This window comes from Mastigoproctus giganteus, chromosome 13 (genome assembly GCF_048544385.1).
Source record: "Mastigoproctus giganteus isolate SK-2022 chromosome 13, ASM4854438v1, whole genome shotgun sequence".
NCBI lineage: Eukaryota > Metazoa > Arthropoda > Arachnida > Uropygi > Thelyphonidae > Mastigoproctus > Mastigoproctus giganteus.
In genome coordinates, this window is record NC_143587.1 from 61492448 (window position 1) to 62645880 (window position 1153433).

Sequence of the window (1153433 nt, forward strand, 5' to 3'; positions counted from 1 at the left end):
TACACATGCCGTCTTTCTTTGCTTCCTTTATATATTAGCAGCACTGTACTGGGACCACAGACATTAAGGGTGCATGCAGAGAGCTAATGCTGGTACATCCAAAATGAACTACTAAACACCGAGATAAAGGGGAAAAAAAAAAAGGCCAAAAAATATATATTTTTTAAAAATTTTAAATAAATTTTAAAATCTGTTTTTCTATAAACTTTATAATACAATAAATACAGAAATTAATGCAAATTTTCCTGAAGGTTTTTTTTTTTTTTTTTTACACTTTTCACTGAAAGCAAATAATTCAGTAATCATAGTTGTTCTACAAAAGTAACTTTGCAGTAAGAAATGTTTTCTTTTTCCAATGGTCCCTAAATTATAAGAGCTGCAAATTACAAAAATGGGTGCACAATGTCAAGGCAAAAAAAAAAAAGAAAAAAAAGTGATGTTATCTAGTTGTCTTTATATATTTATGCTTTAGTATTTATGTACAAAAACTTCACCTTAAAAAGTTCTGAAAGTTCTAAATTACAAAAGAAATTATTTAATGTCAATAACATTTTTGTATTTTAGGTTTTGTGTGTACAAAATATTTTATGACCAAAAAATAGGAGAAAAGAAAAGAAAAGAAAATGCAAAATCTGCACCTTTTGTTCATAGAGACACTATGCTGTTGCAATGCATTACTGTATGTGAAAACACACCAGTCTGTTGGGCTATCAGGTTGGGGAGAGTGGGGCTCAAGCTCCCCAAACAGCTAGGACAACAGCCAATTACTGAACAGCCTCGCTTCTCAACCATCATAAGATTTTTGAGAAGTGACACACACACACAGACACACACACTTTACCTTACAAAAAACATGAACAGGACAGCAAACAAAATCCCAAAGTAGTGCCAGCCAGTCACAAAGAGCATTCGTTTCTCAAAGTAGCAGTGGTAACAATATGGCAATAGCCAGACACAGACACTTTCTCCCTCCCATACAGAATAGGTTAAAGGCTATGACTAGACCTTCCAAAATGAAAGGTGGCAGGCACACAAAGTGAACAGCCTATCTTTGGTCTCTCGTGACACCACTGGATGGGGCCTGGGAAGTTACTCACCAACAATCATATATTTTCCTCGAGGCAGCAGCAATTATTCCTCTGGTCCGTGTGTGTGTGTGTGTGTTTTGTATGTGTGTGTTTGTATGTGTATATGTGGCATGCAGTAAAGTAGGCAGCAGGAATGCAGCAGCTGGGTGGTGAGCATATGGCCCAAAATACTAGACCTCAGTTCCAGATCTTCAAGAAGCTGTCCCAGGAACCAGTGGCAACTGCCATCCCATCTTCTGTTACTCCTAAACAGCTTACACGGTTATCATGGCCTGCTAGTACACCTGGAGAGAAAAACAACAAAACATAGCACTATTATATTATATGACAGAAAATAATATTTTTCACAGTAGCAACATAATTTATAATATTTACATATTTTATGCACAAATGAAAACATGTAAGCACACCAACTGAATTCTGAATGAAAACAGTTACATTCAGTGCACCAAGAAGCATCAATGCACTTCTGTTTTTAATGTAGCCAACTTATTCTCACTAGATGAATACAGTAAGTTACTTCTTACTTGATATTTCATTTCCCACTCTCAGAGCTGTAAATCAAAGAATATGAACCCCCGATATTACATGGCTATCAAATTAGCAAGAAAACCTGTCATGATCAAAAACAATTCTTAACAGGAAGAGAATTAAAATGCAGTTATATGTCAGTGAGGCTATGCCATTGGCTAAAACAAGTGTACAGAAGGTGTAGGCCTCACACAGCATTCAGCAATGAACAAAATATTTGTATCAAGTGTTATACGTAGAAGGCTTATTGAATGTAAATAAATTGAGTAGATTAATTTTGGTAATGGTTTATGGTGCAGTGCTCTGTGTCACTATTTTATAGCAGATCATTGTAATTCTATGATTCCTCTAGTGATAAAACAGTATGACTGCTACCCCTAAATATTAATCCTTACATTTAAACAGTCAACACACAAGGTGTTTTTAATTTGCATGGAACAAATATAGGAACAATATTCTATAGCTAAAAATAAGAAAAAGTTCCTATAAACATGTCTCAAAAGTATTCATTTCCGAAAAATAAAACATTAATCATAAATTACAAAACATAAATACATGTAAAATAAACCATGAACTTCATGTGACCTGGCACAAAGTAATTCAAGAGTGTGAGTTCTGGTGATTCTGGGCCAATGTATAGGGCAATTCCAATTAATCCATTAGTTATCGTACTTCATGATTAAAAAATTAGAAACATCATGGGAAAAAGTGGACTGGTTCACTTTTACGCATAACTATTTCCTCTGCTAAATTTTAAGGTGTGTCTTCCAATAGTTCTTACAACTCCTTCAGCATAAAATGTAGCTATGTCATTACGGAGAACTTGCTGATGACAAAAAATTGCCCGAAAGAGTACCACACCAAAAATTAAAGGAAATGGTATGTCAATAATGAGTACTGATAATTGTACGTGAGTTTTCTTTGGCCCACGAATGAGTGTTTTGTGAACTGAGAATTCTATTTCTTGTAAAACACAATTCACCTGACGCCATGGCTGAGAAATTGAGGATTGCACTTTGCAGAATGAGCCACTTATTATGTGCTTATTCCTATCTTGTGGCAACAATTCTCATACATATACGCAGTGAAATGGATACAACTGCTGTTTGTGTAATGTCCTCTATGTTAGTATTAGCCATATAGTGCAAGGAAGCCACAGGCTTTTGTTGATGGGCCAAAATAAATATAGACAAATACACTGGTGTTCAAAGAAAGTGCATTACCTAGGAATTTCACAGAGTGAGAGAGAGAGAGAGAGAGAGAGAATCTTTATTACCCTTTTTTGCAATGCTATGTTACATTAATGACTAGCATCACAAATAGAAATATAAACAAAAGATATTTATTAATAGTTAAGACAAAGCTAAATAATATTTGACAGGTGTTCTCAAAATATTCCAAAATGAGCATTTGCAACCTTTATACAACAGTTTTGGTAAGCACAACAATTCTGGCTGATATGTTATCAGAAGCCCTCAATTTGCTCCAGTTTATCATTTTAAATGGAAAACAAAATGAAAAGTTCACCAGATGCAAACTAATATTTAGTTGAACCGCCTCTGGCCCTGATGACAGAAGCACACCATCGAGGCATTGACAAGATCAATTTCTGAAGATAATCAACTGATAGTTCGTAGTTCCAAACACGAATTATGGCTTCCTCAAGTTCACGAAGGATCTTTGGTTTCTTTCTGGCAACTACAGATTCCACATGATGCCAACAGTTCTCCATAGGATTCAGGTCCAGGATGTTTCCTGGCCAGCTAACAGTTGTAATGGAGCGCTCTTCCAACCATTTTTTCACTTTTAATAAATGTAAACAGATTACTGTAGAACGTCTAATGCAGAAATGAAGCTAAAGTAACTACAGAAGTGCCTACTTACACTTTTCGCTCGATGACAAGGAACAGAGTCGTCCTGAAAGATACAGTTACTTGGCAGATTGAAATGGTCTTTAATGGTTGGCAGCAATTTGCCTTCCAATATAGCCAGGTATCCACTGGCATTTACGTAACCTTTTATAAACTGCAGGTGACCTACTCTGTGATACGAAATGCATCCCCATATCATTTGGCTGGTAGGGAATTTCACTGTACACACCATACAATCTGGATGATATTCTTCACCACATCTACGGCGAATCATTTGTCTCCCATCAGAGCCATGCCATTTGAATTTCTTCTCATCCGAGAAATTAACTGACTTCCACTGCTCGGGGATCCATTTGACATGCTCCTTAACACCAAATTAATCGGGCCCTTTTCATTTTTTTTGTGTGAGGAGGGGCTTCTTCTTGGGATGACGAGCTACAAGTTCATCTTTGAAGAGGTGTCGTCTGACTGTTACTGCACTTGCCACCACTTCTGTATGTTCTTCCCATTCTCTTTTCAGCTCAGATGAAGAAGCTTTACAGTTGCATAAGTCCTTCAAAACACGGTCCTGTTTTGGTGTAGACTCGTTTGTATCTGGTTCTTTTTTTCCTATCAGCAGAACCAGTATTCATGAGCTTGGAAAGAAATCTACTCACTGTCGACTGATTACAAGACACTATAAACAATATGATGGAAAGAACATCCTTCCTCACCTAAAGCAACATTAGCACTCCTTTGTGGTGCCAACTGCACGTAACTCGCCATCCTGACACAAGCAAGGAATGACTGCAACTCTTGTAGAGCATGCTTATATTGCTGAAAGTAATAGCTGATGCAATATTACGTGATCACCTATGTGTGTAAATCTTATCTGATGTAATCTGTAAGAAATACTGCCATATACTTACGTTATTCGGACAACAATTACAATTTTAACGGTGTTGCACTTCTTTGAACACCATTGTATGTGCTTCTCTCCTTATGTAAGTAATTAGCCAGTTCACCTTTGAATTTCTTCAAACTGTCAGCCTCAACCCCTTCCTACAATCTAGTCTAAACCTCTTCCCCTGTAATCCGAATTTACGCTGCCCTTTATAAACCTCAATCACATTCCGTCTAAGGTACCTAATTGCCAAGCTCTGTAGACAACAAAGTCTTTTCTCATACAGTTGCCCTTTTGCCAATATTCTTGCAGATGAAACTGATGCAACCAGAGAGGCACCTGGTACTTGTATAGAATGAAGTATCTGCTCATCGGCAAAATCTCCCTCTACTAGTATTTACTTATAATGGTTTCAGTGTACGTGTTTCTCTAGGTTGTCTCTCCACAGCAGAAAATGGTTTACGATTTGATACTTTTCTAGTTGAAAATTTTTTGGCACAGCTGCAAAAAGTATATCAAGAGTGCATTTTACCATTCTGTGATCATGTCCAACGTTTACCTTATTGAGGACGGTAACATCATTCACGATATATCTTCTGTTAGTGAGGATGAAGTCAATTTCATTAGTTGTTAATCCATTTGGACTCTTCCATGTCCACTTTCTGTTCACACTTTTCTTGAAAAAAAGTGTTCATTACTGACAATCCTTGAGATTCTGCAAATTCCACAAGCAAGTCTTTCACCTCTTTCATTTCTTTCACCAATTCCAAAATTTCCTATAGTTCCCCTTTCTGCACTGTTTCGTCCTTTTCCAACCTTAGCATTGAAGTTCCCCATAATAATAGTGTAGTGGATTTTCTGCTCATCTAAAAGACTTTTAATTTTGGTGTACATTTCTTCAACCTCTTAATCATCATGGCTCGATGTTGGTGCATAAATCATTATAACCTTTAGCTTGTACCTCTTAGAAATCTTGAGTATTATTGAGTATTATTCTTGACACCCTTGGTGATGTACTTTTGAATTCCAAAATGTTGTTTTTTAAATCTTTATGGATCAGTGTCCAAGCAACCTCTAACTTGAATGCTAGGAATAACATACTGCATTAGCATTAGCATTAGTAGAAGCATTTGATGCAAGAAAGCAAGCTTATGCAGCATCAACCAAAAAAAAAAAAAAAAGTAAAATAAATAAATAAAAAATAACCACTTCTACTTTACCCCTCTGTTCGTTCGAAATACCTGTCCAGCTGAGCCTTAAACTTATTTAGGCTATCAACTTCCACGACAAGGGATGGAAGTCTGTTCCACCTACCAACCACCCGCTGGCTAAAGGCAAGAATCCCATCAGCACTGAGCATGCTCAAACCATTCAAGGCTTTGTACACCTCTATCAGATCACCTCGCTGGTGCCTAGTCTCCAGACACTGTAATTTGCAAAATTTAAGCCTTTCGGCATAAGAGACAACCTTTGTTGCATTCACTAATCTTTTTTGCCCTTCTCTGTACTCGTTCCAACAGCTCTACATCCTTCTTAAAATGAGGCCTCCAGGCCTGTATACAGTACTCTAGGTGTGGCCTGACCATTGCCTTATACAAGGGAATAATCAGCTCCTTATCCCTGCTAGAAAAATTCCTATATATTATTGACAATACACCATGAGCTACTCTTGCAGCCCATCTGCACTGCTCAGACAACTTCATATCTGCCTGCACAACCACCCCCAGGTCCCTTTCATTCTCTACCACTGTCAGTGTAGTACCACAGAGTTGATACGTTGCTCTGGGGTTGCTGTTTCCCATATGTAGTACTTTACATTTGTCAATGTTAAACTTCATTTGCCACCTCTCAGCCCATCTGCTCATCCTTTCCAGATCCTGTTGCAGTAGCATAGTGTCAGTAGTGTCCTTGACAACCCTGCCAACCTTCATATCGTCTGCAAACCTGGACACTAAGCTTGATATACCATCATCAATATCATTTATAAATACAGAAAACAATAATGGACCCAATACTGAACCCTGAGGGACTCCACTAATAACATTAGTCCACAATGAGCAGTGTCCATTGATTACCACTCTGTCTTCTCCCCCTCAACCACCCCTTTATCCATAGCAGCAATTTGCCTCCAATGCCACACTGCTCCAATTTGTGCAGCAGTCTTCCATGTGCAACAGTATCAAAAGCCTTTCTAAGATCCAAGTACATAATATCAAAGTTATTCCCTGCATCCAGTTCTTTTGTGACTGCATCATAGTATCCAATCAAATTGGTCATCAGGCAAGACTTCTCCTTAACAAAGCCATGCTGTGTCAGAGCTATAACTGAAGTCTTGTCTAGATGATCCTGCAGTGCTTCTTTAACCAGTCCCTCCATTAATTTTCCGGGAACAGAAGTTAAACTCACAGGTCTATAATTACTTGTGTCGCCCTTTGATCCTCCTTTGTGAATTGGGGTCACATTTGCACATCTCCAGTCCATGGGTACCTCGCCTGAGTCCAAGGAAGCTCTCATAATTATGGCTAAGGGTTTGCTTACTTCCTTTGCTGCCTCCTTTAATATAACTGGATAGATCCCATCCACCCCAGGTGCCTTTTTTGTGTTTATCTTCAACAATTTCTCCTCCACTTTACTCTCAGTTATTACAAGATTCTCTAGCTTACTGCTAGAGTTGAATACACCTCTGGCATTCCCCTCGCTGAATAACTCCTCATGTGTGAATGTCGATGCAAAATATTCATTTAGTTTGTTAGCTACCTGAGCAGGATCATCAACAGTTGACCCATCGATATCAAGTGGACCAATCTGATTCATCGCCTTCCTTCTAGAGTTAACATAAGTAAAGAACTCTTTGCTGTTTTTCTTCGCATCCCTTGCCAAGGATTTCTTGTAATCTGCCTTCGCCTGCCTAACATCAACTTGTATCTATCATAGGCTTCTGTATCACATGTTAATTTGTATGTATCCCATGCCCTTTTCTTCTCTGCCACATGCCTCATTAGTTCATGTGACATCCATTTAGGCCTAAACCTTGAACAATATTTCTTAGTTGGTATGTAAAGCCCAGTAGCTTCCAAGATAAGTTCTTTGAATGCTTCCCATTCTGAATTTGCTGTTGGTAACATCATCAGTTGGTCCCACTGTATAGAATTTAAATACTGTCTCAGTCCATTGTAGTCGCCTTTACGAAAGCAATACCCCTTCCTTTTACCCCTAATGGTAGTTACCTCTTTGAGTAAATCCCACTTCAGAACACTGTGATCACTGCCACCTAGTGGTTCATTTATCTGCAGATTCTTAATGCATGAAGAATCACTACTGATAATCAAATCAAGAGTATTACTCAATCTAGTTGCCTCCCGAACATGCTGATGTAGAAAACAATCATCCAATAAATCCACAAAAGCCTTGCTAGTGTGTGAGTGACCAGCCCCCAAATTCCAGTCAATATCTGGGAAATTAAAATCCCCTATTATAAGACTCTCTGATTTACTGGCCCACTCTATTTCTCTGTACAGTTTCTTATTATACTCATCAGAGTCATTAGGCCTATAGCACACTCCTACTCTCAATTTTGATCTCCCAATGCTTATGTCACACCAAACTGACTCGACACTGCACTGTCCAGCGATGTCGACTGGCTTCACTTCCTTGGATTTTATGTGTTTCTTAACTGATAAAATAACCCCTCCTCCCTTCCTATCCTGTCTATCCTTTCTGTAGACATTGTACTCCCCAAATTCCAGTTCTGCATTCCTTATATCTGTGTGACAACCCGTCTCTGAAATCCCAACAATATCTGCCTTTGATGTTTTGAGCAATACCTCAAATTCATCAAATTTATTTACTAAACTCCTAGCATTGGTGTACACGCAAGTATACATGCACCTGCTCTTCCTCTTAGCCACCCTAACACAACCCATGTGTTTACTTGTACCCCCATGATTCCCAGCAGTCTCTGAAATATCCTGCATATTATTTTCCAGGCTGCTGCTCATTCCAATAGAAGCAGTGCAAGAATCACTTTCTCCTCTGCCAGTGGCCACTGTTAATCTATTAGTCCTTGTGTCCCCCCAATCTAGCAGTTTTCCGACCCACCTAACACTGCCTCGATAGCATCAGCAAACATTCTTGCACCCTTTCTATTTAAGTGTATCCCATCCCTGTAGAAGCAGTCTCTCCTGTTAACAAGTACAGACCAGGCTGAAAAAAATTCTACCCCGTGAGCCCTGCACAATTTTTCCAGGGCCGAATCGATCGACAGGGCTCTCATCATATACTCCCTCCTATCGTGTCTGGGCAGAATTGCAGATACTTTCAAATTCAACCCTAATTCACGGCTTTTTTTCAACAGTGACCTGTACTTGTTAAGTAATTCCGCCGGTCTCCTACTGTTAATATCATTAGTGCCAACGTGTACAACTATATCACCTTTTGTGCCCTTAAAAGATGATATCCGCTCTACAACGTCATCAACCTTTGCCCCTGGCAGACATACCCTGGTCCTGTTCCACCTATCCTTTTTACAAAGCATGTTTCCCGTTTCCCTGACAATAGAGTCACCAACAACTACTAGTTCCTTTGGGACCAGCGCAATTCTGCCTGCGCATTCTATTGGGGGTTGCCGCTGTGTTGCGCGATGACCAAGTGCAAGCTCTGGCATTGGTGTTGGCAGCTGAGAGCTTGATAGGCCCCTCACTTGTAATCCTTCGAGGGCACCCACCCTGTCCTTCAAGCTCTCATATAGGCCCATAACAACGCTGAGTTGTCGCCTGATTTCCTTACACTCCTTGCATCGCACACATACAAAGACATCCTCCATGACAGTATCATGTCCCATACCTGACTGCTCCGCAAACATCAAGCAAATAGTGCATCTTAAAAGGCTGTGATTCAGAGGGCAACTGCCCTCCTCAGTTCTCCCCTGAGCCACAGCATTCCCATTAGCTTGAGCCTTTTGCTTTGCTGCTCTGGTTTGAGTCATGATTTCGATTTACTTTCAATAAAATTTCAATTTCAGTACAAAAAAAATGTTATAACGCTATATTTATGTTTCAGTAACGAGTGTTATCTACGAAATATTTATGTTTTAGTAACGAGTGTTATCTACGAAATCCCTTTATATAACTTCCGTATCAAGTTATGTATTAATTATTTATTTTTACTAATTATTTATGTTACGTAACCTAAGTGGTTATATATATAGTTAAAAGTACAATTTAATTGCCAATGATGTTCAGACAAGATTAATAGATTTTACTAATTAATTTTCGCGTAACAATGGCAGCTATTTACGAACAGTAAACACGTGGATTTGATACCCTTTCCGATACTAAGTAATACCTACGAAATCTATCTAAGTTACTTTAAACTTAAGTACCGTAAATAGGAATATAAAGCTACTCTAGAAAATAAGTTAATATGTCAATTTAAACTAATAAAGCAGAAAATAAATCAGAAAATAACTTCTCTGTTCCAAGAGCGGCAGAAAGGCACGTCTGCACAGGCAACTCTCGTCCCCTGCCATAGAGTTCATGATATTATACAAGCAGTAATCATGGTATATCCTATGAGATGTGGGTGAACCAACCACCCAAGAGAAGGATCTTATAATGAATGTAAAAGTGAAACCAGTATGGTTTCACACGAGGAATGCAATGGAATTTCATCACTGATACATGGATAAATTGTATCTTAGGTATGAGATCAATTTCCTTGTCGTTCTTTCTAATCAAAGTTAATATAAACGTTGTGTGAAACAGCAATAAACTATGAATTAATTGGTTTTGATAATATTTTTGCCTTTAAAGACATGACAGAAGAGGTAACGTTCCTCTACCTGATAATTTTCGGCTGACATTATTGTTCAAGTTTAAGGTGCATTCAGTCAGTCCACAGAATGTTTAAAAGCCAATACCTGTACAGTCCACCTCCACTCATCAGGAACCAAAGAGAAAAATCTAAATTATTATTATTAGCCATATGGTGCAAGGAAGCTTGAGGCTTATGCTGCACCAGCCAAAAAAAAATTGAGTTACCCTGTGTGTGTGTGTGTGTGTGTGTGTGTGTGTGTGTGTGTGTGTGTGTGTGTGTGTGTGAGAGAAGTAGAAGGAAATCACCAAGAAAGAGAAGAATGATGATATCCAGCTGAGGACCCTTGGTGTGCCAAGCCCATACTCAGCAGATGTGAGCCCTTAGGGTTAAATGGTCACAACAGAATCACCCAGTCAACTGAAAGATCATGTGCAATTCACACTAGTGCTAAGTTCACCTTGCAGACAAATGACCAGAGAAAGGGTTAATTGTGTGACAACCACTCTTATACTAATAGAAAAATGCATTCCCATTCACTGCAACAGCAGTCTCTTCAAGAATGCCTTCAGAAACTGTTGTTTGCCTCCCTCTGCCATTGTATACAGAGAAGCTGTTCATCTCACATTTCTGTATCATGTACCATAACCCATTTTGTGACAGGGACTCACATCTCAATCTTTTCTAATGAGCACTCAAAAATCAAGCACAAGATACATAACATATACAACACAGTACATTAATAAGCTTACTGAAACTATAGCACTAAATAAAATTAGTATGTCTTTGTATTTACACTTATATAGGCTTTTATCACATTCAATCTGTAATTTACCACTGTAACTAGAACTTATGCAGGGTGTCTGAAAAGGTCGTGGCTGAGCATGAAGGGTTTATTTGAGGAATCTGGCAATATGTTACTTTTGAATGTAGCTCAATACATTTTTGCCACAAATGCTGAATGCATTTATTCCTACTGTGAAGAAAGTTTTCTCTTAGGCCTACAGGAATGCATTCACTGTAGCAGTGATGTCAATGTCAGTAGGAAAATGGACGTCAAGACAGGTATTTTTTTCAAATTAGGAAATAGGTGAAAGTTCGATGGTGCTAGATTTGGTGAATATGGGGGATGGTCCGAAATTTCAAAGCCATGGCAATGATGAGCAGGCACATTGTCCTGGTGGAACAAGGCTCCTTTGTTGAGTTTTCCTTGGTGTTTATCATTGATATTTTCATGCAAACACCTCACAAGGTCTGTGTATTATACTCTCCCATGACTGTCTGGCCTTTCTGAAAGTAATCTACCAGCAACACTTAAAAAACCAACGGCATCACCTCACCAGCAGAAGGAATAGACTTGGATTTCTTTGGAAGGGAAGAGCTGTGTTTCCACTGTTTGGACTGCTCCTTTTTCTCTGGCTGAAAGTGATGGATTCATGTCTCACCCGTGGTCAAAAATCTCGCAAGAAATTTGCTGGATCTGCTTTAAAACGATGCAAATGTTCACGTGACTTTGCAACTTTTGTGTGTTTTTGATTTGCTGTCAACTACTTTTGGACTCGCCATGCCGACACCTTTTTCATAGCGAGAACTGTTATGTGGTACATATTCAGATGAGATCCTCAAGATGCTGGCAATGTATCGAACTGTCACTTGACAATTACCCATTACCGCATCATGCACACTGTCAACAACTTCTGGAGTGATGAACGTTGCAGGTCTTCTATAGCATGGGTCATCTTCCGGGCTCTCCCTCCCTCATCTAAATTCTATTGCCCACTTCTTAACCCTGGAATAGGAAGGGGCATCCTCCCTCAATGTTAATAACCATATCATCATGAATTGCCTTTGATGTTAGTCCCTTTTTTACCAAATATTGGATGGCTGCACGGTGACTGCTTTTGTCCATCTTCCCCCATTCACACAACTTTGTTGACTTCAAGACCAATAATTAAAGACAGATATTGTTAAAACTACATGAAACTTGGTGGATTACTATTTGAAGTGTTATACATAAGTACCGAAATTTAACTGCACCACTAACCTTTCACACTCCGACTACAAAACTTTTCAAATGCCCCTCGTATCTTAGAATAATGCAAAAGTAACGTAACAATTTTAGCAAAGGTAGACAAACACTACTTAATCATACACATCAATAAAATGTGAAATGCTTAGTGATCATTTTAATACTTACCTGCTCGTTCAGCCTTCATAGAATCCCACACATTACAATTGAAGTCATCATAGCCAGCCAGTAGAAGACGACCGCTTTTAGAGAAGGCCACGGAGGTAATGCCACAAATAATATTATCATGTGAATACATGGCAAGCTCTTGATCTGCTCGGATATCAAACAATCTACAAGTTGCATCATCAGAGCCAGTTGCAAAAGCATAGCCATTGGGGAAGAACTAGAAGGGGGAGAAGTTAAATTTTAATAAAGAGACACAAGCATTTTCATTTAATTCTTGATAATAAAAAGACTGAAGAACATTATTACGAACACAGGAATGAGTATTTTAAACAAGGTACGCTACATGTGTTCAAATGATTTAATTTCAAAATTCATTAGATACATTTACAAACATTTTAGAGTAATTATCTGTTCCTCTTCAGTGGTTCAATGATAGATAGAAATTTAATAGAAATGGCCAATTTCTTGTGTGCTAAAGTCCATAAACAAAGAGAAAGAGAGAGAGAGAGAGAGAGAGAGAGAGAGAGAGAGAGAGAGAGAGAGATATGGCCTTATTAAATACAATTTTTTTATTGCAAAAATTTGAAAATTTAATGCTTCTTTTCTTCAATGAAATAAAACACTGCATAGCCTCTTCATCAGGTACGCCTACTCTTTTCATGAAATGAAATGCTTCTTCAGTATCAGCATCACCTGTTTGTACAATGTGATAAAGCATGTGGCTGTATGTGCACAATTCAATGCAATAATGAATAAGACTAAAGATTTAAGCAACTTTGATTGTGGCATTGTAGTCGGTACAGCATGAGTACCTCAGAAATGAGTAACTCAGAAACTGCAACTTGGCTGGGATTTCCACATCACATATGGCTGCGCCTTAAGTGTATTTAGATTGGTCCAATATCTAAATAACATCCATCCAACAGCAGTCCTGTTTTCACAAACAGCTTGTTGATGCAAGAGGATAATACAGGCTGACAAAGTCAAATAAACTAGCATAAGAGCATTGACCAATGAGTTATTTCAGAGCGAACAATTTGCCATACTACCTTGTTATGGATGGTGTTCTTGCAGCCAAGAACTGAATCGGGTTCTGCTACTATCAGAAAAACATAAGGATCAGTCATTGTGGGTTCAGTAACACCAACAATAGAGAATTGGAAAAATATCATGAATCCTGGTTCCCGATGTTTCATGCTGATGGGAGGAATACAATATTAGGAAAAAAGCACGAGTCCCTATCCCCATTTTTCCAGGTGTCAACAATGCAGACTGGTGATGGTGGTGTAATGGTGTGGAGAGTGTTTTCATGGTACACACTAGGCTGCCACAGATCTGGAAACACATTTGGCTGCCACAGATCTGGAAACTGTTTCTAACCAGTGCATCCCTCCTTGGCTGTAGTGTATCCATCTGGATATGAGTTCTTCCAACAGGATAATACACACTGCAAGGCCAGAATTATACAGAACTGTTTGTTTGTTATTTGGTTTTTAGGAGCATTAGCAACTAAGGCCATATTCCTCCAGGAATATGTGGTAGTCATTCCCTGACCTTTCCGCATCCTCCGTATTTGGTGGTGACAGGATCGAACCCCGGTCTAATCAAGAAGCGTGTGTTACGCACTGCTGCTCCTTCCCACCTGGCTCCAGAGGTGCTAATTATACAGAACTGATACCAGGAACATAACAGTGAATTCAGCCTACTTTGGTGGTTCCCAATTTGCTAGATCTCAGTCCGACCAAGCATATGTGTGATGAGGTGGAACAAACTGTTTGGGGCAGAGATGGATGTGCAACCATCTAACCTGCAACAACTGTGGGAAGCAAATAAGTCATCTCTGTAGTATACTTTTGAAAGACAGGCTGTTTCTGAGCCCTATTGACTATTTGTTAAGTGTACCTAACAAAGTGGCCACTTGGTGTATATTAGGTACTAATATTGGTCACTTCCATTTTCAAGTTTATATTACCATTAAGCATGCAAAATTTCAAAATTATACATTTGCACATATTTCTGCTTATATAATAAATAAATAAAAAAAAAAAAAAAGCAAAAAAAGCAGCAATGACTTTTGAACTGATAACATTTTGTTTCTGCACACATCTTTCATACTGCCAGTTGATTCCTCCTATCAAGTGCGTGGCAACAAACAATATCCAGATTTCTACTGGTTCAATTTTAGGAAGGCTCAACAAATCATTCTAAAAGAGACATAAATTTCATGAATATCCATCCATTAGGAGTCAGGTTACTACACGCAGATGGACAGACAAAGAAATAAAAATAATAACTGCCAGATTTCTATTGGTCACATTTTAATCAAATTTGGGAAGGCTTGATAAATCTTTCTAAAAGAGCCAAATATACAATTTTATAACAATCCATCTAATAAAAATGGAATTATTACATGCAGACAGATGGACTAGATGAAGGCAATAAATAGGTGAGCGTCAGTGTTTCTTTTTTGGGGCAGCGGACTTTCTAGTGCTCTTTAGGTCTAGCCCTAAAATGCACTAAAAAAGCGGCCCCCCTCCCAAACATTACTCCTTTTTTGGGAGCTTTTTTCCCCTATTTTGATTTTTATTTATTTTTTTTTTACAGTGTTCAATGATTTATATGCAAGTTGAAAACCCGTGCACTTAATGTGCTATGCTTACTTTTTTTGGCACCTTTGACATTTCTTTTCTTTTTTTTTTTTTTGTATACTATTAAACAAAATCTACATAAACAAGAATGAAAATTTTAAAAAAAGATTTATTAATCTAAATACACCTTAAGTACAGTAGAGTGGCAGTTATCCGGAATAACTCATGTCAGACCTCTTCCGGATAGCCAAATTTTCTGGATAATTGAACGTAAGGTAACGTTAAATAAATTTAACCTTACCTTACGATTAAATTAAATAATTAAGATTAATTAAATAAAAAAAATTATAAACCAATCTCAGAAAACAGAAACATCCATCTGGGCACTTTTATGATTTTTATACAAAACAGGAAAATTAGAAACATTTTTAAATGCTCTTGGTTTTTCCAACTTACCAATAACGAGCATGGACAATTGTGCACCCCAATAGCATTTGCACTCATAGGAACTGTAACTTGCTCTTTTCTCATCTTAAAACCTGGTGCAGCCATTTCTCTTTTAGTGACCAGGGTTTTCTCAGGAATGCTTTCCATAATAAGCCCATCTCATCAACATTGTAAACGTTTTTTTCTTGTAATTTGTTATAACCGATGCAAAATTACTTTTAAAGGACACTGCTGCCAATCGGCAGTGGTGTCCTTTAAAAGTGTCTGCAGAAAGTTTCTCACCTTGAATATCTAGTTTGCATATACTGTCTCAGTTTAAAGTTTTTCAACCAACCTGTGCTTGCCTTAAAATCTTCATTACTTCTTGAATTTTCGATTAAAATCCAATGCTTTTTCACCCAACATTGGGCCAGACACTTGTTCACCTAAACTTTGTGCTTCTGAAGAAACCACAAATAAAGTGCACACTCTAAAGCGGCATTTTCAGGTTTCAACAGTCTTTTACCTGCTAGATCCTCCTTCACTATTCATAATTGACAAAAATTCTGTTATACCACTGGAATTTTTCTTGATGTCGTAAATTGTTGAAGTCTTCACATTCAACTCTTTGGAGAGAATTCCTAATTTTTTTTCACCTTTTCTAATTCTATTAATAATTTTGGTTTTTTGTTGCAATGTTAAAACTACACATTTTCTTTTCGTTCACATTTTAATGTAAAAAATTGAGAAAAACAATAAATCACACAGTTTTGGGCCGATATTATTCTTACCAAATCTGGAGCTAAACTAATCTGAAATTCACTCATGGTTTCTGAGAAAACCCAGTAGTCTCCGTGTTATTTTTATAAAGCACATTTCTGGAGGTCACAACCATAAAACAATAAAAACAATTTGCAGTTTTCAGTTCAGCGAGCTTTTTGTTTGTACAATCTGATATAAACAGGTAGTAAACTCTATTTTTCACTCATTAGAATCAAAATTCAATTTGAAAACGTGATCACTATAACTGACACTTACTGTACTATCATAAAAAAAAAAAAAAAAAGGGAAGAAAGATCAGCCTTTCAAATTATTCTGGATAACCAACATTCTATTGTATTATAAACATGATAAATGCAATATTAACATAATAATAATGCTGTCAATTAATGAAATTTATTGATGCCATGGCAATGTTAATATTAAACTTCAAATACGAAGTTTAATATCTTTTTAAATTGTACGGCATCACCAGAACAGGTTAGTCTGGTGTACATTTAAAAATTTGAGACACTGCCTGAACAGTGTCCCACAGCCAGCAGCTCTTTCAAAGCTGATGGCTTTTCATCAGCTGGTGAGCAGCCTGTAATACTGAACCTATCTGAATTGTGAAATACGACATTTAGTATTATCAAAAATTATAATGCAATTGTCACAAATATCCAATAAAACTGAATAATTATAAAATAAAGTAGGGAGAGCTCAGATATATTGCAGAGCATAAAAATCTTCCCACAAATAATTTTAAAAAAGTAAATAAATAATTTAGGATAATTTTATACTTACAGTGACTGCATTAATGTCTGATTCATGGCCTGGGAATGTCTGTTTGCACATGCCATCTCTTATGTCCCAAAGCTGGAAAATAAATATAAAAATTAGTTTCCAATCTAAATTAGAATATAATTCAGTGTAATCCCGGTACATGCAATATGGCCCAACACAAAGCCCAAAAGATGGAAGCAAGTATCTCAGTGTGAAAGTACTTGATCGGAGTTAGGCCATTTTGCAAAATAAGCATTACAGGTGACCCCCGCTTAACGCTGATAATTCGTTCCCGAAAAACAGAGCGCTAAGTGAATCAGCGCTAAGCGAGCGCCGTATTCCCGTAATGTAACATATGTATTTGTGAGTCACGGTCTATGCCATAGGATATTTCTTAATCAATAATAAATGGTAGTGAAAAAAGACGCACAAATATCAGTCAAAATATTTAATATTAAAAATCTATACATAAAAAATATTCTCCATTACATACATATATAATTATGTGGTAAGTAACTACATTACATATCAAAATTAAACTTAAAATGCTATTAAAATCATGAATATATTAATCTGATGGCCCTGGGCTGTCGAGTTTTCGTAACCCTGGTTGATTTTGGGTTGTACTTTGGCCGTTTTCATAATAAACCAAAAGGGGTTTTACTTTAAAATTCCTGCAGCATTACCACAATAAAGTCAACTGATCCTTCGCCGCTTTGAAGTATGGCATTTTTTTTTTTTTTTAAAGATGAGCTTTCTTCAAATCAATCATATAGGCTAATCGCTTTTTCTTTAATAATATTTAACTAAATGGAATCGTCCATTGGATATTATCTTCAATAAAATTATTTAGAAGTCTCTCCATTTCAATTATAACAGCCAGCCTAGTGGCTTGCAGTGGAACAGCTGTCTTTCCTGCTGTTAAAATTAATTCATTATTTTTTATTATTGTTCTTACAGTTGAACCTGCCGGTCTTAAATTATTGCACACATCCACTTGTTGTTGAACGGAATTGATTTGCTTCAAAACGTATAATTTAATTTTCAAATCCAGATGTCGCTTTTTAATTCTTATCTGCCATTAAACTTCGAAAATGTAACTGCGTTGGTTGCATTAATTATGATTCAATGTTCGAGTAAACTGTCCATTACAGACAATGTCTAACACTGTACCAAGTGATGACTAGACTTCGGATAAATGCATTTAACGCAAATATAACAAGCAATACACTTGATCATTTTTTAAAATGTTGATCTTGGAACTACGTACCAAGTCACCATAATGCAATTAAATTAGCATGGGAGAAAATTTCACTGAACATGGGAAACTGCTATCCACTACATCAGATGAAACGTTTTCGTTATAAACATGCCAAAAATTCAATCTGTACGCTGGTAAAAGAGTGCTATAGTGAGTTGTGACAGTGTCAGAGTGAGATATGGGTTATAGTATAAGAACAGTGTTATAGCAAATCAGCATAGAGTGAACTGTGTTATTTTACTTATTTTGTAAAATCTCTAGAGAGACTCTCATCAAACCTTTAAAGATGTCAACAATTTGACAGTGCTTGTGCAAGAAATTTGCCAATAAGTAGAACAATGTTAAAAGTGAAAGCAGTATTTTGCTAGGATACTAAACTGATAATTTTACAGCTAATAATGGGTGACTTAAAAATTTCTAATTGAAACAGTATAGTGTTCAAATTTGTTCTGGTGAAGTGTGTGACTGGATTTCAAGGGTAACAGATCTGACAGAGAGGTATGAACCAAAATAAATTTCCAATATAGATGACATGGCACTTTTTTTCTTTTTATCATGCTTTGTCCACAAAAATTATTGATTTTAAAAGGGTCTCAATGCCACAGTTTTAAAAAACAAAATAGAGACCCACAAATTTATTGTGTGCAAACACACTAAGGCCACACTGCTTCAAAAAAAAAAAAAAAATAAATAAAATAAAATGATAATAATAATAAATAAACAAACAAATAAACTCAGAGTTGAATGGCATGCAAACAAAAATGCTTGGAGGAGCAATAAAATTTTTGTTCACTGGCTAGAACACTTTAATGAAATTAAGAAAATGGAAAATCAGAAAGTGTTACTTTTCTTAGAGAAATGCATCAACACCATCTAAAAAATGTTTATTATCAAATGTTCAGATGGCATTTATACCAGTTAATACTTTGAGTGCCAAAGGTATGTTCAAATTTTTATACTACATTACAGGAAACAGATTCTGAAAACATTAGTGGTGAAAATGGACTCTGCAGAAAATTTAGAGCAACTTATAAAGCAAATTAATCTCTCTCATGAAGGTGAATATATCAAAGAGGTGTCCAAATTAGTTTCAAAAGACACTATCAAAAAATGTTTTGAAAACTGTGGAATTAATATTGGAAATAAGGAAAATTACATACAAGAAATATCATCTCTTGAAAAGGAATTAGTGCATCCAGAAGAAGTGGCAAGTCTTCAAAGTAAATGTAATTTTTGAGAACAATGTACCAACACGTGATGATGACCTTTTAAACTGAGAAGAAAAATTTTGACTGCCGAGATATGGAACCAGATGGCAGCAGACAAGAGGACAAAGTAGTGATACTCTGAGTGCCCAAGATATGTTCAAAGATTAGGTAAGGAGTAAAAGTTCAATAACTGTTGATAGATTAAAGGGTTTATCAACAAAATTAGGAAATGAAGCATTGATAAATTTATTATTTCAACTAGAAGACAGTTCAAAAAAAGGAATAAAGGCAAAAAGTGCTCAATCAAAACAGATGACTTTAAAAGATTATTTTAATCAACATCTTTAAATTATTCCAATTGTGTTTCAATGTTATAAGTGCAGCCGTATAAATTAAATAGAAATTTTTGACAATATTTAATTGACTCTTTACGTATGGCTTATAATATTTAAAAAATAATCATTTCCATACATTTAACTAAAATTTTTGTAAACCTCAAAGTAAAATCAATCTGACTCACTCGGCAATGTTGAATTACTCCAAGAAAAATAATATAGCAATACCTCCCAAACGATACCTCCCCTTTCCCAAATATCCCAAATACCTCCTCTTCATTTTTATATTTTGTATTTGCATCTTGCAGGGCTTATTCACTCTGACAACATATTCTCAATTTAATTTACATTACAGTTAGGCACATCATGCTTTACAGCCACCAATGCTTGTACTTTATTATTTTTACTTTTATTTCCTCCTCTTCATTTTAATTAATTATTAATTTTAGTTGTTTGTGTAATATGGTAGCAGTGATAACAAAAAGTGGTAATATGGTAACAAAACCCCAGTTTTCTGTAAAATGCCCAGATTCTGAGAAATGCATAGTATAATATAAGTAAAAAGATAATCAAACCAATATTTATTGATCGCATGGTAACCAGAATCTTCTACTTTCTTTGCAATGGCATTTGGCACTATCTAGGAAAAGTGCAAAACATCACCAAACACCAAATGAATTATCAGATTTTCTTCACAAAAATTTTAATTAGTTGCTATATTCCTTTTCCAAAAATAAATAATAATAAAACAAAAAGATTGGGTAGTACTGGATAATGCTTATTGTGGCTAATTCTTGAAATGTACTTTCTGTGAGAATTTTTAAAGAGCCATGTCAACTGAACAAGCAACACACTACTGAAGAGTTAATAGTGGGAACTAAGGGTTTCATGGAATTAACTGACAAAGACATGTCTGCAAAAGGTGGAAAACCCTTTCATTCATCCTCTCTCTCTCTCTCTCTCTCTCTCTCTCTCTCTCTCTACCCCCTCCCCACACCTTTAACATCATTTACTATTATCCAACTGTTTAGTATACAGTTCTTAACAAGGAAGGGAGTATAGTAACTACTCAACAAGCACATCTCAATTCTCATTTTCATAATTAACAACTTGTTTGCTTTAAGAGCAGATTTTGGCTGCCCATGGCACTGCCAGAGGCAACACACAAGACTATTCCTAGCGGTGGACTATTTCACTTAATTATCACAATAAGACACTGATATAAAGTCATCACAAATGGAGACAGACAATGTCCACAATCTAAATTAATTTCAAAATGAAACCCATAAATGCATTTCAAAAACATTAAGCATGTAAATTTTCAAAATTGATAAGTTGTTTTCTTTTACCAAGACCTCCTAGTTTCAAAAATTCACTGAAACCAGAGACCCCTACAAGAGTAAACTTGGTACATCATCTCTGAAAGCTTGTCCTAATGGAAGAGTGTGAGACAAACTCTTTGGACATTAGAAACTGCAAATGAATTGCCAAAATAAGTCTTGAAATATAAAACACTTTCCCACATCATATATCAATCATTTTGTTGGCATACAGTGTATTTTTCTCTCTAAGCATTTTCATCATATGCTGCTTAAATGATTTTCACTAAAAAGTTAATGATACTAGTATCTAATCAATCTTCATACTGTTCATAAATGGGATTGAAAATTAGAGATGTGGAGGCTAGCACAGTTTCTGAAAGAACAGTGGTGGCTGAGATGGAACCTGTACCTACACGTTCATTCTGACATATAGTTCACAAAAATTTCAAAGTATCAAATATCACTTACTTTAGCAGATGCATCACAAGCTCCAGAAACAAAAGTCCTCATGTCAGGAGAAAGTGACAAAGACATAACATCACCAGTATGGCCTGTGAAAGATGTACACTGCTGTCCAGTTTCAATGTCCCAGAGGGCACTACCAAACAGCATAGAATATATTATAATTAAGCATGTATATGTATATTTTATTTTCTTAAGGAAGTCTAAAGTTACTTACTGTAAACTAAATGTATAATTGTGTATAAGTACATATAAACCAATGTACAAGCACTATGATCGAACTGTTAGGGGGGAAAAAGGGTATCACATCTCTTTATATTAACTTAAATGTACACCAGAAAAAGTCAATTTTTCACAAACAATAAAACTTTGAATGTCCATAATTCCATAAGGCATTTGGACTAAGTTGAAATCCCTAACTTTTGCTATTAGAACCAATGCCAAATTTTAACAAAATACAGAACTAGAGTGGATAGGTTGCCTTTAACTCTTAATTCAGATACAAGTATCATTTGCAATAAAATAACATTTCATTAACAAAAATAACCTAAATACACAGTCTATTAGCTGAAGGTCAAATCTTTAATCATATGAAAAGAAGCCATACATGAACAGAATAAAATAATATCTGCATTATAACACCACGGTTAAACCAGTTCTGGAATTCCAAAATGCTCTCAAAATAATAACATACGAATTGAAAATGTTCTTTACAATGGAATTTCATATCTAATCAAATGCCAAGAAGTTTTAAGATTTTGCAAAACTTTTTCAGACTGCAAAGTTTAGTAACTTCTTAACATCTTAGGGAGGAGCTAACCGAGGTGTATACAACTCTGAAGGAGATCAGTGAAATGAATGAGGAAGATATGTTCTCACTGGTAAGATAGAAGAGAACCAGGGTACACAAATGCTAGGAAATAATAGGCCGGATCTCATTAAGTTTACTTTTGGGCATCACATAGATCACTGGAATGAATTTCCTGCTCATATGGCTACTCAGTAACAGTTCAGTGAAATGCAAGGCAGAACTGGATAATCACTATTTGGAAATGAAGAAAGTATGAGTGAATGGACATTTTTATTTCACTTTTTTCCAAATTAATTCACTTTATTTTATTTTTGATATTATTATTATTATTTATTATTCTTAGATATACAGTATGTACAAAAAAAAAAAAAAAAAAAAAAAAAAAACGGTAAAATTTTGACACTTTTGGGGGACCTCATTATTACAAAATGTGAAAATTTAGGTCCCTTGAACTTTGTATTAACTAGATTCCACTGTACTACTAAAAAAAAAATTAAATTAAACAAAATAAAGAAATTCGTTGTCTTCAGATCTTGAGAGAGTACTCAGGAGTACACCAAAGAGGCTTCAGGATCCATTTTGAATCTGAGAGTATGAATAACTCATTCACTGAATATGTCACTCTGGGAATGTAAATCCTCATTACCAAGAACCATAGAGTTTTACTAGTGGAACTTGTAGAATTTACACTTCCGAAGTGCTTAAGTAAAGCCCCCCCCCCCAAAAAAAACAGAAAACATGAGAATCAGTGTCAGAAAAGGTTCAAGTATATCACAAGTCACCAAAACTAGTTATCGTGCTCCAAGAAGTAAATAAAATAAACTCCCATTATAACACTCCTGCTTTAACACACTTTTCTTCTGACCCTACAATCAATCCTGTAAAGTGTCTTGCATTTTTTAATGTCTATAGTTTTCCTGCTTCAAATGCTTTGCAGCTTATACAGGGTGTCTCAAAAATATTGGTACAAAAGTTTAGGAGATGTAGGTAACATCTAAACGAATGTGAATCGCATAGGAACCCATAACCAGAAACGTCACGGGAAAGTAGTATCAGAGGCACAAGAAGCAGAAATGACAAACGACAGTAATTAGTGGCAAACATTTATTTGACATAATATTAACAAAGGAGTACGAGATGGATGCATTTCATGATGTTACAACAGATGCTCGATGGTTCAACCACGAGACGCAATGCATGCATGACACCGACGCAGCATGGATTGGCGGATACAGTCGAACACACCTGGAGTTTCTTTGACAGTAGCAGCAGCGAAGACGAGTCTCGCTACGAGATACATTTCCATCTCCACAGACGATTCATACACAATAAATTTGAGGGCCCCCCACAGAAAGAAATCAAGGCTCGATAAATTAGGTGAGCAAGGGGGCCAAGCAATGGGTCGACCACAACCAATCCATCGACACCCAAAAAGCCTGTTCAAATGGTCACGAACACACCTTCCATAATGGGCAGGAGCCCCGTCATGTTGAAACCAAATGTTGCGTCTCACATTTGCTGGAAGATCCTCAAGTAACCCTGGTAGAACTTGTTCAAGAAAGATCCGATATTTAGCGGAGTTCATGCGGGATGGTAACAGATATGGGCCGACTAAGCAGTCACTGACCATACCTGCCCACACATTTATTGCGAAGCGATGTTGTGCCGCACGGGGCGCACACCGTGTGGGTTGTCGTGAGCCCACACATGAGCATTGTGCCGATTGAATAAGCCTTCCCGAGTGAAATAAGCCTCATCCATGAACAAAACATAGGCTGGAAAATTCAAGTCTTGAACACTTTCTTGGAGAAATCACTGCGCAAAACCCACACATGCAGGATGTGTCTTGGGGGAGCAGTAACTGAACCCTTTGGAGATGAAAGGGATGTAAGGAATCGTGCCAGACATGCTGTATACTGCAACGAGACACTCCTAAGGCAGAGGCAACAGCACATGTGCTGGTAGTAGGATTATTCTGGATGGCATTCAACACACTTTCTTCCATGGCGGGAGTTTGTGTCGAATGTGGTCTGCCCGCACTACTCCTGTTACCTCTAAATGACCCATAATCGCACAAATTTTGATGCACACGCAAAAACAAACAGTGGTCCAGTACATGTCTGTCTGGGAAGCGTTCTCTATAAATTCGTTGAGCGGCTCGTCCATTGCTCTCTGCTAATCCATACACTAGGTGCATGTCTGCCAGCTCACAGTTTGTATATCGATGTATGTTCTTCGTGTGGCGACTACTGCTTGAATGAGTAAACCAGAAATTTTTCCTCTCGTGAACTGATGAACAGCGCCGTCCACTGACTTACGGTGACATTTCTGGTTATGGGTTCCTATGCGATTCACATTCCTTTAGATGTTATCTACCTCCCCTAAACGTTTGTACCAATATTTTTGAGACACCCTGTATATCTTTTCTAAGGTCCAAAGAAGAAATAAACCCAAGCATTACCCTCTTCCTCTTGATTTTAGTTTTGAGAAAGGAATGATAGAGAATAACAGAGACTAAATTCTAGGAGTTCAATTCTTATGGTTCAATCTTTTACTTCATAGCAATCATTTCCATTGCTAGTGACATTTTATATTTGACTCACAGCCCTGAAGGCAGAAATACCACCCTTTTCAAACCCTTTTCAGCCATTTATTGTTGTATTGGCACTCCTCCTCAGCTTTTTAAAAATGAAACACTGTTCACCTGCTTTTCTTGCTGATACAGTAAGTATTCTTTGTGTGTTATGCAATGGCATCAGAAAAAAAAAAAAAAATCAGTGGATTGATTTCATTGATGACAGCATTCTTATCATTAGTCAATACTACATTTATCATGTTCATAATACTCAAGATTTAGCTTAACAAAAATCTTGATTAAAATTTTTATTCTTTATAGGTGTGCAAAAAATTACTGAAGGTGCCAAAAAAAAAAAGTGCTACATTAGGTATGTGCAGGCTTTCAAACTGCACATAAACAGCTGCTCTGTAAAAACTATTCCAAAATACTGAAAAAATCCCAAAAAGGAGGGTACCCTCCTTTTGGATTTGAATATTATGCTTTCCCACTTAATGCATTTTGGCTGCTATCCTATAAATTGCTATAATGAGTGTTTCTATAATTCTTTTTTACTGTGACACTAAAATACTGTGTATATATCTAGGTTCAAGTGTATCACAAATACCTGCTTACGCTATGCTAGCCTTCTAGTTTTCACAAAGCTAGCAGGTCGCATAGGATATCAAAGCATATTGGCATTAGCAGAGGCATATGATGCATGAAAGCAAGCTTATGCAACATCAGCAAAAAAAAAAAAAAAAAAAAACACGTTCCATTTCACCCCTCCATTCGTTTCAAATGCCTGTCCACCTAAGCCTTAAATTTATTTTGGCAATCAACTTCCACAATAAAAGATGGAAGTCTGTTCAGCCAATCAACCACCCGCTGGCTAAAGGCAAATTTCTGCACATCTAATCTACAACTGCCTTTCCTCAATTTGAATCTATGCCCCCTAAGGTTCTTAATCTGAGCAAGAGGAAGAATCCCATCAGCATTCAAGCTTGTTTGTTTGTTATTTGGTTTTTAGGAGCATTAGCAACTAAGGCCATATTGCTCCGGGATATGCGGTGGTCATTCCCTGACCTTTCCGCATCCTCCGTATTTGGTGGTGACGGGTTCGAACCCCGGTCTAATCAAGAAGCGTGTGCTACGCACTGCTGCTCCTTCCCACCTGGCTACGGAGGCACCTCATTCAAGCTTGCTTAACCCGTTCAAGGCCTTATACACCTCAATCAAACCACCTCGCAGGTGCTTACTCTCCAGGCGCTGCAATTTGCAGAACTTAAGCCTTTCTTGGCAAGAGCACCCCCTTTTCCCCCTCACCAATCTTGTTGCCCTTCTTTGTACTCGTCCTAGCAACTCTACATCCTTCCTAAAATGAGGCCTCCAGACCTGTACATAGTACTCTACGTGTGACCTGATCATTGCCTTGTACAATGGGATTATCACCTTCCTGTCCCTGATAGCAATATTTCTATATATCATTGACAAGTCTTCATGATATGCCCTGGCAGCTCGTCTGCACTGCTCAGCGAACTTCATATCTGACAGCACAATTACCCCCAGGTCTTTTTCACCTTCCACATCCCTGAGTGTAGTGCCACACAGTTGGTACGTTTCCCTTGGGTTATTGCTACCCATATGCAGTACTTTGCATTTGTCAATGTTAAACTTCAGTTGCCACTTCTCAGCCCATTTCCCCAACTTATATCAACAATGGGCCCAGCACTGAACCCTGGGGAACTCCACTAATAACATTTGTCCACGAAGAGCAGTGTCCACTGATTTACCACTTGCTGTTGTCTCCCACTCAACCATCCCCTTATTCATTGTAGCAACTTACCCTTAATGCCACACCTCTCCAATTTGTATAACAGTCTCCCATGTGCAACTGAAGACCTCAAAAAGTTTCGTTAAAACAGTTATTTGCAGGCTGGTATGACAATCAAGTGCTAATAGGAAGAATGACTATTTATTATTTGATTTTTAGGCATGTTAATGCGCATATATACATAAAGTGCCTGTTTATCTTCACATCTGCCCTTCTGTCTGTCCACATGTAATAATCCAACTCCAATGGATGGATTTTCAGAAAATTTTATATTTGGCAAAGAAATAATAATTGTTGGGCTTCTATTGGTCCAATTTTAACCCAGCAATTATTATTTCTTTGCCCACCCATCAGTTAATGTTGCATTGGCACAAAATGCAAACCTACTTCTATTTTCTAACTTCAAAATACAGGGAATCATACCAGTATGTATATCACTAAATTCTTGAAAATAATACTTGCTTTTCCTACCTGACACCGCATTTGAAGTAACTGTCACATTAAATCCCAACTGTTATAAGCTAGGCTTACACTTCTTTCCCAACAAGCAAAATAACAATAAAGAATACCAAGGACAACGAATGGACTGTACAGCATTACATGGCAAAGAGCACTTTAAATGAAAAATTTTTTATTCCTGAGTAAAAGACTGAACACTAACATAGACATCATGTTTTTTGTTCTTATATCCAGAAACAAAAGTGAATGTGCAGGGTCACCTAGTGCCTTTAAGCTCATATTCATTAAATTTGGTAAATTCATATTTGGAAAAAAATTCAGGCATCACTCTACCTTCTGTATTTGGAAATCAAATTTTTGTTTGAGAATGATCTCTTCAATACTGCAGTTTATTCTCTGCATAAGTGTTGTAAGCACAGAACTCATTTAAATGGCAACAGTGCACAAAATATAAATTTTATTTTTGTATATTTAACACATATGAAAATTAACCATACATGGAGCTTCAAAGTTATAAATTAATACTATTTGGTCTTACTGAAATTAAAGTTGTGTGGATTACTAGTCCTTTCATATGTTTTAGTGGCCAGCAGGATTTTAACTGCCTAGTTAAAATAAAGGGGTTATAGCTCACAGCAGCACAAATTTTCCTATCACAATGAGCTGCCCTGACATTGTACTACTTGAAAACAAATGTCATTGCCAAAAGGTTACTCTGCCTTTTATTTAACAGATGAGACACTGTTATGACAGCCTGTGTCAGGATTTATTAGGTGATCTCCTTTAAATAAAGGGCAGATTAACCTTTCAGCAGTTCCATTTGTTTGAAAATAGTGCAATACCATGGCAACTCATTATGAAGACAAAACTTTTTCTGCTGTTTGCAATGAGACCATTGCATTAACTCAATAGTTTAAATCCTACTGACACAAAGAACTGCAAAAGAACAAGAGAGTCCGACTGTATATAAGTGGATAAAGTTCCTGCATTACCATTGTTTGCATACAGGGCAACCTACTGTGACATCTGTCAAAGTTGATATCCAGAAAATGCATTATGTCAGCCTATGAACCAAAGGACCAAAAAATTCTTAAGTACTCTATCACCAATTATCAATCAGTCACTAATCTTGGTCCAAACAGCGAATGCAATGATGAACAAACCAACGATAGTGAAGAGAAGGGGTAGAATTTTTTTCAGCCTGGTCTGTGCTTCTTGACAGGAGAGACTGCTTCTGCAGGGATGGGGTACACTTAAATAGAAAGTGAGCAGGAACATTCACTGATGCTATCGAGGCAGTGTTAGGTGGGTAGAAAACTGCTAGCTTGGGGGGTATACACAGACTAAAAGGTTAACAATGGCTGCAGGCAGAGGCAAAAGTGATTCTTGCACTGCTTCTATTAGAATGAGCAGCAGCATGGAAAGCAAGGCAATGGAGATTTCCAGGACTGTTGGAAGTCATAGTGGAACAAATAAATACATGGGCTATGTTAGGGTAACTAAGAGTAGAAACAGGTGCATGTATACTTGCATGTACACCACTGCTAGGAGTATAGTTGATGAGCTTGAAGTGCTAGTCAAGACATCGAAGGTAAATATTGTTGGGATATCAGAGACGTGGCATCCCACAGATATAAGCAGTGCAGAATTGGAATTTAGGGAGTACAATGTGTACAGAAAGGATAGACAGGATAGGAAGGGAGGAGGGGTTATGCTGTTAGTTAAAAGAGACACAAAATCTAAGGAAGTGCATTCAATTGATGTTGTGGACAATGAAGTGTTGAATCTGTTTGGTGTGACATAAGCACTGAGAAAGGAAAAATGAGAGTAGGTGTGTGTTATAGGCCTAATGAATCTGATGAGTATAATGAGCAATTATGCAGAGAAATAGAGTGGGACAGTAAATCAGAATGTCTTGTAATGGTGGATTTTAACTTTCCAGATATCGAGTGAAACTTGTGGTTTGGTCACTCGCACACTAGCAAGAATTTTTCGGATGACTGTTTTCCACAGCAGAATGTTCCAGGAGCAACCAGAGGGAGTAATACTCTTGATCTGATTATCAGCAGAGATTATTCATGCATTAAGAATTTGCAGATAAAGGAACCACTGGGTAACAGTGATCACAATGTACTGATATGGGAATTATTTAAAGATGTAACTACCATCAAGGCTAAAGGGAGGGGCTTTTGCTTTCATAAAGGTGACTATAGGGATCTCAGACAGTTTTTAAATTCTGTACAGTGGGATCAACTGATGATGTTACCAACGTTGAAATCTAAAATGGGAAGCCTTCAGGGACTTAATCCTGGAGGCTACTACGCTTTTCATTTAAACTAAGTAAGAAATACTCTTCAAGGTTCAGGCCTAAATGGATGTCAGATGAATTAATGAAGCTCGTGGCAGAGAAGAAAAACGTATGGGATGCATATAAATTATCAGGTGACACAGAAGCTTATGGCAGATATAAGCGTGTCTGTAATCAAGTCACAAAGGAGGTTATGCAGGTGAAGGCAGATTGCGGGAAATCTTTGGCAAAGGACGCAAAGAAAAACAGCAACGAGTTCTTTACTTATGTAAACTCTAGAAGGAAAGGGATAAATCAGATTGAACCACTTAACATAGATGGGTTGACCATTGATGATCATGCTCAGGTAGCTGATAAACTGAATGGGTAATCTGCATCTACATTCACACATGAGGAGTTATTCAATGAGGGGAGTGTCAGAAGTTTATTAAACTCTAACAGGAAGCTCAAGTTATTTTGTAATAACTGACAGCAAAGTGGAGGATTCCTTGGACTCATGGAAGGTCCCCATGGACTGGAGGTGTGCAAATGTATCACCAATTCACAAAGGGGGTTCAAAAGGTGACACAAGTAACTATAGACCTGTTAGTTTAACTTGTGTTGTGGGGAAAATAATGGAGTCACTAGTTAAAGAAGCATTGCAGGATCATCTAGACAAGACTGCAGTAATAATTAAGACACAGCATGGGTTTGTTAAAGGGAGGTCTTGTCTGACCAATTTGATTGGATACTATGATGTGATCACTAAGGAACTGAATGCAAAATAATTTTGATATCATATACTTGGATTTCAGGAAAGCTTTTGATACTGTTGCACAGGGAAGACTGCTGTACAAATTGGAGAGGTAAGGAATTAAGGATAAGTTGTTACAATGGATAAAGGGAAAGTTGAGTTTGTTTGTTTGTTATTTGGAGCATTAGCAACTAAGGCCATATTGTTCTGGGGATATGCGGTGGTCATTCCCTGACCTTTCCACATACTCCGTATTTGGTAGTCACGGGCTCAAACCCCGTGTCTAATCAAGAAGCGTGTGCTACGCACTGCTGCTTCTGCCCACCTGGCTATGGAGGCACCAGGGAAGGTTGAGTGGGAGAGGACAGAGAGTGGTAATCAATGGACACTGCTCTTCATGGGCTAATGTTATTACTGGAGTCTGCGAGGGTTCGGTGTTGGGCCCACTGTTGTTTTGTGTATTCATCAATGATAATATTGATGAAGGTATATCAGGATCAATGTTCAAGTTTGCAGATGATACAAAGGTGGGCAGGGTGGTTAACGACAGTAAAGACAGTATGCTACTCCAACTGGATCTAGATGAGTTGGGCAAATAGGCTAAGCGGCAACTGAAGTTTAACAGTGACAAATGCAAAGTACTGCATAGGGGTAGCAATAACCCAAGAGAAATGTACTAAGTGTGTGATCCTACACTCAGGGAAGTGGAAAGTGAAAAATACCTGGGGGTAATTGTGCAGTCAAATATGAAGTTTGCTGAGCAGTGCAGACAGGCTGCAGGGTAGGTCATGGAGTCTTGTCAGTGATATATAGGAACTTTGCTATCAGGGACAAGGTGGTGATTATCCCATTGTACAAGGCAATGGTCAGGCCACACCTGGAGTACTGGGTACAGGTCTGGAAGCCTCATTTTAGGAAGGATGTAGAGTTGCTAGAACGAGTACAAAGAAGGGCAACAAGATTGGTGAGGGGAACAAAGGGGTGCTGTTACCAAGAAAGGCTTAAGTTCGCAAATTGCAGCACCTGGAGAGTAGTCACCTGCGAGGTGATCTGATTGAGGTGTATAAGGGCTTGAATGGGATGAGCCAGTTGAATGCTGATGGGATCCTTCCTCTTGCTCAGATTAAGAACCTTAGGGAGCATAGATTCAAATTGAGGAAAGACAGTTGCAGAACAGATGTGCGGAAATTTGCCTTTAGCCAGCGGGTGGTTGATTGGTGGAATAGACTTCCATCTTTTGTTGTGGAAGTTGATAGCCTAAATAAATTTAAGGCTGAGCTGGACAGGCATTTGGAATGAATGGAGGGGTGAAATGGGAGGTGTTTTTTTTGCTGATGTTGCATAAGCTTGCTTTCTTGCATCGTATGCCTCTACTAATGCTAATGCAATAAAGGAGACTTCCGTTATATTTCCTCTTTGATTGGTTTGCACAAAGCTACTGTCTTTACAGAGATTTTTTTTTTTTTTGTTTTGTTTTTTTGTTAGTTGTTGGCACATCGGCTTCTGTGGCCATAATGCAACCCCCAAAGTTTTTGCATTTTACTCTGATCCAAACCCTAGGTGGGATTCGAACCTGCGACCGTTGGGTTGCCAGACAGGCACTTTACCCACCTGGCTAGCCTGGTCGGCTTTACAGAGATGGAGACCTATGTTTCAATTATGGACTGTAAATGTGTTAACTACTGAGCAGGTGTGAGCCTGCATCAATTCTGATGAGTGACTCACTGTTCAACAATTCCTGCCCTGTACTGACATTGCAAATTTTATTATTCAGAATTTGAAAATTTTAATACAAATCCACCTTTCTACTTGAATTATGGATTTGTATTATCATGCAATGTTTCTTCTAAATTAATAGTAACATAGATGCCAACTTTTGACTTTCAAAAAGCTGGAGATGAGGCATTTATAAGCAGGAATACTTATTTATTTTTCATTCTATGCTTTATTTCATTATAGTTTATTGACTTGGTTTTTATTCCTGAATTTCATAGTCTAGATCTAAACTAGTTTCTTCAGTAGCCAGCAAAATTCATTTAATTTTTGGCATATTTATCTGTAGCTACATTGTGCCCTGTACATTTTTAGTTATTTTAACTCCCATTTATTAATGTCCACTGTATTGCTTGTGTCTTGTGTTTGTTTGTTTTTAGGAGCATTAGCAACTAAGGCCATATTGCTCCGGGAATATGCGGTGGTCATTCCCTGACCTTTCCGCATCCTTCGTATTTGGTGGTGATGGGCTCGAACCCCGGTCTAATCAAGAAGCGTGTGCTACGCACTGCTGCTCCTTCCCACCTGGCTACAGAGGCGCCTTGTGTCTTGTGGCCACTGCCTCTGTTACCACTTCCTTTCTTCTCTGTTATAATCTTTGCCAAATCTTTTCCTGTTACTGTAGCTGCCTATGCATTTTAAACAGCTTAGTTTACTTTGTGATATTTTACTTTCTCAGTAAAAGTCCAAGTATTGCCTGGATTTTGACTTTGCCACTGCTGGAATTAGATTTTAATTATGGTAACCCTATTCTAAGTACATATGCTATACATAAAGCTTTAAAAAAGCTAGTCTGGATTATATTAACAGTTAGTTTGTTGCACACTTAAGTTAATTACAGAAAAGTGGTGAGAATGCTTAGAGTACAGTATAAAATATTAATAAACAATGTACATTACACTTAAAAAGCTTTATGTAGGGCAAGTTAACTAGCTAATATTTACATTTTGCAAAATGAATAGTATTAAATTATATCATTAATCCAGAGTGTCAACAGAATAAAGATCAATCCTCACCATGTCATATCGCCTGAACTAGTAACAATTTGGTTGTCATCAAGAAAGCGACAACAAGAAAGATAACCCGTATGGCCAGGTAACTCTCTGCTGACTCGCACATTTCCCTCTCTTGTTTTGAGACTATAGATGGAGCAAATATTGTCTAATCCTCCACAGGCAACATAACTACCAGATGGAGCATAGGCACAAGTCATTACCCAACTGGAACGCAATGGTATGGCATGGACCTAAATTAAACAACATTCATTGTAAATTGACATAAAAACATGCAAGTTATTAAGTGACTATATTAAAAGTTTATAAGCAAATATCATGTAATAACTTCACAGAAATATTGTTTATAATTGTATTTCAGAAATGCATTTTTATACTCAACCAGCCTCTAATGTAACCTTCTAGCAGGCAAACTGGTGTACAGTACAGAGTAAAAACTTATAAATTTAAATATCTATTAGAATTTCGTCACTGTGGATTTTAGTAATCACTTTCAATCTGCTCAATTAATTAATTTTAAGCGAAAAAGTACGGCTATAAAAAAATTCTCCTTTGCACCAAGCTTGGGCAAAATGAATGTACATGGGCTCCCTTGCATTAACATTATATAGAGATGTTTTTATTCTGATTTTACCTATTTCATTACCCTGAGAATTGGCTGTAAGATAATGCAGGAAATATATACAAGGTGTGGCAATAAAGTTACCCAGACTAGTGCTGCTGCAGTCACATTTGATGAGTTTAAACATAAACAGAAGTGGTATGTTGTATTTCAAACTTTCTCCAATAGATGGTATAGATTGTCCAGTAGGCCGACAGGTTGCAAGTAACACACCGGTTTCATTAATAGCATTAATGTTCCGTGTCACGATTTTGAAATGGAGCAGCAAACAAATATTGAATTTTGCTTTAAAATGGGAAAATCTTCGACAGGAATGTATGTAATGTTAAAAACTGTTTATGGTGACGAAATGTTAAGTCATACCATACCAGTCACACCATATTTGAATGGTATAAGCAGTTTCAAAAACAGATGTGAGGATGTTTGTGACAACCCAAGAGGTGGGGGGAGTGCAGTAGCACATGCTCTTTGAGTAGACTAGGGTTCAAGCCCCCCCCCCCCCCCCCCCCCCCCCCGACCAGCATGGCAGATTATGGTCCATTTACTTCAACATGAATCATCGAGGAGGCTTCCATCCTGCACTGGATTGACAATGGCTGCAGTTTTTTTTTTTTTTTTTTAAGGAGACAATTTGTCAAATTCTGCATGAAGATTTAGGAAAGAGGAAGGTCTGTGCAAAATTTGTGCTACACAGCATCACAGATGAGTAGAAGCAACGAAGAGTGTCATCATGTGAAGACTTCATACTTGTCAAGAAGACAATCCTAATTTTTCTAGACTGAATTGTCACTGGAGATGAGTGCTGGATGTTTCAGTATGACCCAGAAATGAAGTCAGAGTGTGCAGTGTACCGCCGCAAAGGTCTAAACAGATCCATTTACAGAAGTCTAGGATCACAACAATACTGATCACATTTTTTGACAAACAAGGTGTGATTCACAAGGATTTGTACCTGAAGGGGTGAGAGTGAATGCTGCATTCTATGCACATGTGCTTCCAAGACTACTGAAGCTCACTTCCAAGGTAAGGCTGCAATTTCAAGAGGAAGGCAGCTGGTTCTTGTTGCACAACGGTAACCACCCATTCTGCACTTGTGAATATATTTCTGATGAAACATGCATTATACATATCAACCATGCACACTACTCTCCTGATCTAGCACCAGTGGACTTCTTCCTCTTTCCCAAGGTGAAAACTGCACTCAAAGGAAAGAGATTTAAAGAATGTTGAGAACATAAAGAAAAACATAACTGCAGAATGAAACATCATCTGTCTGTTAGAACAGTGTAATAGTGCATCACTTATTACATTTATTTTTATTCAAAGTAATCAGGTGGTAATTACTTCGATTAAAAATAAAACTATTTTTAAGCTCTTTCACCTTGTGTTCTTTTTATTGCACAAATCCGGGAACTTTACTGCCACACCTCATATATACATATATATATATATATATTTTTTTTTTTTTTTAATTTTTATTTATTTTTTATTTATAGCAGGACTGGGTATATTCTTATGCATTAATTATTATTATCTGGGTTGGTAAGAACAAGCAAATTGTCTTATTGCCTTACGTACCTATTGTACACACGATATTAGTCCGGAGCAATATGGCCTTAGTTGCTAATGCTCCTAAAAACCAAATAACAACAACGATATTAGTTTTTTTTTACCAAACAGAATTTGAGGTGGCAGTATTCATCATGCGAAGAATAAATGGACAGTGCATGTGTGTTTATAACCACAGACTGTTTTGAAATAGCCGACAATATTAATTAAAAGTTGTGACTGAAATATATTTTTCACTTTGTTGGTAAATAACTATGCACTGCATGGCCAAAACGAATCATATTCAGATGTTTTGAAATGAATTAGATAAAACCTTAATGGGAGTCTTGTAGGTCTTTCTTCCTCCTTCATTCCTGACTATATGATGTACTTCCAAGTTCCTTTTCAAATCAAGTGTGGAACAAGTGAGTTTTATATGCCCACCAACACTGACCACCACCCGATAATATACCAGATGTCTCTGGGCCTGTTGGCCGTGGCAGATCATAATGGCTATCATCTGACATGACTTAGACCTTTGGAGTATAATGTAATACTGTGGCTAGTGGAGGATATGTTCAGCCCTTCACTTTATTTCATAAATGTTTGAGTGGGTTTAGACACTGGGAGATGACTAGCTACAGGAGGAGACCAGTCTTCTGAATGTTCCTTGAACCATTTATTCACATTTCTGGCTCAGTACAAGTATGTTGTTCTGTTAGGAATGTCATCACTACTGAGGAACAATAAGAATAGGTATAAGGTGTGACTATTAAATAATGAGACTGCAAATGCAGCCTCTATACACCAAGTGCCACCTGTGAAACATAAGCATTACAGTGACCTTGAACCTCTCTCAAGTTTCCTGACAAGTTGCATTCCAACATGATCAATTGCTTCGCAGTGAGATGGATTTTCATTACCTTGTATTAGCATTAGTAGTAGCATATGATGCAAGAAATTAAGCTTATACAGCATTAGCAAAAAAAAAAAAAAAAAAAAAAATCCATTTCACCTATCTATTCCCTCCATGTGTTTTTGCAGTTGGATGGAAAAATGAGACACAAAAAAAAAAAAAAAAACCAACCTCAAATTTTTAACAAAACTAAAGAAAATACAAATTGAAAGTTATGAATTGTTATATCAAGTTTATGATGAAGATACTATGTCAAGAGCTTGTGTGTTTAAATGGCACAAGAGATATTTAAAAGGAAGAGACAATGAAAGATGATGAATGACCGGCCTGGTCATTCATCAGTTTCATAGATGCCGGATGGCCTATCCGGCATCTATGAAACTGATGAAAATGTGGATCAGGTAAGGACATTGATGAGAAGTGATCATTGTTTAAGCATTAGAATGGATGCATCTAAAGTCAATATGGAAAATGAAACAGTTAGACAAAGTTCAACTGAAAATTTAGGAAAGAGAAAAGTGGGTTCCAAGGTACTGGCAAAAATTTTGAATATCCAGACTTTCCAAGTACTGTAATTACTTGCAATGAAAGTTGGCTGTTCCAGTATGACCCAGAAACTAAAAGACAGTCAATGCAATGGAAGACAAAACAATACCCCAAGACACAAAAAAAAAAAAAAAAAAAACTGGAATGTCAAATTCAAAAATGAAAACCATACCTCTTGTCTTCTTTGACATTAAAGGAATTATGGCTGAATATGTTCCACTAAATAAGATTGTCAATCAAACAAGGTTGTGTGAAAAAATTCAAAGGAAAAGACCTGAATTATGGAAGAATGGTCGGATTCTCCTCGAAGACAATGCACCTGCACACGATGTGCTCTCTGTTCACAAGTTTCTAGGCAACAAATGAATCCCTGTGTGCAAACTGCACACTACTTGCCAAACCTAGCTCCTTGTGACTTTTTACTGTGCTTGGGTTGGAGGTTGAGAAGATGAGAGAAGATACTGGTTGACATTAGACTCGAACTTCTGTAGACTGTAATTTTTAGGAAATACCTATGAGGGAAGGTTGTTCCAGAAAACGGCAGTTGAATAAATAAACGAGGAAGATGAAAAGTTGTTTCTGTGAGTTTGAAGTTGAACAGTAAATGGATGTTGGCTGGTGGCAGTACATGTTCAGACTGTTTTGAAAGAGAGAGCGGGAATTATAAAAACCAATTCAGAAGAATAGTGCCCATGGAAGATTTGTAGAAAAGGTATGCAGCAGAAACAATACGTCCATGAGACAGCGAGTGGAGAGACTCTGTTAGGGATGAGTCATTAATTAATCTAACTGCTCTCTTCTGAACGGAATCAAGAAGCCTAAGAGAGGTTTTGGGGGCACCATCCCAGATGTGGGAACAATATTCCATGGTAGGGCGGATTTGCGATTTGTGAACAGCTGTTTGGAAGAAAAGTAACGCCAAGAGGAAAAGAGAAAACCAAGTTTTTTAGATACAGAGGAAGCAATATTTGTAATGTGTTTGTGCCAAGAGAGATTAGAAGTCAGGGTAATCCCCAAAAGAGATATATCAACTTGCCTAGAAATTGGAGTGTCATCAAAGATAAGCATAGGAGCAGAAGAATCCTTTTTGCAAGATATAAGACAAGACTGAGTTTTAGAAGGAATGAAATCAACTAAGTTGTCTTTGCCCCACTGGAGAATTACCAGGAGATCAGCATTTAAGGAATTGGCAGCAGATATTCAAGAAGTTGAAGCTGATTGAGCGGGGCAGGATTTTTCAAAATGGAAAGTGGAATGCAATGTGCTATCATCGGCAAAACTATGGATAGGATTTCCGGTCAATGGAAGAAGGTGACTAATATACAAGAGGAAAAGAGTAGAAGAAAGAACTGAACCTTGGGGGACACCAGCATTAGTGGAGAAGTTAGAAGACAGAGGAGCCATCTACCATCACCCTCAGTGAACGATCAGAGAGAAAACTGGATAACCAATTAGAAAAATCAGTTGGCAAACCATAAGATGGAAGCTTGTTTAGAAGACCTTTATGCCAAACATGATCGAAAGCCTTTGAGATGTCAAGAGCAACTGCTTGTGTTTCACCGAACTTTTCTATTGAATTTGTCCATAAATGAGTAACATAAGTCAGAATATCAGCAGTGGATCAACACTGATGGAATCCATACTGGCGATCATTGATCAGACGGAAGGTTTCTAGGTAGTTTAAGACTTGGCAGTTAATCGATTTCTCCATTACTTTAGAAAGAGTAGAAGTAATTGCAATGGGACGATAATTGGATGTGAGGGATTTTTCACCCTTTTTAGGAACTGGCTGGATATGAGCAAATTTCCAAGCATAAGAAAAAACACCTTTGGAATAAGAAAGTGAAAAAAGGCGGCAAAGAACAGGAGTAAGTTCAGGAGCACAGATTTTGAGAACACGTGGAGAAATACCATCAGGTCCGGGAGCTTTCTTAGCATCAAGATTCGTCAAAATCCTTCTGACGAGACCACAGGAGGCACTGAATGGAGCGTGTTGGGAATGGTGGGAGGTGTTTTACCAAGATCATTAATACACGAGTTGGAAGAAAAATGGAATGCTAGCAGGTCAGCTTTATCCTTGGCTGAAGTGACAACAGAACCAACCTGTTTTGATAGACGTGGGAGCAGAGATGGGCAAAAGTTGCGGTCAATAACTTTGGCAAGAGACCAGAATGCTTGGCTACCATTAGGACAAGAAGCAAGTTTTCTACTCTTAGCCTGTTCTAAATCTAGTTTGGACTGTTTTACAATTATTGCAAGCTTTGGAATAGGTAGAAAATGAAACTGAAGAATTGGAAACAAGCCAATTACGATATGCAATGCTCATCTCTTGAATAGCCTTAGCACATTTATTGGAAAACCAAGGTTTAGATAGAGGACGAGATTTTAAAGTGGAATGTGGAATAAAGCATTCCATTCCTACAAGAATAATTTCACTGACACAATCTGAGCAAATGTTAACATCAGAAATTTTAAAACAGTAAGAAGAAAATAAGAGAATAAATCTCGCAGGTCATCCCATTTTGCATTCTTGTAATGACAGACAATACGAGGTTGGGAATAGCCATGAGATAAAGGCTCCATTGGAGAAGAGACGATCACCAAGTTGTGATCTGAGGTGCCTAAAGGACCACTCACTTCGACCATGTACTTAGAAGGGTTGTTTGTGAGAAAAAGATCAAGCGTGTTGGCTGTATGGTTAGGATTGTCCGGTAATCTTGTAGGTAAATGAACAATCTGTGCAAGTTCATTAGTAATTTCAAAAGCTTCAGCATCTGGACCAGCTGGGTTGGTGTGACTAGAAAATGGAAGCCAGCTGGAGTTGTGAACATTAAAATCGCCGAGGAAAATTACCTCACTGTTAGGAAAGTGGGACTGGAGAAAGTCAAAGAGCTCCAAGTGATTAGTGGAGTTGGGAGAACAGTAGAGACAACAGATGAATTTGACAGAATAAGGTAGAGAGATTTTAAGCCAGAGAAGATCGAAAAGAGGAGATTCCAAATTACCAAGTCTCTGAGAGGGAATATCGGAATGAACATATGCACAAGTACTACCTTTGAGGCGAAAGGAATCATACAGCGAATAATTTGGGCAACTGAGATGAGTAGTAGTTGAATCAACCAATAACTGAGATTTTGTCAGAAAAAGTACATGGGGTTCAGCAGACTGCAAGTGGAAATGGACATCGTTGAGATAAGAATTGAGACCACGTATATTTGTGAAATGAACTAGGAAGTGCTTGAAGACATTCAGAAAAAAATTTACTCAAGTGTTAAAAGGCCTTACAAAAGATGACTTCCAAAAATGTTTCTGTGCCTGGAAGAAATATATAGAACAGCACATGCAAGCCGGAGACAATTATTTTTAAATTAATAAAATAAATAATGAAATATTTCATTATATTTATTTTATTGTAACAGTCTCATTATTTAATAACCAATAATTGCTGCATATTACAAATTCCAGGGAATTCCAACAAAATCATCCCTGCTGAAATATTCTGCAGGTGCTCTGCTGGCTTGTTTACACCATGCATGAAGGATTCACTTAATTGTTCTTTTCCACTGACCATCCATACAGTGAAAAGCTTTTCAGGGATAATTTATCAAACTAGCAAGCCTCTTGCAAAATATTGATAATTGTTGGCACTTAGTAAGTCACTGTTTCTTCAAATGTTGGCAAGAACCAGACATCATGTCATTACAGGTGCTTACTCACATCTCAATCAGTGGGAAAGCTCAAGCCACTACATTGCCAAAAAATAGGAACTGGCAGCAGTGTCTTGTATTGCATGGCCCAGTTCCTTTGCTGTCACTGTTGGTGTGAACCACAGGATCCACATGTCTTTCATCCAGTGAACTGCCATTTCATTTTCCATCATATTACTTGCAATTGTTACATGCATAACTGCCAATGTTTGAGTTGCCCCTCTATACTAGAAATTAAATTTCACTAACAATACACCTTTTATATTAAAATATAGGCACAGGATTGTTTACCAGTATAGTATGCTTTTACACATTATCTTACCTAACATTTTTCTGTTTGTGGACTTCTGTTTGGATATTCTATTAGACATCAAGTGCTTTTGATTGCTTCAAGAAACATATTGTTAGAATTTGTTCTCTTCAGAAATGTTGAGTCAAAGTTTTGTTCATAACAATGGTCCTACTATCTATAATTGCTGTCAAGAGCAATTTCAAAGCTTCACCAGAAAGCAATATGAACTCATAGCAAGGCTGAATATTCTCTCACATTCAGCATTGCTATGAGGAATTATTAAAATACCAAGCATGACTTGGGATAATTAGTTATATTTCAAAATTTCTTGTGCACTTTGTTAGTTCTCCAACCAAGGATCACTGCAAATCTATTATTTTTCCTTTCATAACTTCAGTTGTCAATTTCACACTGAAATAACTGTCAGAACTGAAGCTGAAAAACATCTACTGCTTCATCTTTATTGTTAACAACACCAAGAGGTACCAGAAACTTGTCCACAAAAAAATGCAAATTTGAAAATGATGTACTACCAACTGATGAAATTTCTGCTACCTGAGCATTTATAAGAATATCATTCTTCAACAGGAACTTGTGTGCCATGCAGACACATGCAGCCATAATTTACTTCCTCACTGAGCAAAAAACAGAATCCTCTTTTAGACTCTCCATGACCTTGGCAGTACAAATGCCCATTATTAAGTCAGAATCATCCTTCTGGTTTAGTCTGCTATGGTAATCAATTTCCAATTTCCGAAATGGAAGCGAAAGATTTGAAAACTGCTGATAAAATAAATTTTGCACTTAACTTTCTTCAGCATATTTAAGAATTATGACATCAGTAGGTATGTTGAATTGATGGGCTATGTTAGGATTTTTTAAATGTTGGCATAACATTTAAAAGAAACAAGCAATTGCTTTATTCAGACCAGAAGACAGAAACATGAACTGAATGAAGATGAGAAACAAATGAGGATGTCTACCACCAATTAATCTGTGAAAAATTAGTTTCCCAGAACAAGGCAGTCTGATCTACTAGCCACTCTATAAATGAATTAGTACAGAGGTTCATTATCTTCATTAGTCATCTGATGTAGACTACACTCATTTTTGCTTTACCAATGATAATGTCATACTATACTGACACAATATTAAGTTGAGCATCTGTATTTTAGTATCTGTACTTCTTGATAAAAAGGAAAACCCTCATTACCTGTCCATGTGCACATTGTAAAGAATTGTCAAAATCTCCACCACTTATATGTATATCCAAGAGATGCTAAAATTAAGATATTCATATGGCAGCATTTGTTCACTTCCCAAAGCTTCAGATTTATTCGGTATACTCCATATTAGCCTAAAAGCATCAAACTAGTTAGAATTCACTCTCTTTGCAACTAACACAATGCACATAATAAATAGTCCTTCAACAAAGCCACTGCAATTGATAAACAATGGCTTTGTTGAAACGATTGTTTATCAATTGCAAATAGCTTTTTTCTATTTTACTGAAATAGAGGACTATACCATTTTTGTGATAAAATGTATATTTTTATAGCAACTTGAATATGTATTGTGAATTATTTATGTATTTTATTTAAACACTGAGTAACTGTGCAATGGTATTTTTTTTTTTGCCACATCTTTTGTTATCCCTTCATGTTGTGTCTCCCACTTTATTTTCTGTTATAATCTTGGCCATATCTTTTCCCATTTCTGCAGATTCCCAGATATTTTACACAGCTTGGAGATTCACAAGAATTTTAAACAATATCATAAATTGGACATTGTCTGCTGCCAACTCTGGAAAATTGTCATTGGTACCCTGAGAACATTTGTCACATGATGCTGAAGAGTATCATCTTTATCTTTAAGACAAACACAATAAAATTCACTTCAATCTGTTCTGTATAATAATAATAATAATAATAATCATAATAAATATATTTAATAAATAATAAATAACTACCTTCTTTTTTTAAAATAGATATGTTACTATTGATACTCAATCAATCAACAATAAGGCAGTGCTGTCCTGTCTTTAGAATTGGAAGGCACCACACACATTACATATTTACCAAAAATAAGCATGCATACTTTATATGCAGGGTGTTTGATAACATGTATGCTGTATTTTCAGGAACGGAAAATAAGAAAAGAATTTGTCCAATTTTGAGTTGTTACAGAGTTTCAATGATAAAGTTTTCAGGTTCTGAATCCATCCTAAAAGGCATTGGCACACATGCAATAGGTAGGTAGGTATGTGTATGTGTGTGTGAGCCGACTGGGCTAGCTGGGTGGGTAAAGTGCCTGCCTGGCAACCCAAAGGTCGCGGGTTCGAATCCCGCCTCGGGCTTGGATCAAAGTACTGGGGAAAAAAAAAACCCTCTTGGGAGATGCATTATGGCCACAGAAGCCGATGTGCCAACAACTACCCAAAAAAAAAAAAAAAAAAAAAAAAAAAAAAAGTGCGTGTGTGTGTGTGTGTGTGAGAGAGAGAGAGAGAGAGAGAGAGAGAGAGAAGTAAAGTTTTTGAGCCATGAATGTAAATACAGAAAAAAATGAAGAATTAGAGCCCAAGTGATTATCAAAGCATAAAACTTCACTTATTCTTGTATACTTGTATTCGTTAACTCCCCTATCAACAGTACCAATATGTTATATATTTATTATGACAATTGTGTTATATATTATGATTATCATCTTTATTAAAATAATTTACACATTGTAATGCATTTCACAGTGCTTATAAACTTCCATACTGTACTCAGCTCAGGAGGTCTTTACTGAAAGTAATGTTCATAAGGTTGGATTTACCAAGGTGCAGTGTTACAGTTGCTTCAGGACATAAAGTTGTGGGACTCTAAGAGCAATGCAATTACCTAGGCACCTCACGGCCTTATTTTTAGAATCTCTAAAAAGAAGACCATATCTACTCAATCACAATTGCCAGATGATGACGAGTAGCCATGAGGTGAGACTTATTTGGCCTTTGGGGGTCATGAGTTAACCTACTGCATGATATTTGGTACAAAGGTCCAAAGAAATATTCTAAACATGTGCTGAAATTTTGAAAACATCAGTGCTACTGTTCCAGATTTATCAACATTTCTGTGTGTGTAGGGAGGGGGATGATGCTATGAAATCAGAAGCAGACCTAAAACCAACAAAATATGATGAAAATTTAGTATCTATCCAACCTTTTCTTCTAGAGTAATGCCTGAAACAAATTGTAATTTATATTTCTTTTTTTTTGGGGAAGAGGAGGCAAGGAACAGCTATGACAGAATGATAATTGGTAGAAACTTCCTAGGGACAAATGAAACATATGCTGAAAATTCGGCACCAATCTGACCTTTCCTGCTCGAGTATTGCTTGAACACTTGAAACTAATAGAGGCTCTTCTGTAGGGTGGAGGGGTTGTAAACTGGAGTTCATTCTAAAACCTTTCCAGGGACTAACAACATACACTGAAAATTTAGTGTCAATCTGATATTTTCTTGTTGCATAATCATCAAACATTTGAAATATATCTCCACTTATTTCGCATTATCACTTACAGAGATAATGCGAAATTTTATGATCCTTAAACTTTATATTTTGGGACCTAAAAGATCCAAATATAAAATTTCATTAAAAAATCCATCTACTGGGAGATGAGTTATTATATGTAGATGGGCAGATGGACATGGTGAAAAGAGTAGGTGCTTTACACATTCGTGAACATGCCTAAACAATAAACAAAACTATCCATGAAATAAACCAAAGAATGTAAGAAAACTAATGTTGTTCACTAATGTGTTGTATATATATATATTGATATATTTCATTGATAAAACGGTAACTGAAAATTTTACATGATTAAATGCCAATTTGCATTTGACTGAATAAAATTATCTGAAATAATTTCTCAAAGGGTAACAAATACCAACGATCATTCAGAACGTCTGTAGTGAGAGAATAATCATTACTAACAAAGATGTTGAAGTAAATAGCCCTTTGTAACTAAATGAATCAATCATATTGAACGAATCCTCTCAATTATGCTCATCGCTACTAATCATAATCAAATGAATTTATTACATCCTCTGAATTATGTCTGCTAGTTAGTAACTATTAATCATTTGAATGAATTGATTACAACCTCTTGATGCTGATAACTAGTTTACTGTATTTCCAGCCTACTTTAAAAATACTAAATGGTGTATACAATGTGTTAGGCACCTCCACATTTAAAATTTTTTAACATGCCCTAAGGAGTGTTAAACAAAGACTGATTATTCAAATTCTAGTTGTAACAAGGTGAGTAAGGTCTGTGAGAAATCAAATTAATAAAATGGTGAATAATGAAGAGTTTTCTATTGCACGTGGTGTTGTATCTTGTATAAAGTTATGATGTTCCTCCATGGTGTTGCTAAGTGTGAAAGATTATATATATATATTTTTTAAGATGGTTTAATTATCTGTTATTTGTATAACATGTGATTGGCATTTTTAGATTAGAAAGCAGGTTAATAAACATTCAAGAAATAAACTTATACTGCAGTAAGATTCATATATGATTGTGAAGAAATGCATTCCCAGTTTAATGCATGTTACTTGTTAATACAACAATTATTTAAAAATAATTTCTTCTACAAAAAGGCAAAATGGTGAAACATTGTTAAATGATGTTCATTTCACAAGCAGATGCTTTAAAGTTAAGCACATTGATAACTGCAATGTAGAGAAATTATTATTATATATTATCTTTATTGCGCTGGAAAAACATTGCAGACTTGTAAGCTAAAAGTAAAAGTGCTCTCTTGGCTTAGAAGTTTTACTTCTGATTTGTAAAACTAAGTTTTACAACTGATTATACTGACACCAATTACTGGTGATGCAACAGTAAGTTCATGAACTGATTGATGCACAAAATAGAACATGTGGAGAGAAATCTTTAACTAGGAAAAAAGGAATTCTGTGCAGATTCGGCATAAAGCAAAGTTTGAAACTTCGGCAGAGTGTGTGTGTGTGTGTGTGTGTGTGTGTGTGTGTGTGTGTGTGTGTGTGTGTGTGTGTGTGTGGTGTGTGTGTGTGTGTGTGTGTGTGTGTGTGTGTGTGTGTGTGTGTGTGTAGATTAATGCAAGCTATCATCATGAATTATATTAATCTTGCGCTGTCTCTAAATGAATATTAATGCAGTTATCTGCTGCTGAAAAAAGCCAGACAGATTCATTCAATGTCATTTGTTTGGAATTGTTGCCAACAGCACATAGTGAAGATCAATATAATTCATATATAAAGTAATTCACACATATCATTACACGTAATCTTCACATATAACTAAATGAAGTATAAAGATATGTAAACTTATTTATTTTGTAAAGTGTGCAGCGATATATATAAAGATTTTACTGTAAAGAGAACAAGATCTAATGCTTATAAAGAGACTTGTAGATATTCATTTTTTAAAAGGTCCTTATTCTAAGCTGACGACAGTAGGATGAAAGTTCTACTTTCAGGAAATTGCTTGCCATTGGAAATATTGTTCCATGAGAGCTTGTCTTCTTCTAAGGCAGAAATACTGGTATTGCAATGATAACTTGTTATACAGGATGTCCAAGGTTAAAAGCTCTTGTTATGTTGACAAACAATATCTAAAGAAAAAGTGAACATAAATTTTGTAAATATTCTTGTTTCAGTAAAAATACATTGTATTTATTAATGAGAATAGCCTTTCAGAATTTGGTCAGTTTTGTTTCTCTACTGAACCTGATTAATGGAAAATAAACAAGTGAGTTTCTTGTTGTAATGAAGTGCAAGTGTCTTGCAAATGTAATTTACTTTAGTAGTAATTTGACAACACCACATGCCATTAAAACTGAGATAATCATCAGCAATAAGCTAAAATAATATAAAAGATAGTTTTTTTCGAGTGTTTTATAAACAAGGAAGTTCCTTCTTTAGAGAGAGATGTAAGACAACTGAGAAAAAATACTGAATTATGAAGATCTTAAATAGTTTTAAAACTTGAAAAGTTTAATGCTAGATTATATTTAGGAATCACAGAAAAAAAATCAGCCGGTAACAGTAACTGCTAATAAATATTAACAAAACAGAGAAACCACATACTGCAAAAAATGTCCTTAATGACAAAGGTGCCAGGGGTTTGCAATGTAGAGGGAGAAATATGAAGTATGAACAAAAAGTTTGGAACCAACTTGATACCTAAAAATTGCAGAGCTCTAGTGAGTTGCCACTTGTTACAACCTAATCTGGACACAGTAATGCACGGAATCACCTATTTATCTGCATGCAGTCAGTCTGATTTAGCATGTGATGAATAGGTATTTTATGTATTTTGTTGCATTTTAAATTGAGTGATTTTTCTAAGCAGCAAATTTGCATGAAATTTTGTTTCAAATTAGAGAAAAGTGCAACAGAAACTCATGAACTGTTAAAAATGATCCTTACTCTGGCTACCCATCAACTTCGAAAACCAATAACTCAATCACTCATATTTTTTTATCTGATCAGAAGTGATCGTTTAACTATCCATGAGGTTGCAAATGAAATTGGTGTTTCTTATGCATTCAATCATTTTTAATACAATATTTGAGAATGAAGTGAGAGCAGTGAGTTTTTGCACATCGTTTTTGTCAATTCACTGCTGCTGGCACACACTGTTCTTTCAATCATTACTGCTGATGAATAGCTGGTGAATGGCTGTGATCTGGAAACAAAGGCCCAGTCCTACCAATGGAAGATGCAGGCTTTTCCAAGGCCCCAAAAAACAAAACAATCAAATGTGCTTATCATATTTTCTGACTTATAGGGCATTGTTCATTATGAATTCATCCTACATGTTGAAAGAGCAAACCAGGAATACTAAAAAATTTTATGACTGCATGATGCTGTTCAGAGAACATGACCAGAAAAGTGGGCTTCAGGGAACTGGCTGTTCATGACAACACCCTTGCACACTCAGCACTTCCCATTCAAGAATTTCTTGAAGCACATCCACCCTCCACTATCCTCGCTGGATTCAGTTCCCTGTGTGGTTTTTTTTTTTTTTTTTTTTTTGTTTGTTTGTTTCCAAAGCTTGAAGTCCCCTTGAAAGGTCAGATTTGCAATGATTGATGAATTCAGAATGCAACACAGAAACTATTAGCAATTCCAAAAGAAGCCCATCAGGAATGCTTCCAGAAGTTGCAGGCATGCTGGAATTGGAGCATGTAGTGTCAAGCAAGGGACTACTTCCAAGAAGAGCCATCTGAATAGTCAGGAAACATCATTTCCCAAATATTAGTTCGGTCTCTGAATTTTTGAACACACCTAGTATATGAGTGTGTGTGTGTGTGGAGGTATATGGGAATTCATTGATTGCAATCCCCCCAAACTGTGGTTGATTACAGACACTTGAAACATTTTAAAAACCCCTAGAAGCAAAGATAAAAGAAAACAGCACATTTTTGGGAAGGGGAAGTTAAGAAGAACAGTTTATCCATCCCTAATGTAATGTAATACAGAATAATTTCTAGTATTCAATGGGGTGCAACAATATTCATTTGTTCTCCTGTTTATAATATAGGAATAAATACTGTAAATCTTCCTCCATGAACTTTAACAAACAGGTTTTGGCAACTGACCAAGTTTAAGTTAATTTCATACTTTATCAACAGAACACAAGACTGATTGCACTGCACCTGCTTTGAAAGACAATCAACGAGAGTTGTGGAAAAGAGGGAAATTTAAATGGTGTTTTTTTTTTTTTTTCCCCCTTGTTAATTCAAGTATTACTCTATTTCTGCCCAACCTGTTTTATTGAAAAACACAATCAGTTATTCAAACCAAGCAAGCTGAGCTTGGGGGTTCCACACAGTCATAAAATATTATAGTTTATTTCTTACATATACCAAACTGGGAAAAATTTTTACATGCAAAAATTACAGTATAAAGTGCAATTTTAAACTTAATTCACACATCAAAACACAAGTAAGTTGAAAATATCAATAGATGCTATCATATGCTACACACTACCTAAACAAAATAATATAAAGAAGTTTAAATTTCAAAAAACATACACACAGCCCCATCAACTTGACTAAATGGTTCTATGTTTGTCTTTTAATGAATATAATATAAAATTACATAAACATGAATACTTGGAGAGCATAATAGTTCAGAAGTAATGTAATTAGAATTAAAAAGGGGAAAAATAGAAATATATAAATATAAAAATAGAAATTTATATATACAAATATAATAAACTGAAATAAAAAACACAAATCTCTTTTTTTTAAAGACACATGAGTATTGCAATATCAGCTTGCAATCTTTTCTTTGCTGTTAAGTTCTGCCACTGACAACAAAAGAACAGCTAGTGTTGCCTCCTGCTGTTCAAAAGGATAAAGGGTGATTCATATATTGCTTTAAACTGAGCAATGTTTCTGATGCAAATATTACATAGAAAACGATATTTATTTTCCTAGACTATACATATTTTTACTATTCATCAGATTTATATCTGAGATTTTATCTTGGATAATACAAAACCTTAATTAACCAAGACTAAAATAACAAGATGTTACTGTGTATACATCACGTGTAGTAGTTTTAAAAGTTTTAATTTTAAGATAACTTAATTTCAACTTGTTTTAAAACCAGATAAAATGTTTTCTATTTTACATGCAAAAGTAGTAACCATGCAGATTTTAACAAAGTTTAAAAACACTTCACAGTTTGCATGACATGAGCTAATATTTATGAATGTTCATTCTATCCACTATGATATTTTCCAATAACTCTTAAAAGGTGTAAATTAGTATATATTTAAGAAATGCAATGTTGTTGGCTAGTGCTGTAACTTCTTCCTACCTTATTTGTTGTGTAAGAGTCCCAGACTATAAGTTTACCATCTTGTGAGGCCGATACCAGGTGGCTGAAAGAATAAAATGCATCCAAAGTTCAGTTTAGTAAACCCCACAACATAAGAAGACATACCTTGTTAGTTGTGTAAACATCCCACACTATTAGTTTACCATCCTGTGAGGCAGATACGAGGTAGCTAGAAGAAAAGACAAGCACTGTAAAGTGGTAAATGTTTTCCATTTGACCTTAAAAAGTACGGCTCACATCAGACTACTACAAGACAACGTCCAAATAAGAGGCCAATGTACATGCACACACATACATGCCACAAGATTGGTACTACAGATGCATTTTTGCACCCAGAAATGAACACTAAAAATTGGTTGAACTACACACACACACACACACATATATTTTTTGGTCCTAAGGAAAATTAACAAAACAAACTTTTCAGTAATGCTGGTTGTGGAATGCAATGAATAACCAATGATTTTTATCTTAACCTTAAATGAAAATGTGGCTAAATGGAAGTTTAAAAACTTCGTGGAGCACTTTCCCAGAACTCAAACCCTACATGAAAGTTTTGCATTCATTTATTAATATAAAACTATTATGCAAAATTATTATCACAATGAAACTCATTACAAACGATCAACCAAACTTACTATGATAAAGGGATACTACTCTGCATAACATTTTTCTGTCTGGGGATACTGATCCATCCACTGGCAACAAAGGCCCGGGTTGTAGTCACTTTAGAAATTACATCTTTATCCATGAGTAGACCTAAAATACTAATTTCATTTTTAATTGAAGAGATCACAAAAAGAGGGGAATCAGCTATTCCTCAGAAACTCTGAGACACTGCCATATCAAGGAGTTTTGAGATTTACTGATCTCTCATCAGATGGCAACTTCATGCTAAATGGTGAGCGATGTGTTAATGAGACAGTGTTAATGAGAAGCCAAGCACGTGTGGAAGGAAAAAGGGTATCAAAATTCTAAGACAAGGATATCAAAATAATATGATAAAGGAGTGCTACTCTGAACTATTTTCCTTTACTAATTAATCAAACTTATATTTTGATGATAATTGAAGTAGCATTCACATTCTGATGCACAAGGTGTGGCAACAAAGTCTCCGGACTGGTGCAATAAAAAGAACAAAGTGAAGGGGCTCAAAAATGGTTTTACTCAAAGTAATCACTGCCTGACTAAATGCACTTAGTACACCATGCTACAAGTTTCTGAAAACAGTCAGCGAAGGCATCCAAAGAGATCATGTTCAGTTCAGCAGTTAAGTTTTTCTTTATGTACTTAACATCCTGAAATATCTCTCCTTTGAGGGTAGTTTTCGCCATGGAAAAGAGGAAGAAGTCCACTGGTGCTAGATCAGACGAGTAGGGTGGATGATTGATATGTAAAAAGGCATACTCTGTCAGAAATGTCTTCACAAGTGCAGAATGGGCAGGCATTGTTGTGCAACGAGAACCAGCTGCCTTTCTCTCGAAATTGCAGCCTCATCACCAGAAATGAGCTTCAATAGTCTTTGAAGCATCTGTGCATAGAACACAGCATCAACTCTCTCCCGTTCAGGTAAAAATTCCTTGTGAATCATTACTCTGTTTGTCAACAAACATGATAAGCATTGTCTTGATCCTGGACTTCTGTAAATGAAACTACCTGGACTTTGGTGATTTTGAAGTCTCTGGGTCATACTAAAAAAATCCAAAATTCATCTCCAGTGACAATACAGTTGAGGAAATTAGGATTGCCTTAAGACTGACAAGTCTGGATGAAGTCTTCACATGATGACACTCTTCGTTGCTTCTGCTATGAGCCATGAGGCTGTGCGGCACAAATTTCACACAGATCTTCCTTTTCAATTAATCTTCATGAATAATCTGACAAATCGTCTCCTTATCTCCTTGGATCATGAAGTAGCATTCCCATCCTGATGTATAAGGTGTGGCAACAAAGTTCTCTTGCATCATATGCCTCTACTAATGCTTATTCATATCCAACTCATCAGCCATCATTCTGAGAGTAAAATGACAATCTTTTGCCACAATTTCCCAAACTTTTGCAACTCTGTGTCCCCATTTCTAGAGGCTGACGGATGCCTACTTCTTGGGTCATCACAAACATCCTCACATCCATTTTTGAACCACTTATACCATTCAAACACACTGGTACAACCAGTGTTTCATCACCATAAACAATTTTTAATATTTCATACATATTTGTTGCAGATTTTCCTGATTAAAAGCAAACTTTGATATTCATTTGTTGCTCCATTGCAAAATATAACACAGAACATTAACACTACTAATGAAATTGGTTGTTACTTGCAACCTGTCAGCCTCCTGGACAATCTCTGTACCACCAACTGTTATCTGTTGGAGGAAGTTTGAACTACAACATACCACTTCTATTTATTTTTGAACTCATCAAACATAACTGTAACAGTAGCAGTGTGCAGGAACTTTATTGCCACACTCCATATTTGTATCCATTTTATATATTTGCACATGTGATAAAACCTATTGTGTTATGAATGAAATATAGCAGGGGTGATAACATTTGTCCAGTAGCCTCTCCTCAAGTTAACACTGCTTTAATATACAAAGTCCAGCCTTTTCTCTAATAAAGTAGCCTTACCTTGAGAAATCACCCAAAAATGATATTGGAAGTAGGAATGTTTTATACATGCATATAAATGTAAATAACATGAATATTACTAGCAACACTTTAAATTAATTTGATCCATTTTTGGGCATTAAACTCAGAAATGCAATTTTAATCACTGAAAACATCACAATATTACAATAACATTAGCATGGGAAAAACATGTCAACAGTATTTCACATTAATTCTCATGCCACCAATGGCAATGGGTGGGAATATATTCTTTGAATGTATGACATGACAGTTCAATTTTGCTATAAAAAATTTGCAGAATAGGTAGCTTTTATTCAAAACGCAAAAAATCAAATCTACTACTAAACTTGTGTGCAATCATCGATTGCTAATCGTGGAAAAAACTTGACTATAGACAGCAGTACAGGAACTCCCTGGCTTACAGAAAAAAGTTAAAAAAAAAAAAAAAAAAAGTGGGGGAGGGAGGGAAAGGGTTCGTGCAAAAATCAGTTGTAATTGGTGACTTCAAAGATACCTACCTATAGCCTGATCTCCAGTGAGAACTTTCCAAGGATGCCAGACAATAACATTGCCCATGCACATAGTTCACCACGATTTATCACACCACGTGCAACAACTTGTATGTATCTAGAATGGAAGCTTCTTGTTAAACCATTTCTTCTTTCGTCGCATTTTTACACCACGTTATTTATGCTACTGCTCTGCCTCACAGATAACCATTTCAGTTTTTTATTATAATTGCATGCTATACTTTTATAAGAGTCAGTATGGCAGGAAAGTGTGAGTGGACTTTGCAATGTTGATATTTTGAAAAAGTGGCATACAATCACATTAGAGCAAAAATGAGAAATTGTGAAAATGTATGAAGGTGGAAAATCAATAAAGACCATTTCACATGTTTTAAGGCTGGCAACACAATAGTGAAAGATAAAGAACGAATAAAAGAACATGCAAACAGTTCCATGCCTTTAAAGTCTACTGTGAGAAAAAGAAGGCATTAGTTCAAACCTTCCTATATAAATTTATGATTGTTGTTGTTATTTGGTTTTTAGGAGCATTAGCAACTAAGGCCATATTGCTCCGGGAATATATGGTGGTCCTTCCCTGACCCATCCGCATCCTCCATATTTGGTGGTGACGGGCTTGAACCCCAGTCTAATCAAGAAAGCGTGTGCTACGCACTGCTGTTCCTTCCCACCTGGCTACGGAGGCACCATATATATATAAATTTATGAGAAAGATCGAGCAACCTCCTCAACTTACATATTCTCTGACTCCAACTTCAGTGCCGTATCCATCTTTAGCACCATACTTTTACAGGCCTTCCACTTCTTCAGATATTTTAGAGCCAGAAGAGGAGTCTGATATTGACGATATGAGAGCTCTCTTCAACCTCGTCCTTCTCCATATCAGTGTCATATATACTCCCCCTCATACACACAATAGAAATAAGTTGTATGTATACATACTTTAAAAGTTTGTTTTTAAAATAATATTCTAATGCATAAGTATGTAATAGTATGTAATGTAAAGTATGTAATTATATGTAATAGTCATGGGTATGTAATTGTAATATAAAAATGTTATAAGATATAAATAAAGTGATTTTTTTTTTATTGTGGATTTATGTTTACATAAGTCAGGGAGTGCTGGTATTGTCTCTTGTGCTGTTTGTGAAAAGTACATTCTACATTTAAAAAATTCCAGATCAACAAATGTGCAACAATATTGCCAGATCAGTTGCATTTAACCAAGAATGTATCTCGAGAGAAAAGTTACTTTTCAAAGGATCTCCGTCTAGGTAGCAGCTATACCCTTTTCAAAGGATCTCCGTCTAGGTAGCAGCTATACCCTTTTTTCAATAAGTTAAGCAAATCCAGTTTTCAAACAATTATTTTTGAAAAAAATATTGCATAAATCAAGACATTCCAAACATTTACCTTAAGGAAGAATTATCTTAATGATATTTATGATAATTCTTCCTCGAGGTAGATATGTTTGGAATGTTTTGATTTACCTTGCATCTTGACATCAATGGATGTCAATGCAATTTTATCAAAATATTGGAGAAAATTTCATCTTGACATCCACTGATGAAATGACAAAGGCCATTAAATTGCACACTTGGTATGCAGAGAGCTTTCTCACTTGCTTGTAAGATTTATGAATGATCATTGCAGTTATTATGGCCAGACTGAGAATCAACCCATGGCAAAAAAAAAATCTTAATTTTTCATAGTGATGCTCTCCACATATGATAAAAGTCTGTGCATTACTTGATAAATGTATGAGCTTGTCCTGGGCTAGGATCACCCTCAAGAATTTTTTGTTACTTTATGGTAATAATCTGCCCATTTGTAACTCTTATGGGTATGATATACAGTTGTCAACATACATCTTTTCCATATGCCAGTGATATACCCTCTGCTATAAAAAACTGAATAGCATTGAACTGTGCTAGCTTGAATGCATCCACAACAGTGACGAGAGCATTCATATTTTCTCTGCTGTTGCACATACTCCTCATGCATACCGCCAATATGATCTATTGTTCAGTAAATGCATTAGCACCACTTCCTAAATTTAGGGTCATGGCATGTAATTCAAATATAGACAAGAATACCTGTGTCTTGATCAGTGGATTGTGACCTCCCACCATAAATAAATAAATAAAAAAGGGACTACTAAGAGGGGGGAACCCCCCCCCCACAGAACCAAGATTACTATGACTAGCAAGGGGTTGTTGAATGGTTGCAGATTTTGATTTGTTCTAAATGGGATTGCCAGAAGCAAAAAGTTCAGAAATACATAAGCTGGTGATGGCATTGCAGTAAAACTGGTAATCAGACTTGGCTGAATCAATTATTTATGAAGCAGCCTTTTTTTCTTTCCTAGAGAAATCAAAATTTCTTAAATTTAAATGTTTGTGCACCTGACTGACTCAGTCATGTTCTGAAAAAGGCTCATAAAAATTCCTGGCGTTCGACGAGATTCAAACTCAGGTATTTCCCATCCAAGTGTCCCAAGAACGATGATTACACTAATTGTGCTACCTTACAAGTTAGTTGCCATATAACTTGTGCATGGCAATTAAATAAAATGAGTAAAAAAAAAAAAAATTGGGTTTTTTTGGAACTTTTGCAATCATATAAAATACATTTTGTATTTTATACAAAAAACCAATTCAAACAAAGGCTTTCAGGTTCTATTTAAAAAATGGAACTAAGTACTCTCTGAAACAGAACAATAAAAAGAAATAACAATAGTTCTAGTAATGTAGAGGATGGTCCATAAGTAAGAAAAACTATTTTTAATAACTGCTGATATATGTTTAAATTATTTAAGAATAGTTTGTAAGTTTCTTTATTGTTTCAAAATAATTTGAACACAGGAAAAGTACCATAAGCCTTACAATGGAGAAGACAGACTGTAAAGCTTTGCAAAATATGAAAATGCTGCAGAAGTTGCACACAAGTTCAAAGGTGTTTTGGACATAAATCACTCACAATAAAGCAACTATATGAAGTCTGATAAAGTGTGAACAGTGCACAATCCACCAAAACCTGATAAACCTTATATCTCAAAGACATCTGCTAATTTGGAACTTGTAAGAGGATATAGAAAGAAGTAAACAAAAAAAAAAAAAAGCCCTCAGAGAAAGCCAAAGTTTGGAACTTTTTTTTTTTCTTTTCTTTTGTAGGAACCACAACAGGAAAAAGCCACCTAAAACAAGTTTATATATAATCATAAAGGAACTTATATCATCCCATGTTACTACAAATTTGAACAAGATTATCCTAGACAGAAGACTGGAATTTGTTGAATGGTTTTTGGCCACAAGTGTTAAAAACCCGGATCACAGATATCGTTGAAAATGTTCTGTGGACTGATGAAGCCACATTTAAACTAAATGGAACTGTTAATTGCATTATGTTTACTACTCTCCAAACAATACTCACTTATTCTTCAACAAGGATTTAAATGCTCCTGGCTTGATTGTGTGGGCTGGAATTTGGACAGGAGGTGTTTTTGGACCTTTTTCCCCTTTCGGAGGAACCATGACAGGAGAAAGCCCCTGAAACTGCTAAAGACAAAGCATTTAATTTCATTCCATCTCCCCTCACCTTTTCATTGTTTTGGCATGAAATTTTTACGGGCAGATGCCCTTCCTGACGCCAACCCTCACACTTGATCCGGGCTGGGGATATGCAATGGTCATTCCCTGACCTTCCGCATCCTCCGTATTTGGTGGTCACAGGCTCGAAACCTGGTCTAATCAATAAGAGTGTGCTACGCACTACTGTTCCTGTCCACCTGGCTATGGAGGCGACCAAAGATAAAGCATTTCATAAATGCAGTCTAAAATCTATTTTCAATATTATATTACTTTTCTATGCAGGATGGAGCACCAGCTCCCTAAGCAAAAACTGCAAATTCTTAGATGAAAAAATCCAGGTTGATGGATTGGACAGTGGGAATCCATTGAATGGCCACCATGCTCCCTGTATTTAACACTCAGTAATTACTTTTTGTGGGGATCCTTAAAGGATAAAGTATTTAGTAATAAACAGGTCTCTGCTGGAGCTTTGGCAGTCAATAGTTAGAGAATTTGAGAATATTTCCAAAAAACCACGTCTTGCTGTGTGTCACTCTGTACCCATAAGACTACAATTTTTCAAAGAACAAAATTGTGTCCAAACTGAACAGACAATTTTTTTTTTTTTTAAGTTTATATATGCCCTATTGTGCTAGTATAAATTAAAATATATATTTTAAAAAAAGTGTTGTTATTTACAGTCAAACATGTTTCCTTACTTACTTATGGACCACCCTGTATAGTTTAACTAAACAAAATCTATATTACAGTTAATCTGAAAAACAAATCATAATTTTTTTATAAATCCTCATATCTATCAGCTTAAAAATATCACTTAAGCCACACTTTTCTAAGAAATGACTACAAAGGTAGAAGCAATTGCTCTTTACCAACTTGTTTTATTATTATTATTTTATATATTTATTATAATAAAGAATGCATACTGTGTGCTATCAAATGTTCTACTATATATACTTTATTAAAAATTACAGTGAAATCTTGATAAACGGTTTGCTTATCCTTGTGGGAATTTTTTTAAACATTTATTTAACATTTTTGCCTGTGCAGAATCATTATATATTTATTTATTATTATTTTTCTTAGAAGCTAATGGATAGTCAGCTGGCCAAAAAGGACAAAACACTAGATTACAGTTCATATTTGATTTATAAAATAAATACACTGTGGATCCACAATGCATAAACTTGCCTTCCTAACACCTTGGCCGACTATTTTTGACACAACAGCAGGAAAGTGTCATTGTTCCTCCCCCCCTACTCTGTGTAGACCTCTGTTATAAAATGACAACAAAATGTAGGCATATTGAGAGTAAGTGTGTTGAAATGTAAGAGTTAGAGAAAATTAGAATTAAATATATGCAAAAACAATTTAAAAAAAACAAAAGCTAATTATCAGATTACTTCCTGTAAGTTAATTTTATCTTCTGTTCATATTTTAAAAAATATAAAATGAAGTTACACTCTACCATATACAGGGTGATTCACTACCAGTGCAACAAACTTGCAGGGGGGGGTGTAGGGGGCACAAAGACGAATCGGAATCACATAGAATTGCAGGGTCCAAAATGCCTTCGTCATGGGGTAGAGGACGTTGAACAGGAGGTCGCGTGAACAGCGATCCCACTGGAAGTCAACATTTGCAAACCGGTTCCCGAAGCAGTAGGATGGACGAGTATTCAAACGTTGAACTGGCTGACATGCACCTCGTGTATGGAGCTGCGGACTGTAATGGGCGTGCCGCTCTGCGATTGTACCAGGAACGTTTCCCGCACAGGCGTGCTCTTCGTCATACGATTTTCACACGTGTGCACAGGTTACGTGAGACTGGTTGTTTCACGAGAGGTATCATGAATCGAGAGCGAATGACGAGGACACCAGACAATGAGGAGATTGTCCTACGTCTTGCAGAAGGCAATTCGAGTACAAGTACTTGAGCGATAGGCCAACGATTGGTTATTTCCCAATCCACTGTATGGAGGATACTGTCAACAAACCAAATGAGTTCATACCACCTGCAATGCATCCAATCATTGGAGCCTGCGGATTATCCACTCCGGAGGACTTTTGCTACTTGGTTTCTTCAACAGAAATGGTTCGCAAATGCTGACTTCCAGCAGGATCGCTGTTCACGCGATCTCCCGTTCAACGTCCTCTACCGCATGACGAAGGCATTTTGGATCCTGCAATGCTATATGATTCCGATTCATCTTTGTGCCCCCTACACCTCCTGCAAGTTTGTCGCACTGGTAGTGAATCACCCTGTATACAAATCAAACACTGCTTTTGAATAAATCGATTAATTTCCTATTAATAAACTGCATTTTCGGATTAACTGGTATCCCACTCTGTTAAAAAGAAAAAACAAAAACCAGGTAAATCAAGATTCCACTGAAAATGCTTTTTTTTTTCTTTTTTTTTTAAATCAGATAATCATACTAAAATACTACTTTAAATTTGAATATATATATTTTTTTAATTACTAGCCATACAGTGCAAGGAAGCCTGAGGCTTATGCTGCATCAACTAAAAAAAAAAAAAAAAAATTTCCGAGTTACTCTGAGAGAGAGAGAGAGAGAGAGAGAGAGAGAGAGAGAGAGAGAGAGAGAGAGAGAGAGAGAGAGAGAGAGAGAGAGTGTGTGTGTGTGTGTGTGTGTGTGTGTGTGTGTGTGTGTGTCAGAAGTAGAAAGGAATCACCAAGAAAGAGAAAAATGATGATATTCATTCAGCTCAGGACCCCGGGTGTGCCAAGTTCATACTCACCAGATGTGAGTACCTGGGGTTAAATTAGATGAGGATCAAATAGAAAAGGAGGAAATTAAAGCAAATGTGAATAATACATATATGTTCAAAACATTACAACAAAAGAGTTAATTAAAAACCCAAACTGTTACTGCAATTATATCAAAGAATGTTAATGGTGTTTCATGTTTCTATCAGCACAATACTGTAATATTTTTAAATTGCTGCACATTAAAACAGACGGTATGTGAAAATTCATTCATTTTTAAGCTTCTTATTTTATCTGCATCAATGAACAAAACAAAAGTAAAAATAAGCAACTGCAATCATCTTCCTTAGTATGGTAGTGTCTACTTTTAACAAAACTTTATAATTACATAAATCATATAACTAACGATTTTAAAAAACACATATGATTTTGCTTTTAGCAACATTAATGATTAATATCATAAAAATCTAGTACAGTTGGATCAGAGCATTGTAGACACCAAATTTATAAGATATCCAAGGTCTCTATTATAAGATCTGGAGGAAATTATCTGTAAAATAGAACAAAATATTTCAGGACATGCTTGGATCGTGTCAGTGAAATTATTCTTGTAAGGATGAAATCCTTTATTCCACACTCCACCTTAAAATCTCATCCTTTATCTAAACTTTAGTTTTACTACAAATGTGCTAAGGCATTCATGATAAGAATGTTGCATATCACAACTGGCTTGCATCCAAATCTCTGGGTTCATTTTTTGCCTACCCCAGAGCTCACACCAATTGCAAAGCAATTATTAATCAGTCCAAACTAGATTTTGAACAGGCTAAGACTAGAAAACTTGCTTGTTGTCCAAACAGTAGTTCAGCATTCTGGTCTCTTGCTAAAGCTACCAGCTGCAACTTTTGTCCATCTCTACTCCCACCTCAGTTAAAACCTGATGGTTCTATTGTGCCACTGCAGCTAAAAATAAAGCTCATCTGCTTGCATCCTACTTTTCTTCTAACTCTTGTATTGCTGATCTTGGTAAACCACCTATCATTTCCAGAACAATCTACTTAATGTCTCCTGAGGTCTTCCATCAAAAGGATGTTAGAAGAATTCTGAACCTTGATGCCAAGAGAGCTGCAAGTCGTGACAGTATTTCTCCACTTGTTCTGAAAACATGTGCTCCTGAGCTTACCCATCTGTGTTGCCCTTTTACACTTTCTTTTCCACTGGTGTTTTTCCTTCTGCTTGTAAATTTGCTCATATCCAGACAGTTCCTAAAAAGTGTGGTATATCCCTTCCATCCAATTATCATTCCGCTGCACTTACACTCTTCCTAAAGTAATGCAAAAATCCATTAACCACCAACTCTTAAACTATCTAGAAACCTCCCATCAGATCAATGATTGACATTATAGATTCCGTCAGTTTTGATCCACTGGTGATATACCGGCTTTGCTACCCATCTATGGACAAATTCAATGGAAAAGTTTGGTGAAACTCAAGCAGTTGCTCTTGACATTTCAAAGCTTTTGATCATGTTTGGCATAGAGGTCTTCTAAATAAGCTTCATCATATGGTTTGCCAACTGTTTTTTTGTAATTGGATATCCAGTTTTCTCTCTGACCACTCACTGTGGGTGATGGTAGCTGGCTCTCTATCTTCCTTCTAGCTTCTCCACTAATGCTGGTATTCCCCAAGGTTCAGTTCTTTCTCCCTCTTTTCCTTTTGTATATTAATAACCTTCTTTTATTGACCAGAAATCCTATCCATGGTTTTGCTGATGATAGCACACTGCATTCCACCTTCCAGTTCGAGAAACCTTGCCCTCCATAAGCAGCTTGAACTTCTCAAATATTCACTACCAATTCCTTAAATGCTGATCTCCAGCTAATTGTTCAATGGGGCACAGATAACTTAGTTAATTTCAGTCCTTCTAAAACTTTCCTGTCTTATACTCCTGCTCCTATTCTTATCTTTGATGACACTGAGATTTCTAGACAAGATCACATATCTCTGTTAGGGATTATCCTGATTTCTAATTGTTCTTGGAATAAGCACATCACTAATACTGTTTCCTCTGCATCTAAAAATCTAGGTTTTCTCTTTTGCTCTTTGCCTATTACTTTTCTTCTAAACAGCTACTACCTCTGTATAAATCTCAACTCTATCCTACCATGGAATATTGTTCCCACATCCGATGTGGTGCCCCATAATTTCACTCAGGCTTCTAGACTCCATTCAAAAGAATGGCATTTAGGTTAATTAATGAACCATCGACCATCTCTTACAAAGTTTCTCCACGCTGCCTTATAGACGTTCTGTTTCTGCTGCATGCACTTTCTACAGATACTTCCATGGGCACTGTTTTTCTGAATTAACTTCTATAATCCCCCCCCCCCCAAGCCAGTCTGAATGCATGCTGCAGCCAGTCAACATCCACTTACTATCCACCTTCAAACTCAAAGAACAACTAACCTTTCTTCTTCCTCATTTATCCCTTCAACTTGCACTTTCTGGGACAACCTCTCTTCACACATATTTCCTGAAAATTACAATCTACAAAAATTCAAGTCTAATGTCAACAAATATCTTCTTTCATCTTCTCCACCTTCAACCCACACACAGTACTAAGTACCACAGTTCCAATACCTTTCATGTTTGAAGTTTTCATAAGAAAGGGCAAAGGTACTGTTTTTACCTAGCTTTGTAATACATTCTACCCCAATGGGCCACCCAGGATATAATCCCAATTCCTAAAATCAATGAGCCCCCTTCTTTTAAAACACTGTTATACCTAGTCCTTTACAAACAACTTCGTCCTGACAGGCCCATGCAGATTTGTTATACTTTAAAACATAAGTCAATCACTAGTATTCTTATCATAACTGTTAATCTTTCTAACTTGTGAAGAAAAGGCCAAGATAACATCTTGATATTCAACTAGTCTTTGACTGAGTCACTTTAACTGCCTTTGTGGACCTCTGCAACAGCTACTTCAGCATCCAAAGAGCCATTCATAACTTTATGTATCTTGTACTAATAGGCAATTTCATATTTAAACTGAGTAATCATATTCTAAGCAATGTACTTGGAATTTATCCACAAGAATTCCTCAAGCTACCATTTTGTATCCATTTGCTATCTCATTCTTGGATGTCACGTGATATTAATATCATTAGATGAAAATATAATCAAACTTTCAACTAAACCTCAAACATAAATCATAGGTAAAAAAAAACAGTCATTCCTTAAAATACACTAGCAAAATCTCCTCCACTTTTTTTTTTTTTAATTCATTTCAAAATAAAATGAAAGGGTTTATTTTGCATTCCATATTTTGCTCACACTTGACAATAACCACATACAGAAGGAACAATTTGTTTGCGGGAATCCAACAGCACCCATAACACAATGTACAATTGCTAAAATAAAAAAATCCTATCAATAACAATGGTACTACATATTAATAGCGTATACTGTCACGCAAAACAATTTCAATCAATTCATGAGAGTAAAAGACTATTCTAACATGAGAACTACAAACATACAGAGACAGATACATATTCTGAATGTCTCTAAGGAATCTTTTGCATGTGCTCGCTCTTCTCTCTGTAACATAAATATATTAATGTTTATCCTTTTTTTTTTTTTTTTTTGATAATTCAGACAGCTGAGTACAACCTTGGCACTGGCTGTTATACAGTCACGATATTTGAAAGAAATAGCACATTTTGACTTTACGTATCGTATGTTTCAGATTATTATGGCTATCAGTCAGGGTTAAAAGCTCTCCTCAGAGTCTAATTAGGTCTGCAGGTACTATACTGGTTCAAAGAAGGTGAAGCACAGATTTTAGAGGGCATTAAGTTTTGCAATGCATATGAATGATAATTTAGAATTCCTTACAGAGACTGAGACAAGTCAGGCCTCTGAATTATGTTGTAGTAGTTGCTGATCAATGTTAGGATGATTATATAGAAGATGGAAGTTTATAACTTTTGTGATTTCTAACCTCCGAAGAGAAAGATCCCATTAACCACAATGATGCCTGCTACTTCTGCAAGGTGGGCATAAAAAAAAAAAAAAAAGGCTTAGGGCTGTAGAAATGCTACAATCCTAATATGTATTAGAGTATACTATTTCCTATTATCTCAGTGCCACATGGTAATGATTTACCAATTTACCAAATACAATATAGAACTCTTGACAGTCTGAAAGAAGGGGGAAGGGGGAGAAGAAACAGAATTTATTCCAACAGCTACCACACAAGTGCTCCATTTATATTTTTATGCAATTTCTGGGGTATACCAGATGCTAATAAGTGAGTTTTCCTCAAACGGTAAGCAATGGACAAGAAAGGGAAGGACTCCTGTATAATACACTCCAAATAATGGGTCAATTGAGTGTATTTTTCTTCAAACCACGTTTCATCCATATATTCTTCGGGATGCAAGATCAGGCAAGTGATAGGTAAAAATATAATAGAGGAAAGAATGAATGTAATATGTAATTGGCACAAGAAATTTCAAGTGGCAAGGATGAGATAAATTTTGCAAATCATAATTAACAGGCATTTTCTAATTAAAAACAAAATGATAAAAATAATAATAATAAAAAACATGTCAAAACAAGATGGCTCTGTTGTCACTTCAGCCAAGGATAAAGCTGACCTGCTAGTATCCCATTTTTCTTCCAACTCATGTATTAATGATCTTGGTAAAACACCTCCCACCATTCCCAAACACGCTCCATTCATTCAATGCTTCCTGTGGTCTTCCATCAAAAGGATGTCAGAAGGATTTTGACAAATCTCGATGCTAAGAAAGCTCCCAGTCCTGATGGTATTTCTCCACTTGTTCTCAAAACCTGTGCTCCTGAACTTACTCCTGTTCTTTGCTGCCTTTTTTCACTTTCTTATTCCAAAGGTGTTTTTCCTTCTGCTTGGAAATTTGTGCATATCCAGCCAGTTCCTAAAAATGGTGAAAAGTCCCTCCCATCCAATTATCGTCCCATTGCAATTACTTCTACTCTTTCTACAGTAACGGAGAAATCAATTAACCGCCAACTCTTAAACTACCCAGAAACCTTCTGTCTGATCAACAATCACCAGTATTCACCCCAGGGGCTCACATCTGGTGAGTATGGGCTTGGTACACCCAAGGTCCTGAGTTGGATATCATCATTCTTCTTTTTCTTGGTGATTCCCTTCTACTCTCTCTCTCTCTCTTGGGATAATTCGGATTTTTTTTTTTTTTTTGGCTGGTGCAGTATAAGCCTCAGGCTTCCTTGTACCATATGGCTAATAATAATAATATTCTGGCTCCTTTATGGACAAATTCAATGGAAAAGTTTGGTGAAACACATGCAGTTGCTCTCGATATCTCAAAGACTTTCGACCGTGTTTGGCATAAAGGTCTTCTAAACAAGCTTCCATCTTATGGTTTGCCAACTGTTTTTTGTAATTGGTTATCCAGTTTTCTCTCTGATCACTCACTGAGGGTGATGGCAGATGGCTCTCTGTCTTTTAACTTCTCCACTAATGCTGGTGTTCCCCAAGGTTCAGTTCTTTCCCCCATTCTTTTCCTCTTGTATATTAATGATATTCTTCCATTGACTGGAAATCCTATCCATAGTTTTGCTGATGATAGCACATTGCATTCCACTTTCCATTTTGAAAAACCTTGCCCTGCTCAATCAGTTTCAACTTCTCGAATATCCACTACCAATTCCTTAAATGCCGATCTCCAGGTAATTCTTCAGTGGGTCAAAGACAACTTAGTTGATTTCAACCCTTCTAAAACTCAGTCTTGTCTTATATCTCACAAAAAGGATTCTTCTGCTCCTATGCTTATCTTTGGTGACACTCCGATTTCTAGGCAAAATGATATATCTCTTTTGGGTATTACCCTGACTTCTAATCTCTCTTGTTACAAGCACATTACAAATATTGCTTCCTCTGCATCTAAAACACTCGGTTTTCTCTTTCGCTCTTGTTACTTTTCTTCCAAACAGCTGTTCACACTGTACAAATTGCAAATCCGCCCTACCACGGAATACTGTTCCTGCATCTGGGTGGTGCCCCCAAAACCTTTCTCAGGCTTCTAGATTCCATTCAGATGAGGGCAATTAGTTTAATTAATGACTCCACTCTCTGTCTCATAGACATACTGTTTCTGCTGCATGCCTTTTCTACAGATACTTCCATGGGCAATGTTCTTCTGAATCGGCATCTATAATTTCCACTCACTCTTTCAAAACAGTCCGAACACGTGCTGCCACCAGCCAACATCTATTTACTGTTCACCTTAAAACTCACAGAATCAACTTTTCACCTTCCTTGTTTTTTCATTCAACTGCCGTTTTCTGGAACAACCATCTTTCATATGTATTTCCTGAAAATTACAGTCTACAGAAGTTCAAGTCTAATGTCAACAAATATCTTCTCTCGTCTTCTCAACCTTCAACCCAAGAACAGTACTTTAGGTTTTAATACCTCTCGTGTTTTGGGTTTTCATAAAAAAAAAAAAAAAAAAAAAAACAAATAAATAAATCTAGTAAATACCATAGTTTACAGTGTGATGGATGGAGGGTTACAGTTTGGATTGCTTTTATACCAAGAATAAAGGTTAGTATTTTCATCCTTATGCTTTGTTAAAGAAAAAAAATTAGTTATTTTGAGAACTTTTTAGCATGTTTTTATTGTATATTAATTTTAAATATTTGTAAAAGAATAAGAGAAGTTTACCTCTATATGATACATAGAACATTTCCGTATGATACTCTCCAAAAATTAAAATGAAAACAATAAAAAAAAAAAAAATCGAAAATCTTACATTACAGTAAGAAATTAATTTAATGAAAAAAATGCAAAACGATTTTCCTTCCTGAAACTGACAATGCTTTTTGACTGTATATCGTGATCACAGGAATGAAAATTACCGAATAGGGTTAGCATGGAACTTAAATAGGGATTATTTGTCTTCGTGCATGCACATAAAGGACCACGAGTCGGAGATTAGTTAGGCCCGACGAACATTAACAAAATTCTCATGTAATATAATTTCAATGGTTTCTGCAATTAATAGTCTCATATAATTACATTGGATACTAAGTATTTTGGCCTGTTAAATAAAATAAGTAAAATACAAAAGTGTTTTTCATTAACGGCATGAAAAGCTAATCCTCACGGTGCTGAATGAGAAGCACGAACTTAGGACACGTGTTGATTAACACGAAAATTCAGAGGAAACCGCATAGAACCCTGATAAGACAAGTCGCAATCACCACAAGAAATGTTGTATACTAGGTCATTTATTTGTGTTGCAAATGAGGAGAGGACAGAGCGATTGTTCAGTATAGTGTGTAATTTCCATATTGGTCTGGCTACAATTTTAAATTCAGTATCTTTAAAGAATCTGTTAAGTTGTTTGTGCCACTGTTCAACATATGGGACAGAAATAAAGTATTTTTTGATATACTATTGTTGATTGGTGTATTTTTTTATATTCTATCCTTAGCTTGTACCATAATTCTGTCTATTGTAGCAAGTGGGTAACTCCTGTTTAAGAATCTGCTGGTTAATATTTGTATTTCTGAGCCCAAAGCAGATTCTGTCGTTGAATATTTTTAAGCATAGAGAAATTGATTAACGATAATCGATCTTTTGTAGGTGAACAGATGAAAGCTGTTATACTGCAGAAGCACACAGGTGTTTTTAGGTTTGCGGTAGATGTTAAATTGGATTTTATTCGCGTCCAGAGTAAGCGTGAAATTTAATGACTTAGTATCCGTACTCTCCCTCTCCAATGTAAAATGTCTTGGATAATGCTACTATCGGTAATAACTAGAACATCATCTAAATACCTCCCATAGTATGTGATACGGGGTAGAAAAGGCGTCAAATGTATACGTTCAATAGTTGAGAGAGAGATCTCAGATATTAGACCACTCAGGCTTAATCCCATTGGCAAACCAAAAATATCTTTGTATACTTTGTCTCGAAAGGTGATATAGTTAGCTTCGTATAATTAATTGATATCGAGTTATTATTTAACATATCTCAAAGAATATCTAATGTGTATTCAATGTTTACATTCATATATAATGAGGTAACATCTAGTGAGAATAAATTATCATTACCACCAAGTCTACAGTCCTTAAGGTTATTAAATAGTGTATCGTAGTTCTTAATCCCAAATTGTATCGCCTGGCTAAAGGGCTTTATAATGCTATATACATGTGTGGCCAAGGATGAAAATGCCGAGTTTCTGTAGGAAACAATAGGCCGAATAGGAAAGGCGGTCTTGTGTAATTTTACCTGACTGAAAAATGCAAGAATATTGTATGTTCTGGCCTTCGATTCCTTTAACTGAGCCATAGTAATGTAGTCATTTTTTTGATACAGGGTTAACATTTTATTGTATTGATTGACCAAATTGGTAAATAGTGCCGGGTCTACTTCAAGATAAGTGGAGGTATCTGATACAACTGACTAACTTATTAATATAATCAGTTTTATTGAATATTACCACTGTATCTCCTTTGTCAGTTCTGAATAATAATGTCTTTATTTTCCCAAAGCTTACGTAAAGCTGAACTGTCACATGTATTCAATTTAGGAAGTTGCATTTCTTTTATGTTATTCACCACCTGATTAACTTGTTGAATAAATAAATCTTTTTGTGGAACATTATGAAGTCCAAATTCAATATCAATTACACACTGTTTTTTAGGTAGTTTTCAAGGTGGTAAATTGCAATTTAATCCTTTGGATAAAAGTAAAATCTGGTCCTGTGATAGTGCATATGAGGAAAGATTTGTAACCTGTTGATATGTCGGTTCATTGAACGTTGAGCGAAGGGGTCATCACACAACTCGTATGCATTTGGTTGTGAGCTTGTGACAATGTGTTAGAACTCACATGAACATGTCTTGACCCTCCCAATAATGTATTCAATTTGTTAACATGTCTGTTTTTTTATTTCTGAGGCCCGTGCTTCACGTCGCAAATCTATGGATGTCTTCAATACAGGAAACTTCGTGACAAATTAAAAATTATCTGCATCCTAACGATTGAGAAGCCTCAGAAATAAAAAAAACAAGACACGTTCATACGAGTTCTAACACATTGTTGCAAGCTTGCAACCAAATGCATACGAGTTGTGTGACTACCCCCCCACAACATATGCACAATGGTCTACACTTCAGCTAGTTCGCCAACACCCCCTGACCTGACATATCAACAGGTTACAAATCTTTCCTCATATATGCTACCTCATTTTCGATATACGGTTAACATTTTATTGTATTGATTGACCAAATTGGTAAATAGCGCCGGGTCTACTTCAAGACCACAGGACTAGATTTCACTTCTATCCAAAGGATTAAATTACAATTTACCACTTTGAAAACAGTGTGTAATTGATACTGAATTTGGATTTCGTAATGTTCCACAAAAAGATTTATTTATTCAACAAGTTAACCATGTAGTGAATAACATAAAAGAAACGTAACTTCCTAAATTGAAAGGCACCTCCCTAGCCAGGTGGGCAGGAGCAGCAGCGCGCAGCACATGCTTCTTGATTAGACTGGGGTTCGAGCCCGTGAGCCACCAAATATGGAGAATGCGGAAAGGTCAGGGAATGACCACCGCATATAAATAAAATAAATTTTCTGTTTATACTTCGGGATGACCAAACGGTCAGAGGAGTTCACAAGATAGACCGAATACAAGAAACAGCACCATATTTAGCAGTCACGGGCTTTAACCCCGGTCACTCAAGGCACGTGTACTTATGCACCCGTGCGCCTAACCACTAGGCTACGGCGGTCTTCCCCGGAGCAATATGGCCTTAGTTGCTAATGCTCCTAAAAAAAAAAAAAAAAAAACCAACCTAAATTAAATACACATGACAGTTCAGCTTTATGTGAACTTCGGGAAAATAAAGACATTATTATTCAGAGAGCTGACAAAGGAGATACAGTGGTAATATTCAAAAAACCTGATTATATTAATAAGTTAGAATCAGTTGTATCAGATACCTCCACTTCTCTTGAAGTAGACCTGGCACTATTTACCAATTTGGTTAATCAACACAATAAAATGTTAACCACGTATCAAAAAAACAACTACATTACTATGGCTCGGTTAAAGGTTTGTTTGTTTGTTCATAATAAAACAGGCCTACGTGCTCTGGATTCATAATGCGAAAATTTATTTTTATTTTGTTACAGAGAGCATTAATAAACTACAATAAATAAATTAGCTTTCGGCTGGGTGGCAGCCTTCATCGGATTAAAATACAAACGCTGGCCACGTCACCACCATATGTCACAGCCACAAACATCAACAAACAATTAACCACGTGCCTCACGCACCATCCTGGCAGTGCATCTCTATTCCAACTGCCATTCAGTATTTTAATCCGATGAAGGCTGCCACCCAGCCGAAAGCTAATTTATTTATTGTAGTTTATTAATGCTCTGTGTAACAAAATAAAAATAAATTTTCGCATTGTTTGTTTGTTATTTGGTTTTTAGGAGCATTAGCAAGTAAGGCCATATTGCTCTGGGGTTATGCGGTGGTCATTCCCTGACCTTGCCGCATCCTCCACATTTGGTGGTCATGGGCTCGAACCCTAGTCTAATCAAGAAGCGTGTGCTACGCACTGCTGCTCCTCAGTTAAAGGAATTGAAGGCCAGAACATACAATATTCCTGCACTTTTCGGTCAGGTAAAATTACACAAGACCGGCTTTACAATTCGGCCTGTTGTTTCCTACAGAAACTCGGCATTTTCATCCTTGGCCACACATGTATATAGCATTATAAAACCCTTTAGCCAGGCGATACAATTTGGGATTAAGAACTACGATACACTATTTAATAACCTTAAGGACTGTAGACTTGGCGATAATGATAATTTATTCTCACTAGATGTTACCTCGTTATATACGAATGTAAACGTTGGTTGAATACACTTTAGATATTCTTTGGGATATGTTAAATAATAACTCGATACCGATTAATTATACGAAACTTACTATTAAGGAAATTTTTCACTTAATTAAACTCTTAGTTGAAGCTAACTATATCACCTTTCGAGACAAAGTATACACACAAATTTTTGGTTTGCCAATGGGATTAAGACTAAGTGGCCTAATATCTGAGATCTATCTCTCAACGATTGAACGTATACATTCGACGCCTTTTCTACTCCATATCACATACTATGAGAGTTATTTAGATGATGTTCTAGTCACTACCGATAGTAGCACTATCCAAGACATTTTACATTTGTTTAATAATATTCATTCTAGACTCAAATTTACATTGGAGAGGGAGAATATGGATACTAAGTCATTAAATTTTCTAAATTTCACGCCTACTCAGGACGCAAACAAAATCCAATTTAACATATATCGTAAACCTACAAACACCGGTATGTGTCTGCATTATAACAGCTACCAGCCGTTCACCTACAAAAGATTGATTATCTTTAATCAATTTCTCAATGCTTATATTACATTCAACGACGGAATCTGCTTTGGGTTCAGAAATACAAATATTAACCAGCAGATTCTTAAACAGGAGTTACCCATTTGCTACAATTGACAGAATTAGGGTACAAGCTAAGGATATAATACAAAAAAATACACCAATCAACAATAGTAATATCAAAAAATACTTTATTTCTGTCCCATATGTTAAACAGTGGCACAAACACCTTAACAGATTCTTTAAAGATACTGAATTTAAAATTGTAGCCAGGCCAATATGGAAATTACACACTATACCGAACAACTGCTCAATCCTCTGTTCATTTGCAACACAAATAAATGACCTAGTATACAATATTTCTTGCGGTGATCGTGACTCGCCTTATCAGGGTTCTCCGCGGTTTCCTCTGAATTTTCGTGTTAATCAACATGCGGCCTCAGTTCATGCTTCTCGTTCAACAGTGTCAGAATTAGCCTTTTGTGCTGTTAAGGAAAAACATATTTTTTTTTATTTAACGTGGCCAAAATACTTGGTGTCCAACGTAATTATACGAGACTATTAATTGCAGAAACCGTCGAAATTAAATTACATGAGAATTCTGTTAATGTTCGTTGGCCATATCTAAACTCTGACTCGTGGTTCTTTATGCGCATGCGCAAATACAAATAATCCCTATTCAAGTTCCATGCTCGCCCCTATTCAGTAATTTTCATTCTTGTGATCACGACGTATGGCCGAAAAGCATTGTCAGCTTCAGGAAGGAAAATCGTTTTGCATTTTTTTCGTTAAATTGATTTTTAATTGTGTTCATTTGATTTTTAATTATTGTTAATTATTTCTTACTGTTCTGTAAGATTTCCAATTTTTTTAATTGTTTTCGTTTTAATTTCTGGAGAGTATCATACGGAAGTGTTCTACGTATCATATTGAAGTAAATTTCTCTCATTCTTTTACAAATATTAATATCAACGTAGAATGTATTGAGCATTATAGCTCTAGTTCATACTATTAATTTGAAATGCAAACCTTGGAATACTTGAAACTGTACTTTTAAAGTTATAATAATAATAGGTTCTAATGGATGGAGGGTCATATTTTTGCCAGATTGAGAGTTTTTTTGGTAGAAAATCTGTACAACCTCTGGCAAAGCTCAACCCTACCTCTGAATGGAATGAATCCTACATCTATGCCCCACTGGGCAGGTAATAAATATTATTAATCCACAAATGATCCAGACAATTTAAGCAGGAACAATTGAATATAGGTTTATTAGTAGATACTGTGGAAGCACGAAGATAAAACCACTGCATCAAAATAGTAGAGAGAGAAAATTAAAAATGAAGTCAATGAAAGAAAAAACTCGTTTAATTATTATAGAGTAGTTATAGAGTATATAGAGAACTATAATTATTATTATAGTTCTCTACGTAGAAGTTTATTCTAATCAATTACTCTGACTAAAGGCAAATTTCCACAAATCTGTCCTGCAACGACCCTTTACGAATTTAAACTGATGTTCTCTGTGTCATTCAAGATACCACAGCATTTAGTATAAAAATGTCAAGTGCAGCCATTATCAACCCAGTGCAGGATGGAAACCTCCTCAACAATTCATGCTGAGGGACATGGACCATAATCTGCCACGTTGGTCCAGTGCGGGTTGGCAAATCGACCATATTCAGCAGTCAGGGGTTTGAACCCCGGTCTACTCAAAGAGTGTGTACTACTGCACTCCTGCTCCTGACCACTCGGCTACGGAGGTACCTTAGTATAGTCAACCCATTTAAATCCTCAAAACTCTTCAATCAGGTCTCCTCATAGATTCTTTGTAGTTCCAAGATGTGGCAATTTACAGAAGCCTGTACTAAACAAAAATATATTTGCAAACTAATAATTTCTAATTAAAAAACAAAATCTGGAATAATCGGGATTAAAATGTATAACATACCGTGAATCTGAACCCCAGTGCATGGCATATATCTTTGCCAAATGTCCACGGAGAGTGCGCCTAGTCCGCATCTGAATCCTTCCCACAGGCTCCATGTTCGCTGTTGCCTGCACCAGCGTAATATCACACGCTGCTTTCCTTGCATCCTTTAGAAAAATATATAATATAATGATCAATTATATATTTCAAAATTAACATTTATTTCATATAAATATTATAAAATAATACTTTATATTATAAAAAATAATAATTAACCAGTGTCACCTTCCTTCTTTTCATTTACCCATTTCTTTCAAGTATTTACCAATCCTTCCTTAAATTTAGATAAACTTTCATCTCCACAAGAATAGGTAGGAGTTTATTCCAAAAGTCTTTAGTCTCAAACTCTTAAAGGAAATCTCCAACCATCAGGCCTACATTTTCCTGTTGTAATTTAAAAATTACTCCCATGTATGTCACGTAACTAAAAAATTCCCCTAGCATTTAGTTTACTCAAACCTTTCAAGGTCTTAAACATTGCAATCAGGTCCTCTCTCAGATTCTTGGTTTTCAAACACTATAGCTTACTAAATTCAAGTCTCTCTTGATAAGAATACCCCTTTGTGCCCTTAAAGAATCTAGTCACTGTTAACTGCACTTTACTCAGCAGGTCCACATCTTTCCTATATTCAAGATCCCATATTCAGGATGTGACCCTAATATCACTGCTTTATGTAATGAAATAATCACCTCTTTATCTCTGCTGACAAAGTTCCTATATAGTAAACCCCCGCTATTCGCGGGGGTTATGTTCCTGAAAAATGTCGCGAATGCCGAAAACGTGAATACTGAGTTATGGCTCCCATAGTAATAAAGGGGTTCCGTTCCAAAGTATGAAATATATAAGAAAAACTAGTCTAAAATTTTGTCTATATATGTGTTATATGTACCTTCATAATATGACTATGTACATACAGTACATAGTGAAATGCAAGCATATGGCATCGAAATGAAAATAAGAAACAATTTAATATTAAATGTAATATTTATTAGAAATTTCAAACAAATCTTTCAAACCAGCATCTTTGCTAGCTAAAAAACTTATCCTGCCAGTGCTATCACCAGTTTCGCTAAAGTGTTGATAAAGGAGATTTGCCTCTTCATGAATGATGAGTGAACTTAACGGAATTTTATTTTGAGTTCAGTCTTCTATCCACAGATTTAAAGCTTTTACCATTTTTTCTAATTTAACATCACGAGTTACAGAGCAAATTTTTGAAGCAATTAGCACGTTTTCATGGACACTACAGCAGATTTTTTCTTCCGATTTTTTCACTGATCGTACCCTTGACTCATTGATTTTATAATGTTTTGCCACTGAGGAGACACTTTCACCATTAGAAATTTTGTCTAATAACTCAATTTTATTCGCTAATGTCATCACCTTCTTTGATCTTTTCACATTTCTCTTGTTATTCATAGCCATATTTTTGTACGGGTTAGAAAGAACTTGTCCACAATAAAGTCGCTTTCTTCCATTAACACACTCGAAAAAGTCTGTTTTACACGGCAAAATGGCTGATTTATAATTTTTATAAGCATATAAATTAAAAGCAAACGACGAAACCTTCCACGACAAGCGCATAACACATACTGAACAAGGATTAGCGAGAAACATCCACGCTCGTGATTTTGTCACCCCTCTCCCCCACCCACTGAGCCCTGTTTTGACCGAGAAAGATAATTTTAGCCACCCCCATGTTTTTTTATGGCGGAAAATATTCACGGCGCTTTAAAATTCACATTTTTTTAGGTTTCATTTTATATTAAATCAGCGACCGCGAATAAGCGAAACCGCAAATACAGATACCGCGAATAGCGGGGGTTTACTATATATATATATATATATATATATATCTTATAACCTTAACGCACAGAGTATTATAGATAAAGTCCTAAACAGGCGCTAATAAAACATAGCCTTTGTTAAATTTTTGTAGGTGTTTCTTTGGCTTAGATAAATTTCGTTGGATATGTAATTATGTAAATAGTAGGCACTGCCCATGGAGTAAGTTACATATAGCTTACTCGCATTAAAAACTTGTACCTATATTTGCTCCATGGGTAGGAACTTATTCTGTAAACTTCTATTATTACTTCGAGAGAGATACTTATTTGACGGCTTTTCTATGTGTTATACTATACAGTATATTAAATAACAGCAGAGGGCGCTGTATGTAATTATACTTATTTTATCACTTAACTTAACTATTACTTTTCCTAGGGGGGGCTGCGATCGGTAGTTATATATGCTACACGCGCCAATACATGTGGTTTTCTAGTACCTTGGCCATACGGTGGTAAGCATTCTAATTTTAATCTTAAATCATTCTAACCAGGATACCTTACTATAAGGTTACATCCTATGTTAATTATTTTGCTTTTTCTTTACTGTTTAACTTTCACTTTCTTATCCCTATCTTTTCATACCTCATGAACTATTAGAGTATTCGAGGGGGATTGAGGTACTATATCTATTCTTATACCTTTTTCCGTTCGCCTTTGTTAGCTATAGCTCACACTGTTATTATTTTTGATTAGACTACCATGGCAGCATTTACTATCAACTACGCACATATGCCTAACAATAATTATAGCTCTTTCTATAATTTTAATTTAATTTAAAATTTTGGCTATCCGTCGGGCTAACAGTCATCTTGCCAGTTTACTGCTAAATTTGGTATTAATTAACAAATTTTATTACTACCATTTGGCTCTAACTTACTACAAATTTTATACTTTTGGCTCTAACTACTACAAAATTTATACATTTGGCTCTAACTTTATACTATTTTACGTATATTAGGACATAGTTATGCTGGACGATGACTACAGAAACGGATAGCTCGTTAATTATGGTTGATACATTGTAAGGGTTAGCCCTCGAAAAAGTCCCTTGCAATGTATCTTATTGCCATAACTAACATTTTAATGGTATTTTTATTTTTATATATGTTTATAATTTATGGCTTATGTCATGGCATAGATTGTTTTTTCCAGGTCACGTTGGATACCCGCCATGGTTTAGGGTTTACCTGATAAGCTAGTATATCATATTTTACCTTTAAAAAAAACTCTTACCATTATTAACTTAACTCATATATATATATATATATATATATATATACACACACACACATACCATTTCACACTAAAAAACCCCAGGAGCTGTCCAGCAGCAGCCTAATTTCAGAAAATTTCATATAAGATTGTATAGTTACTCTCAAGTCCTTTTCATTATCTATAATTTTCGGTTTGGTAGAGTTTCAAACTTTAGTTGTAAGTCTACTTAACACTCATTAATTTGCTGCACAGTGTTCTATCTGTTAAATATGTTAGTGCATGGAGAGTGTGTCAGATGATATTAATTTTTCTTTCAGGAGTCATTACTATGGGTATTGTTTGTAAATTACTTAGGAGTACGTCTGAGGGGGTCACTGTTGATGCTTGACACTAAGCATCACAGTGGCCAGAATATGGTCTCTTTACTTGACTATTTTATTTGAGTTGGAGAATGGAGGAAGATTTAATTTGAAGTGGCATTTATAGCATATATTGCAGAAATTGGGAGCATTTATCAAATCACACATTTTGGAAGTGGTCATGGTATGGCCTGAGGTTTTATTATCTGTGGTAGCTCTGAGGTTCTAAGTTGATTGGTCTTCCTTGTGGTTCTCTGTTTTGTTGGGAGAAATTGTGTTCGTGGTAGGCTTAGGTGAGTAACAGATAAAGCAAGAGAGAAATGGTGGAATGGGTTTTATAGGGAATTAAAAGTATTAGAAAAGTTAGGGAAATATGGTTTAATCTATGAGAGAGTAAGGAATGATAGCATGGAGAAAAAAGAAATCAGTCAGGGTGTATTGAAAAGTACTAAGAAAACCAGGAGTTACTCTGGTTTTCTTAGTACTTTCCACCTTTTATATATTCCACCTATCCAGGGCAGATAGGTGGAATATATAAAGGAGTTATATGGATCAACAAGTGGTAGAAAGAAGATGATTTTGATGATGTAGAAATAATAGATCAAAACAGCTTGGGGACAGTCACAAATGAGAAAGAGGTAATTTTAACATTATAGGAAATGAAAGGAAATAAAGCAGTAGGTATTGATGAAATTACAGTGGAGCTTGAAGTTACTTAGGGGAAGTGGACTTAAGGGAATTAACAGTATTATGTAGTTTAACAGAGTTGACCCCCACTTTACGATCGGTTCACTGTATGATGAAATCATTTTACAATGGACTCTCCATAAAAAAATACTGTTCACCATATGATGTGTAGTAAGGGCTGGTCATTGTGATCACGTTTGTGAATTGAATTTTAATTCTATTAAATTATGATTCTAATAAGCAAAACTAGGAGGAATATTATCCACAGGCTGTAAAAGTAAAGATATAATCACAAATCTTCTTCCATTTCCACTTTATTACCTTACCAATTAACAAAATTAAATGATACGTGAAAATCGGAAAAATATTTTTTCCAGAGGTTAGCAAAATTAAAATAAATTTGCACTTGCTTAATTAATACATACTGTAATATGTACATACTAACTAATTGATATTTTTGTTCACTGACTTTTTTTTTGTTGTAAAATTTTAAAATAGTAAAAAAGATGAGCAATCAATAACAAAGAACACATCCTGCACAAACTGCAGCTAGCATGATACGTGCAAGTGAGATACAAAGTAACAAGTTTACGAAGCTTTAAAAATAGGAATGAAGAGAAGATTTTATGAAAAGGGGAACACATTTCACCATAGTAACTTAAAAATTCGCAGAATTCCAGCTATTGGTATTATCACAAATGCAATAAGATTGCGTTTATTACCCATTTATATATTACATTGTACTAACAGAAAAGCCCAATAAACCAGAAACTTCAAATTGTTTTATGGTAGAAAACTCCAGAAATGTGCTAAAAAAATATTACAAAAGTGTTCAGAATTGATTCTTATAACTGAATATATGATAATGATGAAAGTGTAGTGCATTTTAATGATTTCAATTGGTTTTTGAAATTTGATTCCATAAAGTGGCTGATTCTACTAACCAGTGATCATGTTAACTGGTGTCTACTAATTTCATTTTACGACGGGCTTAAGAATGTCTCTGACCAGACCATGTCCTCTCAACCAATAGCAGTGTTTGTAAACATGTTGGTTGCATGTTTTGTTTTTGTATCCCTGACCATCCCTGAAGTCTATCTAGATCACTCTGAAGAAGATATTGACAACAGAAAAAAATCAATATATTGATAATATATTGATTTTTTGTGTTGTGCTTTAATCAATATATTAGTTTTAATCAATTTTCTAATTAATATATACTATTTCCATTATAAAAATTGCCTTTTAGAGAGATAAATAGCTTAGTTAAAGCAAAAAATTTCAACTTCCGAGGTCTTGGAACAAATTAACAAAAAAACCAAATGTGTTTGATATTGGGTTGACATTACGATATTTTTGCAATATGATGGTGTCTTTGGAACGGATTAATATAGTAAAGCGGGGGTTCCACTATATATGAGCAAGTGAGTAAGATTCTAGTAATGAAACCAATATAAAAGAAAGGCCATTCAGTAAAATTTAAATATTTTAGAACTGTGAGCTTGGCATTCAGCAGAGATAATGATAAGGAAATTACATAGGATAGAGAAAAATGTGGGAGTAGGACAGTTTGGTTTTCGGGGTTTGGAACAAAGGAATGCAAAAGGCATGATGAGAATGCTGACTGAATATGGAAGTGAAAAAAAAAAAAAAAAAAAAAATGGCTGCACTGAAAGTGTAGAGACAGGAAGAGGTGTGAGACGGGTGATGTTTTCTGTTCCTGACTTTATTTACAGAAATGGTTAAAGAGGCATTTGATAGAGGAAATATGATTGAGGAAGAATTGTATGGGATGAAGGTGGGGAAAAGGTTATTGAGAGTGTTGAATTTGTTAATGATATGGCAGATTTTGAGGAAGGATTTCAGAAATTGGTTAATGGGCTAAATTTTGAAATAGGAGAGGAAAGAATAGAACAGGTCAGTGTGTATAAGTACTTAGGAAGCCTAGTAGTAGAAGAAAAGAACAGTAGAGGAATAGCAATGGATAAAAAAGCTTTTGAGAAACAAAGGAGAATATGAGGGAGATTGGGAATTAGTTTGAGGATTAGGATTGGTATGATGTTTGGTATGGAGTGTGGTTTTTTACATTGAGAATAGAAGATATTATAAGAGTAGAAATTTTTAAAATGTGGGTATAAAGGAGGATTTAAAAGTTAAGATGCGCTGATAAAGTGAGAAATTATGAGGTTTTGAGATGGGTGATTAGATGATGTTTCTAATAATAGTTGAGAGGCAGTGGCCCAGAGGGAGATTGAGGAAAGCAATGATAGATGAATTGAGAGGGGATAATACATATGGGAGGTGAAGAGGAAGGCTGAGGATAAGAAGATATGGTAAAGTAGTTAAGTGTATACATGTACCTGCTCTTGGAAAAACACATGATGATAATAACTGTGTAGCTATTTAAAATCACTTACTTTATTCTCAAATTTTTGTATTTTACAACACTGGTCATTGTTCAGTTTCACTAAAACTTTTCAGTTCGAAATGTTGCATGGAGTTTATGCATCACAATTCACACAAAGATAATTCGCTACTGAACGTGAAAAAATGTTGACTGTGTGTTTAGGTGCAAACACATCAGTGGTGTGTGTGTGTGTGTGTGTGTGTGTGTAGGCAGAATATCACAGGTTCTGCCATCATGTGAACAGCATTCATTTTATCATATATACTCCACCTGCATATGATAAAATGAATGCTGTTCACTGCTGTGTTTTTAATGCTAGTTTAGTGTACCACATAATATACATTGCTTAAACGTCTACATTGTATACATGGCACCCTTTTCTGCTTTGAACTGCTATGATATAGCAGTTTTCTCATATAGGTTTTATATCTTAGTATATGTCACAAATTCTTTTTAAAGGTCTGATCATCTGTGCATATGCCTATACACATTTCCTATGATATACCAGCAGTTTGTTGGTAATTATTCTCAATATAAAAAATATCTTTTTCTGTTGTGGTTCCATGAAGTTCTGCAAAAAAAAAAGAAATTTCTACAATTTTTTCATTTTCGATAAATCAAGTAAATGTCTACGGACTCCATCCACTTGGACAGTAAATATATTAGAATTCCATGTCATCATCTTGACAATGGAATTTTCTTTATTTCTTATTCTGCCTCAGTACCAAAAGTTGTTTTTACAGTTGCTTCACACGCTGGTTGATTAATCTTATCAATTGTATGTGGTTTCATTTGTTTTGCAATTTTTTTTTGCCACTAAATAGCTAGCATCCAGGGCTTTGTCATCAACTTAACTTTTTGTAAAACTCTAGTACCTTCTGAAATAACAGAATAACCTTACTGACAGAAAACAATCTTTTAAAATAATCTGGTTTTCTTTTAGAAAGGTTATTCTGTAGACAAATGTGGTAATTTTTCTACATTTCAGTGGAGCTCTATTCACTTTGGGCAAGGGGAAAAAGTTTATAATCTTGCTGTGTAAATCTCATATCTAAGTAAGTGTTCCAGTATACTAGAGTTTTGGTGCCTTGTTTTTTGTGGTTACTTTAACATTTTTACTTCCATGTTTGTCAACAGGTGATGCTGTTTTATTCCTGATTTTTGTGATCCTCCATCATTATCAGTCACTAATTCATGATTTACGTATTTTTCCAGATCTTGAGCATTTTTCTCTACCCTGTGATAAAATTTATCCATGGCGATAGAATCCAATGGAGAATAGCAGTATACTGTAAGGGGGGGGGGGAAAGAGCACAAAATGAAAAATAGAAATATTAACAAAGAAATGAAGAAGATTCACATGCACTCACGCTTGTTACCAATGGGGCAGGAAGACAGGCACGGCACTGGACTATAAACTGAGTAGCATGTAGAATATCTGTAGTAGAATTTCTTAACATATTGCAAGAAAATTACAGTAAAATGCCAGTTAACAAAACAAGCAGTTACTAGAACTGAAAAACTAGGTGACAAGACTTTTGTCTTTCAACTCGGGCACTTTCTTTTCTTCTTTTGATGCCATCTCCTATTGGAGGTTGGCGATTACGGTGCTACACACCTCTCTGTCTTGGGCAAGATGAAAAAAGATCCTCTGCTGGTCCAGTTGCAGTTGTTTTTCAGCCATGAAAGTTTCCTCTTCTCTTCCCTTTCCGTTATTACTTGAAGCAATTTATATTTCATTTCTAAGGATGTGTCCCAGGTAGGCAGTTTTCCTTCTCTTTACTAAGCCCAACAATTCATGTTTTCTTCCTATTCTTTGAGACTTCAAGATTGGTGATTCTGTCTAACCAAACTATATTTAACATGCATCTGTAGATCCACATTTCAAAGGCCACTATTTTGTTCATGCTTGATGTTTTCAGTGTCCAAGTTTCAAGTATGGACCACACATAGCATCTAACGAATTTCAGTCTGATTGACAGATCTTAGAGCTTCGGGACACAGTACTGTTCTGTATTTTGTAAAGGCATTTCTCGCAACCTCTTTTATTTCTTCTTCCAGTAAAGAAGTAAACAGTAAACCCCCGCTATTCGGTATCTGTATTCGTGGTCGTATAAAATGAAACCTAAAAAAATGTGAATTTTAAATCGCTGTGAACATTTTCCGCCATAAAAAAACATGGGTGTGGCTAAAATCATCTTTCCTGGTCAAAACAGCGCTCAGTGGGTAGGGGGAGAGGGGTGACAAATTCGTGAGCGTCAATGTTTCTCGCTAATCCTTGTTCGGTATGTGCTATGCGCTTGTCATGGAAGGTTTCGTCATTTGCTTTTCATTTATATGCTTATAAATCAAATAAATTTATCAATTTATAAATTGATATGCTTACAAAAGTCTAAAATCTACCGTTTTGCAATGTCTTAGTTTCAGGTGGTAGATGACTTTCATCAACCGGTGAAATACCACCACTTTGCTTATTGGAGGCTTGAAGTGGTGAAACCCATGTTTAGTCTCTAGAGCAAAGTTTCCGTCATCCCCCCCCCCATACTTCTCCTTCAACCCATGCACGGTACTAAGTACTATAGGTTTTGATACCTTTCGTGTTTGGGGTTTTTATAAAAAAAAAAAAAAAAAACCCAAATGGCACGTTATTCTCGAATTAATGCAACCCAGATTAATGTAAGACCTTGAATTTTCCAGTATTCAACCTCAGCTAACATTTCTCAGCCCATTCACATAATTATTCTGTCTTGTTGAAGTAGCATACCCTGATTACAGCCATTAACTGTAATCAGGTAATGACTGCAGCCCACCTTTGTATCATTTGCAAACTTAAACATTAAACGTGAAATACTTATATCAATATCATTAATGAGTATTAGAGTCACTAAGGGACCAAAACCATGTAGAAGCTCACTATAACATTAGCCCGTGATGAGCAGTAGTAACTAATCACCATCTCCTTCCATATTAGCATTAGCAGAGGCATATGATGCAAGAAAGCAAGCTTATGCAGCATCAGCCCAAAAAAAAAAAAACCCACTTCCATTTCATCCCTCCGTTCGTTCGAAATACCTGTCCAGCTGAGCCTTAAATTTATTTAGGCTATCAACTTCCACAACAAGTGATGGAAGTCTGTTCCACCAACCAACTACCCGCTGGTTAAAGGGAAATTTCCGCACATCTGTCTTTCCTCAATCTGAATTTATGCCCTCTCAGGTGATTATTCTGAGCAAGAGAAAGAATCCCATCGGCATTGAGCATGCTCAAACCATTCAAGGTTTTATACACCTCTATCAGATCACCTCGCCAATACCTAGTCTTCAGACACCGTAATTTGCAAAACTTAGGCCTTTCTTCGTAAGAGCAACCCTTTGCTCCATTCACTAATCTTGTTGCCCTTCTCTGTACTCGTTCCAGCAGATCTACATCCTTCTTGTAATGAGGCCTCCAGACCTATATATAGTACTCAAGGTGTGGCCTGACCATTGCCTTATACAAGGGAATAATCACCTCCTTATCCCTGCTAGAAAAATTCCTGTATATCACTGACAAGACACCATGAGCTACTCTTGCAACCCGTCTGCACTGCTCAGAGAACTTCATATCTGCCTGCACAATTACCCTTAGGTCTTTTTCATTCTCTACCACTGTCAGTATAGTACCACAGAGTTGATACGTTGCTCTGGGGTTGCTGTTTCCCCATATGTAGTACTTTACATTTGTCAATGTTAAACTTCATTTGCCACCTTTCAGCCCATCTGCTCAACCTTTCCAGATTCTGTTGCAGCGGCAGCGGCAGCAGAGCATCAGTAGCGTCCTTAACAACCCTGCCAACCTTTGTATCGTCTGCAAACTTGGACATTAAGCTTGATAAACCATCATCAATATCATTAATAAATACAGAAAACAATATTGGACACAACACTGAACCCTGTGGGACTCCACTAATAACATTAGTCCACGATGAGCAGTGTCCATTGATTACCACTCTGTCTTCTCCCCCTCAACCATCCCTTCATCCATAGCAGCAGTCTTAAATGTGCAACAGTATCAAAAACCTTTCTAAGATCGAAATATATAATATCAAATTTATTCCCTGCATCCAGTTCTTTTGCGACTGCATCATAGTATCCAAACAATTTGGTCAGGCAAGACTTTCCCTTAACAAAACCATACTGTGTCCGAGCTATAACTGAAATCTTGCGTAGTTGATCCTGCAGTGCTTCTTTAATCAGTGCCTATATTAATTTTCCTGGAACAGACGTTAAACTCACAGGTCTATAATTACTTGTGCCAGCCTTTGATCCTCTTTTGTGAATTGGGGTCACATTTGCACAACTCCAGTCTATGGGTACCTCCCCTGAGTCCAAGGAAGCTCTCATAAATATGGCTAAGGGTTTGCTTACTTCCTTTGCTGCCTCCTTTAATATAACTGGATAGATCCCATCCCTCCCAGGTGCCTTTCTTGTGTTTATCTTCAACAATTTCTCCTCCACTTTACTCTCAGTTATTACAAGATTATCTAGCTTACTGCCAGAGTTTAATACACCTCTGGCATTCCCCTCGCTGAATAACTCCTCATGTGTGAATGTCGATGCAAAATATTCATTAATTTGTTAGCTACATGAGCAGGATCATCAACAGTTGAACCATCGATATCATGTGGACCAATCTGATTCATCCCCTTCCTTCTAGAGTTTACATAAGTAAAGAACTCTTTGCTGTTTTTCTTTGCATCCTTTGCCAAAGATTTCTCGTAATCTGCCTTCACCTGCTTAACCTCCTTTGTAACTTGGTTACAGACCAGCTTATATCTATCGTAGGCTTCTGTGTCACTTGTTAATTTTTATGTATCCCATGCATTTTTCTTCTCTGCCATATGTCTCATTAGTTCATCTGACATCCATTTAGGGCTAAACCTTGAACAATATTTCTTAGTTGGTATGTAAAGCCTAGTAGCTTCCAAGATAAGTTCTTTGAATACTTCCCATTTTGAATTTGCTGTTGGTAACATCATCAATTGGTCCCACTGTATAGAATTTAAATACTGTCTCAGACCATCGTAGTCGCCTTTACGAAATCAAAAACCTTTCCCTTTACCCCCGATGGTAGTTACTTCTTTGAATAAATCCCACTTCAGCACACTGTGATCACTGCCACCTAGTGGTTCCTTTACCTGCAGATTCTTAATGCATGAAGAATCTGCTACTGATAATCAGATCAAGAGTATACGGCCCTCTAGTTCCTTCCCGAACATGCTGATGTAGAAAACAATCATCCAAAAGATCCACAAAAGCCTTGCTAGTGTGTCAGTGACCAACCCACAAATTCCAGTCAATATCTGGGAAATTAAAATCCCCCATTATAAGACTCTCTGATTTACTGGCTCACTCTATTTTCCTGTACAGTTTCTTATTCTACTGATCAGAGTCATTAGGTCTATAGCACACTCCTACTCTCAATTTTGATCTCCCAATGCTTATGTCACACCAAACTGGCTCAACACTACACTGTCCAGCGATGTCGACTGGCTTCACTTCCTTGGATTTTATGCGTTTCTTAACTAATAGCATAACCCCTCCTCCCTTCCTATCCTGTCTATTCTTTCTGTACACACTGTACTCCCCAAATTCCAGTTCTGCATTCATTATATCTGTGTGACACCACGTCTCCGATATCCCAACAATATCTGCCTTTGATGTTTTGTTATTTGTTGTTATTTGGTTTTTAGGAGCATTAGCAACTAAGGCCATATTGCTCCGGGAATATGCGGTGGTCATTCCCTGACCTTTCCGCATCCTCCGTATTTGGTGGTGACAGGTTTGAACCCCGGTCTAATCAAGAAGCGTGTGCTAAGCACTGCTGCTCCTTCCCACCTGGCTATGGAGGCGCCTGTTGATGTTTTGAGCAATACCTCAAATTTATTTACCAAACTCCTAGCATTGGTGTACACGCAAGTATAGATGCACCTGTTCCTATTCTTAGCTACCCTAACACAACCCATGTGTTTACTTGTACTGCAATGACCCTCAGCAGTCTCTGAAATATCCTGAATCTTATTTTCCAGGCTGCTGCTCATTCCAATAGAAGCAGTGCAAGAATCACTTTCACCTCTGCCAGTGGCTACTGTTAATCTATTATTCTTTGTATCCTCCTCCAAGCTAGCAGTTTTTTGACCCACCTAACACTGCCTCGATAGCATCAGCAAATATTCTTGCACTCTTTCTATTTAAGTGTATCCCATCCCTATAGAAGCAGTCTCTCCTGTTAACAGTACAGACCAGGCTGAAAAAAATTTTACTCCTTGAGCCTTGCACAATCTTTCCAGGGCCGAATTGATTGACAAGGCTCTCATCATATACTCGCTCCTATCGTGTCTGGACAGAATTGCAGACACTTTCAAATTCAACCCTAATTCATAATAAAGGATATTCATAATATTCTTTATTATTAATAATGAATATAACCATCCTTAATTCACAGTAGTAATTTACCCTTAATTAAGATTCTTAGCAAAGCTTAATTATCTTAGTACTCACTTCTCGATTCGTATTGGGTAGGGTTAAATTTACATAAGGAAAGTAAAAGTTTTAAATTATATTAATAGACTAATTTAAAAACATGTCTATAGAAAGAGGGAGTGCACCAACTTTTTCTTGGTTGTCATTTATAAAATTATATGAAGAAGATTTTCATGTTGGTTTGCTAAGAATCTTAATAGATAATCAACAAAACTTCAAACTTACAGCTGTAAAATTGGTCATTTACCCTTAATGTAAAGTGACCAGATCCTTAGCATTCCAATGCGGGACATCTAGTGGGGAATTTTTCAACCCCTCTACCTAGATGCAATATATACATTTTTTAAAATTTTTTTATATATAAAAAATATTCACATACAAAATACAAATTAAATACATTGACTTCTTTGAGCTAAACTGATAAAATAAAATGTCAAACTTCTCAATCCGCCCCCCCCCCCAGAATGGCTGAAATTCAGTATATGGTATCCCTCGTGTTACACTACATAACGAACAGAAACGTGCATTTAAGATATGAACTGAGAAAAATAATAAATTGTAATTAGAAGGAAAAAAAAAAAAAAAAAAAAAAACACTTATTGGAGGGGTCATGTTTTTAATTGATTTTCATTTTTGTTTAGTGAAAAAAGGTTAAGTTTTTTCTGTGAACTAATACTAATAATAAAAATACATACTTCTTTTAACAATAAAAACAAGAGAAATCAAATAATATAATTAAATATTTTTCTGCTCAGTGAATTTTTCTTCATAATTCTTCATTTGCTATTTCTTCTCGTAAAATTCTTCACAAGAATTATCAAAATTGCACTTAACTTGTAGTATTGCTTTCAGCGTTTCTACGGTCAGCTGTGTTTTTGTTGGCGTCCACAGTTTATTTACTACCGAAAAAACTCTTTCCGTTGTACCACTGGTTCCTGGCAAACAATGCAAATGATTTGCATTATATCTGCCATTAAATATGGAAGTTACATGTCCAATCCGGGACATTTTCTGGGACAGTTTGCAATGCGGGGCAAAGACTGAAATCCGGGACTGTCCTGCATAATCCGAGATGTCTAGTCACTTTACCTTAATGCCAACATTGCTCTAATTTATACAATTGTTTATGTGGAATTATATCAAAAGTTTTACTGAAATCTAAATAAATTATCAAAGTTATTCCTTCTAGCTGGTTCTTTTCTGTTCTCATAGTAAATAATCAGATTAGTCAGGCATGATGATTTGCCCTTTACAAATTAATAATTCCATTCCTATTCAAATGATCTTGTATTACATCCTTAAGGAGGCTAAAATCAACCAACACCCTAGGCACAGAAGTCAAACTGACAGGTCTCTAGTTTTTCACACTTGAGCCATCTTTGTGAATAGGAGAGGCATTCACACATCTCCAAGATACAAAAACATCATTTATAACCCGCAAGCCCCCCAACTAGCAGTTTCCCTGAACCTTTAAGGCCATCTCAATGATATTTCAAAGTTTCTTGCAATACCTTTAGTGTTGCTAAACCCAATAACAACAACTTTTAAGGGCACAAAAGGTGATATTGTTGTACATGTTGGCACTAATAATATTAAGAGGAGGAGACCAGAGGAATTACTTAACAAGTACAGGTCACTGTTGAAAAAAAGCTGTGAATTAGGGGGTTGAATTTGAAAGTGTCTGGAATTCTGTCCAGACATGATAGGAGGGAGTATATGATGAAGGCTTTGTTGATCAATTCGGCCCAGGAGAGATTGTGCAAGGCTCAAAGGGTATAATTTTTCTCAGCCTGGTCTGTGCTTGTCAACAGGAGAGACTGCTTCTACAAGGATGGGATACACTTAAATAGAAAGGGTGCAAGAATATTTGCTGATGCTATCAAGGCAATGTTAGGTGGGTTGGAAAACTGCTAGCTTGGGGAGATACACGGACTAATAGATTAACAGTAGCCGCTGGAAGAGGTTAAAGTGATTCTTGCACTGCTTCTATTGGAATGAGCAGCAGCCTGGAAAACAAGATGCAGGGGATTTCAGAGACTGCTCGGAGTCATTGCGATACAAGGAAACACATGAGTTGTGTTAGGGTCGCTAAGAATAGGAACAGTTGCATGTATACTTGCATGTACACCAATGCTAGGAGTTTGGTAAATAAATTTGATGAATTTCAGGTGTTGGTCAAAACATTAAAGGCAGATATTGTTGGGATATCAGAGATGTGGTGTCACACAGATATAAGGAATGTAGAACTAAAATTTGGGGAGTACAATGTGCACAGGAAGGATAGACAGGATAGGAAGGGAGGAGAGTTTATGCTATTAGTTAAGAAACACATAAAATCCAAGGAACTGCAGCCAGTCAACATCGTTGGACAGTGCAGTGTCGAGTCAGTTTGGTGTGACGTAAGCACAGGGAAATCAAAATTGAGAGTAGTTATAGGCCTAATGACTCTGATGAGTATAATAAAAAAATGTACAGGAAAATAGAGTAGGCCAGTAAATCAGAGTCTTATAATAGTGGGGGGAGGAGATTTTAATTTCCCGGATATTGAATGGAATTTGTGGGTTGGTCACTCACATACTAGCAAGGCTTTTGTGGATTTATTGGATGATTGTTTTCTACATCAACATGTTTGGGAGGCAACTAGAGGGAGTAATACTCTTGATCTGATTATCAGTAGTGATTCTTCATGCATTAAGAATCTGCATATAAAGGAACCACTAGGTGGCAGTGATCACAGTGTGCAGAAGTGGGATTTACTCAAAGAGGTAACTACCATCAGGGGTAAAGGGAAGGGTTTTTGCTTTCGTAAAGGCAACTACGATGGTCTGAGACAGTATTTAAATTCTATACGGTGGGACCAATTGATGATGTTACCAGCAGCAAATTCAAAATGGGAGCATCCAAAGAATTAATCTTGGAAGCTATTAGGCTTTACATATTGTTCAAGGTTTAGGCCTAAATGGATATCGGAAGAACTAATGAGACATGTGGCAGAGAAGAAAAATGCATGGTATGCATATAAATTAATGGTTAACATGGAAGCCTACAATAGATATAAGCTGGTCTGTAACCAAGTCACAAAGGAAGTTGGCAGGCAAAGGCAGATTATGAGAAATCTTTGGCAAAGGATGGAAAGAAAAATAGCAAAGAGTTCTTTATGTATGTAAACTTTAGAAGGAAGAGGATAAATCAGATTGGTCCACTGGATATCGACGGTTCAACTGTTGATGATGCTGTTCGAGTGGCTAACAAATTAAATGAGTATTTTGCATCTACATTCACACATGAGGAGTTATTCAGGGAAGGGAATGCCAGAGGTGAACTTAACTCTGGCAGTGAGCTAGATGATTTTGTAACTGAGAGGAAATTGGAGGAAAAATTGTTGAAGATAAACATAAGAAAGGCATCTAGGGTGGATGGGATCCATTCAATTATATTAAAGGAAGTAAGCAAACCCTTGGCCATAATCATGAGGGCTTCCTTCGACTCAGAGGAGGTACCCATGGACTGGAGATGTGCAAATGTGACCCCAATTCACAAAGGAGGATCAAAGGGTGACACAAGTAATTATAGACCTGTTAGTTAACTTCTGTTCCAGGGAAATTAATGGAGGCACTGATTAAAGAACTTTTGGTCCTTGAGGTTGTCACAGACATTCTCTCAGATATGCCAGACAAGTTATACTTGCTACCTGGGAGTCTAAAATCCTGATGGAACTGATATTCGGGTGACACTCAAGTCAAGTGGACCCAATTTCGGCGAAGTCCGGACAGTCTGTGACAGCCCAATTCTCTGCTTGCACCTTCACGATGGTGGGACTGTTAGTAATCCTGGGTATAACCTTCATGCACAAGTACATGGTGGGTGACCACCCAGGTGTGAACCAACATAAGCAGGGTTCGAGGTGTGGTGCCCACACCACATGGAGGAACGTCGCCCCTCTATGTTATCAGGCAGTACTAGGTGGTAGATGACTCATCAACCGGTGAAATACCACCACTTTGCTTATTGGAGGCTTGAAGTGGTGGAACCCATGTTTAGTCTCTAGAGCTAAGTTCCGGTCAACCCTTCCCAATCTCTTCCATCATGCAGTATGATTGATGACTTTTGAGGTTATGATGAACGTCGTGGCAAGATCCAATATTCCTTACATTTCGAGGGTACAGCTCTAAAACGATGTTTGCAGGCCGGCTGCTAGTTAGTACACTGGACCGAACCTATTGGTAACTCTCTAGGAGGCTTCCAGATCAGCTAGTGTATAATCTTGCTACCTCTACTCTGCCAGATAGTGACTGGAGGGAGTCCGAGTAGTGTGTATGTGGGGGTCAATGTCGAAGCCACGTTATGTCAAGGATCTGGGTATATTCTTACCACGTGTAGGCCATATCCAAAAATTTCATTACTTCATACAGCATGTCCCACCCACTTTTTCTTACTATTGAATACACCATGAATTGTCCAACTAATAGAGCAAGCTTATCTGCGAAAAGATCTAAACCTCCCAAGCACTTCCTAATTCATTTCACAAATACATGTGGTCTCAATTCTAATCTCAACGATGTCCATTTCCACTTGCAGTCTGCCAAACCCCATGTACTTTTTCTGACAAAATCTCAGTTATTGGTTGATTCAACTACTGCTCATCTCAGTTGCCCAAATTATTCGCTGTATGATTCTTTTCGTCTCAAAGGTGGTACTTGTGCATATGTCCGTTCTGATATTCCCTATTAGAGACTTGGCAATTTGGAATCTCCTCTCTTTGATCTTCTCTGGCTTAAAATCTCTCTACCACATTGTGTCTAATTCATCTGTTGTCTCTACCGTTCTCCCAACTCCACTAATCACTTGGAGCTCTTTGACTTCCTCTCTTTGCAGCTTGACTTTCTCCAGTCCAACTTTCCTAACAGTGAGGTAATTTTCCTTGGTGATTTTAATGTTCACAACTTCAGCTGGCTTCCGTTTTCTAGACACACCGACCCAGCAGGTCATGATGCTGAGGCTTTTGCAATTACTGATGACCTTGCACAGATTGTTCATTTACCTACAAAAATGCCGGATAATCCTAACCATACACCCAACACGCTTCATCTTTTTCTCACAAACAACCCTTCTAAGTACATGGTCGAAGTGAGAGGTCCTTTAGGCACTTAGGATCACAACTTGGTCATTGCCTCTTCTCCAATGGAACCTTTATCTCATGGCTATTCCCAACCTCGTGTTCTTTGGCTTTACAAGAATGCAAAATGGGATGACCTGTGAGACTTCTTTTCTTTGGTCAGATTACTGTTTCAAAACTTCTGATGTCAACGTTTACTCAGATCGTGTCAGTGAAATTATTCTTGCAGGCATGGAATCCTTTATCCCCCACTCCACTTTAAAATCTCGTCCTTTATCTAAACCTTGGTTTTCCAATAAATGTGCTAAGGCTGTTCAAGAGAACAATGTTGCATATTGTAATTGGCTTGTTTCTAATTCTTCAGTTTCATTTTCTGCCTACACCAAAGCTCGCAACAATTGTAAAGCAGTTATTAATGAGTCCAAACTTGAGTTTGAACAGGCTAAGAAGTAGAAAACTTCCTTCTTGCCCTGATGGTAGCCGAACATTCTGGTCTCTTGCCAAAGCTATTGGCCGCAACTTTTCCCCTTTTCTCTGCTCCCACCACTGTCCAAACCAAATGGTTCTGTTGTCACCTCAGCCAAGGATAAAGCTGACCTGCTAGCATACCATTTTTCTTCCAGCTCATGTATTAATGATGTTGGTAAAACACCTCCCACCATTCCCAACATACTCCATTCAATGCCTCCTGTGGTCTTCCGTCAAAAGGATATCAGCACGATTTTGATGAATCTTGATGCTAAGAAAGCTCCGGGTCCTGATGGTATTTCTCCACTTGTTCTCAAAACCTGTGCTCCTGAACTTACTCCTATTCTTTGCCGCCTTTTTTCACTTTCTTATTCCAAAGGTGTTTTTCCTTCTGCTTGGAAATTTGCTCATATCCAGCCAGTTTCTAAAAAGGGTGACAAATCCCTCCCATCCAATTATCGTCCCATTGCAATTACTTCTACTCTTTCTAAAATAATGGAGAATTCAATTAACCGCCAACTCTTAAACTACCTAGAAACCTTCCGTCTGATCAATGATCGCCAGTATGGATTTCGTCAGTGTCGATCCACTGGTGATATTCTGGCTTATGTTACCCATTTATGGGCTAATTCAATGGAAAGGTTCAGTGAAATACAAGTAGTTGCTCTTGACATCTCAAAGGCTTTTGATCGTGTTTGGCATAAAGGTCTTCTAAACAAGCTTCCATCTTATGGTCTGCCAACTGTTTTTAGTAATTGGTTATCCAGTTTTCTCTCTGATCGTTCACTGAGGGCGATTGTAGATGGCTCTCTGTCTTCTAACTTCTCCACTAATGCCAGTGTCCCCCAAGGTTCAGTTCTTTCCCGCACTCTTTTCCTCTTGTATATTAATGACCTTCTTCCATTGACTGGAAATCCTATCCATAGTTTTGCCGATGATAGCACACTGCATTCCAATTTCCATTTTGAGAAACCTTGTCCTGCTCAATCAGCTACCAATTCCTTAAATGCCAATCTTCAGGTAATTCTCCAGTGGGCCAAAGACAACTTAGTTGATTTCAACCATTCTAAAACTCAGTCTTGTCTTATATCTCACAAAAAGGATTCTTCTGCTCCAATGCTTATCTTTAGTGACACTCCGATTTCTAGGCAAAATGATATATCTCTTTTGGGGATTACCCTGACTTCTAATCTTTCTTGGCACAAGCACATTACAAATATTGCTTTCTCTGCATCTAAAAAACTTGGTTTTCTCTTTTGCTCTCGGCGTTACTTTTCTCCCAAACAGTTGTTCACTCTGTATAAATTGAAAATCCGCCCTGCCATGGAATATTGTTCCCACATCTAGGGTGGTGCCCCCAAAACCTCTCTCAGGCTTTTTGATTCCATTCAGAAGAGGGCAGTTAGGTTAATTATTGATTCATCTCTAACAGAGTCTCTCCACTCGCTTTCTCATAGACGTACTGTTTCTGCTGCATGCCTCTTCTACAGATACTTCCATGGGCACTGTTCTTCTGAATTGGCTTCTATAATTCCCGCTCGCTCTTTCAAAACAGTCCGAACACGTGCCGTCACCAGCCAACGTCCATTTACTGTCCAACTTCAAACACACCGAACCAACTTTTCATCTTCCTCATTTATTCATTCAACTGCCGTTTTGTGTTACAACCTTCCTTCATATGTATTTTCTGAAAATTATAATCTACAGAAGTTCAAGTCCAATGTCAGCAAATATCTTCTTTCGTCTTCTCAACCTCCAACCCAAGCACGGCACTAAGTACTATAGGTTCTAATACCTCTCGTCTTTGGGTTTCACATAAAAAAAAAAAAAAAAAAAAAAGCACCGCAGGATCATCTAGACAAGACTTCATTTATAGCTCGGACACAGCATGGGTTTGTTAAGAGGAAGTCATGTCTGACAAATTTAATTAGATACTATGATGTGGTCACAAAGCAACTAGATGCAGGGAATAACTTTGATATCATATATTTGAATCTTAGAAAGGCTTTTGATACTGTAGCACATGGAAGACTGCTGCACAAATTGGAGCAGTGTGTCATTGGAGGCAAATTGCTGCTATGGATAAAGGGATGGTTGAGTGGGAGAAGACAGAGAGTGGTAATCAATGGACACTGCTCATCGTGGACTAATGTTATTAGTGGAGTCCCTCAGGGTTCAGTGTTGGGTCCATTGTTGTTTTCTGTATTTATAAATGATATTGATGATGGTATATCAGGCTTAATGTCCAAGTTTGCAGACGATATGAAAGTTGGCTGGATTGTTAATGACACTAATGACAGTACACTGTCATTAGTGTCATTAACAGGATATAGAAAAATTGAGCGGTTGAGCTGAGAGGTGGGAAATGAAGTTTATCATTGACAAATGTAAAGTACTACATATGGGAAGCAGTAACCCCAGAGTAATGTATCAACTCTGTGGTACTACACTGACAGTATTAGAGAATGAAAAGGACCTGGAGGTAATTGTGCAGGCAGATATGAAGTTTCCTGAGCAGCGCAGATGGTCTGCAAGAGTAGCTCATGGTGTCTTGTCAATGATACACCGGAATTTTTCTAGCATGTCCTGTAAACAGTACTCAAGGTGTAGCTGGAAGATGGTCAGGCTACACCTTGAGTACTGTTTACAGGTCTGGATGCCTCATTTTAAGTAGGATGTAGAGCTTTTGGAACGAGTACAGAGAAGGGCAACAAGATTAGTGAATGGAACAAAGGGCTGCTCTTACGAAGAAAGGCTTAATTTTTGCAGATTACAGTGTTTGGAGACTAGGTGTATAAAGCCGTGAATGGTTTGAGCATGCTGAATGCTGATGGGATTCTTCCTCTTACTCAGGATAATCACCTGAAAGTGCATAAATTCAAATTGAGGAAAAGACAATTGTAGGATGGATGTGCAGAAGTTGCCTTTAGCCAGTGGGTAGTTGATTGGTGGAACAGACTTCCATCTTTTGTTGTGGAAGTTGATAGCCTATATAAATTTAAGGTTGAGCTGGACAGGTATTTGGAATGAACGGAGTGGTGAAATCGGAGCATTTCTTTTCTTTTTTGGCTGATGCTGCATAAGCTTGCTTTCTTGCATCGTATGCCTCTACTAATGCTAATAGCACTACGTTTTTTTCAAATGTATTCCAATTCTACAAAATATAGAATTGGAATACTATTTGTGGGAATAACTTCCCCTCAAATGCATGACACGATGATAAAAAAAAAAATTTCCAATCTTAAATTAAATTCACAAGTGTTTCATCATATAGTCATTCCTATTTTACTTGGGTAAAATTGTGGCCACATACTGACCTAACTTTTGGCCCTATAAGTATTCAATAATTCATCAGTTCATGTGAAACTGATGATTTCAGTTCCCATATTAATAACAATTTATCATAACAAGCTAAAATGCTATTGTATGTAACAATTTTAATTTTATTTCTTTAAAATTAAGAGATTTTTTTCTAAAAAAATATGCTAATGTACAAATTAATTAAAATCACAAGATTATCCTATCCAATCCTATAAATATTTTTCATATCTTTTTTACAGCATATGAAAAAAGAAAGGAATATAGGGAATGTAGATTTGCCATCCTAATTTTTCCACAAATATTCTGCAATAAAAGGGGGTTAAAAGACTACTGTACGTACTTCAAATTCATCAAATTTATTTACTATGTTCCCAGCATTAGTAAACATACAAGTATACCTTACCTGCCAGGTCTTGAAATACTCAACATGTTGCTTTCCATACTGCTGAATGTTCTAATAGAAGCAGTGCAAGAATTACATTCATCTCTGCCTAATATTGCCTTTATATCATCAGCAAATATCCTTGCATCTCTTCTATTTAAATATCCAATCCCTGAACTTGTAACTTTTCTCAACATTGTTCTGTATTAGTTAATTAAACCTGCAGAATTCCTACTCCTAATATCACCAGTCCCAGCATGTACAACAATATCACCTTTTGTGCCCTTAGAAGATTATAGCCAATCTACATCATCCACTTTAGCTCCTCGCAGCCATACCTAGTCCTACTCTGCCTATCCTTTTTGCACAATATATTTCCCACTTCCATTGAATCACTAACCATAGCTACTTCCTGTGGGACTAAGGATCGCTGCTGCAGAGGATGTCTTTGTGTTGTTTGATGATGCAGCATGGGCAAAGCATTGAAGCTGGGCAACTGAGTGCTTGATGGATCCCTATCTTAATTCTTTGAGGGTTTCAAACCTATTCACACCGAGTTTGCACTCATGCTCTTTGCAACACATCTGCACACACAAAGACACCTATAGATATATCTTTACAAAAATAGTACAAATAACATACATAACATAATACTGATTTGTACAAGAACTGCTTTTGGAAGTTCTCCTCTGAACCAAAGCATTCCTTCTACTTTGAGTCATTTGCTTTGCTACTCTAAGGCATGATGTTAGTCTGAATTTAATTTAAAAACAGAACATGAAACTAAGGGATAGAAAAGAACAATGCTATGCTAATCCTGCTTATTTAATGGCAGTATAAACTACACTCTTTTAGATTATGTTACATACTATGTGATTTTATCATGTTATGTGGAATTAACTGATGCATGGATATTGTAAGGAACATTCAGTGGGTTCAAAGCTCTTTACTATAGGAGACCAATGTGTAATATCACTAAGACTTGCAAAAAAGAAATTCCTGCTGCACTTAACTTTAACTGCAGCAGAAATTTGCTGTATTTGTTAAGTGGTTTAGTATTTTCTTTTTCATAAGTCAAAATGTTTTGTGGGCTGAAGATGGAAAAACCTAATTGAGGCAACACCACTCTTTTTATTTGACACACTACCCAGAATTTCATAATTATTCAACACCCCATTTTGTTTGTTATTTTTATGTTGGTGATAAATACAATGGTATATGAGGTCATTTGTTTAGAGTCAAAAATATGTAGACAAGAGAGAGAGAGAGAGAGAGAGAGAGAGAGAGAGAGAGAGTGAGTGAGTTCTGTACTAAGCATAAACTTAACACAAGCCATCTTTCAAAGATGAAAGAACAATCCAGAGCTCACTGGTTGCCAAGTATAAGGCATGTGAAGAAACATAATACTTGCAATGTATTGCTCAATAATTGCATTTTAACCAATCAATTATATCAGTATATGCAGGAAAAGGAAATAAAAGTGAAAAACGCTGCTGACATGCTGCCAAAATTTGTCACCAAATTTTGGCAGCATGTCACTAGGTGGATAAATGTGCATGTTGTGTGCCATTATTAGCCACAGCAAACAAAAATTTCAACAGCAGCAGTCATAATTGGACAGCATCCTCTGACAGAAGTTACGGACAAAGGACCTGTTTCTTCATCATCTGATGCTGGAGTTGTTTTCATAAAGCAGATTTATCAACAAAGCTTGATCATTCTTTTGCAATACCATGTTGATTTTTTCTTGCTTCTATGTTTGTATCTGATTTTATTTCAGCACAGATGTTTCTATAATTTTTTTAAAAATTTCTTATGTCAGTGTTGTACAAGCTTTACTTTTAGGGCTAATTCTTCAAATGCGTTTTATCAGAATTTGAAGCAGCAAATAATCAGTAGCTATTTAATTACTGAGAATATCATTATTATAATTTTTATTATTACTTTCCTGCAAAGAAAATTATTTTATTTACTTCGTTTTGCACAAAATAATGCACACCAACTAAGAATAAAATGTAATAATAGTGCTTAAATAAGGGTACTATTACATTTATTGTTGCCCTTGCCTTTTAAAATTTGCAATAACGATGAAATATCGACAAGAACGTGAAGCTGAGTAGAAATTTGACGTATAGACGCTGCCACATTACCCGGAAACATTTTAATGACGTCACATAGCAGTCACTACTGGCGTCATTCTTACCCAGCAACGGCTACCATGACAACCGAAGTAAGGAGAGGGAACTTCAATAAACCTTTACCATTAGGCAAGGCAAATTGGCCCTACGGAACGCCTCTTGGCATTTGATACAAGGAATCACTGTTCGCTTTTAATATGGCCAAAGAAAGCATTTATTTCTACTAAATTACAATGTATGTCTATAACAAACCTTTACTTTGTTATCACTTTTCTTTCTTAAATCACGACGAACCGCATACGGCGCAAGATATAGAGCGTTTGCAAGAAATTGCAAAGTAACGAAAATTTCACTTTATGGGTAAAACACACTTTCACTAAGTTACAGTGACAGTTTATTTAGTAAAATATGATGCGAATCTCAGCATTCTTGTGAGGGCGTGGATCTTTCCTTCACAGTATAGTAATGGAGACAAAGAACTGCCACCACAACTCGAAATTCACATCAGCGATAGTCCTATTAAAATGCAATATTTAGAAAATAATAAGAGAGTACAATATATTGTGCAATGTAGCATACGAAGTACTATACCCACGGTGGTGGAGAGGCCCGAAAGCAAGTACTGTATATAGCAGGAGTAGCCAACTTAATTTGTGACGCGATTTACTTTTTTCCTTCAAAATGTGCCGCGATCTACCATCTCAAAAATTTCATCGCACAAGGTGCACAAATCGAGGGATGACTGTATATTTAAAATTGGTCGTGATCGACCGAAATTAAATCCGCGATCCACCAATCGACTCATTGGCCACCCCTGGTATATAGCATTGTTTTTAACGTGCACATCTCATAAAAGGATTTTCGCTTTGGATCGTCTTTTGTACAAAGTGGTGTTTGTTCCGATTTGTACCTATGGCGCTGGTGCCTGGTTTTGGTATACTACGAAGATTGCCATCCAAAAGAAACTCTCCTCTATCCAAAGACGTTTGCTCTTAATGATAAGTTGTACCTGTCGCACTGTCTCGACAGCTGCGCTCCAGGTTTTAAACGGTTGCCTACCTCTGGATCTCCAAATAGCTTATCGAGGTTTTTGCTATTACATTAGACATGCCAATCCAGTTGACTTTTTAGACTTCACTGTTAATATCCACTGCGATCCTAAAACCGAAAAAACTCGTTGCTGGAACCACCTGGTTCAACTCTGGCAAGATCGGTGGTCTTCTTCTTCAAAAGGTATGGTCACAAGAGAATTTATTCCATCTGTGTCCTTTGCCTTCCAAAAGTCTATTCTGAAATGGTTCAGTCCGAGTCTCTGCACTCTTTTTCTTCTAACTGGCCATGGTTCCCTTCGTGCTAAACTTGCTATGTTTAACCTGTCTGATTCACCCCTCTGTAACTGTGGCAGCCCAGAAGACTGGCAGCATGTTCTTTTCACCTGTTCATATTACTTGGATCTTCGTCAGCCTCTGTCTACTCTGTGTCAACCATTTTCCCCAGGCAATGAGTCTTCTCTCTTGGACTCCAAAGAAAAATTTCATCTTCTTCAAGATTTTGCACATAAAGCCTTTGCCAGAGGTGGACAAATCATCAGTAGTGCCCCAATTTCAGGAACTACTCCTGTTCCAGCTCTACCTCCAGTCCAGACCAGCATCTATCATCATCTCTCGATACCACCACCGTCACTACCACCATTTTTTTTTTTTTTTTAGCTCAAGTACCATCTTCATCTTGGACAATTGGTTAACAAATGACGCCGAGTGACATCACTGTCTTCTTGACTTCTATTTCCTGCTAACCTCAAGCTGGTCCTGAGGCGGGGTCTGCATCCTTACATTGGTGCAGGATGATTTTTTATTTTATTATTATTATTTTTTTTTTAAATTATTGTTAAAATGAACTTTATTTGCTCATACTTTGAATGATTTCAACGTTCAGTACGTGACACTCGAGGTTTGCTGCGGTTCGCGCTCAGTTGTGGCCCGCCTCCTCGCGGCGTAGATGGGTATCAGGACGCACCACCCTGGTGCTTGTTGCTTCCTGATAGCAAAGCGGCCAGAAATAACATAAACGGCACATTACACACATTTCTGGCCTTTCTGCAGAGTTTTTGGAACATCACAGTGTACCACGGCGGAGTTGAACTAGCGTTTGGGAGCCGCCTTACATAAGACACTATACATGTCTACATGCGCTTTGGATCGTTAGTACACACAGCGCTGCCCAAAACAGGCTATAATCATAAAGGCGTCAAATAAAAAAACTAACTAAATGTTTACTAAATATTTAAAAGCGCATAGTTTGTAAAATTAAAGAACAGGGAAAAAACAATAATAAAATAAAAAGAACGCCACCAAATCAGTTGTGAAAAGGATGCACTCACCGAGACAACAACGAGGGACCTATCCACAAAACCAATTATGTATACAAGTCTCAAAGCAAACCATTACACCGTCTTACTTCCATTCCATAAAATTTTCTGACATTATTATTATTGGTATTATTTGCGGTGGATAAGGTGCCAAATCTGATTTTGCACAATTCTCCCAAGCTTTAGTTCCCAATCGTCATCGTGTCAATAAAAATCAACATTAGTATATGCTATTAGATCTTGGAAATTCAAATCAAACATGTGCCTGAAAACGAATCGCAAGAAGAAAGGTGCTGCCTACATGACTATATCCATTTATTTTAGTAAAATCTGATGGTCGTTGTTATATATAAAGGAATCACGTAGCAGCTGAAACTCGCGCAATGAGTTGGAAGTTGTAACGGAGATTGGAAAGCTATTTATAAACATTAAATTTAAGCTTAGGTGAACTGGTGCTATCAAAAATGTCACGCCGTTTCTGAATTAGTATTCAGATATTATATTACAGGGATTTGAAATAAGAATTAAACACACCAATAATAAAAGAAAAAACTTTGATAAAAAAAAAACTGGTTGCACGGTGCACAAAAGTGCTGCTACACGAGGTGTGACTATTTAAAATAACAGACTGGTGCAATAAAATATAATTAAATATTTCGTAACCTACAAGTTATCCCCTTCAAAATAATTGTCTTGGGCTGTGCTGTTCCATACGTTTCTTCCAAGCACAAACATTTCTAGAAGTCATCTTATGTAAGCCCCTTTTAACACTTCAGCCATATTTTTTTCAATGGACTGGAAATGGGTTCCTTTAAGTATACTTTTCAGTTTACAGAAGAATAAAAAGTCACAAGGGGCTAGGTCTGGGTGTGCATGTTCACACACACAGGGATTTATTTTTTTGGCCAGAAAGCGCGATGTGTGCTGTACTGACGGGGCATCGAACCATGATCATGCTTAAATTTTCAGTTCAAGTTTGTTTCTTAGTCCATACTGAGTTCTGATGCAACTATTCCGATGCTTAAACGACGATCACTTATAATCAATGTCTTTACCTGGTCCACATTTTTATCAGTTTTCATGTATACCGACGGTCGTTCATCGTCTTTCGCATTCTCTCTTCTTTCTAAAAATCTTTTACGCCATTCACACACGCGAGCTCTTGACATAGTATCTTCCCCATAAACCTGATGCAACAACTCTAACTTTGTTGGTGTTTTCTTTATTTTTGTTAAAAATGTGAGGTTGATTCGTTGTTCGATTCTTTTGTCTGTTATTTTTCCGCCAAATTTCAAAAACACGAAGTAATGAAACCAGTCTCAATGCATAGAGAATGAGCGTTTTAGAACGTCAATCGGCAGCCAACTAAGGAAGGGTTCGAGGTCAACTGCCGTTTCTTTGGTTCAGAGGTGCCGTTTGGTGTGTAGTGGTTGCGCGCGGTCTCGTTATTTAATAGCCACACCTTGTGTTGTTCTATAAAAGAAGATGCTACCTAAATTTCCTCAACCTCCAACATTATGAAAAGCATGCAGCAAGAAATTTCATGGAAAAAATTTTAGACTTCATTCCTCCCCTACCCCAAATGTTTGAATATAAAATATAAGTCGTTTTCAGTACCATGCCTAGCTAATTTTGCACTCAGATCAATCAGTTCCTACTGCACACCCTTATTTCATGTATTACATTTTTGTGCTTCTAGCAGAAATATGCCAGGACTGAACTCTCCGTTCGATCATGCCATGATCATCTTGGTTTATGTACATTGAGTCAGCATTGTTCTCTGTAACATATAGTGGTTTCGCCACTTGTCACTCTTTTGGTGAGGTCTGAGTTCGAATCCCGCCAGACACTATTTTATATTAATGATTTACAAAACTCCCAAAGCCATTACCAATTTTTTGACGATAAATGCCAAATTTATCTTAGATAAATCTTTACCACAGGCAAGAAATGAAGGTAGAATCATTCTTGGTTCAAGGCCTTGCTAACCGAAGTTGGCTTGTTTGATTTCCAACCAAAGGAAGCTAAAGTCCTTAAAAGCCCTTGAGATCCCGTAGGTTTCAACTTGGAATTCCAAGCAGCATCGCCTCTCCAGGAGTGTTGATGAAAGTGAGAAGTAATGTTGGACATCATCTTCAAGGCCAGGGCTGTTTCATCGATATTCAAGAGTTGAATATCGATGAGACTATCCAAGTTCCTCAATGATTTATGAAACCGACTGACGTAACTCCAGCAAGATATTTCATTTTCTTACCGTTAAGTTCAAAACCAAATAAATTAGCATTAGTTAAAAAAAAAAAAAAAGGATGCTAGGCTTTTCAGGAAAAAAAAAAAAGTCTATACAATCTGTATCTTCCAACTACAGGATGGGGTTATCTTGCTTCTCGAATCTCACCACAGTTTATTCCAGTGGTCAACACGCTGGCTAGATGTAACTTTCTGAGGTACAATAGTTGTTTTCTCAAATAATTTTTATTGATGTCGAAGAATAACGCTGGACGATCGGAATAAATGTCTACAGAACGCATGACACGTGGTGATGTGACGATGAATATAAGAAACGACGGATAGGGAAGTCGATAACCCACTGTATTCCGTTACATAATATTTGGGTTCGAAGCTGTAAGTATTGAGCGCTGGGAGTGGAGATTTAAAAAGTTAAACAATGTATTATGTACTTTAGGAATTATGCTGCGAATTACCTTAGCTACAGCTAGTTTTGCTTATAGGGAAGTCCGGCACTGGCTTCTAAGAGTACTATGCTTAGATGGAATACACTTATATATATATATATATATATATATAAAATTCAATATAGTTAAGAAATCGCATTTTTCGTATGTAAGGGTCAAAACGCTAACGTATGAGCCAAGAGAGTTAAATTATTAATATATCACCAATTTATAACGTTCAATAAGGGAAATTCTGTGTTTAGACTAAGGCGCATTTAGGGCTAGAGCCTCAAGCTGCGAACAAATTTAGACTATGTATATAAAGTGCTTAGCATCATAATACACAGCCATTTCTGAATAAACAGAAAATTTTTAAGGTGGCATCGTTTTAGGTTATATCTCATATTGTGAATACCTTCACAACGAGTTGCCATGATATTGCACTACTTCGAATAAGTAACGCTTCACCTAAGGAGAAGACTAATGTTACTTATTCTCAGATAGGTACCACCACCCAGACAGCACTGTTTCAGGGCTATTTGGCCCTTCTTCAGTGAGTGGGTAGGTACCCAAGTGATGCAATGATGGTTTGGTTTTTTTTTTTTTTTTTTTTTTTTAGGAGCATTAGCAACTAAGGCCATATTGCTCCGGTGCGGTGGTCATTCCCTGACCTTTCCGCATACTCTGTATTTGGTGGTGACGGGCTCGAACCCCGGTCTAATCAAGAAGCGTGTGCTACGCACTGCTGCTCCTTCCCACCTGGCTACGGAGGCGCCGATGCAATGATGGCAAAAACAGTTATGAAGTATAACTCCACAATATGAGAGATGCCTGATGGTGTATGATGTATTTAGACTAAGGCGCATTTAATTTAGGGCTAGAGCCTCAAGCTGCGAACAAATTTAGACTATGTATATAAAGTGCTTAGCATCATAATACACAGCCATTTCTGAATAAACAGAAAATTTTTAAGGTGGCATCGTTTTAGGTTATATCTCATATTGTGAATACCTTCACAACGAGTTGCCATGATATTTCACTACTTCGAATAAGTAACGCTTCACCTAAGGAGAAGACTAGGTGAAGCGTTACTTATTCGAAGTAGTGCAATATCATGGCAACTCGTTGTGAAGGTATTCACAATATGAGATATAACCTAAAACGATGCCACCTTAAAAATTTTCTGTTTATTCAGAAATGGCTGTGTATTATGATGCTAAGCACTTTATATACATAGGGAAATTCTGTGATAACAATAAATATTTTTATTATTATTATTTGCATATACGTTTTGTTTAATTTGAACTCTTGTTACTGCTACTTATATTTTCGCTCTTCGTAATTGTAGGAACAAGTTTGACTATAGCATACGCAAGCAAGAACAAGTAGTACACGGTACTTTGTTTTATTTCCAGTTCTGATGATCAGTGTAGTCAAAATAAGTTTTTTTTTTTTTTTTTTTGTTAGTTGTTGGCGCATCAGCTTCTATGGCCATATTGCACCTCCCAAAGTTTTTGCATTTTACTGTGATCCAAGCCCGAGGCGGAAATCGCACCGCGACCTTTGGGTTGCCAGGCAGGCACTTTACATACCTGGCTAGCCCGATCGGCCAAAATATAGTTGTAATGTATAATCTTTATTGTACACAAAAGTAGGCCTGGAAATGGGCGAATATGTTGAAATGTTGTTTTCTGTGGAAAAGCAAAGGTACGTTTTAAGGTAAAGCTCCTTAGAATTCAAAAGGAACGTATTTACTAACAAAATTTGAAAAGATAAATGTCTGCATGAAGAGTAGCCTCAGCAAATGTGAACCTGATAGGAGGTATGCTTTAACTAATCCATTTTCCATGCCAGTGATCCAGGTAAAAGGAATGAACTGGAGGAGCTGAATCAATTTCGACGTGTTCATAGGTATAAGTTCGTAAAAGTGATGTTTCGTTACCGTACTGTTAAGTTAAACATCAAAGCAACTAAGGCCATGAGGTGGCAGTATTATACCTCTAAATTGCCAGTGTCCTGTGGTCGATTTGCTGCACGAAAAATCAGTTACTGGTGGGGGAGAGAATCCTTTCCTTGAAACCGCCTAACTCAGCCACGTTCGCAACGTGGCTGAGTTAAGCGGTTGAACCCAGCTGGTTGATTGGTCGTTGTAGGGTTTTAGGTGCATCAGCAACTTAGAACATTACGCCGTATCTAATGTCTGCAAATTGCATATGTTGTGTGTTCGATTTGCTGTTTGCTTAACGAGAAACCCGTGTTTCGGAAGAAAAAACCATGCTATCCTTGCCTGAGACCAATTAACTTAGCCACGTTGTGAAAAAGACCTATAAAAATTTCTTGCAACATTGACGAGATTCGAACCCAGTCCTTTTCCACTTGGCGTGGGAAGGAACGGTTTTTTTTTTTTTTTTCTCACTGTACCTACTTTATTATCTGAGGGCAGTAAAGATTATTATGGCCGGAGATATATATATATATATATATATATATATATTTTTTTTTTTTTTATTTCAGCATTTATCATTTTTTAAACTGTAATTTACTGTAACGAGTATTTTCTGTTTTTCCTCAGCTCTCGTGATAATGGACTTTCACAAATCATCTGAGTTATGTATATCGCAAGCCGTGAATATTCTTTAATTTCAGAATAACTTGCTCTTCTAAAATTTAGAGCTTTAAACCAAGTGTGCTGTCACAAGAACATGAAAATTTTCTGTATGAGCAACGAAAAAACATTGTTCTGACGCGTTTTTCTCTTGCTCTTTTCAAAACACTGATCCATATAATCGCATTGATTATTTCAAAAATTTGCACGAAGAGCATGGCACAGATTTTTGTTTAAGACATCTTTTCGAACATTTATGAGACAATTTTGGTATGTTCATTCCATTTCATTAAATTAGCTGGAGTGAAACTTGTTATCCCTGTTTCACTTCATGATCCATGCATGTGTTCTATCGGACATTTGATCTCCAAGTCATTACTTTTCGGGTGAGATCGATTTTAAAGATCCAAACGATAAGCAAGAAGTCTTTGTGAGTAGCTAACCTAAATATCCTGTACATCATTTGGTTGATTGATAACTACACTGCTTGGTCTATTTTATTCAGACATAGACTATTACAAGAGTTCGGTATCCGCACATTTAGTGGAAACGGAAGAGTTAGCATTATTTTATGGACAGAAGTAACTACATCGCAGTTTCAAGAGATATGAAGCAAGCGCATATTTAGGCCAGTGTTATGAAATATTTTTAGCGAAGTCATCTCCTCCCTTCTACTAAGTACTTCCTTCACTACTGAACCATTGCACAGCTCTGTAGTACTCATTTCTTCTGCATTACAAGAAAAATGAAAACAAACAAAAAAAAAAAAAAAATCATTTGTCGCATCAAGAATACTTGGACAGTGAACATCGACTAATTTGGCCTTTTTTTTTTTTTTTTTTTAATCATGTATTATGCGGATTTTGGTAAAATGACCGATGTGTGTACAGTGCGTCATACAACGTATTCGCGTGCTGTGGCAGGATTAACTAGTGTTTTTGCTACTCCACAAGTACGCCAACATCACCTTTTCGCACTGATGGACAAATAAGGAAATAAATTTTCTGTTTATACTCCGGAAAGACCACACGGTCAGGAGTTCACAAGGTAGATCGAACACAAGAAACAGCATCATATTTAGCAGTCACGGGCTTGAACCCCAGTCACTCACGGCTAGGGTTGCCAGATTTCTATGACTGGATTAAAGGACACAAAAAAAAAAAAAAAAAAAAAATTAATACTACCACTCAACTCTCACCCCAAAGAAGGAAAATTGAATGATTTTTTAGATTTTAGTTTAAAAATTATAGTTTTCACATTGACTATAAATATTTACAAATTTTAGTTTAACTTAGAATTTAAAATATTTAATGGTAAACCAGGGCTTTCTATGAGGAAGAATATGGATTGATATATAAGGATAACGAACGGTATGGATGATATAAAAAGCATGAATTGATCCAAATATTTTAATGCAAGTTTAGCATTAATTAACATCAAGCTAAAGTAATTTTAGCGTAGGCGAAAAAAAAAAAAAAAAAAAAAAATCCGCACTGGTTTAATAGCTAGAAATCATTCACATTGAACATATTTTGTACTACTTGTTCAGCCTTAAGAACTTCTGCATAATTTTTAATTTTTTTCAGAAAAATCTAAACAATTATCTTTAAAATTGAAGTAGATCATCAGTTCGCTTTTTATGAGTGAAACTGAACATCTATTTGCCCATTCCTCCACTTCGAGTTCATTACACTAAAAATCCTTTCTGAATTTGCCGAAGTCCCCGGCACTGAAAAAACATACGAAATGACCTTAAAAATATTTGGAAGCTTAAAATCAACACTTTTCAAAATTAAATGCCATTGACTCGAAGTATTCGAACAAGTTTTAAATTTTTCAGAGGTTGACACAGTTTCATAATTTGTTTTCAGTACTGAAACCTCATCAAATAAATCATTCATATCCAACTTTAGTTTTTCTATTAATTTAAAATATTCTGCTACTTCAACAAATGAGTCATAGTTAGGACAACCATTTTTAAAGCTTAATTTGCTGAGTTTAAAAAAAGGGGTATTTTCATTAAAATTAAATTTCTTTTCTAAATATTTCAATGCAGCATTATAAAATGCTTTGAAATCATTTATTACTGTGCTTTTAACTACAGGGTCTAATTTCTGAAAATGCTGGTGAACTCGATACCTAAAAAATTCTTGATCAAGATATGATTCTAAAGTGAATTTTTTAGATCACTCATTACATAAAAAATATCACTGGCACACGTTTCATTCTTTTCAAGCTCTTTTATTGCTTCGCAAATTATTTCGATCGCATACAGTGAGAAAAGAAAATATTGTCCCTATAATTATAGGGACAATTCTATAATTATATGGACATCTGTTGAATTTTAATTAATCTGAAGGATTTTAAAAAGCTGGTTGGAGCAGTCTTTTGGTTTGCTTACGAAATAAAAGCCCAAAGTCTTCCACGAAAGCAAAATTCGTTCTATACATGGTTGTAAAGAAAGCCACCTAGTTGGTACGTGCCTTAAAATTTCTTTAAACTCTGTTTCGGCAAACTCGTGAAATTCTTTAAGGTTATCCCTTCTTTTAGCTGAAACAGAAAACTGACCATATATTTTCAAGACAATATTTTCTATATCAATATCTAAATTACCGAAAGCATATTTAGCTAAATTATGAATAATGCGAGCATGGCAGTTTGCTTTAAGTACGTTTTCATTTAATTTCTTAATATATTGGAATATGGATTTATTACTCCCAAAATTACGATTTGCATTGTCTGCACTGAAACTAGATACCCTTTGCCAATCCAATCCTAAATTTACTCACTGATTTTTTTTTTTTTGGTACTCAAACATTCTATCTGCACTTTCATCAGCATTTTCAAAAAAATCAACTAAATAGTTTGTAGGACTATATATTTTTTGTTGAAGTACTAAATTGACAAAGGAAACATTTTCATGTTCTTTCTATTAGAAGCATCAATCTGTAAACAAAAATTAATGGTGGATCATGATGTTTTAAATCATCCAAAACAATCTGCAATATTTTTTTACCTAGAACGTTACAATCAATGGCAGCAGATTTAGTTCTTACACATATTTTTGGTGCAATTTTTGATTCATTGGAAAGTATAGAGTTCAATTTCATGCTACAAGCTAATGAGTTATTTCAGCTGCAGTAACTAAATCCTCTTCTTTCGTATTCTTTTTCACAAGAAACCTATCAAGATTTTAAGAATTGGCAGATTTTTGGGCCGGTTTATGAGCTTGTGAGTCTTTATGCTGAATAACTGCTAAGGTGCCCATATACGGTGCTGTTTCTTGTAATCTGTCTATCTTGTGAACTCCCCTGACCGCTTGGTCGTCCCGGAATATAAACAGAAAATGTATTTATTTATTTATAACCAACTTTAAATACATTTCTGTATAGTAGACATCTCGCCTCTTGAGGATCATTTGTTGAAGCTAGCCATTCGTATTCTTGTTCCCAATTTTTGTTATAAGAACAAAGCCTCTTCTTTTTTGAGGGAAATTCCATTTTTGATGGCTAAAAAATAAAATACGTTTGTATATAACATGAAATATGTAAGTGCCTATAACCGTATAAATGAAATAGATAAATGTATCTTTGTAAAATTATAGGAAAAACAGCTTAAACAAAGCCATTGAACCCCATATTACAAAAAGTGATTTTTCCGATACCTATGATTTTATTAATTATCTACCAGTCGCACGATTTTCGTGAAAATTAGATCATGGCCACACAGGTGCAAGTTTTTATGCTTTGTCAAAAAAATATAATTTCATCGAGAAGTATGAAGTTAAGTGCATGGTGTTCGTGAAACAACATATATGAGCCGGAGAAGCTAGAATAGGTTAAGATTATCTCTTTATAATTCATTTCTCAGCGGCGGATTTTGCGTCTGAGGTTTTTTTTTTTTTTTTTTTTTTTTTTTTACATATCCCCTGTTAAAGCTTTGAAATGATGTAATTTTTTTGTCGGTTTGGGGGCCCCTGAGCATGTGGGGTCCGAAGCGTACGCCTGTGCGGAAATCCGCCACTGCCATTACAAGGCACAGGCATTGAAAATGAAAATAATGGGCAAATTTTGTCCTCTCTCGTTTCAAATAAAGGATAAGGACAGTTTGGCTAAAACAAAGGACGTCTGGCAACCCTACTCACGGCACATGTACTTATGCACCTTTGCGCTGACCACTCGACTAGTGCGGCCTGAGAAACTTTTTGGGCGGGGGAACGTTTCCACGCCACACATATCACCTTCCATTCTGGGATGTAAGTAATGGTGGATAGGGCATTCATCTCCTGTAACGATTTCTGATGTTTCAGGCTGAATGAGGTACGCAATGGGCATTTGATCCTCGGTTACCTTTATCGGCATCTACCGTGCTACAACCTTTCTGTAATGCTCTCGATTTTCACTCGCGTGTTGTTTTGAAAGGCAGTATCCACGGAAGCAATTCAGCTTACATTCAATTCTGTAATTCACCATTATTTTTTTTATGTTCAGCATTATTACGTTCAGGTAATAATTAACATCATAATTATGTTCAGGTTCCGGGCGGCTGCGTGCAGCAGCCGCCCGGAAAGCACGGTACAAGGGATTTCAAGGCCTGTGGGTTATCATAGAACAAGGAAATACATGGGTTGTGTTAGGATAACCAAAAGTAAGAAGAGGTGTATGTATACTTTTATGTACACCAATGTTGGGAGCATAGTAAATAAATTTGATGAATTAAGTACTGATTGAAGTATGTTTCACGAAGTAACGCCACCGACAACCACGAATACTGTACAAAGCAAAATTAGTTATTGGAGGTTTTACGGCGCAACCGCAGCTACGCCATCAAACGCCAAACATTGGTAAAAGCAAAATCAGTAACTAGCCGCACAACGTGTAGGAGTTCAAAACAAATCTGAATGTTACGTAATTCGAGATAAGGGATGAAGGAAAAGAGAAAAAAAAAAAAAAAAAAAAGAGGTGATACCATAAACAGAGGCGCAGATTACAATAGGCGCCTCCGTAGCCAGGTACGGCATTGCGTAGCACACGCTTCTTGATTAGACCAGAGTTCGAGCCCGTCACTACTAAATACGGAGGATACGGAAAGGTCAGGGAATGACCACCGCATATCCCCGGAGCAATATGGCCTTAGTTGCTAATGTTCCTAAAAAAAAGAAGATTACAATAAACGCCGTTTTTTACATGTACTAGTACAGGTCTGATCGGGAGTTCATAAAAGTAATAACGTTATCCGTGATTACAAAATAAGCGGTGTGCACTACTTATATATCTCTTCACAAGTGATATCACATTCACACATCTAACACAACATAACAATAAACGTGACACGTGCACAGACTATCAGATAACAAAACGTGCACAGATAAGAAAACTTCATTTAAACTACATTTATGAATGTATCTTTTTTACACACAAATTATACGGAAAAAAGAAATAATTTGCCAAATTTGTATCTGTTCGACTTTAATAAAATTTGGAATGGCTCAACAAACATTAAAAAAAAAAAAAAAAAAAAAAAAATATATAAACCCATCCATTGTGAGTCGAGCTGTTACTTGCGGACAGACGAACATGGTGACGATATTAGGTGCATATATATGCGAACGCGCCTAAAGCGTGGAATTAAAATTTATTTTAATGTGTGTAGTATAAAAGATATACTAAAATAGGTGCTGCGTTTTCAGTATAAGTTGCAGAGCAAAGATGCTATAAGAGAGAAAAAAAGAAATATATATATCACTTTTAGTGTATTTGCTAATAAAAAATATATTTAACTTTACACTCTTTTTAAGCTGCTTAGCGCTTTAAGATGTAATATCCATCTTTTTTCTTGTCTTTTATATATATATAAAATAAAATAACAGTCGTATGGCAAGAAAGTAAGTAGGAATAAAAAATAAACCAGTACCTAACTATAACAACAAAGGAGGGGGAAGGATGCTACAGAAGGAAGGCATCTCATAAATAATTTAGAAAAACTGCAATTAAAAAAACACCAATATCAGTATAAATTTATAAAAACTTTCAGTGATCACTGATTTGTGAACACCAGATCTGTAATGGACTATGCTTCATAGCTTGCAGGATGAAAAGCTGAACAGCTTCGTACACTACAGAAGTGGTAATTTGAATCTGGTCGTACAAGTCAAAGCGATAAAGTAGCAGTTATGAGAAGTAGTAAAGACATCACAAATTTCAAAAGGGCATAATTATGGGCGCTTGTGAGTCGGTGCTTCCATATCGGAAACGGCATGTCGTCTTCTTTATTGCTCACGGCACACTGTGGTTAAGGTGTACAAAGAATGGTGTATCGAACGGGTCAAAGGATTACGCAAGGTGCATGTTCCTGGTGACCTAAGAGTGCAGCGCATTGTACGGGCTCAACAGCAGGTCAATGTGCGACAGTTGTTACAACGCAATACAATAATGGGGGATGCAAGAACAATATCCCAAATGACGATGCGTAGCACACTCAGACATGGAGTTCCACAGCAGACGACTCAAAAGACACCCTCTGCTCACCACTGATCATTGTCGACGGCGAATGCTGTGGTGTCAACAACACACTGGTAGGGCAACAGAGGAGAGAAAACGAGTACTGTATGCTGGTAGGATGAGTCCAAATATCTAACGCAACACGCCAGCGGACGTCTTCGTGGGTCCCGCAAGCACGAGTCCACGGACCCATCGTGCCCACTATCCAGGAAGACGGCGGTGGGTGCTTAATGCGGGCATGTTCTGCAGACAAGAATTAAGACCCCTGGTGCCAGTGGACCAACATTTCACTGATGAGGTCTACTGTCAGCTCTTAGGAGACTATGTACAGCCTGCAATGTTGCATCTTTTTCTGGACAGAAACAGGATCTTTCAAGACGATAATGCAGTGTCATCTGGCTAGCACTGTGCACGAGTGGTTCAAGGAACACAGTGAAAATATCACCCATCTTGGCTGGCCTCCAAATTCGCCTAACCTCAATCCAACTGAACACAAGTGGGATGTTTTGGAACGGGAAGTGAAGCGTATGGGCACGCAACAGTCATCTATTCCGATACTGTGGAAAGCCTTGCAGGCAGCATGGCTGCAGACCTCAACGGATGTCTTCAGATATATAGTGGAGTCAACAATGCCTAGGCGAATAGCGGCTGGCGCAACACATGATATTAGGTAGGTGATCACACTGATCACGTGTGTATATGTGGACATGTGTTTTTGTAAAGGGCGGCTCCTAGAACGTGGATTCATCTCCGCCTCGTATCTCTGTGAAGATCAGTAGCACTACAAACGGGCCAGGTGTGTGTGTGACGTAGTTTTGTGTGTATTATATGTATTATAATGTAACCATACCTTAATGGCACTTCACATTACTACCAAGTTAAAAAATGTCTACTGACAGTACGGCAAGTCCCCGCTGTTCATCGTTTATGTTCCTAGAACCACCACGAACAACGAAAATCCTGGTCTGTCACAACCTCTATACGCATTGATTTACATGACATGTATTGCATCGAAGACATGCTTCAGAGGCAAAAAAATTAATAACACACCCACACTTTTTAACTTGGTAGTAATGTGAAGTGCCATTAAAGTATGGTTACATTATAATACATATATACAATATTAACAACTATACCGAAAAAATATCCTCCACGACAGTCTTACACAGATGTGGAATTCTAGCGATTATTTTACGTTTTTGACTAACATTATTCCAAGCGATCTAAAAGGTTTCCTACAAATTAGGTGAAGACGGGCAGACTGACATGGTCTAGATCAGTGGTTCAAGAGTTTTTTTTCCCTTTTCTGGTGGCCGCAAAAATGGCCCCGAGATTTAGCTGGTGGCTGTACAATTTCAATAATACCATGTCAAATTGTAATATTTTGCTATTAAACTGCAAATATAAAAACAAATTAAAAAATATCGGATGGATGGTCAAACACCATTATGTGGTATTTAAGTTTCTAAATTTTCTTTTCATATGTAAACAAACTATACGAAGAAATAATTTATAGAATCTTTATTATTAATTACATGGGTTATATAGCAATAAACCTTGTTTTTTTGCTTTTTAAGTTTCAGGGGTAAAACTTTATATTAGGGTGCACCCTCCAAAAATGGCGGCGAGAAGAACAGGAAGAAGGCAGTGATTGGACGATGGCAACCCTACTGCTTCCCCTCTTCTCCTCGTCGTAGCACGTGATTAACCTCGGAGAGCTAACCACGTGTTTAACTCCCTAATATAAAAGTTTACCTTTAAGGGAATGAAATTATTACATCCACAATTTCTATTCAAACTGATAAAATTTACATCTAAATTTTATGTAGTCAATTTTAGAGTTATGTATCCTTCAGCTTAAAGCGGTGTCACAATCATGTCTCACGCCGTTGAATATCGCTTTTATAAAAATCCGTAAGATATTTTATTGTATATAAATTAATTTTTCTAATGTTGAAGTTTAATAAATAAAAACTTTTGATATTTATGAAAATTGTCTGGTAGCCGCACATGAGAAACTAGCCAGAGCACGAATCGGTCAGTCAGTTGACTCACCTCTTTCTCCTCACAGGAAATGATCCTTTACAGCGTACCCACTGCAAGCTGTCCGCTCACAATAAAGCACATTCTTGTTGAACGTCCACTGTACAAACATGCTTGGCAACTCTCATTCAGTTTTCTTCCGAATCTAAAAGAACCTTTGAAACTATCTCATACTGTAGGCAACGATGGTAATCCCTTACAGTTGTGTTTTCTTAAACGAATAAAATTATATGATCGCTTCTGACTATTTCCATAACAGTCACCATTGGTAACTTTCATATCACTGATAGGCACAATATGGCCTAAGCAGCCCTTACCCCAAAAATAATAACAACAACAAAACTTGAGATACACTGGTCTAGATGATCCCATAAAAGCTCTATTGGGCAACTGGGGGCCGCCACACCATAATTTGCAATACTCCCTCCTATTGTTTAGTTCCTACAAAGCCCGTGCACAGCTTAGAGCTGTACTTGAGTCATTGTCTTGTTGAAACAATTTCTTAAGCAAAGTCCAAGTCCAGTGGATACTGCATTATATTCAAGGATGTTTTTATACCTTTCTTTTCTTAAAATTCCTTCAATTCGGAACGTCAACCACTCCTTAAAAACAGAAGCAACCCTAGATCATGATGGAACCACCACCGTGCTTGACTGTGGGCACTAAACAATGTGGCACCATTCTTTCTTCAGTTGATCGTCTCGCAAACTACGCTTGGATCCGAAAATTTAAAATTCGGATTCATCCGTCCACAATTCATGTAGTGGTCTAACCACTACATGAACATGAAGTTTAACATTGACAAATGAAAAGTACTGCACATGGGAAGCAGTAACCCCAGAGAAATGTACCAACTGCGTGGTGTTTCACTCAGAGTAGTGGAGAATGAAAGCGACATGGGGGTAATCGTGCAGCCAAACATGAATTTTTCTAAGCAGTGCAGACAGGTACCAGAGGTCATGTCAATGATATACAGGAATTTTGCTAACAGGGATAAGGAAGGTGATTAGAAAGAATGTAGAGTTGCTAGAACTAATACAGGGAAGGGCAACAAGACTGGTGAGGGGGAACAAAGGGGTACTCTTACGAAGAAAGGTTAAAGTTCTGCAAATTGCAGTATCAGGAGAGTAGGCACCTGAGAGGCGATCTGATTGAGGTGTAAGGCTTTGAATGAATTGAGCAGGCTCAATGCTGATGGGATTCTTCCTCTTGATTACAAACCTGAGGGGGCACAAATTCAAATTGAGGAAAGACAGTTGTCGAATAGATGTGAGGAAATTTGCCCTTCGCCAGCAGGTAGTTGACTGTTGGAACAAACTACCATCTGTCGTTGTGGAAGTTGATAGCTTAAATAAATTCAAAGCAGAACTAGACAAACATTTGGAACGAATAGATGGGTGAAATGGGAAGGTTTTTCTTTTTCATTTTTTTTTTTTTTTTGCTGATGCTGTATAAGCTCGCTTTCTCGCATCACATGCCTCTACTAATGCTAATGAAATCCTGCTTGTTTAAGACGAAGTTTTACAGTGGACGTAGACAATTGAATTCAGGTCGGATTTCAAGTGCAGAATTCAGATTGCATTTAGAAATCAGTGTTATAGCCCTATCTTGTGCTTCCGTTGTTACGCGAGGTCGTCCTGATCGTGGTTTGCCTTTAAACTGTGCGTCTCAATGAAGCATTTTATATTTTGCCAATACGTCTCACTGAATAACTTTCTTTATACAGAGTTATAATAGCACCTCTTTTTTTTTTTTAACACTCAGTTCCTTATTTCTGAATGATGGGTTTTCGATTTTATAGGCTCCTACTCCTCAATTTATAATATTGCAAAACTAAAATCATTTACAACGTTCAGGAATCTTCTAGAACATTCAGGAGTCTTCTAGACATTTCTTAAATATTTCCTAAATATGTATTTAAGTTTTTTGATTTTTATACATAACAGTAAATATCTTAATAAAATTTGGTAAAAAAGTTGGTCCTATTATAATAAAAACTTTGAAAATGAAGGAAAATGAAACCTGATTCCAAACTTTTAGGCGGGAGCGTGTATGTATATATATATGTGTATGTGTGTGTAAAAAGCACAGATGTTTTTTAAGATCACATTTATCACTTTTAATAAAGTATTAAAATAATACTAAATAGAACCATGACTAGCGACTCAATCCCTTCCCACTCCGTGTACGTCTTGTCCTTTCTTCAATGTAATTAGTGTTCTCGAGTCCTTAACAGTTTTGTTTTGGTATACACTTCAAGTGATGTAAGCTATAAATTAAAAAAAAAAAAAAAAGTCGCCAGTTTATTTCTGCAAGGACTGAGATATTACTGTTTCATTTTTCTTACAAAGTGAACTGATTTTTATTTATTTATTATTATTATTTATTTATTTATTTATTTATTTTTTTTTTTTTTTTGTTCTCTTTGCAAATTTCTCTGCAACAGGTAATTGCATCTTCAAGTCCATGACGATGTAGTGGTTTCGCCACTTTTCACTCGTTTGTAGAGGTCTGAGTTTGAATCACGTCGATAACTGGAGGAATTTTCCAAAGTTTTCTTCTATCGGCGCTGTAGTTAGCCGATCTTAGGCGTAGGGAGGGTTTGCTCGCAAGTTATTCCGAATTTTTCAGTTCGCACAACATGCAAGTCAGTTCGTAACAGCATCTTCCAATCTCCCTTGTCACAAGCACTGTTATATGCCATAACAGGATCATTTTTAGATGGTGATTTTCATAGCCTGATTTATCATACGAAGCACTTTGTATGTTAAGACTTTTTCTGGTGCAGATTCTTCATTTGCATCACTTGTATTAGGTTCATTAATAATAATATATTAAAACATCTAAAGATATTTTAAACTTTTTTAATTATTCTTAAAAATATTTAAATAATTGAAAGTAATATTAAGGTTACAATGAAATTTATATAAAATTTTGAGAAATTCTCAATAAATGCACAAAGTACAACTGATTTAACAACAATATGACCCGTAGTAAAGAAGTCATATTGTTGTTAAATCATGCACGTGGTGCATGTGATACACGATTGGCGAAGAATTAAAGAAACGGTGAAAAGCGAAAACTTACTACTTGCACGATCTCTCGAGTTAAAAGGGCAGATCTTGCAAAACTACTGTTCAAAAATCTGCCCACTGTTTTCTTATGCACAGAAATAGGAAGTAATTCCCACAATTAAATCTTTCGAAGAACTTCGTTAAGTTTCCTCTATTTTAGGACAATTTTGAATTCAGTAGACAGTTACCTTTACACGGTAACAGTCCACAGTTTTATAATTCTTACAAAATTATATGGAATTGTCGTAATTCCATATCATTTTGTAGAATTATACAAAGGTATAATTCTACCTTTGCATTATAAGCCATAGGCTCTGGACATGTGGCCATTGCTAATACTAATTCTACAAAATTATATGTAATAATGTTATATGTAAACTGTAAGGAATTGTCTGCACAGGACAATTTCATACAATTTACACTACGAACTTTTACTTTTGTTAAAAGATAATCGTGGAAAACACTCAATTTCGGAACCTGCACAAAATAGTTTTGGATTAAACAAAAAAAAAAAAAAAAAACACTTTTTTGGATCAAAATGCAGTATACAATTTAAAACCGACTAAAAACATTTTAATTTCAAATACTTCGCAGGTATAAGTTTTTCCGAGGCATAAACACAAATGCAGAAACTGAGTACAGTACTGTATATGGTAACGTGACATGCAGTTTTACAGCAGGTAGCTGTAAAACTATTCAGCTAACCTTTCCATGCGGGTTTGAGAAAACCTTATTGTTGAGGCCTAGCCTTCTCATCGCTATTTACTTACAGAACAACACTGTAAGGAGCTACTTTCTTTAATTCCCGAAATAAACAAATAGAAAACGTAAATTATACAAAAAATGCAGTTTTAAATAAATTTTCTGTTTATACTCCGGCACGACAACCAAGTCAGTAGAGTTTACAATAAATCGTCAATACAAATATTTATCGTATTTAGCAGTCACGGGCTTGAACCCCTGTCCACTCAAGGAATGCGTGCTATGCACTCTCGCTCCTGACCACTGGGCTACGTCAGGCCTGCGTTTATATATATATATACACATATAGGCAAAAAGCAATAACTTGCTTATATTGCCCATTCATTCCACAAATCAGCGCACGGCAACAAATACACTCGTGTGCAAAACTTAAGGATCAACACTATTTCCAAAGGTTACAACCACAAAATCAAACGAAACGGCATGTGGCAATTTGCATAACTGTGGCCGTTCAGTAGAAAGCTGGTGCACATGCAAAAATTTGAATCGTGATGAGAGGGCTCACATAAACAGACAAAGGCAGAAGTTATGTGAAAATTATCGAATGGTGAGCACGATTGTTACACACGTTCGATTGGTTTCATACAGTGCTACAGACAACGAAATGGCCAGTAAACAACATCTGGTTCACTTTACCCGGGGTCGAATAATTGGGAAGCTCGAAGTGCGGCTGCAGAGTTCGGTATCGCCAATAGCATTGTCTCACTTGCGTGGCCTTCATAACGATAGATACAGCCGTTCGAAGGACCAGTGGTGGTCGTCCAAGCAAAACAACGCCCAATGTTGACCGCTATATACTCTTACAGGCCAAGAGGGACCGACACCAGTCAGCGGGATCCATTGCAAACCAGCTGCACAGGACGCAGGATATCGCGGTTTGGTTTACTGTGGCCAGGCGACTCCACAAAGGTGGACTGTTTACCCGACGGCCAGTACGCTGTGTCCCTTTAACAACTGCCCATCGGAGACACCGTTTACAGTGGTCATCGAACACAAGGACTGGATAGCAGCGCAATGGAGCAAGGTACTCTTTACTGATGAGAGTAGATTCGGTCTGAGCAGCGATTCTGGACATCAGCTAATCTGGCGAGAGGTTGGCACACGGTATCACTCCGCAAACATCACCAAAAGGGATCGATATGGCGGTCGAGGTTTTATCTTGGATGGACGGACACAACTCCAGATACTGGAAGGCGCTTTTTTTTTCTTTTTTTTTTGTTAGTTGTTGGCACATCGGCTTCTGTGGCCATATTGCACCTCCCAAGGTTTTTGCATTGGAAGGCGCTACTGTACAGAGGTAATCCTTCCCCATGTGCGTATGTTCCGAGGTACCACTGGCCCCAAGTTAAGTGTTTATGGATGACAACGCTATACCCCATAGCCAACTTTTGACAAAAGCATGTCAAAAGTTGACATGCTTTTGGAAAGTGAGACTTCGTATGGATTGGCCTGTCCGTTCCATCGAACACATATGGGATGCTCTGGAGAGATGCCTAGAGGCACGTCCACACCCACCAGAACATTTTCACTAGCTGAAGGTGGCGCTGATAGAGGAATGGACGATGTTACCGCAAGAACTTATCAACATTGTTTTAAGTATGGACAGGCGGTGCAAAGCCTGCATGGACATTAGAGGTGGTCATATCTCCTACTGAGGACTACGTCTTCCCTTTGATCCATCTTTGGCAGTGATGCATCTGTATCATGGCAGCCAGTGCTATGTTGTCATTTTTGAATAAAGTCCCCGTGTACCGTTTTGTTTCTGTTATCATTTCGGTACCTCACGAAGTTTCCTTTGGTATGCTTTTCCCATATCCAGGCCACTCCTATGAGAAACTACAGGTGAAAACCTGACTTAAGTTTTGCACACCAGTGTATAATATCCAGTGCTTACACCACAAATATGGTATAGGGACAACTTATGTAATATGTACGAAAATAATAATCGCCTAATTTATATTTAACCGATTTTAATTAAACTCGGGAAGGCTCGACAAATCCTTCTAAAAGAGCCAAATAGATTTTGGCGATTGTATTCTAATACAGTACAATGGCCTCTACGAGGGGCCATTGTATTAGGATGCTTTAGACTGGCACCGTACTCGAATCTGATCCGCACTGTTTGTACCCGCTACCCGACATGTAACCGGCAAAATAACAAACAAAAAACAGATACCCTTAAGGAATTTGCTTTAAATTGATTTTGGAAGTTTCACTGGAATATAATTTCGGATTTCGTCCGCTGGAAGTTCAACATTTTCATCGCTTAAATCTTTCATATCAAATAAATCGCCTGTCTTCCTCCTCTTTCCTTCTGTTGAATCTTTATTTCTGGTTTTTCAATGTTGTGTGGCTTACTTATAAAAAAATTATAAAAACGAATTACTTATAAAAACTGAAACCACATCCGACCGCGAACCGCAAAATTACCTGAGAGCCGTGGGTATCCGACCCGATGTAGTAGTCCAGCTCGAACATCCAAACATTTAATATAAATTGCAGTAGGGGGAAGTATCGAACTGGAATTTTTCCTAAAATCTGCCGAGGGACTAAACATTGAAAATTTGGTGTCAATTTGGCTTTTTCTTATCAAAAAATTCCTAAACATCAGAAATACCCATACTTAAAAATTTATAATAATAATTAAAATAAAAAGCCAAATTTATACAGGTCATTTTAATGAAATTCGAAATGACTCGACAAATCTAATATACCAAAATAATAATAATTTAAATGAAATCAGTTCCCTGGGAGTCGAATCGTTACATGCGTGAGGACAGATGTATACGAAGACAAGAGGTCCCAAAAATAAAGATAATAATAAAGACTATAAAGTATTTAACGGCAAAGGCCTCATGCTACGAGGTAGAATGACAATATGTAGGTTAGTGCAAATGCATCATTTTAACATAGTTATCTACCAAAGTAGTTAAATTAATTAATCGTTGTGAAGGCAGTCACAATATGAGATATAGTGTATAACCAAAACGATGCCAATTTAATTAATTTAACTACTTTGGTAGATAGCTAATGTTAAAATGATGCATTTGCACTAACCTACATATTAGATAATAATAATATAAAGTTCGCAGAACACGTCCCTCACAGATTTTGTAAGGCCGCCGCAATCGAGGTCTGAAACAAGGGTGCAAAAGCACACGCGCCTTGAGTGATCGTGGTTCAAGCTCGCATAACTGCTAAATACAGTGCCTTTTCTATCAGTTAGAGGAGTTCACATGATATAAATCTTGTGAACTCCTCAACCGTGTGGTCGTTCTGGAGTATGAACAGAATTTTTATTTTATTTATAATGAATGCTGGAAGAAATTGCAAAAGAAATAAGCATAAGTCTGATACCTTCAATTACAAAGAGACTGATAACTGATTCATTTAAAAATAATCTGTATCTCGACTTTAATTGGTGGATAACATATGCTCTGGAACGAATGAATAAAAAAGAATTGTATGATGCTCCACTAAACAGTGCACTGAGCGACGTGGACACAGAGTACATGTTTAATATGTATTTTTGAAAATAAGCAGCTGAACTTATAAAATCATAAATTCCACGAACGTAATTTATAATGATATTAAATCCATATTTCAGCTAACCTTTCTAAATTTTTAAGTCTTCCGTGAAAACCTCATGGCAATCGCTACAGGCAAGTGGGGGGGGGGGGAAGAAAGACGCTGGCAATTACAAAATGTAATGTCTGCTAAAGTCATGACGGCGACGCGGCATGACGGAGCCGAGACACTATGACGACATAACTACTATTGATTCTGGCCGAATAGCATCCCATATTGTATATGTAAAATTCAATAATTCAATTTCTTCTGCACCATACAAGTTACGCCAGGAGGCACCTGCCTGATAACCTTCCGCAACATCTGTCTTGAACAGAACGAAACAAGATATAGAATAAATAATGAAGAATATAGAAGAAAGGCAATTCTGAAGACTCATTTTCAAAATCTGATGCAGATATAAAATGCAGTTCTATACTGACTTAGGATGAAGAAAAAAGTAAATTTACAAGAAAATGTTTCAGAACCTCGCCAATTAGAACTAGCCTAAAATTCTTGTTTATCGATTTTTTTTAAATAAAATTAATTGAAATTTTATTTAAAAAAACATTTAATTTAAATTATCAAATTGAAATACTCATTACTTTTTATATCAGACAATCTAACAACCGGAGAAAATTATAGTCACCGATCTCAAATCTTTCAAATGAGAAAATCCCCGTAATTTGTTCTCTGGGCATACCAGTTTTTCATTTGCAAAAACATAAATGTTTGAAACTTTTCTCCAACCGGAAATTCTGATTCCCCCACTCCATAAAAACACTGATTACAGAACATTTTCAGCCTTTTCATCAGTTTTCGCTGTCATCGGCTAGCTAGAAGACGACAGCGAAATCTCGGTCATCCTTGCGGCAAAACTTGTTCCACAACATGATGCCGGAAGGAAAAAAAAACTTCATAAAATGAGGCTTACTGTTACTTGCAAGATTTTATATTTATGCCCTCAGGATCATCTAGACAAGAATTCAGTTATAGCTCAGACGCAGCATGGTTTTGTTAAGGGCAGGTCTTGCCTGACCAATTTGATTGGATACTATGATGTAGTCACAAAAGAACTGGATGCAGGGAATAACTTTGATATTATATATTTGGATCTTAGAAAGGCTTTTGATACTGGTGCACATGGAAGACTGCTGCACAAATTGGAGCAGTGTGGCATTGGAGGCAAATTGCTGCTATGGATAAGGGGATGGTTGAGTGGCAGAAGACAGAGAGTGGTAATCAATGGACACTGCTCAACGTGGACTAATGTTATTAGTGGAGTTCCTCAAGGTTCAGTGTTTGGGTCCGTTGTTGTTTTCGGTGTTTATGAATGATATTGATGATGGGATATCAAGTTTAATGTCCAAGTTTGCAGATGATACAAAGGTTGGCAGGGTCGTTAAGGACAATACTGACGCTATGCTGCTGCAACAGGATCTGGAAAGGTTGAACAGATGGGCTGAGAGGTGGCAAATGAGGTTTAACATCGACAAATGTAAAGTGCTGCATATGGGAAACAGTAACCCCAGAGCAACGTATCAACTCTGCGGTACTACACTGACAGTGGTGGAGAATGAAAAGGACCTGGGGGTAATTGTGCAGGCAGATATGAAGTTCTCTGAGCAGTGCAGACGAGCTGCAAGAGTAGCTCATGGTGTCTTGTCAATGATATACAGGAATTTTTCTAGCAGGGATAAGGAGGTGATTATTCACTTGTATAAGGCAATGGTAAGGCCACATCTTGAGTACTGTATACAGGTCTGGAGGCCTCATTTCAAGAAGGATGTAGAGCTGCTGGAACGGGTACAGAGAAGGGCAACAAGATTAGTAAATGGAACAAAGGGTTGCTCTTACGAAGAAAGGCTTAAGTTTTGCAAATTACAGAGTTTGGAGACTAGGCACCGGCGAGGTGATCTGATAGAGGTGTATAAGGCTTTGAATGGTTTGAGCATGCTCAATGCCAATGGGATTCTTCATCTTTCTCAGAATAATCACCTCAGAGGGCATAAATTCAAATTGAGGAAGGACGATGTCGGATAGATGTGCGGAAATTTGCCTTTGGCCAGCGGGTGGTTGGTTGGTGGAACCGACTTCCATCACTTGTTGTTGAAGTTGATAGCCTAAACAAATTTAAAGCTCAACTGGACAGGTATTTCGAACGAACGGAGGGGTGAAATGGGAGTGGGTTTTTTTTTTTTTTTTTTTGCTGATGCCGAATAAGCTTGCTTTCTTGCATCATATGTCTCTGCTAATGGTTCTTGTTTCTCTCACCAGTGAAAACGTTTTTCCTTTGTTCATTTTACTAATTCCACTCAACGCCTTACACACCTCAATCAGATACTCTAAGTTTCTGAAGACCACATCTTCTGATCAGTTTTACTAAGGCAAATGCTTCACGCTCTTCACTAATCTAGTTATTCTCTTCTTCACCTTCTCTAGAAGTTATATATCTTCTGTAGGTATAGTAAAAAAAAAAAAAGGTACATATAAGAAAATATAAATTATGCACTTCCCTCCTCATGTAGGTAACTATCCAGATGACCTATGAATTTCTTCAAACTGTCATCCTCCACTACCTACTGAGGCAACTTGTTCTAGTAGTCAACAACTCGCTGGCTAAAAGAATACTTCCTACAATCTAGTCTAAGCCTCTTCAACCTGTAATTTTTTTTAACAATAAAAATTCCACCTTCGTTCATTTCACTAAACCCTCTCAGAACTTCATAAATCTCAATTAAGCCACCTCCAAGGTGCCTGCTTGCCCATTTGCTGATATCACCATGCAAGTTCCCCATATTTGGCCCCTTTCAAGACGCTCAATGTTTTTTTTTTTTTTTTTAAATGAGGTCTCCACACTTGGACACAGTATTCCAAATGCAGTCATACATTGTGTTGTACATTCCATTAAGTTCCCGTTTTCAGACACCCATTCCCTGGACCGAAGTCCATCCATGGTTAATGTCATGAAAATGGTAATATTTATTGCTAGTCTTTATTAAAATATTTTATTAATAAAATAATAACACAACTCAACACAATTTAATTAAAAACTTTAAATCGGCCACTTAGCGTCCCATAAGAAAGATTAATCTTGAATAATCCATTTATCTTAATTATGGGAGTTCCCGTCCCTGCCACGAGGAGGCGGGCCACTATATTCCCGTATCCTTTTCCTTCTATTAAATACCATAATTACAAATTTATTAAAATACGAGAAGGGACACTTATTCATAAACACAATCCACAGACCACCTCTCTCCAGACTTCCAAGAGACATCTTTAATTCATGCCTCAAGTCAGCATATATTATGCATTCAAACATAATATGTAATGACGTCTCTGGACTACCACAATGACAAAGTCCACTGTCCACAAGCCCCAACTGATTTAACCGCTGGGCGAGTCCATGTCCAGTCAATAGAAACATTGAGTTCAAACCGAACTGTAGCCATGGTTTCTTCTTCATATCCACTATTTCTACACTCGGAAAGAACTCATAGGTCTGTCGTCCTTTTTCAGACATATCCCAATTCTCTTGCCAATTAATTAAAATTTCTTTCATAATTCTTTTCTTTTCTAATTTTACATCTAATTTTGAATAAGTCCTTGTATTATCAGGACAGGATGTCATACCTAAATATGTTCTACTTATACAAAGGGTACTAGGAAAGTTTTGCAATATGACGCAACAATGAATCACAGGAAGCTGCTTGTTGCTGCATGTTGAGACATGTTCATACGTGCATAGTAGCCGCCGTGCCAAGTCGATGGGCTCAGTTATTCATTAGTAGTGAGAGTGTAAAGTGCTTGCGATGGCATCGTGGTCACGAAATGAGATAAGGACAGTTTTGCGGTATAATTTCGTGCGTGGTTTAACCATAGACCAGTGCTTAGAAGAAATGACTCTTGCACTAGATGATGATTGTCCACATCGTACAACGATATTCAGGTGGTATAGAGAATTCCAAAGGGGAAATTTCACTCTGGAGGATTCTGAGAGGCCGGGAAGGCCACGAACATCAGTTACGGAGGAAAACGTTACTGCTATGAGGAAAATGCTTGACGAAAACAGGCGAGTGACCTAACAACAGATAGAGGATACTTTGGGCCTAAATGCACCAGCAATTCGTTCGATTCTGCAAGATCACTTGCACGTGAAGAAACTTTGTTCTCTCTGGGTGCCGCATCAACTGACTGAAGAGCAGATGACACGACGTGTGACTTGGTGCCGGGAGATGTTAAAAAAGTTTGATAAGGGACAATCTTGGTATGTGAACAACATCGTGACAGGTGACGAGACTTGGCTGTACTATTACGATCTGCCGACCAAGGCTCAAAACAAAGTTTGGGTCTTTGATGATGACGACACACCCGTAATTGTCAGAAAATCCCGATCTGTAAAGAAGAAAATGATAGCTGTATTTTTCAAATCGAGTGGAATTGTGGAACGTGTCGTTTTGGACACGCAGAAGACAGTCACAGCTAAGTGGTATACTGAACAATGCCTGCCTAAAGTCATTGGATCTGTGAAGAACCTGCGGCCAAAGTCAAGAATGGACACCTGGTACATCCATCACGATAATGCTCCAGCTCACCGCGCCAAAGCCTGCACCGAATATTTGACCACGACAGGACTGAAACTTCTCGAGCACCCTCCCTACAGTCCAGACCTTGCTCCCTGCGACTTTGCACTGTTCGCGCATGTGAAAATGAAGCTAAAAGGGAGGTGGTTTTCCAGTGATGAGGACCTTCTACGGGCTTGGGACAACGAGTCTGCCTAGTGAAACTTGGCAGAACTGGTTTAAAGATTGGTTTCGGAGGATGGAGAGGTGTATTGAATGTAGAGGAAATTACTTTGAAAAAATTAAATAAACAAAGCTGTATTGCAAAACTTTCCTAGTACCCTTTGTATTTCTTTTTGTTAGGAATAACAGATCTGCCAACAAAACCATTAACTGAACAGGAACCCTGCCCGAAACCACCTGCAAGGCCTCTGAGGAGACAGTTCGACACGCTCGAGTTATTCCTAATAATGCAAATCTTTGCGCTTGGATCAAATACTTTTGAATTATTACATTTGGTACCCTATGCACCCAAGTCCCAGAGGCGTACGTTATGATTGGAAGGAACAAACATTCATATAATAAGTTTATGGCTCTGCCCTTTATCCCCCATTCAGTACGCACCAACCTCCGGAGCTTAGCATACAGTGTCCGAATTTTTTCTTTTAGATACTTAACGTGTTCGGTAAAATACAACCGTTCTTCCATTTTAAGTCCAAGATATTTATTCACTCTCACGTAACGAACCGCATCACCCAGAAGCCTCACAGTAGGCGCCCGATTCATACTCAGTTTTCCCTTTAGTAACATTTGGACAGTCTTTTCATTAGATATTAACAACTTATGTTTTTTAGACCAGTCTACTAACTTACTTAAGGCCTCATCAGCCTTACTTTCAACCTGTGATCTGGCATTTCCAGAGACAATCATTACCAAGTCATCCGCATAGGCGATACTATCCACATCTGGTATTTCCTCATTCAAAAATTCATCGAATACCATATTCCAAGCAAAAGGGCCTATCACAGAGCCCTGGGGACAACCTCGATATATTTTCCTACTCACCTCACTAAACCTTGTTTTAACAACAACTTGCCGTTCACTAAAATAATTCTTAAATACAGAATATATTTTATTAGAACAATCTGTCCTACTAATCCTATTAAGGATACTCCCCCACCATAATCTGTCGAAGGCACCTTTAAAATCAACAAAAATACCCAGCACATATCTCATCCCACAACTCTCCACAATCTGCACCAATTTATAGGCCACATCTTCAATCGAAAGACCTTTCTTAAAACCATATTGTTTACTTGATGCAAGGCCTTTATTATTGTAACTAATCATCAATCGGTTTACACATAACCGTTCATAAATTTTTGCCATGACCGGAAACAAAGCTATGGGACGATATGAACTAGTCTCATTTAACAATTTATCCATATTTTTAATTAATAATTTAACCTGTGCCCTTCTCCAGCACGACGGGAAAGATCCCTCGTCTAAACATTTATTATACATTGTTGCATATACTTCAGGAAAATTTTCATAAGTTCTTTTTATTACAACAACTTCAATTTTATCCAGGCCCGTGACTTGCCTACTCTTGCAAGGGACACGGCATTCCCAACCTCCTCATTTGTAAAAGGTTGTTCTAATGTAAGGGAATTATACCTGCTATTTGCTTCAGCAATCTGCCTATGCGTAACATTTTCTTCTTCTGAATCATCCGGAAAGAGGTCATCCAGGATCCGGTCCACTGACCTTTCCCATGTCAATGTCTCATCTTCCGCAACTCCTATAGAACAAGAAACGTCTAGGATTTGCCGTTTATTATTAATTAATTTAAAAATAGAATTCCACGGATCATTAGATCCCTGCTCACATACATATTTTCTCCATTTCTCACACTTAGTTTTGTTGATGGCATGAACGTAGTCACGTCTGAGAACTCTATACTGTTCTTTTACAATTTCACTATCCCCAGATCTCCTAAGTCTTTGAAATTGATGCCGTTTCTTAAACACTATTTTTCTTTTCTGAGTCAACTCCATTGTCCACCAGAACACAGGCCTATTCACGCCCTTCCTTTTCTTCATACGTCTATCACAACACTTTTGTATCATTTCAGTTAAACTTTTAACCATTTCTTCCGATGATAATTGAGTCCAGTCCACCTGTATAACTTTCTGTTCAAATTCAGTGTCAAATCTGGCCCATGTCGCACTATTTATCTTAAATCTATCTATATCATAATATGTTCTTACATTATCAACACTTTCAATATTAAAGGAAATGCCATTATGGTCACTAGTAGTTAAGTTCTCGATCACCTTCCAATTTCTAATTTTATGCACGACCGAATAAGTCGCCATCGTCAAATCAATAAATGACTGCCCATGTGTCGATGAATAGGTAGGTCCATGCCCTGAAACTTTCACCACCTCTAACCCAGAGGCAGCAATCAACTCCTCTAGTATCTGACCCCTATCATCAGAGACGTTGCTACCCCATAGGGGAGAGTTAGCATTGGAGTCAATGGACACCACCATGCCACAAGAACCCAACACTCTGTATAACTTTTCTAAATAACTTATATATGGCTCTATTTCTTCAGATGATGGGTAATACACTGTTACAAAATAAAACTTACCAATATTACATATCACTTCACAACATATATATTTCTCACTCTACAGACATAGAATTTATTCTAGTTACCCATACTCTTTATTCCTAATTATAATTGCTGTTGTAGGTCTATTACCTTCATAAATAATTCTATATCCAACAGGATATCCCCTTACTTGACCATCCACAGAGTAAGGCTCCTGCAGCAAGGCTATGCCCACGTCCTCCGTTTCCATTGCTTTATGCAACTGGGCGGCGACTGCCTTAGAACGTTGTGCATTTAATTGCAAAATTTTGATATTTCTATCCATAATTGATCTTCTTTTTAAAATTTTCAGTCGCCTTAATATATTCTGGACATTCCCTACTCACCGCAACATGTACAGCCTTCACACCCTTCTTAAAACAATTTCCACAAGTAGGCTCATTACTTCGGTCTGCACAATCTCTAAATGTGTGACCTGACTTTGCACAGTGTCCACAAAGCATTTCCCTTTTACAATACTTTGCGACATGGCCAAACATTAGACACTTAAAACATTGAACAACTGCAAGAACTTCTTTAAATTTACAAGAGGACCACCGTATAAATAGACGTGTTCTATCACTTAATCTATTCCACAGTTCATTATTCACCTGGAGTATCCAGTTATTTAACTGTGTCTTTTTATTTTTATTAACTGTTAATATCTCCACACATTCTTTGAATTTCTTTTCAGTTAAACTTTCTTTAAAATTTCCTTGCCAAATTTGACTCAGAAGTTCTTCTCTTTCAATATCCAATTCAACATCAAATATGACAATCCTTGGGTAGTAAATCGGCTTCGGCACAGTAGACCTTAATCCAAGTTCTTGCAATTTAGAACACATCTTAATTTTCATTAGATCGTCCGTTGTATCTGCTTCTATAAGCACCCCACAATCTCTAATAGGTCTTATATTCCTGACCTTAACCGTCGCTAACATAGGTTTTACCTCTTTTAATATAACAACTTTTACCTCATCACTAGTTTTATATCTATCCGAGGTGGCTTTTACGATCATAACCTTTGGAACACCAACTCTTTCTTCGACACTACAGACGAGTAACTTTCATGTCGATTCACTTTCTTCTTCAACTTTTCCTTTAATAAAACATTCTCAACATGTACTTGATGTGCCTTTTTTTCGACAATATCCCACATATCCAATATTGTTTTTATCGCTTTCATTGGTACATTACTATCTGTGTCCCAAAGAAACTCTTTAAGCTGTTCTCTAGACTTGAAAATATATTCAAAATTTTCATCAGCATTAACTTTATTTATATTCTTTTTCTTAGACTTTTCCCTATCGCTTAAGCCACCACAATCTGAGGTCATTTCCACTTGCTTCCTTTTCTTTTTCTTTGATTCCTTTTGAGTATGTGAAGTACTTGGAAGAGACAACGATCTAGTCTTAATTGGTGTCCGCTGCAAAATCTTACCAAGGAAAATATTTTCTTCCATCGGTTCTTGCACCGATGCTACCAACTCACCCGACACTACCTCAGGTTCATCATCAGTGACCCGTCCAAAACCACCAACAATTCCTTATCTGTTGTATCGTCTTCATCACTAGATGAAGACATTGTATACATAAAAACAATTATTTACAATTAAAAAGTTGCACCTCAAAAATGACGAACAATTAATATTTACACAATATTATAAATGAGCAAGGAGCTTCAGATCCAGACCGAACTTAATGGAAATTAAAACGCGCGAAAATCTATCCACGTGATAAAAACTCCACCACCCAAGTTAAACGGGTGGGGTCCCAGGAGTAACTATAGTTAGCTTTAACAAGGCAACCCAATTCAACTCAACTGGTTATCTTGACAATCCGAAATCTCACAGTACTCAACTCAACTCGGTTTTAATTTAATTTCCAAGAGCACAATACTCAACTTTAACTATAAGCAAATCTGAAGGGCACAGAAATGCTCAACTTTAACTCAATTAACAATGGGATTATAACCTCCATATCTCTACAGGTCTTCATCATCATCATCAGTAATTCAGTCTTGTAACTGGTCAGTTCCTTTGATGAGCTGTCTTCACATTTGTCTCTCCTGCACTATTTGTTTTGGTTTCTCAAAATTTTGAAGTCCTGCTTCATCCAGCAACATCCCGATGAAGGTATTTTTTGGTCTTCCCCTAGGACGTTTTCCCTCCACAGCCCCCTTAATGGCATCCAGAAGTAAACGAGCATGTCGAATCACATGGCCCACCCCCATTTGAGTCTAGTTGATCTTATTCTACCTAGAATTTTTCTTTTTTCTTGGACACGTCTTAATACTTCCACATTTGACATTTTCTCAGTACATTTAATTTTTTCCATCCTGTGCCACATCTCCTCGAAGGCCTCAAGTCTCTTTTTGTTTCTCTCTTTGCAAGGATCCATGTCTGATGCATATAGTGCCACTGACCAGATATATGCCATTATTATAGTCTTCCTCATTTCCTATCACATCTTCTTCTGTGTAATCAATGACAGTTTATTCTTGACAGTTTATTGTTTTGCCACAATTCTGGTTTGAATCTTAGTTTGACATGAAATGTCCTGTGTAAATACCTGCCACAGGTAGCTCAAGTGATATACCTGTTCTATTCTTACTCCACTGATCTCAATTCGGAAGAGAATTGACTGTTTACCAATCATCATTGCTTTTGTTTTCATGACATTTACCTTCATTCCATACTTCAACACTTTATTTAGCCTTCCGATAATTTTGTAAAGCATAGCAGGGCAACCTGTTAGTATGGTCTGATTGTCTGCAAACTTAATAGCTTGTAAGCACTTTTCACCTATTTTTAACCCCTCAACTCCTAAGTGCCTCCTTTATTATCATTTCAGAAAAGGCAATGAAAAATCCAGGTGAAAGTAAGCATCACTGTCTTACTCCCTTTTTAACTTTTTCTGTCAGTTCTCCCCTAATTCATACTTCACATTCTGTCTTCCATATGTCACAGATCAGTCCAATAATCTTCTTGCATCCAATTTTCTCAAGCAATGGGAATAGTTCTCTCAGGTTTACTCTATGAAATGCATTTTCGCAAGACACACAGAGGTTTCTTTCCATATTATACATTTTCTCTCCCAACACTCAACGTTCCAATAGCATCTCTCGTCAATCTGCCTTTGCAAAAGCCACACTGTGAGTCATCCAGAAATTGTTCAATGTGACTCTCCATATGGACTTTGATCATTTTCAGCAGAATCTTGGATGCATGGGTAATAAGACTCAGTTCTAGTTCTGTAGTCTTGGCATACTGTTGGTGTAGTCTTCTTGGATATGGGGATTATGATCGATGTGCAGAATTCCTCTGGCCAACATTCATCCCTGTATATCTTCTTTATCAGTTCAAATAAGGCTTCCTTCAGATTTTCTCCACTGTATTTTAAAAGCATGTATGTTGTCAATTCCTGGTGCTTTGTTATTGCTGTGTTGAATTCATCTTTAGATATTTCCTCCATGTGTACATGCTTGAATTATCATAAAGTCCTTCAACATATCTCCGCCATCTTTCCTTTTATTCTTCAAAATTCAGTAGCCATTCCCTTTTCATCCCACATTGCTCTCGTTTGAATTCTGCTACTCTTTCTCGTTAACTCTCTGATTTTTCTATGTGCCAAATCCATCTGATCTTGTTGTTTGAAAGCATTTCAATCTCTTGACAGTTCTCTGCCCACCACTGTTCTTTTGCATTTCTACATTCCCTATCAGTTTAATTCATTCTTCAACCTAGATTAGTACCTCTGATCATTAATTTTTTTGGCCTTTCAGTCCCTCTTCGCATTCATTTTCTGCAGTAAAATTAGATCGTTCGTAGGTTCCTCAGTTCGGTAGCGATAACATTGGTCAGATCTTGAAACACATTTTTTGCACGCTCTAAATTTCTCAATGTTCCATCTCACGAATGATTTCTTTTTATTCAGGCGCTTCAATTTTAGTTCCACATTCATCTTTATGAGTGAGTTTTTTTTTTTTTTAATGAAAACCCCAAACACGAAAGGTATCAAAACCTATAGTACTTAGTACCGTGCATGGGTTGAAGGAGAAGTATGGGGGGAGGGGGATCCCGGAAACTTTGCTCTAGAGACTAAACATGGGTTTCACCACTTCAAGCCTCCAATAAGCAAAGTGGTGGTATTTCACCGGTTGATGAAAGTCATCTAGAGTGGTCTGAATCTCCATTCACCCCCAGATAGGATATTGCTTTCTTCACTTGGTTAGGGTTAGTTAAACCTCTGTTTAACTAAGATGTAATCAATATCAATTTGGTACCTTCACAAGTCGCCAGGATTCTTCCATGTATATCTTTTGTGGAGTGGTGTCTTAAACTACGTATTTTCTACCACATCTCTTTACAGTAACGTTCGATAAATCATTGATGGGCTTTCCTCGCTGCTTGTTTACACTGTACAGAAGTCTTCGTGTCTGCCCATACTTCTAGATCCCTCTCTTCCTCTACAGTTTTTAATTCAACCCAGGGCCATGCCGAGGGTGAGGCTCTTGACTCAGGTTAAAAGCTGAAAGGGGTGCCAAAAGAAAGATTAAATGATAAACGGATTGGAATAATTAAAAACATTGGCATTTGCCAATGTTTTTAATTATTCCAATCCGTTTATCATCTTGCTTTATCTTTGTCGTGCCACTGTACAGATACCGAGCTCTGCACAGCAGCGCTATTTGGGACGCTGCTATTTTTGAAATGAATGATGCATAAATAAATCTTATATATTTATAATAAATACTGCTTATGAGAATAAAAATCAATTTAAGCAGTTTTTATTTTATTTTTTGTTATTTTTTTAAAATTAAAACATGTACCAGAAAAGTATTTAAAAAAAATTTTTTTTTTAAATTATCATTATTTTTTTAAAAAATATTTTAAGGGAGGGTGCAATTTTTCATTCTTGCCTCAGGTACTAAAATGGCTCTGCATGGTCCTGATTCAACCCCACGAAGTATATAATTCATTTTGGGATTGCTATTCCTCAAGACCTTGCATTTTGCTGCATTAAAACAAAGCGGCCACTTTTCTGACTATTCTTGCAGCCTGTTCAAGTCATCATGAAGGAGTGCTGCTTGGTACTGAACATTTACAACTCTCCCAATCTTTACGTTGTCTGTAAATTTTGACATCACACCCTTTGTCCCTTCGTCAAAGTTGTTTATGAAAATCAAAAATAACAGTGGTCCAAGAAAGAACTGATCCTTGAGAGATTCCACTTCTGACATTACACCAATCCGAAGAATATTCACTGATCATAAGCCTCTGCCTTCTGTGCAGCCACTCTGAAATCCATCTTAGAATCTTTCCAGTAATCCCAATATGTTCCAGCTTATACAGTAACCTCTCGCGAGTGGCTTGAGTGAAATGCTTTGTTAAAATCCAAATAAACAATGTCCCTACATCCAACTCATGAGTAACTGAGTCAAAATAGCTTACCAGGTTAGTTTAACATTATTTTCCCCTCAACAAAATCATACCATTTCTTTCTAAATGTCCCTGGATTGCACCTTTAATCACATCTTCTAAGACTTTCCCTACCACCGAAGTCAGACTAACTGGTCTGTAGTTATACTTCACTCTTAGAACCACCTTGTATTGGCAGTACATTGGCACTTCTCTAATCCAAAGAGATCTCTTCCAAATCCAGTAATAACCTCATAATTTACCTCATCAGTTCAATATGCTCTCTGGTCTTCTCCCTCAGAATTATTGAGTATAACCATCAACTCCAGGAACCTTACTTGCCTTTATGCTCAAAATTTTTTTAAATAGTCAGTAATTTCAAAATCACTAATTTCACATCGCTCAAACTCACTTGCACAACCTCTTTTCAGCAGAAGGGTCTTTTGTAAGTAAAGACTTATGCAAAGTACCTATTCAGTTCATCAGCAAATGCTATCTTTTTCTGCTCTATTAGACTAGCCAGCTCCATATCCAGCCATTTTGGCATCCTCCTCAGCAATATTTCCTTAATGGTATTATATGCATTCATAGATTCTGTGCTCAAATGCATTTGCCCTCCCTCTGTAATCTGCCCAATTAACAGATACCATATAGTGCCTTAAACTATCATTCTCCTCTTCTGAAATTAAAACTTTTAACTGCCGCACAATCTTTCTTCATCTTCCAACTAATGATAGCATAATCACTATCTGCCAATAGTTCCTGTATTTTAAGCCCTGTGATGTCATCTGATTCAATAAATTGTTACAATTTTTTAAAAGCCTATTTAAAGAGAGCCTCTGATGGCCCTAATGAGATTTTCCTCTTTATCTTTCCAGTCCAAATCAACCCATGGGTTAATTTATTTTGCTTACTTTTTTTTGTAATCACAATAAATTTTAACCAACAAGGAAAAATTGCTTTTCTATACTTAGCTAGCAATTGATAAAACAATTGCACCCGATCATGGCAGAACTCATATTGTTTCATTAAACAAAGGTTATTCAGCAAGCACCAACTGGCCTCAGTAGCATGAAAGTGTCAACAGGAAACAAAAAAAAAAAAATAAATAAAATAAAATTATAATAACAAAAACACTGAGAAAACTATCTGTAGTCATGTGGTATGTTCCTAAAAGTTAGGAATGTGAAAATTTTTATTTTGGGCACAATAAGGAAAGTGTTAATGTCTTTTTAATCTACTGGCATTTGTGATTAACAATTTTCTTTATGAAAACAGTATAATATTAAATTACAAACGGACAAACAAATGATGGGAAATCTCTCTTTACAGCTATATTAATTTTTGCAGTCCTCATAAAGTAACGTTGAAAAAATATATTCCAATTTATTCATGGTTGTGTTGTTAAGTTTATAAAAGTTTAGGTGCAACATTCACACTAGCATTACCACTAATCTATAAGAGTTTTTTTTTTTTTTTTTTTTAAATAATGGAAAAGGAAAAAAAACCAAAAAAAAAAAAAAAAAAAACAGGGCAAGCCACTTTTGTGTTACACAAAAGTGGGTAGGGGAAAAAAGATTCATCCTTACCCACTTTTGTAAGATGAAAGAAAAAATCAGAAGTAATTTGAATACTGTGGATTGGTAGCAATACACTTGTGACTGCTATTGGGGCAGCACTGGCAGCAAAAATGACGTCAAGGTCAGGAGAGCACTTACTAATCAGTATCAAGAAGCACTTCTTCAGGATGACTTAGATGGGCTTCAGGGATAGCCAGAGCAGTGGCAGCTGTTTTGATGCTGTAAAACATTTGGAAAATAGCAACCCAAACTACTGAACTTCACAGGGTTCAGTTAAAAGGTGAATGAAGAAAGGGATTTCAGGGTAGCAACATGGGTAGTCATGAAGTTCCCCATGCAGTACATACAGGTGGCAAGAAGGGCCTATGGTGCCCTATCAATCATTTATTCAACGTTTTCTTGTAGAGATAGGATGTCATAATCCCATTGTTTTTATTTTAAATTTTTAGCTGGTGCAGCAAAACTGAGGCTTTCTTACAGGGATGATAAATGTAAGATTGCACTTGGAATACTATATCCTAGTGTGGAACTGTAAAGGAAAAAAAAAAATCAATCAAGCTTTTTGAAAGGACCATAAAGTGGACTGTGTAACAGAGGTTAGCTTCAATATGAAGAAAAACTTTCAGTATGTTGGGTCATAGAAATTGGTACTTGGCACCATTGAGGGGACTTAACTGAGATCTAAAGACTCTGAGAGGAGAAAGTAAATGAATGAGGGCAAAATTTTCCCTGATACAGTTCTAGGAAAGCCGTAATTTAAATTATGAGAGAAGAGGTTTTGTTTTAGCCAGTGAGTTGTTAATTACTGGAATAAGTTTCCTTCATGGGTGGTTGAGGCTAACAGGATAGGGAAATCCAAAGGTCAGCTGAACAGGTACCTACATAGGTACTTTATTTATTTTTATTATTTTTATTTTTTGGCTGGTGCAGAAAAAGCCTTGGAGCTTTCTTGAATTTCTCTGGGATTGCTACTATCCTCATACACCCACTTACATTACAAAAATTAACACATTCATCTAAACACACACATTTAAGACATGGATTCACTATATCTTGTAGTGAATCCATGTAGTAAATAAAAATAAATTTACAGTTTATTTTTATTTACTGGTAATATTATTTGTGTGCTGCATTAAAGCAGAGCAAGTTCTTTTTTGTTACTATACAACTATATTTTATCAACAGATAATGTCTGCAAAGTTTTGCACCAATATGAAAGTTTATTTATTTTTAAGAATTTGCAGTTTTTAAAATGAAAAATTCATCCAGATTGTGGAGCTTGTCATCACCTTGCATAGACAAGTACATATTTTTTTCCTCTCTGGAAAGATTAAAATTCTTCCAAACTGTTATACTGCACATGTGTAGGTGCAAGGCTTTTTAAATTACAGTTTTGGTGAAGACTCTTGCTTGTCTTGGATATATCTCATAATTTCATGAAATAAAGTTAGTTAATTATGTCCATTAATTAAATAACAATACATCTATATTAATTAGCACACAGATGGTTGATTGTTGGAACAAACTTCCATCTGTTGTGGAAGTGGATGGTTTAAATAAATTCAAGGAACAACTAGACAAATTATTGGAGGGGATGAACAGGTGATGTGCAAAGGCAGGTTTTTTTTTTTTTTTTGACTGAAGCTGTACAAGCATGCTTTCTTGCATATGCCACTAATAATAATAAGTGACCACCCAGGAAGAAAGCAGAAGCCAACACATGAAAAGGAGCATTGAAATGGATACATTCATCATGCAAGCATATATGAAGTAACGAAGCTAGAAACAGACATGACAATGTACAGGATGAAACTACATACCAAGTAGTTGGAACAGTTCCTGACTGTTCAGGTCATCAAACAGCAAACAGAAGACCAGAGATGAACCATAGCCAAGAATAACATAATACTTCCTGCAATCTTCAAAAAACTCAAGCAGGATGTGAGTGACCAACTACAAACAACAATGAATACAGATACAACAGAACCAGAACAGGAGGAGAAACAGAACGTATAAGAACTACAACCTGGAGTAGCCGAAGTGAAAACAGACAAGATCACGATATCCAGAAATAGAAGAGTGGAAGAAAGCCCTAGCAGAATTCGAGGGAATGGACCTCACAAAGACCCACACCATACCGAAGCAGAGAGCCAACAGACTGGCGTTACAAGTCAGAGACCACTTCAATAGGCGAATAATACTGGATTATCTCAACAACAACAACGAAGTAACACGAGACACCATCTGCACAGCCATTTATTGTGTCACTGTAGCAGCCATCAGGATGAATGGAAAGGAAATCCGAGAAAACATAAAACTCAAAGCCAAGGAACCACCAGATGCAAAAAAAAAAAAAGACAGCAGAAGATAGAAGAGATATGAGTGAAGACAGGCCCAACCGGCCCAGTACCATTGGGGTAATAGAAGAAGCTGATCAGAAAAGTGAAGGCCATGCTCAAGAATGACATCCACAGCAAACACAAGACCTATAATTAGAGGACTGAAGAATACTTTGACACCATCAAGCAGAAACTCCTGGCAGTCAGCAAGAGACTTCAATGACTAGGAGAGTGCCTAAAGGAAAACAGACAACAGAATATTTAATGAAAACCAGAGAGCCTCCTACAGGAAAATCAGACAAGAGGAGAAGGAAGGCACTGGATTCAAAACCAGAAGGGACTCAAGGCAATCTGAGATTACCTGTGGAGCAACGAAGTTGGTCATAATGGCCGTGCCCCCAATTTAGAAAGGAAGAAAACCAAGAACATACAAGAGATGACAAAATGAGAGATTTGGGAGGAAGAAGTACAACTGTCAATAAGGAAGTCCCACAACTGGTGAACCTCAGGAATAGATAATATCCACACTACTGGTACAAGATGTTCAGCTGCACACACACACAGGCACATAGTGGAGCAGTTCACCCAGATAACGCACCACCCTGACACAATTCCAGAGTCAAAGACACCACAAACTGGGCAAAGCACACACACACAAATCACATGTCTCCCAACAATGCACAAGATCCTGACCAGATTCAGAACTAAGAAGATATCAGACCACTTGGAGAGGCAGAACATCAGGGCCAAGCAGCAAATGGGGTGTAAGCATATGAGCAAAGGATTCAAGGAGCAATTGACCATTGATGCTGCAATTAAGGAACAAACATATAAGAAGCACTGCAACCTGTACAAAGCCAACATTGACTATGCAAGGCCTTCAACTCTGTGCTCCATAGCTGGCTGATAGAGATACTGAAGATCTACACGTCAACCCAAAACTGACACACTTCCTACAAGCAATCATGGCAAAATGGAGAGCCACCACCAAGGTCGAGAATATCACAACCAGACCAATATCCATTAGAAGAGGAATCTTCCAGAGAGATGCCCTGAGCCCACTGTGGTTCTGTCTAGCACTCAATCCACTCCACCATGTTCAAAATAACAGCAGGTATCGATATACTCTAAAAGAAGGGAGGTAGAACCTGAACATCCTCTCTCATCTGATGTATATGGATGATATCAAATTCCATGCCGCAACTGAGAATCAACTGTAACAGCTAATCTGGATCACTGAAGAGTTCAGCATTGCAATCAGGATGCAATTTGGCTTAGAAAAATGTTAAGAGCCATGGATTACATCAAGGACATCTAGTCAGACAAAACTATCTGCTGAAGACCAGTGAAGAGAATGAAACCATGACAGAGAGAGGGATATACAAATATCCAGGAATGACGCAGGCCCACCAGTTAGAACACAAGGAGATCAAAGCCTGCCTGACTGAGAAATACCTGAGACTGAGAAGTCTGCTGAAATTCAAGCTAAACAGAGGGAACATGGTCACAGCCATAAACACTTATGCAGTCCCAGCACTAACATACTCCTTCAGGATTGTAGATTGGACCAACATCGAGCTGGGGAAGATTACGAGATCGACCAGGATAACAATGACCAAGAACCGCCAACACTACTTGAGGTCAGCCATCAAGAGACTGACCATAGCCTGTAAAGAAGGAGGGTGGGAATTGACTGATTTCACTGAACAAGAGAAGGTGATTAAGAACCTGCAGGATTACTTCCAGGAAAACACAGCACCAATCAACAGAGCCATAAGAAAGACAGACAAATGGCCCACAACAATCAACCCCAAACAAGGAGACTACATACACACAGACAGAAGAAACAAAGACAGAAAGATGGGCAAAGAAGACACTCCATGGCAGACATTATAATGATATCCATCAAAACTACATAGATAAGATGGCTTGTAACACTTGGCTCACAAAAGGAGAGCTCTTCCCAAAGACCAAACAATTTATGCTTGCCATCCAAAATCAAGTAATCAACATCAGGAAATACATTGCCAAGGACTGCAGAGTAACAGATGGCACGTGCTGTTGATGCCCACCTGCCCCCAGAAACAATCCAGCACATCACCATAGAATGCAGGGTAATCACCCAGATGGAGTACACTCACAGACACAAACAGGTGGCCAGGATAATACATCAGAAGCTACCGCAAAAATACCAGCTGATCAAAGAAAGTTTACTGTATTACAAGTATTAGACTTAGGCCATACCAGAGACCTCTACTCACAGACTGAGACTGTGTCATAATAATGGACAAGGCAATCCCAAAAAATGCACAATTTTTTTTATAACTATCAGAAACTTAATTTTTATTAAAAATAGTAATATCCAAATGCTGAGTGCTTTTTCCATTTTCTCAAGTATTAGTGCTCGGGGACAAGCTGTCATATTTGCAGAAAGATCCTACAACAACAGCAGTTCTAATTTTCTTTATGGTCCGGATTATTGCTTCATTTAAATTTAAACTTTTTGCAACATATGATACCTTTCCCCTTTTTCAAGACGTTCCCAAATTCGGCTAAGATTTAGTACTTGGTGCACCCTCTCTACACTCGCCGACACGGCAGTGATTGACGGGTGCTGACTCCGCCCAGTGTCACGTGTTCTCATGAACATACGGAAACATCTGGCATTCGTGCCACGGCGTGCGTGTCACCCATGTTATGAATTTCGCTGTTAGAAATCTCACGTGGTGTTAATACTTGATTAGCAGATTACTTAATTTTATTGATGCGTAATTAAAAAACAAAAAAAGAAAAGTTGTTTGGTTTTGGAAAAGGCTAAATAATATGTATATCGGGGGTGTGGGGGCAGAGCCCCCAGGAAAAAAAAAAAAATAATAATCCCCTTATTTGCATATTCGATTGTTAGTGACTTACTTTTTGGTTTCCCTTGGTTGAGATGGGTGTCTGTTGTATTGGGTGATTTCTTTTCCTGCGAAATATTAGTTCGAAAATGTTCGGTTGTTTAGAAAATATAATTCGATTAATGAGGTGAGTGGTTTTCTGTCGTTTTGGCATTTCTGTTGACAGGCATTGGCAATTTTCAGTGTGAAATCGTGTAGTTATCAGTGATTATTCGATTGCTTGTGATTTACTTTTTGCTTTGCCTTCTTGCTCTTCAACTGATGATTTATTCCTGCAAAATATTAGTGCGAAAATGTTGAATCGTTTAGAAAACATAATTCGAATGATAAGGTGCATGATTTCTGTCCTTTTAGCATTTCTGTTGACGGGCATTAGCAATTTTCAGTGTTGCACGTGGTGTTAATTTTTGTTACCAATAATATGCTAATTACTTGTTTTTTGATGTTCGGCCAGAAAGGCAGGGTTGTTTGTTTGTTATTTGGTTTTTAGGAGCATTAGCAACTAAGCCCATATTGCTCCGGCATATGTGGTGGTCATTCCCTGACCTTTCCGCATCCTCCGTATTTGGTGGTGACGGGCTCGAACCCCGGTCTAATCAAGAAGCGTGTGCTACACACTGCTGTTCCTTCCCACCTGGCTATGGAGGCGCCAAAAGGCAGGAGATCGGGATCCCCTAAGCCCGTCAGTAATGTACGGGCGAGAAGAATCAGGGGTTGCACGTGGTGCGAAAAAAGCATTTGTTTACTTGCATCAGCAATTCTCGTTGTTAATGCTTGCAAAACAGTGTAGTAATGTACGGGCGAGAGGAAGCAGGGTTGCATGTCGTGTGAATTTTTGTTACTTGTTTTTTAAAAATTTGCCGTTTTTAGTTTTCTTCTTCATTTCAGCTCTGCTTTTGTGATGTCTCGTGACATATTGCAGTCCCCGAATAATGTGCATTTTTTTACTTTCTTTTTAAAAAATTGCCATTTCCTGTTCGTTCTATTTTTCTTTTCCATGTTGTTGATGTACAATAAAAATTGATTTGCTTTTCTGTTTCTATCGTGAAATTTCCTTAAAAATTACTGTTTTGTCTTTTTTTTTTCCTTTTCAGTAAAATATAGCTTAGAAAAACGTGTCTTTTTGTTTGTTTTATTTTTAATAATTGTTCATTTGCCGTTCCGTTTCTTCCGCGAAAATTACCTCCCCCCCACTTTTTTCTTCTTTTCGGCTCTATCCGACTTATTGAAATGTCACGTGACGTGATCTACAAAAAATGTGTATTTTTGTAACTTGAACTTTTAAAATTATTGCATTTATCCTGTTTTCAGCAGTCGTATTTGTTGCTGTGCCACGTGCCATCCGCATGTCACTTGACATCCGTCTGCCGAGGAGAATAGCAGGAACGCAGTGAGTGGGCGGAGTCACAATCCGTCAATCACTGCTTTCCCCCCTCTTCTCCTCGCCGCCATTTTGAAGGGTGCACCATCAACTAAATCTTTATCCAAATTTGTATCTTTGATTCTAGAGAAATCAAGTTTCTTTTGAGCAGTGCTTTTTTACTTTCCTTAGGGATAATTTAGGGGTGGAATTTAATTCACAATAAAGGAATTATTATTATTAGCCATATGGTGCAAGGAAGCCTGAGGCTTATGCTGCACCAGCCAAAAAAAAAAATAAAATAAAAATAATTTTCTGAATTACCTTGAGAGAGAGAGAAGAGAATCACCAAGAAAAAGATATCCAGCTCAGAATTTTTTTTTACAAAAAAAAAAAAAAAAAAAAGCACTGGTAATACATACCCAGAAAAATTTATACACGATCAAATAAAAAACAATAACCTTACAAAAACCTTAAAAGCCACGAACTGCAGGCTTCTAAGTTATAAATTTTTATGGTCTCAGACACGGCATGGGTTTGTTAAGGGAAAGTCTTGTCTGACAAATTTGATCGGATACTATGATGTGGTTACAAAGGAACCGGATGCAAAAAATAATTTTGATATAATATACTTGGATTTCAGGAAAACTTTTGACACTGTTGCACAAGGAAGACAACTGTATAAATTGGAGCAGTATGGCATTAAGGGCAAGTTGCTACAATGGATAAAAGGATGGTTGAGTGGGAGAAGACGGAGAGTGGTAATCAACGGATGCTGCTCTTCGTGGAGTCCCCCAGGGTTCAGTGTTGGGTTGTTTGTTTGTTATTTGGTTTTTAGGAGCATTAGCAACTAAGGCCATATTGCTTCAGGATATGCGGTGGTCATTCCCTGACCTTTCCACATCCTCCGTATTTGGTGGTGACAAGCTCAAACCCCGGTCTAATCAAGAAGCGTGTGCTACGCACTGCTGCTCCTTCCCACCTGGCTACAGAGGCACCTTCAGTGTTGGGCCCACTGTTGTTTTGTATATTTATCAATGATATTGATGAATGCATATCAGACTTAATGTCAAAGTTTGCAGATCATACAAAGGTTGGCAGGGTTGTTAATGATAGTAATGGGTCTAAACCCCATTTAGGTCTGAGCATCCAGCAGGATGAATTGGTCAGCAGCAAGGTCTGATGATGGGTATCGGCAAGATACCTGAAACATTACTCAATGTATATTAGTTTAGGTAATCTAAATAAAATATATTAAAACTCCACGTGGTATAAGAGTGGTAATTTAGATTATATTATAATTTAAATGGATAGAAACCATGTAATGTCCTTCCCTAACCAGATTAGATCTGGGGATAATTTCGCAGTCAGATATGAAGTTTTCTGAGCAATGCAGACAGGCTGCCAGAGCAGGTCATGGGGTATTTTCATTAATATACAGGAATTTTGCTAGTAGGGGAAATGAGGATTATACCCTTGTATAAGGCAATGGTCAGGCCACACCTTGAGACCTGTACCTCCAGACCTGTACTGCATACAGGTCTGGGGGCCTTATTTTAGGAAGGAAGTAGAGTTGCTTCAGCGTGTACAGAAAAGGGCAACAAGATTGGTGAGGGGAACGAAGGGGGCCTCTTAGCAAGAAAGGCTTAAGTTCTGCAAATTGCAGTAGCTGGAGACTAAGCACCTGCAAGGTGATTTTATTGAGGTGTATAAGGCCATGAATGGGCTGAGCACACTAAATTTAAATTGAAGAAAGACAGTCATAGAATAGATGTGTGGAAATTTGCTTTTAGCCAGAGGGTGGTTAATTGCTGGAACAAGCTTCCATCTGTTGTTGTGGAAGTTGATAGCGTAAATAAATTCAAGGCGGAACTGGACAAACTTTTAGAGGGAATGGATGTGTGAAACATTTTTTTTTTTTTGGCCGGTGCTATATATGCTTGCTTTCTTGCATCACATGCCTCCATTACTACTGTTTGTTTGTTATTTGGTTTTTAGGAGCATTAGCAACTAAGGCCATATTGCTCCTGGATATGCGGTGGTCATTCCCTGACCTTTCCGCTTCCTCCGTATTTGGTGGTGACGGGCTCGAACCCCGGTCTAATCAAGAAGCATGTGCTATGCACTGCTGCTCCATTACTATTACTACAAGCAAAAGTTCAATTGCACAGAACCTAACACAGGGGTTTCTCAACAAAATAAAATATGGGGATTTCCGAATAATTTTTTTTTTTGCATAATGACTAGAAAGTCAACAGTGGGGATTCACAAAAAGAATGGAAATGTTGAAAAATTACATCCAACATAACAGCAGGGTTTCCTCGCAATTCTCTAACCGTGTTAGAGCGAAACCATATTATGTGAGGATTGCCATAATTTATCAATTGTGTTGTAGAAGTAATGTATTATACAGTGGTTGCCTATACAGTAGTTTAGTTCCTGTTTTTATGGCATATGAAAGTATTTCTTCTTTTTTTTTTTTAATTCTTATTGCTTCTACCAGCCTTACAATAAAAAATAGAACACATTATCCAAAAATATAGGAAATTACACAAGATATAGAAAAGATGTAGAAAATACAGGAATGTGTACATAGGTCAAATGAACATTTGGAGACAAAAAAAAAAGTAATAAAATAAAATAATAGAAATAAATAAATAAAAGTACTGTATATTTAATACAAAAAAAAATGTATAGTTCTGTTAAAAGTTACTTTGGCAGCTCTGAAAAGCATTTTATAACCATCACTCTGCCATTTCACTTTCTCACAACATGATTGCATATCTGTTATTTTTCTTTCTCACAACACTGTGGATTTCAAATGTCATGACCTGTAATATGTGCATCCAGCTCAAAGCAATTTTTTATTTTAAGAAATACTGATAAAAAATATATTCAAATGGTGCTACTGGAGAAAAAATAAGATAAATAAAATCATGAAATAAATATTAAAAACAAATTTTAATATTACAGAAATTTAGTTAAAAAACTCCACATTAACTTTTCATCAGTCATGTATAATCTGATAGATGTTTTCTCTATTTTTTTTTAATTTGAAAATGGAATAATCTTCCATGTATTTTCTTAAATGATGGTGTGGTACAAAGTGCAAGGTGTGTTAATTATCTCTTTGCCATCTAAGATGTCACACAAAATGTTACCAGTTTTTTTTTTTTTTTTTTTATTAAATTAGAATTAGAGGGAACATTCAAATCTCATGCAGCAACTGTAATCTATGCCCCCCAACCCTGTAAGGTGGATTACATGTTAGGGCGAGTGTATGGATGAATAAGTGCTGAGCAGTACCTCTCCCCATATATTATTTAGCACATGAGACCAATCATATTTCTCTGAAATCTACTTGAGATCGAGGGGATTTCACAGCTGAAAACCCAGAAAAGTGAGGGAAATGTGGGTATAACAGAAAGTGAGTCAAACCAATGCATGTAGCACAACAAATTTCAAATTACAAGAAATAAAGATAAATTACACAAATCATATAATTAACAGACCATTTTAAATTCAACGAAAGAAGTAATTTTTTTTTATAATAATAATAAAAATAAATAAATAAATAAAATAAAATAAAAGATGCCAAGCAAGCACTTGTGCTCCATTTTATGGAAATAACTGGCCCACGGTTAAATAAAATAATTTTGAGCAGTTTTTGTCCCTGAAAAATGCTGATGACTAAATATTCCAATATCAGCAAGAGATTAAATTAGGAAGCCATTGAAAAGACAAAACACTTGACACCACATTTGTTTATATAAATTAATATTCAGTTTATTGATGGTAAATATGTTAAGCCTAGGCAGAAGAAATTAAACTAATATAAAATCCCAACTTAAATACTATACTTTAACCAATTATGGAGTGATGTTTCTGATTTCATGTGGAATACCGTTATCCAGTGAAAAAAAGAAAAGATAATTGCAAACTGAAAATCAAAGCTACTAAATCTGATAAAATTTGAAATTAGCCTCAGATAATAGCAAGTCTATAATATAGCTTTTTTTTTTTTTTTTTTGTTATTGTTGTTCATTTTTTAAACAACATGGTAGTCTTTCTTTTTGTTTTTTGTGAAAACCTCAAACATGAAAAGTATTAGGATCTGTACTTAGTACTGTGCATAGGTTTAAGGTTGAGAATATGAAAAAAGATACTTGTTGACATTAGACTTGAATTTCTGTAGATTGTTATTTTCAGGGAATACATGTGAAGGGAGGCTGTTGAAGAAAACAGAAGTTGCAGGAATAAATAAGGAAAAAGAAAAGTTGGTTTTGTGGGTTTGAAGTAAATGGATGCTGACTTGTTGTGGCATGTATTTGGACTGGTCTGGAAGAGAGTAGGAATTATAGAAGCCAGATGAGAAGAACAGTGCCCATGGAAGTATCTATAGAAAAGGCATGCATTTTCATGTGATTGTTCGAGATGGGGCATTAATTCATCTAACTGTCCTCTTTTGAATGGAGCCTAGAAGCCTGAGAGAGAGAGAGAGAGAGAGAGAGAGGGGGGGCTATGGAACACCACCCCAGATGTAGGAACAATATTCCATGGTAGGGGAGATTTGTACGGGATCAGTAGCTGTTTAGAAGAAAAGCAACAAACCCAGTTATGCAGAGGAAGCAATATATATATATGATGTGTTTAAGCCAAGAGAAAGAGATTAGAACTCAGGGTAATCCCTAATAGAGATGTGATCTTGTCTAGAAATCTGAGTGTCACTGAAGATAAGCATAGGAGCAGAAGAATCCTTTCTGCAAGATATAAGACAGGACTGAGTTTTAAAAGGGTTGAAAATAACCAAGTTATCTTTGCCATAGTGGACAATACACAGCATTTAAGGATTTGGTAGTGGATATTTGAAAAGTTAAAGCTATTTGTGCAGGGCAAGGTTTCTCAAAGTGAAGGTGGAATGCAACGTGTTATCATCAGAAAAACTATGGATAGGATTTCCAGTCAATGGAAGATCATTAATGTACATGAGGAAAAGAGTGAGAGAAAGAACTGAACCTTGGGAAACACCAGGATTAGTGAAGAAGTCAGAAGATAGAAAGCAGTCTACCATCACCCGCAGCAAGCAGTTGGAAAGAAAACTGGCTACCCAATTAAAAAAAAATAGTTGGCAAACCATAACATGGAAGCTTATTTAGAAGTCCTTTATGCCAAATATGATCAAAAGCCTTTGAAATCAAGAGCAACTGCTCGAGTTTCGCCAAACTTTTCACTGAATTTGTCCATAGATGGGTAACATAAGCTGGTATATCACCAATGGATCGACACTGATGTAATCCACAACATCGATCATCTTTAAAAAGTAGAAGTGCAATGGGATGATAACTGGATGGGAGGGATTTGTTAACCTTTTTAGGATTTGGCTAGATATAAGCACTTTTCCAAGCAGAGGGAAAAACACCAGTGGAATAAGAAAGTGAAAAAAGATGACACAAAACAGGAGTAAGCTCAGGGGTACAGGTTTTGAGAACAAGTGGAGAAATACCATCAGGACCAAGCACTAATGTTTTCAACATCATTTTCATAAACTTCTTTATTTAAATCCTCATCCCATATAATCCTCTCAATAAATTTCTTTGATGAAATGTTGTTGTTGTTATTTGGTTTTTAGGAGCATTAGCAACTAAGGCCATATTGCTCCGGGATATGCGGTGGTCATTCTCTGACCTTTCCGCATTTTCCATATTTGGTGGTGACGGGCTCGAACCCCGGTCTAATCAAGAAGCACGTGCTACGCACTGCTGCTCCTTCCCACCTGGCTACGGAGACGCTTGATGAAATGTGTAGTCATACACTAAAACAGCTGATAAAATTCCATGCCAGATTTCATATCATGATTAAAAAAAAAAGAAAGTTACTACTTGTATTACATAAGAATATTTTTTATTATCTGTGGATATTCTTTTTGTAACAATATTCATATGTTCAAATTATAAATATTTTTTATTTATTACTTTTTATTGTATTATTATTTTTTTGGGAGTTATTCATTACAAAGAAAAACTAATGAATGACTCCAAACATAAAAGGTATTAGAACCTATAGTACTTTTAATACTGTACATGGGCTGCAGGCTCGAAAGACAAAGTAGTTGATACTGCATTTGGATTTCTGTACAGTGTAACTTTAAGGAAGTACATACAGTGGAAGATTCTTCCAAATAAGAGTTATGGGAGGGATGAGGGGAAAGTTAGTTCAGAGAGTTTAGAGTTTACCCATGCATTGACTGAATTGTAGCTAACTAGCTGAAGTACATGTTCAGACTGGCTTAGAAGGAAAAGATGGGAATCAGAGATGCTAATTCAGAAGGATAGTGATAAAGATTTATCACTGGTGAAGATTTACCTTGAAATATCTATAGAAAAGGCATACAGCGATATTGATGTCTCTGCAATTGAGAATAAAATGCACCTAGGTAAGGAATAATTAACCTGTTTTTTTTTTTTTTTTTTTGGACTGTCCAGAAGTTCAAGAAAAAATTTATAGCTTTCGCCCTGGTGTATAAACAGTATGTTATGATAGGACAAATTTGTCATTTGCAAAGGGTCGGTAGTTGTTTAAGGAGAAAAATAACACTGAGTAAAGGTATGTAATCTTGTCTGTAAATGAGTATTGCTATAGATGAGTACAGTTTTTAAAAAATGAGCAGCAGACTCATTTCTGAAAGAGACATATCAAGGACAGTTTTTACAAGGAACTAAGACCCTGACAGTGAATAAAAAAAAAACTAGGAGTGGTAGTTACAGTTATAGAGAAGGGTTTGTTGAACCAAAAGATGAAACAGTGAACTATCAACTGCTGTTCTACTAAATGTACTACTAAAGTATGAAGAACGGTTTCAGTCACTGGGAGATGATGATATTTAGGAGGAAAATAGTGCTCGAAAGAACAGAACCTTGAGGAACTCAAGTGTTATCAAAAATATGACAGTTCAGGAACTAATCATAATCTCATAAAACGAGTAGTACTATCTTTCTTTTGCAGCCAGAGAAAAACTGTACTGAATGTTCCCATTTTCTATGGCCAAAAGAAAAGATGCTAAAATGGATGAAAAGAGCTGAAAAAAATTGAGAAAAACTATAATAAAACTACTACTGTGATAAGACTAGAAAAAGCTGGGTATGAAAAATCACTGGCAAAGAGGGTTAAAAAATGGGAAAAGGAATTATACTCATATATGAATACAGAAAAGACAGCCATTTATGAGTATTCTTTAGAGGGGCTGGAGCAGCAACTGGGATTCCTCAGGGATCAGTTCTTGGGCCTGCATTGTTTCTTATCTCCCTAAACATTACTAATGAGGATATACAAGGGAAACTGTCAAAGCCTGCTACTGACTTAAAAGGATGAGGTGGTTAAAAATCAGAACCAAGCTATGTTGCTTTAAAAGGAATTGGACCGACTGCAGGTATAATCTGAAAAATAACAACTAAAGTTTAATGTTACCAAATGCAAAGTATTGTACTTGAAGAACAGAAACAAGAAAGCGTATACAGAATTAAGTGGACAGAGATTAAAGGATATTCAGGATGAGAAAGACTTGGGGACTATGATACGGAAATTCATGAAAACAAGCAGCAAGAAGAGCAAAATTTAATACTGTTCTATGATTTATTGGAATTTTGAAAGTAGAGAGGAGGAGGTCATTATCTCTCTCTACAAGACAATTGTGTGACCACACTTTACTATATTGAAGTCTGGAGACTGCATCTAAAGAAAGATATATAGAACTTTTAGAGAAGGTACAAAGGGAGACTAGATTGGTGAAGAGTGCTAAGCATTATCCCTATAAGGAATGGCTCAGAAGACGTAGTCTGCAAAGCTAGGCAACTAGACACCTTGGGAGAGGGGGACTTGACTAAGGTGAGATATTAGAAAATTGAATAAGGGAGACATATTCTCACTGATAAGTGAGATAAGAACCAGAGGGCACAAATATAAAATCTTAGGAAGTAACAGTAGACCTGATCTTATGATATTTACCCTTGGGGCAGCATGTTGTAGAACGTTAGAATAAGTTTCTTACAAAAGTAGCTGAAGTGGAGAGTTTAAAAATTCTTTTAATTTAATTTGTTAAAAAGTTAGAAAATAATTATCTACATTGTGCACAACGGGAAGAATGAAAAAAAAAAAAAAAAAAAAGCAGACCATAGGATGGAAATATATTTAGAAGACTTTTATTCCAAAAAATTATCAAAAACCTTAGAAATTCTTTCTTTCTTTCTCCAAACTTTTCCAAGGAATTTGTCCAAGACATAAGCCAAGATAGCAGTGGACTGACACTGACAGAATCCATATTGGCAGTCATTAATGAGATAGAAAATTTTAGAACACTGCGTAACAGTTGGTGGTTTATGGATTTCTCAACTGCTTTTTAACAGAATTATCACCTCTTTGGGTTTAAGCTTGCCATAATTGTATTCTGGGTTTTGTTATCATTTCTGAGTCACAGAATGGTAGAGAAAAAATAAAATTAATTCCATTTTGAGGTGAGTGTGATATGTAGAGATTTACCAAGATCATTAATGGAAAAGTTAGAGGAAAAGAAAAATTCTAATAAGACAGTTTTACCTCAAGATAATACAAAAGAATCAATCATGATATAACATGTATGGACAGGTTTTACTGCCAATTAGACAAGAAACAAGTTTCCTACTGTTAGCCTTTACAAAATTGAGTATAGATTTATTAATAACATATTTACAACTGTTGCAAGCTTTAGTATAAACAGAAAATGAATCTACAGATTTAAATACAAGACAATTGTAATATGCTATATCTTGAATAGCTTCAGCTTTACTATTTATTGGAAAACTATGATTTAGATTAGGATAAGAGTTTACAGCTAAATGAAAAATAGAAGTTTTTATCTTTACAGAATAATTTTACTGACACAACCTGAGCAAATGTTAGGATCAGAAGATTTACAATAATATCCAGCCAAGGAAATCAGGAATAAAAATCGCACAGCTCATTCCATTTTGCATTCTTTAAATCCAAAGCAAAATGCCAAAACTGGCCAATGAACAGAGGATCCAATGGAGAAGAGACTGTCAGCAAGATCTAAGGTATCCAGAATACAACTGACATTAATTGTGTACAATGAGGGTTGTTGGTGAAGAGGTCAAGATTGTTAGGTGTATGATTAGGATGGTCTAGTATTTTAATAGGTAAATGAAAGTTGTGGAAGGTAATTAGTCTACCAGCTTGGTGTGCACAACAAGAAAACTGAAATCATCTGGAGTTGTGAAGATTAAAATCACCAAGGGAAATTACTTATCCTAAAAGAATAAGATAGTATGAATCAGAGCTGTACTACTCAATATGTTCTACGTTGATAATAACATTAGTAAAATAATAAGAGGAGTTTACCTCAATATAGTGCGTAGAACACTTCCGTGTGAAACCCTCCAGAAATTAAAACGGAAAAATGGAGGGTTTCACACAGAAGTGTTCTACGCACTGTATTGAGGTAAACTCCTCTTATTATTTTCCTAAAAGAATAAGTAAGAAAAAGGAAACAAGATTGAATAGAAATTCACCAGAACAATTTTATTGGGGAATGTTTCCAATGATAGTGAGGAAGGAGGTGGTTTCCTGGATTATGGGAGCTTCCCTGCTCCTTTCTTCTGAGGTTTATAATGGAATAAGAATATGAAGCATTATTAAAACTAGAAAAAAATTATCTAATTACTTCACTGCTAAAAAAGTTATATTGGAGAGGGCAGGATTGAGGGATATGTATAGTTGGGAGAACAACAAAAGCAACAAATGAACTGATAGAATGAGTAAACAGATTTTAAATCAAAGGAGATCAAAAAAAGGAGATTCCCGATTAGGACATTATGATAAGGAATATCAGAATGAAAATATGTACAAGTATCACAAATGAAACAAAGAATCATAAAACAAATAACCAAGGACAGATGAGATGAGTTGTAGCAAATTATATTTGAGATTCGATCAAAAATTAAGTGGACTTGGCAGATTATAGGTAGAAAGGTGCATCATTACATTGAAATAAGTTAGGTCATTTTTGGAGGTTTAGTTCTTTGTAAGTAAGTTTGTTCCATTAGTTTGACTATTTATATGATCTGATGTAAATGAGGTAAAAGTTGGGGGAGACAAAACTGATGAAATTTTCAGTACTGTACATACACAGCAAGATATATCCTTGACATGATGTGGCAGTGGCCCCTGAACACACAACTTGGACTCCCTTCATTCAGAGATAGGAGTAGAGGCAGGAAGATTGTACACTAGCTGATCCAGATGTCTCCAGGTTTTAAAGCTGTGACCTCAAAATATAAGGATCACTGAATCTCTTCATGATGTCCCCAAAAAACATGATATAAACCCAAAAAACATGATGTATACCACAAAAAGAGCTGGGAAGATGCCTAGAAACCAAATATGTCTTTTTCAACTTCAAGCTTACATTATGCAAGATGATAACAAACATCAAGTGAGTCATTTACCACATAAAACTGCGTAGTGTCACAGAGCATGGACATTCTTTGTATAGGGTGGATGCCACACCTGACTTGCTTTATTATTTGCAGTATAATATTTTTAGACCTTGCACATGGGGGTTATACAGTCCCATTTCTAGGGTGATACATACTTTCAAAATAACTTTAAACATACAAGAAATACTAAAAATACATACATAAAAAAAGCACAATTTAATGTGTTAAGTTTACATGATTTGGTTATTGCAATTTGTTAAACTGCAATAACTAAATCATGATTATGTCATCCATATCAATGCCTTACGAAAGATTTCGGTTGAGATTCAGTATTGGGTACAGCCAATGAGAATGAAGTGAAAGAAGGCAGCCGGCTCCACCCAGTGGGCGGAGTCAATGACGTCTAGACGATCACAACTGACACACAGTGCATGTTACCTTGTGCCGCGCCGTGTTAGTTGTGTGTGTCATCTTGTGCCGCACGTGTTAATAGTGTTTTGATGTCACGTGGTTGCGGTATAATAATCGGTCTTAATTTCATTCGTAAATTAAAGGTAAAGTTAAAAAATCCGGGGGTGTGGGGGCAGGAGCCCCCACATAGATAGAGGTCTGGGGGCTCTGTCCCCAGAAAAAAAAAAAATAAATAAATAAATTTCTGAAAAATAAAGTAATTTCAAAATGTCGACTGAGGAAAGTGACGTGGCCACTTTCCTCCTCTTCTGAGCCTTCTCACTGGCTGATTAGTAATTCCTAATTACATTCTTAATTACATTCGTAATTTTAAAAAATCACTTATCCGAATTTCAATGTGCAATAAAAAATAAAAGTAGCGTGAGAGCGACCTGAAAATCCGCTGAAACGGGGGTCTGGGGGCAGAGCCCCCAGAAAAAAACAATTTAATTAATTTTTAAATGTTGACTGATGAAAGTGACATGGCCACTTTCCTCCTCTTCTGAGCCTTCTCATTACTAATCACTGATTAGTAATTCCTAATATCCCCAATTTCTGTGGTTCCTTGTGATTTTCTTCTTGTTCAGCCACGCTGGGTGCAAGTGTGAATTGTAGTGCTTCTGCCGTATTCCTTTGTTTTAGGTATGTATTCTAATTTTTTTGTTCTGTGTTTAACCTTTTTGTTATTGCGCAATTTTCAATTTTGTGGTGTTTCTTCGTGGTTAATTGAAGTTTGCGAAATAGTCTTTTTTGCAATTCCCGGTCGAATTTTACGTTGTGCTGTATTACCTGCGGTCGAGAAAAGGGTTAGTTTTTTAAATTGTTCAGTTTATTTACCTTTCCTTTTAGCGAAATTTCGGTTTAAATTACCTTTTCCCCTTTCCTTTTTCATCTTCTTTTTAGCTGAATCAGACTTATTCAAATGTCACGTGACATTTCGCAAAACCGTAGAAACGTGTATTTTGGTATTTGTATTTTTCTGATTATCGGATTTATTCTTTGTTTTCAGCCGCCACATTCGTTGCTGTGCCACGTGCCATCTGCGTGTCACTTCGCATCCGCCGGGCGAGGAGAGGAGGGGAAACGCAGTGAGTGGGTGGAGTCACAACCCGTCAATCACTGCTTTCCCCCTTCCTCTCCTCGCCGCCATTTTTGGTGGCCGTACCCGATATTGAATCTTTACCAAGATTTCTTTCTATTGATATTGTAAGAGCACCGAGTCTTTCCTAAAGCATTACAGAGCTTAAAATATGGTAAATTATATATAGTAATTTATTATTACTAAATGAAATTCATGTGTTATAATAGTATCTATTGTTATTATTATACATAGTATATAATTTACCGTATGGATAAAAACCACCACATAACGTCCTTTCTCAACTATATTATGATCTTTAAAATGAATTTTAATTTTGATTTAAAAAAAAAAAAAAAAACAATACAACTGCAATTTTGGTACAGCATTTATTAAATTATATTCACTATTAGTTCCAACAACTTCTGGATTCAAATGGCTAATCTATGTTTTTAATGATTAAGCTCCTAAAAAAAAAAAAAAGTTTGTTGGCATTTATATCACCTTCATTTAGATTAGCATCTGTTAATTTTGCATGCAATGCAAATTACTGCAACATGATTTAAAATCTTCATCACTCATATTTGAAAATTTTATATATCATTCTTATTTGAAAAATTAACTATAAATGACAAAAATGCTTTTATTATTGATAAGAATATTTTCATTATTCTATTATCACTGGCTATTTCAATAATGAAAGTTCATTATTTCTGAAATTTTGGTACCCTTATGTCTTATGCAATCCCTGCTCATCTGAATAGTCCTGGACACACACGATTGCCAACAGTCCTGCATAAGAGTATTTGGTTGCTGCAAAAAGACTGGATATCCAGTCAAAATTTAACATCCATGAGTCACATGTGGGACCCAAATCTCATTTTCATCAGCATTTTGGATTAATTAGATATCACCATCAGAAGAATGGTGGTCCATAACACACTTTGGAAGCCAATCACTGAAATTATTATTAGTATCAATAAAGGTAAATTAATGCACAGAAGCTGGGATTATTCAGACAAGAGAGAGACTTGGTTTCCTCAACCCACCCTTGAAATACTGAAATTTTTAAATTAAATTAAAATCAAAAATAAGTATAACTCAAGTACTAAACAAAAATACTCTATCATTACAGTAAAAGAAATAAAATTGTTTCACCACATGTATTCTTATTTGAAGTTCTGGTGTGTATGTGTGAAGAGGACACAAAAATGGAATGGAATCCACATTTTGATTTCCATCCTCCTACTTCAAGAAGATATGACTACATTCCTTCAGTTATGAAATTAAATTACTTATCAATATTTCGATATTTGACAAATCAACAGAACAAAAAAAAAAAGTCTTTCTTTTCCGCACGTGTTAAAATCAATCTGATTTAAAATTATAAATGAATTATAATTTTAAATAATAAATGAATTATAAACGTTTGAGATTTTAAATGATCAATGATTAAAATGAAGTTTCCCAATAAGATGGGCACACGTACAAGCAAGTCGTTATAAAAGTATCATACTTACTCTGATTGTATTCTTTAGTGTTTCCGCTTCTTGTCGTAGGCTATCTAGTTCATTCATTCTTTACTTCTGTTAATAAACTAAACCTATTAAGAAAAACAGTAATATAGCGCTCGAGAGAACGTACATCATGATAGATATAAAAGCAAATTATCATTTAATATATAGAATTAACAATTATAAAGAGCAATATTTTACAAACGGCAAAGAGTATGTCAAACATGACCTATTTTCAAACACGGTGTGTGGATGGATAAACAGCAAAGAGGTTAATGTTTTTGAAGATTAACGTATCAACCTCACACTAATTACCCTTCAACCTACAGGAATGACTATAAGCTTTAAGTTCAATGCCTACATACGAATCATTTAAATTTTCGACGTCTCAAGAACCGGGCAACGTATAAACTTAAAAGGAGTGACAGTCGCTATCTCTTAACATGAATATTTCAACACAATTTTGTTTATCAATATTACTTATTCGTATTTATCAAACAGAGGGAGTATAGCGAGCACACAAAATACCAGTGAAATTTGAAAGAAGTTAAAAGACGGAATTACTGTAAATGATGGAACTTAATGCCGAAACCGATGGAAAACTGTAACCCGCCCAGCCGCCATGCTATATGAGGAAAACAGAGCAACGTCCTTACCTTGGATTTTGCAGCATTAAATGGACTGCAATAAGTTAAATATTCCAAAAGTATCCAAAATGAATTTAAAGTCAGAGAGAAAATATTACTCAACACCAAGATCCTATCAGAAGTACATTGTGTGTAACCAAAAATTGACTATGTGGCAACATCCACACTTAACCAAGCCCACCATTCCATACACCGGTGCTAATGGGTCGACCCAATCAATACCATTCCGACTACCTGGCATGGTAAACCGATCGCTATTCAGCCTGATGCTCTTTTAACTGAAGAGCAGCGCGAGAGCAAAGCGACCGTTCTTAGTAGATAAAAATATGTAGAATTGGCGATTTTTCTTCAAGATGGAATAATAAAATATAGTACACCGATAAAAATGAAATATACTAACTGCGATGTATATAAAATGAGCACACACACAGAACATTAATTAAAAATTAAACATCAAATAACTCAAAAGAAATTTAAAGGGTATAGATTTTCAAAATTTGGTGAAATGGCCCACGATACCATTTAGTCATAATATTCACTTTCGGATCATATTACGTAATAGGAACGACCACTATGTCTTAAAATATATTTTAAAACCATTCATGCAGTTAAATGTTGAATAATCATATTATCATCATAAAGTACTCCAGAAAAAAATCACTTTCTAATGAAGATAACCACACTGAAAAGATAAGCCAAACACAATTTCGTTACTAATGTGGTTTACTAATTACATTACAAATATTGCATATTACACTTTAAAATAAAAGTGTATAATGATTTTGGTGAAGCTCTATACAAATCATATTTCCAAGATTAATATGGTATCATTAGCAGACTTATAAATAATGGAAATTATAAGTCTGCTAATGATACCATATTAATCTTGGAAAAGCTACATAGAAAGACATTATGTAACAATGTATTTTGGAGTTAATTTAGAACTTCCATTTTGTGTAAAGGAGTGTATCACACAAACTTTAAAAGCACTGTTGGTTATTGAGGATAGTAAATAGGGAGTATTTCCCAACCCAATTCAAGCTTTGAAACCTGAAAAGTGCTAAATTTGTTATTTTATTTTTTATTTATTTTTTGTTTTTTTGGAGCATTAGCAACTAAGGCCATTATTCCTCCAGGATATGCAGTGGTCATTTGCTGACCTTTCCGCACCCTCTGTATTTGGTGGTCACGGGCTTGAACCCCAGTCTAATCAAGAAGCATGTGCTTGCACTGCTGCTCCTGCCCACCTGGCTATGGAGGCGCCAAAAGTGCTAAAGCTGCCAACTGTATGGGATTATATTACTAAAGTTTTTAATATTTTGATGTACAATTACTACACATCATCAAAATATTGATATTAATAGCTGTAGTGGTGGTGGTGGTGGTGGCAAATGATGCAAGAAAGCAAGCTTAAAACTCATCAGCAAAAAAAAAAAAAAAAAAACCCAAAAAACAACCTTTCCACATCATCTAGTTCTTCCTTGAATTTATTCCAACTACCCACTTCCACAAATAACTGAGGAAGTTTGTTCCAACAATCAAATGCCATCTGACTGAAGGAAAACTCACACATCTGTCCTGCAAACATCCTCCTTCAATTTGAATTTATGCCCCCTTATGTGTGTAGTCTGAGCAAGAGGAAGAATGCCATCAGGATTGAGCTTTCTCAATCCATTCAAAGCCTTAAACACCTCATACAGATTACCTCACGGGTGCCTAGTCTCCAGATGCAGAAATTTGCAGCGACTGGACCCTTTCTTGGTAAGATCACTCTTTTGTTGCTCCCTCACCAATCTTGTTGTCTTCTCTGAACTCGTTCCAGCAGATCTATGTCCTTCCTAAAATGACACCTCCAGACCTGTGTGCAGTACTTAAGATGCCTAACTGTTACCTTGTACAATGGGATAGTCAACTCCTTATCCCAGCTAGCAAAGTTCCTGTATATCATTGACAAAACCCCATGAGCTGTCATGCCAGCCTGTCTGCACTGCTCAGAGGACTTCATATCTAATTGCACATTCACACCCAGGTCTTTTTCATTTTCCGCTACCCTGAGTATAGTACCACACATATACAGTACCTTGCATTTGTCAGTTAAAATTCAACTGCCATTTCTCAGCCCATCTGCCTAATTTTTCTAGATTTTTGTTGTAGCATACCTTGATTACTGTCATTAGTCATCCAGAAAATCTTTGTACGATCTGCAAACTTACACATTAAGCCTGATATACCTTCATCAATATCATTAATACAGAAAACAATAATGGGCAGTACTAACCCTGAGGGATTCCACTAATAACATAAGTCTGAATGTAAAGAGCAGTGTCCTTTAATAACCACACTCCAGAGTAGTAACAGCTGGACAGACAACTTGAGTAGTTGAGACCCACTAATTTTCGTAAAATCGGACAAATGCTAATAATTTATTGTCATTTTCCCTTGTAGAGGATCTGCAATCTCATTATGGATTTAAAATAAACTTTGTGGATTTTTTGAAATGGGTAGTATAGGCTATTTTTGGAAATTTTAAAGGAATATTATATATTTTATTTTAAGGCAGAAGAATACTCTTACCTGGGGTTTTCTTCAGGGACGGCTGCATCCGGGAGAGGTGTATTTCAGAAGGTGTTGAAATTGCAATTATATGGAAGGAGTATGAAGGAAAAAGCCAGCTTTTGTCCTAAATCCTTGTATGGGGAGTAATTGTAGGCATAAAGTGAGATGATGTCCTGAAGCCTGATGGGGACTTTTCATTAATACCATCTTCAAAGGAGGGTGAATAAGTATCAAGGCTGCCTTTTATAGCCCGGGCATGTTCCATTGCCGTATTTCAAAAGCATGGTGGTGGTGGGGGAATGTTTAGTTGTCGAAAAAGGGTGAAGTAGGGTGGGGGAAAAGGAAAAATTTTCCGCCTCACCGTATTACACTTATAGTTTGGAAATTGTAGATTTTTTTTTTTGGGCGAAAAAAAGGTAGGAAAGGGAAAGAAAGGGGTTTCGCTCGGAAATCTATATAGTAGAGGTCCTGGATTTGGGGGGGGGGGGGGGTTATGTTCTGTTGTTAAAGTTGAATTTATAGGATATTTGTTTTAGGTCCCATTCTTCAGAGATTATTATTGGTCAAAGTATGTTTATTGATCTCATTGCTAGTGTCTCACTGGTTTCTAATTTAAATTTCGTGTCTTGTCAATTATTATCACATTTTCGAAGGAGGGGTAATGTCCTATGTCTAAGCGGTGAGCTACCAATGTGGAACTATTATTTTATTCCGTTCGATCTGTTTTTTCTTTGTTATTTGTGGCTACTTTTAAACTGCTTTTATGTTTTTGGATTCTTGTATGTAGCGATGTTCTCGTGCTGCCTATATATATGCAATTGCAATCCGGTGCACAGGGGATTGCATAAACCACATTTAATCGCTGTTCGAAATCTATTGTTTTTTTGTTGATAGCTGAGCTTGTTAGGTATGTCCATAGTTTCTTGGAGCTGAAACCCCTTTCTTTCCCTTTCCTACCTTTTTTTCACCAAAAAAAACATCTACAATTTCCAAATTCCCAAACTATAAGTGCAATATGGTGAGGCAGGAAATTTTTCCTTTCCCCCACCCTACTTTACCCTTTTTCGACTACTCAACCCCCCCCCCCCACGCTTTTTGGCACTGAAACGTGCCCAGGCTATAAAAGACGGCCTCGACACGTATTCACCCTCCTTTGAAGATGGTATTAATGAAAAGCCCTCATCAGGCTTCAGGACATCTCCCTTTATGCCTATAATTACTTCCCATGCAAGGATTTAGGACAAAAGCTGGCTTTTTCCTTCATCCTCCTTCCACATAATTGCAATTTCAACACCTTCTGAATTACACCTCTTTCCGGATGCAGCTGTCCCAAGGTAAGAGTATTCTTCTGCCTTAAAATAAAATATATAATATTCCTTTAAAATTTCCAAAAATAGCCAATACCAGTGGTCTCAAACTGGCAGCCCGCATCGGGCCCATAAATGTCAGCCTGAAAATTTAATATTTAGCTGTCAATACGTTTGAATTACAAAGTGTAACCAACAAAAATTTCTTGCAGGTACCAACCTTTAGATTTCAGATAGAAAATAAATATAAATTTGAATTTTTTCCTTTGCGCTATTATTATTATTGTTTATGTGTGTTTTGATAAATATTTAGTAAATGATTGGACATCTAAAGAAAATAGAAAAGAAAATTTAACCAAAAGAAAGAGTCTCATAATTTTAGCCAGGGAGAGGAGAAAAATATAAGTTTGAGAAATAAAAAGTAAGTACTGTATAGAGAAAAACATTGTAGAAAATACAATTGAACATTATTGAAATAAATTTTCAATTAAATCATGTTCGAGGCAAATTAAATTTTAAAAGTAAAATTTCCAAACTTATTATAAACTTACACGCAACACACCACACACGTCGCACCAGGTTATAAAGGGACGGTATCCATACATTAGGGGTAAGTATGGTGCAATATATATATATTCACTCTCATTTTGTTAAAAAAAAATTCCGGCCTGCATGCAATTTGAGTTTGAGACCACTGGCCTATAGTACTCTTTTCAAAAAATCCACAAAGTTTATTTTAAATCCATAATGAGATCGCAGATCCTCTACAAGGAAAAATTACAATAAATTTTTAGCATTTGTCCGATTTTATGAAAATTAGCGGGTCTTGACTACTCAAGTTGTCTGTCCAACTGTCTAATAAAGTTTCGAGACTTTAGGACCTCCACATTTTTTTACTTTATGTCATATATCCAGAGTAGTAACCTGACCTTAATGCCAAATTAATCCAATATGCATAGCAGTCTTATGTGCAACAGTATCAAAAGCTTTCCTGAAATCCAACTATATGATATCAAAATTCTTTCTGCATCCAGTTCCCTTGTTACTACATTATAGTATCCAATCAGATTGGTCAGACAAGATCACCCCTTAACAAATCCATGCTGTGACTACAGTAGAATTGCATTTCTATCTATGTAGTCCTGCATTACAGTAATAGCCATATAGTGCAAGGAAGCCACAGGGTTTTGTTGCAATGCTCAGAGGGGGGAGGAAAGAGTAGATAAGAAAATACAAATTATATGCTTCTCTCCTCACATAGTAACTATCCAGGTGACCTTTGAATTTACTCACACTGTCAGCCGAAACTAGCAATCAACGACTCACTAGCTAAAGTACTTCTTTAAGCAGTGACTCCAATAATTTCCCTGGAACAGAAGTTAAGCCAACAGGTCTGTAATTATTCATGTCTTTCTGATTTTCCTCTGTGAACTGGGGGATACATTTACACATCTCCAGTCCATAAGGACCATTCCTGGATCAGGGGATGCTCTCATAATTATGGCTAAAGGTTTGCTTACTTCTTTTGCTGCCTCCTTTAATATAACTGGATAGAATATCCAGTTATATTAAATATTTAATATAAATTCTGTACAGTGGGATCAACTGACGATGTTACCAACAGTAAATTCAAAGCGGGAAGCATTCAAGGAATTAATCGTGGATGCTACTAAAAGTTTCATACCTATGAAGAAATATTGTTCAAGGTTTAGGCCTAAATGGTTGTCAAATGAACTAATGAGACTCGTAACAGAGAAGAAAAATGCATGGGATGCATATAAATTATCAAGTGGCTCAGAAGCCTATGGCAGATATAAGTTAAACTGTAATCAGGTCACAAAGGAGGTTCGGCAGGCGAAGGCAGATTACGAGAAATCCTTGGCAAAAGATGCTAAGAAAAACAGCAAGGATTTCTTTACATATATAAACTCTAAAAGGAAGGGGATGAATCTGATTGGTCCACTTGACATCGATGGTTCGACTGTTGATGATCCTGCTCAGATAGCAAACAAACTGAATGAGTATTTTGCATCTACATTCACACGTGAGGAATTATTGAGGTTTGAAAATGGCAGAAGGTTATCAAATTGTAGCAGGATACTTAATGATTTTGTAATAACTGAGAGCAAAGTGGAAGAGAAATTGTTGAAGTTAAACGTAAGAAAAGCACCTGGGGTGGATGGGATCTATCCAGTTATATTAAAGGAGGTGGCAAAGCAACTAAGCAAACCCTTAGCCATAATTATGAGAGCATCCTTGGACTCAGGGGAGGTTCCCATGGACTGGAGATGTGCAAATGTATCCCCAATTCACAAAGGGAGATCGAAGGGTGACAAGTAATTACAGACCAGTTAGTTTAACTTCTGTTCCGGGTAAAATAATGGAGTCACTGGTTAAAGATGCATTGCAGGATCATCTAGACAAGACTGCAGCAATAATTCAGACACAGCATGGGTTTGTTAAGGGAAAGTCTTGTCTGACAAATTTGATAGGATATTATGATGTGGTTACAAAGGAACTGGACGCAAAAAATAATTTTGATATCATATATTTGGATTTCAGGAAAGCTTTTGACACTGTTGCGCATGGAAGACTATTGTACAAATTGGAGCAGAATGGTATTAAGGGTAAGTTGCTACAATGGATAAAAGGATGGTTAAGTGCGAGAAGACAGAGGGTGGTAATCAATGGGTGCTGCTCTTCTTGGACTAATGTTATTAGTGGAGTCCCACAGGGTTCGGTGTTGGGTCCACTGTTGTTTTGTATATTTATCAATGATATTGATGAAGGTATATCAGGCTTAGTGTTGAAGTTTGCAGATGATACAAAGGTTGGCAGGGTTGTTAATGACAGTAATGGCAGTGTGCTACTGCAACAGGATCTAGATAATTTGGGCAGATGGGCTAAGAAGTGGCAACTGAAGTTTAACCTTGACAAATGCAAAGTACTGCATATGGGTAGAAGTAACCCCAGAGAAACGTACCAACTGTGTGGTACTACACTTAAGGTGGTAGAAAATGAAAAAGACCTGGGAGTAATTGTGCAGGCAGATATGAAGTTTTCTGAGCAATGCAGACAGGCTGCCAGGGCAGGTCATGGGGTTTTGTCAATGATATATAGGAATTTTGCTAGCAGGGAAAAGGAGGTGATTATCCCTCTGTATAAGGCAATGGTCAGGCCATGCCTTGAGTACTGTGTACAAGTCTGGAGGCCTCTTTTTAGGAAGGATGTAGATTTACTTGAGCGTGTACAGAGAAGGGCAACAAGATTGGTGAGGGGAATGAAGGGATCCTCTTATCAAGAGAGGCTTAAGTTCTGCAAATTGCAGTGGCTGGAGACTAGGCACCTGCGCGGTGATCTGATTGAGGTGTATAAGGCCTTGAATGGGTTCAGCACGCTGAATTCTGATGGGATCCTTCCACTTGTTCAGATTACTAACCTAAGGGGGCATAAATTCAAATTAAGAAAGGACAGATGTAGAATAGATGTGTGGAAATTTGCCTTTAGCCAGCGGGTAGTTAATTGCTGGAACAAACTTCCGTCTGTCGTTGTGGAAGTTGATAGGTTGAATAAATTTAAGGAGGAACTGGACAGGCATTTGGAGGGAATGGTGTGATATTTTTTTTTTTTTTTTGGCTGATGCTGCATAAGCTCATACATTTGCTTTCTTGCATCACATGCCACTACTACTACTACTAGATCCCATCTACTCCAAGTGAATTTTTTGTTTAGCTTCCACAATTTCTCCTCCACTTCCTGTCAGTTAGCACAAATCATTCAGATTCTAGAATCTGACTCACTTCTGGCATCCTCATCCCTAAAAAATTCCTCATGTGTAAATGCAGATGCAAAGTATCCATTTGGTTTTTATCTTATGGAACATCAATACTGCAAACTTGATCTTTTTATTTTATTTGATCAGAGGCAAAAAAATAAACATTTGAAGGTTGTTCGTTTTCAAAAACTTTATACTGTTTATCTTGTGGAGCTCTGTTCGCACAGCCAAGGAGAATTTATTGCATAATAGCTGTTCCAGAAGACCTTTCTGTCATATGTTAATCTCCCCCAACTGGCAACCAATTTTTGCAGGAGGTACTTACCTTTTGACCACAATTGTCAAGGCTTAATCTATTCCCACCTTCCCAAACAAATTCCTACATATATTCCTATTTATAAATCTATATAACAATAAAGTTTTGTATATCTGACTGTAAAATACCCCATTTTAAATGCAAATATGAATATTCATATATCTGGAATATTATAAATGTTTAACTATTATTATTTTATTCGATGCTCATCTCATTTTTTTTATGTTATTGTTCCAAAAGTGGCTGCTTGCATAGCCTCAGTACTATTCCATGTATTGTACCAAGTACTCCTGTATGCAAAATATTGTTTTTACTTATGAAATACAGTCTGATTTCTCTTTAATGAACTTCCATATAGCGAATTTTTTTGATTTCCCCTTGGTCATTACATTAAAATAGTTTCCACATAACAAACTGATTTCAAGACACCTGGGTATGCATTGTTCGCACCTCTGGCCTTTAGGCAATAGAGCTGATGCTGTAGAAAGCAGAATTAAGAGCTAAAAGGATTAAAAATTAATCCCTTCAGATTTTAAGAGCTAAAACATTCTACAATTTAGTGGTGCCCATAAAGCTTATACAAACACCACATCTATTGTACTGTGGAGTCACACTGGTCAACTGCTATCTATGTGTCCCCAGCCATCAACAAAGATTAAGGCATATTCCCGACATGTATGTTGACTCTGGTCAACCTTTTTTCTACTATAAACACACTATTAGAGAATTAGGAGAGAATGATTTTCCTTTATCCCAGAAATTTATCTGTTTGTCAGAAATGAGTAATCCACACTTTCACTAAATTTCACCTGTTTCTGTTTACATGGCAGGTACAAGTTTTCCCTAAATCAGTTTTGATTTGGCTGCTGTGCAAGGAACATTACAATGTTTAAGAGGAAATCCTTGAATGTAGTAGAAAAAGTGGAAGTGTAGATCAGAGAATTAAACAAAAAAAAAAAGGGAAACTGCTTTAAAATTTGTTATCCCTGCCAGTAGTGTATCAACCATTCTGAAAAATCTATGTTTCGATTCTCAAACTGTTTGAAAAAACGGGACCCAGTTGGAAGCATGCGAAATTATGCCTGTATGCAGATGTAAATGAAGCCTATTTTAAGTGGGTGAAGTTGATTTGAGACCAAAACATGCCGATATCAGGGTCATTAATAAAAGAAAAGGCTATGGAGTTTTTCCCTGGGGCATAAAACATTCCAAGCCAGTTCTGGTTGGCTGGACAAATTTAAAAAGCGCTGTGGCTTACTCGAAAAAGCTATTTCTGGTGAAAGTGGAGTTGTATTCGAAGAAGATTGTACCCATTGGAAAGAAACAGTTTTGAAAAAATTATGGAGGACTATGAGCCCAAAGACATATTCAATATTGATGAAATGGGTCTTTTTTTAAAATGTTTGCTGACTTTTAAAGGAGATAAATGTCTACATGGTAAAAATAGTAAGGAGAAAATCAGTCTTGGTTGGCACAAATATGGCTAGTAATGAAGCTTTTGGTAATAGGCAAAAGTAAACAAACCTCATCTTTCAAAGGAGTTAGTCGACTAGGGTCTGTTGTACTCATTATTTTTCGAAAATAAATATAAATATTGAAAGGAAAAAAAAAATCTATCCTTCCTTGAAAATTGTTTCAAGCATCATCATTTGAATTTTTTTTGCAGACATCATCCTTGGAAGCCCATATATGGATATTTTGTCCATGGTCGTTAATTTAAAAATGTACACCTCCTAGTAATAACCCAAAAACTAACAGACACTGCAATTAAGTAAGCTAAAAACGAAGATATAGCAAGAAAACTTGCTAAACACCAGAATGCATATTTAATGAATATTAAATACATCAATTTGTCAACCATGATATTATGGCACAAAATTAAAAAAAAAAAAAAAAAAAAAGACTAAATGAACTTTGTTGCTGCTTCCATAAGACAACAAAAAAAAATTGATTAAAGCTAAAATTTCTAGCCATTACCATGGCTAAAAATTTTGAACATGATTAATTTTTATGCTTTTTTTAAAATTAATTAATTCTTCAAACAAATAAGATCTGCAAACGTCACAATAAGCCTGATATACCTTCATAGGCCTCATTAGCCAAGTAGTCAGGAGCAGGAGTGCAGTAGCACACGCTCTTTGAGTAGACCGGGGTTCAAGCCCCTTACTGCTAAATACAGTTTATCTGCTAATCTGCACTGGACCAGCGTGGCAGATTATGGTCCAATTCCCTCAACATGAATTGTTGAGGAGGCTTCCATCCTGCAGTGGGTTGATAATGGCTGCAGTTTACCTTTTTTTTACCTTCATCAATATCATCATAAATACAGAAAACAACACCGAAACCTGGGGAAACCCCATTAATAACATTAGTACACGAAGAGCAGTGTCCATTGATTACCACTCTATGTCTTCTCCCACTCAACCATCCCTTTATCCATAACAGAAATTTACCCCAATGCCACACTGCTGTTAATTTATATGTATCCCATACATTTTTATTCTCTGCCACATGTCTCATTAGTTCATCTGACATCCATTTAGACCTAAACCTTGAACAATATTTCTTAGTTGGTATAAGGTATAAGGTATAAGGTATGTTAGTGTCTAACGGCTCCTGGGATTTCTCCCATCTCCGCGGGTGTACATTGTATCGGGGCCAGAGATTTGAAGTGTGTGGGGGTCATGTGCTGTATATTGTGTTGTGCCCTTTGTTCCTCCGGTCTATTAGCCGCCGAGCCCCTAGTGGGACCCGACGTTACCACACCATGCCACGGGGAGGCTGACCGGGTGTAATTTCTTAGTTGGTATGAAAAGCCTAGTAGCTTCCAAGATTAATCCTTTGAATGCTTCCCATTTAGAATTTGCTGTTGGTAACATCATCAGTTGGTCCCGCTGTACAGAATTTACAAACTGTCTCAGACCGCAGTAGTCACCTTTACGAAAGCAAAAACCCTTCCCTTTACCCCTGATGGTAGTTACCTCTTTGAGTAAATCCCACTTCAGCACACTGTGATCACTGCCACCTAGGAGTTCTTTTATCTGCAGATTCTTAATACATGAAGAATCACTACTTATAATCAGATCAAGAGTATTACTACATCTAGTTGCCTCCCGAACATGCTGCTGTAGAACACAATCATCCAATATATCCACAAAAGTCTTACTAGTGTGTGTGTGGCCAACCCACAAGTTCCAGTCAAGTTCTGCAAATTGCAGTGTCTGCATACTTGTCACCTGCAAGGTCATCTGATTGAAGTGTATAAAGCCTTGAATGGGTTGAGCAGGCTCAATTCTAATGGGATTCTTCCTCTTGCTCAGATTACAAACCTGGGGGAATATAAATTCACATTGAGGAAAGACAGTTGTAGAATAGATGTACGGAAATTTGCCTTTGGACAGCTGGTGGTTGGTTGTTGGCACAAACTTTCATCCGTCGTTATGGAAGTTGATAGCTTAAATAAATTCAAGGAGGGACTGGACAAACTTTTAGAGGGAATAGATGTGTGAGATATGTGAAATTGTTTTATTTTTTGGCTGAGTCTACATAAGTTCATAACGCTTGCTTTCTCGCATCACATGCCTCTACTCCTACTACTACTAACTCAAACAGGCAATGCTCCCCCATTAGGGAAGACTGTTGTTGCCAATTCTTGGTAACTCCAGAAAACATCAAGCTGCCTTGGTGGCCGTTTCAAGGCTATTTGGCCTCTCATCAGTGAGCGGGTGGGTACCTTGGTGGTGCATTAAGTAACAACCCAGTTATGAAGTACAGTAATACCCCGACTTATGAACTCAGAGTTACGCGGTTCTTGATTTTTTCATTTGGCAACACTGCCGCCCACTATCTTCAAGGTCATTTTTCATATGCTATCGATATACGGTGCGACGGCGGAGAGTGAGAGCGAAAGATGAACAAATTCAACTTTGCTGCCGCATGAGCTGCACACATATACAAGAATTTGCATTCCAACTGTCATATTTATATGTGTGTGTGTTCGAATTTGTGCTCAACATTTGTCAGAAATTACATCGTTTGCACGAATAAAAAACTTTCCAGGCTTTAAGGTTTCCAAAGACCGATTGACAATGATGGTCGGTGGGAATGCAACTGGTGACTGCAAGTTAAAACCTCTCTTAATTTATCGCTCCAAAAACCCAAGGGTTTTAAAAAATATATCTAAAATTAGCTTACCAGTGATTTGGAAGTCAAATCATAAAGCTTGGGTGACAGCTTCCGTTTTTGAGGACTGGTTTGGTCACCACTTCATACCCGAAGTCGAACATTATTGCAAGTCTAAACAGATTCCATTTAAATTGATCCTTCTTATTAACAATGCACCCAGTCACCCTCCTGCCACCCTAATTAATTTCGACTGACATGTGAAAGTTGTGTTTTTGCCTCCAAACACAACCAGTTTGCTTCAACCAATGGACCAGGGAGTCATCAAAACATTCAAGGCCTACTACACGAGGCGTTCGTTTGCACGTCTGAATGAAGCTATGAGACAAAATAGTGAGATATCTGTTAAAGACTTGTGGAAACAATTCAATGTTTTAGATGCCGTACGAATCATTGAAAAATCTTGGGATGAAATTCACAAAAAAACATTGAATGGTGTCTGGAAAAAAATTTGCCCATTTTTTTTCAAAAACGAGATGAAAACAATGCCAGAAACTGATCATGTCGCTCATATGATAGAAGTTGTTAATCTTGCCAGGCAATTAGATTTGGAAGTCAATGGTGATGATGTCAACGAGCTGTTGGATTCACATAGTGAAGAGCTGACAATGAATTAGCTCATAGAGATGCGTGAGCAAAACGTCACTGAATTATCTGATACTTCAGACCCAATTCCACCAGAAAAGCACATGACAATTGCAAGCTTGACAGAAGCTCTCAACTCAATTGAAAAGGGCTTCAAAATTTTAGAAAACAGACTCCAACGAAGAATGCGTTATAGCTACAAAGCAAGGAATAAAAAATTATTAGCTTGCTACGAAGAAATTCTGCATGTAAAAAAGAAGGCGCTGTGTCATCAGACGAATTTGTTAGATTTTATGAAGCCATCAATGTCGATATAACTTTTTTACGTAACTCATTTATTTTTTTAATACATAATTTGTATTAATATGTATAAATAACTGCAATTTTATTAAATATTTTTCTTTTAAACTAGTGTTTTTGTTAGTCCTTGGTCCCAATTAAACAAAATTTATATGTATTTATATGCAAAGTTGTACCCAGACTTACACGAATTTGACTTAAGCGATTTTCGTTGGACCCACCTATCGCATAACTTCGGGGTATTACAGTATAACTTTAGAATATGGGAGATGCCAGATGGTATACAGCAGTATAAACCGAAAAATTTATGACTAAAGCCTCGACTTAGGGGAAAATTCACTAAATGTAACAGGTTAGTGCATTAGCATCATTAGCATTAGCAGAGGCATATGATGCAAGAAAGCAATGTCATAGACCATCAGCCAAAAAAAAAAAAAAAAAAAAAATATTTCTCATTTCACTCATCCAGTCACTCCAAATGTATCTCTAGTTCAACCTTAAATTTGTTTAAGCTATCAACTTCCACAACAACATATGGAAGTCTGTTCCAGCAATCAACTACCCACTGGCTAAAGCAAACTTCCGCACATCTATTCTACAACTGTCTTTCCTCAATTTGAATCTCTGCTCATATGATAAAAGTTGTTAATCTTGCCAGGCAATTAGATTTGGAAGTCAATGGTGATGATGTCAACGAGCTGTTGGATTCACATAATGAGGATCTGACAATGAATTAGCTCATAGAGATGCGTGAGCAAAACGTCACTGAATTATCCGTCTGTCTGAACTGTCTTTCCTCAATTTGAATCTCTGCCCCCTCAGGTTCTTAATCTCAGCAAGTGGACGTATCCCATCAGCACTGAACCCGCTCAAACCATTCAAGGCCTTATACACCTCAATCAGATCACCTCAAAGGTGCCTAGTCTCCAGATACTGTAATTTGCAAAACTTAAGCCTTTCTTTGAAGGAGCAACCCTTTGTTCCATTCACTAATCTTGCTGCCCTTCTCTGTACTCATTCTAGCAACTCTACATCCTTCCTAAAATGAGGCCTCCAGACCTGTACGCAGTACTCAAGGTGTGGTCTGACCATTGCCTTATACAAAGGTATAATCACCTCCTTGTATCTGCTAGCAAAATTCCTATATACAAATTTGTATCATTGACAAAACTCCATGACCTGCTCTGTCAGCTCGTCTGCACTACTCAGAGAACTTCATGTCCGACTGCACAATTACCTCCAGGTCTTTTTCATTCTCCAGCTCCCTGGGTGTAGTACCACACAACTGGTACATTTCTCTTCGGTTGCCAATTCTCAGCACATCTACCTAACTTTTCTAGATCCTGTTGCAGTAGCATAATGCATTTACTATCATTAACAACCATGCTGACCTTTGTATCATCTGAAAACTTGGACATTAAGCCTGATATACCTTCATCAATATCATTAACAAACACACAAAACAACAATGGGCCCAGCACTGAACCCACACTAATAACATTAGTCCACGTGGAGCAGTGTCCATTCATTACCACTCTGTGCCATCTCCCACTCAACCATCCCTTTATCCATTGCAGCAACTTGCCCTTAATGCCATACAGCTCCAATTTATACAACAGTCTTCCATGTGCAACAGTATCAAAAGCTTTCCTGAAATCCAAGTATGTAATATCAAAATTACTTTTTGCATCCAGTTCCTTTGTGACCACATCATACTATCCAATAAAATCGGTCAGACAAGACTTTCCCCTTAACAAACCCATGCTGTGTCTGAACTATTACTGCAGTTCTTGTCTAGGTGATCGTGCATCGCTTCTTTAACTAGTGATTCCATTATTTTCCCCGGAATAAAAGTTAAACTAACAGACCTATAATTATTTGCATCACCCTTTGAACCCCCTTTGTGAATTGGGGATACATTTGCACATCTCCGGTCCATGGGGACCTCCCCTGAATCTAAGGATGCTCTCATAATTATGGTCAAGGGTTTGCTTACTTCCCTCAGTTCCTTCTTCAATATAACTGGTAGATTCCATCTGCCCCAGGTGCCGTTTTTATGTTTCACTTCAACAATTTCTCCTCCACTTTGCTCTCCATTATTACAAAATCATTTAGCTCCCTGTTAGAGTTTAGTAAACTTCTGTCCTCACCTTCCTCACAGAATTCCTCATGTGTGAATGTAGATGCAAAATACTCATTCAGTTTGTCAGCTATCTGAGCAGGATCATGAACAGTCGAACCACCAATACCAAGTGGACCAATTCATACCATTCCTTCTAGAGTTTACATAAGTAAAGTAGTTTTTGTTGTTTTTCTTTGCATCCTTTGCAAAGAAACTTCGCCTGCCTGACCTCCTTTGTGACTTGATTACAGACTAGCTTATATCTACCATAGGCTTCTGTGTCACCTGGTAATTTATATGCATCCCACGATTTTTCTTCTCTGCCAAGAGCGTCATTAGTTCATCTGACATCCATTTAGGCCTAAACCTTGAACAGTATTTCTTAGTTGGTATAAAAAGCCTAGTGATTTCCAAAATTAATTCCATGAAGGCCTCCCATTTAGAATTCACTGTTTTTAACATCAACAGTTGATCCCACTGTAGTGACCTTTACAAAAACCTTTCTTTTTACCCTCGATGGTAGTTAGATCTTTAAGTAAACTCCACATCAGTAGACTGTGATCACTGTTTCCTAGTAGTTCCTTTATCTGCAAATTCCTAATGCATGCATCATCACATGGTGTAACATAAGCATTGGGAGATCAAAATTGAGAGTAGGAGTGTGCTATAGGCCTAATGACTCTAATGAGTATAATAAGAAACTGTACAGAGAAATAGAGTGGGCCAGTAAATCAGAGAGTCTTATAATGGGGGATTTTAATTTCCCAGATATTGACTGGAATTTGGGGGCTGGTCACTCACACACTAGCAAGGCTTTTGTGGATTTATTGGATGATTGTTTTCTACATCAGCATGTTCGGGAGACAACTAGAGGGAGTAATACTCTTGATTTGATTATCAGTAGTGATTCTTCATGCATTAAGAATCTGCAGATAAATTAACCACTAGGTGGCAGTGATCACAGTGTTCTCAAGTGGGAGTTACTCAAAGAGGTAACTACCATTAGGGGTAAAGGGAAGGGGTATTGCTTTCGTAAAGGCAACTACGATGGACTGAGACAGTATTTAAATTCTATACAGTGGGATCAACTGATGATGTTACCAACAGCAAATTCAAAATGGGAAGCATTCAAAGAACTTATCTTGCAAGCTACTAGGCTTTACATACCAACTAAGAAATATTGTTCAAGGTTTAGGCCTAAATGGATGTCAGATGAACTAATGAGGCATATGGCAGAGAAGAAAAATGCATGGGATACATACAAATTAACATGTGACACAGAAGCCTATGATAGATACAAGTTGATCTGTAACCAATTTACAAAGGAGGTTAGGCAGGCGAAGGCAGATTACGAGAGATCCTTGGCAAGGGATGCGAAGAAAAACAGCAAAGAGTTCTTTACTTATGTAAACTCTAGAAGGAAGGGGATGAATCAGATTGGTCCACTTGATATCGATGGGTCAACTGTTGATGACCCTGCTCAAGCAGCTAACAAACAATGAATATTTTGCATCGACATTCACACATGAGGAGTTATTTAGCGAGGGGAATGCCAGAGGTGTATTCAATTCTAGCAGTAAGATAGAGAATCTTGTAATAACTGAGAGTAAAGTGGAGGAGAAATTGTTGAAGATAAACACAAGAAAGGCACCTGGGGTGGATGGGATCTATCCAGTTATATTAAAGGAAGCAGCAAAGGAAGTAAGCAAACCCTTAGCCATAATTATGAGAGCTTCCTTGGACTCAGGAGAAGTACCCATGGATTGGAGATGTGCAAATGTGACCCCAATTCACAAGGGAGGATCAAAGGCTGACACAAGTAATTATAGAAATGCGAGTTTAACTTCTGTTCCCGGAAAATTAATGGAAGCACTTGTTAAAGAAGCACTGCAGGATCATCTAGACAAGACTTCAGTTATAGCTCGGACACAGCATGGTTTTGTTAAGGGGAAGTCTTGCCTAACCAATTTGATTAGATACTATGATGCAGTCACAAAAGAACTGGATCCAGGGAATAACTTTGATATTATATACTTGGATCTTAGAAAGGTTTTTGATATTGTTGCACATGGAAGACTGCTGCACAAATTACAGAAGTGTGGCATTAGAGGCAAATTGCTGCTATGGATAAAGGGGTGGTTGAGGGGGAGAAAACAGAGTGGTAATCAATGGACACTGCTCATCGTGGACTAATGTTATTAGTGGAGTCCCTCAGGGTTCAGTATTGGGTCCTTTATTGTTTTCTGTATTTATAAATAATATTGATGATGGCATATCAAGCTTAACGTCCAAGTTTGCAGACGATACGAAGGTTGGCAGGGTTGTCAAGGACACTACTGACACTATGCTGCTGCAACAGGATCTGGAAAGGTTGAGCAGATGGGCTGAGAGGTGGCAAATGAAGTTTAACATTGACAAATGTAAAGTACTACATATGGGAAACAGCAACCCCAGAGCAAGGTATCAACTCTGTGGTACTACACTGACAGTGGTAGAGAATGAAAGGGACCTGGGGGTGGTTGTGCAGGCAGATATGAAGTGCTCTGAACAGTACAGACGGGCTGCAAGAGTAGCTCATGGTGTATTGTCAATTATATATAGGAATTTTTCTAGCAGGGATAAGGAGGTGATTATTCCCTTGTATAAGGCAATGGTCAGGCCACACCTTGAGTACTATATATAGGTCTGGAGGCCTCATTACAAGAAGGATGTAGAGCTGCTCGAACGAGTACAGAGAAGGGCAACAAGATTAGCAAATGGAATAAAGGGTTGCTCTTACGAAGAAAGGCTAAAGTTTTGCAAATTACAGTGTCTGGAGACTAGGCACTGGCGAGGTGATCTGGATAGAGGTGTATAAAGCCTTGAATGGTTTAAGCATGCTCAATGCTGATGGGATTCTTCCTCTTGCTCAGAATAATCACCTGAGAGGGCATAAATTCAAATTGAGGAAAAAGACAGATGTAGGATAGATGTGCGGAAATTTGCCTTTAGCCAGCGGGTGGTTGGTAGGTGGAACAGACTTCCATCCCTTGTCGTGGAAGTTGATAGCCTAAATAAGTTTAAGGCTCAGCTGGACAGGTATTTCGAACGAACATGGGGGTGAAGTGGAAGTGGTTATTTTTTATTTATTTATTTGACTTTATTTTTTTTTTGGCTGATGCTGCATAAGCTTGCTTTCTTGCATCAAATGCCTCTACTAATGCTAATGCTAATCACTGTTGATAATCAGATCAAGAGTATTAATCCCTCTGGTTGCCCCTGAAACATGTTGCTGTAGAAAACAATCCTCAAATAAATTCACAAAAGTCTTGCTAACATGCAAGTGACCAAGCCACAAGTTCCAGTAAATATCTGGAAAGTTAAAATTCCCCATTACAAGATATTCTGATTTACTGGCCCATTCTATTTCTCTGCACAATTGTTAGTTTATTATTATTATTATTATTATTATTATCCATATGATGCAAGGAAGCCTGAGGCTTATGCTGCACCAGGAAAAAAAAAAAAAAAAAGTTCCCGAGTAACCCTGAGACAGAGAGAGAGAGAGAGAGAGAGAGAGAGAGAGAGAGAGAGAGAGAGAGAGAGAGAGAGAGAGAGAGTCAAAAGTAGAAGGGAATCACCAAGAAAGAGAAGAATGATGATATCCAGCTCAGGACCCTGGGTGTGCCAAGCCCATACTCACCAGTTGTACTCATCAGACTCATTGTGCAGCCATTATCAACCCAGTGGTTGATAATGTAGTAAAACAGTAATGTAATGCAGTAAAGTGCAGCCATTATCAACCCACTGCAGGATGGAAGCCTCCTCAACAATTCATGTTGAGGGAAAGGGACCATAATCTGCCACGCTGGTCCAGTGCGGGTTGGCAGATCGACCGTATTCAGCAGTCAGGGGCTTGAACCCCAGTCTACTCAAAGAGCGCATGCTACTGCACTCCCGCTCCTGCCCACTCGGCTACGGAGGCCGTGTCATTAGGCCTATAACACAGTCCTACTCTCATTTTCCCTTTCCCAGTGTTTATGGCACACCAAACAATACTTAATTGCAGTGTCTGTTAGTTTTTGGGTTATTACCCATGTCAACTGGATGTACTTTGTTAGATTTTGTTTCTTAATTAACAGCATAACCCCTTCTACCTTCTTATCCTTACTGTACATGATGTTCTCCCCGAATTCCAATTCTGCACTGCTTATATCTGTGTGAGACCATGTTTCTGATATCCCAACAATACCTGCTTTTGATGCCTTGATCAGCACTTCAAATTCATCAAATTTATTTACTATTAGCATTAGCGTTAGTAGAGGTATATGATGCAAGAAAGCAAGCTTATGCAGCATCAGCCAAAAAAAACACAAAAAACTTCCACTTCACCCCTCCGTTCGTTCGAAATACCTGTCCAGCTGAGCCTTAAATTTATTTAGGCTATCAACCTCCACAACAAGGGATGGAAATCTGTTTTACCAACCAACTACCCGGTGGCTAAAGGCAAATTTCCGCACATCTATCCTACATCTGTCTTTCCTCAATTTGAATTTATGCCCTCTCAGGTGATTATTCTGAGCAAGAGGAAGAATCCCATCAGCATTGAGCATGCTCAAACCATTCAAGGTTTTATACACCTCTATCCAGATCACCTCGCCAGTGCCTAGTCTCCAGACACTGTAATTTGCAAAACTTTAGCCTTTCTTCGTAAGAGCAACCCTTTGTTCCATTCACTAATCTTGTTGCCCTTCTCTGTACTCGTTCCAGCAGATCTACATCCTTCTTGTAATGAGGCCTCCAGACCTATATATAGTACTCAAGGTGTGGCCTGACCATTGCCTTATACAAGGGAATAATCACCTCCTTATCCCTGCTAGAAAAATTCCTGTATATCATTGACAAGACACCATGAGCTACTCTTGCAGCCCGTCTGCACTGCTCAGAGAACTTCATATCTGCCTGCACAATTACCCCCAGGTCCTTTTCATTCTCTACCACTGTCAGTGTAGTACCACAGAGTTCATACGTTGCTCTGGGGTTGCTGTTTCCCATATGTAGTACTTTACATTTGTCAATGTTAAACTTCATTTGCCACCTCTCAGCCCATCTGCTCAACCTTTCCAGATCCTGTTGCAGCAGCATAGCGTCAGTAGTGTCCTTAACAACTCTGCCAACCTTTGTATCGTCTGCAAACTTGGACATTAAGCTTGATATACCATCATCAATATTATTTATAAATACAGAAAACAATAATGGACCCAACACTGAACCCTGAGGGACTCCACTAATAACATTAGTCCACAATGAGCAGTGTCCATTGATTACCACTCTCTGTCTTCTCCCACTCAACCATCCTTTTATCCATAGCAGCAATTTGCCTCCAATGCCACACTGCTCCAATTTGTGCAGCAGTCTTCCATGTGCAACAGTATCAAAAGCCTTTCTAAGATCCAAGTATATAATATCAAAGTTATTCCCTGCATCCAGCTATTTTGGGACTGCATCATAGTATCCAATCAAATTGGTCAGGCAAGACTTCCCCTTAAAAAAACCATGCTGTGTCCAAGCTATAACTGAAGTCTTCTCTAGCTGATCCTGCAGCGCTTCTTTAACCAGTACCTCCATTAATTTTCTTGGAACATATACTTCTAACATCGGTGTACATGCAAGTATACATGCACCTGTTGTTACTCTTAGTTACCCTAACACAGCCCATGTAATTATTTGTTCCATGATGACTCCCAGAAACATGCTCTCTAGGCAGTGCAAGAATCACTTCCATCTCTACCTGCAGCTACTGTTAATCTTTTAGTCTCTGAATCCCCCCAAGCTATCAGTTTTCTGACCCGCCTAAAACTGCCTTGTTAGCATCAGCAAATATTCTTGCACCCTTTCTATTTAAGTGTATCCCCGTCCTGTAGAAACAGTCTCTCCTGTTAGCAAGCACAGACCATGCTGAAAAAAATTCTACCCCATGAGCCTTACACAATCTCTCCAGGGCTGAATTGATTGAAAAGGCTCTCATCATATACTCCCTCCTATTGTGTCTGGGTAGAATTGCAGACACTTTCAAATTCAACCCTAGTTTGCGACTTTTTTTCAACATTGACCTGTACTTGTTAAGTAAATCTAAAGATCTCATACTCTTAAGGTCAATAGTGCCAACATATACAATATCACCTTTTGTGCCCTTAAAAGATATCTGCTCTACAATTTCATCAACTTTTGCCCCTGGCAGACATACCCTGGTTCTGTTCCACCTATCCTTTTTGGTTGTCTGGTGTCAACAATAAGGAGTGAGCTCTGGTGTTGAGTTAGGTAACTGAGAGCTCGATGGGCCCCTATTATTAATTTCTTGGAGGGCATCCACCCTACACATCAAACTCTCATAGATACCCATCATAACGCTGAGTTGGCACCTAATTTCCTCACTGTCTCTGCACCTTGCACACACAAAGACATCCTCCTTGGTTAGATCATGTCCTGTTCTAGACAGGTCAGCAAACATTTCACATTTCCCGCAATATTTTAAACTGTGATGTGTTGGAGAATCGCCCCCTTCGGTTCTCCCCTGAGCCACAGCACTCTGGCTAATCTGTAAGCATTTCTTTGCAGCTCTAGTCTGGGTCATGATTCTGTTTAAGTACAATTTAATTGACAATGAAATTTAATAAGAGTAATAAATTGTAGTGATTAATTGATAATACTATACTATGCTATACTAAGCTAACAGATTTCTAATTCAGTGCTAAGTGTTTCGCTATCTAGTTTTACATTAAACCTTATGCTATCTAGTTCGGGATATAAGTTGTATCGTATAACAATGGCAGCAAGTTATGAATGATAAATCTACGGACACTAAGTATTACCTTCAAAATTGCTATCTAAATTCAAAATAAACCAAGGAGCTTGACTAGGACTATAAGTTACTTAAAGAAAATAATTTAATATAACAATTAAGTCAATAAAACGGCTAAATGTTTGCATTTAGTGAATTACTGAAATTAGTAAAATGGCACAATTTTTATCATATCTCATATTGTGAATACCATCCACCAAGGATAAGTACCAATAGTCTTCTCCACTGGTGAAGCGTTACTTATCGGGAATAGTTTTTTCTTTTTCTTTTGTTAGTTGCTGGCGCATTGTCTTCTGTGGCCATATTGGATCAGAGTAGAAAATGCAAAAACCTTGGGAGGTTTTTGCATTTTCTACTCTGATCCAAGCCTGAGGCGGGATTCGAACCCGCGACCTTCAGGTTGCCAGGCAAGCACTTTACCCACCCAGCTAGCCTGGTCGGCATTTGGAGTAGTGCAATATCAGGCAACTCAATGTGAAGGTATTCACTATGGGTTAAAAACAATGCCATTTTATCATTTTCAGTAATTCACTAAGTACAAACGTGATTTTTTTTTTTTTTTTTTTTTAAGTGCCCATACCTCTTTCCCAGTTCTGTAATTTCATTGTTTATACTTTCAAATTTGTAATTTCAATGTGTCATGTATTCTTATAATTTCGGTCAATGTTATCACCTCGAATATTCATAATATACACCCTTCTAGCTGAACCAGGCTGTTCCGGGAGTGCCTGCTTAACGGGAAATAAAAGGATGTTAATAATAATAATGCTAATGCACTAAATTACGTATTATCATACACATATTGAACAGTCTTGAAATAGCCGTCTGTGTGGTGGTATCCACTTAAAATAACTAACAATAGTCTTCTTAAATTGTAAAGCATTACTTATTCGAGGTAGTGCAATATCAGGCAACTCGTTGTGAAGGTATTCACAATATGAGATAAGATAAAAACAATGCCATTTTACAATTTTTGGTAATACACTACGTACAAACAGGATGCTAATGCACTAACCTGTTACATTTATTAAACACAAAGAGAAACTGATTTAACTGAGGTGGAGTACTTCTGTTATAATACTGGGTTTTTTTTTTGGTGGGGAGAAATTTCATCATCTTTAAGTTTATGGAAACCACTGAAACATGTTGAACAATGATTTATGTAAACCAGCATCCATGTGTAATTTTTAATTAACTGCTTGATTTCCTAAACAGATATAGTTTGGCACCTTTCTTGTGGTCTAACACTATGTGCAACAATGTGGAAGAATAGATCACAAACCCCAATAAACTCCGTTCCTCTGAAATCATGGGAGGTGAACTCTGTTTCTGACACAATGATGTTACGTCAGGAGTACAAGTTAACCCAGTGGTTTTCAACCGGGGTGCCGCAACAACATTCCAGGGGTGCCACGTAATTTGGGTTTAAGTTACTTAAACTTATTATGTTTATTAATTTATATGTTTATTTCATTATAAAAAGGTGTACAGTATCTTTTTAATTTTGTGGTGATCTATAATTGATGTTTATTCTGTACCTTTATATAAAGAATAAAATTATTATATACTGTATATATATATATAATTTGTATTATGAAATGTAATTTTTATAATAATATATATATATATATATGAGTTAAGTTAATAATGGTTAGTTTTTTTAAAAGTAAAATATGATATACTAGCTTATCAGGTAAACCATAAACCATAAAGTTACTACTTAATATTTATTATAATATTTATATTTATTATAACATTTAATATTTGCTTTGTTATACTTGGAGATATATATATATATATATACATACAGAGAGAGAATCAGATCTAACAGGCAGAAAATTGAGTAGGGGTGCCGCAAAATAAAATAAATGAGTTAGGGGTGCTGTTATTAAAAAAAGGTTGAAAACCACTGGGTTAACCCATCAACAATTTCAAAAAGGACTGTTTGGAATCCAAGAGTGTGGGGTCACTTCAAACTCACACATACATTTGAAAAATCAGCAAAAAATAATTCAAAATTGTTTGCTTTTCTGATGCCACCTTTATTTTCAATCTTTTCTGAACACAACTGTGAAAAATCCATTTTTTATATTAAAAACATCATTTTAATTAATTTTTTAAATTAAAATTCCCTTTAGACCTGTCAGCAAGCAAAATGCAAATTGAAAAACTGATGTGATTAAATGAACGTGTGCAATTTGGATGCCAGCCTGTCAATAACAGAAGTACTCACTGAATGAAACAGGAAGCACACACATCAACAGCTTGATTCCAGATGATGCTTTAATGTCATGAAGCCAAAGAGCATTACCAATTGGAGGAAAGCATGCATCAATAAGCTTGCTCTCAATAATTGTATATGACAGATGCTAATAAAGTGTATATAATTAGGTTTAACTTGATTCCTGAAGTTTTCCTAATTGAGCGAATAATAATAATAATAGACTACCATCATGACCTCCAGAATAGAAGACGAGTGGAAGGAATGGACCCCACAAAGACCTACGTGATACCGAGGCAGAGGCCCAACGGAACCTTGTGGAGAGTGAGACCACCTCAATTGGCAAATAATACTACATTACCTCGATAACAATGATGCAACACTGGAGCCATCCACACAGCCGTATACTGTGCTGCCATAGTAGGCACTAGGATTAATGGAAGCAAAACGAAAGACCAGCAGCAGAAGAACCAAAAACAGAAGGAACTGCCAGCTTGAGAAAGAAGACTTCAGCAGAAGATAGAAGAATTAAGAGTCAAGATAGCCAATTGACCAAGTGCCAATGGGGTAATTGGAGTAAGAAATTGTTTGGAAAAGTGAAGAGTATCCTCATAAGAGACAGCGTCCATGAGACCAAAAATCAGAGAATAGGAGAATACTTGGACACACTGAAGCAGAACCTCCTTGCACTCGGCAAGACTACGCTGATAGAGAACACAGGAAAGAAGGGAATGGATTGCCAGAGCAGAATAGATATTTTGCCCCAGAACGGATCTGGGGCAACATATGGAGCAGGGAAGAAAGACACAACAGCTGAGCCCCCCAAATAGAACTAGAATGGAAGAAACCAAGGATGCACAAGAGATGAGAGAGTGGGAGATTCGAGAGGAAGAAGTAAAACAGTCAATCAGGAAATCCCACAACTGGCAAACTCCAGAAATAGTTAACCTCTATTTCTGGAGTTCTACTGGTACAAGAAGCTTACTTGTACACACAAACACCAAGCAGAGCAGTTCACCCGAATGATAAGGCACCCAGAGACAATTCCAAAGTTTCTCATTCAAGGAATCACATATCTGAAGTCTAAAGATGAAAATACAAGAAACCGTGCAAAATATAGGCCAATCACTTGCCTCCCAATAAGGTACAAGATCCTGACCAGCTGCAAAACAAAGAAAATATCAGATCACTTGGAGAGCCAGAAAATAATGGCTGAATAGCAGAAAGGATGCAAAGAGCAATTAACCACAGATGCTGCAGTTATAGAGCAAGCATACAAGAAGCACCGCAACTTGTACACGGCCTACACAGATTACCAGAAGACCTTCAAATTCGTGCCTCATAGCTGGCTAATAGAGACACTGAAGATCTAAAAAGTCAATCCGATAGTGACAAACTTCCTAGGAGCAACGATGGCAAAATGGAGTACCACCATTAAGGTTGAGAACATCACAATCAGACCAATTCCCATCAGGGGAGGAATTTTTCAGGGAGATGCCCTGAGCCCACTATGGTTCTGTCTAGCACTTAACCCACTATCCACCATGCTCAACAGCAGCAAGTACAGATATAAACTCAAAGAAGGAAGGAGGAACCTGTACGCCTCACCTACCTGAATGTACATGGATGATATCAAGCTCTATGCAGCAACTGAAAAGCAACTCCAGCAACTACTCTGGATCACTGAAGAATTCAGCAGTGATATCAAGATGGAATTTAGTCTAGGCAAATGCAAGACCCATAGATTGCATCAGGGAAAATTAGTCGGCCGAAACTACCAGCTACAGACTGGTAAACAGATCGAAGCCACGACAGAGGGAGAGATCTACAAATACCTGGGGATGATGCAGGCTCAGAAGTTAGAACACAAGGAAATCAAGGCCTGCCTGACCGAAAAATATCAATAGAGACTCAGAAGTCTGCTGAGAGCAAAGCTGAATGGAGGGAACACAGTTAAAGTAAAAAACACCTATACAGTCCCAGTGCTCACATACTCCTTTGGGATCAAAGATTGGACTAACACCGAGCTGGAGGATATCATGAGAAAGACAAGGACAATGATGACCAAGAGCTGCCAACACCACCCAAAATCAGCCATGGAGAGGCTAACAATAGCTTGGAAAGAGGTAGGAATGGACCTGATAGACCTCATTGAGACAGAAAACAGTGATAGCTAACCTGAAGGATTACTTCCAGAAACACACAGCAGCACTATCAGGCCATAAGGAAGATAGACAAGCAGTATAACTCCACTCAACCTAAGCGGGGAATCCCATACCACTCAGACGGAACAAACGAAGCTAGAAAGATAGGCAAAAAGACACTCCAGGGCAGACACTACAATGACCACCATCAAGATCACATAGATAAAATTGCTTCCAATGCATGGCTCACAAGCAGGATGTTCTTCCCAGATACTGAAGGATTCATGCTCATCATCCAAGACCAGGATATCAACACCAGAAACTATAGAAGATACATTGCCAAAGAGCCCAGAGTGCCCGATGACATGTCGATGATGCCACCTGGCATCAGAAACGATCCAACACATCACCGCCGGATGCAAGGATCCCGCAGTGATGTGTTGATAATACATCACTGCGGGATAATACATCAAAAGCTAACAATGAAATACCAGTTGGTCAAAGAAAGTGTACCATACTACAAGTATGAACACCAGGCAGCACTAGAGATCCCGACCCACAGGCTGTACTGGCAATCCCGCACAACGGACTAGACATAACCCTTCTGGACAAGAAGGAAAAGGAAACCTATCTAATTGACATAGCAGTGCCCAACACTGGCAACCTCCAGAAAACTCATGAATAAAATATCATGTAGTATACGAACCTAAGGCAGGAGATCAAAGAGATGTGGCATATGCAACAAGTACGGACCATTCCGATCATTGTGTCAACCACCGGTATGGTGCCAAAGACCCTAGCAGCCATAACAGCCTTGCAGCAATAGAGCAATAGCCATAACAGCCTAGCACCAAAGACCATAACAGCCTAGCAGCAATAGGGCTCCCAGAGAACATCTACAAGGAACTCCAGAAAGTCATAAACCTAAACTTTGGCCTGTATGATAGTCAGGGAGTTCCTCGACCAATAGTAACACCAGCCATAACAACCATTGTGCATTTGGTAGCAATACCTGTCACGAGGTGGAACCCCCAATCAGAGAAATAATATGAGCAACAATAATAATAATAATAATTAAATTCCAGATTGTTGTTGTTGTTTATTTGGTTTTTAGGAGCATTAGCAACTAAGGTCATATTGCTCAGGGATATGTGGTGGTCATTCCCTGACCTTTCCGTATTTGGTGGTGACGGGCTCGAACCCCGGTCTAATCAAGAAGCGCGTGCTACGCACTGTTGCTCCTTCCCACCTGGCTGTGGAGACGTCCCTTAAATTCCAGAAATCTATAGAATTTCATTATTATTATTCAAAGAAAACATTTTCAAAAACAGCTGTTAGGAATCTCTGCTGTGGGGACAGAGTAGATGAAGAGCACAAATTGCTGATATATTGTCTAGGGTCTCACTGACCTCGGGTGACTGGCCTGGTGTTAGCAATTACTGATAGGTATCCTAGCAGTAGTTTCATTTATAGAACATCATGATACAAAAATCAGAGATAAAAGCATAGCTTATAAGTCAACCATAAAGGCTGGTTTGACCATACTGAAGAAAACAGTTAATGAATTCTTTATAAGAAAGTCCGACAGATGGTCATTTCCTCATCTCAGCATCATCACTGATATTGCTGTCTGAAATGGATTTGTAACTTGAAGAGAAAAACACAAAGCCAATATTAATCAGTTGGACCAGAAAAGGCAGTATTTTCTCCAGCTTGGAAGAAAGCACGTGTTGTTCCTAATTAGATATGCTCAGAATTTCCATTATTTGAACAAAGAAACAGCAATGGCCATTCATATCTCACTTCAAGAAGAGATGATCATTCTCAATGATGCACCTAAAAGGGACTAGCCACCAGAGTTCAGTACAAATTAATTTCATTAACTCTTGATTTACTACTGATTACAAGTGCTAACAGACGTCATGCAAGTGCTCCCGCCTATTCCCTTTGTAATTATTCAGGTATAAATTATCACTGGGGCTTAAAGGGGAACAGGTATCCTGTGTGTTATCAGACACTCAGCCTAAAACACTGATGGATCCAATATCTCTCTATTACAGAAGATTTAGGAGAAGTCCGGTTGACCTGCCTCCCTAAAATCCACTCATGCACACCTTCTCGATGGTAAGCCCTGTTACGTCACTTAGGTGGCAACGAACGTGTAGAGTGGTTCTCTTCAAGACGCCTGGTCAGCGTGAAGAGGAAAAGACCAAACCCTCCAGCACATGAAAGCACGACGAAACAAATGGCCCTCAGTCCCCAGCAGCTTTCACTCTCCCTCTTACGGCAGCGAGAGGATCAGAGTGGAAGCAGAGGGTGCTAAGAATCTCTGGGTACGACCAGGCTGCCATGCACGGAAAATGAACTTGGCCTGTTATAACGTAAGAACACTCATCGGTGAAGACAGGATATTAGAGCTGGAAAAGGAATTGGAAAATGTGAATTGGAATATCATCGGTTTGGCTGAAACAAGAAGAAGAAATGAATCACTTATAAGTTTACCAAGTGGAAATCTGCTGTACACCAATGGAAACAGTGAAAGAAGTGAAGGTGGAGTTGGGTTTCTGGTCCATAAAGATTTTAAAAACAACATTTTGGAATTCAAAAGTACATCACCAAGAGTGTCAAGACTAATACTCAAGATTTCTAAGAGATACAAGCTAAAGATTATAATGATTTATGCACCAACATCGAGCCATGATGATGAAGAGGTTGAAGAAATGTATACAGAAATGGAGAGTCTTCTAGATGAGCAGAAAACCCACTACACTATTATTATGGGAGACTTCAATGCTAAGGTTGGAAAAAGACAAAACAGCGCAGAAAGGAGAACAATAGGAAATTTTGGAATTGGTGAAAGAAATGAAAGAGGTGAAAGACTTGTGGAATTTGCAGAATCTCAAGGATTGTCAGTAATGAACACTTTTTTCAAGAAAAGGGTGAACAGAAAGTGGACATGGAAGAGTCCAAATGGATTAACTACTAATGAAATCGACTTCATCCTCACTAACAGAAGATATATTGTGAATGATGTTACTGTCCTGAATAAGGTAAATGTTGGAAGTGATCACAGAATGGTAAGATGTACACTTGATATAGATGTAGGAAAGGAAAGGAAAAAACTGACCCGAGTAAATAATACAAAGGTCTTTGAGATAACAGAAGAGGAGAAAAAGCAGTATGTACTGGAACTTAAGAACAAGTATGAGCTTCTGCAGACTGCTGAGGACCAAGATATCGACGAGGAATATTACAACTTTTTGAAAGTGATAAAGCCCAAGAAACCTATAGGGAAAAAGAAATCCAAAGAAGAAAAAATTAGTCAAGAAACACTTGTCATGATGAACCGAAGACGACAAATGAAAAGCAAGAAAAACACTGACAGGGAGAAAATTGAGTATACTGAGTTATGCAAAGCCATTAGAAAGAGACTCAGAGAGGACATAAGAAGATTTAACGCAAGAAAAGTAGAACAAGCATTAAGGGAAAACAAAGGAATTAAATCAGCAGCCATGAGCAGTAATACAGAAAGACAAATGATACTGAAACTGAAGAATAGCGAGGGTGTACTTATAAACAGCAGAGAAGGCATAATTCAAATAGCAGAAGACTACTATAGAGAATTATACAAGGAGCAGGGGAATGATGCCAGCAGTGGGGAAGATGGATTGCAAAGTAGCAACACATACGACATACCCAATATTCTTCCTGATGAGGTAGAACATGCATTGAAGAAAATGAAGAATCAGAAAGCCCCAGGGGAAGATGAAGTTACTGTAGAGTTGTTAAAATTGGGAGGAAGAGACATAACACAAAAACTGGCAAGGCTCTTCACAAAGTGCATTAGAAAAGGTGTGACACCTAAGCAGTGGAATAATGCAATCATAGTTTTGCTGCATAAGAAAGGAGATAAATCAGAAATTGGAAATTATAGACCAATTAGCTTGCTATCCCACATCTACAAGTTGTTCACAAGGGTCATTACTAACAGATTAGACAGAATACTTGATGAGAATCAACCGAAAGAGCAAGCTGGCTTTAGGACAGGATTCTCAACTATGGATCACCTTCATGTAATATCACAGCTAATGGAGAAAGCAAATGAATATAAAACACCATTATGCCTGGCATTTGTGGATTATGAAAAGGCATTTGACTCCATACAGCATAAGGCAATGTTTCGGGCACTGGAAAGACAAGGCATTGATACCCCATATATTATGATTTTGAAGAAAATATATGAGAGTGCTACCTCCTTTATTAGACTAGATAAAGACAGTAGGAAATTTAAAATTGAGAAAGGAGTTCGACAAGGAGACACAATATCTCCGAAGCTGTTTACTGCTGCCCTTGAGGAAGCTTTCAGAAGATTAGACTGGTCGCAGAAAGGAGTCAATGTGAACGGAGAGTACCTAAACCATTTACGATTTGCAGATGACATTGTGGTCATTAGCCACGATCCCAACGAATTAGAGGAAAATCTTAATCAGTTATGCACAGCTAGTAAGGATTTTGGACTAAAGATGAATATGGCTAAAACAAAAGTAATGATGAACAAGTATGCCACAGAAAGGGAAATAAAGATTGAAGGAGCAGTAATTGAAAAGGTGGAGTCATATACTTATCTGGGACAAGTTATTAGTTGTAATAATGATAAATGGCTGGAAGTCAAGAGAAGAATAAATTTTGGATGGATAGCATTCAGGAAATATAGTCACATACTGAAGAGCAATATCCCAGTTTGTCTGAAACGTAAAATAATGAACCAATGTATACTCCCCACCATGACTTATGGAAGTGAAACTTGGGCACTCACCAAAAGAATGGAAGAGAAGCTGAGAACTACACAGCGAAGAATGGAACGAATCATATTGGGAATCAGACTGTTAGATAAGAAGAGAAACACATGGATTAGGCAACAAACTCAAGTAAAGGACATTCTTATCAAAACTAAAGAACTAAAATGGGCCTGGGCAGGACACATAGCTCGAAGACATGATGACAGATGGACTAAGAAAATAACAGAATGGTATCCAAGAGGAGCTAGAAGAAAACCTGGAAGACAAAGGCGGAGATGGATAGATGAAATTCATGAGTTTGTGGGTAGTAAATGGATGGCCAGTGCTCAAAACAGAAGGAACTGGAAAGTGGCTGGAGAGGCCTTCATCCTGCAGTGGATTGAAAATGGCTGATGATGATGATGAAATTATCACTAATAACTTTAAGGTTCGAAACAGCTGTTGATAAAGAAGGGGAAAGTCCCTGTACAATGTGCACTTTATAGTTGGGCCCACTGAATTGATTATGCATATTACTCTGCAGTTTTTCATCCTACAACTTTTGTAGGATGAAAGAGATGAAGGTGAAATGAATTTATACTACCATGCAAATTAAGCATATATCGGAAGTTTTCCCTTTCCTTTCTCAAGAGTAAATTTTTAATCATAACTGAGGTCACTGATACATATGTGAAAACAGTAGCAGAAATATCCCAAAACATTGTAATAATCTATACACGGTAGCATAATGCTATTGTTTGGAATCAATTTTTTACGTTTAATGTGGTGTCGTGTTCTCTTTATTTGATAATTACTAAACTAAACAAAAACTACCGAAACCATTAACATATCTAGAAATTTCCAAGCTCTAATAATAAGCCATATACTTTGTTGGTGGTTTTCAAATTTTATTCATCACACTCACACATACAATATTCTCATATGCAAACCAGACCACCTAACTAACCATCTCTGCCTAGAAGTTGACAAAGGTCACCTAATCAACCATGAGGTCTGAAAATACAAAGGAACTCTGTTACTGCACTTCTGTATAAAGAGGTCCTAAGCATCTAGCTTGTGAGTTACTGTTACAAAATCTGCAGAGTTATCTAAAACAGTGAATTAAACCTTTTTGTTTATGTACCCCTATAATTAAAAATTGAGAGTAGGACTGTTTTATAGGCCTAATGACTCTGATGAGTATAATAAACAACTGTACAGGGAAATAGAGAGTCTTATATCAGTAAATCAGAGAGTCTTATAATGGGGAATTTAATTTTCCAGATATTGACTGGAATTTGTGGGCTGGACACTCACACACTAGCAAAGCTTTTGTGGATTTATTGTATGATTGTTTTCTACAGCAGCATGTTCAGGAGGCAACTAGAGGTAGTAATACTCTTGATCTGATTATCAGTAGTGATTCTTCATGCATTAAGCATCTGCAGATAAAGGAACCACTAGGTGGCAGTGATCACAGTGTACTGAAGTGGGATTTACTCAAAGAGGTAACTACCATCAGGGGTAAAGGGAAGGGTTTTTGTTTTCATAAACGGGACTACGGAGGTCTGAGACAGTATTTAAATCTATACAGTGGGACCAACTGATGATGTTACCAACAGCAAATTCAAAATGGAAAGCACTCAAAGAAGTAATCATGGAAGCTTCTAGCCTTTTCATACCAACTAAGAAATATTGTTCAAGCCTAAATGGATGTCAGATAAACTAATGAGACATGTGGCAGAGAATAAAAATGCATGGGAAACATACAAATTAACACATGACACAGAAGCCTATGATAGATACAAGTTGATCTGTAACCAAGTTACAAAGGAGGTTAGGCAGGCGGAAGCAGATTACGAGAAATCTTTGGCAAGGGATGCAAAGAAAAACAGAAAAGAGTTCTTTACTTATGTAAACTCTAGAAGGAAGGGAATGAATCAGATTGGTCCACTTGATATCGACGGGTCAACTGTTGATGATCCTGCTCAGGTAGCTAACAAAATGAATGAATATTTTGCATCGACATACACACATGAGGAGTTATTCAGCGAGGGGAATGCCAGAGATGTATTCAACTCTGGCAGTAAGTTAGAGAATCTTGTAATAACTGAGAGTAAAGTGGAGGAGAAATTGTTGAAGATAAATACAAGAAAGGCACCTAAGGTGGATGGGATCTATCCAGTTATATTAAAGGAGGCAGCAAAGGAAGTAAGTAAACCCTTAGCCATAATTATGAGAGCTTCCTTGGACTCAGGGGAAGTACCCGTGGACTGGAGATGTGCAAATGTGACCCCAATTCACAAAGGAGGATCAAAGGGCAACACAAGTAATTATAGACCTGTTAGTTTAACTTCTGTTCCTGGAAAATTAATGGAGGCACTGGTTAAAGAAGCACTGCAGGATCATCTAGACAAGACTTCAGTTAAAACTCAGACACAGCTTGGTTTTGTTAAGGGGAAGTCTTGCCTGACCAATTTGATTGGATAGTATGATGCATTCACAAAAGAACTGGATAAGTAATTATAGACAAGTAATTATAGACCTGTTAGTTTAACTTCTGTTCCTGGAAAATTAATGGAGGCACTGGTTAAAGAAGCACTGCAGGATCATCTAGACAAGACTTCAGTTAAAACTCAGACACAGCTTGGTTTTGTTAAGGGGAAGTCTTGCCTGACCAATTTGATTGGATAGTATGATGCATTCACAAAAGAACTGGATGCAGGGAATAACTTTGATATTATATACTTGGATCTTAGAAAGGCTTTTGATACTGATGCACATGGAAGACTGCTGCACAAATTAGAGCAGTGTGGCATTGGAGGCAAATTGCTGCTATGGATAAAGGGGTGGTTGAGGGGGAGCAGACAGAGAGTGGTAATCAATGGACACTGCTCATCGTGGACTAATGTTATTAGTGGAGACCCTCAGGGTTCAGTATTGGGTCCATTATTGTTTTCTGTATTTATAAATGATATTGATGATGGTATATCAAGCTTAATGTCCAAGTTTGCAGACGATACAAAGGTTGGCAGAGTTGTTAAGGACACTACTGATGCTATGCTGCTGCAACAGGATCTGGAAAGGTTGTGCAGATGGGCTGAGAGGTGGCAAATGAAGTTTAACATTGACAAATGTAAAGTACTACATATGGGAAACAGCAACCCCAGAGCAACGTATCAACTCTGTGGTACTACACTGACAGTGGTAGAGAATGAAAGGGACCTGGGGGTGGTTGTGCAAGCAGATATGAAGTTTTCTGAGCAGTGCAGACGGGGTGCAAGAGTAGCTCAGGGTGTATTGTCGATGATATATAGGAATTTTTCTAGCAGGGATAAGGAGGTGATTATTCCCTTGTATAAGGCAATGTCAGGCCACACCTAGAGTACTGTATACAGGTCTGGAGGCCTCATTTCAAGAAGGATGTAGAGATGCTGGAACGAGTACAGAGAAGGGCAACAAGATTAGTGAATGGAACAAAGGGTTGCTCTTACAAAGAAAGGCTTAAGTTTTGCAAATTAGTGTCTGGGAACTAGGCACCAGTGAGGTGATCTGATAGAGGTGTATAAAGCCTTGAATGGTTTGAGCATGCTCAATGCTGATGGGATTCTTCCTCTTGCCCAGAATAATTACCTGAGAGGGCATAAATTCAAATTGAGAAAAAGACAGATGTAGGACAGACGTGAGGAAATTTGCCTTTAGCCAGCGGGTGGTTGGTTGGTGGAAGAGACTTCCATCCCTTGTCATGGAAGTTGATAGCCTAAATAAGTTTAAGGCTCAGCTGGACAGGTATTTCGAACGAACAGAGGGGTGAAGTGGAAGTGGTTATTTTTTATTTATTTATTTTATTTATTTATTTTTGGCTGATGCTGTATAAGCTTGCTTTTTTGCATCAAATGCCTCTACTAATGCTAATTATTTCTTTAAATATTGACTTCATTGACTTCCCCCTTTAAACCACCACTGTGACTGAAAGATATCTGTAAGGACTTCCCCTGAATCAAAGGATACTCTCATTATTATAACTAAAAGTTTGATTACCTTTAAATGTTATTAGTGTATCCACTATTTACCCCCAGGGGCTCACATCTGGTGAGTATGGGCATGGCACACCCAGGGTCATGAGCTGGATATCATCAGTCTTCTCTTTCTTGGTGATTCCCTTCTACTTTTCTTTCTTTCTTTCTTTCTCTCTCTCTCAGGGTAATTCGGAATTCTTTTTTTGCCTGGTGCACCATAAGCCTTTAGGCTTCCTTCCAACATGTGGCTAATAATAATAAATAATAATCTGCTGCTGTTGTTGTGGCAAGGAGCAATTTGACTCTAACGGAAAAAAAAAATCAAACTTATTTGGTGAGATGCAAGTTGTATTTCTACTGTATTATACTTTATAGCTAATTGTGTAAATGTTGGTTTATTTATGGATAGTCGTAGTATCATCCATTTTAATTTGTGATCGTTTTCAGTTTTAGAATTTTTTTTTTTTTTTTTTTCAGCGTTCAGGTTTCCAGACTCACCACCATAAGGCGGCTAGAACAATGGCAAAGCTCAACATTAATGTGGTAAAAAGGGAAAGGTAAAACGTATACAGTGGAGCGTCAAAAATCTGAACATCAATAATTCAAAACGTCGATAATCCAAACAAGAGAGCATTGATTATCATTATTATTTTTTATGCTGGTGCCATAAAATAATTACAGTAAACGCCAGTTATTGTGATCACTTTTGCATGAATAGATTATTGATTCTATTAAGCAGAAATTCTAATAAGCGTAAATCGGAGGAATATTGTCCATGGGCTATAAAAATGAAAATATAAAGCACAAATTTAAGCTTTTATTGCCCTACCAATTAACAAAATTAAATGATTAAAGGAAAATCGGCAAGCAAACAAACAAACTGAATTCTGAATAGACAAACAAACTAAATGCTGAATCGACCAACTATAAATAAAATTAATGCTATCCAACCAAACTACTCTTGCTGAAAAAAGTGAGAGATCTGGTAGCAAAGAAACAAAGTTCGAAAATGGTGCAGCAAAAAATAAGTGATTATTTTCAAAGGCCTATATTTGTACATATGTGTTATTATGGCAGAAAAGTTCCATTTTTACTTATGAATTAAAACACGTAAGTAAAACTTAATGTTTTTATTTCTAGAAACTTACTAAACCTTTCATTTTTAGCCTCTTGAACAGTATTTTTGATAAGTTCGAAAATCCGAACTATGCCCTGTCCCAATTAGTGTGGATTATTGACGCTCTACTGTATTAAAGATTTTACAGGTTTATGTTCCCATTCTCATACCTTTAAAATCAAGCACTAGGTAATCACTCTAAGATCATGTGATTCACAATAAGCACCATGATGCGAAATTTTTTAGAAATCTTCAAGTACCGTGTTAATAGACTAGAAAAGAATAGCGAAAGCTTAAAAAGCGGTACTCACCTTGAAATTAATCTGCGATGGTTTACTTAGGTAGCGTGGTTAATGTTTAAGTTGAATTGTTGAATTGAAAAATTAAAAGGGAGGGAAGTAGGTAAAAGTTGACTGAGTTAAATAGGCGCAAGGAAATAGAAGTGTACACATCCAATCCTTGGTTGTCATCGAAATAAAGAGAGGAATAATTAAAAACTATGTAATCATCGGATTCTCTTACATAGTTTTTAATTATTCCTCTCTTTATTTCGATGACAACCAAGGATTGGATGTGTACACTTCTATTTCCTTGCGCCTATTTAACTCAGTCAACTTTTACCTACTTCCCTCCCTTTTAATTTTTCAATTCAACAATTCAACTTAAACATTAACCACGCTACCTAAGTAAACCATCGCAGATTAATTTCAAGGTGAGTACCGCTTTTTAAGCTTTCGCTATTCTTTTCTAGCACCATGATGCTGAAAGTCACTTTTGAATAAGAAACAATGGTGACACAATAAAGAAGGTAAAAGACTTTGCACAATTCTCAACTCTCCTATCAGAAGTAATTAATGTACCAGAACAGAAGTATACACACTGAATGTACAAATCTATGTGATATCACAAAATATAGAACATTCTTAGTCCCTATGCTGTAATCTCTTTTTGACTTTTTGGGGATGTCCTGGAGGGGGAGGGGGGGAGAGAGTGCATGCATATGTGTAAAACAGATTTATAATGTTTTTACCTACAGGAAAAGGTATCACAATGAAATCCTGGTTTAACAAACTTCTCAGGGATACATGAATCATTTCATTATGCCAAAATTTTGGTGTCATGAATATTGCTGAAATTTATTTCAAAAGAGCAATTATTGTTCAAAAAATTCTGTTGCATTTTTTTGATACACAGAAGTAGCAATTTTACTATTATGTGACTTAAATATTGACTTTAAAATCAATAATAAATGAATAAAATGACAAACCACATAGTAAAAATATTTATATATATTGTATTTATAACAAATACTGTATCATATAAAATTTTAATAACTCACACTTTTAGAAATATGGTACAGTAAATGTAATTTATTGTAGCTTTGCATGTACTAATAAGACGACTTTTATTTTTAATATTTTACATTCTGTTTGAGAATTAATAGGAAAATTCAAATGGAATCAAAAACATCAATTCACGTTGTACTAAGTTAAATTAGATTAGTACTTCTAGGGAGTTTTTCTCCCCTTTATTTTCCCCCACAAAAAAGTCGGCTGTTCTCCTTGATTTAATTGAAGACATGAAACAGAATTCTTTAGTTGCATCTTTGAAAAAAAAAAAATTTTTTTTTTACTTTATTTATTATTTTTTTAAAATTCAGTCTAACCCTCCCATATAAGTATTCACAATATGGGGATCATTCATAATTTTCACATAGCTACACAATGTATTATAGGTATAGATGACTTTGAAAGTAATTTGTTATTTGTTATTTTTTTTTGTTATTTTGGTTTTTTTTTAGGAGCATTAGCAACTAAGGCCATATTGCTCCGGGAGATGCGGTGGTCATTTCCTGACCTTTCCGCATCTTCCGTATTTGGTGGTGACGGGCTCGAACCCCGGTCTAATCAAGAAGCGTGTGCTACGCACCGCTGCTCCTTCCCACCTGGCTACGGAGGCGCCCGTAATTTGTTATACTAAATTTTTCATCAGAACTAACACAATTCACCTCAAACCCATTTTTATCCTAAATAGAACTCAAACAAGATTTACCAAGCATTATTAATAAGGAAATAGAGACCTGGAAATATTTTATTTATAATGAAATGTTTGTTAAAATAGTATTTGTTGTAATGGGATTATACTGTATTTTAATATGCTTGTCAGGTCTAAAAATCAGTCCAATATGTTCTTAATCCAGTACGATGTGGTGTTGGTGGTGGTGGGTGGATTTTTTGGCATATGCTGCATCAGTTCATATTATTTTGGTATATATCTATAGGTGTACAAATATACACACTGCATATGTATAGGGGATGACAGAAGTTTATTAAACTTTAATAGGGAGCCAAATGATTTTGTGCTAATGGACAAAAAAGTGGAAGAAAAATTGTTGAAGCTAAACATAAAAAGGAAATTGGGGTGTGGGATCTATCCAATTATATTATGAAAGGCAGCAAAATAAATAAGCAAACCCTTAGCTACAATTATGAGAGCTTCTTTGGATTTAGGGGAGGTCCCTATGGACTGGAGATGTGTAAATGTATTTCCCCAATTCACAAAAGGTAGATCAAAGGGTGACATGAGTAATTACAGACCTGTTGCTTAACTTTGCTTCTAGAGAAAACAATGAAGTCACTGGTTAAAGAAGTAATGCAGGACCATTTAGACAGGAGTGCAGTTATACTTCAGTCACATCATGGATTTGCTAAGGGTCGATCTTATCTGACCAATTTGATTGGATACTATCATGTAGTAACAAAAGAACTGGATCCAAAAAAAAAAAAATAATAATAATAATTCTGATATCACATACTTGGATTTCAGGAAAGCTGTTAATACTGATGCACATAAAAGACTGCTGTATAAACTGAGGCAGTGTGGCATCAAGAGCAAGTTACTTCTATGGATATCAGGATTGTTGAGTGGAAGACACAGAGTGGTTATCAATGGACACTGCTCTTTGTGAACTAATGTTATTAGTGGTTCCCCCCCCCCAGGGTTTGGTGCTGGGCCCATTGTTGTTTTCTATATTTATTAATGATATCGATGAAGGTATATCAGGATTAATGTCTAAGTTGACAGACGATACAAAGGTTGGTAGAGCAGTTAATGACAGTAATCAACGTATGCTATTGCAACAAGATCTAGAAAAATTAAGCAGATGGGCTGAGAAATAGCAACTGAAGTTTAACATTGACAAATGCAAGGTACTTCATATGAGTAGCAGTAATCCCAGATTAGCATACCAACCATGTGGAGCTACACTCAGGGTAGTGGAAAATGAAAAGACCTAGGATAATTGTGCAGAGGCCTCATTTTAAGAAGGATGTGGATCTGCTTGAATGGGTATAGAGAAGGAGAACAAAAGGGTGTTCTTACCAAGAACTGGCTTCAATTCTGCAAACTGCAGCATCTGGTGACCAGAAACTTGTGAGATGATCTGACAGAGGTAGCTAAGACTTTGAATGGATTGAGCAAGCCCATGCTGGTGACATCTTCCTCTTACTCAGAATATACACGAGGGAGCATAATTTCAAATGAGGAAGGATGGTTGCAGAATTGATGTATGGCAATTTGCCTTCAGCCAGCAAGCAGTTTCCTATTGGAACAAACTTCTATCTGCTGTGGTGATTACTATGGGAGTAGGTAATTTGAATAAATTCAAGGAAGAACTAGACAAACTATTGGGGGGTATAGATAGGTGATGTGTTAGGTTTTTTTTGGCTGATGATATATAAGTTTGCTGTATTTAAGGATACTTCAGTTCTTCTAAAATCCAGTACAATCTTATTTACTGTAAAAAAAAGAATCTGCTAGTTAATAATGCCACTATGCCACTGCTAGTTAATAACATGCTTTTTCTCAGAACTGCTAAGAATTCCCAACAAGAACATAAATCTTTACTTGGGATAACCGTGACTTATTAAACCTTTCTTAGCATAAACATATAACAAATATTGCTTCTTTTGCACTGAAGGAAAGGGGGATGTTAGGGTTTCTTTATAGCATCAGCCAAAATAATAAATAAATAAAAACTTACCACATCACCTGCCCATCCCCTCCAATGGTGTCTAGTTCTTCCTTAAATTTATTCAAACTACCCCAACAGATGAAAGTTAGTTCCAGAAATCAACCACTTGCTGGTTGAAGGCAAACTTCCGTGTATCCGTCTTACAACAATCCTCCCCCAATTTGAATTCATGCGCCCTCACATATATCCTAAGCAAGACTAAGAATGTCATTAGCATTGAGCTTGCTCAATCCATTCAAAGCCTTAAACAGCTCAATCAGATCACTTCACAGGTTCTTAGTTGCCAGACAATGCAATTTGCAGAACTTGGTAAGAGCACCCATTTGTTCCTCTTCACTGCATCCATTCTAAAAGATCATTACCCTTCCTAAAATGAGGCCTCCAGACCTGTATGCAGTACTTAAGATGCAGCCTAACCATTGCCTTGTACAATGGGATAATTACCTCCCTATCACTGCTAACAAAATTCTCTAAGCAGTCTGCACTGCTTAGAGAACTTTATATCTGACTGCACAATTACCTCATGTCTCTTTCATTTTCTACTACCCTGAGTGTAGTTCCACATATTTAATATATTAATCTGGGATTACTAATCTCATATGCAGTACCTTGCATTTGCCAATATTATACTTGTTGCCATTTCTCAGCCCATCTGCCTTATTTTTCTAGATTTTGTTACAGTAGCATGCCTTGATTACTATCATTACCACTCTGCCAAACTTTCTATCATCTTCAAACTTAGACATTAATCTGATATACATTCATCAATATCATTAATAAAATATAGAAAACAACAATGAGCCTAGCACTGAATCCACAAACTCCACTAATAACATCAGCCCATGAAAAGCAGTGTCCACTGATAACCACTGTCTTCTCCCACTCAACCGTTCCTTTATCTATAGCAATAATGTACCCCAGTGGTCCAAGAGCTCTGAATTGGCTAGTTAAATTTTTTAATGACATCTTGCAGAATGGTAGGTTCCCGTCTTTGTTTAAGAGAACTAAAATAGTTGCCATCCTAAAGCCTGGGAAAAGTGGATCTTGCCCTGAAGATTATCGCCCAATTGCACTTTTAAATATATGTTATAAATTAATTGAAAGAATGGTTTACAATAGAATTTCAACCACAACCTTCCAACACATACCAATTGAACAAGCCGGATTCCGACCAGGCCAAAGCTGCTGCAATCAGGTACTGGCACTTACCAGCCATATCGAGAACGGATTCCAAGATAAGAAGAAGACCATTGCAGTCTTTGTGGACTTGACATCAGCTTATGACACAGTATGGCGACAAGGAATGATTCTGAAATTTTTGAAGATTATCCCTTGTAAGCCCCTCGCGATCCTACTTAACAATATCTTATGCAACAGAGTGTTTGAAGTACACTTAAACGGCAGAGTGAGCAAGCCCTATATATTAAATGATGGTTTGCCACAAGGATCAGTTCTAGGCCCATTATTATTTAATATCTATACTGCAGATCTTCCAGCAACTGCTTCTAGGAAATTCATGTACGCAGATGACATAGCCCTGACTGCCCAGTCTACTGACTTCAATGCAGCCGAAATTGTACTTACAAAGGATCTTCATAACTTGAATAAATATTTTCACACATGGCGACTTAAACCTAATTTAAATAAAACCGAAGTTAGCTGTTTTCATCTGGATAATCATAGGGCTAACTATATGCCACAAGTGGAATATAAAGGTCAACGATTGAAACACAACCCTTGCCCAAAATATCTGGGAATTATAATGGACCGAAAACTGACGTATAAACAACACCTTTGTAATATTGCAGCAAAGATAAAAACTAGGAATAACATCTTGCATAAACTCAGTGGAACAGGCTGGGGAGCAAATGCAACGGTGCTACGAACATCAGCCCTTGCCCTAGTCTACTCAGTTGCAGAATATTGTTGCCCCGTATGGCTTAATAGTGCACACTCTGTAAAAGTTGATACCCAACTGAATGACACAATGAGGACAATATCAGGCACCATTAAATTGACACCTTTAAAATGGCTACCAGTGTTATCTAACATCTATCCCCCTCATATAAGAAGAGAAATATCCCTGCTGAAAGAATGGCAGAAATGTCAAAGAAATCCTCAATTGCTCATACATCAGGATTGCAAACCCCAGAAGCCGGAGAGATTGAAGTCTAGGAACCCCTCATGGAAGCTAGGTGAGAAACTTATCAAGTCACATTTTAATGCTGACGAGACCTGGCGCGAAGACTGGACTACTTCAAATCCCGACCACCTGGGCTTAGTCAGTGATCCGTGCAGAGCTGTTCCAGGTTTCAACTTACCAAGAAAGGAATGGACATCCCTGAACAGAATCCGAACAAATCACGGAAGATGCAAGTTTTGGCTGCATAAGTGGGGAAAAACTGAAAACCCATTCTGCGACTGTGACAACGTGCCCCAGACCATCCAGCATGTCATCTTGGAGTGCCCAAAGAGGAGATTTGAAGGCTCCATCCAAGATCTACATAGTGTTACTGATGATGCTATTAAGTGGCTGAATAAACTGGACATCACATTTTAATTCATCAAATGTTACTTATAATTTTTTTCTGTAAATATTGTTTTTAGGCTTATTGTAATTTATTTATTTTTTTTTTTGACATTGTTACAAATGTATCCTCATTTTTGCCCTACGAAATAATAATAATAATGTACCCCTAATGCCATACTGCTCCAATTTACAGAAGTCTTTTAATCTAAACAGTTGCTAACTCTGTAAAACTCACATATCTGTTTTAGCATGGAATACTGTTCCAATCTCTGGTTGGTCCCCCAGATAAGGGCTACATTCCTATGATCAAAATAGTGATAATGTTTTTTAATGCTACATGATGACTAAAGTTTAATCATTTTCTCACACAATGCTTTAGGCCCGCTCTCATAACTGCTTTAGTATCCCCTTAGAAAATCCTGGAACTGCCTCTGTTCCTAATGAATAGCAATATGCAAATATAATGAAGAAGAAATGGAATTATAATGAGGGCCATAAGTAACTGACATCGGCAAGAAATATATTATTATTAACTACATTGTATATTTCATTACAGACAAAGACATAGGGATATTCAATGTACTTTCTTTGTGTCCAAAAATGCTAGTGTGGACACTTCTCTTTGTATAAGATTATCAGGAGTCTTTGCCTATGGATTATTTTAACCATTCAGAGGCCATCCTGGTGTATTTTATACACCAAAAATAGAAAAACTTAGCAAATATAAGTATCTATTAGAATTTAGAATTACATCAGTATGAATTTTAGTATTCCTCATGTATTCACTTTCAAGGTACACTATTAATTATTATTTAGTTTGAGAAGAATAACGGTAAAAAATTCTTTATGACTCCGTGTTTGTAAAAAATATGAATTTCACTCCCACTACTGTGTTAATTTTCAATATAGCTCTGGTTTCATCTTCAATTCACTCACAGTAGATATTTTTTAAAGAAAACAAAAATACAGATGTTACTAATGATAGTATTTGTTCTTATTATCCAATAAAACGTCACAATTAGCCTAGCAGTAGTGGTAGGGCACCTGACAGGTGCCACTCCAAACTAACATTTCCATGCCAACTGTTAATTAATGATTAAAAATCCAAAAATTTTTCTAACTTCCTAAATATAATAAAACTTTTAATGCAATTGTTTCTGAAATGATTTTTTATGGTTTTTCATAGAGAAACTGGATGCGAGAACCTGTCATGTGCCCTGCCACCATTTTTGGAATTTGAATGAAGAATGAATGGCATGGTACTGGACTAACATGATGCTGTTTGTTATAAGTTTCAGGTTACATGTTTTTCCATCTCCTACTAGGCCAATAAACATCTATCATCTCATCCCTAGTTGTTTTTGAAAGATTTTTTATTGTTTTCACAGCACAAAGACCATAACATGAAACTGGTATTCTCTCAAAATTGCTGCTACTCGCTGGGAAGCAGTTTCAAATTTCATGTGTTGTGAAGGCACTAAATTTGAAATAAATATTAAATTAAACCTTAAAATGGACGTAACTAATAATAACTAATAATATTGAATATACATATATATTTTTTTAATTTTTTAATATTTATATAATTATAATAACAGATCATCATCATCAGCCATTTTCAATCCACTGCAGGATGAAGGCCTCTCCAGCAACTTTCCAGTTCCTTCTGTTTTGAGCACTGGCCATCCATTTACTACCCAAACACTCATGAATTTCATCTATCCATCTCCACCTTTGTCTTCCAGGTTTTCTTCTAGCTCCTCTTGGGTACCATTCTGTTATTTTTTTAGTCCATCTATCATCATGTCTTTGAACTATGTGTCCTACCCAAGACCATTTTAGTTCTTTAGTTTTGATATGAATGTCCTTTACTTGAGTTTGCTGCCTAATCCATGTGTTTCTCTTCTTATCTAAGAGTCTGATTCCCAATATAATTTGTTCCATTCTTCGCTGTGTAGTTCTCAGCTTCTCTTCCATTCTTTTGGTGACTGCCCAAGTTTCACTTCCATAAGTCATGGTGGGGAGTATACATTGGTTCATTATTTTATGTTTCAGACAAACTGGGATATTGCTCCTCAGTATGTGACTATATTTACTGAATGCTATCCATCCAAAATTTATTCTTCTCTTGACTTCCAGCCATTTATCATTATTACAGCTAATAACTTGTCCCAGATAAGTATATGACTCCACCTTTTCAATTACTGCTCCTTCAATCATTATTTCCCTTTCTGTGGCATACTGGTTCATCATTACTTTTGTTTTAGTTAGCCATATTCATCTTTAGTCCAAAATCCTTACAAACTGTGCATAACTGATTAAGATTTTCCTCTAATTCTTTGGGATCATCGCTTATGACCACAATGTCATTTGCAAATCGTAAATGGTTTAGGTACTCTCCGTTCACACTGACTCCTTTCTGCAACCAGTCTAATCTTCTGAAAACTTCCTCAAGGGCAGCAGTAAACAGCTTCGGAGATATTGTGTCTCCTTGTCGAACTCCTTTCTCGATTTTAAATTTACTACTGTCTTTGTCTAGTCTAATAAAGGAGGTAACACTCTCATATATTTTCTTCAAAATCATAATATATGGAGTATCTATGCCTTGTCTTTCCAGTGCCCGAAACATTGCCTTATGCTGTATAGAGTCAAATGCCTTTTCATAATCCACAAATGCCAGGCATAATGGTGTTTTATATTCATTTGCTTTCTCCATTAGTTGTGATATTACATGAAGATGATCCATAGTTGAGAATCCTGTTCTAAAGCCAGCTTGCTCTTTCGGTTGATTCTCATCAAGTATTCTTTCTAATATGTTAGTAATGACCTTGTGAACAACTTGTAGATGTGGGATAACAAGCTAATTGGTCTATAATTTCCAATTTCTGATTTATCTCCTCTCTTATGCAGCAAAACTATGATTGCATTATTCCACTGCTTAGGCGTCACACCTTTTCTAATGCACTTCGTGAAGAGCCTTGACAGTTTTTGTGTTATGTCTCTTCCTCCCAAATTTAACAACTCTACAGTAACTTCATCTTCCCCTGGGGCTTTCTGATTCTTCATTTTCTTCAATGCATGTTCTACCTCATCAGGAAGAATATCGGGTATGTTGTATGTGTTGCTACTTTGCAATCCATCTTCCCCACTGCTGGCATCATTCCCTCGCTCCTTGTATAATTCTCTATAGTAGTCTTCTGCTATTTGAATTATGCCTTCTCTGCTGTTTATAAGTACACCATCACTATTCTTCAGTTTCATTATCATTTGTCTTTCTGTATTACTGCTCATGGCTGCTGAATTAAATCCTTTGTTTTCCCTTAATGCTTGTTCTACTTTTCTTGTGTTAAATCTTATGTCCTCTCTGAGCCTCTTTCTAATGGCTTTGCATAACTCAGTATACTCAATTTTCTCCCTGTCAGTGGTTTTCTTGCTCTTCATTTGTCGTCTTCGGTTCATCATGACAAGTGTTTCTTGACTAATTTTTTCTTCTTTGGATTTCTTTTTCCCTATAGGTTTCTTGGGCTTTATCACTTTCAGAAAGTTGTAATATTCCTCGTCGATATCTTGGTCCTGAGCAGTCTGCAGAAGCTCAAACTTGTTCTTAAGTTCCAGTACATACTGCTTTTTCTCCTCCTCTGTTATCTCAAAGACCTTTGTATTATTTACTGGAGTCAGTTTTTTCTTAATAACAGATAAAAAGCAGAAATATATGCACAAGTGCAGTTTGAAATTTCATGAGCTTAGATCTTTTAAATTAGAAAATGGAAGAGAATAAGAGACTGATGCTTCTAATTTATGTCTAATACATTTTTTAATTTTTTGCAAAATTAATTTTAAAAAAAGGTGTAAAATCACATGGCTGGTTTTAACTATTTCAATATTTTTTAAAACTTACATATAATAAGCACTGTAATGTGTTAAGGAAAGATTATATATTGGCACTGTTCAAGTCAAATAAAAAAAAAAAAAAAAAAAATGGTCACCTGTCAGGTGCTCTGCTACCATTTTTGCTACAAATGGGGATGCTGCCACCACTGCCAGATTAAGATTAAATTTTTCATTTTAAGCTGGGATGAGTGAATATTTTAACTAGACTTCTACAGTGGAATGCTTAAAACTTCATAGCACTGTGTAACAGTGTTTTTAATTTCCTTTAAATCAAATTTTACATTTTAAATTATTTCATGTCTTTTTTCTTAAAAAACTAGTTAGTGAGGATAATACACCGAAGTGCATTTTGGATTTGATTTTGAATGGATTTGAATTTGGTAGACATGGGCAGTAAAAAGTTACAAAGCTAAAAGTTAAGTTAGAAGCTTTTTTTTTTTTTTTTTGATAACTTTTAACTTATTTTAACTTGTTATTATTAAATTATTTATCCAGTAAATAACAATAAATTTTAAAAAATTTGTAAAAGTAATTTCATGTTAAGTTATTTCTGAAATAAGAGCATGCATTTTTATTTTTTTTTCCTTAAGAAAAATAAATCTAATTATGAAATTGAAATTTGATATTTAGATTTAAAATGCAAGAAGAAAATGCTATCAGGTGGGTAATTCGAATTTCCTGGAATGTGAATATTTTTAAGTGGAACACAGTCTGTATAACCTCACACAGAGATTACCAAGATCCTATAATCGAATATGTAACTGATATCAGACATGCTCAACCACTGTTAGGATTTTAAATGACCTGTAACTTGCACCCAACTTCTGGTTTCTATTTCTAGGAAAGATCCTACTACTCCTTTTTAGACATACAAGTTAATTTGTAATTTAGAATTAGCACCTAAAACACTATCAACTTGCATTTTTATGGAAAGATTAATTGTTTTGAAGTTTTTTGAGATTGCAGGGTGTAATATGAAATCCAAAACTATCAGTTATTCAGGACAGCATAACAAGGCAAATTCATCCTGTACAAAAATTAATGCTGAAACTCTGGAAACTTTTAACGTGAAAATTATAAATAACATTAAATATGATATTTATTTATACATTATTTTCAAAAAACAACCAGTTTTACAAGATTTCCTGAAAGAAACGATGTTTTATCTCATCATTAACAGTAAATGCTACACATTTAGAAAATTTTATATACACAATAGAGAATAATATTGTGGTATTTTCTTGTGAACCAATAAAAATTTTTACACAAAACTCCCAAAGTTTATTCATGTGAAACTTTTAGTTATCATCCAAATACTTTTGCCAACTATTTATAATGCACATGTTGATGGGAGAGCATGGCATAATATTTCATTAGCGTTTTGTTTGTTATCAGACAAAGGAATGCACTTAAAACAAATTAATATAATTAATCAAAAGGGTACATTATTAGCTTAATATTAAGGCCACAATCTATATATAGTGCTGGGTTTGAGATGACTATTTACAATGCCATCTGTGACATTTTTTGAATGACAAATAAATATATTTGAAAATTTTTTTTTTCATTTTTGAATGACAGCAAAGCTGGAAATTATTTTGTGGATGATTTTATGTCTGTAATGTTTAATGACACAAGATAGATTCAATAAACCTTAATGAAAAATTGATCAAAAAATATACATATTTGTTATTAGAGGATTAGCTCAAATATTCTAGGCTCAGTTTCCATGTATATGGATGAAAACTATTTCCTCCAATTATCTGGTCAGAAGCAAGTTGTAGTATGGAATGGACTGCAGGGGGAAAAAAAAAACTGCAATAAAATAGCTGAACCCAAAAATAAATCTTTATGGAGTGTAATTAAAAACATTATCCAAATTTAATTGCTCCCGTTTCAGACACTGAAATTCACGAGCAACAAAAGTTCTTAGAATGAAAATGGATGAATATCTTTGTAATAAATTTATTCGATTGATTTCATCAAATGTATTTCATATCTGTACAAAATCCATAAGTAATTTTTAATGATATATATAATAAAAAGTTTTAACCTACATCCAAATAATATTTCTTAATTTAAATGTTGAAATCCTTTCCACAACCAACAATCAGAAAGATTCTAACTGGAACAGTGTGCAAATTACAGGTACGATTAAAATTCTTCCACTGAGATCAGTGAAGATGGGTTTATGAAAAGATTACATGTGCTGGTGATACAAGAGTTGAACTACTAATCAGAGAATTTTCAGCAGCAATAATCGTTAGCATTAGTAGAGGCATATGGTGCAAGAAAGCAAGCTTATGCAACATCAGCCAAAAAAAAAAACACGTTCCCATTTCACCCGTCCATTCATTCCAAGTACCTGTCCAGCTCAGCCTTATTTTTATTTAGGCTATCAACTTCCACAACAAATGATGGAAGTCTGTTCCACCAACCAACCACCCACTGGCTAAAGACAAACTTCCACACATCTATCCTACATCATGCATTAAAGCATTTTCAAAATGGAGAATCACTTTTGCAGCGGGGCTAAGGACAGCACAGTCACACAGGCTTTCTCTTTTAAATAATTTTGTTCTATATATTCTATAAGACTCTCCATTTTTTTTTTTTTTTTTTTTCAACTCCTAAAAATGATTGATTGGTGGCCATAGCACTTCTTCCAAAATGCTAGAGGTGTAGCCAACAAGTTGAGTTCCCTATTAACCATACTCCTACACATTGACTATGACTGCATGTGAGTATAGTTGAAACATGGCTTATCCACAAAATACAGATTAATCACATTACTTGTGCTGCTGGTTACAACTCTACTTGAAACACAAGACATGACAGGAAAGGTGGTGTTGCCATAATGTATCATGCAAGCTATCACATAACCAGATGGCAAACATCGGGATCGAAATTCCTCACTGCCAACGAATCTGTAGCTGACCAAACCACGTATCCTCCCAAAACACATCATTCAGATGTTCCTCCATTTTTCTTTTTATTTTGTTTTTTTAAATAATTTGTGCACTGGCTACTTTGGTCATAACGCACCATTTTATATAATTCTAGTTCATCTGTTTACTGTATATTGTCTGTAAAAACATTTACAAGCAAAAAACTCATATGTTGTTGAAGCTGAGAAAGCCAGAATAACTCATGGACACAAGAACCTCCTCCCTCCACCCCTACGCTGGCTAACTACAGGCAGGTTGAGGAGAACTTTAAGAACAGATATATTATTTGCTCTAAAAAATATTTTCTGTTGTGTGAATCCCAATAGTCAGCCATTAGACAAATACTTCCAGGAAATATGCATATACTTCATTTCATTTTTGCAAATCACTGTCACCCAGTTAGCTGACATAGGCATGAAGACTTTCAACCTAAGACCAACTTTCATTTGCATTATACAGAAACTTATATTTCTATCATAATATTACATTTTTAGTCTTGTCTTGTCTTCCTTCACGGATTAGGCGATCCGCCTGTTCCGACCTCAAGGAGGTTTGCCCATGTTTTCTTTGGTCTTCCTCTGTCTCTTTTTCCTTTTGCTCTATATGTGTAAGCTAATTTAGGGAATCTATTATCTTCTATTCTTTCTACATGTTCTTTCCATCTTTATCTATATTCCATAATAATTTTTTCATTAATTGAGTAAATCTTTAATTCTTTTCTAATATTTACATTTGGTATTTTATCTAATTTTGTACATCCTTTAGCATATCTTAAAAATTTCATTTCTGCAGCTTGTATTCTATTAATGTCTTTTTGTTTCGGTATCCATGTTTCAGGAACCGTAAAAAAGTGTTGGTATTGCCATTACTTTGTAACATTTCAATTGTGTTTCTTTCCTTGTTTTCTTAGCCAGAGTTCTTTTTATTGTTCCACATATATTTTGAAATTTCACCAATTTCTGGTTCATATCTTCTTCAACATCATATGTTATATCACATCCTAGATATTTAAAATGTTTTACTTGTTCTAATATTTTATTGTCTATAACTATTTTTGTTCTCACCATATTTTTTCCTTTAAAAGCCATTGTTCTAATTTTCATCATTGATATTTTAACTTTATATTCTTCTGTTATTTGGTTTAATTTAAATACTGTTCTTTGTAAATTATCTTCACTATTTTGAATAATTACTTGATCACCTGCAAATAACAGTGTATTAATCCTATTCTTTGTATTTAAATATATCCCTGTAATAATTTCTTCTTTCCATTTACATATCATATCCTCGATATATATGTTACACAACGTTGGTGACAAACTACATCCCTGTCTAACTCCTTGATTTATTATACTTTCTTCTCTTAATTTATTACCCGTATCTATTACTATTTTTGTTCCTTGATATAAACTATATATCAAGGAACTATATATAAAATATATATCAAACTATATATATTATTTTTGTAAGATGCTTTGGGTATCCTTTGTTACTCAATATGTCCCATAGTTTTCGTCTATTTACTCGATCAAATGCTTTTTCATAATCTATAAATGCTAAATGCGTTTCTAAATTAAACTCTTTTCATTTTTCTATTATTTGTTTTAATACAAATATATTATCTGTACATGATCTTCCTTTTCTGAATCCTGCCTATTCTTCTATTCATATTTCATCAGAGATAATTTTAATTCTATTATTTATTAGTTTGCTGTACATTTTATATACTGTATTTAATATGCTAATCCCTCTATAATTCTTTGTATCATTTCTATTTCCTTTTTTAAATATTGAAATAATTTTTGTTATCTTCCATTTCTCTGGTATTTTATATTGTTCCCAACATTTATTAAATAAATTTAATATCCTATCTTTTAAAAAACTTCCTCCATACTTGATCAGTTCTGCATTTATACCATCCATTCCCACTGCTTTCCTATTTTTTGTAGCTTTCAATGCCTTTTCCAATTCTTCCTTCATTATCAGATCTATGTCACTAACTGGGTCTAACTGTATTTCTTCTTTTTTTTTTTTTTTTTTATGAGAACCCCAAACACGAAAGGTATCAAAACCTATAGTACTTAGTACCGTGCATGGGTTGAAGGAGAAGTATGGGGAGAGGGAAGGGGGATGCCGGAAACTTTGCTCTAGAGACTAAACATGGGTTTCACCACTTCAAGCCTCCAATAAGCAAAGTGGTGGTATTCTGTTTGATATGTTGGGTCTTTCCAAAATTCTTCATTATGTTTTTTCCATTGTTCTTCCTTTATTATATTTATTCTTAAAGTGTGTATTATATTTATTCTTTCTCTGTGCTATTTAAGTGTTTCATCATTTTATATGCCAAATTTTGTCTTCCATGAACATCATGTTCTATTGTACTTATAAATCTACCCCATGACGCTGCTTTAGCCTTCCTTATTATATCTTAAGTTTTATTATGTTCTTGTTTATGTCACCCAGTTAGGGTGACATAGGCATGAAGACTTTCAACTTAAGACCAACTTTCATATGCATTATCATCATGTTAGAAATTCAGAGTTTAGTGACCTCGTGTGGAGTGACTTTGTTGCAATGTAATTGTTTCTGTTGCTTTAAGTCTTGCCTAAGTCTGTACTTGTTCAAAATACTATACACTTTACTTATTATACAGAAACTTATGTTTCTATCATAATATTACATTTTTAGTAATGCTGCTTTTTAAATTATTTGCCAAAATATATTTGCACATCTGCCATTGTCTTAACCACATGTACCTATTTGTTGGGCCAAGTGTTTGCTAACATCCATTCTTCAATTATGTGTAACTAATATCACCTATCTATAATAAACCTTGTGTGAAATAAAACTGTCGGTAACTGTTTCTGTAGTTTTGAAGCTTGTCTAGGTCTTTACTTATTCAAAATTGTGCTGTGGAAAACAGCTATTGTTACTGATACTAACATAATATTGTCATTTTTAGAAGTGTTCTTTACTGAATTGTTTTGAGATATATGTTTGCACATTTTGTTTCAAACTTTTTTTTTATTAATTAATATATGTTAATTATCACAACAGTAGCACAAAGCCTTACATTTGCACTTTACAATTTATTGTACATGTACCCTTTTTGCTGAGCCAGGTGTTTGCTAATACCCATGTGTGAACTGTCATCTACAAGAAATTACAAATGATAGTCAGAGAAGGGGAGGGGGGGGAGTAGTATGGAGTAATAAGGGATATGGCACACCCTGCACATTTCTAAATAACAGAAATGATTTCAGAGTAACCTTGATTAAACCTCAAGTAATGCTATATGCCAATGGCAAAAGTAACTAAATAACAGAACCGTATTCCAGAGATAAAAATTATTATACCAGAGTAAATTGCTTTTAGTTTAATTTGGTATATGATTTGGTTACAAAAGATGATTTTTCAGAACATCAAATTGAAAGAAAGCTGACAAAGCTAAACAAAAACAACAACAAAAAAAAAGAAGTCATAACAAAAACAAGATAACCTTATGTACTGAAACAAGCCAGGAACATTTCAAATTCTTCATAAAATGACTATCAAGACAAATAACATACATTAGCATTAGCATTAGTAGAGGCATTTGATGCAAGAAAGCAAGCTTATGCAGCATCAGCCAAAAAAAAACCCACTTCCACTTCACCCCTCTGTTCGTTCAAAATACCTGTCCAGCTGAGCCTTAAACTTATTTAGGCTATCAACCTCCACCACAAGGGATGGAAGTCTGTTCCACCAACCAACCACCCGCTGGCTAAAGGCAAATTTCCGCACGTCTATCCTACATCTGTCTTTCCTCAATTTGAATTTATGCCCTCTTTGAATTTATACACCAAGCCATAGGGAAATGTATATAATCAATGGAAATAAAGTGCTATTAATAAATGGAAATAAAAACCTCCTGTAATTCTCACAAAATTAAAAATTGTCAGTGTTAACATGTCATCATAACAGAGAATAACAGCTGGGTTACATGTAGCTGCTGATAAGAAATGCTAAATTATATAGTTGGGCAGTTGCAATATTTTCAAATATCATTTATAATAATGAGACAAAAATGATGGCATCCATTGTTCTATTATTATTATTATTATTATTTTTTTATATACATCCTGGAAAAGTTAGGTATTAAGCACTTACATAAGTACAAATTTTAGCAATGTCATGAAACATGACAAAGCTGCAAGAAAGATTTATTTTTACATATATATATATATGAGGATAGGGGAGTGTACTGGGGACAGCCACACCCATGCCTACCCATAATTCATGATAATTCATTGTTCTACAACTGAGTGGCCCACTTGTTTCTGGTTATGTAATATGAGGACTTTATTATGTTATAAATGTGAAATTTATAACATAAAACTAGGGTCCAGGTAGTCCTTGGAATGGAATTTTGCTCTGTACTATATTAAATCCTACTACTTAATAAATAGAAATCTGTAAATTGCCTTTAATGGTTTTTAAGTAATTTAATTTGTCATCAGAAAACAAATCAATATTTACTCTGATCAAATTCCAGTGAAAAATAGGGCACCTCAAGTAATAAATTCAAGTCCTACCCTTTATCATTTTTTTAAATGATTTTCAAAAAACAAAAACTATACAATTATTACTGCCTTCACTAATAATGCTCACATCTGGTGAGTATGGACTTGGAACATGCAGGGTCCTGAGCTGGATATCATCATTCTTCTCTTTCTTGGTGGTTCCTTTTTACTTCTCTCTCTCTCTCTCTCTCTCTCTCTCTCTCTCTCTCTCTCTCTCTCTCTCTCAGGAATTTTTTTTTGGCTGATGCAGCATAAGCTTCAGGCTTCCTTGCACCATATGGCTAATAATAATAATAATAATGCTGTCCTAATCATTAATACATATAAGATGATACTTATACTTTATAATAATGCATGATATAACAGCATATATTTAACACTACTGCATTTTACAAATTTTGAAAAACTCCAATGAAAGATTACTATTTCAGCTCATAGTGACTCTTCTGCCAGCATGTAACAGTCAAAGATTTCAATTGTTTCATAAATTTCACACTAAATTTATGAAAGCACTAATAAGATATCAAATGAACCTACTGTGACCGACCAGGCTAGCCAGGTGGGTAAAGTGCCTGCCTGGCAACCCAAAGCTCACGGGTTCGAATCCCGCCTCGGGCTTGGATCAGAATAAAATGCAAAAACTTTGGGAGGTGCATTATGGCTACAGAAGCCAATGTGCCAACAACTAACAAAAAAAAAACCCTACTGTGACCTTTTATTATCTTCCTTCATTTACTCTGTAAACACTCAATGTGTGAAAATCAATATTGGATGACAAATTCAAAAACAAAACATACCTAAAAGCCAGCAGAATTTTATCTACTAGGCAAGAGGGGAAGGGGAACACCCCAGGGAACCATGATACCTCAGTGAACAATGGATGGTTTCTATAACCTGTGGGTTGAGAGGCTTCCAGCATTAATTAACTTTTGTCTCTTATTTATATTCAAATGACACTATTTACTGTAAAACACGATAAATATAGTTAAATTTATCGCAAAAAAGTTCATACTTGCCCACAGTTTTGTATGAGTGGAAAAGAAGGAATACATCTATGATTCTGAATTAAGGGTAATATCGGAATAAGAAATCTTAAAGTAATCTAATGGTTGAGATTTTTAAAATGAAAATAAACCATTTCCTAGCACCCAAAAATATTTCAAGATTTTTTTTATACTTTCTTTAAAGCAATGCCATTTAATCTTTTTTGGTTCCCATATCCCTTAATACCTTTTTGATAAACCTCATACTACCCCTGATGTATTTAAAATTACACAGAAATAACATATTTTACTTATTACATAGAAGCATATTATTTATAAGAAACTATAAGAATCATAATTAATCAGAACAACAACAACAACAACAAAAGAAAAAAAAATGCTATTAATATTTCTACCTATTCCAAGAAGTAGGCTTGTTACCAGTTAACCATCACTGCTTTAGAAAATCCTAAAAATAATTCATGACCTCTTACAGACTCAATTAAACGTACAGATGTAAATAAGAAGGTCCTAAGTACATACTCATGCATTTACTCTATCAAGCAGCATTTCTTACATCCAGATATTATTCTACTTGTGCTTTTTCTATAACAAATAACATGTCTATCAACATGTCCTTCAAATTTCTACAATTAAATCATCCAGTCTCCATGACAAAATACTAGGACTGTCACATTTGGAGAAATTTGTATTCAAATATTGGAGACTGGAGGAATTCCTAAAGGGCTCTTCTATTGGAATGTAGTTTGCTAATCTCAGTGGAGTCATTGAGTTTTACAAACCTCCCACTGAACACACACACACACACACATAATTGTACATAATATGCAATAAGCCATATGTACTGGTGAACTATGTCCAAAGTGGTTGATCTTCCAAAAAATCCCCAAAACAAACTAATCTAAATCATCCTGTATACACAGAAACTTGACATTTTACAAATGTTATATCTTATCAAAAGTTAATATTTCCAATGTGCAAAAAATTTTTACTAATATATTTCATAGTATGTGTGGTGCTTATTATTATTATTTTACCCCATCTGGTGAGTATGGGCTTGGTACACCCAGGGTCCTCAGCTGGATATCATCATCATTCTCTTTCTTGGTAATTCCTTTTTACTTCTCTCTCTCTCTCTCTCTCTCTCTCTCTCTCTCTCTCTCTCAGGGTAAGTCAGGAATTTTTTTTGGCTGGTGCAGCATAAGCCTCAGGCTTCTTTGCACCATATGGATAATAATAATATGCCGTATTTTCCATAGAATAATGCACCCATGTCTGGAAGACAAATTTTGAGAAAAAATATTTTCTTCTATATACAGTAGAAACCCCCCCTTATCTGACACCATCAAGACTGGTAGTTGGTCAGTTAATCATAAAAGTATGCAGGCATATGTATCTTAAGAATTTTATTTTCACTTAAAATATAAACATGCATATGCTTTACATAAAATCTGTAGTTTTCATCTGATTAGATAATGAAATGTAACATTTTGCAGCATAGTCCCTTCACTTTTATTTATGGTTTAGTTTAGTTGTTCTCTAAACATCACACTGTTCACTGCAAAATCAGGCTTTTGTTTGACATAAGCTGTATCTAGGACATTTTTTGTGGAGAAATTTTTGATATTGGATTTGATTTTAATCTTTTCTTCATATTTAGATCCATCAGTTTCTGACAGTGTGTGTGTGATTTCTGCATTGTCCACAATTTTCATTTTCCAACAAATTAATGATAGTTTGTTGGAAAACAATGTTGAATCAACTGTTGTACATTTTCTCACTGCAAATCTTTGGAACCTTCAATTTTCCTGAAATCAGTTAAAACTGTCCATTTATCTTCTTGTAGTTCAGGACCTTTGTATTACTTTGCCACTACTAACAGCTGAGTATTAGTAGTGGCAAATGAAGAAGAAAGCAACTTATAGCACATCAGCCAAAAAAATAAATAAATAAACAAAAAAACTACCCATCTATCTCCTCCAAGAATTTGATTAATTCTTTGAATTTATTCAGACTACCCATTTCTAACAACAACAGATAGAAGTTTGTTCCAACAATCAACCACCCACTGGCTGAAGGTAAACTTCTGCACATCTATCCTGCAATCATCCTTCCTCAATTTGAATTTAATCCCTCTTGTGTAGTCTCAGCAAGAGGAAGAATGCCATCAACATTGAGCTTATTCATTAATTTTCATTAACATTGTCAACTTTGGGCCAAAATTTTCTTTAAGATTTAATAAATATTGAACATGGAATTTTGTTCCATGATAGTACTGTACCGTACACACATCTGATGCTGATCACTCAATGAGTCGATAAGAACCTATATTCAGGCCGTCTTTTTTTTTTTCTGAAACTACACTCAAAAACTTAACTATGTTGTATCTTTAGACAATCTAGAACCCCTTCATTCACAGTCAGGATCAAGAACCACATCCCAGTTGTTCCTCAAAACTGGGATGTGGAGCTTATCCAGACAGAGGATAATCTTTTTTAGATAAGTTTAATTTCTTCAAGCGTTTCTTTACAGATAGTAAAATTCCTGGAGAAAAAAAAAATAATAAAAGAAAAAAAAATCTGAAAAAAATTCCTGAAAAAAAAAAATTGTGCAAAGTCCTTCCATGCTGATATTTGTGAGTGGCGAGAGTTAACTGGTAAATATGAATAATTTATATTTTTTAAAAGCAATGAAAATCAGCAATCTGCAAGTTCCAGTTGCATTGCTACAGATGGCTACCATGATTCTCTTTGGATTTTCTGTAACTTGGTTGCAGAAGGCTCCACTTTTCTTGTCATCATTTTTGTAGGTAACATCTTATAACAGACTTGTTTCTTCCATATTATTGAGTTGTTCTCTAATTTTTCTCTGTTGATAAATAATCTTAAATCTTCTGTAAATTTTAGAACAATAAACTGAACAGTGGTTAACCACTCCCTCCTAATACTCAATACATGAATACTCTGACATTTTTCCTGATGTCCAAGCCACCTGTCACTAGCTATGAATTACAACCATACTATCTCTAATTATGGTTTATTTAAAGTGGAGTGAAAACTTAATGAGAGTGACAGCTTAAAAATAAAATAAGTAACATTAAAATAAGTCAGTAAATTTTAAAATTTATAAAATAGCACTATAAAAGCAAAATAAAAAAAAAAGTTAATGTGAAAACTGAATTGATAAAACACAATCTATCTACTAACTTTTGGAAAAAAAGCATTTTCTAAAATGTTACTATGTTTATCTCTGCTCTCCGCTCTTTGCTATTTTTTTTTAACTTTATTTCCCAAAGAAAATATTTACTTTTTGATATTAGCTACTTTTGCAGCTATATATAAAATAATCACCCTTTAATTCAATTTATGTACATATATGCCATTCACCTCAGCTATGAGTTTAAAATTTTTTCCGATACTATTTAACATATAAGATTAATTCAGACTTACAGCATATGAGTAACACAATTCATAAAACGTAAATATTTGATGGATGAATGTGTAGTTATAACAACATGATCACTTCAACAGCATTTCTGCTGACCTGCATATCTGAAATATTAGGGGGAAAAAACTAGTGCATGAAATTTAATGTTGTTGTTATTTGGTTTTTGGGAGCATTAGCAACTAAGCTAATGGCCATATTGCTCTAGGGATATGCAGTGGTCATTCCCTGACCTTTTCGCATCCTCCGTATTTGGTGGTCACGGGCTTGAACCCCGGTCTAATCAAGAAGTGTGTGCTACGCAGTGCTGCTCCTGCCCACCTGGCTACGGAGGCGCCTGAAATTTAATGTACGATGTATGAAATTTAATATGGTGTTACAGAAACAATAATAAATCTGAACAAAAAAAATATTCATATTTGTAGCTGGATTGCCTTCAAAATATATTACAAACTGTGGGAGAATTAGTCATGCAAGTTCAGGATATTGGTTGGTTGAGATGGAAATATGTACAGTAGAGCATCAGTTATCCAGAATAATTAATATCAAGACCTCTTCCGGCTAGCAAAATTTTCTGGATAATTGAATGTAAGATAAAATTAAATTATGTTATTACGTATTAAGGTAATGTAAAGAAAGGTAAAGAAAAAGACTTTAAATAGCACAAAAAAAACGAATTTATATAATTAAAATAATAATAAGTTATACATAAAAATTCACACATGTATATATATTTGGATAGGTATTTTACTGAAAATTTTATGTGGAAAAAAATTAAAGCAATTTTTTTATATAATGTTTGACCATTTTTTGTTTCATTTGTTGTGACCTATCTTTTTGCTGCTAAATCTCTCAAGTTCCTTAATAATATCAATTTGCTTATATTGCATTCTTCCTGGTTTTCTGCCCATTTCAGTGCTGTTTCTTTTCGTTGACATTTTACCGTAAAAAAAACTGAGAAAAATAATAAATCGCACAGTTTTGGGACAATATTATTCTTACCAAATCTGCAGCTAAACAAATCTGCTGCTACTCCTTCCCACCTGGCTATGGAGGCGCCAACAAATTAGAAAACAAAAACCAGCGAAACACTGACACTAAATATTAGTACTATAAGGTCTTAAGATCCTTTCCAAATCCTATCATTAGGTCTTAAGTGGGGATCAAGCAAGAAGGGAAGCCTTCACTCTCTGAACACAACTAAACTACCAAAATCCAAAATGGATTTCTTTGTAGAGTGAAGACTTTCCTTCTTTCACAGCACTTGCTTAAAAGTTGATGACAGGATTTACGAAGATTCCTAAAACATTGCTGGCAAACAATTTAATGTTTAATTGTTAGCCAGTGAATATAAATGTTATTCGCAGGCAATTGTAAATCTTATAATTATCTATAAAAGCCAAATTGCACTTTTCAATCCACGTCAGTACAAGGGTGTCTTAATAAATATAATTTTTATTATTTATCTATATATTTTAATCTTAATGGATATTCATACATTTTCGTTCCAGAACCATAGTAGTTGGGTGAGTGCCACCTAAAAATAAAAAAATAATAAAAAATCCTGCAGACTGAGAGCAGAATCTGTAACAAATGGTGATGTGTGTTATTTCTGAACTTTCTGTAGTGCTCAAAAATACAGCCTTCTGTGTGCACTGGTGGAAAGGGAGATATTTGGGTAATCACACAGGCATCTTGCTGATGTAAAGAGAGGGTCTGAGATCCCACTTTATTTGAAAGACAAGGTAGCAAATCACAATATAGAGAAGGCAACAAAGCCATGCACAGGATATATTTTTTATTAGGAAATGACAATGGCAGAAACCTAGATAACTGTATTAATGCCAACAGCAGCACTGATTTACCCACAGAGACCTACTGGAATGCTGAAAGCATGGTGCATCCCAAATGCATACTACTTCCTGGCAAATCTCTACTTCCAGTAGGATAATGCACTGTACCATTGTATCTGCATCATATTGGAGTGTTCAAAGGAGTATGATAATTGCCTCTCCCTGCATTTCTGACATACACAACCACTAGATCTCAACCCAACAGAAATAGTGACCATCCCACACATGAGAAAGCTGCCATCCACAATCAAGGGAGTGAAGTGAAGTGTTTTAGAGGCAAAAGGAAACCCTGCAATACCTGGGTGCTATATCCAAAAAATTGTCCACTGAATGTAATAGGCTGTTGTGACAAATTGTTTGCCTGCCCCAAAATTGCTGATCAAGAATGTAAAAGGAGATGGAAGTCAACAAATGGCATGAGTCAAATGGCAAATAGCAAAAGTCATGACTATAGCCATTTTTCTGCTCAAAAAGATATGACTTGTAGTCATCTGACCACATCACTATAGGTCATATCTTTTGGAGCAGACAAATAATCGCTGAAAATCGCATTTTTAGAACCATTTTAGCTTGGCATTGCTGTATAAAAAAACAAATGACCGCAGCAATAAAAACCAGTATAATCACATAAACAGATATCAAACATACTAATATAAACTGAGTAGAACTGGCGTTCAGGTATAGCCTACATAAGATACATCAACTGAGTCAGAAAGTTATAATTTGGTTTCTAATATTAACTATCGTGTTTTTTTTTGTACGTGAAGTGCAACGAAACCAGTGAAACAAAAACAAAATTTTTACTGTTGCCTGAAATAAATACTTATAGATTAATAAACATTATTACCAATTATATTAATTCATTTATTATTGGAATATAAACATAATGAAGTTACTAGCAAAAAACCATGTTGATAATAAGTGTTGAATATGTAATTTTATTCACTTTCATCTGTAAGGAATGAGATATGGAAATATGTATCCCGCTGCGTTCAGCACATACTAAAAAAAATAAGTAATTTTCATTCCATTTTTAGCGGTTAACGAAATAATAATTAACACTTACTTGAAAACTTAGGTTAATGATGCTAAAAATGCAATAAGAATTATGACTCAAAATACAAATAATCCACTAAAACGAATGCTGCGAGGACAGCCGGAAGAACTGTCACCCCGACACCGTTCCAAAGCGGAAACAGGTAAGAGCGAAGCGTGGTGATTCGTGTCGGTGGTAGTCTCAGTCAAATTAACAGAAATCAGTAACAGCCGTAAAAAGAGGTGACTTTGTCATCCAGCTACAAAAAAAATCTCTGCACAAGATCAAATAAATGGTACTCTTAATATTTAATAATTAGGACCTTTTCAAATCACAAAATGAAATGTTATCGAAACCCAAAAGATGAACTAGTACACAATCTATCAAGAAAGTTGCAGACACAAACCGATAGGTGATCGGATGAATAGTGGAATTCAATGAAGATGAGGACGTCCTTCGATATGCACACTAATGGTTCTTTGTTTTGCACTAAATGTAACCAAAATGATTTTAAATTATCATTAAATGAAATAGTAAATTAGGTTTCACACTGAAGATCGGAGACAAGACAAACTTATGAGCCAAGAACATTAGCTGCCGATTTTTTTTTTTTTATATTAAATTATCCATTGTCAGGAGAACCCTAAACTATCTGCCACCTGCTAGCTCCCTAGGCGAACCATGAAATTGGCACCCAAAACACGATGACCAGATGTACACTGCGTTTATTTACAAACTGGGAAACATTTTGTTCAGCACCTGAGTCCTGTGGCTGAGTTATTGCTTATCAACATTGTGGAGTGGATCATCTTTTTTTTTTTTTAATGAAATGTATCAAAACCTATAGTACTTAGTACCGTGCATGGGTTGGAGATAATGGACATAGTGGGTTTGTTAGCTGGTTCTACTGGTTTCCCACAAAAACGCGCTTAGTGGCACTGTGAAATTGCAGGCCTCTGCAAGGCCAGATGAGTGCAAATTATGTTGGGTACCATAAGTTATGTGTTGTTTGTGTTGTTCATCTGGCCTGTTACTGAGAGGTGCGATCATCGAGGAAGGCACCTGTCAGCATCCGTCCACGGCACGAGCCGGACCAGGAGCGGATAAGAACGTCTGACGAGGCTGCCCCCCGGCACTGCCAGGGGGAAGCCCCAATGAATATAAAAATGGAGACAGTGGAAGAAGGGGAAATCAAAGGTGAAGGTGAAAGTGGTACATCAAGAGAGATGTCCCTGAGGTGAGTAAAATTGGAAACCAAACCGTGTATGGGTTGAAGGAGATGGGGAGGGAGGGAGGGAGGGAGGGAGGGAAGGATGCCAGAAACTTAATCCCACAGACAGTGTTGCCAACTTTCCAGAAAACCTGGAGCTTCCGCAGCCAGGTGGGAAGGAGCAGCAGTGCGTAGCACACGCTTCCTGATTAGACCAGGGTTCCAACCCGTCACCACCAAATACGGCCGATGCGGAAAGATCAGGGAATGACCACCGCATATCCCGGAGCAATATGGCCTTAGTTGCTAATGCCCCTAAAACCGTACGTTTTTGGGAGCCGAATTTCCCATTCCCAAGTTTTTGTTGAATTTTTCCATCGAGAACTATTGACACAGAGAACACTGCTCCTCTTAAGATGTTAGAAGAAATATATAAACGAAAGTCAAATTTTGTGATAAAATCCCCCTCCCCGCGAAACCAATTGTTTCTGGAACCGATAAAAGTTTAATAAAGTCACTCTATATATTTGTGTAATATATTCATGTGAATTGTACACAAAAAATCTGCATTCATTCACAGGCTGATCATTTAATTCGCAGAATGCAGCGTCATCGTACAACTTCTCAAGTACTGGCGATCTGCCAGTGGATGGTGGAAGACTTGTTTCCCAGTTGCAAAATGCCCTTAGGTTAACTGCTGTTATTGAGAACCATTTTGTAAGCTGCATACTGAGATTTGGAAACTGAGCTATGACAGAAATGTCAGAGTTTACAAGAACAAGCCCTTCAAGAAAACCGCAACATTCAGATGGATCAGGCACATTAAATAAGGTTGAGAACATGTGGACACAAGAGCCATTCTAATTTATCCAGAAATAGCTTTCGAGAATACTTCTGAGAACAGTTCATCGATGGCACAATCATATACACATCGAAGGTGTATTTCGAGGAGAGAGCACCAGCAGACCTCACGGATGAAAATCAGATTAAAATTTATTAAAATATTACAATTAGCATTACATTAATAGAGGCATACGATACAAAAAAGCAAGCTTATGCAGCATCAGCCGAAAAAAAAAAAAAACCCTCCCATTTTACCCCTCTATTCGTTCCCAATGCCTGTCCAGCTCAGCCTTAAATTTATTTAGGCTATCAACTTCCACAACAAAAGATGGAAGTCTGTTCCACCAATCAAATACCCGCTGGTTAAGGCAAATTTCTGAACATCTATTCTACAACTGTCTTTCCTCAATTTGAAACTGTGTCCCCTCAGGTTCTTAATCTGAGCAAGAGGAAGAATCCGATCAGCATTCAGCTTACTCAATCCATTCAAGAACTAATACAGCTCATTCAGATCACCTCGCAGGTGCCTACTTTCCAGGCGCTTCAATTTGCAGAACTTACGCCTTTCTTGGTAAGGGCATCCCTTTGTTCCCCTCACCAAATTTGTTGTCCTTCTTTGTACTAGTTCTAGCAACTCTGCATCCTTCCTACAATGAGATCTCCAGAACTGTACACGGCACTCTAGGTGTGGCCTGTGCTGCCACTTGCTACTATTAGGTACACCCCTGCTTTGCACACAAATGGTCTGTTCCACAATGTTGCAAGTCACATGACCACAGTTATGGATATAAATACAGCAGAACAACCTTCTAGTATCAGTTATGTGAACAAACCGTACCAAGAATGGGGAAAAGGAGTGATCTAACGGACTTCGAACGTGGCATGGTAATAAGTTCAAGACGTGCTGGAAAAAGCATCTTTCAAACGGCAGTTCTCCTTAACTTTTCGTGCACAACTGTTTCAAGGGTGTATCAAAAATGGTGCAACCAACAGAACAGATCCTCTCAACGGCACTTCTCTGGAAGAAAATCGCTTGCTGATGAGAGAGGTCAGAGGATGGCTATAATTGTGCAAGCAAACAGACGGGCCACATTGTCGCACACTACGTCAGAATACAACCTTAGTGCGCAGAACAAAATATCGCAAGGAACCACTAGTCGCACTTTGTCGCGAATGGGCTGCAACGAGTCGAAGATCCTGGTGCATCATGTTGATGGAAGTCTCAGAATTTGGCAAAAAAACAACATGAATCTATGGACCCGTCATGTCTGACTACTACTGTGCAAGGTGGTCGGGGCAGTATTATGGAGTGGGGAATGTTTTTTTGCCACACGTTGGGTACATTGATACCCATAGATTCACGTCTGAATGCCACATCGTACCTAACATCGTTGCTGACCAAATGCATCCGTTCATGTTGACAGTTTATCCTCAGTCAGATTGTTATTTCCAGCAGGGTAATGCACCAGTGCAGAAAGCTCGAATCACTATGGAATGGTTCCAGGAACATGACAATGACTTTTCTTTGCTACAGTGGCTCGCGCAGTCTCAGGATCTCAGTCCTATTGAACATCTTTGGGATGAACTCGAAAGGGCTTTTGGCTGCAGGCCTACACTTCCGTCGAATCTCAAGGAACTGCGTGACACACTCATGTCTGCATGGTACTTCATTCCTTCCTGCACAACGCTTTCAGCATCTTGTTCAATCCATGCCTGGATGATTCAGGCTGTTTTGAAGGCTAAAGGAGACTCAACACACTACTAGGTAGGTGTACCTAATAAAGTGGCAGCACAGTGTATATCATTAATAAGACTCCATGACCTGCCCTGGCAGCCCCTCTGCACTGCTCAGCGAACATGCATATTTGATTGCACAATTACTCCCAAGCCTTTTTCACTTTCAACTTCCCTGAGTGTAGTACCACACAGTTGGTAAATTTCTCTTCGGTTATTGCTACTCATGCGCAGTACTTTGCATTTGTCAATGTTAAACTTCAGTTGTCACTTTTCAGCCTATTTCACCAAGTTATCTGGATCCAGTTGGAATAGCATACTGTCTTTACTGTCGTTATCGACTCTGGCAACCTTTGTATCATATGCAAACTTGGACATTAAACCTGATATACCTTCATCAATATCATCGATAAATATACAAAACAACAATGGGCCGAACAACGAACCCTGGGAAATTCCACTAATAAAATTTGTCCACTGATTACCACTCTCTGTCGTCTCCCACTCAACCATCCTTTATCCATTGTAGCAACTTACCCTTAATGCCATACTGACCAAATTGCACAGCAATCTTCCACATGCAACAGTATCAAAAGCTTTCCTGAAATCGAACTGTATGATATCAAAATTATTACTGGCTTTCAGTTATTTGTGACCACATCATATTATCCAATCATACTGGTCAGACAAGACCTCCTTTTAACAAACCCATGCTGTCTTAAATATTACTGCAGTCTTGTCTAGATGATCCTCCAATTCTTCTATATCAGTTGTCACTTTTCAGCCTATTTGACCAAGTTTAACTCTGCCAACATTTGTATCATATGCAAACTTGGACATTAAACCTGATATACCTTCATCAATATCATCGATAAATATACAAAACAATAATGGGCCGAACAACGAACCCTGGGAAATTCCACTAATAAAATTTGTCCACGAAGAGCAGTGTCCACTGATTACCACTCTCTGTCGTTTCCCACTCAACCATCCTTTATCCATTGTAGCAACTTACCCTTAATGCCATACTGATCCAATTGCACAGCAAACTTCCACATGCAACAGTATCAAAAGCTTTCCTGAAATCCAAGTGTATGATATCAAAATTATTACTGGCTTTCAGTTCTTTGTGACCACATCATATTATCCAATCATATTGGTCAGACAAGACCTCCCTTTAACAAACCCATGCTGTCTTAAATATTACTGCAGTCTTGTCTAGATGATCCTCCAATTCTTCTTTAACCAGTGATTCCATTATTTTCCCGGAACACAAGTTAAACTAACAGGTCTATAGTTTCCTGTGTCAACTTTTGAACCCCCTTTGTGAATTGGTGATACATTTGCACACCTCCAGTCCATGGGGACCTCCCCTGAGTCCAAGGAAGCTCTCATAATTATGGCTAAGGATTTGCTTACTTCCTTTGCTGTCTCCTTTAATATAACTTTAATATTACAAAATTATTTAGCTCCCTGTTAGAGGTTGATAAACTTCTGGCACACTCCTCTAATTGAATAACTCCGCATGTGTGAATGTAGATGCAAAATACTCATTCAGTTTATCAGTTACCTGAGCATGATCATCAATAGTCAACCCATCTATGTTAAGTGGCCCAATCTGATTTATCCCTTTCCTTCTAGAGTTTACATAATTAAAGAATCCTTTGCTGTGTTTCCTTCGCATTCTTTGTCACGGATTTCTTGTAATCTCCCAACGCCTGCCTAACCTCCTTTGTGACTTGATACTTTATATGCATCCCATACATTTTTCTTCTCTGCCAAAAGCCTCATTAGTTCATCTGACATCCATTTAGGCCTAAACCTTGAACAGTATTTCTTAGTTGGAATGAAAAGCCCAGTAGCCTCCAAAATTAAGTCCCTGAAAGCTTCCCATTTAGAACTGAACGTTGGTAACATCATCAGTTGATCCCACTGTACAGAATTTAAAAACTGTCTGAGACCCCTGTAGTCACCTTTACAAAAGGAAAAACCCTTCCCTTCACCCTGACGGTAGTTACCTCTTTGAGCAAATCACACATCAGCACACTGTGATCACTGCCACCTAGTGGTTCCTTTATCTGCAAATTCTTAATACACGAATAATCACTGCTGATAACCAGATCAAGAGTATAACAGTCTCTAGTTGCCTCTCGAACACGCTGCTTCAGAAAACAATCATCCAATAAATCCACAAAAGTCTGACCAGTGTGCGAGTGACTAATCCACAAGTTCCAGTCAATATCGGGGAAGTTAAAATCCCCCATTATGAGACATTCTGATTTACTAGGCCACTATATTTCTCTGTGCAATTGTTCATTGTACTCATTCGAGTTATTAGGCCTATAACACACTCCTACTCTTATTTTTGCTTTCGCAGTGCTTCTGTCACACCAAACTGACTCAACAGTGCACTGTTCATCTATATCATCTGGATGCACTTCTTTTGATTTTATGTTTTTCTTAATTAACAGCATAACACCTCCTCCTTTCCTATCCTGTCTATCCTTTCTGTACACATTGTACTCCTCAAATTCCAATTCTGCATTCCTAATATCTGTGTGAATCGACGTCTCTGATATCCCAACAATATCCGCCTTTGATGTCTTCACCAACACTTCAAATTCATCAAATTTATTTACTATACTTCTAGCATTGGTATACATGCAAGTATACATGCACGTATTCTTATTGTTAGTTACCCTAACACATCCGATATACCCACCTACTTCACGATGACTGCCATCAATCCCTGAAATCCCCAGCACCCCTCGCTCCAAGTCGCTACTTATTTTAATAGAAGTAGTGCAAGAATCACCTTCACCTCTGCCTGGAGCTACTTTTAACCTTTTAGTCTGTGAGCCCCCCCCCCCAAGCTAGCAGTTTTCCGACCCACCTAACACTGCCTCGATAGCATCAGCAAATATTCTTACACCCTTTCTATTTAAGTGTATCCCATCCCTATAGAAGCAGTCTCTCCTGTTAACAAGCACAGACCACGCTGAAAAAAATTCTACCACTTGAGCCTTGCACATTCCCTTCAGGGTCGAATTTATTGACAAGGCCCTCATCATGTACTCCCTCCTATCGTGTCGAACTGCAGACACTTTCAAATTCGGCGCCTCCGTAGCCAGGCGGGCAGGAGCAGCAGTGGGTAGCACATGCTTCTTGATTAGATCGGGGTTCGAGACCGTGACCAGCAAACACGGAGGATGTGGAAAGGTCAACGAATGACCACTGCATATTCCCAGAGCAATATGGCCTTTGTTGATAATGCTCCTGAAAAAAAAAAAAAAAAAAACCAAACTTTCAAATTCATGTTTTTGTTATAAATCATGAATAGGAATGTGTTATTCCTATTAATATGAATATATGAATGGGTGTAAGACTATTTGCTGATGCTCGATAGCATCAGCAAATATTCTTACACCCTTTCTATTTAAGTGTATCCCATACCTATAGAAGCAGTCTCTCCTGTTAACAAGCACAGATCACGCTGAAAAAAATTCTACCACTTGAGCCTTGCACATTCCCTCCAGGGCTGAATTTATTGACAAGGCCCTCATCATGTACTCCCTCCTATAGTGTCTGGGCAGAATTGCAGACACTTTCAAATTCGGCGCCTCCGTAGCCAGGCGGGCAAGAGCAGCAGTGGGTAGCACATGCTTCTTGATTAGATCGGGGTTTGAGACCGTGACCAGCAAACACGGAGGATGCGGAAAGGTCAACGAATGACCACTGCATATTCCCAGAGCAATATGGCCTTTGTTGATAATGCTCCTGAAAAAAAAAAAAAAAAACCTTTCAAATTCATGTTTTTGTTATAAATCATGAATAGGAATGTGTTATAATTATGAGTATATTAACATAGTGTCTTATGCTAAAGTGCCTAAACTGTAATACATTACATATATTAAAAAACTTATCCACTTATGCTACAGTATATGCAAAGTGGGGTAATAAAGTTTTCGAACTGGTGCAATAAAAAAAAAACACAAAGTGAAAGAGTTCAAAATGGTTTTATTTTTATTCAAAATAATCACTAACTAATTGAATGTACATATTACACTTTCCTAAAATTTTCTGAAATGGAACTGCAAAGGCATCCAAAGACATAATGTTCAGTTCGGTGTAACGTTTTTCTTTACGTCCTTAACGCCTGCAACTCTTTTCTTTCAAGGCAGTTTTCACCTTGGAAAAGAAAACAAAGTCTGCTGGTACTAGATCGGGTAAGTAGGGTGAATGAGTAATATTTAAAATGCCATGTTTCATCATAAATGTCATCATAACAAGTGCGGAATGGGCGCAGGCAATGTCGTGAAAAAATAAGCAGTGCCTTTCCCTCGAAATTTCGGTCTCATCGGGGAAATGTGCTTCAATAATCATTGAAGCACCAGTACTTTTACGCAGCACTGATTCTCTCCGCTTCAGGTACAAATTCCTTGTGAATCACACTCTGCTTTTTAAAAACATGATCAGCATCGTCTTGATCCTGGATTTCTGTAAACAAACTGTTTTGGACATTGGATGAATTTAAGTACACGGCATGTTCGGATCTCCACGTCGTACTGAAATACCCAGAACTAATTTTAAGTGAAAATACAGTCGAGGAAATTAGGGTTGTCTGGAAGAAGTCTTCGCATAATGACACTCTTAGTTGATTCTGCTTACCGTGAAGCTGTGCGGCACAAATTTTGCACGCCCTTCCTCTCGCCTAAATCTTCATGCAGAATTTGACAGTTCCTGCCCGTATTTGCTGATGCAATAAAAAAAAGTATTAGAACGGTCGGAAAACGCTAGCTTGGGAGAGGAGGTGGTACACAGACTAATAGATCAACAACAGCTGGAGGAAGAGTTAAAAGTGATGCTTGCACTGCTTCTATTGGAACGTGCAGCAGCTGGGACTGCTGCTGCTTGAAATCCCCGACACCCTGCCCGGGTGTCGGGGATTTCAAGGCCTACTGTGAGTCATTATGGAAGAAGCAAATATTTGGGCTATCTTAGGGTAACAAAGAGTAATAAGAGGTGCATGTATACTTAGAAGAAGAAGAACTGTTTATTGCATGCAGAAGGCACATGCCGCACACAATACCCTTCACGGCTACAAGCCAGGGGTTTACAGTAAAGGCTAATCCAATGTCGCATTCCTCAAGGATATTCCATAGGACTGCTTGGGCCACAGAAACACACCTTTCAAGATTTAGGTATTTGGGCGCTGTAATTGTTTTGGCTGTGACTTTCCTCCTGAGAGAAGTGATAAACAAGGATGAGAAAGGTGAAAAAAAACAAACAATATTATTACAATTATACAAGTGTAGGATTAAACATAGGAGAAGAAAATGACAAATTTACAAATGAAAATATATACAGAACAGCATGTTATCAACTGAAATTATTCTCCAGGGAGCAGTCGTTTTACAAAGCTGGAGTCATCTGGGCAGGCACAGAAAGTTGGAACAATGTAGTGATGGATCCATGGCAGCGATGGACAGGTCCTCGGGAGCAGGTTCTAATGTCCTGTGACATGGTCCTGAGAAGGAATTCGATGGAGTAAGTTCTGCCTATATTTTTTATCGACTGCGAACTTGTAGAGGTCGCCATCCAAGTATGAACTGCAGCATTTGTACGGGTAGGAACCGATCGGATAACTTTAACCGATTTGGGGTGGCCTGAAGGACTGGATTCGCCCGAAGGCTTGGTACTGGGATTTTCCACCCACAATTAGCCAAGAATTCTGCTTCCGAAATAATGCCAACCATCATTTTTATAGCTGTTTGTTATTTGGTTTTTAGGAGCATTAGCAACTAAGGCCATATTGCTCCGGGGATATGGGGTGGTCATTCCTTGACCTTTCCGCATCCTCCGTATTTGGTGGGCACGGGCTCGAACTCCGGTCTAATCAAGAAGCGTGTGCTACGCACTGCTCTTCCTGCCCACCTGGCTACGGAGGCACCAATTTTTACAGCAAAGACGAGTCTCCTCTCATGGATAATGGCAGGAAGGTGTCTGATGTTTAGAGATGCCGCCATCTGGGTGGTCCTTGGTGCATGGGGAAACCGAAATTCCCATATAGCCCACTTCAGTAGCCAAAATTCGATCGCGAAAATCCGTCTCAGATGCGTTTTGGCAGTTGAGGTCCAGACTTCTGCGCAATAAATATGACTGGATAAACGTCTTAATATATCTGCACCCAACAGCCTGATCATGGACATGCATAATTGTTGCTTAAGCATCCACCGGAGTCGACAGAAATTTATTTGTAGGTGGTCTATGTGTGGAGAGCTTCTTGTCAAAAGGAGAGCTTCTTGTCAAAAATAACGCCCAAATCGGTGTGTTGCTGAACAGCAGAAACCGCGGATCCTCTTAGATTGGGTTGAACCATCATTGGGTTCCGTTCCGGCGAGAAAGTCAACTGTTTCGACTTGTCAGGATTGATGTGATGGCCGAAACCTGAGAGGAAGGTCTCGAGGTTCTGGATTTTCTGTACGATTTAAGACATTTGTGTAGTCTGCTGTGTCACCAGGGTTGATAGCAGTGAACAGATTTATATCATCAGCGAAAGTGATAATATCAGTTCGGCCATCACGAAAGGCAGAAGAACAGCTGAGAACAAGATACTACTGAACCCCACCTTGTGGAACTCCAGCTGTAATAGTTCTGGTGTAGCGCCGATTGGCATTGCGAACAATAATAGTCCTGTTCTCAAGCACTGTCTGAATAAACCAGAGTAGTAGCCTTGCCAACGCGTGAACGGATACGGAATCAAATGCTGACTGGACGTCGATATAAGTAACGGTGAATTCCGAACCGTGCTCAAATGCATCGAGGACCTTGGTAGTGGTGGTGACTAGATTTGCAATGGTAGATCTTGACCGGGTGGCATAGTGTACAGCTTTGTACAGCAGTCTATGTGCACCAGTATCAAAAGGCTTCAATTGCAACTGCAATTGCCTGATGCACTGTGTACATCGCATGCTGCGTACATTAGTGGTCCGGGGATCACGTGTGGCTCCAAATGTTGTCAACTTTCACAGCACATTTTACTGTATATAAGTATCCAAAATGGAAAATGGTGACACTTACAGATACTCTAATATAAACCCGAAATAAAATTTATAAATTATACAGACTTTCATAAATGTTAATGGTTATGAGATCGTGTATTTTTGCAGGGGAAAAAGATTTAATATATTTTTCTGAATTTACCCGAGCACTTCTGCGTTTGATACCCCTGGTGTACATGAACTAACTTGTCGATTGGTCTCAGATCTTGGTTACCCCTCTGCCAAATTTTAACAAACAATATATCATTCCAGCGGTGGTCGATCTGTTTAGTTTGCATACACCTACAGCTGTTAACTTTTAAACATTAATTAAAGTGCACGGATTTTGAAAGTTAACATTTGTAGAATTCTTGAAATTTTCAAAATTCGCAGAGTATTAAGATTTTTAAAATAAATTAGAACCAATGGTATTGTGAGAGAGAGACTGATCAGACTTCGAACGAATTAAGCGCAATTCGTTCATACTTGTACCATGCACATCAATATAATTGAAATACTGTACTACTATAATTGTAAGAAATACCTTCACAGGTTCCCCAGTGGCGCAATTGGTTAGCGCGCGGTACTTATAAGGCAGTATCTGTGAGTGATGCCGAGGTTGTGAGTTCGAGCCTCACCTGGGGAAGTTTTCATTTTTATCTATTTACAAAATAAACCCCAAAAATAATAATAATTCAAATTTACTGTGTGTATGCACAAAATTCCACTTCACTTAGTTATTGCAGCGCTAATATTATCTGCTCTTAATTTTATCTTTTTTTCCGTTTGTGTGTATATATATATTTTAGTTTGACTGCTTAGATTAATTAAATTTTGGTGTCTATTTTCTATATATATATATATATATATCTGATAATTAAAATAAATATGATATTTAAAATAAAAACATCAGCCAGTAGTACGGCAATAATGCAGAGCGAAACGAAACGCAAAATAATATAAAATAAACAAACAGGGAAGGGAAAGTAGAGATAATAGGTCAAATGGGGCGATATGGGGCATGATGGTCAGTCTATCATTATGATCTATTATTTTGATATTTTAGTTTTTTGGTAGTTTCTTTAACCCTTTTTTGGTGATATTTCACGTCTTTTGGAACTGGTACCTTCGAGGGGGGTACCGCTAAATTATTTATAATTGGCATTATTTTAAATTTACATCTTTTTTATTAATTGGGTTTAATGACTTAATTGACTAAATTATACAGGGGATTATCGACTACCTTTTTGTCCTATTATCTCTACTTTCCCTTCCCTGTTTGTTTATTTTATATTATTTTGCGTTTCGTTTCGCTCTGCATTATTGCCGTACTACTGGCTGATGTTTTTATTTTAAATATCATATTTATTTTAATTATCAGATATAATTAGGCATCATGTGGAGGATGTGCATTTGCTGCCTCTAATGATAGCTACATAGCCATATTTATTTATTTTTATTACTTTTGCCTAACTTTTACCTCACATAATATATATATATATATTATCTTTCCATGACCGCTTCCTCTCTGGGAACGGAAATAAATATAAATAAATAATTAATTAAATCATTAATTAACATTAGGGTCGTAGTTGCGCGACCACAAGCACCAGTGAGCAAATGTTAGAGCAACTTAGCTGAAGAGCTGTTGTAGAGTAAACCAGATAAGTTCTGTGAAGACAGGCTCTACGCAAATGAGATCCTTTAGAAGTTCCAGCTCATGAATCTATGATGATTATCTGCTCCTGGACAGTTTTGACTGCCGCATTCACCTTATTTCTTTTGCCTATCTGTATTTAACTACAAACTTTGTTTTTGCTATCTTGCATTGGTAAGTTGATTCTTGTAATTTTCCTGTAATATTGACGAAAGCCTACATTACACTGCAGCAACAACAAAATTAAAAATAAATAAATAATAAGTCGCTGAAAAGAATTACGGAAAGATTATTTCTAAACGAAAAAAAAAAAAAAATGGGAGCGAAGACCTGGGTTGAGATCTGTATTCTAGAGTTAAGGTATTCCAAGCACTCGTGGGTAGCACAGTTCGTAGGATTGCCGTTATCCCCACACGGGATGGAGATGACCTGAATTCGAGTTTTTATGGGCTTTTTCAAAACTTGGCTGAGTTATTCGTTCTCAGGCGAGGGTAGCATGGTTTTTACTCCCGGACACTCGAGTTTTTCGTCCAGCAAACAGAAAATCGACCACATGACATGCAATTTACAGACAAAAAGCTTATTACCACCTGATGGCTTGGTTAGCCATGGCACTAGGCCAAAACAATCGAATACAACCCAATTTTAATGTCCTCACCAAATTCAATTAACATTTCGTTATTCCAAAATTTCATTGCTAAAAACAAATAATATATACAGAATTCACAATTTAAGCAGTCAGTTGACGTTTACGTTCTACTGATTCTGTTTTTAAAGGGAAATTTTCAAACAAGTAACGTTATGACAGCTGTCTTGCAACAGATGGCAGCACAAGCTGAGAGGAGTGATGCAGATCAGCATGTTAGCAGAGAGTAAATAAAAAAAGAATATGTTATCAGGTTTTGAAACGCACCGCACTGTTTTCAAGTACAAAGAAAAGTAGGTGCTATTTAGCGGAACTGTGGGCGTTTTGTCCACATGTTCCGCTAAATAACGCCTCTTTATCTTGTGTGCTTAAAAATAGTCAAACTCATTAAAAGAGTTTTAAAAAATACATTAAACGGAAACATCCCGGAAATATTTCAAATAATCCCTGCCATTCCGGAAATTTTTCAAATTATCCCTGCCATTCCACCCCTTCTCCCCCGACCACAATTCTCGCATTGACACACACACACACACACACACACACACACACACACACATTTTTGGTTAATTTTCATAAACGTTGATATAATATGATTGATACATTCACTGATATGTACTTATGTGCTGTGCTAATACAATGTCATGTCTTCCAGACTACAGTACAGTATTGATATTTTACTTCAAATAGCAGAGTGTGCCCACCAAACATTATTACAGTGAACGCAGGAACAAGCGTTGTATTTGTGAAAAATTCGTGATTCGCATAATAAGGAACAAAAATATAAAATTACCCTTGTTTTTTTTTTTTTTTTTTTTAGTTGTTGTTGTTGTTTTTTTTCCCAGTTTAATTGACAGCATTATTTCTGATATCCATTACCCCCACAAAGAAAGGGAGTTTCAATCCATCTAAAACAATTTTAATATATGATCTTTGTAATAGTATGAAGGTGGTTCAGTATTTATCCATATTCATCTGGAACCCTTGGCGCGTGAAGGTAGAAACCAGGAATATAAATGTTTTCTAGTTACCAAGGTGACTTTTGTAACGGATGGATACACCTCTAGAAGCGGCGCCTCCGTAGCCAGGTGGGTAGGAGCAGCAGTGCGTAGCACATGCTTCTTGATTAGACCGGGGTTCGAGCCCGTGACCACCAAATACAGAGGATGCGGAAAGGTCAGTGGAATGACCACTGCATATCCCCGGAGTAATATGGCCTTAGTTGCTAATGCTCCTAAAAACCAAACCTCTAGAAGCTGTTCCTGTAGCGGATTCAACGTGAAAGCTTCCGATATCAAATATAAGGAGGTGCAACACAATACTCATTTCTCTGCACAAGATAATTCGATGCCATGTTCTGTTGCATTTTTTATGCAATATGGCTTATATTAAAATCACAAATGTACAGGGTGCCCACAAATTACTGACCACACTACAAATATTATATAACAGGAACTACAAGAGATATCGGCAATAAGGTGTAAGGTATATTGTTGTCATGCGGCACCAGGGGTTTCCCCCATCTCCGCGTTGCTTTCTTTGTGGGTGTACCAGTTTCCTGGGAATGCCAGAGGTTTAAAAGTGTGTGGGTATCGTACCTGTGTAATGTCATGTACCGTTGTTCATCTGGTCATTTAGCCGCTGGAGCCCAGCGTTGCCCCACCTTCGCCCCGTGGAGGCAGACCAGGAAACACCAGTAGACTAAAATTTACTCTGGCAGGTCCTGCCGCTTAATTTCCTGAGATTTCGGCAGCTAGGACCTAAAAAAAAAAAAAAAAAAAAAAAAAAAACCATATGTAAAAATACACATATATGCACATATACACAACAGTGATACATAATATATACGCATCCATGCAATCGTAATTACTTTGGATGTTTGCATACAGTACGTGTTTGCAGCACGTGTGCATGCATTCATATGACAGAAGTAGGGCAGTGCGTAGGATAATTAGGCCGAGACTGGGCGAAGATTATTTCTGGGCTAGATTAAATTTAGTGTGTAGGGCGCTCGCGTCGTGTATAGATAGAATGGGAGAGGGGAGGAAGAAGGTTGGGGGGAAGGAAGAAGTATGGGGGACACAGAAGAGATTCCCCGGGTGGTCAGTGAGGCATGCCCATGCCCATGCCTCACCAGAAGGAAAGGTGGGGTAGCAGGGGAACGAGGCGACTGCGTCTCGTCCTCCTGCCAGGAAGGGGTATTAAAGGAGAGCCAAGCTAGTGCTTGGCTCAGGCCGCCAGAACAGCTGCTATTCGTCCTTCATTCAGATTTTTTGTCTATCTTCATGGTTGCTTAGTAGGTCATCTTTGGTGTTATGCACATTTTGGCTTCTAGCCATTATGTGGCTAGTGTGCATTCAGGTCCCGTCTTCTTCTGTACAAGGCTTCAGCGAACTTTGAGAAGGCAATATATTCCTGCCTCCCGTCCAGGAGGTGTTGTTCTCTATCTCTGGGCAAAAAGGTGATCCGGGTGATAAGCTGGCAGCGGAGGTCATCATAAAGCTGGCATTCATGCATGAGGTGGTGCCAGCTCTCCAGCTCTCCACAGCAGCAAGTAGGGTCATCTGTAATGCCCAGGGCTGTACGTTTAGCCTTAAAGGCACCATGTCATGTTAGCAGGAAGGTCGCGTGGAGTCCCGGCGTGAACCATGCTGGAGCCGTTGGATAGAGTTTGCCAACGTTGGGGAAGAATCGTTTGGTGACTTCTCCCTTTGGGGAATTCTCCCATCTGGTTTGCCAGGTTTGCACGAGATGATTTCTAAGTCTCTTTTTCTCAGTCAAACGGTTTGTGGTAGGATCTGCGTCGAAGCCGGCGAAGGTGCAGACTCTTCCCTTGGAGAGTTCATATAATACTCCACATTTAGCTACTTCGAGGTCTAAAGGTAGGGTTCCCGCCAGCACCTGCAGAACAGTTAGCACCCGCACCTGGGTGCTAACTGTTCTGCAGGCCAGGGTTATAGCGAGCAGCATGTCTCTATGGATAGAGTCGAGGATTCTGCGATTTACAGCCATGGTGACTTTGGGGTACCATGCCCCGGAAGCATAGGTAGCGATCGGCAGGAAGGCGGCTTTGTAAAAGAGCTGGAGGGTCTTCTTTTTCAATCCCCAGTCCCTTTTTGCGACTCTGGTAACAAGGGCTGTATAGCCCCATATCTTCTTCCGGATGTATTTCAAGTGTACCTGGAAGGAGAGAGTGAGGTCCAGTATTACTCCCAGGTATCTAAGTTCCTTGGACAGTCGTAGTGTGATACCATCAATCTTAATCTGTGGGGTCTCCTGTAATCTAGGGTACCCTTGAGGAGAATGGAGTCCGTTTTGGTTGCAGAGATCCTAAGGAAGTGGATATTGGTCCACTCTTGTAGGATTTTAAGGGCATGATTTGCCTTTCTTTCCAGCTGGATTCTGCTGTTTGCCTCTATCATCAGGATGAGGTCGTCTGCAAAGGCTTGTGAAGACGCCTCTCCAATATCGGTATTCAGGAATTCATCCACGACGATGTTCCATAACGTAGGTCCTAAAACGGAGCCTTGTGGACAGCCTCTGTTGATTTTTCTAGTGAAGAGTATTTTATATGGATGAATTTCATGAAGTTATAACAGATGCTCGAAGGTTCCACCATGAGACACGATGCATACGTGACACCGACGCAACATGAATTGGCGGAAACGGTCGAACACCCCTGGAGTTTCTTTGACAGTAGCAGCAGCGCAGACGAGTCTCGCCACGAGATCCATTTCCGTCTCCACGGGCGATTCATACACGATAGATTTGAGGGCCTCCCACAGAAAGAAATCAAAGCTCGATAAATCAGGTGAGCGTGGGGGCCAGGCAACGAGTCCACCACGGCCAATCCATCGACGCCAAAAACGCCTGCTCAAATGGTCACGAACACACCTTCCATAATGGGCAGGTACCCCGTCATGTTGAAAATAAATGTTGCGTCTCACATTTGCTGGAACATCGTCAAGTAACCCTGGTAGAACTTGTTCAAGAAAGGTCCGATATTTAGCGGAGTTCATGCGGAATGGTAACAGATATATGTTTTACAGACTGATGTAATGTTCAATCATTATTTTGATAGCATTAATCTGTTCTGATACTCTTTTTCTATTTCGCAAATTCCATATTTTTCCACATATATATATATATATATATATATATGCGGCATCGCAAAATGCTCTAGCATATTTAAGGTTGCCTTAGCGAAGAAAAATGAGCCAATCACCTGGTTGATTGGCTCATTTTCTTCGCTGAGGAAAGGGCGCACCACACATTCAATTTTGGGGAATCCTTTTCATGTTCACTAAAGACATGAGGGGTTCCGCTGTCCCAGATCCTGTAGTTGTGGCGGTTGACCTTATTGGGCAGGTGGAAGGTGGACTCGTTACTAAAGAGAACTTTGTTCAGGAATCGTCATCATTTTCAATCAGATTGTACTTATCCACAGCAAACATTCTCCGATGTGGCGGATCGTTCGGTTTCCATGCTTGTACAAGCTGGATTTTGCATGCATAAGGTTTCAGGAGGTGGTGGAGAATCTTGTGAATAGTCGATCGGGGACATTTCTGGTTCTCTGCTAGCACAACGGATGGATTTCCCTGGGCTGCGTGTAAAACTTTCACGAGCGCACTCAACATTCTCGACATTTACCGCATTCTCGACTCGCACCCTTCCTAAGCATGACACTGCCAGGTCCCTTAAACTGTTCTACCCATCGCTTAACGGACTTGCCTGAGGGTACTTCACCTTCATATTCCCTGCGGTATGGCCTTTGCACTATAACTAGAGATTTAAACTCGGAAAACCGGAATACACACACCACTTTCTGTTATAAAACGCCATTTAATGGTTATTGTGATGCGCAACTGTTATCAACATTAGCGACATCTACACGATGCTATATAAAACTCTTTGAGCGGCTCTTCCAAATGACATAAATGTTATTCATATATCAGCTCTAGTTTGCGCTTAATAATCCTTTGTAATGTAGTCAATAATTTATGGGCACCCTGTACTTTTCTTCAAACTCATCACGATGCTGTTTCGCAATATGTGCGTTAAAAAATTTCCATAGGAAGTTATCGCAGGAAGAAAAATCATGATTCCTAAACGAATAAGCAAACAGTACTTCCAAAGTTACAGTCTGTCCTGATATATTATTTCGAAATTCATCATATATTCATGGACACAAATGATATAATGATCACACGTTCCATTTTGCTGTCGCCATCCATTGAACGGGACCATGCAATCGTATGCTGTAGCCAGCCGCGTGATTGGTTTTGGAGGTTGTTATAACTGTCACGGCCTAACCATTTAATAAACGTTTTAGAAGCCTACGTTGGGCATTGAGTGTTTCACAAACACTGACTTTCTGCCCTTTTCATAGCCCCCCTTACCTCGCCATGGAGATTATTACTTTACAATTGCGGAACAAACTGGTTTCTCAACATACTCAAATATGAATTCTTGATTTACTGGCCCATCTAAGCAAAATGGAACAAAGAGATAAATAAATCACATTAACACAGAAAATGTACAAAAGGAGAGCAGGTTATAACCATATGAAAGTGGCCTAATGGCAACTGATCTAGCGTACCACAAGAACAAGCGCGCAACGACCAACGTAGTCAATGCATAAAATACATTGCCAAACTACCACCCAACCAATCTTTTACAAACGGTTTGTTATGCTAGTGGTATTTCATGACAAAATGTATATAGACATGTATACAGTGCTGTAGTCGTAAAATTAGCAGAAGGTAATACCGTATGAATGTTATAATGTTAAATATTTTAATAATACATGTACAAATTGTTTTTTCAAGTCTTTCAAAAACCAGAAGGTATACGCAATTCACCTAAAAAAAAATCCAGAGGGTATATGGCGTATACCCTCCACTACAGCCCTGCATGTATAGTAATGTAGGACGGCACCTGAACGTCAGTTCAACTCCGTCTTGGTACTTTGTGATGATTAAAGATCTCTGTAAACGGCCAGAAATGTGTCTGATGTTACGTTTGTGTAGTGTGTGTGTGTGTGTGTTAGTTAGTTGTTTCTGGCCACTTTGTCACAGGAAATCACCTGGAAAGCCTGCCCAGTGTCTGTTACACCACGAGGAGTGGGCCACAGCTAAGCATGAATCGTTGTGGCCTCTAACAGTCCCGTACTGAATGCCCAAAGCGACTTCGTGATCATTCAAAAAATTAATAATAAAATATAAAATAAATAAAATTTTAAAAAATATGATAAAAAACAAAGAAATTAAAAATAAATAAATAAAATAAGTCCTGTATCCACTGGTGGAATGCAAGACCATGGATACCAGCTATTTCATACCCAGAGCGGCCAAATATCAACCTCAAAAAATAAAATAAAATAAAATAAAGATGCAAGAAAAAAAAATTCATTGGTGGGATGTGTGACCACAGTGGCAGGTACAGTGGCGGATCTAGAAAAAAAATGACAGGAGGAGCACCATCTGTAACAGTGGGGGCACCTTTTTTGTGCACAAACAAGGCACAAAATAATACACAGAACTAAACAAATATGGCAAACATAATAGGACTGGCGGACACAGGTACACAGCTAAAGTCTGAATTACTTTGAAGTAAACATTACACACAACCAAACTGCGTGACGCCTCGAACTTGAATTGCGATCACATCAGCATCAGTGTTGTCAAATGTCGTCAGCTGAAAATAGCTGAGCCGCAGGGCTAAAGGGAATTGGTGTATATTCTCCGAAAAACGACAGGGCGGCACGTGTCCCAGTGCTCCTACCCTGAATCCGCCACTGGGCAGGTAGCCCGTGCCCATAAGACCCAACCCAGGCATTCAGCAAAATCCTGCTTCATGTACCAGGAAGGAAGAGGGGGAAAGGGAAAAAGAGGTGAGGCAGGGAGAAGAAAAAGGGAAAAAGAGAATAGTTCGAGAATAGAATAGAATAGAGAGAGAGAGAGAGAGAGAGAGAGAGAGAGAGAGAGAGAGAGAGAGAGAGAGAGAGATTAGAAGTTGGGACAATCCCCAATACAGATATGTGATGTTGCCTAGAAATCGGGGTGTCATCGAAGATAAGCATAGGAGCAGAAGAATCCGTTTTGTGAGATATAAGACAGGACAGTTTTAGAAGGAATGAAATCAACAAAGTTATCTTTGCCTCCACTGAAGAATTACCTGGAGATCAGCATTTAAGGAATTGGTAGTGGATATTCGAGAAGTTGAAGCTGTTTGAGTAGGGCAGGGTTTCTCAGACCGGAAGGTAGAATGCAATGTGCTATCATCAGCAAAACTATGGATAGGATTTCTGGTCAATGGAAGAAGGCCATTAACACCAGGATTAGTGGAAAAGTTAGAAGACAAGGAGTCATCTATAATCACCCGCGGTGAGTGGAAAGAGAGAGAACTGGATACCCAATTGCAAAAACGGTTAGCAAACCATAAGATGGGAGCTTACTTAGATGCCAAACGCAGTCTGCGTGTGTAGCACAGTGGTATCGTCACCGTTCTCACTACACCGGGTGGAAAATGCCCGGGTTCGATCCCGTCAATGACGCGAAGAACTTTAATGGGCTTTTTTCATTCTGTGGCTGAGTTAGTCGGTCTCAGGCGTAGATAGCAAGGTTTTGTCCCACAGAAACTGGTTTTTTTTTTCATCCAGCAAAACAGGCAAATCGACAAGAGAACACACGGAATTTACAGACACAAATACAGATTAATGTAATCAATTATGGATAACCCTAATATAATAATAATAAATAATATAATATGCCAAACGCGATCAAAAGCCTTTGAAATGTCATGAGCAACTGCTTGAGTTTCACCAAACTTTTCCATTGTTTTTCCATTGAATTTGTCCCAACATGGGTGACATAAGCCAGAATATCACCAGTGGATCGACACTTACGGAATCCATAGTGGCGATCATTGATCAGATGGAACGTTTCTAGACAGTTTAAGAGTTAGCAGTTAATTGATTTCTCCATTATTTTAGACAGAGGAGAAGTGCAATGAAACGACAATTGGATGGGAGGGATTTGTCACCCTTTTTAGGAACTGTCTGGATATGAGCAAATTTCCAAGCTGAAGGGAAAACACCTTTGGAATAGGCAAGGGAAAAAGGTGACACAAAACATGAGGAGTTCAAGAGCACGGGATATGAGAACAAGTGGAGAAATACCATCAGAACCTGGAGCTTTCTTAGCATCAAGATTGTTCAAAATCCTTCTGACATACTTTTGACGGAAGAGCACAGAAGGCATTGAATGGAGTGTAGTAGAAATGGTGGGAGGTGGTTTACCAAGCTCATCAATACACGAGTTGGAAAAAAATAGGATGCTAGCAGGTCAGCTTTATCTTTGGCTGAAGTGGCAATATAACAGGTTTTATTATAGAACATACACTATGCTGACACTTTATTGCATACACCCACCTAGTAGCGTGTTGAGCCTCCTTTAGCCTTCAAAACAGCCTGAATTCGTCTAGGCATTGATTGAACAAAATGCTGAAAACGTTGTGCAGGAATGGAGTACCATGCAGACATGAGTGTGTCACGCAGTTCCTTGAGATTCGACGGAGGTGTAGGCCTACAGCTCATCCCAAAAATTGTTCAACAGGATTGAGATCCAAGGGGACTGAGCGGGTCACTGCAGAAAAGAAAAGTCATTGTCATGTTCCTGGAACCGTTCCATAGTGATTCAGGCTTTGTGGACCGGCGCATTATCCTGCTGGATGTAACATCTCACTGAGTATAAACTGTCACCATTAACGGATGCACTTGGTCAGCAATGATGTGGCATTCAGACGTGAATATGTGAGTATCACTGGACCCAACGTGTGCCAAGAAAACATTCCCCACACCATAACACTGCCCCCACCACCATGAACAGTAGTTGTCAGACATGACGGGTCCATGGATTCATGTTGTTTTCGCCAAATTCTGAGCCTTCCATCAACATGATGCACCAGGAACTTCGACTCGTCAGACCAAGGAACTGTTTTCCAATCCTCGGTAGTCCAGTGATGGTGTTGCTGTGCCCACAGGAGGCATGCTCTCTTGTTCTTCACTGATAACAAAGGTACGCGATGTGGCCGTCGGCTGTTGTGCGCATTCGCGACAAAGTGCGACTAGTGGTCCGTTGCGATATTTTGTTCTGCGCACCAAGGTTGTATTCTGACGTGATGTGCGACATTGGATCCGTCTGTTTGTTTGCACAATTCTAGCCATGCTTCTCTGACCTCTCTCATTAACAAGCTATTTTCTTCCACAGGAGTGCCGTTGAGAGGATGTTTTCTGTTCGTTGCACCATTCTCGATACACCCTTGAAACTGTGGTGCGTGAAAAGTTCAGGAGAGCTGCCGTTTCAGATATGCTTTGTCCAGCACGTCTTGCACCTACTACCATGCCATGTTCGAAGTCCGTTAGATCACTCCTTTCCCCCATTCTTGCTACGGTTTGTGCGCTTAACTGATACTAGAAAGGTTGTTCTGCTGCATTTATATCCACAACTGGCCCCACAACTTGCGATATTTTCTTCTGCGCACCAAAATTAGACTTTTAACGTTGTGGGACAAACCATTTCTGTGCACAGCAGGGGTGTACCTAATAAAGTGGCAGCACAGTGTAGGTGGGAACAGAGTTTGACAAAAGTTGCGGCCAACAGCTTTGGCAAGAGACCAAAAGGCAAGACTACCATTTGGACAAGAAGCGTGTTTTCTATTTTTCGCCTGCTCGAAATCCAGTTTGGACTGATTAATAACTGCTTTACGATTGTTGTGAGCTTTGGTGGAGGCAGAAAATGAACCTGGAGATTTTGATACAAGCCAATTCCGATATGTAACATTCTTATCTTGAACAGCCTTAGCACATTTATTGGAAAACGAAGGTTTAGATCAAGGACAAAATTTTAAGGTGGAGTATGGATAAAGAATTTCATCCCTACAATTTCACTGACATGATCTGAGCAAACGCTGACATCAGAAGATTTTAAACAGCAATTTGATCAAGGAAAATAAGAGAAGAAATCTCGCAGGTCATCCAATTTTGCATTCTTCTAATGCCAAACAACACAAGGTTGAGAATGGCCAGGAGAGGAAGGCTCCATTGGAGAGGAGACCATCACCATGATGTGATCTGAGGTGCCTAAAGGACCACTCACCTCGATCGTGTACTTAAAAGGGTTGTTTTGTGAGAAAAAGATCAAGTGTATTGGCTGCGTGGTTGGGATTGTTTCATATTTTCGTAGGGAAATGAACAATTTATGCAAGGTCATTAGTAATTGTAAAAATTAGCAGCATCTCGACCAGCTGGGTCCATGTGACCAGAAAATGGAAGCCAGCTGGAGTTGTGAACATTTAAAAACCAAGGAAAATTACATCAGCTACCATCTCCCGCGATGTTGGAAGCTGACGTAATTCACATGATCAAGTCAAGTTTCAAAGAGTTACGAGTGATTAGTGGGGTCGGGAGAACGTAGAGGCAACAGATGAATTTCACAGAATATGGAAGAGAAATTTTAAGTCAGAGCAGATCGAAAAGAGGAGATTCCAAATTACTAAGTCTCCGACAGGGAATATCAGAACAGACATATGCACAAGTACCCTTTGAAGTGAAAGGAATCATACAGTAAATAATTCGGACAAATCAGATAAGCAATGGTTGAATCAACCGATAACTGGGATTCTATCAGAAAAAGTACAAAAAAAGTACATAGGGTTTGACAGATTGTAAGTGGAAATTGTCATCAATGAGAATGGAACTGAGACCACGTATATTTGTGAAATGAACCAGGAACCGTTTGGGATGTTTAGATCTTTTCACAGATAAGTGTGTTCTACTAGTTTGACAATTTATGATGTATTCAGTAGTAAGAAAAGATGGGGTGGCCATGCTGTATGAAGTAATGAAATAGTTGAATATGGTGAACACATGACATGAATATACCCAGCTCCTTGACATAACATGACCTCGACAATGCTGCCCGCATACAATTACTCGGTCTCCCTCCAGTCATTATCCGGTAGAGTAGAGGCAGCGAGATTATAAACTAGCTGATCCGGAAGCCTCCTAGAAAGTTTACCAATAGGTTAGGCCCGCTGGACTATCTAGCGGCCGGCCTGTGAACACCGTGTTAGAGCTGTACCCTCGAAAGGAAGATTGGATCTCGCCATGATGTTCACCATACCCTCAAAAAACATCAATAATGCCACATGATGGAAGAGATGGGACGGTTGCCAGAGCTCTGCTCTGGAGACTAAACATGGTGTTCACCACTTCAAGCCTCCAATGCGCAAAATGGTGGTATTTCGCCGGTTGATGAGAGTCATATACCACCTAGATTGCCTGGTAACACAAAGGGGCGGCATTCCTTTGTGTGGTATGGGCGCCACACCTCGACCCCTACTTACGTTGGTTCGCCTCCAGTGTTCTACGTGCCGTACTTCAGGAAATGCACATGGGAGTTATACCCAAGGTTACTAACAGTCCCACCATCGTGAAGGTGCAAGCAGAGGATCTGGTTGTCACAGACTGACCGCACTCTGCCGATCCTATGTCCACTTGACTTGAGTGTCACCCGAATATCAGTTCCATCAGCGTTTTAGACTCCCAGGTAGTAAACCCAGCTTGGCATACCTAAGAGAATGTCACTGATAGCCTCTGGGACCAATATACAGTATTCATTAAAGATCATCTACTTCGAAACTGTTGCTTTTGTTTTAGAAGCTAGTGTATTTGAGAAGATGTATTACACTACATATGAAAGAAATATATCTAGAGTACTGAAAGAAGCCATTATAAAGGAGACCCTGCATTTCAATTAACATATGATCAACCAAGGTGAACCGGACGTACTGATTTGTTACTAACGGTTGAAGTGCCTAGCACGAAAATAACGTGTCTTAATATGCCCCAACGGATTGCTTGATGAATATCGTAACAGGTACTACTAGTAATAAATTTATTGAAACATTAAGCACTGCCTTACACCAGAAAATATTCACTGATGCGTTTACAAAAGAAATAACAATAAAAGGTTAAAATAAAAAAAAAACAGAGATTAGTACGATTTAAAGTTTTTGAAACTTTAAATCGTATGAAGAGCACATCTCTTTATGTTTATATTTTATTAATTTCGCAGCAATTTTGATGTGAAATTTCTGAGCCGTTTTTTTTGTCCTTTGAAGCTCAATTTTAGATATAGCAGTAGTAGTTTTGTGACGTCATTTCCTGTAGGGGAGGTTTTTTGTTTTTCGCAAATTTTGGCAGAAAAAATGATCATATAAATTAATTAAGTTTTAATAAAAGTTTATTTTATTAAAACAATTAAAATATTAATTAAAAATTAGATAAACAAATTAGTTAATGTACAAGGTTCGTTACATTTCAGGCGCATTAGGAAATAGTAATAATTCCTGGTTTGTGTTAAAAAAAAAAAAAAAAAAAAAATAATTGACTTTTAAGCGCCAATCGAGAAAATTTCGTTTCCTCGCATCCACTACATTGCACGTTCATTCTTCTAACCAGCGCATGGCAACATACATAATATTAATCCAGTGATAGCCTATGTAATATTTACGAAAAATAAATAATTAATTTTTTTTCCATGGGTTTTCTGCAGCTCGCCAGTGTTGGGTACCACTATGTCAATCAGATAGGTAGCCTTTTCCTTCTTGTCCACAAGGGGATATGTCCGGTCTGTTGTGGGATTGTCTTATCTGTTATTATGGCGCGGTCCCAGTACAGATTGTGGGTTATCTTTAGTACTGCCTGGGCTTCGTACTTCCAGTACGGTACACTTTCTTTGTTTATTATCTATCTATACATTAAAAAAGATTTCCTCCTAGTGATATTTATTCGAGCCAATGGGAAAAGAGGGCGAGGCAATTACATCACTACAAATACAATTAATTATTGACAACTGCCTCCATAACGTGCACCATCCTCCTGCACGTGATTCTCTGTCTAACATTTTATGTTCCATTGTAACGTTTTTTTGTATATTAATGAATATTGTATATCTGTAAATACTGTGGTTTAGTACTTTGTAAATATTTCAAATATCTGTATAGTTTGTAAATATTTCGGACCCGCTCTTTCGGATGCAACAGTATTCCTCATGTATTATGGAACCCGAAGCAAAAGGCCTTTTCCTAAGTGATCTATGTAAGCGCAGTTAATAATTACATAGTGATGATATTGGCTGAAGTCCAGGATAGTATATTCGACAGGTACTTCGATGAAAGCGAAGAAGACGGCGATAATTGACAGGTGAAGGCAATTCCCTTTTGACTGTTTTGTGTCGTCGGGGAGGGGGGGGGGCTTGGCTTAGGTAGGGTGTTTATCCCTCCATCCCGCTGTTTTAAAATAGGAAAACGAGTTCCCGATTTAAAAACAGCAGCAAATGTGAGGAAAAACACACTAGGCATATCAACCAAAGAGGGCCAAAGAGGGCAATGGGTGGGGAAAGCATTGGCATCTGCTAATCACTGCTTTGTTCCTGTCCATTTGTCGAAATATGGGAGTCACAACTTGTCAATCACTGCTTTCTCACTGTTTTGCTTGCCGCCATGTTGGAGGGTATACACCGTTCTGGATTTTACCGTGATCTTTATTCGACCTTGAGAATGCCGCGCACTACAAATGCACAGGTAAATAATTACATAGGTCATTTCCTGATTAGATATCGACCAGTGCGTTTCTACAGGTGTGTCTTGTACGTAGAAAAGATTTGACTTACTCTACGTTTTACGTAGAAAAGGGTGCGCGAGTAGGGGGGAACCCCCTAGTTATTATTATTAAGTTTTTTTTTGTTGTTTTTTTTGTGACAGGAGATGGAACCCGATTCGGTCGTCGATTGTGATACTCCATCCGTTACAAGGTACGATGAGTTTTCTTCTGAAATGCCTCTTTGGTCACCACTGTCGTACTTGATTGTTGTTGCCTTAATGTTACGTTGCACGTCTTGATAGCCTCTTTTGGTCTCTCGCATCAACGAGCTGTTTGTGACCACAGGATTTCCGCTGGCTTGGGATTTGTTGGGTTATTGGGCCAATCTCGATGCACCTGAGACTCAGCTGAAGTCGAAAATCCTGGCAGGATTACAATTTCCGAGAATACTCAAACCGGCGGTTGTGACGCCAAATACCATGCTACGTTCTCAATCACTTAAATATTTTACCTTGCCCATTCTTGCACTCATTTCTACGTATCTATTCGCCTGCTTTATATCACGTGGTACGAACACTTGAAGCTGTTTTTGAAGGGGTTCCTCCATTTCATGGTGAAGAGTGGGCGTACCTAATAAAGTTGTCACTGGGTGTACGCAATTAATAATATAAAGATGCAAAAACTATACGTAATAAGCAAGTGTCAGAATGGACAAGAATTCAGCGTAATGACGTTTCGGTTTGTCAAACACATCACGAATATGCCTTTTAACCACCACCTTCTTTTATTATCGTGACAAGCGCTTGTAAAATTTTCCATTTTTAGTCCTGATAAGTAATTTTTAGAGTTATTTTTAATAGAACGTATATTTTTATTTTATTACTACCGTTTAATTAAAAATGTAACGAGTTTTTATCCCTACCTTTAAATTAGTATTATTTATATATTTAATTCTTAATTATTGAGTAATTAAAATAATAAATTTATTACTAAAATAAATTTAAACACTTGACGATGATATAAACTGTCAATAAATGCACCTCATCCAACCCAAAAAAAGCCTTTCAGACTAGCACCTCGTGAAAATTCATAAAACTGATTTAAATGAGAAATATATTGTCACCTAATTTTGCTAATCATTTAATTAAAAACAAGTGTCAGTCAGTGTTACTCCAGCGAAGTTCAAAAATCCACAAAATAGTTCGACTTCTTTTCAGCAAAGGACTTTGAAAGGACCATATGAAACGTAAAATGGTCTTTGGAAATTCTGGTAAATATGAATGTACTGGTGACTGATTCTAAGGGTGAAAGAAAAATGTACAGTAAACAAATATATCGTAAATTACCAAGAAACATAAAGTGGGATTCATATTTACTTTGGCGGAAATTTATGTCCTAGTGGAAAGAAAGTTGGCCAATCTTACCTGTTAACAAAGAGTTTGCTGTAGTTCTCGGAAAAGAGGAAGTTACGCTAGATAATGAGACATTTAGGTTAGAAGTAGATAGAAAAGCTATTAGAGCCATTATTACGAGAGCGTCAAACGTTTTTTTCTTTTTTTTGGCTACTGACCAAAACAATAAAATGATGGTCGCGTGCCGCATGGGTTCTTGCGGGCCGCAAGGTTAGTTCCGCACCACAAAGGCACATATTTCAAAGAATTTAATTTTTTTAGTGACTTTTTATTTACAGTTTAATTATTTTACATTTAATAATTAAATACGAAAATCCAATTATTACACAGCTTACTATTGGATAACGCGACAGACCATCAAAAAGATTTAAGTCATCCAAACGTTGAAGTAATGTTCCTACCATCTAAAAACACAACTTCTTTAATTCAGCCATTAGATCACGGCATTATATCTACCTTTAAAGCTCATTACATCAGAAAATCGTTACAATGGATTTTGGAAAAAGTTTATTACGAATCTATTGAAGTGATGGAGGCATAGAAACATTTTTTAATTGTGGACTGTATCGGAATCATAGCTTTATTGATCAAAGAAGTAAAATCTCAAAATTAATTGCGTGTTGGAAAAATGTATGGCCAGAGTAAATTTCATTCAGGAAATATGGTAGAACCGGCAGAAAACGGAATCGGTGTGATAGTAGAACTTGCTAAGTCGGTGGAAGGGCAAGGTTTTGATGACATGGCTACTGAAGACGTTAAAGGTTACTGGTAGAAAAAGGCTGGCGAAGTGGATTTGGTGGAAATGGCATCGGAGGTAAATCAAATAAATTCAGAAGTTCCAAATTTTACTCTAAACAGCATGCGGAAAGGCATAAACTTAGCGGAGCAATTAGAATCTTACTTTTTTGAATGCGGATCGTTCGACTGAAAGGAGCACAAAGTTCAAAAGGGAGCTTCAAAAATGCTTACCTCCATACCATGCAATTTACAAAAATCTATCAAGCAAAAGCAAAAAAAAACCCAGTTTACTGATTTTTAAGGAGAGCAGAAGATACACGAAATCTAGATGCTGCAGAAGAAAGTTCAGAAGGTGAAGATATTCTGCAACAGAGAAAAAGTTCTCGTTTGATTTATTAGCAGCGATGAAGAGAAAGAAAATTAAATGAATGTGCATTACCTGACATATATGTATCACAGTTTGTTATACGTTTGTTCAGTTATTACTATTTTTAATAAAAATTAAGTTTCCGATAGTTATAAAAAATGATGTATTTTTGTTAGCTTTTGGAACGTAACCCCCTTTTTTGTACTGGTTCTTAGTCCCATATAACAGGGTTTCGCACTACTCGAGATTTTATAGGCACCTAACCACAGTGTTATATGAGGGTTATCTGTATTGTCAAAAAAAAAGAGTATTTTAAAAAGTCAATGTGGAATTATAATTGGTGAGGACTCAGGGATTTAAGTGAGGACGCATAACACTTAAGTCTGCCTATGCGTTGTTGTTATAGGATTTTAGGAGCATCAGCGACTAAGGCCATAATTGTTCCATGTATACTGTCTGTAAATTGTGCGTGTTCTGTGGTCGATTTTATGTTTGCTGGAAGGAAAACCCGAATTTTCAGGAGAAAAAACCATGCTATCCTCTCCTGAGACCGACTAAGTCATCAGCCACATTTGGAAAAAGGCTCCTAAAAATTCCTCACGTCATCGACGGAACTGACGTCTTTTCCACCCAGTGTTGGGAGGACAGCAATTCTACCAATAGTGCTACCCATGAGGGCATGCTTATGTGACTGCGAACCGCGCAATATGAAAGAATGGACCGCAAGCATCTCGCCTGTAGGACACTCCTCTATCAGTAAATGGATAATCATCGTAGACGGTGTGTGTGTTAAGTGCAAAGCAATTAAAGTTATGAGGCATCGATATACTGTGTCTGTAATTGCACGCAATCTAGTTTTCAGCTTCGTTGGATGAAAACCATGTAAGCCTCTCCTGAGACCGACTAATTCAGTCATGTTATGAAAAATTTCCAGAAAAATTCGCGTCATTGTCGGGATTCGAACGCAAGCCTTCTCCAGCCGGTGTGTGGAATGATAGTGATTATAACCACTGTGCTACACGCGAGAGCAATCATCGCAGAAGAGGATGTCTAAACGAAACCACCACAAAAAGCATTCTGAAATACAGAGAACTTAAACACATTCCACTGACAAAATCAATATTAGTATTTTCTTAAGTGACAAACCATAATAAGTTATTATGTGAACATAACTTTTTATGATATAAGAAGGCTTCGAAGATCACACAGGGTTCCTTATTGAAGAATAAAACATTATGGAGACGATACGCAGTTTTCGTATCGTCTCCATACTTCATTCTTCAAAGCCTTCTTATATCATAAAAAAGTACAGACGATACGATAACTATGACAGACAACACAAACAGCATGGAAAAATATGTTAAAAACTCTCCAGAATAAATGCGAAACGGGTGTTAAACAGAGATGTACAATACTGTGCCTAGTGACCCTTCACAGCCACAAGACCAGAGGTTTTACATGAAGTAAACACAGATAATTAGTAGGGCGGAATCCAAAAAAAAAAAAAAAAATTATAAGAGCAAAATCTGATTTAAAAAATAATATAATACCAATAGGAATAAATGTAAAAAGGGAAAAATAATTAAAAGATATAGCTTAAAATTAATGACAAACCAAGCTGAGATGAACAGTTAGTCTGAAACTCAGTGGGAATTACATGGCATCGAATGAAGTCAATCTTAACTTGATGATGGTCTAGAATTGATAACGTCATGCACAACTGAAGTATCTGCACATCAGAACAGCCGGTGGGCAGCTATACATCATAAAGGAGGCGGTTGAAGGGAAACCTGATTCAGAAGCATTTTCTGTACACTCTCCACAAATATGTTGAAGTCAGCATCCAGCTCTAGGACAAGTGGAAGCATCCGAGCTGGCAAAAAACGAGTTAAAAGGCGAAGTCGACTTTTGTGAGAGCTCAACTTAGGAGCTGCTCTAAGAGTTACTGGCGGAACTCTTCAGCAACATATATCCCAGAAGGACAGTACGGAAATTTGGCTGATAATTAGTTTAACTGTAGCGACGAGCCCGCGCCTGTTGATAAGCGCTGTCTGTGCATGTAGCACAGTGGTATCGTCACGTCTTCCCCACACAGGGTGGAAAAGGCCCGGGTTCGAATCCCGTCTATTACGCGAGGAATTTTAGTGGGTTTTTCACTCCGTGGCTGAGTTAGTCGGTCTCAAGCGTAGATAGCGAGTTTTTTCACCAGAAACTGGGGTTTTCTTCTTCCAGCAAGCAGGCAAATCGACCAGAGAACACACGCAAATTTACAGACAAAATATATATATGGATAGATCTAATCATTTATAGAGGACTTAATATCATAATTTTTTTTTTTTTTTTTTGTTGATAAGTGTTAACAGGCTGTATTAGCAGTGTTGTTCTCCTTTGGCGTGTTGTTCGCCACATGTTGTACGACATTGCTTTTCCAGTCTGCAATTCAGAGTCGGGACGAGGTATTCTGCGCCTGAGGTAGTTAGAAGTGCGTCATCCCCCACTTCCCCAGCTAATTACGTATATAATATGCAGTAATAACATCATTAAATCTCATTAATCTTGTACCCCCTTCGGCCTTGCACCCAATAAGGTACCTAAGTTACCATACCCTCGCCCCGAATCTGCTGCTAGGATACAAATATTAACAAGGTAGACCCGGTCCCTCAAATAATCTCCCAGCTAAAAAGCCACATGGGTTCAAATCGGTAGAATAAGACGACCGACTATGATGTTGAAAACCCACCACTCAGTATCCTATTGTTCGAGTTTACTTAAAAAATATGTTGCATTCTTTTTGATATGTGGAGGCATGCCGTCAAGCATAAACATAATTATTAGAAGACTGTTTTAAGTGTGGTATGATCCTACAGATGTGTATGACGTATAAGGGCATAAACGCGCTGACCAGTGACAGACCATGGATCGCATGAGAATTTGTTGCTGCTCAAGTTCAACAGTTGTAGGATTCCCAGAAGAATCTCGAGTGGCAGCAGGTATCATCATAGAATATTGAAAGTCCGTCTATTCTCCATTTCCATTTCAACTATACAGTACTAGAAAGTTCTTGCAATAACCGTATGAGTTTTCGGATCACTAGCGAGGAGCTGATATGGATATTAGATCTTGACCAGATAATAATGAAGCACACTTCTCAGGAAATGCGTACTTGTCTTCAGAAACTCCAAATATTGTACTATAGGTAGGGTTGCCAGATTTCTATGACTGGATTAAAGAACATTCAAAAATAATTAATGCTACCACTCTCCAACTCTCACTCCACCCACTCCCACCCCCAAAAAAGGAAAATTGAATGATTTTTTAGTTAATAATTAAACATTTTGTTTATATTGACTATAAATATTTGCAAATTTTAGTTTAATTTAGAATTTAATTGTAAACCATGGCTTTCTATGTGGAAGGATATGGACTGATATATAAGGATAATTAACGATATGGATGATATAAAAAGCATGAATCCAAATATTTTAATATTTGGATCAATTCATGCTTTGAATTGACATCAAGCTAAAGTAATTTTAGGTAGGAAAAATAAGGCAAAAAAAAAAAAAAAGCAAAAACTTACTGGTTTAATAGCTAGAAATCATTCACATTGAACATATTTTGTATTACTTCGAACAGCCTTAAGAACTTCAGCATCATTTTTACTTTTCTCAGAAAAATCAAAACAATTATCTTTAAAATTGAAGTAGATCATTAGTTCGCTTTTTATGAGTGAAACTGAACATCTATTTCGCCCATCCCTCCGCTTCGAGTTCATTGCACTAAAAATCCTTGCTGAATTTGCCGAAGTCCTCGGGACTGAAAATACATATGAAATGACTCTGAAAATATTTTGAAAGCTTAAAATCAACACGTTTCAAAATTAAATGCCATTGACTCGAAGTACTTGCACTAGTTTTAAATTTTTCAGGAGGTTGACACAGTTTCATAATTTGTTTTCAGTACTGAAACCTCATCAAATAAATCATTCATATCAAACTTTAGTTTTTCTATTAATTTAAAATATTCTGCTACTTCAAGAAATCAGTCATAGTCAGGACAACCATTTTTAAAGCTTAATTTGCTGAGTTTCAAAACAGGGGTATTTTCATTAATATTAAATTTGTTTCCTAAATATTTCAATGCAGCATTATAAAATGCTTTGAAACCATTTATTACTGTGCTTTTAACTACAGGGTCTAATTTCTGAAAATGCTGATGAACTTAATACCCGAAAAATTCTTGATCAAGACGATTCTTCAGTGAATTTTTTAGATCATTCACTATATAAAAAATATCACTTGCATACGTTTCATTCTTTTCAAGCTCATTTATTGCTTTGCAAATTATTTCGTCCCCTACGCCTGTGCGGAAATCCGTCACTGCATTGAAAAATGAAAATAAAGGACAACTGCGTCATTTCTCGTTTAAATAAAGAACAAGGACAGTTTGGCTAAAATAAAGGACGTCTGGCAACCTTTAGCTATAGGCACCAGCCATTTCATCCCCACGCACACACACCCCCAACAACTACGCTGAAACTATGCGCTTTTGTGTTCGCCTGCTTTTGATAGCTAGGCTTACTACGCTCCCAAATTTGGCCACCATCTTCAAAGTCCCTTTGGCATCGCAGGACGTCGTCTCAGTCCTTTCTTCCGTTTTTATATTTTCAATGTTTGGGCTGCACCATTTCATTCTCGCAGGACAATTTCACCACTAGAAACGCAGGTCTTTCATCTCGAAAGAAAAAAATTACTTAAGGCATGATATTTTCCACATTATCATATCAATGACTTATGATAACATTTTCATATGCAAAAGTTACCGCCTTTTATTGCTGCAGACCTACCCAACAATACGCATAATGCATTCATTTAGGTACGTTAGCATTAATCATTGTACTTTTACTGGTGAGCGCTAGATAGAACAAAACTTCTCTCCCCACCGTAAGCCTCTTCTGCAAATTCCAAACATGTAGACTTAACATTTGAAGGCAATTCGCTAACTATTTAGATTAACAGTCTCAGAGTATGGGAACTTTAATTATGACTACCGTGTTCTATGGTATTTTTCACATAGTGGCTGAGTTAGTCGGGCGAGGACTGCATGATTCGTTTCAGCTCCGGCACCTCGATTTTTTCACCGCTCAAAACAGGTCAAACATATTAAGAAAACATATACTAGAATATATATAAAATAAATATATACCAGAATATATATATAATACATATAAAATAAATATATACAGTACTAGACTATATATAAAATACATATACATATGAAATACATATACTATACTAGAATATATACAGTTTACTGACCTGGCCGCAGCCAAGGATTTGTGGCCTTGGCTGCGCCCGGCCATAAAAGTCGTTGGCTTTGACGCTTATTCTAAATAACCACAACTTCTATGGAATATAGAATACGAAAGAGATGAAAAACAAATAAACTGATTAAAATTTGGAAGAGTAATAAAATACTGCAGGAACAAAGAAGTTTAAACTTAATAAAAGAAACATACTACCAGTAATGTTATTTGGTTCGGAAGTATAGATCGTGAAAGCATCCATCATCCATTCATCCATCTACCCATTTGCAACCGTAAAAACATAGGCTTTAGGAAAATCGGAAAAACTAGTCGGACAGAAAAGAAAACAATTGGAAAAGATCGTGAATGTGATGTGTGTTAAGTGTAAAATCAACTAAATTTATGAGGCTTCGGTATACTCTCTGTAATTGCGTGTATTCTTCGGTCTTGATGTTTGCTGGACGAAAAAAGGATTCAAATTCAGGCAATTTCCACCCGGTGTAGGACGACGGTGATTATAATCATTGTGCTATGCACGATTGTGAGAGGAAACTCATTATAAGAAGGTATTACAGATTTAATTAAAAGGAGGCAATCTCAATGGTACAGATGCGTGCAGAATGAGGTCTGAGAAAATGCCAAACACGATGGACTTGGAGAGTATCAAGTAATGGAAATGAAGACCTCAAAGAAAATTGAGAGTAACACTCAAGAATATTCGGGAATTAATATAGTTAGAGAATTGTATGCAGGAGTAAAAGTTTGTATACACAGTTGGAAGAGAAATATTAATATGTCTCTTCCAGAGGACGGATATTTAGTGAGTAGAAAGAGAAAGAAGTACTTTTCACAAGTTCAGTAAAAAAAACTAATTATATTCAATATGTAGTGAAAGCACATATTGGTTTCCTAAGTATTCCGAAGTTATCCTGACCACAAAAGAATTTAGTATTAAAGAAGTTGATACGGGAACATTAAAACCATAGATCTCGGTTAAGCAGCTTACTCGTAAGAATCTATAACCAAAGAATACGAACTCTCCACGAGCAGATGAAAGCAATTAAATTAATTGATAAAAGTGTCCAATAGATAAAATTAATAAATATAGAAATAAAATAATGTATTGCTGCTTGTCTTCAGTTAGAGTTGGATTCCAAAGATTTCTTTGGAAATCAATAAGGAGAAGGAGTTGTCTGATCTGGTACCCACATAAATTTTATCTCTGCTCAAAGCTTTAACACCTGCGGAGTGGATAATTTAATAAACGTTCAGCAATTGATACGAAACAACGAAGCTTTTATGAAGAAGAGATACAGAAAAATAACTCACCGTCAACTACTCGAAGCACAAACTCTTAAGAGCTTCGTCTCTAGAAGGAAAAAATGTCTGGATTTAGCAAATCCACTTCACAAAAATTGTATTAGGAGAGAATGAATGCAAACATGCATAAGTAACTCCAGTATTGAAAACAAAAGATGAAGTGGAACACACTTTAGTTTTGGAGAAGGAATAAGGAAATATTTGCCGGGTATTTGGTTGTAAATGTTCTTTCTAGCAGTTTTCTTTGTCCGCATTTATTTTTCGAAATTTCAACAGTTTAGCGTTATGAAGTTTTTCCCTTTTTAACAATATTTTTTGTTCGTTCTATATCTTGAGAGCTTTTCCTTTAAAACATTTTTCATGGTAAATGAATGCATATCGTCCTGTTTACTGAAGTCCACTTTATATATGTATTTGTAGTTCGCCCGATAGAGGAGTGTCATGGGTTATTCGGAATCTCTACCAAGGCAGTGAAGGCTTTGAGGTGCCGGGCTATGGGGCCTGTATTCATTAATTTAGGGTCAACGGAATACAAAGTATTCCGTTGACCATAATACAAACGATATACAAAGGACCGGAATACAAAGTATTATACAAAGTTACGGTCAATGAAATACAAAGTATTCCTTCCGTTGACCGTAACTTTGTATAATACTTTGTATTCCTTGTATTCCGTTGACCGCGTGACGTATATTTCCCTACGTGCATCTCGTTGCACGCGCGCTATTGGCTCACCATCCCTGCCATCTATGAATACTACAACAAAATCCCGTTTCCAGTAGATGCGAGCAGTCTTCAGCTATTTTCTTAAAATCAAGGGCAACACGTGAATACAGACCACCACTGAATACAGTGAAACTTCCCTTTAACGGACAGCCATGGGGAACGAAAATGTGTCCGTTAACAAGAAGTCTGAGGGAGAAAAAAAAAAAAAGAAAGAAAGAAAAATCGTTAAATATTTAATGTAAAATTAAATTAAAATATATACAGATTTTGAACAATATTTTTGTAAATAATATACAATTACATACACAAGAGATAAAGAAAAATCGTTAAACGTTTAATGTAAAATTAAATTAAATATATACAGATTTTGCACAATATTTTTGTAAATAATATACATACAATTGTGCTATGCATATTATGACTTTATCTTAAGAAAAATACATACAGTAATCACTTATTTTCTTCTGCACCTTCTTCCGGCTGATAATTTTGTTTTCAACATTTGTTTGGAGTGAAGAAACCATCGAAAGTCCTTCAGTATCTTCTTCAGCGGCGAAAAACATTTTTAAACGATTGATTTGTATGAGCGCTTCTTCTATTTTCATCGGTGGTTCGTCGTTAATATGTTCTTCGACAGAATGACCGACAGAAAAATCCTTCCATTTCTTCATCCTCATGAGGAACTTCTTGAAATATATCGATGATGATGTTGTTGATATCTAGAGCACCATCTTGTGTAGTGAGGTTTGAGTCTATATCTTTGTAGCTAGGGTCACTTGTAGTGGAAATATTGTACATTATCAATAGATGTTGAAGTTCTTGTTCTTCTTGGTGCTCCACATTGCTGTTCACAACTTCAATTTTTGCGTTTGAGAAGCCAGACTTTACAAAACAGTTCACGACAGTTTGTTTTCTAATTGCGTTTACTGAAGAGGAAATCCATTGAATCGCATATAGGATGCTGATTTTCTTTGCAAGGTCACTCGCACATGTTACATCGTTCATGTTTGCGATGAGATGTCTTAAAACACGTTTTCTGTAGTGAAGTTTAAAATTTTTTATTATCCCTTGATCCAAGGGCTGACACTCTGCAGATGTGTTTGGTGGCAGAAAAATGATTTGAATGTTGGACAATTCAATGTGCGGGTGAGATGCAGCTTTATCCATGAAAAGAATAATTTTTCTGTTTTGACGAGTCATGTTTTGGTTAAAGTGGCTTATTAATTCGCTCATGATATCTCGTGTCATCCACACTTTTTTATTAGACTTCCAGTCAACATCCAAAAGATTCAACTTTATGCCCTTGAAACAACGAGGATTTTGTGGGTTTCCTATAACAAGAGGTTGTTCAAAGTCTCCCAGCATATTTGTACACAATAGTACAGTCAAGCGTTCCTTAGAAATTTTTCCGCCCTGGCACTTTTCGTTTTTTAGACTCATTGTGTTTTCAGGAAGAGCTTTAAAAAAACAACCCTGTTTTGTCACAGTTGTAAATATCCTTAGTTTCAAAATCACGCTATAAATCTTCCAATTTGACGGTCCACTCTGTTACAACCCCAGTATCAACAGATCCACTTTCACCACTTACGGTTTTCCAAGAAATTTTATGCCGAGTTTTGAACTTGTCTAGCCATCCCACAGAAGCTTTGAACTCATTTACTCCTATAGATTTCGCAACCTCCAAAGCCTTTTCCCTAATAATAGGCCCATTAATGGGAATTTTTTTAGCACGTGCGCGACAAATTTGAAGTCCAACAGTTTTCGGGAATGATTTTTGAATCTGATCATTTACGTGTTGCCAAAATTGTTTGAGCAGTTCATTTTTTTTCTTTAGGATGTCGCCGCTTACCTGCGTCTTTCCGATTTTGAATTTTACAGCGAGATTGCGAACACTATTTTTTTGCCGATCATACGCATTAATGAGTTCTACTATCTTTTAAAGTTAAATGTTTACGAGAAGACATTGTGCACTTCACACGACACTGAACAAAACTGAAAACTGAAACTGAAAAGACGAAAGGCCGACCATATTCCCCACCTCCCTGCACACACCGAATTCATCAGAAATTTTACACGTGCCTTAAAATTCTTGAAAACGGGTTTAGAACCGCGACGTAAACCTTGATAAAATTCACAGAATCGGAAATACAAAATAAACACACGATTGAGGCAATACGTGGAAGAAACGTTCCTAGAAAAAGGGCCGTGAGCTCGCCCGCTGTCCGTTATGGGGAGATCAAATTAAGTGCTAATCTAAACGAAACAGTGCAGATTGCCTGTCCGCGTCCGTTACAGAAAATGTCCGCTAGACAGAAGCTGCAAACACGTTAAAACCAATGGAGGTGAGTTGGGGAATTTGAAAATGTCCGTGTAGAGAGATGTCCGTTAACGAGAGGTGTCCGTTAGGAGAAGTTTCACTGTAATCACTCCCTCGAGATTAGCAGAAGGGGAGAAAATTAAAATTTTCAGCAAAAACAGAAACAAAAAACCGCCTTGAAGAACCACCTAATAACTAAGAGGAGCTGTATGAAAATAATTGCCTTCTGTTTTCACAGAAGTTGTTTTGTACTAAACTTAATGCACAAAAATAGCCTTTCGCTATCACGTATCGCAAACGTTAAGTGTACGTTTCTGTAATTAGCCTGAAACCACACAGTTCAGTTGCTGTGTACTTAACAAGGGAAGGGGGGGGGGAAACCCTAGCATTTTGACAATATTTTAGATAATCAGCTTCTAAAATATTAAATATTAATGTGGTCTGCGTATTTTTAATTATATTAAAATGAAAGTTTAGTTTCAAGAATAGTTTTCTACTTCATTGTAACTGCTTTTTTGAAGCAGATATGCCTGTGCAACAGTTACCACGAGCTTTGAATATTTAATAGTAGTGTACTAGTCTAATCCTGAATACTTGCCTGCACACCAGTGATGCCCATCACTGGTGTGCATGCAAGTTAAATTAAATTCACACCTTATATATACCTGTATATATACGGTGTATAAAACCGTATATAAAACCTGTCATATTGAGATCACCCAAGACCACCCACCTTACACGCCCATGTGTAATAAGTCCATAAATTGCGTATGTTCTCTGGTCAATTTGCCTGTTTTGCGGGACAAAAAAACCAGAGTTTTCCGGCAAAAAAAAAAAAAAAAAACTTGCTGTCCATTCCTGAGACCGACTAACCCAGCTACAGAGTGAAAAATCTCATAAAAGTTCCTCTCGTCATTTATTGACGAAATAAACCAGGATTTTTTATCCGGTGTGGCAAGGACAGTGACTATAACTGTGCCAAAACTATATGAAATCCATCCCGTATAGAATATACGCCTTCAATCAGTTACATGAGAATTTTAAAAGTATTTTTGATCAGATCTACCTTCTAAAATTAGACTGTCTTTTTACTTGCAGGGTTTTTTTTTTTTTTTTTTTTGCTCTCTCCTCGATTTTTGAATCTTAAACGTGGTTAGAGGAAAACCTGATTTTATTACCACGGAAAACAAACAAAAGCTTTGAGAATAGATTTCGCTCATTTTATTGACGACACTTCTAACATTACTATATAAACAATTAAGATTTACTGTTCTTGTATATTTAACAACCCTAACACAACCCTTTAAGTTTTGTAAGCTCTCTTCCTTGGCATTACCTACCCGCTCACTTGAACGTTTCTGTCCCCCACAACATCTAGATAATATATCCAGTTGGGGTAACAGATAAGAACTCTGGAGGTATATGCATGAGTTACTTTGACCAATATTATCAGATAAACGCGCGTCAGTATTACCCACACCCCCCCCCCCTAACTAGCAGTTTCCCTGAACCTTTAAGGTGTCCTCAATAATACTGGCAAAAACCTTTGTACCACCTTTGTTTAAGTGTATCCCGTCTCTACAAAACAAATTCCTTCTACCTACAAGTGTGGGCCATGCTGATAGAAATTTCCCCCCTAAAGCCTTGCAGAGTCCTTCAAGTCTTGAGTTAATCCACAAGGCTTTTAACATATAATCCCTCCTATCGTGTCTGGGCAGAATTGCAGACACATAGACATTGTGGGCTAGCTCGCGGAATTTCCTCAGCATGGTCCTGTATTTTTCTAACAAATCGTCACGTCAGATCGTGAACGTTTAATGTCATTAGTCCCCACATGAATAATAATATTCTCCCCCCCCCTTAAAATCTGACAATCTGTTGGTGACATCATTAACAGTTGCTCCCGGCAGACATACCCTGGTTCTACTCCACCTATCCTTATTACAAAAAATATTCCACTTTTCCCTGACATAATAAAACAATGTCCTTTTTAACGAGAGTAGTTTGCACTTGGTGTTTCTGTTTTGAGGCCCGAATCGGGTGTGCATCACTTGGTAGATTGCTGGAGTCTTGAGTCCCTGAAGAGCTCCCAGATGCATTATTCTCGAGGGCAAGCACCCGTTTTTTCAGGGACTCAAATTGTTCCATCAGTGCACTAAATTGTAATTTAAGATCGGTGCACTCCTTACATTGATCACAAAGAAAATAATCCCCAGGTGAGCTATGACTAGTCACCAGGTCCCGCAACGGATTAAATCATGACTCACCTTTAATTCGCATCGGCTATTTCCGTGTGAGTCACGATACCCTGTGATGTGTTTAAGGCAGATCTTGTAACTACCATTATAAAATTAGCTAAATATCAAAGAAAATTAACTTTAAAAAATTATATCTATAATATGAAATTCGAAAAATAGCAAAGGCTTAAAAAAAAATCTATAATATTATTAAAATCAAACTATTACAGGAAAACCTAAAACAAAATAATCCAACAATATCTAAATAAATCAAATATTTAAAAGCACTAATCAACAGTAATCCAATCCACTTAACTGAGGAGCCCTGACGAAGCGCGTCCGCTCACCTCGAATGCCAACACTCAAATGATATTTCCACAACAAAAAGTCTGCTGGAGTTAGTTAGGTAGGACGATCTTGCATGTCAAGGATGTAAAAAGCAGCAGCCGATAATTAGAATTCCGTGAAAATTTATTTTGGAGCTATTTGACATTACTGGCAATATGGGGCATAGAGCCATCCTACATAAAAATTATGCTTCTATGTAAACTACACTCATTAATCTCTGAGACAACTTCGGTCAACAGTAAGCTAAGGCATCGTGTGCTCTTCATTGAGCATGTCTCAAAATGTCGATTGTTAATAGTTTCAAATAAAAAGGGACCAATAATAGCGTGTGCCGTCACCATACTGTAACTATTAATGGATGGAGAGAGTTCCTCAACGTGCACATCGTGTTTTTTTTTTTAGTTGAAATTCGACAATCTGTGCCTGTCACATATCTACCAAGGTGAAACTGAGCTTCATACGTCCACAGTATGTTAAATAACCATCTGGATCCTGCGCAACCCTGTAAATGGCCCACTGGGCAAAATCACGATGGCTTGCAGTTATAATCGACGCAGCATTTCATTTTATAAGGAAACACACGAAGGCCTACCATTAAGCTCCAGGGAATATTTATCACATGACATGTATGACGAGCACTAGATAATCTCAACAAATTTGTTCGGGATTGTTGCAGCTTATCAATTCTTTGAATCACTTCTTGTGATGCTGATGGACGACCAGTTCTAGGCTTAGGAGTTAGGTAACCTTCTTCGAAAGCCTTGCGCCTCCGTAGCCAGGTGAGAAGGAGCAGCAGTGCGTAGCATATGCTTCTTGGCTAGACCGGGGATCGAGCCCGTCACCACCAAATACGGAGGATGCGGAAAGCTCAGAGAATGACCACCGCATATTCCCGGAGCAATATGGCCTTAGTTGCTAATGCTCCTAAAAAAAAAAACCAAAAAAAAAAAAAAAAAAAAAAAAATCGAAAGCCTTACAATATTTAATGCGGTCTTCTCGAACAACGAGACCTTGATATATTTTTCTATTTTTGATAAGCTCTAAGGGCTGTAATAACACTATCGCCATTTTTGTAATAAAATTTAAATAAAAGTGCTTTATCTTTAGGCAACATTTTAAAAACAACTTGACTGGACTTATTTGCTTAAGTTAGGGATGCAGCTTCAAGCCTTATATCTTGATGACGAAGAATAAGACCACGACAAGCAAACACTCGAATTTTCCAATCCCAGAATCATTCCTTTTTCTAACAAACACAAAAGCTAATTTTCTTACTGGAATGATTAACTTAGTTCACTGGTAGCGAAAATTCGAACTAACTGTTTAAAAAAATCTCACGTAATTACCGTGAAAAAAAGTCTTTTTGATACATCCTATAGTTTTTTTAAAGCGGGAAAGGACTTTATAACCACTCTATATTTTTAAAAATAGTCCTTCTACTCCCATTAACAGAAGAAAACCTGCTAATGGGAACTAACCATCAGGATTAATGGGAACTTCAAGTTGTGCCACTTGCCACTCTACAAAGGTAAAAGGTTTGAATCCCATTAAAGAGGCGAGGAACTTTCGAAAAATTGGCCTCCTTGCACTTCATATTGGTCATCCAAGTGAGGTAGGAACACGGTTGTAATGATCTCATTTTACAGTAATACAAATAATTTCCGGCTGTGCTGACATGTAGTGTTCAGTGTATGTGTTTCCCATCCCTGTGACGAGCAGCGAAGACATTGCTGGTAAATCGATGTCCAACAAATCGATGAAGCTAAAGGCTGTTGATAATACTACATCAGGAGCGTCAATTTTTACTGTTAATGTCTTGAGCCCTTACCACTCATCAGGATAAATTAGACTCAACAGCGAGACTGGGAAGTCTCCAACTTGATTGCTTACGGTATCAGGGGGCATAAATTATCCGGTTAAGAGGCAATAAGACGTCAGGACGCCTGTGGGAGTGACATTGGTGACAAAGGTTTTCTGACATACTACCCACTACGTCAACGTTAACTTACCTTTTGCCTGAACAGTTCCGCAGAAGCCTGATCATGAACACTTAATCGGATAGTACAGTAAGTACGACACCGCGAAATGACCCTGAAAGACTGACACGAGAGAGAAAAACTAAAAGGAAACAGTTTCGAGATCATTTAAATGATCTGAAGACTCTATAAGCTAAAGGTGGTTACTGTTCTAGAGTATAAATTGAAATCTGATCGATTCCATCATCACTGTAGTTGCCAAGGTTCATACAGTTCACGCCATTTACAGACAAAATACTGACCTAATAAAGAACAGTTTGGGTTTAGTTGTTTTTCAAACAATCCAATCCAACCCAAGCCATTCTTCATAAGGTTCTGTGCGATTTTTACAACAGCAAACTGAATATAAATGCTAGAAACAACTTAGTTTTACAAGGAATAGAACGTAAAATCCTCCCAAAATTCCCGTTGCCCGTTACCCAAAGTATATACAACCTCCATTTACATTTCGGATCTGAATTCATTCTCTTACACCATTGGGACAGAGCTCCTTCACTCTTTCTTAACGTCAATGACTCATCGTTTTTATGATAATAGTTTTGACCTTGTATTTCAACATTTTATCAGTGTTTTCTTGGATTTACTGTACCTTGACAGATTGACTGTATTTGGTTTCAAAATACATCTGAAACCAAATGACAATGCGATTAACTAGGAACTAAGTTTGCTTTTACTTCTATTATTTGCAACTAAAACACAAACACATGTTCACTGACCAAAGGTTAAAAGTCTAAACTTTCATCTAAACTTCATCTTCATTACGTTATGATTGTAATGAAGATGAAGTTCATTGTTTGTTTATATACTTGAACTTCATTTTTTGTTTATATACTTGAATTTTATTGTTTGTTTATGGTTTTTTTTTTGTTTATATACACAAAATTTTAAATTACGTAGTCAAAGCAATGTTCATGATATTCTGGGGATGCACACAAGAATACCTGTCGTAGCAAGAATAGTGATTCAATATGCATTCAAGGGGAATTTATGTTTATCAAGTATCATTGAATAACTGGGTTCTGATCATGGTGAGAGTTTCCTCAATGTTGTCATCCTATAAACAACAATAGAAGACCTCAATGTATAGCTAAATATTCTGTAAAGTGACCAATTCGCAACTGTTTGTCTAAAGAGGATTTCAAGAAGTGTCAGAGATAAAAATTTATAGTTGGAGTCTCTCCGAACAAATTAAATTTGTGCACCTTATACAAGTCGCCATCTGAAGATGAAATCATGAAATTAGACTGAGTTATGTTGAACCCGATTTACTGGGCGAGCTTAGAAACTCCCAGTTCTTTGGCCCAGATCTACAAGTTTAAACATTTTCATTCCAGAATTGAAACATTATTCGCCAAACTGTTTCCATCAGCCCAGGCACGGTACTAAGTACTACAGGTTTCTAATACCTTTCGTGTTTTCGGTTTTCATAAAAAAAAATATAATTAATTATCCCAACTCCTTTAGAGATATTTATTATAGAACTTAAGTAGAGTGGAGCGAGTGGTCAGTTTTCATACCGTTACCTGCCACAACGTCATTTATTCTCAGAATTTAAACACAGCTACATATCACGTGGTACAGGATCAGACATGGCTAGTACACGAATTTTTTTGCACTGTTTATGACTGCAGCAGCCACGCGGAACGATACATACTGATAATAGTAAGCACTCCTTAGGAGAAATCTCAATGTTCACCTCTCCACTGAAATGGAAGCACCCAGTGTGTATCTCAGGGTGGAAGCTCGCTATTCGCCTGCGTCTACTATACAGGCATCACTTCTGCTCTCTGGCTAGCGGGAAGTGGGTACTACCGACCGTAACGTGCACTCTACACTCCATGCTTTGATAACAGAAACGTGAAGGTAAGCTTTTAGTAGATACCAGAGATAATAAATCTTACAGAGAATTTTTGTATTGTTGCATGTCACTAAATGTCTACGATACATGCTGCTTTTGGTGTTCAATCTGGGAAAACACTCTGTTTACTAGATAAGGTTTTCAGTTCACATGTAGTAAGCGACATGCGGCTGTTAAATGCTTATGTACATTGTGTTGTGCGGGAAAGCCCTTATACAGGCGAAGAATTATGGACACATGCTGTGTGAAAATTGTTTTTTGAACCTTTACCAAGAATAGCTGTTTTGACAAAGGTCTGTGCCTACATTTTGCAGGCACGTGTTTTTACAAAGCAGCCTTGAACTTAGGAGTTCGGCTACTATGGCATGCATTCCTGCTAGAAGGAAAGGTTCATTCTGACTGCAAGTCAATGAAACAGTAGAATTCCAGCTGTGATAAATGGGAAGGATGTCAAAAGCGACACAGCAATATTTTGATAAATGGCGTAGATCTTCCGGGTCATTCTGTTCCTCGCTCTTTCCAGGTGTCTTTAATTATGAACCAGATAACGCAAGTACTTGGACACCTGTCATAAGTTGTACAATTCGTATTTCAATGGTCATGGAGTATTATATTTCTATTCCGGGTTCAGGTTTAGTGGTATTCAATGAAAGACCTGTTTGCGTCTTTTAAAATAAATTAATGTTAAAGAGATAAAAATACATATTGGCTTCTCACCAATAATAGGAATCACACATTATTTCTCTGGCTTTTTTTCAAACTTCTGGAGACAGGAGCTTGAAAATGGTCTTGGACCAACATCAAGGAATTCTCAACAATAAAATCTAATCCATTCAATGTTTAGTGGGGGAGTTGATGATACTTGGGTGGTTTCTTTGATTAGTAAAAATCGCAAAAACTGAAAAATAGTTTTCAAAAAATTGAATTTTATTAAAAGGTAAATGATTACAATTTCTCAATGAAGTGACGAATGAAACAAAAAAAAAAAAAAATTAAACTGCTTGTGAAGGCCGCCTGAGAGCATAAGGCGGGTGTTGCCCTACATTATTCACAACTCAATCATTTTATAATTGCGTTTAATGATGCTTAGCGCTGGAAGGGGAAAAAATCACATTAAAACTCAGTTTTGCCATTAACTAGATAGTATTCATTATTTTTACGAAGTGAAGTATGGCTTACGCACGCTGTATCTCACGTTCCACTGAAGTGAATAAGCACAGAGACATTTTGAAGTTTAAATCTGAAAATTTTAAACTCAGCTGCATATAACATTAATACGAAACATGTTTCTTTAGACTGCAGGTATTTTCGCAGGTCACGCAGCATTTCGCATCTGGTGAACGTGTTATTTTCTTCCGATACTAGATGTTATTTTCTCAGTGATCTGTCCCGGGAAGCCTCTTTTGGCCAAACGGCCTGCAGAGGAAGATCTACTATAACAGTTATCAAGAAATCTCGAAAAATTACCAGACAGTACAACAGAGGAGAAACAACTACACTGTGTTCTTAGGTGTCTTGAGATTTTCCGATGAAAAGTCTAGTAAAAACATGAGTTGGGTTGTTGGAATTGTTTCTGCGTTAACGTGTTCTGTCTGTAGTTTGCATATATTCTATTGACGGTCTGCCTGTTTCTAGGAGTCCTCTAAAGAGCACAGCAGATAGCACCATGCCCTGCTCATTCATAAAGTGTGGAAAAGGCCTGGGTTCGCTTTTTGTTCGCTAACCAAAGTGGGAAAATACTCCTCATTAAAATGACAGCCCTCTTGTCGACACAGTATTCGAACCCAGTTACTCCCTACTGTTGCACAGCATGCAATAGTAGTAACTCACGCGCCCATGTGGCCCTTCGAACTGCCCGATGCGGTCAGCGATTATAGTAAATAAAAATATTAAACTCAAAAATATAACATTTACAAAAATATTCAAAAGTCAACAGTTAACTTTCTCTAAAGAAATAACTGCCTTTTTTGTGAGAAAAAAAAATAAAGCGATAAAATAGTTTAAAACAGTGAAAGGGGGAGGGGGGGCAACCTCCTTAGAAGGCGATTTTCTTTTCATGCAAATTTTATTCGAAAAAACAAAGTTGCAAATATTAGGGATCTATTAAACGGAATAAATGTTAATATAAAAAAACAGCTGATTTATATAATAATTACATTTTTTTAAAATATAAAAATAAATAAATAAATAAATAATATGGAAACATGAAAAAGAGAAAGAGTTAAATCGATAGGGTATGTAATGCTAAAATGGCGTACAACTTTTAAATTTTAAATATTTAAGATTTATAGATAAATTTGTCTTTGTGCAAATTTAACTTCTAGAAATTTTATAATTTCTAGAATTTTTTAGAAATTATCTTGATCGTGCTTTGTACGCGGTCGGTCACGAGAACCAAGAAGATCGCATGTGCGACCCGCTAGAAAAGAGGTTGTTTACTACTGACAACGATTGTCATCAATGTGGTAGCAGCAATGGCCAGCGATTAAAGATATCCTTCACATTCCTGAATGTCATGCTTGAATTTATTCATTTAATTATACAAAACCTTCATAACATAGAGGCCAATTTATAATATATGACCTAGTTCAAACATTCACGGAGCAGAAAAACTTGCAAAAATGTCACAGTGTGTCATATTTTAAAGTCTTCAAACGTCACAAGCCTGTCCAAGTTGGGATTACCCTTACCAACTGAAGAATTAAGTATCGAAAAATTTGAGCATTTGAATAGAATTTGTAGAATAACTCAATACAGTCAAGCATTAATTATTACTTGGACCAAAACCGGTATCGAATTCTTCTGGACGACGGGACGTCGATTTCTAAAAAGGCATCAATAGGCCTGCGGAGAAGTCAATCTACAGTCACGTGGTTCTGTTTATAAAGTTGTTTCTGGTAATATCTAGATTTGCCTTTTCGTCACAGAAGCTCCTGTCTCACCGGAATAGTGGCTATGCGGAAATTAATATTTTCAAGCTAAGTGGCACGTCAACTTTCCCAGTGATGACTTTATTGAGTAATTCTATGAGAAGAATGGTTCGTCTCGTTTTTAAGGCATTAAGTTCGAAATAATCGTACAACTGACATCACACCCTGGAAGTATATCATCATAACTAGAAACATCTTAACTCTGGCAAAGCTACTAACGGAGAGAATAGATGCGCCGAAAGTGGGAAATGTGATTACTCGCCCTCGGATGATACGACCGAGAATAAATGGGGAAGAATCAAATCTCAAGTGCGAATTGACTCAGTTGGACTCTCTGGGGAGATTCTTCCCAGCAAATACTGTTAAGTTATTTAATAATTTAGACATACATCCAGAGAAAATATGTACAGACAAAATGTGTAGGACAGAAATCTTTGATAATGTGTACAGGCAGGTACAATTATAATAAGAACACTAATTTAATAATTTATATAATAATATTTAGCTTTCATCGATTATTTAGTAATTAATTAAAACTACTTAATAATTAATTTATTAACCACATGCTCTGTGTTTTTTCATCTCCAACTTTTGTAAATAAGTTTATGTAAATATGCTTGTAAATACTGAAATAATGTAACCGCACCCTATAGCTACATGCTGTTTATGGGTGTCTCGAAAGAGAAATAAACAGATAATAATAATAATAATAACCTGATTGACATAGCGGTGCCGAACATTAGCAATGTCCAGAAAACCCACGAGGAAAAAATTAGGAAGTACACGAACCTGAGACATTAATCAAGGAGATGTGGCATATGCAAGAAGTATCAACCATCCCAATCGTGTCAACAACCGGTATGGTAACAAAGACTCTACATAGCAGCGGGCGCCTCCGTAGCCAGGTGGGAAGGAGCAGCAGTGCGTAGCACACGCTTCTTGATTAGACCGGGGTTCGAGCCCGTCACCACCAAATACGGAGGATGCGGAAAGGTCAGGGAATGACCACCGCATATCCAGGAGCAATATGGCCTTAGTTGCTAATGCTCCTAAAAACCAAATAACAAACAAACAATTCTACATAGCAGCCTAGCAGCAATAGGTCTCCCAGAGTCGCAATCCTGAACACCTGTAGGATAGTCAGAGATTTCCTCGACCGACAGTAACACCAGACATTACAACCACCCTGTGTACTTGGTAGCAGTACCCGTCACGGAGTGGAATCCCCCAATCAGGGAGAAATAATATACGAGCAACAACAACAATAAAATAATAATAATCATAATAATAACTGAGAGTAGCATTTTCTATGACAGAATATTGAGTAACAACTGAAAGATGCTGATGAAACGTTTCTGCGGTTTTTCGAGTTGATTGATTGTCTTGGTGTTTCAGATCTGTGAGGCCAACTCAAGTCAAGGAAGGATTAAGGTGATAAATAGAAGCCAACTGTCACATTAGGACCCATGTGTATTATGTTCATAAATTGCGTGTTCTCTGGTCAATTTGCCTGGACAAAAAACCCGGGTTTCCGGGAAGAAGGGGACTTGCTATCCATTCTCAAAATGACTATCTCAGCTACGGAACGAAAAAAAAAAAAAAAAAACCCATAGACGATCTCCGCGTCATTGAACGGTCTCGAATCCAAGCTTTTACACCCGGTATGGGAGGACAATAATTATAATCACTATTCTACCGCACAGACTAAACAGGACAGAAAATCTATGATCAACAAATAAATTAATTTCTTTCAATGAAGTGGACTGACTTTGTCAGTAATGTTTATCGAACCTATACTTGTTGGTGAATTAACCCAGATCTTTAACTTGGCCTACAACCTGGAGAGAACGTTGGTTGATTAGTATACTCAGAATTTTATTTTTGCTATCTGCTTCATAAATATTAAAGAGAGGAATATGTGGGGGTTAATAAAAGGCGCTGTCCACTGCGCAAATCTTCTATCGCTTGCTGAAGGTGTTCGGTATTATCTTCGGTAGATTCAATAAATGAGAATTTGATGTCATCGGCGGACAAGGGAAGAAACCTTAGTATACCACACTCATGGTAAAATTAGTGTAAATTAACATTTTTTTAAAATTTAACTCTGCGCTGATATTGCTGATGATTCAGAAATTCAGTGAATCTAGGATACTATGTGAAAGTTTGTTATCGAGTAGTGTGTAAGACACTGTCCAATACATGGGCCAATTCTGTTCATAATATGGCATCAGTCTACCCACCCTTATCAGCCAAAGTTCCAGAGAATTACAAGGTTGGTTATGGCAGTTTTCCACCTTATGAATCCACGATAGGATGATGCCATTATTCATGCCTCAAAACAAACAGTTAAGTATTTCGGCAAAATGGTATCTAGTATTTTGCTAACCGAGTTGCGTAGGTATATTTTTACTTTTTTTTATTTTGAAATTATGGGTAGTGGAATAATTTTAAATAGCAAGCTTCTCTACTGAGCAGTGCCTTTTATTTAGAGTAGTGCAATACCAAGGCAACTAGTGACGAAGTGCCTCCACAATATGAGATCGATATAGTTATTAGCAAATCCGGTTTGCTCGTAGCTATGTACAGAAAGAAGCTATGTTCGACATGTACAATGATTTTATATAGCTTTCATAGCTTGAGGCTTTTATCTTATAGTTAACTGTGTCTATCAGGTAAGTTGTAATGTGCATGGCTGAACGCATGCGCATTACAACAGGCAGGCTGTAATGTGTAGCTTGTATGAAAACAGATCATCTTCCCGATTTTCAGAATGTGTTACTGTTATAGCACGTTTAGCAGGAGCCAAAATTGAGAAAACAAAGGAAACCAGCGGTGTGTCGAAAGTATACAATGAGTGGAAGACAAAAGGAGAATGCAACTTTCTATAAGGAAGAAATGAGGGAGAAAGTCGGTACTGAAGACAATTGACTATTCTAAGAATGAAACTGCAGGAATTTAAAGCGAATTATGCATCAGAATAGAAGGTCTGATTCTCCAAATCTGAATCCGATTGAAAATGTCTGGGATATGTCGTAAGGGGCAATTTGGCTTCGCAGTTATATACTGACTACAATACAGAAGTTGACAAATATCCTCATGGGAAAATGGTCAAACCTGGAGCTAGAACCCCCCCACAGACACGTAGTGTAATCCACACCACGACTTGTACGGGCTATAATTTTGGCAAAAGGTAGCCCGAATAAAGGTATCTAATATTTTGGCCAGTGAGTGTATTAAAATTAAGAAAATAAAGTAGGCACAACAATGACCGTATTGAGAATATGCCATCTTCCACAAGATATATCCATAAACTCGTTATAGTTAACAACCGCAAATAATTTAACAAGTGACAACATGTCGAAGGTGCTTTTTTTCTGCCGTTTTAACACCTTCAGATATACTAGTGTCGCCTACATAACACATAAAAGCTCCTCTGTCAATAAATATCAACCTTGAATCTCCCATCCTGACTTATAGGAAACTGCTTTGTTACTAACCCATGACTGTTACAGGTAAAAATATCGCTCGTTTTATGAGACGTTAAATTTACACCACACCCTGTGGTCTGCATCGCATGTTGTAGTGAGCGAGCGACCTTTAAATATTAAAGAAAGAATACCTGTACTTCCGCTGGAGGAGAGTTAAAGGAAATGAAGTTTATCTAATATAATCTAATATAAATATGTATTTGAATTTAAAAAAAAATAATAAAAACACATGAATTCAAGAATGAACATATTTGGCGAATATTACTGCGATTCTAAACAATTTATGACGACAAACGTAAACGCAAATAGCTATAAAAGTGTACGAGTCAAGGTGAACTGCATTAGAAACATAGAAAAGCAACTTGACTATGAGAACGTTTTCCCTGTCATGAATTTTACGGTCATGAAGGTGTTTTTAATGGCTATAAAATACATTAACGAAACTTTCCGCTAACATTTCTCTTTTGAAAATATTCGATTTTCCCAAAAGTAGGAACAGAAAATGTTATTGAAGATTCTGAGTCATAATAGGTTCAAATTAGTAATGGTTAGTTGGCTGTTTGGAATATGTCTATAAACTGCAGGTATTCTATGATCAGATTGTCTGTTTTGAGGGATAAAAATAAGATTGGTTGTACAAGATTCATGTCGGTCAGTAATGCCTCCTAACACGATTAAGATAACACCGTAACTCGATATAGAAATGGCTAGACCGCGCAGCAACTGATAAGCCAATGTGACATCAGCCTTGACGTCTTCTGTGGTTTAAATGACAGTCTAAAGAGTGAGTAATCTATCGGCACAAGAAAGATATTGAAAATCTGTCGTGAGTCTAGTTGCTTGTCACATACCATGCTAATAAATCTGCATATTTTTGAAAGATTGGGTGGCATACTCCAAAACAATGTTGGAGTGCTGTGGTAAAATAAACTGAGGGGATTAATTCCGCCGATCAGTCATGTCACCCAATAAGTTAGAGAAGTTTTCGATATAACAGAATTTGAATCATATAACAATTCTGACTTCTGGAACCTTTACATATATATATATATATATATATATATATACACACTGGTGTTCAAAGAAAGTGCATCACTTAGGAATTTCACATTTCTAACCCTTTTTCGCGATGGTATGTTACATTAATGACTAGCATCACAAATAGAAATATAAACAAAAGATATTTATTAATAGTTAAGGCAAAGCTAAGTAATATTTGACAGGTGCTCTCAAAATATTCCAAAATGAAGATTTGAAAATTTTATACAACAGTTTTGGTAAACACGACAATTATAGCTGGAATGTTATCAGAAGCCCTCAGTTTGCTACAGTTTATCATTTTAAATGGAAAACAAAATGAAAAGTCCACCAGGTGCAAGCTAATATTTAGTTGACCGCCTCTGGCCCTGATGACAGCAGCACACCGTCGAGGCATTGACAAGATCAATTTCTGAAGACAATCAACTGATAGTTCGTGTTTCCAGACACGAATTATGGCTTCCTGAAGTTCACGAAGGGTCTTTGGTTTCTTTCTGGCAACTGAAGATTCCACACGATGTCAACAGTACTCTATAGAAGTCAGGCCCCGAGTGGTCAGGAGCGGAGTGCAATAGCACACGCTCTTTGAGTAGACCGAGGTTCAAGCCCTTGACTGCTAAACACGGTCGATCTACCAATCCCTACTGGACCAGCATGGCAGATTTTGGTCTATTTCCGTCAACATGACTTGTTGAGGAGGCCTCCATCCTGCAATGAACTAACAACATAGGATTAGTGATATCTACCCGATATCATTAATCCTATGTTGTTAAAAATGAAATTCTCATTTACCAGTCATTCTGACTTTTAAAAAAAATCAAATTATTATATTAGGGTTACCCGTAATTTAATACATAAACCCGTATTTGTGTCTGTAAATTGCTTGTATTCTATGGTCGATTTACCTGTTTTGCTGGATGAAAAACACCCCAGTTTCTGGGGGGGGGAACCTTTCTATCTATGCTTGGAATCGACTAACTCAGCCACGGAGTGAATAAAGCCCACTAAAGTTCCTCGCGTCATCGATTGGATTTGAACCCGGGCCTTTTCCACCCGGTGTGGGAACGGCGGTGACGATACCACTGTGCCACCCGCGCAGACAGTCATTCTGATTTGAGCAACCTATTTTCTTCCAGTGCTTCAATCAGTTTATATTTTAATCATCACCAAAAAGGCTTACTCTTTGCGTTCATTCGCCAATTCTTCGTTCTATTTAAAATTTTTCCAGGAGATGAAACCATGCAATCCTTGAGAGATTCCGTACTTAATGATTTTTAAAAATTAACTGATTATAGACAATCCAATGCAGCTTAGGTAAGGATGGCGGCACCGAATTGCACTGAGAAGACTCCATATTTACGGCAAAACAGCTAGAACCAGAATCATCGGTCAAGGTCACCTTTTTTCCACTTCTTCAAACGTCCACTGTTAGTGTTTCTGTGCCCATTGTCTGTAGCTGTTTTTTTTTTTTTTTTATCTGACAATAGTGGAACTCAGTAACGTTGTCTGCTGCTGTATTCCATCCGTGAGGGTTTGAAGCATTTTGAGTTTTGATATATATCCTGTTGCATACCTCTGTTGCTGTGTTTGCATTTGATCAATTGTGGCCCCTCTGTCATGCTGTACGATTCTTTACCGTTTCTGCAGGCTTATTACATCACACACATAGAATACACCGTGTGAAAAAGGCCTGGTTCCAATCTTGTGCAGACAGTGGGAAATTTTATGGAAATCTATAATTTTAATCTATAATATAATCTATAAAAAGAAGTCTTTTCATAAGTAAAAAATCTTTCGTTTAAAAGCAATGTGAGAAACAAAAATTAAACCAGTTAACAGAGATTAAAGTAATGTTAAAATAAATTGTAAAAACGACCACAAAAAACACGCAGTTCACAGACAAATGATGCCTCATGCCTTGGTTGTCTTGCCGTGAAATCAACCAACCATCAAAAAATACTGTGTAACTGTCTTGAGACATCGATACAATTAACACAATAGCCTCTATAAAAGATAGTGGGACGTGAACTGCATAAAATTTATTAAATAACAAGTTAGACATAAGTTAAATCTAGGAAAACAGCCTCGCACTATGAAAGCTATACAGAGTTATTTAACAAGTCAGTTAATGCAGGCAGTGCGTTACATTTCAGGCGAGTTAGCAAATAGTAATAATTCATGATTTATAACAACAACAACAACAAAAAAAAAAGAGCAAAAAGCAATGACTTTCTTGTGCGAACCGAGAAAATTTTCTTCCTATGCATCTGCCACCTTGCCCATTCATTCCTCCAACCAGTGCATGTCAACAAACAGTAGCCAGTGCTTCAGCTACAGTACGCGGTATATACGCCAGAGGTGATGATATTGCATGTGATATATAAGAAAAAAAAAATAATAATAATTGTCGGATTTCTACTGGTCAGATTTTAATGAAATTTGGGAAGCCTTGACACATCATTCTATCAGAATGAAATATAAAATTTCACGAAAATCCATTCACTGGAAGTCGAGTCATTATATGAAGAGGGGCGGGCGGACAGACAAAGAAACAGTAATTGTCATTTTTCTGTTAGTTGAATTTTGATGAAATTTCAGAGAACTCGACAGATTTTTCTAAAATAATCAAATAGAAAATTTCCTGAAAATCCATCCATTGAGAGTCGAGTTGTCAAATGCAGACAGACGGACGAACATAGTGAAGACAATTATACATATATGGTAACGGCATAAAAAAGAAAGTTAAAACTTGAACTTTATTCTGAAATATAGTAATCAGTTGTAGAATTTCTAAAAACGTGACTGAAATATTACACATAATAATATAACCTAAAAATATAATTCAAGGGAAACAATATTGCCTGAAAGAACAGTGTTTGAAAAGCTGTAAATAGTTTTATGGATGCTTTTAAAAAAACCTCTCGGTGACTATTGTGTTTAAACTCTGGATTGTCATACGAGCTTGAGCTGTTTCTATTTTAGTTGTGCAAACTGTCTAAACTCTCTTTTTAAACGAATTTCTTCGCTACAAATTTATTTCGCTGTACGACACCTGTGCGTCACGAGTGAATGCGTCTCATCAACCGTACAACAAAGAAGAATTTTCGATTTGCTTCATCGGAAACTATTTACAGTAACTGCAAGGGGGAAAAATCTGAAGATGTTTTGTACAAGTGAAGGCCACCGAAAGCTCACATAGTGCTCAAACTAGGCTGAGAGCCATTTTTACATTTGAAAGATATTTACACAGCGATAGAAATTTTCCGTGTATGATATACACGGACAGGCCAGTTTATTAGATACACCACCATCATCCAACGAATGCCCTCGTGGGTAGCACAGTTGGTATTCACTCCGTGGCAGAGCTAGTCAGGCTTTTTCCCTCAGAAACTGGAGTTTTTTCGCCCAGCAAAACAGACAAATCGACCATAGAACACACACGATTAACAGACATAAGACACACAGCACGGCAGATAAATTTAATTATTCGGGTAGCCTAATAATAGGTTTTTTTTTTTTTTTTTTTTTTTTTAGAACAGTTGGTATTATCATCGTCCTTCCCACACCGGGTGGAAGAGACATGAGTTCGAATCGCGTCAATGACGCAAACAATTTTTATGGGCCTTTTTCACAATAGGGATTAGTCAGTCGCTCTCAGGTGAAGGCAGCATGGTTTTTCTCCCAGAAACTCGGGTTTTTCGACCAGCAAACAGCAAATCGACCACAGAACACATGCAATTTACAAACATATTATATACCACACAATATGGCCTAAATTGCTGATGGACCTAGAACAACAACATCCAACGAATCGGACCACTCTGTCAGAGTCAGTGTAACGCGTACCAGACTATATAAAGTACGCAGTAAGCAATGAAGGCGACAGAAAGGGAAAAGAATCGTGCAGTCTAAAAGAGGTGGGGGGGGGGGCACAATCGGTCATCGGTCAAGTGCCAACGCAGAATATATCAAAACCCAAAATACTTCAGACCCTCATGGATGGGGTGCAGTGGGCACAGGAGAACAAACAATGGACATTTGAAGGAACGGAAAAAGGTGGCCTTGCTGATGAATTCTGGTTCCAGCTGTTCTGCCGTTAGCATGGAGTATTCGCGGTCTAATTGGGTTGCATCATCCATATCAAGCTGCTTTGGATTTTCTCCAATAAGTTAATTTTTGAAAAATTATGGGGTATCGGAATCGCGCAAGGATTGCATGGTTTCATCCCCTGGAAGAATTTTTAAACAGAACGAAAAATCGACGAATGAACTTAAAGATAGATAGAAGAAAATAAGTTAACCAAATCAGAATGACTAGTAAATGAGTATTTTGATATTTAACATATAGGATAAATAATAATATAGAGTAGAATAAGTATAGTTTTATGAATTATATGGAGTACTGAAACGACGTTTTTATAGTACAGAGCATGCATTTGCGGGAATCCGCCATAGGTGATGACATTGCATTTATTTTCTGAGTAGAATTTTATATCGTCCACATATACCCACACACTGGACACTTGAATTTTAACAAGTACACCACGTCCTTTAGTTAACATTGAGAACTGTAATAGCTCTAATGTCAACCGTACTACTAGAAGTATACCACTGCTAGAAGAATTGCATTTAAAGAAATAGTTTCCACTGTAACCCTGAAAAAAAATCCAGGGAATCAATAAGCTTTTTCCCTCTTAATGTTTCGATTTCGAGTAAAGCAATTTCGAGTAAAGCAATCCTCTTAATGTTTCGATTTCGAGTAAAGGGATCAGCATACACACTAAACCAACCCTACTGTCCTCGTCTGCAGAATTTGAGACATATTTCCAGAAGACATCAAAACTGATCACTGTTGATCTTCCCTGTGTAAAAACATGTCCTACCCAACAAGTGGGACAAAATGTTAATGTTTATACATCACTTTTCCAGGCGATCAAAATGATCTGGCTTCTAATTCTCTGTTGGACTCGAATATATGTACTGATAGAAGTTAAGGCATTAGAGTTTATGAGACTTCGCAAGGAGAAATGCGTCAATTCGTAAGAAAAGAATGAAGCTGAATGGAGTGCGCATGCTCCTGAAAATGGATTTCAATATTTCAGTAAACTAATTGCTCCAGTAACTCATGGTTAAAATATGCTGATAAATGGTTTTTCTTTTGTGAGTGTGTTCACTGAATGTAGTTCAACAGACCGTTAGTGCCAGCAACAATCCTTGACATAGTATTAACTCTTCTCATTAAATGTAGGTCAACAGAACACACTACTGGCAGCATCAATCCTAGACTTAATAACTATTAACACAGGAGTTTATACGCGAAACGTAGAGTGTGCATGCTTTTTAAAACCAAACTACAGTACTGTAGTTAAGCGATGCTTCATATCACTTAGTTTGGTTTTATGCCATGAGGCTGCACTGGCTCTAAACTTATCTCTATTCTCTCGCTTCTAATTATGCTTCTTATTCTGTAAGGGGGTGAGCATTTCATTCGTGGACTGGTCCAAAAAAAAAAAACTATTATATTTAGGCCACCCGAATAATTAAATTCATCTGCCGTGCTGTGTGTCTTATGTCTGTTAATGCGTGTGTTCTATGGTCGATTTGTCTGTTTTGCTGGACGAAAAACCCCGTTTCTGGGGGAAAAAACCTTGCTATCTATGCCTGAGACCGACTAACTGAGCCACGGAGTGAAAAAAGCCCATTAAAGTTCCTCCCGTCATCGACGGGATTCGAACCCGGGCCTTTTCCACCCGGTGTGGGGAAGACGGTGACGCTGCCACTGTGCTACCGCGCAGACCGCGGACTGGTGCAAGATCTTATCTTAATTGTCATCATCTGAATCTTCTGTGGATTTCTCCTTCTCGAAATACTCTCCCTTGAACTTTACACACTTTCGCCACCCACGTCGTACCCACGCATTAAATGCTTCTTGCAAACCATTTTTCTAAAGACTGTGAAGTGGTTCCGTTGTGGCTCTGCGGGCATCGTTGTGTCGGACGCGAAAAGCTTGCCTCTCAGAGCTTTCTTTAGATGTGGAACGAGAAAGAAATCACACGGTACTAGGTCCGATAATAAGGGGGATGAGGAAGAACCTCGACACCTATGGTAGTGATCACTGCCTGCACAATATTAGCCGTATGGGGCCTGGCATTGTCTTGATGGAGAAACCATTTCACACCAGAAAGTTCGATCACACTGGAATATGGCCTTCCTACCAAGACACTCATTACCATACGCTTCATTCATTTCTTTAACTGTTTCCAATACATTTTAGCCCCGCCTGACACCTTAACAAATCACATATCGCTGTTCAATCTGTATGTCAGAAATGATACTTGCTTCAAAACTATCGTGACACACGGCTAAAAAAACACTCTTCACGCAACACTAGCTCGACAAGTACTAGCATGAGCACACAGAGTCTGCTCAGTGGCGATTAGGGAGAGCGCCTCTAGCGGCAGTTATGGAAAGTTCACGAGGTAAACATTAAATCTTGCACCACTCCGCGAATTAAATGATCAGCCCTCGTACGTTCAGTGATTTTAAATAAATTTTCAGCTTGTGGAGCGTCCCCGCATTTATTGCCCAATACCTAGTTACAAATGCGAAACGAGGTTTGAAGTGGTGTCTTTCCCGACGTTCATGATCTCAAAAACAGTGGCTGATGATGAATCTGCTATACAATGTTTCTTTCCGATTCATATGTCTGGGCACGGAGATTGCCCTGAGAGCGTTCCCAGTTATCGTCTCGACTGTGAAGTTTGGTGAAAGCGGTCTGATCATATGGAGCTGCTTCAACTAGTTCAGACATAGTCCGTTGGTGGTAGTGCTTGAAACCATGTCATACACTGTGCTAGTACCACGGAACAGGCCTTAATAGTATCAGCACGACAACAATCCATGTCACACAGAAAGGTTATAACAGTACTGACTGAAGGACAATGACGTTGAAAAGTTGGAATGGCCAGCTAAGAAATGGGACCTGAACATAAATGAACACGTGGGACAAACTGACCTGCCGGATTAGGCTGTCACCAAAGCAACCAGCTTCCAAACCGGCTCTCCAAACCAGCTTTCTTGGAGTAAGAATGGAGGCAAATTCTGGCCGACACCGTCCGGAAGTTGGTAGAAGGTATGCCCAGGAGGGGTTCAAGTTATCATATAGGCCAACGGTGACCCTACTATGCATTAGGTTTTTGGATTAAAAGCCCTTTTTTGCTGCTGCCTGTATGCGTGTCCGAATATGTCTTAGGGTGGTAGAAAATGAAAAAGATCTGGGAGTAATTGTTCAGTCAGATATGAAGTTTTCTGAGCTATGCAGGCAGGCCGCCAGAGCAATTCATTGGGATTTTGCTAGTAATGAAATTTTGCTAGGAATTTTGCTAGTAATGAAAAGGAAGTTATTGTCCCTTTGTATAAGGCAATGGTCAGGCCACGCCTTGAGTGGAGGCACGTCTGAAGGCTGCATTTTAGGAAGGATATTGAGTTGCTTGAGTGTGTACAGAGAAGGGCAACAAGATTGGTGAAAGGGAACGAAGGATCCTCTTACCAAAAAAGCTTCAGTTATGCAAATTGCAGCGGCTGGAGAGTAGGCACCTACGAGGTGATCTGGTTGAGGTATACAAGGCCTTGAATGGGTTCAGCACGCTGTATTCTGATAGGATTCTTCCGCTTGCTCAGATTACAGACCTGAGGGGGTATAAATGCAAATTGAAGAAAAACAGTTGTAGAATAGATGTGCGGAAATTTGCCTTTAGCCAGTGGGTGGTTAATTGCTGGAAAAAAACTTCCATCTGTCGTTGTGGAAGTTGATAGCTTAAATAAATTCAAGGGGAAACTGGACAAACGTTTAGAGGAAATGGATATGTGAAATTGGTTTTTGGTGTTTTTATTATTATTATTTATTTATTTTTTTTGGCTGATGCTACATAATTTCATACGCTTGCTTTCTTGCGTAACATGCCTCCATTACTATTACTATTACTAATATCTATGGGCATATACTGTAATGTATCCAATCCTTTGGGTCAGACACCCAAGATTACACTGTGGGCCATAAGGTATTACTAAAAGAATTCATCATCATCATTATGATGATGTTATTGACGATTTTTTCTCAATTAAAACACACATTTATTGCTTAAAAAAACATTGGTTTTGAAAAATTAAAACAAACCAGTCTTCAAAATCTGCCTTCTTATGGATGCAGGATCTGTAGTTTAGCCCTGATGGACTAGTCGGTACGCGCACAGTTGCGGCCCGTCCTTCGTGACATGAATGCGTATTGGGAAGCAGCATTCCTCGTGATTGCTGATTCCTATTAGCAAAGTGGCCAGAAGCAACTAAACAACAGAACAACACATAAACACTACACAAACATAATACTATACTCATTTCTGGCCATTTTACAGAGTTTTGTATCATCACAGAGTATCATGGCAGGATTGAGCTAGTTCAGGAGTCGCCTTACCTAAGACACAACACGTCCATACATGTCCAGTCCCATGTCTTTAACATATTTTTATGGCAAATTTTCAAGGTATGTTCGAACCTCAACAGGTGTTCCATGCTGTTGTATTTTGGTTTACCTAAGCGAGCCTTTTCGGGCCTGTTTAAAATAAATCAATATATTGTGATTTCTACTGTAATAAGGTTGCTGTAATGTCTACAATATCGTCTTGTCAACCCAAGTTATAGGCCTACAATACTATTAGACTTCGATCACGTGGAAATGTTTGTAAACATCAAAACCAGGCAAGCAGATCTGATAAATACATTACTGTCCTATAAATGAAATACCTAGCATGGGGCATGTCATATATTCTCTTCGTAACCAGCGATGCATGCATGGCATATATCATCTCAACAGGAAATAAAGAAGAAAATTATAACGGGTTTTGTTAGTTAGTAGCTGAAGCAGGACTGCCCAACCCTTTTACATATGAATCCAAATATAAAAATATAGACCCTCTCGCTAACCATACCAAAACAAAAAAAAGAAGCAACTTTATATTTATAATATAGAAAGTTCTAGGAATTTTTATTGTACAGTTACTCTAATATAAAATGTTCTATCACAGCAATACAGCTAGGGCTTTACAAAATTACAATTATGACATTCTACAAGCTTAACAGTCATCATATACAGTACACCGATGAGCCAAAACATTATGACCACCTACCTAATATGATGTTGGTCCTCCGCGTGCAGCCAAAATAGCTCGTACCCGGCGAGGCATGGACGCTACAAGATTTCTAAATGTGTCTTGTGGTATCTGGTACCAACACGTAACCAGCAGATCACAAATCACAGATGCTCAATGGGATTGATGTCTGAAGAATTTGGAGGCCAGGGAAATACCTGGAAGTCTTCCTCATGTTCCGCGAACCAGTCTCGAACAATCCGGGCGTTGTAGCATAGCGCATTATCCTGCTGAAAGACGGCACCGCCAGAGAGGAAGACCGTTGCCATGAAAGGGTGTACCGAGTAAGCAATAATGTTTAGGAAAAATTATGATATTAGGGTCCCCGGTAAATGATTAATGATGTATAGGTAGGTGATAGACGTCAGAGTGCTCGGCACATGAATGACTGGATCTAGGGTGTCCCAGCAGAACATCGCCCAAAGCATGACACCGCCGCCACCGGCTTGTTTTCACCCCATGGTGCATCCAGGTATCATCACTTCCCCAGGTAAACGACACACATGTACTCGGCCGTCCACATGGTGCAACAGAAGTGATTCATCAGACCAGACAACCTTCTTCCATGCACTCAAAGTCCAGTTTCGATGCTCGCGTGCCCATTATACGCGCTGTCGCCGGTGAACCGTGGTTAGCATGGGCACTCGGAGCGGCCTGCAGCTATGCAGTCCCATTTTCATCAGGGTTCTATGTACTGTGTGTTGCGACACATTATTCTCGTCACCAGCATTCCAATTACCGGGGAGTCGCCCTTCTGTTGCCACGTACCATCTGGGAGGGCCTTCGCTCACCTCGAGCATCGATGAGCCGTGGTCGTCCAACACCTCGCCGGCGGTTCGTGAGTTTTTCCTCCTCGGACCACTTTCGGTAGGTACTAACCACGTCTGACGGTGAGCATCCCACCAGCCGTGCCATTTCGGATATGTTCTGACCCAGTCGTCTGACCACTACAATTTGCCCTTTGTCAAACTCGATTAAGTCCACTACCTTTCCCATCTGAAGAACAAGAGTAACACTGATCAACAGAGCTCAGTATCAGGTGTTTTTTATACCGTGTTCCGACCCGCGCACGCGCCTTAGTTCACCTGCAGTTGCTTCGATTTGCATAACGACTCGCTGGTCATAATGTTTTGGCTCATCGGTGTATGACGCAAGAAAGCAAGCTTATACAGTATCAGCCACAAAAAAAAAAAAAAAAAAAATCTCTCCAAATGTTTGTCTAATTCTACCTTGAATTTATTTAAGCTGTCAACTTCTACAAGGACAGATGGAAGTTTGTTCCAACAATCAACCACACGCTGGATAAAGGCAAATTGCTGCACATCTATTCTACAACTGTCTTTCCTCAATCTGAATTTATAAGAAGAAGAACTCTTTATTGAATACAAAAGAATCCCATCAGCATTGAGGTTGCTCAAACCATTCACGGCCTTATACACTTCAATCAGATCACCTCGCAGGTGCCTGGTCACCAGACAATGTAATTTGCAAATCTTAAGCCTTTCTTCGTAAGAGCAACCATTTGTTCCATTCACTAATATTGTTGCCCTTCTCTGTACTCGTTCCAGCAGCTCTACATCCTTCCTTAGTCGGTTTCAAGCGAGGGTAGCATGTTTTTTTTCTCCCTGAAACTTTGGTTTTTCGTCCAGCAAACAGAAAATTGACCATCGAACATACGCAATTTACAAACAGTATATATGAAACAATATGCTCTTAGTTGCTGGTGCACCTAAAACCCTATTACAAGAACAATATGTGAGTAGGTTGATTTATTGCCGAGTCGGTTCCAAAAGAGCTCTTATTTTCAATACGTGTTACTTCCTCGGAGATGTCATAAAGCAGGAACGTAATGTCGACTATCAGACCACTAGCGACAGTCCTACGTGCAAGGTCGGATTAAGGATGAAATAGGCTCCGGCCATATTTAAATTTGAGGCCGCTATAATATATATATATATATATATACACACACACACACACACACTTTATAAAATATTTACACTGAAAATGAGGCTCCCCTTCGGTTAGACCTCCAGCTTGACCGTAGCGTTAACGAGGCCCTGACTACGTGATCACTGGACTTGTACATGAAGCATTGATTAGAACAACTCGTTCAGCTTTAACAACGGTTTTAACATGACTAACAGTTAGAGGAAAAAGATAATTTCTGCAAGGATAGCCCTCCTGCATTTGTTATCTTCTACAAAGCGTTTCAGGTCTATATCCAGACCTTGTGCTGCGTGAAGCATTTGTGCATGGAGGAATCTGTCTGCAATATGGAGGCGATTCAGGTTTGACCTAAGGAATGTGAAGAGGCAGACTCCAATGGCATAATTCCCAGATGTTTCGGGAGCTAATATGGACTGTGATCACCTTCACTGTAGAGCACAACCTTTTCGTGTAGATTTTGGTGTGAAGCCTGGTATAGTGAATGTTATGCACTGATTCCGTGACTTTTATTTGAGGTGGAAACTAGTGTTTGAAGTTCAATCATTTTCGAAGCCAATGCTCATCTTAACACAACGTTTGCATCTGCTCTTTGAAACACCATCAACTGCAGTTTTACACCGCCACGGATGGATTTGGGTTGTCAGGGGTTTGAAGAGCAAAATTAATATGTGGGCCCTCTAGAGTCATATTCCCAAAGGGACATCCCCTCTCCAACCCATTTCTTGTGGCTACCCTTTAATGGGATTCACCAGCTATTGTCTCGTGAGCCTGTGCATAAATCCGTCCCTGTACAGCGCCTTTCTGCAGATAGGTCCAAGGAGGAATGATATTGACATTTTGTGGTCACTAATATATTAAACTTTTCCACTTCGCACCAATACGTTGTAGCAAATATGAGTCACTCAATGACACAATTAGAAAGAGTTTTTTTTTTTTTTTTTTGTCTTTTGATTTGTCGGAGAACTAGAAAGTTACTTTCCTTTTAAACAATGGTTCTTTGTTGTACTGAGTGATGAAATGTCGCTTCCTCTTCTCTCATCTTCAAGTGCGCAGACAAAAATGCGGAAATCTCATGCGTTTTCATTCACGACTGACTGAACAGATGTCTTTCCTCTCTAGGGAGGAAGGGGTATTAACTCCACTTTTCATGGAGTTTTCACTGTCTTGAAATTACAATACAATACATATATATACATTATTATTTTTCCATACCGTCCTATAAACAGCTATAAATTTTGAAGAGTGCCATAATGATTTGATCTATATGCATTACCTGTATGAAACAAGCAACACAGAGAAGTTAATTTTTAATTACGTTTTTTTTTTTTTCCCCCTCTCCCTTGGAGCCGAGAGCAGAGTCAAGGATTTCTGAATCCTTGGAAAGATTGAGCAACAGTCTCTTCATATTTTACAGACTTGTTAGAAGTTATACGTGAGGATAGAAAAAATTCTTAGAATTTCAATCTTCAAGAAGCATAAGAAGTCCGGTGATGAAGCGCGTCCTCACCCTCTCTCTACTAGTCAGCCTTGACCTAGCGTCTTGTTTATTACTGCGACCTTTCTCGTTTGGCTAGCAGGTCTTGAATGTTTTTCGAGCAACCTTGACATGATGCAGGAGCGGTAGGCGTAATGAGCGACAGAAGAGGGATTAGGAAGTAGCAGCAAGATTTCCTGTGGTCTTTCGCTGGGTATAAAAATTACTTAAAACAGCAACGCAGTATTCAAAAATGAAAATATAATAAATAGAAACTTCAAAAACTAAAATGCGCTATTATGATTTTGTGCGTCTTTTTACTGTTAATTTTATGTATTAAATTTCTGTTTCATACGTTTAAGAAGGATATAACCTTTTCGGTCAGGGAAATGTACGCACGCGACGTATAGGAAGGCTCAAGTTAGTTAGCCACATTAGAGGAAGGAGAGAGAATTAATGCTGCAAAGTGCCAGTAACTAGAAGGTTTTTTGCAACCGCTAACCTTTTTGTTTTTAGATGTGCATTTTATTCGGCACGTATAATACTTGGACAAATGCATAATTAAATTTTAGGATGATATATTTCACATCAGAGAACAGAAGCAAAAGTAAAAGAAGGCAAAAACTTTATCAGTATACTAGTGTTTCTGACCTGATAATATTTCAATATCAGTTACGGATGTTATTAATTCTTCTAAGATGTACATTATTATGGATGTCGTGCATAATACACTAATGTCCGAAAGTTAAGTAACAACCATAACACTTGAGATATCAAGAACAATATACCTGATAGAGTTCTATCAAATATTTTGTAAAAGTGTATTATTATGGATCGATTTCATTGAGTCTGAATATGTCTATTTTTAATGCATCTTAATCATAAGATCACGACTATCCATAACTGAAGAACAATCCGGTATTCCGGCTGGCCGTGTAATCTGAAGATATTCCTCGCATATAAATAAATGTGAAAGGGCGTTATAGTCCCACGAAAATAATTTTGAATCTAAAGGCACCTGCGAAAAGCCTTACAGAGAACTCAAGGGTCTTATCCCTATAGTATAGGGATAAGATCCTTGATGGTATAGGCCCTATACCATCGAACAATCAAAGTACTCCTTTTGAAGGTCAGTGTGGCCGTGTATTACGCTTCGCTAGACCATCAATCCACCAACGATATTAGTAGTTCCTTCCCCTTAACGAACTTAGAGAGAGAGAGAGTTTTCTCTAGATAACAAAGCATGTCGAGGACCAGTTTCTTTAAGATTGAATCTCGACTCATTTGTAAAGAACTCTCGTAAGTGTAGTGGCTACGATAAATGTCCTTCCAGGTCGTGGGGAGAAGGCCTAGATTCGAATCCCGTCAAGATCGGAAAAATTCTTATGGGCTTTCTCACATACAGTATACTGTCGAAATAACGGCACATTGAGATCGGATGTATACATACAGCGCAGATGTCTTGCAGCGCCGTAAAAAAAAAAAAAAAAAAAAAAGGCAAGTCACGTGATTACTGTATTTGTTTACGCTCCCCATTTTCAAAGTGAATTCTGCACTGATATCACAGATTATACCGCTGTTTTACATTTATTTGAAATTAAAAGACCCTCACTATAGCTCCCAAAGTTAATAAACCTCATACAGAGAAGGAAAGAAGAACAACATTAAAGCTTAGTGACAAACTTGATATAATCCAAACTATTACATTAGGGTCACCCGGAAAGTTAATTCATATACCCATGTGTATTTTGTCTGTAAATTGCGTGTGTCCTCTGCTTGATTTGCCCGTTTTGGTGGACGAAAAATCCCAGCTTCCGGGGGGGGGGAGAAACCTTGCTATCTAGGCCTGAGACCCACTAACTCAGCCACACAGTGAAAAAAGCCTATAAAAGTTCCTCGCGTCAAGGACGGGATTCGAACTCGAGCCTTTTCCACCCGGTGTGGGGAGGACGGTGACGGACGATAACACTGTACTACTACCCGCGCAGACTAAACTTGATATAACAAGGAAAATAGAACGGGGCGTAAGCAGAAGTGTATTAATGGCAGAATGTAACCTTGGATCTTCAACATGTTTATGTTTTTTTTATGTGCAGCTCATAAAATTGCATTCTTAATCTCTCTATTTCTTATTTGATCTCATTATTTATACATTAAATACATTAAAAATAAAACTTTCTAGATAACGGAAAAATCTAAATAACAGTCCCTTGAATCCACGGTGCCGCCGCTATTTCGAAAGTTGTAGTAGCCGACTTTTCGTCTCTCGTGCACTGTTTGCCCCGAAAATTCGTTGTTAGGGGCATTAGCATATATGAGTAAAGCGCTTATTGGTTTCACCATATCCATCCATCTGTTCGTCCGTCCGCATGTAATAAATCGACCCCTAGCGGTTAATTTTTATAAAATTTTATATTTGGTTCTTTTAGAAAGATTTGTCGAACCATCCCAAATTTCATTAAAATCGGACCAATATAAATCTTGCACTCATCCTTTCTTTCCTTTTTCCCTCCATACATCATACATATCACATAGGCTATCCATATACCATACTTTATAGCTGAAGCACTGAATATTATGTTTGCTACCGTACGCTCATTGGAGGAATGAATGGACAATACGGCGGATGCTCATAAACGAAATGTTCTCGGTTTGCGCATAAAAGTTGTTGCTTTTTGCTAGTTTTTTTTTTTGTTTTATATAAATCATGAATTATTACTGTTTACTAATGCATCTGAAATACACTGCAGTGTGTACATTAATTTTTTTTTATCCAACTGAAGAAAGCATACACGAAATTTATAAACACAATACACTCACACCTTATAGTCATAGTTTCGTTGGCGCAAAAAGAAACAATATCGGCGAAGGAAAAATTAGCCCACTGGTCTTGGCTCAAAAGACGGTGCTGTTTGTAACACGTAACGTGAACTCACTTGTTGGAGAGGGCGGGCGTGTGTGTGTGTGTGTGTGTGTGTGTGTGTGTGTGTGTGTGTGTGTGTGTGTGTGTGTGTGTGTGTGTGTGTGTGTGTGTGTGTGTGTGTGTGTGTGTACTGGTTCAGGGTGGTTCCCAGGCAAATGCCCATCTCCAGCTAAATCATTTAAAACAGAAAATCTGTAAAGTGGACCTGATAAATAAAAAGATAGCTAAGAAATAAGAAAACAAAACATATTTTTGAAAAGAGAAGTAAAGTAAAAAAAAAAAAAATTTAAGTTAAGTTAAGTTCATAATCTAAGTTAAGTTAAGTGTATAAACAAGAAATTTTGAATAGAAAAGAATAAAAGTAAATATAAGAGAAATGTTTGTGAGTGTAGTATGTTGTTTATGTCAGGTCACTTTGCCATCAGAAAGCAGCTGAACTCTTCAACTGCAATCTGATGCCCATCCCTGGCACGTGGAGCCGGACCTGGTTCTATCTTTAAAAGCTGAAGCGCCAAAGCGCAATTAAACACTCAACAGAGAGAGTGCTAGACTGTTGAGCGCTAGCTGTCCAGCCTTGGGCCGCCCAAACCCAAGAACTGAAGAACAACCGAACGAAAAAATAAATAAATAAATAAAAATAAAAAAATAAAAAATAAAATAATAAATAAATAAAAAAACCACTTAAGTGGTCCATGCCCAGGAGCCCCAGACCCGACCAAAAGCTTCCAGGTCTGAAGCTCCCAAGCCCTGATGCAATCAATGAAGATTCTGGTTGTAGACGGCCAATTCAATGTCCGTGAGGTTTCGTATGATAGATCTTTTAGGGAACACAGCATTTGCATACTCTTGTAAGGCCTGAAAGTTGTTAACTCCTTGCACCAATGTATGTACGTTATCTTCATTAAAATTAACTATCTGTTTTCCCAAAAGACACCGTTCAGCATTATAATAAGGACAAGAGAACAAAATATGCTGCCGGGTGAATCACAAACCATGGACGTCTCATATAGAGTTCCCTTTTCTGAATATGCAGAGTTTCCTTGAAAAGACAATTCTTGTGACCGCTGAGAGAGCGAAAGAGATAATATCTGGCTATTATATCGCTGTTATGGTCAAACAGCAACCATACTGGGATTCGGTTATTCTTGGGCGAACTTTACCTTATTTCATGACACCTCTACTGTCTCCCGATATCGAAATTTTGATATCTCTCTTGACATATTTCAGACTATAGCCACAGCAACTTGCGACTGCCCTGTCATCATCCTGCCAATAGCCATCCACTGCTCCGCATCTTCTAAACGACTACACTGCCTTTTTCGAAAAGAGAGCACCTACTCAAGTTGAATTATGTTGTATTTTTAACTAACTACCGTTTTAAAAGGACAGTTCTATCAATAATTCTTGAATATATAATTCACTACTTTGGAACCTGGCTCAATATCGTCTCAGTTGACCATGTGACATTAAACGCCAAAGAAAACCACTTTTAGAATCTTTAATCTGAAAGCCAATACATTAAAGAACAAACAAAGCAAAATTTTACTAGATGTCTTTGCTCTAAACTAAAATCAGATTTCACGAAAATTAATTATTTGTTTGTTTGCTTAAGAGTTTTATGGCGCATCAGCAGCATTGGCTATAATGCGCTAAGTCAACGAAAATTAATTATACTGACAGTTGTCAAAAATTTGGTCTGACAAATCTCGCCGCCTGTAGAAAACTTTAATATTCGCGTTTTATTTAAAACTATTAATTACTACATATCATGAATATAGACAGCGCTTTACCGTAACCTATTAACTTCAACTGTCCGTTTAGATTGGACAGAAAAAAGAAATTAATCGAATGCTAAATTATCCAACTACCGAACTATTAGTTCTCACACCGAATTATGATATTATCCAATCAACTGAATTTGTATTTATTTGAGAGTTTTAATTAATTTAATAAATCTTTACTAAAAGTTTTTAAATACAGATTTTAATTTTCGCTCTATTTTTATATATTTTTCGAATATTGTTAGAAAAATATAATATAAAAATATTAGTTAATGGCTCATAAGTTTAATTATAGCTCTGCATTTTTCATTATATTAAGAACATTGTGGTAACCTTAAATTTTGGACACCAGTGTATAGACCTATAGATATACAAGTCTTCTACTACAGTATTTTACAGTGAACATCGCAAACCTTGCTGGTTTTTCCTGTTTCTTTAGATGAAAGATTTTGATTGGTGGGGCATTTCTATTTTATAATGCCATCCATATACAGCATGTCAGACTACAATATCTTGCAATTCTGAAAGCATCAGCTTCCAGATCCGACTCTTTGGCCAATTAAAAATGACCTTCAAAACCTGTACTTATTACGTGTGACACAAATAAAACTGAGCTAAACTGTACAAAAAAATAGATACGTACAATGATAACCCAGTTTAATGTAATATATATTATAATTTTAATGTAATATATATAACATATTACATTAAACTGGGTTATCATTGTACGTATCTATTTTTCTCAACCATGGACCCCAGTACACCAGGCCCATTCGTTACTAAACTGTACAGACGATAGTTTTTTTTTTTTTTTTCTAAACTGTACAGACGATAGTGTTTTTTTTTTGTTTTTTTTCTAAACTGTACAGACGATAGTTTTTTTTTGTTTTTTTTTCTAAACTGTACAGACGATAGTAATCAATATATCCTATCTGTATGGGTGTCTACTGAAGAGGAAATAGAAAGAATTGTGTTAAAATGCAAATATATATCTACCAGGAATTCGCTAATGTAAAAGAATGTGGCCTTAACAAACTTCTCATTTATTAACATACCGACTGACCGTAAAAATCTACAAGTGCTGTCTTTTGAATACCAAATTAATCCTTATCTTTTTTTTGCCTCAGAAAATTCTGTCTGCTTCAGCATACCGTTCTACTAGCCTCTTTGTTAAACACTTTTAATGAGCTTAATTTGAACCAGTTGACGATGGAATCGTTACGGCCATTACTAGCCAGATAATTCTGTTTCCTCGCTTGGCTGGAACGTATTTAATCTGACAGTCATCTCGGAATTAATTTCCCTCTTGTGCCATTGCATTGGTGTGTCATTCTAGTATACATATACTCTTCGGTAAGGTATAGCAAAACAGCTACCTCATCATTGTTTTGTGATATCTCATTAACTGTGAGATGGCTGTTATGAGGATGGATAATAGAGTTATAAAGTGCATAGTGGGTGTACTGTCTGGAAGATCCGACAACCGAGTTCACGTGATGCAGAAGCTGAATTGTACGACAGACTACACGCTATAGCTGAAAGTATACGTGAAAGCATTCATTTTTAATTAATGATATTGCAAAACCTCTATAAAGGATAGCTTAACACCTTGGTTAGTGCTTCATCACACTTGCCGGCATATAGTTGTATATCTCCTGTCTGTACTCTCTTTTGCAAGTACTGTACAGAGAATAGCTCATCACATTTTACAACCGCTTAAGCCTCTTCGTTACCATAGCAACAAAATGCAAAGATAAATATTCCTTTTTGTGACTTTGTGCAAAAATTGCGTGGTTTCATTGAAATTATGATTATATGATTAATGTTTGCTCATTTAATTTTATTACTTCACGTGAGAAACTTTCTGCAAAACAATTCGTCATACTATTCGTCTTCTGCATAATTAATTTTCTCTTAATAACTACACCAAGTAAATGTAGAAAATCCGTCTAAAGTTTCTGTTAAATGACTATTTACCTAAGTGACTCAACTATCTGTGTAGGAATTGTTAATTTTCGCTTAGCTATTCCAGTTTAGGTTACGTATACCACACGTATAAGCGAAAACTACGAATATATTACTGTTGAGACCTAAACCGGTTGAAGTCCGCCCCCCCCCCCCCCCTAAGCAACCTTTATATTAGGAATCTGTTTCTGAACAGAAGGATTTGAGGAAAATGGGGGAAGTAAACGTTAGTGGATGGCGAATTTCTCCTCATGCACATACAATAAACAGAGAATGTATAAATATATGAAAAGTTTAGGACAAGATGAGCTAGGAACGCTGGAAATGTTCCAAGGCATGGTAGTAAATCATGCGGCGGAATAAATTTTCCGTGTATGTCACTCATTCGGGAGAGTACGAGTATGTAACATATTCTATTTAAACGTAAATTACTAAAGGGCTGGTTATATTACCAGATTTTTATAACATAAAAAGAGACAAAATCTTTATCAGATCTTAAATGCAGTGGTAAAAACTATAGCAGAGTGGGGTTTATAATGCCACCGTTTCCTCATTGGATTTTCGACCGTCTTCTCTTTTCCCCCGTCCTCTCGTAGTTAGGGAATAGTCGAAATTTCCAAAAATAAAAATAAATAAATAAATAATATTATTTAAATTAAAAATTAAATTTCAGAGTCCGTCCTCTAGCACTGGAATGGAACAAATTGAGCATCCCAATTTCCTTAAATTATAAATTAAGGATGATACAATCTACCATATATCCAGGTAAAAGAAATTACCTGATATAGGAACAATGGGCATCTCATATACATATAATGAACGTAGAAAAAAAAACATATGAAAATAAAATAGCTTGGAATCTCAATTTTCGTTCGTTTAAAAGACAATAAAATATTTTAAATACGTTCTCTTACTTACATCACTCCCTCCCCCAACTCAACAACCAAATAATAATAATAATATGAGGGAATGGCAATTCACTTCGTCTACACCACGACCGAACTCACAGTGACATAAATAATATTTGGGACTCGTAATTTTGCAGGGCCATAAATTAGTGCTTCGAACAAACATCGTTATTTGAAAATCTTCGCCCAGAAATTCTTTTTTACGGTCATGTCTAACACAATTTTTTTAAGGGACACGTTTAAAACAAATTTTGTTTATACAAAATTAGAATTTTTATTTTTTTATTATTGTTTTTATATATTTTATTATTATCATTTTTATATGTTTTTATTATTATTATTATTTTTTTTTTATTTTTTGTTTGATATATTTTCTTGCAAATTTGCAATTTATAAATCTATCCTCGGACTAGAGTACTGGGTAGAGAAGTACTAGCCATTCAAAATGCAGATCAAATAATGAAAAAATTTAAAATAAAGGTCAAATGAATGAATGACAATTTTCCAACTGATGTCAAAATGACTGCCGGCTGTTTTCCACTTAAGTCTAAACGTGGCAAATAAAATCTCTACTTTACAAAACCACCCACAGACATCCGGATGCATATATTACATCATGAGTTAATTCGCGACAATTTAAGTATCATTCTGTCAAAACGTACCATCACTAAACATGTCAGCTAGTTCAATATTTGAGAAGATTTTTGATGGAGAAATAATGCCAGAAACTTCTAAGGCTATTTCTTAGCTACAAATAACGGATTCACAGGAATCTAACAAGAAATTAAGTTGGGTAATATACGAATATTTTTTGTTCATTAATTTAATAATTTTTTTGCAAGTACTTTTATTTAATTCTTTTTACGTTACGCAAGAAACTTTTCACAAAACAATTCGTCATACTGCTTCTCTTAATTATTTTCGCCTAAAAGTATATTAGCGAGTAATTGAATTCAAGGTTAAGAGGAAGTCTTAAGTCAATTTATATATAATTGGCATTGTTTGTGTTGCTTTGCTTAACAAGATCGTTTCCGATTATTACTTTGTCAACTCTCCCCGTTTCTATACAGTTCTGTAGTCCAATATGAATTCGCTATTTAGTAATAATTTTTTTTTTATCTCATATATAAATAATTGTCATCGGCAATTTTAACTACTAGTATGTCATGATAGTAGGGATACCACTCTATGTGGGGGGGGGGGCTCTAGAAATGGAAAAACACCTAAGCTACAAACTCATGGGACAACACCCCTCCGATCACAGGACACTGCAGACTACGAAATATGCAAATGCGGAGTGTTCATTTTAAAAGTAAACACAAAAACGATCAAAAGAAAATACAATTTATTATCAGAATATTTAACAAAGAACAGTTTAAAAACTTTGCTGGAAATGTCCTCTATTGTTACCAGTACATAAATTCACTTATTTTTCATGTTGCGATCGATCCGACAAAGAATTTGTGTGTCGATACACTCCTAACTGCATTATCAATACTCGCTTTGAGCTGCTGTATGATTCGTGAATTGCTCTCGTAAGCTTTCTGCTTTAATAACCTCCGTAAAAAGAAATCTGGGGATGTTAAATCAGAAGACTTAGGTGGTGACAGTCCTTTTGGTATGATTCAATCCGCAAAAAACTCTTCATTTCAGTGTTTGAGCGAGGCAACCTACCATACCACGATATGGTAGGTTGCCTCGTCCAGTTGTCTATTTCATTTTCCTCTAGCAATGCAATAAACTGCATTATGATGCTCTAGTAAATATCAGAGGTGACAGATTGTACAAAAAATATGAGCCCAACGACCCTTCCTCCAATATGCCATACCAGACACCGAGTTTTTGGGCATGTAAGGGGTTTTCAGTGATCCTATTCTGATGCTATTTTTATTGCTGACGTAGCCACTAAGATGAAACTACGCTTCGTTAGTAAAATAAATTCTATCCGAAATTTAAATACCTTCGGCGAAGTAAACTTTTTACATCAGCGACAATCTTTTAAGCTACAGAAAGAAAGTTACGAAATTCCCGCCAAAATATCGATATCGAAGACCGCCACAAATAAAAATAAACGGAGTCACCATTAAACTCACTGAACAGCTAAAATACCTAGGAATTATTTTAGATAGAAACCTCACATATCTGCCTCATCTCAAATATCTGAGAAACAAGATCAGAAGATATTCAGCCATGATCTCTAGGATAACCAGAAAAGACTGGGGCCTCAAAAAAAGAACTCTCGCTTTGTATTACAAGGCAATGTTCGTACCAGTTATTACCTATGCCTCTGCAGTCTGGTTTCGTAGAACCATCCTGGCAGCAAACAGACTACCTGACTCCACCCAAAGAAGCATACTTCTGACTATAACGCGCGCATGTAGCACTATGAGCATCCCGGCGCTACAGGAACATTCCCCTTGGATTTGGAGGTAGCCAGAGCAGGGATCCTCTACTTACTCTCCAATGGCGAGGCGGTCATCTTCTTGGAACACGCAACGAATCCGGCTAGTAATTACAAGTCTGAGAAAGCCCGACTCCGTTGGCCATTACAATTTGGCCTTTGTCAAACTCGCTTAAGTCCACTGCCTTTACCATATGAAGAACAAGAGTAACACTGATTAACGGAGCTCAGTATCAGATGTTTTTTATACCGTGTCCCGACCTGTGCCCGCGCCACAGTTCACCTGCAGTTGCTTCGATTTGCATAACGTCTCGCTGGCATAATGTTTTGGTTCATCGGTGTATGTTAATATCATTAACCTTTTTGTTAAGTTTTAATGTTTCTTAATGTGTGTTTTTTTAAATATATGTTAACCTTTCTTAGGTACTGAGAAAAAAAAAGATTGTTTAATCCTTAAATTATACAAAAATCATCACTGTTCTACGTGGATTTAACAAAAAAAAAAAAAAAAAAAAAAAAAAAGTTTATTGATTTAGAAACAAAATTTTCTAACGCCAAGTGTATACGTTAAATATACTAAATTAATTACCTATTTGCTGAACCCACTTTGGGATTCTACTTTTTTTGGATCCTAGTAAAATTCTAATGAAATACCGACTGCAAGGACACAATGAGAATTAAAAATCGTCTTAGCAGGGTGTTTATGTCTTGTAGAAGTTACTTTCTTCGAGCACGATGTTTTTCAAATAATTTAGGAATTAATTTTTTTTCCCTTCACAAATTTGAGTCCTTCTCCTAGATGGGTGGCAATGATTTCCTTTTTTTAAAAATCTTTTTCTTTGATGGGGATGGTCGATTTTCTGAAGTTATGCCTCGGACTCAGAGCTAAAAGTTAATTAAGTATTGTACAATTAGCGTAAAAAGATTACACTTTTTTACACTAATAGTATAATCTTTAACATACAGTATCCGATACTAGACTCAAAGTTTCTATATTTAGTTTTAACCAAGTTATGACGTTGCATATTCCCCATAATTTAGTTTACAGTATCTTTCTAATCATGGTCGTTTTGATATTAGGAAAATATTTTTTAATAAAACTTTAATAAAGTTTAATACAATTATAGTTCTGCAACACCTTCCTGGTACATGTATGTTAGTGGATTCAGAATAAGAGATATAATTCTTATTACTATTACATAAATTCAAAGGAATTTATGTAATTAGAGAAATCAGATACGTAATGACTCACTTCCTACTCTAGTATTATCTTACATGAATAAACATGACTCATTTCCTCAACTATAATTATTTTTGAACATAATTAAGCCGTTTACATTTTGTAAACGACTTATGTTCTTCGCATATCATTCGGTAAGCAACGAAAATTTTATTTTTAAATCATGGTTTCAAAATATCACTTTGTTTAAAACACGCCTCAATTATTTTTAGGAAGTACGCGTAAATCTGATGAATGGTGATTATTTGAAAGTGAAGGTAGAGTATTAGTTAACATGAAAACGTCAGCATGCATGCTGTTAAATAAGTAGTTCAATATACAAATAATAATAAGTATAATGCAAGTTTTATAGAAAACTTGCCCCAGTGAATATTTCGGAACGTTCAATCCAAAATAATCTTATTGAATCAGATTATATCCAATATACTATTGAATTAAAGCAGATTCACCAATAACTCTGGCGAATCTGCTTTAATTTATAAAAATGTTATAGATTAAAAAGGTTTTATGGCTAAAAGCCTCAGACTATGGAAAATTCAGTAATCGAACAAGCTAGTGCATAGCATCATGTTCGTTCGTAGTAAATCACCGAAGTAGGTGAAGTGGTATGGTTTTTATTACATCTCATATTGTGAATGCCTTCACAACGAGGTGCCCTGATTTGCACTACCTCGAATAAGCAACGCTTCACTAGTAGAGAAGACTAATGCTACTTATTCTAATGAGGTATCCGACGATAATAAGTAACATTATTCTTCTCCACTGATGAAGGTAGTGTAATATCAGGGCAACTCGTTGTGAAGGCATTCACAATATGAGATATAACAAAAACAATGCCACTTCACCTACTGCGGTGATTTACTACGAACTAATGTTGCTGTGCACTAACTTGTTCGAAAATGTTATGTTAACACTGAATATTACTGAAATTATATCATGTTTTGCTCTCTTTGTTTAAAAATACAGTGAATGCCGCTTATTTTGATCACTTCTGGACTCAACTAAACTGATAACAATAACCCAGAAATAACCCATTTCTGCTCTACCGATGCAGAGCAGAAATTTGGATATTAAAAAGTTGACGTGCACAGAAAGAAAACATTAAAATCAAGAAATATACAGTATAATACTTTAATTTGACTGTCCACTAGTTCTTGTCCTTGTGGTCCTTGAGGTTGTCGGAGACATTCTCTCAGATATACCAGACAAGCTGTACTTGCTACCTGGGAGTCTAAAACGCTGATAGAACTGATATTCGGGGGACATTCAAGTCAAGTGGACCCAATATTGGCGAAGTCCGGACGGTCTGTGACAGCCAAATCCTCTGTTTGCACCTTCACGATGGCGGGACTGTTAATAATCCTGAGTATAACCCTCATGCAAGAACACTGTGGGTGACAACCCAGGTGTGAACCAACATAAGCAGGGGTCGAGGAGTGGCGCCCACACCACATGGAGGAATGCCGTCCCTCTGTGTTACCAGGCAATACTAGGTGGTAGATGACTCTCATCAACCGATGCAATACCACCACTTTGCTTATTGGAGGCTTGAAGTGCTGGAACCCATGTTCAGTCTCCACGGCTAAGTTCCGATCAACCCTTCCCCACTCTTCGATCATGCAGTGTGATTGACGACTTTTGTGGTTATGACGGACATCATGGTGAGATACAATCTTCCTTACATTTCAAGGGTACAGCTCTAAAACGGTGTTCGCAGATCGGCCGCTAGTTAGTACACCGGACCGAACATATTGGTAACTCTTTAGGAGGCTTCCAGATCACCTGGTGTATAATCTTAATACCTCTACTCTGCCAGACAGTGACTGGAGGGAGTCCGAGTAGTGTGTATGGAGGGGGGGGGGGCATTTTCAATTCCTAGTTCATTTTACAAATATACGTGGTCTCAGTTCTAATCTCAACGATGTCCATTTCCACTTGCAGTCTGCCAAACCCCATATACCTTTTCTGACAGAATCTCAGTTATCGGTTGAGTTAACTACTGCTCATCTCAGTTGCCTAAATTATTCGTTGTGTGATTCCTTTCGCCTCAAAGGTGGTACTTGTGCATATGTCCGTTCCAATATTCCCTGTCAGAGACTTGGCAATTTTGAATCTCCTCTTTTCGATCTTCTCTGGCTTAAAATCTCTCTACCTCATTCTGTCAAATTCATCTGTTGTCTCTACCGTTCTCCCAACTTCACTAATCACTTGGAGCTGTTTGACTTCCTCTCTTTGCAATTTGACTTTCTCCAGTCCAACTTTCCTAACAGTGAGGTCATTTTCCTTGGTGATTTTTAATGTTTACAACTCCAGCTGGCTTCCGTTTTCTAGTCACACCGACCCAGCTGGTCGAGATGCTGAGGTTTCTGCAATTACTAATGACCTTGCACAGATTGCTAATTTACCTACAAGGATACCGGACAATACTAACCATACAGCAAACACGCTTGATCGTTTTCTCACAAACAACCCATCTATGTACACGGTCGAAGTGAGTGGTCCTTTAGGAACCTCAGATCACAACTTGGTGATTTTCTCTTCTCAAATGGAGCCTTTATCTCATGGCTAATCCCAACATCGTGTTTTTTGATATTACAAGAATGTAAAATGGGATGATCTGCGTGATTTCTTTTCTTCCTTTCCTTGATCGGTACTGTTTCAAAACTTCTCATGTTAACGTTTGCTCAGATCGTGTCAGTGAAATTATTCTTGCAGCAATGGAATCCTTTATCCCACACTCCACTTTAAAATCTCGTCCTTTATCTAAACCTTGGTTTTTCAATATATGTGCTAAGGTAGTTCAAGAGAAGAATGTTGTATATCGTAATTGGCTTGTTTCCAATTCTTCATTTCATTTTCTGCCTACACCAAAGCTCGCAACAATTGTAAAGCAGTTATTAATCAGTCCAAACTATATTTTGAACAGGCTAAGAGTAGAAAACGTGCTTCTTGCCGAAATGGTAGCCGAGAATTCTCTTGCCAAAGCTATTGGCCGCAAATTTTGCCCATCTCTGTTCCCACCTCTGTCCAAACCAGATGGTTCTGTTGTCACTTCAGCCAAGGATAAAGCTGACCTGCTAGCATCCTATTTTTCTTCCAACTCGTGTAATGATGATCTTGGTAAACCATCTCCCACCATTCTACTACACTCCATTCAATGCCTCCTGTGCTCTTCCGTGAAAAGTATGTCAGAAGGATTTTGAACAATCTTGATGCTAAGAAAGCTCCAGGTCCTGATGGTATTTCTCCACTTGTTCTCAAAACCTGTGCTCCTGAACTTACTCCTGTTCTTTGTTGTCTTTTTTTCACATTCTTATTCCAAAGGTGTTTTTCCTTTTGCTTAGAAATTTGTTCCTATCCACCAGACAGTTCCTAAAAAGGGTGACAAATCCCTCCCATCCAATTATCGTCCCATTGAAATTACTTGTACTCTTTCTAAAGTAATGGAGAAATCAATTAACCACCAACTCTTAAACCACCTAGAAACCTTTCGTCTGTTCAAAGATCGCCAGTATGAATTCCTTCAGTGTCGATCCACTGGTAATATTCTCGCTTACGTGTCCCATTTATGGACTAATTCAATGGAAAAGTTCGGTGAAACACAAGCAGTTGCTCTTGACATCTCAAAGGCTTTCGATCGTGTTTGGCATAAAGGTCTTCTAAACAAACTTCCATCTTATGGTTTGCCAACTGTTTTTTGTAATTGGTTATCCAGTTTTCTCTGTGATCGCTCACTGAGGGTGATGGTAGATGGCTCTCTGTCTTCTAACTTCTGCATTAATGGTGGTGTCCCCCAAGGTTAAGTTCTTTCCCCCACTCTTTTCCTCTTGTATATTAATGACCTTCTTCCATTGACTAGAAATCCTATCCATAGTTTTGCCGATGATAGCACATTGCATTCCACTTTCCATTTTGAGAAACCTTGTCCTGCTCAATCAGTTTCAACTTCGAGAAAATCTGCTACCAATTCCTTAAATGCCGACCTTCAGGTAATTCTCCAGTGGGGCAAAGACAACCTAGTTGATTTCAACCCTTCTGAAACTCAGTCTTGTCTTATATCTCGCAAAAAGGATTCTTCTGCTCCTATCCTTATCTTTGGTGGCACTCCGATATCTTGGAAAGATGATATATCTCCTTTGGGGATTACCCTGACATCTAATCTGTCTTGACACAAGCACATTACAAATATTACTTCCTTTGCATCTAAAAACTTGGTTTCCTCTTTCGCTCTCGGCGTTACTTTTCTTCCAAATTACAAATCACAAAAATTCGCCCTACCATGGAATGTTGTTCCCACATCTGGGGCGGTGCCCTCAAAACCTCTCTCAAGCTTCTAGATAGATTCCACTCAGAAGAGGCCAGTTAGGTTAATTAATGACTCCTCTCTAACAGAGTTTCTCCACTCACTGTCTCATAGACGTACTGTTTCTGCTGCATGCCTTTTCTACAGATATTTCCATGGGCACTGTTCTTCTGAATTGGCTTCTATAATTCCCGCTCTCTCCTTCAAAACAGTTCTATCACGTGTCGCCGCCAGCCAACATACGCTTACTGTCCAACTTCAAACTCACAGAACCAATCTTTCATCTTCCTCGTGTATTCATTCAACTGCCGTTTTCTGGAACAACCTTCCTTCGTACGTATTTCCTGAAAATTACAGTCTGCAGAAGTTCAAATCCAATGTCAACAAATATCTTCTTTCGTCTTCTCAACCTCCAACCCAAGCACGGTACTAAGTACAGTACTATAGGTTCTAATACTTCTCGTGTTTGGGGTTTTCATAAAAAAAAAAAGTTGAAATGATGCCCTTTACACTACTATCGTAGTTTTTCCTTTAAGAGCTGTCTATGGTGTTTTTACACCGATATTTTATAGAAAAGAAATAAAGAAAATATTATAATGAAGAATTAGAAAGGGATTAATGCACTATCGTAAAATTTGTTGGAGTGCACTACTTTAACGTACAGTTCGTAGAGGGGTTGGTAACGATACCAACCCCTCTACGAACTGTACGAAGCAACAGTGGTGACTATACACGCAACATGTCGGAGTTCAAGAACAAATGGAGATGATACTCAATTTTCCACAAACATGCGTCAACTGCGATAAGTCAAAAAATGCGACAACATAATCCGAATCTCTGATGACAATAAACGTCGTTTTTATATATTTTATTATTATATATTAGTAAACAACAACTGATCAGGATTTCATAAAAGTGATAACTTTACACGATTGATAACATTATCAGTGACCACAATAAGTGCGCGAACTGTATTTGATAATATCATCGATAGAATCGATAATTTCGTCGAAAGCCATTAGCAGCTATTTTTTAAAGATGGCGATGAAAACTCAACTGGTATCTTTGGAGACTTTTAGTATATTTTGCGAGAAGAAAATCAGAATGTATTCATAAAATTTCAACTATTTGAGAATTACATACATAAAACAAAGCGCTGATTATTCATTCAATTTTCTTAAAAAAAAGGGCGGGGGGAGAATGACCATACATTTTTTTATGATCATTCTAATTTAGAGGATATGAAACTCTGATGTGAAACTAGGGGATATGAAACTCTGAAAATCTGCGGAATGCTCTTCGAACCATGTTCTAGTCACCACGGCTCTGTGTGGAGGCGCACTGTCCTGCTGGAAGAGTCTATTGCCCTGTGGTTGTACGATGACCATGAAGGGATGCAGATGGTCTGCAAGGATGGACACGTAACCTGGACTGCTCAGAGATGCGTCTAGACGTACCAGAGGTCTCAACGTGTGCCAGTTGAAGACGCCCCAGACCATTACCGACCGTCCAGCTGCCTGAACAGTTCCTTGTTTACATGACGGGTGCATAGCTTTGTGCGGTTTCCGCCAAATACGGTTTATTAGCATTTGCTGCATTTTAACAGCAAATGCTAATAAACCTATGCAGAGCATGGACAATAATGTGAGAAAAAATGAGTGATATGGAGAACAATAGAAGGGGGATAGAAGGTAACAAAAATATGTATAATAAGAAATTAATAATTACAAAACTGGCAAAATAATGATGTTGCCACACAACTTACAAAACCGAGCTCTCGTGAAGTGTCAACGGCCAGAATTGAAAGAAAAATAGCAACGTGTCTCTTCATTTCTGATGTAAAGAAGCCAAAGGGTAAAACGCATACACATAAATAAAAATGAGAATAAAATTTATTATTCACGAAATACAAATTTGTTATCGAAATAAATGAAAATGCAAATAAAATTTTGTGAACAAAATAAAAAAAAAATTACAAGGATTAAAAGGGGAGGGAGCTTTTTGAAAATAGCTTGTGAACTTTACAGTTGGCACTATGAAGACGAGAAATAAAAATCACAGGAATTTCTATTCCGGTGATTTTAATGAAAATGGAAGTGGAAATATTCCATCATGGTTTGGGCAGCTCAATACTGATGGGATACTTCCAGTTGCTGAGATTAAGAACCCGATGGAGCATAGATTCAAATTGAGCCAAGACAGTTGTACAATAAATGTGCAGAAGTTTGCCTTTAGTCAGCGGGTAGTTGATTGCTGGAATAGACTTCCATCTGTTGTTGTGGAAGTTGATAGTTAAATAAATTTGAGGCAGAACTAAACAAACATTTGGAGTGACCGGATGGGTGAAATGGGAAGGGGTTTTTTTTTTTTTTTTTTGGCTAATGCTAAATTCTGGACGGCTCCACAATTTTTTCTAAAATACTCAACATTTTTTTTATTCAAAATAAATAAACAGTTTACATCCAGGTAAGTAGCAACACACCAATTCAATTCTTGAAAGCCTATAAATTTCCACGGAATAAAATCAACCGGATTATATTTGGTGGTATCTCATATATTACTTTGGCTTTTTAAAAGGAAAGTAATATGATTTTCTATCCTTTTATAAAGAACCATATTTATTCTAATAAATACTGTTTGTTAAAATAAATAATATTTATTACTATTTATTCTAAATAAATAGTAATAAATATTACTATTACCAGATAATATACCTGTTACCAGAGGGTACCTCTCAGAATAAAAAAATTACTTTTTTCATTCTGAGAGGTACCTCTGGTAACAAGTATTACACTAAGCAGTTTAAAAACTGCTGTCCATAAAAATATGAAAGACAACCAGAAATACCTACTTCAAATCGCTAATATTTAATATTTAACAATATTATTAAGTTTGCATAGAAGTTACAAAGAAAAAGAGCAAAACTGAATTACACTTTGCAAGCTTGTATAAATTTCGGATGCGGATTTTCTTTATTTTTCATAAAAATAGTGCTAATGTGTAATTATAACAATGGAAAGATAATTTGCTCTTTGGAATAACTTTTATAAAATGACAAGCAAGTTCCCTGAGGAGAAATATTATAAATCTTTATTTGTCCTACCAAATCATTATTCCCACTACTGAAGTGTTGTGTCCTGTTGTTAATACAAAATAATTGCCATGACATCTTCAGGGATTACGAAATAGTCCATGCTATCGCTAAACAAAAGATGTTTACTCGTAGATGTCTCTCCATAAGAGTTTACGCAACCTGCGCGGAAAGCTATTAAATTCTGTCTTTTGTGCTTGGGTCATTCCACTTCATCAACTTCACACACATACACCTTGCATGATTTGCGTAGCTGTAAAATGGCAGTTTTGAAAATTCAGAAATGAAATGCAATAAGCGATGGTGACAAATAAGCTGTAAAGGGAGAGATATTGTGGGCACAGTTTCCTAAACTTTTGTAGTTTCAAATAAAATCTTATCATATTAGAAATTCTCTCTCTCTGAAAAATCATCAAGTCAATATTTCAGTATTACAGTTCTGATATTGATTCAAAAGTCCAATTGCATGTTCCATTTAATCTGATGGCAGAGTGGAAAATATCTCGCTTTATTATAAATTTGGTTGTCCCAAGTATCTAAAATATCAAATCCAATTTGCTAGCGAAGGAACGGTCAGAAGCGGAAATCCACGTTGGACCGAGAAACAGCGTAGGTGTCAGAACGCATTTTTGATGCTTGTAAGTCGTAGTACGGTGCGTTTATCGATTTACGATAATGTCCAAGATAGACAACGTTTATAATTGCGAGACATACTGCAGACATCCCGAGCCTTACTTTTTGACAAGTTGTGTAAAGCTTTTAATTTTCTTTTTTTCTTCTTTTTTTCTTTTTTTTTTTTTTGAGTGGAGAGAGTAGACAAAGTTACTTGCGTTTTTTACCACCACCTTGAGAATTTCCTGATGTTAGCATTCCCAAGTGATGATGGATTGAGACAAGAAAAGGTGCAGAGCGAAATGTTTTCATTTTTGTTAAACTATTTTAAAGCGTTTCACTGCAGATGATATAGGCCAACTTGTGTATCCTGTTAAACTATTTGTAAGCCTGCATAATGCAAAAGAATAAGCTAGTCTTCAAAACTGTCTAAATTTTGACACGAAATTTGAAGTCTTATATGTTGCTGTTATGTATAAGAGTTAAGGCTAATGTGGTGTGAATGAAGTCTTAATGTTGTTGTTGTGTAAAAGAGTTAAGGCTATGTGGTGTAAGTGCATTGTCTGTAATTAGATGTATTGTATATTGGGTCGGTTTGCCTCATTTGTTGGACGGAAAAATATAAATATTTCCAGGAAAATGTGCAATCCTCGCCCGAGACCGACTAACTTAGCCACAGTGTGGGGAGGACTATAAAAATCTGTCCTGATGAGATTTGAAACTAGGCTGTGTCCATACCAATACAAGATAGTGATCGTAAAAATTTAATCCACAGTGCTTTAAAATGACTGTAAAAGTGCATACTACACACCACAACTCATATCAAAACTACGGCTGTTGGTATAGGGTTTTAGCCACAACAGCGCGACCTAAACCATATTGCGTGCGAGCTATAGAACGCAAAATAACTCACTGCGGTAACTCTACCCTTCAATCGAAGGTATACTGCACTATTGACGTCACATATACAAGTGTGTGTCAGGGGCCGATTTTCGTGTTGTGCGAGCTATAGAACGCAAAATAACTCACTGCGGAAACTCTACCCTTCAATCGAAGGTGTAGTTAGGCAACAACCTCGACTGAAGAGGATTTTAGAAATTACTTTAGTCATAGACTGGGAATCGAACCCAGATCCCTCCAAACGAGCGTCAAGTGGCGAAACCACTTATACTGTCAAGGGAAGACCAAAGCTAAGGCAGCAGTTAGATTTGTTTCTTATCTTTTTGTACAGTTCAAGTTACAATTTTGAAGGATCAACGGATGGCTAAATGCAGGATGTCGGTAGGAAAGCTGTAAGCTGAGATCACCAGAGCTTTCAATTTTAAAACGTATCATGTGAAGAATATTAATGTTATCACGCCATCAGGAGTTAGGAGAGGTGTTTCGTAGGCAAATTCAAGGTTGGAATAGAATTACAACATTCTGGAATAACGGCTATATGGTCCTAGCAACAAGACATTATAGGAAGATAATAAAACAGAGAGAGAGAGATATCGAAACGGCCGCCAACTCTCCACGTCTCTAGACGTGGCATCTTGACTGTGCGAGGTTTTAAAAACGTATTATAGGCCTTGACTCAACTTTCATGGACCTTAAAAGTCTTCCGTGCAAGGTTCAGCTGGCAATCGAATTCCTTCAAGGTGAGAATATCCTTTCGATGGAGTGGTAAGCCATATCTCCTCAATCTGAATTCGAATGCCGGTAATAAACTCGTGATACCGGTATTACCACTTGTGGTAATACCGGTTATTACCACTTTATTACCACTTGTGGTAATAAAGCCCTTATCTATACAGGACGTCCACAAACCTTTACAAACCAAAACATTATGATAAAAAATACTTTGTATATATAACTATTGTATTTACGTTTTTTAAGTAATTAAATGACATATTGAATGGAAATTTAATAAATAAAATAGAAGCCATCATTTATTTACTTAATTTTATTATTTTTTTATTTCTCAGAAGATACTGTAAAGCAAAACCAATTAAACACAGAATATACAGGGTGATTCAGGAGGAACAGTAAATATTTTGGGACGTTACAGTATCGATTATTCTGGGTAAATAAGTTCATATAAACATGTATCCAATTCTCAATGGATACGGAGATACAGCTCTTTGAAACTGGCGCGCACAGCTCCCTGAATCAGATGTGACCAAGAAGCAATTACATAAACTGACTCTGTTGGGTGTTAGAAGTGTTGTTAAGAATGCCGCACATCTTCACACATGTTGAATATGCCGATATGGTGTTTGTCGATGGTTTTTGTGGTGGAAGTGCTACTGCTGCTTGTAGAGAATACCGTCAAGGGTTTCCTAACCGCAGAATACTGGATTCAAGAGCGTTTGCCAGTGTTTACACCAAACTGCGTGAGACTGGTACAGTTTCCAGCGCTCATATTTCTTATGAATGTGCAAACGAACAAAATATAGATTGGTATTAGTAATGGCCACATGCTGCAAGAAAGCCTATGGCTTATGCTGCACCAGCAAAAAAAAAAAAAAAAAAAAAACCGAATAAAACAATGATAAAAAAAATAATAAAATAATAACGATAATAATTAATAATAGAAAAGGAAATTAAACCTATCATTCTATGCGTTTCCCTCACCCAAAGGTACTATCCAGATGACCTTTGAATTTCACCAAACTGCCAGTCTCTACCACCCATGTAGGCAACTTATTCCAGTAATTTATAACTCGCTGGCTAAAATAAAGCTTCCTGCAGTCCAATCTAAACATCTCCCCCCATAACTTGAATTTATGTCCCCTAGTTATAGCATCATTTAAAAGATGCCTCCCAGAGCCTTAAACACCTCAATCAAATCTCCTCTAAGGTGTCTAGTTTCCAAACTCTGCAACCCACATATTCGAAGTCTTTCTTCATAAGGACGCCCTTTTGCCGATCTCACCAGGCGAGTTACCCGTCATTGCACTCTTTCAAGAAGCTCGATGTCTTTCTTTAGGTTCGATCTCCATACTTGAACACAGTATTCCAAGTGTGGTCTAACAAAAGCCTTATATAATGGGATTATCACGTCCCTATCTCTACCTGCAAAAGTTCGATAGATCATCGATAGGACACCATGGGCTTTCCTTGCAACCTGTTTATAATTCTCAGAGAATTTCATGTCTGACCGTATCGTAACACCCAGGTGCCTTTCCTCCAGTACTGGGTTTAGTTAAATTCCACCAAGTGAATAAGTTATTTTGCGATTACTATTTCCCAGGTGTAATACCTTACACTTTGTTGGATTAAAGCATTGCTACCATTTTTCTGACCATTCCCGAAGTCTATCTAGGTCTCTCTGAAGAAGCACAACTTGACAGTAATCATTAACTACTCTACCAATTTTAACATCATCTGCAAATTTAGACATCACGCCCTCTATCCCTTCATTAATGTCGTTTATGAAAATTAAAAACAACAGTGGTCCTAATACTGATCTTTGGGGAACCCCACTTCTTACATCAACCCGATCTGAGGAATAGCCATTTATCACAACCGTCTGCCTCCTGCCCTGAAGACATCCTGATATCCATCTAAGGATTTTCTCAGTGATTCCAACCTGTTCCAGCTTATAAAGCAACCGCTCATGTGGGACAGTCAAAAGCTTTGCTGAAATCTAAATAAACAATGTCGAAATTATTCCCTAAATCCAGCTTATGAGTGACCCTTTCAAAATAGCGAACCAGATTTTTTAAACATGATTTTCCCTTTACAAAACCATGCTGAGTATCCTTGAGAATTTCAATTCTATTCCAAAAATCCTGAATTCCACCCTTGATCATTGCCTCCATGATTTTCTCTATCACTGAAGTCAGACTGACAGGTCGGTAATTTCACACTTCACTCTTAGAATCACCCTTATGTATGGGAGATACATTGGCACTTTTCCAATCCAACGGAATCTGCCCAGAGTCTAGTGATGCTAGATGAAATAGATCACATACTTAAGTCGGTAGAACGTACTACTAGCACAAGAACACTACTAGACAAGAGTATGGCGAACACCAGACAAGAGTATGGCGAACATTACGTGAGCACGGCTTGTATCCATTTCACATACAGCAGGTGCAACACCTTCAACCAGGAGACGACGCCCAGCGATTGGAATTTTGTCCAGCGGTGGGTAAATGCTAATCGCCGTTTAATTCCATTAATACTCTTCAGCGATGAAGTTACTTTCACACGTGACGGTATCAACACCCGTAACTCTCATAGGTGGTCAGACGAAAATCCACATGCCCACTGTAGAAACAAATTTTCAACATCGCTTCTCTGTAAACGTGTGGTGCGGTATCATCGACAATCGGTTGATTGGGCCTGATGTGTTACAAAATCGTCTTACAGGGCCCATTTAACTAGAATTTCTGCAAAACGAACTTCCACTACTATTGGATGATGTTCCCCTGGATACAAGGATTGGTATGTACTTTCAGCATGACGGAGCTCCTGCACATTATACCCGTCTGGTGATACAATATCTAAATCGAACTTTCCCTGAACGATGGATCGACCACGGTAGTCCCGTTCATTGGCCACCAAGGTCTCCAGACCTCACTCCGATAGATTTTTGTTTGTGGTGATGAATGAAAAGCGCAGTATACAAAGAAAAGGTGAATACAAGAGACGAATGATTGCTCGTTCTCATTTTGGATACTGCTGCCCTCATAAAGGAACGCCTCAGAAGAACAACTCGTCATATTACCACAAGAGTTGCATTGAGGTTTGCGGTGAAATTTTCGAACATTTATTGTGAACTGCAAAAAATTTGTGAATTATTTGTGTTTTGTATCATTCAAGAAGTCAATAAATTCAAACAATAAGTAATTTCTCGTTCTTTAATACCTCTCATTATGGCTTTGTGCTCGCCAGTTTCAAATAGCTGTATCTCAGTATCCATTGAGAATTGGATACATGTTTATATGAACATGTGTCCCAATCATCGTTACTATAACCTCCAAAAATATTTGCTATTACTCATGAATCACCTTGTATTACTGCGCTTTTCGAATACTAAGAGTATGCGAGGTATTCTATTTTCCTCATTATCAGTTCTTTCTCTACGTTTAATATGCATAGGCACATTGCATACTATTTATGTGGCTAAGTTTGAACATGGATCATTTATAGATTTTAAGAATTTTTTTGTTACATACTTTAATTTAATAATGCAGTTCAAAACAGCTATTTGAAGCCAACTTAAATTTCAAAAACTATGAAAAATAAATGGAATCGAATAATTATTGATATCCCCCCTCCATTTCTTCCACTGCCCAAACACGTTATAGTCTGGGGAGTGGAAAAAACGGTGGGGGAAGGGGGATACGAGGTAGGTCTCTCTGCCAAGCGAGTTAAGTATTTGCCCAAATTAAGCCCTAGAGAGGGCTTAATTTTGGCAGAGACAACTCGCTTATGGAATTCTGAAATTTGCTACTAAGATGACATCAGATGACGATAACCATTACAAGATTTCATGTAGGATTTTTCACGGTATGGTAAGACTCCTTCCCATGCCTGACGAGACCACAACAAGCTTAGAAATATGTCAAGTTCATGGAAGAACCCAGATAAAAGCTTACCTTTTATCTTGTAAATGTATTAATATTTGGTTTTGCCATTTTTAAGCATTTTTCCATGTGAAAAAACATATATATCATCCTAACGCTCTAATGTATTAATTATTTGTAATATTGTGTTGTATTGTTAATGCCTCAGACTAGAGAGAGTCAAAATTTCTTATGCTCTCAAAGAAATACTCTAAAATTCTAATAAATTCTTTTATTTGCCCGTTCTTTAATTCTTTCTAATCCTCTTTATTTCTCTTTGACTTCAAAAGAAAAATCACGAATCGGTGCCACGAAGACGCCCGACTTTCGAATGACCGTGACATTCTCTGGCAACAACCAAATCGATGAAAAGCAGGAAATTATGTCAACTCTGCTGACAATACAGAACTCAACGAGTTTAGATTGTGGTATAAATCTTTCGTACTGTTTGTTGTTTCATTTATACTAGACGTTGAAACTTTCAACAGCCAAAGAGATCGCAAGACAAGCACCTCATTAAACTCTGAGTATCAATCTGCAGACATATGTATTTTATACGTGGGGAGAAAATTCATTAATGTATGAATTAAAATATCGCTAAGAGTCAGTTAAAGAACTAGAACTGGCAGACGACTGGAGTAATTGTGTTATTAAAAACTTGGCTAGAGAAATGATCCCGAATGTGGAAATTTTAATATGGAAACACACACACGCCGAGAAAAAACTTTATTCAGTATCGAATTGGACTGCATTTGTTTCGAATAACAAGAAATGTACGGTGCGGCCATGGATGGATTCTATAAGGTGTTTAGTGCGTTTTGCTCTAATTGTAACCATTCTTCCAGCAAAGTATCTCGTAGCTGAGACAAAGTTGAAGGAAGAAGTCTTGGTTGACGAATATCTTTCTCCAACATATCCCACACATTCTCAATAGGATCAAGATCAAGAGTGGGAGTTAGGGAAGATGGTGAAAATTCGTGTCATATTCTCTGAACCATTCTTGCACGATTCTGACACATTGCGCTGTTGCATTGTCATCCATAAAGTGGCCATCACCTTCGGGTGAAAAGTGTAACATTTCAGGGTGCAGTAGATCTGATACAAATTCAGGTACTTTCTTGCTGACATTCCACCTTCCATCAGTATCAACGGACCTAGTCCGTACGAACAAAACATTCCCTACACCACGATATCACCTCCACTCCAGATGCTTGGGTTGTCTTAAAAAGGAAAGCAAGGTCCATCGCATCGGGAGGTTCTCGTCACACGCTACCTATCATCAAGTACAAAACAAAGTGTATCGTGATTTGTCTGACCATATGACTTTCTTTTATTGTTTCATTGTCAAAGCTTTGCTGCCAACATGCCATTTGGCGATCTGAACTGGGTACTCTAACCCGGTTCCCTTTAAAATCCCATCCCGAGGCAGGGGAGGAAGGAGACAGGTCTCTGTCTCCTCCCCTCCCTGCCTCCCCCATACTTCCCCTGGTGGGGCTTGTCCCCACTGACCTCTTTGGGGATGCCTACTCTGTTTTCCCCCATCCTTCTACCAGTTCCCCCTCACTCTAACTAAACCGACCGAGTACACTTCTAACAATGCCGCCAAATTCAAATCAGCGTCAAAAAATTCAGCTACTTTCTCGTAAAGCTTTTTCGGATTTTCCAAATTCTAGTGTTCATTCCCCCCCCCCCACACCCATTATATATATATATATAGGTCTTGCCGAAATCCTTGTAAATTAGGTGGAGCCTGCCAGAGTACATAATTAATCTACTGGGTGCCTGACCTGCTTCCTCATGGCAAAGTGTGGGCAACGGTGGGTCCCAATAGGGGCCCAACGGCTAAATGGTCAGAGAAACAACAGAACCTCTGCACAACAAGCCACTCCTCACACACTTTTTAAATCTCTGGCCTCCACAGAGTTCTGTGTCACTTACAAAGAATACAACGCGGAGATGGGGGAAACTCCCGGTGTCGTCACACAACACACTTGTCCAAACACGACGTTCTCGGAACCACTGCAAGCGGATTTTTCTGTTTGTTTTCTTAATCAAATGGCTTTCAAATAGGCAGGCAACTGCCAATATTCAATTTCTTCAATTCCCTGAGCATGGTACGGTTGAAATAGGGCAGTTCTGAGCTAGGTTAAATTCAGATGTTACTGATGCACACTGGATGGTCTATTTTACAGTTATCCTTAAGAGTACGACGGCTTCACTCTTGAAGTACAGGAGGGTCTCGATTAACGCGATTAATTCATCCCCCCGAGCGCATCGCGCAAAACGGAAACGCATTAATCGAATATAATAACCAATAGGAAAAATTATAATTGGTCCTTGACCTTCTGGAATGTCCATAAAGAATTTTAAAAATACCTTTTAAATAACTTTGTAACTGTATACAATGTAAAAGATAATGAAAATAATTATGGAATTAAATGTTTATTGCATAAAACAGCGGTTCCCAAACTGCGCGCCGCGGAATATTTTAAATTTTCGAGGGACACACAGCGATGCTCGACATCTGTCGGACACCGCGTGAACTACTAGCTCGAGGTAGTTTCCAGTTTCAACATTTCTTATTAAGTTGTTTGGACCTAACTATTAAGCGGAACTGTTAGGTATTTCTTTTGGTCTGAGTGCGCCTTGGAAAAATTACTGAGACACTAAGAGCGCCGTGAACCGAGAAAGTTTGGGAACCTCTGACATAATGAAGAAATGACTGTTACACAATGAAGAAATGACTGTTACGGAAATATTTGAACAGTGTTGACTTTCTCTTTTCATCAATCAATTTCCGATAGCCGACAACAATCTTCTCTGGGCCCTGGCGAAATAAATATCGCAGAGAACATTAAACCTTTTGTTTGAGGTTCTATGCGATACGAAAGATTTCATCTAATTCTTTTACCGTTATCTCCTTCGCGGTAACATTTTCATCTGGCTCATTTAAAAATTTGAATTTTTATGCAAGTGTGCATTGACTTTATTAGCAGGAGACAAACAAGTAACACGTCTTCTTCCGATGGAACACACCGAGGCGGGCAGCAGGCAAACGTTTGTTTATTGACCGTACTACTCGCGGTAAGCTTAACGCACAATTCAAATCTTTTTCAACTATCGCATAAAAAAAAAAAAAAAAGATCGCGTTAACTGGAAATTTGCATCGTGTAAAGTGAAAAGTGTTATAATTTTTCAAATAGCGTTAACTGAAATTCGCGTTATGCGAGGGCTTCCTGTATTGTTTATATATGCCACATTTACTACTTTGAGGCGCGGAAAAACAGCTTACTTCCCAGTCATTAAAAACCTTTGAAGATGGATGCTTTTTACAAACCAGTTATGTTTTTTGTAGAAACCAGTTATGTTTTTCGTTTCTTGAATCTTGGCTCCTGCTAAACGTGCACCCAAGTTTAAGGCATTTTTCAATATCTTATCGATCACGCATTTCCCTCATTCTGGCTTCAAATTACCTGCTGTCGAACAGCTTGTGCAGTCTTTATACTCAATGAGGCAACACGTCATCAGTCACGTCACAGTTTTCTACGCATCTATTTGCATTTCTTCTGTCTGTAACTGTCTGAATACAAAGGTTCGTATTTTTTTTTTTTTTTTTGGCCAGTGTGTGTGTATAATGTGACCCACAATAGCCAATGGAAGGTTCTAAAGAACCCATAAGACAGATTTCTCTATGTTACTGTGAAACGAGGGAAAAAAATGCTATATTTTGTTCCTGCCTATTACAAAGCTCACCGTTGGAGCAAGACTACTTCCATCGTAATTGATACATCATCTACCCCTCGCATTATAATTACCGGAAAGTTCAGTCTTCCGAGACTAGGATATCCACTTACATTGAATGAAAAGACTTGTATAACAAGAACACTAATTAATATCAGGGAGTTGCCATTTAGACAACATTATAACTCACCTACTACGTTAATCATTGTTTAATTTCTAATTTTATAATGGACTAATTATTCCACAGCAGCAATCAATATTGTTTTAACCATAAAGAGAGTACAGTATTAAAATACTTTTAACAATAACTGTTTCATTTATGGAAAAGGCCTAAAGTTTTGTGGTTCTTGCGTTTGTTATTTTAGTTAAATTAGCAACAATTATAAAAACTTACGAAAGATAATGTAAACGGAAATAATACCTGATCTGAATTAAATTAAAAGAAAGTATTTTAACCAGTTGGTATCTTGAAATAACTGAAATACACTGGTGACCGAAAAGTGAGGAAACTCCAACTCTTATTCAATGCGTATGACACGTAAGGTACGGAATATACACTGAAAGGACAGAATTCATGGGATACCTGGTTCCTGGGCAACGCGATGTTGTCGCCCCTCTCGCTAGTGGACGAACTCACCGCTTGGCAGGTATATAGGTACATTGCATCACTGTATTCACTAACTCAACGTCAGTATGGATAAACATTTTGCCAGTATTATTGAGGATACCTTAAAGGCTCAGGGAAACTGCTAGTTAGGGGGGATGTGGGTAATACTGACACGCGTTTATCTGATAATATTGGTCAATGTAACTCTTGCACATACCTTAAGAGTTCTTATCTGTTACCCCAACTGGACGTATTATCTAGATGTTCTGGGGGCAAAGACCTTTCACGTGAGCAGGTAGTTAATATCAGGGAAGAGAGCCTAAAAAACTTCAAGGGTTGTGTTAGGGTTGTTAAATATACAAGAACAGTAAATCTTAATTGTTTATACAGTAACGTTAGCAGTGTCGTCAATAAAATGAGTGAATTCGAACTGCTGGTTAAAACAAGTAACGCGGACATAATAGGGCTTACAGAGACGTGGTGCCACCCGGAAATTGGGGATGATGAGTTTCAGTACGGCTTGTATAATGTATTTAGGAAGGATAGGTTAGATAGAAGGGGTGGTGGGGTAATGCTTCTTATCAGAAGCAGCCTGAGTGCGACGATAGCTTTCCCGGATTCAGACGTTTCACATGCTAGTATAGAGTCTGTATGGTGTGAGATAGTTGGAAACAAAGGTACAATGCGAGTAGGCGTAATCTACAGACCAGGTGATTGTGAAGACTATGACAAAAGCCTCTACATGCAAATGGAATGGGCAAGTAAGCGTCAATGCCTTATTATGGGTGATTTCAATTTGCCTCTAATTGATTGGAGTAAATGGGAAGGAAACTCGACATGGGGAACAAAATTTTTAAATCAACTAGATGACTGTTATTTGTATCAACATGTCAGGGAAAGTACTAGAGAAAAGAATATCCTAGACCTCATCATCACACATGAATCAGATGACATAACAGGGCTGACAGTAGAGGAACCAGTAGCAGGAAGTGATCACGGAGTTCTACGGTGGATGATGACGAGAGAGGTAGCAGAAGTAAAAGGCAAAGGAATGGGTTTTAATTTCAGAAAAGGAAATTACGATGCCTTAAGGTACTACATGGCCTCTATTAACTGGGTAGATATCGCGCAGAGAATGAATACAATTGAACTGTGGTACGCTTTTAAAACATTAATCACAGATGCCTTGAATGCGTATATACCATTAAAAAAATACTACACGAGAAGGGTTCCAAGTTGGATGAATAGTGAAGTTGCCACATTACTTGAGCAAAAAAAGGTGGCATGGAAACGTTACAGAATGGTCAGAAAAATGGCAGCTGTGCTTTAATCCAACAAAGTGTAAGGTATTACACCTGGGAAACAGTAATCCCAAAATAACTTATTCACTTGGTGGAGTTCAACTAAACACAGTACTGGAGGAAAGGGACTTGGGTGTTACGATACGGTCAGACATGAAATTCTCTGAGCATTGTAAACAGGTTGCAAGGAAGGCCCATGGTGTCCTATCGATGATCTATCGAACTTTTGCAAGTAGAGATAGGGACGTGATAATCCCATTATATAAGGCCTATGTTAGACCACACTTGGAATACTGTGTTCAAGTATGGAGACCGCACCTAAAGAAAGACATCGAGCTTCTTGAAAGGGTGCAAAGAAGCGTAACTCGCCTGGTGAGATCGACAAAAGGGCGTCCTTATGAAGAAAGACTTCGAATATGTGGGCTGCAGAGTTTGGAAACTAGACACCTTAGAGGAGATTTGATTGAGGTGTTTAAGGCTCTGAGAGGCATCAGTAAAATGAATGAGGACAAAATTTTCAAGATTATAAATGATGCTAGAACTAGGGGACATAAATTCAAGTTACGCGGGGAAATGTTTAGATTGGACTGCAGGAAGTTTTATTTTAGCCAGCGAGTTATAAATTACTGGAATAAGTTGCCTTCATGGGTGGTAGAGGCCGACAGTTTGGGGAAATTCAAAGGTCATCTGGATAGTACTTTCGGGTAAGGGAAGCGCATAGGATGATAGGATTAATTTCCTTTTTATTTAATTTTTAATTTCATTTTATTATTTTTATTAATTATTATTATTATTTATTTATTTAATTTTTGTTTTTATCATTGTTTTGTTCGGATTTTTTTTTTTTTTTTTCTGGCTGGTGCAGCATAAGCCATAGGCTTTCTTGCACCATACGGCCGTTACTAATACTAATACTAATACTAACATCGCGAGTTAACCGACTTTGAAAGAGAGATGATAGCGGGTGCCCGACGCATGGGTCACTCTATCGCGGAGGTAGTACAGAAATGGCACTATCCCCATTAGATAATATCAACAGTGAAGCGGGAATACGCCAATTCCCGAATAACATCTCATCGTGGACAACGCTGTAGGCGGAGGATGAAAGGTAGTGGATGAACGTGGCCGTCGACTTCTGTTTCGCATTGTTTCTGCCAACCAGAGAGCAACAGTGGCACAAATCATCGCTGACTTCAACGAGGGAAGTACCAGAAGCGTCTCTACCAAGACCATCAGGCGATCATTAGCCGCAATAGGTTATGGGAGCCGCCGACCCACCAGAGTCCCAATGCTGACACCACTACACAGGACTATACGCCCCAACTGGGCTAAAGAACATCTGCACTGGGCCTTGGATGATTGGAGACGGGTCTCCTGGTCCGATGAATCCCGTTTCCAGTTATTTTGAGCGGATGGGAGGGTGCGTATCTGGCAGAAACCGCACGAAGCTATGCATCCGTCATATCAACAAGGAACTGTTCAGGCAGGTGGACGGTCGGTAATGGTCTGGGTTCGACTGGTACACGTTAGGGACCTCTGGTACGTCTAGACGCATCTCTGAACGGTCCAGGTTACGTGTTCATCCTTGCAGACTATCTTCATTCCTTCATGGTCATCATGCACATACAGGGCAACGGACTCTTCCAGCAGGACAATGCGCCTCCCCACAGAGCGGTGGTGACTAAAACATGGTTCGAAGAACATTCCGCAGATTTTACCATCATGGAATGGCCTCCCCGTTCATCGGACATGAACCTTGTGGAGCATCTTTGGGATGCTGTGGAAAGGTGCGTTCGAGCATTGGATCCTTCACCCAAGAATGCGACATAATTTTGGACAGCGGTGCAGCAAGCAAGCATGGATGGAAATGCCTGTGGAACACTTTCGTAAACTAGTGGATTCAGTGATTCGCCGTGTGACTGCTCTTATTCAGCGAAAGGTCGCCACACCCGTTACTAGGTAGGTATCCTACGATTTCTGTCCACTCAGTGTATTTTGACAATTCTTCGGGAGAGGTATTTGTAAAAGTACGACAATGCGCCGTGTCAGAAAGAGCGGTCAATACAATAGTGTTTCAGGAGAATTATGTAGCAATAATGTTAAATTTAGATCTGGGTTGCCATTTCCAGCCCAGATCTAAATTGAATCGACCATCTTTGGGGATATTTTCGAACAAAACCGAAAGATGTCCTAACTGAGCAGAGAACTAGCCGAACCTTACAGAATAAGCAAAGCAAGGTTCCAGTATCCACATGTATATAAAAAATTATAGAAAGTAGACATCCCAGAGGGTTACGGACATTATTAAAGCTCATAAGGTTTTCAAAAATTATACTACATATAATTTTTTTTAGGCAGAAACTGTCTTATTTATTGTGCCAGTGCAATTATTCGGGTTAATTAAATCATTAGCATGTCACAATTATCATATGACCATATTCCGTTTATCGGAATAAGGTCATATTCTTGTGATTGATAAAATTGATTGAGCTTTCAAAACACATTAAAACTTTATTTTGTTAATTGTAGTACTTCAAATCTGCCTCTTAATTTTGATATTGTCATTTCATATATTTGCAGATTTATTTCTGTAGCTGCGTAATTTTAGCCATTACGTGAGTGCTCATGAACAATCTCCTTAAAACAGTCAAGTGATTTTGTTTGCGTTTGATGCAAACTCAGACGGATGAAACCATAAGAAACTTTCTTCCCTCTGAACTCCACGAGATTATTACAAAACTCACTGGCAACGTGCATGACAGTTGGCAGCAGTCTTGATATTTCCAAGTAACAGCTTTTTGCGCAACCAATTCTACACACGATTTTGCATGCGATTATAATAACTGGTTTTCTGAAGTCTTGAAATTTTCAATAAATGGATAGGCTCTAGAAATGACTGTAATGTAATCAAATACTTCTGTTGCATTAAATAAACTTGTTGCTTTATTTGGTTCTGATTGAGTAGTCTAAGTGTGCAAGTAATCGTTTACTTTGTAATTCCCAAATGTTTAGGATAATGAATGCATTAAACCGTCTGTTCTGTCCATGAATGGAAGTCGTTAATGGAAAGTATGTTAGCACTTTACTAACAGCAGCTCATAGACTAAACACAGAGCTGTAATAGTCACATCTACTTGATCTATCTATAGTCAGTTCCCGGCAAAATACGAAAAGGTTTAATACCAAATGATTATTCAATACTAATGACTCGTTGCAAAACGAATACACGCATACGCACCATTTCAAAGCTATATAAGCACCAATCATTGTTTATATGCAATACATTTAGAAAGTTCCCAAAATTATTATTACTTTTATTTATTTATATATTTTTTTAATTTCAGAAATGAGCATAAGTACTCTAGTTTCCTTTAATGCAGTGTACTTGAGCAGCAACACTTTTTTTCTCTTTTTGGAAACAATACGAGAAACCATTTTGTGCCGAAGTCTTTTCCGCATTCCTCGCAATACCTCATACTTCATGTAAGAATCTCTGAAACAACCTTTCAGCATTTTTTTTTTATCTTTTGAAAAGGGGGCATGCTGTACCGTTATTATTCCATATTTAGTGAGATTCTCTTTAACCAAAATTATGGGCGTAGGCACATTTCGTACACTACAATCCAGTCCCTTTAAGCCCATTTTTGGTCTTTACACTTCCGATCGCATTTCTCAATGGTCGAAGCATTTCAACTTTAGTCATAGTTCGTCCTTCTGCTTTAGTATGAATTCAAAGTGGATCATGTATTCACAACGCTTTTACGAATCTTGCAGAAGCGTTCATGCCATTCATACACTTCGATGTGTTTTCTCGAATCCTCACCATACGCTTACTACAAAAATATGTTATTCAACTGAAGGCTTTTTTTAATAGCACACAACTTGATCTTGGTAAAACATTATTTAAGTTATCTCTACTGAGATTTAATCAATCATACTGTAATTAAATCAAATTGTTTTATATCACGCTTAAAAAAAAGAAAAAAAATTGCATGCACGCCAGCTCTCTATTCAGCTAACTCATCCTCGAATGAGTGGCAACGCATTCGTATCCAACGATTTTCGGAAAAGAGAAAGGAAGAACGAAGGTGACACAACAACAACAGTTATTGCCACATACGGATTAGCAAACTCTGAAGAGGATGATTTCATCATCATCCTGAAAGAATCGGAGCTCTGGATGTTAACAGGCCTCAAATCCAAGTTACCATTTTTAAGAGTACCAGGGCTTGTCGCTCATAACCGTGTCGTGTATTTTTTCTGTAGAGGTGGGGTCCACGGGCTGCTTTGCATGTTGTGAGGGCTGATAAACCCGGTATTACTCACGAGATAAATCCTACTCCCACTACACTACACTTAGATTGGCTAATTATACCCTCGATCAAAGAGGACTTTAATAATTCCTTCAGCCAAGAACTGAATTCCAACTCAGACCTCTCCAAAGAACGGATTTGATTTGATTCGATTTTGGGTTTACTGGTGCAACCAAAGAATGGAGAGAGAGTCTGTGGAGTGATGAATTGTGCTACACAGTTCAGGTCAAATCAGGTCTAAAGGTCGAGTCTGAATTTAAAGAATACAACGCAATGCTCCAGCAGTGCAATTCAGAGGAGTAACGCCATGGTGTAGACCTGCTTCTTATAGCTTGGGCCAGAGCCATTGCTTGTAGTGACGACCACGGTTAATGCAACATTGTATATTGACATTTTGGTCAACCCCGGTATGGCTCCGTTCCTTACAGCAAATGTTCATACAGCAAGGGCTATAAAAATTTAGTCGAAAGTTTTTATAAAGGATCAATGCTGTCATTCAGGCCAAAGGTGAGCCCATACATTATTGATTTATCTATTAATTTCGCAGCGTTAGTGTGTGAATATTGCACTTTAAAAAGTATGATATAAGGGTGTCTGAATACTGTACTTTAGAGAGTATAATAGAGGATGTTGTTGTAGGCACATCAGCGATTTAGGCCACACTGTATCATATATATTGTCTGTAAATTGAGTCTGTTCTGTGACCAACTAACTAAGCCACGTTGTGAAAAAGGCCCATAAAAATGTCTCATGTAGTCGACGGGATTTGAACTCGGGCCTTTTCTATCGTGTGTAGGGAGGGCGGCGATTCTACCAACTGTGCTACAGCGAGAGAAATATACAGGATGATTCAGAAAGAAGTACTGTACATATTCCGGATGTTCATGGAAAACTAACGATGCATATGAATTGGAAATTCTCAAATAAAAAACGATAGATAAATTGAATTTTTTACCCCACTGTAAATGCATTTTCCGTCATTACCTCCAATACTGCTTCTCCATGGTAAAAGAATTTGTGTTATCCAATTTGCAAATGAAAATTCAGCGACTCGTATGCAGACAAGACTTTTATACACGCTACAAAAAAGATCTACCACAACGAAAGTCGTTTACAAGTAGTATTAGCAGTTTGAAAGTACTTCAGCAGTTCGGGTGTACTGCAAAGATCCGAATGGCCTCCACGCTACTGATGAAACAAGTGCAACTAGTAAGAGAAGTCTTTCAGCGAGGCAAAAGTTCACTTACAGATGTAGCCTGGGTTTAATTTGCCTCAAACAACGAATTCCAATCTGTCGTATTCAAGGGAAGTATTTACTTTTGAAAACTTATGAAACTGAATGATAAACGCAAGCGATACGAGGTTTGTTGTGATTTTCAACAGAAAAGCAAAAGGATGCCCATTGGTTTCAGTAACGAAGTTTGCTTTTCAATTGATTGGAAAAGTCAATAGCAACATTCGTGTTTGGGGAACTGAAAATCCTCATAAAATCACTGAGTATGAATGAACGCGACTCTCTAATTGCCACTTCACATCAGAAAATTTATGGCTCTTTCTTTTTTTATGGAAAAGGCAACCAGTAAAGAACATGACAAAAACATATTGAATAAACATGTTGAGTACTCAATAAACATAAAAAAAAAACATGTTCAGGCTTATGCCTAAACTTCATGAAGGTCCTGTTTTGTTTTCCAGTAAGTTAGCCCGCAAACTCACTTTCAAGCGGACTTACAAGAATATCTCAGTACCACACTGACTCAGAGTTGGTTGGAGCGAAATAGTAAAGAACATGATATGGTGCTCGGCACCCAGATCTCTTGATATAACGCCATGCGACTTCTTTTTGTGGGGACTATGTAAAGGATGTCGAATTTGTGCCACCATTACCAACGCACATCCCTTCAGGGATGTGCGTTGCAGAATCACTGAGACAGCGGCATCAATTATCAAAGACATACTCACACAGGTCGGGAAGAAATAGACTATTGAATCGATGTCTGCCAAGTGACTTGTGTGGTGTGGTTCATATTAGGGTCCATAGAAAACTTTCAGATTCTCTGTCTATCCGTGAAATGATCCAACAATAATAAATCCAATTTTCGCTTCTACGATTTTTGAAACTTTACTTCTTTTTGAATCATTCAGTATTTGCTTTACATTATAACCCATTCAATTTTCAATATATTCAAAATACATTCCTGCGTTGATAGCAATTCAGTTCTAGAATATATCTTTGCAAAGAGTAATGACATATAGGTACTCAAAGAATTGATCCTGAAACCTAAAGCTGTCTTTCAACAAGTAATGGGAAAAATGAGTCGTTTAATTTATTTATTCAACTGACATCAGTTGTGTCCTTAAAAAACAAGTTAGTCAATGTATGCAGTATGTACTATTTCAGGCATGTTAGATTTTTACTTCTTAAATAAATTGATTTTTTTCTTTTTCTGTGATGAATAGAGGAGAAAAGTAAATAATTAATTATCTTGTTACCAATTAATTAATGAATGAGTAACTAAAATATATAAAAGTAATTGTTTTCGTGTCACTGCATAAACCTCCAACTTAATATTCACTCACCATTTTATCATATTGTGATGTCACTTCATAGTCAACAACTGTAACATGTAATTAATGTTCTGTGATTTAAGAAATTAAACAATCTTAGTATAGTGGCAATCTTTCGTAATGCTATTTTATTTATTTCTTCATGTATTTTAATAATAATTGAAGTATAACACCTACTTTCTGCTATGACTATTATAATAAAAGAATAGCAATAATTCATGAGATAAGTATTTAAAAAAATTGCCATTAGGGTTATCAAAAACAATTTCATCTACGCATGTGTATTATCCAATTATCCATAAACTGCGTGTGTTCTCTGATCGCTTTCCTGGTTTCCGGAAAATAAGAAATTGCTATCTTCACTTGAGACAGAGTGAAAAAGCACATTAAAGTTCGTCGTGTTATCGAAGATATTCGAACTGCCAACTTTTCCAGCCGGTGTGGGAAGGAGGATGATTATGACTATTGTGCTACTCGCAAGGACATGATTTGTATATTTAGCAAACTGAAACGAGAGGGGAAAAAAGCAATGGCTTTCATGCGCGAACCAAGAATATTTCGTTTCTGGGCATCCGCTATATTGCATATTCATTTGTGCAATCAGCGCATGGAAACAAACATAATATCCGGTGCTGCAATGTACGGGATATGGATAGCCTGTGTGATATAAAAAAAAAAAAAAAAAAAAAGAAAGAAAGAAAGAGAGAAAAGAAAAGAAATAATGGTTGCTGAATTTTGAATCAAGAAAAATTATCGTTGGTCCGATTTTATTGAAACTGGCTTGATAAATATTTCTAAAAGAGCCAAATACAAAATTTATCCACTGGGAGTAGTTGATACATGGGAGGGACATGATGATAATAACAGCGTAAGGATTATTACTATATTTAATACCAAGTAGCCGACGGCCTCCGTAGCTAAGTGGGCAAGGAGCGGGAATGCAATAGCACACGCTCTTTGAGTAGACCGGGGTTCAAGCCCCTGACTGCTGAATACGGTCGATCTGCCAACCCGCACTGGACCAGCGTGGCAGATTATGGTCCATTTCCCTCAGCATGAATTGTTGAGGAGGCTTCCATCCTGCAGTGGGTTGACAATGGCTGCACTTTAATTTTTACTTACTTAATACCACGTGAAATTAATAATTTAGTTTATTAAGCTATTCACCTAAACTACTATACATTAAGGTGACGTTAGTAATACTAATAGAGGCATGTGATGCAAGAAAGCAAGCGTATGAGCCTATTGTAGCATCAACCAAAAAAAAAAATACAATTTCACACATCCATTCCCTCTAAAGTTCCTCCTTGAATTTATTTAAGCTATCAACTTCCACAACAAGAGATGGAAGTTTGTTCCAGCAATTAACCACCCGCTGACTAAAGGCAAATTTCTACACATCTGTTCTACAACTATCTTTCCTCAATTTGAATTTATGTTCCCTCAGGTTCGTAATCTAAGCAAGCGGAAGAATCCCATCAGAATTCAGCGAGCTCAACCCATTCAAGGCCTTATACACCTCAATCAGATCACCTCGCAGGTGCCTAGTCTCCAGCCGCTGCAATTTTCAGAACTTAAGCCTTTCTTGGTAAGAGGACTCCTTCTTCCCCTCGCCAATCTTGTTGCCCCTCTCTGTTTCAGGAGGCTTACCGATACCCATTATCAGACCGTGATGTTATTATTATTATTATCATCAGTTTATTTCTCTTAGGAGAACACCCGGTTACAGCCACAGGCTAGAGGGTGAACATACATATACAACTATGTTACAAAACATACAAATATGTTACAGTTATAAAATACATGAAATACATAATATCTGATTTATAATTATCTGGAATATAGAATAATTGAGTTATTGATTACTCGCAAAGGCTTTTACTACCGTAAACTGGTAAGAACATAATATCATAAAAATTGAAGCATACCTTCTGCTTAAACACACACACAAATGGGAGTTTCGCCATATTTACATAAACACAAATATTTACAGCCAGACAACGTACAGCATTTGAAACAACAGGAATGACAGCGATACAGTAAAATAAAAAAATTTGAAAGTTCAATTTTCCCGCAGTCGTCTTCTTCTGTGGGGATTAGAGTTGTGTAGGTAGGGCAATCCTGACATCTATTTCCTGATAAGGTCGGGTTTCCTAAAGCCCAGTGGCTTGTGTCTGGCCGAACAAGGTGCTGAAACTGTATCCTTACATCTGTATTTGCGAGTAAGAGTTTCTGAGAACTTCCTTTCTGTAGGATTTGCAAGTGCAGAGCTTTTCAGGATTGATATTTAGGTTGTTGAATAGCTGGATGGTGTTTGCTGGAAAGAATCTTCCGAGGCTATCCAACTGCGTAAATGCCGCTTTGAGTTGCGGTTCCTTATCTGCAACTCGTCTTGATTTTTCGCCGGGTATTTTTATCCACTCTCGGGCTTTCGGTGCGTCCAGTCGTCCCGTTAAAAGCTGAGCGAGGGTCATTATGTTCCTTGACGTGATTATTTGTCTCCAGGGTGTGACCTCTAAATTGGAGTATAGTATAGCTCTTGAGATGGTAAAAGGCTTAGCTGAAATTCTGTTCAGCCATCTCAAGAGCCAGTATTCGAGTCCTAGAAAGGCTTTGATACTGCATTCGGGAGCTGAAGACCAGATTTGTGCCGCGTATAGGGGAATAGGAGTAACACATCTGTTGATGTATTGCTTCATCAGACCGGGGTCTCTAATACCGGTGAGCTCCTGCCTGGTTGCCCAAAGCGCCGCGTATGTTTTGTTACGGATGTATGCGAAGTGCGGGCGGAAGGTCAGGCCTTCGTCCCACTTGAGACCAAGATCAATGTGTGACTGTGCCTTTTGGACGAGGATGCCGTTCACAAATATTGCCATTTTGTTTGGCTTTATTTTATTTGTGAAAGTCATTTGTGCCGTCTTTTTTTCGTTCAACTGCAGTCCGATACAATCAAGATACTCTTGAAGTTCTTTTATTTTAGTATTAGCCATTTGGTTGTGTTAGTCAGCTGATTTCTGATCTCCTGAAGTAATAAAAAATTTTATATCATCGGCGTATGTGATGAAGTGCTTCTTATTCTGGGCTAAGAAGGGTTCGAGGGCTATGGCAAAAAGTGTGGCAGACAATACTCCTCCTTGCGGGACACCTTTATCAACCTCATACGTTGCGCACATGTTTTCGTTTGTCACCGCAATTTGTCTGCGCCAAAGAGTGCTCTTAAATAAATGGAGGGCATTTCCTGTAATGTGAAAGTAGTCCCGCAGAATGACTATGAGAGCTGGGATGGATATGTTATCATACGCGGATGCCACATCTAAATAGACTACGTCCACCTGCTGCTTGCTGTTTAGTGCTTGCTGGATCCTTAGCAGTGTCCCCATGAGGTTGGTGATGGTCGATCTCTGCGGAAGTACTGAGTGCAGGTATTCTGGCCTGTGCTTAAAGCAATGTTCGATGATGGTGTGCAGGAATGTTGGGGGAACAAAAATAGAAAGGGTTACAAATTTGAATACAATTACCAATATTACAATTACAATTATCAATACTGTATTATGATTATAATTGCCATTATTACCATTACAATTACCAATATTATGATTTTTTTTAAATTTCAATTATAATTTGCAAATAAACAATTCTAAGTTTGGATTATTATTATTATTCCCTCTTTTTGTTCCCCCAACAGAACGGTCTGACAATGGGCATCTCTAAGATTCCTAAAATGTCACCTTAATGTATAGTAGTTTAGGCGAATAGCTTAAGAGTGGTATTAAATATAGTAATAATCTTAATGGAAAACAACACGTAACGTCCTTCCCTAACTATAATAGCGTAAGAAATTAATTGAACCACAGTTTTTCATCGATTGACTAGGAGATTAAATGCCAACTGCCATAGGAAGTGATAAATAACCTTATGTAAAATGTTTGGTTGTTTCAAAGTTGAATAAATAAAGAACACAAAAGGTTTTAATTAAAAAATTAAAGTAGCGTTTCTTAATGCGTTATATTGGTTCCGTATCTTACAAACTGTTTGAAAAGTACTAATAACTGTTGGATAACAGTTGTTGTTGTTTGGTTTTTAGGAGCATTAGCAACTAAGGCCATATTGCTCGGGGGATATGCAGTGGTCATTCCCTGACCTTTCCGCATCCTCCGTATTTGGTGGTCACGGGCTTGAACTCGGGTCTAATCCAGAAGCGTGTGCTACGCACTGCTGCTCCTGCCCACCTGGCTACGGAGGCGCACCTGGATAACAGCATCATGATCATTTGACAATCCGTTTCAGTCCATTTATCCCATCACTAACCTCTGTATACTTCACTGAGCTATGAATTGTTTTGAAGGTATACTCGGAGCGGACATTGTTTTTCCTTTGGGAATTTAATTAGATATGCTTAAGGGAAAATCCAGCTTTTATGCTTTTTAGGGGGTGGGGAGATATGGGGGTTAACAGTATAGGAAAATGAAACATTCGAAAATACCTTCATAAATTCATTTAATATAATATTACAAATGGGAATAGTTTTTATAGGTTAAGGCTTTAACCCTTAAATTCTATGGAAATGGAAATATTGAAATAAAACGTTGGACATTTTATTTTAGATTCAAATAAAAAAAAATATGATAATTTTGCCACGAATTTGATTATACGTTTATTTTATTACTTTTTTAATATTTATACAATAAGTAAAAATCCCTTTTTTGTGTGTCTTTATGCATTTACAATGCATGAAGACAAAAAAAAAAAAAAAAAACTACGCGTAATAAAATTACACAATAAATTAAAAAGATATAAAAATATAATTTCAATAACCTTATGTTATTGATGCAATGTAGATTAACATTGGTGACTCGAATCACTCATTTTCTAATAAAGGCAACGTTTTAGTATAGATTTCGATTTTAATAAGAGGTATCGTTGCAGTTTTGTTTTTTTTTTGGCACTTTTATTTGTCTTAAATTATTGGTTACACAATTACACAATAAATTAAAAAGATATAAAAATATAATTTCAATAACCTTATGTTATTGATGCAATGTAGATTAACATTGGTGACTCGAATCACTCATTTTCTAATAAAGGCAACGTTTTAGTATAGATTTCGATTTTAATAAGAGGTATCGTTGCAGTTTTTTTTTTTTTTTTGGCACTTTTATTTGTCTTAAATTATTGGTTTAATACCAGTACTATTTAAGACTGAATTTGAATATTTATACTATTTATGTATGTACAACTGTATACTATTATTTACTCCAAAAGGTTTAATCACAGCAGCAATTCATAGGGTGGGAAAGTGGAAAATATAAATTAAGCACAAAATTTATAGTTTTGTAATGAATTGAATAGAATTAGCATAGAAATACCTGACTTTAGTTAATATAAATTTCCTGCACGGCGTACAGTATGAATTTTTATAATTACATGTGAACGTGATAATTACGTCGACGTACTTCGATTTGTTGGTGTCGGGGCACGCACTTTAAGAAATTGAAATTTTGTTCCCATTAACCATGCACTAATGGAATGCCATGGATAGAATTCTGTGAAATGTGATTAATAAATAAATAAGCTGAACGAATGAAAACACATTTCAATTCATTATGAGCATCACGTGATGTCTAGGGTGATAAGTTTTGTAAGAAAGTTGCGCATTCATCTTTCATGTGATGCAAAGTAATCTTAAGTAGCTGTGTGTTGAAAATTGGCACCACCATTGACACAAGAAAAAATGTGAGTGGAAATCCAGGAGTCAAAGGTGTTCCAAGAGTCAAAAACATTAATTGCTAAGAGCATTAGTTACTTGTCATGCTGGGGATTACAGTATTCAGCAACACCCACGGCGCTGCTAAAATAAGTTCGCGATATCGAATCTATTTTCAGACCATGAAATTGTAAGATGACAACAGAATGTCAAAGCGAAAGATTCGCCTCCTACCGAAGTGAAAAATCTCTTTCTCTTCACCTTTATACGATATGTAATAGGAAGAGAGATCACAAGAACAACGCATATGACTTAAGAAAATAACTTGGCTTTTATTACTTGCAAATATCGAAAATTTCACTTAGTTATTTTTATTGCTGCATTCAAGGTTTATGCAACAATAAAATGTTCAATAAAATTCCTTCCTTTGAGGTATCCTATTTAAAGACACATTCATTTAACAAATTACTATAATTAACTTATCATAATTTTTCTTCAGCGCGGAGTCAAAATCATTAAAATCTTATCACTGATTTCATCTTTGATCTGATTTTGATTTGTTTTTTTAATTATTTATTGACGAAACGTGGAACATCAATGGCGTAACTACTACCCCTCCAGGTTCATCAATACAATGGGTGGGGGCAGAAGCAGGGGCATCCAACCTTTATTGGCTAGGAGCTAAAGCAAATAAAATGCTAAAAGTCACGGGCAGGATGGATTCTTGTGGGAATTGGGTGCAAGAACAGTTCCTACCATTAATTACGCATTTTTGAAACAGAATGTAACTTCCAATATTTCATTTTCAGAACGTAAATATGAAAATCCAACGATTAATACATATATAACACTAATAAATCATATAATAACATTTTTATTATATTAATATAATTAATATTGTTAAATACTGGGAAAGATACATAAGCCATCATTATGAAAGCAATACAGAAAAATCGAATAATAGTAAAAACGGATATTTTCCAAAATCAATGTGAAACTATATTTTGACAGGGTAGTTCTAAATTCTGATAGAACACTTTAAGGTATACATGGTAGCGGGTCAAACAATGTGAATGAATGGGCTGCACTTGACCCAAGGAATTGAACATCTCTGAGTTAGGGAGCTGCAGGACAAAATATGATCAAAATGAAGGAGCTTAGTTGTAACTGATCAGGCCCTAGGCCCTGGGGGCATTTTTGGGGGAGAGGACTGGTTTTTGTGAAGTACTTGTTTAATGAAATGAGGACAAACTATCCTGATAATCCAGGTATGAAGCGTATTTTATTTCATATTTGAAATTAAATGCATTAAAGTATACATTCATTTATAAAATATGTATACTCAGCTATATTTTTGTCAAATCTGTTTATCTGCACTGTTCTGGAAAGTGGAACTGAAATTTATGAAATATTTTAAGGAGTCCCCAAGGTATAAAAATTTGGAAACGTCTAGGCCTAGGCATTTATATGGGTTATAGGACGATAGGAGGAAACTATATATACAGGGTGTTTCAAAAATGATGGTCAATAATTAAAGGTGAAAAGTACAAAAATTCAAATTATTATTTTAGGGCTACCCGTAATCTCTCACATATACGTATTATGACTGTAAATTGCGTGTGTTTTCTGGTCGATTTGCCTGTTTTGCTGGAAGAAAACCCCCCAGTTTCTGGGAGGAAACCTTGAGACCGACTAACTCAGCCACGGAGTGAAAAAAGCCCATTAAATTTCCTCGCGTCATCGACGGGATTCGAACCCGGGCATTTTCTACGCGGTGTGGGGAAGGACGGTGACGATACCATTGCGCTACCCACGCAGACAGGTGAAAAGTACAAACTGAAATAAGCAAAAAAGTCCCAGTGAACATCGGACTGCAAATGAACCGTTTTTGAGATAATGCACATTTTCTGTTAAGATCCGCCACTGACTATGGGAGCACTAGTTTAGCAAAAAGCTGTGAATCATTTGCTAAGGGCGGTTTTATTAAACATAAGATAATACATTTTTAATTTTTTGTTTCAACACCACAGGATTTTACAGATGTTACATGTTACAGGATGTTCTTTCTAACACTCTTTCCTCAACATCAGGTGTTATGCTTCTGGGCCTACCTGCTCGTACTCCATGTGCGAAGCGCCCATGTTCTCTGAAAGCGTTGATGTACCCTGATGAATGTGCACCTGTTGGGCTGCCTTCGACGGGAAAATGCTTCTTGGTACAAACGTGCAGTCTCGAGAGCGCTGCCATTGGCTTTACCATACATGAAGTGCATGTCCACATACTCTTCGTTGCTGTAACCTCTTTCCATGTTGACTATCCTTTGACAAGTACTAGCATGCCTGCTACATCTCAGAGTATTGAGAGAGGGGGAAACGGAGAGGATGAGTATAACCTAACATAACCTAGCATAACGGAGAGAATGAGCATAACCTTAAACAAACAAGTCAGTGGTGGATACCAACTAGAAATGTGCAATATCTCGAAAACGATTCACTCAAGGACCCAAGTGAAGGACTCAAGTGTTTACTAGGCTCTTTTGCATATTGTAGTCTGTACAGTTCACCTTTAAATTACTGACCATCACTTTTGAAACACCCTGTATACCGGGTGATTATAAAATAAGTTTCTCTATTCAGGAGACCCTAGTGTCAAACGATTAGAGATAGCGCTGTGAAAATCGGCGAGTATTTCATTTAGGGTATGAGGAAGCGGTTAGTAGAAGGAAAAAAAAATAGTTAAAATTTCCGCCACCAGGGAAGAAATTGGCATGTAAACATGAGATGAAATACTTAACTTAGGATTAGATTTTAAAATCAGAACTTAGAAATCTACATAAATATTGTTCTATGTGCTTTCCTTCACTTGAGATATAATTCTGAAAACGGGGGACTGCGTGCGACGCAGTTTTGAGTAGCATCTCGTTGGGGATGTTGGCTACATGCTATTTAATGCTTGCTTTCAAATCGACAAGCGTTGTATGTCGCTACGGTAAACTCTGTCTTTCAGGTATCCCCATAGTCAGAAATCACAGGGATTGAGATCTGCTGATCGGGCTGGCCAGAACTGCGGAAAGTCTCTAGAAATGACTTCCGAATGTTAAAGGAGCAGTTCCTTCATTTGTCGACCAACGTGGGGAGGAGCACCATCTTGCATGAACACTACGGTCTCCAAGCATTGTCTTTCTTGCAGAGCGGGAATAATGTGATCTCTTAGAAGAGCGCAGTACAGTGCACTAGTTACCATATGCCTTACGGGGGGGGCATGAGGTGTAGACTCTTCAAGGAAAAGTGGTCCGATTATAAACTCTGCTGTGAATCCACTCCAACTGTAACGTATCGACTTTGTAGTGGTCCACCATGCACAGCAGATGGACGAGAATATTCAGCTGTTTTGTGCATTTACAGCCCCATGAAGAGTGAAATATGCCTCACCAGACCACAAGATCATTCGAGCCCATGTATCGTAAAGTTCTATACGAGCCAGAAATCGTAGAGCAAAGTCTATTCGTTGTTGCTGATCACAAGACTTTAGTTCTTACACTACGTGAATCTGGTACGGGACCCAGCATAAAATTATTCGAAGCACTTTACGTACAGTAGACTAAGAAAGGGTCAAGTCTCTTGACTCACCTCTGGCAGGCACTACTGACTGGTAGTGTTTCGCATTCTGACCTGGAGGCCGTTGCAACCGCCACTTCATCCACTACCTCCATTCCGATACGTGGTCGTCCCGTGCCTGGAATTACACCTAACTCCCCGGTCACTTCAAATTTCTTTATTAGTTTTCGAAGTTTAGTTTTGACTGACGTCAAAGGTCCTTTAGCAAACCTTTAAGTTTCCGATATTTACGTAGTGCTGCATTAGCGTTACTATTATTCTGGTAGAACAGTTTTACTAAAAGAGCACGTTCCTTTGTTGTAACAGCCATATGATTATTGACGGTGGAGTTGGCCTTTCTGCTTTAATCTAACAGGATGTCATTTGCGTAAGCAGCGTGTCTTGAAGTAAATGACAACTTTTACATATGTGTAGCGCCGTTTCTCCCCTGGTGGCGGAAATTCGAACTACTTTTTTTCTTCTATAAATCGCTTCCCCATACCCTAAATGTCATTTAGGGTATGGTTCCCCACCTACCGATTTTCACAGCGCTAACTCTAACCGTTTTAACACTAGGGTCTCCTGAACAGGGAAACTTATTTTATAACCACCCGGTATATATAAATATATAGAAAGAAGCTTTAATAAGATGAAATATCTGAATACCAAGAGCAATATTGCATTTGTTAATTTCCAGAAGGCTGAAGCTAATTGATCAGACCCAGCAAGCATGTAAGTTTAAACTTGTTTAAAGCATTAGGGTCAAATGAAATTTCAAATTCAGAGTCAAACTATCAAAGAAATCATTTAAATTATTCCAGGGATGAGTGATCGGCACCGATTTATATATTTTCTTTACACAGAAAGAAACACATGCCATTCTTGTTTGGATTAGTGTAGGTATTGGTTTTGGAGGTCCTAATAAACTTAAGGCAAGTCCAAAAAGGTTTATGGTTCTTATTGTTGACCGCAGAATTTTAAACAAATCTGAGATAGGATTTATATTCGCATTTTAATATAGTTTCAACTTTCTTAAAGCAGTAAATTTCAAATGACGTTGATACGTAGGATCTGCTCGCCACATTTCCTACGATTAAATTTTATTAAATTTAAATTATTTATTGTTAAGTTTATTGTTTGTTTTATTTTTATTTATTATTAAGTTTATTATTTGTTTTATTTATTTATTTTACTTATTATTAAGTTTATTATTTGTTTTATTTATTTATTTTACTTATTATTAAGTTGGCCTATTTATTAAAATAGCAGGTTTTTTTTTTTTTTTTTACGGGTTACGCGTGATATTTGAAACAAAATTACAGCGACTTTGAAGATGACATAACGTTGAACATTCCAAAGTAGTCAATGAAGGACCAAGGTATTTCAGCGTTCCGGGCAGAATGATTTTTCGGCGCCCTTTATTGAGGATATATATAATTTTGCCTCATTGTTCATTAATACTGGCGCCCTTCAAAGAAGGGCGCTCTTCTTTAAGGGGTGTCATCAGAGATAAAACCGAACAGTTGGTTTTTTATCTCTGATGAAGACAATTTTTGCAAAGTGGAGAAGGATGATGGTGCATATGAATCCTCCAGAAAACAACAACAAAAAAAAAAAAAAAAAAAAACCGCAGAAGAGGGAAATAAATTTGAACTTCAGAAGGGCACTGAAAGACAGGAAGTATTTCAGAATAGGGAACTGTGGGGGGGGGGGGGTATATAATGATGGATAGAACTGTTGCATCAAGTGGACGCAACATGATAAAAAAACACTAGGCTGATTTGAAAAGATACATACAGGCTTCCTCATGATAAATTTACTGCCATTTAAACAGTCCACGTAGTTTAGGAGAACACAAGGAAACATTTCTTTTTATTCCGTTATAGGCATCTGATATGAACTAATCACCAACTGCGATAATGAGGAAATTTTAATGGCATATCATACGAAATGAAACGTCCTTCCTTATATCTACAGATGACTGATTTTGTTGCATAGTACTGTACTTTAATATTTATTATGCCTATACTTTTCAGCGATGTCACATAGCGTTTGTTTCGCTATACAAACGTCCACACATAACTCAAACACATTAATCCTATCGATAAACCTAATTTCTTTGAAAGGTAACATGACCTATAATACAAACATATCTGCAAAAGTAATTTATTTGGATATAAAAAAGGTGGGACTATTGCATAGTTGCGCTATACAATAAAGGGCTTTATTAGTTTACATAAAGATTGAGAAATACTGGAGAATGTTATATGAGCTATCATGAAGTTGTCTGCTGGAGACAAAATGCCCAGTAAGCTATTATACACTAGAATACCCGAGGCGAATATTTCGCAAAAGCTGTTTCAGAGAAGAAGTAAAGATTAATATCGAAGTACTGTAATTACAAAAACCTTTCCCTTGGCTTCCCCGCTGCTAGCTAAGGTGTCAGTGGGACGGACTCGGATAAAAATGCAATTTGATAATTTTTTACATGTATGGATTATATTGTCCTTTAAAAAATTACAATTATTGCACAAAAATTATCTGGACCTGGAAACTGCTACGTAAAGTTATCCACGGGTAAAAACGCCAATTTTGTAGAGTCTGTCCTGAGATTTGTTGAATGTGATGACAAAAGCTAAGAAATTGTCTTCTCTTCAAAGTAAACGACAAGTTAGTTTCACTGGGAGCTAAAATCAATTCTTGGGATTTAAAAATCGGTTGGAAAATGTTTTGGATTTTTTTTTTCTTTTCTTTCTCAATTTTATTACAAAATAAAACCTATTGCAAAAGGAATCAGATCAAATGCTTGTTTAGTCTTTGAGTTATTCAAGTTCAACGAGCGTTCCAGACAGAGGAACGGAGGGACATAAGCAAATTATTATACAGATTATCAAAACCTTCATTAATATATGTTTGTTAACGATAGTGACCTCGAGTTCTGCGTCTAAACATAAGTCATACATCACTCGGAAAGTCTCAACCAGGAATCGAATTTATGACGTTAATCAGAATTTAACGAGTTAATTTTTAAATACGAAATTAAGTTTTGCGTTTGGGTAAATGATTAACCAGCTGCAAATAAGGATATTATAAGCATAACGCCTATATGACTCTGGGGGATGAACCCGAATCTCGATGTGGGCCGATTCATACCTTGGGGTATGAATCCTCATACCCCAAAGCCTTTGTCCACCAGCTATTGTAAAGTCCCTGGCATTGCTGCTGTGAAGGGTAAATTGTATATTTTGTATACAATAAAGATTATATAACTAAGAGTTACAACCAGTAGTGTAACGGATATCAAGGCTTCATATACGTTTGTATTACTTCTGTAATACAAGCTTATTTACATAAATTAAATTCAAAAAATTACGTAATCAAATCCAAAAGTAGCCTATTTTACTTCCTAACTATTCTTTAAATAAGAAAATACAAATATCCTCACAACATTGATATCTTCTTGTTACTTTACAAAATATATGTTACACCTGTTCTTCCGTATTCTTCCCGATCTCGTCGCCATATTTTCCTTAATAAAACGACAGAAGCAGAGAATGTTAAAAAGCAATACGTTATTTGTGCTATCAGAAAGACCCTGAATATGATTCAAAATCCTATAATGACTGGTGTGAAAATTTTAAAGTGGAGACATACAGTGCAGAAGAAATAAGGCTTATCTTATATTCTTCAACAAATTATTAAATGGCAAAACAAACAAGTGTTGTCTTACCGCAGGTTTCAATGCTCCTCAAAGAGGCTTAAGAAACTCCTCACTGTTTTCGATATCGTATGCCAGAACCAATTACGTTCACTACAACTACTACACAGCACTGTGTAGAACTGTGAGGCCAATTAAAACTGTATATTTTTGATCATACCAAACAGAAAAATAAAACTAAACTCAATTAAAATAAGAAAACAGGCAAATCGACCACAGAATACAAGTAATTATCTTGAATATATGGATGCCTCATAGTATTAGTTGCTTTGGCGCTTAACTCACATCACGGATACTGCTGCATATCAACCTCGACGGCTTAAATACTATAACCATAAGCAACAACCGTAATAACAACAATAACAACAACAATTATGGAATCGCAAGATTGTTCAAGCTGCAATGCCAGGAATTAATAAGAAGTGGTCGAAAGATGGGGCCTCTATTTTGCTGAAACTGTAGCACAAAAAATTCTCAGGGTTCGCAGTGCTTTACCCATAAGGGTAAAGGTAAAGCTGTGCAGCTTTACATGGGTAAAGTTAAATGGCCGATCTACTGTCGAGCAATTGCGGGACTTTAAACCTAGGGAGAGATAAACACCTATCTCTGCTAGAACGAAACGACTGAAATAGGTGGTTAAAAAAGATATCCGTAACCCAGTTGTTTCAGGCAAAAATCTGACACAAAGACTAGCGGTGTTTGAGTCGAGGCGATTAGACCACAGAGGACTGGAAAGAGGTATTATGGTTTGAGGAATCTCGATTTACACTCTTTTGGGCGAATAAGCTGTGGTAGGTGGAATGATTACGTTCCCATGGCATGAAACTGGTCTGCTGATATGTCTGAAAAGACGACCAAAGGCTGCTGCATATTTTAGAAATTTATCAACCCATGTATGTATGCCCAATGCCGGATTTAGGAAGTCTGGGATTCTGGAGCACATATATTTAGAAGCCCTAAAATAAGATCATGGGAATGGGGGGGGGGGATAATTGCAATGTTCACGGGAATCATATAGGAATTGCGCCACCGAGTCTTGGTAAATCCGGCCCGCAATTCGCCTTGGAATTCTTCATTTATTTTATTCATTTTAATTTACATTTTCCCCTGAACAGGAAAAAAGGTAAATTAAATTAACTGAAATGAATGAATTAAAATGTCTTAAAGTTACACTAGATACTTTTCGGTTACTAGATGAATCCGTGTCACTTCGAATTCAATTTGCAACTGAGACAAGTGGAGATCCTACAAGACACTGAGGTTTGGTTTCTAATATTTTGGCCGGGAAGTGTAATTTAAAATTATAAATGTGTTCAAACGTTGAAAACATTTTAAGCAATTTATTTACATCTAGTTAAACCATATTCAATCCAACAACCTTCAGAATTTAAGTTTTCATTGGGATCCGCGTCTCTCTGAGAAAGGTCCGCTTGTAACTAAGTTCACATCTGTGTTCGTCAAAAGAGATTCCAAACGTTCTAAAGGCAGAGTCAATTTTCCAGACAGACAGTGCATGTGTTGAATGAAATGTTGGGTAAGTAATTAACAAATGTCAACAGTGCTGCATCTCCGGGGGTTGTTTTCATCATCACTTCTGGAAACTTCTCTTAACTCGGACACCTTCAGTAGATCTTCATACCCCACGGGGATGCTTCATTTAAGTAGAGAAACTGAATTTATTTTTCTCCTTTGTAAAAGATTTCTTCCAGTGGATTCAAAGAGACAATATATGAATAGGTTTTATTTAAAATCTCCTTCTGTTAGGATTTATATTCTTTTGTGTTTTCCATCCAATTACTTCCGCCACCTTTGGTGAACATTTAATTTCGCCAGAGAGTAATTTCTATGTTAAGGCTGCAGTCTCGAATTACTGCATTCAAACAAACTGCCAGAAGATAATCACGGAGTGACATTTTAGTCATTTGCTTCCAACTTTTTCGAAAAAAAACTGCACAGATAGGGCGCTTTTTAATACATGTACACTGTTTGTCTATCTACGTATATCATCGCAAATACAAAATAATTATTTTAAATTTAAAATATTATATTATAATAAAATAAAAGAATTTTCTTTTCCTATCTCAATTTGGGGAGAAAATCTGCAAATATCTCGAATTCATTCTCATTTTCCAACTAATAAGTCCTGTCTTTCGTAGCAGACAGTCACATAACACAGTTTTAAAGATGGCGAATTTAAGGTATAACTACAAGCAGTATAATTAGCTTAGAATATTCAATTTTGATTAAGGACGTGCATAATATTAAGCAGTTGTTAAACGTTAGAAAATAGATCCTTCGTAGAATCAGAAGTTAATGAAAAATATTGAAACTACTTTAATACACTGAGGGACACTTTATTAGGTACGCTTACCTAATATTGAATCCTCCTTTAGCAATCAGAACGGTCTGGATTCGTCGTGGCAAAGACTGAACATAGTGTCGAAAGCGTGCCACAGGAATTCTGATCCACGTTAACTCAATTTCTTCCCCCAGTTATAAATTGAATAACTGCGAATCTCTACTTCGAAGAACTCATTCCGTCTCATTTCAGAGATGCTCAACTACTGTAGACTGAGATCTGGTGACTGGAGAGATGCTGCAGTACCAGTTTTGGTGAGTTTTCCTGAAACCAGTTCTTACAACTTTGGCGCAGTGACAAGGCGCATTAACCTGTTGGAAGAACCCATTCGCACATGGATACAATGCCGCCATGAAGGGATGTGTCTTGTCGGAAACAATTTTCAGATGACCTTTGGCATCCAAATGTTACTCCATTAATATGAAGAGCCCCAAATGTGCAACACGAAAATGGTCCCCACACCGAAACACCGCCCCCACTTTCCTGCATCGTAGACACTTGGCATGATGGATCCATGGACGCATGCTGTTTTCGTCGTATTTTGTTCCTCTTATCGGCGTGCACCAGTAGAAATCGAGATTCATCAGACAGGAAACGTTTTCCATTTCCCCATTGTTCAGTATTGGTGTTTGGAGTACATCATCATCATCAGCCATTTTCAATTCACTGCAGGATGAAGGCCTCTCCAGCAACTTTCCAGTTCCTTCTGTTTTGTGCAATGGCCATCCATTTATTACCGACGAACTAGGGAATTTCATCTGTCCACCTCCGTCGTTGTCGTACAGATTTTCTTCTAGCTCCTCTTAGGTACCATTCTATTATTTTCTGGTCCAATTGTCATCATGTCTAAGAGCTATGTGTCCTGCCCAAGAGCATTTCAGTTCTTTAGTTTTGATAAGAATGTCCTTTACTTAAGTTTGCTGCCTAATCCGCCTAATCCGTGTGTTTCTCTTCCTATCTAACAGTAAGATTTTAATATAATTCGTTCCATTCTTCGCTGTGTAGTTCTCAGCTTCTCTTCCATTCTACACTGTGTAATTCTCTTCCATTCTCTTCCATTCTTTTGGTGAGTACCCAAGTTTCACTTCCATAAGTCATAGTGGGGAGTATACATTCGTTCATCGTTTCAGACAAATTGGGATATTGCTCCTCAATATGTGACTATATTTCCTGAATGCTATCCATCCAAAATTTATTCTTCTCTTGACTTCCAGCCATTTACCATTATTACAACTAATGACTTGTTCCAGATAAGTATATGAATCCACCTTTTCAATTACTGCTCCTTCAATGATTATATCCCTTTCTGTGGCATACTTGTTCATCATTACTTTTGTTTTAGTCATATTCATCTTTAGTCCGAAATCCTTGCCAACTCTGCATAACTGATTAAAATTTTCCTCTAATTCTTTGGGATCATGGCTTATGATCACAATATCATCTGAAAATCGTAAATGGTTTAGGTATTCGCATTGACTCCTTTCTGCAATTAGTCTAAGTCTAACCTTCTGAAAGCTCCCTCAAGCGCAGCAGTAAACAACTTCGAAGATATTGTGTATTCTTGTCGAACTCCTTTCTCAATTTTAAATTTGCTACTATCTTTATCTAGTCTAATAAATGAGGTGGTGTTCTCATAAATTTTCTTCAAAATCATAATATATGGGGTATTTATGCCTTGTCTTTCCAGTACACGAAACATTGCCTTATGCAGTATGGAGTCAAATGCCTTTTCATAATCCACAAATGCCAGGCATAATGGTGTCCATAGTTGAGAATTCTGTCCTAAAGCCAGCTTGCTCTTTCAGTTGATTCGCATCAAGTATTCTTTCTAATCTGTTAGTAATGACCGTTGTGAACAACTTGTAGATGTGGGATAACAAGGTAATTAGTCTATAATTTCGAATTTCTGATTTATCTCCTTTCTTATGCAGCAAAACCATGATTGGATTATTCCACTCCTTAGGTATCACGCCCTTTCTAGTACATTTTGTGAAGAGTCTTGCCAGTTTCTGTGTCATGTCTCTTCTCCCAATTTTAACAACTCTACAGTAACTTCATCCCCCTCGGGCGGTCTGATTCTTCATTTTCTCTACCTCATCAGGAAGGATATCGGGTATGTCGTATGTGTTACTAATTTGCGATCCATCTTATCCACTGCTGGCATCATTCCCTCGCTCCTTGTATAATTCTGTATAGTAGTCTTCTGCTATTTGAATTATCCTTCTCCACTATTCTTCAGTTTCAGTATCATTTGTCTTTCTGTATCACTGCTCATGGCCGCTGATTTAAGTTCTTTGTTTTCCCTCAATGCTTGTTCTACTTTTCTTGTGTTAATTCTTCTTATGTCCACTCTGAGTCTCTTTCTAATGGCTTTGCAGAACTCAGTATACTCAATTTTCTCCCTGTCAGTGTTTTTCTTGCTCTTCATTTGTCGTCTTCGGTTCATCATGACAAGTGTTTCTTGGGCTTTATCACTTTCAGAAAGTTGTAATATTCCTCGTCGATATCTTGGTTCTGAACAGTCTGCAGAAGTTCAAATGCACATACTGCTTTTCTCCTCTTCTGTTATCTCAAAGACCTTCGTATTATTTACTCGAATCAGTTTTTCCGTTTCTTTAATTACGTCTACATCAAGTGTGCATCTTACCAGTCTATGATCACTTCCAACATTTACTTGTTCAGGACAGTAACGTAATTCACGATATATCTTCTGTTAGTGAGGATGAAGTCGATTTCATTAGTTGTTAATCAATGTGGGCTCTTCCATGTCCACTTTCTGTTCACCCTTTTCTTGAAAAAAGTGCTCATTACTGATATTCCTCGAGATTCTGCAAATTCCACAAGTCGTTCGCCTCTTTCATTTTCATTTCTTTCACCAATTCCAAAATTTCCTATAGTTCCCCTTTCTGCACTGTTTTGTCTCTTTCCGACCACAGCATTGAAGTCCCCCATAACAGTAGTAGGTTTTCTGCTCATCTAGAAAACTCTCAATTTCGGTGTACATTTCTTCAACCTCTTCATCATCATGGCTTGATGTTGGTGCATAAATTATTATAACTTTTAGTTTGTTGCTCTTAGAAATTCTGAGTAGTAGTAGTGATACCCTTGGTGATGTACTTTTGAGATCCGAAATGTTGTTTTTTTATTTCTTTATGGACCAGAAATCCAACTCCACCTTTCGCTCCTTTCACTGTTTCCATCGGTGTCCAGCAGATTTCCACTTGATAAACTTAGAAGTGATACATTTTTTCTGCTTGTTTCAACCAAACCGATGATATTCCAATGCACATTTACTTATTTTTTGGTGACAGGAGTGGAAGCTGATTCGGTGGTCGTCTGCTCACTCGTGACGAGATAAGGCGAGTTCTATGTTTTACAATGTTTCTTTGGTTGCCATTGGGTTGTTATTTGGCTGACTATCCTTTTTGTTGCCTTGCACAAGTCTTGTCAACCTCCATTGGTCTCTCGGAACAAGAAGCTATTTCCAACCACAGCATTACAGCTGGTTGGACGTTATTTGGTTATTGGCCGAATCTCGATACACCCGAGTCACAGTCGTACGTGTAAACCACAGCAAGGTCACAGTTTCTGAGACAGTCATTCTGGAGTCAACTATCATGCCATATTCAAAGCCACTTAAATCTTTTGTATTGCCCATTCCCATTTCAATTTATTAATTAGCACATTACAGGCTGTCGTGCAATTTAAAATTTTAATTAATAAATTTTTTGCATAAAATTTATTTATTTTCGTGACAACGGGGGAAAAAATTCAATACAAAACAGTAAATCTAGACAATTAAATAAAGGTCGGATTTTGAATTATTTTAAATAGAATTCACTAACAAAATAGGAAAAAAAAGTATAGCAAATATAAATCTGATAAGATGTTATACAAAAACATACTGTTACCATTCTGATAAAAAAATATATATATTACACCGGAACTGATCTATATTCCAGCTTTATGATAAACAGTGCAAATTCACTTTGCTCTTATGATAGATTTAAAATGGTTAAGATAAATATTTTTCAGTGAACAAATTCCATTTGTTGACTGTAAAATATGTTCAGAGCACTTTTTAGTTTTAGTTTTTATAATTAAATAATTACAAAATTCATTGTCACAAATCATGTAGCAAAAGCTTTCGTGTAGCAAAAGCTACACGAAATAGAAATGTCTACCCTATCGATAAAAAAAAAAAATTATTAAAAGTTATTAAAAACTGGCATGTTAGATAGAGGTCAAAGATAAAGAGGTCAAACCGATACTAGAAAAATTTCCAGTTATGTCATAATTTGCGGTGCAAATTTCTCAGTACAAGCAAGTGCGATGGGTCTTGTTCTAGTTCTGTTAAATCACATGGGCACATTACCCACATTCTCACAGTGAACTGCATACACAGAGCATCCCTATGTATTTGTCCACTTTGTATCTCACGTACGAACATACGTTGCTGTTACTGAAGAGGCGCTTCAGTAACAGGAGTGTATAAAGAGCATCTCTAACATGATTTCTAAATGATAGCCGAGTATCAATTGACTGAAAGAACAACCAGTTGGTACTTATCTACGTAAGAAAAAGAAAATCTGAATTTTAATTTTTTCCTGAAAATTTTCTAACGAAGAGTATTTTTGCACCTTGTTACTTGTTTTTTGGTGTTAAAAGTACTTTTTTCTCTTTCCAGAGAAGAAGCCTAACAAAACCAAATATTATATAGGCCTAAAAAAACCTCCCAGCTTATTAAAATTGTTATATTCATAATTAATTCCCAGGGCCGGATTATTACGACGATAACGTTCCAATAAATATCTGGAACACCGAACTGTAATCTGTATGGTTGTCGCTACGAAGTATGAATTTCAAACATGCCCCACTGGAGCACATTTGATGTTAAAGTTGAAGGCTGTTGCCAATAGGATAATGTCTTTTGACAGCTACCAGCGAGGATAAAGCTGGTGGCTGTCAAAAGACAGATGGCTAAACAGTAAGGAATATGATGCATATAAAAGTACTGAAGAACAAAGGTCTGCGGTATCCAAGAGCGATTTTGGAGGAATTTGTCATTTTTCGTTTAAATCACAGATTGAGAAACAAGGAATTTAAATGAGATAACAGATGTTCGACAACGCTGTTTCTATTCCCAGCTGGTATGCTTCCAATGACGGTTCGGAAGTCCTTCTGACTATCAGAGTCGATTTCGACTTAGAGCTTAGAAAGGTCATGTTTACTTAGATTTTATTCTCAGAGGAATCTTTCAGGTTTCAATTTCGTAAACTGCGAAATATCCAGGCTGATTTTATTTAACCGTTTAAACAATAAAACAGATTATTTATTTACACTGACTTCGCGTCAATCTGCACTTTAGCAAAAGATTCAACATTGAGAGATTAAAAAACAAATAAATGTTAGGAAACATTCAAAGTAGAAATATATCCATAAAAATAATCCAGTACAATATTTAAAAGAATAGAAGTTTTGCTGCATGTGCAGCTACAGTAAACCTCAAAAAAACAATCATTCAAACATCCGGCACTTTTTGAATATTTCTGAAAGGCAGAAATATTATCCGTCCGTCTCGATCTTGGAAAAATCTCTCTCTCTCCCGTACAAGGGCAGAGAGAAATAAGCTAGCCAGACTGAAAAAAAAAAAAAAAAAGAAGTATGGCGGGAGTCGGATTTATACATTATGTTCCTTTAATGATTTCATTTTAAAGACGAAATGCACAAGGCATAATAACATATGGGTTTAAATACTATATAATATCGGTGTAGATACACCACAGTTTACTCATAAACTAAACTACGTACGTAGTGTAAAGGCATCGTTTTTAATTGTATCTCATATTGTGGCTACCTTCACAATGAGATACCAGGTATTGCATTACTTCGAATAAGTAACGATTCTCTACTAGGCGCCTCCGTAGCCAGGTGGGAAGGAGCAGCAGTGCGTAGCACACGCTTCTTGATTAGACCCGGGTTCGAGCCCCTCACCACCAAATACGGAAGATGCGGAAAGGTCAGGGAATGACCACCGCATATCCCGGAGCAATATGGCATTAGTTGCTAATGCTTCTAAAAACCAAATAACAAACTTCTCTACTAGAGAAGCGTTACTTATTCGAAGTAATGCAATACCTGGTATCTCATTGTGAAGGTAGCCACAATATGAGATACAATTAAAAACGATGCCTTTACACTATGTACGGGATTTTTTTTTTTTTTTTTTTTGTTAGTTTTTGGCGCATCAGCTTCTGTGGCCATAATGCACCTCCCAAGGTTTTTGCATTTTACTGTGATCCAAGCCCGAGGCGGGATTCGAACCCGCGACCTTTGGTGGCCAAGCGTCCTGGCGAGGTTGAGGGAGGCTGAGGTGCCTTTTAACCTGTATAAAGTAATTGAAAGCTATTTAACTCAAAAAAGAGTGGAAATCAACGTACACTATCAAAAATTAACAAGAGAGGTGCACAGAGGATGTCCGCAGGAGGTCGGTGCTGGTGCCGCTCCTGTGGATAATGGTCCTCGATGAATTCCTGAAGAGGGGCCTGGGTTCTGTGGCAGCGCACGCCTTCGCGGACGACTTCACATTGACGGTAGAGGCGGACTCCAGGGCCCAATTGGAGAAGCTGGCAAATCAGGCACTGCAGCGGCTACAGCAATGGGCATCAAAGGACAAGCTGAACATATCGTCAGACAAAACCTCATCGATCCTCCTAAAGGGGCCTCTACAACTATGACGACCCCCAAAAATTAAAATCAACAATGTAACCATCAAATTTGTGAGCCAACTGAAGTATCTGGGCGTTATCCTAGATAAAAACCTGACGTTCCAGCCGCATCTGAAATATATAAGAAGAAAAATCAGAGGATACTCCGGACTGGTAACCAGAATCACAGGGAAAGATTGGGGACGCAAGAAAAAAACACTGATGATTTACTATAAAACAACCTTCCTGCCAGCAATCACCTACGCAGCAGCAGTGTGGTGTCCAAAAACGACACTGGTAGTCGACAAAAGAACACTAGAAATGACCCAAAGGACCATACTGCCATCAACAACGCACGCTTGCAGCACGGTAAGTAATCCAGAATTGCAGGTACTTGCTGGAGCGCTTCCTTTGGACCTGGAAGCTGTTTGGGCGTGGCTACTGTTTTTGCTGGCCAGGGGAGTGGACACTACCCACCAAGGATACACGACTGACCAGGCGGGCAACCTAAAAAACGAAAAAATTAGGCTACAGACCCACCTCCTAGACCTTTGGCAGAGAAGGTTGACGGAGATTACAAAAGGCGAAGTAACAAAAAGATTTCTACCAGACCTCCGGAAAATATACCCAAAGCAGCTGGCCTGGTACTTCCCAGATACCATATGACAACACTATTAACCGGACACGGACCCAACAAGGAGAAGCTGTTTGGCTTCGGACTCGTTGAGGACCCCAACTGCATATGTGGGGAGAGCGAAAGCTGGAGCCACATAGTCTATGATTGTCAACACTATGAAGACCTCAGAGGGCTACTAATAACAAGATTGAGATACCTCCCAAAAGGACTGGAGCACCACTTCCTGGACACTGAGGATGAATATAGGGCGCTCTCCCAGTATGCGCAAGACCTATTCACCAGGATAAAAACACTAAGAGCTATCTACAGCAACATACATAGAGATTGATAAAAACCGCCTTCAAATGTGACAGAAAACTGAAATCGCAGGGGCCAGTACTTGGACAAGGAGAGTGCTGATCACACGGAAAAGAAAAGAAAGGACGAGGCTTGCCCCATGTGTGTCGAAACCGAACAGACCAAACGCAGCGCAGAGAGCAGAGAACAGACTAAAGGCAGCACAGCTGCAAACAGCCTGATGGCAATCTGAAGAGGGCACCCTAGCCCTCTTCACCTATTATTCTCGCTTCCTTTGGGGAAGGGGACGTTCTATGTCCCCTCTCCTCCACCCCCAAACTTCTACTCTGGTGGGGCATGGGCATGCCCCACTGAACACTGGGGCTATCTACTCTATTGACCCTATATTTCTGTCTTTCCCCCCAATCTTCGATTCCCCCCCTCTCTACCATCATCATAGCGAAAGCCCCACACATCAAAAACTTAATATGATAAAATTACCTTACGCCAAAAACTCGGCCTAGCAAACCTAAGCGATATTACCCCTACGATAGCGCATATCTTTTTTTTAATTTATTATTATATTTATTATTATTATTTTTTTTTAGGTCCTAGCCGCCGAAATCCCAGGAAACTAAGCGGTAGGACCTGTCAGCCTCCACGGGGCGTAAGTGGGGCAACGTTGGGCTTCAATAGGGGTCCAACGGCTAAATAACCAGATGAACAACGGTACAGGACACTACACATGAACAATTCCCACACACTTTTAAATCTCTGGCATTTCCCAGTGAACTGGTTCACCACAATGAAAGCAACGCGGAGATGGGGGAAACCCCTGGTGCCGTATGACAACAACACACACTTACACTTACCTTTGGGTTGCCAGGCAGGCACTTTACGCTACGTACGTAGTTTAATTTATGGGTAAAGTATGGTGTATCTACACCAAAAAAAAAAAAAATATATATATATATATAAAATTTCAAAACAGCAATTTCTGTTTTATGTATTTCCCAGACTGCATGTTGTTATTAATTTGTACTGTCTGCGCGGTAGTACGGTGGTATCGTCCTCCTACAACGGTTGGAAAACAACCGGGTTCGAATCCCGTCGATGACGCGAGGAACTTTAATGGGCTTTTCTCACTCCGAGGTTGAGCTAGTTGGTCTCAGGCGTAGATAGCAAAGGTTTTTTCCTCCCAGAAACGGGGGGTTTCGCCCAGAAAAACAGGCAAATCGACCAGAAACAATACACACATGGGTACATGTAATAACTTAAACTATTACGGTGACCGTAATAGTTTTGTAACTTTGGAATTTATAAAATCATATCACACTATTTCTACTTCATATTAAAATATACTGAACGTTCCAATACCCAGATCGGAGACAGCATTCGAACCTGCGACCTATATTTCTTAGAAAAGTACGTTACTTCATCAACCATCTTATACAAGTACGTTACGTCACTGAATAACGTACTCATAAAAGAAATAAACTACTTACTACAACTGCGGGTTAACATTTTGGTGTAATGCTGGCGACTATCCTTCTGTGGAGATGATAGGGATCAGAACTATTGTGTTATCTAATAAAAATAATCCCTGAAAAATGTCCTTTCCCAAAAGTTTTCTATTGCAAGTATCTAAATTATATTTAGTATTAATATTATTAGTACTGGAAAGTGATGCAAGCAAGCAAGTTTATACAGCATCAACCAAAATAAAAATAAAAAAATTCTCATTTCACCTGTTCATCCCCTCCAATAGTTTGTCTAGTTCTTCCTTGAATTTATTCAAACTATTCATTTCCAAAACAGCGGATTGGAGCTTGTTCCATCAATCAACCACCCACTGGCTGAAGACAAACTTCCGCACATGTATTCGGCAACCGTCCTTCCTCAATTTGAATTTATGCCCCCCCCCCCCAATGTGAGTTTGGGCAAGAGGAAGAATCCCATCAGCATCGAGTTTGCTCAAGCCATTCAAAGCCTTAAACACTTCAATTAGATCACTTCGCAGTTACTTAGTCCCCCAGTTGCTACAACTTGCCGAGGTGAAGCCTTTCTTGGTAAGCGCATCCCTTTGTTTCCCTCACCAATCTCGCTGCCCTTCTCTGTACCCGTTCTAGCAGCTCCAGATCCTTTCTAAATGACACTTCCAGACCTGTACGCAGTACTCAAGATCTGGCCAGCCCATTGCCTTATATAATGATTTAATTGCCTCCTTCAGAGAACTTCATATCTGAATGCACAATGACCCTCAGGTCCTTTTCATTTTCACTACCCCAAGTGTAGGACCACACAGGTGATACAATACTCTGGGATTACTGCTACTCATATGCAGTACTTTGCATTTGTAAATGTTAAACTTCAACTGATATTTCTCAGCCCATCTGCCTACTTTTCTGTCTCGTTGCAGCAGCATGCCTTCATCACTGTTATTAACCACCCTGCAACCTTTGAATCATTTGCAAACTTCGACATTAAGCGTGATATGCCCTCATCAATATCATTAATAAATACAGAAAATAACAATGGGACAAGCACCGAACTCTGCGGACTCAACTAATAATATTAGTTCACGAAGAGCAGTCCATTGATAACTACCTTCTGTCTTCTCCCACTCAACCATCCCTTTATCGATAGCAGTAACTTGTCCTTAATTGTCACAATGCTCCAATTTGCATAACAGTCTTTTATGAGCAACACTTTCCTGAAATCCAAGTACAAATTTGTATATGATATCAAAAATATTTTTTACATCCAGTTCCTTTGTTACTGCATCATAATATCCAATCAGATTGTTAAGACAAGATTTCCCCCTAACAAACCCATGCTGTGTCTGAACTATAACTGCAGCCTCGTCTAGATAGTCCTGCATTATTTCTATAATCAGTGACTCCATTATTTTTCCTGGAACAGATGTTAAGCTAACAGGTCTGTAATTACTCATGTCACCCTTTGTGAAATAGGGATACATTCACGCATCTCCAGTCCACAGGGTCCTCCCCTGAATCCAAAGATGCTCCTATAATTATGGCCAAGAGTTTGACTACCTTACCTCCTCTGCTGCCTCCCGTAATATAATTGGACAGATCTCATCCACCACAGGTGCCTTTTTTATGTTTAACTTCAACAATTTCTCTCCCACTTTCCTCCCACTTATCAAAAAATAATTTAGCTCCCTGTTGGGGTTTGATAAACTTTTGGCATCTCCTCCCTAAAGAACTGTTCATGTTTGAATGTAGAGTCGAAATATGTATTCAGTCTGTCAGCAGCCTGGGCAAGGCCTTTAACAGTTAAATCATCGACGTCAAGCGGCCCCATGTGATTCAACTACTTTCTTCTAGTGTTAATATAAGTAAAGAAATATTTACTGCTTTTGTTGGCATTCTTTGCCAGAGAGATTTGTTCAACTTTTTAATACAGTACTTTATTTTTTAGAAAATAATTTTTGTTAGTTCTGGCATAATACTTATAGACGTATAGAGATGTATATCTTATGTAGGGCGACACCTGAACGTCAGTTCAACTTCGCCTTGGTACACTGTGATGAATACTTTAACTATGTAAAAGGTCAAAAATGTGTGTTAATGTTATGTCTGTGCAGTGTAATGTTGTTATGTTGTTTTTGGCCACTTCGTCACCAGGAGGGCGATCACCTGGAAAGCCAGCCCAGTGTCCGTTTTCACTGCGGGGAGGTGGGCCACAACTAAGTATGTATCGAAGCCTACCTTACTAACCTCGTAAGCTGGTCTGAAACGGAAAATATCCCGAACCCACTGGACGTAGTGGGCGCGAGATATTGTCCGTTGTTCATTCACATGGACGTAGTGGGTGCTAGCCATCCCCTAGTTAAGACGGCCCACGTCTGAAGTGGAATGAAAAAAAAAAAAAAAAAAAACTACTTCTTTGAATGTCTCTTTAAAATTTTATAAAATTTTTATGTATGCGCGATTAATGAGGGAAGTCGAGCATGTGCGGTCAGCCAGTTTGTGGAAAAAAAATACGTACACTTGCGTGCACTGTTAATTGAAGTGAGTTGTTTTCGTATGGCATATGCCAGGAATGCTGCAATTTTAATGAGCAAAAAAAAATCTATGCTTCTAGGAAAGATTCACTATGGTTATTGTCGTGATAAATTGCATATGCTAGGATCAGAATTTGGGGACACACAAGTGACAATTTATAAATCGCTTATCTGATGAACTTAGCTTCATCAGATGTTGTGTAACGGACATACCAAGATTCCGTTCTTGCTGTGAGCTGTGATTGGTGATCACTGTAATAGCAATAACAACCCCTTGTTTAAGCTGCTTTATAAGCGTTGTGTCAATTCTTTTTACTGCTTTATCAACCTTATAATGGAAACTCTAATAAAAGTGTTTGCTCCTGTCCAACTCTTCTCCTTATACGGAAAGATATATCCGTGTTGACATGTCCGTGTTGTCATGCAGTGTCCGGAGGCTTATGCTGTCTGTTCGAATTTCCAAAGAATTCTCTGTTTTTAGGGACTGTATAGTCAGCTATCAAGGCCTTAAGTTTAACTAAACTTGCAGGTCAGAAATACACCCGACTTTTAAGTCCTTGTAACTTGGCACCGATCCAAATTGTCTCCATCCTTCCGCCATGCTTTCGGTTAAGTATGGTCATTGAAGTTCTCTTTCTCTCTAAATGCTGCACATATTCTGTTTAAAATGGTGGTAATAAATGAAGTTAACCGGAAAAAAAAGAAGAAACTTTTCGTATGCTCTCCTCATGGATATCAATTATTTTGTTTGTGTTGTCCTTAATAATTTATAATCTTATCAACATCTTCGAACATGATCGCATGTTCAAAAGATGGCGATTCTTATCAACATCTTTTGCGAACAGCAAAAAATATAAAATATACATTTATTATTTAGAAGGAAGAATGCTCAATGGAAGGAGACATTAATAATAATAATAATAATAATAAAAACCAGATATAACAACAACCACCCTACGCATCTGGTATCAGTAACTTTCGCGGAATGAAAAAAAAAAAAAAAAAAAAAAACCAATAAGGAGAAGAAAAAAATAATAATAATACCGGATATAACAACAACCCTGTGCACGTGGTACCAGTACCCATCACAGGGCGGGAACCTCTTCATAATAAGACAGATCAATAATAAAACAGACCGATGACCTCTCTCAACAACGTACACGATCCTGGCCACATGCAGAGCCAAGAAGATATGGGCCCACTTAGAGAGCCAGAATATCGTGGGTAAACAACAGAAGGGATGCAAACAGATGAAACAGATGAACAAAGGAAGCAAGGAGCAATTTACCATCGATGCGACAGTTATGGAGCAAGCCTACAAGACGTACCACAACTTGTACATGGCCTACACTGACTACCACAAGGCCTTCTACTCTGTGCTCCACAGTTGGATGACAGGGACTCTGAATATCTACAAATTCAACCTGACAGTGACAAAGTTTCTAGAACTATGGCGAAAAGGACGACTGCCATCGAGGCCATGAATATCACGACCAAACCGATCCCTATCAGGAGAGGAATCTTCCAGGTCGAGAGTGTCGAGAGGATCATCACTAGGATTAGTTCTCAGGAGTAACTTCATATCGTCCGCATAAATGACTGTATCAAATGTGTTTAGGACGAATGGAACAACCGGTGTCATGAATACAACTGAAGAGAGAACACCACTCTGGGGGACTCCAGCAGTTATTTTATTGATCTCAATCTCTGGAGGAATGTCCTTAAGAATTACGGACATTCCGTAATTCTTAAGGACATTAAGGTAGATGGCCTGCAGTAGCGAGAGAGGGTCGCCATGAATTTTTAAATTGACCTTGAGGAGGTACACCAGAGGCATACAAATGACATTAAAATTGCACATCGATGACAACAACCTCCGCTCGATCTTCAAAAGCACGTAAGATCTGTAAATTCGTAGATGACAGATTTCGCGACACTCAACCTGCCAAGAACAGCATAGTGGCTTTGAGGAGGCGAATTCTAAAGGATTTCAATGACCATCAGAGGAAGGACGGCTTTCTCTAGCAGCTTGGGAAGAGAGGATGAGGTAGAAATTGATCTAAAGTTACTAACTTGGGTGGAAGAAAGCTTTTAGGAACAGATCTGATAGTACAACAGTTCTTAGCTGTAGGTAAAAATGTTCTTCTAGAATCCGGGTATAGATATTAAAGCGAGGTTCAAAATGAACATATTTAAACTTTTAAGGAGGAACTGAGATATTCTATCACCAAAAAGAGAATGAAGGAGAAGATGACAATGACATCTTCAGAATATTTTGCCAATGTTTCTGGTGATACTCTCCACTTTTTGATAGATAAATAAATAAACGATCTTTATTTAAGGTACTAAAAAAAAAAAAAAAAAACAGAGAGGAAAATGTCACGTGCGGTTGGAGTTATAACAAGAACACTGTTGTAACTCCAAATACCAAGACTAAACCAAACGTTCTTCAGACCGTTAGATGACCATCACTAACCTGCACTGTCTACGTCATACACGACGTTGACAGTCTTATCTTGCTTTTTCACATAATTGACAGCGCAATCCTGGTTGATATGCAGTTAGCTGAGATTTCGACGTAGACATGTGATGTTTAATCTAACTGATGGAGGATACTTCGCGTCATCCGGCAGCAAATAGATCTGTACTACTTGGCGCTGTACTCTCTGTAGACTCCACCGGTTTCTGATCTACTGGTTTCTCATTAAATGCTCTACCCTTTTCTCACCTATTTCAAATCTGGACAAATCACGGAGAATTCCAATGCTTGGTATAATTCACAAATACATTAGCAAGTACTGAGCCCTCCATGACAGTATAGTGGTTTCGCCACTTATAATACTTTTTTTTTTTTTTTTTTTGAGAGGTCAGGGGTCGTTTGAGTCCCATCATGGACTGAAAGAATTTATAAGATCTCTTCAATCGGGGTTGTAATTAGCCCATATCAAAATGGAGTAATATGGCCTAAGTTGCCGATGTGCCTAAAACCCAACAAGAAGTAAATATTTCTGCCTTATTTCATGTTATTTTACAGTTCATTATCCTTCACCACTGGTGAGGAGGGGATTAATATTTCAGTGGCCACCGAGTATATCGTATGGGACATATCTAAATACGGAACTGCCCAAATTTATACATACAACAAATGTAATAAAGTAACAACTACATTATCAAAAAAGAATCTAAAAATTAATAAAAGTTAATAATATTGGATTAAAGAATTTGCTTTTAGAAACAGTAATCCAACTTCAAAGCCCGGAATCACCTTATACATATTAGTGCAAATACTAATTAGTATTAGTTTAATCTGGCCGAACTTCTGAAATATAAATTTAGTACAGTTCAATGTAATGTTATTAAGTACTTAATAAGATACTTCCCTTTATATCCCATTAAATTTAACATCTCTTTCTGTATTATGATCCTATTGTTTATTAAGCCAAGCACTTGATGAAGAAACTGTCCACAGTTCCTCTAGATGTGGTTCATTGCGTGCAAGTACATAAATCAGAGTGACCTCGAAGCTGTTTGTTTGACAACAACAAGACATGTTTCAGCTTAGAGCCATTAAGCGATTGTGACACAAGACTTAACGAACAGCGCATGGTACTACTTCATATCCTACCAGCAGTGAAGATGCTGTGTTACGGTGATAACGCACGATAACTCTGAGGTCACATTGACAGTAGAGTCTAAGTGAAGTACAGTATGAGCACTATTCAGTAATCTTAAAAGTATTCCATCGCTTACTTGAGGGATGCAAGATGACAACAAGATGTCGTCAGAGGCTTCTGAGTAGCTGACTAAATACAGAAATGCAAATATTAACATACTTCATATTTCATAAAGGACTGAAATAAAAAAGACCATGAGGAGTAAATTGTCTCTCCTCTATGACTGGTTTTTCCAATTCGAAAAACTTGAGTTTCCGGGAGAAAATATCATTCAACTTCCCCCACCCAATCCACAAGACTACCTAACTCAACCATGTTGTGCAAAAATTCCAAATATGTATCGAATCAAGATCCGTTCATTATGGTAGAAAAAAAGAGCAGTGTTAAGCACTGGGCAGTGCTAGTCACAAAGACAGTTACCAGAGTAATGTTATTTTTGTAATACGGATGAGACATTTGTGTATTTTTTCCAAGGGTATCTTTGTGACAGGAGACATGTAGCTTCCAGAATTTGAAAGAAATATACCATTCGGCTGAACAGCAAATATATCGTTAGTATTGTCATTCTATTTACATTAAGAAAACACTATGTTAATTATCTCCGGTGAGATTGCGTTAGGGTCATATATTTTGAAGTGTCATCACTGTGAGGTGTTCATCACATGACTAGCCACATTTTCACAACATAATATCAGTCAGTATTGCCAAACATGAGACTGTCGTGCTGATTTCAAAGTTACTGTTGTTTTGTTCATCCGAATAAATTTCACTTTTGTACGAAATGTTTTATGGTGAAACTTATAGGTTGGAAGCGTTTTAAAATTTTCTCCATATACTGTAATACCATTCTCATTAAAAGATAATTTTTTTCTATACATCGTTGTCATACGATCTGCTGAGTCTAAAATTATTTTTATCACGCATTTCACACATGATATTTGATAAAAATTTCTTTCATTATCTAAGATATTTATTTATTTATTTTAAAAAATACACTTAACAGGATTGAAATCCTGCCTACAAAGTGCCAAACAGTATGCAAATATTAACATACTTCATCAATGTACACTGAATTAATTTAAAATAAGGTTCGCAAAAATTTTCAACTGAGAAACAAAAATAAAGGAGTATTTTACAGATAAGAATATAAAATAAATGACAAATGTTCAACATATGACAAATTAGAAAACAATTTTCTTTATAAAAATGCTATAAAATATGCAAATTATAAGTACAATAAATGTATACAGTAATAATTAGTTCTGTATGTTTTCAATTATAAAAATACCATAAGTATCACCGTCTGGGCACTATATTAAAATCAATTTTCACCAAAATAAAGAGATTAAGATCATAATGTGACAACTGAAATACAATTCTAGATATAACACAGAAAACTTTTTTATTTTGGGCCTAAATAAGTATATTTTTAACTGCGATCAAAACATTTGGATATGTAAAGGATCAAGTGTACATTCATCCAGTAACAGTAATAAAGAATTATTGGAACTGTTTCTTCCATAGTTAGTTCTGAACGTGATCCTGAAAGAAGTTGGATATGAGTGATTCTTGTATGAGATTTATATCTCCTAATAAAGTAGTATAATAAAGGCTAAACTATAACTTTGTACATTAGTTTTAATCCTTAGGATTTCCTTCTGATGAATCTGTATCAAGATTGCATTACGAGTGATTCTTGTTTGAACGTTTAGCATTATATCTCCTAATAAAGTAGTATTGTACGTTAGTTTTAATCCTTAGGATTTCCTTCTAATGAATCTGTATCAAGATTGTATTTAGAATAAATGCAATATTTCCAATGAATCTGAAACAGGATTCCACATCTGTATCAAGATTGCATTTAGAACTACTGTGGTAGTCCTAAATGCAATCTTGGCGTAGCAAATATTTCACTCTTCGAATCTGTATCTTTTCTAATTTATCTGATAAGCTGTAGGGATTGGTTATTCAGACTAGATTAGCATATTCGAGTGTAGGTACAATCAGTGATGTAAAGAGTGTTTCAGTGGGACTATTTTGAGGAGACTGAAGGTTTTGAGGGGAGAGGCTAAACGTTTAATGAATCTCAACTTCATATACAGGGTGTCTCAAAAATATTGGTACAAACGTTTAGGGGAGGTAGGTAACATCTAAAGGAATGTGAATCGCATAGGAACCCATGACCGGAAACGTCACAGGAAAGTAGTGGCAGAGGCACAAGAAGCAGAAATGACACAAGACAGTAATTAGTGGCAAACATTTATTTGACATAATATTAACAATGGAGTACGAGATGGATGAATTTCATGATGTTACAACAGAAACTCGAAGGTTCCACCATGAGAAGCGATGCATGCGTGACACCGATGCTGTTTGTGTTTGTTATTTGGTTTTTAGGAGCATTAGCAACTAAGGCCATATTACTCCGGGGATATGCGGTGGTCATTCCCTGACCTTTCCACATCCTCCGTATTTGGTGGTCACGGGCTCGAACCCCGGTCTAATCAAGAAGCGTGTGCTACGCCCTGCTGCTTCTGCCCACCTGGCTACGGAGGCGCCTCACACACCGATGTAGCATGGATTGGCAGACACGGTCGAACACACCTAGAGTTTCTTTGACAGTAGCAGCAGCGCAGAAGAGTCTCGCCACGAGATCCATTTCCGTCTCCACAGGCGATTCATACATGATAGATTTGAGGGCCCCCCACAGAAAGAAATCAAGGCTCGATAAATCAGGTGAGCGCGGGGGTCTAGGCAACGGGTCCACCACGGCCAATCCATCGACGCCCAAAACGCCTGTTCAAATGGTCACGAACACACCTTCCATAATGGGCAGGCACCCCGTCATGTTGAAACCAAATGTTGAGTCTCACATTTGCTGGAACATCGTCAAGTAACCCTGGTAGAAGTTGTTCAAGAAAGATCCGATATTTAGAGGAGTTCGTGCGGGATGGTAACAGGTATGGGCCGACTAAGCAGTCACCCACCATACCTGCCCACATATGTATTGCGAAACGATGTTGTCACCTAGATTGTGATCACTTCTAGCTACTGAACTTGACACTCAGGTCGCTTGAATTGTTTCATCCGTGTCTCTCTTGATACGTGATTGTCTTCCCACCCTCTCGAAGGCCCTCTTCTTCCACTTCCGCTTAGGTGGGAGAATTCCCACTCAACCTGCGGAGGATGCCTTCCCTTACATCCTCCGTCGCTCTGTCTATACCTCTTTTCCCTTTTCCTTTACCCTCTCTGGTACATCCTGTACTCCCTGTACCCTATTTTTTTTTTTTTTTTTACTTGTATCTTTCCAGGAAGCTCAGGTGACCTGGAAGAGACTAGCCAGAGAATTGTGTGGCAGCCTGGCTATCTCCTAGTGGTGTGTGCGGACAACGTGGGGTCCCACCTGGGGCCCTGCGGCCAAAAGCCAGGACACCCAACAGAACCCAGCACATGACTTCATTTACAACACAAAAATTTTTTTCTGGCTTTCACAGTGATGCTGTTTGTCTCCACAGAGTTCATATGGCGCAGATGTGGGAAACCACCGGAGGCGCCTTTTCCCCCAACACTATGCACACTATGTGCCGCATGGGGGCGCACACCGTGTGGGTTGTCGTGAGCCCACACATGAGCATCGTGCTGATTGAATAAGCCTTCCCGAGTGAAATAAGCCTCATCCGTTACCAAAACATAGGCTGGGAAATTCAAGTCTTGAACACTCTCTTGGAGAAACCACTGCGCAAAAGCCACACGTGCAGGATGATCTTGGGGGACCAGTAACTGAAACTTTTGGAGATGAAAGGGGTGTAAGGAATCGTCGTGCCAGACACGCTGTACACTGCAACGAGACACTCCTAAGGCAGAGGCAATGGCACGTGAGCTGGTAGTAGGATTATTCTGGACGGCATTCAACACATTTTCTTCCATGGCGGGAGTTCACGTCGTACGTGGTCTGCCCGCACTACTCCTGTTACCTCTAAATGGTCTATAATCGCACAAATTTTGATGCACACGCGCAAACAAACGATGATCCGGTACATGTCTGCCTGGGAAGCGTTCTCCATAAATTCGTTGAGCAGCTCGTCCATTGCCCTCTGCTAATCCATACACTAGGTGCATGTCTGCCAGCTCACAGTTCGTATATCGATGCATGCTCTTCGTGCGGCGACTACTGCTTGAATGAGTAAACCAGAAATTTTCCCTCTCGCGAACTGATGAACAGCGCCGTCTACCGACTTACGGTGACGTTTCCGGTTATGGATTCCTATGCGATTCACATTCCTTTAGATGTTACCTACCTCCGCTAAACGTTTGTACCAATATTTTTGAGACACCCTGTATATATATATGTAATAATTGTGTATACAAATAAATGAAAAAAAAAAATGGGATCCGTCTATTTAAAAATAAAACCACAAAAGAGCAATTGCCGTTCGAGGTCCATCCAATGCGCGGGAGCCATTCTAAGTATTCCCCACCCCATATAAATTCAATGAACAAAAAAATATCCCGCAAAATTCTTTTCATATTACCGTAACTCAATATTTGAGTTCTTAGCATTTATACAGCGAAAACAGATAAGTTTTGTTTTTAATATCTGCTGTAAGCATAATTCATTTTCTTTGTGCTAGCAGGATTTAAACGATTAAATTTAATTGGAAGAGGGTTCTACGTGATTGGTCATCAGTTTTATAGTAAGTAATCCTCAGAAAACTCCACTCCAGGACATAATCAGGCCTGAAGACGAGAAACAGTTTACGAAACGTAGCCAGAATTGTTTAGATGTTTGGCACTGAGGTGTTTCAATCGTTCAAATTGTAGCATTTCAATGATAAATTACTTAAAACTATCACGTAATATAATAGTGTAGTCTTAATTAATTAATTATCTCGCAATGTTAAACAGCCTAGTTAATACATAACGCACAACAGAAAAAACTTTATCTTCACAACGAGTTGCTTTGTTATTGAACTGCTTTAAAATAAATGGAATCGTCATTTATTTTTGCTATCATTAAAAAATAATAATGGTAATAAAATAAAGCTAATGTTTTATTTTATTATTTTTTTTTTATTTCTGACTAGGAATAAGCGAGACCCGAAAGAGGTTATCATAGCCGTATTCCATCTTTTAAATAAATAACAGATTAGTCATTTGTTTGAAAGTAGTGCAATATCAGAGCAACTCGTTGTAAAGTTGTTGATGTTGTTTTGGTTTTTAGGAACATCAGCAACTTAGGCCGTATTGCTCTATTGTGTACTATATCTGTACAAGTCTGTGTTCCCCACACCTGGAGGGAAAGACCTGAGTTCGAGTCTCGTCGATGACGTAAGTTTTTATTGGCCTTTTCCACAATGTGGCTGAGTTAGTCGGTCTCAGGCAAGGGTAGCATGATTTTTTCTTCCGTAAACTCAGGTTTTTCGTCCACCAAACAGAAAATCGACCTCAGAACACAAGCAATTTACAGACAATATACACAGAGCAGTATGACCTTAGTCACTGATTCTCCTAAAACCCTACTAAGACAAAAACAAGTCTGTGCCGATACTGGCCGATCTGTATGTTGTGCATGTCGAAAATCCCGGAAAAACTGATAGGCAAAACCCCCCATTCTCCTCCGGCTGCAATCGACCAACTATAGCCTCGATTCTTCAAGTAAGTATATGAAGCGATTCGAACCCAGACTTTTCTAAATGAGTGACAGTGATTTTATACTATCGCCTATTGCATTAGTTAGCCATCCAGTTTCGATTTGGTATCCGGTTACCATGCGCGATAGAACTATTTAATTAAGTAGACAGCTTAAATTCGTGCTGGCCACAAAAACATAAGACAGTCCTCCCAACTTCATATAATTTCAATAAAGCAAATAGCATTAACTATTTTACAATCTGAAGTTCTAACTTTGTATAATTAATTTTAAAAATAGCGACTTGATAAAATACTTTACAGTTTTATATATTTTTATTTTATTTCATAAAATGTTTCATCTAGATGAAATACAAATCAAACAGCGTACAGAAAAGTAAATATCAAAAATATTGGGTTGCTCGATAAATTTTTCAGTAGCAAATATTGTTAACTAATATTTTAAGCAGGACAATATGATACCTTCAATACTACATGTCTTGTTGAAAAATATATCGCCAGATACTTTTTTTTTTTTTTTTTTTTCAGTTTAAAATTTTAAGAGTAGCGATTATTTTTTGGTTCCATTATAATACAATACACACATACAAAAAAAAAAAAAAAAACACGGAAAACGCTCCTTTCTTAGCGTTTTATGCCTACGATAATCTTGGAGGACGGGGGGGGGGACACCTGAGGACCTTGCCGAATTTACAGGGGGGGGGGTACCTGGGCCAAAAAGGTTGAGAACTACTGCGTTAAACGATGCGCTGGGAATTACTCACACATCGTGAGTACAGTCTCAATCTGTCATCGTGCGCCTTTTAAGTTTTTAACGAGCCATCTGCAATGGCTCGTTAAAAAAAATAATAATAATAAAAAAACCTTTAAGAGGATATCATTTCAATTCGAACACTGAAGTCAAAACAGCTATTGAAGAATGGTTCCATCAACAGCCGAAATATTTTGAGAATAAATATATGTTTATAAGTAACGCGATAGAACAGCATGTCAAAATTGTACAGGCGATTTTTTTTCTTCTAAATTTTTCAAAAATAAAAATTTTAAAAGACTCAAATAAGCTTCAATTGAACAGCCCATGTATTTACATACATTTAATACTGCCGACGGGGCTAACCAGGTGGGTAAAGTGCCTGCCTGACAACCCAAAGATCGCGGGTTCGAATCACGCCTCGGGCTTGGATCAGGGTAAAATGCAAAAGCTTTGGGAGGTGCATTATGGCCACAGAAGCCGATGCACTAACAAAAATAAAAAAATTAATACTTTTTCGTTAAGGACGAATTTGCGAACAGTGTTTTGTTTATTATCAGCCGATGTAAATTGGAAGAAATAAGAAAATCTCTACAAAAGTATTTTTCAGAATTTGCTTCTTACACGGAAGATTTCTTAGGGTAGTTACTTAAGGTTGTTTATAGCGATTTAAATTGACAGCCGTTCTGCCTAATGTTAATTAGATGCCACCATGAGGTTGATAACAACTGTCATCCGATTGGGTCCTCCTAATGAGGTCTTTAAAGTGGTTACACGAGATTGCCTCGGCTGTAATCAGTGAGCGTCTTGGCATCTTATTACTCCGGAGTAGCCGTGTGAAGAATTAATAGGTTGCTGTTTTCTAGATGTTTGCTTTAGAGATTTTACTGAAAACAGAGAACAGAAAAATATCTATTAACTTTTGAAGAAATGGTAAAACTACCTAAGTGCGATTACAGAAATTTTCATTCGAATGTCTGCTGGAGATGATGTAATAAAATCACGTAAAACAAGTATACCAGATATATACAAGTATATGGGCAACAAAAATGTTAAAAAAAACTGGTTAAAAATGTAATATAATTGTACTTTTTTGTTGCCGCCTATGAAAGAGCAGTGCGTTTCAGCTCTCTGGATGGCAAGATGATGTATCTACTGCACTGACAAAGAGACACTGAAAAGGCCTGGTAAAAGATCCTATTGTTACTGATGAAATCTAACATCTGCTAAATTCACCTGAGACTAACATCTGCTAAATTCAAAAAGATCTGCATCTGTTAATAGCAGATATTTACGGTTTCAGTGTGAGATTTCGTTGAGCAAATAGTTTAGACCGTTATTTCTATGATGACGGAGGCTGCTTTTCCATTCATGTGGAAGCTTATTTCATGGAATAATTATCGTTCCTTTGTGAAGATGTTCGGAAAATTAATTTCTGTAACAATTATGTGGCTTGCAATTGTCCCAAATACAATGGTTTACGACCAAAAGGTTCTCCCTTTGTTAATAACTTTCACCTCTTTTCACACAAATAAATATCTCACTTTCCATTCGCTTATTACGTCCGCTTTCTTATCACGCGCAGTCACCGTACTTTCCCGAAGTGCAGTACGTTGTTTTAGTGTGGAATGCCAATCAGCTTTTACCAGTTTCTTGTGTATTGTAGCGATCCAACCATAGGTCAGAGGTCATTAGCCATCGCAAACGGAGTTCGATGATAGATGTGCTTTAAGTGTAAAAGACAAAGGCTATAAGACGTCAGTATATATTGTATATGCGATTGGGTTATTGTTCGGTCGGTTTGCTGAACAACAACAAAAAAAAAAAAAAAAAATGAAACCTTCGCCTGAGACCGACTAACTCAGTCACACTGTGAAAAAATAGCCCATAAAAATTGACAGTCACTGACTGGATCTGAATTTACCAACAAGTGTGGGAAGAGGGTTATTGTTACCACTGGGACCACAAACGGGCAGAACATTATATGATGCGATTCTAGACAATTAGAAGCGTTGGTTTTCGCCGTAAAAATCATATCGCGCAATTTACAAAAATGGAAACAGAAAAGGGGGAAACGAAACTGCCAGTTTGCAAATAACGCAAGAATGTCTACTGTTTTAATAACCAAAAAGTGAATAATCACACAGTCCTTTTGTGCGAGTTGACATGCGTGCAAAGTGTGTGTGCGTGCGATAGGGAGAACACGCACTGTTTTGCAGTAATCTTCAGATCCAATGATCTGTTAGGCACTGCGAAAGAAATTACAAATCTATGTGAAGACCAGAATACTATTAAAATAATAGCCAATAAACAAGAACTTTCGCTTGTGAGAATTTGAACATAATCCATCATGTCAAGAGAAAAATGTTTATGGATCTGCATATTAAAACCAATAAATATTCAAAAGCACCGTTTCAAACCATATGTTCTCATTTCCAGAAAGAGTCACCAAAGGGAATTTATGGTGGTGTTTTTTTTTTTTTTTTTTTTTTTTTTTTTTTGTATTGTAGGGGTACAGCACATTCCAAAACTGCGGTGGGTTTTATTAAGTAATGAGGAGGAAGCAGAAGCATGGTTGAAACCAGCTTGCCACTTCTAACTTGAATATGAATGATTACATGATGTTATCATAAAATGCATTTCCAGAAATACATCATTATCACTTCCAGTAATGATTCTACATATTTTACAGATTCTCAACCAATAACAAGTGTACTGATTTTTCAGTGTTTAAATTCACGATACCACGAAATACAGTAATATTCTTGTCTCAGTTAGATTTGGAAAAGAAAAAAATTAGTTCAAAAATTCGAATAAGTAATTCTTATATAAATATATTTATAAATGCCCCCGTTACTGTTTTTTGTTCCAATCAGATTTTTAAAAAAATATTCAAAACTAAAAATTTAAGTAAGTTGGGGTTTCAGGTTACCAGCAACTTAGGTCATAATGCACTATTGTATATTTTGTAAAACATCTGTGACCTATGTAACCGTCCCGGAACAAACACAATTAAAAATAAACAAAGCAAATAAAAAAGTCAAATTTGGTTCGGTTCTTTAAGGTAAGCATGTAAGCTTACGGCGCATATGACGTCTCCCCGCCACAACATTTCATTTTCGCCATTTAACTTTTTTGTTCAAATCTCCCACATTTCTGTAGTGTGTTTCCTGCTATTTCTTTCAGTTCTATCCGACGTACCATGTTTGAAATCCTGAATTGAGTCAAAACATAGAGAAATACCAACTGGCAATTTACTGTAAATATTACTACGTAAAAGAAATGTATATTATGGAATCCTAATTTTTTGTTTCCCTTTCGTGTATCGTAACGATAAGATAATAATAATAATTATTATAATAATTGGAAGGCACGTTCGCAGGAATATACTGTATCATAAAAAAATCCCTGGTAGGTAGGAGATCGAGAAACATGTTACGTCATGTTCGATTCGCTTATCTAGTAGTATGCAAGCTGACGTATTTACAAGATGACAGGTGGTTGACCGTGGAATCAGCATCAAAAAGCGGCCATCACACGAACAATCTTGAACGTGTTCTTTCGCGCAAGTGTAAAGGTGAATTCAAGTCAGAGGAAAGTGTGTGCGCTGTCCTGGCAGGTTTGCGCGCGGGCATAGACCAGGTAACGTTTTTCCAATTCTCTTCTGTCCAGTTATGGTATTCTAGAGCCGACTGTAACTGTACCACAGAATTCTCGTTGGCTGAATATTCTTTGATTATTGGACCAATATGAATACATTTGAAACACAGTCGTACGGGTAAACCTTAGCAGAGTTGCAGCTTCTGAGATAGCTCATACCGGGACCACCTACCATGCCACGTTCAAAGCTACATAATACGTAAATCTTTCGTCCTGTCCATTATCGCACTGAATTGCAGACAATACATTGTCCCTCCGTATCTCTGCCCACCTGCTTTATATCGTACAGTATGAACAAATGATGCTGTTACTGAAGGAGCCTTCCGTTTCATGAAAAACAGAAATGACCTGATAACGATGACTCAGTACAGAGCCGACTTTAGATCGAGGTGACAGGGACGATTTCCCCAGGCGCTTAGTGATTTGGGGGCGCCTTGAACCTCCATAATAATTTTTTAATATAAAACTGTTATATAATAAGTAGTACTCGATAGAAAAGTCGCATTGTACAATGCAAAAGATATCTGAGTCGATTCAGTGGGAATGCTGGTATTAGGCATGAAGCACAGTGCTATAAAATCAGTTAATGGACATTAAATTTATACACCGGTGTGCAAAACTTAAGGACCAACACTATTTCTAAAGGTTACAACCACAAGATCAAACGAAACAGCCTGTGGCGATTTGCATAACTGTGGCCGTTCAGTAGAAAGCTGATGCACATGCAAAAATTTGAATCGTGATGAGAGGGCTCACATAAACAGATAAAAGCAGCAGTTCAGCAGTTATGTGCAAATTACCGAATGGTGAGCACGATTGTTACAGACGTTCGATTGGTCTCATACAGTGCTACAGACAACGAAATGGCCGGCAGACAATATCTGGATGACTTTACCCGGGATCGAATAATTGAGAAACTCGAGGAAGGTCGAAGTGCGAAGAGTGTGGCTGCAGAGTTCGGTATGGCCCATAGCATCGTCTCACGTGCGTGGTCGGCCTTCAGAACGACAGGTACAGCTGATCGAAAGACCAGTGGTGGTCGTCCACGAAAAACAACACCCAATGATGACTGCTATACACTCCTACAAGCCAAGAGAGACCGACACCAGACAGAGGGATCCATTGCAAACCAGCTGCACAGGAGCACAGGACGCACGATATCGCGGTTTACTGTGGCTAGGCGACTCCACAAAGATGGACTGTTTGCCCGACGGCCAATACGCTGTGTCCCTTTAACACCTGCCCATCGGAGACACCGTTTACAGTGGTGCATCGAACACAAGGACTGGGCAGCAGCGCAATGGGGCAAAGTACTCTTTACTGATGAGATTAAATTCAGTCTCAGCAGCGATTCTGGACGTCAGCTAATCTGGCGAGAGGTTGGCATACGGTATCACACCGCAAACATCACTGAAAGGGATCGATATGGCGGTCGAGGTGTTCTCGTCTGGATAGGCGTTATCTTGGATGTACACAACTCCAGATACTGAAAGGCGGTACTGTAACCGGTGCACGCTACTGTACTGAGGTAATCCTTCCCCATGTGCGTCTGTTCCGAGGTACCACTGGCCCCGAGTTCGTGTTTATGGATGATAACGGCACACCCCATCGCACTGCTTCTGTTGATATGTTTTTTGAAAGGTATGTTCGTGTCAGACGGCACCTGGGATTTCTCCCATCTCCGCAATGTTTTTGGAAAGTGAGGACATTGTTTGTATGGATTGGCCTGCCCGTTTCCATCGATCTAAATTCCATCGAACACATATGGGAAGCTCTGGGGAGACGCCTAGCGGCACTTCCACACCCACCAGAAAATGTTCACCAGCTGAAGATGGAGTTGACAGAGGAATGGATGATGTTACCGCAAGACCTTATCAACAACATTGTTCCAAGTATACATCGACATTAGGGGTGGCCATATCTCCTACTGAGGACCACCTCCTCCCTTTATTCTATCTTTGGCAGTGATGCATCTGTATCATGGCAGCCTGTGCTAAGTTGCCATTTTTAAATAAAGTTCCTCTGTACCGTTTTGTTTCCGTTGTTGTTTCCTTCATCATTTCTGTACCTCACGAGGTTCCTTTGGTATGCTTTTCCCATATCCAGGCCACTCCTATGAGAAGCTACACGTGAAAACCTGACTGGTCCTTAAGTTTCTCACACTAGTGTAATTATGTTACTATATTGTACGACATTTTTCAAGTAAATATTGTCGGATTATATAATATCTGAAAGACTCTGTTGATTTTGGATCATCTTATAATATTCAACGTCTCTGCTTTACATTTGTAATGCAGAGACATTACAAACTCAAAAAGTAAATTTTTCGTTTTTAAAATGTGCTTTGTTTTTTTATTTTTTGGTTCTTGTTAAGTTTATAGTATAAATATTTTCAAATAATTATAATTTAGTTTAGTTAATAGACGTTATGTTTTTGTTATCAAATTCCTTTTAAGTAATTAGGCCCCAGAGTTTGTTTTCGTCTCACACCATCTCCACTGAGATCTCTCAACATATCTCTTGCCAGTTAGTTTATAATGTAGTATCTGTTTTGGGATTATTTGATTTCCCATTTTAAAATAATAAAAAAATCAGCAGAATAGAGGGGCAATATTACCGCTCGTCTCAGGTACTCTTTACCATAGAGCCGGCCCTGTGTGTCTGAGTGCACATTTCCAGCTGAATCGCTAAGGGTACTTCGCCTAATTTGAAACAACGACTATAAGGAGTACCAACACCAACAGTCTCAGCCATAGACTAAACAAGTAATACCTGAGCAATTTCGATCACCTCACCTCACAAGGAGGCTGCATTATTACATTGAAACGTTCCCGACAGGCGCTGTAATGTAGCTATGGCAATGCGCTGCGCAAGTCAACGGCCGCAGGTTAACTAAAGAAATGGAAGGGCTCCTTTTCACCAGAAGGAAACCTAATAATAAAGAAAAGATGGCTACCAGGTACCATCTTCCTGTATGTAGTTTCAACCAGGAAAAAACTTCAAAGGGAATACCAACAGGAGCGGAAAACTTTAACCATTACGCTAATCTTCCCTGGAGACATTATTGTACCTCAGAAGTAGAAACAACTTGAGGGTAAATTAGCGTCTGACTTCTCCGTGAGGCGTCTGCTGTGAAAAAGGTATTCTCTGGTTTTCTTAATTTTATAAACCAAGGAAAGGAAAGAAAATAAATAGAGAAAAAGGGGATGGCTCTAAAAGAGGAGTGTTTCTTTCTTCCTCAAACGTCAATTTAATAGTTTCTATGATCTTTCAAAAGAAGGTAGGAGTAAATAGGGAAGGTTTTAGCTTTGGTTCAGGAGAGGTTATTTCAGGTGCATAGGGGAGAAAATATAATTTAATATTCTTTGGGGAGCCCTTCTTTTTGTATTTCTGCCCAGAAGGAGCGGGAGGGAGGAAGGGACCTTAGCCGCACACTACAAGAGGCTGTATAGAAAGGAAAAAAGTAATAAACTTTATTCTCACACAAAGTTTTTGCAATACCGTTTGAATCACAGAGCAGTGATTTCTAGACTTTTTTGACGCCGACACACTATGTACGTAACAAAAACAAGTCGATACCCCACAAGGAAATTTGTAATTATTGAAATACGCAGCACGCTTTTTGTTTCTTATCTTTAAGTGGATAGTAAGTGTAGCTTCGTTTGTTTCGGGCCGAAAACTTATAAACAAGAATAAAAGATAGAATAAATATGTCAAGTACTAAGCACAAGCTTAATCAAGGTAATCTGAAATCGATTACGTCAGTTAACTTTAAAATAGAAAGAACGTGTTCACACTCGGTGTCCAAAGCCCACCAAGTGTGAAGCTCAATACGCATCAATACAATCGGTGAAAGGAAATGAGAGGGGTAAAGAATAATGATATGATGATGACAAAATTTGGCACAATAATTTGTCTAATTCTTCTTAAATATTTTATTCAAACTACTTTCACAACCCCACAGGCAAGTTTGTTCTAATAATCAATTACTCTTTGGATGAAAGCAAAATTTCGCTGATCTATTCTGCACTCATCCTTTATGAATTTAAATTTATATCCGCTTATGTGCGGTATCCGAGCAAGAGATGCCATCAGAATTTAGTTTACTAAAATTTATTTAAAGCTTTATTGCTTCAATCAGGTCTCCTCGCAAGTGCATGGTTTCCAAACTACAGGACTGAAGCCTTTCTTGATAAGCGCACCTTTTTTTCCCCCCACACCAATCTCACTGCCCTTCTGTGCACCCACCCAGCAGATGCGCTCGTGGGTAGCACAGTTGGTAGGATCGATGTCGTCCCCACAACGGGTGGAATATACCTCAGTTCGAGACCCGTCGATGATGTGAGGAATTTTTATGGGCTTTTTTCACAACGTGGCTGAGTTAGTTCTCAGGCGAGGATAGTATGGTTTTTTCTCTCGGGAACTCTCGTTTTTCGTCCAGCAAACAGAAAGACCTCAGAACACTCGCAATTTACAAACAATATGACCTTAGTCGCTAATGCTCCTAAAAATAACCTATAACAACAATGTCCAGCTGATCTACATCCTTCCTAAAATGAAGCCTGCAGACCTGTATGCAGTACTCAAGATGCGGCCTGACCATTGCCTTATACAATGGGATAATCACCTCCTTATCCCTGCCAGCAAAATTCCTGCATATCATTGACAAAAACTCATGCTATCCTGATAGCCTGTCTGCACAGCCAAAAGAACTTCAAACCTGTACAATTATGCTGAGGTAGTTTTCATTTTCCACTAACCTGTGTATAGCAATGCACAGTTGGTACGTTAATCTGGAATTACTGCTACCTATATGCATCATCTTGCATTTATCAATGTTAAATCTCAGTTTCACTTCTTAGCCTATCTCCCTAATTTCTCCAAGCCTTGTTGTTGCAGTAGCATACCCTGATTCCTGTCATTAAGCAACCCCAACCTTTCTATTATCAGCAAACTTAGACATTAAGGCTAAAGGTTTGCTTACCGCTTTTCGCTGCTTCTTTTAATATAATTAGACAAATTCTATCAGTTTCAGGTGCCTTATTCATTTTTAGTTTCAATTTCTTTTCCACTTTCTTCTCAGTTATCGAAAAATCATTTAGCTTGTCATAATTCGGCATGCTTCTCTATCCTCATCCCTAAAAACTACTCGCGTGAATGTAGATACAAAATACGTATTCTGTTTGTCAGAAATCTGAATAGGGTAATCAACAGTCACGCCATTTATATCTAGTACACCAAAGAGGTCCTTCCCTTTCGTTCTAGTGGTAGTAACAGAAGCAAAGAATTCTGTGTTCCTTTTCTTCATATTACTAGCTAAAGACCTCATAATCTGCGTTACCTTGTTTAACCCCCTTAGTGACTTGACTGCAGACTAGTTTGTGCTTATGCAGTACTCAAATAGTGTAAGTTTTTGTGTCCTACAATAAGTTATAACCATCCCATGCAGTTTCCACCCTACCACTCACTAGTTTCATCAGTTCATCTCACATCCATTTAGGTCTAAACTTTGAATAGTATCTCTTCTTTGGTCAAAAAAAAAGCCCTCAGTAGCCACCTGCGATTACTTTCCTAATCGCTTGTTATTTTGAATTTGCAGCTGGTCTCACTGAAAGTAATTTACAAACTGTCGAAGACTACTATAGTCACCTTTATCTTAAACATGGCGTAGAAAATGAGTCATCGAATAAATCCAAAAGCGTTCTGCTGCTGTGTGAGTGACCGATCCACAAGTTTCCTCAATATTTGGAAAGTTAAAATCTCCCATTCTATTTGCCTGTATAATTGTTCATTATATTCATTACAGTAATTTTGTCTATAACACTTCTATTCCCACTTTAGATAATACATATCGATCTTCATAATACAAATGCATTTTGGCCTAAGCTACGATGTTTTTTTTTAATGTTTATTAGTATGAAATAAATCTGCCCTTTTGTGTTATTGCTGTTGGTTAGTATTAAAAATTTAGGTAAGTCATATATCTAATGGTGTGAGATTATTTATGCTGAGGACCTTGTTTCTGAATTTATTAATAAAAAATGCTAATTTCATCTACTTATTGATCTATCTGGTGTCCATTACCATGAATAGGGAACTAAAAATATAACATGATTAAATCTTACTAATGTTTTAATACAGAAAATCCTCTGTCGGCTCAACTGAAAGTAATAATTTTATATGCTATGAATTCTATTTCAGCGAAACAATCATGGGATGTAAGCTGCATCTCCATTTAAAATCACGTTTTAGTTGTCGCTGAAACCATCAGGGTAAATATCATAGATTTCGTCTATGTCAGCCGGAAAAATTAAACTGAAATTGGACAAAAAGAAAAAAAAAATGTTACAGAAGTTCAGTTTACACCAGAATTTCCCAAGCTGGTATCAGCAATGTGCAGGAAATTCTTTAATTAACGTCTTAGATATCGGATAAAAGAGGGACAGATCTGTTTGGATAATCCCGTAGCAACTTCTCTAGAAGTACCGCGTATCCATTCGCTTCCAGGTGCAAAAATAAGTAAAAAACTTTAGGTAAGCTCTGTTTAGAAATGCGCAAAGCAGCAGTGAATTATCCCGTGAAACTAGGTTACTCAAATTACGAAGGATTACAATATCTTTGTCAGATTTAATTGCTGTTGACTGCAAACATTATCATCAACGTTTTAACTTGTATTTACAATTAATCCGAGTGGTCCAAGTGAGTACAGTAGTATAGGCGTTTAAGGTGACTGTGGTTCGAGCTCACATAAGCGCCAAATACGGTACTATTCCTGTAAACTACTATTTTCAACAGGAAAAATTTAACTGAAAATGCGGCACCCACCATTTTGAACAGTTTTAAATACTGCCGATATTTATTCACATAAATGAGCAAATAATCTATAACAATATAAAAGCGATGTTTCTCATTCTGTTTGTAACCTTTAATTTTGGGATAGTGGAAAAGGATGGCGCACAAACCCGCCAAGCAAATATAAAATGAATAGAAATACAGAATAAAAAATACGTAAAAGTAATTTAAGTAATATAATGTAATACATGTACTCCCTGAAAATTACAATCTACAGAAATTCAAGTCTAATGTCAACAAGTATTTTCTGTTGTTTTCCCAACCTTCATCCCAAGCACGGTACTAAGTACTGTGGGTTCTAGTACCTTTTCTTGTTTGTGAATTTCACGTGAATTTGCAAAAACTTGGTCCCTTTTACTTTAAGGCACACATTTACACTTGCAACGTTACAGCAGTAGGGGACATTACAAGACTCCTGGGTGCTTACACAGTAGACAATTTTTGATAGTTCTAAGCAGAAGGACAACTAGGGTTGAGATAAACTAGGTTCTTATTAACACTATTTCACTTTACCAGTGGTCTTGGCGCATTATAGCCGTAGAAGCTAATGCGCCAAAAAAACGAAAACCCAAACCCCCAAACTTTACCAGTGACTGATTAATCACCAGATGGATGCAAAAAAAAAAAAAAAAAATACATAAAAATAAATATAAATGTAGAATAAAATATCAAAGTTTTACTGAAACTTTGATATTTTTTGAATCATTAATAAAACGAGCAAAAAAAAAAATCATTAAGCGACGTCTATGAGATATTCGGTACAATACGTTACGAAGACAACTGGCTACTAGTAGTCCTTGTGACATAAAACAACGTATCAACCAACAACTGGCTAGGGAAGCAAAAGAGCAATACAGGGAAACTGGCTTCCCGTTAATCAAATTGGCAATAAATAATTTTATCTATTTGTCCCTTCCGTCCTAATAGAATGTGAATAAAAATTTCACTGAATATATATATATATATAACTGTCACAAATGAAAGTAAAATAAAATAAAATAAATAATAAATAAATAAATAAAAATAAAAATAAATAAATAAAAAATATAAATATAGATGGAGAAGTTATTAATCACAAAATGCCGAGCCTAGTTGAAGAGAAAAAAAAAAAAAAAAAAAAATATATATATATATATAATGATTCACTACCAGTGCGGCAAACTTGCAGGAGGTGTAGGGGACACAAAGACGAATCGGAATCACATAGCATTGCAAGGTCCGAAATGCCTTCGTCATGCGGTAGAGGACGTTGAACGGGAGGTCGCGTGAACAGCGATCCCGCTGGAAGTCAGCATTTGCGAACCGGTACCCGAGGCAGTAGGATGGACGAGTATTCAAACGTTGAACTGGCCGACATGCACCTCGCGTATGGAGCTGCGGACTGTAACGGGCGCACCGCTCTGCGCTTGTACCAGGAACGTTTCCCGCACGCACAGGCGTGCTCCTCATCATACGATTTTCGCACGTGTGCACAGAAGGTTACGTGAGACTGGTTGTTTCACGAGAGGTACCATGAATCGAGAGCGAACGACGAGGATGCCAGACAATGAGGAGAATGTCCTATGTCTTGCAGAAGGCAATCCGAGTACGAGTACTCGAGCGATAGGCCAACGATTGGGTATTTCCCAATCCACTGTATGGAGGATACTGTCAACAAACCAAATGAGTTCATACCATCTGCAACGCGTCCAATCATTGGAGCCTGCGGATTATCCACTTCGGAGGACTTTTGCTACTTAGTTTCTTCAACAGAAACGGTTCGCAAATGCTGACTTCCAGCGGGATCGCTGTTCACGCGACCTCCCGTTCAACGTCCTCTACCGCATGACGAAGGCATTTCGTACCCTGCAATGCTGTGATTCCGATTCGTCTTTGTGCCCCCTACACCTCCTGCAAGTTTGTCGCACTGGTAGTGAATCACCCTATATATATATATTTTTTTTTTTTTTTTTTTTCTACTGAGCAATAATCGTACGTCTCTAGTTTAATCAGAGGTGGCTTAATGCCCCGAGGTTAAGGGATGGCTTGCTTGTACTGCCAATTCGATAACAAGGGACTCGCTCCAGAAGAATTTCAACTAAGGGTCATCCCAGTTTAAAAAGCTTGTTAAATTTTATCAAAGAAATTTTTTAACATGAGATGATGGCATCAACCGATTCCCCATCATCTCATTGATCGCAAATTTGAGACCTTGTGTTGATGATTAGCTTGGGTGCAATTTTGAGTAGATCTGTGTTGATGAGCAACTTGCGTGCAGTTAACATTTAGAAGTTTCAAGTGAACTGTGGTAGTATAATTGTGTATTTAAACTTACTACAGAAATGCAACGTAAAAGGTGTTAGTAATTACAATAATGTTTAAGTTATTTCGTTGGTCTGATAAAAACAAATTCTTTAGTTTAATTTTATCAAACTGAAAATATATTATATATTATATATAAAAAGAAAGAATAAAATTTGTCTTAAAATTAAAAGATTATTGCAGCGTTTTTGTCTTTTCTTTGCTTTTTTTTTTATTTTTGAATAAACACGATATCATCATAATACTTGCGCAATTATTTCCAGCTTCGTCTTGCTGTCTCAGAATAGGCTACTCTGAGCATAATACACTTTTTTTAATAAATACCTTTCGAATTCCTCAGGTTTCTTAAATTTAGATTGAAGAAATAAAATTGATTGAATCTTCTCCACTGCAATTGATTAAAGAAAGTAATGCCTGCTTCTCATTTTACTCGTGCTTCAGTAATACAGACGGGTATAGACAGGAATTGATATTCAAGCTATGATTGAAAAATACAAGGAAGAAACCGCACACTTCAAATGCAGTTGTACCAGAGAAGATATTTATTTTTAACTCATCAGAAATTCTTATAGTAAACCGCACGCAGCGAGATTTATAAACAAAATTATGACTAGCCATTTGTTATGAATTTAGCGCAAAATTAAATGCTCCAGATTCCTTTCAAGTTAACCAGCAGAGAAACGAAAACTAATCAATGCATGGTGGAAAAGCGAAAAACTTCGCCCAATGCGTGATGACAGAGTTGATGGCGCCTGGAATTCATTACTGTAACTCTGAATAATACAGTTTATTGAGGAATTCAAAATGTCATACGACGATTTATTATTAAAAAAAAATTGCAAAATTTTCCGATACAGTTTTTCGATAGAACTGATTTCTTATTGAATAAATGAGATGGGCGGGTAGTTTTAGATATTCAGAATTCGCATAAATTTGAAGTTTAGGATAATTCCAAACGTTGGTGTTTCTTTTGCTACACTAAAGAAGGGATACAATTTTGATTATTATGTTGAGCAATAATTTATAAAAATCGAATGTACTTCGCATTGGAACCAGTTGAATTAACTATATTTTCTGATATCTTAATTCAATTAGAAAAATTTCCTGACATTGCATTGGACTTATTTCTCGACAGTGAAAAAAAAAGTATAGGTAGTCAATTTTTAAGGAATACACACAATTTTTACTTTTAGCGACATTCACAATTTAACTTCATAAAAATCGAATTATTTTGTATATTTATTAAAAGCCGATCCATCTTTGTTATGAATATAGAGGCCTTTCTAAGGGAAGCAACATTAGTGGGCCGTACATGAGCAGTTTTATCCTTCGAGTGGGACTGTGCCGATCCATATCTTTCTGTTAGTTTAAAACAAACAGATGCGAATTTATCTATAAAAGAAACCGATACAGGACATAAAAATTGAAGATAAAAACGCCACGCATAAAACTGTGCTTTAATGATTGAATCGGATTAACCCATAATCAAAGCCACGTAGTCCCGATGGTAATCTACGACTAACGTAGTTTTTTTTTTTTTTTTTATAAGCAGATTAAATTTAAAATGTCTAACACAGTATATTCTTCTTCTTCAAGAGGAGTGTTTCCATTTACAATGGGCTTCCTCAGCCTACAAGTTATTTTTAGGTAGGAATTTTTTCCCGCCATAAAGTGCGGTTCAAGGTGTCTTGGTCGGTTAAGCTTCGGGCTGTCATGCACTCCCGTTCTCCATCCATGTCCTCCAAGGTCTTCCTCTTCTCCTTCTTCCAGGAGGTATCCATTCCAGGATACCTTTGGATATCTGGTTTCTTGCATCCGTTTTACATGTCCATATCATGTTAAACGCTTTTCTTTGATAGTGTCAATAATATTCTTTTTCACTTTCATTTTCTTTCCTATGTCTTCATTCCGTTTTCTGTCTCTTCTAGAAATTCTTCCAGAGCGTCTCCAAAAATCCATTTCTGTGGAGAGCAATTTGTTTTCCACTCGCCTATTCAACGTCCAGGTTTCAGCCCTATGCAATAGAAGACTTTGTACAATCGTTTAAAATATAAGTTTATTTGTTTTATTTAGGATATTTCTGCTCCATCGAACAGAATTTAACATGCCGATAGCCTTTCTGCCGTTTGCAATTCTCTTATTGATCTCTGCTTGGGATGATCCATCACTTTGTAAGACTGATCCCAAATATTTGAATTTATCGACTTGTTTGATTTTAAAACTTGCAATATTTAGAATGTGTCCTGCTCTTGAAGACATTTCAGTTGCTAAAATTGATTTTTAGACCCCCCCCATTGTTTATATTCCTTAAACAATTGACGACATGCATTGTCTGCATCTTCTAAGTCTTATACTATCACCACCTGATCGTCTGCAAAAAATAAATTGTGAATATAGGTGATCTTATTAATCGGCAATCCCATTTTGTTGACCAGGATCCTAGGCAGATGTCGATATAAATTTTGAAAAGTGTTGGTGACATACAACAGCCTTGTAATAAGCCTTTTTAAGTGTGGAATTCAGGTGACAAAGCTGATCCCAATTTAATTCTGCATCTATTATTCCATTAAATTGTCTTAATAATGTTAATCAGTTGTCCTTCAATATTTGCCTCTTTCAGTGCTTCCCATAAGAGTTTTCTTGGAACACTGTCATATGCCTTTTCAATGTCAATGAAAATCACAAAGATTTCTTTTCCAATAGGATCTGTCGTACTATTGAGATATGATCTATACATGACCTCCAGGCTGAAAAACCACTTTGTTCTTCTAACACCTCGATTCGAGGTTCTAAATGGTCCCTGGTCCATTTTCCAAGAATCTTTAACAGCGGGTTCAAGACGCATATTCCTCTGTAATTTGAACAGCTTTTCCGATCGCCCTTCTTATAAATTGATGTAATATACCCTGTTGTCATTTATTTCGGTATTTATTCTCCTCTCAGTATACCATTTAACAGTTTTTATATCAGAACAGCCACTCCTCTTCCTCCATATTTCAGAAGTTCCATATAAACTCCTCCAGGTACAGGTGATTTGCCATTCCTTCCTTCTTTTACAAGAGTTCCACTTCCCTAACAGAAACTTTTAAGCCCGAGTCTTCTACACCAAAATCCTCCACCGTCTTGAACTCTTCCCAGTCTTCTTTTAAAAGTCCTTCATAGTACTTCATCCAGTCTTTCAAAGGTATTAATTGCAAACCAGCGCTGTGTTTATTCTGTTTTCTCAAGTCTTTAAGGACCTTCCACAATTCCGCTGATCGCTTGAAGCCCAATTTGCTTTTAATAGTCGCATTTTATTATTATTATTATTATTAAATCCGTTTATTATTATAGCAAGTGATTGCTTTCACCCCTTTTACACAGCCGACCGGCTAGAAGGTCATTTTTCGCTTCTACTACCAAGCGATTGGCTATTTTCTTCTTTTAAACATAAATGTTCCAATATGCATCATTCCTATCATCCAGCCATTTCTGATATGCAAGTTTCTTTTCCTCTACAGTAGCTCTTACCTTCTCTATAATACAGGTCGTTTTTGGTCCTTGGCTCTTCTTTTTGCGTAGGATTTCATGAGCTATTTTTTTAACAATATTTTTTTAAATATTCGTAGATTTCTTCAGTATTACCTTTATTACAGCATCTAATCTCTGGGTGAAGTTGTTTCTAATGCTGTCGTCCTGAAGTAGTTCAACGTTAAATTGATCCACTTCTAGCATTTCTCTTTCCCTGCACTGCTGGTTGTCCACGCTTATTTTCTTAATCCAGTTCCACTTCAGTGTTGTTTTAACAAGAAAATGGTCAAATCCACATTCGGCTCCTCTATAAACGCTGGAATCTTTCAATACATATGTCCCTGAATGTTTTGAAATAATGTAATCTCCTTGTCTCCTGCGACCAAGTATATTTATGGATATCCTTGTGTTGGAAAAATGTGTTGTTTATTATCAAGTCGAACTGTTCACAAAGATTGAATAGTCTATCTCCGTTGTTTCTCTCTCTCCAAATCTTCCAATAACTTCGCTATTTTGTTCAGTTCCTACTCTTGCATTGAAATCCCCCATTAAAAATATCTCTTTGTTCTTAGGGATTTTTTTTCTATTAGTTCTCTCAGATCCTCCCAAAATTCATCCTTCAAGGTATCAGTGGTGTCATTAGTTGGGGCATATATTCCCAAAATACATTCAATTCTCAGACAGCTTTTAAATTCTGTACAGTGGGACCAACTGATGATGTTACCAATAGCAAATTCTAAGTGGAAAGCATTCAAGGAATTAATAGTGGAAGCTATTAAATGTTTCATACCTATTAAGAAATATTGTTCAAGGTTTAGGCCTAAATGGTTGTCAAATGAACTAGTGAGACTCGTGGCAGAGAAAAAAATGCATGGGATGCATATAAATTATCAGGCGATACACAAGTCTATCATATATATAAGCTAGTCTGTAATCAAGTCACAAAGGAGGTTAGGCATGCGAAGGCAGATTACGAGAAATCTTTGGCAAAGGATGCTAAGAAAAACAGCAAGGATTTCTTTACTTATATAAACTCTAAAAGGAAAGGATGAATCTGATTGGTCCACTCGATATCGATGGGTCGACTGTTGATGATCCTGCTCAGATAGCAAACAAACTGAATGAGTATTTTTTAGCTACATTGACACACGAGGAGTTATTAAGGTTTGAAAATGCCACAAGGTTATCAAATTGTAACAGGGTGCTTAATGATTTTGTAATAACTGAGAACAAAGTGGAGGAGAAATTGTGAAGTTAAATATGAAGAAAGGCACCTGGGGTGGATGGGACCTATCCAGTTATATTAAAGGAGGCGGCAAAGGAAGTAAGCAGTCCTTTGGCCATAATTATGAGAGCATCCTTGGACTCAGGGGAGGTCCCCACGGACTGGAGATGTGCAAATGTGTCCCCAATTCACAAAGGGGAATCGAAGGTTGACACGAGTAATTACAGACCAGTTAGTTTAACTTCTGTTCGGTGTAAAATAATGGAGTCACTGGTTAAAGATGCATTGCAGGATCATCTAGACAAGACTGCAGCAATAATTCAGACACAGCATGGGTTTGTTAAGGGAAAGTCTTGCCAGACAAATTTGATAGGACATTATTATGTGGTTACAAAGGAACTGGATGTAAAAAATAATTTTAATATCATATACTTGGATTTCAGGAAAGCTTTTGACACTGTTGCGCATGGAAGACTACTGTACAAATTGGAGCAGAATGGTATTAAGGGTAAGTTGCTACAATGGATAAAAGGATGGTTGAGTGGGAGAAGACAGGGTGGTAATCAATGGGTGCTGCTCTTCGTGGACTAATGTTATTAGTGGAGTCCCACAGGGTTCGGTGTTGGGTCCACTGTTGTTTTGCATATTTATCAAAGATATTGATGAAGGTATAACAGGTTTAATGTCCAAGTTTGCAGATGATACAAAGGTTGGCAGGGTTGTTAACGACAGTAAAGATAGTATGCTACTCCAACTGGATCTAGGTAAGTTGGGCTAATGGGCTGAGAAGTGGCAACTGAAGTTTAACATTGAAAAATGCAAAGTACTGCATATGGGTAGAAGTAACCCCAGAGAAACGTACCAACTGTGTTTCTACACTTAAGGAGGTAAGAAATGAAAAAGACCTGGGAGTAATTGTGCAGTCAGATATGAAGTTTTCTGAGTAATGCAGACAGGCTGCCAGGGCAAGTCATGGGGTGTTGTAAATGATATACAGGAATTTTGTTAGCAGGGAAAAGGAGGTGATTGTCCCTCTGTATAAGGCAATGGTCAGGCCACGCCTTGAGTACTGCGTGTAAATCTGGAGGCCTCATTTTAGGAAGGATGTAGATTTGCTTGAGCGTGCACAGAGAAGGGCAACAAGATTGGTGAGGGGAATGAAGGGATCCTCTTACCAGGAGAGGATTAAGTTCTGCAAATTGCAGCAGCTAGAGACTAGGCACCTGCGAGGTGATCTGATTGAGATGTATAAGGTCTTGAATGGGTTGAGCACGCTGAATTCTGATGGGATTCTTCCACTTGTTCAGATTACAAACCTAAGGGGGCATAAATTGAAATTGATGAAGGACAGATGTAGAACAGATGTGCGGAAATTTGCCTTTAGCCAGAGGGTGGTTAATTGCTGGAACAAACTTCCATCTGTCGTTGTGGAAGTTGATAGGTTAAATAAATTTAAGGAGGAACTGGACAAATATTTAGAGGGGATTGTTTTGAATTTTTTTTTTTTTTTTTTTTTTGGCTGATACTGCATAAGCTCATACGCTTGCTTTTTTGCATCACATGCCACTATTACTATTACATATTTCTCTCCCATACATTGTCAATTCCAATGGGATCATTCTTTCATTAATAAATTTCCAGTTTTTGATGTTATGTCTCAATTTCGTTTTAACAGCAATAGAAACTCCTGCTCTTGTGCTTTCACTCTTATCGACTCCACTCAAAAAATGGTAGTATTCTCCCATTATTTCCTCTACACATCCCTTTTTCTTTGTGTCCGATAACAAAAGTATGTCTGAATTGAATTTTTGCAGTTCATCCGGAAGAAAGTTTCTTTTAGTTGAAAGAACTTGAATATTCCAGCAACCCAAAATCATTGTCCTTTTCCATTTGCCGAGTCGTTCCCGAAAGTGCGGTCCGTTTTCATTAAAACAGTATATAATTAGGTTTATCAAAATATATAGGTAAATACCCACGTCTGCAAGAAGTCGAAATCTCGGGAATAAATTAATAAAAGTTTGTAAACTAAAGCATATGAAAAATTAATTGAATTAGGGAAAACCGTTTATTCAAAAGCCAGCTGGCAGTTCAAGGAATGTTTATAACTTATTTCTTTCAATTTTAAAGTAAATATTTTTCACAGGGTTACCATGTATCCCCTGGGTTTCCTTATTGGGGCTAGCTGTTGTCTTGGGTTAACGTACGCTACCACAAAGGAAAAAAAAAATGCACAGCCATTGTTATTTCCCCCCCCCCCCTGGGCGGTGACCTTACAGGATATAAAAGAATTTTTATTTATTTAAGAAGTTTCAATGTTCATGTTTATTATTTTGTTCCGTTTTGGCATAAGTCGGGCTGGTTATCACCAGTGAAAAAAAATTATATATATATTTGATAGTTTAAAAATAATGACATACTAGGGGGTTTCGTCCCCTGCTCGATGCGCTCGCTTCTTTTGATAAAATAAAATAAAATACTTACAGAAGCTTTCGACTCTGTGTGTGTCTCTTCCTCGGCTATGAATACATAAATACGTTACTATATCTATATAATATCGGTGTAGATACACCATAAACAACTCTTAAAGAAAAACTACGATCGTAGTGGGAAAGGCATCATTTCATCTGTATCTCATATTGTGCTCATCCTGCACAACAAGTTACCATGTATTGCACTACCTCGAATAAGTAACGCTTCACTAATAGAGAAGACTATTGTCACTTATTCTCGGTGGGCATCATCACCCATACCGCACCGTTTCAAAGCTAGTTGGCGTTTCATCGGTAGGTGCGTTTCACACTACGATCGTAGTTTTTCTTTAACAGTTGTCTATGGTATATCATATATCTACACTAAAGTGACCAGACGTCCAGGATTATGCGGGACAGTCCCGGATTTCGGTCGTTTGCCCCGCATTGCAAACTGTCCCGGAAAATTCCCCGGATTGGACATGTAGCCTTCCATACTTAATAGCAAACATAATCCAAATGATTCGCATTATGTTTGCCGGGAACAAATTCTACGGTCAGTTTTTTTTTTTTTTTTTTTTTATAATACTACAAATTAATATAATACTACAAATAATGAATTTTGTAATAATACAAAATAATGAAGAATTATTAAGAAAAATTCACTCAGCGGAAAAATATACTTAATTATATTATTTCATTTCTCTTGTTTTTATTGTTAAAAGAAGTACAGTATGTATTTTTATTAATAGTATTATTTCACAGAAAAAAAAACCTTTTTTCACTAAACAAAAATGAAAGTCGATTAAAAACATGATCCGTCTAATAAGTTTTTTTTTTTTTTGTTCATGTTCTTCATGCTGTTCGTCATGTAGCGTAACACGAGGGGTACCTTTCCTGACTTAAAATATAATATTTCAAAATTTTAATATTTATTAATATCCTATGCATTATATTTATTATCCAATTTTTATTTGGTCTAAATCCAAAACATCGTTTTAAATTCAAAATGAAAACACAGCTTCTCTCTACTAGAGAAAATCACGATAAGTTAGCATTTGTCCGATTTTGCGAATATTGGCAGATCTTGACCACACAAGTTGTCTGTCCAACATGAGGGGTATCTATTAGGGCTTGCAAACCGGTTTTATAAACCGGTTAAACCCGGTTTTCATATTGAGTTGTTAAAACCGAAACCGAGCTTCTAAAACCGGATTCGAATATGTTTTTAGTTAGCCCTCGAATATAGTTTTTTGTTACGCACATTTACTTTTGTTTGTTCGTTTGTCTGGATCGTTCAACTGCTTTATGTTTTAAACATGTTTTTTTATTTTATTTTATGTTTAGGTACGAATCTCATGGGCAAGTGGCCCAAATCTAGGAGCGGTACCTTTTATCTTCCCACCTGTATCATGGCACGATGCAGGTGTACTCATTTACGACTGAGTCGGACCGATAGCGTAAAAGAAAATGCTCAACATTTCTCCGTTCCATCTATCTTGTTCGCCAGGCAAGTTATGGAACGCGCCTTATTGATGGTTACCCACTAGAAACAGATTCGCTGAATATTGCATCAAATTTCAATCGTAGAAAGTTTTTTCTTCTTTATTCCTATTAAATTTGCGATCAAATGTTCTCCAAAAAGCAGCTTCACCAAATTTAGCTTTTATGTAATTTTGAAAATACAATAGATTTAATTGGAGAAAAAAAATTGCGAGTAAATAAATAAAAAATTTCTCTCATGAAAATTTTGAAACTAGCCTCGTTTAGACCTTCATTCAGTGCTTGCGGGAGTGACTCATAGTATTGTGTTATCTTCAATATTTTTATTTAAAATTGTCGGTGATATAAATTCCTACTAATTAATATTTATTACTCTTAATATGTCTAAGATGAAATCAAATGTATGGAATTATTTTGCTCGAAAAAGCAAAGATGAAGCACAATGTTCGAAATGTTAGAAGATAATGAAGTCGTCTGGAGGATCTACATCATCTTTGATGTTGCATTTAAAGAAAATGCATCAGATTGACATTAAACAAGATAACAGTGAATCTCCCGTAAAAATGGTAAGAACTTTAAAAAAACTTTATCGTTAAAAAATCTATGGAAGAAGAGATTTCAAAATTAGTTGCTTTAGATGGATTTTCTTTTAATTCAATTGCCAAGAGTGAGTTTATACAATCAAGCCTTCACCTTCAGAGAAATAAATATGATAAATTACCACCAGTCTCAGTGAATGGCATTAAAAATATGGTTCTGAATTATTATAAAACTAAGAAAGAAGAACTCATTCAGCATTTCAAAAATTCATTGGTTTTGGGTGCACGGTATTCATTGACTCTAGACGAATATACGTCTATACAAAATAAAAGGTATATGAATATAAATGTGCATTCAAAAGACAATCATTGGTCGTTAGGTCTTATTGAGATTAATGGTTCACTTGATAGCAGAAGAACTGAGCAAATTGTGAATGGATACTTGAAGGAATTTGGTTTGAATTTGGATGAGGATATTGTTGCCTGCACCACCGATGGAGCAAATGATGATTAAGTTTGGCAAGTAAATTACGCCTAATCATCAACAATGTATAGCCCATTGTATACATCTGTCAGTTATAGATGTTCTTTATGAAAAAGCAATCAATTGTGGTGCCACAGTCTCTGAGTCTCCCAAAGACAATGAAGAAAATGAAAATAATGAAGAAAGTAGTGATGGTGAAGAAGTTGAAGAAAGACAGCAAGGCATGCTTTATCAAACCGACTTTACCGATGAGCTCATTTATTTATTCAATCCAATGGCCAATATTGCACAAACTATTAACAAAGTCGGAAAAAGTTGCAAGCTTTTTCGAAAATGGCCTACCAAAAATGACATATTACAAAATTTTGTTAAAGCAAAATTTAATAAGAAAGAATATAAACTCATATTAGATTGCAAGACTAGATGGGATAGCACATTCTATATGATTGAGAGATTTCTGAAATTGAAAAATTGCATTCCAACTGCTCTATGTGCAGTACTGTCAACTGAAGCTGTGTCTGACGATGACTGTAAAACACTTGAATTGCTATGTGAAACTTTGCGACCAGTTGAAATGATTCTGAAGGCTATAACCTCAGAAGATACAGACTTACTTAAAGCAGAGTCTTCAATAGAATTATTTGCTTTAAAGTTTCACCAAAGCCTTTTGCAGCGTTACGATGCAAGACGAAATTGCCCAACTGTAGCTTTGCTGAGCTATCTACACAACCCCAAAAAGTTTAGGAAAGAAGATTCAGGTTCAAGAACTTTTGATTTTCCAAGTAAGCAAGTTTTGAAAAAGCATGCTGAAGAGATTTATCAGAGATTATTTGCAAAACATTCCGAAGGAGTCTTAGCGTTGAATGAAGAAACTGAAAATAAACGAACTGTTCTTTTAGAAGAAAACAAAGACTCGTCTAGTTCCGATGTTGGAGATACACTCATGCGAGAGTATGATAGTGTAATAAAGAGATTAACTGAAGAGACTTCAAAATATCCGAGTGAATTGGAAATTAGCAAAGAATTTAAAATTTTGGAGGCAACTAGCAGTAGAAGTGAAAAGCTGGAGAAAGTTTATAGAGCACTACTGACCATTAAACCAACAAGTGTCCAATCTGAGAGAGTGTTTTCGATCACTGGTCTCTTTAACACAAAAATAAGGTCAAGTCTATCAGGAAAAATGATTAATATACTGTTTTTTTTTTAAGGATCATTTTCAGAAAAAAGCTGAGCAATAAATAGTAAAGTACAGTATTTATTTTTAAATACTTTACTATTTGTAAAGTATTTTACAAATACTTTAAGCTGTTTTTTTTCACATTATTTTTATTTATTATTATTATTATTATTATTATTATTATTATTATTATTATTATTATTATAGGGCTTATTATTTTTTTGTTTACTATACGAAAAGATAGTTTTTATTCAAAGGATTTAAATACAATTTGTAATTTTGTTTAATCTCAAGCTAGTTACTTTTTTGGAGCATTTTAATTTATTTTTATTTTTTTTTACTTTATGAGGTGATAGATTTTGTTTAAAAGATTTGATTATGATTTGTAAAATCTACCCAAGATAAAATAAATACCTGTGTTATAAGCTTTTAATTATTTTCTCTAAGTCTGAGAAAATCGGTTTTAAAACCGGTTTTATGAGTAAACTTCAGTTAAACTCGGTTTTGAAATTTCTCGGTTTTATGCAAGCCCTAGTATCTATACTGAATTTCAGCCTTTCTGTGAAAAAAAAAATAATAAAAAAATATAGGCTATATTTGTTTATTGTTTTTTTTAATAAGTGTGATATTTTATTTTTTAAGTTTAGTTCAAAGAAGTATATGTATTTAATTTATATATTGTATATGAATTTTTTTATAAATAAAAAAATAAATTTAAAAAAATATGAGTGTATATTGTTTCTAGGGGATTGTAAAATTCTTACCCCCCAACATCCCGCATTGTAATACTAAGGATCTGGTCACGTTACTCTTAAAATATTAGGCCTTGTTAAATAAACTATTATTAATAATAATATAATATCTACACCGATATTATATAGATATAGAATTTTGAAAACTCTTAAAATATTAGGCCTTGTTACATTTAGTTTATTTAAATAAATACGTTATATATGGAAAAAGAGAATGGTACCGCGTGGTCATGTTAGATAAACATAGCGCGTGACCACCATTAAACAGAAGTTTGTTTTACCACAGTAAAACAAGCTTCTGTTACGTATTTTTGTATTTGTTACGTATTACCACGTAACACCCGCATCTCTCTTCTCCCATTGGCTGAATAAATATCATTAGGAAGAAAATTATTTTAATGTATAGAAAGATGATACTGCATAGAACAGCGCACAGTTATTATTATTATTATTATTATTATTATTATTATCACTCATATCAAATATCAAATGTAAATGTGCGCCTTTTCACTTTTATCACCTTTATCACTCATAACAAATATAAAATGTAAATGCGTCGAGTCCTGAACAATCTTAGTAGCCTGCAAAGATTCTTTCCATCAAATGCAGCAAAACTATTTAACTATCTGCACATAGATGCCGAAAAAGACAAGAACTGGTAGGAATTAGGGATTCTCAGCTAGCGACCAAGTATATTTTAATGTGTCCTGCCAATTGCAATGTATGCCTCTCAAATCTGGTCTTCAGCTCCAGATTCACATTATAAGTCCGTCCTCGGGATCGGTTACTGGTTCTTGCGATGGCTTAACAGAGTTGCTGGCCATCCTTTTACTATCTCAAGGGCGATTCTCTACTCAAACCTTAACATCACACCCTGAATGCAGCGGACAATTAACAGGAACGTACACACTCTCGCACAAATGCTCACAGGCAGAGTGGATGCTCCAGCACTGGATAATATTCTAGTCAAACCATGTGCCACTGTTAGATGTTGCGGAGGAGTAAATCATCCCCTGCGTCCAGTCCTGAACAATTTTAGTATCCTGTAAAGATTCTTTCCATCAAATGCAGCAAAAATATTTAACTCTCTGCACGTAGATGGCGAAAAACTGTGTGAGGATGCAGCATACCGGAAAAAGATCTTCCAGAGTTCGTACAGACTTACCGAAATATGAATCGGCTGCAAAGTACCAAAGAATTGTGAGTAAAAGTGAAACTTTCTGCTTTAAGAACAATAATAATTTGGTAAGCTGTTGACTCGAAAAATATACCTTCTCTAACAGTTGTGTAAATATGTAAGTTATATATAGAATTATTAGTGAGCTGTAAATAAATGATTTATATAATGTATGTACAGAATCATTAATGTGTAAATACTGTATATATTGAACATAAAATTTGCATATGATATTTCGGGACGAGACTACGTGTTCAGTATGTAGCCCTCTGCACGTAGTATCTCGTACCCTGATATGCACTTAGCACCCTCCTGGCACTTTGCCGTCCCGGGGTGGTTTCCTTATGGGAAATAAACAGATGATAATAATAATAATAATAATAAAATACCATTATCGCTCATATCAAATATAAATATCATACAAAACTGCGCAGGTTTCGCAAAATAGCGCACATAGTTTGGGAAAGCCGAAAGTCTACATGACAGATTAACCGTGGCGGTTAATTCTTACAGTTTTTATCTTTGGATTTCTTGTGTACGTTAGCAGCGGAAGGACGGCTTCCAGCACCGCGGTCCACATCTCCGGATAAAACTGCAGCGGTTACGGACTGCAGATGAAATCGCTAGTGTGTGGCCAGCTATTAATATCGCAAATCAGACACGGAAAACACAGTCAGCAAAATAAGTGAGCCTTCCTTTTTTTGAAGACATTTTTCACTGTCTGCAATGGTATATAAAAAATATTTGGAATAATAAATAATTCGGTCAAAAATTTAAATAACAAAATATAAAAATAATTCATTGCATAATTCGTACATCGTGCAAAGAGCACAGCAGCATTATATTTTTAATTCATAAATAGTAAATAATCGTAAATTATTAACATGAAACACGTCATGGAATGATGATAAATAAGTTCAAAATTAAAGCAGCGTTGGTTTTACCCTAGCAAAACGTTTAAGCGCAACAGTTTCGCTTCATGCACCACACTACACAAACTATTATAGTACCTACTACGTTATATATACACACACACATCAGCTCTCGATCACTGCTTAACTTTTTAATGTGACCTTTCAGCCGAAATAATTGCTTACCTCAGTCATATGTTCATTATGACCAATACGAAGTCCCCCCCCCCACCTCTCTCTCTCTCTCTCTCTCTCTCTCTCTCTCTCTCTCTCTCTCTCTCTCTCTCTCTCTCTCTTGAAGAGAGAGAGAGAGAGAGAGAGAGAGAGAGAGAGAGAGAGAGAGAGAGAGAGAGAGAGAGAGTCATGAAAACATGAGGTGAAATTAGCTTCTTTTTCATTTTTCCAGTGAGAAAGGCAAGATGTTTAATAACACTTAACGTCATATCTTAAATCTTTCTCTATCTCCACATGCCTTTTGCTAGTAATAATAAAAAACTCTGAGGGAAAAGGCCTTTAAGGAATTTTGCCATTCGTCGGTAGAATTCGAACTCAAGACTTTTTTTTTTTTATGTAGCAGTGAAATTTTTGCATACCACCTTGACACTTTTTTAAACTATTTAAATTTTTATTTTGATACACTATTTCGTACCCAACAATCGCCCATTAACAGTGTATGAAACAATAACTGAGAATTTATAGACAGTACTTACGAAGCCAATTAACACACAAGTATCACAGATTTAAACAAGAGTTCAAAAACTTTTGTATTGGAATAGGTATACGTTGGATTGGAAAAGATGATCAGAGAGAAAAGAGATTAACGAAGTGAGTAATTATCACGGATTATATATATATATATATATATATATATGCTAAGTGCCTATTGTTTTAACCATGTCCGTCCGCATTTAAGAGAAGGACTCTTACAGTGGAAGGATTTTCATGAAATTTTGTAATTAGGCTTGTTAAAAATATTTGCCGAGCCACACTAAATTTCATTAAAATTGGAAAAATTATTTATTTTTTTCCATACAATTTGTGTGGAAAAAGGAAATAATTATACAGCTGTAATTATGAAGGGATGAACGAATTTAGAAAACGTACAACTATAGAGTTTTTTTAAGTGTTCTATAATTTCATAATTTTAGTAATTAATTTATAAGAAAATAACTACATTTACTTTTCATTTCTAGTAATTACAGAAAATGAAAAAAAATCATTTAATTTTTTTGATAATGTAAAATTGAACCCGCCTGAGATGCAACGCACTGCCTAAAATAATAGTATATATAGTAGTGAAAATAAAACTAATTTTCTTCTTACCAATAACTGTTTTCACATTACCTCACAACGTGAATTCAATTCACTCAACATTTTATAATACAGTAACTTCCCGATTTACGGAAATTTGACTTTATATAAGTTTTTGCCGGCCTGTATAAACTTAAGAAATCGTGGAAATATCATAATCTCAACCCAATAACACTTTTTTTTTTCTTTTTTTTTTTTGTAATTCGTTCCAAGTCTTGGAAGTTGAAAATTTCGCTGTATTACTAAGCTATTTGTCTTTCTAAAAGGTCATTTATAATGTAAATCGCACTACCCTTTCATCGTTATTATACGTTCCTGTTAAAGAATCAATTTTGAAGGCCTTTGTGATATTTTTCTAAATCAGGTTAATGGAGATCACAACCAAAAAACAATCAAAACAATATGCACTTTCCGGTTTATTGGGCTTTTCTGTTAGTGCATCTAATTATAAACGGGTAGTAAACTCGATCTTATTGCATTTGCGATAATACCGATAATTGCAATTGTGTGGGTTTTTACGCTATTATGGTGAAATGTGTTCAACTTCACTGAAATCTTCAATCATATAAAAAACAAATTTTCAGAAACTTCTCTTAATTCCTATTTACGTATTACGTTGATGAAGGGAAAGCGTCCAACAAAAAGTGCAAGTGGTAGTAGGACCAGGAAACGAAACAAAATTGATTTAGAAATGAAGATGAAAATGAATAAGTACGAAGCAGGACAAAGTTTGTCATCTATTGCAAGGGAATTATGTCTCGCTGCTTCAACTGTGAATACTATTTTAAAGGACAGTGCGCGTATAAAAGAACATGTCAAAGGATCAATGCACTTAAGATCAACAGTGATCACAAAACAGCATTCATCTGCTATATCGAAGATGGAACAGCTGTTAATAATACGGATGGAAAATCAGATTCAGAAGCGAGTGCCCCTGATTCTAATGACCATTCAAGCAAAAGCAAGAAGTATTTATAAAGATATTAAGGATACGTACGGCGAACCCCAACCAAGTCCGTGGTAAGCAACGGGTGGTTTAATAGGTTCAAGCATCGCGCTGGTTTACACAACATTAAAGTATGCAGTTGTAAGATGCAAAATCTTACAGAATAAAAATAATAATTAGTTGGTTTTTATTAATTAAGAAATAAGAATTTTGTTGCTAGTGAATAAGAAAGTAATATCGTCTGATTTCAATAATAAGGATTTTTCAGTATGAAATATAAGTTTAATGGGTAATAAGAAATAAAAGCAGAGCCATTAGCCATCAACTTCTGTTATAAGCGGAGAATAAACGTAGAAAATTACTGTAAAGCGGCATAGGTCCAAACAGCAACAGGCAAATTAAGGTTTATGCGGGGTCGAACTTAGTAGGGATAGTCAGGTTGTAAACAGGAAGTGGTTTCTTGACCAGCACATAAATTTACAAATATAGGTGGTCAGGAGATGTGATTTTCGTGGTTTTAGGACGCTACGGGGACAAAGGCGTTATATGAGAGGGGGAAAAGAGTTGTTTTTTTGGATAATCGGCAAACATGAAAGGGCACACAGTATGGCAGCAGATCTAGTATAATAGTAAAAGTGGGTGTATTGAACACGTGCTACTAGGCAGGCTGTAAAAGGATCTTCTAACAAATGAGACAAGAAGAAATCCGTAAATAAGTATAGGATTGGAAGAAGTCACTGAGAATAGGCGTGGCGGACTCTGATGTTAGATGTGGGAGGGGATGAACAAAAAAGGGGGTGAAAGGGTTGGAGAGACACACGAAGTTGAGGTTTTTGTCATGGTAGGAAATATGAGATAGGAGCACAAAAAGTTGAGATTTTAGTTAGTGTTAGTGAAATGAGTAATTCTGTCAGAGTTGAGCAAGTGCTGACCAGTTTAAGATGGAGTAGTTAGTTGAGAGAGGGTAGATAAGTTGTAAGATAGAAGAATTAGTGAGAGAGAAAGGCAGTCGAGTAAGTGGAGAGAATAAGTTAAGATGTATTAGTCAGTCAGTTAGTCAATCCGTCAGCAAGTCAGTAGCAGACAGTATTTTTGAGTGAAGGAGTGAAAGAGTTGGAGAAAAGTGCCGTGCAGAAAAATTAAAATTGTCGGACAATAAATGTAGTCCGACGTATTGTCAGTAAAGAGCAGTAGACAACTATAATAGTTGAGAAAGCAGAATACGGTGAAGTTAGTTCATTGTAGGATCTTGCACAATAATTGAGAAAGAATCAACTCCCGTGTTAATAAACAAGATGTCTGATGCCCAGGAGAAAATGGTGCTAAATCCGATCAAGTCCGGAGCCGGACAGAAGGGAAGACAAACATGTTAAAGGATGGAATGAATCACTTTCAAGGAGCAAAGGAACCCGAGTCCCAGGAAGCAAATCAGATAACTCCTGTCGAACCTTCCAAGGGTTTGTGAGATGCGTTCCAGATAGAATAGGCCTGCTGTTCACCGCGAGAAGGATGAAGGACGTGCCGCAAAGCCCCTCAAGATAACTTGAGTAAGTGGCTAGTTACATAAGTATTCTGATACACACAAAGAACTGTAGGAACACTGAAATTTGATTAGCAGGACTTTTAAAAGATACTGTGAGATAAGTACTAAAAATACCAAGTTGTGAAGAGAGATTGGAGAAGAGTCAGGAAGGATAGATATTAACAAAGGGGAAATTATTAGATATATGGTATTTTGAAAGGGAATAGAATGGGATTGACATTTGTTATTAATGATTTTAAATGATGCAGGATCAAATATATGTAGAAAGGAATAGAAAGGGATTGATATTTGTTATTAATGGTTTTAAGTGATGCATGATCAAATAAATGTAGAAAGGAATAGAAAGGGATTGATATTTGTTATTAATGGTTTTAAGTGATGCATGATCAAATAAATGTAGAAAGGAATAGAAAGGGATTGATATTTGTTATTAATGGTTTTAAATGAAGCAGGATTGAATATATGCAAAAGGGAATTGAACGGAATTGGTATTTGTTATTAATGGTTTTAACTGATGCATGATTAAGATATATATATATATATATATATATAAGAAGATGAGACTATATCATGTTGTCATGTGTTTGAGTTCAATCATTTTGGTTTTGATGTGTTTATGTAAATATGTACAATAAACTGAATTTTATATATAACCTTTGTGTGTTATTTGTTGTTCCGAGTACCAGCCTATCCGAAGGGAATTAAATACATCTAAGAGCTTTTCCCCTTGAACCTAAAATTTTCTGTGAAGTTAATAGTCAGATGTGCAAGTGGGGAGTTATTTTAAAGGGGAACTAATCAAAAGGGGATAGATAAAGCTTGCAGGCAGCGATAGTAAAAGAAGAAAATGCTGACGAAGCTCAAGATGAACCAAATGAGGATCCGAGATGTATCATCCCCAGAGAGATGGCAATGGCATTTCGTGAAATTGCATCGGCAATGGCGAGGTTTGAGAAGATGGATCCTGACAGCGAATGATTCTTAAAAGTTAACAGAGGGGTGAATGATATGCTTGCTTGCTTGCTACAAAGAAATCTACGATGAAAAGAAAAAGTCCAGTCACCATTAATATGTTCTTTCGTAAGGTCCAGCGGCCGCACCCTTCTAATTCTCCACAGCCCGCAACCTCCGCAACGGCGTACTTATCAGCTGAAGACGACGATTCTTGCAACGATGCTCGAGAGGTAAAACTTACGGACGTTATGCCTGTCTCCTCTCTTTGTAATTTTATAATTTTGAAATTTTTTTAAATTGCACGCTTTTGTAATTTTTCCTGCGCAGGAGATAAAAAATTTAATAAATACAATAAATAATTCTATTTACATGTTCGTCGAACATTTCTTTTTTTGATTCAATTAATTCAGCGAACACAGTTGCGAGTGCTGCACAAGCATGGGAAAAATTCCCCGACTTACGTAAAATCCGACTTAATTAGCGTTCCGCTAATTAAATAAGGGTTACGTAAGAGTTCCGATCGCAACCCTTACGTAAGTCGGGGAGTTCCTGTACTTTACTTATTTCCTCCTGGATTTTAAATTAAAAGTGAAATGCTACGCAGATTTTACGGACCTTCTATAATTTAATAAAATGCACAAATAGCAACCTATACTTGAGTCGTATGCAGTCAACATGTTTGTCATCTATTACGTCTAGATTTTAATAAAAATTGAAAGGAAACATTTATTTCACGTTTCTACTGTGGTTAATATAATAAGGAAATAATAATTCATGCTTTATATATTTAGTAAACCGATAACAAAAAACGAGTTCATCAAAAAGCAATAATTTCATTGTGCGAACCGAGAACATTTCTTTTCTGCACATCTGCTATATAGCCCATTCATTCCCCCAGTTAGCGCGCGGCAATAAATATAATATCTAGTGTAGCTACAATATACGGTTTATGGAGACCCTATGTAATATCTATGGGAAAAAGAAAAAAAAATAAATAACAATTGTCTTATTAATGAAATTTAGAATGGCCTGGCAAATCTTTTTAAAGGAGTCAAATATTAAATTTGACTCCTTTAAAAATATTTGCTTTAAACAGATCTGACTCCTTTAAAAAGATTTTTTTTTTTTTTTTTTTTTTTTTTCCAGACCGTACGCAGTCTAAAAATCCTATGAATACAGTTGGAAAAACAGAATCGCAAAATAAAAAACAAACTAAATTTAACAAAATATTTTTCTCGTTACAATCTATGCTTTCGGTATTTTCATCTTAATAGGTTTTCATATAATAATGACCTCGTACATAATAAGTTTCATAGAATATGCACAGAGTGTTCCCGTCTAAAATATACTAGAAGCACGAGAGCCTTATAAAAATTTTAAGGGTGTGTGAACATACACTTAAAACTACTGCCGATCTAGTTTTGATTTGGTAGTTGTTGTCGCATCGGCTTCTGTGGCCATATTGCACCTCCCAAGGTTTTTGCAGTACTTTGATCCAAGCCCGAGGCGGGAATCGAACCCGCCACCTTTGGGTTGCCGGGCAGGTACTTTACCCACTCGGCTAGCCCGGTCGGCTGCCGATCTAGTGGAAATGACTAGAAACGAAAATACCCAGCCTCTAACGTACGGAGTGAAGTAGTGGGTAGATGAGGTTAATGTACACCGTGTATCCGAACAGAACAACCCTTGTCGGCGATACTTGCTGTACTTTGCTACCAAGCGATTTAAGGAAAACATTTACATCTGTATAATTTTCTTATATTTGCATAGCGCCACTTTCAAATAGAAAAGGTATTGATTGAATACACGTATGTATTAAAGTTAGGACAAATCAACCAATTATGGGCATGCTGAAATAGTTTTTGCTAGCTCCTATTTCTTTAACAGTACGTGTAAGGTCATAGTAACCAGTTTGTTTATTTTCGTTTCTTATATTTTTATACATCAAATAAGCACAAAGGTATTTTAAAGTTGTCCAGACTTTTGATTCATACATTTCCACAAATAGTATTAATAATTTATGTATTTCCTGAGCATACTTTTGAGTGTATTCTATAACCGGTTTCCTTCTATGCAGATGAAAACTTTGGATTTCTGGGAGAAAAAAAAAAAAAAAAAACTTGAGACCAACTAATCCGGTTACGTTTGGAAGATGTCTATCAAAGTTCCACCTATTGAGAAATACTTCCTGTCGTAACTATTGCTTTAATTTCAGTCGGCGACGGGAAGCGAACTCAGCCTTTTTCACATGATGTGAGTTAGCAGAGAATTCTCTCAAATAATCTATGTTTTGGAATATACAAAGCAACTTAGAAACGTAATTTAAAAGCAAATTTAACATCGCTCTTAAGCTATTTTTGTGGGGCGCACTAAGATATACATAAAACTACCAAACATTGGTGACCATAAATTGAGATTTCATAATTTATTTAAAAAAAACAATAATAATAAACCATGGCCGTACTAAAATTGCATTACTAACAAGATTCCGATTAGCTAAGGCAAGAACTTCTAAAGTGCTTTTAGGGAAATGGCTGAATTAGTGCATTTTTGTTTTAACAGCTCAGGGTTTTTCATCCCGAAAACAAGCAAATCGACCATAGAATGCGTGATATTTACATACATGATATGCTGATGTCTCATGGCTTTTAGCGCTAACGTTTCACTAATAACAGTATTCAGAGGCAGAATGTAATGATACAGGGAGCCCGAGAAATGTTTTGAGGATATCCCCTTAACTTGTTTTAGCTAGAGAGATCTCTCATCGATCGCGAGGGTTTGCTGGTTTGAGACCAGCAAACCCTCGCGATCGGAAAACCGCGAACACTAAATCCTTAATGTAATGGGAAAAGGTGGGGAGAAGGGGTTAATGCATTCCAGAAAAGTTGTAAAATATAGAAAATATAGCAAAAAGTAGAAATAGGGAAAAATAGCAATGTAAATAATACTCATAAAAATGCGTTTACAACTCAGTAATCTAAAAAAATGATATACAAGAATTAACATATGGTAAATTTATCCCGACAACTTAAAAAAATCGACCTGAATGCACTGGTACAGACATAATACACGATAAACTATATGAAGCAGCGCTAATAGATGACATAACAGGGCTGACAGTACAAGCACCATTAGCAGGAAATGATCATGGAGTTCTACGCTGAACGATAAAGAGAAAGGTAGCAACAGTTAAGAGCAAAGGAATGGGTTATAATTTCAGGAAAGGAAATTACGACGGCTAAAGGTGCTACATGGCCTCTATTAACTGGGTGATATCTCACTGAGAGCGAATACAATTAAATTATGGTATACCTTTAAAACAATCACAGAAGCCTAGAATGCGTATATACCATTAAAAATACTCCATAAGGAGGATTCTAAGTTGGATGAATAATGAAGTATCCAGATTACTTGAGCAGAAAAATACGGCATGAAAAAGTTACAGAGCGCAATAAAAAGTACTGAAGCCTATAACAGCTACAAATTGATCTTTAATAGTGTCACAGAAAAGGTTAGGCTGGAAAAGGCAGATTATGAGAAATCGCTGGCGAAGAGAGCAAAGACTGGGGATAAGGAATTCTTCACATACACTGTATAAATGCAAAGAAGAGAAGGAAAAATCAGATCGGACCCTTATGTAATGGACGTGAGATAATATTAGATACCCCAGCTGATGAACAACAGTTACTCTGCATCGATATTTACAGAAGAAAAATCCTTTACGTCAATGAGAAATTATGGCAGTGAAGTTGAAAAATATGTAATTAATGGCACTGAAATTTCACGATTATTTAATGAAAAAACTTTCGAGCCTACATGCGAGTAAGGCTTCTGGGGTTGATGGCATATACCCTATAATTTTAAGGAAGGCAGCAAGTGAGTGCATTGAGCCATTAAGGCTAATTATGAGAGCATCACCGGACTCAGGAGAGATTCCATTAGATTGAAAAGTGCCAATGTATCTCCAATACATAAAGGCGGTTATAAGAGTGTAATGGGGAATTACCGACCAGTCAGTCTAACTTCAGTACTAGGGAAAATTACGGAGGCAGTGATCAAGGATGGAATTCAGGATCATTTAGACAGAAATGGATAATTACAAAACCATGCTGTGTAACCTGAAGGATACACAGCATGGTTTTGTAAAGGGAAAGTCATGTTTAACAAACCTGGTTAGCTATTTTGACAGGGTCACTCATGAGCTGGATTTAGGGAATAATTTCGACATTGCTTATTTAGATTTCAGCAAAGCATTTGACTCGGTTCGTCATGAGCGGTTACTTTATATGCTGGAACAAGTTGGAATCACAGGCAAAATCTTTAGATGGATAGCAGGATGGCTTCAGGGAAGAAGGAAGAAGGAAGAGGGTTGTGATAAATAGTTATTCTTCAGGTTGGGTTATAGGAAGAGTTGTTCCCCAAGGATCAATATTGAGATCACTGTTGGTTTTGATTTATTTTCGTAAATGACATCGATGAAGGAATAGGAGTCGTGTCTAAATTTGCAGATGTTGTAAACATCGGCAGAGTAGTTAATGATCACCGCCAAGGAGAGCTTCTTCAGAGTGACCTAGATTGACTTCAGGGATTGTCAGAAAAGTGGCAGCTATGCTTTAAATCCTCCATTCAGTATCGAGCCAGTCTAATTCTTTCAAGGCAGTTCTAGTCACACTAAAACCTAAAAACAACGACAGCCAGAACGTTTCTCTCGACATTGTGGCAGTATATAGCCCACCAGTTCCAGACACAAAAGTAGTTGATGAACTGCTCAATTGGCTGCTTAACCATCTCCATTCATCACTGAAGCACGTCGTCTGTGGGGATTTCAATCTCCCAAATACTCTGGGGGAGCTTCAAGAGAAGACTGAGTCAGCGTCTAGACACATTAGGTGTTAAACTGGTGAGCACACCACCCACGAGGGGCGAAAGCACATTGGACCTCGCGTTCGCGTCAGAAAATTGTGTAGCTAGCCAAAGCCCAACAAGCAACATACAGTCTGATCATAACCCCATCATTCTCTCTGTGCAAACAGAAATGTCCATCACTTCTGGCAGGAGGAAAGTCACAGCCAAAACAATTACAGCGCCAAAATACTTCAATCTTGAAAGGTGTGTTTATGCGGCCCAAGGAATCCCATGGGATGTCCTTGAGGAATGCGACCCCGAACTCGGGATTAACCTAATCACAAGATGGATGGCTACTATCTCTCTCTATGCTGCCTGCAACGAAGAAGCTAACCATTACAGAGCATTCAAGGGCCAGGTGGAGTTCAAAAGTCTCTGAAAGCTTCCACGTCAAACAGAACATGCACAAGAGTGGAAAAACTCCGGCTCACCCTCGGACAGAACTGCATTCTCCCGAGCTACGGCGCTTTTTATTAGGGAAAAGAGGAAGGCGATGAAACTTCACCTAGTGGCTATCATAAATGAGGGGAAGCCCTTCAATAGAAGCAAATCAGAGGACGCCATCGACTCTCCATCTGAGCAGTTGGCTAGACCATATAACTAGGTTCGAGGCTCAGCTAGAATCCACTGCACCGATGGAATTCTCAATCAATCCGATTTCAACAGATCGCTTAAATGCAGTTCAACTCATCAAATATCAGCTGATTGATGCCATAAATAGCTTAGCACATACAGCCACATCCGGCGCCGACGGTATTCCTCAGTTTATTCTGAAATGCCTGAATACATTTATTGTTGATCCCGTTCTGTCGTTATTTAACAAAATCCTTCATCAAAAATTCTTCCCTCCTATATGGTATGTCTATCTAGTAAGACCGCTGCCAAAAATGCGCTCTACTCCTCAGTCCTGTCACTTTCGTCCGATTTCTTCTCCATCAAGCCTATTAAAGCCCTTTGAGAAAACTCTTCTGAAAACGTTAACCGCCCAAATAATGCCACATCAGCCACCGCAGATTCACTATGCCACCCGGTCAAGATCCACCGCTACAAATCTAGTCAGCACCACTACTAAGATTCTTGAGGCATTTGAGCACGGTTCGGAAATCACGATTACTTATATTGACGTCCAGGCGGCATTTGATTCCGCATCCGTTCACGCGTTGGCAAGGCTACTAGTGGGTATTACCTCATTGGTGGAGACGTGCTCTGGTTTATTTAGACAATGCTTGAGAACAGGACTATTATTGTTCGCGATGCCAATCGGCGCAACACCAGAACTATTGCAGCTGGAGTCCCACAAGGTGAAGTCCTCTCTGGTATCTTGTTCTCAGCTGTTCTTCTGCCTTTCGTGACGAGCCGAACTGATATTATCACCTTCGCTGATGAGCTTTTTTCATCAATATTTATTCCATTAATGAATGAAATATCTGCGTTTATGGCCTACACCGACGACATTGTATGTTACATCTCAAGCTCGGCTAACACCTCACCGGACCAGGTAGCGGAATTATCGAACTCTATCCTACCTGAACAAATATCTGTAATCTTTCTGTGAATACGCTACTTATTTTGGGCTTAAAATAAACCCTGAAAAGTCTAAATATATTATCTTCTCACCAAGAGCACAAACAGACCTCAATCCAGCAGCCTCTCTGCGGCCCTCCATTGCGGGGCATGTTCTCATCGCCACTCATTCGGTAAAATTCCTAGGAGTGGTAATGGACGAAAACCTAACGTATAAGGAACAAATCCAACAACTGCGTTCAAGAGCATTACGGGCTTTCTGGGGTATGAAACTTGATCTCTGTAAAGCGCACAACAAGGAAACGGCCAGAAAATTTCTCCTCTACTACTTTAATTCTATCATCAGTTATGGTATAGAAGTTTGGTCGGCTGCTCCTATGTCCAGTCCGAAGATACTCTGGGGTCTGGAATTCTGGGTCCTAAAGTGGGCTCACCTACCCTATACAACATCAAAATCACAGCTCTGCGTAAATCTGAGATACACCCCGGCCCAGCACCTAGCATATGCGAAAAAGCTCACAATTAGTGCTCTGCTGCTCTCGACTTAATATCTGGGAAATCGTAGGCTGGAAAATCCCTGGTAGAGCCCTCAGAAACCGTCCAGTGCTCTGTTCTAACCCACAGAAGCTCTATTCTCGACCTTCAAGCGACACTTCCCGAACAGCATCATCGGCGCGCTGAACTCCGCAAACATTGATTTGGATGTGTGGTTCAGAGATTCTGCCTACAGAGAAGAAAAGCGCAAATCCATAGTGAAGTGCAGTGAGCATTCCTGCAATTGTCAGCGCAATAGTCAACTCCCAGTGAAAGTTTCCGGACTGTCACAGTGTGTTGTAGCTTGCATATAATAACTATAAAATCCATTGATTGCAATATTAGCTGTGTACATTGCACTGCCTATGTATTCTATGTATTTGCTGTGTACTCACGTAGTTTTTATGTACTGAATGTAATGTGTACAGTTAATTGTAAGATTCCTCTGGTTGCCTCTAGCGGGAATCGTGTCCTACATTTCTATTAATAAAGAATTTTATTATTATTATTATATAAAGCTGTTCACTGCTATTAATTACGGAAACACTGCTGACTACACAAGTGCCTTAATCCTACAGAAAATCCAGAACCTCGAGGCTTTCCTCTCCAGTTTCGGCCTTCCTCAGAAGTCGAAACAGTTGACTTTCTCGCTCAAACGGAACCCAACAATGGTGCAACCCAATCTAAGAGAATCCACAATTTCTGCTGTTCAGCAACACACCGATCTGGGCGTTATTTTTGACCAGAAGCTCTCCTGTCTACCACACATAGACCCTGAAAATAAAGTTCTGTCGACTCCGGTGGATGCTTAAGCAACAACTTATGCATGTCCATGACCAGGCTGTTGGGTGCAGATATATTAAGACGTCAAACAGAAGTATGATCGTCTATCCGATCATACTTTATGGAGAAGAAGTCTGGACCTCAACTGCCACAACGCATCTGAGACGGATTTTCGCGGGCGAATTTTAGCTACTGAAGTGGGCCATATGGAAATTTCGGCTCCGCCTCCCTGCAACAAGGACCACCCAAATGGCGGCAGCTCCAAACATCAGATGTCTTCCTGCCATTTTCCATGAGAGAAGAATCGTCTTTGCTGTAAAAGTGATGGTTGGCATTATTTCGTTACCAGACTTCTAGGCTAACTGCAGGTGGATAATCCCAGTACCAAGCCTTAGGGCCAGTCCAGTCCTTTAGGCCACCCCAAACCGTTTAAAGTTATCTGATCGGTTCTTACCAGTGCAAATGCTGCAGTTCATGCACTCCTTGGACGGCGACCTCTACAAGTTCGCAGTCGATAAAAAATATAGGCAGAACTTACTCTATTGACTTCCTTCTCAGGACCACGTCACATGATATTAGAACCTGCTCCCGAGGACCTATCCATCACTGTCATGGATCCATCACTACACTGTTACAACTTTCTGCGCCTGCTCAGATCACTCCATCACTGTAAAAGGACTGCTCCCTGGAGAATAATTTAACTTGATAACATGCCGTTGTGTATAATACAGTATTTTCATATGTAAATTTGTCATTTTTTCTCCAATGTTTAATCCTACACTTGTATAATTAGTAATAATATTGTTTTTTTCCCATCCTACCTCATCCTTGTTTATTACATTGTATCAGCCTTTACTGTAAACCCCTGGCTTGTAGCTGTGAAGGGTATTCTGTACGGCGTGTGCCTTTTGTATGCAATAAAGAGTTCTTCTTCTTCAAAATGCAAGGTCTTACACCTGGGGAACAGTAACCCCAAAATAACTCATACAATTGGTGGAGTTGAACTTAGGAGTTACAATACGGTCAGACATGAAGTTCTCCGAGCACTGTAGATTTGTTACAAGGTCCATGGTGTCCTATCGATGACTTATCGAGCATTTGCTAGTAGAATTATAATACCACTATATAAGGCTATTGTTAGACCATACTTGGAATACTGTGTTCAAGTGTGGAGACCGCACCAAAAAAAGGACATCGAGCTTCTTGAAAGGGTCCAAATACGGGTAAATCGCCTGATGAGATCGACCCATATGAGGAAAGACTTCGAATATATGGGTTTCACAGCTTGGAAACTAGATACCTTAGAGGATACTGGATTGAGGTGTTTAAGGCTCTGAGAGGCAAAAGCAAATTGAATGAGAACGAAATTTTCACGGTTATAAATGATTCTGGAACTAGGGTCCATAAATTCAAGTTACGGAATAAGTTACACGAGGATGACAGTTTGGGGAAATTCAAAGGTCAGGTGGATAGTTACCTAAGAGAGGAGGGAAATGCATAGGTTTTCTACTTTCTTTTCCTTTATTATTATTTTACTCCTTTTTTTTTGGATGGTGCAGCATAAATCTTGAGTTTCCTTGCACCATATGGTCATTACCAATCCTAATTATGACCAAGCAAACAATGCGTCGAAAATCCCAAAGTCAAGAACATCGTCATAATTTTATATCTTTTTACAGTGATATTTTCATAAATTTCAGAATGAGGTAAGATACGAAGTTTAAAGCTTCTGGTATTATTGTGTATATAGGTCTTGCTACGTGGAGACTACGAACAAGGGAGGGGGATGAGGATCCACCGAGAAATTCCGCTGTCCTAGTAGTCCAATCTGCTCCTGCCAATACTGTCCGTCATTGTGTTTTATTGTTAATGCAATCTTGTCCGTACTGCAGGACCTGTAAGGTGGGGATGGGGGTTACATGCTCAAGAACAATTAGTTTAACCGTTGAAGCACGTCACCCCGCAGCTACTATACTCCCCCCACCATTCCTAGGAAGAAGAAGACCAGTAGCTCTGTTTTTAGCCACGATTCACTAGATGACCTAGAATAATTCTTTTAACACACGAAGCCTTGAAAGTTCGTAACAGTCACTGGTCAGCAACTGTATGCTGAAAAAACTGATTCTTCAATAGTGGTGCACAATTTGTACCGAAGAAAGGACCAAGCAACAAATTTCTTAACATAAGCTCAGTGGGTTTATGATAAATTTGCAATTTTGGCTTTCTCGTGGTTACATGTTCAAAAACACTCAGTTCAACTGTTGATGTTTATCCCCCCTACTTCCCCCAATTAGAGAATGATCTTCTCAAAGTATCAGAAGACCGTTATATCTGTTGACTTAAAATATAATAATAGCTGAACGCGTTTTAGATTCTCGGCAGGCGCCTCCGTAGCCGCCAGGTGGGAAGGAGTAGCAGTGCGTAGCACACGCTTCTTGATTAGACCGGGGTTCGAGCCCGTCACCACCAAATACGGAGGAGGCGGAAAGGTCAGAGAATGACCACCGCATATTCCCGGAGCAATATGGCCTTAGTTGCTAATGCTCCTAAAAACCAAACAACACATCAGATTCTCGGTAGGTGCAGAGCTAGAGTATCTTTAATATCAATTAACAGCTTTAATAATTACAATTTTTTAAAGTTGAAAATAAAATAATGATTTTTTGAAATAAAAAAACTAGGTTGAAGAGACAGTAACAGACTGCAATCAGTAATGCTGAACACAGACAAAAATTAAAAAATAAAAATTTCAGAAATAAATAAACAAGAAAAACCTTACACTCCACAGGGAAGCACAGCAGCACGGTTTCCCACTTAAAATATTGCGCAACTGCTACTGGAAAAATTACCCTATTGGAAAATGGGCTAATAGAAAAAAATGTACACACCCACTAAAGAAGAAAAACCTAAAATGAAAGAAAGTTAAAGTCACTGTAGTTCCCCTAAATTTTCTTTTTAGTACTTCCCTGGTGAATGTAGGTTTCTACTTATTTATTTCTGAATTTTTATTTTTAATTTTTGCTTGTATGCAGGTGGCAGTTAACACCTCGTCAGCATTACTGGTTGCAGTTTGTAACGTTTCCTATATTCAACTAATAGAGTTGTGATCAATCACTGCATTTAATTAAATTTCACTTTTGGAATCCACCAAGGCACAGATTAAGTTGCAGTCAATCCGTATCTTCACGAGATTGGGCAGTGTTTGAACGTTTGAACACAAAGTATTAACTCTCTTTTTTTTTTTTTTTTTTTTTTTTGGCCCTCATGAGCTCAGGGTCCTGGTGCAGTCGACGCTGAAATAAGTGAGTATAATAAGCTTTTGATGCAGATAAGATTTTTAATATAATTTCATAAGGTCTAGAAGTTTATCCCTCTGGAGAAACAAGCTGTCGATTAGAAAAGTATAAACTTTTTTCGAATTCATATTCTTATACACAGATGTATTCTTGAGACATTTGTATCAAAAACGCTTATCATTTTTACGTTAATATTCTTCAATATAACCTCCTGCAACTACACGCTTGTTCCATTGTACCTATTTCTGATGAAAACATTTTTGAAAGTCTTCTTTTGTGAACATTTAGGAGGGCCGTAGTATTTGATTAGATTTCTTAAGTTGACTAAAATTCTTTTCCTTTCATTTTCTGTTTTAATTTTGGGAATAGCCGAACATCGCATAGTGCCAAATCAGACGATTAAGGTGGGAGCGGTACGACAGGAATGTTTTTGTCCATCGAAAATTGCCATGTAATACGGCGAGTGACGTATTACATGGAAACATTCGTTTCACCATTTTTCGGATCGTTTTATAGAGGATTGCGTCTCTCAACTGTTTTTTTACAACTTCTTGGTGGTAGTAGGCTGCATTAACTGTGACACCTGGCAGAGCGAATTCTGGCAGTGCCATCAATTCGCTATGAAAAATGCAATAAGCATGATCGTCCACATGTGATCTAGACTGCCGCGACTTTTTTTTTTTGGCCATGGTGGCGATGTTGTTTTCTCACTGGCAGTTTTTAACCTTGGTCTCTAGTTCAAATCCATACAACCCAAGGCTCATCACCTGTTATAATTTTTACTAAAAATGCAAGACCCCCCCCCCCAAACACACAGCGTGCTCGAACAGCTATGGTTTTTCTTCACTCACCTGATACCCATTTCTTCGGTCAAAATGGCCTGAACCGAAACAAATGCAAGAGACGGCTTCTCAGCAATTTCTCGTATGGCCAATCGTCAATGTGATCGATGTTTTGATCGTTTCGGGATGTTAATGGGCGACCGCTTCTTTCTTCATCTTCAAAATTTCCCTCACGAAACCTTTGATTGAAAAAAAAAATGCGATGACGGAAAAAAAATAAAAATGTTTTTTTTTTCTTTTTCCCCCATTACAGCATAATTTCCGTAAACTTAGCGAAGATTTAATGTGTTTCCGTGAGTAACTTTCCAAGTTTACAACAAAATTTCGTCATATTCGGTACACGACAAATAAGAAACCAAGTGTCCATTCCAAGTAACTTTCCGCTATCCTGGCGCGTAACAATTTAAACCCCAATGTGTGAATGCTCAAAAGGTGTTGTAAGACACATTCACAATCTTTTCACAACCATTACGCAATCAAGAATTATAAGTTACGAGATGTCTTCAAGGATTTTATCACTTCAATAAATTTTTCATCGTTAATTTTAATCATTCACCGAACTTTTTCATCAAACCCTTTTCCACTAAACCAGTCGTGTATCTGCGAAAAAAATATTTCCTTAACAATACCCTCCATTTTTGCATAACAATCTTGAATTGTTTTACTCGATGGTACTTTTGAATACCGTCCATTTCTGCATGCAAAGATTTTAAAAGTCTTTATGAATTTTAAAATTAAATATAAAGAAAACCTTCCATTATCCATCACTTTCTTTTCATCACATTTTCCCTATTCTCGAAACGTCTAGAGAAACACTGTCTGAATCAAGCTTGGCTTCAAGAAGGGGGTGTATAATGAAATATTCTTATCATATTCCTCCCGTCTAGATGGGATTCAAACCAAAAACTTTTCCACGTGGTGTGGAAGGACGCCAATTATAACCACTGTGCTAGCTACACGGGCGAAAATCTCCAAAAGCAAGCAAACAAACTTCGAATAAATATGCAAGTAGGATAAACTAGAGTGTTATCTATTTTGAGTTCATAAATACTAAATATTATTTTTAAAATGACTCGTATATGTACTTAACTGTAATTATGCACAACAGATTTGTATAAATTTTGGAATTTTTAATTATATTTTTTAAATGACTGAACTTTAAGAATTCCTCAAGTGTTGATTTTTTTATTTTTCTGGAATGCTTTTTTTTGTTGTTTTCGCCAAGAAATTGTAATGTTACGCTCTAGAAATTTCACTATAATCTCCCCCAGACATAGATTACAAACCGTAAATAATTTTTCGCTCCGAAGTTCTTACAGCGCGGGAGAAGAAGGCACATATTAATGTACTATGTTGCTACTTCCTCGTACCTTAAGTTCAATATTCGTTAATTTTGTCTGTGTGGTCTTCATTTTATGTATACAGTTCTGATGGCTTTCTCTTCTACCCATCCTTCAGCTGTACCGGAAGCAGGAAGTTACACTACACGAGCCCATGTACTCAGACAGTTAACAGCACTGCCGGTGTAGGGGGAAAGGAACAGTTCGCGATGTTACGCTGCATCACAGTAGAGTGAGCGAATGCTCGTTCGCTTGGCCAGAGATTAATTCCCTAAGTCGATCAAGTACGCTCCAACTGTCAGAAGAGTTGTTACCACATTTAAAGGTAAGGATTCGTGGCAATAGCATAAAGTTGTTTATACTATCGTTAATGAATAGGTTAAGGTTTTTTTTTTTTTTTTTTTGCTGATTAATTTGTTTTGGTTTGGTGAAATCATCATCATCATCAGCCATTTTCAATCCACTGCAGGATAAAGGCCTCTCCAGCAACTTTCCAGTTCCTTCTGTTTTGAGCACTGGCCATACAATTGGTGAAATGCGTTATCCCTAACATATTTTAATAAAATTTACAATGTAATATGGCATTTATTTAATATTTATTTATTTTTTCACAAACATAACTAAAACAATAAATAAGTTTATAAATATGCATTCAGAAGTGACTTATCTATTTTTTTTTTAATTTTGAATTTTATTCTGTTAAAATAATATGATGGATTGAATGTATATACAATGGTATTCAAAGAAAGTGCATCATCTTGGAATTTCACCTTTCTAACCCTTTTTTGCAATGGTATGTTACATTAATGACTAGTATCACAAATAGAAATATAAACAAAAGATATTAATAGTTAAGGCAAAGCTAAGTAATATTTGACAGGTGCTCCAAAATATTCCAAAATGAGCATTTGCAACCTTTATACAATAGTTTTAGTAAACACGACAATTATGGCTGAAATGTTATCAGAAGCCCTCAATTTGCTTCAGTTTATCATTTTAAATGGAAAAAAAAATGAAAAGTTCACCAGGTGTAAACTAATATTTAGTTGAACCGCCTCTGGCCCTGATGACAACAGCACACCGTCGAGGCATTGACAAGATGAATTTCTGAAGATAATCAACTGATAGTTCGTGGTTCCAAACACGAATTATGGCTTCCTCAAGTTCACGAAGGGTCTTTGGTTTCTTTCTGGCAACTGCAGATTCCATACGATGTCAACAGTTCTCAATAGGATTGAGAACCTGGCCAGCTAACAGTTGTAATGGGCCGTTCTTCCAACTATTGTTTCACCTGTAACAAATGTAAACATATTACTGTCGAACCTCTAATGCAGAAATGAAGCTAAAGTAACTATAGAGGTGCTTACTTACACTTTTCGCCCGATGACAAGGAGAAGAGTCGTCCTGAAAGATGCAGTTACCTGGCAGGTTGAAATGGTCTCTAATGGTTGGCAGCAATTTGCCTTCCAATATAGCCAGGTATCCATTGGCATTTACGTAACCTTTTATAAACTGCAGGTGACCTACTCCGCGATAAGAAATGCACCCCCATATCATTTGGCTGGAAGGGAATTTCACTGTAGACACCATACAGTCTGGATGGTATTCTTCACCGCGTCTACAGCGAATCGTTTTTCTCCCATCAGAGCCATGCAGGTTGAATTTTTTCTCATCCGAGAAAAAAAAAACTGACTTCCACTGCTGGGGGGTACATTTGACATGCTCCTTACACCAAATGAATCTGGCCTTTTTCATTTTTTGTGTTAGGAGGGGCTTCTTCTTAGGATGACGGACTACAAGTCCATTTTTGAAGAGGCGTCTTCTGACTGTTACTGCACTTGCTACCACTCCTGTACGTTCTTCCCATTCTCTTTTCAGCTCAGACAAAGAGGCTTTACGGTTTTAAGGCATAAGCGCTTCAAAAGGCGGTCCTGTTTTGGCGTAGAGACTCGTTTGGGTCCGGTTCCTTTTTTCCTATCAGCAGAATCAGTATTCTTGAGTTTGGAAAGAAACCAACTCACTGTCGGATGATTACAAGACACTCTATAAGCAATATGACGGGAAGAACATCCTTGTGAAGGATGTTCTTCACGTGAAGCAACAATGGCACTCTTTCTTCGTGGTGTCAACTGCACGTAACTCGAAATTCTAAGCTAATTAAAAAAATAATGAAGGCAATTTCGCTGAATGAACTCTCATGATAAAAAAAAATACATGCAAAATAAAATGAAGATATTTTGTTACTATTTAATTTGAAAACCAGAGAGAACTTATTAATCCCATTTGTTAACTTGCATAATTATACGAAATTAATTTTGAGAATCCAAGCTATTTTTATCTGAAAATCTTAAAAATAAACCTTACACAGTACTGTATTATCATAATCTGTTTAGAAAAATCCAAAAATGACAAGTATACATACGTACATAGAGGCAAGCAAATTGAATTTTTAGGGTGGTGTAGAGTACAGTTAATTGGAGCAAGTAAAATTAATTCGGTAAAAACCAGATTCGAATTGACAGATGCAGTAAATAACTATCCATGAGTTCATTTAAAAAGATTTAAACATAGTACGGTTATAGCTACAGGACATTCCACTTTAAGCAGATCTTTGTCGTTTGTGACTTCAATTACTGTCTATTCAATAATTTTAACATCCGGATAAGCGTTAACAAAGTCATGCTGCTCTCTCTCTCTTTGCAAAAACCATGGGTATATCCTCGTATTCATGGAGCTAGTTTGGTTTGCTAGTTCTCTGCCTGATTTATTTCATTTGTTGGAGAATACACGTAACTGTACTTATTATACTGTAAAATAAAATTATATGAAAGAATCGAAATTCCAAGCTAATTATAAAAATATATGAAGACAATTTCGCTGAAATGATATAAAACCGCTTATAGAAAAGGGAAAAGGATGTTAGTGGATCATTAAACCGCACGGAAAATTTTCTGAGTTTTGATATCAATTTTAATGAATGGTTCATTAACAGCCTAGAAGAATATTTGCAAAGTAATATGAAATCTAGGCAGTTGTTATTTTGTTAAAGTTCAGAGAAACCTCACTTTAAAATTTAGGAAATAATGAAACACGTGACGATAATTGCGACATCTTTCTCTGTTTTTGACTTATTCATGTGCATTTCAGAAATTCCAAAAGAGAAATGTTTGGGAACCACACACAAGAGTGTTTGAAAAGATTTTGCCTACCATATACAGGTTGTCTATAAATTATTCACCAGATTACGAAGCTCGATTAAAATTTTATTGTAACGGGTATCTTAAAATGGTTTACTGCAATTATCAAAGCAAATCGATGAGTTTTTTTCTCATGCGGTTAGCTGCCTTGATCCCAGCAAGAATTGCGACAGTACATCATTAAAATGGCGACAGTACAGAATAAAGAAATGTGCGTGTTGTGGGATAGCAAATCACCAATGACTGTAAAGGGACGTTTTCAACGAGAATTCCAGAAAGGTCCACCTACAGAACAACCAGAAAAGAGCAGGTAGGCCTAGTGTATCTGCAGATAAAGTCAGGAAGTGTCCCAAAGTCCTACAAAATCTATTCGCTGGGCAAGCTTTCAGCTGCAAATACCGCGAGCAACACTGCATTGGGTGGTTCGCAAGAGATTGAAACTTTATGCTTAAAAAGTGAAAATCGTCCAGGAAATTAAGCCACACGACAAACCATAACGACAGGTATTTGCTGTTCACACTCAACCGTACAGACGAAGATGAGCACTTCCTGGAAAATGTCGTTGCGACATTCCATCTGTCTAGTAAAGTTATCAGACAATTGTCGCGTATGGGGATCTGAAAATCCCCACTCAGTTCGTGAACATGAGCATGATAGTCCCAAAGTAAACGTGTGGTGCGCATTGTTCTTCAGCTAGGACCGAGCCATTTTGATTCCACGAATACACTGTAAACTCCCCAAATTATAATTATGAGCTCGAATGATAATGATAAGCTCGAATTGTATGTTGCACCTCAACTGGAAGTTCTGCAACCACATGTATTCTATCAGCAAGATGGGGAACTACTACACAAGAGTTTGCATGTGCGCGATTTTCATCAATAAAAAGTTTCCTAACCGATGTATCGGCCGGAATGGTCTCATTCCATGGTCGCCCCGTTACTCAGTGTCATCTATGGATTTCTTCATATGGGGCTGCGTAAAGGACAAGGTGTATGCAAAAAAGTTAACAACATCACAGAGTTAAAAGACCGGATTGAACGTGCAGTGATTTCTACTTCTCAAGGGATGAAATCGGCTACCGTCTTGACATTATACTTGCTACTAAACGTGCCCTTGGGGAGGTTTACTGAAGTGCGATTGTAATCAAAAATTGTAATTAAAGCAAATCAAAATATTTTGATTTGCTTTAAGTGCACCGTTTTACAATACCTTTTACAATAAATTTTGAATAGAGCTTTATAACCAGGTGAATCATTTATAGACACTCTGTATATTTATTCCATTATTAACAATTTATTCCATTCCAATGTAAACAAGACATTCAATTACAATCATTTATATGCATGTCTTCCATGTTTAAATTACAAGCATTTATATACATGTTTTCCATGTTTAAATTACATATAATCCAAGTTTTAGAGTAATAACTTAAATATTATTATATATGTACATTTATTTATTTTTTTGAATATTATCCTTCCTTGTTACTGAAATCCCATGAGAAATTAAATGCCAAACAGCAGGAGGAATCCTTTTCGTGCAAGACAATGCGCTCTCCAGTGACAAGGAGCTCACCATAACCATCAAAGGCAATCAACAAGTTAGGTTACGAATTGTTGTCACACCCTATTCTTCAGGGAACTTTGCATCGTGTAAATAAAAGCTAGGGAACTTTGCACCATATATTTGCCTTCTATATCCCTCCTATCGAAGAAGTATTCTGTAATCGATTTATTTCTTGTTAATTGCCTTCTGTAATAATTATCAAAGTAATAGCAATAATCAATGGTTAACGAAAAAGTTAACTCTTTCCTTCATCATGTTATCCTCTCTGATGGATAGAACCTGTCTTATTAATTTTAATACCATTTCAGTCAGCGTGGAATATTTTGATTTCTTTTAATATCGAAATAAAAAAAAAAAAAAAACGATTCATAATAACTAACGACATTATGAAATGAGCTCAACTGTGTTTCATCAGGCGCCTCCGTAGCCAGGTGGGAAGGAGCAGCAGTGCATAGCACACGCTTCTTGATTAGACCGGGGTTCGAGCCCGTCGCCACCAAATATGGAGGATGCGGAAAGGTCAGGGAATGACCACCGCATATCCCGGAGCAATATGGCCTTAGTTGCTAATGCTCCTAAAAACCAAACAACAAACAAACAAACATGTGTTTCATCCCCGAATAGAGGTGACACAGATTTGAAGGGTAAAACAAAGAGAAATAAATTTACTTAATAATAGTCATAATAGCAAATAATTAGTGAATGGTTAATAATATGCCAAGTATACGAAGCATAACTATATGGCTGTTTAATATGAATGGTAGGTGATTAAAAATCCTTGTGATCATTTTTCAGGAAGCGAAAATAGAAACAAACTAAGAGGTTTCTAAACTCCTTATTTCATTATTATTGAAATATGATTACCATCCCCATAATGATGAAAAATGAACCACACTACTGTAATAGCCGACCGGGCTAGACGGGTGGGTAAAGTGCCTGCCTGGCAACCCAAAGGTCGAGGGTTTGATTCCCGCCTCGGGCTTGGATCAAAGTATTACAAAAACCTTGGGAGGTGCATTATAGCCACAGAAGCCTATGCGCCAACAACTACCAAAAAAAAAAAAACTACTGTAATAGAAATGAGTTGAACCACCACTAGAATTATCCTTTGTATGCTGACAAGTACATAATTTGTAAGATAATAAATGTAAAAATTAATTATTGAAGCGGAAAAGCGGATTGGCTGTTGGCGCTCGAAGGATAGATCTCTCTCTCTCTCTCCCTGAAACAGTAAATCCTATAGTACGTTTCAGGTAGTAGTAGGGTTTTAGGAGCATCAGCAGCTAAGGCCATATTGCCCCGTGTATATTGTCTGTAAATTGCGAATGTTCTGCGGTCGATTTTTTGTTTGCTGGACGAAGAATCCGAGTTTTCCGTAAGAAAAACCATGCTACCCTCTCCTAAGATCGACTAACTCAGCCACGTTGTGAAAAAGACTCATAAAAATTCCTCACGTCATCGAACACCTGGTGTGAGGAGGACGGCGATTCTATCAACTTTGCTACCCACGAGCAACCAAATACATTCAAAGTCTACCTAAATTGGCCAGTTAGAGCATATTATTAGAAGCAAATTATTAGAGGATGGTAGTTTTTTTTTTCCTATACTGAGGGCAAGACAATCAGCAATCACAAATGAAGCGGTGTATGTAATATGAGACAAGAGTGGAACATTTAGTGCGCACCAATTGTCCAATGACAATGGAAACCCTCATTTCGGAAGATGTACAATGCTGAACCCGTTTTCTGCATGACAATGCCGCTATTACTGTTAGTTGGGATGTAACAGCCGACGTCTAGGTCGATATTCCGGTTAACCCCATATCACTGATAACTGCGAAAACGAAAAATGCATGGTAGGTTTAAGATAAATAAGGAACTGTGCTTTTATAATAAATATTCTTATTTAACAAGACAGGTCAAGAATACGTTAAAACATGATTACGTCAAATATTTGGGCTTCGTTGAAAGAAAAGTCTTTGAGGCAAAAGATATCAAGCCTATATTCAGTAATTTTAAGGCAAAAAAAATCAAAAAGCTATTGTGAACACGCTGGATATTTCGGAAAATCTCTCATATATGTTTGAGGCGGACTACCTTGCTAGAAAATTTGAGGAAATACAGAAGACGAAGTAATTGGGGCCGCCGTAGCCGAGTGGTCAAGTGCGTAGGTGCATAAGCACACATGCCTTGAGTGAACCGGGTTCAAGCCCGTGACTGCTGAATACGGTGCTGTTTCTTGTATTCTCTCTACCTTGGGAACTCCTCTGACCGTGTGGTCATCCCGGAGTATAAAGAGAAAATTTATTTATTTATTATTAAGTAAATTAAGATTTTCCCCTAAATTACAACGATACACAAGTGTATTTGAAATCAACCAAGCCGAATGTTGAGCACGTTCCACAGTATGAAAAAGGACCTCGCACGAGGTCCTGATGGTATTCCTACTGTTTTATGGAAAAAATGTGGAACTACACTGGTAAAGCCATTACTTCACTTAATAAAATTATTTTTTGAGAGTGAAATCTATCTCGCTCAAACTAAAAAAGATTTTTCTTACTCCTATTGATAAAAAAGGAGACCTGTTTTCACCCAACTACAGACCAGTTTGTCAACTAAATACACTCATAAAGATAACTGGATCCATTGTAATGAAGCAGCTGTTTAAATTTATGAATCTTAATCTGTCGGATTGTACTCAGATTTATCAAGGGACGATCCACCTGCAGGGATATGATTTCTTTTGTATCAGATATCCCAGACGCTAGACGAAGGAGAACAAATTGACACTATCTTTTTAGATTTAAGAAAAGCCTCTGACAAGTGCATCAGAGATTAATAGATAAATTGGGTCGTTACGAATTCAGAGGACAGGTTCTTGGCTGGATCGCAGACTACTTGGAAGGGAGAGAAATGTCGGCAACGTTTAAACGTAAAATTTCATACCCTTTTAAACCTGAAATTGGTGTCCCACAGGGTTCATCCTTGGGCCTTCTGTTATTTCTAATCTATATCAATGACCTGCCAAATATTTTAGGGGACTACCAAACCAAAATTAACATATTTCCAGAGGACATATAAATTTATAAAGCAGTTCGCAATACTAACGACTGTATCATTTTAAGTGAAGCTCTGCAATTAGAATTCAGTGGCTGAAGGAAAATAGAATGGTAGTTAATGAGAATAAGTGTGAGTTGATGAATATTGTCAATGCACACAAAAAACAAACTGAGTTGTTCTTATTGTATTAACAATAAGGATAAAAAAAAAGTCAGTACATCCAAAAATGTGGGTATTTTTATTAGTGAATCACTTTCCTTTGATTTGATCTCCATTTCTCAAACATTTTGAGGGCAGCTAGCAAAAAGTTAGGTTTTCTAAATGAGTAAGCAGAAATTTTAATAAATTGGCATTATACATCTTTCTTTACAAAATTTATGAAAGAAGAAATAAAGCCGTTTACTCCTGTTTAACAAGCTGTTAAATAGCACCAACCTAGTCTCAAAAATAAACTTCAATGCATCGACCAGAGCTTTAAGAAACTGTCCACTGCTAAAACCATCTTAAGTAAGAACAAATTATGGGTATTACAACTACTATAACAGGACTGCAAGATTAATCAACAAAACAAATTTGGAGACATTTTATGCCCCTGGACACTTCAATAAAAAACTTAAATCTCCAAACGCATCTGTTTCTGAGCTTAAAATTTATTTTAATTTCATATTCTAATATTATGTTTCTCTAATGTGAGTGAAGAAATCCAACTGTACAATTTTATTCCTGCCTGTTCATATCAGTCAGACTGATCCCTCCTTTTCTTTTAAAGGTGTAATTAATTTATGTCTTTATATATATGTATATATTTTTTTATTTTGACTTTTGCAATTACACAGTTACAAATCAGATCCAAACAGAAACTTAGATTACTTAGAAACGTATTCTAAGTTTCTGTTGTATCTGCTTTGTAACTGTGTAATCATTTTTTGTAGCTGCATCTTAAGGTATGTACGATTGCTGTTCTGTAGCTGTAATAATAAATACAAATAGGTACATGGTGCCGGGATTATCGCGATTCAACGATGGACTGAAAAAAGTGTTGTGGGAAGACTAACCACATTTCCTTTTTCAGTATGCAGAAGGTATTCTACATGTGGGGAAAATAACACTAGGCAGAAGACCTGACATACGAGTACGTAGTTCAAACAGTGCAATGCTATCGGTCTGGAAATGTTTTATTGGGAGTCTTCGAGCCCTCTGATAAAAGCAAAACAAAGTCCGACTGCTGTGGGATATCTAAGCATTGTTGCAGACAAGTGATGCCACATAGCAAAAGGCCAATGCACCAGTATTAACGGATCAGTGGGCTCGGAGACTCCCAATTACGACATTAAGGCTGATATAATTTCATCAATATCATTGGCAAATATTGAAAACAAAAATGGGCCCAGCACGGAACCCTTGAGGGCTACACTAATAACATAATTCCACGAAGAACAGCACCCATTGATAACCACTCTGTCTTCTTCCACTTAACCATCCCTTTACCATAGCAGTCACTGGCCCTTAATGCCACACTGCTCCAGTTTGTACAGCATTATTTTATGTGCCACAGTATTAAAAGCATTCCTGAAATCCACGTATATGATATCAGAATTATTTTTTGCATCCAGTTCCTTGGTCACCGCATCACAGTAACCTAACTTATTGGTTAGCAAGGCAGCCCCTTAACAAATCCATGCTGCGATTGCAGTATAATTGCATCCCTGTACAGGTAGTCCTGCATTACCTCTTTATCCAGTGATTCCATTATAGTATTTTCCTTGGAACAGATGTTAAGCTAACAGGTCTGTAATTACTCACGTCGCCTTTTGATTCTCCTTTATGAATTGGGGATACATTCTCACATCTCCAGTCCATAGGAACCTCTCCTGAATCTAAGGATGCTCTTATAATTATGGCTAAGGGTTTTCTTACCTCCTTTGCTGCCTCCCTCAATATAATTGAATAGATTCCATCCATCCCAAGTACCTTTTTTATGTCCATCTTCAACAATTTCTCCTCCACTTTCCTTTCAGTTATCACAAAGTCATTTAGCTCCTCCTTAGTTTGATAAACTTCGGGCATCGCCTTCCCTAAAGAATTCCTCATGTACGATTGTAGATGAAAAATGCCTATTCAATTTGTCCGCAACCTGAGCAGGATCATCAACAGTTAACCCATAGACATTACGTGCCCCAATGTGATTCAACCCCTTTCTTCTACTGTTAATATAAGCATAGAAGTCTTTGTTGTTTTTCTTTGCATTCTTTGCCAGGGCCTCATAATCTGCCTTCGCTTGCCTAATCTCCTTTGTGACTTGATTACAGACTAATTTATGTATAACATAGGCTTCTGTACCACCTGATAATTTATATGAATCCCATGTACTTTTCTTCTCTGCTACGTGTCTCAATAGTGCATCTGACATCCATTTAGGTCTAAGTCTTGAACAGTATTTCTTCTTTGGTATGAAAGTAGCTTCATTGATTACTTCCCTGAATACTTTCAATTTATAATTTACTGTTGGTAACAACATGAGTTGGCCCCACTGCACAGAATTCAAAAACTGTCTGAGACCACTGTAGTCACCCTTACGAAAGCAAAAGCCTTCCCTCTTACCTTGTGTGAATATGATATATGTGAATACACCCATAGCCACTATAACACGATTGTGGGAAACACAGCTGGACGTATTTCTGGATGTTTTGTAGTTTTGTGAGATCCAAGACAAGCAATGATTATTTATTATTGCATTATCTACCTAATAGCAATGGACAAAATGAGTCCCTTCGCTGATTCGATTCAGTCGATTCATTACAGAAAAGTGGCTCGTTTATTACTACGCCGAATGGCGATTTGTGTCGAAGTGACTCGATGACTTAGGTCATCGAGTCACTTCGACACAAATCTGTCGACACAAAATCACTTCGACACAAATCGCCATTTGGCGTAGTAATAATAGCTGGTGAGTGAGCAATTTAATTAACTGATATAGACTTGGTTCACTCGGCACATCAAATAATGAGCACAACTGAATGAAAATTGTCGAACTATTTGGTTGTTTTTGAAACAGTCCAAAGCAGCATTTTGTAGTCGATTGAAGTCTATAAAATAAACGTTCGACTGTTTCGGATTATAGAATGATCATTCGGTAATCCATTTCAGTCGATGCTCCGTATATTTTCAGGGTACGGGAGCGAAAAAAATTATCGTTAGGATAAAGGATATCAAGGAGGAGTTCTCGACTGCGTTGAGAAGAATGTCCTCTTTGTTCAGATTTGGAGTGCTTTTCAGTCTGGGGCCCCGATACATTACATTCACTGCACTTCTTAAGACCAGTCCTGTCACCTTTCTCTTCGCTTTGGAATGTTCTTGGAGCCTTGTGCCCCGAGCGAACGTACTCTTTGTTGTACCCATGAGAATCCAGAACTCGTTCTTTATTCCCAAGAATAAGATCGGTAAAATCCTACTTCTTTCAGGAAACCAAGTTTTTAAAGAATAGAGGGATCAGCAATACAACTGACTGTACTGAAGATGACACTTTAAATAAATTGAGAGTACAGATCATAGCATTGGTAATGATGAGGTGACGGTAGCGATTTTCTTGGATTTTGCAAAGGGATTATGAATTTGCTCACTAATATTTTGTCTTGTAAATACTTGTGAATTTCTGTTTCAGATATATGCAATAAAATATTTTCCCCAAACTTCGCCTTCTGTCACATGAGTGCGTCTACAGTCCACAAAATACTGCAATTTATCATTATCTCTTTCCCACCATGGCAGATCAGCCCTTGCCTATTACATGCATTTATTGCCCATTTAATTTCAATATATTTTTTACATTTGAATCAAGAAACACGATCACTTTGTCATCCAATGAATTCGATTGCATTTATTTGTTAGTTTATTATTATTATAATTATTATTATTATTATTTATACAATACAGGAAAAATCCCAATTTTTTGTACTCATATTTTATTGCTTTATGCATCTGTAATTAATGCATAGCAAAAATGAAAAACGATACAACGTACTGATCACCAACGGGGGCGTTTAGTTTCTCATACCGATAGCAGGACAGTACTGCACAACCCTGCGTTAGTAAACTAGTTGGGTCAACATAAAGCTCAATTATCTTATTAGAACTGCTGGAGTTCTAAATAAATATTATAAAAAACAAATATTTTATAAAAGATTTATTTCCTCTATGTATATTTATAATATGAATACCTATTATCTTACATATGAATACTTATATTTTCTTATCTACCAATGATTCTCCTGTAGTTATGATAAACAGACCGAATTAATTATGTAACTCGATACAGTATACTACTCGTAAATTTGTATATAAATTAATATATACTGTACTTCAATACATTTTATCTCATAGAAATAAAATATAATAATTGAAATAAATAAAAAAACGCCTGGGATGATTTGTCCATATTTCTTTAAAAAAGTGCTTCATGAAAGCAAGCTTCCCCCCCCCCCCCAAAAAAAACAAGTTTTCCCCGGGGTCCGTCCCACACTTTGGGAACCTCTAGTCCAGTGGTTCCCAATCTTTTGTCACTCAAGTCACACTAAGTTAAAAGACGAATATTAATGGCACACCGACATAGTGATTGCCGTTGAGTTCAATGGAATTTTTCCTAATCTCGCGGCACACCAGTTGGCAATCACTGATCTAGTCTATACTTCTTTCAAGAAACTTGGAACAGAAGTTGCCACTGTGCGAAACCTGCTGTGCACTAATTCAAAAAGCCTGTACAATTATTTTACCTCAGCAAATTTCAGGAAATATTTAATAAGGTGTGATATTTAAACAGTTGTACTTTAAACAATTCTGAATAGTCTAATATTTCTACCTGAAGATGTGCCCTAGTAGAATCAAATTCCTACTAAACCGATTTTGATTTATTCATCTGCTTTGAAGCTTGGGATGATGTAAGTAGTTGGTTCAGGAAATTTTGTTGGAAAAAAAATAAATTCTTTCGTAAAAAAACTGCTATCGCTTACTTCATTGGCTTTCCGTCTTCTAAATCAACCACATTCACTTACTTGATTTTGTTTAGGAAGACTGGATTATTTTCTTTAACTGGAAAATTGGTACTGTCCTTCATGGTTGTGAAACCTAATTGTGAGGCCAACACATCAAAGAAAGGATTTTGACACATCATGCGTGTGAGATGTGTCTTTTTAAGCATGATTTCATTTATATGAGCTTTCAGTTGGCTGAAACTTAAACTTAACTCTGTTTGCTTTTGTTGTTGATGGACTACGAAAAAAAAAATAAAAAAACGTCATGAAAATTCTACTGTTTCTTTACACTGACATTCGGCCGTACAGAATTTCTTCCTTTGAATAAAAATCTTTATTTTCTAAACTCCTACCATGAGAAAGCATAGGGCACAAAGTGTGCTCTATGCTTTCTTCGCTGGTGTCACCATGACTGCGTTTTGTGGTTTCTTTTACAATATAAAAATGGAAGGATCCATTTCTATTCCTGGCTCCAAATGCTTTTAGGCCCGTCGCACACGAACGACTGTTTATCGTACGGCATTTCTAATAAAATCGTATTATAGTTAGGAATGGAAGTTTCAGGGCGACAGTACGATAACAATATCCTACGGCCCACTGATATTTATCGCATGGATCTCTCGACATCGGACGATAAAATAGTCGCACGAACGTTAGCAAGTCACATGAAATTAGCGGGACTGTCAGAAAAACAATAAATTATAGTAAGAAGATCAACCTGCAACCCAAGACCAACCAATACTAAGCCTCCCCTTTCTTCATCCCATGATTTGAAAGAATACCAGGAATAATTGTATTCCATAATCTAATGTAATTTGCGCTGGACCATTGGAAGGATTTTATAATCCGACCTGTATTTTTGCGACCAACTGCTGGTTCCTCTTTCTAGGGAACATCTTATTACTTTTTGGATACAAAAAAAAAAAATAAAAAATAAAAAATAAAACCTGATTTTTAATTTAGAAACAGCACTCAAAAAATAAATCAGTTTGTATTTTGTCCAAATGTTACTTATTGTCTTTTTTTCAGATCGTAGGTCGTAATGCGTAGGTCGTAAATAGCATTAAATGAAATACACTGAGTGATCACTGAATTATGACCACCTACCTAATACTTCGTAGGTCCTCCTTTTGCACTCAGCATAGCAGCTATCCGACGTGGCATTGATTCAACAAGATGTCGGAAGCGTTCAGGAGGTGTAAAGCGGTCAACAATGCAGGTATGGAGGTGATTGGTGTATCCAGACGCCTGATATGCAGGCGTTTCCGTAGCCAGGTGGGAATGAGCAGCAGTGCGTAGCACACGCTTCTTGATTAGACCGGGGTTCGAGCCCGTCACCACCAAATACGGAGGATGCGGAAAGGTCAAGGAATGACCACTGCATTTTCCCGGAGCAATATGGCCTTAGTTGCTAATGCTCCTAAAAATCAAATAACAAATAACAATAACGCCTGATATGCCTTTCCATAGTGGCCCACAAGTGCTCTGTGGGATTGATATCGGTGGAGTTCGGAGGCCAGTCGATATGATGGAAGTCAGAACTGTGTTCCTCAAACCATTCCTGCACAACAAGTGCCCGATGGCTCGGCGCATTGTCATCCTGGAAGACACCATCGCCATTCTAAAACAGGTGTATCATAGCGGGGTGTACACAGTCAGCAAGCAGTTGACGATAGCGGAGACCTGTGATATGTTGTTCCACATGCACCAAGGGTTCACGTTCCTCTCAGTGAAACATGCACCACACCATACAACCGCCTCCACCGGCCTGCACTTTTGATACCATGCATGATGGATCAAGAGCCTCATGTTGTTGACGCCAAATTCGTACACGACCATCCATGGTGTGGAGTAAATAACGTGACTCTTCCGACCAGCACACCTTCTAACGTCCAATTTGCATGCTCTTTGCACCAGGCGAGTCTTTTACGCCGATGAACCTTGGTTAGGAGGGGATGCCGTAGGGGCTGTCTGCTGGTATAGCCCATACGTGCGAGCGTGCGACGCATGGTCATGTCAGATATTGTTCTGGGTTGGCCCATGTTGTATTAGGTAGTCAACTCTTAAACAGTGCTGCACCCGTTCGCCTGTACAAGTCGTAGGACCGGCGCTCACCTCTAACACCAACCTTTCGCTGACCTTTGCAGGTTTGCCGTCGGGTAGTTGTTTGACCATTTTGTCGCCAGTCCTTGTACACTTTTAACTACGGCGATTTTCGAACACCACACCAGTTCAGCCATTTGGGAAATCGAGGCACCACCTCGTCGAGCACCCACAATCTGTCCTTTATCAAAATCGATAAATCTTCCTTTTACCCATCACGCTCGGAATTTTAGAAGAAGAAGAACTCTTTATTGCATACAAAACGCACATACCGTACACAAAACCCTTCACGGCTACAAGCCAGGGGTTTACACTAAAGGCTAATACAAGGTTAAAAAGGCTAATACAATATTACAGTAAAGGCTAATACAATGTAATAAACAAGGATGAGATAGGAGGAAAAATAATATTATTACTAATTATACAAGCGTAGGATAGCAGATGAAAAATTTACATATGAACATATATACATAACAGCATGTTATCATGTTAAATTATTCTCCAGGGAGCAGTCCTTTTACAGTGCTACAGTCATCTAAGCAGGAGCAGAAAGTTGGAACAATGTAGTGAGGGATCCATGGGAGTGATGGACAGGTCCTAATGTCTGGTGACGTGGTTCTGAGAAGGAAGTCGATGGAGTAAGTTCTGCCTGTATTTTTTATCCAATGCTAACTTGTAGAGGTCGCCATCCAAGGAGTGCATGTACTGCATCATTTGCACGGGTGAGAACCGATAGGATAACTTTAACCGGTTTGGGATGGCCTGAAGGACTGGATTGGCCCGAAGGCTTGGGACTGGGATCCTCCAACCGCAGTTAGCCCAGAAATCTGGGTCCGAAATAATGCCAACCATCATTTTTACAGCAAAGACGAGTCTTCTATCATGGATAATGGCAGGAAGACGTCTGATGTTTAGAGCTGCTACCATTTGGGTGGTCCTTGGTGCAGGGGGAAGCCGAAATTTCCATATGGCCCACTTCAGTAGCCAAAATTCGCCTGCAAAAATCCGTCTCAGATGCGTTGCGGCAGTTGAGGTCCAGACTTCTGCTCCATAAAGAATGACCGGATAGACACATGTCTTAATATACCTGCACCCAACGGCCTGGTCATGGACATGCATAAATTGTTGCTTAAGCATCCACCTGAGTCGACAGAATTTTTTTTGCAGGTGGTCTATGTGTGATAAAAAGGAGAACTTCTGGTCAAAAATAACGCCCAGATCGGTGTGTTGCTGAACAGCAGAAATCGCGGATCCTCTTATATTGGGTTGCACCATTGTTGGGTTCCGTTTGAGCGAGAAAGTCAGCTGTTTCGACTTCTCAGGATTGATGTGAAGGCCGAAACCGGAGAGGAAGGCCTCGAGGTTCTGGATTTTCTGTATGATTAAGACATTTGTGTAGTCAGCAGTGTCTCCGGCGCTGATAGCAGTGACCAGCTTTATATCATCAGCGAAGGTGATAATATCAGTTCGGCTCGTCACGAAAGGCAGAAGAACAGCTGAGAACAAGTTGCCAGAGAGGATCTCACCTTGTGGGACTTCAGCTGTAATAGTTCTAGTGTAGCGCCGATTGGCATCGCGAACAATAATAGTTCTGTTCTCAAGAATTGTCTGAATGAACCAGAGCACGTCTCCGCCAATGAGGTAATACTCACGTACTAACGCGTTAGCCTTACTAACGCGTGAACGGATACGGAATCAAATGCTGCCTGGACGTCGATATACGTAACGGTAATTTCCGAACCGTGCTCAAATGCCTCGAGGATCTTGGTAGTGGTAGTGACTAGATTTGTAGCGGTGGATCTTGACCGGGTGGCATAGTGGATCTGCAGTGGCTGATGTGGCATCATTCGGGTGGTTAACGTTTTCAGAAGAGATTTCTCAAATATCTTTAATAGGCTTGATGCAGAAGAAATAGGACGGAAGTGATTGGGCTGAGAAGCAGAGCGTATTTTTGGCAGCGGTCTTACTAGATAGACATGCCATATAGGAAGGAAGAATTTTTGATGAAGGATTTTGTTGAATAACGACAGAATGGGATCAACAATAAATGTACTCAGGCATTTCAGCATAAACTGAGGAATCCCACCGGCGCAGAATGCGGCCGTAGGTGCTAAACTATTTATTGCATCAATCAGTTGATATTTGGTGAGTTGAATGAATTTAAGATGTCTGTTGAAATCGTATTGATTGGGAATTCCACTGGTGTAGTGGATTCTGGCTGAGCCGCAAACCTAGTTATGTGGTCGAGCCAACTGTTCAGATTGAGTGAGTCGATGGCGTCCTCTGATTTGCTTCGATGGAAGGGCTTCCCTTTATCTATGGTAGCCTCTAGGTGAAGTTTTATTGTCTCCCTCTTGTTCCTAATAAAAAGAGCCCTAGCTCGGGTGAATGCAGTTCTGTCTGAGGGTGAGCCGTAGTTTTTCCACCGCTTGTGCATGTTCTGTTTGACGTGGAAGCTTTCAGAGACTTTTGAACTCCACCAGGCCCTTGAATGTTCTGTGATGGTTAGCTTCTTTGTTGCAGCATAGAGAGAGATGGTGGCTATTCATCTTGTCATTAGGTCAATTCCGAGTTCAGGGTCGCATTCCTCAAGGACATCCCATGGAATTGCCTGGGCTGAATAAACACACCTTTCAGGATCGAGGTATTTGGGTGCTGTAATTGTTTTTGCTGTGACTTTCCTCCTGCCAGTAGTGATGGGCATTTCTGTTTGCACAGAGAGAATGATGGGGCTATGATCAGACTGTATGTTGCTTGTCGGGTTTTGATTAGCTACACAATTTGCTGATGCGAACGCGAGGTCCAATGTGCTTTCGCCTCTCGTGGGTGGTGTGCGCACCAGTTTAAGACGTAATATGTCTTCTAGATTCTGACTCAGTTTTCTCTTGAGGCTTCCCAGGGTATTTGGGAGATTGAAATCCCCACACACGATATGCTTCAGTGATGAATGGAGATGGTTAATCAGTGAATTGAGGAGTTCGTCAACTACTTGTGCGTCTGGAACGGGTGGGATATACACTGCGACAATGTCGAGAGAAACGTTCTGGCTGTCGTTGTTTTTAGGTTTTATTGTGACTAGAACTGCCTCGAAAGAATCGGACTGGCTCGATACTGAGTGGAGGATAGAAAATATCTGCTCATTGAACAAAATTGCTACTCCTCCTCCCCTGCGGTTTTCTCTAGACGTACACACCATCTGATATCTTGCAGGCCAAGTAGAAGAAAGTGTTTCTTCACTGAGATCAAGCCATGTTTCTGCGAAGCAGACCACGTCCATTGAACTGGACAGCAAGAGCTCCTCAACTTCATTCGATTTGTTCCTCATGGATTGCACGTTTTGAAATAGGAGTTGGAATGAAGCTGGTCTCCTGACCTTGAAGAGGGATGTACACTCTCTGGTCCGTTTGTGATGCGTTGCTGGTTTTCGATAGGTTGAAACATGACAGGGATCGTAAAATTCGGAGATAGAGATGGCGGAGATTTTGAGTTGTTTTCAATCACCGTTGAGAGTCCGTTTTCCGTAGGTATGTTAAGGGCGAAATATGGAATTACCTTTTTGCTATGGCCAATCCCATGTAGAGCAGTTCGGTTGTTAGTTGGGAATAGAGACACATCGTCTAGTCAGAGTCTGGACTGTTGTGGACACCTCTCAGGGGTATTTGAGGGTATCGCTTCTTTTCTGCTTCGTGTTTCATAAAATAGTCTGATGATGGTGTCGAGGGGCCATATGGTACACGTTCCAATCCTTTCAAACTGGCTTCTGTCACAATAGATGCGAAAAGAAGCATAAGTTGTGCTACGAGTGTTCAGTTTCCGAATCTTTAAATCCAACTGGAGTTCCTCAAACAGTACATCAGTGACGAGTTTTGCTGACGTATCCGGGGCCAAACGAGATACAAACAAACTGCTTGGGGAGAGTCGGGGTGATGAACTAACCGGTTTGAAAGGCTGAAGCTTCGAAACTAGTGCGGTGCCCGTCCAAGTGTTTTTCTTCCTATTCGAACTGTTTTGACTGGCTGTCTTGCACTTGGTAGTCTGGGCATTTTCCGGTTTGGCACCGAACACGAAGTTGGTGGCAGACCTGGTAGTGGTCCGGGTTTGTTTAGGGCTAAGTGACGAGTGACGAGTTTTACTATCTACTGAACCACTAACACCTTATCTATGCTACATAGGTCAACTAACTCCGCACTCTCGTACCTCATGTGGTCAACAGGTCGCATTCAGTTTTCATAGGGGTGGTCATAATTCAGTGATCACTCAGTGTATGTATAATATCAAAAGAAACTTCAACCAGTTTTACCAATTTCTCTGCATGAAATAATTGATGTTTTATCATCATTAACTTTATATGTTTAGAAAGTTTAATATGCGCAGTGAATAGGGGATAACAATGTCGTATTTTCGCTTGGTACTAATATAAAGTGACCAGACGTCCCGGATTTCAGTAGTTTGTCCAGCATTGCAAACTATCCCGGAAAATGTCCCGGATTGGACATGTAGCTTTCATACTTAATGGCAAACATAATGCAAAATCATTTGCATTATGTTTGCCGGGAACCAGTGGTACAACGGAAAGAGTTTTTTTCTGGTAGTAGATAAGCTGTGGGCGTCAACAAAAACACAGCTGACCGTAGAAACGCTGAAAGCAATACTAAAAGTTAAGTGCAATTTTGCTAATTCTTATGAAGACTTTTACGAAGAAATAGCAAATAAGGAAGAATTATTAAGAAAAATTCACTCAGCAGAAAAATATATTTAATTATATTATTTAATATCTCTTGTTTTTTCAATAAACAAAAATGAAAATCGATTAAAAACATGACCCCTCTAATAAGTGTTTTTTTTTTTCCTTCTAATTATTTTTATCAGTTCATATTCTTCACACAACCCTCTGTTCGTTACGTAGCGTAACATGAGGAGTGCCGTATACTGAACATCAGCCTTTCTGTGAAAAAAAAAAAATAAATAAATAATAATAATAAAATAAAATAATTAAGGAGCATTCCACCTAAATAATTTTGGGTAAAGTATTTTTACCCAAAATTATTTAAATGAAATGCTCCTTCTGATAACCGTGAGCTAATCTTTATAATTCTCCGATATAAGTAAAACCAAACTGTTTCAATTTACATCTTCCATTCTCAAGTAACTTAAAATGCCAGTGACGTCGAAAAAATATGGTTAGTCTGAAAGGACACTGAACTTTTGCAGTAGAAATTAACAACACAACACACTACGAATTTTAGCTTGTGAAATGAGAGGCGAACACTGGTTTTATGATGGGGAGGGGGCTGCCAATGCCCATATTTCTGCTGCATACAATAGTGGGCTACGAGATATCTTTTAGTTATATACTACAAGCCTCACCACGAGAAGTATAAAAGCGGCTAATGGGAGAAACCCTGGGGTCCGCAACAACTACACTTAAATATTTATACAAACTGCAAGTACGGTTTACACAAAATCGGGAAGAGCTTGTAAGCAGCTTGTTTAAATTATTAAAAAGAAGTTTTGGATCAAATGTGACCACCATAGCTGCCGCCGTAGCTGAGTAGTCAAGCCACTCGAGTGGAGGGTGCATAAGTACATGCGCTTTGGTTGACCGGAGTTCAAGCCCGTGACTGCTAATTACGGTGCTTTTTTTGTATTCTCTGTATCTTGTGAACTCCTCTGACCATGTGGTCGTCCCCGAGTATAAACAGAAAATTTATTTTGAGTTATTTTTTTATTTTTTTAGTGGAATGGAAGCTCCTTCCAAGATGGCTGGGATGATTTTTGGGTGTAGTTTTAGTGAGAAAATTGTGAATTTCTGACTTGTGTGGATTAATTAATTCTACTTCTTCCCCTAAGATTAGCTAAACACAGCCTTACTTGAAGAGGCCTTTAAGAATTCCTACATTTCCGAACCAAAATCTGTACAAAGAATGACAAGTGGAATAGTAAAAGGTATAAAACTCATGTAAAATGCTGTCTAATATCCAGAAAAGAAAGTATCCCCCGCCTCTCCCTTTCAACGCCCAAGGTTAGGTAGCTAAATTAATGAAATCGAATCGGAAGTCTCATATAACTTCAAATGATAGTATCCCAGCTAAAGGCGTATCAGAAAAGATTAGTCCGGTAGTCCCGAAACAATTTTGGTTGGATTAGATTGCACTAGTGCCTGACCTTATCACATTAGATCTGTAAACCGTGCGCAGTCCACGGACAGTTTTACTGTTTTGTGGGATGAAGAGCCTTAGTTCAGAGTCGGGACGAGGTATTTTTAAGATCGAAACAACTAATGCAAAGTGCGTTCTCCCCCCCCCTCTCCCCAGCTTACTATCACATGAACTTTCATCGTTAAACTCCGTAATTCCTGCTACACTTTAATCTGAGAACTCCCTCTTACAGGAAAAAAAACTTTCATTTGCACTCATGACTGAATAATACGGCAACTGTTTGAAAGTCTTTGTTCGTGTTGTCATCTATAGGAATAAAAACTGGTCATCTATAGGAATAAAAAGGGGGCGGAACTAATGTGAAATTTTAGAATTATAAAAATGGAGAAGGTTTATAAAACTGATTACTAATTTTTAAAATTGTGTCAGTGTGAGCAGAAAGTTGGCACAATGTAGTGAGGGATCCATGGGAGTGATGGACAGGTCCTAATGTCTGGTGACGTGGTTCTGAGAAGGAAGTCGATTAAGTAAGTTCTGCCTGTATTTTTTATCCAATGCTAACTTGTAGAGGTCGCCATCCAAGGAGTTGTAAGATCTGAAAATCTTACAAAAAATAAAATATATTTTTTTGACTTCTGAAGTTAGTTTTCCTTTTTGGATTCTTGCCGTTGGGAGAAATGTTAATAGCGTCAGTTCAATAAACAAGAATTATCCAGTAAGGATTGTAAAACTTAAAAGGTAGGAAGAACGAAAAACAGAAAAATTAGCTTTACATCCGTCAAAAACAGAAAACTGACGGAAAATACTATAGCAAGCCCAGCAGGTGGTACGGCGCAACAAGTTTATGAGGGGTCACGCACCGGAAACGCATATGGCTAAACGCACACACAAGCCTCTAAAAATAGACGCGATGGTCTCCAGTGACACATTTGTGGTTTGTCTGTAGTGCTTTTGAGACAAGCTGTGATGACACAGAAGGAGTTGTTTTGATGCATTCGGCCTACATGAAAGAGCTCAACGGATGTTAACAGGTAGGAAATAAAAAAGGAGAGGGGTATTGTGAATCACGTGCCACAAGGCTGGCTGACCTGCCAACAAATGAAAGGATAAAAATGAATATAGGAAGGAGGAGATTGGGTAGAACACTGTGGAGAGGCGTGACAGACTGGTAAGAAAAATTTGTGGATGGAGACGGACAAAAAAGGAGTGTCAGTGAGTTGGGCAGGAAGATGAGAGTGGGTCAGTGTCAGTGAGTTGGGCAGCAAGATGAGAGTGGGTGAGTGTCAGTGAGTTGGGCAGTAAGAGGAGAGTGGGTCAGTGTCAGTGAGTTGGGCAGTAAGATGAGAGGGGTTCAGTGTCAGTGAGTGGGGCAGTAAGATGAGAGTTGGAGAAGAAAAGAAAGGAATGAGTTTTTTTTAGATAGAGTAGCCGGTGGAGAAAAGTGGCTAAGTTTAATGTGTAGTCAGTATGAGGGGTAGATAAGCTTTAAGTGAACAGTTAAGTCAGTGATCTAATAAGTAGTGAGAGAAGCAGTCGAGTAAGTGGAAGATGAAGTTGAGGTGCAGAAGTCGGTCAGACAGTCAGTCAAAAGTAGACTGAGTTTTGAAGTGAGAGACGAACACGTGCCATAGAAAAGAGGGAAAATTTTTCAAGATCCTTAAAGCAGATGAGAAGGAGTCAACTCCATTATGAAGGAACGAGATTGCCTGATATTCTGAGAGCAAGTACGCTGGAGCTGATGAAATCCGAAGCCGGACAAAAAGAGTACAGCCATTCTGATCAGATGAAATTAATGCGTCCATAAAGAAATACAAAGGTACCCAGGAAGGAATCCAGCATCTTATGTCGAACGCCCCCAGTGATTGTGAGATGCGACCCAGATAGAAAGGATCCCCTACTCGCTTAGAGAAGGATGTACCGTGAAGTCTGCCAAGTTATGTCAGTAAGTGATTAGTTTGTTTAAGTACTCTCACCATCACATCGATTATAGACACTTGATAACCAATTTATCAGAACTTTTGATTGAACACATATGTATAAGTAGTACTATATTATAATGAATAAGTTAGTGAATGTTATGGACTGAAGGACATTACCCAGGGCAAGTCAATATACATATAGATAAATTTTGGAAGGGAATAGATATAAAATTTTTGATGTGATTGATACTTGTTAATATTTGGTTAAATAAGTGAATGACTAAGTATGAATTTTGGAAGGGGATAGACGGATGTCAGTAACCCCCGAATGTGCAAGTAGTTAATTGTAGAAATTTGATAGTATTGATTACCTAGATTAGAGAAGGTTGTAGGCTATAATCTGTTAGAAACCAGAGTAATGATTTATACTGAAATTAAGAGTATCGGAGCTTTATCAATTTGGAGTAGGAATTGTTTTGTAATGAAAGGAGAATGTTAATAGATTCTTTTGAAAGTTAATTGAACTCAGGAGTAAGGAAGTAGAAACATTTTGTTAGTTTAAAAGAGGAGATAGTTGTTTATGATTTATGTAAAGGAAATAGCCCTCCTTGAGTTTGCTCAATAGGCAAATTACTTTGCTCATTTACATTCTGTTATAAGAAGATGAAATTAAATCTATTTGGTCATGAGTTTAATAAATTTCTTTTGTTTGATGTATCTATGTAAAAGTGTCCAATAAACTGTATTTTTATTATACAACATTTGTGTGTCTCTTTGTTATTCTGAGAAAAAGCCTATCCAAAGGGAATTAAACTCATCAAGGAGATTTTCCCCTAGAACTTGGAAATTTTCTGTGAAGTAAAATAGTCAGATTGCGCAAGTGGGGAGTTATTATAAAGGGGAGTTGTTAAAAGGGGAAATAAGAATAATATATAAAATAACATTATCATAAATACCACTCCCCCCACAATTGGCGAAAGCAAGCCAGGATATAATTCCCAAACGGAAGGCAGTGTACCAGAATAGCAAGGAAATAAGTTAAGCCCAGTTGCTGAAACTGAGAAAAAAATTCAGCTGGCGAGCCAGAATACATATCATATCGATTTAGAATTATTGTTTAATATAAAATTGATTATTGGTTGAAAAATATTAAGGTAAATAATGGTGGAGATAAAAAGTTAAGTATTGAGTTTGATTATTTATGTATTATTGGATTGATCATCAGATAAATTTGCTAAGATAAGAAATTTATAGATTTAAAGTGTTAAACATTGAAACACGTTTAATTATGTATTAGTGAATTGATCACAGATTGAACTTGGATTGAGTAGATAAAGGTGAATATAAAGAAAGGAATATTGAAGCATTAGGAGTAATTAAGGGTATAGGAATTCATTATTAGGCTAAGAGATAAGCATTTAGGACAGATTAAACTTAAAAAGGGCAATTATATTACTGTTAATTAATTTGTCAATTAAATTAAAGATGGCTACAAGAAGGGCACATAGCAGTAGGGACAGGGAAAGAACAGAAAATAATGGAAGGGAAGAATCAGTGGAAACAAGTTCTAGCATAGTGAGTAACAATAATGGATCCCTTAGATTAAGTAAGTTCTTAAAAGTTTTTAGGGGCGAACCATCGGAAAGTGTAGACTATTTCCTGCGTAAACTGATAATGATAAAAGAAAAGGAAGGGCTAACAGAATTAGAGGTAGTCACTATGGCCGAGTTTAAATTAGAAGGCGCAGCACAGAGAAAATATTTAGAAACTACGCAGTCCACAGAAGTTGAAACTCTCGAACAATTCGAGAAAATATTAAGAAAGCTTTTCTCTGAGAAAATTACCTTCCTGGAAGGAATCAATAGGCTAAGCAACATAACACAAACCAGTCGCGAAACCGTGGAAGAATACTATAAGAAGTTTAGAACAATTAAACTAAACACCGAAGTTTCCGAAAATGAAAATGGAGCCTTCGATAAAATTCTAATGGACCAGTTTTTATCGGGAATTAGAGAAAGATATAGGCGAGAGATACTAAGGAGAAAGCCAAAATCCTTAGCAGAAGCGGCAGAACTAGCCGTCGAAGAGGAGAAACTAGATTTTCACGGTAGGGGGAACACTAGAAAGGATGTTAACATATTAGTATCCGAAGGGGAAACAAAACCCGAAAACAGTAGGGATAAGAAATTAGATGGTTTAGAGAAACAGATCGCAGGGGTGGAAGCCAAATTAAACAAGTTATTAGAAGAATTTAATACCAAGAAACAAATAAAGGAAGGGAACAAGGAACAGTTAGGCGAGAATACGAGGACCTGGGGAAGGCACAATTACTTAGAGGAAAACGGAGATGGAAGAGAAGGATGGAAAACTGGAGAGGGTGGCAAGGGTAGAATTCGTAGGTGGTGCTATAGATGCCAAAAGACAGATCACTGGACCCGTGACTGCAAGGGAGGCGAACTAGCAGAAGGATTCGAGGGGAGGAGAGAAAAACGGGGTTCTAAAAATAACTGGGGAGATTATTGGGATCGAAATAGAGACTATCGATCGAGTAGGCAAAAAAACTCAGAACAGGTAAGGGAGGAAGCGCGCACTAATTATAGAAAGGGGAGCCATTGGCAGGAATATGGTAGGGATAAGCCAGATTTAAACTAAGAAGGTCCGTCACGAAGGCCCGAGGTGGGGGACCAAACAGGCGCAGGGGAAACCATTATCCCAAAGAGGGCATCCACATAGAGTCGGTGAAGAGTGATGCAGGCTATGATAACCTTTTTTGCATAGACGGCAGCATCGGGGGAGTAGATAGCCGTATGCTCATTGACAGCGGCGCCACCAGGTCACTCATGACCTGGAATTTCTACCTAAGGTATAAGGAGGTTAAAGGTGAAGCCAACGTACGGCCCTGCGAAGAATATACCTTGAAGGGTATAGGCTTGGGCGACTGGCCGACTAAATACCTAGTAACTGAAGAGGCAGCGCTAGGCAGGGGAGGCAAAGTGGTCAGGTACAAGTTTCTAGTCGCACCTGGAATAAAAAGCACTGGATACGACGTGAGTAGATATGTTGGGGGTTCAAACACATTTACATAAAGTCTAAATGGTTTTAAACTCAATTGCATAATACCTGGAGGAATTTAAACTCAATTGCATACTATACTCCAAGTACAGGTGTGAAAATGATATTTAGTTCTCATTTCTCTCCCTAGATGGCGCCACCTGCTTACCGGGTTTTTTGTAGTTCGTATTTTTGTCCCTAGATGGCACCACGTATATTTCTCTCTTTTAATTTTTTATCATACCTGAGTCTTTTCTTGTGTGTATGTAAACCTTTTTGAAAATACATTTTATTACAGTATATCTTCTTAAGTTGTGTGTAAACCTTTTTATTGACACATTTCCTAATATCCAAAACTCAAACACCAAAGAAAATTTCAGCCTTTGATAAAAAGAAAATACATTTTCAATTCCACCCAACTGTATAATTCCAGAAGAATAACACGCATTCTTGTAGGAATATTTGTGTTAATTGTGTAATGTCCCAGCATGATGACTTCCTCCATCACTTTTTATTTACTGAAGCGATAAACATATCAAATAATGTCATCGGAATATTTGTGTTAATTGTGTAATGTCGCAGTATGAGACACTTTATTTTTAAAAGTGACAAAAAATATTTTCTTTCGCAGTGTCTTCTCATAGATTTAAACCTTTATTGATCCTTTGATAAAAAGAAAACTCATTGTCTTGTCATAGTGTTTATTAACTAAGCCACCTGAGTCTTTTTTTCTTGTGTGTGAGTAAAACTTTTATAGGTTCGTTTCCTTAGAGATTCAATATGAAGATACATTTTTTTTAATTTGAGCCTTTTTATTATTATTGTAACTCTTTATTATTGTCTTAACTTATGTGTGTTAACCGTTTTATTGACTCGTTTCCTAAAATCAAAAACTCAAACACCAAAGAAAACTTCTGCTTTTTAATGAACAATTTTTAAAAAGGTACATCTATGAACAAACAGTAACATTTTCAGATGTGTGGAAACAGTCCATACTCCTATCTTCACGCTGCGGCTCCGAGATAATAATAATCACTATCAGGATGATGACAAACCATTTAATTGACACTTTTCCTAAAATCAAAAAACTCAAACATCAAAGAAAATTTCTGCTTTTTAATGACCATTTTTAAAAAGGTACATCTATGAACAAAACAGTAACATTTCGAGAACACAAGCAATCAAAAGACACAGTTCAATGAAATGGGAATAAATGAGCATAACGTTCAATATAACGCTTCCTTAACTCTGATATCATTCCAACTACTGCCTGCAGAATATTATAAGGATTAATTTCTGGTTCTTTCTGCTGCAAAGTACATCTAGCCGTAAAGTCTGTTACAACGTTATACGGAATCAGATGTCGAACCATATACTCGTAGGCTTCTTGAAATGTGATATCACTGGTGGTGGTGAACTGTCGACGCAGTCGTAAACATTCGCGAGCTGTGTGTAGTACTTCCATCACTGATTCTTGCATCAGCGTGAATAGTTTAGCTTCGTTCCCAAGCACAGATACAAAATCGTCAACATAGAGTATTTTTTGTGAAAGAGACTCACATTCATCCAAGTCGAGATTAAAATCACACAGCTCACCATTGGTAATCGTAGCACGACCAGCTTCTGTCTCAATCTCCAAGCCATCTGTAAATGTAATAGTTTCATGTGCACGACCCCGAACTAATAGTAATACTTCAGGCCATTTTAACGCTATCTTACTCCACTGATCTACCGTTAGTTTTAGATAACTCGAAGCGCATTCCAAAACGATCGATACTTCGAAATCAAGCAGGAGAACTCGTAGAATAGTGCGTGAACTGAGGCGACGAAAAAACACATAGTTCTTCTTTGGAGCGGTACTCATCTTAGCAGTTGCTGAAAAATGGCAAATGTAACGTATAACAGTCATATATAAAGCAGTCCCAACCCAGATATGTGACTAATAATATTACTCAAGAAGAAGTGTGTCATCGGAAATTGCCCAATAAAACAACCTTCAACCCAGATATGGACTAAGAATATTACTCAAGAAGAAGTGTGTCATTGGAAATTATCTAATTAGGAGCTCTTACAGAATGACAAACTATTTTCCTTTTGACCTTAAAACCCACTTACAGGATGTCTGTAGTATTTCCGAACAAGTTTCGTTTTGACGAAATAGTAGGATCAATGACTGAGAATGTCATAAAGCTACTGGAGAGCCTTTAAAAGCGACCACAGTCACAGAATCGTTACCGAAAAAAAAAAAATGGACATGTGTGATGATAGTTCACTGGAGTGTGAAGCTGTCCGTCTTGCAGAAGTTATTGAAGCTGAAATATTGTATACGAATACTGTACTGTATACTGAGGTGAGTGACTTTCCTCCTATATTATCCCTCTTTATTTTTAAACGGGATAAAAATGCAGTTTTATAACAATGCTTAATATTCATTTTCAGAATGCAGAATTCTTTTCATTGTCTCCTCGTGTCGAGGGGAGGGCAGGAGGATCAAACGAAGGACCTGTAAGTCTTATTCAGAATCTCATATGCAGAATTACAATCCGAATTCCAAAAACGTTAAGTATTTTTTTTTTTTTTCATTTCTTTTCAGATTCAAATTGGTGGTGGTGACGAAACATACGAACGATTCTACGAAATCAGTGAAGGGCCAGAGAAGTATTCCTCTAAATATAAAACTATGTATAAAACGTACAAGTGCAAATACCGAGACTTACATTTGCTTGCAGGGGAACAATTTTTTCTTTTGTTCAAACAAATGTTTAAACTAATTATAGGACAAGTAAACAAGGGAGGAGAATTTAGCCATGTTCGTTTATGTGTAAACGCCGACTCCCTAAAAACACCGATTAATCTTCCATTTATGAAGATATCAGAACTGACAATAGATAGAATTATGGATGCGTTTTTCAGTGTAGATCAGTCGCGAAGTGACTTTCTGATAACAGACTCTCTCACAATCGATCTGGTTCTTATAAACATATCAAATAAAGGTGGTGCTGGGCCTCTTTCCTGTACCGTTCAACGTGAAACGTGACAAATGGCAGTGTAAGCTACTCCATACATCGTTAACTAGGCGGTATGGTTTCACATTTAAGAAGCGCATAGTTGGAGAGGACACCCGTACATTCCCATATGGATACTTCCGTGAAAAACACAATCAAAAATGATTCGTCGGTTATAACACTGTCACTATGTGTTCGTTTATCCACCCCTTCACATGTGTCGCGGCCGGTGGTACTCAAAGCGGTAAAACAACCTTCATTCTGTCCCTTATTAAAAACAGCAAACAGTTAATTTCACCCCCTCCGGAGAGAATAATTTACTGCTACTCTGAAGAGCAGGATCGGTTCTTACAGTTTCCGCAGGTTGAATTCGTAAAAGGCTTGAAACTGCCCGAAGTCGATAGACATGTCAGAAATCTAATCATAATCGACGATCTCCTACACGCTGCAAAAGACAGTTCCGAAATCGCTGAAATATTCATTAAAGGAAGCCATCACAGGAATACAAGTATCTGTCTTCTCTCCCAAAATTTGTTCTGTCAGGGTAGTCAATATCGGACCATCAGTCTTAACTCACACTATTTAATCGTTTTTAAAAATCCCAGAGATTCCCGACAAATATCTCACTTAGCCTCGCAAGTATTTCCAGGGCGTTCGAGTGTTCTAGTCGATATTTATAAGGAGGCCACAGAAAAACCGTTCTCATATTTATTACTGGACTTTCGACAAGATACACCAGAACAATTACGTCTGCGCTCGTGCATATTACCGGAGGACGGCCCGTCAATTACTTATGTACCTTCATGGCTAAAAGACTCCGAAAACATAGTGACTTCATCAGGTTTTTGTCTGGTGCCAGCCCCAAGCAAGCAAATACAATTTTGAGACAGACATCGCACTCTCAGGTCACTGTTTTGTGCGAACTGTGTAAGAATTTACTAAGAGGTAACATACCAATCACTCCACAAGAACTTCGTAGACTGCAGCGCAAAAAGAAGCTGTTACGTGTTCTAGCGGATAAAACAGTCCCCTTCACAAGGCGACGGAGACTTATTACCCAACAGGGAGGTGCACTGTTTCCCTTACTGGGCAGTCTGATAATTCCACTGATAACATCGCTAATAAGAAAATGAACGACTCGTTCAAAAAATATTTACTACTGGCACCACCAGAACACCAACGGATGATTTCTCTGGACGAAGAGATGTCCGAGATTCTGAAGAGACAGGACATGTCGATCGAATCCAAGGTGAAGGCCTACCTTCAAACATTGCAGGCTTTTCTGGGACTGAAGAAGAAAAGCGGGCCTCCGGAGGAGGCCCTCGTGCTCCCTCCCGCGGCGGCCGGGGAAAAGCGCGCGCCCAAACGTGCAAGGAAGAAGCCGTCGATTCTGACGTCTCCCCGTCGCTTGAGAGGAAAGAAAATACAGTGGATAAGTATGTGAGTACACAATTTTTTTTTTTTTTTAAATTTGTTTATTTAAGTGATCGATTACATCTAAAGTAGCAATGATATCATTGCCCCACAAATTTTTACAATAACATTCGTTAACAATCTGTCTCATAGTAATACCGCGACATCTATGGGTTAAAAAGAAAACACAATGCAGTCCACAAGCTATAGATTCCCGATGTTGTATTACAGTCTTGTTATGAGTCCACTTGCGACTTTGCCTTTTCAGAAACGCCACAAAATCTTCGGGCGGGGGGCGGGCAAACGTGTCGAAGTAATCGGCTTCTTCTTCTTCTCCGAGGTAAATAGCTATCCAATGGGTTCCTGGTCTGTCGGATGGATCGGTGTTGACGACTAGAAGAAACGGTTTACTAAGAATGTTCGTAGCCAGTTCGTCGCGAGCACATACACTTATGGGGTAATCTTTAACAACACTTTCCAACAAACGTGCTATTTCTTCAGTGTTCATAATCCAGAAGAACCGACCTGTCTTTTGTCAGCGAAACCACGTTCTCGAATTCACTGTACAAGACGCACGTTACGTTTTCAGGCAATGGTGATGAAAATTTCAGTTCGAGACGTACGCTCCCCCGTTTCAGAGCACTAATGTGTGCACCAATCGCGTTTTCGTCTGGCGATAAATCAAAACCGTACAATACATTACCGAGTGGATACTCGGAATATGACAAATCGTTTCCGGTGTCTTCCGTCCATTTATTTAATGAAGAGAAGAGTGACAGATACGATCTCGTATACTGTCCTGTCTTGAAGTCGGGAGTCAGAGGTATTGACGGGTACTGAATGCCATCGGCAGTCACTTGTAAGTAACACAGGTTGAAGTGAGAGAAGTTAAAAGGATTACGAGAGTACGATCCATTGAAACCTTCACTCGACACCAAACCCACAATCACGCGCGATGGAATTTGTCCTAGGAATATATTATCACGTGTGGAATCTACCATTCCTTTGGGAATAGAAAAGTATGTCACGTTCACGCGATTAATAGGGTACACGATCGGGTTCTTCTCTAAAACATTGATGTGTGCTAGTTGAATCTGAGGATTCAATTTCACTTTACGTACGAATAACGTTGCTTCCATAATGTTCAACTTGGCAGTCGACGAATCGTTGGAAAGCAAACAAAATTCGGGGGAACTTCTTACCAGTCGTAAACGGAGGGAGACGTTATTCACTATGTATTTAGATTGGTGACACAGATCGAGTCGAAGTCTTCCTAACATCTCTGCAGTTTTCGATTTTGAGAAGAATTTCAATCGTTGGTACATACCACTGTCGTCCTTCTCGAACATCTGTTTAACATCGGTGTACTGATCTTTGACGTACATCTCAGTTGTCAGTTGCGAATTCTTGGCTTCCCGTCCATAGTTAAGAAGTGTTTCCAGGTATGCACGATAAGGGTACGTATTCGATGATGGGTTAATCAGTTTGTCTTGTACAAAGAGATCGACTTGACTGAATAGAGAGTGAAAGAAATTGTTAACGACTCCTACTTTATCATTTTCTTCCAGATCTTTTCCATCGCTTCTGGTGATTCGCACCTTCAACCGCAAATAACTTTTCCCGAGGTCTAGATACTCTTCCGAAGTCCCCGGAATATAGAATTCGATCGGGCCTACACTATCTACAGATGCCAGAGGAAGGAAAGTAATATACGACGACCGTTCGACACACATATTAGTGGCAGGTTTACTGAAAAGATCCAGCTCAGACATCATAACTTCCATCGAAAATATCGCGACGTCTACGTTTACCACCTCTCTGATTACGCACCTTGTCTTTAATGGCTTGCCCGACTTCTGATACACGATTTAAAAACGAACGTTTAGGTGGAACACCTGATATAACATCATCAACGATATTTCGTCCTGCCGAGAGTACTTGTCGACCGATGAAAGCTGCTGCAGGTTTGAGTATAGGTGTGAGAAAGCGGAATGCAGTTCGGAAAATGCTTCCTAATCCGTGACCTCTCTGGATGGAGGGCCCAGCGAAGTAGGGGTTCCCCCCTGCTTGCATTGTGTAGTAATGGACGTACGCATTCATCGTTCACGGAAATGGAGTTTAATTGTAGTCTTTCCCTCACTGAACGGTACGAATTCACCGCTATCTGTACGCACTTGGATGGTTACTGTATGGAACGTGTTTAACTGGAGTGGGTAATAATCTAAATGCGAGAACTCTCCGTTATTGGAAAACGATACGACACGTAACAGTGGCGCTTTCGTATCGCCTACAACCTGATCCTCAATTAGGTTACAATAGACGAAATAGGAACTGACACCCCTATATATATCTGCCTGGTACTTAGCGTAAACTCTACCTTCTAAGTCTCTGCCTAGTTTTTCGAAACCTAGCATCTGACCGAGCCCTGTTTTTGGGAAGCGAAGGTAAACCGATGGATCGATTTCGATAGACACTATACCTATGGAGTTCACTTTTGCGTCGAGTTGGGGTGCCAGCTTCATCATGGCGTTAAGCACCTGTGGTATACTTTTGTAGCTCCCTCGTGGCAGTTTACAGACCTGAACAGCTTCTGCTTTCACACCCCGATATGTGATCGTTCTATTGGATGCTTCTTTAGGCAATGTGATTTCCTTCTTGGAAAGCCACTCGCCGACGTGATAATTTCGGAAAATATAGAACCCTCCTTGATCCTCGCTAAATGCCCTATCGAGACCTATAACCCGTGTAAAAGCTTTAGAGATTTTCACAGTACTCTCGTTCTTCACCCTTAACGTGAACTGTTCTTTCGTTCCGTCAGTTTTCACTTTCAGTTGAATGTCACTGTCGACAGAATTAATATCATCGATAAGTTTTGAGGAATTGGTATACATTTCTTTTAATACTGTCATCGCTCTGACTTCTTTTTTCTTTTTGGGGTACAGAGTGAATATGTTCCATCCATCGGAGATATTATCCCATGAAAGAGGGAAGTGTACTTCGGCAAGTGCTACTTCCCACTTGCCAGAGAGAGAAACAGCATTAGGCAGTTCCACTGTGAATTGTGACTGAGAATTTCTGGGATGTAGATCCATACTAGCGTTACTGGGAAGTGTAAGGAAAAACATCTTGTGAGCTGACCCAGCTATTGAAGCTTTGTGGGTAGCCTAACCATTTGACTAATAACTGACGTTGTCCTCTGACTGTCTTTTGTTTAAGTACCTTTTCGATGGGGTAGACGTCAGGGGGTACATTATCGTCAAAGTTAACTTTCTGTAACTGTGTTTCGTAAAACGTTCCTTCTATCTGATCACCATCACGGCCTGTCACACTGTACACAACAGGGTTACGCTTCAAAACACGTGTAATAGTAAACACTTCTCTCGTCCAATTCCCCCAGTAACCTTTGCGAAAAGGGTGAGACCCGCTGCTCAAAACAACTCTATCTCCGATTTTAAATTTCGGTTTCAGGGTTTTGGTACGGTTGTAGTAGAGTCTATTATACACTTCTTCTTCGTTAGCAAGTGTGACTTTTACAGGGGCCATACCAATAGAACGATGGGTAGTACGATTATACGTAGCCACAATATCGTCGAGTACGTGAATATATTTCTGACTTTTGGAATAAGAAATCCACTTATAAATTTTTTCTTTGAGTGTACGTATGAACCGTTCGGCAATAGCTGCCTTCTTTTCTGATCTTGTTGTATAGAAATTGATACCAAGGGAAAGGAATAACCGACGAAGAGGAGCATTAGTGAATTCTTTTCCTTGGTCGGTGTTAACGCAAAATGGTGTTTCTTCTTCGAAAATAGATTTGAATGCCTGCACCACCTCGTTGGCTTTTTTGCTTTTCAGTTTTCTGACCCAAGAATATCGCGAGAAGCAGTCCACACAAACCAGAAGGTAACGATATCCATCGTTTGAGTCGGCGAGAGCCGACAGGTCACCTAGGTCACATTGAAAAGTGTGATTAAGTCCGGGAACTTTAATTTGGTTTCTCCGAAAATTAATTCTTTGCTGTCGATGTCTCACGTAAGTAGGTTGACTAGCTAGGAATTCGCGAACAACACGTCTGGGTAATTTAGTATGTTTTTGAAGAGCATCAATAGAACTGAAACTACCTATTACTTTAGGATTATAATAGTCTGCTAACATTTCTCTATCTCCACAGGTAGGAATGGACAGTGTCGAAGACATCGCACTACTTATATTTGTCATCATCCTGATAGTGATTATTATTATCTCGGAACAGCAGCTTGAAGATTGGAGGATGGACTGCTTCCACACATCTGAAAATGTTACTGTTTGTTCATAGATGTACCTTTTTAAAAATTGTTCATTAAAAAGCAGAAGTTTTCTTTGGTGTTTGAGTTTTTGATTTAAGGAAACGAGTCAATAAAATGGTTAACACACATAAGTTAAGACAATAATAATAAAAAGGCTCTAATTAAAAAAAGTATCTTCATATTGAATCTCTAAGGAAACGAACCTATAAAAGTTTTACTCACACACAAGAAAAAAAGACTCAGGTGGATTAGTTAATAAACACTACGACAAGACAATGAGTTTTCTTTTTATCAAAGGATCAATAAAGGTTTAAATCTATGAGAAGACACTGCGAAAGAAAATATTTTTTGTCACTTTTAAAAATAAAAAGTGGCTCTTACTGCGACATTACACAATTAACACAAATATTCCGATGACATTATTTGATATGTTTATCGCTTCAGTAAATAAAAAGTGATGGAGGAAGTCATCAAAAGGTTTACACACAACTTAAGAAGATATACTGTAATAAAATGTATTTTCAAAAAAGTTTACATGCACACAAGAAAAGACTCAAGTATGATAATAAAAAAAAAAAAAAAAAAAATCTCGGTAAGCAAGTGGCGCCATCTAGGGAGAGAAATGAGAACTAACTATCACTTTCACACCTGTACTTGGAGTATAGTATGCAATTGAGTTTAAATCACTCCAGGTATTATGCAATTGAGTTTAAAACCATTTAGACTTTATGTAAATGTGTTTGAACCCCCAACATATCTACTGACGTGATAGTGGGGATCGATTTATTAAGGGAGATCGGTTGCGTTATTGACTTGAAAAATAACAGGTTATTGTTTGACAATAGGGTCAGCTCGCCGGCCCGGGGTATCACAAAGGCCACTAGGGAGGTAGAGACATGCACAGCTCAGGAAAGTAGAATCGTAGACCGGGTGAAGGGTAATGGCAACTGGCCTGTGGAGTTAAGGAGTTTGATAAGCGAGTATGAGCACTTATTCACGGAAAGGGTATCAGAGCTGGGCTCTACAAATTTGGCAGAGCATGAAGTTCATATGACCCAGGAGAACCCCATATTCACCCCTCAGTACCGAATCCCTCAAGCCCAGATTCCGAGATTAAGGGAGGAGATCTCCTTGATGGAAAGAGCAGGGATCATAGAGAGATCACAGTCTAAGTGGAACAGTCCACTACTAATCGTAAAAAAGTCCGAAGGAGGAATTAGGTTGGTGTTAGACCTTAGAAAGGTTAACCGTGTCACAAAGCCAATTGATTTTCCCATGCCGAATGTGTCAGAAATTTTAAGCAGTTTAAAGGGGGCAGTGTATTTCTCTAAACTAGATCTAAACTCGGGCTATTATCAAATACCTCTCCACCCCGAGCACAAGAAATACTTCGCCTTCCAGACACCATTTGGTAAGTATCAAATGGCCCGAATGCCCCAGGGGGCCCGAAACTCCGCTGCCTCCTTTCAGTGCGTAATGAGTACCATTTTTGCGGACCTACTTGACAGAGGGGTAATGTGTTTCATAGATGATGTGCTGGTCTATTCCTCCACGTTGGAGGAGCACAAAGTGCTGTTAGAGGATGTCTTTCAAAGGCTAACTGACGCGAACTTGTCTCTAAAAAGATCTAAGTGCCAGTTTTTGATCCCGGAGATCGAATATCTAGGGCACACCATCTCTGCTGAAGGGATAAAACCAAACCAGAAGAATGTAGAGGCCATCCAAACTTTGAAACCCCCTCGCACTGTGAAAGAAGTGAGGAGAGTGCTCGGAATGGTAAATTACTACAGGCGGTATATAAAAAACGGAGCAGAGGTAATGAGGCCTCTAACCACTTTAACAAAAAAGGGACAGAAATTTGTATGGAATGAACAGGCAGCTCAGGCCTTTGAGGCTCTTAAAAAGGCACTGACACAGCGACCGCTGCTTGCACACCCCAACCCCTCAGAACCATTTTTCTTGGTCTGTGATGCGTCTAAGGAGACTATAGCGGGGGTGTTAGAGCAGGGGGGCGATGGGGACAGACAGCCGATAGGCTATTGTAGTAGGCCCTTGAATAAACACGAGAGAAACTATGCCACCTGCGAAAAGGAAGCCCTGGCCATCACATTTGCGGTGAAGAAATTCAGATTTCTTCTGTACGGGCGTAAGGTGATAATTCTGTCCGATCACCAACCTTTAAGAATTCTGCGGGACATAAAAGACAAAAATGACCGGCTGGTCAGGTGGAGTATAGCTCTACAAGAATATGACATAGAGGTGCGGTATATACCCGATCACAGAATGTGGTGGCAGATTTTTTAAGTAGAGCCGAATACGACCATCAGGCGGGAAGACAAGGGGTACCCACCACAACCCACGTGTTAGGAATAAATCACAAGGGAGGCTGCAAAACCTCTGAAGAGGATTGGGAAAGGGATCAGGTACACAGCGCGCAAAGGGAGGACCCCGAACTAAAAATAATCATACGGAACCTGGAACTGGAGAGCAGAAAGGGGAGAGAAGGAGGAGGTGGCCACTGGAAGTTGGATAGTGAAGGCATACTCCGATATGGGATGACTGGATCAGGAGCGCAGGGAAGGTGTGGCAGGATAGTAGCCCCAAAGAAGATGATAGGGTGGATACTGGGACGGTATCATTCCCATCCCCTGGCTGGGCATATGGGATACCGTAAAACAAAGCAAAGAATTGCAATTAGGTACTTTTGGAAGGGATTGGATAGAGATGTAAGGGAGTTCTGTCGGGGTTGCCATGAGTGCCAGGTACGGAACACTTTCTCAGGGCGAGCCCCTCTTCAAGCACACCTGAGCCCTAATCAGGCCTTTGAGACAATTTCCATGGATATTGTGGGTCCCCTACCCGTCACTAAGAATGGGAACAGATATATTCTCACGGTGATTGACATGCTCACCAGATATCCCGAAGCGATCCCTTTAAGAGACCAGGCAGCTACAACCATTGCTAGAGCATACCTTGAAAATGTGGTATGTCGGTACGGGTGCAGCGACACAATTCTGACGGACCGCGGACAGAACTTCCAGTCAGAGTTAATGTTGCAAGTGTGCGAACTGCTGAAGATAAAGCGTGTATTCACAGCTCCATATAGGGCCCAGTGCAACGGAATGTGCGAGAGACTGAACAGAACTCTGAAAAAGGCTCTATCTCATTTTAGCAACAGAGTGGGAGACAACTGGGATGAACAGATTCCCTATGCCTTATTTGCTGTTAGGACAGCTGTCCACCGTAGTATCATGGAAAGGCCGACCTTCCTGCTACTGGGATTCGATCCCAAGTTCCCATGGGATCTATCTGATGACAGCCTTAGGCCGAAATATAACGATATACAAGAATTCAAGAGAGAGTTGATTGATCGGTTCGAGACCGCTAGGGGAATCGCCAAGGAAGCCAGCCTACGAAGTAGTGCTAAGAGAAGGGATGAAGTTAATAAGGGTCGAGCCCATAAGCAGATTAGGGAAGGCGACTGGGTGCTAATTAAGAATGAGGGACAGAAGAAAGGAAAATGGCTTAAACAAGCTAAGGGGCCGTTTAGAGTAATAGCAAAACTTTCCCCTGTAACCTACAAATTGAGACAGATAAGCAACCCACGTGAGGAGCGGATAGAACATGAGGATAGGCTAAAAGGATACTATTTTCAAAGGATGCCTGTGTTAAACGATTATGGCGTTGAAAGAAAGGGAAAGCGAAATATGCAGGCACAGGTGAGAGAGACTGACAATGAACGAGGGAAGGGGCAGACGCGCCTCAGGCAAACCAGTAAGGCAGAGTACCGTTTACGGAAAACCCCAAAGACGGATTATAGGAGACTTCACAAAGGTGATTTTGGCATCAGAAGGTAGTGTAAAATAAGTGGTTGTATATTAGAGAGATGTAAATAGATGTAGGCGGTTAAATTCCAGGGAAGGTGATGGAGTATAGAAAAAAAAAAAAAAAAAAAATGAAAAAAAAATTCTACACAGGTATAATTTTTTTTGGGAGAGGAGCGGCAATTGTAAGATCTGAAAATCTTACAAAAATAAAATATATTTTTTTGACTTCTGAAGTTAGTTTTCCTTTTTGGATTCTTGCCGTTGGGAGAAATGTTAATAGCGTCAGTTCAATAAACAAGAATTATCCAGTAAGGATTGTAAAACTTAAAAGGTAGGAAGAACGAAAAACAGAAAAATTAGCTTTACATCCGTCAAAAACAGAAAACTGACGGAAAATACTATAGCAAGCCCAGCAGGTGGTACGGCGCAACAAGTTTATGAGGGGTCACGCACCGGAAACGCATATGGCTAAACGCACACACAAGCCTCTAAAAATAGACGCGATGGTCTCCAGTGACACATTTGTGGTTTGTCTGTAGTGCTTTTGAGACAAGCTGTGATGACACAGAAGGAGTTGTTTTGATGCATTCGGCCTACATGAAAGAGCTCAACGGATGTTAACAGGTAGGAAATAAAAAAGGAGAGGGGTATTGTGAATCACGTGCCACAAGGCTGGCTGACCTGCCAACAAATGAAAGGATAAAAATGAATATAGGAAGGAGGAGATTGGGTAGAACACTGTGGAGAGGCGTGACAGACTGGTAAGAAAAAATTGTGGATGGAGACGGACAAAAAAGGAGTGTCAGTGAGTTGGGCAGGAAGATGAGAGTGGGTCAGTGTCAGTGAGTTGGGCAGCAAGATGAGAGTGGGTGAGTGTCAGTGAGTTGGGCAGTAAGAGGAGAGTGGGTCAGTGTCAGTGAGTTGGGCAGTAAGATGAGAGGGGTTCAGTGTCAGTGAGTGGGGCAGTAAGATGAGAGTTGGAGAAGAAAAGAAAGGAATGAGTTTTTTTTAGATAGAGTAGCCGGTGGAGAAAAGTGGCTAAGTTTAATGTGTAGTCAGTATGAGGGGTAGATAAGCTTTAAGTGAACAGTTAAGTCAGTGATCTAATAAGTAGTGAGAGAAGCAGTCGAGTAAGTGGAAGATGAAGTTGAGGTGCAGAAGTCGGTCAGACAGTCAGTCAAAAGTAGACTGAGTTTTGAAGTGAGAGACGAACACGTGCCATAGAAAAGAGGGAAAATTTTTCAAGATCCTTAAAGCAAATGAGAAGGAGTCAACTCCATTATGAAGGAACGAGATTGCCTGATATTCTGAGAGCAAGTACGCTGGAGCTGATGAAATCCGAAGCCGGACAAAAAGAGTACAGCCATTCTGATCAGATGAAATTAATGCGTCCATAAAGAAATACAAAGGTACCCAGGAAGGAATCCAGCATCTTATGTCGAACGCCCCCAGTGATTGTGAGATGCGACCCAGATAGAAAGGATCCCCTACTCGCTTAGAGAAGGATGTACCGTGAAGTCTGCCAAGTTATGTCAGTAAGTGATTAGTTTGTTTAAGTACTCTCACCATCACATCGATTATAGACACTTGATAACCAATTTATCAGAACTTTTGATTGAACACATATGTATAAGTAGTACTATATTATAATGAATAAGTTAGTGAATGTTATGGACTGAAGGACATTACCCAGGGCAAGTCAATATACATATAGATAAATTTTGGAAGGGAATAGATATAAAATTTTTGATGTGATTGATACTTGTTAATATTTGGTTAAATAAGTGAATGACTAAGTATGAATTTTGGAAGGGGATAGACGGATGTCAGTAACCCCCGAATGTGCAAGTAGTTAATTGTAGAAATTTGATAGTATTGATTACCTAGATTAGAGAAGGTTGTAGGCTATAATCTGTTAGAAACCAGAGTAATGATTTATACTGAAATTAAGAGTATCGGAGCTTTATCAATTTGGAGTAGGAATTGTTTTGTAATGAAAGGAGAATGTTAATAGATTCTTTTGAAAGTTAATTGAACTCAGGAGTAAGGAAGTAGAAACATTTTGTTAGTTTAAAAGAGGAGATAGTTGTTTATGATTTATGTAAAGGAAATAGCCCTCCTTGAGTTTGCTCAATAGGCAAATTACTTTGCTCATTTACATTCTGTTATAAGAAGATGAAATTAAATCTATTTGGTCATGAGTTTAATAAATTTCTTTTGTTTGATGTATCTATGTAAAAGTGTCCAATAAACTGTATTTTTATTATACAACATTTGTGTGTCTCTTTGTTATTCTGAGAAAAAGCCTATCCAAAGGGAATTAAACTCATCAAGGAGATTTTCCCCTAGAACTTGGAAATTTTCTGTGAAGTAAAATAGTCAGATTGCGCAAGTGGGGAGTTATTATAAAGGGGAGTTGTTAAAAGGGGAAATAAGAATAATATATAAAATAACATTATCATAAATACCACTCCCCCCACAGAGTGCATGTACTGCATCATTTGCACGGGTGAGAACCGATAGGATAACTTTAACCGGTTTGGGATGGCCTGAAGGACTGGATTGGCCCGAAGGCTTGGGACTGGGATCCTCCAACCGCAGTTAGCCCAGACGTCTGGGTCCGAAATAATGCCAACCATCATTTTTACAGCAAAGACGAGTCTTCTATCATGGATAATGGCAGGAAGACGTCTGATGTTTAGAGCTGCTACCATTTGGGTGGTCCTTGGTGCAGGGGGAAGCCGAAATTTCCATATGGCCCACTTCAGTAGCCAAAACTCGCCTGCAAAAATCCGTCTCAGATGCGTTGCGGCAGTTGAGGTCCAGACTTCTGCTCCATAAAGAATGACCGGATAGACACATGTCTTAATATACCTGCACCCAACGGCCTGGTCATGGACATGCATAAATTGTTGCTTAAGCATCCACCTGAGTCGACAGAATTCTTTTTGCAGGTGGTCTATGTGTGGTAGAAAGGAGAACTTCTGGTCAAAAATAACGCCCAGATCGGTGTGTTGCTGAACAGCAGAAATCGCGGATCCTCTTATATTGGGTTGTACCATTGTTGGGTTCCGTTTGAGCGAGAAAGTCAGCTGTTTCGACTTCTCAGGATTGATGTGAAGGCCGAAACCGGAGAGGAAGGCCTCGAGGTTCTGGATTTTCTGTATGATTAAGACATTTGTGTAGTCAGCAGTGTCTCCGGCGCTGATAGCAGTGACCAGCTTTATATCATCAGCGAAGGTGATAATATCAGTTCGGCTCGTCACGAAAGGCAGAAATTTAAATGATTTAACTGCGATTAGCAGCTTCTGCAATAACACTAAGCGTACTTGCAATCCGAGGTAATGGGATCACCAGGTGAGAGAATTCAGAATTTGCAACCTTGCACTTTAAACGACAAGCGCATAACTGTCGTTTAATAACTTATTACTTTTAATAATTTAAATGAAAATAATTTATGCAAACGCTGCAGATGTTTTTCAGCAACAAGTGGGCAATGTACAAGTGGTTGCATGTTTGAGTCTCCTAATGTAGAAATTACGATCAACTATATGCAGCAGTTTTCCCGAAAAATACCAAAATTTTACTTTTTTAGTATTATTTTCGGTTTATTTGTATTTGCTAAAGCGAAACATATATTCAGATATACGTTTCGCTTTTGACTAATGACTAATGTGAAATCAAAATAATGAAAGTTAGTGGTAACGTTAATTTCTTTGATTCAGGAGCTTTCTTGATGTGGAATTTTAACAACACAGGATGGCACATTGAACTATTATACATAACGCTTGTTACCACTTGTTCCCTACTCGTTTACTACTAATACAGTTTATCGTTTGACCTTCAGTCTATCCTCTTACTTCATTATGGAGATTTAAATCAATTTATATGCATTTATTTTATGACTATATCAATTAACAAGTTTCCCGGGCATGTTTGCATTGTGTTGTTTGCATGTGTGGTCTGTTCTTCGTAGGTAAATAGTGAAGTACAGATAATTCAAGAAAGTCTCCCTTCCCCCAAACCCTACGTACTTTGACAAATTACTTTGGTTTGGCTAACACATGTGTTTACGCAACATAAACACGCTACTCCGTCTCATGCATTTACTTCAAAATATTCATTCCTGACATATATGGTAGGCGAGATACTATTTAAAGAATTTCTGTGAACTAAGTCAAGTTGTCAGAGAGACAGAAATAAAGATTAGCAGATCTGTAAAATCAGATGGGTATGAACTAGATCATGTTTCAAACACCACTCTATTTCTTTCTCCTCATCCCCTCCTCGCTCCCCCTACTTCTTTCTTTCTTTCCATCAAAAACTTAAACTGCTGACCATGTTTCTACTTCAAATAGTCTGACCTCCCAATACACAAACTCCTTTCTCAATTATAAAAGCTTCGCTTAGTGAAAAACATGCAATTGTTTTAAATAGAATAACAAGATAACAAGTTGTCTGGGGACAATTCACGGAGTCACATGTGTGAAATCCGAAGATTTGAATTCAAGGATACTTATCTTCATTTCCGGACATGACATCATAACACTTGCTGAATTCACTTGCCTTACGCTGATTTAGCCAACAGTGGCAATCATATAATAACTGCTGTTAATGATAGTTTTATACTCAGTAATGAATAAACTTTCAGCTGTAATGTGGTTGTAGTTATGTGACGTTAATGCTATTGCAGGAATAGTCAACTACAGTATTCATTATACGCACATTAATAGTACATGATAGTGCATGATTTTATTTTTGTTTTTGCGTTTGTGGGTTTTTTTTTTTTTTTTTTTTTTGGTAGTTGTTGGCGCATAGGTTTCTGTGGCCATAATGCACCTCCCAAGGTTTTTGTAGTACTTTGATCCAAGCCCGAGGCAGGAATCGAACCCGCGACCTTTTGGTTGCCAGGCAGGCACTTTACCCACCCGGCTAGCCCGGTCGGCTGCGTTTGTGGGTGATTTTTATTTGGGTGGGAAGCATTTCAGGCATTAAGGCCTGCAGTCTGTCTATCAATTGGTGTACTAGCAGTTGTCGGTTCGCTTATTGATATCTGTTGAAAAATTAAAATGAAATATAGCTAAAGGAAAATTTTAAATGAATATAAAAGGTCAGAGGAAAAAAGGAAATTATTAATACATAATGAAATAAAGTTAGAGGAGGAGGGTAAAATTAGGAAAAAATTACATTCATTCACATGACCATCTTACATTCATTCACATCTCTCCGCTACTTCCTCAGGGGCTGGCGCACTATGGCCACAGATGCCGATGCACCTAATAAATCCCCAAAACAAACAATCCTCAGGGGCTTTGAACGGACAGACTGCCATATTAAATGAATGTAACTAAATTCATTATCATATTTGTTTTTAGTTTTAGGTATCCTAATTATAAATCATAAAATAACTGAAAATTTAATTTTAGATGGTATTAACATAGCATAGCATAGCATAGCATAACAGCCAACTTATGTATACAACAGCATAACAAGCAAATGGAATTCCTGAAAGAAACTTGCTATAGTGCTTATGATATCATCTAAAGAGATGAAGCATTGGTGGCCGAATACGATGCACAGCTTCCATCCCCATTTCATTACGCTTTCTTTATTTTATTCATTCCCTAAATCCGTCATTTCAGCTTGATAACTTTAAGCTAGCAAAGGAGACATACCGTCTGTGTCATTTTGATGTTTTTTCACATCCGAAATTTCTTTCATTTTGCGATAAATTAAGCCAGTAGAGACATATTGTCTCACCGGAATTGTAGAGTTTTTCACTTCTGAAATTTATTCGTCATTCCATGTACTTCATATATAGATGAACTTTATTTTAATTCCTTAAAAGTATTATTATTGTTTTCACATTTTAAGTTGACATCGGGAGACACCGTCACCGGTAACCTCTTCAAGCTTCATTTTCAGTTTGGGCGACGTCGTCAAGAATTCTATACGTCTCTTACTCCCAAACTCAATAAAGGATATATAGAGCTAAGAAACATACAGGTGAGAAAATTAATCAAATGTTAACCGGCAGGGAGAGCTATTAGAGTGGACGCCACGAAAGCGCTGAGATGAATGAATGGATGGATTTCGGTTTTAATGACCCAAAAACGACTTATAACGCTCCTGGACAATTGAGATGAACAAATGCAGTCATTACGCTTCTCCTTATCTTTAAAATATATGCATTCTGAAAAGTCGGTTTGCAAATTTTTTTTTGAACGAAAAGCCAGGGTTTTTACCATTGAGAACTCTTATTAACCCAGTGGAAAATATCTTCAACAGTGAAGCCATAAATACTACAAACCCATACATATAGTTAATTCCTTGACTTCCTGTACTATTAAAATATAACTAGTAGATCTTATTTCGATAAGGAAATTAACTCTGCTAGGTGAAACATACATAGACTGTATATACTCGTACATCTCGAGATAAAAATCATCATTAACATGCTGATGAATCACTAGAAATTCGCTTGATTAAAACAAATCTATTGTCATCATATTTTATTATTCATTTATTATTTTATAATAAATCTGTCAGGAATTTTACTAACCAGGAGCAATACAGATTTTTCCCTGGATAATAAAATATGCAAGCTAGCAAGAGACGGCATTATTAATATTACATATTTTACAATTACGCAAATAAAGCTATATTTTATATTTAAATATAAAGTATAAAAATTATAAAAATCACTCCTTAAATGAACAGTTATATACATCAATCATAACCAGCAGTAACCCCCTGCTATAAACATTGATTTAATCATTATTAACGTTTAACATACAGGTTTATTAAGAATTAATATAGTATAATTCCGGTTATCTGAAATTTCAAATATTCTACAAATTTTCAAACTCTTTTTGCTTTTATTTTTTTTCTCTAATTTTAATCAAATAAATTATTACATTTAATATTTAACTGTAAGAAAAAAATTATCACATGAATATAAAATCATAAACTCACTTAAAAAAAAAAAATATATATATATATATATAGAATTATGAAAAGAGCAAAGAAAATTTCATCCATCTTATTTTATATTTTGGAGGGAGGCAGTGCATACGGACTGCTAGGACAGCTCATGGGGTTTTGTTAAATGATATACAGGAATTTTGCCAGCAGGAATAAGGAGGTAATTATTCCGCTATATAAGTTAAGCCACATCTTGTGCTCTATGCAGGTCTGCAAGCCTCATTTTAGGAAATATCTGCTGGAACGGAAGCAGAGAAGAAGAAGATTATTCAGGAGAACAAAAGAGGGTTCTCTTACCATGAAAGCCTTAAGTTCTGCAAGCTGCAGACTAGCCACCTGCGATGAGGTCTGATTGAGATGTTTAAAGCTTTGAATGAATTAAGCTGATGGCATCCTTATTCTTGCTCAGACAACGCACCTAAGGAAGTATGAATTTAAATTGAGGAAAGATGAATGTACGGATATTTACTTTCAGCCATAGAAAAGCTAATTGTTGTAACAAACTTCCATCTGGTGTTGTGGAAGTGGGTAGTTTGAATACATTTAAGGAAGAATTAGACAAATTATTAAGAGGGAATAGACAGGTAATGTAGGCAGTTTCCTTTCCTTTTTTTGGCTGTGCTGCAAAGCATGTTTTCTTGGATCATTTACCACTACCAATACTAATAATACCAACAACACACTGATATGATTCATAAAAATACAGTATTTTTATACAAAATTAGGAATAACTACACACACATTGATACGAAGTTTTTATGAAACTTCACTATAGAAACCTAAAAAGTCACCATTATATAAATTATTGCAAATAAATATTAATCAAACAGTACAGTCTGTAGACTTTTTTCCCCCGAAAAGTTTTTATTCATCACATCAGTGTGGTTGGCGTTATCCAAAAATGGTATTGACAATATACACCCTGCCACTTGGTTTTTTTTTTTTTTTTTTTTTTTCCCACAGACAGACTTTTTTAGTTTTTTGATACACTTTGTTCTTTAAATTTTCATTTGTGTAGTCCCCTCAGCTTATATTTCCATAACTCTCTCTGTAATAAATAATTTGTTATTTTAAGAACAGTGCACAAAACTAGAGACAAAAATGAACTGCGCGTTAGCTGCCGGCTATTTTCGTATTGATCCAGCTTATTACTTTTTCACAGATGAGGAAACAGTTTCACCATGAAATACTAATCGAATCAAATACAAGTTGAAAATAAAGACAGGACATTATGATGAATATATATATATGGGCGGTGGACAAAATAATAGAAACACCTTATATGAAAGTAATAGTATTTGTAATGGCTGTATTTTTCAAATGTAATGTTCAAAAATTTATGAACATACAGCGATTACTTATTTATTATTTTCTTTGTTAGTTTCTTGCAGATAGTACTGTGAAAGACAGACAATAACAGGTGATGTTTATTTACAGGTGTTATAAAAAAAGGTACACGAAGAAAATGGCCGACCTATTTGAATCGCAAAGAGGTCAAATTGGGTGCACGTCTAGCAAGAACATGGGTGACTAAAACTGCTGATTTGTTTAATGCATCTAGAATAATATCGAAAGTGATGTCAGCATTCACTAAGTATGGTAAACCGAAATTTGATACGAATAATTGTGGCAGCAAATGGAAGCTGACTGAAAGAAATCACCGGACACTGAAAAGGATTGTAGCCAGGAAACATAAATACTGCATCAAAAATAACTGTAAGAAGCTAATGTGACCCTCAGCAATCCAATTTCTAGGAAAACAGCTCGACGAGAACTTTATAAAGCTAAAATGTATGGCACAGCTGCTATTGCCAAGCCACTCGTTACTAATAATAATGTTAGAAAGAGGATGCAATGGAGTACAAAAACTGGATATTTGATAATCGGAAACATCATATTTTCAGATGAATCGTCATTCACACCTTTTCAAACATCAGGAAATTTACGTTTAGTGAATGCCAAAGGAAGCGCATCATACTGACTGTGCCAACCGTCAAACATGGAGGAATATCAACAATCGTTTGGGCAGCAATATCTTTGTACTCTTTAGGTCTTACCATCACTACCATGAAGAAGCGAATTACCCCACTGATTACCTTGATATTCTGCGTGACCAGGTTAATACCATGGTGCAAACATTGTTTGCCATACACAATGCAATGTTTCAAGATGATTAATTCTCCAATACACACAGCCAGATGTGTCCAATCTTGGTTTGAAGAGTATGAGACTGAGGCTAAGCATCTCACAGGGCCGGCACAATCACCAGACTTAGTCGTTATTGGGCTACTGTGAGCATATTTGGAGAGGAGGGTGAGAAGCAGATTTCCTCCACCTCCATCATTCAGGGAGCTTGAAAAGTTCCTGCACGAAGAATGGTCCAATATTCTTTTTAAGACAGTTCAAAATTTATTTGAATCTATTCCACGTAGAATCCAAGCTGTTTTAAAAGCAAAGGATTACCCAACACCATACAAGTATTATTGCATACCTATCGCGGGAGTTTCCCTTATTTTGTCCATTCCCTTTATATACAGGGTGATTCACTACCAGTGCGACAAACTTGCAGGAGGTGTAGGGGACACAAAGACGAATCGGAATCACAATGCATTGCAGGGTCCGAAATGCCTTCGTCATGCGGTAGAGAATGTTGAACGGGAGGTCGCGTGAACAGCGATCCCGCAGGAAGTCAGCATTTGCGAACCGGTTCCCGAGGCAGCAGGATGGACGAGTATTCAAACGTTGAACTGGCCGACATGCACCTCGCGTATGGAGCTGCGGACTGTAACGGGCGCGCCGCTCTGCGTTTGTACCAGGAACGTTTCCCGCACAGGCGTGCTCCTCATCATAAGATTTTCGCACGTGTGCACAGAATGTTACGTGAGACTGGTTGTTTCACGAGAGGTACCATGAATCGAGAGCGAACGACGAGGACGCCAGACAATGAGGAGAATGTCCTACGTCTTGCAGAAGGCAATCCGAGTACGAGTACTCGAGCGATAGGCCAACGATTGGGTATTTCCCAATCCACTGTATGGAGGATACTGTCAACAAACCAAATGAGTTCATACCATCTGCAACGCGTCCAATCATTGGAACCTGCGGATTATCCACTCCGGAGGACTTTTGCTACGTGGTTTCTTCAACAGAAACGGTTCGCAAATGCTGATTTCCAGCGGGATCGCTGGAAATCAGCATTTGCGAACTGTTCAACGTCCTCTACCGCATGACGACGGCATTTCGGACCATGTAATGCTGTGTGATTCCGATTCGTCTTTGTGCCCCCTACACCTCCTGCAAGTTTGTTGCACTGGTAGTGAATCACCCTGTATATATATATAAGTATTACAAATTAAAGTAAAAAGAAAATATAGATGGAGAAGTTATTAACCACAAAATTCCAGGCCTAGATGAAGAAAATAAGAGAAAGAATGTTAAGAACCTAAAAAAAAAAAAAAAAAAAATTCAAATAGAATTAAAGGCTGAATTAATGCTGAATTAACAGGCCAATCATATGTACAAAAGCTGAAAAGGAAATGACTGAAAGTGAGAGGAATCAATTCAGCCTTAATTCTATTTGAATTTTTTATTTTATTTTAGGTTCTTAACATTCTTTCTCTCTTATTTTCTTCACCTAGGCCTGGCATCTTGTGATTAATAACTTCTCCATCTATATCTTCTTTTTCTTTTTATTTTAATTTGTAATAGTTATTTATATACTTGTATCCTGTTTTGCTTCTTGGCGCACTCAGGTACACGTACTGTTCTCTTTCTTTTTCTTTATCTTTTTCTTTCTTTTCTATTTCTTCTTTTTTCTTCTCCCTTCCTCTTCTTCGTTTTCATATATATATATATATATATACCATGTAAACTAACAGCCAGGAAAGCATTTAACCTTCGAACTGCTAATAGATGAGTCGAATGGCAAGAACTGAATGAAAACCAATTTACGTGTTTGATGAAAACGCGGCATCTTGCAGCGGAAAAATACTGGTATCTTTCAAGCAAACAGAATACTGGCAATTAATTTTAAGTTATATATGCATATACACTATATAATGTGTAAATAATAAATGCAAATTCTTATAATTTTCTCTCATTCATTCTTTTACATGCAGATAGAGTACATACAGAATCGATTGTCCTAAATACTTTTGGTCTCAGTTGCTTCGGACAATTGGAATTCTACTCTAATAAAAAATCAGTTAAGAAAAAGTCTATAAGGAAAGTCAGAACAAAAACTTTAGAGTAGTATTGTGGAAGGAGGTTTCTTGTAACCTCTATTCGTGCGTAACAGTTCACAGTATATCCGACCTTTATTCACAACATTTGTGTTCGCACAGTACATTCTTCACATACTGCTGAGGTTGGTGAGCTTGTGACGAAGGGAACCGAATAGACTACCGTCACCGACTCTTGTTTGTTTAGAGAGGATGCAGTGCTAGAGATGTCTGTTTTTTTCTATTCTGTTCGCTAGTAAATCTACACGTGTGATTACATTTATCTCCTCCATAATTAGTTTCCACGGTGTTCAGTCAAGGCTAGACACGTAAAAATGAAACTGTGTAAGGGATTTCTCCTAATACCTTATTAAGCCACTGAATAATCCAGTATTTTAAGTTTAGAAAGTTCTTCAGGTAGAACATGCAACATCAACAACCATCACCACTTAGATTTTAATGAAACCATCAGTGTATAATTGTTAAAGTTTCATTATAATCTAGCTTAGTTATCTCCGATATGTTTCCAAGCATTATTATTAAGAACTAATTTCGACAGCTGGACTTTTTCAGCTGTCAAGATTAACTCTTAATGTAAAAGCTACACCTCTAGTCTTATCAGAATTCACAGATAACAAGATCTACCTCATAGAGCACTCGTACATTATCTTAATTATTGCCTGTGGTACAGTAATCCTATGCACTGTTTTGTTTTATAATTCTTTAAGCTTCTCTAGCGTTCTGTTATTTTTTATGCCATCTGAAAAAGGTCCAAGTTCCAGTCCCATTTTCGTGGGAGGAACTTCTCTTCCCACTATGCCCAAATTATAAATATTAAAAGAAATCTTTCATATTAGGGTTATTCATAACTACCCTAACACAACCCTTTACTTGTACCGCAATGACTCCCAGCAGTCTCTGAAATATCCTGCAACTTGTTTTCCAGGCTGCTGCTCATTCCAATAGAAGCAGTGCAAGAATCACTTTCACCTCTGCCAGTGGCTACTGTTAATCTATTAGTCCTTGTTTCCCGCCAAGCTAGCAGTTTTCCGACCCACCCAACACTGCCTCGATAGCATCAGCAAATATTCTTGCACCCTTTCTATTTAAGTGTATCCCATCCCTGTAAAAGCAGTCTCTCCGGATAACAAGTACAGACCAGGCTGAAAAAAATTCTACCCCTTGAGCCTTGCACAATCTTTCCAGGGCCGAATTGATTGACAAGGCTCTCATCATAAACTCCCTCCTATAGTGTCTGGGCAGAATTGCAGACACTTTCAACTTCAACCCTAATTCCCGGCTTTTTTTTCAGCAGTGACCTGTACTTGTTAAGTAATTCTGCCGGTCTCCTACTCTTAATATCATTAGTGCCAAAGTGTACAACTATATCACCTTTTGTGCCCTTAAAAGATGATATCCGCTCTACAGCGTCATCAACCTTTGACCCTGGCAGACATACCCTGGTCCTGTTCCACCTATCCTCTTTACAAAGCATGTTCCCCGTTTCCCTGACAACAGAGTCACCAACAACTACTAGTTCCTGTGGGACCAGCGCATTCTGCCTTGTGGGTTGCCGCTGTGTTGCGTGATGACCAAGTGCAAGCTCTGGCGTTGATGGGGCAGCTGAGAGCTTGATGGGCCCCTCAATTTATATCCTTCGAGGGTATCCACCCTGTCCTTCAAGCTCTCATATAGGCCCATAACAACGCTGAGTTGTCGCCTGATTTCCTTACACTCCTTACATCTCGCACACACAAAGACATCCCCCATGGCAATATTATGTCCCGTACCCGATTGCTCCACAAACATCAAACAAGCAGTGCATTTTAAAAGGCTGTGATTCAGAGGGCAACTGCCCCTCTCAGTTCTTCCCTGAGCCACAGCACTCCCATTAGCTCGAGCCTTTTGCTTTGCTGCTCTGGTCTGACTCATGATTTCGATTTAATTTCAATAAAATTTCAATTTCAGTACAAAATTATAACCCTAAACTTGTATCCCAACGCAGTTATAACGCTATATATTTTTTTCAGTATCGAGTATTATCTACGAGTTCCGTTTATATAACTTCTATCAAGTTATGTATTAATTAATTACGTTATGTTTGTAATCTACATCGTTATATGTATTTAGTTAAAAAGTACAATTTAATTGACAATGAAGTTTAACAAGATTAATAGATTTTACTGATTAATTGACAATATTATATTATATACTATACTTTACTAAGCTTACGCTATCTAGTTCGGGATATAACGTTGTATCCAATAACAATGGTGGCAAGTTACGAACGGTAAATCTATGGACGCTTAAGTATTAATTAACTTCCAAATCTCGCTGTCTCAATTCAGAATAAACTAAGGATCCCGACTACGTCTATAAGCTACTTATAGAAAATAATTTAATATAACAATTGTTCAATAAAGCGGCTAAATATGGCTAAAAAACTTCTCGTCAGTGGAGCTGCAACTTGTAACACGTTGATTTGATACCCTTACCGATACTGAGTAATACCTACAAAATCACTATCTAAGTATCTCTTAAATTAATCACTTAAATTAAGTATCGTAAGTAGGAATATAAAGCTACTCTAGAAAATAAGTAAATATGCCAATTTAAGCTAATAAAACAGAAAAAAATTCTCTATTCCAGGAGCAGTAAAAACTTCGCCTGCACAAGGCTACTCTCGTGTTCTCTCTCGCTCTCTCTCTTATTGAGAGATTCGAACCCAGACCTTTTCCACGCGGTATGGGGAGGTTATAATAACCACTCGGTGATTATAACCACTCTGCCACCTGCGAAGACACTATAGCTGAGTTAGTCTCCGCGGGGAAAAACCCAAGAAGAAAACTGAGGTGTTTCATTACGTAAAATAATAAACAATAATCCAGTCTGGTCATCCATTCGTTGTGATCAGTTGCTGCCTCCTCAAATCCTTATTAAAGAGTAAAACTGCAGTATAACTAATTATCCGGATGGCAACTGGAAGGAGTTCAAATCCAGCACACAGCATTATGCAGCCGTTTTCGAAAGAAAATTAAAGTGCTATGAAGCTACCTGAAGCAAATGATTCTATTTACAACAGAAATTAAAAGATAATGTCTGCATTTTTCATTCTCCTTTTCAGAGTTTGCATGCAGACAGCAAAAGGGGAAAATCAATATCGCCTCCGCAGACCGTAATTTATGAATGATAAATAATCACTGACCAATCACGATTCCGACCATGTAGGAAATCGTTTTGTTCGTATGCTGATGATATTCTGTTAATTCCAAAAACGTTGGTATAGTTGGCATTCTTAACAAGATATAGATTAAAGAAAGACAGAATGGGGAATGCTTTCGCTTTTTTTGTCGAAATTAAGTAGCGCGTTCATGAACAGGTAGCACATACACACACATGGCAGGTGGCATTATAAATACAGGTTTTTCTCTTTATCAAAAAGGAACAATAATAATAAAATCTTTATTGCATTGCAATAATACGACCATTCACAGCCAATAGCCAGGGATTTTACTGAAAAACCCTGGCTATAGAATGTTAATCTTCATCAATCTTCGTCAACCAATCTTAATCTTCATCATTATTTTCCTCAACTGCGAAGCGGAACTCAATTTCCCTTCCTTTGAAAATATTACAACTAATGTGGTTCTTCATTTTGAAGAACTAGCCATTGAAAAAAAAATCCCTTTCCGTAAATGTCAGGCACCTCTTATTATCTACACGTTTGGTACGCCAAATTGACACAAAAACAAAACAGAATACTACAGAGATCTAATTACTTTTATTTACTTTATCACCTTCACAACAATAAATTTTATTTCCTTATTTCATTATACGAGGTGAATACAAAAGTTTCCGGATAATGGAATTCTGTTCCCAGATGATGACAGTATATATACTGTATGCCTTTGTAATCAGATGGCGCAAAAAATAACATCGATGAGCAAACCATGCTCATCGATATTTTTTTACGCGTCTCCAAATAAGATCGTGTTCAGTACTTTCTGTGAATTTAGTATTTTACTGCAATTACCGATTTTGAAGAACCACGAAACAATGAGTTTGTATCAAGTTCTGTTACAAAACTGGAAAAACTCCACCTAAAAAATGAACTATTAAAGATGGAATTTGGAGAGTAAATAACGAGCTGAACGCAGACTTTTGTGTGGTTTGTGGAATTCAAAAATAGACCAACTTCTGTAGAAGAAAGTTCAGGATGCCATCCAAGACCACGTCAATGAAAATGTTGCACGAAACATGTTAATTCAACAAAACAGATGGCACTCATTAGCCATGACTTAGCGGAGAAATCTAAACTGTAATTTGCCAATACATCAACACATTTTGATGAAAGACTGAACATGCTAAGGGTTGTCGCGAAATCTGTGTCACGTGTGTTGACTGATGACGATTTCTCGCTAAGGCGAGAAATCGTCATCATGTGGAGATAATTCCCTACCCTCTATATTCTTCAAATCTAACGCTTTGTGTTATTTTTTTTTTCTTTGTTTCCGAGACTAAACTATTCAAAAGGAGGGGATTTAATGCTGTTTGGAAATCCAAGAGAAATGCTCAATAAATATAGAAAACAAAGAGCAATATGACGTGATGTGAGTCATCACGGACAGTGGTGTGCACGTGATAGACAAGTTGTTTTTTATTTGGTTTTTAGGAGCATTAGCAACAAAGGCCATATTGCTCCGGGGATATGCGGTGGTCATTCCCTGACCTTTCCGCATCCTCCGTATTTGGTGGTTACGGGCTCGAACCCCGGTCTAATCAAGAAGCATGTGCTACGCACTGCTGCTTCTGCCCACCTGGCTACGGAGGCGCTTGATAGACAAGTGGCAACGAATACACGAAACGACGAACAATGATAACTTCCTGTGCAGTAATTCTAGGAGTGTTGTAAATAAATTGCATCTCTGTAATTTATCTCCTATCTCTGCTGACAACCAAATATAGGGATAAAAGCGATCAATATTGTATCCAGAGTTAAGTAAAGTCCGGATGGAAGTTGAGTCTGTGTGCTGAAAATAACTTGCGGTAAAGAGAAGGTGATAGTCCGATTAAGTTATAAACCAAACGATTCTGAACGGTATGAAAAAAAACCTCAATACGCAGCTTTAATGGGCAACCAAGTGTAATTGCTTCATCATGGACGACTTCAACCGCCTCTTACCGATTGAAAATCGAGACTGGCAATACATCATAGGGAAACAGATTTCTGAGCCATCTGGATGATTGTGATAACACTCAACCACCATTCATTACAATATGTCAGGTCCGAAACAATGACAAGGCTGGATCTGGCGGTGAGGGTTTATTCAATGGGAATGAGGGGACCCAGTGATATCTATGAAAAAATTCCCCAAACCATGATACCTACCACCACCTTTTTTCGTCCAACCATGCGTGCAGTCTGGTTGCTTCAACTCACCTACTCGCCGTCGAATACGCACCCGTCTATTGGCATGATGGAACTGGAACTCTGAATCATCAGACCAGGCGACTCTTTCCAGTTGTCAAATGTCCAAGAACAGTTCTACAGTGCCCAGAGCAGCCGGAGGTTTCGATGACGGTTGGTCAACATGTACACACGAACAGTCGTCTACTCCGTAGGACTATCCGCAAGAGTGTCCGCTGGATGGTGTGCTCGGAAATGCGCCCTAGTTGTACTCTGCCGTTAATGTAGGGACTGTGAGCCGTCTATTATTCAGGACAGCACGTCCCAACCGCCGTTCACCTCGACCGTCAACAAGTGGTAGTTTCCCCGTCAGGCACGTTGGGTAGTTTTGTGTCCCTCTTTGAACCATTCACGCCAAACCTTCACTACGGCGGTCCTCGAACAGCCGACAATACCTTTGGTTACCGAGATGCCCCGTTCAAACTCTGTCAAGTATTTCCCTTTCCCCATTGTAGAGGGTTCGTACTGACAAACTGACAAGCACTACCTATGCAATCACTATAAGTGCTGCGCCGGTCAGTGATTCACTCCTAGGTTCTGTGGGATGAGTACATTCGTGGAGACAGGGTGGTCATAATGTTTTGGCTGACGAGTGTATAAGCCCTTCGCAAGTAGGGAAAAGGACGTTATTATCCCTTTATACTTGTATAAGATGATGTCGAGACCGCATTAATAATCTTTTCATGCCTGGAAGCCACGCTCAAAAACAGAGATTCTGAAGCTTCTAGAAGGGAAACTAATCTGGTCGCCCCTCTTTGAACGGAATCAGATTAGCGAGGGGGGGGGGGATAATCGATGTCCATATGAAGAAATTAGAGGTGCAGACTGCAAACTAGGCATTTTGTGCTGGGGGACCTAATAGACATACACTCCCGCCTAAAAGATTGGAACGCAGTATGATAAACAGTTTTCATTATTTATTTTTTTTTTTTTGAAATTAGCTACGAAAATGTAAAATTTAATATAAAAAACCACACTGTAAAGTATTTTAAGTCGTTTTTTTTTATTATTAAGCATTGGAAAATTTACAGCAAAAAATACTGAAATGATTAGTACAAACAATTATACTAATTTTGCATCAAAATATCCGCCAAGAGATTTTATTACTGCCTAACACAGACGTGGCATTCTGGCGATTAATTTTATAATAGTGTCTTGGTTAACATAACGCTGTTGCCCGATTTTTAAACAGATAAAAGTTTCAGGAATGGAATTTCAAACTTTTAATAGCTCATTTTCTGCAGTTTTCTTTGCTAATCCCGTCACTAATCGTTCCCTTTCAATATTTTTTAAATCAGCTCTGAGGTCGATAAATTTTTGCCTCCAAATCAATCTGCTCTGAAAATCAATCAATTGCATCTCAAAATCATCCAGGTCGATCCACCGAAACATTTTCAGGTTCAGTTCGGCTAGTTAACACTTTCTGCAAACTTAATGAATTTTGCAGTTTCTTCCAATTCTCTGAACTTGGAAATCTTGAAGAAAACTGTTCCAACAGTTGACTCAATTTTTTTGGGACGCTCTGAATTCCGTGTGCCCAAAAAATTTGTATGCGTGCCCCTTCGGGCACGCGTGCCAAAGGTTTGCCACCCCTGGTCTAGAATCTAGATGAATCTAGATAAAGCTCTATTAGTTGGACAAACCATTACTTGCAATACTCCCTCCTTAGATATTCAGGTTTTAATAAGAGTTTTGGGACTGCTACATGCCCATGAAGTCCTGCTTGTTTAAGACGAAGTTTTACAGTGGATGATGTAGACACGGAGTTTCTCTGTTCCTACTGAACTCAGCTCGGATTTCATGTGCAGTAAGTCGTCTGCGTTTAGAAATCAGTGTTATGGTCTTATCTTGTGCTTCTGTTGTTACGCGCCATGGTCCTGATCGTGGTTTGTTGTTGTTATTTGTTATTTGGTTTTTTAGGAGCATTAGCAACTAAGGCCATATTGCTCCGGGATATGCGGTGGTCATTCCCTGACCTTTCCGCATCCTCCGTATTTGGTGGTGTCGTGGTTTGTCTTTTAAATTCCCAGTCTCCTCGAAGGCAGTTTGCACTCCCTTAAATGAAACACAGTTCTTTGCCAATATTTCTTATGGAATAACTTTCTTTATATAGAATTATAATAGTACTTCTTTTTTCAACACTCAGTTCCTTATTTCTTGCCATATTTGTCACAAAACTTACACCAAACACTCTTTCCGAATGGGAGTGTTTTAATTTTATAAGTTACAGCTCTTACTCCTCAATTTATATTATTGCAAAATACTCCAGAATCATCTACAACGTTATACCACATTCAGGAGTTACTTACACCTTTCTGGAATATTCTCGAATATCCTAGAAATTTCTTAAATATTATTTAAATTTTTGATTTTTACACATAATAGAAAATATTTCAATAAAAATTGTTAAACAAGTTTGTCCTATTTTAATAAAAACATTGAAAATCAAGAAAAACGAAACATCATTCCAAACTTTTAAGAAGGAGTGTATATATATAAGTCCCTGAAAGGAATCACTAAAATGAACGAGGGAGACATATTTTCACTAACAAAAGAGAGAAAAGCCAGGAGGCACAGATAGAAATTCTGTGGAAGAACAGAAGGTTGGTTGTCATGCAGTTTACTTTTATATAGCTTGTTGTAGATCACTAGAAGGAATTTCCTACCACGCTGGTCCATGCGGAAATTTGGTAGAGTTGAAAGCAAGACTGAATAGGCACTTTTTGCTGACGGGGAAGGTATGAATGATAGTTTTTTTTTATATTTTGCAGATACAGAAAAATCCACTTATTTGCATCAGTTAGTCCTTATTAGTAAACAACATTAATATACCCGAAGCATTCTAGGTAATTTTAAATTCTTCAGTCTAATGGCTTTCATGTTCAGCTGCTTTTCACCCCACCATTCCAAATGCTAGCAGGTTTCTAACGGTAAAAGTTAGTCCTGGTTTTCATCAGACACAAATTCGTAGCTTACCTCATTATCAAAACGTGAGTGGAGTAAGTGAGCTGAGAGTCGCTTAAATATTTAACGTTCTGAAAGCCTTCTAAAAAGAAATATAAGAAACGTAGGCAAAAATCAAATAATACAAGTGAAAAACTCAAGCAAAATAACATATTGAAGGAATGAAAACTTGTAGAAAGCGTATCACAGGGAACGCCATAATCGAGTCATGATGAATAAACTTAGAAAAACTTGTGTAAGTTCAAGGCCTGAGAAAAATATATAAAGATACCGACAACTGGCGTTTGTTTCCTTCAAAACAGCCACTCCCTTGCGTTGATACATCATTCCCAGCTTTGATTGATGAAGATCATTGAAGAAACTCTGGAAAGTGCTTTCTGACATAGTCAGTGGCTAGTGAGAGTGCAGCGGCACCGGCACCGGCACTGGCACCGGCGTTTGAGTCGACCATGGTTCGGGCTCACGTGACTATTAAATACGTTTAATGATTGTAATCATTGTTCAAATGATTAGTTGTGTAGACTGACAACTACCAGAGTAAACCTGCTTATATTCCGGTCATACAGGAGTATAAACAGATCGTCAGCTCTGTCAAAAAAGGTTTTAGTGGATTGAATATCCATGTGTAATGACCTTTAATAACAGCTCATTTAAAATGGTAAAAAAAAAAAAAAAAAACAGTCGTACGAAGAACAACAAAAAAGGTTGATGGGACCAACTATTAGTATGCAAAGAGAGCCATTTTCCAGATTCGCACTGATCCAGTAGTTTCCTTACAGTAATTCAATGCGCTTTTTTTTGTAATATTTCACCGACGCAATCAGTATTTTTAATACTACATGATGAAAAAGCGCCACTAGACTTAAAATCATTGTATATCAGGTATATCAGACTTAGTGTCGAAGTTTTCAGATGATACAATGGTTGGCAGGGTTGTTAATGACAGTAATGGCAGTGTGCTACTACAACAGGATCTAGATAATTTGAGCAGATGGGCTAAGAAGTGGCAACTGAAGTTTAACCTTGACAAATGCAAAGTACTGCATATGGGTAGAAGTAATCCCAGAGAAACGTACCAACTGTGTGGTACTACAATTAAGGTGGTGAGAAAATGAAAAAGACCTGGGAGTAATTGTGCAGTCAGATATGAAGTTTTCTGAGCAATGCAGACAGGCTGCCAGGACAGGTCATGGGGGTTTTGTCAATGATATATAGGAATTTTGCTAGCAGGGAAAAGGAGGTGATTGTCCCTCTGTATAAGGCAATGGTCAGGCCACGCCTTGCGTACTGCGTACAGGTCTGGAGGCCTCATTTTAGGAAGGATGTAGATTTGCTTGAGCGTGTACAGAGAAGGACAACAAGATTGGTGACGGGAATGAAGGGATCTCTTACCAAGAGAGGCTTAAGTTCTGCAAATTGCAGTGGCTTGAGACTAGACACTTGCGAGATGATCTGATTGAGGTGTATAAGGCCTTGAATGGGTTGAGCACCCTGAATTCTGATGGGATCCTTCCACTTGTGCAGATTATGAACCTAAGGGGACATAAATTCAAATTAAGAAAAAACATGTAGAATAGATGTGCGGAAATTTGCCTTTAGCCAGCGGGTGGTTAATTGCTGGAACAAACTTCCATCTGTCGTTGTGGAAGTTGATAGGTTAAATAAATTTAAGGAGGAACTGGACAGACATTTGGAGGGAATGGTGTGATTTTTTTTTTTTTTTTTTTGGCTGATGCTGCATAAGCTCACACACTTGCTTTCTTGCATCAAATGCCACTACTACTACTATTGTGTCACATGTCTCGCTATCAAACTGACTGGGTTGTTCTTTTCTACTGACTCCCTTCCATCGCTAAAACGACCTGTACCATCTGTTGTTTTAGTGTGAGATAGTAAGTTCTAAGAAGCTAAGCATCCGAACTTGATAAAGTTGCATCACCCAACAGATTATGAATCTCGATTATACTTTTATTAGCTTGGAGCGAAATTTAATGTTCGCTGATTGTTTTATTCTTCATCGCACATTATTATGACAAGTGAACGCATAGGCAGAAAATAATGATACCTGCCTATCTCCCAACTCCCAAAGATTGGAATAAACTAATCGAAAGGTACACGGAGATCGACAAATGAGCTTAATCCTGTAAATTATGGGCGTTATTAATATCGATGTCTACTTAATCAGAATTGAGAAAAAAAAAAACTTTGGAGTTTCTCAATTGACCTCTACTAGGTCATCAACGACGTCACACGTCCCCCCCCCCACCCCACACTCTACCCAACTTAAGAAAAAGCCTATTATCTCGTTTCGCGATATTACATGTGTAGCACTGATGAGAAGGCTATTTGAAAACAAAACAAAATATTTCTGAAATCCTTTGGAACTACAAATATTTATTCCCAAACCCTGTTGGTAGCATAGGAATAACAGACTTTGATTCTCCGCATTTCTTTATTCTGCGTATTCTTCCTATTAACCTCATCTGTCTCATTTTTATGGATTACTTCCCTATATTTTATTGCATCACTCTCTTATTTTCCCCAATCACTGTTTAATTCTCGTTGTACTGTTTCTGAATGCCACTTTTTTTTCACGATATTCTACACTTCTTTCAAATGAAGTTCTTCTCCTTACTTCATTTCCCCTGTACCTTTTCGGCGTGCTACATATCACAGAGAAATTATTGAAATTAAACATAAAAAAGATATCTGGGGTGGATGGAGTCTATCCAATTATATTAAGGGAGGCAGCGAAGGAAGTAAAGAAATCCTTAGCCATAATTAAGAGAGAGCATCCTTGGATTCCGGGAGGTGTGGGAATGTATCCCCAGTTCACAAGGAGGATCGAAGGGTGACACGAGTAATTACAAACCTGTTAGTTTAACTTCTGTTCCAGGGAAAATAATGGAGTCCCCGATAAGATAAGCAATGCAGGATCATCTAGGCAAGGCTGCAATTATACTTCAGACATTTCATCGGTTTTTTAAGAGGAAATCTCATCTGATCAATTTGATTGAATACTACGACGTGGTCACAAAGGAACTGGATGCAAAAATTATTTTTGATATCATTACCTGGATTTCAGAAATCCTTTTGACACTGTTGCACATAAAAGATTTCTGAACATATTAGAGTGGTGTAGCATTAAGGGTAAGTTCCTGCTATGGATAAAAGGATGATTGAGTGGGAGAAGATAGAAAATGGTAATCAATGGACACTATTCTTCTTGGATTAATGTTATTAGTGGAGTCCCAAGGGTTTGGTGTTGGGCCCATATCTGTTTTCTATATTTATCAATGATGTTGATGAAGGCGTATCAGGTTTAATATCCAGGTTTGCAGATAATACAAAGGTTGACAGAGTGGTTAATGACAAGAATTACGGTGTGCTACTGCAACAGGATATAGAGAGGTTAGGCATATGGGCTGAAGAATGGCAATTGAAGTTTAACATTGACAAATGCAAAGTGCTGAATATGGGTAGCGATAACCACCAGCGTAACGTACCAGCTGTGTGGTACTACGTTCAGGGTGGTAGATAATGGAGGGGACCTGGGAACCATTTGGGGTGATTGTGCAGTCGGATATGAAGTTCTCTGAACAATGCAGTCAGGTTGCCAGGACGGCTCATGGAGCTTTGCCAGTGATATATAGGAACTTTTCTAAAAGGGAGAAGGAGGTAATTATCCCTCCTTATTTCTGCACACGGTAATTATTGGGCCGTATCTTAAATACTGCATACAGTTCTAGACGCCTCGTTTTAGGATGGGTGTAAAGCTGCTTGAACGAATGCAGAGAAGGGCAACGAGATTGGTGAGGAGAACAAAGGGGTGCTCATATAAGGGGACACAAATTAAAATTGAGGAAGGGCGGTTGCAGAATGGATGTGCGGAAGTTTGCCTTAAGTTTGCCAGAGGGTGGCTGATTATTAGAGCAAGCTTGAATTATTGTTGTGAAAGTTTACAGCTTAAATAAAACCAAGGAAGAACTAGACAAACTATTGGGGGAAATGGGAAGTCTTTTTTTTTTTTTTGGGTGATGCAGTATAAGCTTGCTTTCTTGCATTATTTGCCATTACTAATGCTAATGCTAAAACATAATGCACTCGTATGGCTGCTTCCCTTGATGTTTTCCTCGATAAATTTCTCTTTGATATTACCTAATTTTTTTCTGGTGCAAGCCATAACAATGTGATAAGCACTTATGAATATTTTTCTTTCTAGTATGTAATTCAACTTATCTGGAATCTAAATTGAAGTTCTTTATTTCTGATAATAAGCATGCAATAATAGCCTCCACGCTCTCCACGAGCTATAATCCCGGTATGTTTTGCCCCTCCGCCAGCATTTTCTGTTTGGAATATCATTTCAGTAGAACAAATCCACCCCTATGACAATTCCTGGTACCTCTATCATCAGTTGGCATCTTGCCTCGAGGGATTTGTTTCCTTTCCTTCTCCAACAAGACAAACTTTACTGCTGTAACGTAAGTTCTTAAAGACCTCATTTAGGAACCAGTAAATAAATTAAAAATAAAAAAATAATGATAAAAATACTGGATGTTGCATTGCAGAAAAATTTATTTCACATCATTTAGTTTTAAGAATTACTGTATTAATTCTCATCTTAAGAATGACTGCTGGTCTAATGATGATATGAACATATATATGTCATTTTGTATATACATGTGCAGATACATAGATATATTTATATACAGCACACATATGATGTGTGTTTTATATGCACTCAGTGGACATCGAAATCCCCCTTCCTAAAAATAAACCTTTTCAAAGTAAGAAGAGACATGGGTCACTACTAAACAATACGAGGCATATTTGAAAACGTTTCTGCCTTATCATATACAGGATTTCATTATATGAAAATTCAAAAATACGATTTTTAGAGTAATATCTTAAATATATATAAGTAACTACATCATGTCCATGAAACAAGCCTTCCTGTTGACCCCTCCGAAAAAAGTTGGTTTCGGTGGGGATCCTTTCTGACAGAACTCTAATCCCCGTCCGCCAATTTTCAGGATCTCAATCGTGTCGAACATTTGTGGAACAAAGTTCAGTGGTCTCTACGATGGGTGATTCACTATAAATCATTATAACACAAATGCAAGACGCTTTGCTCGTGGTATAGCGAGATATATCTCTTGATACAGCTAGCTATACTACGAGTCATAGCGTGTATATCCAGGCCACAGCATGTTTAAGCAGTTGTCCGAAACCGGGGAGGCACATGTTCATATGCGGGTGATCATGTGGTCGACTGTATATACACTATACAGTTGTTGTTATTTGGTTTTTAGGAGCATTAGCAACTAAGGCCATATTGCTCCGGAGATATGCGGTGGTCATTCCCTGACCTTTCCGCATCCTCCGTATTTGGTGGTGACGGGCTCGAACCCCGGTCTAATCAAGAAACGTGTGCTACGCATTGCTGCTCCTTCCCACCTGGCTACGGAGGCGCCTGCATATACACTATAAGAGAAAAGTCAACGATTTACAGATCAAATTTTAGTACGGTGCAGGATCTCCTCTGGAGCATATTCTAGGTACTTTCAACCAATTTATGATACGTCAACAGAAATATTTCTCCATTCCGAAAAGTTTTTAGCTGGGCAAGTGATTCTGACTTCCAAAAAAGAGCCCACAGCACAAACCAAACGATCACCCACACACCAGGGGTGGGCCGTCCCGAGAGTTAAAGGGGTATAGAGTATAGTGTGTTCGTGTCTAACGGCACCAGGGGTTTTCCCCCATCTCCGCGTTGCTTTCATTGTATGTGTAACAGTTCACTGTAAAGGCCATAGATTTAAAAGTGTATGGATTTCGTAAGTGTAGTGTTTTGTATCGTTGTTCTTCTGGCCATTTAGCCGCTAGACCCCAGCTGGGGCCTAACGTTGTCCACACTATGCCTTCTGGAGGCAGACCAGGTACCTAGCAATTTTCACTCTAGCAGCTCTGCCACCTAATTTCTTGAGATTTCAGTGGCTAGGACCTATAAAAAAAATTGGGGGAAAACGCTGGAATTTAGGTAAGGTCGAAAGAGGTTTATGTTAATGCGGTTTAAGTTTGGACGTTGTTGAACTTTTACATTGAATGGGGTGTACGCTGACAGTCTAGACAGAGCGGGGGAAAGACAGAAGTATGGGAACGATAGAGAAGGCGACCCCAAAAAGTCAGTGGGGCAGGCCCAGGCTCCACCAGGAAAAGAAGGGGAGGATACAGAAACCCGTATCCTCCCCCGCCTAGGGAAGGGAATTTAAAGGGAACTAGGTTAGGCACCTAGTTCAAATCGCCAGATGGCGCTTAATGAAGTTTGAGTGTGTCAGTTTCCTTATCTTCTACTGTGAATTAATGGAACTTCTCTCCTAGTCGAGGCTCCAGTCAGTGATTGAAAGCTGCGTCGTGAGTTGTGGGTGGTACTGTAGAGTTTTCAAGTTTGTGTTCGTGGAAGCGCCCTACGTCGGGTGAACAATTCTTGAGAAAAGTGCGTGAAGGCAATGTAGTCTTCGGCGTTATCAAGGACGTGCTGTTCCCGGTCTTTTGGAAGAAAGTGGATTTTGGTGAGGAGAGTACATCTTAAGTCCTCATAGCGCTCACAGTCATGCATGAAGTGGCTCCAGCTTTCCGGGGAACCACTGTGCCATAGGGGTGAAAGGGATGCGCTGCACCCGGGCGCCAACATTCAAATGGCGTCAGGAAACCTGAAACTTACATATACATATGAAGAAAATTTTAAAGGGGGGCACCAAGTGGACGCCACATACACTACGAATACCCGACACACACACACAGTGAACTTTTGCGAAAAAAACACTGTCATGCTGAAAAACGGGACAATTTTAAGGTCCTGCACCATAAAATTGCATCATCATTGAAAAAAACATATCAATTATATCGTAATAAAGCTCCCGCTGCAAAATACTAGCCACAAAGCCATCCGTCCAACGTGTATGAAAACATTTTACTTTCACAATATCCTTCGCATTTACCTCACACCAGAATTCTTCCATTTGATTAAAAATGAAGTTTTCGAAATTCCTCGTTTCAAAGAATCCTTTTCCACTCTCGCAGATGCAATTTCTCCATGCATGGCACCATTGTATCCATCATTATACTTAAACTTTCCTGATTAAAAAGTTTGCAGGCAGCAGCTCGTCCACAGAACCTCGCTGACACATACAATATGCGCACTGACAACTGCTTCTGTACGTTCCCAAACATCTTGAGTGATTTATTGGAAACTCTGATTGCAATTTTTCTGAGCTGTCTTGTCCAAATGCACGGTTTTGCTAGGCGATATTCACATTTCGGTATAGCCCATTGCCTTCGAGTACGAAGTTACAGATGGACATTTTTGGATTTTGAGAAATTTCGAAATCCATCATTCCTTAATCTTACTGTACGCCATCTGACCAACATCCAATTTACTCAGCTGGTTCCTGTGCAACACGTCGGTTGTAAATGTAACCTCAACCTCCTGCAATTTCATTTGCAGTATTGTGCTACAGAACATAGCCAAAATTTGCATAAAATGTGCTTATTTGTTATTGTCCTCAATTTTCATGCTGGAGATTATATCCCCCCCCACACACATGAGATAACTTCACCTCCTTTGGTACCCGTCGGCCGCTCTTCGGAGCCTCCTAGTAAAGAGTGATGATTGCTCAGTAAAACTAGGTCTCAGAAAGCATCACTTAACAAAAATGTACTTGCTGAAGAATTCTAGTAAGAAGTTGAAACACCTGCACGACAGCAGTTTGTAGTTTAAAAAGAAACCGCTTTTTTTCTTCTTTTTTTTTTTAATTCTTTTACTGTGCGTTATGGGTCACCTGAGAAGTATCTTAAGTAAGGCACTTCCTGTAGTTCGTTCAACTGAAAGATACGCGAGGGAGGTTATGCTCCGAAAATAACGACGTCCTTTTGTGCTCACTACAACTGCTTTGGAAATGACACACGCATACACACACTCTCTCTCTCTCTCTCTCTCTCTCTCTCTCTCTCTCTCTCTCTCTCTCTCTCTCTCACACTCACACACACACACACACACACACAGCTGGCAGTGACCGTGTTTTATTGCTAATGTCAACTTTAAATAACCTTTCGTATCGAAAACAACTTCTTATTTAGATATAGCTTTTCTTTAAATTTGTCTTCAGATATACGCACGAGTATCTTCAGGAAAAGAGCAGTCTCCCCATATACAGTTTAAGAAAATCAAAATACCTATACAAAATACTTTGTATTAGGTAGTAACAAAACTTATATTTATCATGCTTTATGTACGTAATATAATATTTGTTATTACACGTATCACATACAACAAGCGTGTAACAAGTTAGTTGACATACGCACCGTTTTACATTTCATACGCGTTAGTAGTCATAATTCATGATTTATAATGAGCCGCAGGAATAAGTGAAATCGATTCTTGCACTGCTTCTATCAGAATATGTAGCAGCCTGGAAAGCAAGATATCAGAGATTAAGCCCAGCTGTGAATAATCATGGAACAAGTAAATATATGGGCTGTGTTAGGATACAAAGAGTAAGAACAGGTGCAGGTATACTTGCATTTACACTAATGCTAGAAGCATAGTAAATAAATTTGATGAATTTGAAGTACTGATTAAGTCATCAAATGCAGACGTTGCAGGGATATCGGAGACGTGGTGTCACTTAAACATAACGGATGTAGAATTTGGATATGGGGAGTAAAATGTGTATAGAAAGGAGAGACAGGGCAGGAGGGAGAGAAGGTTATTCTCCTAGTTAAGAAGCATATTAAATCTAAGGCAGAGCATCCAGTAGACATGAGTTGCCAGTGAAATGTTGAGTCAGTTTAGTGTGACAAGCATTAGAAAAATGAAAATGAGAGCAGGAGTGTGTTATAGGCCTAATGACTGTGAGGAGTATAACAAACAAATATACATAAAAACAGAGTGAGAATGAAAATCAGAATGTCTTATAATGAGAGAATTTTAACTTTCCAGACGCTAACTGGAACTTGAGGGTTGGTCACCCACAAATGAGCAAGAATTTTGTGGATTTATTGGATGACTGTTTCCCCAGCAGCATGTTACAGAAACAATACCATTGATCTGATTATCACCAGCTATTCTCCATACAGTAACAATCTGTAGGTAAATGTTTCACTGGGTGACAGTGAGCATAATATACTGATGTGAGATTTACTTAAAGACATAAATACTGTAAAGAATAAACAGAAGGGCTTTCGTAAAGGAGATTACAGTCGTCTCAGACAGTTTATAATGTGAGACCAACTAATGCTGTTTTTTTTTTTTTTTTTTATCGTATGCTGTGATTAATACACGAAGGAACCAGTTTTTTCCTGCTTTCTTTGTATATCGTGGCCGTGGGATCCAACTGGATAGTGCGGCACCATCGTGATATTCAAGCCCGAGGCAGGATTCGAACCCGCAACCTTTGGGTTGCCAGGTAGCACTTCACCCACCCGGCTAGCTCGGTCGGCACTAATGCTGTTTCTAACCGGTTCTAAATGGTAAGTATTCAGAGAAGTAATGTAGGAGCCACTATGCTTTTCATACCAACTAAGAAATACTTTTCAAGCCTCAGACCTAACATGATGTCAGATGATCTTATGAGATTTGTGACTGGGAAGAAAAATGAACCTTGCACAGACCCCTAAACTGCACTGAGATCTACTAATAACATTATTCCGCGAAGAGCACTGTCTATTAATCACCACTCTGTCTTTTCCCAGTCAACCGTCCCTTTATCCATAGAATTATTTGCCCTTAATGTACACTGTTACAATTTGTACATCAGTCTTTTATGTCCAAACGCTTTCCTGAAATTCTAGTATATGATATCAAAATTATTTTTTGCATCTAGTTCCTATTAAGAGGTGATAGAAAAGCCTATGGTAAATATAAACTAGTCTGCAATCAAGTCACAAAGGAGGTTAGGCAAACTAATGCAGATTACGAGACATCGCTGGCAAATAATTCAAAGAAAAGCAGCAAGGACTTCTTTACTTACGTTAACAGCAGAGGGAAGGGGCTGAATCACATTGGTCCACTTGCTGTCAATGGTTTCACTATTCATGTCCTACTCAGGTTATTGACAAACTGAATAATTCGGCATCTACATTAACACATGAGGAAATCCTTAGGGAAGGGGATGCCAGAAATTTATCAAACTTTAACATAGAGCTAAATGATTTTGTGATAACTGAGAGAAGAGTGGAAGAGATTGTTTGAAGATAAACATAAAAAAGGTACGTGGGGTGGATAGGATCCATTCAATTGTCCAATTATCTGTCCAATTATGGGAGACAGAAAATGAAGCAAGAAAAAAATTAGCCATAATTATGAGAGCATCTTTGGAGTCAGCGCAGGTCCCTATGGACTGGAGATGTGCAAATGTATTCCCAATTCACAAAGGGGGATCAAAAGGTGATATGAGTGATTACAGATCTGTTAGCTTAACTTCTGTTCCAGGCAAAATAATGGAGTCACTGGTTAAAGAATTAATGCAGGGCCATCTAAACAGCAATGCAGTTAGTTATACTCAATCACAGCATGGATTTGTTACGATGCGATCTTGTCTGACCAATCTGACTGGATATAATGAAGTGACAAAGGAACTGGATGCAAAAAATAATTTTGATATCATATACTAGAATTTCAAGAAAGCATTTGGGCACATAAAAGACTGATGTACAAATGGTAACAGTGTACATTAAGGGCACATAATAATATGGATAAAGGGACGGTTGACTGGGAAAAGACAGAGTGGTGATTAATAGACAGTGCTCTTCGCGGACTAATATTATTAGTAGATCTCAGTGCAGTTTAGAGGTCAGTGCAAGGTTTATTGTTGTTTTTTATATTTAATAATGATACTGATGAAGGTTTATGCTTAATGTCTTAAGTGTGCAGATGATACAGATGTTGGCAGAATGGCTAATATATGACAAGTAATCAAAGCTACTGCAACAAGATGTAGAAAAAATAGGCAGATGGGCTGAGAATTTGCAGCTCAAGTTTAACATTGACAAATTCATGGTACTTCATATGGATAGCACTAATCCCTGTATTAAAGTATCAATTTTGCGGTACTACACTTACGGCGGTGGTAAATGAAAAAGACTTGTGGGTAATTGTGCAGTCAGATAAGAAGTTCTCTGAGGAGTGCAGATAAGCTGCCAGGAAAGCTCATGGATTTTGTCAATGATATACATGTATAAGAACTTTGCTAGCAGGGATAAGGAGATTATTATCCCATTGTACAATGTATTGATTAGGCCGTATCTTGAGTACTGCATGCAGTTCTAGCCGCCTCTTTTAGGATTAATGTAGAACTGCTGGAACGGTGCAGAAAAATGCAACGAAAATGGTGAGGGGAACAAAACGGTGGTCTCACCAAGAAAAGCTTCAGTTCGGCAATTTTCAGCGTCTGAAGACTAGGCAACTGCGAGGTGATCTGATTGAGGTGTTTAAGGTTTGAATGGATTGAGCACGCTCAATGCTGATGACATTCTTCCTCTTACTCAGACTACACACAGGAGGATAAATGCAAATTGACGAAGGATGGTTGTAGGATAGATGAGCAAAAGTTTGACTTCAGTCAGCGGGTTGTTGATTATTACAACAAACCACCATTTGTTGTAGTGGGAATGGGTAGACAAACTATTGGAAGAGATGGGCAGATGATGTGGGAAGTATTTTTTTTTAGTTGGTGCTTCATAAGCTTCCTTTCTTGCATCATTTGCCACTACTAATACTAATACTATAACAAAAAAGAAACTCAAAAACAATACTCTTATGCAAGAACCGAGAATATTTCTTTTCTACACATCCGCCCATCGATTTCTCCAGTAAGCGCTTGGCAACAAACATGATATCCAGTGCTTCAGCTGTACACTAAAAGGACAGAATTCATGGAACACCTGGTTCCTTGGCAACATGACTCTGTCACCCTTCTCGCTAGTGGAAGAACCCACCGCTTGGCAGATATACAGGTACACTGCATCACTGCATTCACGTAGACGCTAATTCGATGTCAGTATGGATAAACGTTGTGAGTTAACAGACTTTGAAAGAGGGATGACAGTGGGTGCCCGACGCATGGGTCACCCTATCGCGCAGGTGGTACAGAAATTGCACTATCCCCATTCGGCAGTATTAAGAGTGTATCTGGAATACGCCATTTCTGGAATAACATCTCATCGTGGACAGCGCTGTGGGCGGAGAAAGGTGGTGGATGACCGTGACCGTCGACGTCTGTCTCACATTGTTTCAGCCAACCGGAGAGCGACAGTGACACAAATCACTGCCGACTTCAACAAGGGAGGTGCCAGAAACGTCTCCACCGAGACCATCAGACATTCATTAGCCGCAATAGGCTATGGGAGCAACCTACCCACCAGAGTCCCATTGCTAACACCACTACACAGGACTCTACGCCTCAACTCGACGAAAAAACATCGGCACCAGACCTTGGATGATTGGAGACGGGTATCCTGGTCCAATGAGTCCAGTTTCCAGTTATTTCAAGCGGACGGGAGGGTGCGTATCTGAAGGAAACCGCACGAAGCTATGCACCCGTCATATCAACAAGGAACTGTTCAAGCAGGTGGACGGTCGGTAATGGTCTGGGGCGTGTTCAACTGGCACACGTTGGGACCTCTGGTACGCCTATACGCATCCCTGAACTGTCCAGGTTACGTGTCCATCCTTGCAGGCCATCTGCATCCCTTCATGGTCATCGTGCACCCACAGGACAATGGACTCTTCCAGCAAGACAATGCGCCTCCCCACAGAGCCGTAGTGACTAAAACAGGGTTCGAAGAGACTTCCTCAGATTTTACCACCGGACATGAACCCTGTGGAGCATCTTTGGGATGCTGTGGAAAGGTCCGTTCGAACTTTGGATCCTCCACCCAAGAATGCGACGGAATTATGGACAGCGGTGCAGGAGGCATGGATGGAAATACCCGTGGAACGCTTTCGTGAACTAGTGGACTCAATGTCTCGCCGTGTGACTGCCCTTATCCGGGTGAAAGGTGGGCCTACCCGTTACTAGGTAGGTAACCCATGATTTCTGTCCACTCAGTGGAATACACTGGTGTGCAAAATTTATTGACCAGTCAGGTTTTCAACTGTAGCTTCTCATAGGAGTTGTCTAGATATGGGAAAAGCATACCAAAGGAACCTCGTGAGGTACAGAAATAAAGGAAACAACACCGACACAACAACGGAAACAAAATGGTACAGAGGGACTTTATTAAAAAATGGCAACATAGCACTGGCTGCCATGTACAGATGCATCACTGCCAAAGATGGAACAAAGGGAAGAGGTGGTCCTAAGTAGGAGATATTGCCACCCCTAATGTCGATGCAGGCTTTGCACCGCCTGTCCATAATTAGAACAATGTTGTTGATAAGTTCTTGCGGTAACATCATCCATTCCTCTGTCAGCGCCATCTTCAGCTGGTGAACTTTTTCTGGTGGGTGTGGACATGCTGCTAGGCGTTTCCCCTGAGCGCCCCATATGTGTTCGATGGGATTTAGATAGACAGAAGCGGGCAGGCCATCCATACGAACAATGTCCTCACTTTCCAAAAGCATATCACAGCTGCAGTGCGATGGGGTGTGGCGTTATCGTCCATAAACAGGAACTCGGGGCCAATGGCATCTCGGAACAGACGCACATGGGGAAGGATTACCTCGGTACAGTAGCGTGCACTGGTTACAGTACCGCCTTCCAGTATCTGGAGTTGTGTACGTCCATCCAAGATAATGCCTCTCCAGACGAGAACACTTCGACCGCCATATCAATCCCTTTCAGTGATGTTTGCGGGGTAATACCGTGTGCCAACCCTCTCGTCAGATTAGCTGACGTCCAGAATCGCTGCTGAGTCTGAATCTACTGTCATCAGTAAAGAGTAACTTAAGTAAAAATTTCGTGGTTGTAATCTTTAGAAATAGTGTTGGTCCTGAAGTTTTGCACACCAGTGTATAAGGTATATGGATAGCCTATGTGATTATGTATGAAAAAAAAAATAATAATAATAATTTCAGGCTTTATATTGATCCGATTTTAACGAAATTTGGGTGGGCTCGAAAAATCATTCTAAAAGAGCCAAATAAAACATTTCATGAAAATCTATTCACTAGGAGCCCAGTTATCACGTGCGGACAGATGGACACAATGAAGTTAATGGGCGCATTACGCATGTATACTAATACAGTATATCTAAAAAGCTTCCCAAATAAAATATCAGCAACTGAACCGTTTTAAATGTATAAATTATTAAAAAAATTTAAAATATATTAATAAGAGTATAAAAATAATTAAAAATATATAAATCAAAATATAAAAAATTAAAAATATACAAGTATTTAAATTTTTTTAAAAATAATAATAAAAAATTAACTAAGTACGACCTAGTTTAGTTAATAAAAATTTAACTAAGTTAATATTTTATTAACTAAAAATGAACTAGTAGTTTTAAAATCTTTTTACTAATAAAAATGTCTCTTGATTAATCAACTTCATTAAATAAATTAAAGGACAAAATTGAAGGCGAATATTTAGTACGAAGAGGAAGCAAGTTAAAGTTCGAGTAAAATCAAAGTTAAAACAGCACCAGATTGCAAAAAAAAAAAAAAAAAAAAAAATCCATGCCGAGAACGCAAATAGAGCAAATTTTACTTGGTTCTGTATTGCACAGAAACTGAAGAAATTTTATTTAGATACGGTGAACATTTTCAGACAAATATTGTTGGTAATATCTCTCTGATATGGAAAGAACGAGTTCCTTGTAGCATCAAATAGCGGAATCCCTCTTTAAGGAAAGGCGCCAGGTGTTTATTAAACCCAGACTTGAAAGCTCGGGTAATGATAATTTAATATGGGAAGAAGAATAAAAATACCCAGGTGAAGTGTGTGTTAAGTACCAAAGCAACTAAGGCTATGAGGCGGCAGTATATTATCTGTAAATTACGTGTATCTTGTAGTCGATTAGCTTGTTTGCTGGACGGAAAACCCAAATTCCCAGGGAGAAAAAACTATGTAATCCGCATGAGACCGACTAACTTAGCCACATTATTAAAAAAGACCTATAAAAATTCCTTGATTCACTGAGTGGATTCAAACCCGGACCTTTTCCATTCGGTATGGGAAAGACGCTATGTCCGCTATACCACCTGTGAGAGTCCAGGTTATTAAACGTCATCAGTTTTCAGTGAAATCACTTGAAACTAAATAATCAAATAACACTGATGACCTACGAGTTACAAATACCACCAGTAACTGGTAACTCAAAAAGAAAAAAAAAAAATCTTGTTTATACTCCGGCACGACCACCAGAATTTAAAATAAATCATCAACCATATTTATCTTTATTGTACAGTTCACCGGTACACGCAGGTACCACGACCATACAATACCCTTCACGGCATCATGCCAGAGCAGACAGTCGCATCCTAAAATTTTTACTTTAACATTCCACCACGAAGAGCTCTGCCGCCTGCTTATATTTCCATCGCAAGTTTCCGAAAAAAGAAATTTGTGATGGAGCTGTCGCCACAAAACTGAAGACAGTTGGATGTTATCCTTTAAGTAATCTTCACATGAGGGAAGTAAAAGCCCATTACAGAAAGATAGCGCCAGCAGCAAGGGCATAAAGCATCTAGTTTACCCTACGCGCACTTAAACAGTGTTTGAAATAAACTCCATTAAACTGAAGCCATCTACGTGTAGCTGGCGATTTTCTGTAATCATAAACTTTGGAATAATAAAATTTAGTGGTTACCGTAAAGAATGTTTTTCCAGTTAGAAATCACTTCAGCAAAACAGAACCGTTTTAGCAATGGCTCTCTCTTTATGGTTTCTTTAATGATTTTATTCTGGTAAGTTTCTTTTGATGATTTAAAATTTGTGAATGTTTGAATGTGTATATTTTATGCGCTTTTTTGAGAAGGAAAACTAAAAAACGAATGGATGCATGACCTTTAGTTCACTGTGAGATAACTTTTATGAAAATCTCTAGAGTTACTCTCTAAATTAAGTTGGTAGGACTTACCTGTTAACGTGATACTGGAGTGAAGTTTCTTGGTCCAGTTGGGGGATTACTGGAAGAGTTATGAGCCAAATACTCAGCCCACTCCTACCTCTTCCACTTCTCTCCAACCGGACCAAGAAACTCCACTCCAGTATCAGGTTAATAGGTAAGCCCTTCCAACCTAATTTAGACAGTAACTGTAGGGATTTTTCATAAACTATATTTTTTAATTAATGAATTAATTAAATAATAAGCAAAAGTGTAATATTAGGCGGCATTATATACATAATGGAGTATATCATAATACTCCAGATGTAATTAGAATACATTGCATTGTAAATAATCGAATTATCCTCTAACTTAATTCAATCAATGCATATTTTCATTATCACACTGAAAACTTGTAGTATCACTCCACAATGTTCTAACCCGCCCCCATAAGCCTGAAGACGGAAAACAGTGAATTCACGAAAATTAGCCATAAATTTGTTTGTTTGGCATTGAGGTGATTCAATTCTTTAAATTGTATCATTTCAATAATAAATTACTTAATCTACAACGTGATGTAAAAGTGTAGTACCTCTCAATTCATTAACATAATAATGAACAATCATGTAGACCTCTTCCAAGTGATTAAACACTATGTTGTTATTTTATTATTATTATTATTATTTTTGTACTTTGTTGCGGCCTCCAGGGTTTTCCCCTATATGATAATCTTTGACCACTCATCGCGATGCACTGAGATTTATTGTAAACAGCCTAAAGATGGATGGTATATACAATGTAGTATGATCGCAACCTACACTTTGTACAACCTGCATAAATTATCATACAGGTTATACAAAGGGGCCAGTAGATGTTAATTATAAATTTATTGGTTTTATTTTCATAGTAAATTTAAAACCGTACTACAGTACGCTACGTTTAGTTAATCAACAAAAAAGTATTTATATTAAGGCACTCTTCCCCAATGAATGAATACCAGTGGGTCGCATTCCAGAATACTTATAGTTTTATGCGACTTCTATTCGGCAGAAACGAATTCGATTAATAAGCTTGATATGCATAGTATACTCTCTGCTTTTCGTAACATTCATAGAGTATACCTTCTGTTAATTTTACGACTACGGCACTGCGTGCACGCCACTAGCCCCACCTCCACCGCAGGAAACTACTTTTTAATTTGTTATAACTGAATGTTTTTTATTCGATTCACTTTCAGACGACTAACAAACTACTGATACGTTCAAATAAAATTCCGTAGGGAGGAATTCTATCTAGTTTTCTGTTTACAACTATGGGTAAAGTTGTAGAGTTTACAACTCTACCACTTTACCCATTCGCATGGTTAAAACTGGATCTCATTTCTTATGTTTTAACTGTTGGCAAAAATCTTTAAAAGTTATTTTGATTTTAAGATTACTTCTTATAAAAATAAACCATCCACACACATACACTAGTGCCTAACAATCCTTTAACAGCACACATGTCGCTGGAAGAGAAAAGCCTAGTTTTCACATTCAAAAGAATGGAAATCAATAAAATAGTGATTACTGTTAAAACTGTACTGTAAAGTTAAAGAAGATATTTCAGTCGCTAAACATATCGCTGATTTATTTTCTTTCGTGGTCAGATGAGACAAAAAGATTAAAATCAATTATAAAACAATACTTAAATATTAAAATAAGTTCGTGTTTAACTACAATTCACGATTTTGTGTATATGGTGTGGTTGTTTCGGGTTTTACAGCTACTTGTTATTTCGTTTGTTTACGGTATGTTGCTTAGCAACTCATCCATGTGGCACGTGTGCAGCGACATGTCAAGTTTTTGTCTAAACCTTGACCTTTTCGTCTGGGACAGTACGTGCACTAATCTGGTCGTACTTAGGCACAATACCTAGAAGTACCATCTGTATTATGATGATGGATCCGCACGAAATGAATATCAACAGGAAATGTCGATATTTTCTTGACATTATGACAACTGTATCAGAGTTTACTTCGTATTTCAAACTACATGTATGGTGATTCTGTTTTAAAGTGGAATCTAAAAATTGGAGTTAATTATTGGAGAACTTTGTGAAGTCGCAGTTCCTACTATAGTAAGAACTGCGACTAATGCTACTACAGTACAGTTTCTGTACAGTATCATTAGTTTCTTATTAAATAAAAAAAAAAACTTATTAAAATCGCTTGTGTCTTCTTGGCATCGTATAGAGTCTATACATTTGAGAGATATGGTCATTGCAAATAATGGTTAACAAATATGAACTTTTATTACATGTAGTGAAAATATACGCAGTAATTCAATGTGCACTCCAAAATGTAGTACAGAAATCTGATTTTTTAATATATTTATTTGATAGTTTGTGTGTCGCATAGACTATAGATGAAAACACTCCTCAACTACAGTTTCACCGATGGACAAAGCGCTTTGTGTCCTCTCATTTCACAGAATAAAACCTGATACCGATGCTGAAACGTATCAGACTAAATTTAAGAAAGATCCTCGAAGCAATAAAATCTTTTACTTTTGATAGCAAAAATTTACGAGATTAGATGGGAGTACAAGGGTACACTGGTAGGCTGAGTTAGTGATGAGACTTGTAAGAGAGGAGTTTGAAAAGTTCGCGGCCAGAGTATGAAATGGTAGTGATACAGTGTTAAAAATTTCCGTACTGAATTTATAATTCTTCAAGTAGTAACATACCACGTTTAATGCAGTTTCAATAATGTCTGGTTAGGTCCCGAAGGCAACAAAGTTGTGTGAATGGGGAAAGATGGACAAAATCAGTAACCGTGCACTAATCCAATATTTGGATAAAAAGGGACTAACACCAAATACAATTCGTCAGGATATGGTTACAACATTGAGGGAGGATTTCTCTTTCTATTCCATGATTGAGAAGTGGGCAGCAGAATTTAAACTAAGGAAGGAGAAGATGGAAGATGATTCATGCTGTGGAAGAATTGCAACGTCCAACACTCCAGAAGTTGTTGACAGTGTGCTTGATCTGATGATAAGTGATCGACGAGTGACATCAATGCATCTTGGGCATGTCACTGAACATTTGTACCACAAAATAACAGGGGTTGTGAAAAAGGTGTCAGCATGATACGATATGTCCCAAAGTTATTGACAGCAGATCAAAAACGCCCTAGAGTTGTCAAGTCAAGTGAACAAATTTCCTTGCAAAATTTGTAAAGATGAATGAGATGTGGGTCCATCATTTTCAGCCTGAGATAAAGGAGCAGCCCAAACAGTAAAAATAGCTCTTCTGAAATCCAAATCAATTCCTTCTGCTGGCAAGGTGACGGCATCGTTTTTTTTTTGTGTATGCTGATAGAATGTTGCTAGTGGATTATCTTTAGAAAGGCCAGACAGTCACACAGACCTTGTGAGGGGGTTTGCGTGAAAACTTCAAAAAGACAAACTCTGAGAAAAACTCAGTAAAAAGAGTCTTATTCCACCATGACAAAGGGCCTGCTCACAAGTCTATCATTGCCATGGCTGCATTGCATGGGTGCAGCTTTGAAACTCGAACCATACCCCGTATTCACCTGATTTAGTACCATCGAGCTTTCACGCATTTCCTAATTTGAAATATCTTGCTGTCATCAATTTTCTTATTGACAGTGACGTCATTGATGCAGTGGATACATTACTGGAGGCCAAAGAGAAACTTTCTTCGCAGGTGGAATCACTGATTACAGTAGCATCGGTCTTAAAAGTCTAGAAGTTTAAGACCCTCGTGATAATCTACATAAGATAAGCCCTCGTGGGTAGCACGGTTTAGTCTCACGTGCCCTAATCCGTATACTAATCTCAGAAGCCCTTACGGTCACTTTCCCTAATAGTGACTTGCCATAATCGCACATGTCCTAATCGAGTCCCAGTGGTATTGGAGAAGGGGGGGAGTGATACTGTCAGTTTCCCTAAGCAGAAGTATATAATTGCATACCTGCAATCCCTTTCACCCTAATGACCATTTACAGCGGGTTGATGAGCAAGTGAGGTAACGTCCCCCGGTGTTTCCATCTGCGTTTGTCGATCTAAAAATTCGTTCAAATAGTAACCAAACATCGACATGACGTTTGTCCAAGCACAAACAGACGAATTAAGATTTATGCGGGGTCGAACTTAGAAGTGAAAGTTACTTCAAACAGGATACCGTCAGGCGCAAACAGGAAGTGGTTTCTTGACCAGCATTTAAGTTTCCTTAAATAAATGCTGTGGTCACTAGATGTGAGTTTCGTGTTTTTAAAATATTACAGGGTTAAGGCGTTAGATGAGAGGGGAGTTTTTTAATTTGGGATAATCGGCAAACATCAAAGGGCACACCGTATGGGAGCAGATCTGGTAGAATAGTAAAAAGGGGGAGTATTGAAACACATATTCTGGGCAGGCTGAGTAAGGGTCTTCTAACGAATGAAAGGAGAAGAAATCCGAAGTTGAGTATAAGATTGGAGGGAGTCACTGGTAACAGGCGTGGCAAACTTGGGAGTAAGATGTGGGAGGAGTAGGAACAAAAAAGAGAGTGAAGGGGTTGGAGACACACACAGAGTTGAGTTTTTTGTTGGTGTTAGTGAAAAAGTTGAGATTTTTGTCGGAGTTGGTTAGGATGAGTTAGTAAGAGACATAGTTGAGATTTTTGTCGGTGCTAGTAAGAATGAGTTAGTCAGAGACTTAGTTGAGATTTTTGTCGGTGCTAGTAAGAATGAGTTAGTCGGAGACATAAAGTGGAGGTTTTTGGAAATGAGTTAGTGAGTCAGAGTTGGAGAAGAAAAATAAAAGAAAGGGTTTTCTTTAGATGGAGTAGCCGGTGGAGAAAAGTGGCTAAGTTTTAATGTGTAGTTAGTTAGTAAGAGGGTAGGTAAGCTTTAAGATGAAAGTGAACAGTTAAGTCGTTGATTTAATAAGTTAGTGAGAGAGGCAGTCGAGTAAGTGGAAAGATGAAGTTGAGATGCTGCAGAAGTCGGTCAGACAGTTAGTCAACCAATCAAAGGTAGACTGAGTTTCGAAGTGAAGGAGTGATAAAGATGAAGAACACGTGCCGTAGAGAAAGGGGAAATTTTGCAAGATCCTTAAAGTAGATGAGAAGGAGTCAACTCCATTATCAAGGAACGAGAATTGACTGATATTCCAGAGAGCAATTATGCTGGAGCTGATGAAATCCGAAGCTGGACAAAAAAAGAGTACAGCCATTCTGATCAGATGAAAATAATGCGTTCTTAAGAAATAAAGGTACCCTAGACCCAAGAAGGAATCCAGTAACCTATGTCGAACTGCCCCAGTGATTGTGAGATGCGACCCAGATGGAAAAGATCCACTACTCGCTTAGAGAAAGATGAAGGATGTACCGTGAAGTCTGCCAAGTTATCTAAGTAAGTGATTAGTTTACTTAAGTACTCTCCCATCACACAAAAGACTGTAGATACTCCGATAGCCGAATTGGTAGAACTTTTAACAGAACACTGTGAGATATGTATAAGAATTACTCAGTTGTAAGGGTAGGTTATTGTAGGATATGTGCTGAAGGACAATAACCAGAGCATGTTAATAAATATATAGAAGTCTTTTGTTTATTTGAAGTAATTGATGCCTTGTTTATAATTGTTTGATAGGCAACGATTAATTATATTTTGGATGGGGATTAGAAGTTATCGATACCTGTTAATAATCAATTTAATAAGTAAATGAATAAGTATTAAATTTTGGAAAGGAAGAGGGAATAAGAAAAACGACGGTAGCCATCAAATGTTCAAGTAGTTATTTGTAGAAATTGGCAGTGGCATGATTACCCGTATTGAAGAAGGTTGTAAATTATAATCTGTTAGAAAAGGGGGTAACAATTTATCCAGAAATTAAGAGTATAGAAGTTTAATCTAATTTTAGAGTAAGAAATTGATTTTGTAATGGAAAGAGAATTAACAGATTTTTGAAAGTTATTTGAGCTCAGGTGTAAGGAGGAAGAAACATTATCAGTTCTTGAAAGGGGAATTTTGATTATGATATATATATATATATATATATATATATATATAAGTAGATGAGATTAGATTATCATGTCATGTGTTTGAGTTTAATCATCTTGGTTTGATGTATTTATGTAAATACGTACAATAAACTAATTTTTATATACAACTTTTGTGCATTTTTGTTGTTCTGAACACCAGCCTATCCGAAGGGAATTAAATACATCTAAAGAGTAGTTCCCCAAACCTGAAATTTTCTGAGTAGATACTAGTGGGAAGTTTATTTTAAAGGGGAACTAACCAAAAAAGGATAGATAAAATTATAATTAAAATATTGTCAAGTTAAATAGGAGACAGATAATATAAAAGAGAAGTAAAGAAAAACAAAACCCCACAGAACAACCAGTTTGTTCATAACCCACTATATATATAACCTAAACATATATATTTGTATATATATAATATATATGTTTAGGTTGTAAGCAACTTCAGAATAGTGAATCAGAAAATAAAAAAAAAGAGAGATAAGTTCCCACAATTGGCGAGCCAACCAGGGATCTTATCCATATGTATTACTGTGAACGAGCATGAATCGAACGATGGTATATGCTAGTTGATTTAGTATTTTGTATTGCTCATATGTTTTAGGTGATTATAAATGCATGGAAAAGAAAGAAGTATATGAGAGCATTATAATTATGTAGAGTAGAAGAAAGTAGTGAGTTATTGTATATTTATGATTAATTTAGTGTTTGTATTTTCCAGATGATTCTAACAGTGCAATAAACTGTTATGTTGATAATAAAAATGTCTCATCATTCAAGAGAAATACACACAGCCCTATAGACCACCACCAGGCTTATTCTGGTCAGGGGAAAATAAAAGAAAACCTCATAATCGGGAATCTTATGATACTAGGAAAGGTAAATAAAATAAAATAATTGAGCAGTAGATAGCTTGATGGATTTGGAGGATTTCGAGGTACTAGTTGTTCTTCTGGAAAAATTATAACAACTACCAATGTGGGTTCCAAAGTATAGAGTATTAGAACAGCTAAAAATTAAGAAAGACCCGGTTCCCACGGTAAAATCACCGTCCTTCCCACATTGGGTGGAAAAGACTTCAGTTCGAGTCCCGTCGATGGCGTGAGGAATTTTTATGGGCCTTTTTCACAACGTGGCTGTGTTAGTCATAGTGGACATAGTGTTTTTTTGTTATGCGGTTTCCGTGGTTTCCCACAAATCCGCGTTAAATACTCTGTTAACATAGCAAAGCCAGTCAGTGTGGGTTATGTGTGAGTAGTGTTTTGTTTGTGTTGTTTGACTGGCCTCTTCGTTACTGGGAGGCGCGATCACCAGGAAGGAGCCTCCCAGCATCCGTCCACTGGCACGAGGAGCCGGACCAGGGAGTAAAAGACATCTGACGGGCCATCCACACTCTTGCAGGAGCGAGAGTGGGGAGGGCCAAGGAAAGAGCAGAGAAGAGACAGGAAAGTGGAAGACAGACAAGATAGCGAGGATGACAGAGGATAGGCATCCTCCCAGGCGAAACAGAGCAGGAAGAGTGCTAGGTGAAGTTGTGGGAGTTCTGGAGAAAGACTGTGGGTAGGAAGAAGAGAATAGGTAAAGTTCAAATTAAAGAGTCCAGGATCATCACAATGGAGAATCACGGAGCGGCGTCGACAGGGCTGGCCGCCATTTGCAGTTTCATGTCTGGAAGTTTCCGGTGCTGGTTATCAGCTGCTGTCTAGAGGAGGTTGTCCAGGAGTAGTGTTCGGGAGTTGCAGCTGTGTTAGTCAGTCTCAGGCGAGGGTAGTATGGTTTTTTCTCCCGGAAACTCGGGTTTTTCGTCCGGCAAACGGAAAATCGACCACAGAACACACACACGCCATTTACAGACAGCACATACAGAGAAATATAGCCTTGGTTGTGCTTGCTCCTAATACCCTATTACAACAATAAACACGTAAGACATCAACAGTTAGCACAGAATTATATGTGCAACGAATAGTATGAAACAAAATCTACAAACATCTTTTCATGAAAGGTCACAGACTAAAACATTAAACACAACAGGAAACAAAGTTTTTATTTCCCTTAGGTGGAGGTCAAGTTGCGTCCACTTTAAAAAAAAAAAAAGTAATGAATGGAACCACACTCCTGGCTAAACAAAAATAATCAGAGATTTCAAAACTGAGAGTAATGATTCATCAAAAGTAATTTATTTGTTTATTCTCTTATTCTCTTGTTTCTCTCTCTCATGATGACAACTGCATTTCTATGTTCATTATGCTGACAATTCTAACAGTTCTATCAAGATATACACTGCGTTCACCAAAAAGCAACCACTACCAGATATCTACAAACCACTGTTTTTATCCGGTTATTTTATACGCTGCTGAAATTTGGGCATCTGCTTCGCCTCACTTCAAAAACCTGGTTATGTGAATAATTACCTCGAAGTGGGCCACAAATAAGAATCACCTACCCCCCTCAATTGAGAACCATTAACATGGCTGAGCAGGCTCTCAAAATTAATTGACGCCAGACGTTTCGATTCCTACCTGCCCAAGCACACCCTAAAATACAGACACTGCTGCGTCTCAGAATTAACCTACAGAAAATGGCTACCAATTACAAATACCGTCGCACTCTCCTAGAGTGGAGCGCATCTGTTCAACTGGAGCAGGCCGGGCACTAGGGGTGCGCAAGTGAAGCACTTGCCACAGGCACCGCCTAAAATAGGCACTGCGCCGTTAATAAAATATGTTTTACATTTAACATTCAATATTAAATTTCTACTTTCTCTCTACCCCAGATACAAAATATCTTTTCTTATTTACTGTACTGTTAGGTTTTCACTATGTACAATTATACAAATATACACAGCGACAGGCACAGCAATCCATTATCCCTTAATTGGGTGCGGAATTATTAATAAACTATTTTGTTAAGTGCTTCTTTTAAAGGTTCTGCAGAGTGCAGACGCTTTACTGTGGGGAGGATGCGGTAAATTTGCGAGGGCTTTTTTAGTCGTTAGTAATTTTCTCCGTGTTAACCCCGCAAACAGAAATGCTAGATGCGCTGCTGCATCTATCGTATCTTAACACGCATATAGATGCGTGTTAAGATACGATATGAATTAGGCGCCGTTACAAGGTTTTGCCTCAGGCACCGCAAAAGCCAGCCCCGTTTCAGAACTGAATTAACTCCGCCCAAGTCCAGTGGCAGATTACTAAAAGTCGAAATCAGCCATCCTCTCCAGTAAGTACCGCGCTGTGTTTTTGAGCTGCAACAACAACTGTTTCTTATCTGTTGTTTGTTTGGTTTGATTTTGATTCAATTTCCCTGTCATTGTTTTTAATTGTTCTTGTAGTAGTAGTAGAAGAGCCATGTGATGCAAGAAAGCAAGCTTACGTAGCATCAGCCAAAAGAGAAAAAAAAAACAAAAAACATTTCACACATCCATTTCCTCTAATCGTATGTCCAGTTCCTCCTTGAATTTATTTAACCTATCAGCTTCCTCAACGACAGACAGAAGTTTGTTCCACCAATCAACTGCTCGCTAGCTAAAGGCAAATTTCCGCACATCTATTCTCTCACCGTCTTTCCTCAATTTGAATTTATGCCCCCTCAGGTTCGTAATCTGAGCAACAGGAAGAATCCCATCACAATTGAGCTTGCTCAACTCATTCAAGGCCTTATACACCTCAATCAGAACACCTCGCAGGTGCCTAGTCCCCAGACGCTTCAATTTGCAGAATTTAAGTCTTTCTTGGTAAGACCACCTTTTCGTTCCCTTCACCAATCTTGTTGCTCTTCTCTGTACTCGATCAAGCAACTCTACCTCCTTCATAAAACGAGGCTTCCAGATCTGTACACAGTAATCAAGGCGTGTCCTGACCATTGCCTTATACAAAGGGATAATTACGTCCTTTTCTCTACTAGTAAAGTTCCTGTATATCATTGACAATACCCCATGACCTGCTCTAGCAGCCTGTCTGCACTGCTCAGAAAATTTCATATCTGACTGCACAAATACTCCCATTTCTTTTTCATTTTCTATCACCCTAAGTGTAGTACCGCACAATTGGTACGTTTCTCTGGGGGTTACTTCTATCCATCTGCAGTACTTTGCATTTGTCAATGTTAAACTTCAGTTGCCACTTCTCAGCCCAACTTTTCTAGATCCTGTTGCTGCAGCACACTGCCATTACTGTCATTAACAATCCTGCCAGCCTTTGTATCATCTGCATACTTGGACATTAAGCCTGACATACCTTCATCAATATCACTAATAAATATACAAAACAACTGTGGGCCCAACACCGAACCCTGGAGGAATCCACTAATAACATTAGTCCACGAAGAGCCGTGTCAATGTTTTGTGCTATGATGTTCATATTTTTTTTCTCTTTATATTTTACCTTTTTATATGCTTTTTCATTCTTTTGTAACTTATAATTCCTTATGTAACTTCTCCTTTTCCCAATTTTAATCGCATGTATCATTTTCTGCCTTAATGTAAAACTCCTGGCCATGTTGCCGTAATGAATATTATTGTTCCTAGTACGTGTACTTTTTTGTTATTATTGTTATATTATTGTTCCTAGTACTTGTACTTTTTCTTTTTTTTTTTCTATGAAAACCCCAAACACGAGATGTATTAAAAGCTATAGCACTTAGTACCGTGCATGTGCTGGAAGGTGAGAAGATGAAACAAGATACTTGTTGACATTATACTTGAACTTCTGTAAATTGTAATTTTAAGGAAATACGTAAGATGGAAGGTTGTTCCAAAAAATGGAAGTTGAAGGAATAAATGAGGAAGAAGAAAAGTTGTTTTATGAGTTTCAAGATGGACAGTAAAAGGATGTTGACTGGTTGCGGTACGTATTCGGACTGCTGTGAAAGAGAGGGTGGGAATTATAGAAGCCAATTCAAAAGAACAGTGCCCATGGACGTATTTATAGAAAAGCCATGCAGCAGAACAAGAACATCTATGAGACAGAGAGTAGAAAAACTCTGTTAGAGGTGAGTCATTAATTAACTTAACTGCCCTCATTTGCCCTCAGAGTGAACAGCTGTTTGCAAGAAAAGAAACGCTAAGAGCAAAAGAGAAAAGCCAGTTTTTTAGATGCAGAGGAAGCAATTTTTGTAATGTGCTTATGCCAAGAGAGATTAGAAGCCAGAGTAATTCCCAATAGAGATATATGATCTTACTTAGAAATAGCGTAGGAACAGAAGAATCCTTTTTGCGAGATATAAGAGAAGATTTTTTTTTAAAGGATTTAAATCAACTAAATTATCATCGCCCCACTGGAGAATTACCGGGAGATCGGCTTTTAAGGAATTGGTGGCGGATATTCGAGAAGTTGAAGCTGTTTGAGCAGGGTCAAACTGGAAGGTGGAATGCAATGTGCTATCATCAGCAAAATTATGGATAGGATTTCTGGTCAATGGAAGAAAGTAATTAATATACAAGAGGAAAAAGAGTGGGAGAAAGAACTCAACCTTGGGGAACACCAGCATTACTGGAGAAGTTAGAAGACAAGAGAGCCATCTACCATTACGTGGAGTGAGCGGTAAGAGAGAAAACTGGATATCCAATTACAAAAAAAAAAAAAAAACAGTTGGCAAACAATAAGATGAACGGTCATTTAGAAGACTTTATGCCAAACACGATCAAAAGCCTTTGAAATGTCAAGAGCAACTGCTTCAGTTTAACAAACTTTTCCACTCAATTTGTCCAAAGATGGGTAACATAAGCCAGAATACCACCAGTGGATCGACATTGACGGAATCCGTACTGGCGATCGTTGATCAGATGGAAGGTTTCTAGATAGTTAAGAGTTCGCGGTTAATTGTTTTCTCCATTACTTTGAAAAAAGAGTAGAGGTGATTGCAATGGGACGATGACTGGATGGGAGGGATTTGTCACCCTTTTTAGAAATTGGCTGGATATGAGCAAATTTCCAAGAAGAAAGAAACACATCTTTGGAATAAGAAAGTGAAAAACGGCAACAAAGAACAGGAGTAAGTTCAAGAGCACAGGTTTTGAGAACAAGTGGAGAAATACTATCAGGATCTGGCGCTTTCTTAGCATAAAGATTGTTCAAAATCCTTCTCAAATCCTTTTTACGAACGATCACACGAGGCATTGAATGAAACGTACTGGAAATAGTAGGAGTTGGTTTACCAAGATCATTAATACACGAGATGGAAGAAAAATAGGATGCTAGCAGGTCAGCTTTATGTTTGGCTGAAGTGGCGATAGAACCATCTGGTTTAGACAGAGGTGGAAACAGAGATGGTCAAAAGTTGCGGCCAATAGCTTTGGCAAGAGACCAGAATGCTCGGCTATCATTTGGATAAAAAGAAAGTTTTCTACTCTTAGCCTGTTCGAAATCTAGTTTGGACTGATTAACAACTGCTTTACAACTGTTGCGAGCTTTGGTGTAGGCAGAAACTGAACCTGGTGATCTGGATACAAGCCAATTATGATATGCGAAATTCTTCTTATGAACAGCTTTAGCACATTTATCGGAAAACCAAGGTTTAAATAAAGGACGAGGTTTTAAGGTGGAGTGTGGAATAAAGGATTTCATCCCTACAAGAATAATTTCACTGACACGATGTGTGCAAATGTTGACATCAGAAGATTTGAAACAGTAATCCGACCAAGGAAAACAAGAAAAGAAATCACGTAGATCATTTCATTTTGCATTCTTGTAATGCCAAACAACACGAGGTTGGAAATGGCTTGAGAGAAAGACCCACTGAAGAGGAGACCATCACCAAGTTGTGATCTGAGGTGCCTAGAGGACCACTCACGATGACTCACCTCGACCATGTACTTAAAAGGGTTGTTTGTGAGAAAAATATCAAGCGTGTTGGCTGTATGGTTAGGATTGTCCAATATTCTATTAGTAAATGAACAATCTGTGCGAGATCATTAATAATTGTAAAAGACTCATCATCTTCTGTTTCCTAGTCATACGGACCAGCTGGTCCGTATGACTAGGAAACAGAAGCCAGCTGGAGTTGTGAACATTAAAATCACCGAGGAAAACTACCTCACTGTTAGGAAAGTTGGACTGGAGCAAGTCAAGTTTCAAAGAGAGGAAGTCAAAGAGTTTCAAGTGATTAATGGAGTCGGGAGAGCGATAGATGCAATAGATGACTTTGGCGGAATGGGGTAGAGAGATTTTAAGCCAGAGAAGATCGAAAAAAGGAGATTCCAAATTACTAAGTCTCTGACAAGGAATATCAGAATGAACATATGCACAAGCACCACCTTTGAAGCGAAAGGAATGATACAACAAATAATCCGGACAACTGGGATGAGCAGTGGTTAAACAAATCGATAACTGAGATTCTATCAGAAAAAAATACTTAGCAGCAATAAAAATAATTTTGAAAGTATTGGGACAATAATGAATAAACCCACTTCGTTTGAAATTTTAGACTGGTTGATAGTAGAGATATTGAAGATGCAGAAGGTGGAGGTGTCATTTAATCGACATGTAATGGAAAAACGAGCTCAACGAAACTGAATATAGCAGTTATCCATATTCAATCGGCCTTCCTACCATTTGCAGGGGGAGGGGAATGTGGTAGATGAATGTGGGAACTTTTTCGTTTGTAATTTTTCCTCGCAAATTTCCAACTTTTCTCTCCGCGAAATTCGCAGTTCTCTCACAATCACCCTTTTCTGTGGAATTGACCGCCCACTCTACTATCAACCAGCCATCTATAATATTTGCGTAACCAAAAATTCGAATAAAGTGTGATTATTTATTATTGTCTCAATACTATGGTAAACACAGTGTATATCTCGAAAGAACAGCAACAGCAACACAATCAGTTAGCATAAATTTTACACATAACATCTTCACTAACAATGTATCTTTTTCTAGGAACATAAGCAAAGCCAGACAGAATTTCTTTATATGAAAGTTGTATCTTGTCAGTATAGTTGTTAAATATGCTAGGCCGCCGTTGGAATCCCATTCTGAAATCTGTTATTAGAATTTCATTAGAAAGCTTGACTTTATTAAATAATAAATTTTCTGTTTATACTCCAAAAGGCCACACAGGGTCAGAGGAGTTCACAAGATAGAGAAACTACAAGAACACCGCCATATTTAGCAATCACGCGAGCTCGAACCACCATGAACTTAAACACGTGTACAAAGGTATCCTCGCGCTTGACCACTCGGCTACTGTGGCTGTTCCGAAGTCTTTAATTAGAATTTTAGAATAGTTAAAGTTAAACATCCCAATCTGCCAGTTTTAAGTGCAAAATAGGTTATAGGCGCAAAATTTAATGTACAGAATTTTAGCACAAAATAATTTGCGGTAATAAATCTAATAAAATATTTTATAATTAGAATAAATTATAAACAATTTATTCTGCGATTAAAGGTTTCTAAATATTTAAAACATAGAATTACTTCATATTCTATATACATGAACTTCATATATTTGGAATAACTTCATTATTCCAAATGAAGTATATAATTTTAAATTACCGATTTAAAATTATATATAACATATAAGTCTAACTTTATTGTTATATTAAATGCTAATCTTTGGCTCTTGAACAATAAACAGTTTATGAATATATTACCTAATATTAACAGAGATAATGTAGTTCGCATGCATCAGTGTTAAATAGTTCATCTTATTCTTTCTACACCATCATAAACACCTTCAATATTGTTCACTTAACTCTACTTGAGTAAATCGAAAATATTTGTGCAGCTCCTCTGCCGTTTCATCAATAAATCATAAAGAAACCTAAATAGAAGCCGATCGGGATTTATTTACAAAGAAAATATATGATGACTTATGGCCTTGTCAGTCAACAAAGCAAATCTGCCTTCGCCAGCTACATAACTCAGGTATTAATACGTAATGACCAAAACCCGCTGCGGACTCTATTGTACTGCCTTTAATTAATGTCCTTACAAGACTTTCTCTTTGTTCTATGGCCTCTATTTTCATAGGGAGTGAAGTACCCATATGAGCTTACTGCATCCTCCAGCGATATTGCAGAAGTATTATTGTTAGCAAACTCTCAGCTGCAAGAGTAACTAAGAGCTTGCAACTGAAAGATTGCAATAATAATAATTCGATACATAACTGATGTACAGTATAATTTTGTATTCTTTTCGTTGGTTCTTATATAATAAAGGAGTTAAGCCTCTTATGAATTCGGAAAAATAGCCACACTTTGTTTGATCTTTATCATATGCTTAGCAACAGGTTCGAAGAATTCACGTCACGTTATTTTTCTTTCTTCTTGACATTTTCAATGATATTATCTTTCTTTAACCTCCTTCAAAGCATAGTGAAATACTTCATTGTGCACAGTTCTTCAGCATAACTATTGCTCACATAACTGCTTTCGCAGAAAACAGTTCAAGCAAGTGAATGAAAATAGAAAGTTTTCATACAGGCTATCATGACATGATCAATGGTAGTCTATATCAGTCCCTGCAATGGCTGACTGGTGACAGCTTGTCTCCACTGAGAACAACCAAGAAACTCGGTGATTTATCATTTTTACCTGCCTTAGAAGTAGTCAGCCTTTATTACTCTTGAAGTGCTGCTCATGAGTTTTCGATACGGGGAGCATTTAATTATGTCGGAGATAAATAAGTTTGCACTGCTGTCTTAATTTATTAACTTTAATAGTTAATTTGATAAGCTCTTTAAAATTCCTTATTAGTTCATTAATTAATTTTATAGCACTTTTCATGTCATTACCAACTAGAATACTTTAAGGTGAAATGAATGAATGAAGCAATTCAGGCTTCGTGTGGGAAAAGGTTTGGTTTTTATGTTGTCGCTAAAGTAAAGTGACCAGACGTCCCGGATTATGCGGGACAGTCCCGGATTTCAGTCGTTTGCCCCGCATTGCAATCAGTAATAAATACCAGTTCGTGGCTACCGGGACATCACAACTACCCTATATTATGTAGTTCCCGTCGATTCCTTACCATTGTCTAATTTGGCAATTAAAATATATACGTATACTGTTCATAATCGATTAGCAATGCTACGATGAAAAGACATTACTCGTAATCATGTTTAACGAGGATCAGTCAAATCTGTTGCATCATTATTCAATGTGAAGGAATCAGCTGTGTGCTCGATTTCGATATTAGTTTATGCCTGCAATACATATCTCAAATTTGACTTTTATGCTTCTTTATCATCTGAAGAAACAGCTAAGGGGTAATGCATTTTCTGTTTATATTCGGGGAAAAGTTCGGAATTAATAAATTCCGAACCATTGTCATCGACGTTCGGAATTAATAAATTCCGAACGTCGGATTTATCATGTTAAAAAAAAAAAAAAAACATCGATACATGATATTTCATATAAATATTTGCGCAAATTACATCGAAAAAAAATAATAAGATTCTTTATTAATAAATCGTATTACATTAGTGATTCCTTATACAGAAAGCCAAAGGATTCTTACACTACATTGTTTATACAAGTGAACAAACACAGAGATACAGAGTTAAGCAACATTGAGAAGTTACATAATATAACGAATAACGATTAAAAAAGCAATAGTAATTAAAACGAAAAAAGACTACAAGTTGAGCAGAACATAAAATGATATCGGATAACTAGGACCGGCACTTACACAATTGTCCTTTACAAATAGAAGACAGGCCAAGATGCCATCGCGATATGCCTTGTCAATAGACAGGTCGATGTCGATGTAGAGTGTCCAGAGTCGCATTTGGGAAATGTATCTTGAAATTCTGTAACCTCTGGAGCCTTGAGCACAAGGAGGAGGTTACTGCGGAGATGTCTTCCTGGCAAACGTACGATTATAAACCTAACTTTTTTGATACACACCAGCGTGTTCGTTTCGTGATCTCAGAGTTATTCTGAGAATAGTAATATAATTTTAAGATCATAAACTAACTCCGAATATTAATTACATTAATATTCTGGATTAGTTTTATGACTTTAAAATTATAGTTAGAAGATTTTTACAGTTGTCTTAAAATTATATTAATATACCAGATTATATTAATATACTTAAAATTATATTAATATACCGAGAGTTACATTAATATTCTGGTAGAGTTATTATACGAGTATTGTAATACTCGTATAATAAATACTCGTGAGAAAGCCGTGGTTCAAGCCCATAGCTGCTAACTATGATTAACAGTCGTATTCATGATTTAGTGTAAATTCCTCTGACCTAGTGGTCGTACCAGAGTATAAACGACAACTTCTTTTATGCACGACAGCTGTTTCCTATTCATAACACAATGATGTTATTAAACGTAGTCTAGACATGATTTATATTAACGTAATTCACTATCAAATTGCTCATCAAAATTCTTCTTCTTCTTCTTCTTTAATGCTGCCGAATAGCGTTTGCGACTTCGTTTTGATATTGTTCTCTGTCTAGCGCTGCGTGTAGAATTTGTGCTGTTGTCATGTGAAGCCAGGTGTTGATATTATCTAGCCATGCCATTTTCGGTCTGCCTGGGTTTTTCTTGCCTTCGATCTTTCCCTCCAGGATGAGTGGTAGTAGGTGATATTTTTGTTGGTTCCTAGCGATGTGACCTAGGTATTTGCATTTCCTGCTGATGATGGTTTTGAGCAGGTCCCGTTCCGTGTGCATGTCCTGCAGGACCTGTGCGTTGGTTATCTTGGCTGTCCACGGAATTTTCAGCATTCTTCGGTAGAGCCACATTTCGAAGGCCTGGAGCTTTTTTGTAGTGGCTGATGTTAGAGTCCAGGTTTCTACACCGTAGAGCAGTATTGGCCAGATGTAGCATTTCAATGTGCGTAATTTGAGCATGATGTTCAAGCTTCTGTCGGTGAGGAGGGTTCTCCATTTGGTGAATGCCTGCCTGGCTTGTTCAATTCTGCTTTTGATTTCGGCCTCATGGTTCAGCTGGTCATCAATGAGTACTCCGAGATACTTGAAGCGGTGTATTTGCTCTAATTTTTCGTTGTTTAGTTTGATCGTGATTTTGCTTGCAGTCCTGCTGACCTTCATCACCTTTGTTTTCTTTTTGTTGATTCGTAGCCCCCATGCTTGGCTTTCTATGTCCACTTCGTTCAAGATGGTCTGTAAATCTTGTTCTGAATCCGCTATTAGTGCTGTGTCATCGGCATATCTTAAGTTATTGATGTAGTGTCCGTTAACTTTTATGCCGATGTTCTTGTCAGCCAGTGTTTTGTTATACTGGGGGGGGGGGTTATATACTTCTTACTATTTATTATTATTATTTACTTTCGTTCGTTCGGACTTCTCTGGACAACACATCTGTATGGCGGGACACTTTCCTTCCTTAATCATTTGTTCAATGATAACCCCAGTATACTCATGTGATTGTCTAGTGGTTTTTCATATTAGGACAATGATCTCGGCCCTCGGTAACCTATTCAAGGGAATAGGAACTGCAGCTTCGATCAGGGCGTTGTGTCAATACTCAAACCCTTTCCAATTCTAGGCAGAAATTCGAGTATCCGCAATAAAAAGTTCTATATATAATCATTCGTGTGAATGGAGAATAGGCCTGAGGCATATGTTTAAAACAAAATATAGTTTAATATACTCCGCTATAGAATTGATACATGTATGAAAACTACTGCCCTAGCGGCAGTGACAAGCAAATCCTAAATCATTTGGTTACAATAATATAAACTGACTTTATAGAAGTATTTAAGAGTTCTTAGCATTTATTGATGTTTTGGAAATTAATGGGTTCTTCACATAGGTGTTCTTCGTGTGGATACTTCATCTCAGGCAAGGACTAGCATATGACATAATGGTTGTACAAACATGATGGGGTCAATACTAAAAATACTGCACTATTTAGGATAGCATGCTTAAGATACATCATTTACCTATTGTTAATTTGTGAAACTGACAATCTAAGTGATGCGCTATTTAAGATAGCGGTATTAGGACATTTTACAATTTATCAATGCTAACATAATTAATTATATTATTGAGGAGTAAGGTTTATGTATAGCTGTGGGATGACTTACCTAAATACGGATGACTCATTCTACGGGGGCGGAACTCGGTGAGGGGATTCCGTGCTTTCGCAGCCTTCCTTCGGGTTCTGCTATCTTCGCTCGCTCATTCTATATCTTCTTGCGCTGTTCTTCAAGCTTCTCTCTGTACAGTCATTCTGTAACGTAATTCCCGTTTCCAAAAACTTACTGTATTTTTCACTCTCTCTCATACAGACTAACTAACCGACTGCTTCTACCAAAAGCCACCACAAAACAACAACCTCTCGCTCATCGTCCACCAGGGTATATGCTCCTTATCGCATGAACTTTCGCCTCACACCGAGCTTGAACTAGCGTGGGACACTTTTCTCACGCGGTCAACATCAGACACACTGACCAGTATTTGTCAGGGAGAGCGAAGCTCGTATTTTCGTGGACTAGTGAACTTACTTCTACGTAGCGACTGTTATCTTCAGTTAGGAAAATAATGGCAAAGGGAATTTATAACTGAGAAAGCAACTAAGTCGAATTTTACCATTCTATATTTGACAAGAAACTGATAGCGGTTACTCATGTACGATTGGCATTTATATTTTCTGCTGAAACGGTCAAAACAACTCTTTAGCAAGAAGGGGCACAGCAAAGGGGGGGGAGGGAAATGCATGGGAAATATCTGTAAATTAATATGAAAAATGTGGGCATTTTACACTCCTCGCCACTACCGCTGAGGATTTCAGTCGGGGTACACAACTAAGACTGAAATTCTCAACGTCCCTACTGGGGCTTTGACTTTTGTCAGGGGGGGACAACATAAACATTCCTCCTCTTACAGTATGTAAAAGAAACTTAATTACTAACATATTATATGGATATAATCAAATAAAATACAAGACAAACAAAACAAAGCGTATAGCACTTAGTTCACTGTGTGGACTTAATGTATTCACACTTCTCAATGCTGTTCGCTCTCCACATGGAGGCCATTGTCTGCACCCATCTGTTGAGAAATTGTTTTTTTTTTTTTTTTTTTTTTTTTCTCACCACTAAAGTCCGTGCTTCAGTTAACAGTTTCCCTGGTTTAAATAAGTGAGCATTTTGAAGCACAACAGAAAACAGATCTGGACTTCCAGGCTGAGGTTGTCAGGCAGTAAAAGAAAAGTTCTTCTGTGGTCCATGATTCGGTGAGGTTATTCTTCAGCAGGCTGGAGACACACTAAGGGAGCTTATCCCTCCAAGGAATGTTCTGGGCACTGCTTTTGTTCATAGTCCTTACTTGTCTCACAGAGACGACATAAAACATAAACAATCATACAATTAATAACTGTCCTTAGGTCATGGACACAAAGCATCTGAAGTTAATTAAGCAAGTACATTATAATTGTATACATGTAACTAAACATCACAATAACATAGACATGAACTAATAACTAAAATGGAACACTGCAACATACATAAAAGAAATATCATATATGTAAAGCTGATAAAAATATTAAAGTTAGGTCTATAAAATATATATATGTATATATATAATTTTTCTTTTGAATATTGTAGACCTTAGCAATCTCCTTACACAGAAATGAATGGAATTACAATCTCTTCTGTCTCCACGTTTGGCCTTGTCTTTCTTGGCTGTTAACACATGGCCTTGTGGTAAACCACTTTCACTATTCAGTTCTCAGGAAGAGCTTTTCTTGCCTTCACTAGACCGATGAATTCCAGCCACTGGGTGCAAAGGTTCACTGTGCGGACTGCACAGTGGTCCGCCGGGTGGTTCCAGGGACAATGAAAGGGATTGTTTCTTGCATCAGGCAAGAATTCTGGATCGGGACAGGAGAAGACTTTAGCATCCACCACAGTCCGGAAGGGAAGGACTTTTTCCAGGCTTCGTGCCTTTCTTTCTCCTATAGCTATGATCGTTTGGTATGGCTTCGTAAGGATGCTTAACCATGATCCGAAATGCCGAGATGCAAACGCTCCTGCCTTTGGGGTTGATGCAATATACTGATGGTCCCAACTTACTAGGGCAATCTCCTCTACTTTGAGTGCACTTTCTTGGTTACTGGCAAATAGAAAATCAATGACGATCCACTTCGAGAAAGGAGGAAGTGATCCAAGGGGGTGTGTCGTTGGTGACCGGGGAAGGGCAGGTGTGCACCAGGTTGGGCGGACAAAGCGATCCACCATCCCAAGTCTATGTTTTGAAACCTGCACCTCACCTTTCCAATTTAGGAAACTTCTCGTGCCATGGTTCTCATAGTGGCAGGGAAAACGCATTTCCAGGGCTGCCTTAAGTTTCCTCCTCATGGGTTGAGACCGCCTTACTTCCTTTTGTTTCCGCTCTTGCTGGGAAAGCTGCTGCGGGGTTAGAATCAGCTCAGCTCCAGAAGACTCCTGACAAGGACTTATGGATTGATTAGGCGCTGGGATCTCCCTTTCTGTGGTGGTCACCCTCTGTATCCAACGTAAAGGTGCTAGGAGGAAGGTCAGCATTCTAGCGATGAGGCATCGTACAGACCTGTGAAACTCCACCATCGCGACTAAACAAGGACGGATAAACACGACTAGTTAGTGAAGAAAATACTTCTGTTTATGCATTCCATCCATCCTCTCTTCCATACTAAAGATTTGCTCCACTTACACATCTTTTCCTCCTTATACTTTCGAATCCCGGGTGAGGGAGTATTTGGTACCATACATGCTCCACATTTACCTTTCATTCATTCTTCCTGCTCTCACTCACAACCTCAAATGTCACTTTCTTGATTTCCTTGCATACCTCTCCGAAGACGAATTACTCAATTCATTTGCAAAATCAAACATGCCATGCATGGAAAAAAAAATAATATCCTCATCAGAAAAAAAAAATCTTTAGAAATCATTCTCTTATTTTGAAAATAGCCCCTGATTTTCCTGATTAGCACAATGTTCTATTTATCAGCGGCCTGGATTTTTGAAGGCACAAACATGAGTACACTACTTCCGCAATCTTGTTTCTGTTTTTTTTTTCATTATAGTCGATATTATCTGTGTGATTGTTCTATATTGTCCTTTTTACATTAATGCAATATCACTCACTACCCTACTTCTATAAATGATGAAGTTCTCATTAGTAGGTAAACTTCGTTCAACAGAAATTATTGATGGAATTAGAATTCTGATTAATATTGTTTTGAGGATTTCTTTCCACAGTGAAGTTTTTTTTTTTGTTTTTTTTTTTATTAAATATTATTTATATAGATATGTAATAGAAGAAGATGGATCCCAAGTCTAGATCTTGAAATTCAGAGGTTATCTCCTATTCACTTAATTTTTCTTTTTTTTTTCTTCAGGAAAACGATAAAAACAACTAGTAACTGGGTGGAACCAGCCGTTCCCAGGACAATTGCCTCACCTTGTTCCCAAAATAAAAAGACCAAATATGATTTTTTTTTCCCGTCCCGAATCCATTTTCTCGAACTTAAATTTTTGTTATGCAATGAGGGAGAGGAAACAAAAAAGAAACTAGGGGGTGCACCCATGAGGCCCTAGCCCCATCTGTATCCTTCCTCTCTGCATTATTTTATAAACTCCAGATATATTTGTGTGTGGAAAGTATTTGCTTTAATAATATTAGCTCAATGGTTATAGAATTCTGGTACTAAATCACTGGGTTTTTTTTTTTTCACGATTCATTAAAGTGATTCATGCTTCTGCTTGAGATTCATAAAGATAAATTAATTCTATTTTCCTTGTGCCATTTCATTCAATTTGCCATCCATTTATCTGGCTGCTGATAAAACACACTGCCAGAATCCAACAAAACTGATCAATTTCTTCACCTCTGTGGTCAGTTATGTACTTTGATCCTTTTCTTATCATAACTTCGCTTATCCCCTCTCTCTTTCTCTTGAAATAACACAAGTGTTTTTTTTTTCACATTAGTACAGGAAGATGATCTACTTATCTAAAATCTTGATCTCCTGATGTCATAAATTTTTTTTTTGTACTGGTAAAGTGGTATGCAAATTAAAAAGAACCCTTTTCTCAATAGTCCTACCACAGTTTAAGCAGAAATGCAAATTAAATTCCCAATCATTCCTCATTCTCTCCTCAAAAAAAAGACTTGTGCTTGCTCTTCACATCTGCTCCTATAGTTCTCAGTATTCTCTGTCCCTTTCATCTCATGCATTATTATGCAGGGGATGTGTATACAGGTGTATATCCCTTCCTCCTTCTCCGATTTAGCTATTTGATACAGATTCGGAATCGAACCTTTTGTACATTGAATGCCTTACAAGAATGCTAAAAAGATTTTTTTTTTTTTTTCCTTTTTTTTTTTTTTTTCATATCTACTCTCTTCTGTGTTTCCACCTATGCCATTTACACTTCTCAATCCTTTTTCCCGCTTCCACTCTCTGTCACCAATCTTATTATTTTTTTTTTTGAATTTTCTGGTACTGGTTCTCAAACTGTTCGTTCGGTGTACACAACTGTCTTGCCAAAGCATTCACTTTGCTAGTAACTGTAATCATGGCTTGTTTCTCCTTGAAATCGATACACTTCGCTATCCTCACTTTAGTCTCTCCAGGCATCTCTCAGAATACCTGCCAGATCAGAACTACTGCCATCGCTTGGTCGAAGGTATCTCTCAGCAAGATGTGGACCCAATATCCACTGAACTGCTCTTTCTATCCTATCTGGTGGCTCGCTTTGGCTTGTGTTTGCTTGAGTGTTGTTACTCTGATCTGGGGTGACACCTCTTTCTGCTTCAGCTACATTGCTGGGAGTGTCAACCACTGTATCTGCTCTTTCCACTGAAGCTGTCTCTGGTACTAATTCCTCAGTTTGTGATTGGGACACCACAATTTCCTTTGGTGGGGCATGAATTACTCGGTCGCGACTACGTAAATTATATCCATGGGTCTGAGTAGGTACTTGCTCAGCTCCCTCAGGTCTCACTGAATGCTCTGTCCTTGGTTGGCCCTCCTGATTTCTTGGTGGGAGGGATGACAACGGAGCCGACCGGGCTAGCCGAGTGGGTAAAGTACCTGACCGGCAACCCAAAGGTCGCGGGTTCGATTCCCGCCTCGGGCTTGGATCAAAGTACTGCAAAAACCTTGGGAGGTGCAATATGGCCACAGACGCCGATGCGCCAACAACTACCAAATCAATCAATCAATCAGGATGACAACGGGATTGATACGGGTAAGCTGGTCGGCCTGGTCAATGTTGGACGGGGAATTATAGGCGGGATAAGATCACAATCCTCCACAAAAGGTTCATCAAAGATCCATGTCTCTTTGGGCACTGATGTAGTGCTTGTTTGGTCTGGTGAATTGCTATCCTCTGATTCCTCTGACTCCTCTACTCTCAGTTCGGGAAACACTTTCCTGTCAATAACCTTTGTCAATCTGTCCACGTGCACAATTTGTTTATCTTTTGGGTTGTACAGGTGCTGTATTTCATAATTCACTAATGATGGCTGACTGATCACACGGTAGGGACCTGTGCTCAAACGCGCCAATTTCTTTGTAGTGCCCGGTTTTATCTTAGGGGTAAAAAGATAAACAAGGCTTCCTACACGGATGTTTTTGTCTACTGCAACAGATGCTCTACGATCCTCTTGCCTCTGCACTGCCTCTTCCAGGTGCTGAGAGACGATTTCATAGGATCTGCGAAGGCGTGCACACAATAGTTCTGCATAGTTCTCCAAAGATGCATATGAATGTCTCTCTTTGGAATGCCATAAGTCAGATGGCAACAGCAAATCTCTGCCATACATTAAAAAGTTTGGCGATTCCTGTGTGGAACTATGGGTTGCCGCGTGGTACGCAGCGATTGCTAGTGGGGCCATGACATCCCAGTCCGTTTGAGACTCGTTCACCACATGAGACAGGATGTTTGCCAAGGTGCGGTTTAGACGTTCGACCTTTGCATTGGCTTGGGGGTGGAAGGAACTCGTATGAAGCTGATGAATATCTAGCTTTTTACACACCTGTCGTAACAGTGATGACATGAAGTTAGTGCCCTGATCTGTTAGGATGTATTTAGGAATCCCATGTCTCGAGATCACATTGTTTATGAAAGCTGTGGCCACTTCCTCAGCCTTCTGGGTATAAAGCGGGCTTACTTCTGCGTAACGGGTAAAATTGTCTATTGCCATCAGTAAATATTTGTGCCCTTTCAAAGTCATTGGAAGGGGTCCCAAAATGTCCAAGGACACTCGGACCCAAGGTGAGTTCTCATTAGGAACTCTCATCAGGGCTGCTTTTGCCTTAGGGTTATACCCTCTACGCTCCAAACACGATGGACAAGTCTCCACATAATTCTTGACGTCGCCAAAAAGGCCTAGCCAGAAAAAGTGTTTTCTAACCTTCTCTAACGTCTTGTGTAGGGCCAGGTGGCCCCCGCTGAGAAAACTGTCGTGACAGGACTTCAACACTTCTGCTTTCAAGCTGGTTGGAACTACTAACTGTTCACAGGGCTCTGAGCGAGTAGCTCCATGGTCAGGTAAAGTGTAGTGATACAGTATCCTGTCCTCACTCAGATAGAAGGAATCTGGGACTTTGCTTGTTGCCTGTAGTGTTTCTTCTAATTGCTCAATTAACTCCTGCAAATTAGGGTCCTCTCTTTGGAGATTCCTAATCAAAGTTCTGGTTTGTTGTTGCGGCATGATCAGTGACTCTATGGTGGGATTTGCTGCTATAGGAGCAACTAATTCAGCAGTTTTGGATTTCTTAAGCCCCTTTTGTCTTTCCTCTTCCTCTAACACTGGCCTTGAAAGGAAATCGGCATTTGAGTGAAGTCGACCCGGCCTGTATATGATTTTGAAATTGTATTCTTGTAGAAGCATACTCCAGCGAGCTAATCTGGGGGATGGATTCTTTAAGTGAAGAAGATAGCTTAATGGTTGGTGGTCTGTTATTAGTGTGAAACTGGAGGCTATTAAGAATGGTCTGAACTGTGATACCGCAAAGACTATTGCCAAAGCTTCCTTTTCTGTGGTACTATACATAGTCTCTGCTTTCTTTAGTAGTCTGGAGGCGTAAGCGATTGGCTGTCTTTGATTTTCGTCAACTTGTTGCTCTAGCACAGCCGAGATTGCATAATTAGATGCGTCAGAGGACACAAAAAATGGTTTAGAAAAGTCAGGGTAAATCAATAGGGGTGGTGTGGTCAAAGCGACCTTCAGCTTGTCGAATGCCTCTTGGGCGGCACTGTTCCATAAAAAGGGGGTGTTCTTTTTTGTAAGTTGGGTTAGCGGCCTGACTATCTCTGCGTACTCTGGGACAAACTTTCTGTAAAATCCTGTCATCCCAAGAAACGATCGCACTTGCTTCATTGTTCTTGGCTCTCGACACTCTCGAACGGCCTTCACGTTCGCTGGATCGGGACGGACACCGTCCTTATCAATGAGATGACCTAAGTATTTTATTTGCTCTTTTAGGAACTCACACTTCTTTGGTTTCAGCTTCAGATCGTACTTTCTCAGGCGCTGGAAAACTTTCTCAAGCTTCGAAAGGTGTGAGGACCAAGATTTCGACACTATGATTATGTCATCTAAGTAAGCGAAAATGGAATCTCGTTGTAAATTATCCAAGACAAGCCCCATTGCTCTCACAAAACTAGATGGCGCATTTTTTAACCCAAAAGGCATGCGCCGGTATTGTAGCAGCGATTCCCCTGTAGTAAAAGCTGTCTTGTGGCGGTCCGCAGGGTGCACTTCAATCTGGTGGAATCCGGCTTCGAGGTCCAAAGAGCTGAAGTAGCGCGCGCCTCCCAGAAGTTCAAGTATCTCACTCATGGAAGGGATCGGGTATGCGTCGGAGATCGTCTTGGCGTTAAGTTTCCTAAAATCAATACATAACCTGTATCCCCCACCTCGCTTCTTCACCAGGACGATGGGCGCGGCATACGGAGAGCAGCTGGGTTCAATAATGTTTGAATCTAGAAGTTCTTGGACCTGGTTGCGAATCTCATCCTTTAGTAAAAAGGGGGTTCTATAAGCATTCTGTCTAACAGGAATGTTGTCTGTCAATTTAATTCTGTGTTGGATAACTTTTGAGTTGCCTAGTTGGGCTGGTGATTTGGCAAACACATCCCAGTATTTGCATAACAGGTCTGATAATTGGTGTCTTTGATCGGCAGTCAGGTGATCAAGCTTAAAGTCCTCTATGGTTACTGGAGAAACTTCCCTTTTGCCTCTTTCCTGGCTCTTAGGGTTAATTGATTGAGGATTCAGGTTCTCCAGACACGCAATACCCATGCCTTTTGGAAGATGCAGCGGTTCCGCTGTTAAATTGGCGACGAGCACAGATATTTTCCCACTTTCGTCTACCTGGTCTACCGAATATTTCACTGCTAAATCATCCCGGCTTAAGTTTGAATTTGGCCCTGCTAATACTAGTTGTTTGGGAGGAGCAGCAAGCTGGTCACAAGATACTGTTACCACCTGTTCTGTGCTTGCTGGGAGCACATGTTTACATGTAAGCTTAGCAACTGTGGGTGTGGAATTCACCAATTATTGCCGAATATCCTCTTCCCTCAGGCAAATCCCTAATGGAACTGATCGTATGATCCCTTTACCTAAGTCTAGGCTGAATGAAAACTTCCTTAATATGTTCAAGCCGAGGATGATATCATATTTGCCACTAAAATTTTTTGAAGTAACCAGAATTTTCTCCCTAAAAGTTGCCTTATCTAATTTAATATTAGCAGTTACTGTAGTGTGTATTGGCACAATATTTCCCGAAACTCCGGTTACAGTTAATTCTGGAGGTCTGAAATCTAACGATGTATCATTTTTAATTTTATTAAATAAATCTGCACTCATTAAAGAAACGCCAGCACCTGTGTCTAAAAGAAATCTAGTTTTAATGTTTTGTACAGAACCCAATACCACAGGTAGTTTAGTATTATCCTCCAGAATGTAAATGCCATGTTGTGTTCTGATATCTCTGACTTCTGGCTTACTAACTTTACTAAAGTTAGGGGTTGGCAAAAGGGTTTTATTACATCGCGAATCCTTCCTATTAAGTTTAGAACCCCTTTTTAGTCATAAATTTCTATCTCTATCTCGCCTGTAGCTTCCAGTATTTGTATAATTATTTTGTCTGCCCTGAAATGTTTTTGGCCGAATTTGCCCCTGAATATGCTCATTCCTATATGTTCCTCTCCTTATCCTAGAATAAGAGTCTATATTACTCCTATTATGATCATCATAATACATTCTATTGGCGACTTGATCTCGATTTTCATTAAAATTACAATATCGATTGTTAGCATAGGACGTCCTAACTTTTGGGGATGCAGTGTACACATCCGTTTCGTAATTCGTGCACGGGCGGCTGCGGAACAGTTGGGTGGGTTGATGGAAGCTGGGACGGCCGTCAAAAATGCGTCTTTCCCTTCGTTCGCGATTGTTTACCATATTTCTGGCTGCCTGCTGCCGGCCGTAGTATGGCAAGATTATGCGTCTTTCCGGGCGGTCAACGACCTCTGGTCTGAAGGTCACGTTAGCATCGGTTAGCGGATCTACTGCGCTGTCCGAGTGGAGGTAGGTAGCGCCTAATGCTGCTTGACCATGGGGAGGGGAAAATTTGCCCACCTTCATAGTTTGCATCTGCTGACTCAGGGCGGCTATTTGTGTCTCTAAATTGTTGATTGTTGCGTGATTTACTGATAATGAACTTAACGATTGTTGTAAGTCGCGTATTTGATCTTGAATGGGTTCAAGAATGTGTTTGGGATTATTTTCCTGTCGCTCCCGTTCACTCTGGGCCCTTACAGGACTATTAATAACATGTACAGGGACAGTTTTTGTGTGAGTAAGTTGGTCATTAATTTCCTCTCTTTTCGAAATCTCGATTGCCTGTGAAAAAGTTAAAGGATTGTGTGTGAGCACCATTTTTCTAATTTTTCCAGATATGCCCCTAAGGAATTGGGCCAGCATTGCCTGGTCTAAAATGTTTAATACTTCAGGTGTCTCTCCCTGAATTTTGAAAGCTGCCCTTGCCAAATTCCTCACGCGCACGCTATAACTCGCAATGGTTTCCGAAGGTTCTTGCACAGCACTGGCGAACTGCTGAAGGGAAGTGATAATTGGTTCCGTTTTTTCGAACTGAGCTAAAAAAGCATTCTTAAATATGTTGTAATTCTTTTCCCCGCGTAATTCAAAGGATTGGGCTAAAAAGTCTGCTGCCGAAGAGCGAAGTTTAGATTTCGAGACTGCCAACAGTTCTCTGTGTCCCCAGAGTGCTAATTCTCCAACACTCTCCAAAGTTTCGAAAAACAATTGGACTGAAGGGCCTTCATCATTTTTGCCAAAGAATAATGGCACAAGACTTAAAAAACCTGCGATATTTGCTGAATGCGGTCTGTCTGGTTCTGGGGTGGGTGGTGGCTGTTGTGTTTGAGGTAGGGGGGATGATGTTCCTGTTGTTTGAGGAATCTGATCCTCCATTTTTTTTAATTAAATTTACTAGGAATTGGGAAATTTAATTGCTAATTTTGGGCCCCTGTCTTCCAAAATAATGTGACTTACCTGTTGCTGAAACAAAATTATGATGTTAGTAATCACTTATTTAAAACAAGAGTGTGTTATAGCATGTAGTCATTTGTTTATTAAATCTAATTATAAAAATAGCAATAATTTATTAATTAGTGTAGATGTCCTGTGTTGTTGCAAAGGAGTAATGCCTCCTACCTATTCTCTTAGTGCACGAAATCAACAGTCTTACTACTTATCAGTAATCCCTTTAGATTCTTTCTCTTTGTGACTTCTTCTTCTGTGTAGACAGTTTTTCATCCCGCAAAATATTTAATCCTGGACACAATTGGCACAAGTGTTATACTGGGGGGGGTTATATACTTCTTGCTTGCTTATTAATTACTTACTTTCGTTCGTTCGGACTTCTCTGGACAACACATCTGTATGGCGGGACACTTTCCTTCCTTAATCATTTGTTCAATGATAACCCCAGTATACTCATGTGATTGTCTAGTGGTTTTTCATATTAGGACAATGATCTCGGCCCTCGGTAACCTATTCAAGGGAATAGGAACTGCAGCTTCGATCAGGGCGTTGTGTCAATACTCAAACCCTTTCCAATTCTAGGCAGAAATTCGAGTATCCGCAATAAAAAGTTCTATATATAATCATTCGTGTGAATGGAGAATAGGCCTGAGGCATATGTTTAAAACAAAATATAGTTTAATATACTCCGCTATAGAATTGATACATGTATGAAAACTACTGCCCTAGCGGCAGTGACAAGCAAATCCTAAATCATTTGGTTACAATAATATAAACTGACTTTATAGAAGTATTTAAGAGTTCTTAGCATTTATTGATGTTTTGGAAATTAATGGGTTCTTCACATAGGTGTTCTTCGTGTGGATACTTCATCTCAGGCAAGGACTAGCATATGACATAATGGTTGTACAAACATGATGGGGTCAATACTAAAAATACTGCACTATTTAGGATAGCATGCTTAAGATACATCATTTACCTATTGTTAATTTGTGAAACTGACAATCTAAGTGATGCGCTATTTAAGATAGCGGTATTAGGACATTTTACAATTTATCAATGCTAACATAATTAATTATATTATTGAGGAGTAAGGTTTATGTATAGCTGTGGGATGACTTACCTAAATACGGATGACTCATTCTACGGGGGCGGAACTCGGTGAGGGGATTCCGTGCTTTCGCAGCCTTCCTTCGGGTTCTGCTATCTTCGCTCGCTCATTCTATATCTTCTTGCGCTGTTCTTCAAGCTTCTCTCTGTACAGTCATTCTGTAACGTAATTCCCGTTTCCAAAAACTTACTGTATTTTTCACTCTCTCTCATACAGACTAACTAACCGACTGCTTCTACCAAAAGCCACCACAAAACAACAACCTCTCGCTCATCGTCCACCAGGGTATATGCTCCTTATCGCATGAACTTTCGCCTCACACCGAGCTTGAACTAGCGTGGGACACTTTTCTCACGCGGTCAACATCAGACACACTGACCAGTATTTGTCAGGGAGAGCGAAGCTCGTATTTTCGTGGACTAGTGAACTTACTTCTACGTAGCGACTGTTATCTTCAGTTAGGAAAATAATGGCAAAGGGAATTTATAACTGAGAAAGCAACTAAGTCGAATTTTACCATTCTATATTTGACAAGAAACTGATAGCGGTTACTCATGTACGATTGGCATTTATATTTTCTGCTGAAACGGTCAAAACAACTCTTTAGCAAGAAGGGGCACAGCAAAGGGGGGGGAGGGAAATGCATGGGAAATATCTGTAAATTAATATGAAAAATGTGGGCATTTTACAGTTTGGTCGAAGATCATTTCCGAATAGATGTTAAAAAGAATGGGAGATAATGGACAGCCTTGCCGGACGCCTTTTTTTATTGGAATTGGGTCTGTCAGGTCGTTGTCATAGCGAAGCCGGGCTGTTTGATTCCAGTAGAGAGTTGTAATAAAGTTGATATCATTGTTTTCAAGCCCAAGTTTCAAAATTCAGTTTCTTTATTCCTTTTTCTTGAAACAGATGGGGGAAAAAAAAACCAGCAAGGCTGGTATAATATTTTATTGATGCATATTAGCATATAGCTTAAATTTTCCTACGAATATGGGCGGTCAATTTAAATCGACCGTCCACGACTTGCCAAAGATTTTTCCGTAGAAACACTTTAATTCACAGTACAGTATTAAATTTCATCAACTTGCTTTCCTTCCCAAATGGCATACAACTATAATATCACCCGCAAAGAATGTTACCAAGCATGTATGGCATGTGGAGCAGACTGACAGACATTTTAAAATTTCTTATTATTCAGTGAGTCACGCATTAACACCCGAGACAGCTTTAGTGTGCAAGACCTTTCCGTCTTTCTCTTTCTGTCCAGGCGCTTCGCCATCGTCATAGCAGCAAAACAAGAGTCTCTCTCTCTCTCTCTCTCTCTCTCTCTCTCTCTCTCTCTCTCTCTCTCCTTTCAGAAAGGATGGGCCATCTGGGAAATGATTTATGTAAACAATACATCTCCTGGATGTCCAGTTGTTTTCTAAAACTGTACACACGCTCAAGTTGACTTTAAACAAAAAAAAATACAAAAAAAAAAAAAAAAAACAGCTCCAGAAACGCATAAGAATAACACAACCGGAAATCGTAATGGTAGCTATTTCAAAAGCCCATTTTCACGTTCGCTTGTTACATGTGTGGCACTTGTTACGACATAAATAATAATAATAATAATAATAAATAAATAAATAAAGGCATAAAAGGTAAAATATATATTAATAAAAACACAATTTGAACATAATCATGATTTCAAAAATTCTGTTTATTCCAATTTTAGCCTATCATTTAGATCCTGTTTTTTTCGAAATTTTGAGAACACACTTATTAAAACACAAAATGGTTTCCCAATCTTAATTAAAAAAGGTTTAGTTTTCTAAACATAAGAAATCAAGAGGGGTTAGGTTTGAAGAATACAGAAGGCAGATTTGAAGAATACAGAAGGCAGATTTGAAGAATACAGAACCACAGCCATTTTACTCTGGCCACATTTTTGATATAAAATGGGGAACAAATATCAACTGAAAAATAGTTTTTGTTGTTGTTATGGATAAAACGACTCACGATAAAAGTTTTCTCTGTGGTTCAGGTGGGGGAGAAAAAAAAGAAAGAATTGTGTCTGTAAATTGTTGGATTTTATGGTCGATTTCCAGTTTATGGTTAAAAAAAATCGATGAAAAACCAAAAAGGGGTTATAACGGTCCGTCAGAGCTGATTTGGATATATAAAGATAATTATGGAATAGCTGACATAAAAAATTTACCTATTCTAAATACTGTATAAGTTCTCCTCCCTCCCACACAAAATTCCTAGAAACACAGACGCAAAGAGCTTCTTTCTCTATTATTCTCTCACAAATAAACAAGTTATGCATAAAACACCAAATTTATATAGTAAATGTGTTGGAGTATCCTAATGGGTTGGAGTAGTCTAGAGGTATCCTAATGGGTTGGAGAATTTTTGGAGTATTCTAGAGGTATCCTAATGGGTTGGAGAATTTTTGGAGTATTCTAGAGGTATCCTAATGGGGATGTTTTTGTTTCAATCCACTACCCTTGAAACAAGATGATCGCGACTTATATATTCATAGGCTTCATCCTGGTTCGGTCTACTACTAGATGAGGGCTTTTACAGCTGACTTCACATTACTTTCTGAGGCTTCCTTGTCCACTAAAATTCTCTGTACATTTTTATTTTATCCCTACTTCTGTCTTAAGAAATAAAACAAATTTTCTGTTTATACTCCAGGACGGCCGCATAGAGTCAAAACAGGGCCATCTTTATTTCATCTAGTCCCCCGGCACTAGGAACCTTTATTTTATAATTAATATTTATAAATTCGTTTGCAGAGAGGTCTCTACCATGTAAACGCGTATACATTTTTTAAAATTTAAAATAAAATACTATTATTATTATTATTTATAATCATAATTATAATAACAGACATTAAACTTGTGTGTAACCAGGGTGGTTTTAAAAGACCTGAACATTTCATTCAGGGGCGCACACTGGGGGCGCCTGAGAAGAGGAAGATGTACAAGTATATAATTTTTTATAAATATAATTTATTATAATGGTTGAAAACATCAAAATGAAGTGCATATTTTTTGGCAAAGTAAGTGTTTCCCCAAAACTCCTACCCTTTGGACTATCGTTAGATTAGCTAGTCTGCTTAACTGTAAACTACAATATCAACTTTTGGGTGGTCCCCTGGGAACAGGCTGAGTAGGCTCATGCAAAAAGACGGCAGAATGAGCAGAGGAATTTTTACAATACAGAAAAAATACAAGAGCATTTAGCAGTCACGTGAGCTGTAACCACGTTCACTCACGCGCGTATACTTCTATGCCCTCGCTCTTGACCACTCCGCTATAGCAGCCTAGTATTTTTGTAAACTCTAATTACACAAATTGTTTCTCTTTAACGCGGAGCCAGAATTTTCCAGAATTAGCCTGTTTAACTGGCTATCCAACCTTATAATTCCAAAAATGCTTCTTTTCCACAATTTTTTTGAGCTACTCTCAACTTCTGTTCCATAAGTGTACGTTTCACTCCCATAAGTCGTGATAGGCAGAATACCCAAATGCGTTTATTTTACGAACGTGCAATGATAGAGATGTACAGTGTAATTAGTAGGATGGCATTGCATCAGATTATGAGATTAGCAAACTGGAAATAATATGCAAATGTATCTGAGACGAGGTGGTGGAGTGTCCCTTATCCTTGACTTTGTCCACGTTTGGTTACCGTGGTAATAGCCTGCTCACAAGTCCTATCAACAAACACCCTTGATTCCTTGCCCATTGTTCTTAGACTGGACCAATGGAGAAATGAAATGGAGCGAAGGGCTGCACTACGCTGAATACTCTTGTATTAACTACCGCAAAAACAAAGTTGTAAATTCCTCTTGTTTGGTGGCCATTCCAGAGAAAAAAATGAGAACTACATATATTTCAAACTAAAGCAAAATTTGTGTAAACTTATTCCATTAAATATAGCAAATATAAATAAATAAAAAGAATTATAATACAAAGAAATGATAAATTAAATATTCAAAGCATCTGGTATAAATTCTTTCTCTATCCACTTCTGGAAAACATTTCGCTATCCTCCACCAACCCCAGGCTTCCCTGGCTATGCATCACTGCTAAATATCGTCATACAACTTTTCGCATTTATGAATAACAAAAGTTTCTCTTAATTAATAAAAGCCTCTTCGGAATGTGGACAGTGTTATACATAATGAACTGCTTCAAACAGTACCTTGCAGTAATTGGGGAATATCAGTGGCCAGAAACAAGCACAGTTCACACCACGTGTGATATTGAACTATATTAATCTTGCATGACACAGTTAATTCCATTAGTGCTGCCACTTATTAGCAAAGCCGTTCTTTCTGGGAATAACCTGTGGGTAGGGAGATTAAGGACTAACACAAAAGTCTAAGTTATCGATTCTCTTCATTTCTTGATTTTCTTGTGTGGTGTACACAACTAAGCCACTCTACAATAGGATTTATAATATTTTAAAAGCCTCTTGCTTGTATTTGTAATTAATTGCTTCTTTTAGTGATAAAGAGGCTAACCTGGATGACTCTGAAGTATTATGGCTCATTACTAGCATTTGAAACCTAAATATATCAACGTAAACGAGCTATTTTAATATTCAGTAACGCGAAGCTCGCCATTTTAACAGATAATAGTAATAGTACTAGAGAGCATGTGATGCAAGAAAGCAAACGGATGAGCTTATGTAGCATCAGCCAAAAAAAAAAAAAAAAAAATTCACACAACCATTCCTTCTAAAAGTTTGTCCAGTTCCTCCTTGACTTTATTAACGACAGATGGAAGTTTGTTCCAGCAATTAATCACCCGCTGGCTAAAGGCAAATTTCCGCACATCAATTCTACAACTGTCTTTCCTCAATTTGAATTTATGTCCCCTTAGGTTCGTAATCTGAGCAAGTGGAAGAATCCCATCAGAATTCAGCGTGCTCAACCCATTCAAGCCCTTATATATCTCAATTAGATCACCTCGCAGATGCCTAGTCTCCACCCGCTGCAATTTGCAGAACTTAAGGCTTAAGCCTCTCTTAGTAAGAGGATCCCTTCATTCCCTTCACTAATCTTGTTGCCCTTCTCTGTACACGCTCAAGCAAATCTACATCCTTCCTAAAATGAGGCCTCCAGACCTGTACGCAGTACTCAAGGCGTAGCCTGATCATTGCCTTATACCAGAGGGACAATCACCTCCTTTTCCCTGCTAGCAAAATTCCTATATATCATTGACAAAATCCCATGACCTGCCCTGGCAGCCTGTCTGCATTGTTCACAAAACTTCATATCTGCCTGCACAATTACTCCCAGGTCTTTTTCATTTTCTACCACCCTAAGTGTAGTACAACACAGTTGGTACGTTCCTCTGGGGTTACTTCACCCATATGCAGTACTTTGCATTTTTCAATGTTAAACTTTAGTTGCCACTTCTCAGCGCATCTGCCCAAATGTTCTAGATCCTGTTGCAGTAGCACACTGCCATTACTGTCATTAACAACCCTGCCAACCTTCGTATCATTTTAAAACTTGGACATTAAGCCTGATATACCTTCATCAATATCATTGATAAATACAGAAAACAGCAATGGGCCCAACACCGAACCCTGTGGGACTCCACTAATAACATTAGTCCACGAAGAGCAGCACCCATTGATCATCACCCTCTGTCTTCTCCCACTCAACCATCCTTTTATCCATTGTAGCAACTTATCTTTAATACCATTCTGCTCCAATTTGTACAGTATTCCTCCATGTGCAACGGAATCAAAAGCTTTCCTGAAATCCAAGTATATGATATCAGAATTGTTTTTTGCATCTAGTTCCTTTGTAACCACATCATAATATCCTATCAAATTTGTCAGACAAGACTTTCCCTTAACAAACCCATGCTATGTCTCAATTATTGCTGCAGTCTTGTCTAGATGATCCTGCAAGGCATCTTTAACCAGTGACTCCATTATTTTACTCCGAACAGAAGCTAAACTAAGTGGTCTGTAATTACTCGTGTCACCCTTCGATCCCCCTTTGTGAATTGGGGATACATTTGCACATCTCCAGTCCGTGGAGACTTCCTCTGAATCCAAGGATACTCTCATAATTATGGCTAAGGGTTTGCTTAGTTCCTTTGTCGCCTCCTTTAATATAACTGGTTTGATCCCATCCACCCCAGGCGACTTTCTTATGTTTAATTTCAACAAAATCTCCTCCACTTTGCTTTCAGTTATTACAAAATCATTAAGCACCCTGTTACAATTTGATGAACTTCTGGCATTGTCCTTCCTTAATAACTCCTCATGTGTGAATGTAGAGGCAAAATACTCATTCAGTTTGTTTGCTATCTGAGCAGGATCATCGAACCATCGATACTAAGTGGACCGATCTGATTCATCCCCTTCCTTTTAGAGTTTATATAAGTAAAGAAATCCTTGCTGTTTTTCTTAGCATCCTTTGCCAAAGATTTCTCATAATCTGCCTTCGCTTGCCTAATCTCCTTTGTGTCTTGATTACAGACTAGCTTATATCTGCCATAGGCTTCTGTGTTGCCTGATAATTTATATGCATCCCATGCATTTTTCTTCTCTGCCACGAGTCTCATTAGTTCATTTGTCAACCATTCAGGCTTAAACCTGGAACAATATTTCTTAATAAATATTGTTCAAGATGAATAACATCCTGATAATCTTTTCTTTGTTTTATATTTTTGATGGTCATAACTCATATTTGCAAATTATGCTGGATTGTGGCCATTGATTACCACGGTCATAAGTGCCAAAATGAAATTATTACATGTTATTTCTTATAGTCGACCAGTTCAGGCTATTTATATAAAAGCACACTAACAGTAAGTTATAAAGGTGTTAAATCTTTACTGTACACCTTACCTGTACACCTTACTGGCAATCCTTTCTATACAGTCAGCAAATTTAATTAAAAACAAATCGGTACTATCAGTAGAACATTTATATTAATTTAAGACGACTATTTATCAGCGATGTTATGAAATCTGCTATCGGTTCAAAACAACTGGAGCATGTCCATGGAACCGAGTTAGGTAAAATTTTACAGAGTCTACAACAAATACTATTACATTTGTACAAGAAAAATAATTCTCTTAGGAATACTTACAGCAGCAGTGCCTTGCTAAGACATTCCGAATCCAGCGCCATTGCGATCAAAATAAAATCACTACACCAATAGCAGCTCCAATAGTAATAATTGTTGTAATAACAAGTTAATATTAGGCCTAAAATCGAGCTTTAAGGCCCAACGAGCGATGTAGGCGAATTTCAAGAAAACAACTTGATCTATTAACCAAAAATTTCAGGAAACGTTAGTGCACACTCCTTTTGCTGTTAGGATCAGTAGAACACTAGTTATTTAATCACATTAATCAACCAAACATTTATAATTGAGAATCACTGCCACAAGTGCCATATTCCGTACCAATTTGAGCGAAATATTATCAGTCAGATTTATTATGCCCTCTATTAGAAATTTATTGAAATTGAAATATTGAAATTAATAAATTAATTTGTAAAAAATAATGAAACAAAAAATAAATTTAAATATAAAATAAATAAAAATGATATTTTGTAACTTTTCTATAAGGAATTTAATTAGAAATGCTAGGATAATTTACTGCATGACCCAAAGAAATTTATTTTTTTAAAATGGAACTTTATCCTTTTCAGATTTTTGACTTAAATTCCATGAACAGTGATCAATTTAATCGCCTCATGCCGTCCGTCTTGTCATATTTCTTTTTGTGTGTGTATGGATTAGTTGCAGTGTTCATTGTATCACTCCATGCAACTGAACCTGAAGAATCCGCCAATAATGCTCTCTATAGGTTGCTGACTGCAGAGTCTAGAAAAAACACTACTACTACTAGACTTCCAAGGATCTCAATTGCTAAAGGTATGTGACAAAATCATATTAAATTTAGATTATGTCTAGCTTTAATATTTTAAAAATTCTTTTTGTGCTAAAAATGTTGAGTCTATTTTCGTAAAATTTATTTTCCAACAGAGCCGGAACGAGGTGTTTCTACGCCTTGGGTAGCTAGAGAACTCGGAAGTGTGTCCCAATCCTCACTAATTAGCATGTTATATGATCTTACGATATTAAATCACTGACTTTTGTCAATTCGGCTCAGTTGTTACGTCCTCGTGTAGGCTCTAATTTCCATTCCCATACACCCATATTTAAAAAGGAACTCTAGAATAATTGTTTTTAAAAATCTATGTAATTTTTTATTTATAATTATATTTAATTTATATAATTCAGTGCAATGAGAAATAGTGCACCAGTATTTGCATTATTTAGATTAACAAGTTGATTACAAAATCGGGCTTACCATCAGGCAAGAGTAAACTTTATGTACGTATTGTGCTAATACTAAACTTATAATAAAAACTATTAAACTTTACCAACACACATTCTAAAATATTGTTGAATACAGCTGACTTAATGAAAATAATTTATTGCGATATTAAACGCATGAGAAATTTCAAGTGGTCAATAAATAAGGTGATTATGAGCAACATTTTCTTTTTCTTGTTAGATAAAGAGAAGTCTGTTTACTTGCATTATTTAGCCATTCTTACACTAATAGTATCACTCATAAAGTTAATATCTAAAAATCCACGTCAATTCTTGCAAGACAATCAATTCGTTGTAGGATAATTCGGTGCATGAGAGTTTGGTGTACGAAACAATTCGATGAATGATATTTCGCTGTATGACAATTTGGTGAAAGACAATTGGTGGTTGCGACGATTCGGTGAGTATGACAAGTCTTTTGGTGCAAAAATAAACATTCTTTTTACTACCATCCTCTATGCTAACTAAGAGTCTTTTGGCGTTGTCATCGCTTAGTTCCTTTAGCTTCGAGAACTGTTACGGGTTCCGGTGAAAACGCCTTACTGGGACAGAGCGCTTTTCCATGTAGGGGATTCGGACTCCAATTCCAACATCTACAATCTCCAGGGAACCTTACCCGACTACCACCCTTAACCCATCCACGGTAGTAGCCTACTGTTAACTTATTTCAATGAAAACTATAGCGAGGACTGCAAATCGAAAGTCAGAGATGCGCATTGCCAAGTCGGCATCCATTAATGATCTCTATTTTTGGTCTCTGGAACAACTCCTCCCTGCCCCCATTTGCTAAAAAATGCAACTTACAGAAGTGAAAGTAAAGTGCAAACAAGGTTCTCTTTATCCCGATCTTTAACCTGTCCGTGGCACTTTTTTTTAATAGGATTTCCTAAAAAAAAAGTAGAATATGCATTAAAAAATAGAAAGTCAATAGTACGCGCCATCAAAAATATAAAATATCAAGAACGGTATTTACAGCATGGCATGTTAAAATTTGCATTTTCTGTCTTCCTTTTCCACACACCAATGGCACATTTTATAGAAGAGTTGCTACTAATTGTAGAGTATATTGATTAGATCCATATTTTTAGTTTCAGAACTAATATACATTTTAAAATTATTTATGTGACTGCAAAATCGTAAGTGCGAATATAGTTAATCGTTAACAAGTAATCTGTTAACTTTTTCGCAGCAAAATCATCCTAACAGTGAAAAGAGTTTCGCTGAAAACTCTTCCTAAATTAAATTCAAGATGGTGACGAGCGGTGTTTCTAATTTTTTTTTAACACTTTAAAGAGCTACAGATCCATTCACAGTTTGATTGCGTATGTCAAGCAGAAATATGCACAAAATTATAGTGATGATTGACTTTGAAGTCATTACATTAAACTCTGCATTTCCAGTTCTCGAGTGTTGTAACCTCTTGAAATATTTAAATAAATGATGATAGAATCTGCAATGTTTTCAAAAGATCGTAGAGTCCAGTGTGTTTCATAAGAACTGAACTCTACGACTGGGACTGTTATCAAGAAGTTCATAACAGATAAAAAGTACACGAATAATACTTTTCACATTATTACATTATTCACTTAATACGTTCACTCATAGCTTTATACAGATAAGTAAGATACCTGGACAAGTAATCCAATTGTATAAGGCCCATAAATTAGTGTTTGATGTCATTTGAAAACGTTCTCCACCCGAACCCTGCCTAAGACAAACGTACGAATACACTGAGTGGACAGAAATCATGGGACACCTACCTAGTAACGTGTAGGACCACCTTTCGCCCGGATAAGGACAGTCAAACGGCAAGGCATTGAGTCCACTTGTTCATTAAAGCGTTCCACAGGTATTTCCATCTATTCTTGCTGCACCGCTGTCCATAATTCCAGTTACAAAATAAAATCTACTGGGTACCTGACCTGCCTTCCGGGGCCACTTGCGGTAACGGTGGGTCCAAACAGGGACCCAACGGCTAAATGATCAGAAGAACAACGATACACAACACTATCCATCCTTCCACTTCCCACACACTTTTTAAATCTCTGGCCTACGCAAAGTTCTGTGCCACACAAACAGAGTATGCAATGCGGAGATGGGGGAAACTACTGGTGCCGTCAGACAACTAACACACTTTGCACTTGTCCATAATTCCATCACATTCCTGACTGGAGGACCCAAAGCTCGAACGGACCTTTCCACAGCATCCCAAAGACGCTCTACAGGGTTCATGTCTGATGAACGGGGAGGCCAGCCCATGGTGGTAAAATCTGTGGAATGCTCTAATCACCACGGCTCAGTGGGGAGACGCATTGTCCTGCTGGAAGAGTCCATTGCCCTGTGAGTGCCTGTTGGCCATGAAGTGGTGCAGATAGTCTGCAAGGATGGACACGTAACCTGGACCATTCAGAAATGCGTCTAGACGTACCAGAGGTTTCAACGTGTGCCAGTTGCACACGCCCCAGACCATTCCCGACCGTCCACCTGCCTGAACAGTTCTTTGTTGACATGACGGGTGCATAGCTTCGTGCGGTTTCCGCCAGATACGCACCCTCCAGTCCGCTCTAAATAACTGGAAACGGGTCATCCGACCAGTAGACCCGTTTCCAATCATTCAAGGTCCAGTGTCGATGTTCTTTCGCCGGGTTGAGGCGTAGAATCCTGTGTAGTGGCGTTAGCAATGGGACTCTGCTGGATCGACGGCTGCCACAACCTATTGCGGCTAATGATCGCCTGATGGTCTTGGTGGAGACGTTTCTTGCACCTCCCTCGTTGAAATCGGCGGTGATTTGTGCCACTGTCGCTCTCCGGTTGGCTGAAACAATGCGAGAAAGACGTCGACGGCTACGTTCATCTACCACCTTTCTCTGCCCACAGCGCTGTCCACGATGAGATGTTATTCAGGAATTGGCGTATTCGCGATACACTCTTGATACTGTCGTATGGGGATAGTGCAATTTCTGTACCACCTCCGCGATACCATGCGTCGGGCAACTACTATCATCTCTCTTTCAAAGTCGGTTAACTCACGACTCTTATCCATACTGACATCGAAATACCGTCTACGTGAATGCAATGTACCTATATACCTGTCAAGTGGTGGGTTCGTCCACTAGCGAAAGGGGTGACAACGTTGCGTTGCCCAGGAACCAGGTATCCCATGAATTCTGTCCTTTCAGTGTATTATGTCAACAGTTTACAAAGTTATAAATTCACCCCTCGCCTTGTATATGCATTGGAAGGTTCTGCAGTAATTCTTTAACTACAATGTTTATTACTTTAAATTTTAAAAAATATCAATTGATTATCAAGTGATGTATTTATCAATTTTGATAAAAAATATCAATACATTCTTTAAAATTTGGGAATGATTTTTGTTTAATCTTCTAAAAAAAAAATTCCTTTTTTTTTTTAAGTGATTTCTTCTATAAGGCCAAGAATTGCCAACAAATCTGGAAATGACCGAAGTTTTATCTATCGCCGTCATATTGACCAAAAAGGCACTGAAGCAGATTTACAAAATCAAATTGAAAATTCAACTATTAAAGGAACAGTTACAAATGGTACCAAAAGCAGTGAAAGTTCTAAAGGTCATGGAATTACTGTTGCGTCATGGAGATGGGATTATGTCAATACACCTTTCATTTATACAGCCTTCATCATTATAGCTGCACTTTGTAAAATAGGTAAGTTTATTAACTTTTATATTTTCCCTTTCAGGATATGCTGTATTTTTTTTAAATCAGTTCAGTTCAGTTATGTGGCAGTCAATCCAAATTTCTTGGAAATAAGTACATAGTTGTATTCTGCGAGTTTATAAGAAAATAGCAATACGTTAAAAATGTTCATACAAATACGTGTCATTACGTTACGAGCTTTTCGAGTGAGAAGAAACCAAGTACTGTATAGACAACGTTCCTTACAGTAAACGGTTAATTCTGCTCTGCTATTGCTGTGATACAAATGGAATGTTTAGGGAATTGTCACGAGGATACGTTACATCTGAATGGTTCTTCTTCATCCACTCCTCGCAGCGAAGTTTGAAAGCTGTTTTCTTGCATAATTTAAGTCATCCAACTCCATTGGCTCCAATTTAGATGACCATTTAACATGGTCATCTTAATTGGTGAGGCTGCAGTCTTTTGAATGGCTGACAATTATTTATAACCTGGATTCGGACACTTTAACCTGAACTTTAGACCATGTGAGGTTTTTAAATATATCTATTTTTGTGTCATCTTATAGGGTATTTGGCAAAAAACCCCCTATTTTTTTAGGGTAACCTGAAAATGTAATTTCAACTACCTGTGTGTATTGTGTCTATAAATTGCACGTGTTCTCTGGACGATTTGCCTGCTTTGCTGGACGAAAAACCCCTGAGTCCGACTAACTCAGCTACGGAGTGAAAAATATCCATAAAAGTTCTTCACGTCATTGACGGGATTCGAATCCTGGTCTTTTCCACCCAGTGTGGAGAGGAAGGTGACGATACCACTGTGCTACACGCGCAGACGGTAAGTGGGATCAAGTAGGGGAGGGAGTATATTGGAGTAAAATTATGTAAGTTGCCTGTGTGATAGACGGCGGGGTTGACAAAGGTTGGCTGGAACTGTCTAAATACAGTAAATAAAAAAAAAGTAATAATAATGTAACATGAAGATTATATTCGAAGCAATCCAATACAGCAGTCATCAATGAAATATCTGTGTGATATTTCAGATCTTCAAAGTCACTGTATGTTAATCACAAAAATAGGTTCACAAAATATTGTTGTTTCTTATGAGGTTCCACACAGAAGACCTTTACATCAGAAGTGACTGACCTCAAAGAAGCACGTGTGAGCCAGAAATAAGTATTTTGCAGGATGTTCCATTTGTGGATCTAATGAAGATTTTCCCTCTAATTCTCCAGATTAAGCCTGACATTTTTTGTGAAGGTGATAGGTAAGATGAATTCGACAGGTTTTTATTACTTAAGTGGGAAGTTTCCAAGACCAGTGCCGTAAAGTGAATGGAGAATCTTTGTAAGGCATCATATCAGAGAACTTTTGCAGAATGAAAGCCTTGAAAAATGCCTCGATGTATTAGAACTAAAAGCATGATAGACTTTCAGACGGCTTTGTTGAAAACTTTTGGGTACCCACAGGTATATATATATATATTTTTTTTTTTCAGAGAAAGGCTGAAATTCAGTATACGGTACCCCTCGTGTTACGCTACGTAACGAACAGAAAGTTGCGTGAAAGAAGTGAACTGAGAAAAATAATTGTAATTAGAAGGGGGAAAAAAACACTTATTGGAGGGGTCATGTTTTTAATCGATTTTCATTTTTGTTTAATGAAAAAAGGTTAAATTTTTTTTGTGAAATAATACTAATAATAAAAATACATACTTCTTTTAACAATAAAAACAAGAGAAATTAAATAATATAATTAAATATATTTTTCCGCTGAGTGAATTTTTGTTCATAATTCTTCCTTATTTGCTATTTCTTCGTAAAATTCTTCACAAGAATTAGCAAAATTGCACTTAACTTGTAGTATTGCTTTCAGCGTTTCTACTGTCAGTTGTGTTTTTGTTGACGTCAACAGCGTATTTACTTCCCAAAAAACTGTTTCCGTTGTACCATTGGTTCCCGGCAAACATAATACAAATGATTTGCATTATGTTTTCCATTAAGTATGGAGGCTACATGTCCAATCCGGGACATTTTCCGGGACAGTTTGCAAAGCAGGTCAAAGACTGAAATCCGGGACTGTCCCGCATAATCCGGGACGTCTGGTCGCTTTACATATACTGCTCATTTTACTCTTGATCTTAAAGCTGACATTGGATCCCATGAAGCTCAACTTTCTTTGTTTCTGGTCAAATATATGTAAACTAGAATAAGAGTAACAGAGAAAGAAGATATGTGTTACTATGGCAAGCTTAACCAGGGCCACCTAGAATCGATCATGTCAGTGAGCTCGAAGAGAAAGACATATTCGTGGCTTTCTGCCCGCTGAGTATGGGGTATATGACGAAATAAATGTAGCTTTTTAATGAATTAATCAATCAGTTACATAAATATTTGCATTAAGTAAAAGGAAATCAAAGTTGATATGCTACCAAACTTTGGCGACGCTAGGCACCCACTTCGTAAAGCTCTGCAGTAGCCTGCTGTCAATTACGCTGAACTCTGTTTAGCGAGTAAGCAGAAAGACTAAGCAATTGTTTTTTTATTGCCATTGTCATCCATTATGATAAATGCAGTTGCATTCATTAGCTGCTAATACCTTTTGTAGGGTTGATGAGAGGCCAGTTCATGGTTTGGAATTTCTTGAAAGTATATAAAGAATAACAAACTGGCTCAAGATAATGTGTTATTCTTTAAACACTTTACGCAAAGTTAACTGTGAGCAGTACGTGATAAGTGAGAAAGAACATCAGCTGTTAGAAAAGAAGGTGGTTTCGACATAAAAAATTGTTTCAAGGTCATTTAGTATGCCACGGTTGCTATCGATTGTGGAAAATTCCTTGTTTCAACCTTAGGGAAACGCCCATAGCAACTAGCACAATTTCTGTCGTTTCTTTCTTTCTTCCCCCTCTTTATTTTCCCACCTTTTGCTAAATGTGGAATTAAAACAGCTCTGCAACTTGTCAACTTTTTTCTTAGCAGTTATTTTTATATAATTTATTTAAATCTCAGATTCTATGCAAACTTATTTATTTTAGTGTAAATTTTTTATTTATTCTTCTCCAAAAAATGTCCAGTTCTGAGGAATAAACTATGCAGTTTGAATTACTTTCAGCCCTCATGGGCAGCACAGTGGCATAATCATTGTCCTCCCCACAAGCTTTTTATAACTGTACTATATACAGCACAATAAGTTGCTGATGCGTCTAAAAACCCTACAACAACTGGTTTTATTTCAGTATGTGCTGTATATCTAAGGTGATTGGAACTAGCGTCGAAAGCTGGACAAGTCTCTATTGTTATTTATAACAATTTATGTATACGTTAGGAAAGTTTATTATTATTATAATTTTAATAACTGTTACTACGACTACCACCCCCCCCCCCCCTTTTTTTAGGCACTGACCCAAGGCAAAAAAAAAAAAAAAAATTGGAAAAAAAATATAATTCATATGGAATTCAATGATTTTATCCAACAATAAAAATTTTTACAAGCTAATTTTTAAACATATTTTTATTTGGCTTTTTCTGTTAGCAAAATTAGCAATGTCATCAAAGTTCGTATTGCGAGTAAGTTAGTGCTGAAATAAGTATTGTAAAAATAAGTTCAAAACCACATTTATAGAAAAGCTTTTTTTCGAATTTATTTAAAAACAAACAAAAAAATTATTTAACACAAGTGCATTTTAATATGTTTGATATAATACATATATGTTTGTATAATGAGCTGGAAAAGGAATTAGAAAATGTGAATTGGAATGTCATGGGCTTAGCTGAAACAACAAGAAGCAATGAATCAAAAGTTTATCAAGTGGAAATCTGCTATACACCAATGGAAATAATGAAAAGAGTGAAGGTGGAGTTGGCTTTCTTGTCCATAAAGATATTAAAAACATTTTAATATCTTTATGCCATTTTGGAATTCAAAAGTACATCATCAAGGGTGTCAATACTATTACCCAGCATTTCTAAAAGGTACAAACTAAAGGTTATAATGATATATGCACCAACATAGAACCATGATGTTGAAGAGGTAGTTGAAGAAATGTACACCAAAATTGAGAGACTTCTGGATGAACAGAAAACTCACTACACCACCATTATGGGAAACTTTAATGCTAAGGTTTGAAACAGACAAAACAGCACAGAAATGGAAACTATATGAAATTTTGCAATTGAAAGAAATGAAAGAGGTAAAAGACTTGTGGAACTTGCAGCATCTCGAAGAATGTCAGCAATGAACAACTTTTTCAAGAAAAGGGTGAACAGAAAGTAGTAGCAGTAGAGGGATGTGATGCAAGAAAGCAAGCTTATGTAGCATCAGCAAAAAAAAAATCAATTTCACACAACCATTCCCTTTAGAAACTTGTCCAGTTCCTCCTTGAATTTATGAAGTGGACTGGAAGAGCCCAAATGGATTAACAACTAATAAAATTGACTTCATCCTCACTAACAGAAGATATATTGTTAACGATGTTACTGTCCAGAACAAGGAAAATGTTGGAAGTGCTCACAGAACGATAAGATGCCACACTTGATATTAGTATTGAATCCAGAGCGTTTGCACCGGGGGGCAGAATGTAAATTCGGGGGTACATGCACCTGGGGAAGAATATAAACTTCCGGGGGGGGGGGGTACATGTAGTATATCTTTTTTATTATTATTTAATATTTAAAACATATGTATATATTACAAACAAATCTGTATATTTACATTTATGCATATTTATGAATGTTATAATAAGAGAATATGAGAAAACAAAATGGGAAACAAAAGGAAATACTTATTATTTAACCTATAAATATAATAGTGAGTTAACAAAAACTATTGCTTTTTCTTTGCATGTGTATCAATTATTTATTAATTTTTCCGATAACTCATTCGGGCCCTCAGCTTACCTTCATGCAATCTTGCAATATTACAGTTCAAATACATATATAATAAAAAGGTTATAAAATGTATTGTTTATAGGCTGCAACCAAACCGTCTCGTTTGTGGTATACAAAAGAAGAATTAGCCACAAGTAGATTCTCGCTGTGAAAAAAAAAACAAAAAAAAAAAAAAAAAAAAAGGGAATGTGAAAACCATAAAGCGAAACTGCTGACAATTGAATTAGCAGCTGCAGACTTCCCTGAAAGCCGCAGGACACTTTATAATTACAATTACAATAGCATCTGTCAGGAACCAGTTCAGGCGAACCTATTCACAGCCTGCAATCTTGTTTGCGATATACAAACAAAGAATTAGTCACAAGTAGACCGTTTGTGTGAAACACTATCAAGAGATGGTTTGTGTGAAAATAAAAGGAACCTGAAACCATAAAAGGAAAATGCGGACACTTGAAACAGTGGCGTTTAGTTACAATTTGTGCAGCCAGAAATATTGCCCATTTAATTGTTTTGAAAATTTCGTGTCTTGAATTTTAGTGATTTATTTTTGCTGTCTACAACCTAACAAATACGACACTTAGTCGATGTGATTTTTCGTGTTGTTTATTTGACATAAATTTATTGAATTTGTGTTTCATAAAATAAAAATTACTATTTTTTTACCGGTTTTTTTTTTTTTTATTCCACCGGGAGTGAAACTCAACCCTAGTCAACCCCCTGAATTCAACACTGCTTGATATAGATGCAAGAAAAGAAAAGAAAAAAACTGGGTTGAGTAAATAATATGGTCTTTGAGATAACAGAAGAGGAGAAAAAGCAGTATGTACTGGAACTCAGGAACAAGTTTGGGCTTCTGCAGACCTTTCAGGACCAAGATGTCAAGGTGGAATACAGCAACTTTCTGAAAGTGATGAAGCCCAAAAAACCTATAGGTAAAATGAAATCCAGAGAAGAAAAAATTAGTGAAGAAACACATGTCATGGTGAACCGAAGATGAATAAATACATTGAGTGTACTGAATTATGCAAAGTCATTCGAAAGAGAGTCAGGCAGGACATAAGAAGATTTAGCACAAGAAAAGTAGAACAAGCATTAAGGGAAAACAAAGGACTTAAATCGGCAATCATGAGCAGTAATACAGAAAGACAAATGATACTGATTATGAAGCATAGCGATGGTGTAATTATAAACAGCAGAGAAGGCATAATTCAAATGGCAGAAGACTACTATAAAGTTTTATATAAGGATCCATTTGTGATCCATTATACAGTGGGGATAATGGATCACAAATTTGCAACACATGCGACATACTCGATATCCTTCCCGATGAGATAGAACATGCACTGAAGTAAAATGAAGAATCAAAAAGCCTTGGGTAAAGATGAAGTTACCATAGAGTTGTTAAAATCGGGAGGAAGAGACATGACACAGAAACTGGCAAGGCTCTTCACAAAATACATTAGGAAAGGCATGACCCCTAAGGAGATGGAATAATACAATCGTAATTTTACTGCATAAGAAAGGAGAAAAATCAGTGATTGGAAATTATAGACCAATTAGATTGTTGTCCCACATCTAAAAGTTGTTCACACAAGAGTTATCACTAACAGATTAGAAAGAATACTTCATGAAAATCAACCGAAAGAGCAAGCTGGCTTTAGGACAGGATTCTCAACTATGGATCACCTTCACGTAATGTCACAGCTAATGGAGAAAGCAAGTGAATATAAAACGCCATTATGCCTGGCATTTGTGGATTATGAAAAGGTAATTGACTCCATACAGCATAAGGAAATGGAAAGACAAGGCTTAGACATCCCATACATTATGATTTTGAAGAAAATATATGAGAACGCTACCTCCTTTATTAGACTAGACAAAGACAGTAGCAAATTTAAAATTGAGAAAAGGGTTCGACAAGGAGACATAATATATCCGAAGTTGTTTACTGCTGCCCTTGAGGAAGCTCTCAGAAGATTGGACTGGTCGCAGAAAGGAGTCAATGTGAACGGAGAGTACCTAAACCATTTACGATTTGTAGATGACATTGTGGTCATAAGCCATTATCCCAAAAAATTAGAGGAAAATCTTAATCAGTTATGCACAGTTAGTAAGGATTTTGGACTAAAGATGAATATGGTTAAAACAAAAGTAATGATCAACAAATATGCCACAGAAAGGGAAATAATGATTGAAGGAGCAGTAATTGAAAAGGCGGAGTCATATACTTATTTGGGACAAGTCATTAGCTGTAATAATGATAGAAGAGAAGAATAAATTTCGGATGGATAGCATTCAGGAAATATAGTCACATACTGAGGAGCAATATCCAAATTTGTCTGAAATGTAAAATAATGAACCAATGTGTACTCCCCACATTGACTTATGGAAGTGAAACTTGGGCACTCACCAAAAGAAAGGAAGAGAAGCTGAAAGCTGCACAGCAAAGAATGGATCGAATTATATTGGCCTGCGAACACCAAAAGACGACCTTGACCACCACTACAAAAATGTGTAATTGACATAGTGGGTAAACCTGGCTATAAACATATAAAAAAATTATTATATTAGGGCCACCCATAATCTCTTCCATATACTCATATATGTATTATGACTGTAAATTGCGGGTGTTCTCTTGTCGATTTGCCAGTTTTGCTGGACGAAAAAACTCCAGTTTCTGGGGGGAAAACTTTGCTATCTATGCCTGAGACCGACTAACTCAGCCACGGAGTGAAAAAAGCCCACTAAAGTTCCTCGCGTCATTCGACGGGAAATCGAACCTGGGCCTTTTCCACCCGGTGTTGGGAGGACGGTGACGATACCACTGTGCTACACGCGCAAACTGGCTATAATCATACAGTATTATAGAGCTCTGAGAGCAATGAATCCTGAGGTTCCAGCCAGAGCGTTGTTAAAATATACAAAGATCGTTTATCGAAATGTTAAGATCGTCATTGCCGATTATAAGTTCAGCACACTTGTAACAAATCACGACCAGTGAGAATTGGTGTATGGTGCATGTATTGGTCTGTTATCCTGTAAAACCGGTGCATCCTGCTTGATAATATAATGGTGGTTACTTGTCATTTGTTAGGAGAGGTCTGGATTCTACTCCTGCTAGACCACTGGTTCCCAAACTACTGAGATCTATGGACCCCTTCAAAAATGAAAAAAAGTTCGCGCACCCCACATATATATATATATATATATATGCATATGTTTCTGTGTGTGTATATATATGTATAAAAACTGGGTTTTCTAAAAAGAAAATTAAAAGTTTTACGTTTAAAACAACTCTCAACTTTATTCTTATTTTTACATAAACATATAATAATAACTTTATTTATCATCAATTTGCTATACACAGAATGAATAATTTGACCAGTTCAAGCGGTCTGCCACACGGCCCTCTGAAACTTGTTCCCAAACTGGGGTACGTTGACTCAACGGACCCCAGTTTGGGAATCGCTGCACTATACAATTGGGGAATTGAGTTCTCTTCAGTCTGTGCTGTTACTGATGTAGTTAGTCGATCTTAGGCAGAAAGAATGAAGATTTTCAGCTCGCACAAAACGTCCATCCGTTTTTCGGAAAACGGACCCAAAAAACGGACGGGCGTACAGTGCCTGAGTATCACATTCAACTGAAATTCCCAGAGACGAATAGAGATGCTTATTTTGCATTGTTCGCATGTAATTCAAATATTACTGGTGACGTGTTTTCTGTGGCAGTATGCATAAGTAATATTACTTAAATTTAATTCAGTAACGATTGTTATTATTTAAAAATGGGAAAGAATTGCTGACTGAAAAACACCACATTTTTTGAAATGAAACTTCTAGCATGTTTTGTCTTGTTTTTAAACCGCGATTCTTGACTTATTTTTTTGTCATTATTGTGACATCCCGGATGAAATTTTAACGGGACGCGAGAGGGGGCGTTACCTTTCCCTTTGTTATATACTAGAGCAACGTTATTCAACGGCGGGTACGAGAGTTCAAAAATATTTCGGAACAATTTAAACGTATTTTTTTACTTAAATTGCCATTATTAAGCTAAGTGATGATTCATCAGAATTGATGATTTATCCGATTTTTTACTAAGCGTGTTTTGTATTGTTATGATGATGATTCATTCGAAGTGCTGTGTTGAAGCAAGTACTGTACGACAAAATCCGATTATACCCACATTTCGTTTTTGGATTAATTAAATTTGATTAAAAATTTTGACATTATGATTGAGATGATATATATTTTAGAAAAAGTTATAAAAATGATTTTTTAAGACTTTATGGAGATAATAATTAACCAAATACATTATTATTATTATTAGCCATATGGTGCAAGGAAGCCTGAGGCTTATGCTGCACCAGCCAAAAAAAAAAAAAAAAAAAATTCCTCAAGTTACCCTGAGAGAGAGATAGAGAGTGTCAGAAGTAGAAAGGGATCACCAAGAAAGAGAAGAATGATGATATCCAATTCAAGACCCTGAGTTTGCCAAGCCCATACTCACTAGATGTGAGCCCCTGGGGTTAAATTATTATTATTATTATTATTATTATTATCATCAGCTATATGGTGCAATGAATCCTGAGGTTTATGCTGCACTAGCCAAAAAAAAAAAAAAAAAAAAATCCCAAATTAACCTTAGAGAGAGAAGTAGAAAGGAATCACCAAGAAAGAGAAGAATGATGATATCCAGCTCAGGATCCTGGGTGTGCCAAGCCCATACTCATCAGATGTGAGCCCCTGGGATTATGATTAGATTATCTAATAAAAAAACTAATTTATTTATTGCTATTAAGAAATGGAGCAAGTGGCGCTGTGCCCGGTATGGCCACCACAAGAGAAGGGCAAGACCATCCAGCCCCACCAACTGGAAGTGCTTCCTGCACAACTTTGCTAATGACCACCCAGGAACGAAGAAAACGGCAACGCATGAAGTGGAGCATCGAAATGAATATGTACATCATGGAAGCATTCTACAAAATAATGAAGCTGGAGACCGATATGATAACATATAGGGCGAGACTACATACAAAGTGGTTGGAACGATTCCTGGATATTCAGGTCACCGAACAGCAAATAGTGGACCGGAGAAGGACCATTGTCATGAAGAACCTGTTAGCTCCTGCAATCTTGGAAAAAAGTCAAGCAGGATGTGAGCGATCAGCTACAAAGGATAAAGAATATGATCAATTTGGAAACAGAGGAGGAAGAACATACCACCACCGAACCAGAAGACCAAGTAGAAATACAACCCACAGCAGCTGAAGTGGAAAGAGACGAGTTCATGATATCCAGAATAGAGGACGGGTGGAAGAAGAAGACCCTAACAGAATTTGAAGGAATGTACCCCGCAAGGACCCACGTGATACTGAAGCAGAGGTCCAACAGAACCTTGTGGAGAGTCACAGATCACCTCAATCGGCAAATAATACCACATTACCTCGAAAACAACAGTGCAACACTGGAGGCCATCCACACGGCTGTGTATTGTGTTACCATAGCAGCCACTAGGATTAATGGAAGAGAAACAAGAGACCAGCAGCAGAAGAACCAAAAACAGACGGAACTGCCAGCTTGGGAAAGAAGACTTCAGTAAAAGATAGAAGAATTAAGAGTCAAGATAGGCCAATTCACCCAGTACCAACAGGGTAATAGGAGTAAGAAATTGATTGGAAAAGTGAAGAGCATTCTCAAGAGAGACAGCATCCACAGGAAACATGAGACAAAAATATCAGAGAATAGGAGGATGAGAATGACCTCAACGAAGGAAGGAAGAACCTGTACACCCTCACCCACCTGATGTAAATGGATGACATCAAGCTCTACGCAGGAACCGAGAAGCACCTCCAGCAACTAATCCAGATCACCGAAGAATTCAGCAATGATTAGGATAGAATTTGGTCTAGACAAATGCAAGACCCACGGATTGCACCAGGGAAAATTAGTCAGCCGAAACTACCAGCTACATACTGGTAAAGAGATTGAAGCCAGGGCAGAGGGAGAGGCCTACAAATATTTGGGGATGATGCAGACTCAGCAGTTACAACAGAAGGAAATTAAGGCCTGCCTGACCAAAAAATACCATTAAAGACTCAGAAGCCTGCTGAAAGCAAAGCTGAATGGAGGGAACAGAGTTAAAGCCATAAACACCTATGCAGTCCCAGTGCTAACATACTCCTTCGGGGTCATAGATTGGACTAACACTGAGCTGGAGGATATCATGAGAAAGACAAGGACAGTGGTAACCAAGAGCCGCCAACACCACCTGAAGTCAGCCGTGGAGAGACTGACAGTTGCTCACAAAGGAGGAAGGGGCCTGATAGACCTCATCGATCAACAGAAAACAGCAAATGCTAACCTGAAGGATTACTTCCAGAAACACACAACAGCACTCCACCAGGTCATAAAGAAGATAGATAAGCAATATACCCCACTCAACCTAAGCGAGGAGTTCGCTCCCAACCAGGAGGCACAAGCAAAGCTAGAAAGATGGGCAGAGAAGACACTCCATGGCAGACACTACAGTGATCTACTTCAAGGTCACATAGATAAAATTGTTTCCAATGCATGACTCACGAGTGAGATGCTCTTCCCCAAGTCTGAAAGATTTATGCTCACCATCCAAGACCATGTAATCAACACCAGAAACTATAGAAAATACATCGCCAAGAAGCCCAGAGTGTCCGATGACACATGTTGATGATGCCACCTAGTCTTAGAAACGATCCAACACATCACCACAGGATGCAAGGTGATCACTCAGACTGAATACACTCATAGACACGACCAGGTAGCCAGGATAATACATCAGAAGCTAGTAAGGAAATGCCAGTTGATCGAAGAAAGTGTACTGTACAAGTACAGAGCCCAGGCAGTACTAGAGACCCCAACCCACAAGCTGTACTGGGGCTGCACCATAATAATGGATAAGACAATCCCACAAAACAGATCAGACATAACCCTTGTGGACAAGAAGGAAAAGGCTACCTATCTGATTGACATAGTGGTACTCAACACTGACAACCTGCAGAAAACTCATAGTGAAAAAATCAGGAAATACACAAACCTAAGACAGGAGATCAAAGAGATGTGGCATATGCAACAAGTTACAACCATCCCGATCATCATGTCAACTACCAGTATGGTGCCAAAGACCCTACATAACAGCCTAGCAGCAATAGGTTTCCCAGCGAACACCTACACGGAACTCCAGAAAGTCGCAATCTTGAACACCTGTAGGATAGTCAGAGAGTTCCTCGACCATCACTAACACCAGACACAACAACAACCGCCCTGTTTACTTGGTAGAAATACCTGTCACGAGGTGGAACCCCCAATCAGGGAGAAATAATATAAGAGCAATAAATAATAAAAATAATCATAATTAGGAGGCTTTGCCCTCTGCTCACTTTGATTGCCCACCCCATCACACATTTCTATGTAAAATGTAAAGGTATACGGAGTAAGTCAAATCTTTTCTATGTAAAAGACACGCCTCTCGAAATGCACTGGTTTAAATCTAAATCTAATCTAATCATGAAATGACCTATGTAATTATTTACCTGTACATTTGTAGTGTGCGGCATTCTCAAGGTCAAATAAATATCATGTTAAAGCTACAGAACGGTGTACACCCTCTAACATGGTGGCAAGCAAAACAGTAGGAAAGCGGTGATTGGCAGACGCCACTGCTTTCGCTGCCCACTGTCTTCCTAGGTTGTTATGCCTAGTGTGTTTTTCCCCACCTTTGCCACTGTTTTTAAATCAGTAACTCATTTTCTTATTTTAAAACAGCGGGAAGGAAGGATAAACACCCTACCGAAGCTAAGCCCCCCTCCTCGACAACACAAAACAATCAGAAAATGGAGGTGCTTCACCTGTCAATTATTGGCATCTTCCTCGCTTTCATCGAAGTGCAGTCACTCTATGACTTACATAAGGGTTGCATTCCATGGAACTCTATGCAAGTCAAAATTTCCCTAAATGCTTATGCAGCACTTGCAACTATGTGCACTGAATTTGATTGAAGCAAAAAAGAAATGTTCGACGAACTGTAAATAGAATTATTTTTTTTCAATTTTTTCATCTCATGTGCAGGAAAAATTATAAAAGTGTACAATATTACAAAAATTTCAAAATTATATAATTACAAGAAGACAGAGGAGACAGGCATAATGTCAGCAAGTTTTACCTTTCGAGCATTGTTGCCAGAATTAACTGTCCAGCTGATAGGCACGCCGCTCCGGAAGTTGAGGGCTGTGGAGATTTAGAAGGGGTTTTTTTCCAACACATCACAAAATTTCTCTGCAGCTGTAGAATCGGCACTGGCAACTTCACCGCATACTTTAATGTTTTGGAAACCAGCACGATGCTTGAACCTATTAAACCAGCTGTTGCTTGCCACGAATTTGGCTTCGGGTCGCCCGTACTTATTCTTAATATCTTCATAAATACTTGTTGCTTTTGCTTGAATGGCCGTTGGACTCAGGGGCATTTGCTTCTGAATCTGATTTACCTTACCCTAGACTTGGCGCATGATAGCCTTAGTTGCTGATGCGCCATTAAACGTCTAATAACCAACCAACCAACCAATCTGATTTACCAGCCATATTATTAATAGCTTTTCCATCTTTGATATACACCTGAATGCTGTTTTGGGATCACTGTTGATCCTTTAACTTGTTTCTGTTTATATACGCACTGTCCCTTAAAATAGTATTCACTGTTGAAGCAGCAAGACCTAATTCCGTGCAATAGATGGCAAACTTTGTCCTGCTTCGTACTTCTTAATTAATCATTTTCATTTCTAAATCAATTTTGTTTTGTTTCCTAGCACTGCCAGTACTTGCACTTTCCATTGGTCCCTTTCCCTTCACCATTGTAATAAGTAAATAGGAATGAAGAGAAGATTCTGAAAATTTATTTATGTTTTTTATATGATTGAAGATTTCGGTCAAGAGGAACTCATTTCACCATAATACCATAAAGTAAAAACCACAGAATTCCAGTTATCGGTATTATCACAGATGCTATAACATCAAGCTTACTACCCATTTATAATAAATTACGCTAACAGAAAAGTCCAATAAACCGGAAAGTTCAAATTGTTTTTATTGTTTTATGGTAGTTGACCTCCAGAAATGTGTTTTAGAAAAATATCACAAAGGTGTTCAAAATTGATTCTTGTAATGGAACATATGATAACAATGAAAGTTTAGTGCAATTTCCATTATAAAAATGACCTTTTAGAGAGATAAATATCTTAGTTATATAGCGAAAATTTCAACTTCTCAACTTTTGAGGTCTTTGAACGAATTACCAAATAAAACAATGTGTTATTGGGTTCACATTACGATATTTTCGAGATACCTCCATTTATTCCTACAGGATGCAAAATATGTTTCCAGGATTTTTTTAAATTTGCACTGGCCTGCAAAACTTATATAGAGTCGAATTTCCGTAAGTCAAATATTACTTAAGCTGCGGAGTGTCTGTACCTGCAGGTGTATACTGTACTGGACTTCAGCTAATATCACTATGTAATTATTTATCTGCGTGTATATAGGTCACTTAAGAAAAGGCCTTTTGCTTCGGGTTCCATAATACATGAGGAATATTGTTGCACCCGAAAGAGCAGGACTAAAATATTTAAATTAAATATTTACAAACTATATAAATATTTAAAATATTTACAAAATACTAAACCACAGTATTTACAAATACACAATATTCATTAATATATATAAAAAGCATTACAGTGGAACATCAATTGTTGGACATTAAATCACGTGCGTGAGGTTGGTGAACGTTATGGAGGCAGTTGTCAATAATTAATTACATTTGTAGTGATGTAATTGCCTTGCCCTCTTCTCCCATTGGCTCAAATAAATATCACTAGAAGGAAAACCTTTTTAATGTATAGATAGATAATAATATCTGCTTCTAAAACATTGGAAATCTTGCATCAGGTTTACAGAGAGGATTCTCCATTGTATAGTACTGTGTTTGATTGGTAATGTAGATTCAAAGAGGGAAGAGAGAGAGAGGTTAGCATATAATGACTATGGTGGTAGTGGAAGACCTTTAGTTGCTCAATGCCCAAAACAGCTGGACAACTTGTGTTAGAACTGCCGACTGTTTATGCATTTGCAGACGCTTTAAATATTTCACATAGAAGCTGTCATGGAATTTTAAGCAATAATTTGAACATGTATTGGGTTGGTCAGCATGTGGTACCTTAGTTGCCTGCTGACAAGTTAGTACAATGAGTGGATGAGAATTTGTGGCAATCTCGTAATAGCATCTCCAATCCGTGTCATGCATTGCGAAGAATGAGACTTGGTGTTTTCTTTATGACTCATAAACAAAGTGTGAATCATTGACATGGAAATCACTTTATTCTTTGCAATAAAAAAAAAATTTGGCAAGGCAGATCAAAAGGAATAGTGATATTAGAATTTTATTTTGACCATGGTAATTCAAATTCATTCATCAAAACACTACTGTGAATAAATAAGGGTATGTTTAGGTGTTGCACCATCTGTAGAGGCAATTTGATGAAAGCATACAGGTAGTGAAATTGTAACTTGATAATACACCATACACTCAGTGATGTATTTATGCTGGAATGCACCGGAGTAACCTTTTGGTACATTCTGGAACAACATTCTGGTACTTTTTTCTAAATATCATAATAGAAAATCATTAAAATTATACTAATATTATGAAACAATGGCATAATCAAAGGGGAGGGAGAAATATCTATTTTACTCATTTCTACTAAATATATATATTAATAGTAATCTTTAAAATTAATAGATTTCTTTAAAAATTTATTTAAAAACAAAAATATAAATTTCGAAATGAAACTTGAACGTTTCTTACTAAAGTACAATGTGTTAGATAAAGAGATCCAACAAATGAGATATACTGTGATGCATGCAAATGCTGCATTTTGATTCGCCAGGAGCTGAATGCTAGAACTGGTTGTTCTATGAACCGTGAGTCTGAAGTCTGATTCAGTTACTGTACAGTTGATGTGGCATTATCATATAGTCTTCTGGAGAACGAACATTCCGGTACTATTTTTTTTAGCAATACACCTCTGCATACACTGCTCATTTCTCATGTGACTAGAGCCTTCTAAACACAATACCATTGTGTAACCACATCTGCCTTACTCCCCTGACCTTTCACTATGTGATTTTTTTCTTTACCCAAAAATGAAATGTTTGAGGCTGCATTTTCAGTGAACAAGAGGCTGTTAATGGAAATCAAGATGCTCCCTGTTTTATTCAGCCAGAACAGTTCCAGAACTGGTACCAGCAGTTGGTACCAATGGTGACTGAAGTTTATTACAGCTCTAGGAGGGCACTTTGAGAGTCGCTATGACTGGGTCCAGGAATGTATTAACTGTATTGTGTAATATGGTTGCTGTGGCGAATCATCCTATGGTCCTGGTGGTGTAATTGCACCAAGGCCCATGAGCTTAATGGGGGAAAGAATAAATGCAGAAAAATGAGAAAATTATATAAAAATTATGCTGTACCAGAACACATGCTTGTGTTAATGCACCATTATTTAGTTGGCTTAGTTCCATATTAGTAGCCTTTCCTTGTTCATTCAGTAGCCATATAGCACTCCCTACCAACATTTACATTTGGATGAGGAGTAGACATTGGGTTTGGACTCTAGTTTGTTCCCTTCGTATTTAGCTGAGGAGACAGATGTTCCTTCCTGATTAGATTGCTTCACTCTTTAGCAATTAAATGCTATTTGTGTATGAATGAGATAGATATGGGATATTGAAAGCGGAGGGGATAACAGGTAGGTCATTGATGTCTTCTAGGAAACTCAGATTTCAAGGGTTTTGTAAAATGCCCACATTTTTCATATTAATTTACAGATGTTTCCCATGCATTTCCCCCCCCCACTTTGCTGTGCCCCTTCTTGCTAAAGAGTTGTTTTGACCGTTTCAGCAGAAAATATAAATGCCAATCGTACATGAGTAACCGCTATCAGTTTCTTGTCAAATATAGAATGGTAAAATTCGACTTAGTTGCTTTCTCAGTTATAAATTCCCTTTGCCATTATTTTCCTAACTGAAGATAACAGTCGCTACGTAGAAGTAAGTTCACAAGTCCACGAAAATACGAGCTTCGCTCTCCCTGACAAATACTGGTCAGTGTGTCTGATGTTGACCGCGTGAGAAAAGTGTCCCACCCTAGTTCAAGCTCGGTGTGAGGCGAAAGTTCATGCGATAAGGAGCATATACCCTGGTGGACGATGAGCAAAAGGGGGTTGTTTTGTGGTGGCTTTTGGTAGAAGCAGTCGGTTAGTTAGTCTGTATGAGAGAGAGTGAAAAAATACAGTAAGTTTTTGGAAACGGGAATTACGTTACAGAATGACTGTACAGAGAGAAGCTTGAAGAACAGCGCAAGAAGATACAGAATGAGCGAGCGAAGATAGCAGAACCCGAAGGAAGGCTGCGAAAGCACGGAATCTCCTCGCCGAGTTCCGCCCCCCGTAGAATGAGTCATCCGTATTTAGGTAAGTCATCCCACAGCTATACATAAACCTTATTCCTCAATAATATAATTAATTATGTTAGCATTGATAAATTGTAAAATGTCCTAATACTGCTATCTTAAATAGCGCATCACTAGATTTTCAGTTTCACAAATTAACAATAGGTAAATGATGTATCTTAAGCATGCTATCCTAAATAGTGCAGAATTTTTAGTATTGACCCCATCATGTTTGTACAACCACTATGTCATATGCTAGTCCTTGCCTGAGATGAAGTATCCACACGAAGAACACCTATGTGAAGAACCCATTAATTTCCAAAACATCAATAAATGCTAAGAACTCTTAAATACTTCCATAAAGTCAGTTTATATTATTGTAACCAAATGATTTAGGATTTGCTTGTCACTGCCGCTAGGGCAGTAGTTTTCATACATGTATCAATTCTATAGTGGAGTATATTAAACTATATTTTGTTTTAAACATATGCCTCAGGCCTATTCTCCATTCACACGAATGAGTAAGTAAAGAATTATATATAGAACTTTTATTGCAGGTACTCGAATTTCTGCCTAGAATTGGAAAGAGTTTGGGTATTGACACAACGCCCTGGTCAAAGCTGCAGTTTTCCTATTCCCTGCCGTTGAATAGGGTTACCGAGGGCCGAGACCATTGTCCTAATATGAAAAACCACTAGACAGTCACATGAGTATACTGGGGTTATGACAGAACAAATGATTAAGGAAGGAAAACGTCCCGCCATACAGATGTGTTGTCCAGAGAAGTCCGAACGAACGAAAGTAAGTAATTAATAAGCAAGCAAGAAGTATAATAAAACAAACACCCAGTATAACACTGGTGACAATTGTGTCCAGGATTAAATATTTTGCGGGATGAAAAACTGTCTACACAGAAGAAGAAGTCGCAAAGAGAAAGAATCTAAACGGATTACTGATAAGTAGTAAGATTGTTGATTTCGTGCATTAAGAGAATAGGTAAGAGGCATTACTCCTTTGCAACAACACAGGACATCTACACTAATTAATAAATTATTGCTATTCTTATAATTAGATTTAATAAACAAATGACTACATGCTATAACACACTCTTGTTCTAAATAAGTGATTACTAACATCATAATTTTGTTTCAGCAACAGGTAAGTCACATTATTTTGGAAGACAGGGGCCCAAAATTAGCAATTAAATTTCCCCATTCCTAGTAAATTTAAAAAAAAAAAAAAAAAATGGAGGATCAGATGCCTCAAACATCAGGAACATCATCCCCCCTACCTCAAACACAACAGCCACCACCCACCCCAGAACCAGACAGACCACATTCAGCGAATATTGCGGAATTTTTAAGTCTTGTGCCATTATTCTTTGGCAAAAATGATGAAGGCCCTTCAGTCCAACTGTTTTTCGAAACTTTGGAGAGTGTTGGAGAATTAGCACTCTGGGGACACAGAGAACTTTTGGCAGTCTCGAAATCTAAACTTCGCGCTTCGGCAGCGGACTTTTTAGCCCAATCCTTTGAATTACGCGGGGAAAAGAATTACAACATATTTAAGAATGTTTTTTTGGCTCAATTCGAAAAAAGGGAACCAATTATCACCTCCCTTCAGCAGTTCGCCAGTGCTGTGCAAGAACCTTCGGAAACCATTGCGAGTTATAGCGCGCGCGTGAGGAATTTGGCAAGGGCAGCTTTCAAAATTCAGGGAGAGACACCTGAAGTATTAAACATTTTAGATCAGGCAATGCTGGCCCAATTCCTTAGGGGCATATCTGGAAAAATTAGAAAAATGGTGCTCACACACAATCCTTTAACTTTTTCACAGGCAATTGAGATTTCGAAAAGAGAGGAAATTAATGACCAACTTACTCACACAAAAACTGTCCCTGTACATGTTATTAATAGTCCTGTAAGGGCCGAGAATGAACAGGAGCGACAGGAAAACAATCCCAAACACATTCTTGAACCCATTCAAGATCAAATACGCGACTTACAACAATCGTTAAGTTCATTATCAATAAATCACGCAACAATCAACAATTTAGAGACACAGATAGCCGCCCTGAGTCAGCAGATGCAAACTATGAAGATGGGAAAATTTCCCCCTCCCCACGGTCAGGCAGCATTAGGCGCTACCTACCTCCACTCGGACAGTGCAGTAGATCCGCTAACCGACGCTAACATGACCTTCAGACCAGAGGTCGTTGACCGCCCGGAAAGACGCATAATCTTGCCATACTACGGCCGGCAGCAGGCAGCCAGAAATATGGTAAACAATCGCGAACGAAGGGAAAGACGCATTTTTGACGGCCGTCCGAGCTTCCATCAACCCACCCAACTGTTCCGCAGCCGCCCGTGCACGAATTACGAAACGGATGTGTACACTGCATCCCCAAAAGTTAGGACGTCCTATGCTAACAATCAAAATTGTAATTTTAATGAAAATCGGCATCAAGTCGCCAATAGAATACATTATGATGATCAAAATAGGGGTAATATAGACTCTTATTCTAGGATAAGGAGAGGAACATATAGGAATGAGCATATTCAGGGGCAAATTCGGCCAAAAACATTTCAGGGCAGACAAAATAATTATACAAATACTGGAAGCTACAGGCGAGATAGAGATAGAAATTTATGACTAAAAAGGGGTTCTAAACTTAGTAGGAAGGATCCGCGATGTAATAAAACCCTTTTGCCAACCCCTAACTTTAGTAAAGTTGGTAAGCCAGAGGTCAGGGACATCAGAACACAACATGGCATTTACATTCTGGAGGATAATACTAAACTACCTGTGGTATTGGGTTCTGTACAAAACATTAAAACTAGATTTCTTTTAGACACAGGTGCTGGCGTTTCTTTAATGAGTGCAGATTTATTTAATAAAATTAAAAATGATACATCGTTAGATTTCAGACCTCCAGAATTAACTGTAACCGGAGTTTCGGGAAATATTGTGCCAATACACACTACAGTAACTGCTAATATTAAATTAGATAAGGCAACTTTTAGGGAGAAAATTCTGGTTACTTCAAAAAATTTTAGTGGCAAATATGATATCATCCTCGGCTTGAACATATTAAGGAAGTTTTCATTCAGCCTAGACTTAGGTAAAGGGATCATACGATCAGTTCCATTAGGGATTTGCCTGAGGGAAGAGGATATTCGGCAACAATTGGTGGATTCCACACCCACAGTTGCTAAGCTTACATGTAAACATGTGCTCCCAGCAAGCACAGAACAGGTGGTAACAGTATCTTGTGACCAGCTTGCTGCTCCTCCCAAACAACTAGTATTAGCAGGGCCAAATTCAAACTTAAGCCGGGATGATTTAGCAGTGAAATATTCGATAGACCAGGTAGACGAAAGTGGGAAAATATCTGTGCTCGTCGCCAATTTAACAGCGGAACCGCTGCATCTTCCAAAAGGCATGGGTATTGCGTGTCTGGAGAACCTGAATCCTCAATCAATTAACCCTAAGAGCCAGGAAAGAGGCAAAAGGGAAGTTTCTCCAGTAACCATAGAGGACTTTAAGCTTGATCACCTGACTGCCGATCAAAGACACCAATTATCAGACCTGTTACGCAAATACTGGGATGTGTTTGCCAAATCACCAGCCCAACTAGGCAACTCAAAAGTTATCCAACACAGAATTAAATTGACAGACAACATTCCTGTTAGACAGAATGCTTACAGAACCCCCTTTTTACTAAAGGATGAGATTCGCAACCAGGTCCAAGAACTCCTAGATTCAAACATCATTGAACCCAGCTGTTCTCCGTATGCCGCGCCCATTGTTCTGGTGAAGAAGCGAGGTGGGGGATACAGGTTATGTATTGATTTTAGGAAACTTAATGCCAAGACGATCTCCGACGCATACCCGATCCCTTCCATGAGTGAGATACTTGAACTTCTGGGAGGCGCGCGCTACTTCAGCTCTTTGGACCTCGAAGCCGGATTCCACCAGATTGAAGTGCACCCTGCGGACCGCCACAAGACAGCTTTTACTACAGGGGAATCGCTGCTACAATACCGGCGCATGCCTTTTGGATTAAAAATGCGCCATCTAGTTTTGTGAGAGCAATGGGGCTTGTCTTGGATAATTTACAACGAGATTCCATTTTCGCTTACTTAGACGACATAATCATAGTGTCGAAATCTTGGTCCTCACACCTTTCGAAGCTTGAGAAAGTTTTCCAGCGCCTGAGAAAGTACGATCTGAAGCTGAAACCAAAGAAGTGTGAGTTCCTAAAAGAGCAAATAAAATACTTAGGTCATCTCATTGATAAGGACGGTGTCCGTCCCGATCCAGCGAACGTGAAGGCCGTTCGAGAGTGTCGAGAGCCAAGAACAATGAAGCAAGTGCGATCGTTTCTTGGGATGACAGGATTTTACAGAAAGTTTGTCCCAGAGTACGCAGAGATAGTCAGGCCGCTAACCCAACTTACAAAAAAGAACACCCCCTTTTTATGGAACAGTGCCGCCCAAGAGGCATTCGACAAGCTGAAGGTCGCTTTGACCACACCACCCCTATTGATTTACCCTGACTTTTCTAAACCATTTTTTGTGTCCTCTGACGCATCTAATTATGCAATCTCGGCTGTGCTAGAGCAACAAGTTGACGAAAATCAAAGACAGCCAATCGCTTACGCCTCCAGACTATTAAAGAAAGCAGAGACTATGTATAGTACCACAGAAAAGGAAGCTTTGGCAATAGTCTTTGCGGTATCACAGTTCAGACCATTCTTAATAGCCTCCAGTTTCACACTAATAACAGACCACCAACCATTAAGCTATCTTCTTCACTTAAAGAATCCATCCCCCAGATTAGCTCGCTGGAGTATGCTTCTACAAGAATACAATTTCAAAATCATATACAGGCCGGGTCGACTTCACTCAAATGCCGATTTCCTTTCAAGGCCAGTGTTAGAGGAAGAGGAAAGACAAAAGGGGCTTAAGAAATCCAAAACTGCTGCATTAGTTGCTCCTATAGCAGCAAATCCCACCATAGAGTCACTGATCATGCCGCAACAACAAACCAGAACTTTGATTAGGAATCTCCAAAGAGAGGACCCTAATTTGCAGGAGTTAATTGAGCAATTAGAAGGAGCACTCCAGGCAACAAGTAAAATCCCAGACTCCTTCTATCTGAGTGAGGACAGGATACTGTATCACTAAACTTTACCTGACCATGGGACTACTCGCTCAGAGCCCTGTGAACAGTTAGTAGTTCCAACCAGCTTGAAAGCAGAGGTGTTGAAGTCCTGTCACGACGGTTTTCTCAGCGGAGGCCACCTGGCCCTACACAAGACGTTAGAGAAGGTTAGAAAACACTTTTTCTGGCCAGGCCTTTTTGGCGACGTCAAGAATTATGTAGAGTCTTGTCCCTCGTGTTTAGAGCGTAGAGGGTATAACCCTAAGGCAAAAGCAGCCCTGATGAGAGTTCCTAATGAGAACTCACCTTGGGTCCGAGTGTCCTTGGACATTTTGGGACCCCTTCCAATGACTTTGAAAGGACACAAGTATCTACTGATGGCAATAGACAACTTTACCCGTTACGCAGAAGTGATCCCACTGCATACCCAGAAGGCTGAGGAAGTGGCCACAGCTTTCATAAACAATGTGATCTCGAGACATGGGATTCCTAAATACATCCTAACCGATCAGGGCACTAACTTCATGTCATCACTGTTACGACAGGTGTGTAAAAAGTTAGATATTCATCAGCTTCATACGACCCCCTTCCACCCCCAAACCAATGCAAAGGTCGAACGTCTAAACCGCACCTTGGCAAACATCCTGTCTCACGTGGTGAACGAGTCTCAAACGGACTGGGATGTCATGGCCCCACTAGCAATCGCTGCATACCATGCGGCAACTCATAGTTCCACACAGGAATCGCCAAACTTTTTAATGTATGGCAGAGATTTGCTGTTGCCATCTGACTTATGGCATTCCAAAGAGAGACATTCATATGCGTCTTTGGAAAACTATGCAGAACTATTGTGTGCACGCCTTCGCAGATCCTATGAAATCGTCTCCCAACACTTGGAAGAGGCAGTGCAGAGGCAAGAGGATCGTAGAGCATCCATTGCAGTAGACAAAAACATCCATGTAGGAAGCCTTGTTTATCTTTTTACCCCTAAGATAAAAGTGGGCACTACAAAGAAATTGGCTCGTTTGAGCACAGGTCCCTACCGTGTGATCAGTCAGCCATCATTAGTGAATTATGAAATACAGCACCTGTATAACCCTAAGGATAAACAAATTGTGCACGTGGACAGACTGACAAAGGTTATTGACAGGAAAGTGTTTCCCGAACTGAGAGTAGAGGAGTCAGAGGAATCAGGAGATAGCAATTCACCAGACCAAACAAGCACTACATCAGTGCCCAAAGAGACATGGATCTTTGATGAACCTTTAGTGGAGGATTGTGATCTTATCCCACCTATAATTCCCCGACCTACAAGGATCAATCCGACAAGCTTACCCATATCAATCCCATTGTCATCCCTCCCACAAAGAAATCAGGAGGGCCAACCAAGGACAGAGCATTCAGTGAGACCTGAGGGAGCTGAGCAAGTACCTACTCAGACCCATGGATATAATTTACGTAGTCGCGACCGAGTAATTCATGCCCCACCAAAGAAAATTGTGGTGTCCCAGTCACAAACTGAGGAATTAGTACCAGAGACAGCTTCAGTGGAAAGAGCAGATACAGTGGTTGACACTCCCAGCAATGTAGCTGAAGCAGAAAGAGGTGTCACCCCAGATCAGAGTAACAACACTCAAGCAAACACAAGCCAAAGCGAGCCACCAGATAGGATAGAAAGAGCAGTTCAGTGGATATTGGGTCCACATCTTGCTGAGAGATACCTTCGACCAAGCGATGGCAGTAGTTCTGATCTGGCAGGTATTCTGAGAGATGCCTGGAGAGACTAAAGTGAGGATAGTGATGTGTATCGATTTCAAGGAGAAACAAGCCATAATTACAGTTACTAGCAAAGTGAATGCTTTGGCAAGACAGTTGTGTACACCGAACGACCAGTTTCAGAACCAGCACCAGTAAAATTTAAAAAATAATAATAATAATAAGATTGGTGACAGAAAGTGGAAGCGGGAAAAAGGATTGAGAAGTATAAATGGCACAGGTGGAAACACAGAAGAGAGAAGATATGAAAAAAAAAAGGAGAGAAAAAAAAAAAAAAAATCTTTTTAGCATTCTTGTAAGGCATTCAATGTACAAAAGGTTCGATTCCGAATCTGTATCTAATAGCTAAATCGGGGAAGGAGGAAGGGATATACACATGTATACACATCCCCTGCATAAAAACGCATGAGATGAAAGGGGCAAAGAATACTGAGAACTAGAGGAGCAGATCTGAAGAGCAAGGATGAGTCCTTTTGAGGAGAGAACGAGGAATGATTGGGAAGTTAATTTGCATTTCTGCTTAAACTGTGGTAGGACCAATTGAGGGAAAGGTTTCTCTTTAATTTACATATCACTTTACCAGTAAAAAAAAAAAAAATTTATGACATCAGGAGATCAAGATTTTAGATAAGTAGATCATCTTCCTGTACTAATGTGAAAAAAAAACACTTGTGTTATTTCAAGAGAAAGAGAGAGGGGATAAGCGAAGTTATGATAAGAAAAGGATCAAAGTACATAACTGACCACAGAGGTGAAGAAATTGATCAGTTTTGTTGGATTCTGGCAGTGTGTTTTATCAGCAGCCAGATAAATGGATGGCAAATTGAATGACATGGCACAAGTAGGAAAATAGAATTAATTTATCTTTATAAACCTCACGCAGAAGCACGAACCACTCCAATGAACCTTGAAAAAAAAAAACCAGAGATTTTGTATCCGAATTCTATTCAAATATGACCATTGAGCTAATACTATTAAAGCAAACACCTTTCTCCACCAAATATATCTAGACTTTATGAAATTATGCGGTATAAAAATGGAGAGAGGAAGGATACAGGTGGCTGAGGGAATGTCCGGAAATCCCCTAGTCACTTTTTGTTTTCCCTCTCTCTCATTGCACATCGAAATCCAAAAGTCAAGAGAGAGGATCCTAAAAAAAAAAAAAAAAAAAAAAAAGGAGAACAAGAGGGAGATAATATTTGGTTTCTTTTGGAGAGAGGATAGGGCAATTGGCCTGGGGACGGCTGGTTCCTCCCAGTCACTAGTTGTTTTTATCACTTTCCAGAGAAAAAAATTTTAAGTGAATAGGAGGTAACTTCTGAACTTCAAGATCTAGACTTGGGATCCATCTTCTTGTACTACATATATATAAATAATATATATTAAAAAAAAAAAAAAAAAACTTTACTATGGAAAGAAATCCTCAAAACAATATTAATCAGAATTCTAATTCCGTCAATAATTTCTTTTTGAATAAAGTTTACCTACTAATGAGAACTTCATCATGTATGACAGTAGGGAGTAAGTGATAGTGCATTAATGTAAGAAGATCAATATAGAACAAAACATATAGGTAATATTGACTATAAAAAAAAAAAAAAAAAAAAAAAAAACAGAAACAAGATTGCTGAAGTAGTGTACTCATGTTCGTGCCTTCAAAAATCCAGACTGCTGATAAACAAAACATTGTGCTAATTAGGAGAATCAAGGGCTATTTTAAAATAAGAGAATGATTTCTAATGGGGATATTATTTTTTCTCCATGCATGGCATGTTTGATTTTGCAAATGAATTGAGTAATTCGTCTTCGGAGAGGTATGCAAGGAAATCAAGAAAGTGACATTTGAGGTTGTGAGTGAGAGCAGGAAGAATGAATGAAAGGTAAATGTGGAGTATGTATGGTACCAAATACTCCCTCACCCGGGATTCGAAAGTATAAGGAGGAAAAGATGTGTAAGTGGGGCAAATCTTTAGTATGGAAGAGAGGATGGATGGAATGCATAAACAGAAGTATTTTCTTCACTAACTAGTCGTGTTTATCCGTCCTTGTTTAGTCGCGATGGTGGAGTTTCACAGGTCTGTACGATGCCTCATCGCTAGAATGCTGACCTTCCTCCTAGCACCTTTATGTTGGATACAGAGGGTGACCACCACAGAAAGGGAAATCCCAGCGCCTAATCAATCCATAAGTCCTTGTCAGGAGTCTTCTGGAGCTGAGCTGATTCTAACCCCGCAGCAGCTTTCCCAGCAAGAGCGGAAACAAAAGGAAGTAAGGCGGTCTCAACCCATGAGGAGGAAACTTAAGGCAGCCCTGGAAATGCGTTTTCCCTGCCACTATGAGAACCATGGCACGAGAAGTTTCCTAAATTGGAAAGGTGAGGTGCAGGTTTCAAAACATAGACTTGGGATGGTGGATCGCTTTGTCCGCCCAACCTGGTGCACACCTGCCCTTCCCCGGTCACCAACGACACACCCCCTTGGATCACTTCCTCCTTTCTCGAAGTGGATCGTCATTGATTTTCTATTTGCCAGTAACCAAGAAAGTGCACTCAAAGTAGAGGAGATTGCCCTAGTAAGTTGGGACCATCAGTATATTGCATCAACCCCAAAGGCAGGAGCGTTTGCATCTCGGCATTTCGGATCATGGTTAAGCATCCTTACGAAGCCATACCAAACGATCATAACTTTGGGAGGAAGAAAGGCACAAAGCCTGGAAGAGGCCCTTCCCTTCCGGACTGTGGTGGATGCTAAAGTCTTCTCCTGTCCCGATCCAGAATTCTTGCCTGATGCAAGAAACAATCCCTTTCATTGTCCCTGGAACCACCCGGCGGACCACTGTGCAGTCCGCACAGTGAACCTTTGCACCCAGTGGCTGGAATTCATCGGTCTAGTGAAGGCAAGAAAAGCTCTTCCTGAGAACTGAATAGTGAAAGTGGTTTACCACAAGGCCATGTGTTAACAGCCGAGAAAGACAAGGCCAAACGTGGAGACAGAAGAGATTGTAATTCCATTCATTTCTGTGTAAGGAGATTGCTAAGGTCTACAATATTCAAAAGAAAAATTATATATATATATATATATATATATTTTATAGACCTAACTTTAATATTTTTATCAGCTTTACATATATGATATTTCTTTTATGTATGTTGCAGTGTTCCATTTTAGTTATTAGTTCATGTCTATGTTATTGTGATGTTTAGTTACATGTATACAATTATAATGTACTTGCTTAATTAACTTCAGATGCTTTGTGTCCATGACCTAAGGACAGTTACTAATTGTGTGATTGTTTATGTTTTATGTCGTGCCTGTGAGCCAAGTAAGGACTATGAACAAAAGCAGTGCCCAGAACATTCCTTGGAGGGATAAGCTCCTTTTGTGTGTCTCCAGCCTGCTGAAGAATAACCTCACCGAATCATGGACTACAGAAGAACTTTTCTTTTACTGCCTGACAACCTCAGCCTGGAAGTCCAGATCTGTTTTCTGTTGTGCTTCAAAATGCTCACTTATTTAAACCAGGGAAACTGTTAACTGAAGCACGGACTTTAGTGGTGAGAAAAAAAAAAAAAAAAAAAAAAAACAATTTCTCAACAGATGGGTGCAGACAATGGCCTCCATGTGGAGAGCGAACAGCATTGAGAAGTGTGAATACATTAAGTCCACACAGTGAACTAAGTGCTATACGCTTTGTTTTGTTTGTCTTGTATTTTATTTGATTATATCCATATAATATGTTAGTAATTAAGTTTCTTTTACATACTGTAAGAGGAGAAAGTTTATGTTGTCCCCCCCTGACAAAAGTCAAAGCCCCAGTAGGGACGTTGAGAATTTCAGTCTTAGTTGTTTTTTTTTTTTTTTTTTTTTGTTTGGTAGTTGTTGGCGCATCGGCTTCTGTGGCCATAGTGCACCTCCCAAGGTTTTTGCAGTACTTTGATCCAAGCCCGAGGCGGGAATCGAACCCGCGACCTTTGGGTTGCCAGGCAGGCACTTTACCCACCTGGCTAGCCCGGTCGGCTAGTCTTAGTTGTGTACCCCGACTGAAATCCTCAGCGGTAGTGGCGAGGAGTGTAAAATGCCCACATTTTTCATATTAATTTACAGATGTTTCCCATGCATTTCCCCCCCCCCTTTGCTGTGCCCCTTCTTGCTAAAGAGTTGTTTTGACCGTTTCAGCAGAAAATATAAATGCCAATCGTACATGAGTAACCGCTATCAGTTTCTTGTCAAATATAGAATGGTAAAATTCGACTTAGTTGCTTTCTCAGTTATAAATTCCCTTTGCCATTATTTTCCTAACTGAAGATAACAGTCGCTACGTAGAAGTAAGTTCACAAGTCCACGAAAATACGAGCTTCGCTCTCCCTGACAAATACTGGTCAGTGTGTCTGATGTTGACCGCGTGAGAAAAGTGTCCCACCCTAGTTCAAGCTCGGTGTGAGGCGAAAGTTCATGCGATAAGGAGCATATACCCTGGTGGACGATGAGCGAAAGGGGGTTGTTTTGTGGTGGCTTTTGGTAGAAGCAGTCGGTTAGTTAGTCTGTATGAGAGAGAGTGAAAAAATACAGTAAGTTTTTGGAAACGGGAATTACGTTACAGAATGACTGTACAGAGAGAAGCTTGAAGAACAGCGCAAGAAGATACAGAATGAGCGAGCGAAGATAGCAGAACCCGAAGGAAGGCTGCGAAAGCACGGAATCCCCTCGCCGAGTTCCGCCCCCCCGTAGAATGAGTCATCCGTATTTAGGTAAGTCATCCCACAGCTATACATAAACCTTATTCCTCAATAATATAATTAATTATGTTAGCATTGATAAATTGTAAAATGTCCTAATACTGCTATCTTAAATAGCGCATCACTTAGATTGTCAGTTTCACAAATTAACAATAGGTAAATGATGTATCTTAAGCATGCTATCCTAAATAGTGCAGAATTTTTAGTATTGACCCCATCATGTTTGTACAACCACTATGTCATATGCTAGTCCTTGCCTGAGATGAAGTATCCACACGAAGAACACCTATGTGAAGAACCCATTAATTTCCAAAACATCAATAAATGCTAAGAACTCTTAAATACTTCCATAAAGTCAGTTTATATTATTGTAACCAAATGATTTAGGATTTGCTTGTCACTGCCGCTAGGGCAGTAGTTTTCATACATGTATCAATTCTATAGTGGAGTATATTAAACTATATTTTGTTTTAAACATATGCCTCAGGCCTATTCTCCATTCACACGAATGAGTAAGTAAAGAATTATATATAGAACTTTTATTGCGGGTACTCGAATTTCTGCCTAGAATTGGAAAGAGTTTGGGTATTGACACAACGCCCTGGTCAAAGCTGCAGTTTTCCTATTCCCTGCCGTTGAATAGGGTTACCAAGGGCCGAGACCATTGTCCTAATATGAAAAACCACTAGACAGTCACATGAGTATACTGGGGTTATGACAGAACAAATGATTAAGGAAGGAAAACGTCCCGCCATACAGATGTGTTGTCCAGAGAAGTCCGAACGAACGAAAGTAAGTAATTAATAAGCAAGCAAGAAGTATAATAAAACAAACACCCAGTATAACAGTTTTCAACTCTAATTTCAAAAACTCAGTTTTTAAAAAGAAATGGAGGAGAAATGCGAGCTCAGTGAGGACACTTGCTTTGTTCCTTGTGCTGGCACTCAGTACTCTCGGATAGATATACCCAGTAAAAAAAAATGTTCTATTTCAAACTGTTGTAATTCTGCTGGATGGAACACTGAAAATGGATGTTCAAATGACAGTTCTTAGCATTAGGATTAGTTGAGGCATATAATGCAAGAAAGCAAGCTTATATAGTATCAGCTAAAAAAAAAAAAAAAACCTTCCCATTTGACCCATCCAGTCACTCCAAACGTTTGTCTAGTTCTGCCTTTTATTTATTTAAGCTATCAACTTCCACGATGAATGGTTGTTCCAGCAATCAACTACCTGCTGGTTAAAGGCAAATTTCTGCACATCTATTTGACAACTGTCTTTCCTCAATTTCAGTTTATGCCCCCAGGTTTTTAATCTGAGCAAGAGGAAGAATCCCATCAGCATTGAGCCTGCTAAATCCATTCAACGCCTTATGTACCTGAATCAGATTACCTCGCAGGTGGCTAGTCTCTAGATGCTGCAACTTGTAGGACTTAAGCCTCTCTTGGTAAAAGCATCCCTTTGTTCCTCTCACCAATCTTTGTTGTCCTTCTCTGTACTCATTCTAGCAACTCTACATCCTTCCTAAAATGAGGCCTCCAAACCTGTATGCAGTACTCAAGGTGTGGCCTGACCACTACCTTATACAAGGGAATAATCACCTCCTTATCTCTGCTAGCAAACTTCCTATATATCTTCGACAAAACTGCATGACCTGCTCTGGCTGCCCATCTGCACTGCTCAGAGAACTTCATACCTGACTGTGCAATTACCCCCAGGTATTTTTCATTCTCCACCTCCCTGAGTGTAGTACTACGCAGTTGGTACATTTCTCTTGGGTTACTGCTACCCATATGCAGTGCTTTGCATTTGTCAATATTTAATTAGTGTGGGAGTGACCAACACAAGTTCCAGTCAATATCTGGAAAGTTAAAATCCCCCATTACAAGACATTCTGATTTACTGGCTCACTCTATTTCTCTGCACAATTGTTTGTTGTACTCATCAGAGTCATTATGCCTATAACACACTCCTACTCTCATTTTCCCTTTCCCAGTGCTTATTTTTTTTTTTTTTTGTAGTTGTTGGCGCATTGGCTTCTGTGGCCATAATGCACCTCCCAAGGTTTTTGCAATACTTTGATCCAAGCCCGAGGCGGGATTCGAACCCGCAACCTTTGGGTTGCCAGTCAGGCCCTTTACCCACCTGGCTAGCCCGGTCGGCAACCAGTGCTTATGTCACACCAAAGTGACTCAGCATTGCACTGTTCACCCATATCAACTGGATCCACTTCTTAGATTTTATGTGTTTCTTAACTCTATGTGTTAACTTAGATTTTGTGTGTTTCTTAACACATTGTACTCCCCAAATTCCAATTCTGCACTGCTCATATCTGTGTGACACCATGTCTCTGATATCCCAACAATATCTGCCTTTGATGTCTTGATCAGCACTTCAAATTCATCAAATTTATTTACTATACTTCTGGCATTGGTGTACATGCACTTGTTCTTACTCTTAGTTACCCTAACACAGCCCATGTATTTACTTGTTCCATGATGACTCCTGGCAGCTGTTGAAATCCCCTTCAACCTGCTGTCAAGGCTGCTGCTCATTACAATTGAAGCAGTGCAAGAATCACTTTCGCCTCTGCCTGCGGCTACTGTTAATCTTTTAGTCTGTGAATCCCTCCAAGCTAGCAGTTTTCCGACTCACCTAACACTGCTTCTATAGCATCAACAAATATTCTTATTCTTGCACCCTTTCTATTTAAGTGTATTCCATCACTGTAGAAGCAGTCTCTCCTGTTAGCAAGCACTGACCACACTGAAAAAAATTCTACCACACGAGCCTTGCACAGTCTCTCCAGGGTCAAATTGATTGACAAGGCTCTCGTCATATACTCTCTCCTATCATGTCTGGGCAGAATTGCAAACACTTTGAAATTTAACCCTAACTCACAACTTTTTCAACACTGACCTGTACTTGTTAAGTAAATCTGCAAATCTCTTACTCTTAAGGTCATTAGTGCCAACATGTACAACAAAATCGCCTTTTGTGCCCTTAAAAGATGATATCTGTTCTACAACATTCATCAACTTTTGCCCCTGGCAGACATACCCTAGTCCTGTTCCACCTATCCTTTTTGCATAATATATTCCCCATCTTCCTGACAATAGAGCCATCGGCAATAACTAGCTCCTGTGGGACCAGTGCATTCTGCCTTGGAGATTGTTGCTGTGTTGCCTGATGCACAGGAGTGAGCTCTGGCATTGAGTTGAGCAGCTGAGAGCTTGATGGGACCCTCATATTAATTTCTTCAAGGGGAATCTACCCTACACCTCAAACTCTCATAGACGCCCATCAGAATGCTGAGTTGGTCCTGAATTTCTTCACAGTCTCTGCACCTAGCACACAAAGCCATCCTCCTTGGCTAGATCATGTCCTGTTCTAGAGAGGTCTCCAAACATTTCACATTTTGCACATTTTTTTAGACTGTGATGCATTGGAGAATTTCCCCCTTTTGTTCTCCCCCGAGCTACAGCTACTACAGCTACTTTGTGCTCGTTGCTTTGCTGCTCTAGTCTGGATCATGATTCCGTTTAAGTACAATTTAATTAACAATGAAATTTAATAAGATTAATACATTTTTAATTGATTAATTAATAATACTAAACTAAGCTAACAGATTTCTAATACAGTGTGCCTACATATTTCGCTATCTAGTTTTACGTTAAACCTTACGCTATCAAGTTTGGGATATATGTTACGCTATTTCATATCGTATAACAATTGTGGCAAGTTACGAAGGGTAAAATTTATGGACACTATTAACTTTCAAAATCGCTATCTAAATTCAAATAAACTAAGGAACTTGACTAGGACTATAAAGTTACTTATAGAAAATAATTGAATATAACAATTAAGTCAATAAAATGGCTACATGTAAATAAAAACTTAGCATTCGCCGGAACTGCAAAATCTTGTCCAACATGTTGATTGGTCACTTTACTAAGTAGAATAGGAAGTTGAAAGCTTGACACCTGTTGTTTGAGCTTAATTTTATTGTCAGTGGTGGCATCTGCCTCACCTAATTGTAGCAAATGCTGTTGTTCAAGGCCTGACAGTCCCATTTTTCTCTTTTGTTTCTGAAAACAGTTTTTTTTTAAAGGCTTTTTGTAGTTACCGATTCCTGACCATTTCCTAATGAATTTAAATTATTTGTTAAACGTAATTACAGTATTTATTTATTTTTAATGAAAAGTTTTTTAATTTAGAAATGTTTTTTATAGTTGTTAGTTATTTATAAAAAAATTTTTTTTTAAATTCTATTAATAAAGAAACACTATAAACATATAATAGAAACACAAAACTATTAGTCACTTCCTTTCAAGCTTAATACATATGCATGCACACATTACTATGTTCTGCCAATTTCATTTACTGAACTCTGTGTAAGCAATAAATGTCACTTCTACTGAAATGAAACTTGTGTATAATCAGGAAGCTAGATGGTGAATGAGCTACTAATCTGAAAGTGGCAATTAACATGCACCAATTTTTTCTTTAGGTGAACACCACCTCTATTAGTTTGGTTCGATTAGAGTTCTATTAGTTTGTATTAGTTTGGTTCAATTAGAGTTCTATGAGTAGTATTATAAGGTTATAATGAACCTTAATACTACTCATAGCAATTCATATGATGGAATTTATTATGATAGATATTTCTCAGAGAATTATTATGTAATGTAGATAATAAATTATTATATTTATTATTTTCTTTTTCTCTAGGTTTCCATCATGCAGATTTTCTTTCATCAATTATTCCTGAGTCTTGGTAAGTGAGTGAATTTTTCTGACAATTATTAACACAGTTTGAATTAAAAATATATAGACATCTTGCTTTCATTCATTTGATTTTCATTTTATGAACTTAGTAATAAGAATCTGGTGGGTATGGGCTTGGCACACCCAGGGTCCTGAGCTGGATATCATCATTCTTCTCTTTCTTGGTGATTCCCTTCTATCTCTCTCCCTCTCTCTCTCTCCCTCAGGGTAACTTGGAAATTTTTTTGGCTGGTGCTGCATAAGTCTCAGGCTTCCTTGCACCATATGGCTAATAATAATAATAATAATAATAATAAAAAAATGTAGGGCAACTTTGGGGAGGGAGAATTGCAAGAGTACATAATATAATATACACCGCCAAACAAAAAAAAAAAATTAAAAAAAAAAAAAAAAAAAAATATATATATATATATATATATATATATATATAAATAAATTGAATTTAGTTATGTTTCATATGAAGATAATGTTTTTAAATTAATATTTTCTTTTACACCCTCACTTCCCATTCAGTAAGTTGCCTACATGGGTGGTAGAGGCTGACAGTTTGGGGAAATTCAAAGGTCATCTGGATAGTACCTTCGGGTGAGGGAAGTGCATAGGATGATAGGTTTAATATCCTTTTCTTTTATTAATTATTATTTTATTTTATTTATTTATTTATTTTTTTATCATTGTTTTATTCGGGTTTTTTTTTTTTTGGCTGGTGCAGCATAAGCCATAGGCTTTCTTGCACCATGCGGCCATTACTAATACTAATACTAATACTAATATTTCTGATGCACCACTGAAGGGATATTGGCACACACAGTCGAACTTATCACAGCTAAGTTAAATAATTTAGCTGTGAAAGCTAACTTAGCTTTCACAGCTAAATTATTTATATTTATTTCCTATTTTTGGAGGTCTGAGATTGTTTCTTCTTAGTCTATTCCCTGCCCACTGTTTTCCAACTCTGATCTGGTTATTAGGACTATAGCTGTATTATTAAGACTTTAATTTGGCATTTGTCAGAACCACTGTTGGGCCTGCCATAGCTTTATATCCTATGGCTGTACACAATATGTGTTCTCAGCCCAATTTTCACATTGTGTGAGCTGAAAAAAACCCCAGAATACTTAATGAGGGGAGGCAAACCCCTGTTCCCTTCACCTAACTTTAGAAATTCCTTCAGTCATAGACAGGACTTGAACTCACATTGGTCCTTGAGGCTGTCACAGACATTCTCTCAGGTATGCCCAGTTGTGTTTGCTACCTGGAAGTCTAAAACGCTGATGGAAATAATGTTCGGGTGACACTCAAGTCAAGTGAACCTAATTTTGGTGAAGTTGGTCAGTCTCTGACAGTCAAATCCTCTGCTTGCACCTTTGCAATGGTGGGACTATTAGTAAACCTGGATATAACCCCCATAGTGGACATAGTGTGTTTTTCAAGCAGTTCCTGTGGTTCCTCACAAATCCATGTTGAATACTCTGTGATGTATGTGCAAGTCCTGAAATATGACACCTAGTTTTCAAATAGGCTCTGGGGTGGGGAATGTTCATGTTCACAATGGCTGCACGATCCTACACCTAGCATACAGGAGGTGACCATCTGGGTGAGAACTAACATAAGCAGGGTTCGAGGTGGAGTACACCACACCACACCACACCACACAGAGGAATGCCACCCCTCTGTGCCACCAGCCAATACTAGGTGGCAGATGATTCGCATCAGTTGGTGTAATACTACCACTCTGCTTATTGGAGACTTGAAGTGGTGGAACCCATGTTTAATCTCTAGAGCAAATCTTCAGCAACTGCCCTATCTCTTCCATCATGCAATATGATTGATGTCTTTTGAGGTTATGAGACATCATGGTGAGATCCAATCTTCCTTACATTTTGAGAGTACAGCTCTAAAACAGTGTTTGCAGACCAGCCACTAGATAGTCCACCAGAGCGAACCTGTTGGTAACTCTCTAAGAGGCTTCTGGAGCAGCTAGTTTATAATCTCGTTGCCTCTACTCTGCCAGATAGTGACCAGAGGGAGTCAGAGTAGTATGTATGCTGGGGCATTGTCAAGGCTGTGTTATGTCAAGGAGCTGGGTATATTCTTTCCATGTGTACGCCATATCCAAAAATTTCATTACTTCATACAGTATATCCTTGCCACCTTTCCTTACTTCTGAATACATGATGAATTGTTGAAATAATAGAACAAACTTATCTGTGAAAAGATCTAAAACTCCCAAACACTTCCTCGTTCATTTTACAAATACACGTAGTCTCAGTTCTGATCTCAATGACGTCCATTTCCACTTACAGTCTGCCAAATCCCATATACTTTTTCTGACAGAATCCCAGTTATCAGTTGATCCAACCATTGCTCATCTCAGTTGTCTGAATTATTCACTGTATGATTCCTTTCACTTCAAAGGTAGAACTATTGCATATGTCCATTCTGATATCCCCTGTCAGAGACTTAGTAATTTGGAATCTCCTCTTTTCAATCTTCTCTGGCTTAAAATCTCTCTACCACATTCTGTCAAATTCTTCTGTTGCCTCTATCATTCTCCCAATTCTACTAATTACTTGGAACTCTTTCATTTCCTCTCTTTGAAACTTGACTTTCTCCAATCCAACTTTCCTAATAGCGAAGTAATTTGCCGTGTTGATTTTAATGTTCACAACTCCAACTGGCTTCTGTTTTATATTGTCACATGGACCCAGCTGGTCGAGATGCTGAGGCTTTTGCAATTACTAATGATTGTGCACAGATTGTTCATTTACATACCAGGATACCAGATTAAGAATCTAAGTACGTACATGGTTGAGGTGAGTGGTCTTCTAGGCCAGTGGTCTCCAAACTTTTTTTGGTTGTGCACCCTTATTTTACTTAAGAGGACTAGTTTGTTGTTGTTATTTGGTTTTTAGGAGCATTAGCAACTAAGGCCATATTGCTCCGGGGATATGTGGTGGTCATTCCCTGACCTTTCTGCATCCTCGGTATTTGGTGGTCACGGGCTCGAACCCTGGTCTAATCAAGAAGCGTGTGCTATGCACTGCTGCTCCTGCTCACCTGGCTACAGAGGCACCTAAGAGGAATATGTGGTGGAATAAAAAATTAAATATATAAGTTTAATATATTTTTTTTATTTATAAATCACATATAATTTTAAACGATCACAAATAAAAAAATGCAAAACAAAATTAAACTGAAGTTCAAGCACAAAATGATATGAAATCATTAATGTAACAAGCGTAGTAAATGTAATGTAATACTATTTGTTTCATTTATGAATAATTCACATGGTATGCATTATATCTAGAATCACATATAATTTGAAAAGATCACAATCTAATTCAACACAAAACAAAACGAAATTGAAATTAAAGTACAAAGTGGTATAAATCAAATCAGCAGCATTTTTTAGTGGGAATGATGTTGTTAAATAATTTTCATTATTTCTGTGTATCTTGGTTTCATATTTTGGGACACAGCTACCCGAAGATCTGGTTCCAAGTTAAGTTTATTTCTAAACGTAGTTTTAATAATAGTCATTGCAGAGAAAGTCACCTCACATAGGTACGTTGATCCAAATGGAAGGATTGCATCGCTCGCTCTGCTTATCAAATCACCCCATGGATCATCTTGTGTACCCCTAGGGGTGCACGCTCCCCACTTTAGAGACCACTGTTGTAGGCACCTCAGATTACAACTTGGTAATAGTCTCTTCTCCAATGGAGCCTTTCTCTCATGGCTAATCCCAACCTTGTGTTGTTTGGTGTTACAAGAATGCAAAATGGGATAATCTGCGAGATTTCTTTTCTTCTTTTCCTTGGTTGGATTACTGTTTCAAATTTTCTGATGTCAACATTTGCACATATCGTGTCAGTGAAATTATTCTTGTAGGGATGAAATCCTTTATTCCACACTCCATCTTAAAATCTCGTCCTTTATATAAACCTTGGTTTTCCAATAAATATGCTAAAGCTGTTCAAGAAAAAAATATTTCAAATCGCAATTTGCATGCATCCAAATCTCCAGGTTCATTTTTTGCCTACACCAAAGCTTGCAACAATTGTAAAGCAATTATTAATCAGTCCAAACTAGATTTTGAACAGACAAAAAGTAGAAAACTTGCTTTTTGTCCAAATGGTAATTGAGCATTCTGGTCTCTTGCCAAAGCTATGGGCTGCAACTTTTGCTCATCTCTGTTCCCACCTCTGTCAAAAGCAGATGGTTCTATTGCCACTTCAGCCAAAGATAAAGCTGACCTGCTAGCATCCTACCTTTCTTCCAACTCGTGTATTGATGATATTGGTAAACCATCTCCTACCATTTCCAGTACACTGCATTCAATGCCTCCTGTGGTCTTCCGTCAAAAGGATTTTGAACAATCTCGATGCTAAGAAAACTCCAGGTGCTGATGGTATTTCTCCCACTTGTTCTCAAAATCTGTGTTCCTGAACTTACTCCTGTTCTGTACACCTTTTTTCACTTTTTTTTATTCCAAAGGTGTTTTCCTTTCTGCTTGGAAATTTGCTCATAATACACCGGGTTCCTGAAAAGGGTGACAGATCCCTCCCATCCACTTATCGTCTCATTGCACTTACTTCTCCATAGATGGGTAACATAAGCCAGAAACCAATTAACCGCCAACTATATGGAAACCTTCCATCTGTTCAACAAGCGCCAGTATGGATTTCATCAATGTTGATCCTCTTCATAATATTTTGGCTTATATTACCCATCTGTGGACAAATTAAGTGGAAAAATTTGGCAAAACTCAAGCAGTTCCTTTGGACATTTCAAAGTCTTTTGATCATGTTTGGCTTAAAGGTCTTCTAAATAAGCTTCTATCTTATGGTTTGCCAACTGTTTTATGTAATTGGGGATCCCATTTTCTCTCTGACCACTCACTGCGGCTGATGGTAGATGGCTCTCTGTCTTCTAACTTCTCTACTAGTGATCCCCAAGGTTCAATTCTTTCTGCCACTATTTTCCTCTTGTATATTAAATTTTCTTCTGCTGACTGGAAATCTTATCCATAGTTTTGCTGATGATAGTACATTGCATTTCACCTTCCAGTTTGAGAAACTTTGCCTTTCACAAACAGCTTCAACTTCTCAAATATCCACTACCAATTCCTTAAATGCTGATCTCCAGGTAATTCTCCAGTGGGGCAAAGATAACTTATTTGATTTCGATCATTCTAAAACCCAGTCCCATCTTATATCTTGCAAAAATAATTCTTCTGCTCATATGCTTATCTTCGATGACACTGATTTCTAAGTAAGATCATATATGTCTATTGGGGGTTACTCTGGCTTCAAATTTCTCTTGGCATAAGCATATTAAAAATATTGCTTCCTCTGCATCTAAAAAACTAGGTTTTCTCTTTCACTTTTATTGCTATTTTTCTTCCAAACTGCTGTTCACTTTGTACAAATTGCAAATCCAGCTAACAATGAGATATTGTTTCCATATCTGAGGCGGACAGTAAACATCCTTTGAGTTGGACAGTAAAAGGATGTTTACTGTCCAACTTCAAACTCACAGAACTAACTTTTCTTCTTCCTCATTTATTCATTCAACTTCCATTTTCCTTCATACGTATTTCTTGAAAATTACAATCTACAGAAATTCAAATCTAATGTATCTAATGCCAACAACTACTAAGTACTATTGGTTCTAATTTCTCTCGTATTTGTGATTTTAATAAAAAAAAAAAAAAAGAAAGAAGAAAAAAAAAACGGCTTCTCCAAATGATTAAGTAGTAGGGTACTGTGCCCACTCAACTGCTATGGAGGCCAATTGACTGTTCTCATTGAGGTGAGGATATTGAGACCTTTTTATTTTCATTACAAACTGACCAACCTTTCATGTTTTAAATTAGGACTGTACAGTGCTGCACCTGTGGGTGCCATGGTGCACTTGGTAGGGTCAGGTGGCACCCATGATCCAGCAACCTCTTCACACCTTTTCTGAGAATGTATGTTGGGAGACAATGCTAGAATATGAGCTTCAGAAATTAATCATTCTAAAATAAAATTAAAAACACTTTTTAAGTATTTATATTTTCCCTGTTTTAAGCTATGCTTTGAGTGGCACGATGCATAGGTAAACTCTGTTGTGTTTGGTCGCAAGAACTTGAACAAGTTCAGTTACAAGACATTTCTTGTAACTGAAGTGTCTTTTGTGACGGTAATATTACAAAGACAGCTGTCACTGAAGAAGTGGTAAAAAATTACCATGAAACATTATAATCCCATTGTAATCACTGGAAATATGATCCCATTATGGACATACACCAATGAGCCAAAACATTATGACCACCTACCTAATATGATGTTGGTCCTCAACATGCAACCAAAACAGCTCGTACCCAGCGAGGCATGGATGCTACAAGATTTCTAAACGTGTCTTGTGGTATCTGGTACCAACACGTAACCAGCAAATCCCCTAACTCCTGTAAGGTACATGGATCGCTGCAGATCGGAGTTGCTGTTCCAACACAAACCACAGATGATGGGATTGATGTCTGGGGAATTTGGAGGCCAGAGCAATACCTGGAAGTCTTCTTCATGTTCTGCGAACCAGTCTCGAATAATCCGGGCAGTGTGGCATGGCGCATTATCCTGCTGAAAGACAGCACTGCCAGAGGGGAAGACTGTTGTCATGAAAGGGTGTACCTGGTCAGCAATGATGTTTAGGTAGGTGGTAGACATTAGAGTGCCTGGCACATGGATGACTGGACCAGGGTATCCCAGCAGAATATCACCCAAAGCATGACACTGCTGCCACTAGCTTGTGTTCGTCCCACGGTGCATCCAGGCACCATTAATTTCCCCAGGTAAACGATGCATATGTACCCAGCCATGCTCATATCTGGTGAGTATGGGCTTGGCACACCTGGGGTCCTGAGCTGGATATCATCATTCTTCCCTTTCTTGGTGATTCCCTTCTACATTTGACTCTCTCTCTCTCTCTCTCTCTCTCTCTCTCTCTCTCTCTCTCTCTCTCTCTCTCTCTCTCTCTCTCTCTCTCTCTCTCTCTCTCTCTCTCTCTCAGGGTAACTCTGGGAATTTTTTTTTTTTTGGCTGGTGCAGTATAAGCCAGCCTCACACTTCCTTGCACCATGTAGCTAATAATAATATAGTGGATTCCGGTTATTTCGGCCACCGGTTAATCGGGGCAGCCGTTTAATCGGGGCAGGAGACCACAGCACTGGAGATTACCCTACGATTTTCTCCAACGGTACCATGTGGTTCGGTTGAAATTCTAGAGGTCACAACCATAAAACAATAAAAACAATTAGTAGTCACCTGTTTATTGGGCTTTTCTGTTAGTAAAATCTATCATAAACGGACAGTAAACTCGATCTTATTGAATTTGTGATAATACCGACAGCTGGAATTCTGTGGGTTATTATGGTGAAATGTGTTTACACTTCCATTAAATGTTCAATCATATAAATCTTTTTACTGTTTTAAATTTTAATCACCACCCACAAATGTCAGTGAACAGAAATATTAGTAGTAGTAGTGGCATGTGATGCAAGAAAGCAAGTGTATGAGCTTATGCAGCATCAGCCAAGAAAAAAAAAAAAAAAAATCACACCATTCCCTCCAAATGCCTGTCCAGTTCCTCCTTAAATTTATTCAACCTATCAACTTTCACAACGACGACAGATGGAAGTTTGTTCCAGCAATTAACCACCCGCTGGCTAAAGGCAAATTTCCGCACATCTATTCTACATCTGTCCTTTCTTAATTTGAATTTATGCCCCCTTAGGTTCGTAATCTGAACAAGTAGAAGGATCCCATCAGAATTCAGCATGCTCAACCCATTCAATGCCTTATACACCTCAATCAGATCACCTCGCAGGTGCCTAGTCTCCAGCCACTGAAATTTGCAGAACTTAAGCCTCTCTTGGTAAGAGGATCCCTTCATTCCCCTCACCAATCTTGTTGCTCTTCTCTGTACACGCTCGCAAATCTACATCCTTCCTAAAATGAGACCTCCAGACCTGTACGCAGTACTCAAGGCGTGGCTTGACCATTGCCTTATACAGAGGGTAAATCAATTAGTTCATATGTACATATTACAGTACGTATTAATTATTCTGATTATCACGTATATTCTTCCGATTATCATGTATATTCTTCCGAATTTTCACATATCATTTAATTTTTTTAATTGGTAAGGTAATAAAGGGTAAATTTGTGCTTAATATATCTTTGCTTTTATAGCCTGTGCATAATATTCCTCTTATTTTCGCTAATTAGAATTGCTGTTTAATAGAATTAAAATTCAATTCACAAACGTTATCACAATGACCGGTGCTTACTTTACATCGTATAGTGAATGGTACTTTACTATGTTGAGTTTGTCGTAACATGATTTCATTGTACATGAACCAATTATAAAGGGGGGTACATTGTATTTTTAACTATTTACGTGAAACTTCGGATAATTGGGGCAGCCGCTTAATCGGGCCAAAATGCACAAGGCCCGATGTGTCCCAAATAACCGGAATGGACTGTAATAATAATAACAGTGGTGCAACAGGAAACATGATTCATCGAACCAGACGACCTTCTTCCAATCACTCAAGGTCCAGTTTCGATGCTCGTGTGCCCATTGTGGGCATTGTTGCCAGTGAACCATGGTTAGCATGGGCATTCGGAGCGGCCTGCCACTACGCAGTCCCATTTTCAGCAGGGTTCGATGTACTGTGTGTCGTGACACATTATGCCTGTCACCAACATTCCAATTACTGGCTAGTTGCCCTGTACCATCCTGGAGAGCCTTCAGTCACCTCGAGCATCGATGAGCTGTGGTTGTCCAACACTTCACCGGTGGTTCGTAAGTTTTCCTCCTTGGACCACTTTTGGTAGATACTAACCACGGCTGACCTTGAGCACCCCACCATCCGTACTGTTTCGGATGTGCTCTAACCCAGTCATCTGGCCATTACAATTTGGCCTTTGTCAAACTCGCTTAAGTCCGCTGGCTTTCCCATCTGAAGAACAAGAGTAACACTGATTAACGGAGCTCAGTATCAGGTGTTTTTTATACCGTGTCCTGACCCTTGCATGAACCGTAGTTCACCTGCAGTTAGCATTAGCATTAGAATTAGTAGAGGCATTTGATGCAAGAAAGCAAGCTTATGCAGCATCAGCCAAAAAAAAAAAAAAAAAAAAAAACCACTTCCACTTTACCTCTCTGTTCGTTCAAAATACCTGTCCAGCTGAGCCTTAAACTTATTTATTCTATCAACCTCCACCACAAGGGATGGGAGTCTGTTCCACCAACCAACCACCCGCTGGCTAAAGGCAAATTTCCGCACGTCTATCCTACATCTGTCTTTCCTCAATTTGAATTTATGCCCTCTCAGGTGATTTTTCTGAGCTAGAGGAAGAATCCCATCAGCATTGAGCATGCTTAAACCATTCAAGGCTTTATACACCTCTATCAGATCACCTCGCTGGTGCCTAGTCTCCAGACACTGTAATTTGCAAAACTTAAGCCTTTCTTCGTAAGAGCACCCCTTTGTTCCATTCACTAATCTTGTTGCCCTTCTCTGTACTCGTTCCAGCAGCTCTACATCCTTCTTGAAATGAGGCCTCCAGACCTGTATACAGTACTCTAGGTGTGGCCTGACCATTGCCTTATACAATGGAATAATCACCTCTTTATCCCTGCTGGAAAAATTCCTGTATATCATTGACAATACTCCATGAGCTACTCTTGCAGCCCGTCTGCACTGCTCAGAGAACTTCATATCTGCCTGCACAACCACCCCCAAGTCCCTTTCATTCTCTACCACTGTCAGTGTAGTACCACAGAGTTGATACGTTGCTCTGGGGTTGCTGTTTCCCATGTGTAGTACTTTACATTTGTCAATGTTAAACTTCATTTGCCACCTCTCAGCCCATCTGCTCAACCTTTCCAGATCCTGTTGCAGCAGCATAGTGTCAGTAGTGTCCTTGACAACCCTGCCAACCTTTGTATCATCTGCAAACTTGGACATTAAGCTTGATATACCATCATCAATATCATTTATAAATACAGAAAACAATAATGGACCCAACACTGAGCCCTGAGGGACTCCACTAATAACATTAGTCCACGATGAGCAGTGTCCATTGATTACCACTCTCTGTCTTCTCCCCCTCAACCACCCCTTTATCCATAACAGCAATTTGCCTCCAATGTCACACTGCTCCAATTTGTGTAGCAGTCTTCCTTGTGCAACAGTATCAAAAGCCTTTCTAAGATCCAAGTATATAATATCAAAGTTATTCCCTGCATCCAATTCTTTTGACTGCATCATAGTATCCAATCAAGTTGGTCAGGCAAGACTTCCCCTTAACAAAACCATGCTGTGTCTGAGCTATAACTGAAGTCTTGTCTAAATGATCCTGCAGTGCTTCTTTAACCAGTGCCTCCATTAATTTTCCTGGAACAGAAGTTAAGCTCACAGGTCTATAATTACTTGTGTCAGCCTTTGATCCTCCTTTGTGAATTGGGGTCACATTTGCACATTTCCAGTCTATGGGTACCTCCCCTGAGTCCAAGGAAGCTCTCATAATTATGGCTAAGGGTTTGCTTACTTCCTTTGCTGCCTCCTTTAATATAACTGGATAGATCCCATCCACCCCGGGTGCCTTTCTTGTGTTTATCTTCAACAGTTTCTCCTCCACTTTACTCCCAGTTATTTCAAGATTCTGTAGCTTACTGCTAGAGTTGAATACACCTCTGGCATTCCCCTTGCTGAATAACTCCTCATGTGTGAATGTCGATGCAAAATATTCATTTAGTTTGTTAGCTACCTGAGCAGGATCATCAACAGTTGACCCATCAATATCAAGTGGACCAATCTGATTCATCCCCTTCCTTCTAGAGTTTACATAAGTAAAGAACTCTTTGCTGTTTTTCTTTGCATCCCTTGCCAAAGATTTCTCGTAATCTGCCTTCGCCTGCCTAACCTCCTTTGTAACTTGGTTGCATATCAACTTGTATCTATCATAGGCTTCTGTGTCATGTGTTAATTTGTAAGTATCCCATGCATTTTTCTTCTTTGCCATATGTCTCATTAGTTCATCTGACATCCATTTTGGCCTAAACCTTGAACAATATTTCTTAGTTGGTATGTAAAGCGTAGTAGCTTCCAAGATAAGTTCTTTGAATGCCTCCCATTTTGAATTTGCTGTTGGTAACATCATCAGTTGGTCCCACTGTATAGAACTTAAATACTGTCTCAGTCCATCGTAGTCGCCTTTACGGAAGCAATAACCCTTCCCTTTACCCCTAATGGTAGTTACCTCTTTGAGTAAATCCCACTTCAGCACACTGTGATCACTGCCACCTAGTGGTTCATTTATCTGCAGATTCTTAATGCATGAAGAATCACTGCTGATAATCAAATCAAGAGTATTCCTCCAGTTGCTTCGATTTGCATAACAACTCACTGGTCATAATGTTTTGGCTCATCGGTGTATTTCCAGTTTGGAAATAAATATAATAATAGCAATATCTAATGCCATACTGTGTAGGTTTTGAATGTTTTATTATTTTCAAATATATCCCTATTTTCTTTGCCTGTACTGTTAAATTCTATTTGTTCTATTTCATCCACATTTTGTTCATGTGCACGTTCAGAAGAAATATGAGCGCTGGGAACTGTACCAGTCTCACACAATTTGATGTAAACACTAGCAAACGCTCTTGAATCCAGTATTCTGCGGTTGGGAAACCATCAACGGTATTATCTACAAGCAGCAGTAGCACTTCTACCACAAAAACCGTTCACAAACCTCATATCAGCATATTCAGCACATGTGAAGATGTGTGGCATTCTTAACAGCACCAAACAGCGTCAGGTTATAACTGCTTCTTGGTCACATCTGATTCACTGAGCTGTGCATGACAGTTTCAAACAGCTGTATCTCCGTATCCATTGAGAATTGGACACATGTTTATATGAACTTTTTTACTCCGAATAATCGATACTATTACCTCCCCAAAATATTTACTATTCCTCTTGAATCACTCTGTATGTGTTTCAGTTAAAATGCACCAGGGTATATCTCACTTATTTTAAAGGTTTATGTTTATTTTTTTATTTGTTGGACCCTTTATATTATATTTTGATGGAAATTTTTGAATTTGATGTTAAAATTAGACTATTTACAATTTAGATTTTATGATTTCTAAATGAAAATTTTGGCTAATCAAACAGCTTTTTTTTCCCAAAAGGAAAGTTGTTCTTTATGTTTGGTTTAATTTAAAAATGCCATTTCTGTATTTCTGAAATGAACCTAAACCAGTTTTATGTGTCTAACATTTGGCAACATTAGACAGAACAAACACAAGTATTTAGCTTCGAGTGCTGGCCATGAGTGCAGTTATGACATATCTTCTCATGTGGAAACTGCTATATTTGTTTTTATTTTTTGTTTGAAACTATGTTTCGAACAAAAATAAAAACAAATATAGCAGTTGCTTTGTACTGGTATGGACATAGATATATATCTCTGTAATGAAGCCCTTTTCATCCATTCTTTGTCCATTGCAGTTAACTGGAACAGAGATTTATTGATGATTTCAAACAAAATTGTTCACATCCTCGAGGATATAGTCCTGGTGCACATCCACAAACACTAGGAAATTAGTTTTATTATAACCCTGGTACATTCTGAAGAGTTACTGTGAAGCAAACGCTTTGGTGCTTGTGGTTTTGTTCAGAAATGGTTGTTAGAGAGCATGGAGGCCTATTTGTTATCTTGTGGAGGAGCACAGTGTACAGTTTTGCTTCTGTCTTTAGCATTGTAATAAAATAGTATACTTTTGTAATTGCTTGTGCATGAACAGACTTTTTTTTTTTTTTGAAGATAGGATGGGTTAAAGATAGGAACATTCAGTCTTGGAGCCTGTTTCCCCCCATCCCAGTGATAATTACTTTGAAGGATAATATGTTATATTATTGGGCCTGTATTATGCAGGAATAGTTCCATGTGAGCATCATATGACATTTTAATTTGAGAAGAGGAAGACGAAGCTCTTTATATTTCAAATGCTTGTTTTATAAGTGGGGTAAATGAATGAAGAGATGTAAAAATTGTCTAAAATTGATGGTGGAGTATCTCCCCAATGCTTCCCTTCCGAAATGCTTATATTTTCCAAAAGTATAATTGTCCTCTTCTTCTGACTGTGGTTAATGAAGAGTCTTTATCCCAACTTAATAGATCACTTTGGGGATGACATTGAGAGGATCATCAGGCATCTGAACTGCTTATATACACTATTTGGGAATTGAGGGATATTATTCAGTCTGCATTGTTAAATTTAGATGTTGCTATTGTGGAGTCTATACTAAAGCAAGTAAATCACTGCTAGTATAAATATAAATAGTTTACATAATAAACAGTCTTCTCTATTAGTGAAACGTTACTTATTCAAGATAGTGCAATATGTGGTAACTCGGTGTGAAGGTAGTCACAATATTAGATACAATTAAATCGATGCCTTTACACTACATATGCAGTTTTTCATTATGAGTTCACTATAGTGTATTTACACCAATAGTTTATAGTGTATTTTAAACTCATAATATATTATGAGTTTAAAATACACTATAAAAAAAATGTTTCATGGACCAGAACGGTTGTCATATATCGCAGTGATGCGATATGTGGCAGTCCTTTAAAAATATTTTACGGATGTTTGATCTTTTAGAATGTTAACTTTATAGTTTATTATCCTTGAAACTATTAATGAAGGGACTGAAATAAGTTCTGTAATGTATATCTGATCATTTAATTGTAAAATGTTTGACAAATTCTATATAAATTCCATTAGCCTAGAACAATAGCATTTCCATATCTTGTACTGAAATTTGACCCCTTTATCTTGTAAATTGAATTCATATGAAAATTCCAACGGGGTAAGAATCATTAAAGAGTAATTGATTTTTTCCTTCACAGTTGCTCTTGTTTTTAAATGGAGGGCATTTCCACACATTCCACAGTGTTATATTTTAGTTTATTGCTAGCAATATGGAGAAATTAAAAGCAGTTTGCAATAGACACACTGATGACAAGTTAGGTTGACAGCCACATGTACTCAATAGCTGTCAGTTTGACTTGTCATCACTACTGCTGAGAATGTATTGCTTGTTATTTGATTGATAGCATGAATAAGACACCTAGGAGAGTCCAGCAGGTAGCCACTGTTATTGACCTTTAAATTTAATTATATTGAGTGATTGCATTGCTCTTGAATAATTACTTGAATTTGCAGTTTTCCACTTGAAAAAGAAAGAAAAAATAGTCATAACTTAAACATGCAATATTAAATTTTTAATTTGAGCTTCGAATATAGTTGAGTTGCCCAGATGTTTTGTCCACCTTATACAATATGTGTAAGCAGGTTATATCAGTGTGATAATGGAGCTCATATAATCATTAGCATTAGTAGCGGCACATGATGCAAGGAAGCAAACTTATACAGCATCAGTCAAAAAAAAAAAAAAAACCTTCCCATTTCACTGATTCATTTATTCCAAATGTTTCTCTAGTTCTGCCTTGAATTTATTTAAGCTATCCACTTCCACAACAACAGATGGAAGTTTGTTCCAGCAATCAACTACCCGCTAGCTAAAAACAAACTTCTGTACATCTATTCCACAACTGTCTTTCCTCAATTTTTTAATCTTTGGCCCCTCAGGTTTGTAATCTGAGCAAGAGGAAGAATCCCATCAGCATTGTCCTGCTCAATCCATTCAAGGCCATATACATCACACCAGAAGCTGCTATTTGCAGAACTTGAGCCTTTCTTCATAAGATCACCCCCCCTTGTTCCCTTCACCAGTCTTGTTGCCCTTCTCTGTACTCATTCTAGCGGCGCCTCCGTAGCCGGGTGGGAAGGAGCAGCAGTGCGTAGCACACGCTTCTTGATTAGACCGGGGTTCGAGCCCGTCACCACCAAATACGGAGCTTGCGGAAAGGTCAGGGAATGACCACCGCACCGGAGCAATATGGCCTTAGTTGCTAATGCTCCTAAAAACCAAATAACAACAACAACAACAACAACAATACTCATTCTAGCAACTCTACATCCTTCCTAATGAGGCTTCCAGACCTGTATGCGGTACTCAAGGTGTGGCCTGATCATTGCCTTATACAAGGGGATAATCACCTCCTTGTCCCTGTTCACAAAATTCCTGTATATCATTGACAAAACCCCATGACACTGCTCAGAAAACTTCATATCTGACTGCATAATTACCCCCAGGTCTCTTTCATTCTTCACTACCCTGAGTGTAACACCACATAGTTGGTACATTTCTCTGGGGTTACTGCTACTAATATGCAGTACTTTGTATTTGTCAATGTTAAACTTCAGTTGCCACTTCTTGGCCATCTACCCAACTTTTCCAGATCCTGTTACAGCAGCATACTGTCATTACAGTGATTAACAACTCTGTCAACCTTTGTATCATCTGCAAACTTTGACATTAAGCTTGATATACCTTCGTCAATATCATTAATAAATATACAAAACAACAATGGGCTCAATATCTTAATTATATGAGATAAAATTATTAATTTGTTAGCAATTAAAGCAATAATTATCTGGGTTCATTATTAAAATAAAGATAAAAATGGTTTATGTAGAAAATTGAAGGATCATATACACAATTTATTTTACATTTCAGCCTTCTTATTATGCTGGGAACTGCAGTTGGTGGTATTGTTTAGTAAGTGTTACTTTAATTCTGCTATTCAGTGGTTCGGTTTCTTAATACTCTGACTTTAATATATTGATATATTGCTGTTGTTAATTCTTTTTTGTTATATCCATTAAGTAAAAATTTAAAAAACTTATTTAAAATTTTATACCTTTAAATTTTAGCCATACATGTTCACTTGTAAATTTCACTGCAAATTTCAAATATACAATATATTTCAGAAACATGTTCTGAAATATATTGTATAATCCCATGTATTGAGCACAATAGCTCTGTTATATACTATCATGTTCTGATAATAAACAAAGTAATGAGTTTGGTGCCCAATTACTCCTCTACCCACCTGCTACATTTTTTTTTTTAGTGAAAAATACATCACAAAATACATTTTGTGAAAAATTAAAAGGAAACAAAAACCTTGATTTGATTGAGCTAAAGGAACATTTCTGAAACAAGCTAAATTAATGGTAAAATATATGTAAGAAAAGGGAAAAACGTATAAAATCCTGAAATCTAGTAACTCCTAGAATTTTCAAATTTGTTTTGATAAAAGGTTGAAATATCAAAAAATACTCCACATCAGTGGTTCATTCACTTTTAAATTTTTAAACAAGGGCATGGGAGGGATATATCTGCTATCGCCACAAGGTTCTCTGAGTAACATAGTCACTATATTCAGAATATAGTAATGGAATGTATTCTCCCTATGTTATTTTTCAAAAATCACAATTGCACTCTTACCAACAATCTTTTGGGGATAGGGAATATTTTCTTCCTGTGCCTCCCCCCTTGTTTAAAAATTGGAATAATGAGAATCAGATATTGTGTAAGGAAAGCAATGATAATACTTTGCTACATTCACTTTTTAAAATTTTAAACAAGGGCATAGGGTGATATATCTAATATCTTCCTTAGAGTTTCCTATATTTGGAGCATTCAGTCATAATGGAAAAGGATTTGCAAATGCAATTATCAAACAGGCTTTTATGAACTGGTAAACACTAGATCTACTGTATCAGAGCAGTAAAAATCTCAAATAAAGTGAAGTGTGTTGATATTTTAGGCTTGATATACAATACTTTAGTCAGATAACGTAAATGATTTGTCCAAAGGGCAAATTTCAGGCTTTTACCCAAGCAAATTTTTTAATTCAGGGATATACCAGATTTTATACTTTTACAGTAACATGCACACCTACAAAACTAAATGATTGGGAAATTGTTGTGGGAGGGCTGACATTCCCATTTTGCTCACATCTTTAATGTATTTTTATAGGGAAGTGGCCTGTTATTAAAGAACACTTTTAATTTTTTTAATAGATGGATTATGCATGATCCTGTACTTTATAGTAGAATTTCTTAACTTTTTTGATAATGTGGCTTACTTCCAGAAATTTCTTGTAGTCCATCCACCTACAAATCAATAAAGGCTAATTTATATATATTAATTTTTTTTAACCAACAGTGCATAAATTGTAACTACACACACTTCTCAAAAACATAAGCATCTTATAACTCTTTTATGTATTTGTCTGTTTATGATTGGTGTAATATTGCCATTAGTATTAGTAGTGGCAAATAATACAAGAAAGCAAGCTCATCAGCATCAGCCAAATTAAAAATTTACACTTTTCTTTTACAATTTACACTAATTCAAGTCTAATGTCAGTGTCTACTTCTTTTAACCTATGCACAGAGGTGGCTTTAATGGCGGGTGCACCGGGCACGCGCCCTGGGCCTTGACTTCTGAAGGGCCCCGCAAAACCCCAACTTTACACTTTTTTCTAATGACACCAAGTTTGGTTTCATATGTGCAATTTTAATTACGTACAAGTTTACAATCGGCAGTAAAACCTGATAGTATGTTTATATTCGCTTATTTTCATTATTTCATTACTACACTGCATACTATACACATACGACACTGCATAGGCTGTGCTACCGCTCATCAGAGCAATAGAATCGTATTTGCTACTTTGTACTTACAAAGGTTTTCCTGCAGTGCAGACTTACGATATACACAAATACGCGTATATCATATATTATTGAAATTATATTAAGATAAAATTAATTCCTGTTGTTACATCAGTGCCTGGATTTTTGTAGTTTATGAATAATTTTTGAATTTTAATTAATCATTAATTTATTGCAGTATAACGAAAAATCTCTTCTCTAGTATTCTAATCATTCAGCCTATTAAATTTTATATTTTTCTTTTCATTGGTAGGCTACCAATGGTAGCTAGAAAAATGAAACGACATCTATCAGGGGCTGAAAAAAGACAAATTAAAAAAAGACGCAAGCAAGTTGCCAACCAACAGAAAGGAGCATTGGACAAATTTATAACTGGCCCTGGCCATTCAGGCCATCATAATTCGAGCAACAATGAAGATGAAGAACAAGGAGCTTCCATCAGTCAACAAAAAGAGTAAGTTAAAGCTGAAAACCAAGGCATAGAAGAAAGCAACAATGATGAAGAAGATGAAGAACCAGTCAACAGTCAACCAGGTGAAAAACCAGTAGAAAAAAATATAGAAGAAAGTCCATTAGAAAATATTGAAATGCAAACAGAAAATATTCCATTCGAAGTTACACTAAAAGATATTGCTCTCTGGCCTAACGTTTTATCTAATGAAATGGTTGAATTTCTAATTTCAAATGAACCAAAAAATATAGGCAATATAACTACACTTAAATCGGTCTATAAACACAGTGATCACATTTACTACAGTGGCTTGTGTAAAGACCATTTTTACAGAAAAATTTCGAATGGTGAAAAAGAAGAAAGGACATGGCTAATTTTTTCCGAAACATCCAGATCAATTTATCGTTACCCATGCAAAATGTTTTCGGGCTCAAAGTCTAAGTTGACTACAGGGTTCCAAAATTGGAAAAATATTGGAATAACTTTGTCCAAGCATGAAATGTCAAAAGAGCACGTCGCTTCAATGTGTACATTATACAAGCGCTCCTCTATGTTAAATTGCATTGATGTTCAAAATCTGCAAATTACTTTGCAGAAAGAAAATTATTGGAGAGAGATTCTGTGAAGAATTGTATCCACAATAAAATTCCTCGCAAGTTTGGGCATTGCTTTTAGAGGCCATAATGAGAGTGCAACATCTTCGAGAAAAGGCAATTATTTGACTAGTTTAGAGTATTTGAGCGATTATGACGATTTTTTAAAGTTGCACTTACAAAAGTATGGAAATCAAGGTAGTGAACACGTAAATTACTTATCGCATCAGACGTGTGATGAACTTTTGCAAATAATTGCCGATTATCTTATGGCACACATTGTGGAGGAAATAAAATGCGCAAAATATTATAGTATTATTTTAGATTCTACACCCGATGTTGTGCATGTGGATCAACTTACTTTTGTAGTGCGCTATTTATCAGCAAATGGGGATGTTAAAGAAAGATTTTTAAAGTTCTTCCCTATAGAAAGACATGATGCAGAGTATCTAGAAGAGACAATTTTATCTACCTTGCAAAATTTGCTAGTAGATATAAAATATTGCCGTGGACAATCGTACAACAATGCAGCAAATATGTCGGGCAAGTACAATGGTCTGCAAACAAGAATAAGACAACATGCTCCATCAGCAATGTTTATTCTGTGCTCCAGTCATTCACTTAATTTAGTTGGTTATGTTGCTGCAGAGAGTTGAAGTAATGCTTCCAGATATTTTTTATTCATGCAAAATTTGTTTGTTTTTTTCTCTGCATCAATGTTTCGATGGAACATGTTATGCAATAAATTGGATAAAGGTTCTTATACATTAAAGAAATTGTCAGATACAAGATGGTCTGCCAGGGCTGATGCAGTTTTAGCTTTAAAATGTGGCTACAAAAATATAAAAGAGGCATTAGATGAGATATGCAATTCCACAAAAGAAAAAAAAATTGTTGTTATTGAAGCAAAATCATTACTTAAAGAAATGAATGATTATGAAACTGCTGTAATGACAGTCCTATGAAATAAAATTTTGCAAAGAATCAATGCAACAAGTAAATCTTTACAATCTATTGACTGCACAATTGTTAAAGGTGCATCATTATTAAAAAGTCTAGAAATTTTTATTAACGAAAACATAAGACATAATTTCAATGAAATTGAATCAGAAGTTAAAGAACTAACAGATAAAACATTTGAAGATGATCGCAAATGAACATGTACAGAAAATCGAAAGGAATTTTTTTTACATAATGTACTCTACGTAATATGTGATCATTTAATAGCAGAACTGAACAGATGCGGAAAAATCTATGAAAATGTTATAAGTAATTTTAGAGTTTTTTTCCTGTTTACATTGTGTATAGAAGAAAATAAAAACTGCGTTAATAATTTAATAGAAATGTATAAAGATGACCTTGATTCGAGTAATTTTAAAGATGAGTTGGAACAGTTTTTAATATTTTTAGATGACGAAGACAAGCGATCAATTAATAATATATACAAAAAAGCATTAGATATGAAAGCAACTTTTCCAAATGTGGAAATTATTTTGAAAATTTTGTTAACCATGCCAATTTCAAACGCATTGGGGAACGCTCATTTTCTTGTCTAAAAAGAGTAAAAAATTATCTAAGAAATTCAATTTCAGAGGAAAGACTAAATAATATGGCTATTTTATATACAGAGAGTGATTTACTTAAAATTATTGATTGTGATGAGATAGTTAATAAGTTTGCAAAACGAAAAGCAAGAAAAAAATTTATTTAAATATTTTCACATTTGTAATTTTAATTTCAAGTAAAATTCTATGATTTTTTTGTTCAAATTTCTGATTGTTACTCCTATTGTACATATACTATCATTAATTATAATTATACTTTTACATATGTTCAACTATTAGTTCAAAACTTTGTGATTATTATTATGCTATTATTAATTATATTATACATATTTTATATTCAAATTTTATTGGAAATAAAACATTAATAATACATAATATTTTTTATTTATTTAAAAAAATGGTTAACATGTATTTTTATTTTCCCTGTCTCTCTTTTTTTTTAAGGGGCCCAATATTTTCTTCTGCGCCCAGGACCTCAACCGACCTTAATCTGCCTCTGCCTATGCATACCATGAAGTACTATGGGATATGGTATTTTTGTCCATTTGGGGTTCTCATAAAACAAAAGAACAAAAATTGTTATTTCCTAAATACCTCACTTCCAATGTACATTACTACAGAGTGTGTGAAACCAAACTCTATTGAAAAATTGTACATGGGTGGTATGCAGCACATTTTGTATAAAACAAATTTATCATAGCTCTACTTTTCTGTTTAAAAAAATAATCTGTGATGGATCAAAATTGAAGAAAATATTGGGCATACATTAAATTCACACTGATATGATTTAAATAACTGTTTTAATATATAAATGTAATGGATGGGCTGCCCACAGGCCACTGCTCCTGGGTTAATTAAATGAAAATAATTGTTTTTGATTTCGAAAATGATTTTGTTGCAATTGAAATTTTTGTTTGACACAAAAATGGGAGAATGCATTCTATGAAAACAACATGACTAAGTCATCAATGTAATGACTGAATAAACTGATGATTATTTTTATACTTGTGTTTGAATCCATGAGATTGAATGTATATGGATGATCAAAAATTCTATCATATATTCAGTACTGCTTGAATATAACAATTTCATTGAATTTAAGCATATACTCTACTTCAATAATAAAGTTTCTAATAATATATGTTATTATAGGAATTTGGTTGACTGACTGAACTTTTATTCAGTCTTTCAGGTTCTAAAAATGTATTACCACAGTTTAGCACTCGAGCCTTTTTCCTGTATCTCCTACCTCCGTAAGTAAATGATATGTATTCTTAAACATTGATTTTAATTGTTGCTTTAGATATTTTGAGCTAATGAGGCCTTCTGAATGGGCCAAAAATTTGTTGCCTTTTCTTAATTTATTATTTTTTGTTTATATTAGCGGTTCAAATTAAAATTGAAATTTATTGTTTGAAGATAAAAATGAATGTTTCTCTTGCAGGATTTTGAGAATATTTTGAATGCATGACCCCAAGGCTGTGTTAACATGGGTGTGTGAAATTGGCTTGTGTTCAAAATATTCACAAAATATTGCACTGCCATTTGCCAAAAGAAGAATAGGAATTTTGTCTCCTTTAGTTCACACCTTTATAAAAATACATATGAACTAGATTAACAATAATAATCAGCACACCCAATGGCTCAATATCTGAGAACTTGAGACAATGGTTCTTCAGTAGGGTAAATTTTTACTTGTAGAATTTTTGTAAAAGAATGGGAGAAGTTTACCTCAATGTGATATGTAGAACACTTCCATATGATACTCTCCAGAAACGAATGTTATATTCATTTTTAATTTCTGGAGAGTATCACTTGGATTGGAAGTGTTCTATGCATGATGGCGCCTCCGTAGCCAGGTGGGAAGGAGCAGCAGTGTGTAGCATATGCTTCTTGATTAGACCGGGGTTCGAGCCCGTCACCACCAAATACGGAGGATGCAGAAAGGTCAGGTAATGACCACCGCATATCCCGGAGCAATATGGCCTTAGTTGCTAATGCTCCTAATAACAGAGTAACAGAGAGTTCTACGCATCATATTGAGGTAAACTTCTCTTATTCTTTAACAGATATTGAAATCAACGTAGAACGTATTAAGCATCACAGCTCTGGTTTTTACTTGTAGAGTATAGCCCTAAAACTTATTGAATATAAAATCCCTTGGAAGTTTTTAATGATGTAATAATTAAATAATATAAATATAATTCTAGAAATGTCTGTCTTCAACTAGAAATGTCTGTGGTCATATAATACTGAGTGCAATTCCAGTACTTTTGGAAATTAGTATCCCAAAAAAACACAAGAAATCTTATCCATTTCACCTATCCATTCCCTCCAATAGTCTGTCTGGTTTTTTATTGATGAAATGACATTGTGAAAAGATTCTGGTTTTCATTATAAAGCAGCACAGTTTCAGTTTTGTTGGAACAGTGGACAAGAAGACAAAAGTGGATATACATAAAAATTTATGATTTTTTGTAATGATTTAGAATTAGATTAATAGTATTGGTAACATTATGCAAGGAAGCAAAGCTTATACAGTACCAGCCAAATTACCCATTCATTTGCTCATTCCTTCTAATAATTTGTGCAAACCTTCTTTAAATTTATTCAAGCTACCCACTTCCATAACACTAGGTGGAAGTTTTATTCCAACAATTGATTACTCTCTGGCTGAATGCGATTTTGTACACATCTATTCTGAAACCACTCTTTTTTAATTTTTTGTGCTCTTGTGTGTGTTTCATCTGAGAAAGAGTAAATATGCCATTGATATATAGTTTACTTAGCATTTTTAAAACTTTATATACTTTAACTGCGCAACAATGCAGATGTTTAGTTTCCAGCAATTGCAATTTTTTGTCTTTTTTGGTAAGAATCTTTTGTGTTCCCAACTAATCTTGTTGCTCTTCTCTGCATCTTTTACAATAGATCTGTATCTTTCCTAAAATGAGGTTTCCAAGCCTGTATGCAGTAGCATTAGCATTAGTAGAGGCATTTGATGCAAGAAAGCAAGCTTATGCAGCATCAGCCAAAAAAAAAAAATAATAATAAATAAATAATAATAACAATAATAATAAATAAATAAATAAAAAATAACCAATTCCACTTCACCCCTCTGTTCGTTCGAAATACCTGTCCAGCTGAGCCTTAAACTTATTTAGGCTATCAACTTCCACGACAAGGGATGGAAGTCTATTCCACCAACCAACCACCCGCTGGCTAAAGGCAAATTTCCTCACATCTATCCTACATCTGTCTTTTCTCAATTTGAATTTATGCCGTCTCAGGTGATTATTCTGAACAAGAAGAAGAATCCCATCAGCATTGAGCATGCTCAAACCATTCAAGGCTTTATACACCTCTATCAGATCACCTAACTGGTGCCAAGTCCCCAGACACTGTAATTTGCAAAACTTAAGCCTTTCTTCGTAAGAGCACCCCTTTGTTCCATTCACTAATCTTGTTGCCCTTCTCTGTACTCGTTCCAGTATCTCTACATCCTTCTTGAAATGAGGCCTCCAGACCTGTATACAGTACTCTAGGTGTGGCCTGACCATTGCCTTATACAAGGGAATAATCACCTCCTTATCCCTGCTAGAAAAATTCCTATATATCATCGACAATACACCATGAGCTACTCTTGCAGCCTGTCTGCACTGCTCAGAAAACTTCATATCTGCCTGCACAACCACACCCAGGTTCCTTTCATTCTCTACCACTGTCAGTGTAGTGCCACAGAGTTGATACGTTGCTCTGGGGTTGCTGTTTCCCATATGTAGTACTTTACATTTGTCAATGTTAAACTTCATTTGCCACCTCTCAGCCCATCTGCTCAACCTTTCCAGATCCTGTTGCAGTAGCATAGTGTCAGTAGTGTCCTTGACAACCCTGCCAACCTTCGTATCGTCTGCAAACTTGGACATTAAGCTTGATATACCATCATCAATATCATTTATAAATACAGAAAACAATAATGGACCCAATACTGAACCCTGAGGGACTCCACTAATAACATTAGTCCACGATGAGCAGTGTCCATTGATTACCACTCTCTGTCTTCTCCCCCTCAACCACCACTTTATCCATAGCAGCAATTTGCCTCCAATGCCACAAATGAACTAGTAGTTGTTGGTGACTCTATTGTCAGGGAAACGGGAAACTTGCTTTGTAAAAAGGATAGGTGGAACAGGACCAGGGTATGTCTGCCAGGGGTAAAGGTTGATGACGTTGTAGAGCGGATATCATCTTTTAAGGGCACAAAAGGTGATATAGTTGTACACGTTGGCACTAATGATATTAAGAGTAGGAGACCGGCGGAATTACTTAACAAGTACAGGTCACTGTTGAAAAAAAGCTGTGAATTAGGGTTGAATTTGAAAGTGTCTGCAATTGTGCCCAGACACGATAGGAGGGAGTATATGATGAGAGCCCAGTCGATCAATTTGGCCCTGGAAAGATTGTGCAAGGCTCAAGGGGTAGAATTTTTTTCAGCCTGGTCTGTACTTGTTAACAGGAGAGACTGCTTCTACAGGGATGGGATACACTTAAATAGAAAGGATGCAAGAATGTTTGCTGATGCTATCGAGGCAGTGTTAGGTGGGTCGGAAAACTGCTAGATTGGGGGGATACAAGGTCTAATAGATTAACAGTAGCCACTAGCAGAGGTGAAAGTGATTCTTGCACTGCTTCTATTGGAATGAGCCACAGCCTGGAAAATAAGATGCAGGATATTTCAGAGACTGCTGGGAATCATTGGGGTACAAATAAACACATAGGTTGTATTAGGGTAGCTAAGAAAAAGAACAGGTGCATGTATACTTGCATGTACACCAATGTTAGGAGTTTAGTAAATAAATTTGATGAATTTGAGGTATTGCTCAAAACATCAAAGACAGATATTGTGGGGATTTCAGAGACGTGGTGTCACACAGATATAAGGAATGCAGAACTGGAATTTGGGGAGTACAATGTCTACAGAAAGGATAGACAGGATAGGAAGGGAGGAGGAGGTATGCTATTAGTTAAGAAATACATAAAATCCAAGGAAGTGAAGCCAGTCGACATTGCTGGACAGTGCAGTGTCGAGTCAGTTTGGTGTGACACAAGCATTGGGAGATCAAAATTCAGAGTAGGAGTGTGCTATAGGCCTAATGACCCTGATGAGTATAATAAGAAACTGTACGGGGAAATAGAGTGGGCCAGTAAATCAGAGAGTCTTATAATGGGGGATTTTAATTTCCCAGATATTGACTGGAATTTGGGGGCTGGTCACTCACACACTAGCAAGGCTTTTGTGGATTTATTGGATGATTGTTTTCTACATCAGCATGTTCGGGAGGCAACTAGAGGGAGTAATACTCTTGATTTGATTATCAGTAGTGATTCTTCATACATTAAGAATCTGCAGGTAAATGAACCACTAGGTGGCAATGATCACAGTGTGCTGAAGTGGGATTTACTCAAAGAGGTAACTACCATTAGAGGTAAAGGGAAGGGTTATTGCTTTTGTAAAGGCGACTACGATGGACTGAGACAGTATGTAAATTCTATACAGTGGGACCAACTGATGATGTTACCAACAGCAAATTCAAAATGGGAAGCATTCAAAGAACTTATCTTGGAAGCTACTAGGCTTTTCATACCAACTAAGAAATATTGTTCAAGGTTTAGGCCTAAGTGGATGTCAGATGAACTAATGAGACATATGGCAGAGAAGAATAATGCATGGGATACATACAAATTAACACATGACACAGAAGCAGTGTTGCCATTTTAGCGGTTTTCCCGCTAGATTTAGCGGAATTGCTTCAGGTTTAGCGGAAAAAAATATGAAATAGCGGATAGCGGATTTTTTAGCGGGAAGAGTATAAATGTTTAGCATTTTATATAATTTGGCAATCCAAATTACAATTTTATGTAATTTGGCAATGTAACATTTAAATTAAGAAATATTCATTTAAGAAATATTAAATTAATTGTTCAATTAATTATTTAATTAATAATAAAAATAATTCATAATTGAAATAGTAGGGATATCATATTTCATAGTTTTTTTTTTATAAAGCGAAGAATCGGTTTTATATTATTCTGGATTTCCCTGAGGAGAACCCCAACAATTTTACGTAGTTACGCTCGCGGTCAAACGACCTGATCATTGGGTCATAGCTTTAAATTGTTGGATCAAATCTAAAAATGTGGAAAAAATTCTAATGACGCCTTTTTTTGAAACCGCGAAGGAATGGCATTGGATAATTTTTCTTCGTCGTATTTGTTTGGCTTCCAAGAAATGCGATCCGAATTACCGACATCTCTTTCAACGTTTCTAATAACCACAGAGCAATAAGTAATAAGAGTAATAAGTAATAATTATTTCTAATAACCACAGTGTAATAATATCTTAGTATAGTCAGTCCTCGTATAGCACGATAGTTGTATTCCTAGAAACCCTCGTGCAATATAAACAACAGCCCCTATGGAAAAAATTGGGTTAGGTGCCGACCACCCAAGATTGAACACACATTTGTAACCAAAACATTACCAAACACAATAAATAATCGTAATAAAATACTTACGTATTTTATTACGATTATTACGTATTTTTTTATTACGTAAAGGTCGTAATAAAATACTGCTAATGCTTTTGCTTCTATCGTAAGCAAACTTGTTTTTTGTTTGATTTTCTATCCAAACAGATGACAGCCGTTCCATCTCTTCCAATTCTTTGTGTCTTAATCTAATAGATTTTAATTACACTTTTAGTTGTTCCTGCTATCAAAGTTGTTTTTATTTTCTCCGCATTCTTTGTAATTCTCGGCGTTGCCTCATTTAGGTCTGTAGCACGTGCAATATCACATGGTCTTTCATTTCGCTCAAAGCGTTTCACGATTTCAAACGTGAAATCTCTATCGATAGAGGCGGACTGGCCATAAACCTTACCTTACGGGATGGCGGACAAAAACAAAACGAAATATACCCAAAATTTTCGGAAGGAATGGTTAGCTTTTCCACAATTCAAAGACTGGTTAATAGAGATTCCAGGACATCCAACTAGAGCAAGATGTAAATATTGCAAGTCTGATTTTACTACTAAAATTTCAGACATTAAAAGTCATTTAAAAATTTTCAAACCTATTAAGTCAGCAGAACCATTTTCACCTAATAGATCAGGCAACCAATCTAAATTAAATTTTCCACCAAGAATTTACAAACAGCGGAAGCTGAAGCAAAGTTAAGTTTGTTTGTTTGTGCTCACTCGTCAATACTGGCAATAGACCACCTTGGTGAATTATGTAAGAATGCATTCCAAGATCAAACAGCCAAAACTTTAAAAATTCATCGAACAAAATGCAGCGGCATTATAAAATATATCCTACACCCCCACTTTCAGAAAGATTTATTGAAGTCAGTGCTCAATGGCTTTTCAAACTATAGTTTGTTACTAGATGAATCAAACGATATTAGTGTAACAAAACTATTAGGTATTGCAATTGTGTATTATGATGAGCAATTCGATAAAAGAGTTTCTACATTCTTAGCTCTTGTAGAATTAGATAAGTGTAACGCTGAAAATATTTCAAATTCAATTAAAATAACGCTGGGAAATTTTAAACTTACTTTAAATAATCTTGTGGGCATTGGGACAGATAATGCTAGCGTTATGATTGGAGTTAATAACAGCGTTTATACACATTTGAAGTCCGATGTACCGAACTTGATATTAATTAAATGCGTATGTCATTCTTTGCAATTAGCAGTATCTCATGCAACCCGCGAAACATTCCCTAGAAGTCTAGAATTCATGATAGCTGAAACTTATAATTGGTTTAGTAAATCCACCAGCCGACAAAATCAATTCAAATATTTATACAGTGCCATAAACGATGGTGCAGATCCGAAAAAGATAGTTCATTCGTGTCAAACAAGGTGGTTATCCATTGAAGTTGCTATAACAAGAATTTTAGAACAGTATATTGAATTAAAAGCCCATTTTGAAATAACTCGTTTGACTGACAAATGTTATACTGCAGAACTTCTTTATTCAATGTTTAAAGATGAAAGTAATTTAGCGTATCTTTTATTTTTAAAACCTATCTTATCTGAAGTACAAAGAGTAAACAAATCTTTTGAATCAAATACTGCCGATCCTACATTATTACTACATGATTTAAACACGCTATTGTCGATGATTGCCATTTTTACCAAATACACATATTGAAAGGATAGAAGAGGACATTAATAATTATTTAGACCCTAAGCCATACCAATTTGAAAGAAAAATAAATGAATTAATAATGAATAAACTTATCACAACAACAGATGAAATGGCAATAAGAGAGAGATGCCGTAATTTCTTGATTGGTTTGTATCAACAATTAAAACAACGCCTTCTAGACAACATAAAAGAATTAGAAAAAATATCATTAATCTCAGTTAACAATATACTAAAGCAAAAGTTTCTGTTAAATTTATTACAAAAACTTAAAATTGTCTGAAGTAGAAATTGAAAAAATGGAGCAACGGTATATAAACATTACTCTCGTTAAATGGGAAAACTTCAACAATACAATGAAGTTTTGAAATATCGATATGCAAGCGGTGAAAATCCATTTAAAGAAATTAGCGAATTTGCATTGGGTATTTTAATTTTGCCATTATCCAATGCAGATGTGGAAAGAATATTCAGCAACTTAAATCTAGTAAAAAACAAAACACGCAACAGAATGAGTGTTGGCATGGTTAATGCAATCTTATCAGTACGATACGGGCTCAAAAGAGTTGAAAAGTGTTGTAAAAATTATGTTTTACCTGAAGAATTGCTTCGCAAAATAGGTACACAAGAAGCATATGATGAGGCGGTATTGAATTTCGAAATTAATTTAGATTTTTAGATATTGATTTTATATTAAAAACAGAAAAATAAATAACTATTTATATGTACTATTTGTTTGTTTGTTTTTATTCACTACAAAGTACAAACAAATGAAAATTTAAAAAATTTGGCGGGTCAAGTGCTAAAAATAGCGGATTTTGAGTATGCGGCTAGCGGGAAATATTATTAAGAGTTGGCAACACTGCACAGAAGCCTATGATAGCTACAAGTTGATCTGTAACCAAGTTACAAAGGAGGTTAGGCAGGCGAAGGCAGATTATGAGAAATCTTTGGCAAGGGATGCAAAGAAAAACAGCAAAGAGTTCTTTACTTATGTAAACTCTAGAAGGAAGGGGATGAATCAGATTGGTCCACTTGATATCGATGGGTCAACTGTTGATGATCCTGCTCAGGTAGCTAACAAACTGAATGAATATTTTGCATCGATATTCACACATGAGTAGTTATTCAGTGAGGGGAATGCCAGAGGTGTATTCAACTCTGGCAGTAAGCTAGAGAATCTTGTAATAACTGAAAGTAAAGTGGAGGAGAAATTGTTGAATATAAATACAAGAAAGGCACCCGGGGTGGATGGGATCTATCCAGTTATATTAAAGGAGGCAGCAAAGGAAGTAAGCAAATCCTTAGCCATTATTATGAGAGCTTCCATGGATTCAGGGGAAGTACCCGTGGACTGGAGATGTGGAAATGTGACCCCAATTCACAAAGGAGGATCAAAGGGCAGCACAAGTAATTATAGACCTGTTAGTTTAACTTCTGTTCCTGAAAAATTAATGGAGGCACTGGTTAAAGAAGCACTGCAGGATCATCTAGACAAGACTTCAGTTATAGCTCAGACACAGCATGGTTTTGTTAAGGGGAAGTCTTGCCTGACCAATTTGATTGGATACTATGATGCAGTCACAAAAGAACTGGATGCAGGGAATAACTTTGATATTATATACTTGGATCTTAGAAAGGCTTCTGATACTGTTGCACATGAAAGACTGCTGCACAAATTGGAAGCAGTGTGGCAGTATTGCAGTATGGTCTGACCATTGCCTCATACAATGATATAATTATTTCTTTGTCCCTGCTGGCAAAGTTCCTGTTATATCATTGACTGAACTCCATGAGCTGTTCTAGCAGCCTGTTTACACTCTTCAGAGAACTTAATGTTAGATTGTATAATTACCACTGGGTCTGTTTTCTTATCAACTACTTTTAGTTTGCTGCTACCCAAATGGTGTGTACTCAGGATTACTGCTACCCAAATGTATGTTACCTTGCATTACTGCTACCCATATGTATGTTACCTTGCATTACTGCTACCCAAATGTATGTTACCTTGCATTACTGCTACTCAAATATATGTTACCTTGCATTCATCATCATCATCATCAGCCATTTTCAATCCACTGCAGAATGAAGGCCTCTCCAGCAACTTTCCAGTTCCTTCTGTTTTGAGCACTGGCCATCCACTTACTACCCAAAAACTATAAGTACACCATCGCTATTCTTCAGTTTCAGTATCATTTGTCTTTCTGTATTACTGCTCATGGCTGCTGATTTAAATCCTTTGTTTTCCCTTATTGCTTGTTCTACTTTTCTTGTGTTAAATCTTCTTATGTCCTCTCTGAGTCTCTTTCTAATGGCTTTGCATAACTCAGTATACTCAATTTTCTCCCTGTCAGTGTTTTTCTTGCTCTTCATTTGTTGTCTTAAGTTCATCATGACAAGTGTTTCTTGACTAATTTTTTCTTCTTTGAATTTCTTTTTCCCTATAGGTTTCTTGGGCTTTATCACTTTCAGAAAGTTGTAATATTCCTTGTCGATATCTTGGTCCTGAGCAGTCTGCAGAAGCTCAAACTTGTTCTTAAGTTCCAGTTCATACTGCTTTTTCTCCTCCTCTGTTATCTCAAAGACCTTTGTATTATTTACTCGAGTCAGTTTTTTCCTTTCCTTTCCTACATCTATATCAAGTGTACATCTTACCATTCTGTGATCACTTCCAACATTTACCTTATTCAGGATGGTAATATCATTCACAGTATATCTTCTGTTAGTGAGGATGAAGTCTATTTCATTAGTTGTTAATCCATTTGGACTCTTCCATGTCCACTTTCTGTTCACCCTTTTCTTGAAAAAAGTGTTCATTACTGACAGTCCTTGGGATTCTGCAAATTCCACAAGTCTTTCACCTCTTTTATTTCTTTCACCAATTCCAAAATTTCCTATAGTTCCTCTTTCTGCGCTGTTTTGCCTTTTTCCAACCTTAGCATTGAAGTCCCCTATAATAATAGTCTAGTGGGTTTTCTGCTCATCTAGAAGACTCTCAATTTCGGTGTACATTTCTTCAACCTCTTCATCATCATGGCTCGATGTTGGTGCATAAATCATTATAATCTTTAGCTTGTACCGCTTAGAAATCTTGAGTATTAGTCTTGACACCCTTGGTGATGTACTTTTGAATTCCAAAATGTTGTTTTTAAAATCTTTATGGACCAGAAACTCAACTCCACCTTTACTCCTTTCACTGTTTCCATTGGTGTACAGCAGATTTCCACTTGATAAACTTATAAGTGATTCATTTCTTCTTCTTGTTTCAGCCAAACCGATGATATTCTAATTCACATTTTCTAATTCCTTTTCCAGCTCTAATATCTTACGTTATAACAGGCCAAGTTCAGTTTTCGTGCATGGCAGCCTGGTCGTACCCAGAGATTCTTAGCACCCTCTGCTTCCACTCTGATCCTCTTGCTGCCGTAAGAGGGAGAGAGTGAAAGCTGCTGAGGACTGAGGGCCATTTGTATTGTCGTGCTGTCATATGCTGGAGGGTTTGGTCTTTTCCTCTTCACGCTGACCAGGCATCTTGAAGAGAACCCCTCTACACGTTCGTTGCCACCTAAGTGACGTCACAGGGCTTACCATCAAGAAGGTGTGCATGAGTGGATTTTAGGGAGGCAGGCCAACCGGACTTCTCCTAAATCTTCTGTAATAGAGAGATATTGAATCCATCAGTGTTTTAGGCTGAGTGTCTTATAACACACAGGATACCTGTCCCTCCTCTAGGCCCCTCGGGATACCTTGCACACAGGATACCTTGCATTACTCGCTATCCAAATGTATGTTACCTTGCAGCCCCAGGGGCTCACATGTGGTGAGTATGGGCTTGGCACACCCAGGATCCTTAGCTGGATATCATCATTCTTCTCTTTCTTGGTGATATCCTTCTACTTCCGACTCTTATTCTCTCTCTCTCTCTCTCTCTCTCTCTCTCTCTCTCTCACTCACTCACTCAGGGTAATTCTGAAATTTTTTTTGGCTGGTGCAGCGTAAGCCTCAGGCTTCCTTGCACCATATAGCTAATAATAATAAAATAATAATTTATCAAATGATTCATTAATTCAATATATTAATTTGTTAGTATATTAATACTATATGGTGTTACCAAAATTAAACTTTGCCTATTTCAAGACTCTCCTGTAGAGCAAATTGTTCCTCACTAGAATATTTAGAGAAAAGTTGATTCCTAATATATGGAAGATGGATGAAAATTAAAAAAAAAAAAAAAAAAAAAAAATTCCAAATACGTCCTTGGTGGTGCACGGTATAAAAGTCTATGCTGATTTTCAGTACTTTGAAATATTTAATCCAGTGTAGTTACTGTAGCAAGTGTAATTTGATGGCACTAACATTAAAAAAAATCAATCTTTGCTGACCAAGCTGAAAAAATGCAACAGTGTACAAGAAGCTTTAGAACTACCTTGCCAAATACTTATAATTAAATCAGGAAGAAGTGGTATGTTCACTGGCGATTTGAGTTTGACATTGTTGAGAGAAGTTTGTTAAAACCATTAATGAAGAATTTCAGTAGTGGAACAGCAACTTACCAGTTGCTTGATCTGGCCATGGGATAGACTAATGGATAATGCATATGGCAGTTGTAGTGCATGAGCATTGATTTGAGACAGTAGGTGGTTTTATTTACAAACAGTGATACAGTAAATGAGAAAAATTAAGATACTACCTATACAAAATTTATTGCATCCAACAGATCTTAAAGCAAATTTTGATTTAAAATTTTGGTTTCCAAAGTAGTAAATTAAGAATATTTACTTTTTCCTACCAAAATATATAATGAATTACATTTTATTTTATTTATATGTAGTAAACTCTGAATTGCCCATATGAAGATTGTCTGGTTATCACAGATTATTCATGCAAGATTTTTGTCTTTAATTTTCATCACCTGATGAAGGAAAGGATGGATGGAGGGAAGGAGAGATCATACTGTGATCTTTCCTGCCCTTCCTCCCTAAGCTCACTGTATGGCATTTCATGAGCTTATGAAAACCAACACTTAGAAAGTGGAGAATAGGAAAATTTTGCATTGATGGGAAGACCAGAATATGGCAACATGAGTCTATGCATCTATTCTGCCAAGGGTCAATGATGCAGGCTGGTGGTGATTGTGTAAAGGTGTGAGGAGTATTAATGTGGTGCACACCAGGCACTCTGATACCAGTGGAGCAGCATTTGGATGCCACAGGTTATGGAAATTGTTTCTGACTAGCTACATCTCTTCATGGCTCCAGTGTGTTATCTTGTTGGCTTCTTCTAGTAGGATAATGCATCATGTCCCAAGGCCAGAATTATACAGAACTGGTTCCAGGAACATGAAAGTGAGCTCAGCCTTTTGTGCAGTGGTCTTCCTAGTCAAATCTCAATCCAGTGAGTACCTGTGGGTTAAGGTTGAATGAACTTTTCCGAGTAGAGATCCACAACCATTCAGTTTGAAAAAAGTGGGGGTGTGGAAAGAAATTGAATCAACATGGACCAGCATTCCTGTGGCTTCACTTTGATACCTCATTGGGTTCATGCCACCATGACAAATCCCCATTGTTCTGAGAACTGAAGGGGAACCTGCTCACTGTTAGGTAGGTGTACCTAATAAAGTGGCTATTCGGTGTGTATATATGTTTTGACAGTCAAGAGAGCCTCGGTAGTATCACTCATTGCTTTGATGCATCAGGTCAGCTTTGTTTTGTTTAATTGAATCCATATCTGTTTCATATAATGATGCAATATAAGAATTCATCACCTTCTCTGGGATGAATGTTGGAGTATTTATATTGAAACTGACCCATGTATATCAGAAAAAAAGTGTATGCCTGCTGTTGCCAAGTATATTAATGTAATTCTAACAGTGACTGGCGAGTATTTCAGGTACAGTCAGTTCTGCTATAACGTGCATTTTCACAATGCGAATTTTCTCCAATGTGACTGATAAATTAGGGAACAATATGAGTATAACACGATTTTCGCTTGGCTCATGTGCAATTTCGTCTGCAAATAACACCACATGAACACAGAGCCCAGGATCAAGCTGAACATAGCGACCTGCGCAGCAATACATACAAGTTTATAAAGCTTAAAAAATGTCAAATGTATGAGAGCTATATTTCCCATTTACTGTACTGGTATTGGTCGGAGACATACTGTTGTCATTCACTGTATTCACAAAATAACACATGATATTGTAGGCTGACTTATGTTTTCAGGAGCTCACATTTTTCTGTTTGAACAGAAATTTTGTGAGATGTGATAGCATGAGCAGAGGAGTACATTTCTGGAGGTTACTACCATAAAAGAAAAAAAAAACAATTTGCAGTTCCCCGTATTGGACTTTTCAGTTAGTGCAATCTAATTATAAATGGGTAGTAAACTTGATCTTACTGCATTTTCAATAATACTGAAAGATGGAATTGTGTGGGTTTTTATGTTATTATTGTGAAATGTGTTTCCCCTTCCATAAAATCTTCGATTATATAAAAAACATAAATACATTTTCAGAACCTTCTCTTCACTCCTATTTTTTAGGCTTTATAAACTTGTCTCACTTGTACAATTTGTGTTTCCCGTGTTCGTCATTATTGATTGCTTATCTTTTTTGCTGTTTAAAATTTTACAATCTAAAAAAAAAAAGAAAATGTCAGTGAACAGAAATAACAATCAAGCAGACTTCATATCTTGTCAAGGTAAAGTACTGTATTTACTGTAATATTTATTTATTTATTAGAAATTTAAGATGTTTAAACCTATGTTAGCAATTTTATTGGGTTTCTAATTTTTTTAGTGTTTTACTTACCAGACTGAACATTTGTTTTTGAGTGCTCTGCCCCTATCCCTATTTTTCCTATAAGTCCTGTTGTTTTTAATGCATGAAATACCATAACGTGGAGATTTTTAGAACACATGTACCCCCTTATATATCAGAACTGACTGTATTTTAAATGTGTGAAAAAACATTTTACTAGTGTATTTTGTTAAAAGTATCAAATCTATAACTTAAAATGTTTACAAGATGTTCAAAAATCTCATTAGAATGTAACTAATGTGTTTTTATTTGTATGATTGTGTGTTTTTTGTTAGGATAGTTTTGGAATCAGCTTATTCTCTTCATGATCGTGCCTTTTTTAGTAATCTGGGATCAATCCTCCTTTATGCAGTTGTGGTAAGTTTGCATTCATTTTTTTGATATACTGAAGTAGGAAGAACAAATTATATTAAATAATGTGACACTTTAAGCTAACTAATGATATTAATATATCATTTTAATTTAATCCTGATAATTCAAATTATTGGTGAGAGAATTCAACATTCTTGCTGTATACTCACATTAGTAGAAATAATCTATCTGAAAAGATGAAAGAAATTTGAAAATAAACTGAAGCTAGTCTTTGGTCTCTGGATGGCTTCCTCTTCAGGTGGAAGGAGAAGCACACCACTCACTGTATATAAAGAAAACACTATGCAGAAAAACTTATAAAGTGGCAGCACTAGGTTTGGGTATGTAATGTTTTAACTGCTAGAAGAATTCAGTCTTGTTGTTATTTTTAAGGATGATAAACTATAAAATATCTGTGTAAATACACCATAGTGAACTCATAATGAAAAACTGCATAAGTAGTGTAAAGGCATCGATTTAATTGTATCTCATATTGTAACTACCTTTGCAACGGCGCCTCTGTAGCCAGGTGGGCAGGAGCGGCAGTGCGTAGCAAACGCTTCTTGATTAGACTGGGGTTCGATCCCGTCATCACCAAATACGGAGGATGCGGAAAGGTCAGGGACTGACCACCGCATATTCCCGCAGTAATATGGCCTTAGTTGCTAATGCTCCTAAAAACCAAAAATAACCAAAATAACCTTTGCAACAAGTTACCATGTATTGCACTACCTCAAATAAGTAACACTTCGCCAATAGAGAAGACTATTTTTACTTATTCTCAGTGGGCACCACCACCACCCAGATGGCACTGTTTAAATGCTTATTGGTCTATCCTTGGTGGGTGGGCAAGTACTCTGGTGTTGTAATCATGCCAATCCAGTTGTGAAGTTATTTCCATAATATGAGAGATGCCAAAAGGTGTGCAAAATAATACTTAAATAAAATATAAATGCTCAAGGCATAATATATTATGAGTTTAAAACCTTTTGGCATCTCTCATATGGTCACAGTAAACCATGATATCCTGCATCCTGTGCTCCTGTACAACTGGTTTGCAATGGATTGTGCTGTGTGGTGTTGGCCTGTAGGAGTATACAGTGGTCATCATTGGCCGACCACGCACATGAGATGATACTATGGGCGATACCCAACTCTGCAGCCACACTCCTCACACTTCAGTCTTCCTCGAGCTTCCCAAATATTCAACTCTGGGTAAAGTCATCCAGATGTTGTCTACTGGCCATTTTGTTGTCTGTAGCACTGTATGAAACCAAACGTCTGTAACAGCCGTGCTCACCATTCAGTAATTTGTACATAACTGCTGAACTGCTGCTTTTATCTGTTTATGTGAGCCCTCTCATCATGATTCAAATTTTTGCATGTGCACCAGCTTTCTACTGAACAGCCACAGTTATGCAAATCGCCACAGGCTGTTTCGTTTGATTTTGTGGTTGTAACCTTTAGAAATAATGTTGGTCCTTAAGTTTTGCACACCAGTGTATAAACATATATAGAAGAATAAGATTATAAATTAACAGCAATTAAATAGTTATATAAATAAATAATACATAAAGGAAGTTTATAAAGTGATAAAATAAGAATAGGATGGAGACTTTTAATATTAAATATTAGATGTAGGAAAATTATTTAAACAGATTATTCCAATTAATCATTAAAGCAGCCTATATCAATTTTAACAAGAGTTGGTCCATCAGCCCACTTTACATCTTATAAAGAGGGTCTTGGGTTGAGCATTTAACAGATCTTTAACAATGTTAGAGAAATTAAATCTCTGTGTTGTTCGTTGAGTTCAGTAAATTTTTCTCTTGTAATTCTTTACTAAAGAATTTCCTTGGCTGGAATATCATTTCCTGGGAAATGATATTCCCAGGAAATGAAGATATTCCCAGGAAATGATGATATTCCCAGGAAACCAAGGAAATAAAGAGAAACTATATTCGAAACACTTATTTATAAATTCAAAGGAAGTAATTTTATGTTAGTAAAATTGATTAAGACTTAAAAGAAATGGCACCCAGAGAAAATATATTTAAGGTTTAAGATTGAAATCCTCCTATTCCATACCACCGACCACCTTGTCTTGTCTTGTCTTCTCCATGGATTAGGCCATGGATTAGTCTGCCCATCTTTTCTTCAGTCTTCCTCTGTCTCTTTTTCCTTTTGCTCTATATAAAATAAATTTTCTGCTTATACTCCGGGACGACCAAACGGTCAGTGGAGTTTACAAGGTACACAGAATACAAGAAACAGCACCACATTCAGCAGTCACGGGCTTGAACCCCGGTCACTCAAGGCACATGTACTTATGCACCTGCGCGCCTGACCACTAGGCTACGGCGGCCTAGTGGTCAGGCGCACCATATGTGTAAGCTAATTTAGGTGTAAGCCATATGTGGCCATATGTGTAAGCTAATTTAGGGTATCTATTGTCTTCCATTCTTTCTACATGTTCTTTCCATCTTTGTCTATATTCTATAATTTTTGCATTAATTGAGTAAATCTTTAATTCTTTTCTAATATTTACATTTGGTATTTTATCTAATTTTGTACTCCTTTAACATATCTTAAAAATTTCATTTCTGCAGCTTGTATTCTATTAACGTCTCTTTATTTCGGTATCCATGTTTCAGAACTGTAAAGAAGTGTTGGTATTGCCATTACTTTGTAAAATTTCAATTGTGTTTCTTTCCTTGTTTTCTTAGCCAGAGTTCTTTTTTTTGTTCCACATATATTTCGAAATTTCGCCAATTTCTAGTTCATATCTTCTTTGACAACATATGTTATATCACATCCTAGATATTTAAAATGTTTTACTTGTTCTAATATTTTATTGTCTATAACTATTTTTGTTCTCACCATATTTTTTTCTTTAAAAGCCATTGTTCTAGTTTTCATTGTTGATATTTTAACTTTATATTCTTCTGTTATTTGGTTTAATTTAAATACTGCTCTTTGTAAATTATCTTCACTATCTTGAATAATTACTTGATCATCTGCAAATAACAGTGTATTAATCCTATTCTTTATATTTAAATATATCCCTGTATTAATTTCCTCTTTCCATTTACATATCATATCCTTGATATATATGTTAAACAATGTTGGTGACAAGCTACATCTCTGTCTAACTCCTTGATTTATTATACTTTCTTCTGTTAATTTAGCATTAGCATTAGTAGAGGCATATGATGCAAGAAAACGAGCTTATGCAGCATCAACCAAAAAAAAACCAAAAAAAAAACCACTCCCATTTCACCCATCCGTTCGTTCGAAATACCTGTCCAGCTGAGCCTTAAATTTATTTAGGCTATCAACTTTCGCAACAAGGGATGGAAGTCTGTTCCACCAACCAACTACCTGTTGGCTAAAGGCAAATTTCCGCACATCTATCCTACATCTGTCTTTCCTCAATCTGAATTTATGCCCTCTCAGGTGATTATTCTGAGCAAGAGGAAGAATCTCATTGGCATTGAGCATGCTCAAACCATTCAAGGCTTTATACACCTCTATCGAATCACCTCGCCGGTGCCTAGTCTCCGGACACTGTAATTGGCAAAACTTAAGCCTTTCTTCGTAAGAGCAACCTTTGTTCCATTCACTAATCTTGCTGCCCTTCTCTGTACTCGTTCCAGCAGCTCTACATCCTTCTTGAAATGAGGCCTCCAGACCTGTATACAGTACTCAAGGTGTGGCCTGACCATTGCCTTATACAAGGGAATAATCACCTCCTTATCCCTGCTAGAAGAATTCCTGTATATCATTGACAAGACACCATGAGCTACTCTTGCAGCCCGTCTGCACTGCTCAGACAACTTCATATCTGCCTGCACAATTACCCCCAGGTCCTTTTCATTCTCTACCACTGTCAGTGTAGTACCACAGAGTTGATACATTGCTCTGGGGTTGCTGTTTCCCATATGTAGTACTTTACATTTGTCAATGTTAAACTTCATTTGCCACCTCTCAGCCCATCTGCTCAACCTTTCCAGATCCTGTTGCAGCAGCATAGCATCAGTAGTGTCCTTAACAACCCTGCCAACCTTTGTATCATCTGCAAACTTGGACATTAAGCATGATATACCATCATCAATATCATTTATAAATACAGAAAACAATAATGGAACCAACACAGAACCCTGAGGGACTCCACTAATAACATTAGTCCATGATGAGCAGTGTCCATTGATTACCACTCTCTGTCTTCTCCCACTCAACCATCCCTTTATCCACAGCAGCAATTTGCCTCCAATGCCACACTGCTCCAATTTGTGCAGCAGTCTTCCATGTGCATCAGTATCAAAAGCCTTTCTAAGATCCAAATATATAATATCAAAGTTATTCCCTGCATGCAGTTCTTTTGTGACTGCATCATAGTATCCAATCAAATTGGTCAGGCAAGACTTTTCCTTAACAAAACCATGCTGTGTACAAGCTATAACTGAGGTCTTGTCTATTACCTGTATCTATTACTATTTTTCTTCCTTGATATAAACTCTGCATTATTTTTATAAGATGCTTTGGGTATCCTTTATTACGCAATATGGCCCATAGTTTTCGTCTGTTTACTCAATCAAATGCTTTTTCATAATCTATGAAAGCTAAATGTGTTTCTAAATTAAACTTTTTTCCTTTTTCTATTATTTGTTTTAATACAAATATATTATCTGTACATGATCTTCCTTTTCTGAATCCTGCCTGTTCTATTAATATTTCATCAGAGATAATTTTAATCTAGTGTTTATTATTTTGCTACACATTTTATGTACTATATTTAATATGCTAATCCCTCTATAATTCTTTGTATCATTTCTATTTCCTTTTTTAAATATTGAAATAATTTTTGCTATCTTCCATTTCTCTGGTATTTTATATTATTCCCAACATTTATTAAATACATTTAATATCCTATCTTTTAAAAAACTTCCTCCATACTTTTTCTCCAAATGCATTTGTTCTCTCTCCGATGTTTTACTTATTTCATCTTTAAGCCTTTTTTCATATAAATTTTGTATACTTTCTTCTTGAAGTATTAGCATTAGCATTAGTAGAGGCATATGATGCAAGAAAGCAAGCTTATTCAGCATCAGCCAAAAAAAAAAAAAAAAAAAAAACACACACCACTCCCATTTCACCCCTCCGTTCGTTCGAAATATCTGTCCAGTTGAGCTTTAAATTTGCTTAGGCTATCAACTTCAACAACAAGTGATGGAAGTCGGTTCCACCAACCAACCACCCGCTGGCCAAAGGCAAATTTCTGCACATCTATCCGACATCCGTCCTTCCTCAATTTGAATTTATGCCCTCTAAGGTGATTATTCTGAGCAAGATGAAGAATCCCATTGGCATTGAGCATGCTCAAACCATTCAAAGCCTTATACACCTCTATCAGATCACCTCGCCGGTGCCTAGTCTCCAGACTCTGTAATTTGCAAAACTTAAGCCTTTCTTCGTAAGAGCAACCCTTTGTTCCATTCACTAATCTTGTTGCCCTTCTCTGTACCCGTTCCAGCAGCTCTACATCCTTCTTGAAGTGAGGCCTCCAGACCTGTATACAGTACTCAAGGTGTGGCCTAACCATTGCCTTATACAAGGGAATAATCACCTCCTTATCCCTGCTAGAAAAATTCCTGTAAATCATTGACAAGACACCATGAGCTACTCTTGCAGCTCGTCTGCACTGCTCAGAGAACTTCATATCTGCCTGCACAATTACCCCCAGGTCCTTTTCATTCTCCACCACTGTCAGTGTAGATATACTTTGTAGCCTAACTCCTCCTTCCTCTGTTTAATAGCTTTTCTCTTTCATTTAGCCCATAACTCTATTTTTGAAGCCACTGAAAAATGATCTGAATTAATATCATAATCTCTAAACACCTTAGTATTCTGACATTGTTTTGCTCATTTTTGATTTACTATTACATTGTCTATTATTGATTGTGTACCTCTTGCCGACCATGTATATTTATGTATATCATGTTTTCTAAAAAATGTATTTGTTATCTTTAAATTATTAAATGTTGTAAAATCTCTTAATTTATATCCATTTAAATTTACTTTATTTTTTCCATAACATCCCATAATATTTTTTATTGGCTTATTCCCTACCCGAGCATTATAATCTCCCAAAATAATTACATGGTCCTTTTTTACATTCTTATCTAGTTCTTTTTGTAACTCTAAATAAAATTTATCTGTTTCTTCCTCTTTTCCATCTTCTGGAGCGTAGATTCCAATTATACATAAATGACCTCTGTCTAATTTAAATCTTACTGTTATTATTCTATTATTTATAAATGTGTAGCTCTGTATTTTGGTTTTCCATTTCCTGATCTATTAATATTACTACCCCTCCACTGGCTCTTTCCTTTTGATCTACTCCACTGTATATCTTTGTATAAGAATCATAATCTTTCGTACCTTTTAATTTTTTCTTTGTTTCTGTTATGACTGCTATATTTACTTTCTTCTGTTTTAAGTGTTTAAGTAGTTCGACTTCTTTATATCCTAATCCTCCTCTTATGTTCCATGTTACAATATTTAAAATGTCCGTTATTCCTTTTCGTTTCCTTTTCCTAGTCTGAGTCGCATCCCTTTGTCCGTCTGTTTTTCTCTTTGAGCTTTATGAGTTTTTATTTTTTTTACATGGGGAGGGAATCAGCCTTCTGCACAACCCCCAACCTGGAGGACCAGTATGTTACTCTTTGTCTGATCCCTACCCTTTGACCTGTCTGGTTAGGGTGGTCCTACCAGTAATCTAGCTACCACCAGTATAGCTCTCTGGGTCATCGGGATATTCAAGCCTCCCCACTGCGACAAGGTGGTAACATTTCGGGGAGGAGGTTTACTTTAAAAATTTAAATAATTTTTATTTTTTAAAGGTTTATTTTAAAAAATAAAAATTATTTCACAAACCACCTCCAAAAGGAATTTTAAGATATAATTGCTTAAAGGTCTCATATTGTTTCATGCATTTCATCAATTTTTAAATGTCTCATATTACATGGAATGGTTTCTGGAATGATTCCAAGGCATAGAGAATAGAAATATTTTTAAAATTACCTTGGGAAGGAATTTCAAGATCCAATTCAACGAAAATGAGGCATAGAATACCTTCTCATTCCTCGCTTTCCATCCCCAGTCCTCTCCCACTCCTTTGAGCGGTAGCCAATAAGCAATCATTATTGTATCATTACTTTCTGATCATGTTTTTTACATAAAAGACTAAATTTTGGGGCCCCCTCTGGGGTCCATGCTAAATGGCCCTTCTGGGCCTGAAGATTGGTTATAAATAGTGTTCAACTCTTGATTTGGTATTGAGATATCAAAGACTACTTTGCATATGTGATAAAATGAGAAAAACATCTAAGAAGAGGAAAAAATATAGCTGAGAACAGAAAGGGAGATACAAATCCACCTTGTGGAGTACTGATCTTCACTACACAAGTATATGATTTTATGATCATTGACTCTATACATGATGGATTTTAGAAACTGGAGGAGTGGACCTAATATTGAAAAGTAGTCTTTGGATGTGATTAACATTGGACTTCAGATTTCATCAAAATCTGTAACAAGTCAACAAAAAAAAAAGAGTGAAGAAAAAAAGTCTATTGTTCCAGGCTTACAAGGTTCAGTACATAAGATACTCAGCAAGAGGAAATGGAACAGGTAAGAAGTCTGTAATAAATGGTAGGAGGCTTATATATGAAATATTAGTGTTTTTAGAGTAGTTTTCTTCAAGACTTTTTAATAATGAAGAGTTATCCATAAGCTGGAAGCTTTTAATGTCAGAGAGCAACTGAATTTTGGGACCTAGAATGACTCTTGAAACTGTAATTTGTTTTGGGAGCTATAACTTTTGGAGAGTTTTGAATTGAATATAACTAACAGAGTGGCTCACAAATAAAAGCTTGTAATTTGAATATTCATTTAACATATTTTAGATAGTTTTATTAACAATGCAATAAAACTTGTATAAAAACAATTTTCCAATATAGACTGGATCAATATATTATTAAGTTAGCTCATTGGCTTAATCAGTTAACCAGAGTAACATAATTTTTTCATGTAATCTCTTAAAAGATGCATTTTTGTTTAAAAAAATATTATTAAATATTTCTTGTTAACTTACTAATTTTTTTTTCCTTTCAAGGGAACACTAATCAACTGCTTCACAATAGGTAAGATGCAATCCTTTCTAAAATTTATGCATGTATTAAAAATTTAATAATAATGCTCTTTGGTTCATTTTTTAGTGCAGCACATTTGCAAAATGCACAGTTTGGTTAATTGCATCCTCTGAGATACATTTAACCAGATTTTGCTGATACACAAGGTGTTGCATGACTGTCGTAACTTTGGGAGGTGATTCCCAAAGTCATTCTAGGTGAAATATGCTAAATCAATGTGGGTTATATTTTCAACTACTGTTACTGATTTATGGATACTTGAAGCAGTTTGCTATTGAAAAAAAAAAAAATAATAAAAGGTTTTATTGAGAATAGAACCACATGGGGAGGAAAACCCACATTGTTTTTAATACCCCCATACTGGATATTCAGCTCAACAATAAACTTGGCAATCAGCCACTTTCTCATATATAACTTGTTAAATATTAATAAACACTTGTTGATTTGGAATTCTTCAATGTGGGGATCATTGCCAATATTCCTTAACAGCACTTTGGGGTATATTCACAGTTTTTTCAGTTGTAGCACATCACAACCTACATGCTAACTTGTGTGCTTGTGCATGATGCCTTACATAAAATATCCATGCCTCCTGTATGTCTAGGCATCAATGCTATATTTTAGGTTTCTAGTTATAGTTCTGTAACTGTTAAGAATCAGACCACGTTGACATAACATTTTTCACTTGGAATGATCTCAGGAACCACCCATTGAACTTATGTTATAAACTTATGATTGGGATACATGTCAGTACACGGTGTGCGGGGTGCTGTATATGTGGATTACCACAGTCATGCAGCCATCCATAAGTCACTAATCACCCTAAATAATTCCAGAAGCTATGTAGCATATTGTAAAGTCCACTTTTCTTTGACTGTAGACCATTTAAAAGCTGTACTTTGGAGTGATGCATCATGGTACATTGTCTGCCAGTCTGACAGTCATGCCTAAGTATGGGGGATGCCTGGGAAAGTTATCTGCTGGGCTGTATTGTCCCGACAATGAATTTTTGTGCAGGCAGCAGCATAATTGTCTGGGGCTGTTTTTCATGGATCAAACCACAAATACTGAGGCATATCTAGACCTCATAGACAATAATTCATTACCTATGTTGGGGCAGCACTGCAAAGAAGGCCATTTCTATATCAGCAGGATAATGCTTCATGTCATACTGATTATATTGTGATGGACTGGTTTGAGGACGTGAGCATCAAAAAGTTGAACTGGTCAGCACAGAGCCCTAACCTTAATTCTATAGAGAACCTCTGGGATGAATTGGATTGTTGAATGTATGTGAGGAGAGACTGCCCAAAAAGCAGAGTTATACTTTTTGTTGCTTTAAAGGCTGCATGTTGGAAAATATCAGAGGAGCTGCAAGGTTGAAGAATTTTGAACTTCTGGGAATGGATAGGTTTTTGAAAAATTTTGCTCTATTATTGACCTAATTAACATATTAAATCATATTCGGTAAATATCTTTATAGTCCTAGTCATGTTCTTTATTTTATTTTTAAATTTTTCAAGAGATTTTGTAAGTTATGACTTAATATACATAGAACCTTTGTATCGGTGATATGGTGCGAGTTTTGTATCTTGTAACTTACACTGTAGTGCATAGTAGAGGAATTCTAGTGTTTTAATTGTGGTAAATAGGTGTCTATCTTGAAAGGTCGAATCACGTAGGTTTATATTAATTAGATAATTTTATTAGTTATTACAGTTAACTTATAACTTTACAAATGTAATGGTATAGCATGATACATGAAATGCAAACTGGATAGTGTAATACACATAACATAAACTCAAAAGCATAATATGTATTATTGCTGCATAACTGGTGACTAGGGGTTCACCAGTTATGCAGAAATGTTATATTAATATATTAATACTAATATACTGAAATGCAATGTTATTGCATTTCAGTATATTAGTTTAATGTAGTATTCTCAATTATATTGAATTTAAATGGAAATCATGCCCCAGACTAGAGCAGCAAACCAAGGAGCTCATAGTAGTGGGAGTGTTATGGCTTGAGAGAGAACTGAAGGGACAATTCTTCTATGAATCGCAGCCTAACAAAATGTGCTACTTATGCAATGTTTGCAGATCTTTTTGGAATAAGACATGATACAGTCAAGGGGATGTCTCTGTGTGTGTTTGGTGTTATTTGTTTTTTTTTAGGAGCATTAGCAACTAAGGCCATATTGCTCCGGGGATATGCGGTGGTCCTTCTCTGACCTTTCCGCATCCTCCGTATTTGGTGGTCACGGGCTCGAATGCTGGTTTAATCAAGAAGCGTGTGCTTCGCACTATTGCTCCTGCCCACCTGGCTACGGAGGTGCCATGTGTTTGGTGTAGATAACTTACTGTTCTGATGGGCTTTTATGAGAGCTTGAGTAGGGTGGATGCCCTCATAGGAATTCAGATTGGGGGCCGATTAAGCTCTCAACTGCCCAACTCAATGCTAGAGTTCACACTTGTACATCAGGCAACACGGTGGCAGTCCCCCAAGGCAGAATGTACTGTTTCCAGAGGAAGTAGTTATTGTCAGTAACTCTATTGTGCAAGAAGGATAGGTGGAATAGAACTAGTGTATGTCTGCCAGGGTCAAAAGTATATGACATTGTAGAGCAAATATCATCTTTTAACAGCACAAAAAAGTGATATTGTTGAACACATTGGCACTATTGACATTAAGAAAAGGAGATCTGTGGACTTCCTTAACAAATACAGGACAATGTTGAGAAAAGGTTGCAAATTAGAATTAAATTTGAAAGTGTCTGCAGTTCTGCCCAGACATGATAGGAGGAATATGTGATGAGAGCCTTGTCAATCAGTTCAGCCCTGGAGAGATTGGGCAAGGCTCATTGGGGTAGAATTTTTCTCAGCATGGTTTGTGCTTATTAATAGGAGATTGCTTCTACAGGTATGGAATACACTTAAATAGAAAGGGTGCATGAATGTTTGCTGATGCTATCGAGGCAGTGTTAACTGTTCGGGAAACTGCTAGCTTGGTGGGGGGATACGCAGACTCATAGATTAACAATAACCACAGGCAGAGGTGAAAATGGTTCTTGCGCTGCTTCTATTGGAATATGCAGCAGCCTGAAAAGTAAGGTGTTGGGGATTTCAAGCAATGCTGTGAGTTATCATGAAAAAAGTAAATATATAGGCTGTGTTAGGATAAATAAGAGTAAGAATAGTTGCATGTACACTGCTGTTAGTAGCATTGTAAATAAATTTGATGAATTTGAAGTGCTGGCCAAGCAGCACTGGACCAAGGTATTTCTGTGCCCCAGGAAGAAAGATTTTTCTGCACCCTTTTACTAAGGTTATATGTATTTCTTGCCTCATTGTTCTTCTGTTTTTGGTTTCCCTTAAAGAATGGTGCCTCGGGCAAGAGCCCTACTAGCTCATACCTTAATCCAGTACCGTGGCCAAGTCATCATTGTGGGGATATCAGAGATGTGGTGCTCCTCAGATATAAGGAATGTGGAATTTGAATGTGGGGAGAACAATGTGTACAGAAAGGACAGACAGTAGAGTGGAGGAGGGGTAATGCTCTTAGTTAAGAAGCACAAAATCTAAGGCAGTGCATTTAGTTGACATGGGTGGTCAGTGCAGTGTTGAGTTAGTTTGATGTGAGATAAGCACTGGAAAAGCAAAAAAAGAGAGGAGGAGTGTGTTATAGGCCTAATGACTCTGATGAGTACAAAGAATAACTGTACAGAGAAATGGAGTGGGCTAGTAAGTCAAATTGACTTAAAATGGGGGATTTAACTTTCCAGATATTAACTGGAACTTGTGGGTTGGTTACTCACATTCTAGTAAGACTTTTGTGGATTTATTGGATAACTGTTTTTTACAGTGACATGTTAGAGAGACAAGAGAGAGTAATACTTTTAATCTGATTATCAGCAGTGATTTTTCATGCATTAAGAATCTGCAGGTAAAAGAACCATTAGGTGGTAGTGATCACAGTTTATTGATGAAGGAGTTACTTAAAGATGTAACTGCTATCAAGAGTAAAGGGAAGGGTTTTTGCTTTTGTAAAGGTGACTGTAGTGGTCTCAGACAGTTTTTAAATTCTGTACAGTGGAACCAACTGATGATGTTATCATCAGCAAATTCTAAATTGGAAGCATTGATGGAAATGATCATAGAAGCTACTAGGCTTTTCATACCGAAAAAAACAAATACTGTTCAAATCTTAGACCTAAATGGATGTCAAATGAACTAATAAGATTTGTGGCAAAGAAGAAAAATGCATAGGATGCATATGAATTATCAAGTGATACAAAAGCCTAAAGTAGATATAAACTAGTCTGTAATCAAGTCACAATGGGAGTTCGGTAATCTAAGACAGAGTACGAGAAACCTTTGGCAAAGAAAAACAGACAGTAAAGACTTCTTTACTTACGTAAACATTAGGAGGAAGGGGATGAATCATATTCAACCACTTGATGTTGATGTTTCAAATATTGATGATCATTTTCAGGTTGAAGTTTCTGCAAATTGAATAAGTATTTTGCATCTACATTCACATGTGAGCAATTCTTTAGAGAAGTGGATGCCACAAGTTTATCAAACTCTAACAGGGAGCTAAATAATTTTGTAATAACTGAGAAGAAAGTGGAAGAGAAATTGTTGGAGTTAAACATAAGAAAGACACTTGGGGTGGATGGGATGTAGCCAGTTATATTAAGGGAGGCAGCAAAAGAGGTAAACAAAACCTTAGCCATAATTGTGAGGGCATCCTTGGATTCAGGGGAAGTCTGCATGGACTGGAGGTGTGTGAGTGTATACCCATTTCACAAAGGTGAATCAAAGGGTGACAGGAGTAATTACAGAACTGTTAGTTTAACTTCTGTTTTATAGGGAAAATAATGGAGTCACTGGTTAAAGAAGTAATGCAGGACCATTGAGATAGGAGTTTGGCTATACTTTAGTCACAGCATAGATTTGTCAAGGAGTGACCAATTTGATTGTTTAATATGATCCAGTAACAAAGGAACTGGATGCAAAACATAATTTTTATATCACATACTTGGATTTCAGGAAAGCTTTTGATATTGTTGTTCATAAAAGACTGCTGTACAAATTCGAGCAGTGTGGCATTAAGAGCAAGTTATTGCTATAGATAAAGGGATGGTTGATTGGTAGAAGACAGAGTTGTTTTTAATGGACATTGCTCATCGTGGTCTAATGTTATCAGTGGAGTTCACAGGTTTTGAAGCTGGGTTCATTGTTGTTTTCTGTATTTATTAATGCCATTAATGAAGGATTAACAACCCCAAGTTTACAAAGGTTAGCAGGGTGGTTAATGACCGAAATGATGGTATGCTACTGCAACAGGATCTAGAAAATTTAGGTAGGTGGTCTGAGAAACGGCATTTGAAGTTTAACCTTGACAAATGCAAAATACTGCATATTGGGTAGCAGTAAACCCAGAGTAACAGGGTAGTGGAAAATGAAGGCAGCCTGGGGGTAATTGGGCAGTCGGATATGAAGTTCTCCGAGCACTGCAGACAGGCTGCCATATTAGCTCATGAGGTTTTGTCAATGATATACAGGAATTTTGCTAGCAGGGATAAAGAGGTGATTATTCCATTGTATAAGGGAATGGTCAGGACACACCTTGAGTACTGCATACAGGCCTGGAAGCCTTATTTTAAGAAGGATGTAGAACTGCTGGAATGAGTACAGAGCAGTACAAACAAGATTGGTGTGGAGAATAAGGGGTGCTCTTACCAAGAAAGGCCCCAGTTATGCAAATTGCAGCTTCTTAAGAGAAATGATTGAGGTGTTAAGGTTTTGAATGGATTGAGCAAGCTCAATGGTGAGGGATTCTTCCTCTTACTCAGACTACACTAGAGGGGCACAAATTCAAATTGAGGAAGGTTGGTTGTAGAATAAATGTGTGGAAGTTTGCCTTTAGCCAGTGGGTGGTTGATTGCTGGATAAAACCTTCCATGTGTTGTGGTGGAAGTTGATATCTAAAATAAATTCATGGAAGAACTAGACAAACTATTGGAAGGAATGAATAGGTGAAATGGGAAGTATAATTTTTTTTCTTATTCTGTATAAGCTTGCTTTCTTGTATCATTTGCCACTACTAATGCTAATTGTCCTCAAAGATGTTGCTGGTTTCACATTAAAAGACTTGGCAATTATGTCTTGTTTCACTAATTTCCACAAACTTTTTACCTATTCACACACACCAATGAAACTGTTGGTTGCTTTATTTGTCCCATTGATGTAAAATTGTAGTTTTGTGTGCTTCTGTCCAGTTGGTCAACTCCTCACACATGAATTGTTTATAGGCATGAGCATGCAGTGATATCCAGGGGGCCCCAGGCCCTAGCAAATTTTGGGAACCCCTTTCTTTTGTTATAGTTGTGTTATACCATTTAAGAAACACTCTGGGGCCCTCTTCAGTAATGGAGCCTGGGTGAACCACATCCATTGCACTCCTTTTTTGCATGGTCATGTTTAAAATGTTTGTTAATTTTGATTTCCACTGGCTGCAGTTGACTAAGCCTCCTAGAATTACAGCCACTCCGTGTTTAATTTGGCAACTCTCCTTTGGCAAAGCTCAATGGTGAGGGATTCTTCCTCTTGCTCAGACTACACTAGAGGGGCACAAATTCAAATTGAGGAAGGTTGGTTGTAGAATAAATGTGTGGAAGTTTGCCTTTAGCCAGTGGGTGGTTGATTGCTGGTTTTATCCAGCAATTCCTCTTTGACTTGAAATCTGAACTGGTCACATGCTAAAAGAGTTAGCTTTTGTGACCATGCTTTCTCTAACCATGGCTAGAGGTAAAGGTAAGCCAGGCAATGTGTGCTTAGTTTACCTTTTGGACTGTAAGATGTAGTGAGCCCTAGGCAGCATTTTCCAGCAAAAGGTGTTTCTTAAAATTCAGGAAATAAGGTAAAGAAAATGTAAATTAATTTACAAATTTATTTGTAAATTAATGAAAAAAAAAAAAAAAAACACTTCAGTGAAATTTTCTCTTAAAATGGAAATTTTATTTATAGAATTTGTCACAGTTAGTTTTATTAAAATCATTTTAGTTTCATCATTTTCAACCAGCTGTTTCTATTTCTAGGACCAACTTTATATGGCTTAGCAACAGCAGGAGCCTTAGGAACAATAAGCATTAGTATAATTGAGTGCCTTGTTTTTAGTGCTCTTATTTCAGCTGTAGATCCTGTTGCTGTAAGTATATAATGTATTGTCCTTATGCACTATAGAACTCATTATTTAATAACATTCATGTCTTGTAGGATGAATGTTGGATAATTTGCACCTATGTAACATTGAGTGGAAAATACTGGATGAAAATCCTAGCCATTCTCTGTCAGAGGGAGTAGTATTCCTCCATTAAAAACTCCAGTTTTTCACCCTGAAAAACTGATAAAGCACTCTATAGAACATGAGTAATTTATATGGACAATATACAAGATCCTTCATAATTCTAGCTACTTTTGTAGAACTCTAAACAGTTGTCTATGTCTTGTTTGAAAATTTTCATAATGTAATAATAGTTCAAAGGTAAATGTGAAATCCTTTAGAAGAATGACAGTAATTTCCTGTATTAAGTGTCTAGATTAATTATGCTAATTAATTCAGAGCTCTGTCTTGTTCATGCCCCACAAATTTATTTACACTGGTTAGCTACACAAATTTATTGACACTGGTTAACTACACAAATTCTTACTATTTTCCCACTTCAGTGGCTGTGAGAACAAATGCAACCAGTCTTGAAACCATTGGTATCTTTGAAATTCATGCTGGGGTTGCATTAGATGACAAATTCATTATGAGTAACTTCACTGGTGATGAAATACTTCCCATTTCAAGAGTTAATTGAATTTTCTCAATGACTGTACTCTGATTAATAATAAATGCATAAAGTGACCTTAAATTAAATCAGTGACTGTACTCTGATTAATGATAAATGCATAAAGTGACCTTTACTTATTCAGCATATGTGGAGAAGCAACCAGTTGCACGTTTTGAGCAGCATTTGGTGTTTGCATAGATCACAGAGTGGTGATTCCCCCACCCCACAAAAACCTCATGTAACTTGGAAAAAAAAAGGAAGATTATATAAACTTAAAATAAAAAGGTACTAAAGTACATTTTTATTTTAAGAAAATTGTAAGGAATGGGTTAGTGGTAGTGGCATGCATTCCAGGCACACAATCATACACTGCATGACTAGTAATGCCAAGCCATTACATTGTTTAAATTTGGATTCATGTATTTTTAATGTCAAAAAAAAATTTAACTTACTGTTAAATTCAAACTCTGTTTAAAACAATAGTCAATATTTTAGTCCCCTTTTCGAAAAATAAAAATAAATATATTCTCATAAAGGTAAGAAATATACAAAAATTTCCTTTCTGAGGTTTCAGAAAGCTAAAATTTCTGTCTCTAAACTCTCAAAAAAGCTGAAAAGTTTTAGCATGACTCACGTATGTAGAAAAGAAGCACTGTCAACTGCATGATGACATCACATACATGCAGCAAAATACTGCCCATGTCATGCTGCTGTCTTATAGTTTTTTCAGTTTTACAACAGCTTTTATGATGGTATGTTGCACTTTTGTCAAATAGACAGGGGTGTTTTAATAAATGAAAATTTGATTACATAACCCATAATGGCTGATGAAGTGTGTATTATCGCAGAACGTTTGAGTAATAGTTTTTCAAAGAGAGAATTTGAAGAGAAAAAAGCAATATTGATAAATGGTAGGCCAATACCAAATTTACCTAATTTGCATACTGAAGGTAAGAATTTTGTTTGCCATTTTCAGAGTAGCATGTATGAGAAAAACATAGTTGACTGGAAGTACAAAATTAGGTAAGCTGGTCTGCTGACAATGCTTGCTATTTTCTTCAGAAAAAATGTTTGGAATGAAGAAGGATATAGTGATTTAAATTTACACATTGGCTTGCAAAAACATGAATGATCTCAAAGAATATCCGTGTTTTTGCAAGCCAATAAAATCCTGGATTGATCTCAAATAATTTGGTAATGTATGCATAGAACTGAAATTGGATGAGCAAAAAAGACTTCATATACATCAGCATAATGAAAAGGTTAGCAAAAATAGAGATTCTACAAAGGTCGATAGAGATGTAGTTATATTCTAAGGTAGCCAGAAATTGTCATTTCATGGTCATTCTGAATCTGATGCTTCCAGAAATCATGTAAATTATGTGGAATGTATAAATTTAATCAATATGATGAAAGATTGGTAAATCATTTAAATACAGCTATGATTTTTCCAGGACTATCAAAGATAATTCAAAATGACTTGATAGATGTAATTAAAAAGGTTATATTGAATGAAATACAGACTGAAATTAATGAGGCTAAGTTTGTTGCAATTCTTTTAGATGATGTGTCGAATTATTTGCAATTGTTGACTGTTTTTTGGTACGTTACTAAGGATAACAATGTTATAGAATGATTTATTGGTTTTACAGCTATGAGTACAGAGTGTTTAGCAAGTACCTTAGCTGACCATGTTTTTCAGTGCATCAAAAATGTGAACTGCGAGAATAAGTTAATTGCTCAAACTTATGACAGTGCTGCTACAGTGGCAGGTGAATTGAATGGGTTGTAGTCAAGAGTAAGGAAAAAATATCAGTGCATGATCTTTGTTCATTGTTTTGCACATGTATTAAATTTAGTTCTTTCATAAGCATTCAGAACTTTAAAAGAGTGTAAGATATTTTTTCAACTATAAATGGATTGGCCAGTTATTTTTCAAAATCACCTAAGAGAACTAATGAAGAAAGATTTCCAAATGCTGCGCCAACTAGGTGGAATTACTTCTCCTGCCTAGTTAATACCATGAAGGAAAATTGAACATCATTAATTAGTCTTTTTGAAGACATAATTGAAAATCCTGAACAGTGGGAGAAGTAACCATTGAGAAACCATTGAGAAAATTCTGTTGAGTTACAAGTGTACTACAAAATGTTATACCATAAAATCATAAACATGACTGTGCAACAATTAAAAATATGGTTTCATCATTAGAAGAACTTGTATTCTTGGAACTATTAAATTGTTCCAAGAATATAATATTTAAAGAATATTCCAAGAATTATCCTGAGATCGCTTTAAAATCTTTAAAAGTAACATATGGCCATTAGTTTGACATTATTCACCTTCAAAATGAATTAACCATTGTATGCTCCATGGAAGGGTTTTCTAAAAAAAAAAAAGAAAGTGTGATGGAGTTCATTCAATACATCTATACCATGATCTTGTTGATGCTCTGCTAGAAAATTTCAAACTCTGTAATCTATTTGTAACAATTCCTTCTACTACTACAACTGTTTAAAAAATATTTTCTGCATTGAAGAGAATCTAAACTTTTCAAAGAAATATAATTGGGGAAATGCAATTATCAGGTTTAGCTCAAATGTCAGTAGAAAAGAATTTGCTCCACAGGTTATGAAATTCAAAAGATCTTTATGAAAATGTCATTGATGAATTTGTCAGGAAGTATCAGAGTAGAATTTACATATAAATGAGGTAGGTAAATGTATCTTTTTTAACTTAAATATATTTATTTTTAAAAGCAAATGTATTGTAATCATAAAAAACAAGTACAGTAGACTTTCGATTTTCCAGGATAGATTGTAAAAAAAAATCCCGGATAATCGATTTCCTGGTTAATCCAAAAATACAGAAGTCCTTTACACATGTAAGAGATACATTCCAGGACTTTTTATCTAAGTCAAGTTTTACATAACTCGGGAATAATATATTGCTACTATATTATTATTGACAAATCTGAATTTGGCACGATACTTATTAATGTTTGACCATTTTCATACATTCTTATCATTTTAATTTTCTGATCCATATCGATCACTTTCCTTCCTTTTGTTGGTAGATTTACTAGTACCACTGTCACTTATTCTCTTAGTTGGCACCATGATAACGGTCAAAATGAAATTTTCTGAAAAGAACTTCGCAGGGTTAAGGCAAAAACTCACTGTTATCACCCCACATGAGTTCACATTTTACTAAAGCACATTTCTGGAGGTCACTGTCATAAAATAATAAAAGAAATTTGCACTTTCTGGGTTATTGGGCTTTTCTATTAGTGCATCTAATTATAAACGGATATTAAACTCGATATTATTGCATTTGGGATAATATCAATAACTGGAATTCTGTGGGTTTTTACGTTATTATGGTGAAATTGTGTCCTCTTCGCTGAAATCTTCAAGCCATATAAAAAAAAAACTTAAATAAATTTTAAAAATCTTCTTTCGTATGTTTTTGCTTGTTACTCTGCATCTCACTTGTGCAATTTGTGCGTGCCGTGATCATTGTTATCGATTGCTTATTTTTTTGTTTGTTTTAAATTTTACAATCCTAAAAAAAAAAAAACAGGAGTGAAAAAAATTTACGTAAGTCCGAAGTCGCATAAGTCGAGGACTTACTATATTAAAAAAATGTTCACAACCTATGTAAAAAATATGGCGATATATAAAAAACGAAAAAACTTACCATGCACTACTCGCATGTCCAATACAATGCTTCATTTTATTTTTTACGATGTCCATTTTAAATCTAATAGCTTCCCTTTATTTTTTACAATGTCACATATGGTTTGGTCACCAATATTACAATGACTCATTAAAGATTTAACAGATGCAGCATTTTCAAACTTTTGAATAATTTCAAGTTTTTGTTTAAGTGAAAGCGCAACTCTTTTGTGTTTACCCATTATTTTCGCAATTTCTAAACAAAAAAATATATGTTTACTATAAAAAAATTTTGACATCCCTGACATAAATAACGAAACAAAATTTATCTTTTTGCGGTGCAATGGAACACAAGGATCGACGCAATGCACTAAAACAAACTAAACATTTCTTCTGGTTTTTTTTTTTTTTTTTTTGAGCGGTGGATGTGAAGACAGCAGGGCTTGCAAGATAATGGGTACATTATCTCCTAATGACCACTTGTAACACCGCTTCTTGTCACTTATTTCACCTTGCAAAACATTTGTTTATACCCATTCTAGTTATTACTTGAATTTTATGATTTCTGGTTGATTTTTTTTTTTTTTTTTAATTTGGAGTCTTGAACTGTCCCGGTTAATCCGATCCCAGTAAATCGAGAGTCTGCTGTATATGAATTCCTTAAATTTAAGGGATAAAATTCAAAATTATACTCTGCTATGCTATTATTCATAATTCACTTCACATCATTGGTTAGCGTGGATAGTGGCTGTAGAGTCTGTTTACATTTAACAATTGTGAGCAGCCATTTTTGATAATTTTCAAAGATTGTCTGAGCTGAAGAAATATCACCATCCATTTTTAAAAGCCTCTACACAAACATTCAATGCAGGAAAATTGAATTTCAAGCACACTAATATTGAGGTTAAACTTCAGATTATTATTCTGATAAATGTCAGTTGGATAGATGTATGGAGTGAGCAGCACATACAATGTACATAGTGTACATTACTTTTGGGATAACCCTTATACATGCCCTTTCTGTTTCAAAAAATAAAGATGACTAAAAACATGTAAATATGTTTAGTTATGTTATTTTGTGAAAACATGAAGGCCATTCCAGAATAAAATAAAATTAAATTAATACTTTTTATTTTGACAAATTATCTTTACTCAACAAAACAGAAATTTCAAAGAAGTGGGTGGTGATATGTCACTTTTTTTCCACTGAGTCTCCTTATTTCTTCAAACACCGGTCTCAGCATGAGATAAGTGCATCTATCCCTCTTGCATAAAATGAAGGGACTTTATCACAATTCTGCAAGAAGTCTTTGCCCTGTACAGTGTACAGATGTAAATGTTAGAGGCTCACTTCCACACATCTGCACTTGTGATTTTCAGTCAGTTGCTCTAGGACCCAGCATACATACATCTTTCTGAATTTGGGGACATTATGTATTCACAAATTCTGTTTTTACAGTAAGAACCGCATATCCACGGGGGATACTTTCCAAGACCTACTGTGGATGGCCGAAACCGCGGATATAAGCGAACACCTGCTGACCCAAATATAACATGATTTTCTTGTACATACATACATACTATGAAATCAACAGGAATTACCTTTATTTTTGATATAGGATGCTTCTTTTCCAACCAGCTCTCCTAGTCTAACGTGCTAACAATTCTTTGTGAAGGCGATATAAATTTTATAAAAAATGTGAAACTGTCAGAACAGTAGTGTTCCAGACCTCTCGGTCTCAATATTGAGTGCTCACCCCAACTTCTGTCTACAAACACCATACCTCTGCCAGCAAGGAAAACATTATGTAGGTTGACATTAAAATTAAAATTTAAAGGTTTAAAAAGCTTACTGAATATGGAGCGATTATTCTCTTCATTCCTTAAGTCAGACTAAAACTTTTCGAAGCGACATGTTCACAGGAATAAGAGCAACACACAATTAATCTGAAACTTGTCTTATGTTGTAATGTTTGTTCTTCATGCATGCGCGTAAGTAACCAATTGTCGGATAATAAGAATGTCTATGGATTAATTCGTTAATTTATTGCAATAAATGAACGACGTTCATTCAGCTTTAATGAAACAAAAATAAAAATAAATATTCAAAATAAGTACCACAAATTACTTATTGTGGAAACCCTAGAGATTCAATCAATATCCATAGACCATTCTTATTATCCAACAATTGGTCACTTATGCGCATGTGTGAAGAACAAACATTACAATATAAGACAAAAGTTTCGGATTAATTGTGTGTTGCTCTTATTCCTGTGAACATGTCGCTTTGAAAAGTTTTAGTCCGACTTAAGGAATGAAGAGAATAATCGCTCCATATTCATTAAGCTTTTTAGACCTTTAAATTTTAATTTTAATGTCAACCTGTGTAATGTGTTTTCCTTGCTGGCATAGGTATGGTGTTTGTAGACAGAAGTTGGGTTGAGCACTCAATATTGAGACCGAGGGGTCTGGAACACTACTGTTCTGACAGTGAGGAAGATGTTTCACATTTTTTATAAAATTTATATCACCTTCACAAAGAATTGTTAGCGTGTTGCACTAGGAGAGCTGGTTGGAAAAGAAGCATCCTATATCAAAAATAAAGGTAGTCCCTGTTGATTTTATAATATAATAGAATATAGGAATTATCGAACACTTAATAGCTCTCTATTATCAAATATCAAATAGCTCTCTACTTGATAATAGCTCTCTATTATCAAATAGAGAGCATTAAGAGCTATTATTATACATACATACATACGTATAATAAAGTTTAATCGATAAATTAAACACACATTAAGACATTACCAACATTAAATACGGTAATAATAAAGTACAGCAAACTCTTGATTTACCGGGATTGGATTAACCGGGACACTTCAAGACTCCAAATAAAAAAAAATAAACCAGAAATGATAAAATTCAAGTAATAACTAGAATAGGTATAAACAGATATTTTGCAAGTCATAAATAAGCAACAAGAATCGGCATTATATGTCGCCATTGGGAGATTAGTGTACCTATTATCTTGCAACCCCTGCTGTCTTCACACCTACCACTCAAAACAAAAAAAAATAGACCAAATGTTTAGTTTGATTTAGTGCATCGCGTCGATTGTTGTGTTCCGTCGCACCGCAAAAGGACAAATTTTGTTTCATTATTTATGTCAGGGATGTTGGAATTTTTTTTTTTTATAGTAACTATTTTTTTTTTTTTTTTTGTTTAGAAATCGTGAAAATGATGGGCAAATGCAAGAGTTGTGCTTTCAAATTAAACAAAAACTTGAAATTGTTCAAAAGTTTGAAAACAGTGCATCCGCTAATTAAATGTTTAAAGAACCATTATAATGTTGGTGACCAAACCATATGTGACATTGTAAAAAATAAAGGGAAGCTATTCAATTTAAAATTGACATTGTAAAAAATAAAGGGAAGCATCGTATTGGACATGTGAGTAGTATGTGTTAAGTTTTTTCCTTTTTGTTTCCGTGGTTAACTGTGGGTAACTGAATCAGCAGATATGGGGGCATAACTGTACTTTGTAAAATATGGGTATAAATTTTCTTACTCTAAATCTGTGCTAGCCCTATGTCACCTCTACAAACTGAAATTTTCTAAAAAAAGGTATATAATGAAGTAAAAAGAAATATGTATGAATTTTGTGTTTGTTTCTATTGCTGTATATTTATATATCATTGATATGTGATATACAGACAGATGGTTGCAGAGCTATAGCTGTTTGAATTTAAAAAAGTGGCTGTAGAGTTTTTAATGGTAAAACATATTAAAAATAATAAAATAATCAGTAAGAATAAGAAGATATTATCTAGTATGAATAAACCAACATTTTACTAGGTATAGGATTGCTTATTTTTATTTTTTATTATTTTTTAACCATTCCATAAATTCATAGCCAGTTTTTAAAATTCAAACAGCCATAGTTCCATAACAGTCCAAAATCACACATACAGTATGTGTATATGACTTTTTCTCTTATTTTAGACCTTAGAACATATTTCAGAATTTTTTTTTTTGCGCATATTACTGAAATATCCTGTATAAATTCAGGATATATCAAGTTTAAGACTTTTATATCAATAGCTGTATCTTTTTAAATTTAACACATATATTATAGTAGCTTTAATTGCTTATAGTTATTATTTGCATATATAGTATATATATATATTTATATTTTTGTAGGTACTTTCCATATTCCAGGAAGTTGGGGTTAATAAAGTCCTGTATTTTCTAGTGTTTGGAGAATCACTGCTTAATGGTAAGAGAATAACTTCTTATAGTTTTCAGAAGAGCTGGAATTAATATTCAGAAAATAATTTTGTCTGATAGAAACATGACATTTCAAAATACATAATTATTGCCCATATAAAGTACAGTATATCAAAAAAAAATTAAATTAATAATAATTATATATATGTATATATTATGTATTAAAAATCATACTATACTGTTACTAAATTGCATGCATATTAAGATTCTACAGAAATAGGTATTTGACACTTAAATTTCATGTTCTAGTGATATAGTAATATTTTAATATCAGATAATGACAACAGTAATAAGGTAATGTTTCCAGACTAGTAATTCAAGATATTTAAGACAACAACAGAATGTAGTGAGCAAAATTTCTTTTTTTTTTTTTGTTTTAAATATCGATAGCAGATCCAGAAAGCAGTAAGCACTTGATAAAAGGTGGCAAGCATTGGAACAGATATCTCATATTACATGGATAAAAGTAGAGCTTTTGTCCATGTCTGCCTTCAGCAACAAATCTACCTATAGAGAATATAATGGGAAATGGACTATACAGACACTTCCCAACTTACGTAATACTCGACTTACGGAAATCCGACTTTATGTAAGTTTTTTCCGGCTGATGCAAACTTAAAAAAATTGTGGAAATGTATTTTGCATCCCTTAAGAATAAATGGAGGTATCGTGAAAATATCGTAATATGACTCCATTTTTTTTTTTTTGTTAATTCATTCCAAGACTTTGGAATTTGAAATTTTTGCTATACAGTATAAATAAGATATTTATCTCTCTAAAAGATCATTTTTATAATGGAAATTTCACTACACTTTCATTGTTATCATATGTTCCGTTATAAGAATCAATTTTGAACGCCTTTGTGATATTTTTCTAAAACACATTTCTGGAGGTCATTACCATAAAACAATAAAAACAATTTGCACTTTCCAGTTTATTGGACTTTTCTGTTAGTGCAATCTATTATAAATGGGTAGTAAACTCGATCTTATTGCATTTGCGATAATACCGATAACTGGAATTCTGTGGGTTTTTGGGTTATTATGGCGAAATGTGTTTTCCCTTCCATGAAATCTTCAATCATATAAAAAACATAAATAAATTTTCAGAAACTTCTTTTCATTCCTATTTACTTATTACAATGGTGAAGGGAAAGGGACCAACAGAAAGTGCAAATGCTGGCAGTGCTAGGAAACGAAACAAAACTGATTTAGAAATGAAGATGATTAATTAAGAAGTATGAAGCAAGGCAAAGTTTGTCATCTATTGCACAGAATTAGGTCTTACTGCTTCAACAGTGATCACGAAGCAGTGTTCAGGTGCTATATCAAAGATGGAAGAGCTATTAATAATATGGATGGAAAATCAGATTCAGAAGTGAATGCCCCTGAGTCCAATGGTCATTCAAGCAAAAGCAAGAAGTATTTATGAAGATATTAAGGATAAGTACAGTAAACCCCAAGCCAAGTTCATGGTAAGCAATGGGTGGTTTAATAGGTTCAAGCACAGCGCTGGTTTCCAAATCATTAAAGCATGCAGTGAAGTCACCAGTGCCGATTTTGTAGCTGTGGGAAAATTGTGATGTTTTGGAAAAAACCCTTTCTAAATCTCCACAGCCCTCAACTTCCAGAGTGGCGTGCTTATCAGCTGGAGAGTTAATTCTGGCAACGATGCTCAAAAGGTAAAACTTGCTGACATTATGCCTGTCTCCTCTTTCTTTTTGTAATTTTGAAATATTTATAATTTTGTACACTTTTGTAATTTTTCCTGCACACACAAGATAAAAAAATTGAATAATTCTATTTACGTGTTCGTCGAACATTTCTTTTTTGCTTCAATCAAATTCAATGCGCATAGTTTTGAGTGCTGCATAAGCATTTAGGGAAATTCCGACTTACACAGAGTTCTGCGGAACACAACCCTTACTTAAGTCGGGGAGTGGCTGTAGTTGTATAGATACAGTCAGTCCTCGTATAGCATGATAGTTGTGTTCCTAGAAATCCTCGTGCAATGCAAAATCGTGCAATATAAATAACAGGCCCTAAGGGAAAAATAGGGTTAGGTGCCGACCACCCAAGATTGAACACACATTTGTAACCAAAACATTACCTAACACAATAAATAATCGTAATAAAATACTTACATATTTTACTACTACTATTACGTAATAAAATATTGCTAATGCTTTTGCTTCTATCGTAAGCAAACTTGTTTTTTTGTTTGATTTTCTATCCAAACAGATGACAGCCGTTCTATCTCTATCAATTCTTTGTGTCTTGATCTAATGGATTCTAATTATATTTTGAGTTGTTCCTGCTATGAAAGTTGTTTTTATTTTCTCTGCATTCTTTCTAATTCTTGGCGTTGCCTCATTTAGGCCAGTAGCACATGCGATATCACATGGTCTTTCACTTTGCTCAAAGTGTTTCACAATTTCATATTTTTTCTCTATCAACAGAGACGGACTGGCCATAAGCCTTCCTGGGGAAATCCCGGTGAGCCAGAGGCCGGTGTGATTTTGGCCATAAACGCTAGTATGAGGCTTCTACAAATTTTCCAGGGTAAGAATTTTTGACCCAGTCTGCCTCTGTTTATCGATATTGCTTTTCTTTTTCTCTCTAAATCTGTAGTGTCTTCACCAGGACACATCCTTTTCACACCTTTTAAGTATTTTATTCATTTTTAGGGAATAAAGCACAATTACAAAATGAGGAGGCACGCTTGATACACATAAACAAAGCTGTGCACGTGTAGCAACTGAATAAACAACACTGTAAAGGCAGAGACACACTAACACCTCATTAGCTCACATTTTGTTGTTTGTTGTTTGTTATTTGGTTTTTAGGAGCATTAGCAACTAAAGCCATATTGCTCCGGGATATGCGGTGGTCATTCTCCGTATTGGTGGTGACGGGCTCAAACTCCGGTCTAATCAAGAAGCATGTGCTATGCACTGCTGCTCCTTCCCACCTGGCTACGGAGGCGCTGCTCACATTTTACTAAAGCACATTTCTGGGGGTTTCTACCATAACCCCAGGGGCTTACATCTGGTGAGTATGGGCTTGGCACACCCAGGGCTGAGCTGGATATCATTCTTCTCTTTCTTGGTGATTTCCTTCCACTTCTCTCTCTCTCTCTCAGGGTAACTCAAATTTTTTTTTTTGCTTGTGTAGCATAAGCCTCAGGCTTCCTTTCGCCATATGGCTAATAATAATAATAAAACAATAAAAACAATTTCCAGCTGCGTTTCTGCTAGTGGAATCTGTTATAAACTGGTAGTAAACTTGATCTAATTGCATTTGTGATAATACCGATAGCTGGAATTATGTGGGATTTTATGTTATTATGGCGAAAAGCCATTTCCCCTTTACTGATATAAAAAACATAAATACATTTTCAGAATCTTCTCTTCATTCCTATCGTGTTGCATTCAGTTGGGGTGATTCTGCGTTCGACTGCCATTTCTTGTAAACACAAAGGTGAATCATGCATAAGCGAATTCAGTTCGTGTTATGTATGATATCGTTCCCCTATTTATAAATCGTGTGTGATTGAATTCATGTAGTGTAAACATGTGTTATATGAGGACTGACTGTATCATATTGCTTTAACAACAGAGTGAACAGAAGCAGAGTAAAATTTAAGCAATGGTATACTGTCATGCTATTTGCATCCCGACGACGGGTATTGCATTATAATATTTAAGGTAAATTTAGTACATGATGCTTCATGTTGTTGTTATTTGGGTTTTAGGAGCATTAGCAACTAAGGCCGTATTGCTCCGGGGATATGCGGTGGTCATTTCCTGACCTTTCCGCATCCTCCATATTTGGTCTTCACGGGCTCGAACCCCGGTCTAATCAAGAAGTATGCGCTACGCACTGCTGCTCCTGCTCACATGGCTATGGAGGTGCCATGATGCTTCATACTACAAGAACTAAAAAACATTACTGAAAGTAGGGCATAGCATAGCATAATTATTTTTTATATTACCAGTGAGCAAACTGTCTAAACTTTTAGAAGAATATAACAGAGCTATCAGTAGAGTTTTTTGTTAATTTATTCTTTCTTGTGAATAGTAATATACCCATGCTAAAAATAAATTTTCATATTTATAGCAGAGGTAGTTATTAAAAATGCTTCCATAAGATATGTAGGACAGGTTTTCAAACAAAATTGAAATGCTCATAGTGCAGTTGCATATGAAGATTCCTCACAACGGTTTGTTTGGTTGTTTTTAATAAGGTTTTGTGGATGCTAAATCTAAAATATAATTTTTGTCATTAAGAGCTATATATAAAATTTTTTCACTAAGTGATTTTTACACCACAAAGCTTAGAAGCTTATAACACAGCAATTATTTGTCTTTGAATTTGATTTTTAACTAGTCAGCGATACTATGAAAATGAGATATATTCATATTGGCAGTAGTTATTTTTTTATAAAAGCAAAAGAAAATAGCTCTAATAATCCTTATATAATGTGGCTTCTCATGAATATTTTCTATTAACTTTTTATTTTTTACTGGGGGCTCACATGTGGTAAGTATGGGCTTGGCAAACCCAGGGTCCTCAGCTGGATATCATCATTCTTCTCTTTCTTGGTGATTCCTTTCTACTTCTCTCTCTTGGCGCCTCCGTAGCCAGGTGGGAAGGATCAGCAGTGCGTAGCACACGCTTCTTGATTAGACCGGGGTTCGAGCCCGTCACCACCAAATATGGAAGATGCGGAAAGGTCAGGGAATGACCACCGCATATCTCGGAGCAATATGGCCTTAGTTGCTAATGCTCCTAAAAACCAAATAACAAACAAACAACAAACTTCTCTCTCTCTCTCTCTCTCTCTCTTTCTCAGGTAACTCGGGAATTTTTTTTTTTTTTTTTTTTTTGACCGGTGCAGCATAAGCCTCATGCTTTCTTGCACCATAGGGCTAATAATAATAATAATAATAAAAAAAGAAAGTGTACCATACTACATACAAACCCCAGGCAGTACTAGAGAACCGAACCCACAAGCTGTACAGGGATTGCGCCATAATAACGGATAAGACCATCCCGCAAAACTGACTCGACATAACCCTTGTGGACAAGATGGAAAAGGCTACCTACCTGATTGACATAGCGGTGCCGAACACTAGCAATGTCCAGAAAACCCATGAGGAAAAAATTAGGAAGTACACGAACCTGAGACATGAGATCAAGGAGATGTGGCATATGCAAGAAGTATCAACCATCCCAATCATCGTGTCAACCACGAGTATGGTACCAAAGACTCTACATAGCAGAAAAGACTCTACATAGCAGCAATAGGTCTCCCAGAGAACACCTACAAGGAACTCCAGAAAGTCACAATCCCGAACACCTATAGGATAGTCAGAGATTTCCTCGACCGACAGTAACACCAGACATTACAACCACCCTGTGTACTTGGAAACAGTACCCGTCATGGAGTGGAACCCCTCAATCAGGAAGAAATAATATAAGAGCAACAACAATAATAATAATAATAATAATAAGGTAAAAAATGCTAAACTGAAACCATTATCAGTCCACTGCAGGATGGAAGTCTCCTGAACAATTCATCATGTTTAGAGAAATGTACCATAATCTGTCATGCTGGTCCAGTGTGGATTGGTGGATCGACTGTATTTAGCAGTCAGGGGCTTATACTCCAGTCTACTCAAAGATTGTGTGCTACCACACTCCCACTCCTGACCACTTGGCTATGGAGGCCATTTTCCTTGATTTTTAAAATTTTTTTTTACATCTTCATTATGAGTGGTAAATATGTGACCTTGATTATCTGAGCTGAATGGAACTGATAATGCCTTGGATAATAAAAAACCTTAGGGTTTTTTTTTTTTTTTTTATAAAAACCCCAAACACGAGAGGTATTAAAACCTATAGTACTTAATAGTGTACTTGGGTTGGAGGTTGAGAAGATGAAAGAAGATATGTGTTGACATTAGACTTGAATTTCTGTAGACTGTAATTTTCAGGAAATACTTATGAAGGAAGGTTGTTCCAGAAAATGGCAGTTGAATGTATAAACAAGGAAGATGAAAAGTTGGTTCTGCGAGTTTGAAGTTGGACAGTAAAATGATGTTGGCTGGTTGTAGCAAATGTTCGGACTGTTTTGAAAGAGAGAGAGAGCGGGAATTATAGAAGATAATTCAGAAGAACAATGCCCATGGAAGTATCTGTAGAAAAGGCATGCAGCAGAAACAGTATGTCTATGAGACAGAGAGTGGAGAGACACTGTTAGAGAGGAGTCATTAATTAACCTAACTGCCCTCTTCTGAATGGAATCTAGAAGCATGAGAGAGGTTTTGGGGGGCACTGCCAAAGATGTGGGAACAATATTCCATTGTAGGGCGGATTTTCGATTTGTACAGAGTTAAAAGCTGTTTGGAAGAAATGTAATGCCAAGAGCGAAGGAAAAAACCAAGTTTTTTAGATGCAGAGGAAGCAATATTTATAATATGCTTGTGCCAAGAGAGATTAAAAGTCTGGGTAATCCCCAAAAGAGATATATAATTTTGCCTAGAAATCGGAGCATCACCAAGATAAGCATAGAAACAGAAGAATCATTTTTGCAAGATATAAGACAAGACTGAGTTTTAGAAGGATTGAAATCAACTAAGTTGTCTTTGCCCCACTGGAGAATTACCTGGAGATCGGCATTTAAGGAATTGTTAGCAGATATTCGAGAAGTTGAAGCTAATTGAGCAGGGCAGGGTTTCTCAAAATGGAAAGTGGAATGCAATGTGCTATCATTGGCAAAACTATGGATATGATTTTCAGTCAATGGAAGAAAGTCATAAAGAGAGAAAACTGGATAACCAATTACAAAAACAGTTGGGAAACCATAAGATGGAAGCTTGTTTAGAATATCTTTTTGTCAAACACGATCGAAAGCCTGTGAGATATCAAGGGCAACTGCTTGTGTTTCACCAAACTTTTCCAATGAATTAGTCCATAAATGGGTACCATAAGCCAGAATATCACCAGTGGATCGACACTGATGGAATCCATACTGGCAATCAGACGGAAGGTAGTAGTAGTAGTAGTAGTAGCAGTAGTAGTAGTAGTAGTAGCATGTGATGCAAGAAAGCAAATGTATGAGCTTATGCAGCATCAGCCAAAAAAAAAAAAAAAAAATCACACCATTCCCTCCAAATGCCTGTCCAGTTCCTCCTTAAATTTATTCAAGCTATCAACTTCCACAACGACAGATGGAAGTTTGTTCCAGCAATTAACCACCCGCTGGCTAAAGGCAAATTTCCGCACATCTATTCTACATCTGTCTTTTCTTAATTTGAATTTATGCCCTCTTAGGTTCGTAATCTGAACAAGTGGAAGATCCCATCAGAATTCAGCGTGCTCAATCCATTCAAGGCCTTATATACCTCAATCAGATCACCGCGCAGGTGCCTAGTCTGCAGCCACTGCAATTTGCAGAACTTAAGCCTCTCTTGGTAAGAGGATCCCTTCATTCCCCTCACCAATCTTGTTGCCCTTCTCTGTAGGTTTCTAAGCAGTTTAAGAGTTGATGATTACTAGATTTCTCCATTACATTAGAAAGAGTAGAAGTAATTGCAATGGGACGATAGTTGGATGGGAGGGACTTGTCAATCTTTTTAGGAACTGGCTGAATATGAGCAAATTTCCAAGCAGAAGGAAAAACACCTTTGGAATAAGAAAGTGAAAAAAGGCAGCAAAGAACAGGAGTAAGTTCAGGAACACAGGTTTTAAGGACAAGTGGAGAAATACCATCGGGACCTGGAGTTTCTTAACATCGAGATTCGTCAAAATCTTTCTGACATCTTTTTGACAGAAGACCACAGGAGGTATAGAATGGAGTGTATTGGGAATGGTGGGAGGTGTTTTGCCAAGATCATTAATACGTGAGTTGGAAGAAAAATGGGATGCTAGCAGGTCAGCGTTTTCCTTGGCTGAAGTGACAACAGAGTGCCATCTGGTTTTGACAGAGGTCAGAGCATGGATGGGCAAAGGTTGCAGCCAATAGCTTTGGCAAGGGGTCAGAATGCTCGGCTACCATTAGGGCGAGAAGCAAGTTTTCTACTCTTAGCCTGTTCAAAATCTAGTTTGGACTGATTAATAACTGCTTTACAATTGGTGCGAGCTTTGGTGTAGGCAGAAAATGAAACTGAAGAATTGGAAACAAGCCAATTACAATATGCAACGTTCTTCTCTTGAACAGCCTTAGCACATTTATTGGAAAACCAAGGTTTAGATAAAGGATGAGATTTTAAAGTGGAGTGTGGAATAAAGGATTCCATTCCTACAAGAATAATTTCACTGACATGATCTGAGCAAACGTTGACATCAGGAGTTTTGAAACAGTAATGTGACCAAGGAAAAGAAGAAAAGAAATCTCGTAGGTCATCCCGTTTTGCATTCTTGTAATGCCAAACAATATGAGGTTGGGAATAGCCATGAGATAAAGGCTCCATTGGAGAAGAGACAATCACCAAGTTGAGATCTGGGGTACCCAAAGGACCACTCACTTCGACAGTGTACTTAGAAGGATTGTTTATGAGAAAAAGATGAAGTGTGTTTGCTGTATGGTTAGGATTGTCTGGTATTCTTGTAGGTAAATGAACAATCTGTGCAAGGTCATTAGTAATTGCAAAAGCCTCAGCATCAAGGAAAATTACCTCACTGTTAGGAAAATTGGACTGGAGAAAGTCAAGTTGCAAAGAGAGCAAGTCAAAGAGCTCCAAGTGATTAGTGGAGTTGGGAGAACGGTAGAGACAACAGATGAATTTGACACAATGAGGTAGAGAGATTTTAAGCAAGAGAAGATCGAAAAGAGGAGATACCAAATTACCAAGTCTCTCACAGGGAATATCAGAATGTATATATGCACAAACACCACCTTCAAGGTGAAAGGAATCATACAGCGAATAATTGGGGCAACTGAGATGAGCAGTAGTTGAATCAACCGATAACTGAGATTCTGTCAGAAAAAGTTGATCAGTAACCAAGTTACAAAGGAGGTTAGGCAGGCGAAGGCAGATTACGAGAAATCTTTGGCAAGGGATGCAAAGAAAAACAGCAAAGAGTTCTTTACTTATGTAAACTCAAGAAGGAAGGGGATGAATCAGATTGGTCCACTTGATATCGATGGGTAAACTGTTGATGATCCTGCTCAGGTAGCTAACAAACTGAATGAATATTTTGCATCGGCATTCACACATGAGGAGTTATTCAGCGAGGGGAATGCCAGAGGTCAGGCCACACCTTGAGTGCTGTATACAGGTCTGGAGGCCTCATTTCAAGAAGGATGTAGAGAAGGGCAATAAGAAGAGTGAATGGAACAAAGGGTTGGTCTTACGAGGAAAGGCTTAAGTTTTGCAAATTACAGTGTCTGGAGATTAGGCACTGGCGAGGTGATCTGATGGAGGTGTATAAAGCCTTGAATAGTTTGAGCATGCTCAATGCAGATGGGATTCTTCCTCTTGCTCAGAATAATCACCAGAGAAGGCATAAATTCAAATTGAGGAAAGACAGATGTAGGATAGATGTGCGGAAATTTGCCTTTAGCCAGCGGGTAGTTGGTGGAACAGACTTCCATCTCTTGTTGTGAAAGTGATAGCCTAAATAAATTTAAGGCTCAGCTGGACAGGTATTTCGAACGAACGGATGGGTGAAATGGGAGTGGTTTTTTTTTTTTTTTTTTTTGGCTCATGCTGCATAAGCTTGCTTTCTTGCATCATATGCCTCTACTAATGCTAATGCTAATTTTTTACCTTAATCAAGATGCTACTATATTTATTTTACCAACAAAAAATAAAAACTTGATAGAAAATATTCATGAGTAGCCATGTTATAAGTATTATTATAGCTATTTTCTTTTTCTTTTATAAAAAAATAACTACAGCCAATATGAATATATCTGATTTTCACAGTGCTCATAGTATTGCTGACTAGTTAGAAATCAAATTCAAAGACAAATAATCGCTGTGGTGTAAATAATTGCTAAGCTCTGCGGTGTAAAAATCACTTACTGAAAAAATTAGAGTAAGCTATCTGCGAAAAGATCTAAACCTCCCAAACACTTAATAGTTCATTTCACAAATATACGTGGTCTCAATTCTAATCTCAACGATATCCATTTCCACTTGCAGTCTGCCAAACACCATATACTTTTAGCATTAGCATTAGCATTAGTGGAGGCATTTGATGCAAGAAAGCAAGCTTATGCAGCATCAGCCAAAAAAATAAAAAAAAAAATAATAAATAAATAAAAAAATAAAAAATAACCACTTCCACTTCACCCCTGTGTTCATTCAAAATACCTGTCCAGCTAAGCCTTAAATTTATTTAGGCTATCAACTTCCACAACAAGGGATGGAAGTCTATTCCACCAACCAACCACCCTCTGGCTAAAGGCAAATTTCCTCACGTCTATCCTACATCTGTCTTTTCTCAATTTGAATTTATGCCCTCTCAGGTGATTATTCTGAGCAAGAGGAAGAATCCCATCAGCATTGAGCATGCTCAAACCATTCAAGGCTTTATACACCTCTATCAGATCACCTTGCCGGTGCCTAGTCTCCAGACACTGTAATTTGCAAAACTTAAGCCTTTCTTCGTAAGAACAACCCTTTGTTCCATTCACTAATCTTGTTGCCCTTCTCTCTACTTGTTCCAGCATCTCTACATCCTTCTTGAAATGAGGCCTCCAGACCTGTATACAGTACTCTAGGTGTGGCCTGACCGTTGCCTTATACAAGGGAATAATCACCTCCTTATCCCTGCTAGAAAAATTCCTATATATCATTGACAAGACACCATGAGCTACTCTTGCAGCCCGTCTGCACTGCTCAGAAAACTTCATATCTGCCTGCACAACCACCCCCAGGTCCTTTATATTCTCTACCACCGTCAGTGTAGTACCACAGAGTTCATATATGTTGCACTGGGGTTACTGTTTCCATTATGCAATACTTTACATTTGTCAATGTTAAACTTCATTTGCCACCTCTCAGCCCATCTGCTCAACCTTTCCAGATCCTGTTGCAGTAGCACAGTGTCAGTAGTGTCCTTGGCAACCCTGCCAACCTTTGTATCGTCTGCAAACTTGGACATTCAGTTTGATATACCATCATCAATATCATTTATAAATACAGAAAACAACAATGGGCCCAACACTGAACCCTGAGGGACTCCACTAATAAAATTAGTCCACGATGAACAGTGTCCACTGATTGCCACTCTCTGTCTTCTCCCCCTCAACCATCCCTTTATCCACAGCAGCAATTTGCCTCCAATGCCGCACTGCTCCAATTTGTGCAGCAGTCTTCCGTGTGCAACAGTATCAAAAGTCTTTCTAAGATCCAAATATATAATATCAAAGTTATTCCCTGCATCCAGTTCTTTTGTGACCGCATCATAGTATCCAATCAAATTGGTTAGGCAAGACTTTCCCTTAACAAAACCATGCTGTGTCCGAGCTATAACTGAAGTCTTGTCTAGATGATCCTGCAGTGCTTCTTTAACCAGTGCCTCCATTAATTTTCCTGGAACAGAAGTTAAACTCACAGGTCTGTAATTACTTGTGTCAGCCTTTGATCTCCTTTGTAAATTGGGGTGACATTTGCACAACTCCAGTCTATGGGTACCTCCCCTGAGTCCAAAGACGCCCTCATAATTATGGCTAACGGTTTGCTTACTTCCCTTGCTGCCTCCTTTAATATAACTGGATAGATCCCACCCACCCTGGGTGCCTTTTTTATGTTTATCCTCAACAATTTCTCCTCCACTTTCCTCTCAGTTATTACAAAATCATCTAGCTCACTGCCAGAGTTTACTTCACCTCTGTCATTCCCCTTCCTGAATAACGTCTCGTGTGTGAATGTAGATGCAAAATACTCGTTTAGTTTGTTAGCCACCTGAGCAGGATCCTTAACTGTTGAACTATCAATATCCAGTGGACCAATCTGATTCATCCCTTTCTTTCTAGAGTTTACATATATAAAGAACTCATTTCTATTTTTCTTTGCATCCTTTTCCAAGGATTTCTCATAATCTGCCTTTGCCTGCCTAATCTCCTTTGTGACTTAGATATAAGCTGGTCTGTAACCTTGGTTTGGTTACAGACCAGCTTATATCTATCATAGGTTTCCATGTCACCCATTAATTTATATGTATCCCATGCATTTTGTTTCTCTGCCATATGTCTCATTAGTTCATCTGACATACATTTAGGCCTAAACCTTGAACAATATTTCTTAGTTGGTATGTAAAGCCTTAGTAGCTTCCAAGATAAATTCTTTGAATGCTTCCCATTTTGAATTTGCTGTTAGTAACATCATCAGTTGCTCCCACTGTATAGAATTTAAATTCTGTCTCAGACCATCATAGTCGCCTTTACGAAAGCAAAAACCCTTCCCTTTACCCCTGATGGTAGTTACCTCTTTGAGTAAATCCACTTCAGCACACTGTGATCACTGCCACCTAGTGGTTCCATTATCTGCAGATTCTTAATGCATGAAGATTAATTGACAATACGCTATCTAGTTCTAGCTTATGCTATCTAGTTATGCTATCTTATCTACTTTTTTACAATTAAGTGTGTTCTGGTTGTTATTGTTTCCCAAGCAGTTAGTATTGTTATTAGTTGTACGGTGCAAGAAGCCCTGAGCTTTTGCTGCGCCAGCCAAAAAAAAAAAGAAGAAAATTAATAACGCACCTATTTGTTTCCCTACTGACATGGGTATTTGACCTGTAGGTAGCAATCCAGTTGAGAGCTTTGAATTTCCCCAAGTTATCAGCCTCAGCCATCCACGAAGGCAGCTTATTCAAATAATGAACAACTCATGGCTAAAAGAAAACTTCCTGCAATCCACTCTAAACCTTCCCCTTCCATAATTTGAATTTATATCCCTTAATTCTGAATTATTTATAACAGTATAAATTTTACTCTCATTCATTTTAATTTCACTTTTCAGAGCTTTCATCATCATCATCAGCCATTTTCACTCCACTGCAGGATGAAGGCCTCTCCAGCAACTTTCCAGTTCCTTCTGTTTTGAGCACTGGCCATCCATACCCACAAACTCATGAATTTCATCTATCCATCTCCCCCTTTGTCTTCCAGGTTTTCTTCTAGCTCCTCTTGGGTACCATTCTGTTATTTTCTTAGTCCATCTGTCATCATGTCTTCGAGCTATGTGTCCTGCCCAAGACCATTTTAGTTCTTTAGTTTTGATAAGAATGTCCTTTACTTGAGTTTGCTGCCTAATCCATGTGTTTCTCTTCTTATCTAACAGTGTGATTCCCAATATAATTCATTCCATTCTTTGCTGTGTAGTTCTCAGCTTCTCTTCCATTCTTTTGTGAGTACCCAAGTTTCACTTCCATAAGTCATGGTGGGGAGTATACATTGGTTCATTATTTTACGTTTCAGACAAACTGGGATATTGCTCTTTAGTATGTGACTATATTTCCTGAATGCTATCCATACAAAATTTATTTTTCTTTTGACTTCCAGCCATTTATCATTATTACAGCTAATGACTTGTCCCAAATAAGTATATGACTCCGCCTTTTCAATTACTGCTCCTTCAATCATTATTTCCCTTTCTGTGGCATATTTGTTGATCATTACTTTTGTTTTAACCATATTCATCTTTAGTCCAAAATCCTTACTAACTGTGCATAACTGATTAAGATTTTCCTCTAATTTTTTGGGATAATGGCTTATGACCACAATGTCATCTACAAATCGTAAATGGTTTAGGTACTCTCCGTTCACATTGACTCCTTTCTGCGACCAGACTAATCTTCTGAAAGCTTCCTCAAGGGCAGCAGTAAACAGCTTCGGAGATATTGTGTCTCCTTGTTGAACTCCTTTCTCTATTTTTAATTTCCTACTGTCTTTGTCTAGTCTAATAAAGGAGGTAGCGTTCTCATATATTTTCTTCAAAATCATAATATGTGGGGTATCTATGCCTTGTCTTTCTAGTGTCCGAAACATTGCCTTATGCTGTATGGAGTCAAATTCCCTTTCATAATGCACAAATGCCAGGCATAATGGTGTTTTATATTCATTTGCTTTCTCCATTAGCTGTGATATTACGTGAAGGTGATCCATAGTTGAGAATCCTGTCCTAAAGCCAGCTTGCTCTTTCGGTTGATTCTCATCAAGTATTCTTTCTAATCTGTTAGTAATGACCCTTGTGAAAAACTTGTAGATGTAGGATAACAAGCTAATTGGTCTATAATTTCGAGTTTCTGATTTATCTCCTTTCGTATGCAGCAAAACTATGATTGCATTATTCCACTGCTTAAGCGTCACACGTTTTCTAATGCACTTTGTGAAGAGCCTTGCCAGTTTTTGTGTTATGTCTCTTCCTCCCAATTTTAACAACTCTATAGTAACTTCATCTTCTCTCGGGGCTTTCTGATTCTTCATTTTACTTCAGTGCATGTTCTATCTCATCGGGAAGGATATCGAGTATGTCGCATGTGTTGCAAATTTGTGATCCATTATCCCCACTGTATAATGGATCACAAATGGATCCTTATATAAAACTTTATAGTAGTCTACTGCCATTTGAATTATGCCTTCTCTGCTGTTTATAATTACACCATCGCTATTCAAATCGAAGACTGACAAAATTAAGCCCTCAGCACCTCGGAAGCCGCCTGATGGACCCACCAAGTCCAAATAATGGGTAAATTCCTACAGTGGAATTGTCGTGGATTCCGGCAAAATATTGACGACATCAAGGCACTCCTGCAAAAGCACAAACCAGTTTGCTTTTGCATACAGGAGACTTATTTAAAGGCAAATGATGACCCCACCATGCATAACATTACCATCATTCGTAAGGATAGAATTGTGGATGGTTCTGCCCACGGAGGAGTCGCAATCCTCGTCGGCAACCAGATCCCATTTCAGGCTTTGCAGCTTACAACTAGCATTGAAGCTGTAGCAATTCGCCTTACAGTGGGGTTCTTATTAACTGTCTGCTCTGTTTATTTGCCACCTGGGATTGACATCCCCCAGAAAGACCTTGATGATCTTATCATGCAATTGCCTTCCCCTTGTTTAATTCTTGGGGATTTCAATGGACATAACACTCTGTGGGGTAGTGCTGACATCAATGGAAGGGGACGAATCATAGAGCATATGCTCACTGACAATGATCTCTCCCTCCTAAATGTGGGAACAAACACCTTCTTCCACATGCCTACCCGTACATTCTCTGCCATTGATCTTTCTATCTGCTCCCCTTCTCTCCTTCCTTCACTTACTTGGGAGGTAGAAGAAAATCCATATGGAAGCGATCACTTCCCCGTGATAACAACCCTAACTAATGGTAGACCCTGTCTGCCATTTAGTTTACCGCGGTGGAAGTTCGATCAGGCTGACTGGAATGCCTTTCAATATCTGGCAAATTTTGACATTACTACAGTCAGTCAGGAGCCAATCAATGAAGCAGTCATGTATGTCACAGAAACGATTGTCCAAGCAGCTGCAATTGCAATCCCAAAATCATCCAGCCGGTTCCCACTATTCTCCAAACCTTGGTGGAATTCAGAATGCACGGCAGCAAAAAAAGCACAAAACAAAGCGTGGGGGATATTCCGCCGATATCCCACCACTGAAAATTTAATATCATTCAAACGTGCACATGCAAAAGCACGTTATGTACGACGTCAGAGCCAAAGGAAATCTTGGATTCGTTTTATATCTTCCATAACTCAGGCTGCTAGCTCAAAAGTAGTCTGGGATAAGATCCGGAAAATGAAGGGAAAATATCCACCATGCCCTTCGGTGATCCTCGAGCACAACGGATGTTTAATTGCAGATCGAACTGCAGTTGCAAATAGTCTAGGGGAAACATTCGCAAAAATCTCTGCTATAACATCTTTCCCCACAGAGTTTTTGGCCCTGAAAAAGAAAACTGAGAAAACCCCACCGAACTTCTCTTCAAAAGGGCTTGAATCGTATAACAAGCCCTTTTTACAGGAAGAGTTAAATGCAGCACTTGCCCTCATGCATGCAAGTGCTGTAGGGTCCGATGACATCCACTACGAAATGTTAAAACACCTTTCACCACAATCTAAGGATCACCTTTTAATTCTGTTTAACAGAATTTTTATTCAGAAACAATTTCCGGATTCCTGGCAAAGGGCTATCGTCCTTGCTTTCCCAAAACCAGGAAAAGATCCTAGCAATCCAAGTAACTATCGTCCTATCGCTCTGACAAGCTGTTTGTGCAAAGTCCTGGAAAGAATGGTTAATGCACGCCTCGTATGGTATCTAGAAACAAATGGTCTGCTTTCCAGGACACAGTGCGGCTTCCGAAGAAACAGATCCACTGTGGATCATTTAATCCGATTGGAAACATCCATTCGTGATGCTTTTATTAAATCTGAGCATTTGGTAGCAGTTTTCTTTGATATTGAAAAAGCGTACGACACAGCCTGGCGATTTGGAATTTTAAAAGACCTCTATAACTTTGGTCTTAGAGGTAACCTTCCTGTTTTTATTAAAAACGTTCTTTCGAATCGCCAATTTCAAGTCCGTTTAGGATCCACCCTCTCTCGAGTTTTCTCTCAGGAAGAGGGAGTCCCACAAGGATCCGTTCTAAGTGTCACGCTTTTTGCAATCAAAATAAACTCTATCGCAGAACAACTTCCACCCACTGTAAACAATGCCCTCTATGTTGATGACTTTGCTATATTTTGTCACTCATGCAATATGAGGGTCATTGAAAGGCAACTGCAGAAAACCATTGACCATCTTAGAGCTTGGTCTTTGGCTAATGGGTTCAGATTTTCATCACAGAAGACTGTTTGTGTACATTTCTGTCGCAAACGTAATCTTCATCCTGACCCAGAATTAAGGCTTGGGCAAAATAACATCCCAGTTGTAGCAGAATTCAAATTCCTTGGACTTATTTTCGACAAAAAGCTGACATTTTTACAACACATTCGTCAGCTGAGGACAAGATGTGTCAAAGGGCTTAATATCCTTCGTGCCCTTTCGTCAACTTCATGGGGCGCAGATCGTTCTACCCTTCTTCGCCTTTACCGAGCACTTGTCCGTTCCAAACTCGACTATGGGTCTCAGGTTTATGGTTCTGCTAGAGATAGTGCACTTCGGTGGTTAGATCCAATCCACCATCAAGCCATCCGGACAGCCACTGGAGCATTTCGCACATCTCCTATCCAAAGCCTTTACGTTGAAGCAAATGAACCATCTCTATCTCTTCGACGTAAGCAGTTGTCCTTACAGTACGCCTTCAAATTAAAATCCCTGCCCGATCATCCCACGTGGCCATCCGTTTTTGAGCCGCGCTGGGAAAACCTCTACAACACCCGTCGGACTGCCAACAAACCTTTTGGTATTCGCATTCAAGGGCTGCTGAATGAGCTCAACTTGACGATAGACAAAGTTGCCCAGTCACCAAGGCAATTCTTTCCACCCTGGCATGCTTATTTTCCAACTTGCGACTTCTCCATTAAGATCTGGGAGAAGGCTACGACACCGCCATCTGCCTACCAGCAACTCTTTGCATCACATAGACAGCAGTATTCTGACTTTCTGCCAATCTATACAGATGGCTCAAAGTTAGAATGTCATGTGGGATCTGCTGTTGTGTTTCCTCACAAAACAATATCCTATATGATCCCACAAGAAACTAGCATCTATACTGCTGAGTTGCATGCAATACAAGCAGCCCTAGATCACATTAAAAATCGCGACTACCAGAGGTATATGATTTATTGTGATTCATCAAGCGCGTTACAGGCTCTGGTATCAGTGAGTTTTAACCCTCATCCGATCCTGTCCAGGATCCGGCAGATTCTTTTTTCTCTCATAGAATCGGAATATGATATTCGCTTTTGCTGGATCCCAAGCCACATTGGGATCCGGGGAAATGAATCGGCTGATGCCGCTGCTAAATCAGCCATTTCCCTGGATAATCATTGTCTGTCAGTCCCCTATACAGACTACAGGCAAATAATACGTTCTAAATTACTCTCCCAATGGCAAGATTCTTGGCACGGACAGGCCACAAATAAATTACATCACATTAAGCCTGTAATTGCACAATGGCAGTCCAGTCTACGCAGGGACCGAAGAGAGGAAGTTGTTCTTGCTCGGCTCCGCATAGGTCATAGTCATCTAACGCATTCCTACTTGCTGAGGGCGGATGACCCACCTATGTGCGAGATATGTAATGTAATTTTAACCGTCAATCACATTTTTGTAGAATGTCCTGTTTTTATTCAAGCACGACGCTTGTGTTTTACTGATTTTAATAATTTGACTGAGCCATTTACACTCAGTCAGATAATATGTGACAGAGACAATATGTCTGACGTTTTTAACTTTTTACAATTTATTAATGTTTATACAAAGATCTAAGTTTTATGCTTTTACTTTTATACCATTTTAAACATAATAATTAACTGTTTGACATGGTAGCTTTTGCTACCAAAATGTTTAACAACATTTTAAATTTGTCTTGGCGCATTATGGCCTTAGCTGCCAATGCGCCATTAAAAAACCAAACCAAACCATCGCTATTCTTCAGTTTCAGTATCATTTGTCTTTCTGTATTACTGCTCATAGCTGCTGATTTAAATCCTTTGTTTTCCCTTAATGCTTGTTCTACTTTTATTGTGTTAAATCTTCTTATGTCCTCTCTGAGTCTCTTTGTAATGGCTTTGCATAACTCAGTATACTCAATTTTCTTTTTGTCAGTGTTTATCTTGCTCTTCATTTTTCGCCTTCGGTTCATCATAACAAGTGTTTCTTTACTAATTTTTTCTACTTTGGATTTCTTTTTCCCTATAGGTTTCTTGGGCTTTATCACTTTCAGAAAGTTGTAATATTCCTCGTTGATATCTTGGTCCTGAGCAGTCTGCAGAAGCTCAAACTTGTTCTTAAGTTCCAGTACATACTGCTTTTTCTCCTCTTCTGTTATCTCAAAGACCTTTGTATTATTTACTCGGGTCAGTTTTTTCCTTTCCTACATCTATATCAAGTGTACATCTTACCATTCTGTGATCACATTCAACATTTACTTTATTCAGGATGGTAACATCATTCACAATATATCTTCTGTTAGTGAGGAAGAAGTCGATTTCATTAGTTGTTAATCCATTTGGACTCTACCATGTCCACTTTCTGTTCACCCTTTTCTTGAAAAAAGTGTTCATTACTGACAATCCTTGAGATTCTGCAAATTCCACAAGTCTTTCGCCTCTTTCATTTCTTTCACCAATTCCAAAATTTCCTATAGTTCCCCTTTCTGTGCTGTTTCGTCTTTTTCCAACCTTAGCATTGAAGTCCCCCATAATAATAGTGTAGTGGGTTTTCTGCTCATCTAGAAGACTCTCAATTTCGATGTACATTTCTTCAACCTCTTCATCATCATGGCTTGATGTTAGTGCATAAATAATTATAACTTTTAGCTTGTACCTCTTAGAAATCTTGAGTCTTGACACCCTTTGTGATGTACTTTTGAATTCCAAAATGTTGTTTTTTAAATCTTTATGGACCAGAAACCCAACTCAACCTTCACTTCTTTCACTGTTTCCGTTGGTGTACAGCAGATTTCCACTTGATAAACTTCAGAGCCTTATACACCTCAATCAAATATCTTTTTTTTTTAATTTTTTTTTTACGTAAACCCCAAACATGAGAGGTATTGGAACCTATAGTACTTAGTACTGTGCTTGGGTTGGTGGTTGAGAAGACGAAAGAAGATATTTGTTGACATTAGACTTGAACTTCTGTAGACTGTAATTTTCAGGAAATACGTACGAAGGAAGGTTGTTCCAGAAAACGGCATTTGAATGAATAAACGAGGAAGATGAACAGTTGGTTCTGTGAGTTTGAAGTTGGACAGTAAATGGATGTTGGCTGGTGGCGGCACGTGTTCAGACTGTTTTGAAAGTGAGAGTGGGAATTATAGAAACGAATTCAGAAGAACAGTGCCCATGGAAGTATCTGTAGAAGAGGCATGCAGCAGAAACAGTACGTCTATGAGACAGCGAGTGGAGAGACTCTGTTAGAGATGAATCATTAATTAACCTAACTGCCCTCTTCTGAATGGAATCAAGAAACCTGAGAGAGGTTTTGGGGGCACCACCCCAGATGTGGGAACAATAATCCATGGTAGGGCAGATTTGCGATTTGTACAGAGTGAACAGCTGTTTGGAAGAAAAGTAACGCTGAGAGCGAAAGAGAAAACCAAGTTTTTTAGATGCAGAGGAGGCATTATTTGTAATGTGCTTGTGCCAAGAGAGATTAGAAGTCAGGGTAATCCCCAAAAGAGATATATCATTTTGCCTAGAAATTAGTGTCACCAAAGATAAGCATAGGAGCAGAAGAATCCTTTTTTCGAGATATAAGACAAAACTGAGTTTTAGAAGGATTGAAATCAACTAAGTTGTCTTTGCCCCACTGGAAAATTACCTGGAGATGAGCATTTAAGGAATTGGTAGCAGATTTTCGAGAAGTTGAAGCTGATTGAGCAGAACAAGGTTTCTTAAAATGGAAAGTGGAAAGCAATGTGCTATCATCGCAAAAGTATGGATAGGATTTCCAGTCAATGGAAGAAGGTCATTAATATTCAAGAGGAAAAGAGTGGAGGGGAAAGAACTGAACCTTGGAGGACACCAGCATTAGTGGAAAAGTTAGAAGACAGAGAGCCATCTACCATCACCCTCAGTGAGCGATCAGAGAGAAAATTGGATAACCAATTCCAAAAAACAGTTGGCAAACCATAAGATGGAAGCTTGTTTAGAAAACACGATCCGACATGTGAAACAAGATCGAAAGCCTTTGAGATGTCATAGAGCAACTGCTTGTGTTTCACTGAACTTTTCCATTGAATTAGTCCATAAATTGGTAACATAAGCCAGAATATCACCAGTGGATCGACACTGATGGAATCCATACTGACAATTGTTGATCAGACAGAAGTAGTTTAAGTAGTTTAAACTACTTAAACCATTACCAACTATTAAACTACTTTTCTAAGTAGTTTAAGAGTTGGTGGTTAATTGATTTCTCCATTACTTTAGAAAGGGTAGAAGTAATTGAAATGGGATGATAATTGGATGTGAGGGATTTGTCACTCTTTTTAGGAACTGTCTGGATATGAGCAAATTTCCAAGGAGAAGGAAAAACACCTTTGGAATAAGAAAGTGAAAAAAGGTGGCAAAGAACAGGAGTAAGTTCAGGAGTACAGGTTTTGAGAACAATTGGAGAAATACTATCAGGACCTGGAGCTTTCTTAGTATCAAGATTTGTCAAAATCCTTCTGACATTCTTTTGATGGAAGACCACAGGAGGCATTGAATGGAGCGTGTTGGGAATGGTGGGAGGTGTTTTACCAAGATCATTAATACGTGAGTTGGAAGAAAAATGGGATGCTAGCTGGTCAGCTTTATCCTTGGCCGAAGTGACAAAGAACCATCTGGTTTGGACAGATGTGGGAGCAGGGATGGGCAAAAGTTGCAGCCAATAGCTTTGGCAAGAGACCAGAATGCTTGGCTACCATTAGGGCAAGATGCAAGTTTGCAGCTAATGAAATTTCAAATAATTTTTGAAAGGAAGCTGGTATCTTGGTCGTGGGCAGAGAAAAAAAGTTTTATTTTCATGAAAAGCGCTAAAAATGCTGGGGCAGTTACCTATCCCGTACAGCTTATGAAAGGTTAATATGGATACCATAAGTGATAAGCATTAAAAATATTATCTTTTATTTTTCAACATGTTTACCTTGATCTTTACCGTGAACACTGGAGAGGTATGAATCACACTTGTAAACATAGTACATTATTTTCAAACATATCCATAGATTAATCTGAACCTAATTTAATCGATTTTAAAGGCATTACATTTTTTATGAAAACCAGTTAATCTGGTTTTCATAAAAAATGTAATGCCATTATAATCGAGAAAGAGTGCAGTTGCACATACTCTTTGAGTGGACCAAGGTTGACCTGGTGGTCGTGCCGGAGTATAAACAAGAATTTTAGTATTATGACTATATTTTTGAATGTAATATTATTACTCTAGCATTCATATTTAAGGTTAGAAACAAGTGAACTAGGCAAACTAGTACATAAATACAGCATGTTTTAGCTAAGTTAAAAAAAAATGAACTCCCATGCATGTCTGTAATGGTGTATAAAGCATGCAACTCTCTTTTCATATTCTGTAGTTCAACTAATTGCCTTTGGAATATCTCATACTATCTACTAAATTTTAAACATGTATGCTTCAGGTATCCACACTTTTACAACTTTTATCATGTTAAAATAGCAGATAGATACCACATGGCATTTCTTTCTCTATCAATAGATTATCATGCATAATTTTACATAGATCAAAAACTGGGGGAAATTTGCCAAGGCTACATTCATTTATTTTTCAGCATCATGCTGCAAGCAGTTTTCCTGTTATTAGCAACTAAAAGTTGAAAGTTCTGGTCTTCTACATAATTAGCATGTATTTTTGTATGTGAATAATGGCTGAGGGAGTGGAAATCAATGAGACACATAATCTGCTTACCAAGTGCTGCAGTTGTTTTTGTTTTTGTGATAGATGATGCTTTATCCAAATAAGAGAAAAATAGTGTAAATATAGGTCTGTACATTTTACACATGAGAACTTCTGTATTTATATTTGCATGTATAAAAGTGGTGTGTTTTTGTCTAATATAATGGATAAGATAACATTGGACTTCAATTAATTAAACAGCATGCTGATTAGTTCTTGAATTGCATGGAGAATTTATAACACTAATAATTTTATGAAATAATGTGGTTTACAGATGCTGTAACAGTAGTGCTGTATATGATGATGGTAGGATTTTCTGAAGCAGATTATGTTACAGCTGAACAGGTAAATTATTTTTTTCAAGATAGGAATTAAGTATTTTTGGTTTATATTTTGATATAAGACTAATTGAATAGAGCTTTAATTAGAATTTTTATTGACCTGTTTATAGGTTGCTGTTGGAATTGCTGCATTTTTCTGTGTTAGCATTGGAGGTTTAATTATTGGTATTATAATGGGAATTGTGACAGCCCTGATAACCAAGCACACAAAGGGTGTAAGAGGTAAGTCTCGCTCTGCATATTTGAACTGTGCATAGTTTATTTCTTTTATTTTCCAGTGTAATGATTTTCTTGACCTGCAACATTTTTTATGGTTTGGACTGTTATTCTTGATATGCAAAATAAATTTCAAAGTAAGTGGACGATATATAAATGCCATGCACTTTTTTTTATGTTAAAATTTAAATACAGTAAACACTCGATTTAACAGACTTCAGAAATAAATGACAGCATTCACTGAACCAGGCTTTTTGTCTGTGTGGAAACCTGTGATTTAACAGCTTCATTCTGATTGTATTTACTATCAGTTAACATATTTTCATAATAAAATAAATTTAACTTGCAGCTAATGAGATGGCTAACCATACTTATAAATACAGCATTTGACAATGCTAATTAACAAAATATATTTTTTTCCCCATCCAAGATGTAAACATACTTTTCTAAACCAGTTTGGCCTGCTGATTTCAAATTTGTTCTCAGTTTTTTCTAGGACATGTAATTTTCATAACACAACTAGTGATAATATCAATATAGGTTGATTAAGACAATTTACAAAAACACACGGTATTGGTTAAAATTACATGTTTATCACTTTTAAATTTAATTTTTAATTTAAATCCAATATACTTTATGCACATAGGTAAAATAATTTTAACTAAATTTTTAACTAAATAATTATCTTAATAATAATTTTAACTAAGGACAGACAGAACAGAAGGGGTGAAGGGGTTATGCTCTTAGTTAAGAAGCATATTAAATCTAAGGCAGTGCATCAAGTCGACATGGTTGACCAGTGCAACGTTGAGTCAATTTGGTATCATGTGGTATCAGCAATGGGAAAACAAAACTGAGAGTAGGAGTGTGTTATAGGCCTAATGGGTGTGATGAGTACACTAAACAGCTATACAGAGAAATAGAGTGGGCCTGTAAATCAGAATGTGTTATAATGGGGTATTTTAACTTTTCAGATGTTGACTGGAATTTGTTGGTTGGTCACTCACGCAAGACTTTTTTAGAATTTTTGGATGACTGTTTTCTAAAGCAGCATGTCAGAGAGAGGCAACAAGAGGTAGCAGTACTCTTGATCTGGTTATTAGCAATGATTCTTAATGCATTAAGGCTCTGCAGGTAAAAGACCCACTGGATGGCAACGATCTACCGTGTACTAATGTGGAATTTAATTAAAGACATAACTACTCTTAAGGGTAAAGGGCTTTTACTTTTGTAAGGGTGACTACAGTGATTTCAGACAGTTTTTGAATTCTATGAAATCATTACCTAGAAATTGTCATTGCACACAACAAGTACAATGTATGCATATTGGGTTTCATGATGATTTCTAGGTAACGTAACACTTTTTTCCAAATAACGCAAGTAAAAACGTTTTTAATGTCAAAAAAGCAAATTCTAAATGGGAATCATAGAAGCTACTAGGCTTTCTTACCAACAAAGAAATACTGCTCAAGTTTAAGACCTAAATGGATGTCATATGAATAATTGAGACATGTGGCAGAGAGCAGAAGTGAATGGGATGCATATAAATTATCAGGTGATACAGAAGCGTATGGTATATATAAATTAGTCTGTAATCAAGCCACAAAAGTAGTTAGGCAAGTTAAGGCAGATTATGAGAGGTCTCTGGGAAAGAATGCAAAGAAAAGCATCAAAGACTTCTTTGTTTATATTAACAGTAGAAGAAAGAATTGAATCATATCGGGCCACTTGGAGTCAGTGGTTTAACTGTTGATGACCCTGCTCATGTTGCTGAAAAATTGAATAGGTATTGTGCATCTATATTCACATATGAGGAATTCTTTAGGGGAGGAGATGCCAGAGGTTTATCAAATCTAACAGGGAGCTAAATGACTTTGTGATAACTGAAAGGAAAGTGTAAGAGAAATTTTGAAGCTGAACACAAGAAAGGTGCCTGTGGTGGATGGAATCTACCCAATTATTTTAAGGGAGGCAGCAAAGAAGGTAATCAAACCCTTAGCCATAATTATGAGAGCATCTTTGGATTTAAGGGAGGGCCCTATGGACTGGAGAGATGTTTGAATATATCCCAATTCATAAAGGGGATCAAAAGATGACATGAATAATTACAGACCTGTTAGTGTAATGTCTTTTCTGAGAAAAATAATAGTCACTGGTTAAAGAAGTAATGCAGGACCATCTAGACAGGAATGCAGTTATACTGGTCACAGCATGGATTTATTAAGGGTGGTCTTGTATGACCTCTAATATTTGCTGATGCTATCGAGGCAGTGTTAGGTGGGTCGGAAAACTGCTAGCTTGGGGGGGATACTCAGACTAAAAGGTTAACAGTGGCACAGGTAAAGGCAAAAGTGATTCTTGAATTGCTTAGCATTAGTAGAGGCATATGATGCAATAAAGCAAGCTTATGCAGCATCAGCCAAAAAAAAAACTGCTCCCACTTCACCCCTCCATTCGTTCCAAATACCTGTCCAGCTGAGCCTTAAATTTATTTAGGCTATCAACTTCCACAACAAAAGATGGAAGTCTGTTCCATAAACCAACTACCCGCTGGCTAAAGGCAAACTTCTGCTCATCTGTTAGAATGAGCAGCAGCCTGGAAAGCAAGGCAATGGAGATTTCCAGGACTGTTGGGAGTCATAGTGGAACAAATAAATACATGGGCTGTGTTAGGGTAACTAAGAGTAGAAACAGGTACATGTATACTTGCATGTACACCAATTCTAGGAGTATAGTTAATAAATTTGATGAGCTTGAAGTGCTAGTCAAGACATCAAAGGCAGATATTCTTGGGATATCAGAGGATATCATACAGGTCAGGAAGACTCATTTTAGGAAGGATGTAGAGTTGCTAGAACAAGTACAGAGAAAGGCAACAAGACTGGTGAGTGGAACAAATTGTTGGTGTTACGAAGAAAGACTCAAGTTCTGCAAATTGCAGCTTCTGGAGACTAGGCACCTGCGAGATGATCTAATTGAGGTGTATAAGGCCTTGAATGGATTGAATAAACTCAATGCTAATGGGATTCTTTCTCTTGCTCAGATTACTCACCTGAGGGGACATAAATTCAAATTGATGACAGATAATTGTAGAATAGATGTGCAGAAATTCACCTTTAGCCAGCAGGTGGTTGATAGTTGGAACAAACTTCCATCTGTTGTAGTGGAGGTCAGCAGCTTAAATAAGTTCAAGGCAGAACTAGACAAACATTTGGAGTGAATGGATGGGTGAAATGGGAAGATTTTTTTTTTTTTGGCTGATGCTATATAAGCTTGCTTTCTTGCATCATATGCCTCTATTAATGCTAATGCTAATTTTACACATTCATAAATGTTTACATTAATCTTTATACATTCATATTTATGAATGTGCAAACAACAATAAACAAATAAATAATAATTATATTCATGTAGGTTGGTTGAATAGGTATTATGAGTGTGTAATCATTCTCATCATGTTCATATAATTGGTCTCATCACAAAAACTAGATGTATTAGAGAAAAACCAAAAACAGATTTGGAATCAGCATCCAAAGATATATCTACTCTGCATGCATATTTTTTTTCATCAGAAAAAAAATATTTCTTGACTTGTGTAATCAGATAGAAAAACTGAAATACTGCTTGAAGTGTTTTTGTTCTCTTTTATGATTGTTGAAGTACTTCAACAATTGATGTACTTAATTGATGTTTGTAGTTTCTTCTAATATCAAGAAACTGTTAACAAGCTGAAATTTATACACTGCATGGTGAAAGTCTAATTAATAGCAAAATTCATTTGTGAGATGAGAAATTTGGCTCCTGTATTAATTTAGCTTATGGTGCTGTAATTCATTCATTACTGCCAACAAGAAGCGTGATGTAAAGTTTTCCCATTATAGCACTGCCCTTTATTTTCTGCCATGTGCTGTAGTTTGAAACTTCACATTTCCATTTTTCTTTTTTTTTAATGGCATAACTAGCAATTTCTGCAAGCATATGTATTTTGTTTGAGTTTAATGGATAGCCAAATTTAATGGACTGGTCCTTACCCATATGGCCCTTTAAATCAAGGTTTTACTGCATGTATTCCAGACTGCTACTACCTTGTGACTCTAGATTTCCACTTGATGCTGTATTAAATATATAAGTAAATTACAATAAGTAAATAAGTAAGTAAATTACAATAAGTAAATAAGTAAGTAAATTACAATAAGTAAATAAGTAAGTAAATTACAATAAGTAAATAAGTAAGTAAATTACAATAGTTTAGAAACATGAATTAGATGGGTCAGTGATACAGATTAAGTTGTTAACACTCCTCTTTGATATGATTTCTCCAGGTTTCAAACAAAACTTTATTTGACATTTTTTTATTTTTATAGTTGTGGAACCACTTGCGATGCTCGCCATAGCTTATTTTTCATATCTGCTTGCAGAAATGGTACACTTCTCTGGAATTATCAGGTATTCGTTATAAATACAATTACTCTATTTTGTTATAAATATAATTACAATATTGTAATAATATTACTTAATTTTTACTTAATATTACTTAATCTGATACCATCAGCAACCTACCTTTCATGAAAAGTGGTGACATATCCTGTCTTGTCTTGTATGAAAGCATTTTCCCTCAGTAGTTCTTTGTCTTTGGAACAAATCAGTCGCAGGTACTCATGTTTAGAGACTAGAAAGGGGGAAGGATAATTCAGGGATATCTCACTGCTGCATTAATGCCTTCATAGCCCCAGTCACATGACACTCTACATTTTTGTATAAGATTTTGAAATTACTGGACCCACCTGGTCGCAGTACGATATGGCAGTGTGGTCATACCCACACGCAGTAGCAAGATCTAATTGCTGACAAGGTCAGAAAATGCTGATCAGGCAAAATACAGGATGTGTCAAGTTAGGAGTTACAATGTAGAGCTTGTTGAAATAAAATCAAGAACAATTTTGATATTATTACCAACTCCAGGTTATTAAATATGGATACAAACCTTCTTAATTTGATAATTCTTTACTGTTGCATTTTTTACTTTTTTATTGGTTATATGAGAAATCATACAGAACATTGGTGTCTATTTTGGTATGCTGACTGGTCACCATTTCTTATATCTGCCACTGGCCCATACTTCATGCAAACAACAGAAGCATTCTTTTGTGTTTTTCCTCTCTGAAATTTTTTATCCAAATTCAGAGCACCTTTATTCTTCTCTGGTAAGTGAAAAAGTTTTCCCATTTATATATCGTTACTAAACTACTGCTGTACAACTATTAATTCTCTCTTTGTACCCCCACCCCCCATCATATACGGTCTGTGTCACATAATTCCTGCTCACATGCAAGATGACAGAGAGATACATATATGCAGTATGTATCTCTCTGTCATCTCTATATTTGCCATATAATTGCAACTATTAATTATAGCCTATTCAAATAAGCAGAAACTGACATTATAGTAGTAGTAATAGAGCAATTAAAGAAAGCAAGCTTATATAGCATCAGCCAAAAAAAATAAAAAATATATATTTCACACATCCGTTCACTTTAAAATTTTGTCCACTTCCTCCTTGAATTTATTTAAGCTATCAACTTCCACAACAACAGATGGAAGTTTGTTCCACCAATCAACTACCCGCTGGCTAAAGGCAAATTTCCGCACATCTATTCTACAACAGACTTTCCTCAATTTGAATTTATGCTCCCTCAGGTTTGTAATCTGATCAAGAGGAAGATTCCCATCAGAATTGAGCCTGCCCAACCCATTCAAGGCCTTATATACCTCAATCAGATCATCCTCACATGTGCCTAGTCTCCAGATGCTGCAATTTGCAGAACTTAAGCCTTTCTTGGTAAGAGGACCCCTTCATTCCCCTCACCAATCTTGTACCCCTTCTTGGTACTCGCTCAAGCAACTCTACATTATTGCTAAAATGAGGCCCCCAGACCTGTATGCAGTACTCAAGGCATGACTTGACCATTGCCTTATAAAAAGGGATAAAAAGAGGCCAAAATGGATGTCCGATGAACTAATGAGACTCATGGCAGAGAAGAAAAATGCATAAATTGTCAGGCCTGTGGTAGATACAACCTAGTCTGTAATCAAGTCACAAAGGAGGTTAGGCAAGCGACGGAAGATTATGAAAAATCTTTGAAAAAGGATGCAAAGATAAACAGCAAAGACTTCTTTACTTATATAAACTCTAAAAGAAAGGGGATGAAACAGATTGGTCCACTTGATATCAATGGTTTGACTGTAGATGATCATTCTCAGATAGCTGCCGAACTAAATGAGTATTTTGCATCTACATTCACACATGAGGAGTTATTCAAGGAGGAGAGGGCCAGATGTTTATCAAACTCGAAGAGGGAGTTAAATGCTTTTGTAATAACTGAGAGCAAAGTGGGGAGAAACTGCTGAAGTTAAACATAAGAAAGGCACGTGGGAAGATGGGATCTATCCAGTTATATTAAAGGGGTGGCAAAGGAACTAAGCAAACCCATAGCCATAATTATGAGAGCATCCTTGGACTTTGGGGAAGTCCCCACGGACTGGAGAGATACAAATGTATCTCCAATTCACAAAGGGGAATCAAAGGGTGACACAGTAATTACAAATCTGTTAGTTTAACTTCTGTTCTGGGGAAAATAACGGAGTCACTCGTTAAAGAAGCATTGCAGGATCATCTAGACAAGACAGCAATAATAATTCAGACACAGCATGGGTTTGTCAAGGGGAAATCTTGTCCATTCCATCCAATTTGATTGGTGTGATCACAAAGGAACTGGATGCAAAAAATAATTTTGATATCATATACTTGGATTTCAGGAAAGCTTTTGATTCTGTTGCACATGGAAGACTACTGTACAAATTGGAGCAGTATGGCCTTAAGGGCAAGTTGCTACAATGGATAAAAGGATGGTCGAGTGGGAGAAGACAGAGAGTGGTAATCAATGGATACTGTTTTATGTGGACTAATGTTATTAGTGGTGTCTCTCAGGGTTTGGTGTTGGTCCCATTTTTTTTGTATATTTACGAATGATATTGATGAGCCGACCAGGCTAGCTGGATGGTAAAGTGCATGCCTGGCAACCCAAAGGTCGTGGGTTCGAATCCCGCCTCGGGCTTGGATCAGAGTACAAAATGCTAAAACCTTGGGAGGTGCAATATGGCCACAGAAGCTGATGTGCCAACAACTAACAAAAAAAAAAAAAAAAAAAAAAAAGATATCAATGAAGGTATATCAAGCTTAATGTTAAAAGTTTACAGATGATACAAAGGTTGGCAGGGTCGTTAATAACAGTAATGGCAGTATGCTGCTGCCACAGGATCTGGAAAAGTTGGGTATATGGGCTGACAAGTGGCAACTGAAGTTTAATACTGACAAATGCAAAGTACTGAATATGGGTAGCAGTAACCCCAGAGAAATGTACCAACTGGGTGGTGTTACACTCAGGGTAGTGGAGAATGAAAGAGATCTGTGGGTAATCGTTCAATCAGATATGAAGTTTTCTGAGCAGTTAGCATTAGCATTAGCATTAGCATTAGTAGAGGTATTTGATGCAAGGAAGCAAGCTTATGCAGCATCAGCCAAAAAAAAAAAGAAAAAAAAGTAACATAAATAAATAAAAATAACCACTTCCACTTCACCCCTCTGTTCGTTCGAAATACCTGTCCAGCTGAGCCTTAAACTTATTTAGGCTATCAACTTCTACGACAAGGGATGGAAGTCTGTTCCACCTACCAACCACCCGCTGGCTAAAGGCAAATTTCCGCACTTCTATCCTACATCTGTCTTTCCTCAATTTGAATTTATGCCCTCTCAGGTGATTATTCTGAGCAAGAGGAAGAATCCCATCAGCATTGAGCATGCTCAAACCATTCAAGGCTTTATACACCTCTATCAGATCACCTCGCTGGTGCCTAGTTTCCAGACACTGTAATTCACAAAACTTAAGCCTTTCTTCGTAAGAGCAACCCTTTGTCGCATTCATCAATCTTGTTGCCCTTCTCTGTACTCGTTCCAGCAGCTCTACATCCTTCTTGAAATGAGGCCTCCAGGCCTGTATACAGTACTCTAGGTGTGGCCTCACCATTGCCTTATACAAGGGAATAATCACCTCCTTATCCCTGCTAGAAAAATTCCTATATATCATTGACAATACACCATGAGCTACTCTTGCAGCCCGTCTGCACTGTCAGAGAACTTCATATCTGCCTGCACAACCACCCCCAGGTCCCTTTCATTCTCTACCACTGTCAGTGTAGTACCACAGAGTTGATACGTTGCTCTGGGGTTGCTGTTTCCCATATGTAGTACTTTACATTTGTCAATGTTAAACTTCATTTGCCACCTCGAAGCCCATCTGCTCAACCTTTCCAAATCCTGTTGCAGCAGCATAGTGTCAGTAGTGTCCTTGACAACCCGGCCAACCTTCGTATCGTCTGCAAACTTGGACATTAAGCTTGATATACCATCATCAATATCATTTATAAATACAGAAAACAATAAAGGACCCAATACTGAACCCTGAGGGACTCCACTAATAACATTAGTCCACGATGAGCAGTGTCCATTGATTACCACTCTCTGTCTTCTCAGTTCAGAACAGGCTGCCAGAGTAGGTCATTGGGTCTTGTCAATGATATACAGCAGGCCCTTGTTATAACACGGTTCTCTTTACGCTGATTTACTATAATGTTGTTCTTATATTATAACCCCTATCTGACTATAACGCTGTCACAAATCACTATAATGCTCTTTTACAGGTTGCATTTTTGGCATATTTAACAAAATTGTTTCATTTGATGGAGTCAATAGCTTGAAAATGAATATCAAAACAGCATTAAAATGTTTTCCATGCAGACTTGAGGAATTTTTCCATGCTCAGTGAAATTCTTCTTGCAAGCTAATTTAATTGCAGTACGGTGACTTGTTATGTAGTTCCGAGATCGACATTTTAAAAAATGATCAAGTATATTTCCTGTAATTGCATTATATGCTTATCCGAAGTCTAATCATCACTCAGTACAGTATTAGACATTGTGCGTAACGGACAGTTTACTCGAACATTGTATCATAATTAATGCAATCAATGCAGTTACATTTTCGAAGAGTTAATAATGGCGGATAAGAATGAAAATGCAACAGCGTCCTAATGCAGTACGAAGACTATAAATGTAAGAAACAAGACTGAATTTGAAAATTCAATTAGACGTTTTGAAGCGAATCAATTCCGGTAAATGACAAGAGGATGTGTGCCATAATTTAGCAGGTGGGCAGGAGCAGCAGTGCATAGCACACGCTTCTTGATTAGACCAAGGGTCGAGCCCATGGCCACCAAATACGGAGGATGCGGAAAGCTCAGGAAATGACCACCGCATATCCCCAGAGCAATATGGCCTTAGTTGCTAATGCTCCTAAAAACCAAACAACATGAATCTGCCATAATTTAGGACTGGCAAGTTTAACTGTAAGAACAATTATAAAAAATATTAAAGAATTCATTTTAGCAGCGGGAAAGACAGTTGTTCCACTGCAAGCAACTAGGGCTATGCTGGTTATTAGGATTGAAATGGAGAGACTTTAATAACTAATTTTATTGAAGATGAAGAGTTCAGTTAAGTTATATATTATATATAAAAAAAAAAAAAAAGAGAGAGAGGCCTATATGATGATCTGAAGAAAACTCACCTAAAAAAAAAAAAAAAAAAATGTAGAATCATTTAAAAATAGTAAGGGCTGGTTGAATAGATGTAAAATCCAGAGAGAAGTCGCAAGTGCAGATCAAGGAGCCGAAACTTTCAAAAAGAACTTGTTAAAATTATTTAAGACGGTTTTAATAGATGAAACAGGACTTTTTTTGGAAATGAATGCCTAAAAGAAGTTTCATATTGAAAGAAGAAAAAAACATGCCACTCTTCAAGGCGGTGAAGGATCGGTTGACTTTATTGTTGGGTGGTAACACTGCAGGGGATTTAAGAGTTTTAGTTTACCAGGAAGAGGGCCAAAGTACAATACAAAATCGACACATTTTTCATGATTAAATTCATGATTTTAAATGGAATTTTAAGTTTAATTTTGATACGTAAGTAGTTACCACATAATTATATACGTATGTAATGTAGAATATTTTTTATGTACAAATATTTGAATATTAAATATTTTGACCAACATTTGTGCATCTTTTCACTACTGTTTATTATTGATTAGGAAATATCCTATGGCACTGACCGCAACTCACAAACATGTATGTTACCTTATGGGTATGAGGCACTCGCTTAGCACTGTTTTTCTGGAATGAATTATCAGCATTGAGCGGGAGTCACCTGTACAGGAATTTTGTGCGATCAGGGATAAGGAGGTGATTATCCTCTTGTTTAAGGCAATGTTGAGGCCACACTTTGAGTACTGCATACAGATCAGGAAGACTCATTTTAGGAAGGATGTAGAGTTGCTAGAACAAGTACATAGAAGGGCAAGAAGACTGGTGAAGAGAACAAAGGGGCGCTCTTATGAAGAAAGGCTTAAGTGCTGCAATTTGCAGCTTCTGGAGACTAGGCACCTGTGAGGCAATCTGATTGAGGTATATAAGGCTTTGAATGGATTGAGCAGCTCAATGCTGATGGGTTTTTTCCTCATGCTCAGATTACAAACCTGAGGGGGTACAGATTCAAACTGAGGAAAGACAGTTGTAGAATAGATGTGCAGAATTTTGCCTTTAGCCAGCAGGTAGTTGATAGCTGGAACAAACTTCCATCTGATGTTGTGGAATATGGTAGTTTAAATAAATTCAAAACAGAACTAGACAAACATTTGGAATGAATGGATCAGTGAAATAGAAAGGTTTTTTTTTTTTTTTTTGGTTGATGCTGTATAAGCTTGCTTTCTTGCATCATATGCCTCTACTAATGCTGATTCTATAATCACCTCCTATTTCCTACTAGCAAAATTCCTGTATAACATTGACAACACCCCATGACCTGCTCTGGCAGCTTGTCGGCACTGCTCAAAAAACTTCATATCTGACTGCACAATTAGTCCCAGGTCTTTATAATTTTTTATCACCCTAAGTGTAGTACCACACAGTTGGTATGTTTCGCTGGGGTTACTTCTATCCATATGCAGTAATTTGCATTTGTTAATGTTAAACTTCAGTTGCCACTTCTCGTCCCACCTGCCCAACTTTTCTAGATCCTGTTGCAGTAGTGTTACAAAAAAAACAAAAAAAAAACCCTTCCCATTTCGTTGATACATTCATTCCAAATGTTTGTCTAGTTCTGTCTTGAATTTATTTCAGTTATCAACTTCCACAACATCAGATGGAAGTTTGTTCCAGCAATAAACTACCTGCTGGCTAAAGGCAAACTTGTGCACATCTATTCTACAACTGTCTTTCCTCAGTTTGAATCTATGCCCCCTCGATTTTGTAATCTGAGCAAGAGGAAGAATCCCATCAGCATTAAGCCTGCTCAATACATTCAAGGCCTTATACACCTCAATCTGATTGCCTCACAGGTGCCTAGTCTCCAGAAGCTGCAATTTGCAGCACTTAAGCCTTTCTTCATAAGAGCACCCCTTTTGTTCATTTCACCAATCTTGTTGCCCTTCTCTGTACTTGTTCTAGCAACTCTACATCCTTCCTAAAATGAGGCTTCAAGACCTGTATGCAGTACTCAAGGTGTGGCCTGACCATTACTTTATACAAGGGGATAATCACCTCCTTATCCCTGCTCGCAAAATTCCTATATATCATTGACAATACCCATGACCTGCTGTGTCAGCCTGTCTGCACTGCTCAGAAAACTTCATATCTGACTGCACAATTACCCACAGGTTTCTTCTATTCAACACTACCCTGAGTGTAACACCACACAGTTGGTATATTTCTCTGGGATTACTGCTACCCATATTCAGTACTTTGCATTTATCAATCAGATGGAAGTTTGTTCCAGCAATAAACTACCTGCTGGCTAAAGGCAAACTTGTGCACATCTATTCTACAACTGTCTTTCCTCAGTTTGAATCTATGCCCCCTCGATTTTGTAATCTGAGCAAGAGGAAGAATCCCATCAGCATTAAGCCTGCTCAATACATTCAAGGCCTTATACACCTCAATCTGATTGCCTCACAGGTGCCTAGTCTCCAGAAGCTGCAATTTGCAGCACTTAAGCCTTTCTTCATAAGAGCACCCCTTTTGTTCATTTCACCAATCTTGTTGCCCTTCTCTGTACTTGTTCTAGCAACTCTACATCCTTCCTAAAATGAGGCTTCAAGACCTGTATGCAGTACTCAAGGTGTGGCCTGACCATTACTTTATACAAGGGGATAATCACCTCCTTATCCCTGCTCGCAAAATTCCTATATATCATTGACAATACCCATGACCTGCTGTGTCAGCCTGTCTGCACTGCTCAGAAAACTTCATATCTGACTGCACAATTACCCACAGGTTTCTTCTATTCAACACTACCCTGAGTGTAACACCACACAGTTGGTATATTTCTCTGGGATTACTGCTACCCATATTCAGTACTTTGCATTTATCAATGTTAAACTTCAGTTGCCACTTCTCAGCCCATATACCAAACTTTTCCAGATCCTGTTTCAGCAGCATGCTGTTATTAACTGTGCCAACTGTAGTATCATCTGCAAATTTTGATATTAAGCCTGATATAACTTCATCAATATCATTGATAAATATACCAAACAACAGTGGGCCCAATACCAAACCCTGGGGGACTCCAACAATAACATTAGTCCACGAAGAGCAGCATCCATTGATTAACACTCTGTCTTGTTCCACTCAACCACCCTTTTATCCATTGTAGCAACTTGCCCTTAATACCCTACTGCTCCAATTTTTACAGTAGTCCTCCACGTGCAACAGTATCCAAAAGCTTTCCTGAAATCCAAGTATATGATATCAGAATTATTTTTTGCATCCAGTTCCTTTTAACTACATCATAGTATCCAATCAAATTTGTCAGACAAGACTTTCCCTTAACAAATTCATGCTGTGTCTGAATTACTACTGCAGTCCTGTCTAGATGATCCTGCAATGCTTCTTTAACCAGTGACTCCATTATTTTCTCCAGAACAGAAGTTAAACTAAAAGGCCTGTAATTACTCGTGTCACCCCTTAATCCCCCTTTGTGAATTGGGGATACATTTGCACATCTCCAGTCTGTGGGGAATTCCCCTGAGTCCAAGGATGCTCTAATAATTATGGCTAAGGGTTTGCTTACTTTCTTTGGTGCCTCCTTAAATATAACTGGATAGATCCCATCTGCCCCAAGTGCCTTTCTTATGTTTAACTTCAACAATTTCTCCTTCAGTTTGCTCTCATTTATTACAAAATCATTAAACTCCCTGTTAGAGTTTAATAAGCTTCTGTTCTCCACTTCCCTACAGAATTCCTTATGTGTGAATGTAGATGCAAAATACTCATTCAGTTTGTCAGCTATCTGAGCAGGATCATCAACAGTCAAACCACTGATATCAAGTTTACCAATCTGATTCATCCCCTTCCTTCTAGAGTTTATGTAAGTAAAGAAGTCCTTACTGTTTTTCTTAGCATCCTTTGCCAAAGTTTTCTCATAACCTGCTTTCACTTGCCTAACCTCCTTTTTGACTTGATTACAGACTAGCTTATATCTACCATAGATTTCTGTGTTGCCTGATAATTTACATGCATCCCATGCATTTTTCTTCTCTGCCGTGAGTCTCAAATGTTCATCTGACATCCATTTAGGCCTAAACCTTGAACAATATTTCTTAATTGGTATGAAAAGCCTAGTAGCTTCCACGATTAATTCCTTGAATGCTTCCCATTTAAAATTGCCATTGGTAACATCATCAGTTGGTCCCACTGTATAGAATTTAAAAACTGTCTGAGACTACTGTAGTCTTATATATATATATATATATATCAGTGGACAAGCAGATAGACTGTTCATATATGCCTAGTTGGCTGGAGGAATTGAGGTATCAGATGTTTCCACTGGGATTTGGTTCTTCTACCATGAATACCCATCTATTATAGACAAAAATTAATAATGAGGAGATTAAATTAGTATTGAAGGATATGATGTTATCAATGATATTGTTAGGGTATTGCTAGAGTGATTGGTTGGTGTCTTCTTCTTCTTTGGTCCTTAGCTGGCAGCTGGGGAAGGCGGTTGGCCACGCAACCAGTATGCTGCTGTAGGTGCCGCAGGGTTTCGGACTTGTTCTGTGATGTTCTTCCATACCTTACGATCCATGGCTTCAGTCCTGGCCTGGTTAAGGTCGAGACGTCGGCTCTTCAAGTCATCTTCCACTTGCTTGGCCCATGTTTTCCTAGGCGCGGTCCGTTGGATGCTCCATTGGGTGGGTCGTTGTCTCCAAAGGAGTGTGGATGGTATTCTGTTCGTGCCCATTCTACATACGTGGCCAAACCATCTGAGCCTTCGCTTCTGGATTTGGTCGGCAATGGTTGGTTGCTGTTGGCATCTGGCGCGGATGGTATCATTAGTGATGCGGTCGCGAAGAGAGATGCCCAAGATCTGCCGCAGGCATCGCATTTGGAATACCTCAAATTTGTTCAAATCTAACTTGAGACAAATCCATGTTTCCGATCCGTAAAGAAGAATGGGCAGGATCAAAGTCTGGAAGAGTCGGATTTTAGTCTTTGTGGAAATGTTGGTCCTCTTCCACAGACACCATTTGAGCGAGGCGAATGCAGTGGCCGCCTGTCCAATTCTGCTGTGGATTTCCATGGTGGATGCAACTTTCTTCTCCTGGACCAGCGACCCAAGGTATTTAAAGTCCTGCACTTGCTCGATCTGGACGCCTTCGAGATAGATGGTGGCTTGCGACCCATCTGTTGTCAGGCCCTTTGTCTTACCAGCATTGATCTTCAAACCGTATGGCCGGGCAATGCGGGCAATGTCGTATAGGATGTCCGTGGCTTCAGCATCGTTACCGGCAAGGATAGCACTATCATCAGCAAATATCAGGTCAGTCACATAGTGATCCTTCTCATATTGTATGCCCTGTCTGTTTCTGAATGCTTGCCTCATAATGGCGTCGACCACAATGTTGAAAAGCAACGGGGAGGCTACATCCCCTTGGCGGACTCCAGTTTGGATGGTAAATTCCTCAGATAAATCGTTCTGGATGCGCACCTGGCTGGTTAAACCGTTGTATGCAGTTTGGAGGAGTGTGATGACTTTTCGAGGTACATGTTCAACCTCTAGTAGTTTCCATAAGGCAGGCCGGTGGACACAGTCGAAAGCAGACTTAAAGTCAATGAAAACAATGACGGTTCGCTGTCCACACTGGATCCTCTCCTCCATCAGCTGACGAATGGCAAAGATTTGATCACAGCATCCTCGCCTGGGTCTAAATCCTGCCTGTTCTTCTCGACTGGTTTGCTCGCGATGTTTTTGCAGTCTTGACTGGATGATCTTCATAAAGACCTTTCCGATAATGGAAAGGAGGCTGATGCCACAGTAGTTCTTGCAGTCCCGGTTTTCACCTTTCTTGTGGATCGGTACGATAATGGCTTTCCTCCATGTTAGCGGAATTTGTTCAGTGCACCAGATGGTTTTGAGGAGTGAGTGTAGTCGGCGAAGCAGTACATCTCCCACGGCTTTGATCGCTTCTGTGGTGACTTGGTCCACTCCTGGTGCCCTGCCATTCTTCAGGGATTATATGGCTGCTTTCACTTCTTCTACTGTAGGTTCAACATCGACCATGGAGACCTCAGGGGGGGTCGATCGAGAGTGCTGTTGCTGGCGGTCCCTGAGGTGGGTCGTGATTATACAAAGCTTTGAAGAATTCACTCCACCGTTGCAGGTGTTCGGATGGTGATCGCACGAAGTTCCCATCAGCATTCTTGATGTTGTCACTAGTCAATTTGGTCTTTCCACTCAGACATCTGAGGGTGCGGTAGAGAGTGCGGTACTCGTTTTTGGATGCCGCCACTTCAAGATCGTCTGCCACTTGGTTCCAGTATGCTTCTCTTTCTGCTGTCATTCTTTGTCGGACTTCTCGGTTTAGCTGCCGGTACCGTTCAAAGTCGACCAACTTTGCCTGTTTCCGTTTGTCCACGATGTCGAGGCACTCGTCTGATATCCATGGTTGCGTTCGACGTCGGGCAGGTGGACATAGGGGCTTGGCACATTCCAGGATGGCATCGGAGATCTGCTTTTCTTCTTCATTTATATCCTCGGGCACGGCCAGCATCTCGAAGCGGTTGGATAGGGCGATCTGATATGCCTGTTTGTTGGCAGCATTCATTAGCTGCCTCCAGTCCAGCTTGGCTGACCGAGATGATCTTTTTGCATGCCGTAATTTGAGCTGCACCTTGGGATGAGGTAGTGATCAGATCCGCAAACAGGTCCCCTCATGGCATGAACGTCCATGAGTGATGAGCGAAATTTGGCATTGATCAAAATGTAGTCCAGGATTGCTGAGTCCTTGCCAGATGGATTTCGCCATGTAAGTTGATGTTTTTGAGGGTGCTGGAAATGGCTGTTTCCAATGATCAGGTTGTTAGATGCGGCAAAGGACAACAAACGTAGTCCGTTGTCATTGATCTTCCCATGGCCAAACTTGCCCATTGTTGTTTCCCAACCAGATCTGTCCACGCCAATATGGGCATTAAAGTCCTCTGCGAGGATGATCACTTCTGTCTGCGGAATTGAATTCAGCGTATGTTGGAGCTGGTTGTAGAAGTCATTCTTGGTCGGGTCCAGGCTAGTCTCAGTTGGCGCATAGGCGGAGATAATATGGGTCTTGATGGTGCCCTTGACAGTAAGAACTGCCAGGCGGTCCGATATTGGTTGGAAAGCGATCACACTACTGGTGTGATTGGTTGGTGTGATAGGTAAATATAAAGCCTTTCTTGTTTGGGAGATTATAATGTTTCCTGTGTGATTCATAGTTGTTTATCTTTACTGATACTTGTTGCAGAGAGTTGCAAATTTTTATAAACTTCCTATTTCAGATGCACTTTAATTTCCATGGCCAAAAGTGATATTGATGATTTTCTATGGGGTTCATCTGATTTATCTTAAAAGTGTATGTTAAAATCATTGTATGCAGGTAGTTCTCGACTTTACGAGTTAATTCGTTCCTAGCGTGCGCTCGTAAAGCAAAAACTCGTAAAACGGGGATTCATTTCCCATAGACATAAGGTTAAAAATAGGGGTTACATTCTCAACAATGAAATTAGTTAGTAATTAGTTTATGTTTAAACAATGATTGATTTATCGAAAGAAATGAAAACGTAGCCTGTAAAATCAAGCAAATTATAATAATAGAGAAATTATTTACGACTTAAATATGTTAAAGAATGTTTATTCATCATTATCATTGACTAAATGCACACTCGTTGATCACTCATTATTGGCTTGGCACTCATTGGTTTGTTGTTTGTTGGCTTGTTCGTCTTCTTCAGAAATGCTTCAAAAGGTGCTTGTTTCCATGATAATCTTCTCTTTTCTTTATAAATTTCAATAGCATGCAGAAGCATTTTATAACGGAACATACAAATTGCAACAAACACAATTTGCGTGGAGTAACGAGTTCACAAAGCTTAAAAAAAAGAATGAAGAGAAGAGTCTGAAATTTTATTTATGTTTTTATATGATTGAAGATTTCAGTAAAGGGGAAACACATTTCACCATAATAACATAAAAACCCATACAATTCCAGCTATTGGTATTTTCTATTTTCACAAATGCAATAACATTGAGTTTACTACTCATTTATAATTGCTTGCAGTAACAGAAAAGCCCAATAAACCAGAAAGTGCAAATTATTTTTATTGTTTTATGGTTGTGACCTCCAGAATTGTGCTTTAGAAAAATATCACAAAGCTGTTCAAAATTGGTTCTTATAACAGAACATATGATAATGATGAAAGTGTAGTGCGTTTAATGATTTGAATTGGTAACTTATACAATTTACAAACGGTGCTCACGACCTTTTATATGGCCTTCAGGTCACTCTCGTGACCTTAAAAATGAAATTTTAGAGAGATAAATAGCCTAGTTATACAGAGAAAATGTCAACTTCTGAGATCTTGAAATGAATTACCAGAAAACAGTGTGTTATTGGATTCACATTATGATATTTTAACGATAAGATGGTGTCTCTGGAACTGATTAATATCGTAAAGCGGGGTACACTGTATTGTATAGCTACGCACATGATTTGGAATGCAGTATTTATGAATGTTTAACATTAATATTTTGCAATTAATGTTCATATTTTTGATTTTGTTGATACTTGGGGAAAAAAACTCGTAAAGCAAGAACTGCCTGTATATATAAAATTTTTCAAGCAACTGTATAATGCATAAACACATAGAAGGCTATGCACTGTGTTAGGCTATTTTCAAACACATCTGCAAATGGAGTTGAAATGACTTAGAAAGAACTACTGTAACATTCAGTTCCAGTTGCTTTTGTGTAACACACAGGAAATTTTAGGCCTCAACTGCCACAAAGAAGAAGAAATTTTAAAAAAATTATGTTCAATTTATTTCAGATTTTCAGTAATTATGAACTCATGCTTAAATGTGTGTCCTATACATTTTTTTTTGTCTAGTATAATTGGATGTGGACTTGTTCAGGCTCAGTATGCACGATGTAATATTTCTCAGAAATCATATACTACAGTGAAATATTTTAGTAAAATGATGAGGTAAGTGCTTTATAAAATGAAATCATTATATTTTTAAAGAATCTCAATTTCTTATTTTTAAACTTTATTATATGCATTCATCTTAGTTACGACAGTTTCTTTTAAAATAGATATCTGACCAACTCCTGTATAGTTTTAATAGGTTGTGTGAATACCTAATTGTTAGATATAGGAAACATCACTTTCACTTTTTATCAGTGAAATTCCTCTACAACCTAAATGCTAGTTTGGTGTGGGTTCATACCAGACTTTGTAATTGGATTGTTCTCTTTCAAGGAGGTTCTGGCACATGTTAATAGTGCATGTACCATTATGAATGAATGCAAAATTAAGCTTCATCTTGGCTGTTTGATGATGTGGTCGGAAACACCCACTGTTTTGTCAAGGCTTGGCCACTACCTTTCCCTTTAGACTTTAATCCTCATGACTTATGGTTGGTTATGGAGATATTTCAATGACAGGTTTTCAGGGCAATATAGCCTCTGGTTGAAGGAAAGTATCAGAAAACATGTTACAAAAATATATGTGATTTGATACGTTTTGGACAAGCTGATCATATGACAGTCTTCTGACCATGTCTCAATATGGTCAACATTTTTATTTATATAAGCATGTTAGTGAAAGTCTTATTTTTTTATTTTTATCTATATAAACATATTATTGAAAATTATAGGGGCAAGAATATTCTGGAACTAATCATCACCCATGATTCTGATAGTATCATTGAGAGCCAGTGGTGGCTCGTGACTCAGATGTATGGGGGTGCTGCTTCTTAAAGTTACAAGAAATTGCCTTGGTTATAAGACATGTAGACATAGATGGTAATAATAATAATAATAAGAAAGTTAAAAATACTACAAAACATTAACTTGACACTTACCATTAGCAGACTTGGGTAATCTCAAAATTTTATTTAAAAATAAAATCCATCCTTCGGTGTTTATTTGTTGAAAATAGATTAATAACTTTTTCATTCAAGTTTGGTGCACTGTTCAAATTGGCACTGCTCACTCCACAGTTCCTTTGAATAATTTTATCACCTCTAAAATTGCGTATTGGCAACCTGCCCAGTAAGCATTGACTTAACCAGCTGGTAGTTGGTTGGTGGAACAGACTTCCATCCCTTGTGGAATTTGATAGCCTAAATAAATTTAAGGCTCAGCTGGTATTTCGAACGAACGGAGGGGTGAAATGGGAGCGGTTTTTTTTTTTTTTTTGGCTGATGCTGCATAAGCTTGCTTTCTTGCATCATATGCCTCTACTAATGCTAATGCTAACCACTGAGGCCTAAATGCGGAACTGCATAGTGCACAGTTCCACCTACGGTTAAACTTCAAATTTGAAAATGATCTTGTGTTTTTATTCGTTTATTATTGAAATGATTATTAGAGGATAGAGGATGAGTTTACTATATGGATGAGTTTACTATATGAGGGGATCTGTTAAGAAAAATATTCATTGCGTTGCATTGTTCTTCACAAAATTTCATATAACTCCGTTGACTGTATATTTAGCTGGAGGTGCTGCATTTCCGCAATGCATACCAATGAGCTGCCTCTGTTGAGAGCTAAGCTGGTTGACAATGAGCAAGTTGTCAAAGGTAAGGGCAAGAGTTTCATTTTTAGTAAAGCAAGACTATAACAGTCTAAGATAGATACCACATGGTCTCTATCAACTGGAAAGACAGTGCACATAGTGAGAATAGAGGCACTTTTAATAGGAATTCATAAATCAAGGTTTTACACTTGGGAAATAACAATCTGCTTATATAACAATAATTTATATACACTGAGAGATGTTGAATTAAAAACTGGAGAGGAAGAAAAGGATTTTGGAGGTTATGATGCAAGTAGATGTTATGGTGCAGTGCAGACAAGCAGGCAGCAAGGAGGAGCCCATTGTGTCCTCTTGATGATTTACCAAATATAAAGATCGAGTTATAATTTCATTATAAAAGCAATTGTCTCCACCTAAAGAAACACACTGGGGTACTTGAAATAGGCCAAATGCAGGCAATGCACCTGGTGAGATTAACTAAAGAGTTCCTATATCAGGAGAGATTTCAAATATGCAGACTACAGAGAACTGCAGATAACCAGATGTTCTAGTTTTCAGTGTTTTCTCCTGGTGTCTCAAAAGTTCCTTTTTTAGAATTTATAAATGTCTCAGTTTTTTTAAATTTAATGCTTTACCCAGTAGTTTTTACCATCACCATTTTCAGGAATTAATTTTCAATCTCAAATTAGATGTACTAAATGCAAATTTATAAAAGGCATTTGAATTTCTAGTGCTGAAAAAACCACTTGTGCATATAAGTTCACCAAGAGCTCATTCTAAGAAAATAAAGATATTAACAGTACATATATTTCCCTTCTTTCTCTTTTATCTATAAGCAATCTTAGTGGTGAAAATTTTTGAGTGTGTTCAATAATGTGCTCTGCTGTTTTCCAGTATAGAAGGTATTTAATTTATAACAACAATGTTCTATACTTTAATGAGTTCCCACTTTTGACCAGGCCCATGATTTTTGTTGTAATTATAATAATTAATATGATTATTGTAATTATATAATAAACTATAAATGTAATTATTTAATAAATATTGATTATTGTAATTACAATGAAATCACATGGAAGTGGCAAGTTTGTTTAATATTCCTCTATATTAGCAAATCAATTCTTTCACAAAAACGAAAATTAAAAGTGACCACTGCATACTAATTATTGGTTAAGATTAACAATGTTAATCTACAAGAGGAGTATCTTGTTAAATAAATCTACAGTTTCTTCAGCCTCAAATTGGTTCATGCTTTCATACTTAAGTTATTTCCAAGGAACAGTCTTTAAGAAAATGCTCTTCAGCAAACTTCTGTAACTGTTTCTTTGCATTAGCTTGCACTTTTCGGTTTTTATTGTTAACTGTGGTATGCTTATCTTTGTTTCTGGCAACTTTGATAGCTTGTTTCAAAGTAAATTAGCATTAGTAGAGGCAAATGATGCAAGAAAGCAAGCTTATGCAGCATCAGCCAAAAAAAAACCAAAAAAAAAAAACCACTTCCATTTCACCCCTCCATTCATTTGAAATACCTGTGTCCAGCTGAGCCTTAAATTTATTTAAGATATCAACTTCCACAACAAGGGATGGAAGTCTGTTCCACCAACCAACTACCTGCTGGCTAAAGGCAAATTTCTGCATATCTATCCTATATCTGTCTTTCCTCAATCTGAATTTATGCCCTCTCAGATGATTATTCTGAGCAAGAGGAAGGATCACATTGGCATTGAGCATGCTCAAACCATTCAAAGCTTTATACACCTCTATCAGATCACCTCGCCGGTGCCTAGTCTCCAGACACTGTAATTTGCAAAACTTAAGCCTTTCTTCATAAGAGCAACCCTTTGTTCCATTCACTAATCTTGTTGCCCTTCTCTGTACTTGTTCCAGCAGCTCTAGATCCTTCTTGAAATGAGGCCTCCAGACCTATGTACAGTACTCAAGGTGTGGCCTGACCATTGCCTTATACAAGGGAATAATCACCTCCTTATCCCTGCTAGAAAAATCCCTGTATATCATTGACAAGACACCGTGAGCTACTCTTGCAGTCCGTCTGCACTGTTCAGAAAACTTCATATCTGCCTGCACAATTACCCCCAGGTCCTCTTCATTCTCTACCACTGTCAGTGTAGTACCACAGAGTTGATACGCTACTCTGGGAGGTTGCTGTTTCCCATATGTAGTACTTTAAATTTGTCAATGTTAAACTTCATTTGCCACCTCTCAGCCCATCTGCTCAACCTTTCCAGATCCTGTTGCAGCGCCATAGCTGCAACAGGATCTGGAAAGTCAGTATTCTTAACAACCCTTTGTATCATCTGCAAACTTCGACTTTAAGCTTGATATACCATCATCAATATCATTTATAAATACAGAAAACAATAATGGACCCAACACTGAACCCTGAGGGACTCCACTAATAACATTAGTCCACGATCAGCAGTCTCCATTGATTACCACTCTCTGTCTTCTCCCCTCAACCATTCCTTTATCCATAGCAGCAATTTTCCTCCAGTGCCACACTGCTCCAATTTGTGAAGCAGGCTTCCATGTGCAACAGTATCAAAAGCTTTTCTAAGATCCAAATATATGATATCAAAAATTATTCCCTGCATCCAGTTCTTTTGTGACTGCATCATAGTATCCAATCAAATTGGTCAGGCAAGACTTTCCCTTAACAAAACCATGCTGTGTCCGAGCTATAACTGAAGTCTTGTCTAGATGATCCTGCAGTGCTTCTTTAACCAGTGCCTCCATTAATTTTCCAGGAACAGAAGTTAAACTCACAGGTCTATAATTACTTGTGTCAGCCTTTGATCCTCCGGTGTGAATTGGGGTCACATTTGCACATCTGCAGTCTATGGGTACCTCCCCTGAGTCCAAGGAAGCTCTCATAAATATGGCTAAGGGTTTGCTTACTTCCTTTGTTGCCTCCTTTAATATAACTGGATAGATCCCATCCCTCCCAGGTGCCTTTCTTGTGTTTATCTTCAACAATTTCTCCTCCACTTTACTCTCAGTTATTACAAGATTATCTAGCTTACTGCCAGAGTTTAATACACATCTGGCATTTCCTTGGCTGAATAACTCCTCATGTGTGATTGTCGATGCAAAATATTCATTAATTTTTTAGCTACATGAGCAGGATCATCAACAGTTGAACCATTGATATCAAGTGGACCAATCTGATTCATCCCCTTCCTTCTAGAGTTTACATAAGTAATGAACTCTTTGCTGTTTTTCTTTGCATCCTTTGCCAAAGATTTCTCGTAGTCTGCCTTCGCCTGCCTAAACTCCTTTGTAACTTGGTTACAGATCAACTTATATCTATCATAGGTTTCCATGTCACCCATTAATTTATATGTATCCCATGCATTTTTCTTCTGTGCCATATGTCTCATTAGTTCATCTGACATATGTTTAGGCCTAAACCTTGAAAAATATTTCTTAGTTGGTATGTAACGCCTAAGTAGCTTCCAAGATAAGTTCTTTGAATGCTTCCCATTTTGAATTTGCTGTTGGTAACATCATCAGTTGGTCCCACTGTATAGAATTTAAATATTGTTCCAAACCATCATAGTCGCCTTTACGAAAGCAGTAACCCTTTCTTTTACCCCTGATGGTAGTTACCTCTTTGAGTAAATCCCACTTCAGCACACTGTGGTCACTGCCGCCTAGTGGTACCTCTATCTTCAGATTCTTAATGCATGAAGAATCACTACTGATAATCAAATCAAGAGTATTACTCCTTCTCTTTGCCTCCCGAACATGCTGCTGTAGAAAACAATCATGCAATAAATCCACAAAAGGCTTGCTAGTGTGTGAGTGACCAACCCACAAATTTCAGTCAATATCTGGGAAATTAAAATCCCCATTATAAGACTCTCTGATTTACTGGTCCACTCTATTTCCCTGTACAGTTTCTTATTATACTCATCAGAGTCATTAGGCCTATAGCACACTCCTACTCTCAATTTTGATCTCCTAATGCTTATGTCACCAAACTGACTCGACACTGCACTGTCCAGCGATGTCGACTTCCTTGGATTTTATGTGTTTCTTATCTAATAGCATAACCCCTCCTCCCTTCCTATCCTGTCTATGCTTTCTGTAGACGTTGTACTCCCCCAAATTCCAGTTCTGCATTCCTTATATCTGTGTGACACCACTTCTCTGATATCCCAACAATATCTGCCTTTGATGCTTTGAGTAATACCTCAAATTCATCAAATTTATTTACCAAACTCCTAGCATTGGTGTACACGCAAGTATACCTGCACCTGTTATTTTTCCTAGCTAGCCTAACACAACCCATGTGTTTACTTGTACTGCAATGACTCCCAGCAGTCTCTGAAATATCCTGCATCTTGTTTTCCAGGCTTCTGCTCATTCCAATAGAAGCAGTGCAAGAATCACTTTCACCTCTGCCAGTGGCTACTGTTAATCTATTAGTCCTTGTATCCCCCCAAGCTAGCAGTTTTCCGATCCACCTAACACTGCCTCAATAGCATTAGCAAATATTCTTGCACCCTTTCTATTTAAGTGTATCCCATCCCTGTAGAAGCAGTCCCTTCTGTTAACAAGTACAGACCAGGCTGAAAAAAATTCTGCCTCTTGAGCCTTGCAAAATTTTTCCAGGGCTGAGTTCTCTTCATAGAATTGACTGTGCAGAAAGTTGTTAATACCAAAAGTTCATTCTTTATCAGTTCATAAAGCACAGTCATAACACTAGTATCAATCATACCAAAAACTATTTATATTTGCTTCTACAATTTATTTTCGTAGAATATAATTTTAATACACCATATTAATTAAAAGTATGTGTTTGGAATGCTACCTCATCCTGTCTGTGTTTTGGTTAGATGGACAAAGCCATCTGGATGTAAAAACTGTTAATACTATCATCTTATATAAATTTAACACGTAAAGATTTTTATTAATCAAAAACAAGTTTTTGTTTTTAATAATTTTTTATTGATAAAATTAATTAATTAGGGTACAAAAAAGTTCAATAAAATCTAATTGATTAAATCTGGTTTCTGATTAATTTTATTGAAGTACTTCTTAATTATTCTTCAAATATATTGATATGATTATTTTAAAATATATTAAACCATACTTTCTCTTTTATAAATATTTATTTTTTATTTATTATTGATTTAAAAAATATTTATTTTTTATTTTTAGTGCACATATTAGCTAAACATGGCATATACCCTATAATTTTAAGGGAGGTGGCAAGTGAGTGCATTGTACCATTAAGACTAATTATGAGAGCATCACTGGACTCAGGGGAGATTCCATTGGATTGGAAAATTGCCAATGAATCTCCAATACTTATATAAAGGCAGTTCTAAGAGCATAGTGGAAAATTACTGATCGGTCAGTGTAACTTCAGCAGTAGGGAAAATCATGGATGCAGTGATCAAGGGCAGTGGCGGATTCAGGGTAGGGGCACTGGGGAACGTGTTGCCCCCTGTCATTTTTCGGAGAATATACACCAATCCTTTAAATTCCCTTTAGCTACAAAAAAAAATTTTTTTTTTCTCATTGTTAACATAGGATTTTATCTATTTTTTGCATTGTGGCTCAGCTATTTTCAACTGACTACAGTTGGCAACACTGATGCTGATGTGATTGCCATTCTAGTTCAACACGTCATGCAGTTTGGTCATGCGCAGGGCTGGCACAAGGGTTTTATGCATTCTATCCTAGACTTAAAATTTTAATTTTGTAATCTTTTAAGTCTCAACTTTTATGACATTTGGGGTCGCTTTGTCAATGCAGAGGCAACAAAGCAACCCCAAATGTCATAAAAACAAAAGAGGATTATGTTGTAAATCAATCTCTTTTTTAAAAACATATCCTTAGTATTTGATAAAATATTTAGATAATGTTATTTCTTTATTTAGAAATAATTATGGTGAAGGTAAAGAAAGCCAACACGAGAATGACGAGAAATGTCGGATAACTTACGTGGAAAATTAGTTTCCTGATATGGCACTCTAGTGCTGCTTGCTCGGTAAACAGACGGTAGGTGTTATTGGTCTGGAGCAAAGCTGAGAGCGATATACTGATTGACAGGTAGGTGTGGCAAACGATGTGCTGATTGCGCGCGACCATAACACACGATAATCAGTTACAATCGGTTTAGTATCACTCAGAAGCACTAATGGTAACTCGCCCTAATGAACGCTTTACATAATGGTAAAAAAAGGTCAGGTTGCCTCCACTTAAATCCCATGGGAGCTTGAACCCCTCCCAAAGTGGAGGGGGTAACCTAACCTTTTTTATTTAGAATCAGAGTCATATTTAGAATTACATTCATAAAAAAATAAATTTTTTATGCTGCATTTTTATTTTCTTGTTCAATAATATGCCCTAATGGTGAAAAAAGGTCAGGTTACCTCCACTTGAATCCGATGGGAGCTTGAACCCCTCCCGAAATGAAGGGATAACCTAACTTTTTTTTCTTTAGAATCATGGGTGGACTAGCACATAAATTTCTTAACCTACCATTTAAGGTCAGGTTATGAAATATAACGAAAAATAAAGAAACATTTTCCTTTTTTCGTAACGAAAACTAAATCAACAGTATAGTAAAAACAGTCATGAACTCCAAAAATTTGCTTTTAATAATGAGAAAGAAACATAATGAAGAACATAAAAATGAATGGAATGAAACTTTTATTAAATTTAGTTTTCATCAAAAAATCAACCAACGTTTTATTTTCCTTACAAATTTATTCCATCTTTAAAAGATTCATCGCTGCTATTACCTGTTTACCGTTCATCACAAAACTATTATGCACCGTTCTTTACTCATAAATACAGATTATAATGCCGACCAATGACTGCACAGTAGCTTTTCATCTGTTGCCCCACCACCAATCATTGTATTGTTTGCCACGCCTACCTGTCGGCGCCTCCGTAGCCAGGTGGGAAGGAGCAGCAGTGCATAGCACATGCTTCTTGATTAGACCAGGGTTCCAGCCCGTGACCACCAAATTCGGAGGATGCGGAAAGGTCAGGGAATGACCACCGCATATCCCGGAGCAATATGACCTTAGTTGCTAATGCTCCTAAAAACCAAATAACAACAACAGCAGCCTACCTGTCAATCAATATATCCTTCTCGATTTTGGCTCCAGACCGATAACAACTACCATCTGTTTACCAAGCGAGCAGCGCTAGAGTCCGGTGTTGGGAAACTAATTTTCCACGTAAGTTATCCGGCGTTTCTTGTCATTCTCGTGTTGGCTTTTTTTACTTTAGCCATAATTATTACCTTATTTAATTTAAATAATTAGTTTTTAACCACTAAAAAAATTATATTTTTTTGGAATGCACTCCTAGAACCTTTGCACCCTAGGCGACTGCCTATGATTGCCCAGTGGCTTTGGTTATGCATAATGTTTACTTCAAAGTAATTCAGAATTTATCTGCATGCCTGTGTCTGCCAGTTACATTATGTTTGAGCATCATATTTGTTTGTTCTGTGCATTATTTTGGGTGCAAACAAGGCACAAAATGGTGCCCCTCTTGTCATTTTTTTCTGGATCCACCACTGAAGGGTGGTGGATCATTTAGATAGAAATGGAATGCTGAAGGATACACAGTATGGTTTTGTAAATGGAAAATCATGTTTAACAAATCTGTTAGCTATTTTGACAGGGTCACTCATGAGCTGCATTTAGGGAATAATTTTGACATTGTTTATTTAGAATTCATCAAAGCATTTGACTCAGTCCCACTTGAGCTTTATACGCTGGATCAGGTTGGAATCACAGGGAAAATCCTTAGATGGAAAGCAGGATAGCTTCAGGGCAGGAGGCAGAGGGTTGTGATAAATGGTTATTCTTCAGATTGGGTTAATGTAAGAAGTGGGGTTTCCCAAGGATCAGTATTAGGATCACTGTTGTTTTTGATTTTCTTAAATGACATTGATGAAGGGACAGAGAGCATGATGTCTAAATTTGCAGATGATGTAAAGATTGATAGAATAGTTAATGATCACTGCCAAGCAGAGCTTCTTCAGAGTGACCTAGATAAACTTCAGGGATGGTCAGAAAAATAGCAGCTATTTTAATCCAGCAAAGTGAAAGGTCTTACACCTGGGAACAGTAACCCCAAAATAACTTATACACTTAGTGGAGTTGAACTAAAGTCAGTAGTGGAAGAAAGGGACTTGGGGGTTACAATACAGCCAGACATGAAGTTCTCTGAGCATTGCAGACAGAGTGTAAAGGGAGGCCCATGGTGATCTATCGAACATTTGTTAGTAGAGATAAGAACTTTATAATTCCACTATATAAGGCTATTGTTAGGCCACACTTGGCATACTGTCTTCAAGTGTGGAGACCATACCTAAATAAAGACATTGAACTTCTTAAAAGGGTTCAGAGACGGGTAACTTGTCTGGCGAGATTGGCAAAAGGGAGTCCATATGAATAAAGACTTCTAATATGTGGGTTGCACAGCCTGGAAACAAGTCACCTTAGAGGAGACTTGATTGAGGTGTTTAAGGCTCTGAGAGGCAAAAGTAAAATGAATATGGATGAAATTTTCACGGTTATAAGTGATTCTAGAATTAGGGACCATAATTTTAAATTACCAGGGGGTGACATTTAGACTGGATTGCAGGAAGTTTTATTTTAGCCAGCGAGTTATAAATTACAGGAATAAGTTACCTACATGAGTGGTAGAGGCTGACAGTTTGGGGAAATTCTAAGGTCAGCTGGATACCTATTGTTGCATAGGTTGTCTATTTCCTTTTTTTTTTATTATTTATTAAGTATTTTGAAGTAAATATTTTTTTCAAGTACCTTGGATGTAGATTAACTAAGGAAGGATTGGGTAAAGAGGAAGTTTATACAAGAATTCATCAAACTAGGAAGATTAGGTCCTTGAGGTTGTCACGGACATTCTCTCAGATAGGTCAGACAAGCCGTACTTTCTACCTGGGAATCTAAACTGCTGATGGAACTGGTATTCGGGTGACACTCAAGTCAAGTGGACCCAGTTTCGGCGGAGTCCAGACGGTCTGTGACAGCCAAATCCTCTGCTTGCACCTTCACGATGGTGGAACCCAGGATTACTGTTAGTAATCCAGGTTACAGGATTACTAACACCAGGAGGTTATCCCAGAATTACTGTTAGTAATCCTGGATATAACCTCCATTCACAAGCAACCAACGTAAGCAGGGGTCAAGGTGTGCCACCCACACCACATGGAGGAATGCTGCCCTTCTGTGTTGCCAAGCAATACTAGGTGGTAGATGGTGCCTCTGTAGCCATTTGGCAGAAGCAGCAGTGTGTAGCACACGCTTCTTGATTAGACCAGGGTTCGAGCCCATGACCACCAAATACGGAGGATGCGGAAAGGTCAGGGAATGACCACCACATATCCCTGGAGCAATATGGCCTTAGTTGCTAATGCTCCTAAAAACCAAATAACAACAACAACAATAGGTGGTAGATGACTCTCATCAACCAGTGCAATACCACCACTTTGCTTATTGGAGGCTTGAAGTGGTGGAACCCATGTTCTGGTCAACCCTTCCCCATCTCTTCCACCATGCAGTATGATTGATGACTTTTGAGGTTATGATGAACATCGTGGCGAGATCCAATCTTCCTTATATTTCGAGGGTAACTCTAACACGGTGTTTACATGCCGGCCGCTAGTTACTACACTGGACCGAACCTATTGGTAACTCTCTAGAAGGCTTCCAGATTAGCTAGTGTATAATGTTGCTACCTCTACTCTGCCAGATAGTGACTGGAGAGAGTCCGAGTAGTGTGTATGTGGGGGGCATTGTCGAGGCCATGTTATGTCAAGGATCTGGGTATATTCTTACCATATGTATGCCATATCCAAAAATTTCATTACTTCATACAGCATGTCCCACCTACTTTCATGCAGCATGTACCGCCTACTTACCATTGAATACACCATGAATTGTCAAACTAATAGAGTAAGCTTATCTGCGAAAAGATCTAAATCTCCCAAACACTTCCTAATTCATTTCACAAATATACGTGGTCTCAATTCTAATCTCAATGATGTCCATTTCCACTTGCAGTCTGCCAAACCCCATATACTTTTTCTGACAGAATCTCAGTTATCAGTTGATTCAACTACTGCTCATCTCAGTTGCCCAAATTATTTGCTGTATGATTCCTTTCGCCTTAAAGGTGGTACTTGTGCATATGACCATTCTGATATTCCCTGTCAGTGACTTGGTAATTTGGAATCTCCTCTTTTTGATCTTGGTTTTCTCTTTCTCTCTCGGTGTTACTTTTCTTCCAAACAGCTGTTCACTCTTTACAAATCGCAAATCTGCCCTACCATGGAATAATGTTCCCACATCTGGGGTGGTGCCCCCAAAATCTCTCTCAGGCTTCTTGATTCCATTCAGAAGAGGGCAGTTAGGTTAATTAATGATTCATCTCTAACAGAGTCTCTCCACTCACTGTCTCATAGACATACTGTTTCTGCTGCTTGCCTCTTCTACAGATATTTCCATAGGCACTGTTCTTCTGAATTATCTTCTATAATTCCCGTTCTCTCTTTCAAAACAGTCCGAATACATGCCGCCACCAGCCAACATCCATTTAGTGTCTAACTTCAAACTCACAGAACTAACTTTTCATCGTCCTCGTTTATTCATTCAATGAACTGCTGTTTTCTGGAACAACCTTCCGTCATACATATTTCCTGAAAATTACAGTCTACAGAAGTTCAAGTCTAGTGTCAACAAATATCTTCTTTCGTCTTCTCAACCTCCAACCCAAGCACTGTACTAAGTACTATATGCTCTAATACCTCTCGTGTTTGGGGTTTACATAAAAAAAAAAAAAATCTTAGTGCCCTAAACTCTATATGGTGGGACAAAAATATCTCCCGTAGAATGAAAAGAAAAAAAAACATTAGATGGTCATTAGTGGAATTGGTACTTTAGTACAGATGTGAGGTGTGGATACTGAAAGAGGGTGACAAAAAGAAGCTTAGAGCCCTACAGATGGACTACCTATGTTGGAGTGCTAGGGTTCCTAGGCTAGAGAGGATAACAAATGAGGAAATAAAAAGACATATGCACGCAGATAAAGATGTTATAGAATGAATAGAAAATAGGAGGCTGAGATTGTTTGGATATCTGCTGCACATGAATGAAGTGAGATGGCCTAAAATTATATATGAGTGGATACCACAAGGGAAGAGAAGGCAAGAATACCCTAGAAAAACATGGAAGGAAGGTGCACTATCAGCCATGAGAAAGAGAAATTTGAAAGCTGAAGATGCCCATGTCCAGTGATTTAGGAAAATGGGAACGACAAGGTGGCGATCTGCCATATTAAGTTGAACATAGATAGTTAGATTAAGTATTTATTTTATTTTATTTTTTTATTATTATTATTTTACTATTTTTTTTTTTTTTTGGCTGGTGCAGCATAAGCCATAGGCTTCCTTGGGGGGGGGGGGGGTGAGAACTTAATACTAAGTTCTCACCCACCCCAAATTGCCCTGGATTTTCCCAGTTGTGGCTGTCAATATGTGGGCATCCTACATTAGAAGGAGATCTAATTAAGGTTTATAAGGCCCTGAGAGAGTATAGTAAAGTCAACAAAGGAGAAATTTTCATGGTGTAAATAAGGCTAGAACCATCTGGCATAAATTAAAATCAAGAAGCAAATTTTATAGATTAGATTATAGTAAGTTTTCCTTTAAAATAATGCAAGTTGTTAATTATTGGAAAAGTTGTCTTCCTAGGGTATTTGAGGCTGATGATTTGTGGAAATTCAAAGGTCTGCAGTATCAGTGCCTATAGGAAGAAGGAAACGCACAGGGCAGATTTTTCTTTTACTAGCACAGCAAAAGCCAGCGTCTCCCTTGCACCATTATGGCTAATACTAAAATATTAAGACAGGGAGGAGTAACTGTGAGAACAAATTCCTGATCTGCTTTTAAGCCATTGCAGTATACATTTGGCCTGTGCTGAGGTTAACCATTATTGTTTTGAACAATTTTCAGGGAACTGTTATATTATTGTGCCATTCATGCTATACAAGCTGCATGACATGGAGTCCCCTCCATTATAAGCTATATCAATCTTTGATCATTAGTGACTTTTTTATAATAAAATCAGTCACTCCCAATAACTGATCGCTACTGGCACTACATATTTTCTTTTAGCGGATTTAATTACTACACTTTATAAGCCTGGTTTCATGGCATCCACTAATAATAATAATAAAAACAACAGTACTTTACTAGACTGTTCTTATATATTTTTATTTATTTTTTTTTTAGTGCTGTTTGTGACACAATCATTTTCTTATTTCTTGGAATGGTTTTGGTAAATGATCTTCATATTTGGCATACAGGTTTTATACTATGGGCTACATTGCTTTGCCTTGTATACAGATTTATAAGTAAGTATTTTACTAAATTCTTAAAATAAATGATAAATAAAATGTTTATATAATATCAATTTTCATATTGTTTTCTAGCTGTACCATTATTTGTATTAGTAGTGGCAAATTATTCAAGAAAGCAAGCTTATAAAGCACCAGCCTAAAAAAAAAAAATAAATAAAACTTCCTACATCACCTATCCATCCCGTCCAGTAACTTGCTTAATCCTTTCTTGAATTTATTCAAGCTACCCACTTTCACACAACAGACGGGAACTTATTCCAACAATCAGCTACCTGCTGGCTGAAGGCAAACTGTTGCATATCTATCCTGCAACCATCCTTTCTCAATTTGAATTTATGTCTCCTCATGTGAAGTCTGAGAAAGAGGAAGAATGTTGTCAGCATTGAGCTTACTTAATGTGTTCATAACTTTAAACACCTCAAATAGATCACCTCATAGATGGCTGGTTTCAAGATGCTGCAGTTTGCAGAACTACAGCCGTTCTTGGTAAGATCACCCTTTTGTTCTCCTCACCAATATCTGAACCTTTTAAAGTAGATCTAAAGCTTACCCTGATTACTGTCCTTACCATCTTGGGCAGATTGGCTAAGAAGTGGCAACTGAAGTTTAACCTTGACAAATGCAAAGTACTGCATATGGGTAGAAGTAACCCCAGAGAAACGTACCGTGTGGTACTACACTTAAGGTAGTAGAAAATGAAAAAGACCTGGGAGTAATTGTGCAGGCAGATATGAAGTTTTCTGAGCAATGCAGACAGGCGGCCAGGGCAGGTCATGGGGTTTTGTCAATGATATATAGGAATTTTGCTAGCAGGGAAAGGGAGGTGATTGTCCCTCTGTATAAGGCAATGGTCAGGCCACGCCTTGAGTACTGCATACAGGTCTGGAGGCCTCATTTTAGGAAGGACGTAGATTTACTTGAGCATGTACAGAGAAGGGCAACAAGATTGGTGAGGGGAATGAAGGGATCCTCTTATCAAGAGAGGCTTAAATTCTGCAAATTGCAGTGGCTGGAGACTAGGCACCTGCGCGGTGATCTGATTGAGGTGTATAAGGCCTTGAATGGGTTCAGCACGCTGAATTCTGATGGGAATTTTAAATTTATGCCCCTTAGTATTTGAATTTATGCCCCTAGGGGCATAAATTCAAATTAAGAAAGGACAGATGTAGAATAGATGTGCGGAAATTTGCCTTTAGCCAGCGGGTGGTTAATTGCTGGAACAAACTTCCATCTGTTGTTATGGAAGTTGATAGGTTGAATAAATTTAAGGAGGAACTGGACAGGCATTTGGAGAGAATGGTGTGATTTTTTTTTTTTTTTTTTTTTTTTTTTGGCTGATGCTGCATAAGCTCATACATTTGCTTTCTTGCATCACATGCCACTACTACTACTACTACTACTACTACACTGGCAACCTTTGTATCATCTGCAAAGCTAGACATTAGTCTGATATATCTCCATCAGTAGCATTAATAAATATAAAAAACAACAGTAGACCCAGTACTAAATCCAGGGAGACTCCACAAATAACATTAGTCCATGAAGAGCAGTGTCCATTAATAACCACTCTGTCTTCTACTGCTCAACCATCCCTTTATCCATACCAGTAACTTGTGCTTATTGCCACACTGCTCCAGTTTGTACAGCAGCCTTTTATGTGCAACAGTATCAAAAGCTTTCCTGAAATTCAAGTATATGATATCAAAATTATTTTTTGCATCCACTTCCTTTGTTACTACATTATATTGTCCAGTCAGATTGATCTGACAAGATTGCCCCTTTACAAATCCATGCTGTGATTGCAGTATAATTTCATTACTGTCTAGATGGCCTTGCATTACTCCTTTAACCAATGACTCCATTAGTTTCACCAGAACAGAATTTAAAGTCTGTAATTACTCATGTCACCTTTTGATTCCCCTTTGTTAATTGATGGTACATTTGCACATCTCCAGGCTGTAGGGACCATCCCTGAATCCAAAGATTATTTTATAATTATGGCTAAGGGCTTGCTTACCCCCTTTGCTGCCTCCCTTAATATAACTGGATAGATACCAACCACCCTGGTTGTCTCTTTTATGTTTAGTTTCAACAAATTCTTTTCCACTCAGTTATCACAAAACTTTTGGCATCCTATTCAATTAAGAATTCCCCACATGTTAATGTAGATGATGTGAAATACAGTGGTACCTCGGGTCACGAACTTAATTCGTTCTTTGACTCCGTTTGCGAACCGAAATGTTCGCGAACATTTTGAAACAATTTTTCCCATTGAAATTAATGCAAATCCAATTCATCCGTTTGCCTGCCCCAGAAACATATTGTTTTTTGACTTTTTTATGGATTTATGTGTGGCAAAAATATATAATATAAAATATACAGTATAACTTTACCTTTGTGGTTGATAGTTGCTGGCACAGGTAGATGGTAGAGGAGGAGGAGGAGGAAGACTACTCCTTTGAAGGAGAGTCCCATTCCATAATAACGTCGGGCATTTCTGGTGTTTTTTCTCTTGTTTGTATCCTGGGAAGTGGTTTGATTGCTGGCTCGGTGGCTGGTGTTTTCACAAGATAATGATCCAGAGACATTTGTCTTTTTCTTTGTTGGATAATTTTCCGAAAATGCGACATCACATTGTCATTTAAAATGTCCACTGCTCTGCTGGTCAGTTTTGTTAGGGTGATGCTTCTCAATGAAAACCTGCACTTCACTCCACTTGCTACAAATTTCTTTGATCTCAGCACTTGAAACATGTACCACCTCTTCCTTCTCCTCTCCTGAGTGCTCCTCCTGCATAACTTTCATCTGTTCACATTGCAACTCAACAAGTTCTTCTGTGTTGAGTTCTTGTCTGTGGTCCTCCACCAGCTCCACCACATCTTCCTCGTTGACCTCCAAGCCCAAACTCTTGCCAATGGTCACAATCTTGTTTACTAGAGTTACATCTGTCTCCTCGAAGTCCCTATCAGGCACACAACCTGGCCAAAGTCTCCTCCAGGCAGATTGAAACGTGCGGTTAGAGATATTATTCCATGCCTTGTGAATGAGGTTTATGCAGTGAAGGATATGGAAGTGATCCTTCCAAAAATCACGCAGGGTCGTTGGTCACCTGGAAACACCTGGAAAAAAGAGCCTTTGTATATAACTTCTTGAAGTTGGAAATTACTTGCTGGTCCATGGGCTGGATGAGAGGAGGCAGAAATCTGACTTTTATGAAGTTGTATTCAACATCAAGGTCTTCTTCCATACTTGGAGGATGGGCAGGAGCATTGTCCATAACCAGCGGACACTTAAGGGGCAAATTATTTTCCTCAAGGTATTTCTTGACAGTTGGCATAAAAACTTCAGTCAACCACTCCATAAAAAGTAATCTTGTTACCCAAGCCTTGCTATTCACTCTCTACAATACCAGAAGTTTACCCTTTAGCACTTTATTGCGTTTAAAAGTGTGCGGATTTTCAGAGTGGTAAACTAAAAGAAGCTTAATCTTACAATCCCCACTTGCTGTTGTTGTTGTTGTTATTTGGTTTTTAGGAGCATTAGCAACTAAGGCCATATTGCTCCGGGATATGCGGTGGTCATTCCCTGACCTTTCCGCATCCTCCGTATTTGGTGGTGACGGGCTTGAACCCCGGTCTAATCAAGAAGCGTGTGCTATGCACTGCTGCTCCTTCCCACCTGGCTACGGAGGCACCTCCCCACTTGCATTAGCGCACAATAAAAGTGTAAGCCTGCCCTTCATTGGTTTGTGGCCAGGCAGTGACTTTTCCTCTTGGGTTATGTAGGTCCTTCTTGGCATTTTTTTCCAAAAAAGGCCTGTTTCATCACAATTAAAAACTTGATTTGTTACATAACCTTCAGAGTTGATAAACTTTGCAAATTACTCCACATAGGCATCTACTGCTTTTTTGTCCGAACTAGCTGCCTCTCCAAGCCTAACAACACTGAATTCCAGTTCATCGACAAAACTTTTTGAACCAGCCCCTACTTGCTTTAAATTCGTCAATGCTAGCATCACTTGTATTCGGCGTTTTCGCCACTAAATCACCGTGCAAAAGTAAAGCCTTCTCGCATATTAGGGCCTCGCTAACACTATTTCCAGCAAGCTTCTTTTCATTAATGCAAACTAACAATAAATTTTCTACTTCTTCTAACACTTGACACCTTTGCTTCATTAACATAGCCACTCCTTTAGCTACATCAGCCGTCTTTAGCGCATCTTTGTTCTTTAAGATAGTACAGATCGTAGATTTAGCCATGTTGTACTGCTTGGTGAGATCAGAAACACGAAGACCATTCTCATGTTTAGTTATTATTTCCTTCTTCGTTTCTACTGTAATATGCTTAGGCTTCTTTACGTAACTGTCACTAACACTTTTTCACTTTCTTGGGAGCCATAATGAGGGTTAATTTAATGCAAAAAGCAAAAAAAAATTGTATCAAGAACAATGCAACAACAAACAATGTTCACAGCGTGCAAACCTGAGTACAACTGATGCTGTTCGTGAGCCAAAAATATGGCACCAAAGCCATGTTTGTGCGTTCGTACGCCGAGGCATTGTTCGCGGGTCGAGTCAAAATTTGTTCGGAAATTGTGTTCGTGGGCCGATTTGTTTGTGACTAGAGGTGTTCGTGACCCGAGGTACCACTGTACCTATTCAGTTTGCCAGTAATCTGAGGAGGATTATTAACAGTTAAACCACTGACAGCAAGTGGACTGATGTGATTTCCTCTACTATTAACATATAAAGAAATCTTTTCTGCTTTTTATTTGCATTAATTTTCCAGAGACTTCTCTTAATCTGCCTTAACTTGACTATCCTCCTTTGTGACTTGATTGCAGACTAGTTTATATCTACCACACATATATATGATCTGTTAAGTTATATGAATCTCATGCATTTTTCTTCTCTGCCACAAGTCTCTGGTTCATTTGGCATTTATTTAGGTCTAATTTTGAACAGTATTTCTTAATTGGTATGAAAAGCCTAATTGGTTTTATGATTACTTCCTTGACTGCTTCCCATTTAGAATTGGCAACATTATGAGTTGGTCCCATTGCATAGAATTTAAAAACCATCTCAGATCACTGGAGTCACCCTTATGAAAACTAAAGTTCTCTCCTTTACTCTTGAGAGTAGTTATGTTCTTCTTTATACCCCAATATGAATTAAGAATATTTATTATTAATCATATCAATCATTAATCATATTTAGCAGTAACAAGCATGAATCCTGGTGCATTGAAAGGGTGTGTGTTACTGCATTCTTGCTCCTTACCACTTGGCTATGTCAGACTCATCGCAGGGATAAAGAGGTGATTACTATATTGTATAAAGCAATGGTCAGTCCTCACCTTGAGTACTGAATGCAAGTCTGGAGGCCTCATTTTAGGAATGATGCTGATCTATTGGAATGGGTGCAGAGGGCAATGAAATTAGTGAGGGGAACAAAAGGGTGGCCCTACCAGAAAGGCTTCAGCTTTGCAACCTCAGTGCCTGGAGACTAAGCACCTGCGAAGAGATCTGATCAAGGTGTTTAAGGCTTTGAATGGATCAAGCAACCTCAATACTCAGTACTAATGGTATTCTTCCTCCAGTTTAGACTACATATATGAGGGGACATAAATTCAAATTGAAGAAGGATAGTTATAGGATAGATGTGGGGAAGTTTCCTTCAGCCAGCGGATGGTTGATTGTTGGAACAAACTTTCATCTATTGTTGTGGAAGTGGGCAGTTTGAATAAATTCAAGGAAGGACTAGTCTTAATTATTGGAAGGGTGGGCAGGTTACATGATTTTTTTTTTTTTACTATTAATAATAATAAATAATAATAGATGCAGAGGGAGAGTGAGCTCTGATTAGGATTAGCCATATAGCACAAGGATTCATAGGCTTTTGCTGTGCTGCCCAAAAAAAAAGAAAGAAGAAAATACAAATTATGCACTTTCTTCCTCATCTAGGTAACTATCCAGCTGACGTTTGAATTTTTTTCAAGCTGACACCATCAACTACCTGCAGAGGCAAGTTGTTCCAATAATCAAAAACTCACCGGCTAAAAGAAAACCTATAATCTGGTTTAAACCTCCTCCCCTATGTTTTGAATTTATGGCCACTAGTTCTGGAATTCTTTATAACAGTGAAAATTTTCCCTTCATTCATTTTGCTAACCCCTCTCTGAGCCTTATCAACCTTAATCTGGTTCCCTCTAAGGTACCTGGTAAGTTACCCATCTTTAGAACCTTTCAAGAAGTTAAATGCCTTTTTTCAGTTGAAGTCTCCATACTTGGACACAGTATTCCAAATGTGGTCTTACAATTGCCTTATACAGTGAGATTATGATCTCCATATCTCTACAGAATATTGTTTGATCCTATCAATGGTTTATCAAACCATTGATAGGATCCCCATGAGCTTTCCTGGTTTCCTGCTTACACTGCTTGGAAGATTTCATCTGCTTGTATCATAACTGTCAGATCTGTTTCTTCCGTCAATGTTTTTAATTCAATTCCACAAAGTGTATAAGTTATTTTGAGGTTGCTATTCCCGAAGTGCAAGATCTTGCATTATGCTGCATTAAAACATAGCTGCCACTTTTTTGACCATTCTTGTTGCCTGTTAAGTCATCCTGAAGGAGTGCTAATTGACACTGAACATTAATGACTCTCCCAATAGTTACGTTGTCTGCAAATTTTGACATCACACTTTCTATCCTTTTGTTGATGTTGTTTATGAAAATCAGAAACAACAATAGTCCAAGAAATGATCCCCTAGAGCCACCCTCTTATGACATTACACCACTCTGAAGAATCCATTAATGAAGACCCTCTGTCTTTTGCCTTACAGCTACCTGACAATCCACCTTAGAATTTTTCTAGTAATCCCAACATGTTCCAGCTTATACAGTAACCTCTCATGAGGGACTGTGTGAAATGCTTTGCTAAAATTTAAATAAACTATGTCAACATCTAGCTAATGAGTAACTGTGTCAAAATAGCTTACCAGGTTAGTTAAACATGATTTTCCCTTAACAAAACCAGGTTGTGTCCTTCAGAATGCCATTTCTAGCGAAATGTCCCTGGATTGAAATGACATTTTCCCTACTACTGAAGTTAGACTAGCAGATCTGTAGTTGCCAACTTCACACTTAGAACTACGTGTATCTATTGGTGATACATTAACACTTCTCCAACCCAAAGGAATGTCTTCCGAGTACAAATATCTCTTCATAATTAACCTCACTTGTTCAATATGATCTCTGGCTGCCTCCCCGAAAATTGCTGTATTGTATTCCCTCAGCATGAATTGTTGAGGAGGCTTCCACCCTGCAGTGGGTTGATAATGGCTGCACTTTACTTTTATGTGCAATTAACTCCAAGTGATTTTCTTGCCTTTATGCTCAAAAGTTTCTCTAATAAACAGTCATCTGTAATTCAAAATCACTAATTTCATATTGCTCAGATGGCAGATAAAATTTTGTTCTATTCAGTACTTTACATATTTATTGAATATAGTAATACCTTCAATAAATAAAAAGAAACATCATTTATTGAATTAGCATACCAGCCTATAAAATTATATGTCAGCCAACACACACACACACACACACACACACACACACACAAGTACAATTTGAGAGACAGGTTGGCATAGAAACACTGGCAACTCTCTCCAGTGACTGACCACAAATCAATAAAGAATACTATTATGATTATATATGATGCCACTAAATAGAAGAGCAAGTAACATCATATATAATCATAATAGTATTCTTTATTGATTTGATTTGTTACCTTTCTGCATATGTAAAGGCTCCACTGGTTTCTGTTTTGGATCTCCTAGTTGATCGTATATACTTAGGATTAACTCAAATTAATAGCATAGCTTAATTTGCGGTACTCACCTTTTTATATAATCTGCAGTTGATGTGTTGAGATAGGATAAAATGGTAGTTGAGTTTAAAAATTGGAATTAATATGATACGTTTGAATTTTGGAAACGGAGTTTAAAATATGCTCAAGGAAATAGAAGTGCACATCTTCATCCTTGGTTGTCATGAATTAAAAGTTGAAATGATAAAGCTAGGAAAGTTAAACTGAGGAGGCCAAGAGCCATAACAAATTGGCTTTCGTTGTTAACGTCTTCAGTTGGCGATAGTGGGAGGGAGTGAACGCGTGTATTTAAAAGACTCTATATTCCCGTGATTCTCTTTGATACATGTGGTAATCTCAGGTGCATGAGATTCCAAGCTGGTGAGAGGTTATAGGGTAGTTTGGCATTTAATACATTAAATTTAGAATGATGACAAAACCACTCCATGATAAGGGCTTCATACTGAAAAATTTTAAAACTAGATTTTAATTTAATGATATGGATGGCTGAATCAACTAAAGGGGGTGTGGTTGTGGGCTTGTACATGTAACGTGAGTTCTGCATTTGATTGTCCTGTTCTAAAGCTATTGTAGTGGTAATATGCATGTGTGTGTGTGTGTGTGTGTGTGTGTGATGTTTTTGTGGGGCCATATTTAGAGGTTGTACTACCAATGTAGCATGCATTACAGTTTTGTTGACATTTAATTAGATAAATGATATTGTTCATGTCGCTGATTTGATATTTATGTGTGTCTTTATATGAATTAAACATTGATCCTAGTTTATTATATGTTGAAAATATGAGAGTGATGTCTGTACCGGTAAATGATCGACGGAACTGTCTAGCAAGATCACTGTGGTAAGGAATAACAACATGTGTGTTATTGTGTGTAATGTGTTTGGATGGTTTGTTGATATTATTTTGGACGGTGGTGATAATTTGTTGGATTAACTGAAGAGGATATTTTCTGGATATGAATTTTTCTGTAAGGTATTGGAGTTCGTTGGATAGGTCTTCTTGTGTAGAACTGTATTTGATGGCATTATAAATTTGATTATAGAGGACAGCTTTTTTTGTACTAAGTGGATGGTGTGACTCGAAATGTAAATATTTCCCGGTATGGGTATTTTTTCTGTAAATTCTAGTTCTGAGTTTAGTATCTGTTTTATATATGGTGAGATTAAGGAAATTAATCTGTCCGTTTTTCTTCTAATTCGAGGGTAAATTTTAATCTGTCGTGCATTGAATTAAATTTAATAAAAAGGTTATCAATTATGGTTTTGTCTCCTGTGATAAGGATGTCATCTGCGTATCGGGTATATAATTTAATCTCTGGAGGGAGAGGTTGTAAAATTTGATTTTCTATGGAGGCTAGGTATATTTCGGATGGGGGGGGGGGCTGAGATTCCCAATCCCATAGGTAAACCATATATTTGTTGGTATATCTGATTGTGGAACTGGAAATATTTAGCATCTAATAAAAATGATGTAAGTTCTAATATACTATTGATTGAGAGAGAGGTGTGGTTGGTTAAGGTGCTATCATCCATTAGGAAATTACGTAAACCTTGTAGTGTAGATGGCAGGTGTACATTAGTGTATAAAGAAACTACATCGAAAGATGCTAAAATGTCTTTATCGGAGATTGTAATTTCAAAAGCTTGGGTGGTGTTATTAATTTTATATTTCGAAAATCTTGTAAGGGGGAAAATGATCTTAACAAGAAAGGAGGATAAATTGGCAAAAGCTGATTTATTGAAGGAGATTATTGGTCTTAGTAGGTGGTTGGATTTGTGTAGTTTGGTAATGCCAAACATGTGGGGTATGATATTATTTTGTATTCCGATTTTTTGTAAAGTGTGTAAGGTGATTTCTTTATTTGTCCTTAATTTTCTTAAGATAATGTCAAGTTTATTTTTGTGTTTGGATATGTTGTACGTATTATCGGGTTTGTATGTATCCTGGTCAGATAGGATTTGTTTCATTTTGTCGATATATGTATTTTTATTAAGAATCACTATGGTATCGCCTTTGTGGGCTTTCTGTGTAATAACATGTGGATTATTTTGTATTTTCTGTATGTCTTTTAGCTGTTGTTTATTTATATTAGTTGGGATTGGAATTTTGAATTAAGGATGGAATTGGCCTGATGTGTTATATGCCATTTGTCTGGGTGGTTGTTCAGTTTGGTCTGAAGTTCTATGATGCATTCTTTGGAGGGGTATTGGTTATCTTTTATAGCAAAATTAAATCCGTATTCAAGGCCAGCGAGTTCAGTAGTGGTAAAGGGTTGTGAGGAAATGTTTACTGTAGAAGTTTTTGAAGGGGTGTGAGTTTTTTGTGTAAGAATGTTCCATTTTTTGATGTGTCTTTGTTTGATATCTTTTACAGCGGCTTTTATACGTATTTCATTATATGTGGTGAATTCTCTCCAGATCTGGGGTGTCATCTTTCTTTTTAGACTAAATCTTAAATGATGTATTTGAGATAGTAGTTGATGTTTTTTATTGTATCTTTTTTGCAGTTCTTTCCGTACAATGTTAATACAGGTTTGGTGAAAAATGAAACAAATCCTATCTGACCAGGATACATACAAACCCGATTATACGTACAACATATCCAAACACAAAAATAAACTTGACATTATCTTAAGAAAATTAAGGACAAATAAAGAAATCACCTTACACATTTTACAACAAATCGGAATACGGAATAATATCATACCCCACATGTTTTGGTATTACCAAACTACACAAACCCAACCACACACTAAGACCAATAATCTCCTTCAATAAATCAGCTTTTGCCAATTTATCCTCCTTTCTTGTTAAGATCATTTCCCCCCTTACAAGATTTTCGAAATATAAAATTAATAACACCACCCAAGCATACTTTTGAAATTACACTCTCCAATAAAGACTTCTTAGCATCTTTCGATGTAGTTTCTTTATACACTAATGTACACCTGCCATCTACACTACAAGGTTTACGTAATTTCCTAACGGATGATAGCACCTTAACCAACCGTACCTCTCTCTCAATCAATAGTATATTAGAACTTACATCATTTTTATTAGATGCTAAATATTTCTGGTTCCACAATCAGATATACCAACAAATATATGGTTTACCTATGGGATTGGGAATCTCAGCCCCCACTATCCGAAATATACCTAGCCTCCATAGAAAATCAAATTTTACAACCTCTCCCTCCAGAGATTAAATTATATACCCGATACGCAGATGACATCCTTATCACAGGAGACAAAACCATAATTGATAACCTTTTTATTAAATTTAATTCAATGCACGACAGATTAAAATTTACCCTCGAATTAGAAGAAAAACGGACAGATTAATTTCCTTAATCTCACCATATATAAAACAGATACTAAACTCAGAAATAGAATTTACAGAAAAAATATCCATACCGGGAAATATTTACATTTCGAGTCACACCATCCACTTAGTACAAAAAAAGCTGTCCTCTATAATCAAATTTATAATGCCATCAAATACACAAGAAGACCTATCCAACGAACTCCAATACCTTACAGAAAAATTCATATCCAGAAAATATCCTCTTCAGTTAATCCAACAAATTATCACCACCGTCCAAAATAATATCAACAAACCATCCAAACACATTACACGCAATAACACACATGTTGTTATTCCTTACCACAGTGATCTTGCTAGACAGTTCCGTCGATCATTTACCGGTACAGACATCACTCTCATATTTTCAACATATAATAAACTAGGATCAATGTTTAATTCATATAAAGACACACATAAATATCAAATCAGCAACATGAACAATATCGTTTATCTAATTAAATGTCAACAAAACTGTAATGCATGCTACATTGGTAGTACAACCTCTAAATATGGCCCCACAAAAACATCAAACACACGCACATATTACCACTACAATAGCTTTAGAACAGTACAATCAAATACAGATCTCACATTACATGTACATGCCCACAACCACACCCCCTTAGTTGATTCAGCCATCCCTCTCATTAAATTAAAATCTAGTTTTAAAATTTTTCAGTACGAAACCCTTATCATAGAGTGGTTTCGTCATCATTCTAAATTTAATGTATTAAATGCCAAACTACCCTATAACCTCTCACCAGCTTGGAATCTCATGCACCTGAGATTACCACATGTATCAAAGAGAATCACGGGAATATAGAGTCTTTTAAATACATGCATTCTCTTCCTCCCACTATCGCCAACTGAAGACGTTTACACCGAAAGCCAATTTGTTATGGCTCTTAGCCTCCTCAGTTTAACTTTCCTAGCTTTATCATTTCAACTTTTAATTCATGACAACCAAGGATGAAGATGTGCACTTCTATTTCCTTGAGCATATTTTAAACTCTGTTTCCAAAATTTAAACATATCTATATTAAATCCAATTTTTAAACTTAACTATCATTTTATCCTATCTCAACATGTCAATTGCAGATTATATAAAAAGAGTACCGCAAATTAAACTATGCTATTAATTTGAGTCAATTTAAATCGGTACTTTAAGAATTCTACAATTTATCTAATTGTACTTAGGATTATTAAAGATTATTATATTTGGATTTACTAAATTTTTATGAATTTGTATGAATCCTTTCCTTAAATAAAAAACACACACATACATGTAGATTTGATTCCACACAGCCAAAGTAAAATTTTATAACTGTTATTAAACATATATTTTTACAACTGTGCCCCCGAAACACTGAGTTCTCTCTCTTTCTCTTTTCAAATAATATCCCAGAGATTTCACATTCATTATTGTGAATTCTTTAAGAAGAATAGTTATATATTTTAAATTCTCCAATATAAAATTATCTTTTTTCTCTGAAGCACATTCACTGTTGTTCTCTCTCTCTCTCTCTCTCTCTCTCTCTCTCTCTCTCTCTCTCTCTCTCTCTCTCTCTCTCTCTCTCAAATTCATTGTGTACATACAGGTGACTTGAAGATGCACAGCACCTATTATCAAGTGTATCTTATTATTTTTTTTTTCAGCAATGTAAATAAAATGGATTGCATGTGCACCTGTAATACAAGTTACACTTATGTGAATTGAATTCTTCTTAATTCTGTATATGATTGTTGGGGATAGAATAGAAATGTAAAATCAAAAGGTGCTGTATACTGTAAATTTTTGTTTTTAGCTCTGTTCAATTTCATTATGATGTTTTTGGTTTAGGCAGTCTTTTTGAATTAGACAAGCTATTTGTAAGTTGTTGGACACAATTCGACTTCAGATTTCATTGTAGACTTATTTCAAATAATCTGTACAAAAATGCATTTAAACTCTTATATTGTTGGTCAGGAAATAGTAATGTATATGTAGTAATGTAGTAATGACTTTGAAATGTATCACATTTTGAACAACCCAATATCGAATTAACAAGGATATTCTGTATTACCATAAAAATTGGAATTACACTTGAGTATTTTTTTTTTTTTTAACATTAGTAATGCTTGTTTTCAGCCCTGTACAGTACTTTTACCAAGAATGATGAATTATGATAGCATGGCATATAGTTTCTTGTGTTTGATGCTAAATAGTTTATTATTCATTAGCTGTTCATTAATCCAGGGAATCTGTCCTTTGTCTCTGTATAGTTCTTCTCTGTCTTATAACGATACACTGATATTATGGCATTTATCATATTGTATCATTATATTATATTATATTAATTTTATCTCATTTTATCATATTTTGCTAACATACTTTAATAAGAGCATTTGAAATGTATATCTTATTAAAATTCAATATTTTTAATATCATTCATTTTTATAATCATAAATACATTATAATTTTACACATTCCTTATGAAATAAAACATTCTAAAAACACTTTTTCAAACCATAATTAATTTTATTTAATTGAAGGTAACATATTAATAATTTACAAATTATTATTTTTACTTTTGTTTTCAGCTGTTTTCTTTTTAACTTTCCTTGCAAATAAATTTGAAAGAGTGCATATCATTAATATGGAGGAGCAGTTCATCATGGTAAGTATCATTATAGCTTTAATAGCATACATTAGCATTAGCATTAGTAGAGACATATGATGCAAGAAAGCAAGCTTATGCAGCATCAGCCAAAAAAAAAAAAAAAAAACCACTCCCATTTCACCCCTCCGTTCATTCGAAATACCTGTGTCCAGCTGAGCCTTAGATTTATTTAAGCTATCAACTTCCACAAAAAGGGATGGAAATCTGTTCCACCAACCAACTACCCGCTAGCTAAAGGGAAATTTCCGCACGTCTATCCTACGTCTATCTTTCCTCAATTTGAATTTATGCCCTCTCAGGTGAACAAGAGGAAGAATCCCATCGGCATTGAGCATGCTCAAACCATTCAAGGCTTTATACACCTCTATCAGATCACCTCTCCAGTGCCTAGTCTCCAGACACTGTAATTTGCAAAACTTAAGCCTTTCTTCGTAAGAGCAACCCTTTGTTCCATTCACTAATCTTGTAGCACTTCTCTGTACTCATTCCAGCAGCTCTACATCCTTCTTGAAATGAGGTCTCCAGACCTGTATACAGTACACAAGGTGTGTCCTGACCATTGCCCTATACAAGGGAATAATCACCTCCTTATCCCTCCCAGAAAAATTCCTGTATATCATTGACAAGACACCATGAGCTACTCTTGCAGCTCGTCTGCACTGCTCAGAGAACTTCATATCTGCCTGCACAATTACCCCCAGGTCCTTTTCATTCTCTACCACTGTCAGTATAGTACCACAGAGGTGATACGTTGCTCTGGGATTGCTGTTTCCCCATATGTAGTACTTTACATTTGTCAATGTTAAACTTCATTTGCCACCTCTCGGCCCATCTGCTCAACCTTTCCAGATCCTGTTGCAGCAGCATAGCGTAAGTAGTGTCCTTAAAAACCCTGCCAACCTTTGTACCATCTGCAAACTTGGACATTAAGCTTGATATGCCATCATCAATATCATTTATAAATACAGAAAACAATAGTGGACCCAACACTGAACCCTGAGGGATTCTACTAATAACATTAGTACACAATGAGCAGTGTCCATTGATTACCACTCTCTGTCTTCTCCCCCTCAACCATCCCTTTATCCATAGCAGCGATTTGCCTCCAGTGCCACACTGTTCCAATTTGTGAAGCAGGCTTCCATGTGCAACAGTATCAAAAGCCTTTCTAAGATCCAAGTATATAATATCAAAGTTATTCCCTGCATCCAGTTCTTTTGTGACTGCATCATAGTATCCAGGCGCCTCCGTAGCCAAGTGGGCAGGAGCAGCAGTACGTAACACATGCTTCTTGATTAGACTGGGCTTCGAGCCTGTGACTACCATATATGGAGGATGCTGAAAGGTCAGAGAACGACCACCGCATATCCGTGAAGCAATATGGCTTTAGTTGCTAATGCTCCTAAAAACCAAGCAACAAACAAAAAAACATAGTATCCAATCAAATTGGTCAGGCAAGACTTTCCCTTAACAAAACCATGCTGTGTCTGAGCAATAACTGAAGTCTTGTCTAGATGATCCTGCAGTGCTTCTTTAACCAGTGCCTCCATGAATTTTACTGGAACAGAAGTTAAACTCACAGGTCTATAATTACTTGTGTCAGCCTTTGATCCTCCTTTGTGAATTGGGGTCACATTTGTACATCTCCAGTATATGGGTACCTCCCCTGAGTCCAAAGAAGCTCTCATAATTATGGCTAAAGGTTTGCTTACTTCCTTTGCTGCCTCCTTTAATATAGCTGGATAGATCCCATCCACCCCGAGTGACTTTTTTATGTTTATCCTCAACAATTTCTCCTCCACTTTCCTCTCAGTTATTACAAAATCATCTAGCTTACTTCCAGAGTTCAATACACCTCTGGCATTCCCCTCGCTGAATAACTCCTCATGTGTGAATGTAGATGCAAAATATTCAATTAGTTTGTTAGCTACCTGAGCAGGATCATCAACAGTTGAACTATCGATATCAAGTGGACCAATCTGATTCATCCCCTTCCTTCTAGAGTTTACACAAGTAATGAACTCTTTGCTGTTGTTCTTTGCATCCTTTGCGGAAGATTTCTCGTAATCTGCCTAATCTCCTTTGTAACTTAGTTACAGATCAGCTTATATTTATCATAGGCTTCTGTGTCACATGTTAATTTATATGTATCTCATGCATTTTTCTTCTCTGCCATGTGTCTCATTAGTTCATCTGACATCTATTTAGGCCTAAACCTTGAACAATATTTCTTAGTTTGTATGTTAAGCCTAGTAGCTTCCAAGATAAGTTCTTTGAATGTTTCCTATTTTGAATTTGCTGTTGGTAACATTATCAGTTGGTCCCACTGTATAGAATTTAAATACTATCTCAGACCATCGTAGTCGCCTTTACAAAAGCAAAACCATTCCCTTTACCCCTGATGGTAGTTACCTCTTTGAGGCCGACTGGGCTAGCCGGGTGGGTAAAGTGCTTACCTGCCAAAGGTCGCGGGTTCGATTCCCGCCTTGGGCTTGGATCAGAGTACTGCAAAAACCTTGGGAGGTGCATTATGGCCACAGAAGCCTATGCATCAACAACTACCAAAAAAGAAAAAAAAAAAAAACCTCTTTGAGTAAATCCCACTTGAGCACACTGTGATCACTGCCACCTAGTGGTTCCTTTATCTCCAGATTCTTAATGCATGAAGAATCACTACTGATAATCAGATCAAGAGTATTACTCCCTGTACTTGCCTCTCAAACATGCTGATGTAGAAAACAGTCATCCAATAAATCCACAAAAGCCTTGCTAGTGTGTGAGTGACCAACCCACAAATTACAGTCAATATCTGGGAAATTAAAATCCCCCCATTATAAGACTCTCTGATTCACTGGCCCACTCTATTTCCCTGTACAGTATCTTATTATACTGATCAGAGTCATTAGGCCTATTGCACCCTCCTACTCTCAATTTTGATCTCCAAATGCTTATGTCACGCCAAACTGACTCGACACTGCACTGTCCAGCGATGTTTACTGGTTTCGCTTCCTTGGATTTTATCTGTTTCTTAACTAATGGCCTAAGCCCTCCTCCCTTCTTATCCTGTCTATCCTTTCTGTACACATTGTACTCCCCAAATTCCAGTTCTGCATTCCTTATATCTGACCACGTCTCTGATATCCCAACAATATATGCCTTTGATGTTTTGAGCAATACCTCAGATTCATCAAATTGATTTACCAAACTGCTAGCGTTGGTGTACACACAAGTATACATTCACCTGTTCCTATTCTTAGCTACCCTAACACAACCCATGTGTTTACTTGTACCGCAATGACTCTCAGCAGTCTCTGAAATATCCTACATCTTGTTTTCCAGGCTTCTGCTCATTCCAATAGAAGCAGTGCAAGAATCACTTTCACCTCTGCCAGTGGCTACTGTTAATCTATTAGTCCTTGTATCCCCCCAAGCTAGCAGTTTTCCGACCCACCTAACACTGCCTCGATAGCATCAGCAAATATTCTTGCACCCTTTTTATTTAAGTGTATCCCATCCCTGTAGATGAAGTCTCTCCTGTTAACAATTACAGGCAAGGCTAAAAAAAATTCTATCCCTTGAGCCTTGCACAATCTTTCCAGGGTCTAATTGATCGACAATGCTCTCGTCATATACTCCCTCCTATTGTGTCTGGGCAGAATTGCAGACACTCTTAAATTCAACCCTAATTCACGGCTTTTTTTCAACAGTGACCTGTACTTGTTAAATAATTCTGCCGGTCTCCTACTCTTAATATCACCTACAATTAATATCCTACTCTTAATACGTACTATTCATATTTATAATGAAAGTAGTATTATTGAGTCCTGCACCTATGCTACTGCAACTGGATCTAAATAATTTGGGCAAATGGGCTGAGAAGTGGCAACTAAAGTTTAACATTGAGAAATGCAAAGTACTACATATGGGTAGCAGTAATCCAAGAGGAACGTACGAACTGTTTGGTTCTACACTTAGGAAAGTGGAGAGTGAAAAAGACCTGGGGGTAATTGTGCAGTTAGATATGAAGTTTGCTGAGCAGTGCAGACAGGCTGCAAGAACAGGTCATGGAGGCTTGTCAGTGATATATAAGAATTTTGCTAGCAGGTACAAGGAAGTAATTATCCCGTTGTACAAGGCAGTGGTCCGGCCACACCTAGAATACTGTGTACAGGTCTGGAGGCTTCATTTTAGGAAGGATGTAGAGTTGCTAGAACGAGTACAAAGAAGGGCAACAAGATTGGTGAGAGGAACAAAGGAATGCTCATACCAAGATAGGCTTAAGTTCTGCAAATTGCAGTACTTGGAAACTAGGTACATGCGATGTGATCTGATTGAGGTGTATAAGGCCTTGAATGGGCTGAACATGCTCAATTCTGATGGGATTCTTCCTCTTTCTCAGATTACAAACCTGAGAGGGCATAAATTCAAATTGAGAAAAGACAGTTTGAATAGAAAATTTGCATAGTTAATTGCTAGAACAGACTTCCATTTCTTGTTGTGGAAGTTGATAGCTTAAATAAATATAAGGCTGAGCGGGACAAGCATTTGGAGTGAATAGATGGGTGAAATAGGCTTTTTTTTTGGCTGATGCTGCAAAAGCTTGCTTTCTTGCATCATATGCTGCAACTGGCGCTAATGCTAATTTGTTGGGAATAATTATAAACTCTTATAATTCACTATACTCTGTTGATATTTGAGTGAAATTTTTGTCTTCTCTGCAGCTAGTGATTTCAGAAATTTGCTAGATTTGTGGAATAAAATAAAAATACCATTGGATAAAAATTAGAATATAAATGAAGTAGTCTGCTGTAGCCTAGTGGTCAGGCGTGCGTGCGCTTCAGACCTAGTGGTCTGAAGGCAGAAGTACACGTGCCTTGAGTGACCGGGGTTCAAACCCGTGACTACTGAATACGGTGCTGTTTTTCTTGTATTCTATCTATCTTGTGAACTCCTCTGACCGTTTGGTCGTCCCGGAGTATAAACAGAAAATGTATTTATTTATTTTTAGTATAAAGAAGGATTGTCATATAATGGCAACTGAGTTTAAAAGGTGCCCCCTGGGCCAAGGAACTATATGCACTATAAAGAAGGATTATGTTCCAGGAAACAGAAGTTGAAGGGAGAAACAAGGAACAGCAAAAGTTGGTTCTGTGAATTTGAAGTTGGACAGTAAATAGATGCTGACTGGTTGTTATTTGTTATTTGGTTTTTAGGAGCATTAGCAACTAAGGCCATATTGCTCCGGGGATGTGTGGTGGTCATTCCCTGACCTTTCCGCATCCTCCATATTTGGTGGTGACGGGCTCAAACCCCGATCTAATCAAGAACCGTGTGCTATGCACTGACTGGTTGTAATATGTGTGTGGACTAGTTTGGAAGAGAGTGGAGGGAATTAGAGATGTAAGTTCAGAAGAACAGTGCCCATGGAAGTATCTATAGAAAAGAAATGTAGCCGGAACATAACATCTATGAGACAGAGTGGAGAGACTTTGTGAGCGACATGTGTTAATTAACCTGACTGCACTCTTTTGAGTGGAGTCCAAAAGCCTGGATGTGGGAACAATATTCCATGGTAAGGCAGGTTCGAAATTTGTACAGGCAGTAGTTCTTTAGAAGACAAGTAACACCAAGAGAAAAAAAACAAAAGAAAAAGAGAAATTTTTTAGATGCATGGGAAGTAATATTTGTGATGTGCTTATGCCAAGAGAGATTTGAAGTCAGAGAAATCCTTAATAGAGATATGTGACCTTGTCTAGATATCTGAGTGTTAGTGAAGGTAAATATAGGGGCAGAAGAATCCTTTTTGTGAGATATAAGACAGGACTGAAATCAACTGTTACCTTTGCCCCACTGGAGAATTACCTGGAGATCAGCATTTAAGGAAGTGGTGGTGGGTATTCATCAGCAAAATTATCAATAGCATTTCCTGTCAGTGGAAAAGTTCATTAATATAGAAGAGGAAAAGAGTCTGAGAAAGAACTGCACCTTAGGGAGAAGTTAGGAGACAGAGGAACAGTGTGATCACTTTCAGCAAGTTGCTTCTGATTTGTTTGAAAGCGTGACTAACAGTGAGACATTTTTGAAATCTATCATAACTGGAGATGAAACATGGGTTTATGGGTATCATATGATGGGTATGGATATTATGAAGAATGCTTAGAAAATGTCTGCAAAGCTGGCAACTACACACCTTAGGGAGAGATCTGATTGAGGTGTAAAGGTCCTGAAGGGAATCATTAAAATGAATGGGAAAAGCTACTTTTTCATTAAAATGAATGGGAAAAGTACTTTTTCGGAAAGATACACAAGAAACAGGGAACACAAATATAGAATCATAGGGAGTAACAGGAGTTCATAAAGTTAATTTTTGTGTCACATCTAAATTGGTTGGTTGGTTTTTGGAGCATTTTTTTTTTTAGGAGCATTAGCAACTAAGGCCATATTGCTCCAGGGATATGCGGTGGTCATTCCCTGACCTTTCCACATCCTCTGTATTTGGTGGGCACGGGCTCGAACCCCGGTCTAATCGAGAAGCATATGCTACACACTGCTGCTCCTGCCCACCTGGCTACAGAGGCGCCACACCTAAATTACCTTCTAAGCTAGCAGAGATAGAGAGTTTGGCAATATTCAAGGTTGAACCAGATGGGCAGTTTCTGGAATTGGAAATAAGTGATTAAGGTTTTTTTTTTTTATAAAATAAAAAAAAAAACCCCTTAATCACTTATTTTTTCTGGTTGATGCAGTATAAGTTTGCTTTCTTGCACCCTTTGGTTATTGCGATACTACTAATACTGTATGATCATGTGATTCCAATTTTGCATCTTCTTCTATATAGTCTCTGCAATTCATTTAACACTAAGTCTTAGTGTTAAATGAATTGCAGATTTAGCTCATTTAACACAGCAATTCATTTAACATTAAGTGGCACCCAGCTATTTGTCTGAATTTGAATGCTGAGCTCTGCCCCAAATGGCATTTCAATTCAAACTGCATGAAATGCAATTTGTAGTACAAGTTATATGCACTGTAACATCTTTACATGAGGGGTTCTTAATCAGGGAAGCTTGCCTCCTTAGAAAAATCATGGTAATGTCCAGGGAAGGTGAGATCCCCAAAATTGAATTTTATGTTCATATTTCATTTACAAAGTTTGAAACTAGAATAAAGGAGGTGAGGTAGCAGGCCAAAATTGAAAGAGAGGTGACTGCACAAAAAGGTAAGAACCCCTGCTGTACATCATTAGTGTAGTTGATATTTTACATATAATGGTTATCCTATTGTTTTTCAATACTTTTGATAACATAGTGTACACAAAAAATGTTTTGTACAATATGTTATCAAAATTATATAAAAAAGTTAGATAATTTTCCATGGTAGAAAAGATCTTTAGTGCTTTGTAGTTTAATATACGAGATATGCAGACCGCAGCAACATAAATTACTGGAGTGCTTGGCAGACAATTTTGTATTCAGTTGTCTTTACAACTTCTTAAGAAGTATTAATTATTGAATATTTTTACATTTCAGGCATATGGAGGATTGCGAGGTGCTGTTGCATTTTCTCTGGTTATTATGCTCGAAGAAGGACGAATACCTAACAAACCTATTTTTGTTACTGCTACTCTTTTTATTATTCTTTTTACTGTGTTTATTCAGGTAAGATGCAAGGTCTCTCTCTCTTTTCCTTTCATTATTATTATTAGCCATATGGTACAAGGAAGCCTGAAGCTTTTGCTGCACCAGGCAAAAAAAAAAAAAAATTCTGAGTTACAGAGAGAGAGAGAGAGAGAGAGAGAGAGAAAGAAAGAAAGAGAAATCCAGCTCAGGATATCTGTAATTTATTGGAATAAATTTATAGTTTCTGTTGAGATTCAGCTAAGATCAGGATATCAAAATATGTCACTAGCAAATTTCTTTGCTCTGAAAGCAGACGAGGACTATATAAAATTACTGTTTATTTTATTTTAAGGCAACCATGAATGTAAGAGGAGCTGATACCTAAATTTGAGGGTTATAGGGAAAAAAAATCAAAATCACCAAATATGAGATGAGTCGTGTTTGCTTTCTATCTTTAGTACTTATTTTCCAATTACTATACGGTGATAAATATTCTCCCAAAAGTATAATAAAATTAAGCAAAGCATGACGAACTTCATTCATCAGTCTAGTTTGTATATAAGAACTATAATAAATTTTTGCCACTATATAATTCACTTAAAAGTGGAAGTATATTCCACTTTTAAATGGAAGTATTTAAAAGTGGAAGTATTTCTCATTATAATAAAAGTTGTTTATCCAAAATTTTAGGGAACTGAACCATTCAAAATATTGATATTTTTGCTTATTTGATATTTGCACCTATATCTAAAAATATCAGTGAAGCTTATCAATTATAATAAATGTTTTTAGCAAAATATAGCAAAAAATGCCTCTTGTTCATTTTTTGAGACCAGAAATAGCAAAACTAGTAAAAAAGTTTAACCTCAACTAACAATACATGTGGTGAGGTTATGACTATTACTCAGAGCCATTTGGATCAACCTTTTTATTGTCATTTTCTACAGACCAGTCCTGTATGCTCCCTTGCTGTATGACATAGAGCATTATCATGCCAATACTGACCAGGACTGTTTCCATAGTGTTGTAACAGTGTAGGTAGTGTTTAATTGTCCAAATAGGTCATGGACTTCATGGTTTCAGGCACTGCCACCAATGGACCAAGTTCGAACCATCTGGAACCACCATCCCACATTGAAAGTTTATTAGTTCTGAACCATGACACATATATGTTTCTAATGTACTACTGCTGCACAAGCAGATCTATGAGATATATATTAGCATGTCTGAGTTGATACATACACAGGAGACTTCTGGCACAGTACACAATATTCTTGGAAGGGTGTCAAACTGTATTTGTCCACATAGTATATGATAATGATATCTACAATCTGTACTATTAGTTTATTTGAGAAATTCTATTTAAAAAACAGTGAATTGTGTTTTGGATTTGCATGAAGGCAAGTCAGTCCACACTGCACCAAGGTTTTATGTATGTGCACATATTTTAAATGTCACTTTATCTGTTTTACAGGCTGAAAATGTGGAGTTCTGTATAGAAACCTCCAGTTAAGTAACCCAATGCTGATTGTAGATCCTTGCAAACATTTCTCAAATCAATGACTAAATTTTCCTGTGGCAAGTACAATTGCCCATTATTACCATGTTAGCCTGACCCTGATATACTTTAAGTACAACATGTTATTATAAATATAACTGTTTTTTTAAAGCAATGAATGTATATTGCATATTGACTATGTTGCAGACACAATAAATGTGTATTTGAATTTCAGGGGGCAACAGTCAAGCCACTAGTGGACCTTCTAAAGATACGGACAACCCAGTCAGGAAACACCAGGAGCCTTTTTACTGAAGTTAATGAAAAGGTGAGCCAAAAGCATCTATTTTTGTTGTGTTTCATATAACATTTTATTCACAGTATTATATCAATTTGTGCTTGGAGCATGTTGGTCTCAAGTAAAAGTACTGATTGATGATAAGAATAGAAGGTAAGAGACAATTTTTACATGAAGGTTTTTTATCCAAACTTATCACTTAAACTGCACTCTAGCAACATGCTATTACTTCTAGCTGAAATAAATCAAACTGATATAGCAAGAAAGACATATTCAATAACTATGAGAGTGGGGTTAGACAGTATTCTTCAACATTGTCTTTCTTTAGTCTTCTCCAAAATCCAACTGTATTAGTAGTTTGCACAATTGCAGCTTGAATTTCTCTGCAATTTCTCCAAATCCACTAAAGTTGTTACAATGTTCTCACCCTAGTTTTTTTTCAGCCACCATTCATATAGCTGAAGGAAACTTCATTACAGGCTTCATCAATGATATTTATGGCTTTAGGCATGTTGAGTTCTTCCTTCCATAATTGTTTAAGAGTTGGAGCCTGCTATTATTTGAAATGGTAATGGGAAGAACATACCATTTGATGTATTATTTTCTGACTGTCACAAAATGAAAATATTTATGTTTAATATTTTCATGCTCTTATTTCATTATCTTCTATACTTTTACATGTGACCCAGTATGATGAGTTATTATCAGCTGTGTTGTTAATTTATAAGCAAGAAAATGCATTTGCAAGTGGAGGGTTTAGTTATAATAGGGTATGAGTGTATAAGTGAAAAGATACATGTGATCAATATAAACCAAGGGACACCTGTATTATTGTTAATATAATATCATAAAAATTGACTGACTTATATTATAAAAATTATATTTTTATTAATAGAATATCATAAAAATTGCTTGTAATTTAAAAATTATATCATTGCTAATATATCATAAAAATTAATTGTATTATAAAAATGTTATTATTGTTAATATAACATGGAATTTATCTGTAATAACTATCTGTAACATATTTTTCAGTTAGTTGGTAGCATCATGGCTGGTATTGAAGAAGTTACAGGAGATCATGGTGGCAATTACTGGACAGTGAGTATTTTGAAAATAAAATAAAAAATATATAATATTAGGTCTACTCTTTTTTGATTATTCATTTGATTTTCAATAGTTGTTGTTTTAGAATAGTGAAAAAAAAAAGGACAATTATACCTTTAACATTGATGTTATTACTTGATGGAATTTTGCTAGCAGGGAAAAGGAGGTGATTATCCCTCTGTATAAGGCAATGGTCAGGCCATACCTTGAGGTCTGGAGGCCTCATACAGGTCTGGAGGCCTCATTTTAGGGAGGATGTAGATTTACTTGAGCATATACAGAGAAGGGCAACAAGATTGGTGAGGGGAATGAAGGGATCTTCTTACCAAGAGAGACTTAAGTTCTGCAAATTGCAATGGCTGGAGACTAGGCACCTATGCGGTGATCTGATTGAGGTGTATAAGGCCTTGAATGGGTTGAGCACGCTGAATTCTGATGGGATTCTTCCACTTGTTCAAATTACGAACCTAAGGGGGCATAAATTCAAATTAAGGAATGACATGTAGAATAGATGTGCGGAAATTTGCCTTTAGCCAGCAGGTGGTTAATTGCTGGAACAAACTTCCATATGTCATTGTGGAAGTTGATAGGTTAAATACATTTAAGGAGGAACTGGACAAACGTTTAGAGGGAATGGTTGTGTGAAATTTTTTTTTTTTTGGCTGATGCTGCATAAGCTCTACTACTACTACTACTTACACAGCTCTTTACATGATGATAAAATGTACATATTGATAATATGTACACAGGAGGATTTGATTTTGTAACCAAGCCACTCCTTGTTGCATGTTTTTTACTGTACTAAAATTGGTTTCTCTGTAAATATCTCACTAGGGAAGCACATGCATTTACTATAAGAAATTGACAGTTTGTGAAGTTTGACTTGAAAACTAAACTAAAAACCATAACTCCTGATGAATTCAAGGAAATGTTTTCCTTTTAATGAAGAAGATGAACAAATTCTTTCAATTTAAAAGGTGAGAAAGAATATATATTTTTGTAAAAATATATGTCTAATGAAATTTGAATACACTGCTATTAATTCATATCTTTCTAATCCTAAGCACATGCCTTCGATTGAAGTTAGAATTTTATACCACTCAGCATATAAGTTGATTTTAAAATTTTAGACAATATTTTAGTGCTTTAAAGGTCTATTTATACACCAGAATAGACAGTAAGAGCAAGTAACCCCACTCCTTAAATCCTCAGAAGAGAGCTGGATGGGATAAATTAGTCCAATGTGCTAAAACCATTCTACAGCAATGCTGGTCTGTGTAGACTCACTTGCATACCACAGTTACATTAGATAGGATGATAGTGGGTATCAGTTTGTTTAACCTCATTCCACAAGGTGCTCAGTCGTATTGAGATCCAGTGACTGAGCAGGCCAATGAAGTATGACAAATCACTCTCATTCTCCTGGAACCATTCCCAAATGATCTGCCTTGTAATGTAGCACATTATCCTGCTGAAAGGAACTGTTAGCAACTGGACGAACTGCAAGCATAAAAGAATGCACCTGATCAGCAACAGCATAATTGTCTCTGTCATTCAGATGTTGATCCACTGGTATCAGGGGCCTTGCTATGCCACGAAAACACTCCTCACACCAAACTTCTGCCTCCAGCCCACAGCATTGACACTTGGCATGATGGATTTGTTGATTCGTATTGCTGTTGTTGATATTAATTCACAAGTATCAGGATTAATTCTCCCCACACCAGGCATCTCTCTCCAGCTCATGGTGTTGACACCTGACATGATGGGTCTATTGATTCATGTTGCTGTTGCACATGAATCTCTCAAATTCAACCCTAATTCACGGTTTTTTTTTTCAAAAGTGACCTGTACTTGTTAAGTAATTCTGCCGGTCTCCTACTCTTAATATCATTAGTGCCAATGTGTACAACAATATCACCCTTTGTGTCCTTAAAAGATGATATCTGCTCTACGTCATCAAACTTTGCCCCTGGCAGACATTGACAAAAATACATAAACCATTGACAAAAGGACATGAGTTGACACAGCAGCCTATCTGCATTTCTCAGTTGACTTCATGTTGAAACGTGCAAATCTTAGACTTATCCCTAAAAGGTCTGCTCAACCCTTCTAATTCACACAAGGTGTACTGGCCCATTGGTCTCCTTCCTATCTTGGGAAAAGTGCTGGATTGGCTCCTGATTACCAGACTGTCTTCAATATTCTGCAGCTTCCTAGTTCATTTTGCAAATATACGTGGTCTCAGTTCTAATCTCAATGATGTCCATTTCCACTTGCAGTCTGCCAGACCTCAAGCGCCTCCGTAGCCAGGTGGGAAGGAGCAGCAGTGCGTAGCACACGCTTCTTGATTAGACCGGGGTTCGAGCCCGTCACCACTAAATACGGAAGATGTGGAAAGGTCAGGGAATGACCACCGCATATCCTGGAGCAATATGGCCTTAGTTGCTAATGCTCCTAAAACACCAAATAACAACAGCATAACAGTCTGCCAGACCTCTGTACTTTTTCTGACAGAATCTCAGTTATTGGTTGATTCAACCACTGCTCATTTCAGTTGCCCAAATTATTCGCTCTATGATTCCTTTCAGCTCAAAGGTGGTACTTGTGCATATGTCCCTTCCGATATTACCTGTCAGAGACTTGGTAATTTGGAATCTCCTCTTTTTGATCTATTCTGGCTTAAAATCGATCTACCTCATTGTCTAAAATTCATCTGTTGTCTCTACCATTCTGCCAACTCCACTAATCACTTGGAGCTCTTTGACTTCCTCTCTTTGCAACTTTACTTTCCTAACAGTGAGGTAATTTTCCTTGGTGATTTTAATGTTCACAACTCCAGCTGGCTTTCGTTTTCTAGTCACACCGACCCAGCTGGTTGAGATGCCGAGGCTTTTTGCAATTACTAATGACCTTGCCTAGATTGTTCATTTACTTACAAGGATACCAGACAATCCTAACCTTACAGCCAACATGCTTGATCGTTTTCTCTCAAACAACCCTTCTAAGTACATGGTCGAAGTGAGAGGTCCTAAATTTAGGCACCTCAGATCACAACTTGGTGATTGTCTCTTCTCCAATGGAGCCATTATCTCGTGGTTATTCCGAACCTTGCATTATTTGGCATTACAAGAATGCAAAATGGGATGACCTGCGAGATTTCTTTTCTTCTTTTCCTTGGTTGGATTACTGTTTCAAACCTTCTGATGTTAATGTTTGCTCAGATCGTGTCAGTGAAATTATTCTTGAAGGAATCGAATCCTTTATTCCACACTCCACTTTAAAATCTCGTCCTTTATCTAAACCTTCTTTTCCAATAAATTTGCTAATGTTGTTCAAGAGAAGAACGTTGCATATCGTAATTGACTTGTTTCCAATTCTTCAGTTTCATTTTCTGCCTACACAAAAGCTCGCAACAATTGTAAATCGTAACAATTATTAATCAGTCCAAACTAGATTTTGAACAGACTAAGAGTAGAAAACTTCCTTCTTGCCCTAATGGTAGCCGAGCATTCTGGTCCCTTGCCAAAGCTATTGGCCGCAACTTTTGCCCATCTCTGCTCCCACCTCTGTCAAAACCAGATGGTTCTGTTGCCACTTTAGCCAAGGATAAAGCTGACCTGCTAGCATCCCATTTTTCTTCCAACTCATGTATTAATGATCTTGGTAAAATACCTCCCGCCATTCTCAACATGCTCCATTCAATGCCTCCTGTGGTCTTCCATCAAAAGGATCTCAAAAGGATCTCAAAAGGATTTTGACGAATCTTGATGCTAAGAAAGCTCCAGGTCCTGATGGTATTTCTCCACTTGTTCTCAAAACCTGTGCTCCTGAACTTACTCCTGTGCTTTGCCACCATTTTTCACTTTCTTATTCCAAAGGTGTTTTTCCTTCTGCTTGGAAATTTGCTCATATCCAGCCAGTTCTTAAAAAGGGTGTCAAATCCCTGCCATCCAATTATCGGCCTATTGCAATTACTTCTACTCTTTCTAAAGTAATGGAGAAATCAATTAACCTCCAACTCTTAAACTACCTAGAAACCTTCCATCTGATCAACGATCACCAATATGGATTCCGTCAGTGTCGATCCACTGGTGATATTCTGGCTTATGTTACCCATTTATGGACTAATTCAATGGAAAAAATTTGGTGAAACACAAGCAGTTGCTCTTGACTATCTCAAAGGCTTTCAGTCATGTTTGGCATAAAGGTCTCCTAAACAAGCTTCCATCTTTTGGTTTGCCAACTGTGTTTCATAATTAGTTATCCAGTTTTCTCTCTGATCGCTCACTGAGGGTGATGATAGATGGCTCTCCGTCTTCTAACTTCTCCACTAATGCTGGTGTTCCCCAAGGTTCAATTGTTTCCCCTACTCTTTTCCTCTTGTATATTAATGACCTTCTTCCGTTGACTGGAAATCCTATCCATAGTTTTGCTGATGATAGCACATTGCATTCCACTTTCTATTTTGAGAAACCATGCCCTGCTCAATCAGCTTCAACTTCTCGAAAATCTGCTACCAATTCCTTAAATGCCGATCTTCAGGTAATTCTCCAGTGGGGCAAAGAGAACTTAGTTGATTTCAACCCTTCTAAAACTCAGTCTTGTCTTATGTCTCACAAAAAGGATTCTTCTGCTCCTATGCTTATTTTTGGTGACACTCCAATTTCTAGGCAAAATGATATATCTCTTTTGGGGATTACCCTGACTTCTAATCTCGCTTTGCACAAGTACATTACAAATATCGCTTCCTCTGCATCTAAAAAACTTGGTTTTCTCTTTCGCTTTCGGCGTTACTTTTCAGGCTTCTAGATTCCATTCAGAAGAGGCCAGTTAGGTTAATTAATGACACCTCTCTAACAGATTCTCTCTACTCACTGTTTCATAGACGTACTGTTTCTGCTGCATGCCTTTTCTACTGATATTTCTATGGGCACTGTTCTTCTGAATCAGCTTCTATAATTCCTGCTCTCTCTTTGAAAACAGTCAGAACGTGTTGCCACCAGCCAACATCCATTTACTGTCCAACCTCAAACTCACAGAACCCAGTTTTCATCTTCCTCGTTTATTCATTCAAATGCCGTTTTCTGGAACAACCTTCCTTCGTACGTATTTCCTGAAAATTACAGTCTACAGAAGTTCAAGTCTAATGTCAACAAATGTCTTCTTTCTTCTTCTTAACCTCCAACCCAAGCACGGTACTAAGTACTATAGGTTCTAATACCTCTCATGTTTGGGGTTTCATAAAAAAAAAAGAAAAAAAAAAAAAGCTAATTTGCAGAACAAACCACAGTACATTATGGCTTTGTCTGCCTGTCATCCTGTCAGAACAAAATACTATGGCTTTGTCTGCCTGTCATCCTATCAGAACAAAATACTATGGCTTTCTCTGCCTGTCATGTGTTTACTTTTCTTGGCACCCCATCCCACCCTTCTTCAGGGCTCTCGCCTAATTTAGGTTCACTCTCGGCACAGAGCTGGTGCAAGGGTTTCATACACCCTAGGCAAGACTTAAAATTTTTGCCCCAGTTGTATTCTGTACCACCAACCACCCACCCACCCATCTATCCACCACCCTGCCTACCAACAAGCTTACCTATTCTCACCCATTCATCTATAATATTTATCTGCTTGCTGTATATTATTATTATTTATTGAATGATGTGATAATAACAATAAAGTGCCTGAATATGACCTGGAACATTATTTTTTTTTAACCACTAAAAAAAAATTACATTTTGTTGGAATGCACCCCTAATACCTTTGTGCCCTAGGTTCACCTAATGGACTGGCCAGCTCTGTCTTTGCACTTGCCAGGAACCTTCCCTGTCATCATCCCCCCCACCTTGCCTGTTCTTTATCTTATATGTTTTATTCCTCTTTTAGAGCAGAGCAGAGCCAGCCTCTTAAATGTCCCTCTTCTCTCCTTGCCTGGCTCCTTGTATCATGGATGGATGCTGTGAGATGCTTTCCTTGGTGATTGCACCTCCCAGTAACTAAGTGACCAGGTGAACAACATGACAATATGCAACTCGTAGTACCCAACACAACTCATTCTCCTCTGGCTTTGCAGTCTTGCATCTTCACACTGCCACTAAGTGTAGTTTTGTGGGAAACCACTGGCATCACGTTACCAACACACTATGTCTACTATGGCCATTGGTTTTAACCATGGAATGACTAGTGGTGTTTCTGTGACCATAATTCAATGAACCTTCTCAATAGTAGGCATAGGCACCCCGGTTAAGGTACCCATGCTTATTGACTCCCACTAGTAATGATGCCTAAAGTTTGCATCTGAATGACATTATTAAACCTTTGATGATTGGAAAAAAGTTGCCTTATCTGATGAATCATATTTCCTGTCATGCTGTACGGATGGTTGATGGAGGATGCAGTGACAAGCTGTGGAGAGGAATTACTCCAATGCCCTGGTCCAAAAGAAACAGTCAGGTGGCAGCAGTGTTTTGGTATGGGAGGAAGATGTTTTCCTGGGAATCTATTGGAATCCTCATACCCTTAAACTGCACTCTGAATGCTAAAAACTATCTATCTGTTGTGGCTGATCAGATACACCCCTTCATGGTGTCTGTCTTCCCAGATGGCTGGTGTGTTTTTGCAGGATAATGTACCCTCTGTTGTCAGTATTGTTCAAGAGTGGTTTGCTGAATATGAAAGTGACTTCCAGATGCTAAATTGGCCACCAAATTCACCAGATATTGAATCTCATAGGACGTTTCTGGGATTACAAGGATGGACATATCTGGTGTTTGGACCCTGCACCACAGACTTTTGTAGATCTACAGGATGCAATCCTGCAGATCTACAACAATCCTGAAATGTTTACAAGCCTTATAGAGCCCATGCCTCATTGCTTGGTGGCAGTACTGGGAACAAGAGGGGGATATACCGACTATTAGGTAGGTGGTCATGCTTTGAATAGACAGTGTATATTTTTTTGCAGATTGTTAGTTATTACATATTATACACATACCCATGGGTTACCAAAGGATAGGCTTGTGGGGAACTAACTGGGGTCCAGAACCAGTGTCTAAGTCTCATATTCTTGTGGTGTGATCTGTTGATAGGAAGTCATTTGTATGGCATTCTAAATGAATGAGGATGGATTGGCAATATGGGATAACTGATGAGGTTGGATAACTTATGGGCTGGAAACCTATCACTGTGGTACGAGAAAGCAATCAGATAGTTAGCCCTTCTGTGATAACAGAAGGGTTGAACTTTGCTGTCATAGTGACCTCTACACCCAGGTATAACTTGATATTGATGGGTCAACTGTTGATGATCCTGCTCAGGTAGCTAACAAACTAAATGAATATTTTGCATCAACATTCACACATGAGGAGTTATTCAACGAGGGGAATGCCAGAGGTGTATTCAACTCTAGCAGTAAGCTACAGAATCTTGAAATAACTGGGAGTAAAGTGGAGGAGAAACTGTTGAAGATAAACACAAGAAAGGCACCCGGGGTGGATGGGATCTATCCAGTTATATTAAAGGAGGCAGCAAAGGAAGTAAGCAAACCCTTAGCCATAATTATGAGACCTTCCTTGGACTCAGGGGAGGTACCCATAGACTGGAAATGTGCAAATGTGACCCCAATTCACAAAGGAGGATCAAAGGCTGACACAAGTAATTATAGACCTGTGAGCTTAACTTCTGTTCCAGGAAAATTAATGGAGGCACTGGTTAAAGAAGCACTGCAGGATCATTTAGACAAGACTTCAGTTATAGCTCAGACACAGCATGGTTTTGTTAAGGGAAAGTCTTGCCTGACCAATTTGATTGGATACTGTGATGCAGTCACAAAAGAACTGGATGCAGGGAATAACTTTGATATTATATACTTTGATCTTAGAAAGGCTTTTGATACGGTTGCACATGGAAGACTGCTACACAAATTGGAGCAGTGTGACATTGGAGGCAAATTGCTGCTATGGATAAAGGGGTGGTTGAAGGGGGAGAAGACAGAGAGTGGTAATCAATGGACACTGCTCATCGTGCACTAATGTTATTAGTGGAGTCCCTCAGGGCTCAGTGTTGGGTCCATTATTGTTTTCTGTATTTATAAATGATATTGATGATGGTATATCAAGCTTAATGTCCAAGTTTGCAGACGATACAAAGGTTGGCAGGGTTGTCAAGGACACTACTGACACTATGCTGCTGCAACAGGATCTGGAAAGGTTGAGCAGATGGGCTGAGAGGTGGCAAATGAAATTTAACATTGACAAATGTAAAGTACTACACATGGGAAACAGCAACCCGAGAGCAACGTATCAACTCTGTGGTACTACACTGACAGTGGTAGAGAATGAAAGGGACTTGGCGGTGGTTGTGCAGGCAGATATGAAGTTCTCTGAGCAGTGCAGACGGGCTGCAAGAGTAGCTCATGGAGTATTGTCAATGATATACAGGAATTTTTCCAGCAGGGATAAGGAGGTGATTATTCCATTGTATAGGGCAATGGTCAGGCCACACCTAGAGTACTGTATACAGGTCTGGAGGCCTCATTTCAAGAAGGATGTAGAGCTGCTGGAACGAGTACAGAGAAGGGCAGCAAGATTAGTGAATGGAACAAAGGGGTGCTCTTACGAAGAAAGGCTTAAGTTTTGCAAATTACAGTGTCTGGAGACTAGGCACCAGCGAGGTGATCTGATAGAGGTGTATAAAGCCTTGAATGGTTTAAACATGCTCAATGCTGATGGGATTCTTCCTCTAGCTCAGAAAAATCACCTGAGAGGGCATAAATTCAAATTGAGGAAAGACAGATGTAGGATAGACGTGCGGAAATTTGCCTTTAGCCAGTGGGTGGTTGGTTGGTGGAACAGACTTCCATCCCTTGTAGTGGAGGCTGATAGCCTAAATAAGTTTAAGGCTCAGCTGGACAGGTATTTTGAACGAACAGAGGGGTGAAGTGGAAGTGGGTTTTTTTTTTTTGGCTGATGCTGCATAAGCTTGCTTTCTTGCATCAAATGCCTCTACTAATGCTAATGCTAATGCTAATAACAGATTTGGATGACTATAATAATCATTATATTCCTCTTTTGCTTCAGTGTATACGTTAGTTTCACATTGCTATTTCATTGACTTTCTTAATTTTTATATTTGATGGATAGTATTGCCATTGTGGTTGTGGAGTTTTTTCTATTCTAAATGAATGTTTTCTATATGTTTAATATTTGTGATCTTTGTATTGTGTGAGCTTCATATTGAGATCTTATGGATAAATAAAGAGATCTAGAAATAAATTTTTATAGTGTATAACTTGGTCTCGCTGTATTCATTAGTATGAATAACTTGTTACAGATAGAATTTCTCAATTAGCATGAAAACCTGATCTTGTTTTCCAGAATGTATTTACTTATTTTAATGTATTTTACAGCAATTGCTGCTTCGCTATAACGACAAATACTTCAGAAAATTCTTACTCAGGAACTGTACAGAGAGCAACCTTACACGTGTGTATACCAAAATGGTCTTGGCGTAAGTGTTGAAAAACAACAATTAAAAATTGAGTCAATATAATAATAATAATCATCATTTATTATAAATATGGTTTAAAGAATATTGATGTAAAGGAAGAGTCAAGTTATTGTGTTCAAGGATCAAGCATATCCTTGAACACAATGACTTGGCTCTTCTAGATGAGCTTCAACACCTTCTGCACACTTACCTGTACACTTACTATTATAGATTCCTCTATAAGGTGCTTTCTCTTTTGTTCTTGTGTACATGGGAGGATCCTTTATGGCAGCAGTCACTTTCCTGTGATATTCATCCTTTCCAGTGGGAGACCATGTCATCTGTGATGGATACCATGATGGAAGATTGATCAGGCTGACTGGAATGCCTTCAGACATCTAGTAATGTTTAATATCACCACAGTCAGTCAAGAATAAAGAATGCAGTTAAATGCATCACAAAAAGTATTATCCATTCAGCAGCAACTGCAATCTGAAGACATTGATTTGGTTTCTACCATTTCCAAAACCATGGGGAAACAAAGAAGGCACAGCAGCAAGAAAGGCACAAAACAGAAAGCTGTGAGGGATATTTTGTCCATATTTTGTCACAGAAAATGTAATAGTTTTTAAGCATGCACATGCCAAAGCACGTTATATCAGGCATCAGAGTCAGAAGGAATCTTGGATCCACTTCACATCTTGCATCACCCGAGTGGCCAAACCCAAGGTTATTTGGGACAAAAGCCATCAGATGAATGGCATATATGCATACCATCCTTCATTGATCTTAGAACATAATGGATGTTCACACTATTAAATTGCCAACACTCTAAAGGAGACCTTCACTAAAGTTTCTGCTGCAGAAAAATCTTACCCCCACTTCAAACAAAAATATGAAAAACTGCAATTGAAATGTTTTGAAATGGCTGTGAAGCCTACAGCCAACTGTCAGTCTGCCAGACAACAACATCCATTATAAAATGAGTAAACATCTTTCATTGGGATTTATGGATCGCTTGCTCTGTCTTTACAACAGAATCTATCTTGAAGAGCAAAATTCTAGAATTCTGGCATAAGGCAACAGTGGTTACCTTTCCCAAACCTGCAAAGGATCTAAAATTTGACTGAGAAACATCTATTTCCCTTCCAGAACAGAGCGTGGCTTCCAAAGGACCAGGTTAACACTCAATCATTCATTTAATTTGACTGAGAAACATCTATTTGAGATGTTTTCCTGAAATGTGAGAATTTGGTGTTTGTCTTTTTTGATATGGTAAAAGAATATGACATTACTGAGATTCAGAATCTTAAAAGATTTATTTAACAGTTTTTATTAAAATTTTCTATCAAACCACCCGTTCCAAATCTATGTATTGTCCACACTCTTTCAGCTGTTTTGCCATGAGGAGGGAGTTTCCCAGGGATTAGTTCTAAATCGGAAAACAGGCCTTGAGCTTCGGGTTGGTTGCATATAATACAATTTTCTAGCAATGACTGACTAACTGAGTTAACATAAATTTATTGAAATAAATAAATAATATATATATAAAATACTAAAACAGAGATAAAATAAAATAAAGCATTAAAATAGAATAAGATAAAAGTGTTAAAATATGCAGTAGCTTTTGATAGATGTGATCTTCAGGCTCATGAATTTGTTGCGCAATCTAACCCTCCTCACATCAATGAATTTATTTATACCACCTACATCCTCTATTATCCAGGCATATTGGAACGTCCTGTTAGGATTTTGCATCTCCATCATATACGATGTATGCAACTTCTGGGGAGGAAATAACAGTCTACTAGTTCTAAGGTGAAAACACCTGTTCCTCTTCTTCTATGGAGTGGTTCCGTATACTGCATTATGTCTCCGGATTGTGGGGGTGTTATGTAGGTGAGTCCGGCAGAAGATTGCTAGATCGGGTCTCTGAACATGAGGTGGCTCTGTGAACCGCTAATTTTGAAAGCTCCGCGGTCACTGAGTATTATTGGATTGAGCAGCAAAATCTTGATCCCAACGGGATATTGAAATCATCGACTATTCACATGATTACTGCCAGCACTCATGGCTTGAGGCACTGCACATACTATTCATGGTACTATTACTGTACTAGCAGTAATAGTACCATGAATTGCACTAGGGAAGTGCACTTGGACCCTATTATGAAATGTACTGTATTGCAGTGCAATGAGCGCTGGCGATCATCACGTGTACGTAATTCTGTTTTGCCAACATCAGACTTGTGATGCATGACGATGATCAGCTGACTTTTGCTGTTGTAACCAACAACATATATTGGAGTATGCCATTCATCGACTAAGCTGATGAAGAGGCACTTTGTCTCGAAAGCTACTGTGTATTTTAACGCTTTTATCATATTGTATTTTAACGCTTTTATCTTATTGTATTTTAACACTTTTATTTTATTTTATTTTATAAAAAATCTCTGTTTTAGTATATTATGTTTATATTATTTATTTATTTCAATAAATTTATTTTAACTTAGTTAGTTGGTTGTCGCTAGAAAATTGTATGTTCAGTTCTAAACATTAAGCTTTTTGCTGTCAAAGTTAATTTTGTTACTGAACAGCTTTCTTGGACTGTGCCTTATTTGTAGATGACTTCAGTATTTTTATGCAGTATTACAACTTGAGGGTTATTGAATGGCAATTGCATCATGCTCCTCAACTCCTGGGCAATGGCTTCAGGTTCTCATCTCAGATGACTGTTTTTTACACTTTTGCCTCAAACAGAACCTTCACCTTGAACCAGAACTGCAGCTCAGACAAAATGCCATTCCAGTAGTATCTGACACAAAATTCTTGGGTTTTACATTTTCTTGGATCTTACATTTGTTTGTCAAGAAGTTGACATTCTTCCAACATATCCATTAACTGAGGACAAAGTGATTAGATGGCTGACTCTGCTATGTTCCATCTCAAATAAAATCTGGGAAGCAGAGTCAGCCATCTTATCACTTTGCCTTTTATTGTGTGCCTGTCCAGTCTATACTTAAATATGAATACCAGGTATAAAGTGTGCAGTAATTGGAAAACAAGACTGTTGCTAGAAAAAAATAATGATTCCATGTATTAATAAACTAACCTTAGTTTATTCAAAGTAACTTCCTCCTGCATCAACACACTGCATGCAACAATCATGAAGCAACTGGAATGACTGGTGGAAGGCTGTGACTGGCATACTGTTCAATATTCTCTTCTCAGCTCTTTGAATGGTGTTGACATCATGAAAATAACAGCCTTTCGGTGGTGCCTTCAGCTTTGAGAACAAAAAGAAGTTGTACATGGCTAAGTCTGGTGAGTGCAGTGGGCGCAACAGTGCACACCTTTTTTGCTAGCTAAAAACTCTCAAACAATGAGAGCCTTGTGGCTTAGTGTGTTGTCATGCAAGAGGAGCCAACTGCTGTCTTCTCATACTGAGGCCATGCACATGACGGATTCTCTGTAACAAACATCAATAGTAGGCAGCAGTAACACTTTGGTCATTGGACATGAACTCTTGTGCACAATTCACTTGCTATCGTAGAAAGTGATGAGCATCGTTTTGGCACCTGACAAACTTTTTTGGCTTTGGGAGAATTTGCTAATTTTCACTCCACACTTTGTCACTTCATTTTGGGGTCATACTGAAAACACCATGTCTCATCACCTATAACGATCAAATTCAGGAAGTTGAGTTTGCTTTCAGTGGCCTCAGTGAGTGTTTACCGAAGTGTTCAATTTGCACCAGTCATTGACTGTCTGTTAATGAATGTGGAACAAACTGTACACGGAACTTCATTTTCTTCAAATCCTGGGTTATTATTTGTTGAATCGGTTCCTAATTAATGGACAGATCTTCTGAAATCAATCAGAGCATTGCACATTGGTCATTGGTGGTGATTTCCTTCACCTTTTCAATGAATTCTTACATTCAAACCATTTTTGCTGGCCCTGGATGTTTGTTGTCTTCCAGTGATTCTCCCTCATGGGCGAAATATTTATGCCACTTTACCACATGTGCATGAGACAGACAATTCTTTTCATACACTTGCTTCATCATTTTAAACGTTTCTGTGACTTTTGCCCAGTCAAACACTAAACTTAATGTTTGCTCTTTGTTTCAGTTTCCCTCCATAGCAAAAAGGAGAGACATGCAATTCAGCTCACACTACATTCTGAAATAGTGGCAATTTCTGCTAACCTTGGCTGCAGTGCTCGAGCAACAATCACTCTTTCATTTCATGTTTACTTCTAGTAGATGGCAGCACCAGCACTTGTCTTATAACATCAATCTCATCTTCCAGTTTCTGCATTATGTATACCAAATCTAGAAATGTCTAGATCTCATCCATCTTCAGGCCATCTGCGTTGTTACTGGAGCATTTAAAACACCTCCTGTCCAGAGTCAGGACAGGAGGTGTTTTACCTCTTTCACTTCAGTGAAAGAAATTATTTGCTACAGTGTCTTTAAACTAAAATCCCTGTCAGACCACCCTACATGGACATCTTCAAGCCACCATGGGAAAAGACCCACCATGTTGTCAACTGTCCTTTACTATCTGTGTTCATGAGGTACTTAGATACCTTGACATTATGGTAGACAACATTGTACAGCCACCAAGGCAACTCTCCTTCTACACTGGTATGCTTATATACCATCATGCAATTTTTCCATTAAAAATTGGAGAAAATATAGCATACCACCTTCTGTCTAATTATGAATTTTGTTGCACATCGAATTGACCACTCTGACTTCTTGCCTGTCACTGATGATTTAAAATCAGAATCGTCTGTGAGATCCATGGTCTTTCCAGATAGCACTATATCTGAGAAGATTCTCTATGCTATTCAGTTAAACTTGGACCACATTAAAACTCACAATCATCAAAGATGTATGGTCTATACAGATCCTTTAAGTATTGGCAGTGAGATATAATTCTCATCAGTCCTATCCTCAGTTCAGCAGTTTCTACATTCACTTTCTGAATGTTCAATTTGATCTCCACTTCTGCTTGATCCTAAGTCACATTGGGATCAGGGATAATGATCTGGTGGATGTTGCAGTCAGATTGGCACAATCCCAGAACAGTTATAGCTTGTTAGTTCTCTATACAGGCTTACAAGCAGCTAATATATAATAAATGCTACTCCTAGTGGCAACAGGCATGGCATGAACAGGTCATAAACACGTTGTATCTTAAGCCTGTGATCAAACTCTGGCAGTCTAGGCTGCACAGGAACTGTAGAGAGAAAGTTACTCTTGCTCGCATCCATGTAGGACACAGTCATCTTATTGATTCTTTTTTTGTTGAGGGTTGATGATGCCCTATGTGAAAAACTGTGACACCTTTTTATGTATCCATCATGTTTTATCTAAGTGTACATGTTTTTTAAATGAACATCATATATCTTTTACTGCTTTGAGTCATCTGACTGAGCGCAATACATTCAGCCAGATACTATCTGACAATGACCATGTGTCAACTGTTTTTAAGTTCTTAAAATTGGTAAACCTGTTGAGATTCATTTAAAATAGTCACATAATGCATACATATTTATATACCTTTTCACAGATTTTTATTCTTACACAATCCCTAATATACCTTTTGGGATACTAAAGTCTGCACAGTAAGTCACTGAAAATCTTTTTTTCCTCATATTTCTTATTGCTTTTTATTCTTTTACTGTTTTCATGATTTTAGGCACATTATAGTCACAATTGCTGATGCAAAACCACCATTAGCAACATGCAAAATAGCCTGCTGCCAACAGTGGACTGGGGATAATGATTACTATGCAGTGGCATTCACTGACATTGTCCAAAATGATATATAACTATCATATCTCTCTGAAAGTCCATTAACTCTTTCTCACAACTCATCTTGCTGAAGATAATTGGGAACTACTTGCTAAAAGACATGCTGTTCATCTTTATAATGCAACTGCTTTGCATATTTCCATGTCTAAAGCACTTTCCACTAATGAGTTGGTGTGTCCCTTTACTGTTGACAAGGTAAACCATCACTTGAAAGTTGACTCACTTTTCATCAGCCATATTTAAGGACAAAAATCAAAAATGCTTAAAAATTACTTAAAAATACACCATATTCAGATGCACACCACATTTCGTGCCTTCAGAAAAAAGGAACTGGGAGTTTCTCTATATACAGAACTGGAAGTAGCACTGGATCAATATTATGCAGTAAGGACAATTTAAAAAGTTTTTAAAAATGAAAACTTTTTAAAAATTATTTTTATATATTAACACTTCAGTGATTACCTTTCATTTTTCGAATGATTTTCATGTACTATTACTAAGTATTTATAGTTTAGTGAAATATAATTTTAAAAAAGTGCATGTCAGGCTGCCATAAATAATAACATAGGTGGCAATTCACTAGTGATGTAAGTGTTCATTGGTGTAAGCCAAGAACTGCCTGTTTTATCAATGCGTAATATTTTCGGCACTAATTTTTTTTTCTTTTTTAAGAATACTATCAAGTAGCATGATACAAAACAGAAATGCTAAAGTATTTATATTTTGCAGAGATCACTTTGCACATCTTTATGGACCTGCTACAGCTATAGAAGATAAACAGTCCCTTTTGCTATACAGGTGTTTATTTATTTACTATTTCAGCAATTTTTGAATCTTGACAATGATGTCTGCAACAAGAATAAACAAATATATTATTTCATCCAATTAGTGCTCCCGAGTTAACAACTGGACTTGAACCAGTTTTAGAAGAAAAAGAGGGCAGTGATGAAGAGATTGAAACAAAGCCTCTTAAGAAAGCTGGTCAGTAAATATTCCAAAATCTTTGTTTGATTAAAAAAATTATAATAATATTCTTCTTGGTACAGGGGGATGCATTACTAAATGATTGTATTAAATAGGGTCGTTATATCATCATACACCGATGAGCCAAAACATTATGACCACCTACCTAATATGATGTTGGTCCTCCACGTGCAGCCAAAACAGCTCGTACCTAGCGAGGTATAGACACTGCAAGATTTCTAAATGTGTCTTGTAGTATCTGGTACCAACACGTAACCAGCAGATCCTTTAACTCCTGTAAGGTATGTGGATGGCCGCAGATCGGAGTTGCTGTTCCAACACAAACCACAGATGCTCAATGGGATTGATGTCTGTGGAATTTGGAGGCTAGGGCAATACCTGTAAGTCTTCCTCATGTTCCGCGAACCAGTCTCGAACAATCCGGGCGGTGTGGCATGGTGCATTATCCTGCTGAAAGATGGCACTACCAGAGGGGGAAGACCATTGTCATGAAAGAGTGTACCTGGTCAGCAATGATGTTTAGGTAGGGGGTAGACATCAGAGTGCCTGGCACATGGATGATTGGACCCAGGGTATCCCAGCAGAACATTGCCCAAAGCATGACACTGCAACCACCGGCTTGTTTTCATCCCACAGTGCATCCAGGTGCCATTTCTTCCCCAGGTAAAGGACGCACACATATCCAGCTGTCGACAGGGTACAACAGGAAATGTGATTCATCAGACCAGATTACCTTCTTCCAATCACTCAAGGTCCAGTTTCAATGCTTGCGTGCGCATTGTAGGCACTGTCGCCAGTGAACTGTGGTTAGCATAGGTACTCAGAACAGCCTGCAGCTATGCAGCCTCATTTTCAGCAGTGTTCTATGTACTGTGCATCGTGACACATTATTCCTGTCACCAGCATTCCCCTTATCAGCAAGTTGCGCCACATTTGCTCTTCTTTTGCCACATACCATTGCTCACTGCACGCTCACCCCTAGGTGGTAGATGACTCTCATCAACCAGTGCAATACCACCACTTTGCTTATTGGAGGCTTGAAGTGGTGGAACCCATGAACTCCAGAACTAAGTTCGGTCAACCCTTCCCCATCTCTTCCATCATGCAGTATGATTGATGACTTTTGAGGTTATGATGAACATCGTGGTGAGATCCAATCTTCCTTACATTTTGAGGGTACAGCTGTAAAATGATGTTCGCAGGCCGGCTGCTAGTTAGTACACCGGACCAAATCTATTGGTAACTCTCTAGGAGGCTTCTGGATCAGCAAGTGTATAATCTTACTACCTCTACTCTGCCAGATAGTGATTGGAGGGATTGTTTTGTTTGTTATTTGGTTTTTAGGAGCATTAGCAACTAAGGCCATATTGCTCCGGGAATATGCGGTGGTAATTCCCTGACCTTTCCGCATCCTCCGCATTTGGTGGTGACGGGCTCGAACCCTGGTCTAATCAAGAAGCGTGTGTTTTATTTATTTATTATTATTATTTGTTTTTTTTTTTAGGAGCATTAGCAACTAAGGCCATATTGCTCCAGGGATATGCGGTGGTCATTCCCTGACCTTTCCGCATCCTCCATATTTGGTGGTCATGGGCTTGAACCCCGGTCTAATCAAGAAGCGTGTGCTACGCACTGCTGCTCCTTACCACCTGGCTATGGAGGCACCTTCATTGGAGGGAGTCTGAGCAGTGTGTATGGGGGGGCATTGTCGAGACCACGTTATGTCAAGGATCTGGGTATAGTCTTACCACGTGTACGCCATATCCAAAAATTTCATTACTTCATACAGCATGTCCCACCCACTTTTTCTTACTATTGAATACACCACGAATTGTCAAACTAAAAGAGTAAGCTTATCTGCGAAAAGATCTAATTCATTTCACAAAAATACATGGTCTGAATTTTAATCTCAACGATGTCCATTTCCACTTGCAGTCTGCCAAACCCCATGTACTTTTTCTGATAAAATCTCAATTATCAGTTGATTCAAATACTGCTCATCTCAGTTGCCCAAATTATTCGCTGTATGATTCCATTCATCTCAAAGGTGGTAGGTACTTGTGCATATGTCCCTTCCGATATTACCTGTCATCTTCTCTGGCTTATAATCGATCTACCTCATTGTGTCAAATTCATCTGTTCTCTCTACCGTTCTCCCAACTCCACTAATCACTTGGAGCTCTTTGACTTCCTCTCTTTGCAACTTAACTTTCTCCAGTCCAACTTTCCTAACAGTGAGGTAATTTTCCTTGGTGATTTTAATGTTCACAACTCCAGCTGGCTTCTGTTTTCTAGTCACACCGACCCAGCTGGTCGAGATGCTGAAGCTTCTGCAATTACTAATGACCTTGCGCAGATTTTTCATTTACCAAAAAGGATACCGGACAATCCTAACCATACAGCCAACACACTTGATCTTTTTCTCACAAACAACCCTTCTAAAGTACACAGTCGAAGGGAGAGGTCCTTTAGGCGCCTCAAATCACAACTTGGTGATTGTCTCTTCTCCAATGGAGCATTTATCTCGTAGCTATTCCCAACCTCGTATTGTTCAGCATTACAAGAATGCAAAATGGGATGACCTGCGAAATTTCTTTTCTTCTTTTCCTTGGTTGGATTACTGTTTCAAAACGTCTGATGTCAATGTTTACTCAGATCGTGTCAGTGAAATTATTCTTGCAGGAATGGAATCCTTTATCCCACAACCACTTTAAAATCTCGTCCTTTATCTAAACCTTGATTTTCCAATAAACTTTTAAGGTTGTTCAAGAGAAGAATGTTGCATATCATAATTGGCTTGTTTCTAATTCTTCAGTTTCATTTTCTGCCTACACCAAAGCTCGCAACAATTGTAAAGCGGTTATTAATCAGTCCAAACTAGATTTTGAACAGGCTAAGAGTAGAAAACTTGCTTCATGCCCTAATGGTAGCCAAGCATTCTGGTCTCTTGCCAAAGCTATTGACCGCAACTTTTGCCCATCTCTGCTCCCACCTCTGTCCAAATCAGATGGTTCTGTTGTCACTTCAGCCAAGGATAAAGCTGACCTGCTAGCATCCCATTTTTCTTCCAATTCATGTATTAATGATCTTGGTAAAACACCTCCCACCATTCCTAACAAGCTTCATTCAGTGCCTTCTCTGGTCTTCCGTCAAAAGGATGTCAGAAGGATTTTGACAAATCTTGATACAAAGAAAGCTCCAGGTCCCAATGGTATTTCTCCACTTGTACTCAAAACCTGTGCTCCTGAACTTACTCCTGTTCTTTGCCGCTTTTTTCACTTTCTTATTCCAAAGGTTTTTTTCCTGCTGCTTGGAAATTTGCTCATATCCAGCCAGTTCCTAAAAAGGGTGACAAATCCCTCCCATCCAATTATCGTCTTATTGCAATTACTTCTACTCTTTCTAAAGTAATGGAGAAATCAATTAACCACCAACTCTTAAACTACCTAGAAACCTTCCATCTGATCAACGATCATCAGTATGGATTCCATCAGTGTCGATCCACTGGTGATATTCTGGCTTATGTTACCCATTTATGGACTAATTCAATGGAAAAGTTTGGTGAAACACAAGAAGTTGCTCTTGACATCTCAAAGGCTTTCAGTCGTGTTTAGCATAAAGGTCTCCTAAACAATCTTCCATCTTATGATTTGCCAACTGTGTTTCATAATTAGTTATCCAGTTTTCTCTCTGATCGCTCACTGAGGGTAATGGTAGATGGCTCTTCATCTTCTAACTTCTTTACTAATGCTGGTGTCCCCCAAAGTTCAGTTCTTTCCCCCACTCTTTTCCTCTTGTATATTAATGACCTTCTTCCATTGACTGGAAATCCTATCCATAGTTTTGCCGATGATAGCACATTGCATTCCCCTTTCGATTTTGATAAACCTTACCCTGCTCAATCAGATTCAACTTCTCGAATATCCGCTATCAATTCCTTAAATGCTGATCTTTATGTAATTTTCCAGTGGGGCTTAGACAACTTAGTTGATTTCAATCCTTCTAAAACTCAGTCTTGTCTTATGTCTCACAAAAAGGATTCTTCTGCTCCTATGCTTATCTTTGGTGACACTCCAATTTCTAGGCAACATGATATATCTCTTTTGGGGATTACCCTGACGTCTAATCTCTCTTTGTACAAGTACATTACAAATATTGCTTCCTCTGCATCTAAAAAACTTGATTTTCTCTTTCGCTTTCGGCGTTACTTTTCTTCCAAACAGCTGTTCACTCTGTACAAATCACAAATCAACCATCAACCCTACCATGGAATATTGTTTCCATAACTGGGGTGATGCCCCCTAAACCTCTCTCAGGCGTCTTGATTCCATTCAGAAGAAGACGGTGCCTCCGTAGCCAGGTGGGCAGGAGCCGCTGTCTCATAGACGTACTGTTTCTGCTGCATGCCTTTTCTACAGATATTTCCATTGCCACTATTCTTCTGAATTGGCTTCTATAATTCCTGCTCTCTCTTTCAAAACATTCCGAACATGTGCCGCCACCAGCCAATATCCATTTACCGTCCAACTTAAAACTCACAGAACCAACTTTTCATCTTCCTTGTTTATTCATTCAACTGTCGTTTTCTGGAAGAACCTTCCTTCATACGTATTTCCTGAAAATTACAGTCTACAGAAGTTCAAGTCCAATGTCAACAAATATCTTCTTTCATCTTCTCAACCTCAAACCCAAGCACGGTACTAAGTACTATAGGTTCTAACACCTCTCGTGGCTGGGGTTTACATAAAAAAAAAAAAAAAAGCATCAATGACCCATGGTCATCCAACACCTCGTCGGCGGCTCGTGGGTTCCCTCTCCTCGGACCACTTTTGGTAGGTACTAACCACGGCTGATCATGAGCACCCACCAGCCATGCTGTTTCGGATATGCTCTGACCCAGTTGTCTGGCCATTACAGTTTGGCCTTTGTCAAACTCACTTAAGTCCGCTGCCTTTCCCATCTGAAGAACAAGAGCAACACTGATTAATGGTGCTTTGTATCAGGTGTTTTTTATACCATTTTGCGACCCACCGTGCAGCGTAGTTCACCTGCAGTTGCTTCGATATGCATAACAACTCACTGGCCATAATGTTTTGGCTCTTTGGCGCATATATATATATAGAGAGATGCATTCTTAAATATATATTAATCTGGAATATAAATACTATGTTATTAGGTAATTATTCAACAAATAGTAAGATATAAGGTTAATAATGCAGTGCCTATAAATTTAAAATAACTAGTTGATGTATGCTGCATTGACTGAATAAATTCAGTATTCAGAATAATATCTTGTTGGCCCAAAGACATACTGCTTTGTAAATCACTCTGATAAATCACTTTGAATAATTTCTTAATTATCATTTGAAATATATGAAAGAGAAGGCTGTTTTGTTTAAAGCATTGCTGGTTCTATATAAGGGCACTCAAATTTGTGGATCCAAACAGACCTGTCACTTCCTCTGGTTGAGAAAGGAATCTACTTGAGCACTGCCTTCTGTAGCAATGTACTTGCATTGTTTAAAGAATTGGATGCATTGGTTCTGTTGTCAACTGCAACAGAAAGGTGTTGCTGAACTCCTACTGGGGTTAGAGGCCAATGGAACCTGGTTGTTAGCATCTCTGGAAGATAGTCTTAGTGCATTTCCTTATTTGAATAAGACATAAAACCTATTTGACTACTGGCCTTCTTTCTGTTCTTGAAAAATTCCTAAAAGTAGGAGAAGAATCCACATGGGTAATTTTTATGAATTGTTTAGATTGCATATAGTTTGAGACAGATCTTTTGATATCAGTTAAAGAACTGAATTTGCCACTGCCCTTTTGTAGCTGTCTCTTTTCCTCATTCCTTCATTGTAGTTCTTCTTTGATTAGTGATTCCATGTGACACTATGACTTGTTGAGTGGCTGTTATAGTGCAAGCCAATTTTTTGTCAGCATATATTTATCTTAATTTTGTTATAAAAATGATTTGCGATTTATTTTTTTGAAAGATTAACAAATAGAAAAGTAAATCTCAAGACAGTGAATTGTTGCTAATTAGGGACTCCACTAAACAGAATATTACTGTATTTGTTTTCAAGTATCTTGAAACAATATATATGCCCTTTTATGAGGATGATCCTGATAGTAATGCACACAATTTTTTTCTAATCATTAAATCACTTATTTTAAAAATTGAACCTCATTGTTGTTCTTCGGTATAGTCTCCCTCCTTTTCAATGACTGATGCTCATCTTCTTGGAAGCATTGATGTATGTCAGTGAATGGTTTTGTTAAGTCCCCTTATAATGACTGCCACTGCCTGAAGTACCTCAAAAATTTATTAAAAATGTCCACAGAAAAGTTCTTTTAATTTTGAAAAGAGGTCATGGTCTGGTGTTCTCATAATGTCCAGTCTTTGGTGGAGGAAATGGAAAAACTACCACCCACCCATACCTTTCTGTCATTTCCTTCAATCATTTGGTGACAAGAGATTTTTAGTTGTCATGTTGTAAGATGATACCAGAAGTAAGTGTTTCAGCTTCCTTTTTTTTTTCAAATATTCTGATGTAAATTGTCTTTTCAAAAATCAATTTAATAATACTGACTGGTCACAGCAGTACCTTAGAGAACCTAATTTATTGATATTATTCTTTTCATATGATTGCTGTTTTTTTTTTCCTTTTGAGGGTTTTTTTACACACCAATCTTGGAACTTGGAATGTCAGTGAGAGGCACTGTGGCAACTAATGTCTTCTTCACCACATACTTCTTACAGTAGTTCAAAATTTTCAATAATGTTATTATTGCGTAATGTTTCCATTTTGACGATCTTTGATTTGTCATTCATCATTTGGTAATTACAGTTTTTCTCACCCATTTGAAATATAGCTATCTTTGGAATGATTTAATAAATCAGAACAAAACAACACAACTAGCTTAATAAAGAACTGAGCAATGACTGATGCAACTATCAAGGTTATTACATCACACATTATGATGTGAGTGTATTCTGTGGATTATTTTTGATATCCTCATATTTTCAGTGTGTTTTATCATATTTAAAGTGTGCAAAATCAATTAAGAATTTCCACTACTTTGTGTGGAAGTTTGACGACCACTTTTCTTTTTCACAATTACCATATATAGTATGTTTATTGTTCTTGAAAAATTTCAGTCGATTTTTATTTTTATAAATACTCATTTACCTTTAAAGATAACACTATATATATACAACCTTACTTTTTAATACAGAAACACGTGTTTTAAATGTTGGTGAAGAGTATGCTTTTCATCTCTCTCTGTTAAATACATGAAAAATTAATGTATGTTTTGTTAAATGATTTTTTAAAGAAAGTCATTTTATTTCTTTTAATTTTTCAATTTGTGCAATATACAAGTAGAACTATTTAAGGTTCTGAAAGACAGATATATTTTTTTATATTTTTATTTTATTGAATTCTTAAGATATCTACCACGTTTAGATTTATGTACATAAAAGGAATATATTATCCATGTTTCTTTACATGGTATTTTGATTTTAGACCAGTTTCAGTTTGCTAGGTTGTTTTTTTTTTTTTTTTGCAATAATCGTTGCAAAACGATTATTGCAAAAAAAAAAGTAAAGAGTTTTTACTGAAGTTTTGTATTTGCCTTTATTTTGTATTTGTCATTATTTGTTAATCCATAGGAAAACAATATGAATAACATTTTAAATAAGTTGTTTAAGAACATATTAGATAAGGAACACAATTTACACCATAGTAATCAATTTACAAGCATTATCTTACAGAGTGTGACAGTTTCTTGGTTACATGTAATCTTCACAGACCCAAGCTAATCCTATCCTTGGTTAAAATTAACAAAAATGTAATAAAATAAATATAAATTGTGTGATAAATGATGCCTTTTTACTTTCCTTTATGTGAAGTCCCTTATTCCTATTAAGTTTGAAATTCTTATTCTGGTGTGTGTGTGTGTGTGTGTGTGTGTGTGTGTGTGTGTGTGTGTGTGTGTGTGTGTGTGTGTGTGTGTGTGTGTGTGTGTGTGTGTGTGTGTGTTAAATATATTAACCTATTTTTAAAATATATTTAAAGATTATGTCTACTTTTTGTATTTTTTAATTCATTAGGTTAGAGGCTCTTTTGGGGTTATGACATAAAATTATATAGTCTACATGTAGAAGCAGTATATGTAGACAATATACTATTTATGTTGGGTTCATAGAGATGCATATGACCAACAAACTGATAGGTTTTGTAAGATAATTCTTATCTAATAAATGTAATTACGGTGAAAACTGTTCAGGACTGTTCAGGATTTTTTTAGTTTATAGATGAAAGAAATTCATGAAGATAACTTGTTTCAAGTTGTGATTAAGGAGATAATAGATATTTTAATTAAAAATATTGTTCAAAAATTTTTTTTTTTTTGCTTGACTACTTAAAAAATAAAATCTGCATTCCCATGAAATGTAAGAAATATTTGATCTTGCTATGATACCCATCATAACCTTAGACATGATCCATACTGCGTGACAGAAGAGGTGGAGAGATGCTGAAGCTTTGTTGTGGAGACCAAACATTTCTTTTGCCTCTTCAGTTAGGCTTCCATTAGGAAAAGTGGTGATACTGTAACATATGATGAGAATCTTCTACTACCTGGTATTACCTAATAATACAGAGGGTTTGCCATTCCTCTGTGTAGTGTAAATGCCATACCTAAACCACTGTTTACATTTGGTTTACTTCTGGAAGTGTGGGGGGGGGCACTTCCAACATACTAAGTGTAGTATTTTTACACCTTGTACATGGGAGATATGCCCAGGATTACTAACAGTCCCTATCAGTGTAAAGGGACAAACAAAAGATTTGATTGTTACAGATTAGGCTTTGTTGAAGTATGATGCACTTGACTCACAAGTGTGACCTGGATAGTTACTCCTTCAGAATTTTAAGACTCCCAATTGGCAGTCTTTCCTGTCATCATTGGAAAAATGACAAAGACAAATGTAAAGGACAAAAGAAGGATGAGCATAAATTAAGACAACTTTTGTGGACATCATAAACTGACCAGAGAGAGAGAGAGAGAAGCTCCTGCAATCATTAAAGCACACAGGCATCCACTCCACTCAAACATTCTAATTGTACTATATCTATGTTTCCAGCGCAGTCATGAAAATTGCCATTGTGTTTAGCATAGTGTGTAACATGTTTTGCTTTGAAGAGCTGTTTGTTTTCATCTGAAAAATCAAAACATTGTCTGAAATATGCTGTGTAATTTATGTATGAGTCAGTGAAACAATATGTATGAAGATCATTTAAAAAAATGTGTACAGATATGTATTTTTAAAAAAAGTTTTAGCATAGTTTGTAAGAATTAATACATGCTTAGTATGGTAATGCTCCACCATTTTGATAACACTTTGAAAGAAAAAAAAAACAAAAAAAAACCCACTCTGGTCCCACAACTAGTTATTTATAGCAGAATATTGCATTGTAGTTTTCTCTGGATCACTTTCATCTAGAGAAAACTACAAGGTTTCAGTTGGTAAAGAGTACCTCAGTACTCAAACTACTTAATGTTATGTCTGTATAAGCATATGCAATCATGGGTCAGTTTGCCTTTTCGTGTTTTATTGAGATGATAAACCACAATGAAAAATCATGTGTTTTTATTTATTTTTTATTCGACTGATGTTAAATTAACTTTTATTAATTTATTAACATTTGTAGTATCCATTTTGCAGAAATCTTCAAACAAATGCCTATTTAAATGAAGGCACATTAGGGAAAACGGTAAAATTTTTGTACACAATCTTAAGGTCTGTATTAATTGCATTTAAAATATTACTGTACGTGAGTTAGCAAAAGTTCCAGTTATATGCTACACATAAAAATTTAAGGCCAATATTTTAATTTCTTTATAGTCAAAATAAGCTCTTTGATTGATCCTCATAATAAGAAAAATGTACACATTTTTGTAAATTTCATAATTGGTTACTAAACTCGTGATATTGTCAGTTCAGAAGGTAGGGAGTTATGAAAATTTTATATCTAGAAAATCTTGAATTTGCATGTGGAGAATATTCTGCATCAATTTTTTTGCATAGAATCTATGCTATATATAATAAAGTTATAATTTACCAGATCTGATCAATTTTAACTGGAACAAAAAGGTTACTATTTTATCATATTTTTAAAGACTATTTTTTGATATCCTTAGGAAGTTATATCTTAAGAGTTTGTGAGAATTCCTAAGGAGGCCAGAGCTTTATATTAGATTATTTGGTACATCATCACAGTCTATAAAAAAAAAATTTTTATCCACAGGGACTAAATCAAGAGTGTCCATCATTTCCTGATAAAATTTAATAATTTTTTTAAAAAATTCATATACATATGATAATGTGCCAGTGTACACAGTTCATCATCATCATCACCCATTTTCAATCCACTGCAGAGTGAAGGCCTCTCCAGCAACTTTCCAGTTCCTTCTGTTTTGAACACTGGCCATCCATTTACTACCCACAAACTCATGAATTTCATCTATCCATCTCCACCTTTGTCTTCCAGATTTTCTTCTAGATCCTCTTGAGTACCATTCTATTATTTTCTTAGTCCATCTGTCATCTTGTCTTCAAGTTATGTGTCCTGCCCAAGACCATTTTAGTTCTTTAGTTTTGATAAGAATGTCCTTTACTTGAGTTTTCTGCCTAATCCATGTGTTTCTCTTCTTATCTAACAGTGTGATTCCCAATATAATTCATTCCATTCTTTGCTGTGTAGTTCTCAGTTTCTCTTCCATTCTTTTTAGTGAGTGCCCAAGTTTCACTTCCATAAGTCACGGTGGGGAGTATACATTGGTTCGTTATTTTACGTTTCAGACAAACTGGGATATTGCTCTTCAGTATGTGACTATATTTCCTGAATATTATCCATCCAAAATTTATTCTTCTCTTGACTTCCAGCCATTTATCATTATTATAGCTAATAACTTGTCCCAGATAAGTATATGACTCCACCTTTTCAATTACTGCTCCTTCAATCATTATTTCCCTTTCTGTGGCATATTTGTTCATCATTATTTTTGTTTTAGCCATATTCATCTTTAGTCCAAAATCCTTACCAACTGTGCATAACTGATTAAGATTTTCCTCTAATTCTTTGGGATTGGCTTATGACCACAATGTCATCTGCAAATCGTAAATGGTTTAGGTACTCTCCATTCACATTAACTCCTTTCTGCGACCAGTCTAATCTTCTGAAAGTTTCTTCAAGGTCAGCAGTAAACAGCTTCGGAGATATTGTGTCTCCTTGTTGAACTCCTTTCTCGATTTTAAATAATATATAATCATAATTTATAATCCTATAACTGTGTACACAGTTATAAAATTATAAATTATGACAAGTGCATATTCCTAATGTGCTGTACTGTGTCTGTCTCTGATTTGTCTAAACAAGCTCAAGAAAAATACAGAAATATTGGTGTCTTCAAAACATTACAGCCGACCGGGCTAGCCAGGTGGGTAAGGTGCCTGCCTGGAAACCTAAAGGTCACGGGTTTGAATCCCACCTTGGGCTTGAATCAGAGTAAAAATACAAAAATCTTGGGAGGTGCATTATGGCCACAGAATGAAATGTGCCAACAACTAACAAAAAAAAAATAATAAATAAAAGTTACACTGTAATCATTTGACTATTTTTCTATTACTTTGAAACTATAGACTGTAATGTTCACAATGTTGCTACATTACTTAGTCATAATTTTATATTAAACTAAGGAGAACACATCTTACATCTCTAATTTGCTTTGATGTTCTACATTTAAGCTATATTTTGTATAAAGTGATTTCAATTAGGTATGCTACTTAAGTGTACTTGTCTTATTTCAGTGTTGAATTTAAAATTTTACTACATTCTATTTCAATGTAACTGTTGTTTTTTGCTTATCAGGCAGATGTGTTCAATTTACACAGGGTGAGTATTAATTACAACTGATATGTAGTAAAGTTCATTTTATTAATTGCACTTCTTGATTGCATCTTTTTTTTATGTGCACTTCTTGATTACATTTTTTTATTTGCACTTCTTGATTGCATCTTTTTTTTTATCTGCACTTCTTGGTTGCATTTTTTTTATCTGCATTTGGTAATCTGCATGTTTTGAATACAGTGCCAGTGATATTAGCCTCATGATATTCTTGGCAATTTTTTAAAGCATATCTTTACACATTATTTGTTGCTTTTACTTGAAAAACAAAACTGTGTGATATGTTGCATGTGCATGAATTTACTGTTTTCTGAAGGGAGTAGTTGTGTTGATTTTGCACACAGAAGCTTAAATGTCTCAATAAGTGAAGTCCCTTGGTATTCTTGCATAACATTAAGATAACTTAGCAGAATTATATTTCAAGGTGATTTCCTTTTTTCATTAAGTCCAGCAGTATAAACTACTGAATTATAAGATAGGCAGATCTAGACAGAGTATTGGGGGGGGGGGGGAGATCAAATGGCAATTATTTATTTGGTTAATAGGAAATAACAAAATTGAATTTAGCTTGAATTTTTAACTAGTCATTATATAGTATATGTACAAAATGAATAGTTATCATACAACTTTACAATTTAATATAATATATACAATATTTGTTCCAATTTTTAATTTTTAACAGTTTTTATTGTTGTAAATTTTATGGTTTTTTGTTGTTATTATTGCTTTCAAAATAGGATAATATATATGACTGTAATACAGGCAACCCCCATATAACACAGTACTTTTACAACACAGTTTTACTCTAACACGATTGATAGATTGCAGCAATCCTCGCACAACACAGTACTTATATAATATGGTTATATAAGTACTACGTTCTTCTTCTTCCAGTCCCATAGTTCCCTGAGGAGCTGGTGTGGCCACCAACAAAATTCTCCAACTGCATCGATCATATGCTATACAAAAGTTCAATGATCCCATCCTTCCAGCTAGTTGTAGGTCTTCCTTTAACAGCAGTTTTTGGAGTTGATTTTGTTATGGTCTCTGTGGCATCAGATAATGTGGTGGTATGCCATTGCCATTGTAAGTACTAAGTTATATTATCTAAATTATGCCTAAGGAACTTAGGAATAATTTGGGTAACTGCCAATTTATTTAAAGAAGGATTTCTAAATTGTTTTGTGCCAGCAGTGGAAAACTATTTAAAGCGGAAAAATCTAGATTTCAAAGTTTTATTACTATTGGATAACGCGCCAGGACATTCAAAAGATTTAAGTCATCCAAAATGTTGAAGTAATGTTCCTACCACCTAATACAACTTCTTTAATTCAGCCATTAGATCAAGGCATTATATCTACCTTTAAAACTCATTACATCAGAAAATTGTTAAAATAGATTTTGGAAAAAATTGATTCCGAATCTATTGAAATGATGGAGGCATGTGGAAACATTTCTCAGTTGTGGACTGCATCAGATTCATAGCTTCATCGCTCAAAGAAGTAAAACCATCAACACGTGCATGTTGGAAAAATGTATGGCCAGAGTCAATTCATTAAGGAAATATGGTTGAACTGGCAGAAAATGGAATTGGTGCAATAGTAGAACTTGCTAAGTTGGTAGGAAGGGAAGATTTTGATGATACGACTACTGAAGACATTCAAGAATTACTGGTAGAAAATGAGGTTGGAAAAGCGGATTTGGTGGAAATGGTATCAGAGGTAAACCAGATCAATTCAGAGAATGATAGCATGGATTGAAGTTTCAAATTTTACACTGAAAAGCATGTGGGAAGGCATAAACTTAGCCAAGTAATTATAATCTTATTTTATGAATGCAGATCCTTTGAAAAAGGAGCACAAAGTTCAAAAGGCAGCTTAAAAATGCTTAGCTCCATACTATGAAATTTACAAAAATCTATCAAGCAAAAGCAAACAAACCCAGATTACTGATTTTTAAAGAGAGCAGAAGATACACGAAATCTAGATGCTGCAGAAGAAAACTCAGAAGCTGAAGATATTCTGCAACAGAGAACACGCTCTCATTTGATTGAAGAGGAAGAAAATTAAATGAATACACATTATCTGACATCTATACACAGTTTGTAAGACTATGATACATATATGTCAGTTATGTTCAGTTATTACTGTTTTTAATCAAAATTAAGTTTCGGTAGTTATAAAAAAAATGATGTAATTTGGTTAGCCTTTGGAACATAACCCCTCATTTTGAACTCGTTCTTAGTCCTGTATAACATGGTTTCGCATTACACAAGATTTTATAGGAACCTAACTACTGTGTTATACAAGGGTTACCTGTATTTAAAATAAAATTTTTTTTCTTTAATATCTAGTTCTAGTTTTCATATATCTAGAAGATAAGTGAAATATTCCAGATTGATTACATACAGATTAAGAATTTAGTTCAACTTTATCTGTATTTAAGTAAGAGAATTAGCGTTAAACCAGTCCTACTAACATTTTTCTGATATAAAATTGATATTTGATTTCTGTAAAATCAGAATTTCTCATGAAGTTATAATGATTAAGTTCATATGCATTAAAAAAATAAAATCTATCTTTAAGATATATCTTTTAAAAATGCTATTACTGACATTGTTAATAATATCAGCTAATATTATTAATTTTTAAAAATGATATTATATTCATTAATAAATTAGCTCAAGCACTTAAACTTTAACTGAAAAAATGCTGCTGTTTACTATTTTGAAGAGATTATTTAAACAGAACTGTTGTAATGTTTTAAGTAATTAAATGTAAAAAAACAGTTTTGTGCTTTTTATGTAGAATGATATGTGCTGTATGCATAAAGGTAAAGTGCAGCCATTATGAACCCACTGCAGGATGGAAGCCTCCACAATTCATGCTGAGGGAAATGGACCATAATCTGCCGTGTTGGTCCAGTGTGGGTTGGCAGATTGACCGTATTCAGCAGTCAGGGGGCTTGAATCCTGGTCTACTCAAAGAGCGTGTGCTACTGCACTCCTTCTCCTGACCACTCGGCTATGGCTGTATGCATACAGACAAATAAAAGAAATTCATACCTTAATAATTTCAAAAACTATTTTTATTAACTAAATAAAAAAAGATCATCATAATATTATATCTTTTTCATCATTAACTTTTTCTCATATGGCCTTATCTTTTTCTCATGTGGCCTTACAGGTCATCAAGATCCTTTGCTGCTGCCATAAGTGCTTTCCATACTTTTTAGTTCTCCAGCTCCATTCTACCATCACCTTTTACTCCTGGCTTTTCCAAGTCCCATTTAATGCAGTTGATCCACTTGTTTTAATAGCAGAGGTTCTTGTTATGAAAAAGGTGTCAGCATGATGGGTCCCAAAGTTGTTTACAGCAAATTCAAAACACACAAGAGTTGTTAAGCCAAGTGAACATTTGCATTGTTTTTAAGCAGATTCATAAAATTTTCTTGCAAGATTTGTGACAATGGATGAGATGTGGGTCTATCACTTTCAGTCAGAGACACAAAGGAGAGGCTAAACAGGGGGAATACAGCTCTTCTGCCTCTCCAAAGAAAGTCAAGTCAATTCTTTCTGTTGGTAAGGTGATGGCATCAGTTTTTTTTTTATGCCTATGGAGTATTGCTAGTGGATTACATTGAGAAAGGCCAGACAGTCACAGGGGCATATTACACAGACCTTATTGAGGAATATGCATGAAAACATCAAAAACTCAGCAGAGGAGTCGTATTCCACCAGGACAATGCACCTACTCACAAGTCTGTCATTTCCATGGCTGCAATGCATGAGTGTCTCTTTGAAAATTTTGAACTATTCCCCATATTTATCAGATCTAGCAACCTGTGACTTTCACCTGCTTCCTAATTTGAAAAAATACCTGGCTTGCATCCGTTTTTCCACAATGATATCCATGCTGCAGAGGATATATTCTTGGAGACCCAAAAGAAAACTTTCTTCGCACCTGCAATCAACAATTGCAACATCAGTTGCAAAGGTCTCTTGACTTCAAAGGGGACTACGTTGAAAAGTAACAGGATACCAGACTCCTCAAATAAACCCTTCATACTCAGTCCCTAAACATTTCAATGCCCCTTGTACTTGCATATCTCTTAGTAATGGTATTTTTAAGTGAGAACCATTTTTAAAAGCTGCTAAATAGACTTCTTATATTACTTAAAACATTATTGGTTTTTGTTAACCTTTTTTGTATATACATTCACACATGAGGAATTCTGTAGGGAAGTAGAGGCCAGAAGCTTATCAAATTCTAACAGGGAGCTAAGTGATTTTGTAATAACTGAGAGCAAAATGGAGGAGAAATTGTTGAAGTTAAACATACGAAAGGCACCCGGGATGAATGGGATCTATCCAGTATGAAAATTTTTATTTTTATTTCTCAGAGCAAACTAAACTAAAATTACAATTAATTAGCTTTTGGCTGAGTGGACAGCCTTCTTCAGATAGAAAAATACTTTGAATGGCAGTTGGAATAGAGATGTGCACTGCCAGGATGGTGCGTGAGGCGCGTGGCTAATTGTTTGAGGTTGATGTTTGTGGCTGTGACGTATGGTGGTGACGTGGCCAGCATTTGTCTATGGACAGAATTACTGTTTCTGTGATGGGGTTAACTTGACAACCACTGTTCCTGTTCAAAGAGGTATCCGAGCATTTTATGTGTAACGATTCCAACCAGGTGCGCCTTAGGTAATGGTGGGACCTGTCCACGACCACAACATCGCGGTGTGGGTCAATGTCGTGGTGGGTTGTCCAGACATGCTCGATGATAGCTGAGTGTTCCACATCTGCCAAACGGATCACCCTTTTATGCTCTGAGAGACGTTTCTCGAGTCGACGTCCAGTCTCTCCAAAGTAGCAGCTAGTGCAGTCACGGCAAGAGATGCGATAGACCAAACCGCTCGGTAGAAGGGTGGGGACGGGTGTTTTTACGTTGGAAATGAGAGAATGCAGTTTCTTGCCTGGGAGTTGGATGCACTTTATCCCATGTGATTTTAGGATTCTACCGATCTGTTGTGACAGGTTGGGGTAGTATGGGATAAATGCCCTCGTGGATGACTCGTCACTGTTGCCGTTGCTGTTGGTCGTCACGTTGTCGCATGCCTGTAGATCACACCTGTCAAGGATGTCGATGGGGTAGCCACACCTCGTAAGGTCTACTTTGACCCTGGTGATCTCTTTGCGTCTTTCATCTGCGGAGCTGGAGTGTATCCAGGCGCGAGTTAGCAAGGTTCGGGCAGTGGAGAGGAGGTTGCCCCGCGCATGTGCTGCCGGAAGTTGGTAAATTGGCCAGCACACATAGGTTTACAATAAACTGTCATCTTCAAGCATGTGTCTTCGCGCCGGACGAGGGTATCTAGGTATGGAATAGTGTTGTTTGACTCCAGGTCAATCGTGAATTTTTATGAAGGGCGATAGTGAGTTGAGGTGGGTTAGGAGTCACTGACCTGAGTCTCTAGGGATAACTACGAACACATCGTCTACATAGCGACACCAAAAGGCGATGTGATCTGGTGCGTGTGTAAACGCATGTCCCTCTAACTCCTCCATCACGATGTTTGCTGTGACCGAACTGACAGGGGAACCCATGGCTGTGCCATGTACCTGCTGGTAGATTGAGTCATTAAACACGATTGCACCCCCTGTTAAGCACAGTCTGAGGGCGGTGGAAATGTCATCAGGTGTCAGTCTAGTTCTGTCGCTAAGGGTTTCATCATTGTCTAAGAGTTGTTTTGCACAAGAGATGGCAAGTTCCACTGGGATGGAGGTAAAGAGTGATATTACATCGAACGATGCCATGACTTGATCTTGTGAGATGGATATAGTGTGGATCCTTTCTATGAACTCAATACTGTTGGAGACGGTGTAGGTGGTCTTGCCAACTAGAGGAGAAAGAAGCCTCGAGACAAACTTGGACAACTCGTAAGTCGGTGATCCACAGCAGGATACAATTGGTCTTAGTGGTGTGTCTTCTTTGTGTACCTTCGACAGGCCATAAAACCGTGGGATCTGACACCTGGAGGCACGGAGGTGATTACGGGTTGACTGCGTTATTTTCACCTGTTTGAGCCAACTGTTGATGAGGATATTTACCTCTGACTCCCATCGTTCCAATACTCTGTTGGGGTTAACGGTTAAGGGTTTGTAGACGGAAGTGTGTCGTAAAAGCAGTAAGGCTTTCGCCATGTAATCAGCATGGTTCATTACAACTGTACGACGCAAAGAGATCACCAGGGTCAAAGTAGACCTTACGAAGTGTGGCTACCCCATCAACATCCTTGACAGGTGTGATCTACAGGCACGCGACAACGTGACGACCAACAGCAACGGCAACAGTGACGAGTCATCCACGAGGGCATTTATCCCATACTACCCCAACCTGTCACAACAGATCGGTAGAATCCTAAAATCACATGGGATAAAGTGCATCCAACTCCCAGGCAAGAAACTGCGTTCTCTCATTTCCAACGTAAAAACACCCATCCCCACCCTTCTACAGAGTGGTTTGGTCTATCGCATCTCTTGCCGTGACTGCACTAGCTGCTACTTTGGAGAGACTGGACGTCGACTCGAGAAACGTCTCTCAGAGCATAAAAGGGCGATCCGTTTGGCAGATGTGGAACACTCAGCTATCGCTGAGCATGTCTGGACAACCCACCATGACATTGACCCACACCGCGATGTTGTGGTCGTGGACAGGTCCCACCATTACCTAAGGCGCACCTGGTTGGAATCGTTACACATAAAATGCTCGGATACCTCTTTGAACAGGAACAGTGGTTGTCAAGTTAACCCCATCACAGAAACAGTAATTCTGTCCATAGACAAACGCTGGCCACGTCACCACCATATGTCACAGCCACAAACATCAACCTCAAACAATTAGCCACGCGGCTCACGCACCATCCTGGCAGTGCACATCTCTATTCCAACTGCCATTCAAAGTATTTTTCTATCTGAAGAAGGCTGTCCACTCAGCTGAAAGCTAATTAATTGTAATTTTAGTTTAGTTTGCTCTGAGAAATAAAAATAAAAATTTTCGTAGTATGAATCCAGAGCATGTAGGCCTCTTTCATTATATTCGGGATCTATGCAGTTAAAATAAAGGAGGCAGCAAAGGAAGTAAATAAACTGTTAGCCATAATTAGGAGAGCATCCTTGAATTCAAGGGAGGTCCCTATGGACTGGAGATATGCAAATATATCCCCAATTCAAAAAGGGGATCAAAGCGTGACACAAGTAATTAAAGACCTGACCTGTTAGTTTAACTTCTGTTCAGGGGAAAATAATGGAGTCACTGGTTAAAGAAGCATTGCAGGATCATCTAGTCAAGATTGCAGTTATAGTTCAGACACAGCACGGATTTGTTAAGGGGAAATCTTGTTTGACCAATTTGATTGTAAACAACGATGTAGTCACAAAGAAACTGGATGCAAAAAATAATGGGTGCCTCCATAGTCAGGTGGGCAGGATCAGCAGTGCATAGCACACGCTTCTTGATTAGATGGGGGTTCGAGCCCGTGCCCACTAAATACGGAGGATGCGGAAAGGTCAGGGAATGACCACCGCATATCCCCAGAGCAATATGGCCTTGGTTGCTAAATGCTCCTAAAAACCAAATAATAACAACAACAACAGCAAAAAATAATTTTGATATCATATACTTAGATTTCAGGAAATCTTTTGATGCTGTTGCACATGGAAGACTGCTATACAAATTGGAGCGGTATGGCATTAAGGGCAAGTTGCTGAAATGGATAAAGGGCTGGTTGAGTGGGAGATGGTAGAGAGTGGTAATAAATAGACACTGCTGTTTGTGGACTAATATTATTAGCAGAGTCCCCCAGGGTTTGATGTTTGGCCCATTGTTGTTTTGTGTATTTATTAATGATATTGATGAAGGTATATCAGGCTTAATGTTCAAGTTTGCAGATGATACAAAGGTTGGCAGGGGTTGTTAATGACAGTAATGACAATATGCTACTGCAACAGGATCTAGAAAAGTTAGGTAGATGGGCTGAGAAGTGGTAACTGAAGTTTAATATTGACAAATGCAAATACTGCATATGGGTAGCAGTAACCCAAAAGAAACGTACCGTGTGGTAATACACTCAGGGAGGTGGAGAATGAAAAAGTCCTGGGGGTAATTGTGCAGTCGAATATGAAGTTTTCTGAGCAGTGCAGATGGGCTGCCAGAGCAGGTCATGGAGTTTTGACAATGATATACACTGTATAGGAATTTTGCTAGCAGAGACAAGGAGGTGATTATCCCCTTGTATAAGGCAATGGTCAGGCCACACCTTGAGTACTACATACTGGTCTGGAGGCCTCATTTTAGAAGGATGTAGAGTGGTTAGAACAAGTACAGAGAATGGCAGTGAGATTGGTGAGGGAAACAATGGGTTGTTCTTACCAAAAAAGGCTTAAGTTCTGCAAAATGCAGCATCTGGAGACCAGGTACCTGTGCAGTGGTCTGATTGAGGTGTATAAGGCCTTGAATGGTTTGAGCAAGCTTAACGCTGATGGGATTCTTTCTCTTGGTCATATTAGGCACCTGAGGGGATATAAAATTCAAATTGAGGAAAGATAGTTGTAAAATAGATAAGCGGAAATTTGCCTTTAGCCACTGAGTGGTTGATTGCTGTAACAAACTTCCATCAGTCATTGTGGAAGTTGATAGCGAATTGGTTAGTACAATCGCATCAGTTTAATTCATAACCATCTGCCAATGTAGTTAAATTGGCATTGTTTAAATTATATCTCATATTGTGAATTGAGGGAAAACCATGGTGCCGATAGACAAAAAGAAAAAAAAAAAAATTGTGAATACCTTCACAAAGAGTTGCCATAATATTGTATTACCTTGAACAAGTAATGCTTTACCAGTGAAAACTAATGTTACTTATTAGTTATTCTCGGCAGATCTCACCACACAGATGGCACTGTTTCTAGGCTTATTGGCCCCTCTTTTTGTTGGTTGGGCAGGCACTATTGAAACACCAGGGTACCTGGTGTTTCAATAGTGACAGCCCAGTTATGAAGTATAACTCCATAATATGAGAGATGCCTGATAGTGTACAATAGTATAGACTATAAAATATTTAAGGGCAAGAGCCTCAAGCTACGTGGTAGAATTTCTAACATATAGGTTAGTGCAATTGCATCATTTTAATTCATAGTCATCTACCAAAGTAGTTAAATTGGCAACATTTTAAAAACTATGCCAATTTAACTACTGATTTTAAATGTACCCACCAAACCCACCCACTGGATAGAGGCCAATAAACCTCAAAACAGTGCCATCTGGGTGGCGGTATCCGCTGAGAACATTAATCTTTTCCACTGGTGAAGCGTTACTTATTCGAGGTAGTACAATATCATGGCAATTCATGAAGGTATTCGCAATATGAGATATAATTAAAATTATGCCAATTTAATTACTTTAGTAGGTGGCTACGATAGTTAGGGAAGGATGTTACATGGTTGTTTTCCATTAAGATTATTACTATATTTAATATCACTCTTATACCATGTGAAATTAATAATATAGTTTATTAAGCTATTCGCCTAATCTACTGTACATTAAGGTAATGTTTCAGGTATCTTACTGAGACCCATCAGACCTTAATTTATAGTAGTTTATACATTAATTTATTTATACATTACCATAATGTATAGTAGTACAGCCAAATAGGGTAATAAACTATATTATTAATTTCATGTGGTATAAGAGTGGTATTAAACATAGTAATAATCTATGGCTATGAATTAAACTGATGCAAGTGCACTAACCTATACGTTAGTCATTCTACCATGTAGCTTGAGGCTCTTGCCCTTAAATACTTTATAGGAAGTTGATAGCTTAAATAAATTCAAGGAAGAACTGAGAAACATTTGGAGTGAATGGATGGGTGAAAATGGAAGGGTTTTTTTTTTTTTTTTTTGGTTGATGCTGTATAAGCTTGCTTTCTTGCATCATATGCCTCTCTGGCGCCTCCGTAGCCAGGTGGGAAGGAGCAGCAGTGCGGAGCAAAAGCTTCTTGATTAGACCGGGGTTCGACCCGTCACCACTAAATACGGAGGATGCGGAAAGGTCAGGGAATGACCACCACATTTCCTGGAGCAATATGGCCTTAGCTGCTAATGCTCCTAAAAACCAAAATAACAATCATATGCCTCTACTAATGCTAATTTCAGCAAAGCTTTTGATACTGTTCCCCATGAAAGGTTGCTATACAAATTGGAGCAGAATGGCTTTAGAAGCAAGTTACTGCTGTAAATAAAGGGATGATTGAGTGGCAGAAGGCAGGGAATGTACACTGCTCTTCTTGGACTAATCTGTGGAATCCTTCAGGGTTTAGTGCTGTGCCTCTTATGGTTTATAATATTTATTAATGATATTGATGAAGGCATATAAAGCTTATTATCTAACTTTGCAGATGATACAAAGGTTGGCAGGGTGGTTAATGACATAAATCAAGGCATACTATTTCAGCAAGACCTAAGTAATTAGGGCAGATGGGTTGATAAATGGTGATTGAGGTTAAAATTTGGTAAATGCAAGGGCAAATACACTGGGAGCAGTAATCCCAGATTAAAATACCAATTATGTGACACCCACACTGGAGGCAGTGGAGAAAGTAAAAGAGCTGGGGAAATTTTATAGTCTGGTATGAAGTTTGTTTTCCGAGTGGTGTAGACAGGCTGCTAGGACAGCTCATGGGGTTCTGTAAATGATATAGAGGAATTTTTCCAGAAGGGACAAGATGATTGTCCTGTTATATAAGGCAGTGCTTAAGATTCATCTTGAGTACTGCATATAGGTCTGGAAGCCTCATTTTAGGAAGGATGTGGATCTCTTGCATAAGCTGTGTTGAAGAGCAACTAGATTAGTCAGGGACACAAAAGGGCACTCTTACCATTAAAGAATTCAGTTCTGAAAATTGGAGCATCTGGAAACTAAGCAATGTTATGGAGGGGGCCTGATCAAGGCACTTAAGGCCTTAAATGGATTGAGTAAATTAAATGCAGATGGCATACTAACTCTTGCTCAAATGACACACATAAGGGAACATGAATTTAAATTGAAAAAGGATGGATGTAGGATAGAGGTAAGAATTTTCTTTCAGGCAGAGAGTGATTGATTTTTGGAACCAACTGCCACCTTGTTGTGGGTGTGGATAGTTTAATAAATTTAAGAAAGAATTAGACAAATTGTTAGAAAGGATAGACAAATGAGATGGGTAGATTTTTATTTTTGGCTGATATTATAAAGCTTTTTTTTTTCATCATTTGCTATTACTAATACTACAATGTAAATTCAATTGTCTAATTTTAAAAAAAGTGATATTGTAAGCTGGTGAATAAGATATATGAGAAGTACACGAGTGTCTCTGTATTGATAAATACAGAGAAAGTGAGTGTTATTTACATGGATTAAATGTGGTTTAACAGCTCAGGTTAAAAAAAAAAAACGGCAAACTGAGAATGTCAGTCCATCAATTGACAGTAGGCTACTTCCAATCTCTGAAAGCAAAGATGTCCACTTAATTATATTCCATGCAAGAAGGTTAGGATTTGTTGAAAGTGGGCTTCTAATATATAAAGCTAACCAGACAACAGTAGATTATCACAAAGAAGTAAACATAAAAATAATTTAATACCAAACCTGCTATCTAACAGTGTGTTACTCATTGACATGCTCCATACCTTAATATTTTAGATGAGAAATGCTCTGTACTTAATTCCAAAAAGAATTATAACAAAGAGGGCTTCATAAAACCAAAATACTGTTCGCTTCAGGCATGTTATATGAACTATATAGCTTATACCCCAGATCATTATTTGGAACTATAGGTGTAGTTCTGAAATAATGAACCTGCTTGACCCTTTGGTTAATGATTAAAAATCTGAATTTTTTTTCTTAGCTTCCTAAATATAAACAAACTTTTACTGCAATAGTTCCTGAATTTTTTTTTTTTTAGTTTTTGCAGAGTAATTAAATGCATACATCTGTTACGTGCAGTACCACCATCAATGCTTCCCGTGGCTTTCTGACCAAAAGATGTTAGAAGAATTCTGAACAATCTTGATATCAAGAAAGCTTCACAATGGCATTTCTCCATTTGTTCTCAGAACTTTCACCTATTCTATGCTGCCTTTTTACACTTTCTTATTCCACTGCTGTTTTTCCTTCTTAAAAATTAACACATCCATCCAATTCCTAAAAGGGGTGACAAATTACTTCCGTCCAATTCAATATCATCTGATTGTCCTTACCTCTACTCTTTCCAAAGCAGTGAAAAGAGGTTGATCTACTGGTAATATTCAGGTCTACATTGCTGATCTTTGAACAAATTCTATGGAAAAGTTCATATTAGTATTAATGGCTAAATCAGTAGCCCTCAACAATGTTCATCAGCACCATGGCAACCCAATCTTTTTTTGGTTGCCTGCAAGAAGAAATCACAGTGAATAATGAAGGTTGCAACATGATTAGGGCTGTACATAAGATTATATAGGCCTCCGTAGCCGAGTGGTCAGGAGCGGGAGTGCAGTAGCACACGCTCTTTGAGTAGACTGGAGTTCAAGCCCCTGATTGCTGAATACGGTCGATCTGCCAACCCGCACTGGACCAGCGTAGCAGATTATGCAGTAGTGGTATTGCACTGGTTGATGTTGAGGAGGCTTCCATCCTGCAGTGGGTTGATAATGGCTGTTTTTTTTTTTTTTTTTTTAAGATTATAAATGCACAAGATTAGCATTCGCATTAGTTGAGGCATACGATGCAAGAAAGAAAACTTATGCAGCATCAGCCTGAAAACACCCCCTCCCATTTCACCCATCCATTCACTCCAAATCCGACCTAGCTCAGCCTTAAATTTATTTAAGCTATCAACTTCCACAACAACAGATAGAAGTATGTTCCAGTAATCAACTATCTGCTGGCTAAAGGCAAATTTAATCAGCACACTGTGTGTCATCTATTCTACAACTGTCTTTCCTCAATTTGAATCTGTGTCCCCTCAGGTTCATAATCTGAGCAAGAGGAATAATCCCATAAGCATTGAGCTTGCTCAACCCGTTAGACCTTATACACCTCAATCAGATCACCTCACAGAGCTGTACCCTTGAAATGTAAGGAAGTTTGGATCTCACCATGGTGTTCATCATAACCTCAAAGGTCATCAATCATACTGCATGATGGAAGAGATGGGGCAGGGTTGCCTGAAACTTTTCTCTGGAGACTAAACATGGGTTCCACCATTTCAAGTCTCCAATAAGCAAAGTGGTGGTATTGCACTGGTTGATGAGAGTCATCTACCACCTAGTATTGTCTGGTAACACGAAGGGGTGGCATTCCTACGTGTGGTGTGGGTGCCACACCTCGACCTCTGCTTATGTTGGCTCACACCTGGGTGGTCACATACAGTGTGCTTGCGCATGGGGGTTACATCCAGGATTACTAACAGTCCCACCATCGTGAAGGTGCAAGCAGAGGATTTGACTGTCACAGATCGTCCAGACTTTTCCAAAATTAGGTCCACTTGACTTGAGCGTCATCCAAATATCAGTTCCATCAGCATTTTAGACTCCCAGGTAGCAAGTACAGCTTGTCTGGCATATTTGAGAGAATATCTGTGACAGCCTCAAGGACCAAGGATAAATTGATCCTACTGTATAGAATTTAAAAACTGTCTGAGACCACTGTAGTCACCTTTACTAAAGCAAAAACCCTTCCCTTTACTCCTGATGGTAGTTAACTGTTTGAGTAAATCCCCCATCAGCACACTGTGATCACTGCCACCTAGTGGTAGATGTGTTAATGATAGCAAAATCCCCCCCCCTCCCCTCTCCTCAAAGAAATTCAGGTTTTTTGTCCATCAAAAGAGACAACTGACCAGAGAAGAACATGTAATTTGTGTGCATAATACATGTCGGTAGATGAGGTAATTCTTGAATAGCTCTAATATGACAGTTTTTTTTTATCCATGTGCTAATTCATATCAGTGTTTTTATAAGTAGTAGTTTACTTACTGGTGGAATGTTATTATCATGTAATGTGCACTATGCATCTAGACAGGGAATACTGCTTAGCAGTTGTTACTAGCAAGCTTGTGAGAACACAGAATGACTGTGCATGGAATGTGGGCTGTACTACCATATAATGTTGTTTTCTCTTGCAATTTGCAGTTTATTATACTTGGAGTTCTTTGTGTATTAATTGTGCCACTTTTTGCCCCAAATTGCGTGGTTGGTGGTGCTGATCTCTCAAATGTGCCCATAGGTACAAAAACATTGGGAAGTAAATGAAGGAAGGAAGCAGAGTTTTTCTGCATCTATCAAAAAAAAAAAAAAAAAACCAGAACACCTGCCCTTCCCCATCACCAAGAAATGGCTATCCAGTTCAGTGTTGAACTTTACTAAACTGTCAACCTTGATCACCACTGTGGCAAGCAAATCATTCTATGGTTCTATAACATGCTAACCAAAAGTAAACTTCATGAGATCCAGCCTCTGGTACTTCCCAAAATTTTGTATTTGTGCTCCCTGGTTCTTTCTCTTCTGCCAGTGAAAATGTATATCCCTTGTCCATTTACAAATTCACTTTAGGGCCTTATATATCTTTATCAGATCCCTCCCCCAAAGATATCCAGTTTCCAATATTGCAGTTGGGACTTTCTAAGTTGCTCTTCATATGGACATTGATATCTCTTGCCAATCTGGTTGCCCTTCTTTGAACCCTTTCTAGAAGTCTCTAGCTGCCTTTTTAAACCGCATGGAAAATTTCCTCTCTGATTGAATCGTGATCCACTAAGTCTTTTTTTCACCTGAATCAATTTTAACTCTTGGATTTCTGTTCCTTAGATGCAAAACCTTACATTTAAAAGCATTAACATGTTCACTGCTTCCTTACACAAATATGTGGCACCAGACCCTGCCAAGGTACATGGCTTTAAGGGTTAAAAGCAGGGGCAGCTTGTTGATAGGCACTGTGGAACTGCAGCACCCCCAGATTTTTAAATCTAAATATGTATTCAACAGAGTTATATGAAATTTTGTGAAGAACAATGCAATGCAATGAATATCTTTATTAACAGGTCCTGCATATAGTATACACATCCTCTATTTCCAATAATCATTTCAATAATAAACAAATAAAAACACGAAATTGTTTTCAACATTGAAGTTTTAACAGTAGGTGGAACTGTGCACTACACAGTTCCACATTTTGGCCCCAGTGGTTGAGTCAATGCCTAATTGGCAGGTTTCCAATATGCATTTTTTAGAGTTGATAAAATGAGTCAAAGGAACTGCGGAGCGAGCAGTGCTGATTTGAACAGTGCACCAAACTTGAATGAAAAAGTTATTAATCTATTTTCAACAAATAGATTAATAGATAAAAACCGAAGAATGGATTTTATTTTGAATAAAATTTCAAGATTACCCAAGTCTGTTAATGGTGAGTGTCCAGTTAATGTTTTGTAATATTTTTAACTTGCTTATTATTATTACCATCTATGTCTACGTCTTATAACCAAGGCAATTTAATGTAACTTTAAGAAGCAGCACCCCATACATCAGTCATGGGCCACCACTGGTTAAAAGTTGATATAATCATGTGGATGCTGCATGTTCTTTAGTATATAAAGTTGACAGAGTTAAAAATTTTTAATGTGGCATTGGGTTTTAAATTAGGAGCAGGATACCACCCTACTTTTAGAACTTTTTCTTCCAATTTGACAGAAGAAAAAGCATATTTTTGTCAAGTAAAAACCATATTTTTTTTCACTATGACTGAATTATTCAAACAGAGGCTGACTAATTCAGTCATAGTGAGAAGAAAATCCAAAAATGTCGCTGACCTCTCCAATCGAGATTGACTCAATCTCATGGTTTTCAGTCCCGGGTCAATAAGATCATCAGAAAAGCCAGCAGCGGAAGTATTCAAGCTCAGTTGCTGTTTTCCAGATCATTTATGCAACTCATCTAAGTCATTTTGAAGCATGATGGCCTAGTTTTGATCGTTAGCCACCCTTTCTACCTTAACTACTTCCTAAATATAGTCAAACTTTTATTTGAGACATTTTGGAAGTGAAAAATTATCATGCGGAACCCGCCTGGTTCTGTGTGATCATTTTTGTAACTTTTTGGGCTCGATAGTTGCATAACACCTTATCAGCCTTGAGCTAGAACGGCGATCATTAAATGATCGCCGTTCTAGCCGAATTTTTTAAAGAAAGCATTCTCTTAGTTAGCATACAAGTTTTGCTTCAGCATGTCATCTCACAAAATGTAGTTTGAAATTGGTGCTTCTGCTGATGTGTGGTAGAGATGTGTGCTGTGAAAAGTAGTTTTTTTTTTTTTTTATGTTTAATTGTACAAAATGTATTTTTGTCTTGATTGTTATTACTATTATTACTGATGTAAAATGGTTTATTTCTTAGATTTTTATTATTTATTTGTTTATTCCTTTATTTGTTGAAAAAAATACATTAATATGTATGCAAATGTAAGTTTTGAATTTTGTGCTCCTAATGGTTCACTGAACTGGAAATGACTGTTAATTTCATGTTTATATTTTATGACTGTAATTTTTGCCTTTTCATTTTCAGTACTATTAATTTTTTTAAATAATGTGTAAAAGCAGATTTCTTAAAATATTAAAATATTTTATCAACAATTAAAAAAATTACAATAAGTACCAATCCATTAAGAAAGAAGAAACATTGGTATGCAGCAGTAATATTTAAAAAAAAAAACCAAAAACTTTTTCCAATAATAAAAAACAAAGTTGGTCATCTGTCAGGTGTTACATGACTGTGTAATAAACAGAAGCATTTCTGTGCCCTTGCTCCACTTTGTTTGCTTCAAAGGTTCAGGAACTGTCTCTACTACTTGTGTTCTACACAAAAGTGGTGCTTTCTTATGATGTTTGAATATCTATTTTATTTTAATAATATCAAGCATTTCTGAGCCCTGTTTGTCAGCCAGAGACATCCCTGAGAGAATAATATGTTTCTGAGGTTAGCTATTATATTTTATGTGAGGACTTGGCATTTCTATATCCTTTCCTCAATTACAGACAGCCGTAGACCATGAACAAGTTTTCATGTACATGAGCATTTTCATGCTCCCTTCCACAGAGAACAGAAGTGTTCACTTTGAAATATTAGCAAGATTTTTCAATTAAAAAAAGAGAAAGCCCTTTGTATCTGAGTGGTCAACCACAAGAATGCACCAGCACATGCTTCGGGTGGACTGTGGTTCAAGATCATATTACTGCTAAATACTGTTGGCTGCGTTCATTGCGATTAATTGTAAACTCCTCTGACAGAGTGGTTGTGCTGGAGTAAAAACATAATATTTTTTTCTTTTTTAAATTAAGGTGTTTTTTTGCTGATGCATATACACTGTATATACAGGGTGTGTCAGTTAAACGTTTCAGAATTTCTAAGAGGGGTAGGGTACACCCTGACAACTTGAAATCATATAGCAATGTGGGGTCGGAAATGCTTTCCTGAAGTGGTGTTGTACACAGAAGCACCATAAAGAAAAGAGACCGTAAGTGAGAAATCGTTTTAATAATACATGAAAAGAAGCAAAAGGTACATGGATTAAAGTAAGTGTTCGAAGTTTCTTCCACGGGCTACAATGCACGCCTCACATTTCCGACGCATGGACATCCGAACATTCTGGAATACTCCAGGCGAATTTCGAATTTCTTCGGCAGCTACTGCGATTCTTGCAACCAGCTCCTCAGCATTGTCAACAGGGGTGTCATAAACTAGCGATTTCATATGACCCCAGAAATAAAAATCAAGACATGATAGGTCGGGTGACCGAGCAGGCCAACGCACGGGACCACCACGTCCGATCCACTGTTGACCAAATGTGACATCCAGGTAGTTACAAACATCTCCGCTATAATGGGCAGGGGCTCCATCGTGTTGGAAACACATTGTGTGTTGCGTCGATGCAGAAATCTGTTCATCTCTCAAAAGTTGTGGCAATACTTGCTGCAGAAAGATCAAGTAGATAGGTCCGGTTAGACGACACGGTAACAGGTAAGGTCCGATGAGGTGATCTCCCATAATACCGGCCCATACATTGACCGAAAATCGAATCTGTGCTGCACGATGTCGTATTGCATGCGGGTTCTCGACCGCCCAGATATGGTCGTTATGCTTGTTGAAAATTCCTTCCCTTGTGAAGGATGCCTCATCGGAAAACAACACTTCAGCAGGAAAAAGGGGATTTGTAGCACATTTTCCAAGGTACCACTGTGCGAAAGCAATACAAGGTGCATAATCCTCCGGTTGCTGTGTCTGGACACGCTGCCTGGAGTATTCCAGAATGTTCGGATGTCCATGCGTCGGAGATGTGAGGCGTGCATTGTAGCCCGTGGAAGAAACTTCGAACACTTACTTTAATCCATGTACCTTTTGCTTCTTTTCATGTATTATTAAAACGATTTCTCACTTACGGTCACTTTTCTTTATGGTGCTTCTGTGTACAACACCGCTTCAGGAAAGCATTTCCGACCCCACATTGCTATATGATTTCGAGTTGTCAGGATGTACCCTACCCCTCTTAGAAGTTCTGAAACGTTTAACTGAAACACCCTGTATAAGCAAAGCTTATCTATATATATAAGCTTTTCTTTTTTGCATCATGCTACCAATGCTAATATTAAATTATCAGGGGGCACAGAAATCTATTCAGTGGGACCAACTGATAATATTTCCAGATGATAGACTTTGTTTGTACTTTACAGTAAGTACAAACAAGTACATAATCAAGTCACTTGGGGTGGTGGATTAGGCAAGCTCAGGATTTAGGAGAATATTTAATAATGGGAAAAATTCTTTGTTTATGTCAACACTAAAAGGAGAGGAATGAACCACACTGGTCCATTAGATATGAATAGCGTAACTATGGGTGATCCTGTTCAGGTTGCTGACAAACGGAATAAATATTTTGCATCTATATTCATGAATGAAGAAGTTTTAGAGGTGAGGATACCAAGAGTATACAAGTTATAAATGGGAATTAAATGATTTTGTGATAACTGAGAGGAGAGAATGGAAGAGAAATTGTTAGAGCTAAAAATTAATAAAGCACCTGAGGTTGGTGAATATATCCAATTATATTAGAGGGTCCAGAGGAAGTTCCTACAGATTGGAGGTATGCAAATGTTTCCTCTATTCACAAAAGGGGGTATCAGAGGGCAAAGTGAGTAATTACAGACCTGTTAGATTGACTTCTGTTCCAGAGAAAATAATAGAGTCAGTAGTTAAAGAAGTGATGCAAGATCATCTTTACAGGAATGCAATTATATGCCAATCACAACATGAGTGTTTTACGGGGAGTTTTTGTGACTAATCTAATTAGCCACTGTGGTGCAGTAACAAAGGAACTGAATGCAAAAAATACTTCTGACATGATATACTTATATTTCAGTAATGATACTGTTCTACATGAAAGACTACTATACAAATTGAAGCAGTGTGGCACTAGGGGCAAATTAAAGGAATGGGAAGTCTTACCAAGAAAGACTCCAGTTCTGCAAATTGCAGTATCTAAAAATTAAGTGACTGCAATAAGACTGAGTTGAAGTGTTTAAGGTTTTAAATGGACTGACTAAACTGAATGCTGATTTTGACATATATAAGAAGGCAAATTTAAATTGAAAATGGATGGCTGCGGGATTGATGTATGCAAATTTGCATTCAGCCACAGAGTAATAGATTGTTGGAACCAACTATTATCTGGTGCTGTAGAAGCAGATAGTTTGAATAAAGTTAAGGAAGGTTGAAAAAAATTTTTAGAAGGGAAAATAGATTTTTTTTTTTTTTTTTTTTGCTGCTGCTATATCGGTTTGCTTCCTTGTATCATTTTCTACTACTAATGCCATTCACACTAGTATTCACAAGAATAGTACTTGGGTAAGCAACTGATTGGATATGTGTTGTTGCTCTCATTGTAGATCAGCATCTCAGGCTATGCTGCCAGTATATTTATGTCTACACAAGTGCGTATGTTTACAGGTTGATTTGCATGTTCATTCACCATCTTTATCCATCCTGTGGAATAATGTAAAAAAAATTATAATAGCTCATAGGGTATGGGGTTGCTACTCCTGCTTAAAATTGTCTAACTACCCCCATTTGAAGAGGCCTTTTAAGAATTCTTCCAGGCTGAAATACCATTTGTACCTGAATATGCCAGAAGCTGTACTTGCTACCTGGGAGTCTAAAATGCTGATGGAACTGATATTCGGGTGACACTCAAGTCAAGTGGACCCAATTTCGGTGAAGTCCGGAAGGTCTGTGACAGCCAGATCCTCTGCTTGCATCTTCACAATGGTGGGACTGTTAGTAATCCTGGGTACAACCTCCATCACACCATGGTGGGTGAATCCTGGGTATAACCTCCATCACCCAGGTGTGAACCAATGTAAGCAGGGGTCGAGGTGTGGCGCCCACACCACATGGAGGAACGCTGCCCCTCTATGTTACCAGGTGGTAGATGACTCTCATCAACAGGTGAAATACCACCACTTTGCTTATTGGAAGTTTGAAGTGGTGAAACCCATGTTTAGTCTCTAGAGCTAAGTTCCGGTCAACCCTTCCCTCTCTTCCATCATGCAGTATGATTGATGACTTTTGAGGTTATGATGAACGTCGTGGCGAGATCCAATATTCTTTACATTTCAAGGGTACAGCTCTAAAATGGTGTTTGCAGGCCGGCCGCTAGTTAGTACACCGGACCGAACCTATTGGTAACTCTCTAGGAGGCTTCCAGATCAGCTAGTGTATAATCTTGCTACTTCTACCCTGCCAGATAGTGACTGGACGGAGTCCGAGTAGTGTGTATGCAGGGAGCATTGTCGAGGCCACGTTATGTCAGGGATCTGGGTATATTCTTACCACGTGTACACCATATCCAAAAATTTCATTACTTCATACAGCATATCCCACCCACTTTTTCTTATTATTGAATACACCATGAATTGTCAAACTAATAGAGCAAGCTTATCTGCGAAAAGATCTAAACCTCCCAAGCACTTCCTAATTCATATCACAAATATATGTGGTCTCAGTTCTAATCTCAACGATGTCCATTTCCACTTGCAGTCTGCCAAACCCCATATACTTTTTCTGACAGAATCTCAGTTATCAGTTGATTCAACTACCAGTCATCTCAGATGCCCAAATTATTCACTGTATGATTCCTTTTGCCTCATAGGTGGTACTTATGCATATGTCCGTTCTGATATTCCCTGTCAGAGACTTGGCAATTTGGAATCTCCTCTCTTTGATCTTCTCTGGCTTAAAATCTCTCTACCTCATTGTGTCAAATTGATCTGTTGTCTCTACCGTTCTCCCAACTCCACTAATCACTTAGAGCTCTTTGACTTCCTCTCTTTGCAACTTGACTTTCTACAGTACAACTTTCCTAACAGTGAGGTAATTTTCCTTGGTGATTTTAATGTTCACAACTCCAGCTGGCTTCCGTTTTCTAGTCACACCAACCCAGCAGGGGTCGAGATGCTGAGGCTTTTGCAATTACTAATGACCTAGCACAGATTGTTCATTTACCTACAAGAATACCGGACAATCCTAATCATATAGCCAATACGCTTGATCTTTTTCTCACAAACAACCCTTCTAAGTACACGGTCGAAGTGAGAGGTCCTTTAGGCACTTCAGATCACAACTTGGTGATTGTCTCTTCTCCAATGGAAACTTTATCTCACGGCTATTCCCAACCTCGTGTTGTTTGGCATTACAAGAATGCAAAATGGGATGACCTGCGAGACTTTTTTTCTTCTTTTCCTTAGTCGGATTACTGTTTCAAAACTTCTGATGTCACGTTTGCTCATATCGTGTCAGTGAAATTATTCTTGCAGCAATGGAATCCTTTATCCCACACTCCACTTTAAAATCTCGTCCTTTATCTAAACCTTGGTTTTCCAATAAATGTGCTAAGGCTGTTCAAGAGAAGAATGTTGCATATCGTAATTGGCTTGTTTCTAATTCTTCAGTTTCAACAATTGTAAATCGTAACAATTATTAATCAGTCCAAACTAGAGTTTGAACAGGCTAAGAGTAGAAAACTTGCTTCTTGCCCTAATGGTAGCCGAGCATTCTTGTCTCTTGCCAAAACTATTGGCCGCAACTTTTGCCCACCTCTGTCCAAACCAGATGGTTCTGTTGTCACTTCAGCCAAGGATAAAGCTTACCTGCTAGCATCCCATTTTTCTTCCAGCTCATGTATTAATGATCTTGGTAAAACACCTCCCACCATTCCCAACACCTCCATTCAATGCCTCCTGTGGTCTTCCGTCAAAAGGATATCAGAAGGATTTTGATGAATCTTTATGCTAAGAAAGCTCCAGGTCCTGATGGTATTTCTCCACTTGTTCTCAAAACCTGTGCTCCTGAACTTACTCCTATTCTTTGCCGCCTTTTTTCACTTTCTTATTCCAACGGTGTTTTTCCTTCTGCTTGGAAATTTGCTCATATCCAGCCAGTTCCTAAAAAGGGTGACAAATCCCTCCCATCCAATTATTGTCTTATTGCAATTACTTCTACTCTTTCTAAAGTAATGGAGAAATCAATTAACCGCCAACTCTTAAACTACCTAAAAACCTTTCGTCTGATCAACGATCACCAGTATGGATTCCGTCAGTGTTGATCCACTGGTGATATTCTGGCTTATGTTACCCATTTATGGACTAATTCAATGGAAAGGTTCGGTGAAACACAAGTAGTTGCTCTTCACATCTCAAAGGCTTTTGATCGTGTTTGGCATAAAGGTCTTCTAAACAAGCTTCCATCTTATGGTTTGCCAACTGTTTTTAGTAATTGGTTATCCAGTTTTCTCTCTGATCGCTCACTGAGGGTGATGATAGATGGCTCTCTGTCTTCTAACTTCTCCACTAATGCTGGTGTCCCCCAAGGTTCAGTTCTTTCCCCCACTCTTTTCCTCTTGTATATTAATGACCTTCTTCCATTGACTGGAAATCCTATCCATAGTTTTGCCGATGATAGCACATTGCATTCCACTTTCCATTTTGAGAAACCTTGTCCTGCTCAATCAGCTTCAACTTCTCATAAATCTGCTACCAATTCCTTAAATGCCAATCTTCAGGTAATTCTCCAGTGCGGCAAAGACAACTTAGTTGATTTCAACCCTTCTAAAACCCAGTCTTGTCTTATATCTCGCAAAAAGGATTCTTCTGCTCCTATGCTTATCTCTAGTGACACTCCGATTTCTAGGCAAAATGATATATCTCTTTTGGGGATTACCCTGACTTCTAATCTCTCTTGGCACAAGCACATTACAAATATTGCTTCCTCTGCATCTAAAAAACTTGGTTTTCTCTTTCGCTCTCAGCGTTACTTTTCTTCCAAACAGCTGCTCACTCTGTATAAATCGCAAATCCACCCTGCCATGGAATATTGTTCCCACATCTGGGGTGGTGCCCCCAAAACCTCTCTCAGGCTTCTTGATTCCATTCAGAAGAGGGCAGTTAGGTTAATTAATGATTCATCTCTAACAGAGTCTCTCCACTCGCTTTCTCATAGATGTGCTGTTTCTGCTGCATGCCTCTTTTACAAATACTTCCATGGGCACTGTTCTTCTGAATTGGCTTCTATAATTCCCGCTTTTTCCTTCAAAACAGTCCGAACACGTACCGCCACCAGCAAACATCCATTTACTGTCCAACTTCAAACCCACAGAACCAACTTTTCATCTTTCTAATTTATTTATTCAACTGCCGTTTGTTTTCTGGAACAACCTTCCTTTGTACGTATTTCCTGAAAATTACAATCTACAGAAGTTCAAGTCCAGTGTCAACAAATATCTTCTTTTGTCTTCTCAACCTCCAACCCAAGCACGGTACTAAGTACTATAGGTTCTAATACCTCTTGTGTTTGAGGTTCACATAAAAAATAAATAAAAATAAGTTACATATGGCAAAACCACCACTATGCTGTTATGGAGAATGGATATCAGTGCTAAGGTCATTAATAATTTTAATCGTATGAAAGATGGTAATATACACTTATAGAGATTATCAGTAAATTTATTAAGTGTTTTTGATTAATAAACTTCAATTTATTATAATATATAATAACCAATGTCAATATTTTGTTGTTTTATTAGCCAAAGAGAACATTCAGTTAACCAAAGTAAAATGTTGTTTGTTATTTGGTTTTTTGGAGCATTAGCAACTAAGGCCATATTGCTCCGGGGATATGCGGTGGTCATTTCCTGACCTTTCTGCATCCTCCGTATTTGGTGGTCACGGGCTCGAACCCCGGTCTAATCAAGAAGTGTGTGCTACGCACTGCTGCTCCTGCTCACCTGGCTACAGAGGCACCTGTAAAATGTTGTGAACAGGGCATTATCTGGATACATCCAAGTTCTTATGAGCTCCAATCCAAGGAATCATTATTATATTGAGATGAGCAATTTTGATGCATTTGTCTTATTTATTAAATCTCATTATTTAACTATTTAAGAGATTTTATTCTCTCAGCCATTTTACATAAAATCAGAGCAGTGCCACAATTTAATTCATTATTTAACTGTACAGAATAGAGTACACTGGTTATTCTGAATCGGGGGAAGGAAGAGTAAATGGTCACTTCACGCATGTTTCAAATGTATTGTTTATGGGAAAGGAAACATCTCAAAAAAAAAAAAAAAAGGTCTTATCTGATTGACTACAGGAATAATCATTGGAATAGGTTTCAGTATGTTTTTATTACAATCAAAATAAAACTAGATGTCATTTAAAGTAGAAACTTCAGTTTTTGGTCCCCTTTCCCTGCCTCCCCTGAATGCAGGGTTTTGCTATATGATAGCTACACCAAGGATGTCATTGTTGATATTTGGTCTCAGAGATGTGACAATTTTATAACATTTGTTAAGAGTAGCAGCATTATCTGAATAATTTAAGCTACTGCTAGTGTTGTTTTTATTAATAGATAGTTATGGGAATAAATATACATACACAATACTGGTAGAGTAATATATTTAATTTATATCCTTTTTCTCTTTATCAACAAATTGAGAAATAGTTAATATTATGCAATTGCATTGCACTAAAAGACTTGCCACTTATTTAGTGATTCTATATACGCTTTTATATATTTATTTTGCACATAAGATTAATAAGTATTTTCAATTAAACAGCTTTGTTTTTTTTGTTTTTTTCTAATTATTTAATTTCCAGTTATAATAATTTTGCGCATGTATGCTCCCTTACAGCTTTATTACAAACACTTCTAGATGCTTCTGCTTACTAAGATGTGGGTTCTTCACTGGCACAGCACCTATACATATGGCATAAAAAGAGATTGGAGATGTCATAAAGCATTTCATAAGCTAACTCTTTTCAGACCTGTTGGTATGAGATTAGATATCTGCATGGGCTTCCATTTTATTCTCAATGTATTTCTCTTTTAACATCTTGTTTGCATAAATGAGTGCACACCAAGGAGAATGCAAATACCTTCTAAACAGAAATACAACATTGAAGATAACATGTGATTACTCATAATAGCAGTATAAATGTTGAAGATATTTTTAATGAGGGAAATAATATTCCTATTTTAATTTTTAATTCCTTTTTAACAGAAATAGTTTTATGGAGAAATTAAAAAGGAATTAAAATTCCTTTTTAATTTCTGCATAAAACTATTTCCAATTCAAATTATAAGCAAAATCATTTAAATGTATTTGAAATAATTCAAAATGTTCTATTTTTGATTGTTTCAAAACATTTTATAACTATTACAGATGGTATTGCAGTTCAGCCTTTACCAGATAGCTGGGAAACACTTTCATATTTGAATATTTTGGCAGTTATGGCTTATTACAATAGAACAATAGGAATTGCTAGTTCCGTTCAAGTTTCTTTTTGAAAAATACCTTGCTTTTTTTTTATATATTATTTTACTTTATTTATTTATTGAATTTCAACATAATTATGGTTTTTCTGCATAATGTTGCTGTCCATATTATGCATTTTATGCTTCTTCAATTGCCTAAATGCATTTTGCATTTATGACTGGTAGGCTAACCTGAATGTTCTCTGTTTTCCTTTGCATTTTATAAGGGTGCAAAACATCAACAACTTGCTGGAGGCAAAATTATCTGTGAAGAACATAAAATGTGTTTCTGATAAAGTTGTAAAACAGCATAAAATATACAAGTGAATCTTTTGCTCCTTTCTTTGTTTTTATTTTTTGTTTTGCATGTTTAGAGCACACATTTGCTTTGTTTTCAGAACCTAAATTTACTTTGGATAATTCTCCATCACCACTGCCTCCTCCTTTACTGAAGAGGCGTTCCACTCTCTCCATGTTTACAGGCATTCAGAGAAGACAAGATGAAGATCCTTCTAAACTACTTCATAAGGCTTTACGGGAGAATCCTTATAATAAAGTAAGTACTTATATGCATAATTATATTGCATGAAGTACAGAGTTATTTATGATTATCTGTTATAATAAGAGTTTTTTTTTTTTTTTTAATTGCTAGAAACACAAAATTAACATGTGGTTCAGCTTTGTTGACTTCACAAAATTGTGCACTCTTAAAAGTGCAATTTCCACAAAAAAAAAAAATACATTAAATAATTATTTATTCTCAGTTTTTTCCTGTAAAAGGAATGATTATTATTTTTTATATCACTGTATGATAAAATCAATAAAACACTCTAATAAGATGAAATACTGTACTTTAATTTTATGTTCAAACAGTGGCACAAATTGTAAACCCCTGCTAATGATTACCATAACTTCACACCAATTAGTACAAATAAAAACCTTTTTACTCAAAAGTTAAGTGTCATATCTAACCTCAAGAAGTTAAGTTAGAGAAGAAAAAAAAAAAAAAAAAAAAAAAAGAAATGTTTGGCATAAAAACTACTAAACCCTTACTGGAATGTAAAGTAAATGCAAAGAAAAGAAAAGTATAATTAGGGCTAAGATTTGTGTGAAAGAGATTCAAGAAGCAAAGTGTTTTACATAATTTCGCATAGGAAGTTGCTGTACAACCTGGAGTGGATTAAAGGATGGACAAAGGATGGGAGGCTTAGAGTTGTTTAAATGGCTATTCTTCAGTGGCCAGGATTAAAGCAGAGTTTCTAAAGGTTCAGTGTTACCTCTTCTTTTAGATTTTCTTGAATCTAAAAGTTGAAATTTATAGATGATGTAAAAGTCAGGAGGATGATTAATGATACAAATCAGGCTGGTTTTCTGTGGAATGCTTTGGACAAGCTTCTTGGTTGGCCAGAGAAAGAGCAATTACATTTTAATGCTATCAAATGTAGGGCTCCACATTTTGGAAATAATAACCCATGAGTTATTTATACAGTTGGTAGTATTAAACTGCAGGGTGTAAATGAGGAAAGAGACTTTTGATACAGTCAGATATGAAATTTAGCATGCAATGAGACTGTGAAGAAAGCACACACTGATCAATGAATTCCCATACCTTTACATCTAGGGAGATAGTTATAGTTCCATTATACAAGTCATTGGCGAGACCACATTTGGAGGTCTCAATTAAGAAACTGAGCTTATTAAAAGGGTCTAAAGGAGACTATGCTTCTCGGAGGGGATTTGATTGAGGTGTATAAGGCACTATACACCCCAATCAACTGTTGAGGGAAACTAAGAGACTGGATCTCAGGAAATTAATGTTTGGTTAGTGTTTTTTACCACTGGAATAAACTGTCTTCCTTGATGGTTGAAGTTGAGTCCAGGGGCAATTGGATTGTTACCTTCAGGCTGTGGAAAGAAAAGAGTATAAGAGGGATACAGGAAGGTTGTAGAGACTTCCCTCATGCTGATTCAGAAATATTGATCATTGTCTCCTTTGATATTTATCAAAACTAAGAAACATCTTGGCAAAAACATAAAAAACTAGTATGAAAAAGGTGGAAAAATTTAGCTAATATTCTCAAAGCAGATGGAAATGCCAATGGGGTAATCAAAAATAACAAGGGTGAAGTTAAAGCAGAAGATAAGGATATTTTAGAAGTGTGGAGTAAATAATTCACTGAAAGTACTGAAGGCATCCCTGAACAACAAGAAAATATTGAAATGAGGAAAATTTTGGATGCTATATTATTGAAGTAAAAAGTCAGAAAATAGGAAGAGGCAGAAAGGTAACAGGTGTAGATGAAATTAGACCCGAAGTGCTGAAAACTGATGGGAAGACAGCATCGCAGGTTCAGAGGTTATTTTCTAAATAAACAATTTCAGAAAATTGAATCAAAGCACTAATTGTTCCAATATATAAAAAGGTAAATAAAGCTGAATATGGATATTACAGAGGAATTTTACTTCTTAGTGTACCATGTAAAATCTCTGCAAGTACAGTAGACTCTCGGGATAGATGGTAAAAAACAAATCCCAGATAATCGATTTCCCGGGTAATCCAAAAATACAAAAGTCCCCGACATATGTAAGAGATACGTTCCAGGACTTCTTACTTTGAGTTTTACTTAAAAAAAAAAAGGTAAAGTGCAGCCATTATCAACCCACTGCAGGATGGAAGCCTCCTCAACAATTAATGCTGAGGGAAATGGACCATAATCTACCACGCTGGTCCAGTGCAAGTTGGCAGATCGACCGTATTTAGCAGTCAGGGGCTTGAACCCCAGTCTACTCAAAGAGCGTGTGCCACTGCACTCCTGCTCCTGACCACTCGGCTATGGAGGTGGCTGCAGATTAACTTTGCTTTACTGAGAAGAGTTCTTAACCTGTGAATGGCCACAAATCTCCAGGGCTAATAAAGAGATTCCACACGTCTACATATCACAGTGTTTTAATTACTAAATTCGAATTTATGCCCTCTCAGGCAATTAATTCTGAGCAAGAGGAAGAATTTCATCAGCATTGAGCCTGCTCGAACCATTCAATGCCTTATACACTTCAATCAGATCACCTTGCAGGTGCCTAGTCTCCAGACACTGTAATTTGCAAAACCTAAGCCTTTCTTCGTAAGAGCAATATTATTATTGACAAATCTGAATTCTGCTCGATACTTGTTAATGTTTGGCCATTTTCATACATTTTACTAAAGCACATTTCTGGAGGTTACTGCCATTTAAACAATTTGCACCTTCCGGATTACTGGGCTTTTCTGTTCGTGCATCTAATTATAAGCGGATAGTAAACCTGATCTTATTGCATTTGCGATAATGCAGATAGCTCCATATCTTACTTGTGCATGCTATGATCGTCATTAATGATTGCTTATTTTATTTATTTATTAATTTTGTTTGTTTTAAATTTTACAATCCTAAAAAAAAAAAAATGTGAGTGAAAAAAATTTACGTAAATCCGTAGTTGCGTAAATCAGGGACTTACTGTATCAAAAAAATGTTCAGCAACCTGCGTAAAAAATATGGCGATAGATAAAAAACTAAAAAAAATTAGCATGCACTACTCGCGTGTCCAATACAGTTCTTCCCTTTATTTTTTGCGATTTCAATTTTAAGTCGATTTTTTTGAGCGATGGGTGTGAAGACGTGGGGATTGCAAGGTAAACTAATCTCCCAATGACGACTTATAATGCCGCTTCTCGCTTATTTACGACTTGAAAAATATCTGTTTATACCTATTCTAGTATTACTTGAATTTTTTGATTTCTTTAGGATTTCGTGATATTAAAAAAGCATATAACAAAGTATCAAAAAATGTGCTTTCCAAAGGTAAACTAATCTCCCAATGACGACTTATAATGCCGCTTCTCGCTTATTTACGACTTGAAAAATATCTGTTTATACCTATTCTAGTATTACTTGAATTTTTTGATTTCTTTAGGATTTCGTGATATTAAAAAAGCATATAACAAAGTATCGAAAAATGTGCTTTCCAAATTTTAGAACGCTATGCTATCATGAACAATCTTTTAAGGGGAATGAAAAGTCTGTATAAAAATGTTAAATGTGCAGCGAGTACTGAAAGAAATATTGGAAAATAATTTAAGGTTAAACTCTGTTAATACAAAAAAATTGAGATTACAGCCTAGTAGACATCTAGCTAAACTTGGTGTAAGGCAGGACTGTACCTCTTATAATTTTCTTGGACTCATTTAATGAAAGAATGTAACTTAACAAAGATTACTGTGAGTGATGTAAAAATTTATGATTTTATATGCAAATGATATTGTGCTATTAAAGAGGATTTTGCAAAATACTTTTAAGAATTTATGAATAAAACTGATATAGGTTGTGCACTATTTGGCATGAAAATTGGTTACACAAAAACAAAAGTTATGAAATTGGGAGATATAACGAAAAGTTAGAACATAGATTAAATAACCAAAAAGTGGAACAAGTTAGTAATTTTGTGTATCTAGAGAAAGTCTTTAATGAAGATGGATGATTAGACCATGTTCACTATAAATAAACAACAGAATATTTGTTTGTTAGTTATTCATTTGGAACAAAACAGAAATTAGCCAAGAGATAAAACTAGCTGTTTATATCAGTTAAGAAAAGGATCAAAAATTAGAATTTGAAGAAATGATAATTTTAAGAAAAATAAATGAAACTAACAGATGGAAGATACAGCAAGGGCATATTATAAATGATAAAATAAGAAAGAATCTTGTGGTAACAAATATCCAATTGAAGATAAGTGAAGAAAACTTCAATGAGTATGTACAAAGGATAAGGGAAGGGAGATTAGCTAAACAGATATTTGAAGAAAAAATGAATTGTATTACGTTCATTGGAAGACCACAAGGAAGATGGTCTGAGGGTGGCAAGCATTAGAGGCAAAGCTTGCCATTCAGTCCATGCACTGGACAATAGCAAGCATTAGAGGAAGATTTAAGATCTAATATGATATAAGAAAGCATGGAGTAAAATAGCAGCAGAAGGATAGTTTATGAGGATGATGAATGTATGCTATCACAGTGACCTGTACACCCACTAGGTACAAAAGATTTGGATGATAATGACAATGTACACTAACTGCTCTAATTTCACAGTTCAAAGTTCTAGTAACACACAGTTCCTACTAATCTAAAATAACTACAATATTATAGTATTATTTTTATTCAGTTTGAATATACTATTTATAATTCTGCAAAGTAAAGCTTGCATACAATGCTGTTTTTGCATCAAAAATTTCTGCTAGCAACAGTTATTTATAAAATCAAAGTAATTTTTGAAATAGTTGCTCGATTTAAAAACTACACCCAACTACTCAAAAAGCGTGACTGAAAACTACAAGGAAAAATGAAATTTAGAATAGAAATAAATGAAACAAAAAAATCACTAAAATGTACCAAAAACTCACTAGCTTTTCTGGAATTGAGAATAAGTGTGCTTGACTCTAATTTCATCCTCATTAATTAATTACAAATCTCAGAAACTGTTATTATTGGGTATGTGCAGAAGCAGTAATTTGTGGCACATGAGGAACTAGCACAGCTGTTCACTACAAATTGCCCACATTTGCCTCTGGTACCGTTCACATCAATGAACAACTGAATGCTAGACATTCTTCAGTGTAACTGCTGGATAACTTCATATGCTTGTTTAATTTCATCCTTTAATTGTTCAAGTGTGGTTTTCTGCTATACATTATATCCTCCAAGCAGTCCCATTAGCAGAAGTTAAATCATTAGTGGAGTTAAATCAGGTGAACATTGGGGATACTTAACAATTCCTTGTCGGCCTATCCACTAGTCTGTGAAAGTGAAATAATTATCAAGATAAGCTTTGACATTGTACAATACATTACCAATACATGGTAATGTATTGGTGTCCCATTCTGTTGGTTTCAAACCACTTCATCACGATACAACTCAAAAATGTGAAAAAAAAACAATACATTAAGCATGTAGAGATACATATCACAAGAAATTCCTTCAAAAAACTGTGGTTTGACAATTCTCTGGATGAGACACCACACCAGACTAACTTCTGAAAAATTCGTTGCCTGGCCTACATGATTTTTGAATTATCAGGGGATCAATATACACAATTATATATAAGTTCACTGTACCACAGAGATTGAACATTGCCTCGTCAAGCCTAACAAATCTTCCCTGAAAGTTTTGCATCTTCGTCCATCTTCACTTAACCCTAACCCAGACATATGTAGGACCTTTGAAATTCCACACGACCTTTAGCAATGTCCTGCTCTTTGTCTACTTGATCCACACAGTTGAAATTTTCAATAACTTTGCCAAAAGAAATACCAGCAATCTTTGTTAGTTATTGCACAAAAAAAAAAATAAAAACCTTGGACAAAGTTAAGCTTAGTCTCAATAATTATATGCAGAATTTAAAATTAGTGTGCACCTCTTGCATCCAATCACTGTAGCATGCGCACTAAATGGCAGAACCTTCAGTAATTATATTCTCTCATTTTGCATCATGGAAGAGTCTGTTTAGCATCAAATGGTTGAAGTGTGCATGGTATAATATGTTTGAAGTGCTGAGAAGTGTTTTATTTTCAAAAGATAATTATATTTGTTTTTAATATAAAAAAATTTATTTTTTTACAGTTTGAACAGTTTACAGAAAAGATTGAAAATAAAGGTGCCATTAGAAAGTTTGCAGTTCTTATTATTTCTTTCTAATTTTTAAAGTTATAAATGGGTTAACTTTTTACCCCATAAGTCAGCATGTTTGAAAAATAAAATTAGTGGCACACCTGGTTACAGGTTAAAACTGTTCACAAAACTCGAGTTAATGATTGGGGATTATCTTCATTCATATTGTGGCAATCTTGACACATAAGGTTTCCACTTAGCTCTTTGAGAATCTAGTGTAGGTTTTCTGTGCTAATTCTAGTCTCACAAATGGCTTGCTTACAGATTTTTGTATTGATTGTGCAAATTGCTGCAACATCATATGACAATTTCCCTCTACTGTATGAATAAAGTCTCCTAGAGCTTTGTTTGCACAAATCTTGCACAGCATCATGCGTCTCGGATTTATCACGAATTCTTGAAATTGTTCTTTGTGAAGGTTGTGAAATTCACACCTCCACTGTCTCTGAACTTCATCTCATTCTTGGATTCGCAGTACCATATTAAAAGTACTTTGCATTGTTTGAATGTCAAACATCCAGCCACCATATGATTGTTTTGCATTGTGGGTAACATTTATGTTTTGTTTTAACAACTAATGCTATTTTTTATCAGCAAAACATACTAATCAAAGGTGAAAAAATTTAAGTTCAACTATAAATAAGTGGTTAAATATTTATGATGAAAATGTGTATAAATCTTTCTGAGATCCACTGTACTAACATAGCATATATTATGTTCCTTTTCTGATTTGTGTTTAACCTGAGTGAATGTGGACCTTAGAATAATTTCTGAATTTCCTTCAAAGTGTAATTAAAATTATAAAAAATATAAATTCTACTGTAAAAGCAAATGTCTCTGCATTATAAGTTATTGTTTTAAAACAATTCCAAGTTCCATTTTGTGTGGCAAGAAAATTATAATTCACATTTTGCCTTTACAGTAGAATTTATACTTTTATTATTTCCATTAGGCTTTGAAAGAAATTCAGAACTATTCTAAGGTCCACAATTACTCAGGACAGGAACATATTCAGTTCACAGTTTTAAGACTGTATTTTTGCTCAGCTCACCTAATAGTAATCACAACTGCAACTACCTATTTAAAATTTAATTCAGCTTCATCTTTCTTAAAATTATGTTGAACTTAGCAACAGTTGTAGACAGAATAAGTTTAAAAATATTAAATATTCTCTTTATATAAATGTAATATAATAATTTAATCTATTTAACAGTATCACCAAAAATATAATCCCAATCTTGTGGATGATGATCAGCAAGAATTAGCTGCACAACTACGAGCCCGGCACCTACGAGCAAGGAGACTTACACTGGCCGCAATGAATAGTGTTGTGTCCACTAACAGAAGGCCTTCTGAAGATGATATAAAACCTGCCAATGGGGAACCTTCTCAACGAGGAACTTGGCATGCTGGTGAGCCACTTGAAAATAACACAACAAACTACTTCCTGGAACGAGCCCAATTAAGGCGCTCTAAAAGTAGAGATCCAGCTATCACACATTCAGTGAGTACTGATTCACCAACTAGCCCTACATCAAGATCCAAGCTAGAAAGACAACGTGCTTTCTCACAGAGTATTGACGAAGAGGGTTCATCATCACTTCCTGGGATTTTAGAAGGAATTGATGAAGAAAACAGTCCTGAAAATGATGACAAAGACAGTAACAATGAAGCAAATAATACAGAGGGTGTTAAAAAGAAACTTATGCTTGAGATAAATGAGAATGCGGAAACAGAACAAGCTGATACTGCGGTGTGAAATGGCCCTAACTTGTGTGAATAAGCCTTTTGTACAGAAAATATTTAGCAAGTTTATTATGTTATATAAAAGTGAGAGAGAACTATTTTGTATCTTGCACTGACAGAAAATATGTAAAAATGTAAACTTAAAATCATGCTGCATCCTGAATTCTCTTAGATTTTAACCCAACTATCATTTTTAATAGTAAGTACTATTCATTTGGAGCATAGGCTATTCATATTTTCTCCAAAAAGGATGTAATTTTTCTCTTTTCCCCCCTGAATTCCATACACTTGTAACATAAGTATTGATTTCTGTAAATAGAATGAACTATGTTCTTTTGAACTTAGTATATATACAGAGAAAATCTTCATTTACTTGATGCAGTTTTGAATATTTTGTTGACACATCTTACTCCAAATACAGTCATTAAACTGTAAATATATGTCTGTAAAGATGGAATAACAATGAAATCTGAAAAAGTTTTGTGCAGAAATTTTTTTTTCTACTCATGAAAAATAAGAGATACAATATTAATCATTGTGAATATTTGTTGATTTGACATTATTATAACAATAATCATAAAAAAACCCTTAAATTATCAGAACTACATTTGCTCAGTTTTATACTGGTTGGCAGTAGCATAACTTTTGCTGGTATTTTGCATTGCAGAAATTAAATGTTTTTAAATTTAATTTGGGATTACTATGTATATTTAGTAATAAGACTCTCACCAGCAATTAGAGCTGAGTTGGGCATTTGTCACCCCATACTGCAGTGATCTCAAAGGGAATGAGTGTACAATGACATCATTGGTTGTCAGGGACATTCCTATGATATGTGGCACCCGGGTGCCAATTGAAATTTGACGGCCCCTTTAAAATTTTCTTCATATATGTATTTAAGTTTCAGATGCTCCTTGAAAGTTGGCATATGGATGAAGTGCACCCCTTGCACCCTGGGACGGCTCACCACTGTTGGTTGCCTTGGCATTGCACTACAAATGAAATAGCACCCCTCTTTCGAGAGGTGCTCTTTCATTATATTAAGTATTATTACCTTATATAGTTTTGTAAAGCACGTACAGGCTGTTATGAGATTGTTGAGAAAAAGAGTACAGTATATGGTCTTTTAATGCTTTGCATTATTTTAGCAATGACTAATTTAATTAAATTTAAGCTGTAAAAACAGTTCTTATAAGAATTTTAAAATGAATGCATATGTTACACTTAAATACACAGACAAAGTGATTGTCTCCAAGTTAAGTAAATAAAAAAAAAAAAAGAAGGAAAACACTATTAAACTACCAAACTAGAATAGCATGCTAATAATCTTAATTGTTATCAGCATATTGATTTAATAGCATATATTTTTTCTTCAAATTATACTTGATAATCCACCTAGATGTTGAACCGTTGGCTCGGTTATCTTAAATTTTTGGCTGTATCTATGGATGTTTTCATTTATTAAAGACTAATGACATGAGTCTTTGACTGCTTTAAAAGTGCAGCCATCCTCTCTGCTGTATCATCTGCTAAATGAAAGACTATGGGATCCTTTCCATTCCCTGCAAACTAACTTGAGTGCTAGTCAGGTGACAATCTTATAGCACTTTCCTGCACACATTGTACACCACGACTTCTTTCATCTTTGCTTTATCTGAATTTTTCAATGGATCAAAACAAATTTTAATACTGAATTAAATTACTCATCATTAAATTAACACAATTTTTGTTTGTGTATTCCTTTATTAATTTTGCCATTTTACTAATACAGTACTATCATCCTGATGGCCATTACTGCTAGCAAAGCAGAGGGAAAGTAAAAGTTGATTTTCAATCAATTTATAGCCAAGAATATAAAGTGGCTTGCCCTGGTACAGCCAGTCTAATGACTGGGGGGTGGGGGTGGAGCTCACAAAAAATATAAAAAGATATGTTAGAATGAAAAAATAACAAAATATAATTTCAATATACAGTACACAACACACATAGTCATCATCAAGAACAGAAACAAACAAGAATTCAGCAGCCTGGAAAGCAAGCTTGGGGATTTCAAGCCCTGCTGTATTAGGTCAGAACAAGTAAATACATGGACTATATAAGGGTAACTGTGATTAAGAGCAGTCGCATGTATAATTTTTTTATTTTATTTTTAATTTTTTATTAATAACAAGATACACAACAGGTAATCATTAACAGTGTATCTAAGATCAGAACAATAAACATAATAACAATAATAAGAGACCAACAGGAAGATAAACATTGATATAGATTCAAACATTAAAATCATATGTACAAAAGAGAATTGCATTAAGTTAAGTTACCGGTAAAACAAGTAATAAATTAATTAGTTAGAGAATAGAAAAATAACAAAACACATAATAATAATAAACTACAATAATTAGATCAGAACTAATCACTTTGCAGTTTAAGAGATGAGACAAACTTGTGGATGGAGTTCAACAGTGGTTGGGAGTTGTCAAAGAAGTCAATGAGAGAGTCATTTGCTGATTCTGTTCAGTGGACTGAAATTCATAAAGTCTGTGGTGGCAAAGTCAAGAAGAAATGGTCTACAGTTCCTGACTTGTCTACAAGGAGTATTGAAGTTGATTTTGCTAAGGATATCAGATGCTTCATAAGTTCCAGTGAGTACTTTGGCTAGAAGGGTGATGTCAGCAGTAACTCTTCTAGTGCACAGAGGCCTCAGATGAAAGTAATCACACAGTGATTCATAATACACTGAGTGATAGAATAGAGGATTACGGTATGTAAGGTAACGGACAAAATTTTTTTGGACTGCTTCAATTTTGTTGGTTAAAGTCTTTGTGTGAGGATTCCAGATGGGTTAACTGAATTCAAGGATTGGTAGAACAATAGTTTTATAAAGGATAACCACATATCTGTAGTTTTTGAACTTCTAAGTGTTCGGTTTGATGAATCCCAGTAAATCTTCATTTACTTGATGCAGTTTTGAATATTTTGTTGACACATCTTACTCCAAATACAGTCATTAAACTGTAAATATATGTCTGTAAAGATGGAATAACAATGAAATCTGAAAATCTGAAATTGTGCTTTGCTGGTGATTTTAAGGACATGGGCATTGAATTTAGCACTGCTGGAGAAGATAATCCCCAAGCCGTTAACTTGGTCACACCTTTCGATGATCACAAGGTTAATACTGTACTCTGTATTTATTAGTTATGGAGATCTGGCGGATGAGAAAGGGATTAATTTGCACTTCGAGGGATTAGCAGACAAGCCATTCAGAGATAGCCACAGAGAGAATTTATTGAGAGCACATTGAAGCTGTTGATAATCGGTAATCTCCTTCACTGCTGAGTAGATCTTACGATTATATGCATAGAGAGCAACTTGAACACTGGAGGTATAGATGAAAGAAGGAAGATCATTTACAAAAACAATGAAGAGAAGAGGACCTAAGGGGGAGCCTTGTGGTACTCCACCTAGTAGTATAAAACAGTCTGAGTTCACTTTATTGATGATAACGCTCAAGGAACGATGCGTAATATAGTGTCGTAGCCATGAGAGCAAAGGGTCACGAATACCATACAGCTTAAGTTTCTCCAGAAGTTGTTCGTGCGGGTCTTTATCAAATGCCTTAGATACATCTGTGTAGACTGCATCAACTTGAAGGTTTGTTTGTTTGTTATTTGGTTTTTAGGAGCATTAGCAACTAAGACCATATTGCTCCGGGATATGCGGTGGTCATTCCCTGACCTTTCCGCATCCTTCGTATTTGGTGGTGACGGGCTCGAACCCGTCACCACCAAACTTGAAGGTGGTTATCAAGGGCTTCAGAGGTGCATTGCCAGAAAGGAAGCAAATTTGTGACTACTGACTTGCCACTGCAGAAACCATGTTGATTCTGATCAATGAAAGGCTTGAAGAATTCGAAGAGATGTTTGTGTGCTGCTGTGTAGAAGAGTTTAGCCAGGCTGTTTTGCAAGGATGTGGGTCTGTAATCAGTTACATAATTTTTTAACTTTTTTTGAAAATAGGATCTATATTGACCTGCTTAAGGTGCTTAGGATACTTCCCCAGCCTGAGAGACAAGTTGAAGATCCACAGTATGAGGGGTTTTAAGGTAGTGACAGCCATTTTCCAAAATAAGCCTGGAATGTCATCCGGACCTCTAGTATAGTCATTTCTCACGCTTTTTAATGCCGAATTTAAATCTTCATCAGTGATAAAGAGGTTAATGAGGATATCATCTTTAACAGGTGTGAAGTCAAGAAATGAGGCAGGTCTCAATGTATTTGTTTGAATTCTGGAAAAATGTTTGGCAAACTCTTGAGCAATACTGAATTCGTCCGATAAGAGAATTCCATCTGCGTTATGATGGAGTTGTAACTTTCTACTGGTTATATTCTTATGCTTCATGAAATTCCAGAATGGTTTTATATCTCTGTGGGTAAGCAGACTATTCTGAACTGACTCTGTATACATACCGTAAGAGTTTAATATGAGCGTTTTCACTTCTTTGCGGAGTTGGCTGAATATGTCATAGTATTGACTGTCACCTGATTGCTTATACTTGTTTCTATAGAATTCTTTGGATTTAATTTTATGTATTAGTTATATAACTGAGTGGACACAGTTGATCAAGTTGCTGGTGAGCACATCGATGTCATCCATAACGTCAAAGAGCTGCTTGTCTATCATGCTGAGAGCTAAGTTTAGCAGAGGCCAGTCAGCCATTCTGAAATTGAATCGTGGAGAACGGGAGCTGCATTTGAAGTTATGAGAAGTTACAGTGATGTCAAAAGTAATTAGCGAATGATCCGAGTGAAATATAGGGTTGTCATTGTGAACCTCTATACGAGTAGAGGAGAATATTAGGTAAAGGTAAGCATTTTCTCTGGTTGGAAAATTACAAACTTGTTCAAGACCATAGCTGTGAAGCATATTAAAGAGAGCCCTAGTCTGCATTGATGGAGAAGAAGATCCTAAATTGGCCAGTTTACAGTTAAAGTCACCTAAAACCATTGCTATGTTGGCAGATTGAATTAGCGGGAAAATAGATTCCAGTGAGCTTTCTAAGTACTGAAGGTCGATATTAGTTAAGGAATGTGGAAAATAAAGTAATACGATTAAAACTTTTAACTTGCCAAGATGAAGAAGGCAGTATAGTGATTCAATATTTGTGAAATTTGATACAATTTCACAGAGTATGTGGTTAGAATGTATAATAGCTACTCCACCTCCACGAGATCCTCTGTCCTTTCTATGGATTGTATATTGCTCATCTATAATCTCCTGATCATCAACATCTATGGAGAGCCAGGTTTCAGAGAGCAGGTAAATGTCATAAATATGTGAGCCTTGGATTGCTCTAAAGTGATTTAGGTTGCTAATTATACTCCTGCAATTCTGAAGGTGGACAGTTGAGATCTGGGGATTCTATGACGAGAGGAGAGCATAGTATGTGTGGATAGCAGGGCCACTGATTGCTATGCATGTGGAGAAGAGATTTTGGACTCCCTTGGGGATCTGTCTGTGAAGCGTTTTACTAGAGCCCCTGATAAGAGGGATCTTAGATTCAGCACTTTTTCTGTTTGTGATGGAAGGCATTATAAACGATGAGTAGGTGGGACACTGCATCTTCAGAGAATGGACATTCACACCGAAACTGCATTCTTCTTTAATTAAGTTGATAAGATCTTCAGATTTAGTGGCGGGTCTGAGTCTAGAAACAAAAATTTGGTCTTTTGTGGGAATAATTGTGATATTGTACTTTTGTTTGAGTAACTGAGATTTATCTGCATTAGTTACATTCTGTGTTTGATGAATTTTGGCTGGGAGCTTGGAGAAAGTATCTTGAGATATAGAGGCTTTAGCATTTTCTGAAGGTTTGTTCTGTTTTGACCCTTGGTGTGATATTTGAGACTGGCAATCAGAAGCAGGTTTATTCACTGTGGCAGCAGCCCTACAGACAGGTTTGCAGACCTCATTAGATGTGGCAGCAGTTATTTTTGCATATATTGCCTTAACTGATGAGGCGCCTCCGTGGGCAGGAGCAGCAGTGCGTAGCACACGCTTCTTGATTAGACCGGGGTTCGAGCCCGTGACCACCAAATACGGAGGATGCAGAAAGGTCAGGGAAAGACCACCTTATATGGCCTTAGTTGCTAATGCTCCTAAAAACCAAATAACAATAACCTTAACTGATGTTGAAGAGGATTCCACTTGGTGGCTCTGAGCTTGTAAAATAGAGGTACAGACAGAACTGTTCCGTAGAGGAGAGCAGGTGGTAGGAGTGGTTCGATTTACATCAGAAGAATCATCTGACAGAGACTGTTTGGCAATAAATTGCTCTGTTGAATGACTTGAATCATTAATGTTAGCAGGCTTTGGCAAATTAATATTTGCAGCAGTAGGAGTATTGAGGCCGGTGGAAGATGAAGATCTGGTCTCAATACTAATGGCATCATCAGGTAATGAAGAATTCTTATTCACTTTGAGCCCATTAGTTTCAAGAGTAGGTTCAGAGTTCTTCTTAGCTTCCCTTAAGTGGCAAGACATAATTGATGTGAGATTTTTAATTTGGGCATTAATGTTCAGAAATTTCAGCCTGTTGATTAGTTAATATTGTTTTTATACCACGGATCTCCGTGGATAGCTCGCAGTTTCCTTCATTGAGTGTATTAAAATCCAGGAGAATATCAGATTTTGCAGTATGAGGTACGCCGATTAACTGTTTTGATGGAGGATTTTCTTCATAGTATTAAAGAGTAGTTCCTGGAATTCATTTGATTGCAGAGTAGAAAAGGTTGGATTCAGAGTATCAGTAGAGAGGGAGTTAGCGCTGAGATCTTCTGACAGCACAGATATATGTGTTTGAGTTGATGCGACCCCCGGAGACAACAAAGAAGGATTAAAGGCTTCATCCACGTAAGATTCAGAGTCAGTATTTCTAGTTATTGGCATGATATTTGTCTCAAGTAAACTAGAGTAGGACATTTCAACTTTGCTAGCGGAAGAGGAGGAAAGTGTCTCAGGTTCAGTGCTATTTTGCGTTGCAACAGTTATAGGGCTTTTGTGAGAATTTCTGAGTCGACATCTATCACAACAGAATGATTTCTGACGACTTTTATTTAATTTTTTCAGGTCAGATTGGGTGCAGTCATTGCATATTAATTGCTTACACTCAATACATTGGATAATGGAGTCAGAGTTGGTCCAACAGATGCTAGAATTTTGACAGAAGGTAGTATTTGTCATATTGAACTCCCCCATATAATAGGGGATTTTAATTTCCCAGATATTGACTGGAATTTGTGGGTTGGTCACTCACACACTAGCCAGGCTTTTGTGGATTTATTGGATGATTGTTTTCTACATAAGCATGTTCGTGAGGCAACAAGAGGGAGCAATACTCTTGATCTGATTATCAGTAGTGATTCTTCATGCATTAAGAATCTGCAGATAAATGAACCACTAGGTGGCAGCGATCACAGTGTGTTGAAGTGGGATTTACTCAAGGAGGTAACTACCATCAGAGGTAAAGGGAAGGGTTTTTGTTTTCGTAAAGGCGACTATGATGGTCTGAGACAGTATTTAAATTCTATACAGTGGGACCAACTGATGATGATACCAACAGCAAACTCAAAATGGGAAGCATTCAAGGAACTAATCTTGGAAGCTACCAGGCTTTACATACCAACTAAGAAATATTGTTCAAGGTTTAGGCCTAAATGGTTGTCAGATGAACTAATGAGACATGTGGCAGAGAAGAAAAATGCATGGGATACATACAAATTAATGGGCGACATGGAAGCCTATGATAGATATAAGTTGGTCTGTAACCAAGTCACAAAGGAGATTAGGCAGGCAAAGGCAGACTACGAAAAATCTTTGGCAAAGGATGCAAAGAAAAACAGAAAAGAGTTCTTTACCTATTTAAACTCAAGAAGGAAAGGGGTGAATCAGATTGGTCCACTGGATATTGATGGTTCAACAGTTGAGGATCCTGCTCAGGTGGCTAACAATCTAAACGAGTATTTTGCATCTACATTCACGCATGAGGAGTTATTCAGGAAGGAGAATGACGTAGGTAAAGTAAACATTGGCAGTGAGCTAGATGATTTTGTAATAACTGAGAGGAAAGTGGAGGAGAGATTGTTGAGGATAAACATAAAAAAGGCACCTGGAGTAGATGGGATCTATCCAGTTATATTAAAGGAGGCAGCAAAGGAAGTAAGCAAACCCCTAGCCATAATTATGAGAGCTTCGTTGGACTCAGGAGAGGTACCCATAGACTGGAGATGTGCAAATGTAACCCCAATTCACAAAGGAGGATCAAAGGCTGACACAAGTAATTATAGACCTGTTAGTTTAACTTCTGTTCCAGGAAAATTAATGGAGGCACTGGTTAAAGAAGCACTGCAGGATCATCTAGACAAGAATTCAGTTATAGCTCAGACGCAGCATGGTTTTGTTAAGGGCAGGTCTTGCCTGACCAATTTGATTGGATACTATGATGTAGTCACAAAAGAACTGGATGCAGGGAATAACTTTGATATTATATATTTGGATCTTAGAAAGGCTTTTGATACTGTTGCACATGGAAGACTGCTGCACAAATTGGAGCAGTGTGGCATTGGAGGCAAATTGCTGCTATGGATAAGGGGATGGTTGAGTGGCAGAAGACAGAGAATGGTAATCAATGGACACTGCTCAACGTGGACTAATGTTATTAGTGGAGTTCTTCAGGGTTCAGTGTTGGGTCCGTTGTTGTTTTCGGTGTTTATGAATGATATTGATGATGGTATATCAAGTTTAATGTCCAAGTTTGCAGATGATACAAAGGTTGGCAGGGTTGTTAAGGACGCTGCTGCAACAGGATCTGGAAAGGTTGAACAGATGGGCTGAGAGGTAGCAAATGAAGTTTAACATTGACAAATGTAAAGTACTACATATGGGAAACAGTAACCCCAGAGCAACGTATCAACTCTGCGGTACTACACTGACAGTGGTGGAGAATGAAAAGGACCTGGGGGTAATTGTGCAGGCAGATATGAAGTTCTCTGAGCAGTGCAGACGAGCTGCAAGAGTAGCTCATGGTGTCTTGTAAATGATATACAGGAATTTTTCTAGCAGGGATAAGGAGGTGATTATTCCCTTGCATAAGGCAATGGTTAGGCCACATCTTGAGTACTGTATACAGGTCTGGAGGCCTTATTTCAAGAAGGATGTAGAGCTGCTGGAACGGGTACAGAGAAAGGCAACAAGATTAGTGAATGGAACAAAGGGTTGCTCTTACGAAGAAAGGCTTAAGTTTTGCAAATTACAGAGTCTGGAGACTAGGCACTGGCGAGGTGATCTGATAGAGGTGTATAAGGCTTTGAATGGTTTGAGCATGCTCAATGCCAATGGGATTCTTCCTCTTGTTCAGAATAATCACCTCAGAGGGCATAAATTCAAACTGAGGAAGGACGGATGTCGGATAGATGTGCGGAAATTTGCCTTTGGCCAGCAGGTGGTTGGTTGGTGGAACCGACTTCCATCACTTGTTGTTGAAGTTGATAGCCTAAACAAATTTAAGGCTCAACTGGACAGGTATTTCGAACGAACGGAGGGGTGAAATGGGAGTGGTGTGTTTTTTTTTTTTTTGGCTGATGCTGAATAAGCTTGCTTTCTTGCATCATATGCCTCTACTAATGCTAATTCAGATACTGCAGTGTTACTAGACAATTTAATATCACCACCAGTTGTGGTTTTGCAAACAATTGGCACTGTGACCAGCCGGTCACCTTAGTTGTCCCACAGTGAAATCCACAGATAGCAGGGGTCTAAGTAGGGGGGAGAGCAGAGCAGCTATGCGAAACTCTAATGCCGGGTCAAGGTCAAGTGTCTGTTGGACACATGTATAACTTGAACTACAAGATAATGGCTGAAAGTGCTTGTATAAAGAAGCAGAACGAACATGCAGAAATTCATTTAATACTTATCTGTTGTCTGCTCAAATAATAAAGCACTTGCATCTGGCAATCCAAGGGCCTATCTTAATGTGGTGGCACTAATAGGAACTTAATACTTTAATTAAAAAAACACACAAATCAATAAAATTTTACGGAGCACATCATACAAATAGCTGGACACAATCGTCCCCCTAGCGAGTTGCATGACACTAATGCTAGGAGCACTGTAAATAAATTGGATGAATTTGAAGTATTGATTAAGTTATCAAATACAGAAATTGTAAGGATATCAGAGATGTGGTGTCACTCAGACATAAGCAATGCTGAATTTGAATATGGGGAGTAAAATGTATACAGACAGGACAGGAAGGGGCTATGCTCTTAGTTAACAAGCATATCAAATCTAAGGCAGGTGCATCTAGTCAACATGAGTGGTCAATGCACTGGTCAGTTTGTTGTGACATAATCAGTGAGAAAATGAGAATAGGAGCATGTTATAGGCCTAATGACTATGATGAGTATAACAAACAACTATACTGAGAAATAGAGTGGGCCAGTAAATCAGAATGTCTTATAACGGGGGATTTTAACTTTCCAGGTTGACTGGAATTTGTGGGTTGCTCACTCACAAACTAGCAAGAATTTTGTGGATTTACTGCATGACTGTTTTCAACAATAGCATGTTAGTGAAGCAACAAGAGAAAGCGGTACTATTGATATGGTTAATTGCAGCAATTCTTCTTGCATTAAGAATTTACAGGTAAAAGACCCACTGGGTAGCAGTGGTCACAGTCCATCTAATGCATAACAGCATTAGATGGCTTTCTAGAGGTGTCGTGTTGATGCGATTTGTTGCTTTTCTTGACGAAGTGAAATTATTTTTAAGACAGAAGGATATGAATGTTGAATATGAAGAGCTAGAAGGCACTGATTGGTTACAAAAATTCTATTTTATGGCAGATGTGACTTCACATTTAAAATGTGTTAAATAAGAAATTATAAGGAAAAGGTAACACAGCAGTAACACAGCTTTTGGAAGAAGTGCTTTTGTTTGAACACCAATTATGAGTTTTCAAAGGAGACACAGGAAGTGGCAAATTATTATATTTTCCAATGTTAAAAAAATATCAAGAAGGTACTAAAAATAATCCAACCCTATTAATTTGCCATTTTTTCAACAAACGATTGTCGAAATACATACCGAATTTAGCCATAGTTTTGAGGATTTTAGGAAGGAAAAGGTGACATTATCATTTTTAATCAAACCTCTTGAAGTGAGTACTTCTCAGTTAAATTTTTCTCCATTCCCTGAAACTGATGAAGCACAATTTTAAATGGAGTTAAAGGATTTAAAAATCAAGGACATGTGAAGTATAAGACTAAAATTGAAGATTTGGATAGGCAAAAGGTTGCCCTTGCAATTCTACACAAGTGGATGGCAATAGATGAGTTGAAAAAGCAAGACCAAATTGTGTTTACCAGACACGTTTGGACATCTCTCAGTTTTTGGTTCTATGTATTTCTGCGCGCACATATTTTCAAACATGAACTATATTAAAAATAAATCATGAAACTGTCAGAACAATGCGAGTCTCTCAGCATGTTTAAAGATGAAAATTATGGCATACTGGCCTGATATTGAGAGACTCGCTCAAGAAGTTCGGCAGCAAGTCACATTAATTTGTATTTTCCAGTATTAATAAATAATATTTCAAAATATATTTATATATTTTTAATAAAACACCTTCCCACTCTATTCCATTTCTTAAAAAAAAAAAAAAAAAAAACCTCCCCAGCTTGGCTTGAGCTGATGCGTTAAGGATTCTTTTTTTTTTTTAATTAGATCAAAAATGGTTCTTCACTCAAAAAAGGTTTCTGACCTCTGCTCTAGACCAAATTGAGGAAGCATAGAGCATATTATGAATTTATTGAATAGCTGTGATATTAGCTACATTAATGTTGAAGCCGTTATTTTAAAAACCAGGTGGCTTTGGTAAATTTGTTTGCAAGGTGGCTGCATTCTTCACTCAGATTCAAGGTACTACACATCAAAATTAAGTTTCACCTCACCTTCATTATCAGTGCGTACATGTAGTTTTCGACTTTACGAGTTAATTCGTTCCTAGCGTACACTCGTAAAGTGGGAATTTATTTCCCATAGACATAATGTTAAAAATAGGGGTTATGTTATCAACAATGAAATTAGTTAGCTAATTAGTTTATGTTTAAACAATGATTGGTTTATCCAAAGAAATTAAAATGTAGCCTGCAAAATCAAGAAAATTATAATAATAGAGAAATTATTTATGACTTACAAATGTTAAACAATGTTTATTGTTCATCATCATCGACTGAATGCACACTCGTTGATCACTCGTTATTGGCTCGGCACTCGTTGGTTTGTTGAAAAAGGAGTTGTCGTCTTCAGAAATGCTTCAAGGGACGTTTATTTCCAAGATAATCTTCTCTTTTCTTTATAAATTTCAATAGCATGCATAAACATTTTTTAATGGAACACACAAATTGCAACTAACATGATTTGGGTGGAGTAACAAGTTTGCGAAGTTTTAAAAAAAAAGGGAATGAAGAGAAGATTCTGAAAATTTATGTTTTTTATACGATTGAAGATTTCAGTAAAGAGCAAACACATTTCACCATAATAACATAAAAACCCACACAATTCTAGCTATCGGTATTTTCACAAAAGCAATAACATTGAGTTTACTACCCATTTATAATTGTTTGCAGTAACAGAAAAGCCAAATAAACCAGAAAGTGCAAATTGTTTTCATTTTTTTATGGTCGTGACTTCCAGAAATGTGCTTTAGAAAAATATCACAAAGCCGTTCAAAATTGGTTCTTATAACAGAACATATGATAACGATGAAAGTGTAATGCGTTTAATGATTTGAATTGGTAACTAATACAATTTACACTACAAAAACAACCTTTTAAGGAGTTATATAGCAAAAATTTGAATTTCCGAGTTCATGGAATGAATTACCAAAAAACAATGTGTTATTGGGTTAACATTACGATGCAATACGATGGTAACGGATTAATATCGTAAAGCGGGGTACACTGTATTATATAGCTACTTGCATGGTTGGAAATGCAGTATTTATGAATGTTTAACGTTCATTTTTTGTAATTAATGTTCATATTTTTGATTTTGTTGATACTTGAAAAAAAAAAAAAAACTCGTAAATCCAGGAACTCGTTAAGCGAAAACTCGTAAAGCAAGAGCTGCCTGTATATTCCTCCAAATACAACAACTGAAATGTGCCGAATGAATTTGTATCGTGGTCCCTTGCTAAAATATGTAATAAGAATAAAATTATCACTTGTGGTGATTTCACCTTTCCCAAGACTATCTTAGTGAATATGTTTAAAATCAATTTGGAACTGCCAATCTTATGCCCATTATGTGTTTTTTTTTTTTTTTTAATGTTCACTAGGTGGGGTTACTCCCTGCTCGCCAACCCCCATGCATGCTTTTCTGTGTAAAATGTAGAGGTATGACAAAGTAAGTCAAATATTTTCTACGTAAAAGACACTTGTCAAAACGCACTGATCGATATCTAATCACAAAATGACCTATGTAATTATTTATCTGTGAACTGTAGTGATGTAATTGCCCTGCCCAATTGTACCAAGTGACCTGCATCCCTCTTTTCCCATTGGCTACCCCCACCCTCTCAAGGTCGAATAAATATCACTATGTAATTATTTACCTGCATTTACACATGTCACTTAGGAAGAGGCCTTCTGCTTCGGGTTCCATAATGCATGAAGAATATTGTTGCATCTGAAAGAGTAGGACTAAAATATTTACAAAATACTAAACAATTTATACAAAATATACAAACTACATCGTGACGAGATGGGTCCCATCATTAGCTGATATTAATATACAAAAAACATTACAATGGAACATCAAATGATGCAGGGGTGGTCATGTATTAGACAGTGCAGTTGCCTTGCAATGTGAAAACGTTGGCATGCGTCCCACATACGTGCTGTACATTGTCAACAGCGTCTGATTCTGCCCAGTAACCCATTTGTGTTCCTTCCATTTAACGTTCACCAACCTCATGCATGTGTTTCACTGTGTAATACATGACCATGCCCTGCATCATTTGATGTTCCATTGTAGCATTTTTTGTATATTAATGTCAGCTAATGAAGGAGCCCATCATCCCAATATAGTAGAGGTATGATTGTAAATAGTTTAGTATTTTGTAAATATTTGTATTTACTTATTTACTTATTACTTATAATAATAACATTATAATGCACTGATCGAAATCTAATCAGGAAATGACCTATCTAATTATTTACCTGCACATTTGTAGTGACATATGTGCAGGTAATTGCCCCAGCCTCTTCTCCCATTGGCTCGAATAAACATCACTAGGAGTAAAACCTTTTTTAATGTACAGATAGAAAAGTAATGCAAGCTAAAGTAATGCTTTAACCGGTGAAATACCACCACTTTGCTTATTGGAGGCTTGAAGTGGTGAAACCCATGTTTAGTCTCTAGAGCAAAGTTTCCGGCATCCCCCTCCCCCCATACTTCTCCTTTAACCCATGCACGGTACTAAGTACTATAGGTTTTGATACCTTTCGTGTTTGGAGTTTTCATAAAAAAAAAAAAAAAAAAAAGCTAAAAGTTAAAAATCAATCTTGTAATATAAAATTTTTAAACAAGAGGATTGTGCTCTCTTTCTACCCTGCAAATAGGCTTCTCTCCTGTCTAAATGAGATAACATACACTTTTTTTTTTTTTTTTACTATGTGGTGTTCATTAGTTGCTAACATTTCAGCCTCATTTAAACTTTCATTTGATTCTAAGGTATGCTGGACTTCCCCCACTGCAGCTTTTCTTGGGTTTTAAAAATAAATAAAAATTATATAGAGCATTAGCATTACTAGAGGCATATGATGCAAGGAAGCAAGCTTATGCAGCATCAGCCAAAAAAAAAAAAAAAAAAAAACACTCCCATTTCACCCCTCCATTCCTCCATTCGTTCCAAGTACCTGTCCAGCTTAGCCTAAAATTTATTTAGGCTATCAACTTCCACAACAAAGGATGGAAGTCTGTTCCACCAACCACATGCTGGCTAAAGGCAAACTTTCGCACATCTATCCTACATCTGTCTTTTCTCAATTTGAATTTATGCCCACTCAAATGATTATTCTGAGCAAGAGGAAGAATTCCATCAGCATTGAGCATGCTCAAACTATTCAAGAGTTTGAGCATGCTCAATACACCTCAATCAGATCACCTCGCAGGTGCCTAGTCTCCAGACACTGTAATTTGCAAAATTTAAGCCTTTCTTTGTAAGAGCCACCCTTTGTTCCATTCACTAATGTTGTTGCCCTTCTCTGTACTCGTTTCAACAGCTCTATATCCTTCTTAAAATGAGGCCTCCAGACCTGTATACAGTACTCAAGGTGTGGCCTGACCATTGCCTTATACAGGGGAAAAATCACCTCCTTATCCCTGCTAGAAAAATTCCTGTATATCATTGACAAGACACCATGAGCTACTCTTGCAGCCCGTCTGCACTGCTCAGAGAACTTCATATCTGTCTGCACAATTATCCCCAGGTCATTTTCGTTCTCTACCACTGTCAGTGTAGTACCACAGAGTTGATATGTCACTCTGGGTTTGCTGCTTCCCATATGTAGTACTTTACATTTGTCAATGTTAAACTTCATTTGCCACTTCTCAGCCCATCTGCTCAACTTTTCTAGATCCTGTTGCAGCAGCGTACTGTCATTGGTGTCCTTAATAACCCTGCCAACCTTTGTATCGTCTGCAAATTTGGACATTAAGCTTGATATACCATCATCAATATCATTTATAAATACAGAAAGCAATAATGGACCCAACACTGAACCCTGAGGGACTCCACTAATAACATTAGTCCACGATCAGCAGTGTCCATTGATTACTACTTTGTCTTCTCCCACTCAACCATCCCTTTATCCATAGCAGCAATTTGCCTCCAATGTCACACTGCTCCAATTTGTGTAGCAGTCGTCCATGTGCAACAGTATCAAAAGCCTTTCTAAGATCCAAATATATGTCAAACTTATTCCCTGCATCCAATTCCTTTGTGACTGCATCATAGTATCCAATCAAATCGTTCAGGCAAGACTTTCCCTTAACAAAACCATGCTGTATCTGAGCTATAACTGAAGTCTTGTCTAGATGATCCTGCAGTGCCTCCATTAATTTTCCTGGAACAGAAGTTAAAATAACAGGTCTATAATTACTTGTATTGCCCTTTGATCCTGCTTTGTGAATTGGGGTCACATTTGCACATCTCCAGTCAATGGGTACCTCTCCTGAGTCCAAAAAAGCTCTCATAATTATGGCTAAGGATTTGCTTACTTCCTTAGCTGCTTCCTATAATATAACTGGATAGATCCCGTCCACCCCGGGTGCCTTTTTTATGTTTATCTTCAACAATTTCTCCTCCACTTTCAGTTATTACAAAATCATCCAGCTCACTGTTACAGTTTAACTCACCTCTGGCATTCCCCTCCCTGAATAACTCCTCATGGGTGAATGTAGATGCAAAATACTCATTTAGTTTGTTAGCCACCTGAGCAGGATCAACAGTTGAACCATCAATATCCAGTGGACCAATCTGATTCAACCCTTTCCTTCTATAGTTTACATAGGTAAAGAACTCTTTGTTTTTCTTTGCATCCTTTGCCAAGGATTTCTCATAATCTGCCTTTGCCTGCCTAATCTCCTTTGTGACTTGGTTACAGACTAACTTATATCTATCATAGGCTTCCATTTCACCAATTAATTTATATATGCACCTCCGTAACCAGGTGGGAAGGAGCAGCAGTGCTAGCACACGCTTCTTGATTAGACCGGGGTTCGAAACCGTCACCACCAAATACGGAGGATAGGGAAAGGTCAGGGAATGACCACCGCATATTCCCGGAGCAATATGCCCTTAGTTGCTAATGCTCCTAAAAACCAAATAATAATAATAATTAATTTATATGTATCCCATGCATTTTTCTTCTCTGCCACATGTCTCATTAGTTCATCTGACACCCATTTAGGCCTAAACCTTGAACAATATTTTTTAGTTGGTATGTAAAGCCTAGTAGCTTCCGAGATAAATTCTTTGAATGCTTCCCACTTTGAATTTGCTGTTGGTAACATCATCAGTTGGTCACACCATATAGAATTTAAATACTGTGTCAGACCACCGTAGTCACCTTTACGAAAGCAAAAACTCTTCCCTTTACCCCTGATGGTAGTTACCTCTTTGAGTAAATCCCACTTCAGCACACTATGATCACTGCCACCTAGTGGTTCCTTTATCTGCAGATTCTTAATGCATTTAGAATCACTACTGATAATCAGATCAAGAGTATTACTCCCTCTAGTTGCCTCCCGAACATGCCAATGTAGAAAACAATCATCCAATAAATCTACAAAAGCCTTGCTAGTGTGTGAGTGACCAACCCACAAATTCCAGTCAATATCTAGGAAATTTAAATCCCCTATAATAAGACTGATTTACTGGCCCACTCTATTTCCCTGTACAGTTCCTTATTATACTCATGAGTCATTAGGCCAACATACAGGAAATCACTGGCTGACTTGAACTATATAGCTGCTAACTCTCCAGATTTTTTATGGAGAATCTGTCTCACTCTCATACTAGTTTATTTGGCCACAGAATTTATTTTTTTGCTAAAATACCATTTTTTATGTCTTTTTTGCAAAAAATAATAAAACTGCATTAAAATATTCTAATTTTTAAGAACTGAAATTTTTCTTAATTCAGTTAAAGAAAATGGCTGTGGTTAAAAAAATCCTGGAATAATTTGTCATTAATTGTTCAGTTAGCAATTAAAAAAAAGCAAACTTCCATGTGCATCGACATTCTCTTCTTTTATTGGTTTTCCTAGCCAGAGGTTGTTTGATAATGTGTAGTTGACATAAAAAGTTTTTTGCAACAACAGAGTTGTTGCAAGAAACTTTTTTATGTCAACTACACATTATCAAAATTAAGAAACATAAAAAGTTTCTTACAACAGCAGAGTTAAAATAAACTCAATATAGTTACAGATAACAAAATGAATACTAAGATGGAATAAATAAATAAAATAAACCTGATAGAAATCAATAAAATACAGTAAGTAACTTTAGAAGTGAGGTGCCTCTTCAGTTTAGACAGATGCACAGCATACTGTGGTATAAATAGGGTTCATATAACATGTAAATATTAATAATATAACATTAATTGATACAAACTTGCAAAATAACATGAGGTGCATACCAGCACTCACTGCACTACAAGCTATCATAAAAGGATGGGTGCAACTCCTCTTATTTCAATTCACAGTGGGCTGTGGTAAAAATATGGATGTCACACAATGCAGATCAAGGTTGTTTTTCATTCTAGTAACTTTGGTAATGGCAGAGCAATCAAAATTAACAGTGCAGACAGTCCCGACCCATGCTCTGAAATGTGCTCTTTCATCACATGGCAGTCTCACCAATGTAATATGCCCTACAATCCAGACATCTGATACAGTAAGCAGAGCTGCTTTGTGAAAACAAAGCAATGAGTGACTTCACCCTCAAGATAATTGACTAAAATTTCCTAATTGGGAGTTATCAGTAATAGTGGCAAATAATACAAAAAAAGCAACTTTGTACAGCATCAGGCAAAAAAACAAAAGCCAGCACTTCCACATTTCACCTGTCCATTCCCCTTGAATATATTCAACCTATCCATCTTTACAACAGCAGCTATCCATCTTTACAACAGCAAAAAGAAACTACCCTCTTGGCTGAAGGCAAATTTCTGCACATGTGACCTACAACCACCCTTCCTCAATTTGAATTTATGCCCCCTCATGTGTAGTCATCAGTATCAATGATTTTAAGCACTGAGCTTAAAGTCATTCCACCAAAGGTCATAAACACCTCAATCAGACCTCTCAGGTGCCTAATCTCCAGATTCAATTTGCAAAACTGAAGCCTTGACTGCTAAGAGCACCCTTTTACTCCCCTTATCAATCTTGTTGCTCTTCTCTGCACCTGTTCCAACAGATCCACATCCTTTCTAAAATTAGGCTTCTAGTCTTGTATGTGGTACTCAAGATGGAATAATCACCTCCTTATCCGTGCTGGCAAAATTCCTGTGAGACCGTCTGCACTGCTAAGAGAACTTCATATCCGACTACTTGGTGCATCATGGCCTTAGTTGCCCATGCACCATAAAAACCAAAACCAAATCATATCTGACTACACAGTTAAATGCAGGTCTTTTTCATTCTCCACTGCCCTGAGTGCCATAACACACAGGTGATAGGCTAATCTGAGATTAATGCTCCGTATTATGAAGTACCTTGCATTTGTTAATACTGTATTAAACTTCATTTGCCACTTCTCAGCCCATATGCCTAATTTCTTTTGCTCTTGTTGCAGTAGCAAACCCTAATTAAAAAAAACGGCCTCCGTAGCCAAGTGGTCAGGAGCGTGAGTGCAGTAGCACACCCTCTTTGAGTAGACCGGTGTTCGAGCCCCTGACTGCTGAATACGGTCGATCTGCCAACCCGCACTGGGCCAGCGTGGCAGATTATGGTCCATCTCCCTCAGCATGAATTGTTGAGGAGGCTTCCATCCTGCAGTGGGTTGATAATGGCTGCACTTTACTTTTATTTTTTTTTTACCCTAATTAACTACCCTGGCTTTGTATCATCTACAAACTTAGACATGCTTGTATCAGTATTATTAATAAATATAGAAAACAACAATGGGTCCAGCACTGAACCCTGGGGAACTCTGTTAATAACATTAATCCAAGAAGGGCAGTGTCCATTGATAACCACTGTCTGTCTTCTCTCACTGAACCATCATTCTGTCCATAGCAGTCTTTTATGTTCAACAGTATCAAAAGCTTTTCTGAAATATAAGTACATGATGTTAAAATTAAATTTTTGCATTCTTTACTATATCATAGTGTGCAATCAGATTGGTCAGATAAGATTGTCCCTTAATAAATCCATGCTATGACTGATGTTATAACTCATTCCTGTCTAAAATCAGTGATCACTGAATTATGACCAACTACCTAACACCATGAGAAACCATTAACATAGATAACAGCCATTATTCATTTAGGCACTGACTCCACTAGATGTCTGTAGGGACCTGCAGCTGTGCTGCCTGCAAGGCAGTGTCGGTATAGAATACAGTTGCATGTCCATACACCCATTCCACATCCCACAACAGGATTGGGGTCAGGCAAATTTTGAAGCCAATCAAGATGGGTGATATCTTCACTGTGTTCCTTGACTCACTCATGCACAATGAGGGCCTGATGCCCTGTGCATTATCGTTTTGGAAGATCTCATTTCTGTGCAGGATAAAATACAACATGGCAGGGTGCACACGGTCTCCTAAGAGCTGGCAGTAGACCGCACCAGTGAAACATTGGTCCATATGCACCAGTTCTAGCCAGCAAAACATGCCTCATTTTAGGCAATCATGACCACCTGCCTGGATAGTGGACACCATGCACGATGTGTCCATGGATTCGTGTTTTTTGCACAACACATAAAGGCATCGGTGTGTTACATCAGGTATTTGGACTCATCTGACCATCACCTTCATTTCCAGGCCTCCAATGTCCAACCAGCATGTTGTTGACACCATGACATTCACTGTCAACAATGATCAGCAGTGAGGAGAGGGTGTCTTTTGGGTCATGTGCTGTGGGACCCCATATGTCTGAGTGTGCAGTGCATCATTTGGGTTCTTGCATTTTCCATACTGTATTGTGGCATCATCTGTCGCACAGTGACCTGCCATTGAGCTCATACAATTCACTGCACCCTTCACTCACCATGAACATCCACCTTGCATAATCCTTTACAGTTCTCTCGGCAGGAGGTGATTTGACTCATTCAACACCATACTTTGTACGCCTTAACCACAGTGGGCCGTGAGCAACTGACAAGATGTGTCATTTCCAACAAGGAAGCACCCAATGCACAAGCTCCCACAATTATGCCTTTTTGAAACTGTGATATCTTTACTGTCTCGTAACTGATATTTTATCACTTTGACCTCCACGGTCAGATGCAAATTACCACTGCTCTAGCATACAAAACTGTTCAGCTTTGTCTACTGTGAGCTGTGTGCCACATTCCATTATAGATGTGGTGGTCATAATTCAGTGATCATTGAGTGTACATGCACCTCTCCTCACTCTTATTTGCCCTAACATAGCCCATGCATTTCTTTGTTCCATGATGAACCACAAGCAGGCCTTGAAATCCCCAGCACTTTGCTTTCCAGGCTGCTGCATGTACCAATAGAAGCAGTGCAAGATTCGCTTTCACCTCTGCCTGCGCTATTGTTAATTTATTAGTTTATTTACCCCCACCCCCCAAGCTAGCAGCTTCTGAACCACCTAACACTGTTTCAATAGCATCAGCAAATATTCTTGCACCCATTCTATTTAAATGTATCCCATTCCTGTAGAAGCAGTCTCTCCTGTTAACAAGCACAGATCACACTGAGAAAAATTCTACCCCATGAGTCTCGCACAATCTCTCCATAGCCGAACTGAATAACAAGGCTCTCAACATGTACTCCCTTCTATTGAGTCTGGGAAGAATTGCAGACACTTTCAAATTTAATTCTTACTCAGGGACTGGATCATTTGTCTGAACAATTTCTTATGCTTATAACCACTAAATGCTTGAAAATTGATTCAAGATCCTTTTAAGAGAACTTAATGGAATATCAACTTCATCTTCTGGTCTCAATTTATCCAGCTGAATGAGCTCTTCCTTTGTCAACATCTCATTGTGTGAGGTAATTTCTCAATATCATCTCTCTCCTAGAGCCGAGGTTGCCAACCTTTCGGACCTCACGGACCACTAAACTTAAAATTTTGAATCCCGTGGACCACTACCATGATTTTTTCCATAAAAGTAACATTCTAAATATGAAATGGTACTTACACTTGTTTTTGCACTCCAAGTTATTTGCAAAAAATTGGATATCATTAATGTTAATATAATTAATAATATAATGGCCTTATAATGATAAAAAAAGTATAATAAATAAACGCAGATATATTCATTATGAAAAATGCAAAAAAACATTTTAAATTTCATTTTATTAAAAAAGAATTAACAGAAACAATTAATATTAACAATTATCAAATATCGAGTGCACCTCGACATAGAAGTGCATAAAGGATTAATTATAGCAAAATAATCAGTGTGACATTTGTTGCTGCTTATTTGAAATAAGCTGTTGGATTCTTGGCTTCAATGACGTTACTGCAACATGGAGAGCCATTTGTATTTCTAGCCAACAGCGGTACTTGTTTTTAATTGCCATAACTGATGAAAATGTCTTTTCACACATATGTAGTTGCGAATGGAATTAAAATTTTGATGGCCTTTTCACTCAGCACTCACTTTTTACGGAAAGCCAAAAATGAGATCTTGTTAGGGACGAGTGGAATTTACCTTTGAGACTGTCATCGGATGATAGATCGATTAGGCTTTCTTTTTCTTTCATGTTCAAATTACTATCCTCGATTTTCGCCGAAAATGGATCTATTATCCACGTATTTCCGTGTCTGGGGTCCTCTTCCTTTGGGTAATAACGACCAAAAGAGTCAGTGAGTATTACTTGTTGGTTGACATCCTCCTGTTTCATATAATCATCAAAATTTTGGAACATTTGCAGATCTTCTTCAGCCAACCGCATTTGCCACAGCAATATCTTCCTTTGAAATGCATCCATTTTGCCTCACAGTGTGAACACGTCCGTAAGCTGTCCTTGCAAGGATGTGTTCAGCTAGTTTAACAGAGAACAAATATCTGCCAGGTATGCAAGCTTGGCTAGCCAATTATTGTCGGACAAGAGATCATGGAACCTCGAATTATTTTGCTGCTGGAAGAATCGAACAATGGCAGGTCGAACAATGGAGTTAGTACTTTGCCCCTCGACAGCCATCTCACCTCAGCGTGAAGAAGAACATGAGTATGCTGAGAGCCCATTTCTTCACAAAGTGCCTCAAATATTTGAGAATTTAGCACTTTGTGGCAAATTTCATTTACAATTTTAATTACGTCAGAGAGTACTTCGTGCAGTTCTGGAGATAATCTTTTCGCCACAAGTTGTTCATGATGAATGAACAATGAATGAATGAATACAATGAGTAAACAAGATGTCTGGTTGTCCAACGTCTTTCACTTTTGCAACAACTCCTGAACGATGTCCAGTCATGCTTGCAGCACCGTCTGTGCATATCCCAACACATTTCTTCCATCCAATACTGTGTTCCAGGAAATAACCTTCAAGTGCATTGAAAATTTCAGAGCCGGTTGTTCTACCCAACAAGATTAGTGAACAGAGAAGTTCTTCCTTTAATTCTCCTTGGCAATCAAACTTCACAAAACAAAGAACTGCCTTGTTAGTTATGTCTGTTGATTCGTCAAGTTGAATTGAATAAAACGTAGAATTTTTCACAAGTGCAATCACTTGATTTTCAATATCTTCGGCCATGTCTTCAATTCTGCGCTTCACAATGTTAGTGGACATAGGAATTCCTTTCAGTTTCTGGACAGCCTATTTCCCCAAAACCTCTTCATAGGCTTGTAACAAGCAAGGCTTAATTAATTCTTCTCCAATCGTATACGGCTTTTTACATCTCGCAATTTGAACTGCTATCAAATAAGAAGATTTTACTAAGGACTTATCTTCACCAATCATTGTTGCTAATGAACTTTTTTGCTTTTGCAAATTTTCACGCATCCTTTGGAAGTATTCAACTGGCTTTTTAGCTAAATCTGGGTGTTTTGACTGCAAGTGCCTGCCAAGTTTCGAAGGTTTCATGGCATCATTGGATAAACTCTCAGAATATATAATACAAAGCAGCCGTGGATCCAATTCACTTCCAGGTTCTTGAATAAATCCAAACTTCAAGTAGTCCACATCATATTTTCTTGAAACTTTGAACTTTTTCTTCTCTCCGCCTCCAGTTCTAATGTCCTTCCTGATGATGCCTTGAGGTAGCTCTGATTCATTAACCAACTCACAACAACGCGACGTATTACCTAAGAAGCGCAAAATGCTTTCTTGCTTTTTCTCACTCATTGGGGCTATTTTATTTGAATCTAAAACCAAACAAGAAATAAGATAGTTATCAAACTCAAGCTCTTTGATGCCATTAAATATCACACTGTGCACAGTTAAAATAAAAATATCACTGGTCACTTACCTAAGAATTGCAAACTGTGCCGTGCCCAGGCTAGGCCATCGATAAGAAATAGAAATAGCTTTCTATATTTTTTTACAATAAAAGCATCGCTAATACCGGATATTGCACTGGGCCTTTTATAAACATGCAACATAATAAGGCAAAAATTGCAATAAAGTAGAACCAGAATATAATGAAACATTTTAATATACATGAAAATTGCAAATATATTCAGATTACTCTGTGGACCACCAAAATTCTCTCGCGGACCACTGTCCTAGAGCACAACTGCCTAGTTTTTTCCACCATTCATACAGCTGGAAACTTCATTCCAGGCTTCATCAATGATATAATGGAAATACTTATGGTAATATGGATGTTGAATAAATTAAAAAATCATTTGAGTTGCAGCTCCGTCATCCTCAGTTTCACTAACTGCACTAGAAAATGCTCATCAGGGTTCAAGCCCCTGACTGCTGAATACGGTCGATCTGCCAACCCGCACTGGACCAGCGTGGCAGATTATGGTCCATTTCCCTCAACATGAATTGTTGAGGAGGCTTCCATCCTGCAGTGGGTTGATAATGGCTGCACTTTACCTTTTTTTTCACCATAGGCAAACATTTTCCAGCACACTTATATCCGGCTTTATTAAAACAACCTTGTCGAAGGAAAATACAAATTTTTTTGCACCCTGTGGATACCCCAGAGCATTATCAAAGAAAATATCCTTGGAGAACTCTGCTGAAGATTATTTTTGATACAATGGATTGAGCAAGCTCAATGCTGATGGGATTCTTGATGAGACTAAGCATGAGGAGGCATAAATTCAAATTGAGGACGGATGGTTGCAGAATAGATGAGTGGAAGTTTGCCTTTAGCCAGTCGGTGGTTGATTGCTAGAACAAACTTCCATCTGATGTTGTGGAAGTGGAGAGCTTGAATAAATTCAAGTAAAAACTAGACAAACTGTTGGAGGGATGGAATGGTGAAATTAGGTTTTTATTTTATTTATTATTATTATTTTATTTTATTTTTTTGCTAATGCTGTATAAGCTTGCTTTTTTGCATCATTTGCCACTAACAGCTGGCCAAAAATAATCCACACAGTATTCTTGCAAAACTGTTTCTGTAATGCAGGGTTCATTTGTTTTCCAAAAGCAAGAAATTTTAATAGGAGTGGTAAACTAACATGGGTCAAACTTTAAAATCTGCAGCATTCCCTCCTAAGAAAAAGAGTCAAGTGATTATTTTAGATTTCTTAAATCTTGGCACAGACCTATTCCTCTTTTACAATGAGAACTCATCAGAAAATGTCTGATGATGAAAATATATTAAAATAAATTGGTTTAGCCCACAGTTAAAAATTTTGTTTGACTAATTTTATTACTTACTACTACTTACTTTTTCAAATGATCCCATGATGAATTATCATCATATTGGATATAATAAATGAGGAAGAGATATACGAAGGAGGGTTTAATCATAATTGATCACAGATATGAGCAAAAAACAGAAATTATAGAAATGACATGGGATGACTGTAAATGTTTCTGCAAGTGTAACCAAAGAGATGCACAAATATGTGGTTTCAGTGACTAAACATACCCTGTAGCACCCAACTGCACATAAATTGAATCATAAAAAATAAATAAAAATACAGATCTATTAAATTACATTAGTTATAAATACATCAAGTACAGTAAACAAAAGGGCCAACGATGTAAAAATTGACAATAAAATCTGATATATTAAGAAAAATAGAGATTTGATGGAATTCGATAAAACTATTTTAGAAGGGTATTATTATATGAGTAAAATTTAAAAAGAAACATGTCTCTATGTTCAAGAATCATAATATTGTGATTCAATCAAGATACTGCCAAAAATAAAAAAAAATAAATAAATAATAATTTTCCCTTCCCTTCCCTGATACAAAATTCCAGGGGTATTTTGTATCAGGCTGATCACACCTAAGTCTTTTTCTTTATCCATATGCTTTGAGTTTGGCACCAACCAAATGGTATTATATTCTGGGTTTACTGCTAGCCAAATGCAGCATACATTTATCATTGTTAAACCTCAATTGCCATTTTCCAGCCCATCTGCTTATTTTATCCAGATCTTCTTGAAGTAACTTTCCTTGATTACTGTCATTAATCACTGTGCCCACTTTTTTTTTTTATTATCCACAAAATTAGACATTAAACTTGAAACCTTACATCAATATCATTAAAAAATTATAAAAACAGTAAGGGGCCTCAACACCAAGATCTGTGGAACTCAGCTGCACATAAATTGAGTCACATTAGCCCATGAAAAGCAGTGAATGTTTATAACCACTCTTTGTCTCCTATCTCTTAACCACCCCTTTACTCATAGTAGTAACTTGCCCCTGATACCACAGCAGTCATGTGTGATACAAAAGCTTTGCTGAAATCCAATTATACAATGTCAAAATTATTCTTTGTATCATTCCCATGAGATAATCTTAGCAGGAAATCAGATTGGTGAGGCATGACCTCCCTCTAAAAACCTATGCTGTTATAATTTTATAACTGAAAGCAAAGCTGTGACAGCTGTTTCGAGACTTACTGGTATCTCATCAGACAAGAGAATTCCAATTAAACATAACAAAAGTTGTGTGTATATTTAATCTCCAACACAGTGGATTTAATTCCTAAAAGTGATATTCACTTGGTTGTGCATTTAGACTCAATACATTATTGTTCTATTGCTAATACAGAAGCATCAAACTGATAGACTATCAAGTCCTGAAACAGTTTTCACAGTGGTGTCTTGTTTTAAACGAATGGCAGATTCACCTCTTTTGGTGACACTATTCAATATAAAACAATATTAGAAATCTAGGTTGACTCAGCAGTATATATCATATTGTCTCTAAAGTAAGCATAGACCTAAGCCTTGTCCATACGTCCTGGTTTATGTGAAACTGTCCCGAAAGTTTTTTTTGGGACGCTTAAACGTCCCAGTTTCTTATCATGAACAGTTTTGTACACGATAAAAATAAAATAGTAGCAGAGTTCGTAGCACTATCTTCAATCACGCTGTCAGTCACAGCCTGTATGTTGCCTGTTCGCCACCGGTTTGCGGCCACCTCACTATAAACTTTATAATGGTCAAAAAACTTATTTACAATCCATATAATCGAGGAGGTGGTGTCTAGCATTGATTGGCAGGCCTTCATTTCTCATGCATGCAAGTGTGATGTTATGTGTTCAGTTTCATTTCACACGACTTTTAGTTTAAGTTTTGATTCAGTGATTTGGATGTTTGGACGTGTGTTTTCTTCCTTTATTTTCAGTGCACATGGCTTGATCAGTTTATAGATAAAGATAAGTGAGTTTTTTTTTGTAACAGTTTTTTAAGCTAGTTTAAGCTGCATAATAAAAAAAATGCCTAAACGTAATTTTGTTTTCAAATAGGACTTCCAGAAAGAATGGAGTTTTATAAAAAAAGGAAGACACGAAAATGAGGCTGAATGCAGAACGTGCTCATGTTTTATCAACATAACTCACGGTGGGAGATGTGATATCAAAGATCACGTTAATTCAAAAAAATACGCATCAAATTTCAAGCAACTGCATCATCATCTGAATTGAAACACTTCTTTGTCAAAGAAAATTGAAATGAACGTGACAAGGTTGTTATTGCTGAACTTATGATGGCATATCATTTAATTAAACATCATCAGTCATTTAGAAGTGCTGGTTGCTCCTGAAACCTTTTCGGTCAACTTTTTGATGAATCAAAAATTGCACAAAATTTTTCTAGTGCACAAATGAAAATAATTCACTAAAAAAAAGAATATACTGGCTCCTTATTCACTTGACGAAGTTTTAAAAGATGTCAACAGTACTAAATTCTTTGGAATTTCCATTGATGCAAGCAACCATAAATTGGAGAAAGTATTTCCATTGTTATTGCATTATTTTAATGAGAAAATTGCCATGCAAGTTAAGCTTCTTAAAATGAACTGTTTATCTGATGAGACATCAGAAACTATCGCCAACTACATTCTTACTTCTCTGAAGGAAAATAACACCCCAGGGGCTCACATCTGGTGAGTATGGGCTTGGCACACCCAGGGTCCTGAGCTGGATATCATTCTTCTCCTCTTTCTTAGTGATTCCTCTCTCTCTCTCTCTCTCTCTCTCTCTCTCTCTCTCTCTCTCTCTCTCTCTCTCTCTCTCAGGGTAACTTGGAAATTTTTTTTGGCTGGTGCAGTATAAGCCTCAAGTTTCCTTGTAATGTATGGCTAATAATAATAATAATATCCCCAAAGAAAAGTGTATTGTGTTTGGAGCTGACAATACAAATGTTAATTTTGGAGGTATCAACAGAAGAGGCTAATGCAACATATTTTCTTGACTCAAAAACTTAGTTAATTCCAATATCAAAGATGTCGGATGTCTAGCGCACATATTTCATAATTCTGCTCAATCGGGAGCAGGAAGACTAGCAGTTGACGTGGAACTGGTAGTTATAAAAATATTTTCTTACTTTCACAAAAGGAATTTTGTGCTACCATTGATATAGAGTATAAAAAATTACTCTCCCACTCTAAAACTCACTGGTTGTCATTATTTCCTGCCATTGAAAGCATTTTAAAAATTTTTGAAGGTTTAAAATCTTTTTTTTTATCCGAAGAAAAGCTTCCCGTTTTTATTGAGAAATTTTTTAATCATCCATTGGGAGAAGCATATTTGTGGATTGCCCACAACTTTCTCAGTTTCTTCAATAAACAGATACTAAAAATTGAATAAAACAAATATAACTATTTTAGAGGTTAAAACAATTGTTGAAGAAACGATTGAGATGTTAGATAATAAAATATTTGATCAATTTCTGCCATTTGAGGCTAGAAAAATTATTCAGTGTGATATTGAAAACCAAAAAGTTCATAAGTTTAAAAATGAAATTATAGATTTTTATTTGATGGCTAAAATTATTTAGAAAATTGGCCAAAACCTGTAGAACAATTCCAGTTCTTAAACTGGATGCTAATGAAAAACACTCCGAAATGGGAGGATATAGCAAATTCTCTGGGATAATTTTAAAAAAATTGAAATTAAGTTTGATGAAAATTTATTATATGATCAGTTTGGAGTTTTAAAAAAAAATTGCCATAAACAAAATCAAAAATAATAAAGAATGGAATACACTGAGTTGTTAGCATTAGTAGAGGCATATGATGCAGCATCAGCCAAACCCCCCATTTCACCCCTCCATTTGTTCCAAATGCCTGTCCAGCCTTAAATTTATTTGGGCTATCAACTTCCACAACAAAAAAGGGAAGGCTGTCCCATCAATCAACTACCTGCTGGCTAAAGGCAGTGGGTAGTTGATTGATGGAACAGCCTCGATTCAATTTGAATTGAGGCTGTTCCATCTTTCCTCAATTTGAATCTGTATCCCCTCAGGTTCTGAATCTGAGCAAGAGGAAGAATCCCATCAGCATTCAGCTTGCTCAGTGGCTGCTGCAAATATTTTCTTTAATGGAAATACAATGGACTGATGAGCATAATAGGTTAGAGATAAGTAAGTACAGTTAATGCAATTATTACCTGTGTTTTTAATTTGAGGGACTTAAACTGCACAGATTTTAAGAATAAAATAAAAAATAACAAAGAACTATTAAGTGCCGTGAAGAGTTCTACTAAATATATCAATAAAAAATAGTTTTCATATTTATTGCATAAATTTTGTTGTTCAAATTTAAAAACTGCATTCTGTTTTTGTTAATTCTACATTTTGAAAAAAAAAAAAATGGAAAAAAAAAGTATATTTTTTATTAAAACAAAATTCTGCACATTTTTTTCCAAGAGATGATTCTCCTCCCTGGATAACAACAGCATAAGATAAGTGTCCTGGTTTTGTGTTCATAGACACCCTACCCAAGACTGAAAAATGGAATGCAAAGATATATACTTTTTATCAAATTATTACAATTCTTGCATGCAAATATAATACTTCAACTACTATTGAACATTCTTTTGATTTTAAATGTTCTTGTTTATACTCCAGAACGACCACCTGGTCAGTAGAGTTTACAATAAATCAATCAATACAAATTGTTAATCATATTTAGCAGTCATGGGCTTGAACCCTGGTCCACTCAAAGAGCGTGTGCTACTGCACTCGCGCTGCTGACCACTCGGCTATGTGGCCACTTAAATTTCTCTGTAACAGATCTATGAGATGCCTGAATCTTTCCAAGCATAAATATTATACCAAACTCTTTCCTCCATTGTTAGTTCTTTCCATCCTGTGAAATTAAATCTGCTGAAGGAAAAATGACAAAGAGAAACACTATTATTTTCCCTTATATAACCTGTATGTTAATGAGGGTTGACAATAAGTGTAGCAAAAACAGCATTTTAAAATATTAGTCTATTCTTTTGAAAAATCTTGAAAAATTTTTCAAGTGAAAAAAATTTTTCACTTGAAAAATCTCTATTTACTGAGTAAATAGAGATTTGTCAAGTGAAAGTTGTGATAAGCATATTTTTGTAAAGCATTTATAACTGAGCAAAAGAAATAGTGAGCCATTTAGGATAAGAGAAAAACAATGATAAACAACTGTTTTAAAGGGAAATGCAAAAAGAAATAAGTTTTTATCAATTAATACATTATTTCTACTTCTGAAGGAAGGTAAAGGATTTATTTTACACATAATAGTAATAGCCAACTTGATAATCTTAATAACAGACTTGATTTCTCACTGTGTAGTATACAAAATATCACAAAAAAATTCTTTATATATGTTTTTAATACAGTTTATGGCATATCTCTCAGTAGTTAACTTCTTGAACATTAGTATCACCAGTGGTATCTACTTCAACAGTACCATTTAACTTCTCAATGTCCAGTGGATCTACCTGTAAGCAATCACAGAGTTCTGATAAGTAATTTGAAAGAGAGTTATTTATATTTTTATTTAAAAAAATCATTTCCTCCGACAGGGAAAAAAAATAAATAAGCAAAGACTTAATTATGTTATGTTACATCTTATGTGATGCAAGAAAGTCATTAATGTAAGATAGAATGACACCAACTCTACACTCGAAAATTAAAATTCAGGTTTAATTAATAACAATATTCCACTGCGGAGAGGTAGGTACCAAAATATACGTATTCAATGTTCGGAATAAAATGATAGAATAATTAAAAATAGAAACAAACAATTTTAAAATGATAGCCAGTTAACAAGGGCTATATAAAATCAATAAATATTTGATTGGTTTTAAGTTACAGTAATACCTGTAACTATAATAACTGTAACTAACCTAACATATAAGGCAACTGTTAATAAACTGTTTAGTTGCTAACATATAATGCCTTATATGTTAGCAACTAAACATCCCAAACACTTAAGAGAAGATCTTTTTTTCTCTCATAATTGGGAGATGAAAAAATACACTAGCAGCAGAGGGTAATACAATTAAAAGAATAAAAAATTAAGCTTTGGACATGATGATGATGCCCAAAGCTTTGGACAAATACCCCTTTGAATAAACTTGAATGTCATTGAATTTTAATTTTGAATACAGTAGGTTTCAATTCTTCTTATCCATAGGCATGTAGTACATTTTTAACACCCTTTAATGAAAGGAGAGATGGTTAATATCTTTATATTGTGTGCAAATGCTTGAGAATCTTAAAAGAAAGGTAGTAAAAGTGAAACACTAAAATATAATTCCTAAGTTAACAGGTGAGGGAATAAACTTTTCACATAATTTAATAACAATATTTTACTACTTCTACCACTAGTGATTTTTTTAAACTATACCATACTGCAGTTGTTAAATAACAACAAAAAACCTTTTTCTAAAGGGTAAACCAATAACTTTGCATTGATATCTAATTATTAAGCAATAAAAATTTGGAAATCCAACGATGTCCTAAGACTAAACAAATACTACTGAAAGGTCTACATATAATTATTAATATCAACAAATCACTTGGTAGTACATAAATATCAAGGAACTATGATAATTAATCAATGTAATTAGGAATGAATTTTTTTTCCTTAGGTTTTTCTCTTTCATAACTGACTTCTCATGTGATAATTTAGATTAAAAAGATTCCAGCTGGTCTTTAAAAAATATGTTCAAATGTTCTCTTGTCTAATTAAAATTACATACACTGTTAAATCAAGAAAAAAAAAATTCTATCTTGGATTTTCAAGTTATGCAAGCTAGATATTATGCCTATTAATTGGAAAAAACAAATTAAATCAGTTAATAATGAAAGAGACTCTAGGCTAACTGTATATGAAACGAAGTTCTCGCAACAGTGTAAACAGGCTTCTAAAAAAAGCACACAGTGTTTTGGCTATGATGTACATGAATTTTTCTAGGGTGGAGAGAAATCCTAGAGGTGGTTGAAGGTCACTAGATAGCTACCCTCTTTCTCATTCTATATACCTTTCACCCATATAATTCATGATACTGCCTACTTACATTTCTTAGACTAACAGTTTTGATGAGAAAGGATGGAAATGTAGTGTGAGTGCATTGCATAATAGCTAATCTATGACCTCAACCTGTCTGCCTGTAGAAATTCTCTTGACTATAGTAGGGACAAGGTGGCAATTATTCTATTGTATCCAACCTTGCTTAGGACATGTTTTAAGGTGTTATATACAGATCTGGAAACCCCCCCCCCCATTTCAGGAAGGATGTGGATTGCATTTGAAACAGTACAATGAAGAGCAAAGTTATTTACAAACAAAGAAGCTACATAGAGGGTGAGACTCAAAATTTGTTGATTGCAGTCTTGAGATGACATCTACACGGAACCTGTTTGTTTGTTCTCTTAAGAGTTTTATGGCACATTAGCATCTGTGGCTATAATGTACCAAGTCAAAGAGGTGGAAAAATATAATATTATAACTACTTTATTGTTAAATGAGTATACGTATTAAAACAGTTAAAATTACATAATAAAAATATAACATTATAATAACTACATTATTGTTAAAAGAGTATATGTATTAAAACAGTTAAAACACATAAAACAGTAAAAGATTCTAGATAAAATTGTATAAATATATCGCAAAAAAGTTAAATATAGCTGACACATTGTTATTGTCCAATAAAATCTGTCTGAGTGTATAAGGCTCAGACAGATGGCTAAAACATAAACGACGATCATTGTTAAAACACAGACATTCAGTTAAAATATGGCAGATTGATAAAATGGTATCACAATAACTACATATTCTGCCCTCAGACACACATGGAACCTGATTGAAGTATTTAAGGCTCTGAAAGGTTTTAGTCAATATTATTAATGGGAATATTATTTTTCTTTCAGAGGTGAAACAAAATAGAGAGCATGAATTAAAGGAAGAATAGTTGTAAACTGAATACATGAAAAATCTATTTTAGCCAAAGAGTTATTAACAGTTGGAATGAATTACCACCTAACTTTGTATAATTAAACAGCTTATGTAAATTTAAGGAAAAGTTGAACAGATTTTTTTTTTTTTTTAAGGATAATGCTGAATAAGCTTGGCTTCCTTGCATTGATTTACCTTCATTTACACTAATTTATAATACTAATACTGCTTTCATACAATGTAATCTGTTTAAAATGTTATCTTAACTAAGAAGTTTAAATTGTTTGGTGCTGAGAAATGTACAAAAAGTATCCTCATCTTAACCCTTTCAGGAGTACATCTAGATCTACACTTTTCATGTGTGGGCGCTGGGGAAATACTTAAATAGATCTATGTTTTGAAGGTCACTTCAAACAGAGTGTCTGTTAATACACAAATTGGTTTGAAATTTTTATAGTATTGGTGTTTCAAACTAATTGTAGACACAGTTTTTTAATGGATGGCAGCTTTCACAGAAACAGCTTTGAAAATCAAATGAGAAGAAGATTGTGCCTACTGACCTTAGTTATCCAATGTAAGCTTACAAAAGTCAAAATTGAAGAATTTGTCAAAAAAACCATATTAAGTAATATAAAAATAGATGTAAATGATATCACTACATTAAAATAAAAAGTTACAATGGGTTACAAAAAAAGATACACAAATTTTTTGAGAATAATTTTATGAACTTTTAAAAAAAAATCTGATTTGAGTTTTATAAATATTTTATTGTAGCATTGGACAATAAAATAAAAATAAGAATAAGGTAATATTTTAAGCCATTTATGTAGAAAATTTTCATTTTTACAAAATCCCACGAAAAAGACCACCACAGAGATTGCCACTATCAGAAATTCACTGTCCAAATTTGCCATATTTGGCAAACTCTCTTGTGAAAGGGTTAAGAGGTTTATTTCATTCAAATACACATTAGGAGAGTTTTATTGAAGCATAATAATGAAGGACAATAATTTAAGAAACTTTAATTAAAATTACATATAGATAGGCCAAATGTTTTGGAATTCTTTGGCTCCCTCAGTTACAAATATATTTTTATGTCAGTTACAAATGACATAAAAATATTATAAAGAATAACAAGCATTTAATCTTTTTAATATTTTTACTATTAGTGAATATTTACTTTGAACATAGCTTCCTAAAAAACTAGTCTAATGAGGAACAGTTGAGTGGATGAAGTGGCCAGGAATTGCTTTATCTCTTCTGAACCTCTTGATTGAGAAGGCATCATTCAGTAATTGTTAAACATTCAAAGTCTTATTGGAAGATGGTACTATCAGAAAGCTTCAATTGTTGCAGTAGTAAATAAATTTTACTACTCTGCAAGGTAATGCCCACCACTAACATCAGGGTTACTTCTTCAAAAAAAAAAAAAATAATAAATAAAATAATGTATTGATTTCTGGCAAGTTCCCCCCCCCCCATACAGTCAGTTCTGCTATAACGCGCATTTTGGCAATGCGAATTTGCTCCAACACGACTTATATATTAGGGAACAATGCAGGTATAACGTGTGGAACATTTTTTTTTAGTGCTCTGCCCCTATCCCTATTTTTCCCTATAAGCCCTGTTCTTTTTAATGTGCAAAATGCCATAATGTGGAAATTTTTAGGAACACATGTACCACATTATAGCAGAACTGACTGCACTGCTAATCTTCCTGGAACTCTTTCTGAGACAGATAAATATCGAATTCCCAAACTGATCAATTTTGGAATTTTTTATTTTAATTGCTAACAGAAATCTAACATTACATAGTAATTCTCTATCTGCACTGTCCTGTAAGCATTCATACTGAGAATATTTTAATTCAACAGATCCATGCCTTAGTGACTTATAGATGCTTTTGAAATTATCTTCATATTACCTTTACAGATGATATGAAGGTTGGCAGGGTAGTTAATGACAGTAATCAGGGAAGGCTAAAGAAACATGTACTGATGTGGGATTTACTTAAAGATATAATTACCATCAGGGGTAAAGGAAATGGTTTTTGCTTTCGTAAAGGTGAGTACAGTGGTCTCAGACAGTTTTTAAATTCTGTACAGTGGGATCAACTGATGATGTTACCAACAGCAAATTCTAAGTGGGAAGCATTCAAGGACTCTACTAAAAGTTTCATACCTATTAAGAAATATTGTTCAAGGTTTAGGCCTAAATGGTTGTCAAATGAACTAATGAGACTCGTGGCAGAGAAGAAAAATGCATGGGATGCATATAAATTATCAGGTGATACAGAAGCCTATGGCAGATATAAGCTAGTCTGTAATCAAGTCACAAAGGAGGTTAGGCAGGCGAAGGCAGATTACGAGAAATCTTTGGCAAAGGATGCTAAGAAAAACAGCAAGGATTTCTTTACTTATATAAACTCTAAAAGGAAGGGGATGAATCTGATTGGTCCACTTGATATCGATGGTTCGACTGTTGATGATTCTGCTCAGATAGCAAACAAACTGAATGAGTATTTTGCATCTGCATTCACACATGAGAAGTTATTAAGGTTTGAAAATGCCAGAAGGTTATCAAATTGTAGCAGGGTGCCTAATGATTTTGTAATAACTGAGAACAAAGTGGAGGAGAAATTGTTGAAGTTAAACATACGAAAGGCACGTGGGGTGAATGGGATCTATCCAGTTATATTAAAGAAGGCGGCAAAGGAAGTAAGCAAACCTTTAGCCATAATTATGAGAGCATCCTTGAATTCAGGGGCAGTCACCACGGACTGGAGATGTGCAAATGTATCCCCAATTCACAAAGGGGGATCAAAGGGTGACGCAAGTAATTACAGACCAGTTAGTTTAACTTCTGTTATGGGTAAAATAAAGGAGTCACTGGTTAAAGATGCATTGCAGGATCATCTAGACAAGACTGCAGCAATAATTCAGACACAGCATGGGTTTGTTAAGGGAAAGTCGTGTCTGACAAATTTGGTTGGTTATTATGATGTGGTTACAAAGGAACTGGATGCAAAAAATAATTTTGATATCACTTACTTGGATTTCAGGAAAGCTTTTGACACTGTTGTGCATGGAAGACTACTGTAAAAATTGGAGCAGAATGGTATTAAGGGTAAATTGCTACAATGGATAAAAGGATGGTTGAGTGGGAGAAGACAGAGGGTGGTAATCAATGGATCCTGCTCTTCGTGGACTAATGTTATTAGTGGAGTCCCACAGGGTTCGGTGTTGGGTCCACTGTTGTTTTGTATATTTATCAATGATATTGATGAAGGTATATCAGGCTTAGTGTTGAAGTTTGCAGATGATACAAAGGTTGGCAGGATTGTTAATGACAGTAATGGCAGTGTGCTACTGCAACAGGATCTAGAAAATTTGGGCAGATGGGCTGAGAAGTGGCAACTGAAGTTTAACCTTGACAAATGCAACGTACTGCATATGGGTAGAAGTAACCCCAGAGAAATGTACCAACTGTGTGGTACTATACTTAAGGTGGTAGAAAATGAAAAAGACCTGGGAGTAATTGTGCAGTCAGATATGAAGTTTACTGAGCAATGCAGACAGGCTGCCAGGGCAGGTCATGGGATTTTGTCAATGATATATAGGAATTTTGCTAGCAGGGAAAAGGAGGTGATTGTCCCTCTGTATAAGGCAATGGTCAGGCCACACCTTGAGTACTGCGTACAGGTCTGGATGCCTCATTTTAGGAAGGATGTAGATTTGCTTGAGCATGTACAGATGACAACAAGATTGGTGAGGGGAATGAGGGATCCTCTTACCAAGAGAGGCTTAAGTTCTGCAAATTGCAATGGCTGGAGACTAGGCACCTGCGCGGTGATCTGATTGAGGTGTATAAGGCTTTGGATGGGTTGAGCACGCTGAATTCTGATGTGATTCTTCCACTTGTTCAGATTACAAACCTAATGGGGGCATAAATTCAAATTAAGGAAAGACACATATAGAATAGATGTACAGAAATTTGCCTTTAGCCAGTGGGTGATTAACTGCTGGAACAAACTTCCATCTGTCATTATGGAAGCTGATAGGTTAAATAAATTCAAGGAGGAACTGGACAAACATTTAGAGGGAATGGTTGTGTGAAATTTTTTTATTTTAGCTGATGCTGCATAAGCTAATACACTTGCTTTCTTGCATCACATGCCACTACTACTATTACTACTACATGATCTATAAAAATTAGGCAGATGGGCTGAGAAGTGGCAACTGAAGCTTAACATTGACAAATGCATTCCTTACGGCCAAATAAAGGCACCATTTTTATCACCAAATAACATCCTTGATTCGGCCTATGGATCAAGGGGTTCTAAATTGTCTAACGAAATAACATAGGCGTGAATAAAGGTATACAGGAAGTAGTAATCCAAGAATAACATACCAACTGGTACTGTACTCAAAGTAGAGCAGAAAGAAAAAGACCTGTAGGCAACTGTACAGTCAGACACAAAGTTTTGTCAATGATATACAAGAATTTTGCCAGCTGAGATAAGGAGGCGATACTGTTGTATACGGCAGAGCTTCCCAAACGGTGCCACGAGAGATTTAATTTTATAAAATTTTCATAGTTATAAAAATTCAAATCCAATTTGTAAAACCGTTCAAAATTTTATTGGTTTGTAATTTTATTATACGAAGCGATATGAGCCTAATTAGAATGAATTGTGGCATTGCTAACTGGGTATAGCTGAATGCGATTTCCACTAGTCATTGATATAATAAAAATCATGTTTTCTCTTTTTTTATATTTTCTTTTTTTTTTTTAACTTAAATTTGAAAAATACCTTTTTAATGCAAGGCAAAAACTGATTAAATCATTTCTTATGCAAGAAAAATTTCTATAATTTAAAAATAATCAGAAATTCAGCAGAGCCCTTTAAATATAATTTTGATAAAAATCCATTTTTTAATATGAAAATCAGGTTATACGTCGGCACTTAAACGCAAAAAAAAATAGATTTTACTTACTTTAGCTGCAATTTGTTTTGCTTATTGGTTTTTTCGAATTATTCTGGATCAGCTTTCACATTTTTCTACTGAAAAGATATACATATAATAAGTTACTGCTTACTTTTAGAAATAAAAATCAATGTTTATATCTAAAAACATATAATTATTCAAAATATATTTATTAAATCACTTCATTAAGTACTTTATATTTAACCAAATTTAAATTTAATTTTTGTAGATATTTATTTTCCACCCATAATGAAAAACTTTTTGAAGAGAGCTAGAAAGTCATCAGATTAATGGAACAAACAAAGCAGTCCAAAAAAGAGAGAAAAAGATAAAGCCGTTATTTAGGCAATATAATGAGGAATATATCAAATATGGATTTGTATGCTCCGATAATTCTTCTCTTCCTTGACCCATATGTCTTATTTGCTTAGAAGAGTTATCAAATGAAGCAATGGTACCAAGTAAACTACGCCGGTACCTTACCACGAAACATCCATTGTGTGCAGAAAAAGATTTGAATTTTTTTAAGTGTCTTCAAGCATAAAATAGGAAGCAAAGTTCTTTTATGAATTCGATTACAACAGTATCAAATCGTGCTCAAGAGATTAGTTATAAGGTCACCCAATTGGCAGCCAAGCCCAAAATGCCTCATACAATTGCAGAATCGTTTATTTTACCAGCTTGCATTAATTGTTAACACTATGGCATAGGGCAAAAGAAGCAAAGGAAATTGAAAAAGTGCCACTTCCGAATAACACTATTGGTAAACGCACTTAAGACATATAGATGACACAGAAACAAAATTAATTCAGAGAATTATCGAATATAAAAATTTTTTTATTGCAAACTGATAAATCTACAGATGTTAGTTAACTGTGCTCAATTAATAGCACTAGTCAGAATCACTGAAGGGAAAGAAGAGGCTTGAAAGAACATTATTTGTTCTGCAAAGAACTGCCAAATCACACTACTGTGGATGAAATATTCAAAGTGCTATTTGAGACAAATAAGATATAATGGAAAGATTGCTTAAGCCTGTGTACTGATGGTGCAGCTGCAATGACCAGAAGAGTTAAAGGTTTTACATCAAGAGTTCATTCTGAAAACCCAGAAATTCAGGTAATATACTGTTTTATTCACTTCACAGAGAAGCTTGCATATCTCGTATGCCTGTGGATCTGAATTCCACATTACGTGATGTTATTGAGATGGTGAATTTAATAAAATCCAAGCCATTAAAGTAATGTCTGTTTTCAGCTTTGTGTGAAGAAATGGGACAGAATATCACTCTCTGCTATTTCACACAGAAGTATGTTGTTGGCTGTCCAAAGGAAGAGTTTATGAGTAAGAGAAGAGTTGAAAATTTTTTTTTGTGAATAATTCTTACTTTGCAGATTTAATGAAGGATAGTTATTGGTTCCAAAAACTAGCTTGCTTAACTGATATTTTTGAGCACCTGAATGATATAAATTGAAAATTACAAGGATCACATGAAAGCATACTAATGTGTCCAGACAAGGTTTATGGATTAAAAGAAAAAATTCGACTTTGGAAAACCGAGGCTAAAAAGGAATCACTAATGATGTTTAATCAGTGTTATAATTTAAATCCTAAAGAAGAATTATTGGGATTAGTAGAGCAACATTTGTGTTTACTTGAGAAAAAACTTAATCACTATTCTGAAATACTTGTAAAAAAATCCGATTGGATTTGAAATCCATTTGCATTATCCCTAGAAATTCCAGCATTACATTTATCAATGAAAGAAAAAGAAGAGCTGTTAGATTTAGGAAATGATTGCACCCTTCAAGTAAAATTTAAAGAAATCGAGTTATCCGAATTTTGGTTAATGGTGAGAAAGGAGTTTCCTTCGATTGGAGAAAAAGCAATTGACACTCTTCTTCCATTTGCTACCACCTATTTCTGCAAACAAAGTTTCTTGTTAATGGTGACTATCAAGAATTCAAAGAGATCATCATTAAAAAGTCTAGATAAGGAGTTATGCGTGGCCATTTCAAAAATAAAACAATATAAAAATATGTTCACAGAAGCAAACTCAAGTTTCTCATTAAAAAAATTTGAAAAGATTTTATTTTGAAGTTTTTTATGAATTTAGTATTAAATATTTAATATCTTCCATAGTATTTATATTTTACTTTTCTTATCATAATTATATATATAATATAATGCAAATGTAATAAATTTTTTTACAAAGTCTTTATAGACACCCCAAAATCTGCCCCAGTTTATCTCTGTGTGCCGTACAAAAATTATAATTTTCCAAGTTTGTCCTGGCATGAAAAAGGTTGGGAAGCACTGGTATAAGGCAATGATTAGGCCACATCTTGAGTACTGCATACAGGTCTGGAAGCCTCATTTTGGGAAGAATATGGATATGTTTGAATGGGTGTAGAGAAGAACAATAAGATTATTGAGGGGGGAACAAACGGGTATGTTTACCAGGGAGGAGACTGTGTGTGTTACAACTGAGTAAGCTAAATGCAGATAGCATTCTTTCTCTTGCTCAAACACGAGGGGACATAAATTTAAATCGAGGATGGATGGTTGTAGAATAGTGTGCAGAAATTTGCCTTCAAGCAGTGACTGTTAAAACAAACTTCCACCTAGTGTTTCAGAAGTGGGTAGTTTGAGTAATTTTAAGGAAAAACTAAACAGATTCTTAGAGAAGATGGGCAGGTGATGTGAGAAGTGTTGTTTGTGTTTTTTTTTTTTTTCAGTTTGATGCTGTATAAGGTGCTTTTTGCATCATTTGCCGCTATTCTAATACTAATTCTAAATGCTTCCTCCTAATCTGAGACCTGCTGGATTACTCTTATAGAGTGCGATTATCTTGAGGTAAGTAGTGAATCTTGTGGCTGTTATGCACATGAATTCTGTCAGCCATAACACACAGTTAATCTATTAACAGATTGTTTCTATTGCACTTAAATACAAAGTTACAGTAGTAACCCTCTTAATCAACTTTCCCAATTAACCAATGCTCCCCACTTTCTTTAAAACACCATCTGATACTCACATAACCACCCATTTGCCACTGGCACCACTAGTCCAGTATGCTTGCAGCTTGTAGGCCAGTATAGTATACCATGCTCACCTGTTGAGCTGTATGGTTCTTGAGAGATCAGTTCTTTATTTGTTCTGAAATGTGTATGCTGTGGTAAAATTTTGTTATTGTAATTCCTGTACATCATTCAATAAAATATTATGTAAATTAATGAAATATGGGTGAAAAAGAAAGAGAGTTCTTATATGAAAACTAAGTTAGATTTTCTGGAAAGGCTCAATAAAGATGAGTCTTTAAAAAAAAAAATTACTCTTGAATTAGGAAGCAACTGAACTTGGAAGCAACTGTAAAAACTGTAAAAAAAATAATCAAAAAAATTAGAAATATTTAAATTTATATAAATTTAAAATATTAGAAATATTTAAATACAGAAATCAGAAAAAAATTAGAAATATTTAAATACAGAAATCAGAAAAAAATTAGAAATAAACTGAATGCAAAAATATTATGCATTCACTTTATTTCAAAAGAGTAGTTAAGTCCTCACTCCTCTTAAAAGAAATCAAAATTAGAGACAGTAGGCAATGCATCGTGGCTGTGGTTTATGCATGAACGACAAGGTACTTCAATCAGTGGACTCATAAAATCAACATCAAAGAAACAGCTTCGGTCTTAACTAAAAAATTGATGGTGCAGAAATTTTTACAGCAGGTAAAATGCCATGATGTTCATACATTGAGTGTTATTGGGTGGATATTATCTGCTGATTTGCCTGCTGCTCAAAAATTTACAAAAAAATTTAAAGTCATTTATAAATAGATAAAAATTGACTGGAGGACACAACATGGATGAAACAGGTATAAATCATGAGATGTTACCTAAAAAAAAAAGTGGAGCCTGCTGCAATGCAAGTGAAACTTAAAAATTGCCACTTTTTCTTGTATTTTTAAAATCAATTAATACTAGAGCTTTTAAAAATATAAACTGTTCATCTTTACTAGTTTACTGCATCTCACAGATATCAGCACGACAGTACTCTGCATTATGGTTTTTATCATGAATTGTACTTTCTATAAAGAAACTGAAGAAAATAAATTTACCTCAAAATACTATTTTCTTTCTGGATAACACTCCTTCAAATTTCTATTGTGAGGACCTGAGGAACTTAAGGGCAGATAAAGGTGACATTTTTACCACCAAATGTAACATCCTTGATTCAGTCTATGAATTAAGGGGTTCTAAATTGTCTAAAGAGATGACATATGCAAAGGTTTTTGAGTTCTTTTGATAAAAAAAAACAGAAGACGTGAATATATGTCATAAATAATCATTAAAAGTTATCAAGTTATTAACATAAAAGATGTGTTTACAACATAGAGAGGAATGAAATTCCAAGCTCAACATTTACTAAATCTTAGGGAAAACTTGGGCCCAAGGTTGACAATGCTAATAAAAGTACTGAAAAAAAAAAAAAAAACTGAAGATTTACTGCAAGAAGACATACAACAATGGATTCAACAATGTTTTCCAACAAATCAATGATGATTTATGGAAAATGAAATTATGGATGATGCAGAAATCATATATACCAATGGAAACAGAGGATTCTAAATACAAAGAAGGGATTGAATAAAATCCAGGGCCAAAAATTTCTCTACCCAAAAATGCCTCAGATACAGCATTACATTATATGGAGCAACAGCCTGATACAACAGTCAATGATGTAATGTTTATAAAAAAATGGACTATGCTGCATGCAAAATATCACACTTTACCATTAACTATACAGCGAAATGCCACATTTCATCATCTACATTATGTAAATGAATGTACACAATGAATGAAGTGTGGTTTTAAATGAAAAAAAAATTCTTAAGAATGTAGTATACAGGGTGTCTCAAAAATACACGGCATAACTTCAGGAATGAGTTCCTCATATGTAGACAATAAAAATATTTTATATCAACATAGTTCCAGAAATGCTTGGTTCCCGAGTTATTAACCGGAATGCTTATCTCCCGCAGGTGATTGCCTTCGTCACAAGTACTGACAGAATCTGGTGGTTTTCCATTCCAACCATGTACTCAAATCAGGAGCAAGCAGATATGCACTTTATGTATGGTTTGGCGGACGGCGATGCTCTGGAGGCTATTCGTTTGTACCACGAAAGGTTCCCAGAACGAAGATGTCCAGACAGGAAAACATTTGAAGGTATCCACTGGCGCCTTTGTGAACATGGGACCTTTACACCTCGTGCTGCCGACAGAGGATGACCAAGATCTACGACTCCCAAGGTAGAGGAGGAGATTTTGGATGTTGTGCATGCCACTCCTGGAATCAGCACAGGCAGAATAGCAATGCAACTGACTGTTCAAAGTTTGGCACTTTGGAGAGTGATGCGAGAACACCAACTGTATCCTTACCATCTGCAATGGGTACAGGCCTTGTCACCAGCAGATTACCCTGTGCGAGTAATTTTCTGCCAGTGGTTCTTGCAGAAGTGTGGTACAACTCCTCGCTTTCCTGCCTTAGTGATATTCACAGATGAAGCACAGTTCACATGAGACGGAATCCAAAACTTTCACAATCAGCACGTATGGGCTGAGGAAAACCTACATGCAATTCTTCCATTACATCACCAACAGCGGTTCAGCTTCAACATCTGGGCAAGTATTTTTGGTGATAAGTTATTTGGGCCCCATGTACTTCCAAACAAACTCACAGGGCAGGCGTACAGAAACTTTCTGGAAAACAACATGCCTGATTTCTTGGACGACACACCACTGATCAACAAGCACACTTCATGCACGATGGCGCTCCCACACATTTCATCCACCTAGCCAGCAATTACCTGAATCGAAGGTTTCCTGGTCGGTGGATAGGTAGAGGTGGACCAACTTCCTGGCCTCCACACTCAACTGATTTAAACCCACTAGATTTCTTCTTGTGGGACCATTTAAAGTCACTGTGTATTCGACTCCGGTAATTGATGTGGAAACTCTCCACAATCAAATTGTGGCAGGTTGTGAGACAATACGAAACATGCCAGGAATTTGGCATCGTCTTCGCGAGTCTATGAGATGTCGATGTGAGGCCAGTATTCAGGCAGCAGGTGGACATTTTGAACAATTACTATAAGGTGATGCAAACAGTTAAGTGTCATAGACAGACCTTCAAAACTTGGAAACCAAGCATTTCCGTAACTATGTTGATATAAAATATTTTTATTGTCTACATATGAGGAACTCATTCCTGAAGTTATGCCGTGTATTTTCGAGACACCCTGTATACATATATATATTATATATATATATTTTTTTTTTTTTTTACAATTTCTCACTTTGACTTTTTCGACTAACTGACCAACTACCAGTGCAAATCACATCGGATAAGAGGGCTTTTACTATATTAATGTTTAAAATTGCAGTAAACCTTTATAGAGAGAACGGCAGACATTTTGATCTACAAGAATATTTCTAACAAAAATGTGTCTGTAAAAAAAGGCTTTTCCCTAGTATCTTCATATCATAAGGTAGAAAAGATATATATTAAGACTAATTCTTACCAAACATTTATCTTGTTCATGATCTGCAGAAGATTCAAGATTATCATCATCATCATCCACAGTAGTTTTACCTATTGATAAAGTTTGTTCATCTTGAGAAGGATTAGCCATTTGCCATGAAGGAATACTAACATTAAAGCTAGGAGTTGCGGGAAACTGCCGTCTGAAAAAAAAACACTAAAATAATAAACAAATCAGCAATTTACATAAACATTTAATATGTGAAATAAGCTAAGAAGATTTGTAAAAGATAAGTAAGTTGAGGATAATCCTTCTATGTATTTGACAGCCAGCAGGATTCTAATTATCATAGGTCCTTAATTTCCTAGGTCATACAGCTTTTTCTATGTTTAATATCTGAAACCACAATTAATCAGAACTGCACAGCATCTCCTGAATAGGTGTAATGTAATGTGTGCTAAGTACCAAAGTGATTAAGGCTATGAGGCATCTTTATATTGTGTCTGTAAATTGTTTGTATTCTGTGGTCAATTTGCCTGTTTGCTGGATGAAAAACAGGAGTTTCTGGGGGGGGGGGTTATGCTACCCTTACCTGAGACAAGCTAATTTAGCCATGTTGTGAAACAGCTCAATGTGTGTCACAAAGCCTCTGAATGAAATGATTTCTGATTTCAGATAACCAGCTGAGCTTCTTACAAGTTGAGCAACAAAGAGAATTACATCACTATTGGTGTGATGTAATTCTCTTTGTCCTGAGTAAAACTGGCATGACATTTGGAGTTATATTTAAAATGCTGCAACTATTGGGAATTAGTTTCCAGTTTATTTATCAAGCTATTTACTTACACAGGGCTATCCAAGGAATACAAGTCAGTCAGTCATCTTGCAAAGAGTTGCAGAATTTTACATTTTACAAAATCTATTACAAAAGATGAAGATGACAAACAGGGACAAATAGTATTTTGACTAGGAGGAAATGTGTCAGTTGATTAAATCACTGACCACCTCTCTAAGGGGGAACTCCGAAGTCCTGGCAAAGCAAACTACATTACTAGAAGGTAAGAGGCATTGCAATATCCTTGTTTTTATGTGAAAAAATCTTCACTAATGAAGAAACAATTTAATAAACAAAAAGATTAAGTATACTTACAGCTCTTGGGAAGCTGCACAAATCAACCAAAATGTGGAAAGAGGCCACTATTTTGTTTTTGTTTCAATCATGATGTGGTATGGAAAACTACATTTTTTGTCATAAACACTAAGCATAAAATTTATCTGCAAGGTATTATAGAATTATGGAAGCCTCTGAATGAAATGATTTCTGATGGTCAGCACAAGTAATTCATCAGTATTCTGCTCGTGTTCACATGATAAAACTCATTCATTGGTGGCTCACAGCTAATTGAATTTTCAACAAAAATCTGAAGCATCAAATAACCCTTTAGATTGTAAATGAGTTTGAAATGCAGCAGATGACATCCTAACCTTGTGCCAATTCAAGAATTCCCTTCAATCTGATTCAGAGATTTAAATGATCCATTTTCTCTATGACAGTAATCAATAGTCATAAACATCTTCCTGTTGAGAGATCACCATTCTGGAAATGCTTTCTGGTAGACATACCTATTAATATTTGCATAGCCATATACTAAATGTATGTTTATCAATGCAGCTTTTGAATAATGAATCAAATCCATAAGAATCTATAATGAGATGCAATAAAAATCAGTTGAATAGCTGATATCTCAACTGGGAGTAGCAACATGGATGTAACTGAGCAGAGAAACATTTCAGGACCTATGTTCATATGGAACTTCTTTCAGAATTCTGGTGAATAGAACTTACTCCCAAACTTTGTCCAACCTTTTTGGAAGATACATTTCCTAATCAATAAAAAAAACAAGTTTCATTGTTTTCATAAGTTGTTTTATAACAAAAAAAATCCTCCCAAAATTCTCATAAAGTATAACAGTTTTGTGGAAATTGTTGAACAAATGTCTTCCACATGGCAGCTTAATCAGCATGATACACTGCTGCCTGCTACGTGTTTGGAAGGGTCTGGGTTCGATTCTCATCAATGACTTAGGAATTTCAAATGTCTTTTTCTACTGAGACTGTAGTTAGCTGATCTCAGGCAGAGGGAGTAGGGTTCCCTGCTAGTTATTTTAGGTTTTTTTTTTCCAACCTAAGACAACATGCAAATCAGCCTGCAAACACATGCTTCTATAGACAACATACACAACTGGCCACTGAGGGAGAGTCACATTGTACTAACCTCTGAGAGGTTAGTATAATGAATGAAGGCAAAAATTTTTACTGTTATACAGAATTCCAGAACTAGAGGCCATAAATTCAAATTACAGAGGAAGAGGTTTAGACTAAATTGTAGAAAGTTTTCTTTTAGCCAGCAAGCTTTTGATTACTGGAACCTGTGACATGTTGCCTCTGCAGGTAGTTGAGGCTGACAATGTGAAGAAGTTAATTTGAAGAGTTATTTACATGAGGAGGAAAGCACATAATTTTTACTATTTTATTATATTTACTTTTTTATATTTTTTGGCTGGTGCAGCAAAAGCCCATGGCTTTCTTGCACTATATGGCTAACACTAAACAAAAACATTGCTCTAGTTCCTATGCATGACTATTTACAAAAGCAGCAACAATGAAACTCTCACACATACATACCTGCTCAGCATCAATGATTTCACTGAAGATATTTCATTTTTCAGATCCATCAGAGTAACGGAACCTGGAAGACTTTTCTCATTTGTAGGCCCAAACTAGAAATACAGTAGTGAACATATTGAATTACTATGCCTTCAGTAAATATAAATTAAAAGTTAAACATCTACCTATATCATATAAATTTATAGCACTTTTAACTTCAAAAGAAATAGTTCTCAAATCATAAAACGAACAAAGTAAAATTTGAGTCTGTAAAATATAAAATAATAAATCAGCATCAATATTACCCTAAAACTTTTATATCACATTTCCTCTTAGATCTTTAATGTTAGCCAGAGTAAGTCCTTTTTGTTTTCATGCTTGCTTGACACTGTTGATCCACCTTTCTCTTAGTCTGCATATGGGCCTATTACCATGCATTTTTGCTTCAATGTCTGTTTCATTTATTGTCTTTCTCCTATTCTTTCTACATGCCCATTACACCTTAAGCTTGCTGCACTTAAGGTGGTTTGGCCATATATATTTGTTACCATGCTTTTTCTTACTTCCTCATTTGTAATATAATCTTACCACTTCTTCCGTCACCACCAAATACGGAGGATGCGGAAAGGTCAGGGACTGACCTTTCCGCATCCTCCACATATGGCCACCACATATCCCGGAGCAATATGGCCTTAGTTGCTAACGCTCCTAAAAAAAAAAAACCAAACAACAACAAACAACCACTTCTTCCATTTGTTAGTTCCATTTATTTTTCTTAAAATTCATTTCTGAAGATTCAAATTTTGATAAATTCCTTTATTTCTTAATCTTCTCCTCCCTGACTCAAAAAACAGGAACAAGTGTAAATCAACATGAAGGACACGTTTTTTTGACTGTGAGGGTGTTGTCCACCACAACAGAGGAGCAAATAATTAATAGAGTTCACTGAAGTGCCGAGATGCCATGGTGATGCAGTTCAAAGAAAGAGACCTAAAAATGGAGTACCAAAAACCAGTTAATTCAGCACAAAAATGTACATTGTGTTTGTTACTACTCATACAGGTTTGTGGTAAAATAGGAAACTGCTCAAGTACAGCAACCACCATTTTCACTAGGTATGGCTTCATATGACTTTTGTTTTCTAGACTACAAAAAAAAAAAAAAAAAAAAAAAGATGCCAATTTGATGATGCAAAAAACAGAGACTAATACAATGGCTCAGCTTTCAGATTTCAAAATTTGCTTTCCAGAAGCACTTCCAACAATGGGAAAGTCACTGAACTAAGTGCATTTGTATGCTTACTGTCACTATATCATAGTAGTCTGGATAATCCTGAATAGACCTCATAGGCTTCTAAAACGATAATTATTGCCCAAGTTTTATTTTTGTAATATGTCTTTCATCATTTTATTTATTATTGATTTTTAAAATCAATATTTAGTAAAATAAAGCAGAAATTACCATTTCTGTATGTTGGAATAGTGCAACAGAACTATTTGAATAAATAACCTTTCTTTTAAGATAATTTTATGCATTATTTATATTAACAAAATTTCTATATAATGAAACAATTCATGTGCCCTCAAAACATTTGTGTAGTGGAACCGGACTATTTTTCTTGAATCTTGACCTTCTCCAGTATCACTCATCCAACAGTGATGTCATTTTCCTTGTAATTGCAATGATCACAACCAAAGCTAACTTCCATTTTCCAAATGTATTGATCCAGTTGGTAGGGCTGTTCAGACTTTGTCTATCAGTAATGAATTTGTAAAATGATAAATTCATTTTTGTATGAAATTCATTTTGCCTATGAGATCTGTTCAGACTATTTAAATGACACATAGTTAAGATAAACTTTAGGATGTGTGGTTGTTTTATGTTGTAAAGAGACAATTACCTACCTTTAAGTTAAAAATATCGATGATCATATGTAGTACAGCCAAAAAGTTCCTGAACTATCTGCATAATTCTGTAGTCAATAAATACAGCATGATTTTCTGTTGTCAAACCAAGTTTAAACCTACACCTATATGTATATAGAAATTTATTAATCATTCAGTACATGTTTTGTCGTCATATTTGTGTTTGAAGTGCATTTACTTTATCATGATTTCTGAGTGCAAAAATGTCAAATTTGGAACACCACCAATATTAAATATTGTCAAACCTTAAGGAAACCTACTTCTAAAGCACTAGAACTGATGCATCAGGTTTATGGAGAGGATTCTCCATCTTGTACTGCTGTTTTAGAATGACATCACCAATTTAGAAGAAAGAGAAGTTTAACAAAGATCATGTTGGAAGAGCTTTAACTGCTTGTACACCTGAAAAAACTGAAACTTCTGGACAACTCTTGTGTCAGATCTGCTGCTGTATGACTGTTGATGAACTTATAAAAAGCTTTAAACATTTCGCACAGAAGCTATCATGAAATTTTAATTAACGGAACGTGTTTGCTTGCTCAGCATGAAGATACTTATTGCTAATTAGTGCAATGAGTGGATAACAATTTATGGCAATCTTAATAGTGCCTGATAATAATCTGCAGTTTCTAAAATCCATCACTTCATGGCATAAGACTGTTTTCTCTATGGTCCACAAACAAAGCATGATTTCACTGAATTAGAAATCACCTTATTCATCACAATCAAAAAACTTTTATGCACCATGAATTTATTTCTCAAAGTGCTACTGTGAATATGAAAAGACGCAGGTGTCAAACTGGCTACGAGAGGCAATTCAACAAAAGTGCCCGGAACAGTGAGCAGTGAAAGACTGGAAGTTATTGCACACTGTTCACTTCTTGCACAATAATAGTGAATATTGTGTTGCCACATCATCCTTCCCCCATGACTCATTTGACAATCTCACTATGTGGATTTTAATTTTTCTGAAAATGAAAGATTTATAAAGCTGTCACTTCCACAGAAAACAAGAGGTTAATAATCCAACTCAGATGCTCTCTCTGTGTTGGTACAAAATCCTACCAGCAATTTGTACCAACAGCAGCAAAAGTGCATCATTCAAGAAGAATACTTGAGAGCGGCTACATTTATGTTTAGTTACATTTAATATAAGTCTGAAAACATTTCGATGTACCATGCAACCCTCCTGGCACATAGCCATTCTGAAGGGGTCCACATTTTTGTGGATAAATAAACTAATAATAATAATAATAATAAGTAGGTAATAGTAGGTGTTCTCTGGGAGACCAGAGAACACCTGTGTACTTGGTAGCAGTACCTGTCACAGGGTGGAACCCCCAATCGGGGAGAAATAATATAAGAGCAATAATAATATTAATCATATTTATTAAAAAGAAAATATCCAGTAAGACAAACATATATACCATGTTACCAAAGGTACTGAGATGCTAACAAATAAGCAGATTTTGTCATTTACTGATTAAAACTGTGGTTAAAGGGTTTGATGAATCAGAATGTGAATGCCATTGGGCAAGATATGGATTTTAAAGCTTCTTGACATTCTAAACAGAATGTTGAGAAACCACAACTGTCCAGAACATCACAAAGTTGTCTTAACATGACTGTACAGAACAACAAGCAAGTTGATGGCAACTTCCATCTACTTGCTTGATGGTACAGTTAGAACAGTGCCATGAGAAAGATGTATATTGACTAGGGATACAGTATATTTTAATGAGATCTCTAAAATGTGTCATGTTGTCTGGAAAAACTTTAGCTCAATATTGCTAAAGAATTCAAAAGAGGTCAAAGGAATGTAGAGCAGTTATCTGCACACACAAGCTATATGAAAAATGCTGTGTCAACAGAAGTTCCATGCACCTACAAACACATTATCATGAGAGTTACCTAGCAATTCAGAAACTCACATTAGAAGAGAAGAAATGGAGCAGCACTATTCAATTAGTGGCTCACATGATGCTTTCCACTACCTTAAGACCAGCCCAAGAAAATATTACAGGGTGGGCCCAAAAAATTATTACAATTGTATATTGATAAATGAAAAATTTCTTCACCATTTTTATGTATTTAACTTTTTAAATATAACTGTAATACCAGACCCCTTATCCTTATCCAGAAAGCTTGGGTACAGATGTTTTCTAGATTTTAGGTCTTTAGCAAGAGAAATTAGAGCGGGTGAAATAAATAATTTGAAATCTTATATTATAAGATTTTCTTTATCTAAAAAGTGATAGCAAATACAAATTTTTAATACTATTACACTCAAATCTTCTTTCAAAATAAAAATATAATTTTATATTCTTACAAAAATATAATTTTTATTAAGATTTTATTACTTTTTGGTATCAAATGGAGATCAGAAATGGAGATAACCTTTGTTTGTGTTCACTATTTAAAACAATTAGTTTCATTTTAAATAGTGAACACAAACAAAGGTTATCTCCATTTGATACTAAAAGGTAACAAAGCTTAAAGCTTAATTAAAATAATAACATCAACATTCAATATTGCAGTTCTCTTCAGAAAGACATAACTGTTTTAAGTATTTTTCAATAAATAAATTGTATGGCATACTAATGCTAAGCAGAGTTGGCCAGTGCCATCTGAAATCCCTTTCAAAATTCATGATTGAGTTTTGAAAGGAATTTCAGACCAACAATTGCAACGTAAAGTTTTAACTTTAAAATGTAACCAACAATTGCAATGTAAAGTTTTAACTTTAAAAGAAAGAAGTACATTCCCGTGATGTTACAGAAAAAAAGATTTTGTCTGACAGATACTTCTTCAGTTACACGATTAAAAAAATATTCAATAATTATTAAATAATATTCTCCATACCTTTATTTTGCTTAACTGATGCTGCTGATGGTTTAAAGATGATTCAACTATTTTAAGAGAACCATTCAATTCAGAGAGTTTATCACTTAATTCTAATAAATGTTTTTCTATGCACAACAATTTGTCATGCTCTTCGGACTTTCCATAGAGCCATGGCCTCAGGTACAACTACAATATAAAGTGAGATTATAAGATTGTCAGCTAAGCAAATTAATAAAAAAAATTTAACAACTATTCAGAGTTTAAAAAGATTAAGAACATTTAGCATTAGCATTAGCATTAGTAGAGGCATTTGATGCAAGAAAGCAAGCTTATGCAGCATCAGCCAAAAAAAAAAAAAAAAAAAAAAAAAAAAAAAGTAACATAAATAAATAAAAATAACCACTTCCACTTCACCCCTCTGTTCGTTCGAAATACCTGTCCAGCTGAGCCTTAAACTTATTTAGGCTATCAACTTCCACGACAAGGGATGGAAGTCTGTTCCACCCACCAACCACCCGCTGGCTAAAGGCAAATTTCCGCACATCTATCCTACATCTGTCTTTCCTCAATTTGAATTTATGCCCTCTCAGGTGATTTTTCTGAGCTAGAGGAAGAATCCCATCAGCATTGAGCATGCTCAAACCATTCAAGGCTTTGTACACCTCTATCAGATCACCCCGCTGGTGCCTAGTTTCCAGACACTGTAATTTGCAAAACTTAAGCCTTTCTTCGTAAGAGAACCCCTTTGTCCCATTCACCAATCTAGTTGCCCTTCTCTGTACTCGTTCCAGCAGCTCTACATCCTTCCTGAAATGAGGCCTCCAGGCCTGTATACAGTACTCTAGGTGTGGCCTGACCATTGCCTTATACAAGGGAATAATCACCTCCTTATCCCTGCTAGAAAAATTCCTATATATCATTGACAATACACCATGAGCTACTCTTGCAGCTCGTCTGCACTGCTCAGAGAACTTCATATCTGCCTGCACCACCACCCCCAGGTCCCTTTCATTCTCTACCACTGTCAGTGTAGTACCACAGAGTTGATACGTTGCTCTGGGGTTGCTGTTTCCCATATGTAGTACTTTACATTTGTCAATGTTAAACTTCATTTGCCACCTCGAAGCCCATCTGCTCAACCTTTCCAAATCCTGTTGCAGCAGCATAGTGTCAGTAGTGTCCTTGACAACCCTGCCAACCTTCGTATCGTCTGCAAACTTGGACATTAAGCCTGATATACCATCATCAATATCATTTATAAATACAGAAAACAATAAAGGCCCCAATACTGAACCCTGAGGGACTCCACTAATAACATTAGTCCACGATGAGCAGTGTCCATTGATTACCACTCTCTGTCTTCTCCCCCTCAACCACCCCTTTATCCATAGCAGCAACTTGCCTCCAATGCCACACTGCTCCAATTTGTGCAGCAGTCTTCCATGTGCAACAGTATCAAAAGCCTTTCTAAGATCCAAGTATATAATATCAAAGTTATTCCCTGCATCCAGTTCTTTTGTGACTGCATCATAGTATCCAATCAAATTGGTCAGGCAAGACTTCCCCTTAACAAAACCATGCTGTGTCCTAGCTATAACTGAAGTCTTGTCTAGATGATCCTGCAGTGCTTCTTTCACCAGTGCCTCCATTAATTTTCCGGGAACAGAAGTTAAACTCACAGGTCTATAATTACTTGTGTCAGCCTTTGATCCCCCTTTGTGAATTGGGGTCACATTTGCACATCTCCAGTCAATGGGTACCTCCCCTGAGTCCAAGGAAGCTCTCATAATTATGGCTAAGGGTTTGCTTACCTCCTTTGCTGCCTCCTTTAATATAACTGGATAGATCCCATCCACCCCAGGTGCCTTTCTTGTGTTTATCTTCAACAATTTCTCCTCCACTTTGCTCTCAGTTATTACAAGATTCTCTAGCTTACTGCTAGAGTTGAATACACCTCTGGCATTCCCCTCGCTGAATAACTCCTCATGTGTGAATGTCGATGCAAAATATTCATTTAGTTTGTTAGCTACCCGAGCAGGATCATCAACAGTTGACCCATCGATCTCAAGTGGACCAATCTGATTCATCCCCTTCCTTCTAGAGTTTACATAAGTAAAGAACTCTTTGCTGTTTTTCTTCGCATCCCTTGCCAAGGATCTCTCGTAATCTGCCTTCGCCTGCCTAACCTCCTTTGTAACTTGGTTACAGATCAACTTGTATCTATCATAGGCGTCCGTGTCACGTGTTAATTTGTATGTATCCCATGCATTTTTCTTCTCTGCCATATGCCTCATTAGTTCATCTGACAACCATTTAGGCCTAAACCTTGAACAATATTTCTTAGTTGGTATGTAAAGCCTAGTAGCTTCCACGATAAGTTCTTTGAATGCTTCCCATTTTGAATTTGCTGTTGGCAATATCATCAGTTGATCCCACTGTATAGAATTTAAATACTGTCTCAGTCCATTGTAGTCGCCTTTACGAAAGCAATACCCCTTCCCTTTACCCCTAATGGTAGTTACCTCTTTGAGTAACTCCCACTTCAGCACACTGTGATCACTGCCACCAAGTGGTTCATTTATCTGCAGATTCTTAATGCATGAAGAATCACTACTGATAATCAAATCAAGAGTATTACTCCCTCTAGTTGACTCCCGAACATGCTGATGTAGAAAACAATCATCCAATAAATCCACAAAAGCCTTGCTACTGTGTGAGTGACCAGCCCCCAAATTCCAGTCAATATCTGGGAAATTAAAATCCCCCATTATAAGACTCTCTGATTTACTGGCCCACTCTATTTCTCCGAACAGTTTCTTATTATACTCATCAGAGTCATTAGGCCTATAGCACACTCCTACTCTCAATTTTGATCTCCCAATGCTTATGTCACACCAAACTGACTCGACACTGCACTGTCCAGCGATGTCGACTGGCTTCACTTCCTTGGATTTTATGTGTTTTTTAACTAATAGCATAACCCCTCCTCCCTTCCTATCCTGTCTATCCTTTCTGTAGACATTGTACTCCCCAAATTCCAGTTCTGCATTTCTTATATCTGTGTGACACCACGTCTCTGAAATCCCCACAATATCTGCCTTTGATGTTTTGAGCAATACCTCAAATTCATCAAATTTATTTACTAAACTCCTAGCATTGGTGTACACACAAGTATACATGCACCTGTTCTTTTTCTTAGCTACCCTAACACAACCCATGTGTTTACTTGTACCCCAATGATTCCCAGCAGTCTCTGAAATATCCTGCATCTTATTTTCCAGGCTGCGGCTCATTCCAATAGAAGCAGTGCAAGAATCACTTTCACCTCTGCCAGTGGCTACTGTTAATCTATTAGTCCTTGTATCCCCCCAATCTAGCAGTTTTCCGACCCACCTAACATTGCCTCGATAGCATCAGCAAACATTCTTGCACCCTTTCTATTTAAGTGTATCCCATCCCTGTAGAAGCAGTCTCTCCTGTTAACAAGTACAGACCAGGCTGAAAAAAATTCTACCCCTTGAGCCCTGCACAATCTTTCCAGGGCCGAATTGATTGACAGGGCTCTCATCATATACTCCCTCCTATCGTGTCTGGGCAGAATTGCAGACACTTTCAATTTCAACCCTAATTCACGGCTTTTTTTCATCAGTGACCTGTACTTGTCAAGTAATTCCGCCGGTCTCCTACTCTTAATGTCATTAGTGCCAACGTGTACAACTATATCACCTTTTGTGCCCTTAAAAGATGATATCCGCTCTACAACGTCATCAACTTTTGCCCCTGGCAGACATACCCTGGTCCTATTTAATAATAACTAAATCCTGCTGCAGAAAGATGGTATTAATATGACTGTAGATAAAAACAATCTAAATGAAATCACTGGATTACAAAATGTTGTCCTGAAAATTTTGCTATACTTTTATAAGCATTAATATTTTAGAGCTGTTTCGCAAAGCAGTTCCCAACTTTCTTCAGTTAATGTAGTTCTTGGTTTCAGTGCAAGGTTTAAGTTGTGTTCAAGTTCAAAACAACTGTGTATTATCAAAACAAGATTTTTCATTAGACACAAACTTTCTTTAGTACATGTCCAGGAAAAATACACAATACTTACTGCTAAATGACAAAACACAGCAAAATTTATCAGTATGAACATTGTTGCTGCTTACTAGCAACCAATATTTCAATTCTAGACAACGCTTTTATGAAAGCAACTTACATGTCATGTCTGGCTTTCAGTTTATTCCTTATTTTGGTTTTTATTAAAAAAAAAAAATACCATAAATCCCAATTTCACAGAAGTAAGTTGTGAAAAAAAAAGAACACAGACTTGTTAAGCTCCTTTAGTCAGAATGGGATATGACTCACTAAGTTTGCACCAGAATAGATCTAGTTTCATTGATTAAAAATAAACACAAAGTTATTGATTGTTGTGCAAATCAAGTTCACCTTTTATCTGGTTGTTGCCGCTCATTTTTTAAAGAGAAACAGTAAATGAATTCTTATCAAAATATAACCTAAGCCAATTGGTATAATTACATCAATGACAACTTTCAGGTTTTCCAGATGTGTAATAACATATGGGTTTACTGGATGAATGTTTGTTGAAGTGAGTTCATCAAAGAAGAAAAAATGGCAAAATTATCAAAATTCTCCCTTCATCACAAAAAAATAAACTTCTCTGGAAAGGACCTGACCATTTCTTCAGCCATCACATTTGTTTTTCTACCTTGAAATGAAATGTTCAGCAAATTTAGAAGATCAAACACATCTGTAAGGTATGCTAAAGAAACCATAAAGCTTGGATATATGAAATGCTAAAGCAAAATTGTTCCTTTTTTCATTAATAATAAATCTCAAAGTTTAAAAACCCTGGTCAAGACTCTACTGCTAGAATCTACAAGTTCTGGTCAACATTTTGAACTTTGAGATTATTAGCATTAGTATAGGCATATGATGCAAGAAAGCAAGCTTATACAGCATCAGCTACAAAAAAAAAACAAAAAACAAAACCATTTCCATTTCACTAATTCATTCATTTCAATTGCTTGTTTACTTCTGCCTCAAATTTATTTAAGCTATCAACTTCCACAACAGATGGAAGTTTGTTCCAGCAATCAACTACTCGCTGGCTAAATGCAAATTTCTGCACATCTATCCTACAACTGTCTTTCCTCAGTTTGAATCTATGCACCCCCAGGTTTATAATCTGAGCAAGAGGAAGAATCCCATCAGCACTGAGCCTGCTCAATTCATTCAAGCCCTTATACACTTCAATCAGATCGCCTAGCAGGTATGGCGCCTCCGTAGCCAGGTGGGCAGGAGCAGCAGTGCGTAGCACATGCTTCTTGATTAGACCGGGGTTCGAGCCCGTGAGCCACCAAATACGGAGGATGCGGAAAGGTCAGGGAATGACCACTGCATATCCCCGGAGCAATATGGCCTTAGTTGCTAATGCTCCTAAAAACCAAATAATAAATAATAATAGCCTAGCAGGTGCTTAGTCTCCAGAAGCTGCAATTTGCAGAATGTAAGCCTTTCTTCGTAAGAGCATCCCTTTGTTCCCCTCCCAGTCTGTTCCCCTTCTCTGTACTCGTTCTGGCAACTCTACATCTTTCCTAAAAGGAGGCTTCTAGACTTGTAAGCAGTATTCAAGGTGTGGTCTCATCATTGCCTTATACAAGGGGATAATCATCTCCGTATCACTGCTCACAAAATTCCTGTATATCATTGCCAAGACCATTGATTACTGTGCCAGACCATTGATTACTGTGACATGACTTACTCTGCCAGCCTGTCTGCACTACTCAGAAAATTTCATATCTGACTGCACAATTAACCCCAGGTCTCTTTCATTCTCCACTACCCTGAGTGTAACCCACCCAGTTGGTACATTTCTCTGGGGTTACTGCTATCCATATGCAGTACTTTGCATTTGTCAATGTTAAACTTCAGTTGCCACTTCTCAGCCCATCTGCCCAATTTTACCAGATCCTGTTGCAGCAGCATACGGTCATTACTGTTATTAACAACCCTGCCAACCTTTGTATCATCTGCAAAGTTTGACATTAAGCCTAATATACCTTCATCAATATCATTGATAAATATGCAAAACAACGATGGGCTCAACACCAAACCCTGAGGGACACCACTAATAACATTAGTCCACATAGAGTAATATCCATTGATTACCACTCTGTCTCCTCACACTTAACCTTCCTTTTATCCATCGCAGCAACTTGCCCTTAATGCCATACTACTCCAATTTGTACAGTAGTCTTCCATGTGCAACAGTATCAAAAGCTTTCCTGAAATCCAAGTATATGATATCAAAATTATTTTTTGCATCCAGTTCCTTTGTGACCATATCATAGTATCCAATCAAATTGGTCAGACAAGACTTCCCCTTAACAAACCCATGCCATGTCTAAATTATTACTGCTGTCTTGTCTAGATGATCCTGCAATGCTTCTTTAACCAGTAACTCCATTATTTTCCTCTTAACAGAAGTCAAACTAACAGGTCTGTAATTACTTGTGTCACCCTTTGATCCCCTTTGTGAATTGGAGATACATTTGCACATCTCCAGTCTTGGATTCTCCACTGAATCCAAGGATGCTCTCATAATTATAGCTAAGGGTTTGCTTACTTCCTTTGCCACCTCCTTTAAATAGCTGGATAGCTCCCATCTACCCGAGATGCCTTTCTTATGTTTAACTTCAACAATTTTCCCTCCACATTGCTCTCATTTATTACAAAATCATTTAACTCCCTGTTAGAGTTTAATAAACATCTGCCCCTCTCCTCCTTGAATAACTCCTCAGGTATGAATGTAGATGCAAAATACCAATTTAGTTTGGCAGCTACCTGAGAATGTTCATCTACAGGCAAACCATTGATATCAAGTGGACCAATCTGATTCATCCCCCTCCTTTTAGAGTTTATATAAGTAAAGAAGTCTTTGTTGTTTTTTCTTTGCATCTTCTGGCAAAGATTTTTCATAATCTGCCTTTGCCTGCCTAACCTCCTTTGTGGCTTCATTACAGACTAGCTTGTATCCACCACAGGCTTTTGTGTTGCCTTGCGATTTGTGTGCATCCCATGCATTTTTCTTCTCTGCCATATGAACTCATTAGTTCATCTGATATCCATTTGGGCCTAAACCTAGAACAGTATTTCTTAGTTTGAACAAAAAGCCTAGTAGCTTCCAAAATTACTCCCTTGAATGCTTCCTATTTAGAATTTGCTGTTGGTAGCATCATCAGTTGGTCCCACTGTATAGAACTCAAAAAATCTCTGAGACCACTGCATTCACCTTTGCGAAAGCAAAAACCCTTCACTTTACTCCTGATGGTAGTTATATCTTTAAGTAAATCCCACATCAGTACACTGTGATCAGTGTTGCCTAGTGGTTCCTTTACTTGCAAATTCTTAATGCATGAATAATCACTGCTGATAATCAGATAAGAGTGTTACTCCCTCTTGTTGCTTCTCTAACGTGCTGCTGTATAAAAAAATCATGCAATAAATCCACAAAAGTCTTGCTATTTGCGAGTGACCAATCCACAAGTTCCAGTCAATATTTGGGAAGTTATAATCCCCCATTAGAAGACATTCTGATTTACTGGCCCATTCTATTTCTCTGTTCATTGTATTCATATGAGCATTAAGCCTATAAACTCCTACTCTCATTTTTTCTTTTCCAATGCTTATGTCACACCAAACTGACTCAACAATGCACTGCCCATCTCTGTCAACTTGATGCACTTCCTTAGATTTTATGTGTTTTTTAACTAAAAGCATAACCCTTCCTATCCTGTCTATCTTTTCTGTACGCACTGTACTCCAAATTCGAATTCTGCATTCCTTATATCTATGTGACATGTCTCTGATATCCCAAGAATATCTGCCTTTCATGTCTTGACCTGCACTTCAAATTCATCAAATTTATTTACTATATTCCTAGCATTGATGTACATGCAAGCATACATGCACTTGTATTTACTCTTAGTTACCCTAACACAGTCCATGTATTTATTTGTTTCATGATGACTCCAGGCAGTTCCTGAAATCCCCAGAAACTTGCTTTCAAGGCTGCTGTTCATACCCTGCAGAAGCAATTTCTCCTGTCAACAAGCACAGACTACACTGAGAAAACTTCTACCCCCATGAGCACTGCACGATCTCTCCAGGGCCGAAGTGATTGACAAGGCTCTCATCATATACACCCTCCTATCATGTCTGGGCAGGATTACAGACACTTTCAAATTTAACCCCAACTTTTTTTTTAGCATTGACCTGTACTTGCTATATTATTAGTATTTTGGAAATAAACAAGGAATTACCTTTTATTCAGTGCGTAGGATTTCTTCTTTCCCAAATCTCCTTATACGAATAAAATACGAAATGATACTTAAAACAAATTTACATAATTAAATTAATTTAAAACTCATAATGTATTCCTCACTACTGACACACGGACAGTCCAACACGCCAGGATCACAGTGGAGAACCCCACCCCTAACCCAGAAATATTAAACCCCCCATGCAACCTTTAGTGAAGGAAGACATTTTGTCATAAACACAAAATTACAATACAAATAAAATGCTATTAAAATAAGATGAAAGTACAATAAAACCATGCAATTAAAATTCCTCGCTGGAATATTAATAAATTACTATTAAAATACGATGAGACAAAATAATTAAAAGATTAAGTATTTAATTAATTAATTAAATACAAAATTAAGTATCATTTCATAATTTTATTCGTATAAGGAGATTTGGGAAAGAAGAAATCCTACGCCCTGAATAAAAGGTAATTCCTTGTTTATTTCCAAAATATTGATAGAATGTAGGAAAAAATGAGCATATGTAAGCTCTCATTTATGTAGTATATTCATCATCATCGTCATCATCATCAGCCATTTTCAATCCACTGCAGGATGAAGGCCTCTCCAGAAACTTTCCAGTTCCTTTTGTTTTGTGCAATGGCCATCCATTTACTACCCAAAATCTCATGAATTTCATCTATCCCTCTCCGCCGTTGTCTTCCAGGTTTTCTTCTAGCTCCTCTTGGGTACTATTCTATTATTTTCTTAGTCCATCTGTCATCATGTCTTCGAGCTATGTGTCCTGCCCAAAACCATTTTAGTTCTTTAGTTTTGATAAGAATGTCCTTTACTTGAGTTTGCTGCCTAATCCATGTGTTTCTCTTCTTATCTAACAGTGTGATTCCCAATATAATTCGTTCCATTCTTCGCTGTGTAGTTCTCAGCTTCTCTTCCATTCTTTTGGTGAGTGCCCAAGTTTCACTTCCATAAGTCATGGTGGGGAGTATACATTGGTTCATTATTTTACGTTTAAGACAAACTGGGATATTGCTCTTCAGTATGTGACTATATTTCCTGAATGCTATCCATCCAAAATTTATTTTTCTCTTGACTTCCAGCCATTTATCATTATTACAGCTAATAACTTGTCCCAGATAAGTATATGACTCCACCTTTTCGATTACTGCTCCTTCAATCATTATGTTCCTTTCTATGGCATACTTGTCCACCATTACTTTTGTTTTAGCCATATTCATCTTTAGTCCAAAATCCTTACTAACTCTGCAAAACTGATTAAGATTTTCCTCTAATTCTTTGGGATCGTGGCTCAATATGACCACAATGTCATCTGCAAATCGTAAATGGTTTAGGTACTCTCCGTTCACATTGATTCCTTTCTGCGACCAGTCTAATCTTCTGAAAGCTTCCTCAAGGGCAACAGTAAACAGCTTTGGAGATATTGTGTCTCCTTGTCGAACTCCTTTCTTGATTTTAAATTTGCTACTGTCTTTGTCTAGTCTAATAAAGGAGGTAGCGTTCTCATATATTTTCTTCAAAATCATAATATATGGGTATCTATGCCTTGTCTTTCCAGTGCCTGAAACAATGCCTTATGCTGTATGGAGTCAAATACCTTTTCATAATCCACAAATGCCAGGCATAATGGTGTTTTATATTCATTTGCTTTCTCCATTAGCTGTGATATTACATAAAGGTGATCCATAGTTGAGAATCCTGTTCTAAAGCCAGCTTGCTCTTTTGGTTGGTTCTCATCAAGTATTCTTTCTAATCTGTTAGTAATGACCCTTGTGAACAACTTGTAGATGTGGGGTAACAAGCTAATTAGTCTATAATTCCCAATTTATCTCCTTTCTTATGCAGCAAAACTATGATTGCATTATTCCACTGCTTAGGCATCACACCTTTTCTAATGCACTTTGTGAAGAGCCTTGCCAGTTTTTTGTGTTATATCTCTTCCTCCCAGTTTTAACAACTCTGCAGTAACTTCATCATCCCCCAGGGCTTTCTGATTCTTCATTTTCTTCAATGCATGTACTACCTCATCAGGAAGAATATCGGGTATGTTGTATGTGTTGCTAATTTGCGATCCATCTTCCCCACTGCTGGCATCATTTTCTCGCTCCTTGTATAATTCTCTATAGTAGTCTTCTGCTATTTGAATTATGACTTCTCTGCTATTTATAAGTATGCCATTGCTATTCTTCAGTTTCAGTATCATTTGTCTTTCTGTATTACTGCTCATGGCTGCTGATTTAAGTCCTATGTTTTCCCTTAATGCTTGTTCTACTTTTCTTTTGTTAAATCTTCTTATGTCCTCTCTCAGTCTCTTTCTAATGGCTTTGCATAACTAAGTATACTCAATTTTCTCCTTGTCAGTGTTTATCTTGCTCTTCATTTGTCACCTTTGATTCATCATAACAGGTGTTTCTTGACTAATTTTTTCTTCTTTGGATTTCTTTTTCCCTATAGGTTTCTTGGGCTTTATCACTTTCAGAATGTTGTAATATTCCTTGTTGATATCTTGGTCCTGAGCAGTCTGCAGAAGCTCAAACTTGTTCTTAAGTTCCAGTACATACTGCTTTTTCTCCTCTTCTGTTATCTGAAAGACCTTTGTATTATTTACTCGAGTCAGTTTTTTCCTTTCCTTTCCTTTCCTTTCCTACATCTATATCAAGTGTACATCTTACCATTCTGTGATCACTTCCAACATTTACCTTATTCAGAACGGTAACATCATTCACAATATATCTTCTGTTAGTGAGGATGAAGTCAATTGCATTAGTTGTTAATCCATTTGGACTCTTCCATGTCCACTTTCTGTTCACCCTTTTCTTGAAAAAAGTGTTCATTACTGACAATCCTTGAGATTCTGCAAATTCCACAAGTCTTTCACCTCTTTCATTTCATTCACCAATTCCAAAATTTCCTATAGTTCCCCTTTCTGCACTGTTTTGTCTTTTTCCGACCTTAGCATTGAAGTCCCCCATAATAATAGTGTAGTGGATTTTCTGCTCATCTAGAAGACTCTCAATTTCAGTGTACATTTCTTCATGTAGTATATTATCAGTATATTACTCATATATACCCTCCCCATACCTCTCAGATAGATTCTCAGTTGGGAACTGTTGATTTAGCAACTATACTCAAATTAAAAGATATGAAGGGCATAGAGGAAGACAGATTGAAGTCCAATTTTAATTTTATACTACTGACTCCAACACATGGTATAAAGGCATGACACTCAGTAAAATATAAATGATAATTACAGTAAGAAATCAAACTTCTGGGAATGTTAGCAATCTGCCCAATAATGATAGAAGTCTACACTCTGTAGAAAAAAAAAAGATCATAGCTCCTGCATTACAAATACAAGGATAATCACAGTCCATTATTTATAAACACTGGATGCACCATTTTAGCTCACAATTGCCAGAGGACTGGAGAGAAGAAACATGAACCAGTCAACCCTTCCCCACCTCTTCCATCATGCAGTATGACTATGACTTTTGTGGTTATGATGGTTATGATGAACATCATGGTGAGATCCAATCTTCCTTACATTTCGAGGTTACAGCTCTAAAACAACAGTAATGACAGTATGCTACTCCAACTGGATCTAGATAAGTTGGGAAAATGGGCTGAGAAGTGGCAACTGGAGTATAACATTGACAAATGCAAACTACTGCATATGGGTACCAATAACTGAAGAGAAACATACCACCCAGTTGGTATTACACTCAGGGAAGTGGAAAGTGAAAAAGACCTGGGGGTAATTGTGCAGTCAAATATGAAGTTTGCTGAGCAGTGCAGATGGGCTGCCAGGGCAGGTCATGGAGTCTTGTCAATGATATATAGGAATTTTGCTTCAGGGACAGGGAGGTTATAATCCCGTTATACAAGGCAATGGTCAGGCCACACCTAGAGTACTGCGTACAGGTCTGGAGGCCTCATTTTAGGAAGGATGTAGAGTTGCTAGAACAAGTACAAAGAAGGGCAACTAGATTGGTGAGGGGAACAAAGGGGTGCTCTTACCAAGAAAGGCTTACGTTCTGCAAATCACAGCGCCTAGAGAGTAGACACCTGTGAGGTGATCTGATTGAGGTGTATAAGGCCTTGAATGGGTTGAGCAAGCTTAATGCTGATGGGATTCTTCATCTTGCTCAGACTAAGAACACGAGGGGCAGAGTTTCAAATTGAGGAAAGATAGTTGTAGAATAGATGTGTGGAAATTTACCTTTAGCCAGTGGGCAGTTGATTGGTGGAACAGGCAGTGGAATCTTTTGTTGTGGAAGTTAATAGCCTAAATAAATTTAAGGCTGAGCTGGACAGGCATTTGGAACAAATAGAGGAATGAAATGGGAAGTTGTTTTTTTTTTTTTTTTGGCTGATGCTGCATAAGCTTGCTTTCTTGCATCCTATGTCTCTGCTAATGCTAATGCTAAAACAGTATTCACAGGCTGGCCGCTAGTTAGTGCACTGGACTGAACCTATTGGTAACTCTTTAGGAGGTTTCCGGATCAGCTAGTGTATAATACTGCTACCTCTACTCTGCCAGATAGTGACTGTAGGGAGTCTGAGTAGTGTGTATGCGGGGGGACATTGTCGAGGCTATGTTATGTCAAGGATCTGGGTATATTCTTACCATGTGTACGCCATATCCAAAAATTTCATTATTTGATACAGCATGTCCCCCCCCCACACTTTTTCTTACTATTGAACACACCATGAATTGTCAAACTAACAGAGTAAGCTTATCTGCGAAAAGATCTAAACCTCCCAAACACTTCCTATCACAAACATATATGGTCTCGATTCTAATCTCAATGATGTCCATTTCCACTTGCAGTCTGCCAAATCCCATGTACTTTTTCTGAAAGAATCTCAGTTATTGGTTGATTCAACTACTGCTCATCTCGGTTGCCCAAATTATTTGCTGTATGATTCCTTTTGCCTCAAAGGTGGTACTTGTGCATATGTCTGTTACGATATTCCCTGTCAGGGACATGGTAATTTGGAATCTCCTCTTTTCGATCTTCTCTGGCTTAAAATCTCTCTACCTTATTGTGTCAAATTATTCTGTTGTCTCTACCATCCTCTCAACTCCACTCATCACTTGGAGCTCTTTGACTTCCTCTCTTTGCAACTTGACTTTCTCCAGTCCAACTTTCCTAACAGTGATTTTAATGTTCACAACTCCAGCTGGCTTTCGTTTTCTAGTCACACCGACCCAGCTGGTCGAGATGCTGAGGATTTTGCAATTACTAATGACCTTGCACAGATTGTTCATTTACCTACAAGAATACCGGACAATCCTAATCATACAGCCAACCCGCTTGATCTTTTTCTCACAAAACAACCCTTCTAAGTACACAGTCGAAGTGAGAGGTCCTTTAGGCGCCTCAAATCACAACTTGGTGATTGTCTCTTCTCCAATGGAGCCTTTATCTCATGGCTATTCCCAACCTCGCATTGATTGGCATTACAAGAATGCAAAATGGGATGACCTGCGAGATTTCTTTTCTTCTTTTCCTTGGTCAGATTACTGTTTCAAAACTTCTGATGTCAACGTTTGCTCAGATCATGTCAGTGAAATTATTCTTGTAGGAATGAAATCCTTTATTCCACACTCCACTTTAAAATTTTGTGCTTTATCTAATGTTTGTTTTTCCATTTATTGGAAAAACAAACTCACAGAACCACTTTTCATCTTCCTCGTTTATTCATTCAACTGCCCTTTTTTCTGGAACAACTTTCCTTCATACGTATTTCCTGAAAATTACAGTCTACAAAAGTTCAAGTCTAATGTCAACAAATATCATCTTTTATGTTCTCAACCTCCAACCTAAGCACAGTACTAAGTACTATAGGTTCTAATACCTCTCGTGTTTGGAGTTTTCATAAAAAAAAAAAAAAAGAAAGAGGTCATTATCACATCAGTTACTCTTCCAATATGCTCAAGAACTGGATAGAGTATCTCTTGCTGCTAAACGTATTAAGCCATGAGAGGAGTTTTTTTTTTTATCGCTGTGCATCTTATTCTGGCTCCTACCACTCATGATAAGCTAAAAGGATTTGTATGCTGAGCTTCCATTAAAGTCAGCAGAATAGAAGAATGGATGTTCAGCATTTAAAACAATTCATGTCAAATCCTGAGGCAAAGATTTTAAAAATGTGCCTTTCAACCATAAAGCCAGATTTTGAAAATCTGCCGTTATGCGTCGTACTTCCAACAGGAAGTATGAGGCATAAAGAATCAGATAATAAAAGAATTCATTTAGACAAAGATTCAGCACAAACACTTTTTTTTTTCATCAAATTGTTTTAAGTTTATTATGTCATATATTTTCTGTCAGTTTATTAAATTTTTTATCATATTTTCTGTCAATAAGTGTTTTAAATAACTTACTGTACTTCAAATAATTATACTATTTCAAAATCTTTTCTATTTGTATATAATAACAATCGATATCTTGAACATTGAATAAAAAAATTACATTATTCACATACTGTATTCTTCCAATCAACACTGTACTATCCACAGTAGTAAAGTGATATACTATGATTAAAATAAGGAAAACCAGAACATTTTATGTGCATTAATTTTCAAGCAATAATCCCAAAAATTTTTTTTTTTTATTTTTTATTTTGAAAACTACTCTCTCATGACTGATCATTCTTTCCCTGTGCCCTTCACAGTCCTTCATTATATATTTTTTAAAACACCTCCATTATGCTGGGATTGTACTGACACCACCTTTCACCTCGTACTATATATCAAATATCTTTATTTTTTTACTGAAAAATAAATAAAATTCTGAGTTCCATGAAAAATTCAACTGAATTTTGTGGTTTAATTAATCAACTACCTTCTTATCGTTATCCAAAGAGAAAGAGTTGTTGCTGTTCCCTTTGACACGATCCAAGTAGAGAGAGAAAAAAAAAAAAGAAAAAAAAAAAAAAAACACTTATCGCACTCAATATAAAAAATACATTGTTCAAAACACATAAATTACACAAATTATGCCTAAATATTAATATTGTTGTACATTTTTTTTATTTTATTAAACTAGAATTTAAGTAAAAATGCTGTAATAAAAATTTATAATTAAACTGATGTTTTCTATAATAGTTTGAAATTTTGCTTCAAAACAACATATTTTTTTTTATCCGGATACAGTAAGTTGCACATAAAAAATTAATAATTCATTTAATTTAAGATTTAAATCATCACAAAATCATTTTATGATGGCCTTGCATTTCTCATAAGCAGCCATCTTTATCAAACTAAAAAATAAATATATATTTATAACTATATATTATATAATATATAGTTATAGTTATAAATATATAGTCTTAGAAATGACAGACATTCCAAAGTATATCATAATAACTGGCAATCACTGATAACAAGTTGTTATGAAATAAACTGTATTGTACAAAATGCTACTCATGAGAGAAATAAAATCATGATAAAAAGAAACATTTTTTTCTTTTTTTTTTTCAAATATGACTTTTGAACATACAATAAAATAGAACTCAATCACAGAAATTATCCTTATATTTTAGAGAAGATGAAACATTTACCTTATAAAATTTATAAAATCCATAGCAGGCAACCCCAATCAAAACAAAAGATGAACATAATCTTTGTAACTTCACAAATATAGAGGATGGTGGTGGAGGAGGATTTACATATACAACTTCTAAACAGAGAAACAAAATAGATCTGCATTTAAAATATAACCAAAGTTAAAAATATATAAATTGGATACAAATAATTTTAAAAAGAAGTTAAAAATAATTAAAGACTTGCACTAAATATTAATATTATAGAATTAAATTTCACTGTAAACCAACACAGGCTAAGATTTAGTCTTTATAAGTTCTTTTGGCCTTATTCCCCCCTGAGTACTTTTATGCCAATGTTAATACTCTTACAATAGTAATTAGATTACAGAATGATGTAATGTTCAATCTACAATTGATGGCATTAATCTGATCTAACATACCTTTTACATCTATTCCAATATTTCATAATAGATTAAATAAATAAATATATACTCCAGGAAAGATTAAGAAAAAAGGCAAGTATGATACTAACAAATTCTCACTGATTTTTAATATTTGAGAGACATTTTCTGATATGAATAATTTTAATTCATCTGACAAAAAAAGTTTTCAAATCCCTCTGCACATGAAACAACCTAAAACCTCTTTCATCAATACATTAATGATATCAAAAAATATGTTGGAATCCCATTATTATTTACTTATAGTCAATGGTATTAAAATTTGTGATGCTTCATTAGATGATCCATTGATTACTATGGACTATTTACAACAGCTTACAACCAACAACAGGTGAATGTGGTCATACAAAAAGACAGAGGTCATTTCCAACAACCCTGGTTTCCAGAAAGTGATGTCATTTAGCAAATATGGATCACACCAGTGTTTATATGATGCTACAAATACTGTTTGATTGCATCTGTTGATCTCAAAAAGGTGCCTTTCTCTTCTGATAATAAAACCCTCTAATGAAAGACAGAACTTCATTTAGATGCCATTGTGGCATTACATTAACCTTGTAGAAGTTCTAGGTGATTTGCAAGTTGGGAGAGTGGTAAGGATTTTGAACCAATGGGAGATCAAAATGAGAAGGCTCCAGATTGGGAAATATTTGACAAGGAAAATAAGAATACACATAAGCACAAGTACTATCTTTAAAGTGGAAAGAACCACAAAGAAAATAATCAGGACAAATTAGATAAGTGATAGTTGAAGCGACTAATAACTGAGATTTTGTCAAAAAAATGGAGCTCATTAAGATTAGTACCAAAACCACATATATTTGTGAAATCAACAATATCAGGAAGTTTATGAGAGGTTTAATTCTTTTTGAAAATATTTGTTCCATTAGTTTGCTTGCCTATTCACATTATGTACTGATGAAAATTCATGATATAACTGGAGGGGGTGTTATATATGATTTGATGAAATTTTTAGATATGACAAGATATAACCTGCTCTTCAACATAACATACTTCAGCTACACCTCCAACTATGCACTATCCCCTCATCACAACTGACAGAGCAGAAGCAGAAAGCTGTATATCAGCTGATCCGGATGCTTCCTAGAACATTACTAACAGGTTTCATCTGGTGGACTATCAAACAGACAGGTGTGAAAACCATTTTAAAGATGTACCTTTGCATGTAAGGAATATTAGATTCACCATGATGACCATCAAAACCTCAAAAGACATGGTATCTTCCCATCTCATCAATCATGCGATGGGAAGATACCAGAACTTTTCTCTGGAGGCATAGTTTTCCCTACTTCAAGGCTCCATTAACCCAGTAATGGTGGCACTCCAAAGTGTAACAAATGCAGTGGTGATTCACTTGACAGATGCACAACTTTCTTCCTAACTTCTAGAAATATTTTGTGGGTTTTATAAATTCTGCTCGGAGAATACCAATATTTCATCAACGAACTGCAATAATTAATATATTATAACTTTTCATTATTTAATAAAAATAAATAAAGAATGCTGTTTTTTACACTGATTTTCAAAAAAATAAAAAATATATTAATTCTGCTGAAAATTTAACAAAAAGTTTCACATAAAATACAGACATGAATCTAGTAGTCTAGTCTATTTTCCAGTTGAAAAGATCATTCATTAAGCATGCAAAATTTTAAATATGTTTTATGTGTATATATGTCTGATTATGTTACAAATACTTTTAAAAAAATTTTAAAAAATATGTACATATTAGTTGTTATTAATCACTTCCATTTTCAAATTTGGTATACTTCACAGCATGCAAAATTTGAAGCATGTATAAATATGTATTGTAATTTGAAGCATAAATAAAGACAAGAAAACAAAACACTGTGTTCACTCAAGACGGATGTCTTGAGTGAATACAGTGTTTTGTTTTCTTGTCTTTATTTATGCAAAAGCAATAACATATATTTCAAAAACAACTCACGTGAAACTGCAAATATTTACTTAACCAATGGAAATGGGAAACCAAGTAACCTTAGACTATAAACAAATGCATAATTTGAAACTTCATAGCAATGTCAGGTCACTGGGTGATGACAGCCTATCAATTCCCATGATACTCTTCATACATATTTAGTTGAAAAGTAGTACCACACCTGACAAGTGCACAGTACCAAGTGGTAAATGGACAGCCATTTACCACTTGGTACTGTCTAGTGTGAAAGAGGCTCATCCAGTCCTATGTACAGTGCAGCATCCACACCAAACAGAGGAAATGAGTTAATATCCTAGCCCAGCAGTTCTTAAACATTTTGGCTGTGGACTTCACAAACATATTGGTTGGTTGACTGATTGATTTTAGTTTTTTCTGGCACATGAGCAACTAAGGCTATGATGAACCAAGTCCAACATTTAAACACATTAAAAAACAGCAGTAACCTAAAAATAGGTTACCATGTCCCACAACATAACACCAGTCCAATGTTTAAACATATTAAAAACAGTAGCAACCTAAAAATAGGTTACGATGTCCAAATGTACAAAAGGTTAAAAACAAGTAAATCAACGGAAAAATATGTAAATAAAAGGATGCATATATAATAACTATTAAAGAACATCTGATTGAGTGTACATAAGGCTCAGTCAGATGATTAAAAAGCACTAAAAAATAAACAGCATGCATTAAAAAACCTGCATTTTCAATAACCATATGCTTCACAGTTCAAATGGTGTCATAGTGAAGCATATTAGTGCTATACACTTATCAAGATTATTTATTACTTATTTTAAGGTTACTAATTCAAACTTTGAATTGAAAAATAGTCAAAACTGTTTAAATTTTAAATGCTTTTGACAATTTACCTTCGTCTAATTGATTAATCTAACAATTGACCACTGTGTGGTGTGGTGTGGTGTGGTACAGCATTCAAATGACTAAGGGGTCAATTGATAAAACTGATGCCTCATATCTAAAAATTTCATCAAATCATATATAACCCCCCCCCCACTTTTTAGTTGGTTTGCCTCCACCCCCTCCAGCAATACTTATTCAGATTTAGCTTTATGCAACTTGTAATCTCAAGCTTACAAATGTCACTTAATTTAAATTTGTTTAAACTGTTTAAATTTGGAGTGTCCAAACTGTAGTCCACATGTGGTGATTTTCTCATATTGCACAGCCAAGTAACCAAATCATAATATGCATTCAGGCCGACCGGGCTGGCCGAGTGGGTAAAGTACCTGCCCGGCAACCCAAAGGTCGCGGGTTCGATTCCCGCCTCGGGCTTGGATCAAAGTACTGCAAAAAGAGGGAGGTGCAATATGGCCACAGAAGTCGATGCGCCAACAACTACCAAATCAAAAAAAAAAAAAAAAATATGCATTCACTTTTGAGCATATCTGTTCTTTAATATCTGATTTTCCTTATGATGTTTTATGCGTCTTGTCAATATTTTACAATTATGTGATATGAATGTTATTAATGTCATGTAATAATAGTGTTGGATTTTCATAGTTAATTATTATGTGTAGAAAGTTAAACTGTATATATATATAAATGTTGATCAACAAAAATTAAAGCTAATTTCTGAAAAAATGCATAATTAGTGGGAATAAACTGTTTTTTCAGCCAACAACTTACTCTCTGCAAAAACCCATGCAAACAGCCTTCGGCATTTTATGTAGTGGCTCTCAGTCAAAAAAAAAAGGATGGATACCACTGGTTTGAACTGTAAACAGTTAAAACCAGTGGCATACATCTTACTAGACCCTAGCCTGTGATAGGTAAGCTGCAACATAACTCATATTCTAATTCATCTTAATGTTGCAATAATTCTCTCTCTAAAAGGGAATTATCCTTATGATGTCTGTAATTCTTTATAAAAGAGAATTATGGACGTTATGGGGGAAGCCTACCTAACATAAAAAAATTGCTGTATATATCTGCAAACTTTTGACAATGCCATGTAAATGTTGATACTGGATGAAAAATGTTCGTATTAGTCAAAATAAGGTATAAAAAGAAACATCTACATTAGACAAATTTATGTTAGTCAAAGAAGGGGTTGCATTAGTATTTCCTCACCAGATTTTGATGGATATTTTTCAACTGCTATTTGCTTGGAATCTGCACCATGTGCATTGTCCACTGCTATATCTATTTCTTCACTTGTGAGGCCTGTATAAATAAATAAATAAAAAAAACTGCACAATATGAAAAATTCAGAAAAAGAAGATGTTTAAATTCTGATAAATTCTATAAATTTGATAAATCATTTGACAAATCAATAATTTGATAAATTCTATTTTACGTAACAAAAATTATATGGCCTAAAGAAATAAATTATAAACTGAAGGCCATCTTGTCCTATGTACAAGGGTTAAATACTGACATGTCAGTAAGGCTCTTAAACACAAGAAAGCAAGCTTTCAAGTGAACAGACCAAAAGTAAGTGCTCAAAACACACTATGAACGACATCTGCAAGTCTTAAGTAACTTCTGAATGAAGGCCATACTAGGATGTAATGTGAAGACTGTCGATGGAATCTGCAGGGAATAATGTTGTTTTTTCCATATCAGATAGTAGTACGTTGAGTTTCAGTGCTATTCCATAGCCAGAAAAATTCAAATGATAATCTACATCTGGATAATATTGCATTCCACAAGAAGCATGTTGATTTTATTCAGTCTTGCTGACTGAAAAGGTAAGGATAAGCCAAGGATCCACACCTTGTCCACTTTCATTGACAATTTCAGAGGCAAAAAATATTTGTGCATGTTTGGTTCACCACCATCTCACCAAACTCAGCAGTGGGAATATCCATGTTATTACTCCCCCAGATGAGGTCCTTACGATTTGGATCTCTTCCTAAAGATGAAGGGACACTGTGCCAGGCAGTTTCATCAAGTTTCTTCCTGCATGTTACTAGGTGATCCCTTGCTTTCCAGAAGTATGGAAATATATTGAAATGGCTTGGGACTATACTGGTCTATAATACTGTTTTGTATGGTTAAAAAAATATTGTATGATTTTCTACCATGTTACCATTATTTTTTATTTAGCCCTTATTTATTTTATTTTTATTTTTTATTTTAAAAATAAAAATAAAAATATTATTTTTATTTTTAATTGCATGGGTAATTATTGGAGCACAGCACTATAATCTTAATACTCAAGAGAGAACACAAATGTTCCTTTATGAGGAGCAGTGACTCATGATTACCAAACACAACTCTTGGAACAGGCTTAAAATACAAGTATGAGACATCATAATGGTGACTCATACTTGTTTTTCGAACAAATAGTAGAATAAACTTTCAGTAATATTATTTGTTTAGGGCTATGCTATACAAGCCCTAAAAGCATCGGTGCCAGCTAGTGTTGTAAATGCCTCCAAAACAGCAAACTACATGTGGCATTTCTAACATCAGATCATTTCAAACTAGAAGGGGTGTTTCTAATGTTGCAGTGGATCACCAGCGATTCACTTTTTCTAGTTTCGGTTTCGAGATGAACGTTGTTGTTCAAGTTGGATGTATTGTGCATTTATGTATACAGTTGATTGCGAGTAGAAAGAGAAAAAGACGATGGTGGATTCATCAAGCAAATTCAAATAGATTAAAAACAGGACAGTTTTATATTATATTTGAAACACATAGGAAGTTTCCCAAGAAGCTTTTTTTTTATTTTTATTTACAGAATGTCAATACAAAGTTTTGATGAACTTCTAATGTTAATTAGTGAAACAATCGCAAAATTTGATACTGTGATGTGGAAATCAATACAAATTACTGTTGTTTCACTGCAACAGATGTTGGTACTTATGGACACGATGGTGATTCGAACATTTTTAAAAATTCAAATTTTGGAAGAAGATTACTAATGAAACAACTTAATTTGCCGTTAAATAGAGCTCTTCCTGGTATAAATGCGCTGGCAATGCCATTTGTTTTTGTAAGGGACGAAGCATTTGGACTGACTGAAAATTTAATATTACCATACACATCAAAAAATTTGAACAGTGAGCGAAGAATTTTCAATTATAGATTAACCTGACCAAGATGACTTGTAGAATGCATGTTTGGAATACTGAGCAATAAGTTGTGCATTTTTCACTCCAGCATATTACTGAATCCCCATTCTGTTATTGATGTAATAAAAAATTGTGGCATATTGCATAATTTTGTGAGAAGAGGGTATGGAATAGAAATGATAACGCCTGAAGAGTGCCCTCTTCAGGCGGGTCCGTAGCCGAGTGGCCAGGAGCAGGAGTGCAGTAACACATGTTCTTTGAGTAGACCGGGGGTTCAAGCCCCTGATTGCTATACATGGTCGATCTGCTAACCCGCACTGGACCAGCGTGGCAGATTATGGTCCATTTCCCTCAACATGAATTGTTGAGGAGGCTTCCATCCTGCAGTGGGTTGATAATGGCTACAGTTTATTTTTTTTTTTTTACTTCAGGCGTGTCAATAAGGGATTCTTTTTCTACATATTTCAATGGCATCGGCACTCTTTCATGGCAAAATACTAGAATATAATTACAATAAAATTTATCCTACTTTTTAAAATAAATATTAGTTTTTAGTAAAAAATTAAAATTCTGAAAAATAAGAAACTATGTACAATAAATTTGAATTAAATGTATATGGTTATCAACAGATTTTTAAAATTTTTTAATACTTTCCCTCTCATATAATAAATTTCATTAAAAATCCTTTAAGGGTATGTCGCACATGGCAGACCTCCTTTCCACCTCAAATAAATTTCTCGGTGTCAAACATTGTCTTCTCCAAATAATAACAAATAAATGAATGAAGGTTGAAGGCCATCCACCCCATGCATGGGGAGAATTTCTCCTCCAGCAATATAAATGCAGTAATAGTTCAGACACAGCATGGGTTTGTTAAGAGGAAGTCTTGTCTGACCAATTTGATTGGATACTACGATGCGGTCACAAAGGAACTGGATGCAAAAAATAATATCATATTTTTATCACATCATATACTTGGATTTCAGGAAAGCTTTTGATACTGTTGCACATGGAAGACTGCTATACAAATTGGAGGATATGACATTAAGGGCAAGTTGCTGCAATGGATAAAGGGATGATTGAGTGAGAGATGGCAGAAAGTGGTAATAAATGGACACTGCTCTACATGGACTAATATTATTAATGGAGTCCCCCAGAGTTTGGTACAGAGCCCATTGTTGTTTTGTGTATTTATCAATGATATTGATGAAGGTATATCAGGCTTAATGTCAAGTTTGCAGATGATACAAAGGTTAGCAGTGTTTTTAATGACACTAAAGACAGTATGCTACTGCAACAAGATCTAGAAAAGTTACGCAGATGGGGTGAGAAGTGGAAACTGAAGTTTAACATTGACAAATGCAAAGTACTGCATATGGGTAACAGTAACCCAAGGGAAACATACCAACTGTGTGGTACTACACTCAGGGAGGCTGAAAATGAAAAAGATCTGTGGGTAATTGTGCAGTCAGATATGAAGTTCTCTGAGCAGTGCAGATGGGCTACCAGAGCAGTTCATGGGTTTTTGTCAACGATATATAGGAATTTTGCTAGCAGAGACAAGGAGGTGTTTATCCCTTTGTATAAGGCAATGGTCAGGCCACACCTTGAGTTCTGTGTAGAGGCATGGAGCCCTCATTTTAGGAAGGATGTAGAGTTGCTAGAAAATGTACAGAGAAGGGCAAAAAGATTAGTGATAGGAACAAAGGGGTGAGCTTACGAAGAAAGGCTTAAGTTCTGCAAGTTGCAGCATCTGGAGACTAGATACCTGCGAGGTGATCTGATTGAGGTGTATAAGGCCTTGAATGGTTTGAGCAGGCTCAATGCTGATGGGATACGTCCACTTGCTCAGACTAAGAACCAGAGGGGGCATAGATTCAAATTGAGGAAACACAATTGTAGAATAGATGTAAGGAAGTTTGCCTTTAGCCAGCGAGTAGTTGATTGCTGGAACAGACTTCCATCTGTTGTTGTGGAAGTCGATAGCTTAAATAAATTTAAGGCTAAACTAGACAAACATTTGGAATGACTGGATGGGTGAAATGGAAGGTTTTTTTTTTTTTTGGCTGATGCTGTATAAGCTTGCTTTCTTGCATCATATGCCTCAGCTAATGCTAAGTCGCTGGTGCTTTCAATGCCTCCGACAGAGTCAGCAGATGTTGAACGCCAGCTAACGTAGTCCAATACAGTGTTGGAAGTGCCCATCTAGTTTGCATGCCTTTTCCCTCTGCTTCCTGCAAAACTGGGCATTTGAAGGAGTTTCCAATGCTGCACTTTAAGTGCTCATCTAGTATAGCCCTTAAAGTAGTACTTCCGTTGTTAACCTTCTGTTGTAAAGGGAAGCTTGCTCTATTGAAAGCATTAAGACTATAGCACATGGCAATTCAAATCCTGCTGGCTAAAAAATATGTAGCAGGATAAGGCAATTTACTAATTTAGATTATATTTAAAAACAGATATTATCTATATTAGTATATTTAAATGATATTTGCTACACTATATTTATTATATAAAATTAATAAATGTTAACAAAGAAATTTAAATAAGGTAAAATTTCTTTGACCTTCTACATTCACACTGGAAAAAAGTTTAACACTGATGCGACTTTGAAAATATTTGAGAAAAAAATAGATCATAAGGAATGACAAACCTATTACCAAAATGGTCATTTTTACCATTTATCAACTTGGTCTTCCACACTGTTTCTTCTGTAATTGGGGTAACCATTAACTCCCACTTCTTTCCTATACACCTTTGGGAAAGTTCTTTTCACACTGGCTACCTTTCATACACATAATGAAAGAGTTCAAACACTACAAGGGCCATAAATCACGAGGCTTTTCACCAACTCACAGAGGACACAGTCCTCTGCTATAGAGTATTTCTGCATATATCATTTTGTCAACAACCTCTATCCCTCTGAATCTGTTTGTACCCTTAAGTGTTAAGAATAAGTGGACATGCAAAAGGATTCATTTCTGAAAACTTAATGGTACGGATAAGTGTTTTTAGAAAGCCAAATACAGTCAGTCCTCGTATAGCATGATAGTTGTGTTCCTAGAAACTCACGTGCAATGCAAAATCGTGCAATATAAACAACAGGCCCTATGGGAAAAATAGAGTTAGGTGCCGACCACCCAAGATTGAACACACATTTGTAACCAAAACATTAACAAACACAATAAATAATCGTAATAAAATATTGCTACTGCTTTTGCTTCTATTGTAAGCAAACTTGTTCTTTGTTTGATTTTCTATCCAAACAGATGACAGCCGTTCCATCTCTTCCAATTCTTTGTGTCTTAATCTAATGGATTTTAATTACACTTTGAGTTGTTCCTGCTATGAAAGTTTTTATTTTCTCTGCATTCTTTGTAATTCTCGGCGTTGCCTCATTTAGGGCTGTAGCATGTGCAATATCACATGGTCTTTCATTTTGCTCAAAGCGTTTCACAATTTCATATTTTTTCTCTATCGACAGAGGTGGACTGGCCATAAGCCTTGCCGGGGAACCCCGGTGGGCCAGAGGCCAGTGTGATTTTGGCCATAAACCATACATAGTATGAGGCCACTATGAATTTTACCGGGTAAGAATTTTTGACCCAGTCCGTCTCTGTTTATCGATATTGCTTTTCTTTTTCTCTCTGAATCTGCAGTGTCTTCACCAGGGTGCTTCCTTTTCACACCTTTTATGTATTTTACTCATTTTTAGGGAATAAAGCACAATTACAAAACGAGGAGGCACGCTTGATACACATAAACAAAGCTGCGCACGTGTAGCAACTGAATAAACAACACTGTAAAGGCACTGTAAATACACTATTAACACCTCACATTTTACTAAAGCACATTTCTAGGGGTTACTACCATAAAACAATAAAAACAATTTCCAGTTGCATTTCTGCTAATGGAATCTGTTATAAACTGGTAGTAAACTCGATCTAATTGCATTTGTGATTATACGGATAGCTGGAATTGTGTGGGTTTTTACGTTATTACGGTGAAATGTGTTTCCCCTTCACTGATATAAAACACATAAATACATTTTCAGAATCTTCTCTTCATTCCTATCGGTGTTGCGTTCGGTTGGGGTGATTCTGCATTCAACTGCCATTTCTTGTAAACACAAAGGCGAATCGTGCATAAGCGAATTCGGTTCGTGTTATATAAGATATCGTTCCCCTATTTATAAATCGTGTATGATCGAATTCGGTTCGTGTTATATAAGATATCGTTCCCCTATTTATAAATCGTGTATGATCGAATTCGTGTAGTGTAAACATGTGTTATACGAGGACTGACTGTATATACTTCTTTTTAACTAATTATAGTAACTCACTAAATTTCATGTGAAGAACTCGTGCAACGACATTGGAATGATGATTTGTTATTCAAAAGTGCATACTTTTTGTGATTTTGATTTCTTTTCACATTTACTGTATATAAATGTAATAAGTGGATCAGGTTTTCTAATTTTTTGCACAAATGCCACTGCATTCTGATAATTCATCACCACATCAGAGTATTTAGATTTTCATTATTTGCTTTTACATTTAATCTTCCAATCAGGCCCATCAAAAAAAAAATAAATAAATAAAAGAAAAAAAAAATTCACAGCAGCGGACATGGTATAAAACTTCATCAATCAGATTTTTTGGAATAAACAGCAAGAAATAAGTTAAAATCTAAAATTTTAAAATCTCCATTTTGACACTATACTGTATAATAATAATAAAAAAAAAACATAGTAGCAAAGATAAAGTGAATATCTAACAAAACCTGTTAGTGGGGATGGAACCAGCCACTAACTGCACACTTCACTAAACTGAGAGAAAATAATGTCATTGGTAGCATACAGAAACCACTTTAAACCTCTATTGTAAGTTTTGGAAAATTATAATTTTAATTTTCTACATTTCTGAGCCAGATATTAGCACTTTAAGGGGTCAAAAACAAATGGTAACTGAAGAAATCAATGCAAAAATCAATATCTCACTTGAGTACAAATCAAATCTTCACAGGACATCATTCAAATTATGGAACCAGAGGAAAAAAAACCAGAGTCAGTGTGGAAGTATGCATAAGCCTCTTTTGAAACTTCAGTTTTAAAGCTCTGGTTTGAGATTTTGAAAATTTGATAATTTTCAGCAAATTTACACAGTTAGTTAAATGTTTCATTTAAAAATTTTCTGCAATATAAATTAACTGTTTCAAGGAGTCAAAACCATTATTAAAAGGAAAATAGTACTTTCTCACATAATAAGAAATTACTAATTACTTCACTAATCAATCAAAATATACTAACCTTTTTTTAGTAAAAAGGCTCTTTTCTGTGAAAGAGGACTATCTTTTACTTTTGGATTTTGAAGAAAGCGCACTGCTGTTGCTATCTATAAAATAAATTAAAAAACAAAAGAAGGGTTAGTTATTATGCATAAAACCAGTTCACTGCTAATTTTACATCTGAATATATATATATATATTTTTTTTTTTAGCAGGAATTAATTTTTTAATATGTATTCAAGGTGTGGCTATTAAATAATGAGACTGTTGCAAACTGTCTTGGACTTGCACACACATTTTCATACATTTCTTCCAAGTATAGAAACATTTCTGGATGTTATCTTCTGCAAGCCCTTTTAATACTTCAGACTTTTTTTTTTCTTCTCTCAATGTCTTCAATGGACTGAAAATGGGTTCCCTTAAGTACCCTTTTTAGTTTAGGGAAGAGAAAAAAGTCACAAGAGGCTGGATTTGGCAAGTAGGATACATGTTAACATACAGGGATTTATTTTTTGGCAAGAAACTGGCAAACTGAGGGCATACTGTAGAGTATCCATCCATGATGGAGCACCCAATCATCCTTCCACAATTCAGGTCCCTTCAAATTTTTTTCACACCTTGTCAGAACTTCAATGTAGTATATTTGATTGACAGTCTCATTTGGTGGGATGTATTCAGCCATAATAATTCCTGTAATATTGAAGGAAACAAGAAGCACAGTTTGCATTTTCAATTTTGACATTCTTGCTTTTTTGGTCTGAGAAATTGTTTTGTCTTCCATTGCATCGACTGTCTTTTAGTTTCTGGGTCGAATGGGAATAGCCAACTTTCACTGCAAGTAATTACAGTACTCAGAAAGTCTGGATCTTTTTAAATTTTTTTCAAAACATCCTCACAAAATTGGAGTCCTCTCATTCTTCAATCTTCATTCAAAATTTTTGACACCACCTTGGCACACACTTTTCTTGTGCCTAAATTTTCAGCCAAGTATGATATTAACAAAAATGTTAAGTTAAAATTTGTCTAACTGTTTCTTTGTCCAATATTGAGTTCTGATGCAACCATTCTAATGCTTAAACAACGATCATTTATAACCAATGTCTTTACCTGGTCCACATTTTTGTCCGTTTTCATAGATACCAGACAGCCTAGTTGTTCACTGTCTTCCACATTCTCTCTTCCTGCTACTAAAAATCTTTTATGCTATTGAAACATGTGAGCTCTTGGCATAGTATCTTCTCCATAAACTTGACACAACTCATAACTTTCAGTTGGTGTTTTCTTTAGTTCTTTTGTCTGTCATTTTTCTGGCAAACTGCAAAACCACAAGGTAATGAAAACCTGTCTCACTGCAAAATGAATGAACGTGTTGGAATCAACTAGAGAAAGGTTCAGGGTCAACTGTTGTGCCCTTGTTTCACAGGTGGCACTTGGTGTTTACTGAATGCACGTAGTCTTGTTCTTTAATAGCCACACTTGTATATACATACATATATATGTACACACACACACACACACACACACACACACACACACACACACACACACACACACACACACACACACACACACACACACACACACACACACACACACACATCAATTTTATAAAACAGTAGTAGTAACACAGAAATAAAAATTCTCTGTTACTACTTAGCAAGTATATTTAACTTCAAGCACAGAAGGAGAGACACAGGATACGCAATTACACCATGAAACACAAAGGCAGATTTAGAAGAATGTAATATGAATAAAACAAATGATAAATAAGGCATCTTATACAATATTCAATGTAGAAGATACCAAGGCTTACAAGAAGGAACATGAAAAAGAAGAAGGGCAAAGAAAAAAGATATTATAATAATCTGTAAATGAAGAAATAAAAAATAATATGCAATAATAAAATGCAAAAATTACATTAAAAGTAAAATTAAAAAGTAAAAAGTAATAGTTACTTTGAAAATAAATTAGAAGTTGGTTAATAATATGGCTGAGAGGGAGGATTTATAATAAATTTTTGTAAAGAGAAGACCAGAGTCAGATTAGAGAGATGTGTACGTAAGTGTATTAGGAACCTTAATATCAAAATAATTATTTGGGTAAATTATCATGACTACCTTCTTTGGGGGATTGTAGTTAAGCTTATCTATCCAGGACATAACTCCAGATGGCTAAGGTAAAGAAAGACAACACAAGAACCACGGCAAACTTCGAGGAAATTACCAGACAAAGTGCTTTGCCGCTACCGCAGTTTCTCCTTGCATTCTCAATGAACAGACAATGCATGTTATCAGCAGCAGCAGTAGTAGAAGAAGTCAAGAACGATATACTGATTAACACATAGGTGTGACAGACAATGCAGTGATTAGTTTTTTCTCATTATTAAAAGATTATTGGAGTTCATGAGTGTTTTCGCTATTAAAAAACCATATTACTGACTTCTTTGTACATTTTTAAGGTTAGGTTTCCTAACCTAACCTTAAAGGATAGGTTAGGAAAAAAGGAAAAGTTTCTTTATTTTTCATTATATTTCATAATCTGACCTTAAATGTTAGGTTAGGAAGTTATAGGAAAAGGTTTCCTTATCTAACTTTAAAGGTTAAGTTATGAAATAATAGGAAAACGTTTCCTATATTTTTCCTTATATTTCATAACCTAATCCACAGTTTGCCACAGTTTTTGTGTTGGCTTTCTTCGCCTTTGCCCTCCAGACATTTGTTGAAAGGGAGAAAATGCACAGGTTGATCATTTAATCTGTGGAATAACTTAAATTAATTTTAATCATTGCTGTTGATATGCTTCATCAACAGTGATGAAACATATAAATGTTGCATTAACAATGGCCTTTATACCAGTACCAGTTACAGAGTTACTGTTCAACACTTGAAGCGAAATAAAAGAAAGAAAGCAGGACAGAATAATTGTAAAAAAAATAAAATAATAAAATAAAATACTTAGTATTTGCCATATGGTGCAAGGAAGCCTTAGGCTTCTGCTGCCAAAAAAAAAAAAAAAAATAATAATAATTAATTAATTAATTAATTAAAAAAATAATAATAAATAAAAATCTTTTTACATAATCCACTCTTCGTATGAATGCTGATCTAGATGACTTGAATTTTCCCAAGCTGTCAGCTTCATTATCCATGGAAGTAACTTATTACAGTGATTTACTTGCTCAAGATTCTTTTAGCCAAAACTACTTCAAAGAATACTCCCTAAAATTCAGTCTATATCTTTTCCCCTGTAACGTCCAGTCTATATCTTTCAGTCTATATCTTTTCCCCTTTTCACGTCCCTTTATTCTAGTATCATTTATAACTGTGAAAATTTCGTCTTCATTCAATTTATTTCCTCTCCCCCAGAGCTTTACAGACCTTAATCAGGTTCCTTCTAAGGTGCCTAGTTACTTGATTCTGTAGTCCAAATGTTGGTCACTTTTGTCAATCTTCACCAAAGGGTTGCCCATCTTAGAACCCTTTCAAGAAGCTTGATGTCTCCAAACTTTGGCGCAGAATTCCAAGTGGGGTCTCATCATTGCCTTATACAGTGGGATTATGATCCTTATTGCTACATGCATATGATCCTCTATGACAGTATAGTGGTTTTGTTAATTGTCACTTATTTGGTGAGGTCTCGGTTTGATTTGTGTCTATGAATGGAAGAATTTCTAGAGTCCTCTTCAATTAAGGCTGTAGTTAGCCAATCTCAAGTAGAAGGAATAGAATTTCCAGTGAGTTATTCTGGGTTTTTCAGCCAACACAACATGCAAATTGGCCCACAAATACACACTTCTATAAGCATAATATAGAATGGCACAATGTGGTCTAAGTTTCTCAAGCACTTAAATTCTAACAATATGAACATGAACGTTCAGTGAATCATCACAGGTCTCTCTCTTTCTTCTTCCTCCACTACTTTAACTCATCTCCTCAAATTGCATAAGTTATTTTGATATTATCATTACCAAATATAAACCTTACACTAAGTGGTATTAAAACATAGATGCCATTTTTTGGACTAGCCTTGGTTCTTAATTTATCACAGAACAGCAAATGAATAGGTTTCTTGAGTGCTATACATAAGACCTTAAAGGTGATAGGTAAACTGAATAAGGCAGTAGGATACAAGTAGGGGATATAAATATAAGCCAGAAATGTAACTGACAGCCCAGGGGCTATCAGTTACATTTCTGGTGTTTGTTTGATGTTTGTTGTCCCCACCACATCCCCCAGATGTTGTTTTGTACAGGTAAAGTGTTAAACCAAAATGAAAATAATAACTCATTATACTTAAAGGAAGTACACTAATACAGGACTTAAATAAAATTCAAAACTTATATGAACCATCGTAAATGTTATGAGATTGTGTATTTTTCTCAAGGGAAAAATACATGAAAATAATTAAGATATTTCTCTCACATAAGCCACTAGTGTGCTGTGTGCACTCTAGAGCAGTCTGCAAGCTCTCAAGTGCTGGTTGTGTGACTAGAATGCAACCTGTGAACACTTATGGGCTTGACACTCCTGATAAAAACTAAAAGGAAGGGCCAATAGACCAGAAGTTCAATGAAGAATTGCATGGGTAATTATTGGAGCACAGCATTTTTGGCAAATGCAACAAAGCCTAACTTTCTCACTTCTTTTAACTATTCTACTGCTACATATCTCCATGTTTATTTCCAGTAAACATTGATTCATATTACATCTGTAAATGACATTATTCTCAGTTTTCTGTTGTAGGAGAAATCAAATTACAGCTGAAGTCATAAAGGAGAGAACAGAGCTTACTGTGAGTTTTTTACACTACACCCAATAAGCAACGTACTGAGCATTTTCACAAAATTATATTTTAAAAGAATCCAGCTTGTGTTGTGATTTTTTCATGGTATGGAAAGTTTAAAATACCACAATATTTATTTAAGGGCAAGAATTTTGGATGGCCAAAAATTAGTATAGAAACAGTAGAAAGCATTTCCAGTTGTTCATGTAGAAGGGTTTTAGGAGCATCAGCGACTATGGCCATACTGCTATGTATACACTGTCTGTGAATTGGTGTGTTCTGCGGTCGGTTTTCTGGATGAAAAACCAGAGTTTCCAGGAGGAAAACATCATGCTACCCTTGCCTAAGACTTACTAACTCAGCCACATTGTGAAAAGGCCCACAAAAATTCTTCCAGTCATTGACGGGACTCAAACTTAGGTCTTTTCCACCTGGTGTGGGGAGGACAGCAATTCTACCAACTGTGCTACCCATGAGGGCAGAATTTCCAAAGATATTCATAGCTTACAATAATCATTGAATAAATATGCAGAAGACCTTAATGAAACAGCTTTTGACAAACCACAAATTTAAAATTCTCCAAGAAATCATGAGAGCAATATCAGCATTGTATTGATTTTATGTGTTAGATGGTTCACAATCATGATTTGCTCTCATATGTGTTTAGTGATGATGCAATTTTTAATTATCAGCAAAAGGGAATCAGCACAAACATAAGAGTATGAGTAATGGAAAGTCCCTATATTAGTATCAAACATATTAGGGAAAGCTATAAAGGCAACATATTTTATGCAGTTTTAATGCAGGTGTACATTTCACACGCATGTCCAGGTAAGTGACCTGGACATGCGTGTGAAATGGTTGATGCTTCAGCTGTTAACAGGATGGCGCTTCTTTGCATTTCCAAATGGATATCACAAGCAAGTCAAAAAAGTAGCTTCTTAACTTCTGGTCTGCTTTTGAAAGACCTTTCCTATAGTCTCATAATTGTCAGATTTAGATTTTTTTTTTTTTTTTTTTTTTTTTTTTATGGTTTAGGTGAAATGTCAGGTGTATGTTTCTCTTCCATCGAGCTCCCAAGAATCTGAAAAATGTGCAACTGCTATCGTTGATGAATTAAGCAATCTCTAAAGTGTTTATCTGCTTGGGATATCACTCATCTAAGTGATATTCTTAGTAAAGATCTCTTTTATGATAATCCTGTATATAACATATAGTAGTAGTAGTAGTAGTAGTAGTAGTGGCACATGATGCAAGAAAGCAAGTGTAGGAGCTTTTGCAGCATCAGCCAAAAAAAAAAAAAAAAAAATCACACCATTCCCTCCAAATGCCTGTCCAGTTCCTCCTTAAATTTATTTAACCTATCAACTTCCACAACGACAGATGGAAGTTTGTTCCAGCAATTAACCACCCGCTGGCTAAAGGCAAATTTCCGCACATCTATTCTACATCTATCCTTTCTTAATTTGAACTTATGTCCCCGTAGGTTCGTATTCTGAACAAGTGGGAGGATCCCATCAGAATTCAGCGTGCTCAACCCATTCAAGGCCTTATAGACCTCAATCAAATCACCGCGCAGGTGCCTAGTCTCCAGCCACTGCAATTTGCAGAACTTAAGCCTCTCTTGGTAAGAGAATCCCTTCATTCCCCTCACCAATCGTGTTGCTCTTCTCTGTACACGCTCAAGCAAATCTACATCCTTCCTAAAATGAGGCCTCCAGACCTGTACGCAGTACTCAAGGCGTGGCCTGACCATTGCCTTATACAGAGGGACAATCACCTCCTTTTCCCTGCTAGCAAAATTCCTATATATCATTGACAAAACCCCATGACCTGCCCTAGCAGCCTGTCTGCATTGCTCAGAAAACTTCATATCTGACTGCACAATTACTCCCAGGTCTTTTTCATTTTCTACCACCTTAAGTGTAGTACCACACAGTTGGTACGTTTCTCTGGGGTTACTTCTACCCATATGCAGTACTTTGCATTTGTCAAGGTTGAACTTCAGTTGCCACTTCTTAGCCCATCTGCCCAAATTATCTAGATCCTGTTGCAGTAGCACACTGCCATTACTGTCATTAACAACCCTGCCAACCTTTGTGTCATCTGCAAACTTCGACATTAAGCCTGATATACCTTCATCAATATCATTGATAAATACACAAAACAACAGTGGACCCAACACCGAACCCTGTGGGACTCCACCAATAACATTAGTCCACGAAGAGCAGCACCCATTGATTACCACCCTCTGTCTTCTCCCACTTAACCATCCTTTTATCCATTGTAGCAACTTACCCTTAATACCATTCTGCTCCAATTTGTACAGTAGTCTTCCATGCGCAACAGTGTCAAAAGCTTTCCTGAAATCCAAGTATATGATATCAAAATTATTTTTTGCATCCAGTTCCTTTGTGACCACATCATAATAACCAATCAAATTTGTCAGACAAGACTTTCCCTTAACAAACCCATGCTGTGTTTGAATTATTGCTGCAGTCTTGTCTAGATGATCCTGCAATGCATCTTTAACCAGTGACTCCATTATTTTACCCGGAACAGAAGTTAAACTAACTGGTCTGTAATTACTCGTGTCACCGTTATTTCGTTCCATTTTTGTAGCCATTGTTTTTGGATATAGTGGTAGGGAATTCAAATTTTTTAATTGAGGTAGCTAGGTAGCTCTAACGCATAATTATATAGTAATACGCTTCACTGTTTCTATTTAATAGTTTCTATTCAAATACTACTGACATTTAATTTATTGATTTTATTAATTTAAACTACCATGCCCCAAACTAGAGCAGCAAAGCAACGGGCACAAAGTGGCAGGATTGCTGTGACTTGGGGGAGAACTGAGGGGGAAATGTTTGCCGAACTCTCTGGAACGGAACATGATATTGCCATGGGGGATGTCTTTGTGTGTGCGCGATGCAAGGAGTGTAAGGAAATCAGGCGACAACTCAGCGTTGTTATGGGCCTATATGAGAGTTTGAGAGACAGGGTGGATGCCCTCGAAAGATCTAAATTGAGGGGCCCATCAAGCTCTCAGCTGCCCACATCAACGCCAGAGCTTGCACTTGGTCATCACGCAACACAGCGGCAACCCCTAAGGCAGAATGCGCTGGTCCCACAGGAACTAGTTGTTGTTGGTGACTCTATTGTCAGGGAAACGGGGAACATCCTTTGTAAAAAGGATAGGTGGAACAGGACCAGGGTATGTCTGCCAGGGGCAAAGGTTGATGACGTTGTAGAGCGGATATCATCTTTCAAGGGCACAAAAGGTGATATAGTTGTACACGTTGGCACTAATGATATTAAGAGTAGGAGACCGGCAGAATTACTCAACAAGTACAGGTCACTGTTGAAAAAAAGCCGTGAAATAGGGTTGAATTTGAAAGTGTCTGCAATTCTGCCCAGACACGATAGGAGGGAGTACATGATGAGAGCCTTGTCGATCAATTCGGCCCTGGAAAGATTGTGCAAGGCTCAAGGGGTAGAATTTTTTTCAGCCTGGACTGTACTTGTTAACAGGAGAGACTGCTTCTACAGGGATGGGATACACTTAAATAGAAAGGGTGCAAGAATATTTGCTGATGCTATCGAGGCAGTGTTAGGTGGGTCGGAAAACTGCTAGTTTGGGGGGATACAAAGACTAATAGTTTAACAGTAACCACAGGCAGAGGTGAAGGTGATTCTTGCACAACTTCTATTAGAATAAGAAGCGACCTGGAGCGAGGGGTGTTGGGGATTTCAGGGACGGATGGCAATCATCATGGAATAGTTGGGTATATGGGATGTGTTAGGGTAACAAGGAATAGGCATAGGAGCATGTATGCTTGCATGTATACCAATGCTAGAAGTATAGTAAATAAATTTGATGAATTTGAAGTGTTGGTCAAGACATCAAAGGCGGATATTGTTGGGATAGCAGAGACGTGGTGTCACAAAGATATAAGGAATGCAGAACTGGAATTTGGGGAGTACAATGTGTACGGAAAGGATAGACAGGACAGAAAGGGAGGGGGTGTTATGCTGTTAATTAAGAAAAACATAAAATCAAAGGTAGTGCACCCAGTTAATATAGATGAACAGTGCTCTGTTGAGTCAGTTTGGTGCGAGATAAGCACTGCGAAAGGAAAAATAAGGGTAGGAGTGTGTTATAGGCCTAATGACTTGAATGAGTACAATGAACAATTGTACAGAGAAATAGAGTGGGCCAGTAAATCTGAATGTCTTATAATGGGGGATTTTAACTTCCCAGATATTGACTGGAACTTGTGGGTTGGTCACTCACACACCAGTCAGACTTTTGTGGATTTATTGGATGATTGTTTTCTGCAGCAGCATGTTCGAGAGGCAACCAGAGAAAGTAACACTCTTGATCTGGTTATCAGCAGTGATCATTCGTGTATTAAGAATTTGCAGATAAAGGAACCACTAGGTGGCAGTGATCACAGTGTGCTGAAGTGGGATTTACTCAAAGAGGTAACTACCGTCAGGGGTAAAGGAAAGGGTTTTTGCTTCCGTAAAGGGGAGTACAGTGGTCTCAGACAGTTTTTAAATTCTGTACAGTGGGATCAACTGACGATGTTACCAACAGTAAATTCTAAGTGGGAAGCATTCAAGGAATTAATCGTGGAAGCTACTAGACTTTATATACCGATTAAGAAATATCGTTCAAGGTTTAGGCCTAAATGGTTATCAAATGAACTAATGAGACTCGTGACAGAGAAGAAAAATGCATGGGATGCATATAAATTATCAGGTGACGCAGAAGCCTGTGGCAGATATAAGCTAGTCTGTAATCAGGTCACAAAGGAGGTTCGGCAGGCGAAGGCGGATTACGAGAAATCTTTGGCAAAGGATGCTAAGAAAAACAGCAAGGATTTCTTTACTTATATAAACTCTAAAAGGAAGGGGATGAATATGATTGGTCCACTTGACATCGATGGTTCGACTGTTGATGATCCTGCTCAGATAGCAAACAAACTGAATGAGTATTTTGCATCTACATTCGCACGTGAGGAATTATTACAGTTTGAAAATGGAAGAAGGTTATCAAATTGTAGCAGTGTGCTTAATGATTTTGTAATAACTGAGAGCAAAGTGGAGGAGAAATTGTTGAAGTTAAACATAAGAAAGGCACCTGGGGTGGATGGGATCTATCCAGTTATTTTAAAGGAGGCGGCAAAGCAACTAAGCAAACCCTTAGCCATAATTATGAGAGCATCCTTGGACTCAGGGGAGGTTCCCACGGACTGGAGATGTGCAAATGTGTCCCCAATTCACAAAGGTGGATATGGTTCTTATAAGTTTCTCTTTTTTTACATTATCTTTAAATAACTATTTCAGCACTTACCAGATTTTCACGAGGGATAGTGGGTAGTGATGAGGCAGTTGTATTCTCATTTATTTCTTTTGTTTCCTAGAAAAAAAAAGTAAAGTAAGATGCAATAATTTTTGTTGATGAAAACAAGGCTCACTGCAGCAGTTGTGAGGAGTGATCAAAAAAAGATTGAGACTAATTTTACTACATTAAAAAAAGAACTGTCAAAGAAAACTACAGTGAAACTTCCCTTTAACGGACAGCCATGGGGAACGAAAATGTGTCCGTTAGAGAGAAGTGTCCGCTAACAAGAAGTCTGAGGGAGAAAAAAAAAATCGTTAAACGTTTAATGTAAAATTAAATTAAAATATATACAGATTTTGAACAATATTTTTGTAAATAATATACATACCATTGTGCTATGCATATTATGACTTTATCTTAAGAAAAAGACATACAGTAATCACTTATTTTCTTCTGCACCTTCTTCCGGCTGATAATTTTGTTTTCAACATTTGTTTGGAGTGAAGAAACCATCGAAAGTCCTTCAGTATCTTCTTCAGCGGCGAAAAACATTTTTAAATGATTGATTTGTATGAGCGCTTCTTCTATTTTCATCGGTGGTTCGTCGTTAATATGTTCTTCAACAGAATGACCTCCTTCCATTTCTTCATCCTCATGGGCAACTTCTTGAAAAATATCGATGATAATGTCGTTGATATCTAGAGCACCATCTTCTGTAGTGAGGTTCGAATCTATATCTTTGTAGCCAGGGTCACTTGTAGCAGAAGTATCGTACATTATCAATAGATGTTGAAGTTCTTGTTCTTCTTGGTGATCCACATTGCTGTTCACAACTTCAATTTTTGTGTTTGAGAATCCAGACTTTACAAAACAGTTCACGACAGTTTGTTTTCTAATTGTTACTGAAGAGGAAATCTATTGAATCGCATCTAGGATGCTGATTTTCTTTGCAAGGTCACTCGCACATGTTACATCGTTCATGTTTGCAATGAGATGTGTTAAAACACGTTTTCTGTAGTGAAGTTTAAAATGTTTTATTATCCCTTGATCCAAGGGCTGACACTCTGCAGATGTTTGGTGGCAGAAAAACGATTTGAAGGTTGGACAATTCAATGTGCGGGTGAGATGCAGCATTATCCATGAAAAGAATAATTTTTCTGTTTTGACGAATCAGGTTTTGGTTAAAGTGACTTATCCATTCGCTCATGATATCTTGTGTCATCCACGCTTTTTTATTAGACTTCCAGTCAACATTCAAAAGATTCAACTTTATGCCCTTGAAACAACGAGGATTTTGTGGTTTTCCTATAACAAGAGGTTGTTCAAAGTCTCCCAGCATATTTGTACACGATAGTACAGTCAAGCGTTCCTTAGAAATTTTTCCGCCCTGGCACTTTTCGTTTTTTAGACTCATCGTTTTTCAGGAAGAGCTTTTAAAAAAACAACCCTGTTTCGTCACAGTTGTAAATATCCTTAGCTTCAAAATCACGACATAAATCTTCCAATTTGACGGTCCACTCTGTTACAACCCCAGTATCAACAGATCCACCTTCACCATTTACGGTTTTCCAAGAAATTCTATGCCGAGTTTTGAACTTGTCTAGCCATCCCACAGAAGCTTTGAACTCATTTACTCCCATTCAACCTCCAAAGCCTTTTCCCTAATAATAGGGAAATTTTTTTCTTTAGCACATGCACGACAAATTTGAAGTCCAACAGTTTTCGGGAATGATTTTTGAACCTGATCATTTCCGTGTTGCCAAAATTGTTTGAGCAGTTCATTTTTTTTCTTTAGGATGTTGCTTACCTGCGTCTTCCCGATTTTGAATTTTGCAGGGAGATTGCGAACACTATTTTTTTGCCGATGATACGCATTAATGAGTTCGACTTTATCTTTTAAAGTGAAATGTTTACGAGAAGACATTGTGCACTTCACACGACAAAACTGAAAACTGAAACTGAAAAGACGAAAGGCCGACCATATCTTCCCCCCTCTGCACACACTGAATTCATCAGAAGTTTTACACGTGCCTTAAAATTCTTGAAAAAGGGTTTAGAACCGCGATGTAAACCTTGATAAAATTCAGAGAATCGGAAACAGAAAATAAACACACGATTGGGGCAATACGTGGAAGAAACGTTCCTAGAAAAAGGGCCGTGCGTGAGCTCGCATGCTGTCCGTTATGGGGAGATCAAATTAAGCGCTAATCTAAACGAAACAGTGCAGATTGCCTGTCCGCGTCCGTTACAGAGAATGTCCGCTAGACAGAAGCTGCAAACAGGTTAAAACCAATGGAGGTGAGTTGGGGAATTTGAAAATGTCCGTTGTAGAGAGATGTCCATTAACGAGAGGTGTCCGTTAGGAGAAGTTTCACTGTATATACATTTTTAAATCTATCGGATATTCATCGCTTTTTAGCATATCCTTTTTCATCTCTGCAGGCGTGCAATAATTTCTGAAAACCAAACAATAACATACTCACAAGGAAAATAATGAATGTGATATTTATGTTTTACTCACCAAAACACCAATGGAAACATTATAACTTTTGAAAAAAGCTATGGGAATCTGCTCCACCCATATTCACTATATATATACAGGGTGTTGGTTTTAAAAGCAAACCTAGGTTACTTTTATTATTTATGCTACCAAGAAATAACTGTTGGTCTAACTGTGTCAGGACACTAGAAGAGGACGTCATGTAACTGGAGGAAGTGGCAATTTTTCCTTTACTGGTGAATAAATGTTGTGCCATATACCATCGAACAAAGTGTTTTTTTAGTGAAATCATACTTGGAAACAAACTCTTACAGTGAATGCCAACAAAAATTTCTTGAAAAACTTCCTAATACTGACTGTCCGTGCAAATTTGGAATTTTCAATATAATAAAGAAGTTTCTTGAGTGTAAATCAGTTGGGAATCAGAAACATGAAAGAAGAAGGAAGGAACATTATCACGTGAAAACTTTATTATTATTAGCTACATGGTGCAAGGAAGCCTGAGGCTTATGCTGCACCAGCCAAAAAAAAATTCCCCGAGTTACCCTGAGAGAGAGAGAGAGAGAGAGAGAGTGTTAAAAGTAGAAGGGAATCACCAAGAAAGAGAAGAATGATGATATCCAGCTCAGGACCCTGGGTGTGCCAAGCCCATACTCACCAGATGTGAGCCCCTGGGGTTAGTATTAGGAGTGGAAAGTGATGCAAGAAAGCAAGCTTATAAACCACCAGGCAAAAGAAAAAAAAAAACTTCTCACACTGTCCATCCCCTCTAGGTTGCCTAGTTTTTTCACAACAGATGAAAGTTTGTTCCAACTCAATCAAACACCTGGCAGTTGAAGATAAACTTCTGCACATTTATCCAGCAATCATCCTTCCTCAATTTGAATTTAAGCCTCATCATGTGTGTGTAGTCTGAACAGGAGGAAGAATATCATCAGCACTGCACTTTTATCTATACAAAACCTTAAAAAGATTTATTCATTCAAAGCCTTAAACATCTCAAACAGATCACCCTGCACGCGCCTAATCTCTGGATGCTGAAATTTGCAGAACTGAAGCCTTTCTTGGTAAGACCACCTTTTTGTTCACCTCACCAATCTTGCTACCCTCCTCTGCACCCATTCCAGCAGAACTACATCCATCCTAAAACGAGACCAGCAGATCTGTATGCAGTACTCAAGGTGCAGCCTAACCATTCCCTTGTATGGGATAATCACCTCTATCCCTGCTAGCAAAATTTTGTATATCATTAACAAAACCCCATGAGCTGTCCTTGACAGCCACTCTGCACTGTTCAGAGAATCCCACATCTGACTATACAATTATCCCCATATCATTCTCATTTTCCACTACCCTGGTACATAGTTGGTATCTGGGATTACTGCTACCCATATAAAGTACCTTGCATTTCTTAATGTTGAACTTCAATTGCTATTTCTCCGCCCATTTGCTTAATTTTCCTCGATCTTGTTATATTAGATCTTGTTGCAGTAACAGATCTTTCTCAGATCTTGTTATAGTATTTTTATATCATCTGCAGATTTAGACATTAACCTGATAAACCTTCATCAATATCATTAATAAAAATAGAAAACTATGGGCCCAGTGGAGAATCCTGTGAGATACCACTTGAGAATTGCCTCTGCCAACCTATGTAAGCCATGGGCTAAGCAAGTAATGTGGATCAGATTTGGATAGAAAACTTGTGATGCAAAAGTGGCTTTTACCATATAAGACAACATCACTAACAAAAATGCAGACTCTTTCAATATAGGCCGATTCTGGCCACAATAACTGCAAAGAATCATTACAAAATCTTGATATTGTAGAGTAGTTCACTTTTTTTAGTGCCTTACAAGCAACTAAATATGGATGTGATGGTTCTGCATCTAATTTTCCACATATAAAATGTGCAATATAGTGGCCACAAATGACCATCATTTCATAAATGGACATCCAAATGTAATTTTCTCTATCTTGACAAATTTTGCAAATAATATCATAAATAGTGTTAAGGTAATTCTTTGTCAAGGTAGATTCATCTGGAATATTCTTATTTATACAATATTTTTTTAAAAAAATTGCTTTAAGATTTGATTGTTTAATGATGGTAGTTACATCTTTAAGTAAATCCCACATCAGTACACTGTGCTTTCATAAGGGTGACTACAGTGGTCTCATTTTCTTAAATTACATGCAGTGGGTCCAACTGATGATGTCGCCAACAGCAAATTCTAAATGAGAAGCATTCAGGGAAGTAATCTATGAAACTACTAGGCTTTCCATAACAACTAAGAAATAGCATTTAAGACTTAGATCTAAACAGATGTCATATGAACTGATGAGACTTGTGGCAGAGAACAAATATGTAAAGGCGTTAGTTGCTTGATGGCACCAGGGTTTTCTCCATCTCTGCATTGTATTCTTTGTACGTGTGACACAGAACTCTGTGAAAGCCTTTTTGGAATGTTGTGTAATGTTATGTTCTGTTGTTTCTCTGACCATTTAGCTGAGAACAAAGTTGTGTGAGATGTATATAAATCAGGTGGTACATATAAATTAGTCTGTAATCAAGTCACAAAGGTTAGGCAAGCTAAGGCAGATTATGAGGTCTATGACAAAAAATGGAAAGAACAGCGGCAGAGACTTCTATGCTAATATTAACAGAAGAAGGAGAATTACAATGGGCCAAATTTTGATAACCCTACTCAGGTTGATGACAACTGAATAAGTATTTTGCATTTACATTCACACATGAGGAATTCATTAGGGAAGTTTATCAAACTCTAATGGAGAGCAAAATGATTTTATGATAACCAAAAGAAAAGTGGAAGTGAAATTGTTGAAGAAAAGTGCCTGGAATGCACTTTTCTTCCTGAACATAAGAAAAGTGCCTGGAATGGATGGCATCTATCCAATCATATAAAGATAGCAAAGGAGGTAAGCAAACCCTGAGCCAAAATTATGAGAGTATCATTGGATTTGGGAAGGGGGGGGGAGTGGACTGGAGATGTGTGAATGTATCCCCAATTCACAAAGAGAATCAAAATGTAACATGAGTAATTGCAGAGCTGTTAGCTTAATGTCTGTTGATGGAAAATAATAGATCACTGGTTAAAGAAGTAATGCAGGACCATCTAGGCAGGAATGCAATTATAATGTAGTCACAGCATGGATTCGTTAAGGAGCAGTCTTGTCTGACCAATCAGATTGGATATTTCTATTTTGGGAAAAGCAGAGAGTGATTATCAATGGATACTGCTCTTCATGGAGTAATGTTATTAGTGGAGCCTCACAAGGTTCAGTGCTGGGCCCATTGCTATTTTCAATATTTATTAATGGTATTGAAGAAGGTATATCAGGCTTAATGTATAAGTTTTCAGATGATACAACATTGACAGGGTGGTTAATGACACTAATTGGGGGTGAGCTACTGCAACAAGATCTAGGAAAATAAGGTCAGATGGGCTGAGAAATGGCAGTTGAAGTTTAACATTGACAAATGCAAGGTATTACATATGGGTAGCATTAATTCCAGATTAACAAACCAACTGTGTGGTACTATACTCAGATGTCAGATGAACTGGAGAGACTTTTGGCAGAGAACAAAAATGTGTAGCAGAAAATGAAAAAGACCTGGGGGTAATTATGCAGTCAGATATGAGATTCTCTGAGCAGTGCAGACAGGCTGCCATGAGAGCTCATGAGAGTTTTCTCAATGATATACAGAAATTTTGCTAGAAGGGATAAGGAGGTGATTATCTCTCCTAGCAAAGTGATTATACACATATCCCATCATGTGTGTAGTCTTGTTGAGACTATACATATGATGGGACATAAATTCAAGTTGAGGAAGGACGGTTGCAGCACAGATGTGTGGAAGTTTGCCTTCAGCCAGTGGGTGGTTGATTTTTGGAACAATCCCACTTCCATCTGTTGTGGAAGTGGAGGGTTTGAATACATTCAAGGAAGAACTAAGGAAATTTTTGGAGGGTGTGGGTGGGTGAAGTTTTTTTTTTTTGGCCGATGCTTTAAGCTTGCTTGCTTGTATCATTTGCCATTACTAATACTAAATGACATTCCAATTTCATACTCAACCAATCCGGCTATGTACAAACGATTGGGGATTGAATCGACGCACCTTTAAGGTTCTGTACAAATCAATCTTTCTTCCCTTCATAATGTATGGATCTGGGGTCTGGTTTCACAGGGCAACTCTTTACAACAACAAACGTAAACTGGGAACCATCCAGTGCACCATCCTTCTTACTATTACAAGGGAATGCTGCATGGTTAGCAACCCAGCCCTTCAGGTTCTTGCGGGCGTCCTTCCGCTTGATCTGGAGGTTATTCGAAGGGGCCTCCACTACTGTATATCCAGGAGTATACCAGCAACTATCCTTGGACACTCCATCAATAACCTGAATGAAATCAGGCAGGAAAAGAAGCAAATTGCCATTCTACTACTTCAGACTTGGCAGGACAGATGGACTGCTACCGACAAGGGTCCAATCACCAAGAAATGTATACCTTATGTGAATGCTGTATTTCCCAAGTCTCCAAATTGGTTCTCTCTTGGTGTTTATACCACCTACCTCATTACCGGACATGGATCAATAAACCATAAACTAACATCCATGGGAATCATTGACAACCACTACTGTGCATGTGGTGAAATAGAAGACTGGAACCATCTAGTATATACCTGTCAACACTATGAGGACCTCCGCAGCATCCTGTTTACTCGTATACAAGATAACCCTCAAGGAAATGAACACTTATTCATCACAGAAGAAAACTACTACTATGAGTTTACCAAGTTTGCACAAGCCCTCTTCACAAGACGGAGCACCCTATTGCCAACACAAAATAGGAATAACAACCCAAACATCTGATCCTTACCTAACTGGCCAACCGATCTCAACCTGGATAGGATCAACTGGCGTACGGGTCACCTGATTCCCCAGTGGCAACTTACATGCAGCTCTCTTGCTGTGTCTTATTTATCCTCCTTCTCGGGTTCCCCATTCACCTGATGGCGCTTATTGCTCCACTGATAATTTGGAGGATGCCTTCGCCTACATCCTCCATATTTCTAGCTATACCCTCCTTTCTTCTGTACACTCTGTGCTTCCCCAACTCTACGACAAGCCAGAGAATAATGGGCAGCCTGGCTACCTCCTAGTGGTGTGTGCAGGCAACGTGGAGTCCCACCAGGGGCCCTGCAGCCAAATGCCAGGACACACTACAGAACCTAATGTAATATGTCATATACAACACATTTACAGTAGTACTGTATTCCTTCACAGCGAACATATGGCGCAGATGTGGGAAACCATAGGTGGTGCCTGACCCTAATACTATGCACACTATGTACAAACAATCACAATTAAACAAATACCTACTGCTAACTTTTTAAATGCTGATTTACAATCTTTCTCTAGTGGGAGAAGGTGGGGAGGAAACCTGGTTGACTAAAATTCTTCTAAATTCTAATTTCTTCTGGCCCAGCATATCAATAATACCACTTCCTCTGCATCTTAAAAACTAAGTTTCCCCCCTTTTTATCTCCACTATTAATTTTGTTCTGGGCAGCTGTTAACTGTGCATGAATTTCAACTTTTTATCTATTATGGCATGCTATTCCCATAAACCCTCTCCAACACCCCTTGAATCCAACCAATTGAGTGTAGTCAAATTAATTTTAAAACCTCTCCACCTAATTAACTCCACTTCCTGCCTCATGGATATTCTATTTCTACTGCATGCCTTTTACACAGATATGGCCTTCTGAATTGGCATCTATAATCCACTGCTTTCTGAAATTTCTTCTGATTTGTTTATTCCTGGCAGGTCAGAATTTTGGAAGACTGCTCATAGCATTTACCAAAACACTGTCCTTATTGCTCACTCATGTATCCATTTATATTCATAATTTGCATAGTCAGGATATTTGTATACACTGGACTCCCGCTAGTCTGAACTAATTGGGACCGAGCCCTGTTCGGATTAGCAGAATTTTGGATTAGCCGAATAACGTACCCCAGATTTTAAAATGAATAAGGAGTGAGTGACGTTGATAGCTTGAAGTAATGCTTCAGGAAATCACAAGCTACCTTTGATGATCATCATTAAATCAGCGAAGCCGAGAGCGCTTTTAAAAATATGAACATTAACAATCTTCCAGTTCATTACAAAAGTCAAAAAAAAAAGCTTGGATGAACGGACAGCTTTTCATTGAGTGGTTTCATAATCAATTTGTCTCAGCAGTGAAACGTTTCAGCAATGAAAATGATTTGCCACCTCGCGCCATTCTCCTCATAGACAATGCGCCATCCCACCCAGACGTTTCCGAGTTTACATCAGGGGATATAAAGGCAGCTTTCTTACCGCCTAATGTAACACCGTTATTACAGCCCATGGACCAGGGGGTGTTACAGTCTATCAAGCTTGCATACAGAAAGAAATATCTTAGGTCCTTGATAGAAGATAACACCAATTCACTTTCTTTACATGAGAAAATGAAACAAGTGAACTTAAAAGATGTTGTATATTGGGTTGCTGAGCTATGGGAGAGTGTAACCGGTGGCAAAACATAGCATCTTCTAATCGATTTTCATCGTTACGTCAAAAGAAATTAACAGAGTTTGTTACTTCTGAAAAATAGCTTTTGTTCCTGTTTTGGTGTATAAGTATTGATCTGTAGTTTTAATAGGCCATGTCAAACACTGATTTATTAATTTTGTATTAGTACAGTACTACAATAAAATACAATTTTTTGTGGAATTCTAAATGTCTTTGTACCATTAATACCATTTAAATTTAACATATTTAACATATATTTTGGGAACTAAAAAATTTCCTCTTCGCTGACCGAAACGTGTTCGGATTAGGCGGACGTTTGGATTACCGGGGTTCGGATTAGCGGGAGTGCACTGTACTTCCTAATGTACAGATATCCTATTCTTCTGCATAGTAATAATCCTTGAATAGTTCAGAACATGATCACTGAAACAATATAAAGAACTCATCTTACTTGGTCTGTTTCTGAAACACTAATATCTAAGCAAGAACAAATTTGTTTGAATTTCAACCCAAGTAACTCACTGAAAGATTTGTGACTAGTCACATGTGCTCAGGTAGTCATTTCAACTTTTGCCCAACATATCTTCATTAAACTCTAATGTTCTTATCCCTCTGATTCTCTCTTCTACCACACAGCTTTTAAGTATGCTGCTCATGCATTAGACAGCATATTATGTCTATCATCACTATAGCTGCTTTCTGCTACAACAAAATGAAACTGAAAACTTATTTTTTTCAACTCTGAAATACTGTATATATACACGACTCTCTTTTCTGTTTCTGTTTCAATCCCTTTCTTTTGAAGTCATGTTTCTTTCCCTCAATTTTTATCCTAAAGTATTATAATATACTGTGTGCATTTAACATTTATATTTCCAATCTTAAATCTTTAATTTCCTTTATAAATAAAAGAGAAAAATGCAATGCTTCAATACAGAAACTCTAGAGGGTTTAAATAAGAAAATAAATAACCGCACATCACACAACAACTAGAAAAATCAAGAATCACGGAGCCAATCTTGGCCATCCTATATTTCTTTTCATTAAACCCATGAGTCAATAATGCATTTGTTGAAGTATATCTTTATTTGTAAACAGTATCACAGCACTTTTTGCAAATAAAATATTAACTTTATTTACTTACATACTTTATCAGCATGAAGGACAGAAAAGGATCTTGGACCTAAGAGGAATCTTCGAATAGATAAAATCCTAAATCTCAAGCCTGTCTCATGTCCAACCAGTTTTAAAAAACAATAAAGAACTCTCACTATACATTTGATTTTAATAGGCACATTCTTTAACTTAATATGCAGACGTGTCTCGTTCTCACAAGGCAAAATGCATCAGAATACTTTTCATTCCACTCAGCTAGTGCAATAAAAAATTTTCTGATGATCAGGTGATGGGGCCAAAGACAAGACATGGCAGCCACTGGCCAAATTGCCAAGGAATATAAAAACAATGAAAGAATATAAACATCTAAGAAATTCAGAAAAATATTCTTCTTTAAATAACACAAGGTTGCACTTCATTCTCCAAACAGCCACAGAACAAAAACATTAAGCCTTATAGAATTAAGACATTCACAACCCCAGAGGCTCATATCTGGTGAGTATGGCTTGGCACACCCAGGGTCCTGAGCTGGATATCATCATTCTTCTCTTTCTTGGTGATTCCCTTCTACTTATCTAAGTAGAAGGGAATCACCTTCTACTTAGATAAGTAGAAGATGCCTGGGGTAATTCAGAATTTTTTTTTTTTTTTTTGTCTAGTGCAGCATAAGCCTCAGGCTTCCTTGCATCCTATGGTTAATAATAATAATAATAATATGTAGCATCAAATTTTTAATCCAGGGAATTCCTTTTGCTAAGGCATATAAAAAAAAAAATGAAAGAACATAAACATTTCAGAAATTCAGAAAAATATGTTTGCTTAAATAATCATGAGATTGTACTTCATGCTCCAAACAGCTCACAGAAAAAAAACATTAAACTTTATAGAATTAACATATATTCACTACTTCATTACAAAATATGTGGCATCAAATTTTTAATACAATTGAAGGATAAAAAAAAAAAAAAACCATCCTACTTTTATAACTGTTTCTTCCTTTTTGAGAGAAGGGAAGTTTGATATTTTTGTCCAGTAATCATCATTGGAGGCTGTCTAATTCAGTCATACTGAGAAGAACACCTAAAAATATCTCTGCCTTCTTCAATCCAGATTAACCCGGTCTCATAGTTTTCAATCCGAGATCAAAAAGTGATAGATCAGCAAAAGTATTAAGAAAAAACTGTAGGTTAGTAGCGAAAATTTCATGGAAGGTACAAGAAATATTTGGACTGAATTAATAAATAATGACAGTGGAGCAAAAGATACAAATGGCATACATTTTTACTTTACATGTGTATTCTCATGAACCATGCCTAAAAAACAATTTCACTTGGACAATCTACTTTACATAAATTTAATCAACATACTAATTATCGATGAGATAAAAAATCAGCTGTCAAGATATATATTTATTAAAGACAGTACTGCAAATCATTTTTTTTTTTTTTTTCTGGTAGTTGTTGGCACATCGGCTTCTGTGGCCATAATACACCTCCCAAAGTTTTTTTTTTTTTTTATTTTTACTCTGATCCAAGCCCGAGGCGGGATTCAAACCCGCGACCAGGCAGGCACTTTACCCACCTGGAATCATAAAATGTATGTATGATTCTGCATTATGAAATTTCAAAGCTCTGTTAGTTGATGATAAATATTTCGACTAAAAATTTGAAAAAAAAATCATATTTTTATTCCATAACGCCTTTATCTGGTTCAAAATTCTGCGAATTCCTCTGATAAAGAGCATCTTGATTTGAACGGTGACGGTCAGGAGCATAAGCAGAAGGGATTAACTTCCTAAAATGTTTATCCCCAACTCCTGTATTAAATTTCTGCATGCGTTCCTGACTGATGATATATGAATCATATGAATAAAACAATAATGTAATATGATATGAATGAAAATAAATGTCTCCTTTTCAAAAGCGTCTACTTCATAGTCAGGGAAACCTGAAATGCATCTACAAGCTAAAAAACAATTTATTTTGCTCTGTTATGTTTCGAAATAGAGATGCAAAACCGATACTGAACTTGTCAGATCTTAGGGTTACCCATAAAATTTCATTTAGATTTTTTTTGTTGTTGTTTTTTTGTCTCTCCTCACAAACTCCGAAACAAACCGTGTTTAAAACGAAAGCATAAAATTAGCCTTACTTTATTTATATTCGTAGGTTCATTGGACGACCCAAGATCGTCGTCTTCTGCCATTATAAATCAGTAAATATCATTTAAATATGCTATTACCAAGAAACGTCAACTTGGTGGCCAGTATTACTTCAAGAAAAATTAATAATTATAATTATTTTTCTATTAGATGCATTTTATACGATACATCGGTATCACTGTTGTATCTCGTGAACAATTGCTAGCGGCCCTCTGCCGATTCTTTCAAAGACAGTAAGAATAAGTAAAATGGTTAATATTTTAATTAATATGAAATTAATATTGAATTTATGTTGTAGGGTTTTAGGCGCATCAGTAAGTTAGGCCATATTGCGCAATATATAATATGTCTGTAAATTTAGTGTGTTCTCTGGTCGATTTCCCTGTTTACTAGATGAGAAACCCGAGCATCCGGGAGAAAAAACCATGCTACCCTCTCCTGAGCACACCTAACACAGCCACATTATGAAAAATACCCATAAAAATTCCTCACGTCATTGAAGGGATTTTCAAACTCAGGTCTTTTCGACAGTTACTGTAGCTTCTGGTACCACTTTTACTCACACCGCTTGGAAGGTGATCTGGGTCCGATTCCCACTTATTGAAATGAGATTACTCCCTATATAAAGACGAAAAGATGTGTTGTTGTTCATGTTGAAGACGTTAACACAGGGGCTACGGAGGCCATATTGTACCTTTCAAGTTATTAATATAAAAGTTTCAATTTTGTAAGTTTTTAGAGGTGAGAGAACATCCTTATCTTCTTTAGGAAAGAGAAGAATTCATATAGGTTTATTTCATTTCCCAAGATGTGCTTCACTGTTATAGGTTCCTGTAAACTTCTGAGAGACAGCGAAGGTTCTAGCCTTTCAGGCCGATAATAGGAGCAATCGAGTAAAATGTATTTCACTGTGAGAACTGTATGGCAATGAGTACACCATGGAAGGCATTCGCTTCTGAGAAGGCCCTCCACGGTGATGAGTTGTTGGTTGCTTTGATGCCTGATCGGCGTTTTCATTTCCGAGTATTCTAGAATGAGTTGGGATCAGCAGAATACCACTGTATGTTGTTTGTGTTGTAGCTAGATCAGGTGGGAACTGATCTGTTTCAGCAGGGGACTGTAATTGTGTGTCTCATTCTGTACTGAGTTGATAGATCTTAAATAATCGCTATAGATGATATGATGTGTGGCCCTCATTGTGAATAATTTCTGCCACTTCTATACAGCGTATAGCTTTCTATCGTAGTTTTGACTTGGAGAGTACGGAAGGTTTCTTGTAAACAAGTTTTTTTTTTTTTTTTAGATGCCAGCAAGGTTGTATTTGTTTATTAAATAGTAAATGTCATTAGTGTCGCTTCTGAAACATCTACAGATCCATTAAATGAAATGTGTCATTAATTCTTCTTGAGGTAGAAGGTTGAGTGATTTCGTAAGTATTCTGCTTGCGCTTCTGAGTTAGCCAGCTTTTCTGGAAAAAAAGGGTCGATCTAAATACATATCAATTTTTGTATGTGGCTCAAATATTGGCTCTTCTTGCTCAAATTGGTAATCCATATTCGTTTGTAATTCTTTGAAGTCAATAGCTGTTGCAGAGGTTTTTTTTTTGTTTTTGTTTTAGGTTTTGCATTTGATGAAAATCAACTTTCTAGTGGAACTGATAAGATTGCCTTATTAGGCTTGCTCTGCTTTTACTTGATTCATGGGTTATTTTGGTATCGGCAAAATGTAAGTGCCCAGGCAGAAAATAAGATGTCGGGAGTAATGGAGGGTATGTGTTAATTGCAACAATCTGCATCCACTGAAAGTATACGACATAAAAAGTTTTGAAAGCTATTGGAGCGATGCGATTTTTAGCTTCTTGATAAGACATTTTGTTCTCCACTTTATATTTCTGGATTCCCCCCTCCCCCTTACAGCATTTGCAAGATTTAGGATATGCTACATGATTTCCATTAGTTTGGACATTGCATTATTTTTGTTGGGCATTCTGTTTGATGATGCTCTGTGTCTTCACATCTTGGGCAGGCTGGTAATCCACGGCATGGTTTTTGGGAGTGAGTATATTTTTGGAATTTGCAGCATTTTGTGGGTCAGGAACATAAGATCGCACTCGGCAAATTAAATTAGCATTAGCATTAGCATTAGTAGAGGCATATGATGCAAGAAAGCAAGCTTATTCAGCATCAGCCAAAAAAAAAAAAAAAAAACACCCACCACTCCCATTTCACCCCTCCGTTCGTTCGAAATACCTGTCCAGTTGAGCTTTAAATTTGTTTAGGCTATCAACTTCAACAACAAGTGATGGAAGTCGGTTCCACCAACCAACCACCCGCTGGCCAAAGGCAAATTTCCGCACATCTATCCGACATCCGTCCTTCCTCAATTTGAATTTATGCCCTCTGAGGTGATTATTCTGAGCAAGATGAAGAATCCCATTGGCATTGAGCATGCTCAAACCATTCAAGGCTTTGTACACCTCTATCAGATCACCTCGCCGGTGCCTAGTCTCCAGACTCTGTAATTTGCAAAACTTAAGCCTTTCTTCGTAAGAGCAACCCTTTGCTCCATTCACTAATCTTGTTGCCCTTCTCTGTACCCGTTCCAGCAGCTCTACATCCTTCTTGAAATGAGGCCTCCAGACCTGTATACAGTACTCAAGATGTGGCCTAACCATTGCCTTATACATGGGAATAATCACCTCCTTATCCCTGCTAGAAAAATTCCTGTATATCATTGACAAGACACCATGAGCTACTCTTGCAGCTCGTCTGCACTGCTCAGAGAACTTCATATCTGCCTGCACAATTACCCCCAGGTCCTTTTCATTCTCCACCACTGTCAGTGTAGTACCGCAGAGTTGATACGTTGCTCTGGGGTTACTGTTTCCCATATGTAGTACTTTACATTTGTCAATGTTAAACTTCATTTGCCACCTCTCAGCCCATCTGTTCAACCTTTCCAGATCCTGTTGCAGCAGCATAGCGTCAGTAGTGTCCTTAACAACCCTGCCAACCTTTGTATCATCTGCAAACTTGGACATTAAACTTGATATCCCATCATCAATATCATTCATAAACACCGAAAACAACAACGGACCCAACACTGAACCCTGAGGGACTCCACTAATAACATTAGTCCACGTTGAGCAGTGTCCATTGATTACCACTCTCTGTCTTCTGCCACTCAACCATCCCCTTATCCATAGCAGCAATTTGCCTCCAATGCCACACTGCTCCAATTTGTGCAGCAGTCTTCCATGTGCAACAGTATCAAAAGCCTTTCTAAGATCCAAATATATAATATCAAAGTTATTCCCCTGCATCCAGTTCTTTTGTGACTACATCATAGTATCCAATCAAATTGGTCAGGCAAGACCTGCCCTTAACAAAACCATGCTGCGTCTGAGCTATAACTGAATTCTTGTCTAGATGATCCTGCAGCGCTTCTTTAACCAGTGCCTCCATTAATTTACCTGGAACAGAAGTTAAACTAACAGGTCTATAATTACTTGTGTCAGCCTTTGATCCTCCTTTGTGAATTGGGGTTACATTTGCACATCTCCAGTCTATGGGTACCTCCCCTGAGTCCAAAGAAGCTCTCATAATTATGGCTAGGGGTTTGGTTGCTTCCTTTGCTGCCTCCTTTACTATAACTGGATAGATCCCATCCACCCCAGGTGCCTTTTTTATGTTTATCCTCAACAATCTCTCCTCCACTTTCCTCTCAGTTATTACAAAATCATCCAGCTTACTGCCAATGTTTACTTTACCTACATCATTCTCCTTCCTGAATAACTCCTCATGCGTGAATGTAGATGCAAAATACTGGTTTAGATTGTTAGCCACCTGAGCAGGATCCTCAACTGTTGAACCATCAATATCCAGTGGACTAATCTGATTCATCCCTTTCCTTCTTGAGTTTAAATATGTAAAGAACTCTTTTCTGTTTTTCTTTGCATCCTTTGCCAAGGATTTTTCGTAGTCTGCCTTTGCCTGCCTAATCTCCTTTGTGACTTGGTTACAGACCAACTTATATCTATCATAGGCTTCCATGTCACCCATTAATTTGTATGTATCCCATGCATTTTTCTTCTCTGTCACATGTCTCATTAGTTCACCTGACAACCATTTAGGCCTAAACCTCGAACAATATAAGAAACAGCGCCGTATTCAGCAGTCACGGGCTTGAACCCCAGTCACTCAAGACACGTGCTTATGCACCCGCGCGCCTGATCACTAGGCTACGGCAGCCTCAATAGTCGGGTTTCACTGAGTTTGGTATAGTTGGATTGGTAAAGGTAAGGATAATGCTTCATGCGGGAACTAAAATGCAATCTTTCTTTATCATTTAATTCTTCATCAATTTCTTCTTTTTTGACATTCATTAAGTCGTCCCATTCAGTTTTCGAGCTAATTAGCGTCGTGTGGTGTAACTTGTATGTTTACTGCACTGAAGGGCGAGAGTTTCAGAAATGCGGCTGTTTGTTTCTGAACTAGTGTTTCCACACAAGAGATCTCCTGATTTAAGTCCTCTTACCATTTTTGGCGAGCCTGCAGCATTCTCCAGGTATATCTGAATAATAAATGGATAGATTTTACTTAGTGACTGGTTGGTGAGGGAGGGAAATATCAAAAGAGTAGAGTAAGTTTGATTGGCTGCTTTTTACTTTTTGGCTATGAACTGGTGAAATAAATGAAAGGTCATTGTTACCGTTTGGATACATTACTTTGAATGATGGATTTAACTTTTTAACCTGTGGAAAGCTTTCAAATTCTATGTTTCTCTTTTAGCCCTGGGGTAAGCTCTTTCCCCGGGTTTTGGCCTCTTCTCGTAACGAGGCAGTGAAGCAATTGCTAGCTTGTTAGGCCTAACGATAAGTAATCGAAGAAAAACTGAGATGTACTTTATCTATGGAGGGATGACTGATGACACGGGTATCGCATGTTGGTTAACTTACAAACAGTAATTTGTTGACAAAACTGCTCCTTCAACTGAAATAAATAAAAATCCCACTAGAACAAAATCCACTACAAATTAATCACAGCGTTTCTGAATAGCTCTCCGTGGGTAGATGAGTTGATGGAACTGAAGTTTGGAGAAACACTCCTGCATTTGGGCCACTTTTTAATTTGTCAGTTCATGTCTCTCAGAAACGAACACAGAGAATAAATAAATAAATACACTTCCTTACGCCACGTTTCGCTTTCAAGAGCCTAAATTATCGGTATTGTGTATATTCTGTCTGCACGGCAGTAACAATGAGGAACATGTCTTCGGGTAAAACTTTTAACGGGGAATTTTTCTCGAGATAAACGTTACAACTGAAACAAACATGGAGAATTTAAATGTTAGCCGAGGCACGGATTTCTAGAGTATGGACGTATCTCCTTGCCTTTGAGATTACGCGCGCTGCCAGCTTCCAGTTTTGGGGATGAAAAACAGTAGTTTCTGAAAAAATATCATGCAACCGTCCAATGAGATCAGCTACACTAACTGGTTACTTTATTAAGACCATAAGCTGATTGAGTGTTGCACTGCAGTTTGCCCGACTCATTTTACAAGAAGTGGAATAAAGTCAAGAAAGGATCACAAAGAGACAAGAGGAACAAGATGAGCCTTCATGTAAGAATACTGTCATTACAATTCCTGTAATGATGAGGAATAGGATTGTGCTGAGGAAAACTTTATGGAACTGTGATGCATGCTGGCAAGGCAGGGTTCTTCCCATTGTACAGTACGTCACTTTACATTTTCGCTGTAGCTGCACCTGTTCATGGATATGCCTTGCCTTTTGTTAAAGACTAAAGTGAAGCTCGGAAATTTGGAATCAGACAAGTAGCTTTGGATGTCCGTGAAATCCTCGCTGTTGCCCATTGCTCATGAATTGATGTGTATGTGTGCACTAGTCGAGCCACATAACTTTATAGAGGTCTTTAGCACACGTGACCTCATTGGTTAGCATATTTTGCATAAATTACTGTATACAGCTGAAAAGCTGTGTACACTTTAAGGGGGCCAAAAAAAATTCTGTTATCATTCTACCACTACTAGGCTATAATTACATATCTCGTTACCTTACTGAGAGTTCTTATTTTAACTTTCTTCTTTTAACGGTTTCTGATGCGAAGAGATAAACTGAGTTATTAATTCATAAATCATGAGCAACTTACAGATCTCTGAACTGTTCAAATTCAAAAGTGCAGAAGTCTGTAAGCCCTTACTACTACCAGAACTGTTGAAGATGGAATGCATTAGCGTATGCTGTACCTGCAATTTAGAATGTAGTGCTGTCCTCTCACAGAAAGACTTCCCGATTGCGTGGAATCAGTATTTAATAAGAACCATACCAAAGATGCACACTCTTTCAATATCTAATTTTTATCCCAACACGACTTGAAATTCCTATCTTCCAGAGTACCTTAGACATGATAGGTAGGATTAAAATCTGATATGGCCACTCCATATGAGAAATATTTTTAATGGTCAAAAAAGTTCTTCATAAGTTGTGTTCTGCTATAGTACTGTATTATCGTTCGATAATGCTTTCTCAATAATGTTTTAATATAGCATTATTTTTCGATAATAACATATATAAATAAATTTTATTTTTATGCTGCAGGACGTTGGTTACTAAACAACCAGACGGTCAGAGGGATTCACAAGCTGAATAATGTTCTAGTAGAGTTAAACCCAACACAGTTTTAAACATTTTACCCCTATGATCAAAGCGGTCAGTTTTTCTCTCGAAGATCCGTACATTAATTGACATTTCCTGGCAAAATCATTAGATCACCTTATCACTTCCTTTGTCATGATACCGTATTCCCGATGTTGTGGACTGTTTTGGAGTTTCTTTCACAACCGACGAAGATTTTTTTTTTTTTTTAGGTCTTAGTCACTGAAATCTCAGGAAATTAGGTGGCAGGACCTGCCAGAGTAACTTAAGTCTACTGGGTTCCTGGTCTGCCTCCACGGGGCGAAGGTGGGGCAACGTTGGGCCTCAGCAGGGGGCCCAGCGGCTAAACGACCAGATAAACAACGGTACACGGCACTACACATATACAATATCCATACATTTTTAAATCTCTGGCATTTCCAGTGAACTGGTACACCCACAATGAAAACTACGCGGAGATGGGTGAAAACCCCTGGTGCCGTCTGACACTAAATACACCTTACACTTTACACTTCAGACGAAGATACGTTATGACTCTGACTGTAGACTGAACTGGTCTCATCCATGAACATTACACTAAACCTTTGCTCTTGACCTCAATTGACACATTGATCACATGAGCTGAAACAGCCTCTTCTCTGTAATCAGTTGAGAGGGATACAAAACACGGGTCATCCTGCATACAAACATCTCTCTCTCTCTCTCTCTCTCTCTCTCTCTCTCTCTCTCTCTCTCTCTCTCTCTCTCTCTCTCTCTCTCTTCACAGAATATAGTTCAGTGGGAGATATTTTAACCTGAGGTGACAGCAAACTTGAGAATTGACGTGCTGTCATATTCCAATGTAATTTCATTTCAGTCCGATCGCCTTCCACCTTGTTAAAGTATTGGAGAGAGAGTATCTCCTAATGCTAACTATTTCCTTTTCTTAAACCCTCCACAATGACACTGTGCCGTTGGCAACTGGTCAGGAGTTGTGAACTTACTGGAGTAATGACTAACCTCATTCTCAAGGCGTTAGAGAGAAAATAAGAACTTGAATTGGATCATCTAATATGACAGAAGGCAAACTATTATTCGATTGCTTTTATATAGTTGTTCTGGTACTCTTTGTCATTGGTTGTTATGCTATTTATAACATATGCCAATTAAATTAAGTTGCTGACCCCAATTATCTAGACAAAATCTTGCCAGACACCAATGTAACAACAAAATCTCCCTTGGCACAGTATCTGGAGCCTTTGGCTAACTGTAAATCTATTGAAATCAGAAATATTCCTCTTTTCCTTTAGACAAACAACAACAGACTCTAACATTCCCAAACGTTTCTGTTCCTCAAAACATTTTTAACTTTAGAAAACGAATACTGATACAGATATTCATTCAATTACTTATATTCTGTCTGTAAATTGCATTAGCGGGTTTATCTGTTTTATTGGGAATGATTTTCTCTCGGAGTCCCTGAAAAAATCATAATTCACCGTGCACGCCGGATAACGCAACGGTGGGGAAAAGTTCATTACGTCATTAACGAAATTCGAATTAAATTTTCCACAAGGTGTGAATGCCATAAGGATCAAAGAGTGATATTCGAACGAGATTGAAGTCCATAGATTTAACTGTCTTAGTTGGTTACATTAGGGATCCAATTGGCACAAGAATATGCACTGTCTTACCATTAAAATTCAGACACAAGCATGTCAAATAACCTTTATTTACAGGAAAACTAATAAGGCATGCTCAAAGCCTTTATGACAGCCTCCAGTCTTAGACTTCTTTTATTAAATGTCATTCAATATTTTCTGCCATTCGGCCCTCGAAATATTTACTGATTAGGCCTGATGAGAGGATTCAATATGGAATCCAGAAACGTCGTCAATTATTAAGTCATGCTATTGTGTGAGAGTGTGACTTATTTAATATAATACTTTTTACACAATAAAATTCATATACTGTAGTTTAATTTTTAACATTCATTTTTAATTAATTCATTACGAACAGCTCCATTGCATATCCTTCTCTCAGCACGTTTAATAGAACCACCTTCTAAATCAGCCAAGTAGCACAGTTAGTAGAATCGCCGCAGTCGTAGAATCGTTTTCTCTACTACACACTGCGGGGCGGGGGAGGTTCGAATCCCGTTGATGACGAGAGGAACTTTAATGGGGTTTTTTTTCACTCCGTAACTGAGTTAGTCGGTCTCAGGCGTAGATAGCAAGTTTTTTCCCCCTCAGAAACTGGGGTTTTTTGTCCAGCAAAACAGGTAAATCAATCAGACAAACACGCAGTTTACAGACACATTTCATAAATATAGAAGAAATTCTGGGTGACTCTAATTAAATAAATAAATATACACACTGGAGGGAAGGGGGAGGGAAGACCTGAGTTAGAATTCTGTTCACGACGTGAGGAATTTTTATGGACCTTTTTCGCAACGTGACTGAGTTAGTTGGTTTCAGACGAAGATAGCATGGTTTTTAGTCCTGGAAACTCCAGCAAACTGGCAAATTTACCACACGCAGTTTAAATACAATATATACACATTATGACCTAAGTCGCTGATGCCTCTGCAACATTGAAACAAACACCAGCACATCTAATCGCGAGTATTAATAACTGGTCCAGTAAAGATTGTTTGTTTACGATGTCGAACAGCTTTGCACTAAGCTCCCAAAACTTTTTCCCTTGCTGATATCAGAGTGAATAAAGTACCGTCCTCCCCACACAGGGGGGGGGAAAGGGCGGGGGTTCGAATCTCTCTAATGAATTTTTTGGAATTTTATGGGCTTTTTTCACAATGGCTTAGTTATTCGGTCTCAGGAGAGAGTTGCATGTTTTTTTTTTTTTTTTTTTCTGGAACGAATTTGATTTTTTTTGCCAGCAAACAGGCTAGTCGTCCACAGAACACATGCAATTTAGAGACATAATATATTGGGCACAATATGGTTTAGTCGCTGATGCGCCTAAAACTCAACAACATAAATTGAAAATCCATGGTGCCAGCCCTGCTCTAATATGTTTAATGCAGTTAGAAGTCCTCATTGCATGTGAATCTGTGAGTCACAATAAGCTTGCTTTATTAGATATACCTATCTAATTCAAGGCAGAACTAGACAAACATTTGGAATGAATGAATCAGTGGAATGTTTTTTTTTTTTTTTTTTTTTTTGGCTGATTCTGTATAATCTTACTTTCTTGCATCATGTGCCTCTACTAATGCTAATACCTTGTATGCACGATATACTATCGCCTCATGACCTTAGTTGCATATATATGTTAAAAAACCAACCCTCCCTGCTCAGTTAACCAACTGAAACTGTGAGAAAGAATGAACGAAAAATGAGCCATGCCTATGGAAGTGGGCCCTGTACTCCCTGTTATCATATCTCATTCTTTTTCATGATTTTCGTTGATTAGCCAGGAACACGTTAGTTTGTGTAACTAATCAAATAAGATTTAGGAATTTTAAGTTAATTGCAATCTGTTTTTTAAATTTTCATTCTGTTCATAAATCTTTATTAATGGCACATTCATGAATTTATTAAGCTTTATCAATGGTACATTGTGTACGAGTCTGTCTCGTAGAAACCAAAGAAAATGCTAAACAATAGCATTTTCTTTGGTTGAAATAAAATTTTTAATTTTAATGAAAACTTCCCTATATACCTTCCTAGTTATTGGTATTAGATACCATTTACTCCCTTCTAGTTTACGTGACCTGTGTTTAAAAATTTCACTACTCCTGCTTGTTAAAACTTAAAAAATAAAAATTTATCCTGTAAATGAAATCCATTGTCTCATATTTAATTATTGGTTTACTGAGGAAATATTGCTCTGCTTTTATCCATTCATCAATCAATAATGATAGACGTTAATAATTTATAGATAATAGTAGAAAGAATTCGTATTGCTCCTCCGTTTTCCGTTGATTTAGCCACTGAAGAAATAGCTAAGGGTTTAGTTTCCACGTTAGTACTAGTATTATTATTAGTAGTATGAACCAGAGCTATAATGCTCAATACGTTCTACGTTTATATCAGTATTTGTAAAAGATATTTGTATTTATTCAACAAGCTAACCAGGTGGTGAATAACATAAAAGAAACGCGATTTCCTAAACAGAATACACATGACACTTCAGCTTTATGTGAATTTCGGAAAAATAAAGACATTATTATTTAGAGAGCTGACAAAGGAGATACAGTGGTAATACTGAATAAACCTGATTATATTAAAAAAAGGAACGAAAATCGTTTTGCATTTTTTTCGTTAAATTATTTTTTTACTTAATTTTTAATTGCGTTAAATTGATTTTTAATTGTGCTAATTTGATTTTTAATTGCATTCATTTGATTTTTAATTATTGTTAATTATTTCTTACTGTATGTAAGATTTTCGATTTTTTAATTGTTTTCGTTTTAATTTCTGGAGAGTTTCATTTCATTTATTAGTAGTGGCAAATAATGTAAGAAAGCTTAGCCAAAAAAAAAAAAAAAAGGTCTGTAATTATTCATGTCACTCTCTGTCCCTCTTTCTGAATTGGGGATATATTCGTACATATCCAGTTCATGGAGACTTTCCCTGAATCTAAGGATGCTCTCATAATTATGGCCAAGGATTTGCTTACCTCCTTTGCTGCCTCCCTTAATATTATTTGATAAATCCCATCCACCCAGATGTCTTCTTTACATTTCATTTCAGTAATTTCTCTTTCAATTTCCTCTCGGTTAGAAGAAAATCATTTAGCTCCTAGTTAGAGTTTAATAAACTCCTGATATCCATTCCCCTAAAGAATTCCTCATGTATGAGTGCAGATGCAAATTACTTATTCAGCTTGTCAGCAACTGAGCAGGATCATCAACAGTTGAACCATCGATATCAAGTCGAATCCTATGTAATTAATTCTTTTCCTTCTAGCGTTTACTTAAGAAAAGAAGCCTTTGCTATTTTTCTTTGACTCTTTTGCCAAAGATTTCTCAAGATCTCCCTTAGCTTGCTTTACGGTCTTTAAAGGTCTCACTGAACAGTCTTTGTGACTTGATTGCAGACAAGTTTATATCAATCATAGGCTTCTGTATCATCCGATAATTTATATGCGTCCCATGCATTTTTTTCCCTCTGCAGCGAGTCATTAGCATTAGCAAAGGCACATGATGCAAGAAAGTAATCTTATATAGCATCAGCCAAAAAAAAAAAAAAAACCTTATTTCACCCATCCACTCCTCCAAATGTTTGTCAAGTTCTGCCTTGAATCTATTTAAGCTATCAACTTCTACAACGACAGATAGAAGTTTGTTCCAGCAATCAACCACCCGCTGGCTAAAGGCAAACTTCCGCACATCTATCCTACAACCGTCTTTCCTCAATTTGAATTTATGCCCTCTCAGGCGATTATTCTGAGCAAGAGGAAGAATCCCATCAGCATTGAGCATGCTCAAACCATTCAAGGCTTTATACACCTCAATCAGATCACCCCGCAGGTTCCTAGTCTCCAGACACTGTAATTTGCAAAACTTAAGCCTTTCTTCGTAAGAACAACTCTTTGTTCCATTCACTAATCTTGTTGCTCTTCTCTGTACTCGTTCCAACACTCTGCATCCTTCTTAAAATGAGGCCTCCAGACCTGTATACAGTACTCAAGGTGTGGCCTGACCATTGCCTTATACAACGGGATAATCAATTCCTTATCCCTGCTAGAGAAATTCCTCTATATCATTGACAAGACACCATGAGCTACTCTTGCAGACCGTCTGCACTGCTCAGAAAATTTTATATCTGCCTGCACAATTACTCCCAGGTCCTTTTCATTCTCTACCACTGTTAGTGTGGTACCACAGAGTTGATACGTTATTCTGGGGTTACTGCTTCCCATATGTAGTACTTTACGTTTGTTAATGTTAAACTTCATTTGGCACCTCTCAACCCATCTGCTCAACTTTTCTAGATCCTGTTGCAGCAGCGTACTGTCATTAGTGTCATTAACAACCCTGCCAACCTTGGTATCGTCTGCAAACCTAGACATTAAGCTTGATATACCATCATCAATATCATTTATAAATACAGAAAACAATAATGGACCCAACACTGAACCCTGAGGGACTCCACTAATAACATTAGTCCACGAAGGGCAGTGTCCATTGATTACCACTCTCTGTCTTCTCCCACGCAACCACTCAAAGTCTCGTTAGTTCATCGGACATACGTTTAATTCTATGGCTTGGAGGGTATTTCTTAATCGCTATGAAAAACCTAGATGCTTCTACGATTATTTCCTCAAATGCTTTCTTTAGCTGTAATGCTTCCATTTTCTGAAAGCAAAATCATCAGTTGGTCCCACTGTATAGAATTTAAAAACTGGCAGAGACCATTGTAGTCGTCTTTACAAGAGCAAAAACTCTTCCCTTTACCCTTGATGGCAGTTACGCCTTTACCTAAATCGCACATCGGAACACTGTGATCGCTGCCACTTTGTGGTTCTTTTATATGCAGATTCTTAATGTGTGAATAATCACTGTTGATTATTTCTGATCACTGCTGGTTATAAATCCACAAAAATCTTGCTAATCTGTAAGTGACTAACCTACATTTCCAGTCCATATCTGAAAAGTTAAAATCCGACATTATAAGACATTCTGATTTATTGGCCAACTCTGTTTCTCTGTACAGTTGTTGGTTGTGCTCATCAGAATCATTACGCCTATATGACACTCCTATTCTCATTTTTACTTTCCTAGTGTTTCACACCAAACTGACTCAACGTTGCCCTGGTCACCCAAGTCAAATGGTTACACTGCCTTAGATTTTATGTGCTTTTTTTTACTTAGAGCATAACCCTCACCCCCGCCTATTCTGTCTATGCATATTGTACTGTCTATATTCAAATTCTGCGACGCTTATATGTGAGTGACACATATTTTTGATATCCGAACAATGTTGTGCATTTAATGACCAGACCAGAGCTTCAAATTCATGAAATTTATTTTCCATGCTCCTAGTATTATTGTACATGCAGATGTTCATACTCTTAATCACCGTAACACGGTCCATCTATTTACCTGCATAATGATGACTCACAGCAGGCTTTGAAATCCTCAGCACCTTGTTCTCCAGGTTGCTGCATGTCCAATAGAATCAGAGCAAGAACCAGTTTCGTCTCTGCTTGCGGCTGTTTTTAATCTATTAGTCCGTGAATCCCCCAAGCTAACAGTTTTTCTACCCACCTAATGCTCACTCGATAGCACCAAGAAATATTCTTGCACCATATCTTGCACCAAAATTTTACCCCATGTGCCTTGCACAATCTCTCCAGGGCTGCCATCATATTCTTCTTCATATCGGGTTTGCGCAGAATTGCAGACACTTTCAAATTTAACCCTAACTCGCGACTTTTCCTCAACATTGCGCTCTATTTCTTAAGTAAGTCAACAGATCTCCCACTCTTAATGTTATTAGCGCCTACGTGTACAACAGTATCATATTTTGTACCCTTAAAAGATTATATCTGCCTACAACGTCTTCAAATTCCTCTTGCAGACGTGCTCTGGTCCTGTTTCACCTATCCTTTTTGCACAATATATTTCTCGTTTCCCTGTTTGTTGTTGTTTAGTAGCGCTTTAGGAGCATCAGTGACTACGTCCTTATTGCTCCATGTATACTGTCTGTAAATTGCACGTGTTCTGGGGTCGATATTCTGTTTGCTGGAAGAAAAAACGCGAGTTTCCAGGCGAAAAAACCCTCGCCTGAGACCGACTAACTCTGCCACGTTGTGAAAAAAAAAAAAAAAACCCTATAAAAATTCCTCCTGTCATCGACAGGACCCGGACTCAGGTCTTTTCCACCCGGTGTGGCGAGGACGGCGGTTCTAACAACTGTGCTACTCACGGAGGCGTTCGTTTCCCTGACAATAGTGTCACCAACAATAGGTACCTCCTGTAGGACTAGCGCATTCTGCAGTGGGGGTTTCCGCTGTGCTGCCTGATGCTCGTGTGAGCTCTGGCATTGATTTCGGCAGTTGCGAGCTTGACAGGCCCCCATCTGCACCGAGCATACACGAAAACATCCCTCTAGGATATATCATGCCTATTTCAGAATGGATCATAAAGACCACAGATGTACCACAAAGAGCACATCTCTTCAGGCCCCGGATTCGTAGGAGAATTACCCCTTTTGTTTTCCCCCGACCCACAGCTCTCCCGCTGCTTTGAATACACTCATGCCACTTCCACCAAGCCAGTAATGCGAAGTGACAGCAAATATGCCAAAAAAAAAAAAAAAAAAAAAAAAAGAGGCGTATTTAATAAGAAATATTCCTCTGTTTTTTTTTTTTTTTTTTGTTTGTTTTCTGTATTAAATGTAAATATGCATTTAATAAGAATAAAAGGTGAGTGAGGAGCTATAGATTGCATGATCATTTTTTGCACACATGCAGTCAAGAAGGAAATTAATTTGGAGAGCAAAATAAAGCTGAAGAATTAATTTGGCTTTTCAATGTGATTTTTATTCATCTATTTTTTGGAGAAGGAGAAGAATAGTGCGCATTGGAAGGCATGGCAACTTATTAACCATTTGAAATTAATAAATATTCATCCTTATGAATAATCATCAGTCTTTGTTATTGTTACATTATGCAAGAAATTCAGCACTAAAATGAATAATAGAAATAATTTGTCTCTTAATTTTGTTCTCAAGAGAAGGAAACAAGGAAATTAAGCGTTGGAGAAATAATGTGATTATAAAGGGTTAAAAAGAACTGCCATATTAACACCACCCAAGAACTAACTTATACTGTATGTCCATAAATTGCATGTGTTCTCTGGTCGATTTTCCTGTTTCGCTGAAAGAAAACCCCAGTTTCGGGGGCGGTTGACCTTGTTTTGCACGCGTGAGATCGTCTAAATCAGTCAAGAAGTGAGGAAAAGCCCATAAAAGTTCCTTATTTCATTAATGGGATTCTTACCTGAGCCTTTTCCACATGGACAGTGATTACCAATGTGCTACCTCGCTGATAATATGAAAGGTTAGCGAGAATTTTATGATGCTGATTTTTTTTTTTTTTTTTTGATATTCACATCTGTATGACTATTTATAAGGGTTGTTTCAGATGAATAGTGAACAACAATGAAAACGCGCACACAACTTTTATTTAGTTAAATGAAATTACCATAGCTATTAAGACACATGTCTCAAAGTTATAAAGATGATGGCTATTGCCGAAAGAATCCGTTATCCGTTTGCTGCACATCGTTGTCTGATTTGTACTGTTATTGGATTATTGTCTTAGTTTCTCTTGTGAACTTAGCCGTGTGGAAGCAATCGTTGTTATGCACGACGATAGTCTTATTTGTCAAGCAATCTGAATGTCTACAGTTTACTGTTCAACTTATACTTATTTGCCAGTGTATCTGAATGCCTGCATTTATCTGCCCAACAGAAATTTGCTATTGTGTTGCAGTAATTTCCAATGTTAATTGTCACACTGTGTCGAAGAAACTCAGTAAACAGTGATCCCTGGTGATTCGCCTGCCCTTATTATGGACTGAACAAGCAATGCAATGGGAAACTAAAAAAACTTTCAGGCATTTTTCTGCAGGGCAGTGCAGTGCATTTGTCTTTTTTTTAAAAACAAGTACTTTTAAAAAATAGCCTATGCCGTTTTATTCTGATGGATCGCATCAGACTATTCTTCAGAAACTTGTAAAATCTTATATACTCTGGCCTCTTTGAAGAGGAAATTTGGTATTATGATGTCATTCCTGTCTCAGCAAACAATGAAGATGAACTTACCAGTAGATGGTGCTTCCCAAAACTTTTTTGAGCTTGAAAGATGAATGATGTCACCACGCTTTGTTACTTCGTTTAGTTTTAAGATGGAAGTGATATGCCAATGATTCAGAGTCGGTCGCCTTAGCATCATGAACCTTCATTCTTATATGACATACGTCACTATTTTGGAAATGTAAAGTTATGAGTCGGCGCGGCCGACCTATTTCCTTTTGAACGCATTGCATCAAGTAGCTTTTATCCTTATGAGAGCGAAAAAATATATTGTATGTAAATAAATTCTGGTTTTAATTCGCTGTTATTAGCAAAATAATTCTTTTCATCATTTGATTTATCCTCGTCATTATAAATTAAACCACTTTTCGATCTAGGTTGCTGTACGTTTAGAAAATTACTGTTGGACAAATGATGCCTAGGTTAAAGCGCATAGTCACTTTGCTCCAGTTCAAAGAAATATGCGCACACTGGAATATATAAATAAAAGTTTGTTTCTTAGTTCATTAACTATATTAGGTCTCATTTGCACAGAATGAGACAACATGCCATGTACCATTTCTCCAAAACGAGAACTTTAGGCGTACACAATGCCGAATTTCGGGTCTTTGGGGAGGTCCTGTTACACATTTTTGTAGGGACAACTGATGAACAACAGAAAAATGACAAATATATACTTACTTGCCTGCACATTTTTATTTTGTTGGGCCCCTGAAAATTTCACTGCACTGTCGTAACTGCTCCTCCTTAAATCCGGCCATGGCAATCACAGATACAAGCCGGACGCACCAGGTGTATATCTTTCGCTTGCATCTGCGGTTACTCGACCTGGGTATTTAACGGGCTTGCTATATACCGGTAATGAGCCCATTATATAACCATAAATGTCTATATAATTACTAACTGCTCGCTAAATGAGACCATCTTCCTACGATGACTTTAAATTTTATAAGCGGATATTTGTTTGGGGAAAAGTGTCATTTCAAGTGTTCCAATTCAAGCAAAATATCTGACCCAACAACCATCTATCCGCAGGTGTCATGTGTGGCTATTTTTATTTATTTTCTGCAATTACTATGTCATAATACATTTATTTTTTTTTAAATCGTTATTATAGTCCAAGCTACTCTATAATTTGTGCATCATTTAGTACTGGCATTGATGAATAAAATATAATCGTAATCAGCACTGCCAAACATAAGCAGGTGAATTAAAAAGTTTAATGAATTCCGCACAAAGTACATGTCACAGGAGACAGGAAATGGAAATCCCCTCAGTTTATTTTTTTCTTGTTGGACACCCGCGTTTCGTCCATACAGTAATTTGTGCTGTTGGAACCAAATATTAGCACGATAAACGAAATACACAGCGACGAAATCAAAAACAGAGTAAGCTTTCCACAATACAGATTTTTTTTTCACAGGTTATTAATGTTATTTATATCACTGCTTTCCTAATGATTAACATCGATGAATGAAATAATCTTTTGAACTTTACAAAATTATTGATTGCACAGAAACTGAAATTTTAGTAAATGCACGTATAATTTAATTGATGATAAAGGAATCGAAATGGAAGGCTGTCAGGTGACCCGGAAACTACAGACCAGTCTAGAAGTACCGAGCAGGTGGGGCTGTTGAGGTAGATTGCTCAATCGCCAGTCATCATCTCCATGAATTCTGGAGAAATAAAAGAAACTCGTTAATATACTTGTAATATTAAGAACAACTTATAATTCAAAATTGATTTTCAAATACCGTAAGTAATTATAATAGCAGAAATTTCACCTTAGGCTAAAAATTTTTTTGGTTCAAATTTGCCTTTATGGTTCTTACCCATGGATCTTGCTACAAGGAGTGAAGAGCCAGCGCCACCTGTCCTAGCACCGGCCACTGGTTTGCAGTGAGTGGACGATCTATTCCTGTGGGTAAATTCGTTTCCAGATTTTAAAACAGCACCAAAGGAGGTAACCCCGAAACTATTTCCTCCTTTGGCGCTGGTTTAAAATTGGGAAAGATTTTTAAATCGGGATTAGAAAGTTCAACCACTGCGAATGAGTAGGCGGAGCTAGCCTGGCTCGCTCAGCGCAATCTTACAGGTGGCGCTGAACTAGGTAGTTCTTTTCTTGTAGCAAAGATCCATGGGTAAGCACCATAAAATTAATTTAATATTTCAAATTACGGTGTTAGGCTTAAGGTTAGTTTTATTTGTCTGCGACAGATTTTAAATTAACATAAATATTAATTTAAAAACAAGGATTAATGATACTTGTAGAAAAGAAAAGTAGAAAGCAAAATACTTTTCGATGGAGCTCTCGCATGCTTGCGGAATTAACGATTGAATTGGTTTTATTGATTTTGTTAACTTTGCATTTCTCTGTCATAAGTCATTACTGTATGCCCGGTGTCCATTTATAAATCTTCGATAAAGAACTGGCTTAATAACTGGCTTTTAATTGTAATGTACAGTTAAAAGAACGTATGAAGGCTGTGTTATATATTTATCTTTAATTTAAGTTACGGTAGCAGAATGTATGTGGAATAAATTTTTTATAGGAAAAAAAAATAATAAAATAAAATAGAATACATAAATACACAAAAATTAAAAAATCGTGTATAAAATTCAGTTGGTTTGGTATGGTTGTTAAAAGGTTCCGGGGGGGGGGCTATTCGAGAATCTGGCAGGTGGACATAATAGTGTGTATTGTGAAAGATAAATTGCCTCTCGACTGATTACATAAAAGTTTAATTTTAATAACGTAATGAGACCGTATTACTCTCAAAACGTAGTTCAATAAATAATGCTTTTTAAGCTGTATAATATACCATTTATCTCGTGTAATTAGAATCTCGTATAATCTTCATCACGTTATGTAGACTACAGTGGAACGAAATGGTGAAGGAAGTAATAGAATTGCACAGGCAGATATAGGTTTGCTAGATTTTCATACCATTACAATGTATGAATATTTAGACGATAATTACAAAGAATTATTTCTTATGTTAATTAACTTGAACTAGTGCCAGATCGTAAACTGGTGTTATTTAAAGAGTGAAGGAAAGGGTGGGAGAATTAATAAACATATTAAATAATACTTATTGAGAGCAAGGGTAAGACGTTAGAAAATCCATAGTTACGTCTCTGGTTGTTAACTGTAGGGCTGATATTACTAGATGCAGTAAAATAGGTAAAATGAAGTTCACAATGAAAATAAAGTTGAATAATAACTAAACTTTCTTTTTTGTTACTATTCAGGATTTGTCTGTCGGGATTTGGAATTCCGGACTGCAGTTGCACCTTATCTTTGCAAGATTTTATGCTTCGGTATTTAGGGTGAGTATCGGCCTTTCTTGATTAATTTAATTTCCTTCTTTTGTATTGCCTAATTTTGTTTTCATGTTAATTTAATAATAACTTGGACGTAGGTAGAGTAACTTATTGCTGTTAACAGTACATTTCCGCACATGGTATGAAAGTGTTCATTTGACTAATCAACAGCTGATCAAGCTGATCAGAATACCTTATTAAGGAACAATTATTCGTACCTGCTTAAGTCATATAATTTTAAATGAAAGCATAAATACTTTTGACAGGTAGAACTTGAAAAATACTAAAATTGAGTAACAACAACGAAAAAGACAGCTTGCAATATAAGGTTTCAGAAGTATTAAATAGAAATTGGAAAAATTGAAACAATTATAAGGCTTAACTGGAAGAAATTAAAACAAGTATTAAAAATTGTGGAAATTTGTAAAACAATAAGTGTACACGTTATATGTTAATTTGAAAATGTGTTGACCTGGACCTTACCAAATCTTTCCAAACTAAAAAAAAAAAAAATATAAAATAAATAATTAAAAATACTGAAATCGTAAACTATTTATAGTTTACAGTAAAGCAAAATCTGATTATATAACTCAATAAATAAAACTGGAATGAAGAAAATTCTAAAACCCAAAAATCAATGCCTCTAAATATTCATACATTTTAACACAGTAGTAAGAAAATATATTAGACTATGTCTGTGCGATTATATTCGTTCCACTGTAACGTGATGAAGATATCTAATTGCATTATTATCGTGATCGAACTACTCTATTTACCGTGCATCAACCTTCATTGTAAAGTGGAGTAAATGAGCATTTCTTGCATAAATAAAGAACGCATGCAAATAAAAGGAGAAATAGTAACTGGAGTATCACAAAATGCTCATTTATTCCACTTTACAATGAAGGTTAATGCATTGTAAATGGAGTAGTTCAATCACGATAATAGTGCAACTAGATGTCTCCATCACGTTATGGAACGAAATAGTGAAAGAAATAATAGAATTGCATAGACATAGGTCTGATAGATTTTCATACGATTAGCATGTATGAATATTTAAGGGCGAAGACAATTATGACAAATAATTATTTGTTATGTTAATTAACTCGTCATATTTCTTGGATTATATTGGTGCTGTACAGTCGAACCAGGGATGCACCATGATGGCAAAGAATATATTTGTGATCATTTTAATATATTAATATCCGTGACGAATTTGAATATCGATATTTGGAGATGGCATTAATGATATACTACGGAAGTAAGAACTAATGTAGTTCAGTGTACTTCGAAAAATTTTATTTTACTAGAAAAAGCAATTTGAAAAGTCAGTTATTTCAGCAAAATAACAGAGGAGCGAGAATTTATTTTTCGTGTTTGAATCATTGAATGGCCGAAACGTTTGGAACAACCCTAATCAGTCTTCTGCAGTTTCCAGGTGTCGCCACGAAGAAAACAAAATTTGATGGATCCAGTTCTGATATTGCGGTGAAAGAATATGGTTTGTAATTGTGATCAATTCCAGCAACACAGTAATTAGCTTGGAAAGTCTGAAGTTGCCCGAAGTAATCAGCTGAAATTTCCCCAAGTAATCAGCTGAAGTTGCTTAGTTACACAAGAGCTAATAAGATCATATAAATAATTGTTCATAAGATATAAATTACAATAAAATTTGAATATAAGGACTGTTTATGGACACAATAATTACTTGTATTTCATCGGAGGATTGTAAACAGCAAATTATTTTAAGAGAATCTGAGAAGAGTTTGCTGTTGACATTGCTCTGAGATTTCATTATGCGCATAACTTATACCGTATACATCCCGGTTTTCATTTTGTTCACTATTTGCCAATGTACGTTTTTGCTTACTAACCTTTTTAAGCTAGTGTGCAAAATTCTTTTATGCTTGTGTTGTTAGCCTTTATCGAATTTTTATATTACCTAATGTATGTTACAACAAACCGTTATATTATTATCCTTTATCATCTACTTCCTTAGTTGTTAGGCGCCTCTGTAGCCAGGTGGGAAGGAGCAGCAGTGCGTAGCACACGCTTCTTGATTAGACCGGGGTTCGAGCCCGTCACCACCAAATACGGAGGATGCGGAAAGGTCAAGGAATGACCACCGCACTTCCCTGAGCAATATGGCCTGAGTTGCTAATGCTCCTAAAAACCAAAAACAACAACAACAAACCTTAGTTGTTGTTGTAGTATGGTTTTAGGAGCATCAGCGACTGAGGCCATATTGCTCCATGTATATTGTCTGTAAATTGCGTGTATTCTGAGGTCGATTTTCTGTTTTCTGAGCAAAAAACCCGATTTTCTGGGAGAAAAAGCCATGCTACCCTCGACTGAGACCGACTAGCTCAGCCACGTTGCGAAAAAGGCCCTCACGTCATCGACGGGAATCCAACTCAGGTCTTTTCTACCCGGTGTGGGGAGGACGGTGATCGTACCAACTGTCCTACCCACGAGAGCTTACTTCCTGAGACTTAGGAATATTGTTTTGTAGAATTATTTGTATAGCTCGATAAGGTAGAATTCATTTCCTTCGCCATCATTTTTTTTGTTTCATGTTTGTGAGCACAATGGTTAGTCTTCACAGGCGAGCTAATATCGCGACTGAATAACTTACGACTGGTGAAATTCCCCTCTCAAATGCCCTTATTTATTTTTAAGACTGACACCATCAATAATGCCATAAGAATTGCTCACACAGCTGATGCAGTTCCCTTCACAGCTGAATAGTGCCTACCTTTTAAATTAAAGATTTCTGATAATTTTATTATCGCGACTGAATAACTTACGATTGGTGAAATTCCCCTCTCAAATGCCCTTATTTATTTTTAAGACTGACACCATCAATAATGCCATAAGAATTGCTCACACAGCTGATGCAGTTCCCTTCACAGCTGAATAGTGCCTACCTTTTAAATTAAAGATTTCTGATAATTTTATTATTGAACCATTAATTGATTTGTGCAATCATTGCGTCGTTCACTTAAATCCTTACAAATTTCGGGAGATGCTACAAAGCATTTCCAAAATCAAAAATTCCTGCGTTGTAACCCATTTCTGTTGACTGTTTAAGAATAAGTTGTGATACAAAGCGATTCTGGTAAATTGATCGTTTGTCATGGTAATTACAATGTTTTCTCAAGGCGAAATTCTCTCTAGCCTCATTTTTTTTCTTTCTGTTAGAGTACTTCTTTTAAAGCATTATGAGTTATCTTCTGTGCAAGCGATCTTAAGCTGTGGGTATCTGAGTGCATTGATTTTGCATTTGTGGACAAAAATACTCTAAATTGAAAGTTAGCGAAGTTCTCCCGTCCCTTTCTTTATTGCTGAAATCCCATAAGGAGAAAAGCCTCATACTTTTTCTCTAGTTTTAAAGCTTTTCTCAGTATTTCGAAGGTTAGAATACAAGCACTTTGGACTGTTAATGATTTTCAGTACTTGTGGCAGCATTCTGAACATACCGTTGCTCTCTAATACGTTGTGGAAAAGGTTTAGGTTCGATTTTCGCTGGCCGAAACTATTTCCTTTGAGAACAGAAGGAACTTTCATGGACTTTTTTTTTTTTAATACCGCGGCGTGTTAATCGGTATCTGTGAGGGTTTTTCATCGTTTATTTCCGAAAGTCAGGTTTTCGAAAAAGGGGCAAACCTACAATAAAATACATGCTGTTTGCTGACACAATATACCAAAGCCTCATGCCCTTATTTGCCTATACGCAAATTCTGAACAGCCCATCGTGACTGATTCTCAGCTTAAGTTTTATCAACATGATTAGACTTCTTTTCAAGATCACAGAATGGAAGTCCACTAGGTTATAACTTATAAACTGTTACTAATGTCATACTTGTTTATATATATCAGCTTTACACTCACTTATCTATAGCACAATTAATTGAACTTTATTAGCATTCGTTTCTAATTGATATTTCCGGATGCTGTCAGAGGGATAAATTGGATGTTTGAGAAAGTTTTTTACTTCAGAATAAATCCAGTACAAACAATGGGCAACACAACCATGGCAATAGGATCTATGAGTTTCTGCTGATTTCAAATTGTTTTGAGTCACAGACGAGATAGCCAACTTAGATCACCGTGATAGTACATAACTGATCTTGGCTCACTCACAGCGATCGGATAGCAACACGGTATTTCAGTTAATGGCCTCATTCCACCACGTAATTCTTACTAGATAGTTAAACGGACTACTTAATGTACTTAAACATTCTTAAGTACATTATTACTATAATAATAATCTCATTTAAAATTCTTGCAAAATATTAATATGAAGAATCCCAACCACCTATGAAAGTCTCGGTGTCATATCTTGTCACGCCATTTTCTATAGAAAAATAATTTCCCCACTTGAGTTTTCGCCTTATAGAGCCATTTCCAGGAATGCATTAATGAGGGGTGGAGGAGGTATCTATAATCTTGTTTGTGTATTTGTTAAATGCTTCGAAGTTACATTTTCCCTGTTTTAATTTTTTTCAAATACTCCAGTTAATTAAAACACTTAAAAACTTTAAGCGAGTTAATTAAAACGCTTAAAAACACTTTTTATATAACGAGCATATCACTGAAATGCATACCAGATTCTTGCATTATGATCTAGTTTTATTTATTTCTATCACTCAAACAACACTTCAAATTTTCTTATCTTTTTACGCTCCTGCGCTTAGACTGCCATACTAATAAGCGAACGCCTTGTCATTATTAGATCTTACAAAAGGAAGAAATTACTTTGAGGAGAGAGAGGTGTTGAAGATGCTTCTATTTTCAAAGATAGATTAATTTAGGTTACTGTATTTTATTTTATGGAAGGTTAGGAAATCTTCCATACAAATAATGAATATCACTGAATCGTTTGTTTTTTTTAATGTGGAATTTTTTTGTTGAACACATGCAAATAGGTTGCATAATTTTAATTTCATATCTTTTATACCCAAACGCGTAAAAGATATGCAATTCAATTGTTTATTGGTTATAAATACAGTATATTGTAATTTTAACTAGAATTTCTGTCATGATAAACGGTGAGCATAGCATTTCTAAGGCCTGTGTTAGAAAGTCGTTACCACAACTTTTATGGATCTTTTGACAACGTGGCGTAGTTAGTCGGACTCGTAAGGGGTTTGTATGGTTTTAACTCCTAGAAGCTTAGGTTTTTGTTTAGCAAACAAGCAAACCGACCAAAAAATACACACTATTATAGACAAAATCTACTGACATCACACAACTCTTATTAAGTATTGCTAATTATTGGAGTTTATCGCTCTGTTCTGTAGTTTTATAAATAATAAAATGTCTAACACGTCGCACTTTTATGATTCTTGCCTTATACCATGGGTCGACAACCTGCGGCTCTTTAACTTTTAGCCCACATGAAGCACAATTTGAAATGGAGTAAAAGTAAAGTGCAGCCATTATCAACCCACTGCAGGATGGAAGCCTCCTCAACAATTCATGCTGAGGGAATAAGAGGACTTAAAAATCAAGGACATGTGAAGTGCAAGACTAAAATGCCTTAAAACTGAAATTGGAGATTTGGAAAGGCAAAAGGCTGCCCTTGTAATTCTACACAAATGGACCGCGACAGATGAGTTGAAAAAGCATGACCAAATTGTGTTCGATGCGTAAAGTAGCTGACCGGACACGTATATAAATTTGAAAATACAGTATTTGCGTTTGGACTTTCCTCAATTTTTGGTTCGACGTATTTCTGCGGGAAAATATTTTCGAACATGAACTATATTAAAAATAAATCAAGAAAACCGTCTGAACAATGCGAGTCTCTCAGCACGTTTAAAGATGAAAATTACGGCATACTCGCCTGATGTTGAGAGACTCGCTCAAGAAGTTCAGCAGCAAAAGTCACATTAATTCGTACCTAACTGGATATTTGTTACGTGTTTTCAGTATTAATAAATATTTAAAAATATATATATTTTTAATAAAACACCTTCCCACTTCATTCCATTTCTTAAAAAACTCCCCCACTTCCCCCCCATCTTGAGCTGAAGTGCGGCTCTTCGGATTCTCTCTTTTTTTAAATTAGATCAAAAATGGCTCTTCACTCATAAAAGGTTGCCGACCCCTGTCTTATACTATTGTTATAAACTTTAATTTTTCCAAACTTTGACGAGTGCATTACAACGTACGATAATCCTGCTTCTTAAACGAATGAATAAATAAACGCATTACGTAAATTATAAAATCTTTAGATAATACTATCTCTATCAAATGTGCTTCTTTGTGGAAATGAAATGATTTCACACCATACATTAAAAGTAGTTTTTATACGTAGGAAAACTGAAAGTCGTGCGGCTTCTCAATTATTACTAACTGTTTAAATTCTAGTAGAGTGTAGGAAAATACAAGTTGAAAAGTCTGTCTCTAACAGTGTCAAATTTTATATCAGGTTGAATTTGACATTTTAGAAATTTTCAAAGAGGGAAGACTTTTATCACAATAAAGGTCGATTGATAAAAGAGTCAAAGGACCTTTATCACAATATTTTTCAATCGTTTAGTCATTAAAAAGCTCTTACCGTCAAAGTCAACGGTACCGCTACCGTCAGTATCGATTTCAGCAATCATTTCGTCCAATTCATCTTCAGTTAGCTTATCGTCCAATGCTCTCAAGATTTCACGTAAGTCCGCAACCACAATATAGCCATTGCCTTCTTTGTCGTACATACGAAAGGCTTCTCGAAGTTCTTCTTGCATAGCTTCTGTGTCCTCCTCTACCAGAAACCTAGCAGTTAGTGTAAGAAATTCATCCCACTCCAGCTCACCGCTACCTATAAGAAGAATAATAATAAAAAAAGATTACTAGTCCTTTAATGCTACTAAAACATTGGACTAAAAATGAAAGAACGTATTATATTGTGTGTGTGTACAGTATATAAAATTTCTTTATAAATATGAATTCGTAATCGATTTTTATGTTAATTTTCTCACGTTTAAGCTCTAAGGAATCAAAACTACGTCTGTACATATCGATAATTGCAATAAGGGGTTGCGTAAGATATAAAGTGCAGTGCATTATGCAAAACCTTAAAATGCTACTTTGGTATAAAGTTTACAAAAGTTGTGTAAGCGCAGAAGATTTTTCAGAGACATTTTCTTTGGTGAAAATAATGTTCTGAACTCCAATTGACTTCATTTTTATCCGCTTTTATTAATCTGGCTAGTAGAAGTTTCACGTTTTTTATATTTCTAATTAACCAGCGCAAATTGTTCATTTATATAAGAAACCCATTAATTTGAGACCATAATGCCCTGATATCACCCAAAACCAGTTTATTCATTTCAACAAATGTACACATCACCAGGCCCTCTTACAGCAAAACAACAGCATCTGAATATCAAAAAAAAAAAAAAATAATAATAATAAAAAAGTTAATTCCCCCCTGTTGCTAGCTCGGAGAACACCACACGCAACTTCAAGGGGGATGGGTGTAAAATTGTTTTAAAATTTTGTCTCAGGTTTTAAATGTGTTTTTTGTTTATATCAAATGTCAATTTTAGCCTTTATATCAAACTTTAGTTGATATTTTCCATTCTACCCGCTACACAGCGGGTAAAATGCAAAACTGGCAGTCGAGTTCCAATTTAAAAAAAACTTATTGAATTGATCTTTCAGCTGGTATGTGTTTCATGAGTGTAGCTTGAAGTAATTCTGAATAAAAAAATATCAAAATCGGAAACATCATTTACGAACACCCTGTATATATATATATATAGGTTAAAATTTAATTCTTAAAAGTAAGTGGTGTATTTATTTCTTATCAAACTCTAATCCAAATGAAATAATTAGTTTTATTCATGGGGTGAGAGGGAGTTCATAAATTATTTTAAATTATTTAAATTATAAAAATTTTTAGAAAGGCGCATTATGGCAAACTTTGAGAACCCCTGAATTCCTGTACATAGAAAAATAATCGTGGAACCAATTATGAAGAGAAACATATTAGAGAATCTAAAACATTTACGTCACCATTGCATTTTTTACAATTACATTATCAGAGAATTTTTACCGCATGCGATTTTACATGTTCGTCGTCATTAACAGCTTTATTTACAATGTTTTTAGTTAATATATATCATTATTTTATATTATTATTATGTAGCCTACATTATGTAAATATTATTTACATTATGATAAAGCTTTTTCTATACCCGGAAAAATCCTATAACTTCTAAAATGATGCTTTTTGAGACATTGAATATGTATTTCAGGGGTTATGAAACAGAAATCGTCGGATTTCGAGATTGGAGAAACAAACCAGAGATGCTATGGAGAAGTTTAAGGTAAATATATTCGAATGTAAATATATATATAAATAAAATATGAAGAAATTTCCCGCCAAGCCATATGATTAAAATAAAATTTTAATATATGCCTTGACGGGTTCATTTCAAAATTGGCTAACAGAGTACGTTTCTCAAAGACAATATGAAACATTTTTTGTTTATATATAACTATCAAGAAATTTCCCTTTTTAAATAAGGGTTTCTCAAGGTTCATTCTGAGCAGACTCTACTCGTTGACGTATGTGTTTCTTCTTGGAAACTTTTTCGGGAAGATGTAAGACTTGTTTATCACAGACGATATTAAAACTATTTATTTCTTGTAAGAAGACATATCGTTGTAAAAATTTGAAGGTAACTCATTAATTTAGCTGTTGGGCCAAAAATAATAATTTTAAAATAAATATATATAAGTGAAATATTGTGCCGTTTTGTGGTAATAGAATTAAAATAATTAATAAATTATTAAATAGAAAAATCTATAATTCTGGATATGGGAGCTACGTTGCAAGCAATTGCTCTTTTTCAAAAACATCATGATTAAACAGGCTTATAGAAAAGTTGGATTTATAAATAATTCAAAATTAATTGGAACCTTATACACTTCTTTAGTTATTATCACTTCACGCATTTGCTAACCTATCGTGGTCATAGCACTCTCGCATATTAATCGATAGGACTGAAGAGATCTCATTTCGTATTTTAAATTATTTATTGCGAAATATCGTACTTTATGGTGCGATGCCAAAGATACTGGCCATGATTATTATTTCTGCTGTAGCTTCATCAAAAGAAAATGTTAACTTGCTAACAGCCTATTTACCGTCTAATTCCAGTATTCGTGGTCTTGGTAAATCTTTTTTTCAGTATAAAGCACGTCCCATACAATGTCTATTTTGTTGAGGGATGTCTTACTTCCTGACAGAACGGGAGGAATTTTTACAAACTTTTTTCACAGCAACCTAATTAGTTGGTTTCCCGAAATCTTGGTTTTTCAATTATTTTCTGCAAACATAGAATACACGTAGTTATTCTGTGGTGATATACTAATACTTCACATCCTTAGTTGTTATCTCGAAACCTTCCATCATAGATATAAGTTCCGTCAGTGTCGATCTAGAGTTGGGGGGTGGGAGAGAGAGAGAGACAGAGAAAATCTAATCTTTTATTTGCATGTATATGAATGCTCTTCCACTTGACTACAAACCTTCTTGAATATTCTCTGTTAATATCATACATACTGATCTCTAGATTTTCTCTGATGTGGATTCTGATAATCGATTTATTTGAATACTAGTAAAATTCAATTCAAATTTGTTCATTTTTATATTTTTCACCGTAAGTCCTAGACACGATCGCATTTTTCTGTTAAACGTAATAACTATAACAACCCCATCTAAAAAGTTAGCATTTTCACATTTTGATCGCTTCATTAAGCAACTTTTCGCTGTAAAAATCCTAAATAACCCATCTTTGAGTACTGTTCTAATATCTGAGTATGATGTCCCATAAATGCTCGAAGTTCTAGATTCCGACAATACAGAGAATAATGTATTTATAGAAAATCAGTTTTATTTACAGAATTCAGTTCTGTATATCCCCACGTTATTTTGTATCCTGCTATTGCTAAAATTTATTTGTTTATTCATTATATATATATATATATATATAGTTCAGTGTGATGTATTTGAATATTGAATATATTCAAATACATCACACTGATTTGAATATTGGATATATTCAAATCTATAATTGCATATATCTCGAAGCTTACCATCTGCGTCAATCTCAATAATTAAATCCTTTAGATCTTGTTCTTGAAACGTCTGACCTAGAGTTCTTAGGATGGTGGACACCATACTGGTATGGATACAGCCTTTCTTGTCCCTGTCAAACATATCGAAGGCCTTCCTCAGCACTGTGAATGAAAAGAAAAGTGATTTAGCCATGTATTTTCTTTAGTTTCGTGTAAAGAATTGAACATACGTTATAACTGACAAAAACAGATAAACAACGTTAATTGAGGAAACACTTATCTTTTATCACAAATATCGTAATGATCTTCACTTATCTAAAAATTTCACATAATTCAGAAATAAATGATATGCGTGGAAAATTTCAGAAGAGCACAATATCAGGAAACAACGATGTCTCATTCTGAGGTGAGCTGATTATATATATTATATTCAGCTCGTCGAAAAATGAGAAAACTTTATATATATATACACCTCTATCTTTTTTGTGCTATATAAAAATGATGTCAATGTTTTTTTCTAGTGTCAATATTTTAGCAGCAATTGAAGGTTTTGTTTTTGCGAGATTTAGATATATTATATAAGTGTGTACCAATAATAACTTTTTTTTTAGGTTTGCTGTTGCTACCAAACGAATGTTTCAGTTATCTCCAGACTTCTGCTATGTTTGTGGATATTATATAGTTCAGAAGCGGTTGAAATATAAGATCACAGATAGCAGATTTGAACTGCTTGTGAAGAAGTTTATTGTTGAATGCCTATGGGTGACCAAGGCAAGTTGTGAATGCCTCATTTCTGATCTATCTGGTACATCTACTACACTGCTGCCCTACGGTAGTAGAGAAGCATTAGAGGAAAAGTGAATGGCTGCTATTTTCTTCTCCTCCAGTGCTAATCGAGTCCCTTTGGTCTAAGAAACTAAGTCTACAAGTTAAGAAGATGTTAGTATTATAAGAATTGGAAGACAAAATGACAATGTCAAGCGAAATTCCTAGCAGACGTTTTGCCTTGCAGTTTCTTTATAATATTAAGAGTGAAAATTATAAAGAACTACTTGACAAGTTGATTGAAAATTACGTGAAAATGCAGAATGTCAGTCAGACTCTGTTAACTTGCATTCTCACCTCGACTTTTCAGACTAGATATGGACATTGTTAGTAAAGAGCGTGGGAAGATATTCTACCTAGTCAATGGAGGAGGGGTATCAAGGAAGGTGGGAGTGAATTATGATGGGCAACTATCATTGTTTCTTGACTCGGATGATCAAACCAGCCACGAAAGACAATGACTTCAAATGAAAATTTTTAAAGGTTTTTTTTGATTAACCCGAGGAAGCCTTCTACTTTAATTTGTGATTTTTTATCTTGTTTATTTGTAGCATAGGTTCATATTATATTCTATACAGAAGTAACATTATTAAATAAATTTTATATAGTATTATTGAATATTTGTTTTTCTTTAATTTCTGTAAAAATCACTAATGCTTTGCAAAAATTATGGTCATATTCCGAATCTTACGCAGTATTTTTAGACATTATTAAATCAAGTAGGAAAATGTCATGAAAGCGTTCTGCAGAAAACGCGCATGTGCATCCATACAATCCACCCTTTCTGGTTGGACTCGATAGTGAAAGACATATGTTATGTATTTTATTATTTGTTTTGTTCTTTAATCAGTAATTACATATGGCAAAAGTCCAAGAAATCTTTAAGCGTGTGGTACTGTGCTCTAAATACTTTAACGTGTAAAAGCAACCAGCCACATTATTGATGGTATTAGGTGACAATTTCTCACCACGCAGAATTTTACAGAGGAATGTCTTAAATAAATGTACTGCTAGGGTGAGGCGATTAAATTAATTTAAATTAAAATACTCTACGATTTTAAAGCTTTTCAATATTGATTATCGAAATTAAAATAAAATACACAAAAAAAGCGAATAATGCATAAATTACGTAGTAAAGATAAGTCATACAAAAAGTCTGAAAATAATTTTTTCGCCTCCGATTCCTGGTTCATTGGTTCACTATTTATTTTCAGAGCATATTAACTGATGCCACAATCACATTGCTGAGAGTAATGAAATAATATTAATAATAATAAAAAAAGGTGGAACTCCTTTTTATTTGCAGTGACCTACCCAACCCTCGAGCCCGAGAAACTAACTCTAGAGAAACCATAACAAAATATTCTTCATTTGACGCTCTTTTAATTATTACGTGTAAAGGTAGCAAATTTTTAACTTCAGTTAAAATGTGGCTGTAAACTACGTTTTTAAAAACACAAAGTGTTAGGTTTATATAATAGAGTGGAATATTAATGAAACATGGATGGAACAAATCTTGAATGATTTATACTCATTAGAGATGGGGGAAATAATGAAATAAAACTGTTTATATTGAGGATTGTGATTGATGGCTAGCAGAAGAGAGTAAAAATAAAACAGACTGTATTTTAAAGTACCCCATATTATTACCTGCTGAATAATGATGCTAATAATCCTAAATAAATACATATGTGCGTATATATGTATGTAGAGGTCACACACTCTGCTGAAGTTTTTCTGCAAAACCGAAATTATAGTCTCATGTTACTAAGGAAGTTTGTAATCCAACACATGGTATGACGTCATCTGTTCAAGGAAACACTTGATATAAGCACCAAGTATAATTTATAGCTGAAGTGACATTTAAACAAGCTGGCTAAGTCTGCACCGAGAATGTGTCTGATTATTGAACAAACAGAAATGTAAATTAAATCCACTCTTAAAGATATTTATGCCTCTTAGTAATCGAGTCTGTACCATTCTGAAGAATCAGTAGTAACCTCAAAATATTTTCTGCTTATTTTGCAGTCGATAAATAGTTGGAAATGCGGTAATGGAATTATCTTCATATTAAAATACTGCATTTTAAATGAACAAAAATAATGAATTCACTATGAAAGAATACCTATTTAAACAGAATTTTCTTGGGTGGGAAGATAAAGGTAATTTTGTAAAGTGACGTTTCATTCTTTTGAAAGAGAATTAATATCTTAAAGTAAAATCTATTAATTTAACAACTATTCCTACTACTTATTCCTACAGAGCGCTGGCTTTTTATTTTGTTGATCGAAATTTCTAGCAATGAGACTTTTAATATATTATTCTTTTGGGGCTTGGCTGCTGCCACTTCTAGCTTCTACTCTGCTCGACAAAATTAACAGAAAATGAATATTTTATTATGAACAGTGTCGTCGAAGGCGAATATTTGATGGATTAGGCACCCTGGCATGCAAATTCCGAGTGTTCAATAGAAATTGATCTATCATAGAGTAGCACACTATACCGCCGTAGCCTAGTGGTCAAGAGCGAGGATGCATAAGTGCATGTGCGTCGAGTGACCAGGGTTCAAATCTGTGACTGCTAAATACGGTGTTGTTTGCTGCATTCTCTCTACCCCTGTGAACTCTTCTGACTGTGTGGTCGTGCTGGCGTATAAACAGAAAATTTATTTATTATTTATCCATGCCTATAAATACACGGGTGGCGATCACATCACATCTTTCCCGGTTTTTAGCTTGCTCAGCGGAATAGCGACATCTCCAGTACTCAGGATGGCAAGTCATCGTCGTTTAGATGATTCTTTGAGATGGCGGGCCGTTAGACGACTTGAAGCCGGATATTCGCAGGCGGAGGTGACATGTTGGCTTAAGCCATAATGTGTCATGCATTGTCGTCTCGGAACTGTGGAAGCAGTTTCAGATGACAGGAAAAATTACAAGAAGAGTTGCCCAAGGTCGCCCGAGGGCTACGTCAACCAGAACAGACTGCTATCTGGCCCTAATAGCAAGACGGATTCCTATGATGTCCTGTCATAAACTGTCTCTTGAGGTTGCTGGGGCCACAGGTGAAAACATTTCCAACCGGACGGTGCTAAGAAGGCTCAATTCAAACAGACTCTACGCAAGGAAGCCAGTTGTTTTTATCCTATTTATCCTAAACCAGCATCTGAATATCAAAAATTAATATTACTGCAGAGCTCGTCGAAAGTGGTGCCATGCACATGTAACTTGGAGCCCCGACAAATGGGGTACATTGCTGTTCACCGATGAGTCCCGTTTTAGTCTCCAAACAGATTCTAGACGATATTTCATCTGTAAACAACGAGGAACGCGTTACCATCCTTCCAATATCAGAGAAAGGGACACTAACTAACGGTAGAGGCGGTGTTCTTGTGTGGGGCGGAATGATGATCAACGGTCGCACCCCTCTTCATATTTTTGATAGGGATACTGTAACTGCGCAGAGGTACCGAGAACAGATCCTCCAACCCTATGTGCGACGTTTTAGGAGTGCCGTTGGCCCAGATTTTCTTTTCATACATAGAGCTCAAGTGTTAGAGGAATATCTTGACAATGAAGATATTCAACCACTGCCGTGGCCAGCATGATCACCAAACTTAAATCCGATCGAACATGTGTGGGAAGTCCTTGTGCATAGCATTGCACGCCGACAACCAACTCCTCGGTCACTCGATGAGCTAAGGTCTGCGCTGATGGAAGAATGGGATTTTTTTTTGCCACAGAACCTTATATTGAGTATGGTTCACCGCTGTTTAGCCGTTGTAGAGGATCATACGCCGTACTAATATCATGAACCATTCTTTCGAGCAATTGTATCTACTTCTGTAATATGGCCTTTTTGGTAATTCTTATACAACCCTTATAAATGTCCCTTGCACCTGTCCGAAGTGTCTCGCTGTCTCCTCTTTTCATCGCTATTCTGTGGTACACCACCATACCAAATTTTGTCCCGCGTCACCGCAAGCTGCACGAGTTACACCACGTTTTATACGTGTTCTCTAATTTTTCGGGCAGTGTATGTTAAAACACCCTGGCAGTAGGGATGGGGGCAGCCAATTAATAAAACAACAAGAAGTAGGACCAAAAGGCTAGTTTCCAAATTTAGAGTTTTTTTTTTTTTTTTTTTTTTGCTGTACTGCATAGTTTAAAAACTCCGTGTATACACTTAGGTCTTGGTCCTTTGTATTTATGATTTTCAACGTGCATACCACTGGACTAGAAATGTTAGTTCGCACAATTTTCAGATTCTTGATATAAACTGAGTCCCCCATTGTCAAATGAACTCCACTGTGAAACACAATGGGCTTACAAAATTTAAATTGTCTAATAGCACACCACAGGATATGAATATAATTATTCAGAATGTATGCACATGCAGGATTATTAAGTTTAATTTAAAATAATTTGCCAATGTTATAAATTTACAAAATATAGGCTCATTTGCGAAAACCGTAAAACACTATAAGGGAGTAAAATTGTAAGGTACTTTAAATATTATTTTCCTGTAATGATATTTCTCTACTATCAACGAAATAGTAGAGAAATATCATTCCTGATCAACGAAACCGATTAAAATGTTTCTGATAAAACTATGTTCTTTTCGGCTAAAGTCAGTTTTTTTAAACTAAGAACTTAATTAAAACTCAGGTAACATCCAAGAATATAGTAGTATGTGCATTACAGTGTTGCCTCTAACACCAATAGAAAACCACATTATAAAACATCGCTAATTCAGAGTAAATTTTCAATTTCCATTTTGTCAACGAATTTCCATAAGAAAATCGAAATTTGTAATAGCTGATAGGCTTTCTCAGATAAATAATAAATATACTATAATACTAGTATTGTATACTTATTACTACCTGAACAAAATTAATTGATATATTGGGACGTTTTTCCATAAGGAACGAAGGGATTGGCTGTAATCTATTTTAAGTTTATTTCTGTTATTCATTTATTTCTTTTTATTTGTTTATTCTGTTTAGTTATTTATTTCCCAACAAAAGAAATTTTCTTCAAATGGAACCTGAAATCTGATTACCGCCTTTATGATTTGCATGAAAGAGGAGCTATTTAGTATGGTACTAAAATGAATGTTATTCTTCGAAAAAAACTATTTCCTTCTCCCTAGAATACCGATTTCTTCACAATACCAGCACCTAAAGAAATCCGACCCCTAAGCAACATCCCCGAAGTGGGCTGCAACTAAGCGGTTTTGAGCTCCATCGCCAAATTTGGTTCCCGAAGCCAGCGCGATCTTTATTTATCTTCGCTCGTGCAAGTTATGCCGCGACGCTGTCCTTAGACGTCTGGGCGTGCAAGATTATCGCAGGCACATGTGCACATACACAATGACGTTTTGAGTTAAGTGGGTGGGAGATGCGTAGTAAGGGATTTCTCGCATCTTTAAAAAATGGACGTACACATGCTTAGGAGTATATTCAAAAAGTACAAATTAATAGGGGAGTGAATGACAGAAAGAAACTTACTTTAAATAGGGGTGGGATAACGATAACATTGCTTTACTTTCTTTCTTTGGGTCCAAAGAAAGTTTTCTTAGCATTTTATGACGCCGTATCCGATTTCACGAGTCAGAAATTATGAAAGATATTTATGTTTTGTTAAATCATTCCTACTCAACAGTATGGAATTCTACTGTTCGAGTATTCGGTTCTGTTTTTCGTATTATCGACGTGCAAAAACTTCTTAACTTTGTGAAAAAGATCCAGATATAGATGCATTCTCGTTCTTCATGTTGTATATTTAGAATTACTTAAATATTTAGGACCAAACTTTTAAAAAATGGACGGCAAGCGTAGAACATTTCTAAAAACAGGACCCTCACTTCAGTGATAGAATATTTGCACATATCTGCTTGCTTGTAGGACACTGAACTTCATTAAATGGTCTTCTGATATAAAAATTATGAAAAAATATGAAAAAAATGTTATAAATAAATAATGCACTTATTCGGGGATGCCAGTTTTATTATATGACAAAATTCTCTAGGTCTGAAATTTCATTGAGGTGATCTCCATTCATTCCCTTTCCCCGAAATTTCACCAGTGAAATTTGTAATTAATTCCCAAGGCTTGTCTCGTATTTCAAATTATTACCAGGAATTTTCTGCATTTCACTAATGTCAACTTCAGGATTTCCATGTGGCCATGGAAATCCTGAAGAACTGCAAAGGGCTGTGTCATGACTTCTAAGAGCCAAGATACAAACAAAAAATGTCAGGAAATGAATAAAAAGGTCTCATTAATGTTTGAGACCTTTTCATTCATTCAATTCGTTGCTGTCTCACTATATGAAAAGTCCCATTGCTATTATTCATTTTGCCGCTCCTGAGAGCTGGCGCCTCCAGGTCGCTTTCAGGCTTCCATCTTAACACGGGTTTGAAACCACACAAAGAAAGCCGGTATTCGAAAGAGATTTAAAACCTGAAATGTGTAGTTAAACATCGTTAATTATTATAATATTTTTTGTCCTAAGTTCACTTAGAATTCCAGTAATGAAGTTTAATGTATTTATGAAATTATCAAGATTTAACAACCAGTTCTAGCTCCTGTAATATAAATTCAGTGATATAAATGTCGTAATATAACTTTTTAAAACGGATTTATTAATTGTTTATAATTTTTTTTTTATGACAGGCGCCGTTTGAGCTTATCACAAACTCATCCAAAGGAAAACCTTAACAAAACCCTACAGTCTTCTTGGTTAACATCATGTGAACCCCGACCTTTTGCTGTACAATAGCATTAACATCGGGGTCATAGACCTCGAAGGTTAGGTTTCCGCCCTTGATGTTAAGTCGCTGGACAGAAGGAAGGCAGCCAGTCACTGACGCCTTTTACCTATCATAGGATAGACAATTACATATTTATAACTCATAGATCGACTGAAGGCTTAACAGAGCTCTAGATTAATTCATGAAAGAAAGACAGTGCTTTTTTGTGTCACCCTCCCCTCTTTTATGCTATTTCTTTCAAAGTATATTTTCAAGAATCGTGGTTAGATATGCCAGCATTAATAGTAATAATATGTAATAATATGATTTAATCAGGTAAAATGTTTGATAATTGTTATATGAGCAGTACCTTACGCAGAAATTCTTTTCGGCAGAAGAATGCTTTCCTCGAAAAAGAGCACGTATCTTACAACGTCACATTATGTTTGACAGTCGTACTTCATTGTGAGGAAGTATAAAAGTTTTTGCTACTCAGTGATGCACACAAATGGTACCTACCCAAGAGGAGCTAGAAGAAAACCTGGAAGACATAGGCGGAGATGGATAGATGAAATTCATGAGTTTGTGGGTAGTAAATGGATTGCCAGTGCTCAAAACAGAAGGAACTGGAAAGTTGCTGGAGAGGCCTTCATCCTGCAGTGGATTGAAAATGGCTGATGATGATGATGATGCACACCCGTGTAAATGGAACGAGATAATATGTAACTCAAAATTTAAATTGCTATGTGTAGAAATTAACTTGTGCTATTGAAATTCTGGGTGTGCTGTTCAATTTGTCAACTTTGTTTATGCTTGTACAGGATCCAAAAAATTCTCTTCTCCTCGTATAATTTGAAGGGACATGAAATCATTCTGATAACGAAAACACTTTGCCCATGAATGTTTCAAAGGAAACTTCCTATACACTTTTCACTAAGAACCTCATGGTCGATCACGCAGTTATTCGAGATATATTAGTGTCTTTTTAATAAGCTGGTCAGAATTGATTATAGTCAATATTAGTCACTAGAGAAAAAATATTGGGGTTAAAACTCAAGTCCATTCAACCCATTTTTAGAAATGTTTTAATGTTATTACTGTCGTGAAACTATACACAGTATAAAGAGTTGTTTAGAGTTTGTACTGAGACAACTAAGGCCACGAGGCATCAGTACATTGTGTCTGTGAATTGCATGCATTTCATAGTCAGTTTACCTCTTTTGTGAAAAATGGAACACTTCAACTCCCACCTGACCATGGTGTGAAAAATTCCTTAAAAGTCTGTTGTGACAGAAATCGAAGAGTGACACATTTAGGCCTTAGCTGCCCTTATGTCGTTAAGCTTCATTCACAATAACTGTCATTACATGAATAGAATTCAGGCCTTTTCCACAGTGTGAGACAGATCAGTGTCGCTGTCTACTGCACCATCAGCGAGGACACCACACAAAACGAAACAGACGATGTGAATAACTGCTTTCTTTTGTGTATTAGGGATTGACAGTGAGCATGGTCGATTCACAGAAGTACTGCATCAGAAAATATGCATTACAATCGTACCAATAAAGGTACGTTGACTGGCCATGAGAATGTGGTAGAACGCTTGTTCGAAGTTACACACATTGCTTGTTAGAATCTGCATGATACATAAAATACACGAATCATTGTTAATTGAGACCCCTGTGTGCTTGCCGTAAGAAGGAACTTAACACTTCTCTTGTGCCGACCGGGCTAGCCGGGTGGGTAAAGTGCCTGCCCTGCAACCCAAAGGTCGCGAGTTCGAATCCCGCCTCGGGCTTGGATCAGACTAGAAAATGCAAAAACCTTGGGAGGTGCAATATGGCCACAGAAGCCGATGCGACAACAACTAACAAAAAAAAAAAAAAACTTGTCGTATGACTGTTTCTGAGTATAAACACGCTTGGGTAATAGTACAGTGGCTTCGCTTCTTCTTACTCGCTTGAAGCGTCTTGGGTTCGATCCCGTCAGAGACTGCCGGAATTCTAAAAGGTCTCTTCCACAAGAGCTGTAGTTAGTCAACCTCACACGCAGGGAGTATTGTTCGCCTATCACTTATTCCGAGTTTTTCAACCCAGAACGTTTAAAGTCTACTCCTGAATACATAGTATACAAAACTATATGAATTGGAGTATCAAAGTAACTGGCACACCATGGCCTAAGTAGTCGATGCGTCAAGGACAACCGTATAAACAGAAAAAAAATTTATGATATTAAGGTTCCCCCGTAAATGATTACATCTACCCATATATTTATTTTGTCTGTAAATTGCGTGTGTTCTCTGGTTGATTTGCCTGTTCTGCTGGACGAAAAAAAACCCAGTTTCTTGGGGGGGGGGACCTTGCTATCTACGCCTGAGACCGACTAACTCAGCCACGGAGTGAAAAAAGCCCATTAAAGTTCCTCGCGTCATCGACGGGATTCGAACCCCGGCCTTTTCCACCCGGTGTGGGGAGGACGGTGACGATACCACTGTGCTATTTTTTATTATACGGCTACCAAACTGATAGCTGTTTCGGTGTTACATCATTCTCATGAGGGAGCATGAAAATATCTTAGTTCGTTCTCGGCAAAGTGAGACATTAGGGAAATATGATTTTTTTTTAGTGCCGTTTCGTTTATTGGTTCATGGGTTAGGAATTTCTTGGTGCATCGATTAATTTGATCATAGTGCGCCAGTGCATATGTCAGTGGACGACTTGCATGTTGTACAGGCTGAAACACCCGGAATAACTCATGAGGATAAACCTACTTTATCCGCCGGAGATCTGCTAACTACAGCCCTAACCGAAGAGGTTTAAGAATTCCTACAGTCTCCGATAGGATTGGAATTTCCACAGGAGTGACAGCGGCGAACCCACTATACTATCATGGTGGACTGAAATTTCGGTTTTCCGCTATTTCAGATAGCAAAAGAACATCCGTACTATTATGATTAATATTTTCTAACTTTCCCTGGAGTTCTATGATTTAAATATATTAAATAATTTTAGACCAGTAATAGTCAACGGGTGGTACAATTGTATACCTGTGGTACGAAAAAGTTTTTCTATGGGGTTGTGGAAATATTAAAGCGAATACATTTTATCTTTACTACAATTCTAGCCTTAAATTTCTATAAAAATAACTGTTCTCATACAATAATAATGTTTTAAGATACATAAGGGGTTTAGAAAATGTAGCAAGAGATTAATGACCACAGTTCTAAATCAAGGCTGAAATATCTCACGGTTCTGTTCTTTAACTTGCTATCTTCCTTTTGAAATTTATCATTTCTTGACCTTTCATCACCAAATTGGAAAAGTCTACGAAAAAACCCAAGGTCCGATTACTCCTTACAGACCAGAGACATTTTTATAAAGCTCTTTCTGTATTCCGGTCAGGATTATACTTATCCTGTTCTTGGCGGAGGTTGTAGGTTACAGACACAGCTTACTGACGTCTCATGATTTTAGTTGCTCTGGAGCTTACTTGAACAACTGAAACGTCTGCTTTCTAGCTTACTCCCATTGGCTGAAAATTTTCTCCATAGTTTTGTTAATGATAATCTTTTTTTTTTCTTCTGGAATGGGTCCCCAGAAGATCCCGGCCCACCTTCTGACAACACCAGGTAGGTCAGAGTCTCTTTTGAGACGGTACGTTTTTTACTTGGACTGGCCCACCTTCCCGTGGTGTGGACGAGCACCCAGAATCATCTCTTCAGGTGACATACTCCTGGGTAGCCAAGTGACGAGAACACAACAATAGAACATGCACACTTCTTGTACAAATCTACACCAGTCACATTTCTGGCCCTTTTACAGATGATTCTGTTCTTCCCAGCAACATGAGGCGGAGTTGAACAGACGTTCCAGGTGCCGTCTTTTACATACACACACGTCCACATCTTTTAGTTGATAATATGTTTACATTCCTCCTTCTTGGTTAACAAATCTTGTACTGCACAATTAACTGGGGTCTGATCCAAGGATAGGATGGAGGAATTAAAAAAAAAGTTTCAAGGGCATTCAGACGTTTCATGCAGAGAAAGTTGAACTTTCTCTACTTGTAACCTTAACCATTAACTTACTTTTCTTGGCACAAAAAAAGTTTCGTATTCATAGCTTCCTCGACTTTTATAAAGCTGAGTTCTTTCCTCTTATTAATTTTTCTTTTGAATTAAACCTGCACAAATTCCAAATCCGCCTTAGCATGGAACACTGTTCCCACATCTTGTGGCACAAAAAAGTTTCATATTAATAGCTTGCTCGACTTTTATAAAGACGAGTTCTTTCCTCTTCTTAATTTTTTCTTTTGAATTAAGCTTGCACAAATTCCAAATTCGCCTTAGCGTAGAACACTGGTTGCACATCTTGGACTGCATCCTAAAACGCACTAAAAATTCCAAATCCTATTCATAAAAGATCGATCAGATTGCTCAGTGATTTTCTACTCTTTCCAAGTGATTCATTCTGTCCCACAGACGTTCAGAAACGAGCCGAATCCGTTCAACTAGTTCATCTAAGGAAGAAAGGTTTCCTCATTATGCTGATGTGAGGAACAATGTCCCTCACATCATTTGCCAAAAACTTTAATATACAGGATACAATTCAACCAGCTCAAAATTCTAGGAAAACTACCACGTGTTACAGTATATTCAAAAGGTATGGCGTCTTAATGCTCCACAAAAATTTGATTGAATTAATTCCACAAGTGTGTCAGATTTAATATCCAGTATTTAACCTCACTGAAAAGACTGCTCGCATTTCTTTTTCCATATAAACACTTCCATGGTTGCTTACATAAAACTTCATAATTTAATTGCAAATCTGCCAGAGCTGTAAGATCTTGCCAATTCCATGGACACCCTTGTCTTCTTTTAATACATTCCATCTTGGCAATGTTCTACACAGAATAATGTCAACAGGTGCTGTCTGAGTGAAAAATAATTCAGGCAGTAGAGTTTTCCAAATTACAATTTCATTTATAGTTAAATTACGCAGAATTACTCTTAACTGTCGTACATAAGAAAAATTCAGTATGTGCGTATTTCTTTTAATTAATTAATTAATTATTTTATTTTAAAACATTTCTTTTATCAGCTTGTGCTCGAACATGGTTGAAGAACCAAACGGATGGATGACTCATTGTATTTGGGAATTTGTAATATGACTCGTTTCTTTTCATTTTCGTTTCAGGGATTCCTCTCTTAGGGAGTTCCCCCTCCGTGTATTATTCTTGTTCTCTGAACTCTCTCCAACTATGTCACATGTCTTGCAATCCACGGTCTTGTCTGTCGAATTCCTGAGGCATCTTACGAAACCTTTGTGAAGTGGTGTCACCGTTTCTGGAGACCTACTTTTTACTGCTACATTAGTTCAATCTCATCTTTCTGTGTACAGTATTTCTGCAGTTATGGGCAGTATTTAGCTTTTTTCCGAAATTCATTGGCTATTTTGATCTGACTTATAAAACATAAATTTAAATAATGTTATATTAAAAGAGATTTAAAACATATCAGTTACGACCAGTGGTGACATCAATTTAAAAGAGAAATCATTTGAAAAAATGATTGAAAAGAAAGCAAAGAGTGTAAATAGGTATCCACTCACGGAATGTCAACCATATTTTGGATTTTAAAAATAATGTAAATAATTAAAGTGTATACTACTTTATCCATTATCATGGATAAAGTAGTATACTTTATAACTATTTTATCCATTATCATGGATAAAGTAGTTATTTGCATTTATTACTATTTTTACTGCTAAAATTACAAAAATGGAAAGCATTAGATTCCGTCTATATTTGAAAAATAAAATAGTTTTGCAAATATGCAGTGAGTCTAGTGCTTGCAATTTTTTTCAATTTAATTATAAACCCAACGTAATGCCTTCACACATAATTTATTAATATTACTAGAATATTTTACCAAATCTCAGGGAAGAATTAAAGATTAATATCAAAGAAATTACAAAAGCCACTTCCCCAACTCCCTCGCTGCAATGGGATGGACTCGAGTCCGTCCCATTGACACCTTAAAATGTATAAAATATGACTAAAATGTATTTAAAATATGACTAGAATGCAATTTGATAATTTTTTACATGCATGACTATAGCTTCCTTTTAAAAAAATTACAATTACTGCACAGAAAAAATTACAAATTTACAATTATTCAAATGTACCCGTGGCAAATAATTCACCAAAATTGTAACGAAACTGTTAAAAAATAACAGAAATGTTGAAAATCGGTCCGAAACTTTTTTGGAAAATTTTACTGTAATTTTTTTTTTTTTTCAGTTTGACTGCTAAATTAAACACATTGCAAAAGGAATCAGTCAAAAGCTTGTTTAGTCTTTAAGTACTTCCATTTTTAATTGAAATCTTTGCGTTAACAGTGGAAGCTTCAAAACTTTTTTTTTTTTTTTTTTTGAATCAGTGAGTGTACTCTAAACGTGACGTCCTGTTTTTTTTTTTTTAAGCAGAATATTTTACAAAAGAATTTTTCAATTTTTTTCTCGCAATAAAAATTACTGAAATCAAACATGAAGGGATAAAAATTTGTAGATAATGCAATAAAAAGTACGAGTTACAAATTACAATTTTTGTATATTTTGCTTATTATTGACTGGCCCCTGAATATTTTTGGTGGCTTTACTGCTAATCTTTGGTGTCAGGCGTAGATCTCATTGTTCACTTAAACTTATCGAACTTTCCTTAAAGCAAATCTTTTAATATTATTGGAAGAAAATTCAAAAAGTTTTATTGCATATTAAAGTTTTATTGTTAGAATCCACGAAATTGCACCAAGATTATAGAATTATCCATAAGCTAAGCGATATTTTACTTGTAATATTTTTTTCATAATTTTAATTCTAATATTACAAATATTTCATTAAGACTGATTTTATATAAGATGGAATTTGTACTTACTTTGAAGCTGCTCTTTGCTCAGATCTTCAACAGACTGGAATATATAAAACCAGGTTTAGATTCGTAGAAAGTGAACTAAACTATGGCATATTTACAGAAGTACAAGAAACTGAGAAAATCCCCCCAAAAAAACGTTTTTTTTTTTTCCCCTTCTTCTGCAGATTAAGTACTTACCATGGTGATGTGGTTTCCTTAGGTCTGGGGTTACGGACGCTACTGAAGTGATGTACGTCGATGTTCACCAACCACCCTGAACCGGCCTTCAATATACTGACGATTTTCTTAGGATCGCTTCCGTTACACCTTCGCGAAAAGACCCACGGGAAACCTATCTGGTAGTGGGATTGCGGAATGCACATTGTTTTTCGAAGAGCCATTTTCGTCCTGGTCACGTGAGTTTTCATTGCGCATGTACGCGTTGAAGAACGCTGCAAGGACGGCTACTGTTTCTTTCAAACTCCGTTATTTTTAGTAGTATCCTAAGATCGCAAGACGCCATCTGGTACACTTGTTGGCACAGTTTTCACTATGGAAGTACCCGGATGCTTCGTCAGGAAGTTCCGAATATTAGTAGCCGAGTAAAACTTGCAGTTTTGGGTTGCTTTTCTGGCCTTCTTTCATATAATATCTTAAGTTACAGACGAGTCTTATACTGACGTAGGAGGAGGCTACGACCGCAGATTTAGTAACTTTCGTCATCGTCCTGCGCTCTCGTCATGTAAATATATACTCTCCGTCAGCCGGAAACTGAAGTAGTACGGAATTCAATCCACATGGTCACTTCAATTAATATAACCTTTTCAGCCTGTTTTAGAGCGTGAACGATGTGACTTCGATTCACTAAAGATGTAGACGTAACATAATTGTGTTTCGTTAGATACATAGGCTAGTTGGTATATCAAATATTTTAGACATTCTTTACTAAAATATGACGCGGGAATTTAGAGTATTTTAAAGTTTTTCGTGTGGGAAACACAGCCGTCGTTATATTTTCTACAAATAATACAAATTTCCCGTCCCGAATATCTTCCTTTATGTACCCTGTCATTCACTAATTCAGCAGAGAAGCTATTTTTATGTAAGTTTGTTATGTATACCATGCACTAGAATGAGAGGGAGCTTACTCATTAAGGAAAAACAACACAAGCTTTATTATTTGCCTTTTAAAATCAATTATAAAGATTTACTATGAGTAAATTGTTAAACGTTTACCCACTTTTAACAATTAGAACATATAGATAAAGGAATGATTTAATAAACATTTAGAAAAGTTTTTAGCAGCTAAAAGCTTCGGAAAGCAACTGAAAATGTGATAATAAAAATTGGAAAATAATTGGGCGTGTGTGATGACTAAAAATAAGGCACATCATCATCAACACTCACTATATTCACCTTAGAAAAAACGAAAATGTCAACTAATTATTCACCCTGAATTAATTATTATTTCTTTATCTTAAAGAATTTAAACCCCTTTTTTAAATAAAATCGCCACATAGCGAAAACAAACTTTACAGTGCACGTGCCCTATCAATAATTTTTCGCTTTCCTTATATTATTAGGTATGAATATCGGCAAGGCATATAGCTTCTTAGTTTTTAAAAATATGAGAAAATCGAATCTTGTAGGCAGTCATAAAATGCACAGAAGCACTGTTTTTAATTAAATATAAGAAACTTCCGTATATTAACTTAGTGCAATGCGAATTTTTAAAATAAATATGTAGCCTGTCTAAGCACTTTTTTTCAGCAATATGGTAGTCCAAAAAATTGGTATTGGAAACAATAAAATTTGACCAAATTTAATTTTGGCACAAATTTTGATTACCACTTGAAGCATTAAAAGTGGACGAAGCCTTTTTTCTAAACATATACTGTACATCAAAGTTTGTTATTTAGTGTGATCCATAATTTAAAAAGATACAATTTTTTTCGAAATGTTGAGATTGTTATTGCACAACGTTTCTTTTCATTCTGTACTAATTAGTGAGAGTGAGATATGACTTGTATGAATCCTCTGATCACGGTTTGAAAAATATTATCTCGGTATACGTGCAACAAAATACGCCTATTTATGATACACATTACTTATTCTTATCAGTTTGCTCGATATGATATTTTACAAACTATATAATGTCCTCCCCCTGCACACTTCAAGGTAAACAGTAGAAAAAAACGATGTAAAGAGATCCACGACCTTGAAACACTACGATAAGAAAAAATACAGTAGTCAGAGGACTCCAAGCAGACTGTAATTCACGACAGAAATGATTAACAAGCTTAAAATAGACTAAAATGGTTGGTACACCTATGTTACAAACTTTAATTCGTTGAGGTCTGAACAGTTTCAGACCTCAACGAATGTCTTTAATAGCATATTATCTGTGTAGAAGATACATTCCATATATTCAGAATTACTGTTTTTCTTGCTCAACACTTATTTTTTATCAGTTGTTAATGAAGAAAAAACTATGCAACAGACAATGAAGATAGGGAATATAGAGGTTCAAAATTATTTCCCTAATATTTTCAAAAGGTGTTAATGAAGCTTAACCCCGAATATATTATCTTGAATTATAATTACGTTCTGAATGAAACGTGAAGAGCTATGAACAGTTTCCTTTTCACTGTTATGAGGATGCTTTAGAAAAGTATACTTCATTTTAATAAAACTGGAACAGAAGTAACGTGTGCGACTTAATTTCATTCATATTCAGAAAAGAGAATTATCTTAGTGGCTTAATGAATAGTTTTAAATGAAGACTCATTTGCAATTTAAAATATTCATTTCTGCACCAAAGGTTACGGTTAGCATTTCGAAAATACATTACTTGCTTCATACACAGAAGATGAGTAATCAGATATAGAACTTGTTTTAAAAAAATTCGTATAGTAGGAAACTAAGATAGCCAAAGATCATTTGTACATAAAAACATATTAAATGTTCGTTGCTATCCAAATAAAACGAATGCATGGAATTCACACTATCCTATTAAAATTCATGAACTGCTCTTCTGACTGTGGAAATTCTGACTACGAAACTTTCGCATATTTTGCCATATAAAGCTTATATGCGGTTAGATCGGAATAATTTCACGCTCGACGACGAATAATGAGAATGTATAAAGAGCTCTAACAGAGTTTCAGAGGAGAACGATAGTTGGATGTCACCTTGGAGGAAACTCCTTAGGAGTTAAAGATTCCTAAGTTGACAACTAGTAACGACCTAAAGGAATAGAAGTTCAGAGTTGAGTAACATTGAGCCCACGAAACGACCAGATAAGTGTAAAATACTGGTTAACAGGACCAAACAGGACGGAATTGAAAAGGCTTGTTACTTCATCATTCCACCAGATCTTAGAGAATCTTAGTTTCGATCTTCCAGCAGTCACATGAAAACCTATAAGTGTTTCCATGACACGTAGAGAGTCTCATGCCATGAATTTTCACGGAAGAGCTGCAACTCACAAGACTCTGATAACAAAAACCATTACATGCCATCGATTGGCATGGTGCAAGGCAAGCACACCGAAATGGATTTTGAAACAGTGGAAGTTAGCATTAGCAGTGGCATATGATGCAAGAAAGCAAGCTTATACAGCATCAGCTAGAAAAAAAAAGCCTTCCCATTCACCTATCCATTCGTTCAAAAGGTTTGTCCAGTTTTTCATTGAATTTATTTAAGCTACTTAACTTATTTACTTCCACAACGACAGATGGAAGTTTGTTTCAGCAATCAACCACTCGCTGGCCAAAGGAAAATTTCCGCCAATCTATTCTGCAACTGTCTTTCCTCAATTTGAATTTATGCCCTCTCAAGGGCATAAATTCAAATTGAGCAAGTGAAAGAATCCCATCAGCATTGAGCTGGCTCAAACCATTCAAGGTCTTATACACCTTAATCAGCTCACCTCGCAGGTGCCTAGTCTCCAGACGCTGCAATTTTCAGAAGTTAAGCCTATCTTCGTAACAGCAACCCTTTGTTTCACTCACTAATCTCGTTTCCCTTCTCTGTACTCGTTCTAGTAGCTCAACATCTTTCCTAAAATGAAGCCTCCAGACCTGTATGCAGTACTCAAGGTTTGGCCTGACCATTGCCTTATACAAGGGGATAATCCCCTCCTTATTTCTGCTAGCAAAATTCCTGTATATCATTGACAAGACCCTATGACCTGCTCTGGGAGCCTGCCTGCACTGCTCAGTAAACTTCATATCTGACTGCACAATTACTCTCAGGTCTTTTTTCATTCTCCACCTCCCTGAGTGTAGTACCAAACAGCTGGTATGTTTCTCTTGGATTACTGCTACCCATATGCAATACTTTGCATTTGTCAATGTTAAACTTCAGTTGCCACTTCTCAGCCCATCTGCCTAACTTTTCTAGATCCTGTTGCTGTAGCATACTGTCTTTAGTGTCATTAAAAACCCTTCCAACCTTTGTATCATCAGCAAACTTCAAGATTAAGCCTGATATACCTTCATCAATATCATTGATAATTAAAAAGACAACAATGGTGCCAACATCGAACCAATGAGGAATCCACTAATAACATTAGTCCACGAAGAGCATTAGTCCATTGATTACCACTCTTTGTCTTCTTCCACTCGACTATCCTTTTATCCATAGCAGCAACTTGCCCTTAATTCCATACTGCTCCAATTTATACAGCAGCCTTTTATGTGCAAGAGTATCAAAAGTTTTCCCGAAATCCAAGTATATGATATCAAAATTATTTTTTCATCCAGTTCCTTTGCGACCACATCGTAGTGTCCAATCAAATTGGTCAGGCAAGATTTACCCTTAATAAACCCATGCTGTGTCTGAACTATAACTTGTCTGGGCGATCCTGAATTGCTTAATTAACCAGCGACTCCATTACTTTCCGTGGAAGAGAAGTTAAATTAACCGGTCTGTAATTACTCGCGTCACCCTTTGATCCCCCTTTGTGAATTGGGGATACATTTGCAATTCCAGTCTGTGAAAAACCCCCTGAATCCAAGGATGATCTCATAATTGTGGCTAAGGGTTTGCGTACTTCCTTTTCTGCTTACCTTAATATAACTGGTTAGATCCCGTGCATCCGAGATGCCTTTCTTATGTTTAACTTCAACAATTTCTCCTCCACTTCGCTCTCGGTTATTACAGTCATTTAACTCCCTATTAGAGTTTGATAAATGTCTGCCTTTAACTTCTCTACAGAATTCCTCATGTGTGAATGTAGACGCAAAATACTCATTCAATTTGTCAGCTACTTTAGCATGATCATCAACAGTTGAACCATCGAACCAAGTTGACCAATCGGATTAATTCCCTTCTAGAGTTTACATAAGAAAAGAAGTCTTTGCTGTTTTTCTTTACATCCTTTGCCAAAGAGTCCTCGTAATCTGCCTAACCTCCTTTATGACTTGATTACAGTCCTGTGGAGTTGGTGAAGTTAGTCCTGTGGAGCGTCGACTCATAGTATATGCATACTACCTGTAAAGTTGGGAGGAGGTATCATGGGCTAGGAGTGTTTTTCGTGATATTGGCCAGGTTCCCTGGTATCAGTGCATGAAACCACGAATTCTGGGTCTACGTTGATATTCTGGACTATTTTGTATGTTCTACATTGTAACAGGTTTATCGAAGCGGCCTTTATATCTTCCAACACAACGGTCTGTGTCACAAGGCAGTGATTGTGAACAAGTGGTTTGTAGGCGCACTATAGCCTCAGCAGCTTATGCGCCATTAAACCTCCATAACACACACACACACACACACACACACACACACACACACACACACACACACACACACACACACAAGTGGTTTGAAGAGAATAATGTGGTTTGAAGAGAATAACATCCAAATATTGGAGTGGACAACACAGGGTTCTAACCTTAATTCGTTTGAACATCTTGGAGGAAAATATGCTCACCTGGAATGCAGAATTAGGCAAATCCAATACGACTTCCTTTTAGTTTAGTAGAGCTTATGAATTGCATAACTGGGTGGAACACAATATCAGCACTAATAACTTCTGTAAACTCTTAAGGATACTTAAGAATCACATTGAGGCAATCATTTTGAAGAAAAGGTTGGGCCAACCCGATATTAATTTATTGTAATAAATGCACGTTTTTCTCATAATTACAAGTGTTCCATAACCTTTGGTAGAATAGTTTGGTAGAATTGAGCAAATTTAGTTCGGAAGATATAAATACAGTACAGCATATTCAGTGTATTGCAGTTTATCCGTTGATTTGAGTGTTTTAACTGCTCCTCTAGCAGAGATTTATTTTATTTAATTTCAACTGAGCATCAGACGTTAAATTTAATTTCCAACCAGCATGTGTTATGAAGGTTCAGTTCAAGTGAACTCTACGCAAGAAGCCAGTGGGTTGTAGCCCATTAACCCCAAACAACCCAGAACTCGTCGAAACTGGTGACTTTTTATTTGCTTTGAAAACGATGTGCTAATTTCGATAATGATTTCCACTATTCGGGAAGAGACTGCTTACCGAGTATATATATTAGACAACTTCACGAGGCATATTCACACAGTTATGGTCAGTTTTTTCAGGTACTTTTATATGAAGATATAAAAGATATATGAAGAAGACGCAATGGTGAGGGCAGATGTCATATTTCACAATTTCAGTCCCACTTCCGAAATAATTTAGCAATTTCTCTGTAGAATTATTTGAGATAAACACCAGAAGCTATTGGATATAAGAAACATAGCGATACGACCAAACACGTGATTTTCGTGGACTCACCAAGTGCAATACAGGCATTGCAAAGCAACACATAGTCCCGATACCCTTCATTGAGTAAAATTAAAACCAAACTCAGTAAAGCTCAACAAAATCATCACATCATTGTTTTCATATTCTGGGACATATTCAGATATCCCAGAATATGCTGATATTTAGCAGCATATTCTGGGACATATTCAGATATCCCAGAATATGCTGATATTTAGCAGCATATTCTGGGATATCTGATAATGAGAAGGCAGACCGAGTTGGGAAGCATCTTTCAGAGTCAAGACTGTTAACTGCCAAAGTGACTTTCCAAGACTGAAAAATCTACATACACTAGGTATGCCAGCTATAATACCAGAATGTATGGATTGAACATCTGTTAAATCAGCCAACAGATAAAATAAAAAAAAAAAAAAACAATCAACACTATCATTCTAACACCCCCGAAACAGATACGAGGAAGTTCTTGTTTATATTCCAGCACGTCTACCAAGTCAGTGGAATTTACAATAAATCAATCACAACAAATTGTTAATCGTATTTAGCAGTCACAGGTTCGAACGCTGGTCTATTCAAAGAGCGTGTGCTACTGCATTCGCGCTCTTGACCACTCGGCTACATCATGCTTGAAGAAATCAACCGAACAAGATGTTTTTCATGAATATTTTATTGTGAACAATCTCGCCGAAGGCGAATATTTGATGTAATAGGTATCTTGGCATGCAAATTTCAAGTATCCAATACAAATCGATCTACCACCTTACACAGCCGCACATGCAAATTATTCATGCCACATCATTTCATTCCAGTTTTTTTAGCTTGATCAGTAGAATAGCCACATCTCTAGTACTCAAGATGGCAAGTAATCGTCGTTTAGACGATTCTTTGAGATGGCAGGCCATTGAACGACTTGAAGCCGGACAGTCGCAGGCGGAGGTGGCACGTTGGCTTAATGTGTCACACAGTGTCGTCTCGGAACTATGGAAGCAGTTTCAGGAGACAGGAACCATTATAAGAAGAGCTGGCCAAGGTCGCCAGAGGGCTACGTCAACCAGAACAGATCGCTATCTGGCTCTAACAGCAAGACGGAACCCTACGATGTCATGTCATCAACTGTTTCTTGAGGTTGCTAGTGAGATGAACAAGTCACCAGTTGTTGAAACTGTGACTTGGAGTCCTGACAAATGGGGTACAGTTCTGGTTCTGTTCTCTGATGAGAACAGAACCAGATTTATCTATGTGATCCTGATCTCCATCAGGATCACATAGATAAAACTGCTTCCAATGCATGTGTTCCAATGCACGGGACACTTGTCCCGCTCGTGAGCCATGGCTCACGAGCGGGACGCTCTTCCCCGAGACTGAAGGATTCATTCAAGACCAGGCAAACAACACCAGGAACTATAGAAAATTCATCGCCAAGGAGCCTGGAGTTTTAGATGACACATGTCGACGATGCCACCTAGCCTCAGAAACGATCAAACACATCACCGCAGGATGTAAAGTGATCACCCAAACTGAGTATACTCATAGACACGACTAGGTAGCCAGGATAATACATCAGAAGCTATCAAAGAAATACCAGTTCGAAGAAAGTGTACCGTACTACAAGTACGAACCTAAGGCAGTACTGGAGACCCAAACCCACAAGCTGTACTGGGACCACGCCACAATAACGGATAGGACAATCCCGCACAACAGACCGGACATAACCCTTGTGGACAAGAAGGAAAAGACTACCTATCTGATGACGTAGCGGTACCCAACACTGGCAACCTGCAGAAAACCCATGGGGAAAAAATCAGAAAGTACATGAACCTAAGACAGGAGATCAAAGATATGTGGCATATGCAACAAGTAACGACCATCCCGGTCATCGTGTCAACCACAGGTATGGTGCCAAAGACCCTACATAACAGCCTAGCAACGATAGGTCTCCCAGTGAACACCTACAAGGAACTCCAGAAAGTCTCAATCCTGAACACCTGTAGGATAGTCAGAGAGTTCCTTGACCAACAGTAACACCAGACGTAACAACAACCACCCTGTATACTTGGTAGCAATACCCGTCACGTGGTGGAACCCCCAATCAGGGAGAAATAATATAAGAGCAATAATAATAATAACTAGGGGGTTTTTCTCGCCCACCCCCCGCGCACGCTTTTCTACATAAAATGTAGAAGCATATGGAGTAAGTCAAATCTTTTCTACGTAAAAGACACACTTGTCGAAATGCACTGGTCGATATCTAATCAGGAAATGACCTATGTAATTATTTACCTGTGCATTTGGAGTGCGCGACATTCTCAAGGTTGAATAAATATCACGGTAAAAATCCAGAACGGCGTACACCTTCCAACATGGCGGTAAGCAAAACAGTGGGAAAGCAGTGATTGACAAGTTGTGACTCTCATATTTCGATAAACGGGCAGGAACAAAGCAGTGATTGGCAGATGCCACTGCTTTCCCCCGCCCACTGTCCTCCTAGGTTGATATGCCTAGTGTGTTTTTCCCCATATTTACCGCTGTTTTTAAATCGGGAATTCGTTTTCCCATTTTAAAACAGCGGGATGGAAGGATAAACATCCTCCTAAGCTAAGCCCCTCCTCCTTGAGGACAAAAAACAATCAGAAAAGGGCGGTGCCTTCACCTGTCAATTATCGCCGTCTTCCTCGCTTTTATCGAAGTACCTGCCAGTGTATAGGCCTTCAATGCGTTGAGCACGCTGAATTCTGATGGGATCCTTCCACTTGTTCAGATTACGAACCTAAGGGGGCATAAATTCAAATTAAGAAAAGACAGATGTAGAATAGATGTGCGGAAATTTGCCTTTAGCCAGCGGGTGGTTAATTGCTGGAACAAACTTCCATCTGTCGTTGTGGAAGTTGATAGGTTGAATAAATTTAAGGAGGAACTGGACAGGCATTTGGAGGGAATGGTGTGATTTTTTTTTTTTTTTTGGCTGATGCTGCATAAGCTCATACACTTGCTTTCTTGCATCAAATGCCACTGCTACTACTACTACTACTATAGTATACTGAATTTAGCCAATATCACTATGTAATTATTTACCTGCGTTTACATAGGTCACTTAGGAAAAGGCCTTTTGCTTCAAGCTCCATAATACACGATGAATATTGTTGCATCTGAAAGAGCAGGACTAAAATATTTAACTGAAATATTTACAACTATACAAATATTTAAAATATTTACAAAATTCTAAACTACAGTACAAAATGTACAAAAAATGTTACAATGGAACATCAAATGTTGGACAGTGAATCATGTGCACGAGGTTGGTGAACGTTATGGAGGCAGTGGTCAATGATTAATTGCATTAGTAATGATGTAACTGCCTCGCCCTCTTCTCCCATTGGCTCGAATAAATATCACTGCGGGAAAAACTTTTTTAATGTATAGATTCATAACAACAACAACAACTTCGGCTTCCATTTGTGGGTTTGGTGAGCGTCGATTCCATAATTCGCTTAGGCCAGAGTTTCCCAAACTTTATTGTTTCACGGCGCCCTTTGCGTCTCAGTAATTTTTTCACAGCGCCCTTAGGCCAAAAGAAATATCTAACTGTTCCGTTTATTAAGTAGTTAGGTCCAAACAACTTTATAAGTAATGTTGAAACTATGATAATATTGAAACTGTGAACTTCCTCGAGCTAGCAGTTCGCGCAGTGTCCGACAGATGTCGAGTATCGCTGTGTTTCTCTCGAAAATTTAATATATCCCGTGGCGCTCCTGTGAGTTCGCTGCGGCGGACCAAGGCGCCGCGGCGCACAGTTTGGAAACCGTTGGCTTAGACCCTAGGGCACCGATTGATATTTCGCCTAAGCGCCAGTTGTCAGCAGTTTAAGGCATAACACCTTAATAGTTGTTTAAACCTGAATTTATTTAAAATTATTTTATGCAAGTTGCTGCATAAAGAGTTGGGGTGCCTCCGGAGCCAGGTGGGCAGGAGCAGCAGTGCGTAGCACACGCTTCTTGATTCACCGGCGTCGAGCCTATGACCACCAAATATGGAGGATGCGGAAAGGTCAGGAAATGACCACCGCATATCCCCGGAGCAATATTGCCTTGGTTGCTAATGCTCCTAAAAACTAAATAACAACAACAACAACATAAAGAGTTTTAGATTTCATGACCTATTTTATCGTTTTAACTTCTATTTGATTGTTCGTGCTGATAGTTTCAGCTGAAATTGTATGTTATGGAAATTGTCGTGGCTGTTTAGTGATTTGAGGATTCTCAACATTAGTGTTTTCTTCTTGTTTTGTTTGGATGTCTCTGTTGTGACAGGATGTATTTATGTGTTTGCTGGCTTGACCGTGATCTCAGTTTTCTGGTATCGGGGTTGGGTTCAGACTATCACTTGTTAAAATGTAAAATACTGCTTGATTATTGTTAGGTTAAATTTTAAATTGCCTATTTGGACTTGCTCTCTGATTGTGTCTTGGGTTTTGGAAGTGGTATTATATTAATTACCTTGTTATGTGTTGTTATCTTGCATTAATCGTGTTGTTGGGGGTTTTGCTGATTGATTGGCTTTTAGTTGTACGTTTTTCAAGGTTTTGTAATCTTATTGATTTGCAGTATTTCGATTGCTTATTGGTATGATTCTTGCCTTGTTGTTTTTGGAGTTTTAAATTTGAATTTAAGTTATTATCTGCCCTAATGGTTGATATTATGACTGGGTTTATTGTGATTACTGGATAAAATTGATTTATATTCTTCTGCTTATATTTCTAGAGCATCTCTGCATTACTCTTCTCCTCTATTCCTTTTTCTTCATCCTCTCATCCTCTTCTCCTCTATTTCTTTTTCTTCATCCTCTCTCCCCTTTTCTCTTCTTCTATTCTAAATTATTTTGAGGTTCTCCTTGTGACAACCTCAGTACGTCTGCCTTGTTAGTAGAACCTGGCTGCCTCCTCGTGGCTTGGAATGGGAGTTGGAGGAAGGGGAGTCTTTGTTCTCCTATCCCCTGACTGCTATGGTGCCAGCTGCCGGCTTACAACATACAACAAAACACACATTAATATACACATAAAGATACAAACATTTCATTAGATCTCTTGTTTTTTTTTTTTTTTTTAATGCCGGCTTGGTACTTTGCCGTTAGATGACCCGGCGGCGTATACGGGAAACCCTGGTTACCGATTTTACATACAAGAATACTTTGTCCCTGTTCACGGCATAAGCTCTTTCCACCTTTCGTCCCACTTCGTATTAATTAAAAATTCTTAATTTTTAATAAGTGGAAAGAGGAATATAGGACTGATTCATGTTAACAGAATTAATCTAAAAGTAAAAATATCAACATGCAATTGGCCATCTCAGTACAATTTCGCAGCATTTCAAGACTCAATTGAATCTTGTCGTCAGATGTATGGTAGGGTAATCAAACTTTCTTAACTTCCTTTTACTAGTTTTCACTTCATTATAAGACAGTAGTTAAAACTAAAATCGTAATTAGTCTCGTTATATTTTTGTTATGTTTAACCTTCTATAATGAAGAATGTAGAGTTGCTAGAACGAGTACAAACAAGGGCAACAAGATTGGTGAGGGGAACAAAGGGGTGCTCTTACCAAGAAAGGCTTAAGTTCTGCAAGTTGCAGCACCTGGAGAGTAGGCACCTGCGAGGTGATCTAATTGAGGTGCATAAGGCCTTGAATGGGTTGAGCAAGCTGAATGTTGATGGGATTCTTCCTCAGATTAAGAACCTGAGAGGGCATAGATTCAAATTGAGGAAAGACAGTTGCAGATTGGATGTGCGGAAGTTTGCTTTTAGGCAGTGGGTGGTTGATTGATGGAACAGACTTCCATCTTTTGTTGTGGAAGTTGATAGCCTAAATAAATTTAAGGCTGAGCTAGACAGGCATTTGGAACGAATGGAGGGGTGAAATGGGAGGGGTTTTTTTTTGGCTGATGCTGCATAAGCTTGCTTTCTTGCATCGTATGCTTCTACTAATGCTAATGGTAATAAGCGCCTAACGATCCAGTTTAGTCTCTCAACTGAATCTCTCTCTCGTCAATCAAGTCAGCTTGAGATTCATTTGAGTCTTGTATCATAAACACATTGTATTAAGATTATGTATTGATGCTAACAGTTGCGTTGTAAACATTTGAATACCTTAAATCATCACATATGGTGTTATATTATGTTTTTTTTTTAATTCTGTTAAGACTTTTAATGTTAATTAATTAATAAAGATCGCCAGACAGCCATAAGTAAATTTCCTCATTGGACAAATTAAGCGTTTCAAAGTCATGCATTTCTCATTGCATTAAATATTTTCTCCTAACGCTTCCCAATTTAAACATTTTAAATCCGTTTTCCTTGGTTATCCACTCCCCACGAAACGTTTTTGTTAGCATATTCATCTTTCGTTGGATACCAGCCTGCATACAGTGCAACTATTTTTAAAGCGCCTCATTTAATGTGGTATCCCACTATGAAGATTAAAATATTTGCTTCCGAAAGAAATGTTCCATGAGCTTAAGTAATCTCCTCCGTTTAAAATGATTTTTCGGCTGCATTTATTGGATCATCATTATTTAACAGACATTACTCGCAAAATGTTTTTATCGATCCTCATGGATCACTGGGAGGAGTGCTCAGTCCGAATGACAGCTGTCTGATATGGAGTGACTAATTCACTAAGCATATCGCATTGTATACTGGAAAATCAAAGGTAATTCTTGTTTTTTTTCTGAAATGGCAGATTTTTATAAGTAGCACTGTTCAACTTCAGAACTGATCAAATAATCAGCATTTTTCTGTTACGATTTATTATCATTTATTGAAAGCAGGGGTCCCCAAAGTGGTCTATATCGACACCCATGGGTCAATAATAGAATGTAGGGGGTCGATAAACTTCAAGCGGTCGATTTATCCCCGATAACTTTGCCATTATCTATTTTCTATTGTATTGTTATACTGTGAATACTAAATTCAGAGATAATCATAATCGAACCAAATTACTTTCTTTCAGGATGTTTCACATCTGCACTTACTCTAAAATATAAATCGAGCTATGACCCCAATAAGTACAATGACTGCTACTGTATCTAAGAAAAAATGCCGACAATATTCACAACAGTATTTTAAATTTGGATTTGTGCCCTGATTAACAATGAAACAATGCCTATGTGCCTCTTATGTGAAAATACTTTTAATAATGATGCCATGAAACCTTGAAGACGAAAAAAACACATTGAACGGATTCATCCTGATAAGAAAAATAAAGATCTTAAATTTTTTAAGGCGCTGAAGGAAAAATTCAGAAATCGACCAAATTTAAATAAAATTTTTAAAACATCTGCTCATGCTGATAACGAAGGTTTACTGAAGGCATTCAATATCTCTTATTATAGTAAAGAAAGTAAAAGCGTACATAAGCATATTGGTGAGGAGATCACAATACTAGCAATTAAAGAGATGATTGAAACGATTATGAAGATGGATTCCTATCCTGTTTTAAAGTGCCTGCCACAAGTACGAATACAGTGCAACAAGGCATTGATGAGATGGCCGATGATGTGGAGAAAATCTTGGTGTCTGAGCTTAAAAATTGCAAATTCTCCATCCAACTTGATGAGTCAACTTTCGGCAGTTCAAATATTCTAATGGCTTAAGTGAGTTATTATAGCCAAAGCCAAAAATGTATTGTTGACAAGTTTTTATTTGCCAGGTAAATGAAAGTAGATGGAAAAGGTAGGACAATTTTAAATTTGTTTGGAAGAGTACTTTAAGAAAAAACAATGTTTCCCTCAGCAGTATAATTGCAGTGGCTACCGATGGTGCATCAGCAATGGTTGGCCGTTACAGAGGATTTACCGCCCTTCTCAAATAAAAGGTTCCGGAAGTACGCACTGTTCATTGTATGTTACACCATCTTGTAGCAAAGAATACAGGCACATCTTTGTAGCAGAGAAACTCAGTGGTAAGCTGCATGATGCTCTAAAAGTGTGTATCAGTTCAATTAATAAAATCAAAGTGCATCCACTTAATTCATGTCTGTTTGCCATGTTACGTTAAAAAAATTATGAAACGTTCAACCAATTACTTTTGTATAACGAAGTAAGGTGGCTGTCAAGAGGTGATAGTTCGAAACTGGCGACTTGGCCTAAATGGCTGTCAAATGAACTAATGAGACTCCTGGCAGAAAAGAAAATGCATGGGATGCATATAAATTATCAGGCGACACAGAATCCCATGGCAGATATAAGCTAGTCTGTAATCAAGTCACAAAGGAGGTTAGGCAGGCGAAGGCAGATTACGAGAAATCTTTGGCAAAGGATGCTAAGAAAAACAGCAAATTCTGACTAGTGAGATATGCAATAAATGGATAATCCTGTTTAATGGAATTATAACCTCTTCCCTTCATGCAACAGGTCCAGTAGATCATTAACATGACACTATATGCCTTCCTGGCCACCTGTCTAACATTGCATGGAGAATTTCATGTCTGCTTCTGTCAACTGTCTTTCCCTCGTCAGTGACCACCTTTAACTCTTCTCTGTAAACCTTTAAATTATCCTTGGATTATTATATTTCGCTGACCATTGTTTGTCGAAATACGAGTCAATTTGAAGCAGCAAAGCCTAGCTAAAATCATTCAGTACTCAATCCCACCTGAAAATTTTGCAAATTTTTTTTTGTTAGTTGTTGGCTCATCGGCTTCTGTGGCCATAATGCACCTCCTAAAGTTTTTGCATTTTTTACTGTGATCCAAGCCCGAGGCGGGATTCGAACCCGCGACCTTTGGGTTGCCAGGCAGGCACTTTACCCACCTGGCTAGCCCGGTCGGCTGCAAATGTTTACAAGGTTTGTTTCCGGAATACCTTCATCGCTGTCATTTAGAAATATCGGGAGCAGGACTAGCTTTAGAACTGAACCATGAGGAACACCACTGACAATTGTAGTCCACCCTGAAGAATGGCCATTTATAACCACCCTGTGTATCCTGTAGTTTCGGACAGCCAGATATACTGGTGTGCAAAAATTTAAGGACTAGTCAGGTTTTCACCTGTAGCTTGTCATAGGAGTGCCTGGATATGGGAAAAGCATACCAAAGGAACCTCTCGAGGTACAGAAATGATGATGGAAACAACACCGACACAACAACGGAAACAAAACCGTACAGAAGGACTTTATTCAAAAATGGCAACGTAGCACTGGATGCCATGATCAGATGCATCACTGCCAAAGATGGAACAAAGGGAAGAGGTGGGCCTCAGTAGGAGATATGGCCACCCCTAATGTCGATGCAGGCTTTGCATCACCTGTCCAGACTTAGAACAATTGTTGATAAGTTCTTGCGGTAACATCGTCCATTCCTCTGTCAGCGCCATCTTCAGCTTGTGAACATTTTCTTTTGGGTGTGGATGTGCCACTTGTCGTCTCCTCAGAGCGACCCATATGTGTTCGATGGGATTTAGATCGATGGAACTGGCAGGCCAATCCATACGAACAATGTACTCACTTTCCAAAAGAATGTCAACAGCTGCAGTGCGATGGGGTGTGCGTTATCATCCATAAACACGAACTCGGGGCCAATAGCACCTCGGAACAGACGCACATGGTCAAGGATTTCTTCAGTACAGTAGCGGGCACCGGTTACAGTACCGCCTTCCTGTATCTGGAGTTGTGTACGTCCATCCAAGATAATGCCTCCCCAGACGAGAACACCTCGACCGCCATATCGATCCCTTTCAGTGATGTTTGCGGGGTGATACCGTGTGCCAACCTCTCGCCAGATTAGCTGACGTCCAGAATCGCTGCTGAGACGGAATCTACTCTCATCAGTAAAGATTACTTTAAGTAAAGATTTTGTGGTTGCAACCTTTAGAAATAGTGTTGGTCCTTAAGTTTTGCACACTAGTGTATAATCATTAGGTAGATCTCTTGTTCTATCTACTGATTATATCGGTAATTTTAGTTTGCTCCAATTGTACAATTTCTCACGGAGTATTGTATTAAATTGTTGCTGAAATCTAAGTATATAAGGCACTGTTCCTTTGCGTCCAGCTGCTCTGCAACAACAGCGTACTAATATGTAATGTACAATAAAGGGGAAATATTTACAAGTAATATTTCCCCTTTACGAACCCATACCTTGATCCTCTTTATATATATCTGTTAGAGTGCTCCTATAAATGTGGCCTCGATCATAATGGAGTATATAATTATGATTATCTCATAACTAATAAGATTTTAGGGCAGAATGCTCTCAAATTATGAAAAATTCAAGCAGTGATATTGTTAGTGCAATTGTATTATTAATACATAGTTTAATTTTTAAGACAAACTGAAGCTTGTACATTAAGCATCATCATTATAACTTCTTATATTGTGAAACCCAACACAACGAGTTGCCTTCTTATATTTCAAATAAGTAACACTTCCCCCATTAGAGAAGTCTGCTGTTTCTTATTGTTACTTGAGTTCCACTATCTAGACAGCACTGTTTCGAAGCAATTTTGCCTCTCTTCAGTGGGAGGGTAGTTATCCAGAAGTATAAGAGCTGACGACCCAATTTGGAATGATGTTCCATCGGCGACCCGACGAACTTTTTTTTATTCATTCCGTGGCCGAGTTCGTGAGTCTCCGGTGGTGCTTTTTCTCCCGGAAACTTGTTTTTCCAACAGAGCGGTCAAACCAACCCGAGAACATACGCAATTTATGGACATATACACATGAATTGATGAGGTTGTTCTCGGGTAACATTACCATAACATTTTTTTATTTTTTTTCATCTGTAGGTATTATTTTCTGTGATAGATAGCATAATGGTTTCTCCACATGTTACTCGTTTGGAGAGGTCTGAATTCGATTCTTATCGACGACTACTGGAGGAATTTCTAAAGTCTTGTTCAAACTCAGAATAACTCACAGGGGAAATCCTATCAAATTCTTCCAGGCAGTAATGCCTGGAAGAATTTGAGATAAGAATTTGAGATAACTATCTCAAAAGAATTTGAGATAACTATGAGAGAGAGAGAGAGAGAGAGAGAGAGAGAGAGAGAGAGAGAGAGAGAGAGAGAGATCTTTCTCTCAATCTAATAGCATTCTTGTAAATTAATAGTTAAAAGTCAATAGCTAATTAATAGTTAACTAATAGCACTCTAGTTAATTATTTTGAAAATATCTTTATTGGAAGACCAATTGGAAACGGAATAAGATCCCCTAGATTTCCTGTCGATTGTCGGAATGTCATCATTAGAAAGACTTCCAACAATAGATATTACATTAAAGGATGACATAGGATATTTAAATCATTGCTAAGTTCTGATCATCCGAATATTTGGAAGTTTATCGCTTTCTTGAAGAAAGAGCAAAGCATAAATGAATTGAAGGTTGAGCCGTTGTTTATGAAGGAGAATCTTCAACTTTTAGAAATTTTTACAGAAATATAGCTGCAAGAATCAAGGAAACTAAGAATGTGGGGCGTTATATTGTGCGATTGTGTGTATTTTTCGATCGGTTTAGCTGTTTGCTGAACGAAAACCCGGGGTTTCCGGGAGAAAAAACCATGCAACCTTCGCATGAGACCGACTGCCTCAGCCACGTTGTGAAAAAGTCCATTAAAATTCCTCGCATCATTGATGGGATTTGAGCTGAGGCCTTTTCCACCCATTTTGAGAGGACGGTATTTATAACCACTTTGATAACTCTGAGGGCAATCAAGAATATAGAAGGTTGGTTGTTGTAGGGGCTTTGGCGCATCAGCAACTTATTGCGGTTTTTATAATCTGTAATTTGTTTTTTTCTAAATGAAATAAAAGGAATAATTGTTATTTTTTCCTTAATCCAATTGTCGAACGATTACTTAAATTTTTCCTTAACTTGTATTCCAACCTTTTCCAGCTCGCGCACCAAGATCCCCTAGGACTGTGCAGGTAAAATCTTGACATTTGTCAACAACCAGACAGTAGTTTCCTTGAAATGCTAACTAGTTGAATCTGGGATCTAAATGGAAAATATTTCTAAAATGGACATTCGATAATAAAAATATTATTTTTTAACAATCAAGTATATATATGGCATTACTGATGCGTCTGACAGACTGGATCGGCGTACTGGTGTGCTCCGGTTCATTCCAAGCCCCAGGCTTAATGCTTCCCTAGTGACACCAGTAAAAGCCCGTTCACATCCGTTTTTTGTTAAGTATATTCCATCCTCACTAAATAAATTCTTTATATGAACTAGCGCAGTCATGTTGAAAAAATTCCATCATTCTTGCAGATTCCCTTAAGTGTAGTGTTAATCAACATCGTATGCTGCTCTTGTCGGAGGAGCATTGCAGTTAATTAAGTAAAGTGCAAGTTAATTAAAAGAAACAGAAGTTTATAACATTTGGAAAAAGAAGAAAAATAAATTATTCTTCGAAGAGTTTTATTTTCATTTCTTTCCTGCCTAGTCAAGGATGGGACGGAAAAAGAACAAACATAAGCATTCATTAGAGGTAAACAGTCCATTGGAAAGAATCGACTCAGTGATGGGACGGAAAAAGAACAAACGTTAGGGCTTGCAAACCGGTTTTATAAAACCGGTTAAATCGGTTGTCATATTGAGTTGTTACCGAGCTTCTAAAATTGGATTCGAATATTTTCTTAGTTAGCCATCGAATATAGTTTTTTGTTACGCACATTTTCTTTTGTTTGTTCGTTTGTCTGGATCGTTCAACTGCTTTATGTTTTAAACATGTTTTTTTATTTTATTTTATGTTTAGGTACGAATCTCATGGGCAAGTGGCCCAAATCTAGGAGTGGCCCAAACCTTTTATCTTCCTACCTGTATCATGGCACGATGCAGGTGTACTCATTTACCACTGAGTGAGTCGGAGCGATAGCGTAAAAGAAAATTCTCAACATTTCTCCGTTCCATCTATCTTGTTCGCCAGGCAAGTTATGGGACGCGCCTTATTGATGGTTACCCACTAGAAACAGATTCGCTGAATATTGCATCAAATTTCAATCGTAGAAAGTTTTTTGCTTCTTTATTCCTATTAAATTTGCGATCAAATGTTCTCCAAAAAGCAGCTTCACCAAATTTAGCTTTTATGTAATTTTGAAAATACAATAGATTTAATTGTGGAAAAAAAATTGCAAGTAAATAAATTAAAAATTTATTTCGTGAAAATTTTGAAACTTGCCTCGTTTAGACTCTTCATTCATTATTTTGCTCGAAAAAGCAAAGATGAAGCACAACGTTCGAAATGTCAGAAAATAATGAAGTCGTCTGGAGGATCTACATCATCTTTGATGTTGCATTTAAAGAAAATGTATCAGATTGACATTAAACAAGATAACAGTGAACCTCCCGTAAAAATGGTAAGAACATTAGAAAACTTTATCGTTAAAAAATCTATGGAAGAAGTGATTTCAAAATTAGCTGCTTTAGATGTATTTTTTTTTAATTCAATTGCCAAGAGTGAGTTTATACAATCAAGCCTTCACCTTCAGAGAAATAAATACGACAAATTACCACCAGCTTCATTGAATGGAATTAAAAATATGGTTCTGAATTATTATAAAACTAAGAAAGAAGAACTCATTCAGCATTCAGGTGTGACATAAGCACTGCGAAAGCAAAAATAAGAGTAGGAGTGTGTTATAGGCCTAATGACTCGAATGAGTACAATGAGCAATTGTACAGAGAAATAGAGTGGGCTAGTAAATCAGAATCTCTTATAATGGGGGATTTTAACTTCCCAGATATTGACTGGAACTTGTGGGTTGGTCACTCACACACTAGTCAGACTTTTGTGGATTTATTGGATGATTGTTTTCTGCAGCAGCATGTTCGAGAGGCAACCAGACAAAGTAATACTCTTGATCTGGTTATCAGCAGTGATCATTCGTGTATTAAGAATTTGCAGATAAAGTAACCACTAGGTGGCAGTGATCACAGTGTACTGACGTGGGATTTACTTAAAGATTTAATTACCATCAGGGGTAAGGAAAGGGTTTTTGCTGCCGCAAAGGTGAGTACAGTGGTCTCAGAAAGTTTTTAAATTCTGTACAGTGTGATCAACTGACGATGCTACCAACAGTAAATTCTAAGTGGGAATCATTCAAGGAATTAATCGTGGATGCTACTAAAAGTTTCATACCTATTAAGAAATATTGTTCAAGGTTTAGGCCTAAATGATTATCTAATGAACTAATGAGACTCGTAACAGGGAATCAAAATGCATGGGATGCATATAAATTATCAAGCGATTCAGAAGCCTATGGCAGATATAAGCTAGCCTGTAATCAGGTCACAAAGGATGTTATGCAGGCGAAGGCAGATTACGAGAAATCCTTGGCAAAAGATGCTAAGAAAAACAGCAAGGATTTCTTTACTTATATAAACTCTAAAAGGAATGGGATAAATCTGATTGGTCCACTTGACATCGATGGTTCGACTGTTGATGATCCTGCTCAGATAGCAAACAAACTGAATGAGTATTTTGCATTTACATTCACACATACATGAGGAATTATTAAAGTTTGAAAATGGCAGAAGGTTATCAAATTGTAGCAGGATACTTAATGATTTTGTAATAACTGAGAGCAAAGTGGAGGAGAAATTGTTGAAGTTAAACATAAGAAAAGCACCTGGGGTGGATGGGATCTATCCAGTTATATTAAATTTGATACTAGAGAGCTATTAAGTGCTCGATATTTCCTATATTCTATTATATTATTATGAATCAACAGGGCTTACCTTTATTTTTGATATAGGAAGCTTCTTTTCCAACTCTCCTTGTCCAACTCGCTAATAATTCATGGGGAAGGTGATATCAATTTTGCAAGACATTGTCAAAAGTTAGATTTTGAAGGTCTAAACGGGCTAATAATTAAGGATCGATTTTTTCTTTTTGGTGCTGTGGCAGGAATTTTGAGTTAAACTTAGGTGTCTAATAATTGGATATGGGGTGGGGGGGTTATTCTCTACATTCCTTAAGTCGGACTAGAACTTTTCGGGGTGTCATGTTCACAGGAAGAGAGCTACTCACAATTAATCCGAAACTTTTGTCTTATGTTGTAGTGTTTGTTCTTCACGCATGCGTATAAATGACCAATCGTCGGACAATAGGAATGGCCTACGGATATTGATTGAAGTTGCATGTAGTTTCATCTCTAAGGTTTCTGCAATAAGTAGTTTGTAGTAGTTGTGTTGAATATTTATAATTTTAGTTTCATTAAAGCCAAATGTATGTCGTTCTGTATACTAGGTCATGCTGTGATTGGAATGTGGTATTGTATTTGAAGGTCGATTTCTGAAGAATGTGTATAATTTGTTCATGGGTTTTGCTATGATTTTCATGTCGGTTCCCTTGCATATTTGGTTAAGTTTTTTGTACCAGTGCTCGATATATGGAATGGTGATGAAATATATTTTGGTCTTGTCGGATTTTTTTGCAATGTTTGTTGTGAGGTTGTTGTTATTTATTTTATCACGGGCTATTGCTTTGACTTTGTTTATATAGGTTAGTGGGTAACCCCTATTTGAGAATCTTCTAGTTAGTTCATTTATTTCAGTGGTCAGAGAAATCTGGGTGGAAGAATATTTAAAAGCATTTTGAAATTGGTTCAGCATGACCGATTTTTTGTATGGTTGGGGATGGTAACTGTGGAAGTGCAGAAGCATCCCTTTATTAGTGGGTTTTCTATATATGCTAAAATTTAGTTTTTGGTCTAATCTGTGTATGGTAAAATTAAGGAAATTTATGGAGTGGGATTCTGCTTCAGTTTCTAATTCAAATTTTAGTCTCTGATGGATGTTATTAAAAACCTGCAGAATATTGTTTATGGTCAAGTGATCTGTGATGATTAGGATGTCATCCAGATATCTTCCGTAATATGTGATCTGTGGTATAAATGGATCAAGGTGGATCTTTTTTAATTTGTCTAAGTATAGTTCGGCAATGAGTCCACTAATGTTTAGGCCCATTGGGAGGCCAAAAATCTGTCTGTATATTTTTTCTTGGAATAGAATGTAATTTGCATTTACTAATAGTTTTGTTAGTTCGAATATTCTGTCTTTGGGGAGTCTGGTGTTATTAATTTTTGTGTTATACCATGCAAAAATACAGTATACCATGCAAAAATTGTGACGCTGTCTACGTAGGATCCACCATGGGAGTGGCACAGCTTCGAGCAAAACAACACGAAGCTTCAGTACGGGCGGGTCGTTCAAATGCATCGGAACTTTCGTTCCACGCCATAAATGAACGACATACATTTGACTTTAATGAAACTAAAATTATAAATATTCAACACAACTACTACAAACTACTTATTGCAGAAACCTTAGAGATGAAACTACATGCAACTTCAATCAATATCCGTAGGCCATTCCTATTGTCCGACGATTGGTCATTTATACGCATGCGTGAAGAACAAACACTACAACATAAGACAAAAGTTTCGGATTAATTGTGAGTAGCTCTCTTCCTGTGAACATGACACCCCGAAAGGTTCTAGTCCGACTTAAGGAATGTAGCGAATAACCTCCCCCCCCACCCCATATCCAATTATTAGACACCTAAGTTTAACTCAAAATTCCTGCCACAGCACCAAAAAGAAAAAATCGATCCTTAATTATTAGCCCGTTTAGACCTCCAAAATCTAACTTTTGACAATGTCTTGCAAAATTGATATCAACTTCCCCATGAATTATTAGCGAGTTGGACAAGGAGAGTTGGAAAAGAAGCTTCCTATATCAAAAATAAAGGTAAGCCCTGTTGATTCATAAAGTTATATTAAAAGAGCCGGCAAAGCAACTAAGCAAACCCTTAGACATAATTATGAGAGCATCCTTGGTCTCAGGGGAGGTTCCCACGGACTGGAGATGTGCAAATGTATCCCCAATTTACAAAGGCGGATCGAAGGGTGACACGAGTAATTACAGACCAGTTAGTTTAACTTCTGTTCCGGGTAAAATAATGGAGTCACTGGTTAAAGATGCATTGCTGGATCATCTAGACAAGACTGCAGCAATAATTCAGACACAGCATGGGTTTGTTAAGGGAAAGCCTTGTCTGACAAATTTGATAGGATATTATGATGTGGTTACAAAAGAACTGGATGCAAAAAATAATTTTGATATCATATATTTGGATTTCAGGATAGCTTTCGACACTGTTGCGCATGAAAGACTATTGTACAAATTGGAGCAGAATGGTATTAAGGGTAAGTTGCTACAATGGATAAAAGGATGGTAAGTGGGAGAAGATAGAGGGTGGTAATCAATGGGTGCTGCTCTTCGTGGACTAATGTTATTAGTGGAGTCCTACAGGGTTCGGTGTTGGATCCACTGTTGTTTTGTATATTTATCAATGATATTGATGAAGGTATATCAGGCTTAATGTCGAAGTTTGCAGATGATACAAAGGTTGGCACGGTTGTTAATGACAGTAATGGCAGTGTGCTACTGCAACAGGATCTAGATAATTTGGGCAGATGGGCTAAGAAGTGTCAACTGAAGTTTAACCTTGACAAATGCAAACTACTGCATATGGGTAGAAGTAACCCCAGAGAAACGTACCAACTGTGTGGTACTACACTTAAGGTGGTAGAAAATGATAAAGACCTGGGAGTAATTGTGCAGTCAGATATGAAGTTTTCTGAGCAATGCAGACAGGCTGCCAAGGCAGGTCGTGGGGTTTTGTCAATGAAATACAGGAATTTTGTTAGCAGGGAAAAGGAGGTGATTGTCCCTCTGTATAAGGCAATGGTCAGGCCACGCCTTGAGTACTGCGTACAGGTCTGGAGGCCTCATTTTAGGAAGGATGTAGATTTACTTGAGCATGTACAGAGAAGGGCAACAAGATGTGCAGTCAGATATGAAGTTTTCTGAGCAATGCAGACAGGCTGCCAGGGCAGGTCATGGGGTTTTGTCAATGAAATACAGGAATTTTGTTAGCAGGGAAAAGGAGGTGATTGTCCCTCTGTATAAGGCAATGGTCAGGCCACGCCTTGAGTACTGCGTACAGGTCTGGAGGCCTCATTTTAGGAAGGATGTAGATTTACTTGAGCGTGTACAGAGAAGGGCAATAAGATTGGTGAGGGGAATGAAGGGATCCTCTTACCAAGAGAGGCTTAAATTCTGCAAATTGCAGTGGCTAGAGACTAGTCACCTGCGTGGTGATCTGATTGAGGTGTATAAGGCCTTGAATGGGTTGAGCACGCTGAAATCTGATGGGATCCTTCCACTTGTTCAGATTACGAACCTAAGGGGGCATAAATTCAAATTAAGAAAGCACAGATGTAGAATAGATGTGCGGAAATTTGCCTTTAGCCAGTGGGTGGTTAATTGCTGGAACAAACTTCCATCTGTCGTTGTGGAAGTTGATAGGTTGAATACATTTAAGGAGGAACTGGACAGGCATTTGGAGGGAATGGTGTTTTTTTTTTTTTTTTTTTGGCTGATGTTGCGTAAGCTCATACACTTGCTTTCTTGCATCACATGCCACTACTACTACTACTACTATTTCAAAAATTCATTGGTTTTGGGTGCACAGTATTCATTGATTCTAGACGAATATACGTCTATACAAAACAAAAGGTATATGAATATAAATGTGCATTCAAAAAACAATCATTGGTCGTTAGGTCTTATTGAGATTGATGGTTCACTTGATAGCAGAAGAACTGAGCAAACTGTGAATGGACACTTGAAGGAATTTGGTTTGAACTTGGATGAGGATATTGTTGCCTGCACCACCGATGGAGCAGCGATGATGATTTAGTTTGGCAAGCAAATTACGCCTAATCATCAACAATGTATAGCCCATAGTATACATTTGTCAGTTATAGATGTACTTGATGAAAAAGCAGTCAATTATGATGCCACAGTCTCTGAGTCCCCCAAAGACAATGAAGAAAATGAAAATAATGAAGAAAGTAGTGATGATGAAGAAGTTGAAGAAAGACAGCAAGGCATGCTTTATCAAACCGACTTTACCGATGAGCTCATTCATTTCTTCAATCCAATGGCTAATATTGCACAAACTATTAACAAAGTCGGAAAAAGTTGCAAGCTTTTTCGAAAATCGCCTACCAAAAATGACATATTACAAAATTTTGTTAAAGCAAAATTTAATGGGAAAGAATATAAACTTATATTAGATTGCAAGACTAGATGGGATAGCACATTCTATATGATTGAGAGATTTTTGAAATTGAAAAATTGCATTCCAAATGCTCTATGTGCAGTACTGTTAACTGAAGCTGTGTCTGACGATGACTGGAAAACACTTGAATTGCTATGTGAAACTTTGCTACCAGTTGAAATGATTCTGAAAGCTATAACCTCAGAAGATACAGACTTACTTAAAGCAGAGTCTTCAATAGAATTTCTGCTTGCCAAGCTTGACCAAAGTTTCACCAAAGCCTTTTGCAGCGTTACAATGCAAGACGAAATTGCCAAACTGTGGCTTTGCTGAGCTATCTACGCAACCCCAAAAAGTTTAGGAAAGAAGATTCAGGTTCAAGAACTTTTGATTTTCCAAGTAAGCAAGTTTTGAAAAAGCATGCTGAAGAGATTTATCAGAGATTATTTGCAAAACATTCCGAAGGAGTCTTAGCGTTGAATGAAGAGACTGAAAATAAACGAACTGTTCTTTTAGAAGAAAACAAAGACTCCTCTAGTTCCGATGTTGGAGATACACTCATGCGAGAGTATGATGGTGTAATAAAGAGATTAACTGAAGAGCCTTCAAAATATCCGAGTGAATTGGAAATCAGCAAAGAATTTAAAATTTTGGAGGCAACTAGCAGTAGAAGTGAAAAGCTGGAGAAAGTTTATAGAGCACTGCTGACCATTAAACCAAGTGTCCAATCTGAGAGGAGAGTGTTTTCGATCACTGGTCTCTTTAACACAAAAATAAGGTCAAGTCTATCAGGAAAAATGCTTAATATACTGTGTTTTTTAAAGGATCATTTTCAGAAAAAAGCTGAGCAATAAATAAATTTCCCCAAGCTGTTTTTTTTCACATTATTTTTATTTATTTATTATTATTATTATAGGGCTTATTATTTTTTTGTTTACTATACGAGAAGATAGTTTTTATTCAAAGGATTTGAATACAATTTGTAATTTTGTATAATCTCAAGATGGTTACTTTTTTTTGGAGCATTTTAATTTTTTTATTTTTTTTAGTATAAGAGGTGATAGATTTTGTTTAAAAAATTTGAGTACGATTTGTACAATCTACCCAAGATATAAAATAAATACCTGTGTTATAAGCTTTTAATTATTTTCCCTAAGTCTGAGAAAATCGGTTTTAAAACCGATTTTAAGAGTAAACTTCGGTTAAACTCGGTTTTGAAATTTCTCGGTTTTATGCAGGCCCTAGTTAGCATTCAATAGAGGTAAACAGTCCATTGGAAAGAATCGACTCAGATTGGGTTCAGCAGCAGCATCATGCAGTTCTGTAGAACTGAATGTTGCTTTTTAGATGGCAGATTACAAGTGTTGTTTTTGAAATATAACTTAAGATGTGATCCGCCGTAGCCGAGTGGAAAAGCGCCAGGGTGTATAAGTACACGTGCCTTGAGTGACTGGAGTTCAAGCCCCTCACTACTGAATATGATGCTGTTTGTTGTATACTTTCTGTACGTAGCCAAATACTTACGTAGTTATAAATTGGCATCATTGAGTATATCAGTTAGTTAACTCCCTACGTAACCTGAGGCTTCAGCCCTAAAATATTCTGCAATCTTTAAATGGTATATGTAATACTTCCGCTGCATTAAAATTTTTTGATAAATCGTGTTTGAGGTTCTCTTTTTGCCCTCTGCATATTTGAGCCCTACTCAGGGCATCACATTAACGTACATTTCGCGTTATTCCAATTACAATTTTTTTATTCTTTCATGAAAAACCCAAGCACGAGAGGTATTGGAACCTATAGTATTAGTACCCATGCATAGATTAAAGGTTGAGAAGATGAAAGAAGATATTTGATGACGGTTAGACTTGAATTTCTGTAGATTGTAATTTTCAACAAATACGTATGAAGGGGAGGAAATAAGGTACGTATGTTCCAGAAAACGGAAGTTGAAAGAATAAATGAGGAATAAGAAAAGTTGGTTCTGTGAGTTTGAAGTTGGACAGTAAAAGGATTCTTAAAAAGTTGGGCAGTAAAAGGATTGTAGCACGTGTTCGGATTGGTTTCGAATAGAGAGCGGTATTATAAAAGCCAATTCAGAAGAACAGTGCCCATGGAGGTATCTATAGAAAAGCATGCAGCAGAAACAGAACCTCTATGAGACAGAGTGAAGAGACTTTGTTAGAGATGGATCATTAATTAACCTAACTTCCCTCTTTTGAATGGAATCTAGAAGCCTGAGAGAGGTTTTGGGGACACCACCCCAGATTCGGGAACAATATTCCATGGTAGGGAGAATTTGCGATTTGTTTAGATTAGAGATGTTTAGATTTCAGTAACAAAATAAAATGATTGGATTCAATTACAGTTGTAAAAACGTGAAACACTGCAAATGTACATATCGTCAAGAGAGGTGATGGTTTCTCGGCGGATGTGATGTAATGTTCCAGCTCCCATAGTCTCCCCAGAGAGAGAGAGAGAGAGAGAGAGAGAGAGAGAGACTTTTCCAAAGTGAAGATAGTTCAACTCCACCTGCGGACTCCAATATCAAGAGAAATCCTGGACTGTCGATTATATTGACCGAAAAAGATATTGAAAAAATAAATCGATTATTCTGATGTCATTGTCAAACTTTCTTATATGAAAGAACTAAGAATTCAGTTTAAAGATTTTTTTTTTTTTTTAGGCTCAAACATAAAGCATACAAAAAACTGATACGAATGTCCAGAACTCATTTTCATGTTGGTTATAGTTGGCTAATGTTTTTAGTTTTAAATTAATTCCTACTACATTAACAGATGTTCCTATTATATTAAAAGTGCTGTATTTCTTTTATGTTTTGAAATCTAGTCTTTAAACATCCCTGGAATCTGTTCGCGTTATGCAGTGGCGTTTTAGACAAAAACATAATGCTGAAGGCAGCATCCTGTTTCTGTTTTTATACTTGCGATTTATTTTGTTACATTTAATAAAACACCAAAATCCAACAATTATTACATGACACTAATTCATTCTTGATTATATGACTATCATAATATTGTTAAATATTGAGGATATAAAGCAGAATATGAAAACAATACAGAAAATTGGAATGTTACTAAAAAGGGATAATTTTAAAAATCACTGTGAAATTTAGATATCCAGCAGGAGATATCCAACCCGATTGCGGGTTGGATATCTCCTGCTGTTATGGATTACATTGTACAAATTCTCTCTTTAGACACGCAGGATTTTTTAAGTTTATAATTATACCTGATGTTCTTGTATTTGTAATGATAGCAAATATTCTTATTGTTTTCATTTTATTCATTTGTTAAAAAAAGACATTCTTCTGAATATTAACCATCATTACCTAAAATTTTGCACCTGGGTTCATCTCACGACCTACTTTTCTTCAAGAACTACTAATTTTCATTTAGAGTGATGTCCAAAAGTTGTTTAACGTCAAGAACAGTAAATTAAATTACGCCAATTAATATGAAAACTCGCATAAAATAATATCATTTATGGAATTATGATATTAATTTTAATTTCTGTGTTCAAAATTTTAGATAAAAAAAAAAGCAATGGTTTTACGATAATATGTATACCACATTTGTTAAGACTAATTATAATTTGTCATACCAACAATTAGTTTTAACGGTCAGTATTAATTATTGCTTATTGTTAAACGTGTGTGGGTGTGAATTAATCACCAAAGCAACTAAGGCTTTGAGGCGTAAGTATGTTGTGTCTGTAATTGCATGTACTCTTCGATCGGTTTGCTGAACGAAAAAGTCAAGTTTCTGGAATTAAAAAACTGTGAAATTCTCGCCTCAGACTGACTAACTCAGCAACGTTTTTAAAAACATATTGTTAGCGATTATATTTTCAAGAGGTAAACCGATGCCCACGTTTTTCATTCATTTAAAAGTGAGCTTTTATATGTACACGACCACCACGTCCAATATGTTGAATGGTACTGTTTATTCATCTTCAGTATATTAAATACAACTTAGAGTATACATCGATACCTTAAAATTAGTCGAAGACCTTCACATATTTCAAGTTTTTTTTTTTTTTTGGTATCACAAATGTATCTTATGTACAACAGAATTATTAAAAGGCGACTATTCAAGCAGGAATATTTGCGAAAAAATTGTATTCTAGTTATAAGTTGCCAGCTTCTGCATCAGTAGCAATAGCAGTTAACCATTGACTAAATTGAGTTATGTTTATTCGACAGCAATCTATATTATTTGGAAATTGAGAGAGAGAGAGAGGTAATAAAATTAACCTTTCTTTTGATCTACCTGCATTGCAGATAGCCTGACCTTCATACTGCCTATAAAAAAAACAGGAACTAAAAAAGAAGACTAATTTTATTTCTTCAGCTTCAGAGGGCGCTACAGTAGTGAATACTGAAAGGAACTAGTATACGTTGCTTTTTATATCACTCAAATAAAGACGCTTTTGTTTCAACGCATCATCCCCCAATTTTCCCCCTTAAGCAGTTGTTGATCAAGTAGCTCTTCCAAGTGTACGTTACCCTTTGTGTACAGTTTTCGTAGTTTGTAGCATGGTGTGTAGCCAACAAAAACGAACGCAATGTGCGGCAGATCCTGTTTAATATTTAACCGTTTCAAAATATTTGCACACGTGTTTCAGTTTGTGAATAAATAATACACTCATATGTTCGTAAATTCGAAGAATTTTTGAGAATTCATATTACTGTAAGTGCGATATTTTTATTCGCGTTCATGACAATGTACTTGTTTATTCAGTTTCATTAAGGTTAAAACGAAAACCTGCAAAGATGAAAATCTGAAGAATAATAAAGAGTAGCTATATTGTGAAAATGAGCTGTCATTTTCTCGATTCTATTTCATAGTTTTTTCACGCAACTTTTGCACAATTCTTTCATAAGAGTTGGCTGAGAATATGATAATAAAATTTTGAAAACTTCATTAATTAAAAAACAAGAAAAATAGCGAAAGATATCAGGCTAGCGCAAGTCTGAATTGATAATCGAGCAAAAAAACTTAGAGAGGCGTCCATAAATTTCGCATGCGCCTAGAAAAGACGAAGGTTTCAGTTCCCTATACACTCTTCTAACTTTGGCCTAGATACAAGCATAATGTTGAAGTAAAGTTTAGTTACACATTATCACATCATTTAGGCGCGTTAGTCGGGCCCGATGGCTTCCCCCTCTTTATTATCAAGATCTGTAGCCCTCACATAATCGATCTTCTCCTTCAAGCATATAATAACATCTTGCAAACCGCTAACGTCCCGCAGATGTGGAAGCTGTACTATACAAAACCTGTTCCTAAAAAGGCACATCCCAAGACTGTCAAAGATTACAGGCCCATCTCAATTAGTTGCAACACTCTAAAAATTTTTGAAAAAGCACTCCTGAAGTACTTTGGTTCCCACTGCTTTAGGCATCGCCCAGCATACCTTCATTCAACACTTAAGGGGAGATCAACCACAACCAACCTCCTTGAGACCTTTGGTCGAATACAACGCGCTCTGAACAGTGGAGATCAACTAGATGTAATTTTTATGGATATTTCTTCTGCATTTGACAGACTCTCCATCAAAGCCCTTCTAAAAATCCTGCATCGCTATCATATGATCAGGAGCCTCCTTCTTGATACAATTGAAGCTCTTCTCACCAGCAGGCAAACACAAGTTTTGTATGATAATACAGTCCTTTCATACACCCTGAACAGAGGACGGACTCCCTCAGGGTGGAGTCCTTTCTGCTGCCGCCATTGACCCCTATTTGGCACGACATGACAATTTCCTATCATATGCAGACGACCTCAAGATGTTCATTCCTTCCAGTGATGATTGTAATTCACAGTTAATTGCAAATGATGCTACCAGACAACTTGAAGACTTTGCCTTGTTCCTAAATGACATTGGACTTGCCCTGAACCCGAAAAAGATTGCTCAGATGTCATTCACTATGAAGAGGCTGAATAATGATATCAGTGTTTTCCTCAATGGACATCTTGTTCAGAGAGTGCAACAATACAAAGACCTTGGTATGATATGGGATGAAAAACTCACCTTTGCCCCTCACCTCATAGAGGCAAGAAAGAAATCCCTTGGAGCTCCGTGGCGTGTTAAACAGGAACTGACAGGGATTCGAAGTTCTAATCTCGTAACACTCTGTAGTAAGGTGTGTCTCTCTCATTGCCCTTTATGCCTCCCCTGTTTAGTCTTTCGCACCAGTTGAAAATCTCAGGAGGTTCCTGACTGTGGAATACTGGATCCTGAGGTGGCTTAACCGCTACCTAGGAAACACGTTTACCACCTCTAGAAATACCCTTCAAGCAAATCTAGATTGGATATCCTGGCAACTAATTCTAATCAAAATGAACATTTCTACCCTCTCAAAACTCATCAGCAAAAAGATAGAAATCCCTAGCATAGCTGAGATTATCTTCCACCACCCAACTTCCAGCAGACCCCGTCGACATAGCCACACTACAATGCAGCTACCCAGGAACATATAAAATCTGTTGACCGGATGTTCCCTTCCAATACTTATAGGTATGTTCCTCACCCTGGACATTGACTGTGACCGATTTCATAAAGAAAAGAACTACCAGACTGAAACTGTGCATCGCGTGTACACCGTCCTGCTCAACAACTACCAGATCGAGATTGGTAAAAGAAAGGTCCAGACCAATTAATCATACATCTCAGAAATGCTGTGTTCCGGATGTCAGCTGCTGACCTCTAGCGGTTGCCTCTCGAAAGGAAAAAGAGTCCATTGATCAAGTGGGCCCAGATCCCGATACAGAAGCAGACAGAATTCTCAGTTTCCATTAAGAATGAAACTCAACAACCTTTCCTTCCTGAACAATATATTTCCAGCATGAGCCACGCCTTAACCCCTTGGAGAAGTCTAGTAAGAAAGAACCAACTGCGTTTATTCCCTTGATCCGAGGAACTGGCGAACTCTCCTATCTAAAGTGCAGTTTGTCCAGTTTCTTATATTTATGTAAATGTCAAATATCAATTGTACATATTTCTACAGATCAATACTGTCATTGTTATTATTTTTTTATTGTAATTATTTTCTGTTGGTTCCTTTTTTGCACCCTTCTAGCTTGCATGCTGTTCTAGGGGTGCTTGTTAAAAGCAATAAACTGAATAAATAAATAAATAAAATAAATAAATATACGCATAATGCGGCTGTTGTCTTCACCACATTCGTCTGTCCGCATGTAATAACCCAGTTCCTACTGGATGGACTGAATTTTCGTGAAATTTTATATTTGGGCCTTGTAAAAAGATTTGTTCGCGCCATCCTGAATTTCATTAAAATCAAACCAGTAGAAATCAGCCAATTATTATTTCGTTTTCTTTCTTTCCCCTTGCCCTCCTGCGCATGTAGTAACTCGACTACCAATAAATAGATTTCCATGAAATTTTATATTTCGGCCTGTTAGAAAGATATGTTGAGATATCCCAAATTTCATTAAACTGGACCAATAGAAATCTGACAATTATTATTTCCTTGTCCGTCCTCATGTTAATTGAGTTATTACATGCAGTCCGTCCTCATGTAATAATTCGACTCCCAGTGGATGAACTTTTCATCAGATTTTATATTTCTCTCTGTTAGAACGATTTGTCAAGCCATTCCAAATTGCATTAAAATGCCCAATCGATATCCGGCAATCATTATTATTATCATTATTTATTATTATTTTTTTTCCCATACACATCACATTGGCCATCCATATACCTTATTATTGTAGTTGAAGTACTGGATATTATTTTTGCTATCATGCGCTGGTTGGAGGAATTAATGAACAATATGGCGGATGCGCAGAAGCGTAATGTTCTCATTCGGCGCATAAAATTCATTGCTTTATGAATTGTTACTATTTGCTAACGCGGTCGAAATATAACGTTCTGTGTAATCAACTAACTTGTTATTTGCTTATGGCGTGACTTCATTCTCAACAATTTATACCATAATTTTATTGCAGTTGACAAAAAAGTTATTATTATTATCTGTTTATTAACCTAAGGTTCATCCCCTGAACAGCCAATGGGCTAGGAGGGTGTACAAATATATATATTTTTTAAATACAGCGTACAATTTTATACAAATTTTTGATATTTAAAATAATGACATTGTTTATAAAATTATATTCACTTAATAGCAGTAACTTTAAAATAAAACTGAAATTAAATTAATATTGCAATTACAAATACAGGTTGTCCTACATATTTTTTCTGTCATTACAATTTGCTTTGCTTTATATTTTTGCATTAAAAAATTATTCACATTTCTCATATAAATAAAGCTCACATTTTATAGTAATTCTGGTGATTTGGTCAAGATTTCATCGATAATTTGGCTTCTGTATCTTCTATTTTCTCCAAACTTATTTGGATATATGGAGAAGGTGTTGAAGTGTTGAATCATGTTACACGGGAACATTCCTTTCAGGGAGTCCAGGATAGTGAGTCCAGGATTCATCCTAAATGGACGTTACTCGCTCTAGTGGTTTTTATTGCTTGCTTTGGGAAGTGAGATAATATCCTGTATCGATGGGACATCAATCTGACGGGTCAGTAGCTTAGAGAATGTGCACAGATTTTTTTTTTTAAGAACAGTGAGCTTCCAGGGGGTCATGCCTAGATTGACTAGAAGAATAGATTTGGAGATGATGAATGGGTTCCCTACCAAATGGTTCAGCCACCGCAGAATCCAGTATTCCATCGCCAAGAATCTGTTACAGAGAGGCAGGTACTGAGGATCAGATTTCAGATGCATATAGTGGTATAGGAGCGAGACACCTATGTATTGACAAATCAGATTGATGTTGTGGTGGCAGCCTACGCGCTCCTGGCGGATAGCCCAGAATGCAGCATAGTCTTCTTCTTTGTCTTCAGGAAGTGATCTTTGAAATTTAAATCTTCATCCCACGTTAACCCTAGGTCAATATGCCATGATACTTTTGGAATCGGCTCGTCATTAACTACAACTCGGATGTCATTCCTGAACTTCTTCATCGTAATTGTCGTGTGGGCTGACTTCGCATTGTTTAGTTGGACTCCAGCTAGCTGTAAATAATCTATTAATTGTTGAATTTGATTGGAGGTTTTAAAGTTTTAAGTTGTTTTGCTTTGGAAGTTGTAAATAAACGCAGCTGAAATATATAATTCAATGTATGTAATTCAATCGCCATCACTTCAAGTTGCTTAAGTGATCGAACAAAGAATTAACACTAAATTTAGTTTCAAGCCGGGAAAAAGTGTGACTGAGACCTATGAATTGGTAAATAAATATATGGTAAGTTTCGCTCGTGAGTTTTTCACTGGTTTGCAAGGTTCCGTGATGGCAGTGATGCTTTAGGAGACGACGAGCGTTGTAGACGTTCATTATCGCTTCGCATATCAGAAATAGTCGAAAAAGCTTGAGGGTCACATTTCATTATAGAATGAGTCTCAATGACGGAAGAATTTTACCTTTCAATGAGAGTCATTATTTCGTCAACTTCACATTAACAAAGAAACGATTCGTGCAGTTCCGATAGGAGCCTTGGACAAACGAAGATCTGCACTAGGTTCGCTTCACACTGATTGGTGAAGGAAGGCTGCTCAGACTTGAACATGCCGAGAATACATTCAAGCTGTGGATGATGATCCCTACTTGACGAAGTCTATCGTAATAGATAATGAATTTCGAATTTTCGAATATGATTCACAAACAAAGAGACAAGCATGAAATAGCAATGAACATTTTTTGTGAGAACCCTAAAGAACAAATTAAAGTCTAATTTCAACAAGTATGTTCTCTCCTTTCAACGTTCATCGCATGCATGGTACTAGGTAACTTGTTAACAGACGAATTTATGTAGCTGGGAACGTTTGGGAAAACATACGAAGAAAGGTTGTTCCAAAGAACAGAAGAGGAATGGACAAATCGGGCAGAGGAAAAGTTAGTGCTTGCGTCACATGTTTGGACTGGTTTGGAAGGGAGTGGCGGATTTACAGCTGCCAGTTCAGAAAAAAAAAAACAGTACTTGTGGAAGTATCTTAGAAAATGCATGCCACAGAAACTGAACATCTGTGTGCCAGAGAGTGGAGAGACTGTAAGAGACAGGTCATTTAACCTGGCTGTCCTCTTTTGATTAGAATCTAGAAGCTTGAAATAAGGCTTGGAAGCACAACTCCAGATGTGGGAATAATATTTCATGGTTGGGTAGATTTCAAATATGTACAGAGGAAAGCCGAGAGCGAAAAATAAAACCCTTTTTTTCCTAAGAGGAAGCAATATTTGAACTGTGCTATGTCAAGAGAGATAATCCGCATAATCAGGATGAATTGATTCGTAAGAGAGATTTATTCACTCAGAGTGCCGTCGAAGATTTTTTTTTTTTTTTTTTTTTTTACAAGAAATAAGACTTGAATAAATTCAAGGAAGAACTATGCAAATTCTTGCAGAGTACGACGGTGGGTGAACTGTGCACTTTTTTTTTTTTCTGATGGTATATAAGCTTGCACCATTTGTCATTGCCACTACTACTCCAAAAGACTGGACTGAGTTTTAGAAGAATTGAAGATAACTAAGCTATCTTTGCCCCATTTTAGAATTACCTGGACATCCGCATTTAATGAATTGGTGATGGATATTCGAGAAGTTGAGGTTGTTTGTGCAGGGCAAGGCTTCTCAAACTGGAAAATGGAATGAAGAATGCTATCATCAGCAAAACTATGGACAGGATTTCTAGTCAATGTTACGAGGTTATTAATATACAAGGGCCTCCGTAGCCGAGTGGCCAGGAGCGGGAGTGCAGTAGCATATGCTCTTTGAGAAGACCGGGGTTCAAGCCCCTGACTGCTGAATACGGTCGATCTGCCAACCCGCACTGGACCAGCGTGGCAGATTATGGTCCATTTCCCTCAGCATGAATTGTTGAGGAGGCTTCCATCCTGCAGTGGGTAAGTGTAAGTGTAAGTGTGTGTTGTTGTCTTACGGCACCAGGGGTTTCCCCCATCTCCGCGTTGCTTTCATTGTGGTGAACCAGTTCACTGGGAAATGCCAGAGATTTAAAAGTGTGTGGGAATTGTTCATGTGTTGTGTTCTGTACCGTTGTTCATCTGGTCATTTAGCCGTTGGACCCCTATTGAGGCCCAACGTTGTCCCACTTACGCCCCGTGGAGGCAGACCAGGAACCCAGTAGCTGTAGATTCACTCTGGCAGGTCCTGCCGCTTAATTTCCTGGGATTTCGGCGGCTAGGACCTTAAAAAAATAAAAATAATAATAAATAAATAAATAAAAAAATAAATAAAATAATAATAATAATAATAAATAAAATAAAAGAAAAGAAAAAGAAAAAAATAATAAATAAAATAAATAAATAAATAAATAATAAATAAATAAAAAAAATATATAAAAATAAAATAAATAAATAAAGAAAAAATAAATAAATAAAAAATCTGTGCTGTTGTAGGGGTAATGTCGCTTTGGTTTGCTAGGCCGAGTTTTGGGCGTAAGGTAATTTTATCATGTTAAGGTTTTGACGTGTGGGGCTTTCACTATGATGAAGGTAGAGAGGGGAGGGAGACCGAAGATTGGGGGGAAAAGACAGAAATATGGGGCCAATAGAGTAGATAGCCCCAGTTTTCAGTGGGGCATGCCCATGCCCCACCAGAGTAGAAGTTTGGGGGTGGAGGAGAAGGAACAGAAATGTCCCCTCCCCCCAAGGAAGTGGGAATAATACGTGAAGAGGGCTAGGGTGTCCTCTTCAGATCGCCATCAAGCTGTTTCCAACTGTGCTGCGTTTTGTCTGTTCTCTACTGTCTGTGCTGCATTCCCCCGTCCTTGCTTTTCTCTTCCGTGTGATCAGCACTCTTCTTGTCCTGCAGTGGGTTGATAATTGCTGCACTTTTTAATATACAAGAGAAATAGAGCGAGAGAAATAACTGAACAGCATTATAGCCAAAGTAGCTTATGCGCCATCAACCCCCCCCTCCATAACTGAACCTTGGGGAACACTCATTAGTGTATAAGTAAGAAGAGAGAGCGCCATCTACCATCACCCGCAATGAGTGGTGAGAGTGAAAAATGGGATACCCGAAGGCAAATGGGAGCTTGATTATTAAAATATAACAAAATCAAGAACCACGATCACTAGTGTTAGAAATGTTAAGACAAATTGCTTGAGTTTCACCAGTCGTTTCTCCCACAGTTATCCAATGATTAGTAAGTTGCTTGTTGCTGGATTTTGTTATTATTATTATTATTAGCCATATGGTACAAGGAAGCCTGAGGCTTATGCTGCACCAGCCAAAAAAAAATATATATATACCCGAGTTACCCCCTGAGAGAGAGAGAGAGAGAGAGAGAGAGAGAGAGAGAGAGAGAGAGAGAGAGAGAGAGAGAGAAGTACAAAGGAATCACCAAGAAAGAGAAGAATGATGATATCTTGCTCAGGACCCTGGGTTTGCCAAGCCCATACTCACCATATTTGAGTCCCCGGGGTTTAGGAGTATCAGCGACTATGGCTATGTTGCTCCGTGTATATTGTCTATAAATTGCGTGTGTTCTGAGGTCTATTTTCTGTTTGCTGGACGAAAAACCCGAGTTTCCGGGAAATTATTAGTAACATAAGCCGATATATCATCAGTAGATCGCAACTGACGGAATTCATATCTCAACTTTGCTCTTCGTGGATTCCTCCATTAATGAAAGAGGAGAGTGAGTGCAATGGCATGATAATTGTACGGGAGAGATTTATCATCCTTTTTTGGAATTGGTTGAATATCAGGAAATTTCCCAGCAGAAGGAAACACCAGTGGAGCAAAAAAGTGTAACAAGGCAACACAGAATAGTAGCAATCTCAGAAACATAATTTTGGGGAACAAGTGGATAAATGCCAACAGGGCCTGGAGCTTTCTTGACATCACGTCTGTTTGGAATTCTAATATCCTTCTGTCGAAAGACCATGGGAGGAATCGGGTGTAGTGTATTGGGTATGATAGGAGGTGATTTGCCAATATAGTCGATATGTTGAGTTGATTTATCAAGAGTTTGAAGAAAAATAAGATGCCAGTAAGTTGGCTTTATGGTTAGCTGAAGATGTAATTGAACCATCAAGTTTTAACAAAGATGGGAGTATTGATGTATAGAAGTTGCAGTCAATAGCTTTGGCAAGAGACTAGAACGCTCGACTACCATTTGGACAAGAAGCAAGCTTTCTACTCTTATCCTGTTCAAAATTGAGTTTCGACTGATTCATAATGTTTTACAATTGCTGCGAGCTTTAGGGCAGAAAGTGAAGCTGGAGAGTTGTATGCGATCCAATTGCGATATGCTACATTCTTATCTTGAACAGCTTTAACTGGAATGCCAAAGTATAAGTGACGGGATTTTAGAATGGAAAGCGTAATAAAGGATTTCATCCCTATAAGGATTAATTTCATTGATATGATCTGAGCAAACATTGGGATGGAACATTTAAAATGGTAATCCAAAATCACGCAGATCATCCCATTTCGCATTCTTTTAATGCCAAAGGACAGGAGACTGAGAATAACCATAAGAGAGAGAGAGAGAGAGAGAGGGGGCCGCCTCTGTTGGAGGAAAACCCATCCCCAAGTTGTGATCTGAAGTGCTTAGAGGATTACTAATATGACACTGTACTTTAAAAGGTTGTTGGTGAAATAAAGATCAAGGCAATTAGCTGTGTGGTAAGGATTGTCTGGTATGAGCAAGTGAGCAAGTTGTGTGAGGTTGCTCATTAGTAATCGGGAAAACCCCAGAATCTCGACCATCTGAATCCGTGTAACTAGAAAACTGGAGGCCAGCTGGAGTTTGGAACATTAAAATTACCTCACTGTTAGGAAAGTTATACTGGAGAAAGTCGAGTTTCAAAGAAAGGAAGTCGAGTTCTGAGCGATGAATAGAGTTGAGAAAACGATAGAAGTAACAGATTAATTTGAAGGATAAATTTTAAACCAGAAGAGACAAAAAAAAAAAAAAAAAAAAGGAGATTCCAGGCGAGGAATTCTCCGGCAAGCAATATTAGAGTGGACATATGCGCAACCACCACATTTGAAGCGAAATGAATCATAGTGCAAATAGTTAGGTAAATGATATAAGTAATGGTCGAAAGTGAAAAGCAACTGATAATTGAGATTCTTTCCGAAAAGTAGTTGGGCTTGATCTGTCAAGCCTGTCCGACTACACTCGGTTGCAGGCGGACATGCTCTCAGAGACAAACAATTTCGTTTTCAAATTCAGAAGCCAAAGGGATATCGACTGCTTTCTTCGACAGAAGGGAAATCAATTATAAAGAATTTCAACATCTGGTAAGAAAGTGAGTAAAGAGTACTATGCAAAATTTATCGATCGTTTGATTAATAAAATTCAAGGAATATGGCATCGGTTTCGAGATAAACGGAACCAACTCCTGTTGCACGACGACGAAGCTAGTCCACATTTTGTATTAATTATTAAAAATTAGAGAACATTAAAAGAAATACTCCAAAGGAACTGGTAGCGTGATTTCGAAATTCCTTGCATTTAAACGATGTTTCCAACAGCCTTATGTGCTCTCTGCAAACGTGGGCGAAACAGAACCACCTAACAATATCACCAACCAAGACATCCTCAATACTCCTCAAGGGTTCTCTCGACACGAGAAGGCCACCACAAATCAAAATAGAAGGAACCACGATTAAACTAACTACAGAACTAAAATACCTCGGAATCGTACTGGATAAAAACTTATCCTTTACCCCACATCTCATCTATCTCCAGAGAAAGATCAGGAACTACTCAGCCCTCATAGCAAGAGTCACACGAAAAGATTGGGGACTGCGGAAACGGACCCTGTCTCTCTTTTACAAGGCTTTTTTCATCCCTGCCGTCTCATACGCTGCAGGGATTTGGTACAACAAAGCAACCACGGCTGTGAACAAAAGGAAATTAGAATCAATACAGCGTAGCATCTTGCTCACCATCACAAGAGCATGCTGCACTGTCAGCTCTCATGCGCTGCAGGCCCTGGCAGGATCACTCCCCTGGACCTGGAAATTGTCCGCTGCGGCATGCTCTTTCAACTGTCCAGAGGTAAAAGTGTATCCTGCATCGGCTTCACTACCGATCCAGCCAACAACAGCAACATCGAGAAAAAACGTCTTATCAACCATCTTCGGCAAACCTGGCAGTCCCGATGGGCAGAATCAACTAAAGGCGCCATAACCCGGAAATTTATCCCGGACGTTACCCAAGTCTACCCCCACCAGCCGGCCTGGTTCTCACCGGGGCTCTACACCACCTTCCTTCTAACGTTCCTTTAATGCCCAACTTTCGACCTTCGGAATAAAAGAATCACCACTATGCCACTGCGGTGAAAATCAGACAAGGACACATCTGATGCATGAATGCCCCCTCTTTGATGATATAAGATGTCACTTTATAACAAAAATGTTTCAACCCGAAGGATCGGGAACACCTTGTACTGTCGGAGGAGGAGTACTATAGAGCCCTCTCGAAATTTGCGCACGAACTGTTCAGCAGACTACGAGCATTACCACAACTTCCCTAAACTCGACACTGGAACTCTGACAACTGAAACGGACAACAATTACTAGGACTTTACTGGATGAGACCTATATCCCCTTAGTGACACCATCCCACACTGACACCCTGATTATTGGAACAGCAGTGGATGAGATCCTATCCCAACACTGACCAATTAATGGACTGTACACTGTCATGGACCGGACGAAGCCACAGCTTTGCTACATACACGCCATGTTAGTGATCTGAGCCGGCTCCCTTGTTCGGCCCTTTCTTCTCCCTTACCCCGGCGGGGGGAGGTGACGGCTTTCCTGTCTCCTCCCCTCCTTGCCGACTCCACTCTTCTCTCTGGTGGGGTATGGGCATGCCCCACTGATTCTACCTGGGGTCGTCTCCCCTATTGACCCCATTCTTCTGTCTTTATCCCTCCAGTCTTCATTCTCCCTACCCAACTCTATCTGTGTGCAAGCGAATGCCCCACACGCCAAAAATAACCGTGTCTAAATTACGCTGTTCGCCCACCATTTTGGCTTTTCTAATTCTAGCGCAATATTCCCATGCAATTTTTTTTTTTTTTTTTTTTTTAAGGTCCTAGCCACTGAAATCCCAGGAAACTAGGTGGCAGGACCTGCCAGAGTGCAAATTTAAACTAGTGGTTACCTGGTCTGCCTCCACGGGGCGAAGTGCGGGCAACGTTGGGCCTCAGCTGGGGTCCAGCGGCTAAATGGCCAGAAGAACAACGGTACATAACACAACACACTCACATGATCCATACACTTTTAAATCTCTGGCCTTCCCAGTGAACTGGTATACTCACAATGAAAGCAACGCGGAGATGGGGGGAACCCCTGGTGCCGTTAGACACTTAACACACTTTGCACTTTGCCTTATATGCTAGCCGACAAGTGTGTAGCTACTCAAGACGATTACCTTGAAAAATTCAAAGAACGAATTTTTCAAGGTAACCACTTTGGAAATGCAAAATTTAAACAAACTATATGAAATGAAGTCAAAAATTGGAAACTGGCATTCTAGTACATGAAATCAGGGAGAAAAGACCATTCCTAATCAGATTACAAATAAAAATAAATAAATATAAAACATACCCACATTGTAATTAATCTATACTGCACGCTTTGAACTTCCTCAAACAGCTCCTACTTTTATATATTTTGTATATTTTATGTTTAAAGCGCATAAAATACATAAATTTAGCAACATTTTTCATCAAGCCTGACGTGACAAAAATAAAGCGATAAAATTTTTTCCGTAATTTTCATACACAGAACTGGCACACTTTGGTCTTGCAGACCATGTGCAGAAAATTTAAATAACAGTCAACCAATCAACTTCCTAATAAAAGAATAATCTTTTATCTTTATATCAGCAAAGAAAAATATTGTCATAGAGCAAAAGTTATAAATATGCGGTTTGAAATCAAGTGTCAAAATATGTCGGGTGGTTTGTCTCGCTAAACTTTAAAATTGTTCGCGATTCTTTTGAAACTCAAGAACTACAGTAAAATCATATTTTATATTTTTGATATAATGCACAAACTCTAAACAGCATCATAGGGGCATTCTTCCCTCACAGTGGGATACCATTATGGTGCCAACAAACTATTTGTTAGAGAGAGAGAGAGAGAGAGAGAGAGAGAGAGAGAGAGACATGATGCACATTTATACACATGAAGAGCTTATACATAAACACACCTGGAAAATGTTTTTCTTTCTTTTCTGCTCCCTTTTTTCTCCTTTACAGTCTTGAAACTTAATGGCCAGCTCTTTTCTTCTCATTTTTCAAATAATTTGATATACGAGCACTCTAAAAGTTAAATTAAAATGCCATCTTTGAATATACGGCACACTTCAGTTAGCATTCTATCCCATTAATGCATTATGATATAGAGGTAGCCTTCATAACTGACTGCTTATAACAGATAGAATTAAAAAGATGTTCATTCCCACGAGAATAACTGATAGTTTCGTAAAGTACTCTGAAACTCTGAATTGATTTGATTATAATGGATTTCATGATATATGTGTCTGCTGGTCTTCCTAGGAAGTCCCATACCACTACATTACCCACAATTCTTCAGCGTAAGATTTGTTAACACTCTTGTAATTTGGTATATGTGGTTCATGTGTTCTGTTAACCACAATGTGTCTGGCTGTGCTGCTTTTGCAGGTGTGCTTCAAAGAGTCCGCATCGAGAATCCAGAATATTGAGGTGGGTTTAGGCCAGTGATTTCGATAAACCTTTTTGAACTTTATACTTTATCTTTTTGAACTTTATCTTTTGATTTCATATGTTTATGGTGGACATTACTTGTACTTATTTGGTTTAAAGTTTATGTACAAGTAATTAATTATTTATTTTATTTTAATTATATTTAATTAGACGTTTATATGGAATCGTTTAGATTTCTGATTAATGTATTCTTTCTATTATTTATAAGTTACAAGCACGAAATCCTTGGCGAACATACACCGATGAGCCAAAACATTATGACCAGCGAGTCGTTATGTAAATCGAAGCAACTGCAGGTGAACTACGGCGCGTGCGCAGGTCGGGACACGTATAAAAACCACCTGAATACTGAGCTCCGTTAATCAGTGTTACTCTTGTTCTTCAGATGGGAAAGGCAGCGGACTTAGGCGAGTTTGACAAAGGCCAAATTATAATGGCCAGACGACTGGGTCAGAGCATATTCGAAACGGCACGGCTGGTGCGATGCTCACGGTCAGCCGTGGTTAGTAATTGCCGAAAGTGGTCCGAGGAGGGAAAACCTACGAACCGCCGGCGAAGTGTTGGACGATCACGGCTCATGGATGCTCGAGGTAAGCTGACCACGGTTCACCGGCGACAGCGCCTACAATGGGTACGCGAGCATCGACCTTGAGTGATTTGAAGAAGGTCGTCTGGTCCGATGAATCACGTTTCCTGTTGCACCATATGGACAGCCGGTATGTGTGCGTTGTTTACCTGGGGAAGTGATGGCGCTTGGATACGAAAACAAGCCAGTGGAGGCGGTGTCATGCTTTGGGCGATGTTCTGCTGGGATACCCTGAGTTCAGTCATCCATGTGCCGGGAACTCTCACGTTTACCGCCTATTTAAACATCATGGAGTGCCCCAAGTCGTCTCGGCATGCAGAAGCGGTAATTCGAGCTCCTTGATACTTTGTTTAATTTGAGTGTTTAAAGTGCCTCATACATCTGGAATTATGTTCTTCCCTAGACAAGTTTAGAAGAGGATTCCGTTGGCGAGACATTTTTTGTTGTTTTCTGGGATCTTTTTGATAGATCTTAAAGTTAATTATTCACCGTCTTTGTCAATGGTTAGGTCGCCAAGCCACCATTTGTAGGAAATTGAAAAGAGCGGTTTTCGATCTTTTCGGAGCTGCCACGCTAATGTCTAGCAAACTGTGACTGGGGGAGGGATCACTCCCTGTGTTTTTAGTCAGCAATTGTGTGCTTACGATAATACGCTTAACAAGGTCAAGGATAATGTCACGTGGCGACAAGGTTAGGGATTATACATTCTCCACCCTAATTGTACTTTTCTCCTCTTATGCCCACATGCACAACGTTTTCTGAAACTTTTCGCCTGATTTAAACTAAGTTTACGATGTTTCATGTTTTCTGTGTGCCCCCCCCCCCACTTCTAGAAACTTTCTTTAGCAGATGTGAAACTTCCACTGGGCTTATCCTGCGGGAAAATGAAGACTGTTTTAGCAGAGAGCCTACGGTCGGATCCTACTAGTTGTAATGACTGGGACAAAGAACACCCTTCTCCAACATGCTTGGTTAGGATAAAAAGGGACATAATGGGTATCTACAATGAACGTCCTCCAGGGCTGTTTATTGTCTCAGATGAAAAGATATTACAAAGATTCATGCACTTATAATAGGCTCCTTTGATACTCCTTATGAGGAAAGATTTTTTTACTTACAAATTCGTTGCCCACCAGACTATCCTATACAGCCACCAAGAGTAAAATTAATGACTAATGGAGAAGGTAGGGTTCGATTCAACCGGAATCTGTACAAAAATGGCAAAGTGTGCCTCAGCATTCTAGGAACTTGGTCTGGTCCATCATGGAGTCCTGCTCAGAGTATCTCTAGTGTTTGAATATCTATTCAGTCATTAATGAATGAAAATCCATACTTCAATGAACCTGACTTTGAGAAGGAGGGAAGTCCAGGTGACAGTGCCAGTTATAATGATATCATCAGACATGAGACTGTTCGAATTGCTGTGTGCGATATGTTAGAAGGTGCCTCATTAGACACGGTTGATTGTCCACAGGCCTTACGGGATATTATGGAAAGATCATTTACAGAATTTTATGACTACAATGACTACAGTAAACAGCAAACTTCATTTGACGAACCAGCCTATGTCAGATCCTTTTGGTGAGAAACGGGGTGTTTTTGATTATGCTTCAGTACAAAGGAGACTGCAGGCCATTAAAGCTACCCTGGATGAAAAGAGATCGATTCAACTTGATAGTGATGGACATACTGATTCGGATTCATCAAAGTGATTGTCCCATTAGTTTTCTCATGACACAAATCATTTCTGTACAGTCTTTGTTGCAGGACCACATGTACATATGTAGATTTTTTTTTCTCTTTTTTTCGTTTGTTTAGCATTTTGGATTGAATCATTGAGGCATGCATTTATAAAATTACCAATTTTAGTGTTGAGCCCTGTTTTTACAGGTTCCCTGTTGAGAGAAAATGTTTTTTGCATAACAAATATCAATTTACACATGATTATACCATGTGTTTATGCCTTTTTTCTTTAGTTCTTTTTATGGATATAGTTAACAAACTGAATAATAATGATGTTGAAAAATAAAGCGAGGTATGTAAGGATCTATTACTACTTCATGAGCACTGAGAGATATTCATATTTTTACAGTAAAAGTTCATTATATCCATAAAAGAGTTTTATTTTTGTCAAGGTATTCATATTTTTATTATTTTTTTTCTTCCTCATTGTGATGTTTATAAGGTGGTATAAGACCTCATTGTCTTTTATGCTCTCTCAGTTTAAATATCAGTTATTAAAAATTTTGTTCCTCTATTTTCATGACCAACAGTTTTGCCAGTACCTCAGCTTTTAATTTTTTATTTCAGAATCTGTATAATTATTTTCTTAGTCTTATAATTAGGTTACATGCAGTGAAACAAAATTTTTGAAATTTTATAGTCTGAAGAAAAGATGTAATTTAGCAGATTCAATTTGGTGCTCTACATTCCATTTTCCTGTAATGATTGATCCCTTAGAAATAAATATTATTTTTGCTCAGTGGTTTTGTCTTTGAAGAAATCACTAGCAAATTATTATAGAATTTTGTAAACATTAAAGACTACTATTTGGAGTCTTCTTAAAGTTATTCAGAAAATCGAATTTTAATCATTTTTGCTTATAGTTTGAATGTGTGCTGTAAAACTTAATCACTCAGCTGCTGAGTATTTTTTCCTAAGCTAAGTTTGCCTCTTCTGTATACCAAATATGATTTAGATACATAATGTATAAATTGGAAATATTTTTTATTTAGGCACTTAGAGGATGCTGAATAGTAATAATCATGAATTAAAATTTAAATGATGCTTTAAAAAAAAAAGACTGTCATCGTATTTATCGTCCCCAAAAACTTCTAATAATAATAATAATAATAAAAACCTTGTTCTGTTCATTTAGAGGTTTTTCCACTTGAGCTCTTCCTATTTTTTCACACGTGACGAGAAGGCTACAGGCCAATGCTCGGTTCCTATTTATCATAGAACCATCATTTTGCTCCTTTTTAGGAGAATACTAACGGCGACCCGATTATCTGGAAACCGCTGTTTTCCGTATTTCGAAAATCATGTCCGCTGCAGACCATAATATTATTGATAAATGTCAGGAAATTACTCCTGAAACTGTCCTAACTGTAGGCCTACAGTATGATACGGAGAACTCCAGGCCTACTCCAGCCTCCAATAAGAAAACATTTCCGAAATCAGAAATGGAACCAAATCCCAAAGTGAACGAAAGGAACTACAAGACTGACCTTCCCAGCAAGAAGAAAATGAGGATGAAGAGACCCTACTGGATCCCACTCTACCTGACGGTCCCGTTTTAGAACAGGTTCTCTACCTGAGAACTGCACTTGAAACTTTAATGAAGACAACCAACAGCAGAATCAGTACAGCTCTGCGCGCATAGTTTCCCTATGGACAAAGTTGGAAACCATCTTACTTGCAACGCACCTCGAATGAGAGAAGGCAGTGGCTAAACTCGAGGCATATCTTGATGGTAGGGATAATCAAATGCAACAGCGCGCCCCTACATATGCAGACGCGCTGCGGACCCCCAAAAATGCCCAACAAACAACTGAATCAGGAAACTCAGCCAAACGGAAAACACTTCTACAAAAAACACATCTGGTCATTGTTAGACCTACTTCTACAGAAGATCTTCACACAAGTGAGGAAGTAAAAAATATAGTGGTCGCAAATTTAGCAGAAGACCAGAAAATCACAAAAATTAAATCTGTGCGGAAGACACGTAATATTGGTGTCATCATTGAAACTGGGACGAAAGAGGAAGCTAACAAAATTATTAGTAACCCCAAAATACAAACACTTGGCCTACAGGCTGCGCCCCTGAAAAGAAAGAGGCCCAGCATAATAATTTATGACACCGAAAAGGACCTAACCCCAGCAACACTCCAGGATGAACTATATAGACAAAACCTCCAACAGGATCACCTCGATGTTGAACAAAATGACCTCGTTTTCCTGAAATTTCAAAAAAATGCCAAGTTGGGAAATTCTACCAACTGGGTAGAGGAGCTTTCCTCCGCAGCCTGGAGAACAATAAGTCAACAAAATAGTGTTCATAAATTGGGGCAGTCACCGCTTCAAGGAGCATGTGGCCGTCCCCAAATGCTACAAGTGTTGTCGTTTTGGGCACACGACACGCACGTGTACCCAAGCTCAACCCACATGTGAACACTGTGCTGAAAGAGGCCACGACTTTAACTCGTGCCCTAAAAAAGAAGACCCACCGATTTGCGCAAACTGCAAATCAATGAAAATGCAGGCAGATAATTCGATCCGGGACAATAAATACCGGTCTATACTACCGGGTATTTATTGTCCGATTATGGGGACTTACCTTAAACCATTAATGGTTTAAGGTAATTAATTGGTTGTTAATGGTTTAAGGTAATTAATTAACCATTAATTAATGCCCAATGAACTAAAGCAGTTGCAGCGTAGTTGAAGGAAAAAGGCGGATGAGGAAAACCTCGATATCCTCTTTCTTCCAGAGCCATACTCCCATTGTAAAGCAGTCAGAGGGTATCCGTTGACTTATAAGATCGTTCAAGTGGACGGCGAGACCCCATGGGCGGCTGTTCTAGTCAGGAACCTTGATCTCACTGTCACCAAAATACCACATTACTGTCTTCCCTGGGCAGCCTGGACCAATGACAGCAAGGGGCGGACAACACATCTATTCCTACCTCAAGCGGCGGAAATAACCAAACAAATAAGATCGTGGTTTAATCCGGGACTCTACCTAACATTCCTCCTTAGTGGTCATGGCAGCCTGAACTCGAGGCTAAACGCACTGGGATTATCAGCTACCCCGTGCTGTAAGTGTGGGGGCCTGGAAACGGTCCAACATATCATCCTGGAGTGTCCCTACTACACGGATTACAGGCTTCCCCTTCAACTCGAAACCAACGTCTTTGATACAAGTGACTTTCCACGGTTGGTTGCTACTGAGGAACACTATAAACAGGTATCGACTTTCGCGGAGCGCGTTTTCAAAAGAAGACAGGCGATACAAGGGAACAATCAGAACTGACTGGTTGGACTGGACGAACTGGGACTCAATCCACACTGTGATGTGCGTCATTAAACTGGAACCACGTGGTGGTCCACCACAAATGGACATGCCACTCTGGGCAATACTCACGCTTAAGTGTCATCAATATGTGTCTTCAATATGTGCCCTAAACTACCATCAACTCACCAGACCAGCATGGGCTCGAAAATGCCAGGGCCTTTGCCAAAATGGATATTAAACCATGTAAATACAGACTTTCACTCACCATGAGGCACCGCACTAGGTCAGGATTGAGCCCTGCGAGAGTGGATCCATCACAATTGAACAGTCCAAATCATGTGTCAACACTAGGTCAGGATTGGGCCCTGCAAGTGTGGGATCTACTACATTTGGACGGTCCATAAACACGTAATGACTAAGTGACATACCTAGATATCCCTCACACTAGGTCAGGATTGGGCCCTGCAAGTGTGGGATGGCTTACCACGTAATACTAAGCTTATAACCATGTTAAAGGAAGGGAGAAAGGAGGAAAAAAAAAAAAAAAAAAAAAATAGAGAATCTGGCTGCCTCCTCGTGGCGCGGTACGGGAGCGGGGGGTCGGGACTAGTTCTCCGCGGCCCCCTGCTGCTAAATGCCAGATGCCAGCCACAAACAACATACACAACACATTACACACACTAATGACAATTATAAATAGTAACCGCGATAGATAACTTAAATTCCGTAAAGGCTCGCGTACTTATCACTCACTAAATACTTACTATAATTATAAATCACACTCAAATCTTAAATCTTACATTCAACCTAAACTTAAACTAAAATTAAATTAAACCTAACTCTACCTCAAACCCGACTTAACTTCAGCTTAACTTAAAACTAAATTAAATTAGGAAACATCAACCATAAATTAAACTTATAACTTTAATTAAACAGTAACTCAAATCTAAGCTTAAACTTAAACCTAAACTACAACCTAAACTTAAACTCATCTATAACTTAAATTTAAACCTAAACCGAACCTACACTAATGTCAAAACCAGCTTCATAATTACTTAACTCAAACCCAAACTTGCCCACTAAATTAACTAACACTCAACTTAAACACACAACAGAACTTAAACTTTACTCAAACTTAACTTAACCCTAACCTAAAACTAAACACTAAACATTAACTTAAATTAACTAAAACACATTCAAACGATTTGATCTAAACTTCAACTTTAAACTTAACTTTAAACTTAAATTTTAATTAGATGAACTAAAAAAACGATTCTGCTGGCACACAATTAAGCTTAACGAACGGCGGACATAGGGGACACCCTGGAAACCGCCAGTAAACTACAAAAAATACTTTGAACTTTGAACTTTGTGCCCATATCATACAGGTAAAACACACACACACACACACACACACACACACACACACACGTGTTCATATATAATATAGTGAGAATGATAATGCTAATGTATATAAAATTGTATATATATATTCTCTGTAAGTTCTTGTATATAAAATGTAAAGAATTGTGTGTACAAATAAATGGAATAAATGGAAATGTGCCCATATCATCACCCTTTTGGGGGAATTTCTTTACTCTCGGCCGTGGGAGGACATTCTCCTGATTACTAGATACTTACAAAGCATCTCGATGGAATTCCCAAATGCGAAAATAATCGTTGCCGCTGACGTAAACTGCAGGTCACCAGCGTGGTTCAGTGAAACTCAAGATATACGAGGGACAAACAATGGACAAAGACTGGAAGAATGTCTCTCAAACAGTTGTTTCTCAATTCTCAACCAACCAAATAACCTACCGACCTTCTCTAGTACAATGTGGGAAGTCACAATTGATATCACCCTGGCGACAAGATCCGTTTCACGACACTTTTCATGCTGGCAGGTAGAGAAAGCTGGACCACCGTGTGATAACTTTCCAACTGCATCGATCAGTAAGCCGACAACCAATTATAAGGCAAACTCTTCATAGGTTTGCAATTGACAAGGCAAACTGGCAGCAATTTAAGGATTCACTGATCATGGCCGCCCGCTCTCTCAGCACAGTTGGACTGGACCCATACCAGCACCAAAAGGCAATTGTAAGCCTAGTCACTAAAATCTCAAATAACTCTATTAAAAAGAAGAAACCTTCTCTTGGAGCCGTACCCTGGTGGTGCCCAGAGCTCCAACAACTGCGACGGGAGGTTTACACTCGATGGAAAAATTTTCAACGCACAAGACGGACATGGCCGAATGCGGAAGTAGAGTATGTCAAGCAGCAGTACCGAACGGCAATAAATGAATACACAGCCCTGATTAAACAAAGGAAGAAGCGCTCCTGGGAGCACCTAGTCTTTACAGTTGGAAATTCTGCTCCATGGGGAGTGGTCTACAGAGTGATCACAAACGAACTCCCCAGGGGAGAAGTCATCCCAGCCACCAAGACGCCACAAGGCACGTATACAACGACATGGTCCAAATCTAAAAATAACATCGTTGACGCCATGTTCCTTCAACACATCAACACACGCCACCAAACACCCCAGAGCAAATACTACTATGTGAGGAAAACAGCACATACACCACGACCCAAGTGGTAGACCACTTCACCAAGGAAGAACTGGACACCGCTGCAGCAAAAATAAAAAACAAATCTCCAAGATAAGATATGCTGGAGCCCGAGATCGTAAAGAAGGCTGTTGAAACTATCCCAAATGAGATCAACCATTGCCTTGAAGCAGGCCATTTCCCAGCAGTATGAAGAGCTGCAAAATTAAGGATTATTCTCAAGAATCCGACAAAACTCCAAGACCTTCCGGAGTCATACCGGCCCATCGCTCTTCTATCCATACTAAGCAAACTCCTAGAACATCTTCTAAGCAATAGAATAGAAATTCATTACTCCAAGGCTGGCCTTCAACCTGAAAACCAATACGGCTTTAGGAGGGGATGCTCCATGGTGGACGCCTTAGAGAATATCATCAGAGCAGCTACCACTACCAATCATAAATACTTCTTTGTCATTTGAGTCGATTTTTCCGGGGCGTTTGACTCCCTCTGGATTCCAAGCTTTCTCGGCAGACTCCGGAAGGCCAAAGTACCAGCGACTTTGTACAATTGTATAAAAACGTATCTCGCAACCAGAACAGTAATCGTCAGTGCTCCGTATTGCTCAGTCACACGACCAGTCTGTAGAGGATGTCTAGAAGGCTCAGTAGTTGGCCCACTTCTCTGGAACGTGATGCTCGATAGCTTTCTAAACCTCGACCTTGGTGATGTGCGGTCACAGGCCTACGCGGATGACCTATTCTGATGCTGGCGGCAGACTCAAGAACTCAATTAGAGATCTCTGCAAACCGAGCTATAAATATCCTACAAGACTGGGCCACCCAAAACCACTTAAAGATATGCCAACAAAAACCTGCTCCATCCTACTTAAAGGTTCTCTCATTATCAGAAGGCCTCCCCAGATAAAGATTCAGGAAACTTAAATATCTTGGTATTCTGCTAGATAAAAATGTGTCATTCACACCCCATCTTACTTACCTCCGAAGCAAAATCAAAAACATACTCCGCACTAATAGCTAGAGTCACTCGCCGCGACTGGGGGCTTAAGAAGAGGACCCTAGCCTTCTTATATAAGGCAGTCTTCTTACCAGAAATAACATAAGCATCAGGAGTCTGGTTCCACAAGGCGGTAACAGCAGTACACAAGAGGAAACTAGAGACCATTCAACGTTCAATCCTACAGATAATCTCGAGAGCCTGCTGTACTGTAAGCACCCACGACCTCCAGGTCCTCTTGGGCGCTCTCCCCCTGGACCTGGAGATCGTCCGCTGTGGATTGCTTTATTAACTATCCAAAGGCAGAGAAATCACCTGCCTAGACCATACAACTGATCCACTCGCCCAAAGACCAGGAACAATATATCCTGGATGACAAAGAATCATACACAGCCGTCACTGATTATGCCCAGGAATTATTCGCTAGGCGTTATTCCAGAGGATTAACATAGCAACACTATTTTATGACAAGACTAAGGACGGAGACCAGAATTAAGCCCGCTGGAACACCATCAGAAAATGTGACTACGCAGTTCTAACAAAGAACAACATCTACATCTGAATCTAGAGAAACGGACGCGGAACTCAACTGCATGAAAGACCACAATCCTGAACTGAACCAGTGACCGGATTGGAACACACCGATCTAGACCACGCAGCCTCGCTGCCGACACAACTTGTTTGCGATGAATCGAGCACTCTAACTTGATTCCTTTTTATTCCCTTCCCTGGCAGGAAAGGAGGAGACACTCTATCTCCTCACTCTCCCGCCGACCCTCTCTTCACCTGGTGGGGTATGGGCATGCCCCACTGATCATCTGGGGACATCTTCCCTATCGCCCCCATACTTCTACCTTTACCCCCCAGTCTTCCATCTCCCCCCTACTCTATCTGTACTCAAGCGATGCCCCACACACCAAATCAAATTTCGCTCAAAGTATAGTTTCGTCCAGTTTCGGCCTGTTCATTCTAAGCGATACCCCAAAATTCGAGGATGCATGCATGCAAATTCAAAATCATTTTTTTTTTAAGTTCCTTGACGCCGAAATCTCAGGAAAGTAAGCGACAGGACCTGCCAGAGTAAATCTAATTCTGTTGGGTTCCTGGTCTGCCTCCACGGGGCGAAAGTGGGGCAACCTTGGGCCTCAGTAGGAGTCCAGCGGCTAAATGACCAGATGAACAACAGTACATGACACTACACATATACAATGTCCATACATTTTTAAATCTCTGGAATTTCCAGTCAATTCCCCATCTCCGCGAGAAGGGTTTTCCCCATCTCGCGGAGATGGGGAAAACCCTGGTGCCGTATGACAAAAACACACTTTTACAACTGATCCAGCGAACGATCGTAAACTTGAGAAAAAACGCCTTCTCATCCACCTAGAGCAGGCCTGGCAAACCCGCTGAATGACTTCGACAAAAGGGGAAGTCACCCGAAGATTCATACCGGATGATCAACTAGTGTTTCCCAAATACCCAAATTGATTTTCACCGGGACTGCTGACATCTTACCTACTCACGGGATACGGCGCAATAAGAGCAAAACTCTCCAGTTTCGGATTGAGTGACACCCCTCTCTGCAACTGTGGACAGCCAGAGACGTGGGAGCACCTCATGCGCCATTGCCAACTATACGAAGACCTCCGGTACCTCTTAATAATCAGAATACGTTTCTCGCCAATAAACCAAGAACAATATCTCTTGGAGAGCCAGGACAATTACAAAGTGTTAACGCAGTTTGCGCAGGATCTTTTTACTAGAAGAAGGGCATACCCACAACCTTAATAGGAATTTTGCTACAAACCAACCACTCGTCATTCAGAATAAAAATCCTTAGATGCCTCAACCAAACAAAACTCTAACAGCTACAATTTGAAGAACAAGAAATCGTTAACTTAACCTGGATCTGTCCAGCTTAAACTGGAGCCATTATCTGAACTTGATCATTCACAAGGACGGGACAACATGTCCCAGGAATGGCATAGGAAGTTCCGACAAAGACATTGTGCAGTTTGTTGCCGAAACGTCATTTAGCGATCTGAACCGGGTACCCTCACCCTGTTCACTTTCCATCCCTTCCAATGGCAGGAGGGTTACTATGTACCCTCCCCCCACCACCCGCTATCTTCGCCTGGTGAGGCATGGGCCTGCCCCACCGACTTTTGGGGTTATCTTCACTATTGACTCCACATTTCTATCTCACCCCCAGTCTTCAGTCTCCCTTCCCACTATAGCTATCTCACGACTAGCCTAGCGTTTGACCATTGTCAAACTACACAAGCTCCACGCTCAAAACATTTTTAACTCTACCCCGCATAACTTACATCTCTTTTAGCCTGACCCAATTTCTATCGTTTCTCCCCCACCCCCATTTTTTTTATAGGTCATAGCCACTGAAATCTCAGGAAATTAGGTGGCAGGACTTGCCAGAGTAAATAGTAAAACGCTAAAATACTGGTGTACGTGGTCTGCCTCCACGAGGTATAGTGTGGGCAACGGTTGGTCCCATTTGAGATCCAACGGCTAAAAGACCAGATGGACAACGGTACAAAACATTACATACCACAGTATCCATACACTTTTAAACTTCTGGCCTCTACAGCGTTCTGTATCACACGACAATGTATACTACGCGGAGATGGGGAAACTCCTGGTGCCGTTAGACCCTAAACACCTTATACACTACCTTAACCTCATCGCTAACCAGGTACACCCTTTCATGGGGACTGCATTCCCCTCTGACGGTGCAGTCTTTCAGCAGGATAATGCGCCATGCCACACCGCCCGTATTGTTCGAAACTAGTTCGCGGAACATGAGGAAGACTTCTAGGCATTGCTCTGGCCTCCAAATTCCCCAGACATCAATTCCATTGAGCATCTGTGGTTTGCATTGGAACAGCAACTCCGATCTGCGGCGTCTCAATAACGGACTTTACAGGAGTTAAAGGATCTGCTGGTTACGTGTTGGTACCAGATACCACAAGATACATTTAGAAATCTTGTAGCGTCCATGCTTCGCCGGGTACGAGCTGTTTTGGCTGCACATGGCGGACCAACATCATATTAGTTAGGTCGTCATAATGTTTTGGCTCATCGGTGTATGTTGTTATTGTGTGTGAAAATTATTAGTGCATCGCCTACTGAGACCAGTGCAACAGTTCTACATTAGTCTAGTTCATACGGTTTTTCAGTTGTATTGTGTGTGAGTTCGAAAATCGATTTGAATGCTGTACGGCCCAAAATTCGGAATATCTTACTTACTCCTGACAGATCCCTAACTTCAATTAAGATTGAAGAGACCTTTAAAAATTATTCCTCCACTTGCTCACAGAGTCGAACGCCACCTTTCCAAACGAGTGACAAATGCCGGAAACACCTTCCTGTTTACAAAAGACGGTAGAATATGTACGAGTATTTTGTAAAAATGCTAGGTTTAGTTTGTGTTTTTACTATTATTGCATTGGTTTTCTTTGTTTTTTCCACTTCCGGGTACATCCTACAGGATGTACCCGGAATAGGAAAACACAGGCAAACTGACCGTACATGTAGAATGCAACTTACATTAAATAACGTAATTTGTATTCTATTGTCAGAAAACAAAGCTGGATTCAGCTCGTTGTGGTTGTAGAGTTTCAGACGTATCAACAACTCAGGCCCTATTGTACCGTATATAATATGGCTGTAAATTGCGTGTGGTCGATTTGCTGTTTGCTGAACAAACCCCCCGATTTTCCGGGAGAATAAACCACGCTACGCTCGCCCCTGAGACCTGCTAACTCAGCCACGTTGTGAAAAAGACCCATAAAAATTCCGCGCGTCATTGAGGGGATTCGAACTCAAGATGTTTTCCACCCGTTGTGGGGAAGATGGTGATTATAACAAATGTGCTGGCTACGCACAAAGGCTGATTCAGCTCGATTTTTCGATGATCTCGTTCCGGACAGCAGGATTGCCCAATAGTATGCTTGCCAGGCAGAAACCATTTGCCGGCAATTCACTTAGAGAAGAACAATTTTTTATACCACATTTTCCGGGCAGCAGTGTGTCCCTACGTCTTCCTTCTCTTGTTAATGTAAATTTATGTAAATTTATCACGCTTTCCCATTTCAATTTCTGCCAGGTCTCATATCCACGAATTATCCAATAACAGATTATTTGCTTTCACATATAAAACAGAGGTTTTTTCTTTTATTTTTATTGGAATAGTACTCATATATATTGGTGATAATAGCATTCTCGAAAATAGGTAATGTCTTTCTTATTTGCGAAAATGCACGATGGGATTTTCTATGAAAATATAAACGTGCATAGCATTTTTAATTTCAAGGTTTAGAAATCTCAACCCCTGAAATTGAAAAAAAACCTGCTTACTATTGTTTAATAAATTATTCGACTACTAGCCATAATTTTTGTGAAGTAATAAAAGTCTGAATTTTTACCTAAAATCTCCCTATTAAATGCAGCCGAATTTTCAGCGCTATCACTCTTTGAATTACGTATTTTTTTATGGGTGCACATGGGCTTGAACCCACAACTCCCTTACTTATGGACTATGCTAGGGGTTCCCAACCAAAGTGTTCCAGGGGGTTCGCACTAAAAATTCTGTAATGGCGTATGCTTATATTTACATAGGTATATTATTGTAAACTACAAAATATAACTAATAATAAACAATAAAGTAAAATAACATTAAATAAAAATTAAAGAATATCCAAGGAAAGAAACTACATCTCCCACAATTCCTTATAATTATTTTACTATCTTACAGTATATCATGTTAAATAAATATATATAATTATTTCTTGACTAAATGTCTAAGAGTATGAAAGAGGTTGTTTATGCATGGATACTGCACTTCCATCATTTCTACTACCCAGGTGGTATGCATGCATTCTTTTATTACATCTCATATTGTGAATACCTTCACAACGAGTTGCCGAGGTATTGTACTGCTTTGAATAAGTAACGTTGCACCAGTGCAGAAATGTCACTTATTCTTGGCGGATACCACAACCCAGACGGCACCGTTTCGAAGCTTGTTGGCTTACTCATCGGTCAGTGGGCAGGTACCCTGTTGTTGCAATAGTGACAACCCAATTATGAAGTATAACTCCACAATATGAGAGATGCTTGATGGTGTGCATGGTTTAATCTAAATATATTTCTTGACTAAATTTCTAAAAGTGTGTAAAAGGTTGTTTATGCATGGGTAATGCGAGATATAATCAACCGATGCATGCATAATACCTAGGTAGTAGAAGTGATGGAAGTGCATTACCCATGCATAAACAGCCTTTTTTTTAACAGCCTCTTACACATTTAGTCAAAAAATAGATTAAACCATACACATCATCAAGGATCTCTCATATTGTGGAGTTATACTTCGTAACTGGGTTGTCACTATTGCAACACCAGGGTGCCTGTCCACCCACCGAAGAGGAGCTAATCAGATCCGAAACGGTGCCGTATGGGGGGGAGGTCGTGATGAGGCTCTCATTACCACGAATAGCTAACAACAATCTTCCCTAAATTGGGAAGCATTGCCATTGGGGGATTCATGAATGTATGAGTTCAGTGAGTGAGGAGTAACTGCTCCTTTCCTCTTCCTCTCCTGATATCACTTTCCTACACCTTTTTTGCTTTCCAAAGTCTAATAGGGACAGTATGTGGATAACAGAGTATCTATCCCATACCATTCTTCAAATAGTGCCGTCTAGGTGGTGGTATCCGCCGAGAATAAGTAACATTAGTCTTTTCCATAGCTAATACTTATTCGAGGAAGTGCAATACCTCGGCAACTCGTTGTGAAGGTATTCACAATATGAGATATAGTTGAAAGATGTATGCATACTACCTGGGTAGTAAAAATGATGGAAGTGCATTACCCATGCATAAACAACCTTTTTTAAATAAATATGTTTTCCATACTATTTTTTTTTTTATTCTCAGGGATCATTGTTATGTATGGGTACTTTTTTTAGAACCTATAGTACTTAGTACCGTGCATAGGTTGAAAAGATGAAAGAAGATACTTGTTGACATTAGACTCGAACTTCTGTTGATTGAAATTTTCAGGAAATACGTATGAAGGAAGTTTGTTTCAAAATACAGAAATTGAATGAAGAAATGTTGGTTCTGTGGGATTGAACTTGGACAGTAAAAGGATGTTCACTGGTTGCAGCACGTGTTCGAACTGCTTTGAACGAGAGAGCGGGAAATTATATAAGCCAATTCAGAAGAACAGTGCTCATGGAAGTATCTGTAGAAAAGGCACGCAGCAGTAACAGTACGTCCATTAGACAACGAGTGGAGAGACTCTGTTAGAGATGAGTCATTAATTAACCTAACTGCCCTCTTCTGAATGGAATCTAGAAGCCTGAGAGAGGTTTTGGGGGTACCGCCCCAGAAGTAGGAAAATTATTTCATGGTAGGGCGGATTTGCGATTTCTACAGAGTCAACAACTGTTTGGAAGAAAGGTAACGTCGAGAGCAAAAGAGAAAACCCAGTTTTTTGGATGCAGAGGAAGCAATATTTTTGTAATATGTTTTATGACAAGACAGATTAGAAGTCAGGGTAATCCCCAAGATCTTGCCTAGAAATCGGAGCGTAATTGAAGATAAGCATAGGAGCAGAGGAATCCTTTTTGGGAGATATAAGATAGGACTGAGTTTTGGAAGGATTGGGATTAAGTTTTCGTTGCCCCACTGTCGAATTACCCTGAAATCGGCATTTAAGAATTGGCAGTGGATACTCGAAAAATTGAAGCTGTTTGAGCAGCGCAAGGTTTCTCAAACTGGATGGTGGAAAGCAATGTGCTATCATCAGCAAAATCAGCAAAAGATAGGATTTCCGGTCAATGGAAGAAGGTCATTAATATACAAGAGGAAAAGAGTGGGAGAAAGAACTGAATCTTGGGGAACATCAGCATTAGTGGAGAAGTTAGAAGACAGAGAGCCGTCTACCTTCACCCGTAGTGAGCGGTCAGAGAGAAAACTGGATACCCAATTACAAAGAACAGCTGGCAAACCATAGGATGAAAGCTTATTTAGAAGACCTTTATGCCAAACACGATCGAAAGCCTTTGAAATGTAAAGAACAATGGCTTGAGTTTCACCAAACGTTTCCATTGAATCTGTACATAGATGGGTAACATAAGCCAGAATACCACCAGTGGATCGACACTGACGAAATCCATACTCGCAATTGTTGATCAGATGAAAGATTTCCAGATAGTTTAAGAGTTGGCAGTTAATTGATTTCTCCATTACTTTGGAAAGAGTAGAAGTAATCGCAATGGGACCATAATTGGATGGAAGGGATTTGTCACTCTTTTTAGGAACTGGCTGGATTTGAGCAAACTTCCAAGCAGAAGGAAAAATACCATTGGAAGAAAGTGAAACAAGACAACACAAAACAGGAGCAGGCACAGGTTTTGAGAACAAGTGGAGAAATACCATCGGGACCTGGCGCTTTCTTAGCATCGAATTCATCAGAATCCTCCTGACATCCTGTTGACGGAAAACCACAGGAGCACTTGAATGGAGTGTACTGGGAAAGGTTTGAGGTGATTTACCAAGATCATGAATACATGAGTTGGAAGAAAAATAGGATGCTAGTAGGTCAGCTTTATCTTTGGCTGATGTGGCAACAGGACCATCTGGTTTTGACAGTGGTGGGAACAGAGATGGGTAAAAATTGCGGCCATTAGCTTTGGCAAGAGACCAGAATGCTCGGCTACTATTTGGACAAGAAGCAAGTTTTCTACTCTTAGCCTGTTCGAAATCTAGTTTGTACTTATTAATAACTGCTTTACAAAGTATAATACTTAATAATAATTTTGATTATTACGCAAGGTCGCTTATAGAAACATAGTACTGGAAATATTTTATAATAAAAATTCAGAAATATTATACGATTTCAGAGAAAAAAAGTTTAGTGGTTCGCATTAAAAATATTGTGTTGAAAGGGGTTCGCGAGTCAAAAAATGTTAGGAACCTCTGGACTATGCTAACAACGGCTTGCATGTTATATTTAAATTCCTTTTTACATTCGCAGGTAAGAAGGTAACATGGTGTGTGAACATTAAGTGAAGTAACTTACCTATAGAAATTAAACAGAGTACAAAGTTATGAAACTAAAATTTTAATATTAATACTAATTATAATTTTAATATTGTCTGGCAAGCATACTGTTGGCAAATCGTGCAAGCATAAACTGTGAATGTGATTATTGACAAATAGACTTGATCCCAATACACTGATACCTCAGAATATTGGTTGACCCGGTCCTTAGCCTGAAAGAATTCTTGATCATAATTACTTCTCACACACACACATACACACACACAGTGTCATTAAACAACAACAACACACAGTGCTCGCTCTCATGGGTAGCACAGCTGGTAGGATCGCCGTCCTCAACACTCCGGGTGGAAAGCACCTGAGTTTAAATTCCCTCAGTGACACGTGGAATTTTTATGGGTCTTTTTCACAACGTGGCTGAGTTAATGGGTCTCAGAGGGGGGTAGCATGGTTTTTCTTCCGGAAACTCGGGTTTTTTGTTCAGAAAACAGAAAATCGACCTCAGAACACACGCAATGTACAGACAATATACACGGAACAATATGGTCCTAGTCGGTGATGCTCCTAAAACCCTACAACAACAACAACAACAACACACTGTTCATAATATTCATTGTCTGAATGACTAGTGTTAAATTCCTCTGATGGATATAGTCGTGCCACAGCATAGACACAAAAACCCAGTTCATAGCATTCAAAATTTTCTTTATACAAATAAAAGCAGATTTCTTTCTCTAATTTTTGTGAACCTCTATAGCTATTACATAACCAGACATACTTTTTGCGTATTTAACGTTTTATAGGTAAGAAAACATTTTTTCTTACCTATAAAGTAAGTAAGAAAACTGCAAGGGCCTAAAACGTAATTCTAAAAACAGCTGCATTATTACAATTAATAATCGTAAAAATAAACAGTTTTTAGGGAAATGAAATTTTTCCTGGAATATGTTTTTAATTCTCGCGAGAGAAATTAGAGATTGTGCGATAAAAAAAAAAAGAAAAAGAAAAAAATATGCAGAAGTGCCATGGATATGAATAACCAATTATCACAAAAAAAAAAAAAAAAAAAAAAAAAAAAGGCGGGTAAAGTAAAAAATACGCACGCTCTGACAATTGGAATGGAATGATATAAATATTTGCTTCTAATCCGGATGCAGTGCCAAAAGAGACAAGGGTAAAGACTTGCTTGCCAAAGTATTAATCATAGTCGAGTCTGCCAACAAAGGGGAATGAATCTTAATAAAAATAGCTAGAACCTTCGTGTGGACGTGGCTAATAGAATTAATTGTCGAGAGGTAACCTTTTCTCATATCTCCCAGCGCTATTTTGACCTTTGTGAACAACGATTACGCTTGCTTGTTCCATTCTGTCTCTAGAAGATGTAGAATGGAATATAAGTAACGCAGGGAAATCGTATCCTACGTTCTGCTTATGTGAACCCCCAAACGGATATTTTTGTGGACCCATTTTACTCGGAGAAATTTCTTATAACACAGAGGTCATGGTTTTATATACGATATATGGCATTAATATGTAAAAGCAGATTTACTGTATATTGCTTTATTTTTTATTTAAATATGTTTCTTTTTTTAATTTTCATTAGTTTTTTTGCAGTATAAATTCAACAGGCCTTGAGTGCCTGGAATGAGGTTTTTAATATGCAGATGTTTTATGTTATAGTTTCTGTCACAAAGCGAAGTCTACTTAATATGTACCGTTTGAGGTAGAGATTACGAAAATCACGTGATGTACAACAAGAAATAAAGCTAATATGCAAAGTAGGAACTCTGTCATAGATTAAGTATCCACTATATTTGACTTGACACCAGTAATGCAAAATTTCTGGAATATTACCAAAATTAAGAACTGTAATAGGAGACCATACGCAACTTTCTGAAATAAGAAAGCTACCATTATGTTTAAAGAGAGGTTTCTAAATATCAGCTTTCACGACAGCGAGTTTTTTTTTTTTTTTTTTTGAAAACCCCAAGCGCGAAAGACCTCAGAATCTATAGTACCATGCGTGGGTTGAAGGCTGAGAAGATGAAAGAAAATACTTCTTGACGTTACACTTGAATTTCTGTCGATTGTAATTTTTGGGAAATACGTATGAACGGGGTTGTTCCAGAAAGCGGAAGTCGAAGGAAAAAATGTGGAATGAGATTCGTCAATTTGAAGTTGGACAGTAAAAGCATGCTGACTGGTGACGGCACGTGTTCGAACTGGTTTGGGAGAGAGAGAGAGAGAGAGAGAGAGAGAGAGAGAGAGAGAGAGAAAAGTGCTCATAGAAGTATCTATTGAAAAGGCACGCAGCAGAAACAGAACGTCTATGAGACAGAGAGTGGAGAGGCTTTGTAATAGATGGGTCATTAATTATCATAACTGCCATCTTTTGAATGAAGTCTAGAAACCTGAGAAAGGTTTTGGGTGCGCCGCCCCAGATGTGGAGAAAATATTCCATGGTAGGGCGGATTTGAGATTTGTACAGAGTAAGTAGTTGTTTGGAAGAAAAGAAACGAGAGCGAAAAAGAAAACCCAGTTTTTTAGATATAGAGGGAGCAATATTTGTGAATATTGCTCCCTCTATATCTCAGAAGAAGTCAGGGTTAATCCCTAATAGAGATACGTGATCTTGTCTAGAAATGTGAGTGTCATCGAAGACAAGCATAGGAGTAGAAGAATCCTTTTTGTGAAATTTAAGACAAGACCGAGTTTTAGAACAATTAAAATCAATTTAGAACAATTAAAATCAACTAAATTATCTTTGTCCCACTGTAAAATTACCTGGAGATGAGCATTTAAGGAACTGTAGTTGATATTCTAGAACTTGAAGCCGTTTGTGCAGAGTGTGTGTGTGGGGGGGGGGGGGAATATAAAAAGGAATTGGCTTAATTTTATTTTGAATATTAATAATAATAATGCTTTATTAAATATTCCTTATTTGTTCTGTTCCCTTATAACTATATAGACCTCTATTTCTTACACCCCCACGTACACATCTGACTTTGCTTCACAGGAGAATTCCAGATTCAAGGGAACTTCTCAATTATGTATAATTCCCTTCGGAAAGGCTGAGTGTTCAGGAATAACAAACTCACAAATTAATAAACAACAAAGTTTATTTACATATATATATACAGCATAATATACAATTGAATAAAAAAACATGTAATATGCATACAAAGTTAAATCAAGGATACCTTGCATATATTATTCTTATTCCTGCTTCCCTTCACTAGCTAATCTGAGTTGACCATTATATGAAAATACTTGATTCATTCTCCTTGCCCTAACTAACTCCTAACACTTATACACATTCACCATACCTATTTCACTTACTCCTGGATACAATTGTGTTTCTTATATTAACAATCAATATGCTACTTTCATCATTATACTCTGTGTTCTCACCATTCTGTTACAATATACTGAAGACCAATCTTAACTTTCGTAAAGTCTCTATTTGTTATTATTAGTCTTTCAGATGAACCAACAATTCTTCATCAATACAAACACTATATTCAATTATCTACCATTAAAACATATTCAAAACTTCTCATATAAACCTTACTACCCTTCTAACACATTATAATCATTTGAACAACAATTTAATCTATTACTCATCCTTCGTTTCCCTTGCATTTTACAATAACCTTTTTTAACATAATAACTCTGTTAGTATATATAATTTACTTCAGAGATAATTTATCTATCATTTTACTTCTAGTGCTACCCCTTTTTTTAATTAATTACTATACTGTTTCACTAACAGTCCTTCTTGTTAACTTACAGTACTTAATATATATATCTCACCTACTTCTATCTTTTTTTCTTCCTTTCCGGGGAGGTTTCAAGCTTCCATTTTAGGCTCTCAGGCTACCTTCTGAGGATCTCCTTCATCTGCATTCTCCTGAATCTGCTTCAGATAATTATCAAGAACTCTTGGCTGCATGGGTCTGGCGTCCTTTCTCCACCTTATTCGGGCTACCTTCCATTCGCTGCTTCCTTCCTTCGCATCGAGCTACTAATTTTTCGGCTTCGCTCCGTCTAATCGGGCTAGCACTTTGCCCTCACCACCTGTTAGCTTCGATACAGGGTCTGCTTCCTACTGTCTGGGACATCAGAACTCTATACCTTCATCAAAAGGGACTTCCTCCTTTCCTAAGCACTTACGCCTTCGCTGATTTCCATTACTCCATTCTTTTACTTTCTCCCTTATTTTTGTCTCTCCACCTTTTTAAAAACACCTTCTCAAAAAAGAAACCTCACAGACTTCTCTTTTTTTTCACTCCGGTTCTCTCTTTTTCTTCATCTCAATTTCTGTACCGCCTCCATATGTCAGGCTCGCCCTAGTTCTCAGTCTTAGCCAATCTTTCTCATTTTATCAACTTTCACTCTGTCCCTATTTGCCCATGTTATTTTTTCCCAAGCTGTCTCCTTATTGCTCGATCTAACTTCTTATTTTAAGAAATTTGTAAAATTTCTCAGGCTGTCTGTACCTTTGAAGTCAGCCGCTTATAGTTATACTTTAGCAGACTTATTTCACAAGATCTACAAAACTTGCCATCACCGACAGCCAGACGCCAGTCTGTCTTAACTCTAATTCCAGCATTTGTCCCGTATTTACCTCCTGTCTCTTCTCCAGGTGTCACCAATCAAAGAATTGTCCCGACAGTACCATGGTCCACCGCACCATTGTTTTCCAGAGTTAACACCTATTACCAACAGCCGTTGCTACCAGTTTCCATTGTTTTGGTTTGTCCCTGTGTGCTGGGAACCGAAGTACACCCCTATTGCCTTTCAGCTTACTGCTCCCCTTCTATAAACGTTGTCTAATTTAATCCCTTGCGAGTGACCTTAGTAATATTCTTGACTTGTAAGAATTTAAGAACTTGTAAGAATTGTCTAATTTAATCCCTTGCGAGTGACCTTAGTAATATTATTGACTTGTAAGGATTCGCTCCCCCATATTGCTATATTATAAGTTTTACTTTAAATTAATCTCACTTTTCTATAAAATATTATACTTGTAAGATTTTACATCTTACAAGAGCAAGATTTCTCAAACTGGAATGTGCTATCAATGAATGCAATATGCTATCATCAGCAAATCTATGAATAGGATTTCCAGTCATTGGAAGTTTATATTCATAAATATACAACAGGAAAAAAGTGAAAGAAAGAACTGAACCCTGGAGAACACCAGCATTATTGGAGAAGTTAGAAGACAGGGAGCCATCTACTATTATACGCAGTGAGCGGTCAGATACAAACTGGATACCCAACTAAAAAAAAAAATTGGCAAACCATAAGATGGGAGTTTATTTAGAAGACCTTTATGCCAAACACCATCAAAAGCCTTTGGAATGTCAAGAGCAACTACTTCAGTTTCACCAAACGTTTCCGTTAAATTTTGTCCATAGATGGGTAACATAAGCCGGTATATCACCAGGGGCCGACATGATGTAATCCATATTGGCGATCAATGATCAAATGCAAGGTTTCTAGATAGTTTAGAAGGGGGCGATTAATGGACTTCTCCATTACTTTAGAAATAGTAGAAGTAAATGCAATGGGACGATACTTAGATGGGCGGGATTTGTGACCCTTTTTAGAAACTGGCTGACTGGGCGGGTAGCATAGTGGTATCGTCACCGCCCTTCCCCACACCCAGTGGGAAAAGGCCCGGGGTTCGAATCCCGTCGATGAGGCGAGAAACTTTAATGGTCTTTTTTCACTCCGTAGCTGAATTAGTCGGTCTCAGGCGCAGATAGCATGGTTTTTTCTCCGGAAACTGTTTTTTTTTCGTCCAGCAAAGCAGGCAAATCGACCAGAGAACACGCAATTTACAGACAAAATACATATATGGGTATATGTAATCAATTACGGGTAACCCTAATATAATAATTTAGTTTGTTTTTTTAGGAACTGGCTGAATATGAGAAAATTTTCAAGCAGACGGGAAAACACTAGTGAAATAAGAAAAGTATAAAAAGGCAACACAGAACTCAGAAGCACAGGTTTTGATAACGAGTGGAGAAATGCTATCAGAGTCTGGAGCTTTCTTGATATTAAGATTGTTTAAATTTCTTCTGACATCCTTTTAAGACGGAAGACCACAGGAGGAATTGAATTGAGTGTATTGGGAATAGTAGGAGGTGGTTTACCAATATCATCAATACACGAGTTAGAGAAAAATACGATGCTGGCAGGTGTGTTTTATCTTTAGCTGAGGTGGCAATAGAACCACTCAGTTTTGACAGAGATGGGAATAAAGAATGGGTAAAAGTTGCGGCCCATACCTTTGGAGAGAGACCAGATGCTCGACTACCCTTTGGAGAAGAAGCAAGTTTCTACTTTTTGCCTGTTAAAAATATAGTTTGGACATTAATAATTTGGTGTTTGCGATTTGCAATATTTTTATCTTTAACAGCTTTAGCATATTTATTTGAAAACCACGGTTTAGGTAAAGGACGAGATTTTAAGGTGGAGTGTGGAATAATGGATTTCATCCCTACAAGAATAATTTCACTGACAAACGTTGATACATCTGAATGTTTAAAACATTAATCCAACCAAGGAAAACAAGAAAATAAATCTTGCAGATCATCCCATTTTACATTCTTGAAATGACAAAAAATACGAGGTTGAGAATGGCTACGAGAGAAAGGCTCCATTGGAGAGGAGACCATCACGAGGTTGCGATCTGAGGTGTTTAGAGGACCACCTCGACCTTGTACTTAAAATGTTGATTTGTGAGAAAAAGATCAAGGTTGTTGGCTGTGTGGTTAAGATTGTCTAGTCTTCTGTTAGGTAAATGAACAATCTGAGGGAGGTCTTTAGTAATTGCAAAAGCCTCATTAACTAGACCAGTCCATGTGACTAGAAATTGGAAGCCAGCTGGAGTTCTGAACATTAAAATCACCAAGGAAAATTACCTCACTATTAGGAAAGTTGGACTGAGAAAAGTCAAGTTTCAAAGAGAGGAAGTCAAAGAGTTCCAAGTGATTAGAAGAGTTGCGAGAGCGATATACGCAACATATGAATTTGACAGAATGGGATAGAGTGATTTTAAGCTAGAGAAGATTGAACAGAGGAGATACAAATTACTAAGTCTCTGATGGGGAATATTAGAGCCGAAATATGCGCAAATACCACCTTTGAAGCGAAAGGAATTGTACAGCCGATAATTAGGATAACTGAGATGAGCAGTGGTTGAATCAACCGATAATTGTGATTCTGCCAGATAGGGGACGTGAGGCTTGTCAGAACTGTAGGTTGAAATGGACATCATTGAGATTGTAAACTGAAATCACGTATATTTGTGAAATGAACGAAGAAGTTTTTCGGAGGTTTAGATCTTTTCGCAGATAAGTTTGCTCTATTAGTTTGACAATTCACGGTGTATTCAGAAGAAAGGTGGCGAGGACATGGTGTATGAAATAATGAAATTTTTGAATATGGCGTATACATGGTAAGAATATACCTAGCTCCTTGACATAACATGGCCTCTACAATGCCCACAGCATACACAATACTCAGACTCCATCGTTTCACTATCTGACAGAGTAGAAGCATCGAGATTATACACTAGCTGATCCAGAAGCCTCCTAGAGAGTTACCAATAGGTTCGATTCTGTGGACTATCTAGCGGCCGGCCTGCGAAACCGCTTTAGAGCTGTACTCTCTCAATGTAAGGAAGATTGGACCTTGCCATGATGCCCCCACCATAACCTCAAAAGACATCAGTTATACTGCATGATGGAAGAGATTGATGGGAGTGGTTGTCGGAGCTTTGCAGTGGAGACTAACCATGGATTACACCACTCAAATAAATTACACCACCGTGGGATACAGCTCCAATAAGCAAAGTGGTGGTATTGCACCGGTTTATGAGAGTCATCTATCATCTAATTTTACCTGGTAGCACAGAGGGGCGGCATTCTTTCGTATGGTGTGGATGCCACACCTCGACCCCTGCTTACGTTGGTTCACACCAGGGTTGTTACCTGCAGTATACTAGGTGCCGTATTTCAGGACTTGCACTTGGGGGCTCTACTCAGAGTTACTAACAGTACCACCATCGTGAAGGTGCAAGCCTTCTAGAGAGTTTACCAATAGGTTGGGTCCGGTTGACTAGTTGCCGGCCTGCGAATACCGTTATAGAACTATACTTTCTAAATGTAAAAGAAGATTATATCTTGTCACAATGCTTATACATGTAATCACAAAAGACTTCAATCATACTGCATGATGGAAGAGATGGGGAGGGGGTTTGCCGGAGCTTTGCTCGGGAGATTAAACTTAGAGTTACACCACATGAAGCCTCCAATAATCAAAGTGGTGGTATTGCACCGTTCTACCATCTACCATCATACCGGCTCAAGTTTCAAGTTTGTTTGGTTTTTAGGAGCATTAGTAACTAAGGCCATATTGCTCCGAGAATATGCGGTGGTCATTCCCTGACCTTTCGGCATCCTCCGTATTTGGTGGTGACGGGCTCGAACCCCGGTCTAATCAAGAAGCGTGCGTTACATACTGCTGCTCCTTCCCACCTGGTTACGGAGGCGCCCGGATCATACCGGCAACACAGTGATTGTAAATTGTATATCATTATCAAATCATGAGCCGTTTGGGATCATTTCTTCAGTGAATCATGCAAGGTATTCATAACTAATAATTTTCTAGGCGCAATGGCATATTTGCGTAAAGCGCCTATTGTCTTCAGTAGTCCGTCCACATGTAGCAACTCGACTCCTAATACAGAGAATTTCAGGAAATTTTATATTTGGTTTGTTCAGAAAAATTTGTCAAAGCCATCCTAAATTTCATTAAAATCGGACCAATAGAAGAAATCTTTTAATTATTATTTCTTTGTCCGTCCGTGGGCATCTAATAACTCGATTCCCAGTGACTGGATTTTGGTGAAATTTTATATTTAGTTCTCATAGATTTACATAGTCGTCACAAATTTAATTATTATTTTTTTTTCATGTGTATCACATAGGCACTCCATACACTATATATATATATATATATATATATATATAAAGGCCAAAGTTCAGATTTGTTAGCAGTTGCTGACCAGGTATCACAAGGGAACTGTATATTCAGGTGGTAGATGACTTTCATCAACCGGTGAAATACCACCACTTTGCCTATTGGAGGCTTGAAGTGGTGAAACCCATGTTTAGTCTCTAGAGCAAAGTTTCCGGCACCCCCCTCCCCCCATAATTCTCCTTCAACCCATGCACGGTACTAAGTACTATAGGTTTTGATACCTTTCTTGTTTGGGGTTTTCATAAAAAAAATATATATATATATATATATATATATTTATTTTATTTTATTTTTTGTATAAATCATGAATTATTATATTTGCTAATTTTTTTTTTTTTTTTTTTTTTGGTGGTTGTTGGCGCATTGGCTTCTGTGGTCATAATGCACCTCCCAAGGTTTTTGCAGTACTTTGATCCAAGCCCGAGGCGGGATTCGAACCTGCGACCTTTGGGTTGCCAGGCAGGCACTTTACCCACCCAGCTAGCCCGGTCGGCCTATTCGCTAATGCGCCTGAAATGTAACGGACTACGTATACATCAACTAACTTATTAATTATTATTATTAAAAACTTTTACAATTTAAAAAAAAATTCAGGGTATGAAGATTCCAAGGTCCGTCACTTGAGTTACCATACACAGAATTCATGTGATTTGGTATTTACTGAATGCTTTGTTTTTTATTCTCGCTCCATTGAAGGAGACAGTGGAAGGTTTGTCAATTTATCAACACAAAAACATAAATGAAAATTTCTATCATAACAAAGCGTGAATGAGATACACCGATGAGCCAAAACATTATGACCAGCGAGTCGTTATGCAAATCGAAGCAACTGCAGTTGAACTACGGCGCGTGTGCGGGTCGAGACACGGTATAAAAAACGCCTGATACTGAGCTTCGTTAATCAGTGTTACTCTTGTTCTTCAGATGGGAAAGGCAGCGGACTTAAAGCGAATTTGACAAAGGCCAAATTGTAATGGTCAGACGACTGGGTCAGAGCATATCCGAAACGGCACTTCTGGTGGGAATCTCACGGTCAGCCGTGGTTAGTACTTACCGAAAGTAGTCCGAGGAGGGGAAACCCACGAACCGCCGGCGAGGTGTTGGACGACCACGGCTCATCGATGCTCGAGGTGAGCGAAGGCTCTCCCGGATGGTACGTGGCAACAGAGGGGCGATTGCGGCGCAACTCGCCTGTAATTGGAATACTGGTGACGGAAGTAACGTGTCACAACACACATTACATCGAATTCTGCTGGAAATAGGGCTGCATAGTCGCAGGCCGCTCCTAGTGCCCATGCTAACCACAGCGCCTACAATGGGCATGCGAGAATCGAAACTGGACGTTGAGTGATTGGAAGAAGGTCGTCTGGTCCGATAAATCACGTTTCCTGTTGCACCATATGGACGGCCGGGTACGTGTGCGTCGTTTACCTGGGAAAGTGATGGCGCCTGGATGCACCGTGGGACGAAAATAAGCCGGTGGTGGCGGTGTCATGCTATGGGCGATGTTCTGCTGGGATGCCCTGAGTCCGGTCATCCATATACCGGGCACTCTGACGTCTAACACGCCTACCATAATGCATGGCAGTTGTCTCTTTTTATTTCTTGAATCATGGGGAAATGTCCGCAAATTTAAGAAACAGCATTTAGCCACTCGAATAGCCTTTAAGTCTAATGGAAAGCGAAAACCGCACACGGACTTAATACTAAGCTAAGATTTACAAATGAACACCAGTATTGCAGTGTTTATTTTTTCTTATTTTTATTTTATCATCTTTATTTACTTAGGTTTAATTAACCCTTCTACGATTTCGTGATTACTAATTTGCAAAGCTGTGCCTGCTTTTCCATTAACTATTGCGAGGGACACAATAGTGTATATTGTTTTAATAGCATAGTCTTTAATACAATACGATAATTTTTTATATTATATGAAATAAAGTGGTGTGCCCAAAATACATGCTACCTCAGGCACATGATAATCCCCAAATTATAACCCAGCTAATTAACCACAAGCTCGGCCAACTATCAGAATTCATTGTCACTTCTTATGGAACGAAAATAAATCCTACTAAATCCACTATAGTCGTCTTCTCCCTGAGATGATGCCAAACGGAGATCCATCCATCTCTGGACGACATCTCCATTTCCTTAGCACACTGATTTTAGGAGTTGTTTTTGAGAGGAAGTTCACATTCAATTCACTTTGATGTCATCACAGCAAGAATGCAGAAGTTGAAATGGAGTACAAAGCAGCATCTGTTACATGCTGATGCCCTTTGCATAACAAAGCACTACATTAGCACCATAATTTACTCCTCCATTCTTTATGGGGTAGAGCTGTGGGAGTCTGTCGCCCCCACTACTCTGAAGCGACTGTTTGCCCAGGAATTCTGGCTACTGAGATGGACTGCATACAACCACCGGGTCCGAGCTAGTTGTAGACACTCCTATCTCTCAGCTGCAATCAGCACTTCCAAATTTCCAACGAGAATGAGAGACATCAGAATACTGTTATAGCTACTGTTAAACTTCTTGCTGGTATGACTGACATTCCCCAGGTGTGGAACTTCTGCCACTGGAGGATTCCCATCTGTGGCCTAAGAGCTACCTCGTTCCCGTGCCACAATAAGACCAACTGCACATCACAGAAGACAGGCTTATTCTGGCTGAGTTGCTTAGCCCATTCCAACAACTGAACTTTGATTTATTCAGATTCTCCAAAGAGGCAAGGTAGAGAGAAAGGATCCTCGATGAACACAACCATGAAGCTCGTCCATGAACCCTAATCCTTAAGACACCACTGCACTTATGCCCTTCTGTTAAGGTAACTTGCCACATCTGCAGTGAAGAAACTACAGGACTTCAGCGAATGTTGCATTCTCTGTATATAATACCACTTTAATTATGTAATATAATATGAAAATAGTTAATGTAAATACAAATGCAATGATCAAGTATCTCTTACTGTTACTCAACTTTATTTTATACGTTTGGTACAAGATGTTTAATTATTCGTATTAATCCCTGGACACGACTATTCTGGCTGGGTTAGGTACTATTGCTATATTTTATTCTCCACAGTCTTTGTAAAGATAAAAACATGCAATGAGGCATTTTAATAATAGTTTTACGTTCCAGACAAATAGCATTCAAAGAAAGATATTTTTGAAACAAGCACAGCAATCATCAATAGTGGAAGATATTTTGGTGTTTTCAGAAACCATTTGCTAATTTTCCTTGCTGAACCTTTCATCCAACCTAAAGTCGAAAGCAGTGCTAGTCCGTTGTCGTTGTGTTTTCAATTCTATGAAATTAGGTTATAATGCAGCTATTTATGAACTCATTTTTTTCTCTTAGGCGGTCGCTTTATGTATCACTCTTAAGCTTCCGCTTTACAGTGATACATGAACTGTTGCTTTCTAACAATAGAACTGCAAACCGCAGTTGCTGAGATAACTATTCTGAATTTTGTAGCCTAAAGCACTGTGCTAGCGAAACATAGCTATGAGCAACCCCTGGCTGCTGCAGGATTGTGGAGATTAATGAAATAGTGTAAAAGATGTTATAATGGTTACGTTTCGTAATCTGGAATAATTATACTAGAGATAAATCTTAAAATGATTTTAAACTTGACGGAAGAGTGAGATATCATATCACATGACTCAATGTAAGATGGATTTGACGACTACGTGTAAACTGCCGGGTGTATCCGATTCGCAACTACGTTTAGATGTGATCTGGCGTTAACAGTGCCCTTCAGTGAGATGAGTGGATCAAGATTATGCCACCAAAACATACCCTATACTACGACATCGCCTCCACCAGGAACCTCTACTGGCGATACACAACAGGACGGTTTCAATACCTCATATAGCTACAAGAGACTGATATTTTGCTTATTGCCTAGACTCTAGTATTATGTGGTTATCTTATAATATTTTAATTCAAGATGGCCCGTTAGCTCACTTGATTAAAGCGTTCTGCTAAGAACGCGAAGGTCGTGTATTCATTCCACCACGGGTCAAAACACTGGGTTTTTATATCTGTCTTTCTTAGTAAATAAGCCTGATTTTAATATATTTCTTCTCATTCTTTGTGGTATTTAAAATTCTGATGAATGTCAGTATTATCTTTTTGTAATGCTGGATGTACCCTACTTATTATAAAAAAAAAATAGTTACGTTTATCAATCACAGCAATATCTATTCGTGTAATCATTGGCATTAGCATTAGTAGAGGCATATAATGCAAGAAAGCAAACTTATATAGCACCAGCCAAAAAGAAAAAAAAAAAAAAAAACCTTTTCCGTTTCATACATTCATACACTCCAAAAGTTTGTCTGGTTCAGCCTCGAATTTATTTAAGCTGAGCTGTCAACTTCCACAACGATAAATTGGGGTTTGTTCCAGCAATCAACCACCCGCAGGCTAAAGGCAAATTTCCCCACATATATTCTACAACTATCTTTCCTCAATTTGAATCTATGCCCCCTCAGGTGCGGAACCTTAGCAAGAGGAAGAATTCCATCAGCAGCTTGCTCAAACAATTCAAGGCTTCAGATCACTTCGCAGTTGCCTAGTCTCCAGACGCTGCAATTTGCAGAACTGAAGCCTTTCTTGGTAACAGTAACCATTTGTTCCACTCTCTAATCTCATTGCCCTTCTCTGTACTCGTTCTAGTACATCTTTCCTAAAATGAGGCCTCCAGACCTGTACACAGTACTCAAGGTGCGGCCTGACCATTGCTTTATACAAGTAATAATTACCTCCTTATCCCTGCTAGCAAAATTCCTATATATCATTGACAACACCCCACGAGCTACTCTTGAAGCCTGTCTGCACTCCTTAGAACACTTCATATCCGACTGCATAATTACCCCCAGACCCTTTTCATTCTCCACTAATCTGAGTCTAGTAACGAACAGTTGGTATGTTATTATGATGAAAACGCATATTGTGATCCACCTTGAAAACTAGAGCTAAATTGGCGCAATTTTGCCTGCTGGACACTGATTTACCTCATTCATTTCAAAATTTATTTTCGTAATTGCATACATTGAAAAATATATGAGCTACTGAAATGAATCCAATAGATAAAATCTCACCCTGCCTATTATTTAGATAACTTAATTCAATTCTTATCCATAACATTAGGATAAGCTCAATAATTTTTTTATGTTAAATCACGGTGCAATATTTGCTGTTGCGTGTTATGCATGATATTTAAACTTAGAGGTCTATATATAAGCCAGAGGTTTAGCGTGAGCCCTCACCATTTATAGGAATCAATTTTTAAAATGCATGTTAAGGATTTTGCAGTTACAAAGCACATTTATTTGAACACATGCAGTACAGCTTGTGCAATTCTAAAAAGTTCATAGTTATTCATAAAAATCCAGCCACTTGCTAACAGTTTGAAAATTGCTGTTTAGAATTTTTGTCTTTACGTCATTTACATTTACTTCATTTACTGAAGCGATAACTCCAATACATTTATTATTTAAAGAAAGAAAATAGTTATGTTACAACCTCTGTAAATAAGCTTCCAGGTATATAACATATCTGAATTAACTTAATAAATCTCTAACTGAGGGAATCAAAATTATTCCTATTTTGGTGAAAAGATTGAGGAACACTGAATAAATTTTGAATTAAATTTTCTAAAATTTTAAAACACGTTATGTAACCGAAAAGAACGAGGGTTAGTCAGATCTTTACAACAGCCACGTGGCATCGCATATCTAAATCTCAACAAGAAATAATTTGCAATCCTTTCTAAACTGCAATGAGTAAGAAAAAAATAAGATAAAATTCGGAATGCCATATGATATTCATACAACAGCTCACCTGGACATACAGAGCTGTGGAGGTCACTAGAAGAAAAGCGACTAACATCCCAATAGACGTGAGGACTATCTTGCGTGTTTAAGCTTGAGGTGCGAAGTCTGATTAGAAGTTGTTCTGATGAGCCAGTAATACCGGCCAATTTATAGGAACTCGAATTCCAATGCGCAGTTGCCCTTCGTTACAAGGTTCCAAGATGTGTTTATTTTAACTGTGGTCTCCAGGTTTTCCCCTATATGCTTCTGGTAGCATCTGAAAAGGCAAAAGGCCAAGGCCGGCAAATGTATGGAAGTAGGTGTGTAAGTATATGTGTTGTTGCATTGAGTGCCGGCACCTGACGTCAGGGGGGCAGAGGGAATCTGGTCCCCACGACTCCCAACATTGGCCATGAAGAGGCGCGCCAGGGACTACTTTTTAGCCGAACCTCTTACTAGGGCTATCGGGCAAGGCTGGGAGCCCCAAAGTGTTTCGGGAAAGGAAGTGGAGATAAGAATGAGAAGTATGGGGATTGGAAGGGAAGGGAAAGTTGGATAGAAGATAAGGAGAAGAAGAAAAAGACATCCCTGAAATAGAAGGGAAAAGTTTACAATAGTTTATAGGAAAAAAAAATATATATATGTATATGCACAAAGTATTTTTGTATTTTATGGCAGTCTCCATGGTTTCTCCTATACGCTGGCCCTTCGTTACAATCAAGATTACAATCAAGTCACTCAGATTTCCTTTTCCACACAAGAACTGTACTTTCCCTATGTATTAAACCGCCATACAGTGAACAGTGTATGGCGGTCATTTCAAAGAAAGGCATACGGAGATGTACTTGTTTACAAATATGTGGAGATAAGGACTCTGATTTCTTGTATTGGCAAATCTGCTGAATGTTGACATAAATTTGACATTTCTCTTATGATCTAAGATCACGGGGATGTATTACGTTCCATATTACAAGGACACGTTAATTAATAAGGGGAGGAGGAATGGGAAGAGACCAAAGGACAGACAGGTCGGATGGAACTGAAATTATACACTGATGAGCCAAAACATAACCAGCGAGTCGTTATGCAAATCGAAGCAACTGCAGGTGAACTGCGGCGCGTGCACGGGTCGGGACACGGTATAAAAACACCTGATACTGAGCTCCATTGATCAATGTTACCCTTGATCTTCAGATGGGAAAGGCAGCGGACTTAAGCGAGTTTGACAAAGGCCAAATTGTAATGGCCAGACGACTGGGTCAGAACATATCCGAAACGGCACGGCTGGTGGGATGCTCACGGTCAGCCGTGGTTAGTACCTACGTAAAGTGGTCCGAGGAGGGGAAACCCACAAACCGCTGGCGAGGTGTTGGACGACCACGGCTCATCGATGCTCGAGGTGAGTGAAGGCTCTCCTGGATGGTACGTGACAACAGAATGGTCACTGTGGCGCAACTCGCCGGTAATTGGAATGCTGGTGACGGGAGTAATGTGTCACAACACACAGTACATTGAACCCTGCTGAAAATGGGGCTGCGGGCCACAGGCAGCTGCGAGTGCCCATACTACCCACGGTACATCGGCGACAGCGCCTACAATGGGCGCGTGGACATCGAAACTGGACCCTGAGTGATTGGAAGAAGGTCGTCTGGTCAGATGAATCACGTTTCCTGTTGCACCATGTGGACGGCCGGCTATGTGTGCGTCGTTTACCTGGGGAAGTGATGGCGCCTGGATGCACCGTCGGACGAAAACAAGCCGGTGTCATGTTTTGGGCGATGTTTTGCTTGGATACCCTGAGTCCAGTCATCCATGTGCCGGGCACTGTGACGTCTACCACCTACCTAAACATCATTGCTGACCAGGTACACCCTTTCATGGCAACGGTCCTCTCCTCTGGCGGTGCCGCTTTTCAGCAGGATAATGCGGCATGCTGTACCCCCTGGATTGTTCGAGACTGGTTCTCGGAAACATGAGAAGACTTCCAGGTATTGCCCTAGCCTACAAATTCCACAGACATCAATCCCATCGAGCATCTGTGGTTTGTGTTGGAACAGCAACTCCGATCTGCGGCGTCTCAACCATGGACCTTACAGGAGTTAAAGGATCTGCTGGTTACGTGTTGGTACGAAATACCACAAGACACATTTAGAAATCTTGTAGCGTCCATGCCTCGCCGGGTAAGAGCTGTTTTGGCTGCACGTGGAGGACCAACATCATATTAGGTAGGTGGTCAAAATTTTTGGCTCATCGGTGTATATTTCAAGGATGCTGGATTTATGAAGTTCTGCAGTATATTTAAGTGTTGCTCAGTCATGTAAGAGTGTAACCGCGAACCGCATTAATTAAATACAGTAATATTAAATTAAATTAAATATTAAAGTAATATTACAATAATATTAAATTAAATTATATATTACTTCGCTTACATTAATTTTGTGATGCTTACAGTTTTATTGAACGAAATATTTTTAATGTTGTTGTTGTTGGGTTTTAGGAGCATCGGCGACTAAAGCCATGTTGCTCCGTATATATTGTCTGTAAATTGCGTGTGGTCTGAGGTCGATTTTCTGTTTGCTGGACAAAGTTTCCGGGAGGAAAAACCACGCTACCCTCGCCTGAGACTGACTAACTCAGCCACGTTGTGAAAAAGACCCATAAAAATTCCTCACGTCATCGACGGGATTCGAACTCAGGTCTTTTCCACCCAGTGTGGGGAGGACGGCAATGCTACCAACTGCGCTATCGAGGAGGGCTTATTTTTAATGCGAAAATATTGAAACTAATAATACGGCCTACGCGGCCGCATTATTAGTTTCTATGGGTTGTATCTTTTGTCACAGTATAGTGGTTTCAGTACTTGTCACATTTTTCGAGAAGTCTAGTTCGAATCCTCTTGGAGACTGGAGTCATTCTTGAAAGTTTCTTCAGTGTAAGCTGCAGTTAACCAATCTCAATCGAAGTAATAGGGCTTTTCTCGTGAGTTATTCAGATTTTTCAGCCAGCGGAACGTGCAGAGGTATGTTGTTAGAACTTGTAGGCTATTGTGGATGGACTTGGATGAAGTATTTGGGCTTTGAGTCTCGTAGATCCGATAGAGGAGCTTCAAATCGTCAGCATAGCTCATGAAATCAGTTTTTTAGCATAGGAATGATGGATGAGGAACACCAACCTTTACTGTCCGTGTGAAGGATTATTTACGGTCAGGAGAAAATACTTGTCCTTAAGAGTGACTTTAAGAATTCAAGAATGTCGCCTTTGATCTGGTATGCATTCTCACACAACTGTAGTTAGGGAATGGACATTAAGGCAGTGAAATGCGATTGAATATCCAGGTAGACAATGCTAACTCAGCATGATTCAAGAGCCTTCAGATTGGTGTTGGTGGTTGCTAGCAGGTTAGTTATGGTGGACCTCCGTTTCAATGCATAATGAATATATGGGAATCTGGTTGGTTAAGATGGATACTTCTCCATGACATGGAACGGGAATTACAGCCTCGAATGAAGAGAACTTCAGAATAATTTTCCAATCATCGCGGGGAATCGAACTCAGCCCTCTCGAAACGAGTGGCTGAGCAATGTATTGTGCCGTCTAGGCTACCACGGAGGACTTCAGTTTTGCAATAAATTTTTTACAGAATTGACAATTAGTTTCCGTTAAAAATGTCAAAAATCAAATCGGCTGCTGAACTTACTGAATTACATAAAATATTTTTCTCTATGGATGGCAATAGTTTCTTTTTTGTCCTCGGGAGTAGAACAGTGGATATAATCACCGTTCTGCCCAACCGAGTGGAAAAGGCCTGAGTTTAAATCGTGTTAATGCTCGAGGAATTTTTATGGGTGCTTTTTTACATGGCTGAGTTAGCCTTTGGTGCATAAAACACACACACATTCAATATTCTCTTTTTGTGTGGCGAAAAGAATGTTCCATCGGTAAAACAAATAACTCCAGATGGACCAACAAGTGAAAACATCACATTGTGATTAAAAAAAAAAAAAAATTCTACATCAGTTGCTTTTAAAACCAAGATACCAAGCCATGTACCTCACTAGAAGGGAGAAGTAACTTTGCAAAGGATCTCTGTCCCGCCTTCTCGCCTTGGTAAACAGCAGTATTTCTTTCAATAAATTAAGCAATTCAGTTTTCAGCGATTTTTGAAAAAAAAAAGTTGTATAAATCAAAACATTCCAGACGAATTTATCTTGAGGAAGGATTGTATCAGTGATATTTATGATGCGATTATTCGCGAAATTCTTCGAAGAGAAGTGCGTCTGGATGTCAGCCGATTAAACGGCAGTTGCTTGTGGCCGTTATATTGCGCATTTGGTATGTAGGAAATTAGGCCGAGAATCTCATCGTTCGTAATTGCTTGCTTGTAAGGTTCTCGAAAACGTGAATCATTTCAAGGTGCAAGGTCTGTGAACGATTCTTTACCGTTATTATGGCCAGACCGAGAATCGATCCATAGCGAAGTCTGCATTTTTTTTTTTTTTTTTTGTAGTGACGTTGTTCTGTATGTGACTCTCGCTAGTAGCACATGGATGTAGATCTACCAGAGCTGAGTGATCAGGAGCGAGAATGCAGTAACACACGTTCTTCGAGTGGATCTTGGTTCAAGCCTATGACGGCTAAATACGATTAGCGATTGTATTAATGATTTATTGTAAATTCCTCTGAAGGTTGTCGTGCCGGAGTATAAACCCATTAATCAATGAAGAATGAACCAATTAAAATCAACGAAGAATGATTTTATGGACTTTTTTTTTTTGCAATATGGCTGAGTTAGTAAATCTCAAGCTGGGGTGGTAGGATTTTATCTCACGGAAGTCCGGGTTTTTTGTCCAGCAAACAGGCAAATTGACTGCAGAACATGGAATTTACAGACACATATGCCTCATAGCCTTAGTTGCTTAAGTGCTTAACATGCACACACAATACACTCCGTGTATGGAGCGTATATTGTATACCGATAAAAGCAGCTTCTGCATTACGAGTGTTTTCTCCGAACGTAATTCAGATTATTTGCCTAGCCATGGCTTGCAGAAACAATTTGGGAAAATTTTGGTGAAGTTGATGAAGTTATTTCTTGTGTAAAAAAAATAAATTAATAAAAGCCCCTACACACACAGCCTATGGAAATCCAAAGATTTTTTAAAGGGAGGTCTAAAGCAGTTTTCCGGGGAATCATTAAGCTTTAATCATCAATAATAATAAAATTAAAAAAAAGAAAAAAAAAGAAGCCCTCGTTGGTAGCACAGTTGGTAAGATCTTGTCCTCCGTACACCGGGTTGAAAATAACTGAGTTCCAGTCCTGTTATTGACGGGAGGAATTTTTATGGGCTTTTTTCACAACGTGGCTGAGTTAGTCGGTCTCAGGTGAGAGTTGTGTGGTTTTTCTCCCTGAAATTCGTCCAGCAAACAGAAAATCGATCAGATACCACATGCAAATTTACACACAGCATATATGTATATATTGTATAGGGAGCAATATGGCCTTAATCGCTAATACTCCTAAAACCCAAGAACAATAAGTAAAAAAAAAAAAATTAAATAAATAAATGCAGCATTGGTTTAGGCCAAAATTTTGATTCTATTAAAAACGTTAATGTTTTTGATACTGCGGATGCTGTATCTGTTAACACTGCATAAGGAATTCATTCCGGTTCTTTGGTTGTAAAACATCTGCTGTTCATCGAGACTCATTTTGCTTGGTAACTGAACTTGCAGTATGGGGACGTTCTTTGAGCAGCGCAACTAAAGGTAGATAGAGATTAGTTAGAAATTTCGATCCCCTCAAGACACAGTAGAGAAAATAAAATAAATTTGATGATGCTAAAAAAAAGCTCTCAAATTTATATTTTAAACAAAATAGATATCTTTTTTGATATAAATGAACAGAACTTTCATTTCAAATAGAGGCTTCGAAGGCGTACATTTTTAAATTTAGCCAGCTGCCTCCGTTAATGTGGGAAGGTCGTTGTTGTAATAGGGTTTTAGGGACATCAACGACTAAGACCATATTGCTTCGTGTATATTGTTTGTAAATTACATGTGTTCTGTGGTCAGTTTTCTGTTTGCTGTATGAAAAACCTGAGTTTCTGGGAGAAAAACCACGCTACCTTCGCCTGAGATTGATTAACTCAGTCACGTTGTGAAAAAGGCCCATAAAAATTCCTCACATCATCGACGGGACTCAAACTCATGTCTTTTCCACCCTGTGTGGGGAGGACAGTGATTTTATCAACTGCTACCCACGAGGGCGGGAAGGCTGTGACGTTTATCGTCCTAAAATGATTTTGGACGATAAACATCACAGATTTACAATGGATCACACTGAAAAATATATTTTTGTTTACTGTAAAAATGTTATTCCACGTGCAATTTGTAAAATGATGCTTACACGAAATTTGATTAACAGTTTTGTTACTTTCAAATTCCTGAATACATAAAATTGCAGTTCAGTTCATTGTGAAAAACTGGTAAAAAATCAAAAAAAATGTTACTATATGCAATAGCATATTGGTTCATATTTTCTTATATTTTATTGCATAATTTGTCTATTTTTATATGCATATTACTGATATCTACTGATTACTAAAAAATCTGAAAATTTTCCCTAGAAACAAAAAAATAATAATAATAATAAATAAATAAATAAAATTATAATATCGGGACTCTGTCAGAGTTGCGAGAAACCACCCATGTTACCTGCAGAACGCGATCAAATTAGGGTGAAGGATACTAACAAGATGCTAACAGGTTCATCTGCACTGTTGCATGACACATGGAAATCAGCAGTGAATGTAATTCAGAAATACCTAGGTAATCAGTAAAAGCGCTTAATATTTTCCTAATTTAAACAGACGTATCTTAAAGGAGACAGAAATAATAGGCTGTCTTATATTAGAATAATGATTGGCCAATTAGGTAGTAGAACGTTTCCTGAAAGAACTTAGCATTTTATTAAAGTTTGGCAATCTAAAGGGAATCAGAGCGCATAGATTGCTATGGAAGAGGTCACTGACTAATGAAAGGTTAACTTGTCCTGTTGACGTCATTATACAGAGACACGATAGCGTGTCTAACTATAAACCATTTCATTGCTAAATGTTGGAATGATTATTCGTAGCACACACATAGTGTGTGAGATGAATAATTATTAGGTAATGGCGGTACAATGTGAAATATATCTCGTGACTAATGCCGTTACATTGCTACCACTTTGGATCAGGGTTGCATGATTGAAAAACATCTTGTGTAGTGTCTTCATGATTAACAAATTATACCTCACACCCTCTGGTTTGTATTTAACAAATTATACATCGCACCCTTTGGTTTGTAATTTGGAGATAATGGAAAGATAAATGAAAAGGCAAATTTTAATTAAGCAAGATTGAAAGTTGTGTTTCAATTTATGTAAATGGCGCTCTCGAGAGTAGCATAGTGAACAGTTCGTTGAATAGTCTACTGTGTGGAAACGGATTGGGTTCGACTCCCGTCATCGGCTGATTGGCATAATGATGCAAGGAAGCGAACTTATTCAGTATCTTAAAAAATACACCTTATCATATTCACATCGTCAAAACGTGTCTAATTCGGCCACCCTTGCGGGTAACTTACTCCAACGTTCCACAACAAGCTGCCCGAAGGTAAATTTCACAAGGTCTAGTCTACTGTTCTTCCCTCCTGAGACTTTATACTGTTCTTCCCTAAGACTTTATTTTTACACCTTTATAGAGGTGTGCCTTCTGGGTTCTTGTCTCACTCACCAGCGAGAGCATTCCTCCCTCATTCATTTTACCATTCTCCTGAGGAGAGTGGTAAATAAAATCCTCTAAGGATGGTATTTAAGTCTTGTTGTCAAGCTTTGCATACCACATCTAAGCCATTCCTCATCGGGACAATGCTTAGCAGTTCGTCACCAGTGTAGTGGCCCTTCTTTGCACCTTCTCAAGGAGATAATTTTTTTTTAGATACGGTCTGTTATCCCGGGTACAATATTCCTAGTGTGGTCTCACTATCGTCTTATAGAGAGATCATGTTCTTCTCCCAACTTGCAAAATTCCGATAAATAATAGATAAAATATATATCCTTTTTGCTGCCTGTTGAACTACATGTCTTTCTCTGTTGTAATCCTCAAATCTCATTCTGAACGTCCTCTTAATTCCTCTCCCCCTAATCTATAAACTATTTCTCGAATTCTGTTCTCAAGTGCAATACCTTGACTTAGTAGTGTTAAACTTTAGCTGCCTTTTTTTTCAGGCCATACTTGGAATCAGTCCAAATCCTTTTGAAACAGCATAGGCTGGTTCCGATTGGTAACCATCCTCCCAACCTTTAAGTTGTTAACAGACTTTGACAACTTTCCCTTTATTCCCTCATTAATATGATTTAGCAAGACAAAAACAAGAAGTCCGAGCACTAGTACCTGAGTGACCCTCAATCTTCTCTGAAGAATACCTATCTGTGACTATCTACTGCCTTCTGTTTCCTATCCACCGGTGGCTTAGTTGGCCTTAACCAGCCTCTAACTCAACTCACCGAGGAATCTTCTCTGTTATCCCTACATGCTCTAATATTTCATGTCACACGGTAAGGAAATTGTCATGAAGTAAAAAATATTTAGTTTGTTGGTGCGGGACCTTCCAAAGTTCGGGTCCGTGTTGTACCCTGATTATATATTTAGGATGCAACAGAAAATCGGAGGGTCTCTACAAAACATAACTTACGTGTTATTTTTTTATGATATTTGATTTTCTACGATATTTGTATATTTATATATATGTGTGTGTGTGTGTGTGTGTGTGTGTGTGGAGTCCAGTAATGCGGGGTCTGAAAGGCCTTCTGCAATGACCCTCCACCTTGTTTTTTTTTTTTTTTTTTAGGAGCATTAGCAACTAAGTCCATATTGCTCCAGGATATGTGGTGGTCATTCCCTGACCTTTCCGTATCCTCCGTATTTGGTGGTGACAGGCTCGAACTCCGGTGTAATCAAGAAGCGTGTGCTACGCACTGCCGCTCCTGCCCACCTGGCAACGGAGGCGCCGACCCTCCACCTGTTGCACCCTTCTCAGGTCGGTTGCGATTCCACAAAGTAGTTGCTTTAATTGTCCATGTAAACATCTTACTCTGGCTTGCTATTTGCCTTCAAGACAAAAGTGTGTCTTTGAAAGACAGTGTTACAAAGACATCCTTGAAAAGGATCCTTAGAATAAAGATGTTTTCCATACATTTCCTCTTTTATTGGTTTAAGGACAAGTACCTGTCTGTAGGTTAGGGAACAGTACGTGGACACTTTTCTCTAAGCGATTAAAACAGATGAATACGATTGTTGTTTTGTCACAATGTGAAAAGGTCTTGATTCCAACTCCGTATCCGCTGGAAGAACTTTTATTATATTATTTAACTCGGTGGCTGAGTTCTTTTTTTTTTTTTTTTACCCCATCTCGAAAAAACAAGCAAACAGATCCCAGAATGTATGAATATGATATACGAAAGTCGTACTGACACCTCATATCTTTAGTTTCATCGGCTCGTATTCTGCACAGTCCAACCCAACTAACACCTTTATGTTATGAACAGTGTTCTCCAAATATCAAGCCTTGGCCCACTTCCAAATATTCCAGATATCTGCGTTTAACGCCGATGGCGATGAATCCGATGTGTGCTGATAGCCTCGAACTGTAAGGGACATTGTCGACTGCGTTCAGATTGATAACTCATGAAAATTTTTGAAATGGAGTAAAAGAAAGGGAAAATACCAATTCATGCAGCGCTTGCGTATAAGACTATTCAACCAGCACTACCAAACACGGAAATTTTTTCAAAGCATATTACTAACACTTCTCAAACTACAAAGTTCTCGACTTCTGGTCAGATCTATATTTCATTGCAGATCATAGGTCTGGAATCCACTTCGTACCAGATATATGAATTTCTTTTCTTAAAAAAGTATAAATGATTTAGAAGATAAATATGCTTTATAAAAGAGCATTCAACAGACACTCCATCATCCGTCAAGCTTTCATCTTGAAAGGTGTAAAGTTAGAAAAATAGTGAAGTGATACGAACTAATTATATAAACTGATTTACCCCATCATTAATTGCTTATAATTGCTTAGGTCCATTAATTTCACTAGATGACAAATGGAGGCCTCACTATCTTCTATTACGCCTCTCTCCTCTGCAGAACGAGTGATGGCAGACTCGCACCTATTGTGCCCAAATCCGTAGTGACCGCATAGGCGGTCACTACGGATTTGGGCAACTACCCACTGCACCAACTTATTATGGTGCCAAATGAATACCATGCCGACCGGGCTAGCCGGGTAGGTAAAGTGCCTGCTTGGCAACCCAAAGGTCGCGGGTCGCGGGTTCGATTCCCACCTCGGGCTGGATATCACGATGGTGCCGAACCAACCGGTTGGTTGGATATCCCGGCCACGATACACGAAAGAAGCAAGAAAAAAAAACTGGTTCCTTCGTGTATTTATCACATCATACGAAATAAATACCATGATTTCCATGTGGTTGCTTAGTCAGGCCGAGAGAGGGCAGCAGTGCAGCACACGTGTCGAAGTTGGCATCAACCATAATTTTCATCCTCTGACTAAGAAAATTAGCCTATTCATCGATAATTACATACAGGGTGTTGAAAAGTGATGGTCAATAATTTAAAGGTGAACTGTACAGACTACAATATGCAAAAAAAAAAAAAAAAAAAAAAGCCTAGTAAACATGGGTCCTTAAGTGAATCGTTTTCGAGATATTGCACATTTCTTGTTGGGATCCACCACTGACTTGTTTGTTTAGATTAGGTTATGCTCATTCTCTCCCTTTCTCAATGCTCTGAGACGTAGCAGGCATACTAGTACTTGTCAAAGGATAGTCAACATGGAAAGAGGTTACAGCAACGAAGAGTACTTAAATCCTATGGATTTTTATATCTGGGGTCATGTAAAAAGCTTGGTGTACACTTCTGACATTAACACAGTTGAAGAATTGCAGCGTCGGGTTGGAGCCTTTCATCAAATCAGAAATGACCCAGGAATGCTTGAGAGGATTCGCAACTCAATGCAGAGAAGACTACAAAGCTGCGTATGAATGCAAGGACAGCATTTTGAACACCTTTTGTAACATCCTGTAACATGTAACATCTGTAAAATCCTGTGGAGTTGAAATCAAAAATTAAAATGTATTACCTTATGTTTAATAAAACCAACCTTACCAAAGGATTCACAGCTGTTTGCTAAACTAGTGCTCCCATAGTCAGTGGCGGATCTTAACAGAAAATGTGCATTATCTCGAAAACGGTTCATTTGCGGCCCGATGTTCACTGGGACTTTTTTTTTTTTTTTTTGTACTTTTCACCTTTAAATTATTGACCATCATTTTTGAAACACACTGTATATGGACAAGAATAAAAAATAAATTAAAATAAATCTTATACTTTTTAGCGGGAACTTGGGGGTTTAAGCATCCTAACTCCGTCCTTGATCGCACAATTTAAGTCAGTGTTCACTCGGTGTAGAGAGCAAACAATGTGAACATTAACTTCACTGAGGTGGTTTCTTTGATGAAAAACCTCGAGGGCTCTTTGCACTCGCCCTAATGCCAGTGAAACTTCAAAGTGCTTTTTTTTTTTTGTCAGTGTGAGATATCCTGGCCTTGTCATAACCTTAACTTTTATGTCAAGGACGAAATTGTTTATTAAAAATGTTAATAAATAAAAAAATTAATTGTACATTTTTTGTTATGACAGTTCTGTTATTTTGTATATATATATATATATTTTTTTTTTTTGTTTCAAAAGAATTACATATTTACTTGTAGGTGGCGTTAGTGTTATTAGAAATGTACAATATCACACTTCTGCTGTAAACTTTTATTGTTGTTATTATTATTATTAAGACATCATACTATTTTTCGTTTGAATTATAATTGCTGTCAATTTCATGTTTTATAATTATTTCTTCCAGACTTATTGATGGATAAAACTTTTTTTCCACACTTATTGGTCGATAAAACTTTTTTACCCACACTTATTGATCTGTTTAGTATTTATTTCGTTTTAAGACTGATTTGTCAATAAATAGACTTCATAAACGCAGACTACTCACCATGCATAATCAAATAAATAAACGCACCAACTAATCGAGTCTTGTTTTTTGTGCTCATTTTATTTTTTTGGGGAGCTTCACCTGTACTTTGGGATATGATAACGCTGATGATTACTCACTGCTGCAATAAACAATACTTTAGATTTTTGTTTCGCTTATTTAAGCAGCTACAGCACTACATGAAGAAGTTATCAGTGAATGACACTTGAAGATAAGATGATAATCAAATCTTAAGCGTATTACGCAGAATAAAAGTACTCGAACTTTTTCATGTGACTTATTTGTATAATACATTGTTAATCAGACAGCAAACGTTCTTGTTTACGTTAAAGTGAAACTGCTATTTCTGGATAAACAAAAGAGCTAAAATACTGGCCGCATTCCAGGAGCAGATCATTTTTAATAGCGACTTCCGAGCAGTTTTTTTTTTTTTTTTCGCTGATTGTCAAAATGCGTTTCATTGATCAATATTCATTGGAATTTTGAACGAGATGATACGTTGGAAAATTGACTTTTCGGCACGGGTACTAGCGTCATAGAAAGAATGTGGTATTGTTGTCACCTTGTCTTACAGCATTTCTCGTTTGGCGCATTGCGGATGTCTACCCAGCAGTTGCTGAAAAGCACGTGTTTACTCTTAACCCCAGATGTTCTATATTCGGGATTAAACTAGCCGCTTCTCGCCTGATTTCCCCGCTATGCCAGTAGGTGGCGTTCATTGTAAGAGCACACCCTTGTCCCTGGTTTCTATTCTCGGATACGAATTGCTTCCCGTTGAAAGTTTCACACAAACAGCTGGCTTTAGTCAACGCCGAGCCATTCTGTGAGAGACAAAGCTTGGGGGAAGCTGATCAGGGTCTCCAACCTGTAGCGTCCTCAGTTTGTGACCTTTTTTGATCCGCTTCAAGTGGGTATAGGACAGTCTGGCAGAAGAAAAAGTGTTCATCCATCCCGCGATCTATCTGCTGGTGTAGGTGCCGAGGTTGCACGTGTCTCTGAAGTAACCTAGTAACCAGCACACAAAATGGTGAGTAAACATTTACGCGTTTGTAATTCAACCTTATTCCTGTTTATATTAGCGAATGTTTTATAGAGGAACGCCCACAGACAATGTTTGTAAGTCTCAGCTTGGTATGTGTTGTAATTCAGTCAGTGGATTATCTAATCGTTATGCTGTAAGCTATTTTTTATATGATGGGTATGTTGACTTTTTCATATTATGCATATTTGCTATGCTACGTAATAAATAGACTATATTTGCTTTGCAGAAGAAGAAAAAAATTAATGCATACGACTTGTACAAGAAAATAGAAACTTTGGCAGACGACGTTGATTTAAAAACTACCAAAAGACGGTATTATTATTTAATCTGTTTCTAATGAAGTTTAATTTCCTGTACAATACAAAGGGCTTTTATGACACTTATCGCTATGGAAGTTTTTAAATTTTACTTTGTGGGACGTGTTGGGCACGAGTGACAAAGATGCAGCTGTTCTTTTTTGAATGACAATATTCAAATGTGAGACGTGTGAAACGATACACGTGAGTTTTAGCGGGAATGATCAATGCCGTAGTGTTTTTGGGTACATTGCGGTGTTATACAATACGCATGCTGGCAAACTACCCGAAGAGCGTGCGCTGACAGTCATATTTAGCGATACGATTTCGCATTGGGACAAGCGAAAAAAAAAGAACTAACGCCGAAAGGTTGTAATTTTTAAATAGCCAGACGAGTTGAGTAAAAAAAAAAAGCGTAACACTGAAAGGTTGTAAATTTCATCTATCCAAACGATCATTTCAAATATCCAAACGAGTTCAGTAAAAAATAAAATAAAGGTGTTGTTCTTTCAGACATCATATCCGGACTACTTTAGTTATTTATTTTTTAAAAAAAAATAATAAAGACATAATTATTTATTGTGTTTCGTACTGGTTCTTGCTAGTTAATTTTTTATTTAGAGTTATAACTATGTTGTTACCTCCCCTTCTTTTATGTACTTTTAAAGATTTAGTGTTTGTCACTCAAGCGTGAAATAAATGCCCTTGTTATTGTGATAAACAATGAATTGCATTCTGTTATGCAGCATTCGAGAATGTTTTAAAGTATATTTTGTTCTGAAAAGAAAATGCTTTAGGGTCAGCGTAATGTCAATATTGGTCTTCTCTGCAGTTAGTAATTTTTATAACTTCATACAGCTTTTTAATTTAGAAATGTTGAAAATCTGAACTTCTCAGCACCGTTTTGAAGTCTCTCGCTCTCGCTCTCTCTCTCTCTCTCTCTCTCTCTCCTACCTTTAGTTTTATTGATGGCATTTAAAGTTGTACCGGCTAGCCCATGATGAAAACGCAAAAGCTGCAAAGTCATCATTCTGAGTCGTCACTTTGTGTATATAAACAAATTAAAAGACTGCAGTTTGATTCGCGCTCTATACTGTTTTTCTTATTGAAGGGAGTGAGGACATTCACAAATTAAGTGTAGTGTTTTTTTATTAAAGCTCCCAGTCACATTTTATTTTTACGAAAACCTCGTACGTAATATTCTTGCGACCTCCTCACACTTATAAGATATAATATCTTAAACCCCCCCCCCCTTGGCTTCTGAAGATCGGGTATTTTAGAACAAGGAGCTTATGTGCACAATGATCATGTGGATTATTGTTTAAAAGTTTGGAGTTCCAACTAATTTTTATATTTTAGGGATATTAGAGAAGAAATGAATCTTAATTTCATAAAATAATTTTTATTCTATAAGTTTCTTAAAATAAACCCAACTGAATTTGATATTTAATTATTTTGAAATAGAATTTCCCCTTAAACAACAGTTTTACAATGCATTAAATTTGGGTTTGGGGCAAAAACAACTTAAAACAAACCTAATAATCTAAAGTAAGTGATTCTTTCCTGTTATAATTTTCATCCTTTTTTTTTTTTTTTTTTTAATTTCATTCTGTTTTTTATTGTAAAATTTATGAAAAGGGTTTTTCTTTGCCGGTAAGAGACAGTTCTTATTTTATTATTATTAATCAAACAAAAGGTATTGTTAATTCATATGAACATTGTATTGAATGTAATTATATTTTAAGATTCGTCATATAATAAGGAAACCACCACATCAATTTTTTTTTTTTTTAATTTGCTTCTTTCATTGAGGGGATCTGTTAGGGAATCAAAGATAAGTTTATACTGTAGGACAAGTAATTTTTGGCATTATGTTCCTTCTGTACGGGACAAAAGGAGTCAGTGTCTTATGATGGTTATTTAACCCTCCCCATTGCTATACAGGAAAGCCATTTTGCAATGGAGGCTAAGTATACCAGCGTTTGTATTTTTTTAACCTCCTTTTTTTTTTTTTAATAGTTCGATCCCAAACACAAAGTGTTAGAACCTATAGTACTTCTCAACTATAAGTTGAGATGATTGAAGATACTTGTTGACATTAGACATGAACTGTGCATTATTATTTCCAGTAATACATACAAAGGAAGGTTGTTTCGAAGAACAAAAGTCGAAGGAATAAATGAGGAAGGAAAAAGTTGGTTCGGTGAGCTTGGAGTGAATGGATGTTGACAAATTGAGGCACGTGGTTGGAAAAAAACAGGTGGAATTAGATGTCATTCAAAAGAACAGCGCACCCATGGAAATGGGCGCTGTTCTTTTGAATTGACATCGCTCTGTTCCATTGAAATATCTATGGAAATGATGTGCAGCGTCTGTACGTCTCTGTAATAGGGCCCACATTCCCAAACGATGTGCCTCGAAAATTTAACACATTCTGCCCCACCATCAGGATTTGCTGATATATGGCTCTTAACCTCTTATCTTAAATGGCAATAACTCACTAAGCCCACCGTTGGATATAAAGTAGTTCGTTTTGGACAAAGCTGGCTCTGGCCCTGCGTGGCCTGGTGAAGCGATGTTTTCCAGCATCCCCTATCTCACCACTGTATTTTTTAAAAGTCGTTTCTGGTTTCGTACTGTTAAGTATGTACACTTAAGGCAAAAAGTTGTCTTAGTAAGCAATTGATGTTATTAATGAATATTAATTTTGCTTAATATACAAATCGTATTCTTGAAATATACAAATTTTAAAAGTTTTAGTGAATATAGCTTAAAATAAATTAAATATAAAATGATTAAGTTTTTAGTATTTGTAGAGATAGCATTTAATTTGTGTTAAAAAAAAAAACAAATATGAGGATTACATCAGCACTGAATACATATTAGGAGGAAGGGACAGGTGTGCCGCACGAAGACTGGTTGAAACATATGTGCTGAAAAAGGATAAACGTGATAGAGCTCTAATGAAGAATCTGTAAAAAGAATCGCTATTTATCCTAACTATCCTCTTTTGATAATTAAAGAGATTTTGCGACCCTTCAAACTCTTCTAAGCTGCCATAAATGAAAATCAGAAGGCATTAAGATCAGAACTCCTTTGAACGCGTTTCGGTTTAGCAACATGTGAACAATGATTTTCTCTACCGTTAGAGAAAAAGTCTATTTTAGGGGGACCACACCTTTCTCTACCGAATTTCTGGCTAACATTCAATTTATTGCAGTCTCAACCGCGTGATGCATCGATCCTTTCAAATAAGTTCATCAGCACGCTGAACTACAAGGGAGTGGAGAAAATAATGGAAACACCTGATATAAAAGTAGTAGTTTTTAATTGCTGTATGACATATTTATGAACATGCAGTGATATATTTTTTGTTTCAATCAGGTAGTATTGTGAAGGAAAGACGATAAAGCTGATGTTTATTTAGAGATGATATAAAAAAGTGCATGAAGAAAATGACTGACCTGTCCGAATTCCAAAGAGGTCAAACTGTTCGTGCACGTTTAGCAGGGGTATCAGCAATGCCCTGGGCGCCAAATATTACAAATCACGAACAAAACGTGTATATAAAACAAAATCTGATATGACGAATTGTGGCAGAAAATCGAAGATGACTGGAAGACACCACCGGACACTGAAAAGGACTGTAGCCCGAAAAAACAAAAGTACTGCCTCAAAAATAATTGAACTTAATGAGTCTCAGAAGAAGAGTTCGGCAAATACTTCATAAAGCTGAAATTTATGGCAGAGCTGCTATTGCCAAGCCACCGATTACTGATGGTAATGCTGGGAAGAGGATGCAATAGTGCATGGAGCACAAACACCAGACTCTGTTAAAACCTAATGGTTCTATTGCCACTTCAGCTGAATGGAGCTGACCTGCTTGCACCTTAATTTTCTTCTAACTCTTGTATTGACGATCTTGGTTAACCATCTTCTACTATTCTCAGCACACTCCACTCAATGCTTCCTGTGGTCTCCCGTCGAAAGGATGTCAAAAGAATTTTTAATAATCTTGATGCTAAGAAAGCTTCTTGTCCTGATGGTATTTCTCCACTTGTTAAAACCTGTGCTCCTGAATTTACTCCTGTTCTGTGTCACCTTTTTACACTTTCTAATTCCATTAGTGTTTTTGCTTCTTGTAAATTTGCTTATATTCAGCCAATTCCTAAAAAGCATGACAAATCCCTCCCATCCAATTATCGTCCCGTTACACTTACTTCTACTCTTTCTAAAGTAATGGAGAAATAAATTGATCTCCAACTCTTAAACTGTCTAGAATCCTTCCATCTAATCAATGATCGCCAGTATGGATTCCGTCAGTGTGGAACCACTGGTGATATACTGGCTTATGTTACTCATCTATGGACAAATTCAATGGAAAAGTTTGGTGAAACTCAAGCAGTTGTTGCTCTTGACATTTCAAAGGCTTTTGATGGTATTTGGCATAAAAGTATTCTAAATAAATAAGCTTCCATCTCATGGATTGTCGACTGTTTGCTGTGAGTATTCAGCTTTTTTTTTTCTCTTATCGACTACTGCAGGTGATGGTAGATGGCTCTCTGTCTTCCTTCTAAATTCTTCTCTAATGCTAGTGTTCCCGAAGGTTCGGTACTTTCTCCTCTTATATATTAATGACCTTCTTCCATTGACCCCTCGACGTGGGCACCTGTACGTGGTGAGGGGACCTCCCAGTGATGCTGCTGGACTTCCAGACTAGCATCACTGGGATCCAACGCCCACAGCCTAGGTTCCGGGCTTACATCAATGGAATCCGGCGTGTTTGCCGTGCGCTGCGACCCGTGGAAATTCGGAAAGGGGGATCCTGGTGGTTGAGGGGCCCAGCTTCAATACACCACTTTGGCCCCTGCTTCGACAAGACGGGTGGTCCTGGAAGGCCCGGCTAGGATCAATCGGCTAGTAGGTTCGCCTGCGAGGGTCAACCGTGTCAATGCCACGCCCCTACCCTCATGGTCCGAGGGACAGGATTCAGGCTGGCGGCGGTGCGGGTATAGTGTCTGGGTAGCCCTGGCGTTCCACTCCCGAGCGCATTTATTGCATGCCGGGTAGTGGGCGTCCCTTTGGGCTCCGTGGTGGGTGGGGAGCCCGGGCACTGAACAATAAAATAAACTCTATGAATCCTGAGAAACTTACTTCTTCAGGGGCCCCAACCCGGTCCCTATCTGAAAATTTAGACGGAGAATCAGATAGCATTATTGCTAATAAGAGGCAGCGAACTGAATTACCATCAGGTCTATCCCGCGGTTTTTAATCATGCACTCCACCAATGAAAAACCGATTGGAAAAATGTCACCTTTCTTTATACAGAAAGGATTAGATGGGTTAGTAGGTTCACCCAAATCAGTTAAGAGGCTCCGCTCTGGAGACCTCTTAATCGAAACTAAAAATGACAGGCAATCCGAACATCTACTCCGAGTAACATCAATCGGAGGAATCCCTATAACGGTGACACCACACAGAACACTCAATTCATCGAGAGGTGTCATTTCGGAGTGGGACCTTCTCGACGTCACCGAGGAGGAAATCTGCTCCGAATTAAAACCACAGGGAGTCATTGCCGTCAAGAGAATCACTGCGCGAAGGGATGGAAAAATAGTTAAAACCAGGAGCGTTATCCTGACTTTTAACTCTCCTAAACCTCCTGACGAGATCAAAGCTGGATATATCAACTGTTCAGTGCGTCCATACGTTCCGAACCCTTTACGGTGTTTTAAATGCCAGAAGTATGGACACTCTCAAATGGCCTGCCGTGGAGTCCTTGCATGCGCACGATGCGGTGCAAAGGACCACGAAACAACAGCATGTTCAGCCGCAAAACCCACCTGTATTAACTGTGAGGGCGAACATCCGGCCTACTCACGAGCATGCCAGAGGTGGAAAGAAGAAAAAGAAATTCAACGGCTGAAGGCAGAGCTAAAATATATCATACCAGGAGGCAAGGAAATCGGTCAAACCCCTGAATATCAACAGACCTACCTACGCCCAGAAGGTAGCAGGGAGATGTTCCGTCGGAACTCAGACGGACATGACCATTCCTCCCAAGGAGTCTTTCACTCCCATCGCGCGGTATCTCTTAAGTTCGCAAAAACCTACACAGAAGGACCAATCAGCTGCCACTCCTATATCGGTACCTCCTAATGCTTCACAATTAACAAAGGTAATTACGAAAGAAAAGAATAAGAAAGGGGAAGTCCCCCCCTACTACCCAAGAAAAAATGGATGTCGAGCAAAAGGAGGTACCCGAAGAATCAGTCTTGGAACTCTTTGCGGAGGAAGAAATGGACACGGGACAGCGTCCATTCTTCCCCAAAAAAGATAAATCCAAGACTGATAAAAGTAAGCCCTCAGCACCTCGGAAGCCGCCAGATGGACCCACCAAGCCAAAATAATGGCTAAATTCCTACAATGGAATTGTCGTGGATTCCGGCAAAATATGGATGACATCAAGGCCCTCCTGCAAAAGCACGAGCCGGTTTGCTTTTGCTTGCAGGAGACATATCTAAAGGCAAATGATGATCCCACCATGCACAACATCACATTTTTTCGAAAGGATAGAATTGCGGACGGCCCTGTACATGGGGGAGTGGCTATCCTTGTGGGTAACCAGACCCCAGTGCAGCCTTTGCTAATTACAACCAGCATAGAGGCTGTTGCAATTCGCCTTTCAGTGGGATTTCTATTAACTGTGTGCTCCATTTATTTGCCACCTGGGACTGACATCCCCCAGGCAGACCTTGATGATCTCCTTACGCAGCTGCCACCCCCTTTCTTACTTCTCGGGGATTTTAACGGACATAACACCCTGTGGGGTAGTGCTAACATCAACGGAAGGGGACGAGTCATAGAGCATATGCTCAATGACAATGACCTTTCCCTTCTAAATACTGGAACAAACACCTTCTTCCACATGCCTACCCGTACTTTTTCTGCCATTGATCTCTCTATCTGCTCCCCTTCTCTACTCCCTTCACTCACTTGGGAAGTGGAGGAGAATCCGTACGGAAGCGATCACTTCCCCGTGATAACCTTGTTACACAGTGGGAGACCATGTCTTCCTTTTAGGTTGCCACGGTGGAAGATTGATCAGGCTGACTGGACTGCCTTCCAACATCAGGCACATTTTGATCTTAGCACAGTCAGTCAAGAGTCTATCAATGTTGCAGTTAAGTACATCACAGAAAATATTGTCCAAGCAGCTGCGAATGCTGTTCCAAAAACATCTGCCCGGTTTCCACCATTTCCTAAACCTTGGTGGAATTCCCAATGCACAGCGGCAAAAAAGGCTCAAAACAAAGCGTGGGGGATATTCCGCCGCTATCCCACCACAACGAACCTTATAACCTTTAAACGTGCACGAGCCAAAGCCCGATATATCCGTCGTCAGAGTCAAAAGGAATCGTGGATCCGTTTTACATCATTTATTAACCAGTCTACCAACTCTAAGGTAGTCTGGGATAAAATCCGGAAAATGAAGGGAAAATATACATCCCACCCTTCTTCAATCCTAGATTATAATGGATGCGCTATTGCAGATCCAACTGCAATAGCCAATGCTCTTGGGGAAACATTCTCTAACATCTCCGCAACATCCTCGTACTCCCCAGAGTTCCTGGTCCTGAAAAATAAAATGGACAAACAAGCACTTAATTTTAAGACCAAGGGCCTCTATCCCTACAATGGGGCATTCACTATAGAGGAACTGAAAAGAGCCCTCACTCTTTCCAAAGCAAGTGCTGTTGGACCAGATGGCATCCATTATGAAATGATTAAACATCTTTCACCAAAATCTATGGATTGTCTGCTCCTTCTGTATAACAGAATCTTTACTGAGGGGCAGTTTCCGGATTCCTGGCGAAAGGCAATCGTTCTTGCCTTTCCTAAGCCAGGAAAGGATCCGAAAATTACCACCAGTTATCGTCCTATTGCTCTGACTAGCTGTCTGTGCAAAATCCTGGAGAGAATGGTCAATTCTCGTTTAATATGGTATTTAGAAACAAATGACCTTCTCTCCAGCATCCAATGCGGCTTCCGAAAGAATCGGTCCACTTTGGACCATCTCATCAGATTGGAAGCATCCGTCCGGGATGCTTTCCTAAAACGCGAACACTTGGAGTCGGTGTTCTTTGACATGGAGAAAGCGTATGACACAACTTGGAGATTTGGCATTTTAAAAGATTTACATAGCCTAGGCCTAAGAGGGCATCTGCCCTTTTTTATTCAAAACTTTTTAGCCAATCGATCGTTCCAAGTTCGTGTGGGATCCTCACTCTCTCGCTCCTTTAGCCAAGAGGAGGGAGTACCACAAGGATCAGTATTAAGTGTCACGCTTTTTGCCATCAAAATTAATTCCATCACAGAACAACTTCCTCCAACTGTAAACAGTGCCCTCTATGTTGATGACTTTAGCATTTTTTGCCAGTCGTGCAACATGAGGGTTATTGAAAGACAACTGCAGAAAGCCATTGATAGTCTGAATTCCTGGGCACTTGCTAATGGCTTCAGGTTCTCGCCGGAGAAGACCGTTTGCGTACACTTTTGTCGCAAGCGTAATCTTCATCCTGAACCTGAATTAAGGCTCGGACAAAATGCTATTCCAGTAGTAGCGAACGCAAAATTCTTGGGACTCATCTTCGATAAAAAATTAACATTTTTGGATCATATTCGTCAACTCCGCACAAGGTGCACAAGAGGCCTTAATATGCTCCGCTCGCTCTCTTCTTTATCTTGGGGTGCAGACCGTTGCACCCTGCTACGGCTTTACCGTGCACTTGTGCGATCCAAATTAGATTATGGGTCCCAAGTATATAGTTCAGCCAGAGACAGTGCCCTCCGATGGCTGGACCCTGTCCATCATCAGGCTCTACGTATCGCTACTGGAGCATTTCGAACATCTCCTGTCCAGAGCTTATACGTCGAAGCAAACGAACCACCGTTATCGCTTCGTCGTAAGCAGTTGTCTCTAAAGTACGCCTTAAAACTAAAATCCCTGCCAGACCATCCTACGTGGCCATTCGTTTTTGAGCCACGATGGGAAAATTTATACAATACTCGAAAGACTGCCAATCGTCCTTTTGGTATTCGTTTCCAAGAGCTACTCAAAGAACTTAATATCAAGGTAGACAAGGTTGCCCAAACATCAAAGCAACCCTTTCCACCCTGGCATGCTCGTGTCCCGGCATGCGACTTGTCGCTTAGAAACTGGGGAAAGTTGGACACGCCATCATGTGTCTACCTGCAGCTTCATTCAGCACACCGAACTGAATATTCCGAATTCGCGCCAGTCTACACAGACGGTTCGAAGTCGGAATCATATGTGGGATCTGCTGCTGTCTTCACAGACACCACTATATCAGAGCAGATTCCATCTGATTGCAGCATATTTACTGCAGAGCTGCACGCTGTAGAGTTAGCCTTGGATCATATTAGTAAATGCGAATACCAACGGTTCATTTTATACTCCGACTCTCTTAGCATGTTACAGGCTTTAATATCTGTCAGGTATAATCCTCATCCAGTTCTGTCTAGCATTCAGCAGAAGATTCACGTTCTCCATGAACGTGAATATGACATCCGCTTCTGCTGGATTCCCAGCCACATTGGGATTAGGGGAAATGATTTGGCTGACGCCGCAGCCAAATCAGCAATTCCCAATAATAACCGCTGCCTGTTAGTCCCCTATACAGACTACAGGCAAATAGTTCATCAAAAGGTACATTCCCAATGGCAGGATTCGTGGAATAGACAGACTGCGAATAAATTATATCGTATAAAGCCTGTAATTGAACCGTGGCAGTCTAGTCTGCGCAGGAATCGTAAGGAGGAAGTTGTTCTAGCTCGCCTCCGAATAGGACATAGTCATCTTACACATTCTTTTCTGCTGAGGGCAGATGACTGTCCTATGTGCGAGAACTGTGGCACCATTTTATCTATTCATCATATTTTAATTGAATGTCGAGATTTTAGCAATATCCGTAGTACCGCTTTTAACCATCTGACTGAGCCATATACACTCAGTCAGATTTTATCCGACAATGACCATGTGTCTGCTATTTTTAATTTTCTAAAATTAGTTAACCTTTTTACTCATATTTAAAAAATCTTATTATTTTTTAAGATTTACTACTGTTACAGTTTATACTTGTTTTTATAATGTGACGTAGTGACCTAATTCACTAGGTCACTGACAGTATTTACTTTTTATAACTAGGGTTTGGCGCATTATAGCCATAGCTGCTGATGCGCCAATAAAAACTCAATCAAATCAAATCAAATCTTCCATTGACTGGAAGTCCTATGCGTAGTTTTGTTGATGATAGGACATTTCATTGCACCTTCCAGCTTAAGAAACCTTGCACTGCACCAACAGCTTCAGCTTCTCAAATATCCACTACCAATTCCTTAAATGCTGATAACTTAATTTCAATCCTAAAATTCGGTCCTGTCTGATCTTGAAAAAAGTATTTTTCGGCTCCTATACTTATATTCAATGACATTCGTATTTCTAGATAAGATCACATATATTTTAGGGATTACCTTGATTTCTAATCTGTCTATCGCTTGCAATAAAGACATCACAAATATTTTCTTCCTCTATATCTAAAAAACTGGGTTTTCCCTTTTGCTCTTGGCGTTACTTTTCTTCTTAACAGCTAATCGCTTTATACAAGTTTCAACTCCAACCTACCATGGAATATTGATCCCATATCAGGGACTGCCCCAAACCTCTCTCAGGTTTTGATTCCATTCAAAAGACGGCAGTTAGATTGATTAATGACCCATCTCTAACAAATTCTCTTCACTTTCTGTCTTATAGACGTTCTGTTTCTGCTGTATATCTTTTCAATAGACACTTCCATGGGCACTGTTCTTCTGAATTGACTTCTATAATTACCGCTCTCTCTTCCAAACCAGTCCGTACACATGCTGCAACCAGTCGGCATCATTTTCCTGTCCAACTTCAAACTCATAGAGCCAACTTTTCTTCTTCCTCACTTATTTATTTAACTCCTGTTTATGGAGAACCTTCCTTCATACGTATTCCCCAAAAATTACAATCTACACAAATTGAAGGCTAATGTCAACAAGTATCTGCTTTAAACTTGATGATTGGAAACATGCCATATATTCAGACGAATCGCCATTCCCACTTTCAACATCAGGGAGAGTTTAAGTTTGGCGAATGCAAAGGAAGCGCATTATCCTGACTGTCTTGTGCTAACTGTACAACATAGAGGAGGATCAAGAATGGGTTGGTCAGCAATATCTAGGTATTCTTCAGATCATGTCATCATCCTGAGCGCGCAAATTACTGCCATTGATTACCTTGATATTCTGAGTGATCAGGTTCATCGCATGATGCAAAAATTGCTTCCCACAAAGATGCCATGTTTCAAGATGATAATACTTCAATACACACAGCCACATATGTCCAATCTCGGTTTTAGAAGCATGAAACTGAGGCTAAGGATCTCCAATGGCCTAAATATTGAACTAAATACTTAAACGTTATTGAGGCACTGTGGGCATATTTGGAGAGGAGAGAGAGTGAAAAGCAGCTTTTCTACCTTCATCACTCAAGGAGTTTGAAACTTTCCTCCATGAAGAATGGTCTAATATTACTCCTAAGGCAGTTTAAGATTTATTGAAATCTATTGAACGTAGTATATAAACTGTTTTCAAAGCAAGCGGTGTGGGCAGCCCCATGTTAATGCTTACCTGTAACTCTTATAGGTATTTTTATTATTTTTTATACTTCCTCTATATCTAGGATTTTTGACTACTGTACTAGTTTTACGCTTATTCTGAGCACTTCATATCACATATACGTTTTTAGGTGATAAACAACCAAATTAATTCTTTTAAGTCTTTCAGACAACAAAAATGAAATGCCACTTCGCTGTTGAAGGATGATGCAAGTGACAGAGAAACTGTCATTTTGAAAAGTGGTTCTAGACATTAATATTGTCAATTTTACATTGACTACTACTTCTTAACATATAAAATTCAGGTGGTAATAAATATATAATGGTTACTTATATCCTGAAATAAAAGAAATGCCCTTATTTATGTCTCTCCCTGACATTATTATGTTATTAGTCTTGCTAAGAACTTTGAGGAAAACATCCTTAATTAAGGATGTTTTCTTTAGTCTTGCCAGGAACATTGAGGAAAACATCCTTAATTTTCACATTTTATGATTTTTTCCCTTTTCCGTGATTCTAGGTCGACATTTTACAATATGCAGTTTAGCTTTCGAAAGATTGTAGTCCTTTCAGAATATTGGTAAAATGCCGAGTTAGTTTTGTGCTCTTTTTCCAGATAGAACTCCAATGACTGCAATTTTAAAATTTTCCAATAATCGACAAATCCGTGAAATAGATATAGTACGTGAGCCAGAACTCGACCCATTTTCTGATATTTAAAGTTAGTAGCGAACCGCACAGCTGGGATTTTGAGGCATGGGCTTATACAAGTCTTTTATTCGTGATTCATATTCAGTATTCTCGACTCTTTGCCTACTGTTTCAGTTAGACCTATGCTTTATTTTATCCCATTAAATTAATTAATTTCCGAATCATGAAGAAAATTGTATTTTTCCAGAAACTTATGATTGGCAACATTTAACCTAGTGCTGCTCAGATGTGCAAGCGAAGGAGTGTGCGGAACAACCGATGTATTTTCGAAGGCTCTATTGAAGTCATTCGGGTTACTAAATGTTCAGCTTATTGCTATCTCCTCTCAAGTATCCAAAGATGTTTCATAATTATATTGTCTAACGCCCATAAAATAACCATTTTATCTTTTCCGCATACCATCAGAGTGCCAACCGGGCTAGCCGGGTGGGTAATGTGCCTGCCTGGCAGCCCAAGGGTCGCGGGTTCGAATCCCGCGACCCTTGGGCTTAGATCAGAGTAGTGCAAAAACCTTGGGAGGTGCATTATTGCCACAGAAGCCGATGCGCCAACAACTAAAACGAAAAAAAAAAAAAAAATACCATCCGAGTGATATTTTAATGTTAGTCGAAGAGACAGCCCTCCTTTTCTCTCAACATGCAACATCTTGAACTGAATGGAAACTTTCTTCTTTAATACACCTACCCGTTTCCTGAAATGGAGTGGTTGCTTTAAAAACACATGTTCGTGCCATGCGACATAAAGCAGGTGGAAAGATAAGTAAGGTTTCTGTATGTGCGCAATTCAGTACGAGAATGACAAGACGAGAGAGCCGCAAGCCTGCTAGGGTTTTCACTTACGACTGTCTCGAGTGTAATGAGGGTGGTCGATTAAACAAAAAAACGTCCATCAAAAGCGGACCCTGTGGTCGAAACAGTTCATCGATGTGGGAGGCAAACGGAGGATGACAAGGCTTGTGAAGGATAATGAAAGATTACACTTATATAACAACCAAGTCATATAACAATAGTGGTAACCAAGAGGCGTTGAACGCACAATTCGCCATGCCTTTTCACGGTATGGGATATCGCAGCTGACGACTGCACCAGATTCCACTCCTGTCAGCACAAAAACACACAGTATATATGGTTACAGAGAGGTTCAGATACACCAGCACTGGAGAATTGGAAAAACGTCGCTTGGTTTGACGAATATCGGTTCCTGATGATTTTGCTGATAGTAGAACCAGAAATCGGAAAACATCGTGGATTCGTTCATTCTGCCAGTGGTTTTCGACCCTTTTTTTTAATAACGGCACCCCTAAGTAATTTATTTTATTTTGTGGCACCCCTACTCAATTTTCTGCCTGTTAGATCCGATTCTCTCTCTCTCTCTCTCTCTCTCTCTCTCTCTCTGGAGATAATATTAAAAAAACGTTATATGGTGGTTACTACAATAATATAGCTATAAACAAAATTATAATTCATAATACAAATTATATATAAATATATAATAATTTTATTCTTTATATAGAGGTACTCAATAAACATCAATTATAGATCACCACAAAATTAAAAAGATACCGTACACCTTTTTATAATGAAAAAAATATATAAAATTAAAAAAAGTTCAAGTAACTTAAACCCAAATTACGTGGCATCCCTGGAATGTTGTTGCGGCATCCCACTTGAAAACCGCTGGTTTAAGCCGATGGTGGCAGTGTAATGGTTTGGGGATTGTTTTTGTGGTACACATTGGGGCCTTGATACCAAAGAAACAAAATTTGGATGTCAAGTTAATCTGAAAATTGTGAGTGTGTTCTTCCAACAGTGTTCCAATTTTGAAGTAATTACGTGATTAATTATTGCATTCACATTACCTTCACTGAACCCGTGGTGGCAATGTGACACACTGACCTCATCGATTGTTGTCATCCCATGTTGCACGTTTTTAGTACTGCATTGTGCAACCGCTGCGTGATTGATCATGGAGGAAAGCTTTTCTTTGTTTTGATACACTCCCATGCTTGTCTCAGAGTCCATTTCTGTCGATTGCGTCATCCTCCTTGCCATTTTTCAGATGGTTTCGATTCTGTTTTGAAATCTGACTGCTTTAGCGCGTCATTAGAACCTTGTAATACCTTTGTGAGGACACTATAGCCGTCTCGGTAGCACAGTTGGTAGAACCAACCGTCCTCTCCACACCGGGTGGAGAAGACCTTAGTTCAAATTCCGTCGATGACGTGAGGGATTTTTATGGACCTTTTCCACAACCTGTTTTTTGCTTCCGGGAACTCGAGTTTTTCGTCCAGCAAATCGAGCAAAGTATACGCGCAATTTACAGACATAATATAGACGGCACAATATGTCTTAAGTCGCTAATGAACACCCTACCACAAAAAAAAAAAAAAAAAAAAAAAATCAGATATGTGCCTTTCTAATCTCTTTTAATATTATTGATTTTCTTATACAGATATTTCCGTATTATTTTTATGCTCCGAATAGTACTTTGTTTAGTGCAGTGGTTCCAAACTTTTTATAAAACTCGTGTCCTCATAAAAAGTAATGAATTATTTCTCTTCGCTTTAAGTCTTTTTAATTTTGTTATTTTAAATGCGCAACTAATAGCACTTAAAGTTTATTTTGAACAAATGTAGATCAGAAAAAAAAAATAAGAGAGGGAACGTCTGTTCTAGTTATAGCCTAGAAAAAGACATCAACTCTCTGGAATGTATTTAGTGATTCAAGTTTCAGGACGTCAACGAAGGAAAATCAAGTTGAATTATATTTAACTTGGAAGTGTCCCAGACAACTGAAGGTGCAAGTCTTTCACTCTTCTATTGGTATGTTTGCCTTGAACAAATTAATAGTCGCCTGTGAAGAGCATATTGAGGTAGGTACCAGTAAGAATTGCTATATTTAAAGCAATCTGAGGAAATATAGCAAGTAAGACCACTTGATTATAGATCAAGAGCCAGAAATACATTGCTGATATCCACAAAAGTACCAATAATTTTTTGTTGAATAATAAAATATACTGCACAATGATGGCTTGAAGTTAATGTTATCATTATAAGTTTATTTTGCTTTAACGTGGACAATGAAGTATTTCTTTTAAAGGTATACAATACAGATCAGAGCTTTAAATTCATTTGTTTGAGGATATGGGAAGCTTGGGTTATACCGAAGAGTTATAGGCTGGAATTGTATAAAATATTCTTTTAGCCAAAGTGTTGTTAATCACTAGGATAAGCTTCCTTCATAGGCTCATACAAAGCTCCTGGATCCCAGCTATGGGATCCCGGTATGAGCGTTTTCCGTCTCTTTGGTCTGGCGTATTTTTCTCTACTTTTATTTGTTTGTATGGTTGTCTGAACGCTCTGAACTGCCTTGTGTAGGGCTAACTACTCGTTCGGTTTCCACCAACATGTTCGGTACGATTACATTTTTAAAATGTAGGCTTGATGGACAGCTCCCCTTCCTTATTTGTGTTTTGTGGTAGATTTCTATTTCATGTATAATGAAAGTTTGGGATTAAATAGTTTACTTATACTTACTGGAAAACGGAGGATTAATGGGAAAGTGACTCCTCTGTTGCATCTAAACGATACTTTAGAGGCAACAAAGTTGAAAACCACTTCTTATTTAGGCTGTGCATATTCTGTGGCAAATTATATATATATATATATATATATATATATATATATAGCGGGGAAAAATCAGCTATCATGCTATCTTCAGGCCATGACACCAGTTACTAATGTTTCCTACTTGCTGTTATCTTATCTTCGATTTCTCTGTGTTATTGATGATGTCGCCTATCTTTCCAATGAACGTGGTAAATCATTTGAAGTAATTTCGGTAGTTCGTATGCGAGTGACTTCACAAACAACAGTCTCGTAGGGATAAGAATGCCTGATTTGGGAAGCCATCAGAACTTGGAAATCCATTGAATATATATATATTGTTTCTTGGACGTTCTTTATTTTTTATTTATTTATTTTTTTTTTTTGCAAGATTTTGTTGATGACAGGTCCCGTTCTTTCGCAGATTCCTTTAGAAAATATCCGTTATCTCAACTTCTTTAAATGATACCGAGGTTCTCATGGGAACTGATAATAATGATTCTGATGATAAAACGGTATACATCTTGATATAAGATGTGTGGTCTGCGAAAAAGTATCTAAAACGTAACGTTTTGGGCCTGTTCCAGACATCATTATCCAGAGTTGAAGAGATAGAATGTTTTCACTTGTAAATAAGCAAGAGAGACGGGAAAAAAAACCAAAAAAAAAACCCGGAAGGTTAGTTTCTTTTTGCGCTTGTAGGCAGTAGTGTATCCACTTATAGGACTGGTATAATCTTCGAAACATTATGCTGTAGGTTTTGTTTTAGAATAAGTGGTTTAATTTTTATATCATGACGTGAATTTTATCACAAGAATGAATTCATCACGTGAATTGCTCTGATAATTTTCTTTGTTGGCCAGGAGTTAATTGCCCTTGCATGCTGGAAGGACGAAATATATTTTATATATTCATGTATATTTTCATCTATAGAAATATATTCATGTTAATGAACGTCTAGTTTCTCGACCCTGATTATTCACATAAGTATACTACCACAGGTTTTCAGTATACTTCCTTAATTGCTATCACACACAGGCAAAAAAAAAAAAAAAAACCGAATCGTCGTATTAAGACAAGAAATGAAAGACAGCTGGTTTCTTCAAAGCAGATCTCAAAGTTTTATAATGACTGGAAAGCAAGCGGCTCTTCCACATCTCATTGACATAGCATGGATTTGTTCTCATCTCACCAATTTGATTGGATACTATGATGTGCTCACAAAGGAACTGGATGCAAAAAATAATTTTGATATATACTTGAATTTCAGGAAAGCTTTTGATACTATTGCACATGGAAGACTGTTGTACAAATTGGAGCGGTGTGGCATTAAAGGCAATTTGCTACAATGGATAACGGGATGGTTGAGTGGGAGACGACAGAGAGTGGTAATAAATGGACAGTGCTCTTCTGACTAATGTTATTAGTCGGGTTCCCCAGGGTTCGGTGCTGGGCCCATTGTTGTTTTGTGTATTCATCAAGGATATTGATGAGGGTATATCAGGCTTAATGTCCAAGTTTGCAGATGATACAAAGATTGGCAGGGTGAAAAATAAGGAATGATGGGCATTCCTGGTGTTGTGTCCTTAAGTCTTTTTGACTTTGTTTTGTCGTAGTCTGTTTCATGGCCAGCGTCGCTAACCGTGCCAGGTGAACGTCTAGGGCTGCTCAAATGCAAGATGATCGTCGTAATCCATGGTTAGCTCCGTTTTGCTGTGTGTGTGTGGGATGGTGGGGGTTAACTTTGCTTCCCAGGTTCTGGCCCCACGGGGAGGCAGCAGCAGTGCTGCTATGAGGCCAACTTGTTGGAGGAGTCAGTTGGTCAGTAAAAAAAAATAATATATGTAATAAAAATAAAGGTTAATTTCCTTTCTCTGTTTTTAATTGCGACTTTAAGCACATAACTAGTTTATAAATGGCTGTTAAGAGAAAACGATATAACTTAAAAAGAACTTTTATCGCTCAGTAGATCGCTAGATAATTCGCACTGGAAACGCTTGACCTCGAATTCGCTTGGCACCCGGGGCAGAGTATTGGCAGTCGCCTGCATATTCGGAAACTTGTTTCAGAGAAAAACAGAAAAATAAGCTTGCACCAACTGCAAACGGATTTTTTTTTTTTTTTCTCTGAAAGCGGATAACGTCATGATTGGACAGTGGAACAATGGAAGAAAGTCATGGTCAGACGAATCACGATACATTTTGTTTTACACTGATGGTAGGAAGAGAGTGTTGCGAGAACCTCGCGAAGCGATGGACCCTGCTTGCCTTGTTAAGACAGCCTAAGCATGAGGTGTTATCATTGTATGGGGAATGTTCTGTTGGCACGGATTGGATCCGTTGAAGGTATCAACGGACCTAATTTTGGTTAAATATGATCCAGGAAGTACCTGAATTTTGTATCAGATATACTACATACTGCAATGTTACACTTTTATCCCGAAGGTGATGGCCACTTTATGGATGATAATGTAACAGCACATTGTGCAAGGATGGTTCGCAGAACATGACACGGATTTCCACCATCTTCCCTGGTCCTCACATTCACCTGATATCAATCCTATTGAGAATGTATGGGTTATGCCAGAGAACTACTCGGCAACGAAGTCCTCTTCCTTCAACTTTGGGCGCCTCCGTGGGCAGGAGCAGCAGTGCGTAGCACACGCTTCTTGATTAGACCGGGGCTCGAGCCCGTGACCACCAAATACGGAGGATGCGGAAAGGCCAGGGAATGACCACCGCATATTCCCGGAGCAATATGGCCTTAGTTGCTAATGCTCCTAAAAACCAAATAACAACAACCTTCAACTTTGTCGCAGCTACGCGATATTTTGCTGTAAGAATGATTACACTTCTACCAAAACGCACTAAAACACCTCATATAATCCATGCCGCGCCGCACACTTGATGTTAATCGACACAAAGGCGGCCCGATTCGATACTGAATAAAGGTTGTATTTTTTTTTTTTGACTAGTGTGCGTCCATAATATGATTAAAACCGGTTACATTGGAGAAAAATCTATAATTCTTTTAAAAGATTTTCGTAATTTATAATCTACCATCAGTCGTACTAAAAACTATATTTTCTTGGAAAATGTATTTTACTGGAATATATTTTTAATACGGCATTAAAGTATGTGCTTAGAATACCACTTCCTCCTGTCAGTGTTTATTGGTCAGATTGAGGAAACCTTCTGGATATAAATAATCGTTAATGACAAATAAATTTAACGTGTAACAAATTTTTAATGATCAAAATATGATTAGGGCAGAAAGAGATAAAAGAATAAAAATTATTGGGTCCCAGTTAAGCAGTTTTACAATGCTGCTTAATTGTTTCGTAAATATATTAATATAATTATTTTTACGATATATTTTTAGAGCATGTTATTAGTAAGGCAAAATGATGCAAGGAAATGGACTTTTTTCCTGCCCCAAAAAATAATATTATTTTAAATAAAATAAATACATACTATTCCTAATTTCTTTTTTTAAATTTTAATTGTTTTGTATGTTAAACTTAAATTCATTTTTAGGTCGCCCTACGTAGAGGAGATGGATCTTTTTAGAGGCCTCCCCATGCCACAAAGCCGATTGGTCCCTCCAGTTTTACCCTAAACCACTGTAAGACAACTTAGAATATTATTACCCCAGTAAGTGATTGTAAAGTCTCATAAACAATTAATAATTCATATTCAATCAAATCGTCAGGGTTCAGAAGTTAAAGATCCACGAAAATTTAAATGGTTCTTGATGGGCTGTTTCTCCTCCCTTAAAACGACCATGTCAAACGAATACAGGATATGGTAAGATTTTCAGATTAAATCATTATAAACGAAAATGTCAGAGGAAAATCGACACCTTGATCCAATTACAGAAACTGCAATTTGCTAATAGTGACAAATGCGGCCTTCAAGTATCGAACCATCGATAATAGTCCAGACTCTTTTCCTAGTGATTTCTACTGGTTTAGACATGCAGATATACACTTAAACTGTTTTTTTTTTTTTTTTTTTTTTTTTTATCCCACAAAATAAGTCGACCTTTAGAACCACAGTCTTCCCAGAAGGCAGGTACTGTACAGGAGAATTCGCCCAATGCCTTGACTCTTATAGGGCCCTGCGCATTGCACACATATAAATTCCGAAAATAAGTTTCCTTCTCAGAGTTAACTGGAAGCTGAAAAATTACTCATAAATGATGTTGTTTTATAAATAATATGTAATACTGTAATAAATAATGTCATTTGTTTCCTCAATTATGTGTGGTGACTACCAGAAACATACTGCTTTATTTTTACTATTGCTTTAATTGTTTAGTTATGAACTGTATACGATTTGAACTGTATAAGATTACTTTAATATTTTTGGTTTTTTTCAAAGCGTTAGCGGAAAGTATGGATTTTGCAAATTTCACGAAAGATTGCAAAAATCTTCATTGTTTTACAATACATATTTTTTTGTGATATTTATAGAAATTATTTGCTCGAGAAATTTATTTCTTTTGAAAATAATAATAACTGGGAAACTTCCCAGCTCTCACGCAAACTGCTTTTCCGGTGGTTTTCTGGAACTTTTAGATTCTAATAATGCCACTGAGAAGGTTAGGCTGGCAAAGAAAGCAAATAGGGGGTAAGGAATTCTTCACATACATAAATGCAAAGAAGAGAAGGACAAACCAGATCGGACCCTTATGTAATGGACGTGGGATAGTATTAGATACCCCAGCTGAAGTTGCAGATGAACTCAACAGTTACTTTGCATCGATATTTACAGAAGAAAAACTCTTCACGTCAATGAGAAATTCTGGGAGTGAAGTTGAAAAAAATGTGATTAATGACGTTGAAATTTCACATGTTTATGAAATGAAAAAACTTTCGCGCCTACAGGCCAGTAAGGCTCCTGGGGTTGATAGCATTTCCCCTATAATCTTAAGAGAGGCGTCAAGTGAGTGCATTGATCCATTGAGGCTAATTATGAGATCATCACTGGACTCGGGAGTGATTCCGTTGGATTGGAAAAGTGCCCATGTACTGTATCTCCAATACGGGGTCTAAGATTGAAAGGCGGTTCTAAGAGTGAAGTGGGAAATTACCGGCCGGTTAGTCTAACTTCAGTAATAGGGAAAATCATGGAGACTGTGATCAAGAGTGGATCATTCAGGATCATTTAGATAGAAATGGAATTCTGAAGGATACTCAGCATGGTTTTGTAAAGGGAAAATCATGTTTAACTAATCTGGTTAGCTATTTTGATAGGGTTACTCAAGAGCTGGACTTGGGAAATAATTTCGACGTTTATTTGGATTTCAGCAAAGCATTTGACTCAGTCCCACATGAGTGGTTACTTTATAAGTTGGACCAGATTGGAATCACAGGGAAAATCCTTAGATGGATAGTAGAGTGGCTTCAGTGCAGGAGGCAGAGGGTTGTGATAAATGGTTATTCCTCAGATTGGGTTGATGTAAGAAGTGGAGTTCTCTAAGGATCAGTATTACAACCATTGTTGTTTTGATTTTTATAAATGACATCGATGAAGGGATAGAGGGCGTGATGTCTAAACTTGCAGATGATGTAAAGATTGGTAGAGTAGTTAATTATCGCCGCCAAGCAGAGCTTCTTCAAAGGGACCTAGATAGACTTCCGGGATGATGAGAAAAGTGGCAGCTGTATATTTTAATTCAGCAAAATGCAAGGTCTTACACCTGGGGAACAGCAACCCCAAAATAACTTATACACTTGGTGAAGCTGAACTAAAGCCGGTATAGTGTTAGAGGAAAGGCGCCTCTGTTAGGGGAAAGGCGTTTCCCACATCTGCGCCATATAAACTCTGTGGAGATAAACAGTATCACTATGAAAGCCAGAAAGTGTTGTGTTGTAAATGAAGTAATTTTGGGTGTCCTGGCTTTTGGCTGGAGGGCCCGAACACACCACTAGGAGGTAGCCGTGCTGCCCATAATTCTCTGGCTAGACTTCTCCAGGTCGCCTGAGCTTCCTGAAAACAGACCAAGTAAAAAAAAAAAAAAAAAGAGTAAAAGAAAGAAGGCATAGATAGAGCAACGGAGGATGTAAGGGAAGGCATCCTCCGCAGGTTGAGTGGGATTTCTCCCACTTAAGCAGAAAGTTTAAGAAGAGGGCCCTCAATAGGGTGGAAAGACAGTCACATAACAATAGAGACACGGATTAAACTATTTAAGCGACCTGAGTGTCAAGTCCAGTAGGTAGAAGTGGTCACAATCTAGGTGAAGATGTTCACAGTCGGGTTGAGACATTCGAATCTGAGGTGGAGATGTTCAGTATATGAGAAAAGAGCGTTGATCAGTGTGCATTGGTTTCAGGACGCACCAGTGATCTTCTGGTGACGAGATCACGGGCGGAGGCAGAGAAAGCGTGGTATTGGTCTTCCTCATTGATCAGAAGATGTTCATTTCCTCGAGGCAAAGCTACATGCTTTGCCTCGAGGAAATGAACAACATGTTTAGAACAACATTCGCAGGTCCTCGTAGAGCGGACAAACGTAGAATAGGTGATCCCAGTCTTCGTTTTTACCACAAAGACAGCGAAGGTCATCCACGATGTTAGAAGCAAGTTTGTGATTTATGGATCCATCGCCTGTGGTGTATAAGCCTGGGCTGTACCATGCTGAAGATTTAGGGTAGATCTGGGCTATTTGAAGTAAGAATTTTTTAGTGATGGAGCCTTTGTGGGTGGTATTCCATCTGTTTTGCCAGGCGTTAAGAAGGTGGACTGTAAGGCGCTTTTTTTCTTCTTTGATGGTGCTTGCTGGGTTTGTAGTGAAATCCAAGTTGGTGGTAGGGAGCCCTCTTGAGAGCCGATAGTGCACGCCTTTGCGAATTACCTGCAGGTCCAGAGGGAGAACTCCCGCCAGGACTTGGAGCGCTTGGTTGCTTACCGTGCAGCAGGCACGAGTGATACTGAGAAGGATATATTACTCTGAATTGGAGGTGAGCTTCCTTTCGTTACGAACAATGAGTGCACTATGATACTAGACACCTGCATAGTAGGTTATAGTGGGAATAAATACAGCTTTATATAGCATCTGCAGTGAGCGGCGATTGAGACCCCAGTCAGACCTGCTGATCCTTGCTACCATTGCGGTGTAGTTCCTGACTTTGCGATAAAGGTAGTCTATGTGCGGGTAAAACGTGAGCTTGGGGTCAAGAATTACCCCAAGATACTTCATCTCAGTTGCCAGTTTGATGGTTCTACTAGAAATTTTAATCTGCGGCGGCTTGCCTATTTGAGGGGTTCCTCTGAGTAGAATTTAAGTAGTTTTCTCAGCGGATATATGGAGGATGGTCCATTCTTGTAGCTTTGTTAGGGCTTCATTGCCTGTTGTTTCCAGGGAAGCTCTGGAGTTTCCAGTGAATGTCAGAATCAGGTCATCTGCGAAGGCTTGGGTGGAAAAGTGGCCCATGTCTAGGTTCAGAAACTCATCCATGACCACACTCCATAGGACGGGCCAAGGACAGAGCCCTGTGGACAGCCTCTGTAGATATTTCTGGAGACTTTTCGATAAGCATTTCTGACTGTAACACTTCTGTTGTGCAGATAGTCCTGTATGCAGCTGTAAAGATTTGCTGGAACGCTAGTTTCTCTGAGTCTTCGTAGTATACTTGGCCACGACAGCAAGTCAAAGGCCCAGCGAAATCCACTGATATTACTAAGTACAAGTGTTTGGTGGCTGAATTTTTGACAGCCCATGAGCTGTCGAAGGGCATCTTCTGCCGAACGGCCTGCCCCAAAGCCGAACAGGTTGGGGACTGGAGGTTTGCACTGTCATAGGGTTTTTCCAATCTGGATAAGTTTGTTTGTTATTTGGTTTTTAGGAGCATTAGCAACTAAGGCTATATTGCTCTGGGGATATGCGGTGGTCATTCCTTGACCTTTCCGCATCCTCCGTATTTGGTAGTCACTGGCTCGAACCCCGGTCTAATCAAGAAGCGTCTGCTACGCACTGCTGCTCCTGGCTACAGAGGCGCCGTCTGGATAAGAGAACTTCAAATAAGTGGAGGAAAGGGACTTGGGTATTACGATACGGTCAGATATGAAGTTCTCTGAGCATTTTAGACTGGTTTCAAGGAGGGTGTGCGCGGTTAGCACAGTGGTATCGTCACCGGGTGGAAAAGGCGCGGGTTCGAATCTCGTCAATGACGCGAGGAACTTAGTGGAATTTTTTTCACTCTGTGGCTGAGTTAGTTGGTCTCCGGCGTAGATAGCAAGGTTTTTCTCCCAGAAACTGGGGTTTTTTCGTCCAGCAAACAGGCAAATCGACCAGAAAACACACGCAATTTACAGCAAAATAAATATATGGGTAGATGTAATCATTTACAAGGGACACTAATATCATAATTTGATTGCAAGAAGGGCCCATGGTGTCCTGTCGATTATTTATCGAACAATCGCTAGTAGAGATAAGGACGTCATAATCTCATTATATAAGGCTATTGTTAGACCACACTTGGAACACTGTGTTCTAGTATGGAGACCGCACTTAAAGAAAGACATTGTTCTTCTTGAAAGGGTCCTAAGACGGGTAACTCGCCTGGTGAGATCGGCAAAAGGACGTCCACATGAGGAAAGACTTCGAATATGTGGGTTGCAGAACTTGGAAACGCACCTTAGAGGAGACTTGATTGAGGTGTTTAAAGCTCTGAGAGGCATAAGGACGAAATTTTCACAGTTATAAATAATTCTAGAACTAGGGGCCATATTTTCAAGTTACGGGGGGAGTTGTTTAGACTGGATTGCAGGAAGTATTATTTTAGCCAGCAAGTTATAAATTAATGGAATAAGTTACCTACATGGGTAGTAGAGGCTGACAGTCTGGGGAAATTCAAAGGTCAGCTGGATAATTACCTAAGGGAGGAGGGAAATGCATAGGTTGTCCATTTCCTTTTCTCTTGTTAATTTTTATTATTATTTTTAAAATTTTCTTCATATTATTAATTTGTTTTATTATTAATTAAATTTTTTTATTTTATTTTATGTATAATCTCATTATATTGATTTTGGCCATTACTAATACTGATTCGTCAATCAGTTATTCGCTTATTATTATTATTAATATCTGTTTATTTTCAAAAGAATGTCCCTTTACAGCTATGCAGCTAGAGGACACGGGTTACATAACAATAATATGGAATGAAAAATGACAAACTATTTACTGTTTATGTACAGAGTACTCAGGTGGATTAGTACAATACATGGCTTTAACCAGGCTCTAGATTATGTACATAAATATAACATCACAGACATAAGCTCTCCTAGAGCTTCACGAGGGTATATTGCAAGAATGGAAGATCTGTAGGTTTTGTCGTTGCAGAGCTTCTGGAAGTCTATGATAAACTATTAAATATTTCGATGGAGTTAAGTGGAAACATATAGTCTAGGGTTGTCATACTACGCAGCTTAGATCTGTATGGGAGTGCGATGGTAAGGCTTCTATTCCGACCTGACTGTCTGGCATTGATCTCCCAGATATCAGGCGAGTTTAATTTTCCGGACAGAAGCTGAGGGAAGATAACGAGGTTCCTAGATATGATATTTAGATTGGAGAGCAGGACAGATTTTGATATAGTAGGTGGTAGGCCTGCAATCTTATTCAGCCGTTTTAGAATGTATGGATAATAAGTTTGGTATGATGGGGGTGTGCAGAGGACTATATAGTAGAGGCATATAAGCGAATAGGGATTATGCAACGAGGAATGTAGTTGGTGATAAGATGCCATGATTTTATTCACTAAAGTTATTCTCAGGAATGTCTTATCCTAATCTAATATCAGAGTCATGATTTTTATTATTATTATTATTTTATTTATTTTTTTTTTTTTTCAGAAATGTACTGGTCAAAACAATTTGAGGATCACAGTATGCGCAAATGTATAAATATGATGTGACTTGCGTACTTCATGGTGTAGTTGAAGACAAGTTCTGATCAATGTATTTTCAGCCAATTTCTGAAATTGCAGAAACTATCAACCTTTTTGGACATTTCTAGGAAAAAATAACTCATGATGTGTAACTGTAGTAGGATTGTTAACGTATGTCAGCGTTGGGACCCTTGGCGACATACATTAAAATAGCAATAACCATCAAATCGTCTGTCGATGTGATGTCACGCTATAAATAAATAGCATTAATGTATATAGTACTTCGAAAAAGAGTGGTCTTTATTTGCAATACAACATCGATGCCAATAAAGACACCTGTGTAAACTCGATTTGCAACGATGTCTCTGTAGAAGACAAATTCTGCTATTGAAATATTACAATTGTTTAATGTACCTTCAGAGGTATCGTTATACAAGGGCCGAGTGGTGGAGAAAAGTAAAGTTGCAAAAAGTCGTGGACGTTTTAGTAAAATGCTGTTCAAAGAGTTGTACTGATTTAAGATATCGGCTTTATGTAAATTTTATGTATTGCACATCGATCGTCGTAGGTACTGTACCAAGTAATATGGTTTTCTTAATGCTCTTCTTGGCAGGAGGTAACTTAAGCAACTTGTTATTCTATGGAGAACTTTCTCCTCAACTTTTATATGACAAATCGATCGCTTGACAATCTCACTGTATTATGTTCATCTCTCATTGGTTTCTGTATCTCTGGTTCAAAAGGACTTAGTTCTATTAGGAGACTCCATTGAAAAATATGTTTTTTATTAGGCCAGTAAGGCTCTCGGGGTTGATGGAATTCACCCTATAATCTTAAAGGAGGCGACAAATGAGTACATTGAACCATTGAGGCTAATTATGAGAGCATCACTGGACTCGGGAGTGATTCCGTTGGATTGGAAAACTGCCAATGTATCTCCAATACGGGATCTAAGATTGAAGGGCGGTTCTAGGAGTGAAGTGAGAAATTACCGGCCGGTTAGTCTAACTTCAGTAGGGAAAATCATGGAGACTATGATCAGGGGTGGAATTCAGGATCACTTAGATAGAAATGGAATTCTGAAGGATACTCAGCATGGTTTTGTAAAGGGAAAATCATGTTTAACTAATCTGGTTAGCTTTTTCGACAGGGTCACTCAAGAGCTGGACTCAGGGAATAATTTCGACGTTGTTTATTTGGATTTCAGCAAAGCATTTGACTCAGTCCCACATGAGCGGTTACTATATAGGCTGGAACAGGTTGGAACAGCAGAGAAAATCCTTAGATGGATAGCAGGGTGGCTTCAGTGCAGGAGGTAGAGGGTTGTGATAAATGGTTATTCTCAGATTGGGTTGGTGTAAGAAGTGGATCAGTATTAGGACTACTGTTTTTGATTTTCATAAATGACATCGATGAAAGGATAGAGGCGTAATGTCTAAACTTACAGATGATATAAAGATTGGTAGAGTAGTTAATGATTGCCGCCAAGCAGATCTTCTTCAGAATGACCGAGATAGACGTCAGAGATGTTCAGAAAAATGGCAGCTGTGCTTTAATCCAGCAAAATGTAAGGTATTGCACATGAGGAACAGTAACCCCAAAATAACATACTTGGCGGAGTTGAATTAAAGCCAGTAGTGGAGGAAAGGGACTTGGTTATTACGATACGATCAGATATGAAGTTTTCCGAGCTTTGTAGACTGGTTGCAAGGAAGGCCCATAGTGTCCTGTCGATGATTTATCGAACAATCGCTAGCAGAGATAAGGACGTCATAATCCCATTATAAAAGGCTATTGTTAGACCGCACTTGGAATACTGTGTTCAAGTATGTAGACCGCACCTAAAGAAAGACATTGTTCTTGTTGAAAGGGTCCAAAGACGGGTAACTCGCCTGGTGCGATCGGAAAAAGGGCGTCCATGTGAAGAAAGACCTCGAATATGTGGGCTGCAGAGCTTGGAAACTAGGCACCTTAGAGGAGACTTGATTGAGGTGTTTAAAGCTCTTAGGGGCATAAGCAAAATGAATAAGGACGAAATTTTCATGGTTGTAAATGATTCTAGAACTAGAGGCCATAATTTAAAGTCACGGGGGGGAGTTATTTAGACTGGATTGCAGGAAGTTTTATTTTAGCCAGCGAGTTAAATTACTGGAAACCTACATGGGTGGTAGAGACTGAAACTTGGGGAAATGCAATGGTCAGTTGGATAATTACCTAAGGGAGGAGGGAAATGCATAGGTTGTCCATTTCCTTTTCTCTTATTAATTTTTATTATTATTATTTTTTAATTTTCTTCATATTTTTATTCTTATTATTTTATTTTATTTTATTTATTTTTGTTAATTTATTTTATTTATTTATTATTATTATTTTTTTTTGGCTGGTGCAGCATGAGCTATAGGCTTCCTTGCACCATGTGGCCATTACTAATACTAAAGTCCACACTCATTTGGAGAAACAAAGAATACTGTTGGTCATATCGTTAATCAAACTGTCATTACTGATAGCCGCAAATCAAGCTTTACGTGACAAATTGTAATTTTTTTTTTTTTGTTTTATTTAATCCATTTTAGGTAATCTAACGTATAATAACATCACCTTTCTTAAACGCTTTAGTTAAAAAAATTTCCACGAATTATCCAATTTTAGGTAACCTAACCGTGTTAATAAGGTTAGGTTGTCTTAATAAAATTATTAATTTAATTGGTCATAACCATGTCGTAGCGATATTACATTTAAATTAGTAATTAAAAAACTATTAATTATAGTTAGGTAATTTAGCTTTGAAAGGAACTGGAACTGAAAAGGAATTGGATGTTGCTGGAGAGGCCTTCAGCCATTCAATCCTGCAGTGGATTGAATGGCTGATGATGATGAATCTAGCTTTGTTAAACGGAGTCGCTGGTTTGCAAAGACTTTAGTTCAAATCTTGGTCTATGGCTGGAGGGCCTTTTACTTGTTTGTGCGGACACACGTATTGTGAACTTTTGTGACGTTTATAAATGAAATCTTGATCCTCCACAGCTGGAGGTTTAGAGTTGGGCTGGTAATTTGATCTCATAAAACGAAACCATGCCAAAGAAAATGATCACTGCAAACACGAGAACAAAGAGTAAAGACCTTTTTTATATAGGCGTTCACAGAGTAAATCAGATTTAACAGAATTTCCGTCCATCTAACAGTGTTTCTTCACTTTTAAGAATCTGTTTGATTTCCATATAGAGTATGGGGTAAGAGGTATATTCTACGAATATTGTATTTAAATTTGTTTTTCACGTTTTGCCTTTACTTTGGTATAACTTAATAAGGATTATTTTCTCTTCTATCTAACCGCTTCGCTTTACTTATCCAGTTGGCATTATTTCAATTTGCCTTTAGGATCCAGGGCTGAGTCCCGAAGGATATTTCTGAATTACTTTATAATGTGTTTATAAATTTATATATATATATACCAGTTTGTCTGACAGTGAGTAAAAAAAGCAATAAAGATGAGGGAAAGGAATTTTCTCAACTTGAAACTAGCTTAGATAATGAGTGTAGAAATTTCTTCGAGAAACAAACCCTAGCTTTGCAGATTACGGTTCCCCATTCTATTTGCATCTTAGGAGTTTCACGTCTTTCTGAAATCTTATCAAATCGTACCAAATCAGACAAAAGGAATGCCTTCCTGATAATGTGCCAGACGACACTTGAACTAAAAAAAAAAAAGTTTACTTTGGCAGTGACAAGAGGATGAGGTTGCTGTTCTCACTAACACTAGATGGTTGCAGTGAAAGCTGCAACTCGGGATTCGAAAGTGACGAATATGGTGGGAAGAGATGTTGGTTTTTGGTATGCGATTGTAAAAACACAAAACCCTTAAGAATAACTTTTTATTCGGAAATTCTTTCTACTGTTAATTTCCGTTGTGTATGTTCGTAATGAATATATAACTTTTCTGGCTTCAGCCATCTCAAAAGTAACTTGAAATTTATAAATGGCTTTCGATAAATTTGAAATAAATCAATTGAACTCCATTTACTGAAACACATATTTACATGCACTTTTACAAAAATTTAATAGATAGTAGACACAAAAAGCAGCTTGTTCATTTAAGATGTCTTGATGTTCATTGATGGAAAGAAGCACACTGAACTGGCAGTCTGGTAGGTCGCACTCTATTTTACTCATAAATAACAATAGATTTCTCTTGGAACTGTTATTTATTTTAGACAGAACCGAGGCAACTCTTTGTGATGGTTTCACATTTGTGAGTGAGCAATGTCAAGTATTAAAGCTCCTTCTTAATCCTTGTTCGATTAAGCTTCGTTGTTCTGTCTATAAACTTATTTTAAGAGACGCATGCAAATGAAGCTCGTTGGTATAGTTTGATTCAGAGATTGACAAGCGAAGACAATTTATTAAGCTTAGATAAAGCCTCTTTTGGATTTCGAGGAATTACTGTAACAGATTGTTTGTTTTTACTCATGTCATGTGTGATTTTTTTTTTTTCTCCCTTTTAAGAAAAGTAAGAAAGAAAAGTTTTAACGAAGGTTGCATTGTGTTCAACTTCAAAGTGTTTTAAACAGACGAACGAAGTATTAATTATTAAACTTATGATTATTCACTATCTAAAAATCTCACACGATAACTGCAGCACTTTTGTGATGTTCATTTAGCTATTTCCAACCGTGACTCCTCCTTTTTTTTCCTTTCGTATTTCACTCTATATCGTAATTGTCCCTTACTATTTGCTTGTGTTGAAAAGTTCTCACCAGAGTAGTCTGCCAAGGCTAAAAGCTGTCTTCAACCAACCTACGCTGTTTTTGCATCCGGCATTTCCACTTCCGGTTCTCGGAGATGGCCATTTGCTAAGAAAAACAAATCTTGTTGTCGAACAACACTATGTTTAAGATTTTTCCGTATAGAGGGGAGGAGAGACACTTGACAGACGAAAGAACTTCTTATTTATTTACTTTTTTCCTTCACAGTTTCCGCCGAATTAGAAGATCCGTGGATTTGCACGTGTCGCAATGCAGTCGTGTCGGTTCCATAATGCAGGAGTGTCGCATCGGTGACGGTTATTTTCGGCTGGAGCCACAGCACGATCGGAATGAGAACAAGAAAAGTTGACTGTAAAAACTTCTTGGCGGTTGCGGCCTGGCAAATTGAATGGCTGGACCCTTTTGGTTTCCGCCAAGAACTGCTAGAACATCGACTAATAGAACTGACGTGACTGTCCCTGGTTATTAATATAGCTCCGAGTGAAAGAGCAACAGTAAATGTAAAGTAACTTGTGCCCCTGTTGGAGGAGTTGGTATTCATTGTGTGGAGGCTCTGACCTGGGATGTTTAGGTTTTCTAATGATTCTTGTGGAGTGAATTGGTGTTACGCGTAGCATTCCTTTGGTCGATAACTTCAGACTCATTCCCAACATAATGATCATTAAAAGTATCAAATTTTGTAAGTCAGAATGGGTTGTGGCTGCTCTTTGTTCATCTTTAACTTCTCTTCCAGAATGACTCATCCTACCTTTGTTGTATGCAGCATTTTGAAGAGTATACATAGCAAATCATTTTAAGAGATTTCATTTGAAGAGGTTTCCACAGGCATTTAACTACTGGACAGTGCCATGGCAGTTGATCAGGGCTGTGTAGAAATAGCGCGCAATGTTCCACTCGAGCACTTTAAACTAATTCACATTATTTACTCGTAATGTGAATCATCTACTAAGCAGAAACTATCATTCTAGCCACTGTATCGTGGCGTTTGCTGATTCATTGAAAACGTAGTAAATGAAATGGATCCCGTACAGTCATCCAGGTTTCTTGTCAACAACTGAGTGTCCAGTTCTCGTGAAGCAATCTTCCACGAGATTCCTTTGTATTTCTATTAATGCGGAGAGTGCAGCTATTGCTGGAAACCCCTAATACTCGACGATGAGCCTTCTGTCAGTAGTTACGTCTTTGTGCTTAGTTGCCACTTGGACTATGATTGTAATCCTTAATTAAGCATGCTTCATGAATTGAATAAGCTATTGAATAGTGAATTTCCATGATCATCGTACCTGAGCAAAAGAAAATCCTTTGTCGTTGATGACGCGACTAATAATTAGTGTATGTGAGCTGGTTGATCGTGTAATCAATCGGTACCTGCAGCTTTCATATTTTACAGTTGACTGCTATCTATGTAATACTCAGTGAACTACTAAAAGATACTCCATTGTAATATAGTTGGAAAAGGTCGTTACGTGATGGTTTTCCATGGAATATAGATTTCTGTAATGATTTCTCTTATACCACGTGAATATTAAGATAGTTTATTAAGCTATTAACTAAATCGGCATACATTAAAGTAACGTTTCGGGAACCTTGCCGTTCCCCATCCTCAGGCCATAGGCTGTTGCCAGCCTCCTGCTTGCTGAATATCTCACAGAACGTGCAGTCGGAATTGAGATGGGTTCCTGAAACGGAACCGTAATATGTACTGATTTTGTTGATAGTTTACTTGGCTATCTTAATATTCACGTAGTATAAAACGTGCTGTGTCTTATGTACGGCGGCAATTAAACTTAGTTCAACTCCGCCACGGTACACTATAATGAATACAGAACTCTGAAAAATGGTTAGATATGAGTATAGGTGTTAGGTCTGTGAAGTACTTGTGTTGTTCCTGGCCACTTATCTACTAGGGAGCAGAGATCACTAGGAAGGCTGCTCTCTAGTGCCCGTCCACTCCACGAGGAAGCTGCCACAACAATATGCGTACTGTCAAAAGAAAGTGACAAGGTAAGAATCCCGCACCACAGGGAGCCCAAATCGGTGGTACCAGCACAAAAAAAAAAAAAAAAAAAAGAGAAAGGAAAACAAAATAAAGAAACTACAACAAAAAAGTGAAATAATATAAATGAAACATTTATATTATTTTGTATGTTGAAAAATACCTTAAAAAAAAGGACATTAGGAATGCTTGAAAAGAGGAGGGTATGGAACAGTTTCTCTTCTCTAGATTTTTATCCAGCAGTCGTCAGGTAGCCTAGTCAGGGCGTTGCAATCAAAGTCTCGTCGTGGAGATAATTAGAAGGCAAGGCCTGGTAGCCATTGTTTCAGGTAGACTTGGCCATGGCGAAATTGGGAGACACGTTGCAAAACAGAAGACTCAGTCGGCTTGATGCCAAAGCCGACTGAGTATGCTAAGTAGGGTAAGAACATGAACGTTAAAATTTCTTGGAAGATTTCAGAAGTTTCATTATTTACAATAAAATCATGTTCATTTCCAGGAGAAAAATGTTGAGACTTATTGCCGAAGGTCTTGGTAGATTGGGCAAGAATAAATTATGTATTGCCCGTCTTTGGTGCCACCGCATAAGTAAGAATCTGTAGAGATGAGATTTAACTGTAGGAGCTTCGCATTCGATGATCCATGTCCTGTTATTAAGTATACTGTGCAGAGACCGGGGAAAAATCATTTCTGTATAATGTTGGAACTGGTAAATGAAATGTCAGGTATAGAAGACTTAGTAACGTTACCTTTGGTAGAGAAGGACCACCTGGATTGCTAACACTTGGTGAGAAGGTTCCAGCATTTCACTTTTTCTTTCTTTGGATCAGCAGTAATATTTAGAAGGTAATAGATATCCCTTTTCTAATATAATAGCAGGGACCTTTATAAATAACATGAAGGTCAGCGAGTAAAGTCCTTGCGATAGCTTGTAGTGCCCATGTGGAGACTGTACGGCATTTACGTAACAAGGCCAAGAGAAAAGAACTTTGTATAGGTTCTGTTTGAGGTTCTGATAGAAATGGGATAAAGACAGTACTATACAAGATACGGAGAGTATTGTTTTCCAATCCCCATTCATTCCTAAAAATTCTGAGGAACATTGCGTGGGAATTATTGAAATCTAGATACTCCATTGTCTTATGTGTTCACATGTGGGACATACATTCTGGGTTTCCATCAGGGTAAGTCGCCAAGTGTACAAATATCATTATCAATGTCCTTCGTAAACTTTTTTCCTAACTTTTGCTATACTCAGTTCCTCGGTGAGTTAATGATACCAACATTTTATATTCGATTACATATACTCATGAACCAAAACATTGTGACCACTTACCCAATAGTGTTGGGCCGCCTTTCGCCGTGATAACTGCTGCACCCGGCGTGGCACTGACTGTACGAGACCGCGGAATATTTTCTCATGTGTTCTGGACAGAAGGACGCCCGGGAATTCTGATTGAGGAATGCTGCATTCCACCGCATCCCACAAACGTTCGATGGGATCAATCGGAGGAGTCTGGCGGCCAGGGAAGGCACACGAAATGGTTGGACATGATCCTCGAACCTTTCTGCACAATGCTGGCCTTGTGACACGGGATGTTTTTTTGTTGAAAGAAAGGGTACAGCGCTATATGCATACATGGTCACCATATAAAGCAAAACTTGGTCTGAAACAATGCTGAGCTAGAATCTAGCAGTGAGAGTGTTCGATGAGGATGAACGGACCCAGTGTTTAGTCCATGTAAATATCTCCCAAACCATATACCACCTCCGCCAGCCTGTTTTCAACCAACCGTGCAGTCTGGGTATAGCTGTTCACCTGCTCGCCGTCGATTACGCCTTCCCCCGTCCATCGGCATGATGGAGCTGGAACCTTGATTCATCACACCAGGCGACTCTTTTCCAGTCGTCTAACATCAGGAAAAACGGTTCCCCAGTGCAGGCAGAGGTGTCAATGACGGGGGTAAACAGGGACACATGAACAGATCGTCCACTCCGTAGGCCTATCCACAAAAGCATCCGCTGGATGGTGTCTGGAAACATTTCTCTGTGCGCTCTGGTTGTAGTCTGCTGTTAATTGAGGAATCGTGAGCCAGCACGTTGTCCCGGACAGCATGTCCCAACCGCCGTTCACCTCTATTGTCAACTTGTGCTTGTCTCACCGTCTCGGCAGGTTGGGTGGTTGTACGTTCCTCTTCGGAACATTCCCACCACACTTTCACTGTGGCAGCCTGCGGTTGCTGAAATGCATGCCCCGCCTTCTTAGCGCTTCAAGTCATTCCCCTTTCAAATTGTATAACATATTTTCCTTTCCCCATTATTTTATTTGTTTTTATTATTTTTTATTTTTTTTAAGGTCCTAGCAACTGAAATCTCAGGAAATTAGGTGGCAGGACCTGTCAGAGTAAATAATATCTAAATTACTGGGTACCTGGTCTGCCTCCACGGAGCTGAGTGCGGGCAACGTTGGGCCTCAGCAGGGGTCCTGCGGCTAAATGGCCAGAGGAACAACGATACACAACACTATATTTACAAGATCCACACACTTTTAAATCTCTGGCCTTCCCAGTGGTACATCCATAATGAAAGCAACGCGGAGATGGGGGAAACCCCTGGTGCCGTTTGACACTAAACGCACTCTACAGGCTTCGAACTGACAGGCACTACCGTTCCGTCACTATATATTCTGCGCCGACCGGTGATGTCACTCCTACGTACTGTGGGATGCGTCCAGTCTTGTAGACAGGGGTGGTATATCGAATTGTTTATCCAGTTTGTGAAATGCTTTGAGTTTAAGCATATGAAGTGTCATCAAAAAGTTCGAGGAACGAACTAATATTTCGGAAATGAAGCTTATGGCTATTTGATGAGTCACCTTCGAAGTAACTTCCTTGACATTGTATACACTGATTACAACGCTTCTGGAAGCATTCCTAATAGGCTTCTTTTGGAATTAATAATAGTTTCTGCGTCGCGTTGTGAATAATTCCCCAGTCTTGGCAAATCTGTGCCATTTCATGGGTGTTTACACGTGGGAAAAAAATCTTATTGAGCTATAAAGCCTGTGAGTAATAGTGGATGGGGGGCAACAATGGTTTCTTTCAGTTGAAGAAATTCTTGAATTTAAAGCGTTGACTGTGCAGGGACGTTTTCATGATGCAAGCCCCAGATCCCACTTGAAGCCCACTCTTTTGAACAGCTCCACGCAGTCGCCGTAGAACTTTTTTTTTTTCCTGGTTCACTGTTTGACCATGCGGGACAAATTCATAATGAACAAAATGAATGCCCTCTGAGTAAAATAAAAAAAATAAAAAAAAAACCGATGAAGTGATCTTCACATTTGATCGAATTTGTTGTACTTGGAGAAGTAGTCTTCCATTGAGAGGACTCGGTTTTTGTTTCCTGGTCATATAATAGCCATATACTCACGAATCATCACCGGTAACGATGGAAGAAATAAAACATAGGTCAGCATTATCAATTGACCAAAATCCTGACATGCGAGAACTCTCCACTCGGTGATCATCAGTGAGAATGCAAGGCACAGACTGGTTTGAAATACTTCGCATTTCCAAATGTTCAATTAAAATTGTCGTGTCCCACGAGGAATACAGATTTCACTAGCAACTTGGCAGATAGCTAAACGTCGATTACTCTTGATGAGATCACAAACACAAGAGACTGAATCATTGGTTTCTGAAGTTGAAGGGCGATCAGAGCAAGGATAATCTTCGATGGACAAGTGTCCCTCTTTAAACCTTGCGAAGTCTTTTCTGAAAGCTGTTTTTAACATTTCGTAGGTTCCTGTTTCACTTTTACCTAATTTGAAACAAAATCTGTAAATTCGCCGTTCAGTAAAATCACACATTTTGATATTCGACAAAACACCCATTCATGACTGCAATTAAACGGATCATTCATGCGTTACTGTCTGGATGAGTCACCGAACACGTTGCAAGAAGTCTTAAGTTGCTATGACGCCGCAATTTCAAGATATCGTCAGTCCCAGAACTTTTTGATCATCACACCTCGCTTGTATCTTCTCGTGATTGTTTCAAGGAATAATCTCCTCTTTGCTCTTCAACGATTCTTCTTTGTTGTTTCCCAGCAAGGAAGTCTTCATTGCTAATTCTTCCTAGGACCATGGTTCATTATGCACTTCTTGACCGGACACTGGAAGATGTTCGTAAACAAATTTTATTACTTTTTAAATTTTTAAATAGCATTGCAGTGCAGTTTAATAGTGTTGTGCAGAGATTTTTATTATTTATTACATTACAGTTTTTTTCCCCAAAATTATATGATAATAAATGATAACTATCGATAACGTGTTGAACATACAGATAAACTAGTACAAAGTTCAATATGAATAAGGATCATGTAGTTATGATCTTTTTCACAAGTAAGACGTTTACATTAACAACAAAGTAGAGAGGATAGTAGAATGACATAATAACAATGTGAGGAAAATTATAAATCAATATACAGTATCAAGAAAAATGGAAACAAAAGGCAATGGATAACTTGCAGGATACTAGAGATAAAAAAAATGGCGCTTGAGCACTTCGATTGCATTTTTTAAATGCTAAACTCGCATTAGATCCTGGGACTGTAAGGCAGAGAGAAAACTTAAGAAAGTCAGTCTATTAATGATTTAATTTTATGTATACGGAAGAGCATCTGGAAATTTATTGTAGTTATCTGTGGCCGCATAAAAAAAAAAAAAAAAAAAAAAAAAAAAAATATATATATATATATATATATATATATATATTTTTTTTTTTTTTTTTTTTTTTTTCTTGTGTGTGTGTATATATATATACACACACAAGTTGAATTCTTTGTTTCATCATACTAACCAAGAAAAAGTTAGTTTATTTTTTTAAACAGGACATTGAAAATAAGTATCAAATTGAACCGAAACCTTGTCCTAGCAAGTCGTCAAATTCTTAACCAATTGTGCCATTGTGTTGAGAAGAGAGGTAGTCTTCTGTTCTGTATAGTTAGTCCCAACCTTCAATATTTCGTGATTAGGCTTCATTACAGGATTCAAAGAATCCAGGGACGCTATTTCAGTAGGTCTATTGTGTTGGGTTTGAGACTCATTGGAAAAAATGTGAGGAAAAATTATATGCATTAACGCAAGTGTTCAAATTGTCCTCCATTCTCATCCAGGCATTGTATATTGCTGCACATTCTTCTTCTTCAATAGCTTGCCGTAATTCAGCGATTATTGTTGGTTTTGTGGCATTAACTTTATCTTTGAGGTATCCCCATAAATAAAAGCCCATTGTCGTTAGATCTGAAGTACGTGGAGGGAACTCAACACTGCCTCTTCGTCCAATCGATCTGTTTGGGAAAGTTTCATTCAGATAAGCCCTAACATCGCGATGAAAATGGGGAAGTGCCCCATCTGTTGAAAATAAAATTCATCATCATCATCATCCTCAAATTGCTCACGAATGTGTGGGACGATTGATTACTGAAGCAAGTTGAGGTAAACAGTAACAGTTGCATCAAAAAAGAATTGTCCAATCAAACCCAAGGATGATAATCCATACCACACTGTAATGCCCGGTAAATTCGAATGTTTTTTAGTAACATGTGGACTCTCAGTTGCCCAGTACGAACAGTTGTGGCGATTAATTGTACCATTCAACTTGAACGTTGCCTCATCACTCTAAACGATCTTATTGGCAAACACAGCGTCCTCTGCAGATTTTCTTAAAAACCACTCGGAAAAAGTTCCAACACCTCTTGTGATCTCGTGGATGTGCAAGGTCTTCCTGATCTTGCCTGTGTACATTTTTCAGTGCCATCCTCTTCAAACTTATCACGAATACGCGAACTTGTGGAATGCGTTGGTGGTTTAGTGTGGTATTTACTCCCAAACTGTCTCTGGATTTCGTTGCTTTTTCCAACTTCCAATACCACTTCAATACAAATTTACCCTGTTCAAATGTAAGTCTGGTCTTCTCCATTATTACCACCAACTGAAAAGAAAAAAGGTTACTGAATTATGTGCTGATAAAAAGTGTGTATATATTTTGTCCGCCACTGTGTACAGTGGCGGATAAAAACTGCATCACCTTAAAAAAAAAACTAACATTTGTTGTGAAACGTATAAGATGTTTTATTACAGTTATTTTGTTTGTCGCAAAGCAAAGGTATTGCGTCAGTTAACGCTTCTAGTGCACCAGACAGTAATTGCAAAGTATTGCATCAGCCGTTTCTACAAACACTGCGTTGGAAGGGAATACACGCCCATTAGTATCCTGTTTTGCAGAAGTATAAGCATGGCTCCATATGTTCAGTTGACACCAAGAAAAAGTGTAGCTGTTGCTCTGTCCCAGGAAGGGCTTTCTATGCGTGCTATCGGTGATAAAATAGGCTGCCACCAGTCAACAGTATCCCGGGTGCTGATTAAAGCGTGAAGCCGGTGTTGTGAAAAGAAGACCTGGATCAGGCCGTAAGAGAGTGACTACGCCTTCCCAAGATCGATATTTGAAAGGGCTACGCCTCCGTAATCGCCATGCTAGTGCTCCTGATCTAAAACTGGACTTTGAGATGGCCTCTGGTGTTGAAACAAGTGCACGAACTATCCAAAGACGCCTATCGGCCCAAGAAGAAGCCTTTGTTGACCCAACAAATGAGGAAGAAGCGACTTGTTTGGGCTAAAACGCATGTTTCATGGACAAAAGAGCAATGGGACACCGTCATCTTTTCTGACGAATCGAAATTCAATCCGCATGGCTCGGATGGGAAGCAATATGTTAGAAGACGAAAATCGGAGGCATACCATCCTGACTACATAGCAGACTGTAAAGTTCCCCGCCGGTCAGATGGTCTGGGAATGCATAACAAGCAAAGGAGGTGGGGTGAATTAAGTTTATTAACGGAACGGTGAATGCAGAAACCTACACTGCTATCTTGGACGAGTGCCTGAAACCCATTATTAGGGATTACCACACAGACACCCAAAACTGCATTTTTCAACAGGACTCAGCACCTTGCCATACAACAAAATTGGTAAGTTTTATGCTATTTAGATTTAATGATGAGTTTGTCTTCTTGTCTCACAAGGCTTAAAACATACTTGCACCAATGTTTTCCCTCGTTTTTCTCCCTTAAGGACCAGTAATACCTCAAAAATGCTGGCATTGCAGTGTTGGATAGGCCCGGCAACAGTGCAGATTTGAACCCTATTGAAAATTTCTGGTACATAATGTCGTCTAAAATTGCTCTGAAGAAGCCAACAAGTAAGATTCAGTTGCAGGAGAGCATTGTAAGGATACCACGAAATTGGGCAACCGTATATCCAGAAGTTTAACTCTGCCAGATCGTTGCAAGGCTGTAATTGCAGCTCGAGGAGAAACAACAAAATATTGAGGACTTATTTTGCTGATTTACAGTATATAATACTATTACGCTAACTTGCCATTTCAGTTTGTACATGTAAATGCAATAAAATGTATGTTTGATTTTCATTTCCCATATTTCCATTAATTACGCATTTTACCCTTTGGGAAGATATTTATAGTAATTAGGTATATCAGGTGGAGTCTTTTTATTGGATTTCATTCACAGAGATATATATCCCATCTAACAAATGCATTTCGAACATTTCTACAACCCACAGTGCAGAGCAAAACACATTTGCAAAATTCACAAGTGATGCAGTATTTTTTATATGTGTGTGTGTGTATATACAGGGTTATTCAAAATGAAGTCCAGGGTTTCAAACAATTCCTGTACACACATGAGCAGATATAGGAAGAAAGAAATATTTCCAGAATGCAAGTATAGTAATGAAGTTTTTTTACATACCTCATAAATGTTCAATATGAGAACCTTTAGTGATCCGGCAGACATCAATCGGAAAAGGAATTCTTCCCACACACGGCTTAATAAGTCAGAAGTGATGCTGTCAATGGTTTTGGTGATCCGATTTTTCAGTTCTGGTATAGTCGCAAGTAAGGGAGGCACAAAAACCTTATCCTTTACGAAACCCCCACAGGAAGAAATCGCATGGTGTTAGGTCAGAAGCTATGTCGCAACAGAGCGGAACTGGCGTCACAGGCAAACGAATGGCGGTATGCGTCCAGCGCCATCTGGTGGTTAGCCGTGCAGCATACCGAACAACGCGAGCGTGGGAACGAAACTTGAGATATTATGCGTTCTTTCGAGATGGCTCCAAATGATTAACACATGCGCTTTCCCAAAAAAAAAAATTCTGAAACACAAAAAAAATTTTGAATAACCATATATATAATTATTATTTATTTATTTTTTTTTTATGTAAACACGAGAGGTATTAGAACGTATAGTACTTAGTACCGTGCTTGGGTTGGAGGTTGAGAAGACGAAAGAAGATATTTGTTGACACTGGACTTGAACTTCTGTAGATTGTAATTTTCAGGTAATACGTATGAAGGAAGGTTGTTCCAGAAAACGGCAGTTGAATGAATAAACGAGGAAGATTTGAAGTTGGACAGTAAATGGATGTTGGCTGGTGGCGGCACGTGTTCGGACTGTTTTGAAAGAGAGCGGGAATTATAGAAGCCAATTCAGAAGAACAGTGCCCATGGAAGTATCTGTAGAAGAGGCATGCAGCAGAAACAGTACGTCTATGAGACAGCGAGTGGAGAGACTCTATTAGAGATGAATCATTAATTAACCTAACTGCCCTCTTCTGAATGGAATCAAGACGCCTGAGAGAGGTTTTGGGGACACCACCCCAGATGTGGGAACAATATTCCATGGTGATATTAGTATGCAATATATATAAAACGCAATAAAGATTTCTTACGCCATGACTGAATTTTGGCCGAAATTTGCAATGTAAAGATTATAATTATAGGTTTGTTTTTTTTACTGGGGAAAGGAAGAATTCTTTAAGTAGATTCATTGAAATGGGCCACACTCGATTTCTATCGTCGATAGAAATCGAGAAAAACAAAAGAGCAATGCTAAACAAAGGTTTGTCATTTTATGATGCGCCTCTTTACCTACTGAGGAAGGGTGTAAGATGTAAAATCTTACAAATATAATATTTTGTGGAGGAGGGAGATTTATTTAAAGTAAAACTTATAATATGGCAATATGGGGAAGCGAACCTTACAAGCCAAGGGATTAAATTAGACAACGTCTATACAAGGGGAGCGGTAAGTGAAAGGCTATTAGCAACCTAGGGACACTCTGACTCTCAGCTCACACAGGCAAACCAGAACAATAGAAACCTGTAGCAACTGCTATTAGTAGAAGGGTCAACTCTGGTAAACAATAGCGCGGTGGACCATGTGTTGTCGGGACATTTCTTTAATCGGTGACACCTGAAGAGGATAATAAGGTGGTAAAAACGGAACAAATGCTGGGAAGTAGATTTAAGTCTGTCTGGCTGGCAGTGATGGCAAGTTTTATAGATCGTGGGAAATTAGTCTGCTAAAGTATAACTATAAGCGGCTGACTTCAAAGGTACAGACAGCCTGAGAAATTTTACAAACTTCTTAAAATAAGAAGTTAGATCGAGCAATAAGGAATCAGCTTGAGAAAATAAAACGGGCAAATAAGAAGAGAGTGGAAGTTGATAAGATGAGTAAGATTGGTTAAACTGAAAGCTAGGGCGATTTTTTGACATACGTACGCAGTACAGAAAAGGAGATGAAAAAAAAAGTGAGTGAACAGGGAGGGACAGACACAGGACACAGAGTTGAGAATTTGGGAGTGTTTTGCGAAGATGAGATAGGAGACAGATCCCCGAGTTGAGTTATGTGGGTGTTTAGGAAAATGAGTTAGTGGGATTCTAAGTTGAGTTTTTGTTGGTGCTAGGGAAAATGAAATAGTCAGTGGACACAGCAGTCGAGATTTTCGTCGAGATAGGTAAAATGGGTTTGTAACATGGACAGTTGAGGGTTCTGTTGTGGTAGGAAAAATGTGTCAGTTAACAGTTGAGTGTTTGGTCGTGGTGGGAAAAGAGAAGGGTAGCGCCCTGTGAAGTTTTCTTCTTAAAAAAAAAGTTCTTAATAGTTGGAGCGGAAAAACGAGGGTAGCTCCCTATGAGTTTTTCCTTGTGATAAGTTTTAATAAAGTGGAGTGGAGAAGGAGTTAGTGTGAGATGCCCTATGAGTTTCCCTTGTGATAGGTTTTAATAAGGTGGAGAAAGAACGCCATTCCCAGTGCAGCAAAGAGTTCCTAAAAATCATCTGTAGCAAATTCAGGTGTAGCTGATGAAAGAGATCCCCAGAAGGTACCCTGAGAGCCAGGAAAGCTTGGAACCTCCCCGGAAAGGAAAGAAAAAAGATAGAAGTAGGTGAGATGTTATTAAGTACTGTAAGTTAACAAGGACTGTTAGTGAAACAGTATAGTGATTAATTAATGAAAAACAGAGATAGCACTAGAAGTAACATGATAGATAAATTATCTCTTAAGTAAATTATATATATATACTAACAGAGTTAATTAATTCAAAAAGGTTATTGTAAAATGCAATAGAAACAAAAGATAAGTAATAGATTAAATTGTTACCAAATGATTATAATATGTTAGAAGGATCAATGGACACTGCTCATCGTGGACTGATGTTATTAGTGGAGTTCCTCAGGGCTCAGTGTTGGGTCCATTATTGTTTTCTGTATTTATAAATGATATTGATGATGGTATATCGGGCTTAATGTCCAAGTTTGCAGACGATACAAAGTTTGGCAGGGTTGTCAAGGACACTACTGACACTATGCTGCTGCAGCAGGATCTGGATAGGTTGAGCAGATGGGCTGAGAGGTGGCAAATGAAGTTTAACATTGACAAATGTAAAGTACTACACATGGGAAACAGCAACCCCAGAGCAATGTATCAACTCTGTGGTACTACACTGACAGTGGTAGAGAATGAAAGGGACTTGGGGGTGGTTGTGCAGGCAGATATGAAGTTCTCTGAGCAGTGCAGACGGGCTGCAAGAGTAGCTCATGGAGTATTGTCAATGATATACAGGAATTTTTCCAGCAGGGATAAGGAGGTGATTATTCCATTGTATAAGGCGATGGTCAGGCCACACCTAGAGTACTGTATACAGGTCTGGAGGCCTCATTTCAAGAAGGATGTAGAGCTGCTGGAACGAGTACAGAGAAGGGCAACAAGATTAGTGAATGGAACAAAGGGGTGCTCTTACGAAGAAAGGCTTAAGTTTTGCAGATTACAGTGTCTGGAGACTAGGCACCAGCGAGGTGATCTGATAGAGGTGTATAAAGCCTTGAATGGTTTAAGCATGCTCAATGCTGATGGGATTCTTCCTCTAGCTCAGAAAAATCACCTGAGAGGGCATAAATTCAAATTGAGGAAAGACAGATGTAGGATAGACGTGCGGAAATTTGCCTTTAGCCAGCGGGTGGTTGGTTGATGGAACAGACTTCCATCCCTTGTGGTGGAGGTTGATAGCCTAAATAAGTTTAAGGCTCAGCTGGACAGGTATTTTGAACGAACAGAGGGGTGAAGTGGAAGTGGGTTTTTTTTTTTTTTTTTGGCTGATGCTGCATAAGCTTGCTTTCTTGCATCAAATGCCTCTACTAATGCTAAAGGATAATAAAGTTTATATAAGAAGTTTTGACTATGTTTAAGGACAGATAATTGAATCCTATGAGAAGTTTTGATTATGTTTTAAGGATAGATAATTGAATATAGTGTTTGTATTAATGAAAAATTGTTGGTCCAACTGAAAGACTAATAACAAATAGAGACTTTAGGAAAGTTATGATTGGTCTTCAGTGTATTGTAACCGAATGGTGAGAACACAGAGTATAATGATGAAAATAGGATATTGATTGTTAATATAAGAATAATATATGCAAGGTATCTTTGACTTAACCTTGTATGCATATTACATGTTTTTTTATTCAATTGTATATTATGTTGTATATATGTATGTAAATAAAAATTGTTGTTTGTTAATTTGGAGTTTGTTATTCCTGAACACGCAGCCTTTCCGAAGGGAATTATAAATAATAGAGAAGTTCCCTTGAGTCTGGAATTCTCCTAGGAAGTAAGGTCAGATGCGTAAGTGGGGGAAATAAGAATAAAGTGAACAAGCACATAATAGGGAACAAAACGAAATAAGAACAATAAAACAATAACTAAATATATAAATCATCATCTTTGTTTTCCACCCCCCACAAGGGACATTAACATGTTATATTTACTTTGTGAGATGTTTGATGTATTCGTATTCACTTTATGTACGTAAATTTTGTGACTGTAGGCTGAAGCATTATCTTTAAAATTTTCCAGAGTTTAGCAATTTCATACGAATATGATAGAACTACTTAATTATTTCTGATGTAAATAATAACTGTATTATACAGAAATGTATTAACTTCCAAATCTATAAAATGTTACCAAACGTTTGACACTCTTATAAAGCGAAATTTCGCGTTAGTGTTTGGAAGCCTGACTTACTATTTTCTCAATAGTAGATATAATGAAGATATTCAGATATTTTGTTAATCATCTGTTACTGTGTGATTTGGGAGGGGGGCAGAAGTCCAGCAAAATCTGGTATACGATACCATTCCATAACTGTAAATCTTCCTAATCACTCTTTATTAATGAGCTTTATTAGAATGTTCTAATATTTGTATGTTCCTTTATTAGTGTAGAAAACACTAAGTTCGGGCAAGATGCAACTCGTAGATTTGTGTTGGTTTCTCCATTTTTTGCCTTACTTATTCACGAAGTCCCAATATTTGACTTCCAAATTTACCTTTAAGGATACGGTGGGTAACCAGTGCCTATCCATATTCACTGGGTCCATTTACAAAAGGTAAACATGGGCCACCAAGTGCTCTTTGCTTCTTGTACGTGTTGGGCGCTCCCTGTTCTCTCGTGGCTTGTGTTTACTGCTCATCCTTGGCACGCAGAGAATACGCCCCTGTGAGTACCTCCCCAAGAGATCCGTGAAGCCTCTGTTGAAACGTATAGAGAGGAAAGTACTTTCTAGATTTTTCCCCCACCCAGGTTATAGCTACTAACTTTATTAATGCATGGGCACATACATGTCAAGTAACGCTGCCTTTTTGGGACACTTCAGGAGTTGACTTCTTCCGTTGGGTAGAAGCTACATAAGAAATTGTAATTAATAATCTCCTTACAAGACAGGTATTTGTTTTCAGTATCAAATAGACTAACTTTAGACAATTTTTGCGCCTTTTTAGGCAGAAAAAGTTTATGCTTCCATAAATGAAACGAATTATAGGACAATAAACGCAAATCCTTTTCTCGTATATGTTTACATAGTAAATGACAAGATCTTTTGGCTCTGTCAGTGTACACATACCGCCTACAGTTCGGCCTACATAAGACGTTTTGACAAAGTACAGATACGATCATATGTAGGAGGGAAAGGAGCTGGATATTCATAAGAAAATAAATGACAAAAATTCCGTAATGAAATGCAAGGATTTTCGGTTCTAGTGCCAACTCTTAAGCCTATGACTAAAGTGCTTTCCATTTAACTTCCGGCTATTTTTAGAGACTTAATTACCCGGAAAACAGGAATACTGCGGTAATACAGACATTACTGTTATAAAGCCTAATCGGTATGTGTGTGGTATGCACGTACACAAGCGTCTTGAAGTTAGCTGAGTGTTTAGCACCAAAACAACTAAGAGCATGAGTATATTGTGTTTGCCATTGTGTGTACGCTTTGGTCGTTTTGCTGGATGAAAAACCAGAATTTCCGGGAAGGGAAAACTATACAACTCTCACCCGACTAAATTTTTTATCAAGTAAAACATCTGTCTATTTACTTCAACTGTAATTGTGGTTAATTTTTCTTATTTAAGGTTCTCCAAACACTTAAGTTTAGAGTGAATAAAATTCCAAAGATATTAAAACCAAGTTAATTTCATGTAGAATTAGAACCAGAACTAGTGTTCACACTGACATTTGTGTAAGAAGATAGAATGAAATTCAGCACAAAGCAGCATATTTTCTTTTTCGATTCAACGACGACTCTGTTTTGGGTAGTTAAATGTAGTTAAGGCTACTCACGTTATAGTATTTGAGAGGCTTATTGTTGTTTGGTTTTTAGGAGCATTAGCAACTAAGGCCATATTGCTCCTGGGATATGTGGTGGTCATTCCCCGACCTTTCCGTATTTGGTGATCACGGGCTCGAACCCCGGTCTAATCAAGAAGCGTGTGCTACGCACTGCCGCTCCTGGCTACGGAGGCGCCATTTGAGAGGCTAGGAGAGAAAGTCTATCATCCTACAAGTCCATTACGGCAGATTTATAGCATACGTTAGCTAAAAACATGAACAGAATCGCTAAACGAGACGCTACTCTTATAATATTCAGAACGTAACTTCAGTTTGAACGATCAATAAAGACTACTTGACTTTGTGTGGACCAAATACCAGTAATTTCTGATTATCCATTTTATGCCAACAGTATTCCTAGGGATTCGTGAGCTCCAAGGGGCACTAGTAAATACAGTATTTTATTCTTTAGTACCTACGATACTTTAGAAGAACTGTCGAAGTTGTTTTCAGAAGAAAGATTTCTTTCTAATTGCAAAGTCACACGTATGCCTGTTTAGAATAAAATGAACATTTTAGATATTTCAAGTCAAGAATGTAGGTTGTTTAATGCCAGACTTGTGTTTTGTTTTTATTATTCTTGTCTTTTTTTGAAACTGGGACTGTAGTTTGGGCTATATGGGGATTAGTAACTTAACATTACAGAAACTTAATCTCATATTAGGTGCTTTTGGAGTTCGGTATATCATTCCATTTACATCTCATTAATTCCAGTACTGCTTGAGTTTGGGTGGGATTATATCAGGACTGAAATGTAGAATTTTTTTTTTTTTTTTTTTGGAAGAATTTAATCCTTACCGGTACATTACCAGTTTTTTCGGTACAGCCTTATAATATTGTGGAAACTACAGACACATTATTAATTTTTCGATGGCAATATAAATGAAAAAAAAAATAATAAATAAAATATATATGTGTAAATAATTTAAAAAATATTGTTTATAAAGTTCCCTATCAAGCTAAACGTTTATTGGAAATATTCAAAATATTTTTACAGGGCCCCATATCGGCTTACTCCCAGCACTGGTTATACGGGCAGATGTTTGCAGTGTTTTCCACTTTTATAAAAAAATAAAACAGTTTTAATATAAGTGGGAGGATTTAGAAATTAAGAAGCGCAAAAACGAAACATTAAAGAATACGTCGGTATACTGTATTATTTGAAATAATACAGTATCAAGAGTAGATCTCGGAAAAAAGTACAAAGCAGTTTCAGGTTAACGAGGCCAGTGATGTATGTAAGGATGCATATTTAATATCCCGTAAAGCCAATAATAATAATAATAGTGTATTTACACTATTACATGCAAATACAGTAGTAAAGTAAAGTGTATGTAAATAGTAATAAGTTAACCCTCGTGGGTTGCACAATTAGTAGAATCGCTGTCCTCCCAACACCGGATGGAAAAGACCCGAGTTCGAATCCCATCAATGACATGGAGTTTTTACGGCCCTTTTTCACAACATGTCAGAGTTAGTCGCTTTCAGGTGAGGGTAGCATGGTTTCTTCCCTCCGGAAACTCGGGTTTTTTGCCCAGCAAACAGGTAAATCGACCACAGAACAAAACTCAATTTACAGACAATGTATGCTACGCAATATGACCTGTCGCTAATGCGCTAACAATCAATCAGTAACTTAGTAAAGATTTTCTGTTATATGAACGTATGAGTTAACGTTCAATTTGAACAGTTTGACCGCTGAAAACGATTACTGCAAGCATTCTTGTTAAAATGATTAGCTGTAAATTGTTCTAACATTTGATGTGCCAGAGTATAAACTGATCATTTTATGGTGGGAACGAGTAACGTTGAAGATCTTTTTAATAGGTGCCATAAAAGAACAAATTACTCTGGTGTGTCTCGTTGCTCTTTGGGACTGCATGCTGAAATCATTCATCAAATGAATAGTCAAGAGAATCGAGTTCTAATCCCAATTCAGTCATACAAACTGTTATAAAAACCGTACTTTAATTAAAACTTGGCAGTTGATATCCACTTTTTAAAGAATTTTGAGAAATGGGATCGGAACATATGCATTTACTGTCTACAGTGAAACGAGATGGTCATCCAAAGGTGAATGAACTGAGAAATTGGTGTGCATTACATTTGAAAGAAGATATCATTAATGCAGACTTTGTTGATTATCTCTTTAACTTTGCTTACTTAAATGACATTTTTCAGAAGAGTTAAATTTTCAGAATTTTTCATTTGGTGAATAATCAGATATTCATTCTTTGGAATGACAAAGTGAACGCGTTTATATAAAAATACGATTAGAACCAAAGCAATATTTCTGACTGTAAATTTCTCCCTACAGGACAACGAAATTATCGAAGTTTCTCTTTTTGTTGAAAGATCTGATTTTTTGTTTTTTTTTTTTTAAGTTTTCAATAAAAAATCGTACTTTTAGAAATATTTTGCAACAGTTTAGATCCCTTCAACTGGATTAGAGATCGTAACGAAAATCCTGATTTGTTAAATATGAGTAGTGAACAGGAATAATATTTTGATCTCTCCACTGATTCTTACATGAGAATCGGGTTTAATACGAATCTCTTATGGTTTCTGGTTGAATGAACGACAGGACTATTATGTAAATAAGCATTATGTGAGTTGATCCCTTTTGTAACTAATTGTGTGACGCAAGTTTTTCAGCTCGTGTGTCATGAAAAAAGAAAGAACTGAGAGTAGCCATTTCAAAATGCAACCAGGTTCAGAAAAGTATTCAATAAAACAAGTCTGTTTTCTCTCTCTCATATAATATATACATATATATGGGGCTGCACCCCAATGGTGTGTCTGTCAATGCATATATTTTTTTGAATTTATGTAATTATGGAGCTATATATTTAGAATTTTTGTAGAATCAGAAGGCGAAAGAATAAAATGGTTACGCAGTTAACTTTTTAACCTTTAATATTTCCCTTTTTTACGTTTTGATATAACAAAAAATATAGCTAGTCAGGCGAAGTTCAGAAGGAGAATCAGTAAATTTTCAGAAAAACGGTATTAATGGAAGGGATTTTCAAAAAAATATATATGATGTAACAACTCTTGCTCTATATTTATTGATAATAGACCGACTGACTATTTCAAATATTATGAGATGAATATAACGCGGTAGGGTTATATTGATTAATAGAGTACAGTATTTAACAGCATAGCTTACCAAAAAAAAAAGACGAATAGGCCTCACATATATTGAAACTATTCTTTTCTTCTAGCTATCCTGAGCTCTTCTCCTGGCTTCAGAACTAATGATTTACTGTACAAGGTAAATATAAATAAATGTGGATATTCGTCACAGCTTAGTGTGTAGGGTGCTCACGAAACATCTTTCATAACATAAGTATGACGTTGACAGAGCTTGAATGACTAGGTAGTAAGAAACCTTTTTTTGTTTTGTTGTCGCCTTTACATGATTGTATTTGAAGAACGCATATATGCTTCCAGCTTTGTTAATGCCATACTTGTGTTATGACTGAGGTGTTTTGTTTTCACCCTGCCTTAGCTACACACTAAGCTGTGAAGATAAGAAACGTGTTTTGTTTTGATGTCACCTATACATGATTGAATCTGATGAACGCATATACTGTATATATAAAAATTGAAACTTTGGTATTCGGTTCATCTATACTGGCAAAATTAATGTGCTACGTTTACTATTCTATTATTACGATATTTAACCTTAAATTTAAAATCTCTTTACGGTGTTAATAAAGAAGGTGGGTACCCAGATTATTGAGTGTTGTTTTATAAAATATTTTTAATGGATAACGGATTCGCATTTTCAGTGGGAAATTATTCAAGAGAGAAAGCTTATACAAGATCAGCAAAAAAAAAAAAAAAAAAAAAACACAAACCGACACCTTCCATTTCACCTATTCATTCTCTCCAATAGTTTGGTTCTTCCTTGAATTTATTTTAGCCATCAACAACAGATGGAAGCTTGTTCCAACAATCGACCACTCGCTGTCTGAAGGCAAGCTTCCGCACATTTATTCCCAATTTTGTGTGTGGTCTGAGCAAGAGGAAGAATCCCAACAGCAGTGAGCTTGCTCAATCCATTCAAAGCCTTAACCACTTCAATCAGATTCACCCCTCAGGAAGCTTTTCTTGGTATGAGCCCCCCCCCCCTTTGTTCCCCTCACCGATCTCTTTGCCCGTCTCTGTACTCGTTCCAGCAGCTCTGCATCCTTCCTAAAATGAGGCCTCCAGACCTGTATGCAGTATTTAAGATGTGGCCTGACCCTCTACAATGGGATAATCACCTTTTTTGTCCCTGCTAGCACAACTTCTGTATATCACTGACAAAACTCCATGAGCTGTCCTGACAGCCTGTTTACATCTCTCAGAGAACTTCATATCCGACTGCACAATTACCTCCCGAGTCCTTTTCATTTTCCTCTACCCTGAGTTTAGCAGAACACGGTTGGTACGCTACTCTCGAGTTACTGCTAACCGTATACAGTACTTTGCATTTATCAATGTTAAACTTCAATTGCCATTTCTCAGCCCATCTACTAATGTTGCAGTAACATAATTTTATTACTGTCATTAACCACCCTGCCAACTTTCGTATCATTTGCAAACTCGGACATTAAGCATGATATGCCTTCATCAATATCATTGATAATTTTAGAAAACAATAATTGGGCCCAACACCGAACCTTGGGGGGGGGGTCTCCACTAATAACATTAGTCCACGAAGAGCAATATCCATTGATTAACACTGTCTTCTCTGACTCAACTATCCCTTTATCCATAGCAGCAACTTGTTCTTAATGTCACACTGCTCCAGTTCTGATTAAAGACGATATTAGTTACCGTCGGTCGATTACATGGACAAATCTAGTTTCTTTAGAAATTAGAGGCTAAGTCTAAGCGATGTCACTACCACTAAGGGACAACAGCGTCCCAAGACGATCGATGGTAAAACTTAACATATAGTAGTGTTATTTTGTAAACTTTAAATCTGATTCACATAACCAGCTGTAATTTATCACTGAGTGATCTAATTAGCATGGACCTAATAGTTTTTTTAGCAGTTCGACGTTTTGGATCGATTTTATTTTGAATATTTTTTATTAATTTTTACTATACCAATAAGTCTTTGTCCTGGTTCATTTAATAGTTGCTCAAGGGCTCGCTTTCCATTTTAAGATCAGAACTTAATAGTGATGCGAATAGAGCGTATAATCCAAAAGATTTTCGGGAATTTATCAGTCATTAGCTATATTTGTGAGAGTGGCTCAAGTATGAATGAAAATTTATTTTATTTTTTATTACCGGCTTATTAAGAAATGTAGGGTCGCGAAGCAGCTCTGGTTAATATTGGGTGGAGGGATATCCATTTAGCAGTAGTAGGCGTGACAAGGCTAATTTAATTGGTATGTAGTATCGGGAGACAGGCTGGACAAGAAATCGGTCCTGGCAATGACAAATACCGTCATGAACAATTAAAATTCCATTCAGAATTTATATTACAGTGATGAAGGAAGTCTTTAGCTAAAGAGGAAGACTATTTGGAGAGGTAATAATGCTTTGTATTATTGATGCATAGTGCCAATGAAATATTATTTAAAACATTCGACATATGTAATTTCCCAAACCCAAGTTTTCACTTTCTGAAGCTGCACGTTTGCCGATATTATTCAAAAGTGCTCTATGGTATATTACTAGATGGTTGATTGATAATCAAACTATGAAGCACATTTCTCCCTGACTGACGCACAGCTGCTTTCAATCAAAGTGTATGTCTCATAGTTGTTTACTAAATTAAAAAAAAAAAAAAAACATTTTAGAATGCGGGGGCATTACGCGATCCTAGTTTTCTTTTAAAAAAAATTCCATTTCCACATTTTAGGTAACATAACTTTCTTTTACAAACAAAATACTAAGAAGTATGCTTTTTTGAGTGTAAAAGAAAGTTGGGTTACCTAAAATTTGAAGAAAGTAACTTTTTTTTTTTTTAAATTAGGCCACCCACTAATACATAAGTACTAAATTTTTTTTTTTTTTAATATATATTGTCTATATTTTCTTTGCCATAGTCTGTTTCTTAGTGGTTGGCCCTACTAATTGCATAACTGATTCCCATTCAATGATAGGCAACAATTTTATACCATTGCATTAGATTGAGTAAACTAAATGCTCATGGCATCCTTACTCTTGAACAACACAGCCTTTTCAATTGAATTTCAGATTCTTTTCAATCAAAATTACGCCACGGAATTATTGGACGCTTTGAAGGCTTTCCTTTCTAACGAATGAGAAACATGTCATGAAGTTTTAAACTGTTTGTAGCGTGATTTTTATTGATTTAGTAAACGCGCAACGTCGGGAAGCGAAAACTTAGGGTCGATAAGTTACATATGCCAAAGATTCTCATAAATTTTAAAAATTTAATTTCAAAATTTTTAATTATAAATTGATTTTCAGAAGTCTTCACGATAGGAGACTACATTCTTTCACTGTTCATGATATTACATGATTTTTTTTTTTTCATACTGCTACCCTTTTGTTTAGATGGCTTTTATTATTATATTTAGTTTAATATATGCAGTAATATTTTATAATAATAAAAGAACGTTTTGTGTGTCAGCGCCATAGTTTAAGTTATGAAAATTTTTAAACGCATCACATTATTTGTATGAGTTATTAAAATTTCGGCTTTGCGTCATAATTGTCACTTAAAAAGCATTAAATTAATATGCATTGAATATTTGTTGATATTAATATCATTTTTATTAATGAATTAATGGAACTGTGTAAAATAAGATAAATATTCTCTCTTAGTAAATGATATAATTTCCATGTCTATAAATGAGATAAAAGCTTTAAATTGAACTTGAAAATTTGCAATATTAATTAGTCAATGCTATAAATGAAACGGGGCAGTATAGATTAAATGAAAGAGCTTTAATTCCATCGATTACTCACATTAGACGTTCGAACACGACTGTCCAGTTTGGCAGCTTCTTTGACTAATACTGTAAGACAAATAAAAGAATATTTTAATTCTATGAATCAATTAATTAAATAAATTTAATGATTAGTCTTGCAGTGGCAGAATCAAGCATTGCAGACACAGTGCTAACAGGAGGAAGGATAGCTCACTAAATCAGTGTCCGTAAATCTGTTAAGTGAAGGGGGCAACATAAACATTTTTAGGAGTCACTGGCAAAGAAAAGTCTGGGTTCAAATTCCGTCAAGACGAGGATGAATTATTGACGTTTTTCACATCTTGGCAGAGGGCAACATGGTTTCCGTCCCTCCCCAGAAAAACAGTCAAACCGACGATTAAATACCCGCCACTTAAAGACAATACACTGATGCCTTTAGTTCCTTTGATTAAAAAAATATTAGAAAGTATGAATCAGAGCTGTAATACTCAATATGTTCTACGTTGATAATAATATTAGTAAATTAATAAGATTAGTTTACCTCAATATAGTAACGTGGAACACTTCCGTATGATACCCTCCAGAAATTAAAACGGAAAAAACGAAAAAATCGACAACTTACCGGTCCATTAAAGTAAAATATAAATAATTAAAGTAAAATATAAATAATTAAATAATCAATTTAACACAATTCAAAATCAATTCAAAACGATTAAAATTCAAATTAACGCAATTAGAAGGAAGGAAGATCGTTTTGAATATTTTCGTTATTCTTTTAATTGCGTTAATTTGAATTTTAATCGTTTTGAATTGTGTTAAATTGATTATTTAATTATTTATATTTTACTTTAATTATTTATATTTTACTTTAATGGACCGGTAAGTTGTCGATTTTTTCGTTTTTTCCGTTTTAATTTCTGGAGGGTATCATACGGAAGTGTTCCACGTTACTATATTGAGGTAAACTCCTCTTATTAATTTACTAATATTAAAAAAAATATATATTTAAGGAAATACATTTGGAAGAACATTCAACAACTCGCCCTAATGACAACCGCTCGAGTGCATCCACCCAACAGGCAATGCGTTTGTTGAAAGTCTGCCCAAATTAGGACGGTTGGTTGGTGTTTTATAATCCAAACTAGGAAATGAAACAATTGTAGCTTATAAGGTGAAACTGCTTCTGTAGAAGCCATTAGAGAAAACAGTTTCAAATTCTACATATTACCCCCAAGAGACCACATTCTGCTTTGCCAGAGCTATCCTAGCACCAAAAAAAATGATGCGCTCAGTCAGGGGCAATTCCAGGATTTCTAAAGTGGGGGGGGGGGGTTTAAAGCAGTGCTAAGCTTTGTTCATGTAGCAGCAAATAAATCCACATTATTTTGCTAATGGGGAGGGAACTTTAGCCCCTGCCTGGGACTGTTCTTGCAATCAGTAACCACAAGAAAAGGGTTTTAAACTCAAGACTGGTGCACCCATCATGTGTCATAAAAATCTAGTACCCCCCCCCCCCCCGCAACACGTTGCTGTGGAATGTGATTGATTGTTTAGAAGCTCATGCCATTGAAACCACCATCATGATTAGCTATGTGGCAAGTCGGATGTGTACATTTCTGATCATTTTCCTCTGATCTTCCATTTAAATTTATGCAGCTCCAGTTTCTCTTTGCCTAAGTTTTGCTGCTGCATGTCACGGTACAAACATTTATTTAAAGTTTTTTTTTTTTTTTTTTTTTTTTTTTTTTACCTCAACCTGCAAAACTCATGTTTTATACAGTCAACTCAGCTGGCTTCTCTAGGGTTGGTAATAGCAGATCTTTTCATCTTGATGCCAAATGGCAAAACGCTCAACATTGTCTAAGCAGGAACTATAGCTTAACAAAATGAAGTATAAATAAAGCTTGATCAAAAATTCGTTTCCGTGTGTGATTCAGAACTGGATTACACTGCAACCTGATTGAAGCCGGGTAGTTATTAATACTGTAACAAATACTTTTTTTTTTCTCCTCCAGCTATCTGCCTCGGCAGTCTGCTTCCATATTTTCATTATGTCTGGTATGAAGCGGACCGAATTCCAGCAACAGTATAGTTTGCCAGAACTAATGAACCACATCTGGAAATCTGCCAAGGACTAAATGGATAAATAATTAAATAAATTAAAAATAGGTTGCCCGACATCTTGTAAAGTGGTGAAAGAGAATTTTTACCGTCAAGTTAACTTCAATAAAAAAAGTTCTCAAATAGTAAAGTGAAACATTTTTTTTTTTTTTTTTCTAGAGGGGAAAAATATATATAAATAAATTCGCTCACTTGTTTAAATTTATTATATTTCGTAACTTTCCTTTTACCACTCGACCATTAGGTCGACTACTCCAAGAGCTGGATCAGTTTTATGTATGAAACAGATATTTGTAACCATTCATTCACATTGAGGAATTAAAACACTTTTTTGGCATAGGAAATAGGGTTAGAGGAAGTAAGCAGAAATAGTACACAGGCGAGAATTCGGGTTAGTTCGAATTGTTTACGGATTCTTCTTGTCATTCTTTCGGGGAAACGTATGGCTTCTTTCCCATTCTTGCTGGATGTGTGTCGCACTGCCTGCCTTTCAGAACATTTAAAATCGCGCTGAATATCAATATGGCATATGCAATTTTGTTTTAATAGCATTATTAAGGACCGGAAATGTGTTTTTGTTTATTTGTCTTAATGAGCATTATTAGAAATCATCCAAACATTTCAATTCGAGGGGTTAACAAGTTTGACTTGACTGCTTGGCAAAAATACTGCACAGCTTAGCAAAACTGTCACTCCTTCTTTATATGTGTTTATCTGAGTTGGCGTCCAAAAAAAAAAAAAAAAAAAAAAAATAGTATTATGTAAAGAAAGCGCTGAGTAGTAAATTCTCTGATGTTAAGGGCAAGCTTCTTTATTTTAAAAACTAGTTTGACCTAGAACAATTCATAGGTATGCAATGAATAATTTTCTTTCTTCTTCGTACTTGTATATTCAATAAAGTAATTAAATGAAAATAGTACGTTTATTATGTTAACCTGGAAATATTTAGGCAGTACCAGCTCTCAGAGATGGAAAAAGTTTTGTTTCATGTAGTAGGAAAGCGACATTTCGTTATAAAACTTATAAAGGTGCTTATAAAACTTTAAACGGTCCTGAATTGCGTTGTATGAAATAGTGTTATGGTTTTAATCTTGTTGCTTTCATTATTGCATTTTTGTTTTCAGAGGCTTGAATGAGAGATGTTTATATCACCTCTATGATGAGGGTTTATCTTACCTGAATGGATATCCCTACAGATAAAACTTGAAATTCCTGTTGACCCATGCCGAGAAGCAAAACTGGCGAATAGTAGCAGGACTTGGTCTTAAGTGGCACAGGCAGTCTTGATTCTTGGCATATACTTGGGATAATCAGGCTCTGTATATTCATTTATTTAGGTGATATAAATAAATGCTTGTTCCACATTTGAGTGCAAATGTATCAGACAAATTGATTTTATCTGGCGTATGATTAAGTGTTGCCTTGCATATGAATTTTTTGAAGAGACTGCTAAACCTATAAATGTACTAGCACACATTCTTGAATATTTTTCAACGAAGTCAAAATTTCAAAAATGTTTCATTAACAAAGTAAAGTGTGAGTAATAGAAAGGTCAAAAATAATATTCCAGGTTAACGTTGAGTGATAAGTTTATTTAATCAATAAATTTGATATTTAATTTTTTTAAATCTCTTAATTTATATCACTTCGTTCAATTTTTCTTTTAAAAGAATCAAGAAATAGTTTTTTTTTTGGGAGGGGGGTACACACATCTATGTCTAAATTTTTTCACATTACCTGAATTACTAAAATCATGCATGAAACTGTTTCATCCATTACACTACTGATATAAGCACCACTGTTTTGTTGGTGCTTATAATATCCTTATTTACAATGTTAGATATTTGTGAAAATGCATCAGTTTTCTTAATTTAGTTTTTTGAAAATTAACTTTTAATTTTCAAAAACATATTAAACAAAAATAAACTTAAATTCTGTTTAATATTATAAATTCGATTCCACGTTGAGACTTTTTGAATGATATGATTTAGCTTTGTAGATGTAAAAAAACTACTTTTTTCCATGTTAATTACTGCATCTGTACAAAAAAAAAATTATAGAAACATTTTAAATAAAAAAAATAAATAAATTTAAGTTATGTTTCTGAATGTATTTTTCATGTTTTTTTTTAATTTTGGCTAGGGAGTTTAAATGTAATCAAACTGTATTCTAACAATTGCTCAAGTTTATTGCACCACTGAACAAGCCACGGTGATGAGGATACAGTAGATTTTGACCATCACCTAAACAATATCCTACACAAATTTGGCACACCACGGACCATAGTTGGTGAATTTCATTGACAAACTAGGTTCAGAGATTACCTTGAGAAGCGAATATCATTAGTTTATACACTTATGGTGCCAGGGACGGTAGAATGTTAGAGCTTCTCCAGTCTGCATTACAAACCCCTTAATAATAAATACATTCTGTAAGAAAAGACCTAAAAGATGAACATGGTTCTCACCAGGTAATAAAACAATGAATGCGGTTGATTTTATGATGAATAGAGAAAAAAGCCTATAAAAATGATTTGATGAACAGTTTTAAATTCAGTACAGACCATTGCCTAATCCCGACAATAATGCAATTTTAGACAATGAATTAATTGTGAGAAAGTTATTTTAAAACAGGATGTCAAACTCGGACTTTACTCAAACATGGAAAAATACTGCATGGAATTAAGAAACAGATTAGAACAATTATCTAATTTAATTTTAGATAATGTGCAAGAGACTTGCAATGCTATTTGTAAAGTTTTAAAACAACTATTTTAATAGAACATCGTGATACAAATGATTTAAAGGGAAAAACCGAAACGATTGGAGTAGTGTAACGATAAAATTTGAATATGCGGTCATTTCGTATCGATTTAAGTAAGAAAGCAATGCGAAATGACTTAAAAGACAAGCTTATAAGTAGTGTAATGCATGAAACAGTTTTATGAATGTTTTTAGTACTTCGGGTATATGTGAAAAAATTGACATGTTCCCCCACCCCAACTATTTCTTGATTCTTTTAAAAGAAAAATTGAACGAAGTGATACAAATTAAGAGATAAAATTTAAATATCAAATTTACTGATTAAATTGTAATCAGTACCGTACCATAATTGTACTGTAAGGGCCAAAGAAGCACTGACGAACAATGGTCCAATAAAAAAAAAAAAAAAAAAAAATGCAAAATACAATAGGTGGTAGTAACGGGTTGGGATAACAAATCGGCCTAGCAATGCCGGATAATGTAACCTTGGAAATAAGGTGTTCTTCAGGGAATGCGCAGTGGGAATGCAGCAAATTAGTGTAACATTACTGGAATATTTTCACATATTTTCTCCAGTGCATAAAAACTTGAAATTCATGAATTTTAAAATTTATATTAGTGTGAAACCTTTAAGTATCACCACTTGCCATTATCTTCACATAGGTCTAACTTAATTGTTTGTTAGATGTAAATGATGACAACACTGGAGGGCTGCATGTAGCCTGCCAGTATTGAATATGCCATGCCTAGTATTATTCAGTCTTTTAGCAAGAATTATAGAATTTGAGTCCGATTGGACTGCACTCTGGCTCAATTCTGCATTTGGGAGTAGTTGTGCTGCTAGGGCAAATCCTGCTGCCAATAAACAAAACTGATTTTGACATCACTTCATCTGTGTAGTGTTTAGAATGTATTTATTACTAACAGTCTAAAGATCACAAGTTTTGTGGGTGTTTTCTTTGCTATTTTATTCTTTAATCCAAACAAGAGTAAGTTTTGTTAACATTTTTCTCAGAGCAACTTTTTAAGTTTTTTCACAAAAAGCAACTAAGTGAATAGACTGCTGTAATAAAATTATATAATTTAATTAATATAATGCAAATTTAGAAAACTAATTTTATTTTAAATGTATTTTCCTGCATTTAAAATAAAATAAAAAAATTTCATTAATCTTTTTTAGATTGATGTTTTTGCATTAGAACTTTCTGGACATCAGTGTATAGTGCACTTTTCATTTTATAAATGCAATGCTGTGTTAAAATTTAAGGTTAATCCTGGATATAAATGTGCCTTTCAACCACGATATTTGCTGCTTAGCTTGATTTTATGAGGGGGAAAAGTAAAATAGAAACAAATGATTGAATTATTTATTTTGTACTATTACACACACATTTTATATGAGGTATGGCAATAGTTTCCAGACTGGTACTTTTGTGGTCATGTTCAACAAGTTTAAAAATAAACAGAAATGGTATGTTGTAGTTCAAACTTCCTCCAACAGATGGTGGTACAGACTTTGTTCAGTAGGCTAACAGGTTGCAAGTAGCAACCAATTTCATTAGTAGCATTAATGTTCCATGTCACGAATTTGCAATGGAGCAATGAATGAATATCAAATTTTGCTTTAACTTGTAAAATCTGAAACATAAACATATGTATTGTTAAGTTGTACCAATGTGTTTGACTGGTATATGCCGTTCAAAGACTGGTGAGGATGTTTGCAATGACCCAAGCAGTGGAAGTCAGTCAACCTAATTAAATAAGGAGAGAGAGTTTCAACAGTTTGAGAAATTGTGGTACGAGATCGTTGTTTGACCCTAGGAATGACGGATGATGAGTTGGATATGAATGAGATGATTCATCAAATTCTGCATGATTTAGGGAAAAGGAAGGAATGTGCAAAATTTGTGCTACAGTCTCATGGATGAGCAGAAGCAAAAGTGTCATCATGCAAAGACTTCATCCAGACTTGTCAAGATAATCGTAATTTCCTTGACTGTATTGTCACTGGAGATGAGTGTTGAGTGTTTCAGTAAGACCTGGAGATGAAGCATCAGAGTATACATTGGACTTAAAAAATCATCACCAATGCCCAAAAAGTTTTACTTACAGAAATCCAGGATTAAGACAATGCTGATCACAGTTTTTTTCAACAAACGCTGCAGTTCACAAGGCTGAAGGGGAGAGAGTCAATGCTGCATTCTACGTACATGTGCTTCAAAGACTATTGAAGCACATTTCCTGGCTGAGGCTGTAATTTCAGAAGAAAGGCAGCTGCTTCTTGTTGCACAACAGTGCCCTTGCCCATTCTGCACTTGTTGTGAAGATATTTCTGATGAAACATGGCATTGTACAGATCAACCATCTACCCTACTCTCCTAATCTAGCACCAGTGTACTTCTTCCTCTTTCCCAAGGTGAAAACTGCCCTCAAAGGAAAGAGATATCTGGATGCCAAGGACATAAAGAAACACATAACTGCCAAACTGAACATCATCTTGTTGGACACCTTTGCTGACTCTTCTCATGAACTTTTAGAATGATGTAATCAGGTGGTGATTACTTTGAATATAAATAAAACCATTTTTGAGTGCTTTCACTTTGTGTTCTTTTTATTGCACTAGTCTAGGAACTATATTACCCCACCTTGTATATGTATTAATTATAATGCAAACTATCTGACTAGGGCTAAATTAAGATGGAAATAACTGTATCTAGGTGGCGACTCTTAGGGGCAGAGAAATGAATAGCATTAGTTAGGATACTTTTTTTATATTTGTGATGTTGAAATTAATGCAGTATTACTGAGGCGAGGTTACTTGTTCTCCCATATATCTGGGCAGTTTTAAATACCTGGATGAACAGCAGTAATTTGGAAATATTTATCAATGTTTTTGTTAGTACATCTATTTTTCTCTTTATCAATGTGCTTAGTTTTTAAGCCAGTATTCACACATATTGTATATGAACATTGGTTGTCTTGCTGTATTTTTAAGTTTTTAGTTCACTAATACCCATTTTGAATATATTTTCTAATGATATTTAAATTGTATAACTTTTAATAAATTTAAATTGTAGTTTTTCTTTGAAGGGACAGTAATATTTTGTCTTGCCTGAAAAATAATTTCATGGGATGATTCTGACTACAATGTGATTGGAACATTTGCCTATATATTTATTTATATCAATAGTTATACCTATTGATAAGCATCCCTTAGTTTCTGTATGCTGCAGTGATACTGTAACTGAATATGATTTCTCTTTTGAAATTAATATTTACATACCATTATTAATATAAATTATTTATTTGCAGACGGAATATGGTTTAACCGAGGAGCAAGTTGCAGGTAGGTTTATTTTTTATTGTTATTTTTTAGTTAGTTAAGCAACATCATAAAAATTGAATATCTTGAACTATATTCTTTATATACTTCAAGATTTGATTCAGGATCAGAAAACAATAGGAAAAGTTCATATAAACAACTCTTCAATTATGAAGAGTTAGAGCTATGGCTGTTTAAATTAAAAAAAAAAAAAAAAAATGGCTATTGAGTTCTCACAAAACTATTTCAGCTGCACATAGAAATATTATACAACATAAGTATTATTAATTATTCTCTTTCTAAGCTTGCTTACTATCATTACAATGTGCCAGCCATTATGTAGCACAAATGAAAAGATATAACTTATGAGGGTATCACTGTTTATAGTGACAAACCAAAGTTTGCACAGAAATGCATTATGCATCTTATTGTAAACTAAGAGTTAACCTCATGCTTTTACTTGAAGTAAATTGCAACTTCCTCTGAAGTTAAAGTATACTGCTACTTAATTTCAGTGGGTGCCATTACCCAGATGAACAATTACAGGGATTTTATCCTTTCAATGATGGATAACTAAATGCACTCAGATAAGAGCTAGTAACCCAGTTCCCCATGATATGAGAGATGACAAAAGGTGTGAATGAATTAAATTCATATAAGTCAAGAGCTGAAATGCTTCAAGATATGGAAGGTATAGAACTATCATACAAGTACTGTAAATTAGTAATTAATGAACACAATTTATCTATAGCAACACACCAAAACTGGGGGTGTCTAGTTAAAAATAAATAAATAAATAAAAAAAAAAATCTATCGCATCTCCATCAAAAGATATACCGAAATTTAGTAACTTATATTTTTTAAAGAATGACTAATTTCAAATATCATATAATAATGCATATGCTATTTTAAAAGTGACTTTTTCATTTAAAAATGCTTTAATGAAACAATGTGTTATGTATGTTCTATTTCCTTAGAAACATTTGGCACTCAGTTTTTTTTTTTATACAAGCACTCCCCGGCTAACGTAATATTCAACTTTACATAATTTTTGCCGGCTGGTGCAAACTTTGAAAAAAATTGTGGAAATGTATTTTGTATCCCATAGGAATAAATGGAGATATCATGAACATATTGTAATGTCAAACCCAATACCACTTTTTTTTTTTTTTAGTAATTCGTTTCAAAACCTCGGAAGTTAATTTTCATTATATAACTAAGCTATTTATCTCTCTAAAAGGTTATTTTTATAATGGAAATTGCACTGTTATCATATGCTCCGTTATAAGAATCAATTTTGAATGCCTTTGTGATATTTTTCTGGAGGTCACTACCATAAAACAATTTGCACTTTTGGGTTTATTGGGCTTTTCTGTTAGTGCAATCTATTATAAACGGATAGTAAACTATCTTATTGCTTTGTGATAATACTGATAACTGGAATTCTGTGGGATTTTTACGTTACGGTATTATGGTGAAATGAGTTCCCCTTCACTGAAATCTTCAATCATATCAAAACCATAAATAAATTTTCAGAATCTTCTCTTCATTCCTATTTACTTATTACAATGGTGAAGGGAAAGCGACCAACAGAAAGTGCAAGTGGTGGCAGGGCTAGGAAAGCAAACAGTTCGATTTAGAAATGAAGATGATTAAAAAGTACGAAGCAGGACAAAGTAAGTTTGTCATCTATTGCACGGGAATTAGGTCTTGCTGCTTCAACTCCAATTTATACTATTTAAGGACAGTGTACATATAAAAGAACATGTTAAAGAATCAGTGCATTTAAGATCAACAGTGTTCAGATGCTATATCGAAGATGGAAAAGCTATTAATAATACGGATGGAAAATCAGATTCAGAAGCGAGTGCCCCTGAGTCTAATGGCCATTCAAGCAGAAGTATTTATGAAGACATTCTAAGGATAAGTACGGTGAACCCCAAGCCACGTTCGTGGCAAGCAACAGGTGGTTTAATAGGTTCAAGCATCGCACTGGTTTCCAAAATATTGAAGTATGCAGTGAAGTTGCCAGTGTCAATTCTGCAGCTGCAGAGAAATTTTGTAATGTGTTGGAAAAATCCCTCCTAAATCTCCATAGCCCTCAACTTCCGCAGCAGCATGCTTATCAGCTGGAGAGTTAATTCTGGCAATGATGCTTGAAAGGTAAAACTTGCTGATATTATGCCTGTCTCCTCCCTCTTTTTATAATTTTGAAATTTTTATAAATTTTGTACACTTTGTAATTTTTCCTGCGTACGAGATAAAAAAAAAATTTGAATAAATAATTCTATTTATATGTTCGTCGAACATTTCTTTTTTGTATCAATCAAATTCAGCATGCATAGTTGAGAGTGCTGCATAAGCATTTAGGAAATTCCAACTTATGTAAAATTCTACTTATGCAGAGTTCTGCAGAACCGCAACCCTTACATAAGTTGGGGAGTGCCTGTAGTCCATCCCCCCTCTTAAGAAACTAGCAGTCTTCTCCCATCCAGATGCAGACTGGGTCAAAAATTGTTACTGGGGAAAACTTGTTGTTATTTGGTTTTTAGGAGCATTAGCAACTAAGGCCATATTGTGCCGGGATATGCGGTGGTCATTCCCTGACCTTTCCACATCCTCCATATTTGGTGGTGACGGGCTCGAACCCCGGTCTAATCAAGAAGTGTGTGCTACGCACCGCTGCTCCTTCCCACCTGGCTATGGAGGTGCCATAGGAAAACTTGTAGCTGCCTCATACTAGTGTTTATGGCCAAAATCACACCGGCCTCTGACCTCTGGCCCACCCGGGTTTTCTTGGTAAGTCTTGTGGCCAGTCTGCCTCTGCATCATGGCAGTATCCTGGTAATTTTGGTACTGCTTTTCCATCATGGATATCTCCTGATGACAGTAATCCCCTTGCCCATCCCATCTGAATTTTGAGTGGGGAAAACTGAGAAACTGAGTTGGGAATGAAGAAAATGAATTTTCAAAGAATTGGGCAGTGCAATCTATATAATATTGCAGTAAAGTTGGTACCAAATATTTGTAATTATCTTCTTGCCTTCTTTTAAAGAAGTTGTGTAAGAAATTCATGTACAACTTCTTTAAATGATTGCCAAGCTGCTAGTTTTGAGTTCCTGTAGTTCTGATTCAAATACATAACCTTTAAGAAGTTTCTTTATCTGAGGCCTAATGAAAATTCTCTTTCATCTGTAGATTGGGAAAATAGATTGTTCCCTTAATTAACACAGTCCACTTCCTTATTTATCCAAAGCCGTAAAAAAAATTCTTCATTAATCCAAGCTTTTGTATTGAAAGGTAGAAGAACCTTTTTTGGTTGAACCAGTAGACCATATTTTTTATTATTTCACCCTGGAAAAAATTCCTTTATTTTCCCACTAACGCACAATGTTTTTCTATTGTACAAATACCCCACAAACGTAGAAAACAATACTAATTTTGTGAAACCTCCATGTAAAGTGGCGACAAATTGGAGCAGTATGGTATTAAGAGCATGTTACTTCTATGGATAAAGGGATGGTTGAGTGGGAGAAGACAGAGTTATCAATGCCCACTGGTCTTCATGGGCTAATATTATCAGTGGACTATATAATATTATCAGCTGGGCCCATTGATATTTTCTGTAATTATTAATGATATTGATGATGTTAATGATATACCATTAATGATATATCAGGCTTAATTGCTAAGTTTGCAAATGATACAAAGGTTGGCAGGGTGGTTAACAACAGTCATCAGGGCAAGCTACTGTAACAAGATCTAGCAAAATTGGGTCGATGGGCTGAGAAATGGCACGTTAAGTTTAACATTAACAAATGCAAGGTATTGCACATGGGTAGTAGTAACCCCAGAGTAACTTATCAACTGTGTGGTACTACACTCGGGGTAGAGGAGAATGAAAAATATCTGGGGGTAATTGTGCAGTCAGACATGGAATTTTCTGAGCAGTGCAGACATGCTGCAGGATAGCTCATGGGGTTTTGTCAATGATATACAGAAACTTTGCTAGCAGGGATGAGGAGATGATTATCCATTTGTGCAAGGCCATGGTTAGGCCAGATCTTGAGTACTGTACACAAACCTGGAGACCTCATTTTAGGAAGGACGTATATCTGCAGGAACAGGTGCCAAGGACAATAAGATTGGTTAAGGAAACAAAAAAAAAAGGATGCTCATAGAAAGAAAGTCTTCAGTTCTTCAAATTCCAGCAACCTGCAAGGATTGAGGTGTTTGGATTGAGTAAGCTCAATGTTGATGGCATTCTTTTCCTTACTGAGACTACACACGTGAGGGGGGGATATAAATTCAAATTGAGGAAGGATGGTTGCAGGATAGATGTGTGGAAATTTGCCTTCAGCCAGCAGGTAGTTGATTGTTGGAAGAACTTCCCTCTGTTGTTGTGGAAATGGATGGGTTGAATAAATTCAAGGGAGAATTAGACAAATTCATGGAAGGTATGGATGGGTGAACCATTTTTTTTTTTTTTGGCTGATGCTATATGAGCTTGCTTTGTTGCATCATTTGCCATTGCTATTACTACTCCAATTTATACAGCAGTCTTTATGTGGAACAGTATCAAAAGATTTTTTTGATTAAACTGAATTTGGTCCTGTGGTGGCAAGCGTTGTAATTACTTATTTTTTTTCCTTATTTAAAAATAACTTCATTACAGATTACATATGTATGTGCAAATTATGTTTTTCTATGTTGCTTAATTTTTTAGTTATTGATTTTAAAAAAATGAACAATGACTATAACTACTCCTGTAATATCACATTTTAAGAAAAAAATAACCCCAGGGGCTCACATCTGGTGAGTATGGGTTTGGCACACCCAGGGTCCTGAGCTGGATATCATCATTCTTCTCTTTCTTGGTGATTCCCTTCTTTTACTGCCGACCGGGCTAGCCGAGTGGGTAAAGTACCTACCCGGCAACCCAAAGGTCGCGGGTTCGATTCCCGCCTCGGGCTTGGATCAAAGTACTGCAAAAACCTTGGGAGGTGCAATATGGCCACAGAAGCCGATGCGCCAACAACTACCAAATCAAAAAAAAAATCAACCTTCTTTTACTTTTCTCTTTCTCTCTCTCTCTTTCTCTTAGGGTAACTGGGGAATTTTTTTTTTTTTTTTTTTTTGGCGGTGCAGCATAAGCCTCAGGCTTCCTTGCACCATATAGCTAATAATAATAATAATAATAATAATAATAATAATAATAACCTGATCTGTAATTAATAAATAAATATGTATCCCTATATGTATTTACAAAGGGGGAAATGACCTTATCTTGCCTCCTTGTATTAAAAGGAGTATAGTAAGGCCATTTTCCATACTTGAATTCTTTCCCTTTATATCGTGGTATTTATTTATTTTTTCCTATAAAATAAAATATTTTTTTTTTCTTTCTTTTCTGACAGAGTTTAAAGAAGCATTCATGTTGTTTGACCAAAATGGAGATGGGTGTATTACTGCAGCTGAACTGGGTGTTGTCATGAGATCATTAGGCCAAAGACCCACAGAAGCAGAACTTCGGAATATGGTTACCATGGTAGATCAGGATGGTATGTTTTTACTTTTATTTCTCCCTAAAAGTGAACAAAACAAATTTAAAATATGAGTAAGAGAAGAACTCATCTTTAAAAGACAATATACTCAATTTTGAGGAGGCAGCTGGAGAGTGTATTGAACCACTGTGGTTAATTGTAAGGGCATCATTTGACTCCACAGAGATTCCTTTGGATTGAAGTGCCAGTGTATCACTAATACATAAAGGTGGTTCTAAGAATGATGTCAATAACTACAGACCTGTTAGTCTGACTTCAGTGGTAGGGGAAACCTTAGAGGCAATGATTAAGAGTGTAATACAAGCACAATTAGATAGAAATGACAGTTTGAAGGACACACAACATGGTTTTGTTAAGGGAAAATTAGGTTTAACTATCTCAGTAAGCTATTTAGATGCAGTTACCTCATGAGCTAGATGCAGGAAACAGTTTTGACACAGTTTATTTGGATTTTAGCAAGGCTCAGCACCTCATGAGAGTGTACTATATAAGCTGGAACAAGTTGGGATTACTGGAAAGATTCTAAAATGAATTGAAGGGTGGCAGCAGGACAGAAGACAGAGGGTTGTCATTAATGGATATTCTTCAGATTGATGTAAAGTCAGAAATGGTGTTCCCCAGGATTGGCACCTGGACCACCGTTGTTTCTAATTTTCATAAATGACATTGACTGAGGGATAAAGAGTGATGTCAAAATTTGCAGCTAACAAAGATTGGGAGAGTCATTGATGATCAGTGCCAAGCAGCACTCCTTCAGAATGATTTGAATAGGCTCCAGGAAATGTCTGAAAAGTTGCAGTTATGTTTTAATGCAGCAAAATGCCAGATCTTACACTTGGGAAATAGTAACCTCAAAAAAACTTATACACTTGGTAGGGTTGAATTAAAAACAGCAGAGAAAGAAATGTATCTGGCAGTTATGATATGGGCAAATGTGAAGTGTTTTTTTCCGTGCAGTGAAAATAGGTGTCCTATCAATGATTTATCAAACAATATTGTGTAGGCATATGGCGGTCATAGTCCCACTGTATAAGACTGCATTTGGAATACTGTGTCCAAGTATGAAATCCTCACCTGAAAAAAAAATGACATTTTTAGCTTCTTGAAAGTGTCCAAAGATGGGAAACTTGCATGGTAAGATTGGTAAAAAGGCAACTGTACAAGGAAAGACTGATTATGTGGGTTACAGAACTTGACATGTAGCATTTGCCAACAGCTGGAGGTCAAGCTGCACTGTCCAGTAGTCTATTCCAAAGTAAGTGTCTCTACTGTTACTGGTCAACTGGAATGCACTTCTTTCTCTCATCTCCTTGCTTTTTTTTTTTTCTTTTTTTGTAGTGAAAGAGGGGGGAACCTTATCCCTTTTTTTTTAATTCTGAAAAACTGTGGCATTTGTCAGAATTTAAGAGGAATAAATGCTGTACAGTTATTAGAAAAACTTTTGTAGTTATGTGCCAGCTTGTTATGAATACTATCAGTGGTGCTCAGCTCATCTTTTTTTTTCCATTACACTGGTCATGTTTTTTTTTTTTTTTTTTTTTTTTCCATGTCATATTTCCATGGCTACTCAGATTATAATTTCAATTTTATATATTAGATTTGATTCAGTATATATTATGCATCTCTTTGCATTCCTGTGATGTTATCCAGTAAGCAAATGAGATGTCACAATGAGTCAAATTTCATACCTAAAAACTATAAAGCAATTAGCATATTCTTACAGTTGCATGTTATTACTCTAAGAAAAGTTGTGTTATATCAGAGTTGACAGTGCTTCAAGCAAATAGCATTAGATTACACACGTTACAAGCACTTGTGTGGAGCATACCCAACCAAGGTTCGTCTTAAATGTAGAAAATAGTTTGAGTGAAAATTGACAGTTAGAATTTAAGGTTCTTGTATATCTTAAGTGTGAAGCTTAAGCATGATAGCTGATTCAAGTGGTAAGGATGGGGTTAGGGAGGTTGAAGAGATGTCATGAGTTAAGTGCAACAATCCCAGTATCCTGGCATAAAGAGGGAATAATTTAAAGTACGGTATTTGTGAAAGTTGTCAGAAATACAGTCATTATCAAATGATGAATGATGTATTAAATTACAAAAAGCATTTTAAGAAGGGAAACAGTCCTTTAAAAGGAGGGAAAAAAACATTTAAAGCAAAATGGAAATAGATACACCTCAATCATATCTAATTGAGGTGTTTTAAGGCTTTGAATGGATTGAGCCAGCTCAGTGCTGATGGGATTCTTTCTCTTGCTCAGACTAGATGTGTGGAAGTTTGCCTTTAGCCAGTGGGTGGTTGATTGCTGGAACAAACTTCCATTTGTTGTTGTGAAAGTGGATAGTTCAAATAAATTCAAGGAAGAACTAAAACTATTGGAGGGGATGGATAGGTGAAATGGTAAGTTTTTTTTTTTTTTTTTGCTGATGCTGTATAACTTTGCTTTCTTGAATCACTTGCCACTCTAATCCTAAATAATAAATTATTAAAATACTTGCTTAATAAGTAAGTTTATTGAACTCCTGAGCTTGCGGCTATCCCAGTATATAAATAAATTTATTTATTTATTTAAAGTATGAGGTATATTTTAAAACTGATTTCAGTAAGCAAAGACAGATCAGGTCTTGAAGAACCTCAGCAATACCAATACTGTTATGTGGCTGAGAGGCATAGATGCCAAGAGCATGTGATTAGAAGAGGACAACAGTAGTTAAGATGAAATTCTGCAAACTTGCTATTGATACAAATTAGATACTAATACAAATTAGATAACAAAAATCTAGAAATGGTCACTGAATTGAAATCTGAAGACTTTTGAATAAAATGATTACTTATAGGTCAAAATCAATTGAACATATAGAAGAATATCAGGTGGTCGACTGCCAGAGGAGCTGTCTTTCTCTTCCAAAAGAGAAGGGCAATCCTATGAAGTGAAGTCATAATAGGTCAATAAGCCAGTAAGAAGAGGTAGATTAAATTCTATTATACTAATAGCAATACATTTTATAAAGGGAAGAAAATAGTATGCACTTGATCAAAATTAAATTTACTGAACAAAAAATTACTGTGAAACAAAATGAAAACCATGCTAAAAAGCATCTTCACTAAATTATAACTTTGAAATTATATAATTAAACTCTTGATACAAACAAGAGTTTAAAGAATGTTGTATTTGACCAAAATATAAATATACTAGAGGATACAATGTAAATTAAGGATAGTTATTAGAAGACAAGGATCGTTCAAGTGTGAATTGTGATATGACAGAAAGAAAAAAAAAAAAAAAAATCCTTGATCAGTTAATCATAACTGCTTTATGTCAACTAATATACAACAGTAACAATGGGTTGTTCATTTTTTTTGTAGTAGTACATGTTCAACCTTACAATGTGTATATGTATCTGCATCATCAGTGTGTTACACCAGGACCACAGCCAGCCCAAGCAATAGAGACAATGTAGTTGATATAAAATGCTTTTTTTTTTTAATGCAGAGTAAAAGAAATAGTTTGGAAAGCTCATTGCATAATTTCATGTCTGTCTTTTGTATCACTAATATAAATGTGATTTACCATGTTTTACAGTATGGCAAATTTACACACTGTAAAGAGTATTTCTCAAAATTTTGACTACTGTACTCTTGATATACTGATGCAACCCTGCTCTTGTCAGCACTTAGTTGTTTTTCCATGAATGTAAATGAAAGTAAGGAATGAGTAGGCCAATAAAAAAGATAATTTCATGAACATCTTTCATTTTTAAATTGGTAAAATTTTAATACAACAGTGTGAAACAATAAAGATACCTTAAGTAAAATACTCCCTTTATGAAAACTAAACAAAGCTGCAAAGTAGTAAAGGTATTGGATTTATATTTCACTGCAGACACTAAAATAACTTAAGAAGAACTGTATGCATTTCTGCATTCAGTTTCTGTTTTGAGGATGCTTTAGTTCCTCTAGTGACAGAGGCCACCATATGGCCATGAATGCTTGGGCTTACACTCACATTCAAAACAACACTGTTATCCACCAGTTCAGTGTTTCTCAACCAGTGCTCCCTGAATACTCGTTACTTTGAATTCTGTGCTGAGGAATAAACTTTTACATAATTTATTTACTAGTATTGTCTATGTAAATATGAGTGAGATCTTATTGCTTCATTTTCTAGATCATTTTCATGCTATTGTAATATTTATATACAGTAAACTGTAAAAAATATATATACATATTTGTTTTCTGTTGCTTTGCCTAAATTAGGGAATACTTTATTGTGCTCCAAATTCTACTAAGGGTTAAGAAACACTGCACTAGTTGCTAATATTGTTTTAGTGGCATACAAACTGTGGCCTATAGACCTCCCATGGGATTCACAAACAAGTATGTAGGGGTCTGCAAGAAGATACAAGCTCACCTGTCACACTAATTCTGAGAGGTAAGTTTCTGAAGCTAAATTTGGGAATCTGCTAGCAAAAATAGGGGTTTTGTTTTATGCAATTAGCATCACCAAAAGGCAAATCTGCTATTTGTCTAAAACTTTATATGTAGAAATGCATACAATTCTTAAATTATTTAAATGCCTGCACTGAAATATAACCCCACAACCTTCGATACTTTGATCTGTATGGCAGACATGTCTAGTATTAGGGGTTAAGACATTTGGTTTTGATACTCTATCCAGACTATCATAAATAAGAACAGATTACAACAATCAATTCTACTTGGATTAGTGAACCTGCAGGATCTGATCAGTTTCCCCAGTCCATAATTTGTGGAACTACCCTTAAGCATTTTTAATAACATCCTATCTCAGAAATCTTTTCCACAGTCGTGGAATTGCTATCTGTTGAGACCAAACCTGAAAATCAAATGCCTGGCTGAGATCTGGCATTTCAGATCAATATCAAGTACATTTATTCTACTTAAGCTTATGGAGAAAGCACTCCTCCCTATATGGACATTACATCCCTTTTCCCCCATCAGATCTACTATGCTCTGTGACACCATTGTACAGTGACTTACTACATGGCAATGACAGATGCTGTTCTCAAAGAATTTGAGGGTGTGAGTAAGTTGCGTAAGTTCCACTCTATTGCATAAGTGGACATTGAAACTGCATTTGACAGTGTTGATATCAAAATTCTCATCAAGCTCTTAGTAAGCTACTGTGAGACCCTGCTCTTTCTCAGTGGGCTACTTGCCAATAGAACTGTGCAGTTTAAGAGGAAAAATGTACAATCTCATACTGTCAGTTCTGGTATACCACAGAATTGGTTCTTCTGTTGATGTCCTTCATTGCTCCATTGTAAATAACATGACTGATTTAATAACATATACTGATAATTTCAAATTTTCATGAAAATTAGCTCAGGCAATCACCAGGACACTATGCTACTAATTAATGAGATACTCGTACTGCTGTTCATCCTGCTTCGTTTTGGGCTATATAACCGTATAAGTAGATTCAAATGATCTACTTATTTAAACCAATGCTGGCACAGATTTTATTCTCATTCTCAGGGACTCCTATTCTTGTGGTTGAGCACTATAAGGATCTAGGGGTTCTCTTTGACCTTAAATTAAGATTTCTCTGCCATATCTAATGACTCCACCCAAGATCTGTAGACTTCACTGGATTGCCTAACAGCAGCTTGTGCATGCACATGGCAACTCTATAACAGTAAGATATATATTCTCAGTGATTTATCTAGCCTTTCTTTATGCAGCAAAAATGGGCTTCAGTTTCTCTCCATCTCCCTAAAGAGTATATTTGCAGTGGAATACTAGTTTCTAAAGTGGGTGGTTTACAAGAATCACTTGCTTCAACAGCCCAGGACCACTGATATAGTTAATATTATTCCTATACCATGATTGCCCATGCTTACTGGCACTAGATGCCTTATCATGACCATTAAAATATTGACAGGCTTAATCATGACTCCAAACATATGGGATACATGTAGGTGATTAGGGAAGGTCCCAGGATTTTCTAAAGGGGTAGACTAAAGCAGTGTTCTAGGGAATCATTAAACTTTAGTCATCTGTAGCAGTAAAAAGAAATCTGCATTATTTTGATCATGGGGTGGGGCTGTAGCCCTTTAGCTCCTACCTCAGACTGCCCTTGCATTTGGCAGAATCCCTTTTGTCTGCTCTTAGGATGATTTCAACTCTCTGTTTCATGAACCTGACAGATTTCTTCTATCTGAGATGTCACCCAAGGTGACTTTACTTAATACTGTCCTTATAAGATTCTTACTTGGCAAGGAATACAGATATGGATGCCTTCAGCAAATTTCATCTCCACCATAATGCTGTGGTGGGGGCAATGTGTTAAATATATATCATTTGATTTACTTTCTTATTCATATTTTGTTTTATTATTTTTTTTCTTGAATTTTGTAAAATCCTGCTATTTTTATTTAATATTATTCTTCATTTTCCATCTTCATGTATAACAGTTTAAACATTTTGTACTTAACTTGATATTTTTATAAGTAAATTCTCAATGTTAATTGATTTTTTTTAGCCTATATTACCTCACTTCTTTTCTTATTAACTGATGACAAGTAACTCAATCTAGATGCAAGTCCTCTCTGGCCTTTAGTCTATTTTCTCTGTCTACTGTAAAACCCTTGGCCAATTAGGCTGTTGTGAGTAATTGTATGGTATATTTTATCATATACTAAGGATTTAAGATCTGCAAAGCAATGTGTTTAAGTGGTCAATCAACTTACAATAAATCTATGTGCACAGATATTTGAAGGTACAATGACATTTGCTTCAAAGTAGCATGGGGGAAGATGGAAGACAGCATAAGTAACCTTTGCTATACTACTGTATATGCTATGACTAGCTACCAGTACAGTCTGCAAGAGTAATTAACTGGCTAGGCATATCTTTATTCACCTATGGATTTCTAATAGACCCACGTTCAAGATAAGAACGTTGCATACCACAATTGGCTTGTATCAAAATCTGCAGGTTTGTTTTCTACCTACACCAAAGCTTGCAATAATTGTAAAGCAATTATTAATCAGTCCACACTCGATTTTAAACGAGCTTTGTAGAAAATCGATTCTTGTCCGAATGGTAGTCGAGCATTCTGGTTTCTTACCAAAGCTATTGGCTGCAACTTTTGCCCTTCTCTGCTCCCACCTCTGTTAAAACCATGTGGTTCTATTGCTACTTCAGCCAAAGATAAAGCTGCCCTACTAGCATCCTACCTTTCTTCTAACTTGTGTATTGATGAACTTGGTAAACCATCTCCTGCCATTCCCAGTACACTACATTCAATACCTCCTGTTACCTTATGTTAAAAGGATGTCAGAAGGATTTTGAACAATCTTGATGCTAAGAAAGTTACAGGTTCTGATGGTATTTCTCCACTTATTCTCAAAACCTGTTCTCCTGAACTTACTCTTGTTCTGTTTTACTTTTTCTGCACTTATCTTATTCCAAAGGTGTTTTCCCTTCTGATTGGAAATTTGCTCATATCCAGCCAGTTTCTGAAAAGGGTGGCAAATCCCTCTCATCCAATTATTGTCCTATTGTGCTTACTTCTACCTTCTAAATTAATGGAGAAATCAATTAACTGCCAACTCTTAAACTATCTAGAAACCTATCTGATCAACTATTGCCAGTATGGATTCTGTTAGTGACAATCCACTGGTGTTATTTTGGCTTATGTTACCCATCTATGGACAGATTCAATGGAAAAGTTTGGTGAAACTCAAGCAGTTTCTCTTGACAATTCAAAGGTTTTTGATCATGTTTGGCATAAGTCTTCTAAATAAGATTCCATCTTATGGTTTGCCAACTATTTTTTGTAATTGGGTATCCAGTTTTCTCTCTGACTGCTCGCTGTGGGTTATGGTAGATAGCTCTATCTTCTAACTTCTCTACTAATGCTGGTGTTCCCCAAGGTTCAGTTCTTTCTCCCACTCTTTTCCTCCTGTATATTAATGACCTTCTTCAATTGACTGGAAATCCTATCCATAGTTTTGCTGATGATAGCACATTGCATTCCACCTTGAGAAACCTTGCCCTGCACAAACAGCTTCAACTTCTCAAATATCCACTACCAATTCCTTAAATGCTGATCTCCAGGTAATTCTCCAGTGGGGCAAAGACAACTTAGTTGACTTTGATCCTTCTAAAACTTAGTCCTGTGTTATATCTCTCAAAAAGGATTCTTCTGCTTTTATGCTTATCTTTGATGACCCTAATTTCTAGGGAAGATCATATATCTCTATTAGGGATTATTCTAACTTTTAATCTCTTGGCATAAGCACATTACAAATATTTCTTCCGCTACATCTAAAAAAAACTGGGTTTTGCCTTTCGTTTTTAGCATTGCTTTTCTTCCAAACAGCTGTCCACTCTATAAAGATTGCAAATCTGCCCTACCATTCCTTATGCCCAATTTTTACTGTCCAACTTCAAACTCACAGAACCAACTTTTCTTCTTCCTCATTTATTCATTAAACTTCCAGTTTTCTGGAATAACCTTCTTTCATATTTATTTCCTGAAAATTAGAATGGAATATTGTTCCCACATTTGGGGTGGTGCCTGCAAAACATCTCTCAGGCTTCTAAATTCCATTCAAGAGGGCAGTTAAGTTAATTAATGACTCATCTATAACAGAGTCTCTCCATTCTGTCTCATAGACGTTCTATTTCTGCTGCATGCCTTTTCTATAGATACTTCCATGGGCACGGTTCTTCTGAATTGGCTTCTGTAATTCCTGCTCTCTCTTTCCCTCTCTCTTTCAAAGCAGTCCGAACATGTGCTGTAACCAGTCCACATCTTTTTACTGTCCAACTTCAAACTCACAGAACCAACTTTTCTTCTACCTCATTTATTCATTAAACTTCTGTTTTCTGGAACAACCTTCCTTCATATGTATTTCCTGAAAATTACAATCTACAGAAATTCAAGTCTAATATCAACAAATACAGTAACTCCCCAACTTACATAAGGTTTGCGTTCTGCGGAATGTTACGCAAGTCGGAATTTCTCCCATGCTTGTGTAGCACTTGCAACTGTGTTTGCTGAATTGATTGAATCAAAAAGGAAATGTTTGAACGTGTGAATAGAATTATTTATTGTATTTATTCAATTTTTTATCTGGTGCACAGGAAAAATTACAAAAGCGTTCAATTTTAAAAAAAATTCAAAATTATAAAATTATTGTTATCTCAGAGTAAGAGAGGAGACGGGCATAACATCAGTAAGTTTTACCTCTCAAGCATCGTTACCAGAATCAACGTCTTCAGCTGATAAGTATGCTGCTATGGAGATTTAGAAGGGGTTGGAAGCTCAACCTTACGAAAGAACATATTAATGGATGACTGGATGGTGGCTTTTTATTTTCATTGTAGATTTCTTTGTAGCAAGCAAGCATATCATTCACCCCTCTGTTAACTTTTAAGAATCGTTCGCTATCAGGATTCTCAAACCTCACCATTGCTGATGAAATTTCACGAAATGCCACTGCCATCTCTCTAGTGATGACTCCTCATTTGGTTCATCTTGAGCTTCGTCAGCATTTTCTTCTTTCACTATTGCTGTCTGCAAGTCAATAAGTTCTTTGTTAGATAATTCCTTCTCTTCTTCTATTAACTCCTCCACATCTTTGGCATCAACCTCCAACTGAAGTACCTGTGCAACCTTTACAATCTTATCTGTAACCTCTTCATATGATTCGTCTTTTTGAAATCCTTTGAAGCCTTTTACATGCACTGGGCATATTTTCTTCCATGTGCCATTTAAACAACTTTTAGTAATTTCCGCCCTGGCCTTCTTAATGTTTAAGATGGCGTGGTAAAATATTGTAAGAATTCCAAAAGTCTCTTAGAGTAAAATTTTTCTCACTGTGTACTGCAGACAATGCCTGAGCAAATGTGCATAAATAGTATGCTTTTAAATTCGAAATAACACCCTGAGTCTTGTTTGGTGGGAGAAATATGACCTTCAAATTGAAATCATCTAGATGCATAGGATGTCTAGGAACATTATCTATCTAATAGAAGCAAAATCTTGAAAGGAACGTTGTTGTCTTTTCAATATTTTTCAGCCTCTGGAATGAAGTGGCATTTAAACCAGTCCTCAAAAGAGAGATATTGTGAAATACACAGGTAGGGTAGCTTTATTGATGCCCTTAAATGCACAAGGATTTCCAGAATGGTACAAAAATTATTCAAATAATTTGTAATCCCTTGCTGCATTAGCCCAAGCAAGAGTGTGGCCCTATCTTTTGAAGCCTTGAAACCTGGCATTGTCTTTTCCTCTTTGGCAATGTATGTCAGATCTGGCATTTTTTTCCGACACAGAGCAGTCTCATCACATTAAAAATTTGCTGTGTTGAATGGCCACTTTCATCAATTTTTTCCAACACATCACAAAATTTCTCTGCAGCTGCAGAATCGGCACTGGTGACTTCACCACATACTTTACATTGTGGAAACCAGTGCAGTGCTTGAACCTATTAAACCACCTGCTGCTTGCCACGAACTTGGCTTGGGGTTTGCTGTACTTATCCTTAATATCTTCATAACTTCTTGTTGCTTTTGCTTGAACGGTCATTAGAGACTCTGGGGCACTTGCTTCTGAATCTGATTTTCCATCCATATTATTAATAGCTTTTCCATCTTTGATATAGCACCTGAATGCTGTTTTGTGATCACTGTTGATCTTAAGTGCATTGTTCCTTTGACCTCAGGAGCTCACATCTGTTGAGTTATGGGCTTGGCACACCAGGGCCCTGAGCTGGATATCATCATTCTTCTCTATCTTTGTGATTCCCTTCTACTTCTGACTCTTGTTCTCTCTCAGGGTAACTCAGAAATTTATTTTTTTTGGCTGGTGCAGCATAAGCCTCGGGCTTCCTTGCACCACGTGGCTAATGATAATAATAATAATATTCTTTTATATGCGCACTGTCCTTTAAAATAGTATTCACTGTTGAAGCAGCGAGACCTAATTCTCTTGCATTAGATGACAAACTTTGTCCTGCTTTGTACTTCTTAATCATTTTCATCTTAGTAATCCTGTATTTACTAGTAATCTAGTAGTTAGTAATCCTGGGTCTAACCTCCATGCACAAGTACATGGTGGGTGACCACCCAGGTGTGAACCAACGTAAGCAGGGGTCGAGGTGTTGGCACCCACACCACATGGAGGAATGCCGCCCCTCTATGTTACCAGGCAGTACTAGGTGGTAGATGACTCTCATCAACCGGTGCAATACCACCACTTTGCTTATTGGAGGCTTGAAGTGGTGGAACCCATGTTTAGAGGCGCCTCCGTAGCCAGGTGGGAAGGAGCAGCAGTGCCTAGCACACCCTTCTTGATTAGACCGGGGTTCGAGCCCGTCACCACCAAATACGGAGGATGCGGAAAGGTCAGGGAATGACCACCACATATCCTGGAGCAATATGGCCTTAGTTGCTAATGCTCCTAAAAACCAAATAACAACAACCCATGTTTAATCTCTAGAGTTAAGTTCCAGTCAACCCTTCCCTATCTCTTCCATCATGCAGTATGATTGATGACTTTTGAGGTTGTGATGAACATCGTAGCGAGATCCAATATTCCTTACAATTCAAGGGTACAGCTCTAAAACAGTATTCGCAGGCCGGTTGCTAGTTAGTACACCAGACCGAACCTATTGGTAACTCTCTAGGAGGCTTCCGGATCACCTAGTGTATAATCTTGCTACCTCTACTCTGCCAGATTATGACTGGGGGAGTCCAAGTAGTGTGTATGCGGGGAGCATTGTCGAGGCCACATTATGTTAAGGATCAGGGTATATTCTTACCATGTGTATGCCATATCCAAAAAGTTCATTACTTCATACAGCATGTCCCACCCACTTTTTCTTACTATTGAATACACCATGAATTGTCAAACTAATAGAGCAAGCTTATCTGCAAAAAGATCTAAACCTCCCAAGCACTTCCTAATTCATATCACAAATATACGTGGTCTCAATTCTAATCTCAACGATGTCCATTTCCACTTGCAGTCTGCCAAACCCCATGTACATTTTCTGACAGAATCTCAGTTATCGGTTGATTCAACTACTGCTCATCTCAGATGCCCAAATTATTCGCTGTATAATTCCTTTCGCCTCAAAGGTGGTACATGTGCATATGTCCATTCTGATATTCCCTGTCAGAGACTTGGCAATTTGGAATCTCTTCTCTTTGGTCTTCTCTGGCTTAAAATCCCTACCTCATTGTGTCAAATTCATCTGTTGTCTCTACCGTTCTCCCAACTTCACTAATCACTTGGAGCTCTTTGACTTCCTCTTTTTGCAACTTGACTTTCTCCAGTCCAACTTTCCTAACAGTGAGGTAATTTTCCTTGGTGATTTTAATGTTCACAACTCCAGCTGGCTTCCGTTTTCTAGTTACACCGACCCAGCAGTTCGAGATGCTGAGGCTTTTGCAATTACTAATGACCTTGCACAGATTGTTCATTTACCTACAAGAATACCGGACAATCCTAATCATACAACCAATACGCTTGATCTTTTTCTCACAAACAACCCTTCTAAGTACACAGTCGAAGTGAGAGGTCCTTTAGGCATTTCAGATCACAACTTGGTGATTGTCTCTTCTCCAATGAAACCTTTATCTCATGGCTATTCCCAACCTCGTGTTGTTTGGCATTACAAGAATGCAAAATGGGATGACCTGTGAGACCTCTTTTCCTTGGTGGGATTACTGTTTCAAAACTTCTGATGTCAACATTTGCTCAGATCGTGTCAGTGAAATTATTCTTGCAGGAATGGAATTCTTTATCCCACACTCCACTTTAAAATCTCGTCCTTTATCGAAACCTTGGTTTTCCAATAAATGTGCTAAAGCTGTTCAAGAGAAGAATGTTGCATGTCGTAACTGGCTTGTTTCTAATTCTTCAGTTTCATTTTCTGCGTACACCAAAGCTCGCAACAATTGTAAAGCAGTTATTAATCAATCCAAACTAGAGTTTGAACAGGCTAAGAGTAGAAAACTTGCTTCTTGCCCTAATGGTAGCCGAGCATTCTGGTCTCTTGCCATCTCTGCTTCCACCTCTGTCCAAACCAGATGGTTTTGTTGTCACTTCAGCCAAGGATAAAGCTGACCTGCTAGCATCCCATTTTTCTTCCAACTCGTGTATTAATGATCTTGGTAAAACACCTCCCACCATTCCCAACACGCTCCCTTCAATGCCCCGTGTGGTCTTCCGTCAAAAGGATGTCAGAAGGATTTTGACAAATCTTGATGCTAAGAAAGCTCCAGATCCTAATGGTATTTCTCCACTTGTTCTCAAAACCTGTGCTCCTGAACTTACTCCTATTCTTTGCCACCTTTTTTCACTTTCTTATTCCAAAGGTGTTTTTCCTTCTGCTTGAAAATTTGCTCATATCCAGCCAGTTCCTAAAAAGGGTGACAAATCCTTCCCATCCAATTATCGTCCCATTGCAATTACTTCTATTCTTTCCAAAGTAATGGAGAAATCAATTAACTGCCAACTCTTAAACTACCTTGAAACCTTCCATCTGATCAACGATCGCCAGTATGGATTCCATCAGTGTCGATCCACTGGTGATATTCTGGCTTATGTTACCCATTTATGGACTAATTCAATGGAAAGGTTTGGTGAAACACAAGTAGTTGCTCTTGACATCTCAAAGGCTTTCGATCGTGTTTGGCATAAAGGTCTCCTAAACAAGCTTCCATCTTATGGTTTGCCAACTGTTTTTAGTAATTGGTTATCCAGTTTTCTCTCTGATCACTCTGATGGTGATGGTAGATGGCTCTCTGTCTTCTAACTTCTCCACTAATGCCGGTGTCCCCCAAGGTTCAGTTCTTTCCCCCACTCTTTTTCCTCTTGTATATTAATGACCTTCTTCCATTGACTGGAAATCCTAGCCATAGTTTTGCCGATGATAGCACATTGCATTCCACTTTCCATTTTGAGAAAACTTATCCTGCTCAATCAGCTTCAACTTCTCAAAAATCTGCTACCAATTCCTTAAATGCTGATCTTCAGGTAATTCTCCAGTGCGGCAAAGACAACTTAGTTGATTTCAACCCTTCTAAAACTCAGTCTTGTCTTATATCTCGCAAAAAGGATTCTTCTGCTCCTATGCTTATCTTTAGTGACACTCCAATTTCTAGGCAAAATGATATATCTCTTTTGGGGATTACCCTGACTTCTAATCTCTCTTGGCACAAGCACATTACAAATATTGAAGCACATTACAAATATTGCTTCCTCTGCATCTAAAAAACTTGGTTTTCTCTTTTGCTCTTGGCGTTACTTTTCTTTCAAACAGCTGCTCACTCTGTATAAATCGCAAATCTGCCCTGGCATGGAATATTGTTCCCACATCTGGGGTGGTACCCCCAAAACCTCTCTCAGGCTTCTTGATTCCATTCATAAGAGGGCAGTTAGGTTAATTAATGATTCATCTTTAACAAAGTCTCTCACTCGCTGTCTCATAGACGTACTGTTTCTGCTGCATGCCTCTTCTACAGATACTTCCACGGGCACTGTTCTTCTGAGTTGGCTTCTATAATTCCCGCTCTCTCTTTCAAAACAGTCCGAACACGTGCTGCCACCAGCCAACATCCATTTACTATCCAACTCCAAACTCACAGAACCAACTTTTCATCTTCCTCGTTTATTCATTCAACTGCCGTTTTCTGGAACAACCTTCCTTCATACGTATTTCCTGAAAATTACAGTCTATAGAAGTTCCAGTCCAATGTCAACAAATATCTTCTTTCGTCTTCTCAACCTCCAACCCAAGCACGGTACTAAGTACTATAGGTTCTAATACCTCTTGTGTTTGGGGTTTACATAAAAAAAAAAAAAAAAAAAAAATCTTCATTTCTAAATCAATTTTGTTTCGCCTCCTGGCTCTACCACCACTTGCACTTTCTGTGGTCATCATTGTAATACATAAATAGGAATGAAGAGAAGTTTCTGAAAATTTGTTTTTTATATGATTGAAGATTTCATGGAAGGGGAAACACATTTTGCCATAATAACGTATCGGTATTATCATAAATGTAAGAAGATCGAGCTTAGCACTCGTTTATAATTAGATGCATTAACAGAAAAGCCCAAGAAAGTGGATATTGTTTTTTGGTTGTGACCTCCAGAAATGTGCTTTAGAAAAATATTACAAAGGCGTTAAATTGATTCTTATAACGGGAACATATGATAATGATGAAAGGGTAGTGCAATTTCCATTATACATATGACCTTTTAGAGTTAAATAGCTTAGTAATATAGTGAAATTTTCAACTTTCAAGGACTTGGTACGAATTACAAAAAAAAAAAAAAAAAGTGTTGAGTTCACATTACAATATTTTCACAATACCTCCATATTTATCCCTACAGATGCAAAATACATTTCTATATTTTTTTTCAGTTTGCACCAGCTGGCAAAAATTTGCATAAAGTCGAATTTGCGTAAGTCGAGTATTACATAAGTTGGGGAGTTCCTGTATCTTCTTAACCTACAGCCCATGCATGGACTAACTACTATAGGTTTTAACACTTTGTGTTTGGGGATTTACATAAAAAAAAAAAAAAAAAAAATGGAGTTCTTTTGTTATTTCAGGCTGACAAACTAAGATTGGTATTAGACAAAAAAAAAAAAAAAAAAATCAAAGCCTTTTCTCTCTAGGCACAGATTTTTTTTTTTATGTATAGCACATTCCTTGGTTTTTGTTTTTTTTTTTTTTTCAATATTACACTATTTCATGTAAATAGCCTTCTCTCACTAAGGAAATGAAATATTGAGGAAATGTGTAGCATTTGAATTTGCTAAGCACAGACATTCAACACTACTATCAAAAACAGCAAAGAAAAAAATGAAAAATGAAAAGATGTTTGAAAACAATTTGTTGCATCCCAATAAATAACACTGGGCAAGTTGTTTTTTGTTTACTGTTTTAAATTTTACAACAACAAAGAAAAAAAGTAAAAGTCAGTGAAGAGAAATATCAATTTTTATTTTGCTAACTGGAAAATATTCTTCTGATTTTCACGTATCATTTAAAGTGAGGGTGCACTGTATTTTGTTGGGCGATCCCTGGGTTAGGTTCTATTCTATTGAACTTGTACTTGTTTGAGACCATAAAAAGTAATTGTGACTTTGAAGAGTGCAGTTCATGACTTTTAAAGAGAGCAGAAGGTACACAAAATCTAAATGCTGCAGAAGAGATTGTGCTTAGCAGCGATGAAGAGGAAAAAAAATTATGAATGCATATTATCTCACATATAAGTATCACAGTTTGTAAGGTTCAGTTTGTTCAGTTATTACTATTTAAGTTATTAAGTTCAGTTATTACTATTTAAGTTACTACTATTATAAAAATAAAGTTAAAATATTAAGTTATTACTAATATAAAAATTAAGTTACAGATAGTTATTTAAAAAATGGTGTATTTTTGTTAGCTTTTGGAATGTAACCCCCCTTTATGGTTTTGCATTACACGAGATTTTGTAAGACCAAACTACTGTGTTATACGAGGGTTACCTGTATCATGCATTAAGACAGAAATAAATTTTATTATTTAAATGTTAACAATGCATACAAATTTAGTGAATATTAATTTTTCTGGAATAAAAATATTTAAATTTTAAAGATTTTTAGCTTTGATCCTTTTTCCTTTATTTTTGTGTTAGGAAATGGAACAATAGAATTCAATGAATTTCTTTTCATGATGTCCAAGAAGGTGAAAGAGTCTGATAAAGAAGAGGAACTTCGGGAAGCCTTCAGAGTATTTGACAAGAATGCAGATGGTTTCATTAGTGCCACTGAACTTCGTCATGTCATGACCAATCTTGGTGAAAAATTGACTGATGAAGAAGTGGAAGATATGATAAGAGAAGCTGATCTTGATGGAGATGGCCTGGTAAATTATGATGGTAAATATTGAGTTTTTTCGCAATTGATAATGTGATAACATTTTAGCACTTTTTTTTTTTTCTTTGTATGATGAAGTACACGTATCCTATGAAATTTTTTTTTTTTTTTGGATAATTATCTGATACTCAATATGAAAACACTCTTGTGAAAAAATAGGCAAAGAGCTGACATCTAGAATTATAGAACCAAGTGTTTCAACTGTTTATATTTCTACAAAGGTCATGATTCAACTTATACATTGTGCCTGTATGTCTTCTGGCTAGTTTTTACATTTTTGGGAGGTAAAGATTATAAACTGGAATCGGCACTTGATGGAAACTTCTGTTTTTAGGGAAGTGTTACAATTGATAGTGATTTATATTCTAAGAAAGGTTACATAAGCTGTATCTACTAATTGGGTTTTAAAACTATAATTTTAAAGAACCAAAAATATTATTGATATAAGCTGGAAATTGATTTATAACAAATCCTATATTAAAATTGATATAAATTATCTTTGTTCTTTACACCACAATAAAATCATTTATTATCCTGCAATATGTTACAGCACCTTTACTGGAGACCTTTACCTTAACTCCACATTGCAGACTTGGATAGCTTAATAGTTTTAAACACAGTAACCAACTCTCTTAACCTGGCAGTTGTTGGGCAGAACCAATTTTGCACGGGGGGGGGGGGGATCTGTTAGGTCCCTCTGCAAAATAATGATTGTTCAGTGTTAATGGCTAACTTTCAGTACTTCCCTAAATATAGACACTTTTATTTGAGCAGCTTTGGGAATAAACAGTTCCAAAACTGCTCAACTAAAAGTTTGATGGGTGAGAAACAAATGTTTCTCACTCGTCAGACATGTCTGCTAGACAGAGAAATTAGATACTCTTGATGTGAAATGTTTTTTTTTATAATTTTCAGCAGAATCAAAAGTTATTGTTGAAAATAACATGTTAAGAATGCATTTATAATTTTAATTAAAAAAAAATAATAAAATTGCATTTATAAGTATTGAAACTCTTCAGTAAAAAATCAAATGTTGTTGTTGGCATCTGTCAGACTGCTACAATCTGGGATGTTATAACTGCTAGTATGTTAACTGCTTTTTAAGGGATTATAAATTACCTGAACATCCCCCACCTCACTTCCCTACACATCATTTAACTTTGTTTAATCTGTTCCATAGGCCTAATATTTTTTTAACATTTTGTTTCAGATCTGTGAACTGATTATTCAATAATAAAGTTTATGATGTATGGGGGGGGGGGGATGTTTATGCAATTTTTAACCAATTATAAAGCAGAAACCAGTTGGTTAAATTTTTAAACAATTAGAATCAATTCTTTTGGGAATGATATTTGTGGTTTCTGGGCTTCAGTCCAATTTGCAAGTGATCAAAGCTCCAGTAAAGGTGCTGTAATAGATTTCTGAATAATAAACGACTTTGTCTTGGTGTAAATAGTGAGGACAACTTGTGTCAATCTTTATGGATAATCCTCACAAAGAAAGAGACTTGTTTAAAGCCAACTCCACATTGCTGCAGAATTTTATTAATTTGTGCAGATCTTAGTATTCATAGTGTCCTTCAATGCCACCTCAGCACTGTATAAGGTAGGTCTGATTTCTGAACCTCTGTGTTCAATTCTTTAGTGTAAAAATGCTTTGCACAAGTGCACCTGTGTCACAGCTTGTTCAGCTGTTTTTAATATTGAAAGCAGTAAGCTTTGACCATTGAACTTGCCCTCAAATAGGAGGTTAATTGTTAGTGAGACGGGGTGTTAGAAACAGAGCCTTCACCATCAGAGATTAAAAATTTGGTTCATTTCAGTGGCAGATTTAGGGTGTTAAGATGCCCAATAACAGAACAATTAAACTAAATTCTGGTTAAACTAAACATAACTGAGGGTAGGTTTTTCATTCTATGATTAGACTGCTTAATATTGATTAAGAATTTGTCATCTGGAATGTGCTATCCAGTTTCTGCCTTACCCTTTACACATTTCTAGATTTGCTGCCTTTCATGTTAAAATTAATGAAAAACAGTACTTTTGTGTTTATATTTAGTATACACCCTAATTTTCAATAACTCCAGGGCAGGTATATTTTGCTGCCTGTTATAAAATTGCTTTTTATTTTTATTAATGCTAGCAGTAAGTTTCACTGTAAAGTTATAGTGGTTAATAAGATCACTAGTTCAGCAATTCATAACCTATTTTCATTGAGATATACCACTAAAATCCATTTAAATTTAAGAGAAGTGTGTAATAATGAAACATTAGCTCAGTATATGACAATCAGTATCATCAGCCATTTTCAATCCCCTGCAGGATGAAGGCCTCTCCAGCAAATTTCCAGTTCCTTCTGTTTTGAGCACTGGACATCCATTTACTACCCACAAACTCATGAATTTCATCTATCCATCTCTGCCTTTGTCTTCCAGGTTTTCTTCTAGCTCCTCTCTTGGATACCATTCTGTTATTTTCTTAGTCCATCTGTCATCATGTCTTTGAGCTATGTGTCCTGCCCAAGACCAATTTAGTTCTTTAGTTTTGATAAGAATGTCCTTTACTTGAGTTTGCTGCCTAATCCATGTGTTTCTCTTCTTATCTAACAGTCTGATTCCCAATATAATTTGTTCCATTCTTCGCTGTGTAGTTCTCAGCTTCTCTTCCATTCTTTTGGTGAGTGCCCAAGTTTCACTTCCATAAGTCATGGTGGGGAGTATACATTGGTTCATTATTTTACGTTTCAGACAAACTGGGATATTGCTCTTCAGTATGTGACTATATTTCCTGAATGCTATCCATCCAAAATTTATTCTTCTCTTGACTTCCAGCCATTTATTATTATTACAGCTAATAACTTGTCCCAGATAAGTATATGACTCCGCCTTTTCAATTACTGCTCCTTCAATCATTATTTCCCTTTCTGTGGCATATTTGTTCATCATTACTTTTGTTTTAGCCATATTCATCTTTAGTTCAAAATCCTTACTAACCGTGCATAACTGATTAAGATTTTCCTCTAATTCTTTGGGATCGTGGCTTATGACCACAATGTCATCTGCAAATCGTAAATGGTTTAGGTACTCTCCGTTCACATTGACTCCTTTCTGCAACCAGTCTAATCTTCTGAAAGCTTCCTCAAGGGCAGCAGTAAACAGCTTCGGAGATATTGTGTCTCCTTGTCGAACTCCTTTCTCAATTTTAAATTTCCTACTGTCTTTGTCTAGTCTAATAAAGGAGGTAGCACTCTCATATATTTTCTTCAAAATTATAATAAATGGGATATCTATGCCTTGTCTTTGCAGTGCCCGAAACATTGCCTTATGCTGTATGGAGTCAAATGCCTTTTTCATAATCCACAAATGCCAGGCATAATGGTGTTTTTTATTCATTTGCTTTCTCCATTAGCTGTGATATTACATGAAGGTGATCCATAGTTGAGAATCCTGTCCTAAAGCCAGCTTGCTCTTTCGGTTGATTCTCATCAAGTATTCTTTCTAATCTGTTAGTAATGACCCTTGTGAACTTGTAGATGTGGGATAACAAGCTAATTGGTCTATAATTTCCAATTTCTAATTTATCTCCTTTCTTATGCAGCAAAACTATGATTGCATTATTCCACTGCTTAGGCGTCACACCTTTTCTAATGCACTTTGTGAAGAGCCTTGCCAGTTTTTGTGTTATGTCTCTTCCTCCCAATTTTAACAACTCTATAGTAACTTCATCTTCCCCCGGGACTTTCCGATTCTTCATTTTCTTCAATGCATGTTCTACCTCATCAGGAAGAATATCGGGTATGTCGTATGTGTTGCTACTTTGCAATCCGTCTTCCCCACTGCTGGTATCATTCCCTCGCTCCTTGTATAATTCTCTATAGTAGTCTTCTGCTATTTGAATTATGCTTTCTCTGCTGCTTATAAGTACACCATCGCTATTCTTCAGTTTCAGTATCATTTGTCTTTCTGTATTACTGCTTATGGCTGCTGATTTAAATCCTTTGTTTTCCCTTAATGCTTGTTCTACTTTTCTTGTGTTAAATCTTCTTATGTCCTCTCTGAGTCTCTTTCTAATGGCTTTGCATAACTCAGTATACTCAATTTTCTCCGTCAGTGTTTTTCTTGCTTTTCATTTGTCTTCGGTTCATCATGACAAGTGTTTCTTGACTAATTTTTTCTTTTTTGGATTTCTTTTTCCCTATAGGTTTCTTGGGCTTTATGACTTTCAGAAAGTTGTAATATTCCTCGTCGATATCTCGGTCCTGAGCAGTCTGCAGAAGCTCAAACTTGTTTTTAAGTTCCAGTACATACTGCTTTTTCTCCTCTTCTGTTATCTCAAAGACCTTTGTGTTATTTACTCAAGTCAGTTTTTTTCCTTTCCTTTCCTTTCTTACATCTATATCAAGTGTACATCTTACCATTCTGTGATCACTTCCAACATTGTCCTTCTTCAGGACAGTAACATCATTCACAATATATCTTCTGTTAGTGAGGATGAAGTCTATTTCATTAGTAGTTAATCCATTTGGACTCTTCCATGTCCACTTTCTGTTCACCCTTTTCTTGAAAAAAAGTGTTCAGTACTGACAGTCCTTGAGATTCTGCAAATTCCACAAGTCTTTCATTTCTTTCACCAATTCCAAAATTTCCTATAGTTCCCCTTTCTGCACTGTTTTGCCTTTTTCCAACCTTAGCATTGAAGTCCCCCATAATAATAGTGTAGTGGGTTTTCTGCTCATCTAGAAGACTCAATTTCGGTGTACATTTCTTCAACCTCTTCATCATGATGGCTCGATATTGGTGCATAAATCATTATAATCTTTAGCTTGTATCTCTTAGAAATCTTGAGTATTAGTCTTGATACCCTTGGTGATGTACTTTTGAATTCCAAAATGTTGTTTTTAAAATCTTTATGGACCAGAAACCCAACTCCACCTTCACTTCTTTCACTGTTTCCATTGGTGTACAACAGATTTCCACTTGATAAACTTATAGTGATTCATTTCTTCTTCTTGTTTCAGCCAAACCGATGATATTCCAATTCACATTTTCTAATTCCTTTTCCAGCTCTAATATCCTGTCTTCACCGATGAGTGATCTTACGTTATAACAGGCCAAGTTCAGTTTCCGTACATGGCAGCCTGGTCATACCCAGAGATTCTTAGCACCCTCTGCTTCCACTCTGATCCTCTCGCTGCCGTAAGAGGGAGAGTGAAAGCTGCTGGGGACTGAGGGCCATTTGTTTTGTTGTGCTGTCATATGCTGGAGGGTTTGGTTTTTTCCTCTTCACGCTGACCAGGCGTCTTGAAGAGAACCACTCTACACGTTCGTTGCCACCTAAGTGACATAACAGGGCTTACCATCGAGAAGGTATGCATGAGTGGATTTTAGGGAGGCAGGCCAACCGGACTTCTCCTAAATCTTCTGTAATAGAGAGATATTGGATCCATCAGTGTTTTAGGCTGAGTGTCTGATAACACACAGGATACCTGTTCCCCTCTAAGCTATATTAACAAAAACTATTGTATATGACAATAGTTTTTGTCATATACAATAGTTTGCTCTAAGCTATATTAACAAAAACTATTGTATATGACAATAGTTTTTGTTAATATTTTTGAAATTAGCTATGGCAATATAAGGTTTAATAAAAAAAAAAAAAAAAAAAACAATACACTAAAAAGTATTTTAAGATTTTTATAACAAAAAATATTGAAATGATTTAATATTAACAACTGTACTGATTTTTTTTCAAAATATCCTGCACGAGATTTTATCACTACCTTACACTGATGAGGCATTCTGGCGATTAATTTTATAATAGTGTCTTGACTGACATTATTCCAAGTGATTTGCAAGGCTTCTATAAATTTTGTGAAGATGGGTAGGCTTCACGGACTTGATGGTCCTAGATCAGTATTTCTCAAATTGTGGTATGCATGTACCCCCAGGGGTATGCAAAAGGTTTTAATAGGTACATGGCAGAATTTATTTTACTTAGTTTTTTTTAGCTGTGGAACTGCATTAATGTTTAATACAGTGGGTTCCACTTATAGGAATCACTGGTTAATTGAATCAGCCACTTCATTGAATCAAAACTTGAAAACCTGAACCCTTTATATGTTGCAGTGTGTAAAACTGTTCTCAGAATCAGTTTCAGTTTATTTAATCATAAAAGACTTTTCTAATAGAGCTAAATAAACTGATTTTTCTGGATTTCTTTTTCTTTTTTTTTTTTTCTTCTCTTTCATTTAATTTTATTGGACATGCACTCTTAAATGATGTGGTATCTGCATATTAGCTGTGTGTGTGTTGTTTACATGTAATTACCCTTATATTTAAACCGTCATAATTCTGATTACTTGGTGCTGAACCACTTTTAGGCAAGCTTGGGACCAGATGTGCTTGGATTTTCTAGATTTTGGGTCCCAAGCCTAGCATAAGCTTATACAGGCATTCCCAACTTATGAAATGTGTTCTTGGAAAATATATCACAAGTTAGACCAGCATTTCTCAAACTGTGTTCTGCGGAACACTAATGTTCTGTGAGATGTAACAAGTGTTCTGCAAAAAATCGTAATTAATAATTAAAAAAATAAAATAAATAAATTTTTGCATATTTGTAGCGTACACCACTTTTGTATCATAATTTTTAATATATATATATATTTTGGTTATTAATATACTAGCATAGACTAATAATCAAATAGACTGCGGAACTTTATTTTGGTGGGCTTTGCATAGAGGTAATGACATCTATGAAAAAGTAGCAATGTGGTGATCTAGTATGCCATTCGTGTGCAATTTAGCCTGGAGTACACGGGTTGAAGGAGAGGAGGAAATGAACCGATATCATAACTAAACTCACTTCCTTGTATACATTTTTTTTTTTTTGTTAATTATTAGTATTTTGAAATATTATTATTAAAATAAATGACCATGGATTTGTGGCTGAAAAAAGGAACTTTAAAATGAGACGCAAACTACTTCTAGTAGTGCAACTGTGGTCAATGAAAACGAACACAATATTGTCACACTTCAAAGGGAAGATGAACAATCGCAGCCATTTGTTCTCCAAAAATCCAAAGTGAAAAAACAGGAACCAACTAATAAAAGACCAAAATGAAAGTATGATGACATTTATTTGAATTTCAGTTTTACATGTGTTGGAAATAAAGATGCTCCTGATGCACAGTGCATCACATGTAATAAAATATCAGCAAAGTGGTAGATGACTTTCATCAACCGGTGAAATACCACCACTTTGCTTACTGGAGGCTTGAAGTGGTGAAACCCATGTTTAGTCTCTAGAGCAAAGTTTCCGGCATCCCTCACCCCCCATACTTCTCCTTTAACCCATGCACGGTACTAAGTACTATAGGTTTTGATACCTTTCGTGTTTGGGGATTTCATAAAAAAAAACAAAAAAAAAAAAAAAACAGTTCTTTGGCTCCCGCTAAATTTTTTTCGTAAGTGACTAAAAAAGTTAAATTCTGAGTTAGACAATCATAATTCAGAATATGATTTTTCACAGTCATAATATTATTATAAACTGGCTTAGTCCCTCCACCTGAAGTACTCACTAGGGCTTATAACTACAAATCTGAAGAGGCCTTTAAGAATTCTTTTGCCCTAAGAAGGAATTTGAACCTAGGCTTTTCAAAATAGTGATATATGGCAAACCTAGTACACTATACTACATTTTCATGGAGGGTGCATATTAGAAAACTGTCTACTTTTGTTGAACCTATACTTTTTGGATGAGTATTCTTAATTTAAATCAACAGTAATGTAATGTGATAGAGGAAAAACCACTATCATTTGGAATCAGCATTACTAAATTGTCCAAGCTAATCTGTTTTGAATAAAACAGCAGAAAAAAAATTTGAATATGTATACCAGCATAATTGGCTGACGGCCTAATGTAGTAGTTAAAGTTAGTAGTAGAATAAAATTAGTAGTTTTATGCATACAAAGCTTATTGGAGGTTTCCTTTTGGCTGAAGTATGTTAATGTTCATTAACAACATAGCATTGTGAAAGAAAATTAGTTACCTACTATTACAACTTATATATACACACAATTATGCTGTATAAGCATGATAAATGTTCTTCTACTTTATAACTTATATGTACACATTTTGTCATGATTTATTAGGAGGCATAATTGATCAAACTTGATTAATAATATCTTTAAAACATACTAATTTGATAATGGGCATACAGAAAAATTTTCTGTAATTGATGTAAATAAATAAGCTATTTGATTGGATATGCAAAAGAGTTGAAATTTAGTTTATTTTAAACTGTTTCTAGTAATCATGGACCTTTTTTATTAATTCACATGACTAGATGATGATGATTGGTTGCCATATGAAAACAATTAAAATTAATATAAACTTTACAGCATTTTCTTATCAGTTCAATTCTTTTAGTCTGGAGTTCTCTTTAAATTTTGGTTTAGTATTTACATACAAATTTATGTCATATTTAGATCCGTCCATGAGAAAATTTTTAATCTTCCCATTAGTTTTAAATGCTTATTTATAAAAATATTTTAATGCAATTTGTTCTGCTTTTCAGAATTTGTCATGATCCTAACAGCAGGAAGGCAATGAATTATTGGATGAAGTAAAAAAGGTGATGAAAGCATTGCTTATCCTAGCAATATATTTTGTATATTTGGATGAATCACCACCTGCTTTCTTGGAGTTGTTTCCATGTCCCATGATGCTCACTGATTTTTCTACTGCAGACCTGACCTTGGCAGCTTTTGGAGTCACAAAAATGACCATCCTTCCCTCTTGTGTGTGCTACTGTGTGGAGATAAACTCTAGCATATTTTCTCCATATATTTCTACCTCAAGAGGCATAGACCCAAGAATCAACCCCGGTCTGTTTGGTGTCCTATTAAACATATCCCAGGTCAAGCAGAATGAGATACATGAATACAAACGGTATGAATTGATCTCTCAGCATCTGTACTTTGAGGTGGTCTAGTCATGCTCACTATTCCCACCTTTGTAAATAAAACATTTGACATTTTCCTGATGTCTTGCATAGTATTTTTGTATTTATTTAGAGTAGCTAGAACAAAGAAAAACATACAAATAAAATATTTGAATTTTTAGGGTAATAATTAGTGGCAGCTTCATTCAGGATTGTTTTCACATTTATAATTAGTTGAAGTCAAAATATTTTCAGCTGTATTCAGTAGGTTTTGTATAAAATTTATTTTTCTGGAAGAAACAAGAGTACATTTTTCAATACATGTTCATAATTTAAGGATAAGTTATCAACCAGTTTTCTTAAAAGACAAGGTCATGAAATAATTGTAGGCCTTGTGCATAATTTCAGCAAAGTCTCTTGTTATTCTGTAGCAATAAGATCTACTAAACTGTTAGTGAGCCTGTTTTTAACTCTATTACATTTCCTCAGGAAAATGTAAGCAGAAAGTGAAATTTCAGTATCTGATACATGGTTGATGAAAAGACCTTGACAAACTTGCCAGTAAGTGGTGTACATACTAAAAAAAGTGTTATCTAACAGCAGCATTATGGGGAAACTCCATCTTTGTTATTGATGAGATGAAAATGCTGTGCTTCCCTAGCATATCAGTTAAATGTTATTATCATTACCATTAGAAGAGGCATATGATGCAAGATAGCAAGCTTATATACATCATCAGCCAAAAAAAAAAAAAATTTCCAATTTCATCCATCCATTTGCTCCAAACGTTTGTCCAGTTCTTCCTTGAATTTATTTAAACTATCAACTTCTGCAGCAACTCATGGAAGTTTGTTCCATCAACCAACCATCCAATGGCTAAAGGCAAATTTCCATACATCTATTCTACAACTGTCTTTCCTCAACTTGAATTTATGCCCCCGTCAGGTGCATAGCTAAGCAAGAGGAAGAATTCCATTAGCATTGAGCTTGCTCAAACCATTCAAGGCCTTATACACATCAATCAGATCACCTCACAGGTGCTGCAATTTGTAGAACTTAAGCTCTTTCTGGGTAATCCTCGGCACCAAACTTGAGTAATGAAAACAACTGAGCAGGAACCCTCCTGCTTAATGGTAAGAGCAACCCTTTGTTCCTCTCACCAATCTTGTTGCCCTTCTCTGTACTCGTTCCAGCAGCTGTACATACATTTTAAAATAAGATCTCCATACCTGTTTGCAGTACTCAAGGTGTGGCCTGACATTGCCTTATATATAAGGATAATCACCTCCTTATCCCGGCTAGCAAAATTCCTGGATATCGTTGACAAGACCCCATGAGCTGCTCTAGCATTGTCTGCACTGCTCAGAAAACTTTATATCTGACTGCACAACTACCCCCAGGTCTTTTTTTCTCCACTACCCTGAATGTAGTACTGCACAGCTGGTATGTTACTCTGGGATTACTGCTATCCATATGCAGTACTTTGCATTTGTCAATGTTAAACTTCAGTTGCCACCTCTCAGCCCATTTACCTAACTTTTTCTAGATACTGCTGCAGTAGTTTACTGTGATTAAGAACCTTGCCAACCTTTGTATCTTCTGCAAACTTGGACATTAAGCCTGATATACCTTCATCAATATCACTGATAAATATAGAAAACAACAATGGGCCCAACACCGAATCCTGGGGGACTCCACTAATAACATTAGTCCACAAAGAGCAGCATCCACTGATTACCACTGTCTGTCATCTCTCACTCAACCATGCCTTTATCCATAGCAGCAACTTACTCTTAATGCCATACTGCTCCAATTCTGCAATGCTTCTTTAATCAGGGACTCCATTATTTTACCCGGAACAGAAGTTAAACTAAAAGGTCTGTAATTACTCGTGTCACCCTTCCTTTGATTTCTCCCAGCTTTGTGAATTGGGGATATATTTATACATCTCCAGTCTGCAGGGACTTCTGCATAATTATGAGAGCATTCTTGGATACTCATGTAATTATGGCTAAGTATTTGCTTACTTCCTTTGCTGCCTCCTTTAATATAGTTGGATTGATGACGTCCAATGCAACCAATTTCAACAACCGTGCCATGAGATTAGATGGTCTACTGAGAACACTGGTCAAAGAAGAAGAAAAAAAAAAAAAAAAAAAAAACCCAAGTACCTCTAGAGAAAAAGTTGCAGACTCTAAAGGAAATTGATTTGCCGATTCCAAAATTATACCTATCATGCCTCCTTTGAATAATATACTGAAATTTTAGTAACTTAATGCACAAAATTTTAAATATCATACAACAATATACACTGAGTGATCATTGAATTATGACCACTCCTATGAAAACTGAATGCGACCCATTGACCACGTGAGGTACGAGAGTGCGGAGTTAGTTGACTTATGTAGCAAAGATAAGGTGTCAGTGGTTCAGTAGGTAGTAAAATTTCGAGTGTGATTGGTAAAAGGATTTATCAGACTGATAAAGGACAGATTGTGGATGCTCGACAAGCTGGTGCCTCGGATTTCCCAAATGGCTGAACTGGTGGGGTGTTTGAGAGTCGCCATAGTGAAAGTTTACCAGGACTGGCATCAAAATGGTCAAACATGACCCAATGGCAAAACTAACTGTCAGCAAAAGGTTGATATTAGAGGCGAGCGCCGGGTATGATGACTTGTACAGGTGCAGCACTGTTGAAGAGTTGACTACCCAATACAATATGGGCCAATCCAGAACAATATCTGGCATAACTGTGCGTCGCGTGTATGGGCTATACCAGCAGATGACCCCTACGGAATCCTCTCCTAACCTAGGTTCATCGCCGTAAAAGACTCGCTTGGTGCAAAGAGCATGCCAATTGGACGTTAGAAGACTGGAAGAAGATGTGCTGGTTGGATGGGTCACGTTAATTACTCCACGTACATGACCATCCATACCGTGGATGGTTGTGTACAGATTTGGCACCAACAACATGAGGCTCTTGAGCCATCATGCATGGTATCAAAAGTGCAAGCTAGTGGAGGCAGTTGTATGGTGTGGGACATGTTTCACTGGCAGGAACTTGGACCACTGGTGCATGTGGAACAATGTATCGGTGGTCTCCACTATCATCAACTGCTTGCTGACTGTGTACACCCCGCTATGTTACACTTTTTCCCGAATGGCGATGGTGTTTTCCAAGATGACAATGCACTGAGCCATCGGGCACTTGTTTGTTTGAGGGACATGGTTCTGACTTCCATCATATCGACTGGCCTCCAAACTCCCCCAATATCAATCCCACAGAGCACTAGTGAAACACTATGGAAAAGCATATCAGGCGTCTGGATACACCAATCACCTCCATACCTGCATTGCTGACCGCATTACACACAGTTTGTTTGGCCATACCTCCTTGAATGCTTCCGACATCTTGTTGAATCAGTGCCACGTCAGATAGTTGCTGTACTGAGGGCAAAAGGACCTATGAAGTATTAGGTAAACTGCAGCCATTATCAACCAACTGCAGGATGGAAGCCTCTTCAACAATTCATGCTGAGGGGAATGGACAATAATTTACCACACTGGTCCAGTGCAGGTTGGCAGATCGATCGTATTTAGCAGTCGGGGGCTTGAACTCCGGTCTACTCAAAGAGTGTGTGCTACTGCACTCCCGCTCCTAACCACTCGGCTACAGAGGCATTGTGATCTGAGGTGCCTAAAGGACCACTCACTTCAACCGCATACTTAGAAGGGTTGTTTGTGAGAAAAAGATCAAGCGTGTTGGCTGTTTGGTTGGGATTGTCCGATATTCTGGTAGGTAAATGAATGGTCTGTGCGAGGTCATTAATAATTGCAAAAGCCTCAGCATCTTGACCAGCTAGGTCAGTGTGACTAGAAAACGGAAGCCAGCTGAAGTTGTGAACATTAAAATCACCAAGGAAAATTACCTCTCTGTTAGGAAAGTTGGACTGGAGAAAGTCAAGTTGCAAAGAGAGGAAGTCAAAGAGCTCCAAGTGATTAGTGGAGTTGGGAGAACGGTAGAGACAACAGAAGTATTAGGTGGTCATAATTTGGTGATCAGTGTATATGCCATCTTAAAAATAAGTCATCTTAAGATAAGTTAATTAAACATAATGCATCACTCTCTGTTTCATTAGAAATGTTTGCTACTCAGTTTTTCTTGTAGTCCATTTTGCCTCTTAAGAACCCAGCAGTAATCGCCCATCATGTCAATATTCCAGTGGCCTTGATATCAATATTCCATGTCCTTGATGACAGAATTCCCTTGCTCATTACCTACATCTCCCAAATTTTGAGGCAGAAAATGGAGATGGATTGAAGAAATAAATTTTTAATAACATTCAGTAGCCCGTATCTTCTTTATAACATTGCAGTAGAGGAAAGCCTTCTTCCAAGAAATCTGTGCAACTTCTTTATACAATTGCCATATTGCTAGTTTAGCATCCTGTAGCTTTGTTTGAAATACATAATCTTTGAGGACCAAATTTCAGTTCTGCATCTGTTAAATGGGAAACACTTCCTTCTTTATCCAGAGCCTTAAAAAAAATTCTTTATTAATCCAAGCTTTATATGCAAAGGTGGAAGAATGTTTTTTTGGTTCATCCAATGGAATATATTTTATATTACTTCTCCTTGATAAAAATGTCTCCCTCTTTTTCAATAATATAATGTTTTTCTATTCCACAACTGTCTCACAAACATAAAAAACAATAGTATTTTGTGAAACCTCCCTGTAGATAGACCAGTGAGTAATATAATTAATTTAAGATCACCACAGACATTCCAACCAAGTCATAGTTTTCATTGCACTCATGATCTTGGACAAACTTTTATGTTTCTTTTAAGCCAAAAGCATAAGTAGTGCTGATGGGAATGCATTTCCTCTGTGCAGAAAAACTGATTTTAAACATAATTTTGAGGCATCAATAAATATACAACACTCATTAGAATTGTGTTCATTACAGAAATTGTCATCTATAATGAAATATTTTGAACACTGTTTTTTTTTTTTTTTTTTTTTTTATCCTCAATATACTAATACTGTTCCTACTTCAAGTAACTTCCACTGTCGTAACCTAAAATCAAGTTCTGGCTGTTTTTTTAGATAAGGTTAAATCCCAAACTAAATTGCTCAAATCTTGCCTAAGTGTAGCACATTATAATTTTCTACTGGTAGTCCAAATTTTTTGAAGTGGATGATCCATCAAAGTCTGCAACAGCCTCACAATTTCACCACTGCTTCATCTCTTGATTTTGGGGAATCTGGAATTGGCAGATCTATGGATAGCAGTAACCCAAGAGAAACATACCAGGTGTTTGGTACTACACTCATGGAGGTGGAGAATGAAAAATACCTGGAAGTAATTGTGCAGTCAGATATAAAGTTCTCTGAGCAGTGCAGATGGGGTGCCAGAGCAGGTCATGGAGTTTTGTCTTATGATATATAGGAATTTTGCTAGCAGAGATGAGATTATCCCTTTGTATAAGGCAATGGTCAAGCCACACCTTGAGTACTATATACAGGTCTGGAGGCCTCATTTTAGGAAAGATGTAGAGTTGCTAGAACGATTACAGAGATGGACAACAAGACTGGTGAGAGGAACAAAGGGGTGTGCTTATAAAGAAAGGCAAGTTGCAGCATCTGGAGACTAGGCACCTGCAGGATGATCTGACTGAGGTGTATAAAGCCTTGAATGGTTTGAGCAGGCTCAATGCTGACAGGATACTTCCACTTGCTCAGACTAAGAACCTGAGGGGGCATAGATTCAAATTGAGGAAAGACAGTTGTAGAATAGATGTGTGGAAGTTTGCCTTTAGCCAGCAGGTAGTTGATTGCTGGAACAGACTTTGATCTGTTGCTGTGGAAGTTGATATTAATAAATTTAAGGCTGAACTAGAGAAACATTTGGAGTGACGAGATGGGCGAAATGGAAAGGTTTTCTTTTTTTCACTGATGCTGTATAAGCTTGCTTTAACATTAACATTAGTAGAGGCATATGATGCAAGAAAGCAAGTTTATTCAGCATCAGCCAAAAAAAAAAAAATTCGTTCCCAGTCCTTGGAAGTTGACAATTTTGCTATATTACTAAGCTATTTATCTATCTAAAAGGTCATATTTATAATGGAAATTGCATTACCCTTTCATTGTTATCATATGTTCCTGTTAAAGAATCAATTTTGAACGCCTTTGTGATATTTTCCTAAAGCACATTTCTGGAGGTCACTACTAAAAAACAAAACCAATTTGCACTTTCTCATTTATTGAGCTTTTCTGTTAGTGCATCTAATTATAAATGGGTAGTAAATTCGATCTTATTGCATTTGCGATAATACCAATAACTGCAATTGTGTGGGTTTTTAAGCTATTACAGTGAAATGTGTTCCCCTTCACTAAAATCTTCAATCATATAAAATACAAATTTTCAGAAACTTCTCTTCATTCCTATTTACGTATTACAATGATTAAGGGAAAGTGACCAACGAAATGTGCAAGTGGTGGTAGTGCCAGGAAATGAAACAAAATTCATTTAGAAATGAAAATGATTAAGAAGTACAGCCCTCAACCTCCACAGCGGCATACTTATCAGCTGAAGACGTCGGTTCTACCAACGATGCTCGAGAGGTAAAACTTAGACGTTATGCCTCTCTCCTCTCTTTTTTTGTAATTTTATAATTTTGAAATTTTTTTTTAAATTGCACACTTTTGTAATTTTTCCTCTGCATGAGGAAAAAATTTATTAAATACAATAAATGATTCAATTTACATGTTCGTTGAACATTTCTTTTTTGATTCAATCAATTCGGCGAGCACAAGCATGGGGGAAATTCCCTGACTTACGTAGCGTTCCTCAGAACGCAACTCTTATGTAAGTCGGGGAGTTCCTGTACTGGAAAACAAAGACTATATTACCTTCACCCACTTTGGCCAGGTCCTGTTTGAGAAGTGGAAAACCCTGTCTATTACAAACTTTTAACAATCAGACAATACTGGATCTAAACATCATTTGGACTTGACTACCTGGCAAATGGCGACCTATGCAGTGCTCCCTTGCACTGTCACTTTTGTTCGTTCCCCTTCTTCCTCTTTCGCCTGATGGAGACACCTCTATCTCACCTGAGGATACCTTCACTTTTGTCCTCAAGGCTCATCGTATTGTTCTCTTTTTCTCCCCCTAAATTATATTGTCATTTTCCTTCTCTCTCTCTCCCTCTTTTTTTTGGTCTCTGTCAGGAAGCTCAGGCAACCCTGGCATATAGTCCCATCAGGGGCCCTGCGGCAAAAAGCCAGATTACAACACTACACTACACTTCATAGAATAATAACACACTACTCACACTTCTGGCTTTCACAGAGTAGTGTTACTGCACAGAGTATGCAGTTCAGCTGTGGGAAACCACCAGAGGTGCCCCCAATCCAAACACTATGCAGCAAGTGAAGTCCTTCAGAAATCAGTTCTAAACCCCCTCTTTCTAATTTTCCTTAATGACATTGACAAGGAAGTATGAGGTTTGCTAATGATTTGACAGAAGGTAAGAAGCATGGTTAATAACTGGAATCAGGCCACATTACTTCAAAATAACTTGGTTCAAGTTGCAGGTATAGTTTGAAAAATGGCAGCTGAAGTTTAATGCTTTTAAATGTGGTCTTCTGGGGAACAAAAATTCACGTGTTAATAAGCTAAGAGGAGAGAATTAAGCATTTAGGGCCAAAAAAAAAAAAAAAACAGAATGAGGAATTTTAGTGGTTATGACACAATCACATACGAAATTTATAATGCAATGTAAAAACACTAGGCAAGCACTTGATATCCTGTGATTTACAGAACCTTTTCGAGATGGAGGTCATATTCCTTCTGTACAAGACTATGGTTTGACTACATTTGGAATATTGTATCGAGATCTGGAGATTGCATGGGCCACACCTGAAAAAAGATGGCTTTCAGAGCGGGTTCGAACAAGGGCAACTAGATTGGTGAGTAGTGCTAATTGACGTCTGTGTGAAGGCTGGCTTGAAGATGACTGCAAAGCTTGGCAACTAGTCATTTTAGGGGTCACTTCATTGAGGTGTATAAAGCCATGAAAGGGATTAGTAAAATGAATGAGGGAGATATGTTCTAACTGACATGAAACAACCAAGAGGCACCAACTTAAATTTTATGGGGTAGCAGACGGTCAGATCTCAGGTTTACCTTTAGGCAGCATATTATAGATTGTTAGAATAAATTACCTGCCAAGGTAGTTGAGACAAAGATTCTGGTAAAGTTCATAGCAATAGTCCCCAGGTATTGGCAAAAAAGTTCTGCTTCTTTACATCATTTAATCACTTTAATACTATTCCAGATGGGTCAGCCATTTGGGTTAGAATGCCATTTGCAATAGAATGAAAAATGTATATCGCTATTAGTTTCTTGGAACTTGTGCTCAGACTCTCACCAATTTGTGTCCAGAAAACAACCAAATTTTAGTGAGGGCTGCTCAATTATAACATTTGATGCATGACAGTTATATGCAGGGTGGAGGAAATAGATAAACAAATCAATATGCTAGTTTATAACAAGACCTTTGCTTCATTTGCTGTTTGCATTTGTAACACAAACAGCAAATGGCATTTCAAATATTTCATATGGCATTTCAAATAGACATGTGTCCCAAATGTATCTGCAAACAGTGATTCAATTCTTAACTGTTGAAGGGTAAGAGCCACAAGAAATTCATAATTAGCATTAGCATTAGTAGAGGCATATGATGCAAGAAAGCAAGCTTATTCAGCATCAGCCAAAAAAAAAAAACCCACTCCCATCTCACCCCTCCGTTTGTTCAAAATACCTGTCCAGTTGAGCCTTAAATTTGTTTAGGCTATCAACTTCAACAAGTGATGGAAGTCGGTTCCACCAACCAACCACCCGCTGGCCAAAGGCAAATTTCCGCACATCTATCCAACATCCGTCCTTCCTCAATTTGAATTTATGCCCTCTGAGGTGATTATTCTGAGCAAGATGAAGAATCACATTGGCATTGAGCATGCTCAAACCATTCAAAGCCTTATACACCTCTATCAGATCACCTCGCCGGTGCCTAGTCTCCAGACTCTGTAATTTGCAAAACTTAAGCCTTTCTTCGTAAGAGCAACCCTTCGTTCCATTCACTAATCTTGTTGCCCTTCTCTGTACCCGTTCCAGCAGCTCTACATCCTTCTTGAAATGAGGCCTCCAGACCTGTATACAGTACTCAAGATGTGGCCTAACCATTGCCTTATACAAGGGAATAATCACCTCCTTATCCCTGCTAGAAAAATTCCTGTATATCATTGACAAGACACCATGAGCTACTCTTGCAGCTCGTCTGCACTGCTCAGAGAACTTCATATCTGCCTGCACAATTACCCCCAGGTCCTTTTCATTCTCCACCACTGTCAGTGTAGTACCGCAGAGTTGATACGTTGCTCTGGGGTTACTGTTTCCCATATGTAGTACTTTACATTTGTCAATGTTAAACTTCATTTGCCACCTCTCAGCCCATCTGTTCAACCTTTCCAGATCCTGTTGCAGCAGCATAGCGTCAGTAGTGTCCTTAACAACCCTGCCAACCTTTGTATCATCTGCAAACTTGGACATTAAACTTGATATCCCATCATCAATATCATTCATAAACACCGAAAACAACAACGGACCCAACACTGAACCCTGAGGAACTCCACTAATAACATTAGTCCACGTTGAGCAGTGTCCATTGATTACCACTCTCTGTCTTCTGCCACTCTACCATCCCCTTATCCATAGCAGCAATTTGCCTCCAATGCCACACTGCTCCAATTTGTGCGGCAGTCTTCCATGTGCAACAGTATCAAAAGCCTTTCTAAGATCCAAATATATAATATCAAAGTTATTCCCTGCATCCAGTTCTTTTGTGACTACATCATAGTATCCAATCAAATTGGTCAGGCAAGACCTGCCCTTAACAAAACCATGCTGCGTCTGAGCTATAACTGAATTCTTGTCTAGATGATCCTGCAGTGCTTCTTTAACCAGTGCCTCCATTAACTTACCTGGAACAGAAGTTAAACTCACAGGTCTATAATTACTTGTGTCAGCCTTTGATCCTCCGTGGTGAATTGGGGTCACATTTGCACATCTCCAGTCTATGGGTACCTCCCCTGAGTCCAAAGAAGTTCTCATAATTATGGCTAGGAGTTTGCTTACTTCCTTTGCTGCCTCCTTTAATATAACTGGATAAGGCACCTCCGTAGCCAGGTGGGAAGGAGCAGCAGTGCGTAGCACACGCTTCTTGATTGACCGGGGTTCGAGCCCGTCACCACCAAATACGCAGGATGCAGAAAGGTCAGGGAATGACCACCGCATATCCTGGAGCAATATGGCCTTAGTTGCTAATACTCCTAAAAACCAAATAACAACAACAATAACTGGATAGATCCCATCCACCCCAGGTGCCTTTTTTATGTTTATCCTCAACAATCTCTCCTCCACTTTCCTCTCAGTTATTACAAAATCATCCAGCTCACTGCCAATGTTTACTTTACCTACATCATTCTCCTTCCTGAATAACTCCTCATGCATGAATGTAGATGCAAAATCAAAATACTCGTTTAGATTGTTAGCCACCTGAGCAGGATCCTCAACTGTTGAACCATCAATATCCAGTGGACCAATCTGATTCATCCCTTTCCTTCTCGAGTTTAAATATGTAAAGAACTCTTTTCTGTTTTTCTTTGCATCCTTTGCCAAGGATTTTTCGTAGTCTGCCTTTGCCTGCCTAATCTCCTTTGTGACTTGGTTACAGACCAACTTATATCTATCATAGGCTTCCATGTCACCCATTAATTTGTATGTATCCCATGCATTTTTCTTCTCTGCCACATGCCTCATTAGTTCATCTGACAACCATTTAGGCCTAAACCTTGAACAATATTTCTTAGTTGGTATGTAAAGCCTGGTAGCCTCCAAGATTAGTTCCTTGAATGCTTCCCATTTTGAGTTCGCTGTTGGTAACATCATCAGTTGGTCCCACTGTATAGAATTTAAATACTGTCTCAGGCCATCATAGTCGCCTTTACGAAAACAAAAACCCTTCCCTTTACCTCTGATGGTAGTTACCTCCTTGAGTAAATCCCACTTCAACACACTGTGATCACTGCCACCTATTGGTTCATTTATCTGCAGATTCTTAATGCATGAAGAATCACTACTGATAATCAGATCAAGAGTATTGCTCCCTCTTGTTGCCTCACGAACATGCTGATGTAGAAAACAATCATCCAATAAATCCACAAAAGCCTTGCTAGTGTGCGAGTGACCAACCCACAAATTCCAGTCAATATCTGGGAAATTAAAATCCCCCATTATAAGACTCTCTGATTTACTGGCCCACTCTATTTCCCTGTACAATATCTTATTATACTCATCAGAGTCATTAGGCCTATAGCACACTCCTACTCTCAATTTTGATTTCCCTATGCTTGTCACACCAAACTGACTCGACACTGCCCTGTCCATCGATGTCGACTGGCTTCACTTCCTTGGACCTTATGTGTTTCTTAATTAATAGCATAACCCCTCCTCCCCTCCTGTCCTGTCTATCCTTTCTATACACATTGTATTCCCTAAATTCCAGTTCCGCATTACTTATATCTGTGTGACACCACGTCTCTGATATCCCAACAATATCTGCCTTTGATGTTTTGAGCAATACCTCAAATTCATCAAATTTATTTACCAAACTCCTAGCATTGGTGTACACGCAGGTATACATGCACCTGTTTCTATTCTTAGCTACCCTAACACAATAATAGAATGCTGGTGAACACTGCTACTCAAAATTGGGGTGGTCAAAGTTTTGAGAAAGGATGTGAAAAAACATCTGAGAATTCCAACAGAACACTATGGCAATTTTTTTGACCATTGTCATCTTTTGCTTTTAATATTCCAATTTAATGCCTATATTAACTTGGAATAGTATGCTGAAACTTTGAAATGCATCTGCCTCAGCACCAAACATGAGTAATGAAAACAACTGAGAAGGAATCCTCCTGCTTAAATGATAATGCATGTTCACACACCAAAAACCTGAAACACCCTGCATATGGTCCAAATAATGTTCATATTTTAACAACCTTCCATCACTCACACCCTCAGTTTAACAAAGACACTCATGTGAGACACCCTTTTGTTTTTATTATAAAATTTTAATAAAATTTATTATAAAATCTGTATAAAAAATGAAGGTTTATCTTTATTACTAAATTGAAAACAGTGATTTATTAATTATAACTTATTGAACTCAATGTTGAACAAAAATAAACAGGAGAAACCAGTCTTTTTTGGAATTTTCAAGGTCACCCATCCCCTGGATTAAAACACTGCCCACATGATAGATGCAAGTGCACCTTAATATTTTTTTCAGCTGTCAGCATTTAGCCAGTAAAGCCAAAGCCCTATGGCAAGATTAAACACCTATCATTGGTGCATCACAAATGCCACATTGGAATGGAAATTGCATAGAAGAAAAATGTTTTTGCTAGTGTCTGTTAAATGCCAAATAAGGGAAAAAAAAAAAGTTTTGTAATTCACAGTATATCAAAAAGAAAACAGAAAATACTGGAGAGCAAAGGTACAAAAGAGGATTTGATTTCATTTACAAAGTTAAATAAGCTAGTGTTCAGGTGTAAGCAAACAATAATAGTTTATGATTTATAACAACATAAGTCAACTCATCGACATTAAAATTTGTTATAAAAATTCCTAAAATATTCTAAGCAAGCATTGAAATGGATCAGAGCTACTGTTCCAAATTTATATAACAATTTGCTTATGTCCCCTTGTTTAGAACACTCTTTGAACTTGAATAACAAGGACTAAACAAGCTTTTGATCTGATACCTTTTGCAATAGGTTTTATTTAATAGTAAAATTGAGGGGAAAAAAATTGCAGTAAAACTTTCCAAAAAAATTTTCCCACTGATTTTTGAATTCCATTATTTTTTTAACACTTAACGTAATGGAACTGTTGAGCAACAGTTTTGTTACAGGTTTGGCAACTAGGATAATTGTAATTTTGTCTGTGTAATAATTTTTTTTTAAAGGACAATATAGTCATACATGTAACAAGATTATCAAATTGCATTTTTAGTCATTTTTTAAAATATATTTTATTACCCAAGTCCATCCCACTGACACCTTAGCTAGCAGCTGTTTTTGTAATTACTTCAATATTAATCTTGATTTATTCTCTGTGAAGTTTTGGCAAAATATTCACCAAAGGTGCACTAGTTTATAGTAAAATTTCTGTAGGAAAAATTGAGAAGGAATTGGAATTTGGTAGTATTTTTCTTGTGAATTAATGTAACATACTTTTATTTAAGGCAATTTTTGTATTGGGGGAACGAAGACTGAAATTGTAACTGGACCTGAAATTTTCCCAGGGACCAACAGAACATAGGCTAAAAATTTGGCCTCTGACTTTTTGTTCTAGAGTAATACATGAAATATAGTATCATTCATATGAATAGATTTCTGTGGGTGGGGGCTCTGATTGATCACAAAAGCTTTCCAGGGCCAGTATGTACACTGAAAATGTCATAGCGATTGAACTTTTCTTATTAAGGAATGTCTAACCATCTGATAACATACTTCCATTATGAGTCAGTTAATGTATGTGGTGCATAACATTTCAGGCATATTCTAATTTTTTCTAAAATTAAATTTTTTATATTTCTGTAAGTATATTTTTTTTCTCTCTCTCTCTATATATATATATATAGCAAGAGAGATGTTATATATATATATATGTAATATATAGAGAGAGCAAAGCTATACATTATATAAGATGCGAATATGACATTGCTTATTCACTATGTTCACGAGACTTATATAACAATACACCTGAAGTACGTACAGACTGTTTAAAGCTTAACAATACTGCATTAAAGCTACATTTAATCTATGAATTTCTTTGTTCCATACGACTTTTGTGGAAAAAAAAAGAGATAACTGCTAGATTTGTATTTGTCTGACTTTAATGAAGTTTGCGGAGGCTCTACAAGTATTTCTACACAAACCAAATGTAAAAGTTCATGAAAATCCATCCACTGGGAGTCAAGTTGTTACATGTGGATGGATGGACAGACATGAAGACAATAGGCACTTATGCATATGTACTAACTAGGGCTTACAATACCAGTCAAAATCTTAATACCGGTATTTTTAATTTATGAAACTGAGATACAGGTTCTCCAAAAACAAATGTTTTTCTCAATAAATTTTAATGACAGTTAGGTGCAATAAAGAAAAAAGTACTGTAATTACTTGAATTTAAGTTTAACTTTTATTGCAATAATAAATATTCTGAAAAAAATCATTAAAATAGTTATTCTTTAAAAAAAAAAATTACATATTGTTACTGCAAAGTTTAGTTATGCTTAAGCATCCACACTACCTGTCCGAATAAAGTGAGCTCTTAAGAAACACGCAATCAATAGTATTATCATTTAAAATGGATCTAATTTCAAGTACATATTTGATTAGTGGCAGAAAACACCCTTTCAGATTCAATTCTGGTACTATTGTACTGAGATAATTGTAGACAATCTCAGTCCATATTTCCTAGGCTTTGAACTTTTTCAGCAAAAATGGTTAAAAGTATTTCATTAATTTCCGACTCCAGAAAATCTTTTAAAATCTCATTGGAGTCAGGCAATTTCTTATTTTGGAAAGAATTTGTGGAACGCTGATGTTCTGTTCCATGTTGGTCTTCCATGGTTGAATTATGTTCATCATTTTCTGAAGGAGAAAGACGTTTCATTCAGCGAAGTATAATTTTCACTATAGTATCTTTACTGAGTCTGGGAGAGAGCAAAGAGTGGGGATAAGGAATAAAGTGAGCAGTTAAGAAATTCTTCACATATATAAATGCAAGGAAGAGGACAAATCCAATCGGCCGCATATGTAATTGCGTGGGATAGTATTAGATACCACAACTGATGTTGCAGATGAACGCGACAGTTACTTTGCATTGATATTTACAGAAGAAAAACCCTTCATGTCAATGAGAAATTATGGGAGTGAAGTTGAAAAAAAAATGTAATTAATGATGTTGAAATCTCACATGTTGATTTAATGAGAAAACTTTTGCAAGCACAGTTGTGTGGTTGATGGCATATACCCTACAATCTTAAAGGAGGCGGCAAGTGAGTGCATTGAACCATTAAGGCTAGTTATGAGAGCATCACTGGACTCAGGAGAGATTCTGTTGGATTGGTGTAAATTGGAACATAAAGACTGTTCTAGGAGTTATTTGTTTTTGTTATTTAGGAGCTTAAAATTGGCAACTAAGGCCATATTACTCCGTGATTATGCAGTGGTCATTCCCTGAATGACCACTGCTCGAACCCCAGTCTAATCAAGAAGCATGTGCTATGCACTGCTGCTGCTCCTGCCCACGGAGGCGCCTTGGTTCTAGGAGTGTAACAGGAAATTACTGACCAGTCAGTCTAACTTCAGTAGTAGGGAAAATCATGGAGGCAATGATTAAGGGTGGAATTCAGGATCATTTAGATGAAAATGGAATTCTGTAGGATACATAGCATGATTTTGTAAAGGGAAAATAAATGTTTAACAAATCTGGTTAGCCATGTTGACAGGTCACTTGGGAGCTGGATTTAGAGAATAATTTCAACATTGTTTATTTAGATATCAGCAAAGCATTTGACTCAGTCCCACATGAGCGGTTACTTTATAAGTTGGAGCAGGCTGGAATCATAGGGAAAATCCTTACATGGATAGCACAACTTGAGGACACCAGGCAGGGGGTTGTGATAAATGGTTATTCCTCAGATTGGGTTACCGTAAGAAGTGGGGTTCCCCGAGATCAGTATTAGGACCACTGTTGTTTTTGATTATCTTAAATAACATCCATGAAGGGATATAGGGTGTGATGTCTATTCCTCACATTGGGTTAATCTAAGAAGTGGGAGTTCCCTGAGATCAGTATTGGGACCACTGTTGTTTTTGATTATCTTAAATGACATCCATGAAGGGATATAGGGTGTGATGTCTAAACTTGCAGATGACGTAAAGATTGGTAGAGTAGTTAATGATCGCCGCCAAGCAGAGCTTCTTCAGTGACTTAGACTTCTGGGATGGTTAGAAAAGTGGCAGCTATATGCTTTAATTCACCAAAATGCAAGGTCTTACACCTGGGGAACAGCAACCCCAAAATAACTTATACACTTGGTGGAGCTGAACTAAAGTCAGTAGTGGAGGAATGTGACTTGGGAATTACGATATGGTCAGACATGAAGTTGTCCGAGAGTTGTGGACAGGTTGCAATGTTGCATGGTGTCCTATCGATGATTTATCGAACATTTGCTAGTAGAGATAAGGACGTCATAATCACATAAAGGTGATTTTATAACCTTTATGTAATTAAATTATAAACTATTTTTTTTTTTTTTAAATTAGTACCAAAAAAACAGTATTTTTGTATCAATACCGGTATTTTAACACTGGAAAAAAAAAAACTGGAATCCCGGTATTCTAAGCCCTAGTACTAACATCTGAAGTGGCATCTGTCAAGACTCCATGCTAACCAGTTAAAAGGATGTCACTGAAATAAACTCCATATGTACTCCAGTTAAAAAGATGTCATTGCAACTTTTATGCTAGTAAACACAACAGTTAAAGAATGGTTCCAACAGACAAAAGAATTTTTGAAGACGGAACGTATAGATTAGTGAAGCAACAGAATACATGTTTAAATGCAAAGATGATTTTTTTTAAAAAAAACCTTAAGTGTGTTTTAATTGAACAACCATTGTATATTTGCAACCGATTCCTTAAATACTAAATTTGGGATTGTCTGCTCAACTTCAGTGAGATAAAAGGCCTATCCTAGCAACTCCTTACCAGCCATATTATTGATGCACACCATCACATCTTGTATCTTAACTTGTTGTTTTTCCACACCCCATTAACTTGGCACAATATTGTTTCAAGTCAATGGGGGATGAATTTTTTTTCTTCTCTCTTTTTTTTAAATAGCTCTTTTTGCACTCTAAAACCACTACCACCCACCCAGGAGTGACAGTGCTTTCAAGTGCAAGTTTATTTCCCCCTACAATTTCTTTAAAAATTTGATTACTTTCTGTTGAACAGTTTAAAATGACTCTCACAGGCACTTTGTGATTTCTCCATGCTTGTCAGTAGACATGTTACTTTCACTAAGGTTTTTGTTTAAAACCTTACTAATTAATACTTTAAACTCACGCTCAAGTATTTTGAAGTGAAACCTAAATGAAAATATGAAAATGAGATGCAATTATGATGATGAATTTAGAATTATTATTCTTAGGAACTTAGTGGCATACATTGTTATTAATTTTTAATTAAGTAAAGTTAAAGACACTAAGAAAAAAAAAAGTTAGACATAAAAAAAAAAAAATAACTGAGGTATAGATAAATTATGTTGTTGTTATTTGGTTTTTAGGAGTATTAGCAACTAAGGCCATATTACTCTGGGGATATGCGGTGGTCATTCCCGACTTTTCTGCATCCTCCGTATTTGGTGGTCACGGGCTCAAACCTGGTTTAATCAAGAAGCGTGTGCTGCGCTCTGCTGCTCCTGGCTACGAAGGCACCAATAAATTATGTAATATAATAACAAACAAGATTCCCAACTACTCAACTCTGACAATGTTTTGAATCCACTTTGGGAATTTTTATCAAGTCTGTGAGATGGGAAAATGACATGCAAAGCAGACAAGAAATGTGTTGTTGCCAATAGGCAGTCTCCTCCCAGTATGTGACATTTCAATTTCACACTTTGGAAATTGAAAATTGGATTATGGAGTACCCAACTGTCATGTTATTAATTTACACTATTTAATTTTTGTAAAATATCTAGGCCTCAAAAAAACTTATAATTTTGCTCTACTACCACATGGTGTCTTAGTATCTTTAATTATTCTTCTTAACCTGTTAACTATACCAAGAATAATACAATACATATACAATGCCAAAAATAATTTTGATATCATATACTTGGATTTCAGGAAAGCTTTTGATACTGTTGCACATGGAAGGCTGCTGTACAAATTGGAGAGGTTATGGCACTAAGGGTAAGTTGCTACAGTGGATAAAGGGATGGTTGAGTGGGAGATGACAGAGTGGTAATCAATGGACACTGCTCTTTGTGGACAAATGTTATTAGTGGAGTTACACAGAGTTCAGTGTTGGACCCATTGTTGTTTTGTATATTTATCAGTGATATGATGAAGGTATATCAGGTCCAAGTTTGCAGATGATACAAAGGTTGGCAGGGTTGTTAACAATAGTATGCTATTCCAACTAAATCTAGATAATTTGGGCAAATGGGCTGAGAAGTGGCAACTAAAGTTTAGCATTGACAAATGCAAAGTACTGCATATGGGTAGCAATAACCGAAGAGAAACGTACCTTGTGGTACTACACTCGGGGAAGTGGAAAGCGAAAATGACCTGGGGGTAATTGTGCAGTCAAATATGAAGTTCTCTGACCAGTGCAGACAGGCTGCCAGGGCAGGTCATGGAGTCTTGTCAATGATATATGGGAATTTTGCTAGCAGGGACAGGGAGATGATTATCCCATTATATAGAAGGCAATGGTCAGGTCACATCTAGAGTACTGTGTACAGGTCTGGAGGCCTCATTTTAGGAAGGATGTAGAATTGCTAGAATGAGTACAAAGAAGGGCAATAAGATTGGTGAGGGAACAAAAGGGTGCTCTCACAAGAAAGGCTTAAGCTCTGCAAATTGCAGCACTGGAGAGTAGACACCTGAGAGGTGATCTGATTGAGGTGTATAAGGCCTTGAATAGGTTGAGCAAGCTGAATGCTTATGGGGTTCTTCTTCTTGCTCAGATTAAGAACCTGAGAGGGCACAGTTTTAAGTTGAGGAAAGACAGTTGTAGAATAGATGTGCAGAAATTTTGCTTCTAGCAGAGGGTAGTTGCTTGGTGAAACAGACTTCCATTATTTATTGTGGAAGTTGATAGCTTAAATAAATTTAAGACTGAGCTGGACAGGCATTTGGAACGAATGGAGGGTGAAATGGGAGTTTTTTTTTTTTTTTTTTTTGTGGCTGATGCTGCATAAGCTTGCTTCTTGCATCATATGCCTCTACTAATGCTAATCTCTATATTATCTTTTTTTATCTTTTTCTCTCTGTTATGGTTCAGAAGGTGGATGAATGCACAGGAGGGGGAAAAAGGTAACAGAGTATATACAATAAAAAGTTGAGAAGTTCAGACAAAGAAAATGGAAAATCAAGGGAACAGTGTAGGGTGATTAGTATGGAAAAGGTATGATTTAATGGTTCAAAGGGTCCCCATTTACCAGATTCTCACCATCCAAAGGGGAGTCCAGTGGATGAATCCTGGTGGAGACAAGTTGGTCTGAGCAAGCTGTTTTGTAGGAGAGTTCCACATTTTCCTTCAATGCAGTGTATATAAAACATTGTAATTCCTGCAATACTGCCTTACAAGCATACTGTACACTGTCCAGTCGAAACTGTCTATGATCACCTGCTTAATAGTGGTATGTTTTCTGCTTGACCCAGTACCACTATGAGGCATGGACTCAATAAGGCAATGTTGTACTAGGATTGCATCCATAGATCTGTCACTTTATGTAATCCCAGAGATGTTCCATAGCATTCATATCCAGTGAATTTGGTGGCCAAGGACAAACTGGCAATGACATTATACTGCTGGAACACACTGTGCCATGTGGGAAGGAAATCACCATGAAGAGTGGGGGGGAAATGTACCTGATCAGTCACAATGCATAGGTAGTTTATAGCATTCAGAGTGTCTAAGGCTATAGAGGACCCCAAGAAATTCCCAGGAAAACAATCCACACACCAAAACTGCTGCCACCTGCTTGTTTCTGTTGGATCAAGAAGACAGAGTAATTCCTCACCAAAGTTTGTTGCTGTGCCCTACCATCCATATGGCATAGCAGGAAACATGATTCACTGGAAAAGGCAACTGCTTTCCAGTCATCAATGGCCCAGTGATGCCATTCGCATGCAGACATTTGCTGTTGACAATGGGTGGCCATAAAGTGGTTATCTTGACCTGGTGCCTACTTTAGCAGCCCACATGGAGGTTCATTGGACTGCGATCTTGGATAAATTTCTGGTCATCCTCTAGTTAAAGTTCGTGGCCAACCATTACACCGTTTTCCATCTATCGGCTTGTACCAGATGGGACAAGCCGATAGATATATTCACCACGACCATCGACTAGGCATGGGTAACTGCTTGGCCTGGCCACTGCTGCTCTGTCCATCCACTCTTAGAACACCTTAAATACAGCACTCCACAAAGAGCCTACAAGATCTGCAGTTTCTGTAATACTGCTACTCTTCAACTGGTACCCAACAATCATTCTTTTTTGAAATCCATCAGATCACATCCCTTGTTCAGAGAGTCAATTAAGTACTTTGTACAAACTACATGCCATGAACCATCAGTATCACACTTACCATGAGGTAGGAAAGAATGGATGATTACTAAAATACAGGGGTGGTCATAATGTTTTGAGTGGATAGTGTATATAGTAACAATACTAATTTTCAAATTTTAGATAAAAGTGAAGGTCATAGTTTGAAAAAAGAATGACACTTTGGATATGTTTTTTTTCTCAACTACTTCACTGTATATACCTTGTATTAAAGCAGTATCCAGCAATTAGTATTATATTATACACACATAGTTGTGTAAAATAAAATATATGTACAACTGGATGGATGTATGAAAATTTGCTTTTAGCCAGAGAGTAATTGATTGTTGGAACAAACCTCCTTCTGGTGTTATAGAAGTGGGTTGTTAGAATAAAAAAAAATTTAAAGAAGGTTTTTTTTTTTTTTTTTTTGATTTGGTAGTTGTTGGCGCATCGGCTTCTGTGGCCATATTGCACCTCCCAAGGTTTTTTGCAGTACTTTGATCCAAGCCCGAGGCGGGAATCGAACCCGCGACCTTTGGGTTGCCGGGCAGGTACTTTACCCACTCGGCTAGCCCGGTCGGCATTTGGTCGGCATTTTAAAGAAGGATCAGACAAATTGTTGTGGGGGGGGGGGGGGGAAGGGATGTAAGGAAATTAGGCGATAACTCAGCATTGTTATGGGCCTATATGAGAGCTTGAAGGACAGGGTGGATGCCCTCGAAGGATCTAAATTAAAGGGCCCATCAAGCTCTCAGCTGCCCACATCAATGCCAGAGCTTGCACTTGGTCATCACGCAACACAGCGGCAATCCCCATGGCAGAATGCGCTGGTCCCACAGGAACTAGTAGTTGCTGATGACTACAGTCAGGGAAACGGGGAACATGGTATGTAAAAAGGATAGGTGGAACAGGACCAATGTATGTCTGCCAGGGGCAAAGATTGATGATGTTGTAGAGCGGATATCATCTTTTAAGAGCACAAAAGGTTATATAGTTGTAAATGTTGGCACTAATGATATTAAGAGTAGGAGACCGACAGAATTACTTAACAAGTACAGGTCACTGTTGAAAAAAAGCCGAGAATTAGGGCTGAATTTGAAAGTGTGTGCAATTCTGCCCAGACACAATAGGACGGAGTATATGATGAGAGCCTTGTTGATCAATTCGGCCCTGGAAAGATTGTGCAAGGCTCAAGGGGTAGAATTTTTTTTAGCCTGGTCTGTACTTGTTAAAAGGAGAGACTGCTTCTACAGGGATGGGATACATTTAAATAGAAAGGGTGCAAGAATATCTGCTGATGCTATTGAGGCAGAGTTAAGTGGGTCAGAAAACTGCTAACTTGGGGGGGGGGGATACAAGGACTAATAGATTAACAGTAGCCACTGGCAGAGGTGAAAGTGATTCTTGCACTGCTTCTATTGAAATGAGCAGCAGCCTGGAAAACAAGATGCAGGGTATTTCAGAGACTGCTGGGAGTCGTTGCAGTACAAGTAAACACATGGGTTGTGTTAGGGTAGCTAAGAATAGGAACAGGTGCATGTAAACCAATGCTAGGAGTTTGGTAAATAAATTTGATGAATTTGAGGTATTGCTCAAAACATCAAAGGCAGATATTGTTGGGATATCAGAGACGTAGTGTCACACAGATATAAGGAATGCAGAACTGGAATTTGGGGAGTACAATGTGTACAGAAAGGATAGGAAGGGAGGAGGGGTTATGCTATTAGTTAAGAAACACAAAATCCAAAGAAGTGAAGCCAGCCGACATCGCTGGACAGTGCAGTGTTGAGTCAGTTTGGCGTGACATAAGCATTGGGAGATCAAAATTGAGAGTAGGAGGGTGCTATAGGCCTAATGACTCTGATGAGTATAATAAGAAACTGTACAGGGAAATAGAGTGGGCCAGTAAATCAGAGTCTCATAATGGGGGATTTTAATTTCCCAGATATTGACTGGAATTTGTGGGTTGGTCACTCACACACTAGTAAGGCTTTTGTGGATTTATTGGATGATTGTTTTCTACATCAGCATGTTCGGGAGGCAACTAGAGGGAGTAATACTCTTGATCTGATTATCAGTAGCGATTCTTCATGCATTAGGAATCTGCAGATAAAGAAACCACTAGGTGGCAGTGATCACAGTGTGCTGAAGTGGGATTTAGTCAAAGAGGCAACTACTATCAGGGGTAAAGGGAAGGTTTTTTGCTTTCGTAAAGGTGACTACGGTGGTCTGAGACAGTATTTAAATTCTATATGGTGGGACCAACTGATGATGTTACCAACAGCAAATTCAAAATGGGAAGCATTCAAAGAATTTATCTTGGAAGCTACTAGGCTTTACATACCAACTAAGAAATATTGTTCAAGGTTTAGGCCTAAATGGATGTCAGATGAACTAATGAGACATGTGGCAGAGAAGAAAAATGCATGGGATACATATAAATTAATGGGTGACATGGGAACCTATGATAGATATAAGCTGGTCTGTAACAAAGTCACAAAGGAGATTAGGCAGGCAAAGGCAGATTATGAGAAATCCTTGGCAAAGGGTGCAAAGAAAAAGAACAAAGAGTTCTTTACCTATGTAAACGCTAGAAGGAAAGGGATGAATCAGATTGGTCCACTGCATATTGATGGTTTAACAGTTGATGATCCTGCTCAGGTGGCTAACAAACTAAATGAGTATTTTGCATCTACATTCACCCATGAGGGTGAATGTAGATGCAAATTCAGGGAGGGGAATGCCAGAGGTGAGTTAAACTCTGGCAAGGAGCTGGATGATTGTGATAACTGAGGGGAAAGTGGAGGAGAAATTGTTGAAGATAAACATAAAAAAGGCACGGGGTGGATGAGATCTATCCAGTTATATTAAAGGAGGTAGCAAAGGAAGTAAGCAAACCCTTAGCCATAATTATAAGAGCTTCTTTGGACTCAGGGGAGGTACCTATAGATGGGAGATGTGCAAATGTGACCCCAATTCACAGAGGAGGATCAAAGGCTGACACAAGTAATTATAGACCTGTGAGTTTACTTTAACTTCTGTTCCAGGAAAATTAATGGAGGCACTGGTTAAAGAAGTGCTGCAGGATCATCTAGACAAGACTTCAGTTATAGCTCGGAAACAGCATGGTTTTGTTAAGGGAAAGTCTTGCCCGACCAATTTGACTGGATACTATGATGCAGTCACAAAAGAACAGGATGCAGGGAATAACTTGGATATTATATATTTGGATCTTAGAAAGGCTTTTGATACTGTTGCACATGGAAGACTGCTGCACAAATTGGAGCAGTGTGGCATTGGACGCAAATTGCTGCTATGGATAAAGGGATGGTTGAGGGTGAGAAGACAGAGTGGTAATCAATGGACACTGCTCATCGTGGACTAATGTTATTAGTGGAGTCCCTTAGGATTCAGTGTTGGGTCCACTGTTTTCTGTATTTATAAATGATATTGATGATGGTATATCAAGCTTAATGTCCAAGTTTGCAGACGATACAAAGGTTGGCAGGGTTGTTAAGGACACTACTGACACTATGCTGCTGCAACAGGATCTGGAAAGGTTGAGCAGATGGACTGAGAGGTGGCAAATGAAGTTTAACATTGACAAATGTAAAGTACTACATATGGGAAACAGTAACCCCAGAGCAATGTATCAACTCTGTGGTACTACACTGACAGTGGTAGAGAATTAAAAGGACCTGGGGTTAATTGTGCAGGCAGATATGAAGTTCTCTGAGCAGTGCAGACGGGCTGCAAGAGTAGCTCATGGTGTCTTGTCAATGATATACAGGAATTTTTCTAGTAGGGATAAGGCGGTGAATATTCCCATGTATAAGGCAATGGTCAGGCCACACCTTGAGTACTGTCTGGAGGCCTCATTTCAAGAAGGATGTAGAGCTGCTGGAATGTGTACAGAGAAGGGCAACAAGATTAGTGAATGGAACAAAGGATTGCTCTAATGAAGAAAGGCTTAAGTTTTGCAAATTACAGTGTCTGGAGACTAGGCACCGGCAAGGTGATCTGATAGAGGTGTATAAAGCTTTGAATGGTTTGAGTATGCTCAATGAAGATGGGATTCTTCCTCTTGCTCAGAATAATCACCTGAGAGGGCATAAAAATTCAAATTGAGGAAAGACAGATGTAGGATAGATGTTTGGAAATTTGCCTTTAGCCAGCGGGTAGGTGGAACAGACTTCCATCCCTTGTTGTGGAAGTTAATAGCCTAAATAAATTTAAGGCTCAGCTGGACAGGTATTTCGAACCAATGGAGCGGTGTGAAATGGGAGTGATTTTTTTTTTTTTTTTGGCTGATGCTGCATAAGCTTGCTTTCTTGCATCATATGCCTCTACTAATGCTAATGTACAGCTCCCCCCCCCCCCCCATACAGTATAAGCTTGTTTCCTTGCATCTGCCACTACTAGTGCTATTATACTATTGCTGGCCAGTTATTGAGCCAGTTAGTTTCCACAAAGTAAATATTTCCATAAAAGAACAGACACAATAATGAACATGTTTTTTTAGACAAATCAGTAACTGAACCTATATAGTACAAGTATGTGTTCATGGACAAATTTACACATCGTGCAGGCTGAAAAACCTTCAATAACTCATGGGGGAACCCTCCTCCCTGTGCCTGAGATCAGCTAACTGGAGTTTTGATCGAATGTCTTTAGATATTCCTCTAGTTTATGATGGAACTCAAACCAAGCCCTCTCCAAGGGACAAAACTATTATACTGTCATGGAAGTCAATGGATGTGGATGCAAAATTGCAGTTTTGGGTGTTGACATTTTCATTCAGATGGAAATAAGCCTCATTTCCCCAAAGCTTGTTCCATAATCATTTACATCTATTTGTGGCAGAAACCTAAGTGCAGAACATGAGTATAGTTTGTACATCACTAGCTGGCAGCAACTGGGAAAGGTTGTTAGTATGGGCAGAAGTACACAAACTGTGTTTTCAATCTGTAGCATAAAAGCATGTCCAGTTATCTTTACACTATCACTGCAATAGTACATGTACTATCCATAGAACACTTCTACTGCAGTGGCAGATTCTTTAACCTAAATTTATTGTACTATTTCAAATGCATTTCTAGTCAGGATCCTTGGACTTGACTTGCTAATAGCAAGCCTTGAGACTGACTAACTCAAGATACTGAGGAGGGAATCCACAACTACCAACAGCTTGTCTCGAACCCCACACCCTCCACTCAGTAGAGCCTTGCGCTCTTGCTAACATGCAAGAGCCCAACATTTAATTTCCTCAAACTTTTTTCATTGTCACATATAACATACGGTGTTAATTAACTTCATTACATATTTTGACGCAGGTATTTCTGTATTGTAGATGCTGCATTACTGCCATTCTCTTAGTAGCTTCGCTATAAGTGCATATGCTTGTAATGTGAGAGACACTTTCAACTGTTAGTACTTCTCACAACCTTCCTTTATACCCAAAACCATATTTATAAATGAAGGAAAACACACCAGTGATACTGCCATATTTGTCCCTGGAGGCAATATTTGTAAAATTTTTTCTCCATGCCATGGATGACATCTATGCTAAGTTTTACAGCACTACCAAAAAAAAAAGTTAGTGCTCCATACAACTCTGAGTAGGAATTGTCTAATTATGATAGCCTTGTAGATAAGATATAATTACAAACTGTTCTTAAGATTGTAGCACCCCAACAGTATCTCAAAGCCAGCTATGTGGAATGTTGTAACTGAGAAATTTATACCTGATAAAACTGTGGTACTATGCACACCTATAAAACTTAACAAAGCTAATATCAAAAGAGGTAGGGAGGGGAGAATTTACTTTAATTTGTGTCTAAATCATGAAATGTTTAACAAAGTATTAAAATTTCACGTTTAATTTTTAAAAAAATATTCCAATAAATAAAAAAAAAAAAGGTTAAAAAATAAAAGTATACAAAACTTATGAATAATAAATACTCTTTTATTCAGTAATCTGAGAGCATATTTGAATGTAGAATATGGAATACAGCTTAAATGTTACAGTACCTACAACAGTTCACTTTAATACATGTTTGATACACTAACAATTACACAAAGTTCATTATCCTTGCATATTCATCCTGCAGTTCTGAAGCTACAGGCATTTAATAAATGCCACTGTGATATAGATCAGGAAGACATTTTTATTTCTAAAATAAACTGTTTCATGGATGGATGGATTGATGCTTAATGGTTTTAATAGGCACACTAATTGCCTGTGAATGATAATATTTTGGTCACTTGAAAAACAAATAATTTATCAAACCACAAAAATTTAAACGTTAAATACTATTTACAAAATTGGATTAGATTACATAATAAGAAGTTAACAGGTCACGAACATTCTCAATAATGGTTACAACAATGTACCATTGTAAAGAAATTTTAAAAGATTCTGAAAGATAGATTACATTGAATCTATCTGGTCTCATATGTACACATTTACAGAAAATCACAACAAAAATGTACTCGATGAAATTTTTAGACAAAATAGCCATATACCAGGATGTATATATGGCAAATAGTGTGGTATTTTAATATGTGTGTGTGTGTGTGTGATAAGGAGATAATGTTTTAAATAGTCATATGGAGATACCAAAGTGGACATGAGGAAACTGTTACTCAAATCCATATTTATCTGAATAAGTAGTGTTTAAAACACATTCATCATTCAAGAACTTTCAAACTATCAATATATAAAGCACAAAGGCAAAACATAAAACATGCCCAAATAGAGCATGTTATCAAAAATGTAAATTTTAAATGCAGAAAAAAGTATGATGCATTACTGTTTTAACATCTCTTACTCAAATGTATAAATATTTAAATGTATATGCACAACAATTTCTTTACCAAACTGCATTTAACTTGAAAACAGCCTGAAACATTGAAAATTAAAAATTTAACTGATAAGCAAATTCATAAATTCCAATATAATGGAGACACTACTTTGTAGCTGAAAAAAAAAAAAAAAAACCATAAATAATAAATAAATAAAATTTGAGGATATGAATTACAGATGATTAAGTTAAAGACGGATGCAAATCGACATATACATGATAAATATTTTTGCGTGACAATAACTGGTTTTAAAATCAGTCTATTATAGACAGATAAATAGTATCTCATTTAACATGCTTAAATTTCCTTCTGATAAAAAATGGATGATAAAAATTTCCTCGACTAAACATACATTAATGGTAATAAAGAAATAAACTGCTCAAAACAATTAAGAGCTATCATGATATCAATAAGAATTCCTTAATTATATAAATATTAACAGCAAAGAAAAATAAGAACATAAAAAAAAAAAAATCTCCACAACAACAATGTGCATATAAATCCTGCACTGGAGAATGCTGCTCGTGTAACTGTAGAATAAAAGAACACATTTCCCATGTTCTCTCATTCTTCAGAATCAACTAGGAAATGGTCAATTTTTAATGTTTATTACTGAAATTTAAGACTTGTAATATTAGTATTAGTAGACCAAGTATTAATTAAACATATGGTCCAAGTGCTTCAAGTATCACAAAGTGTCATTAACTAATAAGTTAATGACACTTGATGATGCCCAATGACTACATGCTGTGTAACTACAATGCAAGTTTGCATTCAAGCACTGGAAGATGCATACAGACTTGGTCTAAAATAGATCATCTTTGTAGCTACATTTGTACGACAATAGTGTTACAATAACCGTGCATCACTATTGGGCAGGTTTGGCTGAAAACACTGTGGTTAAACCAACCTCTCTTCACTCAAAACTCTAGCTTCACAACTTATAACTGATTGTCTGATTCAATGGCAGCATCTATACAGATCTCTACATCATCAAGCATGGATTACTGACAGATCAGAGGTACAGAGACAAGATTCTGAGATCAACACCCCTTCCACATATACATTATATGGAGAAAGATTCATATTCATGGTGGTTATGTTCTACCTCACAGAATATGAAAAAATACTATGTTTAATGAGGATATTTTTACTCTGTTGACCTTAAGTTTAATGAACAAGTGCATTTGCCATTTGGCTATTACAGGCAGCAGGTATGTATTTCCTGCTTGTGATACTTCACCAGCTGGAAAATGACTTTACTGAAGATTAATATTAAACCCGAATCTCCTGACTAGTTTAATACCAGTGAAGGTGTAAAAAATTATACAGCAGTGGTAGGAGCAAAAACAAGGGTTGGATTACTGTTTATCTAATGCATTATTCTCCATTTTCATTTTTTTGTTATAAAAGCCTTTTCATTTTCTTTTTTACTAACTGTTTTCACTCAGTGCACTGAAAATTAATGTTTAAGAAAGGACATAGATTTGGTTGTAGAATGAGTTTAATCTTAAAACATGCCCAATTGTTTTGTGCAGTGTATATTCCATATCTAAAATTAAGACAATCAACTGTGAATTAAGCAAGTTAGTGTAAACTACCAGCAAATATTAAGTAGTTATATCTGTGTAACTTACACTTCAAAATACTGAAAACAGGAAAAAAAAAAAAAAAAAAAAAAATTCAGAATTTATGAAAATTGTTAATCATAATACAACCCTTAATTACAAAATTCTACAGTATTTTAGATAACAATCCAAAAACACTAACAGTGAGTCTCAGTAAACCATTAAATAGTATGTAGGAGAGAAGAAAAACAATAGAGTGAATAAAATCCATTACAATTTACTTAATGTTTTATTCCAGACTACCATATTTAGAAACTTTATTTTATAGCTATAATATGCCATTTAGCAATTTGTTCAATGACTTCTTTGGCAATACAAGTTGCATAAAATATTTTTCATAAAAAGAGTGTTAAAATGTCGATGTTATTCAAACCACAAAAACAAGCTTAATATTTTGCATATGTACTATGTTTTAAACATTGATCATCCAATTTATTTTATCGAATTTCATGATTTAATCCAAAAACAGTTGTTAATTGATTACTCTAATGCTAATCATGATACTGGGTTACTTTAGAGATAAATGTCCTTTCATTAATGAATAACTGTATCTAAATTTAGCTTGAATAATGTTTAATATGGAGAATTGATACATAAATATATATATATACACAGCAGAATCTCAAAAAATCTGGAACTTTTGAATATTTCTCTGAGGGTAGTGAACTGCACAAGGGCAGAGGGCAAATAGGTTGGCCAGACTTAAATAAGCCACTAATTTCTTTCTGTTTTTTCATATTTCCTAGACTGGGAAATGTATAACATTAATTTTTCAAGACATTCAATACTAGTTCACAGTATAGTACTTAATAGTACAGTAGTAGGCATTTAGCTTTTAAGGTGATTCATCATTTGCTGAAATTATATCGCACTTTTATAACTTATATCAAAAAGTACTGGATAGTTCAAACATCCATATTGTAGGCATCATTCTAAGCTGCAACCATTATTTCTTAACCAAATACATTACCCATTGGACCAATCCAGCAGTATGTGTTAACATTTCAGTTTAATGCTGGTGACTAATGTTCTGTAGAGGTTATAGGGATCAGAATTACTTTTTTCAGAACTACGTATTATCTAATAAAAATAATAAATGACACCCAAATACTTAAAACAAACTATATCCAGTCTTCAAAAAACTGGAAATTTTAAAAAATCCAGAACATGCCATGTACCCTAGGATTGCCAAATTTATGAGTTTCTACTGTACTATAATACAGAATGAAGAGGGAAGGAGAAATAAGTTGCAGTTTTGTAACTGTATATACTACTGAGAATATAAACAGTCTTAGTTTTAATTCTGTTGTTAACTGCTTTAACTATGAGAACAATAGTGATTAGGATTTTACCTTTAAGAGATATGAAACAAAAATAACAGCACATATATCCTAATATGTTTAAACATTTTGCATAAAAGCATGCATTATAGAAAAAAAAACAGTACCTATGGAAGACTACCTATATCCTTAGATCTTTCAGCATTAGATGTTTATCTATGAAAACATTTGAAAGCAATTTGTAGCAAAAGAAAAAAAGATTAAATTAAAAAATATATGTAAAGTACCTGCAGAGTTAGTACTATGATTCTAGGCTTTTGATACACCGCATAATCCTTATTAACCTTCCATCACACATGCCCTCGACTTAACAAAAATACTTGTGTTGTTGTCTGTGAAACACTCCTTTTTGTTTTAATTATAAAAATTTTATTTTTTAACTCTTTTACTGAATTATTAATTCAGCAAAACAGATAAAAAAAAGGTGATCTATTAATTGTGATCTACTAAATCCAATTAAAATATACGAAACAAAAATAAATAAGAGAAATCAATAATAATAGCAAAAAAAAAAAGATTTTAGTATTTTTTTTTTAGAATTTAAGGTCACTCATCCCCTGGATTGAAATATGCTCACAAGGCACCTGGCAGATGCAATGTGAAGATCTGTATTTTTGTCACCTGTTCATGTTTAGCTGGCAAAACCGAAGCTCTATGGCAAAGGTTAGTCACCTGCCACTGGCACCTCACAGACCATGTGAGAATAGGAGTTCCCCCAGAGAGAAAGATGCTTTTGCTCACCTGGTGTCTGTTAAATGCCAAACAAAAATTTAATGTTTTGTAATTCATGGTTTATCAAAATGAAAGCAGAAAATACTGTATAAACAGTTAGGGAATACCAGTGTGCAAATATACACAGGATTTGATTTCATTTACAAATTTTAAAAAATAACAGTAACATTTAAAAAAATGTGGCATTTGTCAGATGCTATACTATCAGCAGAAGGCTAAATTCTAGAGACAACAAATGACAAAAGTTTGGAAAATAACTGGATATTATTGTATTAAATATTACAAACATATTTTTATTGTAAATTATGTAGCAATGGGAACTTGAAATGGCAGTATATCTGCAAAATAACATATTCATCTTACTTACTAATTATACACAAATAACAGATTAATAAGAAAGTAACAAATATTGATAATTACTAATTGCAGAAATATTTACTAAACTTAATGCACCTCAGTCCAACAAAGAGAAAGCAACTACAAGACCTGGGTAGAGGAGACTCCAAACTAAGTCAGATTATATTTAAAACATTTATTTGATCAATAATTATGCTTTCTTCAAAAGGTAATCGGAAAACGTTACAGTAAAATAATTAAGCCTTATATAACAGTGCATACTGATTAAAAAAAGAAAATTTAATGAATAAATATCATAAAATGATATGCCCAATATACACAAAAATAATCAAATATAAACTGCAGGTACATAATGTGAATGAAATAAGATGCTCAACAAAAACCACAAAAATAAATTTAGATGCCAGGATCGATTACATGGAATAACTGTTCAGCACTGAGATTTTCACACTTCCATATGCCTGTTTATTGAATTTTTTTTTTAATAAAAAGAAATAAGGAGACCAAAGCAGCAAGTGCAATAAAAGTGATGATAAACGTGATTTAGTCTAAAGCATCTCTGGCTGACCTACTGACAATCAGATGACAATAAAAAGAGAGGAAAGTAAGTAACATCAGTACAGCAGAATTAATGGCACCATGAATAGTTATGTTTTAAAGATATGGGACTTATTTTTTTATTCAAAGACAGCACTTTTCAATACCTTTAAAAGTGAGAAAGAATCACAACCTTCAAATCCTAATTTTTATTTCTGTAATGAATATAGAATTGCATTTTGTAATATTTCTTCAAATTAGGAAAAGAAACCTACATGATATATATGTATTTTATCATTAAATAAACAGTTTAATTGAATTGATCACTCTTGAACCATGTGAAATTAATAATGCTGAAACTTATAAGATACATTACATATTTAGAGAACTACTACTATTACAATATATATATAAATAAAAGAGGGAACTAATTAACAAACCAAAATAAATTAAATATTAATTTAAACACTCTTGCCTCAGAAAGCCTTCAGGCTTCTACAAAGTGGAAGGCTGAGAGGCTTTCCACAATATTGCTGCCTATATCAAAAAAGAAGATTGCTAAATTCCACCCTGAAGACAAATGCAGACTCCCAAATAACAAAATAACCAAAATCTAAAAAAATAGGAAGGGATGGAAAGAATAAGGGAATAACAGGCATGATTTCTGCATGGCTGCACCCATACCTTTTCATCCCAAAAGTCGTATTTCCATAGAGAAATGCTGAAAAGCATCCAAATTTTCGCTGGTACTCTATACAACCTGTAAAAAAAAAAAAAAAAAAACAGAACACTAACTTATCTGCCAAAAAACAAACTTAAGTATGGCAAGCCCTCTTCAGACTAACTTTTAAAAAAAAATTTTTTTTTTTTTTTTTTTTCAGTCAACCAGCAGCAAATTGACAGAACTGAACCAAATGTAAATATAAAAAAAAAAAAAAAAAAAAAAAAAATCAAACTACTATAGAAAATAAAGGAAATAAATTAGGCTGGTTATTTTCATTAGTAGCTTAATTTTGTGATTTTATTTTGCATTTATTTACATTTGCCATTGACTAGTTTAAAAAAAAATTAAATTTTTTTTTTTTAAAGTTAATCTGGGAAGGCTTGCAATAGTTAAGTTCGTGTTTTTTTTTTTTTTTTTTTGGGAGATAAATTGGTGTTCGTTGTTTTTTTATAGGGGCACCAATGAATGTCTGGCTGCTTTTCAGCAGTTCACTATAAAAGTATGACCTTTTTGGGATCAACAGGTATGAGTGCTCCCATGAAGAAATCATGCCTGTGATTCCCTTATTCTTTCCTTTTTGATTATTTTTCTCATTTGGGAATCTGCATTTGTCTTTGGGATGAAATTCTGTAGTCTTCTTGCTTACCACTGGTAGCAGCATCATAGCAACCTTGAAGAAAGCTAAGGGATTTTCCTAAGGTGAGAGAGCAGGCAAATACGCAAACGCCACAGTTTCACCATTATTAATTTCACATGATTCAAGGGTTATGAAATTTAATTAAACTGTTTATTTACTGATTAAGATTCTGTTCTGAGTGTTTCCTTTTTCTCAGAAACTGGGTATTGAAAATTTGTTCAATTTTTGGCAACACATATTTGGGATGATCACCTTAATGATGAAATATGAAATCAATTTAAAAACCACTTGTAGATGGAAAAGGATCCAGTATTTTTCCTCCTCCTAATAGTATCAAGTTGAAGCTAATTTCATGACAAAATGCAAAAATTGTCATACTTCTCATACTTCTCAATAACTGAAAAATGTAGGTTAACATTTATTCACAATGATTTTCCAAATATATCAATGATTATAACTTTTTCCTTCTTTAATAACAACTTTTTTTTATGACCACTGAAAAACACAATAAAGTTCAATGTACCTAATACTGTAGTAAGTCCTCTTTACCCCCAGGGCAGCCTGGAATTGTCATGGCATGGACTCAAAAGGTATCAAAAGCATGGCACAGAAATGTTGGTTTGTGGTGACTATTCCTTCCCACAGTTATTGAAAATCTGAATGGTTGTGGATCTCTAATCTGAAATGTTTGTTCCACCTCATCCAACAAGTGCTCAATTGGATTGATTCTGGTAACTAGGAAGCCACCACAATAGAAATTGAGATTCATCACACCAAGTAATATTTTTTCAATCCTTCATTGTCTAGTGTTGGTGTTTATGATCCTGATATAACCATACCTTCTTGCTTTTTGTTGACAGGAGTTGAACCCAGTTTTGTCATTAGCCACAATACTCCATCCATGGCAAGGTACGACAAGTCATGCATTCTGAAATGATTCTTTGGTTGCCATTTTTGTATTGGGTTGTTATTTGACTGACTGTAAGCTTTTTGCTTTCTGTTACCCTGCACAAGTCTTGTCAGCCTCCAACTCTCACATCAACAGGCTTTTTTCTGACCACAGAATTGTCATTGACTGGATGTTATTTAATTACTGGCACAATCTCAGTACACCTGAGACACAATCATATGTAAAAACCCTGGTAGAATTGCAATTTCTGAGATATTTATACTGGCACATTTGGTGCCGACTACCATGACATGTTCACCCTTTCATCTTGCCCAGAATTGATTGCACACATGCAGCATCTCTACATATTTGTCCACCTGCTTTATATCATATTGCATGAGCACAATGTTGTTACTGAAGGAGAATTTCATGAAAAGGGCAGGTGTACCTAATATGGCCATTCAGTGTATGGCCTCCTATTCTGATATACAGTGTAAGCCGTTTAAGATGGCATCCTGCCTAAGAATTTCCAATTGTTTGCTCCCAAGCTTGTCTTATAAGATTGATATAATTTCCCCCACCTAAGAGTTATTTCCCACGTAAGTTCATTTTGTCCAACACATATTTTAATGGAATAATCACTGCCATGCATACTGAGACACACAGTATCTACTTATGAACGATGGCTAGATTTTGTACCAGAGAAGAAAAAACAATTCCTCTTGCAATGGCACAGACTCTTTATATTTTAAAAGAATAAAAGAGATTACCTCAATCTTGTTACAACAATACAAAACATCATACAGATAGAACCTATTGAGCCTTGTAGCTCTGTTTTATATTTAACCTTTACACGGAGCATTCATCTATCCTGCATTACTTCAAATAATCAGCACACTTCTCTATTGCAACTGTTATTACTACTAACAGAAAAAACAGTTCTGTTATTACTACTAACAGAAAAAACTTTATTTTCTAATACAAACATACAAATTTTAGTTCATAAAACTAGAAGAGGAAAAGATATGTCCATGTCCAACTATCATATGTTTACAGTACACATGACCACTTTAAGATTCTCATTTTAAGTTTACCTGACCTACCATTTTCTTGTATTCACATGGTTATACAGGGAGCTATTTAGAATTTTTCTGAATAGTATAATGTTCACTAATGCACATGCATTTCTTTGTGTTTTCAGTACTTCTATGTTCATTGCACTTGTTCAAAATGGTAAATATGTCAAATCTGCAATAAAACAAAACAACCAAAACCTCTCAAAAACATCTTAAAAGATGTTTTTGGTGGAGAATCATCAAAAACAACCCTCTCAAAAACATCTTAATTAGCCATCACTACTGCAAACAACTTAAGTTACCATTAACATATTCTAATTAAAAGCCCAGACGTTTCCTTATACATATTCTTCTGTGTTTATAAAAGTCTGCAAATGTTAGCATGGATTATCAAGTCTATATTCTTGCTGATATATAAATTTTCTTTATTAAATAATCATGCTATTGCATAGCTTTTTAAAATCATTATGGAGGGAAAATGGTGTGACTTCATCTATTTATTGTGTACATGTTTTCTACAGTAAATCATTCTAACTGTAACATTATTAAAACACTCCAAATTACCATCAAATTTATGGTGATACTAAAAGGATCATATTAAAAATACTACGCACATTCATTTTCAATAGTAACTGGGAATGTTCTAGTACTTTTTTTCTCTTAAAGTTCAGACTTGTCCCTCTTTCTCCCACCTACCATTTCTTTTGAACTCTTGAAAGGCTAGAACCACAATAACAACAATAAAGTTCAGGATGTCATGCACAGCTGATTATGAAGTGCTAGAACAGATGTCTATCATCGCAGAATTTTTAAGCTTATGCAGCACCAGTACAAATCATTCTCGTGATACTATAGAAAACTAATGGGAAATATCTGTAACCTTTGCCAATATCCATTTTTGTACATGTACTTATATTTTAATATTAAAATAAACATGTTTATTACATGTAAAGAAGTAATAAAATCAAAACTGCCATTTTTTTTTTTTTCCAGACCTCGATATTTTTGTCTATTATTACAGCAAGAACTATGAAACATTTGCATTTGCATGTGTGTGTGTGTGTGCGCATCTGTCTATACAGAAAAATTTCAAGTTTAGGTTTTCGAAGGAACCAAGCAAACATAATGTGAAATCGAGAAATGGTGATTCTGTTCCTTAAACAATTCTTATAGGGCTGATTGAAAAAGCCTTTAAGAATTCTTTCAGTCAGTGATGGGATTTAAACCCAAAGCATCATTCCCTTTAAAATCTGCATAATTCAGAGTAAATATGTTGTGAAATAAGTTAATTATTTTTTATCATAATGAGAAGGCTAGAACACAAGCTCAATAGTGACAAAATTCTGATTTGTAAGTAGCACTTCTCCATTTTAAAATGCATACAGCACACTGTTTTGAATTTATCTTACTGATTTTTATTTTCTGATAAATGTAATGCTTTTCTCATTTATTTTTGTAACCTAAGTGATCAAGAATGCTGGTTTTCACATACCACACTTCAGAAGCACACAACGCAACTGCGTGAACGTTTCTGAATGTTTTTTTTTTTTTTTTTGCCTTGGTCATTGACGTTATGAGTACATAAGCTGTTATACACACAGTTACAGTAATTAAAACTTTTAACTACTGTAAGTTTTAATTACTATATTAATACATAAGTTTTTCATGCATTTATTATTTTACTACAATGATAACTTTCAAATACAACGAGGAGCATGCACACAATTTTCTAACAAAAATGGAAAACAACTTTGCTAACAATAAAGTCTTGGAATTTCATTGCTGCTGGAAATCAGAAACTCATTTCCCGTGGGTCTACCTTCTTCGCTAACACAAAAGATTTACAATGTTACTGGAAGTGGTTAACATTACTACTGCAAATGGTTTATTTAAGCTTGCTCACAAGTTAAGGTTTGTTGTTGTTTGGTTTTTTTTTTTTAGGAGCATTAGCAACTAAGGCCATATTGCTCCGGGATATGCGGTGGTCATCCCTGACCTTTCCGCATCCTCCATATTTGGTGGTGACGGGCTCGAACCCCGGTCTAATCAAGAAGCGTGTGCTATGCACTGCTGCTCCTTCCCACCTGGCTACGGAGGCGCCTTGACAAGTTAAGGTAGCAACCTACCTAGAAGGCTTTTTGACTGCAATTCTGTTTACTCTCAGCTCTGTACTGAAGTTTCATTCCCCTTGTGTTCAATGACAGTTAAACCCCAAGTCAGCTGGATGACCATGTGAAGCATACAAACAGCAAGATATGAACCTTAATCGCTGCATTCATGATCTGTGAGTAATAAGGCTTGATTAGAAATTCTTTGGGCCATATCATTAACCAAAAATGTGACTTATCTGTGTATTGGAATGGCGACTTTTAGGATACAGACAAAGTAGAGCACAAAAACAGTTTCTGATAAAATGCTCATAACTATAAACTGTGCAGACAGCTAGATAGTGCTTGGAATGCTACACAGTGCAAACTACTGTCATCACCATTATTTACTTTAGGATATACATGAAGTAACTAGAAATGTAATTTCAGGAAAACTTTAGCAGTGATCTTGGCAGAGGTTCATCAGAACTGATAAGCATATATAAAACTGAAGAAAATGCAAAAATGACTATCATAAAAATCAAAGTTTTACTACATATATTTGCAATAAATTTAATGAAAAAAAAAAATAATAATAATAAATAAAAAATCCTGCCTTTGCATCACATAACCATTCATGGTTATGTGACTATACGAGCATTTAATTTTGCAAAAGGCACCTTATGAAAAATGGCTTGCAAAATTAAAACATTTTAACATATTCAGTAATATTCTTTAAAAAAAAAAAAAAATTATTTAGCATTACCAAACTGCCTTTTGGCACATTACCATTTAGGTTCCAATCTGACAAGTGTTTGCCCTAAAAGTTTCAGTATAAATATTTCACAAATATTCTCTTATAAACACATGTATCTTCTATATACACATGCTTTTTGTGAAATAAGTTCCATATGACTTCTTACACATTTACACACACAAGTACATACATAACAGAGTCAAAAAATAAATGATTTTTTTTTGTACAGCCTCAGTATGTTCAATATTAAAAGGCTCACACAGAGCCAAATGGCTCTGTGTGAGCCATTTGGCTCTGTGTGAGCCAAATGGCTCACACAGAGGCACAGGAAATGTGCCTCTGTGTGAGCAATTCAGCACAGGAAATGTTTTCTTTCATATACTATATGTATCGATAGAAATAATTCTGAAGTGGGAAGTATGACATCTAGTACTGTTTACAGAATATCACAATCTAAGCAATAAGCAAAATATTTATTTTAAAAGATAAAAACAAAGATAATAAATAACCTTCATGTATGATCTGCCATATTAAAAGAATATAGCATAGCTGTTTAATGCGTATAAGAATACAAGTGAATAGCACTTTATGGTGAAAATTAAGGTAAGAAAAACCTTTGGTGCTATTTGAATGGCAGTATCATCATGAAATCCAGAGAACAGTGCTTGTTATGCAGAGATCATTAGAATACACTATCATATTATGGTACTAAAAGTGCACTGCATCTGTTAGAACACTGGTCCACAAGTGAAAGTGGCGCTGGGCTTTACAACTAATAGCAATCAAATGAATGTTGTTTTTTGATATGTACATATTTTATACCATTAGTGTAACTTGCTTTTTAGTTATGTGTATACCAGAAATAAGTTACTAGATTTCGAGAAATATACTGTAAAAACACTATTACCAACAACCCTTGAATTAAAACTAATTTTGTGGTTACAGAACTAGAACTTATTAGAAAATATGGGTTAAAATCAAAACATTAACCTCAAATGTAATAAAAGAATTATAAAAAATATATATAAATATTTTATAAAGAAATAGGAGCACACAAGATAATAAGATCCAGATTTACCGAAAGAAATTACAATAAGCACTTGCTTTAATGGACTTAATTTAAAATGTTGGAAATAACAGATAGTAACCACTGAACCAGGCTTTCTATCAACATGGGACCGAGTGATGTAACTACTTCAAGTCTGATATTTACCATCAGAAGTCTCTTATTTAACATCAGTTAAAATATTTTCACTGGCCTGCCAAGCATCTCAGACATCAGCAAGAAGTCATATGAATCTCCAATGAGGGTGTTTAAAAGCTCTTAAACTCAATAAGCTTTAGGCAGAGTCTCTGCTGCCAGAGTCTCATACAACGCAGCAAAATTTCAAGCTCTTCTTCATCTACTCTACGCAATAAGTGTAGCAAAATACAGTATCAACAACATTTAATGTTTATTCTTCTGCAGTATAACACTTTTTCTTAACATTCTTGCAACTGTGACAACTCTTATGTGTATATTTCTCCAGAGTTTATCATCAGTTATCTGGATTTATTAGACAGGCTTTATCCCCATATAATCCATTAAAGCAAGGGTTTTAGAGATTGAAAGATAATTAAACATTTAGAGTTGTTACAGTGAATTGTTAGAGTTAACATCAAAGTAACTCAGGCTATGAATCAGCCTCACCCCATAAGGCCTCAATAAGCTTTAACTGTAATTGATGGAATCCAAGCAAAAATCTTTCCAAAAGGGTGATAAATGAGATATCCACCCTTCAATGGAGAACAATAACATTCATTTATTCTAAACCTCATAAAAGTAATTGAATCTATTCACATTTATACAACTCCTTATGCAATTCAGCTATTTATATACTGCCAAATCTTGCAGTGAAAATATGACTGAGCTAGTTTATCAGATAATAACAGCATACAATCTAACAAACCCAACTATATACATTTTAATGTCATTATTTCCAGAGTTAAAAGTTGGCAAACTGAATCTATATAATAATTATACATCAATCCTCAGTCAGTGACTGAGAAACTAGTCTAAACCAATATTTAAGAACAGACAGAATAATGCAAGATGTTTCTAACTTGAAACTCAAGCTCTTTGTCAGTGCAAGGTAAAATGAATAGAGAATAACTGACCAAATTAAGAGTTTACACATGGTTGACTTCACAACTCACACGGTGAAGCTGACAACTCTTCTGCACAGAGTTGTGAAATTATCATCTTTACTTCATCTGTCTCTCTCACTGTTGGCTAACTTGTTGCCTGCAGACTTTTGGTGGACAGATTTATTGGACATCACACGACATCCAGAAGCTAAATGTGAGCCAACTTTATGCAAGTCATCTGCAAAAACTGAGGATGACTTGCATAAAAAAAGCAATCATATCTCCTAAAAATTTACAGTTGAATAAAGATATATTCAAGTCTATGATTCAAAATTTTTGAGGCCGCAGGATTAAGTGCTAATAAAATAAAGCAATGCATCTGTAGAGATCCAGTCACCATTTTGATACTCTCCTCCCACCAAATATCAATCAAAATTACATTTTCTATCACAATCACTTTTGTTCATAACAAGTCATAAACTTACTAAAAGAAGAAAATAAACAAAGAACTGAAAAATAATCCCAACAGCGATTTTTTTGAAAAATAAATAAAAACCAAACTGAAAATTCTTGTCGATAACTGTAGCCTTGATATCTTGAGGCACAACAGCATTCAAACTTATCAACTCAGAAATTTATTTATTATTATTTATTTGGTCACCCAAAGATTCACAAAATAGGCTTTCTGATATGCTCTGTGAGTTTATGTTTGTGAACTGTGTTAAGTTACTAAACATGTTTCCAATGTGTTAATGGGAGTACCTTTAATAACATAAAGGTTCGTACATTCATCATACATTGTAAGCAGCAAGAACAATCCCGTCATTAATGTATACAACCTACCCTGCAAAGGAGTAATAATATGTAAAACCAGCGATAATTTTATTCAAAAACTGTACTGCAAGGCTAATCAATTTAATGACTTGCAAATGTGAATGCTGACTATGTTTACCAAAATTCCTAACAAGGAGACAAAACTAAACCAGAAATTATAGGAAGAATTCAAATAATTGAACACCAAAATACCTCCAAAAGATACAGTAAAATTCACTGAACTAGCAACACAGAATGGCAACTTCAAATTTAACCCTATCTTCTCTCAAATAAAAGGGCTGAGCAAAGAAGAACTTCTCTACATACGGATTCTCTACCTTTCTCTGATATGGATAAAGGAAAGGCTGAATAGCAGAAGAAAGAGGAGGTTATAAATGGGCACTGTTCACCTTGGGCTAATGATACCAGTAGAGGTCCTCAGCATTCATTCTGGACCCTTACTGTTTCCAATATTTATTAACTGATGAAGGCATATCAAGCTTATTGTCTAAGTTTGCAAATGACACAAAGGCATATTTGGCAGGGTGGTTAATGACAGGAATCAAGGAATTCTATTGCAACAAGACCAAGAAAAATTAGGCAGATGGGTTAGAAAGTGGCAATTGAGGTCTAACATTGATAAATACAAAGCTGCACAGGGGTAGCAGCAATCCCACAATGCATACCAATTAGGTGTTACTACATAAAAGCTGGCAGAGAACAAAACGCACATGTATTTCTAAAGTGACAACTCAAAAAACATAATTTGAGTTATCACCATAAAGGAGTTCGGTAAACATTCATCTATCAATCATCAAAAATGCACTAACTTAACTTCATATTCCGTTTGCCAGATGGCACTTGTGTCAACTTTTCAAACAAGATCATACTACCTTCTACAAGAGTGACACATTATCGGCTGTGGCCTAAACCGTATGGTGTGTGCTGATCGAAGTTCAAAACTGCAGTATTTTGAGTTGCGTCATTTATATGGTTGAAACGTGGAGTGTATACATGTAATATTTAAAATTAAGACAGTTTTGTTGGTTGAAGTGTGAAGAAAGGATTGTTTTATTTTGACTTGTGTCACTTTAGCCAATCAAGGTAAATATAAACAGTTGGTTATATTTCGAGTTATGTCACAGTTGAAGATTTTATTACATTTTGGGTTATGTCACTTTTGATGAATTCATAAGATTTTTCCTTTTTTGTGCTTCAGTGAAGACAAAATTGTTTTATTTTTGAGTCATTTTAGCTGATCATGGTGAACATTTCTTGTTGATTAGATTGAGATATGTCACCTTTAATGGATTTTTTGATTATACTTTGAGTTATGTCACTTTTGATGAAATAATATGAATAATTTCCTTTTCAGTGTTTGACACAGCATAATTATGCATTCATCAAGTCACACAAGTATTATGATGCAAATGGCACCATAATACTTGCATGCCATAAAACATGCAAACGTTTAGAAAGGAAGAACATTCACTGAATCTTTTTTTTTTTTTTTTTTTTGTAGTTGTTGGCGCATAGGCTTCTGTGGCCATAATGCACCTCCCAAGGTTTTTTGCAGTACTTTGATCCAAGCCCGAGGCGGGAATTGAACCCGCGACCTTTGGGTTGCCAGGCAGGCACTTTACCCACCCGGCTAGCCCGATCAGCTCAATGAATCTGACACAGGTGGTGTTGCAGAGGAAAAACATACAAGATGTAATCTGACTACAGGTGGTGATACAGAGAAGGAACATTCAATTAATCTGACGACAAGTGATGATATGACGCAAAATAAAGAAGATCAGCAACCTGATCTTAGAAGTTCATCCGCAGTTCAAGAGTTTACCGATTCACCTGTTACCACATCTGAACCTGAAGGAAGTAATGTTCATGCAGTGTCAGGTAATTCTGAGTGTCCAACCATGATGAGTTTGACTAAAGTAAAACAAAACAATTACTCCATATTTCCCATATACAGCAATGAAAGTGACGTCGACAATTCAGACACAGATCCGAATTTCACTCATAATTCCTCTGACAGTGAAAGTAGTTCCTCCGACAGTGCAAATGAACATGATGTTCAGGTTGGAATCGAGAAAAGAGAGAAAAAAAATGAAGAAAAAGGGAACGAAAACTTGAAAATTGATTAAATAAAAAAGTGAAATTGTTAAGAAGTTCAAGAAAAGCCTACATATCATCACCAAAATCTAAGAAACAATTTTCTGAGAGGAAATATGCCCACCTTGTGGAGAAAAATGTAGATTGGGTTGCAGTGGAAAAATAAGTGACACAGTCAGAGAGGAAATTTTTGCTAGTTACTGGAACCTTGCTGATTTACAAAGGCAAAGGGAATTCATTGTTAGGCACACTGAAGAAATCAAACCAAAATACTGATACTCAAGCATGCAGGATTTGAGAAATCTGAATTCAGCATTCTATTTTGAGGTAAATGAGACTCGTATTTGAATATGTAAGGCATTTTTCAAGGCCACCCTTGACATAAATGATAGACCTATTTGGACAGCATTGTTAAAGAAAAGTGATACTGGATTCCTGGAAAGTGATACTGGAAAACATGGAAAGCAACCCATTGTTGATCCTGAAATCAAAGAGTGTAAGAAAATTTATTAAATGTTATTCCTAGAATAGTCGCATTATTTAAGAGCTCAAATATATGTGAGTTTATCGAGAGTGGCAAAAGTCTTGCAGATCTTTACCGTGATTATAAAGAAGATCGTCAGAAACAGCAGCTATCATTTGCAAACTTGGCCATGTTCAATCGTATATTTCGAGGCGAGTTTAACATATCATTTTATGTATTGAAGAAGGACCAGTGTGATTCTGCGAATTGTTCAAAAATGCAGATGAAGAGGGAAAAAAAACCATTACTTGATTCTTATAACCTGCGCCAAAAAGAGAAAACTGTCTCGTAAGGAAAAGGATAATGATAAGAAAAACCTGAATGGTGCATACATTGCTGTATATGATTTACAGGCAGTAATGCCATTACCCAGAGGCTTAGTTTCGTCATTTTATTATAAAAGTAAAATGAACTGTTTTAATTTCACTATAAGTGATTTGAATGCAAAGAATGTTGAGTGTTACTTCTGGAATGAAACAGAAGGCAAACGTGGTGCAGTGGAAATTGGAAGCTGTGCACATCATTACATCAACATGTTGTTGGAAAAGGTCAACAATACAGTTCTGGATGTTGTTTTTTTTTTCAGATAACTGTTGTGGACAGCAGAAGAACAAATATTTACTTTCTGCATAATTACTGCAGTAAATAAATTCAAAGTTCGACATATTACTCACAAATTTATGATTTGAAAACGCTGCAAGAATGGGGAAATAGTTTTATAGTAGATGCTTAGAGAATGCAAGTCAAGTGGCATTATATTAAGGTACTTCAAGTTGAAATGGGACACCCTCATGCCTTCTTCTATAAAACATCATATGAAGACAATGTATAAGAAGGTCAACGTGTGGAATGTGAGGAAAAGTAAATCTCTAGAAGGGTTGATTACTCTCTCGGGTTGGTTCACACTTACTCAAAGAAAATGCCATTAGCTGAGAATAAAAAGAAAGACATTCAAGATCTTATTAATAAAAATATAATCCCGAAATCTTATTATGATTCATTTTTTAAAAATGTTCTGGATTTACGTTAAGTTACTTTGTACGACATTTTATTTTGATATGTTTAGGAAAAAGTTTGTTTTTTTTTTTTTTTGTATTTTTGATAAATACTTTTTATAAATAAAGAAAATGATTCATTCATGAAGGTAATATTGCTGATTTATTATCCATTTACATATTTTTCTCCAAGTTCCTGAAATTAAGGATAAAAACCCAAAAATTACAAATTGTTACAACTCCAAACTATGTTTTTGCTAATACAAACAAAACATCAAAAGTGTCACAACTCAAAATAATTTAGTCCTGTGTGATTTAGATGAACACCAAAATTGTCACAACTCAAAAATGATGCATTTTCAAGGGTTAAGAATCGAAAATGACAAAAACGACAGTTGATCGATACTTTTTAGAGTCAATTCTTTTTGCCAATATTACCTGATTAGTAATTAAATTTCTGCTAAAAGTTCACAAATAGGTTTTCGCCTTTTCTGAAAAACTTACTTTTTTGAGTTGTGTCACTTTAGAAATACACGTGCAAAAAGGACCTAAGGATAATTGTACACTCTGATGAAGTTTTCTGAGCAATGCAGACAGGCTGCCAAAACAGCTCATTGGGTTCTGTCAATGATATACAGATATTTTGCCAGCAGAGTCAAGGAGATGATTATTCCACTGTACAGGGCAACAGTTAGGCTGCATCTTGGGCATTGCATACAGATCTGGAAGCCTCATTTTAAGAAGGATGCGGATCTCTTGAAAAAGGTGTAGAGAAAAGCAACCAGATTAGTCAAGGACACAAAAGGGTATTGTGTACCACAAAAGATTTAAGTTCTGAAAATTGTAGCACTTGAAAAAAAAAAGCATCTGTGAGGAGCCCTGATATGTGTTTAGGGGCTTTAAATGGATTGGGTGAACTGAATGCTCATGCTATCCTCACTCTCAGACAACACGCACAATGGGACATAAACTGAAAATAGATGGCTGCAAGATACACGTGTAAAAATTTGCTTTCAACCAGAGGGCAATTGATTGCTGGAACAAACTACTAGCTGGTGTTGTAGAAGTGCATGGTTTGTGCATAGAAGTGCATTTAACACAATTATTAGAGGGGATGGACAAATGAGGTGGGTAATTTTTATTATTATTATTATTTTTTTTTTTGGATGATGCTATATAAGCTTGCTTCCTTGCACCATTTGCCACACTTCTAATAGCTGCTAATTATCCTTATTAATAGTAGTTTTGGCAAATGATGCAAGAAGACAAGTTTATACACATCAGCCAAAAAAAAAAAAAAAAAAAAAAAAAAAAAAAAAAAGCCAACAATTCCCATTTTACCTGCCCATCCTCTCTAACAGTTTATCTAGTCCTTCCTTAAATTTATTCAAGCTATCCACCTACACACAACACCAGATGGGGATTTGTCTCAACAATCAATCTCCCTCTGGCTGAAGGAAAATTTCTGCACACCTGATCTGCAACCATCCTTTTTTAATTTGAATTTGTCTCCTTACATGTGTAGTCTGAGCAAGAGGAGGGAGTCCATCAGCATTGAGCTTAATCTATTCAAGGCCTTAAACACCTTAATCAGTTCTTCTCACAAGTGTGCCTAGTCTCCAGATGATGCAATTTGCAAAACTGAAGCCTTTCTTGGTAAGAGTGCCCTTTGCTTTTTATTTTTTAGGAATGCAACATAAACTCTACTTGAGAAAAGAGACTGACAATAAGCTAGCATTTTTGAACCTAATTAACAAGATTAAAGATAGGACTATGGAAACTACATATAAGAAGCTCAAATATATGGAAGATAACTTTTCCTTGCCTCATATATATAAAAAATTTAACAGGCTTTAAAAAATCACTCATGAACAGAACAGAGTTCTTTGAGTCTGTAAAAGATTCCTCCTCCAACATCAAGGAAACCTGATATCTTGAACCATTATTAATAAAACTATCCAGCAATTATGGACCATTAGAAAAACAACTGATAAAGAGAAACCACTAAAAACAAATAAAAAACAAAACAAAAAGGCAATGAAACCAGTCAAATCAGAATGGAGGAAAGAAAAAAAAAAAAAAAAAACAATCAGCTAAAACATAAAACTGCAACAAAAAATAGCAATTTCGATAGCACTATAACAGATCTAGGATGATGGAAAAGAAAGCAAGCTGTGTCAATGCAGTAACCATATGAAAATAAGGTAAAGCCAAAGGATAAAAGAACGTAAAGATGTTAAACATATAAATATAGATATGATCTTTGGAAACAATAAAAAAGAATTATATTTTCAATATTAATTGTGAAGAAGTTAACTTCAGAAAAAAAAGGGGGAGGGGGATATTGGAGTTATTCCCCTTCCTTCTTTGAAGAGAAATAACTCCAAACCCAAGGCTAGTACAATAAGTTTTTACAGTTAAGTAAAACTAAGTGTTTTTTATTGCAATTAGTAGCTGTAAATGAATTTTAATAAATTTAAAATTTATTTTTTTAATTTTTTAAAATTAAAATTCATTAAAATCATCCTAATCTAACAAGTGTGGAAGGAAAATATTTGGAAGGTGGCATTCAGTAATAGCTTGAAATCCAGTTATTTTTTGACCCAACTATGTATATTTATTATCAGCTAAAGTACACAAACTCTGACCCATAAACAGTGTTCTCTGCTTATAAGTTAATTTATTTAAATCACAAATTTAAATCACACTCATAAAAGGTCATTTGTATATTACATAAGTTTTCTTACAATTCTTCTAAATATAATCTGGATTTTATAAGTTAGTTTACTTTGTTGGTGTTAAATATTCTTCACTTTTTCTGATATATTTTTAATTATAGGTTTATCAATATGTTTTTTGGATTAATCATCAAGAATGAATAAATTCTCATCCCTATACTCATCCTAAAAAAAAAAAAAAGGAGCCAAGTAGAAAAACAGATAATATGCCCTAATTTTTTTATTCTTTATTATTTAAATTTTCTTTATTAGTTTAGTCAAACATTTTGTAACCTATCTAACCAATTAAAAAGATCCTGCTTTAAAACAAGACTGATCAACTTGTAAGGGATTAAAAATGAAAGCAAAAAATCCAAGAGTTAATGGTGTACTATTAAAATATACTCAGTGTACATTTATGAATGTCACACTTTGTGTAGTTTCTACTACCTTTCATATAAGCAAAATTCCTATAAATGGGGAAGAAATCTAACTCATTCTACAGGATTGTACCTCTGCCTTCAATCAACTAAAACAATTCAGTATAAATGTAGAGAATTAAGTGACTATTGACTGATGGATGAGATGACTAATTTTAAAACTTCATCATGGGCATGATTTTTGTTGCAGAAGGATGACCTCTACCCACATGATTATATTCAGTATATGCAATAATTCTGTCTTCTGCAATTTTTTATACAATGTGATACTCACAAGATAGCATATTAAAGATATGCACTTATAACAAAGGATGCATTAATGAAATCTACTGATTTGGTTAAAACTTCATTCAAGTTCCTCATACATTAATTTTATACTATATACAAAATAAACCAACAGTGAGAGGACCATGCTTACATCACAAATCCATTCAGTGAAATGTTCCATTTCATAACTCTTACATCCTAAAAGCTGCCTTCTGTTTTCAGTTGAATATTTGTTATGAAAAAAGCACAAACTATAAATGGGAGGCAAAATTATGTCACTAATCTTAATTACATTATACTGACCTATATGATACTTATGATCAAATGAAACTTGTATGTTGGAATCTATTAAAACTTTTAACATTTTTCTATGTACATTTTGAAATTTTTCTGAACGTTTCAAAATGCACATGGAAAAAATTTCTAAATGAATCACTAAAATATGATTTTAGTGCAAATAATATCCAGATATCATATTTGCAATAGCAAAAAAAAAAAAAAAAAAAAAAAAATGCAGCATCTATTAGCATACACAGCAAAAACAGACTTATTCAAAGCAATTTTTAAATTGATATTCCGTTATTCAGAATTTTAGTAACAAAATGTACTGTTCAAGGTTCTCCACAAATATTATGCTACATGTTATGGAAAATAGTTTCAACACATGAAAAAATTATTACAGCAGGAATATAATAATCATTAATAAAAAATAAAACATTTCATATGTAACATAAATATGGAATAAAAAAAAAACAACAATCTGTCCTTGCATTATGAAAAAAAATTAATATCCATACTTTTATGGCATAAATAAATAATTTTATTTATAGTATGGTTTATATAATTAGGGAAAATAATAATTAAAGCCATACACTACACTGTGCTTAACTCTTAACAGTGAAACTCTCAGACATGGATTTATTACAAAACTTTCTAGCAACGACCGACAAACTGAATTAACATAAATATGTAGGCGAGTCTGCCAGAAGATTGAAAGATTGAGTTTCTGAACATGAGGTGGCTCTTCGAACTGCTAATTTTGAATGCTCTGTGGTCACTGGGCATTATTGGGTTGAGCAGCAAGCATAATCTTGATCCCCGATGGGATATTGAAATCGTTGACTATTCACGTGATTACTGCCAGTGCTCACGGCTTGAGGCATTGCACATAGCTAGCAGCAATAGTACCATGAATCGTGACATATATGTAATTGTTCTCTATTGACACCAGACTCATGATGCATGATCATGCTCAGTTGACTTTTGCCATTTTAACCAACATATATATACTGCAATACACCATTCAACGACTAAGCTGATCAAGATGCACTTTGTCTCAAAAGCTACTGTATATTTTATTAGTTTTGTCCGTTTTTTTATTGTATTTTACTGTTTTTATCTTATTGTATTTTAACACATTTATTTCATTTTATATCTGTTTTAGTATTTTATGTAGATATTATTTATTTCAATAAATTTATATTAAAATTTATGTTAATTCAGTTTGTCAGTTGTCACTAGAAAGTTTTGTGATAAGCAACCCGAAGCACAAGGCCTGTTTTTCAATGGATTTATTATAAAATAAATCCATGTTTGAGAGTTTATTATTATAAAATGAGAAATTTATTGTTAAATAAAATAATAATTTAAAAAAAAAAAAAAGAATTCAGATCTCAACTGATATAAATTTTAAGTTTTAAATTTTTCTCTTATATTTTTCCATGAGTTCTAAAAAATGTAATCTAGAAATACATAAGATAATGGAAAACAGGAAAGATGAACAGATATTAAAAATGTCAATTATTATTAAAAACTAAGCAACAAACAGTGCTGCAGATAAGATGCAGAAATACTATACAATGAAGGAACAGTTACTTAGATTGTAATATTTTATACGTGTTTCTCTACAATAAAGCAATTAATCCTCTATGTGTATAATACTATTATGGAATTTTATATGCACCAGACTCACAGATCTTATATTTTATATGCACCAGATCTTATGTGCAATATTTTAAAAAATACTGTTAACCACATCCCCCATTTATTATAGGTAATAAATACTTTTCAGAATTCATTTAGTAAAAAAAAAAAAAAAAAAGAACATGGTTTGGAAGTATCTTCTGTAAATTTTATAAGCAGCATGCCTACTTACAATATAAAATTGCTTTCTTAGAAAAGAAGAAAAAAAAAAAAAAAAAAAAATTAGCCTTCCAGGATTAGTATGACAAGTTCCCCCAATAAACTTGGGGAAAACTTGTCCACATATGCTCAAAAATAACTTAATGCTTAAAAAATTAAGACAATTAAGTAACAGAAATAATTTTAATATCTGAAAATTTTGTACTTTAAATTATCAGAAAAAATTTTCTTGCCTTATGCAATATAGAGAATTTTTTTAGGTAATGAAGTAAAATTAATTGGCTGAACAAATTATCAGTTATTTCAATATTTATTTCACGTTATTTTAGTGATCAATGATAAGAAGAAGTGCACATCATGGATCAGATGTAAAGCATAACGATTACCCAATTTTGTGTGAGGGCCTGCATGAACTCTTATAAGGCTCAATTTTTCTAAAATTGTATTTTGAAGAATCTCTGTTAGTTATGGTAAAACTTGTTTGCCTCAAGCTGAGCTATTGAAACCATAATGCTAATTTAATTTTAAATTTGAATGATCTATAATCTTGAAAACCCCCTGAATAGAACTATCCTCTCTATTTGAAAGATAAAAGTAGGTTACTAAGTGAGACCTAAAATTCAGATCAAAAAATTACAGTTTATTAAAAGAGATAAATTTATAAAATCCTTATTGTATGAAAGAGGACAAAAATATTTAAAATGTGATTTGCCACATTAAATGCAATAATTACAAGTTTGGTAATGGAAAGGTGGCACTTTTTAAAGTTTACAACATCACGTAAAGCTGAATTATCGTTATATCAAACTTTTCAAAAATATATTCTCTTATAAATTTTAGTCAGCATAGTTATTACTTACAAAATGCATTTTAAAATTCCACTTCTTCAGGTGAAGTTTAGAAAGATTACACAGATGGCAAAATACAATTCATAATTTTATGAGTATTATCATCACCGATGAGTAAAACATGAAAATGAATAATGTACCATCTGTGAAGGTATTTTAAGACTAAATTTGTTCATTCTGAAAGAAAGTATTTTCGATCTGTTATATTTGCTACCAAAGTGTTGAATTCTTTCTTTCTTTTTTTTTTTTTTTTTTTGTGGGTGTGTGAGTGTGTATGAGAAGCAAGATCAGTGCTACAAACACCACAAATTCAAACTGCTACCAAAAATTATCCAAACTTCATATAATCAAATTTTCTCTATAATCCATATCTCACTGAAAGAAATTAAAATCTACTGATTTCAACAGTACTCATTCATTTCTATTTCATTCTAAAGTACTAATTAACACATTTTTGCTTCTTACCTAAACACTGAGAACAAATGCATGGGTAAATGCCAGCACAACATATAAGCTACCAATTTCCACACTGGTAATAAATCAACACGTCTGCTCCTAGAAAACTTTAAGTCATCCGTTTCACCTACTGCCTGAAGTGAGATGTTTGAGTAAATATCATACATAAAAATACTAACTCAAGTGGAAATCAAAAACAGTTTCATTATAACTATCCACCAACCTTTTAACTAAGAATGGGAGAGAATCCATGAAATTACATGCACACCTTTCTTTATTTCCATTCAGTGCATTCAATACAGCTACGTAATATGGATATGATGAATAACCCCATAACGAATAACAGAAATGTTGGTTTAAATAATACGCATGTATTCTTTCTTAAGTTACACTTAAGATAAACTGAGTGATAATTTTTGTTCACATTTAACTGAAGCTATTCAATCCATATAGGACAAAAGAATCTTTTTCTACAGTTATCTTCCAGTTCTTCCTAAACTTGATTTCACACATCCAATTTATCAGACATTTCACACTCTGAAATGTCTGATAAGACTGCAATCTGATAAAGCTATTAACTGCAGATGATATACAGTTGAACTCGTTTATAATAAGCCTACACTGGTAATGAGTTCCCGGATACAATGAGTAAACTGAGATATTTTGTTTGGTCTCATTTAAAAACATATAGCATTCGGTTCGGATATAACGAGGGAACATACTGCCATGTACAGCAAACCAAGTGCTTCTTGTCATCCTTTATAAATGAAAAGAAAGTCCCTACTTGTCCTTCAAAAGAAAGTTAATAAAACTGCCTGTGAAATCCGCTGTCTGGAATGATCAATGTCAAAGCAGCAAATGCTTCTAAGCTCTCTAGAGGTGCTTTTACCTACTCTGCAGCAGCAGCTAGCTATTGGTCATCGGCAAACCAATCAGTGAGCTGTAAAACACACACCACTCCTTTTCTGATGACCAATCACTGGTCACTGCTGAATAAATAAAAGCAGACCTCCAGAGAGCTTAGATGCATTCGCTGCTTTGACGCTGGTTGTTTCTGATAGTGGATTTCGCAGAAAATTTTATGAACTGTCCTTTTAAGGATGAACTCTATTCTCACTTCTAAAGGACAGTAAGAGGAACTTGGTTTCAATCTCGGAGCCCCGAAAATGTCGAAGAGGAAAGCATTATCGGTGAAGGAAAAAGCTGAAATTATTGAAGAACTGCAGACTGGTCAGAGGAACATAAGATATGCAAGAAGTACGGCCTTCCTTCATCTACTGTTTTAACATTATGGAAAAATAGAGATGCAGTGTTGAAGGCCTGCGCTGACAACGTAACAAATGTGAAGAGACTCAAGAAATGATACAAAGATGACGTTGATCAAGCTCTGCTGAAATGGTTCACTGCAAAACGAAATGCCAGTTTACCCATAAGTGGACCAATCTTAAAGGCTAAAGCAGAATAATTTGTACGGCTTTTCAAATGGGTGGCTTGATCGTTTTAAGAATCGGCATAAAATTTGAAATGGCAAAATCAGTGGAGAAGCATCTGCAGTGGACATGGAGATAACATCTAAGTGGATGACTGACGTGTGGCTGCTTCATTCTCAAGGCTACCGTGACGATGACATCTACAATATGGATGAAGCTGGAATTTTCTATAATGTCACTCCTGACCAAACTTTGAAATTCCAGGGTGAAAATGCAGTGGAGGAAAGTTGCTGAAGAATAGACTTACAGTGACCATCTGCGCAAATATGTCTGGGCCAGATAAAACAAGGCTTCTAGTGATTGGAAAGTCTGTCAAACCAGGCTGCTTCAAGAATGTGAAGCAACTTCCAGTGGCTTATACATTGAACAGAAAAGTTTTTGGATGACTTTTATCAATGCTTTATGAGCAATGTGTGGGAATATGTTTCACAAAGTTGTTGCATTCAAAACTGTTTCAAGAAGGCTGGATCTCAGTCAAAGAAAGATAACATTACCGGCAAGGAAGATCACATTCCATTATCTGAGTGGTTGCAAAAAAGGAGTCCAGAGTATTTGAATCAACTTCCAAACATTGACAGTTGGGAGCATGTAGATGATGATGTCGTAACTTCGGGAGCTCTTACAACAGAAGACATCGTGAAATTATTCGAGAAGCAGGTGAAGAAAGTGAAGAAGTAGACGAAGAAAACTCCATTCAGCCTCCATCACATGGAGCAGCTGTTGAAAGTGTAGAGAACCTTCAGTATTTTTTCAAAGCTACAGACAATACTGATGCAGATGTGTTCAGTGCCTTAAGTCTGATCAGAAGGAAAGTTGAGACAAAAGCAGAAGACCAGTCAAATGACCCTACATTCGTTCCTGAAAATTGGATAATTACTTTTCGAAACAATCAGCCCTTTTTAGGGGCACAAATAATTTCCATATGTAGGTTAATCTGTAATTTACAGTTTGCAATTCACATTTGCCTCTGGTTCCTACACTTCTATTGTTCTGAATCACCTAACCCAGGTATAACAAGCACATCTTGCGGTTCAGTGATGTTGTTGTTATTTGGTTTTTAGGAGCATTAGCAACTAAGGCCATATTGCTCCGGGGATATGCGGTGGTCATTACCTGACCTTTCCGCATCCTCCATATTTGGTGGCTCACGGGCTCGAACCCCGGTCTAATCAAGAAGCATGCGCTATGCACTGCTGCTCCTGCCCACCTGACTATGGAGGCGCCACGGTTCAGTGAAACTCGTTATAAATGAGTTCAACTGTATTTGTTAAATTGACTTAGCCATCAATTATTAAATTCCTATTCAAAATTCTCTGAAGAGTGTGGAATAAGAATTCAGGTATTAGTCATACTTAATACAGATAAACGCTATTTTACTGTAAATTCAGAGATGAACATAAATCAGATAGCAAAACCTTTAAGAACAAGAATCCTTTTTTTAACGGTTCAATCAAATTAAATAGACCTTTGCTTATTATTTTTACTCTTAAGAAGCTGAGAACCTACTTCAAAAATTTAAAAAACAAATGCTTCCAAAGTAACTTAGAAAGTCTTGCCCAACAAAACAACCTTTCTTGACATACACCACTGAATTTCAACTTCACTGCATTGTGATCAATCTCAACCAACTTCCAGTATAGAGAGGCTGGTCGAATGAAGATTATTTTGATAAATTCCTGTGTAATACTTAGTAATATCAAGGTTTCTCAATTAGTTTTCTCCAAAAAGAAGATTACTTAAATAACAGAATGGAGCTGTTTTCCCTCAAAAATACTGTAGAGATTATTTTAAAAAACTTCCTTGTGATCACAGAAACTTAATAGCAGCTACAGTAAAACCTCTTGCAAAAACATAGGTTTACTTTTGGTTAATTATGACCCAGTTTTAAATTATTAAAAATAATAAATGCAATTATTAAGGCTTGAATTTCAGGTGGATTATTGTATTAGTTCTATGATTTAATCCTTAATTTGTAATAAAAAACCCTCTTACTAAAAAAAAAAAAATAAAATAAACCCACTTACATGTCAAAACAAGATAAAGTAAGCCGAAGCTTGCTTATTAATGAAAATAAATGTCTATTTGTTTCTCTTAGAAAGAATTGCTTTAGAAAGTTAGTGCTTGTGGAAATTGGTAACTTGACATGAATTTTTTGAAAAGGAATTACTAAAAATGCACTTTTCACTAAGTACTCACTATCCAATATTGCATTTGAACTAGCCACTAAATGGCCTAGCCAAAGTGTTCACAGAGTATACAAAGGAAATCCTAAACACAAATTATTTAATGCAATTAGATAGTAAGCATTTTCATAACAGAGAAAGAACAAAATTTTAGTATAGACTGGAAAGTGACAAATATATAGTTTATCCACATCTATATTCTGACTCATGATTTTGCTTATTCATTTATATTAAATAATATTTTTTTTTTCTCCAAGGATTATCAGAAATGTTACAATTTTGTGAATGTTCGTTATGGCCTACATGCATGTATATCAGTACGACGTTAATAAATTTCACAAGCATTCACACAACACAAGCTAAACAAGTCCTGGGAGAAAAGTACTTTGTTTATGTATATGTGGTGTGTACATACTTTGAATTACCAGAACGTAAAAAACTTCAACAGCTTCAGCTGATCTGAAACGGAAAAACCATACATTTTTGAGCACAGTCTTTTCTCCTAAATAACTACTGGTATGACTACTAGGTGACACATACATATATAAACAGTGCAAGTCACAAAAAATCTTAATTACTAACACAGTCATAAACATAAACAGTATTTTTTTGGTTAGCATATTGAATGCTATGCTATGGGCTTAAATACTGTAATAAATAACATAATAGTTTTGTGGTCTGTTTGAATGTATAATACAAATAATTAAGAATATCCCTTATAAACTGTTGGTAATTTTAAAAACTCTGAAAAAAATTACAATTTTAAGTATTTTCTAAAAGTACTACAAAATAAAGTAATTAAGTAGTTTAAAAAAAAAAAAAAAGAATCGGTGTTTGTAGCAACTTATCAAATGAATACGGATTTCTGCAAAATCTAACACTATTTAGTATATAAACTGCAGTGTACAATTACAAATGATCATGAAAGATAATATTAATCTGAAAATACCTTCTAGAGATGGGACCACTAAAAATAAGATGGAAATACCAGTTTCTTGAAACAAAATATGCTTCACAGCAAGGCAAATATGTATAACATGTGTGAACTTGTTTACTTTCAAGCACAGCATAAGAAGTCCCACCCACCACAGTCCATCCACCAATATAATGTAGCAGGAACATTGCTGAATGGCTTAATGCTACCGTTGTTGTGCAAATCCTTTGGTACCATCAGGACCACGAGGCTGACGTATAACAGAGGATGACTGACAGTTTTTTTCATCTGTTGAAACAATTGACAACTGTAATAATCTGAAAAAGAAAAAATACACATCATGTGCATACATATATATATATATACACATCATGTGCATATATATATATATATATATATATATATATATATATATTTTTTTTTTTTATTAGTAAAATTTGAGTAGCACAGCTCTGATTCATACTATCTAATTTTTTTTTTTATATATTTATGTGAATATATATATATATATCCAAAATGTATGAGAACTGAATGAAAAACTATATGAAAGACAATGAAACAGTCTGCTCTGTTCTCTTACTATATATCTTTGCAGTTTAATTTCACTAGTACTATTACTTTTTACATAAACGTACACACACACACACACACATATATATATATATATTTGAGAGCTGAGTAAACACAATGTTTGCTAACATTTGAGTCTCAGGTATTTGTTTGTAATTACTGTTCCAGATTTTTATATCTGTGTATCAGCTGATTATGTTGAGAAGAGAGATGATACTTATTGAAAATACTCTAGTTTCTGCAGATTGTAATTTTAAGGAAATATATATATGAAGGAAGATTGTCCCAAAGTGGAAGAGATAAAAAAGGAGAAATGTTAGTTCTGTGAGTTTGAACTATAAATGGATGTTGACTAGTTGATGCAATTTTGCAACAAAAAACTGACAACCCTGAAAGCTTCTTTTTCAGCAGATATAGTAATTTCATATTAAAGTATTATTTTATTTTTTAAAAATATACTAACACTGCATTTTAATTAATGTATATTTTGTACTGGATCTTCTAAGGTTAAATGAATTTCTGGACATTTATACAAGCTGGCCTGAAATTTTTCAGCTATGAGGTCTTAATGAATTACTTTGCCCACACTGGTAGTGTCTTGGGGAAAACCTGCATTAGTTGAGAAGTTAGAAGCCAGAGAACCATATACCATCACACATAATGAGTGGACAGAGAGAAAACTGGCTACTCAACTGCAAAGAGCAGAAAGCAATCCATTATACGAGATCTTATTTAGAAGACATTTATGCCAAACATGATCAAAAGGTTTGGAAAAATCATGAGCAACTGCTTTTGTTAACAAGTTAAGATATACCCAGCTCCTTAACAAATCATGGTCTTGGTAGTATCCCTCAGCATACACATTCATACTACCTCCTGTAAGAGCTGGCAGAGTAGAGGTAGAAAAATCATTCTCTAGTTGATCCAGATGTCACCTGAAGTGTTACCAACAAGTTCAGCCTGGTGTATCTGGTCTGGTATATCTAGCAGCTGGGCTGCAAAAACCATTTTAAAGATGCCTACTTTAAAATGCAGGGAATATTAAGTCTCACCACATGCCATTATAACATCAAACCACATGGTTAATTTTTCAAGACAGAAGAGACAGGAAAAGTCATAGCTATACTCTGGAGGCAAAACATGGTTTGGCCACTTTGTCTCCATTAAGAATTAAGAAAAGTGGTGGTTCTGCACCATGTGGCGGGAGTCATCTATCAACTAGTACTGGGTAGTGTCACAGAGGGCCAGCCTTCCTCTGTGAGATATAGATGTCACATCTTGACCTCTGCTTACACTGGTTCACCTTCAGTACACAAGGTATTTATAATTTTGGATCTTACACAGTGGATATGGCCTGCATTATTACCAGTTCACCAGCATGAAGATGCAAGTAGAAGATTTGGCTGCTACATAATGACCAGACTTTACTACTGAAATTCACAACACTAACCTTGCAAGTAAGATCAATCATCTCAATCCAAATGTTAGATTTTCAATCATTGGACTTCGAACCCTCCTTGAAACTTAAGGCAGTGGCTTTAAGTTTCTAGGAGGGCTAACTAAATTAATATGGCATAAAAGTTAGTGTTAAGTGTTACCGATTTTTGCTGGCTAGGAATGTGGAAAATAGCGACTAATAACTTATTCTTCTGTGAAGATTACTCACAGGAACTGATTGACACTGACATTATGGGAAGTACCTCCATAATATATAAAAATTATTTTCCAAATAAACCACATTCATTCATCTCTGGGATAACTATGGTCTGCAACAGGCTAAGATATTATATGCCTCAAATGTGCACATTTCAAAATGCCTTTGATTATTAATGGAGTTAAAAAGAAAGAAAAAAAAAAAAGAAAAGGACCAATAATAGTGAGTACCATAAATCCACGCCATATTGTAACCTTTAATGGGCACAGTGATTCCTCAACATACACAAGGATTTTTTTCTAGCCCAAATTCGACAATTTGAAAATTCAAACTGTTTAGATTTGATTGAAAGAGCACTACATCTGTCCACAGGATGTTAAATAACCATTCTAGATACCACTGAAACCTTGTTAATCATCTACTGGGCAAAATCACGATGGCTTAGGTAGTCTTGTGGTTCCAACTGATTCAGATGTTTGATTTTACACAGAAAGAGGTGGATGCCTACCTTTAATGCTTTATGCACTGTGCTCCACGGTATGTCAGACAAAATGCATTGTGAGCACTAGATCATAACGAATTTAATCAGGCCTGTTGTTGCACCATCAATTCTTTGAATCTTCTTCAGCTTCACTTCTTTGCTAAACAACGATTTACAGAGAAAAACACTATTATACCACATTAAAGGAATTGTTACAAACTGCAACAAGTGATGCTAAACTAGGTGCTAACTGCCACTTTCATTCCAGAGGAAAATTAAAAAAATTCAAACTACCAAATAAAGTAAATAAATTAAAAATAGAGAATCGATAAACATGGGCATACACTCAACCTGCACACTGCCCACTTAAGAAGAAAAACAAGAAACTATAGGGACCTTTTTTCAAGGAAGCACTAGCCTATGAAAAATCTCAAAACACATGCATTTCTGTCATAGCCTGCTAACAGCAAAAGAATCATTGGTGTCCCTATGCAAGCAATTCAGACAGACATAACAGAAAATAATTCTTATATAGGCAACCCCTGTATAACGCGATACTTCTACAACATGGTTTCACTCTAACACGATTGTTGAATTGTGGCAATCCTTGCACAACACAGTACTTATATAACACAATTTTGCTCTAACACAGTTAGAGAATTCCGGCAAACCTTGCATAACATGGTATTTTTGAGCTTTTGTGTGAAGAAAACCCTGCTATTATGTTGTATGTAATTTTTCAACATTTCCATTATTTTTTGTGGATCCCTGCTGTTAGTCGTTATGCAAAAAAAATTATTTGGAAATAGCTGTATTTTGTTTTGTTGGGAAATCACTGTGTTATGTTCTGTGCTATTGAACTTGTGCTTGTTTGAGACCATAAAAAATTGTGACTTCGAAGCATGTAGTTCATGACTTTTAAAAGTTTTTGGAAGGTTATATTGGTTTTTATTTGATTGTTTATAAATTTTTCTGGATATGTATTACTAAACTTTGTTCTTAAGAACTATATTGGAATAATTTCTTTGTTGTGAATTAAATTCCACCCCTAAATTATGCTAAGGAACTTAGACATAATTTGGGTAACTGCCAATTTATTTAAAGAATGGTTTCTAACTTGTTTTGTGCCAGCTGTGGAAAACTATTTAAAGTGGAAAAATCTAGATTTCAAAGTTTAATTACTATTGGATAATGCACAAGGCCATCCAAAATGTTGAAGTAATATTCCTACCACCTAATACAACTTCTTTAATTCAGCCATTAGATCAAGGCATTATATCTACCTTTAAAACTCACAACAGAAAACTGTTACAAAAGATTTTGGAAAAAAGTGATTCTGAATCTATTGAAGTGATGGAGGCATGGAAACATTTCTCAATTGTGGACTGTATTGAAATCATAACTTTATCGTTCAAAGAAGTAAAACTGTCAACATTAAGTGCACGTTGGAAAAATGTATGGCCGGAGTCAGTTCATTCAGGATATATGGTCGAGCTGGCAGAAAACGGAATTGGTGCGACAGTAGAACTTTCTAAGTCAGTAGGAAGGGAAGGTTTTGATGATATGACTACCGAAGACATTCAAAAATTACTGGCAGAAAAAGAGGTAAGCAAAGCAGATTTGGTGGGAATGGCATCAGAGGTAAAAAATAAAAAGTAAAGTGCAGCCATTATCAACCCACTGCAGGATGGAAGCCTCCTCAACAATTCATGCTGAGGGAAATGGACCATAATCTGCCACGCTGGTCCAGTGCGGGTTGGCAGATAGACCGTATTCAGTAGTCAGGGGCTTGAACCCCGGTCTACTCAAAGAGCGTGTGCTACTGCACTCCCGCTCCTGCCCACTCGGCTACGGAGGTAGTTTTCATAATGTGCCTTAACTTGCCTAACGTCCTTTATGATTTGATTACTACAGATTAATCTATATCTACCTGATAGTTTATATGCATCCCATACATATTTCTTCTCTGCCACAAGTCTCATCAGTGTTCATCTGACATCCATTTAGGTCTAAGCCTTGAAAAGTATTTCCTAATTGGTATGAAAAGTCTAGTAGTTTCTATGATTATTTTCCTGAATGCTTCCCATTTAGAATTTTTCGTTTTATCTTAATCAAATCATAAAGGACGTTAGGCAAGTTAAGTCACATTATGAAAAGCCCTGGCAAGCAACAAAGACTTGCTCTGCTTATATTAGCAGTATGAGGAAGGGGTTGAATCATATTGGACCACTGGATGTCATGGCAACTGTTTATGACCCTGCTCAGGTTGCTGACAAATTAAATAGGTATTTTGCATCTACATTTGCAGATGCAGACTTCTTTATGGAAAGGGATGCTAGAAGTTTATCAAACTCGAACAGGGAGCTGAATGATTTTGTGATAACTGAGAGGAAAGTGAAAGAAAAATTGTTGAAGTTAAACATATAAAAAGGTACCTGGAGTGGATAGAATCTATCCAATAAAAAGAGACGCAGCAAAGGAGGAATGCAAATCCTTGGCCAAAATAGATTCAGGGGAAATCCCTCTGGACTGGAGATGTATCCTCAATTCACAAAGGGGATCAAAAGGTGACATGAATAATTACAAACCTGTTAGCGTAACGTCTGTTCCAGAGAAAATAATGAAGTTAAAAGAAGTAATGCAGGGCCATCTAGACAGGAATGCAATTACACTGTAGACACAGCATGGATTTATTAAGGAGTAGTCTTGTCTGACTAACCTGATTGGATACTATGATGCAGTAATAAAGGAATTGGATACAAAACACAAAAATTCGATACAAATTTTGATATCATATACTTGAATTTCAGGAAGGCTTTTGATACTACTGCACATAAAAGATTGCTGTACAAATTGGAGTAGTGTGGTATTAAGGGCAAATTACTGTTCTGGAAAGAGGGTTGGAATGGGAGAAGACAGAGAATGGTTATTAATGGATACTGCTCTTTGTAGACTAATGGGTCCATTGTTTTCTATATTTAATAATGATATTGATGAAGGTATATCAGGCTTGATGTCTAAGTTTGCAGATGATACAAATGTTTTCTAGGTGGTTAATGACAATAATCGGGGGACGCTGCTGAAACAAGATCTAGAAAAATTAGGCTGATGGACTGAGATAAGAATGACAAATGCAAGGTACTGCATATCAGTAGTAGTAATCCAGATTAACATACCAACTGTCTGGTATTACAATCAGAGCAGTCAAAAATGAAAAAGATCTGGAGGTAATTGTGCAGTCAGATATGAAGTTCTCTGAGCAGTGCTGACAGGCCAGCTCATGGGGTTTTATCAATGATATACAGAACTTTGCTAGAAGGAAGGAGGTCATTACCCTCTGTGCAAGGCCATGATTAGGCCAGATCTTGAGTACTGTACACAGATCTGGAGACCTCATTTTAGGAAGGATGTATATCTGCAGGGACAGGTGCAGAGAATTCATTAAGATTGGGGAAGGAAATAAAAAGGGTGCCTGTACAAAGAAAGTCTTCAGTTTTGCAAATTTCAGTGTCCAGGTATTAGCCACCTGCAAGGATTGAGCTGTTTAAGGTCTTGAATGGAGCTCAATTGCCATGAATGGAGTAAGCTCAATATTGATGGCATTCTTCCTCTTGCTGAGACTACACACATGAAGGGGTATAAATTCAAGCTGAGGAAGGATGGTTCCAGGATAGATGTGTGGAAGTGGGTAGGTTTTTCCCCTTTGGCTGATGATCTATAAGCTTGCTTTCTAGCATTATTTGTCACTCCTAATACATAACCTTCACATTGTGTGTAACTTTAACCCCTATAACTGATTAGTATTATTCTTAGTAGTGACACATGATTCAAGGTTATACAGCATTATATAAAAAAAAAAACCACCACACACTATCCACTTCATTTGCCCTACTAATTTTTCTTAAATTTATTCAAACTACCCACTTCCACAACATCAGATGGATGTTTGTTCAAACAATGACGTTCCTTTTTTAATTTAAGTTTTTACCCCTTATTGTGCATGTTGTCCGTTACAGGTGACTGGTTTCTAAACAGCACAATTTGCAGAACTTTCACAGTGCGAATACTCTTTTGTGTTCTTAACTAATCTTGTTGCTCTTCTCTGTATCCATTGCAACAGTACCACATCTTTCTTAAAATGAGGCTTCCAGACCTGTATGCAGTACTCAATGTGTGACCTAACCACTGCTTTATAGAACATAAAATTCCTGTATATTAATGAAAGAACCCTATGGGCTGTTCTAGAAGCCTCTCCACACTGCACAGAGAACTTCATGCTAGACTTGTTTGTAGTGTTCTAATATCAACAGATGCATCTGAATGACATTCAGAATCTTTATCTTATAAAGAGCTGAATTAATGTGATGAGCTTCAGCATACTGTCCATCCCTGTTACTTTTCAGTTGTGATGCCCCAACATGTGGATCCATTATAACAACCATTTAGGAAAAAATTATATAGGAAATCAATTTTTACACAAAATTTTATCAGTAGACACACTAAGGATGATGTTTTGTTTTTCAAACTAAAGAATTAAAATTCAACAAGCAAAAAATTTTCTTTTCTTTTATTGCAGAAAATACTAAACTAGACAAGATAATTTCAACATAAGCAAAGAACAAATGAAATTGTGAACCAAGAATACAGCGTTAATAGCACCCTCTACAGCATTTCCCAAACTTTTTTAGTCACAAAACACTTTTCATCTCACAATATATTTACAGAACACTTATATTCTTTTTGCGGCTATTTGTTTTTAAATAAAAAAAAACATACAATTAATGCTCGAATGCATTTTAAACAAAATCAAAATATACGTATAAAAATTATAAAATCGGTTGAAAATTAAAGCTGTATTCTACATAACAGAAGTTATATACATACGTACCAAAACAACATGAATTATGATTTTTAAAAGAAAAAAATTAATTTCATTTTAATGGGATTGCCGTTTCTGTCTTTGAATCACAAATTCGCTTAATAATAGGTTTAAAGCTGAAAAGTTGAATCCTCATGTCAGGTCTAGCATCAAGTCTATTCCTATATTTAGTGTTTGTCATAGTATAATAGGAAAAGCTAGTCTCACACAAATAAGTTGTAGTAAAAGGAAGTAATACACGAACTGCACATTTAGCCACATTGGGTATTGCTCTATTAAGCTACTCCAAAAATTATTTAGCAGAAGTTCCTTAAACTTTTGTTTTAAATTAGAGTCGGAAATTAAATCAATTAGGCTTTTGTAATCTTGTGAAGTGAAGCCAACTGGTTTGGCTGCAATTAAAAATGGATTTCGAACCCAAGAATTATCAACGGTGATTTTCGGAAAATATTCTAATAAAGATGATTGCAAGTCGTGTAAGTGTTGTAAAATTTTCACGTTGGAAATTTCTTCATGGATTGTAGAATTTATTTCTATCAAAAATTCATGTAACATGGGGAAGCAGTCAAAGTTATTTAGTTCTACAGATGATATCCAGAATTCCAGTTTCTTTCTAAAGGATGAAATTTTATCCACAGTACTAAAAACTGTCACATTCTTCCCTTGCAGTGACAGATTAATTTAATTTAATTTAATTTAGAAAAAATATCTGCAAGATATGCAAGTCTCATTTGCCAAGAGAAATTTGTCACGCACTTAATAAAATTTGTTACCAGAAGTGAAAAATACCAGTAGTTCACTACGAAGTTCAAAAGGTCTGGTACCTGCGAGGTGATCTGATTGAGGTGTATAAAGCCTTGAATGGTTTCAACAAGTGCAATGCTGATGGGATTCTTCCTATTGCTCAGATTACACACCTAAGGTTGCATAAATTCAAATTGAGGAAAGATGGTTGCAGAATAGATGTGCAAAATTTGCCTTTAGCCAGTGGGTGGTTGATTGCTGGAACAAACTTCCATCTGTTGTGGAAGCTGACAACTTAAATAAATTTAAGGCTGAATTAAACAAAACTTTTGGAGTGAATGGATGGGTGAAATGGGAAGGTGTATTTTTGTTTTGTTTTTTTTCTGGCTAATGCTATATAAGCTTGCTTTCTTGCATCATATGCCTCTACTAATGCTAAAGTCTCACATATACTTTGCCTCTGGATAGCCACCTTACTTCAGTGTGTAAAAGAAGCACTTTATGCTGAGTACCCATTTCATCACACAATTTTAAATTATCTGGATTGAAGTGGTCGAGATTTGGCAGTTAATTTTTATGGCTTCGTCCAGCACAATTTTTAAATATGCTAGTAATTTTTTAGCTGCCAGAGCTTGTCTATGTAGAACACAATGACCGTCAGTGCTTTGTGGTGCCAGATTTAAGATTCATGTCACAGTTCCTTTCATCTTCCTGACCATTGCCTGAGCAACATCAGTACAGACATCAATACATTTTCCCCAACTAATTTTGCAATAAAATTGTTGATGCAGTTGAATATTTCTTCCTCAGTGGTGTCGCTTTTCAGCGATCCACATAAGAGCAGGTTTTCTTCAATAGTATTATTAAATCTATATTGGACAAATACTAGAAGCACAGCAAGCCCTAAAATGTCAGTGGATTCATCTATCTGCAATGAATACTTACTGCAAAGTTTCAGTGGACAAACTAGCTCTTTTTCTATGTCATCATAAGGTCTTTAATATGGCATTCAACAATATTACATGTATTTGATAATTGTACTACATAAATTTTTTGAGCAGACTGCTCGTTTAATATGCATATTACAATATCTTTAGCACAAGGCTTGATAAGCATTTCTCAAATAGTGTGAGCTTTGCCGTTAAGTACAATATGGTAATTTATTCGATAAGATACTTCTGTTGCATTTTCATTGTCTGTTTTAGCAAGGTTTAAGCATTGAAGGTTTAGAATTTTTCAGTGAGTCCCAATGCCTTTTAAAAAACTTGGTTCCCATGATTGGTTTCCAAATGCCTACAAAATTTAGCGGGAGCCAAAGAACTGTTTGCTAATATTTTATTACATACAATGCACTGTGCATCAGGAGCATCTTTATTTCCAACACATGTAAAGCCGAAATTCAAATAACTGTCATCATACTTTCGTTTTGGTTTTTTATTAGTTGGTTCCTGATTTTTCACTTCGGATTTTTGGGGGAACAAAAGGCTGCGACTGTTCATCCTCGCTTTGAAGTGTGACAATACTGTGTTCATTTTCATTGACCACAATTGCACTACTCGAAGTACTTGCTTCTTGTTTAAAGTTCCTTTTTTCAACCACAAATCCATGGTCATTTATTTAATAATAATATTTCGAAATACTGATAATTATCAAAAAAATATTTATACAAGGAAGTGAGTTTAGTTATGTGTTATGCTTACTAATTTTCCGCACTACTGTAGAACTAATCTCGTAATTGCGAACAGTCCACAGTGCACCACCAGCACTGCATAAACATGTCAGTGGAAGGCTACTTTGTTTCATCCACCCAAATGATGCATGGTATCAGTTCACTTCCCCGTCACCCTGTGTACTCAAGGCTAAATGGCATATTAGATCAGTACATTGCTACTTTTTCATAGATGTCATTACCTCTATGCATACTTCTCTATGGAAAGCATGCCAAAATAGTGTTCTGCGGTCTATTTGATTATTAGTCTATGCCAGTATATTAATAACAGAAAAAAAAAAAAAAAAAAAAAATGTTAAAATTATAATGATACAAAAGTGGTGTATGCTACAAATATGCAAAATGTATTTATTTTTTAAAATTATTAATAATTATTTTTCATGGTTTGGGAAATGCTGCTCTAGACAGTACAATTGACACTAAGCAAAATTCCAGCCACATTGCAATAGACCATGATTCAATCAGTGTACCGATATCGCTCAGTTCATTTCATGTGCCTTTCCTGTTACACTGCTCATTTATTGACTGCAATGGAATGGACACATTATGGCACAAAAATTGCAGATTGTTTTGATGCAAATTCACATGCCAGCAGAGAACGTGTTAACCACCCTTCCAACCTTTGTGTCATCTGCATTTAGAATAATAAGATTGATATGCCTTCATCAATACTGTTAATAAATACTGAAAACAGTAAAGGACCTAGCAAGCGCTCAAAGAAAATCCACTAATAGCATTAGACCAAGAAGAGCAGTGCTCATTTATAACCATCTTCTGTCTTCTCTCACTCAACCATCCTTTATCCACAGCAGTAACTTGTCCCTAATGCCCACTGCTCCCATCGTACAGAAGTCTTTCATGTGGAACAGTGTCAAATGCTTTACTGAGGTAAAGGAGGCACTCTCAGGTATGTATAAATTGTTTACTACAGCAGCAAAAAACTGACATTGATGCAGCAAAACCTAAATCCACATGCAGGTACCTATAAAGACAAACTGGGAAGTATCAATAATTACCAGAAACTGATGTTTTGTGGATTCTATGACCGTTCCACTTCTTCAGAGATGAATACAGATATATATTTATATAGATAGCTTTTTAAATATGCATATGTGTTAACATTAATGATGATATGATACATGTATAGTTCTATAGTTGTGGAACAAAGTCAAGCACAGTCTGCATCATACAAGGTTCAAGGAAATCTAAAGGGCTTTACACAGTTCACCATAGCTTGCCTGCTCCAGATGTAAAGACTAATTGTGATAATGAACACTGGATAAAATGTAAAGATGCCTGGATGAGGCAACTGACATGGCACACAAAGAAAGAACTGAAGGTTGTAACTGCTAGAGATGTATTCCCTTGAAGTTACAGGTTTGTTGGGAGGATTGTATTGGTTGCTTGATGCCAGTGTTGCTCTTCAATTCTATCAGATCATCTACCCACACTGGTGGATCAAATTCTGCAAAGTGGTCAGTGTTTGTTGAGCTGGGATGTCTCCTACTTTGGTGAACCCATCTACGAAGTTAGCAGCAACCTTAGAGCTACGTTTGTGTGTATTTAAAAATCTACGTATAAAATATATATCCATGTTGGAATAGTCATGGAATCCACAAATCATCAAAACTGCTTCAGGTAATTCTCGACACCTTTCAGTTTGTCAGTATAGGTAACTGCACATTCTGTTTCGCTGTACCAACATCAGTTTTCTACTGTCATAATACACAAACCTCACAGAACAATAACCTACCCAACATATTTTTAAACAATGGTTTATATGTGATTTTTGACCACCTGTTAAACAATATTAAAAGAAAAATTACCTTCCAAAAAAAAAAAAAATGGGAGTAAGGAATGGGAAAGGGATTTGCTACTCTTAGATGATGATAAATCTTTGACAATTGAAATCTTATTTCTTCCACCCAACATAACATTGCTGTTGTGGCCTAGGGCCAGGCAGTGACTGCAGTGTTTGAAATGTACTACTTACGACATACATTTTCACAGCTTATCAAAGAAACACATGGTGAATATGGTGTAAATATTAGAGAATTTTGGAATAACTATAACATCCTTAGTGCAGTAAAAATTATAGAAGCATGAAATAAAGTAATGATCAGCTTCATAAACACTATGTGAAAAACAGTTTGGCTGGACGTATTAATGATTTATGTAATACATATCCTGAATTGTCTCAGATTCATAACACTGAACAGCTTGCATAAAGGACTAGTTTTAATGAAGTTACTGAAGACAATAATGTGGAAGAGCCATTATATTCTTAAGGTGAGCCTTTAACCAACAATTTCATACAAGACCATGTGACATGGTTATAAGTGAGGCAGGAAAATAAGTTCTACAAGAAAAAGACCTAGCATGCAAAGTACTCTTAGAGATCTTTATTCAATATGATAAAACAAACTATGAAATGATTTTAATGTA

The 1153433-nt window shown here is 37.2% G+C and overlaps 7 protein-coding genes, 1 non-coding gene and 1 pseudogene across 16 annotated transcripts; 4 read left to right on the forward strand and 5 right to left on the reverse strand.

Annotated features, from left to right (window-relative positions):
• Nucleotides 1-299: 299 nt before the first annotated feature.
• Nucleotides 300-217341, reverse strand: LOC150076111 (guanine nucleotide-binding protein G(I)/G(S)/G(T) subunit beta-1). 4 transcript variants are annotated; one of them, XM_090387674.1, is made up of 9 exons: nt 217124-217341; nt 154889-154971; nt 72440-72585; nt 49630-49693; nt 33017-33246; nt 21535-21664; nt 16962-17033; nt 12382-12598; nt 300-1372 (listed from the first exon to the last, which is right to left on the reverse strand). In XM_090387674.1, exons 2-9 carry the CDS (start codon nt 154943-154945, stop codon nt 1266-1268), a joined length of 1023 nt encoding a protein of 340 aa, XP_090243800.1. In that variant the 5' UTR covers nt 154946-154971; nt 217124-217341; the 3' UTR covers nt 300-1265. The 4 variants fall into 4 exon arrangements, with proteins under 4 accessions (XP_090243800.1, XP_090243797.1, XP_090243798.1 ...); XM_090387671.1 differs by lacking the exon at nt 49630-49693 and adding an exon at nt 49504-49567 and having other exon boundaries at nt 301-1372; nt 217124-217337; XM_090387672.1 differs by lacking the exons at nt 49630-49693; nt 217124-217341 and adding exons at nt 49504-49567; nt 155539-155719 and having other exon boundaries at nt 301-1372.
• An 11133-nt stretch (nt 217342-228474) lies between these two features.
• Nucleotides 228475-228566, forward strand: TRNAI-UAU (transfer RNA isoleucine (anticodon UAU)). The gene is given in 2 exon segments: nt 228475-228512; nt 228531-228566. It is a non-coding gene; the product is annotated as a tRNA-Ile (tRNA).
• Nucleotides 228567-262384: 33818 nt separating this feature from the next.
• LOC150076113 (Na(+)/H(+) exchanger beta-like) lies at nt 262385-755470 on the forward strand. 4 transcript variants are annotated; one of them, XM_090387862.1, is made up of 27 exons: nt 262385-262558; nt 401704-401910; nt 446074-446205; nt 514204-514429; nt 518311-518580; nt 552403-552448; nt 568169-568210; nt 573968-574036; nt 588091-588172; nt 596343-596370; nt 603488-603597; nt 612102-612177; nt 635029-635099; nt 635206-635317; nt 639676-639757; nt 653901-653996; nt 667864-667985; nt 681825-681901; nt 689434-689562; nt 691257-691349; nt 692355-692420; nt 701833-701933; nt 708468-708536; nt 708628-708719; nt 720659-720682; nt 747022-747179; nt 754534-755470. In XM_090387862.1, the coding sequence occupies exons 4-27, from the start codon at nt 514222-514224 to the stop codon at nt 755077-755079; spliced, it is 2769 nt and encodes a 922-aa protein (XP_090243988.1). In that variant the 5' UTR covers nt 262385-262558; nt 401704-401910; nt 446074-446205; nt 514204-514221; the 3' UTR covers nt 755080-755470. The 4 variants fall into 4 exon arrangements, with proteins under 4 accessions (XP_090243988.1, XP_090243987.1, XP_090243989.1 ...); XM_090387861.1 differs by lacking the exon at nt 446074-446205; XM_090387863.1 differs by lacking the exons at nt 446074-446205; nt 720659-720682 and having other exon boundaries at nt 262386-262558.
• Nucleotides 432584-433819, reverse strand: LOC150076114 (uncharacterized protein F54H12.2-like). The gene has a single exon (XM_090387260.1). The coding sequence runs from the start codon at nt 433817-433819 to the stop codon at nt 432584-432586; it is 1236 nt and encodes a 411-aa protein (XP_090243386.1).
• Nucleotides 435186-436283, reverse strand: LOC150076115 (uncharacterized). Its single transcript, XM_090387261.1, has 2 exons — nt 435823-436283; nt 435186-435699 (listed from the first exon to the last, which is right to left on the reverse strand). Exons 1-2 carry the CDS (start codon nt 436281-436283, stop codon nt 435186-435188), a joined length of 975 nt encoding a protein of 324 aa, XP_090243387.1.
• A 30599-nt stretch (nt 755471-786069) lies between the features above and the next one.
• Nucleotides 786070-858010, reverse strand: LOC150076116 (peroxisomal membrane protein PEX14-like). Of its 2 annotated transcripts, XR_016547818.1 has the most exons (10): nt 857801-858010; nt 845458-845523; nt 835336-835420; nt 828082-828174; nt 823567-823685; nt 807650-807817; nt 802881-802975; nt 800235-800397; nt 793654-793721; nt 786121-786191 (listed from the first exon to the last, which is right to left on the reverse strand). XR_016547818.1 is itself a non-coding variant. In XM_090387616.1 (9 exons), the coding sequence occupies exons 1-9, from the start codon at nt 857852-857854 to the stop codon at nt 786105-786107; spliced, it is 930 nt and encodes a 309-aa protein (XP_090243742.1). In that variant the 5' UTR covers nt 857855-858010; the 3' UTR covers nt 786070-786104. The 2 variants fall into 2 exon arrangements, 1 of the variants encoding a protein (XP_090243742.1); XM_090387616.1 differs by lacking the exon at nt 793654-793721 and having other exon boundaries at nt 786070-786191.
• A 17444-nt stretch (nt 858011-875454) lies between these two features.
• LOC150076117 (troponin C) lies at nt 875455-902502 on the reverse strand. The gene is made up of 5 exons (XM_090387783.1): nt 902355-902502; nt 902181-902214; nt 887688-887831; nt 884149-884400; nt 875455-875935 (listed from the first exon to the last, which is right to left on the reverse strand). Exons 1-5 carry the CDS (start codon nt 902355-902357, stop codon nt 875907-875909), a joined length of 462 nt encoding a protein of 153 aa, XP_090243909.1. The 5' UTR covers nt 902358-902502; the 3' UTR covers nt 875455-875906.
• Nucleotides 902503-947309: 44807 nt separating this feature from the next.
• On the forward strand, nt 947310-948137 carry LOC150076118 (ubiquitin-conjugating enzyme E2 Z-like; annotated as a pseudogene).
• Nucleotides 948138-990855: 42718 nt separating this feature from the next.
• LOC150076119 (neo-calmodulin-like) lies at nt 990856-1084857 on the forward strand. Of its 2 annotated transcripts, XM_090387727.1 has the most exons (6): nt 990856-991127; nt 1041436-1041485; nt 1053312-1053345; nt 1058739-1058882; nt 1075576-1075818; nt 1084394-1084857. In XM_090387727.1, exons 4-6 carry the CDS (start codon nt 1058756-1058758, stop codon nt 1084426-1084428), a joined length of 405 nt encoding a protein of 134 aa, XP_090243853.1. In that variant the 5' UTR covers nt 990856-991127; nt 1041436-1041485; nt 1053312-1053345; nt 1058739-1058755; the 3' UTR covers nt 1084429-1084857. The 2 variants fall into 2 exon arrangements, with proteins under 2 accessions (XP_090243853.1, XP_090243852.1); XM_090387726.1 differs by lacking the exon at nt 1041436-1041485 and having other exon boundaries at nt 990861-991127.
• Nucleotides 1084858-1153433: the final 68576 nt, after the last annotated feature.

Excerpts from the sequence above, each read along its gene's own strand:
- LOC150076117 (XM_090387783.1), bottom strand. Across the intron at positions 887,832-902,180 it reads GAGCAAAGAGCAGCTTCAAA|TGCTGAGGAAGGCCTTCGAT; the intron begins GTAAGTACAAAT and ends TTTCATTCACAG. Across the intron at positions 875,936-884,148 it reads CGGTACCGTTGACTTTGACG|AATTCATGGAGATGATGACT; the intron begins GTAAGAGCTTTT and ends TTATTTCTCCAG.
- LOC150076115 (XM_090387261.1), bottom strand. The coding sequence starts at position 436,283 with ATGTCTTCGACACTGTCCATTCCTACCTGTGGAGATAGAGAAATGTTA. Across the intron at positions 435,700-435,822 it reads ACTAATGCTCCTCTTCGTCG|TCAGAAATATATTCACGTAC; the intron begins GTTATTCCTTTC and ends TTATTCCAAAAG.
- LOC150076113 (XM_090387862.1), top strand. The coding sequence starts at position 514,222 with ATGAACAGTGATCAATTTAATCGCCTCATGCCGTCCGTCTTGTCATAT. Across the intron at positions 639,758-653,900 it reads CACTTCTCTGGAATTATCAG|TATAATTGGATGTGGACTTG; the intron begins GTATTCGTTATA and ends TTTTTTGTCTAG. Across the intron at positions 692,421-701,832 it reads ATGGTGGCAATTACTGGACA|CAATTGCTGCTTCGCTATAA; the intron begins GTGAGTATTTTG and ends TGTATTTTACAG.
- LOC150076116 (XM_090387616.1), bottom strand. The coding sequence starts at position 857,854 with ATGGCAGAAGACGACGATCTTGGGTCGTCCAATGAACCTACGAATATA. Across the intron at positions 823,686-828,081 it reads AAAATATCCATCAAAATCTG|AAGTTGTATATGTAAATCCT; the intron begins GTGAGGAAATAC and ends TTCTCTGTTTAG. Across the intron at positions 802,976-807,649 it reads ATCAGTTAAGCAAAATAAAG|TTTGGGCCTACAAATGAGAA; the intron begins GTATGGAGAATA and ends CTGTATTTCTAG.
- LOC150076119 (XM_090387726.1), top strand. Across the intron at positions 1,058,883-1,075,575 it reads TACCATGGTAGATCAGGATG|GAAATGGAACAATAGAATTC; the intron begins GTATGTTTTTAC and ends TTTTTGTGTTAG. Across the intron at positions 1,075,819-1,084,393 it reads TGGCCTGGTAAATTATGATG|AATTTGTCATGATCCTAACA; the intron begins GTAAATATTGAG and ends TCTGCTTTTCAG.
- LOC150076111 (XM_090387674.1), bottom strand. The coding sequence starts at position 154,945 with ATGAATGAACTAGATAGCCTACGACAAGAAGCGGAAACACTAAAGAAT. Across the intron at positions 33,247-49,629 it reads ATGTTTACACAACTAACAAG|GTCCATGCCATACCATTGCG; the intron begins GTATGTCTTCTT and ends TGTTTAATTTAG. Across the intron at positions 12,599-16,961 it reads CAGACATTAATGCAGTCACT|TTCTTCCCCAATGGCTATGC; the intron begins GTAAGTATAAAA and ends TCCCCCTTCTAG.
- LOC150076114 (XM_090387260.1), bottom strand. The coding sequence starts at position 433,819 with ATGTGTGTCGAACGGTCGTCGTATATTACTTTCCTTCCTCTGGCATCT.